Source organism: Equus caballus, chromosome 2, assembly GCF_041296265.1.
Source record: "Equus caballus isolate H_3958 breed thoroughbred chromosome 2, TB-T2T, whole genome shotgun sequence".
Classification (NCBI taxonomy): Eukaryota; Metazoa; Chordata; class Mammalia; order Perissodactyla; family Equidae; genus Equus; species Equus caballus.
Genome location: NC_091685.1, coordinates 78,463,057 through 79,616,489, shown reverse-complemented (window position 1 = coordinate 79,616,489; position 1,153,433 = coordinate 78,463,057). Strand labels below are relative to the sequence as shown.

Sequence of the window (1,153,433 nt, the reverse complement as noted above, 5' to 3'; positions counted from 1 at the left end):
TAATGATATCAGTAGCCATTTGTAGATTTCTTGCTTTTTTATAGGACAGAATGCTCCAAGTTCATTTTGTACCAAATCAAGAATGAATCATTTCTCTGAGTTCCTTTTAGTAGAGTTATTTAGAAACTGTGATTGGGATGCTACAGTGACTCATTGTTCCTGAGTTATTGATTTTCCTACACTTTTTCAGTAGAGAGAAATAAAAATATACTCTTATCAGATATTCCAGCAATCATATTCCTTGGAATTTACCCAAATGAATTAAAAATTTGTGTTCACAAAAGGCCTGCACGTGAATCTTTATAGTAGCTTTATTCACAATTGCCAAAACATAGAAGCAACTAAGATAGCCTTGACTAGCTAAATAGATAAACAAACTATAGTACATCTATACAATAAAATATTACTCAGTTTTAAAAAGAAATAAGCCATTAAGGTGTGAAAAGACAGAAGAAACTTAAAAGCATATTGCTAAGTGGAAGAAACCAATTTGGAAAAGCTACATACCATATAATTTCAAATATATGACATTCTGGAGAAGGAAAAACTACAGAGAAAGTAAAAAGATCAGCGGTTGCCAGGGGTTCGGGGGAGGGAGGGATGGCTAGATGAAGAAAGAGTAATTTTAGGGCAGTGAAACTACTCTGTATGATACCCTAATGGTAGCTCCATGTCAATTATATATTTGTCAAAAATCATAGACTGTAAAACACAAAAAGTGAAGCTGACTGTAAAGTATCTTGCAAAGTAAACTATCAGTGCAAGATGTTAATAGTGGAACCGGGGTGGGTTGGGGAACAGGCATATGAGAACTCTGTATTGTCTGCTCAATTTTTCTGGAAACCTAAAACTGCTAAAAAGATAATATATTAATTTAAAATGTGTGCATGTGTGTGTGTATATATACATACACTTAGTTTTTGTATGATGTGTGAAAGATTTGGATTAGCAGGCTGCCATTACCCCCAAGATACTTGGGAGTCCTGCTTTTTAATATAAATTAGAACTATATTAAGGCCATCAAAAATAGTCCTCATTATCAATGAAGTGGTCATATCAAAAGGATGAAATTAACCATTAAAGATCTTTTAAAGCGAAATGTTAGAGAAATTTCTGTACAGTTTTCTTTCTGTTTTAAAAATGATCCAAAAGATCCCAATATTCTACAAACTAAAAACTTCCGAAGTTGAGGCCCATGAAGAATATGTAATTTTTTCATTATTAACACCACTATTAGGTTTTAAAATTGCAAGTCTATATTTTTGGATTCCAGGTGTAATAAAATTTATTGAAATATCTTAATAGCACTCTAATTGAAATTTTATCAGTCCATGTATAAAATTTTGCATCAGTTCTGCTGTACCACTAATGGACTATTATCTCTACATCTGCTTATTTTGCTTAGACTCTTTTAGAAACAGGCAAAAAGCATATTCCAGGTGTCATCATTCTCCATCAGTTCTTCTGACATTTAAATTACTAGAACAGTGGTTCTGAAGACTGCCGCACATTGCAATTATTTAGATACTTAAAAAAATACTTCCTGTATCCCCTCCACAGTGATATTGATGTCTTTATTCAAGGGAGGACAAGTCCAGCTGTATGAATCGGTGAATGAAAAAAAAGATCAGTAGAAATCATCTGAAGCACATACAAATAGATAAAAAGACTAAAAGTGAAGAAAAAAACTGGAGAACATAGCATCTATGATTTGTGTGACTACCTCAGATGGTGTAACATACCTACAATTGGAATTCATATGGAGATTCTATATAGGGAAACATAGAATGGACAGAATAAGTATTTGAATAAATAACAAATAAGAATTTTCCAGAACTGAAGACAGACACCAAATCACAGAACCAAGAAGCTCAAAGAACAGCAAAGAGTATAAATACCTGAATACACTAAAAAATGCATAATATCTTATTAAACTGCTGAAACAAAATAAATACAAAGAGAAAATCTATCAAAAAGAAATCAAAAGAAACAAAAAAATTTATCCATAGTAGAACAAAGACAAAACTATCAGAAAGTTTATGAGCAAGAAAGCATTGGACAACATCTTAAAAGTATTGAAGTGGTGGGTGGGTTAACCCAGAATTCTATATCTTATAACAATATCTTTAAAAAGTGAAAGAGAATTAACATTTTGTTCACAAGAAGAAAAACTGAGGGTGCATACAATGGAATTCTGTACAACAATGAAATTAAGCCTAATTCCATGTGTAACAACATGGATGAATGGTACAAACATTGACCAACAGGATCAGCTAGAAAATAATAGTACTCTATGATTCCTTTCACAGAAACTTCAAAAAAGACAAAACTAATCTATGGGGTTAAAAGTCATGATAGGAGCAGGGCATGGTGACTGGCAGAGTACATAGGTTAGGTCCCTAGGATGCTAGTCACATTATATTTCCTGAAGTGCCTTAACTACCCATCAAGTGCACACATGCTCCATACCCCGATTTAGAACAACACCACACATTGTTTGTAAAATATTTGATAACATTTTCAAGGTATTTTTGCAATTTCTATAATCAGTATTGTTTCCTGTGTACCATACCTTTCCTTACAAAGGATATGAGTGTATGTGCATATGTGTTTTAAAGAAGCATATCCTTTAATCAATCTTTCAACAGGGGTTTTTTATCATAAAATATTTGGCTATGGACATGACTGAACAAAATGCTTTTTACTATTCTTGAACAGATATTACACTGTACATAAAATAGAATACTGACTGTAATTTTTTTCTCAGTCGTTTGAAGTCTTTATTACATTCACGTCTGTCTCCTACAGTTACTAATGAACAATTTAATGATAATTGGATTTTCTTTCTTTTGAAGGTTACCTGTCTTTTCAATCTGGGAGCTTTTAAATTACTTTGCCTTCTTATTTTTGATGTGCTCCAGTTACATTTTAATTTGTTCTGAAATGGAAATAGATATCTTAAAAAATAATCCTAACTTTTACTTTCTAGGTGAATTGGTAAATTTCTCATTAATTAATTTTTCAAGACGTATATATTTCATGTATTGTATTTTAAAATTTAACTTACTATATTTAAAAATTTAGATGGCTTTCTTCAATATCTCACATTTGTGCTTTATTTGTTTCATTATTTTGTATACAGTGTTTGTGGTTATTAAACATTTATTTTTTAAAAATCACATTTATGTATCTTATTTAATTTTGATTTTCAAACTCATTTTCTGTAGGATGTTTGAGAAATTTATGTATTTCCCCCTTCTTTTTTCTTTATTTCTCTTTTTGGACCATTACATGTGCTCACACAAATGTGTGCATATATGTGTGTGTGTGTGTGTTTTGCCTCACTCCTCAAGTACCCACTCTAGACCAGGAATTAGATTTGGAGTCTCAGTCTTATGAACATATCTGGAATAATAGAGAGTCAGATATATAGTCCACAACTGGCTTGATTGAGTTCCTTATTGTTCAGCACATATACATATTTTTTCTTCAAACTCATTGAGCAGTCAGTTTCTATAAAATATATCCTCAGGCAGAATCATCAGCTGGTTTTCTCCATCTCTTTCTTTAGCAAGAAAGCCCCCATCATACTTCTCCTTCCACTCATGAGATTGGCTGAGGTTCCCCTGTTGAGTTGGAAAGTTTAATTTCTATTCTCTATTGAGGTCAAATTCATGCTCAGAATTTCCTGTTTCCATGCCTAAAGCACTGGAGTGGCTTCAACTTTCTTGCAAAATGGAATTTTAATAGTCTTGAACATAGTTTTGTTTTTTATAATCCACATACGATGAAATGCATTGTATGTTTACACTGATCTCCCAGTCTTTACTATTCCAGGCTTCTGACCAACCAGCAAAACTATTCTCCACTGCTCATCAATTCAAATATCTTCTCACATGGGTACTTTTATTTCCAAACAAGCTGAATAACTAGATGTCTAAAGCTCTGTTCAGAGTGAGGTGTTCTCCTACTCACTGCCTTTTAGGGATCCCCTAGTATAGAGCAAATGTATAATCTTGGCTTGTACCCAAATATCAAGTCAATCCATCATGGCCAAGTCTCTGCCTTTTTTGTTCATTCTCCAACTTTTCAAAAGAGATACCCTATGTGGGTATAGGTAAAGTTGAGGTAGAAGTGACATTGGAATTGACATTTCCAGAGATATAGATGACATAGATGTCTGCTTAGGTGTTAACCTGGATATATCACTTCCACATTACAGTGGATTGCTGCTGGATGTGCCCGACATCATGGTGTGGTGGGTCAGATGGAAGTCAACACTTGATGGACAGTTCATACTGTATGATTACTTAATATCTCAAAGTCAAATGCTTCATTTCTACTAGGACCTAATAGTACCAACAGAGCTGTTTTTCAAATGATATGTAATTCTGCTATTGTAGAAATCAAGGCCTTGCTCCAACTCTCTAGTGAGGTTTCATTTTGATTCTTTTAGGATTTTGGCATAATCTTCTCACAATATTCTGTAAATCAAGATGTCATTAATCCAATAGAACTGAGGGAAACTTGGCCCAAGTAGCAGAGCTGCTCACATCACTTATGTGACCTGCTGTAGAACACTTTTGTATTTTTGGTTTGTTCCAAAACCTGCACCCTTCTGTGTCAATCAGCAAATAGTCAGAGGGGTACACAAGAGTGTGAAATATACCATCTCTACTAATGAAAGTGACAAGGCCAAAGTTAAGATGAAGCAATGAAAGTGGACAAGAAAGCAGGGGAGTGTGTTTTACTTAGCAAAGCAGAGATTGCTGATATTGTTTCCAAGCAAAGGGAGGACACTGGCTTTCAACAGAAAGAAAGATAAGTGTTACAATAAATATTCCAAGGAAATGTGAAGTTTCAAAGCCTTCAGTTCATTCTTCAGATGATCTTCATCTCACAGGTCAGGATTCATCTCTTCCCAGTCACAGCCCTAGCCTTGCTGTGGTAGGTTTCCTGAGGTCGATATGAAACCTTACTTGAAGCTTGTCTACATTTGATTAATTCAAGTCCCTAATCCTAGACTCTGAAGCTTTTTCTGCTCTCTGCTGCACATGAAAATTACTTTATACGTTGCTAAGGAAAATCTCTGGCTTTCACATTTAGCCTTAATTTGCTGATTATCACTATGTGCCTTTATTATCTTTCTTGAACTTTACTATCTTTCTTGAACAATCACTTGTGTCCAGTAAGGGCCTTACAATCCAATAGTCCTTTCTAACTTATTTCTGCTATGACCAGAAAACCTACTCAGTGTCGTTTCATCATTTTAGCTAAATAATAGAATATCTGAAGTAAAATAATCAGCAAAAGTGCTTTCAACAAACTGGACACTAAAGAAGAAAAGATTGATGAATTTGAAGACAACTTAATAGGAACTGTATCAATTTAAGCATGGAGAGAACACAGGGGGAAAAAGTGGACAAAATGACAGTAACTTGGAGAATAATTACAAGAAGTTTCTAAACTTTGAAACTGACTTAGAAAGAAAGAGGAAATAATAATAGATTCAGAAAGAAATACAAAAAATTACAAAAAGTAAAAAGAGTCATTTTCCAAATTAAAAGAAAAATATAAAACCACAGATTCAAGAACCACAATTAAAGCCAAGAGGGATAAAAACAAAGGAAAACACACTTAGACATATCATAATTAAATTCCTCTCTACCAAAAATAAGAGAATAGTCTATATATAAGATGGAAGGAGGGGACAGACATTTCATATTTTAAAATTGTTATTTTTCTTAAAATTTCTCACGTGTTTATTCATAATCCCACTTTCTTCTTTAAATTCTTGGACATATTTATAATAATTCTAATTATGGAATATATGGTAATCCCAAAACTGTAACATATTTATAAGTCCTTGACTACTAATTCTACCATGTAATGTTTGGGTCTGTTTATATTGACTTGTTTTTGTCCTCCTATTTGAGTCATATTTTCTTGCTTTTCACATATCTGGTAATTTATTTTTGTTTGCTGATTTTTGGTGCCAGAGATTGTAGAAAGATTAGATTATGTTTTTGAGTATCGGGATTATGTTGACTTCCTTTAAAGTGTTGTGATATGTTTCAGCAGGAAGTTAATTTACTGGCCTTTTATTTTGATCCTGTCAAGATTTAATTCTACAGTTTGTTAGTAAGGGTCTAGCTTAGACCTGATTCTATGGCCAGTGCAACTTGACTTCTAAGAGTTGACCCTATTGTAGTCTCAACTGAGTTTAATGGCTTTTGTCCAATCTAAACACCTGGAAATCTAGCTGCAGAAACTGACAAATTTCTATTCAATGTATAACTTAGAATATGAGCAAATGCTCAAGGGACGCCTAGCCAGATTTCTACAGTTCCTTCTCCAGCTAGAGGCTCTGGGTTTCCCGCACCCATACCTTTTGGCTACATCAATAGCCTGTCTCTGATCTTTGTATCTTTCTCTCCATAAAATTACTGCTCTCAGTTTGAAATTATTTTTCCTGTTTTGGGGATTGGGAGATGTCCTAGGAGGAAGGCAAATTTAAATCTGATGTTTCTCTAGTCTGTTTCCTTTTTTCTCAAGAATTGGAGTGTACCTCATCAGTTGTCCAATTCTTTTTTGTTGTTGTTGTTACCGAGGAAGATCGGCCTTGAGCTAACATCTATTGCTAATCTTCCTCTTTTTCCTTGAGGAGGATTGGCCCTGAGCTAACATCTGTGCCCATCTTCCTCTATCTTCTATGTGGCACACCGCCACAGTATGGCTTGATGAGTAGAGTGTAGGTCCACACCTGGGATGCAAACCTGCGAATCCCGGCCTGCTCAAGTGGAGCACTCAAGTTTAACCACTACACTACCAGGCTGGCCCCTCAGTCGTCCAATTCTTGAAAAAACTTACTTCTATATTCTAATTCTATAATAAACGCAATTAAATAAGGTCTATTTCCTATTTTTATGTAGAGGGGTAATTTTTTTTTTATTAATGTTATGGTAGATTACAACCTTGCGAGATTTCAGTTGTACATTATTGTTACTCATGTTGTGGGTACACCACTTCCCCTTTTGTGCCCTCCCCCCACCCCGCCGTTTCCCTGGTAACCACCGATCAGATCTCCTTGTCAATATGTTAACTTCCACCTATGAGTGGGGTCATATAGAGTTCGTCTTTCTCTGACTGGCTTATTTCGCTTAACATAATACTCTCGAGGTCTGTCCACGTTGCTGCGAATGGGCCAATTTTGTCTTTTTTATGGCTGAGTAGTATTCCATTGTGTATATATACCATATCTTCTTTATCCAATCATCAGTTTCTGGGCATGTAGGTTGGTTCCACATCTTGGCTATTGTAAATAATGCTGCGATGAACATAGGGGTGCAAGGGACTCTTGGGATTTCTGATTTCAGGTTCTTAGGATAGATACCCAGTAATGGGATGGCTGGGTCATAGGGTATTTCTATTTTTAACTTTTTGAGAAATCTCCATACTGTTTTCCATAGTGGCTGTACCAGTTTACATTCCCACCAACAGTGTATGAGGGTTCCTTTTTCTCCACAGCCTCTCCAACATGTGTCACTCTTGGTTTTGGATGTTTTTGCCAATCTAACGGGTGTAAGGTGATATCTTAGTGTAGTTTTGATTTGCATTTCCCTGATGATTAGCGATGATGAACATCTTTTCATGTGTCTATTGGCCATATTTATATCTTCTTTTGAGAAATGTCTGTTCATGTCCTCTGCCCATTTTTTGATCGGGTTGTTTGTTTTTTTGTTGTTAAGCAGTGTGAGTTCTTTGTATATTATGGAGATTAACCCTTTGTCGGATAAGTGGCTTGTAAATATTTTTTCCCAATTAGTGAGCTGTTTTTTTGTTTCAATCCTGTTTTCCCTTGCCTTGAAGAAGCTCTTTAGTCTGATGAAGTCCCATTTGTTTAATCTTTCTATTGTTTCCCTCAACTGAGGAGTTATAGTGTCCGAAAAGATTCTTTTGAAACTGATGTCAAAGAGAGTACTGCCTATATTCTCTTCTAGAAGACTTATTGTTTCAGGCCTAATCTTTAGGTCTTTGATCCATTTTGAGTTTATTTTGGTGTGTGGTGAAAAAGAATGGTCAATTTTCAATCTTTTGCATGTGGCTGTCCAGTGTTCCCAGCACCATTTGTTGAAGAGACTTTCTTTTCTCCATTGTAGGCCCTCTGCTCCTTTGTCGAAGATTAGCTGTCCATAGATGTGTGGTTTTATCTTTGGGCTTTCAATTCTGTTCCATTGATCTGTGGACCTGTTTTTATACCAGTACCATGCTGTTTTGATCGCTGTAGCTTTGTAGTATGTTTTGAAATCGGGGATTGTGATTCCGCCGGCTTTGTTTTTCTTGCTCAGGATTGCTTTAGCAATTCGCGGTCTTTTGTTGCCCCATATGAATTTTAGGATTGTTTGTTCAATTTCTGTGAAGAATGTTCTTGGGATTCTGATTGGGATAGCATTGAATCTGTAGATTGCTTTAGGTAGTATGGACATTTTAACTATGTTTATTCTTCCAATCCATGTGCATGGAATGTCTTTCCATCTCTTTATGTCGTCGTCAATTTCTTTCAAGAAAGTCTTGTAGTTTTCATTGTATAGATCCTTCACTTCCTTGGTTAGTTTTATCCCAAGGTATTTTATTCTTTTCGTTGCGATTGTGAATGGGATTGAGTTCTTGGGTTCTTTTTCTGTTAGTTCATTGTTAGTGTATAGAAATGCTACTGATTTATGTATGTTGATTTTATACCCTGCTACTTTGCTGTAGTTGTTGATTATTTCTAATAGTTTTTCTATGGATTCTTTGGGGTTTTCTATATGTAAGATCATGTCGTCTGCAAACAGTGAGAGTTTTACTTCTTCATTACCTATTTGGATTCCTTTTATTTCTTTTTCCTGCCGAATTGCTCTGGCCAACACCTCCAGTGCTATGTTGAATAGGAGTCGTGAAAGTGGGCACCCTTGTCTTGTTCCTGTCCTCAGAGGGATGGCTTTCAGTTTTTGTCCATTGAGTATGTGTTGGCTGTGGGTCTGTCATATATGGCCTTTATTATGTTGAGGTACTTTCCTTCTATACCCATTTTATTGAGGGTTTTTATCACAAATGGGTGTTGGATCTTGTCGAATGCTTTCTCTGCATCTATTGAGATGATCATGTGGTTTTTGTTTTTCATTTTGTTGATGTAGTGTATCACGTTGATTGACTTGCGGATATTGAACCATCCCTGTGTCCCTGCTATAAATCCCACTTGATCATGATGTATAATCTTTTTCATGTATTGCTGTATTCGGTTTGCCAGAATTTTGTTGAGGATTTTTGCATCTATGTCCATCAGTGATATCGGCCTGTAGTTCTCCTTCTTTTTCTTGTCCTTGTCAGGTTTGGGGATCAGAGTGATTTTGGCTTCATAGAATGTGTTAGGGAGTACTCCATCTTCCTCAATTTTCTGGAATAGTTTGAGAAGAATAGGTATTAAGTCTTTGAATATTTGGTAGAATTCTCCAGAGAAGACGTCTGGTCCTGGACTCATTTTTGGGGAGGTTTTTGATTACCGTTTCAATTTCCTTAGTTGTGATTGGCCTATTCAGATTCTCCATTTCATCCTGATTCAGTTTGGGGAGGTTGTAGGAGTCTAGGAAGTTGTCCATTTCTTCCAGGTTGTTCAATTCGTTGGCATATAGTTTTTCATAGTATTCTCTAATGATCCCTTGTATTTCATTTGTATCTGTTGTGATTTCTCCTCTCTCATTCCTAATTTTATTTATTTGAGATTTCTCTCTCCTTTTCTTGGTGAGTCTGGCTAAAGGTTGGTCAATTTTGCTAATTTTTTCAAAGAACCAACTCTTTGTTTCATTGATCCTTTCTACTGTCTTTTTTGTTTCAATATCGTTTATTTCTGCTCTTATTTTTATTATTTCCCTCCTTCTACTGACTTTGGGCTTTGTTTGTTCTTCTTTTTCTAGTTCTGTTAGGTGTTGTTTGAGGTTGCTTATGTGAGCTTTTTCTTGTTTAGTGAGGTGAGCCTGTATTGCGATGAATTTCCCTCTTAGGACTGCTTTTGCTGCATGCTAAATGATTTGCTATGTCGTGTTCTCATTTTCATTTGTCTCCAGATAATATTTGATTTCTTCTTTAATTTCTTCAATAATCCATTGTTTGTTCAGAAGCGTGTTGTTTAGTCTCCACATTTTTGCACTTTTCTCTTTTTTCTTGTAGTTGATTTCTAGTTTCATAGCATTATGATCAGAAAAGATGCTTGATATTATTTCAACTCTCTTGTATTTATTGATGTTTGCTTTGTTTCCTAAAATATGGTCAATCCTTGAGAATGTTCCATGTGCACTTGAGAAGAATGCATAACCTGCTGTTTTTGGATGAAGTGCTCTATATATATCTATTAAGTCCATCTGGTCTAATTTTTCATTTAATTCTATTATTTCCTTGTTGATTTTCTGTCTGGACGTTCTGTCCATTGGTGTTAATGGTGTGTTGAGGTCCCCTATTATTATTGTATTGTTGTTGATGTCTTCTTTTAGTTCTGTTAAGAGTTCCTTTACAAATTTCCGTGCTGCTGTGTTGGGTGCATATATATTTATAAGTGTTATGTCTTCTTGGTGGAGAGTCCCTTTTATCATTATATACTGTCCCTCTTTGTCTTTCTTTATCTGTTTTGCTTTGAAGTCTACCTTGTCTGATATTAGTATAGCGACACCTGCTTTCTTTTGTTCATTATTAGCTTGGAGTATTGTTCTCCATCCCTTCACTCTGAGTCTGTGTTTGTCTTTGGGGCTGAGGTGTGTTTCCTGGAGGCAGCATATTGTTGGGTCTTGTTCTTTGATCCATCCTGCCACTCTGTGTCTTTTGATTGGGGAGTTCAATCCGTTTACATTTAGAGTGATTATTGAGATGTGGGGGCCTACCATTACCATTTTATGTCTTGTTTTCTGGTTCTCTTCAATTTCCTTTGTTTCTCGTCCCATGGTTTAATCTGTTCTGATGGAGAGCTGCTACTCTCTGTTGTTGTCCTTCTACTTATCTCCTCTGCTCTTGGTTTTGTAGCCCCTTTCCTTTTTTTGATTTTTCAGGAAAGAGAGTTTTCCTGAGGATTTCCTGAAGAGGAGGTTTTGTGGCAATGAACTCCCTTAATTTTTGTTTATCTGGGAAAGTTTTCATTTCTCCATCATATTTGAAGAATATTTTCACTGGGTAGAGAATTCTCGGCTGTAGGTTTTTGTCCTTCAGATTTTTGAATATATCATTCCACTCTCTTCTAGCCTGTAACGTTTCTGCTGAGAAATCTGCTGATAGCCTGATGGGGGTTCCTTTGTAGGTTAGTTTCTTCTGTCTGGCTGTCCTTAGTATTTTCTCCTTGTCGTTGACTTTTGCTAGCTTCACTACTATCTGCCATGGGGTTGGTCTTCTTGCATTGATAATGTTTGGAGATCTATTGGCTTCTGTCACCTGAAGATCCATCTCGCTCACCAGATTTGGGAAGTTCTCAGCCATTATTTCTTTGAATAGGCTTTCTGCCCCTTTCTCCTTCTCTTCTCCCTCAGGTATACCTATAATCCTTACGTTGCATCTCCTAATTGTGTCTGATAATTCTCGGAGAGTTTCTTCATTTCTTTTTAGTCTTACTTCTCTCTCCTCCTCTGCCTGCAGCATTTCTATATTCCCATCTTCCAAATTGCTAATTCTTTCCTCCATATTATTTGCCCTACTGTTCAGTGCAGCTAGATTTTTCTTAATCTCCTCTATTGTGTTCTTCATTTCCAGTATTTCTGTTTAGTTCTTCTTTATAGTATCAAACTCTTTTGTGACAAAGCTCCTGAACTCCTTGAGTTGTCTATCTGAATTCTCTCTTAACTCATTGAGTATTTTAATGATGGCTGTTTTGAAGTCATCGTCATTTAGGTTATATATTTCATTTTCTTTGGGATTGTTTTCTGTGTATTTGTTATTTTCCGTCTGTTCTGGAGATTTAATGTATTTTTCATATTGCTTGATGTTGTAGATTTGTGCCTCTGCATAGAGATAGAGTTTAGCTGCTCCTTTCACTTGTTTCTGCTGGTGTCATGGGGGAGCAGCTGTTTATACTGCACCAACCAGGAACCCTATCTGCAGTTGCTAACTGGGCCTGGTCCCCTCCTTGTAGTCTCAGTGTTCCTTTGGATTCCCTCTTCTGCCGTGGGGGCTGTCACAGGGGGCTTCAGGCTGCTGGTGCCTACTGTTGCAGCCCACCTAGATGTGCTCCCTCCTTGGGGTCTGCAACGGTGTTATGGGCTTTTCCAGTGACCAGGGGTAGGATCACTTATATTTGCCACTCTGTCACTGTCAGCACCCACCAAATCTCACTTGTCCACTATGGGTCGCAGCAGAGCTATTGGCATCTTCTACAGTCTGTGGTTAGCTCACCTAGCTATGCTACTTTTGTCCTCGCGTCTTCCAGCCTTGTGGCTGCCAGATAGGTGCTCTCTACTAGTGCTGTGCAGAGGCTTTTGCTAAGGCTGCTGTGAGCCTGTAGGGTTTCCCCCTAGGCTACAGAGCCGGGTCACTGGAACTCCACCCATCCCCAGTCCTGTTCCTCAGGAACTCAGGGAGCCCTTTGCTCTGTCTGGGGGATAGCCGGAGATCCTGATTTCAGTGGTAGCTGGTCAGCTGCTGCCCTGCCTGACATTCTCCTCTCCGGGACCCTCCTGGTGTTGTGGATGCTGGGTATGGCCCCTCTGCTAATAGCAGACAGAGAGTTTTGTCTGTTGCCCTGGCAGAACTCTGGAGCTTCCCCCCCCAGGCCACGGAGCTGGCCTCTGGAGCTCCACCCAGCCCCAGTCCTCTTCGAGATCTCCGGCAATCCCTTGCCTGGCTGGGCGGGCAACGGCAGCTGGGGGTCGCCACGCCCTCTGGGATTCTCTCTGGGACTTTCCCAAAGTTGTGAATGCTGGGAGTTGCCCCTCCGCTAATGACAGACAGGGAGTTTTGTCTGCTGCCCGGTTGGAACTCTGGAGCTTCCCCCCCAGGCCGCGGAGCCAGCCTCTGGAGTGTAGACGGATAATTTTTAAACTGAGATAGATTGTTTATTCACATGTGATTATAATTAGTTGGTAATCACACCTGAAATTTTTACCCTCATGAACTTCTGACATTCTATCTTTGATCAACTCAATGTTTTCAAGATGTGCTCCTGAAATTTAAAATAAACTTAAGTTACAAGACTATAATCAATACTTTTCTGATAAATGTTTAACACATGGGTGTCTTGGGAAAAATATGCAGTATTTGCTTATTTCCATGTTGTTAATACTACTGCCATGGTCAGTTTCAAGCTATCAATGTGATGTCAATGAATGCGGAGTTGAGATGAGGTGCAAAAAATTGTCTCAATCCAGGATAGGTCAAGTGCAGTACACATCTGATTATAACTGTTAAGAAGAAATGTATTCCCATAGCTTTGTTGCTTGTCATTCAGAGTTTAAGCTCATTTGTAAAATAGTTAAAGGCTTTGCACTAATCTAATTTTTTGATGTTCATAAGTTTCTAGGTTTTTGTTTGTTTGTTCCCATAGTGTTCAAGGAATCATTGTGTTTAGATAGAATATAATAACACAGTTTACATATTAATTGCAACAAATATGGGTCATTTGCCAAAACCAAACACACACACGTATTTACGTATGTATGTGTAGTGTCTGTGTGTGTGTTTTGTGTGTATTTGAAGCTCAACTACCCAGGCCTTGCTTCCACTGAAGTTGCTGGATGGAACTTTCTAAATATATATGTTGCCAATATCATATTTAAGGAAGAGGAGACTCATGTTGAAGTCATGCAAAAAATGCAATTCACCAATAGATTTTCAAAAAAGAATAATATTTGACATCAAAAGTATTTATCTTCTCCCTCAATCTATGGAGGTAGCATACTATGACTTTTCTTTCATTTGACTATGTTTGTAAAAGAATCATTTGGAACTATTTTTGTGATGTATAGCTTTGATTTAATTGTCAATGCAAATTATGGGTCATGAGGATATTGATATTCATTTTTAATCTTCTATTTTATTTTAATTTTTTTCTGATATATTTGTCATGCAACTATTCTCAACATTTACTGCAGTATACCAACTATTCATTTTTAGATTTGATATAAGGATACAAGTTACGAGATTTTGATCTACTTTTTTGATATCCAATAAGTTCTAAAGTAAACAGTTACAGAAAAATTGGATTTTTTTTGGAAAAAGGTGTTTCTTGAGGGTTTTAGAAAAGAAATTCTTGATATGTACATGATTTCAATGTCCAAGAATTTGTTCTTTGTGCCTAATCTAGGTTGCTTGTTACATGAAAATTCTTGATTTGATCTCAGAGGAGACGAAAAAGTAAGGTTAATACTCTATTTGTTATGTATAATGAAATATAAAACTTTGTTTTAGCCTTGGCTTTCTTAATTGAGTTTAATTTCAAAGGCATTTTATTCAATGATTTTTCTAAGTCTGAATTTTAATATTGTACCATTGCTTTTACTAGCGCTGCTAGATTTAGGTCAGTAGAGATGATCCTCTGAGATCCTAAATTCCCGTTGAGGAACTGCACCTATGCTTCGTTTTCTCTTTGTCCGCAATGTGAACTGCATTTCCACATGTGAATAATGTGGGATGGGTTTTGTAACATGGTTCAAACAGTCAGATTCTGTGGTAGGCTTAAAAACGGCCCCCTAAAAATTTTCATTTCTAATCCCTGGAAATCGGAAATGTTCTCCAAAATAGGAAAGATTTTACAGATGTGATTAAGTTACAGATCTTGAGATGGCAAGATTATCTGGAATATCGCTGTGTTTTCTAAAGCCATCAAAAGTGTCCTTTTAAGAAAGGGGCAGAAGGAGATTTGACATAGAAGAGGAAGAGGCAATGTGAACAAGGCAGCAGAGACTGGTTCAATGTTGCCACAAGTCAAGGAATGCCGGCGACCACCAGAAGTTGCAAGTGGCAAGGGACATATTATCACCTAGAGCAGCTGGAGGGAGTGCCGATGTTTGATTTTGGCCCAGTGATACTGATTTCTGACTTCCAGCCTCTAGAGCTGTGAAAGAAGAAATTTCTGTTGTTTTAAATCGCCAAGCTTATAATAATTTGTTAGAGCATCTACAGGAAACTAAGCAGATTCGCTCAATTCACACTGATTTGAGAATTGGTGCCCCAAAGAAACATTGTTTTAGTGGTAGGGATCTCAGCAGCAACAAAACCTCTAGTTTTTAGGAAGAACAGAAGCTGAATGCCAGCAATAATGTGTAAAGAACATCTATACCAATATTAGTATCTCCCTAGGATTCATTCTTAGTAAGGTTTTGAATATTCTTTTGATTCCAACATTTACAACATTTTCCTATCTATATTCCAGGCCTGTTTTTTTTCCCTAATATTTCTATTAACTCCATGGATTCCCAAAATTATTTAATTAAAATTTCTGTTGCTTCATTAGCCAATTTCTGTTGCTTGCAATAATAACATCTATACTCACACATATACATACACATTTTTTTCACTTGCACACTAATGTTCTGACCTATCTTTCAAATAAGGTAAATGTATCACACTCTAGGCATTGGGAATAAAAGGAAACACATATATATATATACTGAAAGTTTATTACATACCCAGCATTGTACTCAATAATTCAATAGTGTTCAATATAAATCTGACCATAATAACTACTATCTAATTGCCAGGTGATATTATTTATCCTTAAATTTTTCAAGTAAATCCCTGAAATGATGATTATCTTATTCAGTTTCACACTTCTGGTAATTAACAGGTTTAGTACCTAAATTAGTTCTCCATTAGTCTAAGGCTTGTGGAGCTTTATATATGGCAGTACTACCTTAAGGGAGTGAGAAGAACAGGAAAATAATTAGAAAAATTATCATAGTCGGAAACATGTCCTCATATCCTGAATATGTGATCTTTGCGCCGTTTTTGTTACATTTTTATCTTTAATCCAAGTATAATTTTAATGTATTCAATTGGATCAATTAATTACCCATACTTCTTGGACTTAAAATGAAAGCACACTATTCTGGTGTAAACAAGTATGTTTTTATCTGGACGTTTGCTTTTTTTTAAATTGAACAACTCCTTCTAAGATAAAAACAGCAATGATATTTTGACTGGGTGAAAAGGTTAATAAATGCTATTAAACAAAATAGTGATACCCTTTGGGTTTGCTATTTGTTATTTTATTCCCGATGGTTTGGATATGTGGACATGAATGAAAATTAGATTTGCATGGCCATTCCATCAGGCAATAATCATAAAATTAGTATGTGTGTTTAAATGTTCCTGAAGTCATTTTCCCCAATATTTCTGTTGTCCTCCATTGATATTTTAGTTTGTGAGTTATCATATAGAGTATTTTCATCTTCTAATACATGATCCAGGAAATCTAGTTTCAGCTCCAAAATGTAAAGAGCCCAAACTCACGACTGGCATGCCTGCAAAATGAAACGGTTGGGCAAACTAAAAATTAACAAATTTTCTTTAACCCTTCAGAGAACCGAGGTCAGTGAGTAAAGAACCACTTCAAACTCAAGAAATACAGATGCATCCAGAGAGATATAACAACTGAGATTAATTTATTTGGAGCAGAAACTGATGAAGCCATAAACTGGTAGAAATGTTTAAATGTTAATTTTGATGAACTGCCGGAAGCTGAATACAGACTAATGCGACAGTGAGAAACCCCTGGCCACAGTCTTTGTGGTCCCTATACTTCCAAAGGCTTTATAAATATATAGGAACCCCACTAGGCTGTCATGGTAAAACCGAAAAAAATCTCCTTCTGACTCTGAGAGAGGAAGGCAATAGCAATCATTGTGAAGGATGCCCAAATATTCCTCCAAAACAAAGGCCTGCTATCTAGAGAAAAAGATTTACCAGAGCCTTTTCCTAGTTGGAGGATGGCATTCCTCCTACTGTTGCCACCTCTAGCCTTCCTTTTGCACCCAAGTTTAGGGGGAGAAATACATAGAAATCAGGGATTTGTGCTTAAAGAAATAGATTATAAACAATGTGACCAGGGAAGCAGGTAGGAGAAGCAGAAAAAAGAGAATACTAATGGGAAAATACCTCTGAAGGTCATAGTCCCAAGACACAGGCTCAGTAAGAGACTAAGTTTTCATTGGAAGATAATCGAACAAACTCAAATCTTGCTATCACATGAACAAGCTTCTGCTATAATAAATTCGGGTTACAGGTAACAGTGCTTCAAGACATAGAGAGTTTTTACGGGGAAGTGCATAGTGAAGCCCAATGTTAAGAAAGGAGACAGAAAAAAGTGGCATTAGAGAAATTTGAACAAGTACTAAACACAGCACAACTTCCAGCCAGACTAACAAAAATTCCTGCACTAAAGGCCTATTTATCTCAGTTCCTATAACCGGGTATAACATGTCTGGACTTCAACAAGAAAATTACAAGGAATGACAAAGGTCAAAAAATAAAAATAGTCTGAAGAGACAAAGCAACATCAAAACTAGATTCAGCTATAATATGATATTGGAATTATCAGATAGAGAATTTAAAATAACTATGATTAATATGTGAAGAGCTCTAATGAAAAAGTGGAGGATATGCAAGAAAAGATAGAAAATTAAGGCAGAGAGAGAGAATCTCTAAGAATGAATCAAACTGAAATACTGCAAATAAAAAACATTGTAAGAGAAATGAAGAATGCCTTTGAAGGGCTCAAACTTAAATGCAAAGATGAAAAAAGAGGGGAGGGGGATAAAAACAGAACAGAACATCCAAGAACTATGGGGCTACTGCAAAAGGCATAGCATACAAACAATTGGAACATCAGAAGGAGAAGAAAGAGAACAAAGAAGAATAAGTATTTGAAGTAATAATGACCAAGAATTTTCCAAAATTAATGGCATACAACAACCAAAGATTGAGAAACCGCAGAGAACATAAAGCAAGATAAATATCAATACAAAACAAAACAAACATGAAGACCACCATTCTTAGTCATATATTCAAACTGATGGAAACTGAACGTAAAATCTGGAAGAAGCTAGAGCTGAAGAAGAAGGAAAACATTTTCGTTATTAGGGAATAAGCATAAGAATTACATTACATTTCTTGTACTTCTTGTCAGAAACATCTAAGCCAGATGATGATAGAGTGAAAATTTTAGTGTTGAAAGAATAAAGAAAACCCAGCACCTTACCAATTCTATATGCAGCAAAATTTTCTTTCAAAAGTGAATGAGAAATAGACTTTCTCAGACAAACAAAAAATTAGGGAATTTATCACCACCAACCTTGACTTGGAAACAATAGTAATAGAAGTTATTCAAATAGAAGCAAAAATTATTTTTAAAAAGATGTACAATTGATACATTAATAGAGGAACTAAGAGGAACTAAAATGAAATAATATAAAATGTTCAATTAAAACCAGAAAAGGCAGAAAAAGATGGGGAAAATAAAGACCAAATTAAACTATGAAGTGAGTACAGCAAGATCCATAGTATAAAGTCATTATGAAACATTCAATTTCTATTCCATATACCAGCATTAAAAAATTGGACTTTGAAATTTAACCAATGCCATTTAATATAGCAACCCTAAATATGAAGTATCTAGTTATAATTTTAACAAAATATGTACAATGTCTATGCAGAAAACCACAAAATTCTGATGCAAGAAACCAAAAAAGATCTAACTAAATAGTGAAATATTCTTGTTTATGGATTAGAAGCCTCAATAGTTTTAAGATATTTTTTCCCAATTTGATCTGTAGACTTAATGCAATCATAATCAAACTCCCAGAAAGTTATTTTGTAGATATCAACAAACCAACTCTAACCTTTGTATAGAAAAACAAAACACAATATTGAAGAAGAAGAACAAAATTGCAGGACTGACACTACATAATACCCAACTTCAAGACTTACTATCAAGCTGTGGTAACCAAGGCAGAATAACGTCAATGAAAGGACAAACTCAGTGATTAATGAAATAGAATAAAGTCCAGAATATAGTCAACTGATGTTTGACAAAGGAGTAATGACAGTCTAATGGAGAAAAAATAGTTTTCTCAACAAATGATGCTGGAAAAACTAGACATGCATATGCAAAAGGATCAGTCTAGACACAGACTACATATCTTTCAAACAAATTGACTCAAAGTGGATCATAGGTCTAAAACTTCTGGACGGCAACATAGGTGAAGATCAAGGCTTGGCAATGACTTTTTATATACAACACAAGAAGAGTTATTCATGAAAGAAAGATTTGATAATTGGACTTTATTAGAATTAAAAATATATGCTCTCTGAATGACGTTATTAGAAGAATGAAAACACAATCCAAAACCTGGGAGAATATATTTGTAAACACACATCTAAAAAAGATTTTTTGCAAAATATAAAACAATACTTAAAATAATAAGCAAATAACAATTTAAAAAATGAACAAAAGCTATGAACACACAGCTCACAAAGAAGATATACACATGGGAAATAGGCATATGAAAAATGATTTTTCATTAAGAAAGTGCAAATTAGAAAAACAATGAGTTATACTGCACATTGTATAGAATGCCTAAATATTTACATGCCCGAAAAACCTACAGTGACAATATCAATTACTAGTGAAAATGTGGAGAAAAAGGAACTCTTCTTCATTGCTAGTGTAATGCTTCAATGTAGAGCCTTTGGAAGTCAGATTGGTAATTTCTTAAAAAGGTAAATGTAGTCTTAATATATGATTCAGCAATCAAATGCCTAGGTATTCACTCAATAGGTATTCAAAACTTATGTCCACACAAACATCTTCTCACTGATATGTGTCGCATGTTTTTTTCATAATCTCCATAAGCTGGAAGCAATCAAGATGTCTTTCAATAGAGGAATAACAAAATTGTGGTATATCCATACAATGAAATACTATTCAGCAATTAAAAAGAATGAGCTAGCCTTCCATGAAACAACATGGATGAGTCTTTACTGCATAGTACTAAGTGAAAGTAGCTGGTCTAAAAAGCCTACGTAGTATATGATCCCACGTATACAACATGTATAAAAAGGTACAGGTATAGAGATAACAAACAGATCAGTTCCCGATAGGGGTTTAAGAAAGAAGAAGAGAGAATTGAACAAGTAAAGCACAGGGGACTTTTTAGGCTAGTGCAATTATTACGTGGAATATGTTATGGTGGATGCGTAATACTATCCATTTACAAAAGTGATAGAAATTTACTGGATAAAGAATGATCTTTAATGTTGCTGATGAAAAAAAATCCTTTAGGAAGTTGAAAGATCACAGAATGGAATGCACACTGTGAGGACAGAATCTAACTTGAAGACAATGTATGAAGTAAGTTCACTAAAGTGGGTGGGGGAACATATGTGGACTTAAGTGAATTTGATAATGAATGGCGGCCATAAGACTAAAGCAAAGGAACTGTACCTAAGCACTGTGTTCTAGTCGATAATATTCTTTTTCAGGGATTTGCATGGTAATAATTCTGAAACCATTATACATATATACTGGCATTGAACAATTAAGTGAGGGATGGAGGTTAGTGGGGGTCAGAGTTTTCACTCTTGCAATAAGAGTTTACATACAAGCAAGGGAGATTGGTAGAATAGTACTTGTGATAATGGAGTAGAGGTAGAGGCATCAATATGGACTCACATTTACCTTGATTTAGACAGCAATAGATACACATAGATATATTCATAGATATGTGTATATAGACTGGGTATAATGCACACATGTATTTCCTTTCTTTGTCAGCTTAGAGGGCTTAGAAAACAGGATATTACAGTGGGACTGAACATATCCACCACCTAGATCTTAGCATCTAATACCATTCTTCAATATAAGGAACCAGGACTCCTTGGAGAAATGGCTGATGCTAGGGTTGACGCAAAGAATATATAAGATGAGCCTGGAATATCTTGTAGTGCTGGAAAGCAAATATGTGTCAATAAAAACACAGTGCTCAAGATATGTCAAAGGGATAGAGGAACCAACTGAAACACCTTTCAGTGGCTAATGATGGAATGATTTGAGCATCAAAATAAATAAATTCGAGTCAGCCCTGATGGCCTAGTTGTTAAAGTTGGGTGTTCTCACCGCTTCGGCTGCCCAAGTTCATTTCCCGGTCAAAGAACTACACCACCCGTCTGTCAGTTGCCATGTGATGGTGGTGGGTCACAAAGAGGAACTAGAATGACTTACAACTATGATTTAAAACTATGCACTGGGGCTTTAGGAAGGGGGAAAAAAAAAAGAGGAAGATCGGCAACAGATCTTGGCTCAGGGCAAATCTGACCCTGCAATAAATAAATAAATAAATAAATAAATAAATAAATAAATAAAAAGTCATGTTGGATAATAACTCAAAGTCTAAAATAAGTATGCATGAATCCATGTTGATGTAAATAAAATACTGGAAAAAAATAAGTAAATAGAAAAGGATAGAGAAATCTCTCATGCAGAGGAATTCCAAGTAATTTATGTAGATTCGATGCTCTCAAGGAAGGGTAACATAAATCCCTATTCTTTGTGTGTGACCTGTGCATAGTGACTTCATTCTGAAGAGTTAATAAATATGAAGGCCAGGGATAGTAAATTTACAGTGGAGAAATGTAACACTGTCTCACCCAAGTGATCATGGCTAACCTCAACAGCAAGAGGTCGTGTTGATGGTATGTTCTTCAGATATGATGTGATGAGAATGACACTTTACCTCTGTGGTCTTCCTCCCCCAAATCCAAAACTCCATTCTATTCTATCATTCTAACGATAAAAAAATTTCAATAGAGAGGTGTTCAACAAAATACCTGGCCAGTACTCCTCAAAACAGTCAAAATCATCAAAAACAAGGAAGATCTAGGAAATTGTCACAGCCAAGAGGAGCCAAAGGAAACATGACAACTAAACGGAATATTGCATCCCAGTTGAATCTTGGAGTGGAAAAATGGACTTACATAAAAACTAAAGAAATATTAATAAACTATGGATTTAGCCAAAGACAATGTATCAGTATTAGTTCATTAATTATGGTAAGCATATCATTCTAATGGAAGATTTTAATAAAAGGAGAAACTAGTTGCAGAGTATATGAGAACTCACAGTACTATTTTCAAAACTTTTCCGTAACTCTAAAGCTGTTCCAAAATAGAAAGTTTATTTAAAATAAAAACTACCTTTAGATATATTGAAAAAAAATGCAATGGTCCCAGGAGAGTGGATGCATTTTTTTCTGTTTAAAATATTTTAGAAAAAAATAGCTAAGTATTAATGATGGAATAAGAAGAACAAACGGTGAAAGCTGAAAGGCACAGATGATACACAGTTATTTCACTCGAAATAAGATAGAATGATTACATACAGATGAATTCCTGATATTTCTGTTGGCAACAGTTGGCACCGCAGGTGGAAATGCACTAATTGTCCTATTCTTTATACTATTTGTTCTAATTATTGTGCCTTCAAATAAATTGTGAGTGGTACCAGTAGGTACATTGAGGGTTCTCAAAGCTAGTTTTCTATTACAAATATATTTCTATTTGTAAGTAGAGGAGTTTAATAAATTACAATAATCACTTGAAACTTTAATCTGTAGGATGTAAATAGAAAATTAGAGTATATCCCTTTCTACCACTCTCCAAAAACTATGCGGAAAATGAAGTACTTGATATGTGTGAAAATTATGGTTAGTAGAAAGAAATCTGAATATTTTCAGCAAAACATCTATTTAAAGGATTTCAAAGTCCTCTAAAACTGGCTAAAACTTGTGAATAACGTGTTCATAAAAATCATTTTTGATGAAATAAAAATGCATTAAAATAAAATAAGCTGTCTTTTGTAATTCACAATGTCAATAAATATTTTAAAACTATGTAGATGGGTGAAAATAAATAGAGAAAAATACATCTTTATGAATTGATTCCAGTAACATAAATTGTCAAAAGCTTTCTGGAAATTAATTTTTCAGTTTATAATCAGGAGCGTAAATATCTTTTATTAGTCAAGGACTAGCCAATAAAACAGGACCCATACTAGCTACTTAAAATGATAGCTTCAGGGGCTTGCCTGTGGCTGAGTGGTTAAGTTTGCACACTCTGTTTTGGCTGCCTGGGTTTCGCAGGTTCAGATCCTGGATGCAGACCTACACACTGCTCATCAAGCCATGCTGAAGCATCATCTCACGCAGAAGAACCAGAGGGACCTCTCACTAGGATACATAACTATGTACTGGGGGATGTTGGGGAGAAAACAAAAAGAGACAGAGAGGAAGACTGGCAACAGATGTTAGCTTAGGGCCAATCTTCCTCACCAAAAAAGCATACTTTAAAAAAATAAACAAATAAAATGATAGATTCTATATAGCAAATTGTTTACAGGGGCAAGAAGGCTAAAAAGTGAAAGCAAAAAACAATAAGGACAACCAGAGAATATAAGTGCAGGAAGCATTATCACCGTAAGGATAGGAAAACAAAAGGAAAGAGGTTGGGTTTCCAGAACTCAGGAGATTGAATAAGGGGTTCTTTACAGTTCTCATTTAGATATTTGAGGAATGGGTCACCTAAACAATCTCGTACCTCAGGACTTCAGAGGAGTCATATGAAACACTTTTACTCAGATCTCTCTGAAAGAGATCTTTCTAAAGCGTCTCAATGGAGATGTTTCGAGGACTGCCAGAAGAATCTAGACCAACCCACTGGTGCTGGGGGTAACTTCCAAAACTGGGTAGCGCTGTCGAGAATATAAAAAAAGCACTATTGATAGGAATGAAAATTGGTGCAGCCACTATGGAACAGAATACGGAGGCTCCTCAAAAAATTAAAAGTAGAACTACCACGTGATCTAGCAATTCCACCTGGGTATTTATCCAAAGAAAATGAAAGAGTTAACTCGAAAAGATATGCGCACCCTTATGTTCATTGCAGTATTATTTGCAACGGCCAAGATATGGGAACAAGCTAAGTGTCTATTGAGGGATAAATGGATGAAGAAATTGTGGGATATGTGTACAATGCAATATTATTCAGCCATAAAAGTGAATAAAATCTTGCCATTCGTGAGAACAGAGAGGGACCTCGAGGGCAATATACCAAGTGAAATAAGTTAGAGAAAGAAAAATACTGTGTGATCTCTCCTATGTGTGGAATCTAAAACAAAACAAAACAAAACAAAAAACACCAAGCTTGTAGATACATAGAATAGATTTGTGGTTGCCAGAAGCACAGGTGGGAGGTGGGAGAAAAAAGTGAAGGGGATCAAAAGGTAAAAAGAAAAGAAAAAAGAGCGGGGCCTGGGAATGCCTTTACAGGGTCCTTTTCTTATGGCTGAGAAATGTGTAATTAAACACAAGGAAGATGTCATTCTCTTTTCCTCCTAACTTCCAATGTCCCTCTAGTGACTCCTCTTGGGAAAATGTAGTAGTAATCAAACCGACAAAAATGTGTGGGTAATGTAGTTTTCTGAGTTCCAGCTTTTACATCACAGAGTATTAAAGGTGGATTTGGGAGTTGATAGACAATAATTGTACCTATCTAAAAATCTGTTATAATGATTTATAAATAGGGATCCAAATGTGTGTTGCTTTATTATGATAATTATATTGGAAACAATACATATTTCCATCCTCCATAACTTTCACACATAAATATAACATAAAAACATAATAGTAACATAAAAACAAGTCTCCATACACTCAAGGGTTTTTTCCACAGTTTTTTATCCTATTTCTTGCATGCTATAATCACTTTGAAGGGAGTCAGAAATTCGTGTTGAGTCTCTTGGAAATAAGAAATTTCAAATAACATAAGAAAATTTATTACTTAGATTAGAAAACAGGTAACATTTGGAAAAGTCGAATATGACTGGAGGAGAAAACATGTGAGAGATATGCTAAGAGTGCAAACTGATTTAGCAGTCAAGATTTTTTTTTATTTTTGACACTTGATTATGGGGCAGGTATGTATAAAAATGTAAAAGTTGTGTGCATATCTGTGGGACTGTGGAAGAGAGAAGAGAGTTTGGTTTGTGCAGCAATTGATCAGAGGTGAAGGTGATGTCACAAGAGTAGGAAAACGTGAACAGAGAGGTGAGAAAAGTGAGTTAAGAACACAATATCTGGGTCCTCCTACATCAAGGAAGGAAAAGTGAAGCCAAAATAGCATATTCATTAAATATAAAAATGTGAGGACATTTAAAAAATTGCTGCTATGTTGTTGCTGTTGTAACTCAGATGAAAGACTAATGATATACTAAATGACATTCAAGTTGGTAATATCTTTAATTACATCAAAAGATTTGGAAATTAATTATCATAGAAACACTAATATAACACCCAACTATTATGATTAAATTGAAAAAAATACCATTGAAAGCTAATCGTGTAAGCATACTTATCTAAAACTGTAACACATTTCAGTACATAATAAAGGTCTCAAGGGAATGCTATTCAGTGACAATATAGAGGCCTTAAAGGCCTTTCAAGGCCTTAAAATGTACTCAATTTGAAAGTATGGATAGCTACATCCACTAGGAACTGCTCTTAGATTTTACTAATTAGCAGGTATTTTGACAGGTATTATGCTACCAAGTGTTTTGGGACACCCTTTGCTTTATGCTTCGGAAATCCTGTTTAGCATGATGAATTTAAATAGTATCCTTCACTTGCATGTTTTCTGTTCCCTTTAAAGAGCATCTTATAAATTAAAAGCAGTGGGTGTATTGTAAAACCTAATTAGTGTTCAAGCTTCCCATCAGTTTTGTTTTTCCACTAGTAGTGAGAAAACATTCCACGTATAGGTAATATGCCTCTCTTCAAGTTTTCTGAAAAAATTACAAAACCCCTACTATTTAAGGTGGAAATTTTCTAAAGTACATTGACTCTTTCAAGTCATTAGGGAACATTTAGTACAGTAGAGCAGTAATTTACTGAATTTCAGGCACTGGTGGTTTAACGCAGTTAGTACAAGGTAATTTACACTCAGGGAGTAGTTTATATACCTGGAAGGATCTAAACCATTGCCTATTTAATTGACATCATTTTCTAAAGAGAGATGGAGCACCCTAATATTTACATGAAAAGAAAACTGGGATTAAATTACTTCTTCAAGGTCAGAGAAAAAATTAATTACTGAAGCAAGACTTGAAATTTTGTTCTCATTCTCAACGTTTCACTGAGAAAAATATCATTATTGTGATGTGAACCTATGTGGTATAATTTCGAACTTTTTTTTCAGTTGTACTTTCAAAAGACACAGGTGAATATAAAATACAACCTAAGATCATACAGTGATTTATGATTTATATAAGGGTCCAATTATAAAGGCAGTACATTTTTCAAGTATCACAGTCAAATTACCCAGAACAATCTCTCTGGAAGGTGCCACTAAATAGATAGATATACTTCCTCTCCGGAATTCGATATAATCAGTTTTGATGTTAGAAAATATTTTTCTTCCTTTGAATACTAGATGGATGACTAGGCTTAATTTTAGGAACTGTGAAAATCGTAAGGCATTACGCACTAGAATCATGCTCACTTTGCTCTGTCCCAACTCTGAGCATCAAGGGGAGCTGCAATCAACTGAAGGTAAAGAAGGGTGATTGTAAGGAAATCATTTGAACTAAATTCCAACGTATGACAAGTACCTCCAAGGAGACGTGGGCAAAATGAAATGTCTCTCTTTTTTTTCAGAGTGGTGTCAAACTTTGCCGTCAAACCAAAAGAGAAAACAGTTGAGGTTTTACACATTCTTAAAGCCTGTGTGTGGGCTGCAGTGACAATATAGAACAGTGAAGAGTCACAGACACATGTGGAATCCACACTCCCTCAGCAGCTATTTCCACAGGCCTGACCATGAACTCACAAATCAGTTTAAGAAAAAAGCAGGAGATGTCCTTGCTTAGCAGTACACTGAAACAAAATCTGTCTGCTCCTCAGGCTGTTCTCTCATACGATGGTAAAGCCATAAGCCATGGTTGAGAAGCAGGAAATATTCCTGTTCTGGATCTCTGCCAAAGATTCACTGCTTCTGAGGGAGGAGTAGAAGCAAAATCCATCTGCCCATGGAGGACGGGAAGGAAAGACCCCTGTCCTACCACTGCAAATAACAAGCAAGGAAGGCACTTAGCACTGTGCGAGGGACAGAAAACTCTATTCCAAGGGAAAGGCTCACTGAGAATATTAGAAGAAAAAGCCACCTGACCTAGTGAGAGTCTCAGGGAAACCAATCACACCAAGGATGCTGTATTGATATAAACCAGAAGTCTGTTTTCCCTGGGAGAGCGGCAGGACACTCAATCCCAAGAAAGACCTCCATAGACATGAGGCAAATTTAATGCCCCAGAGTTCTACAGGATGTAGGGAATATTGACAAAACCCCACCCCTATGTCTGGCACATAAGCCTTTTCTAAGACTGAGTTGAAGAGGAGAATTCAGAAAATTAGAAATATAAGAAATAACAGTGTGCTTCTGGGGAAGGGACAAATCCATAAGAGAACAGAGAAAAGTGCTCTGGCACTTCAGATGCAACATAAATCGTAAGGTAACAGCAGATTATCCAGGTGATAGATGTATCAGGAAGACATTTCCACCTATAAAGTTATGACTACGATGTTAAAGAATCTCACGAAAAAGTTGAAAATATGTATGGACAGGTAAGAAATTTCAGGCAAACATTTGAAAGTAAAACAAAGGGTTAAACGCAAATGCTAAATTGTATGTAATCTGCTACACAAAGCATATTTATAAAAAATATCACAGATAAAGAATTCGTTCAAAAGGTTTTTCAACACACTTAAAGGTTTATCAAAATCCTCAGAGTAAATAAAATAATAAATCAGTGAAGATTGATAGGTCAATAATGATTATATAAACTTTAAAACAAAGATACAAAAGAGTGTATCCAAAAAAAAAAAAAGCCCAGGAACTATGGGACAATGTTACCTATATAGCGCCAACAGAGACGAAAGGGAAAGAAGTGCAGAGGAATTACTTGAAAATATGATGTCCAAAATTTTTCCAAATTTAATACAAGAATGCAACACACAGATAGAAGACTCCCAAAGAACCCAAAGCAAGAAATATTTTTTAAAAAATTGCATCACAGTCAAGCTGCTGAAAACCAAATATAAGGAAAAAATTTTTTAAAGCAGTCAAAAGGAAAAAAGAAATTTTACACATAGTTAAACAGATCTAAGAACACACCAGACTTTTCTTATGAAAGTTCAGAAGCCAGGAAACAATGGAAGAACTTATTTGTCATACCGAAAGTAAAAATTCTGAGCTCAGAATTATATATGTGTCTAAAATATCTTTCAAAAATCAGGGCAAAATATGAGTTGTTTTCAAAGAATAAAAGATGGGAGAACCTATTTCCAGAATACTTGCAATGGCAAAAACTTTTACGTTTTTTAGACACAAGGAAATTTACGATAGATGGAACTGTGGATCTATATAAAAAAATGAAGAAAGCTAAAATTGGAAGAAAATAAGAATAGATATAAAAGAGCCACTTTATTCATTTCTTATATCTTTAAAGGTAAAATACTGTCTAAAACAAAATAGTAGAAACATATTCTGTGGTTAAAACAAACAATTACATTTTTAGCAATGTAATGTGGGGGTTGTAGCATATGTGAGAACAGGAGGGAGGAAATGATAGTACAATGTTTTCTACTGTAAGTCAGCTGGCATTATATTATTTTTACATAGACTGTGATATGCTACAGAGATATAATATAAAACTCTCAGCAAACATTTGAAAAGTAAATATTTAAATAATAATCGACTAGTAGAGATAAAATATGACAAAATAAAAGTGTGCAGGAGAAGAAGAAAGAAAAACAAAGAACAAGACAGTATATTTAATCTCAATCATATTGATAACTAAATTAAACGTTTGTAAACTAAATGTCACTATTAAGAGGGAGAGATGATCAAGCTGGATTAAAAGAAAAAGAAGACCCAATTCTTTAAGAAAAAGTTAAGCATCAAGTTAAACTAAAAGAAAAAACAATGGATAATGCATATCATGTAAACACCAACCAAAATAAAACTGGAGTATGAATACTTATATCAGAGTAGACTTCAAGGCAAGGAATGCTATCAGGGATAATGAGGTATAGTATATATAATCAAACGGTCAATTTATCAAGTGTTCATAACAATCTCCCTCCTTGCTTTAAGCTGATACTATATTGCTGTCTGTATATTTCATACCTACCTGTTTTATTCCCTTCTCTTTCTAATTTGCCATTTCCAATCTTTGATTTACCGCTGTTTTACACACATACACAAAGTGACAATCTAAACAAAAAATACTCTAATTTAAAAGAGTATTTCTCAAACTTTCCAAACTTTTTCATCCCTATCTCAACTTCAAGATTCCCTATTATTGATTAGTGGCTCATTACAGCAAAGAATTTTAGAAACAGGAGAAAGTTGGAAGATATTTGTGGTTATAATAATTTTGCCTAGGAGCCATAACCTTCAATCCTAACTCATCATTACATACCAAATCATAAAGAACTGACTGGCTAAATGCTTCTAAAACTTGAGACTAAATCCTGCTTTTTGTTGAGTTCATAATTCAACAAAGACCCTTAAACAGGATAGTCACTGAATAAACAGCAATTTAATAATAACTATTAAAAACAATGAATGCTCTGAAGAGGAATGTTTGGAAGCCTTACTTTCAGAAGGACAAAGATGCCAGAAGAAATATGATGCCTTAAATATTACCTCAGAATTTTTGAGGATTATAATTGAAAATATAAATTCAAAGTAACAATAAAGTAAACAAAATATTAAACTGGATATTAGGAACATTAAATTTTCATTTCTAATTCAATATTAGACATAAAATTTTCTATTTCATTAGAATTTACAACACATTTTACATATATTAACTCATATAAGTTAACCCAAATTGTATATATTTACTATATATTAGTCTTGCCTTATATTTAAGGAAGTGGAAGTTTAACATACATAATTCCTAACATCAAACTCTGGTGTGACTCTGAATGTACTTCTCTTTTTATTAGATCATATTGCTATTTCAGTTAGATATAGGGCCAGTTTCTCATTTTTGTGTTTACAATTTGAAAATAAGAGAGGACAACTCTTAAAATATGAGCATGTTAAAACAAAAGTCCCACTTTCTAACACTTTGAAAAGGACATTTTTATTAAGATGAAGGTAGCTGTAATAAACAAGCCAATCATCTATCTTATCCCCATAAATTTAGTAAAGTTGTACTTACACAGAGTTATACAACCGTTTTCAGAAAAATTTAACATTGATAAGTAGTAAATAGTGTGAAAAAGAACATGAAAAATGGGCCAAAATATTTCTCCAACTACGATGTGTTTTTATAAGTACTATATTAGCTAATACATTGATTATTCTCTCTAAATAACCCTCTGACACTGTTTTGAGAAACAATTTCCTTCATACACCCTTCTATTATTGAGAGCCTCCCAATTAAATAAACATTTTACAGAAACAATCTTTTACACTCTTCCATTGAATTAACCTTCAAATTCACTGTTTATCCTTTAAATTACTGTATTTTCAGAATTTCTAATTAGATGTTCCAGTCTATGACCACAACTTTTAATGATCTTGTTTTTCCCACCTCCCTAGCACTCGGTGACCTCACACTTTACCTAAAAAGATCTCTGCTTCAATTATTTCTGCTCATCAGAATCCAAAGCCACCTTCTTTTCTGCTACACTCTGAAAATAACTGACTCTTCCAGTTCACTGTAAAACCATTCATCAACTACTTTCCAATTCTTAACTCATCGCATTCTAGTTTCTGCTTTACTACACTATTGAAATTAATTTTTTCTGGGTCATTTATTTCTTAATTACCTCTGCATTGTCCGTGTCTAAAGGCATTGTAGAAAAAAAACAAAGACAAACGAATATCATTCATGAATATAAATCTAAATAGTGGAGCTATGTAAAAGATGGACAATCTTTTATTTAAAAAAGTAACTGTTCATCTAAAATGATTTTTCTAAATAGGAAACTACATGTTTTAAATAACTATGGACTGATTCTTAAGTTTTTCTATTGTTTATAAAGAGAAAAAAAATAGTGGCAGTAAAGATTCAATGATCATCGAGAAGAATCAGGATATCACAATGAAAAAAGAACAAAGAATGATAAAATGTGTGAAATTTTGTTTAAATAATATATGAATTTAAACAAATCCAAAGATGCTTATAAACGGTTAAATTTTAGTTGGTCAAATTTTACCTTGGAGAAAGCTGTGTCAACAGAGAAACTAAGGGAATACATAAATCATTTCTATGAATGGCTAATATATGGACCTACCAAGTAGATTAAAAAATGAAATTTTCCAAGAGAACACAACATAAATAATACCAAATTTAGTTATGGATCCAGCTGGAAGAGTGGTCCCCAAATGTGATTGTGTACCTTCAGGGGCAAAAAAGAAAATCAATTTACTGTAGAGGAGAAAAAACTTAGTCAAATTTCTATTTTTTCCACATAGAAATTAAAAAGAAAGTAAGTCCAACTTATTAAGTTGTTAGTAAAACATAATAATACTTTTACATATCTGTGCCTACCTATACATGTATATATCAATATTGCTATCTGTATTTGTTTATCTATCATCCATCTTTCTATAAAAATAAATTTAGTTCTCTGATGAGTAGTGGTTGTCAGTACCGTTCTTATTTATTGTTCCTAGATTTCAGAGATTTCTGAAAAATTGCAGTTTATTTGTAACTGACCACATGGATATACAGATTATGTTATATTGTTCTTACATACATTTACAAACAATATTTCAAAAAACAATTACTAAGAACACTAAGAATAAAAGCATGACAAGCAACAAGCAAATAAAGAGCTCATCTTTCTCATTTATATATATATAATCTGTCAGATCATGGGTAGGGGTAAATAATCATTATATATGTCACAACAGAGCAATAAAAATTTAATATTGGGAGAAAGACTATTAAAGAACTTGCATTCAGGGCTGGCCCCACGGCTAAGTGGTTAAGTTTGTGCACTCTGCTTCGGTGGCCCAGGGTTCGCTGGTTTGGATCCTGGGTGTGGATCTACACACTGCCCATCAAGCCATGCTGTGGCAGCATCTCACATAGAAGAACTAGAATGACCTACACCTAAGATATACAACTATGTACGGGGGCTTTAGGGAGAAAAAAAAGAGGAAGACTGGCAACAGATGGTAGCTCAAGGCCAATCTTCCTCACCAAAAAAAACAAAAAAAACACATGAAGAACTTGCATTCTTCTTAATTGTGGTAAACTCTTTATTTGTATATTGTATCGCAGCATTAGCTTAGTAAGGAAATTCCATTATTTTTTATTCTTATTTTGTTTGTTTTGTAATATACATATCATTTTAGCATAGTCATACAGGCAAATGAAACAAGTGTTTCATATGTGTTTCTAATGCTGAAAACATTTTACTGATAATTGAGTGATATAAAACCTTGAGGATCATTTTGTCAAAAGATTATTCTTCTTATTGATACGTGTGCAAGATTTTTTGAGGAACACAAAGACAATACATGAGAAGGTCAACGAATGCTTAGTTTTATTCTTCATTGTTGAAAAAGACAATTTGAAAGTAATAACTAACATAGCTACAAACATCATAGATATGATTATCATAAGATACATTAATACATAATAGAGATTTTATGGCACAGTCAAGAACTTTTAAATGACCTTAATAACAAAATAACTTTTAAATAACTTTTATATGAACATTTTTAAGTAATTTAATTGAAATTGAGTGCCTGTTATCCCAAATTTATAGCCTTTAGAATGCACATTGAATTGAAGGATGGATAATTCATCAATATCGTTTCTGTCTATAATAAGATAATCAACTTAAATCCTCTGAGTTACAGATCAGTGAGTCTCATATATGAAGCAAACTGCTGTAATCTATTATTGAGGGTAGAGCCATGAAGTCAAAAGAAACATTTATTACAAGATAAGGAAATGGTTTTATTGAGAGAAAATCACTTTTAGTATTTTTAGCAAGCTCATGGATTTGTTAGAAAAAATTGAAGCATAGCTTGGCAATTCTTATCCAATATCCATTGCCCATTCTTCTTATCTTTGTTGGTACAGCAATATGTCCAGCTAAATAATGATTTACCCAGGCTCTTTGCAGCTATTGACTATTCTCTTTTAACCAATGAGATGTAAGTGCAATGCTGCTGAGTGATTTCGAGAAAACATTTGTAAGACAACTTGGGGCTGAGACCATACTGATTGTTCTAAATCAAAGGCAAGGGAGAATCAAAAAGAATATTTTACTGACAGTCATATTTTATAAAATATTATTGATGTATTTGGTACTGTTTTTATGTTCTTTTTCTGCTTTTCTTGGATTTAGAAACTATACACTTAGCAGACTTCAGTACATACACAAGATAGCACAAATAAAGAAGAAAACCAATATTCTAAGATTGCCAGAGTGGAAAGATGGAAAGAAATTGGTTTATTAAAGGGCTTTGGGCAGCAAGCAACTTCAGTCTCCATGTATCTATATTGTACTGTGAGATATGAAATAAACTTCTTATCTGTTTAGTCCATTAAAAGTTTAGTTTCCATTACTTGCAGGTGATTATATTCTCGTATGTAATAAAAAAGTAATAGCATAGGCACTATATGGGAAGTATTTACATATTCAAAGAATGTTTTACATGTTCCTATGCAATATATACACTAGTACATTGGATTGTCTTACTCTTGTCATTTAATATCTTCTTTATCATTTAAGATCTAGAATAAATGTCATGTTCAATATAAATCTATTCTTGATGTTTTCTCCAGTCACAAATATCATTTATTTGTTTTTTTTTGTTATTGTTTATCATATTATATTCTTATTTGTTCTTTTCTTCTGTAAGTTCCTAAAAGACAATGTATTGTATTTGCACACAATTTTGTTACAGACTCATAGTTGTTAGTTTTAAGAAAATGTTAAATGAATGGCACTTCCACAATTATTACACCAGAAAGAATTTTAGGTTAAATTTTTCTTAAATGCAAGTGTGTTTAATTGAAGAAAACACTTAGAAAAGCTTCTAGAAAAAGTGTGAGATCAAAGGACAAAGAACTAAAGAAAGTCAATTGCTCAACGGCTGTTATATACTCTATAAAAATTTTTGTTTAGCAAACAGTTACATAGCAACAGCATGAGAGGCAATTTTCTCAAAGATTTACAAATATTAACTCATTTAATTTTTATAACAACCTTGTGATGTGTATACTAATATCATTGCTGATTTTCAGAAGGCAGGATGAAAGGAATGAGAAGACAGAATATAATTTCAGATGTGTGCTTTATCAGCACAAGTCTACCTACCACAAACACTGAATCAACATGTAATTTAATCCTAGCTCTTTACTTAAGCAGTTGAGCAAAACATGGACTCTGATGGAATTCACTCATAAAGCTGAGGTATCAAATATTACTCATTTTAATTTGAAAAATGGATAAAATGCTTTAGAGATAAAAATGTTGGAGGGAATTTATCATGTGATTCTCTCATATACCTTTAAATGTATCCCCAGAGATGACTTGGATCATGCTATGGAGAAAGTTGATAAGGGAAGCTCTAGCATCATTAAAAAGCATTGAAATTTCTACCTGCTAAAAGCTGGAATAAAGTAAAAGATACTATCATTGATATCTACTCCTTGATTTTATCAGAAATGAAGTGCTCTCAGATTGGAAGAAGCCAAATATTAGTTTATAATTTCCAGAGACAAATTAGGCCTCAGGTTTAAACAACAGGGATTTGTGGTTGTGGTTAAGTAATATTGAGGTGTCAATGACTAAAATAATTGGACACCACACTGTGACCAGTTGATTTTTATAGCAGAGGCTAAAGGTCTTTCAAACAGATATAGGTTTGTTTGCCATGAAAACTTATGGTCTCTCCTCCAACTCCTGGACATGAAGAAGTTCTCGGATCCAGCACATCTTAAAGGAAATTCATATGATCTCAAGAAAAGATCATCCAATCACACTACAAATATGCAAGTACTAACTATACATCTTATTTCTAACCTTCCACAAAAGGACCAAAGACTCTTTACTGGGGTAACAAGGCTCTAGGGAAAGAGAAATAAACCAATCTTAGAACTTTTTGGACATTGCCATAAAATCATGATTTATCCTCAAATATAGAGTGTCACTGGGGTCTTAGGGCTCATGGGGATCAGGTAATGTGTGATTTATCCCCAAGATGTCTTACAGTGATCCTAGTGTATACAAAGCTATCTTTTGCATATATCACCAGACAGTGAATGCAAGCTTAGACCAGATATACTTATAAATTGTTGGAATCCTCCAATTTGATACCTTAAACTTTGAATGAAGTTTATTATGGAAGAAAAGACCAGGTATATGGACCAAGTGCGAGGGAATTCCAATTCCATACCAAAGTTTAAACTGAAAGCAATAGTGTAGTCCCAAGTGAATGACAAAGTATCACCATGAACATCTAAAAGATTCTTATTACAGCACCTTTTAATTTGCTTATTTGGTCTTTGCAAAATACAATTGTGTGTGTGGGTATGTATGCGTGTGTGTGTGTGTGTGTGTGTAGCTACACACACTGCTCTAAAAAGAAAGGTTTTAGAACACTTACTGTAAAATGGAATACATAAACATTGTATTTTAAAAACCCCTTTCAAGGAGTTAATATCCAAAATATATAAAGAACTTGCACAACTTAGCATAAAAAAACAAGCCACTTGAAGAAGTAGGCAGAGGACTTCAATAGATATTTTTCCAAAGAAGACATGCAGATAGACAACAGGCAAATGAAAAGATGCTTGATATGACTAGTCATTAGGGAAACGCAAATCAGAACCATAAGGAGGGGCGGGCCTGGTGGCGCAGTGGTTACGTGCACATGTTCTGCTTCTTCGGCCTGGGGTTCACCGGTTCTGATCCTTGGTGCGGACATGGCACTGTTTGGCAAGCCATGCTGTGGTAGGCGTCCTACGTATAAAGTAGAGGAAGATGGGCATGGATGTTAGCTCAGTGCCAGTCTTCCTCAGCAAAAAGAGTAGGATTGGCAGCAGATGTTAGCTCAGGGCTAATCTTCCTAAAAAAAAAAAACCCCGCAATGAGCTACCACTTTACACCTGTCAGAATAGCTATTACCAAACAGACAAAAATAAAAAGTGTTGACAAGGATGTGGAGAAAAGGAAACCCTCGTACTCTGCTGGAGGGAATGTAAATTGGTACATCCACTATGGAAAACTACATGGAAGTTCCACAAAAATTAAAGATAGAACTAGCATGCAATCCAGCAATTCCACTTCTCAGTATTTACCCACAAAAACCCACTAAAACACTAATTCAAAGAGATACATGCACTCTTATGTTCATCACACCATTATTTACAATAGCCAAGATATGGAAGCAAGAGAAGTGTCCATAGATAGATGATGGATAAAGAAGATGTGGTAGGTATATATATATATATATAAAATACACACACTGGAATATCACTCATTCATAAAAAAGAATGAAATCTTTCCATTTGTGACAATATGGATGGACCTGCAGTTTGTTATACCAAACAAAATAAGTCAGACAGAGAAAGACAAATACTGTGTGATTTCACTTATATGTGAAATCTAAAAAACAAAACAAATGAACCCAAAATACCCAGCAAAAACCCATAGATACAGAGAACAAACTGGTGGTTACCAGATGGGGAAGGGCTTGGAGATTATGGTTAAACAGGTAAAAGGGATTAAGAGGGATAAACTTCTAGTTATAAAATAAACAAGTCACGGTGTTTTAATGTACAGCATAAGGAATATAGTAAATAGCAGTGTAATAATTTTGTGTGGTGACATGTTGACTAGACTTATCGTGGTGACCATTTCATAATGTAGATAAATATTGTCACTATGACATATACCTGAAACTAATAGTATATTGTATGTCAATTATACTTCAAAAAAATGGAAAAAGTAAATTAAAAATCTCCTTTTAAGATTACCTTCCCAAGAACCTAAGGAAAAAGTAATCAAGATTTAGAAAAGAAAAATGTATTCTCAAGGAAGTGTTTTAGGAAGAAAATAGCATAAAGATAACATTTAAAAACTTAAAGGTACAACACAGAATGGTTTATAGGTAAGAATTTAATATGAAATCTTAGGATTCCAGAAAGAAAATGAGTTTTATTTTAAGTGAAGTATGTGTCTTTTATATTAAATGCTGAAAACATAGTTGTTCTCTTAATAGGGAGAAAATAATAAAAGTTTAATAGAGGAAGTAGTTATAATTTATAACTCTGATTAAATAACAGAAATCACAAATATTAAGCAAAAAGTTAAAAATAAATTTACGATGGTCTTAGCATCCTCACTGTCCAAAGAATGCACAGGTAATAAGTTATAAATTTTGTTCAGAGAGAAGTGTTACTATGTAATATGCAGGAATATTGTCAACCATGGAATAAAATTTAATGCAAGATGTAGATATTCAGGTAAGCGCCACATGAAACAGCCTAAGAAATTCATTATTATTTTCTTTTAGTCATAAGTTTATCACGTGTACCCCTGAGAGATGACACTTTCATGAAGTTCTTCTGTGCTCATTGTGCTCTCAAAATATAGTGGGTAAAATAATGATAATCTTTTAAATATTTTATAAAAATAAAATTACAATTTCAAAGCTAAAGCATGAAAAAAATATTGTGAGATGCTTAGTAAATATTTTAACCATAAGAAATTTCAGATCACCAGTAAATTTACATTGAGACCTAATTACTTTGATTTGACTATGATCAGGCCTATAGATTACGGAATGTTTCTTCTCTTATTTTTATTAATAGAATTATTATTATTTAAGAGTAGAGTATACCTGTGCTACAACATAAGCTCTATAAAGTTAGTATTTTGGCCTTGTTATTTTTTTAATCTACAATATTCTCCAAAAGTACTTCATAGACATTCCCAAAACTAATGTAGTACATTAGAATCTGATTAAAGTATACTCTCATTACTCTTCTGTTTTCTGTGATAATATCTGATTATTTTCCTTATGTTTGTGTTAAGGTATGACATTAAATTTTTATTCCTACTATAGAGTATATTTCAATTTGGAAATTTGTATCTGCTTTGAAGCTATAAGAACTAGAACATCTTAGATATGCCCATTATATCAATTCTCATTTATTAATTTCTTTATATTATTCGATATACATATGTTACACTCAACTTCTGTGGGTTGAATTGTTTGCCATCAAAATTCATATGTTAATGCCCTAATCCCCAGTATCTCAAAATGTATTTGTAGACAAGGTCTTTACACAGGTTTTTGTTATTGTTATCGCAGTTGAGTCAATTCCGACTCCTAGCCACCCTGTGTACAGCAGAGCGGAATCCTGTCAGGTCTTTTTTCGCCATCATCTCACCTTCTTTTGCCATATCAGACAATGCTCTGCTGCTATTCACAGAGTTTGCATGACCAAGATTTTCAGAAGCGATGCACAGATCCTTCTTCCTGGTCTGTAAGCTCCTAGTCTTCCTAGTCTGCTGAAACCTGTCCACTCTGGGGGACACTGCTGGTATCTGAAATACCGGTGGCATAGCATTCAGCACCACACAGCTGCCGTGGTATGACAACTGACAGGCAGGTAGTATGATTCTCTGATCAGAAAAGGAACCTGGGCCACAGTGGTGAGAGTGCCAAATCTTAACTACTAGATCACCGGGGCTGGCTCCTTACATAGGTAATCGATTTAAAATGAGGTCACTAGGTTGGGCCCTAACCCAATAAAACTGATGTCCTTATAAAAAGAGGAAATTTGGACACAGGCAAGCACACTGGAAAAACACCACATGAAGATGAAGGCAGCAATTGGGATGATTCATCTACAAACCACGTAACGTCAAAGATTGCCAGTGACGTACCAGAAGCTAGAGGAGGGATATGGAACAGATTCTGTCTGAAAGCTCTCAGAAGGAATCAATCCTGCCTACACTAATCTCAGACATCTACCCTTCAGCACTGTGAGGAAATAAATAACTGCTGTTTAAGCCACCCAGTTCGTTATGGCAGCCCTAGCAAACCAGTAAACTAATCTTCAGAAGATAAAATTCCCATTTTATTCACTAGATGTTAGACAGGCTGATAAAATTTCTCTAAGAACATAATGCCAAAGAGAGATTTCCAGAATTATAAATAGAAAGAAGAATATAAAGTAAAGGAAAGACATATGAAGATATAACATTAAGTGCTTCGTAGAGTTAAAGTAGAGAATGTCTCAGTTGTACGGAATAAAGGTGTGCTATGATAAGGAAACATGAATCATGATGTTGGAACCAGGGTTAATTTGCGTGCTTTACTTATTTGTGTTAAAACCAGGAAATGAACAGCTACCAGGAAGTTTTAAGGGTTAGACACATTCAAGTTTGCACCGGAGTAGAGAGACTTAATTAAAATTGTGGGGCATTTAGTAGAAATCGCAAAAAGTATATGCTCTGGGAACAAGATTAAAAAGCCATACAGTAAAATATATTCTAATCTTGTCCCAAAAAAAAAAATCCTTTAATCTTTGAAAGAGTAAAACTGATCCATATGTAAATAAAAAAAAGAAAACAAAAGTCAATACTCTTTAAAGAAAGACAACAAAATCCAATCTGATGAACACAAGCCTAACCATGCCATTTATTAATCTAGATATAAATAGATGTAACACACCAATTAGAATGCAAAGACTGTGAGACTATAAAATTGAGTAATATTCATCTATATGCCAAATTAAAAGGATGGAAAAAAGTATACCATGTAAACCCTAATTATGAAAAGTCAGGAGTTTCTATATTAATATAACTCTAAGTAAAATTCAAAATGGAGAAGAATACAATGGATGTAAAGGGATATCTCATAACAATAAAGAAGTCAACTAAGTTAACAAAAATATTGTAAAATACTAAACGTATGAATTTGAAAATACAAGAAACTGGAACTGAAAGAGAAATAGAAAAATCCAAAATATATTCAGGGATTTTAACAATTCTTCCTTACAAATTGACAAAGGGTTTAGAAGATAAAAAGGCTATAAAAGTCATCAATTTGACCTAAATGACATATACACAGCACTCCACCCAACATTGGAAGAATAGACATTCTTGTCAATTACACACATGAATTGACTATGATAGACCAGATGCTTTTTCATAAAATATAAAATGACATCTTTAGAGACTATTCTCTGAGCAAAATAGATTATATTAAAAATCATTAACAAAATAATATCTGGAAAATACCCCCAATTTTTAAATGAATGCAATCTTAAATAGCCAACATATCAAAGGAAAAAATACAAGTGAAATTGGGAAATATTTTGAACTGAATGATAAGGAAAACACAACATATTAATAATTTGGGAATGTGCTTAAAGAAATGTTTAAGGGAAAGTCGTATCTTTAAATGTTATAATAGAAAAAAAGGAAAGATTTACAATAATTATCTGATTCCACCTTAAGAATCTAGAAAGATCACAGAAAATTAAATGAAAAATGTTATAAGAAATACTAAAGGCAATAGTAAGACAAAAATAGAGAAAAAATCAATGAAGCAATAAAGTGCTTTTAAAATATTGTTAATTTGGTAACCATTTAACTAGACTGTAAAAGAAAAAAGTAGACACTATGCAAACTGCTGAAATTAAAAATGAAAGAGAGGCATCGCGTAAGAGTCAACAGAGAGTAAAAAGATGAAAAGAGAACATTATAAAAAAATTTATACCAATGACTAACAGCTTACATATAGTGGAGAAATTCCTTGAAATACAGAAAATATCCAAACTGACATGATAAGTAGAAATCTGAGAAGCCATAAAAATTGATGAAAGAAATTGTGTTATTATGTAAACAGAAGAGTGTTTGCAGTGGATTACAAAGAAATACTTTTATGTAGGGTGATTATGGAATGACTGAGGAAGTGACCTTAAACGATGAGGAAAAAAACAAAGATAGAGGAAAAAACATTTTATGCTACAGGAGCAATATGTGTAAAGGTCCTTAAATAAAAAGGATCTTTCTTGACTTTGAGGAACTTAAAGAATATCAGTGATTCTGGAGTATAGTTAGTAAGGTGCAGTGAAGTAGGAAATGATTTGTAGAGGCTGAAAGGGGTATTATGAGACCCATAGGTTAAAAAATACGTGTAATAAACTATTCTGTCTTTAATAAATTATTTAAGACCAGTTAAAATACATAAATATATTATTATTGTCCCTCATGTATTTGGTCAAAAATCATCTTCTCATCAAATCTCATCCCAGAACTGATACTTCATTCCCTCAACCCCTACAATCTGAAACTTTCTATTTACTCTTTGCTGATTTGTGTTTCTCCCTTACTTATTTATCTTCTTTTATTTCTTATCACTCTTCCCTATTTGAATGTAAACTTCATGAGGGGAGTTTTTAGGTCAGTTGTATTTTCTGCTGTATTCTCTTTTTTGGTTTTTTTTTGGAAGATTATCCCTGAGCTAACATCTGCTGCCAATCCTTCTCTTTTTCTGCTGAGGAGGACTGGCCCTGAGCTAACATCCGTGCCCACCCTCCTCTACTTTATATGTGGGACGCCTACCACAGCATGGTGTGCCAAGCGGTGCCATGTCCGCACCCGGGATCCAAACCGGCGAACCCTGGGCCACCGAAGCAGAACGTGCACACTTAACCTCTGTGCCACAGGGCCAGCTCCTCTACTGTATTCTCAATGCTTACAGAAGTTGCTAACACATAATATGCTCTCAATAATTTTTTAATTAATGTATGATTGATAGCTTAAACACTTATAGTTAATGATCATTTAATTAAATGCAAAATCTGTGACCATCACCTCAAAAAAAGTATTCATGATTTCTTATTAACAAATAGAAAAAGAATATATAGCTTTATGAAAATCCATTTCTCCATGGGATCTCATGTATGAAAACTTACCAAAATGAACAATGTGTTTTCAATAACTTTAAACAAAAGGGAGAGTGACTTTCAAATATCTTTTCCTAAGGAATCTGAATGGGATAAACCACTTCATTTCAGGCGCATAGTGATCAGGATCAGCCCTTCAAGATCATCCCCAATAGTTCGTGATATTCAAAGTTGACATGCAAGAATGCCAAATTTCTGCAGGTAAGTCATTCCATAGACGCCCTTTGGACACTTCGTGATGCACAGAAGTAGCATTGTCAAGAACATGTCAAACCCATATGACAGAGATAAAGGAAGAATGCATGTAAATTTGAAAATGAGAACAACTGTCTCCCTTCATATTTGGCTAGCATAACATTTTATGACCTTTATAACCAATGACACATAGGATGAAGATTGTTAGGTTTACTGTCTGCCCAACTGAGGTGTAACTCTGACAGACAATCATATATTAAAATCTTCTACACTAAAAAGCGAGTAGAATCTAAAGTGCGTGCTACACTGTTTAACGTTGGTGTTTACAAATCATTATCACACTGGCAAAATTGAGAAATATAAACTATTGGAGTCAGATAGACACTGGCTTACATATGAGTATTAACACGGTCTACCTTCGTAAGCTTTACTAGTTCATTAAATCTCTCTAAGCCCTTTTCCCTAACCGTATAGTCAAAAAATGGCACAGTTCAAATGGGATCCTTATGAGCAGTGATATAATATATAGAAAATGCCAGCCCAGTGACTAGTTTATCATGACCATATGCTAATCATTTCTTCTGTATTGTGCACAGCAATTCCAGGCACTGAATTGGAAGTTAACACTTAACAATGTTATTCAACTAAACGCCATAATAAACATTTCAGTGTGTTAGATTACCCAGTATAATTGCAATCATAAAGTAATGCTTAAATGTGAATCTTAGGATAATATATCATTTTTTTAAAAATTCTGATGTTGATTTTGTTAATAAAGTTGAGTGACAGGTTGTTTTTATTCTGATGGTTTTTCATTGCAGCACCTGATTAACTACCGTGATATAAAATTATTCCAAATAGGAGGTAATGTTAAAATAAAGTCCTCTTAAATATCTCCTGTTCATACTACTCATGAAGAAGGAAGAATGACTTCTCTATAGTTCTGACCAAAACTCTGCTCTTAACCAAAATTGTCCTTTTATAATATAAGTTTCCTGTAAAAGCTCATGTAATTTTTTAAAAAATAGGAAAACTGGCTAAGCATGTCTGAAAAATTGAATCTTGTCTATGTGAGGTGATGACTAGATGCTTATTCAGAAGAAATCCCAAAACCAAATGAACCAATTGCATTCAGGTAACACAATGTCCCCCAAAATTTCCACCTTTAGAGATGTACCATTTTAGGTGAATACATAACTAGCATATTGTAAAGTATAAGCATTTCGACAAGGGTACTATAATAAGTTAAAATTTACTTAATATACAGATAAAAAGGAGGAGTCATATGAGTGAGGAAAACTCTTTTTTTCCCAATAATTTAAGCTGAGTATAATATGCAAGTGTACTTCTGAATCATGAAGATATATTTTATATAGAGTATTATTTGTAATGACAATTATGGTAATTACCTCATATTTTTCCACTTTGCATAAATGATCTTGCAGTTAATTATCTAATATAGCTCTTTTCTTCAGAGAGGCATTTGCCAAAATGTTATTTCTAATGGGTAAGTGTAGTATTGCAAAGGATTGTGGAATAAATCAGAGAAAGATGGTATGGCAAATCAAAGATTTAGAAGAATACCATAAATACACCACAGGTACTATTATATTGTTTCATACATAATTTTATCACTTCATTCATTAAATATATATTGTGGCATTTATTTGCAAAGTAGATATTCAGCGCTGTCAGAGATGCGTAAATATATAACCACTTTTATTTTAAAAGGAAGAAAAATCTCTAACTACAACCTATTTTCCTCAGAGAATAATACACTTTACTTCAGTTTTAATACTTTCAAAAAATAAATGAAATCAAATATTCTTTAAATGATTTTAACATTAAAAACACTAATTTCCGTGATTTTCTATCAGTGTGGCATGAAACTCAGGCTGGTTTCTCCACTTGCATGATTCTTAAGGTTATAGGTTTTTTTCCAGTATATTTCAGTAATTATACCATGTGATTTCACTTATATGTGGAAGATAAAAAAATGGAAAAACAAACAAACACACAAGCACAGAGGATTGATTGATGATTGCCAATGTGCAACAGGGATGAGGGGAGGGCTAAAGGGGTAGAGGGACACATATATACAATGACAGATGGCAACTAGACTTTTGGTGGTGAACACAATGCAGTCTGTATGGAAGTCAAAATATAATGATGTATACCTGAAATTTATATAATATTATTTATATAACATTTATATAAAATTTATATGATATTATAATTTATATAATATTATAAAAATTAATCAAAAATTTAATTTATTTAGATCTTATTAGTTAACATGAAGATATTCTGATTCTTCTTTTGGTATTTTTGGTAGTGTACTTTAGTAGGACTCCTCATCATGACAAAAGCATAAATGTCAGCTCTGTAGCTTGTTGCTATGGTTAGCTTCAACAGGAATGTCAGGAAAAATGACAAGGCATAAAGTGATTCTGAGTGATGACATTCCTGTTGATAATAGATTGGCTCCCATGTATGCCGCAGCAGCTTTGATCTCTCAAACCTCTCATTTCTTTAAAAAAAAAAAAAAAAACTTGCAAACTCCACTAGCCTGTGCTGAGAAATTTCTATCTTTCAACCAAACATTGTCAGAATTATCTTGAGATAATTTAAATGCCACACTCTATTTATTGGATCATTTTTGCAATATAAGTAAGACCAGCGATTAACTATCATCTATAGAATTGGGAAATGTAGCCATCATTTATTTCTGAATATAATCTGTGGTTTGCAAATAGTAAGTGTTCATGAGTAGTATGGTATTTTGAACCAAAATGTCATGGAGACAGAAGAGAAACTTTCTGAATATGCCATAGATTATTTATACATCATTCTTGGCTTTTTCGTGCATGATGAGAACAACTCAGTAATTTCATTTGCAAGTAAACTTCTTTTCATTGACTTTAATGATAAAGTTTCAAATAAAGTAAAGATTGTCACTTAAAGCTTGTAGAAATCTCCTTGTCAATTTTATCAACATAATCTTAATTTAATTTGATGAAAAAAGTGTTAATGAAAACACCAATATTAAGTAGTTTTTCAAATTCTAATATTAGAGTCAGTCTTTATACTCCATTATGCTTGAAATATATTTCCATGGACTTAGCAACTGAAAAATTACTTAAGCCTCAAATAAAATATTTTTGATAGCTAAGTTTTACTACATGTTACAGGTTTTGAAAATTTTATATATTCGTTATGTTTATGAAAAGTTCAGAATATGTGTGATTTGGAAATATGAAACTCTAAGAAGCATTTACAGTAACTAGGTGATAATATACCAAGAGGATCAATGTATCAATACTAAATCAATAGGAGAAATGAGATTCAAAGTCTAAATTTATTTGGGAGTACATGGAAATACCCATACAAGTGAACAAGACAAAGTTTATGTTCCCAGAAAACTTACTGCTAATAATCAACAAATATTATTCTGATCTTCAGGTAACCTCTTGAGCTAGGATGACACTCAAAAATGAGATGAAACTCAGGAATTGTGTGACTGTATTACATAAATTATTTATCTTTATTTAATCTTTTATGTTTAACTTAACCTCAGGTGAACATCCACAATACAAAGATGATCTCTAAGAAAAGTAAACCCAAACTCTTATTAGACATCATACCCAAACCAATGTGATGTACAAACTCTTCCCATAAGGTCTAAATTCTGTAGTTGAGCATCACAGCTCAGGGAAAGGAAAGGGAAAAAACAGAATGTTGGTTAATATATAAGTAATGTAATATATAAGTGATGTAGCTGGTATCATTCTCATATCTGTGCTGACCATGAGGGTATAGTTGTCATTCACTAGCTGTTTCATCCAAAACTTGGCACATAGCCCACACTTGAGCTGGTCAAGTTTTTTTTAAATCTGATTAGGTGATCCAAACCTTCATTTTGAAGGTTCTGAGTCCTCAACGGTCCTTGGTTTGTCGAGTTGCTGTATACCTCCGTTAAACGTGGCCGTGGAAGTACTAAGAGGTATCTCAGTGAATACTACAGGTGCCAAATATATTCCTTCCTGTTATAATTTAGCAGCAGAAAACTAATGCTGAAAATCAATTTTATGGTTTGTTGGACTAAATTTCACTCAATTCATGGTCGGTTCAGGTCTCATAGTTATAGTCACATAATGCAGTTTTATGTTCAGTCTCTATCAGGGCCCAGTAGAAACACAAGAGCTGCCCTCCAAAAAGAGAATAGCTATCAAAAGAGGAGGGCATTATTTTGCTGCAAAATCCTCAGAATCTGTGCTATATATTGTAGTCTGGCTAGCCAGAGTATCCATAAAGCATCTCTTATTGATGATTGGCAGCGTGAGCACCATTGTATCTGCTGTTTAAGGCCTAATTTTCAGGGGCTTTCACTTCAGTCTGAACCTGCTGTGGAACCATACTTTTCTCTTGACTCTGCTCAAAAACTTTTCAGCTTAATGAGTTAATTGGTAATGAGTTGGAGCAGGAAGTCCAACGTGGTTTACGTTGCCTCTAAAATCTGAAGAGACTGAAGATGAATTTTGCCACTTTCTCAATGTTAAGTAGTGAAAAGTGTCTCTCACTTTAGAAGGGGTTTCCCAACATTTTCAAAATTGTTGAACCTCTAGAAACTCTGTTAATCTGATAGGATCCAGAATTTTCATTGGGTTTATCTCTTACCACTAGCATGCATACATTTTACTAGAGTATCCGGTTTGTAGCTACTTTCTGCTGACCAGACCCCATCATTTTGAGTTACCAGTAGTGGAAGACCATGATATTCTGTAGAAAATTCAGATAATTGATTTCTCTCACAACTACTTTAAGACAGAGAGCAGGAGAGCTCATGTAATCCTTAGGTAACACAGGAAAGATGTACTCTTGTTTCCACCTAATGAAAGTGAATTTCTTCTCCTCATCCTTGTTAATTGCTTTGGAGGAAAATATAATTTCCCTCAATTTACAAGGAGTGAGTTGATCTGGTCAAATGATAACATGTAAAACAGCAGCTGGATTTAGAGTGGTCACCTGCTTAAGTTTTAAATAACAATCCATGTGGCTTTTGCACCAGCCACACACGTCAGTTAACTGAAGATCTGAGAGGAACCGCGACTCATATATCTTCCAAATCTTATACAGTGCACTAATTTTTCCAGTTTCTCCAGGAATTTGGTGTTGCTCTTATTTTGCTATTTTGTTAAGAAAAGTAAGTTCTAGGGATCTTCTACTTAACTCTTCCCTTTCTGTAATAACATCTTAGTTGTCAGGGAGACAAAAGTGCGTATTCTGCCATTTGCTAAGTAAGTCTATTCAAACCATGGAATCCCATTGAGAAAATCACTGTACTACAGAACTTGGTCAAAGCTTTCTTTATTACTTAGCCTCCATAAATATTCACTTAAGTTAATAGAGCCCACTTAGTATTTTAGACACTAAAAGATTAGAATCTATTCACTATCAGTATCTATTCATCCTGGATAATTATAGTTCAACAGAGTGGTTGCTCTGGTATATAAATCTCCAGGTCTCCTTGTGGAAGGCTTGGAAGAAAACCTGCAGAGTATACACGTGAAGATGTGGAGGTTCTTCCTTAAGTAGATGTGGGTCAATTTACTGGTTTAATGTAGGAACTAGGTTAGCAGCCATGACATCACATTAGAGCAAATCAAATCAAGCATCTATGCACCAGTCCAAGTTTTATTTCTAATAAATAATGTATTATTTTAAAATTATATTTTATTAGATTACCATGAATGAAACTGGGACCCCTCTCTCTGATCTAACAGGTGAATCTAACGAGCAAGCTGCGTAGGCTTAAAGTCAGTATAAAAATCCATGCTGTGCTATGAAGTAGCCACGCAGCAGCCTGTGTCTAAATGAGCTTGCAACCCCTCATTTCATGACTGAAGATGCCAGCAGGATGAATCCCCAACAGGAAGAGATAATATGTACCTTGCTACCACGTTTCCCAGCTGCATTTCTTAGAGATTGAGGGGAAAAGTAGCAACCCTGGCCCTTGCCTCCTTCCAACCACAGATAACACCAACATTCCAAGCCTTGTTTGATGCATAACTAAAAAGTTCTTGTTATCTTAGAAGTTTACGACTATTAGACATGTAAGCACTTTCCTGCACATACACTGCTTTGTTAAGAGGTATATAAAGTGTACTCAGATCTGTAGACCTTGGAGCAGTTCCACATAACAGACTGTTGGACTGTTTCCTGGGACTTGAGTTCCTCACTTTGATTACCAAATAAACTCCTACATTTAACATTTTACCTAGACTCCTTATCTCAGTCAACGCTACCATCTATTCCATTTTTAAAGGTGCCATAACAAATTAACAAAAATACATCATTGCATGTCAAACCAACAATTACTATTCCATCCAGGCTTTGATTAATAGTAATTTCACCTATGTTGTCTCTGATATTTAAGCCTAGTTACCTGATCTCTCCCAGTCTAGTACGCCATTATCCTCTTGAAGAGGGATCCCATTTCACTGGTGACATTTCCTATCATTATTCTTCTGGTATTGTGATTTATAACAAGAAATATATATTTGATCTTCATCCCCATTTCTGGCACAGGGCTCCTAAAACTCTTGAATTTTCCTAAGAAGTGAGAGTGATAGGCTGTCTTTTGTATGTTAATGAGGTCACTTTTGGAAAGCACTTAAGGATGGAGGCTTGTTGCCAAGGGAGCCAAATAGAGGATTGGAAATTTCAGTCCCACCCCACCCCCCAACCTGTGGGAGGGGCAGGAGCTGGAGGTTGAATTGATCACCAATGGCCAATGAGTTAATCATGCCTATGCAATGAAGCTTCCATAAAAACCCAAAAAAGACAAGGTACAGAGAGCTTCCAGTTTGGTAAATGCATGGAGATTTGAGGAGAACTGTGTGCTCGGCGAGAGCATGGAAGCTCCATGCCCTTCCCACATAACTTGCCCTAGGCATCTCTTCTATCTGGCTGTTCCTGCATTATACTCTTTTATGATAAACCTGTCCTCTAGTAAGTAACATGTTTCTCTGAGGTTTGTGAGCCAGTCTGGCATATTAATCACACCTGAGGAATGGGTCTTCGGAATCACTGATTTATAGCCAGTCAGTCAGAAGTACAGGGGACAACCTGCACTTGTAAACAGCATCTGAAGTCAAAGGAGGAGGTCGTGGGAACCTCCAGTTTGTAGCTAGTAGGTCAGAAGTAGAGGTAACAACCTGAGCTTGCCACTAACCTCTGAAGGGGATGAGGGTGTAGTCTTGTTACTGAACTCTTAACCTGTGGAATCTAGTAGAAGCTCTGGGGAGACAGTGCCAGAATTGACTGGAACTCTAGGATACCCAGCTGGTGTCCTGAGAATTGTTTGTTGGCGTGGGAAACCACTCCCCTACACATTGGAATTGATACTAGAACCTATTTAATTTCCGACCTAAAGAGTTTTCCAAAAGTGCTGGTGTTCATGTCACTAATACTTTTCTCAATGCCTTGGAGAAAGAAGTATTTTTGGGGTCCTTTCTGTGAATATCTATGGGTGGAAGGCAAGTGACGCTTACATAATAAATGCAACACGTCATTTGCACCTCCACATTTCTTTAACTACTTTACACCAAGTGGTTCAGGCATCTAACATCATTTAATGTAGATAAGACACTGTTAAACCCAGGCTTCACATACTGAACCCAGCAAAATATTAGGGCTACTTTTAGCTGCCTAAGCTAGTATGGTAAATCTCTAAATATGATTAACTGTCTTTATATGGACAATCCCAGTCAAATTCAACCTTATCCTCCAGTGTAATACTCTTAAAGTACATTCTCACTCATTCTCATAAGGTATTTGCTATTAAAACTTGCAAGATCTTGAAATTCCTTTGGCATATGGAATTTCATATGCCAAAAGGCCATGTCTTTCTCTTAGAGATTTTGCAATGCTCTTCCTAGGATCTGACTTACTTTATAGTCTTGGAGGCCATAAGAAAGAAGAGATTTGTTTTTTTTCAAAGAGCTTCAGTTTACCTAAATCTATATTAATGTCCTCAAACCAAGTTTCAGGTACCCCAGTTTACTCTACTAACACAACAAACTTAGATTAAGAAATTCGGCGAGTTTACATATTAAGCCTGAATTTTAATTCAGTAATTACCACAATCAAATTAGGGCCTGATGCTCAGGTATTTCCTAGCCCATTCTGGTTGCTCTATCAAAATGCCATGGACTGAGTAGCTTATAAGCAAGAAAAATTTATTTTCCACAGTTCTGGATGATGGAAGTCCAAGATCAGGGTGCCAGCATGGTCAGGTAAGGGCCCTCTTCCAAGTCACAGACTTTTGGTTGTATTCTCACGTGGCAGAAGGGGCAAGGTATTTCTCCAGGGTCTGTTTTACAAGGGTATTAATCTCATTCACGAGGGCTCTACTCTCATGACTTAATCGCATCCCAAATGTCCCACATCCTAATATCATAACATTGGATGTTAGTATTTCAACATATAAATTTTGGGAAGACACAAATATTCAGCCTATAGCAGGTGCGTATGTCTTGAATTTATAGAGAGTACAATATTGTGCTAATGTCTCCGTAAATTCCTCTGTGTCTCCATCCATTCTTGTAGCTGAGAATTTGAAGCCCTGAGTTTCTCACTTAATTTCTTAAAGCTCCCCAATGTCTTCAGGAGCAGCCAGCCCATTCTATAGCCTTTGTACTAATAATTTGTGTTACATCAGGTGTATGCAGCAATTACTTGGTATTCCTAATACTTGCTTCAACTACTGCTTCACCCATGCAACAACAGGTGATATTTGTGCTGATATATAAATTATTTGTTCCATATTTTTCCCAAGCAAAGAGGTCATTATGATGTTCAGACTCAAAGAGTTGAGTAACCTACTTTCAAAATCCTGTGTTATGCTCTGTGTCCTGGGACCACTCATGGTAATAAGAACTTTATTAGTCACGGTCAATTCTGCTAAACAAAAACCACTCTGAGTACTTAAAACAGACTGAAGAGACAGAGTATAGTTGTAGTGTCACTGTACTTAGAGTATGAGTCACTGGTGAAAGTCAAACAATGGCTTGTCTTTCTGATGAGATTTGAGGAATATAGAGTCAGATATTACAGGTCCTAGATATGCTTTCAGAGGTGGGGAAGGAGGATGAAAACTACAAAGGCTTCTCCTCTACCCCTCTAAAGATATCAAGCATTGTTCAAACCAAGGTAAGAGCCAGCTTGCATGGGAGTGAAGGAAACCAGAATATGTCACCTCTAAATATGACTCTGACATTTTGATTATTTTGACTTAAAGGTAGGTCAGAAACAACAGGTTCAAAAAAGATTCTGACCCTCCTTTTTCTTTCTAAAAGTAGGAGATAGATAAAACTCTAATGTGAAAGGTACTCCTCCAGTACTGGGAAGAAGGAAGACCCTCTTATTACAGGAAATGGAGAATTTGAGGCTGAGAAATCTGTGCAAACAAATTTTGTTAAACTAACCCTTATCTTTCCAGTTACTTTTTTATCATTTAGTACCACAGCCCAAATCCCTTTGTCTTGTTAATTCTTCAACAATATATTGTTTCCTTGTCTAAAAGGTATATACAACTTCCTGCTCTAGTCACTTCCTTGAGTCTTTTTTCTCTTACAAAAACTCTCATGCGGGGCTGGCCCCGTGGCCGAGTGGTTAAGTTCGCGCACTCCGCAGCAGGCGGCCCAGTGTTTCGTTAGTTCGAATCCTGGGCGCGGACATGGCACTGCTCATCAGACCACGCTGAGGCAGCGTCCCACATGCCACAACTAGAAGAACCCACAACAAAGAATATGCAACTATGTACCGGGGAGCTTTGGGGAGAAAAAGGAAAAAATAAAATCTTTAAAAAAAAAAAACTCTCATGCACTTGTAAAAACGTAAGAAAATTTATATACTTTTCTCTTGTTAATCTGTCTTGTGTCAACTTAATTCTTAGGCCCAGCTGGAGACCCTAAAATGGTAAAGGAGAATGTTTTCCTCCTCTACAGGGAAGTGTGTAATAGATTGTGAGGCGCAAACAATCCTGATACAGAGTTTAGGAGAATGACAAGTGAATAGATTTGAAGGCAATCATATGTAGAACTGACATCCGTGTATTTTAAGGAGAAATATGAGGAAATATTTTATCATAGATTAAAAAAACAGAAAAATTAAATGGCATTTAATTATTTTTCATAAACCAGAGTGTAAGAAAAGAATAATAATTTTATATATTTTTTTTCTTTTCTAAAGATTGGTACCTGGGCTAACATCTGTTGCCAATCTTCTTTTTTATTTACCTTTTTCTTCTTCTCCCCAAAGCCCCCAAGTATATAGTAGTACGGTCTAGTTGTGAGTGCCTCTGGTTGTGCTACGTGGGATGCCGACTCACCACGGGTTGATGAGTGGTGCCATCTCCACACCCAGGATCCGAACCAGTGAAACCATGGACCTCCAAAGCAGAGTGCATGAAGTTACCCACTGGGCCACGGGGTCAGCCCCTAATTTTATAAATATTTTAGTTGTAAAATTGTATTAAATATTACAAAATAAATATAAAGTTAAGATTTCACTTAAATTTTGGTTTTAAACTTTGTTGTCCTATTTATGTAACCTATTTATGATAACAAATTTTGTACATTGGTTAACTTCCAAGAAATCCTACTATTTTAACTATAATCAATGTCACCCCTTAAAATTTCTTTTCTTTTAAAAGAAGTGTAATATTTCCATTTCTAACCAAGATGGAGTAACAGGGAAAGGATTTACCCTTCTTCACAAAACAATCAAAAAATGAAACAAAGAAACAAATAATGATTTTACTATAAATACAGAAAGATCATTAGTTGCAAAGGGTTGGTGGACTGAAGAGTAGTGAACTACAATGAGGCCAAACGTGGGGAATTTTCAGGTGTTAGATATGTTCTCTGTACTACTCTGGTAATGGTTATATGACTCTATGTATTTATCAATACACACAGAATTACGCACCAAAAAGAGTGGCATTTTTACTATATGTAAGTTAGGTAAACATCAATCAGATATCATGAAATCCCAGGATAAAATTCAAACTGAGAAATTAATCTAATTGCGTTACAAAAGTAGCACATGACTTTAGTGAAGGTGACATGGAAGAAAAGATCCAACCTAAGTAACTAAAACCCAGTGTTTGATTAGATAATGTAAAAATAAAAATAAAAGTAAAATATCATCCCTTCTGTGGTCTTCTCAAAAATCTGGAATCCCATTCTAATCATGAAGAAATGTTAGTCAAACCCAAACTGAAGAACACTCTAAAAGTACTCCAGAAGCATAATGGTCATTAAAAAAAAAAAAAAAAAAAAAAACACTAAGTAACTGTCAGAAATTTGAGGAGACTAAAGAGACATATCAACTAAATGTACTTTACTGACCTGTATTGGAAAGAGGACATTAATAGAAAAAAAAATCAAGAAATCTGAATAAAGTCTATTGTTAGTTAATAGCGTTATGCTACGGTTAATTTCTTAGTTTAGATAAATGTACCATCATTATCTAAGCAGTTAGTGTTAGAGGGAGCAGGGCGAAGCACATATGGGAACTCTATACTATCCTCTGTAAATCTAAAATTATTTTTTTAAGAGAGAGTTTAAGTTTACATTACAGCCTGGGTCAAATTCAACTAGATCAGATTCATAGAGTTGATGAAATGTATTGATCGGGAAATTTCAGCAGTGGATCTTTGATGCAATTCTTACCTGGGTCAGCCAGCAGAATGCATTCCCAGATTTTTAATTTGACTTAATCTTATCAATCAACTTTTAATAGTGTGAAAACAGAGAATATCTTGGAAGTTATGAGTTTTAAGCCTGTAGTAGTAGGTTTGTGAAGATGTATAATTGACTATTGGAATCCAAATGTACAGGTTCTCACTCGCAATCTGCCATTCTTATCTTGTCTCAAGCAAGCTGCCGTAATGGGGAGGCGAATGTGGAAACATACTAAGGATGACTTCCCACCAACAAATAATATGTGAGATCTTCAGTCCAACAACCTCAAAAGAATTAAGTCCTGCCAAAAACCTTGTCAGTGAGCTTGGAAGCAGATCCTTACCCAAACTCTCAAATGAAACCTCTGTCCTGACCAACATCTTGATTAAAGCCTCATGAGCCACCCTGAAGCAGAAAGGCCACCGATTCTTGTCCAAATTCCTGAACCTCAGAAACTATGAGGTGATATATACGTGTGGTTTCAAGTCACTAAGTTGGTGGTAATTTGTTATTCAGAAATAGATAACTAATAGAGATGATAATTATATAAATGTTTCCTTTCAGGAACCTAAACTGGTGTTTTAAGTAACACTTAAACATCACCAGAGTATAAAGAGCATTTAACAGCTTCAGTGTCCATTTAACCTTTCAGGTCACTAATGTTCTCAGTTCAATGACATATACTGCTGAGCTCTGAGACAGCTTCACTGAATATTAAAAAAAAATAGGAGAAACTATAATTTTGTACTTAGTTCAGACTACTCTTTCTGTTGATTATCAATAATACCACATAAGCTACCATTCAGAACCACTGAGTCCTGTTCAAAATTACTAATAGAAATCCCATTCTACAGCTTCAAGTAGAGCCTAGCAGAACTGACGTTACTTGTAGCATTCAGGTATCTAAGGATAAACGAAAGGAATATAAACATTTTTAACAATCATGAAATAGAAACTGTATGCTCAAGCGAAAAATGTGCAATGTGGTAGCAGGAGAGCTTAAAACAAACCAATGATGCTTGTCAAGAAACTAGAAAAGAGCTTGGAGTAAAGTTTCTTTCATACAAGCAGTTGAAAAGATTAAAAAAGTTTAGTATAGCCAAACCATTTTTTATTGTACTCAAGATAAAAGGCACAGATAAGAAGATGACTCAACTAAAATCTTGGCCTCCCATTATCAATATCAATGTCCAGCGAAATAGGCAATAAATCAGTGTTCTCTCCTTAAAGAACATCTAATGACTTTGCCATATACGATAAAGCATTTTGCATAGGGGTTCAAATGGCCTGAGGGCTGCTTTTGGTGTACAAATGTGTGCTCCTTATTTATGCCTCCACAGTGGTTTATCCAGTATATTATTTTCAAAATATATTTATGCTATATATTTCAAATTTCTCTTGACAAATTAGTATCAGAAAACACAGGACTGCATTCCTTCAGTTCACTATAGCTCCTAATATTCAAAAGGTGTGGAATACATGTGTAGTTAAAACTAGTTTCTTCAGAATTTATTTTTCTTCTCTGGTTCATGTGTTCAGTTGCATTTATGTACTTGGTTCCAGGCATTCTGTTTTTCAGTTTCTACTGTTTTGTAATAAACAGCCTATTCTCTTTGAACTTACAGATTTATGCTTTGTTTGAATGATCGCCTTACAGTTATCTAACTGGGGTTAAATAAGGGAGCCTAGATCCAGTCATGGATGCATATCTATCTTACACGCAACTGTGTTTAAATTGGTGATCTACTGTAGATGTATATACTTAAAGAGAACAAACAACAAAGAAAACAAGATTAATTTGACACTCTTCAAACAATGAACGTGAGCTAAATAGTATAACATTCAGAGAGTTTTCATAAACTGAATCTGTATGACAACAGAGATAACAGGCTTTATATTTAATCCACTTTTTAAACAGTCCAAATATTTCAACTATTCCTTATCTTAATATTTTCTCCTTTATAAAAAAATGATTTGTAACACTGAAGGAGAGCATCTAAGTTCCTTCCCATTTTGTAATGAGTTGTAAACCTACTATTTGTGTCATGACCAATTACGTAAGATATCAATCAACATATATACAAGCCTATTTTATAAACAGAAATAAAGCAGAAACATGGCAGCATGCCTACAAAGGAGGAAAAATATGACTAATAATATAATCAAATGGAAAAGGGAATCTTTAGTCATAGCTAAAAGATTAAGGTTAGTTCTACATCCACTTAACTTTATTCAACATAAAGTTGTATCAGGAAATGAGATATTAATTTCTCTTTAATTTTAAGTTCGGTTCTCTTGAAATTCACTATAAACTGCTACCATTGGTAACATCTGAATAATAAAGCTTTTGTTAAATCTCCAACCATTAAGTGCATTTCATAATAAGTTAAGTAGTTTCAATATTGTCCAAGATGTTTCCCTCTATCTCACAGGCATACATTTGCTTAAAGAGCCATATGCTTTGGATATGTATTCAGATTAAAGGAAAAATTTTGATAATTGATTTCAGTATAAGTAAGAGGTTCACTAATAAGAATATGTAAACTGAATCATGTATAAAAATTAAAATTCCTTTCTCTTGACTAGTATTCAATTATCTTTAAAATAATACTAAACTTCGAAAATAAAGCAATGTTTCTTCAAAGAAGAAAAAAGCATTTAAAATTTGCTTTGTAAACTATATTAATCATTTTCTTTTAATATTTTCTGACAGAGTTCTGAGATTATCTATTATTATTGACATTATTGATATAATCATTGATATGATAGACATTATATCTATTATTATTGGCACAAAAGTGAAGGATCTCTTCACTTTTTAAATTTAATGTAATTTATTATAATTTTGAATCCTAAGAAATAGGCAAAAAGTCCATGAAAAATTGATTATAAGTCTGAAACCTGGGGCTGGCCAGTGGTGCAGCAGTTAAGTTCACATGTTCTACTTCAGCAGCCTGGGGTTCACCAGTTTGGATCCTGGGTGCAGACCTACACACCACATGTCAAGCCATGCTGTGGCAGGAGTCTCACATATAAAGTAGAGGAAGATGGGCACGGATGTTAGTTCAGGGCCAGCCTTCCTCAGCAAAAAGAGGAGGATGGGTGGCAGACGTTACCTCAGGGCTAATCTTCCTCAAAACATAAAAAAAAATTTTAAAAGTTTGAAACCTAATATATGAAAATAAAAACTTTTTCCATGTAAGTATTATTAGTATAGATTTTGCTTAAACTGTTATTCCAAAACTCATAAATCTTTACTGTGGGGTTTGAGAAACAAAATATCCCTGATTAATACAAAGTTTACAATTACTTTACTCAAAATTAAATAGAACAGAAAGTTTTGCAAAGGCAAAGTTTAAAAAATGTGATTGTTATACCAGCGTTCTCCTTTAAAAAAAGAATATGTATCTAATTCTTTTCACAATTCTTAATTTGACCCACATCTATTGTGCATAAACTCTGGTAGTAAATTGACTTGATCACTAAATTGAATTTTTAAAATTCGTGTCTCAATTCTCTTGCCTTGAATCAACAAACCAACTCTTGCTGTCAAAACAACAGAAAAGAAATCAAATAGAGATATAGTTTATCAAGACTGAGAAAATAATCATTAATATTTATCATCAGATAGAAGTCATTTAGGAAAATAGGATGGACTTGAATGTTGTATTGTTTGTTATACAAAACAAAATCTGGAATCAACTTTCTTATACAATAGCCAGTTCGAAATTGTTAAACAGATTTTCATATGATTTTTATTTATCACTGAAGAGGAATGAAGAACAATTATGAAATAATGAAAATTCACACATAAGGTATTCGGTCACTCTGACTACTGAGATGTGAGAGTATACAGGCATAATGTAAAAATAAAAATAAACAAATAAAAAAAATTGCTTAAGCAGTGGAGGGAAAGAGGAGCGACTTGTCCCCGATGATCTCTGAACTCCGATTTTTCTTCAGCGCTAAATCTGCAGAAATCTCCCTTCAAATTCTCACCTGCTCATTCTCTAATTATGGAATCAATAATTCCCTAATGGGAAATATGTGAATGTTTGGTGCTTTCTTTTTCTCTTCGATTTTGGCTCCCAAAATCTTATCAACTTCATCGTTCTCTGATACTTTTAACCCAATTCTTTTAATATTTTGTTTAGCTTGTATATCTGTTCACACTCTGAGGACTTGTTTTAAACGACTTAGCAATAGTTGAAGATGGAAATCTTGTCAAGATCTTTATAATATAGTTTTCATATTTAGTTTTTATAATTATAATTTATAATATATAGTTAGTATGGAAACATGTATAATACCTGGAAACCCTAGGGTAAGAAGTTTATAAATTTTTTCACTTTTTTCAACATAATTCCCAGATAAAAAATATAACTTTAAGCAATTTTATTTTAGCAAATAACTTCAGCTATAACCACTATGCATTAGAAATAAACTTACAAATAACTTAAAAGTGCAGCAAAAATCTCTTCCTTGGTTTCACTACAAAGTCTATATGCTGAATTTTCTCTCAACATTTCTAAAATAATCATTATTCAAAATAGTTACTAATTAATTACAATCTTAAATAGAGAACTTTCCATTGAAATCACTAACTTAACATAATGCAAGTAAAAATTGATATCATTTTGTACAGGCCAAAGTAACTTTAGTTGACAATAAGATTAGAGACATGCATAATCCATAGCGTAAAGAAAGATAACAGACCAATGTAATTTATGCTTTAATGAAGCTGCTAAATTGAAGACAATTTTACGTTCAACACCCCTCAAACACGCATCACTTGCAAGTGTGTATGCCTTTTCCCAGATGTCTGGGTCATACTTGAAATGCTTTTGCATTAAAGAACTTTTACTTAACAAAGAATCAGTCAGATAAATATCTTGGGGTTACATATTTTGTGTGTGTGTGCATAAGTAGTTCTTTTCAGAACTATGTCTCTTCATTGTTTGTAATTACTCCTTGTTCTTAATTATTTACTATCAAATGGACTGTTTTAAAAACAGTCACGCTGTTGTATACAACTGAAGATTTGGATGTGTGAAGTTCAGATGCTCCCTAAGTTCCAATCTTATTTTATGATTGATTTTATGTTGACATCATGTTTTTATCTTTCAAATACAAAATATTTTGTATTCTCGAAATGAGAGAGATGTAGTCTTGTTTGCAATGACACTAAGAGTAAATCTGTGGAAGTGAAGAAAACTGAAGGTAAGCAAAAAGTAATTATTTAATAATACAATAATTTTTATTTTCATATATATTGTATTCTATCAATCCTGCTTCATTGTTAAAAATATCAGGGCATAAATATATGAACTTTTAACATAGATTAGCTTTAAATCAAAGTACTGATATTTACTGGAATTCTTTTCTCATTTTCAAATTCCCATACATTTCTTTGCCTTTTACCATTTCTGGTTCATGTGCTTCTAATTATAGAACACGCTAGTAGAGAAAAAAAATCTTCCTACATTTCTGAAAACCGTCTGCAGACATAAAACGAAGGTCAATGCAAATTTAACCAAAAAGCTCAGAGTTTCTACCCTTTTTTAGGTTGCAAAATTTTTCTTTTGTCTCCTTCCCAAGAACATGTTCTAAAATGAGATTCTAATGAGTCGTTTGCTAAAATGGGAAAGGTAATATAGACAGAGAAAAACAGAGTATGTATAATCTAAGTAAACCACATAAAATAAAGCTAAAATTCACGTGGAAAATGTATATGTATGGCAACTGTGTCAAGTCTTAGGAATAAAAACAAAACGCTCTTTTGCAACAGATGTACATGGTGCCGTTTAAGCTAGTATTTATAAGTAAATATGAGAAAATCATTTTTGGAATAGAGCATTCTCTAAATAAAGGAGGTTTGATATTTCATAATATTGAGTAAGAAGTTTTTTGGCTTAATTTGTTATTAAAGTTTTTGTACCCAACTGATGCAAAATTTAATATCTTGGCTAGATTATAAGCAGCTGCACAGTTTAGAAATTTTATTCTATTGTGTTTAATTATATTTATTTTCATAAATAGGAGGATCAGAAAAACTATTAAATATATGCACGGAGTCCCATGATATTTTATATTGATAGAACGACTTCTATTTAAACATGGAAAAATGAGCACACAATTTATTTTTCCCCTTCTGAAACCTCAATAAAATGACTGTTGACAATGTGTGAAGTTAGATGAATAAAGAACGTGGAGGGGCAGATGTCAGCTTAAGAGATGTATAAAGAGAAGAACTCCATAAACGATTTATGTGAACGTGTGTTAACCGGCATATTGGACCTGTGAAACCAAAATCTAAATACCTGATAGTAGCGGAAAGTAGACAATCTAGTGGTAAGCTGAATGACACACTGGAACTCTGGGAGATTTTAGTAATTTCAGGCACTATATCCATTTGAAGGCAGGTAGATAGGCGTATCTAAAAACGAGGTATGATTTAAGGCCTGCAAATCAAACAATTCCGGCTCCTTCCCCTGCCTGCTCCAACTCTGGAGTTGTACTCTGCAGACCTTCAAGCAGAGAGGCATTGGACTAAGAGGATTGAAACGCCGTGAAGACTGGGGTGCTAGATAGAAGATGCAGAGAGTTATGGGAAAGTCTGGATGATTACCCCAAGCTCTTTCACTTGGCTATCAGGAAACATAAAATCAGTCTTTACCTGTTTCATGCATAGTCCACCCTCAACTCCACTTTTACCACTACCAGTAAAAAGATGAAGATGCCTCTCTGGCCTAATATACCAACTATTGGGATTCCTAGAGTGAAATAGCTGAATGTCTGCCCAGCATGTTAATATTAAGCCCTCTAGTCAATAAGCTCCACTGATGCTCACAAATTCCCAGCAGTGTTTCAGTGCCTTACTGTTAAATATGAAAACAATTGACAAATATAAGCGGACATTTGAGCAAATCCTCTAACATAAAAACAAATCGCAGCATGCATCAATTAACCACAAATTAAAAATTAAAATAAAAAAAACAAGGAAACAAAAATAACAAAACAGTATATGTAACAAGGAAAAAGGAAACTACAAAACATCTGGTAATTGATAACCCAAGAAAGGTAAATAAAAGAAGATATTACTTTCCTGACAAACACAATGGAGTACTATAAATGGAACATTTAGAGAGCATAAAAGGTTCTAAGATACATTTTTCAGAAGATATAGTACAGGGGAATGTAGTTAGAAAATAAAACAGAAAAAGATAAAAAATTTGAGAATATTAAATAATATTCTGAATATTAAAAAATCCAGAATCTTAAACGAGAGGAAATGGAGGAAGAAAATGATCTAAGAACTATTATAAGAATACTTCCCAGAACTAAAAGACACAGGTATGTAGATAGAGGGACCTGAAAAAAAATAGATAAAAAGAAAGCCCATGTCAGTACATATTATTGTCATTTTTTTTTCTTTTAGCACAAAGATTCTAAAAGCTTTTGAGGAAGGGTTTAAAGGGAAAGAGTTCATACACGCAGGATAAAGAGTGGCAGCAGATCTGTCAATAGCAGTCCTGGAGATCTAGAAGGCCCATCTAATTCACTGGGAAGATGCTTTTCTTTTCTTTTCCATTTTTATTTTATTATTTGCTTGCTATTTTATTTGTTTATTCTATTGAGGTAACTATAACGTTGTATAAATTTCAAGCATACATCATTATATTTCACCTTCCGCATAGACTACATCATGTTCCCCAACAAAAGTCCAGTTCCATCGTTCACAGTACAAATGGGCCCCTTCACCCCTTTCACCCTCCCTCCTGCCCTCTTTCTCCCTGGTAACCACCAATCTGTTCTCTGTGTGGATACACTTGTTTATCTTCCACAAATGACTAAATAGGTGTAGCCACTACAGAAAACAGAATGGAGATTCCTCAAAACATTAAAAATAAATCTACCATATGACTTACCTATTTCACTTCTGGGTGTTTATCCAAAGAACATGAAAACACTAGTTCGAAAAGATATAAGCACCCCTATGTTCATTGCAGCATTATTCACAATAACCAAGACTTTGAAAGAACCTAAGTGCCCATTGATGGATGAAAAGATAAAGAAGATGTGGTATATACGTATATATACAACTTATCCATAAAAAAGACGAAATCTTGCCATTTGCAGCAATATGGATGGAACTTAAGAGTATTACGCTAAGCAAAATGTCAGATGGAGAAAGACAAATCTCATATGACTTCACTCATATGTGGAAGGTAAACAAAATAAAGTGCTTTTCAATCTAGATAGCTGTAGCTAACAAATTATCATTTGAGAATGAAAGCAAACCACATTTTCAGAACTCTGAAAATATTTACTTTCCTTATTACTGGAAATAACTACATCAACTAAAATAATGGGATGGATAAAAACGAAGAGGAAGATGGGAGTAAGGGAAGAGAGCTTAGCCTCAGAAGAGAGGGAATGAGAATTCCTAGGGTCAAGCAAAGGCCTATCGCATTTTAAAGCCGGAAAGTAAATTTTGAGTACAAATCATGATGACAGTAGGGAGATTGAGAGGTGCAGAGATACACATTATAAAAAAAATGAAACGGGGGGCTGGCGCTGTAGCAGAGTAGTTAAAGTTCTGTGCACTCTGCTTCGACCGCCCAGAATCACAGGTTTGGATCCTGAGTGTGGACCTGCTCGGCTCATCAGCTATGCGGTGGAGGCATTCCACACACAAAGCAGGGGAAGATTGACACAGATGTTAGCTCAGGGCGAATCTTCCTCAAAAAAAAAAAAAAAAAAATTAAAAAGAAGTTATTGTATACTTGTTCATTATTGAAAATATAATTATAGTATTGGTTTAGAATTTGGGTTTGAAATTATGTTTTCTATGGAAAAATCTAACAAATAGAATATTATTAATTCCTAGGGAAAACAATGCTGCTCTAGAAAGGAAATGTACTATATTCTTCAGTTTTGAAAAAATTATAAGTTCAGCATTTTTAAACATTGAATATTGATTCAACCTAAAATTATATGACAGTAATGGGAAATGGTAGAAAGAAAAAAATATTGATATACGTTTTTGTTGGGGTGTTAGAAGAGACGCATATTGTAAAAGAGCTAAATCTTCAAATTCTGTGATAAAAACTTCCTTGATAATATCTAAAACTTAAAAAAAAGAATTACAAATATGATGACCTTGAAACACATAGGAAAATAACAGAATAAACTACTCAATGAGTATAAAATGTTTGCTTGTCTGAAGAAGAAACTGAAAGCAGGTGATAAATAGTAGTTTTATTTTGAGCCTTGTAAAAATAATTCACTTTTTAAAATTATATGTTATATAGAGCAGCCATAAAATTTAAATTAAATTCAAACAAAGTACACTATCATACTACTGAGAGTACAGTGTTGTCTCATTCTACCAATGCAAACACATAAAAAACCACACAATTCCACATCAAAGTAGGGAAATCTCCCGTGACATTCATATGGGGCAATAAGCTTATTTGCCTGACTGATTTTACGTTTCTCTTTATATCAAAACTCTATGCTGTGATGTATTTCTATCAATAGTTTTATTATGACGCATATTTATTATATGTCCTTGTTTACTGGTCAAAAGTAAATTGGTGACAAATACGGAATCAATTGATTTGGTCAGATCAAATAATGGAGATACATAAATGACATATTTAAGGATCTTTGTGTATAAAATTAAGAAGGCAATTTTGTTTGACTTAATGTTTGGTGAAATATATTTTCTTAATTGTTAATTTTTACTTATTGTACGTAACAATATGATCAGTCTGTGACCCTCCACACTTCCTTCTAAAAAATAATCAAAATGATTCTCCAATCTCTATTTCCTCAAAATACTTCTCTGTCTTCTCCAAGGAGAGAGAAAAGTCTACCAGCTCTGGAAATGCCATAGGCATTTAGTTAAAATAGTATCTATGTTTCAATTCAATGACTATTTATTGAGCACCTACTCTAAGAGTTTTAGACACTTCTCCGGTCAAAGAAGACATACAGATTTTTATGTCATGATCTCTGTCACACAGAGACAAAGTCACCTTAATTGTGTCAAGAATTCAAATGTAATTAAGACATCTGATGGTTTTGGCAGAATGCAAATGAGACTTTGTAAAGAAGTGAACTGAAGATAAAAATTATTTCTTGAGAATAGTTCATGTTTGAATTTTTTGTTAGCAAATAAGGATTCCCTTGAGAGAAATTAAGACATCTTGAAAGAAGATGAATTAGATGTGTGTCATTTATTGTTTTTGTAAAGGGTGATACTTAATAAAAGAGCTTGTTCTATCTTCCCCGGCCATGTTTTCATCAAATATACTGCATTTTACTTGTTTTAATCATGACATGTGCATATGTGACAGCGAGTGTACGTAGTGTGTGTGAATGCTGCCTGATCTGTTTTCTTTTTCTCTTTTCTTTGAAGTCATGGAGAGCTCCGATCTCTTCCTCTGCTTCCTTTTCATGTATGTGTCTTTTGCTGTGTGCTCTTCATCCGCATTCCCTTTATCTCTGCCTTATCTTTTTCTTGTAACCACAGTTTTCTCCTGTTCTTTAATGTTCAATGGGGCCAAGCAGCTCACCACTAGTGGATTACCTCAGTACTACACAGGAAATAGGATTGAATTGGAGTAACCAAGGACTTAAAATTGGATTACTCGTCTAAAACACCCTCTAAAAGATCTTACTCTCTTCTCTTTTCCAGAGGCATTTTTCAGTTCAGCTTTTCTTATTCAGGAAAGAGAGTTTGATTCACAATGAAGCACACTAAGACACAATTTCTTGGTGGTGTAATTTGGTGATCACTGTTTCCCCCTCCTCCATTTTGACCATCTCATTTTTGTCAAGGGACTGGTTTGTAGAAAATCAGAGTCATATGTTGATCTGCTTCTTGTGCATTCTTTGCTCTTCTGTTTTCATCTGTCCATTGTTTGCTCTTCTAACCTTAGAAATGAAGTGCTATTCAAATGGTCTTCATCTCATCTATGGCTACCCACACACCTGGATCTTGTCACTTCAAACAGAGAATTTTAAAACCACTGTGACCTCAATAAAAACAAAAACAGAGAATTCTAGAGTGGGCTGTCCAGTGACACTTTATTCTAGAGTACTTTTCATTTCCAAAGTCTGAAAAAGTTTACTTCAATTTGTATGCTCTTCTTCATTTTGATTCCCATGACACCGTGTCTGATAGCTTTTCTTGATATTTTCTTGGGGGTTTGAAGTTGAAATTTTCTTTTCTTTACTGCTATAATTGCAGAGCTTAACATGTGTTTTTTACATAATAGTAGTCAATAAATATGTGGTAAATGGATGAATTAATGAATACATATACTTTGCATCACAAAGAAAAATTAATGAAATATCCATCATCGTGAAAAATACTATTTAAGCTGTATCTAATACTCCATTTTCTTGTTGTGATATATATAATACTTAAGACATTTTAACAATAAAATTTCTACTGAAAATGCCAGAAATATTATTCAAAGCTGAAGAAGAATGAGGACGAGAAGGAGAAGTAAGAAGAAGGGGCAAGGGAGGAAGAGGGGGAAAAGAAAGAGAAGAAATATTAATTGCCAAATATAGGTGGATATCTACTGGATTGAGCCTACTTTAGGATGACTAGATACTGGGGCTGGCTTGGTGGCGCCGCGGTTAAGTGCAGAAGTTCTGCTTCTCGGCGGCCCGGGGTTCGCGGTTCGGATCCTGGGTGCTGACATGGCACCGTTGAAGCACACCATACTGTGGTAGGCGTCCCACATATAAAGTGGAGGAAGATGGGCACAGATGTTAGCTCAGGGCCAGGCTTCCATAGCAAAAAAAAGAGGACAGGCAGTAGTTAGCTCAGGGCTAATCTTCCTCAAAAAAAAAAAAAAAAAGAATGGCTAGATGCTAACATTCAGAATAGGTTCTATGAATTTTGTTTCTTCTTCTTTCTCTCAGCTTTACTTGACTATGCTGTGTGCTCAGTACAGCAAGAGGGCCAATGAATAGCCCAAGCCTCCCCATCCAGAAAAGAGTGTATGTAGACAAATATTTGTTCATTTGTCCAGCTCTGACTATATCGTGATGCTCAGATGAAGTGGCACTGTGATTTACATACTCGGATCAAGAGATTATCCTTGGGGCCAATATGCTATTAATCGTTTGCATATTTTCATTATAGTTTATATATATGCCAATATACTATTAATCGTTTGCATATTTTCATTATAGTTTATATATAAGTAGTACATATTGAACAGTTGATATTTTGTGTGGCTCATTCAAACAGAATTCAATCCCTTCAAGCATAGCACTAGTCTGAATGATATGTGAACTTTATGTATGTGAAACATTTTTAGAATTCTTATGCTAGAAACTATAATGTTTGTCAATCTTTTCTTTGCAGGGTCCCTTTATAGATTGGGAGGAGGGAACCTGACTCAGTTTCATTAGAGGCCCCAGAGTACTATAGCCTGGTGCTTATCTTGTATAACTGTTGAAAATAGTGGCAGGAAAGGGATTTCTGTAGGCTTCAATGCCTGTCACTGACAGCAGGGAACAATGATAGCCTTGGAAAGAGAGAGAGACATTGCTGAAAAAAATGTCAAAGAAAGACTGAACTTTCTAGCATTAACAAGGAACCTATATATATATATTTTTTACTCTGAGTTCTAAGAAAAAATTTATTCTATCTTCTACACATATGTTATGCACTTTTATCTAAACAGATTTATATTAACCAGACTACAAAACCTGAAAATATAAATTTCTAATATTAGTTTTAAGAAAGGTTGGATCACAGTACTTTAAGTCAGAGATAACATAATAACCATCTGAACAACGATAACAGAAAGTGCTTATTATTATTAACTTTAATTGCTTTCTGTCATGAAGTTAATTCAGTTAAGTTCTTAAGAACGAATCAATAGAAAAGAGTGGTTTTTTGATCGGTCAATTTTTTTTCTGTGTGTGTGAGGAAGATTAGCCCTGAGCTAACATCTGCTGCCAATTTTCCTCTTTTCACTGGAAGATTGGCCCCAAGCTAACATCCATGCCCATCTTCCTCGACTTTATAAATGAGACACCTGCCACAGCAGTGGCTTAATAGGCAGCACGTAGCTCCACACCCAGGATCTGAACCAGCGAACGTCAGGCGGCTGAAGTGGAGCACACGTGCTGAACCGCTACACCGCTGGGCTGGCCCCTGGTCGGTCGAATTTTGATTAAAGAAAATCTGAAGAGAACTTCTGAAAAAAACAGCCTATTCAATGTAGTAGAAAAACAAGCTAGGGAGTCAAACAATTATGGACTTACAAAGAAGCGGAAGACTAAAAAATCCTTCTCCAAATTTCACAAGGTTGTAAACTATCATAATCTTAATAAAAAAAAAAGAAAAAAAAAATCCATCTCCAAGTAGTGTATGTAACAGATGTTTTAATATTGATGTGTCAACTAATATTTGATTTCTTTTGGTTACTTAGTCATTAAGATGAAAAATGAAAGCATTGTTAAAATAAAAATAGAGACTTTCTTTTCTATCATTGCCAGAAAACATTAAGTATGTATGGAAATGTAGGCAAAATTTGAATGATGACTATATATAGATGAGATCTTTTGCCTTAATTTTAGGGAAAACAGGTTAAAGTTTATGAGATGCTTCATTATTGCTAGCTAAGAACATTTTTTTCTAAGTGTTAGCATAATCATATTATACTACAGTTAAACCAGCATCTGCTGTAACTTTAAACACACCCCAGTGCATTGAAAACAATGGACCAAAGCAAAGGATGATGACAGTTTTCAGATGCCTGCTGTGATGCAAAATTTCTCCTTGGGAATCTGTAGTGCTGCTTTTGAATTTTTTGTGTTCCAATATCTGAACTAAAAATTTGAGAGATATGTCATTATAAGACTTTAGGCAGTACTGCTTAAAGATAGAAACCATTCCACCAGGAAGCATAACTTAAAAATATGAAACAAGACTTTTGGTCAAAAATATTTTCTCACCTTTTTTGTTTTTACTTAAACACAACACAAGTTTTTTTCCCACTCATTGAAAGTCCAAAACAGCTGTCCCTCATTGGCAAGCTTCTCTCCTCCAAACAGTGATAGAGAGACCCAGAACCTTGATACATTGTGGCTTCTCATTGTTGATCTACAGCTTTCAAGAACTCTATGCTTGTCTGCATTAAACCAGGGAAGAGAAACAAGCATGGACGATGATACATGGGAGGCTGTATGGGACTGGCTGGACCGAGCACATACCTCTTCCACTATATTCCTTTGGCTGGAATTCAGTCACATGACCACATATCATGACAAGGGAAGCTGGGAAATGTCAGCTTGTGCTTAGAAGGAAAGGAAAATGGATTTGATAAATAGCCAGCCAACCTCTGCCAAAGGCCCCGAAGCCTTTTATTAGATGCCAGTATGGAGATAACCATTTTGTGCCGATTTCTGGCTCCTGGCCCACCCACACTTCTCCCCCAAGCTAAGTCGGGTTCTTCTCTTCCCAGACTTCTTTGGGAGGGCTTTCTTGTAGTCATCCTCTATAAGGTCACAGGTTTCCTCTGTGGGGTCACAGTTCTCCTCTATGGGGTGACAGTTCTCTGTGGGGTCACAATTCCCCTCTATGGGGTCACAGCTCTCCTCTGTGGGTCACAGTTCTCCTCTGTATGGTCACTGTTCTCCTCTGTGGGGTCACAGTTCTCCATTATGAGTTCACAATTTTCCTCTGTGGGGTAACAGTTATCTGTGGGGTCACAATTCTACTCTGTGGGGTCACAGTTCTCATCTGTTGGGTCACAGTTCATCCCTGTGGGGTCACAGTTCTGGTCTGTGGAGATAATGCCTAAAATCTTATAATAAACACATCTCTCAAATTTTCAGGTCAGATAGTAGAACACATAGTTCTCCTCTGCGGGGTCGCAGTGCGCCTCTATAGGGTCACCGTTCTCTACAGGATCTTAGTTCTCCTCAGTAGGGTCACAATTCTCCTCTATGGGTAGTCCTCTGTGGAGTCACATGTCTCCTCTATGGAGTCACAGGTTCCTCTGTCGGGTCACAATTCTCCTCTACAGAGTCACAGTTCTCTATAGGATCTTAGCTCTCCTCCGTGGGGTCACAATTCTCCTCTATGGGGTTGCAGTTCTCCTCAATGGGGTGAAAGTTCCCCTTTGTGGAGATAATGTCTAAAATCTTATAATAAGAATCATCTCTCAAATTTTCAGTTCGGATAGTGGAACACATTGTTCTCCTCTGTGGGGTCGCAGTGCTCCTCTATTGGGTCACCGTTCTCTTCCGTGGGGTCACAGTTGTTCTCTGTGGGGTCACAGTTCTCCTCCAGGTTCTGTTGCTACTCCATGTCTTGTCTCTCTTGGCAGAGGTCGTGGGTCTTAGCACCCATTCTGTGTTGGTTGGGCTCTCACAAGTCCAGTTTTGGGCACATTTGTTATTTCAGAGCTACGTTGTTTCTCGCAGAGGGATCGGTGATGTATTGGGCTGTTTCAGAAGAGGTATTCAGATTTGAGTGGTCTGTTGTAAAGTCTCTGGGCTAAATCTAGGGGGCTTGAGTGTTCACTGAGGGACCTCTGTTGGCTGTGTCTACAGTCCTGTGGCTTGGGACCCGGACAAGTTCCAGAGACACGTCATGACACTGGGCACTTTCATCTTAGCTTGCTAAGAAACTCCTCTGTGAAACAGCTCAGTGGCTGACTTTGTTGTTGTTGTTGTTAAAAATCTGTAATAAAAATACTCAGATATTCAAAAAGAAGTAGAGAATAATATAACAAATACCTGTACATGCATGCATTCATTCAATGAATATTTATTGTGCACCTACTGTGTGCCAGCCTCTGAGACACAGCAGTGAACAAACCAGACAAAAATCCCTGTCCTTATGGAACTTTTATTCTAATCGTGAAGAAGGACAAAATGAGTGTGTGAATGAACGAGTGAAATATCTAGTTTGTTAGATGGTGGTGAGAGCCACAAAGAAAAAATAAATCAGGGAAGGGATGCGATGCATTATGAACAGCAAAGCCGGGAGCCAGGGAATACTTCAGTGGGAAAGCAATATTTGAATGAAAACCAGACAGAGGTGAGTAAATGAGCCGTGAGGATAGCTGAAGGAGGAGAGTGCTAGGTGGAGGATAAAGCAAGTGCAAAGGCCCTGAAGCTGGACTGCGTCTGGCATGTTTGATGAACAGTGGAGGCCTGGGTGACTGGAGCAGAATGAGTGAGGGAGAGAGTAGAGGAGGTGAAGGCAGGGAGGTGATGGAGGAACCTGCCATCAAAATGAAGCTTTTCTAATACTATGTAAGTCCCTGTGTTCCCTTCTCAGGCCTCATTCCTTTCTCTCCTAAAAGTACGTTCCTGAAATTCGTTTTTATTATCTGCATTTATGTATTTATACTTTTATTACATAAATATATGAGAAATATATATATATGGTACTGTTTTGCACGTTTGTTCCCTACGAATGTTTTCTTCTACAGCCTGCCCTTTACACTCAACATGAGACTCATTTGATTGACAAGAATAGTTCTCATTCATCCACTTTCACTGCTGCATGATATTCTCTAGTATGAATATTCTACCATGTATTTATCAATTTGGGTTGTTTCCAGTTTTCGGCTATTTTGAACCAAGCTTTCCCTTCACTTTTGTGAGTGGATTTCTCTAGGACATATGTCCAGGAGTGGAATGGCTGAGTTGTGTGCTATATGCATCCTCAGCTTCGCGAGACATTGCCAAATTGCTCTGCAAAGTGATTCTGCCAATTTATGCTCTCTGGGGACTGAGTGTTGCTGGCAGGGGCTGGCTTGACCTTGCTGATAGGAAGGAGCCTTAAAAACCCCTGGTCTTGGGGCTGGCCCCGTGGCCGAGTGGTTACGTTCGCGCGCTCCGCTGCAGGCGGCCCAGTGTTTCGTTGGTTCGAATCCTGGGCGCGGACATGGCACTGCTCATCAAACCACGCTGAGGCAGCGTCCCACATGCCACAGCTAGAGGAACCCACAATGAAGAATACACAACTATGTACCGGGGGGCTTTGGGGAGAAAAAGGAAAAAATAAAATCTTTAAAAAAAAAAAAAAAAAAAAAAAAAAAAAAAAAAAGACCCTGGTCTTTTATAACATCGTTCTTGAAACAGCTAGGGAAGCTCATATACCATTGAGTGTGTAGTTAGTCTCAGTGGGTTGTCATTAAGTTGAAAGGGGGCCATTTGACAGGTCAGTTTGCCACTTGGATCTTTATATGTACTTGATTACAACAAGGTGGTCTCTCTCTCTTGTTTCCTGACATCTGGTGAGACTCTAGAGGAGAAATTCTTCATCTGGGACACATAGGTCCTAAGGATGGAAGCTCATAGTTGGGATTAATGAGATCCATGAACCCTCTGGAACTGCATGCAAAACCTCTGTGTGTATATTTTTCTGATCTGTAGTTTTCATTAGATTCTCAGGGGCCCTGATCCTAAAAACATGAGGAGCTACTGTCGTAGACTCTATTTCTTTCTTATCCTCTTCTCCTTTCCTTCTTTAGTTTTTCTGCATTGCTTTCTCTTGCTTTCCTCACTCTTATTTCTCCAGTAATCAACCATTCTTCCTTTTATTGTCCGGTATCCTATCTCCTTCAAGATAGGCACATAGCTCAATTTTATTACTTCAAATTCCAAGGGGCTATTTAGTCTCCTGTTGGTTTGTAAGCTGGGGACAGGGATAGTGACCAAAAGCCTTGCAAACATAGCCATCTGCTTAATGTCAGTGAAGAGGATATGTAGTGAACTCTTAATTCCGTGTTCCGGGGACAGGAGACTGGAGTGCATTAATTTGACATTGAGACAAAGGTGACTTTAAGAAACATTTTCTGATTAACTCATTGTCTTCTCACATTTATAAGCAAACTGTAACATTAAAACACCATTCATTTTTCATGGATTACCAAGGTTTTTGCCTTCTTCATGTGGGAAGTTTAATGGAAAAGATCTTACCCATTGATTTTTGTTTGTTCTGCGTAGCTCAAGGCCTCAGAGAGATTCTAACTTGGTAATTTCATTAAACTCCTTTAAAATATGCTTCCATGGTATTTGAAGTTTGGATCATTTAACTGAAAATGTGTAAGAGCAAGAGTTCAGAAGCTTGGCTATATTTCTGAGATGACAGAGCTTTCTTTGTAATGCTCAAATATACATAAGCATCTGAGAGGTCAAATGATACAACTGTGCATGTTAAGAAAAGAGACTGTGAACATTGCCAGGGTAGGGATGAAGGCAATTGTTTTTGTATTAATGGGCTTAGCACCAAACATGGCAAATAGCATGTATTTAGTAAAATAAATGGCTGCTGAGATAGAAAGCAGTTAACACTTCTGATAATCAGAGTGTTCCAGGAAAATTACTAAGCTGTTTAGGGAGATGGGGACCGCTGCATTGAAAGAGATAATCAACCAGTCCAGGAGTCTATGATGTATACTCTGATGTCAGATAAGGCCTGGGACAGATGAGCTCTGGGTCCTTGCCAGCTCTGACATTTTCTGACTCTGTAAAAATGAAAGTTCCTTTTTTGGAATGTTCTATGAACTGCCCCAGGCTTTGGGTAGTTTTGTTGAGGATCAGAATCAAAGAAAAGACCCAAGTGCTCGAGGACCAGCAGGGAAGGACAATAGCTTAGGTTTCATAGCATCATGAGTTTTAAGGTTTGATGGATTCCGACAGGTCCAAAACTTTTATCTTACTCATGTGGGAGTTAAGACACAGAGAGGCTAATTAAGTTGCTCAAAGTCACACAGAGATGGTGGCAAACCAGGAACTTTCCAGAATCAGAAGGTATGTTCATGTCAAGGAGCCTAGAACCCCATTTTGGTGGTGTAAATGATTAGTGTCACCCCTTGGGTCCTGCGATCAGACTTTGCCTTCTCTTCCTTCCTCCTGTCTCCCAAGTCCCCAGCTTGTGGCCCTTTCCCCAGAGAAATACAAAGGGAGCCTCAGAGAGTAATCCCAGTTCTTCTTGTTTTTCTTGCATAGTTTAAGAGACTGAGGCCCAGAGAGGTCACTATGACTTGCCCAGAGTCACATCCTTTTTGACTAATTGAACAAACACATGTACTCACTCCTTGGCTCCTCTTCCTTCCTTCACCTCCCATGCAGCTGTTTTAAGTTGTCTCATAAATGGTAGATCCAGGATTTGAATCCATGCGGATCTGGATCCAGAATCCATTTTCTTGAGTCCCATATTTTTTTCTTAAAGTCAAGTTTTCCAGATACGTCAGGGAGAGTCTTTCCTTCTGTCTTTTGTCTTGGGCTCCACTGTGGTAGGAAAAAAATAGGTTAAAGCAATTGCCAGAAATGGGAAATTGGTATGGCCCAACGGTTAAGACCTCTGCTTCAGGGTCAGTGGGAGTTCTCAGTGACCAACTCAAGAATATGAGTAAATGTCACCAAACCTCAATTTTCTCAGCATCCCATTTAGTGAGCTTTTCCCAAGGAATAAGCAGAATACATGTACTTCATAGAACCCAGCACATCAGCTAAGAATACTTTTCTCTGGGTTACGTGACCATTTCTAGCTTCAGGGAAGAACAGGAACATGAGTATCTGTCATTTTTGCCATTTTATAGGAGGCTGGCTCTTCGGTCTGAAGAAAGAGGAAGGAATATGGTGCTGCTTTGGGCCTCAGCTTCCTCTTCTAGTTCTACCATGAATTGTCGCTCAACTGTTTAGGTTTCCCGGTGAAGCATTTCAAGAGTCAATTCATCTCTAGGCTTCAGCAACGAGGAGAAAGTAAAGTTCAACTTTTTTTGAGGCATATATTGCAGAAATTAAAATGCACACATTTTGGGCAGGCCTGGTGGCACAGGGGTTAAGCGCCCATGTTCTGCTTCAGGCGGCCCGGGGTTTGCCGGTTTGGATCCTGGGTGCGGACACGGCACCGCTTGGCAAGCCATGCTGTGGTAGGCGTCCCAAATATACAGTAGAGGAAAATGAGCACGGATGTTAGCTCAGGACCAGTCTTCCTCAGCAAAAAGAGGAGGATTGGCAGCAGTTAGCTCAGGGCTAATCTTCCTCAAAAAAAAAAAAAAAGAAAGAAAGAAAAAGTAATAAAATGCACACATTTTAAGTGCACAATTCAATGACTCTTGAAATACATACACTTGTAACCACCACCTTAATAGAAATATAGAACATTTCCTTCAATCTCCTCAGCTAGCCTCCTGGTTCCTCTTTGCAATCAACCCCTCCCACCTTGGCACCAGGCAACTACTGATGTGATTTTTAACAATAGATTAGTATTACCAATTCTAGAACTTCATATACATGAAATAATACAGTCTGTACTATTTTATCTTTGTTTTTCAAGATGATATTTTTGAGATCTATCCATGTTGGTCTAGTATCAATTATTCATGGTTTCCTTCAATTCTTTTATCATATTTTCCATTAATTTGAAAACATTTAAAGTTCCTTCTAAGTCCTTGTCTCCTATATCCAACATCAGAGTCATCTGAGAGAGGTCTCTATTGACAAATTTTTAATTTTGGCTATGTGTCATATTTTCCTGTTTTTTCCCATGTTGCATAATTTTTATTTTAGACGAGACATTGTTAATGGTATGTTGAACACCATCAAGACTGTTATATTCCTCTGAAACTGTTGATTTAAAAAAAAGAAGTGAATTACTCACTGAGCACTTGAACTTGTGCAACTTGCTTTTGAGTTCTGCTTGTACATATCTGTGAAAAATCCAAGGATTTTCCAAGTCTGTCTAAGACAACCTTGAATTTTTGTCTCCTCTGTGGACTTTGCAGGGTTACTTTTATACTTTCTTAAGATAGTAATCCATCTAAAACCTAAGACCTAGTCTTTCCTGATAATTATAGTGCTTCTGTTCTCACAGCTGAATGCGAGGGGTAGTAATATATCATTATTATTGGTCTGGTAATCCAACATTTCTATTGCATTGTTTGACATTCAGTGTCTCTGTTCTGTTTTCAATCTTGTGGCAACTTCTCTCTGGTAAGCCTCATGTGATGTTGCTCTGAGGACGCACTGCCCAGTTCTTGTCCAAGGGCTCTCAGGGAATCTCCATGCAGAGTTCCGGGGTTCCTATCTGAGCAACACCCTGCTCTCTAGTGTTCTACTCTGCTGAGTTCAACTACTTCATTTGCCCTGAACCCTGATCTCTGCCTCCTCAGCTCAGAGGGACCTCAACAGAAAATAGAACATGGAGAGCTGGAGTGATTCGTGGGCTTACATCATGAGTTTTCTTTCTTTCTCTGTTATCGCAATTTTGCACTGCCAAATGCTGAAAAGCATTTATCTCATATTTTCATCTGATATATTTCATCCAGATTTATGCTTTTTTAGAGAACTAAGAACTATCTAATGTCAGTTACTCTTTCATCACTGGAGTAGAAGTCCATTCAAATATAAATTATTTTTAATTGTATGATTTTCCACAAAATTACACAAAAATAGGACATGGTTCATTATGAATGATAATAGAGAACTGCACATATCTTTTCATCCAAGTGGACTTTTGAATTTTGATATATTTTGAGTTTTTACTAGTCATCTTAAATGATTTAAATCATCTTTAAATAACATTTTAAAATTTATTAAAATAATTTTTAATTTATTTTAACTTTTTTGATTTAATTTATTTTAAATTCTTTAACAAAAGATCTTGGGATCACAGAAAAATTATTATTGTTTACTCAAAATCAAATAATGACTCTGGGGCTCCCCACACATCAATTCTTACCGCTGGGGCACTGCAACAAAAGCCCTAAATGTCCCACAGATACCAAATTCTAAGTCTCATAGATGAGGAATAGAAAAAGAACAGATTTTCTCTGGTTATATGCATTAGAAAGATGCAGCCACGAATTTTCCTTCCTTAAGGAAGGTTGAAAAGTCTTTTCTATTTGTAGACACAATGGCAAGAATTCTGAAGTCATACACTAACATTTTGGAATGTAAACAGATGTCTAGATATCTCTAAGGACAAGATATGTCTTTGTGTCTTAGGATTTTACAATCTGGTATATCTCCATGGTCCTTCTCCTCATTTTCCCTTGCAATGTAATCACATACCTTTCGAGTTAGTTGAATCTTTCCAGAGTTCTCTCAAAATCTATACAGATGTAAATGGACTTCCAAAGCCTTGTTCTTAGCCCAGAATGTCCAGTTCTTAGCAAAATTGTTGCATAAAGTTCCTACTCTGCAGAAACACAAAAATATTTCTATAGGCTCAATATATCCCACAAAGAAAAAAATTAAGAGGAAGTATAAAACCTTAGAGATGGTTCTAAGATATGTACTCTATGAGTAATTGTCCAAAACAAACATCTGAAACAAACAAACAGAATATTATAAAACTCTTGACATTTTGTTTGGAAGAAAATCATTATGAATATGTCTCTAATATACACATTTGTGGATACCTCAGTCTGCACTATGAAGATAACTTTTGGGGTGATGATACTATTTCAAACTTAACTGTAAACATGAGCGATTATGTAAACTTATTCAAAAATATCCTTAGAATGGTTTAATTTTATTTTATGTAAATTACAACGCAGTGAAGAAATATCTACTACATGGTAAAAACATTGGTTGCAACTTAAAAATGTTTTTAACAACTTTCCAAAAGAAGAAAAGAATGGCATTCTAACTCCTTTTCTTTGATTGTTATCATTAAATAATATCAATGATGTACAATCCCTTCAAATCACTGAGTATAATATAAACGCTATTTATAGTATCTGCTTATGGATTATTAACTCCTTCAAAGTAGCAACAGTAATAACGAGAGTACTACCAACAAAAATCTGAATAAGGACTCCAATTCAATATCAAATGACCTAAAGAGATAGGAATAAACACAATCCCAGAGAATGTGTAGTTAACACTTACCCACTGATAATTCTAAAATTATTTGGAAATAAGGAATCTTCTTCCCTAAATATTGGTCATATTATACTATACTTTTAAATTACCATGATAACATGGATATTATACCTTCTTAACTTTCTATTTGTAATGGTATAAATGAAACAGCAGAGAGATACATTTTTCTGTGGGGGAAAAAAAAAAAACCAGTATGATGAGAGTGACCTATTTTTTCCTGAAGCAGTTACCGTGGAATTAATCCTTAAATTTAAAAACAAAGACTTTTTGACAATTTGCTTTGAATTTACCCAATGTCTGAAACCCCAGTTTTCTATATATGTGCCATGTGTAGTGATGTAAAAATTCTGCATTATATGCTAGCCACCTTAAAACTTTGATCCTCTCCAATCCTGGATCTTCCTTTGATCACTCAAACTGACTTAACTAAACGTTGTCATTGTGTGAAGGTAGAATTATACCTTTCACACTTATATCTATAATTCATCAAAGTTTTTTGTGTATTGAATGATATAAAGTTGTAATGTCATATTTTTCTGCATGAATACAAATATGACACAGTGTCATTTATCAAAAAAATACAAGTTTGCCCAATAAATCTCCCTTTCTACCTCTATCAAACATGGGTACATGTATATGTGAGAGTCTTTTTTAAGATCTCTGTGTTTCTGTTTGTCTACTTGTCTATCCCCAATATGATTGCCTTAATTACTATAATTTGAATAGGTCTTGTGTCTGACATAACTGGACCATGAGGAACACATCTGGCTTTGATGTAGAGGACTACATGTCACATAAGGAATACATTTTCAAATGGGTAAAGTAACTAGGTATTTCTTTGGAGTTGTATATTTTTTGTGAGAATTACCGTGTAGTTTGTGTAGGAAAGAAAGTTGTAGGTGGACATGTGGGTGGCCAAAGAGGTAGAATGTTCCAGAGACTGCTTATTTTTCCACAATATTTGTTTTCTCTCTCTTTCTGTCCCTTTGTCTCTGTCTCTCTTTCCTCTCTCTCCCTCATTCTATCTCTTGCTCACCATCTATAGCGTTGAAATACCAGATCTTCAAGGGGACACACAACCATCAGGATTAAATTATACAATTCCCACTCACCCATGGAGCCAAGTGTGGCCATGTTTATGTTTTTTAGCTAATAGTGTGTAAGCGTAGTGTTATGTACAACTTTCAGAACATGTTAAAAAAAATTGACATGATGTCCTTCATCATCCCGTCTTTTTTCCTGTTGACTAAAATGCAGACTCAATGTTTGCAGCTCCAGACACCATCTTGGTGAATAAGATTACTTTGGGAATGGAAGTCAGAAATAGCAAAGGAAAGAGTGAATGTACCTTGGTCTCTGACAACAGGAAACACCATACTAGTTCCAGATTGATTATTGGAAGACTCAATGTACTTGAGAAAAAAATAACATCTTTCTCTTGTTGAGCAACTGTAACTTGAGATGTTTTGTTACTAACTTCTACAATTCATCTCAATTAATTCAGACGACAATAATGAGTCAGGTTACAATTTATTTTCTTAGTATTCACAGTAACTATGTTGAATGTATACTAAAGAGTGATAAGAGGTATTGGTAGGAACCATGTATCATTTAATATAATCAGAAGTGAATAATTTTTATTTCAAGAAAATTAAAAAATAACTTTGAGAGATACAAAATAATTAAACACAAAAGAGTTATAGTTCAATCATACAAATATAATAAATAATATAAATACGGATGTACAACATCCCAAATAAATAACTTCTAGTAGGAGGAACAAAGGAATTTCAAGTGTATTTCAAAAACTACTTTGCTTTTAAGTTAAAATACTTTACATAAAACTGCATGGAAAAAAGAAAACAATCATAAAATCAATTACCTTTTTTATCTGTGTGACATAGTAGCTGCATGATAATGGGTTAATAATATATTCAGAATTCTATGAACTTCTTCAGTTTCCAAGGCAATTAATTTTTTCATTTTCTATTCAAAGTGTAAGGGCTTTCGGTAAATTAAATATATTGTAGTACCACTTTCATTTAAGGATCAGAAAAAAAGGAAATTGATTAAAAATTGTAACATTCTACAAAAAGATTAAATAAAATTTTTGTTTTCCTAATTCATATTTTATAGAGACCCTTTAAAATATACATATGCAGATTTTTTAAATGAAAATACTATCAATTAATTATGCAGAAAACCCACAAAATTAAAACAATGCAAAGAATATTTTTTGTAATTGTCATCACTTTTTAAATTCATAGTTTTTACTAAAGCATCCCTGAAAATCAGAAAATATTTAGGTAACTCCATTCCAAAAGTAGTATCGTGTTCACTGGGGAGATTGTACATTTTCCATAATTTCTCACATTATAGTGCTAGATTTGAGCCCATCCCATCTTCAGATCCTGTGGCTTTCCTCCTAACCTCTATGAGAAATTTGTTCTGAATTCCTCAGTTTGACCCCAAGTAATTAAAAGGTCCCCTTTGTGCATAAATCATGTTCTACTCTTTTGATGAAATAAAAATGCCACAGAACTGAAGTTCTCTTGAAAGTTAGAGGTGAATAATCAGAACCCCAAGCTTTGCTGATTGAAATAATCCCTGGAAATGAATGATAGCTATAGTACCTTCAAAGGATTAGGTACACAAGTCCACATGCCATCAAAAAATAAGAATTAGTAGAGTAATCTAGCTCTCTCTTAGGAACACAGAATTATCCCCAAAATCTTTTAAGTAACCCAAGATCCTAAGCATGGTTTTAGGTAGAGATTTTTTTTTCATTAAGTGAAATGGACATAGACTTTTAAGGGCCTACAAAACGTACCAGACCTAAAATAATACCCCCAAAAATATTGTCTCAAATATACCAACAAAGACTTGGAAGTTAGCAAGTAACGCATATTCAGTGAAGTGATATAAAATATGACACTATATCAAATTAACATTTCCATCAAAAATGTTATATTTATAAAATATATTTAAAAAATAACTTTGTTCCTATTTTCTCACTTTGTAAAACTTTTCAAGTTCAGATCTTCCATAATAACATAAGTCATGTCTAATTGTAAATCTAATGAGTTCATCATACAGAATTGTTTCAAAAGCAAATTATTAGCAAAATTCTTTTATTTTTAAAGCTTAGGTAAACCCATTATACATTATGTATTGACATATATTAGTTTTACATTATGTTTGACATATATTAGAGTCTATAAGTTAAGAGGATCTAAGTTCTGCAAAATTCTTTAAGTAGCCCTAGTCTTTCAAATACCAACACATTTAGTCAAGCTTCAAAATATTGTGTTAAATTTGTAAAACATTGGATTCAACAGACAATAAAACATATATGACTTTATTTCCCTTTTAATATAGTGCCATTCTGTGCCACAAAGACAAATTAGATGTATTTATTTCTTTCAAAATAGTCTAGTAAAGAAATAATATATGGATACTTGTCATATAACACTTCTGGAGAGAAGTACAAAATTTTAACACACCTAACACTGTGTTCATTGCGCTGCTTAGTTGATTTTGCCTGACGGGTGGGTACTGTTAGTCAAGAACTTTGAAGGGTGTGAGATTTTACCTCCTTACTAGCCAACAAGTCAGCCTACTACAGTTATAAATACCTGTACGTGTATAAAAATCTGCACATTGTTTATATGTATGCATTATGCATATATATGAACATGCTTACGTTACATGTATATTACAAGTATTTATACACGTGTGTGTGTGTGTGTGTGTGCACAGATCTTGGAACTTTGGGTCAGAGACAAAGACTATTTACTACTCAGGGAAGCAGCAATATTTTGCGTCAGTTTCTTGGGTATCAGTCCTTACAGGGTGACTTGGTGAGGGCTAGATGGCACCTGCACAGGCAATGGGGTGCAGAAAGAAGAGGAATCCCACATTAGGAAATGCTTATACTCTATAGGGCTGTTGGTGATCTACCCATCTAAGAGAGAGAGAGGGGGGGCTGGCCTTTACTCTGACATATAAGAACATCTTCTCCAGAGAGGGGAATGATATTTTACTATCCTGCAGTGTTTCTGAGAAGGGAGACCTATTCTGTCTGTGCTATAAAAAAAGCCGCCTTCTCTGGCATGAAGGGAGACACCAGCTACATCTTCAGAGGATATTTCCTATGCATTTGCTATGCATAGCAAAGTTCTGTCTCAAAGATAAATTGAAAGTGTTTACTCATGACAGCATAGTTTATTAAAGGGAATATATTTTTGCAAATATATAAATATGCTTGCAAAGATTATCAGTGCCCTTTGCTCGGAAGATCCAGACTATGTGAACACAAGATACTCACGGAGAATTATGTCTCAATGGATACATTATCTTAATTGTGGTATTTAAGTAAATTTCATCCAGCACAGTTACTTTTATATAACAATATCTGTTGGGAATTATTTAAATAACATCTGGAAAATTGAATAATAATAATAACAACAATAACAGGAACTTTTGAGAATTCTGAATCCCTACTTTTGAACAGCTAGAAACATTCTATTCTAGTCTTACTAGGACATTTATTGAAAGTTCATTCCAGTTTGGCAATTCATGCTGGAAACAACTCAATTCCTAATACCTGATAAACAGATAGAATAATTCCTCCATGAAATCCTTATGCATTTCTTCCTCTTCCCATTCCCACCTTCTCCATAGCAACCCAGGAAATTATTGCTGTTTTCTTAAAACTATTACACATACATAACAAGCCATATAATAAAAGCACCAACTCCATATGCAACACCAACTACCTAATAAATGATGCCATGAGATTCCCCCAGGGGATGTGAACTGCTTATTTACTTGATCCAAGCTAGTGGATTCCCTGAAACAAACTGTGCCATCCCTAAGCAATAACATTTGCCGAGAGCCAACCCATAATACTAAAGTGTGGTTTGTGTTATGCAAAAACGACCATTTTAACAAAACTGCCTCCCCTCATTTATAATTTAAAATTTCCAAAATTAGATAGCCATCTGGTTGAGCAATTTAAATGTATAAAGATTTTGAAAGTGTTATTTGGAGGAATAGGTCAGATTTTTATTCAAAAATTCTAACTTTATGGGATCTTTAGAAGTCATCAAATCCAACAGCTAGCAAATGCTTGATGCCATCGCCAACATACTGGGAACTGGATTCTCAGGACTTCTCTAACCCTTCAAAGAATCCTTTTCGTTTAAGATAATTATGAAACTTTTTAGTGATATGTTGGTTCATTTTCTAAATTATTATAATTTTTTATTGTAGTAAAATAAATATAAAAAACTATTATTTTAACCATTTTAAAGTGCACAATACAGTGGCATTTTGTACACTTACAATGTTGTGCAACTATCCACTATCTAGTTCCAGAACATTTCATCTCTCCAAAGGAAACCCTGTAGACATTAAGAAGTCAATCCCCATTTTCCTCTCCTTCCAAGTCCTGACAATCACTAATCCTCTGTGTGTTTGCTTATGCTGGATATTTAACATCAATTGAATCGTGTGGCCTTCTCTGTCTTATTTTTTTGACCCTTTCAAAGTTCTTTCATGTTGTAGCATGTATCAGTACTTCATTCTTTTTATAACTGAATAGTATTCCATGTTACAGAGAGACTATATTTTATTTATTCTTCAGTTAAGAAGTATTGAGGTTGTTTCCAATTTTTGGTTTTTGTAAATTTTGCTGCTATAAACATTCACCTATAAGTTTTCATTTGAGCACTTGCTTGAAAATCTTTTGGGTATATATTTAGGAGCAGAATTGCTCTTAAATGGTATTCTATGTTCCTTTTGAGGAACTGTCAAACTGTTTTTCACAGCGGCTGTGCACCATTCTACACTCTCACCTGTAATGTACGAGGATTCCAGTTTTCCAGTTTCCCCACATCCTTGCCAACATTTGAGATTTTCCATTTTTAAAAATTATTATAGCCATTCTTTCCAGTGTGAAGTGATATTTCATTGTGGGTTTGATGTGCACTTCCTTAAAGGCTAATAACATTTGATCTATAAATAGATATAGCTTTCAGCAGTTGGTCTTCTGACCTTTAGGGCTACACAGAAAGTCAATTTTATAAATAATTTCAAGGTGTACTTTTCACTAGCAGGGGCTTTTGGGGTCCAAGGGCAACCTAATTTTAGACAAGCTTCTTTTTAGAATGTAGGAAACATTGTTATCATGAGACTCATCTATAAACTCTGGGACTAACTAAGTCTACTATTAGAATGAATCTAGTTCTGAAATAGACATTCTGAACAAAACTTATACAATAGAAGGGAAAAAAAAGGATTCCACTCTCCTGGCAAAAGTCAAATTTTCCTCCAATTTTAGTATTCTCTGATTCTGTGGAATTTTAGGAAGGTTCCATTACCTTCTTGTCACTACTACATTAACAACAACCAATGATATACAAGAAGTCTCCCACAACCATCTCTTCCTTTGAGCTTTCGGGATCTTGTGATACTCAGTTCAACGTTTTAGTTCTTGCATCCTTCCTCCAAGTTCAGCATCAATTGGCTAAATGCCCATAAGACAAATACTATATATCATCTAGAGCAGGGGTCAAGAGTTAGGCAGTAAATATTTTAGGCTTTGTGAGCTATGTGGCTCAATACACCATTGACTCAAGGATTCTAATACCAATATGGTGTAAAAACAACCATTGACAATACATAAAACATGAGGGTAACTGTGTTCCAATAAAATTTTATTCACAAAGAGAGGATGTGGAATCAATTTGTCCATAGACCATTGTTTCTAAGCCTTGATGAAATATAAGATAGCATAAATAATCATTAGGTGACTGCTGTAAAAATTGGCATGCTAAAGCAGTCTTGCCCCAAAAAATATAATGTAGGTCACGCATGTAAATTTACCTTTTCATGAAGACTCATACAAAAAGGTAAGAAGAAACATCAAAACTAATCTGAATAATACAGTTTATTTAACTCCATAAATTCAAAATATTATTTCATAACAATATATAATAACATAATTTAATAACAATATAAGATTACCGATATTTTATATTCATTTTTCATATAAGATGTTAAAATTCAATGTACATTTTGCATTTAAATCACATTTTGATAAGAACACAAATTTTCATCAGAGAAAATGATTTGGCTTTAGGTTTTATAAAATTTATAGTTTTATAAAACAATAAAAAGTATACACATATACATGTATAAAATGTAGATACACATTCCCATGTAGTTCCAAGCATACTTAGAAATTGAATCAGATAACAAAACATCATTTTCCTTTAATGATCCATGTTCAAATAACTGGTTCATTTTTTTTTTACAAGAATTGATTTGACTTTGAAGCAAAAGCGTATCAGTTTCAAAACTTTGTTTATCCAAATTAAGGAAATTCAATAACTGTTACATCAGCTCAGTATTACTAGCATAAAATTTAAAGGATATTGAATAAATTTTAAGAAATCATAAATTTATCAATATCAGTGAAATGTTATTTAATTTTTTGTATTTTTATAGCTACTGTACAGAATGCCGTAGATTGCAATTAATATCATATGTAGATTGATGCACGTTAGAAAAATGGGCAAAGTCATTATTGTTGATGTATATTACGAAAGTTCAATTTCAACACAAATTCGTATGCTTGTTCAGCAAGGTTGCCTTGGTAAGTGTACCACTTGTGCATTTGCACAGACCTCACACTCAGAAGGGCCTGTCTTGATTTAATGCTCTGCTGACAACGTCTGAAAATTCTTAACAATTTTTTAGCAAGTGGTGCCACATCTTCATTTTGCATTAGACATCATAAATTAGGTCCCTGGTCTTGTTGTCTAGATCAGTAGCAAATAAGATTTAATTTTCCTCAGAACTTTAAACTTGGCTTGCAAATATGCAGTGTGATAGGAAGCAACATAAAGTGCAACTAATTTTTGTCCCTGAATATTGAATATTTAGAAAGCAGTCCTTTTTCTCAAGAAAATTTAGAATTGGAGTTAACACTATAGTAATATTCTAAGAGTCAATCAATGAACTTTGGCGAAGACCATAACGTTTTACAATTCACTATCTTCCTTCCATTTCTTTCAATGGTTACGTAAACTGGTGGTGATTCACAGCATTTGAATGCTGTTAATAAATGTATCCATGCATTTTCTATAGAATCTGCTTCAAAAACAGTATAATTTTTTCAATATGTATCATACAGTGGAGTAAAGGAATAAGGAAACTATCATTTGCTTTTTTAAAGTTCCAATAAATTCGGATTTTTTAACATGAAATAACTTGAGCATCATCTGTCATGAGAACTAATTATTACATATCTAGTTGAGATTCTTTTTTGACAAACAGTAGAATTTAAAATAGCTATGCCATGAAGCTCGATTTTTAGGCTACAAATTGGCAACAAGTTTTGCTTATCTTCAAAATACTTTGAGAAAATACATACCCAATATTTTAACCAAGCAATATCTCTTGCACCACTTAACTAATTGAAACTAAAGAAAAGTATTTGCTATTTTAATATTTTGAATTAATTGATCATAAATATTGCTGGGAAGATTTTATATTGTGTAGATCATTGTTTGGCGGATTAAGTGAAGATTTTTCACTTTGTTAAAATTTGTATTTTTTAGTCTTTAAAGTACAATTGTCATAAAATTTCCATAAAAGAAATTAATGATTTATTTTATTATTTTGCCATCTAAAAATAGTTTCATTTTGTGTAAGAACCAAGTCATTCGATAGCTGTCCAAAGTTACGTGCTCAGATCTTGTTAAATATGATTTTAAAAATTTTGTTGTGGTCCCAGCCCGGTGGTGCAGTGGTTAAGTTCACATGTTCCACTTTGGCATCCTGGGGTTCGGATCCTGGGTGTGCACCTAGGTAGTGCTGCCAGGCCATGTTGTGGCAGGCATCCCACACATAAAGTAGAGGAAGATGGGCAAGGATGTTAGCTCAGGGCCAGTCTTCTTCAGCAAAAAGAGGAAGATTGGTGGCAGATGTTAGATCAGGGCTAATCTTCCTCAAAAAAGAAAATAATAATTTTGTTGAATATTTAATTCTGATTTCAGTTGACTAATTTTGTCAATTATGTTTTTACTTTGAGAAGAATTTTCCTTTCAAATTGTGAATGTCTCAATTTTGTCAACTTTATTATTTATAAATTTATTTTAGGCAACAAATATATAGTTTTTCCATTTTAATCAGCCTAGCGATTTCCACTTGGCATTCCTTATGAAATTAACAAAATACATCTTCCGAAGACTGTTTTTGCTTTACTTTTCCTGTCATAGTAATAGCTTCTGCATCTTTAATCCATTTTAATTCAGTAATCTTTCTTCATTTTAATATCAATATACGTACCTTTTTATTTTTAACTAGAAAACATAATTTAATTATAATTAAAGTAAAAATAAATATTTCAACTTAATTTAAAAACCATACACAATGTAGCAGTTAAAGCGAAGAGCAGTGGTAGCAAAACAATAAACTTGTGTTTATAGAATGAGATCTCATATTTCTTCAGTTTTTAAATTGAAATTCAGATCCTCACTTATATTAGGTGTGTTTCAAGTGCTTGTAACTATATGTGGCAACTGTGTTGGATAGCACACTGAGAGAGGGCTCTCCAGCACTGCTTAGTCCTGATGTGGGTTGAATGACACACTTTTACCATTTAAGTAACAAGTGCAGATATAATGTCACAATTTTCACTTGAAATCACTCTCAACAACTCTTCTTCAAAATAACTGCCATCTAAATATCTAAAGGCCACAATGTTCCAGGTTAAATAACCCTGGTGCCTTTATAATTCTTTCTATGGCAGGTTTTAAATTGATTGATGTGAGCATTTTTTCTAAGCCAGAAATAGTGGCACATAGAGCATGTAAATTTTGCTGGAGTGAATGCAATTCTGATGAGGGGTGAGAAGGTCCAGACTATGGTATTTTTTGAAAGGAACAGGCAGAATTGGAGTGTTATAGCCAATGCACCATGAGGCTCGATGGCAATGAGGTCCTGTGGAGACCAAATACAAGGGTCTCAGAAGGAGAATTTAAAGGACAGAATTAATACTGGACAAAACTGTAAAAACCAGTGTGTAGACAGGTGTGTAATCCACAATCAAATCTCAAATGCCCACAAAAATGCCCTGCTTTATTCATAGTTATAGAATGGAATTTAGCTTGGTTCATGAGCTCTTGTTTAGTTCACTAGCAAGATAATTTAATTGAGCAATATCAATGTTGTTCCTCACTCCAATTCTGAAACTTTAAAAATAATAATCAAATCAGGGTTTATAGATCAATTTGTTTGGCACAAATATTTCATTCATTCAGGATTTCTTTTTCCTCCTTCTTCTCCTCCTAATCCTAACTCTGGGTGCTGTCTGATTTCCTAGGATCTTATATTTCAGCTGTCATTGTCTTCCCTGGCCTGGCTGATATCTATGGGGCACTGACCGCCATTTCCATTCACCTAGATTAGGGCACCTTCAATTCCCACTTTGGCCTCCAGTAGTGGGACATCCTTCTCACCCATATTAAGGGGCACATTGAGAAGTGTAGAAAATTTTCAGTCAAAATTTTGAAGTGGGGGCTATAAATGTATAGCTTGGAAATCTTTGAATCATTTCCAGACAGAGAAGCTTATCTCAGATTTTCTCTTTTTTTTTGTTTTTTATATATTTATCTGATTTTTCAACTTTACAGGAGTAATGGACAAATATAATTGCATATTTTCAAAGTGTACAACTTGATGATTTGATATACAGATGGAATGATTACCAAGGTGAAGATAATTAACACAACCATCACCTCACATAGTTAACTCATGTGTGTGTGTGTGTTGTGCATGCATGTTGAGAACACTTAAGAGCACTCTCAGCAACATTCAAGTACACAATAGCATATCGTTAACTACAACCACCATGCTGTACATTAGATCTTCAGAACTTATTCTTCTTATAACCGGGTTTGTACCCTTTGACCTGCATCTCCTCATTCCTCCCTCTCCCCAGGCCTGGCAACCACAATTTTATTCTGTTCCTATGAAATAGGTTTTTGTGTTTTTTGGAATTTTCTTTTTTAGATTCCACATGCAAGTGATACCAGACAATATTTGTGTTTCTCTAGTGTACTATGAACTATATGCCAATGAATTAGATAAATTAAAAGAAATGGATATATTCCTAGAAACATACAACTTGCCAAGAATGAACCATAAAGAGAAAATTTGAACAGATCAACAATAAACAATGAGATTGAATTACTAATCAACATTCTCCCAAAAAATAAAAGCACAGGACGAGGTATTGTAACTGGAGAACTCTACTGAACATCTAAAGAAGAATTAATACCAGTCCTTCTCATGTTTTCTCTTGACACCTGGACTTTTCCTGCTTTCATTTTTCCTCTGTTTGAGTTACTGCTTTTTGGCATGATGTGTATTGTCATTTTGTCTTTTCCCTGATTTCCAGAATGTATCAGGGGGACAGATAAAATATCGTTCTCACATCTCCAAGCCTATTAGCCTTACTTTCCAGAGTTCTGAGATACCAAAACTATGATTTTTTGTTTTACAAGTTCGCAGACATCTCCATGTTTTTAGGAGGCTGTCTGTAAACTGTATATTTCCTAGATCACTTACTAATCCAAAGCTTTCCTGGTCCTAAGGTCAAGTGAACTATAGTGTGAAATTTTCACTCAAAAGATTTCAGGTCATGTCGCTGGTTGAGACTTCCAGAGCAGCAACTGTCATTTCAAGAATCCCCTCTGTTACTTAGAGTCATCAGTCATAGGGCTCTCCCTATAATTTGGATCCAGAGAGACTGAGTCAGCAGACTTGTAGTAAAGCAAACATTCACCCTACACTTTGTGATTCCAAGAGCGGGTTGCCTGACAAAACTGGCTCAGCTTCCGACTTCATCCTCCCCTCAGTAACTCTCACCCTATAGAGCAGATTCCATATGTGCCTCAGCTTTCTTTGAGCATGGAATCTACCTAGGATTGTTGATCAGCAAATGCAAAAGCATTCAAATTAACTCAAGGAGTATTACCTTGAGGTTTTACAATATCTATTGAGCATTTCAATGGACTCTGATCTGTGAAAGAGCTGAGAAACTAGATGCGTTTTGTAAATGAAAAGGTTGGCACCATAAATTTCATATCTTAGTCCACAATTATTTGAGTTTAGAAATGAGGAGCACAAAAAGTTCATGGCTTCAGTAATTTCACAGATGAGGACTTCATCCCTCCTTTGATTTTAATGAGCACATAATGGGGGAAAACATCATAGATTCAAACTGATGTTCCAAGCTAAAATCAGTTAACAAGGGATCTCACAGAGGTGGCAAGGTAGGAATAAACAAGGCAAATATTCTCAAAATTAAAAGAAAAAAAGCACTTTGGTTTATGTTGTTAAATAAATAGAGAGCTAGTTTAAAAATCAGTAGGCTAAATTATATGAAGAAATGAAGCACCACAATGCAGTTAACTTGATAGATAAAGACTTGGCTGCTCTATTTTCAGCAGCCTTATCAGCTTTCATCCTCAAGTAGGATTGAATTTCTGAGTATGAATATCCTGAAAAAAGTTAGGAAATATCAGCTTGAGATTGGGAGCTTCTATAAAGGCTAGCAAAAGCAATTCCTGTCAGTTTTTGATCATTCTGTAAGAGGTTGGAAGATATTCACTTAATTATATAGACTGAAGTTGGTAATAGAAAAGAATTTTATAGTCAAAATGGAACATATGGAAATTCAGAGATCAAAAAGGCATAAGAAATAAGAACTCAAAAAAGAAAATTAAGGCATACAAACATATGCCTTACACGGAACTCTTAATACAGAGGTCTCTTGATTGAAAAGTGAGTATTTTAAAGATTATTTTCTAGGATTAATTTAGATTACAGAAATCAACAAAATTTTAAAAGATATTTAGATGTTTCAATGAGGAGAAAATCAAAAACTGTCATTTTTTCTGAGAAAAATGATAACTCCATGCATATCTGTTTGGACCAATAGAGGCATAAGAGAACTGTTACGGATTGAATGATTGTGTTCTCCCAAAATTCCTATGTTGAAGCCCTAATCTCCAGTGTGATGTCTGATTCTGCACCCAATGTCAAATATAAACTAGGAGGTGGTTTCTTCACACCACCTAGCATTTCTAGGACATCAGTTGGGTGTCCTACAATTCAAGTGAATTCTAACTCCATCTATCCAGAGACGGCATGAGATCCCACAGGTTAAAGGCTCAGTCCCACAAGACTGTCGTCTCCTTCAGATGCTAGTCACAAGCCTAGGGTGATACCTGTGTTTCTGACCAACTGGTTATACATTGGATGTTCCAATGATCCCCTGCTTAGATTTGATTAATTTGCTAGAAAGTTTCACAGAACTTAGAGAAACATTTTACTAGGGTTTAGCAGTTTATTATAAAAGTATATGACAAAGAATAAAGATGAGCATCCTGATCGAATAGATGTGTAGGGCAAGGCATGGGGAAATGGTGTGGAGCTTCCATGACCTCTCCAATCTGCCACTCTCCTAGCATATCCGTATAATCTTCAACCCAGAAGTTCCCTGAACCCTGTCCTGTAAGATTTTTATGGAGGCTTCATTGCATAGGAATGATTGATTTAATCATTGGTTATTGGTGACTGATTCAACTTCCATCTCTTCCACTTTCCCTGAGGGAAGGATGGGATCCAATCATCTAATCACATGGTCAGTGCTCCTGGCAACCACCCCTATTCTTAGGTGCTCACCAAAAGTCACTTCATTCTCATAACGAAGGACATCTTTATTGCTCTCATCACTTAGGATATTCCAAGGGTTTTAGGAGCCCTATGACAGAAACTGAGTCGAAGATCACATATATATTTCTTATTATAAATCACAATATCACAGACAGTTTTAGGAGGTGGGGCCTTTGAGAGGTAGTTAGATTTCCATGAGATCATGAGGGTGGGGCTCCCTCATGGGTTCCCACTAATGTCCCTATAAGAGGAGGAAGAGAAACCAGAGCTTCCTCTCTCCACCATGTGAGGTTAGAGCAAGAAGGCTGCCATCTGCAAACCAGGAATCGGCTCTCACCAGACACCAAATCTGCCAGCATGATGATCTTGGACTTCTCAGCCTCCAGAACTGAGAGAAATAAATGTTTATTGTTTAAGCCTCTCAGGCTATAGTATTTTGTTGCAGCTGCCCAAACTGACTTGGACTAGAGCATGAGCTTATGGAATAAATATCAAGGAAAATACGTATTTAGCCTACCTTATGTAACATAAATCCAGGGCTCCTAGGGCATTACTTGGCACATGGTAAGTCTAAAATACCTTATGAAGAAATTAATGAATATATATGAAAAAATATATAATGATATAATTTGAAAGTTTATGGTAAAACCCTGAAAATCAGGGACTTGATTTCAAAATTAACTCAATTATTAAGAAATAGTGTTACATATTTACTTGGAGTCACTAGAACATGGACAACTTATTTAAATGCAGAACTGTGCAAATATTCATGAACATGACTTTTTGAAATAGAGTCATTCATGTAGTTTAATTCTATTAAAAGAGATTTATTTTCTTTATGGATGTCATCCAATAGGACAAAGTGTCAATTTTGTGGGTAGCAGTTAATATTGCTTGATGGACATTTTGCACATTCACAAAAAAAGTCACTCTGAGTTCCAACTTCTTTGACAGTGGAAAAATTTGTTAGATTGTAAAACACATTTCTATTACTGACCTATTCTTTTAATGATTGTACTATTTTCTTGTAGTGCTGTCTGGATCTATAGTAAAATAAAGTCATTTGCTGTGCTATGACAAATATAAGAAGAGTGTGGATTGGCTTTTCCAGATTGTCTCTTCAGGGGGGAATCAAGCAGAGGACAATCTCTCTCACAGTATGGTTCAGCATGCTGCTTCCTTCAGGGCAAAAGATCTTTTTATTTCTTCTCTTTTCTGATTTTCAGTGGGGAATGAGGAAGGTCAAAGTGATATTTTGTGTTTAATTAGCATTATCTGCTGGGGTGAGAGGAGAGGCAGGGAAGATGTATTAAATGAGTCTCCATTGCTTACATTATAAAATGAAAGCTACTTTGTCTAGTGCTTAAAGTTTCCACAATCTAGTATCAACCATCATTTTTATCTATACATCCTTAGAACTCAGCTTTGTCTTTACGGTGAGAATGCTTTCACTACAGCTATAGTGCATCAGAAGGATTTCTCCATTTCCTTTCAGCTTTGAACAGAATACTATTCAACAGTGTCTGACATAAGAAACAATGAAATCTAGCCATTTGTGACAACATGAATGGAACTTGAAAGTATTAAGCTAAGTGAAATAAGTCAGAAGGAGAAAGTCAAATACCATATAATCTCATTCATAAGTAGAATATAAAAACAATGAAAAACAAACACATAGAGACGGAGACTGAATTGGTGATTACCAGAGGGGAAGGGGGAGGGAGGAGGGCAAGAGAGGTGATTAGGTACCTGTGTGGTGATGGATTGTAATTAGTCTGTGGGTGGTGAACATGAAGTAATCTACACAGAAACTGAAATATAATGTTGTAAACCTGAAATTTGCATAATTTTATAAACCAATGTTACTGCAATAATAAATAAATAAATAAATAAATAAAATTGAGGCTGTGACCTCTGGCCACTTCCTCCAAAAAGAAAACTTTTCTTAATGCCCTTAAGGTGCCCTTTTTTATACTATTGAAGACAATCATTTTAATTTGATAGATTTCACACCTACTTTCTTATGCTTATTTTCAATATGCTATAATATACGATGATAACATGGGAAAATACCTCCAGGACAACCAGCTGGAGAGATAAGACTCAAGCTATATTGTAAATAAATCTGGAGAATAGAAAGTAGTGAAAGGCCAAAGAAGAAGTGGACAATAGTGAAATAAAATAGGCGGCCTTAATATCCCCCTTAAATCATAAAATATATTTCATGAGGTTATAAAAGTAAGCTTTCATTTACAATATGATTATTCTTGCTATTAGATGATGGAAGTTATATGTGTGGTAAGACAGGAATCTCATTTGTGCAATTATTAAATGTTGGTATTACAACAATTATTTTTAATTGTTGGTATTTAAGAATATAGATTATTCATAAATTCTTTATCTGTCCTTGACAGTCACATAGCAGAAGAGAGAGAATTTATGTAAATCCATAAATGCTATATGCTTGACTGACTGTTAATGTTTTGTCATTGTGGATTATTCTTTGTGCATACTTTGCCAAGTAGCTCACTGCTTTATAAATGATTTATATGCAAATTAAACACAATAATAAATACTTTTTGATTCATTATTTGATGGAAACAGCCTTTTCCTTTTATCATTATTATTATTTATTGTTATTACTTGGAACCTTAATTCATTATTAATACTCCTTGATAACATGAATTTTGATACGTTAAATGTTAAGTTCAGTAATAATTCCCTTCAATCTCCTCTGGCTTTTAGCTTATCTAGCATCATAAGAAAGAATTTCTATTAAACAAAACACGTACATTCCCCCTCAAGAATTTTATTTCTTAATATTACATGTAAAAGACAGCCTCTTTCTTCTTCCTGTACATATGTGGAGGGTAAATATTCAGGCACTCTCAAGTTGCGTTTCTCATGGCATATAGGCAGAGAGTTTGTGAGTCAGTTGTATATAAATTATGATGATTTCTTCACAAGTAATTACAGAAATTACGATTATGTCTATCTTGACAAAATGGATTTTGTTTTAAGACTGTTAAAAACTCTGAAAGTCAGTGATAAGGCTGAGAAATCACATTTGGAAATTAGAAGAAACTGAGGCACCTCGTAAGGATAGAAAGAAACAAACGCACGATAAGAAGTGTGTAAAGTCACTGTTGCTGGGAAAATGACCTTCACCCCCTTCTTAAGATCAGCATCCAAGATGCATTTGAACATGTCTTTACTTTGACTGTATCAGCAGGGCGAGAGAAAGCATCTTAGAAATAGTCTCCAAGAAATCTTTTGTTTTCCACTGATGGAGAGCAGGCTACTTGATTCAGCATTTCTCCAAATCTCTATACAACATTGGATTCCACAAAATGAATTTAGAGTGCTTATAGAAGTGGAATGAGGGATGGAGTGGACAAAAACAAGCAAGGATTATAGTAGATGAGATATTCATATATATTATCTTGTTACCTTTTGCCTACTATTATTTCAGTAGTCGTTTCAATCATTTTCAACCTAAGCACGTTATTTAAAACTAAACGCAATGCTCAATTGGGAGTGAATTGAGGTAGGAGAAGAAAAGCAACTGCTAACTGTCTTAGTTTGCTCTATCTAGAAGCTTCTGATTTTCTAAATCCTAATATAAATACAGTTGGTTCAAACAGGTGAAACTTTCCTCTCCATCATTCCTCCTTCATGTTAGCATTTTCATGTTTAATTCCTTTTTTTTGCAACAAAATTCATGTTGTATAGATATACCTTTTATTTGTAAATAGCTTTGTATTTTTTTACCCCATCAATGAGATTCATATTTTGAAAGGTATTGTCACCCAAAATTTCTGAATAGCAAAAGATTTGATTTTTATCATATTTAATTAATATAAATCCAGATTCTATTTAAAATCTATTTCTATTTTATTTAAAAATAAATTTTTAAATTTTAATAAAATAAATAAAATTTTAAAATTCTATTTTATTTAAAAATAAAATAGAAATCATATTCAAACTGTGCAGAGTCAGGGTAGGCAAATATAATGTATATACTAAGGCTTTTGTTCTTGTTATACTAAAATCAGTTAATCATCTTCTCTTAAAAATATTCTGTGATAAAGAGACCTCAGGTTAGATCCATTGAGACCAGGTACTTTCCTAGAGGTATATTAGGAAATCTCATTATCCTATTTGCACATATTAGTCCCCTCTCCCCTCCCTTTCTACCTTTCACCCTACCTTGTAAGCACAGGGATACGTTTAAAAGAAATAGTCTGGTAGATTTATTATGTTCATGATATTTTAAAGAAACCTACTCTACTTTACATTCACATGCCATGGTCAATTATCTGCCTTCCCATTGTGACCTCTATTCACTTTTGCAGCCTTGCTGCAAACTAAATCTTCAAGTTTGTTGAAGATTTTTAACCCAAATATTTCATTCTGTTTACTGACTTCTGAGTTTATTCATTCCATTAACATTCAGTCTTCTTAGACCTAACATCTGTCAGCAACATCTCTACTAATTAGTACAACAGTGGGCTTTTGAAATTGAGAACTCTTCTGTTTGGCTTCCTTACTCCATTGTTTACTATGCTTGCTTGTGCATCAGAATCTCTGGAGGTTTCTTAAAAAGTATATCTTTGTGTGACCCCAACTATATGACATTCTACAAAAGGCCAAACTATGCAGACAATAAAAAGATCAGTGGTTGCAAAATTTGGGGAAGGGAAGTGTGAATGGAAGGAGTACGTAGGGGAGGAAGACATTTCCTCTACCCAATGTGGGTTTGTCTGGCTGGAGGATGAATTAAATTCGTGTGAGACAGAATAGCAGGAGAAAATTAAACAAAGCTTTATAACATGTATGCATGGGAGAGGTCAGGCAAGTTGAGCAACTCGCCAAAATGGCTGAAGTCCCCACTTAAATATCATATCCAGCTAACGACAAAGGAGGATGTTGGGGGTGGGGGGAGTCAGTTACAGGAGGTTACCAGAAACAGGAATAAGATTATTATGCAGATTTAAGTCCTTGCCTTTGGTATTGATTAAGAGTTTCTAGAGATAAAGTCATCCCCTTTCTTCTTCCTGGTACAGAGAGGGAGTATGTTTACAGATGGAGATTTCCTTTACAATGTAAATGTCTCTTACAAAAAGTAAGTAAATTCTACTTTTCAGTTGCTTTCCTGTCTGCAAAGTAACCAGCCTCAAATAATCATCATGCCAAAGAGACATATCTTGGCGTGGCCAAGACCAGTCTCCCACAAGTACAAGGGAATTTTAGGGTAGTGAAACACTCTATAATACTGTAATGATGGATATGTCATTATACTTTTTGTCAAAACTCATAGAATTTTACAACACAAGGAGAGAACCCTAAGGAAAACTATGGACTTTAGTTAATAACAGTGTATCAATATTGGTTTATCAACTGCAACAAATGTGCCACAGTAATGCAGGATGTTAATAACTGGGGAGTTTGAGGCATATAATAGGTCGGGGTAAGAGGATATATGGGAACTCTCTGTACTTCCCACTCAATTTTTCAATAAAACTAACACTACTGTAAAAAACACAGTCTATCAATTCTTTACAAAGTAAATGGTCCAGGGCACATGTATATTCATAGGCTCATTAAATGATTCTAATTCTTGCACATGCCATATAAGGCAACCTCAGAAAATGTCTAGCTTTGAGCTGTCAAGTGATATTCATTCCTTGTTAGTAAAATCAGTTGTAAACAGCACTTAGAAAAAAATTGCCCTCATATTTTCATGGGTTGTTTTGGCACTATGTAGAGTGTTTCAATTATTTCATTTAGAAAAGATTTCTGATTTTTAATTCAAAATGTATCTTCTGACTCATATTTTGTTATAGAATTCAAAATTATAATGTCTAAGTTGTTATTTTCATTGTGAAGACGGGACAGTTTATCAATTTGATGATAAAATAAGTTGAGTGTTAAAATATTTTACTTCTCATGTTGCTTGTCCACCTCATTCTTATTCCATGATGTGGTCAGGAATGATTTTTCAGGCAGCTGCACACACTCAAATTTCCAGAATGAGAGCAGAACTTGCAGTTCACATCACCATTCTTTAAAAGGAAATGAACTTTGCATTCCTAAAAATGCTTGTCATAAGCCAAGAAAACATACTTTTTACAACAGGAATTTACATCCTAAAATATAGTTAGGTCTAGACCCTACTCTGGGAAAAAAAATTCATAAAATAATGAGGATCCATTTCATGACATTTATTAGTCTGTCACAATTTTGCAATATACACATTTAAGAAATAATGCCTAAAAATACAAATATTTATAAAGTACAAATATTTATGAAGAAATACAAACAAGTACGTATCAGTCATTATATAAGAACACTGACTATAAAAACTTTACAAGACCAGAAATTTTAGTGTAAAAATAATATAGTGCAATGCAGTCAGGATAGATTTTTTTCCCCAGTGGCCTTCATCACTGCCAAATTTTGAACTATTATTACCACGGGAACACTTCTTTCCTAATATTAACACCATATTTTAAACCGTTTTTTCGCTATTTGGTCAAATGCATTGTTCTTATAAGTATTTGTTTTCAATATGATTGAAATTGATTAACATTTTAATCCCGATGTTTTATACAAATTTTAGCTCCAAATGCAGGTGTCAGTGTCTACCAGTAGAGAATATCCTCAGAGCATCTGGTACGTCTGTCAGTAATCATTTATGCCTATGCTGGTGAAAAGAAGAACGGACAGAACAGTTTCTCATGTTACAGATGCAAAGAACGCCATAAATCAAGAAATAGTTTTTCAAATAAACAGCAAGCCCGTACTACTTGATTTTAAAGTCATGATCTTGGAGATGCTTGTTCTTAAACTGTTAGCTTAAAATTTTTAAAAATATTAGCGTGCTCAAAATATTGCCTTCTCTTTGTTGTGCATCCTTGATGCTTGGTTATATTATGTGGGATTACTTCCTGAGAATTCCCTTTTGTTTTTACTATTCTCAAGTCATCCCAGCAAAATAAGCCCCTCTTTTTTCCTAATCGGAGATCACTTTATGCTGTAGTGTTTATTCATTTAGTCATTTTTAAGGATTTAGAAGAAAAGAAAAATAGATATAGATTTAGGTTTGGAGAAATGTATATTGGAAGAAATATTGTGTGTATGTAATTAAAACTTGGACTGTATTTTTCTGGTCTTCCAAAAATCAGACTGAGATAAACTTCAATGACCGTTTTTTGTCTAAAATGTCTAAATACACTAAAGGCATGTATGAGAGGAGAATACACCTCTGCTTCATTCCTTTGTTCTTTCTTTCAATCAGGCTTACTAGTGACTTCAGAGGAAACCTAGCCTGGAGCCAGCTGCTTCTTGCAAACTGTGGGAAGCAGAGTGTGGCTATATTCACACCAGACGAAGAGCATACTCTCAACATAATAAAACATTATCAGAATCTTACAGTTTTATCTAAAAGGTACATAGAAATCTCCAGCTTCTAGATGGCTAAATAAGTGCATGTGGTTTTTCTCCTTCAAGGTCACGTAGCCCAGACATTCTCTGGACATTACAAAAGTATTTAGCATAAATGCAGAAAGAAGGTGTTTACTTTTTATTCTTATCCTTCAACATAAAAATGACATGCCATTTTTATGTTAATAGGTTTTTTTGCTAATACAGTCTGTTAATTTTTATTACTACTAAACATTAAGTTATTCATTCTCCACTTTTATATTCGAATGCAAATACTGAGCATATTCACAAAGATGAAAACTCCAGTAGTAATGGTTAACTCCATTCTACTTTACCCACAGCTCTGACTGTCTACTGTGTAACTGTTCCAGTTTATGCAAAGGACACAAATTCATTTCTTTTAAATATAGTGAAAAAACCCCAGGCAAATGAGAAGACAAATCTTTGTGTTTGTAAAGATTGTTTGCTGTCTGGTCACATACAGAGTTTATTGATTCAGTCCAAGCTGGGACTGTTATATTTGCTTTTGGGTATCAAGCAGCAAAATTTTCTCATCTCATTATTTTGTGATATGATGCAATCTCAACAGCACATTTGTATTCACCATGTGATGTATCGGACATGCTTCTATACATACCCTTTTGTACCTACACCTCTTTATTACTTGTTTAATAAAATAATCTCAGAGGAAAGCAGAGCACACTAAATAAATAAAACCTCATCATGAAAATGACTTGCAAATTCAATACTCAGTCATGCCCACTGGCAGTATGACTCCATCCATGTACACATCTGTGTTGTTAAAAAGGTGGTAGATCTGGAGTTAAAGTGTGATTAATTATAAAAAGGATATGAAAATATTATGAAATCCACTATAAAAGCCCTCTAGAGCCCAAATCAATGTTTATGGCATGAGTTTAGACATTACTTTAATAGGATGAATAGATCTGTGAAACATTAACATAATTCATTTGAATAAGTTTCTGGTCTGTAGAATAAGGTATAAAAAAAGTACAAGAGAATAGAGTAGGATTGGTAGTTCTCTTCCTAAGGCTGCTACTAGGAAACAGCTGGAAGCTTTTAAGCAAGTTAGTTACTAGTGAGTTTCTAAAATAAAAAATTAACAAACATATAAAACTCTAGCTTCACTTTAGTCATGTAATACCCAACAGTATCAGTGATACTTACCATATTTTCATGCGACATGGGAGCATGGTGAAGCTCATCATCCCCATTGAGCTGCCTATGAAGGGTTTATGGAAACGGATGGCATAGATTCTGGGTGGATAAAGAAACTGTAGGAAGAAAATAGCAGTCATATTTTCTTAAGGTATTTCTGTGATCTATTTTAAAGTTCTGTGCAGTTTGGCATTTCTCAAAGAATTTTGTAATTAGGGAATAATCAAGTATGACTAATGGAATACTTTTAGAATCCTCCATACTCCAAATGGAGAAGGGAAGTGAGCACATAGTACATAGAAGGAAAGTGAGTACATACTTCAACGTTGCTAATTTATATGAGAATAGATTTTCTTTTTTTCTTTTTTGCTGAGGAAGATTCACCCTGAACTAAGACCTATTGTCAGTCTTCCTCTGTGTTTTATATGTAAGCCACCATCACAGCTTGGCCACTGATAGATGAGTGCTGTAGCTCTGCACTCGGGAACTACATCTAGGCCACTGAAGCGGAGTGTGCCAAACTTAACCATTAGCCCACTGGGGCTGGCCCAAGAATAGATTATTATGTTAAAAGATGCTGATCATAAAATGGTTAAATAATAACACCTACCCCACACAGTAGATTATAGCACTCCCTCATTATCTCAGGTGTAGAACAAAAGATAGGCATAGAAGAAAGAGGCTTTCTTATGGATTTACAAAAAAGAAGTAAGTTTGAGATACCTCAAGGAAAATATTTTTCTGTGAGCTGAATATTCTGTCTAGAGTGTAAAAGGATTGGCAGCAACTTGATGGCTTGACTGGGAACGAAAACGATAATTTTTATGTAAGGTACATGTCTACATGGCTGTGTAGTTTTTTCTATCAGTGATCAGCAATCCTCATTCATGTTATAATATCCAAAATTATATACGTTAAGTAGTTCTTCAAAACACTGTTATAAATTGACAAACCAGATGGATCATGATGGCAACTGAATTTACATTTCTACTGCATAAAAAGGGAAATCTCAGATATATACTACCTTCTCCCATTTTAGGTTATTTTACTAAAACTTGCTTTCCTAAAGTTAAAAATATTTTAGTCTCTGAGAAAGTAATAGTGGACTGAAGATTAAATATAAAGCATCATTTGGAATTGTATATGAAGCATCTCACTTACGAAGCTAGTATTCAGTGTAAGTCCAAAATTGGGGAGAGAAAGAATGTGCCAGTTATTTTCAAACAATGCCTAGAAGGCGATGCTTCCAAAAATCATGTTTCTCATAGAAGAGTCAGTATAACACAAGGGTTAAGGATGCGGGACTGTAGCCAGTCTGCCGGGAAGTAATCCCAATCCCACATCTCCTTGGTCAAGTCACTTTGATACCTTCTACGCTGCAGTTCTCTCATTTGTGAAATGGGGATTATGATAATACTCACCCAAGGTGTATTTCTTTTTAATTTTTATTTTTTTATTCAGGTAATATTGGTTTATAACATTTCATAAATTTCAAATGTACATGATTATATTTTTATTTCTGCATAGACTACAGAATGTTCACCACTCAGAGACTAATAAAAACCTTTTATTAAATCTTTTATTAAGCTTAAGTGAGTTAAGATCTGAGGGCGATCTGGCTGTGACATCTGTCACCACATTGATCACCAGGATTGATTTGGCTGATGTGGTTGGCAGGTGTCCCCTTCCTCCCTCACCACTCTATGTGCATCCCTGCCAAAGCTACAGGCTCAGTTGAAGAGGATGTCTTTCCCATAAAGAGGAAGACCATTCTTTGGTCAAGGGTATATGAGTAGCTACACTCACCTGCTAGAACCTCCAAACAAGCTCTCAAGGTCCATTTGTAGCAGAACATAGATAGTCAAGCTTCCAAGACTCCAGACACATCCAAATGAGGTGATGCCTGTGATAGTCTGCCTTTCTTTAAGAGAGAAAAAAAAGGATGAAGTGATTTAGCCTTATAAAGCATTTAGAACAGCAGCTGGAACATAATAAGTACAATATTGGCATTTGTGAAGTAAATAAGTGCTGTCTAAGAAAAATTATTAAATCTTTTGTCTCTTACAAGACTCTAAAATATATAAAGATAAACAATATCATCCATACCAAGACTGCTATTGAAAAAATATGTGATCTTTCAGCATTTCTTTAAAATGAAAAGCCTCTGCTCTGTGAAAGACAATGTCAAGAGAGTAAGAAGACAAGCCACAGTCTGGGAGAAAATATTTGCAAAATACACATTGTAAAGAATTGTTCTTCAAAATATCCAAAGAAATCTTAAAACTCAACAATAAGAAAACAAACAACCTGATTTAAAAATGTACCAAAGACTTAACAGATACCTAACCTTAAATATATAGACAGCAAATAAGTATGTGAAAAGATGGTCCACATCACATGTCAGCAGAGAAATGCAAATTAGGACAATAATAAGATACCTACTACATACCTATAAGGATGGCCAAAATCTGGAACACTGACAACAGCAATGGCGACTATGACGTGGAGTGACAGGAATTTGCATTCATTACTGGTGGGAATGCAAAATGGTACAGCCACTTTGGAAGACAGAAAAAGGAAGAGGAAGAGGAAGAAGGTGACTGATGCTGGACAACATAGATAAGTGCCTAAGGACTGACAAGTGTTTACTTTAACTTCAGTAAATCTTGAATGCTTTTGCTCTCCCAGAAGTCAGCATTCTGGATCAGTGAATATTAGTCACCTGCTGTGAAATAAAGGAGATAATTTAGGTCTTCATCTTTGAATGATTTCAAGGTGCAATCTTATCTAAAGGACATAAAAACCCAATGCCATTTTTAAAGCAAGGCAATTCATAAATTTCTTTTGAAGGTTAGTTGTAAACATAGAGTAAAACCTCATTAATTTAAATAATTGAAGGACAAGCTTCTTTTTATGAGTCTGGAAATTAGGTTGGCATAATATTGCTTATTATAATTCCTCCTGGACTTACTCTAATAAATAAATATGAATCATGTAATTATCACATTGTTTGTACGCAAATGAATCCTGCTAAAATGTTTAAAAAATGATTAAACAAGTTCAATATTCTAGATTTTTCCTCTGGCACTGTTGGGAAATACCTGGCTAAATTCGAACAAGTTACATAAACTTTCTGGGTCTTAGTTTACTCATTTGTAAAATGGGATCAGGTTTAATGGTTTCTAAATTCCATTCCACATCTACCCAATATTTTTCTGTGATCTGTTATATTATTTAAAATTTTAAATTATTTTGAAATAACATTTCAAATTACTTGAAAATGAATACCTGGTTTTCTTGTTTCTTGCCACATCCTTCCTCCAAACACAAACACACTCTCTAAGGAAAACAAGTAACAAGTACCTGAGATATTGAGTTATCTATCATGGCATGAGTCTCTGGTCATGGAATACATACTCAGCAGCTGAACTCTGCTTCCTTGAGCCACCTAGCCAAGAGAGGCAGATGCTGTGTTTGAAGATAAAATGAGTCAACCTTGAACTCAACTCTCAAGTCTATATTGTGTGACCATGGGAAAGTCATTATGAACACTAATGCCCAAGTCTATGAAGCAAGTTGGGGGTGGTAAATAATAAAATCTACTATACTGTTTTGTTTGGGTTCTGTTTTTCAAAGCTTAAAGATGTACTCGATGACAATTAGGTTTTTATCTGTACTCAGAAGAGTAATTCAGGCACCCGTGTCAAGGCTTTTTGTCAGTATATATAAAAGAGTTGAGACACTGTGATTGTTTCAATATTTCTTCTCCCATCCTCTGAGAAGTAGAATAAATTAATAACAGGGCTAAAGCTAAAAAAGAAAATCTTATCTAAGTGTTAGCTTAGCAAAAAAACCAGAGTATGAAAAATTTTTGAGTATGATCACATAACTTAATATAAAGACAAAATAGACATGTCATTAATATATTGTATGTGTGTGTATATGTATAAATACACTACTTTAAAAAATGTTGCTAGTCCCAGAATATATTTGTTTTACATATTGCTTTACATCCAGTGCTCAAAATAATGTCTTATAATAGGTGTCCAACACATATTCTTCTTAGTGAGGAAGATTGACCCTGAGCTAACATCTGTGCCAATTCGTATGTGGGATGTCGCTACAGCATGACTTGATGAGGGATGTGCAGGTCTGTGCGGGGGGACCAAACCCGCAAATACAGGCCACCAAAGCAGAGCATGTGAACTTAACCACTACACCACCAGGCCAGCCCCCACATTTTTGAATGAACGAATGAATGAATAAATGAATAAATATGCGGGTAAAATGAGCATAGTAACATTACAAATTATATGCAATAAGTCAGTGAGACTGAGAAGATGAGATGATAAAAGTTTTAAATTATAATCTATTCATTTTCAAAAGAGAAAATGAAGAGCAGAGCTTTTAAATAATATTCTCAGGGTTACACTCAAAAATAAGTGCCAAATTGAAACACTGGTCTTTCAATTTCAATACTATTTTATTTGTTTAATTTTATTATAAAATATTACACATATAGAAAAGAACATAAAATTACAGTATAACAAATAATTATGAAAGAAACATCTTGGGAATTATCAAATAAGTCAAGAAATGGAATATTATCAGCATCCTAGAAGCCACTCATGTTTCCCATCTCACTTACAACACTTGGGTTGCTAACACGAAGTAACCATTATTCTACCATTTGGGGGGATTACTTTCTTGTTTTCATGACGGTTTTACCGAGTATAAATGTATCGCTACATAGCTTAGATTAATTCTTTCTCAGATTTAATAGTATACAAATAGCTATCATATACAGTGTATATTATTTTGTGTTTGCCTTCTTTTGCTCAACATTATGTTACTTGCGGCTGTAGTCTATAATTTTGCTTGCTGTTTATAATTCTATTTTGGCAATGCATCACAAATGTTTAATTCTTTCTGCTATTGATAGACACATGGCAATTTTCTAGTTTGGGGGAATTATAAACAATGCTACTATGAATATGTTTTACATATCTCTTGACACATGTGCATGCTTTTCTCTAGGGCATAGTGTTATGAATGGAATTGTTACCATATGTGTTATTTATGTATTCAACCTTACCAGATCACCAGATAGCATCTGTTTTATAAAGTAGGTATATCAATTTATACTCCTAATAGCAATGTTTAATAAAACATATTACTTCAAATTATCACCAAAAGTAGTATTATAAGAGATTTTATTTTTGTTTTTCTGATTTTTGTACATATCTCTTATTTCCTGCTCATTTCTAACCATGTCCTACCACATAAAATATTTCATTGTATCATTTTGGAATTCACTGTCCATTATTGTTCCACATTCTCAGTCTCTTCTCTGAATATTTCTTTCACCTGGCTTTTTCCTGAGGGGGAAGATCCCTGAATATTTCTGTAGTAGTGGCTTTTTACAGCCACAACACTTTGGCCTCTGGGACTGGATATGGGCATTCCTTTTGCTCCGAATCACTCCTTTCAGATAATTTTCCTTCTGTCCATTTAAAAAATCCGATCTCCTATCATCAGATTAATTGTAGATAACTCACTGCTATCATATATCACCCCATCTATCATTACCTGGGCATGCCCTGGAATTTCTAGGTGCATTGAACCTCTGCTCAAAGTACTCTCTCTAATTTCAAAATTAGTTCTTGTCTATTTTAGTATACACGCAGATAATCTTTCCAGCAACCAGACTTAAGTTTCTTAAATTCCTCCACTGAACACCAGAATCATAGCTGAAGTGTCATCATTACTAATAATTGCAATGCCTTTATAGTCACAATTTCATGTATAACTCCCTAACTACCATCTCTTAGCTTTCTATATTAGTCTCTTTACTCCCTAATTCAACCAGGACATCCAAATCTTTGACCATTCCACAGTTTCATAGTCCTTCACCATTGGAGGTGCTGTCCATTCTTCTCATCTTACTTCAGTTCCATGGTCAATCATTCTAACTACTCTCTTGCATCTCCCTTCACATTCCAGGCTCCTGGCTCACTTTTTCATACTGTTGCCAAATAATCATAGTTCAAATCAATCTCTGATTTCTTTTAGTTTGCAATCCTGTACTGCTGTTTGTGACTAAAGAAAATGCACATACTTACTTAAATGTATGACCAAAAAGCTAAAGTGGGTTCTTAATGCTGTCAGATAATCAAAATATACTTATCTACTCCCTTTATTCTCCCACTGTTCCTGGGTATTACCTCACACCTTCTTTTCTCTTAAAACCTCCAACATTCCGTATCTCATCTACATGTTTACTTAATGACCATACTTCTGACTTCACTGGGAGACTGAAGCAATCACAAAACAATATTGACACTCTCCCTCCCACATCTACCCATATATAAGCATCTGTATACCTGTGGAGCAACTTTCTGCCATTCATGAGAAATGAACTCATTTACCTATTCAATGCCCATTGCTCAGTCTACATCTTTGATTTCCCCTTCTCTTCCTCTTCCTTCTCCTACTCAGACATTGTTCCAACATTACTCTTTTCCACATCACTAAAACTCCTCTCGAATAAATTACTTCAATAACCATAGGAGCATATATTTTTAAAACTTGTCCTATCTTAAAGAAAACCTTTTGACCCCTCTTCTCTAATGTCGTTAGTCTTCCTTGCCCCAAAACTCTGTGTGAAATAGTTGTGTATACTTACTGTCTTCAAATAAGCGTTTCACATTCTCTCTCGAATTGAGCATTTATCCTGGCCATTTCACTAAAACTCCTATTCTTGCCAAGGTCACCAATGTACTTTAGCTGTCATGCTAAATTGCAAAACTTGTAACTGACGTTTGACACAGTCAATACTGTCTACTCCTTGTTACCCTTTCTTCACTTTGCTTCTAGCTCAGGCTACACTTTTGAAGTTCCTCCAGCTTCACTGATTGTTCTACGTCAGTCTTCTTTGCATAGTCTCCCTCTTCTATCAGACTTCTACTATTGGGATACCTCATGGATATCAGTTCTTGGTTCTCTTCTCCGTCTAAACACACCCCTATAATAATCTGATCCTATGCTATGGCATTAGAAATAAGACACAGAATCACATTGTAAACTCAGCCTCATATGAATCAGAAATATTACCCAGTATCAAATATTACTAATAAATTTTGAGGCAGAGTTGAAGTAGGGAGGGGTCTAAGACCATCAACACAGGTCAGCAGGTCATTTCACTCTGCCCTGGACCTACTCTGAGCACAGATGAATGCAAGTGGTCTCTAAGGATACTTGTGCTTGAGATCACTTACAAAGAAGGGTCAAGAAATTAAATCATTTTATGCTCAGATAATTAAATAACTTATGTAACATATTGCATAGGCCACTCACATAAATTCATAGATTACAGTTGTAATGTAAGCAATTTTAGATCAGATACATCTTTTAAAAACAACTCTGAAGTTGAGCCTTCTGCTAGCAAATACCATTTGTTTATTTGTCAGGAAGACTCTTATTAGTATAAAGAGATTTGACCAAGTCATTTGTTTTCTTTATTTTCCGTGGTAAAGAGAAACTGAATGGAGAGCAGACTAGTTGTTTAATATAAAATTCTACCATTGTATCACATTTTTATACTAATGACTCCCAATTTATATGCCCATCCAGACCCCTCTCCTGAACTGTATAATATTTTATTCAAGGTCATTCTCAATATCTCTATTAAAATGTTAAATAGACATCTTATACTCAATATGTTCAAAAGCAGAATTCCTAATAAACTGCTCTCTCTACAATCTCCCCCAGAGTTCAGAAGTCATCAATTAAGGGCATCTGGGTCTAATTTAGCCCACTGCAAACACTTATTTTTGTAAATAAGGTTTACTGGAACACAGCCACAACCTTTTGTTTATATATTGTCTATGGCTGCTTTCACGATACAACAGCAGATATGAATCATTTTAATAGAGACCGTAGAGCCTGGAAAGCTTAAAATGTTTACTTTAGGGGCCTTTGCAGAAACTATTTGCTGATCACTGATGTACAGTGACCTATAATTGTACTTTCTTCTCATCTTGTTACATTTTCATAACAAAAAATTGCAGTCTTTTTCAAAAATAGGTTGTAGATTGTACCCTCTTTTTTAACTTCTTTGGAATAGTTAAGTTCAGAATATTTTTTTATCTCTATTATAATTTTTCTTTGATACTCATAGTATTTCTAAGTTTATTTCTTATGTTTCAATTGTATGTTTTCAGCTAGTTACAGTGTGAACAGTAAAAATATTTGGTATACTTTTAGTTTCTTAATATTTTTAAGACTTGCCTTAAAGACAATTCTCTGTTTTTTTCTCTATTTATGCTCCAATTTAAATAGTGTTGCTTGTTCTATCATCCAGTTCATTAATTTTCCATTTGACTGTGTCCAATCTGCAATAAAACCCACGCACTGAATTCTTAATTGAATTATTGTCTTTGTGTGTATATACATATATGTTTACTTTTCAAATATTTTATGCCTTTTTAATTTAATTGTTTTCAGATGTTTTCAAAGCATTCATACTTAACTGTTATGTTTTATAATATAGTAATCATAATTTGAACTTGTAGCCCGTGTTTGATATTTCCAAATAGTCTATGTGGGAGTATTGCAATTCTCTGTGGATTCTGCTCATACTTGATGGTAGTGTCTTGCTTCTTTGTGTGCCTGGTCATTTCTTACTCTATACTGGGCCTTGTATTGAAAAAATATTTTTAATAATATTTGCTTACTTAACTTTAGTGCAATTTTATTTTCTTTCATAGGTGATATATTTTCCTGTTTTGGGTTTTTTTTTTTTTGAGGAAGAGTAGCCCTGAACTAACATCTACCACCAATCTTCCTCTTTTTGCTGAGGAAGATTGGCCCTGAGCTAACATCTGTGCCCATCTTCCTCTATTTTATATGTGGGACACCTGCCACAGCATGGCTTGATAAGTAGCAAATGTCTGTGCCTGGGATCTGAACCAGTGAATCCCGGGCCACCAAAGCAGAGCAGGTGAACTTAACTGCTATGCCTGTGAGCTGGCCCCTGTTTTCCTTGTTTTTGATGAAATTTCTGATCATATTAATCTAAGTTCAGGAATTATTTTTAAACTCAAACCTTAGAAGACTATGTAAAAATGAGCTATAGTCCATGGTCAGCTGTTTTAGTCCTGTTACACATCAAGTAATGGCAAAGATCTTTGGGTCCTAGGTTAACATACCGGATGGTAGACTAGAAACAGAGATCCATCTTGAAGCTCTTTCCTCCTAAATTATAAATGCCTTCAGAATAATAAGACCTTGGTTATTGGGATTATATTTGCCTTGCCTTGCCTTGCCTTTTCTTTTCTTTTCTTTCTTTGTCAGGTCATAGACGAGAAATTCCTCATTGTATTTGTTGACTCTTTGTATGTTTACTTCTAAGAAAACTTTTAAAAATGTATTTGCTGGTGTTCTGTTGTCCTCAGGGAAAACCTTAATCCATGGTAAATTGTTTTAACCACCCTTATAGGAAGCAAGGATTCCCAGTATTCTTCTGAGTACATGACTACTACAAGGAAATTAAATTTACAAATACCAGGAGTCAAACCCAAACTGCATTAATAACTGCGTGACCATAGGAAATTTTGTTGACCTCTTTGAACTTCAGTTTCTGGCTATTTAATATTAGGAAAATAACAGTGATTTTACAGTTTATTGTGAGATATACAAACAATATATACATGCTAACTAACATAAACATATGACACACATGAGAGGTACCAAATAAATGACTCATTAAGCTAGCAAGTGTTCTCATTACTATTACTGCTAATTAAAACTGTAATTCAAACTAAATAAACTAGTTATCATTGTCATGTACTGTTTAAATATTTGGAGAGAATATCTACCTTGAATCAAGAAAAGAGAAAATCTGAGAATGAGAGCAAGCCACAGAGAGAGAAAGAGTGTGTGTGTGTGTGTGTGTGTGTGTGTGTGTCTGCATTGGCTATGTAAATATTTTATAGAAACTTTAAACTAGTCCTCCCATTATACTTAGATATTTGCTGAGAAATTTTCTCCTCTTTTGGGTTTCTGATATTAAAAATCTAAAATGGAACCCACAACTAAAATATACATGTATGTACTAGGGGCATTTGGGGAGAAAAAAGCAGAAAAAAATCTGAAATGGAGACACAAAATAGATTAAGAGGTTAGAATATAAAATTTACAATAGACAATAAAGAAATGGAAACATTTTAACCTGTTAATAGGAAATACCTCTTGCCCTATACATGAAGAGGTCAAGTTTAGAGAGTTACTCTTCGTGTCTTCCAAGAGTAAGCTAAGAGGAAAAGATTTAAGATAAAGTGGGACAGGTTTGGATTAACCATGAAGAAATGTTTTCTGAACATAAGGGATGTTAAAAAGTGAAAAAGCAAGTTGAAGAAAGTTGTGGCTGCTCTTTTGTTGTAGAGTCTTGAAACTGTATTCCAAGAGCAAAATAGCCATTTACCAACACATCTTAGGAGTCCCCCACCTACCCAAAAAACACAACCTTATATAGTGATTTAAGTTGGATAAATCATCTACCAGTCTTTTAGTGGATATGTTTGGGCTATGGTATCCTAAATGATTTGTTTTGATTCGGGACAATCCCAGGCAATAAAAATTTAGATTTATTATTTAATTATCAGAGCCTCATCTTCCTCATTAATAAAATGGAAGTAGTAATCTATATAATAGGTCTAAGAATTTAATAAATAAAACAACATGAATCAAACTATCGCGATGTCTAATGAGCACTGTTTTTAAAAAAATATTAAATTACCTCTAGGGATTTGTTTTCAATGCAAAAACACATAAAAGCATAGACTAAATTAAGTAAGAATGGACAATTTCATGGTAAAATTTAGCAAGAACTCCTCTATGTTTTAGCAAGTGATGGCTGAGGAAAAGTGATCGAATGTAAAGTTGAGAAACTCAAAAGCCAAATTGTCTCCTTTCATTGTCATTTCATATGACCTTGATTTTTTACTTCCAATACTTGGCATGAAAGCATTTTTATAAACTTCCTCAAATCTTCCTCCTCCTCTTCCTTCTACTTGCCCTACCTTTTCCCCTCTCTCTTTCTTTCTCTCCCTGTCTTTCTCTCTCTTTCTCCTTCTCTAGTTGTACTTGACTTTTTCCTTACTCCTATATGGTTTTGCACCCTGAAGAACAAAATTAATCTCTGTGTCAGTTTCCTCATATTGCCATTGTAAAGATTAAACAATTTAATACACTTAGAGCATTTAAGACAATGCCTCATATAGTAAAAAATAGGTTGTCAGTTGTTTTGATAATCTGGATTTTGCCTTTCGCAGAAAGCAATGGATACTCAACTTGCAGCTTAACACTGTAAAGTGTGTTCAATAATTTATGAAGTTGCTATAAGGCATAAATGAATTAATATTTGTGAAGCACTTAGAACAGCACCTGGCACATGGCAAACAGTAAATGTGTTTATTTAAAAAATTAGTATATCATCACAGTAACCGTACTACAGACTGTTAAACAGCAAGAAGCTTAGCCATCTAACAAAATATGTATGTATGTGTATGTACGTGTATAATGCAAGTCCTGGCTTTTGGGAAATATTAAAATTTCACAGAATATGGTAATTATTCTAATAAAGATTCAGCCTACTAGATGAGATAAGGGATGTTTTTAAAAATAAATCTAATTTAGGAAAATTTTTTCAAATGTTAATTGATAATATAACTTACTCTTAGAAGGTTAAAACTAATAACTACACATTAAATCACCAAATTTGTTGTAAGTAACTTAGAACTTAAAAAATGTTTCTTGGGGCCAGCCCCATAGTCAAGCAGTTAAGTTTGTGTGCTTTGCTTCTGTGGCTTGTTTGTTGGTTTGGATCCTGGGCGCGGACCTACGCACTGCTGGTCGGGCCATGCTGTGGTGGCATCCCACATAGAAGAACTAAAATGACTTACAACTAGGATTTACAACTATATACTGGGGCTTTGGGGAGAAAAACAAAAGAGGGAGTTTGGCAAGAGATGTTAGCTCAGGGCCAATCTTCTTCACTAAAAAAAAAAGTTTCCATTTCAATTTTATACTTATGAATAACATATCTAATGTTGGCAAGATACCGGTGGCTATGATACTGAATGTAACATTTCTGGAGAGAGATTTGGCAATAATGATAATATTCGGTGAATTTTCTTGCATGAATATGCTGCCCTATACTCAAGAGAAATTGTATATGCTTTATTTCATTTAATATTCATAACAGCTTTATGAGGCAGATGCTATTTATTTTTATTATTTTTATTCTATGTAGGAGGAGACTAAAGTACAGAGAGATAAATAGCTCAAGGTAACAGAGCTGTGATGGCAGAGCTTGGATTCAGTATAGTTTTTGTCTTTTCTAGTATCCAAACTATCAACCACTAGACTAACATGACTGTAAAGCTACTTAGAGACACGCCTTGTTGTTGCTATTCTGTCTTATATCCACTGTGATGATAGCAATGTCTATGCTGCAGTTCTTAAACTGTGTGCTGAGGTGCCTGAATTGCAACAGTGATCATATCCAATTGCCATGGAGTATTTCAAATTTTCAAGGGAAACAAAGTAACATTCAATATCAAACATCACACATCATGTGCTACTTCACAGTTAAACATAATCCACACTGCATTCCTTTTCAAGGCATCATGTCTTTGCAAATTTGGGTTTTCAGCAATCGCTGTGATAAAAACCAAGCACTGCATGAGAATCAACATGGAACAGAATTTGAGGGTGGTGGTGTCTAATCTAATTCCAAGAGTTGAGAAGCTATGCAGTGTCCAAAAGGTAGACATATTCAATCATAAAAAATTGTGATTGAATTAAAAATATTCTTTTTATGTTTTAATTTATGTGTATTATTTTTCAGATTACTAGTTTGGGTTAACAATTTAAATGAAATTGATTGATATTTCTTTTGACATGGGGGCACCATGAAAAATGTCTTGGTACTTTAAGGGATCCATGAGTTGAGAAAGTTTGGGAACATCTGGTCTACAACACACGTGCTGCTCCCAGGAATATTGACCCGAGGTGTCAGAATAGCTTTCTCTTCTGTTCATGTCTAAAGAAAACATCCTTCTACCAATTTCTGATAGTTTTCCACCCAAACAACATAGTACATCTTAAAATTCTCTCATTAACTCTTCTCTCAGCTTTTGGATGGCACTCCTTGAGCAATATCTCAGTTAATGTCTAATGGAACAAACAATGAAATAACAAAAAGTTTCTGGTCTTTCTAATGTCAATATTCTTTCTCCACCATTTGTGGCTCTTTGAGGTTCCTGAAGTAAACTAGAAAGAGACAGTGGCACAAATCTCTACCAATAAATAAGGGGATTTTATTATTGCAAGTAGTAAAAAAGCTCATAGGAGTAGACAAAGCAGAATTTCACACATTTTGGACAAATACAATTTTATTTGATTAAAAAGAATGCCTTTGGTTTGCACTGATTTTAGTCTCTACATTTCACATAGGCCTCTTCCTAATTTGTTATGATATGGGGGAGCAGAGTAAATGAGGGTCATTGACAGCAGACAGAACATCAGCTTGCAGCCCTCACTCTGACTTGAGAGTCCCCTTCGAACCTCCCTGTGTCCAACTGATTACTCTATTTCCCAATCCTGAGCGCTGCAGGATTCAGTGTTACAAAATACCTTGGTGGTGTCATCACTGTGCATCATATGCCCTATGGATCCTGTGTCCAAATACATACCTAAAACATAGAGATCAAATATAGTAAGTGGAAAAGAAGACATGATTCTCAAACTATGAGAGAGACTTATAACCCTCTTCCCATGGTAAAGCCACAGTAATTTTAATGGCACAATGACAAATATAAAAAAAAAAAAATTAACCTTTGATACACCAGAAAATCTTGATTCCAAATGTTTTGTATTTTATTAAGGATTCCAGAAAACTCCCTGGGTTTTGACTGCAGCCATCAAAATGACAGCATTGCTCAAAACCAGTCCAGGGGGCCGGTAAGCGAAGCTCATTTGACAGTCCTCTCTTGCCCTTTCTCTCTTCACAAAATCCATTTCTGTTAAAGGTATATTTGCCTTCCCTTCCTGTATGTAGCAAAGAGTTCAGAGCAGTTTTGATTTGTGCAGCTTCTTGAAACTATTCCAAAAATTCTTTGGCCTGAGGAGGATCTTTGCTTTATATCAGTAAAACTGAAAGAGCCGCTTTCATTTCTTTCTATTTTTCTCAGCAACAAACAAATTGACTACCCCAGATGGTTGATTTAAGTCTTAAGAAAAGAAAAAAAATGGAATATTTCAACTTACAATTCTCTTCTCTCCTTGAACTCTACACAATGTATCTTTGTAATCAATATTTTAAATCCCTTTTTTTACTCCATCCTTAGATTCAAACTATTTGACTTGCCTCCTCAGTCTAGCAAACTGTGTAAGAAGGACAACTTTCTCAAGTATGTTTTAGCATCTTTCTTGAGTTCGTCCTAAAGATGTGGAGATTAGGTGAGAAGAATACAAGTGAAAAACATAGGAACTTTGTACCTTTTGACCACCTTCACAAATTTCGCCCTCCCCACAAATCCCCATCTCTGGCAACCACCAATCTCATCTGCGTATCTATAAGTTCATTTTTTTAAAGATAACTAGGCTAATTGTGGTGATCATTTCAGAACATATACAAACATCAAATTATTATGTTGTACGCCTGAAAATAATATAATATTATATGTCAATTATATCTCAACAACAACAACAAAAGCATAGGAAACTATTTGACATGGAGAAGGTACCCCATAGTTGTAAATATCCTTGCCCATGAGAGGTAGCAGTTGGTTCAGTTTCAGAAACTAGGACAGTTTCGTTGAAGTGCTAAGGAGTTGGCACAAACTGTGGTAATTCTTGGGGGGGGGGGGAATGGAAATAATTATTTCTGAGATTGAAGAAAAATTTTCCAGAAGTAGTTCATTTCAGTAAATCTTATTCATGTCTCATTGGCCAGATATGGCTTACAAATATGGTACCCCTAAAGTATTATTGCAAAATGAGGATGAGATTGGGTTAGAATAATGATTCTCCTCTAGAAACTCATCCATCAGGAGATAGATAAATGAAATCATGGTTCTGTTAAGAAAGAGACATAGGGATGAGAAAGAGAATACTGGGGGAGTAGTCAATTTCTGGATTATCTGTCACATAACACATTTAAAACTCCTTAATTGGTACTTACCTTGTGTTCCTACTAAGCTAGTGCTAAATAGAAGTTGTGTGTGGTAAAGGGTCATAGCCTCCACTTTCCTGTGAACAATGCGCCACATTCTTTATCAGGAAACTTTCTAAAGAGAGTTCACAAATTCTTCTCCACCTTGATTTCCCATTGTCTGTGGATTTCTCTATCCATATGGGTCCTCAGATAATTTTTACCCTTGTGTCATGAAGATTCAGGCTTTGAAATTGTTTTTAAACTTATGACTCTCTTTTCAAGCAAAATGTTTTTACCTTTTTGTGTTCACATCTGTCTTAGCTAATTTCCAACTGAGGGTATTCTTTGCATTCCCGGTGTCCAGGCCCAGGAGCACAGTTCCTTCCCCCTGGGCTCTTAAGACTTGTTTTACTTCACCTTTAGAATTTACCAGACCTCAACAACTTGTGACACTTCAATAACAGCAGAGCCATTCATTTTGGACCTTTATTTTTATTCAGCAGTGGGATATGCCACTTATCTTGCATTTCCCATTTATTTTTTTCTATATCTACAAGAGAGACTTTTTAAGTTATTAAAATATTTATTGTTCCTTAAGATTTCTCCTTTTCTGTAGGCCTAAATCTGTGGGGCTCTTTCATTTTTCTCTACCTCTGCTTTCAGGCACAGACATTTGTTTTTCTAACAACCTGTATATTTTTTACTGGGCATCCTTCACAGTGAAACCTATGAATTCTACAAATTCTAGTTTTGATAAAAACATCCATTTTTCAAACAAATATTTTGTATCCTTTCCTCCTAAGCTGGATAATTCCACCCACGAGGTATCATTTATCCATTTAATATCTATCTCCTACAGGGAATCAATCTATTGTTGTTCTGCTTTCCTTCCCCAAAGAAACTTTCATCTTTGCTGAGGCATTCCTTATATTTCTAAATCCATAAATTTCCCTCAGGGTGCAGTTTTGCCTCTTATATCAAGTATTTGGATTTGCATCTCTTCTAATATCGTATGAGTATCCTACTTTCCGAGCTCCAGTCTTTTCCCAGGATAACTGACCTGATTTGAGGCTACCTGTAATTGTTCTCCTAAGCAAGGAAGAGAGGGACATGCCATTTGTCAGGGAAAACATCAACTGCCTTTATCACTGACGATCTGCAAGATGAAAACACATGTAGGAGTCTCCTCATCAGAGAAGTCTCTCAGGGAATAACTACAGTTTGCTCTGTGAGATTTTTTCCCCCTTCTCTCTTTCAAACACCTTGGAACTGCTCCCTCCTCCTACTCATACACTATCAAATCTCTGAGCCTCAAAGTTTTCCCAGTTCCATATTGGAGAACAATTAGTTATGAATATATTTCATTTACCCTTTCACACATATTTATTCTTGAAGATCCCGACTCTTCCGCTAAGCAAATCCCTCACTTCCTGCCATAAAATCTGGACCACTAATTGATTTATTTTTAGCATACGACTAATATAATGTTAAAATATTTGATGCATTCAGAAAATTGCATGAAGCAGTATAGCAAACACACATACATCCACTCTCAAATGTTAACATTACATCGTATTTACTTCATAACAGTCTTTGAATGAATTATGTCACTAATACAGCTAAAGTCTCACCCCAGTTGGTTCCTCTTTCTCCCTACACGTAATCACTTTCATCAAAGTGTTGAGTGGCATTCTCATACACAGATTTCTACATTTACTGAGTATATATGTGTCCACATACACCATACATTGATATTTGGGTTTCTTGTCTTTTAAAAATTGCTTTTTTCATTCATTGTTATTTTTTTGAGATTTATTCACGCTGATATTTGTTAAAGTCTATGAATCTCAACTTCAAAGTAATACATATTCTGTAAATAAATTTCTGTTTCTCCACTTACTTCCTGAAGGAAATTGGTTATTTTAATGTTTTTTCTGTGAACAACAACTTGACAGGGAACATACCCATACATGTCTACTTGTAAATACACATAATTAGAAATAAAATTGAGTTTTAGGTTATACATATCTTGTTAGGGATTGCAGTTGGCAACAAAGTACTAATTTATACTTCCACAATGTACACCAATATAATTTCTCTATGTTGCCAACCTATACTTCATCTCGCTAGAATAGTTAATTTTTGAAAAGCTGATGGTGATGCAATTATATATTTATTTCATTTTCATTATTGAAGTATAGTTTATAGATAATGAAAGTTATCAGTTTTAAGTGTATAAGTAGGTGAATTTTAACAATTATATAAATTTAGCAAATGTATATGTAACAAATTATGCATTTAATAAAGGTAAAAAGGTAACCACCAGTGAAATCATCATATAAAATATTCTAATCACCTCGAATGTTTACTTTTGCCCCTTTGCAATTGGTAACCTTTCCCCACACTAGCCACAGGCAACCAATGAGGAGCTGAGTTGACCAGGTTCAGGTTTTTCTCTCTCAACTTTCTGTTTAGTAAATAAAAGAGTGGAGAGAGGCTCCTGTAATGATATAATAATTGATCTTCTTCTTCACGGAAGGAAAAGTCAGGATCACGCAAGGGCCATCCTTCCCTATTTGACTTGCTCTCTAATCTTTTTTACCATAATTAGAATCCAATTGATGCTACATAAATATTATAGAATAATTAAATAATTAGTGATTGAATTTATGAATCAAAAAAGACCTTTAAGAATGTGAACCACTTGATCTATTGATAAATATGCTTGCTACCAATACTGAAAAACAAAAGTGTGTTATTCTGTGCTTGGCTTCTATTCAACTCCCATCCTCTGTTTATTTCTGAGTGCCTGAAATGGGCTCTTTCATATTCTTGAAGAAAAATCTTCAAAGATAAATTATCTTATTACCAACGATATGCCCACTGTTTCTAATGGATCCTTATATGGACATGGCCCTGTAACTTGCATTTCATCAAGTTTGAATTTATCTCCTGCTTGTTGAATATTTTCGACTGTCTTTCTCAGTATTATTTTCCTCTTGTAGTTTGTACTTCAGTTTTCAGGTTCATTATGAAACAAAATTCTTCACTTTCTCTCTGGGCTCACTATCCTTATCTAGCAAATTTGATTTTTCTTCCCTGCCTGACACTGCTAATCTCAAAAAAAGACATGGTAGCCTCTACCCATATTTTATCTCTGTCACTTACTTTTGCTTGTTTGTGTCAATAAAAGTATACATCTTTTTTATATAGGGGAGGGGCTTTAACTTATAAATAAAGAAACATTATTGAATACAATAAATTTGTGTGTTGAACCCCACTCCCATCACCTAAAACAAGTGGGGAGGCTTTAGCATCCATTAATCAAGTAGAATAAAATCACTTTCTTGCTTGTTTTACTTCTGGATCTGAAGATAATGAAGCCAGTGGTTCCAGTTCCTCCGTGGCACTGCGCACTTTTGATCTACAGGCACGTTTCTCTCATCTGCATAACTCTTTGTTCGCTTGGTAATTTCGGATTGATATAAGCCGACTTCAGAAGATCTACTTGAACATACACCCCCTGCCTTTGTGAGGGTAGGCAACTAAGAATTCAGTATCATCATGATATCAACCATATGCCACATTTTTAACAATGCCACTAATATTAAATCTTCATATCCACCCAAATTTAGCAGCACAGCATCCTTCTCCAACTTCTACCCATTTGTATATGAATTAAATTATGTGCAGATTTATTTCTCATCTTTTCAGCAACTGCAGATGTTTTCAAATGTGACTTGTAATACCTAGGCTTAAGTTTTTTTTAAAGGATATTTCAAGTGCAGATTAGCAAAATGTAAAATGTTTATGATTTACAGACCTTATTCAAAGAAAATCAAAATTAATTTACAAGCATTTAAAACAAATTCTTGGGAAATAGACACCTGAAGTTTCCATGCTGTTATTAATGGAAAAAGTGTAACATATTCTTCATGTATTCATTATTCTGTATGATATATTTGTGTCTTGTTTTGGTGAATAAACTGACAAAAACATGCACACATCACCTACATCATGTCTGTTAAATTTTAAAAGACTACAATTTTAACAATGCTTGTTCCTCTGACTCATTTGATCACAATGTCTTCTCAACTGTGAATTCACTTAAGTTACTGTCTTCTGTAACTCATGAAGAATAGGGTTAGAGAGTTTTAGTTGTCTATTAGAGACATGTCCTTGTTGTTCAAATTATTTCTAGGTCTTTATTTGTAAGAATCTCAAATTAGGTGTTTTGGCATTGACTTACCTTGAATATGGTAAAGAGAAATTGTTTAGAGCTTTACATAATTGTCTCTTCTGAACAATTTTTTTCATTATGACAGACTTTCTACATACCTCCTTTTTCCCTCTCTTTTGTCAAAACACAAATATGCCTCTGCTTTAATTCTTAAAGCTAAATGCATACAAAGGATATGAAAAATAAGATAATTGCTCTGAAAAGTCCATAAGCATAAAAGATGTTAATTTAATTTTCTGTTATTTCATTTACTTATTGCATTTAATTGTGCCCTAGGAATTGTATGTTCTTTGCATTTGTACAATAAATATAGAGGTATTATTAGCAGGTTGTTATAAACATGAAATGGGAAGATTAGATATGTCCTGACTAAAAATTAATTTGACAGGTATCAACAATTGAAGGAGCACATATTTTAAATTTGTTTCCAACTAGATTTTATACAGGTAAAGACAAATTAGAAGGTTTGGATACTATTATATCATACGATAAAACCACCATGAATTATATGCTATGTTAGATTATAACTTCAATGTTGAGACGTAATTCATATTGAATTCAGTTACAGAGAGCTTTTATTCTTTCCTTCAAATGTTATTCTTTTCCTTTCCTTCAAATCTTTATTAATTTGAATGCATTATTTGCTTTATTGCAAAAGCTTGTAGTTCTAATACAGTGTTAAATAGAAGTAGAATGAGGGGACATCATAGTCTTCTTCTGGTCTTAGAGTAATATTTCATCTCTATGCATGTTATTAGCGGAAGTTTTATGTAGATGCTCTACTCCAACTTGAGGTAATGTTTCTATCCCAAGTTTTCTCAGGATGTTGATCATGAGAGACTATTGAATATGGTCAAGTATATCTATCTTCATTTATGGAGATTAACATATAGATAGTTTCCTTTGTTGTATTAGTGAAATGTACTAAATGGATTTAGTTAACAAATCTTCCATTTCTGGGATACAATTCAATTTGTAATTTGTTACAAATATGTTTTAGAAATTCTGTGTATTCATAGTTTTGTTTTAGGATTTTTACACCTAAATTCATCAGGGAAGTTACTCTGGAATATTTTTTCTTGCAATTTCTGTCATGCCTTGGTGTCAGTTTTGAATTTAACTCAAGAAATTATTTGGGAATTGTCCCTCAGCCAAATTTTGACTGTGCTTATGTCACATTGATAATCACTCCTTAAATATTTGATAGGATTTGCCAGTGAAAATATCTTGGGCTTGAGGCTTTTTGTGGGAATCTTTTTATTACAAATTCAATTTTCTTAAATCTATTTTGCTACTTAGAATTTCTATTTATATCTGTATCAGTTTGGGTAAGTTGTGTTTTATTGAGGAATTTACCCATTTCATCTGAGTTGTTAAATTAATTAGAATAAAGCTCATAATATTCCTTTACTATTGTTTAATGTCTAAAGAATCTTTTATGGTTTCTCCTCTTTACTTGCTGATATTGGCATTTTTTGTTCTCTCTTTTGTTCTTGATTGGTCGTATTTGAGGATTATCAAGTTACTCCTATGTTGGGTGCATAGATATTTACAAGTGTTATATTTTCTTGTTGGATTGTTCCCTTTATCATTATGTAGTGCTCGTCTTTGTCTCTTGTTACATTTTTTGTTTTAAAGTCTATTTTGTCTGTTATACGTGTTGCTACCCAAGTTAACTAGCTTTTTAAAAGAATCTAGCTTATGACAGGGCCAGGATTACACAGGTATAAGCTCTTGTCAAGAATGAGGTAATGTGCAATTAAGATTTGTGCCTTTCATTTAATGTAACTTCCACTTAAAAGCCTGTAAACAAATATTGAACTGAATTTAAAAATATCTATGTTGAATTTAGGGAGAAATGGACCTCTATCAACAATTTGCTTTGAGTTGCAACACAAATAAATCATATTTATTGGCAGAAGATTGGGTTGATGGGTAGATACGTGATAAAGCAACTACAGAAAAATGCTAAGGTAGATATAAGAGTTTTCACTGTAAAATCCTTTAAACTTTGCAGTATGTTTTTTGTTCAAAATAGAGAAAAAAAAAGAGTGGTAATAGGACCCACTGAGAATAATTCAAGACAATCGAGTTTTGAAAGCTTCTCTGGCACCAAATGGATAATAATTTTTGAGTAATACTTGTAACAAAGTTGGACAACAGCTAAAACAAGTTTGGTGGTTAATGTCCTTCTCCCCTCATTGGTTTGCAACATTTATTTCCTTCCATTAGGAATATCCATACTGAAACTACATTAGACAGTTCTTTGACTCAGTATAAAATTTTGTCTTCAGTAAATAATGATATGGATGACAGAAAGACTGATTTGGTTTTTGTGTCTCAGAAAAAGGAATGATTTATCACAAACACTCTCTCACAGACACCTAGTAACCAGGAACACTTATTGATAGTGGGAAGCCATAGAAAGAGGTGATAATTATCCTGAAATAATGAATAAACACACCTGAGGCAATAGAGGAATAACTAATAGAAACACCTACTCTCATCTTTTCTTTTTTTATATTTTTAAATTTTTTTTTAGTGAGGAAGATTGTCTCTGTGCTTACATCTGTACCAATCTTCCTCTATTTTTTGTATGTGGGATGCCGCCACAGCATGGCTTAATGAGGAGTATGTAGATCCGTGCCTGGGATCCAAACCTGTGAAGCCCAGGCTGCCAAAGCAGAGTGAGTGAACTTAACCACTACACCACCAGACTGATCCCCAACATCTTTTTTTTAATTATAAAACTATTACATTTCTTATTTTCTCTTATATCGTTGAGAGACAACTTTGCTCAACATCTGAATTTTACAAGATGTCAATATTTATTCTCAGTGATGCTAAATAATAGCAAAGCAAATGAATTTCTAATTGTAAAATAACCAGAAAAGGCCTCCTATCTTCCCACATTGCCACATATAACAAGGTTTTTGCCACACATAGACAACAAAATTATAAAATTGATCCTTTCTTAACCTTGTTTTCCACATAGATCTCCAAAGACTTTATTGGTAACAGGCAACAATTTCTAAACATGCTATTACTGTGCCAATTCAAATAGAAAACAAAAAAGCATTTATTAAGCAACTAACATATAGGATCAATGCTTCAAAGTTTGCTGAAGAAGTATAAGACAAATTTTCTGTACTATTCTACCATAGAATCAAAAAATATATAGGGAAAAAATTAGAGAATAATTTAATTTAAGAATAATTTTAATTTAATAAATTTAATTTAAAGCAGATGGAAGTTACTACACATGCAAAGAGAGGAATTTTCAACAAAAAATAATACTGAATTAGAGTGTGAAAAATTAGTGATGTCATCACGGAAGAAGTCAAAATTTAGCATTAGTGATAGTATTTGACAGAAAAGATACAAAAGAGGATGTAGTATAAAATTTTAAAGTATTTGTCCAAAAGGCAGGAGAAGAAAAGAGAAAAGAGAGAGACGAATATGTACTTCCCAGAAAGAGAAGAACATGTTGACCTAATTTCTCAAAAATAAATCCCTGGAGTTGGCCATATATGAGAGAGAGGTCATGATATTCCCAGGTCTAGAGGTCCAGAGAAGGACACCTACCTATCATGACCACGCACCCTGACTTGCTCAACATAGTTATTGTTTCGTTCGACAAGTCCAAATTTATGCCTGTTGTTCTGACTTAGGTACCACTAGTGCCCTTTTCATTCTATCAAGTGTCAGAGCTTGGACAATAAATTAATTGGTCTCTGTACTTTGACCCAGGCAAGGGTAGAAAGTAGCATATAGGCCTTAGAGCACAATGTCTTTGTTGGCCCATGAAAAACAATGTCATCTCAGTGGCAGATTTGGTGGATAAATAATTCATCAACCAGATATCCACACATTCACTTTCCAAAATTCCTATAAAACAGTGAGGAGGATGGTAAATCACCACAGAGGACTGAGATTAAACCCACAATTGAATTCATGATATCTTTTAAATAAGAGACTAGAAGGGGCTTGCCCTGTGGTGTAGCAGTTAAGTCCATGCACTCCACTTCGGCCTCCTGGGGATTCACTGTTTTGGATCCTGGGCGCAGACCTAGCATCACTCATCAAGCCATGCTGAGGCAGCATCCCACATAGCACAACAAGAAGGACCTATAACTAGAATATACAACTATGTACAGGGGGGCTTTGGGGAGAAGAAGAAGAAGAAAAAAGAAGAATATTAGCAATAGATGTTAGCTCAGGTGCCAATCTTTAAAAAAGGACAGACTTGAAATAGCTAAGTCAATTTGGAAAAAAAAAATAAAAGAAAATAATAAAAACAAAGTTGAAAGACTTATGCTACAAGACTATTTTTTGAGATATAGTTGACATATAACATTGCGTTAAGTGTAAGAGGCACAATGTGTTAATTTGATACATTTATATATTGCAATATGATTATCACCATAGCATTAGTTAACACCAATATCACTTCACATAATTATCATTTTTTGTGTTGAGAACATTTAAGATCTACTCTTTTAGTAACTTTGCAGCATATAATGTAGTATTATTAACTATAATCACTATGCTGCGCATTAGATCTCCAGAACTTGTACATTTTCTAGTTGCAAGTTTGTACACTTTGACAACTATCTCCCTAATTTACCCACTCCCCAGTCCCTGGGAACCACCATTATACTCTCTGTTTCTACTATTTCAGCTTTTTTTTAGATGTCACATAAAAGTGATATAATACAGTATTTGTCTTTCTCCATCTGACTTACCTCAGCATAAAGATGGCCTTCAAGGTCTATCCATGTTGTTGCAAATGGGAGGATTTCTTTCTTTCTCATGGCTAAATAATATTGCATTGTGTATGTGTGTGTGTGTGTGTGTATGTATATACACATATCTGACATCTTCCTTATCCATTCATCTGTTGGTGGACACTAAGCTTGTTTCCGTACCTTCACTATTGTGTATAATGCTACAATAAAAACGGGAGTGCAGATATCTTTTACACATCATGTTTTCATTTCCTTTAGATATATCCCCAGAACTGGGATAGTTGGATCATATGGTAGTTCTATTTTTAATTTTTTTGAGGAACTTCCATACTGATTTCCATATTGGCTGAACCAATTTACATTCCCACCAACAGTGCATGAGGGTTCCCTTTTCTTCACATCCTTGCCAACCCTTGTTATCTCTTGTCTTCTTGATGATAGCCATTCTAATAGGTGGGGTGATATCTCATTGCGTTTTTGATTTACATTTCTCTAATAACTAGTGATGCAGAGCACCTTTTCATGTGCCTGGTGGACATTTTTATGTCTTATTTGGAAAAATGTCCATTCAATTCCTCAGCCCACTTTTTAGTCATAATTTTTTGATTTTTTTTGCTTTGAGTTGCAAGAGTTCTTTGTATATTTTGGATATTAACCCATTATCCAATATATAGTTGGCAAATATTTTTGTCCATTCTGTAGGTTGCCCTCTCATTTTGTTGGTTGTTTCTTTTTGTTATGCAGAAGATTTTTAATTTGATGTAGTTCCACTTGTTGATTTTTGCTTTAGTGGCTTCTGCTTTTGGTGTCATATCCAGAAAATCATCTTTAAGGTCAATGTGAAGAACCTTCTTCCCTTTGTTCTGTCCTACACTTTTTATTATATCAGGCCTTATTTTTAAGCCTTTAATCCATTTGAAGTTAATTTTTGTGAGTGGTATAGACTAGGGGTCCAATTTCATTTTTCTGCATGTAGTTATTCAGTTTTCCCAACTTGATTATTTGAAGAGACTATCCTTTTCCCATTGACTATTCTTGGGGAATATCCTTTGCCAAATGTTAGTTGACTGTATATGCAAAAAGTTAAATTGTAATTATCTGCAAATGATATAATCTTTAATATAGAAACCCTAAAAACTCAAACAAAAAACTGTTGTAACTAATCAATGAATTCAGTAAAGTTACAGGTTATAAAATCAACACACAGAAATAAGTGGACTCTGAACTCACCTTGTGCCATGGACACAATGAATTTACAACTACTCTTTGAACAATTACACCTAAGAGAGAACAGAAAACTGGATAAAAATAATCTCCACAACAAGGGACAGTGCTCACTGAGGTGGAAGAGGCAATAATTCCTTTCTGGACACAAAAAAGCCGTTTCTGAGCTAGGGCACCCCACAGCTGGCCAGGAGCAATCTTAAGGTACAAAGCCTTCCCTGGAGGAGCTGGGGATCTGAGTGGGGGAGAATTACTGCAATAAGCAGCTTTTGGACTTAGCACAACAGAGACAAGGGTCATAATACCTGGTTTGGCTGGCTATTATCTACAACAGGAAATACCCTCAGAAGAGCTATCAGATATAAGCAAAAAAAAGCCTGCTCTTAAAGGACCCATGCATGAATTCACCCATTTTTAGAAAGCAACCTAAAATCAGCAGAAAGAAAGGTTCACAGTCCTTGGGTGAAAAGAGACTCACCCGATAGGCTCTGGGTGCATCTCAGTGAGAGGTGAGATCTCTCCAAGGATTGAGACATTGACCGCAGCCATTACTGTGCCCTAGTACAGGTGTGCTGACACAGTTGCTGGCAGATGCCATTGGAGTTCTCCCCCTGGCTTGTTCGCACAGAGGATTGCGGTACCCACTAGAGCACCAATTTAATCCAGCTCAGCCAGGGCAGGCAGCCCACCAGAGGGACTGGCCACACACAACAGCAAGCCCTATGGCAACTTGTGGGCCCATATATGTGGAGTGCCTGGAACCTATGCAACTGGGCTAGTTGGTCTACCTCAGCAGGGCAGGGCACGTGGGAGGGGCAGGCCTGCATTGGTGGAGTGATTTGGTCCACTTCAGTGTGTTGGGGTGTGCACATGGAGCAGCACTGTGTTGATGGTGTGTGGGATCCTGTGGGTGAGGGGACTTCTCAGCTGCAGAGGACTTGTGCTTCCCAAACATTCATATAGGGGACAGACTCCACCTTCCAAAGCCTGAAACAATTGGATGCTCCTATGCCTGAGGCCAGCTTCACACAGCTGAAGCTCTGAGAGAGCTAACAACAGCCTTGCAGATGGGAGACCTACAGCAATTATAAGCCCCTGAGTATAATGACCAGCCGCTACTGACTCAGGAGGAAAAGTGCAAGAAGAATGTGACATTAGACCTTGCAGCCAACTGTGCTGGGGCTCCCCATGCACAATAAAGTGACTGAAAGGCTACAGCAGCCACACACAGCTGAGTATTACAACCAGCCGCTCAGGGGGACAGTATAGCCTCCCCAGGCACCTATAGCAAGAGAAATTCTGCCATAATAGAAGGAAACATGTAACCCACACAGGGGACACTCCTGCAAACTTTGGAACTGGTGACAAGAAGAAGTCACACTATTGGGCCTCATAAAGCATCTCTTACATAAGCCCTCCTCTGCAAGATCAGGAGACAGAGCTGACACACCTAAGGCATAGATATAATCATGGAGAAAAAGGCAAAATGAGGAGACAAAAGAATATGTTCTAAGTAAGGGAACAAGACAAAACATCAGAAAAAGACCTAAATGAAACAGAAATAAACAATCTATCTGAAAAAGAGTGCAAACAAAAAGTCATAAATATGTTCACTGATCTTGGGAGAAGAATGGATGAACTCAGAGAGAACTTCAACAATGAGCTGGAAAATATAGAAAAGAACCAATCAGAAATGAGGATTACAATACTGGAAAAGAAAAACTTACTAAAGGGCCTCAATAACAGAGTAGATGATACAGAAGAACAGGTCAGTGAGCTGGATGAAAGACTAGAGGAAATCATCCAAGCTGAACAGAAAAAAAAGGAATGAAAAAGAATGAGGAGAGTCTAAGGGATCTCTGGGACAATATCAAGTGCACTAACATCCATGTTACACGTGTCCCAGAAAGACAAGAGAGAGACAAAGGGGCAGAGAATCTATTTGAAGAAATAATAGCTGAAAACTTTCCTAACATAAGGAAGGAAACAGACATCCAGGTACAGGAAGCACAGAGAGCACCAAACCAGATAAACCTAAAGAGGCCCACATCAAGACACAGTATAATTAAAAAGTCAAGAATTAAAGATAAAGAGAGAATCCTACAAACCGCAAGATAAAGGCAAAAACTTATATACAAAAGAAGCCCCATAAGGCTCTCAGTTGACTTCTCAGTAGAAATCTTACAGACTAGAAGGGAGTGGCACAATATATTTAAAGTACTGAAAGGAAAAAACCTACGGCTAAGAATACTCTACCCAGCAAGGTTATCATTCAGAATGGAAGGAGAGATAAACAGTTTCCCACACAAGAAAAAACTAAAGATGTTTATCACCAAGAAACTAACTTTACAAGAAATGCCACAGGGTCTTCTGTAGGTGGAAAAGAGAAGACTACAAATAGGAATAAGAAAATCATTTTAAAAAGCAACAAAATCACTCGTAAAGGCAAAGATACAGTGAAGGTAGCAGATCAATCACATATGAAGCTAATGTGAAGGTCAGAAGACAAAAGTACTAAAATTTTCTATTTCCAAGATAGAAGGTAATGGATACATATGCACAAAAAATAAAAAGTTAGATATGATATCAAAAACATAAAATGTAGGAGGAGGGAAGTAAAAGAGTAGAGCTTTTAGCGAGAGGTCAATCTAAAGAGATCATCAACTTAATATAGATTGCTATATACATAGGTTATTATATATGAACCTCATGGTAATCAGAAACAAGAAACTTATAAAAATTACACAAATAATTAAGAGAAAGGGACACAAACATAATACTAAAGAAAGCCATCACGCTAAAAGGGAAGAGAGCAAGAGAAAAAGAAAGGAACAGAGAAATTCTAAAACATCCAGAAAAAGGTGACAAAATGACAATAACTACATTCTTATCAATATCTACTTTAAATGTCAGGGGATTAAATGCTGTAATCAAAAGGCATAGGGTGGCCAATTGGTAAAAATAAACGCTCATCTATATGCTACATACAAGAGACACATTTCAGATCTAAAAACATTCACAAATTCAAAGTGAAGAGATGGAAAAAGAGATCCTATGCAAATGGCAATGAAAAGAAAGCTGCAGTAACAATAGTTACATCAGACAAAATAGGCTTTAAAATGAAAACTGTAACAAGAGACAAAGAAGGGCATTACATAATGATAAAGGGAACAATCTAACAAGAGGACATAACACTTGTAAATAGCTATGCACCCAACATAGGAGCACCTAAATGAATAAAACAATTATTAACAGACATAAAAGGAGAAATAGACAGTAACACCATAATAGTAGGAGACTTTAACAGTCCACATACACCAATGGATACATCACCTAAACAGAAGATCAATAAGGAAACATTGACCTCAAGTGACGCAAGAGACCAGTTGGACTTAGGAGATATATTGCAACCATAAACTGCAGAATATACATCTTTTTCAAATGAACATGGAACATTCTCCAGGATAGATCACATATTAGGCTACAAAACATGTCTCAATAAATTTAAGAATACTGAAATAATACCAAGCATCTTTTATGAATACAATGGTATGAAACTAGAAATGAACTACAGGAAGAAAATTGGAAAAGCCACAAATATGTGGAGATTAAATAAAATGCTACTGAACAACGATTGGGTCAACAAAGAAATCAAAGGAGAAATAAAAAAATGCCTGGAGACTGATGAAAATAAAAATTCAACATGCCAAAATTTATGGGATACAGTAAAAGCGGTTCTAAGAGGGAAGTTTATAGCAATACAGGCCTACCTCCACAACAAAGAAAAATCTCAAATAAATGATCTAACAGTGCACTTAAAGGAACAGACAAGTGTGCCCACTTTCACCACTCTTATTTAGCATAGTATTGGAAGTCCTAGCCAGAGCAATCAGGCAAGAAAAAGAAATAAAAGGGATCCTAATTGGAAGGGTTCTATATCGAGATAACCCTAAAGAATCCACCAAAAAACTTAGAAATAATAAATGAACGTGGTACAGTTGCAGGATACAAAATCAACACACAAAAACCAGTTGTGTTTCTATACACTAACAACAAAGTAGCAGAAAGAGAAATTAAGAATACAATCCCATTTATAATTGCAACAAAAAGAATAAAATACCTAGGGATAAACTTAACCAAAGAGGTGAAAGCCCTGTACACTGAAACTATACAACATTCTCAAAAGAAATAAAATAAGACACAAAAAAGTAGAAAGATATTCTGTGCTCTTGGATTGGAAGAATTAACATAGATAAAATGTCCATGTTCCATAAGACAATCTACAGATTCAATGCAATCCCTCTCAAAGTTCCAACAACATTTTTCACAGAAATAGAACAAAGAATCCTAAGATTTACATGGAACAACAAAAGACCATGAATAGTCAAAGGAATCCTGAGAAAAAAGAACAAAGCTGGAGTTATCACACGCCCTGACTTCAAAATATACTACAAAGCTATAGTAATCAAAACAGCATGGAACTGGCAAAAAACAGACACACAGATCAATGGAATAAAATCAAGAACCTAGAAATTAACCCACACATCTATGGACACCTAATTTTTGACAAGGTAGCAAAGAACGTACAATGGAGAAAGGAAAGTCTCTTTAATAAACGAGGTTTGGAAAACTGGACAGCCACATGCAAAAGAATGAAAGTAGACTATTATCTTTCATCATACACAAAAATTAACTCAAAATGGATTAAAAACTTGAATGTAGGACCTGAAACCTTGAAACTTCTATAAGAAAACATAGTTGGGACACTCTTTGACATTGGCCTTTTCAAGTACCATGTCTGACTGGGCAATGGAAAAATAGAAAAAAAATAAACAAATGAGACTACATCAAACTAAAAGGCTTCTGCACAGCAAAGGAAACCGTCAACAAAATGAAAAGACAACCTAAAAATTTTGGAGAAGATATTTGCAAACCATATATCTGATAAGGGGTTAATATCTAAAATACATAAAAAACTCACACATCTCAACAACAAAAAAACTTACCACCCAATTAAAAACTATGCAAAAGATTTGAACCGACATTTCTCCAAAGAAGATATACAGATGGCCAACTGACACATGAAAAGATGTTCAACATTAGGGAAATACAGATCAAAACTACACTGAGATATCACCCCACACGCATCAGAATGACTATAATTAAGAAGACAGGAAATAATAAGTGTTGGAGAGGATGTGGAGAAAAGGGAACTCTCACGTACTGCTGGTGGGAGTGTAAACTGGTGCAGCCACTATGGAAAAAAGTATGGATATTCCTCCAAATATTAAGACGAAAACTACCATGCAATCCAGCTATCCCACTGCTGAGTATTTATCCAAAGAACACGAAAACAGAAATGCATAAAGATATATGTGCCTCTATGTATACTGCAGCATTGTTCACAACAGCCAAGACTTGGAAGCAACCTAGGTGCCCATCAAGGGACAAATGGATAAAGAAGATGTGTTACATACACAATTGAATACTACTCAGCCATAAAAAGGGATGAAATGTGGCCATTTGTGACAACATGGATGGACCTTAAGGGTATTATGCTAAGTGAAACAAGTCAAGGGGCAAAAGTCAAATACCATATGATGTCACTTATAAATAGAAGATAAAAACAACAAACAAAGAAACAAAGCAGAGATTGGATTTGTGGTTACCAGAGGGGAAGGGGGAAGGGAGAGGTGTGAAAGGGGTGATTAGGCACATGTGTGTGGTAATGGATTATAACCAGTCTTTGGTGGTGAACATGATGTAATCTACACAGAAATTGAAATATAATGATGTACACCTAAAATTTATATAATGTTATAAACCAATATTACCACAATAAAAAAGAAATAAATGTGAGATCCAATAATGTTAATCTTCTACAAGAAAATATAATAGAAAATTTGGCAATTTTGGATTAGGCAAACAATTTTTAGATATGATAAAAAAGCACAAATCATAAATGTAAAATTTTATAGATTAGACTTTATCAAAATTAAAACAATAATCTGCTCTTTTTGATTCGTTGTTATGAAGTGGAAAACCTAAGATAAAATGTCTACAAAATACAAATTTAATAAAGGACCTGGGTCCAGAATGTACAAAAAACTCTCATTAAACGCCCAGAAAAAAGATAAACAGTTCACTACAAATGGGCAAAAGATGTGAATAGACACTTTACTAACAAAGACACACGGATGACATGTAAAAACATTTTTAAAAGGCTTAACACCTTCATTATTTAAGGAAATGCACATTTATACCTCAATTAGATATGACAAAATACCTAATAGAATGATTAAAATTTAAAAGACTGACAATAACCAAGTGTAGGTGAGGATGAAGAACAACTGAAACTCTCATGCAGTTTTTTTGTGGGAATGCAAGATTATACAGCCACTTTGGAAAACAATACGCAATTTTATATAAAAGTAAACTTGTTCTTACAATAAAATCCGTAAATTTCATTACTAAGATTTTCCCAAGAGGAATAAAAACATTTATCTGCACAAAGACTTAAGTACAAATGTTTATAGCAGCTTTATCCAAAATTACTACAACCTGAAAACATCACAAATTTCCATCAACTCTTGAATGGATAAAAAATTCTGGTATATCCATATAATGGAACGACTCAATGATTGAAAAAATGTACTACTTGTATATGCAATGGCATCAATGAAACTCAAAAGCATTACGAAAGGTCAAAGAAGCCAGTCATTAAAACTATATCCAATGTGATTCCATCTATTTGATTTTACAGTAAGTCACAACTATATGAACGGAAATCAAATGAGTGGTTGCTAGGGGCTGGGGAAGTTAGGAGGGGACTTGCTTTAAAGAGGCACAAGGAAACTTTTTAGGGTGATGAAAATGTTCTTTATCTTGGTGGTGGTGGTGACATAACTCTATACATTTTTAAAACTCATTGACTGTACTCTTAAAAGGGCAACTAAAAGCAACAACAACAGCAAAAAATAAAGTTCTGTTTCTTGCAAATTCAAGTCCGTTCGAGTCCAGATTTTTATTCACATTCACTATAAATGAAACCGAGCATAATATCCTTACAAACATCATTAAATATTTAAATTCAACATCTGAAATCAGAAATCTAAAAGGAACATACCATAGCAAAAAGACTTGGCAAATTTTTCAATTACTTTTAAAATACTTAGTTAAAAATTCGCATTTTTTTCTTTTTCCTTTAAATGATGTTATAAAACCAGCTACAACTCTTTCATTTCTATGATAAAATGAATTATTTTTATATCGAAGTATATAGAGTCCAAGTTAATGAATAAAGGTACAAGTTCAAGTTTATGCTTCTTTTTAACTCCCTCTAGGTGTATCAACCATATATTTGTACATATAAATCTTGTAAAATTTGTGCAAAGTAATTTTAAGGGGTCCCAATATTGTATCTTTAGGGCTCTTGTTAAAACTTAGAAAACCTAAAAAACACTATTTCATAGTATGTTATATCATACTAACAAAGTGATTTAGGGATGCATTTAAATTACAAATATCATTTTATTAGCCAATCTATTTTTTTCAAAAATACATAATGCAAAGTAATTATTATACTTTAAAATGTGGATACGAGGGGCTGGCCCCGTGGCCGAGTGGTTAAGTTCGCGCGCTCCGCAGCAGGCGGCCCAGTGTTTCGTTGGTTCGAATCCTGGGCGCGGACATGGCACTGCTCATCAGACCATGCTGAGGCAGCGTCCCACATTCCACAACTAGAAGAACCCACAACGAAGAATACACAACTATGTACCGGGGGGTTTTGGGGAGAAAAAGGAAAAAATAAAATCTTTAAAAAAAAAAAATGTGGATACGATTTCAAAACATATTACTTAAAAATTATATTATCATGCTTGATAAAACTAAAAATCTAAATGTAAGTGGAACTTTGAAAATACGTAATACGTTTTTGATACAGTCTTAAACACGTGTGGAGCAGTGTATCAACATTTCCAATTTAAAGATAATCTGTTTCCTATAGAAAAATTTTGCACATTTATACCAGTGATAGGTTTGTATTTAAACATCTTGGACTACGTCAAATTCTTAGAAGCTTCATACTATGATTCGATGATAATTGTCTTGGAAGTAGAGTTCAATTCTGCTGAGGTTAAGCACAGTGTTTATTTCACATTCAATACTGACATTCTTTCATGTAACTTAAGAAAAAATAACTTTCTTTCTTACAAAATTTCCTATGTCTAACCAATATTTAATCTTAGACTCCAAATGCCTGTTCATTGTTTATACTGGAAAATAAGTATTTGTGCCAAATTCATATTTTATCTGCAGTGTGGCAGGTCTTGAACTTGAATTAAATTATGTCAATATCTAATTAATATGTCTATTTTTACATTTATTCATTCTAAATAGACTCTAAGGTGTCTTACAAAAATGACTAAATAAAACAATAAATTTAATTATGACCATACATTGACAAAATATTTAACATATTTTTTACAGCATTTAGTACAACGTATGATAGCTCCTTCAGTGGAAAGACTGAAAGTGAGTGTCTGGGCTGTTGGATCCTTCTACACGATCTCTTTTATATACCTTTAAAATCTGGATACTGTTTTAGAGTAATACTTCAGCACCCCAGAGCACTCTGCTCATCATCAAATATTTTTACAACATGTTATGTTTTGGTCAAAAAGTAGTCCCTGGAACCCAGAAAGAGTAAATAAGTCTTGTGGATCTTTGGGGATCCTATTCTTATGGTTTAGATTTCCAATTAAAATAAGTCTCAAATTCTCATAAAATACCTGCAAGACACCAGGAAGGAAATTCAAAACACCACTAGCATTTGCAAAGATTGCCTACCAACGCCAAAATTGTTGATATAAATAAAGAATAGCAATTATTGAATGAATAAATCTATATGCACTTGGAAGGGTGACTGGCCCTCAGCTCCTCTGCCACCAACCAATTTTCTACTTTGTTCAGATATAGGACAGTGTGCATCTATACCTGGATCTTCTATTTTATGGAGTTCAATTCTTAAGGAAAACAAAATTGTAACCTAAGAATATTTTCAGCCAGTCTTTTTTCTTTTGAATGAATGCAATAGAAAAACGCTCACGTACTGAGACTCAGGAAAAAAAACACCACCCAAATATCCTACATTATTTTGAGGAAGAATAGTCCTGAGCTAACATCTGCTGCCAACTCTCCTCATTTTGCTGAGGAAGATTGGCCCTGAGCTAACATCTGTGCCCATCTTGCTCTATTTTATTTGTGGGACACCTGCCACAGCATGGATTGATAAGACATGTTAAGTCTGTGCCTAGGATTTGAACCTGTGAACCTCAGGCTGCCAAAGCAGAATGTGCAAACTTAACTGCTACACCACCAGGCTGGATCCAACCCAAATATCATTCTTGAATAATTATTGTTAGACACAATCCAGACAATAAGGAGAGAAAATAAAGAAGGCAGTGCTATACCCTTAATTACAAACATAAATTACAAGGAGAGAAAATAAGTTATTGTTTGTTTCTGAAAGAGCTCTGCAGGAAACTGCATATTAGTGGGGCTAGTCTACTATACTGAGTTCTCTCCAGCCCTGAAACTTTGTCCTCACCTTCATGGTCTACACTCAATCATGAAATCTGCATTCTAGTTTGGAGAAAGAGGAAAGCAATGAAGTTCAGGGTCATGTATTAGTCTGGCCTTTCCAGAGAAACAGATCAATAGGATAGAGAGTCGTAGAAAGAGATTTATTATAAAGAATTAGATCACACAATTATGGAGACTGGCAAGTTCAAATCTGCAATGTAGGCAAGCAGGCTGAAGACCCAAGAGCACCAGTGATGTAGTTCCAGTCCAAAGGCCGGCAGGCTGCAGGCCTAGGAGAGTTGATAGTGCCTATGGAGTCTGAAGGCAGTCTGCTGGAGAGTTCTCTCTTGCTCAGGGGAGCCTGGTTTTCCACTCTATTCCAGCCTTCAACTGATTGGATGAGGCCCAATCACATCATGGAGGGCAACTGCTTACTCAAAGTCCACCGATTTAAATCTTAATCTCATCCAAAAAAACCCTCCAAGCTGACACATAGAATTAACCATCAGAGGTGGCAATTTCCTTTTATGAAGTAAAGTAGAACTGCTTTGTGCTCATATTCCATTGGTAAATTTAATCAGATTCCCATCCTTCTTGAAAGGTGGGTTAGGGGGAGGATTAAAATATAATCTCTAGCTGGAAATTTTTTGTGCCTTAGAAAAAGGGAATAATAGGTTTGGGGAGCTAGCCATATGCAATCGGCTGCATAAGTAGAAATTCATGGGAATAATCTTTTTGCACCTCAAACACAACTCTCTTCTTGCACAGCCACCAAGTTACATTATTCAGCAGAAGTTGAGGATCCCTGTGCGCTGCATTGTCCTTTGCACCAGGTCCGTATTTGACTGCTTATTGTCTTTAGATTACAGACTGAAAGACAAGGTATTTGTTCCTTCTCCATCAAATATAGAATTATGGAGACAGAACAGTCTAACAAAAACAAACGAACAAAAATTTGGCAAAAAGAAGAATTGATATCACACAGCAGTTCCTGTCCCACATCAATGATTAAATCCAGCCACGCAGGGTCTGAAAGCCTCCTGGACCTGGCAATGGAGTAAGTTCCTTGGCGTATTAGGATCTTATTGCTGTTGTAACAAATTTCTACAAACTTAGTGGCTTAAAACCATACAAATTTATTCTATTACAGTTTTGGAAGTCAGAAATTGTTTTGGGCTAAAATCAAGGTGTCAGCAGAGCTCATCGCTTCTGGAGGCTTTAGGGGAGAATTGTTGCCTTGCCTTTTCCAGCTTCTAGAGGCTTCTAGAGGTTTCTAGAGTCTTAGCTCCTGGCCAGCACTATATGATCTTTTTTTCTTTCTGCTCTCATCACAAATGCAACTAATGACTCTGATCCTTCTGTCTGCCTCTTGTAAGGATGCTGGGCCCATCCAAATAACCCAGGATAAGCATCCCCTTTTCAAGATCCATCTGAAAGGTCCATTTTACCATGCAGTTAACTAATTCTTAGGTTATGGAGTTTTCAGGATGCAGAATCTTTGCCAATATTCAGCCTACCCCTCTTAGTAAGACCCTGTTTCTGTTCTCTGAGAGAAACTCCATTACCCGTTGTCATCCATGATCTCTTAGCGGTCTTCCTCACCATTTTCTTCTTTGGCCCTAGCCAGTGTTGGAGAACTCTCTTTTAGGATGTGGTCTTCATAACCTATTTCTGTTGTATGTTTGAGAGTCTGAGTCCTTTTATTCAGATCAGGCTTGTGGTAATTAGCCATAAAATTCTCTCAAAGAGTTAAGAAGATTCTAGTAGCATGGATTAGTAATGAAGCATAATGCTCTTTTTTAAATAGAGTTCTTAAGCCTGCCTTGTTAACTGCCTTAGATCTATAATTTTCCCCTTATTTTATTAGTAGTTACAGTAAAACTATCTGAAATAACAGGCTTGAGTTAGGAGGTGATATCTTTATTTAATATGATCTTTGTTGCAGGATTGGGACTCATTTTAAATGAGAGTTCTTGGTAGGAAGCCTTTGAGAATGGCATGAGGAACAGCTTATACCCAGTTCCCAATTTTATTATTAATGTTTGATAAATTACCCTAGAATTCTAGGAGGCTTTCAAACCCTGCCAGCTGATTTTATCATCGCTCGAGCCCAGAAACTGCTGTGTGACTTCAGTTCTCCCTTCTGCCGATTTTGTTGTTTGTTTTTGTTATCCTGTTCTGGGTCATGATTTTATACTTGATGTGGTGGGAGCAAATACTTTGTTTTTCAGTCTCTAGTCTTCATGTCATTTATTCTCAGTGCATGGTCCAAATTTTTGTTGAGATCATCTTTTTCTTATAACACGAGGTTTAAAACAGTTGGGAACAGGTCCAGCCTTATGGCCAAGTGGCTACATTTCTGCACTCTCTGTTTTGGCCCAGGTTCATGGGTTCGTATCCTGGGCACTGCCTACTCCAGTCAGCAGCCACACTGTGGAGGCGTCCTCCATACAAAAAATAGAAGAGGGCTGGCACAGATATTAGCTCCAGTTGATCATCCTCAGCAAACCTCCCCCCCCCAAAAGAAAACCCAGGTAGGAATAATTAATTCTGAGTCATTGCAATTGCTTCCCAGCCCTCATGTGGATGCCCTGCCGAGTTATCACAGATGACAATTTAACAAACATTTTGACGCAGCACAGCAAGAGATATGAGAATTCCTAATTTCTCTATCTTTTTCTTTGCCTTTCCTTGTTTGGCCAGTACACCAGTACCATGTATTTTAGATTTTACACCTTAAACTCACACAGTGTTTTATGTCAACTATATCTTAATAAGTCTGGAAAAAATTACTAATGAAATATTGTCTCAATATTTGCTATAAAGTTTAAACTAATTCTCATTATCGAGAAACTTGAGTACAAAATTAATATAGTCCCAAAGCTCATTTGGATTGTCTTGAGTCACATAGGTTTTATAATTGGCAAAGTCTAGGAAATCACCAGGAAAGAAAAACATGAACCTGTAAATACTGATCCAAACTCAGATTGTTCTCAGCCCCAGCCTCATTCCCATAAAGAACCTGGGGAGTGGGCAGAGGGGCAAGAAGGGCAGAGGGAGATGACCAGAATTTTCTTTTTGTTTTTAGTTGTTTTATAAAAGACCTGATATCACATGCAAACTCTCTAAAGTCTGAAAAATAAGACAGTTTGATTTTACTAATATACCAGGTGATAGCACAGGGGGAGGGATTCTCTCCATATCAGTGGAGCAATTTCAGAGCAGCCTGGTGCTGACCTACTAGTGGGCATTGTCCGGTATCACCAGCACCACGCTGGCACCAGCTACAGTAGCAGCCTAGCAGGCCCCGCAGGCAGCTCTGAACATCTTTAGCTTGCTGAAATATTAGGTGGGGAGTTTGCTGGCCTTCTGAGGCCTGGAAAGGTGAACTTTATCAAAGAGAAGCAGAGTCAAAGTAAAAGAAAGAGTAAAAGGTGATGGCTCTGTGTTAGCTGACAGCTGTGCTGTGATCATAGAGCCACAGCCCCTGTGGGTATGAAGGAAAAAACAGGACAGAGGCTTTGAAGGCTCCTCCAGATCGAGACGCATAACTTCTCTTAGTTACAGAAATCGTGACACTACGTTTACATTCAGCTCACAAAATAACCTGTCCCTTATGCAATATGTGTCAGCTATGTCACAGGGTTGTTGTGAAGAGATATACAAAGTTCTGCACCACATTAATTCAAAATGTAAAATATTTTACCACAACAAGAGATTTCTTTACCCCTCTCTCTAGATGTTATGTGGGATTTATGGAGCATCATCATAGTTAATTTCATATATCAATCCTGAAGGTAAATAATAAAATACATTTCAAGAAAGTGTGTGTTCATTTATGGAACCTATTCCCTTTTATTATAAAGTAGGTAGAGTGAAGAAGAAATTAGAAAATTTGGATTTTATGAGTCTAAGTTGCAAAAGTGTTTTAAAAAACCAAGCTGTCCTATGTTTGATGCAATTTCCTTTGGAGCTTGAGTAATAAACATAGATATATGGAGGGAAGAATTTTATATCAAGTTTTAATGAAAGGTTAATCACCTCAGCATCAATAAGTCATTTACTAGGAAAGACATTCTAATTCACAACTGTAAGGTTTGATATGTGTTTCCATTTATTAAGATGTAAGGAGAAAAAAATGAAAATAACCAAATTTAAAATAAGCTATTAACTGCTTGATGTTTCCTGATAGTAATAGATTCCTGTCAAAATAGAAACTGACTTAAGATGACCTTGGTTGAAGTTGACTAGTACTGAAATCCAATTAATGGCTGCATTAGGGTAGTAATGAGCACACTTTATTGCAGGTTAGTAACATCCAGAGGAGATGAAGCTCGAGGATACAGTTGTGAAGTGTGCCACAAAGATAGGATCAGAAGAAGAGTAACATTATAAGCAAGCAACTAGAAACTTCATGTAGTAAATTGTTTCTAATATTATAGTGATATAAACAAAACTCCCTAGATTCTTTAAGGAAAACTTCAGACCAGCAAGTTGCTAGGGAAAGTTGCTAACAGTTTCTCTACGAATACGTAAGGCCACTTATGACAGATTGTAAAAGGGGCCACAATTATACGTGCTTCCTTATGTCCATGCTCTTCACAGAGTGACTTTGCAGGTCTTTTTTAAAGAGGAGGAGACTCCTTCCTTACTCTTTGAATTCGAGCTGGTGTAGTGACTTGCTTTGGCCAAGAGACAGGCAAAGTAATGTTATATTACTTCCTAGCTTCAGACTCAAGAGGCCTTGCACGTCTCTACTCACTTTCTTGGACTCCTGCAGCCTCCACATAAATAAGACCATGCTAGTCTCCTGGAAGATGACAGACCAAATCCAGCAGAGTCAGTCAGGTAGTTCATCTCAGCTAAGGCCCAAGACATATGAAAGATCCATATGAACTCAGTAAAGCCAAACCTCGTCAGTCCTTCCAGCTAAAACCCCACTGATGGGAGCAGGTACATAACCAAGAACATCCTAGACCTGCCAGACCCACAGTGACTAAGTGACTCATGAGCTAAAGAAATGTCTGTGGTTTTAAATCACCAACTTTTGCAATGATATGTTACATAGCAACAGATAACTAATAAACTACTGATTATATTGTGCTGGAAAAATGTAACAAAATTAGTTTGTTAATATGTCATTGTGTTTTGTTTTCTTACTACTACTATGAAAACATCCTCCAGCACTATATATATATAGTGTGTGTATATAGACTTGTATAATATGTATTCCTTATCACTAGATTTCTACATTAATTTTTTGTAGGAAATATGATTGGCACAAGTGACATTTACAGTTGGTAGTTAGCAAGAGGGAATAGAGTCATGGGACGAAAGCTCCAGATTAAAATTTGGTGTATGAAAGTTTGGAAAATCAGTCAAGTTGAGATATTTACTTTACTGCCCCTCCCTGTCAGTTGAGATGGAAACACAACATCAGTTTTTACTTCTTGTTTTTCCCCATAATCTAGATTAAAATCCAACTGAAACCTGTGGATGATGGCAGTTCCTGAGCTTTCAAAAGCTGTCTCTTCTAGGTTCCCTTGGCCACTGCTTGTCGGAGCCTTATTATCACCAGCATGAATTATGGCAAAACACGCTTCAGGGATTTTTCTAAACCAACCTTTTTCCTTTTAAGCCAAGTTTCACCCAGGAAGGATTTTCAGCCTGAACTAAATTGAAAAGTTTCATTTTTCAGAGGTTGCTTTATAGCATTTTATCAATATTCTTTGACTACCCCATAGCACTTCAGAACTGCTTCCCCCATTGACTCTCCTCGTTCACTGCCCACGAAGCATACACCTTAGATGAACATACTTAGACGAACACACTTCTTAGATGAAGTATACCATCCAAATGTATATTTCATCTTTTAAATTTTTAAGTCTGAGGAACAACAAACTACATAAATGCTTACATTTCCTCTTTTCCTAGGATGCTAAAGAACCCAAAGTCAACTATGTATTTAACTTTTAAAAGTTCACCTCCCAATTTTTTTCTTATTTGTCAAAAGACTACCAGCATATATTTGAACAACTCTCCTTTTTTCCTTAAAATAGAGGTAATAAAAGTAATCAAATAAATAATTTTTCAAAATAAGAAGTACAAGGTGATTTAAAAAATGTTGTAGTTGGTCAGAAATAGCAGTTCCAGTCGAGAAAGACAATGCTAGTTTAGTGAAAGAGGCACAAGAGCCTCAGATATATCTGTGTACCCAGAAGAGTTTAAAGGTACTGGGGAGAATATAATGAATATGGAGCCTATTTCAAGTAGATGAAAGTAATGAGCTTAGGACCGGAGGCTCTAAGAATACAAGCATCTGATAAAAGCAGTTAGTGAGTGGTGAAAGAAAAGGACAAACAGGGCTTAACTAGTCCATAGCTTTGTGGCTAATATCACAGACTATGGAGTCAGGCTGCCTGGGTTTGAATCCAAGTTCAGGCATTGACAAGAGGTATCACCTTAGATAAGTTATAAATGTGCCTCTCTTCTTCCATCAGTAAATAAGTAATAATTTTGTCTTTTAGGGTTTTTATAAACATAAGTGAGTTAATATTTTATTTTTTTAAATATTCCATTTTCTAAAAATTCTTCCTTGCTCACTATTCCTACCATATTTACCTCTCTGTCATGAGTATTTCTTTCTTTTTTTTTTATTGGAGTATAATTGACATACAATATCCTATTAGTTTCAGGTGTACATCATAGTGATTCGATATTTGTATACATTAAGAAATGATCACCGTGATAAGTCTAGTTATCATCTGTCATCACACAGAGTTATTACAATGTTATTGACTATATTCCCTATGCTGTACACTACATCCCATGATTTATTTATTTTATAACTGGAAGTTTGTACTTTTTAATCCCCTTCATCTACCCCTCTGCCCCGCCCCCACCTGTCACCACCAGTCTGTATCCTGTATCTGTAAGTCTCGTTTGAGATCCTCTGTTTTGGAACATTCTCTCAACAGATCCCCTGGTCATTCTGTCATTTCATTCACGTGTCTTCAAATGCCACGTCCTCAGAGCATTCTGCATCATCCCTACATTTTATATAGGATGGCTTCCCCCTCAGCATCCTCTTCTTTCTGCTTTATATTTCTTCATAGTATTTATCAATATCTGACATCATAGTCTGTCTTTAGCTGTTTGTTTCTCTCTCTTTCTACTAGAGTATAATAAGGTATACAACAGTCGAGATTTTGCCTTTTGTTGGTGTTCACTGATTTAAATTCCTCTCCCTAGAATGTATGTGACTTACAGGTGTTTCTCACTAAATATTTGTTCAATACATGCTGAGTGAATAAATGATTTTTAAAGACACGTCTCTTCATTCTTTCACAATAGGATTTTTAAAAGACTGATGACAAGACTCCTTTGGGAACACATATGCAGAATATATATTTAAATAAGAGTCTAACACATAACTTATTTTAGCCTATAATTCATACTCACTAATTTCTCAAAACAATTTTACTGAATAGAGTAGTTTGGGAAAACAAATCTATTATCTTTCAATTAAGTAATATCTTTGGATTTATTATGTAGCACTAATATCAGCCCTATTTTTACTTTGATCCCTGTCTTTGATGGATGGCTAATTGATGCCTGCATTTCATTTTTTTAAAGAAAATGTTCTTCATGTTTTAGACCTGGGGAGTCAACAGTAGGCAATGAAGGAGCTTCAGGAGTATGAACTGCTCTTCCCTATTGATCCTATGGGACAAAAGCCTTCATCTTGGAGGAAGGTCAACACTCACCATGGTCCTTAGGGTGCTGGAGAAAGCCCATTACAGCTTGAATAAGGAAATTAAAACATAAAACATTTTACTTCTAGGAGAGAGGCAGAAATGTGTACTGTATCCAGAAATAGAGCCTGGGAGGGGCAGGGGCACTTAGAGGACCACCCTACCTGAGACTAAGGACACAATGCCTGCCTAAGACTGGCTTACTCAGAAAAACAGAGAACTCCTCCTCTACCATCCTCTATAAAACACAGTAAGTAGCAAGTAAGAGTAGAATATTGCTGGAAGAGGAACAAGAGGTGGACAACAATGTCGAAAAAGACCTTCTTTGCAGTGGCACAGAATGAAAACATAAGGACTGGCCCCATGCCAAAGTGGTTAAGCTGGCATGTTCCACTTCGGTGGCCTGGGGTTCACAGGTTCAGATCCTGGGCGTGGACCTACTCACCACTCAACAAGCCACACTGTGGTGGCATCCCACACAGATGAACTAGAATGACTTGCAACTAGGATCTACAACTATCTACTGGGGTTTGGGGGAGAAAAACAAAAAAGGAAGTTTGACAACAGATATTAGTTCAGGGCCAATCTTACTCACCAAAAAAAAAAAAAAGAAAGAAAGAAAGAAAGAAAACATAAAGCTGAAGTTACCACAGCCAAAAATGTAAAAACAAATGTAGCAGGAATTAGGGAATGGGTATAAAAGAGAAATAACTTCAAGGAGATCATGAAAAGTAATAACAATTTTAATAAGATAAGTAAAAGCCGAATGCACTCACACACACACACAGGTGATCTGGTGATCTGTATCTACAGATATAGACAGGAAAATGAGCAGAACTTTTTTTTTAACCTGGGAAAAATATGTTTTTGGAATTGGAATATCTTATGCATTCAGAGGGTAAGTTCTTTTTCTGACCCTGACTTCCATTAGATAAGCTTTGGTGACATTAGCTTACTGTATGTATGAAGCCTATGAAAATAATCCCTTGTGCTTTTAAGGACTAAAGTTTGAGAAACGGTAATGAAGAGGGAGCATCAAGGTACACAGCATTTAATGTTGATCTTAGTTACGAGCAATTCCCATTGATCACAGCATGATTTGAATTTAGGACAAGATTTGGCCAAGTTCATCTCCTGGCTTGGAACTTCACCAGCTCATTGACTGTCACATAGTAAACAGCCCATTCATACTCTCATGCCTTTGTAGAATTGATCAGTGGATTAAATAATTACAACAAAACTTTATAGTGGGAAATAAAATACATTACTCAACAAAAAACTTAAAGAGATTAAAAAGATATTTCAGAAATGCATAAATGATATATTAAATTCAGTATCATTGAATGTTGATGGTGCAGTTTTTCATTTAAAATATTTTGATCTTGCATAATCATAGCTTCCCTAAGGGTCACAGCAAAACACTTTATTAACCACCTACAGGAAAACTATCCGATTTTTGGAATTATAGTGTTTAATTTTGTGATTTTTTTAAAAAGATATTTTTATATAAAGAGAGCTGGCTATAGTTTAATTTTTATTTGGCACTGTACTACATATATTTAATTATGTGAATTATAATATACACATTTTAAATATAATAGTAATAACTAACTTTTGAATGTGAAATAAAAGTCTTCATTAATTTAAGAAAATAATGACCTTTTTCTGTGACTATCAATATTAATATTTCAAAACTAAAATTCAAAATTTACTTACTGTTCAAAATTTTTCATGATTTTTAATCTTTTTCAACATGCTTAATAATATAAAAATTTAAATAACTAAAAAATTAATAGGAATAAATCGCTCTGAAATTTATAGGATGTTTTCTACCAATATGAAGCATATACAACACAAGGCAAAGCTATCTTCCTATCTCATTTTCCTTTCAGCTGAAACAGGAAATTGGTAGAAGTAAGAGATTCCATTGAAATCCATTATTTACATTTTATGTAAATGGTTGTCCATGTTTTGATTTAATAAAGTAATTAATAAATTGTACATTATACTAACAAATTGTCATTTTACAAAAATTGTCTTACCTACTCCCGAGGTAAGAGTAGAGATGGCAGGTTATGGAGAGGGAGACGCTACAAGCCCACATACTGACCGCAGCCCTTTTCACACTGAAGGGTGGTGGGACCAAGAGTAACCAGACGGGACACTGGAACCACAGGCATAATCTACAGTTGTCTCCAGCTGACTGGGACTTAGGGTCCCTCTGTAACCGAAAGTTCGGTCTCTGAACCCGATGCCAATCCAAATAACGAGAACAGAGTCTTGAGTGGAAGAGGAAAGGTTTTTACTATGCCAGGCACAGGGGGCAAAGCAAGGGGTCATGCCTCAAAAATTGCTAGCTCCCCAGTTAGGAACGGGTAGGGATTTTTATTTGGGGTTTTGGATAGGGGAGGGGGCCCATGTAGCTGTGCAGGCTGGCGTTTTCCCACCAGCCTGCATTTGGCCTTGAGAGGCTGCTTGCAGCAAGGCGGGGGGCGGGGGAGGGTGAGATAGGAGGATGGCAGGTGGGCATCCTTCGCTGTTGTCTCCTCTTGTTTGAGGCGGGTTCCAGCGCCAGGAGTCGAGGAGTTGAGGTCTGAGAAGCCTCCGCTCCTTGATACTCTTGAGACAGCGGCTTTCCTGGCAAACTCAAGGACACATGACTAGCTAAACCTTAGTGTGCCTCCAACTCCAGGCCACCTGGGCTTTTAACAATTTGTAACTCCCATTTAGTTGTAAAGCTCAAAGAGTCCAAGTTTAAAGAAACAGGTATTTACATATGAGTGGAGCTAGAGAAGCAGGAAAGGGGGTGGCGGGTTTTAGTTTTAACCTCATATATGCTGGGTTCAGTGTGGGGAACTGATATCAGGGCTGATGTTAAGAGCCTGTAACACCTCTAGTGATGTATCTGCTGACCTATCTCAGATATTCGACTGAGAACTCTGCTCTGCCTTCGCCACAGACTGTTGGTCATTCACCTGGTGGTTGAGAAGCAGAGGTAATGAATATAGCTGTCGAGGCAGCAAGGAGAACGGTTGTGAGTTTTGAATAAAAGTTATAAAGAACTGAAAAAGAATAGGAACAAAAGACTCTGAATAAGGCTTTCTTTATAGACTTTACTGCCCTGGCATCTGAGATGAAAAATCTGAGCGAAGGAATGAGGCACTAGCAATTTACCTTACTGTACTGTGGAGCTGGAAGATTGATGGCATTTTGTTCTTCTTGTACAGCACATTGGATACATGAAAGGGTATACAGCCTACCTTAGTGCACTAAATTTATATCTGATTTATAAGTCGCATAGGGCTCTCCATCAAAATAACAGAAAAGATTCTAGTGTTTCTTAGAATGGCATTCTGACTTTTGTCTAAACAGGAAATGTGATTTAAAGTGTATCGCCTTCTTGATGGGAAAATCAAGCCCCTCCCCACTGCCTATTTTACAACTTATTTCAAATAAGGGCCTCAATTTGGTGCGTGGCGAGTATGATTTCCTCAATTTTGACAGATTTATTTTGATCCTGACAATAGCATCACCAAATAATGGCTCTGTTCTAAAAGGGGAGGCTCTTACTTTTGCCTTAGAAGACTTAACAGCTTATCAAGGGGATAATGTGGCAACTACTAAAATGCCCCCTGGTGCATAGAGGAGGCAGCGTCCACCGAAGGTTTCTGTTAACACTTAAATAACCCAGCGAATGGAAAAACGTCTAAGAATGGCAGTCTGCCTAATTTTAGGTTAAAAAAGAAAACTGACTGGGGCTGGCCCAGGGGCGCAGCGGTTAAGTTCGCACATTCCGCATCTCAGCAGCCTAGGGTTCACTGGTTCGGATCCTGGGTGTGGACATGGCACCACTTAGCACACCATGCTGTGGTAGGCGTCCCACATATAAAGTAGAGGAAGATGGGCACAGATGTTAGCTCAGGGCTAATCTTCCTCAGGGAAAAAAAAAAAAAAAGCAAGAAAAAAAAGAAAACTGACTTATAATTAAATAGAAATCTTTCAGTGTTTTTATGAATTTGACATGAAGTTATGCTCTACATAGTGTTTTGAATAGGGCTTGTTGTGGCCAACCAATCCAAACTGCCTTTCTAAATAAATACACAAATACATTTTGAAAGAAAGAAAGGAAATTTAAAGGAGACTTAAAAATCTTAAAGTAATTTTATCTATTCTCTTAGGTTACTAAAACATAGTTTTCATTGAAATATATTTGTGGGAAAGTCTAAGTGCATATTGAGAGGTATTATGTAGATCTGAAAGCTGAAAAGAGTTAGGGTGGTTAAAGGATGTTAGCTTTGATTTTATGGCCATGATATCCACGCATATGTTATACCCCAAAGAGAAAATTTACAGAATATATAGTGATTTCAGATTTCCTTTAAATAAATATCAAATAGTCTATTTTATTTAATATATATTCCATTGTCTGGTAGGAAAAACGTTTTATCTGAGGGTACAAAAATATGTGTAAATGAAAGTTTCACCAATTGATAAGCATATACTAACCATTCTAAATATCTAAACAAATAAATGAAAAATTAAAAAAAATAAAATACCATAGTATCAAAAAGTTCAAATACCTAGGCATAAATGTGTTCAAGTATGTGCAATATTTCTGACTGAAAAGAACAATACATTGATAAGATAAATGAAAGAATAAAGAATAAATGGGAAGCCATACATTGTTTAGTGATTTGGTTGACTCAATATTTTAAAGATGTCAATTTCCCATATTGTGATACAGGTTCAGTGCAATCCCAATAAATATTCAAAAAGATCTTTTTGCAAAAAATTTTAAGCTTGTTTTAGAAATAATATGAAAACAAAAGGACCTTTGGTACCTAAGACAAGACACTCTTGAAAAAAGACAAAGTTGGAGTATTATACAACTATAATTCAAGATTTATTGTGCAGCTACAATAATCAAAACAATGTGTTACTAGTGCAAGAATTTGCAAATGGAAGAGTTTAATAGAACACAAAGTGGAGCGATTGACCCAGAAATAGATTTCAGAAGGGAAAGGAAAATTTGTTTAGCAAGTGTATGAAGTCAGTCTATAGAGAAATAAATAAATCTTGACCTCCACCTCACATTAATAAAAAATATAATTGGTGAACTATAAAATAAATGTGAAATAAAACACTTAAATCTTTACAAGAAAAATAAAACAAATTCATGACATTGGGGTAGTCATATTTTTTTATTTTATTTTATTTTATTTTTTTAATTTTTATTTATTTATTTTTAGGAACATTAGCCCTGAGCTAACTGCTGCCAATCCTCCTCTTTTTGCTGAGGAAGACTGGCCCTGAGCTAATATCCATGCCCATCTTCCTCTATTTTATGTATGGGACACCTACCACAGTGTGGCTTGCTGACTGGTACCATGTCTGCACCCGGGATCTGAATCTGGGATCTGAACCTGTGAACCCCAGGCCACCAAAGCGGGACGTGTGCACTTAACTGCTGCACCACCAGGCCGGCCCCATATATTTTTTTAAAGGCATGAAAAACACTAACTAGTCAAGGGAAAATTTGATAAATTAGCCTTCATTAACATTAAGAATATCTTTACTCCAATAGAGATATCTATCTCCAATGGGGGTAATTGAGAGAATGAAAAGGGAAAATATATATGGAAAGATTTTCATACTATGTATATCAAAGAAATGAATTACACTCAAATATTTTAAATAACTCCTACATGTAAATAAGTAAAAGACAAACGATTTAATTTAAAAATTAGGTAAAGAACTTGAACTTGCATTTCACAAAGGAGGATATTCACATAGCCAACCAGTATATGAAAAGGTGCTCAATATCATTATTCATCAGAAAAATACAAATTAAAATCACAAGGCAATGTGTTACATACTCAACAATATAGCTAAAATTTAAAATATTGATAACATAGTAATCCTTCACTGCAGATTGTAAGGCAAGTTGGTACAACAGCTTTGGAAAACTGTTTGGTAATATCTACTAAATGTAAATATATACACAACCTATGACAAAGAAAATTCTACTCCTATATAACAAGCAACAAGAGAAACAAGTGCCTATGTGCACCAGAGACATTTACAAGAATAACTTTATGCATAATAACAAAACGTCTGTCAATAGGAAAATAGACTGACTTATGGTATGTTCATATAATATAATATTACAGAATAATAACGTAAAGAAAACACTAATACATGCAACAAAATGGATGACATTAAAGATATTTTATTGTGACAAAATCTTGACTGTATTCCATTCATTTAAAGTTCCAGCACAAGAAAATTCAGGGACAGAGACAGAAATCAGATTATTGATTAAAATAGTAATAGGGTCATATTGCTTAGAAAGTAATACAAAGGAACCTTTGGAACTTCTAGAAACACTGTATATTTTGATCTGAGTTATGTTTATATAGATGTATATATTTGTAGAAAATAATCAATCTGTATACTAAAGATTAGTGAACTTCAAGTTCTTTACTACATAAATGTTATCCTTAAATAAAATTTAACTAAAATTGTGGAATACAGATAAATCAATGACTCAAAGAAAGTTAAGAGCCTTAATTACAGATATTAGAAAGGAAAAAGGCTAAAAGCCATTGACCTAGCATCATTCCCAATAACATAGGAAAAAAAAATCAAATTAACAAGAAACGAGTAGAAAGGAGAAAAAATTTATTTAAGAAATTGAAGCAACAATTAAAATATATAAAAGTAATATGTAAAGAAAATTAAAATAACTTTGTTAAAAACAAAACTCAGTAAATAATTGGGGAGATTGACCAGGAATAAAAAGGAAAAGGCATAGCTGTCCAATATCAGCAATGACAAAGGAGCTATCACAGCATATCCTAAAAGCATCAAAGATCAGATAAAGATATGATGAACATTATGTGAATAAATTAGAAAATATGAGCGAAATTGATTATTCCTCGTAAACATAACTACTAAAAACAGACATACATAAAACATGAATCATCCTATAACTTTTAAATGAAATAAATCTTAATTAAAAACATTTTCTCAAGAAGATTCCAGGCTCAGTTGGTTCACTGATCGGTTTTATCAAACGTTTAAGGAAAAACTAATGCCAATCTTATGACAACTATTTCAAATAGAAAAATATTGATTTCTCCCAATGTGTTCTATTAGTCCTCATAGATGGCTACTGTTAAAGAGAAACCACTGCCCTAAAATGGCATCACTCGTGCCAGAAGCCCATGATACCAAACCTGGATTTAATGCCTGATCTCACTGCACTTTTAACCTCTTCGAGAAATGTAATCTTAATCAATAAGACTGGAATTTTCTGGGCAAGCATCTGTAAGGTAATCTGTCACGTGGGCCCTCTCCATCCCCCAGAGTAAGAAGAGACAATCTTCATGATAAAACCTGTGCCATTTCCCTTCTCCCAAAAAAAGATGTACTGGCCCCAAATAACCGCTTCTTTTCTTTTGCTAATAGTTCCCTCGCCCCACCCTTCTTCCTACAAAAGGCTTCCATTCTGTACAACCCCTCTGAGAGCCCTTCTGTTTGCTACATGGGCTGCTACTTGATCCATGAATGGCTTAATAAAATGAATTACATCTTCTAATTTACTCAGTCGAATTTTGTTTTTTAACACTACCAAACTCTGGCAAGGATATGACAGGAAAGAAAAATTCAAGTTCAAATCCTTCATGAACATAGACGCAATAACTCTAAACAGAATATGAGGAAGGCAATTATTTTTAAATAGAGGGGATATATTTATACCCTTATCATAAACAAATTGGGTCCATCTATGGACTGCTTAGTTCTTATAATATTTGAAAATGTACTTATGTAATTTATCACATTAACAAAACAAACAAAATCATAAACTTTTCCATATATGCAGAAAGCCATTTAATAATAGAGGAGAAGTTCTTTAACTTTTTTTAATGTTAATAAAGTGCTTCTATTAAAAATAAGTTCTTGGGGCCAGCCTTATAGCTGAGTGATTGAAGTTCCATGTGCCCTGCTTTGAAGGCCCCGGTTCAGAGGTTCGGATCCCCGGTGCGGATATGGCACTGCTTGGCAAGCCATGCTGTGGTAGGCGTCCCACATATAAAGTAGAGATAGATGGGCATGGATGTTAGCTCAGGGCCAGGCTTCCTCAATGAAAAGAGGAGGATTGGCAGCAGTTAACTCAGGGCTAATCCTCCACAAAAAAACAAAAAGGACTTAGAAACTGTCCTACCTACATATGGAAAATTGGTTGGTGATAAAGGTAGCATTGGATAGCATCAGGGAAATAGTCTTTCTAAATAAATGCTTCTATATTAATTACATATTGATATTTAAAAATCAAATGACCCCTATCTTACATTATACATGTAAATAAATTCTTGGTTAATGTAAATCTAAGTTGCAAGGCAAAGTCACAAGGCTTCTAGAAGATAACAGAGGAGAACATATTCATGATTGTGAGGTAAGGAATGTTCGCCTACTGGCCAAAAAAATTTTTTAAAACTCAACAGGTATGGGGGCTGGCCCGGTGGTGCAGTGATCAAGTGAGCACATTCCACTTCAGCAGCCCAGGGTTCACCTGTTCAGATCCCGGGTGTGGACATGGCACTGGTGTCAAGCCATGCTGTGGCAGGCCCTGCAACATATAACGTGGAGGAAGTTGAGCACAGATGTTAGTTCAGGGCCAATCTTTTTCTGTTTCTGTTTTTTTTTTTTTTTTTTTAGAAGATTAGCCCTGAGCCTTTGCCAATCCTCCTCTTTTTTCTGAGGAAGACTGAGCTAACATCAGCCCGCCTAGAAGCAGAACGTGCAAACTTAACTGCTGCGCCACCAGGCCAGCCCCATCAGGGCCAGTTTTCCTCAGAAAAAAGAGGAGGATTGGCAGATGTTTGCTCAGGGCTAATCTTCCTCAAAAACAACAAAAACACATAGAGGAATGATTGAAAAATAGGACTAAATTAAAATTAGAAACTTCAGTTTATCAAGAGAAACAATTAAGAGTAAAAAATCAAACTACAAGCTACAAACTGGAGCAAATATTTGCAACAGAGATAAAAACAGACAATTTAACAAGTATTCAGAATACTGATAGAACCTCTACAAATCGTTAAGAAAAACACAGTCGTTCCATTAGAAAATTGGACAAAATTCCTGAAGAGGAGCTTCATTAAAGATACTGTCTGATTTCAATAAAAATATGAAAAGTTGACTAACTTCACTTGTAGTCAAGAAATTTCAACTTAAAATTATAATGAAATACGGCTGCTTGCCCATCAGAAGGGTGAAGACTAAACATTCTGAAAACAGTAAGTGATGGAGAGTATACGGAGTAGGTAAATTTTCCTACACTTGGAATATAAAATAGTACACTCTCTGAATTTCAAGTGGACAATATCCACTAGATTTGAGGTGACACTCTTGTTTTGGCAATTCCAATTCCAGGATTATATACAAAATAAATGCATTTATTGTTGTACATAAGCCATCAATAAACAAGAATGTTCAAAGTATTATTATTCATAATAAATAAAACTAGATATAAACCACGTTTCTGGCAAAAGAAGAATTGTTAAACACATTTCATATCATTGAATACTTTACAGCAACAAAAAGGAAAGCACTGTAGCTTCATGCATAAACAAGGATGGGTCACAATTACAATGACGAGTCAAAGAAGCTGGACCTAAAGGATATACTTGTGTATAATTAAATTGATACAAGATAGTATTGATGCATGCATGATTTGATTTCTATAAAAATAAGGAAACAAAACTCTACCATAAAAGATCAAAGTAGTGTTAATATTATTTGGCAAGGAATGAGGAGATTATGACAAGGAATGGACAAGTGAGTCTTCTAGGTAATTGTACTATTTTATTTCTTGATCTGAATGGTGGTTACCCAAGTATTTCCTTTGTGATAATTCATTGGGGCTTTTGATGTTTATGTAGTTGTGGGGTTTTTTTTGGGTTTTTTTGTTTTTTTTAGATTTTATTTTTTTCCTTTTTCTCCCCAAAGCCCCCCGGTGCATAGTTGTATTATATTCTTTGTTGTGGTTCCTTCTAGTTGTGGCATGTGGGACGCTGCCTCAGCGTGGTTTGATGAGCAGTGCCATGTCCGGCCCAGGATTCGAACCAACGAAACACTGGGCCACCTGCAGCGGAGCAAGCGAACTTAACCACTCGGCCATGGGGCCAGCCCCTGTAGCTGTGTTTTATATTTCAAAAAGTGTAGCCAATTGGGTAGTAAATCAAAACCCCCCAATGATAACAATGACAAACTTCTCAAAATCAGTTAGGCTAATTTTAGATATTCATAAGTGTAGTAGAACAGATCTGAGGGTTTATGTGACTAACAATCTGAATAGAGAGTATTGTAACAATTAGAGGTATAAATAAAATTGTACGACATAGAAACTGTTTACTAATTTTTATTTATGATCACCTCACAGTATTCCATATGTGTTTGTGTAGCACATCAAATTTTCTTAGGACTTTGTTAAAGTTAGTACACCGAATTTGAAAAGTGGTGGGGAATTTCATGAGAATTGTGCCAAGGTAATAATACACTTAGAATATTATTCTCAAAGTAAAATTTGAATAAAATGTGGTGAAAATTATTTTATTTATCATTTAAATAAGAAAGTTGCAAAAGGAAAATTTATGCATACTTATTCTTAAATGATGATTTCTTATAAATTTCATTAATGATAAGAAAGAAAACCTTGAAAAATAAAGAGAAAGAAATTGAGCATGTATGATCCAGTATCTTTTACGGTGAATTGTAATGTAGCTTCATTTTGTGAGGACAAAGTTTCAATCCTATTCCTGGGTAAGAGAAAAACTCCAGAATATACTGATACATTTCTTATTCCCTAAATCTGTAAACAAACAAAACACAACTCTGTCAGTTATTTTTCAAAATATACACTTTTACCCTTTTAAAATTTATTTTTTGTCCTCTGGAGATTAATGGCATTGAGTCACCTAAGTTTTTAAGCAATCTACATTCATGTTTAAAGATATCATTTTTTATTTTATATTGCCATAAGTGTACATAGTTTACTCATTTTCGTCTGTGAATTCTCCATCGGCTTAAGTGTTAATATGAAGCAAGCTTTGTATGTTTGCCTTTTTAACTTGCCATGTTTAATATAAAAGCGAAAAATATAATTATATCGTAGGGGAACAGAATTTGCTGCCTCAGGATGTGTCTCTTTGACATAAAGATTATTTGGGGCTGGTTATTTTTTAAAAAAACTGGAGACATGAGAAAAGCTCTGAAAACCAAGTGGAAGTTACCCTTGGTATAAGACATTTATATTTGCAAGGGAAATCTCCATTTGTAATGATGTCTCCTCTCCGTATCAGGAAGAGGGGGATGCCTTTATCTCTAGAAACTAGTATCAATGCAGAAGGCACGGATTTAAATCTACATCATAACCTTACTCTTGTTTACTGTGCTTTTTCTGGTAATCTCCCATAACTGACTTCCCCCACTCCCAACATCCTCCTTTCTCTCTAACTGAAAACGAGTCATTCTGGTGATTTGCTCAGTTTTCCTGGATTTCTCTCATGTATACATGCTATAAAGCTTTGATGATTTTCTCCTGTTATTCTGTCTCATGTCAATTTAATTCATAGACTAGCCAGAAGGACCTAGAAGGTAAATAAAGCATCTTTCTCCGCTACAATATGAACATTAATTCTACACTGGCAAAGTACAGTTTTCCCTATAGAAGAACAACATCAGGAAAGTTTCTATTGCTGACCTGTCCATTCAAATAGCTGCTTTGTCTTTTTGTTTCCTTTTTAATTTATAATTTACTTGACTGAATTCGACAAATATATTTGTTGTAGTTTTAGCTCAAAAAGAAAACTCATCTTAGAACAATAGCTTTGTCATAGTTTCACATACAGCACCAATTTAAAAGCATATATTCTGCATGGTATGATTAACAATGTGTTTTTCATCTGGGACTAAGAATGTAGCTTACCTATATATATCTTTTCAGATGTTTATTGTGGGTTCTGTGGGGGATTGGAATTGGCCACCCCAAGAAATGTCTCCTTGGCATGAGGATTATTTTGGGTTGGTTACTTTTAAAAACTGCAGACATGTGAGAAACTCTGAAAAGTAGAAGTTACCCTTTCTAAGAGACATTTACATTTGTACGGGAAATCTCCATCTGTAAAGGTGTCTCGTCTCTGTACCAGGAAGGAGGGGGGATGACCTTATCTCTAGAAACTTTTATCAATGCAGAGGGCAAGGATTAAATCTGCATAATAAACTCTGATATCCTATAACTGACTCCCCCAACCCTCAAAATTCTCCTTTGTAGCTGAAGATGGTATTTAAGATGAAAACCTCTGCCATTTGAGTGACTTGCTCAGTTTTCCTGAGTCTCTCCCATGTATACATGTTATAAAGCTTTGTTTAATTTTCTCCTGTTATTCTGTTTCATGTGAATTTAATTTATAGCCCAGCCAGAAGGACCTAGAGTGGGTAGAGGAAATGTCTTCCTCCCCTACATTTCCAAACTCTCAAACGGGATTTGTCATAAGAAGTTTCTTCACACTTTACAACGTAAAATGCCATGTGTCTTAGTGGTTTTGATGAGTGTAAAAGAATTCTATTTTTTAACAGCCAATTATAGATATATTTAGAGGACATAAACTTCCAGACCACAAATGATCAGTCATGGTAAGTCTTAGAAACCTATTATTGAAATGTTAATACCGTTGTTATGGATTATGACAATTGAACAACATAGCTTCACAAACATAAGCAAATCTGTTCACTGCATAGTCTTGGCTTTAATATCAATATAGGCAGCTGTTCCCAACAGAACAGCTCAGCTAAGAATGTAGACAGTATGGAGAAAGTAGCTGCCTTGTCACATGATTTGACGCATTCCTCTTGGAGTGATTGGATGAGGAGAATCTCAACCAGTAAGGCTGGGGTCACTTTTCAGAGCAATTGAGAACTTTGCAGATACTTGTAACCAGTGATCAACGTGGTACAGAGGGCTGAATGCTGTGGGAGCCTTTGCTTAGTGATTTAAAAAAAAAACTATTGTAAGACACTTGGTAGTATAACTTCCTGCTAACAACCATGGGATGCAGAATTGTTCAGACTTGGGCTTGAAACAGATCTCTGCTTTTTATGAACTGTGTCAACTGGGCAAAGGACCTAATCTCTGTCTTATTTTATTTTTCTTTAAAATGTGAAACACAATCTTTCTCTTATGTAACTGCTCTGAAGATTAGAAAAAAAGGTGAATTAATTAAAACTAGCCTGTGAAACGATCAAAATATTTAGATTTATCTACTCATCTGTTTATTTGTTCAGTGATCATAACGTAAGTTTAAAGAATTAAAACATATAGCAAGAAAATTTATTTAGTCCATTGAGAGTATTATGAATATTAATTTTTATTTGCTTGCTAATAATAAATAGTATACATAATTTTAGTTCACCTTCAGAAAAAACTAGATTATTTTGTTTTACTCAACCAGCAATACTTCATACTGCTATTTTCCATATACACTGTTTATCTTTCCTTTTCCCACCCCAAACCTTTGTGCTTAACCTAAATCAGTAATGTTACAAATTCCAGGCATCTATACTAGAAACTCAGAGACACTTTCAAATACTTCAATACCAAATAGAGAATCAGTTTCTACAAGCTTCAAAATTTCCACCAAACATAGTTTTTTCAAACATTTTTAAAAAAATCTTTATATTTACTGTTCTTATTAAAACCACCATGTGTTCTCTACAATTGCTGTCTGGTTGATAATGCACCTCTTTTCTTTTCCCTTCCAATCTCATTCTATTATGACGAATAAACTGCCAAGCTTTCCATAAAAGCCAGTGTTTACAATGAAGGTGAACAAAATTTGCCACCCCAAAGTGTTTCTCTTTAAGGTGGGGAATATTTTAGGTTGGCTATTTTTAAGACTCAGAAAGTGTTTTCTTGTTATCTCCCACTTAACTGACTAAAAGAATTCGGATAAAAAATCCTGTTCCAGGAAGGAAGCTATCACCTTAGCATGACATGAACTTGCGTAGACAGGGAAGAACCAGAAAAGCCTGTTAGACTCCCTTCTGTGCCCCATTGTTTTGTGTAGCCAAGCAAAGATTTGTTTACCAAAACTTTGCTCTTTTTCGCCAACTAGTGGCTTACCTTCCTTGCCTTTGAAGTCCCTGACTCTTCCCAGCCCCAACATCCTCTCTTGTCTTTAGCTAAGGATGGTATTTAAAGTGAGGGCTTCAGCCATTTTGGCAAGTTATTCGGTTTTTCTGGATTTCTGCCATACATACGTGTTATTAAACTTTTGCTTGTTTTTCTCCTGTTAATCTGCCCTTTATTACAGGGGATGTCTCAGCCAAGGACTCCAAAAGGGCAGAAAATTGTTTCCCTCCCTAACAACACTTATACTTTAGATTCCTTTCCCTCTCTCCTCTGCAAGGTGCGGTTCTACCAGTTTTATGGTCTTCCTCTTGCAGAGTTCTATTTTTTCTTTCTAATAAATAATTCTGACTAGTTATAAATGTAGTAGAATTTCTTCATCTCAAATATATATATATATCAATATCTCTATCCGTATATATGTATAAGCATATAGATACATAGATTTACATCCAACTAAATGTATATCTATGCATGTGATATATATAGACATATGTGAATATATACACATATAGATACATCTGTATCAAATCTATCTATGTATCCATCTATTGAACTATCATCTTGCCTATATCAATCACCTTAGGCTAGGTTGTGATGTGGTACAAAGGAATGCCAAAATCTCAGTGAGTGGCTTAAAACAACAAAGATTCTCTTTTGCACACAATATCTATCTGCCACAAGTTGAAAGGAGTCTATGCTTGTCGAACTCCTTTAGGATGATGAAGCAGCTTCCATCCTGAACGTTGCTGCTTGCTGTGGGACAGCAACAGAGATCTCTCAAGGACCTCAAAAGAACAGTTAAATGTTCTGGCCCAGAATGATATTCATATCTTAAACACATATCATATCTTGGGCACTACTCAAGGTTAAGGAAGCTAAGAAGTACATCCATGTACCAAGAAAGAAGACTTGAAAATATCTGATGAATGCACTAGTTCCAATGACAAGAACCTTTTATCACTAAATATTCAGTTCTTCCCACAGGCAAAATACACGTGCCCCATCCCCAAAGGAAATATCTGAAAAGCTTATTCCAGTAACAACATCACGGCATCAAATTTAAAGTTCAGGAACTCAGAGGGATGCACAGTTATATCTTCATCAGACCCAGATGGTTCCCCCTTGATTTGGAAACCTATGAAATAAATGCATGAGTTTGCTTTCTCCTCATATAGTCAATTGACAGAGGGAGAACAGCGATAACATAATTGCAATCAATATCTTTATTCAGATAAGTGAAGAAAAGGAAACAAAGCATCTGACCTACAGCAATTCTGAGACGCCTTTGGGCAGATAAGCCAGTGAGGATGGAGGCCTCCCGGCAAAGTAGCTCCCTGTTTCCCCAAAGACCCCAACTCGTCCCTCCTGCAGATTTTTCCTTTTTCATTATCCTTTTTGCTCTACCGGAAGAGCAAATTTCTTTTTTGAGAGTTCTGAGCAACGTTTTTTAGCCTACGTCATGTACATGGACATCTGAGGACACAAGTTTTGTTTTAAGTCTAGAAAAGTTATATTTTCTTTCAGATATTTAGAAAATACAGTCCTCAAAAATTTAACGAGTTTTTGGTATGTTTTAATTCAGGTTGCCTCTAAGTGCTACGTGCCTAATGAGACTGGCAACACAATTAGTAAACGGAAGAGCCAGATTTGAATCTAAACTGTAGGGACCAATGTCTCTGTTCCTGGTCACAATGCTACACTGATTCTTGTTTCATTCCTTTTAACTTTCCCAATTATAATCACTTTGAAGAGCAATGATTACAGCTTCATCATATTTGTGTATCTTAAAATATTTAGTATATACTAAAGGTCTGTTATTTTTATATTGAAAATCCCTAGTTTGTTTTATAAAGTTTATACAACAAGGCTTTGAGATAATAGACCATCCTAAGCTCACTTCATTTTATCATTCTCACTATGCCATGCTGCCCAACCATCAATAACATATCTGACAAGTGCTATGATCACCTTCAGCTGTGCCGACTTCATTGCTACAGATTTTACACAGTTTCTAAAATATCTAGGCAGTAAAATTGCCTTGACTATATATTTTAACAGCACCTCATATCGTTGTTTTAAAATCACGATACAGTCAATATACTAGCTCTTTTTATATCCCACAACCAATCCTTACTATCAATCTTTCTTTACCCCACTCTCATTTATTCACAAATATAATTTATTATTCTGCAGGATATTCATATTGTTATATTGTTTATATTGTTCTGTAGCAATTGATATTTAAGGTTTCCTCCTTTTAAAACAACACATTGGGTCTTGATTGTCACTTGCCGAAATTGGTAGCTATCCCTCAGAGGGGAGAATTATCTGCAGATTTGACAAGAATTTGCCATGTTATCCCTGAGGTAACTTCTGAAAATGTTGAATGGGATAGGAATACATAGTATGATGAGCACAAAATAAAGAATTATCAGTTTTCTAGGTCTGATTATTTAAGCAGCGACAGAATTGATTAAAATAAACTATGATCATGTGAATACCCAACGCACAGCTTATCTTCAAAGATAATACTCACTCCGAGTATATTATCTGGGATTGTGCCAGAGGAAGAGGGCACAGAATAAAGATTAAGAAAACCAGTGTTCTCTCTTCATTCTGATGCTTACAATCTATGAGATAGGCTAGTCACCAAATTTTACAAGTTTTAATTTTGTGTATTAATAATAAACTGCCTGTGTTAAATACATTATTAGCACATTGCAAGCATTTTAGCGCCATAACATTAGCCTTATCATCTGTTTTCATATTCACCACCATCAGCAATAGCAGCAATATCACAAATATCATTTATTGAGTGCTTTCTATATGAGAGAAAACTTTTTTGCTTGTCTGTTTTTGTTTGTTTGAATTTTATCCTTCCAATAAGCCTATGGGGTAAGTACTATAAATATATCCACCTTTTTAAAATGAGAAAACAGAGGCCGAATGAAATTGCACAAATTCTTAGTTCTTGACAAAGTTCAGTTTGGGAATGAGATCTGGCTTGAAACATCATGCTATTCTGTAAAATATAATGAATTTGAAAACCCTTTGTAAGGTGTAAACTTCGGCAAATATCAAGCATTATGCTTCTGAGTAGAATGTAATTAAACTGCAATAATTGACACCAATTTTTATTATAATACTCTAACTTTTCTTTTTTTTGATAAAAGATTAAGTTAATTCTATTAATCAATAGGAAAATCTTACTTAGATGAAAGCTCTCTGAGAAAATGAAAACTATATTAATAAAATGAAAGCTCTGGAAAAATTTATAAAAGAGAAATATTAATATGGGAAACTAATAAAGATTTAAAACATGCAGTACATAGTCATATGACTAGAAATGGCTGATGAATATAGAAAAAATGATCAACTTCTTCAATACAATCAAACATTGGAAATTTAATTACATAAACTATAAAGTATGCACGTAATAAAAATGACAAATAGTGTTCTCCATGGCAGATTAGGCAGAAATTCACATTAACCTCAGATAAAATTGGAATAGGCCCAAACTTCCTTTTAGAAAAATAAATAACATCAGCTTTCTACACGAGTTAGGAAGTATTTCCTCTGCATCTATTTTCTGGAGGAGATTCTGGAGAAATTATGGCGTTCTTTCATAAATGTTTGGGAGAATTCATCATTGACATCATCTGGGCCTAGTATTCTTTTTTGAAGATTATTAATTATTGATTCAATTTATTTAACAGATATAGAGCTATCAAGAACTTTGCTGAGGGGATGGCTCAGTGGTATACTGGTTAAATTCACATGGTCTGCATCAGTGACCGGAGATTTGCAAGTTCAGATCCTGGCTGTGGACCTATACACTGCTCATCAAGCCACGCTGTGGTGACATCGCACATACAAAATAGAGGAAGATTGGCACAGATGTTAGCACAGGGACAATCTTCCTCAAGCAAAAAAGAGAAAGATTGGCAGTGGATGTTAGCTCAGGCCCAATCTTCCTCGCCATAAAAAAAAAAGGAGAAGAAGAAGAAGAAGAACATAGCTGAACTTCAAAGAGAGCTGAGCAGCCAGGTGTCAGAGTCATCTAATGGGGTTGAGGGCAGGCCACCCCACGACATGCCACTCTGGTATGTGGATTATTTTGAGCTGGAGACAATAAAGGCTCAGAAGACACAGGAAGGACATTTAACCTTCCCCTAAACTGCCTAAAAGACTTTAACACAGAAGGCCTGGTCCAGGAAGGAGCTAATACCATGAGATAACTATAGTATAATGTAAAATAGGTGTGATAAGAAAGGTACCAAGAAGCCCATCTTATCAAAATTGTCTCTTGGGCAACATTCTCTATAGGGGGCCCAGCAAACTGATGTCTAACAAACATTTGCTTTTCCATCTCCATGTGAATTGTCTTCCTCTCCTTTGAAGTCCCAAACCACTACTCCCAACATCCGCCTTTGTCTTTATCTGAAGATGATGTTTAAAGTGGCAACTTTGGCCATTTGTGGCAAGTTGCTCAGTTTTTCTCACATATACACGTTATTAAACTTTGTTTTATTTTCTCCTGCTGACCTGCCTTTTTAATTATTTGACCAGCCATAAAATCCAGAGGGAAAGGGGTGGGGGGAATTCCTCCTCATCTACTACACATCAATTAAAGCAACAACATGCCAAAATAAAGGTAACAGTGAAACCTTTAATCACTTACTGTGATGGAATAAGTGAAAGGCTAACACCTGGAAAAAAAACCCATCCTACCGTGCTCTGTGTTCCCCCATGAGTCAGTGCCTTGGTTCAGGGTCAAGGTGTATCAGCAAAGAGAAGAGGTCAGCTCACTCTCAAGGGAGACAAGAACAAAAGGGGTCTGCAGTCTTATGAACCCTGAGGCTGGAGGGAGGAAGCAGAGAGAGGATTAGGAGTAGAAAATTACTGAGTACTGAGTTAGAAGGAGAAAAAATGTCTTCGAGTCTACCTCTCCTCAATAAAGAGGTCTGAGTAGAGGCAACTTACAAAGGCCTCAGCGAAAGGCCACAAATAAAGAGGGCTCCACCTGAGGACACTGGGGTCAAGAACACAGCTGTATAAGTTTAAGAGCTTGGCCCACCAGTTGCAGTTGCCTGAAACTCCCTTCAGAAACTGTAATTCATTCTGTCCGCACCAAGTCAGCTGTGACAAAGCCAGCTCTCCCCGAGGCCTGCCAGGTAAAGCATTTATAATTGTCTTTGGTTAGCTTGAAAAATCACTTGTAGATTTTTTAGCCAGGAGTCAGACTTCTCAAGAGTTATTCAAGTTGTCTGTTTCTCCTAGCGTAAGTTTTAGTAGGCTGAGTCTTTGAAGAAATTTGTTGGTCCATTTCATCTAAGTTATCAAATTTGCAAGCATAGAGTTGGTCATAGTATTCTTTCATTACCCTTTTAATGTTCAGTATTAATGATCCCCTGTCTTTTCTGATATTTCTAATGTATATCTTCTCTCTCATTTTCCTTGTTATTCTGACTGAAGGGTTATTAATTGTATTGATTTTTTTCTATAAATGTAAATTAGATAATGTCGATTGATGGTGCTGTTCAGGTCATGTATATTTTGAATGATTTTATGCCTACTTGATCTAACTGCTAGTGGTAAGGAAATTTGGAAATTCCCCACCATAACAATAGATTTGTCTATTTCTCCTATCAATTTTACCACCTATGCTTGAAGCTGTGTTTTTAGGTTCATGAATGTTTAGGATTATGATGTCTTATTGGAGAATTGACCTCTTAATCATTATGTGATGCCCCTTTTATCTCTAATTATCATCCATATTCTGAAGTCTTATTTGTCTGAAATTAATATAGATATTCGAATTTTAGTTTATTGCTAGCATGGTTTATATTTCTCTATCATTTTGCTTTAACATAGCTAAGTTTTTATATTTAAAGTGGGTTTCTTGAAGAAAATATATACTTGGATCTTGTTTATTTATCAACTCTAACAATTGTCTTTTATTTGGTGTATTTAGACCATTCATTTTACATTGATATAACTGAGAAACATATGTCATATTTGTGTTTTCTTTGGGTTATATTTGTTCTTTTTCTTCCCCCCACTCTTCTTTGGTTTGAATTTAACATTTTATATCATTTCATTTTGTGTCCTCTCTTAGCATATCAATTTTGCTCCTTTGAAAATTTTTTGGTGGTGTCCTAGAGTTTATATTAAACATTTTTAATTAGTCTAAATCCTCCTTCTCATCTCCTGTGACATTACTGCAATTTGTTTCACTTATGTATACTCTATAATCCTCCACTACAGTGGTACTATTATTGCTTTAAACAAAGAGTCATCTTTTGGATCAAATAAGAAAAAGAAAAATATATTATCCTCATTTATGGCTTCTACAATGCTCTTATTATTTATTCAAGTTTCTGATCTATATCATTTTTTTTCTGCCTAAAGAATTTCTATTAACATTTCTTGTGGGGCAAGTATGTGGGAGATGAATTCCTTCAGTTTTTGTTTGTTTGAGAAAGACTTTATTTCTCCTCCTTTTGTAGGATACTTTTGCTGGATAGAAAATTCTAGATTAGGTGGGTTTTTTCTTTCAGCACATTAAATGCTTCAGTCTATTCTCATCGTTTCTTATGAAGAGTCTATTGAAATTCTTATCATCATTCTTCTATATTTAAGGTGTTTTATTACTTTTGTCTGGATTATTTCAATCTTTGAGTGTGTCTGCATGTTGTTTTTTATCTTTCTCTCTTTTATTTTTCTGCTTCTTTAATATACCTAGGTGTGTTTCTTTTTGTTTTCTAGTTGGTTTTGGTATTTATTCTGCTTGATGTTCTCTGAGCTTCCTGAATCTGTAGACCCTTGAGTGTCATTATTTCAAATATTTCTTCTTCCTTCTGACATTCCAATTTATGTATGCTACAACTTTTGATATTGTCCCACAGTTCTTGGATGTTCTGTTGTAATCATTTGTTTATATCTTTGAATTTCAGTTTGGGAAGTTTCTACTGACCTATTGTCAAGCCATGTGAAATCTATAGCTTAGCCCAACAAAGGCATTCTTGATTTAACAGTGTTTTGTATTTCTAGCATTTTCTTTTAATTCTTTCTTAGAGTTTCCATCTTTATGTGTACATTACCCATTTGTTCTTGCATGTTGTCTACGTTTTCCATTAGAATATTTGACATATTAACCTTAATTACTTTAATTTCCTAGTCTGATGATTCGAAAATCTCTACCATAACTGAGACTGATTCTTATATTTTCTTTGTGTGTTCAAACCTTGTATTTTCTTGTGTTTAGCATATTTTATAATTTTTTCTTGAAAACTGAGCATGACATATCTAGTGATAAAGAATCTTTCCTTAATCAAACTTTAGTCAGGCTCCTCTGAATCCTCTTCTCAGTTAGGCCTAGATTTTTGGACTTCCATTGCTCAATTTTAGCAAGAATCCTGGTAAGTTGGTTTAGCCATAATCCTCCACCTTCAATATCTGACCAAATTCCTCATCATCCCCCAGGTGATATCTGATTCCCCTGGCCTGCCTTCAGCAAGAATTTTTTTTAGGTTTAACCAGAATACCCCCCATATTCTTGATGTTTCTTCTAGTAATTTTCCATCCACCAACATGCTCCTCAGCTATAAATTTCCAGTTTTCCTTGCTGTATTCAGAATTGAGTCCAATTCTATACTGAGGCCTCTTTTCCTCTATTGCAATAGTCCTAAATCAAATCTCTTTTTACCACTTTAACTCCTGTCCAGCTCTAAGATTTGTCTTTGACACTAGTAACAGGAACAGAGTTAAATAGCCCTTTTGTGTGAAGTTTTCAGATAAACTGACTGGAAGTTTGGCTGTGTTGGTTTTTGCTGTGGCTGTAGGTGCCAGAGGTTTTAGTTTCCTCTAATGTCCTTGTTTTTGTCATTTCTCTTGGCTGTGTCTTCTTTAAGTTCACCTCCTCAGGGAGAGTCTCTGTTTTGGAGCTTTTTCGACTCTAATCCACTATAATGATATAGATACCTGTGGGTGTGGTGAAAGGTATGTGAAAGAAGATCATTCTATAATCTCCTAATTAAATAACAGTCCTTGCCCTGTGAGAGTCATAGCCTTGATTCATGAGTATTTCTCCAGTGCTATAGTTTCTTTTTTTTCTTCACTGATCTCTATTCTTTTCCCTGACTACAGTGTCCTCAACCCATTTCCTTGAAGCCCTGATGCCTATTGACTACTTTTCCCCTTTAATTGTAACTGGAAGGCTAGAAGGGGGTGAATGGGAGCAATGCCCTTCCCCAGCTGTCACCAAGCTTTGGCAAAATCCTTTCACATAAAATTTAGGCCTTTCTTTTGGAGAAAACTCCTGGTAGATCTCACAATGACTACCTTTCCCTTCCCCTTGCCAGACTCAAAATGGGGTCTTTCTTACATCTTCATCATGAGAACCTGGTGGGGTTCCTAGAGATAAAACACATAAAAGTGTGGGACCCCTCAATACAGAGGCACCCAGAAGTTTCTTACTCTCATATTAATCCATATGCAGCCTCCAACAATTATCAAAATTACCAGTTTAGTGTTCCTACCCATTTAGGGCTGCAGTAGCTTCAATTCCAGGCAAGCAGATCTCGGGGACTTCTCTCAGGATATACCACTTTCTCCATATTTTCAGATGGCTGTTGTCCCTGCAAATGTAGTTATTTGATGTGTCCAAGAAAAGTTACTGATTTTCAGTTTATCCAGCTTTTTCTTACTGTAAGGATGCAAGTGATGACTACTAAGCCCTTTAAATGAGGCTTAACTTTATTTCTTCTTATAGGTTACCTCTTGCTGATTCTATTTTTGCTCGTTCTCCCTATTTATTAACTTATTTTTAATATATCTGCTTTTCTTTTTTCTGAAGTATTATTTTGGTATCATCTAGATCATCTCTAGATTTTCTAATTATCTATTGAGTTATAGAATCAAAATTAACTGAGTATTCATGTAATTTTAAGATCATATAATAGTGCACCACTATAATGAAAACCCTGACTTCTGCATTCCCAATGGGAAAGAGGCATATTGCATGTAAGCAAAGTAAATGCTTATCTATATGACACGATTTCTTCCCTCGGGAAAGATACTCTAATTTTACAGTAACTTTTCTCCAACTGATATTAGAAATCCTTTAACAAGAGATCAATCTTACACCATAATGAGAAATAAGACTTCAACTATCTCCTTGGAGAAGTAATATGTTGAGTTCAATTCTTCTAGGGCAAAATTAAATAACAAGTCCTTTGAAGGCACTAAGAGCTTGAAAAGGAAAAGTAATGGATCAGATAAGCTGGAAAAAAAATGAACAAAATATAAACCTGGTGTGAGGAAACTCTGAATGTGTCCCAGATTTCATTTAAAGCACCAAATCTATAGCTTTGTAAAAGAAAGTGTCTCAGAGTTGAAGAACAGAAAAGCAGATAGAACTCAACCATAAAATGATTGTCAATCACAGCCTGCTGGAAAATCACTGACAGGACTGAAGAGAAATGTAGTGACCATTTCATTCTCAGAGCCAGAAACAGATGCAGAGGGCTCTAGCGAACCACCCAATATCACAGAGATAATTAATAGCAAATATGCAACTAAAATAGAAATATTCTGACTCTTATCCTTTGCTAACATTTGGTTTTGAAATACACAGTATAAAGTTATTCTCTTTGTTGTTTTTTTAAAATCAAATAACAATAAATCATAATAAAGTCACAAAAGCACAATGTTATAAAATAGACTTTTCATTTTTGTGCCTTGCGTTTTGAGATGATAAAAGGCTAGATTTGAATTCTGGTCTTGAATTATTTATCTTGCATAAACACCTATTATTTCAAGACGATGGACCGAGAACGTAACTCAGCCGCCCCTTGACTAATTAAATGTGCGATATTAATAGAAGAAATATTTTCAAATGTCTATAGCTTTTCTGGAAAGCTAGAAATGGAATGCTTAGTGGACACGAAATTTTGAGAAATCTCAGAAACTAGGAAAACAGATGGCATATTACTGAAGAATAAAATCACAGTGATAAATGCTTGAAAGTATGTATGATCAATACAGAGTATCAGGGAACAAATTTATCTTCCCACTTGAAACAACAACTACAACAAAACAGATAAAATTTATAAAACAAATGTCAAGATAAGGACATCAGATAACAAAGAACAGTATTCACTGAGAGAGGAAAAACAAGGAAGACATGTCCCAAGATTGCCTTGGCTTACTACGAGGAGAGAGTTTCCAGCCCATGGAGCAGGAAGGAGAAATCCAAACAGACCTTGTAGCCTCTCTGAATTAAGGAGATTAGAGCTGAATGTACAAAAAGGTTACAGGTTACAGAAAGTAGACTTCACAGCGCAGAGGTATGTAGGGGACTTCTTCCAAAATTGATTTATAGATTCAAGCAATCCCAGTGAAAATCTTAGCAGATCAATAGGACAGTATAGAGAGTACAGAAGTAGACCCACACAAATATAGTCACTGATATTTGACAATGGAGCAAGGAAATTCAATAGAGAAAGGACAGTCTTATCAATAGATACTTCAGGGAAAATTAGATTTCCATATATGGAAAAATGAACTTTGATCCATACATCATAGTTCTCTGAAAATTTAAATCAAGATGGATCCTAGGCCTAAACATAGAACCAAAACTATAAAACTTCTAGAAGAAAACATAGGAGAAAATTTTTGTGACCATGATCTAGGCAGAATATTTTGATATAGCAGCAAATACATGATTACTAAAAGAAAAAACGATAATTTGAAATTTCTCTAAATTAAAAACTGCTACTTTTCAAAAAGACATTGTTAAAAGTAATGAAAAGATATGCTACAGATTGGAAGAAAATATTTGCAAATTTCACAACTGTAAAGGATTTTTATCCAGAATATATGAAGAACTTTCAAAACTCAGTAATAAAAAAAACCCCAAAAAATCCAATTAAAACAAGCATAAATATTTCAACTGACATTTCAGTAAAAACATAAGGGTGGAAAATAGGGACATGAAAAGATGCTCAATAGAATTATTTATGAGGAAAATACAAGTGAAAATCTTAATGATATCCTACTACATTTCAATTAGAATCTCTAAAGTTTAAAAGACTCACCATACCAAATATTGACTAGAATGTGGAGTAATTCAGCCTTTGATTAATTGCATATAAGAATGTAATATCACACAATTCTTTGGAAAGCATTTATGTAAAATTCTACACTAAAATATAGTGACATAAAGAAGATCAGTGGTCATCCTGAGGTGGGGATCATGAAGGGGTAGGTGCAAATATAAATGTGAACAAATTTTGGGGGGTGATGGATACATTCATTATCCCAATTGCAGTGATGGTTTAATATGTACTAAACATCAAATTGCACATTTTAACCATGTGCAGTTTAATTTGTGTCAATTAAACTTTAATAAAACCATTTAAAAAAATTACGCATGAGGAGCTAGCCCAGTGGCATAGAGATTAAGTTCACGTGCTCTGCATTGGTGGCCCAGGGTTCACTGGCTCAGATCCCAGGCATGGACCTGCACACCACTCATCAAGCCATCTTATGGTTCTATCCCACATACAAAATAGAGGAAGATTGGTACAGATATTAGCTCAGGGACAATCTTCCTAAGGCAAAAAGAGGAAGATTGGCAATGGATGTTAGCTCAGGGCCCAGTATTCCGCATCAAAAAAAAAAAAAAAAACTATGGTACTGTAAAATTTACAATTCAGTTTGGTTATGACTCACAGAAAACTTGAACCAATAGTGGCTTAAACAAATGAGGGTTTTATTTTTTCCAAGATAAGAGTCCATGGTCTAATTAATGTGATAAGTTTCTTAAATTTTTCTTTTTTTTTGTTTTTTTCGAGGAAGATTAGACCTGAGCTAACTACTGCCAGTCCTCCTCTTTTTTGCTGAGGAAGCCTGGCCCTGAGCTAACATCTATGCCCATCTTCCTCCACTTTATATGTGGGATGCCTACCACAGCATGGTGTGCCAAGCGCTGCCATGTCCCCACCCAGGATCCGAACTGGTGAACCCGGGCTGCTGAGAAGTGGAACGTGCGTATTTAACCACTGCACAACCTGGCCGGCCCCTCTTAAATTTTTCTGTTCAACTGTTATTGGTGTTGAATATTTCCCTTACAGGCTCAGGAATAAACCTCTACCTCTAGGAATCTAAGATTAGACAAACAAAAGTAATGAAAATGGAGAGAAGACTATACCAGCTGACCTTATTTTAAACAGACTTTCCCATTTCCATACAGCTCTTAGGGCAAAATTTGTCCTATGGCAATCTCTCTCAGAACAAAGTCTGTGAAATATAGTTTTCATCTTCTTTGTTTAGCTTTACACATTGCCTCTCCAAACTAAACAGAAGTTTTTATATCTTCTATTAGTAATGAAGAAGGCTAGAATGGATATTGGATTGATAGCCAACAGTGTGTGCCAGAGGCATCAACAGTCGTTTTCATAAGTAGGTGTGGGTACAAGAGAAAAGGTCTCAAGATCAGGAATACTAAAGCACGTGCAGCATGATTCCAGGAGAATCAAACCCTGCACATTCTCCATCCCCATGAACCTCAATCCTGACAGCAGTATTATGAATGTGCACCACACAGAGCACACAGAGGAGAAAGGACTATGTGAGTTGGGGTGGAAGAAAGAGAGTGATGTCTCATGCAGCCTGCTACATATGGAGGATAAAGGAGGTATCCCCACCCAAGTGACTATATAGCAAAGTACTCCACACAGTAAATGCAACCTCCCAATCTTATTTTCCATTAAACAAAAAGCCAGAATACACACCAGAGTAGTATATACTACCTTCCCACTCAGTACCCAAAAAGACGCTTCAGAGATCTGAAGGGAAATATCCAGTGAGAAGATGAGTAAAACAAAAAACACCAATATGACTAAAAACAGCCACTACCATGGATGAGACAAGAAACTCAACAAAAGATAGAAATCATACACATTGAAATTGAACTGATTTTCATCAGCACTTTTTTATTTGCTGGTAAAGTGGAACATTTTTCTCACTTTCTAAAGACTATTAAATGTTTATTCTAAAGTCCTAAGAAACATGTTAAAATAAACAAGGCATTCAATTTTAAAAGATATTTTTTGAAATGCATAAAAAAAGAAACTTCATAATCACAAAAGAGAAGATATAAACAGATTAATGATAAGATTATAGCCAGCCTGAATTTATGAATTTATAACATATAATTCTATTCAATTTATGCCAATGCACTTATAAAATCATTAAAATGAAATGAGAAATTTTCTAAGAAATTTTAAATTATCAAAATTGTACCAGGAAGAAGTAGAAAATCTGAGTGAAGAAATGATTGTAAAAACAGTTGGAAAGATAATCAAGGATCTTACATCTGAGGTTCAGATCATTTATAGATGAAACTTGTCAAGTATCATAAATGGATAATTGAATGTTATATAAAATGCTTACAATATTAAAAAAGTTTATGAGTCCAACCAGACAAGATAGTCAATAAATTTAACCACTTTTGAGGTATAAATATTATCAGAATATGATAATTTAAAAAGTTAGAGAATTGTCACACACAGTTACATTTCTCACTTCCAGAAATAGCTTAAAGAGATTTTAAGCGAAGCTATAAGTAAAAAAAATCATTCCTACCTAAATGAAAATGCATTTATTACACAGTTTGTTTAAATTTAAAAGTGCCAATGGGCTTAGAGGTAAGTTTCAGGCTAGTTCTGAAGGATAATAAGAACTACAAACTTATTTTCTCTTGAGCTGAAAAATTAGGTGTGAAAGGAAAATATATTTGTTTCCAGAGTGAGTTAGCTATGAAATTATTTCTTCTTTTATTTACAGAGTGTTAAAGATCGAAATTTCTCTAACTGGTGTCACTTTGTAGCAGGGGCCAATGTTAACTGTGAAGATGGCTGGTATTATTTATAACTAGGAGAGCCTGGCAGCAGACTTTGAGTAAGTCTAAATGAACCATATCAGATTTACTTAGTAAACCTTTGCTGATGCATTTTGAAATCTGTGGTATGTCTTTATTAAACCCAGTGAGGAGGAGAGAGGACGTGCCATCTATGATTATAATTTGCAAATGGATTCAATACTGAATCAAAACTGAAATATGAATGCAGAAGTTAATTTGTATTTGGTGACAAATAAAAATATTTTTAAAGGCTCATTTCATTATGGTTTGCTCAGCAATGATTTATTAATGTGGGGAAAATGAAATAATCTTAAATAGCAATGTTTGATGGACAATCATGTAGGAAAACAGAGCAGCTGGAGATATCAACACCAAATATTGTCGTCAAAAAAGTGAAAAGAAACCAGAAAAATAATAGTTAGCAGATAACACACAGAATACTGGAATGGATATCATCATATTTAAAGTCCTAGTACAAATGTAGGTTTTCTTTCGCTAGAGGAAATGATGGCTGGTAAAACTGGTTCATTTTCCAACTTTATAAATATGTTGAGATCATTTTCTAAATTGCTTTTACCAGTTAACCCTACCACCAGCAATGCAAAAGAGATTTCATTTTCCTACATTCTGTCCAATACTTGGTATTGTTAGACTTTTTGTGTACATGTGCCATAATTATTATTATTGTTGTGGTAAGAATACTTAACATGAGATGTACCCTCTTGAAAAATTTTTAAGTGCACAATACAGTATCGTTACCTATAGGCACAATGTTGTACAGCAGATGTCTACATTTACCCATCTTACATAACTGAAGCTGTACACTTGTTGAACAGCAGCTCTCCGTTTCTCCTTCCCCTCAGCCCTAGGCAAGTACCATTCCACTCTCGGAGTCTATGAGTTTGACTGCTTTGGATAACTCCTAAAAATCGACTCATCCTTTACATGTCCTTCTATGTCTGGCTTATTTCATTTAGCATAATGTCCTCCAGGTTCATCTACGTCATTGTTTATTGTTGTTGTTGTTTTAAGACTGAGCAATATTCCATAGTATGTATTTACCACATTTCCTTTATCCTTCCATCTATTGATGGAAATTTAAGTTGTTTCTTGGCTATTGTGAATGATGCTGCAATGAACACAGTAGTGCAGAAGTCTCTTTGAGATCTTGCTTTCAATTCTGGATGTATACCCAGAAGTGATATTGTTGTATCATATGGTAGCCCTATTTTTAGTTTTTTGATGAACCTCGATAAAGTTTCCCATAGCAGCAGTGCCATTTTATATTCCCATTGTCCGTGGACAAGCTTTCCAAACTCTCCATATCCTCATAGATACCTGTTAGCTTTTACTTTTTTTTATAATAACCATCCTAACGGACATGAGGTAATATCTCATTGTAGTTTCGATTTGCATTTCTTTGGTAATTAGTGATGCTGAGCATCTTTTAATACACTTGTTGGGAATTTGCATGTCTCTCGTGAAATTTTTTTACTATTCATGCTTCTTAATACCTTTTAAAAGAAATTTACCTAAGATGAATGGAGTACTTCCTAAGCTTTTTCTAATACTTTTAAATTTTGCTTTTCATATTTAAGCTTTAAATATACCTAGCATTTACTTTACACATGGGGTGCAATGGGATTGTTGTGAGTATGAAATGTAAAGCACTTAATAATGTGTCAACACAGAAAAAGGGAAAAACGATGTGTTGCTAATGTTATAATGCAAAGTTATTCTTATAGAAATAAACATAAAGAAAGAGGGTGGGGCAGGGATAAACTAAGAGCTGTAGGAATGGAATAGTCTGTCTGTCCATGTAACTGAGGTAAGGAGAGGGAGAAAAGAGACAAAAAGTGGGGAAGTAATACCATTTTCATTGATTCTAGAACTCAAATTTGTTTTCACATTTTAACACCTCTGAAGTTAGAATGCATCTGATAATCACTCGTATTTATTAGTTTACTTGGCAGTGTTTTCTCTTTCTTAATAGTACACAAAATATGGTGTAACTTAGAGTCAACAGCCCGTAGATTTGATGAAGCACTTTAATAAGATTTTCCATGAGCTGGAGAGAACACCGATATTTACATTAATGGGACCAACTGACTGCTGAATAGGACCAGTGATTAAATATTCATAGTTAGACAGATTATGGTAAAATGTTCAGACTCAAAAATGAAGATAGAATCTTCTCAGATGCCAAGGACAAAAATTAACTGAACCAAAAAGTAAAAAGAATTAGACTAACATTATCATTTTCATCAACAACTCTAGAAGAATGAAAGAGTAAATCAACACTTTCTAAGTTATAAGAAAATAATTTTAGACAGAGGGAAGACCATGTGAAGACACAGCAAGTTGACTGTCATCCACAACCGTCACATTTCAGGAAAAAGGAGCCTTGCTGGCATCTTGATCTCAGATTTCCAGCCTCCAGAAGTGTGAGAAATAAATGTTATTTAAGCCACCCAGTCTGTGGTATTTGTTAATGGCAGCCCAAGCAGACTAAGACAGATTTTGATACAGAGAAGTGGGATTCTGCTGTCACAAATATCTAAAACTGAGGAAGCAGCTTTGGAACGGGGTGTTGGGTAGAGGCTGGAAGAGTTATGAGCTGCATGCAAGAAAAAGCCTGGATTGCTATGAAGGAACTATTAGCAGAAATTAGGGACATTAAAGGTGATTCTGGATAGTATAAGAAAGAAAAGAGGAGAGCTGTCAAGGAATCCTCCATCTTCTTAGAGAATACATAATACATTGATAATCCTGAACCAAATGTTGGTAGAAATAAGGACACTAAAGGCCATCCTGATGAGGTGTCAGATAGAAACAAGGATGAGTTTTGAAAACTGCAGAGAAGGCAATCCTTGATACAAGGTGACAAGGTACTTGACTGAACTGTGTTCTAGAGTTTTGTGGAAGGTAGAATCTAGGAGCAATGAAACTGGATACTTAACTGAGATTTCTAAGCAAAATGTTAAAGTGTGGCCTGGTTTCTCCTCATTGTTTTTAGCAAAATGTGAGAGGAGAGAGATGAATTGATGAAGAAATTATTAGGCAAAAAGGAACCAGAATTTGAAGATTTGGAAAATTCTCAGCCTATCTATATTGCAAAAACTGAGAGAATGTTCTGGAAAGAACACCTAAGGACTATTCCTGGATAAAGAAATTATGGGACCATACAAGAGGAAACACCGCATCTTGGACTAAAGAGGATAGAGATCTGACAAATGGAGGAAGGCTGTCGGACTTCTGGGATACCACAGGGTGGCACAGCAGAGCTAGTTGGTTATGAACTTGTATTATCCTTCAAGAAAAGGGAAGAAGGACCCCAAGGCAACTCACAGCTCAGCAGGGCTGTCTCCTCTTCCGTTTGAGATGAGGCCACCTCCTGTATTTCAGAGGGCCAGGCAGCCTTGGACCAATGCCTCAGGGGCAAGGCTGGCACCATGGCAGAGGGGGCCACGCTGCTGCCCCAGTGAGCCTGGAAGGCCACATCTTCCCTTCAAACCCTGAGATTCACACTGCCCACACACTGAGGGTCACCCACACACTAAGGTGTCCAGTTCTCTGGCCAACTCCCTTTGGTCTTTCCTGGGTAGGGGTCACTGCTCTGGCCTCTGCAGGGGAGGCAGGAGGAATGTGGCTGGGATGGAGGGCTGCCTGTGCACTGCCAGGAAAAGTTTTGGTTCCCAGGAACAGTCCCTTTTGTTCTCAAGTAGACTTCCCCCTCTTTGGCCTCGCAAGTCCCATCTCTGCATAACGGAGGCCATTTGACACCCAAGGACCCAAGCCAGCCTGGGCAGCACTCACCTTCCCTCCGGGCCTTCTTCCTCCAGTACCACCGCCATCCCTTGAGCTCTTCCAGAGGTGGGATCCTTCCTAAACTAGGCCTGCCACCCCTGGACCCAGGGAGTATCGCCTGGGGAGCCTGGAAAGTGAGAAAGGGGGCTTGGCCAGGCCCCTCCTCTGGATGGGGCGGTGGCACTGCCTTGTGTCCAGCTCTTTCTGGGGATGCAGGGATACACTCACCCCACACCCCCTGTGGCAGCCCCTCCAAGCGTCTGCTGTGAATGGGGACAAGACCAGTACTCCCCGAGAAAGCCGAGTGGGTGCCAGGTCTCTCTGGGCAATCTTCTGAGGCTCTGGACTCAGAAATCCGACGGGGCCTGACTCGGTGGCACAGCGGGTGTCACTCCACAAGAGGAGGCGGGAGTGTCCCCCCTACTGCGCTGTGTGGAAAGCCCACGATGACCCCTATACCCCTAGCCTGGTGACTTGGCAAACTGCATTTCCCCAATAAGGTGAGAGGTGCTGTCGCCTGGTGGGTGAGAAGCAGGAGCTTCCCCCGGTGAGTGGGCCCCAGGCAGCCCAGCCCTCTCCCCTGCCCAGGGCAGCAATACCAAAGGCCCTCCAGGGGGCGTGAGTGGGTGCCTTTTCTGGGGAAAGGACGTGGGTCCTGCTGGCTACCAAATCCTCAGCTTGGAGGGCTGGACTCACTGCTCAGAAACATTCCAAGCTCAGATGAGCACCCAGGAACCAGCCAGCCCAGCGGCAGGCACGCCTCACCCTGCCATCCCCCGCCCCCGTGTCCTCCTTTCCAAAGGCAACTCTCTTGTTCTTGCCCACCTGGAGACCTCGAATGTGGCATTGAGTGAGGTGTTAATGCTTTCCTTTATCTGGGTAAAATGAAAGATCAAGATCGGTAGCTGCACTCAGACTTCTGATAAGTGACAGCTACTGTTCCCACACACATGGCATTTAATTTTAGCCCAAAGCCCAGCCACTAGGTTTCCTAGTTGCCTCTTGCGGGTTTATGGAGAGAAGAGGCACAATTCCTTTCGCTCTTGGCAAGCGTCTATGCCACCGTGGGGACTTGCAACGGGAACACTGGCCTGTCCAGTCCAGCTCAGACTGGTCTCCGGGATGTCCTGGGCTCTCGGTTGCGGAGCCTTTGCTGAGGTGCCCTGAGCCTCATGCCCCCACCGAGCTCTCCCACTCCCCCATGAGGCCTCTGACCCCGCTCCTTCTGGCTCTGCCTTACGGAGGTGCTCCGAGTCCAATCAGACCACGTGGAGTCTTTGTCTGCCTTGAAGTGACCAGGCTTTAACCCGGGCCCCTTCATGCAGGGGCTCTGCTGAATCCACCTCCCCAGCCCAGCGCCTGGCCCCGGGATGCTGGGGTGAGGGGCTCCCCCATGCCTGGAGCATTCCCTCCCAGCGGTCCTGCGCTCACTGCCCCAGGAGGCTCTTTGGAAAGGCCCAGAGCCAGCCCAGCCTCCCCTGGAGCCTCACCTGGGAAGAGAGGGAGCAGAGCTGCCTGGCCTGGCCCCCTTCGGGTGCCCATCACACCTGGAGTTCTCTCTTCAGACGTGGACGCCTCGCAATGAAGCGGCCCTACCCTCCCAAGGAACTTGAATTCCTGCCCCAAGGAGATGACCTCGACAGTATTCATTCGGTCACAGCAAGTGTTCAATGAATGCTGAAACCATTGGCCTGTGCACGTCTGGCTCTTTATACCATCAGAGTATTATCATTCCAAAAAATAATAATAACAATTTGAACTCATAATTCCGTGAGCAGGAAAGTTATCAAATAATCACGTAAAGTAAATTAGAACATTTTCAAAAGGCCAAGAATAAGAACATTAACAATCCTAGCAACCTATATGAAAAAATTAATTACTCAAAAAGTTTGATTAGTAAAATAAAAAGTTCTATTAGGAAAAATGAAATTGAAAACAGAAGGGGTAAGGAGTGAAGATGACCTAAAAGAAGACAAGAAATTAAATCTATTGTGCTGCTTGAATGGGAAACTCCTCTAAGCAGCAGATATTTGAGGCGTAGACTTATTTATTTTGTATTATTCACAATACTTCATACAATGTTGACTGCATTGTTATAATCCTGTAAGTGTTGTGGGAAGTTAAGTTTCCAGTATTGAACTGAAGTAAAAGCACAAAAGGCTTAATTATAAATAGGGAAAGAGGGTCGCTGTTGTAAACCTTGATAATGTGATAATCATAAGAAAATAACACAAACCGATAATTGATGCAGATGTGGAAGGTAGAAAAATTTAGTATATTCTTCATATTTTTAGTAATAAATTAATGCATTATGTCTAAAGAATTTTAAAATGAAGAAATAGAAGGAAAAATGCATATGAGTCAACATTATATAATTAACCATCAAATAACTAAAAACTGAAAACTTTAAAAATAATTATCTCTGAAGAATGGGCCTGAAGCAGAGGCGGGAGGCTGATTACTTCTTTTTGTTTTAACATCTTATTCCTTAAATTATTGCCGTGTGTACATAAAGCAGAATTAAAGGATAGTTATAAATAATGGGAAAAAAAGGTTTCCCCTTTTCTTTTTTATCCCTGAGTTGGCTAATTTAACTTCAGATTATTTCTTTTTCATATGTGTGTACATATTTTATTATTTTTACTTCACTACCCAAGCTTTTCCTATTTCCCCAATTAATTAAAGAAAATATATTGTTTTAATTATAACTTTATTTCACCAGTAACCCATAAAATATCTAAATCATAGTCTGCAACCTAAAGAATGAAGTAAATTTCAATTAAATGAAAATTATTATTATTTTTTTCTTTTTTTGGTGAGGAAGATTGGCCCTGAGCTAACATCTGTTGCCAATCTTCCTGTTTTTTATCTTGGGGAAGATTATCCCTGAGCTAACATCTGTGCCAGTCTTTTTCCATTTTTTTTTTTTGCATGCGGGATGTCCCCACAGCTTGACTTGATGAGCAGTGTGTAGGTCTGTGCCTGAGCCACCAAAGTGAACGCGGAACTTTAACCACTCTGCCTTGAGGCTGGGCCCTCTGTTCCTGCTTATTTAAACATAGTTTTATTGAAGCTAGAACCCATATATTATATTTTCACATTTTATTTGTAATGATAAAGAAAAACATTATACCAGGAAGAAGAGAACAAATAGTTTCTGTCTAAAGTGTACATGTGTGGCTATATTAAGGATATTACATCCCAGTGATTAAAATAAAATGGAAATAAACTAGTTGAGGCTCAAGCAACTGATTTATAAAATTCCCAGTAGAAACAAAGGTTAAAACAATGTATTGCCTAAAAAAGCTAAACCAGACTACAAGAGACTATAATAATGGACTATTATTCCTTGACTTAGACATAAATATCTTGTATTATCTTCTGCCCACACATTATTTTGAACAACCGTTGGAAAAACAGACAGTTATGCACTAATATAAATAGCACAACCATACCTGAGGAATGGTACTGCAATTGATTATGTAAATCACAGATGCATTTAACAAGATCATGGTTAGTAACAATTATTTAGGTTGAAGGTAAAACAAAAAACAAAGTTATTTTTAGCAATTACATAAACCCAAGGTGTTTTTGAAATATTTGCCATAGGGAAGAAATTATGAATACTGGACCTTATGTCTTTGAAAGATATACTAAGTAGCAAGCATATTTACAGGGATGAATAAATGATATTGTTTTGACATTTTATTGTCAATATAAATTATTTTACTACTGACTGAATAACTCTCAACCATTTTTTAAAATAATTTTTATCATTAAGTATCAAGGATTTGTCTAGTTTCTGATTTAAAGAAACGGTTTTACTATTTCAGCCTTAAGAATGGTGTTTGCTATAGGATATTGGTAACTGCTCTTTAGTAGCTGAAGGACATAGAGAAATTCTTATGAATAGCAGAGTACATTATGAGGGCTATTTTTTTACTTATTGAGATAATTAGTTTTTTATCCTTTAATCTGTTAATGTAATGTGTTACATTGATAGAGTTTTCTAATTTATATCTATCTTTAGGATTTCTTTTGCACCTGTGGTCCTAAATAATGTTGCCTTTAATGACGCCTCTTATTTCTCTCATCTCTTACTTGGCTCATTTTCGGCGTTTTATGTTTTACAAGTGACTTGATGATTGGCTGCGTTGGTGGTTCCTGTGAGGCTGGGTTGAGGGTTTTTCACTTTATGGAGATTGGTTTTTGCCTCTTCTAAGCACTCTGAATAGCTCCCACTGGAATGATTTTAAATTAATGTTCCTGTTTTGGTTTTGATGGGCTTTACCAATATATAATCTAAAACAGCATATCATTATAAGTACAAGCCTGTGTTTACAAACTCTTATGTTAAAAACAAAAAAATCTCCATCTAGAACCTAAGCAAAGCATACACGGCTGTGTATGTATGTGTCTCCCTTTGCTGGAAATGCAGATTTCTTTTTCTCTCGCTGTCCTTTCACTGAGGCCGTATTTCTTCAAACGTCTTGGCCTTATGTGGGAATGTAGGGAGTTCTTATTCCCTGTTCAGCTTCAACTCCTCACCATGCATGAGCCTGAACGCTTTGCCTTTTGTCACCCATGTGATTCCTAAATCATGAGCCTCCATATTAAGCAAATATTTTGAGTGTAAATATAGATTTGTTGCTTGATTATTCATATGTTGCCTTGCTGTCTGTTTCACTCGCACAGTTGGGAATTTTCATTTATAACTTCTGTGGTTCTGGTATGAGTATTAGTACAGATGCCCTGGCTCCCCTTCTTGAAATTCTGGGTATTCCTTTTCTCAAGTGCATAGTTATCTGGAAAATTGTCACAGGTTCCTTTATGGAAAGATAGGGGAATATTTTCTATAAATATTTATGGAGGAATTACAATGTCTTTCCTCAAGGTGGTTTTGCCTCCTCTTCAATCAGAGGGCTCTAGTTTTGTGAACTAGATTACTTGAAGAAAGTGGACAAAGAATCGTAATTTTTCACTGTGGTAGCTGACATATCGATCTTCTCAGTGACTCTCAATTTTATTTTGATTCTGTTGACCAAACACCCTTCTAGTAGTCTGCCTACTTATTATGCCTCCAGGAACACTACGAACTATTAAAGGTCAATATATTTTCCAAAGGGTCCAGGCACACTTCTAGTCCCCTAGCCTTGCTGCACATTAGGAATTAAACTGTCTAACAAATGAAGGTAAAACATGTCATAACCTGACCACTGCCATTCTGGAATTCTATCATCCATGTGGAAATTCGGAAGCTCTCTTCAGTGGAGACATCTTCCGTTGTTAACCCTAGCTAGAACATGACAGCCAAAACCAAACTTCTCAAAAGATACTGGTGTCTTCCTCACCAGTCCATTCCTTATTGCTTTATTGAAGGAAGTGATCTCTGGACCTTCCCAAGTAATATAATATAGTAGAAATGTCTCAGTTCTTACACAGTAAATCCATTCTAACATTGCTTACTCCCTGAGACTTCAGATGCCTGAGACATCTACAGTAAAGATATACTGACATCTCAACCTCATTTACTATAGAGCATAGTTAATTCAGGGTTCAAGGTGATATCACAGCAGTATATTAAGCTACCTCTGTCTTTCCTTGCCAGAAGTCTGAATTTTTAGCCAGGATTAAGTCCATTTTTAAACATATTCTCCTTATCCAGTCTTATATTATTCCTACTTTGGTCTAACTCCCTAACATGTTACCTAACTCCATACATGTCATCCAGGTTCCTTCTAGTGTGTATTTGATAAACTGGTTTTTTTTTCTACATATGGTAGGAGGATTGAGATCCTCTTTTTTCTGGAGCAGACACCATATTCCCAATTTGGGTGATGCAGTGTTCTTACCATGGTTATTAGCACCAAGAAATAAGTGTTTGGAACATCTTGAGAGGAACAAGCTTTATCATGTGAGGTGTTTACTTGAGGTGGGGTCACTACACAGGCTGCAGACAAGGAAGTCTCCTTTTTTGTCTGGAAAATGAGAAAAGATGTAACTGTTAGCCAGGGAGTATCAAGAGGATTTGGATACTATTCAAATTTCCCAGATTTGTGGGTCCCAAGGCTGTCATCGTAGGACTAGAAGTCCCTTTCCTACCTGATCAGGGAACCAACTTTGGTACAAGATAATTCTCGTGATTTTAGATTACTCTTCATCCTTTATAATTAGATCCTGAAGCTGCTGGTCAGCAAGGTCTGACCAGTATCTATAGAAGATAAGCATTTCCATTGAACCATCATAAAGACACTCTCCTTTTCACAGCATGATTTAAATTACTAATTAACATTTCTGAACATAACAGTTTCTTTTTGCAAAGCCCCAAGTGCCATAAAAAGCAATTTTTCTCTGGAATAATTACTATTGCCACTCTGCTATTCAAGTACAATAGCCACTTTCCCCCCAAAGTAGTAACATTCATAGGAACCTCATTCTAATTGACCACAGATAAATACTGTGTGGTCACTGCAAACCTAAGGTTGACTTCCACTCTAATTAGAACCAGAAATAAAGCTCGTCATTTCTTTTTGAAAAGTGGGAAAGCTAGCTCCAAAATGAGTCTGGCCTCTTCTGGTATCAAGTGTTTTAACCCCAATTTCCTAGAAAAGAGGATCGATGCAAAATATATGTACTAATGATTTATTTGGAGGTACAATCCTTGGACAGGGAAAACTGAAACAAGGAAGTAGGGGAAAAAAATACAAGATGGTGCTTTAACCAAGCTGACCAGAGCTTCACAAGAAAACATAGAGTAGGTGAACCAATGCATCCAGTAACTATCCATCAGGAGAGAAAATTACACTACCCTATCCACTTCCTTCATTTCTCCTGCCTTTCGTAGTTCTACGTTGCCTCTTGGTGTGTTAACTTTCGTGCATGTCCATCATGTGCAACCCAGCTCAAATAGGCCACCTTGGAGGTAACTAGATCTCATGCCTCATTGTGCGGTGCTTCATCAGAATTGGGAACTGGTGCCAGTCAGTGAAAGCAGGGCACCAGAGCTACTGAAATGTCCACTGTAGTAGATCTGATGGAAGCTGTACCAAAAGCCAGGCCGAGTCTTGGGGACTAAGGGACATCTAGTGATGTTAGATGATGAGGCAAAGTTGGTAGGAGTAAGGCTCACTTCTGAGCAAGTAGTAGGGACCCAGGGGACAAGGCGGAGCAGACTATACTGAAGAAGTAAAAATCAACCCAGTACAATCCTGATTTTTTCTCCATACCCAACTGAAACAATTATTTCTGTTTTCTGCATTTATATTTTCTAACTTTGATTTTCTTATTTACTGTATACTGCTCTTTTAAATGTGTCTCTTGCAAAGAACAAATTGGTGACCCATTATTTTTGTGAATTTGAAAGTTTGTATCCTTTAATTAATGTATTTGAGCCAGTTACATTTGACATAATTATCATCATTTTAGTGCTTGTTTCTAGGATGCTATTTCACATTTCCATTTAATATACTTTATCTTATCTTTTTCTTCTTGGCAGATTTCACTTGTTTACATTTATGTACATCATTTGTCTGTGCCAAATTTCCTCCTGCTGAATAAAATGTTATAGATTTTTTACTTCTTCAGTTACTAGGTTAAGATTAAGGCCTATATCTGAGCTTTTTTTATCCCTATTGATTTATAAAATGTATCAAACTATATACATTTCTAAATGAAGGCAAGAACTTGTGCATTGTTTCACATTATTTTTAGCTTCTCTGTTTCTCCAACACCATAGTGGTATTTTCTACAGTTTTATATGGGGTTTTGTGGATATATGTTTTTCCTTACATTTGTTTGGTTCTTTTATTATGTTCAATGTAAATTGAACATATGTTCTCCAGCATCATCTACATTAGTCTTCTAATGATTTTCGAACTTCCTCCAAAATTCCCTTCAATACACTTTTTGGTCAAAAACATAAGAGAACTTAACTAATAATACTTTTATTGTACTTTTCATTAAGTAAAAATTTAAATGGAAAGTAAAGTTTAATAATTTGAAAATTTGCTCGTTATTTTTTTGCAGCCAGTATTTCTGTTATGAAGGTTTTTCCTCCTCAGTATGATTTTCGGTCCATAGTTATTTCAAATTTTTCAGGTTTTAGATAATGGATTTTTTTTTTCTGTTTGACACACTATGAATCCTTTCAATGTGTATTCTTTTATCATTCTTTGATTATGTGAGATATGTCATCATGAATATTTTCTCCATTCCGTTTGTTTCTCTTTTCTTCTGAGACTCCTATTATCCAAGTTATTGATATTAATAATCTTCATGAGTCTTAGCATAATTTTCTTAAAATTATTTATTCCTTAAAACCTTTTAATGTATTTTTGAGAGTTCCTCAATCTAATTCTTCTCGCAAATATGGCCTTTCATGTACATTGTCTCTTTGGTTTATGATTTGTTTGCTGGTTTAAGTTAGTTCTCCTGTGCAGCTCATATTTCTACTTGGTTCTATTTTATGAAAATTTACTCCTGTGTCATATCACCAATACTCTCCCTTACCCCTTTGCAGTTAATTTTTTTTAAGATAATCTAAATTTGACCATTCCAATAATTCTGCTTTGTTTGGTTATCTCCTTCAACTCTTATGTCTATTTTATGGCATTTCTCTTCAAGGGTGAGCTCGCTTTCCTCTGGAGCTATCAGTCTCCCTCTCAGGTAATAAATGTTGAGATGAATCCAAACCACATGCTCTAGGTTATGATTCTCTCGGTGAATTGAAAGAGAGTGAAAAGGATGTGGTGAGAACGGAGCACCAGGTGTCATAAAACCACACTTGACTACCTATGTTGTCTATTTACTGCCCCTCAACCATGTATTTCTTCTTGTCAGTAATATCTCTTTAATTCATTCAAAGAGAGATCTCCAAAATCAGCAGCAGCAATAATAATTCTTGTACATTTGCTATGTGACAAGCACTTCTGGGTGTGTGTGTGTGTGTATCTATTTAATCCCCACAGCGACCCTATGAAGTAGGCACCTTATATTAGCCAACTTTATAGAGGAGATAACTGATATGAAAGGAAAACAAGTAATGACCCCTGAGTCTGGCCCATAGTTTCGGCACTTAACAAGATTTTACTTGATTTTCAAATTGGAACCATAGTTTAAACATTAATGACTACCATAGTTATATCACACAAGTTTTGTTATTTTCTATAAAAACATCTAGATGAATATATTAGAGTTAATTCAGTTTTATTGATTCAGTTTTTTGAAAAATATGATTTCAATAATCTGTGAGTTTGATTTGCATCATACATTGAAAACCAATAAGCAGTCAAGGTGTTTTATAAGCAAAGGAATTTGGAAAAATGTCTTAAAACTCATATATTTCATCTTATAAAAATAAAAAAATCAAAAATTAGAGATTGACGTTAGACTGGTAAGAACAAAGAATGCTAGCATATTAAAAATGCAATTTTCAAAAGAAAGCAAAGGGAATGACAAAAAAAAGGAAAGGATTTTAGCAGTAAGGTTTTTTTTTTTAAGTAAAAGAGAAAAGTAAGACAATGTACACTTGAGGATAAAGTGGAAAATGAGTTTGATTTAAATTAAGATTATTGCACCATGTTGAGGAGGAATCACACAATGCAAATTAGAAATATGATATTGCATTTCAAAAGACATTTCCCTGCAAATGTTATAGCTGAATGTACAATCTACTCTTACCTTTCCTCTGAATGGCAAGGCAACAGATAGGAATAGACAGAAGGAAGCGGAAAATAACTGAGTGTGAAAGAGAGGAGTCACAATGGGAGACCTATTATCAGGGTCAATTCTTATTCATCAATCATTTGATTTACTTTAAAAAATAGCCTTTAAAAACTTTCCTTTTAAGTGTTCTCTGTATTCTTTTTGGGGTTTTGTGTTGGCTAATATTCTGATGCAGAGAGCAGATTCCTCTCTAGACAATTTGAATAAAAGGATTTATTACAGCATGTCAGATGGCTTGCAGAATTATTAAGATGGTTGAATAAAAGTCAGTAGGATGAGATTCCAGAATTTATTCTTAAGTCTATACTGCAGAAACAGGCTGCCAAAAGAGCTGCTTTTCCTGCCATGATCAGGAAGCTGTTGTCAATTCGGGAGGTATCTGTTATGCACATAAATACAGAACTACCTCCGTCTGAGTTGCTAAATTAGCTACAATTACTGGTTCCAGAACAGCGTCACTATACTTCAATCGGGGAAACATCATATGCAAAATCAGGAAGCTGCCACTACAGCTTCAGGGTCCCACATCATACCACATTTTCTACTATCAAGACTCCATTTCTGCTAAATCAGCAAGCCTCGGAGACAGAGTTTGGCTCCAGAACCATGCCACATTTGCTATAATCCACATTGATAAAATACACACCCCAAATCCCATTTATCCCAGTTCAAATTTCAAGTCTCATATGATTGCATCTGATGTGGAACCTGAATCTAACTTCGATCACCAGAAAATGAATTGGAGAAATTTTTGTTTTAGCTTTCTGCTCTCCACAGGAAAGGGAAGTCATCCTAGAATAAAATTGGAATAGACATTCTGAGCCGAACATCCATACCTGCATTGGACTTTACACTTACTTCTCCACAGTCATCTTTGAAAATTTCAAATTTTTTTTGTTATACAGAGAATTATGTATTTGGTCCATCTTTGAGCATAGTCCCAAGGTCTAGAATGTTCCTAGTATAAATAAATGCTTAGAAAATTGATGTGAGGTACTTTTTGAGATTGGAAAATGCATTTTTATAAGAATACAATAGAAAAATATTGGCTGCTTTCCTTTTGAAATGCGCACATCAAATCTTATATGAAGGGTTACCAGCTGGAACTTTACCTGGAATCTCCACACATTTGGGAAATTTTCTAAATGGTAGGGTAGATTGAACAGATTTAACTGTATTTAATAAGCCTGTTTGCATGAGAAATTGGAGAGTACAAGAGTAGGAAATTTTCCTAAAGGGTGGAATAGTCTGAACAATGTGATTAATCAAGAAATGATCCACAGTTTTCAAAATGGGATAGTAATTATGAATATAGCCTGATGGCTATAATTCTCATCTTTTTAAATCCAACTTTCATGATCACATAACTGGTTCCTAGGAGGAGAGGGGGCTGTAATTAACAGCTGCAACAGCTGTTTTCCTATAGCACAAATAAGCAAACAAAAGTCTATGAAATCTTGTAGTCTAAGCAGAAATGATTTGGGTCCCAGGAACATAATGTTACATAAAATGTAGAGTGATGCCCTCTCCCATACTTCATCTCACACTGCTAATAAATGAGGTTCTTTACAAATGGAAAATGTCCTGTATGAACAAAACAAACAAACAAGAAGCCAAAATCAGGTTAAATCAATTATTTTCTTTTTGTTTTAACAATTGGTAAGAAAAAACAGGCTGGTTTGCCTAGATTTATTTACTTATGATTTGCTACTGCTGGTGGCTAAGAGTTGGTGCTTGCTGCTGGGAAATGGGTACTTAGCCGAGTTTATAATCAAGTTAGCTTTGGTGCATAGAAGATCATTTTTTTGAACTCATACATAACCAGGACCACTGCCACCGTATTCACTTCATGAGACTATTGATGAAGTCCTTAGTGGCTGACCGAAATCTCTGAGTGTATTGGGTTTCTTTCTCCAGGTATAAGGGGTCTCCACCAGAGTGGACATCATTAATGAGCCCTATAATGGACAAATATAGTTGCACTCTTTCAGGACAATCTTTTCTCCCTGCTATAAATTGCCAAAGATCTATCCTTCTAGTGACTTCTCTTTTCCCCTGGAACAATACGAAACGTAATGTAATAGTTGAAGTTCTGCCCATTGTGAAGTTTTCCTTCTCCATAGTCATTGTGGGACCCCTTTAAGCCGGGATCTAATACCATGAAATGTTTGGGATTCTTTCCTGTCTGTTAATGGTCACAAAAACGCTTACATGAGGTATTAGATGTAGGTTGAGGAAGAGGCAGCAGAAAGATAGGATTGGAAAGACCTTTTAGAAGGTGAGAAAATAGTTCTTGAAATTCACTTGGGCTCTTCAAAATCTTTTTAGGTCTTATCGTGTGTATAACTCTTCTAATTGATAATAGAATGCCATTGCACGCTCATAATTTATATGGCCAGTCATATCAGATAATGGTAAATTCATGATAGACAGCTAAAGGCTCCTAATTTTCTGAAAACCATAGCTGGTTTTTCCACATCTCTCAGAGACTAATAACAAGAGCTTAAAGGGAGCCTTTTTCATCATCAAAGGGAAATGTCCTTTCTCCAAAAGCCCAGAGGCCTCCACTATGATTATCCTATTGTGACTCGCTTTGGTCTATAAAGAATCCCACAGACTTTTTTTTTTTTAAGGATTGACACCTGGGCTAACAACTGTTGCCAATCTTTTTTTTTTTTTTTTTTTTCTGCTTTATCTCCCCAAACCCCCCCGGTACACAGTTGTATATCTTAGTTGTAGGTCCTTCTAGTTGTGGGATGTGGGACACCGCCTCAACATGGCCTTACGAGTGGTGCCATTTCAGCGCCCAGGATCCGAACCCTGGGCTGCCGCAGCAGAGCGTGCGAACTTAACCACTCGACCACAGAGCCGGCCCCTCCCACAGACATTTTAATGCCCACTGGATAATGATAAAGACTTAGCAATAGAACCCTTCTGTGCAGTCCACCTGGAACACCTTTCTTGATCTGAGTTCTACGTAAAGCTGACAGATTTGGGAACATACAGAAAACTAGTTAAAACTCAAAGGCCAACTATGACAATTTTTGCCTTCATAATTCAAAAAGGCCCACCACGTTGTGTCTCTTTCTTAGTATTGGGGAATATGAAATTCAGCAATGTCTTCCATGCTTTAGAGGAGTAACTCCACATTACTTAAGATGCAAAATCCCCAAAGCTATATAATGTATAATATAGCAGGCTCCTGTGTTATGTGGGATTCATGTCAATTTATTTATGTCTATAAATAGCAGAGACACATAGTGTGCCACATTATGCTTTATCAAGTCATATAATGTACTTGGTATTTCCTACTTTCTAGGTATAACATTAGTAGGTTAAAAGTCAATATGTGTTGTATTCTGACACTACGCAAATGTGTTGATTTACCCATGAGATAAAATAGTAAGGTTAAAATAGGTCCCTGAATGGATAAAAAATAAAAACTACTTCAATTATTTTTTCTTTAACAAAGTAGAGGGAAAAATCAATCATATGTAAGATCAATAACAGTATCAAGGTGTAAGAAGAGGAATAACATAAACCAAAACAAACGTACAAAACTCCATCACCTGAGCTTCTCAATCAAGGCGTCACTCTTACTAGTGAGGCATAATGGTATTCTTGGTATCTCGGAATTATTTTTTTCCAAACCAGTGTTTCGTGTTCTCCGGGAATTTTTAACGTCCTACATTATTCAGTGCGCAATGACTCAGGCAAATCGCTACAGGTCATTTTGGGAGTATCTAAGAGGAAGACTCTTTACATCAACTTGTATTGGAACTATAATACTCTTCTTTACATAAACAAAGTGACCAAGCAAATAAGAGACGTTGTGTGTGAGTTCTAGCAGCATGTGGTTCCTCTGTCCAGGATGAGTGTTTTACTTCTGTATGCCAAAGCATGCACAACTGCTTCTTGTAATTCACTGTGTCCACTGGGTACAGACCCACTGTATCTACAAAGTGCTTCTTGTAGTCCACACTGTAAACTAGCCATACCACCTGATTTCTAATTTCTCAATAAATAGTTATTCAATTATAAAAACAGCTTGATGAATAAAGACCAAGTTTTCTGAGCCTTAGTTCTCTTTTAAGGTGTAAATTGATTTTGACTACTGTGTGTACAAGTATATATAACGGGTAGTAAACAGCAAATGTGTTGTAAAAATAAAGGTAGCTGTGCAGATGGAATATCCCTCACAATGCGGATAATCTCATGCTGCTTTGATCTTTTCCTGTTTCCCAAACCTCATGAGTTGCTCCTACATAATTACCAAAGTCTAACTATGGCATGTTATTTGTTTTTAGAAAATAAAGTACATTTGAGCGATAGTGAGATTTAAAGAAATCTATGTTCTCATAAAATAAATAAAATCATTGGTTAAAGAATGAAATAGAATAACATAAACTAGCCATATAAACTTTTGAGGAAAACGAGACAATAATTTCTAAGATCTGAAAATATCTTCTTTTAATGTCAATAAAATTAGTGTGCTTTTCTCTCTGTGTGCGTGGTGGGGTGTGTCTGTGTACATGGTCCCATACCTCTGGAGAGCTACAACATCACAACTGCAGCAGATGACAAAATATTATCATTTTCTACCCAGGGAAATATGTAAGCACAAGGTTTGCCTTAGGAACAGTAAATTGGAAACATAAAAATCCATTATTCCCATTAGATTTTATTATAAATCCTGGATATGTTTAATTCTACTCATAGCCAGCATAAGACTCACAAAGAAACATTATAGTATACCATCGGATTGTCACTAAAATGTTAGTCATCAAATTCAGTCCAAAATAAAAAAACTTAGCACTGGGCCTAACACTCCACAAAGTGTCTCCAACTGATATGTTAAATGCATAGCTGCTTCTATAAGAAAGTTATTTTTCCGTTTTTTAAGCACATATACAAAATTTGAGATAAATAATTTAAGAAAAAATTATCTATTTTAAAGGAGATGTACCTGGTTGTCAATGAGCTTAACAAAATTTTTCTTTATATTTGAAAAATAACTACTTCTAGATTTCAAGGAAGCAATACCGAGGGAATCGCTCTGATGCCATCTCTTTGTATTGTGCGTGCCTCTTAATCCTCAGATCTTAAGGATTCTACTAGTGGCTGGTAGTTTGAAGCTGGTCTTGGATTGCTGTGAAAGAGAAAAAAAATAAACTTTGTAGAAAGTAGGAAATCTTACAAATTATCTTAAAAGGTGGAGGGAAATGTATTTTAATGCCTGAGGGAGTTTTCTAACTGGTGTTCAAACTATGGTTAACATTCCCAAAGCACTTTCAAGAGGGATTTTGTAATGGTCTTTCTGCTGGAAACATTTTTGTAGGAAAATACAAGATTGAGGGAAACATACAACTTTGAAAAGTAATTATGCAAACATTGCTCTGAGAAACTTGTGAAAAATGCAGAAAACAAAAAAGCTGAAAGATGTTGCACCTGAAATTAAAATTGGATCTCTGATTCTCTATAGTTTCAAAATCAGTGCTAATTGATTGCCCCTTGTGTTTCTCTGGTCCACTTATCTATCCATATATTAGATGTCTCCTGCATTTAAAATTCTGTTATACATATACAAAAGCAGATCAAAATACTGTTAATTGCACTTTATTTTAGGAAAACAAAGTTATGTCTGGAAAATCTTTATTATAAAAATAAAATGCAAATTAGTCATAAATATTTTGAAAAATAATAAAAAACTATCACCTTTATGGGAATAATTAAGTATGGGTTACTTTCTGAATAAGGAATCAAGTCTTCCAAGAAATGCTTATAAACCTAGAAAGAAGGGCCAGCTTAGTGATTAAGTTCATGTGCTCCTCTTTGGCTACCTGGGGTTCTTGGGTTCAGATCTTGGACACAGACCTACACACCACTCATCAAGCCATGCTCTGGTGGTGTCCCACATCCAAAATAGAAAAAGACTGTCACAAATGTTACCTCAGAGCCAATCTTCTTCACCAAAAAGAAAAGAAAAGAAAAGAAAAAAGGTAGAAAGAACAGAAGCATTAAAAACATAAACATAAGCAAAGGCACACAGACAAGAATATGTAAGTGCAAAGAAATGAAATAAGCTTGTCTACAATTGAGGAGCATCCATCGCTATCTATGTCATGTCAATAGGCAACCACATTGACGTTCTTTAGCTTTCTTTTTCATTAAATTTAGTGTTACTTATACCGTGTAATACATTCACATGGTTCAAAATAAAATTGAACAAAAACTGTATATTGAGAAGTCTAACTTGTGTCCCTTTCTGCATCTAAACCCTCCTTCTAGGTAATCGTTTTCCTAGTCTCCAACATGTCCTTCTCATATTTCTGTTAACAAATGTCAATAATGCTCTTTTAAAAGAGATAAAAAACCTCTGTAACATCTCATTTTTCTTGGCTTATTATGATGATTTCATTTCTCTTTGGTGTTTTATTTCATAAATAATGTGGTACTGTTGGCTTCCCAACTGGATTTACTTTTTCTCGCATAAATCATGCCCCCATTGGTCAGCCCCATGGCATAGTTGGGTATTTTTTCTTTCCTCTTCAGTGCCATGAGTGTGCGCTTTCTAATTTGGGGCCCAGGGGTTTTCTGTGAGGGCTCTAAGTTCAATTTCTCCTTCCAAGGTTGAAACAATTGAGAAATAATGACACGCATCATTTCTTGATCAAAATATCAACTTGATTGCTGATAGAAACAAACTATCATACCAAGCCTAAACTGTGGCTTTGATCTGCAGTCATACAGAGACAACTTACTATTTCCCCTGACAAAATAATTTAACTAATTAATCATAGAAAGAGTTGATTAAAAAAATTCTCAAGACTCACCCCAGGACACTACCCCAACAGACGTAACTCAATAAGGGCAGCAAAGGGCCCCCAAGTTAAAAAAATCGTGATTATGGGGTCCGGCTTCATGTCCAAATGGTTAAGTTTGTGCGCTCTGCTTCCGTGACCAGGGGTTTTGCCAGTTCTGATCCTGGGTGTGGACCTAGCACTGCTCATCAGGCCATGCTGGAGCAGGGTCCCACATGCCACCGCTAGAAGGAGCCACAACTCAAATGTACAACTGTACTGGGTCAGCTTTGGGGAGAAGAAGGAAAAATTTAAAAATTTAAAAAAAATTCGTGATTGTGTGTTGAACTGAGAGCCACCCAGCTGAACTCTTCTGAGGGATTGATTATCCCTTTTAACTTCTACTCCCATGAGGTTTTATTCCAAACTGAAGGACTCAGACTTTTGGTGGTGGGTGGGCTGGGAACAAGTATGGTTTTCAAATTGTACAACACATTGCACAATAAATTGTATCCATATTTATTGGCTAGCCCTTAGAAAGAGGTGACTGATGGTTCACATGAAGAGGTTTGGATGAAGAAGCCAGGGAGAAAGAGAAGCACAAATCTGAAAGAGAACAAGCTAGTTTATGAACTGGAACATGAGCATACCCAAGTGGGACTCCTGCGTGATACACTGAACTATGTTGCTCAGTGCTCTATTTCCTCATATGTATTGTAATCTCCTATGTTGAATAAGAGTGTGTGTCTTCACACACATATGCACTGTATAGTTTAAAGCTAACGTTAAACAGGAAAAATTTAGTGAGCAGGGCCACCACGGAAGAGAGTGCCCTTATTTCCTTCTCCATATTTCTTCCATGCTGGCATCTATTTAAAAAAAATCTGCAATCTAGGATAATACATCCAAAAGTTTCAGGTAGTGACCATAACAAATTAAGTAACTAAGTAAACTAAGTAACTAAATACAGTAAAGATAGGTACTAAGGAGAAAAAAGTTCTTTCAAAGGTACAACTTTTAGAAGCAAGTTTAATTTTTTGTTTCGTTTGTCAGTTTTCCTTATCCCAGGAAAAAGATGGAGAAGCAAAATAAACTATATTTACTCTGATTTTTTTTTTATTTTGCATTAAAATTCAGACTATGTGTTTGGTATGTATTTACTTTTAATTTTGTTTCTGGTTATTACCTTGGCATTATCTAAGAACAAATTGAGGAAATATAACTCCTCTTCTTTACTGCTCTATATGAATGGTAACAAAGGTGAAAAATACAGGAAGCCTATAAACTTAGTGTTGCAAGCATTTTAGACATGTGCCAGAGAGAACAGCCTGATGGAAAGTGGTCCATCAAATCAAAAGCTACTCAGGAGCCTCTGGCCCCATCACAGCACTGAAGGCATATTTTTTGTTACTTTTTCACATTTAGGTAGACAAAAAATAGCACTAAGAATATGTAAGCATTAAAAAAGAAAAAAGACCCCAACCATCAATCTCCTCTAAATCAAAAGGAAGAGAAAGAAGAAATATCCCAGCAGCTATCTATTTGAATAATTTATGTTATTGCCCATCATCCAGCAGAATGGAAAGCAAGGATAATTTGTATGACATTTTATCTTGGGCTAAAGAGTGAAAGCGAAAGTAGATGACAACAACAATTTTCATGTTTATTTTATGCAATTTTTAAAACTTTTCTTAAGTTGAAGTATAAGCTATGCTAATGAGAGAAATTCCATATTAATCCTTGTAATAGTAATCTGCGGTCTCTGTATTAGATACTGTATTTACAAATATCACTGATTAGGAATGTCATTGATTAAATATGACGTTTAATGAACTCGTAACTTTCAAATGAGAAGAAAAGGCTACTGGGGTTAAACTTAATGGTTTGCAAGGACAGTTGGCTGAATAAAATATCATTCGCTGGCATCTTCAGTTAAGTAGTCTGTTAAAATGACCTTTTTTCTTAAAAAAATACTGATAATCTAAAACATAACTTGACACTTTTCAAGCAGGTCAAAGACTGAGTCTTCAACGAAAACTGTTGTCAGTGGCAATAGTTTGCATCATTATTTAGGCTCTTTTCATAGCCCACTGATTTTGTGACTTTGTCCAGAATGTCCAGCATTTTGATTTACCAATTGAAAATTTCAATGTCTACATTCTTTCTACTTTTTTTAACTGAAATTAATTAACAGTGATGAGAAGTGTGGAATCACAGTTTCTAAGTCATTTCACATTAGAGAAATATTTGGATTAGATGACATCAGTTTCTATAATTCCAATTTTATCTACCTCCATTTTTGAGAGGTCAAAGCTTATCTTTTAAAGCAGCTAAAATCGATACGCATAAAAATGAGTGCCATCATATAGTTGATGATATATCTATCAAAATAATGCATACTAAATATGCTCTATAGGAAAAGAACGTAGAGCTCATATTCCTTCCCCATTATCTCCGCCCCTTGCATTTATTCATTTATTCATTCAATAAGTATTAATTGACCCACTATTATGTTTCAGGTATTGTTCAAGTGGTTGAATATTTAAAGTCCTGGTCCTCAGGAGCTCACATTGTAGGATAAACTTGCACTCTAGTGATTGGCATACAGTGGGAGTTTATAGAACTAAAATAATAATTTAGGGATTTATGATTATTTTTACAGAAATACAAGTGTTGGTACATTTTGAGCTGTAAAATATGTTGCAATCGGCCAATAGGAATTGATGAATAAAAACAAGCAAAAAATAAAGAGATGAATACGGCTATTATGTGAATAAATTAGCCATTTAACCAAAATAGAATTTTTGAGATTCTATCTTTATTTGCAAATGTGCATGCCACTTGAAAATGTGTATTTCAAACTACTATAATTAAGAGGCCATTTATATGCATTAATTTAGCTAGAAAAAGTACACTAATAAATTGGTATTTTGACTAACCTTAAGAAATTCTAAAACGCTTTTAAACTGAGTGTTCTATTCTCCTAAGAAAAAAGGTACAGATTTCTCCTTCTCCTTTTCTTCCTCCTTCATCTGCTTCCCCTCCACTCCCCCTGCTTCTCTTCCTTCTCATGTTCCTACTCTATCTTTCACTATATCTACTTCTACTTCATGTATTTTTGCTCCTCTTCTCTTCTCCATTTCATCCTGCCCTTCTTTCTCCTTTCTCTTTTTTCTTCTTTGTTTTCTTTCTCTTCCTTCTATTATCATTTTCTCTTATTTTCTGTGTCCTTACTTCTTCACCTCTAATTATTTATTTGGAAAAAACACATGCATATTTGAATTAACATGAAAAGAGAATCAATTTCCTTCGTTAGTGTGTTTGATTATAATCTTAGACAAAGATCGAAGACAGCTTTTCAGGTCCCCAAAGGGTCTTAATGGATATCCTGAGTTCAGGTCTTTCATTTTACCTATGCTGGCCTAAGGCAGTAATAAATCATGTTTCAAACAGCACACTAAATCACAGGAAGTACAAATACCCTGGGATCAATAGCCCAGGGTTTTATCATTGTACTATAATTACTGACATAATTTAATTCTAATGACATCTAAAATTGAGTTTAATTACCTAAAGAGAACAAAAAGATGGAATATAGCATATGAGCTAAAAACTGCACAGGTTATTTTGGCAAATACAGATCTACAGCAGAAAGGAATTGCTGCAATTACATAGCCACTTGAACTCCACATTAACAATTTTAGATCACTGAAGCTTAAAAGGGTAAAGCAATAGCTTTGTCAAGTGGTAAATATCACTGGGATGATGATCCATAAATTGAAAAAATATAAATCCTTCTTCTCGTCCATCATCTGGCTGCTGCATACTGACCACAGTTTTATATTTTAGATTCTGTATTAACTTTATTTAATTTTAATGGACTACTTATTCTTTTGTTCTTGTATTGGCAAAAATCCCTGTTTTTGTATCACTGAAACTTTATCTTTACCTGATGCATTCATGCCATCGGTCTGATGAGAGAAAGATTGAGGTTACTTATTATGAATCCTTGAAATTCCTACAAATTAGTTAATAGATTCTATTTTCCTGTATTTTTGTTCCTTGATTTTCAAACATACTTCAAATATTTTCCATAAAATGTATTTTAAACTAATGATATATCATTTCTATAAGTGGCTTATATATTATTATGCAAACTTCAATCACTAAGAGAAATACATATGCATATGTATATAGAATGTAATATAACAATATAACATTATAAATTATAATATAAATAACATATGTAATATAATAATGTGTATATAATGTAATACATACACATGTGTGTATGTATATGGTCATTTTACTGCAAAATATTCTTGTAGAAAGGATCATGCCAGGTATGTGTGCTGTTTAAGAAATAATAACAATTGAGCACCTACAAAACCCCAATAGAAGAAACAGAATCTTACCAGGAAAGTGGAAGTCTCTTATATACCTCTCCCTGGTAATAGCCCATTTGCTCCCCTCAAAGGAAACTACTCTCCTGCAATTTACTACTTTACAATAAGAAACAGTGCTTTTTGCTTCAGGTAGGCATTTCTTTAATAATTATATATTATTCTTTTTGAAGATCTGCATGACAGTAATGAAGGCTTTCATTTACTAAGTCCATAGTATGTGTCAACTTATTCTAAGCCATTTACATACAGAATTTCGCTTGATTATTACAGACTACTACAGCAACTTTCTGAGTTAGGTCATTATGTTCACAAATGAGGAAACTGAGGCTTAAATAAGTTAAATGATTGCTTAATTCACACAGACAGGTACTGGTATGTATGTCTACTGTATTGTCACAGCCAATGTGATACTGAACATGATATTGATACCAATTGAGAAAGCCTGATTTTAATCAAAGAAGTATCATAGGAGGATTTTAGGTAAAATACCAAAGTGAGAGATTGAATTGAAAGGAAGCAGTATTTCATCAGTTAAATCAGTGGATAGATCAGTTAAAATTGATAAATAAGCTTTGCTCCCCTATAATACATTTAAAATATTTTGTTCACTTAAAATATTTGCTCAGATACACCATGAACTGTTGGAAAGGACTTATTTAAAAAACTAAACTCTTGATTACACTTTGCTTTCAAGTAACTTTTAAATAATCAGACATAGATATAAATGTGCAGTAACACATTGGCAAACACTAGAAAATTGGGCATTTTTTTTCCTCACAGTTGGCTTACTAGCACTTACTTTTGATATAACATTACCTTTATATGATTTTGTTATAATTCTAAAAGTTTCTAATTTTATTATAGGAGAGCTTTTTCTCTGATGAGAAAATTAATCAAAGTATAGATTCATTCAACCTATATTGATCTATATATATATATAAAACATTATTGTATATTGAGCTTCAGATGCTAAAAAATCACACACAAACAAGATACAATTTCTGTTCTCCTGTGTCTTAATGTCTAGTAAGAACCTTTAGATTACATTGTTTAAATAAAGTCTTCTACATAGTATGTCACGTAATTTTGCCCAGACCCACACAATTTTGGGAGGGAAGGATGCATTGCTAATGTTTATACTAGGGTAATAGGCAAAAAACAGGAGTTTAAAAAATAAGAGAAAAGAATACCTACACAGATATAGTACCAATAAGAAGGACATACATGCCAGATTTGGAAGCTGACAACTTTAGCTGATGCTCTCAATGTAAGCAGGAGTCATCTAGGTGAAAAATGGTGAAAAGAGCATTCTAGGTCAAGCAGGAAATAAGGCACGTTCATTATAATATAAATCAATGCAATGATGCAAAACTTCGTTCATTGAGAATGTCCCTCTCGTAGATAGATGATAGATAGATAGATAGATAGATGTGTGTATGTGTTTATGTATAAACATACCCAAACATATAATATATATTCATATATATACACATGTATAAATACATGTACACATATTGTATCCTGTGCTGCAGCTACACTGAATTCTTCCACATTACTCAAAGGAGCTATATTCCCTTTTGTCTCTCAGTCTTCAGATGCCTTCAACCTTTTGGATGGAATAGTGCTACTCAGAGGTGACCTGTGAGTCAGTTTGCTACCAATCCATCTATGATGCTATAAGGAGCTTGAACCATTTGTAAAATTGACACATACGTACATCAACTCTCACAAGTTTAGCATGTAAATTTATAATCTTGCAGGATATCACATTCCATCATTGAGAAGGATAAAGTAACCCTCAGTTCCATGAGAAACTGGAGAAATATGTCAGCAAAAACTAAAGAACAGGAATATATAGTTCCTTTAAAATGTTAGTGTACGAAATCTTAGCTACTTGTGTCCTAAGTATGTGTTAGACATTTGGCTCAGTGCTAAATCAGAAATTAGCTGACTTTATCACTCTCCCCACTCAATTGTTTAATTTCAGGTAAAAGGGAAATGGCACCAAAAGTTTACATATATCAGTTATTATATATTAAGTTTTCTCTCTGAGTGACAATCTGTCAGTTCTGTCGACTCTTCAGTGTGATTCAAAGTAGTAAATGTTAGCGTTACTGGAATCAGAATTATTGTTACCACATCATCAGAACAAAGACCCTGGACATCTTTTCTCCTGGCTCGTTCATCGGAGGAGCTTTAATTTGCAATCCTGTGGGCTCGGCAGATGGGTGTACTGGCATTAGGAGGAGACTACACTAACGCCTGTCTCTGTTGACATACAAATTGTTCCTCTAAAACAAATTTCCAGTTGGCTAAGTAAGAAATTTCCTCTTGTTTAAGAGACATTTGATTGAGACTGGTACTTTTATAATGAAGTCTATGGGAAGAAAAGCAAACTTCTATAGTGACAAGAAAGGAAATTGTTCCAGTTCTAAAATTTGGACGTAAGCTTTATGAGATGCCCATGAATGGATTGGAAAGATTTTCAAAATAAGTCTGTTATTTAAGATAAATTAAACAGCGTTTCTGGATTAAGTGTAAGCTTTGCTCATTGTTAGTAATATGACTACTATAGACAGGAGTCTGTATACAGAGCTTTAAAAGGTTGACATAAACAAAGAAATAACCCCAAAATGAAGACTGAGACACAAGAGTGACAGTGCATTGGAATAAAACTATTTTAAAGGCTGAGAGACCGTTTGGAATCGTAGCTCCCAGTATCAGCACATTCAGCAGCAGAAGGTGACAGCCAAGCATGAGGAAATGGCACTAAGAATTTAGGAAGCAGCAAGAAACAGTGTTCAGGATCTTGAGTCTGTGATCTTTCATACAAGAAAAGCCATTTTTAATCCTGAAGGTGGATCCATAAAATTTGATCTCACTGGATCCCTCTGCAATGCACAAGTAGATTCCAAATAATACATCAAAACTTTTGCAAAATTTATGCCCCTGCCCCTGAACTCATCAATAGTTGGGAAGGTACTTTTGAGTATGAATTAAACTTTCACCAATTTCAGGGACAAGGCTTACTATTTATTGTTGGTAGTATAATTCTGTTTTTATCTTCAAGGTGAACTGTTTGAAGGATCTGGATTATATATGACTTGAAATGATCTTAATAGAGAGAATGTACCATGGAGTCAAAGTCATGGTGCTGAACTTGTAAAACTTTCGAACTCTGAATAAGGCTATGATCTAAGATGTAGAAAAATTAGTGATTAATTGAATGCATTATTATATGTATAACATACATGGTTACTGTGCAGGGATGAATACTAAGAAGGAAGTGGAAACAAAATGACTGCTTCTACTTTTGAAAACACTAATGTGAAAATATTTGAATAAAAAGTAGAAGAACAATTAAATAACCATTAGGTAAAATTCTAACCAGAATAAGGACCTGTAACTTAGGCTTTATAGGTCTGAAGATCTTTTTTATTGAACAGGTTTGTTGTAATGACTTGGAAGAAATTAAAAAGGGTAAATATTTTTGGGTGGAAAGGTAGTTTGGGAACTAAGGAGAAATTCAGCTGCAAGAAAATTAAGGGAAATTGCACAATACTATAAAATAGGTAAAGATTAATAGTAAGTCACTATTAAGAAAATAAACAACAAGCCATATACTGGGAGAAAATATTCTGACAAAGGACAGGTATCCAGAATATATAGTGAAAAAATATAAGTATATTTTAAAATATGTCTTATATTTAACTTGAAATAACTTTTTATATTTGCTTGGATTTAATAAATATACTTTAGTCTCTGAATTCATACTGAATCAGGCATAGAGTAACACTGTTGTGGAAGGCAGTCTCTCCGTGCATGCAATCTTTTGACCCTTTCTGGGCCATGTAAGGGTGAGACTTGGGCCTGGAATGCTTTCTCACCAAGAGGTAAAGGGGCCTCACAGCCTGTTCTGGGCTTATCACCTTCTGTCGGACTATCTTTCTCTGTTTCAGACTCAATGAGTATTTCTTTGTTCTGCTTAAGTGCGTGTGTCATCTGGTGCCTGGCCAACCCCACTACTGTATCTGTCTCCTTCGGGAAGGGGACAGAGTCCTTCATTCTGCAGCACAAGAGGAGTGTGTCCCTATGTCAACTGCCACTGGGAAGGACCCAGTGGCCGCGGGGGACTGATGTCCACAACTGAAACTGATTTTGCTCTGTCTCTTCTCTGTGAGAGTAAAGCATTGTCCAGCCAGTGCTTGACTGTGTTGTGTGTTCCTTCAGAACTCCAACACCAAAATGCAGTGGGCAGAAGTGTTCAGACTTCTGCTTCTCGTGATGGGCAAACAATGCCACTTCCATGACAGTCACACGTTGGCTACAATGGAAATAAAGACTTACCAAATTACTACAGAAAGAGAATTATAAAAAAGAGTTAAAAATCTAAAGAAAATGTTGAAGATTTTTTGGCCCATCAAATACATGGCCTCATGGATTCTCTGGTATTATATGAAGAAAATCTTGGGGTGGAAATGAAAGTTTGGGGATGAAAGTAGAAGAAGTAGACAAGCATATGCAGAAAAACTTAGAAAAAGAGGGATTTATCATCTTTTATTTGTGGAGAGTAAGCATTTTCTAGTAGACATGGGGGAGATATGGGGCAGATGTGATTTTCTTGGTGAACTTTGAAATAAAGGCTAAAATAGAAAGTTTCAGCCAAGGAAATATGCGTACAACAGTTTATAGCATCTAATCATTCAAATAATAATGATGATCATGTTTATAATTAATATAACTATTGCTAATAAAATAACATAAAAGTCTTATATTGGAGAGGTAATAGATTTAAAGAATTTAAATTTACATGTAATCATAGATATAATGCATACAATATGCTATTTCTCCTGCTTGAACAGGAATACGATATTTCTAAGTACCAGTCAATCTTAGTACACAAGTGAATATCAAATGTGTCTATGTTATTCCTTTATTTAAATAAATAAACATTAAGCGTAAATTATATACAAAAAAGCTCACTTTAAGTGTCCTGGTTGCTGACTGTTGACAAAAGTATACACTTATGTAACCACCACACAATCAAGTTATAAAACATGCTCATCACCCCAGAAAATTCCCTTGTGCTCCTTTGAAATCATTTTTTAATCCAAGCAGAGCAAACAATGTTTCACTTTCTGTCACTATAGATTTACTTTCCATTTCTAGAATTTCATCTAAATGGGTCAATGGTTACATGCTGTGTTTTCTGTAAATGATTATCCGTTTTATCTATTTCATTGATCTTTTCAAATAATTAACTTTTGATTTTATATTTTCCTATTTTTCTCCATTTATTATTTCATTAATTTCCCCTCACATTTTACTATTTTGTTATATATGTGGAATTTTAATTCACATTTCATTTTTTTAGCTGCTTAAACTGTAAGTTTAGATCAGTGTCTTGGGACTCATTCTTTTCTAATATAAGCATTAACTTTTGATATGTCAGTTTGCATTTTAATTCATTTAAACATTTTATAAATTCACTTATAAATGTTTATTTAAATATATGGTATTGGAAATATGTTTATTAATTTCCAATATTTGTGGATTTTCCAAATATCTGCTAGTAATTTCCAATTTAATTCTTTGTAGTCAGAAAAGAAAATATGTGTATGATTTCAACACTCTTAAATTCATAGAGACTTATTTTATGCCAGCATGCAGTCTATTTTGGTGAAAGTTTCATGTGCATTTAAAATAATGTATACTCTGCTAGTATTGAATGTAGTGTTTTATAAAAATCAGTTAGATCAGCTTAGATATGATATTGTCCCTATCCTTTACTTAGTTGCTGATTTTGTATTTGTTTCTATCAATTGCTGAGAGAGGAAGCCTGCAATCTCAGTCTGCAATTGTGTTTGTATATCTCTCCTTTCTTTTGCTTCATGTATTTTGAAGTTCCCTTATTAGTTGCACAAACATCGAAAATATGTGTCTTCTTTATAAATTAACCTTTTTATAATTACAGTCAGGTGTCACTTAATGAGGAGATACATTCTGAGAAATTAGTTTTTAGGTAATTTCATTGTTGTGCGAATGCTGTAGCATATACTGAAGGAGAACAAAATTTGCCATCCCAAAATGTGTCTCTTTAACATGAGGATTATTTTAGGCTGATTATTTTATTTTTTTGAGGAAGATTAGCCCTGAGCTAACATCTGCTGCCAATCCTCCTTGTTTTGCTGAGGAAGACTGGCCCTGAGCTAACATCCGTGCCCATCTTCCTCTACTCCATACGTGGGATGCCTGCCACAGTGTGGCTTGATAAGTGGTGTGTATGTGTGCACCTGGGATCCAAACCAGTGAACCCTAGGCCGCCGCGGCAGAATGTGTGTGCTTAACTACTACGCTACTTGGCTGACCCCATAGGATGATTATTTTTAAGAAACAGAATACTCAGAAAGTTTTTCTTGTTACCTGTCCCTTAACTACCTGAAAGATTTCAGATAAAAAAACCTATCTCAGAAAGTGCGCTATCACCTTAGCATAACATGAACTAGGTGGTAGACAGGGAGGAACCTAGAAAAGCCTGTGTTGGGCTCCCCTCTGTGTTCTTCTGTTTCTGTGTGGTAATGCAAGCACTTGTTTTCCTTTTCACCTACCTGTGAATTGCCTTCCTTCCCTTTAAAGTCTCTGACACTCCTTACCCCCAACATCTTCTTTTGTCTTTAGTTGAGAATGGTATTTACGGTAAGGACTTTGACCATTTTGGTGAGTTGCTTGGTTTTCCTACGTTTTCCCCACGTATACATGTCATTAAACTTTGTTTTTCCCCTGTTAATTCTCCTCATGTCAATTTAATTCTTAGATGAGCCACAAGAACTTAGAAGGAAAATTTCTTCCTCCCCTATAGTACTTATGCAAACCTAGATGCTATAGCCTAGTACACACAAAGGCTATGTGGTACTAATCTTCTTATTTTCTTTTTTTGTTGGTGAGGAAGATTGGCCCTGAGCCAACATTCATAGCCAATCTTCCTATTTTTGCTTGAGGAAGATTGGCCCTGAGCTAATATCTCTGGCAATCTTCCTCTATTTGGTATGATGGACTCTACAACAGCATGGCTTGATGAGCGGCATGTAGGTCCACACCGGAGATCTGAACCTGCAAACCTCAGGCTGCCAAATCAGAGCACACAAACTTGACCACTATCCCACCAGGCCAGCCTGGGCTATATGGTACTAATTTTATGTGACCACAGTCATATATGCAGTCCTTTTGACCAAAAGATCATTATGCAGCACATGACTGTATTAAATTCATGCTTTATTCCTGGTAACCTTCCTTGTTCTGAAATCTATTTTACTGGAAATTAACATAGCCACTCTGGCTTTCTCATGATTAATTTTTATAGTATATTTTATTCTATTTTTAAATTAAACTTTCTTTATCCATGTTAACACAGTGTTTCTTGTCATCATATAGATCGCTCTTGAATTTTTATATATTTAGACAATCTCTACCTTATATTTGGATTATCTAGACCTTTTTTATTTAATGTATATATCAAAATTATTGAAATTAAGCATATTATTCTGTTATATATTTTCTATGTGTCACATCTTTTTCTTTGTTATTTTTCTCTCTGTCTGCCTTCCATTGAGTTGATTGAATATTTTATTTTTATATTTAATCTAAATTATTGGATTGATAGTTATACCTTTGGGGTTATTTTTATTGGTTTTTCTAGAGTTTACAATTGTGGGGGATCATAATTTGCCACCTCAAGATGTGTCTCTTTGGAATGAGGATTCTTTAGGGCTAGTTACTTTTTGAAAACTGTAGACAGGGGAAAGCTCTGAAAGCTAAGTAAAGGTTATCCTTTGTAAGAGACATTTACATTTATAAGGAAAATCTCCATTTGTAAAGATAGCTCCCTCTCTGTACCAGGAAGAGAGGGATGACCTTATTTCTAGAAACTCTTATCAATGCAAAAGGCAAAGCCTTAAATCTACATAATAACCTTATTCTTGTTTGCTGTGCTTTTTCTGATAATCTCCCATAACTGACTCCCCCACCCCCAACATCCTCCTTTGTCTTTAGCTGGAAGTTGTATTTAAGTTGGCGAGCTCAGCCAGTTTCCCTGAGTTTCTCCCATGCATACATGTTATAAAGCTTTGTTTGATTTTTCTGCTGTTATTCTGTCTCATATCAATTTAATTGGTAGCCCAGCCAGAAGGACCTAGAGGGTAGATGAATTGTGGTCATCTCCTACACAAAATAAAACTTCAAATTGTCAGTCTAGTTCCAACCAATATTATACCACTTCACAGGTAATGTAAGAATTTTACAAAGTGTATGCTTCCATTTTCTCCTTTACATCATTTATGTTATTTTTAGCATACCTTTTAGTTCTACATGTTATAAAAGTTATAAAGCATTTAAAACTTTAAAGTCATTTTCACTTTCTAAAACTTTAAAAAAAAAAACAACCAAGAACTGTATTTTATACTTACATATTTACTGTTTCTCGCACTGTTCATTCCTTTGAGTAAATACAAATTTCCATTTGGCAGTATTTTCTTTTAACCTGAATAACTTAGGCATATCATTTGTAGACAATGTCTGAAAATAGATTCCCTCCTACTTTATTTTATTTTTTAAGTTTTTAATTCACCTACCTATCTGAAAGATATTTTTCCCTGATTTTAGAATTTAGAGTAAGGTATTTTTTCTGGCTGTTTTTAAAAGATATTACTCTATTTATACTCTCACATTTTTGTTTTTTGGAAGTCTGACATCATTTTTATCTTTTGTACACTTTTTTTTTCTGGCTGTTGTGATGTTTTCTTGCTTTCATTTTGGTTAGCAGTTTTATTAAGATGTAGTTTGGTGTGGTTTTCCTTATAGTTTATCTTGACTTTCTAGGATCTGTGGATTTATAATTTTCATAAAATTTGGAAAAATTTCAGCCATTGTTTCTTCTGGTATTTTTTCTGCCCTTTTCTCTATTTCTTCTCCTCAGATTCCAATTATGCATATGTCAAACATATGATATTATCACTGAAGCACCAATTTTTTTCTATCTTTTCATTCTGTGTACTTTAGTTTGGATCATTTCTATAACTATGTCATCAAGTCCAATGGTATTGTTTTTATCTTTGTCTATTTATTGCCAAGTACTTTCACTGATCTTTTTTTAAAAATTTTTAGATATTGTATTTTTATCTCTAGAAATTTTGTTTGGCTTTTAAAAATATCTTTATTTTCTTAGTATTTTCACATTTTCCCTTACATTCTTGAGCATATTTGTGAATTATGAGTTATGAGTCACATTTTCCTGCTTCCAATGACTGTCTAATAACTTTAGTATTAATGAATATGAAATTGTTGAATGTTTGGATTTGGAAGTCATCATCTTGATTGAAAGAATGTTGAAGTGTGTTTTGGCAGTCACTTAAATTATTTGCAGGTTAGCTTGATCCTATTCAGCCTTAGTTTTAAGGTTTGTTCATGAGGATTTAGATTATCTTTTATTCTCACACTAATTTAGCTCTATTACTAAGGTGTTACCATTTGGCACTTCTACCAAATGGGGTTTCAACAAGATCTCTTCACTCTATTGGTAAAAATTTGAACATTTCCCAACTTTGTTTGAACTCTGTGAATTGTTTACCCCATAGCTCTCTAGTTATTTCTCCTCCAGTCTCTTGGAGTTGTACCCTTCACATTTGCAGATAAAAATTCAACTAAAGACTCAAGGGACCCCTATACAGTTTTTTGTATCTCTTTTCTCTGCATACCTCCTTCCACTTTGGTACTCTGATCTGACAGGCAACATCTAACTAACTCAGGCTTTCTAAATTCTGATCCCTGTTAACTCAGTGAGTTTGCCATGCTAAGCCTGAGTTTTGCCTCTCTTTTCTGAGTCAGATAAATATATCCAAGTAAAAAGCCAGAGAGATCACAGAGTTCACTCCATTTGAACCCTATCCCTTTCAGGGATAGGGAGAAAGTCTTGTTCAGCCTATTGTCAAACATCTCAAAATAGCTATTTCATATATCTTTTTTTCCAGTTTTCTGTTTGGTTAGAATGGGAGGACAAATCCCATTAAACTTACTTCTTCATAAGTGGAAGTAAAATTTATCAGACCAATTGTTTGTTTTTGATCATTGCTCTTGTAGAATTTATAACATATCTGGTATCTAAATCTAACAATGAGGTTAATTAAAAAAATACCCTTTCTACATAGCCTTTCTTCATTGATATTGATGAATACTCAAATATGATATTTGTAGGGGAGTAAGAGAATTCCTCTACCCATTCTACATCCTTCTGGCGGGTCTACAAATTAAATTGTCCTGAGACAGAATGACAGAAGGGTTCCTTTCTCTCCACATCCTCTCTAACATTTGTTGTTTCCCGTCTTGTTAATTACAGCCATTCTGACTGGAGTGAGGTGATACCTCATTGCAGTTTTGATTTGCATTTCCCTGATTGGTACTGATGTTGAGCATCCTTTCATATGCCTGTTGGCCATGTGTATATCTTCTTTGGAGAAATCTCTGTTCAGATCCTTTGCCCAGTTTTTAATTGGTTTGTTGTTTTTTTTTATTGTTGAGCTATATGAGTTCTTTGTATATTTTGGATATTAACCCCTTATCTGATATATGGTTTGCAAATGTCTTCTCCCAATTGTTAGGTTGGAGAGGATGTGGAGAGAAGGAAACCCTCGTACACTGCTGGTGGGAGTGAAAACTGGTGCAGCCACTATGGAAAGCAGTATGGAGTATCCTCAGCAAATTAAGAATAGATCAACCATATGATCCAGCTATCCCACTGCTGGGTATTTATCCAAAGAACTTGAAAACACAAAGTCATAAAGATACTTGCACCCTTATCTTCATTGCAGCATTATAAACAATAGCCAAGACTTGGAAGCAAACTAGGTGCCCATCGAGGGATGAATGGATAAAGAAGAGGTGGTATTTATACACGATGGAATACTACTCTGCCATAAGAAATGATGAAATCTGGCCATTTGTGACAACATAGGTGGACCTTGAGGGTATTATGCTGAGTGAAATAAGTCAGAGGGAGAAAGTCAAATACTGTATGATCTCACTAATAAGTAGAAGATAAAAACATTGACAAACAAATACATAGCATTGGAGAGTGGATTGGTGGTTACCATAGCGGAAGCAGGGAGGGAAAAAGAGGTGATTAGGCTGACATATGAGGGACGGACTATAATTAGCTTTCGGGTAGTGAACATGATGTAATCCACACAGAATTCGAGCTATATTATGATGTACATCCAAAAGCTATATAATGCTATAATCCAATGTTACGTCAATTAAAAAAATTAATTAATTAAAAATAAATAAAAAAAGAATAACAGAAGAAAATCAAACAAAGCTTTATAACATGTATACATGGAAGAAACCCAGGAAAATTGAGTAACTTACTAGAACGGCCAAAGCCGTCACCTTAAATACCATCTTTAGCTAAAGACAAAGGAGGGTTTTGGGGGTAGTGATTTGGGAGTTCAAAGGCAAGGAAGGCAATTTATGTGGAAATGGAAAAGCAAATGTTTGGTAGACAGAACTTTGATAAGAATGGGCTTAGCAAGGACCCTCACTATCTACTGATACCCAGAGGTATCTATGGTGATGGCCTGTCCTGGGGACAGGCCTTTTATCTTAAATTCTTTTAGGCAGTTAAGAGAAAGGTCAAAGTTTCTTTCAGAGTCTCTCATTCTTAAAAATAATCAAGCCAAAGAGACACAATTTGGGCTAGCCAATTCTGATCCCCCACAATTTCAAAACACCATTAGAAAATCATCCAAATTTTTTTCAATGCCCCTTTTTCTTAGGAGGACTTTAAGTATGCTCAGTCCAGTCTGGTATTCCTTTGATTTAGCATGAGCTCAGGTGATTATGTTTAACAGTGTCTTCCGTATTATAAACTTTTCTTATAAGCCATAATTGATTGAGGTTGTTTAAAAGTAGTGCTTACCAAAAGAGAGATGTTTGACAATGACAATGCCACCAAAGAGAAAGTAAATATATAATCATAAATATACAACACAGTTTAACAAAGAAATTTGTTTATATAGAAAGCATCTAGTCTGATCCTTATTAGGACATCTTATTCTTTCTGCTGACTTGACAAATGATCCTCTCTTTTTATTCTCTTTGTTTCTTTCTATAATTTTAGTTTTTCTTTATAACCACTTCTACAACATAATTAATTTTGTCAGGGTATGTGGACCTTATTGGTAAACATCACCATTTAAAATTAGACAGCATGCTTCCGTGGGATGGATTTACTTCTATGCTGCCACACTGGAAAGTGCAGATCTGGCTGAGTCTGTTTGAGACTGGGACTGAGGCTAGAAACATCATTCTCTCTACCACTACTTCCAGATTCCTTTAACATAGATGTGGGGTTTTTCGCTTGTTAACAGTTTAGTAACTGTTACTATTCAAATAAATGTAAAATGAAGAGTTGTTAATCTGGAAGATGAAGCTTGGCCATTTTTCTGATTTATGAAGGGACCTGGAGGAGCAACTGTATGATCAGAGTAGTAGAATGAATGCTCTAATCAGTGAGAAACCAGCATAGAGAAATGGCACAATATGGACATTATGGAAATGGCAGCAGGTAATACAGAGTTCTACTAGTAAAGGTATTGAGTTCTTACTCCAGGACTTGCTCTGATCTGGTTGATGAAATATATTTAACCCTTTTGGAATGAATAAATCCCTTTAAAATGTTTGCACATTAAAGGAGACTAGGAGAAAGAAAAACCTCAAAAGAAAGATTTATTAATTGTCCTGTTAATTTAATCAAGGAATGGGTTGAGGCATTAATTTGAAAAACTAAATAACATATGACCTGATGCATGCCCATAATTGTGGCAGTGAATCTTAGTGTTATTCATCTTCCTTAGTGTTACAAGAGGTGTAGAAACACATTTTACACTCACTCAGAATCTGCACATTGTTATGTCAATGTGGAGTTTCCAAATTTACTATAAATTTGTTGTTGTTTTTTAAATCCTTAATGGATGCCCTTCTTTACTGAGCTCGTTGGGTTTATGCACCTCAGTATACTTTCCTGCACGTTTCCTTCTGTTTTATGATTTCGTGCTGGAGCCATCCTGCTGTTTCTACTGCTATGAAGTGATCTTCTCTAAGCAGACAAATACCTCTTGTGCTCAAACACTCCACGCTAACTTTGGCCCTTCGAGCTGCTACTGTAAATCACTTTCTTAATCTAGGCACACAATTTTCCCACTCTGATCACTTTACGGATACTTCTGGGAGCAACATCAAAAACTGTATCTTGGCTTGTTGGGTAGCTTCAGGCTTCTATTCTTAAAAAACAGCATTGACAAAGGAAACTATTTCTGCCACAGGAGGAAAAGAAAAAAAGTATAGTTCTGCTATTTCTCCAATTACAGGATACCAACTTCTATATCTCTGATTACTCAGAGATTAGTCCATGGATGACTCCCATCCACTACTTTGATTCCTCTTCAAATTGAGCTAATATAGGGATTATTTAAGTTTATCTTGCTCAGCTGTACTTATTTGTGGGAGTGCTAAGCATTCATTTATTTCTCTGCAATAGCCTCCCTTCTGCCTGACCACCCCCCTCCCCTCTACCTCCTGCTTCATTCTGCACTCCTGAACAATCCTGAACAATCCATTCTTCATACTACTTAAAAATGATCTTCCAAGATTATCTTCCAATGCTAGACACTTGGACTCTATTAATAAATCGGGAAGGCGTAATGCTTTCCCTGGGGTAGTTTATTTTCTACTTAGGATTCAGAAATAAATTTAAAAGAATAAATATAGTAACTATGAATCTGACAAAAGCTAATGGCAAATAAAATTACTAAATTGAAAAATAAAATGATGGGGCATAACTTCTCGTAGGGTGATTAGAGACAACTTCTCTGATCAGATAACATTGAAGCAAAGCCCTGAAGAATATGTAGGACTAGATATTTGAGGAAAGAAGAGCCCTCAGGGCAAAGATAGAAGCATGAAAGGGGTCATGAATGCCTTGTTGAGAAGCAGAAATTATATGAAGTTGCCTTGCCCTGAGATGTAAAAACAAATCCCATGACAAACAAATAGAGCTTTTAAAATATGTTTGATGAAACCACTTTAAACGATTAATTGGAGCTCATTTACACTTTGGGGTTTCTGTCTTTGTGCAATGCAGATTTCTGTTAGGAGTGAAACTTGGCTTGTGTTTGTCTGAATTTAACTGAGAAGAGCTGAAGCTACATGAGTTAAAAGAATTAGTTAAAGTAAGTGGAATGCTGTTGCAGATAGATCCTGACATCTCAGCATCTTAAGTGAGTTCATTAACACTGAGAAATGTGGCCTAGCACTGTCACACAAAGTTTATTGTGGGGAGAGTCCTGCTCAACAGAGTACTCAGGAACCTAGACTTATAGAGGCTCTACCTTCTTCAATGTTTGACTTCTCAGATCACCTGAGATTATTAAAAAAAAAACAAACTATCAAATGGAGAGGAAGAAAATGAAAGGATTATATAAGAAGTATTTTGGAGAGAGTTGGCTTGGAAGTAGATTTCATCACCTTTTCCCACACCCAATTAATTGAAAATTCAGACATGTGTCCAGACCTAATAGCAAGAAATCTGTGAAAAGTAATCAACTATGTGCATAAAAGGAAGTGCCAAGTTTGGAGAATCCCTAACCAGTCTCTGACCCAATAAGCAACACTGGTGTTTTTAAATGCAACTGGAATGCTTTCTGGGGCCAATAATATTTTTCAGGATATACTGTATAAAAATAAAATTTGCATAGTCCTTTTAGATTCAGCACATGCTATTAAATGCTATTCGAAATCAATTTAGCACATCATGTTATAAAATATTTATTCTAAATATTGTTGACAAGAGGTTTTCACATATCGAAGTATATAGGGTAACTATTTGGATTCAAAACTGATTCAGCTTGAACTCAAACAGCCTGACTTTGGCCTATCAAACATACACTGTTGTAGGGGAGGAAGACGTTTCCTCTATCCAAAATGTGGGTCCGTCTGGCCGGAGAACGAATTAAATTCACATGAGACAGAATAGCAAGAGAAAACTAAACAAAGCTTTATGAGGAACCATAGCTCGGGGCCTTTCTTCCCAAAGGAAGAAAGGGCACTGAAGAAGTGGGGTGCACAGAGTGGTTATATACCCCCAAACAGGATGTTTCACATATGATTGAAATGTCCCTCCCACAATAGTCGCAAGATTGCCCTGTCAGCACAGCGCTTGATGGACACAGCAGATAGTGGGTCTGCTATCTCAGTGGGCTTGGCAGGAGGCAAGTCTATTGTCTTGAGCTGGGTGGTCACAGGTGAGCTCAGCAATCAGTTCCTAGCCTAAGGAAAGATGCTTAATCCTTAAAGAAATGCCAGTGTTGGGAGGGGGAGGGAAGTCAGTTACAGGAGGTTATCAGACAAGTACAATAAACAAATGCAGATTTAAGTCCTTGCCTTACCCATTGATTAAGAGTTTTTAGAGATATCTTTACAGATGGAGAGTTCCTTTACAATGTAAATGTCTCTTACAAAGGGTAAGTAAATTCCACTTTTCAGAGCCTCCTTCCCTGTCCCAGTTTATCAAAAGCAATCAGCCTCAAATAATCCTCATGCCAAAGAGACATATCTTGCGGTGGCCAATTCCAGACCCCTACACTGTACATACCATTCAAGTAAAGAATGCACTCTCTTAAGATAAGAATGCACGCTTCCCCTCCTATGCCCTATTGGTAATGTCCCTTGTTAGTCCCTTTCCCCAAATCAGGGTCATGTTGACCTGCTAATTTGCAACTGAATATCTCTTTGAAACTTTAATGAATATGTATCCTAGGAGTGTTTAATATGTATAAGACTGTACTGAAAAGCATGCTTCTCTGGAACACTTTCTTCCTTTCTGGAAAAGACCTTCCTGGGTTATAATCCTCACTCTGGCTCAAGTAAAACTCAACTCTCTCTCTTATCTATAGAAAGTCATTGGTTATTTTGTTACACCGTTTCCTATGCACACTTTTTACAAAAATTTTCAATTATTTGACAGACAGTAGTGCCCCCTTATCTGCACTTTTCCTTTCTGTGGTTTCAGTTACATGTGGTAAACCTTGATCCAAAAGATTAAATGCAAAATTCCAGAAATAAACTATTCGTAAGTTTTAAATTTCCTGCCATTCCACGTATTGTGATGAAACCTTGTGCCATCCCACTCTGTCCCATCCAGCATGCGAATCATTCCTTTGTCCAGTGTGTCCATGCTGTATTGCTACCCACCCATTAGGCACTTTGTAGCTGTTTGGGTTAGCAGATCCACTATCACAGTATTGCAGTGCTTGAGTTCAAGTAACCCTTATTTTACTTACTAATGGCCCTAAAGCCAATTTTATTATTAGTTATTGTTGTTAATCTCTTACTGTACCTAATTTATAAATTAAACTTTATCATGGGTATGTATGTATAAGAAAACATCTGGTACATATAGGCTTTGGTACTACCCATGGTTTTAGGTTTTCACTGGGGTTCTTGAGACATATCCCCCATGAATAAGGGGGGAGTTCCGTACTCTATCTCCTATGAGTAAAATCAAACTTCCAAACTTATGAATATGTGAAGGTTTATTTGTCAGAATAAGATTACTTAACTCTCAGTTGCCTAACACAATAAAAATTACTTCCCAGTCATGGTATATATGCACTGAGGGTCATTGGAAGGGGTCTGCTCCACATAGCCAGTCAGATATAGAATTTGGATCAAATAGGCTTCTTTGGTCATTGTGGTGAAGAGCATGTATACATATACAGAACACATATCACTTCTACTTATAGCCTGTTTTCCAGAGCAAGGTATGTGCACCCTCCTAACTTCAATTTGGCTGGAAATACAGGAGAACAGATTAATTTTAAATAAGCAGCATTGTTTCCCAGGATGTATATTTTCAAAATCCTGTTGGGAGGAAATATTAGCAAAATTTTGAGGACCATATTGTTAAGGAAACTTTAAGGAAAATCTTGGAGGTGAATTTGCATCTGTAAGAATAAAAATTAGTCATACCTAGCAGAAATTTTTTTTTTGAGCAAGATTAGCCCTGAGCTAACATCTATGCCCATCTTCCTTTACTTTCTATGTGGGATGCCTACCACAGCATGGCGTGCCAAGTGGTGCCATGTCCACACCTGGGTCCGAACCGGCAAACCCCGAGCTGCAAGAAGCGGAGCACGCTCACTTAACCACTGCGCCGCAGGGCTGGCCCCACAGTAGAAATTTTACGTGAATCTCTCACACCTATTATTCTTATATCTTAAGTGGTCTTATCAAAAGTTACACAGTGGTACCAGCAGTGGTATGGGAAATGAATGGAGAGTTCTATATATATATGACTTATAAAGCAGAGAGCTGCATCCTCCTCTCCAGTTGCTGCCCCCAACATCTATGAAAGTCTCAATATCAACACTCTGGAATTAGGTGATCCAGGAGGCAGAGGAGTTGTGATTGAGACTTGAAGATGAGATCGATAGGGAAAACTATGAGCTCATGAGTAACCGTGAAATAACCGAACAGTGACACTAGTGTGGAGGGTAATCTACCGTAGAGAGTTTAATCTCTCAATTTAGTCATTAATATAAGTACGACCTATGTTGCAATGGTCAAAAATTGTCTAAATTTTGATGAGAATTATAAAATCACACATTTCAGAATCTCAACAAACCTAAAACAGTATAAAAAAAAAGGAAAACACATCAAGGTATATCATAATGAAATTACTACAAACTACTGATACAGAAAAATGTTGAAATAAACAAGAAGAAGGAAAATATAATACATATAGAACAAAAAACAAATGCAGATTATTCATAAGAGAGACTGTAAGGCGGTGATAGTGGAATGACATCTTTCAAGTGCTGACATAAAGTTCTGCCATTTTAGAACTCACCACCCAGGCCGGCCCCGTGGTCGGGTGGTTAAGTTTGCGTGCTCTGCAGCAGCAGCCCAGGGTTTCGCTGGTTCAGATCCCGGGCGCAAACATGGCACCGCTCGTCAGGCCACGTTGAGGCGGCGTCCCATATGCTACAACTAGAAAGACCTGCAACTAAGATATACAACTATGTACCGGGGGGATTTGGGGAGATAAAGCAGAAAAAAAAAAAAAAAGATTGGCCACAGTTGTTAGCTCAGGTGCCAATCTTTAGGAAAAAAAAAAAGACTGTTCCTTTAAAAACAAAAAAAAGAACTCACCACCCATTGAAAATATCATTCCAAAAGAAAGTGGACATAAAGACTTAAGACCAATAAAATTTGAAAGAACTAATGGTCAAGAGGCCCACAGTAAAACAAATATTAGAAGAAAATCTCTAGATGGAAAGTAAATGATAGCAGGTAGATGTTTACAGTCACACAAAGAAAAAAGAACTATGAAAATGCAAACATGGGCCAAATATAAAATGACTTTTTTAACAATTATAATTGAATACTTAAAGCAAAGATAATTTGTTCTGGGGTTTGACACTAATGTCAAAGGAAAATGCATGATACAAATTACACAAGGTTTCAAAGGGCCCTCCTACTCAGTAGTTTAAAAACCTATAGCCTCCAAATCATAATAATCTCATTTGTCAGTAATATTAGCTCTTACAGATTAAATTATTTGATTAGTCAGTCTACATTTTCTGAAATAACCTAAAATGTGAATGCCTATTTGAAACAAATTATTAAGTTAAAAGGAGAAAATATATTTAATTCTGTAGTTGTTTGCTATATGCAGAGGAATACATAAGAGGAACATCATAGCATCAGTCTTGATGGTGTCGAGGAGCAAAATTTGACATGAGGATTATTTTGAGATGATTCTTTTTAAGAAACAGAAGTTTCTTTTTGCTTTTCGCCTCCCCCTTAACTACCCAAAAGAATTTAGATAGAAGACTTGGTCCAGGAACAGAACTCTCACCAGAGAAAATTACAAAGAATATGAGCTAAGTGTGGTAGACGGGAGGCAACACAGCAAGGCCTGTTTGATCAAAGTCCTCTCTGTTCCCCCTTGTCTCTGCATAGCATGGCAAACGTTTGTTTACTAAACATTTGCTTTTCCCATCTTCCTGTGAATTATTTTCCTCCTCTTTGAAGTCCCAGACCCCTCCTGACTTCTTCTTCTTTCAGATGGCATATAAGCCTTGATTGCCTAACTTGTCCTGGGGCCTTATATTCTTATGGAGCCCCTATATGTATAAAATTAAATTTGATTTTCTTGTGTTAATCTGTCTCATGTCAATTTAATTCTTAGACCACTAGCCAGAAGAGCCTAGAAGGGCAGAGGTAAAATTATTTCTCCCCATCAGTTGGAACCCCTTTCCTCCAAAACCAGCTTGAAAAGCCTGTTGAGAAAAGATCATGCCTAAAAAGACATTCCAGATCTGTGGAATCCAGCTCCTTTGTAAGTAGTAGATGTGGAAAAAGGCAGTTCATATAGAGACTGCCATGGATTAGTCATAGAGGCAGGCTGTGTCATGACACTGGGTACCAATAAAAATATGAAGCCTCTACAGGCATACCTCGCCTTATTGCACTTCGCAGATATTATGCATTTTACAAGACTTGCTGAAAGTTCAGATGATGGTTAGCAATTTTTAGCAATAAAATATTTTTAAATTAAGGTATATACATTGTTTCTTTAGACATAGTGCTACTGCTGCTACTGCACACTTAATAGGCTGCAGTATAGTATAAACATCACTTTTATATGCACCGAGAAACCAGAAACTTCGTGTAACTCACTGTATTGTGATCGTCGGGAACTGAAACTGCAGTATCTCCAAGGTTTGCCTATGTAACTTTGCTTTGCATGACACTGTATTCATTTTGTGTCCAGATTGTGAGTAGCTATGTGTGCTGTGATGTTGACTCATTTGTGTTATATATGTAAGGAGGGGGTAGCAATAGGAATAGGAAGGCGAATACAGAGTAATTTGGCATATGTAATTTTTCTCCTCCCTCTTTGTGTTTGTTTCACTTGAACAGATTTTATTGTTTACATTCATTAACAGGTTACAAAATTTATATCAGAAAATATAACACTAGAAACATTTTCAAAGATCCCTAGCTGGGGGGAAGAAATAACTCGTCTTATTCAGATCACGTCTCTAGCAAATACACTTGGGTATTTCAGTATTTCATCTCCTTCGCAGTATCATAAACAGTCTTGATCTGGTTTCCAATGATGTGTGAGATAGTCTTAAGAGTTATATTTAGTTATATTTATTTATAGAAACCAAATGTATAATTAACATGTCCCAAGGAAAAGAAATAAGCATCAATTTGAGCCCATTGAGTGTCATCTAATCAAATTTCATGTTCTCAGTGAGCAGTGTTTCCTGGAGATATATTGGCTAAAGTGAGAAGTGGAGATACAGATTAATTGAAAATCAATTTTTGGAATAGATAATGGGCTCTTAGATAGCATCCCATTGGCAGGTAAGCTTAAATGCTTTGAAAAATAAAGGAAATAAGTGATAAATACGTAGCATTCTTGTCTATCATTCATTGTGTAACCATCCGTAATTTCACGATTGTTCCTAGGCCTGTAATTATTTGTGTTTATGTGAGCAAACATATTATTTGGTTTTAAAAACTGTGCTCCTAATTATTAGGTTTCTGAAGATTTATTTTGTAGTATCTATTCAATTGCTACTATTTATCATTTGTAATTTGGCCCTGTAAATTCAGGATCTCTATACGTTCCTGGGAATATTCTCCCTTTAACAAGACATTTACAGTGAAGGGCTATTAAGATGAAACATTTCATTGTAAAGGTCATTAAACATCTAAATTCATAAGCAAGTCTATTTAAATGATGGTATAATGGCATGTTCATAAGTACTAGAAAAATCCTTAAAGATGTATTATTACTGGAAGTAAAGCAACACATGTATGTTTAAAGTTAATTATTTTATTCAGTGAGTTAGAATGTAAGAGCTGAAAGAGAGACTGAAGGTCGTTTAATTTTGTAGTTTTCAACCTGGTTGCATATTAGAATATGTTGGTCCCTGCAAGTTCTTATTCAGTAAGACTCTTCTAAGGCCAGAAATCTGTGTTTAAAAAATGATAAAAGCAATTCTGCAGAGGGGCCGGCCCCGTGGCCAAGTGGTTAAGTTCGCACGCTCTGCTTTGGTGGCCCAGGGTTTGGATCCTGGGTGCAGAGATGGCATGACTCGTTAGGCCATGTTGAGGTGGCGTCCCACATGCCACAACTAGAAGGACCCATAACCAAAATGTACAACCATGTACTGGGGGGATTTGGGGAGAAAAAAGCAGAGGAAAAAAAAAAAAGAAGATTGGCAACAGTTAGCTCAGGTGCCAATCTTTAAAAAAAGAAAAAAAATCTGCAGATAATTCCGACACAGCCAGTCTGTATAATTCCATTTAAGAATTGCTATTCAAGAGTAAGTCTTTCATTTACATATAAGAAAGTGATATCTAAAAAGAAAAAAGCCCCAGGTTAAAATTCTGTTTTTAATTTTGTCCAATTTTATAGATTCTTTTAGGCCAGAGGTGAAAGTTGAATACCAGTTACTTCAACGTGAATGGCAGCTTGTATTCTAATTTTTGTGTGTGTGTTATATCTTTTCTTTACATACTTCCTGTCTACCTTTTTTTATTTTTAGTGCTTGTTTTAGAGGTGAAATTATGCATTATTAACCTATAAAAGTATTTAGAGTCAATATTATATATTATTGAAATTTTGCGCTTCACGTTTTACTTTTTACGCTTCCTACTTCACACTTCATACTTGTCAATTTTTAGTTTCAACCTCCTGTTTCTGACTTCTCAAATGAAATAATATCCAGGAGTATAATTCCCTATATCTACCCTCATATCTACATGGAAGGATAATTCCAAGTGTCATTGTCATATCTTGTATTTCAATGTGCATTACAAATCACATTTTATACTTTATTAATTTTATTTTTGTCAGTTCTCCCCAAAGAATATTATGAAAAGAAAGAAAAATACACAGTTGTTTATACTGACCCACATATTTTCTTTTCTGGTACTCTTCTTTCCTTCCAGTAGATCCACATTTCTATGTGGTGTTATTATTCTTCAGCCTGAAGAATATCCTTCATCATTTCTTGCAGTGCAGGTCTCTGGGCAAGCAAATCTCTCAGTTTTCATTTGTCTGAAAAGGTTTTTATTTATCCTGTTTTCAAGAATATTTTCACTGTATACAGAACCCTGAATGAACAGAACTTGATTTTATTTTCCTTTCTTTCTTTCAGCCTTTCAAATATCGTTCCATTTTCTGCAGGCCTTAATTATTTCTGATAAGGGGTAAGTAGAAATTCATATTATTATTTTCTTGTATGTAATATTCTTTTATTTTTTCTATGAATGCTTTCAGATTATCTTTGATTTCCTACTGAATTTATTTGGATTTGCACGTCGATTCATTTCTGTTGCATTGGAGAAATTATCCTACATTGTTTCTTTAAAAATATTCTACTCCATTCTCACACATTGCTCTTCCTGGAGCTATTACTGAGTGTATGTTAGACTCTTTTATTTTGTCCAACAATTGCTGGCTATTCTGAGCATGTTTCTCTTAATCATATCTCTCTCTGTTATTCAAATAATATACATTTATTCATCAGTGATAAAGTTCACTGACTCTTCTCTCATCCTAATCTATTGCGAAGCACAGAAAAAATGTGCACCATTTTTGTAATTTTCAGTTTTACAATTTTCATTTTTTTATGGATCCCATTTCTCTGGTGAGATCACATATATATGTAGCTTTATCACTCTATTTTATTTACTAGTGTTTAATTCTTTGAAAATATTTATAAAACCTGCTTTACTTCTTTGAACTAAATAATACCTGCTTTCAACTTGGTGTCCACTAAATCTAACATCCAAGGCAGTGCTGGCTTGATTTCTATTGACTGCTTGTTTTATTGATTTCTAGTCACATAGTTTGGTTTCTTTGCATATGTAATTTTTTAAATTATTATTTTGTACTGAAAATTTTTGATGATATATTATCCAGACACTCTAGATTCTGTTAACTTCCTCTGAAGTATATTTATATTTTTCTGGTAAGGAGTTCAATTAATGGCTGATCTCCTTGCCCTTATGTAGGCTTTGTTAACACTTTTTGGGGACGGAGCTCTGGAAAGTCCAAGGTGCTTCTCAAGCTTCTCTATCTTGGTAGGATTGAATCTCCAAATTCTGCCTCTCTTGTGGAACTTGTCAGGGCTTGACTTGAGCCGTGTTAGGGAAGGTGTAGTATAGGCCTTACTAGGTCATCATACGTACTCATAAGCTGTGGGTTTTCTGTGTCCCAGCTGCATGCACAAGATGTAAAGGAGGTGGTAATGAGATTCCTTGACTGCAATGTCTCCCAGCACCGTGTGGCCTCTAGTGCCTATTTCATTCTCAACCTCATAGTCAATGCTGTATTATAAGTTGTGTAGAGTCTTCTGTTGTGTAACCTAATCCCTGGCATAAGACTTATTAGGAGCCTTCACACATATTTGTGGGACTCCACCTTGCATAGCTCCCTTCACTTCAGTGGTCTTATCTACAGAATTCAGCCACTTGAGCACCCATAATTCTGATGTCTACTTCATTATTTTAGTTCAACCCTTGTTTTTCTTCTTGGAGACCAGCTTGCTGAGCCATCGTTAAGAAATTGTTTGCTGTTAGAGAAATGATTGTGGAGCTCATCTCATGAACATCCATGCTTCCAAAATTTGAGGTTGTGTTCTGCCTGATGGCCAAGTTATATTAACTCTTGCCTTACATATTTTACCTGATTGTTTGTTTGTTTACAGTGGAGGGGCTAATCCATTGTTAACTACTTCATCATACTTGGAATTGAAATCTCCGAGTTGATATGTAATATTTGGTATTAATAAACAGACATACATAAAACTTAATTTCATCTGCCAAAGAAAATAAAATTGTTTTCAACTTCGTTAAAATAAAAGTAAAGTTATAGCTCACATAATTTCAGGATGGTAAGAGCACAGTGCTTGTATCCTCATCTCATAAGAAGATGAGTCAATGGATAAGGTTTAAAGTTGTCTAAAGTTGATATTTTAATTAAAAATCCACTGAAGTTTTAAAATGTGTAACTCTTCCGTATCTAGTGGAATAAAAATAACGGTGAACAGAGTGATTTTAATAAGATAAATTGTCATCTTTTGTTATAATAAGTCACTAGTTCCTATTTAATACTGATGAGTCAAAAATCAGAACTATGGAAATAACCATGAGAAATATTGCATATTAATTGCTGGAATACAATATTATTGAAGGAAGATGGAAAACAATAAATAGGAAACTTCCTCTTCTTTCTAATAAATTGAAATTTTACGTATTTTAAAAACTCATCATATATTAGGATTATAGTTCAAGATGGTGGCGTAGAAGGATCCTCAGCTTACCTCTTCTCACGGACACAACGAATCTACACCTATACATGGAGCAGTTCCTTCTGAAATGGACCTGAAGGATAACTGAGCAGCCCCTCATCAACAAAGTGTGGAAGGACTACACTGAGACAGGGAGGACAGGTGGAGCCAGTCTCACCTGAAACCCCACTGCAGGCACAGCATCCCACAGTCGGAAAGGATCTCAGAAAATGGAGCGTATCGCTGAGGAGCAAGTGGTTTGTGCCCCACATCAGGCACTCCTACCCTTTGGACCTACTTGGACAGACAAGCCCCCAAAATGTCTGGCTTTGAAAATCAACAGTCTATGTCCAAGGAAGCCATTTAGCTAGGGGAAACAGAAAACTTACTTTTAAAGGGATTCCACACAGACTTATTGGCCCCAAACCCCAGAACAAAAGCAATAGTTTGAAAAGCACCTAGACCTCAGGCAAAGGAGACTCATTTGCCTATCTTAAAGCCTCTGCCCAAGAATCAGGATACTATTGGGACTCTCTCCCTGGACAAAGGCACTGGCAGGCATCATCTTTATGTTCTTCTTCTGCCTTGTTGGTGCTGGTGCAGACAGGCTTAATTTTCACACCCTCCCTCTAGCCTGTTAGTTCTGGTGGGAGCGCCATACCTCTGTGTGCCGTGGCCATGGAGGCCTGCTACACCCTGGCCAGGCCAACCAAGCACTCCACCCCTAGCACTGCAGTGAGGCAGTCTGCCCCACCCCCAGTGGGCTGGCTGAGCACCTCCATTCTTTGCGCTGCATCCCTGTCTACCTGCATGCTCTGCCCACCCACACACTGCAGTCACAGGCCCTGCCACACCAGGTGGGCACATGCAGCCTGCCAGGGAACACTCCTAGAGCACCTAGCCCTGGTGGCCAGGGGAATTATGCTTTTGGGTCTCATGTGACATCTCGGACAATAAGGCCACTCCTTCAAGAGTGGGAGAGGTAGTTGATTTCTTTAGAAATCAAACACAGTCAGATAAAATGAGACAAAGGAATATGTTCCAAACAAAAGAACAAGACAAAACCTCAGAAAGAGACATTAATGAAATGGAGATAAGCAATCTACCTGATAAAGAGTTTAAAGTCATGGTCACAAAGATGCTCATTGATATGGATGAACACAGTGAGATCTTCAACAAAGAGATAGAAAATATAAGAAAGCTTCAAACAAAGTGAGGATACCTTAAGGGACATTGGGGCAACATCAAGCAGAATAACATTTGCCAGGGCTGGCCCCATGGCCCAGTGGTTAAGTTTGTATGCTCTGCTTCATCGGCCCAGGGTTTTGCTGGTTCAGATCCTGGGCGTGGACATGGCACAGCTCATCAGGCCATGCTGAGGTGGCATCCCACATAGCACAACCAAAAGGATCTACAACTAGAATGTACAACTATGTACTGGGGAACTTTGGGGAGAATTAAAAAAAAAAAAAGGATTGGCAACAGATGTTGGCTCAGATGCTAATCTTTAAAATAAAAAAGAATAACATTTGCATTATAGGGGTCCCGAAAGGAAAGAGAGAGAGAAAGTTTCAGAAAAAGTATTTGAAGAAATAATGGCTGAAAAATTCTCTAATCTGGGGATGGAAACAGACATCCAGGTCCGGAGAGTTTAGAGAGTTCCCAATAAGATGAACCCTAAAAGATCCACACCAAGATGCATTATAATTAAAATGATAAATTTAAAAAGAGAATCTTAAAAACAGCAAGAGAAAAACAACTTATTATGTTCAAGGGAAACCCCACAAAGCTGTCAGCAGATGTTTCAGCAGAAAGTTTGCAGGCCAGAAGAGAGTGGCATGGCATATTCAAAGTGCTGAAAGGAGAAAACTTCCAACCAAAAGTCCTTTAAATGACAAAGTTATCATTCAGAATTGAGAGAGAGATGAAGAGTTTTCCAGATAAGCAAAAGCTAAGGGAGTTTGTCACCACTAAACCAGCAGTATAAGAAATGTTAAAGAGACTTCTTTAAGCTAAAAATAAATGGTACTAATTAGTAACAGAAAAACACCTGAAAGTAAAAAATCTCACTGGAAAAGGTAAATATATAGCAAAAGTAGAGGATCAATCACTTATAAACCAAATATGAAGGCTAAAAGATAAAAGTTACAAAATTTGCAAAAACTACATAATTAGTTGTTATGCATAAAATAAAAAGATGTAAAATGTAACATCAAAAATATAAAACATGGGAGGAGGAGAGTAAAAATTTAAAATTTTGCAATGTGTTCAAATTTAAGTTGCTATCAACTTAACGCACACCATTATATACATGGAATATTATATGTGAAACTCATAGTAACCACAAAGCAAAAGCTTTTAGTAAATACACAAAACAAAATGAGAAAGGAATCTAAACATAACACTAAAGAAAACCATCAAACCACAAGGGAAGAGAGAAAGAGAAGAAGAAAGGAACAGAGAGGAACTACGAAAACAGCCAGAACATGATTAACAAAATGACAATAAGTACATAATTATCAATAATTATTTTAAATGTAAGTGGACTAAACTCTGCAATCAAAACGTAGAATTACTGAATGGATAAAAAAAACAAGACCCATCTATGTGCTGCCTGCAAGAGACTCACTTTATAAATAAGGACACACTTATAGACTGAAAGTGAAAGGCTAAAGAAAGATGTTCCATGCTAATGCAAATGAAAAGAAAGTTGGTGTATCAGACAAAATAGACTTTAAAACAAAGACTATTATAAAAGACAAAAAAGGGTATTATGTAATTATAACAGTGTCAATCCAGCAAGAAGATATAACATTTATAAATATATATACATATATGCACTCATCACAGGAGTGGTAAAACATATAAAGCAAATATTAATGGACCTAAAGGGAGAAATTGACAACATACAATAATAGTAGGTGACTTTAACTCCATTTACATCAATAGATAGATCATCCAGACACAAAATCTATAATGAAACATTAACTACAAATGACACATTAGATCTGATGGATTTAATAGATATAAACAGAACATTCTGTCCAAAAGCAGCAGAATATACATTCTTTCCAAGTGTACAGGGAGCATTCTCCATGATAGTTCAATGCTAGGCCACAAAATAAACCTCAAGAAACTCAAAAAAAATTGAAATCATATCAAGCATCTTTTCTGACCACAGTGGTATGAAACGTCTGACAAATGGTTAATATCCAAAATATATAATGAACTCATGCAACTCAACAACACAAAAATAAACAACCTGATTAAAAAATGGGCAGAGGACCTGAAAAGACATTTTTCCAAAGAAGACATATAGACAGCCAACAAGCACATAAAAAGATGTTCAACATCACTAAATAGTAGGAAATACAGATCAAAACCACAATGAGGCCCAGCCCTGGTGGCCTAGTGGTTAAGTTTAGTGTCCTCCACTTTGGTGGCCTGGGTTTGGTTCCCAGGCACAGACCTGCACCAACAGTCTGTCAGTGACTATGCTGTGGTGGAAGCTCACATACCAAAAGAAGAAGATTGGCAACAACTGTTAGCTCATGGAGAATCTTCCTCAGAAAAAAAAAAAAAAAAAAAAAAAAGCACACACACACACACACACAATAACATATCACCTCATGCCTGTTAGAATGGCTATTATCAAAAAGAGAAGAAATAACAAGTGTTGGAGGGGATGTGGAGAAAAGAGAACCCTTATACACTATTGGTGGAAATGTAATTTGGTGCTACCACTATGAAAAACAGTATGGACATTTCCCCCAAAATTAAGAATAGAGCTACCATATGATCTAACTATTCCACTTAAGAGTACTTAGCTGAAGAATATGAAAACACTAATTCAAGGAAATATATGCACCCTTATATGCATTACAGCATAATTTACAATAGCCACATTATGGAAACAACCAAAAGTGTCCATCAATAGATGAATGGATAAGGAAGATTTGGTGTGTGTATATATATATATATTTGGTATATATATATATATATATATATACATATATAATAGAATAATATTGAGTCATAAAAGTGAAGAAAATCTTGCCATTTGTGACAACATGGATGGATCTTGAGGGTATTATGCTAAGTGAAATAATCCAGATGGAAAAAGACAAATACCATAAGATTTCACTCCTATGTGGAATCTAAAAAAAACAAAACAAATAACGAAACAAAGCAAAACAAAAGCCAACTCAAAGATACAGAACAGATAGGTGGTTACTAGATGGGTAGGGGTTTTGGGGTGGCTGAAATGGATGAAGGGGGTCAATTCTATGGTGATGATTGATAACTAGACTTTTGGAGATGACCACTTTGTAGTGTGTGCTGCTGAATGTTTAATTATAACGTACACCTGGAACTTATATAATATTATATATAATTTTACCTCAATTTTAAAAAAACCTGTACTATAAATTGAGTAAACATATCCATTTTCACATCCATTCGTTCTATAATTTATCAATTTTGGATTCTATGATGAAAAGATCCCATTTTTGTTCTTTACTTGGTGTTTTTAAATAATGTAAAACTCTTTAAATGAATGTCTTGGGGTTTTTTTTGTTTTTTTGCTAAGGAAGATTTGCCCTGAGCTAACATCCATGCCAACCTTCCTCTATTTTTAGTATGTGGGCTCCCAGTACAGCATGACCACTAACAGAGGTGTAGGTATGAGCCCAGGAACCAAACCCAGGCCGCAAAGTGGAGTGCACTCAACTTAACCACTAGACCACGGGGCTGGCCCTGAGTGTCTTACTTTATGTTCAGAAAACACACAAAGTCATACAAACATACAGCACCGTACTTGGTTTGGATTTTTATCTCACTTTGTGTTTGTTAGTTTGTATTTTAAAAAGAGCATCTGCAAGATGTTAGTCTGCCCCAATGTTCGTCAATAACCTGGGAACCTTGGTAAGTCGTGGACCCTCAAATACTCAAGGGTATCAAACTCATCCCCCAGTGGTCCAGCGAAATATTTTATGATGAAATTTGTCTGCTTTCACCAAGGATTACAATTCTATGTCCTGCAAGTGAAACAAAATGTCTTCCTCAGAATGGAACCCAACGTGTATCCAGAACCAGCTAACTTGGGCCCTTACACCTACTTTATGTTTCTCCCCTTGACTCTGGGGTCATCTTGTACATGGCACCTCTGGGGGCTGGCCATTTCATCTAAGGAATCAAAAGACTGGTGTGATTTTGATTTCCATCTTCTTCACTACAATCAATTGTATTTGACACATATAATAAACAAAATGTAGTAATTCAGTGCTTCCCTGAGGATATCATAAGCCCTCATGACTTTGGGGAGATTTTTTACATCTGAAAAAGGAAGTAAAAAGAGCCCTTTCTGAGAGGATGGCTTCTGATTACCAGCTGGAAGATGGAACCTTGAGTCACACTCAGAGCATTGTGGATGGGCAGTGACCCAATTACACTTGTTCTACTATAGAGTATGGTTGTCTTTACACAATCCATCTCTGACTTCTACCATAGGCTGTAAACATATGATAAAATAAAATAAACAAGTATGCTTAATATTCCGCTCTTTTATGTGTATTGTGTTTTCCATGTATTTCTGAACTTTATTTCTTTGCAAACTTGCTGACATTGCATGTGAGTCATAAAGTTGTAGCTCCCTAACTTAAAGTGGAAAGGTTAATTTTCATAAGATGACTATCCTGCTTAGTTTTATTTCATGCCACTCCATATTTTATGACACAAAATAAAATATCTTAAGCTAGCAAAGTTATGAATCATTTAGTGTCCCAGAATATATGAATATAATTGTCATCGAAAACAATAGAAAATATATAAAAGAATCTCTCAGAACTCAATGGGCATATTTTAAACCCTACAAATATTTCTGTTTTGTGAAATACTATACCATGGAATAATGAGCAAAAGAATATAGATTGTGTAATTCAATAATCATCTCCATTAAAAAAAAATGAACTCAGACCAGTGTGGTTATTTAGTAGAGATATAACTCTTATTATAAATTTGGGGAATGTTTAATATAGTATGCAACTCATCCTGATGCATTCTTCTGTGATAAGATGCATTTTACCTTGATATTTTCCTGAGTTCATCTACAAGAGAAAGGTAATTAAAAAGGAAGATGCAATGCTTATTCCCATCACAAATCATGCTTTATTGTAATGCATACTTTTAGACACACATTTAAAGGGTAACCATCATAAATTTTTATGTTGTACATGAAGAAAAGTGGGTAATATTCCAAATAGGTAATATCCTTACGAATTGTATGGAAATGAATGGCACAAATGTTCTAGTGCCAATTTATTCTAGAAGTACACAGCAGTAAAATTCATCACTTAGAAAGATTTTAATCAAATGCTTATAAGTTCAGAAATCTTCCTCAATCAGGACTTTTTTACTGGTTCTTTTTTGGATTTGTTATTAATATAGAAAAGAAGCGAATAACCAAAATAGTATTCAAAGCTTATTAGTACTTCCCAGGGTGTTTTTTTGAAGTCCACGGAGAAGTACTTGGAGCATCTGGGGGTCAGTGGCGTACTCAGAACCTCTCACTGTCCCTCTTTTTCTTTCCCAGGATCTCTGTGCATGGATGGGATTAATTAGGGGAGAGAATTCATCCCAGAATAAATGAGGTATTTTGAAATTAAGCCTAGAGTGTTAAGCATTCTGTGGGGAGATAAATGCCAGGGTATAATCATGTAAACTTTTTAAAGCTATCCACCCCCTTTCTTCAAATGAATTTTCACTTGTAAGTTCAAAGTGTACGCCTGCTGTTTTGGCTGAAACATGGATGGACTATCTTTTACCATCCTCACTGCACCTCTTGGACTTTATCAGTGTTCTCTGAGGATAGCCTGTACCTACTAGGGCCCAGAAAATGCTTCAAAATCACTAAAGAAAAAGCACGGATATTTATTATTTTAATACTCAGTCTCAGTTCCATCATTTGTAATTAGGAGATCATAGCAACTATTTCCTAAGGTTATAGTGAAAATTAAAATAAAAACTGAATTTTAAATGTCCTCAACAATCCCTTAAAAATAACAAGCTCTACATAAATGTTAGTTCTCTTCCCCATGTATTTACTGACACAGAAGACTATCCACAATATAATCATATAGGATTCCAAAGTAAATATCCTCATTCACTAAAAAACAATGAAATAGGCACTAAGAATTATGAGCTTAAATTGTCACACAGCAATATATTGTAGTTTTATAGATTTTATAGATTTCTACTATGCTCTACAAATGGACTGAGAAAAATACGGTGATGTTTCAGAAAAATTGTCCTATGATCCTAGTGATTATGCAGGTGGCTTTGGACACTTTTGGAAAGAATAGAAAGTAGAGATTTTAGAGGTGTGGTTCTTCTGATCATATAAGGCTGCAGATGTTCAAAATTTCCACCTGGTGCATTCAAAGGAAAATTTTTTCACACTAAATTAGCCTATTTAAAATATTCTCAAACTAAAAAGCTACCAGAATTAGGATCAGCATATTTTTTTCTTTTCTTTAAAGAGACATCAGTACTTGGACAGCGTTGGTCTAGAATAGGACCAAAACACTCTGATATGACTAAGGTGAAAAGAAAATTGCATTCCCCCTCTATAGGTTCCTAGCTTGAACTTATTCTGATAAAGAGAAGATTTGGAGCATCTGTATTTTCCAAAGTATTATAGTTAGCAAGAATCATCCATATTCTTAAGGTGAACCCTAACTAGAGAGACTATATAGACTTAACACGATGGGGACTCTGTCTAAAAGAGTAAGGAAATGGCGGGTGATGGTGTGGATCTACCCTACCTACCTTAAAACTCTGACCCTAACAACCATGTTCAAATTCCCCAGCTGTGCTCGAAACTGGACTACAGAGTCTGGTCCTCCTCTCAACCTCACTCCTCTCGTTTTATCAATGGAACAAGTGGGAAAAGGTTCATAGAAAGCCGAAGTAAGAGCCCAGTGAATCCCACCACTTCAGTATATCTAGGGTCAAGATGTGGCAAAATGTATTATAGAATGTGATGTGAGTACATAAAAGAGGACAGTGAGGTAGGGATATGTGATTATTGGCATCAAAAGATAAGGAACAAATAACAGCTCCATATAGAAACCACCAGAAAATCCACTGGTGGATTTCCTGAGTGAAATGTGATGATAATTCTAGAAAGAACCCCCCCCCCCCCCGCCCCACCACCACCGCTATCACATGTAGCTAGAAGCTACCTGAAGAGGTACTCTCTAGTCCTCTCAACTCAGAAAGCTGCGGGGAAGAGTATCCTCACTTTGAATATATTCAAAGCATTCCCTAAGGAGAGTCTTTTAAACACCAGAATCTCCCTTAGCTCCTTTCTGGGAGCTTAATCCACTTTCCTCACTTCCTCTCAACCTCAGTGTCCCAACCAATACCAAAATAGGAAATAAAGGTTTCAGTAGTCTTTGGTAAAGAGGGAAAAAAGAGACAAGCATTCTGTTACTGCAGTAATGCAAAGAGAAGATGAAAGAGATGTTCAAAATTAGTAAGAAAAATGCTGAGTCATCACATGGAAGCATTTACTGCTGTTGTTTTGAGGGACCGGAAACAACCTGAAGCATTTGCATGGTTCCTATATCTGGTCCCCTTTGGGAGAACCAGGACCAGGTAGGTGAGGGAGAGCAGTGGTGTAAAAATAGCAGAAGATCTCAGGGAGGAGAAAAAGATGGAGGGTTTCCTGAGGCCTACCTGAGGTAGGCATTGTATGGGTTGATAGCGTACTGAAAGGCATATTTAAGAAAGATTTTGCAACATACTCTGGATTCTGTTATGTATATATCATCATCTAGTAACAAAATTTCCTTTATGGCTATGGATATAACTTTTACTTCCAAAACTGTGGGCATACCCAAGGTTATTCATAAATAAATAATTTTTCTAATATTCCACAGATCTGTATATTTCTAAAGAACAGTTGCAAATTCAGAAAAAAAAAAAGGAGATATTTTGCATACTAGGAAATAAAAAAAGAAGACAGAACTCTAGAAAGTTCAGGGATGTCTACAGTAAGAGTCTCATTCAACTAATGTCAATTTTTAACAAGAGCTTCCTAGATCCCTTAAAAGTCTTGTCAATTTTGAAGAAGGACTAAGTTAAATATAGATTTCTTCAAAGTAATTTACAAACTTCTGTGATTCCAACTAGAAGATTATGTTAAATGCTATGGCACAGGCTGGAAGCACTCTACATCAGGGACCAGAGTATCTTACATGATCTTTATTCATGACATAAACAGTTAACCTTCTTTACTTTCATAAAAAAGTGGATAATGATGAGATTAGTAAAAGAAGTTTGGTTTTGGGAAGGAGCAACTGATGGCAGACATCTTCGTTTGTTTATTTTGATCTGCAATCTTCCTAGGATTTACTTGATATTTATCAACCGGGTAAAAGCAAATTGTAATTCTTGTAAGAGGTATTGATCACCTCATGAAGGCTAGAACGAAATTTGAAACTGAATCATGAGATTTCTAAGGGGTACTCTAGAATTGGACTGGTTCTATTTTCTTTCATCATTATCATCACAACTGCCACAGTCAAGAACTACATCAAAAGTAAATTAATTTGCAAAGTATTCTTATATTTATATATCTGTGCTAAGGGCAAAACTCACTAAACATATGATTTTCACTAAAATTTCATTTGAAAGCTGTGAGTCTAATTGTAGAGAAAATAGTTTGGTTTGTATGTTTGTAAGGTACTTAGTATCTATAGCTCTAAATCAAGAAAGAGGTTAATTTTTAAAAAAATCAGCATATATTAATAAATTTTGATTATGCTTTTCCAATAGTCAAGTAAATTTAATTCAAGTGGTAACAATAGTTGAAAAGTGTCAAGGAAGACTGCGTGACAAATAATAGGCAGATGGAGCTTTTGTGAGTGTTTTTAAGTATTTCAAGAATGTCTAATTTTTTTTAGTTTGACACACACAATTCTCATAAAATATGGACATACTCTCTAACCATTTAGAACCTAGAAATGAAAATATAATTAATTTAAATGCAAATTAAATGGCAAGATGCCACATATGATTTCAATAGTATAATATTATTTAAGTTGTTTCATGAAAGAGTCAAATAATTTGGGAAATACACTATATTGGAATACCATCACAAAGATTTACAATGAACATGACCATATAAAATGTCCCAGAAGTCCTTCAGTTCAAAAAGAAAATAATAATAATTTTGTGTAATTCAAAGTTCCCCCTTCCCAATTTTTGTTTCATAATTCTTACCTGGTGAAGCACACTTTGGGAAATGTTAGTATGCTAATTTAATTTAAAAGTTTAGCTGTGAAATCTTATACTGTTACTGAGAACTGGAAACCTGGTAAACTGAAAGAATTAGATATCACTATTGATATACCATGAATTCTCATTGCATAATTGTGAGGTGGGAAGCGGATTGGATACAATGGTCACTCCCTCTACAACTTCTGTGTTTGTTATGCCAGCTAAAGGACTATCCCTCCCTGGGAGACAACTTTACTTTCCCATCACTTGAATCTCCACTCTGTAAATAGGGAAATTTATTGTGAATGTATTTCCCTTATCTTTAATCTTCCGTTGAGCTTTAACTCCTGTGGAAACAAACATAATGCCTGAAATGAATAAAATACTCAAATGGATTTGTAATATATGAGGCATTGAAATGTCCCAATGTTACTATTTAATCAAAAGAAGATTATGGTTAAGATAACTTAAAAGCTAAATACAGTTATTTGAAAATCAGAAATATATGTAAGAATCAACTCAAGAATACTTTAAATTTCATTTGACCAATAGTCAACTAATCTCTAATCGCTTTACTGCCCAGTTGTCCAGCATAAACATGATATTTCTTATACTTGCTTATTCTACACTGAGACCTGTCCCACTTGGTTAAAATTAAACACTCAGATGCACTTCAAGTCAGCACTTGCCTGTAATCATGCTCCCTCCCTGGGCTGAGCCCTGGTAGAGTGACAAAGCCCCTTTTTGCCTGTCATGCTTAAGTTTGCACAAAAATCCAACCAACTGGCTCTTCGATCCCTTTTCCCTAAGCTCTGAACAAATCTTAGACATACAGAACTTACCATCTGAAAGGCAGAGTGAAGTAAAAAAAAAAAAAAGAATCTAAAAATTTATAAAGGAGATGAAAAAATATTTATTATGAGGCCCTAAGGCAGACTTCCTAAGTCAAATCAGAAAACCAGGGAAATGAAAAAAGCAAACAAATAAAACAAAAGACAAGAAAAAAAACAGAAAATCTTCAAACTCATCTTACTATACCAGGAGATTAGAGTAAGTTGACCATCAGGCATGATCCTAAAAGAAACCACAAACAGGTGTAACTTTACCTTTCTTCCGGTGATAATAACTCCATCCCTGAGTAAAACAGCGTGGTCTAATTATGTCATAGATCCTGATTATTAGTCATTTTCTCCTGACCAAGAAGGCCTTAATGTTCCCTTCACTTTGACTAGAGATTAGACAGCTTTGTTCCTGATTTTAGGCCCCTGATCTCCATTTTCTCAGAACTTTTATTTTAGAAAACTTACAATTGTAATTTTTTAATGCCTCTTTGCTGTGTAAATCTTCTCTCAACCTCTTGCCAGTTTTACAACCCAGGAATGCTTTTCTCAAGGACTTCGAATCCACTCCTTTGAATGTAACAATCAAGAAAATAGGGCCCCTAACTCCCTAGCTTAGGGTATAACCCTAACTTTGGTAAGCGCCAATTAGCAAACACAAATGGCCTAATCACATTGACCAGCCCTCCCACTTATGACTTCCTGTGCTTATCCATTTGCTCATCCCGGTGCTTAAAAACTCTCCTGCCTTTGGTTTCAGCAGAGTTAAATTCAATCTCTCTCCCCTATTACAATAGTCTTGAATAAAGTCTTCCTTGCCTGTTTAACTCTGCAATTTTTCTTTGACACTTCCTCCTTGGGAACCGAGAGAAGTGTGATCAAATTTGGCTTGCTTCTAAAGGCCAAGAATTGCCAATGCATCTCTGTAAAACCAAAATTTCTTATGATAATTTTAAATCTAAAAAGAAATAGTTAAAAAACCACCCCCTAGTGTGGAAATTATTTCAACTCTCCTTTTTTTTTTTGGCAGCGTTCTCCACACCTACTTACAATCAAAGCAATGGCATAGGTTAAGAGACAGGTTTTCCCTTTACAACCATCTTAATTGGCTCTTAAGAAGATTTTAATTTTTTTTTTTGCTGAGGAAGATTTGCCCTGAGCTAACATCTGTTGCCAGTCTTCCTCTATTTTGCATGTGGGACAGCACTACAGCATTGGTGATGAGTACAGTAGGTCCATGCCTAGGATCTGAACACTTGAATTGGGCCTCTGAAGTAGGACATGGAACTTTAACCACACAGCCATGGGGCTAGGCCAAGAACATTGTAACAAAAATAACTTTATGTACATTTGTTCAAATATAAAGAAAGCTGTGTTATTAAAAATCAAAGAGATAGGGGCCGGCCGGTGGTGCAATGGTTAAGTTCACACGTTCTGCTTCTTGGCGGCCCGGGGTTCGCTGGTTCGGATCCTGGGTGCGGACATGGCACCACTTGGCATGCCATGCTGTGGTAGCCATCCCACATATAAAGTAGAGGAAGATGGGCACGGATGTTAGCTCAGGGCCAGTCTTCCTCACCAAAAAGAGGAGGACTGGCAGCAGTTAGCTCAAGGCTGATCTTCCACAAAAAAAAAAAAAAAAAAAAAGATTAAGAAATCAAAAAGATATTTGCAAAAATTTATTTAAGTTTGTCCCTGGGCCAGTCACTTAAGCAGCTAGACCTTGATTATTTCTCCTTCACTTCCTGTATCAACAGTCCATTCTGGTTGTTATAACAGAAATGCCATAGACTGGGTGGCTTATAAACAAGAGGAATTTATTTTTCATAGTTCTGAACCTGGGAAGTCCAAGACTGAGGCACAGAAAATTCAGTGCCTGGTGAGAACTTGCTTCCTGGTTCATAGATGGCCATGTTTTTGCTGCGACTTGTAATGAAAAAGACAAGGGAGCTCTCCAGAGTCTCTTTTATAAGGGCACTCATCCCATTCATGAGGGTTCCACCCTCACATCCTAATTATCTCTGAAAGGCCCCACCTCCAAATATTGTCACATTGGGAGTTAGGTTTCGACGTGTGAGTTTTGGGAGGAGGGGCGTAAACATTCAGTCAATAGCACCAAGCAATCTAATTTTATTATTTATGTAACTATATTCATAAAAACATTAAATGTGGCCACAATTATTCAATAAATACTGTTATAGCTGACATTTCCTTGTTTAGTATTTTGCAACCCTTTTGTTTATTACCACTTTCCTACAGAGCCTTTCTAGACCTTTTTTCCTAATTGTCTGGCTTCTACCATGAAATTTTAATACCACAGATATACTGTGTATCTGTCTATGTAGTGTGCTTCTTTTGAAGACCACAATCCATTGTAATATCTAAGATATGTTCGCCCCAAAGAACCAGTTTTGTCCCCTTGAATGTAATACAGCTCCCTTTGAGAATGTGTGGCTTAAATAATTCCTTTGCTAAGGTACAAATCCCACTGTTCTCTATAACACTGCTAACATAAAAACAAAATCTACCTCTGCCAATCAATTTATATGTGTATTATGGAAACCTCATTACTTTCTCCAATGTAAAATGCTGTCTTAGTTTACTAGAGTTGGGCAAGAGGCAGTGGGAGGGCAGGTTGTGGGGGAGGTGACAGAATTCCAGAGCACCCTTGGGCAGGACATAATTTTGTGTGTTTATGCCTAGGAAATATTATCAAAATGAGCCTATATATAATTGACAATGACCATAATAAAAGCAGTTAAAGAGCCTGAAGAAATATTGAGACGGATAATTAATCCTTTAAAAAGCAGCTTTGTGTATTCATTATTATCCTCATTCACATCTGTTTCATTATATATGTCTTTTTATATGATGCTGAAGAAAAACAGATAATTTTCTATTCACCCTGGAAAGTCCCACAGCATGTCAATAATTTTCTTCTGAGTTCTTAATGAGAGGCTTTAAATTTCTATAAAGAATGTTCTTCGATTTGGGAACTCATGAAGAGTTTGCAGCAATTCATTCTAGGACAATATTTTATGGGATCATTATACCAAAATTTTCACTAAGTAATTTCACTCAAATAATTCAATAAGAAAATACCTCTGTAAACAGTATTCTTGATCCTTACAGTGTCAATTAATTATCAGCAGTTTTTAAAAAAATCTTGCCACAACATGTTGTTGAATCCACAATGTTGTTTTTAGTAATTTCATTATATCAATGCTTCAGTGAGAACAAATTAAACTAATGAGGCTATTAATGTCATTGTAAATTATATTATGATATACATTTATCTTTTTAAGATATAATTTAACTCGTTTTTATTTGTAGTACTTTGCCACACAGTCTGGTCTACATATGCAGGGTGAAATAGAATATTTAGAGACTAATTTTAAACATTTTGCTAAAACCATCTTCTGAGATAGTAAGATAATTCAATCAAAAACAAATTTTTTTGGTTTAAATTTCTAGATGATTGCCTTGGTCCTGTATTTCCTTTGTATGATTAAAATATGCTAAAGTAACATAAGAGAATAATCATGACTTAATATTAGTTGGGTACTCTTTTGAATAATAGATGTATTCTACAATAAAATTCAAACCCTAAGCCTTTGGTAGTATGTTTAGTTATTAAATGTAAATATATGGAAATTCAAGTAAATGGGCATTGAACATACTGTTAAGAACATGGACTCTGGAATCAAGTTGCTAAGTTTGAACCTGAGCTCTGACATTTACTGTCTAGATGAACTTTGTCTAATAATAATTAGCCACTAATTATGTATCTTCGTTATCGCACTTTCTTTCTCTGTGAAAGAGGGATATTAATAGCATCTAGATAGAAAGAAACCAGAACAAAAGATTTTCTATTGTATTATTCCATTTATATGAAATTTTAGAGTAGGGCAGACTAAGCTGTGATAGAAATCAGAAGACACAACTCTCTTGACAGAGATTTACTGGGAAAAGATGATAAGGAGTTACTATGGTGAGAGAATGCTCTGTATCATGATAGTATATGAGTTATATGGATGTATGCATTTGTCAAATGTCATCAAAATTTGTCCATAATATCCCTTAATTTCATTATATGTAAATGATACCTCAATTTTTTTAAAGGATGATGATAAAAATATTCAATATAAATTTAGTCAAGTATTGAGTGAATGTATCATAATAATCAGTAACAATCAATGACTGCTATGGAGGTCAGGGCTCGGGTGGGGCTCTACTTTGCCTGTTACAATACTGGAAATTACTAGATTTGGGCCTAGCCTTCCTTCCTTCACTCCACAAATATTTTTGCATGTATTCATGTGCAGATACATCAAGGTTGAACAGGACATAACCCCTGCCTTCAAGGAGCTGAAAGCGGAGCTAATGCTCGCATTTCTTAGTTTGCCTCCTCGTCTTGTAGAATGAGAGTTTGATGTTCATTAACTGCTCTTTATGCTTAAGGGAAGTAGGAGAATTTATTGTTCATGAAACAAAAACAGTACTAGTCTGACTCTGGGTACATCTGGATCTAGAAACTAAAAGTATGGTATTTGGGCTCATATTTTCTTCTGTTCATCTATCAACTCTGCTTTTCTTCACACATTCTTTCATTCTGACTGCTTCATAAGGCCAGGGAAATGTGTGGCAATCTACTTGCTGACACTCCGCAAGTATTTATCTTAAAGAAAGAGAGAGCTTTTATTTTCCATAGTACATGTGTCAAAACATCTGTCAAAAACTCGACAGATCCTGACTGTCTAAACATATAGTATGGATGGTGGGTCGGATTATTTTCCTATCAATCATATGGGATAGATTTCCAATACCAGGAAAATAGATGATGAGGACTCTGATTAAACCCTCCCACACTGAGAGAGCAGAGAGAGGGAAGAAGAAACTATGAAGACTGGATGCTGGGTACAAAAGCAAGTTTTGCAATTTATTTGCTGTGCAATTTTATAAATTTACTTAAAATATCAGTGTTTTATCATTTTATTTTATTTCATTTTTATTTAAGTATGGTTGAGATACAATATTGTATTAGTTTCAGATGTGTAACATGGTGATTCAACATTTGTTTACATTACAAAATGATCACCCTGATAAGACTAGTTACCATCTATCATGGTACAAAGTTATTACAATATTGTTGACTATCTTCCCTATGCTGTACATTATGTACCTATGATTTCTTTATTTTATTACTGGAAGTTGATACCTCTTATCCCCTTCACCTATTTCATGCTTCCCCTTACCCCCCATAAAAGGTGAATTATAACATTATCCACCTTATAGTTAGAGAAAAAAGATGATATAAGGAGTATTTAAAAGGGTGTCTATCACTACATAAATGTTTGATTCATGTAAAATATATACTCCACAATATTGTGGTTAATTAGAATTGGTTTTATTTTTATCCTCATCTTTGCACTAGTACCCAGAAACTGTAGAAATATTTTGAAATCTGTAAATGCCTCAGAAAAACATGAAATTGAAAACATGTTTCTGAAGAGCCATTGTACAAAAAAGACCTTCCTTCAGAGCCTCTGTTGTTTCTTTGGGTTTATTTTTGTATAACGTAAAGAGTGTGATACAATATCCCCCTAAACATGTCAGTTTTGGTCACATCACCAAGCTATATATAGGCAAAACTGCAGTGTGTCGTAACAGCTATGAAACTACAGATGTAAAACAGGTAATTGCTTAGGTTGTTACAGGAGAAGGTTGATTTCAATCAAAATTACAGTGTTCAAATGTAGCCTCTCATAAATGTCAAGTTTTATTTTAGCTAAATTTGCTAAATATGAGTTATTATCAGGGTTTTAAAATACTGAGATATCAGAGGAGTCTTTTTCCTTGCACCATGGAATATGGTTATATTTCAAGAGCAATTTGGAAATCCAGAGACTTCAGGAAAGTCCACTCTCTTTGGTCTCTTTATAGAGTTGCATATAAATAGTTGGTCACTTTGATATTTTGTTTTATGTTTTAATAGCAATGGTGAAGGCATGCATATCCCAACTGACCTCTTGGATTACATCTTGATAAAAAGTAACAGTGTTTTACCACCACACTTCAGGCCACAGGTAATTTCCTTTGGATCCTTAGAGAGTCCAGCAATTTTATATTTTTCACTTGAGGGAGCCACTTCTGGTATTAAAACAAAACAAAAATAAAACACCAACCAAAAAAGTCAATGCCTTATTTTTCAAAGTTACATCCATCCAAAGACTTGCTCTGGTCAAACCTAGAACAGCTGTAAAATCTAAATGAAGAGTTAGAGTTAAATATTTCCTAATGACATGCTTTTCGATACTGTCTGTTCATTTGCTGCATTTGGTAATGTGCCGCTGAATATGTAAAAACAAGTTAGTTTCACTGTATTACTCTGAAAAGATGCCATGTGTTGGTAAAGATCATAGAAACTTGCTTGTATTGGCTTCCAGAAATATATTAAAGAAATGAAAACATTTAATCTGTGAATGAATTTTAAATGTATCTCATTGCTGGTCATATTCTGTTTTATTTTGGTTTGTTAATGTGTAAAGTATTGAAACCAAGGAGGTTTACTTTGAAGCATTGTGAAATATATGAGATTATTTATGACAGAAAAATAATCATTGCCATCACTGTTGCACAATTGTGCTTCCGTGCCCTTCAGAGGCTGTTATAATGCTCCCTTCCTGGCTACTATTGGGAGAAGAATCCTTTAAGCTCAGACAGTGACTATCTTATGCCCAGATAAAATGATGAAAAGTAAACCTAAACCGAGTGTTTGTCTCCATGTAGAAGAAATAGTTTGTACTTGAATTCACTCATTAATTCGTACATCTTTGTGTGTGTATGCAAAGCTAGTGATTAAAATAATGTTTACTCAGCCACAGAAAAGTAGTCTGTTATGTCGTTCTTCTCTCAAAATATTGAGAAATCAATTTTGTTCCAAAAGGCACAGGAGACTTCCTTCCTTTTTCCTGGACACAAAGTTAATTAGGGCAAGGAGAAAGCTAATAAAGATAATTGAGTGCTCACCAAATGCCAGTTGCTTATCAAATATCAAGTATAGTGCTAGAAATGTTAGTGGAGGGCTTAAATCCACAGGCTTTAGAGTCAGATATCATTCAAATTTGAGCTAACTTGTACAGTGAGCTTAGGCAGGTTTCTTCTCTACAAGCACCGTTCCCTCAAGTGTAAAATAGAAATAATACTGTCACCTACTTGTACTGATTTCTGAAAGAATTAAATAACATAGCAAAGCTGTAAGTACCTAAAATGTACTCAATAAAGTGCTTCCTGTCATTACTTCATTATTTTGTTTAATGTTCACAGCAAACATGAGACATAGATATTATCTTATACAAATTAAGAGTAGAGAAGTCCAGAAAATTAAAAAGACTTAGCCAAGTTATGTGGCTAGTTAAGGTAACTTGAACCCAAATCGTTAAAGCCTATTGGTTTTTCACTGGACTAATATTGCCTCCTTCTCATTTTCTGGTGTGTGTTAGGCAATGCTTGTTCTGTCCATGCCACTGTACAGCTCATTGTATAAAAAATGGGAAGATTGTTCACTCACGTAGAGAACATTTTGCTTATAATTTTAGTGTACATCACAATAAAATTATCATTTGACCGTTACTGCCTCTACCTGCTGGGCACAGTGCAGGAATAAAAAGAATTATCCCATTTAATTTTGAGAACTTCCTGAAAGATAAGTATTATTTCTTTTTATTTTACAATGAGGAAACTGATCACAGAGTGCAAGTGATTTGTTTATGATCAGACAACCAATGTGAAGAAGATCCATGACTTGAAACTGTCTATCATTTTCTAAAGTTTATGATATAATAATAAAGAATACTGCCCCCCCATGTGGGTCCAGCAAAGAAGGTTAGATTTATATTTTCAAGAATTGTCCCTGCCAATTTACCTGTCACATTCACCTCTACTCTGAGAGAAATTTTACCGAGTCATACAACATACAATTGTGACTTCCAGCCTGTATGGCTCCAGCGGAAATACTAAATATGTGGGGAGTTTAAAAAGTCAACTATCTCTTTGTTCTTGATATCCTTAGAAGCAATCAGAGCACTAAAATTGTTGCAATTTTCTGATAGCTTTGAATTAAACTAGTTCTGAAGCAACATAAAGTGCTGGAACTTGCACACCTTCAGAGGAGTATTATCCATACAAATCCAAATCTAGGCTTATATTTTGGGATATGATCACATATAAAAAATAGGGCGAGGATTCCAGTCCATTTAGAGGCCTGAGAATTCTAGGTTTGCTTAGTCAGACCTCGCTATTGTAGATGCCAATTCCTTGCAATAAATCCGTATAAAATTGAGTAACTTACTCATAAATATCTTCAATCTATATCCCATTAGTTCTGTTTCACTGGTTGAATCCTTCCCAATAAACCAATCCCTTTCTCACTAAGTTGAGACTTCCTGGTTAGATCAAGCAAATTATAAAGAAATTTGGCACCAATTGAGTTTAGATAGTTTTTCATTGTGTAGGGAATAATGAGTGGAATTCCCTGCAGATGATCACAGACTACACACCACCCAGACTACTTCAAGATGTTGTCTTTTCGGATACCTGGTTTCTATTTGGTTATCAGATATTCTTCTTTAATGGTAAAAACATAAAATTGACCTCTCTGTCAATTTTAAATAAAGTAAATAATAATGAAATAAACAAATAAATAAAATTACCATGAAAATGTCTTGTTGAATAATATGCTGGTACATTCAATGAGGAAGAATAAAAAAGAGGCAATTTTTTTGCAATTACCAGTTGTGGTATTATATTTATTTATACCCATTACATAAAAAAAATGGCATCACTTACAAAAGACAACACAAAAGTTAAATTCAAGATGTAAGAAATGATTTAACATGTTTTAAATATTCTCATGGATGGAGTGATAATATAAAAATGTAAAAACGTTGTGTCTAAATTTCTTTCATGCTAACATTAATCAATTTGCAAAAGATTTAAAAAAATTCACAGTCATATATAGCTACTAATAAGGGATGAGGATCCAGTTATCTACATTTTTATTTTTGGCTTTAAAGCAAGCATAATCCCTCTGATGTTTAGACTATAGAGAGTAAGCTGTACTTTACTTACTTTCATCTGTGATTCCTTGTGTGCATTAGACTAAAATGCTTCCATTTTGCATTGTAAGTCAAAGATCCTAGAGAAATCCAACCAATTGATTACTCTTTGTTGTTTTTTTTTTCAAAGATTTTATTTTTTTTCCTTTTTCTCCCCAAAACCCCCTGGTACATAGTTGTATATTCTTAGTTGCAGGTCCTTCCAGTTGTGGCACATGGGGAGCCGCCTCAGTGTGGCTCCATGAGTGGTGCCATGTCCGCGCCCAGGCTTCAAACTGACGAAACACTGGGCCGCCTGCAACGAAATGTGCGAACTTAACCGCTCAGCCGCTGGGCTGTTTACTGCTTTTTATAATGTTATTGTAAGATGACAGCCAGAGGTTGCTTAGGTCATTTGCATTATGCCAAGTTTCTAGAATAATCTGTGATATAGGACAATCTCTGGTTGATTGCATTCTTGCTTAAAATTTTTGAAAGATCACATTCATGACTCAATTCATATACAAGAAATCACTTTCAGTACTCTGCATAAGTATAAGCTGTGTATATTACTGTTTTACTACTGTTGCTTATTTTTATTTTAGTGCATAAGAAGAAAATTTGTATGTACTACAGTAGTCTGCTTTAAATAAGCCGTTTTATATGTTTAATATTATTATTCTTAAAGAGTTAATGGTTAGCACAGAATGAGACCTCTGGAACCAGCTTTAGCATTGTGATGTTCACATATTATCAGTTATTAAGTATTTGAATATCATATTAATTTCTCTATCAGCACACTTTTCCATTAGCCAGTCTGCAAACACAGAGATGCTCCATATTTAAATGCATCACCCAAAGACTATTCTATGTATACTCCAGCTCCTTCTCTCTTTTCTTCTCTTGCTAACAATTTATAAGGTTTCTCTGGGGCACCTTTAATGACAATACCAGGAGGAATTTGACTGTCCATCAGAATCACTTAGATAAGAATTGGAGATCGATGAATGGGAATAGACTTTCTGAGGAATGAACAAGAAACCTATAAAATTTATGTGTGTATACACACACACATACATATACACTTATATACTTTTCTTCTAGAAGTAGGCATCTTAGGCACAAGGCGGCAGTTGGTTGATGTAGCAATGACTATTGGGTAAGCTTCTGTACCTCAACCAAAGTAAGAGCAAAACCATCTCCAACCTCCAAAGAATTTATGCGTATGTGATATGGTGTCAAAATAACCTGGAGTTGATGGGCCCAATAGTTAAAGCAGTCTCATTGCGTCATCATATCCTGTTTATAGCAAGAAAATTAGTGGTCACATTCCTAAACCTCAGCTCTTCACTGGATATCACAGATTTCAGATCAAGAATATGGAAAATGTTTCCTTCCACTCACTAGCCCTTGCCTTTTGGAAATCTAAAGGATGAGAACGGAGACATCGGATTTTTAATTTTAGTTATCCAAGTCCAGCCGAATGCTTCAAGTTTGCAATTACATGACAACTGAGCTCCACAAAACTGGGGTGCTGAGCACTGTTCTTTGGTAGCATGCTCCCACTTGCTTGCCCTATTCCTCACAGTTATGCTCCCCAGGGACTTGTCAGTGGCTTTCTCTATTTGGGAAACACATAGAAGCCAATGGACCTGGAAGGTTATATAAGGAAGCTAGATGGGACTAAAGAAAGTTTCCGGAATGATCCTTCATATGCGGTGATCTCCTTGGGAGCTTGCCAGTAGCTAATTTTCTGGGACAGAGATGCAGGAAAACCAGGGCACTGAGGCTAAAACCAAAAATAGAGGTTGAAGGTTTATAAGGATGGGGCATGTTGGATATAGTAGCAGAATAGATAGCTTTTAGAAGTAACCAGCAAGGAGATTGGAAAGAGTAGTCACCTGGTAAAGATTGCCTCTTAAAAATCAAAACTGTTAATTCTCATTCCAAATATCTGCCCTACAAAGTTTTTTGGACTGGATGATGACGGTTGTTCTACTGGCTCAATGTGAATGTGCCAAAATGGCAGTTGGAATTGATTATTGTGACCCTTGCTGATGACTTCGAAATAGTAGTCATTGCAAACAAAAATGTGGGTAGAAGAGTCCATCAAAGAAAGGCAATCAATACTCAAATTCTCCAGCCTGACAAAACTGGAAACCTAGGAGTTTGGGAGAGTGGAGAATCTTGAGGAATAGTGTCCTTCCCTGTCTCTGTTTCCATAACTACTCTGAACTTAGGGCAGATGGATGGTTTCCGTTGCTTGGATGAAGGGCAGCTGAATGGACACAACTTGAACACTGATTTCATTTTGCATGGTTCCACAGCCACTCTCTTGTGTTGCTAGAGATCATGTATGGTAACAGAATGCTGTCTACTGGGTATGAGAGAAGATTAATAGTCAATGAGAAATATAACCTCAACTGATTAATCATGAACACTGCCCACCCTAGGAAGTGAATGGAGGGTATAATATCTTTATCTCTCTCTTTTCCTATTCCTGATTCAATTAATTATATATCCTGATAAAAAGGGCTTGTATTTGATTATTCCTTAAGATCAGGGGATGAATGGGAAAAAACAAACAGGGTTTTGTGCAAGATTAATGACTATGACCATTCTGTTTGCATTGCTTGGTAATGAATCAGCTTGTCCTGCTATTAGGCAGTAGGACAATCTGTGAAGAGTCTCAGTATCCTTCAAGGTTTTCCAGTGATATCAGTGCAACTACTGAGCTGCTGGCACCCAAGCTCAAACTGTTATCTTCTATTTTTAAGAACACTCAAATACCCTCTGCATAAAAATGTAGAACATATTTTGGAAAAATTCCTCTCCTGTAGCGTAATGTTATCCCTAGCTGTGTCTGGCCCAAACATTCATCTCCAAAGGATGCCAAGAGAGCAAGGGACCATTTTTTTCATCCTGTTGGTAACTTTCTTCTTATGATTCTAGTTGTCCAATATGATCCCTGATAGTGTTTGCCTGAGCCTTTCCCTCAACATGTGATAATAAGTTCATCATGTAAATTCCACTAAAATTGCAATCAATTTCTCTAAGTTTCTCAGCACACTTCTAGATACCCAGGAGTAAGAAGATGGAGGGTAATGACGATTAACAGTGTAACATACCTCCTCACAATTTCTGGTATGTACTTTGATCTTAGCAAAGACCTTTCCATTTGTTTCTTCCTAGACCAATTAGTAAAATGTGCTACTTATAAAATACTTTTTGTGACTTTGGATCTATAAACATCCACTAATGTGGACCTTATAGAGTCTTACAGTCTGAATTTTTATGCTCTAAACTAGCTCATATTTAAACAGTTTCAAGACTATTTCCTGACCATAGTAGTATACATATATACCAATTCATACAATTTATGGAACGTTACTTAATAAAAATTACTGAAATCCTTTTTCTTTCTTTCTTTCTTTTTTTTTTTTTGGTGAGGATGATCTGTCCTAACATCTGTTGCCAATCTTCTTTTTCTTTTTTTGCTTGAGGAAGATTAGCCCTAAACTAACATCTGTGCCAGTCTTCCTCTATTTTGTATGTGGGATGTCTCCACAGCATGGCTGATGAGTGGAGTAAGTATGTGCCTGGGATCCAAACCCCCAAATGCTGGATGCCAAATCAGAGTGTGTGGAACTCTAACGACTCAACCATAGGGCCAGCCCCAAAATTTACTCAAATTTTCAACAGCAATTTTCCTGTACTAGTGAACCTCATCATGATTTTCATAGCAGTTTCTCAAATCCTGAAAGATCTGGTCTTGACTGGCAGAGCCAAGCAGAGACAATTAAACGATCTTAAATATTGACCTTCTTTACCTCATCTGTAAAGAAATCCAAATTCTTAAGCAAATTTGTGTTCTTGAAGTTGTGGGGGAAAAATAATCAGTTTGCTATTTAATGAGGGAAATACTTTAGGTTTCTGAATCTATTGAAAGACATAGGTTTAATCAGTACCTTAGCATTACACCTAAGTTCCCGAATCTACGGTGAATGTCCAGAGAAAAACCTGATAAATTTGAGGGGACAGATGCATTAACCTCCACACTGCATTACTTCTACAGCAGTGTACAGGAAATGAATATTTAAAATGGAATTATATTCTTTACCTGGTTAAATGAAAGATTACTAAAAGCTATCTAAGTCAAAATCCATGTCAACATTTTTCAGAATTTCCCTTTTGTGACCCAGTTTTCTCAATACATCTCTTCTGAAGCTTCGCATATATCTAAATCCCAATTCAGCAATCTCTATCTTATCTCACAAGAGTCTCTTTCCTCTTTCTACTTTCTCTCTTTTCTTGAAACTTTTAAGTTGGGCAACCTAGCCTTTTTTCCATTGACTAAGAATATTTTTTATCAGAATACCTAGTAGTGATAAAAACAGACTGATACATGGGTTTTAAAGGTCAGAAATAGGTGGTACAACTCTTAATGCTCACATGCCAATTTTTCAATTCCCACATACAGTATTTGTCACCTGATAACTGTCTAACATAAATGACAGGAGTTGAGAGAATAAAGTTTAAGAAGTTAGGGATCACGTGAAAAACCAGAACAGCAATAACCTCTTCATTTCAGCATCTTCCTGTTTCTACTATGCATTATGTGAACATCCGTGACTGCTCTGGGACAGATATTTATTTTCTTCCCATAAATGGAACTCAGAAAGTTCATGGTTTTTATTATCCACACTGCAAATCTTTATAAAGTTTTACCTTGAAGAGGAAGAACCATCTTTTCTCTTCACATATATTCTATAAAGTACAAAATGCAAAATGTCATAAAGGTTCACATTTTTAATATTGTTTTGTTAATTAAAATAAAATAGTGGATTTAAGATGTTTGGAGAGAAAGCATTTCCACACTATTTGTTGAGATTGTGGGCATAACTGCCTGGAAAAGGGATTCAGTCCATTATCTGCCCTTATCTTGGGTTTAATCGAGTATTTGGAATCAAGAAAGTTTCTGTTCACAAATACAGTTCCCACTGGTATTTATGAAGGATATTGGGTTTTAAAACGTGTATTTAGATAACAGTAATGCTAAGTGCATTGGTTGGGACCACTAGAATACACAGGAAAATTGGGGATTCATTCTTAACACCATATTGGGTCTGTTTGCATTTACCTTTTGGGTGACCTTAAATTCATGTTCTTTGGAAGTTCACCAGAAATTTACAACTCATAGTGTTTGTCGGCACTTATTCCATTCCTCAGAAACAAGAATTGATTATACGCATGTACTTTACATCTGCTTAAAAGGATTTTAAACAGTTCTAATGTGGTTACCCACTCAAAATGTCAGTATTTTATGAAACTTCAAAATATTTTATTGTTTTCTTATTTTCCATCACAGCCCAGTTATTGTAACTGTCAATTTGCTCCATGCTTACTTTTACCATTCATATCACGTATTTATTTTCTTTACCTTGTCTTACAAAACAATTTGTGACAGCTAAAGGTAGAGTCATAAGTTTCTTAACTTCTACCCTATATTTTCCTTGTCAACATTCACTGAAACCAGTGTTGAAAGATGTTTGTCATCTTGGCATGCTGTCATATTCATCCATGTCGCACACTTCTGGGTGGTGTTATCACCACAATTTGAATGTCTAATCCCCGTGACCATATCATCTAAATGCAATGTTGTCATCAACATTATATTCAATCACTAAAAAGTTTTGTGGTGCCCTATGTCCAAAAATAACAGTGTTTAAACATTCCGAATTTATTTAAATTTTGAGTATAAGAGGATTAAAGATTATTGGTAAATAAAATTAAATTCTAAGATTGCAACTGGTAAAAAACTTTATTGCCCATATGTATGAATCGACATCAAGAAAGTGTGACATTTTTTTACAGAGGCCATCATTTTTGGCAATTGTTAAATTTACCCTTGTCTAAACCTTGTCATTTTTTAAGGGAAAGTATTTTAGCATAGACACACAAGGATGGAATTTATAAACATACAATTATAGTTTGCCTTTTGATTAGCCGTTTGAGTGCAAATAAGGTTTCATTTAAATAGAAGAGAAAATACCTAAATACTCTTATTCTTAGAATTTTCATTATTTTAATTACAGAATCCATGATACTTTTTCCCAAAAGTTAATTTGCTATAGAATTTTGTAGCTCAATCCTTTGTTATAGATTACGCTAATTTACCCTGGAGTGGAGGTAATGCTAATCAAAGAAAGGATGAAGAGATAAATTTATAGTTATAATTAATTAAATGCTTAAGTCTGCATGTTGAAACTTATAGAAAAAAGACATAAAACCTGGTTATTCAAACTACAGTAGTTTGAATGGAAAACTGATTGAATCTATGTACACATTTTCTTAATAATTATCTCTCTTGAAGTCAAGTAGTTATTCAAACCCTTTGCTTATCTCTAATTGACTCTATAGTGTCTGACCCACAGACGTTATCATACAAAGATTCATTTTATTTTACGTTCCCAACTTCAGCTCATTCCCACCCCACCGCCCACCCAATAATACAAATTGTTCATATCTAATAGAAAAACCTGAGTTTTTCACACATCCTGATCTCATCTTAGTATAGCAGTAAACACACATTTACCATTTGTTAAATTAAAAATTAAATGAAAATCATAACTGGTCTTTGATTACCATCCTTTCATACATCTGGGGCTTTAGTCAAATGAATATGCCCTTCATTTCTAATGTGTTTAAACTTTTTCAAAGTGTTCCTTTCATTATGTCTTTAAATATTCTCAAGTTGCTCATATTTTTAAATGATTAACTTAAAATATCTTTTAGTGACTAGTTAATCTCTCATAAAAACTACTTGAAATGAGGTTTAATTAAAATCTACATGTGCTCCTTATTTTCACTCTGTTCTATTTGGCTTTCACCCTGTAATACTCTATACACTGTTGACCTGACATTTACAAAAAAATAAAAAACTTTCTTCAATATTTTACATGACACTTCTCCTTCCTAATTCCTCTGAAGTATTTGCTGCCACTGATTACCCATTACTTGTAAATTTCTTTCTTCCTCTTAAATGCTATTGTGCTGTAGGGAAGGAAGACCATTCCTCTACCTTCTAGGTCCTTCTGCCTGGTCTAAGAATTGAATTGACATGAGGCAGAATAACAGGGGAAAATAAAACAAAGTTTAATAACATGTATACATGGGAGAAACCCAGGAAAACTGAGTAACTCACCAGAATGGTCAAAGCTGCCACCTTAAATATCATCTTCAGCTAAAGACAAAGGAAGGTGTTGGGAGTAGTGGTTTGAGACTTCAAAGAGGAGGAAGGCAATTTACATGGAGATGGAAATGGAAATGTTTGTTAAATGAGTGTTTCCTGGGCCCTCTATAGACAATGTGACACTAGAGAGACACATTTTACGTTACACTACTCTTATGGTATTAGCTCCTTCCTGGGACAGGCCTTCTATCTTAAGTTCTTTTAGGTAGTCAGGGGGAAAGTCAGTTTCTTTCACAGTCTTTTCTTAAAAATAATCAAACCAAAGAGATATGTTTTGGGGTGGCCAATTCTGATCCCCCACAGTGCCCTTTTGGTACGTATGATATATTTATAAACGTCTCTTCTGTATCAATGTCTCTCTTTCTTTCCTTGTGCTACACCCTAGATCCCTAAAACTTGAATTCCTTTATTTTAAAAGTAATCTTAAAAACTCTAATTAAGCTTTTATGACTCTTCCATTTACAAACAAATGTTGATTAAATCTACTGTTATTCCTCATTTAAGAGTTTGTTTCTCCTTTACCTTTATGTGCCCAGAACTGAGAAATGTCTGAGTATTTAGAGTGAAACGACTCACAGAGTAGTTAGTGATGATTCAAAAGAATGAAATTAGATCAAGACAAAACAACACAAAAAACAACTTTTCAGGAAAAATGTACACACTAGATTGGCAATGGATTTCTTAATAGTAATGTGGATGCTAGAATACATGGCAGTAGTGCCTTTCACTTTATGGGTAAAATGACTTTCTATCAGTAATATTTACTCAGTCAAACTAGCATTCATGTGGGAGGAGTTTAAAAAAGAATGGCAGATATATGAGAATTCAGAAAGTTTATTTTACAGCAGCCATTGTTAAGAAGTTAGTTGAGGATGGGATGTATTATGGCATATTGAGACCTTAAATCAAAGAAGAAAAAAGTCTTGGAAACCAGGTGACAGTGGCTCTTACTATCAGTGAGTCCCAAGGTGAGAGCCCAACTGCAGATTAACAGCAAAGTTTCAGCATGAGAATGGAGATTGAAAGATGTGACTCTCAAAAGGACAATAAATGAACTCAGTAGATGAGAAAGTTTGAGTGAGGGAGCAGAAAATAAATGAAGACATGATAAAAGTAAATAGACCAAAAAAATGATTTGATAATGTGAGCAAAAAATAATAACAACACTATTACCCCATTATTACTACCACTACTGTCTTCAAAACAATCTATGAAAGGAACATGAGACAAATTAAATATGGCCATAATAGTGTGATTTTTTTAATATTATTTATTTTAAAATACAGAATCAACTTATGGAGAAAATAGAGGAATACTACCATAGGACATAAAAGTAAAAGTGTAGCTGACTGAAGGTGAAATATAAAAGTGGGAAAGTAGAATATCGGAACTTGTATGTCAATACTAGCCTTGTCTTATAACATGGAAAGACAAGAGATGCTGCTAAATATTGATCTTAACATAAATAGAGATTTTTTTTTTAAAGATTTTATTTTTTTCCTTTTTCTCCCCAAAGCCCCTCAGTACATAGTTGTATATTCTTCGTTGTGGGTCCTTCTAGTTGTGGCATGTGGGATGCTGCCTCAGTGTGGTTTGATGAGCAGTGCCATGTCCGCGCCCAGGATTCGAACCAACGAAATACTGGGCCGCCTGCAGTGAAACACGTGAACTTAACCACTCGGCCATGGGGCCAGCCCCCATAAATAGAGATTTAAATATATATTTCAAAATTACAAATGTAACCAAAAGAATAATTAAAATAATATTTCATATATAATAAACACTTGTCAAAAATTAAGGTAAGAAATATATTTTGGATACTTAAATTTTATAGATCATACCATTATGTATTGATATGATACATAATGTAAGCTTTTTAAAAAGAGATAAATATGGTAAGACTAATTAAACAGATACTACCTATATTTAATTTAAACATAACAAGATTTTTCTTCTGTCCCGTTATACCGCAGAATATTTTTAGTCTGTTTCCTTTCTAATAACACTTCTCTGAACTGCCTGCAGCCATTAGAACATCTTTCTTTTCTTTCATGCAGTGATAAAACAAAATGCATTCCAGTGTAGTATTCACTCTGACTTACAGCTCTGCTTTTAGCTAGCCTATATCACATTGATTCCTAGTGCCAGTTTACCAAAGTAAATATCCTCGCAACAAAAACAGTTGAGCATAAAATATTTAGAATTTCACTTACCAGCAACAGCAAGTTTTTCAACTTGTAGGAATTAGATCCCAGCTCGCCAAAGGTGTCCACCCACTTGTACTGCTGACTAGCTCTGATAGACCAGTCATCTGTCAATTGGGTTCTTTGTACTTATAGATGTATCACACAGGCTATCTATGTCTAAAAGGCCCATCATTTTTAATCACTCTGAAGCACACGGATGTCATCATAAATAAAATGTCTCTTTCTCAGAGAAAATGGTTTTAACGCATAGAGGTAATTTGGATTTGTGAAACTGAAGTTAAATTTCAAATGAGTTAATTTTAGTAAATGTGGGAGAAAATCTTCTTTAACTTGGCTGCCCTTTTCTGGTGATTTTTTTCGGTTCTGAAGCTGTCTTATTTCCAAACACTTGGTTATTTTTGCACTGTGGGAATTTCTGTCACAACGTACATATAACAGTGAAAAACTCAAATTCAGTCCTTTCATCTTTCTCTAGGCTCATCACCAAACAGTTTTGGCGAAACAACATACAGATTTCTGTTTTCCTATAATACTTTTCCCCATTCTTATCCTCAGTGTATCTCCAAATTAGAGAAGGACATCCCATATGCCTACACTTTGAAAATATGATTTTATGGCACACCAACATTTAAAAATTTTTTTACAGACAGCAAAAATAATAACTTGTCTTGCAAGCAAATGTCTAAGAAGGTTACCTCTTTCTCTTTCTGTAAAGTTGAAATCTCATTAAGTGCATCCACCTGATTTAAGAAAACTGAAAAGTGAGAAAACCTTTTTTATGAAAGTCTCAATGTCACAAGTCAAGAAACCCTGCTCCTTTTTGACAGTGTTGTATGCAAGGTATGTAGGATGCTTAGCAAGTAGGATTTTTCATTTTATTTGGTAAGTTTATAGACTAAATGTAATTTGCTAAAAGTTACATTTGCATTGTCTACCAAAGATGCAGATAGATGAGGAAAGTCTAGTTTGTATTTGAACAAGATAACAACGGCCTTTTCTTTCACATTTTCAGCAGTTCCATCCATTACAATCTTCATAGAAAATAAAGAAAATGATTTGGCACTCCACTTTTCAAATTAAAGTAACTAGACGCAAGAGGGGAATTTTTCTTTTTTTTTTTTTTTACCATAACTCAACACACCTGATAAACTTTGGGGAACATGGTTATATGTCAGATCCTCAGAAATAGCACTACACTGTGAAGACCCAAAACATCTATAATTAAATGTCCCCTTGTGTTTTCCCGAGGATATTTTGTTGCAACCACTGAATCAGGAAATGTAACTTTACTCAGTTTCTTAGATCAGTCAAGGGAACAATATGCTAAGTATTTATAGGTGTCTGTGGTACCAACAAATGGCTAATTCACTTGGCTAATTTCGCAGCCACTATGCTCAACAGAAAATTGGTATATTTTTGGAAGATGAAAAACTTTTGATTGATTTAGAAGCGCTTATGTGTCTTATCCTGGATTGTGAGTTTCTGTCTCCATATGTGCTTTCTTATGCTCTGCTCCACCAGGTCCAGTAACAAATTCTGTTCTGCAAATTGTCCAATATTCTCTATTGTGGTTTTTTACCTCCCTAATCCAGTTGTATATGTCATACCATCTGCCATCAATATAACACAGTTGTTTAGTCCTCTTTTTGGCGATGTCTGAGTTATCCTGGTGTGGGTATTGTAATCATTTATTTTCATTATCTTAACTCTTAGAGAAAATAGTCCAATATACACAATGCTAAAAATCAAGCTAGCATTACCATGACGCAAAGCCTTACATTAACCTATAGGCAAAGTCAAAGATGAAATATTAATGCTTACAGTTACAACACACTTCAACTTAGTATCCTAATTTAGAGTGAGCAACGACTCTCATGCTCTGTTATTGGGAACCATAGATCATAGGTCCCAAGATCAGAGGTCAGGGAAAAAACAGTAACAGAGATTACAGAGGGCAGGTAATCTACCATTTCTGTTTAACACTGAAAACAGTGTTGCTTTCAGCCCATATTTTTGGGGCAGTTATATGGGTTCTAAACTTTTCCCCCAAACTTCCAAACTCATCATCAAAGAACAGGACTTTTCAAATCCTGAAGAGGATTTTTTTCCAAGACGCAGAACTTTTAGCGCTAAAACAAGGGCAGACAAGCCAGACGGTTTTTCACTTTACTATACTAACCTGTACCAACTCCTTTTTGACTATATAACCGTACATGGAACAAAGACCTTGAATAGGAAGCTAAGCAAGGCAGTGAAAAGCAGGAGGAATGGAAGCATATAAGCATATTTGTTTGGCAGAGGTGTCAGCATCAGACAAATTTTCTGGGAAATGGAAGAGTAGTTTGTTAAAATTACAAACACACAATAGTCAAGAAGATTAGTACCTGAATACACAAGACAATCTCTGAGAGTCCTTATGAGTAAAGTCAGGATTTATAAACTATATATATATATTTATTATTTATTATTATATCATGAATATATAATTATTCTTATAATAATTATATAGAATATCAATTATTTATATTTTATTATATATTATTTATTTACAATTTAAATATATTATTTATAATTAATTAATTATAATATATAATATAATATATTGTTAATATAATTATCAATATTATTATATTATTTATTATACATATTATTTATATATATTATGTATATATATACATGGATTATAAACTATATATATATAGTGTACACATGCACGTACATATACAGACACACCAATTTACTTAAACTTAGAGTAATTAAAGAAAATTACTATACATACATATATACATACGTAATTTTCTTATCCTTATGGTATATCTACTATTTAAGCCACAAAACATCACATTTGACAAATAAAAGATGTACATTCCACACTTGTAATTTGTTCTCCTGGGAGGCAGCAATATTAAAATAGAGTAAAGGGAAGGAATAGAAAGATAAGAGAACAGGAGAAAACTGTTCTGAAAATCAATGTTGATTAGATGGGAAAAATGAAAATAGAAAACAATGAAGATATAAGGCTACTTGAATTGGGCAAGATGAAGTAATAGAAAACCTTAATATCTCCTAGAAAATAGGCCAGAATTATCACTCTGATAATTTAGTGGTTTTAGTTACGGCTTTTTTGTTAGTTTTAAAGTGACTTGCAGTCCACTAAATATGACTTTGCTATAGCTGTTCCTTTAGGTATATTTAGTAAAGGCTAATTTAAAAATATATAGTCACATAACAATATCAACTTGTATTCAAATAATTCACACATTTATTAGGGTATTGGAATATGTTTCAATATTTTAGAAGTGTAGTTATAATCACTTTTCTTTTTACCATTAATATTACTTTTATTTGTAGAAGTAAGTGCTAGCATTTTCTCTTTAGTACCTCAGAAGATGTCATTTTTTTGTCTTTTCGGTGTAAACACATTATATTTTATTGGTTTTATTTATTTTGTGGGAAATGCAAATATCATTGCTACTAATTTTCAAAAGACAGAATAGCTACCATTTCATAATTTCGAGTGGATTAATAGATACTTTATGGTTTGAGCTACGCGGAATCTATTTAGTCTGTTATAAGCATGCAAGTATTCACTACTGCAGATTAGATATTTGCATTGTTTTATAATATTTCTATTCTGTATCTAAGTCAGCAGTTAAAAGTTAAATGATATCTATGTAATTTTCTAACAAGTTAGTTTATATTGCAGGCACATTTTTAAGTATATTATGTAAAAGAAAGAAACCAGTAGAGATTTATAAGCAATAGTGCTAAATTCATTTTTAATAATATTTTGAACCATTGTTTAATATATTTTCAAACACATAAAATCTTACATTTTTTTATAACATAAATTACATGTTATAAGGATAACTATGTGTGTTTCATCTGTAAACAATATAAACAAAATTCAATATTTTGATAGATTTATAGACAAGTGTCATTGATTTGTTGCTGAAAGAGCAAGAGAAACCCCAAGTGTGCTAAATTTGGAGTGAAATACTAAATGAAAGTGAAAACCTGTGCTTTGTTTGAGATTGGGAGAAAAGATAGTATAACAGAGGAGGAAGTGAGAAGGAAAATGGGATTTGGGGCATGTGATTACAAATAGAAAAGAAGTCTAAAGAGAGCATGTACTGAATTGTGCATGCTAATCATACTGATCTGAATATTCAACATGCCTCCAATTTGCTCTAAATTATCATCCAAACAATTTTTCCATAAAAAGATCATAAACCTTTTCTGATGAGTATTTAAAACAAAGACCAGATCAACATTCATTCCTGTGCACTCTCTTTTTGTTGCTTTAATTTTTCTTTTTTTTGCTGAGGAAGATTGTCCCTGAGCTAACACCTGTGGCAATCTTTCTCTATTTTGTATGTGAGATGCCACCACAGCATGGCTCCCAGCAAGTGGAGAAGGTCCACACATGGGAACTGAACCCGGGCTGCTGAAGCAGAGCACACCAAACTTAACCACAAGGCCACAAAGCCAACCCCTGGATCCTTAATTTTTATAGTCCTTAATATTATGTACAAGGAAAATATTCATTGGAGATGATTGACTTAAAGAGGCTATGGTTTTGGCTTTTTTAAATTACTTTTAATTTTAAATTTTTTAAATTTTTTTACTGAGGAAGATTCACCCTGAGCTAACATCTGTGTCAATCTTCCTCTATTTTTTAGCACGTGGACTGCCAGTGCAGCATGGCTGCTAACAAAGCAGTGTAGGTCTGTGCCTGGGAACTGAACCTGGGCTGCCAAAGTGCAGCATGCTGAATTTAATCAGTAGGCTGCCAGGGCTGACCCCTAAGTTTATTTTCTAATAAAAATTGTATATATTTAAGGTGTGCAACATGACATTTTGATATGCATCTACATAGTGGAATGATTGCTACATAGCTAGTTAACATATCATCTCACATTACCATTTTTTTGTGATGAGAGCAACTGAAACCCACTATTTTAGCAAATTTACAGTATTTAATAGAGTATTAGTTAATTGGAGTCATCATGCTGTACATTGGATCTCGAGACTTATTCATCCTACATAAATCCGCAACTGTACTATTTAACTAACGTCTCCCTATTTCTCCCACATCCACTCCCCTGGTAACCACCATTCTACTCTCTGCTCCTTGTAGTTTTTTATTCCACATTTAAATGAGATTCTGCAATGTTTTTTCTATGTCTGGTTTATTTCATTTAGTATAATGTCCTCCAGGTTCATCCATGTTGTTGCAAATGGCAGCATCTCTTTCTTTGTTGAGACTGAATAATATCCCATTGTGTATATATACCATAATTTATTTATCCATTCATTTGTTGACAAACAGATTGTTTCCATGTCTTGGCTATAATACATTATGCTGAAATAAACATGGGAGTGCAGAAATCTCTTGGAGGTATTGATTTGATTTCCTTTGGATATATCCCTAGAAGAGAAATTCTAGATCATATGGTAGTTCTATTTTTCGTTCTTTGAGGACCTTCCATACTGTTTTCTATAATGGCTGCACCAATTTACATTCCCATGTAAATTTACAACATGGGAATTTACAACAGTGTCCAGGATTCCCTTTTCTTTACATCCTTGTCAACACTTGTGAATTATTATCTTTTTGATACTAGCCAACTTAACAGGTGCAAAGTGATATCTCATTGTGGTTTTGATTTGCATTTCCCTGATGATTAGTGATGCTGAGCACCTTTTTATATATCTATTGGCCATTTGTATGTCTTTTTGGGAAAACGTCTATTCAGGTCCTTTCCCGGTTTTTAATCAGGTTGTTTTTCTACAATTGAGTGTATTATCTTGATTATAATTTGAAATCTTAAATGTGTTCAAACGTACTCTTTAGCTAATTTTATATGTATTTTTATATTTAATCTGATATTTAAATTACAAAGAAAATGTTCTTATAATTATTAGTTACAGACAAACCACACAGTAATGACTTTCTACTATAGAAAGGATGTCATTGTATATACTCATGTTTACAATCACTTCTATTTTGATAAATTGATGGAACTCACAGGTGTGAGTTGAAGAAGGTGCTTGATGACCTTTCCCAGGAATCATTACCTAATTTCTCTCTTATTTTAATACCAATGTTTATAGATTATTTTTTGTTTGTTTTAACATGGTCTTATTTCTAAGACCCAAAAAACGTTAAACTGAAAAATGGAAAAAATAAGCTTTAGTTTGATGCCCTTCAGGCCGATATTTGAAAAGTGAGACATCCTGATGCCTGGTAGTGTTGAGGTCTGTTCAGCAGCTTCTGCCCTCCCCTCTCTCATTGAGGGGATGTGATTCCTTTAGAGTTTCAAAATTTAGAATTCAAACCTCTAACTGCACAATTTAAAAAAGTCTATAGAGTTAATATGACATATATTATTGCAGCACCAACATTACACACAGAAAACTATACATACACCCCCCCCCCCCAAAATTAGTCACAGACCCTGGAAGTTTGAGTCAAAAGTATGTTCTACAAATTAATGACTTTGATCTGTTAAAGATAATAAAAGAAATTCAACGATAGCTGATTAAAAAGGAGTGGATGGAAAAATCATTCCCAAAATGTCAATCATCCTTCTTCAACTGTCCAGAATCCATAACATGTGAACTCAAATCAATTTGGGAGAAGTCAAAAAATGACAGAGATTAATATGAGCACTCAATTATGCATTTATTATCTGGGGCAGGAAATTTAGTCACGCATTACCTCTTAATTTTCAGTTCTTGTTTTAATGTCATGTTTCTTTGTTTAGTGTCTATTGTTTCTCTGTTAGGAAATGGAGTGAAGACTAACACTTAATGAGAATGAGTGTACTTTGTTGTATGTGGAGTTATTTGACTTGTATTAAATATGATCATAATTCACAAGAAAGAAGGTTGGAATTGATTAGTGATCTCTCCGAAACCTCAACACTTGGTTTTTCATCCAAGAACATTAAGAATTTAAAAACAATGGAACACTAACTTTTAGTAGGGCCAAAGTATGCAGTTGTGCATCTTAGACTGATAAACAGAGCAATCCAATCACAGTGTTTGCAGCAGCTTTTAATAGGGTCCATTATTCCTTTGAGTGATATAGGCGACTTCGTATTGCTGCCAGCTATGCAAGCGGCACTAAGTCTTCAAGGTAAGCTACTTAAGAATGGCACTCCATCCCTTTTTCTGTATTTTCCCAGTCATGCTCCAGGTGAAGGTCATGAGTAGAGACCCTAGTCATAAAGGAGAGGAAAATAAAACTCTCAGATATGTTCCAATATTTACTGGAACTTCAGAGAGTAAGAATTAGATTTAACATTAGTTATTTGCAAATAGAATCCCCTCCCCCACAAAGAAATTGACAGGCAGCTAAAATTTGAATGGAGCCTCTTAACCTGATCCATAAGAGCACGTGATTAAGAGTTCTTCTCAGTCAGGAAAAGGGAGCCAGAGATGGGCTGAGTAAAGCCTATTCCAGTAAGAGATTTCAAAAGTTTCAGCTGTTGTTACTTTAACTTGCAAAGATTTAGAAGCAAAGCAGTAAGAAGCCTAATAAGCATCTTAGGAAATTTACTGCTGAAGAAATCACAAGCTTGAATTCTGAAAGCCAGTGTAACAGGTCGTGTTATGCCTACCCCATCCCCGAGTTCACCTGCAGCTGGAGAGGTCAATTTCTATTAGTCTCCTCGTCCATGCACTGTGTTGCTCTGCAAGCTGAGAGCCGTCTCCACAGTGAATAGCAAAACCAAGGAATGGGAGTTGGAGGTGGGGTTAAAAGTGGGAAGATACTGGGTGCAACTCTCAACACATAGGGTCTGAAAGATGGCACAGTTCCTTTAGTCAAGCAATTTAGTAATGTACCCCAAAAAGTTCCTCAGGGATTCATTGTGGAACTGAGCCCCAACTGCTCACAGTGCCACCCAGCTCATTTTTTGACTTGTCTTACTTCGCCATCTCACTTTCCTCATTTGGACTTCCTGGAATTACTTTGTCCTAAACACTCTGGACCCAATTCTCCACCTTGAGGTCTACTTTTGGGGATTTCAAAACCTGCACTAGCAGAAATAGGCTGTGAAACAGGATGATTCCCAAGGAAGGATGGCCAGAGAATAACTTGCAGAGAGCAGAAGCAGTGCTGGCCAGATGGGCTTACCAGAGAACTTACTCCTCTTTCAGGGCTGGGAATTACTGCATTTCCCGACTAAGCAGGATTTTTAGACTACTACAGATAACTGACTGATGTGTGTTTTCCATTTAGGTAGATAATGGTGGCTAACTAACAAGATTCATACTCCCTTTCAACTATAGAAGCTGAGCATATGGATGCCCAACTAAGTCACATTTTGGAACCTCTTTTTCCGTTTGGTATTCCCTGTGGTTACCTCTGATGGAATACAGGTGTCCCCTTTATCCACAGTTTCACCTTCCATGGTTTCAGTTTCTTGTGGTCAACCACAGTCAGGAAACATTAAATGGGAAAGTCCATAAGTAAATAATTCTTAAGTTTTAAGTTGTACACTGTTCTGAGTAGTGTGATTAAATCTTGCCACTGTCCCACTCCATCTGCCCACGTGTGAGTCATCCCTTGGTCCAGCTCTTAGTCACTTAGCAGCCCCCTCTCTTGTCAGATCAACTGTCACAGTATCGCAGTGTTTGTGATCAAGTAACCCTTATTTTACTGAATAATGGCCCCAAAATGTCAAAGAGAAGCCATGAAGTACTTCCTTTAAGTGAAAATGTGAAAGTTCTCAATTTAATAAGGAAAGAAAAAAATTGTATGTTGAGGTTGCTAAGATCTATAGTAACTTTTATTACAGTATATTGTCATAATTGTTCTATTTTATTATTAGTTATTGTCGTTAATCTCTTACTGTGCCTAATTTATAAATTAAACTTTATCATAGATATGTATGCATAGGAAAAAACACAGCATATATAGGGTTCTGTACCATCCACATTTTCAGGCATGCACTGGGGGTCTTGGAAAATGTCCTGTGGATAAGGGGAGACTAGAGTATGAGCAGAAGTGATGGGTGCAATGTCTACTCCTGGCACATGAGAATGTCCACAGATTCCTCCAAGCTCTTTCCACCTCTTGGCTTTCTGACATGACTAATCTCAGACTGACCTTGCAGAGCCACATATTAAAGATGGCAGAGCACCTGAGCTTATGAGAACATAGATCCTCTGCCATGCTGCACCTGCAGCATGAAGGCAAAATGTAAACTTAGCCCTTATATATTTTGGGACCTCCTCATAATTATTACAGCACTCTTCCTTTATCTAAATGAAAATTTAGAAATATTTCTTTTTAATTTTTTTAAGGTTATCAGTGAAAAAGTAGCCACAGTATGACCTGATAGAGAGTACTTACTGCACATAACCAAAAGATCCTAGAAAATGAGGTAGATACAGTGTAGAGGGACATGAGGATTTCAGCCTTGGAATAGGAAGTAGAAAACCTCTACTTGTGGAAAAAAATGGCATGCAGGAATACTGTGCTAACCAGATGGCTGATTTCTACCTATATCCTTGTAACTGTTCTTATTTTCTTTTTTCTGTATATAAAATCCCCTGAGTTGTAGTTGGTAATGTGGACACCAAAACAGAGACTACAATTCCTGGGAGTTGGATGTGGCATTGTGCCTAGCATGAGACCAGTGGAACAGAGGGGCAGTGGCTGTGTGCCTATCCTGTGCTTCCTCTTCCCCACCCCACAGCCTGAGATCCAAAGCTGGAAGCCAAACAACATGGTTAGGATGGCAGAGCAAACTCACCCATTTGGATCTTTGGAGTAAAACTCAACCTAGGTGTTGTTGTCCATCAACATTTGGAAAGATGAAGACAGAGAATTAATTTCTGTCATATTTAATTAAACTGAAAGGCACACACAAAATGGTATTTAAATTACATTGCCTGAAGTTAATTAATATGGATATATCTAACTTCAAAAAAGACTGAAGATCAGATTGGTGGTTGCCAAGGGCAAGGATTGGATAGGTCTGGGGATGGGGATAATGGGTGAAGGGATCAAAGGGCACAAACTTCCAGTTGTAAGATAAATAAATTCTGGGGACATAATGTAGAGCATGGTGATTATAGTTAACAAAACTGTATTGCATGTTTGAAAGTTGCTAAGAGAGTAAATTTTAAAAGTTCTCACCATACAACCACACAAAAATTGTAATTGTGCAAGGTGATGGGTGTGTTAACTTTATTCTGGTAATCATTTTGCAGTATATATATATCTCCAATCATTGTGAGTACACCTTTAACTTACACGATGTTATGTGTCCATTATATCTCAATAATGCTGGGAAGAAAATTGGGATGTGTAGTCAAAGATCTTCCGATGTTATCTGCATACTTTAGAGGTTACCTTTACTCACCCCCTCCAAGCACTCACTCTAACATTACATGTAAAGTGAAAATTAAATTCTCTCTTCATCTTTTTAGCACAGTCCCCTTCCTCCTTCCCAGAATTAATCTCACCACCAAGGTGTTTTGTATTCTCACCAGGCATTAAAATTTTTAATCAGTCAAAACTAACAGAACAAAAAAGCAGTTCATATATTTCTGAAATCTGAACAGGTTTAGACTTAGCTTTGAATTGGCCTACAGAGATATTTGTTTGCTATATTTCTTTAAATTATGTTTTGCAGTTACTATCTTATATATGATTAATATTTTATAGAAAATTATTTCCTGTTTCTATATGCAGCCAAATGATAAAAATACATCCACTGACTTCCATAAAATCTTCTAAAATACCTCAGAAAATGATTTATCTGTTTTTTAATCTGTTGATCAAAACAATGATGAGGGTGTATTTTAAAAATTAATGAAATTAGAGAATATTTACTATGAATGCACAACAATGCTAAATCTTTACTGAGAGAAAAATTGTACATAAATGAATATATTTAAGCATGCAACAGATAATAAATCAGCCAGAGTACAGTTTTAGAACATTTCTAAACGGGTAAAGATATAGCATTCATGTGCCTAAGTAAGGAATAAGAACACAGTTTAAAAGTAAGCTATATAGTCTCAGAAGAGTCTTAGAAGAACCTATAGGAAGAGAGTTTGTAAGGTCAGTTCTTCAGCTGACAGAAAAATTGAGTAAAGATTTTATGTGACAATCCGATTTAGTTTACACATTTTAATTGCAGAGCTTAATAAATAAAAAGGAAAAATTATTTTTATCCCTCAAAACATTTGTGTTCATAATTTAGATAAACCATTAGAATAAAGAAGTTAATAGTCATGATTGATATAACGACTTCAAAGAAAGCTTTAACACTCAGCAATTATAAAATTTTATAAAAATAATTTATTTCCCCAAAATAATAATTCTATGTAAACCTGGAATATTAGTGTCAATTACATCATCGTAAGTCAGAATAAAATATGTGTAAATATTTCCGTCCAATTTTTCTTTCAATATTAAATACAGCAAGAGAAACAAAGCAAAAGCAAAGAAAAGGTTTAAAGGATCTCTGAATGTTATGGACTTTGTGTTAAATGAGTGTAGTCGTGAAAGAACCAGCAGGCATGACACATGCAGCTTTATTAAAGGTGAGCGTAAATGTTCTTATATAAAAGAAACAATAGCTAAATATTATGACTTTTTAATAGTCAAATTCGAGTAAGTATAGAAAGAATATTCATTTTAACTGGACATATTACTTTAATACTTAGTTTATAACAATATACAGGTAAAAAATTTGTGTAATTGTCACAGAGAAAAGTAAGTTTAAATTTGATTCATTTGCCTTGTGACCCTGACCACATCATTAGCTTCTATGAGAAGCTAATTTATTTATTTTAAAACTCTTATTGTCTGCCAGGCACTATGCTAGACGCTAAGTAGATACAAAGATGAAGAAGACAGATCCTGACTTCAAGAATATTACATTCCAGAAAGCAGAAGGGACAAACATGTCAATGACTGCAAGATAGTGTGATGTGTGCAGGGTGACAGAAGTACACACTGTGTAGTATGCGTTGAAGAAGGGAGAGCGATCTGCCAGCAGACTGGGTCAAAGTGAGTCATTGTAGGAAGTGTTTTGAAAGATAGATTGGAAGCAGTTGGATGAAGTAGGGGAGGCGTGTGTTCCAGGTACGGGAAAGAACATATGTCTGTAATCTCAGCGAGGCATAAAATGACATGGGACATTCTTCTGGAATAAATACAGAGAAAAGAGGTAGAGGTAAGGATTGATGATGGGAAATGAGGTATGGGGAGAAGACAGCAGCCAAATTGTCAAAGGTTTTTTGTTCCAAGCTAAACATTTAAAAATTATGACCGTGTATGGCTATTGAAATATTAAAACATATTTGCATTTTAGAGAAATTATTTTGGTCGTGTCTGGAGGATGGTAGAAAGTTTATGAGAATAAAATCAAGAAGTGCAATCGAGAATGAAATCTAGATATTTAGGCAGAAATAGTGAGGAGAATAACAGACCTAGGGGCAATGGTAAAGAAGAGAAGATGAGGAATGAAAATTCAACAAAGAGCAGAATTCACAGTCTCTGCTGGAGGATCAGATGGGTGACAGAAGGAGGGACTGAAGTTTCTGAGGCTCTGGCTTGGCTGGTGCAGAAACAGGGCAATTCATAAACATGGCAAATGCAGGGAAAATGGATGTTTTGGGAGAAGGATCATCTTCAGATTTAAACATACTTATTTTAGCTTTTACTGAGACATCTCAGTGGAGATACAGGTGAATTTTGGCTCAAAGGATAGAATCAGACACAGATTTGGAGTTTTGGTTTATATGCGTGATTCAAAACATTGTCCAGATGAGGTTATCCATGGTAAACATATAGAGAAAGCAGAGCTCTGGGCAGTAGTGAAGGAGATGAGACAAGCAGAAATACTACACAGGTTTTTTGTAAAAAAAAAAAAAAAAACAAAAACACTTGATTTATATCATAATAAATGCTAAAAATGTCCATAATTTGGCATATGTATAATTTGTATATATAATTACATACATATTATTAATATGTAATAAGTAAATTATATGGCATGTGTATATATACACATACCTGCATATGTGTGTCTATTATATATGTAATATGTATTATTTTACATATATGTATAATCACTAGATTGCTACAGGTCTAGAGTATAGCGTAACTAAATGAAAGTGCCTTGAATGGTCGTAATATTTTTTAAAAACACGGTAAACTTCTTAAATGTTTCACTTCATGATGAAATGTAGGAAATATTCATTTGAAAGCAATCTAAAATGTATTTGGTTAAATTATTCAGGCATGCCATTTCATCTCCTTAGTTTCCATAGGTTTGTTCTACCTTTGCTACTCTAGCCTCCAAATTATTTCGACCTATTCTCCCCTTAAATGAATTCCTCCCCTTCTCCATTGTATTTCACCTACTTCAGACATCTTTGAAATATATGTTGGCATAAAAATCCAATTGATTAGAATAAATAATCAGGCCAGGTCTGATCTCATTTTACAGAAGATAAAAGAAAACTCTAGCATAATAGAATTTAATATTATATTCTTAGTTTGTATTTCACTTATTTTTAAAAAAATCAAAATAATCAATATTTTCCAGATATTACACAGTGGTGAATTCATTACATTTGCAGAATGAATAAAATAAGAGAAAATGGTATTATTATGTAAGTGCCTTTTGTGTGTGCTGAATGAGATTTACTTCATGATAAATGGCAGATGACTGTTTTGTGTGTGTTGTGATCTAACAGCCATAGCTGTCTGAGCGCACAGCTTCAATAACTGTGTGATAAAGGCAGCCTGCCTGAAGTTGTCAATTAAGGCAAAAACCAGATCCTTCAGGTCATTTCTGGGAGAATAGAAAACTGCATTGCAATTAGAGTTTCCACTGGGAGAAATAGCTCAATCTAATCCCATTTATAAATAACAAAAGGAAGAATGATAGCAATTTATCATCAGTCAGTGCCAAGGAAATACAAGGAAATACAAGAAGGTGACCAGAGAGATGTACTGGTATGTGTGCTGGGATGCCTAAGCGAAAACTAAGTATGGCAAGCTCTGGGGACACTATGGTCTGCTTACTTAGTTTCTTTACTCTTAAAAAAAAAACTCAAACATTTTAAGGATGCTTTTTAATGACCCAATGTAGCGATAGTACATTTACCTTTAAAAAGTATATTGCTTAAGCCTTTTGATTTAGCAGAGATATGAACAGAAATCACAGATACTGCTAGTATCATTTGTCTCATGTAAGAAAGTGATATGTTTTGGTTTATTAAGTATTTTTATGATCAGATTTCTTTTCCACTATTGGCATATTATACAACTTTAAAAAACTTAAGATGTTAACCATAGGACATACAATATATATCCTTAATTAATCAGTCTACCTTAAAATAATACCATAGCAGGGCCGGTTCAGTGGCACAGTGGTTAAGTTCTCACGTTCTGCTTTAGTGGCCCAGGGTTCCCCAGTTCAGATCCCAGGTGAGGACCTACACACCACTTGTCAAGCCATGCTATGGCAGGCGTCACATGTATAAAATGGAGGAAGATGGGCATGGATGTTAGCTCAGGGTCAGTCTTCCTCAGCAAAAAGAGGAGGATTGGCAGCAGATGTTAGCTCAGGGCTAATCTTTCTCAGAAAAAAAAAATAATAATAATATTATAGCTCTTCACAAATAGTGTAAGAACCTTACAATAGCAAACACAATTTCTGCCTCTCATCCTTTCTGGTGTTACTGATATACATTTTACAGATGCTGTCAACACCAATGCATTACTACTGTTTTAAGTTTAGCAGTCAATTAACTTTCAGAAATATTAAAAATATTTAAATATTTAAATATTTAAAAATGCTAAAAGTTTAAAAAAATAAATGTATTCCTACTTTGACTTTTGCCATTTCCAGTGCTCTCCATTGCTTGTGTAGATGAAGTTTCTGTCTATCATATTATCATGTTAATATAAGTTGATCTTACTCCTCTGCCTGAAGCACTTTCTTAATTTTCTTGCAGTACGGTGCAGGTCTGCTAGCAATGAATTCTTCCTATTTTCCTTCACCTGCAAAAGCTTGTTTTTCTCCTTCTACTTTGAAAGATAGAAAGAGAATGAAAAATAAAAATTTGAATAAAGAATTTAGGTTGATAGATTTTATCTTTTTCTTTCAATACTGTTTCACTTTCAGTTCTCTGCTCATTTACATAGCTTTAAAAAAAAAAAGAGTGCTGTAATTCTCCTCTCTCTTACTCCATATAGAAAGTGTCTTTTTCCTCTGGCTCCCTTCGAGATGTTTTCAAGCTCTCTATTTTTTCTTTATTTTTTGGTGTTGAATGTGATGTTTCTAGGAGATTTTAATTTTTTCCCTTGCTTTTTTTTTTTTTAATTTAATAATCTGCTTGATGTTCTCTGAGCTTCTTGGAAATACAGTCAGCTATCTTTCACAATTTTTGTAAGAATCTCTATCACTGTTTCTTCAGATATTCTCCTGCCCCATTATTCTTCTGTTCCTTCTGAAATTTCAGATACGTGTATGTTAGACCATTTGAGATTGATCAGCAGCAATATGTTCTGTTATTTTCTTTTCCACTTTATTTTCTCTTTTCTTACGTTTGGGTAATGTTTATAATGTTTATTGGCCAATATTAAATGTTAATATTTCTTCGTGTTACCTATTTTTCAAAGTTAACCACTGGTTAAGATTATGATATGAGGAATGTTGAAAGACTTATAGGAAAAGACATTGAAAAACAAATTGTGTGTTGTTTAATATTTAAAGAGGTAATGACTGAAAAATGGTGAAAAATATGAACCCAAAGGAAGCAGAACATATCCCAAACAAGATATAAAACTAAAGTATACCCACACAGACTGGAAAAATATGTAAAATGGCAAAGACTAATAGAAGATTTTAAAAACATCAACAGAGAAAAGAGAGATAAGATTCCAATAAAAACAAAATAAGGGAAAATATTATAAAAATTATTAACAGTATCACCCCAACAGCAACAATGGGTAGCTTGCCTTTTAGCCCTCTTCTATAATATGGATTTTAAATCTTGAGAAAGAACATTTTTGGCTTGGAAGTATTCATGAAAAGAGGCATGCATAAAATCTCTTACAACTGTCTACTATCTACAAGATAGAATGAAAATCTGTAGCGTATCTGGGTGCATCACTTCTGTTTGGTGTACTTTATTTACTGATATTCAAAGGTTTAATTTCTCCCATTTTGGAGTTTGTTCCTTGTCCTAGAGCACTGGATTTCCTCATTGTGATTTTTACTTGAGAGTGCACATTTTCTTGTTAAAATTAAAATGAAAGTTAAAACATTGTAGATAAAATTAATAAAGTAGAAAGGCATGCAAGTGTTAAATGAATATAGATATTTTATTTTTTCAAATCATCCAAAAGCACCTGATTTTTAAACACATTTGTATGGCTATTATTAAGGAAGGGCCTGGTCAAGTGAGGTACTCTTTTTAGCTTTACCTTATCCATCTCTGCCTGAGGTGGGGGAGCAGCAGGTAGGAACTAAGACACCTAAAAGTAGAGACAGTGTGTATAATATTTAGGAAATGTGTTTCTGGAATAACACTTCCAGTGTTTGCTCACAGCATTTATTAGATGTGTGAACTTGACCGAGTTACTAAAACTTTCTGTTTATACCTTTTATAATTGTGACAATAATAGTACCAATTTCTTAAGGTTGTTTTGAAGATTAAAAGAGTTAATACATGTAAAGCAATTAGAACGGTGCCTAGAAGATAGTAAGTGTTCAATAAACGTTAGATTTTTATCACCATTATCATATTTTAAAATGTTACACATAGATAATTTATCAATCAATGGTATGGATAAAGTAAGCGCTTTTTTAAGACTTAAAAGGATTTAAAAGATTTCATACTATAAACTTGTTGCAGGAAGGTATTAAATTACAGCAAAAGAAGGAATTAAATTACAAATATTTTTAAATGACCTCTTTTTAGAAATCTAAGTAGATAATCGGAAGATTACACAAAGTCAGATTAAGTTAGAAAACAAATATTAGCAATTAAATTTTCATTATATATTGCACCTTCAATTTTAAAATTTGTACCTTGATTTCAAAATTAGAAATATATGAATGAACCATGCAGTCAAGAAATTCAGATCACACACTTAGAAAGTGAAATATAGTAATATTGGTTTTAAATAGGAAGAAAGTCAAGCCATTGAATAATTTGTCAAATATCTAGATCATCAACTCTTCTCTCTTCACAGTATTTATAACAAAATAAATAAAATTGCGTGATTCTTATTACATTTCTTGGTGTAAAGAAAGTCATTTGGGTAGAGATGTGTTTCAAGGATGTACTCATGCCATAGAAAATAGTTATTAAGCTACAGTTTTTAACAATGTGGCATACTATAATCTCACGAGGAAAGAGAATTGCTTATTCTGTTCTCTCCGATGAATTCTCAGGATCTAGTAAAATACCTTCCTTAGCAGGTGTTCATTAAACAGTTGCTAAATCAATGAATTAATTAAGGAAGAGCTTAAAACCATTTCTTGTTTTTCCTTTTGCACTGAGAAGAGTGTTTTGCTGACCAGAGAAACAAGGAGATGGTCATTCAATTTACACTATACCACAGCTGCCAAATCATTAGGGACATCTATTGCACCTACAATATTCTTCGTGTGACTAGGTTTCTTCACTCATTAATATTTTAGAGGCTGAGGCAGCCGTGAAAATGTTCGACTCCAAGAATTTACTGAAATTCGGGGTATGTAGTTGACACTTCCCCAATCCATGGGCTAGGTAGGAATCTGAGCAAATTACACATATCTACAAGTTGCAAATAACTGATGTATAGGTCTCAGACTAGTTTTAGTTTAAAAGTGACAAATTTTCCTAATCTTTAGAAAAATGGTCTAATAAATTAACACCTTCATTTTATTTTCTTTGTCATCTAAACTCTAAACACACCGAATGTATTTGTTTTTCTGCATATTCATCTAAGACATTAGCAACATTATGAAATTCTGTGTTGCGTTGAAATAAAAAATCAAAAGCAGACTCAGTGGAAAATGGAACAAGGAAAATACAGAACCTGTTTGACCTAGGAAGGTTTTGATTGTTAGGTGTGATTAAAAAAATAAAAAGAATATAATATACTTTATGTTAATCAGTTTTACTTATTTGTAGTCATATATCGCATATTTACTAAATCTCCATCTAAAATAAGTTAGAATATTAAACTAAATGTAGTTGATGTATTTTGCATACTTAGAATATTGAGTTTCATTATGATACGTATGTGTTTGAAAAGTTCTAAAGTCAGAACTTCGCATTTATCAAAAGACTTTTCATATCCTGTGGGCTTTTTTATTTCTTTTCTTTCTCCAAAAGAGTTAATAAAAAGCAAGAAAAAATTCAGAGCCAGATATATCACAGCAGCTGAGGAAAAGCAAACAGCTGGTACATAAACATGATTGTAGATTCATTAGATCATGAATATATATTCACACTTACCTGCCATTCCAAGGTGAGAAAACTTTTAGTTATTGTCAATGCCATAGTGTTGCAATAGCTCATTGGACCCGAAGCTGCTTGAAATATTATAAACAAGACATCTAAGGCATCGTTAAGGGGAAAAAGGAAACAACTTTAGCTGAAGCCAAAGAGAAAATAAAACTATCCATATGGCTCTATGAAACCACGGCCAAAAAAATAAATTTCCAGGAAATATAATTGCCTTTATTACAGGGGTTGATTATTATTCTAAGTACTATGAAAATAATTCTCCTTTGTCTGGAAATAGTTTAAGAAAATATTACTCTTTATTTGGCTTAATATTAAGCCCAAGCCATAGGTTTTATGTATAAATAAGGCTTATATATAATATTAAATAGGCCTTATATATAAATGTGCTAGCATTAGAAGAGGATGAATAAACATGTTTGAACTGATGACAACAAGAATGAATAAATATTTACTTAAAAGCCTCGAGTTTTGGGAAAGATGAAGGAGAAATGATCATGTAACATATCATGTACATATAATTTTATATGCTAAAAACAAAGCCTTCTGTTAAATGAGTAACTGAAGCAGGGCACACAAAAATTACAGATGATATCACTTTAAATAAAAACACGAATCCGTGGCATTTGCAACTAAGGGCTTAGATGCCCCTTAGAGAAATTTGTTATAGAGTGAATTTCTTGGGAAATTATTTTTTCTCACTTTTCACTGCTTAAGAATGAGCAAATCACAAAAATATATGCAAGCATATTATTTTAATTTCTTTTTCAATATGTAAGAGGTTCCATATTTGTTTCTAAGTATCATATTCACGTAACAAAAATATATAAGAACATCATGATTTCCGGAAAAAATATAAAATACCACGTGATATTGTTGGCTAAAACTAGGCTTGTCTACAAGTTTAACTCATAAAGCTGGTTTCAATTCACTCATTTCTGAAACCATTCCATTGTTACTTAGTGGTTCCAGTACCCTTCCGTGGTTTCCTTTTATTCTTTATAGCATGAAAAATAGATAGATTCCCACAATACTTATTTACCTATATTCTAAATTTGACTCATAGATGTCTCATATTAAATTCCTTAAGAAAATGTAATTCATTTTTTCCCCTATTTCAACATCTTTAAATTAGATGTTGGTATGCCAAAAACGAAGTTCAGATGATCTAAACTCTAATGGAATTTTTGGTTGAGTTGTATGCATCTCCGAATACAGGATATTTCAAAATCTGCTGTTTTCATGGTTAGTGGCTATAACTTTACTATTTTCTTACCCAAAAATGTTTAATTGAGACATATGAAAACTAATATTTTACCAAAATAATGCAAACATTTTTTGTTAAAGATTTTATTTTTTTCCTTTTTCTCACCAAAGCCCTCTGATACGTAGTTGTATATTCTTTTGTTGTGGGTCCTTCTAGTTGTGGCATGTGGGACACTGCCTCAGCGTGGTTTGATGAGCAGTGCCGCGTCTGCACCCAGGATTCGAACCAATGAAACACTGGGTCGCCTGCAGCAGAGCGTGTGAACTTAACCACTCGGCCACAGGGCCAGCCCCAATGCAAACATTTTTAATGTTGGGTGAAATCTTATCTTTTTCAGCTAAATCCATTAAATCAAAATAATTATGTTTTTCTTAAAAATACAAACACATTTTCATCAAAAATTATTTGGAATCACTTATCTGCCATGTTCACTTTCAAATAAATATTCAGTAAGCAATTTTGTTTCATGCTAATCTTGATGAATTATTCTGTGTACCACTGTGATATTATTTTTGGTCCATTAATCCAAAGAGGTCTATTTATATCTTGGTCACATTTCACAGATATAAATTTCTTCAGAAGCGTTTATTCTTCTAAGTTTTAAGCATGTAGTAATTTTAGAGTATGTTCTTTTAGACACCTTTAGTTTTATTTTTTGTTTATTTTTTCTCCAATTGTATGTTTTTATTTTTATTACTCAATTTTTGTGGGTTTTAGATTCAGCAATTGTGGTACAGAATTTTCTCATTTATAACAAATTTTATAGAAAGTGGCTTTAGAAAATATCTCTTTTGTTTACTGCTAACATTAGTTCTCATTAGGAATGGAAACTAACTCTTCTGTGGTAAATAATTCATAAAATGTTAACCAGCATTGCTTTATTTTGTAAATAAATGTATTAGTAATACATTTCTTAAATACATTCCTGATCAATTTGTGTATCACGTGCTAATTGTCTATGCTTTAAATACCTCATGGAACAAAGGCATTTTTGTTTCAAAGCAGATATGGTAGGTCAAAGCTCAGCATTTAAAATGCCATGATTAGGACAATAGGGTAGACTCTTAAAATTCCAAGTTATACAATTCTGTTCTTAGGCATCTAGAGGCAGAATTATTGGCAAAATGGATCATCTTGGAGATGCTATACATGCAAAAAACGATTCTCTAATTGTAAATGAGTGTTGCCTTTATGACACTGTACCCAAGGGTTGCTGCAGTTTTCTGCTTCCAGGATGAACCAAAAACAACTAACCAACTAACTAATGAACCAAACAACTTCCCAACTACCCATTCATTAGATAAACGACTTTCTATAAAAGTTGTGTTTCAATTGGCTACTCCATACCTCCTTATTTTGTTTTATTTTAGAGTTTAAATCTTGGTTCTTCCTTCTATTATCATTTTGATAGTAACATGACTCAGCACATCTTTTTTCTTACTAATTTGAAAACACTATACATGTCCTAAAAAAGAAACGACACCCTAGTAGTAACAAGCATATCTAGCAGCCAGATCTTGGTTTACAACACCATTCTCAGGTAAAAGGCATCACAGCTCCTTAGAAAAATGGCTGAGTCAACAATTAGGGCAGCAAATATACAATACGATCCTGGAGCATCTGATAGTGCCAGAAAGTAAGGAAATACTTAAAAATAAAACAGATTGATAAGAGTGTGTCAAAGAGGCACAAAAGCCAAGTGAAAGAGCTCTCAGTCAAAGCTGTAAAAATTTTATCAAAAATTAAGTAATGTAATATTGGATTATAACCCAAATTATGAAATAAATATCCATGAGTCCATGTCAATATAAATAAATGATTGGAAAATGAATAAATGAGTGAGGAAAGACAAATCTCTCATGCAGAAGAATTCAAAATAACTCATGTAGATACTCACCCTCAAGAAAGTGAATCATAACTCTCTACTCCTCACGCTGTATACAGTGACTTCCTTCCAAGAAGAACAGTGTGGAAAAGGTGAGGATAGGGGAAAAGCAACTTTACAGTGGAGAAGCCAAGCAAATAGCACCTCAGGTAGGTGATCAAGGTCAACATCAACAATTATGTTATGTTGATAATAAGTTTTCCTGATAGGATGTGGTGAAAATGACACTTTGCCTCTGTGATCTTGCTTACAAAACCTCATACGCTTAGTATAGTTATGAGAAAAAACCTCTCCAGTAGACATGAGTCCCACAAACATCTGAACAGTACTTCTCAAAACTGGGAAGGTCAGAAAAAAACAAGGGAAATCTGAGAAACTGTCACACACAAGAAGAACCAAAGAAGATATGATGACAAAATACAATGCATCCTGCATAGGATCCTGGAACAGTAAAAGGACATTAAGTGAGAACTAAGGATATCTCAATAAACTATGGACTTTAGTTAATGATGTATCAATATTGGTTAAATGATTATAACAAATGTAACATACTAATGTAAGATGCTGATGTTAGGGGAAATTCTGTATAGCATATATGAAAACTCTATACACACTTCTCAAGTTTTCTGTAAATCTGAAACTGTTCCAAAAACTATATTAAAAATACTACGAATCACTACCATTAAATATTGTCCTTATGCTAGGTATTGTAAATTGTGTAACTACAAATTCAGATTCAAGCATTCAAGACATGACTAGATTCGGCCTAGTGCTCCACTCAGAGATTAGCAGAAGTCATGTTGTAGGTTCTATCATGCAATACAATGTTAACAGTGTAACAATCAGTTGCTCTGAATGTCTGTTCTCACATTGTGAAGAGCCCTTACACAGTGCTTGTCTGTGAGTCATTTGGTTTATAGAGAGTGAGTCCTGAAAGTCTTCCATAGAATAATTTACTCAAGTTTTACTTTAAAAACTCCCTTCTTTGAGAATTACACTCAGCAGTAGGATGTAATAGGCTATGACGGACAAAGGCTCCTGATGAAAATGAAAAAAATTCTTGACAAATTATAGAAACTGATTTTTATATTTATATATTCTTTTTTTCAATGTATAGATTTTGTTTCTTAGAGCAGTTTTGGGTTTACAGAGAAATTGAACAGAAGTACAGAAAGCCCTGTATGCTCTTCCTTCTGCCCAGAGTTTCCCCTACTATTAACATCTTGAATTGATGTGGTACATTTGCTAAAATTGATGAACAAATATTGATGTATTATTATTAACTAATATCTATAGTTTGCATTAGGATTAACTCTTGGGTTTGCCTAATGAATACTGTCATGTATCTACCACTGAAGTATTATGTAGAATAGTTTCATTACCCTAAAAATCCTTCGTACTTCAACTATTCACCTTTTACCCTTTCCCCCTGCCACAAGCAACCATTGACCTTTTTAAGTGTTGCCATAGGTTTGTCTTTTCCTGTGTATCATACAGTAGTAACCATACAGTATGTCACCTTGTCAGATGGGCTTCTTTCACTTAGTAATATGCTCTTAAGTTTTCTCCATGCCTTCTCATGCCTTGATAGCTTATCTTTTTTAGTGTTGAATAATATTACATTAGGTGGATATACATAGTTTGGTTTATCCATTCACCTATTGAAGGACATCTTGATGGCTCCCAAGTTTTGGCAATTATGAATAAAGCTGCTATAAACATTTGTGTGCAGATTTTGTGCGGACATAAGTTTTCAACTCATTTGGGTAAATGCCAAAGAATGTTATTGTTGGATCTGTGGTAAGAAAACGTTTACCTTTGTGAGAGATGGCCAAATTGTCTTCAAGGGTGGTGTCATTTTTGTGTTCCTTCCAGCAACGAATGAGAGTTCTTGTTGCTACACATCTTCACTAGCATGTGATGTGTGAGTATTTTGGGTTTTGACTATTCTAAAAGACGTGTAGTGATATCTCACTCTTATTCAATTTGCAATTTCCTGATGATATATGATGTTGAACATAGTTTCATATGATTATTTGACTTCTGTGTATGTTCTTTGCTGAGATGTGTGTCCATATCTTTTGCCAACTTTTTAATAGGTTGCTTGTTTTCTTATTGTTGAGTTTTAAGAGATTTTTTGGCATATTTGGATACAAATCCTTTATTATATGTTTTGCAAATAGTTTTTTTTCCTAGATTGGCACCTGAGCTAACAACTGTTGCCAATCTTTTTTTTTTTTTTTTTCTGCTTTATCTCCTCAACCCCCCCCCCCCATACATAGTTGTATATCTTAGTTGCAGGTCCTTCTAGTTGTGGGATTGCAAATAGTTTTCCTAGTTTGTTACTTGTCTTTTCATTCTCTTAACACTGTCTTTCACAGAGTATATGTTTTTTAATTTTAATAAGGCCCAACTCATCATTTTTTCTTTCATCATGACACTCTTGGTGTTGTATCTAGAAACTCATGTAGATTTTCCCTTCTGTTATCTTCTAGAGGTTTTATACATTTAGTCCATGATTTATTTTGAATCAATTTCTATGAAAGGTGTAAAGTCAGTATCCAGATTTATGTTTTTGCATGTAGATGTCCAGGTATTCCAGTACCATTTGTTGAAAAGACAGTACTTTCTCCATTTGATTGTCTTTATTCCTTTGTCAAAGATTGGTTGACTATCTTGGTCTGGTTCTATTTCTGGACTCTATTCTGTTCCATTGATCTGTCTATTCTTTCCCAAATACCACACTGTCTTGAATACTATAGCTTTATAGTAAGCCTTGAAGTTGGGTAATATCAGTTCATTGATTTGATTTTCTTCTTTTTGAATATTGTGCTGACTACTCTGGGTCTTTCACATTTCCTTATAAACTTTAGAATCAGTTTGTAGATATACATAAACTTGCTGGGACCTTGGGATTGTGTTGAATTTATAGATAAATTATAAAAGAACCAGCATCTTAGGAATATTGAGTCTTTCTAATCATGAACATGGAACATCTCTCTATTTATTTGTATCTTCTTTGATTCCTTTCATTAGAGCTTTGTATTTTTCTCATATACATGTTATACATATTTTGTTAGATTTATACCTACATATTTCATTTTTATGATGCTAATGTAAATGGGTTGTATTTTTAATTTCAAATTACAATTGCTCATAGCTGATATATAGGAAAGCAATTGAATTTGTTGATTTACCTTGCATTTTGCAACCTTGCTATAATTGATTTTTATTTTCAGGAAATTTTTGTGGATTTATTAGTATTTTCTATATGGACAATCAGGATCTATGAACAAAGACAGTTTTACTTCTTCCTTTCCAATATTTATACCTTCTATTTATTTTTCTTGTCTTATTGCATTAGCTAGGACTTCCAGTATGGTGTTGAATAGGAGTAGGAGAGGGGGCACTTGTTTTCTTGGTTTTGATCTCAGGGGAAAGCATCTAGTTTCTCACCATAAAGGATGATGTTAGTTGTGTTAGTTGTAGAGTTTTTCTTGTAGATATTCTTTACCAAGTTGAGGAAGTTCTCTTTCATTCCTAGTTTGCTGAGAGTTACTTTCATGAATGACTGTTGGCAGAATCAATTTTTAAAAATATCAGAAGACTGGAAATAATGAGTTCTAAAATGGACTAAAACTATATTAACTAAAATGCCAGAGAAGGAAGAACTCTTCTTAAGTAATTTGATCATCAGCAGACATTTCTCCTATGTGGGAATTTGCCCATTCTCTGTGTGGTAAGATAATTAGATCCGTCCAGTAGGATAGTTTCTACTAGGGGGAGAAAAGCAGTAAAAATCTTTAGAGTTACCCGGGACTAGCTTCACAGTTTGGAAATTAATCAATCCATAAAATAGGCTAGATGTACCTCATATATTTTATGAATTCTAGGGTGGCACATGAGGCAAGACGTCTGGACCAGAAGGGAAAGTGAAATCACCCACCTTGTCACAGTGTTTAGCATAAAAAGTCCCAGTGATCCAGGAACCAGAGGACTCAGGAAGTGCTGGCTACGCAAGCACAATGAGTCATTCCCTCAAGACATAAATCATATTGTGAAAATGTGTCAGATGAGGCTAAAGAGCTAAACTGAAAACCTGTGAGGGATAGAATGTGATCTTCTATAATCTGTTAGCTTCGAGGAATCAGAAAACTGCTGTGCTCTTAATCAAAAGAATGAGAATAACCTACACTTAGACTTTGGCCTAGTAAGTTCCTGCAGGAATAACCTTTTGCAGATAACAAATAAATTCTAGATTAAATACTACAACAACTACCTGAAGGTACAGGAGAGCAAACAAAAGCAGGCAGGCTCTGGCTGGCACTTGGACGAAGGGAATGTCTCTGGGTGACTTTCCAGATTTTATGACTTTTAGCCTGAGGCAGTTAGCTAGCAGTGCTACATGGATGGCTAAATTTTCAAAATAAAGGGTGAAGTCTTTCAGGCATGAAGAAGGGTACAGAGTTTGAGACAACTGCAGGGCTGAATGATAAGGGAGAGATCCCAGGAAGGAGAAAGCCAAAGGAGAGCCTCAAATCTGTGTACCAACACTGTCTGAATATCTGGATTACCCTTGGGCTACACATATACAGGGCAGACACTAAGCAGCTAAGGATTAAAGGACTGAACTTAGGTTTGAGCTTCTTCTCAAGACAGTTTGCTGCTTGAGTTGAATCAAGTTAACTGCCTGAGAAAACGTACAAACAAAATCGACAAATGTTTGATATTTTAATGATTCTGGCAGCCTTTCTTTAACATTTTTTGTCTTCAACTAAGACGCTTCCTTTCAGTTATACTTTAAGGTTTGTAGGATAAATTATTGTGAAAAAATATTGGAAATTATTCTGAAATCAAGGCATATACAAAAATAGTTCAAAGCATGTTATAATTTGCCACTATGTATTAAGCTACAGAAATGCACATTCAAATTAGTCTAATACTACCTACACTGACGTATTTATTTGTATGTGGAGGAGTTTTGTCACTATACTATTTGTTTCTTCAGGTCATTTTGCCATACCAGAGGCAATTTTGCATGCCATTTCCTTTGGGATTGCCAAATTTTGTCAAGAAAACACACGAAGCACACTAAAATGCAGTCTGATATATTGAACGGCATATAACATGCAACTTCACATACAGGCATATTCACTATTTGAAGTATTGAATGCAGTTTGTGCCACAACAAAACCACGAATTTTGATAATTTCTATTTCAGACAGTTCTCAAACACTGCCAAAATTTTCTCTCATGTCTATCTATTTACCTACTACCTATACATCTTGTACAATAGTAAAATTTGAATTACAAGTATAGTTAGACAGAAGAGAATATACATTCTAAGGATCAATAAAATGAATAGTATACTTATAATTTACGCATCTCATAATTAGAATCATGTTCTACAAAATCATTTCTGGATCCATATATTTAATTGTTTTTCTCCTACGCTACCCACATAATTCCAGAGCCCAGTACTGTAGATTGTGTTTGTATGGTGAATTTCTTTGGCCCTATGTCACAATACTGGGTGAGTCAGCTCAGTGGAGGGCACTTCTTACAATGGAGATGGCCAGCTACACATTGAAAATCCCAGAAATATATTCTACTGAACCAAAAGTAAAAGATTCCCCAACTCAACGTTCCCTCAGAGTGACCCCAAGAGTGCCCATTATCGGTCAGTATGAAAGAAAAGGTGACAAATAATAAGATAAATGATTAAGAGATAGTAATCTTTAGCAATTGCATTTAAAATTTTACTTTGGGAAATTTTACCAAAATAATAGCCTGAGACTTTCCTGAGGCTTTGGAAGAAGCTCGTGTAAGTGAAAGGCCCAAAGTTTGAGTTTTGTTAGATTCAACTGCAAATTCATCGTCACATACCCTTTCTGCAGCAGGTTTGAATTTTGCTAATTACTAGTGGGAATCCCTAATGAAGGCACCAAAAGAATAAAAACCTAAGAATTTTCATATGAATCTTCAAGTAGTGGGCAGCAACTTAGCAAGAGGGTCAAAACATGCATTTTTCTCATAGATCCATGGAAAACAGAACAAATTAGAATGCCTAAAATTGCACCTGTGTGAAAATTATTGTTCTGTGAATAGTAAAACAACATTCAAGGTATTTGCAGATCTATTTTATTTCAAAAGTTTTGAAAAAGAAACACAAATATTTTGAAAACAAAATTGTTCAAAGAAAAAGTTATTCACTCACATCATTAATTAAAAGTATCTTTGTATTTTATAGCATTTTTTTACATTGGCTAAGGAAAAAGGATTTCCTGGTATCTGAGGATGTCTAATGAACTATCCAAACTTCTATTCAACTAGTGCTTTTTATATTTTCTATGCTTCAGCCAAATCTATTTACTTTCTTATTATTTGTACACCATGTATTTTCTCATTACCTTTGCTCTTCCTTCTTTCTAGAATATTTTCACTCTTCATTTTTTTGAATAATTCTTATCCTTAAGAAGCAACTCTTTAATAAAGTGTTCTCTCCATCCTCAAGATTCGTGAAACACAATATATCCTTTTCCTTTTTTAATGGCAAGGAATTTATGCCTTTCACAAAAATTAGCTTGTTTCTCCTACTAACTGCAACCTCATAAAGATAAAAGATCATGTATTTGCACTTTTATATCCTCTATTTTACCTTGCCAGTGCCATGTAAAAATATCTAAATAATAATTATTTATTCAACAAACAATTAAAATTTTACTGTGTATATTAATAAAAATAACATAGTTAAACCTAACTTCCACCCACTGTGCATTACCTCTGGGCTACCTCTGTTCTACAGCCCAAGGAGTCTTCTCCTCTTTCTCCTATTTCTATAACTAGATATCCCTTCTTTACATATTTGAAGATGATTGTGCTATAAGAAAAACTATATAATGAACAATATTTTCCGCATTGTGCACAGACATTTATTTTTCTTTATTTTTAGGTTTAGCCTCAATGCACTGATCTATTTTTTTTTTTGACTCAGTACAAACTAACAACAAAAAAAACCCTTATTTATAATAGTTACACTGTAGAGTAGAAAGGGAATGCTCCTGGTCCCATAAATCATCAACTACCACAAGGAAGTGAGAGAGTGATATACAAAAACCATCTTTAATAGAACAAGATGAAGGAGAGTTGCAAGCATGCTAAAGAGAACTTCTGCAGCTTTAGATTTAAGAGATATCTGGCAGAAAATTATCTAAAGGAGACAGCGCACCTGGGAAGAAAAATAATCATTCGTTGTTTAGAGAAATGGAACAAAGTTCACAGGCTGAAGTGAGCTTTCCTAGACAGGTTTACCATGAAAGTGGAGCTGGGAAAGTCAGGATGAATGAGAAATCCCTTGGATATGCCATGTTTGCAGGAAGCTGTCTGTTGGTGAGTGAGCATGCTGAAAGAACGAATTATGAGGAGCCCTATATCGGCAGATACCTGAAGGCAGGAAGTAATAAAGTTAACACGAATTCACAAACTTATCTTGTGTCGTAAATAACCTCACTGTGTACTACAGAAAATTTCTCTTATTCTTGGAAACTCCATTTCATAAACTTTTCTATCCTGAAATTATTCAGTTAAAAAAGTAAATGGCCTGTTATGATGACTCTGAATCTGGCAGTTTTTATCTTCTTTACTTAGATTTTGTTTTTCAGCAGTTAGTGGCAAGGCCACTCTGTATTTCAGTATATTACTAAAGTGTCCTTCTGACCTTTTTTTTGATTCTTCTCCCCAAATCCCCCTAGTACATTGTTGGATATTTTAGTTGTGGGTCCTTCTAGTTGTGGCATGTGGGACGCCACCTCAGCATGGCCTGATGAGTGATGCCAAGTCCGGGCCCAGGATCCAAACTGGCAAAACCCTGGGCCACCATAGCAGGAGCACACAAACTTAACCACTCGGCCACCACAGGGCCAGTTCCTCCTTCTGACCTTTTAATACCATTGCTGAACTTCTATTGAGAATTTTGGTGAAAATTAAATCAAATAATTATTGGAAATGTTTATTACACTTTCTATCTATAAAGGTTTATTACTGCTATTATTATTATGTCAATATAAGTATAATTAATATTATAAGCACTAAATAAGTTTAGTCAATAAATGTGATTCACTAAACTAGAAAATCACATGCATTTAAAACAAACCACAGGTTTGTCCGTGGCAGGGATTAAGAAAAATACATGTCTCAGGGTAATGTCAGCGACATGGCAGAGTGAGCTCACCCAGGACTCTCTCCCCTCCAAACTACAACCAAAAAATGAACAACTGAATTTAAAACAATAATTCTAATAAGACAGAGATCATCAGAAACCCACAGCAGCCAAACACGGAGTGTGGAGAGGCTGGAGCTGCCCTCGGAGGAGCTGGAACAGGGTAAGAGAGAACTTCACTACCTCCCCTAGAGACTGGGATCACTGCTGCAGGTGAGGGAAGGAGTGGGGGAGGGGTCGTGCATCAGCGGGATCGTCCAGGACTCCCACCGCCCGTGCAGCAGAAACCTGCTAACCAGGGAAAGCTTTTGCATGCAGGGACCCCATCAAGCCAGGGCCCCAGGAAACCAGAGAGCGAGAGTTGATCAGAATGCAGGTCTGCACATGGCAGAAAGTGCCCCTCCTCCTCCAACCCGCATTGCATGCCACCATCACGGCTGAAGGCAGAGGGCTCAGAATGTGCAGCTCTCGACCCCCATCTAGTGGTGACAGGCCATAACTGCAACCAAATAATAGCATCATGCACAAAAACTGCTCCTCTACCATCCAGCAATTTATAAAAGCTCCAGACCAGAAGGAAAACAATAAAAACACAGAATTAAGTCCTGAGGACTTGGAAATAGGTGAACTAAGTGAAAATGAGTTCAGAGTAGCTATCATCAAAAACCTCAATGAGGTAAAGGGAAATATAGAGAAACAAGTCAACAAGTTCTGGAGTTACTTCACAAAAGAGATTGAAACTATAAAGAAGAACCAATCAGAAATACTAGAGATGAAAAATACAATGGATCAGATTAAACAGAATACAGATTCCCTGAATGCATGTGTAGATACCATACAGGAGCAAATTAGCATAATTGAAGATAGGCTGGATAGCTCCAGACAGAGGAAGAAAGACAACTAAGAATTAAAAAGAATGAGGAAAATCTCAGAGAAATAGCGGATTCAATGAGGAAATCTAATCTAAGAATTATCAGAATCCCTGAGGTCATGGAAAAGGAAAATTGAACAGAAGGAGTGCTCAAAGAAATAATTGAAGAAAATTTCCCAAAACTAGGGAATAATGGAGGAATGTGTGTGGAGGAAGCTTTCAGATCTCCTAGATTTGTCAATGTAAAAAGACCTACTGCAAGGCATATAGTAGTAAAAATGGCAAAAATGAATGACAAAGAAAGAATACTGAGGGCAACAAGGCAGAAGAAAATAAACTACAAAGGAACCCCTATCAGATTTTCAGCAGATTTCTCCACAGAAACCTTACAAGCTAGGAGAGAATGGAATGACATATTCAAAACTTTAAAGGATAAAAATCTTCAGCCAAGAATAGTGTATCCAGCAAAAATATCCTTCAGATAGGAGGGAGAAATTAAATCTTTTCCAGACAAACAAAGGCTAAGGGACTTTGTAACCAAAAGTCCTCCATTACAAGAAAGAAATCCTCAAGAAGGCTCTCATACCTGAAAAAAGAAAAAAAGGGAGAAAAGGGTCACAAATCACAGAGTAGGGAGACAAATAGATAGAATCAGAATAGGATAGCAAATATTCAACTATAGCATTAGGAAAAAGGGAAGGAAACCACCAAAGCAAAGGAGAACTTATCACTCTAACCACAAACTCACAGCACGAGTTGGAATAAGAGATGAAAATAATAATCTAGGAGGGGAAGAGGAAAGGGACTAACTCAGCATAGGCCAAGTAAGTAACAGACCACCAGAAAATGGACTATATTGTATACGAGATTCTGAATACAAACTTCAGGGTAGCCACTAAACTAAAAAACAGAACAGAGACACAAAACATAAATAAGGAAAAATCTAAGAAACCCAGCATAAGAAATTGCAGAACTCAATGGATAGGCTAAAACACACAGTACGAGAAACAAAGGTAATGCAGGAAAACTGGATAACGAGTGACAGAATGACAGCATTAAGCCCTCATGCATCAATAATCACCCTCAATGTAAATGGATTGAACTCTCCAATGAAAAGACACAGAGAGGCAAAATGGATTAAAGAACAAGATCCAACAATTTGTTGCCTCCAGGAAATACACCACAGCCTCAAGGACAAACACAGGCTCAGAGTGAAGGGGTGGAAGACAATACTCCAAGCTAATAGCAAACAAAAGAAAGCAGGTGTTGCAATACTCATATCAGACAAACAGATTTCAAAATAAGGCAGGTAAAGAGAGGCACAGAGGGACATTATATAATGATCAAAGGGACACTTCATCAAGAAGTAATAATGTTTATAAATATCTATGCACCCAATGCAGGAGCACCAAAGTTCATAGAGCAACTATTAACAAACCTAAAAGAAGATATTAAAAATGACATAATAATAGTAGGGGACCTCAATACCCCACTCACATCAATTGACAGATCATCCAGACAGAAAATCGACAAGGAAACAGTGGAGCTAAACGAAATGCTAAAACAATAGAACTTATTAGACATATATAGAACACTTCATCCCCAAACAGCAGAATACACACTCTTCTCAAGTGTGCATGGAACATTCTTAAGATTTGACCATATTTTGGGAAACAAGGCAAGCCTCTACAAATTTAAAAAAATTGAAATAATAACAAGCATCTTATCTGATCATAATGCTATAAAGCTAGAAATTAATTACAAGAAAAAAGCTGAAAAAAACACATGGATGTGGAGACTGAACCATACACTATTGAACAAGCAATGGATCATTGAAGAAATTAAAGAAGAAATCAAAAAATACCTGGAAACAAATGAAAATGATAGCATGCCCTACCAACTCATATGGGATACAGCCAAAGCTGTATTAAGAGGTAAATTCATTGCAATACAGACACATCTTAACAAGCAAGAAAAATCTCAAATAAGCAATGTTGGACTACACCTAACTGAATTAGGGAAAGAAGAACAAACAAAGCCCAAAGTCAGCAGAAGGAGAGAAATAATAAAAATCAGAGCAGAAATAAATGCTATTGAAACAAAAAAGGCAGTAGAAAGGATCAATGAAACAAAGAGATGGTTCTTTGTGAAGATAAATAAAATTGACAAACCGCTAGCCAGACTTACAAAGAAAAAATGAAAGAAAATTCAAATAAACAAAATCAGAAATGAAAGAGAATTAACAACAGACTCCACAGAAATACAACGGATTATAAGAGACTACTATGAAAAACTCTATGCAAACAAAATAGATAACCTAGAGGAAATGGATAAATTCTTGGACTCCTGCAATCTCCCAAAACTCACTCAAGAAGAAGCAGACAATTTGAACAGACCAATCACAAGGAAAGAGATTGAAACAGCAATCAAAAGCATCCCAAAGAATAAAACCCCAGGACCAGATGGCTTTCCTGGGGAATTCTACCAAACATTCAGTGAGGATTTAATACCTATCCTTTTCAAGCTATTCCAAAAAATCAGGGAGGATGGAACACTTCCTCTCATATTCTACGAGGCCAACATCAGGCTGATACCAAAGCCTGACGAGGACAGCATGAAAAAAGAGAACTACAGGCCAATATTGCTAATTGCTAATGAACATAGATGCAAAAATTCTCAACAAAATTTTGGCAACCCGAATTCAGCAATTCATCAAAAGGATCATACATCATGATTAAGGGGAATTCATACCAGGGACACAGGGATGGTTCAACATCTGCAAATCAATCAACGTTATACACCACATTAACAAACTGAGGAATAAAAACCACGTGATCATCTTAATAGATGCAGAGAAAGCATTTGACAAGATCCAACAGCCATTTATGATAAAAACTCTGAACAAAATGAGGATAGAAGGGAACTACCTCAACATAATAAAGGCCATATACAACAAACCCATAGCCAACATCATACTCAATGGGCAAAAACTGAGCGCCATCCCCCTCAAAACAGGAGGGAGACAAGGATGCCCTCTATCACCCCTCTTATTTAACACAGTATTGGAGGTCCTGGCCAGAGCAACTAGACAAGAAAAAGAAATAAAAGGAATCCAAATAGGGAGGGAAGAAGTGAAACTCTTGCTGTTTGCAGATGACATGATCTTATATATAGAAAACCCCAAAGAATCCGTTGGAAAACTTTTAGAAGTAATCAACATCTACAGCAAAGTTGCAGGGTATAAAATCAATTTGCATAAATCAGTAGCATTTCTATACTCTAATAACTAACTAACCAGAAAAAGAACTCAAGAACACAATATCCTTCAATATCCACAATATCATTCACAATCGCTACAAAAAGAATAAAATATCATGGGGTGAATTTAACTAAGGAAGCGAAAGACCTATACAATGAAAATTACAAGGCTTTTCTGAAAGAAATGGATGATGACATGAAGAGATGGAAAGACATCCCATGTACAGGGATTGGAAGAATAAACATAGTTAAGATGTCCATTCTTCCTAAAGCAAGCTACAGATTCAATGCTATCCCAATCAGAATCCCAATGACATTCTTTACAGAATTAGAACAAAGAATGCTAAAATTCATATGGGGCAACAAAAGACCCCAAATTGCTAAAGAAATTCTGAGAAAAAAGTATCAAACTGGAGGCATCACAATCCCTGACTTCAAAACTTACTACAAAGCTACAGTAATCAAAACAGCATGGTACTGGTACAAAAACAGGTGCACAGATCAATGGAACAGAATTGAAAGCCCAGAAATAAAACCACACATCTATGGACAGCTAATCTTCGACAAAGGAGCTGAGGGCCTACAATGGAGAAAAGAAAGTCTTTTCAACAAATGATGCTGGGAAAACTGGAAAGCCAGATGTAAAAGAATGAAAATTAACCATTCTTTCTCACCATTCACCAAAATAAACTCAAAATGGATCAAAGATCTAAAGGTGAGATCTGAAACCATAAAGCTTCTAGAAGAAAACATAGGCAGTACACTCTTTGATGTCAGTATTAAAAGGATCTTTTCCGACACCATGTCTTCTCAGACAGGGGAAACAATAGAAATAATAAACAAACGGGACTTCATCAGACTAAAGAGCTTCTTAAAGGCAAGGGAAAACAGGATTGAAACAAAAAAACAACCCACTAATTGGGAAAAAATATTTGCAAGTCATATATCTGACAAATGGTTTATCTCCATAATATATAAAGAATTCACACAACTCAACAACAAAATTCAAACAACCTGATCAAAAAATGGGCAGGAGATATGAACAGACATTTCTCCAAAGATATATGGATGGCCAACAGGCACATAAAAAGATGTTCATCATCACTGATCATCACCAGGGAAATGCAAATCAAAACTACACTGAGATATCACCTTACACTCATTAGAATAACAAAAATATCTAAAACTCATAGTAACAACTGTTGGAGATGTTGTGCGGAAAAAGGAACCCTCATACAGTGCTGGTGGGAATGCAAACTGGTGCAGTCACTATGGAAAACAGTATGGAACTTCCTCAAAAAATTAAAAATAGAACTACCATACCACCCAGCTATCCCACTACTGGGTATCTATCCAAAGAACTTGAAGTCAGCATTTCCAAAAAGTCCTATGCACCCCAATGTTCATTTCAGCATTATTTACAATAGCCAAGATGTGGAAGCAACCTAAGTGCCCATCAACACATGATTGGATAAAGCAGATGTGGTGTATATATACAATGGAATACTACTCAGCCATAAAAAAGAACAAAATTGTCCCATTCACAACAACATGGATGGAACTTGAGGGAATTACGTTAAGTGAAACAAGCCAGATAGAGAAAGACAATTTCTGTATGACTCCACTCATATGAGGAAGTTAAACTTGTAGACAAAGAGAACAGATTAGTGGCTACCAGGGGAAAGGGGGGGGTGGGCACAAAGGGCGAAGGGGTGCACCTACAACAAGACTGACAAACAATAATGTACAACTGTAATTTCACAAGATTGTAACTTATCATTAACTGAATAAAAATTAAAAAACAAAGAAAAATATGTGTCTTAGACTATGACTGAATTATAAGAAAACAATCATCAGGTGAATTGAAAAGTTGTGTGAGCCACTTACTTTATTCACATGACTGAAGTTAAAATGTTTAACTCACTATGTTTAATTTCAAACTAGTTTAGATTGTAGATAATTTTTATTCACCACTTCTCCATTTCAAAACAAAACACAATAATTTCTAGATTTTTTTTTTACATTTTTGTATTTCCATTAGTAGAAGTAACAGAGCTAATTAGATTCAAGAAGTGTGTGTTTTAAAGCTCAATGGAGAATATTTAAGTTTTGTTGCCTCAATTATTTAATTCTAACGATGTTTAGACATTTTAGAGATAAATTCTCATTTGGGAAAATATCACTCAATACGTGATAACATTGGAGGTATGTAATACTTACTGTGTCAGTAATGACAGCATTTGTGAGCTGGCAGATGCTGCTTTCAGGACATAAAACACAAGGCCATGCTTCCTTCATATCCTGCTAAAGGCAAACTTGATTTTGATCCTTTGTTTGGAATAGTGGAAGTGAAAATATTGCCTTTACATTCACAATAGGCTCTTGTTTGCCTCAGAAATAATACCACTGCAGAGCCAATTGTAAATGCAAAGTGAAAAGCGTACGAAGAAAAGCAAAATTCAGCTCTGTTTGAAATACAGCCACTACAATGAGAGAATATATTAACAGGTGTGCAGTTTGTGACTGACAGATTAAATTATTAGATTGTCACACATAGAGGAAAACAGGTAAAGCACAGCAAAGCAGCATTTGTCCAGTCAAAACGTTGGGATGAAACACATGTAGACTCTGCAGGTTTGTGTAGTGTCTGTGTGTGTGTGTGTGTGTGTGTGTGTGTGTGTGAGTATTAACGGTTTCTAACCTAAAGCTGTGGAAATTTTAATCAGTACACAGGGATGACATAAAGGAACCCGTAATTTAAAATAAAGGCTGCCTTCTAATAATGCAATATGGAAAAATTGACTTAGAGTAAATGAGATTAACTCTCTAGTAAAGTAAGTGAAACTAAATAATAATCTATAAATTGTTGACTAAAATGGATTTTGAATAATCTTATTCTAATCAAGGCATCTAGAGTATAGTTTGTTTCACGTGATTATTTTAGTACGTATTACTTAGTCAATATATTTTGTCTGTATGGGGTATACATGTCTTCTCTGCCTCATCGAATTCATTCTCCACTCTGCTTTCCTGCTCTCTGTGCCCAGAGAGGCTGATTTTTATGGAATGTATCAAAGGAACTCATTGATCTTGGCATCCACTTGAACTAACAAGAGGTACTAGCAAGAAATCGTCAGGTGGGAGTGGAGTCATTCCTGGTCTGTTTCCCTTGAATCCATCTCTGCAAGGTCGCTGCAGATTGGCTAAATTAATTTATGGAAGCTAGAACTAATCTGTCCAGGTTCTGATAACTTCAGGCATAGAGGTGGGTTCCCTGTTGCAAGCTTAAGCTCACTTGCTATTCAGTATTGGTTTCACTTATCCCCACCTGCACCATTTAAAAAAGTTTATATACTTTCTCCATCTGACTTATTTCACTTAGCATTATACCCTCAGGGTCCATCCATGTTGCTGCATGATTTCACTCATAAGTGGAAGGTAAAAACAATAACAATAGTAAACAAACACTTAGATACAGAGCTTAGATTGGTGGTTACTAGAGGGGAATGGGGGATGGAGGAAAGCAAAAGGGGTGACTGGGCATATGTGTACAGTAATGGATGGTAATTAGTCTTTGGGTGATGAACATGACATAGTCTACATTGAAATTGAAATATAATTATGCACACTTGAAATTTATATAACATCATAAACCAATGTTGCCTCAATAAAAAAAGAATAAAATAGTTTTTAAAAGTTTCTTTATTGCACTCTCCTCAAAGTGCGAAGCTAGTGTCATTTATTTCCCAATGAATACACTTTTTAAAAGAAAACTTCTGTTAGTAAGAATGAGAAAGTATTTACAGGCCCTAAAAAGTTGAATTTTTGAGAAAAAATAACCTGTTGATATATTTCTACTACTCTTTGGGTGATGAATTTCCATAGTCAACTGCTCTAGATGATCCAGTCGCATGTTCTTGGAGAGAGCCTTATAAGGCTGTCATTGCTCATATTGGTTAATGTCACTTAATATTTTGCTTGTCTCTGTGCTTGTAAATATACTTCATGATAATATAAATTCCAACGTTTTTTATTACAGAGTCTTAACTCATGAAGCAATAAAGGTTTTCAGATTCCTTACAATCATATTTTATATATTATTCCCTAAGAGTATGCTTAGTAATACTTGATATTCTTGAGTCTGATAAATTCTCAGTCTACAGTCCAGAGAGAATTACTAGACTTAAAAAGTTAATGATCAAACCTTAAAATACAACTCAAGTTACGCCACCCCACAAAAGACCAAGTAAACAGGTGAGCTCCCCTGGTGCCGTCTGTCTTGAACTCTAACTACTCTTGAACTAACATAACTTTTGAAATATTCATTACATTCCTATCTGTTTTCCTGTAAACATAGCAACCTATCTATAGCAAAGGAACTTTACTGGTTTATGCAAGCAAGTCACCTCCTATAATTGTGCTGATTTAAAATAAATGAGTACTGTATTTCCAATAAGGAGTATAATTTCTGTTCAATAACAAATATAAACTTCAGGAAGTGCCCAATTACAGGTGTACCTTATAAAGTTAAAAGAATATCCATGGAAAGGGGTCAGGGTTCATTCCGTGTTTATTATTCTTTTCCCTCAATATCAATAAATCAGAATCTATGAGAAGTATATGGCTGACTCTATCCTGAACGATGGGCATTTCTGTGGTCTAGATAAGAAAGATGGCTAGCATAAGTCTATTTATTCATTAATTTTATTAATATTAATAAAGCACTTCCTATGTTCAATACATACATCTTTGAAATGTGTTGAAAGCACAAAGACAAATAAGACGTTTTATTTTTACTCGAGGTGAAAAAAGTTTAATCACCAACTATAAAAGAAGACAGGGTATTAGGGGTATCACTTTCTTGATTTCTAGTGATTGTGCTGGGTGTCTCTTGTAATAGGATGACCCATGTGTGATGATATAACTACATATCCTTGATGTCTGGTTTCTTGGGAATTCTCTATTCATAAAGGAATGTGATTGTCTCTTTGAGGAAAGCAGTAGAAAAGAAACGTCCATAACGTCACAGAACTTGTATTCCTGAGGTAGAAACAGACTTTAAGCAAATAATTATGCATTTAGTTTAAAGTTAATAAATAAGGGGTATTTAAAAGCATACAAATGGGAATTAGAATTCATTGTGAGAGTCAGAGAAAAGTAGGCTGACAGAGAGCATAAAGCTGAGAATGGAAAGATGAAAAAATAACAAATATTTGAAGATGGAGATAACAGTGAAAAACATCGCATGCAGTAAAAATAAACTATTTGACATCAGGAGACATAGATGGTAAATTGCCAGGAAGCTCAGTGTTCTATTAAGCACTAAAAATAATGACGTCATACAAATGAACCTCTTTCTATTTTACTGGCTTCTAATTTCTTCTTTAATCTTCATTCGTAATTGACCTATAACTTCTTTTGAGATGTAAGATTTTTTTTGCATAGGGGGAGAGGAAGATTTGCCCTGAGCTAACATCTACTGTCAATCCTCCTCTTTGTTGAGGAAGATTGTCCCTGAACTAATATCCATGTCTGTCTTCCTCTATTTTGTATGCAGGATGCCTGACACAACATGGTCTGATACACAGAGTGTAGGTCCACACCCAGCATCCCAACCCATAAACCTGGGCTGCCGAAGCGGAGCGTGTGAAATTAACCACAATGCCACAGGGCTGGCCCCAAGATATAAGATTTTTTAAAGATGTTAATTATCTTCACAGAATTGTTGATTCCCAATGACAAACCTAAGAAAGAAAAATCATTTGTTCTCAAAACTGCTATGGTAATACAAAAAATTTAAATATAAAAAAATTCCCTGTCCTTTAAAAGTTCTCTCTTAGGCACTTGAGCTTACTTGCAAATGAATCTTTTATAGTGATCTCCAAGGACTCTTACTTACTGCACCAGTTTGTCTTTCACAGGTGAGAAACTTGAAGTGTCTAGAATAATTTTATTTGAGTCTTTACTATCCTTTCAAAGCAGGTGCAAAAACCTAAAGAGCCATGATATTCATCACTCAGCAAGATTTTTATGTATGTAACATTGAAAGAAAGCTGCAAATTTGGTTTGAGCTTACTTTACAAAATCCTGGGAGAACTAAGTTACTACTCAGCCCCTTGCCTAACACAGGCTATTTTAATCTCAATCACATTGATTATTCCTCGTCTGATTTCAAGAAATTTCATTTAAAGTTATGCCCGTGTGCATATTTTCAAAGTTTTTCTTACTCTTATTGATAAGTAAGAGGAATAATTGTTAATGAAAACAGTATTTCTATTTTTGGCAAAAGGGGCAGAATCTTAAATGTGATACCAGAACTCTACAATGCTCTGTGTTAATTATAAGTTACATTTGAATGAAAATTATAGCTGTTCATAGCAATGGACTACAGGAATTTATGTCATGAAATTGACAATGCTCAAGCATTACTATTGTGTTTATGCATTTTTGTCATCATGTTATACTAGAAAGATAAGAAACCAAAAATCATTGAGTCTTCCTCTTCTATGTTTCACCTACAACACTGTCAATGTAAATAATCCATAACCAATCTATAAATCAAAATTGGGGTGAGTGCATTATGTACATTGCGGATCATATAGCCCAGGAGAGGCCTTTCACAAAGGAATGGAGCACTCCAAAGAACTGGGCTTGTACAGAGTGGTTATATACCGTCGAAGAGCATGTATCACATATGATTGGGATGTTCCTTTTACAATAGTCACGAAATTGCCTTATCGGCACTGCAAATTGACAAATGCAGTAGGTCAGTAGTCTCAAGGTGGATGGTCTGAAGGTGAACACAGCAGGTCAGTAATCAATCCTTAGTGTAGGGAGAGATGCTTATCCTTAAGGAAATGCTGACGTGGGGGAAGTTACATCCTTATCTTTAAGGGCATTGTTCTTGTCTTTGGGACACAGTAAATTCCTGAAGCAGACATACAATGCATACTCAGTGGCCACCTCAGGTGCTTCTGGAAAAACAACTTCAGGATAAATTAGTTTTACACCAAATGCCTTCCTTATATATTCCAATATCCTATTGCTTGTCATTTATTTATTAGTACTTTAAAGGTATTTTCTTTCTCTTTCTAAGATCTCAAGATTGTCGATATTCCTGTCTTGCCAGAAGATGGTATTCTTTACTATCTTAAACCTATGATTCTGTTAATTATAGAGTAGATATTAGGCCAGTTCCCTGGAAAGATTTTGTAGGTATTATTTTCAAATGAGTAGTAAGATCATATAGTGTATTTATCATACCTAATTAATGAGATTTCTGACATAGTTTAGTTATATATTTTATATATCCAATTACATCCTTTTAGAAAAGGGGTATATTCTCAAAGCTAAGCAAATAACTACATGGTTATCAAATGTAAAAGAACATGGTTAAGATAGTTTGGAAAATATTTATAAATTATTGCTACTGTTTTGAGCTATTTTGTAAACAAAATCAATATTCATCATTCTTACCTAAAGTGTTAAGTGCTTTTTCTGAAAACTTATTCTCTCATAAACATTGATAATCATTTTAGTAAGATAATTTTGTTTAATTCTAAGAGTGAGTTGAAAAGAGATATCGTAAATAAATGTTGTATTCCTGTTTGTATCATGATAATCTAATAAATTTGGGCTTATAGATAAAGAAAATATAAATGTTTTTTGGCATACACTATTAATAAAAATTTTAAAGGATTTCTTATAGTCCATTTAGTCTTAGGTAATAAATTTTTGTCTTCGTCAATCTTGAATTATGTAGTATACTTTCATGGTATCTGTTTCTGGACTGAAAAATCCTGTGAACACTGTCTCTTAGTACCATCTCAAAGAATGAGTTGATGATGATATTGTCTTAGACTGGGAAGCCTGTGTGAATGGTAGAATGGTTAGAAGAATATACCTAATCTTAAGAAATACATGTTGAAGAAATTGTGGTGAAATATTATGATGTTCCAGCTTTCAAGTGGTCCAGTAACAACAAAAAATATCTACTGTATTTATACAGTGATATGACACCAATACGTCAAAATGTGTTTTGTAGTTAAATATAGGTAAAACTAGGTAAATGGTATAGTAGTGTTTATTCTACTATTCTTCAATTTTTCTGTATTTATGAAAATTTTCATAATAAAACATTGGGCAAGTAATTAGGGTATAATGTCAAACTAAATGTTGAGTGTTTCATGTAATTTACCTTTGGAGATACTTTAAATCACGTAAATATCTACTGTATATTTATTAAATATAAACTTGTACACTATATCTTATGCACATAGAAGCTAGAGAATGTTGAAGTAAATTAAAAGAAGACTCAAAAAGATAGGGTAAAATAGACTCTGAATATTCAAGTCATTCCTTGTCTTTAAAGAAGTGGCTATCAAAATTCTACTAGGAATAGAGAATTCTAGCATTTTGTACTTTGCTTCCAGGGTTCTACATCTTTCTCTTTGACATTAAGAATTTGAACCATTAAAATAAGTCAGGATTTTCCTGTGTGGTTAGAGGACCAAAGAAAACAGTGGGCTCTTTTTTAAAAGTTATAACTGTGAGGAAGATTAGGTTTAAATATCAACTTTTAGGTAGAAATAATGTAAAAGTAATATAGCTCTGTGTATGTGTATGTATATATTTAAAATTCACTTTATTATATTAATATCATTAATGATTCTTTCAAGATAAAATCCAGAGTAATTAAAAAAAATTCAGGGATGAATTTTGCTGAGAAAAAACTCACAAGGGAACAGTTATCCATACTTATTTTGTATTATACTAAGATATCCAATGCTTGTATGTACATTATGAAGAAAAGTTGTTGGCTAAGTTTATGACTTCTCTCTGGGACAACGGGATCTAGCTGGTAACAGAATGCTCCAGTAGTTTAACAAGTAAAATACTGAGCCAGCCCTGAAAGCCTAGCAGTTAAAGTTTGGTGCACTGTGTTTTGGCAGCCCAGGTTCAGTTCCTGGGCATGGAAACACATCACTCATCTGTCAGTAGCCATGCTGTGGTGGTGGCTCACATAGAAGAACCAGAAGAACTTACAACTATTCACAATTGTGTACTGGAGCTTTGTGGAGGGGAAATGGAAGAGAAAAGGAGGAAGATTGGCAACAGATGTTAGCTTAGGGTGAATCTGCCCCTGCCAAAAAAAATACTAAATACAGAGATGAGTTCATCTGCTAGCTGTAAAACAAACAGTTAGTTCTTTCTATCATGTAAGATATTAAATAGTTTATTCTGGTGTTAAAAGTTGAGGGGTCTTAGTATATCTATTTGTATGGAATAATTTTATCTTACCTGAAATTTATTAAATGCTCAGATTTCTGAACCACTCACAGTGAGTCTCTTCTTTGTAACTGAGTGTGGTATAGGACTTGAATTTTAAAATAAACTTCAATTGTTTTTATTTATGGCTTAACTTTAAAAACATAGAAAATGTTGCTTTTCTTCATGTATTAAGTTTCAGATATTTAGTACTTTTCCACTTTAGATTCATTTAATATAAAATCTCATTATCACTGTCTACTACCTAACCACCACTTGATAGTTAACTTTATTTATTGATTCATATTTAGAAAACTTGTATCTAATATCTGTCCTAAACTTCCCAGTACCACGGAATTGAAATATATATTTTCTGTGTGTAACATAGATGTTTTTATCATATACAGATAATAATCTTATATAAAAGTGTACAAAATAATAAGTAAAAGTAATTTTCAGCTCCCTCACTTACTCCCATTCACTAGCAGTAAAATAATAAAAAGACAACACTTTGAAGTTTATCCTTCCAGATATTTTATATGTGTTTGTAGATATGTGTGTATTTATATATATGTATAATATGTAATATATTATATTTTAGTCTATTACATTATATAACATATTAAATAAAATGATATTATTCAATATTAGATTTCCAGTTAGCAATATTTCTTCTGATTCATTCAATGTCCATGGATGAAAATCTAGCTCATTCTTTTTAAAAGCTTTGTAGTACTACATAGCATCCAGAAGAACATGATTTCTTTTTGAGATTGTTATAACATTCTGGATTAACTGGTTATTCACCTTGTAACTGAGCATTGACATGTAATTTTAGATTCTGTGTTTGGTGTGCTGTTAACTCTCTTGGTGACAAGTAGTCCTACCTTAACTTAAAAAAAGTGAATGAGAAATGATCATTGGAAATGTGACATAAAAATGGTTTTCATGTCAAGGAAAGCCTCAATGATATTATCATAGTATACAGTAGCTCAATTTTTTTAAAAAACGCATGAGTATTTAAGCATCACAGATCATTCATAAATACAGATATGACAAAATTGAAAAAAAAACACTTGTGCTGTAGGTATCAAAATCATAGCTGGGCTTGTATCAGAAATTTGCATATCATCAGGAATCAGCATATCATTAACATTAAATTAATGAGCTAAATAAATTTAATTGTTTCTATGGTTATATTAGCATTGAATTTATAAATATGTTTTGATTTTATAGTTGCATAGAAACCATAGCATAAGGGCTTATATATAAAGTATTACTATATTTATTCATTTTAATAAGAATCTTTGTAAGACAGGGAGTTCACAATAATCTGATTATTTTCTTTAAAAGAGACTATATATTTTTTAATTTTGGAGACATTGATGTAGAAAATAGCCTCAGCAGAGATTACATGGTACCTATTTGCTGTGTACTGAACATTTAGTTTTCATGAAAATATATAACTTACATTTTAAACTTATTTAATATCAAAAGTGAAAATGAAGGCATATGTGGACTTTTCTAAAACATGGGAAAAAAACCCGAATTAAACAGAGGAAGAATATTTCAATATCATTGATGATCCACTTGAAATTATAAAACATAACATTCATTAGGGCACTGGCAGCATAGTTTATTTACCATGGTTTTGCCGGGTGTCCAGGATAATTTGGTTGCCCAATAAATATCTACTGGGGCCAGCCTAGTGGCATAGTGGTTAAGTTTGCACACTCCACGTTGGTGGCCCGGGGTTTGAGGGTTTGGTGCAGACTTACACACCACTCATCAAGCCATGATGTGGCAGTCTCCCACATACAAAATAGAGGAAGATTGGCATGGATGACAGCTCAGCAACAATCTTCCTCAAGCAAAAAGAGGAAGACTGGCAACATGTTAGCTCAGGGTCAATCTTCCTCACCAAACATAAATAGATAAATAAGTAAATAAATATCTGCTTAAAATAAATACATAGATGAATACATACATAGGTAAGTAACAGATTCTTTCATATTGCATATAAATGTATTATTTTGTCTGCATAAAAAGTACATTTTGATAAAGAATTAGTCTTAGAATTAAGGCATTAAATTTCTTGAAAAAAATCTAAATTTTAAGATGGAGAGAATGTCTTAAAGCATTCAATTGCATACTTTTCAACAAACAGAAAATAATCAGCCTATATACATTTAGAAAGATTCAGGAGAAAGGCAGGGCTTCCAGAACAGCAGAGGAAGGACCTACAAAAATATACATCTCTGTAAAAGCTATCACAAATCTGGGAAAATGTATCAAAATCAACATCTCAGAACTCTGAATTTAACCAAAGATTGCAACAATCTAAGGAGTGCTTATTCAATAAGAACAGCTAAATCTTTGTGAGAACATCAAGTTTTTGACATTTTAGCTTGTCCTATTTCCATCCCCCTTTTCCCAAGTCCATGGCAGCCTTTCCAATGACAGTTTCACAACCATGAAAGTTGTGAAAACTAACAATCTAGTAGCCATTAAAGGGGGCAGGCCTAGTGTGCAGCTGATCCATAAGCCCCATCCACAGCGAATTGCCGCTATTTGACATGTATGGAAGCACATTGTAAAAGTCCCATTCCCAAAATATTTTCAAGTCATACATCCAACAAAGGGTTAATCTCCATTCTATATAAAGAACTCACACAACTCAAGAACAAAAAATCAAAAAACTTGATCAAAAAATGACCAGGGGATGGGAACAGACATTTCTCCAAAGAAGCTGTATGGATGGCCAATAGACACATGAAAAGATGCTCATCATCACTGATCATCAGGGAAATGCAAATCAAAACTACACTAAGATATCACCTTCCACCCATTAGAATGGCAAAAATAACCAAAACAAAAAGTAACAAATGTTGGAGATGTTGTGGAAAAAAAGGAACCCTCATACACTGCTGGTGTGAATGAAAACTGGTGCACCTACTATGGAAAACAGTATGGAGATTTCTCAAAAAATTAAAAATAGAAATACCATATGACCCAGCCATCCCACTACTGGGTATCTATCCAAAGAGCTTAAAATCAGCAATTCCAAAAGTCCCATGCACCCCTGTGTTCATTGCAGCATTATTTACAATAGCCAAGATATGGAAGCAACCTAAGTGCCCATCAACTGATAATTTCATAAAGAAGATATGGCATACACACACACACACACACACACACACACACACAATGGAATACTACTCAGCCATAAAAAAGGATAAAGCCACCCCATTCACAAAAACATGGATGAATCTTGAGGGTATTAAGCGAAATAAGCCAAATAGAGAAAGACAGTCTCTGTATGACTCCACTCACCTGTGGAAGTTAAACATGCAGACAAAGAGAACAGTTTAGTGGATACCAGAGGAAAGGGGGTGTGGGGGATGGGTACAAAGGGTCAAGAAGTGCACCTACAATACAACTGACAAACAATAAAGTACAACTGAAATTTCACAAGGTTGTAAACTACCATAATCTTAATAAAAATTTTTTAAAAAGTCCCATTCCCAGGCCTGATTGTCTGATTCTGTTGTTGCTCAATGGAAGAAGTTGTCTCCCTCAAGTGGTTGTTGAATAACTTAGTGACAATTATTTAACACCACAGTAGACTAAGAAAATGCTCCCAGTTGGGACAAACAAGAGGAAAGTAAAATATTATAAGGAAGATATGAAGAATAGATGTCCATTGTGGTTTTAAAAAGCTCCTCATTTTCCTAGGGATCTAAAAATTCATGTGCATGTGCAACACTGTGTGCATGGTCAGAAAAGCCCAAAGAACACACTAATGCTTCACTTGTGGCTGACTTTGAGTCCTAATGCAAGCAGAAAGTGAAAGCTAAAGAAGAGTTGCAAACTGCCTGAAGAAGTTTTGAACACATGATACCAAATCAGAAACAGATCATCTTGACAAAGTCTGGGAGACTTACTGATTCAAGGAATTGAAAGAAGTCTCTGTCCTATCATTACCTAGCCAATAAGCTAAATGAGCTGAGACTTCAGTAGCCATAAATGTCAACGAAAAACAGACTTTATGGAACCAGTTCAGGAAGGTCACTAAACAGTGAAAACACAATAACAAAATCACCAGCATCAAGAAACCCTGGGGAAGATGGGAGTCTGATTTCCTCATTTGCCAATCAAATTATCTAAGACATCCAGTTTTCAACAAAAAACAATCAAGAAATGCTAAAAACCATTAAATTATACTCTATATCAAGTAAATAAAGCCATCAATAGAAACTCCCTATGGAAGAACAGATGTTGGAGTTACTAGGTGAAGATTTTAACTATTATAAATATGTTCAAAGAGGTAAAGAAAATCACATCTAAAGGATTAAAGGAAAGTATGGATTGACTATCACCAAATACAAAATATCAATAAAGAGAGAGAAATTCTAGAAAAGGACCAAAAAGAAATTCTGGGGTTAGGAAGTACATTGCATTGACTGAATACTTGTGTCTCTACAAAATTCATGTATTGATGCCTATTCCCACAATGTGATGATATTTGGAGGTAGGGACTATGGGAAGTGATTATGTCATGAGGGTGGAGCCTTCATGAGCAGGATTAGTGCCCTTAAAGAAGAGGCCCCAGAGAGCTCCTTCATCCCTTCCACCATGTGAAGATACAACAAGAAGATGGCTGCCCATCTACAGGTAGCAGGCTCTCACCAGACACCAATCTGCTAGCACCTTGACCCTGGACTTCCCAGCTTCTAAAATTGTGAGAAACAAATTTTTTTGTTTATAAGCCACACAACCTGTGGTAAATTTTGTATAGTAGTCCAAACAGACTAAGACATGCATTAACTGAAATTAAAAATAATCACAAGAGGAGTTCAATGGCATATTTGAGTTGGCTTAAGAAAGAATAAGTATATTCGACAACAAGTCAGTAGACAGTATCCAACCTTAGAAGCAGAGAGGAAAAAGTAGGCAAAGCCTCAGATGTCTGGGGGACGCTGTAATATGTATCAACATTCAAACAATGAGACTGACGGAAAAAGAGCAGAGAGAGAAAAAGGCAGAAAGTATATTTGAAGAAACAATGGCAAAAACCTCTCATATTGGGTAAAAAGCATGACTTGCACATCCAAGAAATTCAAAGACTCCAAGTAGTATGAATTCAAAGATATTCCTGACTTGACACATTATAGTCAAGCTGTCAAGAGCCAGAAACAAAGAGAGACTCTTAAAAGCAACATGAGTGGACAGACTCATCACATATAAAGGATCCTCAATAATAATAACAGCAGACTTCTCATAAGAAGCATGTAAGTCAGAAAGCAGTATGATGACATATTCAAATTGCTGAGAGAAAAAGACTGTCATGAAAGAATTCTATATCCAGGAAGCAATCCTTCAAAAATGAAGATAAAATTTAAAAAAAATAAATGAAGAATTTATTGCCAGGAGACCTGCACTAGGATCAAAGCATCAGGGAGATATAGAAATTGTAAACATGTACACACCTAATAACAAAATTCTAAAATGCATAAAGCAAAAACTGAGAGAATTTATAGAAAAGATAGAAATTTAACAATAACAGTTGGAGATTCAGTACCCTACTTTCAACAAAGGGTAGAACAAATAGGTAGAAGAGCAAGAAGAAAATAAGAAACTTGGCCAAGACTATAAGCCAAATATACCAAAGAAACATCTGTAGAGCATTTCACCCAACAACCACAGAATATACCTTCTTCTCAACTGCAGAGGAAACATTAACTAGGATACACCATAAAACAAGCCCAAATAAATTTAAAAGGAGTGACATTGTGTGAAGCAAATGCAATTAAATTAGAAATCAAACACAAAAAGAAATTTGAGAAATCTGTGAATATATGGAAATTAAAAAATAACCCTAAATGACTAATCAGTCATGGAATAAATCACAAGGAAAATTCAGAAATACTTTTACATGAAAGAAAATGAAAACACACATATCAAAATTATGGAATAGATCCAAAGTGTTCCTTAAAGTGTAATTTATAGCTATAAATACTGTGGTGTAATTTATGCCTATGAATATTTCCAAATTAAAAGGGAATAATTATAACGAAAATAATCTGATCTTTCACTTGAACAAAATATAAAATAGACAGTAAACTAAACTCAAAACAAGTAGAAAAAAGGAAGTAAAATTGATTAGGGCAAAGATAAATAAAATGAGAAATAAAAAAATAGTGAAAATCAATAAACGCAAAAGTTAGATCTTTGAAAAGATTAACAACATTGACAAACTTTAGCTTGACTGACCAAGACAAAAGAAAAAATTAAGTTACTAACATTGGGAATGAAAGCAAGGACATCTCTACTGACCTTACAAAAGTAAAAAACTTTATAAGGAAATACTATGAACAACTATACATAACTGAGAAGAAATGAAAAGATTCCCAGAAAGACACAAACTACCATAACTGAATCAAGAAGAAACAGAAAATCTGAATAGACCCACAAAATGTAAAGAGATTGAATTAATAATTTTGAAAATTCCCACAAAGAAAAATCGAGGTCTAGATGGCTTCAGTGGTAAGCTCTACGAAACACTGAAAGAATATTTAATACCAATACTTTAGAAATTCTTTCAAAATTATAAGAGCAGTAACCATCTTTTGACTAATTCTATGGAGTCAGTGTTACCCTGATACCAAAACAAGGCAAAGATATCGAAGGAAAAAGAAACTACTGAGCAACATCCTTTAAGAATATAGACAGAGGGGCTGCCTGGTGGTGTAATGGTTAAATTTCCACACTCTGCTTTGGTGGCCTGGGGTTCACAGGTTCTGATCCTGGGCGCAGACACGCACACCGCTAATCAAGCCATGCTGTCAGGCATCCCACATGCAAAATGGAGGAGGATTGGCACAGATGTTAGCTCAAGGACAATCTTCCTCACCAAAAATAAGAAGAAGAAGAAGAAGAAGAATATAGACAGAAAATCCTCAGCATAATACTAGCAAAAAAATCCAGCGATGTATCAAAAGGATTATATATCTTGGCCAAGTGATATTTATCCTACAAATGTAAGGTTGACTTATCTTAAAATCAATCAATGTAATATACCATATTATAGAATAAAGAACAAAATACTCATGATTACCTCAACAGATGCAGAAAAAACCTTTGACAAAATACGAAAACTTTTACTGATAAACACTCAGGAAACTAGAAATAGAAAGGGACTTCCTTAATCTAATTGCTGTCATGACATGCCATCAACTCAGCTCCACTCCTGGTGACCCCCAAGAATGAGTGATGCCCATAATGTCCTGTCCTCAAAAGCCCTACTTAGCTCCTGTAGACTCATGCCTGTGGTTTCCTTTTCAGTCAATTGATCTCATATTTTGTCTTCCTCTTTTCTGCTGCCTTGTACTTTTCCCAGTATTATTGTCTTTTCCAAAGAATCCTGCCTGAAGTAATAAAGGTCATCTACAGACAATGGACAGCCCACATCAAATGTAGTGGTTAAAGACTGAATGTTTACTCTGTAAGTAGAGATAACTCACACGCCTCTTCCATTTAGCATTGTATTGAAATTCTATACAGGGAAATTAGGCAGGAAAAGATTTGAAAAGATATCCAGATTATGAAGAAAGAAGTGAAACACTCTCTAATCACCTATAATGGGATGCCTGTGATCTTGCATTCAGAAAATCCTAAAGAAGCCACAAAAACACTATGAGGAATAATAAGTCAGTAAGTTTACAGACTATAAGTTCAATACACAAAAAATCATTTGCCTTTTTTACATTAGCAATTTAAAATACAAAAAACATTCCACTTACAATAGCATCAAAAATAATATACTACTTGGGAGTAAGTTTAGCAAAAGTAGTGAAAATCTTGTCCATTGAAAACTACCAAACATTCTTGATTGAATTTTTTTAATTTTTAATTAAAAAAATTTTTAAATATCAAAATAATGCAAAGCTATCACAGGTTCATGAATCAGAAGGCTAAATATTGTTGTTAAGGCTAAGTTCCCTAAACTGATCTACAGATTCAATGCAATCCTTATTAAATAATAATAATAATAACGAAAGTTCAGGATAAAATCATCTTCTGGAAGATTTTGACTCCTGTTCGTTACCTTGTCAAATAGGTGATTTTCTGGATCTCCTGTTTTGCCATATCTTTATAGACAATTTCCTACCAGCATTTCAATGCTCAAATTTGGACTCTAGAAACAGAAGTTCAATTTCCTATTTCCTCACCCTTGAGTCTATGTAGGCTTGATTCGATAGCAAAGAAAGCAAGATATTCAGAATCATCATAAAACCATTCATCTACATGCTGTAAATTTAGTTTGCCTCTGTGATGAAAACAATTTAAAATCACTGCTTGAAAAGTCCCTTTATTTTTCTGTTTTAAAATGTTGCTCAAAATGTAATGATCCATGATAAAAGCTACAAATTCTTTCAAATCACTTGGTGCTAAAGACAGATTTCCATAGCTATGGCAAATTTATAAACCACATCTATCATTTTTAAAATCTTAACAAAAACAAATAAAAATGATGGAGTGTTTCATTCCTCTTTAACAAAAAGCTTCATGTGGCCTTCTCCCAACTGGTAAAATTTAGTCATGAATATATCATATCCTGACATCTAAAGATGTTGCTTATGAGAGTAATTTTTTCTCTTTCTTATTCAATAATAAGAAGAGAGATTCAGTAATAATAACACCTGGAGCTTCTACTGATTCAGAGTTTGAAAGGAAAATTAAATTTGTTTCTTTAATTAGCCCTAATAGCTCCTAACAGAAGTAAGGTGTGTAAACAGAGTTGCTAGGAGGGGAGACTAAAAGCAATTTACATCAGTGTAGAACACAACTTATGCCTAAAAGCTTTGCGTTCTAATAATGCAAGCTAGATTAGGAAGAGCTAGTGTAAGTAAAACTGTGTACAAAATGAGATTCAGATTAAAACGACGACTTTTTAACATCGAAGAAGGTACAAGTCTCACACCTGAGAGTAGTTGCTTTAGAAAATATGTGTTAAGTGATTTTATTTTAAAAAACCAGAATATGAAATACTTTATTTTATCAATACTTAAAACAGAGTAAGTACATAAAATACATAAAAATATTTATTGAATTATAGATGCAAGAATATCAGTTCAGGCTGGAGTCATTGCTTGATGCACACATGATGCTTTATTCTTGACTCTTTAATGCTCTTTGTTTATGAACTTTTAATAGGGTAGTTTTATAAGTGGAAATTTAGGCCCTAATTTTCCATTGCAGTCTTTTAAAGCAGTTTGCATTTACTTCTCCTAGAAGTCAAAAATCACTCCTAAACCAGGACCACAATATCCCCCTTCTCTTTCCCCTGGCTTAACCTGAGGGTTTCAGATTCTGTTCCCCTGCCTTAACATCTGGCCAAATACTTAGTCTCACTGTAGAAATACTGATACCAGCATTTTTGTCCTCATGATGACCCTTTTTAGTATTTGCTTACTCCTGTCTTTTCAGTTACCATGAGTTCTTTCTTTTCAGATTCCATTTTTTACGTCGTCTGTCTCTCTCTCTTTCTTTTTAGATATTCCCTTTATTTCCTGTTAGCTGGAGAATACAATGAAAATTATGTTTTTAGCAGGATGTGTTCTTTTGCAGTGCAAATGACCATTAAGAGAATCTATTTGAAAACTATTTTGCCACTACTTCTAAAAGAGAAAGTATAATAAATGTCATATACTGGCTTTAAATGAATGAGGAACAGGAAAAAATAGCAAGTGAAATTACAATTCTTCTATTAGTATAGTACACAACTAAACAGGGATGTTAGACAATCTAAAATGACAGCTGTGACATCACCACTTCCTTGCTAACTAATTCTGTAGAATTAATTGGTTGACTTTCTGCTCTAAGCCTTAGTTTCAGAAGTCTGAAACAGGGAAAGTAATGATACACAATTAAGACTATTTCATGCATGTTCTTAGTTGTGTTTCACCTAGTAGATGTCCTGTATATGGTGGCTATTATTTATCATGGTTATCATTACTTGTTAGATAATCAGAGACAAGAAATGGGAGAGGACAGAGAAAAGACAAGTACAGTGAGAAAGATAATCAGAGACAAAGATGCAGTTGTATATTGAGTAAGATACAGAGAACAGGAAATTGAGAGAAACAGATCAAAAGAAAGACAAATAGGGATAGAGACTTGTAATAAGATACAGAGATGAGGAGGTATTTAGGTTTAGATAAATTAGGACAGATAAGAAAAGGAAAATAGAATTCTGGAGAAACATATTCAGAGACACATAAGGAGGCAGTAAGATACTCTATATACTGAATAGAATTACTTTTGTAATGTTTTATAGCCAGGTCACTACGTTTTAAAAAATCAGCTATCACTGATTATAAAATTTCTTAATGCTGATTATTTCTAAAGTATTTCCAATTATTGAGAATGTTATTACAGCTTTCCTTCATTCTACAATTCACCATAAATTCATTCACTTCTAAAATTCACAATTATATAAAACAATATTTAATATTTTAAATATCTATTTTTCAAAGGAAATACCGAAATTTATCTTTTTAAGATGGTCAAATGGCGTTTAACTGCTTATTTGATTCAGTTTTATTAGTTTATTTATACTGCCTGTTCTACAGTTGTTCCAACTGATACAAAAGGCCATGTTTATAATTCTATCACCAGCAGTGCAAAGAAAAGAAAACCCAGAGAGTCCCTATGTATTTTGATTCATTGGAAACAACATATAATAAGAATCAAAATACAGAATTAGTTCTGGGAAGAAAGAAGCTGTGTTTTACTTGTGTTTGTATCCATAAAATCTGTTGAACTCTCTCACATATGTGAATAAACAAATGTATGAATGGATCACTGAATATTTAGGAATGTAACGGAAGTGGGAAGGAATCAGACACTCATGGAAGGCCTGCCAGGATATATTAAGCAGTCTACATTTGTACATCATTTAATATTCATAATAGGCCAGCCTTGGTGTCCTGGTGGTTAAGTTCGGTGCACTCTACTTTACTGGCTTGAGTTTGGTTCCTGGACGCAGACATACACCACTCATCTATCAGTGGCCATGCTGTGGCAGCAGCTTACATACAAAAAGAGGAAGATTGGCAGTGAATATTACCTCAGAGCAAATCTTCCTCAACAACCACCACAACAAAAATACTCATAACTATCTTGTGTTAGAGGAATTATCATGCTCACTTTCAGATAAAAGTCAAGTTCGGAGACCCTTAGTAAGTCACCCAAGGTCACATTGATATTCAATCGTATTATCAGGCTTCTCATTACAGTTTAGCTGATTTCAAACCCATTACCTTTCCACTAAATTGTACTACATCTCAACTATAAAAATATAATTTTCAGAATTAAGTGATTAGTCACTTTATTCAGCTTCAGGAAAACTACCCTTATTAATATAGCTTCAACCACTCACTAGTATGAAGGATTATTCTCTAGGCTGCAATTTACCTCTTCTTATTCTTGTTCAAATTAAATTGAATTTATTACACAGAGAATTGCACAAGCAGCCCTGAAAACAAGTTTCTAGTCCTATTTATGGCATCAGATAGCAATATGACTTTGGGCAAGTTAATAAACGTCATTATACTTGTTTATTAAGTGAGATTTGGATTAAAATATCCCTAATAATTTGTTTAGATAAATTAAAGTCTTAATCAACATTTTCATCTTGTATATCCAAGTATAAATCATAGTGTATTGTAAGTTAAACAGTTTTGTAACTTTGTTTACATCTGAGTATCATATGTCTTCTTTTCCAATTCTAGCATATTTCACTTAGTGTATGAAATTCCAAGTTAATTGATTTTATTGTTTTGCACACTATAGTAAGAACCTTTAAAAATTAGTGTATATTTCATTATAAAAATCAAGACTGCCCATTGCAGAAAATTAGTAAAACATAAAACTTGTGGTAAAACTTACAAAAAGGAAAATTAAAAGTAATTTCATTTTGCAACCTAGATACAAAATCTATTATTATTTTTGTTTCTTCCTAGGCTTTATTCTAAGTATATGTATTTTTTAAAGTCAAATACATATCATATAGTTTACCTTGTATGTTGGATATTTTTACATATTATTAAAAGTATATCTGTACAAGGTTATTTGAAATTATTAACTGTAATAATCATGAATGAATGTGATTCTTGCCTATGGCTGTACCATAATATTCTTAAGCATTCCAAGAATCAAGAATATTTGTTTCCAACTTAAGTATATATTTCAAGGGTACTTTAAATATAAAACACTGGATGTAGTGAAAGCAGAGATACTCAATACTATGGCAATTGCTTACACTCTACTATTGTCACCTGACAGCTGTTCTTCTTCTGTCTTTAATTTCAAAGGAGAGAGAATGAATGATTAAATGTGACATTGTGTGTGAGGCCTAATCCTTTTCTATAGAGAGAAAAGTGTAGTTTATTTTCTACAATGCAAAAGACAATCAAAATACTTTGAAAATTCAGGAACCTAGAAATTCTAGACCTGGCAGATTGATGAGGGATCAATGTATTGAGAAAGTGATAATGGAGGTGTGAACTGAGAAGGAACATCCTGAGGTGACTTCTAGAAGCTTCATCACTTTCTACTTTTCTTGTATTCTATTAGTTCATCTAGGAAGTGTCCTGGTCTAAATTAAAATAAATATTTTTAAGGAGAAATGTGATTTTTTCTTTTACTTAGCTAATTCAGAGGTACTTTGGAATATTTCAATAAATAGCACGTTTATAATTTGACTTTTTATGTATCTTTGCCATTAAAAATTAAAATTAAACCACTTTGGTTTGTAGTGTCTAAGTGGAATAATTATAACCTCCCTCCAAATAGTTTCCATAGCTTTTGAAAAAGCAGTAGCTTCCTCAACAACGTCCATTCAGTATCGTGCATCCATGAGCAATCTATTCTTTTCTTGTTGCAGAAGGAAAGGCATACATGGCAGTGACCTCCAAGGAAGATAAGCACCACTGCAGTTCATATACTGACTCTTCTTCGTGCCTACAGATAAATCTCTGAAAAGGTGAAGTAGGAAGGAAATAAGAAAGGAAGAAAAAGCCAGGAGAGACTCATTTTTCTTATCAATTTCATTAACAAAATACAAAGATTCAGAATCTGAAGTCAATAGACAGTAAATCACTTCCTAGCTAACTTCACATTCACAGAAGCCCTATGAAAGATTAACATAGAACAATTCCTTTTACTGCAATACACAGGCTAGAGATAAGGACAAGATTTCTCCTAACCCCTTGCTGAAAAATTAATGAGCACTCGGGTAATAAGTCCATTTTTTTTTCCCCAAGCCAAATCAGGAAGTTATTTTTTTTTCACACTAGGAGTACAAAGTCAAACTGGAACCAAATATTTAAACTACAGCTAGATGATTTCAATTCTGTAAGTGTTCCAATAATTTTTTTCTTCCTTTCTGAGAAAAAGAAAACAAACTAATAATGTCTTATTCATTTAATGTTTCAAGAGAACTATTGAATAATAGACTAACTAAAGGTTATTTTAACTACCAATTCTAACTAAAGGTTAACATTTTTGGTATTTATGTTGAAATATGATGGTTGTTACAAGAAGATCAGTGATGCTTAGCATTGGAGAGTTAACATGCCTAGATTTCTTAGGAAACTAAAAAAAATAAATGAGATCAAGTAACATTTAAATAACTTTAAGGAAATTTAAAAATAATCTGGTAAGGTTGTCTCCATAGCAATTTCAGGGAAGTGGAGAGATTCATTCTTTTCAAATGGTTCAAAGGTGAAAAATATATATTTCCAAATCTAAACTTTGATCTGTATAGTTCTCAGAAACCATGTGATATTCTAATTATACACTAAACTTGTATTATATTATAATCTTATTTACTTTTTCTGTAATATCCATTCCTTATTATCTCTTCCTTGAAATACCTGTACTTTAGATATTTTAAATACTGTACTGTTCATGATAAAAGCAAAATGTTTTATAAGAAATTATGATTTAATTTATTTAATCATATGAAGTCTAAGTCTAAATTGTTTACAGGAAATGTTCAGGTGAGCTGGTGCCCTCCCTTTCAGCAGAGGTAGACACGGGATCCAGAAGGAGGTTTTCTATACCCTTGGTCACAGTCATTAATTGTTTCAGGGATAGCAATGAGATTGGGTCAAGGTACGAAATTATTCTTTGTTCCTTGTCTACTTTTGGAAAGAGGTCCTCTCTTTTTGGTCAAATATATAAACAGAAAGAGAAATCTAGACTTGATGCCAATATTTTGACCAAAATTCAGTTGTAGTTGAAGCCAGAAGACTCCTAGATTTTCAGTTTTCCTAAGCCAATATATACACTATCTGTGCAAGCAAGATTTATTTGGGGTTTTATCTCACAAATGAAAATTATTATCTAATATGAGTAATTAAACTTAAGTCTGGAATTCCAGGAACATCAGCTGAGAAACAAGAAAAGATAGCTCTCCTAGTTTGTTTTGATTTAAAAAATGGGTGCCTCCCACCCTAAGCCATCTTAGTTAAGTCATCTCTATGTCAGATAAGGATGGGTTACCTTATAATCATTGGTTGCTCAATTGTCCCAACTGTTAGGCAACATCCATGTTTCCAAATGAAGAATGACATTGTACCTCATACATTTTGGTAAGAACAGCTTCTGACTTAGAGAGAAAACCAAGAAATTTGACTCAAAGAGATAACCACTGTCCTCACATATCTTGACCTTTGTGTAAATGTATTCTTTTAAAAAGTAGCATGTAAAGGACAAGTTGTATACATATCTGATTTGATGGTCAAGAATCTTCCAAAGCGCTCCTCCCAGATCATGATAGAGATAGATGGTGAACACATATCTTCTTTAACCTCCTGTCAGTGGCTTTGCCAGGGCACATGAAATATGGCAGATTTACAATGTATCAGTAAATGAGTGTAAACGACCATCAGACATTTCATCTTTATGGTGGATGGAGTAGTTTGTTATAAAAATATAACTCAGGCCCCTTGATTGATTGCTTTATATTCACTTAGTACCAGTATGAGCTTGGCTATATACTTTATTACTAAACTTAAAGATCTCTATGTTACACTTGAGCAGAACATATGCTATATATACTGCTTCTACTTTCTCAGGAAAGATCATAATATCGGGATGAAGTGTATTCTTAGAATAATTGTTGTTGATTTCAGCTAGTAAATGCAGCACAGAGCACCTTGATGTTGTTAGAAAAAAAGTTAAAATAATCATATGGATAATGATCTCTTGTTATACCATTAAGCATATCTGTGGAAGAACTTCGGGCAGTACAGCTGGAAAGAATTAAGTGTTTTATTGACTAAAATGTTTAGGCTTGGTCAACAGCAATGGGAGCTCAATCTATCCATATTTAGAATTTTTTTTTAAAGTAGATTACTGTGCACCAGTTTGTGTTCTAGGTACTTTTGTATATAATTATTGTTTTTTATTCTGCAATTGTTAGAAAGGGGAATAGATTAAAAAGAGAGAATAGAGGGGGCCAGACCTGTGGCCTACTGGTTAAGTTCACGTGCTCCGCTTCTGTGGCCCAGCGTTTCGCTAGTTCAGAACCTGGGCGTGGACATGGCACTGCTCATCAGGCCTCACTGGGCTGGCATCCCACATGCCACAGCTTGAGGGACCTACAACTAAAATATACAGCTACGTACTGGGGGGATTTGGAGAGGGAAAGCAGAAAAAAAAGAGAGAGAAGATTGGCAATAGTTGTTAGCTAGATGTCAATCGTTATAAAAAAAGAGCGAGAGAGAGAATAGAAACAAAATAACAAAGGAAATAAAGAAAGAAAAGAAATGACCGAGAAAGTGATCTGATATTTCTAGTGACCTGTCTTACCAAAAGTTTTCTTATGCTTAATTGTGGCATCAGAGTGAATTGATTTTGTAAAATGTTGAAAGTAAAGATGAAATAAGTCACTGAGACTTAAGCATCTGTGTATACAGGAAAGTTTATATTAATAGAGATGTGAGGTCATCAGAATGAGGCTTGTAATATTCATGAACTTAAAGTGATAAAGATACTCCAAGATCAAAATGGCATTGTGGAAGATCCTTAGTTCACCTGCTCCTGTAGACAAACAAAAATTATAACTTCATGTAAAACAACTATGGCTGAGAACAACCTGAGATTAGAAGAACGGATTTTCCACAACTCGAGGATATAAAGAAAAAGCCACATCAAATGGGTAGGAGGTTAAAAGATGTGATCTACCCAGTGACTCACAAGAGGGAGGAATATCACACCACTGCGGAGGTCTTCCTGAAAGGGCAATGGGCCCAAGCCCCATATAGAGCTCCCCAGCCTGAGGACATTCACCAGGAGGATGAGCTCCCATAATGTCCAGCTTTGAAAACCAGAAGGGCTTACATTGGGAGAGCTGGAGGGCTACAAAAAACTGAGACTCTGCTCTTAAATGGCATGTGCAGAAACTCACCCACTCCAAGTTCCAGAGCAGAGACAGCAGTTTGATAAGTGCCTGGGTCATACATGAATAAGAATCCTTTACTACTTCTAGAGAATGTGCCAGAGTGGCAGGGATTTGTTGGAACTTTCTCCAGTGACAGAAGTACCAGTGGGTCTCATTTTTTTTTTACCCTCCTTCTACCTAGCTGACATGACCCTAGTAGATGCCATTTCAGACATTCTCCATCTACCTTGCTAGCACTGCCCACCCACTCCAGAATTCTCCTGTGAACCTATGCCAGCTGATGCCTCTCCAATGCAACAGCCACCTTGCCCCAGACAGCAGGTGACCCTGGTTGGCACCAGATTCCCTCCAAAGCAGCTCCTGCCCCTGGGAGCCAGCCCCACACATCAATATGCCTGCAGCAATTGTGTCCCAGGCACAACAAGAGGGTGGAAGCAGCATACAAGGGGAACACACCTGGAGTTCCTGGCTCAGATGATGAGGGGATATTGCACTACTAAGTCACACAAGTTACCTTCTACATAAGGCCACCCTTTCAAGACTGGGAGATGTAGCTGGTGTACCTAATCCACAGAACAAACACAGAGAATTAAGCAAAATGAGGAGACTAAGGAATACGTTCCAAACAAAAGAACAAAACAAAACCTCAGAAAAAGAATTAAATGAAATAGAAATAAGCCATCTACCAGATAAAGGGTTCAAAGTAATAGCCATAAAAATGCTCAGCAAACTTGGGAGAAGAATGGATGAACACAGTAAGAACTTCAAAAAAGAGATAGAAAATATACAAAGACCAATCAGAACTGAAAAATATAATAACTGAAATGAAAATACAGCACAGTTAATCAACAGCAGATTAGATATTGAGAATGGTTGAGCTATCTGGAAGAAGAGGTAATGCATATCACTTAATCAGAATAGCAAAAACAAAAAAGAATTTAAAAAAATGAAGATAGCTTAAGGGACTTCTAGCACAACATCAAGTTTACTAACATTCATATTATAGGGATCTCAGAAGGAAAAGGTATAGAGAAAGGGATGGAAAAGCTAGTTGAAGAAATAATGGATGACAACTTCCCCAAGCTGGCAAAAAAAAAGACATACAAGTCCAGGAAGCCCAGAAACTCTCATAGAAGATGAACCCAAAGAGACTCGCAAAAGACACATTACAATTAAAATGTCAAAAGTTAAAGACAAAGAGATAATCTTAAAAGTAGCAAGAGAAAAACATCTAGTTACATAAAAGGGAACTCCCAAAAGACTATCAGCTGCTAATTTACAGGCCAGAAGGGAGTGGTACAATATATTCAAAGTGCTTAAAGAAAAAAACCTACAACCAAGAATACTGTATCCAGCAGGTTATCATTCAGAGATAAAGAGATATAAAGAGTCTCCCAGACAAGCAAAAGCTAAAGGAGTTTATCAGTATTAAACTGGCCTTACAAGAAATGCTAAAGAGACTTCTTTAATGGAAAAGAAAAGTCCATAACTAGAAATAAGGAAACTATGAAAGAAAAAAATCTCACTGGTAAAGGAAAAAAAACGGTATTGGATCAACCATCTATATAGCTAGTTTGAAGATTAAAATACAAAAGTAGGAAAATCATCTAGATCTACAATAATTAGTTAAGTGATACACATAATAAAAAGATGTAAATTGTGACATCAAAAACATAAAATATTGGTGGAACAGTAGAAATGTAGTGCTTTTAGAATATGCTCAAACTTAAGCTACTATCAACTTTAAATAGACTTCTATATAGTAAGTTCTTATATATGACCTCAGGGTAACCATAAACCAAAAACCTATAATAGTTACTCAAAATATTGATAGAAAGGAATACAAACATAACACTAAAGAAAGCCATCAAGTCACATGGGAAAAGAGCAAGAAAAAAAGAAAGAAAGAAAGAAAATAACTACAGAAACAACCAGAAAACAATTAATAAACTGCCAATAAGTACATAAATTTCAGTTATTACTTTAAATGTAAGTAGAAATATGCTCCAATCAAAAGACAAAGGATGACTAAATGAGTAAAAAACAAGACCTATACAAATGCTGCCTACAAGCAACTCACTTCAGATCTAAAGACACACACAGACTAAAGAGATGGAAGAGATAGAAAAAGATATTTCATGCGAACAGAAACAAAAAGAAACCTGAGGTAGCAATACTTATATCAGACAAAATATATTTTAGAACAAAGACTGTAACAAAAGACTAAGATGGGCATTACGTAATGATAAAGAGATCAATCCAACAAGAAGATGTAGCACCTTTAAATATCTGTGCACCCAACATAGGAGCACCTAAATACAAAAAGGAAATATTAACAGACACGAAGAGAGAAATCTACAGTAGTACAGTAATAGTAGGGGACTTTAGCACTTCCTGTACATCAATGGATAGATCATCCAGATGGAAAATCAGTAAAGAAACATTAGCCTTAAATGACTAATTAGACCAGATGACTTAATAGATATACACAGAACATCGCACCCCAAAACATCAGAATACACAAAGTGCACATGGAATATTCCAAGGATACATTCTTTTCAAGTGTAAGTGGAACCTTCTCCAGGGTAGATTGCATTTTAAGCCATAAAACAAGTCACAATAAATCTAAAAAGATTGAAATAATACCAAGCATCCTTTCTGACCACAATAGTATAGAACTAGACCTCAATTATAAGAAGAAAACTGGAATAAACACAAATACATGGAAACTAAACAACATGCTACTAAGCAACCAATGGGTCAACAAAAAAATATAAGAGAAAATAAAAAAAATACCTTGAGACAAATGAAAATGAAAACACAACTTTTCAAAAATCTGTGGGATCCAGCAAAAGCAGCTCTAAGAGGGAAGTTCATAGAAATCCCAGGCCTACCTCAGGAAACAAGAAAAACCTCAAATAAACAATCTATCCTTATGTCTAAAGGAACTAGAAAAAAGAAGAAAAAAAGCCCAAGGTTAGTAGAAGGAAGGAAATAATAAACATCAGAGTGGAAATAAATAAGAGACTAAAAAATTGTTTTTAAATCAAGGAAACTAAGCTAGTTCTTTGAAAAGATAAACAAAATTGATAAACTTCTTGCCAAACTTATCCAGAAAAAAAGAGAGAGAGCTCAAATAAATAAAATCAGAATAAAAGAGAAGTTACAACCGACACCACAGAAATACAAATGATCATAGGGATTACTATGAAATATTATATGCCAACAAATTGCATAACTTAGAAGAAATAGATGCATTCCTAGAAGTATACGATTTCTCAAGACTGGTCTGGAAGAAGAAAAAAACTGAATAGACCAACTACTAGCAATGAAATTATCTCAGTAATCAAAAAGTTTTCAACAAACAAAAGTCCAGGACTAGACAGCTTCACAGGTGAATTCTACCAAACATTTCAAGAAGAGATAATACCTACCCTTTTCAAACTATTCCAAGCAATTGAAGAGGAAGGAATTCTTTGAAATTCATTCTATGAGGCCAGCGTTACTCTGATACCAAAACCAGACAAAGACACCACAAAAGAAGAAAATTACAGGCCAATATCTCTGGGTATTTATTTAAAGAAAACAAAATCATGAATCCAAAAAGATATATGCACCCCTATGTTCATTGTAGCATCATTTACAATAGCCGAAATATGGAAGCAATCTAAGCGTCCATCAACAGATGAGTGGATAAAGAAGATGTGGTATATGTATACAAATGTTACTCAGTCATAAAAAAGAACAAAATCTTGCAATTTGCAACAACATGGATGGACCTAGAGGGTTCATCACGCTAAGTGCAAAAGTCAGATAGTGAAAAATAAATACCACATAATTTCCTTTATATGTGGAATCTAAAAACCAAACCAAAACAAAACAAACAAATCAAAACAGAAGAAAACTCATAGATAAAAAGAACAAACTGGTGGTAGCCAGAGGGGAGATGGGGAGATGGCAAAATAGGTGAAGAGGATTAAGAGATACAAACTTTCACTTATTAAATAAGTCACAAGAATATAATGTACAGCATAGGGAATATAGTCAATAGTATTGTAATATCTTTGTATGGTGGCAGATAATTACTAGACGTCATTGTGATCGTTTTGCAATGTATATAATTGTAGAATCACTATATTGTACACCTGAAGCTAACAATATTTTATGTCAAATATCCTTCAATAAAAAGAATAAATAAAATAAACTGATTAGGATAGTTTCTGTGTATATGGTTTGGGGAGAAAATGAAATATATTACGGCATTAATGCTATGTTTATATGGCCTGGTTTTTCAGTCAGGATTCAAGAAGCAGAATCACTATGAGTTTTAGGAAATAAGGATTTTACCATACTTATTTGACTTTTTGTATTTGTGGATGGTGCTTGGACAACAAAAGCCTGGAAAGGGAATTAGGGAAGCAAAGAAGTCAGTAGCCAGTCAACCTGAAAAGAAAAGCCTTCCACCCCCAAATGTGGGCCTGACTAGGAGAAACTCATGGTAAGATATATGGTAAGCTGCTGCTTTTGGGTAGCTTTATCTCTGAGGGTTCACACTAAGCATATGGTGGTGGGCTTGGGGCCTCTGTTGGTCAAGAAGTTCAGCAATTGGAAAGAAGAGCTAAGGAGATCAAAGAGAAGTTGGACCCAATGAGTGTGTGACAATCTTCAGTAATGGCCCCTGCTACACTCCTGTTTTCCAAATCTCACGCACCGTTCTCTTTCGGTCAATTCTCACCTAGAACCATGCAAGGAAGGGGATTCTGGAAAACGTAGTTCCATCTTATCACAAAACATGACCACTGTTCTGGTCCCTTAGAATAATAAGCTATCTGAAACTAGACTTCAGAGGAGGAAATCCATCAAAGAGAGTGTACAACCTTGAGAAAGGCATGCAGTGTGGCACATTTTCAGTAGAGGAGATATGTAACATTTTATCTTGGCTAAATATAACAAATTTTGACCAAAATCTCGGTGTTTATATGGATATAGGTTTGGATGGTGACTATGAAAGGGTGGCCCATAAAAAATAACTCCAATATAGAACAGTGTAATGTGACAAAAGCAAATTATAAATGATTAAATAAGAGCAATTTTCCTAACTAGACAGAGAAGTGTCTTGAGCTTAGCAGTGAAACATAAAGAATGAACGAACAAATGCAAGGAGATTGAGACAGATGAAAGATACAACAGTAATAACAGCAGCAGGAACTAAAAAAAAGTAGCAGCCATTACAGTTTAAAGACATTAGTGCATAGGGAATCTGAGTGGCCTTGGGACCAATAAACTTTTAAATATCACTGCCTCAGGAGAAAATTACTAGCTTGGGAGGATAATACAGATTCCAAGGACAGAATGGCAAAAGAGAAAACTGGGACAGAACAGTTCATTGTATTTTGCTAAAATACTTGAACAGTTCTTGATAAAGAGAAATGAGCAACTAAACAAGGAGAGGGCTATTAATAGATTATGAAATGAACATTCAAATTAATTAATATACATATGAACCTTTTAGTTAACTTATGATTGTTTCCTTATTGTGATATTGCAGATTATTTAAAAATTTACATTTAATTCCTAAACACAATTTGAAGTAATTCATTTGCTGTTAAAATTGAAATCCTTTCATCCAACTAGAATCATCTAATAATTTGAAAATAACCTTGACATACCTACTGGTAATTGCTAAACAACTGGTACATTTATAGTTTATTGAGCTGACTCTTAAATATGAACTGGCTATAATGGGTGTTGCTCCTAGAAAACAATTTTCTTTGTAGTCCTGCATAATGTCAATTGAAATTTGTCATATATTTCCCATTTTCCAACTTCCTCTCCCTTTTATCACAGTCATTGAAAGGCTAAAATCTAGCTTTGTCATTCTCTCTTGAAGCTAGAGTTCTTATCTATTTAAATCTTAGAGATGAAGAACACTCTCTTGGTATTCAAAAGAAAGTTTAGCTTAGACCAACTTCTTTCATTTTTGATGCCTGGCAAGCAAGATATGACATATATATGAATATTTGTAGCTGATTTCCTCTTTATGTATTTACCTATAAGTTTCATAGATGTGAGGCAAACACAGAGGATGCATACCTGAAGTTCTCTTACGTTTTGTGTCTCCAACCATTCAACCAGTATTGTAACTACAAAATTCCCTGTATTAAATTCTTCCTGGTTGAAATACCTGAAGTGGATTCTTACACTGTTTCTTACATTATGCCCTGACAGATACAGGGGCACCTCTTAGAATCATTACTTGATCAAATATATACTGGAATCCTAATAAAACACAACAGGAGCAGCTGAATTGTAAAGTTTTAATATAATATTCACTTGATGGGGAAGAGGAAATATGCCCTGTTAGACTGTGACTGTACTGTGATGCATTTCAAATATCAAAGTAACCTGAGAACACGGACAGTAAGATTTGCCTGAAACCTCTGTGCAATCTTGCCTCAACTTCTTCTAATCATTGCACTTAGAAATAAGATGAGGCATGTGCAAACATATTGGGACACTCATAAGCAGCAATTATGAGTTACTTTCAATAATTGTGTTTGAAGTTATACAAGGGTAATGTGATAGTACTTCTTACCTACAAAAAATGGAGATATTTTGAGTCTGCAATTTTAAAAAAGGAAACAAATAGGGAAAATGTATTTAAAATAAATCAGTTATTTGGGAAAAAACTGTTCTATTATTTATATTTTTCTTATCACCATAATGTTTCATTTATATTTAATATTAGTGACTCACTCATGTGATATTGTTGATAGCCTTCTTTAATTCATAATATAGTTTCCAAACATGCCTTACTCCCTGGCTTTTCTCAGTTTAAATTAATAATGTTTATCAACTAAAGGCTCAGTCTGCCCGTATCCTGAGCAATGTAGCCAACACATTGGTAATCTCATACACAGCCGCTGATAGCCTCTGCAATTGGTCTTGCTGAAGCCCTCATATTTATTGTGCAGGAAAGTCCTGGTTAAATGTAAGTCCACTGTCTTTTCCTTCTCTCCTTCATCACTGCCCCTCCCACTGCCATGTTGCTACATTGGTAGCCCTGGACTTCATTCTTGCTATCTTTACTCAGCACTTGTATGCTCAAATTCTGGCACTACACCAAACAAAAGCAAGTTTGTCAGAGCCCTGAAACACAGACTTTCTTTGCCAGTCTCCCAAAAATTGTGTTCCTTTAGCAGTGGCGCTGTTTGAAGCAGCTTGGTCCACTATCTCCTGTCTTATTCCAAGCATTGCTTGTGATGTATGTTCTCCCTGCATCATATCTCAGCCATATGAATGGGCTTGTTCAGTTATCCATGCCTGCCTGAACCAAGCCAGAATTAAGCATGACCTCTTGGAAACAGCACAGCTCTGAAGTGCCATATTGTTCTGCCAAACATGGCCTCCTTAGTCAAGTTTCCTTCATCTGTCTTTTTGCTACTGGATCCCATCTGCTTCGCTGCCTCTCTTTCCCTTTTTGTTAACACTGCAATCTGAAAGCCAGGCTTTTCTCTGCTGGACTTAATGAAAGCATTTCAGTTTTTCTCTTCTGTCACACTCCACAGATCTCGTAAATCTTATACCTTTTGAAAGCAAGATAAGTGACTTTCAAGTATATAAAAATTTATTTAGGCATGTTTTTCTGGCTGTAGCTTTTTATTCTGAACAACTGAAAGTTTATACGGAGCTAAATAATTATCAACAGATAGTATCAGACTATTTCACATGCTAGGAATAAAAGAAATATTGATTCAAAGGACTTCCAAGCTGTTCTACAGCACATGAACTCTTTACTGGTCGATTTCTCAACAAATCTTCCTGACCTGCTATTTCAATGAAAACAGCCTTTCCAGAAGTTTTACATAGATCAAAAACATGAGACAAGGAAGTGTTAGATGTCTTCTTGTCGGTAACAACTACTTGCCTCACATGTTTTTCTCCTGAAAGGAAAATCCCTTTATGATATATTAACTGCTATCAATCATAATGAGTACCATCTGTGTTTAAGATATATTTTGAATACAGGGAATTATTTTCGCTAACACATCAATAGTAAGTAAAAAATTGAAAATAGGAAAATATTTAAGAAAAAATATACAAAATAAATGAATACTTATTAGTTGTACATGAATGTCTATTATCACATAAATATTTGTGTAATTTAAAAATAATCCTGGATAAACTCTACTTTCTTGGTCTTCCTTTTCTATTTTTTAAATTTCAGTAAATTAGGATAATAATTTAGATGCTTGTATACAGCCCTGAAATTCTGTAGTCCTATGAGTCTATGATAAGCTCAGATCTCATACACTTAATTCAGTAAGTGTCTCAAAAGATAGTGCCTTGTGAAATGATAAATTGATCTCATCATTTCAGTCAATTGTGAAACTGTTTTATCTGGAAAATCAACAAAATATAAAACTTTCAAAAAACCAAATAAAGCATCAAATTATCTTTAAAGAAAATAAAACCGTTCAAAGTTAAGCATCCTTCCAAAAGGCTGAGCACATTTTGAATGTATTTTTTCTAAATGGAAAATTTCCAAAAATAATTGATTTGCATAATGGTGTGTAATGAAAAATAGATATTCTGAAATATGAATCTTTAAATATACATTCCACTTAAACTTGAAGTTAAAATTCATAAAGCATATTTATTCTTTAATCTGTTATTTGTCACCACTACGGCTAGACCAGCCATGTATTTTATCCCTCTTCAATTCATGCCTAAGTGTCAAATAAGGAAATTCACTGGTAGTATAGTGTAATTTTCTGTAACTTGGACTCTGGAAAACTAAAAATAAGTTTTAGGCAACAAAAGCAAAAATAAACAGGTGGGACTTCATCAAACTAAAAAGCTCCTGCACAGCAAGGAAACTATCAACAAAATAAAAAGGCAACCTACTGAACAGGATAAAATATTTGCATATCATATATGTGATAAGGAGTTAATATCTAAAATATATAAGAATTCATACAACTCGAGTCAAAAACTGAAAAATCTGATTAAAAAATAGGTAGAAGTTCTTAATAGGCATTTTTCCAAAGAAGACATAAAAATGACCAACAGCTACAGTAGATGCTGGATGTCACTAATCATTAGGGAAATGCATCTCAAAACCACAGTGAGATATCACCTTACACCTCTTATAATGGCTATTATCAAAAAGACAAGAAATAAGAAGTGTTGAAGAGGATATGGAGAAAAGTGAATCCTTGTGCACTGTTGGTGGGAATATAAATTGATGCAAACACTATGGAAAACAGCATAGAGGCTCCTCAAAAAATTAAAAATAGAACTACCATACCATCCAGCAATTCCACTTCTGGGTATTTATCCAAATAGAATGAAAACGTTAACATGAAAAGATATATGTACTCTCATGTTCATTGCAGTATTACTTACAATAGAAGAGACATGGAAACAACCTACACATCCATCAAGGGTGAATGTATGTAGACAATGTAGTACACACACACACACACACACACACACTCATACAGGCACAAAATGGAACATTATTCAGCCATCAAAAACAATGAAACCTTGCCATTTGTGACAACATGGATGGATCTTGAGGGCATTATGCCAAGTGAAATGTCACACAGAAAAAGTTAAATACTATATGGTTTCATTTACATGTGAAGTCTAACACAAGCCAACAAACAAAAAGTAATCTCATGAGTATAGAGAACAGATTAGTGGTTGCCTGAGACATGGGGTGGGGAGCAGGCAAAATGGACGAAGGGGGTCAAAAGGTATAAATTTCCAATATTAGATGAACATAAGTCATGGGGATGCAATGTAAAGCATGGTGACTATAACTAATGGTACTGTATTGCATGTCTGAAAGTAGCTAGGAGAGCAGACCTTAAAAATTCTCATCGTCTGAAAAAACTTTTCTAACTATGTGTGGTGATAAATGTTAACTGGACTTGTTGTGGTGATCATTTTTCACTCTATACAAATACCGAATCATTATGTTGTACACCTGAAACTAGTATAGTGTTATGTCAATTATACCTCAATAAAAAGATAATCAGTAAATGCAGTACACTGTACTGTTCACACATCTTACAATAAGCACTCACTTATGATACAACATGCCAAATGCAATGTAATAAACAGTTTCCTAAAAAGAATTCAGACGATAATATATAAATTTTAAAGTTTCAGCTGATTGAGGGATGTGAGACTTGGGACAAGTAGCCAAAAATCTTGTTTTGGCAATATCCCTAATTGCATGACTTGATGAACTTGATTATTCTTTTGAGAAGTCTGATCTCAAATCCTTGATAAAATGGGTAAGCGAGACTGAAAAATCTGCATAGCCCCTTTCAACTCTAAAATCCTGTGTTCCTATGATTCTAAATCCCCCAGATTCATTGGATTGCTTTCTAAACCAAAACTCAGGGCATGTGATCTCATGATGAAATTCTGTATTCTTTCCATTTGTGAGAGGTAGCTTAGGAGATGTGGTCAGGATGCCAAAATGATGTATGTGAAAAAAGTGGTATCCCAGTGCCTGGAGCATAATAAGCACTCAGAAAATATTAGCATTCCTACTTTTAATCTCCATCTATACACTCCATGGCTAGAATGATGTCCTAACAGTAAATTTTGATGGAGAGAAGATGCATCGGGGTAATTTTGGAGGAGAAAAGGCATTGTATGAGACAAACTCATCTCTACAGTGTAACTGAAAATGGTCCCAGATCTTGGGCGGCATCCAAGAGTCCTCATCTATTTGTTGTCTATGCCTGTTATTTATTTTGTAAATTTATAAATATATTTGCTTCTTCAGTACAGCCTTGTACTGAAGACAGCAGAGGATTATTTTACAGGCAGGCATCCTAAGTAATATTGATCTGATGTGTCTCACAAGAAACATAAGTGACCTGAGCAAAATATGAACTCATGAAACTTCTTATGGTCAACTCTGAAAAGTGATTCTCAATAAAATCACTTTCTATTTAGGTGTATACCAAAATAACCTGTGGAGCTTTTTCAAACTACAGGAACGCCTCTTAACCCATCTGGTGAGTGTATAGGACACATTGCCAGTTTTTGCCCCTTCTCCCTTCTGATAATTACTGCTGTTGTAGTGTGCTGAGAGTATGATGCAACCTTCAAGTGAGGATAAAGGAGCGTATAAATGGTTGAAAGTGTAGCACACTGCTACTTTTCTTGATTATTCCAAAGACCTGTTGGTCTTAGGTAACACTTCCCACTTTCACAATATATCACCTTTTCAAACATTTATCATAAAAATAGATGCTGTATAAATTCTTAATTTGATGCATTTACTAATGAGGCAGCATTGAAAGTTGAGTGAAGTGACTCTTTTTTGAAGTCCCTCCATTTTCTAACTGGGTAAACTTCGGCACACAGAATTCAAGTTGCCTGAGGTTGACAAGGTTTAGTAAATAATTATTATATGTGTCTGAAACTTAGACCCATGTCAGGGGTACTGAGAGGAATAAAGAGTTATTTAAAATCATTTATGCTAGACAAATTTAATTGCTTTTTAGATTTCCTCGGAATCAAATTTATTCTAATATTTAAGAAAGCTTGGCTGAGAAAAAAAAGACAAGAGATATGATTCTTTGTAGATATAGATGCATATTGAAGGGAACGTTTCAACAATATAGACGACAAAGACGTTTTTAAAAAGAGCAAGTAGAGAGGACGGCAAGAGTTTAGAAGAGAGATGGAGCAAGACTCTACAGTAGTCAGAGAAAATTTGTTTCAGAATTCAAGGGTCACACAACCAGTTAGCATTAAGAAGTCTCATTTGTTGTCAAAATTAACCCGATAAATCACTTACCAAACATTATGAATTTTCACTCACTGCATGTTTGTGAAATGGATGAATAAAATATACACATAATAAAAGTGCTATGATTAATATTTTGGCCTCTAAAGTTCTTGGACCACAAATATAATGAAATTAAATGCTTTAAAGGGAAGATACCATAGATGACAAATTGCTTAAAGTTGTTCAGTGTATAAACAAAAAATTTGATGACAGAGAAAATATATTTGTCATGTTCCCACACTTAGTAAGTCATGACTGATTAATAATTTACTGACAGAAAAGAAATTCTAAATTATGATATTCAAAATTCTTAACTTCAAGGGATTTCTTTCTGTGGAAAGGAGTAAGAGAGAGTTCTAAAATAAATAGCATTTTAATTTCTAGTATGTCTAATATTTGGACAAAGGTCATTATTGTGCAAGGTATTTTAATCAAACAGTTATTAAAAAAAGAGGCTCTACTCTGTGAAGTGATCTGATAAAAATTCCTGAAGTAAACTCCAATTCCAAATTATGGATCCTTTTGTATTTTAGAACCTATCATGATTAGCTTGTTTGTTTTTCCTTCCTACCTTTGGGAGATTTAGGAAATGAGAGGAAAACCCTTTCTTTTTTTTTTAATTTTGCCAGATTCTTTCCTGTTAGTTAGTTACCCTCAGTATAGACAGTCATCCATTCCCTGGAATTACCTGAACCACAAGGCCCTCAAGTTCATATCCTAGGCAGGAAGCCACAAATGCTGAGGTTTTCCGTCTTGCTCTATACATTTCTGGGGCAGCAAGGTCCAACAGAAATGTAATGGGAGCCACATATATAATTTTGACTTCTATCAGCCACATTAAAAAACAAAATAAAAAATAATATTTAGTTTTTTAAAGAGATTTTATGTTTTAGAAGTGATTTAGATACATAGAAAAATTGATATGATAGTGCAGAAACAAAGTCAGCTGAGATTCTGTCAGGGATCACATTGAATCTGTAGATTAATTTGAAAATATCACAAGTTAACAATATTCAGTCTTGTAGTCCATAAACATGGAATGTTGTTCCATTTATTTTGAATCTCTTTAATTTCTTTCAACATAGTTTTTTACTTTTCACAGAATAAGTTTTGCACTTCCTTTGTTCAATTTATCTCTCTGTAGTTTATTCTTGTTAATGCTATTAAAAGGAGAAATTTTGTCTTAATTTCCTTTTTGGGATATTCATTCCAGTTATATAGATATACAAATGATTTTTTGTCAATTATTTTATTGAGGTCATAAAGGTTTATAGCATTGTGTAATTTCAGGTGTATATTATTATTTAACAATTTCTTTATAGACTGCATCATGCTCACTACCAATATTCTAATTTTTTCCTGTCATCATACATATGTGGCCCTTTACCCCTTTTGCCCACCTCCCACCCTCTTTTCAATTGGTAACTACTAATTTGCTTTACTTATCCATGTGTTTGTTTATCTTCCACATATAAGAGGAACCATGTGGTGTCTGTCTTTCTCTGTCTGGCTAATTTTGCTCAACAAAATACCCTCAAGCTCTATTCACATTGTTGAAAATGTGACGATTTTGTTCTTTTATGGCTGAGCAGTATGCTATTGTGTATATATACACCACATCTTCTTTATCCATTCATCAATTGATGGGCACTTGGCTTACTTCCACCTCTTGACTCTTTTGAACAATGCTACAATGATCATAGGGTTGCCTAAGTATCTTTGTTGATTTCAAGTTCTTTGGATAAATACCCAGTGGTGGGATAGCTGAATCATATGTTTTTTATTTTTAATTGTTTGAGAAGCCTCCATACCGTTTTCTTTAGTGGCTGCACCAGTTTGCATTCACATCAGCAGTGTATGAGTGTTCCCTTTTCTCCACATCCTTTCCAACATTTGTTATTTTTTGTCTTGTTAATTATAGCCATTCTGAGGGGTGTGAGGTGATATCTCATTATAGTTTTGATTTGCATCTCCTTAATAATTACTGATGTTGAACTTCTTTTTATGTGCCTGTTGGCCAGCTGTATATCTTTTTTGGAAAAATGTCTGTTCATGTCCTCTGCCGGTTTTTCGATTGGGTGATTTGTTTTATTGCTGTTGAGTTGTACGAGTTCTTTATATTTTTTGGAAATAATCCCTTGTCAGATATATGATTTGCAAATATTTTCTCCCACTTGGTGTGTTGCCTTTTCATTTTGTTCATGGTTTCCTTTGCCTTGCAGAAGCTTTTTAATCTCATGTAGTCCCATTTGTTTATTATTTCATTTGTTTCCCTTGCCTGGGTGGACTATGGTATTTGAAAAGATGCTGCTAAGACCAATGTCAAAGAATGTACTGCCTATATTTTCTTCTAGGAGTATTATAGTTTCAGGTCTTACATTCAAGGTTTTAATCTATTTTGAGTTAATTTTTGTGTGTGGTGTAAGATAATGGTCTACTTTCATTCTGTTCCACGTGGCTGTCCAGTTTTGCCAACTATATTTATTGAAGAGATTTTCCTTTCTCCATTGTATGTTCTTGTCTCCTTTGTTGAAAATTAGCTGTCCATAGATGTGTAGTTTTATTTTTGGGCTTTCCAATCTGTTCCATTCATCTGTGTGTCTGTTTTTTGTGCTGATACTGTGCTGTTTTGGTTACTATAGCTTTGTAGTATATTTTGAAGTCAGGGATTGTGATACCTCCAGCTTTATTCTTTTTTCTCAGGACTGTTTGGCTATTTGGGGCCTTTTATTGTTCTATATAAATTTTATGAGTCTTTGTTCTGTTTCCGTGGAGATTGTCATTGGGCTTCTGATTGGGATTGCATTTGATCTGTAGATTGCTTTACATAAAATGGACATTTTAGCTATATTTATTCTTCCAACCCATGAGCATAAAATATCCTTCAATTTCTTTATGTCTTCTTCAGTTTCTTTCAATAATGTCTTATAGTTTTCAGTGTATACATCTTTCACCTCTTTGGTTAAATTTATTCCTAGATATTTTATTCTTTTTGTTGCAATTGTAAATGGGATTATATATTTTTGTTTTTTGAGGAAGATTAGCCCTGAGCTAACATCTGCTGCCAATCCTCCTGTTTTTTGCTGAGGAAGACTGGCCCTGAGCTAACATCCATGCCCCTCTTCCTCTACTTTATATTTGGGATGCCTGCCACAGCATGGATTGCCAAGCAGTGCCATGTCTGCACCCTGGATCTGAACCAGCGAACCCAGGGCCACTGAAGCAGAAAATGTGAACTTAACCACCGAGCCACCAGGCTGGCCCCAAATGGATTATATTTTTGACTTCTCTTTCTGCTAACTCATTAATAGTATATAGAAATACAACTGATTTTTATAAGTTAATTTTGTACCCTGCAACTTTGCTCTACTTATTGATTATTTCTAATAGTTTTCTGGTGGATTCTTTAGGGTTTTCTATATATAAAATCATGTCCTCCACAAACAGCAAGAGTTTCACTTCTTCCTCTTCAATTTGGATTCCTTTTATTTCTTTTTCTTGCCTAATTGTTCTGGCCAAAACCTCCAGTACTATGTTGAATGGGAATGGTGAGAGTGGGCACCCTTGTCTTATTCTTGTTCTCAGAGGGATGGCTTTCAGTTTTTCGCCATTAAGTATGATGTTGGCTGTGGGTTTGTCATATATGTCCCTTATTATGTTGAGATATTTTCCTTCTATACCCATTTTATTGAGAGTTTTTATCATAAATGAATGTTGGGTATTGTCAAATGCTTTCTCTGCATCTCTTGAGATGATTATGTGATTTTTATTTCTCAATTTGTTAAATGGGTCTATCAAATTGATTGATTTGAGGTTGGGGAACCACCCTTGTGCCCCTGGTATAAATCCCACTTGATCATGGTGTATGATCCTTTTAATGTATTGCTGTATTTAGTTTGCCAATATTTTGTTGATGATTTTTGCATGTATGTTCATCAGTGATATTGGCCTGTAATTTTCCTTTTTTGTGTTGCCCTTGCCTGGTTTTGGCATCAGGGTAATGTTGGCCTTTTAGACTAAGTTAGGAAGCATTCCTTCTTCTTCAATTTCTTGTAATAGTTTGAGAAGGATAGGTATTATACTGTCATCAAATGTTTGGTAGAATTTCTCTAGCAAAGCCATCTGGTCCTGGACTTTTGTTTTTTGGGAGATTTTTGATTACTGTTTCAATCTCTTTACTTATTATTACTCTATTCAGATTCTCTATTTCTTCTTGATTCAGTTTTGGGAGGTTGTATGAGTCTAAGAATTTCTCCATTTCTTCTAGGCTTTCAATTTGTGGGCACATAGTTTCTTATATTATTCTCTTATAATACTTTGTATTTCTGTGTTATCTGTTGTAATTTCTCCGCTTTCATTTCTAATTTTATTTGTTTGAGCCTTCTCTCTTTTTTTCTTAGTGAGTCTGGGTAAAAGCTTGTCAATTTTGTTTATCTTCTTAAAGAACCAGCTCTTAGTTTCATTGATATTTTCTACTGCTTTTTTAGTCTCTATTTCATTTATTTCTGCCTTGATATTTATTATTTCCCTCCTTCTACTCATTTTGGACATTGTTTATTCTTCTTTTCTAATTCTGTTAGGTGTAGTTTAAGGTTGCTTATTCGAGATTTTTCTTGTTTGATGAGCTGGGCCTGTATTGCTATAAATTTCCCTCTTAGAACCACTTTTGCTGCATCCCACAAGAGTTGGTATGTTGTGCTTTCATTTTCATTTGTCTCCAGGTACTTTTTGATTTCTCCATTGATCCAAAGGTTGTTCAGTAGCATGTTGTTTAATGTCCACATATGTGTTACTTTCCCAGCTTTTTTGTTGTAGTTGATTTCTAGTTTCATAACATTGTGTTTGGAAAAGATGCTTGACATGATTTCTATCATTTTAAATTTATTGAGGTTTGCCATGTTTTGCATCACGTGGTTTGTCTTTGAGAACATTCCAGGTGTACTTTAGAAGAATGCGTATTCTGCTGTTTTTGGATAGAATGTTCTCTGTGTATCTATTAAGTCCAGTTGATCAAGTGTTTCATTTAAATCTATTATTTCCTTGTTGATTTTCTGTCTGGATGATCTATACATTGATGTAAGTGGGATGTTGATGTCTCCAACTATTATTGTGTTGCTGTTAATTTCTTCCTTTAGGTATATTAATAGTTGCTTTTTATAGTTTGGTGCTCCTGTGTTAGATCCATGCAAGCGTTATGTCCTCTTGGTGGAATGTCCCTCTTTGTCTCTCATTGTCTTTTTTGTCTTGAAGTCTGCTCTATTTAATATAAGTATTGCAATACCTGCTTTCTTTTGTTTGCCATTTCTTAGAGTATCATCTTCAATCCCTTCACTCTAAACCTGTGTTTGTCTTCAGAGCTGAGATGTGTTTCCATGAAGCAGCATATTATTGTGTCTTGTTTTTTAACCCATTCAGCTATTCTGTGTCTTTATATTGGAGAATTCAATCCATTTATATTTAGAGTGATTATTGATATATGAAGGCTTAATACTTTCATTTTATCTCTTGTTTTCTGGTTGTTCTGTATTTCCATTTTTTCTCTTCCCTTGTATTTGTTACTGTCATTTCAGTTTGTCAGTTTTCTGTAATGGTTTTCTCAATTTTTCCTTTGTTTATGAATTGTGGTTTTGATCTGATTTTGATTAGTGCTTACCATGAGGTTTGCGTAAAAGATCTCATAGATGAGATAGTCCATTTTCTCATAGCTTATTATCTCCATTGGCCAGTAGTTTCCATGTCTTTCCTCTTCCCCTTCTGAGTTATTGTTGTCACAAATTATTCTGTTTTGTGTTGTGTTTGTGACTAAATCAAAGTGTATATAGTTATTTTTGATGCTTTCCTTCCCTTTATCTTTTATTTTATAATTAAGTGTTTGCTAACCTGTTCTCATAGAAAGCTGCAATTTTCTGATTTTGTCTGTCTATCTATCTCCTTGCCAAAGCTTTATAGACCTCTGTCTTTTTGTTTCAGGTATGAAGTCTTCCTTCATCATGTCTTGTAAGAGGAGTCTAGTGGCAATGAACTCCCTCAGCTTTTGTTTATCTGGGAAAGCTTTAATTTCTCCATCATACCTGAAGGATAGTTTCACTGGATAGAGTATTCTTTGTTAAACTTTTTGTCTTTCAGTACTTTGAGCATATCATTCTCTCCTGGCTTTTGATTTTTCTGCCAAGAAGTCTGTTGAAAGCCTGATAGGGTTGACATTGTAGATTATTTTCTTCTGCTTTATTGCCCTTAAAATTTTTTTGGTGTCATTGACTTTTGCCAGTTTTCCTGTTATATGCCTTGGAGAAGGTCTTTTTTGTTGATGTAATTAGAACTTCTATTTATTTCATATACTTGTAAGTCCAGTATTTTCCCCAGGTTTGGGAAGGTTCTCAGCTGTTATTTCTTTGAACAAGCTCACTACTCCTTTCTCCTTCTCTTCTCCCTCTGGAATAACTGTAATCTTTATGTTGCTTTTCCTAATTGAGTCAAATACTTCTCGAAGAGTTTCTTCACTTTTTAAAAGTATCATAGTTCTCTCTCCATCTCCACCTGAAACATTTCTATATTTTTATCCCCTAAATCACTAATTCTGTCCTCCATAATGTCAGCACTATTTTTTAAGGATTCTAGATCATTTTCATCTCATTAATTGTCTTCTTCATATACAGAATTTGTTTGTTTTTTTTAAAGAGTTTCAATCTCTTTGGTGAAATATTCCTTCATCTCATTAATTTTATTGATAAAATCATTGAACTGTCTTTCTGAGTTTTCTCATAATTTGTTGAGTATTGTTATAACAACTATTTTGAATTCTCTGTCATTTAGATTGCAAATTTCTGAGAATTCAGGATTGGTTTCTGGAGACTTGTCATTTTCCTTCTGTTATGAAGTGTTACTGTAGATTTTCATGGTGTTTGATTAACAGAAACTGCCACCACTGGGAAAAGCAAGAACTGTGTTTCTGATCCTACCCTGTCTGCTAGAAGTTGTGCGGGTACCACTGCCCTGCATTTGCACAGTCTGGCCACAGCCTCATGGCCGGTCACTCTGATGGGAGTGAGGCCTCTGCCCCTCTGTGTCAGCAGGCAGGTTGCACAGGTGCAGGCAGATATGATGCTTACTGGTTTGGCAGAGCCACTGTGCTTGGTGGGTGGGGCACCTATGTGTGGGCTGAGCCATGGCCACTCAATGGGGAGCATTCCCACTGGCAGGGCCACCAGGGCACAGTGGGTGCTCCTGTACACCGAGTTACCCCTCCAAAGGCGTTTGCATGCATGCTAAGTGGCTCTTGCCTCCTCTCACAGTCACACTGTGCTTGGTGGGCAGGGCTCCTTTGTGGGAGCCAAGTTGTGGCCACTCAGTGGGGATTTTCTCCTCTGGTGGTCTGCCACAGTATGGAGGTTACTGCCAAAAGCTGGGATAGCATTTCTGTGCAGGCTGAGCTTTCCTGGCCTCCTCTTAGAGTTGTGCTGGCCACAGCGTCATCCTTCACAAACTGGTTCACTATTGCCAGGGATGGGAAGGATTGTGTTCACCTATCTCCACTGCTTCCTGGGTATCCAGTCCATACCCTTTCAGGTGTATAACTGAATGGATCTCTCAGGCATCTTGTTGTGCTTTATGGGTATTCTCCATTGGTCAAGGAATGTCCATTTTGTTGTAATTCAAAGAGGGAGAGACAAAGGGAACAACTCACTACACTATGTTGCTGACATCACTTCTACAATTGAATTTTGCATATTGACATTATATTCTCCAAACTTACTGAATTTGTTTATTCGTTCTTATTTTTTAAGTTGATTCCCTAGAATTTTCTAGTCACAAGATTATATGGTCTGTAAATAGTGATAGTTTTACTTTTCTTTCAAATGTGAATGTCTTTTATTTCTTTTTCTTGCCTAATTACACTGGCAAGAACCTGTCAGTCAATCAGGGTTATCTGTTAATCCAGAGATGTAGAGCAAGTAGGAAAACAAAATGCATGTGTGTGTTTGTATAAAAATATTTATTTCAAGGAATTGCATTATGTGATTGTGGAGCCTGGCAAGTTTGAAAGGTCAGCAGGCTGGAAATTTTCAATTAAGAGCTAATGTAGTCTTGAGGAAGAATTTCTTCTTTCTTGAGGAATTTCCAGTTTTACTCTTAAGCCATTTCAACTGATTGGATGAAGTCCACCTATATTACAAAGAGTAATCGCCTTTCCTGAAAGTCTGCTGATTATGGATTAACCACATCTACCAAATACCTTCAGAGCAAAGCATAAACTAGTGTTTGATCAAATAACTGGCTGCTATGTCCTAGCCTAGTTGGCACATTAAAATAATCATCACAGTCCATTCCTTGTCAACTTGATATACACATCTCCTCAAACTATAATTAATCTCTAAATAATGTTGATAGCAAAGTCATATTTCCAGATAACATGCTACAGTTATCCTGGATACAACTAAAAATGTATTAGTCCTTTTTCCAGATCAGGATACAAAGTCTTTGGGTGATGTTCCCTCTTCTCTTTGATATCTTGTAACTTGAATATTGTGATGTTGAGTTAACTGTTATTCATACATCTTATGTTATCTGATAAAGGGATAAGAGTGAGAAGAAAACAAACCTATTTGATGTACATCAGATATACACAGAAACATAATCATAACAAAATAAGAAAGAAATACTCACAATATTTATATTCCTAGTTCATGGAACTGGTCACATAGGTCATAGCTGGTATTTATGTCTACCTTTTAACACCACCCATCCAATATTCCCTTTTCTCTCAGCAAGCAAAAGCAGCTTAGATAGATGTGGATCTTTAACTGCTGGAGAGAACCAAATCTCTACTCCTGAAGTGGTGGGGCCACCAGTAGTTTTACCTAATTTGGGTCATTGTAATTTTTCATTGACTTTACTTGCAGAGCATGGTAATACTAAGAAACTCCCAAAGGAATCTCCTGTATTACAGATCTGCTCTTCCTTACTTCCACTGTATACTAGAAGCCCTCTTCCCCTTGGTAATCAGAATCAATCACTCTGAGCTGTAGTAACTCCTTTTTCTGCCTATTGATGCAGATACATGAGGATCCCAAAGTGGCTAGGTAGCAGACTTAACTTCCAGTTCAAAGGAATAATTTTTTTGTTTCCTGGTGGAAGAATTCATCTCTTTGGAACTAATATCTACAGACTGGCAAAGCATAAGCTCACAGAGAAAGGAAGCAAAAATTTTGTTGGTGGATCACTAAGGGTAATAGTGAGTGGTACCACACCATCTCTACAACTTACATCCTGACTATGGGAGAAGCAGCACCATATAGTGGACACTGATTCAAAGCACACAAAGCTCAAAGCTATAGAACCTTGCCCCAGTCCCGCAGGATGTTGTCATCTAGCTGGAGCTGTAACTGCATTTTCAAAAGACTATTCTATCCTTGTGTCTGCTTCATCATGTGGCCCGAGTAGAAGAACAGCTTGTATAGCAGTCTGTATCTGTTGCAGACACTTTTCTGGGGTCCACTCAAAATTAAGAGCTTTTTGAGTCAATTTGTAAATGGGCCAGAGTAGCACACCCAAAATCCAAAGCATTGACTCCAAAATACAAACATTCCAGTAGGTGTTTTGCCTCTCTTTTTGGTTGTAGGAGAGGCCAGATGTAACAATTTATCCTCCACTGCAGAAGGCATATCTTGACATGCTCCAGACCACTGTACCCCTTGAAATTTCACTGAAGTATAAGGATTTGGATTTTGTCAAATGTTTTCTCTGTGTCTATAGAGATGATCATATGATTTTTGGTTTTTATTCTATTATTATGATGTATCACATTACAAGATTTTCAGATGTTAAACCAAACTCGCATTACTGGAATAAACCCCATTTAGTGGATAATTCTTTTTATATGTTGCTGGATTTGATTTGCTAGTATATTTTGAGGATACGTTCATCCTTATTCATAGAGATATTGGTCTGTGGTTTTCTTTTCTTGTGACCTCTCTGTCTAGTTTGTTATTAGGCTCATACCAGCCTCTTAATTGATTTCAGAAGTGTTCCCTATTATTCTCTTTTTTTTTTTGGTTTGGGTTTTTTTAATGAGTAGGTTTTTGATTACATACTCAAATGTTTCACCTCTTGTATGTTGATTCAGATTGCCTGTTTCTTCTTTAGTCAGATCTGGTTGTTTGTATCTTTCCAGGAATTTGTCCATTTCATCTAAGTTATCTGATTAACGTGTAATCGTTAATACCATGATTATATTCATTTTCATTTCAGTTAGGTCAATAATAATACCCTTTTTTCTACTCCTGATTTAATAATTTGGGTTTTGTCTCTTTTATCTTGGTCAATCTAGATAAATGTTTATCAACTGTGTTAATATTTTCAAAGGAAAAGCTTTTGATTTCATTGGCTTTCTCTATGGTTTTCTATTTTTAATTTCATTAAATTTAGCTCTAATATTTATTATTTCCTTCTATCTGCTTACCTAAGGTTCAGTTTGTTCTTCTTTTTCCGTTGTTTTAAGGTAGAAGATTAGATTATTGATTTCAGTTTTTTATTCTTTCTTAATATAGGTATTTAGAGTTATAACTTTCTTATATAGGAATTTATCTGCTATTTTTCTCATATTTAGTCTGTGGTTATGAAATTCTTGGACAAAGACACAGAGCTGAGGTGCTATTTTCGTTACAGCGTATCATGGGTACATACTATCAACATGATTTATCACTGTTGATATTGACCTTGATTACTTGACTGGAGTGTTTTTCAGGGGTCTTCACTATAAAGTTATTCTTTTATTCTCGTTTCTATACTGTACTCTATGGAAGGAAGTCACTCTCTGCAACCCATACTGAGGGAGCAGAGATTTATGCTTCACCTTGCTGAGGGCATTATATCCACATAATTTACTTGGAATTCTTTTACAAAGAAGATTTATCTCATTTCCTTCATTTATTTGTTTTTTTCAATCATTTATGTATATCAGTATGGATTAATGGATACTTATTACATTCTGGGTTATCATCCAATACTAAGTTATTTATTTTATTGCTCAAACTGCTCCTGCTTTGATCATTGAGACCTCTTTCAGTTGGCTCCTCTGTCCCTTTGACACTCTCCCATCAATGTGGGTTTTTGTTTTCTGAACACTTCTTTATTTTCTGGCACTACAAATTGTTCCAGGCTTATCTTGTATATGTCCTGGTCCTGTGATATAATCAATATTTATTTAATCAGGCTTGGTCATTTTATTGAAGAATGATATTAGAAACCAGCATCTGGGCACCAGATGAGCTCATTGCTACTATGGTGCCATTGCTTCTAACCCTCTCAGCTAACCATCTAAGGAAATATATGTATGTATATTAAACCATGTATATAGACATATATACTGTCTCCAACTCTATTGCATTATCAAATGGATCATTGCGTACTTCAATAGTGAAAAACCTGGCTTCTACTATTCGCCATTTATTTAAATACTTAATTGCGCAATTCCAGTATACATGTGTAGCAGTATCAGAATATTTAACCTGTACCCCTGGAGGAGCCAACTTTACCAACTAGAATATGGTAACTTGTGTGAAGTTCTTTTTGCCTTGAATCTTTTAGACTCCACTCATTTCTAAGGTTGCTGAGGTCAGCAACTCTTCCTCCCACTTCACTGAGGAAGTTTCATGTGTTTATGGTACAGTTAGATTCTCTTGTCACAGTCTGCATTTCTTTATAAAATCTGCTAACTTTCTAACTGATTTTTTAAAATTTGCATAAATAAAGGTTCACTGTTTATGCTGTAAAAGTCTGTGGATTTTGACAAATAGGTAATATAATGCATCCACCATTACAGTGTCAAAAGAACAGTTTCATTATTCTAAAACTCTCAAAGTTTTACCTATTTAAAATTTCCCTAGTGCTCTTCCAAAGCTCTGGAAACCACTGATCCATTTTCCTGTCTCTATAATTTTGCCTCTTCAAGAATGTCATATAGCTGGAATCAGGCAGCATTAAGCCTTTTCAGACTGGCATCTTTCACTTATGAATATGCATTTAACGTTCATCTGTGTATTTACATGGATTGGTTGCACATTTCGCTGCTAAATAATATTACATTGTGTGGATGTTTCGTCATTTGTTAATCCATTCAGCTATTAAAGGACATCTTGGTTGTATTCAGTTTTGGCAATTATGAATAAAGCTGCTATAAACAGTCACTTTCGGGTTTTTGTATGGACAAGTGTTTTCAAATCAGTTAGGTCAACATCTAAGAGTACAAATGCTGGATTGTATTGTAATACCATGTTTAGCTTTGTAAATAACTGCTTGGCCGTCTTTGAAAGTGATTGTACCAGTTAGCATTCCCACCAGCAATGAGTGAGAATTACTGTTCTTCCATATCCTTAGCAGCATTTGGTATTGCCAGTTTTTTAGAGTTTAGTCCTTCTAATAGGTGTGTGTAAGTATCTTATTTACTGTTGTTCCATCTGCAATTCCCTAAAGACAAAATATTTAATAGCTTTTCACATACTCCTTTGTTATCTGTATATCTTCTTTGGTGAGGTCTTTGTTTAGATCTTTTTCCCATTTTTATTGATGCTGTTTGTTTTCTTACTGTTAAGGTTTAAGAATTTTTTGTATATTTTGGATACAAGCCCTTTATCAGAATATTTATTTTAATAATATATTTTTATATAAAACAATGTATATATTAATATGCGCATTTTAAGAAATCAACTCATTTGACTGTGGCAGTTGGCAAGTCTGAAGTCTGGAGGAAAGACTGGCAGCCTGGAAACTCAGGCAGAAGTTGATGCTGCAGTCTTGAGGAAGAATTTCTTCTTTGGGATGCTTAAGTTTTTGCTCTTAAGGCCTTTAGATTAATTGGATAAAGCCCATCTACATTACACATCCACATCCTTACTAGATTCAACTGATTCTAGATGTTGACTACATCGACAAAATGCTCTCATGGCAACCCCTAGATTATTGTTTGGCTAAATAACTTTAAGTATCTTTAAATGTCTAGAAACATTTCTATGGACTGGGTAATATAACCTAAACAAGTTGACACATAAAACTTAACCATTATAGACACCATCAAATTTACAATTGAACAAGTAAACAAATATCAAAGTTAGCACATATGTAAAGATTTTCTAATACCTGATTAGAATATCAATTTTTAAATTTAAATTTACATTAATTAAAATCAACAAAATTCAAAAGTCAGTTCTTCAGACTCACTAGCCACATTTCGACTGCTCCATGGCCATGTTTGTTTATTTGCTACAATGTTGGACAACGCAGCTCTAAACATCTTATCCATTTTCTTGCCATTAAGCATCAATTTACTTGAGTAATTCTCAAATTCATTTCTCTACCTTAACCTCATTTCTGAACATTGCTGTATGTTTCTAAAAGCCTGTGAGACAGGTTCATTTGTTCTTAACACTCAATTTATTTGAAAATTGAACCCATGCATCATTTCTAGAATCTTTAGTCTTTATTATTAGAACTACCTTATTTGCCTTCTTCCTATGATCATACTGTGTTAAGGAGTAGAAAGGATCTGAATTGAAGGACCAGACTCAAGTGTGAATACCTGAGTTAGCACTTTCTACCTAATTATTTCATCTCAAGGACCTCGATTTCCTAATCTTTCAAATGGGCATAATAATACCTTCCAAGATGAATTGTAATACAAATTAGATACATTAAGCTGTGTAAGGTTATTAACAAAACAGTAAGCATATAGTAAATGCTTAATAAATATCACTTACACTCTTTCCTGTTTATATTTTTCTTTATACTATAACTTTAATTATTAGCTCATTTACATGTCAAATAAATTTTGCCCAGCTCAATTCTTTACTATGTTTATAAACTGATTTTTTATCTTCAGGCCTGTATAATTACACCTATGCCTTTTGACCAGATAAATCATCACAAAAATCTTTCTCTGTTTACATGACTATCCTGTCGAAAAAAAAAAAAAGTCAGTGTCTATCCACCCCAAATCAAAACACTAATACCTAATGGGTTGAGACTAAAATAATCACGGCATTTCACTATACAGCCCCTTTCCAAACTCTTCTTATTCCACAGCTTCTATCACAGGCCCAAATTTAAAGAGAATATTTACCATATCCAGAGAGGTCTTCTATTATATTACTTGAGTCTCTTCTTAGATGCTGGTTTTCCCCAACTGGAATATTCTTCCTATTGCAATCTGACCACTAATTTTCATGTCAGAAGAAGGCTTATTACATTTAGATTTGTAAATTGTAATTCCTATTCATTATACCATGAAAACAACTGAGACTGGTACACCCTTTTCTACTCATTTTGGATAAAGTATTCTCATCAGAATGGTAATTTCTCTTGGAATCAACATGGCCATTTTTTCTTCTGTCAGATCATCTTTGATCTTTTTTCTTTGAGAGAATTTGACCCTTTATGGCTTATTTCTTTACTTTGTTTGATTGTATTCATTTTAACTGAGATTTCTTGGAACAACTAAATATATGACTGTGTGAAACTCTCACAGATGTGTAAATGACAAACTGTATATTACAGGACATCGGTAATATTAAAGTTGCACGTTAACACAGAGATAAGGTCAATGTGCATTAATAGAACAAACACTGAGGCTCCAGTTTGAATTGAGTTTTGGATGAATTGAAGGTTACTGTAATATAACATGTATCTTCATTACATTTTGAATGTAAATGAAATTGAAGGGAATGAACAGAGAAGGAAGTTTGAAGGAAATACTACAGTGTCATAGACTGCATTTTAGTTCAGTGTGTACACTATCAAATTTCTAGTATCAGTTTCACAATTTCAAAAGCTAAAATATTTATGTCCATATCCATAGAGACAATAGGAAAAACATACAATTCAAAGTGAATTCGAATGACTATTGAAGGTAGATTCTAATACTATAAAGAATGCCTATGATTCATGTATTTGTGGAAGTTTTTAATTCTAAAGGTTTTAAGCAACACGTCTTTAAATGAAAACAAAAAATATTTAAAAAATCATTCTTGAACTAAAAATTTAGAGACAATCACTTCATGTTTATTGTTGCTTCTTTCTAAGTTGTATAGAAACCATATACTTTGCCTTTCCTGGAGTTAATCTATATCACAACTCTGCCGATATATACATATATACTATGAATATGTATGCATGTATATATGCAACAAATTTTATTATATTTATTTTATATTAATTCAATTAAATTACGACTGAAAGATGTCTGGATCCATGAAATTTTCTCAGATCAATTCAGCATGACTGGAATCTGAAGAATCAAGTAGTAAGCATGTAAATAAAATATGTAAGTGGATACTGTTACAAATTCTATAAAGGAGAATCTTATATTCTGGAAACTTGTATGAGGAAACAAAGGCTTTTTGATTCCTTCATTTTAAGGACACATCCTTCCTGGAACTCATTATTTTATTCCACATTAAAAATCTCAAACTGGTCACGTATTATCTCTAAATACAATCTTTGTATCTATTCGCCTACTGACAAAGTACTCACAACTTGTCCACTGAACTTGACTTGACCAAAGTAGTCAGGTTTCTCTCTTCTCCACAGGCCTCTAAGCTTTGGCTGGCCTCCAAATTTGAGCAAGCCGTGCTTCAGTGCAGAATAACAGAATGCCCCTCCTCACCAGCTCATTCTGAGGATCAACCAACCTCACAGAGAAACATTTCTTCTCAATGCACCCTCATGTGCCACCTGCACATTTACATGGCTTGCCCTCCTCTCTCAAAAAGTCCCTTCTAGAACTCCTTATACATCCATATAAAAGAAAAGCCCTTTTTTGTTTGCTTGAGTTTGAGATGTTTCCAAATTACTAAGATCAGAGCCTCCTCAGTATTGTAATAGTCTTTTTAAATAAAGTCCACATTTATTTTTATTTGACAGTACATTCACATTCTCTCTCACCAAGTTAGCTAATCACCAATCACTTAAGTCCTTTATAGAAAACGCTATACTCCACCTAGATGTGGTTAGACCAATTATTAGTTCTTTTTAAAAAAAAAAAAGCACAAAGGCCTTTTAGGGCAGTGTAAATATTCTGTATGATGCTATAATGGTGGATACGAGTCATTATACTTTTGTCCAAATTAACAGAACATACAGCTCCAAGAGTGGACGCTCATGTGAACTATGATGCTGAGTAATTATGATGACACTGTAGGTTTATCTCTTCTAAGAATGTACCATTCTGGTGTAGGATATTGATAATGAGAAAGTAGTTTATGCATGTGTGGGGGCAGGCAGTACATAACGAAATATCCCTACCTTCCTCTCAATATTGATGTGAGCCTAAAACTGCTCTAAAAAATAAAGTCTCTTCTGTTTTTCTCAGCCTTTGTTCTCTTTGCTTTTCAGCTTTAGAGGTTTCTATTGAGATATCCCTAAGCTCAGAGATTTTTTCCTCAGCTATGTTCAGTCTACCCTTAAGCCCATCAAAGGCATTTTCATTTCTGTTGCAGTGTTTTTATCTCTGGAATTTCTTTTTAGTTTTTTTTTAGCATTTCCATCTCTCTGCTTACATTGCCTATTTCTTCTTACATGCCATCTACTTTATTAATTAGAGCCCTTAGCATATTGATCGTGTTGTTTTAAATTCCCAGTCTGATAATCCAACACACCTGCCGTGTCTGGTTGTTCAGCTCATTCTATGTTTTCAGATTGTGTTTTTGGCCTTGTAATGTGACTTGTAGTTTTTTCTTGATAATCGGAAATGGGGCACTGGGTAAAAGGAACTGCTGTAAATAGGACTTTAGTGATGTGATGGTAAAGTATAGGGGGAAGGAAAGCATTCGACACTCCAATGATTAGGTCTCAGTCTCCTAGCGAGCCTAAGCCTCTGGACTTTGAGCTTCACAGTGCTTTTCAATTCCCCCTGCCCCCAGCAGAGTGGCTTGGAGTTAGGCTCTGATCATATGTCAGCAGGTTGGACTCCAGTTAACTGATTTCTCCTGAGGGCAGACGTTTTTAAGAAGAACTAGAAGAACTGAGTGCTCTGGCGTATCTCAAAATGGTGCCTTTTCTGATCCTCCTGCTGGAAGAATGAGGGGATTTTTCTTCCATATTTACTGTGAGAACTTGGTTGGTTTTTTTGGAAGCAAAACTCACAAAAGTAGTTGGGGGGACTATAAACTGGATTGTGCTGGAGTTTTTAACTCACATTTGTCCTCTCTCAACCTCCAGTAATTTGTCAATTATAGCTCAGATTTTCTTATCCTGGCAGTAGTTCTGCAGTTTTCTGCCTGTGACTCTCTGCTCTGTACGCCGGGGCTCCCTGTATTCTCCTGTCTGTCTCTCCAGTTGTCGGGCTCAAATATCCTCTGTCGCCTCCGCTCTACTGGAGATGCAAGGAGCGTGCTGATTACTCAGCCTGTTCAACTTTTTCCTTGTCAGAACAGAGTGGGACTTTCAAAGTCCTTACATGCAGAACTGGAAGCCAGAGGTGCTATTAGTTTGTTTTTTATTCTTGATCCTAGACATAAACATAATGAAACTATGTTCCTAGAAATTAATATGTTCAAATTTCTTATTAATTGTTCTATAACAAATGGTTCACATAGATTTGAGGAATGCTGCATTCTATAACCCTGCCTTAGATACATATATTAGACCTGCTTGAATGTTGCTACTTGAGCCACAGGAAGCTTTTATCTTACTATTATTATATTTTTAAACTATTTTTAAACAGTCGAGAATTTTTGCCTCTGAATTTTTGTAATTAAAAAAACGTAATCACCCTACAGATGTTTTAGAGTTTCACCAAGGTTAACTACACAGGGCCCTAAAAGCTATTCAACATTCACGGTATTTATCTCTAGTTAACTCCCTACCATGCTTTCTCTACCCTCCTTTTTTCTCTTAATATTAGCAACAAATCACTCCAGGCAAATATTCTTGGCTATCACTTTAATTGAGAGTCTATTGTCCTGTTTACACAGCCTATAAATCTAGTAAACAAATTTTATTTTTTTCCTTTGTCACAAATTTACAATCATAATCACTTTATATCTATACTTCCTTTAAAATTGCTCTCTTGTTCAATTGTATTTTTGCTTTCCAATTTTACTGCTAATTTTTTTTTCCTGAATTTTATAACAGTCTCTGGATTTATCTCTATGTTCATTTAGTTTTATTCACAATAAACTTGCAGAACTCTATTCCATTATTTTTTAGAGGACTATTTTAGTTATAATATGCCATATTCAAAAACCTTCAAAAACACCATATTTCATACTGTAAAAAGTTATATCTCCTCATCCCATATTAAATATCACTACTAAATGTTCCTAGTTGTCTTTCTGGTGCATTTTTGAGGTCTCTTGAAATAACTACTAACTTAGTCCAAATAATACATACACTTTTCTGAATATACTTCATTCTTTCCTTTCACATGATTTTTTATTGTGTTTAAATTCCTTTCTTTTAAGTAGTCCAATCTCACACATGATAAAATAATTAATAAACTTCAGGTGGATTAAGAACTTAAATATGATGAGCAAAATTTAAATATTTCCCCCAAATGAGAATAACTTTAAATGGCTTTGGACCTAGGGAAGAATTTCTTAGGCTTATTATACAAATCATAAAAATAAAGAGAATAGGGTCTCACCCGGTGGTGTAGTGGTTAAGTTTGTGTGCTCCACTTCAGCAGCCTGGGGTTCACAGGTTTGGATCCTGGGTGCAGACCTAGCACTGCTCATGGGGCCACACTGTGGCAGCATCCCACATAAAATAGAGGAAGATTGGCACAGATGTTGGCTCAGCGACAATCTTCTTCAAGCAAAAAGAGGAAGATTGGCAACAGATGTTAGCTCAATCTTCCTCGTAAAAAATAAAAATTAAACAAAAAGTAAAGAGTAATAAATTTGACTACATAGAAATCAAGAGTATCTGTTTATTACGAAAAACAACAACATAAGGGATAAAAAGACAGGACATAAACTGGGAGAAAATATTTGCCTCACATATAGTCAGAAAGTTTTAGTATTTGGAGTATATTAAGTGTTCCCATCTATTGGTAAGAGAAACACAAGCACCACAACAGAATATTGGGCTAAAGTCATGTTCAAATATTTTACAATAGAAAAAACATAACCAGATGATAAAGATTTTAAAAATTCAACTTCATTATTAATCTGGAAAATAAAAACTAAATATCATTAATTTGAAAACCATTTCATTTCTATCAGATTGAAAAACAAAACAATAAACACCAAAATTTTTTTTAATAAATAACAGATGTTAATAAAGGATAGAGCAATAGACAGTGTAGGCAGAGTATAAATTGATATAAACGCTTTTGAAAAGAATTTGGAATTACCAAGTACAGTTGCAAATATGCAATTTTATTGTTAGAAATCTTCTTGCATATCTGTGCCAGTACATATGTACAAGAATGCACATACCAGCATTATTTCTAAAATCAAAACACAAACAAGAACCAAATGTCTGTTAGCAATTGAATGAATACAAAATACTACTCAACAGTGAAAATTAATGAACTGCCTTCATATTCATTAACATATATGAACCTTAAAAAAATATGTAATGAGAGAGAAGATTCAAGATGGTGCCATGAGTAGTCCTCTTTGTCTCTCCCCCTTCAAGTGTACAATTATTTGGACACTCATTGCTTAACAAAGGATATCCAGATAGCATCTCAGGACGTCTGAGAGACCCACATGACTATACATCGGAAGGTGGATGGACTTCCCTCCGGGAGGAGGTGGAGATAAGTGAAAACTCTCCAACCCTGACCGAACAGCCTAGTACCTGCAAGCGGCTTTCTTCCAATGGACACCCCCAGAAGATCAACACACACCTAGGGCAGGAGCGAGCACACACCAGAGGAGCGACCATGGAAACAGGTGACCAGAGCCCTACCTAAACCCCCTGCAATTACTCCTAAATGCAGAGGGACACTCCAGAGTTACACACCTGAGCCCGCGGGGAGAGTCTCGCCCCGCCATTGGTGGGGAGATCCTGCCTGGTATCCACAGCACCTGGAGGGTCCCAGAGAGAATCACAGAGGGCGCGGCGGCCCCCCGACTGCCACTGCCTGCATGGTGGGGCAAGGGATTGCCGGAGATCTCGGAGAGGACTGGGGCTGGGTGGAGCTCCAGCAGCTGGTTCCGTGGCCTAGTGGGGAAGCTCCAGAATTCTGCCAGGGCAACAGACAAAACTCTTCATCTGCCATTAGCAGAGGGGCTCCTCCCAGCATCCACAACACCGGGAGGGTCCTGGAGAGGAGAATATCAGGCAGGGCAGCAGCCGACCAGCTACCACTGAAATCAGGATCTCTGGCTATCCCCCAGACAGGGCAAAGGGCTCCCCGAGTTCCTGGGGAACAGGACTGGGGCTGGGTGGGGTTCCAGCGACCTGGCTCCATAGCATAGGTGGAAAGCCTACAGGCTCACAGCAGCCTCAGCGAAAGCCTCTGCACAGCACTAGTAGAGAGCACCCATCCGGCAGCCACAAGACTGGAAGACCCCAGGACAAAAGTAGCATAGCTAGGTGAGCTAACCACAGACTGTAGAAGATGCCAATAGCTCTGCTGTGACCCATAGTGGACAAGTGAGATTTTGTGGGTGCCGATAGTGACGGAGCGGCAAATATAAGTGATCCTAGCCCTGGCCGCTGGAAAAGCCCATAACACCATTGCAGACCCCAAGGAGGGAGAACATCTAGGTGGGCTACAACAGTAGGCACCAGCAGCCTGAAGCCCCCCGTGACGGCCCCCACGACAGAAGAGGGAATACAAAGGACCACTGTGACTACAAGGAGGGGCCCAGGCCCAGTTAGCAACTGAGGATAGGGTTCCTGGTTGGTGCAGTATAAACAGCTGCTCCCCCACCACACCAGCAGAAACAAGTGGAAGGAGCAACTAAACTCTATCTCTATGCGGAGGCACAAATCTACAACATCAAGCAATATGAAAAAATACATTAAATCTCCAGAACAGAAGGAAAATAACAAATACACAGAAAACAATCCCAAAGAAAATGAAATATATAACCTAAATGACGATGACTTCAAAACAGCCATCATTAAAATACTCAATGAGTTAAGAGAGAATTCAGATAGACAACTCAACGAGTTCAGGAGCTATGTCACAAAAGAGTTTGATACGATAAACAAGAACCAAACAGAAATACTGGAAATGAAGAACACAATAGAGGAGATTAAGAAAAATCTAGATGCACTGAACAGTAGGGACGATAATATGGAGGAAAGAATTAGCAATTTGGAAGATGGGAATATAGAAATGCTGCAGGCAGAGGAGGAGAGAGAAGTAAGACTAAAAAGAAATGAAGAAACTCTCTGAGAATTATCAGACACAATTAGGAGATGCAACGTAAGGATTATAGGTATACCAGAGGGAGTAGAGAAGGAGAAAGGGGCAGAAAGCCTATTCAAAGAAATAATGGCTGAGAACTTCCCAAATCTGGTGAGAGAGATGGATCTTCAGGTGACAGAAGCCAATAGATCTCCAAACTTTATCAATGCAAGAAGACCAACCACACGGCATATAGTAGTGAAGCTAGCAAAAGTCAACAACAAGGAGAAAATACTAAGGACAGCCAGGCAAAAGAAACTAACCTACAAAGGAACCCCCATCAGGCTATCAGCAGATTTCTCAGCAGAAACGTTACAGGCTAGAAGAGAGTGGAATGATATATTCAAAAATCTCAAGGACAAAAACCTACAGCCGAGAATTCTCTACCCAGTGAAAATATCCTTCAAATACGATGGAGAAATAAAAAGTTTCCCAGATAAACAAAAATTAAGGGAGTTCATTGCCACAAAACCTCCTCTTCAGGAAATCCTCAGGAAAAGCCTCATTCCTGAAAAATCAAAAAAAGGAAAGGGGCTACAAAACCAAGAGCAGAGGAGATAAGTAGAAGGACAACAGCAGAGAGTAGCAGCTCTTCATCAGAACAGATTAAACCATGGGATGAGAAACAAACGAAATTGAAGAAAACCAGAAAACAAGACATAAAATGGTAGTGGTAGGCCCCCACATCTCAATAATCACTCTAAATGTAAATGGATTGAACTCCCCAATCAAAAGACACAGAGTGGCAGGATGGATCAAAGAACAAGACCCAACAATATGCTGCCTCCAGGAAACACACCTCAGTCCCAAAGACAAACACAGACTCAGAGTGAAGGGATGGAGAACAATACTCCAAGCTAATAATGAACAAAAGAAAGCAGGTGTCGCTATACTAATATCAGACAAGGTAGACTTCAAAGCAAAACAGATAAAGAAAGACAAAGAGGGACAGTATATAATGATAAAAGGGACTCTCCACCAAGAAGACATAGCACTTATAAATACATACGCACCCAACATAGGAGCACCAAAATTTGTAAAGCAACTCTTAACAGAACTAAAAGAAGACATCAACAACAATACAATAAGAGTAGGGGACCTCAACACACCATTAACACCAATGGACAAAACATCCAGACAGAAAATCAACAAGGAAATAATAGAATTAAATGAAAAATTAGACCAGATGGACTTAATAGATATATATAGAACACTTCATCCAAAAACAGCAGGTTACACATTCTTCTCAAGTGCACATGGAACATTCTCAAGGATTGGCCATATTTTGGGAAACAAAGCAAGCATCAATAAATATAAGAGAGTTGAAATAATATCAAGCATCTTTTCTGATCATAATGCTATGAAACTAGAAATCAACTACAAGAAAAAAGCAGAGAAAGGTGCAAAAATGTGGAGACTAAACAACACGCTTCTGAACAAACAATGGATTATTGAAGAAATTAAAGAAGAAATCAAATATTATCTGGAGACAAATGAAAATGGGAACACGACATACCAAATCATTTGGGATGCAGCAAAAGCAGTCCTAAGAGGGAAATTCATCGCAATACAGGCTCACCTCACTAAACAAGAAAAAGCTCACATAAGCAACCTCAAATGACACCTAACAGAATTAGGAAAAGAAGAACAAACAAAGCCCAGAGTCAGTAGAAGGAGGGAAATAATAAAAATAAGAGCAGAAATAAACGATATTGAAACAAAAAAGACAGTAGAAAGGATCCATGAAACAAAGAGTTGGTTCTTTGAAAAAATTAACAAAATCGACAAACCTTTAGGCAGACTCACCAAGAAAAGAAGAGAGAAGTCTCAAATAAATAAAATTAGGAATGAGAGAGGAGAAATCACAACAGATACCAATGAAATACAAGGGATCATAAGAGAATACTATGAAAAACTATATGCCAACGAATTGAACAACCTAGAAGAAATGGACAACTTCCTAGACTCCTACAACCTCCCCAAACTGAATCAGGAAGAAATGGAGAATCTGAATAGGCCAATCACAAGTAAGGAAATAGAAACGGTAATCAAAAACCTCGCCAAAAATAAGAGTCCAGGACCAGACAGCCTCTCTGGAGAATTCCACCAAACATTCACAGAAGACTTAATACCTATTCTTCTCAAACTATTCCAGATAATTGAGGAAGATGGAGTACTCCCTAACACATCCTATGAAGCCAACATCACTCTGATCCCCAAACCTGACAAGGACAACACAAAGAAGGAGAACTGATGAACATAGATGCAAAAATCCTCAATAAAATTCTGGCAAACCGAATACAGCAATACATCAAAAAGATGATACACCATGATCAAGTGGGATTTATACCAGGGACACAGGGATGGTTCAACATCCGCAAGTCAATCAACGTGATACACTACATCAACAAAATGAAAAACAAAAACCACATGATCATCTCAATAGATGCAGAGAAAGCATTCAACAAGATCCAACACCCATTTATGATAAAAACGCTCAATAAAATGGGTATAGAAGGAAAGTACCTCAACATTATAAAGGCCGTATATGACAAACCCACAGCCAATATCATACTCAATGGACAAAAACTGAAAGCCATCCCTCTGAGGACAGGAACAGGACAAGGGTGCCCACTTTCACCACTCCTATTCAACATACTACTGGAGGTATTGGCCAGAGCAATTCAGCAGGAAAAAGAAATAAAAGGAATCCAAATAGGTAATGAAGAAGTAAAACTCTCACTGTTTGCAGACAACATGATCTTATATATAGAAACCCTCAAAGAATCCATAGAAAAACTATTAGAAATAATCAACAACTACAGCAAAGTAGCAGGGTATAAAATCAACATACATAAATCAGTAGCATTTCTATACACTAACAATGAACTAACAGAAAAAGAACTCAAGAACTCAATCCCATTCACAATCGCAACGAAAAGAATAAAATACCTTGGGATAAACTTAACCAAGGAAGTGAAGGATGTATACAATGAAAACTACAAGACTTTCTTGAAAGAAATTGACGACGACATAAAGAGATGGAAAGACATTCCATGCACATGGATTGGAAGAATAAACATAGTTAAAATATCCATACTACTTAAAGCAATATACAGATTCAATGCTATCCCAATCAGAATCCCAAGAACATTCTTTACAGAAATTGAACAAAGAATCCTAAAATTCATATGGGGCAACAAAAGACCGCGAATTGCTAAAGCAATCCTGAGCAAGAAAAACAAAGCCGGAGGAAAAACAATCCCCAATTTCAAAACATACTACAAAGATACAGTGATCAAAACAGCATAGTACTGGTACAAAAACAGGTCCACAGATCAATGGAACAGAATCGAAAGCCCAGAGATAAAACCACACATCCATGGACAGCTAATCTTCAACAAAGGAGCAGAGGGCCTACAATGGAGAAAAGAAAGTCTCTTCAACAAATGGTGCTGGGAAAACTGGACAGCCACATGCAAAAGATTGAAAATTGACCATTCTTTTTCACCACACACCAAAATAAACTCAAAATGGATCAAAGACCTAAAGATTAGGCTTGAAACAATAAGTCTTCTAGAAGAGAATATAGGCAGTACACTCTTTGACATCAGTTTCAAAAGAATCTTTTCGGACACTATAACTCCTCAGTTGAGGGAAACAATAGAAAGAATAAACAAATGGGACTTCATCAGACTAAAGAGCTTCTTCAAGGAAAGGGAAAACAGGATTGAAACAACAAAACAGCTCACTAATTGGGAAAAAATATTTACAAGCCACTTATCCGACAAAGGGTTAATCTCCATAATATCCAAAGAACTCACACTGCTTAACAACAAAAAAACAAACAACTCGATCAAAAAATGGGCAGAGGGCATGAACAGACATTTCTCAAAAGAAGATATAAATATGGCCAATAGACACATGAAAAGATGTTCATCATCGCTAATCATCAGGGAAATGCAAATCAAAACTACACTAAGATATCACCTTACACCCGTTAGATTGGCAAAAACATCCAGCACCAAGAGCGACAAATGTTGGAGAGGTTGTGGAGAAAAAGGAACCCTCATACACTGTTGGTGGGAATGCAATCTGGTACAGCCACTATGGAAAATAGTATGGAGACTTCTCAAAAAGTTAAAAATAGAAATACCCTATGACCCAGCCATCCCATTACTGGTTATCTATCCTAAGAACCTGAAATCAGAAATCCCAAGAGTCCCTTGCACCCCTATGTTCATCGCAGCATTATTTACAATAGCCAAGACGTGGAACCAACCTACATGCCCAGAAACTGATGATTGGATAAAGAAGATATGGTATATATACACAATGGAATACTACTCAGCCATAAAAAAAGACAAAATTGGCCCATTCGCAGCAACGTGGATGGACCTTGAGGGTATTATGTTAAGCGAAACAAGCCAGTCAGAGAAAGACAAACTCTGTATTACTCCACTCATAGGTGGAAGTTAACATATTGACAAGGAGATCTGATCAGTGGTTACCAGGGAAAAGGGGGGGTGGGGGGAGGGCACAAAGAGGGAAGTGATGTACCCACAACATGAGTAACAATAATGTACAACTGAAATCTCACAAGGTTGTAATCGATCATAACATTAATAAAAAAAAGTTTAATCAAAAAAAGCAATGAAAAATGTCAAGTTACAGAAAAGTACATATGAATAATTACATTGAAATACAGATCAACTGTGTAAAATTTTAAATTAAGTAAAGATGCATACGTATGCTCTAACACTGTGAAATAACCGAATAAATAGCAACATTCTGGATAATGATTTCCTGGGCAAGAGTGAGAAGGAGGATCCTTTTAGACCAGATCCATTGAGGAATTTGATTGCAATGATAATATTCTATTTCTCAAGTTTGGTAGTGGCCATGGATATTCATTTTATTATTAATCCTTGAAATCTTATAGGCATTTTAAAAATTATTTTTATATATATTCACAAAAAGGAGGAGTGAGAGGGAGAAAAAGAAAGAAAAAAAGGAGGATGAGCAGAAATGTTGGAGTCAAATGGGCTGGGTTCCAAATCTGCCTTTGCTACTTGCAGTGGAAAAGCCACGAAAGTTATTGAACTCTGCTGGGTATTTTTTCTTATGTATAAAATGAGTAATGATAATGACTGTCTCTCAGAATTGTCATGAGGAATGAATAACTTCAAATATGTAAAACAATTTAGAACAGTGTCTGACAGCTAGTATGTACTGAATAAATGTCACTTTTCAGTTTTAATTCTTGAGGAATAAATCTCACTGTTATATTTTGTACCATTTATGTAGAGAAACAGTAACTTGAACATAATAGAAACACTAAAAACACTAAGTATTTCTTGATTTTTCATAAGACTAGTTATTACAAGAAAAAATCTACTTCTTTACACACACACACATACACAAATACACACGAGCCATGAATGCTCTGGCTCCTGCCAACCTCTTCAAACTCTTCAAAATAGGTTATGACCTCCTGGTGGTTCTTCAAACATATCTTTTCTACCTTGTATGTACTGTTTCATCTATATAGAATTCTTCTCATTTAGTTCTTTACATCTTTGATTCAGTCTCATCAGTTAATACTGGACAAAGCGTCCCTTCCTTAGGTAGACCTGCATAACATCCCTAACGACAATGTCAATGTATACGACATTGATTATATTTTTTTCATAGCATTTTTGGCAGAAATTCATAGGATTACTTGTTTGCTGTATCCTTCCTCCCAATACAGAGTTATCTAAATTTTATGGAATAGGAGATACTCAGTCTTACTCACCACTGTATCCCCAACGCCAAGAAAGGCATCTAGGACAGAGTAGGCGATCAATATGCACTCATTAAATAAATGGATGAATATGTGACACAACCCTGCTCTTGAATATTGTTCATTATTTAACCTATGTTTTATAATTTCACTACATTAATGGTCTGATTACTTTTCCTTCAGTTACGTAAATTACGTACAAATCATGGCCTTTTTTTTTGACGACCAAAGAATTGTTACTTGACAAAGTATTTTGCCAAATGCAATAGTGATTGTATTAGCAGAGGTTTTCAATAGAATAGATCTGAAAGTCCACATTGGTCTGCTAAAATGTGTGATAGTTTTTCTCTTTAGCTTTTGAAAAATCATTCAGACAGATAATAATTGCCACAGTATAGCTTGAGGAATGCTGCCAGACCCCAGTAATAGAATCATTGACCTGGAGAGGTTGCTTGATATAAGCAGTATTAAAACATTTTTAAAAAGTCATATTAAAGACATCTATGAAAAGAAAACCAGCAAGAATAAACTTTTTGAGAAACAGATATTAAACAGAAAATTTATACTTCTAAACTACTTTTACGTGATAACCTAACTTTACCATGGTCAGTGATTTTGAAACAGAGTTAATACACTTAAAAGGAAGTTGTGAATAACAGTTCTTATTGAAAAGCTGAAGTTTTAGAGCTACCTAGAGAAGTCAGATTTGCCCTAATGGTATGAAATGAGGGTGGGAAGTGGGAAGTGTTTACAAGTGGATGCAAACTTTATATTACTTGCAAATTCTGCTTTCTATATTTTCTCATCTTCCCCTCATTCTCAAGGAAGATAAAACTGCATTTTTCCCCATCAGTGTTGTCCTTAAACAATTTGATTTGTTTTAGAGTATGAAAGAGTATAAAGCAGAGTATGAAGCATCTTCAAGTATTTATAAATATCTCACACAAAACGGAAATGTAATTTAATAAGAAAGTTAAATGTAAACAGATGAAATATATAAGTGAAAACTAACTTAAAATACAACACAGAAAAGTAAATAAGTAAATAAATACATAAATGACAACTACTTTCAAATTAAAGAATACAATAAATATAAAGCTACTCAATGATACAGTTCAGTCTGTTGCTTGTTTTATTCTATTTTTTAAGACACACTTCATGGATTCTAAATAAAAATCTTCTAAAGCAAACTAGTGTTTAAAGAGCAAAAACGATGTAATGAATCAAATTTCAGAGTTTCGACAATCAGTACAAGAAATCTTCCACACACAGTGATTTTGTAGTTTAGTCAGCTGTTTCAAATGGTCTTCTTCAAAAGATTTTGACAGCAGGACACTCAGTAGGGAGCCACATCGATTGCTGGCAAATCATTCTAGCTCATCTAGTGATGAGAGTTAGTAAAATGAATCAGAGTTTAAACTGGTTTAAACTTGGTATAACAAACTTGGAAGACTATACTTTTTAATGGCTGTATATCAATTAGAAGTATCCTGAACTATCTAAAACGCAACTTGATGTCTTTGAATTTCTAATTTTCACTGATGTTTTACAAGTCATGACTTTTTTCATAAAGAAAGTCTGCATGTGGAGAACAGCAATGCAAGGTGCTTATCTTTTGATTCATATCACGTTATTTGTAAGATATAGCATATAACTTTTCCACTTTTAATTAGTGGGTAGGCAAGTTATAGCAAATTCATTTGAGGGTTATACTGTGATGCTAAATAAGTTGTGAATATCACAACTCACGAAATGAGTCTATAGAAATTCACTGATTTCGAGACATTTAAAAAATAACTTTAGATGGTCTAAAAATAAATTTTATTATTTAAAAAGCAATAAGTCTTATAAACTTAGCAACTCTGCTGCTATTAATGAAATCAAATAACAAAACAATATCTGACTGAATCATCAGTTTTACTTATAGAGCCTGACACCCTGGGAATAAAAAAGAAATGGTTCAATTTTTCGCCTTGGCACATGTGCTAAAATGGAGAACTGCTTTGAAGTCTTTAGTTTGGAAAATTATTAAAACTCTACACACAACTTGCTCTCTGCTTTTCTTTAAGCATTGTAAACAATATTGACAAAGTGTTGGGCATGAATAAAAATGATTAGAAGTGCTAGTTTTAGGTTCTCTTTTAATGAGAGGCAATATCCTATAGTGAATGTTATTTAAAAAGCACAGACAATCTTAGTTTAAGAGCATCTGCAACACTAATAAACTTTAACCTTTTGACTGGGCAATTTAATGCCTTTATTTTCCCTAAAGAAAAAAAGAACTTACAAGATTCTACCTCAAAGTGTTATTTATATAATACTACACAGCACAATTGGAACTGAGAATGGCATCACTATAGAATATGCATATATTATACATATATAATGTGTGTATATATATGTATATGTGTATGTTCATATATATGTGTGCACATACACATGTACTTCCAGATTATTTTGAACTTTTATAATTTTGATCTTATTCAGGGGAACTTTATTATTAAACTTAATATAATAGACTAAATATTATTGTGATGATCATATCTATCAGATTTTCCAGGATTATCTCCATTTAAAATGCTATTTTCAGGGCCAGCCCAGTGGTGCAGTGGTTAAGTTCTCACGTTCTGCTTCACTGGCCAAGGTTTGCCAGTTTGGATCTCAGGTGCAGAACTACACACCACTCATCAAGCCATGCTGTGGCAGGAGTCCCATATATAAACTAGAGGAAGATGAGCACAGATGTTAGCTCAGGGCCACTCTTCCTCAGCAAAAAGAGAAGGATTGGCAGCAGATGTTAGCTCAGGGCTAGTCTTCCTCATAAAAAATAAAAATTTTTTCCCATTGCTCCCATGACCATCACCATTATATTCATACCTGTGAGATGTGCCAGTCTTGATTATGGCAAACACCAACGTTATGATGGAATGAAAATTAAAATTCAACTAAGAAAGATAATGTGTAGATAAAATCAGTTGGACCATACTCCAGCATTATCCATCTTTTCTACTACAATTTGTAAATAGTAACGTTTTGTTTTCACAAAACATAGAAGCAGACAACTCAAGGTGTTTCTAAATGCTTTTAAATAAAACAAAAAGCACTGTATCACAATTCTATTGTCTAAAAAAGGATTACTGGGATGAAATAAAGTCAAACAGTTTGCTCCACTGAGATCTAAGAATATCTATCATAACACCAAGAAGAGTTAAGTATGAGTAGGGAAAGGAAATCTCTCAGGTAGTTTTTAGAATAAACAAGAAGTGGAGCCTCTCAAACTGTTATGCAGAGTGTTTTCCTAAGGGCCTTTATTTTTGCTCAGGGTCTAACTGTCCAAAACACTTCTTTTCTGTACTTATGATAAGTCAAATTTAATATCACTCTTCCTATGAGAAACGAACCTACAGAGTAAATTAAATAAAATATAGAGGGCATTTGTGCTTAATTTGCAACATAAGATGACAAAAAGAACATCCAAAGGCTCTCCCAGATCTTCTAAGTCTGCATGCTTGGTAGGACATCATATAGAAATATAAATGAATATTTAAATCAAATCATAGATTATGAGCATTTAGTTAATTTAGTTGCATCATATCTGCCTCAGAAAAACATGTGGGAAGGAAATTATTTGTTCTCTGTAATTAAAGTTAATTATCATAATGTATTCTCATGGAAACATATGTTGTTTTAATTATATATTAGTAATGCTTTAAAAAGTATATGCTAGAAAACATTTTAGCTTCCTCTTGAATTTTCATTTCTCATTGAGAATTACCTTTCCATTTCTGCTTCTTAGTTATCTATGATTGGAAAGACATTGTCCTGCTTCTAATTTGAGTCGTACTTAAGCACTCTATGATTTTTAAAATAGTTAGTTTAAAACTCTTTCCTTTATGAGTAAAAAGAAATCTTGTCAAGAACGCTGAACTATAAAGAAAAACAGCAAGGTAAAATGCCAGAAGTGGAAATAAAGAGTTGATGTGAGAGAGTTTCTGGTAGATTTGATAGTTGTTCCCAGCCCTTCAGCACCTTTCTGTAATTAATTATACATTCATTTAATTTTGCCATTTGCCTCTGCAGTGGCTATTATCATAGTAAGCAGAGTATCTGTTACCATACTGTTGACCGTGTGACTTGCTTGGACAATAAAATATTAATATATGTGATATAAATAGAGGTTTTAAAATGGCCTTCTGTCGTTAGGCTTAGTCATTTGTCTTCTACCACATGCCATGAAAAGAATATGGCCTGGGTAATTGTTGGTCCCCAGAATGAAGAAGACACATAAAAAACAAGCCTAGAGTCCAGCTGAGTCCAGCTAAAACCAAATAAGTCTAGGTGAGATCAGACAAACTGCAGCCAAAATAAAGATCCATAAGGCTGAAAAATAAATATTTGTTGCTGCAAGCCATGGGCATTGGGGATTGTTTGTTACACACCATCATTTCAGCAATAGCTGAGTAACACAGTCTGGAAGGCTTTGGTGAGCCAGTCACTCTCTGGAGCCAGAGTGCCTGTGTTTAAATTCTAACTACACTCATTTTTAATTGAATGATACTGGTTAAGTTGCTGACGTTGTACCATGGGATCCTCTTTTGCAAATGGGAAGTGTAAATAAACTTAGAGGATTGTGCTGAGAATTGCATGAATTGAGACATATAATGTGTTTAGAACAACTGGAATATAATAAGTGTTGTTACATGTAAATAAGTTAAAATTTTTAGTAAAATCTAAAATTTCATGTAATTTCACTTAGAATGGTGATCCTTGGGGAAAAAAGAAAGCATATATTGACCCTCAGTGTCTAGACATAGAAAGTCTAAGTAAAAGTTAATAGATTATAAACTTAAGTATACGGGTACTGTTTCTAAATCTTAGATGACACTGCTAAGTAGTTGAATTACCTGCAGTGGCTCAACATTGTAATATTTTTCTGACATTATAAAATTATAGAGAGAATTAAATTGGATGGCAACAAATATTTGGACAGAAGAGAATTTTGAAAATTCTGAACAGAAAGGTATCCAAATCTGTATTAGTTTCTTATTGCTGCCATAATAAATTCCCACAAACTTAGTGGCTTAAACAGTACAAGTTTATTATGTTCCACTCAGGAGACAAGAAACCCGAAATGAGTCTCACTGAAGTCAAGTGAAAGTGTCTTCATGTTTGGATTACTTCTGGAAACTCGGGCTGAATCCAATTCCTGCCTATTCCATCTTTTAGAGGTGACCTGTATTCCTGGGCTGGTGGCCCATTCTTCCATCTTCCAAGCCAGCACTGCTGTCATCTCTCTTGTTCTTTCCTCTGATTCCATTTTCACTTTACGTACACTTGTGATTACACTGAGCTCACCCAGATAAGGCAGAATAACCTCTCTTGTTTAAGGGCAGTTGATTAGGAAACTTAATTGCATTCGAATCTTAATTCCCCTTTGCTGTGTAATCTAATATTTCATAGGTTCTGGAGATTGAATGTAGATATCTTTGAAGGGTAGCACTATTCTGCCCAACACAAATACTCAATTTAATTTCTAAGGATAAAACAACAATATTTCTGGGCCCAGCCTCGTGGTATAGTGGTCAAGTTTGTGTGCTCCGCTTCAGTGGCCCAGGGCCATTGGGCTGGGATCCCAGGTGAGGACCTACACATTGCTCATGAAGCCATGCTGGGGTGGCATCCCACATAAGAAATGGAGGAAGACTGGCACAGATATTAGCTCAGGGACAGGCAGGACAACCGAAAAAACAAAACAAAACAGTAATTTCAATTCTACCTATTATAGTCGAAAATAAGAACACATTGCCAAAATAAAGTGTTCATCTTGTCACAATATGATCTTTCTGTGTGCTCTGTATTTCAATCTTCATTGAGTAACTTTGAATATCTTCATATATGTTATTTTCCATTTGCGTGGATGTGCATATTTTTTTGAAAGAGATTGTTTCCATGTGCAAATCTGCATATCTTATTTCCACCACTACAATCTTTCAAAACATAGCACTATGTATTATATAGATTTTATCTGTAAATATATTTTTTCCCTGTTTAGACAACTTCCCCACAAGAGGTGTTTTCAGATTGACTGACTTAGAATGAAAAATCAGTACAAATCTATTCTTTATCATGGTTGTTCCATTATATAAGTTTTTATTTTGAATCCATTATTTCTTACTCTTTTATTCTAATACTAGCTATGCTACAGTAAATACTGTAATAAAATACCCTTTTTATGAAACTAAGTAAAACCCCATTGGGTAATTTTTGTCCAATGATGGCATTTATAATAACCCATATGAACTTCAATTGAAACATGAAATCTGTTGAGAACCTGTATTTTTATTCATTTTCTTAACATTAGCAAAGTTTGCGTTCTCATATTGCTTTTGTTTTCCCCCTTGAATTCTACATAAAACACATTTTATAGAGCAAGAAATGAAATACTTTATAATTTGTTTTTAGGACATAGTTAAACATGAACATATGATACAATTATTTTTATATATATGTGATCTGCAGTCCATCGACATACAAATAATCAAAGAAAAAACCTTAATTTAGGACACAAATCTTATTTCTTTTAATCTCTTGGTCCTCTTTTGGGGAACATTCCCAAGTGTTGGGAAGTCTGGGAACTTCCCCAAATATGGGGCGAAAGAAGTTATTGAAAGTTGTAGGGATCCGTTACTATCACAGTCATTATTAAACTATTGGGTTCTTGGTGTCACTTGACAGTGAAATTTTATAGTTCAAAATCCTCCTTTTCCACTTTCATTGAGATATTTCACAATATGTCATGCAAACTGTTAGATTTAATATGGCATCTACAGCGTCATTTAATTCCTAAATGCTGAGAGCACAGTTCACAAAAATTGTCTATTGGCGTGACCATTCTAAACAATTCAAGGATAAATCCTGCTGACAGAGGAACTTTGCTAAAGAAAATTAACAATGTCAGCCATGTAACCTTCCAATATGAGGGACGAAGACTTATTGCTGTGAACTCTGAAGAATGCCACAAAATACCAGTTATACTGAACTTCTAAAAGCCTGTAGGCCTGCAAATAGCGAAAACTACATATTTTAAAAAGAACACTAAAATCACCAAGGGGCAGAACAGAACATTTTTTGAGGTCAATAGGGTTTTAGTGCCTAGGCTGGCAAAATTGGGGCCGTTATTACAGATTACTAACCTTAAAGTCATTCCACTTATTTCTTTTAAAGACAAAGAATAAATTTTAAGGAAGATGGCTCCCAGACAAAATTCAACACTAAAATCATGTATCTTCAGGGTTCAAAATAACGGACACGTTTTTAAAATATCACAGTTCCTCAAATTGTTCTAAAAAACCAAAATGCTATAATCTAGGTGACTTTGAGCACATTATCTTTATCTTGTTTGTGCATTTGTTTTTCTTTGATTTTAAGATCCTCTAAGGGAGAGTTTCCTTACTCTCTTCCCAGCTAGCTCTGATCTATCATGCTATTTTCAAGCATTCTCAATGTTATAGAGCTTACATTTATGGCTTTAATTTCAGTGTCATGTTCTTTCCAAATGCCAATAAAAACTAACTTTTAAAACTCAAAAGCAGGAAACAGTTGATTATGTTACTCTAATTGGCCTATCCAAAATAGAAATAAAGTTACCAATAACTGCTCATTTTTGACCATAAAAATAATACAAAAGAGAAACAGCTATAATGGCAAGGTATTCATTCTATCTCCTAATTAAATTCAAAATATATTTTAGTTCTAAATGTATCTGAAAGAAATTTAAACTTTAAAAACAATGGCTGAATACTAATCATATTTATTCTAATGAGAAGTGCCTAGATAAAACAGAATTTAAAACAATGTTTATGAAAAAGAATATTCACAACACAAACTAATTTTCTCTTTTCCCTTAGGCAACCTGAAATTAATTATGGCCAAAATAACCCTTCTTTATACATTATTTTGAGAATCAGAAAACACAATTGCTTGCTGTTTCATTTTTTAATTTAAAAAGCTTTGCTGAATAATATGATTTGAAAATAATATGGAGTAAAAAAATAGTAAATGAAAAGCCCCACCGCATAAAAATATTTCTGTAAATTTTTAAATGTGCATGGTCATGACATTACCCAGATGTACAGTTGGAGGAAGGATGTATTTTGACAAAAGATGTTTAATTAAGTATTTTTCCCTGAAAAATATCTTTCCAAATAATACTTCCTTTGCCATGCCACCTTGCATCTTGTGGAAATATATAATGAATAAAAGTTTAAAATTTTGCATGATTTATGTCATAACATCCACACACTTTTTCCACCACTCACTTATTTCGGTTCAAGTTCAGAACCGCTCATTCCATCTTTGATGCAACAAAACATGTGCAGGCATAATGCAAATGGTGATTCTAAACAGAACTGAGTTGTCATTTTTTTCAAAAATATACCTCTTTTCTCTCAGTTAATGCTTTAAATTTTTTCTGAAATACAAAAAACAACTCCAGACTAATTGACACATTTTAATGTACATGCATATCTAGCCAGAATTTTGTTTATGCTTTCCCTAAACACTTGCTTTCATTTTTCAAAGAAGTATGTTGATTCTCCTGGCACACTTTCTTGACTAAGGATGTAATTTACATGCCCATCAGCACTTGCTCATATTTTCGCAGTTACCAGTTTCCTCCTCAGAATGCAGCTGTATACAATGACAATTCTTCTATGACCTAAAAACATCCTTCCAAACTTTTAGGCTTTCCTCCCCAATATTATATAAATAGTATGTTAGAAAAGCAGAAATCTCTTTCTGAAGAAAATTGAAATTATATTGTCAAATCACACACTGATTCAAAAATGGATACAAAACTATTTATTCTTCTTCCGGCATACACAGCTAGATTCCATGGTGTTGGGTGTGGTCACCCACTATGGCTTACAATAGAATATGAGTGGAAGCATTGCACACTCTTTCTAGGCTTGACCCATGAAACTTCCCTTATGCAATCCTCCATGCTTGTTTCCTTTCTTTGGGCATGATCTAACGTGCATGAAAGTCCAAGCGTTGAAAACTGCAGAGCCTCAAGACAGAAGCAGCCCTGGTTTGTAAATCACTACTTGGAAGAAAGATTCAGGCAAGTCAGGCACATTAGTTTGGGAATTTACTGAATGATAAATAAACTTCACTCATGTTTGAGTTTCTGTACATTTATTTATTAGAGCAGCTAACGTTACATGAGCTTATACCAAAACTGGTAACTGGAAATGGCCTACTGCCTTCACAGGGACCTAAAGTACGTGATGTTGGCTTAGTGGTTGGACGGCCGGTGGTAAGAAAATAGACATTGCAAATTGTAAAGCTGAAGATCTGTGTTATATAACAGCAAAATATTCAGTAAAACTATTGCCCATAAAACTGTTGAAAACTTTGAAAACAGACTATGTGCCTACTGAGCCTGACTTCAGGGAAACGGAGTTAAAACTGATATACTGTGCATTAACTGTGGTTGGCAGCATTTAGCAAGGAATTATAAGATATGAGATCAAGCAGGAATTGACTGGTTTTCAAATATAGACATGAATAGAGAACATATAGAAATAAAGAAAGTTATGGGGTTAGGAAAGACACCAACTACTTCCGGATCCAAGTAAAAAGATAAAGAGATTGGAAAAGGCTTAGCAATAGAGATCCAATAAGATTCCTTAGTTGAACAAGTATCTTAGTTCTGAGACAAAGATCATTCAAGCTAATACTGACCCACCTGAATCTTTTCCCTTGGTTACCTCAAATTAGCCAAAATTAAGTGGGAAGAGGAGCATAAGATTACTAAAGCAAATAAATACAGCAGACCTGAGAATTATGCACTGAGAGCACTTTGTATGGTTTACTGGCACATTTGAAATGCCTGTAAGCAATAGGATCAGAAACCTACTATTCTGAGGGACTTGTGTTGTCAAAGAAACAACAAATCCAGAAAACAAAAATCCTTTGACTTTTTTACTTCAAATCAATCCTTGATGTTCAGAGTTGCAAAGTAGGAAAAACACTATAAAAACTCTTTACTATCAAATAGGTCATTTTCTTCAAATTACACCCACTTCCGATGTAGCTTTGGACAATAACAAACAAGGAGGAATCTGTCAGAAAGAAGAAGAGAGAGAGAAGAGCCAGCACTCATGAAGAACAATGTATAAAGTAGAAAATTGAGGAGATCTCATTAAGGTGATTCTTCAACAGTCCAAGCAGAAATTCTTACAAGGCCTGTACTGTAGGATTTTTATTAATTGCTCTTGAAAAGTGATTTCGGTATATCTTTCATTCTCCACTGTTCCAGGTGAGAATTTTTATTATGGTTATCCAGCCCCTGCTTCTTAGCTATATAAACTGAGACATGTAAAAATCAGATAAGATGTCTTTTGCTTTATGGCTTGTCAGACAGTTAGGAACTTACCAAGACCAAATAGATGGCCTAGAGATTTTGAATGTTGAATTGGGTGTAGTAATTGGATGTCTTTGTTTATTTTCTTTGAAAAAAGGATGATTTTGTCCTATATTTGGGGACAAGAGTGAGTCTGGTATTCTGTGACTAAATGAGTTGACTGGCAGAGACAGGATATGTGTTTACTAAACCCACTTCCTCTTCTTGGAGAACCAGCCACAGAATATTTTGCTAGCCTCCTTTGCATTTGGATGTAATTGAATTATAGCCAATATAATATAAGCAGAATTGATGTGAATCACTTCCAGGACGCGCTCCCAAAAACCTCACAGGTGCACTCTCCATAATTCTTATCTTCTGTGAGCTTAATTCGGATAAGCACATTTGAAAACCACACGTTGAAGATGGTGGGCCTAAAAAATGGAACTGCTTTGCTCCTTGAATGATCACTTTCAGAAACACTCATTTTAGATTTTATATAATAAAAAATAAATAATAATAAATAAAGGAAATATGTAATTAAAATAAGATAAACAAATAATAAAATATAATTATTCTGTGTTTTCACTACGTGTTCCATGTTCTTATATATATATATACTTGTTTATTTACAATCTTCCAGCTTTACCTTGGCTAGTTTGCTTAGGTTACTGCCAGACGTATGAAACATAAAGATATAATGCATAGTTTGTAGTTATGTCAAAATTGCCTCTGATGATATATTTATAGGTTTAATCCAGTTTGTTATTCCATAGATCATCTCAAATCAATCCACTCAATTAAACAAGTAGTTCTGAGTTGTTTTTTATGGAGTTGGTTTTGGGGTAAAGACAATAAGTTAAGTTTTGGATGTACTATGTGGAATTATACGTTAACTGGAAGTACTAAATGGAATTATTTTACTGTTGCTCTGAAACTCAAAAATTGATCTTGATTGAAAATAACTATGCACCAGAAATGAGTACACCAAGGGCATAAAAAAGCATTACGTAAAAGCTCACACAATTTGTTATCTTGTAATGTAATATTTATCACATCCTGAAAATCAACATTATAAATGGGTGCAACTAAAGTGGTTTGCTTTTAAATTTAGCACTTTATTCCTTATTCCTCTGATCTTAATTCCATGAATATGTCAAAGTTGAAAAAAAAAATGTTTTAATTTAATTTAATTTCTAACTGTTTGAAGCCACGCACTACTTGAGACATGATACTCTCAGTAAGCACTGTTTACTACTATTAGTCTTGAAATGTGCTGGTCTTGGAGTCCACACGGTTCTCCCTCAACCTGGCATTCTGTGTTCTGTCTCTCTTGAACTCCAGTTCTGGACTATCTACTAAAAATGTGATGTAGATTTGTCCATTTTTACATATAATCGCATCTAGGAGCGCAGTTTTGCTATCCTGTGAAAGAATTACTAAAATTAACAAGGCCACTGATTAGCTACACTTCGTAAATGTAGTAGTTGCACAATGTTTACAAAATGTTCATAGTAAACGACATTAAGAGAAAGGAGAAAATCACGAAGTTTCCATTGCAGCAAATGCTAGCAAGTCTACTTCGATTTAAAATCCAGAAATGAAAAAAAACATAGAAATAGATTTATATTTGAAGTATATGTCATGAAAGAAACTGTCCATGCACAACACAGTTATTAATTATAAAAAGCTTAATGCATTAATTTTTTCATATCATGTACAAATCTATTTAAGTCACTGTGAAGCCATTTAACAGTTTAAATAGAATGAGTCCTAGGTAGTGTAATATTTGTGGCTGTGTTAATATTTTCAGATAGTTCAGGCAGAATCGTGCTGACTCTCCTATTATCTGCTTACTCTTCCCAAACACAAGGGAAAGGCTTTACTAAGATTTATTTATTTTATGTGGCTTTATGGTATTTCACTACTTATTTACTGCTTTGGTACACATCATTATACACTTATTATTATCAAAATATGCTTTTGCAAGTACTGTATTTTTATGTTTGGGGATCCTTCATATATAACATATACTTAACTAATGACATTTCTCTGTTTTATCATTCATAGAAATTTCTATAACTCACACCTCATGAATGACAAGAGATCTCTATATGAAAGGTAATCTATTTATTTATACCTCTTCAGCAGAGTTGCCCATAAGTTGCAATTTTTTACTGACAAGTCCAGTTTTTCAAAATAATAGAATGTAAACACACTGTATTTGTGCAATTGCAGGATTACAATTCCTGAAATAACTATTATACTTTTGAAAACAAGTATGAAATATGAGAATTATAAATGTTTAAATGTTTTAAAATTAAAAGTAAAAGTTAGAAAACTGTATCTCACATGATGCGCTTTGTTTATATCTGACTTCTCTTTGAGGTATATTGATTGAAACTTCTTACTTTGAGAGCTAGAATCATTAATAAACTTTTTCTACTATTTTTCACTAAAATATGTTTCTAAGTCTCTTTGTCTTTGAATTATCCAACCTATAAACTTTAAAAATGACTATATAAAACTTAGCACAGTAGTCTATCAATTTCTGTGTTGTAACTATAAATTTTGTATTTTGGAGATGGCATAATATCCTGTGATGATGCTACACTCAGAAGTTATGTGTCCAAATATCCCTGTCATAAATTATAAGCTACTACTGAATATTCATCTAATATTTTTCTTGCAAATGTTTCAAACATGAATTATTCTTTTAAGTATCCATTATAGTTATTTAAACTATACAGTGATAGTTCTTATAGGTCTTATCTCAATCTTGATTCTATATAATAGAAGAAAAATCAATGTAGAATCAAAAGGCATAGGTCCATGCTAACCAGGTTGAGTGATTTAGTTGTGAACATTAGTCTTTGCTGAGACTCATTTGTCAAGTGAAAGTGAGAATCACTGGAGTTGAGTGGAAGAAAAGATCATGACAAACATTCCTTCCAATTCTAAAGTATCTTTTTTTGCAGATGGAACTCTCCATATGTTTGTTTTTCAATCTGCTAATTTATGGATACCTCATTATTTCTGTAACTAAGGTGGTTATTTTTAATTTTCATATTTAGTTTTATCTTTCATGAGATGATATATAGCACTATTACTTAAAATTAGGATATGCATTATTCTGTACTGAACAAGTTAGGTAATTGTTTGACTTCTATATTATTGATATACAGCAATATTACTTTAAATGATGATATATATTATTTTACACTGAATAAGTTATGTAATTGTTTTACTTCTCTATCAATTTACCTGTATGAGAAGCTGTACGAGAGTCGGGGAACCCAACCAAATTAGACATGTACTCAAGAAGCTTCCACGGAACCAGAAAATAGATATGGGAACACAGCATGCTGAACAAAATACATTTATGATGAGTATGTTGATACTTTACAGTATTCTCTATCATTTGTACGATAATATAGAAACTGAGATCAAATATGACTGAAATCTCTAAAAATATTTTACATAAGAGGTAACTATTGAGCTGGAACTTGATAGATAAACTTCTGATGTGCAGGGTTCTTTGGGAGAGCATTTCAATGAGAAGAAATAACCGTATTCAACCTTCATTTTGTCCTCCAGGGCCAAAAGCATAGTGAGAAATCTCATAAGGGCAAAGTTTCTAGTGACTTTTATATATTTTTGATAATTTCAAAACATTTATAAACTGTGAGAATGTTTATTAAGATCTGACAAGCTACATCTAAGTGAACAAAGTTGTTAGACAATTTTCAATGTAGGCAAATAAAATGAATTTACCTGGGAAAGCTCATTTTGAAAATGGAGGCATGAATTTTTGGAGTTGTAAGGAACCAGAGAAATCACCTAATTTAAAACTCTATTCTTGAGGGCCAGCTCTGTGGCCCAAGGGGTTAAGTTCAAGCGCTCTGCTTTGGCAGCCCAAGGTTTCGTAGATTTGGATCCTGAGCACGGACCTAGCACCACTCATCAATCCATGCTGAGGTGGTGTCCCACATAGCAGAACTAAAAGGACTTACAACCAGAATATGCAACTATGTATTGGGGGGCTTTGGGGAGAAGAAGGAAAAAAGATTGGCAACTGATGTTAGCTCAGGGCTTATCTTTGAAACAAAACAAAACTGTTCTTTAGAACAGTCTTTTCTACAATATCTAAGTCATTCTGACATTCCTTCAGTACTTTCAGTCATAACATTTTCATTTCCTTTCTTTTTAAAGACATATTTGTTAGCCTACAGCTATGTAAAGTTGGGCAAAAATATCAGCAAGATATTGCTTGTGCCACATGCAAACTAGGAGATTTCAAACAAGTTACTAAAATATTTTTGAACAGAGAAAGAACAACGAAAACCTTTTTTTTTCCTGCACCTATCTGATTTTAATCCTGTCACTGAAATTAGCATATAGTAATATGATTACTGTTTCCTGGCCCTTTAGGGCACAATCTCTGTTTTTCGTATGTATATCCTCAAGATGTGGCATTGAAATTAGCATATAGTAATATGATTACTGTTTCCTGGCCCTTTAGGGCACAATCTCTGTTTTTCGTATGTATATCCTCAAGATGTGGCATTGAAATTAGCATATAGTAATATGATTACTGTTTCCTGGCCCTTTAGGGCACAATCTCTGTTTTTCGTATGTATATCCTCAAGATGTGGCATTTGCCTATCAGATAGTAGATGACCCATAAATATAAGATCCATGACCAAATCAACCTGAGATAAAATAAAGTTTTATGAGGAGGTGATTTAATCTGAATCTTAAATATGATGAATATATACCTTGAAGGGAAAGGAGAAAATATGGGAGAAGGTCAGCCTGTGCTGGAGGAACATTGTATATGAAAGAACCGTGGCTATAAGGAGAATTAACAACTTAAGGTTGAAGAGATATGATCTTTCAAAAACTAACAGTAATTATAAGGATGTCTGTATTCCAACATAATTGGAATAAATTTAACCACAGCAAACTTCAGAATCTTTGTCTGTCTCTAGTCTCAAAATCTTTAACACAATTATCTTTCTTTTAATCTTCTGTTATCTATTTTCCCTTTAACAGTTTTATTGAAATATTCTTGACATAAAATTTGTATATATTTCTAGTGTACAATTTGATATTTTGGTATATGTATATCTTGTGGAAAGATCACCTCACTCAAGCTAATTAACATATCTATCATCTCTACATGGTTACTATTTTTGAATGTGTGTGTGTGTGTGTGTGTGTGATAGCATCATCGTCTTAAGATATTATGTAATATGTCAAATGGATCCGTTATGGTTTGTTTTCTCTTGTTATTGTACTAGAATTGTATTCCAAAAATATTATAAGAATTTCTTTGCTAAGGCCAGAAAGCTTTTTTAGGGGAAGCCAAATTAGAATGTCAAGTATTTCTGCTTTAGAAAATCTAGGTAATTTAAAAGTTTTGATGTATGGTATAGAGCAACTGGAAGGTTGCCCATGATCCATAGTTGGGCTAGTTACAAAACATGACATGGCAGAAAGGAAACCCCTTGCGATAAACAAAAGGAATCTTCCCCCACTTTTTATAAAGGTTTTCCACAGTGGATGAGAAGAGTAATGAACAGGAAGCTGGAGAAGAGAATAACACTCTCTGTGACAAATATGGTCCATGTATGGGTGTGATGTTCACTATATCACCACTAAAATTTCATGATCGCAGCTAGGGAGCCTCTGATTCCGTGTTGCTACTATTATTCTCAAGAGTTAGTTTGTTAGATATGGAGTCAGGTGTGAGTCACAAAGCAGCACAAATTTTCAGAAAACTGCATGGTGAATTCAAACCAGTTACGTCTACCGGAAAAAATATGCAGGATGAGAAGAGTGAGAATATAAGCCGGAAGTGTCAAGGACTGACTGACTGACAGGCTATGGATGCGTCGATGTGCTATGCCAAGGAGTTTTTGTTTAACCTGACACCTTAACATTGACCAGTTTTTCAGGTAAAGAAAGTAAAGTCGAGTGGTACAATTGCCAGGAAAGGGGCTAGAGGCAAGAAAAATCTAGACTTTCTTCCAGGAATTACATGGAGTACTGTATAGCCAAAAGGTCAAGTGTTCCAAGGATTTAAATAGGTGCTAATATGAAATAATCTTTCACTAAATCTCTGGAGATTCTAACATTATTTCAGTTGAGAGAGCACTTATGCTACTTTCACTTTTAGAGTAAGTACTAAAATTGTTATGTGTATTTTGCAGAAAGACTTAATAACAACCTTCAAAATGTAAGTTCATATAATTTTCTCTATTGCTAACCCTAAAAGCTAAAAAAAGCCACAGAGTATTTTGTTACTACTAAAGCTTTCTCTAAAAGATTGGAAGTTCATTGAGGGCACAGACTCAGTCTATAGCTGTTGGCTACTCAATTAACATAATATATAGTATATGCTATCTATGCATATATTAGTATATATCTGTTAAATGAATAAAAATAAGGTTAGTCAATGATGAATTACAGAGAATATTACAAAGATCAATAGTGTACAGGTTGGCTGTATTTCAAAATAGGTTTTTTGTAATTCATATTCTTAGATTTAGACATTTTTATTAAACCTTACCTCTCTACTTGTAATTCCTTATTGTAATTGTTTGTTTATTTGTCTCTCTCTTCTATTTTAGACTCTAAACTATTTGACGAAGCCACTATGCTTTGTTTGCTATTGTAGTTTCTAAAGAAGAAAGCTGACATTTAGTTTTGAGATAAATAAATAAAATATAGCAAAGCAAAGACAGTTTAAATCATAATTAAGTGATGGAATGAAGACAGTGAAAAGCAAGTAATTTTTGAGTGCTCTTAAGATAAACAAATGATTTGATTTTGAAAAACATAAGTTAAGGAGAAAATAGCTTTCAGGGGTCCAAGGCACAGGATATTAAATAGTTTGAGGCTTAGCATGTGGTGATCACATCTATACTCACATTTCCTAGCCAATGAGGGTCCAGAAGTATTAGAGGAATTAGCCAGAATTTTTTTTTCTATTTCCTACGAGAAAATTCAAACCAAAAAAATGATGGCAGGGAAGACATTACAGCAAATTACATGTCATTGATTTATATAATATGTATAAGCCCACTCCTATGCATCAAAAACACATGCACACACAATAAGAAGTTTAATAGATCAGATTTCAACTGACTCAAAGGCAGTTGGTTTTAGAAGAAGTATGGGACTTATAACTTGATTTACATTCTGATTCTACCACTTTTTCCAGCTTTATTGAAGTATATTAATATACAAAAGACTGCACATATTTAATGTATACATTTTGATGATGGTTCTGTGGCCTCAGTAAGATATTTCATTATCTTGAGCCTCAATTTTCTCTACTATAAAATGGAAAGGATAGCACCCCTTGCATATTTACATGGATTTAGTAATATAAGAAAAGTTCTAACACAGTGACTGAGTTAAAGAAGGAACTCACTAAATATTAATTTCAATATCTATCCTCAAGTAGACATTGCCTATTAGTGTATATCCAATAATTTATTGGACAGAATTTTAAAACAACAAAACTGAAAAATTGGTGACAAATTTGTCTGAGAAAATGTATGTTGATAGACCTCTCAGAATAGGCCGAGTGTGTAGTTATTTGTGTCATATATAAATGTCCACCAGAAGACACCTACTATGGAAGCGATTTTCAATAATAAAGATGACACATCATATAAAATGTCTTTGGTGGCAGGGATGGAGGCCTTACGTGGGATTAATAACGAACTCTTGCCCTCACTGAGGCTGTTTTATCTGTCAACACTGTTGAATGAGTGGATGATCTTCCAAGAGCAAAGTCCAACACTGAACTCCTGCTATGATGCCAGAGGGCGACATGCTATCAAGTTGACTGCAGTGAACCCCTCTTATCCTGAAGGAACATTACTGTGCTCTTGGAGAAATAGACAAATATTCCAGAAAAGGATATGCCTCCCCTGCCCACAGAGCTTCTGTCAGCTCTATGACCGCTTATTCTTTGCTATATTGGCTGACAGTATTCTTTGTGTTCAGGAAGCATGTTGTGTGGAAAAGGATATGGCAACTACACTGTACTCAGGAATTTCATTGATTGTAACATATATTCCATCACCCAGAAGCATCAGCCTTATTCTTGTCAAACAAATTGCAATGTAATGTCATGTTATCTAAGAGGTCTTGATTAAGAGGGCTTGATTAATATATATAATTTTTGCTTTAAGAACCTCACAGTCAACTACCAGATATCAAACTATAAGCCCTAGTGAAGGATTTTACTTGTGTATGTTCAGTCCTACTATTTCTTCAAACTTTAGAATAACATTTACAGTATCTAGTGGACATGTAAACATTTATACCTGAATGTTTTACCAGCGACCCACATTCAGTGTTTTTAAATCTGAATCCGTAAGACATCGTAGACACCAGGCCAAAATGTAATTATCTGCACAAGTATAAACCCTCCTAACCTTTCTATGTCTGCGTGTCCCAGCTACCACTCCTTCCCTTCTACTAGAAACTCCAACTGAGTAAACCAGTATAATATGAATTGAACAGATACATTCCTGTCTTGTATGACAAGATATGTTGATTCAAAGGGTCTCTTCCATTAAGAAGTTTCCAATTTCTACTAGCCGATTCAAAATCTACTAGCGATTTTTGGAGATAACACTCCATGAATATTTCACATTTTACATGATCTGGTTCTCTGAGCAAAAGGTACTGAAAACCTTCACTGAAGCTAGAGACAGTATCTCCCTCCAGGTTGAAGAACACTTGTTTCCTGACTCATATAATAAAGATAGAGAACTTGATTACTTTTTTTTCCAAGATCCATTCCAGGAAAGTAAAGTCTCCTTTTCCTCCCCAAAGAAGATTTGTTTACCTTCCAGAGTAAAGACTAGGCCCCTTGTTCTCATTTGAGAGGTGAGTGTGTAGGAACCAGCAACCCTAGAAAGATCAGCATTTCCTAATTTCTGAGTTCCTCTTCTGTGATGCACCCCACTACACGTGCAGATAGCATCTGTCCCTCACTGTGTCACTGTATGGGGGTCAGGGCTCAGGACACTAATACAAGATATTGCTCTGACTGCTGTTTTTATCTTGAGTCATAACTAGTCTGTCTCTAACACAGGTTCTCATGCTTTCTTGGTATACGCCTATAACACTGTGGCAGGCTCACTTGTTAACTTGCAAGTAAGGCAAAATCTCAGACCCTTCAGTTTCTAACTTAATACCTACCTTCAAGAGGCCTTTCAGATCCTTCCAGATGTGATCTTTAAGCCCTCTAGAATTTTCTTTCTTAATTCTCTAATCTCTTTTTTTGTTGTTATTGTCAGTATATTCACATTGAACCTCTTTTCTAATAGCCGGGTCCTGGAAGGCAGAATTATATTGGTGGTAAGAAATACCTCCTTTCTTTTGCGCTTTGCCCTCAGCACATTGTCTGGCCCTTGGGAAACATTCAATAAACACTGAGTTTTATTAATTTTTAAATCAAATTAGACTTCAAAATGTTTTTTAAAGTTCTGAAATTTTCTCCTATTTTGGTATTCACCTCATTTTCACTTTTCTTTGAGTTTTGAGCATTCCAATTTCATACTTCTTTATATTCAGGACTTTTCCCCCCATACATTAAAAATTGCAAGACCAAGGAGTTTTGTATTTAGTAACAGTTATTCCAGTAGCATCATGTCTGCCACATCTGTTCTTGTATTAAATGAGAGTTAATGGTTTTTCATCCTAATCAATATTGTCTGAGGTAGCCATAACATGGTACTATTTTATCCTGTTTCTGTTTATTATCTAAAAAGGTTACAGATTTTTCTAATTTTTGTATTTTATGCATTGCTTATGTAGTTTTTAAGAGTATGCTATGAATAAAAATCCTCTTATAAACAAATCGTTTTCTATGGAAGGATTGAATGAGACGTTTGGAAGGATCAATACAATATTTATTGACTTTAAATGTTTTAGTAGTAACATTTGACCAAAAGATTTTGCTTTATACAAAGGATTATAACATCAAGCACATCATTATGCTCCTTGCTTCCATGCACATTAGGCTGAAAAGCCTCTGAAAAAGTAAATGTGCCCTTACGAATATTATAATTCCCTCTTGAGGTACTTTTTCTTCTCTTTCATTTTTGGAGGAACCATTCAGTGTATGTTTGACCTCCTGCTGTTTAAATAGGCTGCTTAATCAAAAATTTAAAGCACTCTACATATATTGAAAACAAATCTGTAATAAATCTTTGAACTTCATTCCGTCTATGAAATTCCAACCATATTGTAGTTTTTTCATACAAAAAGAATGTCAGTATTCTGTAAATAAACATATTTTCAATAATGATCCACTTTTCCATAAGTAATATTTCAGTTTTGCTTTTTCAGATTAGTTCCACACAAGATACTGAATGAAAAGCCACAGGCATTTGTGTTTGTGTGTATTTGACTATTAAGTGTGTATTTGTTGGTATGAATATGTTAGAGTGTGAGGTGAATGTGAGTGTGATGTATGTGTGTACATGTGTTTCACCACTTTAACTAGCAAAGACTAAATGTCATCTAGAGTTTGTTGTTGTCGTTCGGTTTATATATGAGAAATATCTTTTACTTTAAGAACAAGTTACCAAAAAAATCCTCATGTAATTTTAAAAATACTTATATTTGCTGGTTCAAGAAAAATGTCGCATTTACTAAGGAAATTTTAATAATAATGTTAACTCTTTATTTGGTTGGTTGTACCCCATGATATAATAAAAACACAGTGGTTTTTTTTTCCCTCGGCTCCTTAGGCTGCTGCTGTGCTGTGTAAGCTTCCCCTGGGTCTTCTAGCACAAACGCTTTCCTCACTAAGTTCAGCCAAAGTCAAATGTTTACTACTTCATTCCAAGAAAGAGAAAGAACTTACTCTTGAAGTTCAAATTAAAAGTTTATCATTAACATCACAGGAGTTTTAATTGATTTTTTAAAAAATCAGATATGAATTATGAGATTTGGGAAGGGACACAGTAATTTATAATTTAATATGATTTTAAATTACTATAATTATAATAATTTACTAAAATGTTTTTGACATGAAAAGTTATCACATTATTTATCTTCTATACTACTCTTTGTTTTAGTTTGATGATAATATTCAGATTTAAATCTCTTCTAAATTAATCTTTCCACTGGGCTGCCATAGTCTTGGGCTATTTTATTCTGTCCCATGAGGGTGTGACTCCACCCCAAAAGCACTCCTGTTGCCCAGCAGTCATCATCCAACCTGACAGGCTCCCACACCTCTGACCCAAGCCCATTCTCTCCCTGCTTAACTTTCCTGTTTGTATCAGTGGCTATTCTCTGAATTATATTTAAACAATTTCTAGGTTTGGAACTTTAACTGCATTTTTACACTCCTTTTTCTTAATCGAAGTATCTTTTACAAAGGACAATCTTTACTCTGCCTTCCTTTCGAGTGGACATCTTTCTTCAGTCATCCATCATAAGACCTGGAGAGGCTGCTAGCATTCTGTCAGTCTTCTGATGCATGAACAGAGTGGAGGGGGAACCCTTCTGTTTTGTCTTTCTTCTCAATACTTCAGTTTGAAACCAGATGTGTGGATTTTCCCACACATCAAGCAATTCTCTGACACCAGCTGTACGTCCTACAATTTAACTCAATTCTGACACTATTTGGAGTTAGCATCAGATCCCTTAGGTTAAAGGCTCAGTCCAACAAGACTGCCCTCACTCCAGATGCCAATCCTAAGTCCAGGTTGTCACCTGTGCTTCTGACTGATAAGCTATAAATCAGAGATGCCTATGACCTGCTACTGTGTTTCATTAATTTGCCAGAGCAACTCACAGAACTCAGGAAAACAGTTTACTTACTAGATTACCAGTTAGTTTATTGTGTAAGGATACAATTCAGGAAGAGCCAGATGGAAAAGATGCATAGAGCAAGTTAGAGGAGCTTCCATGCCCTCTCTGGGTGCGCCAGCATCCCAGCGCTTCCATGTGTTCACCAACCTGAAAGTTCTCCAAACCCTATCCCTTTGCAGTTTAGTGGTGGCTTCATTACACAGACGTGATTGATTCAGTCTTCAGCCATTAGTGATTGAACTCAATCTCCAGCCCCTCTCCCAGGGATTGGAGGTCAGAAGTAAGACTAGAAGTTCCAACCCTCTAATCACACAATTGGTTTCCCTAGCAACCAGCCCCCATTCTTAGGGCTTTCCAAAAGTCACCTCATTAATATAAACTGAGATGTGGTTGCAAGGGACTTGTAATGAATAACAAAAACCACGTGTATTCAGATTCCAAGGGTTTTAGGAGTTCTGTGCCAGGAGCAGGGACAAAGACCGAATTCATATTTCTTACACATCACAATACCACACGTGGTATATTCATCCATTTATTTCAGTCTTCTTTGATTTCTCTTAGTAATGTTGAGTAGTTTTCAGTAATCCTCTTGTATATCTTGTCAAATTCATTTCTCAGTATGTCATATTTTTTAAGGTATTGTAAGTGATATTGGTTCTTTAATTTCTGATTGTTGCTAGTTTATAAAAATACAATTGATTTTTTTTAATTTATCTTGTATCCTGCAACCCTTCTAAATTCACTTCTTAGATTAAGTACCTTCTTTTGTAGATTCTGTAGAATTTTCTACATAGATGATCATGTGGATTACACATGAGGAAAATTTTACTTCTTCTTTTCCAATTGGACAGCATTCATTGTTTTGTCATTTCTTAATGCACTGGCAAAAATCTTCAGTACGTGTTTAATAGAAATAGTGAAAGAAACACCCTGCCTTGTTTCTGATCTCAAGAGAAATCATTCAGTTTTTTGTATTTAAGTAGAATAATATCTGTGGATTTTAAATGATGCCCTTCAAGAGGTTGAGAAAGTTCCTTTACATTAGAATTTTTTCCTTCAGCCATTGATGTAACCATATAGTTTATCTTTCCAGTTTTATTTTAAATATGGTGAAGTGCATTGACTGATTCTCAAATGTTAAACCAACTTTATATTCTTGGGATAAGCCCCATTTGAAAATTGACCTGTATTTTTGTTTCTTTTATATTTTTGCCTAATTTTGGAATCAATGTAATATTGACCTCGACGAATGATTTGGGTTCTATTCATTCCTTTTCAGTTTTCTGCAATAGTTTATGTAGAATTGTATTATTTTCTTCCTTAAATGTTTGCTAAAATTTATCAGTAAAAGTTGTTTATGGTAATCCTTTATTGGCCATTTATTGTCTACACAATCGGTAATGATGTCACCTCTCTCATTGTAAATATTAGTCATTTGTCTCTTCCCTCTGTTCTCTGATTAGTCATGCTTGAAGCTTACTAATTTATTTATTTTCAGTGGGCTAGTTTTTGGTTTCACTGATTTCTTCCACTTTTTGTTTTCTAATTATCCTATTTCTGTCTGATATTCATTAGTTTATTTCTTTTCCTATATTGCTTGCTCTTTGTTTTCTCATTGCTTAGTTTGGAAACTGAAGTCATTTACATAAAACTTTTCTTCTTTTGTAATGTAGCCATTTATTCTATAATTATCCCTCTAAATTCTACTTTAACTGCATACTATAAATTTTGATATGTATTTTAATTTTCATTCAGTTTAAAATATTTTCTAGTTCTGCAATTGGTTTCCTTATTGGCCTACGGATTATTTAAAAGTGTGATATTTAGTGCCCACATATTTGAAGATTTTTCTAGAGACTTTTCTGTTATTGATTTCTAATTTGGATATATTGTGGTTAGAGACCATATTCTGTATAATTTTAATTCTTTTAAATACATGATTTTTTTACTGCTTAGAATACGATCTACCTTTATGTATTCTTGCATAATTGAAAAGAATGTATATTGTGCTGCTGTTTAGTGGGGTATTCTATAAATGTCAGTTATGTCAAGTTGAATGCTAGTGTTGTTCAAGTGTTCTATGTTCTTATTATAGCCTGGTAATTTTTATAGATTATTGTTCTTTCAATTATTGAGAGAGAGATGTTGAAAATCTCCGACTATAACTGTGAATTTTACTATTTCTACTTGAATTTTATCAATTTTTGCTTAATGTATCTTAAAATTCTCTTATTAGGCACATAAACATTTAGGATTCCTATGTCCTTTTGATGATTTGTCCCTTTCTTATTATGAAAGAACTTCTTCATACCTGATAATAGTCTCTGCTCTAAAATCTAATTTTTCTGTTACTTACACAGTCACTCTAGCTTCATTTTGATTAGTGTTAGCATGGTATAACCTTACCCAGCATTTTACTTCTCATCTACTTTTTCTTTATATTTAAGTGGATTTCTTGTAAGGAACATATACTTGCATGTTTCTTTATTGTCTCACAGTAATTATTTAATTGATTTTTAAACTCACTTACAGTATTATGATTATTATGATTGGGTATAAATTTGGTATCTTTCTATTTGTTCCATCTGTTCTTGGTTCCTTCTTTCCTGTCTTTTTCTGCCTTATTTTGGATTATTTTTGCTGGTTACTCGTTTTATCTCCTTTATTGGTTTATTAGCTTAACTCTTTGTTTTTTACATCTTTAGTGTTGGCTGTAGGATTTATGGCATTCGTTTTGACTTACCACTGGCTCCCTTCAAGGTTCATTGTGTCATAATATAAAAAAATCACAACTGCATATTTGCATTTCTCCTCTCCTGTCCTTTTTGTTATGGTGGTCATATATGTTACCCTCCATGTATGTTATAATCCCCACAAATACCTTTTTTTCCCTTAAGTAGTCAATTTTAGTTTAATAAGATTTAAGTAGTAACAAGAATATCTTTCATATTTATGTACGTATTTACCATTTCATTCACTTGTATTTGAAATCTAGTTTCCATCTGGTGTCATTTTCCTTCTGCCTTCAGGATTTCCTTTCACATTTCCTATAGTGAAGTCTTCTGTTGGTGAATTTCAATTTACTATGTCTGAAAAGTGTTACCTATATTGAAAGATATTTTGCTGGATATAGTTAACAGTTTTGTTCTTTTTATACAAAAGAACAAGGCAAAAAACAAAAGATGTTTCAGATGTTCCTCTGCAAGTGATGTCTTTTTTTTTTGTCTTGCTGCTTGTAAGATTTTTTCTTCACCTCTTGTCTTAAGCAATTTAATGAACATCTGCCTTGGTATCATTTTATTCGTGTTTCGTGTATTTGGAATTCTTTGATCTTCTTGGAACTATGGATTTATTCCATCAAATTTTAAACATTTCTATATTTCTTCAAATAATTTTGTGCCCTTTGGATTTTCTGGTTTTTCATTATGGCTGATGACAACAGTATCTACTTCTAGTCCTGTATGACTGTGGGGGACACTACCTTCTACTCCATTTGGATGGCTCCTCCTCCAGTCTTGGGTAATCACGTTATACACATGCTGATCACTGCTCAGCGGAAGACTTGAGGAAGATCCTCTACAAATCTCTGGATGTCTATGTCTGTGCAGTTCTCTCCTCTCTGAAAATCTGTCCTGTGACCACTATCCACTTTTCTTTCTCAGAACTCTCAGCTCCATCTCCTCAATTCAGGAGGACACTCAGGCTCTGTCTGAGGTCCTGATCCCTGCAGTGTGGACTGAAACTCTGCCCCGAAACTGAGGCAGTGTTAAGCCTCCCTTCAAATTTGTTCTGTCTCTCATGGATAATTACCATTTGTTGTATGATGCCCATGTCTTGAAAAACATTTCGTATATTTTATCTGTTTTAAGATGTTCAGTGGCATGATAACCTTGTATCTATTAGTAAACAATATTTTCAAGGTTTTTCTCTATATTTCTAGTTTTATTTTTCATCTTTATATGCATTGAATGTAGCAGAATACTAGGAATATATTAGGTATAACATAAACCATTTGTTTTTCTCCATGTATATACACCACAAAAGTATGTGTTTGTATGGGAAGGAGGGAAGACTACTTTCCCCTGCCTGTATGTTTACAAGGGGGAAAACATTACATTAGAGTAATATATTGTCTCTCTTACCCCTCATCCACTCTGCCTCACATGATGAAAAGTGAATTATCTGCTTCATAAATTTAGAAACAAGAACTCAACATATGTGTCTCAGCCATATCCTCCCTCATTTCTTTTAGGAAATAGCTGTTTGAAGGAAACACATTCTACTCTAAATTACTACATCTTAATTCCTTTCTTTATGAAGATAGAATTCACATATAATATTTACAGGTTTAAAGTGTACAATCTAGTGGTTCTAGTATATTTGCAAAGCTATTCAACTAGCGCCTCTATCAAATTACAGAACAATTTCATCAATCCAAGAAAGAGTCCCATATGGATTAGCAGTGGTTCTCCATTCCCCACCATCCCTACTGCCAGCCCCTGGCAACCACTAATATACTTTCTGTCTGTAAGGATTTGCTTGTTCTAGACATTTTGCGTAAGTGGAATCATGCAACATATGATCTTTTGTGTCTGGCTCTTTTCTCTTATCACAATGCTTTCAAGGTTCATCCATGTTAAAATATTAGCCAGCACTTCATTCCTTTTTATGCTACAGAATATTCTATTGTATGCCTATGTCACATTTTGTTTATCCATCAATCAGGTAAATAGACATTTGAGTTACTTCCACTTTTTGACTATTATGGATAATGCTGCTATGAAAATTCATGTACAAATTTTTATGTGGACATTTGTTTTCAATCCTCTTGGGTATATTCCTAGTAAAGGAATCACTGGATCATACAAGAACTCCATATTTATGCTTTGAGAAACTGCCAACCTATTTTCCAAAGTTGATGCAACATTTTAAATTCTCACCAGCAATATAGGAGGGTTCCAATTTCTTCACATCCTCATCAACACTTGATATTAACTCTTTTCCATTATAGCCATTCTATTGGGTGTGAAGTATATATTTAGTGTGGTTTTGATTTTCTCTTCCCTAATGATTAATAGTGTTGAACATTTTTTATGTCCTTATTGGCTCTTTGGATTTCTTATTTAGAGAAATGTCTGTTCAAATTCCTTGCCCATTTGTAAATTGCATAATGTATCTGTATTACAGTTGAGTTTTAATAGCTCTTTTATATTCTAGATACTAGACCCATATCATATATAAGAATTGCAAATATTTTTTGCCAGTCTGTGGTTATTCTTTTTACTTTCTTGATCCTTTGAAGTGCAAATGTCTTTGTTTTTGATGAAGTCTAATTTATTTATTTTTTCTTTTGTTGCTTGTTGTGCTTTCGCTGTCATATTTAAAAAAGCTTTGCCTAACCCAAGTTCACAAAGACTTACTCCTATAATTTCTTCTAAAAGCTTAATAGCTTTGGCTCTTATATTTAGATCTCTGATCTATTTTGAGTTAATTTTTGGATATGGTATGAGGTAGAGATCAAATTTCATTCTTTTTGCATGTGGATATCCAGTTTTCCCAGTACCTTTCGCTGAAAGACTTTTCTTTTCACATTGAATTGTCTTGGGACTGTTATAAAAACTTAATTGGCTGAAAATGTGAAGGTCAATTTCTGGATTCCAAAGTATAGTTCATTGATCTATACATACATCCTTATGTTAGTAACACAGGTTCTTGATTATATTGGCTTTGGAATTTGTTTTGAAATCAGAAAGTGTGAATCTTCCAACCTTGTTCTTTTTCAAGATTGTTTTGAGTTTTCTGGATCACTTGCATTTCTATATGAATTTTTAGAATCAGCTCGTCATATTCTGTAAAAAGATAGCTGGAATTATATAGGGATTGAGATAAATCTGTAGATCGATTTGGGGATTATTGACATCTTAATATTATGTTTTCTATTCCAATCATAAAATGTTTATCCATTTATTTAGGTCTTTAATTTCCTTCAGATATGTATTATACTTTCAGTGTACAAGTCTTGTATGTCTTTAGTTAAATTCATTCATAATTATTTAATTTTTTGATGCTATTGCAAATTGAATTATCTTAATTTCATTTTCAGATTGTTCATTGCTAATGTTTAGAAATATTATTGATTTTTCTATATTGATCTTATATCTTGCAACTTTGCTGGCTCATTAATTAAAAGTTGTTTACTACTCCAATAGTTGTGTGTGTGTGTTCCTGAGAATTTTCTATGTACAAAGATCATATCTTCAAGAAAATATTATTTTATTAATTCCTCTCCAATCTTAAAGACTTTCGTTTACTTTTCTTTGCCTAATTGCCCTGACTAAATCCTCTAGTACAAAGTTGAATAGAAGTAGTGGCAAGAGAGGATATCTTTATCTTGTTCCTGATCTTATGGGGAAAACGTTCAGTCTTTTAGCATAAAATACTATGTTAGCTGAAGGGGTTTCATAGATGGCTTTTATGAAGTTGAGGAAGTTTCGTTTTATTTCTAGTTTGTCAAGTGTTTTATCATGTAAAGGTATTGTATTTGGTTAAATATTTTCTACATCTGTTGTGATGATCATGGGTTTTTTGTCCTTTATTCTATTAACGTGGTATATTACATTGATTGATTTTCATATTGCAATGGACTGAATGTTTGTGTGCCACCAAATTTCATATATTGAAATCCTAATGCCAAGGTGATGATATTTGAAGGTAAAAACATTAGGAGGTAAATAGGTCATAAGAATGGAGCCTCGGAAATGGGATTAGTGCCTCTCTAGAAAGAGACCAGAGAGCTAGCTAACTCTTCTTTTTGCCATGTGTGGAGACAGCAAGAAGATGGCTGTCTTCAATTCAAAAGATGGCTCTAATCAGAACCCTACTATACTGGCATCCTGATCTCAGATTACCAGCCTCCAGAACTGTGAGACACAGATTCCTGTTGTTTAAGCCATCTAGATTATGGTATTTTGTCATAGCAGCCTGAGTTGACTAAAATGGATGTTGAACCAACCTTGCAATACCTGGATTAATCCCACTTGATCCCCATGTATAATTGTTTTATTTGTTGCTAAATTCTCTTTGTTAGTATTTTGTTGAGAATTTTTGTATCTAAGTTAAGAAAGGATATTGTTCTGTAGTTTCTTTCCTGTCATATTTTTGTCTCATTTCATTTCAGGGTAATAATGACCTCATAGAATGATTAAGAACTGTTCTCATCTCCTATTTTTGAACAGTTAGTGAAAAATTGGTGTTAATTCTTCTTCAAAGATTTGGTAGAATTTTCCAGTGAAACCATCTGTCCTGGACTTTTCCTTGTGGGAATAGTTTTGATTACTAAATTAATGTCTTTATCTATGTCTATTCAGAGTTTCTATTTCTTCTTGTATATCATGAGTCACTTCTCTTTTGCTATTTTCTCTTTGTCTTTGGTTTTCTGCTGTTTGATTATGATGTGTCTAGATGGGTGTGTTTTTTTCCTTTTTTTGGCCAGTTCTTATTGCTTTTATGAAGAAGTAGAAGAAAAGTTGTGTATGTTCTTATGTTGCTATTTTTGCTAACATCAATCCCCTGCTCTAAATGTTACAAAAGGAGTCTCTACTCCTCCTGGTGGTCAGCAATTATGTGACTAAGTAAATAAATATGTCTACTCTAGGGTTCAGTTTTATGAAATACATGTTTTAATATCTCTATTGGTAATTAAACTGATATCGCTATTTCCACGTAGTCATGTCTTAGCCTTTATCTTCAGTTGGTCCAGAACTTAAGCAAGGAACGTGTTTGTCATTTACTAGCCCCCTGTGCCTCCACAGTATGTATGACAAACACTATGAAATTGTGTCAGACTAAAGGCAAGGATCCCTGTTCACACATCAGTAGATTTTGTTGCAAACCAATTAGCAAAAACTCACTCAGTGACAGCTTATTTCAATGTATGCCAAATACTATCTGTACTTTAAGTCAAATTCTCCTTCATATGAAGACTATTTACTAAAGAGATTTTTGTACAAACTAATATCTAAAATTGTCTGAGAATAAACTATATTTTTATCTATCCAGTCATGCACAGCATAACAATGTTTCAGTCAACAAGAAACCACATATATGACGATGGTCCGGTAAGATTAGTACCATAGAGCCTGGGTGTGTAGTAGGCTATTCCGTCCGGATTTTTGTAAGTATACTTTATGATGTTTGCACGATGATGAAATTATCTAATGATGCATTTCTCAGAATGTATTTCCATTGTTAAGCAACACATGACTGTATTAATAATTAATCAGTTTTATTAAAAGTTTTCTTATCTCTAATTGTGTCACATGTTGTATCTTCCACAAAAGAGATGTATCTTCCAGAGAAGGAATGAAACTTGAAATGTTTTAGCCTCATAGCATGTTAATTCATAGAAAATTAATAAGCATTCATTAATATTTATTGAAGGGATATATAAAATATATTAAAATATGATCTAACAAACAGCATGATAACCCTGAAGGATTACTGATTTGGTTTGTAAATGTTGTCACTTAAAAATAATTACCTTGGGAAAGTTTCTAAAATTCTTCTTTCATCTGTGAAATGGAATAAAACTTATTTTATAAGGTTGTTGTGTTAATTAAATGCAGTAATTTACATAAAGCGTAAGGCTTGATGAGTATCAGTTCGCTCTCTGCTTGTTCTAGGGCCACTAAACAAATACTTTAAAATAAATACGGCCTAATGTGTTTAATAAAACCACTTGACTAATCTGCTCATAAATTGTGGCTTATAGCCCACATGTTCATTCCAAATATATGTGATAGTACAGTAGGTTGTCGTGTTTTGTTTTGTTTTTCTCCATGATCTTGGATATCAATGACAATAAACCATCAATGATAAATGTTAAGAAATATTATTTTTCTAATAAAAGAATCTTGGAGACATGAAAAACATCTTGAGATTAAATGTAAGATTTTTATCCATGCTATTTTCTTCTTAACATAATGACACTTACCACATTCAAACTTCAGGTAAACAGAAATATTCAAAGGCACAGATCAGTGAGTTGTTGCTTGAATAGGAATGTTATGGAAGCACTCTTCCTTGAGTTTAACAGAATTTTCAGAAATGAGTAATATTTTAGAAAATTGTGCTCAACAGATTTCGTACATTTGATTTGTTTGCTGGCTTGGCTTACTGCTTTCGTGTAAGGAAAACGGCTGATTACCACACAATAGTCATTATTGGTTCGAAGGTACTTTGAGTTTGCTTAGAATTTTGATATTGATCTATTCATTCTCTGCAGTATAATTTTTTTTTGAAAAAAGGTTTACCTTTTTCTGGTTTACCTCTCACACACTTTCACATATTTTAGAGAACTCTATGAATAAAAATTATTTTAGTATATAACATTTATTGAGCACTTACTATATATATGCTTATTAAATATTTATAACATCACTTTGAGGTGGATATACTATATTCTGAAGTTCGTAAATGAGAAAACTGAATCACAAAGAGGTTAAATATCTGCAAGTCCGTTTTCCTGGTTATTAAGCTATTGTCGCATTGCATTAGGTCTCCCTTGTTAATCTCTACTTTATGATGCTGAGTTTGAAATTCGGCGAACGACGTTTCTCGTTACAGTTGCCTTCTTGTCACATTCTGACAATAGGGGGCAGCACAAGGAAGAAATTGCAAAGCAGACAAAGAAAAGTGTCTTTCGTCTTCCTGTGTGCTTGCTACTCTTTACCATCACCTCAGCAACAGCACTTCCCCTCAGTGGCAGCAGTTGATTCCAGCCTCCAGATCCTTTTTGCCCGCCCAGCACCAACGTCATTGAAAGCCCTTCTGGTACTAGCAGCAACAGGATCACACTTCCTCATTAGAAGTCTGAGTTCCTGTTTTTCTGGACTACTCTTGACAGTCTATATTATGATTATCCTAACCCTTTCCCTTTATTCCCCCAGATGTAAGAGCAATAGATTCTTTTTGCAGTTATTATTTCCATCTTACCTAAATGTTTTTGTTTTTTACTCATTCAGCTTATTCAGCACCTATATAACCAATTCTCTGTTAAATTCCCTCATTTCAAATACTTGGCATTCTTTCTGTTTTTCCTGCCAAGTTCCTGATTGATAAACCCTTTTGGCTCATTTCTTTGCAATGTTAGATCTCTTAATTAAGGTCCCTTGTGTGGTGAAAATGATAGTGTACATTTTATAATATTTTTGAATAATTATTGGTATGTATAACCAAATGCAACTGCTTATCATATCCTGCATGAGAATAATGGTCAACTAAGCTATCCTTTGCTCATGACCGTCCAGAGAGCTGACAGCGCTGAAACCACGCCGGCGAGAATTCGGAGACAGCGTGCCCTTATGCTCATATCGGTGTGGTTCTTGATTTTCCAGGTTCTGAACCAACACTATGTGTGTCCAAAAGTTGCCAATATTTTTCAACTCTCCATCAGTCAAAAATCAAAATCACGCCAATAGTTACATTCCCCTCATCTACTTTCCCTTCCACTCTACCCATTTTTTAAAGTTTAAACCCACGTACAAGATTCAAAAGAAAATTAGGCATTACCAAGCCTGTTAACTCAAACAAATAAAGAGTGTGTGTGTATGCAGATTTATATATGTGTGTGTGTTGGGGGAGGAATAGTGATTCCACATGCCTGATATTATTTATTTTAACCAGTCCAGCTGAACCACCTGACTTAAGCACACTACACAGAATTGACTTTGCTATTTACTAGTTCTGGGATTTTGAATAAATTACTCAAACTCCATGTACCCTAGTTTCCTCTTGCCTAAAATGAGAATTTTAAAAATATGCAACTCAAAGGTCATGTAATGTTTAGTGAGTTAATAAATATAAAATGCTTAGAATGGCATTGCCACATAGCATCTGTTAAATGAATGTCAGCTACTTTTATTGCTGTTATTCCCACTGTACGCTAGACTGACATTGCCTGGAGAAATACTTACTAGAAAAAAATAATTTATTCTGAAACATACATGTAGGAAATTTCCACAAACTAGAAATAGTTTGTTTAAACATATGGAAAGTACCAACATACTAGACAATTTCTCCCTTATACGTGGCGTATTAATTGGGTGGAATTAGCTGATGCATTACTGTTTCACACCTATGGAGAAAAGAGCCCCTCAGGTAAAGGAAGTGCCAAAACACTTTCTTCACTTCCCTACCCCTCATTTCTCCCTTACCATATGCTCTTGGAAGAAACGTGTCAGCAGATGCCAAGAGCATGTACAATTTTGATACTACTTGTAGAAAACAGCTACAGATTAAGCAAGGTTGCTGTATTATTTGTTCCACTTAGGTACATTATCTCATTCCTGTAAAGAGTATTCTTCTGGTTCTTTGGTGGGAAATTGAGCACTGCCCCTCACCTCCAGCTCCCACCCCCAACATGTTTACCACTGGCCAAGTCTTTCTTGTCTTGGATTTCTCTGACACTCAAGTTTCATTCATGTAAACTGCTTTTTACTTTTGAAGGTATCTTTATATGCTTTCTTCAAATTTATCTTGGTTATCTTTCTCCGTTATGTGTAATACAGTTGAATTTCAGAAGCTAAATGCCTGAGCACAGTGGTTGAACCAAGTCTAAACTAGGTCTCCTTGTCCTTGGCCTGGTGTCTTTCCATTAATGCCTAGGTTAGATGTATATGTTTGTCCTTTCCTAGGACAAGGGTCCACAGCCTTTATTAGATTCACATATAGATATATGACGAAAAATTAGTACTAACCAGAATTTTAAGTATTACAAGATGCTGAGTTTTGGACAGTGAAAAGTGTGGGGTCCATTACCAGTAGATGTAATGAACACATTTCCGGTCTATTGCACTGTTGACCTATAGGTGGGAAGGATCTGAATAATTCAGGCTAAATAGGGCTTTTCACTTCTCCTCATCTTCTGTGCTGATCCTGCCCAGCTGAGGATAAGAGGATTGAATTTAATTCAGAATATGTGTTTTTATAATCTTCAGTGTGGTGGGGAGACAGAGATTGGAGAAAATATGTCACAAAATCTCAACTTTGCCAGGGCTGGCCCCATGGCCGATGGTTAAGTTCGTGCGCTCCGCTGCAGGCAGCCCAGTGTTTTGTTGGTTCGAATCCTGGGCGCGGACATGGCACTGCTCATCAAGCCACACTGAGGCAGCATCCCACATGCCACAACTAGAAGCACCCACAATGAAGGATATACAACTATGTACTGGGGGGCTTTGGGAGAAAAAAAAAGGAAAAAAATAAAATCTTTAAAAAAAAAGTCTCAACTTTGCCAATCAGCTTCGAATCATAGGACACTGCAAATATTTTTTGTTTTGTTTAAAACACATTTTCTACTAAATAGTATGGCAAATAGTTATATGGATGTGCTACATTTTTCTTAGAACAAAACATGTTACAGAGAACTATAAAACATGCCTCACTGGGCCCATCCATATCTAGACCTGAGGAGTCTTGGACCTTTTCTCTCTCTTTCAGAAGAGAAGAATTCTCTGGAGCAGGCAGCCAAGATACAATATGGCAGGTAGGATATGAAAAGGAAACACCCCACACTGAGTTATCTGATTCTTTGTTTATTCTACAAAAAAATATGGGTTTGAAAAAGTGTGGAATCTACTTACACAAATAGTCTCTCAATACGATATGTCCATAACTGTAATATCTGTACTTTTTATCTAGTGTGAAATGCAATCATCTCTGGAGTTAGTATGTCCTTCCTTTTTCATACTGAAAATCAGTTAGTATGGTCCTAGAAATCTCTCATTTTCTTTTCCTCTCTGTCCCTCCTTCATTTCTTCTCTTTCACTTTCTCCCTCTTTCTTCCCTCTCTCTACATATCTAAAGTTTTCTCTGTAATTTCAAGCATTTTTGTTTTACAAAATTTAATAATATTTAATTGACAAAACAGCATGCTATCTCGACATAAAATTTTTATATGCTTACGTATTCCTTAAGAATAACAACGACCACCTTCAAAATAAAAACAAATAACAAACCCTGTGGCAGGAGGAAGTTACAGGGACACTGCATTTCCTAAATGATGCTTGTGTTCTTGTTTGTTACTAATTCCTAAATTTACCTCAATCCATCCCTGTTGAATCCTCATTTCTAGCAAAGTTACCACAAAGACTTCTGCTCCTGCAAAAGCTTGTATACATTAAAACCACAGAAACTCCAAGAGTTACATTTAGTAAAAAAAAAAAAAAAAAAGAAAGAAAAAGAAGAAGAAATTGTCCTGCTTCATTCTGTTGCATTTTCTTGTATTTTTTAAACAAAACTCAATTTATCAATTCGAGAGAGGGTAGAACATAAAAGTAAAGGATGTTGCCATAAAAGTTGGAAATATATCCTCTATAACAGCTTCTGGGGCCGATCTGCATAGCAAGCTCTTGGTTGTTTATTCAGTGTGAAAGCTAATAAATCTATTTGTGAGAACTCCTAAAAGGCAATCATTTTCAGAAAGAGCGAATTCTGGCAAAAGCTATTGTTTCAGCAAATCCAAATGACAAGTGCTTTAATATGACAACATTTGCAGTTCCGGGGGCACAGTACATTTTGGAATCATAAAAGTAGCAACACATTCTGTGTGGCAAAACATACTGTGTTTAAATCTGTCCTGCTGAAACGTGCAGCTAATAGTTATGCACAATATATTAAGAACAGGAAGGATGACAAATTATAAACCTACACAGATCTAGTCATTTTGCAAGAAAATCTTTATTTTCTTTCTTTAGTTTTTCCATCTGTTTCAGTTACATATACTCTCCAAATTCAGTTGGAAAATCTCTGTCTCTCTCGAGTTCTTTCATGCTGCATTTCTATTTTTTTTTTATAGGGTATGCATTGGATTTCCCAGGAACAGTAACTTTCTACTTTATTGATAGCGGCAAATAAAAAATAGTTTTTAAATTAAAGAATTAAAATAATTTTTTTTTGCTATGTGTAAAAAAGTAATGAATGTGATGCCTAGGAAGGTGAAATTCAGTTGTCATCTAATTTATGTTTTCACTTTCTATTTTCTGTTTGTCACTGGGATACAGGGCTCCAAACATTGTGGAAAATGAAAAGTTGATAGTTTTTGCCCTGAAGCTTACAATCTGAGAATAAAGGCTTGAGACAGGTAGAGTCAAAATAGGAAAGCTGTAGCAAGGAGAAACAAATATTGTTACAGGTAAGGCAATAAGAAGGGAAAACAATATACTGCGAACTTGGTGGTAGAGACAAAATTTCTGTTTATATAAGTATTGACAAACTCTCAGACTGCGTGCTGCAAGATGACTACTGTTATATTCTTTTCTTACAGATTTAGAGAGAAAGTTTTGTCTTTGGACTTTCATTCCTGACTCAGTCCATACTCCAGAAAACTGCCAGGAAAACACACTAAGTTTTTGCAGGCATTCCTTCACACACTGTAATCTGATTCTCTTTTTTTGTTGCTGTTGCATTTAACCTAAACTGGTCCACCAGTCTTTTAAAGTTCTTTATTATGTGAATCCACAGTTTCTAATGGGACCACATTTCCAAATCAGTAATCAGGCCAGATTCCCAGTGACCCACTTTCTTGATCTGAAATGCTCAGCTCCCTCTGCTCTACCTTTTAAATCCTGTCACTGAAGTCCAGATTGACACTCGACCTTTCCCACCATCTTGACACGATGCTCTTTCACAGATCTCAATTACTACTGCTATACAAAGGTTTGCCTTGTCGATTGCAAGTTCCTGTTTCTGTTGCTTCTTCTACTTGAGGAAGCCTGTGATGTATTATAAGCTCGCGTCTCTCAAAATGCCCTGAATAGAATATGTTTTTGCAATATTCTCAAAACTAATCCTATGTGATTAAATGACAAATGAACACACTCTATTTCTCAGACAAATTCTTCATTATAAACATATAATTATTTATTATATTAAGTATGTTAATTGTAAGTGATGGGTTAATAAAAGTAAGTGTGATTTTATCTAGTTTAAACTTTCAATTTTTATCCTGAAAATGTTTTGGATTATAACCTTTGGCTCTAAGATAGATTTCCATTGTAATGTTTTTCCTAATTTTCCTCCACTCAGTTCCATCCTAATCAAGGTGAAGAGTGTGATGGGGTTACTCTCATAATTTTCAGTTGAAATAATACAAGTGAAAATAGTGTATATTCTCTAGAATACACACAGACATACACACACACATATTGAATTTGGCTAAAATATTTTAATTATTAATAGGCTCTTATTACATTATAATTAGAACACCAACTTATCAAGCTCATCAAACATCTTTTTCTTCATAAATGACTCTGGTATGCAAGCAAATAATTGTGTTTATTTTCTATGAACTTATTTCAGTAATATTTAACTTGATTTTGACTTAAATTTGGTGATACTACTTGGTAAATAATACAATGTAGATGAATGAAAGATTTATTGAAGTAATTATACTACTGTAGCCTGTGCTGTTGCAGATATTACATGTTTTGCGATATCAAAGGAAGCAGTCACAGTTTTCCTAGGTATGTCTAGAGTGGAGAATGTTGTAAAATGGAATAAGAGTCAAACCTGATCTCTCTGCCTCTGATTCCCATCTTTTTTCCACTTTGAAATCTGTGTCTTTATGTGCTCAAAGTGGTGAAGTGATAGTAAGGAATAACTCATGGATTTTGAGGAAGTACTTGCATACAGAATTACTAATAAGCATTTGTTAGGGTAGTGTTTTTTTTTTTTTCTTACAGTGAATCATTAAGTAGTGAATAACAATATTTATCTGTCCCTAGCTCTCATAGGATGGATATATATCTGAAATATATTTCTACAGCAATTCTCATATTTAATTTAGAATAAAATAAAATTCAAACTCATTAGCTGTCTTTTATCCAACTTTTCCATTGCCATCCTCATAGGCACCCTGTACTGGGCCCAACTCAAATTTCTTGCAGTTGTAAAAATATGACCTAATCTTCTTCATTAATCTCGTTACTTGTACTCATCTCTCTTCTTGGGATTATTTCCATTTTCCTCTTAATTGCTAATTTCAAACTTTTCTCGTCTCCTTCTATTTGAAGATATCGTGAGGTACTCCTTTGCTCAATCTAGTTTCCTTCTCCTCTTGGTGTCCCGAGGTCCCTGAGTATTCTCTCTCACTGCACATCATGAGCCATAGTGTGGGTCATACAAGGAGGGTGGCCTTAGTCATTTCTGTGAATTGGATTCCAAAGGCAGTGGTTGAGCAGCAATGGGCTCTCAGTAGATGCTGCTGCTGTTGTTGAACACAAGTAATGCCGAACTTTTGAGGAAGAACAAAGTTAAAAACTTTAAGAAGCTTCAATTTTCAAAAATAGTTTCTAACTATCCTTTGAAGGAATTACAATAGAGATTTATGGGAATATGGACACTTGTGATTTCCCTGGACTGATAGTCTCAAAAAAAGTGCTGTAGGGAATGATAGGGGGGCACCCAGGAGCCAATGTGTAGACTTTATATTTGTCCTGTCCCACTGCTATATGCATAGTTCTAAAAACACATAGAGCTCTGCACGTGCACATAGGCGATTGCAATGCCTACACAATACTCTTAGGATGTTTATGCCTAACTTGGTACTTAAAATACTAATGATTAATAATATAAAGTCTAAGTTAGCATCATTATGAAGCTTAAAGGTTGAGAAGTCAGGCCTTGGAAAAAATTTGTCTGGTCAAATCACTTTAATAGAAAATTCAATTCAATTCAGTGCAGAATTTCTGTAACCTTATTGGGGGATAGAGAGAGAAATAACTGGAACAAGATTTATCAATATTCCCTCTTTCTACCTACTACTTTTCCTTTCTACTCATCCAACTGTTTGAGAACTATGAAGAAGTTTCTGTCTACACCCAGATGCAACCCTACATCTCAACTAACTTAAAACTAAAATTACTTTGTGTAGCCTGTAGCTAATGACTCCTAGTTGGAAAGCGGAGCTAGTCTCAAGTCTGTATGTATTGCTGCAATCAGTCCACATTATTTTTCAAATATTATTTCATATTTCAATTGCCAACTTTACCCTCTAGGTTTCACTTTTTCTTTAAATGTGTTAATGCCATTTATATTAGGAAAAATTGACATATTTTTATATCAAAATATTATTGAAATATTACTTAAAATTACATTTTCTATGCTTGTGAATTATTTCTATAGATAAAACCACCAGGTCCCTCCGCAGGTCCTCATATTCTGTTGATGATTTTGATCGCTGTTTTACCAAGGAAATTGAAGCATTAAGAAGAGAAACTTCAGACTTTCACCACACTTTCCAGTATCTGCACACATGCTCCATCTTCCTCCTAATATTTAGTTCCCTCCACCATGTTCTAGATCCTGTCTTTTCTCCTCTTCTCAAGTATATGCCGCTAGCAATTTTCCTATGTCTCTATTAACTGTAATAAAAAAAAATCTCTATTAGATCATTCTAATCGGCTAACATAATGATGCTATCTCTCCCTATTTAAAGAAAAATGAAGAAATTTCGCCAGCACCAACCACTACCCCATTTTACTACCTGGCTATCTTTGTAGACATGCTGAGTCCAATTGTTCTCTTCTCATTCTTTCTTAATCTCAATTTAATCAGGCTTTGAAACTCACCTCTGCACCAAAAGTGTTCTCCTCAACATCACCAATACCATACACGTTGATAAATCCTACTATCAGTTTTCAATAAAATACCTTACATAGCATATTGGCCAAGTTATTTAATATCATTGATAGTCGTTCTTCACACATACTTTTCAGAATACTATATTACATTATTTTTCAACTAACACACTTCGCTTTTTTCTGGTTCCTTCTATTTCTCTCAAGACTGTTTAGTGTTAACTTGTGGTCCTCTTCTTTTCTCTATTTATCAACAATCTCTTGATGATCTCATTAGTTTCAAGGTTTTAAATATGGCAAAAGCTGACTGCTTGCAAATTTATATCTCTAGCTTGTATAAAATAAACATCTCAAACTCAACAACTCCAAAATTTAAGTCCTAATTTTTTCTTCTGAGCCTGCTCTACCATAGCCTTCCCAATTTCTGTCGATGATAACGTCATCTTTTCAGTTGCTTAGCTAAAATAATCCTAAAGTCACTTTTTTCTCTCATCTACCATTTCTATCAGGAAATCTGATCATCTAGATTTCAGCCACTTCTCTCAATTTCTTTGCCTCTTAATCTTCTAACCCTGGTCTAAGCTGCTGTCATGTCAAGTTTGGATTGCTGCAATAACCACCAAGTCTCAGCTTCTACTAGTGCTCTCTACAGTCAGTTCTTAAACTGGATGCTGCAGTGATCCTGTAGAACATGAAGCAATTCTTGCCTCTGGCCAAAACCATGCAATGATTCTTCATTTGACTTACAATAAGAATCAAAGATCTTACCATGACCTAGAGTGTCTTGCAAGGTCTGACCCTGCTATGAATTGAATTGTATCCCCCCAAATTCATGTGTTGAATCCCTAACCCTCATGTGATAATATTTGGACATGAGGCCTTTGAGAGGTAATTAAATTTAGATGAGATTGTGACGGTGGGGCCTTTATGATGGGAATAGTGCCCTTATAAGAAGAGACATCAGAGAAGTTGTTCTTACTCTCTCTGCCATGTGACAACACACAGAGAAGGCAGTCATTTGAAAGGTGGGAAGAGAGCTCTCAACAGAACTTGACAATGCCAGCACCCTGATCTTAGCCTTTCAGCTTCCAAAACTGTGAGAAAATAAATTTCTGTTGTTTAAGCTACCCAGTCTACGGCATATTGTTATGGCAGCCCAAACTGAGTAATACAGACCTCTATTAGCTTTCTGAATTATTCCCCTTTCATCTACTTTATGCCAGCAAGAGCCTTCTTTTTCCTTCTAAAGCCACCAGGCATGACCCTGCATTAGAATCTAATTCTACCTGTACCCTTGGCCTGAAATCATCTTTTGGAAGACATTCACTCACCAAAAGATTTTCTCTCTTTCAAGTCATCGGAATCATACTTTCTCAACAAAGTCAATTCTACCTGCTCTATTTTATATGACAATTAGCCACCACATCTGCACCTGTCCCCAGGATTCTCCACATTTCTTGGTCTGCTCAATTTTTAAGGTATCATTTACTGGTTACATTTATTATTAAATGTTGTTCTCTGCTTACTAAACTGTAAGCTTCACAAAGATTCTTTTCTTGATGAATCCAAAATATCTATAAGAGAATAAGTTTTTCCTTAAAGGCTAAACTTTAATGTATTTTATATCTATTTAAGGTGTTTTTCTCTTGAAAGCTCAGAAAATTCTCTCCATATGATAATTACTAATTACTGAGCAGATTTCATAATCTCCTTTCCTCCTGGAATATTTGTAATATTTTACATGTAAATATTTTATTTACATTTAATCCTGAGTATTAACATGAAAACCTTTGTATGTAATTAGGTTTTTTTCTTAACTTTTCTTTTGTTAATAAATAAAACATAACGTCATCAGGTTATTTTCATTTATAACACTGAATTTGATGTTTCCTAATGTGTCTTGCTTATAACAAAATATTTCTTGTGAACATCTACAGCTCTCATCATAAACTCTTTGGTAATATATCACAGTCTGAGGCCCTTGGCATATATCTGTGATCAAAATAAAAACATCCCTATCCTCGATCTTATATTCTAGTGATCATATTTCACATATCCTATGGGTACAAATCCAGCTGTTTGAGTTCCAAACACTATCTTTCTCTTTTGAGTCTCTTCCAATTTAAAAGTCAATTTCATCTCACAAGACTTGTATTAAAACTTTTTCTCAAAGTCTCTGTTTAAACAATTCCCATGCTGTCCATAATGTCCCCTTGAATTTATGAATTTTAACTTTTAATTTTTATTCTTTATGTTAAGATGTTTCTCTGAAATCTCCATATGGTTTATTTAAAGCTTTTCCTTTCTTTATATGGATTATAAATTCTTTTCTCTCAAATGAGTTATATGTAAAATAACTTGGAAAGCAAATGCTAGTTTTTAACATTCATTTTCCCTTTTTCACTTCAAACATGACATACTTTTACTCTGTTTCATCACCACTTTAAAAATTCTAGACTACAGTAAAAATTGTAAACTTTGTGTTAAGACAATTTTCTCCTTTCATTTCCATTATTTTGCACAGGTCTCTTTTAGGTATTTTTTTCCTTTTTTGTCTTTTACACATTACCAGTCCATTAGTGAGAATGAATCGCAAAGGTTTTAGCCACACTGAATACATTTGTTCTTCTATGGACTCAAGTCCCTGCCTGAGAGTGAATTAGGCACTTAAGAAGGACCATTAGCACCTGCAGTGCATGTATAATGCTCAAAACAGTGCCCAAGTGGCTCAAAAAATTTATGTACCTGATGCCAAAGAGACTTACAGAGCTTAATTTAGGTACTAGGGAGAAAGGGGTAACAGGATCCTAGGGGATTATCTTATCCAGCTCCTCTCCTTCTGGCATGCATGTGTTGAAGCTGTTCAGGACAGATCATTTTCTATTTATTGTTCTGGATATGCCATGTTCATTCTTTCTTCTCTTTAAAATTACACAAAGCAGTTTTTACAATACCGTGTACCCAGTGTTTCTTGACACTTCCTGGATTGAATGGTTGCCTTGAATCGTTTTTTTTTTGCTATTTGTATGTATCCAACTAACAAAGGTTAATATATTTCACTAGTTACTAATTTTAAATTGAAATAAGATTAGTGTTCTACAGGTTTAAATTTTGCTTTCAAAGATAAGCTTGGGTAGGGAACATAAAACTGGAAACAAATCCTTTATTAGGAGTCAGAAGAAATTCAATCTGGTTCTGGCATTGGAGCCTTGCTACTTTGGACACAAAGTTTTCTTCCCTTGTTAAATGATAAAAATATTATCTACATTAACAACCTCATGGATTGTTGTAAACTATTGTGAAGTGTCACCTTGCTTTGTAACCATCTCAGTCCATTGTTTCAAAGCTTTATTCTAGCCTGCTCCAAACATTACTCAAAGCAGTGGTAAGTTAGGAAATTAGAGGCAGAAAATCCAGCAAAAGCAATAACATAGAATCTGGTGTAGCTAAAAGAAATATAAAAACACCAAGGATCACTTAAAATATTTGAGAAAGCTCTGATATTCTCACCATACCTAAGAGAAGTATTTAAGTCAATATGACTTTAATATTCATAAAAGAAAAAAAGTTATGGTCAGAAAGCTTGAGGTATGGGAACATTCAGATGCTGAGAAAATTATAATACACAACAGAGGGGAAAAAAAACAACGATGAAGAAGTATAATGCATAGTCTACACACAAAGAAGTGAAATTTATTCACCTGAAATAAAATGCTTAGGAATTTGCTGAAATTAGTAAATGGGATTTCAGAATACTTGACTCAGAGCAATGTCTCTCCTTTGGTGAGTCTACGTTAAAATTCTGAAGGCGGATGCTACAATTCATGATTTTATTGTTAGGAGCACACCAGCGAGTGTTACTAAGAACATCTTTACCTTCCTCCACACTTTATAATTAAATATGCAGTTTTCTTCACCTTACCAAAAGGAGAAAAAAAGAACAAAAACAAAATTCTGAGGGATCTTTCAATTCTCAGACTCATACTTGTCTAATTCTCTTGAAATTTGGGAGCTGGTAATCCCAATGGGCGAGAGGAGTGCTAATGTTCAAGAGGAGACAACAAACATAAAGGAAAAGGTGTTCATTTATGAAGGGATGACTAGTTTACTGTTTAACCATTAGCAACATCTTTTACTCAACCGGTTCTTATATTGGTTGTCATAGAATTAGCCAAAGTTTACACAATTTTCTTCTTTCCTTTGGATCTTTTAAAATGTCTAACTTTATGGCATTTTTTTGTAAACATATTTACATTTGCTTGTAAAATATTTGCAAGGATTTATTAATATTGTTTTTCTTGGAAAAATCACAGCAAGTTTGTATGTCTGTCAGGGGTGGCTTTTGCTATTGTAAAATTGTGATTCTTCAGTTTTGGAGAAGGGGAGACAAAATATCATTTGTTGGGAAAGCTTTGGCCAGCCAAAGTAAGGAAGAAGTTAAATGCAAGTAACAAAAGAAATAAATATTCAAAAGAATGATATCTATAAATGTACGAGAGAAGTAGCTAGAAGTATAATCTCCTTATGTATAAGGAGGGAAATAATATGAGAAGATTAAGAAGTGGAAGAATGTTCAAGCTAAAGAGTTCTGTCACTTTCACTTTATAATCTACAGTTAAGGGACTTGGCCAAGATCACAAACATGACATGAAAACCTAAGTTTCATGATACTCAATACAATCTTTGTTCCATTGGCTAAATCTTTGTTTGAAACACAATGTGATGCCATTCTTAAAAGTATAAGATCTATGGGGTGGGCCTGGTAGCACAGTGGTTAAGTTTGTGCGCTCTGCTTCAACAGCCTGCAGTTCATAGTTTCAGAACCTGGACGTGGACCTACATACCACTCATCAAGCCGTGCTGTGGCAGCATCCCACATACAAAATACAGGAAGATTGCCATAGATGTTAGCTCAGGGCCAATCTTCCTCACCAAAAAAAAAAAAAGAGAGAGACAGAGAGATTTGGAGCCAGACTCCCTGAGTTCAAATCCTGTCCCTGTTACTTGCATGCAGTGTGACTTTAGGCAATGTACTTAACTTCTCTGTATCTTTGTTTTTTCATCTGTAAAAGAGTCCTAAAAGTAGCACATACCTCAGAGAGTTTTCGTCAGTACCTTACTTAATTCATATATAGTGCACAGAATAGTATTTAACATATAGCAAGGGTATATTAGTTTCCTGTGGCTACTGTGGTAAATAACAACAAACCTGGTAGCTTAAAACAGCAATTTATCCTCTCACAGCTCAGGAGGCTAGAAGTCTTTAGTGAGGCCATATCCTTTCTGGGATCTGTAGGGGAGCATCTGTTCCTTGTCTCTTCCTCCTTCTGGTGCCGCCCCAGTGTTCCTGAGCTTGTGGCCCCATCACTCCAATCTCTGCCTCCGTCCTCACATCACCTTCTCCTTAGTGTGTCTCTGTGTGAAATCTTCTGCCTCTATTTTACAAGGCTCTTGTGATGACATTGAAGGCCCACTCAGATAATCCAGAGTAGTTTTCTCATTGCAATATTCTTAACCTAATTGCATCTACAAAAACATTTTTTCCAAAGCAGGTAACATTTACAAATCCCGGGGATTAGGACGTGATGTGTTTGGGACCAAATTCAACCTACCATGTAAGGGCTTTAAAATGTTACTATTTTTATAATTTAGGGGCTTTTGGATGCTCCTGTTTTATTACTAATTTTATCAGAGTCATTTGTTAGAATAGTCACTATAGGGCATTAAGCACCAGACACAAGGAGAGGAAAAGATCTTGAGCAAAGGAGGACAGGCTCAAGGGGGTGGGGTACCACCAATTCTTGATGGTGAAGGAAGAAAGGAAAAGTCATATTTTTTTTAAAAGTAAAACAATAAGAAGATCTCTGCATCACACAAACAATAAAACAAAAGTACTAAATAGATTTACTGAAATTATTCTTCTCTAATCAATATATCAGTACTTTAGTAAAACAGCGAAGTTGTGAACTACTGTGAGATAAATATGATTTATTTTCTTTAATCATCTATTTATCTGCTAATATGAGTAAAAACACTTGCTGATAATAAAATCATGTAATATTTTATGTAGTTGCCACTACCATTTAAGAATCCTACTAGTCCCATTGAGATGAGGAAAACCAAGCTAGAATCTCATCTTGAGCTTCTACTTTCCTCAGGCCATTTCTAATTCCCTGTGCAACATTAGTCAGGACCATGACAGGAAACAGATATTCTTGGCATAATTTGAGGAAAATTTGCACCATTTTAAAAGATGTGGGAAGGGTATAGAAGTAGCAGGAAGGAATGATGTAGTATTTCAAGCCTAGTGCCCTTAGAGAGCCCACCATGGGGCCAGAAGTGACAAGTGGGAGAGTATTAACTGCAATCTGAGAGGGAGCTTGGTGGGAAAGACCTTCTGATTCAAGTCGTGTCCTTTGATAGAGTGATGCAGCCATCCCACAGTGAGGCAATAGATAGGGAGCCAGGGAAATAAATATCCTGACTACTCTTCCTGTCTTCTGTATAATATTCTGGTTCCTCCCAGTGGCTACCAGAGGACTACGGAGCCCAGTGATTCCGTCCCTATGGATCATCCTCCCAGGGCACAGGCGTGAGGGAAGATAAGGCATGATGGAGGCTGAGAGAAGGTATCCACTCACACTTTCTTGAAAAATTTGGATCTCTGCTCTGCTTTTTAAAATCACATTATTGCATGCACACTTTCTCTGTAAACAATTAACTTTGTTGAGCAGAAAGCTTCTTGTTTAAATGCATCTTTGATATCTCTCAATGCAGTATTGGGACCAGTTTTCACGGAGTTACTTGATATTCTTCAGTAATGGGACTGGTCTGAGCCAGTGTCAAGCATCAGGCTGGTAACCATCTTTCAAAAAGGATGTAAAGAATAACTTCCATAAGAGTCATTTATTCAAAAGCTATGGGTGCTGTACAATAACTTCCAATATGTTTTCAAGAAGCTCCAGTCTCTGTGTCTTTGTAGCTAACATTTTAAGTACCTCAGAGTGATTAGGAAGTTTTATTAACGTCTTCAGAAACACTGTTTTTGTATGTGATTTGACATATGTGTCCCTAAGTTATACTCAGTTTAAGGATATGATTTCACCAAAATCTAAATAATTTCAGTCCTTGATATCTCACTTCAAGACAGACTTAGAAACATCATTTTACAAACTCTTTTTCTTTCTTCTTGTGCAGCTCATCTTAGCATGGTATGTGTCTTCTCAAACTGAGAAATCATCTATCTACTAACTTGCACATTATATCATCAATGCAATTTATTCTCGTGCAGGTGGGGATTGTCACAATCTGTCACGACAGATTACACTTCTTCATGCAACACTAATATTATTAAAGTAGAATTCTCCTATTGCTAAGTTAACAGGCTAAAAGTGTATTGAATTTTTTCCAAAGTAAATGCCGACTCTTCCTGTCTTTTATAATAGAGTGGGAAAAGCTAGCAAGAACAAGATCAATAACAGAATACCATTCTCCTCCAGCACGCTGAGCTTCCACTACTCCAGCGATTAAAAGTATGGGCTCTGGTGCTGGATATCCTGGACTCACATGTCAGCTCCACCTCTTACTAGCTGCATGACTTTGGTCAAGTGACTTAATCTCTCCTTGCTCGATTTTTGTTAATCAGTAAAGTGAGTTCTAATAGTATCTACTTCCTAGAGTTGTTGTGAACATTAAAACATGTAAAAAACTTAAAGCATGTAATAGAGTGCCAATAAATATAAAGAGCTATATAAGTGTTTGCTATTATTCTTATACCCAAATCCTTTGTATATACCATTTCTTTAGTTATAAATCATATTTCCTGAGGTCTTCCTGAAAGCCAATACTGTTTCAAACCTCCTACGACTTTTCACCTTTAGTAAGATCAGAGGTTTCTACTAAGAATGTCCTCCTAAACCTGAAGGAGGGCGGGCACTCCATACATCAGTGACCTTTTAGCATTTGGTTATAATTCCCGCACCAATGTATTGTAATATCACTATGTCACTCAGAACAAAGCTCATGATTAACATGTTTAACTTTCCTTTCGTCTTTGACTTTTCACACTACAGCCTACATCTGTCCAAGGTTACAGCAAGCCTCTTGTGTCAGAATTTAAAACTAAAGGCTTGATCTACAGAACCCAAGAGTCTCCTCCATGGTATTGGTGCAGATTCTGTTGTCTTAATCTTTTCTAGAGCAGCTAACAGTAAATGGGGAAATGCAATAATTTTTTCTTTTTAAAATTCTAATGTAATCTAATGTGCCAGACTCCTAGGATATGTCTTCATACTCCACTGGGAATTCTACTTACCATCATATATCTTAATATCTGAGTCACGGGAGATGATCAGTTCAATCAAGCATCACAGTGTTCTTCCTCCCCTCCATTCCCTTTATCGCCCTGCTATCTTCCCACTGAAGTTTGCCCTAAATAGTCTATGGTTTCCATAGCCAATCTTTTAAACTACACATACGTAAGTCAGTACAATCAGAATGTGTGACAGAGAGAAACACTATTTTTCATAAGCGATAGTGACACAAAGTTCTTAAAACTTAAAATTTCTCATCTGCTCCAGGAAATAATAACGTGAGAGAGAGTGACATCGTATCTCCAGGATGCTCAAATGAGCCATCCAAACTCAGCCTTATGTATACAAGGCCAGAGCTACTGTAGCACATAGCAAGTTCTGATGCACACTGTACACCTCGTCCAGGTAGTATGATATCCCATAAGGCTACAAAGTGAGGGAAGGCACAGACCACAGGCATGAACACACTCCTCCTTTGTCATCTGTTGCTTCTGAGGCTAGTAAAACCTAGCACGAGTGTGTTCTTGAACTCAGAGCTGTAGTTAGAACATGAGGGACATACTCAAATGTCTCTGAACATCTAGATGACAGTCCTTTAAGCTGTCGCATGGCTTATGTTTGGCACTCAACATTTTTAAATGAATTCGTTAAACATAAAATTCTAGAACCTATCATACGTCATCAAATTATTTGTAGAAATTCATTTTTGCCATGATTTGTAAAAAGTAAGTAGAGAGTGGAAAGTCATATTTTAATGATTTTAATGAAGTAGGATAAGGCATTTGCACTCAGTGACTCCAAGTTGCATCGAGGGCAGCATGGGTAACTACAGATAAAAGTTCCTAGGCTCGCTTTATGTAACTTCGTGCCTCCTTTGTTTAACTTAACACCAGTATTTTGTGTACATGTGTATCTCTCGACTTACATCCTTCCCCAGGGAGTCCTGTACACTGTGATTGAGAGTTACCATGATTAAAACGGAGGGATGATAGACTCCCCTGGAAAAGGATAAATACAAAAGCACAGAAAACAGAAATGGGAATTGGCTGAAGCACAGCTTTTGAAGCCATCGGGAGTAGCAGAAAGCACAGGGCAAGGAGTCAAAGAGTTAGGAGAGAATAATTTTCTCCTCCTCATTCCCCGCCTCTCCCCCTACTAGAAAGTAAGCCTCCTTCAAAAAGAGTCTTTGCTGTTTTGTTCCTGTATAATCAGCACCTCGAGCAGAACCTAGCAATAGTTGGTACTTAATAAATATTTCATAAGTGGGTGAAGGAAAGAACAAAAGGAGCACAGAAACAGCAGAATGTGAAGATTAAAAGATCGATGCAGCCAGGGACACAGTGAACTCTTCTGCAAGAGAGGTCTCAGAACCAAAGGACAGGTTGTTATTGTAGACAATACCATTTGTTTCTAAAGTAAATATTTACCAGTTTGGGGGAAAATACGTATGTAAAACATCATAATATCACACTCATAACCCCTCGTTTGGAAGTGCCCAAACTAGCAGTGCTGCAAAATACAAATGCAAATGATCACATTAGTAAAGTTAAAAATTTACCAAACAAGAAAAAATTTGTTTTCTTTGGTTCTTTATTCCTCACTGGATTGGAAACTTCTTATGGACAGCAATAGTACCTCGTTCATCTTTGTTTCCTTATAGTACTGAGTGTCTGATTCAGAGTCAGCAAGCATTTATTAATTTAATTGAACTAAATCCCAAGGAACTCTCTCAGTAAAGCAGACATCCTGCCAGTTCAAATAAAGCCTGCCCTAATCTCCGAAAGCAAAGAATGCCAGAGGTGTTACTTCGTTAAATCTCCTGTAACACGGTAACCTTAGGCAGCTCTTCCTCTAGTTTGAAAGAACCGAAGCATTGACACTGATTTGATTTTTTAAACGTTTTCCTTTCTCTAATCTCATCACTTCAGGTATGCACTGCAAATCTGTCTTGTCAGACAGCTTGTTGCCACCCACTGCCTGTCAGCCTCTCAGAAGATGGTGGCTTGGTGAGAGAAAGCATTTACACCTCTATGATTCAATCAATTGGTTTAGAAAAACACCACTTCTAACAGAGCACAGCTTCCACACCATGAGAGAGCCTTTTTCTCTAGTCCCCTGGGCTATAATCTGATTTGTGTTGAAAAGCATTATCTATATGAACCAACTGAGACAGGAGGAAATGTTATGCCAGGCAGTACAGGCAGGCATCAATATTTTAAACAAAATGATAACAGTGGGAGGCGAAATAATATATAGAAACATGGGAACTTAAAGTGTTCTAATTCTTTGATTTCAAAGATAAATAAACAATTCCAAAGAGATTACAGCCTAATCAGGATTACACAGATAAATGTGATAAGACTAAGGACCGTAAATTAGAATGTGTGCTACCTTAAAATGTTGGTTTCCATTAAGTTGCTGGTTTTCAAACTACAGCTTTGAAGGACTAGTTTTGTCAAATAAGGTAGACACTGGCCACATGTAGTTGAAAGTGAAATTTAAATAAATTTAAATTAAATTGAATTAAGAGTTCTGTTCCTCAGTCATACTAGCAACATTTCAAGTGTCCAATGACCACAGGTGGCTAGGGGCTATATAATGGACAGTGAAGATATAGAATTTCTCCATCAGAGAAGAATGTTCATTAAGACATCGCAGCTCAAAAGGTTCTCTTTGCAGATGGCTACATGGTCATGTCAAATGAGTATTTTCACAAGTTCCTCCCACCTAACATTTGACTTTCACATTAAAAAACAGGGTTTAAAAAAACAATGTAAATATCACAACAACCTCTTGCTTTTGTTTCTGTCCCTCCAGGAACATAGTGACACTTATTCTCAGGATTATATCACAAAATAAAAATCCACAGCACTGGGTTATAAACAGAGGTTTCCAAAACAGGCAAATATATAGTTTATTCATCACATCCGTAAAAGTTGGCATTAGTATAAATGTAGTACTTTATTTCAATAAAAATGCAAATTTTAAAAACACTTTATTTTGAAATAATTATAAATTCACAGGAAATTGCAAAAATATATGCAGTAAGGTACTGTGTACTCTTCACCCAGCCTCCAACAATTTTCACATCTTGCATACTACAGTACGCTATCAAAACCAGGAAATTACCTTGATTCAAAATGTAAAGTTTATTCAGATTTCGACAATTGTACATGAACTTTGTGTGTGTGTGTGTGTGTGTTTGTGTAGCTCTATGCAATTTTATGCATGCATAGCTTAGTGTAACCATCGTCAGTCAGGATACTTGACTGCTCCATCACAAGACTCCCTTGTGTTATAGCCACATCTACTTCACCCCACCCCCTCACCACAGCAATCAATACTCATCCTCATCTCTATAATTATGTTACTTCACAAATGTGATATAGATGAAATCATGCAATATGTGTTCTATCGTGATTGCCTTTTTTCACTCACTTTAGCTTCCTTGAAGGTCATCCAAGTTGTTGTGTGCATCAGTAGTTTGATCCTCTTTATTGCTGAAGAGTATTTCATGATATGGAAGTTTCACAGTTTGCTAAAACATTCACCATTGAAGAACATTAAAGAAGTTTCTTGTCTTGGGCAATTACAAATAAAGCTAATATGGAGATTCATGTACAAGTTTTGCATGTGTAAAGCTTTCAGTTCTCTGGAATAAATGCCCAAGAGTGCAATTCCTGGGTAATTTGTTAAGATTATTTTTAGTTCTTAAAAAATGTGTCAAACTCTTTTCCTGAGTTACTGCACCATTTTACACTCATACCAGCAATGAGTCATTCAGTTTTGACGCATTCTTACCAGCATTTGGGGTTATCACTATTTTTCTCTTTAGCCATTCTGATAGCTGTGTAGTGCTATCTTATTGTGATTTTAATTTGTATTTTTCTAAAGGCTAATGATGTTGAAGATCTTTCCATATGCTTATTTGTCATCTGTATATCCTGTTTGGCGAAATGTCTATTCTGCATTGTTTTATTAATAGTGAGTTTTAAGAATTCTTTACACATTGTACATATGAGTTGTTTGTCAGATATAGGATTTGCAAATATTTTCTCCCAGGCTATAATTTGCTCTTTTATCTTAGAGTTTTTCTCAGAGCCAAGCTTTTAACTTTGATAATTTCAATTTATCATTTTTTCCTTTTTATGGATCATTCTTTTGACGTTAAGTCTAAGACTCTTTGCCTAATGCTAGGCCCCACATATTCTCTCCTATGTTTTTCTCAAGTTTTATAGTATTCTGTTTTATATTTGATCCATTATCCATTTTGAGTTAATTTTGTAAAAGGTGTCAGATCTAGGTCGAGGTTCGTTTTTGCCTATAGCTGTGCCACTGCTTCAGTACCACTTGTTAAAAAGGCTATCCGCCTAGATTAAATTGCTTTCCTCTTTTGTCAAAAATTAATTCTAGTTTCTTTATTCTGTTACATTGATCTTTGTTTTACCCTCGCACAGTATCACACTGTCATGATTACTCTAAATATAGAATGAGCCTTCATACTGGGAAGAGGGGTTCCTCTCATTTTATTCTTCTTTTTCAACTGTTTTATTTTTCTCATCCTAGGGAGTTTCCACAAAAATTTAGAATAAGTTTGACTTTATCTACAAAGAAAAATAATTTGCTGAGATTTTGATGGGAATTGCACTAAACCTGTAGATAAGTTTAAGGAGAATTGACATCTTTACAATGATGAGTTTTTACAATCAATGAACATTGCATGTCTCTTCTAGTATCTGACTTCTTTGATTTTTTCTTCAATATTTTATTTTCATTACACACATCCTATATACGTGTTGCTAGATTTATACCTAATATTTCATTTTCTCTGGAGCAATTGTAAATGGTATCACGCCTTTAGTTTCAGTCTCCACTTGTTCATTGTAAATACATAGAAGTGCAATTGATTTGTGTGTATGGATCTTGTATCCTATGACCACACCGAGTTCACTTATTAGTTCTAGAAACTTGGTTGTAGATTCTTTGGAATTCGCTGCATAGAAATCATATCATTTGAATATTTCTTCTTTCATCTCCACTAATTTTTTACTTTTTCCATAGAAGAGCTTTACTGAGATATAATATGTGCCATAAAATTCAGTCATTTAAGAGGACAATTCAATAGTTTTAGTATATCATATAGTTGTGCAACTACCATCATAATCAGTTGCAGAATATTTTTACCATGCTAAAAGAAAGTCAATGCCTATTAGCAGTCACTCCTCCCAATCCTCCCCCAGCCACTAATATATTTTTCCTTCTCCATAGATTTGTATTTTGGAAACTTCATTTAGATGAAATTATTAAACCTATGGTCTTTTATATTATTAAAGATTATTAAAGATAATATTATTAAAGATATGCTATCATTCAATTAGCATAATATTTTCAAGGTTCATCCATGTTAAGGCATATAGCTATATTCATTCTTTTATGAATGATATTTAATTACTTGGATATACTATATTAAAATTATCCATTTACCAGGTGCTAGACATTTGAGAGTTTCCACTTTTTGGCTATTATGAATAATGCTGCTCTTGGCAATCATGTATATGATTTCTTGTGGACCTATGTTTTTAGGTCTTTTGATACATATCTAGAAGTGAAATCCTTAAATCATTTGGTAATTTCATGATCACTATTTTAAGGAATTTCCAGACTGTTTTCCAAAGTGTCTGAAACATTTTGCATTCCCACCAGTAATGTAAGACAGTTCTAATTTCTCCACCTCCACCCTAACACTTATTATTTCCTCTTTTTGATTATGCTAGTTGGTGTGAAGTAGAATCTCCTTGTGGTTTTAAATAGCATTTCCATGATAACTAATGATGTTCAGCAGTTTTTCATGGGCTTACTGGCCATTTTTTGTGTCTACTTTTCTATTTTGTTTTTACAACCTTATTATGATATAATTGACTATTATATTGTGTATGTTTAAGATATACAATGTGATAATTTAATACATCCATATATTGTAAAGTGTTTACCACAAGAAAGTTAGATAATACATCCTACACCTCCCATAATTGACATGATGTTTTATTGCTGTTATGATGAGAATTTTGAGATCTACTCACCTGGGAATATTCAACTATACAATACAAGATTGTTAACTATAGTCATCATGCTCTACTTAGACCCCAGAAATTATTCTTATAACTGGAAGTTTGTACCCTTTGACAAACATCTCCTCATTTTCCCTGGTCCCCCACCCCCATCCCAGGGCAAGCACTATATACTCTCTTCTTGGGTGAATTCAGATTTTTGAATTCCACATTATGTGAAATTTTGTAGTATTTTTCTTTCTCTTTCTGGCTCATTTTACTTAGCATAATGTCCCCCAATTTATCCAGGTTGTCACAAATGGTAGGATTTCCTTCTGTTTTTATGATTGAATAATATTCCATTGTATGTTTGTGTGTGTGTATGTGTGTGTATCTCACATTTTCTTTATCCATTCATTCGTTGAGAGACATTTAGTTTTTTTTCATACCTTGGCTATTGTGAATAATCCTGCAGTGAACATGGAGATGAACACATCTTTTTTAAGATAGTGATTTCATTTCCCTTGGATATATACCCAGAAGTGGAATTGCTGGATCATATGGTACTTCCATTTTTAATTTTTCGAGGAACCTCCATACTGTTTTCCGTAGTGGGTATGCCAATTTACATTCTCACCAACAGTGCACAGGATTTACCTTTTCTCCAAATCCTTGTAGCATTTATCTCTTGTCTTTTTGATAATAGCCCTTCTAACAGATGTGAGGTGATATTTCATTTTGGTTTTGATTTGCATTTCCCTACTAATTAGTGATTTTAAACACCTTTTCATTTACTTCTTGACCATTTGTAAATCTTCTTTCGAAGAATTGCTACTCAAATCATTTGCCCATTTTTAATGTAATTATTTGGTTTGTTGATATTGAGATCTGTGTACTCCTTATATATTTAGAATATTAGCCCGTTATCAGCCATACAATTTGCAAATATTTTCTCCCATTCAATAGGTTGCCTTTTCATTTTGTTGATGGTTTCCATTGCTATGCAGAAACTTTTTAGTTTGATATAGTCCCACTTATTTATTTTGCATTTTGTTGCCTTTGCTTTTGGTGTCAGAATCAGAAAATTATCACAATGACTGATGTCAAGAAGCTTACTGCCTATGTTTTCTTCTAAGAGTTTAATAATTTCGGGTTTTACATTCAAGTCTTTAATCCATTTTGAGTTAATTTTTGCATATGGTGCAAGATTGTGGTTAAGTTTCATTCTTTTGCATATAATTGTCCAGTTTTCCCAGAACCGTTTATTGAAGAGACTATCCTTTCCCCATTGCATATTCTTGGCTTCTTCGTCACGAATTAATTGACTATACATACATGAGTTTATGTATGGGTTCTCTATTCTGTTCCATTGATCTATGTGTCTGTTTTTATGCCCATAGTGTACTGTATTGATTACTATAGCTTTATAATATAGGTTGAAATCAGGGAGTGTGATGCCTTCAGCTTTATTCTTCTTTCTCAAGGTTGCTTTGGCTATGTGGGGCCTTTTGTGGTTCCATACAAATTTTAGAATTATTTGTTCTAGTTCTGTGGAGAATCTCATTGTGATATTAATAGGATTGAACTGAATCTGTAGGTTGCTTTGAGTAGTATGGCCATTTTAATAATATTAATTCTTCCAATCAGTCAGCATGGAATATCTTTCCATTTATTTATGTCTTCTTCAATTTGTTTTATTGTTTCAGTGTACCCGTCTTTCACCTCCTTGGTTAAATTTATTCTTATGGATTTTATTTTTTGATGCAATTGTAAATGAGATTGTTTTCTTAATTTCTCTTAATGATAGTTCATTATTAGTGTATAGAAACACAATAGATTTCTGTATATTGATTTTGTATCCTGAAACTTTATTGAATTCATTTAATAATTCTAAAAATTTTTGGTGGAGTTTGTAGGGTTTTCTCTAAATAATATCATGTCATCTGCAAATATTCACAGTTTTACTTCTTCCTTTCTAATTTTCTTAATTTGTTCCAGTGGATTCAAGTTACCAACTGGTTTAATTTCTTTATTCCAATGCATATTTACACAAGATTTTTTCTGTAATTACCAAACATATTACAATTCTGTGTTATAGGAACAATAGTACAATCACACACATGTTTGATAAAATTCCTATAAAAATCAATTAAGAGAAAAGAGAGGACATATCCATTTACACTGTCTTTAGTAATTATATAATATACATTACCATGCTTTTAACTGTTTCATGTAGATTCAAGTTACTGTCTAGGGTCACATACTTTTATTCTGAAAAACTTCCTTTAGAATTTCCTTTAAGTTAGTTCTGCAAGTAATAAATTCTCTCAGTTTTATTTATCTAAGAATGTTTCATTTTCCTCTACATTTTGAAATACAGTTTTGCTGGATATAAAATTCTTAGTTGGTGATTATTTTCTTTCAGCATTTTGAATATATCATCCTGTTGTCTTCTGGTCTCCAATGTTTGTGATGATGCATTCACAGTTAATCTTACTAGTGTTTCTATAAGTAACACATCACTTTCCTCTTGTTGTTTTGAAGATTTTTCTCTTTGTCATTGGCTTTCAATAGTTTTACTGTGGCATGCCTGTAAGTGGATATTTTTGCATTTGTACTATTTGAAGTTCATTGATCTTCTCTGATGTGTAGGTTAATGTTTTCCATCAAATTTGGTGGATTTTTCAGCTCTTATTTCTTAAAATTTTCTCTCTTCTTCTGTTACTCCCGTTACGCATATTTTGATGTGGTTAATGATGTTCCACATTTATTTAGACTCTGTTCATCTGTCTTTATTCTCTTTTGTCTCAGTCTTTGTATTGCATTGTCATTATGAATCTACTTTCAAGTTCACTTCAAATCTACTATTGAACCCCACTAGTGAATTTTTGCTTTCAGTTACTGTACTTTTCAGCTCCTGAAATTGTTCCTCTTTTCAAAATTCTATTTCTTTGTTGATACTCTCTCTTTGATAGGACATTATCATTATACTTTCCTTTACTTTTTTAAAGCATAGTTTCCTTAGTTTTTTGAACATATTTGTAATGGCTGCTTTGAACACTTTGCCTATTCAATGCAACAGTTTGACCCAAACAAAAGCATTTTTTAAGCTTGTTTTCCCCCCATTGTATGAGTGATATTTTCATTTTCCTTTATATGTAAAATTTTGTGGGTTTTAAAAATAAGATATTTTAGGTAGCATATTGTAACAAATCCATATAGCCCCAAAAGAGCTTCTTGTTGTTGTTTGCTTCTTTATTTGTTTAATGACTTAACTAGACTATTTTAATGAAATATAGTCCACCCATACAATCTGAAGCCTTTGATACTACGTCACAGAGAGTGTGTGGCCTTTAGCATTTTCAAAATCACCCTGGAATGACATTGGTTTTTGCAGAGCTCTCTTTATTTCTTTTCCTGATCTTTGTTAAACTGTCTGTCTCTATTGGTATCACACAAAGCTAATAGGTTCCACTGATTGCTGGCTGAATTCACTATTCTTTCAACAAAGCCCTGGGGGATAACTTGTTCCACAGTCTGCTCAAATTAAATTCAGATTCTTTTGCAAAGGTAGTTTTTGATGCTCATCTTTGTAGTTTGCTCTGACCCCAGGAGGATCTCTTAGGTCTCTTAGATCTCTTTCTTTCATTCTTTCTAATAAACTAATTGGCCTACAATTTACCAAGTGGAGCTACCAGCCTCCACTTAACTGCTTACAATCCAAATATTTATTGTTTTTAGGAGTGCTTTTTAACCTCCATTTTGTCACACTGTGTTTCAAATAAAGTCAGTTCATTTGAGAGTAATTTTGTTGCTTCTATTCCTTCTACTCCTGTCCAAAATGTCTGGTTACTTCTCTGGAACTGGGAGTGGAGACAGTGACTCACTTTTCTCTGGGTGACACTAGGCTGGTGTTGTGGTCTCTGGTCTTCTTAAATTTCCTCTTTTTGCCTGAAACTCCAACTTGCAAGTAAGCTGGGGCAAAGTTGAACAAAACCCAAATATTTTCAGCTTCACTGGACTAGGGTAAGTTCTATGCCCTATAAGTGGGCTGCTATGAACATCCAGTTCTTTGGTTCAACATATCTGGTAATATCCATTTCAGAATGTATAATTTAAGTGATATAGTAACTTTGTCCATCATGGTCAAGTATTCAGTCTCTGTTAGTCAGTATTCAACAGGAAGCTATTTTCCAGTTAAATAACTTTTTTCTGGCAAATGTGACATAGATATACTCCAAAACCTAGGAAGACTTATTAGAGGCTTTTCTAATACTACTGAGATTTTAGGCTTACTACAAACCAAGTGGCAAGGCACCTTATATTGTAACTCAGACCTTTTATGAATCAAATTAATACCATATCACACTAACAATAATGCTTATTTTAAAACTTTTATAATATCTCCCATAATATCACTTCTCCCACGATTTTCTGTATATGTGTATTTCTCCTGGACTTGGACTGTTAAACACATTTTTCCTTGGTTTTATGAGCCAAAAGAATATATAATAATGATGGGTTTTATTTTAAAAAATACTAGGAGGATTTAAAAATAGCAGGTATTTTAAAGAGCAAAGATTGAGCCCAGAAATTTTGAGAGAATTCAAAAATATAATTTTTAAATAAAATGTCTCAGCACTTCAAGTATAATAACTACATTTATTTTTTTCTATTATAATTTTCCTTAAACAGTATGATTTTTTTGGATGACAGTACTCAGTCCAAATAATCCTAACTAAAAATATTAGCCAAAAGAGAAACCAGGCTAACAATGAAAAGATAGAGTGAACATGGTTGGATAATATGGTGAAAAATTTCATGAACAATAAATAAAAGTAATAGAAATCAAAGGCAAGTCATATCTTGTTGGATGTTGGGGGGAAACATAAATTCATCAAACAATTAATAGAAGTTTAAATAAAACTTTGGTTACTTTCAACAAGGAATAGTATACTTTTGATTTGGTGAATTAATCTCAAAACAGGAATACAAATTATCATCCCAAAATGTACTGATGTTTGCGTAGGATACCATAGATGCAACATCCTTTATTCATTTCATATAAGTATTCTTCTTGTGGCAAAGCTAATATATAAAGGACAATCTGCCTCTCTAGACAACTAAAAGATGATGTATATTAATTTAGAGTTTAATAATATATGAAAGAGATTAATCTTTAACATCACAAATATCATGTTTACATAATATTATTACATAATAAGCAATTAAATTTAATTTGAGATGGCAAATGTTTAAAAAAGACTTCAGCTATCCAAATGTTCATTATATGTCTATTAGCTCTAATACTTTAGAGAGTTACAGAATATTAAATAGAAAACATCTGCCTGAATGATGCTACTTTTAATTATCACAGTTTAATAACATTCAAGGCATACATTTTTGCTGTTATAATTTGAGATTCTCAAAAAGTTAAACATATGTTCTATAGAGACCAAAAAATAGTTTGAGTCCAATTAAAATAGCAATTCAATCACCTCACATGTTTATTGACCGCTTAATATGTGCCTACTACATACCAAGACCTTTTCTGAATGCAGTATAAACAAAACGGACAAAAATATCTGCTCTCATTTGGTTGCATAATGCTTATATGCTGGATGGGGTTATACAGATAATAAACAAATACGTGATAAATTATACAGCATGTTAGATGCCAATACAATTATGGAAATGAATATCAGAAAAAGTGACTAGGCATATCCTGGAAGAAGATTTCAAATTTTGAATAAGATAATCATGAAATCTCATTGGTAAGCAGACATCTGAACAAAGTAAAGAAACAATTCATGAGAATACCTTGGGAATGTGTGTGTATTCCAGGTGGGAGAAACAGCAAGTGTAAAGGCCCAAGTCAGGAGTGGGCTTTCAAAGGAAAAAAAAAGGAAACTATGTGACTGGAGATGAATAAGTGTGAGAAAGAACTAGGATGGTAATCATGTGATCAGAGAGCTAGTGGGATGCTACATCATGTAGTACCATATAGACAATTTTAAGAAAGTTCTGGGATTACAGAATTAAGCCTAGAAGAACAGAGACTATCGTGTCTCACCCACTGCCCTGCTCATAAATCTGGAGTATCACTCCAAGAGTAGGGAGCAACTATATCCAACACCAGTTCCAGAGCTGCAGCTCAGATATTTTGCAGGTCATAAGAACAAGGGGAGAGGCAGATCATAAGAAGAGAGCAACACCTAGTCTCATAAAAATATGACTTTATTTGAAACAACGTGTGAAGAAATTCAAACCTAAGGTCCCTCTTAAAAACAATAGAGATTTTGGTGATAATCAATTATAGGATGTTGGTAATTTTGTATGGGTAAATAACAAGGTCAGCTAATTTTCCAGAGATAATATGGAAAAGAGACAATAAGGAAAAGTCCTAAGGCAGGCCTCAAAACTAGCCCTGCATAGGAGTCTGAATTTAATTGGAGCAGACTGGAGAAATTTGTCTCCCAGGGCACTGTTGAAAGTATTAACAAATTCAGCCAGCAATCAGTGGAGCTAACAGCTTGGTGTAATGCTTAACAGAGACCTCAGGAAAAGAAATGATCGAAGCTAATCTGCTAAAACAATGTCATCCCAGAATTACTGTGCACATGCCCAATGTTGTGCTGAGGAGCAACATCAGTCTTCACATTGTGGAGGATCTATATTTTACTACAATGCTCCAGCTAAATCTGTAAGTAGATAATACAGCAAGCAACAGAAAGGCCAGTGAGGGCAAGGGAGTATCTAGAGTTGCTAAAATATGTTATCTAAAATATACTGTTTTCAACAAATCTATGGTACATACAAAGAAACAGGAAAACGTGTCCCATACAAAGGAAAAGAAGTGTGTACCAGAAACTGCCTATCACAGGGTCCTGTTGTTGCATTTCATAGGCAAAAACTTTAAAGCAGCCATTATAAATGTGTTCAAAGAGCTAACTGAAACAATTCTTTAACGATAAAGTAAGGCATGATGATAATGTCTTATCAGATACAAAATATAAATTAAAAGAATTGATTAAAAAAAACAATCCTGGAGTTTAGAATTATAACAAAGGAAAATAAAAACCCACTAAAATGGTTCCACAATGAATTTTAATTACCAGAAGAAAAAATCAATCAATGTGAAGACAGGTGGATAAAAAATATGCAATTCAAAGAAAAGAGATAAAAAGAATGCAATAAGCTTCAGAGAAATATGTGACACTAATAAGCATAACAACATACACAAAATGAGCATGGCAGAGGAAGAGAGATAGAGAGAGGGGAAGAAATAGTATTAAAAATGATAAAAGTTGAACACATCCAAACAATGAAAAATGATAATCTACACATTAAAAATGCTCAACGTTGACCAAGTGATATAAACATAAAGAGATCTAAACTCAAATATATCATAGTAAAAATATTAAAAGACAAAGACAAATAGACGATCTTGAAAGCAGCAAGGGAATAACATGTCACATACATGAAAACCCCAGTAAGAGTCACAGCAGATTTCTCATCAGAAAAACTGAAGGCTAGAAGATAATGGAATGACGTGTTCAAATTTCTAAGAGAAGGAAAAAAACCTTTCAGGTAAGAATCTTATATCTGGCGACACTATCTTTCAAAAATGAAGGTGAAATAAAAGACATTCCAAAATAAACAAAAATTGAGAGAATTTCTTGATATCAGACCTACCTTACAAGAATGCTAACCAAATTGCTTAAGGCTGAAATCAAGTGACAACAGCTAGTAATTTGAATCTACACACACACACACACACAGAGGTGCACACACACACTAACACAAAGGCACACACACACACACTAACACAGAGCACAAGTATGGATAATTATGCGATTACAGAAGACATTATAAATACCTATATTTTCTCTTGTCTTCTTTAAACTGATATAAAAATTATTTGTGTAAATATACATATATATACATACAAATTTTATATATATATATATATATAGTCTATTTTTGGACTACATATGCTTATGCAATGTATTTGACAGTAAAAGCAGAAAAGAGTTGACTAGGAGCAAAGCTGTATAGAATGAGGAAATGGTAACTCACATACACAGGAACCAGTAAAGGGAACCAGACAATATGTACTTATTCTCCTTTCTTCTCTGTTTCTTTAAAAGACATAAATTTATATAAAGTAAATAACAAAAATAGTACAAAAAGAGGGAAGAGTGGTTAGAGCTATATGGGAGTAACAGTTCTGTATCTCACTGGAATTAAGTTAGTGTAAACCTGAAATTATTCTAAGAAGATGTCTATAGTAAGCCACAGAGCAGCAACTACAAAAGAAATGTTTAAAGAGTGAAAATTTCTTAAGGGAACTGAAATGTTACTCTAGAAAATTGTCACTTAGTTCAAAAGCAAGCAATAAATGAGGAATAAAGAAATAGAAAGACTGGAGACCTATAAAAACTAAAATGGAAGATATAATTCCAACTATGGCAATAATACATTTAATGCAAATAGATCAGACAAATTCAATCAAAATGCAGATAGTCAGACTAGACTTAAGAGAGATCCAAATATATGCTGTTTAAAGGAAGCATATTTTAAATTGAAAGATACAGATATAAAGTAGACGGATGAAAAAATATTTATGCAAAAAGCAAAACTAAGAAAACTGGAGCCACTCTACTAACAGCAGACAAATTAGACTTTAATACAAAAAGTGTTACTAGATTGCCCCCTTTTTGCACCTTCCACTGGACCAGAAGACTTCCTGTCCCTCTCTTGGTAGAGCATCTCTTCTTCTATCCTCTTTTGGTAGCAATACATCCTTACCTGTGTCTTGAGGCTGAGAGTGATTGCCCTCCTTCCCTGTGAGGCAGACTCCGCCTAGAAACAATGGATCCTTGCCTGTTCCTTGGGGGTGGGACAGATGACTGCCCCTACCTAAGCTGCTTAATGTTTTGGCTTCCAAGTGCAAAAGAGTCAGACCAAGGGAATAAGGCCTGTCTTCCCACGGCAGCTGGTCGCCACTTACACACTGTGCACCAGGAAAGCTGTCTCTGATCTCCTACCCAGCCTCTGATCTTATTTGAGAGCACATGGTGGAGGCCTGTGGACATGATCTTGAGAGTGAGTGGAATTCCTCATGGGTGTAAGGCCCCCCAGCCAGTCCAAACTGATATGGTAGCCCACACACGGCCTTTAAGAATTTGTTAAAATTTCAGCTGATGTCTTCCACATGCTTTTGTGTAGCCTACGGCTTTCTCCTGAGCTATGCCAAGAGCTAAATAGTTCCCTATTCATCATTACAAATTAGTTTACCTGTTGAACCTGCACCCCCAGCTCTATGATATGCTCAGGTGAAATTATAATTTTGTCAATTTTCCAGCTTTTTCTCTTCATTAGAGTGAATTTCTTTGCAGATTTCTTTCTGAGTAATGGCAGAATTTTCACATTACTTTTGAAGTACTTTGTTTTCATTTTCATCTTTATGTAGAGAATCTCAGATCATGCCTATCTCAACTTGATTTCTTTTTTAAAGTGCTGTTTGTGAATATGTGTATAGTATCTATTCTTATTTATTTCTACCTTCTTAAATGGTTGAAAAATTTTTATTTCTCAGTTTACTTCCAATGAATTGAGAATGTTTTCTATATTATTTTTCTTTATTAAATTTGTTTTAGTAACTGATGTACTAGTAATTGTGAGAAAAGTTCAGGGAAGTGACTTTTGTATATATATGTACATATGTATGTGTATATATATACATATATATTAATTTATTAGATCTTAGTATTACATTCTTCAGATCCTACGCACTCTACATAGCCTCAGTTTACTTGATCGAATAGACTCTCCAGAGTCAAGACTCACTACTATTTTGTTTCTCTGATTTGCCTTGCTTCTCTGTAGTTTATACTGTAATATAGTCATACATTACATAACGTTTCCATCAACTATGGACCGTACACACAGGAGTGGTCCCATAAGCTTAGCACACCGTATAGCCTAGATGTGTAACAGGCTATACGATTTAGGTTTATGTGAGTACGCTCTATGATGTTTCCACGATGAAACTGCTTAACGACACATTTCTCAGAACTGTCATTGTTAATAAGCAACGCATGACTGCATACGGATGCTATTAGTAGGTGTTGCATAAATACTTTGTCATTTATGTCCTCATTTTAGGTTGCAATCATCATCATTATAAAGAACACATGTATATAGGTTTGTAGAAGATAGAGATTCTGTGATCTAGGATCATTCCACAAACTTGCATTTTGTTATATTAATACATTTTGTTTAAATCAATCTTGTCATTCTAGATTTAATAGTTCAAAATACCAATGTGATATGTTTGAATATTAAAATTTAATTCTCTAATATCCTCAGATGGGCTTCCATTTCTGCATAAGCCCAAATTAAAACACACACACACACATACACACACACAAACCCAGTGAGGTGTTTAATTGTTGCAATATGTAAAACTACATGGCATATGTATGGCACATTTGCACCAAAATAGACAAAATGAAATCATGTAATATTTATGTCAACAAATGTAAAAAACTATAGAGAATTAACATGCTACATGTTAATATCCTTAATCTAATGAATATATTTACTTTTCCTCAATTTATAATAATTATTTCCTTAAAGGTCAATTAATGTATCAAAATGACATTGACTGATCTAGATAAAGTCAGGAATCATATTTTATCCGCAAGATGAAATGTTGAGTGTTTTTCTATTCTTTGCTAATAGATCTGAACAAAGTACAGAACCCTGAATTAGGAGCAAAATTGGTTTCAAAGTAAATGGGCAAGCAGAGGCACAGTAGAGTAATTCAGTGATCATCCATTTTAATAGTTATATATTTTTATGTCTGTTGAGTCCCTGTCTTGAGTATCATGAGACTTTTCAGTTGGACTTTGTAACACTGAACAAGTATATTGTTCCAGATGCCAAGGATCCTTGTACTTTTTCATGGAAATGCAGAAAGAATTTATACACATGAATAACATAGGCATTTTTCCAATTGAAATAGCAATATATTTAGAGTCAATTTTGATTCTTCTCTTAAAAGTGGTAAAATTTGTATTTAGAAATAGTCTTCAAGACTAGAAATAGGCTTCTGATCAAAGATTAAAACAGAATATGTTGGGTATTTTAGTATGTCCTTTCTCAATTTCAGCCAAATTATACTGCATACAAAATTTACTTATGAACTTGAACACGTCTCAAAACACTGAGAATTTCATTATTACTGAACTCTAGTAGAAAAGAATAATGGTTGCAACTTTTCTACTTCACCGATTGTAGATGTAAATTACTGGAAAATAGCCATGCAGTACCCATTAAATACCACAGGGAAAGCTGAAGAGTATCACTGAAAAGTTAAGCGCTTTTCCATTTACTAATAGGACTATATAATTTATCAAATGCAAACAAACAAACAAAACCATGCTCATATACTCTGGTTAAAACTTAATCTTCCAGAAAGATAGGAAAAGTTACCATGACTTAAGAGTGCAGACAAGAATTTCTATAACATGACTTTCAGAACATATTTCTGTGTATGAAGTTTCCCAGGAGAGGCAAATGATATTAGAGTGTGTCTGGAAGAAAAGTGAAAATAGACTTTTGATAAAGTTCTGCTTTTGTTCTCTCTACTCATTTATAAAGAACAGCTAAGTGGTAGATAAATGGACAAGTGGCGTTAGAAGTGGCCCCTTATGTGTCCTTAAGGTTGTAACGCTGGCCTGTACATTTTCATCTTATTTTAGAGTTGTATTGATTTCCATCATAGCAATATTGTTCTTGACATTTTTCTCACTTTAAAAATATATGTAACATGATAAGTTGGTAGATATGATTAAATATATTGTTTCATCCTGTAAATCTTAACTAGTGAATGTATAATCTAGTCAAATATACTTATTTTTTAAAAGAAAACCCTGTGAGGAACTTGTGAGTAGGAGTCTGAAAGGTGATAAGGTTCTAAACTGCCTTTTTTTAAAAAGTGCTTCACCTTTACGTAGATATAATTAAACAGAAGGTGAAAATTCTGAGACAAAACTCCTGAAAATTATGTTAGTTTGCTGTACATGACGACAGTTCTCTGGGAATATAGTCCATTGCCCAGTATTTTCATTAAATTTGTCTTTTATTTCAATTCTCATTCCCTTACTTAAATATGCTTATCCTTCATGGCTTTCTTATTTCTATCAATGATGTCATATTTGAGAGCTGTCGTGTTTGTCTTTTTTATTATCCATGTGTATTCAGTGGCCATTTCAAGTCTGGTTCCTAAACATGCCTTGTTTTATAATATATACTTTCAATTTAATTGTCTTCTATTAAAGACCATAAACTCACATTTTTTCAATAGACTCCCAACTGATACCTCTTCCTCTAGTTCCCTTTTCTTCAGTCAAATTTTCATTCCATTAAAACTCATACATTTTGTAAGTGTTGTTTTCACTGCCATTTCCCTTTTTGAAAATTATCGTTGAGTCCCTATTGTCTGGATTATCTAAACTCTTTAAATTGGGTTCATTCTCACCTCTCGCCCTCCAAAATCTGATCATAGCCTACGTTTCCTGCCTTATCTATATCACCTGCTTTACATAAATGTTTACTTCTTCCAGTCAGTGTTGCTCAAGGACCTCCCTACATCCTACATCCAGTCTTTGTTGCACACCGTTTCTCACTTCATGCCTTCATTGCTATCACAGAATCAGCACCAGATAATTTTATAGCAAAAAAAAAATTCACTTCACTTTTTTTTTGCTATTACTTCACTCTTATCTCCTGCCTTTTAAAAAGCTACTCTTTGATGTTAGTGTGTTTTTTTAGAGCAGATACCTAATCGTTTTATCCTAGTTTTTTCTTAACGTTCAGTTTTTATACATATCCACATTATTGATGAGATCATTATTTGCCATACACTTTTATCAGGACGTGCATTGAATAATGCTGGTGCCCTCGATGCTAGCTCTTACTCTATCTTTTCCACTATCCTTGAAGAAAGAACTACCTACCTCAGAAAATATTAGAACCTAACATTACATCTTCTTTAAAAAAAGAATCACGTCAGTATTAGAAGTATTGCAACATTAAAAAAAAAGTGGTCAATATTTATGTGGTTAATAGTGTAATGATGTGGAAAGAAAAGAATTTTCCTTTGAGTTTACTTTTGATATTCCATGCTGATATTCATTCTTTTAATACACAAGAAGAGATTCTAAAGAAACAGACACCTTAAAAAGGATAGTTCCTTGCTTTAAACATTGAATATGAAAGGACATAGCAACAAAGACTTGATACAAAAAACAAACTAAGTTGTCCTTCCTTTATGGATGTCATTTGACTTGCCCTCTACCAGATCCCGTCACTTTCAAAACCATACAGAGCATCAGACTATGTTTGAAACCCTGGGAAGAAAAACAAAACAAAACATTGGTATGCACATTAAAACACTGACTGAATGCTCAAGGGTTAAAATGTAAGAGGTTTATTCTCCTTTTATCAAGCAATGTCTACAGACAGAGCATCCACATGGTGTAATCTACCAAAGAAGAATGTATGAGACAGACTTCCATTAAATCATTAGATCACAGACACTTTCTATGGTTCATGTTCACAAGGGAGAAAATTGCTAAAAGGGAAAGCAGATAAGTAGAAACATAAGCTGACTTTTCCTTGTTTATTAAATATACCTCCCATAATGTTTCTTTAAGCTAAGAAGACATCTACTGTATCACACAGCTCGGGATGCTATATACACATAAGATATTACACACTATAAAATTTCAGGTTTCTAAGCAGTTTTGCACAATTTAAACTTGAGTAAAATTTGTATTTAAAAAAGACCTTATTGGATTACCTTCAGTAAATGGAGGTCATTTCAACAGCCCATTAGCATTTTTAGCAACAATAAAACAAAAATAAGTAAAAGGATTCTCAAAACATGTAAACGCTTACTTTAAGCCTGGATACTTATCTGCTTATTTCAATAAACCAACTCTCTAGTTTTAATTCACTTCTACTGGCCTTTCTTTGCCCTTAAAAAAAAAAAAAACAGCAGCAAGAATTTTTACTTCTATGCAGTGTCTCAAATAAGAGGATTAGTTAGGTTTCGAACTACAGTGCACACTTAGGGAGAGAGTCATTTAAGGATGATGTAGAAGCTGACCAGAAGTCACTTAGGAAAGTTATTAAGGAATGAAGTTCTTTGATGGGTTATATCTTTACTCACCACTGTGGATCTGGCCCCTTATTCCCAATTTCTATTACTAATTCTCCTAAACGACTAATACTCATCAGTTCTCTAGCCAGTATTTCTTCCTTGGTATTTATTTCTCTATATGTGGTTTACTCTAAGCAGACACAAATGATGCTTCTTTTTCAGAACTGAAAGTTCCTACTGATGCAACACTGGACTACATAAAAAGAACAAAATCTATTCTGCTAATAAACAATTGTAAGCAGTTGACATCCCAGACAAACGTGCACAAAGAATATAATGCCTCTAGTGACTGAAAGCAAAATGAGTAGAGAATACATTGCAAACATTTTTACCATAGTTATTTTTCCTCCCTTCCTCCCCATTTTCCATAACATGCTGCAGATTATACAGTAAGTGTCAAATAGAGTGTGTCACCTGTATACAACCTAAGACCAACTTATGCCTTCAAATGATATTTCACTGAGGGTTAAGCAACTGACTGAAGGCAGGGTTTGGTGCAAGAGATGTTTAACTTTTCTCTTTCAATGACAAGAGATTTATAGTTATGAGGGTGTTCAATACGCAGCTTTTAGCCTTCCTTTTCCTCTTGTGACATTCCCTTCAAGGCACAAAAGATTATAAACGGTGCATGGGACAGAATATTTTGAATTAAGAATTTTAAAGTTCACAATACCTTTTATTTCTGGTTTAAGCATACCAAAAGGACAGAGAAAAAAAGAGGTAAATCACCCCCAAAATAAAATGATGCTTAAAGTCATCTGAAATTCCCTGCAGTTATTTTTTTAAGTATTTAAATTCCTATTTTATTGGCTTAAAACATAATTATATATTTGATTCTTGTGATTGATGGAGTTTATCAGTAAATATTGTGTTAAGTATTTCTAATCAACCAATATTTTTAATCAACTAATTGTGTATGTCTTTTCCAAAAGAAAAAATCTATTTTATTTGGGCCAACCAAGTAACTTATGTTTGACTAGGATATAAACTTGAAAAGTTAAGCTGTAAATTTAAACAATGGATTAAGTGCAATGTACTGGAAAACTCTTCATTTAATAATTATCTAATAGGGCTCCTAGGCATCTCCAACCCAAATGACTGTATTTCCTTTCTCAACTTCAGTGATCTCACAGTTTAACTTATTGAGTCTTCCATCTAGTATAAACAGAGAGTTCTTAGAAGGTGTCATCAGGTATTGACCAAACAAGCCACTGTCCTGGATTTGCCTGTTCTTCTGATTCCAAGGCCATTCTTCTGCCTTGAGTGGCTCCTTAAGGCTCTTTATCATTTTAACCTTCCCAGAGGAGAGCTCCACAAAAAGCACATCAGTCTGTGTGCTTGAACTACCATAGATGTTGTATTGATGGGCTTCTGTAAAGGATGGCTGAAATGCCAGATCAGATATATGCAGATTTGTGTGAATATCAAAAGCTTCCTGTATTTCTCCTCTGATGGTAATGTACTGGACCCTTACAAGACCTTTCATGTCGTTAATGCTGACAAGATAGTGCCCATCTGGAGAGACATATGGAGTGCCCGTCACATCACTGTTGAATCCAATGACTGAGTCGGTTACACCGTCCACTATGAGCTGTGGTGGAATTGCCCCAGTGCTGTCAGGTTTGCAGCCAATGAAGTAGTATCCTCCCAAGTGTGTATATGCCAATGCTTGAGGAACGCACTTATAGTCCTTCAAGTTAATTGTCTTGATGTATGACATGGTTTCGAGATCAATTTTTTGTAGCGCAGCTTCATCTTTATGAAGAATAAATCCAAACCTGAAAATATGAAAACCAAGGTTAGAAAGGAAACTATAGAGTGGTTACCATAAGAAAATGCATTGTGGACCAATGAAAATGGCCATGACGAGTCTAAGCATTAACTGTCAGGCTATGCAGCAAACTGTGTCATAATCTTGTCAAAATTAAAGCTTGAATTGTGCTGCCCTCCTCCTTTCTCTAGGTCATTCTTTCATTACAAGCAAAAAATTGTAACTCATGCTATAGAGAGCAAAATAATTCAAAGCAATGTGTTTAGTTAATTGCAATAACAAACTATTTTCACCATAGAGAGTAGAAAAGTAAACATTTTGTATGTCTCTAAATCGTCTGATATTGAATAAGCTTGATTAACTGCTACGAAAGCCAGTAAGAATAAAAGTCTTGAATATATTTCACTCACTTCACTTACTTCTTATATTGTTTTAAGGCCATCAAATAAATCTCACCCTCATCACTATTTAGACAACTATCCATATCTTTCTCGTTTTAACCTGCCTCACAGGATTACCTTAATAGACGCAGATTTTGGGGGGAAGAAGATATAGAACTATTAGACTTCCATTTGCTATGTTTTATTTTTAATTTTTTTAAATTTTATTTATTTATTTATTTTGCTGAGGAAGATTCACCCTGAGCTAACATCTGTGCCAATCTTCCTCTATTTTGTATGTGGGTCACCACCACAGCATGGTTACTGATAAGGGATGTAGGTCTGTGCCCAGGAACTGAACCCAGGCCACCAAGTGGAGCGCACTGAACTTAACCACTAGGCCAAGGGGCCAGTCTCATCTATTAGTTACATTTTAGGATCACCTTGAATAAATACCTTTATGATTTTAACATTTATTTTTTCATAAAATTTAAATATAAGTTAAAATTTTCAATCTTGCTGTGCTTACATTGTTAACATTTTTAATGATAAGTCTTCATTGTACTGGTTATCTTACATTGATCAATGATGAACTTTGGAAACTTGCAATATTTTTCTTCTAAAGTTAATTTAAAAATAAATATTATTTTTCATTTGTTTTAGTGGCCTCTTTAGTTACTTCAGTGCTTTTCAAAGCATTTGTCCTGAATACTAGCTGCAAATTATACGTAGTCCTTGTGACGTGGGTAAATATATTTTGAAACCCTGACTTATTACACTGGTGGCCTCCTGGTAAAAATAAGTAGCGCAAATAATACAAAATGAGATAGGAACTACTATACAAAATTATATCCAAAATGGATATTGACCAATAGAATTGCGAAGGACTTTTATTTTTGTTTTTGTTAATAATATTGATTATAGCACTTCCTAATATTCCCAAAAGCTCCATGAAAATAAATATCAGAGAAATATTGTTACATTGTGCTCATAAATGAAAAAATAAAATGACATTATTGTAAGTACTAAAGCAAAACCAAACAAAACAAACAAAAACTCTAAAGATAGCCAATTATATTATTGTCACCTGTGCAATTCATTTTCAGTATGCTAATTCTTTTTTTTTTTTTTGAGGAAGATTAGCCCTGAGCTAAGTGCTGCCAATCCTCCTCTTTTAGCTGAGGAAGACTGGCTCTGAGCTAACATCCATGCCCATCTTCCTCTACTTTATATGTGGGATGCCAAGCAGTGCCATGTCCGCATGCGAACTTAACCGCTGAACCACCGGGCTGGCCCCCAGTCTGCTAATTCTTATACAAAATTTTATTTATGTAAAAAATATTACCATTTCTACACATAATACAGAAATATGCTGGATTCAGGACAATAGCTCTTTAAAATTTCAAATACAAGCATACAGTAAGCTCAAAAATATAAATAAATTCATATCTTTAATATCACAGAAAAATCAGATGAATATTCTGAAAAAAATCAGTCTTGTGTTTTAATTGTGCAAAGTAGGGAGTGCATAAACAAATACTTTACTAAGAGACAAAGTTGTTACTGCTTCTATGTTATTACATTATATATAGTCGGGAACCCATATTGTAATTTTAGCTATAGTTGAACATTTGTGAAGAGATGGTTGGTTGTCATTGGAGATAGTACAAATTCTTCTATGCAAAAGAAAAACTACAATTTCTTAATTGAACAACTACTTTAAAAGATTTCTTAAATATTTATTGAACAACAACTAAATACAAAGCATTGGGAATATATTGGAGATCAACATAACTCTCCCTGCTTTCAATGAATCTAGAAATTTTCAGTGGTAAAAAAATTGAAAAACTGTTAATGATTAATGCTTAATTATAGCCTTCTGCTATACTATTGCTTTATATGTACTTGATGTAGAATAAAGTAATCATTCTGAAAATTATATTTCTAAAGTAATTCAAAATGACATGCACCATTTCTGGCTTATTTCTTGGATCTTTCTCTTTTCTTGTGTCCTTAAAAACTGTTTCTTTCCTTTCAGTAAACACAGCTCATATCATATGTATTCAGGGTAAAATTTTAGTCCTGATTACAGTGCTATGAAGAAACATTTATATTTTTAACAGTCACTTCTAAATGTTCCCATTAAAATATTAATACCTGGGCAGGTCTTAAATACTATCTGAATATTAAAAAATAAAAAAAAAATCCTGAAACTGAAAACTGAGCCCTATTATTTTTGTGTCAGCATCAAAAATAACATAGAATCCAAAATATCATTATCCACTCTTATTGTCTTAATAAATAATTAACTCTGACTATTGTAAAGGGAGGCTTTTCCATTAACGGACAATCATTAAGAATATGTAAGTGTGTAGATGTATAATTTCGTCTGGCATTATTTATGAAATTATAAGTTAAGATGGAAGATACTGTCTTTTTTCCTGTTATACATTGTTCATGTGCTCAGAGGCAAAAGCAATAATATGCACACTTAATAAAAGCAATAAGCCAATGAAGTTTTGGCATTTCAGCTCTCCTCTTAACCTTGAGTCTTCTCATCCCTTTGGGCAATGGTTTCAGAATACTAAAGAGGAAGAAGGAGACAAGCTCTAACTACTCTTGAACTATTCAAACTCTGACACTAAAAAGCACAGTCAAGTTTTCTATGGTACAATCCAGCCTCTTTTGGAGGTAATTAAAATTTTAAAAAATGGTCTGGTTAAAAATGCAAAAGCTCTAGGGGGTCATAAAATTACATCTATTTTGGCATCCACACTGTACGCTCCTTTAGGTCTAGAGATCTAGCTACATAAGCAGATGCACAAGAATGCCTTCAATTTTTCACTACTGATTTATTGGGTAGGAAGTGGTGTCTCTAATTCAAAATTTCCCCCAGTACAGATTGATATTCAGGAGTCTCCTACTGTTCATTAGTCTGTGATTAATATTTACGAGGCTCTCAACTTTCATGCCTGCTTAGTATAATAAAATTCTGCACAGTACTAGGCCTAACATAGTTTGTCTAATATTTTCCAGAATGTGTACGGGTTGTTGCAGACTGTGAGAAATGAGAGAGTTAAAACTTACTCTTGAAATCACTTCGTTTACTAGGAAATTAATGCAAGTAGCCTAGTGTGACCTCTTAGCATTGTGTGGTTTGCTGTCAGATTTGGTGAGGAGAGTTAGAGCAATTATTTTCTTTCCCAAATTATTTTCTTTTTCTGAATGCTTCAATTTAGTTCATCATAAAGTTTATAAAAAGATTCAATGTTAATTACTGCTTTTATGCTTTAAGGTGAGGTCCTGAAATGATTCATACACAGAGAACTTGCTGTTTTGGATGAAATAAGGCTTCATTCAATCTAGGCTGATTTAGTTTCATGATCCAGTTTTCAATGGAATAGATATGTGACCTTATGTAAAGCCCTTGACTTTCACAAGATTCAATTTTCTCATCATCAGGAAGAGGATAAGGGTACTACTTTTCTTTCAGGATAAGAGTAAATGCTTGTTTATTATCAGACCAACAGTACATTCTCAATAAATAGAATTTGTCCGTGCTTTATACCTTAAGTAGCATCATTTTTTCCATTATGAATCAAATAAGATATTTCCTGTGAAACAACAGATTATTATAAATCCATGGTAGAAAAACAAATTATCAATATTTCTATGTAGCCAGTATTCCCACGATGTTAAAAATAAGCATGTAGTGTTATTCAAACGTAGCAAGATTTTTCCATTCGTAAATGAAACAGAGATCACTTTGACAATAGAAATTCATATTTTTATGCTTTCTCTCCCTTGAACCAACAAGATCTATGTCCAGCGCACACCTTACTCAATCACCAAATCCCCCATGTTGTTAGGAATGAAGGCAGTCAGGCTCACTCCATCTTCTTTGGAGTGCTACTTCAGCTCTTACTGAGGGCATGGAGCAGTAGGCCGTGGTGAATGGGGAAAATTTGAGCTGTGCTCAGATGGCAAGATTTGAAATAGATACTTGTCTTACTCAAGAATTCTCACTAAAGGTAATAGAAAAATTTGTGATTGACTTTAGGACCTGTATATCTAAGGACATGGAGAGTTTCATCAGAGTTTATGTCATGGCAATCCAAGAGCCTTGCAAAGAAAGCTATTTAGTAGAGAGGGGAAAAGAACAGATATTCACAGAGAAGCATGGTTGAAATATCACGAAGCCTAATAAAGAGTAACTGCTCAAAGGCTTTCGCATTCCACAAGACCAGGCTACAATCCTTGCATTTGAGTAGTGAATAATTTCCCCATTATCTCTCACTCAGATGGTCCCGAAATAGGTCTGGTCACAAAAATTCTCACAAAGTACTTTTCAGTCACTGTCACTCCACAGCATCTGTCATGTTATCCTGCTCCTGTTCTGCTTTTAGATCTATCACCTGAGATGCTGCTGAAGGAATCTCATAATTGCAATTAATGACCTGTATTAATTTGCCATTGTCAGTGCCAAGAACACTCATACCGCAAAGCTTGGAGTGAAAGAACCTCATAAGATTTGCAGAACAACAATTATCTTCTCTCCTGAGTCTTAGTATCATACTGCCTCTTCCCAGAGTCTTCATAGATTCTCATCTGACTAGTTCCCCTTACTGCTGACTTTTAATATTTAACTGCTGAGGGTCAATTCCCATACAAGAAGGTGGGAAGTGTGCCTTATGCTCCCTCCCCATGTCTATAAGATCTCTTTCCTCAAACCCTAACATCTGCACCTCCTCAGATTTTAAAACAAGATTTTTCGTGTATGTTGATGAACACAAGTTGGAAGCAGTAAGTGGAGATTGGTGTATTTGAGCCTTGTATTAGCCAGACACTCTATCCTGTTATAAAAACAACATTGCTGCAATCCACATCTAAAACCAAAGCATTTTCCAAAATTTTTTGATGTCTTGATTATAGAAACCATGTTCTTTGAAGAAAAATTCTAGAACAAAAGAATTCGAACAGCCCTAGGAATTACTTGTATTGGGATTTTACTTGTGAAAATCTACATCCAAAACATATGATCAATTAATTCATACTTCACAAATAAAAATAAGCAGGATTATTAATATATTGTTTTTCTGATCAGATTATATGTTTCTTGTTTTTCAAATTGGAAGGTAAGAGATGCTTAACAGATGAGAAACTAAAATTATAACCTCCTCTCCATATAATTAATATGTAAACTCACATTCACAATGGGCTGTTGAAATGACATCTTCCATTATGTTACATCTGACACAGAGTTTTCATGGACACAAACCATAAATCTGACATAAGCCATCATTCACTAGTTTATGAATTCCTTTATATTTAGTTGTTTTCTATTATCCTAGACTGACCCTCATAAGAAAAGACTGAATGCTGTTCCTACTCAAGTGCCAGAGGATTTAGTTTTTATCTGAACTTCACATAAATAGCTCAGTAAAACATACCTGTTAATAAACAGTGGTCATATTCATATTCGGGAGAGGGGAAGCACAGAGAAAAATAATTGACACATTTAGTAAATATTTCAAACTAAAGCAAGGACAGTTTCAGAATAGTCCTAATGCTTAGATGTGTTTGAGAAATGATAGTACTTTGAAGTGTTCTGTTTTCAAAATATAGGTTGAAAAAGCTAAAATGAACCATGGGATGCCTTCCTACCTGACTTTTATGAGTATATTATAGAAGTTCTATATTAAAGCTATTAGCTACATTACTTCTTCCCTACTAAGATTTTAAGAATGTTTTTCTTTAAAAAAAGTAGAATGTATTTCTAAATACTAACTTCCCTATTTTCTTTCTTCTGTGGTATCCTGTTGTTCTGATATGTATGGAGTTTGATTCTTCTAGGGAAAACTGAGATATAAATGCATAATTTAATTATAGTATATTTGAATGTCTAATTGCTTGACAGAATTAATACAATGTCTAAAGGTCTATCACTTCTAGCAAGTTACAAACATACAGAAAGAACAGATTTATTAAGAATTATGTGCACACATTTATACTACAGACCATATTTCAAATACCAAAGTCTTCCACCTCTTTTTGAAGAACTTAAGAGCTTAGGAAAAAACTCACAACTATGCCTTAGAATGGTAATTTAAAAGAGATTGCTCCTCCTAACTTGATTTTGGCAAAACAACACGAAAATCTGAAAATAGCAGCCTCCCTGATCTTACCTATGTTTCTGATCAGGATGTGTTTTATGCAGGAGTTGATAAATGGATCAGAGGTGACACAGCAGAAATGGAGTTAGTAATTAGAAGAATGAGAAATAATCTTTTTTAGTACAGTGGTGGAAATAGGAAAGGAAGGTAAACAAAGTCAAGAGCAAATTAAAATATGTTAACCAATGAAAAAAAATATTACCAAAGTGTCCATTGAATACCTGCAAGACAGAAATAATTAGTGAAAAAAGACTCCATGAAAAACCAAGTTTGGCATGAGTTGGGTGCTAGATACAGTGTGATCAAATTCAGTAACTATTCACAACCTAATATGTTCAGTACACTTTGTGAAACCTGATGAAGGAAATGGAGAGGAAATAAATGGTCCCTATACTTAAGCTAATTATAATCATGCAGTGAGGTGCATGTAATTGTATGCCCTGACTTTCAAAGAGTGTTTTGGGAACCTCTTCAAAGATGGGAGAAGGGATGCATGTAGCTACATCTCTGTTTCAGCTACTAATTTACATTTTTGTTATGCTAGGCTTTCACTCAAGAGAGAGTTTATATTAGTCTGGATCCCAGAAGGAAAAGAACAAATTTCAATTAGGATAAATCAAGGAGAGTGCAATAAAGAGGCTGTTTATAGAGAAATAGAAATAGACTACAAGAGATCTTGCAGTAATATAGGGAGAGTGATAAGAAGGCTGTAGTCACTGCTATGTACTGGAAACAAGGAGTTATATGGAGAGATGTGTCTTGTGAGGAGCTGTGACTTTTGATCTAAAGAAATAGCTGATCTCTTACAAATCAGCAGACAGGGAGCTGACGGATGGGGATTATATACTCTGGTCTCACTCTCCTTCTTCATGCAATCTCCAGTCAGGCATTTCATTGGCCAAACCTACCAGAAACCATATTTGCCAGGCTTCTGGGACAGCAAGCAAGGTGGATAAGAGTGGAGTGTGTACCTGCAAAACAGCAGCCACAGAGCTTCTTGGCCAACAGTCTGAACAAGTCACATCTAATGGGTATATAGATCTACATCAAGTGAGGATTGTGACACATACATTTGGTTTCTAATTGGGATAATTTGACAATTAATGAAAAATACGTAACTTTGCAAATTGGGAGAAGGAAAAGTCTTGATTTTTTTACCTGAAATGAATGTTTCTTTAGATACCATGTTCTTGCTTCTGGTAAAGTTTTAAAAAATGTCTCTTACCTTTAGTTACTGGTAAGATATTTTTAATAACTGCTCCGTACTGAAGGTTTGTGCTGCCCGCCTCACCAAGTTCATATGTTAAAGCCCTAAAACCCAACTGTGACGTTGTTTGAAGGTGGGGCCTTTGGGAAGAAATCAGGTCACGAGAGTGAGCCTTCAGGAATGGGATTAGTGCCGTTATAAGATGACACAAGAGAGAGATGATCTGTCTCTGCGATATGAGGATACAACAAGAAAATGACAGTCTCCAAACCAGGAAGAAGGCGCTCACCAGAACTCAATCATGTTGGCACCAGCACCTCTGACTTCTTATCCCCTGGAACTGTGATAAATAAATTTCTGTTGTTTAAGCCACCCAATCTATGATATTTTGTTAAAGTAGCCTGCATTGATTAAGACAGAAATTGGTACCGCAAGAGGGGTACTGCTGTAACAAATATCTAAAAATGTGAAAACAGCTTTGGAAATGGGTACTGGATAAAAGCTGGAAGAGTTTCGAGGTGCACGCTAGAAAAAGCTGACATTGCCATGAAGAGACCACTAAAGGCAATCCTGGTAAGGGCTCTGATAGAAGAGGAGTCCTGGAGAGAAAGCCTCCATCTTCTTAAAATACATAAATAATCATGAGCAGAATGTAGAAATATGGATGGTAAAGGCTGTTCTGACGTGGTCTCAGATGGTAATGAGGAGCATGTTATTGGAAACTGGAGGAAAGGCAATTACTTGTTACAAAGTGGAAAACTATTTGGTTAAATTACGTGTTCTAGTGTTTTGTGGAAAGTAGAACTTTTGAATGACAAAATTGGCTATGCAGCTGAAGAAATTTGCAAGCAAAGTGTTGAAGGAGTGGCCTGGTTCCTCCTGACTGCTTAAAGTGAAAGAAGAGAGAAATGAATTGAAGAGGGAATTGTTAAGCAAAATGGAGCCGGGATATAAAGATCTGGAAAATATTTAGCTTGTCTATAATACAAAAAATGAGAATGCAAATTCAGAAGAGAAGATTAAGGGTGTGGAAGACCAGTCACTTGATAAGGAGATTAGTATGGGTGTGAACAACAGAACTAATCAGCCACCCAGCAAGAACACTGCTAGTTTGAACTCAAGAGGATGAAGACAGGATGGAATAAAGGAAGGTGGTTGGGCTTCTTGAGTTTTATAGGACAAGACCACACAGCTATTTGCCTGTGAACATGTATTATTCTTCAAGACTAAGGGAAAAATGTCTCCAAAGGTGATTCGTGATCATCTGATCTACCTCATCAGTTTGAAAAGAGATGGGACATCACTTGAAACCTTGGGGGCAGGGCCACCCAGAGCCTTGGGAGCACAACCACAACCCTGCAGAACTGTGGGGGCAGGACCGCCATCCCAGTGGATGTGGAAGGCAGAGTATCAAGCCAAAGAGGATTATTCTCAAACCTTAAGATCTCATGGAGTTTGCCTTGCTAAGTTTTAGACTTGCTTGGGACTCGTCACCATTTCCTTCTCTCTTATTTTTCCTTCTTGGAGTGGAATGTCTATCTTATGCCAGCTCCATCATTGCATTTTGAAAGCACATAATGTATTTGATTCCACAGGTTCACAGCTAGAGAGGAATTTTGCTTCAATATGAATTGTGCCTCAAGTTTCACCCATATCTAATTTAGATGATATTTAGATGAGACTTTGGACTTTAGACTTTAAAGTTGTTGCTGGAACAAGACCTTTGGGGCTACTGGGATAGAATGAATATACTTTGCATGTGAAAAGGACGTGAATTTTGAGGGGCCACAGGTGGAACGCTATGACTGAATTATGTCCCCCAATAAATTCATATGTTGAAGTTTTAATCATCAATGTGATGTTATTTGGAAGTGGAACCTTTGGGAGGAAATTAGGTCATGAGAGTAGAGCCCTCATGAATAGGATTATTGCCCTTATAGGAAAAGTCATGGAGATAGGATGTTTCTCTCTGCCATGAGAGGACCCAGCAAGACGGCAGCTGTCTCCAAACCAGAAAGAGAGCTCTCACCAGAGCCCGAACATGCTGGCCCTAATCTCTGACTTACCAGCCTCTAGAACTGTGAGAAATAAAGGTCTGTAGATTAAGCTGTCCAGTCTATGGTATTTTGTAAAATTAGTGGAACGACTAAGATAGAAATCATGTAGTAAAACTTACATACATGATTGGTACCAGTTGTTATATTATTATTTTACTGTTACTTTTTACATTTTCTTCAGATAAGACTAAAGCTATCTGAGTAATTATTGGTTAACAGGCTAAGGGTTTGTAATACATGTCTAGAAATTTATCTGGATTTGATATTTTTTTAAATTTTGTTATCCTTTGTGTGTGTTCTTGGGTATACAAGAGTAAGAGAAAGGGGAGGATTTTGTTTTGTTTTGTTGCATTTTTTTCTTCATATAAATGACAATATTGGTATATACCTCATATTGTATCTTTCTTTTTTCTTTCTACACTACATTTTAAAGATATATTAACGTTGTTCTGTGCATATTTACTGCTTTATAGTCATTCATAGGAATCTATAACATGATCCACCATATTTTACTGAATCACTTCCTCAATAACGTGTGTACTTTTCTGTCTTCATTGAGCTGCTGGGTTATTGGTAGCTGACCTCAGCGAGGAATCCTGGGATGGGTGGGCCTCTCTCTGAATGTGATTTTATATCCTCAAGGCTGCTACACAAGACTTCCTCACAAGGTCGTTGAAGCAGTCTAAGAGGGAAAGCTCTAAAGAGTCAAATCCATGCTCACCTCGTATTTGATTATGTCCCATTGACATAAATGAATTACATGGTCAAGCCTAGGGTCAATATGTGTGTGTGTAGGGGGGCGGGGGGGATAACGCAAAGGCATTGACAGGGAGAGATAGGATTCATTGGAGGCTATTATTATATCAGTCTACCATATATAAGGTAATATTCAACTGTTGTGTTCTTTTTCTTGAGGTAGTTATCTATTACTGTCTATTTTATTGACTAGTCTATTACTTCCCATTGATTTGGAATGCCACTTAATGGCCTACATTTATTTAGTCTATGTCTGAATGTTCTATTTATTTCATCAGTCTTTCTCTTTATACATAAATTTTGCACTATTTTATTTACTGAGCCTATGTATTATGTATAAATATCCAAGAGAATGAATCTCTCACAATTTTTTTGTCAAAATTTATTGGCTATTTTTTTTGTGGTGTTCCACAAACTCTACAGTTTATCAAGTTAAGACATGATCATACTTTTATCTTACATTTTAGAATCAGCTTATCTAATTAAAAAATGTTGATGTCTTCAGGGAATTTATTAAATTTATATATCAACTAATGGAGTTTTAACATTTTTAAGCGGACTATGATATGTAATTCTATTTATTTGATTCATTTTTAATTACTACATCAAAAATTAATTTATTCTTGGGGATATTCATGGATATTTTACCGTTTTAGTTGCTAACATTAATGAATTCTTTTTTCCATTACACATTCTGATTGGTTTTTGTTAGGATGTATAAAGTTGTTAATTTCTGAATATTAGTTTTGTGTCCTTTAACATTCTGAATTGTTTTATTTTTATCGTAGGTTTGCACCTGATTTTCTAGTGTTACTTGTATTCACTAATACCATCTTTAAAGATGGATAACTGTACCTCCATTCTGTAATTTCTGACCCACTTAAGCCTCCATCTTTATCCTGTAGCAGCTAGTACTTTCCTCTAATTTTTAAAATATGAATTTCAAACTTGGCTTTGATATAGTCGTGTTTCAGCAGTACAGGAAATTATTGGGGGTCAGAATAAAGAGTTTAGAAGCAGACATGTCATACGGGAAAATTAAAAATATAATAAAGGTGGTATTTCACATTGCTAAGAGAAGGTATAGGCTACATAATATATTGTGTTGAGGTAATCAGCTATCTAATAAGAAAATGTATGTATATTTCATTTTTTACACAAATAATATCTACATAGATGCAAGAGTTTAAATTACAATAATATTACAACAATATTAAAAACAGTATTAAATAACAATATTATAATTACATTAAAAGCATCAAATATTCAAATATTGGGGAAAAGGAGACCTTCTTAAGAAAGACCTCACATTCTATAAGTCAAAAGGTAAAGCTTGGTAGAGTGACTATATTTAAAAAACGAGCAATGGTTAATGCAATCTACAAAATGAGCAAAAATATAACAGGAATGGTCAATATTCTGACTGTATAATGAATTAAGTAAAATCAGGAAAGCAAAGAACTAAAAAGAAAAATTAGTAAACAAACAAATGACTATTCCTCACATGAGGGAGTGCATTAATGGCCTATAAACATCAAAAGATTCAAAATTTCCTAAATAATTAGGTGAAAATAAATCTAAACCAAAAAAATGAGACATTTATTTTCACCAATCTATTGGCAATAACAACAAAGTGTGTTTAGAACCATCATTGGTAGGGGCATGTTTAAATATATTCTCTCACTATTTGTGGAAGCAAAATTCTTTTAGATTTTTTGCAGAACAATTTGGAGTTATTTCTGAAAATTAAAATATGACTCTTCTTTAATGAAGCAATGATGTTTCTTAGTATCTTCCCTTAACAAATGCTCACAAATGACTACAAAGTAGCAGGGACAAGGATATTTACATTGCAGCACTGGTTGCAGTAAGGAAATTTAGAAATAATGTACAGTAATAATAATAATCTCAATAGTAATAATGATAATTTAAATCTAAGTAGAAATCATCTACAGTTTAGTAGAGGAATACTTAAATAAACTATGAACCATCCACCACATGAAATCTCATACTGAGGTTATAAAAATTATAGTGTATTAGTAATGATATAGAGTTATCTCAAAAACTGTTCATTTTTAAACAAGTATATACCAGATTAAAAAGAATACTATATATTTTAATGCACTTGTATGTAATTGCTTCAACAAATTAACTGAAAAATTACTCAAGATTCTGTCTATTCTTCTAAAGAGAAAAGTGTTATGGGGTGCTTACAAAAGGAGACTTTCCCCTACTACTATATATACTTCTGCATGGTTTGAATGTTACATATATGAATCAAAATATATAAAGAAAATACACAACCTCATTATTTCCCAACTAAATAAAATTAGAGCAGTGAGATGCCATTTTCATTTCACAAATTAGGAATACAAGACCGTTCAATGAAATCGGTACGTTGTTATACTGCTAACCACAGTGTAACTTGTGTGCAGAAAATAATTAGTAATTAGCATCAGGGATATTTCACATATTCCTGCCACTTATAGTTGTAATTCACTTCCTACTTGACTATCCTGAGGGAAGAATAATAAATATGGATAAAGCCTTATGCACAAAAATATTCACAGTTATTACATATAGTAATGAAAATTTGGAACTAACTCAAAAGCCCATATATAAGTAAATATTTATGTAAATTATGATATAGTCATTTGATGCAACAGAATACACATGTTAAAAATATAAAATACTAATTTAGGATTAAGGTTTATTCAATAAACATATGAAAATTGCATGATATTATATGAATGGTATGATTAAAGCATTAAAATTAAAATAAGCAAAGCCCATGCATACACTGAAGATAAACATGCCCAAAGGTTAACTTTGGTCAAGTCTGGAGACTGGATTAACTTCTTTTGTTTTGAAGTTGGTAATCTTTGTTCAATGAGCATAGTCTACTTTTGTAATAAGAAATACAATATATATTTCTATGCATTAACAGAAATAAAACAATATGTAGGAACTCTAGATCAAAGGCTCAGGTAGCTCTCGTGATAACTGCTGACGATCATTTTAATCTTGAAGATCCATTTACCAAACGTCCAGATAAATGTACAGACACAGCTATGTGCTTCAATAAAAGGATTCATCCACTTAAAAACTCATCTTTAGAGAACTATAGACATGCTGAAAAAAATTCTTAAAATACCAAAATATGTTTGGATATCAAATTATTGAAAAACATGTATAAATACAAAAAATATTTCTATTGAATCAGCCAAGGAAATGATGGAACAATAAATTCATAATACATTAAGAAGGATATAGTAACTGAATATTACACAGAGGACCAATGGGAAATGTTATGATCTGTAACATCAATAAAGAATTTGAGTAGTGGAATGAAAGAATTTGAGTAGTGGAAGTGATTTCAGTAGATAGAAGAGTACAGCAGAAAATAATTCCATGGAAAAATTGCAAACAGGAAAGCATTTTCCTTTCAAGACATCATTCCACAATGTTAATCAGAGATTATTTTTTATATTTCTCTGAACTATTCTCTCTTTGAAAATTTGCTTTGAAATCCAACCTGGCATAACTAATTATTCTTTTACAACTTCTATACTCAAAATAGCACCTTTGATAATTGTTTTAACTCTCATTTCAACGATAATGGAAGATTTTCCATTTCTAAGTCTATTATATGTAATTTGGTGACTGAACATCAGAATTTAAAATTGAATATGATTTGATTGCAAATCTCTGAAAAGGCACATTTATTTCAGAGATTAAACTAAGCACACATACTATAGAAATAAGGACAAACAAGTGTGAAGTAGTTGTATCTGTATAACTACTTAATCAATTCTGCCTGAAAATTTAATCTTATTAACTTTAGTAGCCTTTCCCTGGTGACTTCTTTTAATTGGCACAATGATGCTATTGAGAAACATGTCATGAAGTTTCATGAGGGACAAAGTAGAAATAGAAAACCAAAGTGTGCCTAATATGTATGTTTTAAGTCTGCCCAAATGCTGTGATTTCATTGATTTGATTTCTGTGTGTGTAATTGTGATTATGCTACTTAATTCCCAGAATAGTATGAGAATAAATTAGTTTTAGGAATCTTAGTGTTTTAAATCATATAATTCCTATGAAGGGCAAAGGCAACACACATATAACTAGAATCTTTATAATAATGAACTGAAAAATGGTTATATTCCACTTGGATGGAATACCTTTTATACTTAACCAATGTTAATTAATTTTGAGCTCAATAATGACATATTTTTCTTATTTTGCTACATTGATTTCAAATTTCTTATAATTATTTGATTTGCTTTTACTTTTTAATCAGTCATAGGATAGAAAAGCAACAACAAACATAATCTGCTCTATGCTGTGTACAGGAGACTCACTTTAGATCCAAAGACAAAAATAGGTTGAAAGGAGAAGATGGAAAATTATATTCCATGAAAATAGTAACCAAAAAAGATCTGAGATGGCATACTAACTTCAGACAAAATAGATTTTAAGTCAAAACTGCTACAAGAGACAAAGAAAAACACTATATCTTGACAAAAAGTTCACTGAATCAAAAAGATTCCAACAGTTTCAACATATATGCACCAACAACAGAGCCCCAAAACATGTGAAACAAATATCAACAGAATTGAAGGGAAAAATAGATAATTCTAAAATAATATTGGAGACTTAAATACTTCATTTTGAATAATAGATCAAGCAACTAGACAGACTTTCAATAATAAAATAGAGGATTTGAAAAACGCTATAGATCAACTAGACCCAACAGATATATTTAGAAAATCCCACCCTGAACAGCAGCATACACATTCTTATCAAGAGCGTATGGGACTTTCTCCATGAGAATCCATATATTCAGCCAAAAAAAAGTCATAGTAAATTTTTAAAAATTAAAATCATACAAAGTATCCTCGCCAACATCAGTGGAAAGAAACTAGGAATCAACAACAGAGAGAAAATTGGAAAATGTACAAATATGTGAAAATTAAGCAACATTCCAAAGAACCAATGAGTCAAAGAAGAAACTAAAAAGAATGTTAAGAAGTATTTTGAGACAAGTGAAAATAAAGGCATAAGAAAACGTATTGCATCGAGAACAGTGCTCAGAGGTAATTTATGGCTGTAAATATCTGCATTAAAAAAGAAGAAAGATTTTGAAACAATAACTAAATTTTGTACCTTAAAGAACTAAAAAAGAACAAACTAAATCTAAAACCAACAGAAGAAAATAATAAATATTAGAGTGGAGATAAATGAAATAGAGAATAGAAAGACCATAGAATTAACAAAAATAAAAGTTAGTTCTTTGAATAAACTACAAAAATGACAAATATTTAAGCAAACTGACTAGGAAAAAAGGGAAGTATCAAATTCTAAATCAGTAGTGAAACTGGGGATGTTACTATTGACCTTACAGAACTAAAAAGGATTAAAGAGAAAGCTATGAACAATTGTATGCCAACAAATTAGATAATATATATTAAATGGATAAATTCCTAAAAAAAGAAAACTCCAAAACTCACTCAAGAAAAAATAGAAATTCTAAACAGATATATAACAAGTAACAAAATTGAATCGGTAGTTTAAAAACTCCCAAGAAAGAACAGTCTAGGACCAAATTGCTTCACTGATAAATTTTATCAAATATTTAAATAAAAATGAAAACCAGTGCTTCTAAAGATCTTTCACAAAAGTAGTAGTGGAAATAACACCTCATAACTCATATTAAAAGGTCATGATTACTCTGAAACCAAGGCCAAATATTAAAAGCAAATAAAACTACAGATCAATATCTCTCTTGAATACAGATGGAAAAATCCTCAACAAAATACTAGCAAACTAAATCCAGAAGCATAGTAAAAGGATTACACACCATAAGCAAGTGTGAAAGAGTAGTTCAATATGAGAAAATCAATCAATATAATTGTCTCCATTAATAGAATAAATGAGGTCACGGTCGTCAAAATTGATGCAGAAAAATCATTTCACAAAAGCCAACACCCTTTCATGATAAAATCGGTCAGCAAATTAAGACTGAAAAAGAATCTCTTTAATATTATAAAGAACATTATGAAAAGTTCAGAGCTAACATTGTACTCATTGTCACTGAAAACTTTGCCTCTATGATCAGGGACAAGACAAGGATGCCCACTTTCATCACTTTTCTTAAACATTATACTGGAATTTCTAGCCAGAGTAATTAGGCATTCTTTTAAGGAAAAGAAATGAAAGACACTCAGATTGGACAGGAAGAAGTAAAACTATCTTAATTCAAAAATGAGCTGATATTTTATATAAGAAGCCTAAAGAATACACAAACACACACACACACACACAATTAGAGGTAATAAACACTTTCAGCAAAATTGCAGGATACAAGATCAACGTTCACAACTCTATTGTATTTCTATATACTAGCAATAAACAGTCTGAAAATGAAATTAAGAAAAATTTTCCATTTACAATAGCATAAAAATAATATAATATCTGAATAAATTAACTAAGGAGCTGCAAGATTTTCACACTGAAAATCACAAAGCATTACTAAAAGACATTAAAAAAATTTAAATAGATAGTTATTCTTTCTTCTTGGACTGAAATATACACTATTGCTAAGATGGCAATACTTTCAAAGTTGTCCGTAGATTCAGTGCAATCCCTATCAAAATAGTAATGGCTTTTTTTTTGCAGGAATAGAAAAGCCAAACCTAATATCATGGGAATTTCAAAGTATCCAAAATAGGCAATCGATCTTGTAAGGGAGAAACAAAGATGTAGGACATGTGATTCCTGATTTTAAAACTTACTAAAACTATTTTATGCACAACTGTGTGGTTCCAGTATAAGGATAAAGTTACAGACCACTGGAATAGTATTGGGAGTCAGGAAATAAACCAATATATCTATGGCTAATTTATTTTGTTAAGGATAATAAGACTACTCAATTAGGTAAGATAGTCTCTTCAACAAATTCTGTTATGACAAATGGGTATTCATGTGCACAAGAATAAAGTTGGTTCCCTTCTTCATACCATATATAAAAGTTAACTCAAAATGGATCAAAGATCTAAGTAAGATCTATAACTATAACACTCTTAAAAGGAAACAAGTATAAATCTCCATGAGCTCAGATTTGGCAATACATTCTTAGATATGACCCCAAAAGTACAAATAGCAAAAGAAAAATGATAATTTGAACATTATCAATAAAAATTGTGTATCAAAGCCCACTATCAACGTGAAAGGGCAACCCAGAGAACGAGAGAAAATACTTGCAAATCATATATCTGATATTGTCTAGTATCAAGAATAAATAAAATTTACAATGAAATAACAAAAAGATAAACAACCCAATTAGAAAATGAACAAAGGAATTGAACAGAAATCTCTCCAACGAGGATTTACAAATGACCGACAAGCACTGAAAAGACATTCAACAAGGTTGATCATCAAGAAATAAACTCAAAACAATAAAATATCACTTGACGTCCATTAGGATGAGTATCACCAGAAAGATGAATAATAACAAATGTTGGTGAGGATGTGGAAAAATTGGAACTCATATGTTCCTGGTGGGAATGTTAAATGGTGCAGCACTGAAGAAACAGTTTAGTAGTTTCTCAAGAAGTTAAACGGGGAGTATCATATGATCTGGGATTTCTATTCCTAGGTATATATCCCACCAAAACTGAGAAGAGATATTCAAACAAACACTTGCATACAAATATTTATAGTAGTACTATTGTCAATATCCAAAATGTGGAAACAAGCCAGGTGTCCATCAACAAATAAATGGATAAACAAAATGTGGTGTATCCATATAGTGGAATAATCAGCCAGCAACGGAATGAACTACTGATACATGCTACAACGTGGATGAACTTGGAAAACATTAAGCTATGTTAAAGAAACCAGATACAAAATGTTACCAAAGGTATGATTCAATTAATATGAAATGTATTCCATTTATTTATATACAATACAAATAGGTAAATCAATAGAGATATAAAGCATAGTAGTGTTTTACAGGGGTTGGGGCAAGGAGGAATGAGAAATGATTGCTTAGTGAGTACTGGTTTTCCTTTGGAGGTGATGAAAACATTTTGGAATATTTTGAAACTAGATACAGGTGATGGTTGCACAATATTATGAATATACTAATAACATAAATTGTACATTGAAAAATGTTTAATTTTGTGTTACGTTAATTTCACCTCAAAAATATTAAAAAATAAACTAAATCTAAATGTTAATTGATGACTAAGGTAAAACTAACTAACAGCAAAAAATTTGTAGGAATTGCTGACTAAGTACAAATCAAGGTAACACTGATAATATCAAAGAACACTTCCCCTGCTTTGTGCCACATTTGGATATTAGTGTTACCACATCCTCAGTCCATCCTTAATTTTTGTTAATGGATGAAAAAAAAAACAATAAAAAATAAACATCCCATAGAAGAGCTTAATAGTCAGATGTAGAAACAAAACAAAACAAAAACATTATCTATACAATTTAGGTTATTCATCTGAAAGAAGTAAAAAATGATACATTTTTAATGTGTGCACTTAGAGATTCTCTGAGTCTACTATAATCTAAGGGCTATGCTTCTAGAATCCTTGGGGTAATTTTAGTGTTTAGTTCAAAGAGCTCATTTTATTTATCATGGAAATATCAGTCAAGTGTCTCAAATCTTTTTATTCCTTATATTTTATATAGGATACAACCTAGATTGTTGTCTAATATTCATTAAACTTATCAAAAAAGGAAATTACAGTTAGAGAAGCAAGAGAAAATTCAGAGAGCAAATAAAATAGCAGAATAACAACACGCTAGTAACTCCAGAAAAATATTAACTAAAAATTCTTTTGTTTCTGCATCTGGAAAAAATTAACAGACCTATTATTTGCTTCCTTTAAATATTGATATGAATTGTAATGTGGAGCAAGAATATTCCAATCCAGGTTCCTAATGAGTTTTTATAGTGAAAAGGTGTGTTTTAGAGGCAGATACGTTTGGGTAACTGGTCTCCCATGGACTAGTTTGTGACATTTTGGATGCTGCTGTATCTGAGCTTTGGTTCTTTCCTTTGTTATCTATTCTAATAATGCACAACCAGTAAAGATTAGAGAAATACATGTATGAAGTCTGATATATTGCAGGTGCTTAGTAAATTATCTATTATCATCAACAATAATTGTAAGATGCCAAGAAAATATATCAAAATTACAAATAGGGCAAATTATCAGTCACCAGTTTCTTTTCAAGTGTTTAGATGATTGCTCTGAAAAAGGAAGGGAAATACATTTAAGAGCTCCAGTTTTTTCCTCTCTGCAGGTTTAAGAAAGCCTATTCACTTTCTTTTGAGGTTCACTTAGCTATTTCGGGTTTAAAAGAATTTCTCATCTTTACCTACTCGAAAAGATACATGTTGCCTTATGGGTGCTAACTGTCTGGCATTTCAGAGCACCAGCTGCTAATTTGTTTTGATGTTGTTCTTTAACTTATGTGTACAATGGGTGGGTGAGTGATGGATGGCCTGAACAAATCATTTCTTTATTCAGAGAATTTAGCACTCAGATATTTACAAATGCCATATGGAGAAATATTTCTGCCTAGCACATTCCAGTATATGAGCCTATATTTACTTGAAATCTGATTCTACATATTTATTTATTGATGAGCTTTTTGATGCCAATACATCAGCATTAAAATATGGGATATGATTTTCCCTAAAGTTCAATGATCTAGCACAATACATATTGTATTATTATTCTTCCAAGAGAAAAATGTAAAAGGTTCATTGGATAGTAGTGTCATTAAATACTGCTCTTTTCTTCTGACAACTATTAACAACTAAGTCTATTGTCTGTGGCTAATTAGAATAAACAATTTACAGGTGTATCTTGTTTTATTGTGCTTTTTTTTTATTGTACTTCACAGATATTGCACTTTTTACAAATTAAAAGTTAGTGGCAACTCTGCATCAAACAAGTCTATTGGCACTATTTTTTCAAGAGCATTTGCTCACTTTATGTCTCTGTGTCACATTTTGGTAATTCTCACAATATTTCAAACTATTTTATTATTATATTTGTTATGGTGATCTGTGATCAGTGATCGTTGATTGTAGTTGTTTTGGGGTGCCATAAGCCATGCCCATATAAGATGACAAACTTAATCAATAAATGTTTTATGTGTTCTGACTGTTCCACCAATCGGTCATTCTCCTGTCTCTCTTATATGCCTTGGGCCATCCTGTTCCCTGAAACACAACAACATTGAATTTAGGCCCATTAATCACTCTACGATGGCCTCTAAGTGTTTAAGTGAAAGGAATAGTGGCACATCTCTCACTTTAAATCAAAAGCTAGAATCATTAAACATAATGAGGAAGGTATTGAAAGCCAAGATGGGCTGAAAGCTAGGCCTCTTGCACCAGTTAGCTAAGATGTGAGTGCAAAGGAAAAGTTCTTGAAGGAAATTAACAGTGCTGCTCCAGTGAACCAGGAATGATTAGAAAGAGAAACAGCCTTATTGCTGATATGGAGAAAGTTCTAGTGGTCTGGATAGAAGATCAAAACAATCACAACATTCTCTTTGGCTAAAGACTAATCTCAGAGCAAAGCCCTAACTCTCTTTAATTCTGTGAAGGCTGAGAGAGGTGAGGAAGCTGCAGAAGAAATTTCGAAGCTAGCAGAGGTTTGCTCATGTGGTTTAAGAAAAGAGGTCATCTCCATAACATAAAAAGTGCAAAGTGAAGCAGCAAGTGCTGATGTAGAAGCTGCAGCAAGTTATCCAGAAGATCCAGCTAAGATAATTCATGATGGTGGTGACACTAAACAACAGATATTCAATGTAGATGAAAAAGCTTTATAGTGGAAGAAGATGCCACTTAGGACTTTCATAGCTAGAGAGGGGAAGTCAATGTCTGGCTTCAAAGCTTCAAAAGACAGAATGACTCTTGTTAGGGGATAATGCAGCTGGTGACTTTAAGTTGAAGCCAATGCTTAATCACCATTCTGAAATTCCTAGGACCCTTAAGAATTATGCTAGATCTACTCTGCCTGTGCTCTGCAAATGGAACAACAAAGCCTGGATGATGGCACTTATGTTTACAACATGGTATACTAAATATTTTAAGTCCATGTTGAAACTTTATTTCTAAGAAAAACTGATTCATTTCAAAACATTACAGCTTGTTGACAATGCACCTAGTCACCCAAGAGATCTGATGGAGATGTACAATGAAATTAATGTTGTTTTCATGCCTGCTAACACAATATTCATTCTGCAACCCATGGATCAAGGACGAATTTTGATTTTCAAGTCTTTTGATTTAAGAAATACAGTTTATAAGGCTATAAATAATGATTCTGTTGATGGATCTGGTCAAAGTAAACTGAAAAGCTTCTGTAAAGTCTTCACCATTCTAGATGCCAATAAGAACATCGTGATTCATGGGAAGAGGTCAAAATATCAACATTAACAGGAGTTTGGAAGAAGTCGATTTCAACCCTCATGGATGACTCTGAAAGGTTCAACATTGCAGTGGAGGAAGTAACCGCAGATGTGGTAGAAATAGCAAGAATACTAGAATTAGATGTGGAGCCTGAAGATGTAGATGCATTGCTGCAATCTGATGATGAAAGTTTAATGAATGAGAAGTTGCTTCTTATAGATGAGAAAAGAAAGTGGTTTCTTGAGATGGAATGTACTCCTGGTGAAGATGCTGTGAAGGTTGTTGAAAGGAATATTATTACATTAACTTAGCTGATAAAGCAGTGTCATGGTTTGAGAGAATTGATTCCAATATTGAAAGAAGTGCTACTATGGGTAAGATGCGATTAAACAGCATTGCACGCTGTAGACAAATTGTTCATGAAAGGAAGAATCAATTGATGAGGCAAACTTAATTGTTGTCTTATTTTAATAAATTGCCAAAGCCACCCTAACCTTCAGCAACCACTACCCTAATCATTCATCAGCCATCAACATTTAGGCAAGCCCTCCACAAGCAAAAAAGGTTAGGACTTACTGAAGGCTCAGATGATGGTTAGCATTTTTTGGCAATAAAGTTTTTAAATTAAGGTATGTAGTGTTTTTTTAGACATAATGCTATTTTACACTTAGGCCACAGTCTAGAGTAAACATAACTTTTATATGCACAAGGAAATGAAAAAAGTTGTATGACTTGTTTATTGTGATATTTGCTTTATTACAGTGATTTGGAACTGAGCCAGCAATATCTCTGAGGTATGCTTTTATAGTTTAGAGAATTGACAGAGCCAGTGACCTTTTACTTAACTCTTGAAATTTCTTTGTGCTTTTAACAATGCTTATATTGTCATAATATATTTCTCACAAGATTTTCTGTTTGTTTATACTGAAGATTTTATTCCCCTATTATTTGGTCATTTTGTTTTAAATTAGATTGAAGCTATTACCTGTTCTTTCACCATATCATGGCTTTGGTTACATAAAAAGTAAAAAGTGTGGGTTCACCAACACTTCCCTCCTGAATTAATTTCTGCAAGTTTATGGTTTATAAAACCATAGCCAATATTGGTGCCCTTTCTAGTCTGTGTAAATTGCCCATTTCCCAAAGGAACTCCATGTTTACTTCTAATATTCAGTATACTATACTATAATCTATACTATATACTATACTATAATCTGTGCATTCAACAGCATCATTTTATGTTGTTTATTAACAAACATGAATAATACTGGCTATTTTAATTTCAACAGTAGCTTAATTCTAGAAGCAGCATATCTAGTAGATATTTATTTAACTGGTTTATTTGTTTTAACCTAGTAAATGTTCAAAACCTAACAACTCTTAATGACCATGCAAAGTGACTGAACTCTATCTTGTAATCAAGGCCATCCATAAAATAATCTGTGTGCTTTCAATAATGCCACCTTACACTCAAGCTACATTTACATAGTTACTAATGTTGCGAGTATTTTTCATTGCTCCCTAACTTTTTGATTTCCTCTTCTCTTGATGTCCTATTCAAAAAGTGGCTGAGGTACTAGAAATATATCACTGAAAGTGGAACAGTCACCATTCTTGAGGTGTTTATAGTCTAGGATTAACAATGTGGGCCTGGGTGCCAAGCTATCTGGTTTCAAATCTCACTACATACTAACTGTGCAGCCCCCAGTCATCTAGTTTCTTTATCTGTAAAGTGGGAGTAGCAATATCATCTACTTCTAGGAGTTTTGTGAAGACTGGATTAATTTATGCAATGCAAATAAAACAGTGTCTTGCACATACTCATCATCATATATGCTTGTTAAATAAATATATAAATGTTCACTAATGAATACATGAATTACTTTAATATAGTGCATTAAGTGCTATAATTAGGCATAAAAGCCCATCAGAAATGGACAATTTACACAGACTTGTATAGAGATTATGAAACTCTTTCTGGAGAAAAAAAGTAAGTGTTGGAAAATAGTGGTCAGATGAAGAAGGAGAAAGATAATTTCAAACGTAAGGAACAAAATAAGCAACATAGTCTGTAACACCGAGTACAAGCTGCCTTGCATTACACAAGCGAAATCTGTAAAGAAGAGATATTCATTTCATTCCTGTTTCTAAGCTACTTGAGCGGCAAGTCTTGGGCTAGCATATCTGTAGCACTTGTAGTCTCTAACACAGAGCTTTACACATAAGAGACACTCCTCATCTCATGCATTATTCTTGTGATAGCTTCCTAAACTTCTCTCCCTCTTCTCAATCATATTTCAATCTACGTCATGTAGAGCTTCCAGGATAACCTACAACACACACATAATCCCTTAAAAGAAGAGCAAGCTGAAGAACTTCAGTTGCTGCTTGTTACCAATAATATTGAAGATACAGTTCCTGTCTAGCACTAGTCATATTTTTCACACTTTAAGGCCTCTTTACTCTTTGTTCAGCCACCTCTGTTCTTCTATCTAAATCACATATATTTCCCCATACACATGAAACAAATATAATTTGTCTAACTATAACATGTGTATTCTTTAAATCTGGAAGTTAAGAATAATGCAATGGGAAAAGTAAAGGAAGCACCAAAAAACAAACAAGAAAATTCTCCCAAAGATAAGAGGTCAAGTTACTGACTACTGATTAGTTCTTAGTACCGTGTTCGTGAGGATTCACTGTCCTAAAGGGCTTATCTTTGGATATGAACTTCTACATTAGCTTCCTAACTGTTCTCCACTCCTGTCCTCTTAGAATGTAATCTCTGCAACCACTAAAGTGACACTCTCCCAATGAAAATCAGATCCTAACCCATCTCTGATCAAAACCTTTATTGGTTTCTATCACACTCAGAATAACACGCAACTGGCCCTGCTTCTCCAAATTCATCTTCACCCTCTAGAGGTACAGCAGCCTCCATCCTGCTCTTCAAACATGCCGGACTGTTTCTGTTCAATAACTTTGTACTCACAGTTGCCTCTACCTAAAATACCTGGCCTGATTGGTCTCTCACTTTTTTCCAATCCATATAATCTTTTCACAAACACCCTACTATAATTATCTTTGTCAATAAATTTACATGCTTATATCTTCCTCAATTTTTTACGCATTTTGGTGGGCAAGAGGCAGTTGCTCAGATCCTGCTCATCCCTGGGAACTTCTAAGTATTAGTCTCTAGACCTTGCAATGAGACTCCTAATCCTGAATTCTGTGATCTAATCCAACAACTACTTGGAGAGATTTTGCTCAGCCCCAGTAGGTTATTCTTTGCTGGGCATTTTATAATTCCCATATTTCATTCTCTATTAATGTCTATAAATCCTCATTTGAAGGATTGTTGAGAACACTATAAATGTTATACATAAAGTACTCAGTAGACTGCCTGATATAAAATAGTAAAAAGCATCTACTATCACTATTATTGCTGTTCTAATGGAGTTCATGAGATTTCTGAACAAAAAAACTAGTTTTTCCTCCTGAGCTAATGAGGATCTTATTAAGAGTACAGAATCACTTTTCTTATTTAGATTGCCTAGACTATTCCAGAAACCAAGCAGATTTAGAATTACCCCAGAGAAGGTGAAGGTAGGAATCCAAAGGGGCTAAAGTAAAAGTGTGGAAGTACTAAAGCGTGGAGGGACTAGCATAGCTCTGGGAATCTGAGCATGTAGACTGAGCCTCAAAGTTGCCTATATTGCCTGCCCTTGATTTTCTTTGGCTGACTTTTTAACTGAAAAAAAGCAAGTGATTTGAGCATTCCCTGCAGGATGCCTAAACGCTACTCTTCAAAGTGCCCTAGGGAGTTTATTTTATTTTTTGAAAATAAATCATACCATAATTCAAAAGTTTCCTTTCTTAGAAAAAGAAAGCATGAAAGAAGCCATAGTGTTGCCTTGGAAAGGATCTATGGACTGAAAACACATTACAGAATATTACAATCCGATCACAGCTTCACTTAACTATTCAGAAAGGCATTTATACACACTTATTGCCTACTACCTGTTAAAGTTGTTTATGGAGACCACAAGGAAGAAATAATTTTTATGTTTCTTTTAGTTTGCTATAAATTCACAAAGAATTTTGCTTGAATAGCTGATCTGTGAATTAATAATGAGCAACTATAACATTATTTAGTACAGTATGTCAAGTACTTCCTTTGTGTTTACAAATTGATGAGGCTCAAAACTCCATTTCTTTACACAAAACAGATTTCAAAGGCATATGGGGCAATCACTACTTCCCTCGTATGAAAAGTTCTTTCCAAGATCATGTCTTGGCTAGTAAAAAATAAATAAATAAAAACAACTTAGCTTTGAGTTCAGAATGAAGTAAAATATTATATCCTTGGAAAGAATGGTTCAAGATGATAGTGTAGAAAGAACCAGAATTCACATCCTCCTATGGACACAAAAAGTATACAGCTAAATATGGAATGAATCTCTCTGAAAAGAACCTCAGAACCAGCTGAACACCTGCTCCACAACAAACAATAAAAGAGCCACTCTGAGATGGGGAGAAGAGACAGAGACACACTCTCGCCAAAAACCACACCTCAGCCTGGGGATGCACAATCAGGATGGATCTCAATAAATAAATAAACAGAGATAGTCTTTGAGGAGCAAGGGGTTTGTACCCCATACCAGATATCCCAACCCTTGGATCTTGCACCAGAGAGAGAAACCCCCAAAATGTCTGTCTTAGAAAATCAAGAGGCTTACCTTCAGGAGAAACATAGCCCTATAGGTAACAAAGATCCCATTCTTAGAAAGCTCACTTGCACTGGGACCCAGCACAAAAAGCAGCAGTTTAAAAAGAAGCCTGACTATATCCGAAGGAGATTCATTGGCTAATCCTAAATTGTCTGCCAGAGAGACAGGAGTCTACTGAGACTCTCTCTGGGAGGGAACACTGGTGGATGCCATTTTTACATGCTCCTTCTATCTGGCTGGCGCTGCTGGGCACTGTTTTTGCACTCTCACTCAAAACTGCTAACAGCTGCAGGTGAGCAGAGCCTTCCCCCCAGCCCAGCGGCACCCACGTGCAGACCTCACACGTGGCAGTTGAGCAGCCCATCCCCATGTACTGCTTGCATGGCACCAACAGAGAGAATGGGTGCATGTAGCCTACACAAGGGATGTCCGTTGAGTTCCTAGCTCTGGTGGTCAGGGGGGATTGCTTTTCTGGGCCCTAAGTGACATCTCGTACACAAGGCTACTTCTTCAAGACTAGTAAAAGTAGTTGATTTGCCTAATATATAGAAACAAAAACAAAGAGTCAAGCAAAATAAGGAGACAGGGAAATATATTCCAGACAAAAGAATAAGAAAAGATCAGAAAAAGACATTATTGAAATGGAGATAAGAAATCTATCTGATAGAGAGTTTAAAGTAATGATTATAAACATGATCACTGAACTCAGGAGAAGGATGGATGAATGCAGTAAGAACTTCAGCAAAGAGATAGAAAATATAAGAAAGCTCCAAACAGAAGTTACAGAGCCAAAGAATATAAGTGAACTAAAAAATGCACTATGAGGATTTAACAGCAGACTGGATGAAGCAGAAGATTGGATCAGCAAGCTGAAATACAAAGCAATAGAACTCACCTAGACAAAGCAGCAAAAAGAAAAGAGAATTTAAAAAGATGAAGATAACTTAAGGAACATTTGAGACAGCATCAAGCAGAACAGCATTTCACGTATAGGGTTCCCAGAAGGTGAGGAGAGAGAAAGGGCCAGAAACTTATTTGAAGAACTAATGGCTGAAACTTCCCTAATCTGGAGAAGGAAACAGACATCTAGCTCCAGGAAGCCCAGAGAGTTCTAAATAAGACAAACCCAAAGATCCATACCAAGACACATTACAATTAAAATGGTTAAAGCTAATGATAAACAGAGAATCTTGAAAAGAGCAAGAGAAAAACAACTTATTATGCACAAAGGAAACTCACATAAGGTTATCAGCAGATTTTTCAGCAGAAACTTTGTGAGGCAGAAGACAGAGGCACAACATACCCAAAATGGTGAAAAGAAAAAAACTTCTAACCAAGATTTCTCTCCCTAACAAGGTTATCATTCAGAATTGAAGGAGAGATAAAGAGTGTTCTGGATAAGCAAAAGCTAAAGGAGTTCATCATCATTAAACTGGCTTTACAAGAAATCAAGAAATGTTAAGAGAGATTTCTCTAAACTAAAAAGAAATGGCACCAATCAACAACAAGAAAACACAGCAAGAAAGTAAAAAATCTCACTGGAAAAGGTAAATACCTATTAAAGGTTGGGGATTAATCACTTATAAAGCAAGTATGAAGGTTAAAAGACAAAAATAGTAAAATTAACAAGAACTGCAATAGTTAGTTATGGGATACATAAAAAAAGAGATGTAAAATGTGAAATCAAAAACATAAAATCTGAGGGGGTAGAAAAATGTAAAGTTTTGAAATGTGTTCAAATTTAAGTTGCTATCAATTTAAAATAGGCTGTTATATACACAGGAAATTATATATTAACCTGACTGTAACCACAGAACAAAAACATAGTAAACACACCAGAGAAAATGAGAAAGCAACATAATCATAATACCAAAGAAAGCCATCAAACCACATGGGAATAGAGAAAGAGAAGAAGAAAGGAACAGAGAAGAAGTACAAAAACAGCCAGAAAACAATTAACAAAATGACAATAAGTACATACCTATCAATAATTACTTTAATGTAAATGGACTAAACTCTCCGATTAAAAGACATAGAGTGGCTGAATGGACAAAAAAATAAAACCCATTTATATGTTGCCTACAAGAGAGTCACTTCAAGTAAGGACACACATATACAGAAAGTGAAGATATGGAGAAAGATTTTCCATCAAATGAAAATGAAAAGAAAGCTGCTGTTCAGACAAAATACCAGACAAAATAGACTTACAAATGAAGAACTTAATAAAAGACAAAGAAGAGCATTAGATAATGAGAAAGGGGTCAATTCAGCAAGAAGACATGATATCTATAAATACATATGGACCTAACATAGGAGCATCAAGATAAAGCAAATAGGGGCCAGCCTCATGGCTGAGTGGTAAAGACCATGTGCTCTGCTTTGGTGGCCTGGGGTTTGCCAGTTTGGATCCTGGGCATGGACCTAGACACTGCTAATAAAGCCAGGCTGTGATGGGATCCCCAATAGAAGAGCTAGAATGACTTATAACTAGAATATACAACTATGTACTGGGGCTTTGGGAAGAAACAAAAGCAGAAGATTGGCAACAAATGTTAGCTCAGGGCCACTCTTCCTTACACATACACAAAAAAGATAAAGCAAATATTAATGGACCTAAAGGGAGAAATTGACACCAATATTATTCAAGAATACTGAAATCATATCAAACAGCTTCTTTGACCACAGTGGTTTGAAACTAAAATCAATAACAAGAAGAAGACTGGAAAAAACACAAAGAAGAAATGAAGAAGTCATTGAAGAACTCAAAGGAGAAAAAAATGCCCAGAGACAAATGAAAACAGAAATATGACATACCCAAATCTTAGGGATGCAGCAAAAGTGGTTCTAAGAGGAAATTTCATAGCAATACAGGCCTACCTCAAGAAACAAGAAAAATTTCACATAAAAAATCTAACTTTACATCTAAAGTAGCCAGAGACAGAAGAACAAATGAAGTCCAAAGCCAGTAGAAGGAAGAAATAATAAAGATCAGAGTGGAAATAAACAAAATAGAGACTAAAAAGATAACAGAAAAGATCAATGAAACTAAGAGCTGGTTCTTTGAAAAGATAAACGTGATTGGCAAACTTTTAGCTAGGCTAACCAAGAATGAAAGAGAGAGAGAGCTCTAATAAAATTCAAAATGAAACAGGAGAATTTACAACTGATAACACAGAAATACAAAGGATCATAAGAGACTACTACAAACAATTATACACCAACAAATTGGGCATTCTAGAAGAAATGGATAAATTCCTAGAAATATACAATCTTCTAAGACTGAAATAAGAAGAAATAGAAAATTTGAATAGACTGATTACTAGTAAGGAGATTGAATCAGTAACTAAAAACCTCCCAAAATATAATAGCCCAAGACCAGATGACTTCACTGATGAAGTCTACCAAACATTCAAAGAATATTTAATATCTATCCTTCTCAAACTCTTTTTAAAAACAGAAAAGGAGGGAGCACTTTAAAACTCATTTTATGAGGTCAAGATTACCCTGATTAAAAAAAACAAAAAACAAAGACACAACAATAAAATAAAATTAAAGACCAATATCGCTGATGAACATAGATGCAAAAATCCAAAATACTAACAAACTGAATTAAACAATACATTAAAAGGATGATAACCATGATCAATGGCAATTTATTCCAGGGATGAAAGGAGTCAAAGTGATCCACCAAATTAACCAAATGAATAATAAAAATCATGTGATCATCTCAATAAATGCAGAAAAAGCATCTGAAAATCTTCAACATCCATTTATGATAAAAAAAATCTCAACAAAGGGGATATAGAGGAAATGTACCTAAACATGATAAAAGCCATACATGACAAACCTACAGCTAACATCATAGTCAATGGCAAAAAGCTGAAAGATTTTACTTTAAGATAAGGAACAAGACAAGGATGCCCACTCTCACCACTTTTATTCAACATAGTATTGAAAGTCCTAACCACAGCAATTAGGCAAGAAGAAGAAATAAAAGTTATCCAAATAGAAAATCAAGAAATAAAACAGTTACTATTTGCAGACAAAATGATACTATATATAGAAAACCCAAAAGACTCCACCCAAAAACCTGTTAGAACTAATAAATTAATTCAGTAAAGTACCAGGATACAAAATAATATACAGAAATCTGTGGTATTTCAATATACTAATAACAAACTAGCAGAATGAGAAATTAAGAAAATAATCCCACTTAAAATTACATCAACATGAGGAAAATACCTAGGAGTAAATTTAACCAAGGAGATGAAAGAGCTGTATTCTATAAGAAATTGATAAAAGGAACTAAAGATGACACAAGTAAATGGAAAGGCATTCTGTACTCATGGATTGGAAGAATTAATATATTTAAAATGCCCATACTACCCAAGCAATTTACTGATGCAGTACAATCCCTATCAAAATTCCAAAACATTTTTCACAGAACTAGAACAAATGATTACAGAATTAGTATGAAACCCCAAAAGATCCCAAATAGGCAAAGCAATCTTGAGAAAGAAGAATAATGCTGGAGGTATCACACTACCTAATTTCAAACTATACTACAAAGCTATAGTAATCAAAACAGTATGGTATTGGAATAAAAACAAACACAAATATCAACAGGACAGAATTGAGAGCCCAGAACCAAACCACATATACAGTGACAATTAATTTATCACAAAGGAAGTAAGAATATACAATGGAGAAAGGACAGTGTCTTTAATAAATGGTATTGGGAAAACTTTACAGCCATATGCAAAAGAATGAAACTAGACAACTATCTCACACCATACACAAAAATTAATTCAAAATGAATTAAAAACTTGAATGTAAGATCTGAAATCATAAAATTTCTAGAAAAAAAACATAGGCAATAAACACTTTGCCATTGGTCTTAGCATTATCTTTGTAAAGGCAAGGGAAACAAAAGCAAAACTAAGCAAACGGGACTACATCAAACTAAAAAGCTTCTGAGGGGTAAAAGAAACCACAATTAAAACGAAAAGGCAACCTACTGAATGGAAGAAGCTACTTTCAAATCATATATCTTACACGGGATTACTGTCCAAAATATATAAAGAACTCATGCAATTCAACAACAAAAAACCCAAACAACCTGATTAAAAAATGGATAAAGGACCTGAATACATTTTTCTAAAGAAGACATACAGATGGCCCATAGGCCCATGAAAAAATGTTCAACATCACTAATTAGTAGGAAAATATAAATCAAAAACACAATGAGATATCACTTCACACCTGTTAGAATGGCTATTATCCAAAAGACAAGAAATAACAAGCATTGCAGAGGATGTGGAGAAAATGCAACTGTCCCACACTGTGAATGGGAGTGTAATTTGGTGCCCCCACTATGGAAAACAATATGGAGATTTCTCAAAAAACTAAGAATATGAGTGATGTCAGAGTCATGGCAGAATGAGCTTTCCCGGGACTCTCTCCCCTCCAACATACAACAAAAAGGAACAACAATATTCCAACAAAAAATATCCTAGTAGCACAGGAATCCTCAGATACTCATAGGAGCCAAATGATGGAGGGTGGAGAGGCTGGAACCCCCCTCGGAGGAGCTGGAACAGGGTAAGAGACAACTTCACTCCCTCCCCTAAAGACTAGGATTGCTGCCAAGGGAGGTTCCTTGAGGGAAGGAGTGGGAGAGGGGCCTCACATCTGCAGGATCACCCAGGACTCCCTAGTGCCCTTGCAGCCTACAGGGAAGCCCTCTAACAGAGTGAAAGCTTTCGTGTGGGGTGACACCATAAAACCAACACCCCAGGAAACCAGATAGCAAGAGCTGATCAGGAAACCTGGGTCTGCATGCAAGAGAAAGTGCCCCTCTCCACAACTCCTGCTTTGCCGCGCAATCTCAGCTGAAGGTGGAGGGCTCAGAATACGCAGCTTTCAACTCTCATCTAGTGGCAATAGGCTGTAACTGCAACCGAATAATATCGCTATGCAAAAAAATTGTTCTTCTACCATCAAACAATTCGTAAAAGCTCCAGATCAGAAGGAAAACAATAACAACACAGAATTATGTCCTGAGGACTTGGAAATAAGTACTCTAAATGACAATGAATTCAGAATAGCTATCATCAAAAAACTCAATGAGGTAAAAGAAAATATAGAGAAACAATTCAACGAGTTCTTCAAAAAAGAGTTTTTGTGAAGTTACATGACAAAAGAGATTGAAACTATAAAGAAGAATCAATCAGAAACACTAGAGATGAAAAATACAATGGATCACACAAAACAAAATACGGATTCCCTGAATGCCCATGTGAACACCATAGAGGAAAAAATCAGCATAATAGAAGATAGACAGATTGAATGGCTCAACATAGAGGAAGAGAGAGAACTAAGACTAAAAAGATATGAAGAAAATCTCCAAGAAATAGCCAACTCAATTAAGAAATGCAACCTAAGAATTATAGGTATCCCCAAAGATGAAGAAAAGGAGAATGGAGCAGAAAGCATGCTCAAAGAAATAATAGCAGAGAACTTCTCAAATCTAGGGAATGAGAGAGAAATGTGTGTGGAGGAAGCTTAAAGATCTCCTAGATTTATCAATGTAAAAAGACCTATTGCAAGGCATATAGTAGTAAAACTGGCAAAAATGAAAGACAGAGTACTCAGGGCAGCAAGGCAGAAGAAAACAACCTACAAAGGAACCCCTATCTGACTTTCAGCAGATTTTTCTGCAGAAGCTTTACAAGCTAGGAGAGATTGGAATGACATATACAAAACTTTAAAAGATAAAAATCTTCAGCCAAGAGTACTCTATCCAGCAAAAATATCCTTCAGATGTTAGGGAGAAATTAAATCTTTCCCAGACAAACAAAAGCTAAGGGATTCTGTAGCCACTAGACCCCACATACAAGAAATCCTCAAGAAGGCCCTCATACCTGAAAAAAGAAAAAAAGGGAGAAAAGGGTCACAAAACACAGAGTAAGGGGAAAAATGGATAGAATCAGAATAGGATAGCTAATATTCAACTATAGCATTAGGATAAAGGAAGGAAAACACCAAAAACAAAGACAATCTTATCACTTTAACCAGAAACTCACAACACAAGTTGGAATAAGAGATGAAAATAATAACTTAGGAGGGGCGGAGAAAAGATACTGAATCAGTTTAGGCTAAGGAAGTAAGAGGCCATCAGAAAATGGACTATGTTGTGCACAAGATTCTAAATCAAACTTCAGGGTAGCCATTACACTAAAAAAAAGAACAGAGACACAAAAAATAAATAACGAAAAAGATGAGAAACCCAGCATAAGAAACTGCAGAAGTCAATGGGTAGACCAAAACACAGAGGATGAGAAACAAAGGAAATGCAGGAAAACCAGAAAATGAGTGACAGAATGACATCATTAAGCCACCATACAACAATAATCACCCTCAATGTAAACGGATTGAACTCTCCAATAAAAAGACAGAGTGACAAGATGGATTAAAGAACAAGATCCAACAATTTGTTGCCTCCAGGAAACACACCTCAGCTCCAATGACAAATACAGGCTCACAGTGAAGGGGTGGAAGATGATACTCCAAGCTAATGGCAAACAAAAGAAAGCAGGTGTTTCAATACTTATATCAGACAAAGTAGATTTCAAGATAAGGTAGGTTAAGAGAGACATAGAGGGTCAGTATATCACGATGAAAGGGACACAACATCAAAAAGGAATAATGCTTATAAATATCTATGCACGCAACAGAGGAGCACCAAAGTTCATAAAGCAACTATTAATAAACCTAAAAGAAGATATCAAAAATAACACAATAATAGTAGGGGACCTCAACACCCCACTCACATTATTGGACAGATATCCAGACAGAAAATCCACAAGGAAACAGTGGAATTAAATGAAAAGCTAAAACAGTTGGACTTAATAGACACATATAGAACAATCCATCCAAAAACAGCAGAATACACATTCTTCTGAAGTGTGCACAGAACATTCTCAAGGATAGACCATATGTTGGGAAATAAGGCAAGCCTCTATAAATTAAAAAAAATTGAAATAATAACAAGCATCTTCTCCGATCATAACACTATAAAGCTAGAAATTAATTACAAGAAAAAAGCTGATAAAGGGACAAAGATTTGGAGACTAAACAATACGCTATTGAACAAGCAATGGATCATTGAAGAAATTAAAGAAGAAATCAAAAAATATCTGGAGACAAATGAAAATGATAACATGCTATACCAACTCACATGGGATACAGCAAAAGCTGTATTAAGAAGGAAATTCATTGCAATACAGGCGTACCTTAACAAACAAGAAAAATCCCAAAAATGCAATCTCAAATTACACCTAACTGAATTAGAGAAAGAACAAACAAAGCCCAAAGTCAGCAGAAGGAGAGAAATAATAAAAATCAAAGCATAAACAAACGCTATTGAAACAAAAAAGGCAGTAGAAAGGATCAATGAAACAAAGAGCTGATTCTTTGAGCAGATAAATAAAATTGACAAACCCCTAGCCAGACTTACAAAGAAAAAAAGAGAGAAAGCTCAAATAAACAAAATCAAAAATGAAAGAGGAGAAAGAACAGACTCCAGAGAAATACAATGGATTATAAGAGAATACTATGAAAAACTATATGCCAACAAAATGGATAACCTAGAGGAAACGGATCAATTCTTCAACTCTTACAATTCTTCAACTCTTACAACCTCCCAAAACTAAATCAAGATGAAGCAGACCATTGGAACAGAACAATCACAAGGAAAGACATTGAAAAAGCAATCAAAAGCATCCCAAAGAGTAAAACCCCAGGACCAGATGGCTTTCCTGGGGAATTCTACCAAACTTTCAGAGAGGATTTAATACCTATACTTTTCAAGCTATTCCAAAAAATTAGGGAGGATGGAACACTTCCTAACACATTCTACGAGGCCAACATCATGCTAATACCAAAGCCTGACAAGGACAGCATGAAAAAGGAGAACTACAGGCCAATATCACTGATGAGCATAGATGCAAAAATTCTCAACAAAATTTTGGCAACCCGGATGCAGCAATTCATCAAAAGGATCATACGTCATGATCAAGTGGGATTCATACCAGGGACACAGGGATGGTTCAACATCTGCAAATCAATCAATGTGATACACCACATCAACAAATTGAGGAATAAAAACCACATGATCATCTCAATACATGATCAATCTCAATAGCTGCAGAGAAAGCATTTGACAAGATCCAACAGCCATTTATGATAAAAACTCTGAACAAAATGGGGATAGAAGGAAATTACCTCAACATAATAAAGGCCACATATGACAAACCCACAGCCAACATCATGCTCAATGGGCAAAAACTGAGCACCATTCCCCTGAGAACAGGAATGAGACAAGGATGCCCTCGATAACCACTCTTATTCAACATAGTACTGGAGGTCTTGGCCAGAGCATTTAGGCAAGAGAAAGAAATAAAAGGAATCCAAATAGGGAGGGAAGAAGTGAAATTCTTGCTGTTTGCAGAGGACATGATCTTATATATAGAAAACCCCAAAGAATCCATCGGAAAACTTTTAGAAGTAATCAACAGCTATAGCAAAGTTGCAGGGTATAAAATCAACTTACATAAATCAGTAGCATTTCTATACTTTAATAATCAACAAACAGAAAAAGAACTCAAGGACACAATACCCTTCACAATCACAACAAAAAGAATAAAATACATCAGGGTGAATTTAACTAAGGAAGTGAAAGAGCTATACAGCAAAAACTACAAGGGCTTCCTGAAAGAAACTGATGACAACATAAAGAGATGGAAAGAAATTCCATGCACGTGGATTGGAAGAATAAACATAGTTAAAATGTCCATACTACCTCAAGCAATCTACAGATTCAATGCAATCCCATTCAGAATCCCATTGACATTCTTTACAGAAATAGAACAAGGAATCCTAAAATTCATATGGGGCAACAAAAGACCCCAAATTGCTAAAGCAATCCTGAGAAAAAAGAACAAAGCTGGAGGCATCACAATCCCTGAATTCAAAACTTACTACAAAGCTACAGTAATCAAAACAGCATGGTACTGGTACAAAAATAGGTGCCCAGATCAATGGAACAGAATCGAAAGCCCAGAAATAAAACCACACATCTATGGACAGCTGATCTTCGACAAAGGAGTTGAGGGCGTACAATGGAGAAAAGAATGTCTTTTCAACAAATGGTACTGGGAAAACTGAAAAGCCACATGTAAAAGAATGAAACTTGACCATTCTTTTTCACCATTCACAAAAAATAAACTCAAAATGGATCAAAGACCTAAAGATAGGACCTGAAACCATAAGGCTTCTAGAAGAAAATATATGCAGTACACTCTTTGACATCCGTATTAAAAGGATCTTTTCCAACACCATGTCTTCTCAGACAAGGGAAACAATAGAAAGAATAAACAAATGGGACTTCATCAGACTAAAGAGCTTCTTCAAGACAGGGGAAAACAGGATTGAAACAAAAAGCCAACCCACTAATTGGGAAAAAATATTTGCAAGTCACATATCTGACAAAGGGTTAATCTCCATAATATATAAAGAACTCACACAACTCAACAACAAAAAGTCAAACAAGCCAATCAAAAAATGAGCAGGAGACATGAACAGACATTTCTCCAAAGAAGATATACGGTTGGCCAACAGGCACATGAAAAGATGTTTATCATTGCTGATCATCAGGGAAATGCAAACCAAAACTACACTAAGATATCACCCTACACCGATTAGTATGGCTACAAAAACCAAAACAAAAAATAGCAAATGTTGGAGAGGTTGTGGAGAAAAAAGAAACTTCATACACTGCTGGTGGGAATGCAAACTGGTGCAGCCACTATGGAAAACAGTATGGAGATTTCGCAAAAAATTAAAAATAGAAATACCCTATGACCCAACCATCTCACTCCTGGGTATCTATCCAGAGAACTTGAAATCAGCAATTCCAAAAGTCCCATGCACCCCTATGTTCATTGCAGCATTATTTACAATAGCCAAGACATGGAAGCAACCTAAGTGCCCGTCAACTTAAAGAAGATATGGTATATATACACAATGGAATAATATTCAGCCATAAAAAAGGATAAAATTGTCCCATTCACAACAACATGGATGGACCTTGAGGGAATTAGGTTAAGTGAAATAAGCCAGATAGAGAAAGACAATCTCTGTATGACTCCACTCATACGAGGATGTTAAACATGTAGACAAAGAGAACAGATTTGTGGCTACCAGGGGAAAGGGGGTTGGGGAGTGGGCAGAAAGGGTGAAGGGATGCACCTACAACATGACTGGCCAACAATAATGTACAACTGAAATTTGACAAGATTGTAAACTATCATAAGTTCCATAATAATTAACTTAAAAAAATGAAAAAAAAATAAGAATAGAACCACAATCTGATTCAGCTTTTCCACTTCTGGATATTTAGCTGATGAATACGAGAACACTAATTTGAAAAGATAAATGCACTCCTATGTTCATTGCTTCATTTACAATAACCAAAATATGGAAACAACCTAACTGTCCATTGATGGATGAATGGATAAAGAAGATCTAGTGTATATATATACAATAGAATACTACTCAGCCATAAAAAAGAATGAAATCTTGCAATTTTGGCAACATGGATGGACCTTAAGGGTATTACCCCACATAAAATAAGTCAGACAGATAAAGATGAACACCAAATGTTTTCACTCATATGTGGAATCTAAAAAATAAAACAAACAGAACAAAACCAAAAACAAACTCATAGATACAGAGAACAGATTGATGTTTACCAGAGGTGAAGGAGGTTGGGGGGTAGGTGAAATGGGTGAAGAGGGTCAATCGTATGGTGATGAATGGTAAATAGACTTTTGGCAGTGATCACTTTGTAGCATACACAGATGGTGAATTATAATTCTGAATATATCTGTATATCTGAAACCCATGTAATGTCACATACCAATTTTACCTCAATAAGAAAATATATTCTTTATTCAAGTCTTGAAAATATTCTCCTCAAAAATCATGTGAAGAATAATTTCTAGTAAAACACATCATGCTTTATCTCAGAAATACTATCTACCTAAAGAAACAATTAAGTGAGTCTTTTCCTGATATGAACAATTCTCTCAAATGCTTTCGTTGGCTCTGTGTGTTTGGATTTCTTATCTACCGTTTTTGAAGTAGGATGATTCTCTCTACCTTATTTTTCATTCAACGTTAGCTTAAATTTACCAAGACTAAGACATTAGTGAAATGAGCATTTGAGTCATTTGAAATAATTGGACAGACATAGGCCATGATGAAAATACTTCTTCTCCAGATATGATGCCTTTGTCCTGAGAATGGACACGTCAGCAGTTGAACCAAAGTCAACTTGAAGGTGACCTAAGACAGTGGACAGGGCTTGACTTTTTCTAGTATTTCTATTGTTCATCTTCTCATGGAGGAGTTAGAGGGAATAATGCATGTACTGAGGTTGAAAGATTGCCCAGATTATCAATGTAGTAAGACTAATTTTTAAAGTAGTTTTAATATAATTATTTTGTGATTGGAAATAGAATGTTCACTTATTCAAAATATTTACTTACTGCTTCCTAGGTATGTAGGGCATGGCAGTGAATGATATAATGTCCTAACAGCAAACAGTCTATGCTTCTTAAGGTTTTATTTTTTGAGAGACAGGGAGAGAATGTTTTTCTGTTTTCTTTCCTTTTCTTTTTTTTGGTGAGGAAGAGTTGCCCTGAGCTAACATCTGTGCCAGTCTTCCTCTTTTTGCTTGAGGAAAATTGTCCCTGAACTAACATCTGTGCCAATCGTCCTCTATTTTGTATGTGGGGTGCCACCACAGCATGGCTTGATGTGTGGTATATAGGTCCATGCCTGGGATCTGAACCCATGAACCCCTGGCTGCCAAAGCAGCACACATGAGCTTAACCACTATGCCACCAGGCTGGCCCCGAGAATTTTAAAAATAATACCTGTAGAAGATGCATTTCTGTTTATTTAAAGAAAATCTCAGGGGCCGGCCTCAAGGCCGAGTGGTTAGGTTTGTGTGCTCTGCTTTGGCGGCCCAGGCTTTCACCGGTTCGGATCCTGGGTGTGGACATGGCACCACTCATCAGGCCGTGTTGAGGCGGTGTCCCACATGCCACAGCTAGAAGGACCCACAACTAAAAAATATACAGCAGTGCACTGGGGGGATTTGGAGAGAAAAATCAATTAAAAAAAAAAGTTGGCAATAGTTGTTAGCTCAGGTGCCAATCTTTAAAAAAAAAAGCTTATATCTCTTTTTTCCTTCTTTTCTAACATTTAAAAATTTTTATTGGTGTTCTTTTGTATTTTTTCCACTTTATCTCTTTATTCATTTTTTCCTATTTAAAGTGAATCTTGCTTCTTTCCTACTCTTCTCTAGGACTCAGGATGTTGATAAGATTTTGTAAATATTCAGTCTCTAAGTGTAGCGATTGAAAGTTAAATCAGAAAATGGCAGAACACTACTTTAGATCTTTGCAGATACACACTGTGAATGAGTTTCAACTTTAAGAAATTTAAGAATACAAAAGGGTTGCATGATGTTGGAAGTTGTTTTAGAGGCAGAAACTAAAGTTAGAGAGAAATTGTAGCCAGGAAAGAATTTTTTTTATACATCATAAAATGTTGCTATCTGGATTTAATGATCAAGTTTTCCATATTTAGATACTACCTATATCAAGGTATGTCAAATACCAAATCCAAAAACTCTGGGGTGTGTCCACTTCTGGCAGAATGTCACTGGAACAGGTTGAGTCCAGGATGTATTTGCAGTTAAGGCTACAGTTGGCAATGTGGTGAACTGAGCTGTAACATAGATATCATAGAGCTTTGAATGGCTATATGTTACATTTTAATAGCTCTTCATTGTCCAGGAAGTTCCTATTCCAAAGAATGTTTGCCTCCTTTGAGAGTGTGATTACTACTTTGTAGTTCTTATACAACACCACAAGGCATTAGAGAGAACAGCACAGAGCTGGATGTTCTGGTCTGAGGCAATCTTAAGACCTTAGAGTTTGCTTTGGAGCTAGGGGGACTTTGGAGATGATCTGGTTCAATCCCTTCATTTTACAGACGAAAATCTTGAAACACAGTGAGATTAAAGGCTATACCTGAAGTCACACAGCTCACTTATTGAAGAGCTTGGGTTAGATCCAATGTCCTCAAATTCTATTCCGTTTCTCTCTCAGGAGTGAGATGGTCACAAGCAGAGCTTAAAACTACTGTGGGAATTTTTTTTTTAATTGGTACATAGAGAAAAAGAAAGGTTAACTATTTAGGAGTGATTGAAGCTAAACCAACAGAAAAGTGACAGAAAAAATACTTAAGAAAAAATGTAACATCTTCTAGCTAGTATCTCAATCTTGTACCATTTGCTCAATATTATTTGCATTGTGTAACTTATATTTTTGTATCTACATATTCTTCATTAAATGCAGAAATTAAATTTACCAAAATTAATTAACTATATATAATCATTCGTTTCAAATAACATTTATTTAATAATCTTTGTTTGTTAGATACTGCACTGTGTGAATGATTCAACAAATTCTAATATCTTACATTGAGAAGCTCAATGTCTAGAGAATGCAAAGATAAACAAAATCCTTTGATATAACATACAGTACAATAAATGCTGCAATATCTGTAATCATAATAGGCTTTGAGAATATAGGAAATGGACAGAGTAATATAGATGCATCAAGGGGATGGTACAGGAAAAATCTGGAAAAATTCTGTAAACTAACACACACAATTTATGTGGGTTTTAAACAAAAGACAGAATCTTGTAGGCAGATATGAAGGTGGGTACTTTTAGCACAGGAATTATTCTGAGTTCAATTTTACCACCCACTCCTTTCCCTCTTCAAGCTTGAGGGCACAAATCTTCTAATATAAGAAGGTAAAATTTTATTTTAATTATGAAGAAAAGTAAAACAACTATACTTTCTCTGATCTATAGCTATGAGTTACTTGAAAATAATTTTGTATAACATTTAATCAGTTGCCTAATGGTTTCTGCCACACTTAAAATGTTTGCCAACTGTCTCAGAGAATTCAACAAAAAATGACTTTTGAAAGGCCTTATATTCCTTATCAAAGACCATGTTAAGTATAAATTATGTCAAGATTCTGACAATAGACTTTAGTGTGATTTAATGATCTATATCTATTATTGAGATTAAAGTATAAGTAATGTATTATCTACTATAGAAAACAAATCATCACTAATATGCAGGTATTATAAAGATACAAAATAGAGTTTAGCTAGAAATTAGAAAATTCTTCATTAAGATACTAAATGTTCAATAGTAAAAGTTAACTTTAAAATTTTGCCCAGATCTCAGTACGTGTCTTTAGAAAAGTAACCCCCTCATATTTTGTTACTTTTAACTTGTAAGTTAATTTTATTAAACTTTTGATGACTATTGATTTATGTAGGATCTACATTACATGCTGTGTCAAACATGAGAATAAGACCACCAGTTCTTCTACTGTGGGGGAAGCTCAACTGTTTGAGGGTCTCAGCTACTGGGCTTTGAAACCCATGGCTGCATTTGTGACACAACCATGTTTTCCACAGGCTTCTCCGAGCCAGTGCCTAAGTATAGTACTGATAGTAAAGCAGGCTCATTTCTGCTAGATATGAGGCTTCTCTGAATGGAATTTTGGCTCTAGAACTTCCAACAGCATTGCTAAATCTTGCTTAGACTCTGTGGCAGTCTAAGATGCTTAACCCAAACCAACTTCCTTTTTTTATGATTCTTCACTCAGGGTCAGACATGCACCATGGTCAGAGAGCTTTCCTAGTTTTGCCCGCTCCCTCCTCATTTGTTTTCACAAGTGTTTCTCCTCATAAATTTCTTGCACTCTACTTGTGTCTAGTTTTCAAAGAACCCGGAATAAGACACATGTATGTAAATTATACATAAAGATAGTGATTGGGGTTACAATAGCCATATCATGAATGTGACAAATTTTCAACAGAAGCAATAAATTATTATTAATCAAGAAGTTCAGTCTTCATAGTAAAGAATCAAAACTAGACTGTCCCTTGGCAACTCTCAAAAATGCTATTCAAACTGGGCAATAAATACAACACTTTATACTTCTACCATACAAACAATTGGACTTTCCCAAAGGAGTCAAAACAGTGTGTTTAAGTTTTTTATTTTCTGATTATAAAAGTGAGCATGCCATGATTTTTTATTTACACCTGTCTTTGCACGTGCAATTTCCTCCACCTATAATAAATTTCCTCACTTTTCTCCCCTTGCTTGTCTGGCAAGCTATTACTCTGAAACTTTTTGTAGTTGCCTCAGAGTAACAATGATTAATAGAAATTCTCCAAAAGACACAAGCAAAAACATGCTTATTTTTTTTTTATGAAAGCCAAAGATTTAAGAACACATCTGTATGTGGTCAGCACAAGGACATAACAGAATGCTCCCAGTTGGAGGGAAAATTTTACTAGCCCTCAAGTTCCCATAAGAGCACACAACTGCTGATCACACTTAAAATAGGAAAAACACCTAGTAGACAACTCCTTTCTTCTGTTTCTATCTTCCATTCTCAAGGGATCTGAATACCTTTCTAGATTCTTCCAACCCTCTGGAAGATTTTGGTTATTGCCTGTCTGTTTGCCTGATTTAAGAAGCTGTAAACATTGCTGGGTGTTTATTGGAGAAGAGGTGAGATGATGTTCAATTTTATGGACAAACTATCTGCCAGTATTTTCATGTTCCAAGCTTGACGTTCTTCAAAAACCCATTGTACACATCACTGATACTTCCATATCTTCTCTGACTTCTCCAAAATGGTTGTTTCATTTCTATTAGAGATGTCTTGACACTATCTCTATTATAGCACTTACCATAATGCATTAAACTATATTTATATATTAAACTACTTTACTAGGTTATGAAGAACTTGAGGGCCAGTCTTCAGTAAAACATACATGTAAATGATTTCTGTATCAAAGCCTTCCATCTATGCCTATGTTTATCTGCAGATGGTCAACTTGATCCTGTTAAAAAACTGGGATGTTTCAATCATTCAGAATCATTGGAATTATTAGCTCTTTCTTGAGATAGAGACAAGTAAGATCTTTTCCTAAGCTGTTTCAAGTTTGCAAATAAAAGTTTTTAAATATTTTCAAGTAACTTCTTCTAATTATATTCAATCATTCCTTTACTGAACATTCTGAATTTGTACCATGTGCCAGGCAATAAACTATGTGTTGGGGATAACAACACAACGATTATGATTCTCTTATTAAGGACCTTATTCTTATGGTGAAGACAAATATGTGAACAAATAAATTTTTGAAAAATGAACTCTGCTATCAGTTAAACTTGAATGGAATTTTATGAAAATACAATTTTGAGGGGCTGGAATAGGTTCAGTAGAGGAGATTAGGGGGAGAGGCACTGCAGCATAAGAGAGCATGGCAAAGTAGAGGCACAGTGAGAAGTTTGTCTGAAGTACAAGATGAATATTAGAAAGTAGCAGATGGTGAGGATGAAAAAAACTTGAAGAGAACTAAATTGTAAATAACCTTAATCCCATCAAGAGTATTCTGTTATCTCTTTTAAAGATAATGGGCACTGTTGTCATTTTTGAAGCAATGACTTCATTCTAAATGCAATATGAGTAATAGAGAAAATAAGCAAATTACAATATATTTAGGTGAGAAAATCAATAGCATTTGTTGATCTTGTGGAAGTGGGGAGTGAAATGGTGGATGCATTGTCCACATAGAAGTGGAGTCACTTGGCAGGACTTGGCATGGAGAGGAAAGTACTTACTGAAATTTTCAATAAGTAATTGTTGCTAAGGAGGTAGCTTATATGATGTTAGATAACAATACACAAGACAAGTTGAAAGTGATAGAATTGAGATGGAGGAATATACATTTCTAAAGGGGATGTGTTTATTTTTTCTCATATTGGCAGGGGACCAATCATCTGTAAATGACAATGTGAGAAAAATGGCGAAAGAAAACAACTCCCTCCCTCAGCCGCACATAGAACAAGGCTTTTTAGAATGAGAATACCAGGCATGTGTGCAAAAATAGCCTTCAATAAGGAGAATGGAGTTTCATTAAAGGCAAGGAGAGTCTGTGGATGTATGGAAATTTAACTCAAATAGCTGTCTATAAAAGTGAGACAATGTTGAGGCATCTGAAGTGATTCTCTGCCTATGAGCCCATCTGGCCATTTGAGGTTGTTCACATTTATCTTTAAGTGGGCCAAAGTCTATACTTACAATTTCTTTTCTTTTATGTTCATAATGTACTAGAGAGAAGATAACAACTGCTACTTAGAAATAAGTGAGCAGCTCATTGTACTGGATGCATTGATGGTGAAAATGAATATACCATTCAACAAAAGCATTTTATCTAAAATCTCTCATATGCTGCCTTTTAATTTCCCTTTTATGCTGATGATAAAAAATAGGCTGCTAATTAGCATCTTATATGGCTACAGAACGGTATTTTTACAATGTCGCATGAAAAAATATTTATAAAAGTCTAAAGAACACCAGGGATTATTTTTCAGTTCTACAATTCATAAATCTAAATGAACAGAAGATAATTGAATTGAAGTATATCATTACTGAACAAGGATTCAAAAGTAAAATTAAGTTGATGAATCTAATGTATTAAATTAACTACTATATTCCAGATGCTTGAGTTTTTACAGAATATTTAACTATTATGTACAAAGTAATGTTTTGAAAGGGACAAGCTGCCTACTCTGAGATAATAGATTAGAAGTGAAAATCTGTTTTATAGTTATTCCTTTATCATATACTTGAAATTAAGTATAGATCGTATGCTTTGTCAGTAAACGTATGTCAGTAATATTTGATAGGGAGTACAAATATTCTTGATCAGAGTATTTAACATACCGGCAGCTATGAAGGAAGCCCTTAGATATGATGAAAATAAGGAAGGGGCACGCTTATTTTCTACTGGAAGTAATTTAAGAATTGAAAATACCAGACTATAGCACTACCCAATTACTATAAATCACATATTATAATCAATATAATTTAATTGATTCAATGATTTAATTTAATTCAATTCAATATAATATGCTATTTTTTGCACATTAACAATAGATATCTCTCAAAAAAGCCCCGTAAAACAAGATGAAATACATCTGACCAAATAACACTTTGAACATCTCTCCACAAAACAAACAAAAGGTTATGAGGTAAAACATTAAAGGCAAATTTTAAATGGAGATAAGAGTGCGTATATTTGGCGGGAGTGGGTGAGTTGGGAACATGGAGTGCCATGAGCAGAGCAAGGCATTTAAGAACACTCAAGCACAGCACTCCAAACAGACTATGTCTGTTCGTATCCCAGCTCTACAATTTAATAGTTATGCAACGTTGAGTAAGCTATTTAATTTCTCTGTAAGTCTGTTTTGCAATTCATGAAATGGGACTAGTACGGTTGTTATGATTAGTAATAGGTTAAAATGTGCAAAGGATAAAACATTGTCCAGCGCAGATTAAACATTTAATAAAGATCAGTTATTTACGAAGTGATATTAAAAATATTTAACAACTGATAGGTCACAGGCACCAACCAATTAGAATGCATGATGACCTGGTGTACACCTGCTTAATACAAGCCCTGATTATTTAATACACACACATGCATATGTAAAATATATATATGTACAGGGTGATTTGAAACCAAGTGGTTGCTTTCAAATTTGTATTACTGAAAAATTAAGCAGTACATGGATCAAGTTGTAGAAATATCTTCTTGTGCAGCTAAGGAGTGCATCAGGAAAGTTCTCCAAGTAATGGCCAAAGTGAGTTGGCTCTGAGCATTTACTCATGCCATGGTCTGGCACATTTTTTACAAGTGATTGAAAATGGTTTATTGCCATTTTCAGAAGCTTCAGGTCCTGATAGAAAATGATAATGTCAAACAATACAATATCTGCTAATATTATTAGAGTCATAGAGAAGAAAGTGACTTTGAAGGTTACCTCACAAGGATAAGGCTAACTTTTGATTTTATTTTTCCTTTTAAAGCAGAAAAGAGAATAGCTATAATGTTCCTTAGGAGGCACTGAAAATGAACATGTCATCATTGAACAGGTAGGGAATTCACCAACATACAGATCTTTGTTCTATTCACTTTTTTTGCAGAGAAAACAATGAAAGTAATCACATATCTGGACTTGTTGATGAAGCGTTTATTTTCTTTCCTCCTATACCTACAGAAACTCTCTGACAACCTCATTTTCCAAAAGAAAGGGGTTCTGTCTTGTTTTCCTCATGCTGTTCTGAGTTTCCTAATGAACATCTGCTATGCTGGTGATTTGTTCCTTCTGTTCAAAACACTGCCCTGCCTCTGGACCTGCCAAATATCACATCTCAATGACTTCTTATTTTAGAGATGCTTGTTGTTACCATATTTTCCTTACAGCCTCGACGAAATAAAAGTCTCTACCATGACTGTGATTTCAACCACTAATGGTGTTTTACTTCAAAGAGTTTAAGATGAATTACACCATAGGATTGACATTTACAGTGGCACATATTAAGCATAATAGAAATAACTGTGAGAGATTCCTTATTAATTTGTTTTGAGTACATACTGATATTTCTAGTAAACTGAGTAATAAATTTTGAGACTATTCAAACATTCATCTGCCTGATGCTCATTAGGTAATAAGCATGCAAGTTTATCATTTGATTACTTTGATACTGACATTTAAAAAAATTCTCCAGTATTCCATTTGACAGGTATTTATTTAGAATTCTTCCATGTCATCTTTGTTACAGAATGTTTTTTCTCTAAATATTTCTGGCCAGAGATAAGGCAGTCAATAGAGCTAACCACAGGAATTGTATGGATCATCAGGGCTCATGACTGACAAACCATCCTTGGTTTTGAACCTCTTCCTACACCTTGTTTGCTGAAGAGTATGATTGCTTTCTCTACAGCACCGATATTAAAACTGCAAATTAAAATGAACAAATACACAAGGCTTTCTGAGCTTTATAAGTTATTAAACATGCCAAATGTCAACTGCAGATGATATTGTTTTTCATTGTGTTATAATATGATAAATTCCCATTTTTCAAAAGCATTACACTCTTTGGAGAAATATTAGCCATGGAGTGGATAGGGTTATAATTTACTTATAAACCTCATCAATTATTCAACTTTGCTTTACACTAGGTTGACCCTAAGTTATAACTGAGAAGCTTAATGAATTATCCACGCCAATGTACATTGCTTTGAACTAGAAAAAAATTCAATGACTAAATGTCTCTAGAGAATTTTCAGAATTGTGTGAATCCATAAATCTCAAACAAACAATCTGGGAGATTTATAATGAAATCTACGTGAGGGAAAAAATAGATTCTCTAGATCTTACAAGAATTATAATATTCCCGGAGTTCAAGGTTTTGTTCAATCATAAGTTTCAGTCAAATCCTAAATGAAATAAAAAGTCTCCCTTTAAGGAATGTCCTAGTGCATTTTCTCTTCTTATCGCTTAAAGAAAATATGGATTTGTGCAAGTCATAGAATAGATGCCTAGATTGAATAAATGAATGGCCCCATCTATACCTGTTGTAATTTAAGGGACTCCGAAAACTTCTATAAATCCTGTAAGTTCAGTGTTACTCTTGAGCTGACTTACGTGATCTAAATATCTTTAACCTGAGCTGTCTACAGATGATGTTACACAAGTGGTTGATAAGTGGCAACTCCCTGTCTTCACAGCACCCAAAGCCATGGAGAAGTTTTCAGTAAGCTACAAACTTAAACTTAGCTTACTATACTTTTTTCTTTTATGCAGAATCACCATGCCAGATAAACCATTCAGAGAAATATTTTTAACAAATATTTGCTGAATGCTAATAAGTATGGCCACTATAGCAGATATTATGACTAAAAATTCATCATCCTATGGAAAAAAGAAAGTAGCATTTGTTAATCATCTATTGTATGCCAGGAACTGCACAGGATTCTGCAATCAACTCAAAATAGTGCAAAGTGGATAATACACATATTTTAGACATAAAAAAACATAATCTTAGACTTTCATTTGTAAATAATAGGATATCCAACCCAAACTTTTTTAAGCCAAAAGGAATTTGGGGGCTCATCCAAATGGAAATTCCACAACCAGCTCAATTATAGCTGAAATTTGGTCTACACTCGTGTAACTATAACTCATTCTTTTTTTAATCTATTGGCTCTGCCATCTTCTGTCTTGATTTGAGATCTAGGCTTCATGTCGAGTGAAGATAACTGCTTAGTTCTAGATTGTCTATATAGGCATGCAGAAAAAGCAGAAGTCTCTTCAGGAAAATGCTCATCACTTCATAGGGGGTCTGAGTGGGTTAAACGCTCATGTCTGAACTAATGATTGTGGCCAGAGAGAAATCAGGGGACTTATGTGTCTTGTCTTTGCTAGGTGCTCCACTTCTTCAGTTATTAAGTGAAAAAACTTATGCAAAAGACAGGGTCCTAAGAAGAGGGCAGGGTCAATCCCTCCAGACAAATTTTTACATCTAAATTACACAGTTCAATTTCCTTGGAATCGCACTCTAGTTAAGTTACAGAATCTGAATATGAATCTTTACCTGTACAGTTCCAAAGCATGAGTTCTTTTTAAAAAGTCTTTATTTTTCCCACTTTTATTAGCTATAGTGATATTTATTTCACACTATAGGACAATAGGACAAAATTTGTATTCAATGTCTTATTGGAATCTTGAATGGTGTTGGCATTCAAATAGTCGATGTTTAATACAACAGTAATGAATAAATAAATGAAATATACCAACAACTGATGTGAGGTTGAATGCCCTTAACAAGAGGTAAGTCTGAGGAAAGTGCTGTCATAAATGACAGAGGAATAGAAGAAGTTGCATGAATTAGAGTGCATTTGAGTTTGGCTAGGAGATTGATATAAAATTAAGAGGATCTAAATCAGAATCAGAAAGAGTGCTTTAGACAAAATGAACAGTAAAGTGGAAACAAGAAAGTGTATGGGCTAGTCAAGTTCACATTGGCTGGACCATAGGATTTATGTGGATCAGTCTCAGGAGCTAAGGCTACTAAAGGAGAGAGGTTCAACATGCTTTGGAGTTAATCTATATACAACAGGAAATATATTAAGGTGATTTTTCCCCTTTTCAATGCAGAATTGTACTACTATAGCTATAAATTTAGGAAGAGGAATCTAATTGTTCTCTGGTGAATTGAAGTATGGAGAAAATGAGAACAGTAAAGAGTTAATTGCATTAGCAAGGCGAGAGGTAAGCAAGCTCAGCTTAGGGCTGTGTCTGTAAGACTGAAGAGGAACAGATTAATAAATAGACATTATGAATTTAGACATGAGCACACGGCAAAAAATTACCGCAGGATCTGCAGGGACTGTAGACAGTATACCATATTTTTCCTTTGTCCCTTCTAAAATCATTTATATTTGGAAGAGGAAAATCAACTTGATCTAAGTGATGTTAAATACTGTGTTAAAGGTACCAAAGGAGTTGAAGAGCTAGTTTCCAATCTAGGTCTGTGTGAGTCTCAACCGCAAACGAGAAATAACGAAAATTCAAAATACCAAGGGGACTCCAATTAGGGAAATTATAACAAATTTTATAAATGGTGGCTTTGAGATAAGCCTTGAAGGGTTTATTAGGCAGACAATGAAGAAACAAGGCATTCTGCAAATAAATGCAGACAGGCAAGAAAATACGGTGTAGGTCTGTTGTGAGGAGTCAAGCTTTGCTGTAGCAGAGGTGCATAAAAGTAAGAGAAGGAGACGTTTTAGAAGTGAGCTTAGGATAATTTGTAGAGCACATCAGTCATTAGGTTTTACCCTGAAAGTGAAAAAACGACTTGAATACTATAATGTATTAAATGCTAAGACACTGCATGTAGACAGAACCAAGTTTATAGCTGGTTCCAACACTTATTAGTTAAGTGATTCACCATTTGTAGAATAGGGATAAAAATTTATATCATTACTAGTTTTAAATGAGGCAGTGCCCAAAAAATTCTTAGCTCAGTGTCTGGCATAAAGTAAGTGCTCAATGTTTCTTAATTACTATTAGCATATCATATAATAACCATAGTAATAAGAACAAAAATACAACTAAGCAATACAAGCTGAAAACATGTTAATGATAAAGTAAACTCAAGTTTGAATTTATAAACTCAGACTTTAGCTTCTATATTAACATAAGAAAATTATAGAGAACCACTTTAAATGACTACTATAAGTCGAAGAAGAAAGTTAGAAATTACTAATGAAACTCTGTTAGACAATGTGAATAAATGGTAGTATATTGCCTGTATTTCAAGTGAATTCCTTATATACCTGGTCCACTTATCCTTAACATTTTCATTCACTTATTTCCTGCTAAAATTTAAATTCTTGATTTATTTCTGTGCATATAAAATCATTCAGTTTATCATAGTAAAAAAGTGAATCTCTTTAAAGTTTTTACATTATAGACTTACAATAAAAATTTAATGCTATCATTTATGTTTCACTTGTATAAATGCAATACGGAAAAATGTTTCCCTAATGAATTTGAAATTTTGATCATGACTTTATGAATCAGAATAATAAATATAATGTGTTTCCATTCTGTAAACTTAATATTATGGTTGTTCAAAAAAATGTTTTCAAATATTTTCAAAAATTAAGAGATGGCAAATGGATCAATTTAAAATTAGATAAATGGTAGGAGTATCAAAAAGTTATTAATAAACCTTAATTTTATGTTGGCAGGTCACAGGTCAGACACAGGAAATGAAAAATGTAATAAATAGGTTACTGTAACTTATATTTTTATAAGGCCTCTGATAATAGTACCCAAATAGTATATCTCTTGAAAATTCACAATATATATAATATTAAATTATCATAGCATATATCCCAAATGATTATTGCCAAATGATTTCTGTTCCACTCTATTTCTGTTGTTAAAAAAGTCACTTGTGGGGGCTGGCCCCGTGGCCGAGTGGTTAAGTTCCCGTGCTCCGCTGCAGGCGGCCCAGTGTTTCGTTGGTTCGAATCCTGGGTGCGGGCATGGCACTGCTCAGCAAACCACGCTGAGGCGGCGTCCCGCATACCACAACTAGAAGAACCCACAATGAGAAATATACAACTATGTACTGGGGGGCTTTGGGGAGAAAAAGGAAAAAATAAAATCTTTAAAAAAAAAAAAAAAAAGTCACTTGTGTCCAATAAAATCTTTTATATTAGAGTCCATCATTTCCCAGTGTGAATAATAACTTGGATCAAAGTAGAAGGGTTTTTTCTTGTTTTTTTGGTGAGGAAGATTGGCCTTGAACTAACACCTGTTGCCCATCCTCCTCTTTTTGCTTGAGGAAGATTGGCATTGAGCTAGCATCTGTGCCTCTCTTCCCCTAATTTGCATGTGGGTCGCTGCCACAGCATGGCTTAATGAGTGGTATAGGTCTGCACCTGGGATCTGAACCTGCAAACCTGGGCCACCAAAGCAGAGCACCCTGAAATTAATCACTACACCACCAGGCTGGCCCCTGAAAGTAGAGGTTTTTGATGTTAAAAATTACCAAGGAAATTTAGGCTGTATGCAAGAAATGAGAAAGTTATGTTTAGCCAATATAAAGACACATGTATCTATGATCTATTAAAAATATTTCTTAATGTCATCTTCCTGTATAATCTAATAATCTATTTTCAAATAATTTTCATGTATTAATTAAATGTTGTGTCAAGTTTTTATAGTAAAAGATTCTTCAGAGTTTCAAAGTACTCTATATATTTGATAGTAATATAATAAAATTTTTAAATAGACTTTAAACAATATATACTTTAATTACAAATATAAGCAATGTTTCCTATCACTCAAAATTGATGAATAATCTGATTTATATTATTAGGGGGAAAAATATAGGTTATTTCAGGATTTTTCTTGGCTTAGTAAAAATAAATCAGCCACTAATTTCATAGCAAATACAAACACTGATTCCCTTTTGTTTCAAAGAAACTAAAAGCTATATTTATGTATCCAAAATTACATAAGCATAAAAACAAGCTTCTACATCATGGTACAAAATGAATTACTGTCATTTTATACGGCTTTTATTGAAAATCAGTTGTCAATACAGAAAAAAACTTTATAAATATTTCATTATCCCTACCCCCCACATAAAAAAAAAAAAAGAAAGGAAGAATTTCCTTTAGTATAGAAAAGAATTCAACTAGCCTCAGTCTAAAACAATGCAGAGGAGATTTTAAGCATAACTAACCCAACTAGCAGTTTTAAGGGTCAATTAACACAACTATCCTTTTTACTGTCCCTGAAGCTGTCTGTGCATTTCAATCCCTTTTGTGCAGTGTGTACGCCCTACACCACACTGGTGTACACACCAAAGGATAAAACCCTGGCAGTTTGGTGCTTGTTACCTAATGTTCTTCATACACTCATGGAGTTATGTTGAGTGTTTCTACTCATGACTGATGACAGGTTAGACTTAGTAGGCAGTTTCTCCACACATCTACTAATTTGGTGAGTTTCTCTGTAACAGTTAATTTTTAAGGCTCTCTTACATCCTTTGCACGTCTTTGGTTTTGCTTGAAAAAAACTCTTAAAGAACTTTAAAACCTGACATTTTGATGCATGATTTATTTTCTTTTTTCAATAAGAGAAGCAAGAGACACAACACTGTAACATAACAAGCAAATGTTAACAAGTGAATGTTCTTAATTTAATTTAAATAAAAAAATTGCCTTTCTCTAAATATTCTTTGACTCACAATAATCAATGTCCTTCTTCCTGTTGGATAGCTATAGCAAGGGTACATCTACAGATTCACAACTAAATTAAAATAGTACGAAGTATTAACTCAGGTTAATTCACAGTGAATAGTTTTTATGGCCTCAAAGTATTGTAAAGACATTGAATATCAGTGTCATCAATGTTGTCCATCTAAAGACACCCCCTACTAGTTACACTGAAATTAACTTTGCTTTTCTGGTCAAACAAGATTTAAAAATGATGAATATATAAAATAAGAATTTAGCCACATTCACAGAACATTTCCAAAATATTCTACTGATTATTATCATTAGTTTGTGCATGTGCTCTCAAAGATAAAATTATTTTTTTAATGTTGTTGCTCTCTTGAGCCACAGTAGGAGTCCATCATTCAAAAGAGAATTTTTATTATGTTATGATACTTGTATTTAAAGTTTCAGCATTTTAATAAAATAGTACATCAAGAAAAATTCATGAATTTATAAAATAAGATGCCATGGTAAGATATATCATTTTCTTCAACAGAAAGAAAATATATCCACTGAAAGATAGAAAGAACAAAAATCTCAATATACTTTATTCTTTTGTATGCACGTTTTATGAGAACTAGTTACGCCTTACATACTTGATTCAGAATATTATAGTCTAATCTATTAAATATACATATGAAACAGATTATGCAATGTGCACATTAAATTCACATAAGAAATTGCTTAAGTTCTCAGGATGCGCTCTGCCTCGCTCTTGTGATGTATTGCATTGTATCATAACTTTTGATACATTTCTTTATTCAACTTAATTGTTATCTGAGTTTGTTTTTACTACTAAGCAAAGAGAGCCAAATAATTTATGCAATGATATCATTTACTTCTTTAGGGTAAAACAAGTATGATTTACCATTTCCAGGAAAACCCCAGATCATATTTGACAAAGGAAAAGAAAACCTAGAAATTTGCTTTACATACTACAGCTGTCTCCTAAGGAGAATACTGGGTCGTGTCAAATGGATGGCCCTGTTTTACTGAACACTTTGATGAGTTAGCTTAAGGACCTCTGAGAGAAAAAGCAAGAGCTATTTTACTTTGCATAATAAACCTTAAGAGGCAGATCTGCAATGTAGAGTGTTTCTAAATTACGTGTTATTAGTGCTCCATTGATTTCTTCATCAAAAAACGCTGTAGAATGAAGCTATTTAGAGCCTTTATTAAATCCTAATGCTTGGAGTCTACTAATAATACCTGTGAATCATTTTTCCTTTTTTAAAATAATGAAATTTCAATATTTTAAATATAGGTTGCTCTTTAACTCCAATCGTATTTCCCCATAAGACAAAAATATGACATGGCTAATGCAGGCTACTAATCTGACTAAGGGAATATTCTGTATGAAGAGGTGTGAGTCTATTCAATTCATCCACTTTGGGCTCTTTTCTTACAAGGCTCAGAGAGAGCTAAGCCCTATTAATGCAAGATGAAGTGGGGAAGGAGACAAGTTTCTCTAACTCAAGAAATAATACAGAGAGCTAAATGAACACACACACACACAACACTTGCCTGCAAGTACTAAGTGCTTTTTGTCTAAGCATTTTACACTAGATGTATGGGCTATACTAAAATGCTAAAGAAAGTTGAAGGGACTGCTTAAAATAAAAGCAAATCCAATAACCATAATGAAAAAGAAGAAGGGAATTCTAGATCAAAGCTTGAAGGGTATAGTGTGTTTACTTCTATGGAAAGAAGATGAAGAAAATTATCAAATGTTTACGCAGAAGAAGCTTTGCACCCATATAAGAAGCTTTGCCAGCAATGATTTGCATACATATGCACAACACATACATAAAATTATACATATAGACTTTGTTTAATAAACTACTTATGAATGTCTTCTGTTTTTCAGGTAGTAAACAAGGCTCTGGGAAGGTAAGGATCCCACGAGATAGCAGGTCCTGACAATCTCGAGAGTGTGTTTGTGTGGAATGGAGCAGGAATTACTAGAGAGGGAGGATGAAGAAGCTCAGGAAACTGGGAAAGGGAAGGTCACAGTTTCAGAATTTAAAAATGTTTCAGGTATTCACTACCTGAGAGAATACAGCCAGAAACGGCTCTGGCCTCTGGGATGTTTGGAATTCTTTTTGTTGGTTAGTTTATTTCTGCTTGCGGGAATAATTAGCAAATAAGGATGAATAAAGTAAAAAAAAAAATGAACCTCACTGAAGTATGATTTTGTGAGATATTTATCTAAGAACTATTTTTGGAAACAATTTTAATTGTTGCTTATCATCCTGAGACTCTACTTTTCTTAGAAAGGCATTGAACAACTGATATTTTCCATTTCTGGTAGGCTTAATGTAACTAGACAATTTTAGTGCTAAAATTGTATCTCCATACACCTGTCTTGTCCATGAATCAAGTCACAAGTGTACAGTTGTCTTGATCTACGGCTAGCCATATATATAACTTGCTTTAACAGATTTGATAAAATATGGAGGAGAATGATATACTTTACTTTAACTTTCACTTTCACAGAATGTTTATTTTTCCCTTGGAGGAGCTTTAAGACAACATATATCAAACTCAATCCCTTCTTAATCATTTCCTTGCTGTAATTTATAACGGGAAAGGAGTGCTACAGACCTCTCTCCAGACTGCCAGAATGGTGCCCGCTACTTGTTATTTCAGTTTTCTTCATCTCTTGCACTGGAGCCATAGCCATTGGCTGTGCAGGGATTATGACTAATGGGAAACAGGATCAGCCCTTAGCCCCTTACTGTCACATCTGACTGCAAGCACTCACATTACACTTTGAGCACTCATCCCCTTTTGAGGGTCTTAAAGGAATGCCTTCCAGTTACTCTTGTCCTTTCCAGCCCACCCAAATTGAAGAGTAACACTGATGCCGCCCACTTTCCAGGGAATTCTCGAAACACTCAATCTGAGATATTCATTCAAAACCAGTATCATTTTGGGGTATGTGGTGGGGAAGAGAGGAGTGCTACCAGGAAAATTTTAGAACATTATGTGTTTATTTTTTTGTTTGTTTAGCAGGTCAAGTCCAGAGGAGGAGAAAAGTGTGGGAACTGGCATTTTCAAGTTTTTATATAAATGTCTGTTGCTTTCAAGGTCTCCCTGCCACTGTACTTTACAGATATATTCTAGTCATCTTATTGCTTATCATGTAACCATTGATTGAAATACACACACAAGCCCCCAAGTACAAACACTAATTTTAAGATACTGCATGATCAACCAATAAACCCACAATGAAAAATCACAGTAATAAAAACATGAGTTTCCCAACTGTTCCATTTTCCTCTCAAGAACAGAAACACTTGGGGGAGATTCTTGGAGAAATATAACTCAAAGAAATAGAAGTAGTTTGAAATTCTAGGCAGTATGATATGTAAGGGGTGATTTCAAGAGTAGGCAAGCCTTTCAAAGCATCTCAAATAGCATCACCTAAGTTGCTATCTTCCCTTTCAAGTTATCAGACTAGTCCTGGAGTAGTAAGCGGAAAATTCAAAGCCCTGTAGGTTGTAATCTTTGCACATATCACAACTAGAAATTGACATTTAAATCCTTCTCTCTTCAGAATGGTACCACAAATAAAACACAATCAATAACATAAATGCTCATTCTCTGTGAGATATAGTTGCTTTGAAGTTTAACACAACCACTGTAAAAACTGTTTCCGAAAAATATACACTTACTTTTTCAATTACTTTTAAATTGCTGGCTAATTTCAAAACCTTGAAAGCAAAATCACTAAATCCCCCATGTATTAGCCATATCATAAAAAAATTGAGTAGTAGAACTACAATATTATTCAAATAGATCTATTTACATGTAATGATATTATAATATAATTTGTTCTTTAGATACAAATTATGAGTAGAATAATAAAACTTTTTGCTTTACATTTGTAGAGCACTTTTTCTTAAAAAAATCATTTCAATTTTTATAAAATTAAATAGACATAATTGATTCTTCTGAGAATTACATATGCGTTTTCATTTTTAACAGTTTCTTTTAATTTTACCTATTGGATATTTTTGTATATAGAAGATGATGAAAATCCACATATTTAGATAAGAAATTTATATTTCTCCTGTCATTACAAACAGGCTCCTTTGCACTACATAATCTCAACTTTAGAATTACGATTCATGATTTATTAACTTCTTGCTGAAGTTTAAGGTTTGTAAAGAAAACTATTAACTGCAAGTCTGAAAATGTGTCCAGTTAATATGCATTGCCAGTTAACTGAAATGTGCAGTGAGTTACTAATGTGAAAAATACATCATTTATTAAATATTCAATGGAACTATTTCTTTGAAAATTAACAGAATATAAGAAATAAAATTTTTTATTCTTACTTAGAAGTAAAAAGGCATATAATTATAGAGTGATTTAAATTAATATATTTCAATAAGCATCACAAATCATCCATGCTATTAACTAAATTTTAAGTAATTTAAATTTTCCTTAAATAATGGGGGCAGGGATTACCATCTCACACTCAGGCATATTAAAAAATCTACTATAGAGTTTTATTAAGCTTTTAAAAATGAACTTTTAGTCAATAAGCATCTAGTCAGTCCTTTTCAGAAGGTCAGCAAGTAGTGGGAACTATCGAGGAGACAGGAGTATAACACATCCTTTCTCATCTTCCAGCAAGTTTAGTTTAGTTAACTTAACTGTATTCACCACGGAGGCTCACATGCTCACAATTTAGAGAAGGCTGCGTGCTGGTCTGGAGTTTTTCTGCATCATCTCCTGGACAAGCACTCATATTCAAGAAAGAGGAAGGCAGGGACACAGCTTGGTCCCATAACCAGAACCAGCAGTTTAAAGACCATTTTGTTTTAGACCAAAGGTAGTGTGATCTAGCCCAGCCTAGGGTTTAGGTAATCTGATTTCTATGGAGAAGGAAAGTATAAAATAAAATCAAACGCGCTTTTTTCACTAATAAGCTCCTACTCTACAGGACAAAACAAGAAAACTGTATGTGGCTTAGTCTGTATTGCTCAGGGAATGGGATGGAATTCTCTGAGGAGCTGAATGAGTTGATGGTACCAGACCCTCATTCTCAGATATTTTTAAAATGGAAATTAGTTTCTTGAAATTCAAATTCCTCATGCCATTCAAAAAGAAGCCCAAATTAGGCTCTCAAAAAATTTTAAAGTGCTACGAATTTCAAATTGCCTTAAAAAGTGAACTTCCCAAATTTCATGAAGATTGGTTTTGCAAACTACAAGTTTATCTTTTAATATAGATTTATAAGGTTATTTTGGTTCCCTTAAATTCCTCAGTCTCGAATTACTTTACAAACGAAACAAGCCTGAGAATTACAGACACAGAAAAAATTTAAAAACGGAGGGTAAAAAAGAGAAGACATCAACAAGAAAAATAGAGACTTCTGGCAAAATTGTAAGTAATCTCAGGGGATCTCCCGCACCAGCGTAGATTATTAGTCTGGACAACAACTATCACGGGCAACTTAATATTCAAACGTTATTTTATTCCAATCCTTAGAAAGAAATGAAGCAGGCTGGTTAGCTTCACAGTAGCCAACGGCAAATGGTGTTGCTGGGGTACTCAGTCTTAGATCTGTCTGACGGGAGATGTAAGTTCTTATTGCCGCTTCCACACAATTCATGTGCTCTTGATGCAGTACTTGCTGCATGTCCGACATTGTGTTAGCTGCTGAGAAATACAGTTCAGAAGAAATACAGTTCTTCCCTCAATACTATACGGTCTGGTTTAGGAAATAGCATAGCACTTTCTTCCTTCTTTATTTCCATTCCTATGAGAAACATGAATTAAGTGCCTACCAGTTTTTAGGCACTAAGAATATAAAATCCTGCCACTTGGCCAGGAGTTTCCAGACATTGGAGATATAAATTATTTGAAATGAGGGTGTAGTGATCTGAGAGAAAAAGCAGATTAATGTGATGAGGGGGTCAGAAAAAAAACTAATATTAATTAAATACATATTGTGTGTCAGACCTTCTGCCTGGTGTGAAAATATATACCAAGTACAACAGTCAGAAAATAGTCTCAATTCTGAAAAACACAATTCATAAAAAGATCAATCTCAGGAACATATATTTAAACAAATGTCAAATTTGGTTAGAGAAATATGTTAAATGAAATCGGTAGGGGAAAATACTATTTCTATCCCTCAGGTTTTCCTGAAGTGGAATAAATCCTTATTGTGTTAAAAATACTTTACATATTTAACAGTTTATTTTTGAAAATGCATGCTAAGTTTTACTCCTACTCTTAACTTTAGTAATAGGAATAATTACTTGGAAATGAAACAGGAAATTTGATGATCATTTATGTTCATTAAAATGGACTCTATATGCAGGTAGGATTGTAATAATTTAGTTTAGTCTTCTTAGAAGTATTGCAAAACACCCATGCATTTCACTATACACCCCTAAAAGGAATTAAGACATTTATAAATATCCTCAAGCATACTTTTCAGCATTTCTCATAATATATAGAAATAAGTAAAATAAAACTTTGCCCTATATGTGTTCACATTATTTGGATGTTCTTCTAATTATTATTAGCTCCAACTCCAGCTATGTGGTAATCATTTAGACCTTAAAGAAATGTTGTGTTCTGATAGTATTTCAATTATACATACAACGAATTGCACATAATACTTACTGCATCCAGACAAAGTCAAACTCCTGTGCCTGGTAGCTATTTTACCATAGTCATGCAATTTACTTGTTGTAGGGGGAAAGAAATACCCAAAAGTATACAGTACTAACCCTATTAGTGTCATAGTCATGGGAATTTTGCCCTAAATAATTGTATTCATAGTACATCTTTTAAAAATAAGCAAAATTGATCATAGTAGATTAAGTACAGTAATAGGGAATAGGAGAATGGAGTAAATAAAAGCAAGTGTTACAATATTAAATTATTGATTAGTAATAATTTATCAACAACTTGAAAACAAAGGCATATTTGTTATTCATAACTCTCAATGCCAATTAAGTGAAATTTTCTCATCCAATAAGAATAAAAGCATTATATATTTTTAAAGTACAATCTCAAATGGTATCATTTTCAGTTCATATGCTGATTTTTCAGTCTCCAAACTGTTATAGCACTTGCAGTCAGACCTAAATATTACTACTCTGATGCAAATACTTTTCAAATATGCTGCATTTTCAATAAGTTCTACTTACTTTCCACAAACACGTGTAATAATGTTGACAAGATATTATGTTTTTTAGTCTTTTTATTGCTGAGAACGTAATAGGCATTTTGAAAGTAATGGTCAATTGCTTGACAGATGTATTAAACTCTGAAACACATACTTGGCTGCACAAAGAACAGTTCGTCTATAATGTCTTGAGTCATGATTCTGATTTATTAATCCCTCTTTTTATTTTTGAAAGTTGAATTTTGTACTCTTTCAGAATTTTTATAACTCCAACTTTTAGACGAGATAATTTGCATTTTAATAGAAGGGAAACAAATATACAAAAGAGTCAAATAATGACTCCTATAATGTATCTGGAGCAGCTCCCCCTTATCAGAATTCACTTGAGAAACAGAACAAAATATTAGTTTGGTTCAGATTCACTAACATTGCTAAGCAATGCTTTAAAATGTTTTCAGTAAATTATCAAGTACATAATACTAGAAATCATGATATATCCAAAGTCTCCCCCTTTTAAGTATTTAGACCATCCTATGAAACCCTGAATGATGTCATTAGAAGTTATTACTTTTCCACCTCTTGTAAATACACAGAGAGAACATGTCAATATGTTTTCTCCAACAAATAAACTTCAGACCTGAAAGATTTCATTTCAACTTACTATACTTCCTAATACAATTTTATATTGATTTCTATATGGGCAAAAATGATACAAGAATGTTATTATAATACATTGAATAGATTTTTATGAGAGTAGCTCTTCCATCTTGCTGAGTTCAAATGTCAGCATTTTGAAAAGCCTAAGAAGACGATACTAATGACAATTTGTGAAAATATTAACGGCAAAATTGATTTAAAGATGCAGTTATATCTTTATAAATGCACTTCTGTATTAGGCATAAAAAGAAATTATGATGGGAAATTTATCACTGACATTGATAAATGAAAGTTCATCAAGCAGATGAGACAAAGCTAAATCATGTGCAATTATGTGTGTATTTGTTATATAATTGAAATGTTTGGGGGTCTTTTTATGATTTCCCATAGCTTTCTATCAAAATTAGAGAGAATCTAACAGTTGATCGCTCATCTTAGCACTTACCTCATATGGGTGATGATGAGTGTTGTAGTGGGAATGAAAAAATCATCCACTCGGTCAAATTGCTTTCCCACTGGCTGGGTGTGGATGGTGTGGTGTAGTACATTCCCACTGGCCAGGGTTATTACCTAAATAGAACACACCATGTTTAGATCTTGGCAATGCATTGCCTTAGTAGTGTCAGCTTGAATTTTATTTAGACATGAAATAAATCTCTGAAGTTGCCATCTTCAAAATTAGTATATTATTAAGCAAATTAGTATTCTGTAATTGTTTATTTTCAATGTGGAAACTTCTATGTTTATAAAGAAATAAAAAATAGAAAAAGATTTGTCTTGAGCAATTTCTCCTTAAAATATAAAATAAATATAAACAACTTCCGTATTATAAAAATGTTAACCTTACTATAATGAGAAAAATAAAGGCCAGCATACATCTGATGTAAATCAGATATTAGCTTTCTTTCTCTCTCTCTCTTTCTTCCTTTCTTTCTTAAACAGTTTTACTGAGATATAATTGACATGCAAAAAACTGCCCTCCTATAGAACAGAGTTGGAAACATAGGACTCAAAATTCCCAAATAAGACATGCGAAATATTTTAGCTCTTAAAAATCTTAGAAGAGATAAAATCACATTTTAAATTTTTCCTCCTATAAATTGAAAATAATAGATTTAAGTAAGTTTTAATCAAAGAGGTTTCTTCTTTCTAACTATTCATCAATAATTAATTAATTAAAAGTTTTAAAAACTTTTACAGTCCATTAAAGAAAAGATCACTACATTTAAACTCTTTTATTCTTCATATCCCATCATGCACCAAATTCTGTCGGTTCTTTCTTCAGATTACCTGTACCTTCATGTTTTTTTCTGTTGTCTCTGCTGCACAACCATTGTTCTGTGTTAGCCTTTTAAAGCATTTTCCCTCTTTTAAATCCTTTCTACAAATGGCCACCAAATTAAACTTCCTAAACGACTGACTGATTCTCCAAGTTAAATAGACTTTCCTCCTTCACAACTGAGTCTCTTCCTTGGGTTTTTATGACAGAGGTAAATAACATTTTTAGTTTTAGATTTTTCTTTTTTTCTGAAAAGTTAATTTTCTTCATTCAAATGAGTATACTTTCATTGAGTTCCATTGCAAATCACCATTTACAATGAAAATAGATTAAGTATTATAACAATCAGGACAGGTTCAGCAATGTTAGAGTTAAAAAACAAAACAAAACAAAAGCAAACAGAAAACAACTTTTAAAGTCCTAGTGGCTTAGAAAATTATGATTGTGGTTCACATCTGTTACTTCCCCAGAGGGCTGTGGCAGGATATCTACTATTTGCACTCAGTATTCCACGCCGAAGAAGCAGGCAACTACCTTGAATGTTTCCATTCACAACAGACTTCCTTTGCCAGAATTGATCATATGGCCCCACCTAAACAAAAGGAGCCCACCAGGTACCCAGAGGAAGAGAAAACCAAAGTATTTGATAAAAGCTTTAAAGACATCATGCCTGTTTTATTAATGAATATCCGTAAGAAAGTCATCACTGGATTTTAGCTACTCATAATAATGTCTACAAGACTTTAATAAAGATCAGCAGGAGTAACAGGGAAGGAACTCTCCAAATTTTCTTTTCTTTAGATTGTATAGAAGTGTATACTTTTCAAATGCATCTACATGTATTTGAAATTAATAATAATACTTGGACTGATGGCCACAACAATACTATTTAGGGAGAGCTTGCTATGTGCCAATATGTGTTCTAGGTAGTTTACAAGCATCACCAAATTTAAAATTCAAACAACACCATAATGTATGTATTGTTCCCCAACATTACTGATGCAAAAATATTTCACACCACTCAAGATATGTTAACTGAGCATCTCTTTTGTGTTTGGAATAGTCCTAGGGTGTAAAAAATACAATGCCACTTGTCTAGTTCCCCTCAGTCTGGATTTTGTTCCTTGATAGTTCTAGGTCCTTCTCGTTGATGGAATTGATTACCAGGTTCAGGACTGAGCTGACTAACTGCAAAGACACACACACTGATCTATGATGCACCTTAATCAAAAGGCTCAGTCTGGTAACAACCCTTGGCTCATTCCTAATGTCATCCTGCTGCTAGTCTCGCTATGTGTGATGCCTTCCACAAACCCAGAGCCACCACCTCCTACTGTCACCCCATCTGGCTGGGGCTTACTTCCTGGCCAATAGCAAAATGTAAGGATTTTATTCCAAGTTGTTTCCTGTGGATATTTTCTTCTCTAATTGTGGTGCACTTGAAAAGACATTACATACGAATTGTAAAACTGTGCAGATGACAGACATGATTTTTAGAACAGCGTTTCTTAAATTTTCAAAAGCCCTAGCTTCTTTTAAAAACATAACTATGATAAATCTTTGAGAATTCATCTGAGAACACTAATTGGAAAATCAATGTCTTACGTATCTAAAATTATGACAGTTTATGGGGTTTTATTAATTAATTGCAAATATCACAGAAAATAATCTACTTTGTTTCATAATTGGCAAAGATGTACAGATTTAATTATAATCAAAATAGAAACACAAAGTAAAAGTAGAGGTTCCAGATTTTTTGACGGAATGCTTTTTTACCTTCAAGGATTAGTGGGTACCATTATAAAATATACTGCCTTTGGGCAAAAAGTTACTTCCTAGCCCTCACAACCTAGCATCAATCTCTTTCCAGTCTAATCTTTGAACATTATGGCACAGGGACACTCTAGCAAAAATGCGAGCTTGCCTATGTTTTTGGTTTGGTGAATTCAATTTCTCCTAATAAAAATCTGTTCCTCTTTTCAAACAAATCTTAAGTCCCATTTCCTTTGGGGATGTTTCCTGATAATCCTATTGAGAAAAAATTATCCATGAGCATTTGGACATTTCTGCAGTCAGGTCTTTCTGAGCAAAGGGCATGGCGAACTTAGTTAAAGGATGATGGCATAGCAAAAATGCTTTGGAAGCTAGGGATGGTGTATTGCTCCTGAGACATTTAGAGACCTAACTCCTTTGAGCCAATTACTGACATTCCAAGATACTGACATACCCCTCCTCTCCCAGGAGAAGATTTATGTACATTCGGTGTAATAATCTCTATCTCTCACAGAAGAGGATGTGCTGATGCGCTAAGTCTCAAAAAACAGAAAAACATAATTCCAGCGTCCTTCTCCTATAGTACAAGTGTGCTGCACATGGAAGGTAACAGTCTCTCATCACATCACCCCACGGAGATTGGGGCTGGAGAATGAACACTGGCATGCTCTGTTAGTAAGAAAGGGTCTGTTCTCTGATCCAGAGAACCTGTGTTTCCTGTCAGTCTATCTGTCTATCTATCTACTGATCTACCTATCTATCATCTATCTACTTGTTATATACTTATACTTATACATGCACATTTTGTGTAAATAAATTTCTTTATGTATGTACTATTTTAAGAGTACACTCTATTCTTACATTTTATTTTATATTTTCAGGTGTGAGACTTACCTTTCGCTCCCACCCAGCAAAAATCTTAAAGATTCACCAAATCTTATTAGCATATTTTTTATTAGATAGTCAGAGAAAAAGAATCCATTTTTAGATGGCTGGATAATGTGTGGGAAGTTATTTAACACCTCTGCAAAGCCTTTTTTTCACCTTTCTTTGTAACGGTAAAAGAGTTTGCCTAAACTACTTTGTGGAAAGATTCAAGACTGGGACTGCTATTACTCCATCCAAGTAGCATGTACCAAAGGAGAGGAGAAGGGATCAATTTTGAAGAATATGGTATATTGAAAATGTATACAGCTTTACAAGAAAAAAAAATCTTTTAACTTTTACAAGCTGTGTTTATTTTAAAGGTAATAGTGTGAAAAATAATTCATTACAATGAAAGTTTTTAACAAATCATATACGTTGACCTGTTTTAGTTATCTTGTCAAGATTATATTTTTCAAAATATTAAATAAATAAACCATATTCTCATTTTGTGGTAGATCATTCTAACAATTGTCCACAATGCAGATTGTGCCCTTTCCATCAAGAAATTGGCTGCATTACTCCATTCTCTTGAATCTAGACAGGCAGTGTGACTTGCTTTGATGAATAGGCTGTGGTGGAAGTGACTTTATGTGAATTCTGAAGCCTAGATCTTAATTGACCTTGCAACTTCAACTTCCACTGTCTTGTAACCGGGAACCACCATGCTGTCAAGATGCCATCCGAAAGGATGAACAAGCACATGCAGGAGACACAAGCCACCCAGCTAAGCACCACTACCACATGACAGACGTGGGAGTGAGGTCATTTTGGAGCTTCCAGCTCCAGTTATCAGACAATTGCAGTCACATGAGTGATCCCTGATCACCCCTGCAGAAGCCGAGCCACAGAATTGTGAGTGATGAGTCATTCTTTAGTTTTGTTTAGGACATCAAGTTTTGGGTAGTTTGTTTGCAACAATAGATAATTTAAATAGTGTATTATATTTTAGGTGTTTCAAATGACACATAATTCTAGTGAAATATAAAATGAACCATCATTGTGATAGTTACTCTAAAATATTTTATTTTAATAGACCTGTCCTTTGTAAGTTAAATATTGCAATACTGAAAATAATTCACAAACATTCAATATATTTGTAGTGATAACTGATTAAACAAAAAAACGTTGTGGGGCCAGCCCCGGTTGCCTAGTGGTTAAGTTTGGCATGCTCCGTTTGGGCAGCCTGGGTCCAGTTCCCCGCTACACGGACCTACACCACTGCTCCGTGGCCATTCTGTGGTGGTGGCTCACATACAAAATAGAGGAAGATTGGCCACATATGTTAGCTCAGGGCGAATCTTCCTTAGCAAAAAAGAGGAAGATTGGCAACAGATGGTAGCTCAGGGGTAAATCCTTCTCAGCAAAAAAATAAAAAAATAAATAAAAACATTGCATTCAACAGATTTATTGAAAACTAGCCAAAGGTTAATGATTCAGAACTTTGTAAGAAGAAACATATTCAAGGCAGCGCTATAATCACAGGAAGTTTGAGAAATAGATAAAAAACATTTTTCCAGAGCCAAACATTCCATTCCATTCCCTTTCTTTTCTTCTTAAACTTATAACTTCAAAAATCTAAAGACTACGCCAGAGTCATTGTCAAAATGTATTTATTTTTCTCTACCTGTCAAGTTCTCATATAAACAGCTTCAAAACATAAGCAAATTTTACAAAAATGACACCACATATTTCCCAGTTAGAAATGAGCCTGTGCTCAGAAAATAAATTCTATCTGTTTGGAGAAAAAGGGAGATCTGCTTTGAGACTCTGTCTAACTCTCCTGGTCTCTATCTCACATGTTCCACCCTCCTGGACCCATTTTGAAAAGAGAGATGGAAACAAGAAAATTCTCATAAAATTTGGAGGGAGGCAGGAAATTCCTGAAAAGTAGATTATGACTTTTTTTTTCCCCTAATGGCATCAACTTTGTCATCATAGGTTCTTCCTTTTGCATATAGATGCTAACCTTTGATAATATGACCTACTATATTATCCAATCCAAACCAGTACTCGAATATCAATTTTTCCGTTTTTTTTGGTGCAGATCTAAATGTGATTAAAGTATAGCCCTCATATGGAAGAATATCATTGTTAAATGGATACAAATATCCAACAAGACGTTAAATGGTTTAAAGATCACTATTTTCTCAAATTATTGAAATGTACTTACCTGCAGTGTTGGAGAAGTCTTGTCCATGGTACCCCAGCTTAGCACCCAGACCTGGTCATGTGACTTGTCATAGTGTAATTTAACTGGGACAGGGTCTGCGTTTACTGCCTGTAATAAAAAGGAGTTAAAAAAAATGTTTTCAGACTAAATATTAGTTTAAAACTAGACCAGAAATTATGGAAGAATGCAAGAGTTTACATGTCAGATTAAAAATTTCTATTGCCAGTTATCTAATTTTCTAAACCCTTATTTGATTAATTTGGAAATGTAATACTTTATTCAAACACAATTTGCACAATTTTATATAGTCTTGTGTTCATTCATTACTTATGCAAATTGTATGTCATGAAGAAGCTATTTAGAAACTCTAGATATAAATGATTAATATGTGCGTTTTAATCAATTGTTGAATACAGGTGAGAATTATGTTTATTCTATGAGATTTTTCCATCCCAGTGCTGGTTATAGGATTTGATCATCTATAATGCTAAAACACCAACAATGTGATATATGGTTGTAACTCTGATAACAGATTACTTAATTTAGTTTCCTTAATGAGAAATCTAAAACCACAGAAAGGAGAAGCAATTTTTTTGTACCATACATGATATGGTAAATGTGTTTTTTTGCTAATATTTATAATATTTAGCATATACTTAAAACAAAACTTCCAGAGAACAAATTGCTGCCAGGAAGTTATTTCACTCACCTTAATTTCAAGCTATTTATAGTATAAGCTAACACCTTTTTAAAGTATTTTCTGTAATAGTTATATTTTTTCTAATTTTATAACATAAAACAAATTGTATTCATTACAAAAACCTTTAACCAATATTGAAAGCATTTCTTTCCAAAGCTCTGTTGAATATCCTTAGAGAATTTCCCATCTTAGTTCGTAATGTAATCCTCTTCTCAGTGGGTTAGTTAGAGGTAAACTATAGTTACAGTTGAACAACATATGGAGATTCACATTTTAACTAACAAGTTGGTAATTTAGTCATACTAAAGTACTTTTTGTCTAAAACCTTGCCCTGCATTTTATCTATTTAAGATCCTCAATATTCTTGGATTACTGAAGTAATTATTGGATTTCTGAAAAGACTATTTGCACATTTCTGTACTCGTGTCCTCATCCCTGTCTTCCTGGCTATCAGAGCTGTGATAGCGCTTTGGGATCAGGTGGGCAGCAGTGTTCTAAGGAAAGGCAGCTCACTTGGTGAGCACCAGAGATTTAAGCCAGCGACTAATCTCATTCCCCTTTGACAAGTGCTAAGTTTCCCAGCCTCTCTAGAGGCTCAGGGTGGTTGCATGGCATATTCTAGTCTGCACATTGTAAAGATTAATATGATGAATGATTTCTGAGAATGATAGTGCATCAAATATCAAAAGAGACAATAACAGAAGGGGTCTTCTTTGCACTACACTTTCTCTTTCTTCGTGCTTTGAATGCTGTCATATGAGAATATGAAACCTCAATTTCCAAAGCCATTTTGAGGCCATGAAACAATAAGCTTAAGAAGGAAAAGCCAAAACTTTGAAGATTCAGCAGGAGAAATATGACCAAATTCTCGATAATAATCTTGAGTTGCTACACAAACTTAGAAGAACTATTCGTAAACTTGATGCTGTTTGGGATAATTAAATGGTTTTATTGCTTAAGAGATAGTCTGGTATTTTGTCAGTTGTACTCAAGTGAATGCCAGATGTTTCATTTAAATTCTTTCATGCTCGGATTGAGAATTTCAATGCATATATAGCAAAAGAGCCATCATTAATCATTATACTAATAACAAAGCAATAAGATTCCTTTGATTTTTTCCTATTTTCCCCTTTACATGTTAAACTTGACCTATGTATAATCATGATAGTCAGCCTATTTTCCATGCAGCTTAAAATGGAACAATCTTTAGGTCTTTAAAACATTAAAGATAAAATACAGTCACACATCACTTAATGAAAGGGACATGTTCCAAGAAATGCATCATTAGGTATTGTATCATTGTGCAAATGTCGTAGGGTGGGCTTACACAAACCTAGATAGTATAGTCCACTACACACCTAGGCTGTATGGAACTAATCTTATGGGGCCACCATTGGATATGTGGTCCCGTGTTAACTGAAATGTCATTATGAAGCACATGACCGTAGTTCAATACGACAACAAAAGCAGCAATACCAAAGAGCTCATTGTTATTCAATTGTTAGGATACACTTATAAAATGATCAAACATCTTTAGATAACTAAATATTAGGGAACAATTTGAATGAAAATTTCCAGTTTGTCAGCTCTCATAGGGTTCTTTTCTTTTCACCAGGCCTTACACAAGCACTATTTTACATGGCCATGTCACAATCAATAGATTATGTTAATATCCACATAAAATGGGATAAGGAAACTGAGACTCAGTCTTACCAGTAGTCATCCAGCCAGTGATCAGCAGGGCTGGAGCTTTACAGTCCGTGTTTCTCCCCAAGGTGGGAACGTCTCTGCACATGAAAGACTATCTCTTCTAGTTCATAGTTTAATTCCTGACAATGAATATGTTGCCCTCCTTTTTATGCATTATGTATAAAAACATTCTTTTGGGGTTTTTTTCCCTCTTGAAAGATAGAAAGAAACCCATGGGACCCAAATACATGCAGTATCATCTGTCTAAGCAGTACAGTCCTAATGAATCATTGAAAGGCAGTAAACACCATGCTTCTCAGCATGTATTCTGAAGGCAGCTTCAAATCTTAGCATCTTCACTTAAATTACAAAATAATAATGAAAATACCTTGGGAAGTTACTAAACTTACCTGTGGCTCAGTTTCCTCTATAATAAAATGGATATAATAACACCTACTTCAGAGGGTTGTTGTGAATATTAGGTGTGGTAATAAATATAAAGAGCTTAGGGTATGCTTGGTGAATATTAAGCACTATGAAAATGCTACTAGTGGTACTATTAGGAAAACTAGTTGAACTAAAGGAATTTTAATGACAATTAGCATCATAGTGTTTTAAGGTTAGAGATGCGATACTCTCATTTAGGCAAATGAAGAAACGAAGACTTGGAAGAGAAAGTAAATAAACACAGTCTTTGTCCTTGAAGAATTTATAAGCTACAGGGTAAAAGAAGAAATTAAAATAGCTTGATGTATGTCACAAAAGAAAAATAAAGACCAAATGCCGTGAAAGCTCAGGGGGAGGAGTACGATGCAGGGTAAGGGATAAGAGGAGAAGGTGAGCCTTAAAGTAGGAACCATTTTATAAATGGGAAGACAAAGACTATTTTTTAAAGTTAACTTAGGACAGTATCTTCCAGAAGGTGTCAGAAGGGAGCCCATGATTAATTACCTTCAAATAAATTAAGATATATGTATTTGAAAGAGGAAAATATCAATCAATTTTCAAAACAACTCCAGAATTTGAAAAATATCTCCTCAATGGGCTCCAAAATGTTTGAACATTTTGTCTTTTAGCATTTCAAAGGTTTGTTATTAAATTTAGTTTATTTTGATGTTTGGTTACAAAAGCTCACCAAAACTGAAAAGGACACGAAGATCAAAATGAAGAAAAGGACATCTGACACACTTTATATGGAAAAGGTTTAACTCTGAGGAAAAATCTGTCTAGAAGTTTTCAAGTGTGCAGATAGAACACATTTTACAGAGGAAACATATACATGGTTTTCAGCAACAAACTCATATAACAATGACAAAAATATTTCCAAACAACTATCTTTAGGATCATTTTACCATAACCTAATTTTCACTCAAAAAAACAGATATTTTCCCACTTATATCATGAACTTTTGAAAGGGATAAATTACATGTGTTGGATTTTACAAAATATCTGCTAGTATACTCCGGAAATTGCTTTAAATGATCAGTAAATTTAGACCATTAGCTTTTGTAAAAGAGAAAGGCACAATTAAAGCCTGCAAGCCTCGGTGTTATAAAATAGTTTAAATGTTTCTCCACAGTTTATGAAAAGGATTGTAAAGATTCTACTATCCGTGACTGCCATCTCTCTCCTATATCTCACATCCGCAGGAAACAAGACTGGATCTGTCTTTCAAATCCTGACCTCTGCAGCCCCTCCCTGCCACCGCCATGGACAGACCCTCCATCATCTCTAAGCTCATCACATGGTTTCTAACTTCTAACTTTATGCTCATCAACTTCCTCAACATATTTGCCAGAGTGCTTTTTAAGTAACCATTAAATAAACTATGACACTAATCTGCTCAAAACATTACAGTGTCTTCTCATTTCCCTCAAAGTAAAAGTCAGAAGTCCTTATAGTGACTACCAGGCCCTAGCTGACCTGTCAGTCCCCAATCTTCTTTCTCCGATCCCCTCACCTACTACTTTTCCCTTGGTGTCCCCAATCCAGATGCTCTTGACCTTCTTGCTATTCATCCAACATGCCAGCCACATTTCTGCCTTTTGGAGGTCTTCCCCTAGATAGGCCAACGTTTACTTCCACAACACCTTCTTTGCTGAGAACTCACTGTCTCAGTGAGGCCGGCGTGACCACACTTTTTAATACTGTAATCAGCCTCTCCTTGTGAAAGTCCCCTCAGCCTTAGCTTCCAAATCCCACCTGGCCTTGCTGTACCGTTAACTTTTCCAATAGCCCTTACCCCCTTACATATTATAGAATTTATATTTTTAGTATTCTTCTTTATCATTGTCGCTATTCAATGGATTCTAGACTCCAAAAGGGCAGGTTTTTGTGTTGGTTTAGGTCAATGATATAACCTAGGCATTTAGAAGAATACCTTGTAAATAGTAGTACTCAAGATATAATTAATTAACCTCTAAATCTACCTAATTGGGAAAAGAAAATTGCAAAATTGAACAACATGAAAAACTTATTATTAACATCATCATTATTTTATCTAACAAAAACAATTATACCCTTCACTAGATTTATTATGAATACAGTATTTTCCTAAATATTTTACAAATAAAAATTTTTATATAAATTTTTGTTGAGATACGTGCTATTTTATCTCTTTTGTACAGATAAAAGTCCACAGGAGACTAAGAGTGCTGCTGTCATCCTCTCCTTATTGTCAAACTGCCACTTTCCTCTCAAGATGCCCTCGTGTCCGCTGTGTGTTACATCATCATCCAACACACAGATAAATTCTGACCTCCAATATTGGTTCACATATTAAATATTTATAAAATGTAATGTAATTGCTTTTTTAAGATAAATGAAATATAACGACATCCTAGGATTCCCTTCGCGCACTAGTCACCTTTCACTTCCCTTGTGCTGCATACACTCCACTTTGGAGACCACTGGCGTGCATATTATGTTATTTCTGCAGCCATCAACCATTTATCAGAAAAACCTTATAAGTTAAAAGACAATGTTTAAGAATATGTGATTGAGAAAAAGCATTGCATATAAGCTCATCTTTCACCTCGAAATTAACCCACATAGAAGACTCAATGATTACTTAGTATAAATTTGCATTTGACTACCATTATTATTTTGCCAGAAAGATTGTTCAAACTTTGCCTTGAGAAGCCTATGGAAATAAAATTTATTTGTAGCAGGTGATTTGAACCTCAACCATAATATAACAAAGGGGATCAGTTCTGATTTATTGAATGATTCTGTAAGACTTTGTTTAAATAAAAGTTTCTGATTCTATAGGTTGGAAATTACTCTCCCAAATCACAAACATTACTATTTTGGGCACACAGTAGCCTTTGCTTGGCCTGGTGATATTCAGATAATTAAGCTACAATACTTCTTCCAATGATTTACTGATTTATAAAACATTTTAAGAAATATCTTTCAAATAACTCATTTTGTTATTGCAACTAATTAATAGCAGTTATCTATGTATTCAGGTCGTAGAATCCATATTTTTTAATTTCCCATGGGTACCATTTTCCGAGTGTTACTAACTTCTTATCAGATTCTTTTGTAAAAATATGTTTAAAATATACTACATAATGCAACAATAAAAGATTTTTTTTTTAAAGATTGGCACCTGAGCTAACAACTGTTGCCAATCTTCTTTTTTGTTCCTGCTTTTTTCGCCCCAAATCCCCCCACTACATAGTTGTATATTTTAGTTGTGGATCCTTCTAGTTGTGCCATGTGGGATGTCGCCTCAGCATGGCCAAATGAGCGATACCTTGTCTGCGCCAAGGATCCTAACCCTGGGCCGCCAAAGAAGAGGACACGGACTTAACCACTCAGCCATGGGGCTGGCCCCCAAAACATTTTCATTTATTGTAGTTTTATAAAGAGGTTAATAAAATACTTTTTCTTTAATACTTAAGACATTGTTTAAGGATATAACTTACTTATATTATGAGGGTTTTCTTTGCTGATCTGTAAACTTTCTCTTATAATCCCAACATACCTAGTTTTATACAAATTCATCAATATTTCTTGAGAAGTTGAAACAAATACAAAAAATTTAAATTCCTGCTACACTGGTCATGGACCAGCTGTATCAGCTTCTATAAAAATGCCTTATTTTGTAAAAATGAAATACTGATAATAGTAACAAAAATACACAGAGCTGGGGGTTTAGTCTTGACACGAAGGAACAGTGAAGCTCAGCCTGTTTATCAGTCTGACAAGGAGAGTGCCAGCTGGCTAATTAAGTGAACCTAATTTAAACTAATGATGTCGATTCTCAAGATAATGTGCTAATGGCTGGAGGAGAGGGCTGATGACACTTAAGAATACTCCCGAGGTGTTACAATAAGCCACTTCTGCATCCAAGCAGAATCTGATTTTGCTCCACAGAAGACAAAATGAGGTCAGTTGTTTACTAGCTAATCTTTTGTACAGCAAAACATCACGTGCATGCCATTCTTCTAAAAACTTTAATAGTAAGAAAAGCAATAACCATTTGACGTTTAAAGCAACACCAAGCTTGTAGATTCCATTAAAAAATTGTGACCTTTTACTTTTTAAGCTGCAGATAGACATGATATTGATGCATTCACTGAAAACAAATATACCCTAATGGTAATAATTTATCACAGGGTTTGTAAAATCTTATGTTGTCAAGAAGATATTTGTTATTTTACTAATAAAATGTAATAATGTTGTTCAAATTTTTAAAATGTTTACTCCTAAAATACACATTTAATACCAATCCATACAATCAAACACTAGCAACAGGAAAAGTCGGAAAAGTGACTTCCTTGATAAGCTCAGTAGAAAACACTAGGGATATAATTTAATTGGATTGAAAAAGAAAGCTTAAAAGAATAAATTTAAATAAGTATAGTGTTCTTTCTTTTTTTTCTTTTTTTTTTTCAAGAAGAAAGCATTTTGATTTTGGAATTCCCTGTTCCATTTCTATATCCACCCTATAGAAAATTCTGTAGTATTTTCTATCATGTTTGGGAGATAAGCAAATTTTGATTATAATTAATACTATTAGTTGACTCTGTATTATATACTCAGGTTACAAAGAAATATATGAGCAGAGTTACAGCAAACAGTCAGGAAGTATAATTTCATTTGGATACAAAAAAGACTGACTTCGAATCTGGCCTCAGTAGAAAAAGTTGTCAAATTGAGAAAGGCTGCTTTACTTTTTACAAAATTAACTTTGCACTTTGCAGTTGACTTTAAGAGTGTTCTCTGCCTGTGGATATAAATAAAGTTTTAAATCACAAATAAAGTTTTTATAAATTTAGCTTTTATGAGTAGCTAGACATATTCTTTCTTTAAATAGTTTTATAACAATTTATTTGGATTATTAACTTAAAAACAGAGGGTTCAATATCTAAGTCTATAAAATCTAACTTTTACATTTTGTTTTTAAATAGAAAAACCATTGAGATGAAGCATTTTAAGTATAAAAATACAGTCATTAAGATATTCATAATTTACCTTTAAGCACATACTTTTGAGGATTAAAATTCACATGCTCTAAGGTAAAGTTAAGATGAATATAAGGATGTGTTTTTTCACCCAGCAGGTAGTAGTCTTAAGGAAATCAATATCTAAAGAGGTTCACAGACTGAAACCATATATGGTTGCAAAAAAGAGAACTTAGACAAATTCAAAGATAAAAAATTTTATTTTTTGTGTGTGTGAGGAAGATTGGTCCTGAGCTAACATCCATTGCCAATCTTCCTCTTTTTGCTTGAGGAAGATTGTCACTGAGCTAATATCTGTGCCAATCTTCCTTTATTTTATGTGGGATGCCACCACAGCTTGACTTGGCTAGCGGTGTTAGGTCCATGGGCCTCAGATCCGGATCTGCCAACCCCAGGCCACAGAAGCAGAGCACATGAATCTAACCCCTATGCCAGTGAGCCAGCCCCCAAATTTTAATTTTTTTAAAGAGAATCTTATGTGGTATAGATCTAAAATTTTAGGTTGATATTTAGAGTCAACCATAGGCCTCAAGAAGTAGTGACCCTATCAGAACAAATATTAGACTGAACGTATCCAGCACGGAAATTTTCATTTTTATAAACTAAGAAGATCTCTAAATTTCTGTAGAACAGATTGATGCAGAAGGCCCAAAGCAAGAGAATGCTACTTCACTCTCTTTCTACCCAGTGAGGTATCCAGTTGCCCTTATAATTCAAATTTTTCTCCTTTTATTGACAGAAGGGTAATATTCAACTCCATCGTATACCTCTCCAGACCTCTATGAGCAACCCCATGACACAATACTGCCTCTACCTTTTTATTCCAAGGATGAAGTTCCCACATTTTTCCTACAACAGGGATGTATCTGCTATGTTATTTTTGGTTCCAACAATGGAAGGCATCTACAGACAGTAAGGAAATAAGGCTGTTAAATGGTCCTGTGGGACAAAATGCATCAAGAGAAGGTTAAAATTTTTCTTTGATAGTAGAAAGTCTGAGAATATACAGAGACTATACCCAGTGAAGGTTTTTGTAGTTGATAGTGCCATGGAGTCAATTCTGATTCCTAGTGACTCCGTGTACAGCAGAGCAGAACCCTGCCCACTCTTTTTACACCATCCTCTTACCTTCCAGAGCTATATTAGACAATGCTCTGCTGCTGTTCATAGGGTTTCCATGGCCAATTTTCCACAAGTGGATGGCCAGGTTTCTTCCTAGTCTGTAAGCTCTGAAGAAACCTGTTCACCATGGGTGACCCTGCTGGTATTTTAAATACCAGTGGCATAGCTTTCAGCATCACAGCAACACGAAGCCACCACAGTATGACAACCAACAGGTGGGTGGTCCAGACCAGGAAACAAACCCAGGCCATGATAGAAGCACTGAATCTTAATCACTAGACCACCAGGGCTGGTTTTGAGAGCAGGTGGAGGGAGTAAAATAGGAAGTCAATCACCAAGTCAATGAAGAGACATTTTTAAATTACTAGACCTTATCAAATTGCCTGCTAAAATGTTACTTTAAAATTTGGTAGACCTTTCACCCCTAACCCAATTTGGGGCAGAATATTTTTGTTTGAATACTCTTAAATCAGTCCATTTAATTATTCATAAAAGTATTCCTTTTTAATTCCTTCTTGGGTTATACATTATTAACTTACATTTTCCCTTTAATTTGTTCTTTCCCACTATGTTTTCAAAATTTACTACCATGACTTTTTCCTTAATATTTTCGTAGTTCCTTTTACTCTCTGCTAGATTGTGGGTATATCTTCTTTTATTCAATTCTAATAGTGTTAATCGTGACTTTTGTCGTTGTTCTTTGTCAAAATTCCCAAAGAGTTTCCTTTTAATTAGTTTTTTTGAATAAATCAATTTTTATGTTTTATACATTAATTCCACTGCATCTTTTGATCCGAACCTGCAGATCTGGGCCACTGAAATGGAGCACACCAAACTTAACCACTAGGCCATGGGCCGGCCCGCCACTGTATCTTTTTACATCTATCTTTATACTTTCCTTTTTTTGTTTATATTATTCTGATTTTCTTCACCTAAATTCTAAAATTCTCCGTTTAAATGTTTTATTTTCAGTCTATTATTTATTTTTTTAATTAAGGTAGCAAAATTCCCTCAAAATACAGCCTTACTTGGATTCAACATTTTTAATTATGATTATCAATATTATTTGATATTGATCTTTTTAAATTTACTTTGGTGCTGTTGATAGCTTAAGATTGTGTCAGAGAATCAGTATGAAATAATTTTGTTAGTGTTACTTAAGACTCAAGTTATAACCTAGCATGTGGTCATTTTCACTAAATGTTTTATTTAGTGAATGCTATGGTCTGAATATTTGTGTCCCACCAGGATTCAAATGATGAAAGCCTAACCCCTAAATGGTGATTAGGTCATAAGGATGGAGCCCTCATGAATGGGATTAGTCCTTTAACAAAAAAGACACCAGAGAGATGCCTAGCCCCTTCTACACAGTGAGATGGCACCAACTATGAAAAGGAAGAGGACCTTCGCCATAAGATCACCATACCGGTACCTTGATCTTGGACTTCCAGACTCAGAACTCTGAGAAACAGATTTCTGTTGTTTATGAGCTACGCAGTCTGTTGTATTTAGTTATAGCAGCCCAAATGGACTAAGATAGTGAAATGTTTAGTGATAATGTATAGTTAAGCATTGCTGGATGCAAAGGTCCATACACATATCTGTTAGTTCAAACATAATAATAATGTTGTTCAATTCACATATAATATTAATTTTGTCTGTTGATTTATCAGTTATAGAACTATCAAATACTTCTCACTTGGACCACACGTCAATCTCTTCTAGTAGTTTGGCAATAATCACTTTCTAGAATTGTCAGCAACCATATGTTTTTATTCTCACGTTTTCTTAGTAAACTTTTTTTATCATTATCAAATAACTTGCTTTAGTTTAGTGTTTTGTGCCTGAAGTCCCTTTTAAAGTCTGATGTTATAGCTACACCAGCTTTTTGTATTGTTGTCCGTATATGCCTGCATTATCTATTACTGTCCTGAAATTTCAAATTTTATTTTTTCTTATTTTTTGGGTGTATCTCATAATCTGCATGTGGCTAGATTTTCATTATTCAGTCCAACAATTCTCTTTTCATCTTTCAGTTAGATACACTAGTCCATTCTCAGTTATTGCAATTATGAACATATTTGACTTTATTCTATCACTTTGTTTAATTTTTTTATTTGTCCCGGTTTTTCCACTCTTATTGTTTTGTCTCTCTTCTTATTTCTCCACTATATTTATCTGTAAGTTGTTCATTGATTTTATTTTTTCATAGACAAACAATATTTCAAAACATAGATTCTTGAAATATTAATTAATATACTTAACATATGCACAGATAATCATTATTATTTCCAGCCCCAAATAACACAAGAAATTTAAAAATATTTCAAATCAAATCATCCCTTTTCCTGCTCACATATTGTTGTACAATATTTAAACACTTTTACTGTTATTTTTGTCCTATGTTTTTACTCTTCTAAAAATTACAATCTTAAACTCAGAGAATATCCTTATTATTATCAATAGTTAACATTTTAATAGATCATATGCTTACCAATTTACTTGCTTACTTTCACATCAAATTTACTGCTCAGTTACTTTTCCTTATTCCTGAAGCAAACAGTTTTCAGTTTCAGTTCTGTTTTGATTTCTGTTGGTGATCAAGTGTATGTTTTTGTGTGTCTGACACAATAAATAAATTATGCTCTGGTTTTAGAATTATTTTTTCACTGACCATATAACATTAGAATATATTTTATTTCCAATTATTCCTTTAATAATATTATTTCACCTTATTTGGTGGCCATTATCACTTTTGAGAAAATTGCTACTGTTCTCATAGTAATTTATCTGCCATTTTAAGATCTACCTTTTGCCTTCACATTTGGTTGTGTCACGCTAATATATTTAGGTAATAACTTTTTTTTCCCATTTGAGTTTCACTGCCTTTTCTAAATCTGAGAGTTTACTATATTTTATTTTATAAATTGTAAAATAAGGAATAATATATACTGTATATATTTTATATATTCTATATAATATATATTATATATTATTCTAATATTTTATTATATTTTATACATTTTAATATAATATATTAAATTAATATATTTTGTATATTTTTAATATATATTAATATTTTAATATATTGTTATAATATATAGTATATATTATATATATTCTATATAATATATAGAATATATAGTAAATATATTATTATATATAATATAGTATATATACTATTCTAATATCTAGTATATACTATACTAATATATATTCTAATATATACTATATATTCTAGATACTATATATTCTAATATATAATGCATACTATATATTATTCTTTATTATATTATTGGAAATTATCACTCATTTGACCTAAATATTAACTTTCTCCTTTTCCTTCTATTATCTCCTTCTGGAATCTCCTTCTAGAATTTATCTTTTCTACTGTGAATGAATAAAAAATGTCTGACATTTAAATACAATCATTTCTCATTATTAGCAGTAGCTGCTCTATAAAGTCACCACAAACACTGAATTTCTGAATACTGAAGCATTATTCCTACGGGAAATATATAGTTAGGTTCCCATGAGCCTCTGGTCACAAGATTTTCATGAACTCATCAACACATAACCTTGTTTCATGTATGTTTCTGTTCAAAGACAGTTTAAAACATATTTTTCATTGACAACATTGAACTCATAGCCAAACAGCACTACAGTTCATGCCTGAATGGAGCTTCTTCTTATGCTCATCACAGCCTCTTGCATAAGCATTTCAACACTATGTTTGGGGACCATTTTAAACAGCAAAATTGCCAAGAAAAGCACAGAAATGCAAAAAAGATGGCACTAAATAGACCATGAAAAGAACTCTTGTTTAGATCATGAAAGCTGAAACAAGAAGGCAGGGCCCCTCCATTGTTCAGTCTTAGCTGGGAACATGCATGTTGGGTGATAGATTTTTCTTCTCCCTGAGCCTGTCCCTGAATCATCGCAAAAGGCCCACGAGTATTGATTTGTGGTTCTAAATAAATTTGAGAGTAGAGGACTTTTCAAATACAGAATCAACAATGAGAATCAACCATAATCGATTTCTCTGAAGCACAAAAAGTAAGAATAACACTAACAACAGCTACAAGCAAACAAAATGATCTCACAATTATAACATAGACTCCAAGTAGCCAGATCACACATAGCGAATACTGTATATTTCCATTTATGTAATATTCAAAATCAGGCAATATCTATTCATGGGGCTATAAATCTACAGAATGACTACCTTTGGCTAGGTAATGATTAGAAGGAGGAATAAAACACAATTATTATTATTTTAATAACAAGATCATAAGGAGAACCCATTCAGACTGAGGCCCAATTTTCTGACCTAAAAAAGTGTGAGACTTAGATTCTCATCTGAAAAATTCCACAATCATGATTATATCATAATATGATGTTTAATATTTTAACATTGCATAATGTCTTTTACATCCTCCTGGTATTTCATGCTAATTATAGGCATTTTGAAAAATAATATAATTTATGTGATTTTTACCATTCTATGAACATTTCATTATCAATATTTTCTGTTAATTTTAAACTGTACATCATTGTCTAAAGATGGAAGTTATATGAATAATAAGTGATATTAGCTTTTCTCACCTTTGAACATCTAGTAGGTAATACATATGCAGTCAGTATCGTATACTAGTTTGAAAATTGAATTTAAAGACTAGCTTGATTATTCCTGAAACATACTTCGAATTTTAACCTACTGGCTAAAGAGTCATGATAATACCAGACTGAATGCCTATAATTTGTTGGCCTATGTTGCAGCTGAAATCAAAATAAAATCAACCTGGTCAAAAATCCAGCAGTCTCAAAGCCAGAAGAATAAGAAGTGAAATATACAGAAAAACCTACTCTCATATTAGATATTGGACCATTAGATTGGATATACAGGAGAACTGTGTAACCTTGGAGGCATTAGAGTTTACTAATAAAACATTTATTCATGCTTTTACTCATGATTGTACAGTTCATTCTCATATTAGAAATTGGAACATCAGACTATTTATCCACTGTAAATTTGTAACCCTAGAGATACTAGAGCTTTCTAATAGAAAGACTTTTCATTATTTTATTTGTGATACCAAACACATCTCATAATAGGCAATCAATAAATGTATACAGGATGAATGGATGGATGGATAAATGGATGGATGGATAGACGGATTATTGGATGAATTCATGTAAAGCTGTTAAGGACCCTTAGAACAAGAAGTCCTAACTTTGAACATCTTAGCACTTTTTGTGGTTCTATTCAGGAATCAATATCAGAGGGACTAACAGCTACTTCAATATTCAATTTCAAGCCAATATTGATGCCAAAAAAAACCTCTGTAAATATAAGGAATGGTTAGATTCCAGTGTCTCTCGGAAATTTTTATTGTAAACCAGGATATAGCACTTCTATATGCCAAGCTCTGCTATAAATGCTTTATATACATTAATTAATCTAATCCTTAATATAACTTTTTGAGATATGTACAGTTATTACTCCTATTTAACAGATTATTCATATCTCATAAAGCTATTGTAAGTTTGTTTCCTCTGAGCTGAGAAGCAATAGATCATAATAGTCAAGGACCCAGATCCTGGAACCAGACTGCCTAGATGCAAATCCTACACTGCTGCTTGGTTATTGCGCAACTGAATTCAAGAAGATTGTCCACGTTGGGCAGTCTTGAAAAGAGCAGGGAATGAAACATTTGGTGGCTCAAACCAGAATGGCTTTTCATAACCATGACCGTGGCAATGTTTGTTAGAGATCTTTTTCTGTCATTGACCTATATGCATGCTAGTTGTCTACCACTATTGTGAAACCTACTGAGTTACTATTACCTAGTAAAGCCTACTATTGTCTCAGCCTTTGTTAAGATTCAAATGTGAAGGACATAATACTGTTTCTGGAATGATAACTAAGAATACCTTAATTAGCTTCTGACTGGGGCTCTCCTTGTCCTAGACAGAATAAGCAACTCTGAGGACGATTTTTGTGGAATTAGTCATGTTAGTATTATGATGTGTTCATGGAATCCAATTTCTAAAAACAAGAGATATTTGAATTTCTTCTTTAATTCATTATGCTCAAGGAGCAGAAGAAGAGAGTTTGCAGAAAATGCATATATTTTCAGTTATCCAAGTAGTGAAACAAGTTATCAATGACATTCAAATGGCAGTGCACAAGTTACCTGGTAAAGACTGTTATATTAAATGTTTTTTTAAAATAACTTTCAAAAGTAGGAATCATTCATACCTGAACCACTTTCTGGGACTGCACATCAACAATAAGGACTCTGTCCAAAGTTGGCTGCGCAGCATATATGAACTTGTCTTTGACGTTAACAGCTGAGGCCCACACACACCTCTGAACTTCATCTCCTTCAGCTTTGGGACAGACTTCATCCTATAATTTAGAAAGTAGAAAATAAAATGAATACCTTAAATTATAACATCATGCTTATGGGTAAAATTAATGTTTGATGCTTAATTACTTTCAGCATCAAAAGTTAAATATATACGTATATACAAAAAGAGAGAGTTACATCAAATAAAATGCATATCGTGCATATTTAAGCTTAGTAAGTGTGTATGGAAATCAATGTGAATGATCACCTTTTAAAATAAACTTCCAGTCCTTAATTACTTATTTCTAGTATGATATAGTCCTTTCACTTATTGCCACGTGTTCATAACTCAGTAACTTCAGAAATATATTATAAATCCAATGTTTCCTCCCAAATCTCCCAATCTCAGGCTTCTTTACCAGATATTAAATGTAACAGTAAAGTATATTGAGAGCTTCTCAAAACATCAGTGGTTGCCCACATCATACACCCATGGTCTTTTCAAAAGCTACCGAATTCACTGCAAATGATAGGAGTCTTCTAATTTGTGGAGAATCAGAAGCTTAGAAAACTTATAATAAGGTAGTTATTTGTAATAGTTATTTTATTTTTCAAATTGGTATCAAGATCAAATTGTACAAAATCCTTTAATGTGTGCGAGCCTTTTTATTCTGCTCCTTTACCCTAGAACTGCCTTCTGGTGGAATATTGTACAGTTTGTGCTAGATGGCCATAAATGAGGCGAAAAACACCTTCTATGTCCTCCTTTCCTGCATTTTGTCAGTAAATGAATGTTGAAGGGATACATAAGCCTTTGTGCTTAGTGCCGGCAGACACATCACAAGTAGGAGAAATGTCATTTAGTTCATTATTTGTGTTTCAGGTTTTTCTTTTATTCACTGGTCTATGGTTTTATAATTCTCTCAATTTTCTTATAGTTGGAAAAACCACTAAGAAGAAAGATGTTTTGAACTGTACATAAAATATGGGTGTAATGATAAATACTTATTATATAATGATAATGATATAACAATAAGCACTGATTCCCGTGGTTCACTTGTTTCATGATTTAGGTCTGATCTTGATTATTGATGTCTAATTTATCAAGGTGTATACTCCAGTTAGTAGCTCTTAAGCTAAATTAGAATATTCTTTTCTCTAATTCAAATGAAAACATTTTTTTCAGCAGAGATTCCATTCAGCACCTGTATTTAAAAATCATGAAACAAAATCAACAAAGCTTTTATTATCAACACCACTAAGCATCTATTTTATCTTAGATAATATTGACAGCAGATAAACCACATATAGCATTTGGTCATTAAAATGAATACCACAATGGAACACTTCTCAGGCAGCACAACCATAACAGGTGGTTTTCTTGTTTGCATAAAATTTGGAAAATAAGGTAAAAACCAGAGGTCTTCGGAATGAGCAGCTCAGTCTGCGGTCTGCTGGTTTTGTTTTCCAAACTTCCAATATGATTCAGGAAGGACCTGGAGTGTCTACTAATTTGTTTCTCCAAATAGTTTTATTAGGATTACAATGGTTTATAATATTGTGTAATTTGGGGTTTACATTATTGTTTATCAATTCCTGAGTAGCCTTCACCGTGTTCACCCCCAGGAGTCTAATTTTTATCCATCACCATACGTATGTGCCCCTTTATCCCTTTTGCCCACCCTCCCAATCCCCTTCCCCTCTGGTAACCAATAATCTGTTCTTTTTATCCACTTATGTGTTATCTTCCACATATGAGTGAAATCATGCAGTATTGGTATGATGTTAAGAGTGTCTACTAATTTTTAAGATCGAGTCCAGAAGTTGCCAGGTTTAACCAGGAACGTTTAACAGTAGTGTTCTCCTCTGAACAGCACAGGTTCTTCCAGGCTTCCAGGACATAAGCGAAAAAAAACGAAATCTAAACATCCAGTGTATGCTTCTGGTAGTTCTAGAGGTATGAAATCAACTCATAGAATGTACATAATCATTCTAAGATGGCCAGCAGTGGGGTCATCCTGAGTAATGTCCACAGCATCCTTAAGCAGGCAACACACACTTGAGGGCAGAAATCTGTCTTCTGCACACACCCAGAACAGAGTTCAGGATTGTACTTTCATTCATCAATTCGCTGAAACATTGTTTTCTATGTCAAATGTTTTTCTTCAGAAGTATACTGAATATCTCTGACAAGAATATATTTTGTGAGAATCAAACACCCTATAAAATATGTACTTGAGGGGTATGAAGAGGTTGGAAATAGTGGGACCTAAGGTTGATGAAAGGCTCTGAATATAGGGAAATTGGTTACAAATTCTTCGCTGTTGTGTAAAAGCTATCAACAAACCCTGCCAAGATAAGAGAAAGTGTGAGTGACCTGCCACAGAACTGTCAGCCAAGCAACTGCTGAGCCGGGAGAATTTCCACCCCTTTGTTTGCTACAAAACTATTCAACAGTAAAATAAACAGCTCTGCTGGGAATTATTTCCCGTTTGTATGCTGTCCCCATAAGATGTCCCTGAGCAGACTCACAATCATTTTTACAAAGCCATTAAAAGTTTCTGACAATCACCCTGAATTTTCTTTGCTTCACTTTATGCTATTATTTCTGATTATAGTCTATTAGGTCCCATTTTAGAATAGCAGTCTTATTTTATCCAGGTTACATAGATTAATATTCATTTCTGTAGATAGGAATTGGAGAGGAATGTTATTCACATGCATTAGGCATTTAATGGGATAAAAGAGAAGGTAAAAAATACCAGACATGCAAAATAAGATTAAGATAATACATACTGATGAGGAAAATTGTCGGGAATCATATCAAAGAGTATCATTAAGTCATTTTTTATAGAAATGTATACTAGTATTTAGAGTAAAATAAATTAATAAGATATAAATAATGAGGACGTCTCAATAAAAAAGACAGCCCTAGTTCATAATTAGATGATACGTATTTCCTATTTACTTATATATTTCCTGTGTATGTGTTATCCTCCTCCAAAATTTTAAAGGAATACAAGATATATTACTGGTGATGATGGAAGTTTTGATTTAGCAATTAAAATAGTGTTGAGGATACCTGATTTTCTAAACATAAGTAAGTCAAATAGATGGATATATACACTCATCTTCTAAGGAAGTTGGTCATTTTTATCTATTGTACTGATTAGTTATTAAAAATACTTTGCCCCCGGCCAGCCCCATGATGTAGTGGTTAGGTTCAGTGTGCTCCACTTTCGGGGCCTGGGTTCGTGGGTTCGGATCCTGGCCACAGACAGACACCACTTGTCAGTCATGCTGTGGCAGCAACACAGATATAAAATAGAGGAAGATTGACACCGATGTTAGCTCATGGTGAATCTTCCTCTGGAAAAAAAAATACTTTGCCCTCAAATATTCAAATTTCCATCTCTCCTTCCTCTTCTTCTTCATAATCCCCCCTTTAGCACATCTTCAGTCATTCATGATGAGGATGTTGTTTGTCGCAAGCACCTCCATTTTCCTTGCACCCAAATCAATAAGTTTCTGTCATTATTCCCTCCTCTCATCCTTCTCTCTAATCATAGATTTGTCCACTATCTTCTGCCTTCAGAAAGACCTGCTCTACATTTAATTTACAACTTTAATTATGTCTCCAAGTATTCAAACATACACATTACCTTGTAATTTAAGAAGCAAACAATAAAACAACATTAATTGACTACATCTACTTTTCCTCCCAATCATCCACCTAATTCTCTTTCAGACTTTGAACATGCTGTCTAGAACTTTACTTCCATTTCCTGACCTTTCACTCAAAATTGTTGATACTTCAAACTGGCTTTCATGATCCTATTTTTTCCAAGAGACATGTCTTGGAAAGTCATCAGCCACCTCAGAATTTCCAATCATTTGTCTTCAGTTCTAGTTGGGAAAAAATTTTTAAGCACTTACTATGTGAAAGATATTGTGCAAAGCTATGTTTGGAAATAAACACATGAATATGAGAGAATGCTTGCTCTCAAGTTGCTTATAATTTCTGCTGTATTTGACTGTTTCAGACACTTGATTCTTTGGGAAATGTTCTTTCATTCTTGCAAGGCAAGGATTCGCAAACAACGACCCCAAGCCAAATTCATCCCACTGACTATTTTGACATGTGGCCCAGGAACTAAGAACGTTTTTTGCATTTTCTTAATGGTTGAAAAAACGTCAAAAGAAGAATACCATTTCATGACATGTAAACATTATATGGATCCAAATTTACATATGTAAAGCTTTATTGAAAATAGCCATTCATTTAAATGTTGTCTATGATTGTTTTAATGCTATAATGGCAGACAAAGACCATATGGAGTGCAAACCCAAAGATATTTACTATCTGGACTTTTCCAAATAAAATGTTGCTGATCCCTGCTCTAGGATATATCCCTATCTTAGTTATAATTTTAATCCTATTGGTTAAATTCTGTCTATAGTGGCTTCTTTATCTTCTGTTCCCTAATCTTGACTTCAGGAAAGCTAAGCCTCAGACTTTGGTTTTCTGCTCTATTTATTTTATCTTAAATTCCTCTGAGAGCACATTCATTCTTCTTGTCTTATTATTATCACGGTTAGAGGACACTCAGAGATTAATCTCTGGCTTTGTCATTCACCAGGCATTCCTCTTTTCAGAAAAACTGTTGAATGAGAAATTTCAAATAGAAACATAGGGGTCAGTCTGGTGGCATAGTGGTTAAGTTCGCACACTCGGCTTCGGTGGCCTGGGGTTTGCGAGCCCAGATCCCAGGCATAGACCTACAGACCACTCATCAAGCCTAATTGTGGCGGCCTCCTACATCCAAAATAGAGGAAGATTGGCACAGGTGTTAGCTCAGGGCCAATCTTCCTTATCAAAAAAATAAAATGAAATTAAAAAAGACGTAATAGAGAAAAATAAGTATACTATATTAAAGGAAGTATTAAAGGTGATTTGAAAATCAATTAGAAAATAAATTTTAAAACAGTTAAATACAAGTGCATATACATGAACACATATAGGTAGATAGGATAGGTAGATACTAGATGGATACAGACACGGATGATATAGATAGACAGATGTTATCTAACTAGGGATAGATAAGAAGGTTTGGTTCTGTTAGGGAAGTTTAAAAAACTAAGTAGTTCTGTAAAATAACAGAAGAATTATTGGGTAGTAAAATAACAAAGAGTAAAATTGACATTAATAATCCTGCATAATCCTATATATAGAACTGAAATATTATTGATATGTAAAATAGTCTATCTTTTAAAAAAAGTCTAAAGTAAAACAATAATCTAAAATACATCAGGCCTAGGAGCATAAGAAACAAAAGCACTGAAAAGGTAGGCTAATTAAACACTAATAGGTTACGGTTCTCTAAGATATATAGAAAAGTAAATATCTGATCTGCATAATTTGGATTACAAGTGCATTATGTAATGTACATAGCTGTGAATGAAAACAAACTGGCATTAGTACTAGAAAGAAGGCAGAAATGAGTGTGTAACAGATAAGGTGACCTCAGATGAATACACTCTCAATTTGGGCACTGAATTAGGCAGCATGGTGGAGTCACTCTGGGGTGGTTTATATGCACTCCTAGATAGGTGCTGAACTGCTGGAAATGTATATTGAGTCAAAGGAGGAAAGAGAGGGTTTGATGTTTTGATAAATATGTAAATGTAAGCATTTAAGGTTGAAAATTTATAGACATTTTATACACTTGTTTCTCTCACTGATCTAGTTAATAAATTGGTTTTAGTAGTTCTGCATTGTTGAACTTTTCTGCTTTTCTACCAATCAGGTTTTTAAGACTGGCAGGAGAGTTCCCCCACCCCGGCAGTAATTAAGAATTGGCAGGAATCAAAGAGGGCTTTTGCAAAAAGAAACAAAAAAGAAATTTAAAAGTATCTCACTCAAAATGTGCAACTATAATCTTCATTGTTCTCCAACAAAGGGCCTGTCCTCCAGCTAGAATGTTCTCATCAAAATTTCATAAAAAAACAATTATTTTCCACAGCTACTGAAGAGCACACTACACATTTTATAAATCAAAATATTTTCAATCTTTTGGCAGCCATATTTCCAACACCTACATGAGTCACCCCTAATTACCATGGGTCTTACTGATTTTCTTCTTGTTTGTTTTCTTCTTGTTTTATATTTTGTGCCACATAGTTTGCCATTTAATCACATACTATCATTCTCAATTAAAATGTTAGCCTTTGCTATTCCTATATTTCTACATTTTTCAAAAATAATGGTGAAGGGTACAATATTTTCTCAGTAAATACATGTTTAAATACCATTTATCATAGCAAAAAAATTCAAGAAGTGTATATTTCTCAATCTTGATGTTAAACACTATGTCATATCACCCAGAATCATTGGGAAACTGAATTTTAGAGCAGCATTATTGAAAATATGGTTTGTGGACAGCTGTCAGTTGGCATATCATTTGTTACCAAGCTGAGAATAGTATAGAAATTGAAAATAACCATTTAGAATCTTTTTTAGAAATTTGACATTGCCATAATAGCCATGTATATGATCAGTGGATCTATCTCTCTGAACAGGATTTAGACCAGTTTGGGTGTTGTCAAACTTACCTGGAGGGTTTCATGGGGTGGAAACTACCTACTGGTTCCAATAATAGACTGAGCAAGAACCAAAGTGATTCTTTCCACAAATAGTTTAAGAAGTACTGATTTCTAACTTTATTTTCTTTTCTAGCACTCTCTCTCTCTCTCTCTTTAAATAGTTTTTTAATTCAAAACTGTCACAATCTGCGTCTATTGAGATAAATAAAAAGTGAATAATGGAACCCTTGAAAAAAAGTGTTGACTTCATCAAATGTAATAGAATGCAAATAATTGTTCTCAATGAGGATTTGTTCAGTTTATCACGAATCAAGGCAAATGAAACAAAGATTCTCTTGTACTGGATTAGAATGTTTAGGCTAGGATTCCCAGGATACTTTTTACAGCCATGTGAAAATATATATAGTCAAGGTTGAACTATTTGTGAATACACTAGATATAATGTATCCTTTTAATCTTGCTTTGTAATTTTTTTTTAAAAAAAGACCTTACAATAATGTATTAAATGATTTAATATCAATGGCTATCTCCCTTATTGGACTATTTTCCTAAAAATGGCAATGAGGTTAAGGTATTTTCATCAATTTATAATTGAGATCACGGCATATAACCCAAGCAGTACAACTGCTTTTTCCTATAATTAGACATATTCTATTTATCTGATTCTATTTGCCATTTCATTTATTAGAATGTCATACACAGTCTAGCTCATATTACTCAGAGCATAGGTAGGCATGGCAATTTAGGGACTAATTTGCCTTAACTTGGTCTGTCTTAGAAAACTGTTATATAGCAGGATTTTGATTCTAGGATATCAAACATACAAAGATCATATTACAGAAATTTCATCCTTTCTTTTAACATACGAAGAATGTATTTATGTCTTTCAGTGTTACAATAAAAGTGGAGCTGGTGACATTACACTGTCATAAACTGAGGACCGGTTTCTCTTTAAAGACACATATTAGCGAGGTTAAGATAACACGTTTTGAGGTTAACCAGACTTAAATGTAATGCCCAGCTTTACTCTCATATTTGCTGTGTGAATATTCCTTTTAGCCTTATTTACCTCACTGGTATGATAATATTACCTATCATCTAAGATTGCTATATGAGTTAAATGAAATTACATATGAAAGTGTCAAGTGATCGATATATATTACCTGTTATTTTCATATAGGAAATTTTCTATGGGCCACATTTCATGAAAACTATAACAGTCTATACATACATTTTTTTTTTCAAATTTCCAAAGTGTTTTGGAGAGAAGATCACTACAGATATTTAAGAATTTCAGAAAGTTACTTTAAGTATGGAATGATTATTGCATATGCAGTCAGTACAATTATTTTTTTTTCCCTTTATCACTTGGCAATTCTGTGACATTGAGCCAATCACTTGCCTTTTCTCAGTTCCTCATTTGGAAGCTAAGGGGATTAAATTAGGATTTTGTCAATTGTTTTCATAAAAAAAATTTCAAAGCCATCTGAATTACTTCCACTCTCCTTAAATGAAGAATGTTTTACCAGTTTATAAAAATACTGTATTAGGTAAGAATACCTAATCAAAAAACAAATCTGCAGTGTTAAATTTGTTAAATTTTAAATGCCTACAGAACACAAGAGAAAAAAATCTAGACATTTTGTAAATGCAGGACTGGATGGCTTGTGTCTTGGCTCTCCTGGTTCTTGTAATTGAGCTGGAATCCTGGCTAGGGGTTGGTCCAGGTGCCTGTGGGCACTGAGAATCCCAGAGGAAGGGACTTTTGTCTGTTGGGAAAGGCATACATTTGAATAATGGGGAGACCAAATTAAATACCAAGACCAAAGGTTTCAAGTTTGGTCAAAGAACTAGTAAACAGAGCTTGGCAAAAATTTGAATTGAAAGCTAACATTAATCACTAAAGGACTTAGACAATTATGGTGGATATCAGGAAATGTAAATTATATAGACCCACAAGGCTCACGGTGGATCAATTTGATTAAATGTTAGTACGGATAGTTGGAATTAAATACTTAGTTGTATTTAATTGTTCCTCAAAGTAGTGACGATTTGATTTGTATAGGACCAATGACACTCCTTCCTAACTTTGTTTTACGAAGTACAGCTGTAAGTTGGTTAGCTGGGGTGAGGGAGGACAAGATTAAAAACAAATTTCTTACCAGATAACACGTGAAGTTAACTGACTACCAAAGTTCAAATAAAATAAAGCCGGGCTGTAGCTTTGCAACTTTCTTTAAAATGATGAAAAATTAATTATAATCATGACAATACTGTGAACACCAATGAATGTCATGGGAAGATGGGGCTTACTTCTTTTAAAAATGTTGTATACTCTAGGTTCTTTAAGTAGCAGTAGAGAATACTTGCTCAAATGGTCCTTTCTGACTATTGACTAATAGACACTTATGATAAAAAAGATCAATAAAACATTTGTTTAAATGCCCAAAGTGTATATATCCTCCTGTACAGTTTTCCTGACAGCTGGATATCTAGCCTGATTCTTAAACTTTGGAAAGAGGGAGACTTCTTTTGCATAAGATATTCCTTTCAATTTTGGCTATTGATCTTAAATCTGCTTCTTTACAGCTTCTAATCATTCCATGTGCTTCTTTCTTTTGAAGCAATATATTCCATTCCAAATTTTACACGAAAGTCCTTCAAACCTTTTAAAACATGGTCCCCAAAATTGAACTTCAAATTTTTTTACCTGAGTCCTATCTTGTGAAATCCATTTCATCTGCCTGCCTGATTATTCATTTCATAGGTATTATTTATTTCAAAGTCTATATTTGCTTTAGAAATATGATCAGAACAGAGAGAAATGATATCTGTCAAAATGAAAATTGCTTGGTTTTAAAAGACATTTTAAATGAATCTATTTGTATTAATTTACCTTGAGGTTTTAACATTTTTATATTTAAATGGAGTAAATTATTTCTTATTGTTACAAGTCCATAGGATAAACAGGAAACAAAGTTAAACTTCTAAGGAAAAGGGTCAATTTGAATGAGACAGAATATTAGAAATTATATAAATTCCCCTTCCTTTCTTTAAATGTTCATCTCTTTTTTTAGTTTTGATAATGCACATTTTACAGATTTCTCTTTTGGGGGACATTAGTTGAGGAGCAAGGCAAACTTTATTGATTAACTTTCTAAGTATGAACGTGTAATCTCTCCTTGTAAATAGCTTACTGTCTTATAACTACCTAAAAAAAAGTTGGCATAAAAGTATAAATTGAGTTAATTTTACAATTATTGCATTATCTACATTTGGTTCAATACACTCTAATGTCATTTTCTGAATGAACATTTTTTAATTGAACTTTTTTTGTAGCACATAATCTCACGATGCAGACGGTGACACCTCATGTTGATCAAGTTCTTCCATCTTCCCATATTGTCCAGCACAGAAGTGCCTTATGTGGAAGACAGGTTTAACAGATTATGCAAGACTGTTACTGACTGAAAGAAATTATTTTGAAGTGTGATAGATTTATCTTCAAAAATTATAAAGCTGTTTATAATTATATACATTTCTATTTTTAAACTTTATTGTAATTTACACAAAAAGTTGCTCCACATAGGAATGTCGACAATGAGTACCATTACACTTTACCTTTTATGTCAACATTCTTTAAAAATTATTTTGGCATGTTGATATTATTTACTGTTAATTATTATTGCGAATGACATTACATTCTATTTCTTACCGCTATGTAGTGAAAGAATATTAGCCAAATAATTTATACATATGCATTTTTCTATGTTTGTATCAATTAAATAAAAACCATGAAAAGGGATTGATTTTTAAATCAGATTTCATAAACTTTCAGAAATAAATGTTACACTAAAAGAATAATTTAGATCTGCACCTATCTACTTGAAAGGCAGGGAGATACAGACCAAAGGCATGTTTTCTTTATCTTTTCTCTTTAAAACAACATATTTATTATATTGCTGACAGAATTACTTTTGTCTTGTCTCTTTTCTACTGATAAATTAGCTAGCGGTTCTGCCACACTATCCAGTTCAGAAAAATTCTTGAGTAATAACACGAAAACAATATTGAGTGAGAATTCACCCAAACTGACTCTGTGACTTAGTTCAATGCAAATTCTTTAAAATGCCTACAGATTATATAATCAGATATGTTATTATTTTATTCCATCTTTAAGTTTTCCAAATAACTTCAAAACTGAGCTATCAGATATAAATTTTTGTGAAATCATTTTAGTAAATATCTTTATGTTTAAAGTTACACTTTAAAGAGTTACTATTTTTTAATGAACGTCATGCTAGTATGTAGATTTTTTAAATATACTAAACTCATTTTCTTCTGCTCTCATCATACGGAATACATTTTTTTTCCTTAAAATAGAGGTGAGATAGGACTGACTGTTTCTGTCTTTCTCAGGATGGAAGAAAGAACACTTAAGAGAGTCAGTAAATAGTTCCAGTTTCTGAAACAAACACTTTGGTGGTGATTTCAGGCAACTTAGTGATGCTGCCAGTAGTTATCCCACTCCATTGTATGTCATATTACATTTCTTTAAAGCTGCAGAGATGAGATTTAAAATGGGATGGAACAATTGCCTTGTTGTTTGGCAAGTCCTAGATGAACTTTAGGTTTTGCCATTAATTTGCTAAACAATCCATATTGTGTCTTCTAAAAATGATTTAATAAAATTTTGTCAGTAAATTGCTAAATTAGAAACAAAAGGAGTTTTCATGGGCAATAAATTAGCAGGTAAATAAGAGATGAAAAATAATTTTGAGGCTAAAGTTTTGTTTTCCTTCTCATTCTTATTATATAGTTGTATCTTAAATTTCCAAGTAGAAATATATAAAATCATTATACAATAAAGTATATGGAGAAGTGCAAACTTGTCATGTTAAACTTTCAGCAATGATATTCTTAATTTTTAGCAATTTAAATATTTAATAAATAAAGGTGAAGGCATTAACTTACTATATTGTTTTCCTTCCTGATTCACCTCTCAAATTATTCAAAGTGAGACTTATGACCTATCTGAAATATGAAAATAATGTTAAAGAAATGACTAGCCTTCAGTGTTAAATTGCAATTTTGACAACTGTTATTGTAATATAAAATGTCAACAATGAGAAATCAAGCAAGAGCTCAGAAAATTAAAGTTAAATAGAAATTTTAAGAAATTTCAAGAAAAATAAGAATTAAAATTTAAACAAATAATTAAAATTATAAATCCAATCCACAGAATCATTAAAATAATTACACAATTTTTATCATAATTAGAAAGAAGGTTAATTAGAATTTGTGTAAGCCAAATTATCATCTTTCATAGAGGGACATCAATAGAAAATACCTAATATTGATAATTCATGAAATACCACTACAAGAAATTATTTTAAGTGATTAAATGTAATTGATTGTAGGAAGTGAGACTGGGAATAGTGAGGCATGAAGTAAGAAACTACTACTTTTTATCTAAGCTTTTTTGCATTATCTTATTTTTACCATGCAAATCTGTTACCATGAAAAAAGAAATAGGTAATTTTTGCGTGAATAAAACTAAATCTTAAACTGGAAACTGTAGTTTAAGATCCATATGAGACAGATTTACATGATTTTGTAAATCTCACGTAAAAAGGTTTCACATTTAAAGACATTTGTATGAATAATTTCTTATAAGTTAAATTCTTCAATTTTACCCTTAAGATGTTTCTATCGAAAAATCCAAATTGTAGTAAACAGGTTTCTTTTGAAAGTGAATAGAATGTACTTATATGTGTATAATGAGTCCTTATTACTCATATAAAAATGTTTAAAATGATGGCACTAGATTGTCTGAGACACATACATAATTCTGGTCACATTTATCCAAATAGCTTGACTGGCTCTTATTAACAATCTCTTGAAGAATATTTAAAATGCTATCGTAGATAAAATTACTTGACCCAATTAATATGCTATACAACTCCACTAAAATGCTGTTGCACAATTCACATGCTTCCCACTGTTGCTCCCCCAATGTAAGGCTTACGTAAAGTCTAATAGAAGGAAAATTTTAACACAGTGTGATTTTTAATGAAAGATTAGAAGACCTCTTTAAGTGTAGGATTTCAAAGACTAATTTCATAAATTTACTTCTTGTAAAATCTACAGAGTAATCTTCTAAGGAATAGTTAGAGGTAGTTTACATTGCTCTTTTGGGAAGCTCTTTGCAGGATATCATTGTAACCACAAAGGCATGAACGCTTACATTTTTATCATTCTATACCTCTTTGTAAGTTAATCCATGTTTGAGTAGAGATCCACCATGAAAAGAATAAGTGGGGAAACATTTCGATTATCACTGAATTCAAAAGGTTGCTCAGTGGCTTCTTGGGAAAATGAATTGTCAGCATCATACAAAGTGGCTGGTGTTTTAATAAGTATTTTTGTGGACTGAGTTTGGAAAAGTAATAACTGAATTAGAAACAGAATGAAATGCTGAAAAGGGAAATCTGGAGGTATTATTAAGGGAATCGATGAATGTCCTGAAGGCTGCAGAGCTTGAGGTGAGCAGAACACCAGCAAAGAAAGAAACCTGCACTGCTGTGCTCCCCATTCCTAATCTCACTTTCAATTTCTTCATACCTAATTATTCTGGACGCTATGGACAACCTGTTCCTGGGTACAAAGTCTAATAGACTACTAGCAGTATTGCTTCATAAAGGTAATTTTCATATGCGGAAATCCCAAACCTAGACAACAGAGAATTGAGAGGCAATTCTTATCAGACTTCCTGTAGAAAGTATGTTCTTCTGCAGCTCAGGATTATTTAAGTGGGAATTAAAACCAAGAATAGAACATTCAATTCCCAAAATATAAGACTCATGGATGATAAGATGTAAGTGATTTTCTTTTAAGCTCTTCTAATACCCATACGGTATGTATGTAGAACAGTACCTAGGTCTATGATAAGCAAACACAAGAGTAATTGAACTAAAAAGTACTAAATATTGGGGCCAGCCCCGTGGCGTAGCAGTTAAGTTCAAGCCCTCTGCTTCAGTGACCCAGGGTTTGCAGGTTCAGATCCCAGGTGAGGATTTACACCACCTGTCAAGCCAGGCTGTGGTAGGTGTCCCAGATATAAAATAGAGGAAGATGGGCACAGATTTTAGCTAAGGGCCAATCTTCCTCAAAAAAAAAAAAAGTATTTAAGATTAAAAGAGTGGTAGATAAAGATGACACAATCGTTGAAAACCAGAAGAGTGAAAAAGTTGGTAATCTTGGAAAAGGCTGTCATCCTTGAGCCTGTAATTTAAACATTTTGCCAAACCTATTTCAGTTTCAGTTCTGAATTCCCAAGTCTGGAGTAGAATTCTATTTGTTTGAAGTTCAATACTGTAGGTGACGAGATGAAATCATGTGTACAACTAGGATGAATATAGCAAGAATCCTATCTTGCAAGGCTACCTAACAAAGGAGCAAAAAAAGGAGATGAAAAGTATAGCTGAAGCATGTTGTATGAATCCCTACCAACTCACTGTCGAAAGCCGAGACCTGATGGAATCTGACATTGCACCAAAATTGAATTTTTATGTAGAGCAAGCAAAGAGCATCTTCCGAGAGTTTTGATGGAAGATTCTATATTCTAAATATTTCAGTTTTTATCTTAACTTTACTGACCAATGAGCTATATTGGGAGTTGCATTGCTACTCTTTTAATATCAACAGTGAATTTGAAAAATATTATATCCATGTGTAATTCTTTTTCATGGGAAAAAAAATTATTCCAAAGGACTCATTTCCACTACTCGCGTTCAAGAGATTTATCTTCTAAAATCCAGATGAACTAGCTTTTTTTTCTATTATAGAATTCCAAACTATCTTACACAGAGCATCCACACAGTACATTTTGACCATGTGATCTTGAATTAATAGACCCATGAGGTTATATTTACCCTGAAACATTCAATGATAAATTATTCTATGAAACATGTTTCAAAAACACATTAACAGAAGAACACTATTTTGTGAGAATTATAAATTGAGGAGAAATATTAAGGTGAGGAGGAAATTTTAAATATCATTAAACTTTGAGAATGTTTAAAAGAATGAACAGCGTAAGGCTCTAAGCAACAGAATTTTTATTACATTTATTTAACAAGTGTTACTTAACTACCTGCCATGTGTAAGGCACTGTACTAAGCATGTCAGGAGTACAAACACTAATTAAACAAGGTCCTTGAGCAAAAGAAAGAGTAAAGAGTGATGGTTAATTTTACATGTCATCTAAGCTATGGGGCCCAGTTGTTTTGTGAAGCTCTATCCTAAGTGTTGTTGTGAAGGTGCATGTGGAGGTGATTAAAGTTTATAATTAATTGACTTTAAGTAAAAGAGATCACCCTCGGTATGCAAGTGGGCCTTATCCAATCGGTTGAAAGCCTGGAGGTGTAAGAATGAAGCTTCCCAAAGAAGAAAAAATTCTCGCTGAAGACTTCAACAGAGAAATCTTGCTTGGGTTTCCAGTCTGCATACAGATTTCAGACTCAAGACTACAATAGCAAGTTGCACCTGAGTTTTCAGTCTGCTGACCCAAGCTGTGGATTTCGGAGTCAAGACTGCAACATCAACCCCTGTCTGAATTTCCTGCTGGCCAACTTGCCCTACAGGTTTCAGACTTGTCACCTCACCCACCATCACCTGAGCCAATTCCTTAAAATAAAAACATAGAGATAGAGAGAAGCAGAAACAGATACAGATATAGATACAGATATTAATCCTCTTGGTTCTGTTTTCTGGAGAAAAATTTTCTCCTTGCATAGTACTCAACAATTTTCTCATAAAATTATTTTGTAATTAGGAATGTAAATCTAGTGGAATGTAGCATCAAATAGCTTACACACTCTGAAATTGATATCTTTCTTGTGTTTAAACACAGAAAACAAAATAACTTCATACCAGAAATAATTATTTAGTTCAACATTTATTCTCAAAGCATAACACGATCAGTTTCTTTTTATTTCTACCACTGTATACTTGTCTATCATGAAAATGTCTATGTATACATATTCTAATTATTTAAGCTTATCTCACATTAAAGAATAAAAAAAAACAGAGCAATGTGATCTACCCTAGTCTCTATTTCATATAAGTGTATTATAATAATTACATAAAAATATGTCATTCTTTTATGGTACAAGCAAATGTCTCTATATTCTGCATTTAACAATTATAAGCAGAACAAAGTTTTAGCCATTTCATCATTCTCTATATTATTCTTAGTGCTTTAAAAATATATTGGTCAGCTGAAATGTACTTTTATTTTAATTTCAACATCCAAAGCAGTAGAAATGTTATAAATTTTTTAAAAACACACTATTTGATAGTTGCTATATTCCTAAAAATACAAATCTGGTTTTTATTACTCTTTATTGCTTACTCTTCCATTAGAGTATAGAAATTTTTGTAAATCTTTGTTTTATATAATGTAAGACTGTCAACTTTCTTTTCTTTTTTTTTTTTAAGACTGGCACCTGGGCTAACAACTGTTGCCAATCTTTTTTTTTTTTTCTGCTTCATCTCCCCAACCCCCCCCAGCCCCCCCCACCCCCTCACCCCCGTACACAGTTGTATATCTTAGTTGCATGTCGTTCTAGTTGTGGGATGTGGGACACTGCCTCAACGTGGCCTGAGAAGCCGTGCCATGTCCGGGCCCAGGATCCGAACCCTGGGCCACGGCAGCAGAGTGCGGGAACTTAACCAGTCAGCCACGGAGCTGGTCCCTCAACTTTCTATTCTTATATTTCTTTTCATTTTGCAATGTGCATTTCTAGCAAAATCCTATATGTGAGATGACTGTAAGATTTCCAGGGGCTACGACTTCGAAACTCCGATGCAGTAAATTAGTTCTTAACAGCCAATTATCCCTGCTTTGTCACTGTTGATGTGGATAAGGTTGATGTGTACGCTTATGGATAAGGGTTCTCAGATAGAAGGAAATGAGTTAAGGCTGTCATCTCTGGTGTTTGGTTTGTACCTCCCCTTCAATTTTTAATTTTTATAGAAAATTATATATAATTCATACAAATTTTATATATATAATTTCTCTCTATAGATATAGATATAGAGATAAATATACACAATTCTATATAGTTCTTACTGTAGCCGTTTTAGGAGGAAATATTCAAAAGCTTTGAAGAGAGGGAAATTCTGGTGAGTAAACTTTACATCCCTGTTGTCCAGACTCGTCACAAAACTGTCACATCAAGTTTTTGCTTGCTTTTTCAGATTTAGATTCCATACAGTTAAATTAATTCATCCAGAGCCATCAAAAAATGTTCCGGAAAAGCACGTTCTTTAAGACTTGAGTCAAACCGCATCGAACCATTTACTGATACTCTGGAATAGTACATATGTAGTGGACAAAGAAAATTCTTTGCCTCTAAATTTGCAAGTCAGATTCATGAGGTTACAGTTTTGTGATGACAAGTATGAATTTCACAGATTATCTTTTTAGTATTAGTAACTGAGGTTTCAGAATCTGTGATGTAACCGACACAGCTGTGTCAGTTAGCTGCAAAACTGCTAGTCCTGCAGGACTCAAAGAGAAACACTCTCCCAGAAAATCATTTTGCTTTTATTTAAATAACCATTTAGGTGCCACATTTTCTATACCCGTGTGATAGCCCAGATTTCTTATCCAAAAGGTTTTTATAAAAATATGAATGTGGTATAAAATTGAATGATTTGCTTTATCACAAGAAAATACTTATGATTGTAGCTATGTGTTTATTTATTTACACACACACCTTACTCAAAATGAGTTTAGTTAGTATTGATATTATACTACTATAAAACAAAATAAAGTTGCATGGACAATTTAAGACATTCATACTTGTAGTTAAACTATAGCTTAACAAAAATGGTAACAATTCTATTTTGTTATTTACCATATAACTGAAATATTTTTAAATTAAAATGGTTTCATTTGTTTTAAATAATTACAGACATATTGAATTAAATTCTTTCCTTTATTTAAAATAAGACGTCATTAGATTGCTTTGTCCTACAGAATATCTGGAAAGAAGCTGACCTATCTTATCTCACTCATAATTTTTTTTCTTCTCCCCCTTCCAGGGCATGGCTTTCAGATGTAAATTATCTTCATATGTCAATATATGACAACAATATTGAGTAGTGCTAGACTATAAATAAGAGTTGAAAATAAAGGATCTAAACTATGGTATTAAGTTTCTATTTTATTCATATTTCATGGCCATGCCAACCTTTAAAATGAGCATCAAGGGAGGGTTCCATGATGAGGCCTGCCACAAACTTATGTTAGGTGTTTGGTGTATGTCTGCACTTGTAGAGAACACATAGGTAACCTTCAATATTACATATTTTGGTGTGCATATATTTATGGGGAGATATATATAGCCATGGCAATATAAAAATAATTATAATTTCTTCTCTTGCAAAAAAAATACAATACCTAATATGTATAATCAACCATTTTGTCAGATATTCTTTTATTTTCTGAATTCTGTACCAAGATTTTACAGGAAAAACATCTTTATGGGGAAGACAAGGTACACATAAATAAACAAATAAAAGAATTGATATTTTCCCGTATAAATCTAAATCATTCATTCCATTGACACCTCATGAAAAAAGATATGAAGAATAAAAGGGAATCAACATCCATGAGGTATCGATGACACCCCAAATTTCCATCAGATCATCTACACGCTGTTTTCTTTCATTTTGTTAAACTAACTGTTGCCTACCAAAATGGGAGACCGTCTAAATTAAGGAGCAGGTGAAGTTATTAGGTTGTGTTCATTTTTGGTATTTCACTTCTATAGCGTTTATTTTAATTACAAGCAAGTAATTAGGATTACCCAATATATTACTGTCCTCCTTACATATAAAACTGCATAGAGTAACAGCCGATATCATAGTTTTAATATTTTCCTCCAAACACGTCTCATGCATGTATAGATCTCATTGTATTTCCAAAATATAATTCTACTTAACAAAATTGCTGCATAAAAATGCAAAGGAATTTTTTAAATACTTGCCTGAAATCCAAGGAGCTTTTCACTAGGTTTAATGTGCCTCTGAAATTCACATTCTATGGGTTGTATCACTTTGATGCCATCTTCATAAAAAACATAGAACATGTTCCCAATTCCCAGACCTTAGGAATAAAAACACATTCAAAAGTTCAAAAAAAAATTATCAGAAACCTTTACAACCAAAATTCAGTGCCCCACATATTACTGGCAGGAGTTCAATTTGTGAAGTCGTGTAATATTAATAAAGCAAATCATATGAGACCTTTACGGAATGCCCAAGCCACTTTGTGACATTATGCAGACATTCCACTTTATTCTCCCTGATCTGCAATTCAGTGATTTCCTTAATATAATTCAATAAATGTTTCATGTATTTTTAAATAATTATAAATGAAAATTATAAATTTGTTGATGCATAGATTATTTCTGATACCTCCCCTACTTAATTTAGATGTTAACTGAGGAACAAAAGCAGTTTTTATTTATTTATTTATTTACTTATTTATTTTTCCCTAGAAAGATTAGCCCTGAGCTAACATCTGAATCCTCCTCTTTTTTCTGAGGAAGACGCCCTGAGCTAACATCCCTGCCCATCTTCCTCTACTTTGTACGTGGGACGCCTGCCACAGCATGGCTTGCCACGTGGTGACATGTGCACACTGGGGATCCAAACTGGCGAACCTGTGCACTTAAACACTGCGCCACCAGGCTGGCCCCTATTTATTTATTTTTTTTGAGGAAGATTAGCCCTAAGCTAACATCTGTGCCCATCTTCCTCTACTTTATGTGTGGGACGCCTGCCACAGCATGGCTTGCCAAGCAGTGCATAGGTCTGCACCTGGGATCCAACTCAGTGAACCCCAGGCCGCAGAAGCAGAATGTGTGAAATTTACCACTGCGCCACTGGACCAGCCCCTAAAAGTACTTTTTAAAGGATCATATTTATTCTAGTATTGTTATTAGAGTTCCCTAGGGAATATGAAATTTCATTCTGTATAGGAATATAAAGACTTTTGAAACAAAAAGACCAAGTTCCCCAGAGTTTGGAGAATGTGTATTTTCCTAAACCACTTTTTGTAAATATAATCCTACATAGAGATCCTATATATCAATTTTTATACTGGCAGTAATTGGGGTCTATCTCTAGACTTTAAATCTTTAATTTAAGGTCTTAGAAAAATCTCAGTATAATCATTTAAATCTTATTTTTAATTTTTTTCACACTACAGATCTGACTGTGTGGCATCTCAGAAATTCATATCACTTTATAAATGCACACCTACTGGGTGCAGGATCCTACAAATGAGATACCTGGAATGCAGTTAAGGTAAACTGAGGCCTGCATCTGGGGAGCTTCTGCATATTCTTGTGCACCTGTTCTCTTTGTTGCCTCATCTTCTGCCTTGTTCTAACATACCCAGACCTAACCACATATAGTTCTTTCTTTTCCATTCCTCACCTGAGTAGCTCCCTTGCCCCAGTGTACTGGTTTCCACAATCATCTTTATTCAGTCTAATTATATCTTACAAGATTGAGTGATAGCACGTGTTCTTTAGAAGACAAGCAATGACAGTGAAATCTTAGTAGCTCGGAAAGCCAAACTATTGTTGCTTAAGATGTTTAAATTCTAAAAACAGCTACAAAGAGAAAGATAATTTATTTAAATACAAAAAAATCCCGTTTTTTATTTTAATTGAGAATACCTGCAAGTTCTGTTAAGTCAAGCCTGAGGATCACAATAAAAATGTATCGCTTTGTGAAAATATTTGTTTATTCAACTTAAGCCAAATTTATTCTTATTAATTATGTTCCTGGTTAATTAGAAATTCACCAATTTTTCCCATCTGGCCATGTGTCCATCTATTCTTATGATTTACAGGAAAATATATTCAAACATAATTACAACTTTATTGATGTTTATACATAGTATATAAATATCTTTTAGCAAATGAAATTATTTCTGTCTAATAATACATATACGTTTTAAGTGACCTCAGATTGTTTTGATACATCTTATTATTATTTTATAAATATTTTACAGTACTCACATTTTAATACACACAAGCTTTATCAGTTAATTATATATTATAATTCCACAGAGTATTACATTAGGATGGTATATTACTGATCATAATAGAAGTGGCAAAAACTAAATTCAATTTACATATATATATATTTTTTTTTTTTTCTAGAGGAAGATCAGCCCTGAGCTAACATCTGCTACCAATCCTCCTCTTTTCTGCTGAGGAAGACCGGCCCTGAGCTAACATCCGTGCCCATCTTCCACTACTTTATATGTAGCACTACTACCATAGCATGGCTTTTCCAAGTGGTGCCATGTCCACACCAGGGATCTGAAGCAGCAAACCCCAGGCCACCAAAGCAGAACGTGCAAACTTAACCCCTGCACCACTGGGCCAGCCGCAGCAAGTTATATTTTTAATAAAAAAAATTTAGTAGTTGTCAGCTATTATTTATAATTAATAGCTGTGCGTAAATAAATATAAATTCTGTGCCCAAAGGATTTAACAAAAAAAACAACGCTTTTTATGCAAAAATATTTGTATCAGCAAGCTTCCACATAAGATTTATGTGTGCTATATATCAATGACTATTAATTTAACGTTATTGGTTATTGAAACTTCTGAACATAACCAAGTCATAACGTAACGTCTGCTTTTCAGTTTTCAGTTGTCAGTTACATACTGTTTGATGATTATTACAAAGCTTATAACGTTTTTTTTTTAAAGATTGGCACCTGAGCTATCAACTTGCCAATCTTTTTTTTTTCCTTTTTTGCTTTTTCTGCCCAAATCCCCCCAGTAGATAGTTGTATACTTTTAGTTGTGGGTCCTTCTAGTTGTGGCATGTGGATTGCCGCCTCAACATGGCCTAAGCGGCGCCATGTCAGCGCCCAGGATCGAACCAGGGACACCCTGGGCTGCGCGTGAACTTAACACGCGGCCACGGGGCCGGCCCCCCTTATAACATTTTTGAATGAATGTCACTCTGCTCTTCAACTGCTGCAAAATTCTGCTTCACAATCAGGAATTTGAATATGTTTGAACCTGACACTCGTCTAAATCCAGATTATTTTCAAAGTTTCTTGAAATATTTCCTGCCCTTACTCCTATGGATACTTTTATTATATTATGTTACCATATTCTGTACATAATCAGTGGGATTCCACTACATTCCTGCTGAGGAAATTTTGAGCTGTATTTTCCTCTAGAGCCCACTTAATCCCTCCAAATCACTTGTTCAAATCTGATAGTCTATATTCCTGCTCTTTAAAATACGAATCACACATCAGCATTTTTCAAAGCATAAACTACTTTCCAGGATGCAAGTTATTGAAAAAATACAGATATCATAAAGGAGGGTTTAGTTTGCTTTTGCATTTTATTATTTTCAGTAGGAATAGAACTCCTTAGTGTTTATGAAATAGTAATGCCAACAAAATACTATACATAAATATATTAGCTAAAATAATAATTATCGACTGAACAGCTATATATCAATCACTCTGCTATGAAATCACTTTACCTATCCCTATAGAGCCCTTTATGAGTTCCTCCCCTCCCCACCCACAGGAGGTATAATTTACCTTTTATTTTTTTTCTAGACATATTTTGTTCATGCAAAGTTTTATTTAGATTTTAGCAGCAGAATTTATGATCTGAATATAAGATGCAGATGTGTTTTTTTTAAAATTTTCTGCTGTAATATTGTATATATATGCATTTATTATGAATACACTCAGCATAGGATAATATAAATTGTCTGATGATGGAGAAGTTGGTCAGTGAAACATACAGATTTTCATTTGGGGCATTCACTAGCTTTATTTGTAGAGAAAGCAATAACATATTTGTGTATATTTGGTATAAGAATTAAGTTTCTACATCTTAACTTTTTTTTTTAATGGAAGAATGTAACAAAGGGAAATAAACTCCATTCTCTGGATTCAGACAGTTCAGAGACACATCACGGCTATAGAACTTACTGTTGTACCATGGGAATGTTGTTTAGTCTGTGTCTTGATTTCCCCATCTCAAACTCAGAGGTAATTATTGTACTTACATCATGCTGCTGTAGTAAGAATTAAATAAGGTGGAGAAAGTAAAACATTTACCCAGAGTGACTGGCACACCATAAGATCTCAAGAAAGAGTAACTGTCACTATTTTTATGACTGACATTATCTCTTCTTTGAAACATTAATGGATAAAAATCAAATAATGACATGGTGTATAACCAGAATTTCATTACTGTTCTCATGTTTTCCTCAAATCTATACTGTGAGATATACTGTTAAATTTCAGTTTTCTATGATATCAAATTCTATGAATCCATGAGCTTGCTAAAGGATCAACTTCATTTTCTACTAGAGAAGTTCTCAAGGTTGATCCTGTCAGTGGGTTTGCAAAGTGAAAACTATTTTCATAATAATACTGAGACATCATTTGCATTATTTTCTCAGTCTCACAGATTAGATCCTCACAAATGTAGAGTGTAGTTTTCGACAGGCTACATGACATGTGATGTCATGAGTGAAATCACAACAATTCAATGCAGAAGCAGAAACAGGAATCCAGCATCTTGTATTCAGTCAGACACTGAAAAAGATTTGCAGAATATAAAACAATGTGAGCCTGCTCATTGTTTTGTTGGAAATATAGCTTTAAAAATAATGTGTTATTTACGGCTACAGGTAATAAGTTTATTATGGTTATTTTTAATAAATTACAAAATACACATTTAAAATTTTCTGTTTTAATTCTAATATGGTAAATATAAGTGGACAGAAATAACTCATATGAACAAAAGCTCTTTGAGTTCTCAATAATATGGAAAAGTGTAAAAGGAGTGTTGAGTTGCAAAAAGTTTGATAACCATGAGGGTTCGATTACAATTCTATCCTCACTAATGCCTTCTATTGTGGAGATTACAAAAGTTCTTGATCTCAGTGAAAGTTTCACCACTCTAGTCACAGGAAAGACTGGCAAAATGTGCAGGCTGTTTTTTCTTTTTCCATCCCCTGGTGAAGACAGACATAGGTACTTTGTCTTTTCCAGGTCGATTGTTAATCTAAGGGAGTATGGTGGCTCTAGAAACTGATTCATAATTCGTTTGTTCCTTTTGAGCTTTCTTTTTGCTTTGTTTTTCTTTCTATGCAGAGAAGGACATAAGCAGGAATTACTTGCAGTCTCATAAGAGAGAAGAATTTCCCAGAGGATTTTTAAACCAATACTGCACCTTTAAATACATGAAATGGACTGAGAAAAAATGGTGTAATACACATTCTTGTTTCAATCCTTTGAGGACAGCTGCTCAAGAATAATAGTGTATTGTGATAATACAATTATTTATTATATATAGCCTGTATATTACTTAATTTATATCAACAATAAAATTTGGTTAATTTTTTTGGGGGGAGATGAGGAAGATTGGCCTTGAGCTAACATTTGTTGCCAATCTACCTCTTTTTGCATGAGGAAGATTGTCGCTGAGTTAACACCTGTGCTAATCTTCCTCTATTTTGTCTGTGGGATGCTGCCACAGCATGGGCTTGATGAGCAGCGTGTAGGTCCACACTCAGGATCCAAACCCACGAATCCTGGGCTGCTGAAGCAAAGCGTGCAAATTTAACCACTACGCCCCTGGGCCGGCCCCAAAATTTGGTTAATGTTTGATTATTGGATAAATATTTAAGTCAATAACAAAAGAGATTTTGTGGTGATGTTTGTCTTCCCCCGACTTAGATTGCCATTACTTTAGCATTTAAGTTACGGTCAATAGCAATTTATGATTCCACGGTGCAGTGATTTGATAACTAATCACAGATGATTCAATAAGTTTTGGTGTTATATAAAGTTCTTTATTTAGTGATATTATTCTTTTCACTTTTGAATGATCCTAAACTTACTCATCTCTTTTTTGAAGTATAGAAGAAATCTTTTTAGCTAAAGAAAAATATAGTCAGGAATAGATGGTATACATGGCATTTCTCACCCTGAATAACTCAGCAGAGATAGATTTTTGGTTCATGAATGTTCCCATTTTTTATATTTTTATCTTTAGAACTGAAAAGCTTTTCACACACAGGAACATCATACCATTGTACCTCAATAAGATCTTTATGTGATGTTCCACTAAAATAAGACTAGCGCTTTCATTTTTGCTAGAAAGTTTTTTGAGAGTGATTATGTCAATCTCCTTATTAGGTACTATTAATCCAGGAAGAATATTATCTAAAACTATTCCTTTTGAGTCATTGGACAATTTCCTGAACTTCCAAAGATAGGCTGGAAAAACTGAATAGAAATCTGCATGGTTGATTTCACATTTAATAATTAACATAGCAAAGCTTATAACATAATAGAGTATTTGTTATATAATTAATACTAGTGCAACCATATATATACTTATAGATATGCACACACATGTATGTGTGTACACATGTACACAGACATATATATGTATACATATATACACATATATCTGCAAAAGGATATCTCTTGTCAGGTCACTTTTCTGATTTGAAAAACTTTTTTATAAGAGAATTTAAAATGCTAAAACAGTTAGGCTGACATTAGTTTTTAACAGAAAGAGTAGCAAACTGGCCAGTGGAAATGGTGACAGCTTGATCACAGTTTCAGTGGCATCATGTACTAGCCGTTGGAAGGCTTGGTCTCTACCTCCCCCAATTCGATGACTTTCTAAGTTTCATGCATTGGGAAACTTTATGCTGTGAAAATGCTCCTTTTGCATTTTAAATATTTCTTCAATATTACTGTGAGGCAGTAATCAGGTCCTGAGAACCTTAGCTTTTTTTTTTTTTCCCCTCTAAAAATAATTATACAAGAGGCTTATGGAACACACTAAGTAGGCACCTATATTATTCTGTATTTCCCAACCTCATCTGCAATGTATAATTGTCTGGCCAATGAAACTGTGAATGTTAGGCTGAAGGAGTTAAGAGCTGACCTATTTCTAGATCTCTTTCTTCCCCACCTTGGCCATATTATATATCACAAAGCTAATCAGATTATGATGTACCATGTAAACTTTGTTGTAAGATTTCACTACAATTTCTAGAAATTTCTACCTTGTGTTGGTTAGTGTTAATTAGCCCAGCTGATATAGTGATTTACTTTATTTCTATAATATATTTGTTGTGAAGAGATTAATAAATATTTACAAAGGTTAGGACAGTCAATTTTTATAAATATAGAAAATAATTTTTTGCTTTCAAATCATTAGATATCACATCAAACCAGTATTTCCCAAAGTAGATTCTATTTGATGTTGATCCTGCAGATATCCATCAAAATAATTCCATGTTATAATAAATTTAGAAAATCCTATGTTATATAATGAACCACCTTACATCCGTCCTTGGAGTTTGAAGTTTGCATATTTAAAAGTTCAGACCAATCTTGCAGTGAATAAAATGGTTTAACTTCCTGTGATTCAGTGCTTATAATAAATGAAAACACTTACTATTAAGTTAGACCATATAACATATACTCAAACTGTTGTCCACTAGGAAATATTTTATTAGATTATATTTGATTACAAGGTCATAAAACTATTGCAGAAGAAAACCAATCATACTGAATCTTTTAATGTGTATTTTAAAATCACATAGTAAAATTAGTTGTCAGTAAGAACAATTTAGCCTTTAACTTACTAGATTAAACCCTCTTTAGGGTAGAAATTAGATCTTATCTTTATATTTCCAGTGCTTTCAAAGTGCTTGACATTTAATAGGCTTGTTAAAGCATTTATCAATAAATGAGTGAAACATTGTCTCTCTACACTCCTGCAAACTACAATGATGATTACAGAAGAAGAACTGAAAAGAGAACTCAGAAAAAAGAGAGGAGAATGTGCTTCCAGCTTAAATATCCATGTGATTATTAAGATAATATATATTAAATTCAGTAAAATTGATTTAAAGAACAAAGTTCTGGCTAAGCTAGATTCTTATGGTCATGTTTAAAAAATAATTTTTCAGTTAAGCAAATATTATAGTTTTAACACTTGCATATAAGTAAAATGAAGTTATGAAAGGTATTATCATTTTCAACTCTCCTTCCATTACTAATCTTAAAATGCCTGAAATTCTTCAATTGGTTCTCTCTGGGATAAATTTCCCTTGGAGGGTGAAGAGACAAGCTTACAAACAGAAAGCCCTGCTAGAGCAGAAATAAAAGTGGATCTCAGAAATATTTGAGATGTATATAGATATAGATAGACATAAAACAAGAAATATTTCTTATTTGTTATTATCCTATCTTTTAAAAATAGAGGTGGAAATTTGCTTTGAAAGCTTCAGTTGGCTATTATTTTAATTAATTTTTATGAAATAATTCTACACACTGTTGGAGTTCAGTGATTCCTCAAGCTGGTTGATTATCTCTGGCCATCATTACTATTATTACATGCAATCATTTCTAATTGTAATGCCTTGCCAATAGCTGTGGCATTATAACAAATAGTTTAGAGATGCCTGTGAATCTAAATCAAGCTTATTATTTTCTCAAATATATTATTTTAAATCTTGTTTATTCTAAAAAATAAAAAAGGACTCTGATGATAATTTTACATGAAATAAAAGATTTTAAAAATTTACTTAAAGTCATTTCTTGTGTATGTCTTAAAATTATCTGCAAAATATACTAAATAGCTATTTTTTCTCAAGTACACATTCTGTGTCAAACAAAGACATGAACCTTGTAGGACATTTGTTCCACGCCAAAACGTCCTTTACATGTGGTCCTTTCCAAAACGTCCATGAGTAATTTAGTCCATTCCAAATGGTTCTGGATAGGATCCAATATCAAGGACCTTTTGGCATGGACCAAATATCTGATGGACATTTTGGATAGGACCAAATGTCTGTTATTATCATCATGAAGATTAAACACATCATTGATTGATGGAGAATAATTATTGAGAGTATACATTTTCAAACACTAACAGAAGAAAAATTTAAATAGATAAAAATGGTTTTATATAACAAATCTTCGTGTGATCTTAATTAACTGGAGGTCTCCTACACTTCTAGGGGTAGCCTGAAGAATATTATATTATTATTAAATATTAGCTATTAAAAACTAATATAAAATTTTTCTCAGAAATTAACCAGCGAAGCCAGATCCTTGGTACCTGGTCTCTGACTACTTAGGTTTTGTTCCTTTCATTACAATTGTAAAATAAAATTACTTTTTTAAATGCCCAGAGAAATTTTTATTTGCTCTCAGGAAGGAAGAGAATATAAAGAAATGTTGTCTAACAGATGTGTTAATGCTAGTTTCAGTAACACTTGAATTTGTAAATTCAAATGTGAAATATCTAAGTGGAACAAGATGAGAAGGCATAGTTACACCAGAACCTCTTTAGTAAGCCCGACTTTACAGGAGCCTACATGAAAGATTCGAGGAGCAACAAATACCAAGGACAAAAACAAAAGTGGTATGCCTCATCATTGAGAACAAAATTGAGATGGCTAAATTCCGGAATTACCTGAAGGTTATGAGACATGGTCCTCACAGTAGCGGTGACTACAGGTCATATAGGAAGCTATAATTAGGGAAGAGGAAGTTTGTCTAGGATAGACTGTGAAGGCAATGATTTTAGCCATTGCTTACTACGATTGTAAGGATGACTTGTGCACATTTTTATCCTAAGAATTGAACTAAAGCACATGGGATATTTGAGCACCTGGTCAAATACTTTCTTCCAAGACTTTATCATTAAGAAAAACAATAACAATAACAATAATAAATAACAGTAGATACCATGTATTGAGTGTAGACTGTATTTAAGGAACTGATAACAACCCTACTGTGTATTAACAGTTGTCCTGATTTTTGAGATAAGAAAATTGTGATGTAAAGAGGCCCTAGGCTATATAGTGGTAGAGATCGGATTTGAATCTAGGTCCTTCAAGTTTATAACCTATTTTCTTAAACAATTTATTATATTACCTTCATAAGACACTAGTTTTTAAATTTTCCTTTTGATAATCTAAATCAGGGTTTATTATATACATTCTGTTTAACTAAGTTTGCTTTTATTTCTTTGACTTACTTTTATACCCTGAAAAGTATTTCAATATATTGTAATATAACTTCCTAGTTACATATCAATAATAAATCAAGTTGATGAGGAATGAGAAATATTTTTAACGGTAGCACATTTATAGAAGAATATTGACTTATAATCAAATAAAAATGTTGAGTCAACATCAAAACAAGGTAATTATTAAGACTGATGGTTAACACATCTATTAAAAATTAAGCAAAATAATCATAACAATAAGAAACATAATGGAATTTAGTACCTTCTTCTCTCCATAATATGTTAGCTACTGCAGCATGTGAAAAAGAAAAAGGAGAGGAAAAAATGAGTAAAGAGAACTTCAATTGCATAGTAATATAAATAACTATTAAAGAGGTAACAATCTCTAGGATAGAACATGTACGTAAAAGGAGTGACTGTGAATTCAACAAACTAAATTAACAAAATAGTAAAACACTGAGACTAGCTAATAATGCTCTGTTCATTTCTTGAAACAGCCAATTCTTCTTTGGAATACAGATTTTGTTAATAAAGAACATTTTGTGCATCACTAAAAAGAATGGGAATGGGATATTTAAGTTAATTTTATTGAAATACATCTTTAGAACAAGCATTGGTAGTTAAAACTATTTATTTATTTGACAGTATAGTTAGAAGTTACTAATTAAAAAGCTGTATTTTTAAAATTCTCCATAATCACAATATGTAATATTCCTACATAATATGCAATATTTCTGAGCAAGAAGACTTCTTGTCAATACAGGATTTTGAACACAGAAGTGACCTATTTTTAAGTAGTATATGTTTCCACTTTTTAAACCAGATGGAATGAAATATATCTAAATATATCTTGCTTATTTCAATGCACAATAATGAGTCATCTTAAATTGTTTCTGGAAATAGGTTTATTAGACCTTGGATAGGGACCAAATCAATAGAGAGTTAAATATTAAGATAAAGATAAAGAGCAAATATCAATTAGAAATATTCTTGAGGAAATCTCTGCCTCTCTTACTAATTGAAAGTTTCCCAAATTCTATAGGTTTTCAAGGCAAAATACTTTAAGAGTAACTAATGGAAAATCTTATACACATCTAATTATTCCATGAATATTTTAACCCTATTAAAGCATAATCACTTTTTTTAAAAAAACTGAATCCCCCCAGTGAATGTAGCAGGATGTAGCAGTCTAGCACTCCTAGGTGGAGGCTGAAGGCCCAAGTCATGCAGGTTTCAGCACCTGCTATATTTTTTAAAATAAACTTTTGGAGAGTAAGCACCTTTTGTGATTCTTGGTGTTTTTAATTCCTTAATAATATTTATTCAAATATGCATGCATGATACATATATCCTTTCAGGACATTTTGTGGTGCTGTTCTTGTTGCCTACAGTGTGTTTGCAATGACTATGAAAAGGATAGATCCTATTCGCAGGAAGAGGACATAGACTTGCAAGGACAAAGAACCAGGCTAACAAATAATTACAACCATGTGGCAGCTGCAATCAAAGAAACAAAACTCAGGCTCAGGGGCTAAGGATATGACAGAATGATCATCTCTGGGGCAAAGGCTGGGCAGTGGAGGGACAGCTTCATTGGATTGGTGATGCTCAAGCAAGATAATGTTACCCAAGCTTACAAGAAGGATGTGTGGTGCAGGGGGGTCAAAGACATTCAAAGTATACCAACATATTCAGAGGGATTTCAGTAACTGAGTATATTTGAAGGGCAAAATTGATAGAAGATGAGGCCAGACAATTCGTCCTTGATAATATCAAGAAAGCCTTTTGTACACATTGCAAAGGAGATTAAATTTTCTTCTGTAGGCTCAGGAAAGATGGAGCCATGATTAGACTTATCAGTATTTTTCTGGCTTATTAAAAAAGGTAACTGGATATATTTTCCATCATATTTCCATCCATTCACTGAGTGAATATTGAGTGAGTGCCTAGCATGTGCCAGACATTGTATTCAGTGCTACAATACACAGATTAGAACAGGCCCACTCTCTGGGTTAATAGCGTTTATATTCTAATGAGGAGACAAAAAAAATCAGTATTCAAATAGGAAAAAATTTCAAAATTGCAAATTTAATGTGTTATGAAAGAGAGGAAGAGTAATGTGAATGCATTTAAAAGGTGGATTAGACATAGTTGGTAAAACTGGAGGAAACTTCCCTAACGATACTGTTGAAGGTGATGTCTAATAGATGAATAAGAGTGAACTGGGTGAGGATTGTAAGGATGAGATTTCCAGATATAGGAAAAAGCATGCACAAATCCTAGTGGCATATGCAAACACTGTTATTTTAAAGGACTAAGGACAGAGATATTTTTAAGATAGGCAATCATTTATGAGAAAAAAATACATGGTTTGTGATATTAACATCAGATAACTTAAAATTCAAGGCACTACATATTGAACTTAAAGTCATGTAAGTTAAAAACATAGCATTACAATATGAGGCAAAAACTATTAAGACTGGATACAAAAATGATATATCCACAATCATATTCTGCTTCTTTAACTCATCACTGTTAGTATTTGAAAAGTGAAGAGAAGACAAAGTTTCAATAATACAATTATTAAGACTGAATTAGTATTTTTATAATGAATGTTGTAGTATGCAAACAGAAAGTGTCTTCCTTTCAAGTTTTCTTGAAAGATTTTCAAGAGTGCTCAGAAAGTAAACTAGAAAATAAAAAGTCTCTATTTTTTATGTATATTCCAATAAGCATTAATAGTTTAGACATTTTCAGACAACAATAAAGTAAATATGAAATGTATAACAAGCATCTAAATCCAAAAAATTCTTCAATAAATTAAATATTTTAAAAAAATCAAATATAATCACAATTCATATAAAACAACAAAAATGAGAATTTGACAAGTGGACGCAAAATGTTTTGGCCAAAAGATAATGCATAGACTTAATCGATGCATTACTGAGCAAAATAGATGAGAAAGAGAAAGAAGAGAGTAGAAGGAGGAGGAGGCAGAGAAGGAGCAGAGAGGAGGGAAGAGCAAGGGAAGGAAGAAGAAGGAAGAGAAGGAAGAAGGAAGGAATGACTGTAGCTACAATGATTTGGAATTAATATAGACATTTTGCTGGTAAATTTGATAATCTTATATCATAAAAAATCCAAGGATATATTAATATACCAACTAAACATAAAGAAGAAAATTGAATGAAAATAACCATGGTATCAATTGAAACATTTTCTTAAAATGGTTTCTTCCCAAAATACTCTTAGGGTTTATAGAGATTTTGTTTGCTTGCTTGTTTGTCTTTTTGCTGAGGAAGATTTGCCCTGAGCTACCACCCACACCAATCTTCCTCTATTTTGTATGTGGGTCACCTCCACGGCATGGCCACCGATGAGTGTTGTAGGTCTGCACCTGGGAACTAAACCCAGGCCACTGAAGTGGAGTGCACTGAATTTAACCACTAGGCCACAGAGCTGGCTCCAGGTCTGTAGTTTTTATGATGAGTATTTATTGACATTCAAGAATCATATACTTCAAATTGTATTAAATATTGTTAGAATATCAATTAAGATGGAAACATTGGTATTCATTTTATAAAGTCAGCAAAAGTGATGGCAATAATCGATAATAGCAGCAGAGCAAAGGGAATTATAGGACAAATTCACTAATGACAAAAATTGTAAACAAAATGAAAGCAAAATTCACCAGGATATTAAAAGTTTGATCATAGACAGGAATCCTGTTGGAATTAAAAAATGATCTGGTAGGAATTTAGTTAAGAAATCAATTAATTTAGTACAATATTTTAGTATAGCTAATGAGAATAATCAATATAATTTAAGTAAACAAATATAATCTGATAAAGTGCATCACATATTACTAAGTGTAATATAAATACTCTCAGTGATCTAGTAAACTGAGTAGAGGCATATTTCATAGTAATGAAAAATTAACAAACACCAGAATAGTAAGCTGAGAGTCAAACTAATGGATTGTGGTTGTCATCAGAAATTAATTTTTTATGAACTAGACAATTCATTAAGCCAAGAAATAAATATAAATTGTATAAGTAATATAAATTAGAAAATAAAATAATCAAAATGTGAAGATAAAATGAGTCACAAAAGAATAAATTAAAAGTACACATAAAGTTAGTAAGAAAGTTCAGTTAAGTGACAAGATAAGAACACAAAAAAACTATATTCTTACATAAGAATTAGAAAATATAATGCACTTTATTTACATAGCTCAAAACATAATGTATCAATAATATACCAAAACAAAAAATATAGCAAATCAAGTGTAATATTCACCAAAAATACACTGATGGAAAACTATATTATTCCTAGATCAAGAGAATGAATTTTATAAAGACAAAATTTATTTTGAAATTACTAAATTTAAAAATTGCATGTATTATTTTTGTCTATTTAGAGCATGTTCCATTTTATTGTATACAGTTAGAATGTGCATTAAACTTAAAAAAAAATTTGAGAAAAAAATCAAGGATGGTGTCAAGATGGAAGCATAAGTGAACTCTGAACTCACTTCCTCCCACAGACAAAACAAATTCACAACTACTCTTGGAAACATTACCCCTGAGTGAGAACTGAAAACTGAATGAAAAGAACCCCCACAACAAGGGACAGTGCAGACTGAGATGGAAGAGGCAGCAATTCCTTTCTTGGAGGAAAAAAAGCCACCTTTGTGAGCCACAGAGCTTCACAGCCAGTTGGGAGCAATCCTAAGGTACAAAGCCTTCCCCAGAGGAACAGGGGGTCTTAGTGGGGGAGCATTACCACTATAAGCAGCTTTTGGACTGAGCACAACTGAGACGAGTGTTTTAATATCTGGCTTTCCTGGCTACTAACAAGAACAAGGAATACCCCCAGCAAAGCTATCAGATATAAAAGGAAAAAAAACCAGCTCTTAAAGGGCCCACACACAAATTCACTCATTTTAGAAAGCAACCTAAAATCACCAGAAAGAAAGGTGAACAGTCCTTTGGGGAAAAGAGACTCACCTGATAGGTTCTGAGTGCATCTCCATGAGAGATGAGACCTCTCCAGGGACTGAGACATTGGTGGTAGCCATTATTGTGACCTAGTAAAGGCATGCTTACACAGATGCTGGCAGATGCATTGGAGTTCTTCCTCTGGACTGTTAGACCAGGGTCTGCTCCACCCACTAGAGCAAAGATTTAATCCAGCTGAGCCAGGTTAGGCAACATGCCCTAGGGACTGGCCCCACCCAACAGCAAGCACTCAGGCAACTTATGGGTTAAAAAAGGGGCAAAATATCTGAACAGACATTTCTCCAAAGAAGATATACATATGGCCAACAGGCACACGAAAAGATGTTCAACATCACTATCAGGGACATGTAAATCAATACTAAAATGAGATATCACTTTACTGTCATAAGAATGGCTATAATTGGGGCTGGCCCAGTGGCACAGTAGTTAAGTGCACACATTCTGCTTTGGCGGCCCAGGGTTCACTGGTTCGGGTCCAGGGTGTAGACATGGCACCACATGGCAAGCCATGCTGTGGTAGGCATCCCACCTATAAGTAGAGGAAGATGGGCACAGACGTTAGCTCAGGGCCAGTCGTCCTCTGAAAAAAGAGGAGGACTGGCAGATGTTAGCTCAGGGCTAATCTTCCTTGGGAAAAAAAAAAGAATGGCTATAACTAACAAGACAGGAAATAACAGTACTGATATTCCTCAAAAAATTAAGACTACAACCTCCAGATGATCCAGCTATTCCACTGCTGGGTATTTATCCAAAGAACATGAATGGGTAAAGATACATGCACCCCTATGTTCATTGCAGCATTATGAACAATAGCTAAAACTTGAAAGCTACCTAGGTGCCCAACAAGGGAGGAATAGATGAAGAAGATGTGGTATATATACACAATGGAATACTACTCAGCCATAAGAAACAATGAAATCCGGGCATTTGTGACAACATGGATGGACATTGAAGATATTATTCTAAGTGAAATAAGTCAGAGGGAGAAAGTCAAATACCATGTTATCTTACACATAAATAGAAGATAAAAATAACATGGGGCTGGCCTGGTTGTATGGTGGTTAAGTTCACACACTCTACTTTGGTGTCCCCGGGTTTGTAGGTTCAAATTCCAGGTGCAGACCTATACTTTGCTGATTGGGGCATGCTGTGGCAGCATCCCACATACAAAATAGAGGAAGATTGGCACAGTCGTTAGCTCCTGGTCACTCTTCCTCAAGCAAAAAGAGTTAGATTGGCTATAGAAGTTAGCTCAGGGTGAATCCTCCTCACCAAAAAATAAATAAATAAATAACAAAGAAGATAAAAACAACACAAACAATCACTTAGAAACAGAGATTGGATTGATGGTTACCAGAGGGGAAGAAAGAGAGAGGAGTGCCAAAGGGGTGATTAGGCACATGTGTATGGTGATGGATTGTAATCAGTTTTTGGGTGGTGAACATGATGTAATCTACACAGAAATTGAAAGGTAACGATGTACACCTGAAATGTATATGTTATAAACCAATGTTACTGTAATAAAAAAATAAATATACAAATAAATAAATACATACTTCATATTCAATTACGCAGGTATAATAACCAAGTCTCTTTTCCTTATATGTCTTTTCATTATTTTTCTGATTTTTATAGAAATGCATACATACATGGAGATGCTTTTGATATAATATATAAAAATGTAACAATCATTTTAAATCCTATTTATTCATTTATCACATGATGTCTAATATAGTCTTCAAATATATGGTTTTAATCATTATATACTATTCAATTATATGGATTTCTCCCTTTTAAAAATATTATTGTTCATTGTTCATCAATCCAAATTTAGTACCTAGATCAGACGCTAGTATAAATTACAGGAGCTCAACAAGTATTGTTGACATCAATCATATAGATATATGTATATATATACATATGTGTGTGTGTGTTCATTGTGGTGATCATCCTTATATGTTATTTCCATTAGTATACATTCCCACAAGATGCATGGGAATGTGTAAAGCCATTGACACATGTTGCCAGGTTGATTTCCAAAAGGTTGTTACCAGCAACCACCAGCAGTCTATGAAAGTATTCATACCACCACACTCAAGGTAGATTATTATGGTATGTGTGTGTACGCATGCACATGTGCACAAGCTTATCAAAAGTGAATATATATTATTATATATATAAATTAAATATAATGTATATTAGTTTGATTATAAATTATATTGAATACGTTTGCAAATATTTTAAGAAAACTTTATGTCTTTAACTCATTATTTCTATTGGGATGTAACTTTTATATTTTTTACATTTTCACAGCTACTTACATGCTGAAAGGGATTTGTTTTGTCATATTACTTTATCCTTCATACGATATATACAAGCTGCCTATAATAAATGCAGGCTTAATCATGCCACCCATTTATTTAAAAACATATAATGCATTGTGTGTGTGTGTGTAAGCTCAAAGTCTTAGCATAGCACATAAGGTCTTCTATGAAATGCCCTTGTAAAATCATGTACCAAATATCAAATCATTTTGAAACTCTTCATCTTTGCTCATATGTTAAATCTGACAGTAATATTCTTACCAGAATTCTTCACCTAATTTTCCACTAGTTGTGCTTTAAACCAGTTTAGTTTTTATCTATAGTTAACCTGTCTGGAACCAAGAGTTTGGGCTAAATGACTTTTTTTTGCTACATATGAAATCCTGTGAAACACCTATTGCATTCCTCAATATACCATAAGTGAATTTTCTGTTCTGAAATCTTTTTATTTAAAATTGGACAATAAAAACCTCAAAGTTACAGACCCTAGTAATTTAATAGTTATTCACAACTTACCTGAAATGTAATATTCTTTCTGAAGATAACATATGCCTTATAATGAAAATGTAGTTCAATGGAACAGATGCCTAGATACTAGTAACAGAATCCTTTATCAATGCCTTCTTTATAAATTGCCTTATTTTATATATTAGGTACTTGCAATTATATTTAAAGTAATGGATCTCATATTAAATATGCTTTCTTTATATGGAAATACATGTGGAGAGTTGAATATTATATAAGCAACAGAAATAAGATTATTAACTACATAGCAGCATGCCATCGTACTGAAAGGCTATTTTCCTTGACAACTCATGTGTAAACTGCTTGGCTTTTCAACTAAATAAATTTTTGCTTGTCCTTGTCTTTGTCTGAAAGTATAAGGTTTCCACTAGTGCAAAACACTTTTTGATAAACTGCATTTATGTAAGAATAACATTTTAGCTAGATGTCTTATTGACTGCTTCTCCTTTTGGATTTAAGAAAGTGACTCAACTTTAGAAGGCAGATGAAAAAGGGCAACGTCAAAAGAAAATGCATATAAAAATTTAATGTATTTGAAAAAATATATGGTTAGCTTTATGGTAGTTGAAATTTCTTTGTACATATGGAGAATGAAATGAGACATTTAAAACATACTATTTTTAAGATGGAAAGCTATATAAGATATGTCAAGTACATTGCCTGCCATATGCCAAATTCAAAGCCACTTTTAAGTGAAACTGTCACTCTTTTAGCACTGATTGAAGACGATTCTCCCCTGTGACTACACAGATTCCCCACCTAGAGTCTAACATGAGCTGATTAGGCTGTAGTACTCAGCTTACATTAGGGCATACAACGCAGAAAATGGCCAGGAATCTATGATCTGAATTTCTAAAAAGTGATGAGACGGGATAATCAGATCCCTTTGGGGTATAATGTGAATCAAGAAATCATGTTAGAAAACAGAGAACACAGAGAATCGGAATGGTAAGAATGCACAGCGAAAGGCACCATGATGTAGAGTTAGGGCTATGATAATTTGTGATAATGCAGAGAAGGACTCAAGATGTGAAAGGGAGGAAGAGGCTATGCAACCCATGGGCGAGACAGGAGAGGCAGCAGTTGTCTGACTATGTAATGTCAGTTTCTGGCTTCTGGGTGTGGGTACATCTCTGAGTGCTTCACATTGCCAGTTTAAATTTCACATCCATTTTAAAACAACCTACACTTAATCAAACACAGAGAGTCTTGGCAACCAAATCAGTCTGACTGAAACCAAGACAATGTAAGAACTGTTGCCATGTCTAAAGATTAAAGCCATCACACAAAACAAATAAAAATGGATCCATCTTCCTCCAATGCCAAACCAAGTAAGCATACAATCTGCAGTGGTTATTGTACAATGTGTAAAAAGTTATCTCAAATTTAGTGGCTTAAAACGACAAAAAACACTTATGGTTTTGGTGGGGTGGTTTGGCTGGGAGGGTTCTGGTTTGGGATATCTTATGAGGTTCCAGGATCTGCAGGCTTGACTTGGACTAGAAGATCCACCTCCAAGACGGCTCACTTATATGGCTGGCAATTTGCTGCTGGTTGTTGGCAGAAAGCCTCAGTTCTTTGCTATTGGGACTCTCCCCAAGGCTGTTTAAGTGTCTCACTTACTGGCAGTTGGCTTTCCCCAGAATAAGTGATCCAAGAGAGCAAGGCAGAAGCCTTAATGCCTTTTATGACCTGACTTCAGAAGTCATATACCTTCTCCTCCACCCTACTCTATGTGTGGTAGAGACTTGACCCATTCCAATATGGGAAGATACTATAGGGTGTGTATAAAAAGAAAGGAGGATCATTACGACCATCTTGGACACCTTACAATGTTAGTGTAACAGACTGCTTACTAAGCAAACGTTAACTTCAAGAAAATTTTTCTAGCTAATGTCCTCCTAGCCAGACTGTCAATACCTAAGCTTCAATTAATATCGAAATTCTAAGTCCACCACTGTCAGGAAGTGACTTGATTTTGATAATTCTTCACAAATGATTATGGTTTTCATATTATAAACAATAAATAGTGACATTATTAAACAATTGTGGATAATTAGCTGTAGATAGATGGGGGAAAATCTTTGCCTTCTAACTTAGTCATATATTCTATCATTATAAGTAGATGGCAAGCAAAGTTACTTCCTCTTTGGCTTTAACTTCCTCATCTAGAAAACATACTGCAGGGTTAATTAAAGAATTAAAAACATAAAATGATTGTAACATTTTAAGTAGTACGTGACATATAAGGAATTGCTCAATAGATCTTGGCTATATAGTTATACGTATCCTGGGTAGAACTCAAGATAATCATACCTATAGACATTAAATTAATGGAAATGTTGCCAAAACAAAACATTGCATAAAACTATATCCTAACCTATCATTAGGGCTATCAGAGGATTTTCCTTATTATCATCTGAGAAAACAGAATAATTAAAAACATAGAGGGCTATTTGGATTATTAATTAGCATATGGGAAAGGAGAACTTAAAAATAATAGACCTTAAAGCTGTTGCAACACATCATAATTTTTATAAAAGGATATTATTTCTAACAATTTTTATTACTCTTCTCATATTCTGAACGCCTCACTAATATGAATTTAAATGTACATTTAATATATTTATTTTAAATATAATATAATATTAAAATATAAATACTATATTTAAATATAGTGGAAAATAAAAGATATCCAATCTTTGAAGGAAATTGACTATTTTAAAACATTAGTTATCATTAAGATAAACAAAGATTCTTAGATAAATATTTTGTGAGAGAAATTACAATTATAAACCTCAGATGCATTAAACATCCTGGTAGTTAGGGCATTCTGAGTAAATACATAGTTTATAATTCAGTTAAATTTGCTTATATTTAAAGATATTATAAAACAGATTAGTAGCAGGGCAATAAAAGGCAAGGTAATCACTAAAGCGGGCCCGAAACTTAGCGTCTGAAATTTCTAGTTAGTCACAAGGTAAAAAGAAAAAAATATTGGACTTCACACTGTCTGAGAAAGTGTTCATGTAGAAAATGGCATAATGTCTCATAAAACAAGCTGATTATGAGTTAACAGAGGTTAACTTCTTCCTAGAAAAGATTTCTCAAGAAATAGCATGAAATATAACAGACAAATTAGGTAGTATGAAGATTTTATGAGCATTCAATGAGTCAAAAATTTTAAATTGCTTAGAACAGTGCCTGGCACACACACACATACACACACACGTATATGAATACACACACATATGTACACACATCCGTTTCGCAAATACATATTTTTGCTAAACATACAGAGAAACTATCTCCAAAGATAAGAACTTTATATTGTGATTCAACTATGAAGCAACTTGCAGTCATAATATAGTCAATATATCTTGTTTTTTAATGAAGAGTAATAATATAATGTTAGTGTGTCTACAGTGTTGAGGATCAGATATTTAACATGTCCTGTCAGACATTCTTTGTTAAATATTAGGTGCCTCAGCAGGCCAATGACAAGCTCTGCAGTAAATTTGAATTTGTCTCTTATTTATAATTGCTTCAAATACTTACATTGTGTTGATTAAAGTGAAGTCCATATTACTTTTGATTTGCTTTTAGACACAATAAGCACCAGACTTGGCACTCTGTTATAAAAACATAAAACTTGTTTCTCAATCTGTTAAATCCCCATCCTACAAGAATGAGGTCACACATAATTGGATTAAAGAAAAGACTAACCCTAGAACTGAAATTTTCTTCCTCAAAGTACTTTAAATATCTCATCTCTTGTACAATTTCATGATAGAGAACCCAGATATCTGTATTATGCGGTAAAATTTTGATGTAGAAATAGCAATTGGAGAATTACAAACTAATAATATCTTTTTAAAACGAATTTTAGCTTAATCATGGAAGAACTTGTGTTCTTGAATCAGAAAGTATCCTGATGGTCCCAAGAAGATGAGTTAACCGAACACTGGATGTCCCACTTGTTCATTGAGTCGTCCTGTTGGATGGGATGATTTTGCACCAGCCAATTCAACTTTAGCTTGAGGTCTCTCTTCTTTCCTAGGATATTTTTCCTTCTCTCCAACTTAATTCTGAAAGTAATACTTATTCAAAAAACATTAGGGTCTTTGTTTTCCTTGCGTTCATGGAGAGGGAACAACAGGTTTTGCCTAAAATGACATCATAAGCTTTAGTTTTGTTCTCAACTCTTCACATATTGTCACTTAATAGTCTATGTTTTCCTAAAATTCTGACGGATATGCTTCTAATTATTAGAATATACCTACCTGTTTTTAAAATATCATTGAGATACAGTAAGTGAAATGCACGGTGTTTTTAATATGATAAATTAAAAATCAGTTCAATAGTATATTTAAAGAAAGAGGAAAATATAATGAAACCAAAAAAAAATGTTTTAAGTCATCCACAGGTTTTTTGGTTTTTTTCCTATAAAACTAACATGCTTCTTACATTGTACCATTAAGGCTCCTGGCCATAATGCCACTTGATTTCAAATCTCTATCTTTCAGGAGCCTAAACCCTTTTCTGTTGAGATATTATCATCACTGCTTTCAAATGTCTGTAAATGAATTTGAGAACCACACTTCTTTCTCATCGTGTTAGAAGGGAAAATTAAATCATAAAGAAGTGACATCAATGTCTAAGACTGGGTAAAGAAAGCAAAAAGGTGTCCCACCACTATAAATTAAGATTAGGAATTTGGAGTTATTCATCTTATTTTAACACATATTGTCTTTATTTGCAACATTATTGCTACTATTGCTACTACTGGGAGCTGGATCACTACTTCAAATTGTTACAGTGGAGAACCAAATGCTGTAGCGAATAAACTACTCAGTTCTCTTCTAGTCCTATCTTTTCTCTCTCCCCTTCTTTCCCGCCCCTACCCCCACGCAATACAGATTGTGTATTGAGAGAACAATGCCAGCTGCTCTTCTTCCTTCTGTTGTCAACATTAAAAAAACGGGCAGAACAAACAGCAGACAGCAGTGATACTCTAGCAGCTGCAGTTACTGGCACAGAGAAAAAGAGAATGCGGTCAAAGATGCTCAGCAGAGAAGTGACAGGGAGAGCAAAGAAACTAGGCCAAGTTGGCGGCAGTGTCGCCAACCGTGGCTATGCTAAGAATGAGCATTGGCACTGAAATGTGAGAGCATTTTTAGCTGAAGCTTTCTGATATCACAGTGACTCCACACATGTGTAACCTTTAATTATTGCTCACTCTGGAAAATAGGAGGTAGTCAGGCATGACTTTGAGAAGATGATAGAAAAACACTTTCTCTTTTTTTTTTTTTTACTGGCATTCCTTATGAAACTTACCTTCCCTACACTCTGCAAGAAGGAACAGTAAAAGAAAATTATCAGATTTGAATAAAACTCTGAAATCTTATGTTCTGGGGGCACTTTTTCAAACTTGAGGACAAAATGTTTTGTGTGACTCTGAGATTCCAAAAGGGAATGTTAGCTTCACGTAAGGGCAGTAAAATACATAAGATATGAGAGTAAACAGCCAGTTGCCACACATGCTAATAAAAGTGTAAGCAATTCCTGAATATATGAACCTCAAAGTATTTTGCTATTAGATATAGATATAAAATATATAATTTGTAACTCTGCCTTGAATAGTCCCATATCTAGCATATGGTACTATCACTTTTACCCATTACACCATTTTTATCCATTGTTCAAAATATTTAAGAGAATTTTATAGCTGATTGTCGCTGACCCAGAATAATAACAATAATAGTAAGCAGAACAAACACTTACTAAACTCTCCTTATATGCTAAATACTGCGCCAAGCGTTTTAGAGCATTGGATCCATTAAAATTTCATTTCTACAAATGTCTCTAATTGAGTTAATTTCCCTAATAGCTTAATCTTAAAAAGCAAAATAAGGCAAGCATGTGTTACAAATACAAGAGGCTAGTCCAGTAGTGTGGAGTAAAATAATAATGTTCTAAAAACAAATTGATAAGCAGAGCACCCACTTCTTTGAGTATGACACAAAATGTTTTCAGATTGGCTCTATAGACAGAATTGCTCTATCTGGCCAACATTGTAGCAATTGTGTGTGTATCGGCATGAAGTGAAGGTAGCTCAGGGGGTCACAAAAGCATAAAGTTGACAATAGAGTATCTTCTATCTATTATCACAATAAACTCTTTCCAGTGTCAATTTTGTTCTAATTTAAAGGTCATAAATTAATAGCCATAAGTAGCCTAAGGCATAATTTTAGTCCGTGACTATTTGAATATGATTATTTACTATGAAATATAATCTTTTATTAATGCACTGGTTTCCTTCTTAGAAATTCAAATAGGCTGATAAACCAAGTAACACCATCTTTTGGGAAATGTCATTCTGCGCGATACTCTTCAAAAGATGGATAAAGAAGGATAATTCAAACTTACATTGACTGCTTGCACTAATTATGTTCCAGCAGCATGCTGTAATGAGTTCCCGCAATTCGTATCACATTTTGGGGTTAAATAGTAAACATACAAGAGTATTGTCTTATATACTGTGCTGGGAATTCAAATTTGGCTAATCCTACCCAGGTAATAAAAAACCATACTCAAATGTCTACTATACATTAACAATAAATTCCACCAAAAATAAAAGAATACTTATTGTGATATCTCTAGAATAAACATAAAATAATAAATATGCAGAAAATAATTTTTATCTTTGCAGAAAGATAACATGTAAATAGCTCCTATTTTGACTTTTTCCACTCACACAGTTCAGGGTCTCCCTTAGTGTGGTTCTACCCAACAATACATTCTCACCATGTACTGAAAATTCCCAGCAAATATTTTTATGATCATATATTACACAAAATTGATGAAAGCCACTACAGACTTTATGACTATTCCCTGAGTTTGACATACTTTCAAGTCTTCAGCTATGGAAATATCACTACAGCCACCAAGACAAGCTCAAACGCCATCGGCTCAATGAGACTTCACTCTGCAGCTCAGCTGGAATTGGATGTTTCTGTGTTTGCAGTCCTGTCACACTTGGCTTGTATGTCTGGTACAGCAATCATTTTATTCTACCATGTATTATAGTTCTCCTTTACTTCTAACTGCACTAAATTATAGCTTTTCTGAAAGTACAGAATTGTCTTATTCAGTGCTAGCCATATGCTAGCAACATGTTTGTGTGTGTGTGTTCTTCCCACAATAAATATTTAGTAGGGGAAAGCACAAATGAGCAAACCTATTGTTCCCTGTAGATTTTTTAATTTTCCTTACAATGACAGCTCGTATTCACTTTATAAACTTTGTAAATGTCCCTTTTCTAATAGGCAATTAAGAAACAGATAAGTTTGGAGTAATACTGAAACTCATGCACTTGGGAAGGTAACTAGCTTCACACATATTTAAACTACATAAATCAAATTACAGCCATTGTAAACAGGATTTAAATTAAATTGTTAGTCCAGTTGCCATGGAAACATAGAAGTAATTAAAAGGCAGATTAAAAAGAAATTATAAATTACAGCAAAATATTAAGTACATGGCAGGATCTTCCTAAATAATTTCTGAATGTATGGCAGTTCAATGTTTCTCTAATATGTGTGAATACTCGCTTCCAAGGTATATGCAAAATCAACTCTAATAGATAATGCCAAAGTACTTTCCAAAGGGTGGCGAAACTGACACTACGATTAGCAATGTAGAATGATTTCCATTTGTTGAAATCTCATCAAGTCTTGGTATCATGTAGCTTTTTAACTTTTGGTATTCTAGTGGATGTGAAATGGCATTTCTCTGGGGTTATAAGGTGTGTTTCCTTGATAAGTGATGAGTATTAACATCTTTTCATAATATATATATATATATAGGCATTTCGTTTTCCCTTGTCTCTGAAAGGTCTTTTTAAAACTACAGGTGAGGGGCTGGTGCAGTGGCGCAGTGACTAAGTTTGCACGCTTCACTTTGGCAGCCTGAGGTTCGCTGGTTCTGATCCCAGGTGTGGACCTACACACCCCTCACCAGGCTGCGCTGTGGCAGGGTCCCACATGCAAAGTGAAGGAAGATGGGCACAGCTTTTAGTTTAGTGACAATCTCCCTTAAGCAAAAAGAGAAAGATTGGCAACAGATGTTAGCTCAGGGAGAAACTTCCTCACCAAAAAAACCACCACAACAAAAAACAAACCTACCGGCTAGTTTTCTTTTGGGGTGTTTCACTTATATCTGTCTATCTATCTGTCTATCTACCTACCTATTTATGATACTAAGTTCTTGTCAGTTATTTGTGTTGACAATATCTTGAGGACAAATTTTTATGATTAGAATTCCTTAATTTTAATGCAATCATACTGTTTTCTCTGGTATTTATTTTGCCTTTGAAATATACTTCTAAAATTTCATTCTGATTTAATATTAATATAATCATAACTAGTGTAATATTGGTTATAATATATGTGTATATGCATTCTTTACTTGAATATTCTAATAATCAAATTAGAAAATAATACACTTTCTTTTTTATAGTATAATTTCAGTCTTTTAAACAGAAACTATATCTAGAAATACATTTTGATTTTCTATTGATTTTGATTTCTAACACATGTATTAGACAGATAGTAGACAAATTTAGGGGAAAGATATTCAAATTGGCACACAACTTTACTGCATATGATAGAAAAATGTCTCAAGAAATTTCATATTTAAAAACATTTCATACGTAATGTAACATTCACATGTAACACAAATATGGAAATGCACACAAAGTTGCAAAATAAAGCAAATGAGGAGGCAGAACAATAATCAAACTGTCTTACTCTTTCTGACATGTTCATCTAACATTCAGCTCTATCAGAATTCAGACATCCCGGCAAACAGAAGACAATAAGGCATGCAGATGTATAATCTGGCCTCTTTGCACACAGCTGATAAAAATGTGTGGCATAAATTAGACTTTACAAAACTTGAAGATGGCACCTTACTTAAGTCCCTCACCCCAGAGCCTGGACATTTGAAGGTCTTATTAAATGAATTTTTTCACACATTTACACTATTTTCTGATTGAATTTCTATATCAGGGGATTCTAAGAAAATCATGAAGTGGTGATAACTCTGACTTTTTTTTGAACCCACATACACAGTTATTTTGCAAAGCATTCACCAAGTTTAATGTTTCTGGAATTATGGAATCTCAAAGTGAGTCCTAACATTTTCTCCTGAACACCAACAACTAATATACAATAAAATATTAGTACATAGATTTTTAAAAAATTTCGTAGAGATTTTCTGCTCAGCACTGTCACTGTATATAAACTTATTTAGTTAGCATGCCTGGAGAAATATAAATAAAATGTCATCATCACTTGTCGTAAAATAAATTAGGCAAATTGACATTGTGTAATATGAGATGAGATAGGAATATTCCACTGAAACAACAGAATGCCTTGCAGACAACAGGTAGGCAATAAATCAAAATAAGAAAGCTTCGTTTTGTAGGCAGTAGAAGTGCCTGATTGCTTATGGTTGCTGCAAACCTGTCAATCCGGTGACATTCAAATCATGTAGCACCTTGGTAGATAAAGCTCCACAATTGCACAAGAATGTCAATGTTAGAAACAGATCTATTTAATGACATCAAAAAGGTATTATTTTAAATATATAGCTTCAGATATGGCAATCACAAGGCAGATAATTTCACCATGCTCTGGGTCAACAGATGAAAAGATTTATGGAACAAATTATTTCACAAAATGTGACAATGTCATTGGCCAAATTGAGAGCATAAATATTAGAAATTATGATAAATAATGAAAGCTCATAAAATAATAAAGGCTCATCAGGCATGATCTACTTCTACATTAATCTGATTATCCTGAGTTTCATTTCATGTAAGCTTACTAATATGTAAATATCTGTGACAAATATTAAATAGTTTTTTGGGCTTTTCAAAAGAAATATGAATTGTTCACTCTGCCTTTTTATTTTTTATTATTTTTGGTGAGGAAGATTGGCCCTGAGCTAACATCTGTGCCAGTCTTCCTCTATTTTATGTGGGATGCCACCACAGTGTGGCTTGACCAGCAGTGCTAAGTCCACACCCTTGATCCAAACCCACAAACCCGGGCGTCCAAAGCAGAGTGCATGAACTTATTCACTACACAACCAGGCCAGCCTATTCACTCTGCTTTAAAATGTTCTTAGTATAACCCCTCTATTGAATAATATTCGGTGAATGTTAAATAAAAATTAACAATATTTTTCACTTGTTGGTTTATTTTATTTATCCTAAAATATTTGTTTTTTTGTGGTTCTTTTTGATTCTAGCGCTGAGCTCATAACTAACAGGATTAAACTTCACACTGGCTATGACGTCCACACCTTATCTCTAACTATGGATTTTCCTTATTCCTAATGAGTCTATCTATTTCACACTTGTTGAGTGTAAAAAAAATTAATCTATTAATCTGATGACTTCTGCCCCTGTCTCACATTGGTTAAATGTAAAAATTTATTATTAATCTATGGTAGCCACATTTGGCTTCATCTACACATGTTCATAGACTATGCTAGTCACCTACCTATCTCCCTACCCTTTGTATACATTAATAAGATCCTATGTAAACGATCTCATTAAATCTATGCAAATAGCCTTTTGAATTATGTATTTTCTCCATTCTTTAAAAATAGAAAGTAAATGAAGACTAGAGAGGTCAATTAATTTGTCTACATTACCAGAATACGTTTTATTTTTAAAGTTTGTGATACTATATTTAAACTACCTTTATATGTAAAGAGACCATGTTTCAACCTATTTTAAGACCTTTTCCTCTATTTCTAAACTAGGCAAATACTTCTTAAGCATTTATACATCTTTTGAAATATTTGGTTACAAGTGGCTACATTTTACCATATTTCCAAATGTGTGTATTGTGAATTTATACTCATTGCATATTAATTTATATGAGCATTATATATTTATATAATTTGTTCATTCAAGTAATCTTGTTGTAGAGTTTAATCCATTTAACGTACTCTTTTAAAGAATCTTATAATGAATTTGAGGTCATAATAGTCAATCAATATTATTTTATTGAAGTTAACTCTGAAGTAAAGATTTTTGCAGTAGCCCAGTATTTCCAAATGCAATATTGCCTGTGACAATGATAAAAAGATGCATATACTATTGTAATATCTTCAGATATTATATTCAATATTTGCAAGAAGCCAGATTAAGCATATCCTTTACTGAAACCCTAGCAAGGTGTGCTATACTTTGTGCTCAGTGCTTAATGCAGCCAGTAGTTTAAAAGCTTTCAGTAGGAGCCTACCTTCACTTTTCATTTACCTTAATCCTGAAGATGAATTGTTATCATCTGGGAATGGACTTCTCTTGGGAATGGAAATGGATCAAGTGCTAATGCTGTGAGCAAGACATTTTCAAGTAAACAACATTCCACCTGTACTTAAAACCCCCTCGCATATTTCTAATTATCTTCTACTCCCTGTTACCAGTACCACACAATCCCCTAAGGTCTGTTTATACTCTTCTTTGCATTTAAATCCTCTCTGTATATCACTTCATTAAATCTTAGTTATCAAACCCTATCCCTAATGTAAATGTAGAGTATACTATTTTGAAACACTTTTTTGTAGTTCAATTTATCACATGAGAAACCTGCCAGTGAGGTTTGTTGACAAAGTTGGGTACTTAAAGTTCTGCAGTTCAAAGATTAGCATACAAGCAAAACATCAACTCCTTAGCCGTATGATGCTTTGCATGAATTGTTCTCTCAAGGGGATCACATTGCTGGGAAGTGTAGTGTAAGAAAAGACGTGACTGATCCTCCTATGAGTGCTCTGTTATGCAGAAAATAGCTGGATGATTAGTCCGAAGCTGTAGCTAAGCAAAGTAAGTCTGTGTTGTGTCATTTTGCCCAAAATTGTAAATCTTTCCCCATTTTTTGCTGTCTACATGAAATTCAATACCTCTCTTCTCTGCATCTTTCAAAAAGAAAATAGAGGAACAGTACATTACAGAAGAATTTTTAAAATATAATAGGAATACAAATTGACCAATGTAAAGGGGAAATAAAGTACAGCTTTTGCTTTGGTTCTGACAAAAGTGGGCTATGGCAAAAAATGTGTCCTTTATTTAAAGTATCTTAATAGCCACATCAAAGAACAAAATATATATATTCCAATTAGCTGAGTCAATTTTTTTCTTCTTGAGGAAGATCAGCCCTGAGCTAACATCTGCCACCAATCCTCCTCTTTTTGCTCAGGGAGACTGGCTCTGAGCTAACATCCATGCCCGTCTTCCTCTACTTTATATGCAGGATGCCTGCCACAACAGTGGCAAGCGGTGCGAGGGTCCGCACCCGGGATCCAAACCGGCGATCCCCAGGCTGCCAAGAAGAACATGCAAACTTAACCACTGTGCTACCAGGCTGGGCCCATGAGTCAATTTTTTTAAATGGGAAGAGAAATAATGACACTTTATATTAGGATATACAATAATATAGAAGTCCATATGCAATTATCCCCCTTTCTCCCTCCCTCTCTCCCTCTCTTCCTCTCTCGATATATATATTTATCTACATATCTATCAATATGTATCATTCATTTTGTAAACTTTCCAATTTCTAACAATTACTGGATTCTCTAAGCTTTTTTTTAAAAAAAATGATTTTTGTTCATGTTTCTAGCAAGAAACAAGTAATTATTTTCAGAAAGTAAGCATGAGTGGGCGGAAGAGGTACTACTTTATATCTAACATTAGGTTGAGTGCTTTATATGTAACATCTGCACAGAAATCCCTTAGTGAGTTAGTACTTATTCCATGTCACAGATAAGGAAAGTAAAGCTCAGAGAGGTTATATGTAAGAGCCCCAATGATCAGGCTGTTATGTGGTGAAACTAAGGCACATTCCAACTCACATCTTACTCCAAAGTTCATGATCTTTTGTCATACTAATCTGCTTTTTTAGATATATGTTATATCCCATCACTACCAAAAGATTTTTGGTGAATGTGTACAAATCAGTAATTTTTTAATATTTGCAAATAAGAAGAGTAAAGTCATCATTGATGAGCCTGTGACTGTTTCCTTTGACATTTTGAAAATATCTGTCAAAATACAAATGTGCTCTGTATAATTAACATTGGTCTTTGTCTATGGAATTACTAGAAGAGAGCCCAGAGTACTTCTTAGGATGGGGATTACAAAAGGCTGTAATTTTCCCTCGTGTGATCTTCACCTGACTTTGATTTTGGTTTTGTTATATAGAATTCTGACAGTCTGTTGATTATTAGGAAACATCCCAAGGAAAACTGTCTTCTACCACATTCTTACATTTTCAGTTAATTCTCTTCTGTAGCTACTAATATTCTATTCAGTTTACTTATTTACTATTATTCTGATTTTAACTATGTATATAACTTTCTAAAAATGAGCACTTTCACATCAACAACCACATATATGACATGTTCTTAATAACCACTGCAGCAAATGTGTGGAACACACACTTAAAAATTAGAGACACATTTAAGTGAGAGGTAAATTTGTTACTCTGAAAAAACCTGTGTTTGCATGCTTATAAAAGAGTAGAATATAAACATGAATTAGTAATGTTTGAGACTTCTTGGTTACAACTAAAATCTGTTAGTTGTGTTGTCAAGACCAATGTCATGAAACTTTTACCTTACTGTCTTTATAGTTTGTCTTTGTCTTTATAGTTTCAGGTCTTTATAGTTTCAGGTCTTATGTTTAAAAGTCTTTAATCCATTTTAAGTTGATTTTTATGTAGTATTATGTAAGATAAGGTCCAATTTCATCCTTTTACATTTGAATATTCCGTTTCCCAGTGCTATTTCTTAAAAAGACTATTCTTTCCCTATTGTGTATTCTGGCATTCCTGTTGAAAATCAGTTGACCGTATGTGCATAAATTTTTTTCGGGGCTCTGTATTCTGTTCCATTGATTTACGTGTCTGTCTTTATGTCAGTACAATACTGTTTTAATTTCTATAGCTTTGTAATATATTTTGAAATCAGGAAGTGTGATACCTCCAGCTTTGTTCTTTCTCAAGATTACTTTTGCTATTCTGAATTTTTTGTTATTCCATATGAAATTTAGGATATTTTTTGTATTTTCGTAAAAACTGCCATTGGGATTTTGATGGGAATAGCATTGAATCACAGATTGCTTTGAATGGTATAGACATTTTAACAGTGTTGTCTTCTAATCCGTGAACATGGAATGTCTTTCCATTTATTTGTCTTCTTCAATTTCTTTCATCAATTTATTTATAGTTTTCAACGTCTAAGTCTTTCACTTCCTTGGTTAAGTTTATTTCCAAGTAATTTATTATTTTTGAGGCTATCATATGTGACATTGCTTTCTTAATTGCCTTTTGGATAGTTCACTTTTAATGTGTGAAAATGCGACTGAGTTTTGTATATTGTTTTTCTATCCTACACTTTCCTGAATATGTTCATTAGTCTAAGTTTTTTTGTGGAGTATTTAGGGCTTTCTGTATGCAAAATCGCATCATCTGAAAAGAGAGAAAGTTTTGCTTCTTCTTTTATGATTTGGATGCCTTTTATTTCTTTTTCTTGCCTAATTAATGTGGATAGGACTTCCAGTGTTATGTTGAATAGAAATAGTTAGAGTGAGCATCCTTGTCTTTTTCATGATCTGAGAGGGAAAGATTTCAGTTTTTTACCATCGAGTGTGGTGTTAGCTATGGACTTGTCATGTATGGCCTTTACTATACTGAGGTACATTCCTTCTACATCTAGTTTGTTGAGCAATTTTACTGTGAAAGAGTGTTGTCAAAAGTGTTTTTGTCATGAAATGGTGTTATCAAATGCTTTATATTCATCTATTAGATAATCCAGTCATTTTTATCCCTCATTCTGTTAATATGCAAATCACATTCATTGACTTGTGTATGCTCAACCATCCTTGCATCTCAGGGATAAATCCTACACGATCATGGTATATGATCCTTTTCATGTACTGTTGAATTTAATTTGCTAATATTTTGTTGAGAATTTTTGCATCTATGTTTATCAGCACTATTGGCCTATAATTTTTTCAAAAAGACAACAACAAAAGGAACAACAAAGGAACAACAGACAAGTTGGACTATATCAAACTAAAAAGCTTCTGTACAGAAAACAAAGCAATTGACAGAGGGAAAAGACAACTCATGGAATAAGAAAAGGTATTTTCAACTCATATATCTGATAAGCATTTAATTTCCAAAATATATAAGGAACTCCAAGAACTCAATAGCAAAAATGAAATAACCCAGTTAAGAAATGGGCAAAGGACTTGAATAGATATTTCTCCAAAGAAGATGTATGAATGGTCAATACATATGTAAAAAGGTCCTCTACATCACTAATCATCAGCAATGCAAATCAAATTCACAATGATGATATCTAACAAGCCATACTTGTTAGGATGGCTATCATCAAAGTAACAAAAGAAAAGTGTTGGTGAGGATATGGTGAAGTTGGAGCTCTTGCGCTTTGTTAATGGGAATACAAAATTTTGCAGCCACTATGAAAACATTATGGAGGCCCCTCAAAAAATTAAAAATAGAACTATCATATGATCCAGCAGTTCTACCTCTGAGTATATATCCAAAAGAATCAGGATCAAAGAGATATCTGCTCTTCCATGTTCATTGCAGCATTATTCACAATAGTCAAAATATGGAAACAACCCAATGTCTATCAACAAATAAATGGATAAAGAAAATACTGTGTGTATATAACAATGGAATATTATTAAGCCTTAAAAATGAAGGAAATTGTACCATTTTCAACAATATAGATAGACCTAGAAGACATTATACTAAGTGAAAACAGCCATTTGTAGAAGGACAAATACTGTATGATTGCACTTACATGAGGCATCTAAGTCAAAATCACAGAAGCAGAAAATAGAACGATGGTTGTCAGGGGAAGGAGGGGGAGAGAATCGGAGTGTTGTTCAATGGTTATAAAGTTACAATTATAAAAGATAAATAAGTTCTGATCATCTGCCACACAACTTAGTGCCTATAGTTAACAATATAGTATGTGCACCTAAAACTTAGATAAGAGGGTAGATCTCATATTGTGTTCTTATCAAAATAACTTTTAAAATCTATTAGCTTTTACTCTTCATCCTTGAAAATGTCACATAATTTAAATACACAAGTAACATCTATAAATATTTCACTTTCAGACTTAGAAAAGACATTCTTCAAAGCTTTTCCTTGTATTGTCTCTTTCCTATAAGATGACTTTGAAAGTTCTGTAAATATAGATATTGTAAAGGCAGCAAGGATGTATCTTATAAAATTGTTACTTCTGATTTTAACAGCATACCACTAGCATATAATCTCAAAAAACTATTTAAAATGTATTATGTTGACCTGGAAGAGTTTAAAATAAGGTGAAAACATGATGTCAGGAACTGTTTATAATTAAACATATTAATATGACTAAATATATGGTTAGAGTTACATTAAATCTTCCCCTAAAATTTTCTTCAAATTTATGTGCTGGTCAGTAGTGATTCACTGTTTAAAGAAACTATGGCCAGGTGTTTTAATGTTGTAACTAGGGAAATATATCGAAAAATACCTGACCAACATTAAAAGAAAATCAGAGTTTGCAGAGAAACAGAGTTTAAATTGAAATGTCTAACAAACGTCATCATAAAGGACAAAGCAAACTAAAGTCTTCAATTGTCACCTAAAATTAATTTTCAACAGAAAGTGACTTGCAAAATGAATTTTCAATGGTAAGTGAATTGCAAATTGGTATTTAGCAGAAATACCTAAAAGGAGTAGAGTAAAAATATTATGGTGGAACTTATCTAGTCATTAAATCCAGCTTTCTTTTCTCTTTTCTACCTTAAGAATTTTCTTATTAAATATTTGCTGCTAATGATGGTTGTCCTAGCCAGACAAAATATGGATAAAGATATACTGGTAGTCAGGACATAGATAAGATCCTCCATCCTCATTGGATCCACTCATATCTACAGGCACTCATTGATTTAAAGAGGAATAAAAAGATTCCTGGGACAATGCTTCGACCTTGTTTAACAAACTGGATTCAGAGAAATGGGAATGCCAAACTAAAGGGCCCTCAAAACATCAGGGCCTCTGCAAAAACTTAGATTAATAGGAGTTATAAACAAGTACAAGAAATCAGACTGAGGAGTAAGGAAAACGATCATTACAAGTACGGCCAGACCCAATCCCAAAATAGCTATACTGTGGAATGTGTGGACCAGAAGGAAGAGAACGCCTATAGAGCGCTTACTTGATAAACGCTATAACAGTACTTTGAGTTCCAAGCAATTCAGTTGTAACCAAAAAATCCATTTTTAGCATCCCACTCCATCTATATTCCTTTCACCAAGTAATAATTTTTTTAAAGGGATGGTGCATTTTTCTTATTACTTCATAATACAATCAGGAGACAGATACAGAGATGACAAAGGATTCCAGCTCTAAACAGAGACCAGTCCATGGAGTGGTGTTGGTACCAAGGCAGTGAGTGTCTCATGGCGGTGATAACACCTTGCCTGTGGCAGAGAAGCATTGCTGTATGGCCATGGGGCCACTGAATACAATGCAACTGACAAAAAAAGAAAGATACGAATTTATTCAACCCATAGGGTGTCCCTTGGGTATATTTTGGGATCTTGAATTCCCCAACTCACTTGGGAGAGGGATTTTCCAAGGGATTTGAATTCCTGTATGAGCAAATGGGAAGACAGGACCCGAAACATCCTATATACACTTGTGAAAGAAAAAAAAAATCATTTAATGTTACACTAAAAATGTCACAAGCTTATTCTCTAATCCTTAAATCAACTTTTATATTTCAAGATTCTTATCCTGCCTACATACAAAAACATTTTTTAAGGTATTGTTCATTTCAGAGTTTTCTGATGCCTCTGCTTTTTGAAAAACACTTAATTGTAAAGTTAAGTACAGAGGGTGTGTGTGTGTATGTTCAATACATACAGGTCTTTCTAGCAGAATCTTCCACAAAAAGAGAAGAGATGTCTTCATCCACTCCTGCTTCATTCTTTGCGATACAAGTGTACGCTCCTGTATCTTCATAGCGCACATTGCTTATATGAACCTCACTGCCATTTGCTGAAAACAGAAGGCAAATGCAACTTGTAAACTACAATTTCAGTTTTGGTACAGTGCTTTCCGATTACACAGTCAAACAGTTCTCTTAGCTTGTCCTAATTAAACTATTTTCCTTCCTACTTCCATGCTTTGGAGGCGTGCCAAATTATTCCACAAGCATTCAAGTGTTTCATAACAGTGCTGTCACTCTATTACAGAGAGCCCAATACATACACACTGTAACAAATGCACACACTTTATATTTTATATTCATTTCCTGTTTCTTACATTGCATAAGTATTTTATATTGATAACTATAATTTTACTTAAACATTTATTTTTAGTCTTCAGAATCCACTGTGTCCCAAGCTTTTACAACAGTTTTAAATAATACCACTGTGATTCATTGACAGAAGAATGCATATGAAAAGACATTTTAAGAAAGAAATTAACTGAGCTACCTCATACAAATATAATATGACCTCCACTTATCAAGTATATTATTGAGTCCATATTATATATCTGATATTATTAGGTAAGGAAGACATTAAGATAATAACACGTGACTTGTGTGTAAGCTTTCAGTCTTTTCTCAGAAACAAACTTACAGTAAACAATATTATAATACGGAAATTGATATAGTTAATGTATAACCAAAAGTTTAAGGGAATGTTTAATCCAATGTTTAAGTCTTGGTAAAATAATATTTTAAGCTAATTCCTAAATAATGAGTTGAATTTCCCAATGTGGAAACCAGAGTTTAATTAACCATTTACTATATGTTAGCAATATACGAAGTGCTTTCACATATATTATTCTTTAATCATCCCAAATAATGCGCAATTATCAGATGAAGAATCTGAGACTCATAGAATGATCTTATGCAAATCACCCAGTTCAAAGGGTAAAGGCTAAAGTTCAGTGTTTGCTGTGTTCAGTTGTTTCTTTTTTTCTCTTCTCTTACCTTCTTTTCTTTCTTTCTGTATGTGTCTGTATTTGAGTGTTTATGCATGTGCTCCACATTATCCCTTCACAAGAACAATATGTACCATGTGCAGTAGAAAGGAAGATGACTTATGGTGACAAAAATAATTGGTGTGGCTGTTTGGAGAAAGAAAGTAGAATCTAATTGGGAAGAGAGCTTGAATGCCATCTCTCTGATCCCATGGCTCTCAAGGGATGTGAATGGGATATGGAGAGGCAGTGAGTCTTTGAAGAGGGACAATCACTTAAATCTCTTGGACATCTTTTCTCAGTTTATAAACGTTACCGCACATCTCCATTCCACCCATCCCTTGCTGAGAATCCCTACTCCAAAACAGAGGTTGACAATGTTTTGTTTTGCTTTTGTCCTGTAAAAGGCCAGATAATAAATATTTTAGGCTTTGTGGGCCATGCTCTCTCTGCGGCAACTACAAACCTCTGCCACAGCAGCATGAAAGCAGCCTCAGACAATATTTTTAAAAATGAGTATGGTTGTGTTCTAAATACAAAAAACAAGCAAAAAAAGTTGCTTTATTTACAAAAATAGGCAGCTTTCCGGATTTGATCTGTGGGCTTTAGTTTGCAGACCCCTGCTCTGAAAGACAGGGAGTGAACAAAATATTTAAGCCTGCATCAGTTTTTTGTTTTATGTGGAATACGGTCCTCTCCAAAGAATATACCTGTACTTTTCTTTCAAGACTTGCACGCTTAACAATCTAAATCCTCTAGATTTTTTTGAAACATCGAGTCAATTTATTCCTTCTTCAAATTCTGTCTTCTTATTAGTCTTATATATTCTCATAACCTATATGCCCCACTGTCTTTCCCTCCTTCCGTCCATAATTTGGCATTTCTAGATGTTTTCTATTCTATTGCCAGAACTACCAGTTCCCTCCTCTGTTTATCATCCTGACACATCTGCCTTACTAACCTCCAGAACTAGAACAAGCTGACGTATCTCTCCACCTGGTGTCCCTGTGTCTAGATTTCTGAGTAAATAATGAGACTATTGCACAAGCAAATTTACAAATTTACAGTTTTCAATTTGCAAGATGTTCAATGCTACTTGATATTCATTTCACTTGACCTTCACAGCTAGGAGCCTTTCATATCCTACTCCACTTTTATTTCCAATCTTTACTCTTCGTTTGATGATTTTTGTGATAATACTAACCTCTCACTCTAAGCAAGTGATGCTGTTTTTCAAATCACGAAGTTCATAGAAGTGATTAGAAAGTAGGCCCAAATCATTTGGCAATACACACATGTATCAAACTACCATGTTGCACACCTTAAACTTATACAATGTTATATGTCAATTATATTTCAGTAAAGGCTGGGACAAAACAAAGCAAACCCAAAACTTCTTGTTTCCATCTACAGCTTCACCTTTATTTACTTATCAGAGGAAATTTTCTCTGGTTCTTTCCAAGGCAAATCTCTCCTCTTTTCTTGTTGACTTTTACAACTCTTTGTTCATCCTTTCTTCCCTCCATTATCTACACATCTTTCTCTTTCCCAATATTCCTTAAAACCAGTAAATTGTCCAAGAAGAAAGAAACATCCTCATTAGTCCTAACTCTTTCCACCAGCATCTACTAGCTTTTCTTTTTTCCTCTTTTCAAAATTTGGAAGGAGGTTTTTATACTTCTTACCTCCTCTTCATTTCTAAACCCACTGAAGACTGATTGCTACTTATATTACTCTTCTAAATGTCGCAAGGACAAACTAATCACCTAACCCATGAACACATTTGAATGCCCCTCCTTGACCTCTCTGTGCATCTGACCTTGCTGAGCTCTTTCCCATCTTTGGCTTCTTTCCTTCTCTTCGGTAGTGTCACCTTATACCCTGCTTCTTTGCTGATTCTTAGTCTCCTTGTCTTATTTTTCTTGATTTGCTTACCAATAAAATATTTCTGCATTTCTAGGATTTTACTTACTCTCATTAACATATTATTTGATCCATTGCCATAGTTATTTAGTTAGTGCCTAGACTTGGACCTCACATAGAAACGCTAAATAAGCAACTGATTAATAAGTCAATAATTAAAAAACTACAATATTTGGTAATATGTAACCATATGTAAAGCCACATGGGAGTTCACACTCCTATGCACCCAGATTTATCTCTTAGGTTGTGCTTCCTACTCACCTTTTATTATGTGTCATATTCTCTCAAACTTTACCTATTTTCTTTTGTTTTTAAAAATAACAATACCTATTTTACAAGGGACCCCATTCTTTCAATGTTGAGTTTGGACTGTAACCATTTTCCCAAATTTGCTTTTCTGTTTATTCCCGGAAGCAAAGATATAATATGGTTTACTGCTGGGCAGTAAATGGGCAAGAGATGACAAAATCAGAAGCTAATTAGAACTTTCTTCACATGAATTTCTGTTCATCTGGTCAATCCTCTTCTCTTCTTAAATTATAGACACCAACACATAATCAGTAGACATAAATTTGTTGGGTATACTTATATTAATATAGAGACTTCTAAGATTCAGGTTTTAAAGATCAAAAATGCTTTCATATGTCATTTTTGACTTGGAAAAATAAATATGTTTGAAAAAGATTTATTGAAAAATGTATCTGATAAAATCCATGGTTAAAGAGGAATAATAAGAGAACCCTGTGCTTATAGAAATAACAATAAAAAAGAAAATATATTCATTTCTAGCATTATGAATTGAAGGAATTTAAAAGCATGGAACAAGGAATACATTGCTATGCAACAGACACTCTAGTAAAATGACTTGTCGTGCTACTCTTGTCAACAGAAATAATATTTGTATATTTTTTTACCCACTGGTATAATCAGCATATGTGCAACTACTTTTGCATTAATTAGATTATTTGGAATTATAAAGATTGTTTTTATTTTTCACTTGATGCATATTTGTGATTATTATAACTGTATGATAATTGATTCATTATATCTACACATTAGAACATTAAAACATGTAGAAAGTTTTATATATTAGAATGCCATAACTTTAAAACAATGTAAATGCGTAACATATTTAGTAATGTTTTGATTGTTTTCTCTCTTCACTTGCAAATTATGCTGCAAAACATTGGCTAAAGAATTTCTATATTATTGAAACTGTCTATAGTGAATATTTTAACGTATGATTTAAACATTTAAACAGTCACTTCAGGAATGTATTCTATGAAGAGATCCAATTATTCTGTTCAGCACATCTGCTATAATTCAGAGGACAATTATTTAAAAGATATATAATTTAATATTTTACTTATCACCAAAATAATGACATAATTAATCATTATGACAGGACCATTATTTAACACATTAAAAATATTAAAGAAATCTATTTCAAATATAATGTCTTAGGTACAATCATATTTTTTTCATATTTATGACATTCTGTTACCACCAAGACTCATTTTATTTTTTTCCCCAAGTAACATAAAATGTGTTATAAATTTTAGTATAAAATTTCTACATGGTCATTTAAGAGAAAAAAATGCAAGTAAAAAGCACCTTGAAGCGTAAGTTGTTTGGACAGCTTTGGTGTGATATCAATTCCGTTCTTTAGCCAGCCAAGCTCAGGGTTTGGTATGCCCTCTGCATGGCACCTAAGACTTGCAGTTACCCCAGGTTCTCGAGCCTGACTCTCTGGATACACTCGGATTACTGGAGGAACTAAAAAAAGAAATGGACAGGAAAGTGAATTAGTGATCCATATCCAACGTTTGATTTTCCAAAATAAACAAAAAATTACAATATTGGAAATTGCACATTATATATTTTAATGATGTTATCTATTTCTATAGAGCTTAATTTACAATTATAATTATCTACTAAAATGTACCAGTGTTCCTTGGATAAAGGCTAGCCTGAAACTGTGCCATGGAAAATACAAGCTAAGCCTCGTATATCTTGTTTCAGTAATTAAAGGAGTCCTCGCAGAATAATGGAAACATATCAAAAAAATCAGAAACCAGTTTAAAGGGACTCTCATTTACCAAATATAGAACAATTTAGCATTAAAATAATTAGCAATTATAACGGAGTATAAAGAACTAAATAATACTCTATGAATTCTGTTATATAAATAAATAAATGAATGCATGACTGGGAGAAAAGAGAAAGCTTTTGCTTACTATAGCATGTTAAGAAATTAGGATGACAATTCCATTTACAGAAGTACCCACAAAATAAAATATTTAGGAATAAATTTCACCAAGACTTTTACACTGAACCCTACAAAACATGTTGAAAGAATTTAAAGAAAACCTAAATAAATAGAAAGACATCAAATGTTCATGGATTGAAAGAATTAATTTGTAAGATAGTAAGAATTGGTAAGAATTATTGGTAAAATGACAATACTCCAAAATTGATGTGTAGATACGCTGTAATCTCTATCAAAATTCCAACTGAATTTTTTGCTGAAATAGAAGAGCTAATCCTCAGATTCATGTGGAACTAGAAGGAGCCTCAAATAGCTAAAACAATCTTGAAAAAGAAGAACAAAAATGGAAGTCTCATATTTCTGATTTACTAACATACCACAAAACTGCAGTAATCAATAAAATGTCACACTGATACAAGGATAAAAATATAAATCTATGGAATAGAGTTGAAAGTTCAGAAATAAACCCATACATCTATGATCAACTGGTTTTCAACAAGGATGCCAAGAAATAGTCTTTTCAAGCATTGATACTACAACAACTGGATATCCTCATGTGAGACAGTGAACTTGGACCTCTACCTCACACCATATATAAAAATTAACTCATCATGAATCAAAGACCTAACTGTAGGAGCTAAAACAATAAAACTTAAAAGAAACCCTAGGAGCAAATCTTCTTGACCTGTATTTGACCATGGTTTCTTGGATATGACTCCAAAACACAAGCAAGAAAGAAAACTAGATAAAGTGGATGTCATCAAAATTTAAGTTTTTGATTCATCAAAAGACACAATCAAAAAAGTATAAAAACAACTGACAAGAGTAGGAAAGTGAATTGCAAATTATATCCGTTAAGAGACTAGCATCCAGAATATATAATGAACTGTTATAACTCAGTAACTAAAAGGCAAAGGAAACCATCTTCTGCACAGCAAAGGAAACCATCAACAAAACAAAAAGGCAACCTACAGAATGGAAGAAATGTTGGTAAACCTCACATCCAGTAAGCAGTTAATATCCAAAATCAAGATCCAAAGCAAGGAACACGTACAACTTAATAGAAAAAATTAATAACCACAATTAAAAAATGGGCAAAGGACATAAATAGATATTTTGCCAAAGAAGACAAACAATAGTCAATAGGTACATGACATCACTGATACATCAGGGAAATGAAAATCAAAATCACAGTGAGATATCATTTCACAACTGTTAGAATGTTTATTATCAAAAACACAAGAGATAACAAATGCTGGCAAGTATGGGAGAATAGGGAATCCTTGCACATTGTTGGTGGGCATGTAAACTGGTATAGCCACAACAGAAAATAGTATGGAAGCTCCTCAAGAAATGAAAAGTTGAACTACTTCCACCTCAATAAATTCAGCCTTTGTACTTAAGTAAGCATTAACTGATACAGATTCCTTTTGAACTTTAGCCTGAATATTTTCATCAGTAAAAATTAGATTTGATTGACATCTCCTTTTTTGACTCTGTGACATATGTCAGTTTTTCTGGTGATAGAAAGCAATACCATCAGCAGCAGTATTTTAAGAGAGAAAATAAAAATATATTCATAGACACCATAGAATGTTTGTCCTGAAACCCTCGTGGTAATGTTGACTTAAAGACGAGTCACAGAGAGATTTATTGGCTTCCTCAGGTCACACGGCCTGTTAGAGTCCAGAGCTGAGACTAAAATCCAGGGGGCTTTGAAACCTGAGCCAAAGCTTTTTATATTTCATGCTGCTCCTAATCAACCTGGCTGATCTAGGTCCCTAATAGTCAAGAGGAAAGAAACTCTGATGGGTATTAAAAGCACCTTCCAAATTTAGATGAGTCAGGTTTCTCATGGCCAAAAAAAAGAGTAGAACTACCTTATGATGCAGCAAATCTGCTCCTGGGTTTATAGCCAAAGGAAATGAAATCATTATCTCAAGGAAATATCTGTACTCTCATGTTCATAGCAGCATTATTCACAATAGTCAAGGAATGAAAACAACCTAAGTATTCATCAGTGAATGAATGGATCAAGAAAGGGTAGTGAATATGCACAATGGAAAAAAGAAAGAAATCCTGTCATTTGCAACAACATGAATGAACCTGAGAGTATTATGCTAAGTGAAATAAGCCAGACAGAAAAAAACAAATACTGTATGGAATCACTTATATGCAAACAAAAACCAGAAACCCAATTTAAAAACAGACAAAGGGTACAAACTGTCAGTTATAAAATGGATGAGGCCTGAGAATCTAATGTATAACATGGTGACTATAATTGATAACACTGTGGTGTATGATTGAAATTTGCTAAGAGAAAAGAACTTAAATGTTCTCAAGAAGAAAAAGGTTAAAAAATGGCAAACAATTTAATTAAAATGTAAGCTAAGGACATTTCTCCAAAGAAGGCATTCAATGGACAATAAGCACATGAAAAGATGTCAAAAGTTTTTGAATGGACTATAAATCAAAGAACTGTACACTTAAAAATGGTTCAACATTATGTGAGTTTTACCTTTATGAAAAAAGAAAAGAAAAACAAAGAAAAGATGAAGAAAGATTTTGGATTAAAAGGTACTAAATAAGAAAATTAACTAAATGTGGGCCGGCCCCATGGCAGAGTGGTTAAGTTCCCGTGCTTTGCTTCGGCAGCCCAGGGTTTTGCAGGTTTGGATCCTGGGCACGGACATGGCACTGCTCCAGGCCATGCCAAGGCGGCATCCCACATGCCACAACTAGAAGGACCCACAACTAAAACATACAACTATATCCTGGGGGGATTTGGGGAGAAAAAGCAGGGGGAAAAAAAAGAATATTAACTAAATGCAATGTAAAATTCAGTAGCGGATGCTGGACCAGAAAGAATTAGCTATAAAGGTATTATTGGGAAGACTGTCAAAATACGAATATGGACTGTGGACTAGATAAGGATATTCTATCAATGTTAAATTTCCTGATTTGATAATTGTATTTTGATTAGATAAAGTCACTTTCTTTTTTTTTTTTTGAGGAAGATTAGCCTTGAGCTAACACCTGCTGCCAGTCCTCCTCTTTTTGCTGAGGAAGACTGGCCCTGAGCTAACATCTGTGCCCAACTTCCTCTACATTACATGTGGGATGCCTCCCACAGCATGGCTTGCCAAGCGGTGCCATGCCCACACCCGGGATCCGAACCTGCAAATCTCACGCCCCCGAAGTGGAACGTTTGAACTTAACCACTGCACTACCTGGCCATCCCCCAAATCACTTTCTTTTAAGAAAACATACACTGAATTAATTAGTGGTAAAAAGAAAAATTATCTCAAATTTATTCTCAAATATAAATATGTACATATGTAATCGTTGACATTAAAAATGAGATGGCTTAAACACATATTAGACATAACTGAAGAGATAAACTAAAAGTGAGATCTGGATCACTGGAGAACTTTCTGCTTCCAATATTACTAGATATGTGACTCTTATTAATTCTAATCAATCATCTTTCTAAATGGAACTTAAAATCCTGGTCATCTATACACATTATAGTGAAACTGTAGAATATCAAAGTAAAAGAGAAAAAGCATACGAAGCAACCCAAGGAAACAAAATGACACACAAAGTAACAAAAGTCAGACTCACAGATAAATTCTTACAGAAATGCTGGAAACTAAAAAGAAATTATAATCAACTTCATGTCAATACATGAATTTAAAATCAACATATTTCTAGAAACACCAACTTCTAGGAGATTCTATACAAAAGTAGTACAAAATCTAAAAAGTCAATAACATTTAAAGAAATTTAATACATTATTAAAAACCTTTATTAAAAGAAAACTGTAGAATTTTCCAAAACTAAATAAGAAATAACACCAATCTTACATAAATTCTTCTAGAGAATAGAAAAGAAGGGGTGCATTTCCTTGGTAGTGTTAAAATATCTGTACAAATCCATTGACGCTTCTGTCTTTAAAAGGGTACAAACAATCAGTTCTAAGATGGATAAGATGAGGAACTTTCCTCATCTTACATATGCACTGGACTTAATGACCCTCTGTTAACGAATAGAATATGGCAAAGTGATGGTGCAAGATATCCAATATTAGGTCATAAAAAGTATTGCATCATCGCCTTTGCTCTCTTTTGGATCACGTGCCCTTGGGGAAGTCAGCTGCCACAGCATAAAGATACTGAAAGAGCCTTATGGAGATTTTCACGATTCAAGCGAGAGAGAGGCTCCATGCCAACAACCAGCAAAGTACAAATAGGCATGTGCATGAGCCATCTTGGAAGTAAATTCTCCAGCTCCAATCAAGCTTTCAGATGAGTGCAGCTCTCGTCAACAACCTCAGAAAAGACCTCATACCAGGACCACCTAATCTAAGCTGTTTTCAAATTTTTTATTTCATTTCTCTATTTATCTCATATCTCTATTTTCCTATTTTTTCAGAAGATAATAAATGTTTGTTGTTTTAAGCCCCTAAATTGTAGGATAATTTATTATGCATATATATGTGTATGTATATATATGTGTATATATATATATATATGTAAAATAAGCTCCTTTATAGAAGAGGTTTCGCCTTATTCAGTTATTCCATCCCCACACATAGCTGAATGACTAGAGAACTATAGAGCATGGACAGGTGTTCCACAAGTGGTCCACAGGATGTGTGTTACAGGTTTATCACACCCATCTTTTATTCACACTCACACTTTAGCATTTCCTAACTACAACTTGGTAAATACGGAAAAACACTCTAGTTCTGAGTCGAAGAATTTTCTGCAGAAGCTATCTTAGCAAAAGATAATAAACAGAAAAGTTTTGTTCACCTGTACCATCTTGCTCTTTGCTTAATAATGCATGTAGTACTCTGAACTACCTAACTTCTTTTGTTTTCACTCATTAGAATGCATGTCAAAGACGCAAGGTCAGTAACCAATGTGAGACTCTTTTTAGGGCCTCAAATCCAGCCCAGAATTAATTTCACCACTCTTCTTTCTAGGGGACTGGAGGAGCCATTGTATATACGAATTGACTATATGAGTGACTAACGAATAAATGTTGGCCTTCCAGATTTATTGAAATTGCAAAAGCAACGCAAACCAAAGGAACGGTTGAAGCCACCAGGTCAGGCTACAGATATGCCTATCACTATACTGGCCCTTTAGTTCCCCTTTTGGCTATACTCTAGAGATCTTAAACCAGACTCATATCAATTATAACACAAAGAGAAGGTGGCTCAGGGGGAGGAGTCCTCAGAAAGGGCAAATAATCCTTTGAGCTCACAGCTTGTACTTGACCTTGTGTATTGCCTTTAATAGTCTCAGGAACAGAAAAATAATAGACTTCCAAAGCTCTGAGCACCAGAATTCTGCAACACCCTTCCCCTCTCTCATAAATACAATTCAAAACAAACACAACACACACAAACATCCACAACAATGATGGGGAGCAAAAGCAAGATCTGAGTTTTTTCTCTTGATAACTACTTAAATGGCTTATTTTGAAATGTCAAATACATTTTCAAAAATAGTTCTCATAATACTTCTGCACTTGCTTTCCTGGTGACATAGAGTATATGTTTAGGCTCTTTTGCTATATTTAGAACAGAGTAGTTTTTGTACATTTTACTATATTGGAAGTTCAAATAAATCTTTGGAGAGATATATTAATATGCTTCCAGCTAAACTACATCATTGTAGGATCCAGAGTAAAGAGACTCTTTCAAATACTCAGACCTAATCTCTAATCTCTTAACAGCTTGACGATTAGGAGATGAGCTTTTTAAAAAGACTTATATTGAGAGCCAAAATGGACAACTATTATCAATAAATATTTAACAAAAGAAAGTGTATCTTGCCACAGAACTTAGAGCCAAAGGAAAGATCAATGTTTCTTGCAACACTCTTCAGAATAGCAAAAATTTGAGACAACAAAATATATTTCAAAATTAGCCCCAAAGGATGCACATCAATGAAGTCAATGCTAACAATAGATTCTACATCATTCATATTAGAAAATATAAATACTATATGAGGGGCCAGCCTGAAAGCATACCGGTTAAGTTTGCTTGCTCTGCTTTGGCTGCCCAGGGTTCGCCGGTTCAGATCCCGGGCAAAGACCCAGCACCGCTTATCAAACTAGGCTGTGGCAGGCATCTCACATATAAAATGGAGAAAGATGGGCACAGATGTCAGGTCAGGGCCAATCTTACTTGGCAAAAAGAGGAAGATTGGTGGTGGATGTTAGCTCAGGGACAATCTTCCTCAAAAAAAGAAAAAAACTTATACGGGTCACCTATACTCTCACTGTTACTCCCCAAAGGACAACTTTCAAATGAGATGTTCAATTTCCCCCTGCATTCTTAGCGGTTTCTACTTTATCAATACATTTGTACACAAACTGACAGAAAAACAATGAACAATAATTTTTGTTACATTGAACTTTTATACCCAAATAGATAATATATGTTTTGGAAAAAACAAAAATCTCATTTAATATGCTTTGCATTTAGTATATTGGTATCAAGTGATGGTCTGCAAAATATCTCTAAACTCAGGTAGAATTGAAGGATAAGTGATTGGCATAACAACTATTTAACCTCAGTGACAAGCTACACATTTAAGAGTAGGTTATGTTTCCTGGGATACATATTATGAAATATAAATGAGGATTGATGGCAGCTGAATTAAAAAGTCAATAATCCTCCAGAGAACATTTCAAGCCTTTTGTTACAGTCATTTTTAGTTAAGAAGTGCACTCTATGAACCTCTCTTCCCTTTCTAACGGCAGTGCATGAAAAAAGAAAATGATGAAGACCACAAAAGGGTTTTCACATTGGATGTAGAGTCCAGTTTGTGTTCACTATCATGAAAATCTTTAAATAAGTCTCCTAACATTTTAAGCAAAAGATGATATTTACAAGTAAGTCTATACACTGAAAATTCCCCAGGGCTCTTCAATGCCTCACTAAAATAACTCAGGAAGCTATTTAAACTAGCTGGCTTTGATACAATATTTTGAAATAAAGCCAAGTAATATCAACATTAAATAATATAATATTGTATGTATATATACATACAAATGTTAAACAGTTGAGATTACATATTATTCAATTATATTCTATGAAATATAACCAAATCAGTTTCTCTCCCTTAAAATGGAAGGGATACAAGAGGATGTAAAGATATGAATTTTACTCATGAATAAAATTGAAGTATAAAATCTGATCTGTTTATTTTGATTTTTAAGATAACAATTTACAAATATTTATTGAGCAACTGCTGAGTGCAGTTCATTGTGCTAGGAGACTCTCTCCCCATCACTCACATGCTCTCTTTTATATATTAAGATGTTGACTGAGTTTTATATATTATCGTGTTCAAGTTTTGAAATTAGCCAAATGGAACACTAGAAAAAAATGCATTCTTAGCCTAAATTGTCTTATTTAGTACTGATCATAAAGGTAAATGTCCCAAAGAAGTATCTACTGGAATTCGACTACTTGGAACCTAAATATAACTTCTGAGTTAGGTTTTTAGCAGAAGTATATAAGATATATTAGAGATCCCTGAAAAATTGTACTCTAAAATGTAAAGCTCAAATGAATTATCAATGCATTGATAGTATTTTAGAGAAGTATTAGTAATTCATCTCAAATAGATGTAACTTCTCAAGGAAATTGAACTTCTTCTTTCTAATGCCCAATTAAAGTAAAGGATATCACCATGTGACTAAATTAAACTAAAGTAATAAAATTGCATTTAATTTATCTAAGAGTTCTTAGGTCATAAAACGCAAATAATTATATTTGGAAGACTAGTTGGTCTAAGAATATATACATAAAGCTAATTCTTTTCTTTTTTTTTAAGATTGGCACCTGAGCTAACATCTGTTGACGATGTTTTTTTTTCTTCTTCTCCCTAAGCCCCCCAGTACACAGTTGTATATTCTAGTTGTAGGTCGTTCTGGCTGTGCTATGTACAACACAGCCTCAACATGACCTGCTGACCCAGTGCCATGTCCACACCCAGGATCCGAACCAGTGAAACCCTAGGCCACCAAACCAGAGCATGCAAACTTAACCATTTGGCCATGGGGTCAGCCCCCACGCTAATACTTTTTAACTACTTATAGAAGCTAGAAATGGAAATGGGGTTCTGATACTAAAGTATATTAAATTTAGATATCCAAAAGGTAGATAAGCTAAAGAAAATAAAGTATAATTATATTTTCTTAGACTTTCTTTCTGGAAACTTTGAAGTCTACATGGAATCAGTTGTAAATATTTATCAGCTCAAAACCATAAAATATTTAATAATAATAGATAGATATAAAACTGGGTAAAAGTCAATGACTATACTTCTCAAAGGTCCATAATAACTTCATTGTATTAGAATAAATCAGTGCTTTTCTCAACATTAGGAAGGCTCTAATAGAATCTATTTAATCTAATAATCCTTCAATCTAATATTAGAAAGGATCTAATGGAAGAAAATAGATCTCTATAATAGTGAGCCCTCCTTCTTTTTCATCCTGCAACTTTCATCCTGTGAGCTTTCTTTAGAAGTCGCTGCACTATTGCCGCAAAGTATGAAAACAACATAACCTGGGTACTTTGGGGGCCTGATTTTAGTCAGGTGGCAGAGAGCACTGACCCAACACAGTGACTTCACTCTACCTGGAAACAAAAATAAATTTAAGGTGAATCGTCAGGTCAGTGGTATGTAAACAACTAAACACTAGGTATTTTTTCCTTTTCTTGATGCCATCGTCTTCTATTCTTTTGAAGGATTCTATCCCTGCTCCTCCACAAATTATTCACACAGCTGCAACTGTTAGAGAAGGTTCTAAGAAAGCTTGAGGGGAAGAATATAAATGTCTCTGAAGTAGTGCTGACTCACAGCAGCATCTGGATTGTTCTGTTTGTATTACGACTTCCTTTGTCATTAAAGCAACTTTGCTATGAAAAATTACAGACTAGGTTTAATAAATATTTTAAATGCTACTGAGCTTGTCCAATGCCTTTTGTCTCTGACATTATTAAAGCCATCAATTTCTCTTTAACTTTGTCCCAAAGCAGTCTTTTTATATTCATGACTTTCACACTGCCTCTTGTCAATATTACAAAACTCTCTGATCCCATTATTGCAGCTTCATAAAAGTGTAGAGGATGCGACAAATGATGGAGGCAAAATATAAATTAACAGCAACATACTTATGGTCATAAACTTTTGTGATTTTTTCTTAGATGTTCCTATTTATCCTACAGTATTGCAACAAATCACAACTTTCTAAACTATTTTGAAAAGGACAGTAGTTCATGCTAGTTTAACTTAGATTTATTCTACTAACCCCTTTTAATCCCTGATTTCGAAGTCTCAAAAGAAATCCTCTCTGAAACAGGAAACATAACAATAACATTCAAGGTAATAATACATAGGGTGATGTTTTTCTAAATGTATGAAAAATAAAATCAAGAATTAATGAAAAACAGTATAAATTTAATGCTTGGCACATGGTGGATGTTGGGTTTTTTCTTAGAACTTTATTTACTTTGATTTAATGTATACTTAAATTAAATAATTCGTCAGAAGATCTCAAATTATTTGAGGCAGTAATCGTGCCATGAATATATTATAGTAACCCTACCCATTCTGAAAATTTGAATCTATCGCTAACACTTACTGCTATGCTCTGAGAGATAAAATATCCAATTTCTCTGAGTCTCAATTTCCCCATTTATAAAATTTGAAACCCTGCCTGGGATTAAATGGATTAAAGGGAACAATGTATAGCAAGTTCTCAGCCCACTGCTAGACACAAGTCAGCAAGTCAGCCAGAAAACCCGAGGTGTCTTACACCCACAACTTGCTTTTTGGAAATGTTTTTTGCCCATTACACGTAAGACGGGGCTTAACAAGAAATATGGCAAATATATTTAATTTCACTAGTCAGTAGCAATTGATTAGTAGAAATGGACTTCTTGGAGATATGAACTGGAAGCAGCCTAAGCCCATGTGTGGATTCAATAGGAAAGAAAACTATAATCGATCAGCAATATCTGCCAGGACTAGACAAAGGAAAGTGGAAGCAAGATACACATTTTGAAAACTTGCTTAATGTTCAAGGTGTAAATACAAACTATCTAAATACAACATATGAATAGATTTCTTCAAAGCTACCTCTAAAGAAATTCTAAACAGGTCAAGTGTATCTTCTAAACTCTTCTTCATTCACATTTGCACTCCATTGGTTATAACTAGTAAGTGCGTGTGTACTCTAAAAAGGTGATTTTTGTGACTTGGAAGTAAGAAAAACAATTGCATTAGTTAGAACTTAAAAAGATAAGGAAAACATATGCCACTCAATATAATATTAATATGCGTGGCAACAAAATATATGATTTTGAAAGATTTTGTTCATAACTTTTCCTACAGCTGTTACTCTAGCTAGCCTTCTCTGCTTCCATCCTTTAGGTAGGAAGCGGAAGAACTTTAAGAACATGTAAGACTACAAAACATAAAACACCTCACATTAGACAGGATTAGTCAAGAAGCGGATCTTAGATCACAACCTGGAATTGACCAGCTATGTAATTTTGGGAGACTTATTCCACCTCTGTCAGTATCTGCTTCTTCATTTGCAAAGTGAACATTATGATGAAATAATATGTGACAACACTTTAAAATATAAAATGCCTCGCAAATAGAAAGAAATAGATTCATGATAATGTTGTTGGTACAGATGTTGGTGAAAATCTTTTCAATAGAGCAGATGATGAAAATTACAAATTAAAATAATTTTGTTCAGGGATTTTTTGATTGCAAACTAATTTATGTAAAAAGAAAAAAAAAAACCCTACCAGTTTAGACACTTAAGTTCATCTATAGCTATCCACACTTAGCTAGTCTATAATTCTGTATAAGAGATATATATATATATATTTTATCATGTGTTGAGATCCAGTTTTATCAATGTGAAGTAATTTCTTAAGAACCTACCTATCTTAGAACAAATTTTACATTTGCTAACAAACTGAGGAATATAAATATAATATCCTAATTTCAGAATGCGCCTCTTAATAGGAATTGTAAATGCAATCTACCTGTAGTTGGAGAGAGTCATGTGACACCAAGCGTTAGTATTAATTTACTAAATATGTGAGGATACTTAATTTGAAAAAGCAGTTGAATAAAGTAGCAGTAAACTTTGTTTTGAGCAAACATTATTTTACCTATACTTTAGTCAAGAATAACTGTCGAAAACAATCCTTAAGTTTTGTTGTTAGTCCCAGTGACCCTGTGCACAGCAGCGTGGAACGCTGCATGGTCTTATGCCATCTTCTCACTTTCTGATGCTGCATCAGACAATGCTCTGCTGCTCCTCATAGGGTTTTCATGGCCAAATTCTTGGAAGTGGCTGGTCAGGTCCTTCTTCCTAGTCTGTCTTGTTCTGGAAGCTCTGCTGAAACTTGTCCACCATAGGAGACCATGCTGGCATTTGAAATGGCCCTGGCATAGCTTTCAGCATCACAACTACAACAGCCACTACAGTATGATAACCGACAGACTAGTGTGGCTGTTCCTTGATTAGAAAACAAACCCAGGCTGTGGCAGTGAAAGCACCGAATCTTAACTAGACCACTAGGGCTGGCTAATCCTTGTTACAAAAGTACAAATGAAACTGTAGCCTTAAAAAATTATGTAAGAATCATACTAAGAGTAATACTTACTAAACAAAGAGAAAATATATGACAACTTCTTTTTTTTTCCTGAGGAAGATTAGCCTTGAGCTAACATCCACTGCTAATTCTCCTCTTTTTTCTGAGGAAGATTGGCCCTGAGCTGACATCTGTGCCCATCTTCCTCTATTTTATATGTGGGACACCTGCCACAGTATGGCTTGATAAGCAGTGCTTTGGTCCCCACCCGGGATCTGAACTGGTGAACCCTGGGCTGCCAAAGTGGAGTGTGAGAACTTAACCTCTATGCCACCACGTCGGCCCCATGACTACTTCTCATTAAAACAATTTATTATTTAAATTTTCATCATTAAGTTGACTAGCATCTTTAGGTTTTTATATCAGTAAAAATATTGCATGGCACACATATAAACTTGCTGACTCTACTCTGAGGAGAATTAAATGCTACTTTAGAATTAGCGCATTTGATAATTTTAAGAATATCCCTTAACTTAATGGACAGTTTCACAGGTTTTTTCCCCCACTAGTCAAGATCTACTTTTTTTATCTTATAGAAGCATGATCAAAATCTATTCCTTCTTTAACCAAATCCTTGGACCACATGAAACCACACCAATCAGAGCCTGAGATCCATGTTCAACACATACAGCCACATGTACTTGGAAACTTCCTAAGCTTTCTGAGTCGTGGTTTCTTCAATCATAAAATTAGCACATTAATAATAATTACCTCAAAGAATTTCTGAAATAAAAAAAAGATCATGTATGTAGAAAATCATTAACAAATGCATAAAAATATAAATTACTGATTCACATTGGATATATTTTATTTACTTTTAATTTCTTCTATATTATTGATTTCTTAATGTAGTCATATTTATTATTAAAAACACAATATAGAGAAGCATATAGAATATTAATTGTCTCCCTCAGCAGATTTTCACTTTTTTTTTTTTGGTGAGGAAGATTGGCCCTGAGCTAACATCTGTTACCAACCTTCCTCTTTTTGCTTGAGGAATATTGTTGCTGAGCTAACATCTGTGCCAATCTTCCTCCATTTGATGTGAGATGCCACCACAACATGGCCCAATGAGTGGTACCAGGCCCATGCCTGGGATCTGAACCACAACCCCCTGCCAGAAGCAGAGCATGGGAACCCAACCAGAAGGCCAGCCCCTTCACCAGATTTTTGAAATGATGAGTTTTAACCTTTCAATGTACTTTAAGTTTTATCTCTGTCCTTATACAACATATATGCACACGTTTGTTTCTTAAGTATGGACTTAGTCTTTGTATATTACTTTGGATTTTTTCTTCATTTTAGATATCTTAGATATATTTTAGGGTAATATATATAAATTAGCTCACTATTTTTAATAGATTAATAATATTTCACAGTATGAGGGTATGATAATTTATTCAATTTTAATATCGATGATTCAGGAGACAGTTTTATTATTATATATTATATATCATATAATACATTATATAATTGGGCACAAAAATCATCCTTGTGTTTACATACTGTAGCTTTCATTTTTTAGATTAGCTGAATGAAAGAAGACTTGCTGCATTAAAAATGTATGCATTTAAAATTGGATGCTAAATTACTACACTAACATTTTGTAGGAATCCCTTCTCCCTAAACTAACAAATTTATGAAAGGGTCAATATACACAAATTCATCTGTAATAGATGTTACTAATCCTCCTAATTTGGCAAATGCTTCTTCATTTTAAATAAATTAAATTTCATTGATTGCTACCTGGGTGAGTATGTTTCCCTATTCTCATTAGCCTTTCGATTCCTTCCATGAATGGTCTATTTATAACCTTTACCTATTTTTTCCTTGTTGATATGTAGGAATACTTATTCAACTAGAGAAATGTATAATGATCCTTTATTCCTTATTTGTACAGTAAGTGTTTTATCTTCTGTATTTATTTTGAATAATTACAATTATTTTAACATATGATATCTCCCAATCTAGGAACACGATTATTTACATTAGTTTTCAAGTCTTTCAATAAAATTTTATAGTTTTCTTAAGTTAGAATCTGAATTTTCCTGCTAACTTTTTTTCTTGAACATTTTCTTTTTTTGCTGTTAAGGGAAAATATGTCTTTTGCATATATTCATAAATAGTTATATATCTATGAGCCCTAATTTTCTTTTAGTTAAAATACTTTTACATCTTTATCCCTTGGGTTTCAGAGGTAAGCCATAATATCATCTGTGAATATATATAAAAAATTGTCTGTTTTGTAATATTTATATTTTGAAATTCCAAAACAATTTGAATAACAGTGGAGATAAATGATATGTGATAGCCTCTCTTGTTTTGATGTTAAGAAAATTTCTGCTATATTAGTTAGTATTTTAAAAATAAGCATTGTAGGGTGTAGCCTGACTCCTTTGATATCTAATGTAGAATTTCTGACAATGGTATTTTAATTTTACGGAATACTTTTCAGCATTGACTCTCACAAGATTCTTTTTAAAAATGTTAATCTCATTGTGGTCAAATATATTATTTAAAAGAAAGATAAAAGGAGAGCACTAATGCTACAGCCATCCAGCCACCCATCTATCTATCTATAATCTAAATACAACATACATATCTCAAACATACTCATTGAGCTATTAAAATCTTCTTTATTTTTGCTTATATTTTATTCAGTTTATCTGTCAAATTCCTTTTTTAATCATTCATTAAAATCCTCACTATTGCTATAATTTTATCAAGAAACCCTTTGATTTTTATTTTTTGCTTGATGTAATTTTATTCTATATATGTGGCACACAAAAGGTTTTAACTCATATGTTCATCATACATTCTTTACTATGGTAAAATATTTTTCTTTATTCTAGTCAATGGGTTTAGCACAAATAAAACTTCAGCAAATATACATACACTACCATTGATTTTATTTATTTTCTACATATGTATTGACCAATCACTTTATTACTAATATATTTTCATCTTTTGTTTTTAGGTATTTCTTGCAAATGTCACGTAGCTGAATTTTTTTACTTAACCATTTGATTTGATGCAGAAATTCAACCCATACGTATTAATTGTGATAAATATGGTAATTGTTTGAATGTTTTCATATTAGTTTGTACTTATAATGTATTTTACATGGGTGCTGTTTCCTCTTTTGTTCTGACCTTTCCTTACTTCTATTGCACTGATAAATTTCCTTTGCATTCCTTCCTCTTAAATTCTGCTATTGTGAAATTCCCATGTTTTAACTGTCATATGAAAACCTTATTTTTCAAGTTATCACCAAGAATTAAATAACAGCTACTTACAACTCAAAAAAATAACCATCTGTCTCTGAAATAGAGTCTTAGAATTTCTTTACATCCTTACTACTTTTTGCTCCCCACATCCACTTCTAAACCTGGAAAAAATGAAACAGGACCAGTGAAAACTCTGAATCCATCATATGATGGAGCAGGAAATCCTTTTATTTTCCTGGTCTACTTAGGGATTTAGACATATGCATGTTGTCCAAAGCAGAGGCAAATATGCAAGTATAGGAGAGGTGGTCCCATTTGTAATTACACAGACTTGTGTCATCCCTCCCATCACCTGCTACTTGTAAGGTCATACTCATAGCTGGAGGCTGTTATTTCTCCTTTATTAGTGTTAATAAATTATCCTTCTGTCATGAATTATTATTGACTTACATCTCACACCTTATACAAACATTAACTAAAAATGGATTGTAACCTTAACTGCAGAATGTAAAACTATGAAAGTTTTAGGAAAGCAAATAGGAAAAATTCTTCAGTATCTAGGACTCAGCAAAGAATTCTTAGACTTGACACCAAAAGCACCATTCACAAAAGGAAAAACTGATAAATAGACTTCACCAAAATTAAAACTTTTGCTCTAGAACAGACCTTGTGAAATGGATTAAACAACAAGCTACAGAGTGGGAGAAAATATTTATATGCTAGACATCCAACAAAAGACTGGTATCTGGAATATTTAAAGAACTATCAAAACTCAACAGTAAAAAATGAGTAGAGGCAGTTCTGGTGGCCTAGTGCTTAACGTTTGGCAACCCAGATTCAGTTCCCAGGCATGAAACCAGACCATTTGTCGATTAGTAGCCATGCTGTGGTGACAGCTCGCATAGCACAACTAGAAGGACTTATACCTAGAATATACAACTACAGATTGAGACTTTGGGGAGAAAAAAAAAGGAGAGAGAGAAAGATTGGCAACAGATGTTAACTCAGGGTGAATCTTTCCCAGGAAAATAAAAGGCAATCTAATTGGAAAATGGTCAAAAGACAAGAGAGGATATTTTACTGAAAACAATACACAGATGGCAAATAATCACATGAAAAGATGTTTGGCTTCATTAGCCATTAGGTAAATGCAAATTAATATGACAATAACATATCACTGCATACCTATCAAAATGGCTAAAATAAAAATAGTGATAATGCCAAATTCTGGCTAGGATGAAAGGAAACTGAATGACTCATACATTGCTAGTGATAATGTACAGTGGTACAGGCATTCTTGTCAGTTTCTAAAAAAAAACTAAACATGCAACTACAATACCACTTAGCAACTAAACACCTGAGTATTTATCCCAGAGAAATGAAAATTTGTGTTCACATAAAAACCTCCACCTTGGGGCTGGCCCCATGGCCAAGTGGTCAGGTTCACATGCTCCGCTTAGGTGGCCCAGGGTTGGGATCCTGGGCGCTGACATGGCACCACTCATCAGGCCATGTTGAGGTGGCATCCCACATACCACAACTAGAAGGACCCACAACTAAAATATACAACTATGTACCAGGGGGATTTGGGGAGAAAAAAAAAAGAAGATTGGCAACAGTTGTTAGCTCAGGTGCCAATCTTAAAAAAAAAAAACCTCCACGTGAATATTTTTTGCAGCTTTGTTTGTAATAGACAACAACCAGAATCAGCCTAGATGTTCTCAACAGACAAATGGTTAAATAAACTTTGGTATATCCATGTAATGGAATATTATTCAGCAATAAGAAGAAATAAACTATTGATACACATGACATAGATGAATCTCGAGATAATTGTGCTAAGTGGAGGAAAAAAGCCAATCCCAAGAAGATATATACTGTATTATTCCATTTATATAACAGTCTTGAAATAACAAATTACAGAAAGGGAAAAGAGCTTAGCAGTTGCTGAGGGTTAATGAGGGGGTGGGGACAGGAGAAAAGTGGGTGTGGCTACAAAAGGGCAACATTAGGGATCCTTCTGTCATTAGAACTGTGCTGTATCTTGACTGTATCAATTTTAATATCCTGGTTCTTATGTTGTACTATGGCTTTGCAAGATGTTAATAATGGGACAAAATGGAGAAGGGGATAAAAGGATCATTTTTTGTTATTTCTTAAAACTGCATAGGAATCTACAATTATCTCAGTATAAGAAGTTTAACAAAAATATTATTGATCCATATTCAATAAAACAGGATTTATTTCTCTAGTGGAGAAAAGTCCACCCTGAGTAGCTCAAAGGGAATTAATCGTCCCATTGGAAGCATCAAAATGCTATTCTAACTTTCTCAGGCAATCCTTTGTTCCTGGTCCCCTGTACTCTGCATCCTCACTGGTTTCCTAATACTTCCCTTGACATTTCTCTCTGTTGATATGTGTCCTGATAGGCAGGAGGATTTGTTTTTTTCTACACTTCTAGTAGTGGCTGCTGTTATCAACAACTAGTGGAGGTTATCTCTCAAGCTAATGCCATTTTCTACTCAAAAATGGCATGCTTCCCATAAGTTTATTTGCAAATAATGTTACCACCATACATCTAGCCAAATTTGAAAACTGGGAGTCATTTGTGACTTGTCCTTCTAACTTATTAGCAACCCTCCCAGCCATTCTACAATATAATTGTTTACCACAACATATTTATTCCTCAATTTCTCTCAAATTTAACCCCTTTTTCTCCTTCGCATCACTATCCTCTAGTTATCTAGTTCCCATCTCTCTGGAAGCAACTAACATATGTTACCAGTTTCTCATGCATTCTGACAGATATATAATTATACATTATCTATCATTCTATATATGTATAGCCATCTACATATATAGAGATATATATAACTATATACATTATATTGTTATATGTAGATTTTATCTATCTATATCTGACTACTACCTATCTATCTATCTATCTATCTATCTATCTATCTATCTATCTATCTATCTGGATTTGCTACAGGAATTTTACCTTACACAATTCAATGGTATAAGCTGAGTAAACAGCCTCTGTTAGGCTGTTGTCTTCCTTTCTGATTCTGGGGCTTGAAGTCCACAGGACAGACAGTCAAGATAGAAGATACATGTAAAACGTGAGAATAAGCAAATCCATAGAAACAGAAAGTAGATTAGCAATTGCCAGGGGCTGGAGGGTTGAATACCAAGTGACTGCTGTTTAGTACAGGGTTACTTCCTGAGTGGTGAAAATGTTCTGGAACTAGGTAGTGTTAATGATTGCATGACTCTGGGAACATTTCAAAAAAACCCTAAATTGTACACTTTAAAAGGGTGAATTTTATGATATGAGAATTATAACAAAAAATACAAAGCAAAAAACAGAAAGCGAGAACAGTGGATGTAATATGCTATGATTTGTGTGAAGAAAAAGTAAAAAAGTAACAATAATAGAGCCTTTATAATGTCTCAACTTAGCTGGGCTGAACTACATATCCAAGAATTTCTGCTCTTATGTGTTTCTAGTTAGGGTGGACCATAAGAGTTATCTTAATTTAAATTTTGTCCAAGGTTTGGTAGGCAGAAGTAAAGCGAAAGCCACTTTTGAATGTTGGGGGAGGGTCACTACAGGATCTTGCAGCTCACACGTTTGGCAGCCTATCTGGGGCTCCTGTTGCTCGTATGGGGCAGCAGCTGGGCCTGCAACTGCCCCACCTTCCCTCCAGCTTTGCCAATCCCTGGGCATGGTGTCCATTTGGTTTTGTATGAAGAGGAGCCAGAATCTCGGGACATTCCCCTCGTCAAAGTTGGAGGCAGTGAGAACTGACATCACTACCAGGCCAGAGTCATGGACACACTCACAGGTTTGTATTTTTCCTTGCTCTTCCCCACTTTACATCCATTTTCCTTTCTCCAATTTTCTCAATTCTGTTCCATTGATCTATATACGTATCCTATGCCAGTATCACACCATCTCGATTCTTGCAGCTTTCTGGTTCTATTCTTATTTTGCTCACCATGGATTTCTCTATTTATTATGATATCTGAGCATGGGTAGAAAAGCTTTTGAGGAAAGGGCAGCTAGTATTCAACATATAGGAGGCTGGACTGGCATCAAGAATGACAGAAAGCTCTTTAAAGAATATAACTATCATTTGTTCACTTTTGGATCATCAGCATCCCACATAGTGTATAATAGATTTCAACCTACTGTTATAGAATAGATAAATTATATAAGAGTGAGTAAATAAATGAATGAGAGCTTAATATCAGCTTCATGCTCTAATAGTACACCACCACAACATGCCAAAGTTGGCCCTGATTTCACCTCAGTCTCCATTTTAATTCCTCCCTATTAAGACTACGCTTGTTTTTATTGTTTCTGCTCTTGTCAATTACATTGCTCCTTCCATTGCACCTGTTAAATGCTCCGGCAAACATCACCTGCAACATATAATCTGATCAAGCCCTAGAGGTCAATGGATATTACACTGCTTTCTGCTCCTTTCTTCTCTGTAGTCTTGTCCCTTATTAGTGTAGATTTTTAAAAATCAAACTTTCCTAAACTATAAAATATCACCCTGACAATTTGGCCACACAGCACATAGATTGTTCTAGCCAAGTGTACTGTAGTAAATCTGGAAAAATTAAAAGTATAATTTAGAATTATTGAGAATAACCAATCTAATAATTTTGAAAATTATAACCCCTTATTATATATAATCAAACCAAAATTAGAAAGAAAAAGGAATGTTAAAATAGTTACCGGAGGGTGCTAAAAGGTAAATGTGCAAATTTTTACATGTTAAAGTATTTTCTGCATATTAAAATAGAATGAATAAAAAAGAGAGAGAGTGATTCTTTGTTCAACATATAGGTATTTACTACTTAAATTTTTTAGCAGAAAATAAGTATTTAATAATAAAGTTAATTTCCTTTGGTGATTAAATTTATTATTATTCAAATAAATGACAGTCAGCATAACTAAACTTAAACCAATAACCAATACTTATTATCAGAAATATCACATATTAATCACATATACGTGTGCATATATGTATATACACACATACATATGCATACATATACACATATGCACGCACACATAATTTTCAACACAGTTCCAGTATTTAACGTGACAGAATAATAATTAAAAATAATCATAAAAATAAGAAATCATTAATTTGGGAAATATATCCTATTAATGTAAAAGTCTCAGTTTTCCATGAGAAGAAACTGTAGTTTTCAGTTTTATCAATAGATGGCACTACTATTTACCATATTTTTTTGCTGCACTGTAACTTCAAATATTTACTAAAATATATCAATTGATTAAATAATATATTTGCTTCCTGCTTGAAAAGTAACTTTCAATTAACAATTTATTTCCTCAACATAATGATGTGTTATTCTAAAATATTCACTTGCAAAAGTGATACTTAAAGTTTTAATACATGATAATTACTGTAAAATGCATTGTCATCATCCACAAATTTCCCAGATTCTTTCTAAGAAATCTTTTCTTCTTATTATTTTTTAAGACAGTCAGACTTAGACTAGTATTTGTGGGGAAGATGCCTGTTGCAGTTGTTGGGAGTGGTACTATCACTGGGTATTTGCTTGCTTATTGCTTGTTTATTTTAAAATAATCAGTGGTCTTAAATCAAAAAGTGAGTTGGAGGAAACTCAAAATTTAATTGCATAAATTATCCTTTAATAGTGATAGAGCACTACTGATAGTCACAAATGATGTATTTCCTGTTGTTAATCCATGATGCAACTATATGACAGACAAAATTATCTACATTTTGTCATGAAGCATATTCCAAAGTCATTATTATAGATGACAGTGTATAGAAAACCTTCTACTTACCCTCTGGCAAAGCTTGTTTCAACTAATTTTTGTTTACCTAGAAATGTGGAGCTGGAAGCAAAGAGGAGCTTCTCAGGCCACATTATTAACAATAAAATAACCAGAGCCTTCCAATCCATACTGATTTCTCGTTTTCTTTTGGTATATCTTGTCTATCATCATCATGATATTCATTATAATTATCAATTACATCTTTTGGCACTTGATCAATATGGAGTCTTTACTGGAATTAAACTTTCAGAAGTACGTTTGCCTAATAATCTCAACTAAATTGAAACCCCCTTGCACTTAATCCAATCTCAATGAATATATTGAAATAAGTATATATGTAGGTTTTGGAGGAGAAAATGCCATCTGCATGATCACGCCTTTCTACTTGACTCTTATTTATAATTATTTATCTACATGAGTAGCAATCCTGCATTTAAGAGAAAATTTGAGCAAGTCAGGATGTCTTCTTGACCCATTTGGAAAGAGTTCTTCTTTAGCACTTGACACACAACTTTTGGTATTTGTCTGACACTTCAAATTTCAAAAGGGCTATATGTGTAAGACCATGTCCTTGCTTGTGCCACCAGAACATTTAATCAATGACCTAACCTGCTGTGAGATGAGTCCAAGCACTGATTCCATCACTGTGAGAGTAGCATATCTTGAGACACAAATACCATGCTTACGTGCAGAGTGGCCAACTCTCACTAGTCCACAAATCATTTAGTTGATTATTTACTTTAGCATATTAAAAAAAAGGCACCAGTTCAGTAAACAAAATAGATCGATTAAGGTTTGTTTACTGTTTAGTATTTGCAAAATAGAAACTTAAGCGTATAAAGAAAGAAAAGAATTTATGAAATACATCCCTTGTTTCTTGGATATCTAATTACAAAGTTCTATATACATTAAAAACCTAAAGGAAAGGTGGTAGGAAAATCAAGTTAATTACTTCTAATGAAAAAATGTCTAGTCATGCAGGATGTCTGAGGTGGAAGAGGTTATGGTGAGCTGCTGTGCTCATAGATGCCTTCACATAAAACATGGAAAATGAACTGAGCCTTAGAAAACGGATCTAACTTAGACAGACCAGAGAAAATGAGAGACACCCATGCCAGTATATGTGCCTTGACGACTTTGAGAATTAATGTACTACAAGAATGAATTGCATTGAAAAGGGAATAAGGAATGAGTAGTATAAATCACGTAAATAAATAATAATCACATATAAGTATAAGAAAAGCATAAAAAGTTATTAATTTTAAGAATTCATCAAAACCTAAATATAGAATGTGAAAATGTAATTCTATATTTTCTCAGGATGTCAGAAAACAGTGTACTTTAGGGCCAACACTGTGGAATAGTGGTTAAGTTTGGCGTGCTCCGCTTTGGCTCCCTGGGTTCGCAGGTTTGGATCTCCACCACTGGCCAGCCTTGCTGTGGTGGCAACCCACATATACAACAGAGGAAGACTGGCACAGATGTTAACTCAGGGCTCATCTTCCTCAGCAAAAACAACAACAATAACAGCAAGAAAAAAAACTCCAGTGTACTGTTGACTGAATTACTGCCACAAATGATGTTTTGTTTCATTATTAAATTAATTTCTAAAATGTTCTTTCCATTTGGTCAAGTTTAAAAATAACACAAGTATCAAATAATGAAATCAAATTTACTGATATATTGTATGGTACAATAAAGTATCCTAAACGATGTAAAGATTAATAAAATGAGTCCAGTTATGACTTGTCATAACTGTCGGAATTATACACTAAGCTATTGTTTTTTTCAACTTTAAAATGTTTACTATTTTGAATTTAACTACAATTTAAGCATAATATGGAAAAAACAGTCATAAATAGTACACATTAAATGAAAAATTCAAGAAAACACTATCACCAATAACAGTAAAACAATACAGGGAAAGAGATTAGACAAATCCATTAATTTAAATGAAGTGAAATTTATTTTTAGAACATATGGATTAACAAGTACACATGCAAATTGCAAAAGGTGCTTAAAATCTAATTAAGCTATCTTGAGAGTGCCCTCATGCTAAATCTTTAAGATCAAATAAGCCTCATTACCACATTAACCTTTTTTCGACTCTCTTGTTATACAAGTATCATTACATTAATTAGTCATTATACTATTCTTCAAGTGCTGGCCACCTCGTGAGTGTTTTGTAACATTACCTAGTTCTTGTATATGCAAAGGAGTCTATGAAAGATCACTCCTATCGACCTGTGTAAACTAGTCCAGTAAACCATGCCACACTAATTTAAATATGCATGTTGATATAATCGATTATAATTTGATGGAAAAAAAATTCTGTAATATTCAAAAACAAGATTCAGTAGGTTCGCTTACTCATAAAAGTACATAAGTGCGTTCGCTTATAGCATAAAAGAATTCTGGCTGAGTGAAGTTAGAGCTGAGTCAATCGTAGGTGAATACAAAACAATAGTATCTGAGAATGAGTCATCTCCCTGAGAGGTTTGCTCTTATTAACAAAAGGCTCCACAGAGCTCTTTGATTCACACAGAGTACTGTGTCTCTCCCCAACCCTTACTAAGTCCTCCAGTGGGAGGAGGGGGTACTTTGGCATCTGCTCAGTGTGTTTTGAGAAAGAGTGACATATTCAGCTCATCACTTCTCAGATTTTAGTTCTGCTCACCAAAGAGGACACATTCTGTTCTGCTCTCTTGGCAATAGAAGATCAGCTCTGTTTTTGTCTGCTGAGATCTATGGTTATCCAGCAATGCCCATGACTTGGTGGGCAAATTAAATTATGGTAATTAAATAATTGCCATGTATCTCAATCACACGCTCTAGACAGCTTTTCTGTAATGCGGATGATATTTTGTCCTTTATATGACTTATTATTGCATCTTTCCCTCACTGGTTCTGAAGACAAGATCAGGAGGGGAAAAGAGTAGTGTTATTTATTGATCTCCTAAATGCCCAGCGTCTCAGGCTTCAGGAAACCTTGAGAAATTCACAAAGGGTAATGTGTGGTTGACACAATAACATCAGGAGGAATCAGTTTTTAAAATGGCTACAGTGGGTAACTTAGCTTTGATTGTGTATGCCTTGGAGATGATTTTCTTTTTTTATAGTAGGAAACTTGGTTTCTATATGCTGCAGCCTCATATAGAGTGGCTTTAGGCTGTAAGCTTCAGTAAATATAGGCTAATTAGATTTGATCCCATTGGGTGATTTTTTTTTTTTCATAAATGACTAGCTGTGTTTATGCAGGCAGAGCTCTGTCTAACAAACACAGACCTTAGGAAGCAGGTCACCCTGTGTATGGGCTGTCATAGTTCAACTTTGAATTACACAGGTGCACTCTGCTCTGGTGCTTCAATCAAGGTTGAAGCAGGGGTAGGTCCTTTTTTATGTATCAGTAAGTGGCTTTTGCTATGTTTCACAACCAGGTCTACAGGCAGCGTTTTTGTGTGTTTTTCCTAATGCACAGGCAGCTAATTTCCATTAGTGTTACAAAGCACTGAGTATAGGTTATTCCTTTAAATTATTAGTAGCAGCCCTAGGTAGGCAGTACTAAACTGACTACTCCAATTCCATTAACTACCTTTAGTTACAAAAGAAGGATCTTGCAGGGCTGACTTCTACAAGGAAGGGCTTGTTCGAAGGCTGTTAAGCACCAGCCCACTGCAATGTGGAACAAGTACTCTGGTTTCCTCATTTATATAAACTCTAATCATGGTTTTAGATTGCAGAGATCTACAATGTGTCTTTACCCAAGAAAGATTATGTATTTTATTGATAGACAAATACAAAGTAAAGAGTATTTTAGAAAAAAAATCTCAAGGGCTGATAGAGAAACAGCTCAATGAAAGCACTGCAAATTTAAAGACTAAAATAGCAATTAAAGTTCCATATCTCCACTATCTCTAAGAATTAGGTTTGCTCAGGATGTCAAGGAGGAAATGAAGTGGTCTTAAAAATATACTTTAATTTTCCATCAGGACACAAGTAGTAGAAAATGAAAACAAAATAAAGGAAGAATCATTGATTAAACTAGAGAAAGAGAGATTTACTTAGGAGGACATCTGAGAGGACGGAGCAGACACATGAAAAGGAGAATTCGATCTGGAAGTCCAGTCCACGCACACACACCATGGAGAGCCGGCTCTTAAGAAAAGTATCGTTAAAAAGTGAGGAAATGTTTTAGTTGTCTATTTAATAAAACCGTAGGTAGACCCCAGCAATCTGACAACAGAGGAGAGTGGAAAAACCTCAGAGAGCAAATGAAAGTAATTCTTCAAAGGGATCTTGACCCAGGAACTAATGAGAAACATTTATTCATCTATTCCTGTGCATTCATTCAGCATATATATGAGTCATAACTATGGTACACTGCTCTAGGCACCTAAAAGCAGAGAGAGAGAGAGAAAAGGAATCTCCTCCAGTGAAAGAAAACCAAAACTAAACTATAAACATATTAAATAAGTAATTTACCTTATATAATTAAATCTAAGGTGCTATTATTATATACCACTAAAAAAATGCTGCCAGTTTAATAGACACGTTGCTTTTTATAACCGTATCATAGAATGTATCCCTATTTCAAAGATGTTAAAATATGAGAGAAAAAAATCCCAGAGTAAATAGTACATTAGGATGCACGCAACTCTTTAGAAGGTAACAGCATTATCAATAAACAAAGTCAAGAGGGACCGCTAGTGTAGGGAGGTGGGGACTAGTTACAATTTTAAATTCTCTAGTCTGGATGGGCTTCACTGAGAAAGGATATTTAACCAAAGAGGTGAAAGAGGTTGGAACTGAGTCCTGTGGGGCTCTGAAAGGCATCTTCAGGCAGAGGGAATAGCCAACTGAATTGCTTGTTACATTTAAGGCCAAGAAGGCAGTGAGCATTAAGTGCAGCTGGAGCGGAGCTTGCAAGGGAGAGAGTAACAGGATAGGAAGAAACTGCAAAATCAGAACTTTTGTGGACTTGAAGGGCATTCAAAAGGCTGACTTTTAATCTGAGTGACATTGGGAGTTGCTATAGAAGAGGGCCATGACCTGACCTCATAAATGTGAAGTTGGGGATACACAAAAATAAGAATAATATTTCATAGATCTCTATCAAGTGTTTACACAAGTTGTGGAAAAAATTGTGTTAGAAAGATAGAAGAGCAGTATAAAATTCTCCTGTCTGCCCGGGAGGTATTTTAAATGCAGGTGGTCATGGAGCTATCCTGTGTCTAACGCACATGACCAGAAAGTCTATGGAATTAAGACTCTGAAGGAAGACAGCCAAGATGGGAAATACAAAAAGGAATCTAGTCAAGATGATGATGGATCATGTCTGGGCATAGGTTAAATATTGTCCTCATGGAAGAACAACCCCTGGGTGGGATTACTCAAATCAGTAAGGAGAAGGTGGAAAATATTTGTTTGAACTGTGAATGCTTTTGGCAGACCCAGATGTAATATTTTCAAATCTCTCACCATGACAAATCCCACAGGATAACACATAAAGAAATATGTGAGAACAAAAACATTTGGGCCAGAAAGCAGTGAGTAATAACAAAGAAGGAAGACACATTTCTAGCACAATGCCCTACCAAAAGAAAAAGGAAAAGGTCCCAATTAAGAAGATGGTTAAAGTGGCTGAACCTTCCTGAAAGAAATATTGGAATAACTAAGAAAGAGAGCATTAGAAGCAGGGGAAAATGTAGCAGAAATAAATACGGCACTTTCTAATCGGAGGAAATGATACATTGTGGAACTCTGGGCGAGGTTTAGCCTGCAGTAGTCCCCTGAAGGCACAGTCTTTAGAAATATTAATCTCAATGTTAGTTTCCAAATCAGCTGAAGGATATATGCCAGCTGAAACAATGTGGGGCCTTGGAGAAATCCCTATGGACCTCGTTTCACAAATGGAAGTAATTTCGTGTGGCACTGGGTCCAAAAATGCCTGCTCCCAAGAGACAATATGATTGTCTTTAACATTTTTGGAGAGAGGTGGCACTCTGCATGGTTTGATCTTTCTCCCAGAAAGCTTATGAGCATTGTCTTCTTGCAGCAAAATCAGGCTAGATGCACACTAAAGTACTGTGTCTTTGTTGTGATGTCAGAGTTCGCTTACCTTTCTCAAACTCCCTTATGATAGAATACGCTAATTGTGAGTCCTGGTAAGTAGGCAAAAGTGCTGTCTGCCACCAGAAAGCCTGCCCTGTAAAACCTCCTACACAATCCTTCACACAGTGTCTCTTCTGTTGTCTGCTGAAAAAACATAAAGGATCCAGTGGAGGACTCCAAGGCCTTAGGGAAGCAATTCTAAAACTATCTGTGGAGGCCAGCCCAGTGGCATAGTGGTTAAGTTCACACACTCCACTTTGGTGGCTGTGAGTTTGCAGGTTTGGATCCCAGGCACAGACCTAACACCACTTGTCAAGCTACGCTGGGGCGGCATCCCACATAAAATAGAGGAAGATTGGCACAGACGTTAGCTCAGTGACAATCTTCCTCAAGCAAAAAGAGGAAGATTGGAAAGGGATGTTAGCTCAGGGCCAATCTTCCTCACCAAAGGAATAAAAAAAAAAACCCACACACAAAAAAACCCAACTATCTGTGAATCTGTGATTGCAATCTTTTTTCTTTCTTCAATTTCTAGTTACCAGAAAATAAGATAGTTTACATAGATGATGTAGCAATATGAAGTTACTATAAAATTTTTTACAGCTTACCCATAATTTCTATACTTCGTCTCATGGACAGGTAACAAATAGTTCACAGATTGGAACAAGGAAATGGAACACTGTTTCACATGATACAGTGTTTATAGATAGAAGGATTCTGGATGACTGAATGACTCTATGAAACGGAGCCCCTCCCCCAATCCACAACTGCACTGTAGTAGAAATGAGAAATCAACCTGATAAATAAAGAGAAGACGTTGGTTGAAATGCTGTAATAAACAAACAACAACATAGTTGGTGGCCTAAATAAGATCTAAATCCTGATAGGTGGTCATGAAGCCGTGTGGCGGCTTAATTGTGTGGATATGGGTTAAGCTGTTAGAACAAAGAGACCCAAATACAGTAGCTTAAACAAATCATCAGCCCTTGTATGTGGCCAAAGGACAGTTTGGCAGCTTGATCCTGTTGCCATAATCCAGTGTATTAGCTTTCTATTGCTGCTGTAACAAATTACCATAGATCTAGTGCTTTAAAGCAACACAAATTTATTCTCTGACATTTCTAGAAGCCAAAAGTGCAAATGTTTTATTGAAGTAAAGTCAAAGTGCTAGGAGAATTGGCTCATCTTGGAGTCTTAAGGGAAAATCTGTTCCCTTGCAATTTCCAGCTCCTTGGGGCCACCTGCATTCCTCAGTCTATGACCTACTTATTAAATCACTCTAACCTCTTGCTTCTTTTACCACATTTCCTAGTTCCTTCTTTTGACTTTCTTGCCTCCCTTGTATAAGGACCCTTAAATTTAGAGCCCACCTGGATAACACTCTGATCTCAAGATCCTTAACTTAATCACATATGTAAGTCCCCTTTGCCATATAAGGTAACATTTAAAACTTCCAGGGATTAAGATACAATAGCCTTTGTAAAGACATTATTCAGCCTGCCACACCAGAAACTTTTCTTCTGCTAACTTCAAAGTATGATTTTCCTTCTCCAAATTAAAAATACCTCCTCCAGCTACCACCGTCAGACCTGTATGTGAACAAGCAGAAACAGAAAAAAAGGAAGGAAGGAAGACACATATCTTCCATTTTATGGTCAAAATCCAGATATTAAATATATTAGTTATTCTCACATGCCACTGGCCAAAACATTATCACAGGACAATGCTTAGCTTCAAAGAAATCTGGGAAAGGTCATTTTATGTGGGTGGCCATGACTGGCTAAAATTGGGCCTCTGATACTTAAGAAAACTATAGAAAATTATTTAGTACACAACAAATAGTCTTGTCTTCACACATAGTGACAAAATAAACCTATTTATAGGTGGTTATCGTCAATTAAGTGTAAGTTCTTTAACCATGAGCAATTGATATAGAAAGACTCATACCTTGTCACAGCCAAAACAAACCTTGTTGTTGTTCATTCTTCTCCATTCATGTACTACTGAGTACCTACTATGATTTTTGGCAGCATTAAGTACTAGACTCTCAGAACTAAACAAGTACTACTTACAATTTCTAAAATTATTTGATACAGTGTTGATGCTGTCAACATTAGCGATGTCTATTAACTTTCAGAAATTTTACAAGTGAAGGTCATACAAAAACATGTCTTTAACTAATAAAGCCTCTCAATCTTTTAAGAATGGTTCCTATGAGATATAAGGTCATAATGGAAAACATAACAGACCAGCCCTCTGCCATAAATAAAGAAAACAAATATGAAACAATTGTTATCAAATGCTGGAAAAACAGCAGCAGAAAATCACGATCCCTGAAAGAAGAGAAAAAAAGAAAAAAAAATGAGACAAGCTGTATACTTGCCTCCACTTTCTGCCTAGAGGCATTTAGTTGACATTGATGCAGGGAAGGGGAATTGGAGGGGCTCACTGAACTAAAGATAAAAGAGATGGAATTCAGGAAATCTTGGAATTTGTAGGGCAGAAGACCAGAGAGGAGAGAAATATGCAGAGAGAAAGAGCTATAGAAATCTGAATAGGGGTCTGTCGGGGCTTTAGCTTGATGCATAGAATGAAACTTCACAAAGTCAGGCAAAGTCCAATGACTACGGAAAGAACGACCACCAGGGAGTTATAAGTTTAAAAGCTCCAAGAACTTACACAGGGACAGGTGACATATGAGTTGGATTAACCAAACTCCATACTGGAGAGACCTAATAGAAAAATCAGATTAAAGAGACCTCAATAAACACCTCTTACAGGCCCCAGAAACATTATATCTTAAAAGGATAATGAAACAAACCCTAGTGGAGAGGCTACTCTCCTCATACTCAAATAGAACTTTTAAAAAACGCTTCACAAGATCTAACAGATATGAAAGTAACTTAATGCCAAAAAGAACTCAACACTTATCGAAGGAACCTAGCAAATCTCTCTCAATAATTTCCATCATCCAATAGAAAAATTAACAGACATGAGAAGAAACAGGAAAATATGACTCAGGTGCAAGAAAAATATCAATCAATGTAGAGATATAAAATTTCAGAGATCATGAAATTAGCATAAAAGATCACTAAAATATAGAGTATAGACAGGTTCAAAGATTTATAGGAAAATATGTCAAAATTCAGAAAGAAATGGAAATTATTAAAGAAACAAATGGAACTTTTAAACTTGAAAAATATAATACCCTAAATAATTTTTTAAAAATACTATGGTTGGGTATAACAGCAGATTAGACATGTAGACAAAAGATTTGTGACCTTGAGATCAGAGCAATGGAAACTAAGCTGAAGTACAGCAAGAGGAAACGTTGAGAAGAAACAAACGAACAAATTTTATTGGCCTACGGGAAAATATCTATACACATATCTATAATTGAATTCCTAACTGAGACACAGCAGAAATCTTGAAAATGATGGCCAATTTTTTTCCCCAAATTTGTTGAAAAATATATACCCCAAGGTCCAAGAAGTTGATCAATCTCTGCAGCATAAATCTAAGTAAAGGAAGCAAAAACAAGCCATATCATAATTAAATTGCTGAAACCCATTGAAAAAGTGAAAACCTTAAAAAGCAGTCAGCGAAATGAAAATTTACAAGAAGACTGGAAATATAACCAACTTCTTGTTAAAAACCATGCAAGCCTATGGGGCTGGCCCTGTGGCTGAGTGGTTAAGTTCATGCGCTCCGCTGCAGGTGGCCCAGTGTTTCGTTGGTTCGAATCCTGGGCACAGACATGGCACTGCTCATCAGACTACGCTGAGGCGGTGTCCCACATGCCACAACTAGAAGAATCCACAACGAAGAATATACAACTATGTACCAGGGAGCTTTGGGGAGAAAAAGGAAAAAAAAATAAAATCTTTAAAATAAAACCCATGCAAGCCTAAAGATAAAAGAACATCTGTGTTAAAAGAAAAACAAAAACCAAAACTGCCTACCCAAATTTCAATATCCAACAGAAATATTTTCAATGAAAGAAAAACTTGGAAAATACCTTTAGACAAATAAAGGCTGAGAAAATTGTTAAGGGATATTTATTAGGCTAAGGGAAAATTCAGAAACTGGATTTACATGAAAGAATGAGGAGGATCATAAATGGTGAATGGAAAAATTTCATTCTCTTGTTTTTTAAAAAATAATCTCTTTGAAAGATATTTACCTATCTAAAGCAAAAATAAAACAATGTATGGTAGAGTTTATGACATATATAGCAGTAAAATGTTTGACACCATTACCACAAAGGATGGCAGGGGGAAGATCGAAGATTGCTGTTTTACCGTTCTTATTTTAATGTGAAGTGGTAAAATATTATTTGAAAATACATAGTAATAAGTTAAAGTTGCATATTGTAAATATAGCTTACAGCTGCAACTAAAAAAGTTAAACAAAGAAGTATAGGTAATAAACCAATAGTGGAGATAGATAGAATTTCTAAAAGTTATTCAATCCAATAGAAGGCAGAATCCAAGGAAATAATCGTAAAAGAGCAGATGTGACCATTTGAAAACAAATAGCAAGATGGTGCACTTAAATCCAGTGAGAATTAGCCCAGGATATAGATATTGAACTTATTCCAAAGCCATAAGCTTTTCAAGGATCTCTCTCACCAAAAAGGAATAAAACAAATTAGGGAAGAATTTGATTCTCTGGACTTGACTTGTACTTAAAACTTTTGGACTTTCTTTAGACTTGAAGTTGCAAGGGCAGAAGAATTTAATTTTGGATATTAATTACTTTGGATTAATTTCTTTAGAACTTTAATCTTTGAAGTTTTATTTCTCTCTGGGAATTTAATAATTAGATTATATTAAAGTTTGAGCATCTCTCTGCTTGCCATTGCATCATTGGAATATCTTGATGTCGTGATTTAATCTAACTGCAACAGTTCTGAAGGGCTGTATTGAACAATGTAACTGGACATAATTTAGCATGGGAAATAACAGAGCGAGAATTTTCAGGCCTTGCAGTTAGTGAATTAATGTACTGTTCTATCATATTTCAAAGCCTTCTGAAGGCAAACATATAGTGCCCACCAGTAGCTCTCAGGGGAGAAACAAAAGGGTGGCAATACTTATTAAGGTAAGGACATTCCTAAGTATGCATGTCAACAAAAGCAGCTCTGAGAAAAGAACTTAGGTTCATATAGTGAATAGGGAAGTGATCCCAGGAAGCACAAGTCAGAGAGTAGGAAAAGTAAGATGGAGGAAAGAAAATAGCAAAAAAACAAAAAAAAAAAAAAAAGGAGAGAGAGAGAGAAAGAGAGAAAGGAAAAGGGAAAAGGTGCATTCATTACCATCATGCACATATTACCACTATGGGCAAAAATGTCCCCATTCTAGTAGGGACCGGCTGAAGAATCCTGTAGAATGCCTCACAGTCTTCCCACTGAACGAGTGGGAACCTATGCTTCTTACCCTTTGACTTGTGTCGCTCAGTGGTTAAGGAATGTCCCTGGGGGCATTGAATCCCTAGCATGTCTAGGCTGCCTAGAGTGCAGCTGGTAGAGCTTCCTGTGCCAAATAATGTCCTTAGGAAGAGTAGAGTGAGACAGGCTCCTGTAGTGGAAAGCTGTCAGGGGACATCCACCACAGCTGAGGTGGCCCAGTTGGGGTTTGGAGCAAACATCAATCCCATCAGCTGCAGGGTTTCAAGAGAGAGAAGACTGACTTGATACACAGCAGATCCCACCCGCTAAGGGATAGCCAGTTCCTGAGATCAGTGTAAACTTAGTTTCAAGTCAAAATTAAGAGAATAAAGCTGGAACACATATTCCCACTTCTCATGTTCCTATGGAGTAAAATTGCTAGAGCGGGAGTTCTCAAACTTTATTGTCAGAATCATGAGAAACGTTTGTTAAAACACGCAGACTGTTCTACCTCATGCCCAGAGCCTCTGCTTCAGTAGGAGTGGGCACGCCATGCTAATTTGCATTTCAAACAAGCTGCTGATGCTGCTTGCCCAAGAACCACAGTTAGGGAGTCACTGAGCCAGAGTAACCCTCAAGCCTTCTCTGTCTCTCATCCTTGGATAATTCACAGTGGGAGGAAGAGTGAGAAGTGGGAATTAGTCTCTAACTTCCTGATTTGGGGATCTTACTGCTTACAGGAAGGTTTTATTCCCATCTGCATTTGGGCCATACAGACAGTTTAGCAGGGAAGGCTGCCTGCGGCCCAATGAGGAAATTCAGGTCTAGGATGCAGGAAGCAGCCCATCGTTGCCCCAGACTTAAGCCACTCTCTCTAAATAGCTTTGTCAGTAAAGAAGGCGATGCTTTGATGTCTATCCATATGGCTCTAGTGTCTTTCTTAGAGATGTTTCCAAACTTTGAAGGAGAAAAACAGGGGTGTTCTATATAGACATCCTATAGAACCAGCAACATTGTGCAGAAGTTTCTGACACGAGTAGAAAAAAATCTACTTGATGTTATGTGCAAGGTCTTAAACAATATAAACAAGAGAGAAATAACAGCATACATATGAGTCTATTGTGAATATGGACAAGCTTTCTGCCCAGAGGGTAGTATAAACACTGAATGACTTTTAAAATTTCAAACATTCCGTATCATAAGCTGAAGATCTAAAGACGATTTGCTTTATGTAAAAAGAAAAAGAAAAGCATGAAATGAATTCCACTGGTAGAGTCAAGCTCCTTTGATTTATACATAATGTTTCTTCTGACAAGGACACAGAAGCGCTCTCATATTTCAGTAATCTAATTTTGCATTGTTTGAAAGGAAATAGGACTATTGATAGACTTTTATTTGGCTTGCACTCTGGACTGTGCACTTCAAAAACACTTTCACAAATTCCAATAACTCGTGGCTATTTTCTGAGCTTTTTATGGTAATCACCGATATATTTTATTCTTATTACTAATTGACAAATTGTTAAGATAAATATGTTAAATTCTCTGTGAAAACCTGATTTTCTAAAGGTCTTTTTAATCTTTTTTTTGAAAAGTGGATGGAGAGTGGAAAATGAGTTAAACTAGTTTTAGAGATTTATTGGGTCCATAAATATGCTGTCTGGCTATCTAATTTGCATTTTCTTGCATTTTCATTGTATTTTTCCAATGTCACAGCTCATTCCCAACTATTCTTTTGTTTTTGGCCTATAACAATATTCTGAGTGATCTCAAGTTTACTATACTTATTTATACACAAAACACATGTTTAAAGTTATGACGCCAAATATAAAATACCATAAGACTAAAGGAAAGGAAAACACCAAAAAAGGGAGAAATTAGTTGTTTAGCAAATCACTTGTAGGGGTGCTGTTTTATAGCTAATCCTACCATTTCTAAATATTTTACTATAAAGTGTCATTATTTTATTACTGTTTTGGAAAAAGTTTTGACGTACCAGACACTTTTGTGACAAAGATGGCTAGTTACCTACCCAATATTTATTCCCTCCACCCTTCCTTCTTTCTAATTAATTGAATCCTTAATTGTCATGGATGGCAAAATACCAAGGTCAAAGAAACACAGTTTATAATCTCTGCATTTAGAGAGGACCAGTGGAAGTTATTGTTGGTGTTTCCATTAAAGTTCTCTTAAAAGTGGTCTCTCAGGTGTCAGGTGCTATTTTTCCTTCCTCTCTCTTCCTTCTTCCTTGTTGAAATATGAACATGGTGAGCGGAATCTCTACTGCCATTTGGAAAACATGGGATGACACTGAGAATGGAAACCATATGCTAACCGCAATAGGGGAAGCGTAGGATAATGATGACATTACTCACCTGACAACATAAAATACTGGTTAAATCCAAATATCTTCTTCCTATGATTGCAAGTTCACAGCCAACCACAACTGAAGGACAATATGCTAATATATATCACCTCAGGAACACCAAAGATCTTCCCAGCATACCAACCACATACTGCTATTTCCATCACCCTCCTGCTCTGCAAGATAATCATTCTATATCTTGCCCTCTCCTGAAACCACTACAGCTCTCTCAAACTCCTCACTTTCAATAGTTGGTATTTTTGATTACAATGAAAAAAATCCAAGCAACACAAAGAGGATTATTTCTTCATGCTCCCGTCCTGAGCAACTGGTCCCAAACAGTCTGTCTCGCCCCCTGTTTCAACAGATAAACTATTCATCTTCCAAAGACTAATCCTTCCATTTGTGTACTAGAATACATCAATTTTTTAAAAAAACTTGACTATGCAGTTTTCCCCTTTGTTTCTCTTAGATGATCTTCGTTTCGTCTTTACTGGATTATTCCCATCACTATAAAAGATACCAGGTCTGCAATTTCATTGAAATTCCCTCCCTTAACCCCACATCACTCTCCAGCTATCACAAAGTTCTCTTTCTGTTCACTTTCAACTAATGTTCAGCGATGATATATCATTGTTCCTCTATCCAAGCCCCATCCCTTCAGGAAGACATTTATACCAAGGATTTTGAAGCGGATTAAATGTAGTAGGAGATAATAGAAAGACACTGGTTTTACTTCCAGGTTCAGGAATCTTTGTTCCTAGAAAAGGGAAAGCATTAGAGCTCGGCTTAGGCAATCACTGCTAATATTGAATTCCTCTTAATTAATTCATAACGTTAAGACTGGTGACGGGGGCTCTCTTTCTGAGACTTCATTATTCCTTTATTCCCATATCCCATCTTCAGAAATACCTGAGATCACAGAGTTAACATTTCCTTCACCGGAGGGGATGAAATAGGGAAGATGCATTTCCCCAACGCTGCTCAGGATACCTTTTGCAACATGAAAGCCTGCAGTTTGCCTCAAAGTTTTCTTCCTGGGCTTCTCAGCTGGAGCATGGCAGATGAGTGAATTATGTAAGAAACTGGTATCAGACATGAATAAGGAGCAGAAACTCTAAAGAGCAGCCATTTAGAATGGTTCTCATGCTTTACCATGCATCACGAGGACCTAGGAAGCTTGTCAAAATGCAGATGTCAAATCAAACTTCCAGAGAGTGCTGGTGAAGCCCAGGGTTCTACACTTTTGATAACTTTTTCAAGTGATTCTGAGGCAGGTAGAAAATGAACTATGCACTGCTCTGCAAACTACCAAGAACTCTGACACGGTTGGTACTTAAACTGGAAGAACCAGGATTGAGAGTGAGGATAACAGATAAAAGAACAATTGTTAGCCAGAAACAAAATTACAGAATTTTTCTTCCTAACTCTAAGACAAGAACGAAAACAAAAAATCACAAAGCATTAGTGTTGTCAAATAGGCCATTAGTCAGTAAAACATCACAACAAAGAGGGAGGTGAGAACCAGACTTGCGACAACAACCATTTCCCCGTGGATGCAGCATCTAGATAGGGAACATCTCCCACACAGACTTGTCCTGTCTTCCCAAGATTGTGTGTCCTCAGGTACAAATGCCATATTTGAAAGTACAGCTCCACACATCTGAGACCACTGAGAACAGCACACATCAACTTCTTTGCATCTTGTCTGCTTTCTTCACCAATTTCCTTGACAGTTGGTTTCCAAACCTTTACCAATGTCTAGTTACCAACTGGGTTTGTACTAGAAACCAAGGCCCAGATCTGCTTCTATTGAGTGCTAACAACAGTCAAACCATGAACTCCCCAATTTTTTCAACTTTTTTCCCAAGATTTTCTTAATTGATTTCCAGGACACATATTTCCCATAAGAGAGTGCTGATTCTAAATACTCTTTTCTCCACTTGTTAACCTCAGCTTCAAGGCTCAAGCCTCTGATCTCATATCCCTCTATAATCATTCCTAAAGTGACCTCATGGAGCTCATCTCTATGGCTTTAATTACAGTCTATGCACATTGTTATTATCTAAGTATGTAACTTTGGATTATCACTCTCCTCTGATCTCCAGACTTACATACTAAAGTGATTTCCATATGAATAATTATATTGAAGTTAACTTGTCAAAAAAGTATTAATCTCACTCAATCTCCAAATGTGCTTCTTCTCCTTTGCAGTTAATATCACCACCATATATCCAAATGCTTCCTTCAAATTCCTTGGGGTCATTTTTTTTTTAAAGTCTCTCTCAGACTCATATGCCATTCCTCAGTGATATCATCAGATCTACGTTCAAAGTATATACTGAATCTGACCACTTCTTCACCTCTTCACCACAGTACTATATTTTAAGCCACCATTATCTCTTCCCTAGACCATCAAAATAGTTTTTTAACAGCTCTCAGTGCTTCCTGTTATTTTAAAACAAATTGGAATGTGTCGCTTCATACAGTAAACACTTTGATGGCTTCCCATTACACTTAGAATGGGAATCCAAATATTTATCTAGGTTCACAGGGCTTCGTGTGATCTGACCCCAGGCTACCTCTCCAAGTTCATATCTGACACTCTCCTCTTAATTGATGCCAACTATACTAGGATGTTGTTGTTCCTACAGAAATCCAAGTAACTTTCTCCCTCCATTTTGGAAATCATAAACTAACATATACATCAGTATGAAAATGAATCAGCGTATTAGTGAATCATACATGCTATTCTGTATCATCAATTCACTAAATTAAATTTGAATTAGATCAGAAATAAAACGTCTTGGATTGTAAGAATGATATCAACCTACTTGGCCAATGTTCATAGCTATTAAGTTAACCATTAAGAGTATAAAATTTGCTGTATATAAATAACAATTTTTATATCATTAATTAGGTCAACTAAACAGATGATCTGATCAAAATATTTAAGTGCTTAATTTTTTCAGTTTCTCAAATTTATATGGTTGACTAATTGTTGATATTCTAAACCTGAAAAAGTAATTTAAATTTCCTATGCTTTAATTTTCCAATTAGAATGAGTTACTCTGCAGTGTTTCATGATGAGAAAAGAGGTACAAATTTACAGTATTTATTCACTCATATGCTTTTTTTAATTGAAAATATTCTATGTTAATAGTAGGTCCCAAACTCAAAATATCGAAGCCTTGCCCAAACTCAAAAAATTGAAGCCTTGCCTTCCTGTGATATTCTTTGAGTATCTAGTGAAGCAAAAAGCAATTACAGCAACAGCACATTTCTTACCATTCACTTGGAAGATGTGAGTCTGATAGACTTGTTCATAGCCATCTGCATAGCAGGTGTAATTGCCCATGTGAGTTGTGGTGACCTTAGTAATATACAAGGACCCATCATCTCCAAAGTCCTATGGAAAAAACAGTAAAATGAAATAAAATGAGCTGTTTGTATTTAAAATGTATTTAACAATTCACTCTCTTTAAAAATTATATTCAGGAGCAAAGTGAATAGACTAAAATATTGTTTTTCAATTATCAAAATGATCATTGTTAGTCCTATAAAGTTGGAAGACCTGTAATTACGATTTTCACAAGACATGCTTTGTTTAAAATTTCTAAATATATTGGGTCTGGCCCCGTGGCTGAGTGGTTAAGTTCATGCGTTCTGCTGCAGGCGGCCCAGTGTTTCGTCGGTTCGAATCCTGGGTGCGGACATGGCACTGCTCATCAAACCACGCTGAGGTGGCGTCCCACATGCCACAACTAGAAGGACCCACAACTAAGAATATGCAACTATGTACCGGGGGGCTTTGGGGAGAAAAAGGAAAAAAAATAAAATCTTTAAAAAAAAAAATTTCTAAATATATAAATATAAGTTTTTAGTATTTACCTGAAATATATGAGTTTATATATAAAATAATCCAATTTGCACATATTTTTCTAATTGTTTACCTTTTTTGTTTTTTGAGGAAGATTAGCCTTGAGCTAACATCTGCCACCAATCCTCCTCTTTTAGCTGAGGACTATTGGCCGTAAGCTAACATCTGTGCCCATCTTCCTCTATTTTATATGTGGGGTGCCTGCCGCAGCATGGCTTGATAAGCAGTCTATAGGTCCATGCCCGGGATCTGAACACGTGAACCCTGGAACACCAAAACGGAGGGCAGGAACTTAACCACAACGCCACTGGGCTGGCCCCTAATTCAGTTTACCTTTTTAATTAATAAAGCTATAATGTGATGTTTTTCTTATTTGTAGCTAAAACCAACAGTTCTTAATTAGGTACTTCATGCTTCTAATTGTCCATTAATTTTTATATTCTTTAATTATATATTTACCCCCCTTAAAATTATTAAAGCAATATGGTCTCACAGATAAAATTTATAGCCCTAGAGATAGAATAGGACTTTTTAAAGCCCAGAAGCATTCAATATATTAGAAAAAAATAACTATACCATTTCAAATCTATGGGGACAAACGCATAACCATTTGGGAAAAAAGAAAGAAAAGTCTCACACTGTCAAAATCAAATCCAAGAAGCCCCTCCAGAACGGCAGAGTAAAGACCAGAAAATCTTCTCTTCCATATAAGGCAATGAATACACTGGCAAAAATTGTCAAAATCAACTTTTTCAAAACTCTGGAAATAGACAAAAGCTCACCCCAATCCACAGAGCACTTACTCAAAAAAGTGGCTGAATCTCAGTAAAAACAGGGAGATTTGTGGCATCTCTCTTTCCACAGCTGCTGATGGCTTGCAATTCTGCTAGCTGTGTAAACCGTCATTCTAGCAGAAGCTGGAAGGGGAAGGTCAAGTTTGGAGCTCATCCAAGGCCCCATCCCCAGAGAACTGTCACTATTTGACCAATCTAGCAGCTCCCTGAAAACTTTCATTTTTATGACTTTTTTTATTTGAGCAAGGCTTGGAGCTCAGTCTGCGTAAACAGTCCTCTCCCTAAGGCCTTTACCAAACAGAAACAACCACTGCTGTTTAGCATTACAGCTTTCTCTGAGGGAGATACCAGTTGATGAGAACAATAGGCACAAAAAAAATTTCTTTTAAAGAAAAAGGGGATGGCATGTCCACTGGGGGATTTGAAAAGATCTGCATATTCCTGGGAATCTACAAGGCCCTACAGATGTGCAGGATTGGGGCCATACTCAGAAAAGATGTGTTTTCTCTACATTTTAGAGTTAGAGGAAAAACCCCTAATCTCTCATCTCTGGCTGACCTTGAGGCCCTGCACAGGCAGAGAGTGAAGCCTACGGCAGACTTGTAACAGCTTGTAGGAGCATTCGGTGTGTGACAAAAAACAGAAGTAGAACACCTCAGCAAAGTCTAGAAGACTCATTGATTTAAGGCATTTAATTAAGTCTCTATCCAATCAGTAGCTCACCGCTAAGGTAACTGAGCTTAGATTTCAGTGCCTGCGTACAGCTAACTAAATAAAAATAGATAAAGTATACTTCATCAAAATTAAAAACTTTTTTGTCCCAAAGGACACTATCAAGAAAGTGAAAAGGCACCCCACAGAATGGGAGAAAATATTTGCAAATCATTTGTCTCATAAGGGTCTTGCCTCCAAAATATATAAAGAACAATTGCCACTGAACAATAAAAAAGAGAAATAATCCAATTAAAACAGTAGGTAACGGATTTGAATAGATGTCTCTCAAAAATGATTTACACATGGGCAGTAAGCACAAAAAAGGGTGTTCAGCTTCATTAGTCATTAGAAAAATGAAAATAAAAACCACTATGAGATACCACTTCATACCTACTAGGATGGCTGAAATAAAAAAGACGGACAATAACAACTGTTGGAGAGGATGTGGAAAAATTGGAACCATTGCTGGTGGGAATGTAAAATGGTGTACCTGCTTTGGACAACAGTGTGGCAGCTCCTCACAAAGTTTAACAAGAAGTCATTACATGTCTAACAATCTGATTCCTAGGAAATACTCAGAAGAATGAAAAACAAATGTCTCCATACAAACTGCACACAAATGTTCATAGTAGCATTCCTCATAATAACCAAAAAGCAAAAACAACTCAAATACCTATCAATTGATGAATGGATAAACACAAAGTGATGTATCTATATACAATAGAATATTATTTGGGAATAAAAAGGAATAAACTATTGCTATGTACATGAATGAATCTTGAAAATATTATGCTAAAGGAAAGAAGTCAGACACAAAAAGCCACAATTTGTATGACTCTATTTATATGAAATGTCCAGAATGGTCAAATCCATAGAGATAGAAAACAGACTAGCAGTCACTAGGAGCTGAGGGGATGCACTGACAGGAAATAACCGCTAGTAGGTATGGAGTCCCTTTGAGGGTGATGAAAATATTCTAAACTTTGATGGCCATGATGGCTATACAACTTTGCAAATATACTAGGAATTACTGAATTGCACACTTTAAGAGATTAATTTTGTAGTATGAGGATTATATTTCAATAAAGCTGTTATTAAAAATGTTACGTATGGAATATTTAATATAAAAATTAAGTATGATAAAGTAAAACTATATATTATTTGGCTAATGGAATCTTTATTGAGTATGAAAAAATTTAGAAATCCAAAAGAGATAATGATCAATATGTTTATATAAAGAAGAAACACTTCTGCATTATAACACATTGTAAGCATTAAAAGAAAGATAATAAGCCACAGATTATCTATGTGAAAAACAAAATAACGCATCTTAATCTTTATTCGCATAGCACTTATTATATGCCAGATATTGCTCTAAGTAATTCATAAATATTGACGTATTTGATGCATATATCAAACCTGTGAGAAGAGAATCTATTACAAATCTCCCACCTTATAGCAGGGGATGCTAAGATGTTAAGTAATCTCCTTGCCACTTGGTTCCTAATTAGTAGAGCTAGGATTTGAAACCAGGTGTGCTTACTTCAGAGTCTGTGCCTTAAACCTCTGTGCCATGCTGCCTTCCTTGTCAATCAGAGCGTGAACCAGGAAAAAAGACACCAAAGGAGAACAAAGAAGAAAGTCAAGACAAAACGCACCAAATAAAGGGGTCAAATACACTAGTAGGTCTGAAGAAAAGAGGCTAGAAATATAGTGAAAGTGCATGTGGAAAAGGAAAAAGTAAAGCTGGATAAATCCCCTGAGGTCAAAAGACAATAGCGCTTTAAAATAGAATTCGACAGCTGTGTCTCTTTCCTTTCTCAGCCCCAGAGAATAAGGATGAATGTGAGGATTGAATTAGCAAAGTTTCCATTTTTTCCTACAAATATTATTGAAAGCTTCTTTTTCATAGGATTTACGATCTAAGAATTGTTTGTTTATTGTCTCCTCCAGCTTTTGAATTTTGAGTTTACTGTTTTTCATGTTGATTCCCAAATTTTGTAATGTATTGCTCAACTTTTAATTTTGTGGAGAATATTTTGATTGAGAGTTTTTTTCACTCCTCACATTAGCTTTATGGTTAGAAAGTCTTTTTTCATTCTGATTTAATATAAATATATGGCAATATTGCCTTCTCATTTCCTTGTGGTTGTAACAATTACATCTAATCCTTTAACATTTTGTTAAATTATTTTTTTATGAAGTCAGCGTTCATCTTTACTTCTTTTTCTGAACTGTAACTAATTGTGTCAGCATCATTTGGTCAAGATAACTTCCCCCCATTTGTGATTTTTTTATCCTTCTATCTGTGAAATACAATAGTACCCTGTGACTTACCAATATTCACATGCAGTGCTCCAAAAGTATACTTTATTTGTTTCTGACTTTACCTACGTTCATACTATGTGCATATCTGTTAAAAATAGCTCCCCTCTAACTGATATTCACTACAGATCGATTACAATCATGAAAATTAATGTGAGGCTATTGAATCTCGGCCTGAAAATAATGAAAATGTCGGGGCCGGCCCCGTGGCCGAGTGGTTACGTTCGCACGCTCCGCTGCAGGCGGCCCAGTGTTTCGTTGGTTCGAGTCCTCGGCGCGGACATGACGCTGCTCGTCGGACCACGCTGAGGCGGCGTCCCACATGCCACAACTGGAGGGACCCACAACAAAGAGTATACAACTGTGTACCGGGGGGTTTTGGGGAGAAAAAGGAAAAAATAAAATCTTTAAAAAAAAAAAATAATGAAAATGTTTTCTCAGTCAAGAAAGAAAGAGAGAAACAGAGAAGGAGAGAGAGAAAGAGGGAAAGAGAGACGGGGAGAGAGGAATAAGAATAAGACGGAGAATAAGAACAAAAATGAGAATAAAGAGGAAGAGGAAGAAGGCGGGAGAGGAGAAGCAGAATCAAAGGAGAATAAGAACAAGAACAAGAAAAGGAGAAGCAGGAGGACAGAGAGGAATCCAAGGGAGAGGGTGACGAGAAGGAGAGGATGGAGGGAAGGAGAGACACCATACTCTGACCAGCATATGATTTAGCTGAAGAATAATATTTCATTAATAACTTAAATAAAATACGATTCTTCAAACTCACATTATATAGGCTTAATCATACCACATTTCTACATCTCCCAGAGGGAACTTTCATGGAGTTACAGGAAAAGCCTTGGGATTTGCCCAATAGGACAGGATTCGGAGCTTGAAGCCTGACAAAGAAGTTGCTGTGTGATAAAAATGTGTGGGAAAATCCCTGCCTTACCACAGGCTGCCATGAGGGCAGAGCTCTTAGACTAGGGAATGGAAATGCCAAACAGAAAGACTAGAGTCTGGGCCAGCCCCAGTGGCCTAGTGGTTATGTTCCCTGTGCTCCACTTGGGCTGCCCAGGTTCACTTCCCAGGCATGGACCTACACCACTCATCAGAGTCCATGCTGTTGTGGTGGCTCACATACAAAAAATGGAAGATTGGCAACAGATGTTAGCCCAGGGCAAACCTTTCTCAGCAAAAAAAAAAAGAGGAAGATTGACAATAGATGTTAGCTCAGGGAGAATCTTCCTCAGCAGAAAAAAAAAAAAAAAAAGGACCAGCATTATGCCTCAGGTTAACACCAAGGCAGAGAGTTGACATGTGGCAGGGTATAAGGTGGGAATGCCAAACTTGTGTAGAAATCAATTCAGAATGATTAGAGTTGGAAATATTTTGAGAAAGATTATGAACCAAAAATAATTGATAATCTGAAATATAATACTAAGTTATCCAGTGTGCATAAGGTAGGCAAGCACACAGGACATGGACATACAAGAAAGACTCATCACAAGCAGAACAAATCATGGAGGAGACCAAATCGGAACAGAGATGAATGCCTTCGCTGGACGGGAAGAATTGGAAATAATCCTAAAAACCCAAAGTATATCTGATATTTGTAATTATGTTTATATTCCTATATGCCAAACTGTAAATAGATCTTTTAAAGTATATTTTCAAATAATCTTATTTAAATCTCCATAAAACCTGAAACAAACAACATTTCCGCGTGTTGTTGTATATAGCTATCTAGAAAGCAAGGCTGTTCCCTAACTACTATAATCAAGTTTCTGTCCCCCAATGGCATGTAAGAAGATAAACTTGAGAATGTCTATTCGAGGTATCATTGCTACCTTTGTTATTCTGCAGCATGACAACCCTTTCATTTAGAATATCCTCTAAATTCGCATACGTATGACCCCTTCTAATCTATGTGTCTTTGTCCATGTTTTTCCATCTTTCTTCTAAATGGAAGTAAAATCTTCCAGCCTCAATTTCTTTGAATATTCAACGATATAATCACCTTTTCAGACAGTTTTCTGAATAAGCAAGACTTCAATATTTTCTCACCACTTTGAATAAAGCATGGATCTTTGCACTACACTTAAAATAAAAACCAATAAATATTTATTGAGCACCTAAATATGTCAGGAACGGTGGTAAATAATTTAAATAAATTATCAAATTTCATCCTTTAAACAACCTTTTCAAAGTTAACTACTATTAGGCCCATTTTATATCTAAGAAAAATGAAATTGCTGATGTTAAGTTTGAGGTCACCAACTGATATATTCTGAATATTTCTGTCCCTTCGTCTATTCATCTGTTGAAATCCTAATGCCCAATGTGATGGTGTTACAAGGCGGGGGCTTTGAGAGGTGATTAAGTTATGAGGGTGGAGCTTTCATGAATGGAATTAGTGTTCTTTTAAAGAAGACACTTTAGAGATCCCTTGCCCTTTTCACCATTTGAGGACACAAGGAAAAGGCAGGATATGAACTAGGAACAGAGTTCTCCAGAAGATCAATGTGCTGGCACCTTGATCCTGGACTTCTCAGCCTCAGAACTGTGAGAAATAAACTTCTGCTGTTTATGCTCCTCAGTGGTAGTATTTCACTATGGGAGCCCACTGGACTAAGACACCAACCAAAACGAGGAGTCTAAGATTAACATCCAAATGGTCAGACTGCAGAACTGAACTACTCTTGTTATGTAATTCTTATCACATCTTTCTCTTTCTGGATTCTCCATTATTTTAACCAAACCAAAACTACCTGTTGAGATTTTTGTTGATACACAGTTACATCAACCCTACCTCTTTACCTCCACCCTGATTCAGCATTTCTAACCTTTTAATCTTTCATTTTCTCAGCATTTTTCTAGTCTTAAATAGATTAAATCAAATGTGCAATTTTGATGCTCAGCCATTGTTGAGAGTTATGGCCTTAAAACAGACACTCCTTGAACTCAGGGACAAAGTCTTGCCAGTATTCTGAACCCCCATTACACCTTTATGATCTTGCTGCCAATAGACACTGCATAAATATTTCTTCAGTGATTAAATCTTTATGAGCCTCCACACCATTAAAAAGTTGCCTCAAGGCACCGAAATCTGGAAAGTCAATGGTGAAACCAAAATCATTTATTTTGTTGAGTTGATTGCTTATATTGTTTCCAAAGCAGTACAAAAGGGAACTGTGGAAAAAAGAAAATCTATAGTACATTTCTAAGATTTTGAAAAATTTTATGACTACTCTTAATTGGCTATAATCAATTGTGTAAGAGTAATAACCAAAATGTTTAGCAACATATAAATAACAAGCTCTGATCAATCAGAATATACAAGACATCAGGTATGATTATACTAGAACATAACAGCTGAATTTCAGGCCTGTACTTAACCATAAGCATTTGTTCCAATCTGAAAGATAAATTCCATCCATTAGAAAATGGTAAAATTTAAATTTGTTTACTTTCCTATTTCATATTATGTTCTTCCTCATATTTCCAAATTGCGTGGTACCAGCATTACTACACTCTAAATGAGATTTTCTGTGAAACATACATTGCCTTGATATACACTGACATGAAAGTGAAAATTTCCTTTCTAATTTTGATTATACTATTATGCTTTTATTTTGTAATATTGTAAAATTTATTTGCCTAGCTTTTTATGTGTACAGAATATATTTTAATTAAATGTCAATAAAAGTAGTTAAGCAAATATCAACATATTGAAATTGCCTAAAGTACTGTAATCTCATGACTTATGTGATTTTCTAAAAACTGTGCAAATCTCTCACTAGCTTGTTTACTTAGATATTTAATCTATCATCAATAAATAGTGCAGTGAAATATAAAGTTAAATAATACAAATTCAATTTGGTAAATACATTATTTTTAAAACTCTTTTGTCCTAAAGGACACCATTTTATGTGTTAATTTTAAAAGACACAATAGAAAAGTAAACTAATATAGACTGAAATTATTATTTCAAATTGATAAGAAAACAAAAAGTCAACCAACTGTATGCTTTGGTAGGAAAATCAAAACCCAAATTATGAAAGCCATGTGTAACAATATTTTTGATGGTATACATAAATATTTAGATTTATTATATTTTATTTTACTTAATAAAATAGTCTGCAAAAGGGTTTCATTAATATAATAGTAATAAAATAAATTTAAAAATCTATCGTTTTAATAGAATTACTATTCAAAGTGTTTTACATATATACAGAGTCAAATTTGCCATGAGACTGATGAAATTTAAGTTTCAGAGTCCTGCATTTGCACAAGCCCTTTCCAAGGATCTGAACACAGCCCTGCTGTGTGTTTATATGTCATATATTTCTGTAAAATTTACCAATATTTTTATAATTTTCTGTGATTTCTTTTCTTATGTAATAAATATCCAGTTTTGTAGCTAACTGTTGTTTATAATTTGTGTTCTATTTCTTAAATAGAACACCTTTGAAATGGAGGTGCTTTAAAACTTCAAGATCATGAGTCTGACCTGGTGGCATAGTGGTTAAGTTCACATGCTCCACTCAGGTGGCCCAGGATTTGTGGGTTCAGATCCCAGGTGTGGACCTACACACCACTCATCAAGCTATGCTGTGGCAGTGTCCCACATACAAAATGAGCTAACATCAGGGCCAATCTTCCTCACAAAAAAATAAGCAAACAAGCAGACAAACAAAACTTCAAGATCCATATAACCTTGAACCATCTCTGACTATATTAAGTTTTTTTGACAATACCATGTTTAAGTAATGTATCTATGAAGCTATTAAGTGGATGATACAATATTCAAAACTAGACCGTCTGGCTCTATAATCTGTATTCTGAACATCCATACTTCATGGATACAGATGTCAACATGGATGAATCACCAAACACAATGTCAACTACATGAATAATACAGTATGACTCACTTTATATAACGTTCAAAACAGGCAAAAGGAAACTGTATATTTTAGGGATCTATACATTTATGGTGGAAATAAAAAGAACAGCAAAGAATCGGTTAACATGCAACTCATGGTAGAAATTACGTCTAGAGAAGAAGGAGAATATAATGGTGAGACGCCTATAAGAGGCTGCAGATTGGTTGGTAATGTCATATTTTGTAAGCAGTTATTGAATGTATAGTTATGAGTGTATATTTTACTTTATATTATACATATCTTATATATACCCTCAGTTAAGTATAATATTGAAATATAAAAAACTAATGCAATAAAAAAGTCTATTAGGCCTTAAACCACGTATCTCAAAAGTTCATAGCTTCCCCTAAGTATATATGGAAAGTCCCAAGTTTCTTTATTATTACTCTAGGCTGAAATTATACTTCTTAAAAATTTAGTAGGCAAAAAGAATTATTTAGATTTTAAACTACATTTTGGTATGTTTTGAAAGGGAATAAATCCTTATTTTGTTTCATCAAAAATATAAATAGAGGTGGGCTGGTGGTGTAGTGGTTAAGTGCTCCGCCTTGGCAACCTGGGGTTCATGAGTTCAGATCCCAGGCATGGACCTACACACAGCTCATCAAGTCATGCTGTGATGGCGTCCTGCATATAAAGTGAGAAAGATGGGCACAGATGTTAGCTCAGGGCCACTCTTCCTCAAGTGAAAAGAGGAAGATTGGCAATAGATGTTAGCTCAGGGCCAATCTTCCTTAATAAAAGAAAAAAGAAGACAGAAAAATTAATAAAATAGCCAAAAGTAACTGAAATCCTGATAACTCATATAATCAGTGAACTAATAGTGTATATTAGAGTTCTGGCTCCATCTTAGGATACAGATAGATGGAAAGAGCATCATATCTATCCAAACAAGAAGAAGAAGCTCGGCAATCTGGAAAACCTCGTTTTTGTTGAACCCATCAGAGTGCTGACTTCAAAGGGCAACTGACTAGGCTAAAATCTGAGGAGAGCTGAAGTGAGCCTCCAGGAAGAGACAAGACACAGACAATTACTCCACTACCCCAGAGCACAGAAGAAAACAAGACTGCCATAAAAACAGCTACAAAAACTCAACTAATTTTTTAATGAATTGCTGAAACCTGAACATGCACAGTTACAAGAGTACAGAGCCCTGGGAGCACAGACACTTGCAGACTCTTCTCCTCAGATCTCACTATTTGTTCATAACAAAGACTGGGGACAGGAAAGATCAGGGAAAGCTCACCTCCCAGTGCAGTTGTGGTGCTGGGTAACAGCTGTTGCTGAGAAAAACATATTTCTTACCCAGATCTTTTGCTCAAGTAAAATAAAGTCTTAAGCTGCTGAAAAAAGGAAATAGATTCTGTCACTTTCAGTGAGCGAAAACTCAGTGAGTTTGGGAAAAAGAGAGAGCCAAGAAATTCTCTTAGTTCCAGAAGATTAAAGATCCCTTACAACTCCGCAGGATCACTGAGAAAACTCGGCTCAAAATGCTCAGAGACACGCGAACGACCTAAGGCTGATGCTGAACGAGAAAAACGGAGAATGCTTCCTTGTTCCTTACCACCCAGGCTAAGAAGAACCAACCAAGAAGCAAGTGACAGCAGACTACCACTAGTAAGGGACAAGAGCATGGAGAGACAAATTTTCTGAGGTGCAGGCTTATAGGGAAAACCTAAAACTGAAAATGGACCAAGCATAGGCAAGAACTTGCTCAGGTATCAATCTAGCTCCCACTCTAAGCACAAAATGACGTAGAGGAATTTGAAGCTCGTGGTGCATTGAAGGTGCAACAAAACCGAAACACAGCTCATCTCCTCAATAAAGGCCTACCAGAGAAAGAGGCATGACTATTTCCAGGCATAAATACTATTTACCTGGGTCTCTACTACCCTACACAGAATATGTAAATTTCAACTAAAAATTATGAGGCACACAAATTGGAAAGGAAAAATTATCTGCTGTTGAGAGGCAAAACAATCAATAGAACAAATCTCAAATATAAACCTATAGTTGGAAAAATCAGACAGAGGATTTAAAATAACTATGATTAATATGTCACAGGCTCTAGCAGAAAGACTTGAAGAGATTCATGAATAGATGAGTAATTTCAGCAGAGAAATGGAAACAATAAGAAAGTGTCAAAGGACACACTAGAAATAAATTTAAACACACACAGTAACAGAGATGAAGAATGCCTTTGACAGGCTCATCAGTAGACCTGACACATCCAAGGAAAGACTCAGTGAACGTAAATATAGGTCAATAGACACTACTAAAATGGAAACACAAAGAGGAAATTAGTGAAAAAATTTTAAAAAGCCAAAAAGAATAGAATATCCAAAGATGTAGGCCAATATCCATCTAAAATACATGTAATTGAAATTCTAGAAGGAAAAAAGAGGGAGAACAGATAGAAAAATATTTGTACATCAAAAGTGAAGAATTTTCCAAAAATAATCGATGAAAAAACAACCTAGAAATATATTCTTACTGCTGAAGACCAAAGATAAAGAGAAATGTTAAAGCTGCCAGAGAAAAGTACATAATCATCTTTAAGAAACGGAAAGTCTTCAGGTCTTTGACACCAGGTATAACCAGAGTGAAGGCATCAACATACCTGAAAAAAAAAATTATTTATAATTTAGAGGAAGGAATGATTTACCAAAAAGGTTAAGAAAAATCAGAGACGTGAGGTAACAATGTCAATTCTCCAGCATAAAGTGTGTTTTGGCTGACGAAGAGAAGTTGGATGACTCAGTCATCTACAGCCTTATTGTAAAAAGTAATCAATTGACCAATTAATCAGTTGTATGAGCATAAATAAATAACAAATAAATGCAATCTTTAAAGGAAATGATCAGATTCTGAGGTTATTCTATATCCAACTCATAAAACTAACCATCTCTTGCTGTTTGTATTCAAATAATACTCATTTCTGATCACCTTCTTTTCAATAGCATTTACTTCTTACTTTCAATTTAATTTTGATAATTATCTCTCCAATATCTTCTTTGGTTAATTTTAATATGCAAGTTAAGTTGAGTTTAACATTCATTGATAGATACCTTAAATTTTATGGATTAAGTCAGCAAATAATATTCAAAAATCCACTCAGCATTACTACCAGTAATCATCAGCCTTAAATCAGAAGAACTTTCTTCCCAGACCCTGAAGAAAGCAAGTACATCATTCAGGAACCAACCAAGAGGCAGAAACCATGCAGAAATTTGAACACGGAAATTTTAATTTAAAAATTATTAACTATAACAGGGACCTGGAGTAATGGGCGATTCGTCTAATAAAGAGCAAAGGGTACTCTAAAGATTATAGGATTAACAGGTATAAGAACCCCTACTAGGGGATGGGATGGGCTAAGGATGATATAGTGAACCCAAGGAAGTGGCTCCTCTCCTGCAGTGTTGACACCTAGACCTCTCTGAAGAGAGTAGGGCCACATCAATGGCTCAGGGGAGAATAGAGGAATTCACGGAGGATGGCACAGGAGGAAATTTTTAATGGGAGGTACCTTGCTGGAAACTCTCCACTGAGAAGCCACTCATGGTCTTGCTGAAGAAATCTGCCCATGGAAACTACCATGAGCTTCTATATATCAGGTACTTTTGGAGCCAAGGCATTGCAGAAGCTGCATGCTCTGCTGGAGCCTAGCCACCACTGAGGAAATTGTACAGAGTGCAGGGACCTGCCTAGAAAAACACATCAGCATTAGGAAGAGAAATGCCTTTCCTATGCTAGTATCCCTCTACTACTCTCTGCTCACAAAATGTGCCATATGCCACAGGAGAAATATTTATGAGATCCAGATACATTATTGCAGAGCAGTCATTTAAGGATGATTTGGAGTGAAGAAGCAATGTATTGAAAACTAGTACATCAATTTTCAATATTTCTCAAGAAAAATCTCAGATTATGAAAACAAACATTCAGCTATCTGGTCTACTGCAGGCCACGTGTTTTGTACAACACACACTTTTTCTCCTAATCACACACCATTAATAAGGGGGAAGAAAAGAAAGAACATAGAGAGAATAAATTTAAACATATCACAAAACTGATTACCTCAGTATTTTCAATTTGAAAACTCATCATTCTGTACAATTACGGTTTATGCTTTTGTCTGTATCATTTTTTCTATTCCAATGCAAACTTTTTAAATAAAACTTCCCATCTTGCAAAGTTATTTCTGATTATGGTTAGTTTGTACATAGCCCTCTACAGAATCCATGCACTTAGCCTATTGACACACTTATTTCTCTATGTTGAAATTGCCTATTTAATTGCGATGTTTCTGAATTGGAAATAATTTTATTTCCAAGCTCTAAATAAAAGCTTATTGGAAAAAAGTTGAAGAATGATTTTATTATGGAAGTAAACACTTGTCAATCATTCAAAACATGTTTTTTCCATGACTTTCTTGGAGGTTCCCAGTTTACCTCTAAATGAAGGTGATTGCCATAGTAAATGCTCTCAGGCAGCTGCCTCTAACAGTATTAACTATTTTATGGTAAAAACCAAATGACCCCCATTTCATTCAACAAGTTCTTGCCCTTCAATTAAATTGACTACATAGAGACCAGATTCTTCCCCAAAAACTGAAAATCGAAATGTCTTCATCCTTCAATGAAAGATCATTCCACGTGTTAGAAGATAGGTCTTTTGGACAGTGTTGTTAACAAATGAAACACCTTTTGTAGTAGACTGATTTCATTGATGGCCTCAATTAACTGCTTTTCTAAACCATGCCATTTACTTTGTAAATTTCTAGTCTTCTCTTTGACTATTAATTTTGCTCTTTCACTTGTTCTGGCCAAAGTGTGATGCAAGCAGAAAATGCATTTCCACTTGCCCTATTACATGACACGGCCTGCTCTCTCCTGGAACCTGTCTATCAACATAAGAATAAACCTGTTGGAAGCTGAGAGACTATATGCAGCAGAGCTAGGTCATCCCAGCTGAAGCCATCCATGACTAGTTGGTTCATAGCTGACCCACGAGTTTATTGCATAATAATAAGAAAACTCAGCCAAGACTAGTCAGATTCAATCCAGATCAACAGAACCTTCAAAACTACTCAAAACCTTGCAAGAAATAAAGAATAGTTGTGATTTCACGTCGTTAAGTTTTGGAGAAATGTGTCATGGTGCGATATCTATCTAGTATAATTTTTTACCTCTGGCTTAAGTTTTCTCTCTCGCTTGAATTTCTTTTTGTTTTCTTTTCTTAGAAAATAATGATCACAGCACCTACAGGAGTTATCCCATTGGCAAACCGAAAGCTAAAAGCCACACTGAGATTCTCACATGAGGTTGTCACTTGGATTTCTCAATTGCTAGAGACCTTGTTTCTTTATACCTGCAATGAGAGATCGTGAATCTAAATTACAGTACAACCAAAACACAGAATATTATATACCATGAACTTTTAGGGTTACTTGGGGAGAGTTAAGAGCTTAAATTTAAAATGTACAGATGTTGAGTCCACCAAATGATATAATTGATTAAAAAATAAGAATTGAATATACAATAGTGGTGATCTGATTTCTTCATTAAGAGAGGTTGCAAGGGTTCAATAAAATGTTTTGAAAATTACTTGGAAATGTTTTACAATAAAAAGATGATAACACAATAAGTGTAGACTGTTTCACTAAGTCACACGTTGTTATTAAGTAACATGATAAGTTTGATGACTGAATTAGGCAATAGTGATGAACAACTGCACAAAATGGAATGGTCTCGTTCTGCGTCATTCTGAAAACTTGGGGAAGGAATCTTGTGACTTGATGATTTGTCAAGAAATATGTTTTTATGAGAAATTTATTACTAAACTTTATGAAGTTTTTTCTAGGTGCAGCTAAATGATACCACTGTTGTTGGCTCAACTATCTTTTATAAGTCAAGATAGAATTGGGAGTATTAATCTGGTAATTGCACAAACCACAGCTAAAATAATTATCATACCCCAAAACAATTACTCTTTTTTATGTTTATGCTGTCTGTTTCTGAGATAAAAATGAATAAGAATAAAAAAGATGAAGCGCATTAAGAACTTTCTCTAAGACAATTTAGTTTTTTCAGGAAATGTTTAGTGGTCACCTCTTCTTTACCAACCACTGTGAATCTCAGACAGAGACTGCATAGCTCTCCTTTCAGACGTCCTATGGGAAGGGATAATTTCCTTTTAACTAATCACAAAGAAAAAGATATAATTGGTGTTGAGGACTTGAATAAAACTAGTTGATCCTTATTATGCTCCTAATCTTAAATAATTTTCAACTCTCCAATTCCATGTATAATTACGTAGAACAAAAGATATTTACAGTATTCATAGGATGATGATTATTTATCAACTTTAAATGTTTGTTTTTCTTTCTACTTATTCTTTCTGCATCCTTCAGCTATGTTGAATGATATTATATACCCACATGTGCATAATACTTTTCCCATTAAAACTGTGCTTCTTCGAAAAACCTTGTTATTGCTTTTGTTAACTGTACAACACTTTAAGTCCAATTATTTATTTAGGTCCTCAAGTTTATGAAAAATAAAGACTTGGATTTGAAGCCCAGCTTTGTCATTGACTGGTTTTAAGAAACTAGAGAAAGTTGGTTCCTCTCTCTAAGCTTCAATTTCTTTTTTTTTTTTAAAGATTGGCACCTGAGCTAACAACTGTTGCCAATCTTCTTCTTTTTCTTTTTTTTCCTGCTTTTTCTCCCCCAAATACCCCCAGTACATAGTTGTATATTTTTTAATTGTGGATCCTTCTAGTTGTGGCATGTGGGACGCCGCCTCACTGTTACCTAATGAGCGGTGCCATGTCTGCGCCCGGGATCCAAACCGGCAAAATCCTGGGCCACTGCAGCAGAGCGCACAAACTTAACCACTCGGCCACAGGGCCGGCCCCTTTAAGCTTCAATTTCTAAATATAAAATATGGAAATTAAAACATTTGCTCACTTTATCTCACAAGCAGATGGAAGGAGAAAATGGAATAATGTTTTGGAAAGCACTTTGTAAATTAAAAATAAAATGTGAGACACAATTCTCTTGATAAAGAATTAATAGTTTGTACACTGGCAAGTTTAATTTTGCGTACATTGGAGACTTCTATATGAGAGTAAACTTGTTAAAGTAACAAGGACTAAAATTGTAGTATTACTTCTAACAGTTTATCTCAACATCAGCAATCAGTATATTTTTCATGGGGTTGGTAAAATTAAGGTGTTCTGGAGTTCTTGTACAAGTGAAGCTGGATATTCTTGTTTCCTCATGGAAGGACTGCTTCTCTAACGGTCTCTTTTCTTTGCACTACACGGGCTCAGATAGCTTCATTGTTCAGATGATAGTTTCACATTCAGGGAAAAATAGGACAGAAAAGAGTAACTGGAAATAAAGCAATATTTCAAACTTTGAAAATGTTCTGCATATTTCTAAAACCATGAAAATGATAAAGTAGAAAATCATGACTATGAATCTTAAAAAAGCAATAGGTTTCTAGAGTAAATACATTATAATGTCTTAATAATAAGTAATTAGTGCATATCCTTTAAAAATATTTTCCCCATGGGGTCAGCCTGCTGGCATGGCGGTTAAGGTTGCACACTCTGCTTCAGCAGCTAGGGGTTCACGGGTTTGGATCCCAGGTGTGGACCTACACAGTGCTCATAAAGTCAAGCTGTGACAGTGTCCCACGTACAAAATAGAGGAAGATTGGCACAGATGTTAGCTCAGTGACAATCTTCCTCAAGCAGAAAGAGGTTAATATTTGTAGAGGGAAAAAGACGTGGTATGGTAATAAAAAATGTCATATAACAGATTTGAATTTTATGTCAAAAAAGAATATCTGTTTGCTTCCCCAGCCTTGTCACCTGCTGTCAGGCTCTCTGGAGAAAAGCCTCTTTCGGATCCTCCAGCTGTCCAGGATCATTTCCACCTGACAGTCCTCATACTTGTTGTTTGGTATACACTTTCCAGAATATCTCCTGAGAGACTACATAATATCTCCTCCTTTGAGATACTACATAAAATCTCCTGTTGGCTAACATGAACTAGGTCCCCTTTCCATAATCCATCACATTACTCAAAACTTTTTTTTTTTTTTTTTGAGGAAGATTAGCCCTGAGCTAACATCTGTGCCCTTCTTCCTCTACTTTATATGTGGGACACCTACCACAGCACCACAGCATGGCTTGCCAAGTGGTGCCATGTCCGTACCCGGGATCCAAACCGGCAAACCCCAGGCCACCAAAGCAGAACGTGCGTACTTAACTGCTGCGCCACCAGACTGGCCCCTCAAAACTTTTTTATTATTAGGTTTAGTATAATTGCTATTAGCGTTAAATTTTGTGCGACTTTTTGTTAATTATCTGTCTCCATAGTCTTTTCCATGAAGGCAGACACTGTGTAGCTCACTATGTGATCTTCAGCAAGTAGCACAGTACCTGGTATATGGAAGTGTGTGATGGTCCTTTGACCTAATTAATGAAAAAATGAATTACAATTACTCTTTTTGTAAATTCTCAGGCATTTAGATGGAAAAATTATTTACTATAAACAATATTGTAAAAATATATAATGCTGAAAACTAGTTTATTTTTACCTTTCACTAGACATTAAGTGATATATCATTTAGCATTGCTATTTAGATTTATCAGACATCTTTAGATAACACTTCTCTGAATATTTATGTGATTATTTACATTTTTATATGTTATGTTGTAGCTTTCCAGTTTTAAAACCAACAAATATACTCAAAGACTTAAGTTATTTATTTCATTGGATTACATAGCAAAGATTTTATTTAAAGATGGTTATCAAGATTCAACTTAACCTCGATACATCATGTGGTTAGTTTGCTGCATTAAATAAGTTCAAGTTGTCAAGAACTGCAGATGGTCTGATATTTTTTTTACTTACAAGCTAATAAGTAAGTCTGCTACAATTTCATGAATGCTGGCAGAAGACATGAGATTCCTGAATCAGAGACAAAGGTCTTTATTACTCATGGTCCAGCAAGCAGCCTGGGCTTCATCTTTGTATCAGATCCTCTTGCCCCCTAAGTCCCATGGGAGCAATGAAGAGCAGCCTGGGTGAATGCTGCAGACAGTAAACAAATCTGAACTCTGTTTTACAGGGAGACACTATTTCTATTTTCAAAGACTGTGTGCCACACAAATATCCTTATAAATACAGTCCAGAACAAAAACTGTCAATGCCTCTGCTCACAAGACATGCAAAAATATGAGATTTGAGAAAATTGTTTCCTAATGTACTCTTCTCATATTAATGTACATCTTGCAGTTTATACTTTGCAATAATCATTTTATTCATTTTGTCAGAGCAGTACATGTATGTGCCAGAAAATTTTTATTTCAATAGGTAAATTTAAGTCCACTAAATATTATACTAATTAAAAAGACTACTGGTTTAGTGAAAATCTTCCTCCAAATAAAAAATGGATACCTATATGAGGTGTTAAACATACTGGATGTTGGCTTCCCTTCTTTTGGATTGTATTTCTAGATTCAATCATATTGGACATTTGTAAAGTACTCTGTTGGATGTGTAAGAGTTACACTTGCTTTAATCATAAAACTCTAGTTTTATTATAGAATCCTTAAACTGGCAGCAGTGATAAAGATGACTCAGACGTGTACACATGTACACGTGTAACATCAAAAATCGGTTATATCCCGTTCCATTCCCAATATGTGCTTCTGGTCTCAGAAGAAAACTGACTTTATCCCTGTTAGAGCTCAATTTTCCTTTAAATTTGAGAAACTTGCATGACTGAGGTCAATACATACCTTCCAAGTTTCCAAAATCTCGTGCAGGATTGATTGTTCTAAACAAGAAAGTGGGGAGGACCATTTCAGAAGGGACAACACTTTGTTCCTCCCATGAAAACCTAAATTAGATATCAAATGATGAGGAGTTGTAATTGAAAACTAAGACCTTGCCACAAATTTCTTTCTTTAAATGATAAGGCGACTTGCTTACACAGTGATATGGAACTATTAACATACTTAAATCTATTTCCTTTCCAACTTATCTCACTTATATTTTCATTGTGGGTGAAGTTTTTCTGTGAAGATTTTATGTGCCAGAGTTTCTATCTGGTAATTTCTGTTGCAGATATAATGAAAAATGAACTATACCTATTTTCTATTTTCTGTAGCCCCTTTTCTGATTCATAAGAGAAAGTAGGCCCCATAATTAAATTTTAAAGCTATAAAAGGAATAGAATTACTTGTAAGATAACTCAATTCAGTATTTATTCCATCAAGGAATAAACTGACACAGAAGATCTGAATAAATTGTCCAAGGTCTCAGAGCAGGTGAGATTGAAAGTTGAAAAGATACAAATATAACTTCCTAAATCAGTACATAATTTCATTCATCATCTAAAGGTTTTCTTTGTTTGTAATTGAAACATTAACACTCTATCAAGAAAATTGAGATATTTGGATTTTCTTCTTTCTTTTCCTTTAGACTCCTGCCTGGCACAGAATATGCAATGGCTGTTGTGACTGACCTTCTAGCTGAGGACCATGTGTTTGGTAGAAGGGAGATATAGATAAACTGCCTAATCTGTGGCATCAAAAGAGATAATGGACCCCAAGTGAGAGCTAGGGGCCACTCAAGGCGCTAGGGACAATGCTTTGGACCAGAGAAGCCATGATGCCAGGTGTGGCAGGCTTTTAGTCAAAGGTGAGGCAGCAGCAGAAGACCCTCAGACCAAGTCGTAAGAGAAGAGTCTATAGAGGGGACAGAGAGAGTGGAGGAGGGATGCCCAGGACTCTTAGGGGTACCATGCCCAGCCTGAGATGCCTGTGAAGCAGAGGTAGAAAATGCGGCATTTAGACACTAGGAGGTGATTTCTTCTTCTAGATGTCGCCAGGACCCATGAGGTAGGATACCTGATGAAAACGGGTCACAGGCACATAGACCTGGTGTAGGAGAGGCAGGTTTGAGTAGAAGTGGAAGGGACTGTGTGCCAGGCAGTGCTGGGGGCCTGGCATGTATCACCATATTGCATTCTCACATGATCCTGGGTGGTGGGCAAGATGATTGCTATTTTACAGGTGAGAAAACTGAGGCTCAGAGAGCTGAGTTCCTGCTGCTAGGAAGTGGCAGACGCCAGTGCTTGAGGCAGCAGGCCCCTGCTGTTGGAGGCCCAGTGGATACAATAAAAGGAGCATGAAACAGAAATGACTTTCTGAGGGAGCTTGCCACAGTCTTGGCCTGATAGAGGATGTTGGGGGATGGGTTTGTGATGCACGTGAAAAAGTGGGCACAAGTGCAAGATGTGGTGACAGAGAATGCCAGCCACCCAGCTGTGGGTGGGATAACGGGTGAGAAGGGGAGCACCTGAGGGCTTCTCAGCATGCCATGGGGATGGCTGGACTTCTTAGTTATGGAGGAAGCAGGAAGGGATATGATCTCCTTTTCTTCTCAGCACCAGTGAAGCACCAGGTGGTTGAGTAGGTGGAATGGGGGAAAAGTGGGTAGAGAGGAAAAGGCATTTTTTCCTCAGTGGCCAGAGGCAGGCCGCCGCAGCTCAGCATCACACCTCAGCGCCGTGGTGGTCTGATCTTCCACCACCCTGGGAGCCACACAGTATGTCAGGTGCTGATGGAGACACCCACTGGGTCTTGCACACAAGCCACAACCCCCATGTGAGTATGAGGACATTGTGAAATGTCTTATTTGTTTATATATGTATGGTGTGTCTTTCCGTTATAGTGTGGACTCCATAAGAGCAGAGACAGTATTTTTTTAAAAAGTTATGGTCTTAGATCAGATTTCCCTGGAAACAGACTCTGAGGCTCATTTGGGAACCTTATCGGGAGCAATACCCGTGAGAAATGAGAGAAGCAGGACTGGTCAGACAGAGAGGGTGTGATCAGAACATAGGCCTCTGCCAACCCTTGGGGAACTTGGAGAATGCTGGATATGGGGTGCTCCCAGAAGCAGGAGGTATCTATTTGTATTTACTTTAAATTTCTTCTTTAATCTTTTAAGTATTTATCTAATAACTAATTGCTTATAACTTGCCATGCACACTGTTATACTAACTATAGCCTATACCACTAATTAGCTAAGAATTAGCAGTGTGTTACGTTTTCATTTATTTGTATTTTTTTCACATCCATTGTAAATATTTATGAAATACCTACTAGAGAATAAACATATTCAAGGTACTGCATATATAGAAATGAGCCAACTAAGCAACAAGTTGCCTCCCATCAGAAAGCAAATTGCGGTGAGGACAATCAAAGTGTAAATAGTAAAAAAGCTGATTTCCTAGAATAAAATTATGGTAGGGAAAAATGAAGGTAGGAGAGTCACTTTAGATGGAGTGGTCATGAGAAACCTCTCTACCAGGAGGTAACTTTCTAACAAATATGGACCTTGAAAAGGAGCCAGCCACAGGAGGAGCCAGAAAGAAAAGTATTAAACAAACAAGGATTTATTTCAAAGTATCCATCGTGTGTTTTTTCAATAAAAGAAAACAAAATAAGTGGCATTTTAGATGGTTAGAAAGGCAGATTTTTCTATTTTTCCCTTCACTGGAACTATTTTGTCATCAGGATAAATTAATTTGGTGCTTGAAATCCGCACTTTTGTGTTCAAACTTTGTGATATTCATCAGCCCCCATTAGAATATTAACACAGACTTGTGATATGATTTTCTAGATTCTTTTAATAAAGATAAAAGGTCAATTCGTCCACTTGGAGATTAGAAGAATGGAAGACACAGTACATTTTTCAGAGCAGTAATTCAACGGGGGCGTATAAGGCTATAAAGCTTGAGAGGGAATTCTTGCTCATAACCCGAGAAGCTGGTTAACATGGTGGTTAGTGTAGCCGCCCCTGATGCAGGAAGGGTTAATAATCACTGGAAAAGGCTTGCCAACAAACTGTGACCCAGAGGTGAGAAGGCTCGTCAGCCAATGACAGGTAAGACCTCCAGGGGGAGGCAACCAAAGCCAGGCACGGTCACCTGGGGGCACAGATGGAGACACGATATCGGGAGCAGGAGGGGCCGTTGCTTAGGAGGTCTTGCCTGCTCCAAGATAAAAATATACCAGCACAGCAAAAACATGATAATATCAAAACAGAGGCCAAGGGAGGGCTCCTTGAGAAATCACTAAGAATTCTTGGCATTCGCTAATTATTTCATCCAGAACACCTGTATATGTTTAACAGACGTAAGCTATGTATATATTGAAACGCTGGTTATAATAAATTCAGAGTGGCCATCAGCCCTCTCCGCATCTATCCTGATGTGTACATTGGATTGCGACACCGACAGTTAGGGGTTGGGAGCTGTAGGGAAAGGTATTGAAGTAGGATCTATAACAGAAACAAAAATTATATGACGAAGGAAAGCCACATAACCTCTTGCCTCAGAATTATCATCTATGAAATGGGGATATTTGTGATAACTACCAGGTGACAAGATTGAATGAATTAACTTGTAAAAAATACTTACAAATGTAACATAAAGGTTTATTGTTGTTTTGTTATTATAATTTTAAATATTTTAACAATTATACCTTAAGATTGAGTACTGAAATCCAAACAAGCTTGGAGTTGGATAAGATTGTAACAAATCTCTTAACCAAGCCTGAGGGGAAATATATCCATTGAACCCAAAATATAATCACAGAATTTCTTGGAAACTAGGATTAATACATTACAATTTACTAATACAGCAGCTTATATAATGTTCCCAACACTGAACAGGATGGCCTAATCGTATAAGTACTGCATAGATGGCAATGCTGATGAGTAAGGAAGGGCGGGAGTTCGAAGACTAGACAGCAGAGTAGGCATGTGGGAGAAGGAAACAAGACAAAAATCCCTAATAAGTTTCAGATGTTATCCCCTTTAAGAAAACATTTAGGTAAATCCATATGAAAACGTTTTATTTACATTTTAAAAATATTCAACTGACCTTCCCTTTAAAGAGTACCTTACCTCAGCATCTTTTAAATGACAAATTACAAGTTTTGTTTCACATTTAACTTTTCTCATTGTATCTGATCTGCGAACTGACTAACAATATAAGCATCTAGAGTGCAGAAAATACAATTCAATCTGAAGGCCAAGATTAAAATATTTATTTTCTGTGAAGAATTTGAGACAAACATTATAAAGTACGCAAAACATGAATTCCCAATGTAGCTCAATTATATTTCATATATCATTGACTAATCAAATCATTTTTATGTTTATTTTACTTTTTTAATCCCTACAGCACTATATATATTACACTCCTAAATTCTTTTTATGTTTAAAGAAAGAAAATATCTGAGTGCTTAAATTTAAAAAATGATATAGGCTGATAATGGATTATTGCTATGTAAAATACTTTTGCTTGCAATTTATTTGAATTCTCAAGAATGGAAGCCTCAGTGTGGTTTTTATATAAAATAGGGCTAATCTCTTCTGTCATATTGTGACACTTGTTTAGTCATTATTTTATCTCAGAATTATAAAAAATCAAATTTATAAAATCAGTATGTCTACTAAAGTTCATATTCTATATGGATTCTGATAAACTTCTCAGTCTTGTCCTAGTATGCACCAAATGATCTGATACTTAACAATTACGTGATTTTAAGAATGTAAATTGAGCTCCTTGAATCTCAATGTCTTCATCTTTAAAATAAGGTTAATAAAATCTACTTCACTTGATTAAATAAGTTTAGCTCAGTCAGTCTCCTACTGTACTACCCATCACAAAATAGGCATTCATTAAATCAGAAGTATAAGAAGTAATTTAGCAGAGTGGCAAAAGCAAAGATTTTGAAATCGGAACCTTGGAAAGGATTTAGATTCCATTCTGTATTTGCTGTATATGTTTCACAAGTTAACTGGCTTCATTGATTACTAAGAATAAAAATGCTTAGGTTGCATGATACATGCACAGGAAGTCTCTGGTAAGTTGCAAGTAATCACTACCATTGTCATTTATAATTACGTTCCAATGATCTGTTCTCATTAATAAATCTTCTGCCTACACTGTGATAGCAAATCATTCCTATATTCTATCCATTACACAATGTGCTATATTTAAAATAATTTTATTCTCAGGGACTAAGTATTCACAATTGTTAACAATTCATCAATATCTCTTCATCATTTGATGGTTGAAAATCTCAAAAGTATTAAAGTAAAGGAGAACCTCAATTTAAATATCAGACTGGTACTATCCCTCATTGAGCCTCAGAGAGATTCATTGCGGTGATAAAAACTGTAATCAGTCAGTAAAGATGAAGTGATCAGGTGAAATAAATAAAGGATAAAAGCCTCCTGAATAATTAAGAATTTAGGTACTCCCTTCCTCCATATTTATATACAAAGGCTACATACCAAAAAGAAAGGGCGCATTTATCAAATGTTGTAACTATATCTAGGATAAAACTATTCTCATTTTTTGCCTCTCTAAATATCAAAATCTTTAAACATGAAAAATATTTAGAGTTATCCAGTCCCTTTGTTGTTGTATTATATACTGTCCCTTTGTTTCATTGTAAGCATATCACTTCCTGTAGCACAGTAAGAAATGATAAATGACAATGGATTGAATTAGCCTCATTAGAGCAAATAAACATTAAAAACAAATGGCACAAGTGTTCTCCATTTCTTCCAGTGGTTCTGTTTGTTTGTGGAGTCAATTCCAACTCCTAGCTTCCCTGTATCTAGCAGAGCGGAATCCTGCCCAGTCTTTCTGTGCCATCCTCTCACCTTCTGGTGCTATATCAGACAACTCTCTGCTGCTATTCATAGGGTTTGCACGGCCAATTTTTTTTCAGCTGTGGGTGGCCAGGTCCTTCTTCCTAGTCTGTCTTCATCTGGAAGTTCTGCTGAAAGATGTCCACCATGAGTGACCCTGCTGGTATTTGAGATACTGGTGGCATAGCTTTCTGTATCACAGCAATAGGCAACCACCACTATATGACAACTGACAGAAGGGTGGTGTGATTCCCTGACGGGGAAGAGTTCTGGGTCATGGTGTTGAGAATGCTGAATCTTAACCACTACACCACCAGCTTCTATATCTACACTATCATTATACTTTGGGTACCATCAACATTTTTCATGATTCAGTGTATATAAACTTTTTTTTTTTTGGTGAGGAAGATTGTCCCTGAGCTAACATCTCTGCCCATCTTCTTCTATTTTGCTTGTGGGATGCCGCCACAGCATGGCTTGATGGGTAGTGCACAGGTCTGTGCCTGGGATCTGAACCTGCCACCCCTGAGCCACCAAAGCAGAGCATGCAGCTTAACCACTATGACACTGGGCTTGCCCCTGTTTAAACTTTTTAATAGGCTATCACAGCAACACATTTTAAAAATGTAGCACCCTAAGCTTTCTTTCTGTCAAAATAATTTTATTATGGCACACTTTTCAAACTTGTCTGGATTCTTTTTTTTTTTTTTTTTTTTTTGAGGAAGATTAGCCCTGAGCTAACTACTGCCAGTCATCTTCTTTTTTGCTAAGGAAGCCTGGCTCTGAGCTAACAACCGTGCCCATCTTCCTCTACTTTATACGTACAATGCCTAGCGCAGCATGGCTTGCCAAGCAGTGCCATGTCCGCACCTGGGATCCGAACCAGTGAACCCCGGGCTACCGAGAAGCGGAATGTGGGAACTTAACCGCTGCGCCACTGGGTTGGCCCCTGAAATTGTCTGGATTCTATCTGTTGCTCAGGAATCACATTCTTTTATTTCTCCTGGCAGTCTGACTTTCAAAACAGCAACAAATCTTTTTTTTTCCTAAGTATATCTTCAGACTTTCATACTTTATTATTAGAAAGTGTGGAGAGAATTATACTAGACACTTTACAAACCTAATCTCATGTGTAAAAGTTTATCATCCTCATTTTACGATGAAGAAAGAGCTTCAAATCTCAGTCAAGACTGAACATCTAGTTACGGGTAGAGAAGGAATTTCTACAGGCAAAGCCCATGGTCTTCACATGGCATCATTCTGCTCCCTACTGCTTGCTCTATATTGCCTCAGCTCGATACTTAAGTTATGACTAAGAACACAAAGCCTACTTTACCCAAGTTTTTTCCTTTTTCACTTATTTTATTAATATTATAAATATGGATTTGCTTTCCCAGTATTTCTATAATTCACTTCTTTCAATTCTTTTTCCTAATATTCAGGGGATAAACCCCAAGCTTGTATTTGTGGAGGCCATATTGAGATCACTACATATGCATTACTATTTACAATTTACATAGCTTGCAGGGCAAAGTATACATAGGACTATACATAAGCAAGTTTAAGTTTAAAGGCTATACACTATCTTATATGTTTTGTGTTTCTGCAAGATAGGTCACCTGATATTTAAGAAATAGTTTTGCATTATTATAGTCTGACAACATCCTTAGACTAAATTGTTTTGCTTTTTGCTGTGGTGGTTGACTCTGCACTGCAGTGTCCTGCCAGAGGAACAGGGACTGACATGTCTTTGTGCCACTGACAAATCTGACCAAATCTTATATTCATCTTATGAATTTCCTGACACGGTGCTCACAAACTGTTTTTTATTTTTCTCAAGTCTCAAGTCTCACTCATGAAACTATCATGACAGGCACAGGACCTTTTTATCTACTTTATGGAGAAAATGTATGAGCTTTTATATCTTCTCTTATTTAACATAGACTCCTGTTGGTTTGTTGTTGTTTTTTTTTAATGTAATCTGCACATCACTTGCATCAGAATCCCAACGAGTGCTTGTTTAAAAATACAGATTCTTTCTTCCAGCCTGGCTATTTATTAGATCTCAAGAGGGGCAAAGTACTGCAAAATTAAAATCTTCCTGAGATGATTTTTAACATATATTAATATTTGAGATGCTCTCCATATACTTCTGCCATTTTACTTTTCTCTGTGAAAAAATAAAGTTCTCCTTCATTTTCAAGATTGAAATATTTAATTTTTTTACCCATATTACCTCACATTTTCCTTTTGTCATCTTTCTAAAATGAATATTTTTATTTCCAGTATTTTTTATTTCTGATTTATCTCCCCAAATCCCCCCTGGTACATGGTTGTATATCTTAGTTGCAGGTCCTTCTAGTTGTGGCATGTGAGATGCCGCCTCAACGTAGCCTAGCGAGCGGTGCCATGTCCGCACCCAGGATCCGAACCAGCGAAACCATGGGCCTCTGCAGCGAAACACGCAAACTTAACCACTCAGCCATGGGGCCAGCCCCTCCAGTATTCTTAAAAGTCCCAATTTATTGGCTCATGCAAAGTTCATGTCAAGCCTTTGCTATCATGGCATTATCTGCTCTAGAAACGAAAGTTAAAAATTGGCCAAAAGATTCAGTTATGGAAGTGGGATATTAGGAAGTTTGTTAGCTCTTCCTCCTCTCCCTTCTTTGACTCTGTGCCTGAAACACCTACATGATGTCTGAGGTTCAACAATCATTGCAAACAACGAGGGATGAAGGTGCCTGGTTCCTGATGCCACAGTGGATCAATCATTCCAACTCTAGCCTGTGCGATGGACTTCTATTATGAGAGGTAAAGATATCCTTACTTATTTAAGACACTGTTTTTTTTTGAGTCTTCTGCTACTTGTAGTCATATTCAATCCCTAGTTAGGACAAAGATAATGTATCAATTTAATCAAGGATACCTTCCAATTTATTTTTTAATTGTTTTGATCACATCCGCAGTGTTATTCAGGCATTTTCATTGCACCATCCTTCCTTCCTTTTCTTAGACATTCTGTTAATATCAAAGTTAGTGCCTGAAACTTCCAGCTTTGGGTACAAATGGATTCTGGATATCAACGAATGTCATCAAGATCCAGTCTCTTGCTGTTCTGATCTCTCTGATTTTTTGTCTAAGACGTTCATTTTTCGGCTGATTCTGTCCACCTGATGACTGCCATGATGGAAGTCCTCAGCACGTGACCCTAGCAGTACATCTTTACAAATCTAAGCAGAGCCGAAAAAGCTCAAGAAACTGATCTCATCATCAAAACCCTTGTGATTGATGTTGTCTGTATGTTTTGATGAGTTGACTGGATTATGTGTGCTTCATCTGGAGCTAGCTATGAGGTCAATCTGATCTAAACCCATGGACAGAGTAGTGGAGAGAAGGTTAATCTGAGAAGATACATGCTGGGCAGACAAAATTAAAAAGAAAGAAATCACAACTCTTTACATCTGCTTCTGCCTTAGTTTTGATTTTCTATATTTTCCCATAATACCACGATATCGATTCTTTCTTAAATCCCCTGTTTCCAATGCTTCATTAATACATTACTATCACACATTGTCTCAGTTACATTCTCTAATGAATTGTTGTTTCTTCCTGTGTCTAAGTTCTTTTAATATCTTCCATTTTGAACTATGTTTATATAGATGAAACTGAGCAGTTTTCCACTACTGACTAAAGAAGGAGAGTTTGGAATTGAAGTCTAGTCATGTTATCTCCCTGTTAGAATAAAATTGAACACACTTCAGAGGAAGAAAAATAACCTAGAGTGTCTATAACACATTGTTCTTATTATCCAGTATCTAATTAAAAATCAACCAGACTGGCAAATAGGAAAATGTGATCAAACTCAAGAGAAAAATAAAATGGATAAATAAAACCTGGCCCTTAGGCGACTTAGTTTTGCAGTAAGTAAATAAGGACTTTAAATAAAATATTATAAATAGGATCAAAGACTTAAAGGAAAATAGGGAATGAGCAAAAGGAGAATTTCAGCTGAAAAAATATATATCCAAATAAAAATTCTAGAGCTGAAAAGTCAATAAACAAAATTAAATATCACTGAATGGACTTAGCAACAGGTTGGTGATGGCCTAAGAAAGTGTCAGTAAACTTGAAGGTAGTTAAATAGAATTTGTGCCATCTGAAAAACAAAGAGAAAAAGTATTGAAGAAAAGTTAACAGCTTTCTGGAGACCTGTGGAAAATATTAAAGTGTTAAAATATATGCACTTATAATACTAACGGAGAGAAAACAGAAAATATGGGTAGAAAAATATTTATTAGCTCCAAATTTGGAGAAAGATATAAACTCATGGATCCAAGACACTAAACAAAACTGAAACTGGATAAGTTCAAAGGAAATGATACCCAGGCCCATCATAGTCAAATTGCTGAAATTAAAAGGTAAAAAGAAGATGTTAGAGCAACCAAAGAAAAAAAATGACACATTACATACGGTGAACAACAATAGAATGGACCACTTCATTCTCATTAGGAAAAAAACAGGCTGGAAAACAATAGAACGGCATCTTTAAATCACAGAAGGAAATGAAAATAAAATTGTGAGCACAGAATTATATATCTAGTGAAAATAACCTTTATAGATGAAGGAGAGATAGAGATGTGTTCAGATAAACAAAACAGAATTTAAGGCCAGTTGACTTGCTCTACAAGAAATGCTAAAGAAGCTTCTTCAGGATAAGAGTAAATTCACACACATATATAATATATATTATATATATAAGTATAAGTATGTATATATATACACATACTTTAGAATACATATGCTTATATAATATATATATATATGCTTCTAATTAACCTATAGGCCAAAGAGGAAATAACAGAAAATATATCAGACTAAATGATAATCAAAATATAAAATTTCAAAATGTGTGGGTTGAGTTTAGATGTTTTCAGTGGTGAATCCTACACACCTTAAGGAATGAACTAATGCCAATCTTACACAAATTCTCCCATAAGCAGCAGAAGAAAACCACATCTCAATGTATTTTACAAAGCGGGGAAAACCTTGATATCAAAACATCACAACATTACCAGAATAGAAAATTATAACCTCTCATGAATATAGACATGAAAATCTTTATTAAAATATTAGCGTTTGAAAGCAACAATATACGTAAGTGATAATACATGAATGATAACATATTATGACCAAGTGGGGTTATCCCAGGAATGAAAAGTTTGTTTAAGTTTTTAAAACTGAACAATGTAATCTACATTTACAGAATAGTATGATCACCTTAATAGATGAAGAAAATACATTTGACAATTTTCAGCTCTCATTAATGATAAAATTCTCTACATACTACAATAGAAGTAAACTACCTCAGTCTGACAAGAGGCATTTTGGCCATGACAATAAATCATGGCCAAATTTGCTTTATCCAGGATACCAAGGTTAGTGTATATTATAAAAATCAACTAACTGCAGTAAAAGATTAAAAGAGAAAACTTACAATACCATCCCAATAACTGCTGAAAAAATAACAAATTTGAAAGAAAAGAATCATTTCTGATAACATTTTTTAGCACACTCAGAATAAAATAAACATCCTTTATCTGTCAAGAAGTATTCAAAACATCTAGAATAAACACCATACTTAAGGGTCAAACTCTGAATGCTTCCTTTTGAGATCTGTAAGAAGAGAAAAATTCCCATTATCATTACTTTCATTCAATGTTCTGCTGGAGTTTCTAGCAGGTGCTGTAAGTCAAGGAAAAGAAAGAAAATGTAGAGGGAGGAAAGAAACAACCAAGAGAGTATTCACAGATAATAGGACAAAATAAGGAAGAAGTTTCAACAAAGCATCAAGTAAGAATACATCTAACTAACACACTTATGTCTTCAACATGAGGAATATTATTTCGATCAACCTTTAAAGATTTCTTTTTTTAATTTATGAAAAGATGTTTGAGACAGAAAGCCTCAGTTCCATTCTTAGCTTTATTTCTAAAGTTTCCTGATGTTCTCCACAGAAACACCAAGCATCACAATGGGGGGTGGTTAAAATTGTATTTAAGTACACACACACACACACACACACACACACACACACAGACAGTTGTACGTGGGTTATATCTGGAGCTGATTCTTAACTGTGGGAACGTTCTAAACTTTTTGGCCTACTTTTTATTTTATAATGCATTGGACCCATTTAGACATTATAATATTAAGGAACACCATTGTCATTTTATTCTCAAATGCATTAACAAAAACAGCAAAAATATGACTATCAGGTGAAGTTTTGTTCTGTTTTTTATTATTTTTAAATTATCATTATTTGTAAACATACATTCATTCCAATCATTCTAATTTTTATTTCAACATTTATTTGGTATTAGATTAAATAAATGACCACCAAATGATCATATATTTAAAAATTTTAAATCTGAAATATTATATTTGGACTGTTTAGTGAAATATATTACGGTTATTGTTGTTCAAGATTATTTCCACTTTTCATATTGGTTAAATGGAGTCGTTGTTTGTCAGAATTTTACGATGAGTGTTACATTACCGATAAAGCCATTACCTAGGGAATTTTTGATAATACTTTATTTTAAATTAGTTTTAGGTCAGCTTTTACTAGTATAATCCTTTTTTTTCCTGTGACAAATGTTTATACAAGAAAAATGATAAAATCATGGTATTGTATTTCCTACCAAAAATGACGGATTTCCGGCATGATATGATATTTCAAGTCAATAACAAATATCTGTTTATTTCTATTAAAGAAGACTACTGCTTTTTGTCAGTAGCTGGAACTTCTAGTTAAAAGCAGAGTTGTGCTGAATGTCTTGCACCCCTTGCTCAGAGAGCTTTAATTAAATGTAGCTGAGATATTTGACATGGTAAAACACCCAAGGACTTGCTTATACATTTCAAATTTATTATTTCTCATTAATTTAATTCACATAAGCTCTTAGGCAATTAAGTTTGTGAGAGAAATTTTTAAGTGATGAGAAAGATTATATGGATGAATGTACCACAGACGAAATTTTCCAATGCTGGTTCTGTACTGTTTTACATAAGACAAAGACAATGGAGAAAAAAATACTTTTTTGTAAGAGAGAAAATAGCTATTACCAATAAAGAAAATGCAACTGAAGCAATTTCTAAAGAGTAGCAGCAGTCATTCTATTCATATTTTGAATTTCCCTTGCCGGCTAAATTTACTGCACTAAATTTGCTTTATTTTTTTTCTCATATTAATAGGACTATATGCTAATTTTTGAAAGCCTAAATGACTTCCAACTCTGAAATCCAGAGATAAGCACTTTTATTTTGATATTTTCATTTTTCTCTGCACGTATGTATCCACAGATATACCAATGTAACTCATTTTAAAGATGGAAACTCAGAATATTTTCTGATATAATAGTTTAGAAAATAATTAGAGAATACACAAAATTATGTGCACTTCAAACCTGAAGATTATATAATGTACTTTTTTCATTATTTTAAATAGATACTTATTAAAAGTTGCTGCAGGGGCTGGCTGGCCCTGTGGCCAGGTGGTTAAAGTTCTGCATGCTTTGCTAAGCAGCCCGGGGTTCACAGGTTCGGATCCTGGGGATGGACGTACTCCACTCATCAGCCATGCTGTGAAGGCATCCCACATGCAAAATACAGGAAGACTGGCACAGAGGTTAGCTCAAGGCAAGACTTTCTCACATACACACAAAAAGTTGCTGTATATTATAAACAGAGCTACAGATTTATGGCAATGGATGTCTATTGTTTTTTTAACCATGATACATTAACTTTCATCCTGGGGCTGGTCCAGTGGTGCAGCAGTTAAGTTCTCATGTTCCACTTGGCAGCCCAGGGTTTGCCGCACTGGATCCCGGGTGCGGACATGGCACTGCTTAGTACGCCACGCTGTGGTGGACGTCCCACATATAAAGTAGAGGAAGATGGGCACAGATATTAGCTCAGGGCCAGTCTTCCTCAGCAAAAAGAGGAGGATTGGCAACGGATGTTAGCTCAGGGCTAATCTTCCTCAAAAAAAAAAGAAAACTTTCATCCTTCAAAGTAAGTTAATTACTTTTTGTATGCGCATTATATCACAGTGCTTATAGACCTCCATTTCAAAATAGAAAACTTTGCATTGCTTGAGAAAACAAAATGCCGTCTACTACTCTGCAATAAATTAAGCATCTAGAATGAGAAAGAATGATGCTATTTCAAGATTAAAATAAGTCTTCTCTCCTCTCATCTGCTTTTGCATGTTATTGCATATTTTTTTGTCTGTTATCAATCAGTTTCTGTTCTGTAGCTATGTTGAGTTTGGATATATTTGCTGTAAACAAAACTTTAGTTCTGATCCGGTGCTGAAGTCTGATACAGTCTTGATTGGGAAAAGCAGAGAAGCAGGTGTTGTAGTGAATAACGCATAAACTGTGTGGGGCTCCTTGGCCAGCATCACAGCAGCTGCAGTTGGAGCCATGTTCAGAAATACCAGTTTGACATTCTACCTCTTCCATGGCTGTCAATAGCATGCAGTATTTTTCACTAATGAAACAGAATAAATTATCTATTATATGGAAATATAACCTTTAGAAAGTTCTTTTTAATCACATGCAAATTTAAGGTCTTAATGAATTGAAAGTTTTTTATGTATACCAGTATTTTGATTTTTGGGATTTTTTTGCTGAGGAAGATTCACCCTGAGCTAACATCTGTGCCAGTCTTCCTCTACTTTGTATGTGGGTTGATGCCACAGCATGGCTGATGAGTGTGGTAGATCCACACCCAGGATACGAAACTGCGAACCCCAGCTTCCCAGTTAGAGAACGCAGAACTTAACCACTATGCAACTGTGTTGGTCCCTATGTTTACCAGTTTTTAACACCAGTATTTCACCATAGTTTTAGGAAATGTTTTTGTCAGGTAACTTTGTGCAAAATACAGAAGCTCAAAAACCTTAAGGGTTAATTATATGGAATTAATTTTTGAGAATTCATCATATTTTTATATCTATTACTATAGTGCTTAGTGCTTAAGGCATGAGTAGTGTAGAACCAGACAATTTCTCATGTGATAAGTTTGGATATTATCAAATAGTTTTCTGGAGTACTAAAGTGGAATTGACTAAAATAACATTTCTATTCCATGTATTTTAATAAAGTTATATAATGTCACATCTGAAATACAAATTATTAAGGAAAACTTGAATTTATATTGAAACTATCACACAGATATAGACTTTGAAGTAGTTTTATGATGGTAACACATGCCGAAGTAATTCATTTTTAATTCAAATCTAATACACAGGGAAGAGTTAGACATGAATAGAGACATTCCTACACAGATAAAACAAGATGATTTTGAGGCCGACAAATCCAGCTTTTAATTCTGGCTTTATTTCTAGCTCTCTTTGTATGACTCTAGCTAAATCAGCTCCTTAGCCTCAGTTTCTCGTACATAAATGTGGAGGAAAGCACGTTTTCTTACAACATTTTAATCAGGATTGAATGAGCTGATTTAACATAATGCATGAGTACTGTGTCTGTCATGTGATAGACACTCAACAAACGTTAATTCCCCTACCATATTTTTTTAAATTTTACAGATTTGATTAGAAAAATCTATAATCTCTATGTTTTGAGTTATAGAAAATATTTTAGTTGTGGAATATTGTAAGAAAACAACAAAAATTGAACTTAACAGATCAAAGAAGTCTAAAGATCTTCTTAAGGTGGAAATGTCCACTTTAAGCAGAAATATGATAAAATTGCTTAAGGGAAACACACAAATGGCAGCTCCATTTTAAAAATTATACCTAAGGAAAAATGAATATATAAAACATAATATCAGAGTTTAATTGTTTTACTTTCTCAGATTAACCAAAGATGAATGACAGCCATATTCTTTTTAATGTGCAGAGAGATGCCAAAAAGGACATTTGAAATCACTTTAGTCCATTAAGTGTAACATTAAATCTCAATAAAAGTTGTTTGAATTTTATAATGCATCTCAATCTGAAACTTCCATTTCTAATTAGTAATTTATTCCTTTTAACTTCCTGTTAGGTTGGCCTTGCCAATCTTCAGCCCTCGATCACAATTTGTCACTTACTCATTTCTAATGTCAAAATTCAGACTACTAATGGACAGCCTCATTATTCTGCTTCCGGGATCTAACAAAAAAGTCACTGATCCCCAGCAACAATGAATTCTATCTTTTATTGACTGCTTAGCATATTCAACTCAATAATATTTATTGGGGATTTCCTATGCAGATGTCATTTTGGTATTTATTATATGGTTACACGTTATGAATTAAGAAACATTGCCAGTGAGCAAAGAGCTTAGAATTTAGTGAAGGAGATAAGGCAACATGCATATAGATATGTGTTAGACAAAGTAGAAAGAAATGATATCAATGAATCATTAGTTAAATCCAAGTTTGTTTTATTTCTGGAGATCAGTGATTTTTACGATATATCCAGACAGCAGAACCCTGGGGCTGGCTAATTTAAGTCCCAGAACAAGTAATTTCTGCCTCCATCATTTTTTAAGTGGCCTACGGGACTGCCATATACATAACTATCTTCAGCTCTGTTTTCTAACCCAAGTTACAACAAACATTTCCAAACATATATTTTATTAGTAAGGAATAGTCAGATGAAGAGAAATTATAGGAAAATCAATAAAGTTATAGGTAACATTCAAAAAATGCTTTTAATGAGGGAAGCATCTTGAATAGAAGAAAATATGATTTTTTTCCAAGCCATACAGGTGTAAGTTTGGTTTGAATTGGTTTGTGCAAAAATTATTGAGGAGTCTAGTTCCTAGTTAAAAACCTATATGTGGTCTTTCAGGCCTGACCACAGGCGGTTACAAAGGCTTTACCTGGAAGGACTCACAGGGGAAAGCTGCCTTCCCCACCCCAGACTTGGTGCACAGCCAGTGCACTGCCATCTCTGAAGGGAGTGGAAGGTAAGGACTCAGGACCCCTTGGCCAGCCGTGCTCTTGCTGTCTGTATTACTAGCCCAAGAAACGCCATTTGGAGGAGTCTTTATCAGGAACCTAAGGCAGAGGCTTTCAACAGGCACCTCTGCCGAGAACTTTTTCTGGGGGAAAGTGGGAGAGGGACCTTGAAGGCACTTTTTTCCAGTCTGACTCAGTATTTAGTACTTTGCCCCTCCGAGACCTTACCCTTCCCTTCCCGCTTCCCCTCAGGTCCATAAAACTGCCGGATCCTTCTGTTCAGCCTCTCTTGGCAGTGAGGCAATAACTTTCATTTTGGCTTGCAAAATTCACCATGTCTGTGCTGATGCACCTGACCCCTTGACTGGTGCCATTTCATGGGGAAAATGGAACAGTGGGAGAGTCAGCATTTTCTCTAATTTAGCCACTTGCTTATATTTTTGCACTAAGTGACTGAAGGCTTGTATTTGGGCTTGTTGTGTCAAGCAGTTACCATGAAACCTGGCAGTTGAGCTCTCTACAGCTCAGCTCGGCTCTTGAAGTTATCTACCTTCTTTGAGCCTTTCTTGTCTGCAAAAATTGGTTAGCAATACCTTTTTCATCATAAGTATAAAAGATGATATAAATGGATTTCTTAGGATAAAACTGACACTCAATGATGGAAATCTTAAAACCACAATTAAAACTAGAAACTTGAAGGATCTTCAACAGTAAATAACAGTGATGGAAGATATGAATCATTCTACACTTTGGTTAGGTAAGTGTTTATAAATATGGATAATAAATCTTGCATCTTTAAATTGCACACATTTTCTTTTTTTTTTAAAGATTGGCACGTGAGCTAACAACTGTTGCCAATCTTCTTTTTTTTTTCTGTTTTTTCTCCCCAAATCCCCCAAGTACATAGTTGTATATTTTAGTTGTGGGTCCTTCTAGTTGTGGTATGTGGGACACCGCCTCAACATGGCCTAATGAGCAGTGCCATGTCGGTGCCCAGGATCCGAACCGGTGAAACCCTGTGCCGCCGAAGTGGAGCATGCACACTTAACCACTCTGCCACAGGACCAGCCCCTGCACATATTTTCTATAGATGTCATTAGATCACTTCAAAGTCAACATATTTATGTATAAACCGTATTCTAATTCCAACAAGAAACCAACTCACAAGATTCTTCTGTTTTTCCCAATAGTCCTATGATTCTTTCAGTCAGGAGGACTCAAGTGTTTGAGTTCTACTTTGTTCCCACTTTTTCCCTCATCTGTTGACGGAATGTTGCTTCATGGACAATTGTGAGAGAAACAGACCCTCACTTGCTATCTATACCTGTTCTCTTAACACGAATATGCCACAAAATATCATTCTGCCTATCCTCAACATTTCTATAACACATTAGCTCAACGGCAAACAAGCAAAACTTAAGCAAATGAATTCCTTATAGGCCAAGTTAATAATTGATCAGACACACCCAGGCATTTTTCAGTATTGATTTATAGTCAAGAAAATTTCATTCCTTGCTGGCATCTTATACTAAGAGCCATTATGGCAATGGAATTGGTGGAATTTGTGCCTCCTGAATATTATTTGTCCATTTCTGCTCATAATAACGCCCCTATAAGTAAATTTTTTGCATATTTCTTTAGAACTATTCTGTTCCTTCTTATTCTTCAAGACCAAAGTCTGAACTTCCTCATTTTTGAGTCCACAAATTTACAATCTGGTCTCCTATCAATAATTCACATGACCCTGGGGCTGGCCTCATGGCCTAGTGGGTAAGTCTGGCATGTTCTGCTTCGGCAGCCAGAGTTCGATTCCCAAGTGCAGATCTACACCACTCGTTGGCAGCCATGCTGTGGCAGCGACCACATACAAAATAGAGGAAGATTGTGGCTGGCCTGGTTGCATAGTGGTTAAGTTCGTACACTCTGCTTCAGCAGCCTGGGTTTCGTGGGTTCGGATCCCAGGCATGGACCTGCACACTGCTCATCATGCCATTCTGTGGTGGTGTCCTACATACAAAATAGAGGAAGATTGGTACAGATGCTAGCTCAAAGAATATGGAGTTATTTAATTTACTTAGAAAAAAATATTATTAGCCTTTAAATGATATAAATTTTCAGGACTTTGAACAAAGTACACACCAGTGTCTAAATATACCATTGCAACCATGTTTACTTGAATCTATTTCCCTCTGAAAAAACAGAGTTCCCCCTGTGCAGTGCCAGGTCAATCAGTTAAAGAAGGTTGTTTTCGCTGAAGTTGGAAGTGACCTTGTCACACACTAAAATAAATCGTATGTGAACCAACTATAACTTTGATGCATTTCTAAACAGGAGGTAACTTTCAATGAGAAATAGGATGGAATAAATCAAGACTTAAAGGATATGCTTTATCTGAGTTCCCACTTAAATGATATGGTGAAATTTCTTACTCAAATTGCTTTAATTACTGGTTTTATTCTTTGGCTATTTTTCTATAGAGTGCTGCTTGTATAGTCTACTCTATGAATTTGTGTCAAGGAAAATATATTTATGTAATATTAAGTGTCTGAGATATAAAGAACATTTTCTTAACAATTAGTTTGGCATTTTTCAGTTAGAAGGTGAATCATACATATTCTTATGAAATATTCATTGGGGTTATACATACTTTCTCTAATTTATTTAAAAGTTGATTTTTTTCAGTCCTTTGATTAATAAAATATTCAGATATAATAGGATAAAATCTTATCAGCAAATGAACATGGGAATTTAAGTGAGGACAAAAGGAATAGAGTAAATGTTCCTGTGAGGGAAGAGAAATAAATCTTCACAAATTTCTACTATTTATCTAGTGTTAGTCTAAAGATGTATGTTTTGTTTAATAGAATTTTTTTCACAAATCTGTAAGGCAATTTACTGGGGCATCTGTTATTTTCTTTACAAATAAGAAAGCTGTGATTTAAAGAGATTCCATGTCTTGCTAGCATCCAGTTACCTAGGAAATGACAGAGCAATGATTTAGGGGTTTCATGGGTGCATCTCTGTTAGGCCAGGGATTATGCTAAGGTCTCTAAATGTCTTAAAATAGTAGAAACGTCTAAGGTCCCTCCACCCCTACCTCACAAAAGAAGCTGTTCCTAGTACCAAATTTTATCACTAAATTGTATAAATAATAGCTGCTTCTTTTATTCAGTTAAATTGCAGGAAGTAAAAAGTATATCTTATCACAATATTGTGCTGGAGTGTGTAGGAACCACAGATGTACGGGGCTTAAAACATTGTTGAAATGTAATTGTAAAAGAGTTAAAACAAAGTTCTTATACAAATATATAATAAGCATAAGACCACGATTTATTTATATTTTTAATAGGGGAACCAGCAAGATGGTAAAGCCAGTTCAATGTCTACTTAAAGAGAAGAGATTTATGTAATTTGGGAAAGGCATGCATGCTGAAATAGATTTGTTAAGTTAGACACAAGTGATTAATGCTCTACAGGACAATAAAACAATTATTTTGGAGTTATGTTTTCTATAGAACAGAAACCATTTGCATCTTTTGTTGGACAACATATATACAAGTTAACATGTATATTCATAGAGTCTGTGCCCTAATCAGTAGTCAATGGACAAACAAAGATACATCCGTAGAAAATTAAATAACCCTTAGGTGGGAGTGTCACATCATACTTCAATATGACTTTGGACTATGTGTCATTATTATGTAGTTTTGTAACGTCGCTGATACATTATCTCAAGCAATTGACTCTAAATAATTTGCCAAAAAGGGCTCTCTAATTACCTTAACTCAGAACATGAACCAATGTCATAATATGGTCATGTGTCACTTGACAGGAATACTTTCTAAGAAATGTGTCATTAGATGATCTTGTCTTTGTGCAAACATCATAGAGTATACTTACACAAAGCTACACATATAGCCTACTACAAACCTAGGCTATATGGTACCAATCTAATGGGACCACCTTCGTATCTGTGGTCTGTCGCTGAACAAAATGTTACGCAGGATGTGACTGTATATGATTGTAACCATGTTTATCCCAGTTTATTTCTCTCTAAAAAATAAATTGTCCTGTTCACTTCATACACACAATGGAAATCCACTGAAGATTTTCTTTATTTTTGATGTCACAATTTTTCTTGCCATAAATTAAAATAAATATTACATCTATAAACTCTAGAATCATAGATTATAAAATACCTCCGCTACCATAAACTCACACATATTTGTTGACTGTAAAAATTCATTGAGAAGTTGTTGAAGAAGTACATTCGAGTCAAATTATTGGACTTAAATATGGTGTAGTGGAATAGAAATGAATAAAATAAGAGAGAGATTAATATCTTCCTTCTGGACTATAGCTGGTTTATTATTTTTAGACAAAAGTTGTAAAATCACAATGCATTTTCTCCATTGAAGGAAGGTTTTATTGCTTCTCTGCCTTTTGGTTAAGATCAAGTGAAAGAAGGTTTTATGAATCGTGATAATGTCAGTATAAATATGCTTGAACATTAGTTATATAAATTTGAGTATGCTTACTAGAGTTATTCATCACAAATATAGGAGGAAAAACAGTAGTTTATAAGCAATTGCCAATTAACATGCTTTGCTAACATAACTTTGATGCCATACACCTCTGCATCAAGTTCTTTGAGTGAGCAAAAAAAGAGTTCTTTATTAATAGTATTTTTATTCCCTTGTCTAATTTTAATAGTGTATACTGTTAGGAAGAAAATATATGATAAGTCTCCAGCCTCTGCCAAACCCTGCTAATTGAACAGAAATAAAATAAGAAATCAGTGAAGGAACAACAAAACGGGATGTTTTATAACTTCTTTTCTCTTTGGTTAATCACTTCTGACAGCCTTCTTAAATTCCTCTCTCTAAAACATTGAGTACTCAGAAGCATAATGTTGATAGTTTATCTGGATACTATTACAAGATAAAATGTCTATAATGCTGTTTCTTTATTTCAGATTAAACTGTAACTTTTCCTCTTGCACAAAGGAGAAAGACAAAAAAATAAGAATCAACAATTACTATTAAAGTGACTGTTGTCTTTCTGTATAAAAAATTCTCCTTCGTCTCTTATGCCTTCCATTATGTGATGACTTTGATTATAAACCTTATGATTCTTGGCAGTTGTGAAGCAATTATACACTTTTAAAAATAAATTTTGTAGCAGATGTATCTCTCACAAGCTGGGAATTATTTAAAACATTAGAAAGAAAAGGAACTGAAACTAGAAGGCAATGGAAAGTCTACTGTGAAATGATGGTCTGTACTTTAGGGGGTTTGTAAGATCGCTCGGCAGAAGCTCTGTACCCTTTGAACGGTGCTTCCTATTCTCCTTTGCTACAGAACTGAAAAGTTGCTTAAAATTTTCTAAATGTATTATTTGTTTAAATTATGGTTCCATCTGCATATATGACCCAAGGTGACTTGGGATAGATAAACTATAAAGAGAACAAAAGTTATTATTGAAATTATGCAGTTAAAAATCAATTTAAACATCATCTCATGTTTGGGTTTAGATACGTTGGTTTACATAGGTCTTGTGTTGAGAAAGAAATGAGTTAATATACTTTTGAAAATGACAAATTACAGTGCTTGGTAAATATTAAGCATTCATCAACCGTTATCATTGTATTGTATGTTATAAAGGTACAGGTACAGCTCTATAATCAAATATAAAAACCTGATTTTATTTAATATATTCAAGCCTTTATTAATCTACTACTTTTGCTTACTCTTAGAAATAACAAGGCACTTATACTTCACTGAAAGCACCACGGTATCTCAAACCTGCTGTACCCTTTCCCAAGAATACCTATCCACCACCACTTCATCTAGCTGTCATCAAAACTGCAAGACTAGTGTATACTTACAAGTATTCTATGACTCTGGAGACTTAAATTTGACTGCCCTTTTCTATTCTTTATATATTTGTATATAAAATCTACTAATGTTGGGGCCAACCTGGTGGTGTAGTGGTTAAGTTTGCATGCTCTACTTCAGTGGCCCAGGGTTCACAGTTTCAGATCCCAAGCATGAACCTAGCACTGCTCTTCAAGCCATGCTGTGGTGACATCCACATAAAACAGCTGAAGACTGGCACAGATTTTAGCTCAGTGACAATCTTCCTCAAGTAAAAAGAGGAAGATTAGCAACAGATGTTAGCCAATCTTCCTCACACAAAAATAAGAGAATATACATATACTAATGTTTTATATACATTATGAATACTAATGAATTTGTTTCATATCGCATTATTAAATGGAATGTAATGCAGTTCCTTTTTTTATTTTTTGATTCCTTTAATCTGTGAGATTTTGAAGACTGGAATGATGTCTCTTATAGGTATATCCTCAGCATTTAGCTGAGTGCCTGAAAAAGTGCAGCAGTTAAATCAATATTTACTGAATGCATAAAGATTAAACTATGACCAAATATGCATTTCCCGTCTCATTTTTTTTCTTTTTTTTGTTTTTTTGAGGAAGATTAGCCCTGAGCTAACATCTGCCGCTAATCCTCCTATTTTTGGTGATGAAGACTGGTCCTGAGCTAACATCTGTGCCCATCTTCCTCCACTTTATATGTGGGACACCTACCACAGCATGCCTTGACAAGTGGTGCCATGTCTGCACCCGGGATCCCAATCAGGGAACCCCGGGCTGCCGAATGGAACGTGTGCACTTAACTGCTGTGCCATCGGGCTGGCCCTCATCTTTTTCTTGTCCACCTTATTGCATATGATACAAGATTAAATTGAAGCTGTAGTAAAAAAATCGATATGCTTAATGAGAAATGTTATTAAAGAAATTGAATCTAGAAATTGTTGAGCTATGCTAGGCTTAAATGATTGATTGCCAATAAACATCAGTTGATTGATAATCCTGTATGTGGCTACAGTAAGTAAATAAAATCCCTAGCAAGGTTTTAAGTATAAAAAGTCCATGAATAAACTCAATAGTGCATAATTGCGAATATAAGGAATATCACTGTCATTTGTTACTTGAGCATTTAAAAACTGAGTCGCTCCTATGTGACAGTACAGTGCTAATATCATAATACAAAGTTGAATAGGTAAAAGTCCTTGTGCTCTGAGTTTCTAGTCCAGAGAAGAAAGGCAAGAATATTAATAGTTTTATTGTGATATAACAAATACTGTAGTTACTGGACATAAAACTTTAAAGAAAGTCAAGTTTAAACATAATACATGGTTATTTATTTTTAAAGGACACACTGGACTTAGGTAGATGAAAGGGACAAGAGAAGGTTTCCCAGTAGAGAGAAGAATGTGTTCCAGGTTGATAGTAATAACACAATACAAAGAACATCTAGTGTTTTGGAGAGTTTGTGTAAAGAGTGAATGTGGGTGAACAATAGGAAGAATTAGTAGAGAAATTCCTAGAATATGCTAAAGAATTTTAATCTTTTCTGTCTTCCTGCAAGCTACAAGAAGCCATTAAAGGGTCTTAAAAAGGAAAATGAAATGGCCAGATGTAAATTTTGTGAAGATCTATCTGGCTGTAATATGAAGTGCAAGTTTAAAGTGAAGGGGCAGTCTCAGCAGACAAGGATAAAGTTTGAAGGTGAGAAATTATAAGAGCTTAAACTAAAGCTGCCATAGTAGAAATGAGATGGCCAAATGGCTTTAAAATAAATTAAAAAGTCAAATTATCAAAGTTTTGTGACAGATTAAATTTGAGGAATAAATTAAGAGAGAACTCTAAGAGGACTCAGTTTTATGGCTGTGTTTACATGGAATACAAAACACTGCAAATGTTCTAGGTTTTAGAAGAAAGATACTACTTTGAATTTTGCACATTCAAATAAAGAAAATGGTACTCAGAAGAGAAATTTCAAGTAGACGTATAACTTGGAATGTAACAGCTTAAAGATAGTAATTGAAAGCATGGCTTCAAAGACATGATGAAAATAACTTGAAAAAACATGCTTCATCAATTTAAGGATCTAGATAGTTATTTAGACAAGATTCTCAGTAAAATAAAAATCATAGCAAAGCCATATTTCCATATTAATATTCCTCATAAACGTATTTAAATAACATGATCTTCCAAAATTTTAAACCCTGAAACTAAAATTAAAAAATAAGAAGAAAAGATATCGTCAACTAATGTTTGACAAAGCAGCCAAGAATACTCAATGGAGAAAAGATGGTCTCTTCAATAAATGGTGCTAGAATAATTGGATATCCACATGTAAAAGAATGAATCTGGATCCAGGTCTTACACCACTCACAAAAATTAACTGGAAATGGATTACAGACTTAAATGTAAGATCTGAACTCATGAAACTCCTAGAAGAAAACTTAGGAACAAAGTTCCTTGACGTGCTTCTTAGTAATGATATTTTGAAATCACACCTAAAGCACAAGCAACAATATCAAGAATAAACAAGTGGGCCTACATCAAAGTAAAAAGCTCCTGCACAGCAAAAGAAAGCATAAACAAAGTAGAAACACAACCTATGGAATGGGAAAAAAGTATTTGCAAAACATATATCTGACAAGGGTATTTAATATCCAAAATACATTAAAAACTAAAATAACTCTATAGTAAAAATGCCAAATAACCCAATGTCAAAATGGGCAAAGGATCTGAATAGACATTTCTCCAAAGAAGATGTATGAAGGGCCAACAAGAACACGAAAAAAAATGCTCAATATCACTAGTCATTGGGGAAATGCAAATTAAGACCACAATGAGATATCAATTCATGCCTATTAGAATGGCCATCATCAAAAACACAAGAGATTACAAATGCTGGCATGGATGAGGAGAAGAGGAACCCTTGTGCACTGTTGGGGGGATTGTAAATTGGTACAGCCACTACGGAAACATTTTGGAGGATCCTCAAAAAATTAAAAATAGAACTGCCATATGATCCAGCAATTTCACTTCTGGGAATACATCCAAAGGAAATAAAAACGCTAACTCTAAAAGGTATCTGCACCTCCATGTTCATAGCAGCATTGTTTACAATAGCCAAGACATGTCAACAACCGAAGTGTCCACTGACGCATGAAAGGACTAAGAAATTGTGGTATAGATATGTATATGTATGTGTGTGTGTATGGATATATAACATAATATTATTCAGCTGTAAAAATCAAGGAAATACTGTCGTTTGTGACAACATGGATGGACCTTGAAGACATTACACTAAGCAAAATAAGGCCAACAGAGAAAGAAAAATACTGTATGATCTCACTTACATGTGGAGTCTAAAAACAAACAGACAATTTTTAAATTACCAATTTTAAGACGTTTTTGAGAAGTAAATTGTAATAGGCAGTGCTCTGTTATATCAGAAGAAAAAAGTAATTTAGGGATAATATTCACTTTAAAGCAGCTCACTCTTAGGCGCCATTTATGACCACATGCAATTTCACCAATTTAGCAACTAGTATTGTAACTATATGACATATATTTAGGTGAAAAATGAATGCATGTTGCATGTTTTATATTTGTGGAAGAAATTCAATTTCCTTGGCCATGCCAATGCTTCCTGCTTTATCTGGCTTGAAAGATTTTGGATCATAAATATTCTCTGATTCCACTGGATTTTAAGAGCCGCAATAGCCCCAGGCTTATATTAAAAATGAATTACTGATAAAAATTACATGATGAATGACGTATTATTTTACAGACATTTTTAGTTGAGGGAGAAAGAGAAATGGATTGTTTATAGTCTAGAGAAGAATAAAGGTCAATAGCCTTATTTTTAAATAACTAGTTTGGACAGCATACTCTATGTCCCATATTAAAAGACAACACTGTAGGTTTCTAAAAAGTTAAAATGAAATCTTGCTAATTAAGTTATTTTTATTGGTGATATATTATTTGGGATCTGTTACAGTTGAACAGCCTAAAGGGTAAAAATGCCCCTTTCTTACATATGAGGTCTTTCATACACGTAAGGGGAAAAGTAAAAAAAGTTTAAAAAAGTTAAAAAGTATAAAAAGAAAAAAATGTAAAATTCATACATTTATAGTTTTACACTGCTTTAAATATTCAAGTTGAGTGACAAAGCCAGAATTCTCTTCTACTAAATCGCTCCTTTATGACTTGGGGATTTTACTTCTAAATTTGAAGTACAGTACATTTCCTGAAACTTTTTTTATCAGAAAAAGGTATAATATTCTATATTAAGCATTAATGGCTTTAAAAATCCAGACATATAAGGAAAATTTTATTTATTATGCTTTGATACGTTATCTCCCAGTGTTTGCTTTGTCAGCTGTGCGCTAGAAAATCTAGCATTTTAAAAAACCTAGTAACATGGCGAGCTGCCACACCTGCAGTTGGATTCTGATTTGAATTTAAAGAATCGTTTCAATTGTTTTATTTTCTATGAGTGATTTTTTTTTCAACAGAATCCTTAGCTTTAAATGGAGATTAACTGGACATGATAAGAATCACTTCAAATAAGCTAGAGGGATAGAACTGTCTTAAGAAGGAGCAGAAGGAAACATCATCAGAATGAAGGAAAAGAAAAAAACAGTTGGTAGAATATTTATGGAAAGGCCTATAAAAGCAAAGCAAAACAATCAAAGAAATAAATTGAAGGCTGATATAACTACGGAAGGAACAAAAATGGTGTGCAGAGTTGCTCAGATTTGAGTTCAGATGAATAATCATATTCAATCAATGCAGAAAGGCAAAAAAAAAAGCATGCAGTAAGACACCTTCTATCTGCTTAGATTGCCTTGTATGGAGAAGTAGAGATGGCTCTCCTGTTCCTCCTTTGTAACAGAAGGCTGAGCAGGATGCCTGGCTGAACGATTGTGTTTACCAGCCTCCTAGTACAGTTACTGCAGTTACTGCACATCAGCCACCTATGAACAGTTGTGGGACTTCCAGGAATAAGTGCCATTTATCTTTCACTTGCTTTGTACTGCTGTGAGCCTGGATTACAGATTGATGGAATATAGATTAGTGGCTGGAGCTCCAATGGCCCTCTTGAACTCTGAGATGACCTTGAAGATGAAAACTATGCTCTTGGAATGCCAGAAAAAAAGATAGGAGATTGAGTTCCAGATGTTTCATGGAGCAGTCATACCAGCTCTGGACAGTGTATTTTGTGAAAGAATAAACTTTTGTTCATTTAATCCAGTATTTTCGCCACTCTCTTCTACCCAGTGCTGGACACAATTACTAGCACAGATTAGATGGATGTAGAAAACAAAAATCATGGAACAAACACTAAGAACGAGAAAACAATAGGAATCTACAAAGCCAAGGGTTTAAATTCACATGAACCATTAGTAGTCCAAATTTTTAATCTTGGTGATAAAAGCCACAATATCATTTGTAGGAAAGTGGCCTAATGTAGTATTCAAACCAATTTGAGTTTCAGGTATATAGAGTGCCAGATTTAGCAAATTAAATATGACAGTCAATTAAAGTTGAATTTCAGACATAAAGAATGATTTTTATAAGTAATGATTCTGTAAGTGTAACCTATTTAACATTTGGTACATACCTATAATAACAAATTGTTTATTGTATATCTGAAATTCAAATTTACCTGGGAGTTCTGTATTTTGTCTAGCAAATCTACCTGTAAAGTTGTTAAAAGCCAAAATAATATAAATTAAATCAGCTTATTTTCAAAGAAATAATATTTTTACGGGCTTTTCATTTGTTATTAAATATAATCAACAATGCCATATTGAATCAAGCTACCAACAGTGATAAAAGAAATAATATTTTATTGCACATTTAGTATGTTTCATTGAATTTTATGATAATCTCTCCTTTTATAGACAAAGAGACTAAAGCTTAAACTGCTTCAATCAATTCATTGTAATCACATAGCTAATAACCGGCAAAACTAGGATTGGAATCTAGGTTGGTATGACATAATTTGATTTCAATGTTGAATATAGACCAGATTATAACATAACTTAAGGAATGGTGAAAAACTACAGATATTATAAATAAGATATAAACAATAATGACTAGGATTTTTATACCTCATTTCTTCCAGATGAAAACAAAAAATTTGCTATCCAAACGCTTACTGAAAATTGTTTTGGTAAAGTCAACACATCCAAAACTGCTGTATTTCAACTCCTCTCCTTCCTTCACTCCTGACTGCCAATCTTGTTCACCAATTCTATTTTCTACCTCCTGTTTCTCTCAAATCTCTATCTTTGTCTCTACGCTTGCCTCATCATCCTTAATTCAGCTTCCCTAACAAAGGGAACTTGCAAACCAGGAAACAGCTGGAGAGCAGTAAGTTCAATAGGAGAGTCATATTCCATAAGTCTGAGCTCCTCATCTGCATCCCTGGTCATACCTGATCAGACCAGGATTAGGACTCAGGTTCAATCACAGTGATATCAGAATTGCAGTTTGTGTGCCAAGTTTCACCCAAAACAGGATGATCAAAATAAGCCAATTATCTTTATCAGTAATTTGGGCGGAAAGAGGACTGAGGACTCACATACAAAGGAAAATGAATGAATGAATGCATAGCAGCTGAGTGAATTTAATGGCATATCTTTAGAGCAGGGATTAATACCAGATTGCTAGGAAGATAAGTCAGCATGATTCCTAAACCTGCATTGAATAGAAACAAATCTTTCAATTTCAGTGGCTATAATTGGATAAAATTTGGTTGCAGCACTTCCTGTGAGTTCCCAAAGTCCCTTGGGACTTAACATTAGCTTAACAATATCTTAACATTGAATTCCTATTGTTTTAGGAATGTTTTACAACTTTGCTCCTTGAAACCCTTTATTAAGAGGAAGAGAAGAAAGAGGAAGACCGGAAGGAGGAGGAGGAGAGAGAAGAGAAAACAAAATACCTAGTTTAATTGGACATTTACAATGGGCCTCATAGAGTGTTACCAGCTTTAAAATGCTTAATCTCATTAGTTCTTATACAAAAATGAGTTCATTCTATTGTTATCTTCAATTTACAGATAAAGGAGCTAGGGCATAAGGTAGATTAAATATGTTGCTTGAGGACACATCACTCCCAAGGGACTCAGTATTAATTGGAGCCCAGAGAGTGTGAATCCCCCATCCATGTTGCAAGCCACTGTGCCATACTGCTGCCCGCAGTTCAGTGGTATCTTTTTGTTCATTTGGGACAAAACAGAAGACAGGCAAAATGAAAGGTTTCAAACAGCAACTGAATATCAATCAGGCCCACATATAACAGCAGAGTGTATCAAATCCACCTGTAATATATGGGGACCAGAATTATTTGGGATACATTTTCCAAAGGGCAAAGAAAACCACAGAACATCTCACTTCCATGCAACGGTTACGTTCATGATGCAGAGTCCACCAGGCCATGTAAACATCCCAGCTGTACCACTTCTTAGCTCACCAACCTTGGGTGAATGGCTCTCTTAGCATAAGTCCCCACATGTGTAAATGCTTCATGCTGTTGTTTTTAGGGCTAATGAAATAATGAGGTAGTGAGATAATGAGACGTAATATGAATCTATTCTATTACATAAATAACATTATATTTGCAATGCACGTGGGGGTTTAAAAGTGTACTCACAGGATTTCTTCTGCACTTGGGAATGGAAGTAAGTGGATATAAAAGGTGAGGGGATGTATGCTTTGTGATATAATACGTCTATATTATTTTAATCTTTTATAATCAGAATGTATTCATGTATCGACTAAGAAATGTATACTAAACCCTAATATATATTAAAGAATCAGAAAGAATATTGCAAATTGTCACTCATTCCCTTTGACATGAAAGGCATTTATAATTTTAACTTTACATAATTTAATGGGAATTAAATTCACTTAAGTGAAAATAGATAACATACCAATAGGGTATAAAAATTCACCAATATCTGAACTTTTTGAAAGTTTTCTTTGCTTGTAAACAAGGTGAGAATGTATTCTACTATAGTAAGATCATCCTGATCTTTCACACTTCAGAAATCCATCTCTAATGGTGAAAAATACACTTTAAAGATACATAATTATAGGTGTTTCTTAACATCCAAAACATTAATTAGACAACATTCTTAATGGCAAACAATAGAATCCACTATAGCTAGTTTTAAGCAGGAAAAGAATTTAATAAAAATATTAGGAAAGTCATAGAATATCCAGGAAAGCAGAGCATCCATCTTGGAGAATGAGAAGCCAGGAAAGATGCACAAGCCACGTTTTGAGACCAGCTGATTGAAGACCCCATTGAAGCTGGACACTAACCAACTCCAGAGTTTTGATCACTATGTCTTTGAAAATAGGATCCTGCTGCCACAGGACTCACCAGGAAGGATGGATGGGGAGAGTGAATTCTGTACAGTGCCTGCATTTCCTTGTTCTTGCTTATGAAATGAAGTCTTGTTCAGCAATTTCTTTGTTAGAGCCCTATTCACATTTCTGCTCCCTAACTGCAAAGAAGGCCAATTAAGTAAGATTTTTGGTTGTCACCTTGGGTAAGCAAAAATCAAAGCACTGCCAAAATATTTGAAGGAGTGTTCAAAATGTGTTGCGTAAACAGAAAACACATCAGATGTCCACTAGAGATGACGCTGACTACATGTGCATATGTATATATACTACACTATATAGTATAGTGGATATGTATATATACTCTCTCTATATATGTGGTTAACTACATACATATATTTTGTTTATGTACATGGTAAAGTCCTTGTTTTAGCAGACTTTAAGCAGGAATAAGTATAAAACAAAATACAAAAGTGATATTTTACAATTTTTTAATTCATATTTTGGTTATATTGGTAAATGCATTTAAATGTATCTTGATAATTTGACAGTTGATGTCATAGTACTTAAATGGAAACACCAGGAGTATGCTGGGAAATTGAATAAATATCCTTTCTTTCAAAGATATCTTTGAGGGCCCGCCCGGTGGGGCAGTGGTTGAGCTCATGCACTATTCCACTTCAGCAGCCTGTGGTTCACCGGTTCAGATGCCAGGTATGGATATATGCACCGCTTATCAGGCCATGCTGTGGCAGGCATCCCACATATAAAATAGAGGAAGATGGGAACAGATGTTAGCTCAGGGACAATCTTCCTCAGCAAATGTGGAGGGTTGGCGGTGGATGTTAGCTCAGGGCTAATCTTCCTCAAAAAAAAGATGTCTTTGGATATTCCCTGTGGTTCTATTTGAAAGGCTGGTAGTCATGTGTACACTATAGATTATGAATGCTTGTTCAACTTAATTAAATATAGCTTGAAGTGAAATTAAACTTTCTTTAAAATTCTTAAAATTTATCTGCTCCATGAAATGTGTTCAAAATAACTTCATCCAATAAAAATCAGTTTACTGATGCCACAATTTAGTTACTATTTACGTATATTTTAGAGACCTAACTTATCTATAATAATTTTTCTAATAATTTCCAGTATGTAGAACAAAGTCAAGCATTAGGAAGTAAGCAAAATAAATTACAAGATCCATGTACAAGAATGTGTCTACTTTTGCAAATTGTCCACAGAATATCACTTATAGTATGTTCTTCCTTATTCTTGAAAACAATTCACCTAAGCTTATTTTGAGATATTCAAACCACAGCACCATAGACTATATGGGCTTCTTGAAAATAATAATGGAAAGCTTGAATGTAAGGATGGAGTGGAAAATAAATGATAACATGTAACATAATAACCCATAAAACAAACCCAGGATGATTTTGTCTAGGGCCATACCTCTCAAAGAATCTCGAATGCTCCTGAGATTATAGCTGTTCTATGGCACAATGTCCTTAATATCTTAGAGAATTAAACATTATTCTCCATAGAGTCTCTGAGATAAGTTCTCAGATGCAAATTTAGGAAAATTTTATCAAAATAAAAAAAATTAAAATTGGAGAAGCTTTCTGTTTTTGAATTATTTGAAGACTTTAAACGACATTATTAGTAAGATGCAACAAATAGGAGTGACTCCCTCAGCCCTGCGTTTTAAAGGTTCTTTATGAAGCAGCAAAGAACAAGTGGATGGTGATAGCTTTCTTGAGTGATGATAAAAAATACTGAAATTTATGTACAAAGAAGTTATAAAACCCCAAAATCACTAAAGCAAAAGACCGCCCCACCTCATTTCCATGGACATGCCATAACACATGATTTTTACTTCTTTTCATGATCTAGGAGGATGTTCACTTTAAACAGATAGCATAAAAAGAACAGATGAATACCCTGGAGTTTGTTCTGTTTTCATTTCACCTTTAGAGCTGCACCCTATTGAACTGAGTTTAGATTCTGAAGCTCTAGGAGTGAACCTGAGTGGAGAAACATGTTCATTCATTCCACAAAAATAAGCCATTTATTTGTTTGATTAATATTTACCGTTTCTAATACATCATGAAGTATTTGAAGCAAAAACTGCTTTTACCCACTTTAACACTTCACAAACTGTAGTCTGTTGCTCAGCTGTAACAGCAAATACATAGGGATTAATTGCTGGTAATTATAAAAATTCTGACAGTCAGACCTTTGTGTTTCAACTCAGTGTGATCCAACAAACACAGTGCTACATAATCTTCTTATCACACCCATACAAGTGATTTGGGTAATTTCAAATGATCCATAATGCACCTTCCAGTCAACAGGATGGATATGCCAGTGTTTCAATAATTCTCTTCTACTCTACATCCAATATTCATTAAGCTCCTTAGACTCCACAAAGGCTCGAATTTATCACATCAAACACACAAATCATAAAACAGCACCTATTTATGTACTCACATTGATGTCTTCCAAGTCTAAATTGTTTAGAATGATATTGTTCCTTTTCCAAATGATGGGGGGTCTCAGGGCTCCCTGAATGGCACAGCTCAGCACAGCACTTTGTCCCACGGTTGCTGCTGTAACACTTAGTTTCTGATCTTCAGGCAGACTCAGCTGGATAACCTCTGTAAAGAGAAATTGTCAGTAGTGTTGATGAGCACGTAGTTTTGTAAGGTTAATTAGTATAAAGTTTCTGAATACTAGTAATTAAGGCTTTTAATTTGAATAAAATGAAAAAAAGCTTGTGATGGAATAAAAAAAAGAAATTGTTTCCAATAAAAGGTCAGAATGACATTTCAATTTAATTGATTGACAAGCATTCTCACGAGGCAAAGAACTATTAAACATGAAATGAATATCAGAGGTAGAGTTATAATAAGCCTGGCAGATTGCACCCAAAAGAGAGATAAATTATTTAACTGCCAAATTGACATGCAATGTGTCATCGGCATTGAAATAAAAATTATTTTGTTTATTCACTGATAGATTTATATTATAGGTGAGGTGACATCATTGCTGGCTGGCTTCAGAGAACACTAGCATAGCTGAATGGGTAAAATGCCTCATTATGCTGGGAAACATAAATTGACTCTAAAGGAATAAGATTTATTTAGGAAGGTGAAGGAGGAAAAGCTGATGTTCACCAACCAAGCACAAATTAAGTGAAACTCTGACAGCTGCCTTTATCAGACAGAGTTGGTACAGTACAGTCCCTTCCTGATCCTTAAATTTTATAGTTGAATATTAGTTTTTTAACTAACCATTGAACACATTTCTCCTAATAATTATGCCAAACCAGAAAATACCATTTGTAATCTGGATCTGGCTTCCCCTTTCTGTTTTCAGACAATCCTTATCAACTACGGGAATTAACAACTCTGCCGTGGTCCGTTTTCATGAGAGATGAGTGAGATAATCCTAGCAGTTTTCATCAATGTGAAAATGGCCCTTTAGTTTTCAGCTGACTTTCAGACTCTATCTTTTCTACAGTGTGACTGAGTCTTGCATTTTGACTTGTTCAGTCTTAGCCAGGTTAGAAATATCACAATTCCTGTTCCAACTAAATTTCCATGGGATTAGAGGGACAATAATTGTCCTTTGTTCCTTTCTTGTGGTTGATGATATTTTTCATGGGGTTTGAGTAAAGAAAGTTGTTGGCTTTTAATTTTTAATAAATATAATCAGGTGCAATCATTGCTATCTCCTCCACAGACTCCCCTCCTTCCCCTTCACCATTCTACCTTCCTTTCTCTTTTTCTGAAATGTGTCTTCATCTTGAGGAGGAAGAGAAATGCCAATCAAATAAGTTTTATAACTATTCAATAAACACTTCTTTCAGTTTTTGGTACCACCACAAATTGTAATTTCAAAAATACCACACATCTTTGTATCAGAAGGTCAAGATTGAACGTATAATCCCCCACATGCACGTGTTAAGTGTTAATGTTAAGTGATTTCTGTTGTCATGGACCGTTGGCTGCCATACCATTATCTGATGAAAATCAACCAAAATAGACTGGCCCTTAAATTCTGTTATAGAAAATCTGGTTTCTAAATCTAAAAGCCATAGTTAAGTCACCATTGTTTTGTGTTGTCAAACAAGGGGGTAGGCACATGTTTGAAATTGAAACACCCTATGAGAGAGACCCAGCTCAACTTTATTGTTTTGGTCATTACATTACTGAAAACAATGATAGAAACGGGTAATAAGAACCCTATTCAGTCCTTGCATTGATAGTTTAGTGTTCCCTAATAACATTTATCCTATATTCACATTTTATTTCAATGTTTCCTGAGTAATAAGAACATAGGTAATATTTTCGATCTGCTTTTCTTTAATACTCATTCTGTTCTATACATTTATATTTACATATGTTTGACCAAATATGCATAGGAAAAGTTTGAAATTTGAAGACGTGGTGTTCATGGTGCTTTTTAATATTACAAACTTACCAGAAGAGAGAGTATTACAGAAGTAATAACATCATGTAGAGTATCACATAAGAATTATTAATAATTTTCCATTAACATTCCTGAATTTCACCGTCTGGTTCCTCATAAAATCGTGTAAGAGATAATGGGACATCTGGTTCTAAACACAGTGTGTTAGCATTGGCTATTCTGACATTTAGAAATACCACTGCTACTAAGCCACCTTGGGATCTCTTCACTAACCTCCTACATGTGGTATTAGGTCCCAGGCCATTGAAATTAGTTGTGCTTTTGGTAGTTATACATTACAATGCTAATTAGATAATATGAACATCTTAGAATAAATGCTGATATTTGGCATAACATTACAGGGGACATTTTCTAAAATGTAATTTTTTTAGAGGATGCATAATTAGAAACAAGAATTGCTATTCACCCAGGGAATATTAACATGCACAGAAAAAACTTTTTCTTTAATTGGGAGAGCACATTTTAAAATGATTTTTTAAATTGTATCAGTAGTATGTATTATTCAACAATGGTCTATATTTTGAAAACCCTTTAGAATTTTTTCCTGCATATTTCATACCACAGGTTTTACATCTTCCCTAATGTATTATATAGAGCTACATACCCAAAACCAATTATGTTCACTTGTTACTTCTCAAAATAAAGTGGTCTTTTTTATAAATAAATTCAGCAGCAATATTTCTTTTATTTAGAAAACTTTCAAGCTCATCTGTACTTGTCTTTCTGATAGTTATTAAAGAGCAAATATTTAATCTCACAAAATCACAAATGTTACACATTTTTATTCTTATACTCTAAATTTCATATAAAATGCTTTACTAGTAAATAAAATTCTCATAAAACATCGAATTTATTCATTTTATGGAAAAATGGTGATTATGTCTAGAAATGCATTAACAATCTGAAACAACAACTATGAATCAATTTGTAAACCAATTTAATACTGATTTTAAGAGCTATTGGTTGTGTCTGAGTGTTTATGTATCTTTGAGTGATCGTCGTTTTTGGTTTAGAAATAAGAGTTTCAAGGAAAAATACTGAAAATTTAACTCTTTATCAATTATGATTAATCTACATTTTCATAGCTATACATTAATGAAATATACATATTTCATTCTATAGCATTCTATCCACAAATATCATATGCCAGTTATGTATAGACAACTGCTTTGTAGCAAATAACATCTATCATTTTAGTACACTTTTCCATCCCTTTAGCTCCAATGATAATGCACGTTTAAAAGATCTTCTTTAAATAAAATCATCTATCACATAATATCAAGAGTCATCTGATGCCCTGATAAAAGGTAAAAACATATAGGCTAGGTATAACAGTTGGCACTGAGTTTTTTGAAACACTTTCGTACTTCTTTTGACCTACAAACTTTGCCTCCTATTTGAGCCCTCTTAAGTATTCAAGGAAAGAAATCAGAGTTCTAGGGGCTGGCCTGGTGGTGCAGCAGTTAAGTGCGAACGTTCCGCTTAGGCGGCCCAGGGTTCACAGGTTAGGATCCCAGGTGCAGATATGGCACCACTTGGCCAGCCATGCTGTGGTAGGCATGCCACATATAAAGAGGAGGAAGATGGGCACAGATGTTAACTCAGGGCCAGTCTTCCTCAGCAAAAAGGGGAGGATTGGCAACAGTTAGCTCAGGGCTAATCTTCCTCTAAAGAAAAAAAAAAAAAAGAGAGCTCTAGCTGTGGTGTTTCCTGATTTCATGCTATGAAGACTATTAATACCATTTCCAGACCACCTTTTTTCTTTTGATTTACTTAGGAAGCTAAGAGGCAAGTAAAATGGTTTGCCCTTGTGGATCTCTTTCTGCACTTTCTCATTTTCACAACTTGGCTTAGAGGAACATTAAGAGCTTACTTTCAAATGAATGAAAAGTTGTAAGTCTTCTCCAGCAGAATCTGAGGCTGAGAGATAAGTATAGTTGAGCACAACTGCAACTTCAGCAAGTAGGTATTCATGAACCATTTATTTGAATAACAACTAGGTGATGGAAATACTAAGAGGAACTTTGGTAAAAATAGTGTGTGATTTTTAAATAGTACAAAAAGGGAATAAAATTTTATGAATATTTGTAAAACACAAGTTAAAAAGTTGATTTTAGGGGCTGGCCTGGTGGTACAGTGGTTAAGTTCTTGAACTCTGCTTCAGCAGCCTGGTGTTCCCTGGTTCAGATCCCAGGCATGGACCTAGCACTGCCCATGAAGCCATGCTGTGGCAGGCATTCCACGTGTTAAGTAGAGGAAGATGGGCACAGATGTTAGCTCAGGGCCAATCTTTCTTAGCAAAAGAAGAGGTGAGCTGGTGGCAGATATTAGCTCAGGGCTAATCTTCCTTGAATAAATCAAAAATAAGAATTTTTTAAAAATATGTTTTTAATAACTTTGATAGAAAATCAATTCTTCTAAAATCATGGGAAGAACATAATTTATCATAAGACCAACACAATTTACCATAAACAGGATTCTGTTCTTGTAAATACCAATATCATTTCAAGTTCCTAAGTACTTACTTATGTTGAATATTTCATTAAATTTATTTAAATACTAGCCTCATAATATTATTGCCCTAATAATGCTTATACTTTCTATTATAGGAATGAAGCCTAGAGGAATTTTATCAGTAATATTTTCAAATAATATCTATTTTTCCCTTCTCTACTCCACTAAAGAAATTACTATTGAAAGCAGATAATAATATAACACTTCAGTCAGAAAGACGTCACACAAAATAAGACACTTAGAAATACTAGATGATCTGGAATAAATTAATTATTCTTATAATAAAAAAAACCCACAATTACTCAATGACAAGCTGCTTAACTGGGAAATTCTAATAGGATCTTTTGTCAAAAAATTGGTGATTTCAAAATAATTGTTAATGCTTACCTAATTTAGACTACCAAGTTATACGCAAAATTATAATGACAAAAAGTCTAGAATTTTTGGTACTAATTGCTTATCTGTAAATTATTGTGTGCTTACATTATTTTTATTATAAAATAAAATAAATTTAAAAAGAGATCTAGAAACTTCTTTCCTTCTATAGCAATGGACTAGATAATTTGGACTAACTCTTCCACTGAAGAAGTAAAACAACATACAAAAAATAAACAACACTGAATTAAACACAAATAATATATTTTAAAAACATGAAAGAGATAAGACAGCAAGGAATTATCCAGCCGACATTCTGAAGATAAGTGTAACTTAGAGAGATGAAATTGCACCTGGAGTCACACATTGCTTTGGGAATTTTTCCATCTTGAGAAGATGACTAAGAGGCCTAAATGCCCTTATGCGGCTTCTTGTTCCTTCAGGCACATGACATAGGTACAATATAGAGTACCTCTCTCTCCATGTTAGGGCTTTCAGGTGCTTCACTCTATAAGTGAATGTATGGACTGCAGCCCACTTTTATCTAGATGTCTCATAAAACATAAAGCCTTCCTCTCTATAGTAAGATAATATCATCTTAGTCATTTAATCATTGGTATAAACAATTTTTAAAATAAAATATCTAGCAAACAATCAAGGATAACATGACATAAAAAAGAGAAAAGACGATGATAATGAGCAGAAATAACATATAATAGTAATAAACACAATGGGATTGTAACATTTATTATGATTATGAAAATAAAATTCAGTTTATAAATTTTGACATAGAAGTTAAATCTATAATCTATAAATATTATAAGTTTATGATGAGTCAAGTAGAAATTATATAAGTAGAAAATGTGATAACTGAAATTAAGAAGTAAATTGATGTACTTAAGAGCAGATTAGATACAGCAGAAAGGAGGACTGATAAACTGGAAAAGATACTAAAAGAAACTTTACAGAATAAAAAGCCTAAGGACAAAGATTTGAAAATACATGCCAGGTTAACAAAAATAGGTTTTCCAAGAAAGAGAAAACAGAGAAAATGAGGCAGAAGCAACATTTAAAGAAATAGTTGCTGAGAACTTTCCATAAATGTTGAAAGATACCAATCAATAGGTTGAAGAAGCTCAGCAAATTTCAAACAAAGCAAATGAAAAACTAGAAAAATCCACATCTACACACTTAAGAGTGAAATTGAAGAAATTCAAATAGAAAGAGAAATCTCAAAGTTATGCAAGTAAAAAAATACAATCTGCCTTCAGAGTCAGGAAGAGTTAGATAGGTAACTGATATTATCAGGAAAAACAGGAACAGGAAGCTAGAAGGATGATATCTTGGAAGCGATAAAACAAAATAAAATCAATCTTGGAATTTTATACACATTCATAAAAGTTAAAATAAAGTAAATATGGTAAAAAAAATAGGAAAGTTCATCTCTAGTAAACTTGTCTTGAGGCAAATTTTGAAAGTTGTTGTTCTGGCAGAAAGAAAATTATCCTAGAGGGAAGCTCAAAGTTGGAGGAAGGAAAGGAGAGCAAAGGAGGTATTTAAATATAAGTGTTAAAGTTTAACATTAAACTTTGACTTTTCAAGAATGTTTCATAATATAAGTGAATATCTTCAGTCTTAAGGTAGAAAAAGATTTCTTAAACAAGAAGCAAAAAAACTCACCATAAAGGAAATGATTTATAAGTTTGACTACATTATAATTTTGATCATCTCTTCCTCAAAAAAGACCAAAAATGCAAGCAACCAACCAGGAAAAGACATTTGCTCCCCACAAAACTAACAAAGAAATCATATGCAGTATTAATAAAGATTTCATAAAAATCAATACAAAGAAGACGAACGACTCCAAAGAACCATCAACAAAAGACTTGACCAATGCTGCATGAATTAATTAATCCATATGGCTAAGAAAAATCTGAGAAACTGCTCAACCATTTCAGGGAGATGCAAATTTAACAGACATCCTTCAGATTGACATAAATTACAAAGTCTAGTGATAACAAATGTCAGGAAGAATATTAAGCAACATAAATTTTTTTATACCTTGAACAAGAGTGTAAATTCACCTATAAACTTTCTTTCTCCATTGGTAAATGAAGCCTGGTCTAGACAACTTGCCCTGCCACTTCATGGACCAAGTTAACCACATGCCTTGCAGAAGCCTGGAGTATGACATAGAGAAGGCAGAGTGTTTACATGTTGTAAAGAAATAGCAGAGGTAGCAATGCATAAATTTTCAAGATACCTTTAATATATTGGACAGGGGAAGAAAGGAGGAGAGTTCTAAAAAGAGAAACATCTGGTAAGAAATAGAATAAAGGAATCCTGAGCTGATCCTGAAGAAAAGGCACTGGTAGAGAGGAAAATTCTGAGAATGCAAATGAGAATGGGATTATTTTTGCCATAAATTCTGAAAGAAACAAGAAGGACATAATCAGAAGCATAAAGAAAATTATTTAGCAGTTAAAACAAAAAGGTCATTTCCTATGTCATTGGTGAGATTTAAGTTATGGGAAGATAGAAAAAAGGACTTCTCAATAGAAGGTTTTCCGTAAAACAATGAAACAAAGGTTCTTGGGCAAAATTGGAACTTCATTTTTTCTTCTCTTTGTAACTCTGTAATAAGGACAATGCAGCATTATAGACAGCACGGTATTTTGATCCTACTTCAAGCAGTTTTACATGTTCACAATAGCGAGTCTCATTTTCTTTTTTTTTCATTCACGGTTTTGATATTCCTTCTGTGGTCTTATAACTGCAGTACAATTACCATTCAACTTTTCTGTTCAATTTTATTTAATTTCTCCCATTGAACTAAATTCTATTAAGTTGAATTTTAAACTACAATATGTGAAGAATAAGCCTATTCATTCAGTGATATGTATGACACTAACGACTTGGAAAATAATTCTTTTTTTGAAGACTAGTTTCTATATGAAACCTGACCTAACAAAAATTGTATCCAATAGAGAGAAGTGGGTGACCACCCAAAGTGGTCAAGTTCATTTTAACTATATAATTTGGAAAACTTCAAAGGTTCATACAACTAGACGGTATTAACATTATAGGTATATAGGCTGGAATAATAAGATTAATATTTTAAGGCATATTATACCAAGTTTAAAATATCTTGAGAAGTAGTTTGCTCCTTGTGGTACCAGAGTCAAAGGACAATTATCAGCACTTACTGTTAGTCAAGCATTGTTCTAAGTAGCTGATTCATTGAATCTTCACGCCTATGAGGTAGATGCTATCATGGTGCTAGTTTGTTTTCTATTTGTAATGCTATTATGTGAGGAGCAAATCATTAATTGAAACTTCACCAGCCATTTTTTGATGAGATAGGAACTTTCCCCAACACACTAAGGATGGCAAATGCAAAGACAGAAGAAGTTCAGGTTCTTGATCACAGTTGGTGAGAAGAGAGAAAACATCCTACCTTTGGATATCTTGTAAAACAATTATCTTTAAAAATACATGCTACTGACAATGAAGTCTAACTAGGCTTGAGGGTAAAAGCATAAATTGTATCATCAGTAAGACCCAGATCAATAAGATGACTTTGATGCCTGCCTCAGTTTGATTTCCAATGCACACTATTTGGAAGACTTCTGACAAGTTATTTAAACTCTGTGAGTTTCAATTTTTCCATCTTTAAAGTGAAGATTGTACCTAAGAGTACTTAAGAGTACTGTGAAGATAAGATTTGGTATTTTAAAATATTTATTACTGTGCCTGGCCATTAGCAAATTCTGAATATGATGCAGCTGTTATTGCTTGTGAAGAACTATTGAAATATTTGTAGGTTAAGATACACACCATTCCACCATGTTTAGGAATATAACATTATGATCACTTTGAGAAAGTTGCTGTTTATGTAAAATCATATTGGTTTCCCTTCCATAGATATCACTGAAGCGTAAGAGGGAAAACCCAGGCTCATGACCCGTAAGGCTGTTTATACTCCACTTTGGTTCTACTCTTACATACAAACTAAGCATCCTTGACGTTGTACTTAAATATATGCATGTTAAAAAAAAAAAAGATACAGAACATAATGATAATCACTCTTCCACTTGTAAAAAGCCATGAAAAATATCAATGAGATGTTGAAGTAATCAAGTATCTTTTTCCTGTTCTTGGTATAAATACTATATACAATTTGAGAAAATTTGATGTATTCTGAATGTCTAAATTACAGAATACGTGACATACAGAGCTATCTTTAATAATTTTTAAAAATTTCAGTATGATCACTTATAAATGGAATTCAGTGCAGTAAACTTGGAGGAGAAATTAGATACAGATGTGAAGACGAGAATCTAGCATGAAGAGTTGGCTTGAATACTCATTTGTCAGTCAGGGTAAGGCAATCAGCTAATCAATACTCATTTCCTGTATGTTAACAGTGTCTTCAGTGGCATGATAAAAAGCTATTGCAGGGCTGGCCCGGTGGTGCAGCGGTTAAGCTCACACGTTCCGCTTCGGCGGCCCAGGGTATGCCGGTTTGGATCCCGGGTGCAGACACGGCACTGCTTGGCACGCCATGCTGTGGTAGGCATCCCACATATAAAGTAGAGGAAGGCGGGCATGGATGTTAGCTCAAGGCCAGCCTTCCTCAGCAAAAAGAGGAGGATTGGCAGCAGTTAGCTCAGGGCTAAACTTCCTCCAAAAAAAAAAAAAAAAGCTATTGCAAATTTAAGGAAAGAATGTTAACCTGTGTTCATTCCTTCAACTTCTCTTGAGGGTATTAACGTTGGAGTCAATCAAATGATACATTATTTGTTCTGTCTTTAACAAATTGAAAAAACTGCACAATTTTTTAGATTACAGTCAGTCAGAGCTAAATGAACCAACTATTCTCTCCATGCAGTGTAAGAGAACTTGAGCATTTCAAACTGTAAAAGACTTTAGTATTGTTTGCCTAATTAAAACAATTCAGATAAAAGAGATTGCTATTTGCCTTAATGCACTGCACTTACTGATAAAACTGAAACTGGGATCCAAGTATTCGCCTTCACTGTGAAGTTTTACAGAGTTAGAGTCTCTCTAATATATTAACAGCAAATAGGTGTGAAAGATGGGGAATTGCACACTGGCTGTTCTTTTTGGCAGCCTTTCACTGCATCTGAAGACTGGGCGTCAGCTAGGCAAATTCAGAAACAAATTTAACAATTCATCCAGAATTAATTAGACTATTGGAGATTGACTGATCTAATCAAAACCACAGGATACCTTTGTTTATACTGGACTACCAATTTATTCATTTACAATTGGGAAAGCATCAGGTTTCATAAGTAGTGTCAGCTCTGAGCCTGGGAATCTCCCTTCTAATGCACAGGTCAAAAGCTTCTCAAGATTGATGAACAGAAAATTACAAAAAAGGGAGTTGACTATTCTCAAGCCAGCCAAGCTCTAATCAGCTAATGAATTGCCCTTTTCAACTCTAAAGAGAGTTTCTGTCTAGAGAGCCTTTCTTTCTCTTCTCACTTTCAAGTTTATTGACAAATTCTTAGTTCTTGGCCTTTTTTTTAATACCATGCAACTAGAGCATCAACTCAGGTAGGCTATAAAAATTGAGCGTATTAGAGCCATCTTCACATCAGCAAATGTTCACATAGTCATAGGCCTGGCAAACTACACCCATGGACCAAATCTGGCCCACCACCTGTTTCTGTAAATAAGGTTGTACCGGAATACAGCCATATCCATTCATTACTGTACTGTCTACGCTACTGTCTGTGGCTGATTTCAGCTATATAGGCAGAGTGAAGTATGTGCTACAGAAAACTTAAAATAAGCAAAGCCTAAAATATTTACTGTCTGGCCCTTTACAGAACATCTCTTAGTCATTGAAACACTACTTTGCTGGTTTTACATTCCTTGGACATGCTTTAGTTATTTAAATGTGATCTATTGGATTCTACCCATTCTCTAGGTTCAGAACTCTAAGCATTAAATAACTGCATACAGAATACATGAAAATCACTCCCATTTATTTATGGGTGAGTTCATAAATCACCACTCTAATTTTTATCTTGAGTCTTCTGTAAATAACGGAAGGATGAGTTTCTATAAAAACTATGACAGTTACTACTCCTAGAATCTAACGCAAAATGTAAAAGTAAGTTAAGTTTGTCCTGTCCAAATGCAATTTCTCAGTCCCTGATAGTAGCATCCTTCTGGGTTTATGTTCTTCAAGTTTATCATGTAGAACAATTACATTTCTTCTCTCTTCTTAACACCCAACAAAATACTAATTCCCAGGGCACATTTCTCAGCCAGAAGGAAAGCAATCTGATTATCCCATGTAAGGCATTCACAGTACTAATCTGTGAACAAGCTTGATTTCCAAGAGAGTATTTCCATTTTAATAGGGAACATTTTAATTCAAATGTGTCTTTAACCACCAAAATGCTTAGCAGAAAAGCTTTTGAAAAGGAAAAATCTTCCAAGGAACCCTTGCCAACTCTGCTACCACTTTTTCTCTAAGAAATCAGAGGGACCTGGATCTGACCAAGACAGCCTTAGCGTTTCCCTCAGTTTGACTAAACTTTAGACAAAACCTGTCTTCATAGGCCTCTGGCCTCCCTTTCCTTAGAGCATTTACTTTAGAAAATTTGCAACTGCAAATTTTTCTCTGTGCCTTTGAGATGTAAATGTTCTCCTAGCCTCTTGCCAGTTGTACAACCCAGGAATGTCTTTCTCAAGTACTTGGGAGCCATCCCTTCGGAATGTAAGCATCAAGGAACATCATGCCCTATCCCAGTCTTGCGAGAAGGTAGGAGCCTAGCTCCAATAGCGCCAGTTAGCAGACACACAAGGCCTAATCAAGTCGACCAACCTCATCTCCACCCCATTGTCCTTCAGTCTGTTTTAACTTGCTCACCCAGCGCTTAATAACCCCCCACCTTCTGTTTCAGCGGAGGTGATTTCAATCGCTCCTCCTGTTACAACAGTCTTGACTCTTATTGTAGAAGTCTTGGGTAAAGTCTTCCTTTTTGACTTGTGTACTGCAGTTTTCCACTGACAGTCCAAAATCAGGTTTCATTTTCTGAAAAATTACCAATATTTGCTTACCTTCGCTCTGTCTTCTCATTCATGCTTAAGAGATGTGGGGTTGACAAAGCATTAATGAGAGGACAAGTAGCGTTTATTTATGGTCTATACTTCTAGGGAGGTCGAGAAATGAAGAAAAACAGAGATTGTTGTCATTTATTTTCACATCTCACCTCTTCCAAAATAAAAAGATATAAATTTAAGGATTTTTACATACCTATGATTCTTGCCATACAATGATGGTTTTATATCACTTGAAAAGCCAGGAGGTATCTTCTCTGCATATGAATGTAGTTTTAATCGCTTTAAATATGTACTTCTCTTAGGATCTTTTAAGCATAATTTTAAACAATATCACTGACTTGAAACCACGACTTTACAAATCCTGTGTAAATACACTACAATTGGAAGCTCCCCAGCAAATCAAATGCTATCTAAATGCCTAAAATCTCAGATTTAGGGTCATTTATCTTCATCATCAAAACAAAGAAGGGATATGAACAATTACAAACTTCACTCAGTAAGTGCGAATAGATACGCTGTACATTGATTGCTAAAATTAATGTACTAGATTTAAACTACACAGATTGAAAATGTATTTATATAATTTGGAACTTTTTTTGTTGAGGAAGATCCACTCTGAGCTAACATCCTTTGCCAATTCTCCCCTTTTTTTGCTTGAGGAAGTTTGGCCCTGAGCCAACAACTGTGCCAGTCCTTCTCCCCTTCGTATGTGGGACACCTCCACCACATGCCTGATGAGTGGAGTAGGTCCACACCCAGGATCTGAACCCATTAACCTGGGCCACCAAAGGGGAGCACACAGAACTTTAACCACTGGACCACAGGGCCAGCCCTTGCATGGCTTTTAATTTAAATTCTATGGGTATAGATCTCAGATTTGCTAAAGCACATTTGATTATCTGAGAAAAGGGTTCCAGTACAATAAATGTCAGAATCTATATTTTGCAGCTTTATTTTATGTGTAAAAATTGCAGTCTTTTATGTCAATTCAATATTTGTAGTAAGTTACACAAATTTGTGCAGATTTTCCTAAGGTATTGTATCTTTATCCTACTCATTTGAGCAAATTTTGTGAACAGTACTGACTAGAAAAATGAAATACATTTTTTCAAAGAGAAGCTGCTGAGGCAAATCCAAAGGATTTTTAGTAATCCTTAAATAACAAATGTCTAAAGTGTTTATAGCATCATATGAAAAACAAGTAAAACAGTTGTTTTTGGTTAAATAGATAAAACAGTGGATCAAACTCATATACTGATGAATTCTAGTCTCTGACACTATATTCATTTCTTTGTAATAAATAAATGTTCATAGAGTATAATTCAATTGTCAAATGTCACTGTTTTTATAATTAAGTCTGAGTTTTGTATTATTAATTTGTTATATAAAGTACATAATTTATTTTATCAGGTAACATTTGTTTATATTTTAAATGATTATTTTTGAGAATACATTTTATATTTACTTTAAATTCATAAAGAAGATTTATAATTCCTTTTGAAAATTATGTAAAATTAGCAAAGTATTACAATGTACATTTATAAATTGTCAAAAGAAAAAGCCATAGTATTTTAAGTTTTATAATCCATTTCATTTAGAATTAAGGTTAAGATATTATGAAATACTGTACTACATATAAAATTGTCAACAAGAGTGACTTTATTTTGGTGTGGTACTATTTAGTATACAACTAAAGAGAAGTAAAAGTTCAATGTAAAAGAAAAGTACTCTATACGTTTTCACTATTAATAGAAATTTTTTAATGCAAATATGTATTTTGGCAGGAATGTAAGCTTATAGTTTTACAACATTTACATTGTAATAAAAAGGAATTTCTTTGGGAAGAAAACAGTGAGAAAGAATAGAAATGAGGAAAGAATAAAACGAAAAGACTTGGTACAGCTGATTCAATGGAAGGAATGTGCAGAATACAAGGCAACAGGGAAAATCTCTCACGGAGAATCTTGTTACCCATTGACTTCTTTTCTCCATTGCTGTCCTAGCCTTTGATGTAAGTAATACTAAAATAAGAAATGATCCATTCCCTTTTATATTTGCATCTCTTCTTAGAAAAAGATAAAATTGCTCCAAGACTCAACAGCCAGAGCGGCATGGTCCAGCAGCATATTTTGGACTGTCTGAAGCTGCACTGAGGGCATGGCACTGCTGTTGTATGGGCATGTTGTATGGTATGGCACCATGCCAAGGGGCTCCCTGCTAGGCTTGTTCGATTGGGTATCATATATTAAAAGGCAGTTAATGACGAAGGAGATTAGGAGATTAGGTCTGCAATTTAGCAGTTTATCAGGAAAAGTGTAACAAAAGTAATCAATATGCAGAAGGCACAAAGGGAACTATTAACTTTGACAAAGAAACTTCTCAGTCAAGATGTGTCCCATTCTGTTTAACAGAGGGATGCATACAAATCTCTTTCTCTCTCTCTCTCTCTCTTTTTTTTTTTTGGTGAGGAAGATTGGCCCTGAACTAACATCTGTTGCCAGTCTTCCTTCTTTTGCTTGAGGGAGATTGTTGCTGAGCTAATATCTGTGCCAATCTTCCTCTATATTATGTTGGATGCTGCCACAGCATGGCTTGATGAGCAGTGCTAAGTCCATACCCAGGATCCGAACCTGTGAAGCCCTGGGCCACCAAAGCACAACATGGAAACTTAACCACTTCACCACCAGGCCAGCCCTAGGACGCATATAAATCTTATCCCTGGGAGAACTCTTCTGAATTTTAGCACCCAGTGTTGCTGCTCTCCTGTTGGGAGTCTACAGGAGAAAGAGCCCCTCTCTCTCATACAGGGGTCTTATGCCTCAGTATCTGAGTTCTGCTTTATAATCTCTGTTTTGATTCAGTTGAGGTATCTGTTACAAGATTGATATCATACAAATAGATTTAAAGGCAAAAAGACAAGATTATCCATAAAGCAGTATACTTTATCAACATTTCAATTCACCAAATAGATATAACTCTAAATAGACATGCTTCTAGTCACTTCAATAAAAACGTTAAAAATATGCCAGTTGATAAATGATTTCTTAATTGCTCATTATCAATAAAATAGTAGCATAAGCAGTTTAAGTTATGTAGAAATATTTTGTCAGTATTACTCCCTCCACGGAAATTTGATAAACCCATGCAGGTTTTATTTTATTTTTTAATTTGGTCTATAAAGAGTGTCACATCATGTCCTCCAATGCGTATTTGATAGTATTTCATCTATTTTGGAAACAGTAATACAAATGAACACACAGAACACAACAATTCCCAAGTACTGTTTAATTACCAGTTTAATATTAGATAATTCAGACATTAAGCTCACCATTTTGTTAAAATAGCAACCCAGGAATACACTGAGATCATTAACTAATTCCTCTTATGCTCATAAAGGCAAAGCTCTGTAATTAGCACAGTTAAATAGAATGTATTTTTATATAATCCATAATTTGTTATTTATCAAAATTCTAATTTGGTAGTTTTAAGAAGCAGGGATTTACTGTCTTATCATGAAAGCATAAACTTGGATGTTGTAATTTCCTCAGAAGTACAAATATTAAAATTCTAGTGAGATAAGAAAAAAACATAACTTTTGCCCTGAAGGAATGTCGTATAATCAAATTTTAAAATATTGTTAACAAATACTTATATAAATGTGCTTTCAAGGAAAATTTTTAAAAACTCAAACCTGGAAACATGATGTAATTTATGCTAATGAAATGCTGACTGGTAGAAAATCTTTAAAAATTGTTAATACATATTTTATATAAATGATAAATTTCATATTTTCTGGAAGAAGGGACAATTGCAAAAGAAATTTTAGATGTCAACATGCAATATTTTATTATACATGTGATACTACCTTGCTATGTGGCATATTACCAAAATAAACTAATTTGTGTGATACAAGTTTAGGTAACAAATCACAGTGGATAAATGTAAACTGGTTCCTGGGGTAATTCTGAATTTGAATGTAAACCCTAGAACTTTCTAGTATAGGACCTTAGTTTTCTCATCTGGAAAGTGTGGGTATTGGGAATAGCTATATCATAGACACCTCGTCAGAATTAATTCATTTAAAATGTTCAGTAACCATTCCATAAATAGAAGTTATTAGTATTATTAAATTACCAAACATGACCACTCCAAGTAATTCTAACCTTATGGTGTGACATTTTATTTGCTTAAACAAACTTGCAATTATTCAGAACTGTATTTGAGAAAATGTATATAAATAGAAATAATAAATATAAATGTATATATAAAATGTGTATATAAAATGTATACATAAAAGCATTTGCTTTCCTCAGGATGAGTGTAGTTTCCAAGGTTATTTTCAGGTTTTCCAAGAATATTCATAACCATACATAACTGTTTACTTTTTATTTTCACATATTAACTTATTTCAACGTTAAGCATTTAAAAAATATTTGTACTTGTCTTAAAATATATTAAGATGGTAATATTTTTATTCCTGAATGGAATTCCCTTCTCTTCATGTAAAATATAATTTTATAAATGTTAAATATTGCCTTTAAATTGAAATAATGTGAAAAATCAGCCTACATTTAGGGGATTTATGTGTACCTGACACACAATTTTGATCACTAAAGTACAAAATGCTCATTTGAAACCACAGAAAATATTTGTTTGAGGAATATTCAGTCATTTACAACATTAATTAACATATATTTCCAAGTAATAAAGAAAGAATAGAAGGAGGGGTGGGGAGATAGAGAGACAGAGACAGAGACAGAGAGTCAGGAAGAGCCAGAAAGAGACAGAGAGAGCCAGACACAGAAACAAACAACTAGAGAGATGGTAAGAGAGAGAGGGAGGGGAAGGAGTCAAGAAAAGTAAGAAAAATATCAACAAAGTATTGCATCTAAGGCAAAAATATATAATCTAAGATTGAAATTAATAGCTACAACTTTGTAATATATTGCTTTTCTTTGTTTTAAAATTATTATGCATTAATTAATACATAATAATGTATTTAATGTGTGCTTATTACATATCATACATTTGGAAATCTTACCCTTTCCCTCATGAACTGATTTGTACTCTTGGGGAGTCATGGGACAGAAACAGCTACAAATTTTCAACTATGTCAATATTGATCTCTGGTCCCTGTTGCTTCCATGTGAGAACTAAAAGGGTGTACACTTTGACTTCCGCTTTCTCAAAACTAGGAAGACAGGGGCCAGCCCCGTGTCCGAATGGTTAAGTTTGCTCGCTCTGCCTTCAGCGGCCCAGGGTTTCACCGGTTCAGAGCCTGGGTGCAGACATGGCACCGCTCATTAGACCACGTTGAGGCAGCATCCCACATGCCACAACTAGAAGAACCCACAGCTAAAACTATACAACTATGTACTGGGGGGGTTGGGGGAGAAAAAGCAGGGGAAAAAAAGAAGAAGATTGGCAACAGTTGTTAGCTCAGGTGCCAATCTTTAAAAAAAAAAAAAAGGAAACTAGGAAGACAGCAATCGGATGACAAATAAAGCAAATTTGAATTTTCATAAAAAGATTGATCGATAGAAACGTCTGCAATGGATGCAAATGTGGAATATATATAATGGTTATTATATGAAATATATAATATGTATATATAATATTTATAGTATAAATTGATGTATTATATATGTGCCTGTGTGTATGTATATATATCCTACACACTTGAATATAAAAATCCCAGTGACCAAATTTACACAAACTGCCCTAATCGAAATCAATTAAAGTAATTAAAGATGGGAATACTGTATGGGATTGAAGGGAATAATTATAAATATGCTCTCTTAGTTTTCTCTCACCAAGGAAAATAGAATATTCGCAATAATCTGTGGCCCTGTTTTCAGACATCTGGGCTCAGAGAAATGCAACAAAAGGACAGTAAACCAATCTTTGTAGTTTTTAAGGACCACATTCTTTCAGATTTTGTTGTCATTATTATTCCTGTTACTACTCATAATATAAATTACACAAATAAATCATTGAAAATATAGAAAAGGAATGTTATAATTAAATGAGTCAAGTTGAATTCAGAGAGGGCTCTATCACTGCATTTGATCAATAGAAAGAAGAGTATGCATTTATCAGAGCTACAGATATATTTTCAAAGTAAACTGCAAACAGTGGAAAGTGGAGAAAAGTTTGAGAGTGACGAAAAGTGAGAAATGGGAAAAAGCAATGCAGGATGAGATTTAATTTAGATAAATGTAAGGTAATACACAGAAGGAATGTCAAGAGAAAGAAACGAAGAGAATTGGTTAGAGAATGTTTTGAAATTAACTATGGATTATGGGAGAGAATTTTGCTACATGACAGTGAAGTAAAACTAAATAAACCATGAGTTGTAGTATATGAAGGGTATTATTACCTTTTTATCCATACCTAGAGTCCATTTTTAGCAAACAATAATAACTTTAAAAACAACCATCATAATTTTAATAGGTAAAATTTATTGAACACTAAGGGTAGTGTAGGACGCTATTAGATATTTTATTAAATTCTTTACCTTAGTATTGAACTCTCAAGTAAATATTGAAGCAAATACTGTTATTATCCTGACTGATGAGGTATTGGATCTTAAGTAATTTTTCAAGGTTGTCCAGTTATAAGTAGTGGAGCAAGGATGATACAAAATTTGAAAACTTATAGCATAAAACTTAAAGAAGAGAAAATAAAAGGAAGCAGGAGAAAGCTGGATAGTAATATATAGGAGCCAAGGGTTCCACTGAAACGTAATTTTCATAAGTGAAAATTGCTAACGTACCTTGAGTACTTACCATGTGCTACATACTGTTTTCATGCTTTACTAGTTTTTATTTATTTGATCACCAAGAATCATATGAGTTAGAATTATTATTTCATTTTAAAGTTAGGGAAACTGAACCAGGGAGCAATTGCATAACTTGCTGAGGTCCTACAGCTAAGAAGTGGTAGACCTGGGATATGAATCTAGCACTCCTCACCCCCAGTTCCAGGGATGTGTGCTAGTTATCATTATGCTACACTGGTTCTAGTATTGGGAAAGGGGAGCAAATGTACAGCAGAATACAAGTATCGAAATAATTAAGTGCAAAAATAATAGGGATTATTGAAAAAGTACTGCAGCTGGTAGTGTAATTATTAATAAACATTTATTACATACACGGAAAATAACCTAAGAGAATTAGGGAAAATTGGGAATAAACATTAACTCATTGAGAAAATAAGATAATAAACCAATATGATCACTTCCTTCCTTTACTGACAATATTTATTGAGCATATACTGGGGGCTGGGTACTCTTCTGACGTGAGGAATACGTTTTTGAAACAGAGATGGTCCTGTCCTCACAGAGCTTATATTCCTGAAAGTATAAAATAATATTCTATCAAAGCTCAAATATTTACACTATATCATTCCTAACTGTACTCTTCCAGTTAGTTTGTAATCAAAACACAATTGCATGTTATCAAATTTAATCCACTATTATACCCATGATAATTAAAATATGAAATTTTAACTCAAAAACTTTTCTTTACATAAATATTTGTTAATGGATGAAAATAATATGTTTAAAAGTGAATGTAATTAGGTACCCAGAGCTTTGAGATTGAAATTAGCTAGACTAGAGCATGACGCTTGATGCAATGTCATACATCATGCTTGTCACATTACATTCTGAGCTCTGAATCTACTTAGATCAATGTTTTGACACCTATCCATCTTGTGTGCATATTGTCCCAATTCTAAGCTATTCTTTGTCCCTTCCAATACACATTTCCTCCTATCTTCAACCTTTCAATCCTTTTCTTAGCTTTTGGTTCACTAAGGTTTCCACTAAGACTCATTTAATCTGCTTCGTGAAGGGCTACCTCAAATCAATTGAGGTGAAGCAGTAGTAGCTTTAATTTTTCTCCTTTGTTTGCTTTATTTTCATCTTTCTCTCTCTGTGATCTTCATTTGAGAGGGCAAGGATGTCGTATAGACATTAATTTTCCCAAGTGATATGAATTATGCCACTTTCCTTAGATATTAGAGTTTGTTTTTATTTTAAATGTTTTATTTTTATTTCTATTAAATAAGGAAAAATTTAGAGGAAGAATTATAATGAAGTTTATATTTTCAGATCTATTTCTAAATTTCCCCTGAGAAAAGAAAATCTGGAAAAGCAAGTAGTTTGTCATACAGGAAATTTGCAAGTGATTAGATAAAAGTTTTAGGTGACACACTAATAGTGGCATTATGAAGGCTTGAAAAATATGAGGCACTGAAAGACTGAAAATAGCAACATTCAAGGAATTCTATGCTTTCTACTGTCTTCTGTTTGTAAATCCCTCTTTGGCACTAAAAAAAAAACACATTAAATCATTCAGTTCAGTGAAGTGTAACACTACAAATGGTAATAATGTGTAGATGCTGTCCAGGAATCAAACTGAATTACAGAGTCAAAGCAAAAGTTTCATTCTATGAGAGAGTAACTATGGAAATCAACTAATGAGGCAGCTAAATCCAGCCCCAGGTCATGTGAATCAAGTGAAAATAGCCTCTCTTTCTCTGCTTAAACACTTGTGTTACCAGAATCACTTTAGGACACCATTTTGCTCTTTTTGCTTTCTGTTTTATAAAAGAAAAATCCACAGCAAAATAGTACATCACAGAAAGTTTGAGAGAAACATAAAATCTAATTAGGGAACAAACTAACACACATCAGAAGCATTTTGGTACATTTCTTTGGAGCTATGTTTCAATGAAGGGATGGATGTTTGTGGATTTCAAACGTTTATGTTTATTTTCCATCCTTGTAACCAAGAGGGTACTACACAAATTTCACAACCAGTATCTCATTGGCACTGATCAATCCATCCATGCCAGCTGAATATTAGCCCTAGTAATGATCAGAATTTGCACAAATGTTGAAATCTATTCATAATCTGAGTTTAAAAATGACTAGATCATATTGTGAGGAGTAGTTATAACTTATAGAATTATTCTTTTATACTGTAATAAATACATTACAATAATGTACAAGTTCATAACTATAGACTTTCTCTCATTTTATAACTTAATTTCTAAAGAATTACAAAGTCAAAATTACAAATATTTTTTAAGACTCTTGGTATGTATTGTCAAGTTATTTTACCAAACGAAAACGAATTGTACAAAGATTACATATATATATATATAAAATCTGTTATTGCTTTCACATTTTAATAATTTTTTATATTAAACATAATACAGAATTTTTATAATACAGAAAAGACAGAAAAAGAAAACTAAATATGTGTTTATGATTAGATGAGTGTGCGTATATATAAAGGTATTATAAGAGTGCCCATATATATAATAACAAAATATACAAGGATAAGTTGTATCTGTAGACTTATAACCTTTTTCTCAACAATATGTTAGGCATATTTTTATATCATCACCCATGTTTCTTTGTCCTCTTTTTAATAATTGCACTGTATTACATTCTATAGATATAAAATACCTATAATTTGTTTACTCAGTCTCTTAGTTTTGATATCTTAGTCATTTCCATGTTTGTTATAATACATTCCAAATAAATTATAACTTGTGTACAACAGACACCTTCTTTTTAGCAAACTGAATTTTTTTTAGGATAAATTCCTAGAAGTAGAATATGCGAAGAAAGTTTTGTGACAAATTTAAAATTTTCATTTATATTTGAAATTTGAACTTTTGACATGATATCTATTTTCAATCTAAGAAATTGGACAGAGAATTTGTGCTGCTCTGGCCCCTGCCAGCATTATGTATTATCATTAAACAACACACCACATATATACACATACACCCTTTGACAATTAAAGAGATAAAATTTGTCTCAATGCTTTAATTTGAACTTTTATGTTGTTTTTATTATATCACAATAATAAAACAATTATTTGGATTTTTATAATTACTTATAATAATGAAAGATTTGAAACAAACTAAATGCATAATGACATGATAATGGTTACACAATTTGATTTATATCCATGATAATTTGATACAATGTTTAACATCTATTTACCTGCCATACACATCACAAATAATTTGTATGGCAGTTTATGTCTGGAGTCATATATAATAATATTCAATTCATCAAATATGCTTCAATGTTTATTCCATTGGTGTGCTTCTTACACAAAGATTTCCAGCTTGTGATTAAAGCGTATTTAATATTTTCCATTAGTTCATTTTTTACCCTTTGTCTTCGGGAACCATTTCACATTAAATTTCCCCTAGATTGGAGCTAAGAGTATAAGAATGCGTATTGTTTTCATAACCACTGAAATTTTAATATCACTTTAATAATATGAATTAGGTCCAACTATAATAGTGGAAACGATTACAGGATAAGTTGTATCTGTAGATACAACTTTTTTTAAAATAAAAAAGATTTTATGTACTCCCAGGCATTTAGGAGAAATAGTCTAGAATTGGTGGCTTGACAATATCACCAGAAACCTAGGATCCTTTTCTCTTCACTTTCTCTGTTCTCCATCTGCAAAACCACCTCTTCATCCAGTCTTCATCCAGCCTGTTAACCAGTCTTAACATGCCACACAAACAGAAAGGAAGAAAGTGGCATGGGAGAAGTGTGTCTTTCTGAAAATTCTATACCCAGTTTTAACCTTATTAAAAATAAGTAATCACATTTGGATTTGTATTGGAATGCACTGTTAATTAATTAAACCTTTTCTTATAATAATTGTTTTAACTAATTATATTTTTTCTTTTTTCCTGAGGAAGATTAGTCCTGAGCTAACATCTGCTGCCAATCCTCCTCTTTTTGCTGAGGAAGACTGGCCCTGAGCTAATATCTGTGCCTATCTTCCTCTACTTTATCTGTGGGATGTCTGCCACAGCATAGCTTGCCAAGTGCTGCCAAGTCCGCATCTGGGATAGGAACTGGTGAACCCTGGGCCACAGAAGTGGAACGTGGGAACTTAATCGCTGTGCTCCTGGCCAGCCCCTTAACTAATTGTTTTTTGCATAACAAACTGCCTTAAAACTTAGTGGCTCAAAAAGACAAATGGTGTATTCACTCTTTATTCTGCAGGTTAGTATTGCAGCATCAATTCAACTATGCCATTATTCTATTCCACGACATTGACTTTATTACATTCTGCTAGTAAATGTGCTAGACTGGAAGGTCCAAAAAATCTTCGCTCACATGTTGACAGAGACATGTGTGTCACCTCAGTAGTCTTCCACAGAACCGTTCTCCCTCCACATTGGTCCCGGGCTTCCTCACATCATAATGATCTCTGAGTATTTGGATTTCTTATACATTGCTTCGTTGGCATTTTATTTCACCACATCTTTCAAAAATGTTATGGTTTCTCATTAACAGAAATATTTTTTATAATACTTGCAATATTTTTATAATACTTGCAATTCTATAGGATTTTTTCTTAGTTGATATATTTCTATGGATAAGTTAATAGGAAGTATTTAATTATATTGTTGATACAGTGAATGGCATCTTTCTTTCATTGAATTTTCTAAATGTTTATGCTGGAATCAGGAATAGTACTACTTCCGTACATCTCTTGATCCTAACAGCCTTCTCAGTTATAATGGTTTTTAACTGAGATTTTTAGATTTTCTAAATATGCAATTACATCACTTGCAAATAATAACTGACTTTTTCTTACTGATTTTATTAGCCTTATTGTGGTTAGTTAATTCCAAAATAAATTACTTGAAGTCATGAACTACTTCATTTCATGCAGCATTGGGTTTTGTTGGAAAGCATTTACGCCACCACACACAGCTATATATATTCTGTTCATACTACATCCTTTGCAGTATTTTTTAAGTTAAGACTAGGGAAACAAGGAGCAACTATTTTGAGTAGAAAAAAGAAATACTCGCTTGAGAAAGTCTTCTTCACTTTCTTGGACTAGAACAATCTTTCTTTTTTCCATATAAAATGAACTCTATACAAAATAAACTTGATAAGAGTAAACTACTTTTTTCTTCATAAGAAGGTGACTTTAATTATCACGTAAAAGTCTTTTAGTTTCTAATGTGGCACACTCCAGGACAGTAAACAATAGGCACATGTGATCAATGAGCATTTGAAATGTGGCTAGTCTGGGTTCTGATATGCTGTGAATTCCAAATTCATACGACATTATAGATAATACAAAACCATAAAAGATCTTAATAACAATCACTAAATTTAGTATATGTTAAAATAATAAGTTTTGATATTGGTTTAAGCAAAACATTTTAAATTAAATCTCATCTGTTCTCTTTTACATATTTCATGTGAATACTAAAAAATCTAAAATTACACATGTAACTTACATTGTAGTTCTATTCAACAGCAGCTTATTTTTTTTAATGAAATGAAAGTCACGTAACATACAACTAACGATTTTCAAGTGCACAATTCAATGCACTTAGTGTATTCATAATGTTGTACAATCACCACATCTCTCTAGTTTCAAAATTTTTATCACCCCAGAAGGACACCCTGCATTTCCTCATCCCCTAGCAACCCCTAATCAGCTTTCTGTCTCTATAGATTTGCCTATTCTGGATATTTCATATAAAAGAAATCATTCAATATGTGACCTTTATTGGTCTGGCATATTTCACTCATCACAGTGTTTTTGAGAGTCATCCAATTTGTAATGTGTATCAGTATTCCATTCCTTTTTAAGCCTGAATGATATTTTATTATGTGGACATACAATTCCTTTATCCATTCATCATAGATGGACATTTGGGTTGTTACTATCATTTGGTTATTGTGAATAGTGTTTCTATAAACATTCATGAACAAGCATTTATTTGAGTACTTGTTTTCAGTTCTTTGGGGTATATACCTATGAGCAAAATTCCTGGGTCATATGATATTTCTATATTGAGGTGGTTTTGTGGGGTTTTTTTTTTTGGCATAGAAGATTGTCTCTGAGCTAACATTTTTTAATTTCCTTAGTGATTCCTTCTTTAACCTATTTGTTGTTTAAGAGTGTACTGTTAAATTTCCTTGTATTTGTGAATTTACACTTTTCCTTCTTTTATTGATGTCTAGGTTCATTCCATTGAGACTAATGTCTTCAATTGTATTATTATATAGTCTTCAACAATTCTGTAAATATATATTGTATAACCATTTCTTTCTTTAATTTTGTCAAAGTTTGCTTCACATATCTTGGGGTTTTTGGTGTATATATATAGATATATATTCACAATTGTTATATTTTCTTAATGAATTGACACAGTTAGCAGTATATAATGCCCTTCTTTATCTAACACATTTTGACATAAAGTCTATTTTGTCCAATAGTATAGCCATCCTAGCTCTCTTTTGGCCATTATTTTCATGGAACATCTTTTCACTTTCAACTTAATTTGTGTTTTTGAAGCTAAAGTGAATCTCTTATTGACAACAGCGTTGGTCAAGTTTTTTAATCCATTCTGCCAATCCCTGCCTTTGATTTGAGAGTTTAGTCCACTTAAAATTTAAAGTAGTTACTGATAAGGAAGGACTTACGCCATTTTGCTCTTTGGTTTCTGTTTATCTTATAAGCAGAATTATTTGTTTTATTTTTTACAAGTGCTACCTAAGAAGCCATTTGAACTAACCTCTGCAGAAGTCCCCCAGCAAATCAAAGGCAAATCAATATGTAACCTTGATCTCTACAAGATAAAGTCTTTCTCCTCTACCCTGACACTTGTGAACCACATCATGAATGTGCTGCCATCTCAACAGCCCCTTGCTGTGGGGCTGGGGAGTAGGGATAGTAACCTCTAAGTGAAATGACAAATGCCAAAATTCATCAAACTTTACCAGCCTCTTTATTTGTCAAGCACTCCCCTGGATACTACAATTGTTCAACTATAATCCAGAGTTCTGAGATAGTCAATTTTAACAATTCTTGTCAGCTCAGTAGTTGTTTCAGTGGAGGGGCCCTTTCCTGGAGCTCCCTACTTTGCCATGTTCCATGACATTCTAGACTGCAATTTCGAAACCAATATTAAAAAACAACAGTCAATAAGAAAGTCTAAAAAACTGAAATTCACAACAGTAATGAAAGTTTGGAGGAGAGTGGGGAGTAAGTGAGAGTGAAGCAAAGAAGAGAAGTAATTTGATGAAATAGTTTACAGCTCCAAAGAGCAATAAGAAATGTGAAAAGCTTGAGCAATCACAAAATGAATAGGAAACTTGATTTCAAGTTCTAGGCCTGTCCTTAACTAGCTGACTGTTTCTGACATATCATTTAATATCTAAAACCTTTGTTTCTTTATTTTTATAGTAAAGAAATTAAAATTTTGTAATTCTCATTCATAAAATTTTGAAGTTTAGATACATAAAAACCAAATGTATTAAATTTTTTAGCTTTCATTTTAAATCATATCTCACTATACCTACAATATGTACATAGAAAGATGATATTCCATGTAAATAGCTTACAGAAATATTTTCACTATTAATCATGCAATACTCAACATTTGTTGAATATTTAATATGCACTGTTTTGTAGTAGTCACATGGAATGATGTCTTTTCAGCTCAAAGACAAGACAAAAGCATTCTGTGTTCTCCCAATCTTCAGCCCTTATGTTTTATAGAAAGAGAGTACTGTTTCCCAAGTAATAGCTTGTGTTCTGATAACTTGGGATCTGCTGTATGAGTTGCAGGATATTTTCAGGCATAGATTTTCATTATTTCATTATTTAGGTATAGAAAGATAATCTACAAGAAACATTAATGTGCTCACATTTAAGATATGCCAAAAGAATGCAATTGTGGCCATTCCTTTTGTGGCGCATAAAATACTGAATTTTTATAGAATACAATTTACATAAATTTATGTTAATTTGTACATTTATATGCCTGTATGTTTATAATGCATATACCATCTTAATAATTACAAAATGAGTAAGGCAAAGTTTTCTACTTAAAATTATGTTTCAATTACATATTCAATTGCATATTCTGTTAACAATGGTGTAATTTAGACCTTATTTTTTTTCAAGTTCTAGTTCATTGTTTCTTCAAAAATAATCTTAAAATTCTAAACTAGTAAAACTTACAGAGGCATATTCTTTATATTTGGAATTAAGACTGAATTAAGCTTGCATTCATTTGGTATACCTCTTTATGTAACATAATTTAAAAGCAATCAGCTTCTAAAATTCTTAAAAAGTGTCCTTTAGTCTACAGACTATGTTTCAAGTTAATGAGTATTTCATCATATGAATATGCATGATTTTATGCATTTTTATGCATCAAAGCATCAAGGAAAAAATAATATGTACTTCAATGGGATAATATTTATTACCAATGATTCTAATTTCAGTTCATATAGGTGAAAAAATACTTCAAATGCACTGAAATGAACACTTTGCATTTTTTAAAATGTTGTCTTACATGTCATTCTCACTTAGAAAAAGTATTAAATATATATTAAAACACCTTCCCAAAGTAGCTTTCACAAGTAAAGTTAAAGCTATTGTTTTTTTCCTAAAAAGAAAACAGAACTATTTTAATATCTGCTTATAAGAATTAAGAGGAAACCAGTAAATTATAGTTTTATCATCGAGTGTAAAATCAGACCAACTGTTAGGTAAAACCAGGTGTGGTTTTTGCAAACAATATCACTGTCTTCTCAGAATGACCATTCATTCCCACAAACAGTAATGTTCTAAGGCAATTCTCCATATTGTCTTTCTTTTTTTTTTCAATTAAACCATTTTATTTTATTGATTTTTTATTGAGGTATAATTGACATACATTATATTAGTTTCTCATGTACAACATAATGATTTGCAATTTGTATGTGTTGCAAAATGATTACGATAAGTCCAGTTAACATCTGTCACCATAGAGAGTTACAGAATTTTTTTCCTGTGATGAGAACTTGCAAGATCTACTCTCTTTCAAATATGCCATACAGTGTTATTAAATATAGTTGCCATGCTCTACATTACATTCTCATTACTTATTTACTTTATAACTGAAAGTTTGTGCTTTTTGACTCCCTTCACTCATTTCAGCCACACCCTGTCCCCTACCTCTGGCAACCACCAAGCTCTTCCCTGGTATCTAGGAGCTTGTTTTTTTTGTTACGTATTTTTTTCTTTAAGATTCCACATATAAGTGAGATTATATGGTATCTGTCTTTGTCTGATTTATTTCACTTAGCATGATGCCCTCAAGGTCTAACCATGTTGTCACAAATGGCAAAATTTCATTCTTTTTTATGGCTGAATAACATTCCTGTTGGATATATAACAATTTATCCGTTCATCCATCAGTGGACACTTAGATTGTTTCCATATCTTGGCTATTGTTAATAATGCTGCAATGAACTTAGGGGTGCATATATCTTTTCACATTAGGGTTTTCCTTTTCTTTGGATAAAGCACCCAGAAAAGGAATTGCAGAATCATATGATAGTTCTATTTTTAATGTTTTGAGTGACCTCCATACTGTTTTCCATTAGTGGGTGCACCAATTTTCATTCCTAGCAAGAACGCACAAGAATTCTTTTTTCTTCAGATCCTTGCCAACACTTGTCTTTTTTGATAATAGCCATTCAAACAGAGTAAGATGATATCTCACTGTGGTTTCGATTTGCATTTCCCTGATGATTAGTGATGTTGAGCATCTTTTCACATACCTTTTGGCCATTATTATGTCTTCTTTGGAAAAATGTCTGCTCAGATCCTCTGCTCAGTTTTAAATCAGGTCATTTGTTTTTCTGCTATTGAGTTGTAGGAGTTGTTTATATATTTTGGATGTTAACCTCTTATCAGATATATGATTTGCAAATATTTTCTCCCATTTAATAGGTTGCCTTTTCATTTTGTTGATAATTTTCTTTGCTGTGTTGAAGCTTTTTAGCTTGATGTGGTCAGCTCAAGCTTTTAATCGATTTTGAGTTAATTTTTTTGTTTGGTGTAAGATAGCAGTCCAGTTTCATTCTTTTGTATGTGGCTGTCCAGTTTTCCCAACACCATTTATTGAAGAGACTGCTCTTTCCCCATTGGATGTTCTTGGCTCTTTTGTCATAAATCAATGGATCATATATGCATGAGTTTATTTCTGGGCTCTTTATTCTGTTCCATTGATTTTTGTGTCTGTTTTTATGCTAGTATCACACTGTTTTGATTACTATAGCTTTGTAATATAGTTTGGAATCAGAGATTATGATGCCTCCAGCTTTGTTCTTCTTTTTCAACAACGACGTTGTTCTTTAGGACTTGAAGACTTTTATTCAGGATCTTTGTGTTTCCATACAAATTTTAGGATTGTTTCTTCTATTTCTGTGAAAAATGCTGTTGGAATTTTGATACAGTTTGCATTGAATCTGTATTTTGCTTTGGCTAGTATGTGCATTTGAACAATATTAATTCCTTCAAACCATGAGTATGAAATATCTTGCCATTTATTCGTGTCTTCTTCCATATCTTTTATCAATGTTTCATAGTTTTCATGCAGAAATATGACACCTCCTTGATTAAATTTATGCATAGGTATTTTATTCTTTTTGATGAAATTTAAATGGGATTGTTTTCTTAATTTCTCTGATAGTTCATTACTAATGTATAGAAACACAACAAATTTCTGTATATTGATTTTGCATCCTACAACTTTACTGAATTATTTATTAGTTCTAATGGGTTTTTTTGGTGGAGTCTTTAGGGTTTTCTACATATAAAATCATGCCATCTGGAAATAGTGGCAGTTTCCAATTTGGATGTCTTTTATTTATTTTTTCTTTTTTAATTGCTCTGGCTAGGACTTCCAATACTGTGTTGAATAAAAAGTAGTGAGAGTGAGTGTCCTTGTCTTGTTCAAAAGCTTTCAGCTTTTCACCATTGAGCATAATGTTAGCTGTGGGCTTATAATATATGACCTTTATTATGTTGAGGTATGTTTCCTCTATACACACTATTGTGTTTCTTATTCAAAATATAAGTTAAGGATTTTATTCTAAGTGCATGTGGTTACAGAACTACTGATTTGACTTAAATAGTTGTTCAGTGATTCATTCAGGCATGCTGTTCAAACCATGTTTGAACACGCTGTGTATTGAATAACAAACTGGTATGAAAAAGTTCAAAAATTTTTTTATTTATGTTTTGATGCTTGGTATACGAAATATTTGTAATAGTGTGTGATTAGATTGATATTATACATGCATTACCTACATGCAAATATCTTAATACACTTAATTACAATATACTTTCTATACGATATTATGTGGATTATTCATATTATAGTATATTATGTAATATACTTGCTTAGTACATATTTAAATATGTTTCAAAGTAGGCATAAATATGTTCTGAAATTGGTGGTACCAGTGCAATCTTGAAAAATTGATCATGGCATTCTCCTACTTAAAACTATAAATGATATCCCTTGATTTAAAAAATGAAATATAAACTACCTTATGTCATTAGAATTGTTTCCTGACACTCAGGATGCATGCAAAAACGCATTAAAATTTAAAAATCTTTTTGAATCAAATGAAAGCTTGTCTGCCCGAAGTTGATGGGAAGGGCAACAGGAACATTACATGGTGATAATCATTTGTTTTTATTACCAGGTCAATCTGGTTCATTTGAAGTCTAATTGAAGTTGTCTTTCCTAATATTTTTCATTCCTCTGCCCTGTACTTGGTCATGGAATCCTTTAGGACGTTCCCGCAGACACAACAATTTATTAACAACCACATATCTATGGGCAACCATACAGTCATCTCCAAAAATGGAGTGCCACCCAGGGTGTCACTTTAGAGTAAGCCCTCTGCACTTCATTTCTTGTGATATCCTAGAATGAGAGAATGAAATCAGCCCTGCTGATTATCAGACTGTGGTGACACCCATAGATATGACTATCTCCAAGGGTAACAAGTAAACATTTTTCACCAGGTCACCCTGCTGTAGAATGCTAAAACAGCAACCTTTCATTGAGTGATTTCTCCTGTCATTACCACTCATGTCTCCAGATCTACTGTGCTGTCCTGGCTTCCATTAAAAAGATTATTAATTTAACTGATTGCTAAACCTCTCTTGCTTTATGACAGAAACCAATAAAAAGCTGAAAGAACTCCGTTTCCCCTGGTCCTTCCTCAGAAAAACAGTTGATACCCCGGTTGTTGTGGACTGAATTGTGTCCTCAGTTAGTATGTTTAAGCCCTAATCCTAGTACCTCAGAACATAAGTGTATTTGGAGAGCGGGCTTTTAAAGGGGTAAATACCTTGAAATGAGGCCATTAGGGAGGGGCCCTAATCCACTATGACTGGTGTCCTTATAAAAAGAGAGAGAGACACCAGGGGACGTGTACACAGATGGATGATCCTGTGAGGACAGAATGAGAGGGAGCCACCTGAGAAAAAAGGAGCGAGGCCCAGGGAGAAACCAAAACTGCCAACACCTCGATCTTGGATTTCAAGCCTCTAGAGCTGTGAGAAAATAAATTTCTGTTGTTTAAGGCACCCAGTCTGTGGTATTTTGTTATGGGAGCCCTAGCTACCCATTTTCTCCCTTGTCTTGGCAAGTTAATAAAGCTAAATTTGTTAGACTACAGGTTTGTTTCTGATGGTTTTTACTTGATGGGCTTTATCATCCAGTTCCTGATGTTCAAAACCATCCTTGAGGTCAGATAACACTGCTTGAAACAAAAAGCCTATAACATCTTCCCCTCGATACAGTTTTATTCCCTCCACATGTGTAGACCTTTATAATAATAGTCTTTTTATGGGTTGCCTTGTGGGACGCTGACTCTCATTTGGCAATTACTGTATTTTCCAAATATGAAACAGGTTCTAAAAATCTCAGGCCCAATGTTGCTGAACAACTTACAGAAGAAGTGCTACACACCTTTTAACACTTCATGATGAATCCATAGGACAGACCATCATAAAACATAAGTTAAAATCTCATGTACCTGCTATAATATTGAGTCTTATAATGTAGACACTGGTCTAACTCTACCTTCATTTCAATCACAGGTCTTTTCCTTCTTTGAACTTGAAAATTCACTATCACCTTTACATATTAAAAGCACTACAAGTTTTCACATCAAATAAACCCCTTTATTTTTTATCCAACCCATAATTTTCTAAGCATATTCAACCCTGAAAACCCCCTCCCCACATATTATTAATGCCTTATGAAAATGCACCTTGGGAATGTTAAAATAAATTATTGGAAGAAATGATTGCTAACTCTGATCAAAGTTTCATTACAAACTTGCAACAAGAGACTAACATCCAAGAAAGATCATTCAAGATGTCTTTTCTGATAAATGGTTGGTTTTTACAGAAAGAAAAGATGATTAGGAAACACAAGTAAATTAGGTACAAAAAAAAGTCGAATCTTGCTAAGAGTAGCATGTCCCTTATGGACTGATGGTTACTTAAGCAGTTTAAGGAGACATTCCATCAGTCAATTGCTCAACTCTGTTTTCAGAAATGCTTCCTGTTGTTCTTCATATGAGACAACAAAGCTCCACCCCACATTGTCTTTCTCAGGTTTAAGACCATCTTCTTTCTCATTGTCAACCACCAGAGGTTTGTTCTACTCTTTTGTTCATGTTATTGCCTCTAGCACTTGTTTATCTAACTCATTTTTATTCTTGAAATTCAGACATTACTTATTCTTCAAACATCATCATCTGTGTCTTGTAAAAGCCTTCCATGAACTTCAGATTTGGTTTATACATCTGTATACTCTAATAGTCCTATTCATATTTCTGTTATAATGTTCAAGTACTGTATTATATTTCTAAATTATATTCTATTATTTTGAAGTGATCTTTCCCAATAGGTTATGTATTCCTCAGATACAAGCATAACATCTTATGTATATTTGAAACTCCATATTTATATTAATAAGTTAATTTACATATAAATTAAAATTTCTATTTATATATTTACAACTCTACATCAAACACAAAGTAGACAGACATTTAAATGAATGTTGAAAATAACTAAACCTGCTCATGACAACCAACTATAGGAGATGAAAACATTTATTTTTGAGTTGTGGGAAATGTTTTTTTCTAAAAAATATATTTATATGCGTTATTAGTGTATACTGTTACAAAAACCAAAACAAAAGCTAACAGAAGAATTAATTTTGAAAGAAAAGAGATACCTCATTAGGAAATCATTGAGAAAAAATGTCTATACTATATTAGTAGAAATATCTGTATTTTATTTTTTTATTATTATTATTATTTTTTTAGTGAGTAAGATTTGCAATGAGCTAACATTTGTTGCCAATCATCCTCTGTTTGCTTGAACAAGATTGTTGCTGAGCTAACATCTGTGCCAATGTTCCTCTGTTTTTTTTGTGGGATGCTGCCACAGCGTGGCTGGATAAGTGGTATGTAGGTCCATGCCTCGGATGCTGGCCTGTGAACCCTGGGCCATCAAAGTGGAGTGCGTGAACTTAACCACTATGCTAATGGGTTAGCCCCCCAAATATCTGTATGTTAAACTGACCTAAGCTAGAGTTGGAATGGACAATAAGTACAGTATTTGGAAACCTTGAAGGAAATTTATTTTTTGACTTAAAGTCAAAAGACTTTGGTCCGAATTGCAAGTCTATGCCTGGGCTGCTTTCTGCTCTATGAATTGGTCAAATCCCATCTTTGAATTTCTGTTTGCTCTCCTTTAACATACCAAAGGTAATACTTCCCCTGCCAACCTTCTTTACAGAATTACCGTGAATCTCAAAAGTTAAGATATGCAAAAGGTCTCATCATTATAAAATATTTAGTTTAATAATGATTATGAGGGTAATTATATCTTAATAAAGATGAAAGGACTACATATTTTACTCTTTTTCTTGAATAATAGGTTTATGGTGATATCTAGCCTGAGTCACTGACTTTAGGTGAGTGAGTTGAGTTTAATTTAGACTCAAGGAAGGACAAGGAAAAATATGTCTTACTCCACTGGCATCTGTTAAGACTTATCTGCCAACATCTATAAAAACATTAGGTAAATACAGTAGTTTAGGAATTGAACATGTATTAACGTATAGGAAGTATAAGGAACTCACAATAAGCAGCTCTGGAAGTAGGTGATAATTATTTAATTTTATAGATAGAACAGATGTGATCTTTATCACTTTTTATCATTTCTTATTTAATAAAATTATTTCATCTTAGAAGGAGAAATAATTTATCATTGTTTTAAAAACATTTTATTGAGAACAGAGTTGATATCTAAAAATGTTACTGACTTACCCAAGCTTGCAAACATAATTAACGATGGAAAAAATTTGGTAACTTAATGTCCACTTGTCAATCTAATGCTTTTCCATCAGGATAACTTTTATTGTAAATGAGAGAAGAAAACTAGTAGGAGATATTACAGGATATTTGCTAATACCGAAGAGTGTCTTATGCTTTTACTATTCTTCTAAATGTATGCATCATTTAAAATAATAGTTTTGTAGATTAAACATGGTTTATAAATACTTTTTCTTTTTGAACAAAAGTGATTTTTAAAGTTAAAACAAGAAAATGTACATTTAGTGAATTTTTGGGAGATCACAGTTATCACTACCTAAAATAGATAAATCTGAATGACCTAGCTTGTTTAAATTAAAAAACTAATATAATTGTCCAAAGTAATCCAAATCCTAGATTCTGACCTAGATTTTCTAAATTAGTCTTTGCAGGTTGAAGTCATCTCATTAGCAACATTAACTACCTAGTAGGACAATCTTTCACTGAAAAGGGACATGAAATAACAGTAAAATATTGCAGAGACAGTTATTTGTCACCAATTATTAAATGAACATTACTTTTATTCAGATGGTAGTTAGTGCTACATTATAACTCATCTTACTTTATACCTGTTCTAATGCATTTACTTAACTAAAAGATCGTCTCAGCAAAAAATTTATTTGTTTCTGTCTATAAATTAATTTCTTCAGAGAGAAATACCTTTCTAGAAATACAAATCGATTATAATTACTAATGATCACACAACACTTTTCACTTCCCAAGCAAGACATTTAATTTCCACATATCAGAAGAATATTGTATTGAAATGAATTTTAAATCTAGTTTTTGGCCAAATTCCTATTATAGAAGCAAGGCATGCATTATTGAGAAATTATATTTATGCAGTTAATGACTATGCTATTTTGTTATTAACAAACTTAAAATTTATGATGATACCTTTATTAAAAGACATGTGAGTTGAAAAGGAGAAAATAAGGCAAAACTTTGAAATTGTACCTCATGTATTTTGCTACAAATGTCTCAATGGCATAACATTTTTTAAAGCATAAAGATTGCAGTATGCACTACACCTAATGCTTCTAATAAATTAACACAGCTTATTAATGAAAACGAAACCATTTAATATATCTATTCCAAAATTTTGCTTCAAAGTTTCTTCACAACACCTTGCTATTTCAATATGATTCTGCCAAATATGGCGACATAAGGAAATATTTAATTTGCTAACACATTTTGTTCTCCTGATTTTGTAAGTTTAATTTTATTACATAATGGAAAATAAGCATTACTAATCATTCTTTAATGGTGATGTAAAATAAGAGAATATAGTTCATTGTACAAATGGAAAAGATCAAAAATCTTTGACAGAATTTCATCCCTAGCTAGAACCTTCGATTCATTGACACTTGGGATTGAAACCTGATTAACATGGAAAAAGAGAAAAAGAGGAACAAAACCTTTGAAACTAATATTCATTTCTCCCACAAAAACATCTTCCAATTTTTGTAAAAGTATAGTTTATAAATTATATAAATTTAATGCCTATCTACAAAATTCCAGATTGTAGAAGCTCAAGTGAGCACATTTTGCTAGAATGTGGAATTTTATAGCTGGCAGGAATGTTAGACGCTTCCCATCTCCTTTATCAAAACTTATGCACAGAAGGTACCCAGAGTCCTGCCCCCAATTCAGAGACGAAAAGATTATAAATCTTGTCTCCCTTGTAGCTTCTCTAGATCACTTTCCTATCACATTTTTTCCCCACTGTTGTCTATTTCAGCTACAGACCTATCAAAGCCTAAGTTTATATAAAATGAATGAATCCTCAGCATTGTACTACTCCTTTACTTAGAATTTACCTGAAATAGGAGGTACTTGTTTTATAGTTTATATTTGCACTCTATATTTTCTAAAATAACACTGCTTTTTAACATAATATTTTCCATACTTAATGCATAATTGTCCTTAAATATATTAAAGACATTAACAAGAAAAAAAGCAGGGGCTAGCCCGTGGCCGAGTGGTTCAGTTCACACACTCTGCTTCAGCGGCCCAGGGTTTCACCGGTTCAGATCCTGGTCACAGACATGGGAACGCTCATCAAGGCCACGCTGAGGCAGCTTCTCACATAGCACAACCAGAGGCACTCACCACTAGAATGCACAACTATGTTCTGGGGGGCTTTGGGGAGAAGAAGAAACAAACAACCAAAAAAACCCAAGAGTCAGAGAGAAGCAGTTCTATTGTTGGACGTCCCGCTTAAAGCTGTTCCATGCCGTATGCATCATTTAGGCCTCAGTTTTTCATTATACCAAATAAGGTCAAGTGTATAAATTATTTTTAAAGTTTTGTATATAAAAAATACTGTCTTTTTATGTTTTCTTTCTTTCTGTGACTATGACTTTGTTGTCTAACTTTTTTCCCCATTTCTGATGATTATGTGTTTTTTTAAGTAATTGAGGAAAGTGAGATGAATTGTACAATAGAAAGAAAAAATAGTTTATTTTATCATTTGCCTACAAGGCACAAACATGATGCTGATTCTAGATCTAAGGAAATACATATTAGGAGTATTTGTTCTAAATAGGTTTTTTTCATATGCCAAATTTACATAAAACTTTACAATATTATACAAGACATTTACGAAATGTCAAACATAAGATAATGCTAACAAGTTGCTTTTTCTTAGTGTAGTTTATCATAGCAGTTGTAATATCAGTTAAATATATGAAAAAATGCAGTATGCATTGATTATCTATAATCTAAAGTGACACAAAAATTTGCCATGTTTTGCCTCCAACGTCTGCTGCTATTTTTCATAATATAGCTTGAACGATCTCAGTGCGCCTGAGGCAAATTTTATTTTATAAATAAAAATTTATTCCACTTTTATTATTTTACATATATTTGTTTAATTTTTAACATATTTCAGAGGAATTTTTGAAATCTATTTTGATACACAATTTCAAAGACATAGATTAATCAATACAAATCTGAGAAAAACATCCTATTTTTAATATAATCTAACAGCATAATCAAATGAATTATTTAAACCATATTAATTTCCTTTTTTTTTTTGTTTAAGGTTGGCACCTGGGCTAACAACTGTTGCCAATCTTTTTTTTTTTCTGCTTTATCTCCCCAAACCCCCCCTGTACACAGTTGTATATCTTAATTGCATGTGCTTCTAGTTGTGGGATGTGGGGCACCATCTCAACATGGTCTGATGAGTGGTGCCATGTCCGCGCCCAGGATCTGAACCCTGGGCCGCCACAGTGGAGTGCGCAAACTTAACCACTCGGCCATGGAGCTGGCCCCTCCATTTATTTAAAAGTCTTCTCATGGAATATGTAAGAAATCATCAAGAGATACAATAAATTCCCAATACATATGATACAAATGAAGATAATATTAAATTATAAAAGTAATTATGTTGATTATATTTTAATTATCTATTTTTAAACCTCTAAAGTGGAACAGGAAATAGAAAACAATACTGACATTTTAATGGGAATAGTAGTGGCACTAAAGATCATTTCAATATTATCTATTCCGAAAACTTTTTTTTTTTGCTGAGGAAGATTAGTGCTGAGCTAACATCTGTGCCAATCTTCCTCCACTTTATATGTGGGTTGCAGCCACAGAATGGCTGATGAGTGGTATATGTCTGCACTGGGGATTCAAACCTGCAAACCTGGGCCACCCAACTGGAGCAAGGGGAACTTAACCACTTTTTTTTTGAGCCAGCCCCTCAAAATTTTTTTAATATTCTAAGTCATATACTTTTTAGAATATAATGAATAAATGATAATTAGTTAGTTTATGAACATCAGCATATCAGTTATGGTTAAATAGCAAACCTAGCTCAAACTGGCTTGAATAAAAATGGAAATAAGTACTTTATCCAGGCACTTCAGGGTTAGATCTGGTCTAGCTTTAGATGTTGCTTATTGAAAGTTCCCAAACTATGTTATCAAACCAGATTTATTCCATCTCCCTTTTGCTACATTATCTGCTTTATCAGGCAGTCTCAGCAGCTCCAGGCTAATCTTATTCTTAGTGTTAGAGAATTCAACAGAAAAAGATACTTGCCTTTCTCTGATGGTGCAAAAAAATCTCATTGTGTCGCTGAATCTTACTGAGTCATGTTCTCATCACAATGGAGGAAGAATGTGATGCTCAGATTGGCCGGACCTGAGTCATTATATGCCTTAGAGACTAAGAGAGGAGAAAGGGCAGTTCCCTGGAACAGTGGATCTCAAAGTTAGTCTTAGAAATGCAAGTTATCAGCCACCTCTCAGGCCGACTCAATCAGGAACTCTAGTGGTGACACCTAGCAATTTGATTTTTAAGAAGCTATCCAGGTGATTCTGATGCCTGTTCAAGTTTGAGAACCAGTGCCCTAAAATAAAATATGGGCTTTGGAACCAGAAGAATACATATATGATGGATGGCAAAAATAACAGATATCCATAACAATGTCTTCAATAAAATATTTGTAATATATAAATATGTGTGAGAGTGTGTGTAGCTTTAATATTAAACAGTTTGTAGAGTTATCTGACAGATAACTGAGTGCTCTATTAATTTATAACTATCTTCTGCATAGAAATATTGAGCTTTATTTCCACATTACTATAACTTTATTTCTTTGATTAAGATAAGTTAAATTGATATATATTATAACTATATAAAAATTATGAGACGTATTTGCTTCCTGCCCTTGTGTGTTTTCCTAATTTTTAAAAATGCTGCAAGGAAAACACTTCAGGAATCACAGTGTGAGAGGTCCATGGACACTATCTAGCAAAATAACCATAACTAGGAAAATTGTTCTAAAAAAAACAAAAGTTCTGGAAATTGTCTTAAGGCCATACAGCAAATGCAGACACATTTATTCCAGATCTATTAAATCTCAGTCAAAACAGAGAGAGTCTGTGGTATTTGAGCCAAGATTTGCTCCCTTTTCCCTGACCTCATGAAGTCTGAAGCTCTATAATGGGTGGATGCAACAAAGAAAATGGTACTCTCTCCCTCCTCCACTACAAGTCAAGAGCTACAGTTTCTTCCTGAGAGAGGAAGGTTGCCATCATTTCTCATTTCCCCCAGCTCCATATTAGAAAGGCTCTATTCCAGGCAAGCATGGATGAGGGGTCTGGGCTTCCCTTCTCTTACCCAGTCCCCACTTGTAGTGTACAAGAATACTGGGCTCAATTTCATTCATCCCTGCTCTCTCATAGGGTGGAGGCTTCACTCTAGAAGAGGCAGGACGAGAGGACCAAGGACCACAACCCCTACCCAATGTACCACTTATAGAACAGGAGTATCATTGGTGTGAAATGGGCCCCTATTCTCACCACCAGGTCCAGAGCAGTGGTATAGAAATTCCGCCCAGGCGAAGAAGCAGGCCACAAGTGAAAAAGATCTCCACGGCACTTCACAAGGGGGCTGACATTATTTGGAACAGAATGTGGGAGAGTTCAAGTCTGAGGAGGCTGCCGAAAACTGGAGATTTTAGTGGTAAACAATTAAGATGCGACGGGTAGCACCATGATAACAATGCATGAAACTGTAGACAAGCTAGACATTTAATAGAGAGAACAGGGAAAGAAACAGATAAAAAGTGATCTTCCAGTATTGGGAACAAGCCTCAAAGAATGTATCAAAATTAATCTTGCCAAATGACCCAAATTGAATTGAATCTGACTGTGGAGCAATGATTGCCCCAGGGTGTTACCAAACAATAGAACAATTAGCTAACAATTAGTGGAAAATAACAACTGGATGTGATATCAGTAGATGCAGATGAGTTAGAAGCTGAATAAGGAGAGCAGGGAAAGAGCTAGTCAAAGAGAGTCCTACCATAACCACTGACATACTGAGGTGGGGGTGGGGGTCCGGGGTGAATGTGTGTATATACCCAAGAATAAATCCTTTGAATTGCAACATCAGAGGCTGAACATTTTTCTGTAGGGAAAATAGACTTCACTGAAATGTTATAACCAAATTATTAAACAAATAAAAAACAAACAAGCAGCTCTAGAGTGGGGGATCAATATTCAGAGTTGCTACAACATATTATTCAAAATGACCAGTTTTCTTCCAAACTCATTCTTTCCAGTCAATATTATCCTAATATCAAAATTACTCAAAGACAACACAAGAAAAGAAAATTGTATGATGGTATCTGTTATGAATATAGATACAAAAATTCTCAACAAAATACAAACAAACTTAAAGAAAGAGGACTATATATTATTACCAAGTGGGATTTATCATACAAAATCTAAGATTGGTTCAACATCTGAAAATCAATTAATGAAATACACTATATCAGTAGAATAAAGAACAAAAATACATGACAAATTGAACAGACGCAGAAAAAGCATTTAACCTAATCCAAAAACTTTTGTGATAAAAACACTCAACTAGAAGTAGAGGGGACTGTGCTAAAACTCATAAAGGATATCTGTAAAAATCTAACAGCTATCACCATGCTTAATTTGAAAGACTCAATGCTTTCCTCCTAAGATCAGGAACAAGAAGTAATGCTTATCAATACTTCTTTTCATTATTATACAGAAGCTTGGGGTAGATGTGAAATGACTATCGATGAGTGAGGGATTTCTTTTGGGGATCACAGAAATGTTCTAAAATTGATTGTGGTGAAGGCTGCACACCCCTGCAAATATACCAAAACCACTGAATTGTATGCTAAAAATAAGTAAATTGAATTATATGGTATATAAATTATATCTCAATAAAGGTGTTTTCAAAAAGTAATAAATGTAGGGCCAAGACCTGCTGTTATGTAGAAAAAAATAGATGCTGGTAAACATTCCTGAATTCAGCTAGGTTAAATCGTTTAACCGTTAGGTTAACCTTCCTCGTAGTGACTGTGCAAGAACCATTATAGATTTCACAAAGACAAGGAAGGTCTTATCACAGAATTAATTCAAGACTTAGAGTGCTTGAAAACCAAAATCAGAGAATCCATGCCACTCAGAAAATGTGGTTGCTTTCAAAGTATACACTGTTGCCACATTCAAGTGAAGTGTTTAGTAATATAATGCATAGTTAATTAATCCAGGGAATGAGACTGAAATTCCCCTAAACAATTTTGTAATTTAAAAAAGTACCTCTTTTCTGGTTAACCTTCTGTAAACAAGGAATAATTGCACAATTATGAATAATAGCAGTTATATTTTGAGAGAAAACCCAAAACGTATTTTCCTCGTCTGACTGTTATTACTAGTTGCGCTGGTGGGGAATGTGCGAGGGGGCGGGGAAAGTGGGAGGGGCCAGGGCACAAACAGTCGAGGTGTGAAGCTTTCAAAGAGGGTTTCTCAGCCCATCTGCAGTAGAGGCAGTTATGTAAAGTGGGGTTTCCTAAGTAATTTTAGGGAACAGTTAAGTAATACAAGGTCAAATCGGTTTCTTTCCTCTGTGACATTACTTTGAAAAGCTAACATTCACCATAACTTTTAAAAGTTTCTTTCATAGGACACCCTTAAATTATTTTCAGTGTAAAAATAATGCATGCCTTGTAAAAAGAAGGAAACAGTGAATATAACCTAAAATCCTCCCAAAACAATGACAAAAGCATATCGATTAATCATTTAAAATAACACGTACACACACACATCCTTCCCTATAAATCTCTCCACGGATGTTTAAAGTTTTCTATTAATTATACTATGCTCTACATGGAGATTCATAATTTACTTTTTCTCCTAACATTACAAAATAGGCATATTTTTACATAAATATCTTTTCATTTTTTGTAGACTTTTTTCCCCATAATATATTTTGTTTAACTAGGCCACTATTGACAAGGTTTGTATTGTTTTACGTTGTCTCTACTTAGACTTGAAATTGTTTATCAAAGAATAGGTGTTTTAGTTTTTTGGCTTTTAAAGCCAAATGCTCCCCCAAAATATATCCTTTTGCACTCCCAGGGGATACCCCTTACCCATAATCTTGTGGAAACTGTGTTGCCACATTTTTCAAGTGATCATAGTTGTAAATATTTAAAACAATCTCACCATTTTAAATTTTCTTTCTGTATTTACTGGTGAGCTGAAGAGCGTTCTTATTTGTTGGTCGCTTGCATTCCTACTCTTTTAAATTGACTCCTTTCTCGAAAGATTCTTTGGGAAAAGCTTGTTGAGGAGCTTCCCATCCAAAGGGACGACTCAGAGGTCACGTAGAAACTCATTAACGTGTGTGAAATAGTCTGAGGTCACCTCATGACACACTTTCTCACACAAAGAGAATGTAAATCAAAATCTGAAATTCTCATCCTATTTACTCAGAACCAGAATACATGTAAGAACAGTGTATTCTGAGTCCTGTGGTTTTTTTTCTTTTTTCAGTTAAAAGTATACCTTATCTTACTTAATTCTACATTCATGTTCTACTTAATGTTTCGACATAAAACATTTCATAAGCAATATACACAATGAGGGCTATTGTGAGGAATAAAAAGAGAAATGAAAAGAAAATCTCCTAATCCTTTAACAAATCTTCTAATCCACTAGCCTGTCTCCTGTAATGATAATGAATGCTCACTCTGGGAGCAGGATTTGACTTGTTGCTGACGGGAGCCTTGCTCCTTGCCCTCAGGACACTGTCCTAATGCTGTCATCTGCTTAGTTTTGTGGTTATCTCAATGTCACCTTTACATACTAACTAGTCTCTTCTAGAAAGAAAAAAACAGAAAAATATCAGCTCTATTTTAAAATGTTTATTTTTAGATACAAGCCATAGTATCTGTACAGGGAGAAACAAAATTTGCTTTGTGCTTTGTTAATTATAGAGGCAAACAGGTGCAACTTGATTTTAGTAGATGAATTAGAATTTTTTTTTTTGCAAAAAAAGCCTGAGGTTATTTTCTTTCCTCAATATGTACTAGGTATAAAGATTAGTAATTTCAATGTCAATCTAAATATACCTTTTTTCTTTCCAAGTCTGAAGTCTAATTTTAGAGCAACACTATTTTTTAGTATAAAAAGTGAAATAGAATGTTGGAATAACTAATAATTTTTATGATTTAAAGTAATTAATGTAGTTATATTATGAATACAATCAGAACTGATACCACGAGAACAAATGTTTTAAGGAGGAGGGTGGTGAGGGGAAATGCACTGAGAACCTGCTACTTGTCAGGCATTTAACAAATGTAGGGTTTTCCTTCCATTCGAAAAGGGAAACTAAAGTGCAGAAAGGGCATTGCGATGAACCATTCAAAACTGATGATATATGGCCATTATTTTATGTACGAAAAGGGCAATTTCACATAGTTCAGAAATCAAAACAGGTTTTGTCTAATGCCCAAGTATTTGACAACAGTTGATCCTTCTCTCCATAATGAAACACTTCTTTTGGCTTCTTAATGACACATTCCGTAGTTTTATTCATTTCTTTCCACTTTCACTAGTTACTTGTTCTCATCTTTTTTACTGGATACTTTTCATCTTCCTGACTTTTAGCAGCAGAGTGCCAGCAGCAGTCGCAACTCAGAATATTTGTGGGAGCTCCCCACTCTCCACTGACTCGTGCTCCGTCATTTAAAATACCACTTAATGATCTGCAGTTTCCAATTTAAACTTCCAACCTCAATCTCTCTTTTAAATGCCATCAACACTTGGATGTCTATAGGGACCTAAACATGATATATGACAAATTTGCTCCTTCACCAGTCTTCTCCCGTCTAGGGAAGCAACAACTTCATTCATCCAAGTGTTCAGAGCAAAATTCTGAGACTCATCCTTGATTTTCCTTTCTCACCTATTCTATATCCAATCAAAAGATATGTTCTAACTTTGAAATACGCATCTGAAGAATCTCTCACCTGGACTAGTGTCAAACTACCTTTCCAGTCTGTCACCCCCATTCTTGCTCTCCCTGTATTCTATAGACTATTCTCTAGAAAGCCCTCAGAGAAATTGCATTAAAAATAAACAAAGGAATTGGCTTCTTATTGCACTCAAAATCAAATCCAAAATTCACACCAGGATTCTACACAACAGAATGACTGTTGATTCCTTGAGTACCTCTCTGACTTGATTTCCCATCCCCGCTTTCTTGGAGCACTGATCTCCATGCTGATCCTTGACTACAGGGAGCAGAGTACAACCAGAGGGATTTTGCACTGTTATTCTCTCTGCACCTCATAATGCTGCCTCCTCCCCACCACTCCAGAGAGGTGGATATATATGGCTTGTCCACAGTTTGTCTCCACATCCAATGGGTCTTCCCAAACTACTCTACATAAAATGTCACTATCACTCTTTAATCCCTTACTTTATTTTTCTTCATATAATTTACACATGATATTTCAGGCACTTTTTCCTTTCTCTCTCCTCACCCAGTAGAATGGAAGCTCTATGAGACTTTGTGTATTTTATTCACTCTTTTATTCTCATGACAAAGCACAAACTTGGCAAGCGATTGATATACAATATTTGTTAGCTGATTGAATGAATGAGATTACTGCTGAAGTCTCGAAAAGAGATTATCTGATTTTATTCATGTCAGGGCATTAAGGACAGAGAAAAGCAGTTAGATAAAAATATCTGTATAGCAGTCTCAATGTAGACTTCAAAATGGTTTGAATATCTTTTTGGCTAGAATGGAGAAAGACTATTAGGTTAAAACTGCAAATGCTGTTTTTATTTTTATCTGACATGGATATTCACCTTTTTAGAGCAAACTTTCCTTTTGTGTGGAGAATTACCTTTAGTAGACCTTTTGATTCTTGGTTAAGACATGAATGTAGTGATGTGTCCTAAATGCCCATAATTCAAACTAAGTTAAGAGGTCTTTTTATTAATGGAAATTGGCAGATCTATGTGTATGCAGATTATATTTTCTTTAGAGATTTCACTTCCTAAACAAATATTTAGATTGTAGAGCTCCTACAGCTGAGAACGTCAGCAGGAAAGACAATCTCTTCTTCTTTATGATGAACTATTACTCCTTTCAGTGTCAGTAGCGTGTATACACTAATGTAGAGATAAAGTGAAAGCAAGTCTTACCCACCCAGCTTATACCCCAGTAGACAGTGCCTCAGAGTAGACAGATATAAAATCCAAAACGTACCTCTTGTGTAAATATGTAAATGAATACATCTTCCCTCATCTCCACTTCAAAACCCCAGTAGAGTCAAATAAACAGGATTAATCTTTTCAGAGAATTGGGGCCTTAGACTCTTAAAATTGAAAAAAGGGGGTGCACTTAAGGGAAAGAATCATTTATTCTGATCAGCTATATATGGGTTGTTAAACATAGTTGTTATGTTAAAAAATGTAATTCTTTGATTTTTTATTTAACATGAAGTTCAAAAATGTCTTGATTGTAAATCAACAAATATTTATTCATTTTAGCATTTTGTTACATTATTTCATTTTTTGATAAGGATATAATTATAAGAAAAATAAGTTTATCATATCTCTGTAAAGGTAAAACCTTTTTACTAATTATATATTTATAATAAGGACATACTTATTTTTCCCATTTAATAGGTTATATAGTTGCTTAAATCGTTTAAAAATAACATATTCAACTAATGTCCACTTATGTCCACTTGATCTGGGAAATATTTGCTCTAAAATGTTATAGGTTATTATGTACTACAGCATCTAACAAAAAAAATCTACATTTATTACCTGATATTTGAAATGATTGCACTTTGTGCCTTTAAAAATTAACTGGCATACTTTTACAGTAATTGTTATTTCCTATTTATAAATGATGATATAAATTTGGGGAAATTCTGGCAGTTGTTTTAAAACGATTTCCTTTAAATATAGCAGATTTGACTGATCCATAACTCTGAAGCTGAAAAAAGAAACTGGAAATGATCTTTATCATATTTTCAGTTTATTATCAATGATATTTGAAGCCTTAGAGATAACTTTATATACTATGTAAGGAATTCATTCAGATTAATGTCTTCTACTAATCTATGAGCAGCATCTTGGGGCAATTGAACAGAATTATTATCATTTTTATGTTCCTTATTAAATTGTTTTATCTCAAAATTAGTATTTCCTGTATTCCCCATCTCTAAATTATGGTACATTAAGGTATAAATTATACAATATGTATCTACAAATAAAAACATGGTAAAATATTAACACCACCACAGCAGCTATACCCTATCAAGTAAAAATTTGAAGAGAGCTCTGTGTCGCTATATGCCTATTTTATTTCCACTAAGGCAGAAATTTGCTTCATATTCATATTAGGTAATAAATTTTTGCTTTAGAAAGAAGGAGAAATTAAGTCAAAACTCTTTGGAATTCCTTTGCTGGCCACTAGAAATCCATTGGTTGCGTTTGGGAAACATTGACACTAACAATTCATGTACAAACTTTCATCTATAGTGACATTGAAATAAGCCTCTGAAACCTCAATGGTTAAAAAGCTGAGCTGCTTATTTTGAGTCAGGAAGTGGGGGTTCAAATCCCACATGCTAGATTTTCCCTCACTTTCTATGGAAAACCTCTGAGCTTTTCCTTCTAATTCAAGGTCTCCAGGAATCACATTTGAAGCCCGTGACCTTATGGACTAGGATGTAAGATAAATTATGTCAGAAAAATAGCTTGATAGGAAGAGGTAAAACGCACCATCCCAAGGAGACAAGCTTTTCTTTGGAATAAAACTACTTAACTTACTAGACAAATTTCAAACTCTTCCTTTGGTAAAGATTATACAAAAAAATACTGAATTTTAAAATAGTTTGCAAAGGGAGAATCTAAGGGAGCATAATCAGGTATCATTATACTGGGGAGCCAAGGGTCAAAGTAATTGAATTTATAAAAAGGCACAAAAGATATCTGGTGAATTAAATTATAATTAGAGAGTGATAACATCTTCTTATGCATAGTACGGATGCAAATATAAATGAAAAAAGAAGACTTTTAAGATGTCTTTTTCTTTCATTTCTCTCTGGAATAACATGTCTAGCTTCTGTTTCCTTGCCTTAAGGATTATGTGAGTGTCTGGGATTAGTTCCCAGAAATGTTAATATTACTTTATTTTCATCCTCTCATTGATGTGAAAACACAGCTGGGAAATTAAATGCAAAGGCAAACATTTTCCTTAGCAAAATTCTTCCTACTCTTGTAAAAATCTCTTGTATCTATTTGTTTTAAGGATGAATCCTATTCAACATTTGTCATTAAGTTTTAATTAATTCACAACATGGATTTGATTCAAAATGAATAGTCAGATCATCTAAGTCCTTTCAGAATGTTGCTTTCCAGGTTCTTCTTGGCTATAAAATTATTGAATTTCAAATAATTTTCTCTTCTACTCTACAGAAGAATCTCATTTGATGTTCAGCTCACATTTCATATATCTCCCTTTAGTTCATTTATTTTAGGTGATTTTCCCCACTGATGTTTCCAGTACTTTTAAATATTCTGATGTATGTAAATTGCAAAGATGTATTTCCTTATAATGGCACTGCTGATCTATCTATATGCAGACTAACTTTATGGCACTTAACTAGCTGCTTCCTCCGTGTAGACAATTTCCATTTTAATCGTTCTCACAGCTTTTATTCACTTAAATATATTGAATTATATTCCTAGCCAGACTATTTTTTAAATGGCATATCTCATAAGGCATGATTGATCAGCTTTTCAAGCTAAATAAACTAAATGTCGCTAGAAGGAAATCATGGAGGCACGTTAATCCTTTTGGGCCACTAGAATGACACTGAAGCTCCTGAGACTTGAATAGCTATTGTTAAAAACATACCTTTATTAAAAAACTCAGTAAGAGTTACATGTGGCTTTTTATAAGTGTCACCTTTACATTTAAGAGGACCAGTTACATTGCTTTCTAGAGAATGTGTAATTTTATAAGAACAGAAATCTCCAAAGCCAAGTCATCTGAGGGGCCAGCCAGAAAGTACATTTCTGAAATAAGAATGTATTGTTATGATTAATAAGCACATTTAAGGCATATTTTTGCCTGCTAAAATGCTATTTGCAAGGAACTGAGGAAATGTATACATATAAAGATTTTAGCTAAAAGTTAAGTTTATATATACATTTGATTAGCAGCTTCCCTCATCAACTAAAATATATGAAGATAAAACTATCAAAACTAAAAGTTAGACTGATAAGCAATTTATCAGCAGAGTATAGAGGGATTATTCACTAATTGTAAAATTGACTGAGCTTGATTGAAAAAACCGTCAATGGACAAGTTATGTTTTTTATAAAATAGGCAATTGGTTTCTCTCTGTCTCTCTGTCCTTTAAGTAGGAGATCAAGGATTTGTACTGTGGGGGCCTGGAATTGCTCACCCCAAGATATGTCTCTTTGGCATCAGGATTATTTGAGGCTGATTGCTTTTGATAAACTGGGACAGGGAAGGAGGCTCTGAGGAATGGAACTTGCCCTTTGTTAGGACACGTTTACATTTGTAAGGTAAATCTCTATCTGTAAAAGGTGCCTCCCTCTCTGTACCAGGAAGAAGAAAGGAGATGACCTCTCTAGAAACTCTTAATCAATACCAAAGGCAAGGACTTAAAATCTGCATTTTATTGTGATTCTCTGGTAACCTCCTGTAACTGACTTCTCTCCCCCTCCCAACGTTGGCATTTCTTTAAGGATTAAGCATCTTTCCTTAGGCTAGGAACTGATTGCTGCGCTCACCTGTGACCGCCCAGCTCCAGATAATAGACTTGCCTCCTGCTACGCCTTCTCAGACAGCAGACCACTACCTGCTGTGTCCATCAAGTGCTGTGCTGACAGGGCAATCTTGTGACTATTGTGGGAGGGACATTTCAATCACATGTGAAACACCCTGTTTGGGGGTATATAACCACTGTGTGCACCCCACTTCTTCGGTGCCCTTTCTTCCTTCGGGAAGAAAGGCCCCGGGCCATGGTTCCTCATAAAGCTTTGTTTAATTTTCTCTTGCTATTCTGTCTCATGTGAATTTAATTAGTTCTCCAGCCAGATGAACCCCCATTTGGGAAGAGGAAATGTCTTCCTCCCCTACAGTACCAACAGAATGTTAGTCAGGGTGCAACATCTTTAGGGCATCCTAAATATTTCCTAAATCCTAAAGACTTTTCTTCCCTTTGCTCTCTACTCATCTTTCTATTTATAAAATGTACATTTAAATGACAACAACTGGGAATTTGAGGGGAGAAATATTAAATGTGCATTGAATCCTCAGAGATGGAATGGTTTAAAAAAAAAGCTATAATAATGCCTGGCAAGCTGAGTTTTGATCTAGAAGTGTGAACATCAATGTATATACACCCATTTCTCCAAAGGCAGAAATTAACCACTACCCAGTGCCCACTGCACAGGACATATATCTAGACAGATATCTGGGTTATAAAAAGTATATTGAAGAGCAAAACCAACAACAAAATAAGCCAACACGAGATTTTGATAATGGTACTTAATCAGAGGGGAAAGATACACAAGAAGAAGAAACATACATTTGATAATAATTCTACAGAAAAAATAAGTTATTGCTTGGGTGCTCAGTGAAATTCAAAATAATATTAAATCTATTATGGAGAGCTGGAGGTTGTAAGAAGCATAAGTGTTTTTGAAAGAATATTAAGGTGAAATGAGTAAAACAATGAGATTCAAATGAATAAGTTCTTAGGAAGGAAAGATCACAAAGAAAGCAAAATAACATTAGCAGAATTAAAAACTATATTCAAGGCACTAAGAGCAGACTTGATAAGGCAAAAATCAAACGAGTGATGTTAAGAAAAAACTTGAGAACATTTTCCTAAATATTTAGGGAAAATAAAAGAAAATGCAAATGAAGAGAGGTGATAGACAAGGAGGACAGAGAGCAAGCCAACTTAGACATTATTCATGTTTATGACTAGATGCTAGAACAATTAAATAAGCCTTGTTAACAAATGATGCAATTATTAAGAAAAAATCTTTCTTTTTAGAACTGCAAAAAGAAAGTTTATATACATCGATTACCATCATATTCCAGACAAAATAAATGGAAAAATTAGTAAAAGACATCTACATGTAGACAAAACATTCATGCATATATGTATGTGTGTGAATATACAACATATTCATATGTATATGAGGGAATATATCTAAGAAGGAATAAAATCATGAATCATTATGAAGACTTCTTCTGGAATATAAAATGTTAAAAGACATTGTAGGATGTACAGAAATTGCCTGGGGTACAAAATTTTATATCTATACATGTTTGTTTTCTTACCTCAGTTTTTATATGAAAGCAATAAAAAGACAATTGCAGAAATACAATTATTCAGAAAAGATACTGATCACATGTCCTATCTGAAAAACTCTCTTGAAGCTATACCCTGGGTAAATGACAGGAACCAAACTTAAATCTCAATCATTTGAGCAAAGGGATGCTAAGCATTAAAACACGAGGCAGAAATAAAAGATTTAATATGAAACATCTCTACAATATAGTTAATTGAAAAAAATATATAGACCTGTGAACATCATATGCTCATAATTCATAATTGCTTGTACATGTTTAGAATAACTCCAGAAATATACTTAACATGGCCTGTGGAATGGATGCCCCCAGGGAGGTGAATTGATTTGGGAAAAAAGGATAAGGGCAAATCTCTTCTGTGCCATTGAGTCTACAAATTCTTCAATAGTATTGATTTTGTAGCATGTGCATATAGTTATTACTTTTAAAAAAATATCAGCAAAAACAGAAAACTCAAGATTGTGGCTATCATAATCACTTGACTATCTTTGAGCACTGTAAAAGCTAAACAAATAGTTAAATCTAAATCTAGAATTAAGAATAGTTACTATATAAAAAGTTACTTGAAAGGAAAAATAGAATATATAAATAAAATATATGAAAATATTACATAGTGCACAACTAATAAACATATTTTCAAAAAATACATAATCTTCATAAGATTCAGTGTGAGCAAGCTCTTTTGGCAATGCAATTCAGTGCATTTGTGAGAAGACAAACTTCGTAACTTGAATACAAATTTTCAAAGAGTTAATCCTTCAATCCTTGGACTCATCTGGAATTCAAGGAGAAATAATAGCTAAATCATAGGAATAACGATAACGGTTACTGAGTGCACTGGGCAATTTCTAAGCACTTTATACATATTAACCGATTTAATTTCCCTTACAACTCCATGAGGTAGGTAATATTATAATCCCCATCTCATAGCTGAGGAAACAGGAGCACAGGAGCACAAGTTGATGAAGTAATGTACTCAAGGTAGAGAAGCTAGTGAGCAACAGAGTCAAGATGTAAACACAAGCTCTCTGGCTCCACAGTGCACTATGCTATTCTACTTCCAAACGGATTCAAACTAAAAAGACTATTTAGTGTCATGGACAATGTTGATGTACGGATAATTGGAAAAAAATTAGAATTTAACTTTAATGATCTGAACCTGATTCTGAAAAAAAAGACTAAACAGACACTATGCACACAAAAATCAACTAGAAGAAAGTATTAATAGAAGTTTTAACTCTCCTAACATCATCTGATTATTATTTAAAATTGTATAAATACATTAATATTTTATAAAGACTGAAATGTACAGTCATCCTTTCATCATCATAAATGCTACAAGTACGTTTTGAACATAAATAGTCAGCTAACTAATTTAGTAACTATACATGGAAAAAATATTTTCATGTAATTTTTGTGTCTATGTCTGGATGAAGAAAAGCATTAAAGTACAATAAAAGATCAATTTCTTTTTTAAAGATTTTATTTTTTTCCTTTTTCTCCCCAAAGTCCCCCAGTACATAGTTGTAAATTCTTCATTGTGGGTCCTTCTAGTTGTGGCATGTGGGACGCTGCCTCAGCATGGTTTGATGAGCAGTGCCATGTCCGCGCTCAGGACTCGAACCAACGAAACACTGGGCTGCCTGCAGCAGAGCGCGTGAACTTAACCACTGGGCCATGGGGCCAGCCCCCAAAGACCAATTTTTTTTGCAGTGTATATACAACTTTTAATTTAAAAAATTCAATAAAAATGAGATATTTAAGGAGATCTGATTGTGAGAAGCCTTGCCAGCCAATCAGGATGCTGAGCCAGGAGGTAAATATAATACTTTTGTACTGAATCAAATGTGAAAATTGCAGTGGCTAATGATTTACCCCCAGGTGAAGGATCCTGCTGTTGTCTGACCTTATAAACAGCTTTTGACAACTGACTTCTTTATTTACATCATAAGACTCTGTATTTTGAGATAATAGTTACCTTTAGTTATTCTTTGTCACAACATATTATAAAATGATTTGAATTGTTGTTAGTCTTTCACAAGCAGAGAGCCGAAATTAGAGAGAGCAAGATTATGTGTTAACATATCTACTCCTAATTTAGATTCAAGCAGAACCAGATAAAAGTCTAGCCCCAGGTAGACACATGTGATTCTGCTTCAAGAGTTTCAGAAGGGAGGTAAATTATTGAAAAAAGTGAGGCTGGCCAATTTGCCAAATACCAATTCCCCTCAGTGATTTTACTGAATTATTAACCTGCCAAATTGCTGGAGAATTTTCTCAAAGTTTTTATTTGTTCCCTGACAGCTTTTGTGGAATTTTTTTCTAATCTAATGCATTGTCTACTGCGTCTTGAAAAACATGGCTTTACCCACTTCTGCCCCTTCCATTGTCCACCCCTCAGCATTAGTCTCTATTTGTCATTAGTAGCAGCAGTGAAGTAGCAACAAACATTTACAAAAACTATAAATATAAGAGAAGGTTTTCTGAAAAAGTTGACTTGTTAGTTTCGCAAACTTGAACTAGAGAAAGGAGAGGAAAAGGTGTTCAAGGAAAAGAGAATAGTATTTTTAAAACCATGGTTTAAAACAAAGCATGGCAAGTTCCAAGTGTGTTAAGTTGAAATCTATGAGGCTGGAAAGTGCTACAGATAGGAAAAAGAGGGAAACAAATAAAATCATGCTCAAAAAGTAAGCAGGGAACAGATCATAGGAAGTCTCAGCTTGATTGCCAAAGTGGCAGAGAGCCAGCGATAAATTTATAGCAGGATAGTAACAGTTTTGAGTTTTGATATTTAGAAATGTTACCTTGTTGGCAGCTTAAGGATCAGAAATTAAGTTGAGAATTCTTGAAATGGAAATATTAATTAGGAGATTGCAATAATCTAGGCAATAAATGCTGAAGGACTAGCCAATTAGAAAAATGTGGATGGAAAGGTGGCATTTTGGACAGATATTTAGTTACAAAGAATTTTACTATTGTTAACTGATTGTCTATTTATGGCAGGGAAAAAATACACAGAGGGTAGTCCAAAGACTTGGGCCTGGAAAATTGGGGTTTACCTCAGACAGGAAATAGGGAATAATAATAGCTTAGGAGAGATGATGATAATGTTGGTTTATTTTGAATTTAAAATAAAGGAACGGGGGCCAGCCCCATGGCTGAGTGATTAAGTTCAACCACTCTGCTGCGACGGCCCAGGGTTTTGCCAGTTCGAATCCTGGGTGTGGACATGGCACTGCTCATGAGGCCACGTTGATGTGATGTCCCACATGCCACAACTAGAAGGACCTGCAACTAAGATATACAACTATGCACCAGGGGGATTTGGGAAGATAAAGCAGAAAAAAAAAGATTGGCAACAGTTGTTATCTCAGGTGCCAATCTTAATAAAATAAAATAAAATAAAGGAACGTACATGGTACAGAAAGGACGCTACGTGATGTAACCAGGGAAGAACTCACATAATTCAATCTATATTCTTTATCTCTTCTGTTTCAAAACATTTAATGGAAATGGTATTTGTAACTGTCCATTACAAAAACATACATATCCATACATTCCATACATTTGATATTCTCTCTGTCTCTCTTTTTCTCTCCTTCTCCTCTCCCCAGTTAATAATTGTGGACAGAGAAGATTTGGCCAGAAGAGAAGTTCCTGGTACTGAAAACTTTCCATCATGAGAAAAGAGGGCTTTTCATTTATTTTCTAATTACAGATATCTTTCCTGGCAGTCTATGATTTAGCTGCTTTACTCCTGAGATTTCCACCATTACATAGCCCATTATTAGTCTCTAGTGTGTCACACAGGAATGAGAAAGGGCATAGTTGTAACAATGCCTAGGGAGGTATTAAAAACACAAACAGCAAAAGCTAGTAGACTAGTAGTCAAAGTTACCAGATGCTGTTCTGCCTAGATGAACATGAAGATAGCTGGTTGCTAAGGAAAACGGGTAAATTGGCACAGGAAATAAGAAGGGAATTCAGAAGAAAGCAATCAACACGTTAGATAATTCCTATTTGAAAGCCAAAGTTATTAGAACCTCTGAAGGATTTGAATGCCACTAACTATAGTATGCTGTCACAAAAGAGTCCAAGAGAGGAAGCCACCATGAGGCAATGGGTGTTCTGTGCTGATGACATACACTTAACAAAAAATCTGGAGTTTTCAGAAAAAATCTGCTTCTGTTACCATGATTGTCTAAATCTGGAAGCTCCTCTGGATATAGGCACACCAGCCATGGAGCAGAAATCAATAGATGAACTAGCAGGCATTATCAAGCCCTCACTTTGAAACCTTAAGCACAAAACATCGCTGCAGCAGGTTGGGACATGCATGATTAGCTGCAAAGGAGTTATCTGTCTGTATGCAGAGCCCAAGCTAGTGAAGTGGAACCTACTGCTAACACAGGAGGTGCACAAAATACATTCAGGATTCAGATTAGAATGTTATCCTCTACTGTAGTAGGCACGGTAATGGCCCTTCAAAGATGCTTATGCCATAATCCCCAGAACCTGCAAATATGTCACATGGCAAAGGGGACTTTGCCGATGTAATTAAGGTGCTGTCCTTAAAACAAGTAGATTACCCTGGACCAAAGTAAGCCTACTTTATTCACCTAATTCCTTAAAAATAGTGAATTTGCTTCAGATAGAGTCAGAGAGATGCAACAGAAAGAGAAGTCAGGGAGATTTGAAATATGAGAGGGACTCAACCAGCCATTGCGGGAACTGGAATTACATGGAAAACAAGAAAATGAATGTGGGCAGCCCTCAGAGGAAAGACTGCCCCAAGGCTGACAGCCAGGACGTAAATGGAGACCTCAGTCCTACAACTGCAAGAGACTGAATTCAGCCAATAACCTGAATGAGCCTGGAAGCGAATTCCTCCTCAGAGCTTCCAGAAAGACCCACAGCCATTCCTACACCTTGATTTCAGCCTTGTGAGACTCTAAGCGGAGGACTCAGCTGAACAGCACTGTACCAAGGCTTCTGACCTACAGAACTGTGAGATAATAAATGGGTTGTTTTAACCTGTTTAATTTACAGTAATTTGTTATGACAGCAAGAGAAAACTAATAACACGTGTATTAACGTGTGATACTGCTAAGAACTTAGATTGTATTAATAAAATGATGATGTCAGGATAACACAATAGAAAATTCTTAAGTCATGGCAAAAGACAAATAATCTGAGATATATTTTATGTCATCTTGAGTATGCTATTCTAAAAAAGGCATTGAACAAAATGAGGAATACAATTTCAGATGACAAAGAAGTCAAACAACTTTAAACCAACTTATACACGTGATTCAGTAATATATGCCAGGTAAGCTATTTCCTATGAAAATTATACCATAAAATAAAAATTTTAGGTGTGATTAAAATGTGAAATATGATAAAGACTTGGAGAACTTCTCTGTAAGTGGGTAGACTACAATGAGTTTTGACAGTAGATGATGTCCTGTCAGATCTAGCGACACTTTAAACTAATGGACATCACTTTAGAGGTCTTCCCTAACATGAGATTCAATATACTGCTACTTTCAGTTAACATTGCTGCTGCCTTGACTCTTTCATAGCTGCCCTAAGCAACTATCCAATCATCAATCTAAGAATGGCCTCAAAAATCCCAGCAATCTGCCACAAAAGCATGGTGAACCTACCATTACTTTTCGGAAACATCACCACAGAAGCCAACGTGTCAGGAGGCCAGCAGAACCTGCCTCTACATCTCGGTTCTCAGTTCAGAGAGCAGCATACATATTCCACTTGTGCTTTTCTGTTGTTTCCTTTAAATGAGACTGAACCCCTGCTGCCTCCCTCCAAGTCAGGATATCCTGCCAGGGAGTGTGGCTAGAATACCAAAATGTATTTATCAAATTTAGATTTAAGAAAATTTTAGTGTCTACTCTAGCCCACCCCCTCCATTTTTATAATCTCCAAATAACTCTTCCCTAATGAATGTTTTGCTGCCCTCTATCCATCAGTTTCCTGTAAGTGAAACTTTTAAAGTGTGTGGGACCAAGAGTTATAGGCAGTTGAGAATATTTTATGATGCTGAGCATGTCAGATTTTAAGCTTCATGGGTTTTAAACACACTTCTGAATAACTCTGCCCTCATTCCTGATCTTTCTAGCCCAGCAGTCTTCAAAAAGATGGCAATCACCACTTCATCATGTTCAGCGATATATGATTTGTCTACTTTTTATTCCTTCCAGTGATTTAAAGATTTGGAAGGAAGAACAAAAATAGATATTTTAAGCAAAGGCAATTCTGAATTATGAAAATCTATTGAAAAATATGGAAGAAACTATTTCCTTCAGATTTGAAATAAAAGCAAGGAAAATGTTACTCTTCTGTGTACAACTATTCATTTATTAGCACAGGCATTTATGTTGAAGTTGAGCGGTAGCAGTTGGTCAATGATTAGAACTGGGTTCCAGGAAATTTCACGTACAGGAAGATGGCAACGATGGAGGGGCATCATATGTTCTTCTGCACTACAATGAGGATTCAGAGAGAGAGGCTGGTGATGGACTTCTAGAGTGTGTGACATGCCAGGCAACACTCATCATTACCTCTACCCATATGTACATGTAAAGCTGTAGTATTTTTTTCTGTATATTTATTTTTGATGAGAAATTAGGAGTAATTTTGGCCTAGAATGCTCTAAACCAACATTTGTTGGAAGTGTGTGTATGTATGTATGTTTGCGTGTTCTATTCAGCTTTTTTGAGATGATGCTTTTGATATTTTGTGTCAATCTTATTTATGTCTGTGAATACAATTCATGCCAATCTTACTCAGTTTCTGTATTTTGTGGCTTCAATTCTTCTTCTTTTGTGTTTGCACACATTGAATTATATGACAGAAGAGCTTTGCGTGAAACTAATATTCCTTTGAGAATTATAAATGATCCATATTATACTAGAAACTTTAGATGTAGAATACAGTGCCGAAGGAATTATAAATGAGTTGTTTTGAGACATGTTTTAGGTATTAGTGCTTTCTGAATGCGTTGACAACAAATGTGAAATAGGGAGTATTAAGTATCTAAATCTATAACAATTTCTTACAAAAGAAGATACTTTCCATTTTACTTGTTTCATTTTATTTATTTAATATAAAATAATTTATTTAAAATTATTTTTAATTTTATTTATTTAAATATATTTAAAATAACTTTTCATAGAGAACGTATTGAACAAATCAAGATTTTCCTACAATGGCCTCCTTAATAACTGACCTCTCCTCTTCATATGAAAAGCTATTACAGAAAGTTTGCTGCTGTCAGAATCTATCTTCAATTGTTGACCTTTCACTTCCCCTTTCACCATATTCTCACAAATCTAACCCTTTCCCTGAAATGATGCATTGCCTCATTAGCCAGAATGCTGGGTCTACTGTCCATAAATTTTGATTCAACACTGATTTATATTTCCTTGCTTGCACTTGAACGTAGAAGTCATGGAGATTTGGAAGGATTTCAGATTTGCAGCTGAACATTGAATTACTAGAAATCTTATGATAGATAAACAAAAATTGTTAATAAACACACTAGTATTCTCTTATCAAAATAGAAGAAACTGAGAATTTGGGGAATATGAGTATGTATCCCAAAACAAGCAAACAAAAATCTATTGCTAGTGTCACGGAAAGGAGAAAAATAGAAGTACATATATTAATTTTTTGAATCATCTATTTTTAAATGACTATTTTTTACAGCAGTTTTAGGTTCTCAGCAAAATTAAAAAGAAGGTACAGAGATTTTCTGTAACCCCCTGCCTTGCTCATACACAGCCTTCCACACTATCAACATTCTGCACCAGAGTGGTACACATGTTACAACTGTTTAACCTACACGGATACATCAGAATCACCTGAAATCTACAGTTAACATTAGTGTTCACTCTTGGTGTTGTACTTTCTATGGGTTTGAGATCATTTATTTTTATTATATTTATTTATTACTTATATTTACCAGTCACTATCAAATGAGGTTTCTTATTACAATTATTTTTAATCAGTATATCAATTTTTACTTCTTGAGATAAAATTGATGTAGACTAAACTGCACATATTTAAATGTATAACTCCATGTATTTTAATATGTATACACACCCATGAAAACATTACCACACTCCACATGATTAACATATGCATCAGCCAAGAAGTTTTTGTATCCCTTGGTAATCCCTTGTTTGCACTATCCCCCATCCCAAACTCACACCATCCCCAGGCAAACACTGACTCTATTTTGTTGTTATACATTAGTTTACATTTTCCAGAATTGTTATAAATGGAACTTACACAACACATACTTTTTATCTGGCCTCTCTTACTCAGCATAATCATTTTGATTCATCCATTTTGTTGTGTGGATCACTAGTTGATTCACTGTTATTGCCGAGGGCCATTCTATTGTATGGAAACACCATGATTTGTTTATTCATTTACCGGTCAACAGACTTTTCAGTTGTGTGCAGGTCTTGACTATTACAAATAAAGCTGCCATAAACACTCATGTACAAATTTTTGTGTGTCTTATTCTTTCATTTTTTTGTGTAAATAAGTAGGATGGTAGTATGGCAGTTGTATGTTTATCTTTTGATAAACTACCTGTATCCAAAGTGATTGTTCCATTTTACATTCCCATCAACAGTGTATGAGAATTTCATTTGCTCCCTATCTTTGTCAACACTTGATATGCCTCAACATAATAAAGGCCATATATGACAAACCCACAGCAAATATCATTCTCAACGGAGAGAAACTGAAAGCTATCCCTTTAAGAACAGGAAGCAGAAAAGGATGCCCACTGTCACCACTCTTATTTAACATAGTGTTGAAAGTCCTAGCCACAGAAATCAGGCAAAAAAAAGAAATAAAAGGGATGCAAATTGGAAAAGAAGGAGTGAAACTGTCACTCTTTGCAGACAACTTGATTTTATATCTAGAAAACCCTAAAGAACCCACTAAAAACTTCTAGAACAATAAAGGAATACAGTCAAGTCTCGGGATACAAAATCAACATACAAAAATTGGTAGTGTTTCCATACACTAACAATGAAGTCACAGAAAGAGAAATTAAGAATTCAATCACATTTACAATTGCAACAAAAAGAATAAAATACCCAGAAATAAACTTAACTAAAGAGGTGGAAGACCTGTACACCAAAAACTATAAAACATTGTTGAAAGAAATCGAAGAAGACACAACAAAATGGAAAGATATTCCATGGGGCCAGCCTGGTGGCGCAGTGGTTAAGTTTGCACGTTCCACTTCTCGGCAGCCTGGGGTTCACCAGTTCAAATCCTGGGTGTGGACATGGCACCACTTGGCATGCCATGCTGTGGTAGGTGTCCCACATATAAAGTAGAGGAAGATGGGCACGGATGTTAGCTCAGGTCCAATCTTCCTCAGCAAAAAGAGGAGGACTGGCAGTAGTTATCTCAGGGCTAATCTTCCTCAAAAAAAAAAAAAAAAAAAGGAAAGAAAGATATTCTGTGCTCTTGGATTGGAAGAAGTGACATTGTTAAAATGTCCGTACTTCCTAAAGCAATCTATAGATTCAACACAATCCATATCAAAGTTCCAACAACATTTTTCACAGAAATAGAACAAAGAATCCTAAAATTTATATGGAACAACAGAAGACCCCAAATAGCCAAAGGATTCCTGAGAAAAAAGAACAAAGCTGGAGGTATCACACTCCCTGACTTCAAAATATACTACAAAGCCATAGTAACCAAAGCAGCATAGTACTAGCACAAAAACAAACACACAGATCAATGGAACAGAATTGAGAGCCCAGAAATAAATCCACACATTTATGGACAGCTAATATTCGACAAGGGAGCCAAGGGCATATGATGGAGAAAGGAGAGTCTCTTCAATAAATGGTGTTGGGAAAACTTGACAGCCACATGCAAAAGAATGAAAGTAGACCATTCCCTTACACCATGCACAAAATTCAACTCAAAATGGATTAAAGACTTGAATGTAAGACACGAAACCATCAAACTTCTAGAAGAAAACATAGGCAGTAGGCTCTTTGACACAGGTCTTGGCAGCATATTTTCAAGCACCATGTCTGACTGGGCAAGGGAAACAAAAGAAAAAATGAACAAATGGGACTACATCAAACTAAAATGCTTCTGCACAGCAAAGGAAACCACCAACAAAACAAAAAGACAACCTAACAACTGGGAGAAGATATTTGCAAAGCATATAGCAAATAAGGGGTTAATATCCAAATTTATACAAAGAACTCCTACAGCTCAACAACAAAAAAACCAACAACCCAATTAAAAAATGGGCTAAGGATCTGAATAGAGATTTCTCCAAAGAAGATATACAGATGGCCAACAGGCATATGAAAAGATGCTCAACATCATTAGCTATCTCTCTCTCTCTCCCTCTTTCTTTCCTTCTTTCCTCCTTTCCTCTCTTCCTTCCGCCCTCCCTCCCTCCTTCCTTCCTTCCTTCCTTTCTTCCTTTCTTTCTTTCTTTCGCTGAGGATCTTCCCTGAGCTAACAGGTATGCCAGTCTTCCTCTGTTTTGTATGTAGGTCACTGCCACAGCATGGCTGCTGACAAGTGGCATAGGTCTGCCCTCAGGAACTGAACCTGGGCCACCAAAGCAAAGTGCACCAAACTTAACCACTAGGCCATGGGGCTGGCCTCGTGTTGTTGCCTTTTCATTCCTGCAGTGGTTTTTTAATGACCAAAGTTTTGATTTTGATGAAGATCAATTTAATGATTTTTTTGTTGTTGTAGTTGGTACATTTAAGTAAGCTTTGACAACTCAAGGTAAGCAAAATTTTATTCTATATTTTCTCTTAGAAGTTTGATAGTTTTAGCTCTTAAATTGAGATCTATGATCCATTTTGAGTTAATTTTAGTCTATGGTGTGTGGCAAGGGTGAAAATTTATTTATTTTGCCTATGTATATCCTTTTTTTCCAGCGCCATGTGTTGAAAAGATTGTTTTTCCCTCATTGTATGGCCTTAACACCACTGTCAAAAATAAATTGACCTTATACATGTGCTATTTGTTGACTCTTTTCTATGCCATTATTCTATATGTCTATCTTTGTGCTCAAACAACCTTGTCTTTATTATTATAGCTTTACAATGCATTTTAAAATTAGAGGTAAATCCTCAAAATTTGTTCTTGTTTTTAAAAATAGTTTTGGCTATTCTAGCTTTATTTCCATATACATTTATAATCAGGCTGTTTATTTTCACTAAGAGGTCTCCAGGGATTTTGTTTTGGATTGCATCTATCCGTAGACCAGTTTTGATGGCACTAGCATTTTTTGCTTCCTGAATATGATCTGCTTCTCTATTCACTTAAGTCTTCTTTAATTTCTCTTATGAAAATTGTCACTTTCAGAGTAGAGATTTTGCACATTTCTTGTCAGATTTATTCCTCACATATTTTAGGTTTTTGTTGCTATTGGAAATATTTTTGTTGCTATTGTGGGTATTTGTAAAAATTTTAATTTCCAATTTTTCATAGCTAGTTTATTGACATGACTTGAAGTTTGTATATAGGCATGATATCCTGTTTCCTTGCAAAACTCACTTATTAATTCTAGTAGCTTCTTTTTTATTTGGTAGATTCATTAGGATAATAATGTTGTTTTCAAATAAAGACAGTCTTACTTCATTTCCAATCTGGATGTCTTTCAGGTCCTTTTCTTGCCTTCTTGCACTTGATAGAATCTCTAGGACACTGTTGACTACAAGTGGCAAGAGCGGGCAACCTTCCTTGTTTTCCTCAATCATAAGAGAAAGGATTCAATTTTTCGACTTTACGTATGACTGCTGAAGGGCTTCTGTAGATGCCTTTTATCAAGTGATTAAGTTCCCTCCTACTTCAAGTTTGCTGAGATTTTATCAGTAATGTATATTAGAATATTAGAATTACTTTTTCATCTACTACTTTAGCAAAATTACCAAATTTTTTTTAATATATTTAATTTTGTAATCCAAATTTATTAAAATGTCTGATTATAATTTCTTGAGTATATGGAAAGTTGGCACTTCTTTTAGAAGTATAGGGAGCTATTGGGGTTATCTAGTCTGAACCCTATATTTGGGGATTGGGATTGTAATTTACAGTTTGTTTAAATGGCTGTCTCAAGGTTAGTCAGCAACGCAAAGCAAATATATAGGATTTCTTTTTCTCTTCACTTTCTCCTTTCTTTAAAATATATGAGTAATATTTTCGAATTACACTTTCAATTTGTTCACTAATCTGCATTATACATTCAATGGGAAAATATGAACAGATCTTCGAGAATTAATACTAATACAATTCATTTTAATTCATGAGAAATAATTTTAATGTTATACTGCATATGAGCACTTTCATAACTGTATTTTATGAGTGTGAGTATTCGTGAGGTTTTCAATCAACAAAAGAAGTGAAATTTAGGAGCCAATCATATAAACAAAATTATTTAAAGTTCCTTTTACAATGACAATAAAACATTTTTAAGCAGTTCCATTTTTTAATATTTATAATGCAGAAAGGTAAAAGATATGCCATGTTGAAGCAACATTTTAGTGTCCAAGTAAAGTGTAAATGTAGTGTCCAGACGGCCATAACCAAGTTTCAGTGGATGAGACTAATGGACTCTGAAGGATTGGACAGCTCCTCTCTTATCCCTGGGTCTCATTTTCTTTTCTGTTTAAATGAAGATACTAAAGTAAATGATTTTTGTTCAATTTTTTTTGAGATTTCTGATCAATCTGACAGGTTAAGGATATAAATTAATGAACTTCTTGAAATGTGATTTACTGAGAAATAAAATAGGATAACTGTGTGTATCTCAAATCAATGTGATTGTTTCAAGATCCATTAGTTGCTTCCCTTTGATTCTGTGAGAAAATAAAATATATTTGCTTAACAAGCAGTCAGTATGTCAAATTAAATCTAGATTAAGTTAAATATACAATTTTAAAAATTAGGTGGCTTTCCCATCTTTTATTAACATCTGCTTCTTCCAAGATCAGTTAGATAAAGTCTAATTGAATTCCTTATGGCCACACAAGTTTTCGTTAAGAAAATTTTCTATTTTATTCAGAATTTACAATTTGTATAGTAAAATAATACTTTCACTTGTTGTTAATGTATGGATGATTTTAGCAATAATTATCAAGAGGATATTTTTAAATTACTGGTCCCTGAGCACTCATAAGAGACTGTAGTTTGCGTTTGCATTTAACTAAATGTACAGACTCCCCAATATAATTTGTAATGAACTAAGAATTTGTATTGTATATTCATTCTTAGAAAGATTGTGGGTCATGGTTGTTTCTTTTCTTAAAACTCTTTTATTTTCTAATAGAAAAGCTTAACTTTAACACAAAACAGAAAATAAAAGTAAGGAAAAAGAAAAACATCATGACTCAAGAGAAGAGATTGTTTTGGTCTTTCTACTTGCATATTCAAGAAACATAAGGGCTAAATTTCCACAATTATGAGAGTAGAGTTCTCTTAGCAAGCTTAGTACTTGAGTGTATGTGACTTTATTTTTAAATCAAATTTCACGTTTGAACTCTCAATTATACCAAAATTTTTGTAACAATACATTTGATTACAGCATGTTATTTGCTTTCAATTACCAAAATGAACATGTTTAACGCTGTAAGAATGTCCAGAAAATAGTTTCCTTGTGTCATCTAGCTCATTGTTTTACCATAATTTTACATTAGTAAAAACACTTTATTAAAATATTTTTGCTTAAGAAAAAGCAGTATTATTACATAAATTTACTATGTAGATAAAAATGAAGTTCCCCATATGGTTATCTATTTAATGAAATGAACCACTTAACAAGTAGTTTTGGCTTAATTAATACTATTTAATATGCTTTGTAGTATATAAAAAACATCTAGTTTCTTCTCTTTCTAGACCTTATAGATGATAATTTAGCATTGGATAATCAAATGTAACTGAAAAAGTGACCCCATACAGCCCCTCCAGGAGACAAGTCAAGGAAATAATAATGATCATGCAAAGTAATTTTCATTTTTTTCCTTAGGATATAGCCAAGGAACAGTCATTGTGAGAGTTCTTTCTGTATTTCTGCAGAGCCAGGGGAGGGGGTGCATGACCTGAAGGGGGATTATGGGAAAATTTATCCTGCAAATTAGGGGCAGTTAAGAATATATTCCTCTGTCTGGGTTTATATTGAGCTTGGCAGGACTGTCTGTGGATATAGGAGCCCATTCGTATCTGGTGTGTGTGTGTGTGTGTGTGTGTGTGTGTCTGTGTGTCTGTGTGTTGGATTAAACTGCTAGTCCTGGGAAATCTAAAAAATAAAAAGTCATATTTGTACCTCAAGTTAAAGAATTGTACTCTAAGGAATCTGGACTTGCAGTGGCCAATATCGGCCCCGGACGATCCTGTAAAATTTAGATTGCCAGAAGTTGAGTGAAGGTTAACAAAATAGACATTAGAAGAAGGAGGAAATTTCCTAGAGAAACACTAATTAGAGAACAGAAAGAGCAAAGAAGGTCCGTGACCGGGGAAATCCACAAAGGAATCATTGTTAACTCTGCACGAGCTTCAGCTTTGGTTTATGGGAAATGTCAGATTTAAAGTTCAGGTTTTTGCTTTTTCTATTTCAATTTGTAATTCCCTTTAGTAAACCTAATCCATTATTAATGCCTGGCATGTCCATAAAGCACTGTGTGTTAACATTATGGAAAATAAAGGAAAGGAGGAGGAAAGGGAAATAAAGCACGGCCATCAATCAAGCTTTTTGTTTTCACACTGAAGGAGATACATGCAATCATAATGATGAGTTCACAGGGACTTTGATCCTACAAAGCAGCAGGAAGAACAGGAAGGACCACCGAATATGGGACAACTGTTGTACCTTATAAATTCATTCTCCAGCAATAATATGAAACACTACCATTCTGACTACCTCTCAAGGTCTTTCTATCTTTATCACCAGTAGGTCACAAGCATGAAGTAGCTCTCAAATGTTATTTTTGCCACATTTCATCAAGAGTCAAAGACAGCCAAACTTCCAATTAAGCAAAGTCTATATATTTATTTCCAAACTGAAAAATGCCATTAACTCTCAATTTTACATGTTAACATCTACTGCTGACCTCTGTTCATTGACTGGTTTTTAAGAAAAAAGATAGAAAAGAAAGGAGGCAACTTTTAGCTTTTTCTGAATCAACTACTTTATAATATGCTTTATAATTTTAAATTAAAAAATGACCAAATAGGATTCATTTAAATATAACCATTATGACTAATTTTGAGGATCAAAAATTTAAGACCAGTACATTTTAGAATTTCAGTGCTATTCTTCTTTGGAGCATATGATGAACAGATCATACAAACTTACATAGATTAAGACTATGAATAAAAAAAGAAAACTAATTTTTACTGATTTTCTAAATCATCATGGATATAATATTTTAAAGAAGAAGGCCATTATTTATCTGATAATTTTGTTACATATTTTCTCTTGTTACACTAAATAGAAATGTATATTCTTTTGTGATTTACAAACTATGTTTTCTAGACAACACTTTCTTCTAAGTGTCAATTTTACCGGGAGATAGTCTATTAAACAAAGGCCTTGTTTTCAGAGGTAGCCATAACCTCTTAAAAATCATAACAACCCACAACTAAAATGTACAGCTATATACTTGGGGGATTTGGGGAGAAAAAGCAGAAAAAAAAACCCCAAAAAACAAATAAACAAGAAGATTGGCAACAGTTGTTAGCTCAGGTGCCAATCTAAAAAATAACAAAATCATAACAATGCATCTATTTATGTTGCCAGCTTTTGGAAACCAAAAAGCCTTTATAATACATGTGATTTGGCTCAATAATTGTGAAATGATAGCTCATAATATACTCAGTAATGATTTTTCTCAATGAGAAACTAAAAAGGGTCAAGAATGAACAAGGGGAGAGAATGTTCATTCTCTCTTCCAGATATCTCATGAACAAAAGCTGCTGAAAAAAGTATTATGCGAATAAGGATAAAATAAAAACCAGAAACGCCAGCATTGAAACTGATGCAAAGACAAAGATAATTAATATACTAAACTGTGATCAAAGTGTAGCTTGTATTATGCCAAAGCTTATGAAAACGAATATAAAAGGGATTGGTCCATTGTCTAGTGCTTAAGTTTGCCCACTCCTCTTCAGTCGCCCATGGTTCACCTGTTCCGATTCTGGGTGCAGACCTACACACTGCTCATCAAGCCAAGCTGTGGTGACATCCCACCTAGAAGAACTAAAATGACTTGTAACTAGGATATACAACCAAGTACTGGGGCTTTGGGGAGAAAAAAAAGAGTAAGATTGGCAGTAGATGTTAGATGTTAGCTTAGGGCCAATCTTCCTCACAAGAAAAAAACAAAGAATAAAAATATACTGGGAACACCTAGGCGAAAGGTATCAAATTAATTAGTGTTGATCAAATTCAAATAATAATGCTTTAGCTCCTCAGACAATTATATGCTAAATCAAAGCTGTTTGGCTTAACAAAATATTAAACTACAAAACAAGCCTTTGATTATATGCATATTTTTTGATGATACTCAAAACACTTCATTTTGTGTTTCTGACTATTCTCATGTATTTGCATATTTTGGTTAAATCACTTGCACAATTTCTTTAATGATATAAGTTGCAATCAAGCTCTTTTATGTACTACTATTTCAAAAATTTACACAGAAAAACACTCTTGTCCAAATTGCATTTAAGGTAGCATTTGTACAGGAAAATTCTAACAATTATGTTTCATCTTATTTATGTATGCATAATTTATATGCTTCAGTTATTAAAAACGTGTTTGATGTGACCACTTGTGTTATGGGTTTAATTGTGTATTCCCCAAATTCGTATGTTGAAAGTGTAACCCCCAGTACCAAGAATGTTTCCTAATTTGAAAATAAGGTTATTGCAGATACAATTAGTTGTTATAGCTTTATATAAATAAAGTGTCCTTATAAAATGGGGAAAATTAGAAACCGAGACATGCATATAAGGAGAACAAAACGTGAACATGAAGATGACCACTCACAAACAAAGGAGTGAGGTCTGTAACATATGCTTTATTCAGCCCTCAGAAGGAACCAACCCTGATGAAACTTGCATTTTGGACTTCTAGCCTCCAGAACTGTGAGACATTAAATTTCTGTTATTTAAGCCATCAAGTTTGTGACCTTTTATTACGGTAACTCTAGCAAACTTATACAACTTGTTTATATTTCTTTATCCCTAAAATGTGCACTACTGATTATCTACACACTGTGTCAAACATTTTTACAAAGCTAACTCAAATGGCAAATAATTACATATAGAGAGAAGGACAACAACAGGAGTCTTCTTGGGTACCAGTGCAGTTGATGTCACACATTGGGACAGGGACCCAGAGTGAGGGATAGACATTCTAGATCTGGGCAGAAATAAATTGTTAAATATAAAGGGAAAGGAGGAGAGGAACAAGAGTAGTTTGAAATGAGTGAACAATATCTCTGTCCTTTGTTTAAAACATAAACACATATTTAAAACATACGTAGCCAGACTAATACACTTGTTTTTTGAAACTAGGTATAATTAGGCTCCATAGAAACATGAAAATTGTTGTCTTCTGTCTTTTGTAGACTATCCTAAAACTTACAGCATCCTTAAATTTCAGTTCAGAAGACAAATCAAGGACAAATAATCCCAGATCGTAATTCAGGTGTCCATAATAGTATAGCATCACTTTTAAGCTTCAGTTGACAATATTCTAATAGTGTATAAAGGTTTAAGAGGAGTTTTAAACGTACTATCTAGTTTGATTTTTATATTTTTATGGGCTAAGCATCTCAAGCCCTATTTCAACCTCCATATTTTAAGGAGAAAGCAAAGCAAAACAACACAAAAAACATGATTCTTAGAAAGATAAATTAACTTTTCTCAAATCAAGTAGTAAGAAGTAGAGCTGAGACAAAATTTCAGGCTCTTGCTTTAAATTTCCATGTTATTTATACTATACCATATTGTACTGACTCACACAGCAGAGCTAGGTCTGTGCAATGATTTCCATGAGTATCACACAAACATTAAGTTTTATACCAGAATTATCACAGTGAATTTGATATCTTTTGGAATTCATTCATTGACAATTGTTTCATTCATAAAACACGTACTCAGAACATATCACTTACTTAGATAGTGAGGTATCCCCCACCCCAAAAGATGTCCACTTCGTAATGCCCAGAACCTGTGAATATGTTAGGTTACATGGCAAATGGGAATTTAGGTTACAGATGGAAAGAAGATTACTAGATTACTATCTGACCTTGAGATGGGGAGAAAATTCTGGAATATTCAGAGAGGCCCAATGTAATCACAAGAGTCCTGATAAGTGGAAGAGGGAGGCAGAAGGGAGAGAATCGGAACGATGGCAGCCTGAGAAAGACTTGACCCAATATTGCTGGATTTGAAGAGAGAAGAATGGAGCCGAGAGCCAAGTAACATGGGGGCCTCTGGAAGCTGAAAAAGGCAAGGAAACAGATTCTTCTCTAGCGTCTGCAGAAGGATGCCGCCTTGGCACTGACACTTTGATTTTAGCCCAGGGATATCTGTGTCAGATTTCTGACCACAGCACTTAAGACAATAAATTTGTATTGTTTTAAGCCTAGAAATTTTTGGTAATTTGTTATAGCAGCAATAGAAAGCAAATGCAGATAATAACCCTGAGTTAACATATCCTACAACCAGAGAATTCAGTCAAATAAACAGGGAATTACAACAGACTGTAGTAGTGGTATGGTGGAGAAAAATAAGTTAATATAGGAATATTCAGGCAAGTCCACTAAACACAGCCTGAGGACCGGGAAGGAAGTGGGACATGAAGTAAGAATGAGTTTTAATTAAGAAAAGCTTGGGTTAATGTTATGACTTAAAGTGAGTGAACGGTGAGTTTAAGACCAAAAAGCCAGGAGGAATGTGGCACTTTGGGATCGTAGTTTGGTATGGCAGGTTTATAGCTTGTGAGTGAAAACAAAACAAATAAACAACAAGAACAAACAAACAAAAACCTCTAAATACTATTAAGCTGAAGAAGGAATAATTTGATGATAAACTTGTTAAGAAGGGTGCACTTGATATCTTGAGGGGATTGAGAGGACATTAAAACGATTTCAGGATAAGCTTTGCATTTTAGGAAGAATATTCTGGCAGAAAGAACAGATTAAGAGGGGGAAAAATGGATGCAGGGGCATCATGTGGAAAGCTGCCATGCTGTCTATTTAGAAATGACCGCATCCTGAACTAGGAGACGTGTAGGGAGGATAGAAAGAAGGGACCAGAGCTTAGATTTTTTTAGAGGAAAGATTTAACACATAGTTTTGATAGCTCAAGGAACAAGGGCAAGGGGGAGAATATATTTTTATTGCTTTTGCAACTGAGTATACAGTGACGTCATGCTCTGAGACAGAAACACAGACCTAAGAGTAGACTGACACAACATAAGCAGTGAATTAAGGTTTGAACAAATGGTACTGAAATGCTAGAAGAGAATCCAAGTGACAGTGTCCAGTGGGATAAGGATAGGTTGTAGTCTGGTGAGAAGTCTGGTCTGGAGGTATTTATTACATCATTAAAGCATATAGATTATAATTGCCAAAGGAGGGTGGGTTAGGTGAGAAGAAAAAAGTCACAGGGCAGAATTATGAGGAATTTCAACCTTAATGTGATGACTAAAGGAACTCAATAAAGGAAACTGAGGAATGACCAGAAATAGATAACCAAGAAACAGAGTGACTGAAAAACCAAGGAAAGCAAGCATTTAAGTTGGAGGAAATAGTAAGCAATTTCACGTACTGAGACATCGAGGAAAATAAGGACTAAAACATTTCATTGGGTCTAGTAACAAACAAGGTAATGTTGATGTTGGCAAGAGCAGCTTCTTTGGAGAGGTAGCGTATGAATCTACATATGGTGAGGTAAGTGGAGGAACAGTGAGTGTAAGGCACTATAAAAGTTTGGATGAGAAGAGAATACAAATAGGGTGGCAACTGGAAGGAAACATGCTGTTTAAGTGGGGGAGGGAATTTGAAGTCCTTAAAATTATTAATGCAAGGTAGCTATCATAATGTGAGAGTTCAAAGGTATAATATAAAGAAGGAATCATTTGTAGACTCAGGTCTTAGGGGATATAGGAAGAAAATGGACACAGAGAACAGGTGTAAGAAACATCATTATGAAGAAAATATGAATAATATTTTATATCGAAGAAAAGATGAGTATGGGGCTGGATTTGCCTGGAATGTCTGACCCATCTCTATTTATTCCATGAAGAGTTCTAGCAGTGCAATAATTGATGTCCATCAACTAAAACAAACAAAACTGACTCATAATGAATAGCTAATTGCTTTCTGGGCACTTAAGGCAATAGTAGAAAGCTCACCATTGTACTCAGTAAATAAAAATATTGGTAATAAAAAATAAATGTACCCTTTGATTTTTGCGTGTAAGTTACAAAGTGTTTGCAGATCTTTTTATTGTCTTTTAAAATAGTAATTAAACATACATAACGTAAAATTTACTACTTTATTTTTAAGTGTACACTTCTGTGGCATTAAGTACATTCACATTCATTTTCCCCAACTGAAACTCTGCCCATTAAACACAAATTACCCATTTCCCCCTCCTCCCAGCCCCTGACAACCACCATTCTACTTTTTGTCTCTATGAAGTTGACAGGGTATTTCATATAAGCTGAATCATACAATATTTTCCTTCGGTGACTGACTTATTTCCCTTAGCACAATGTCTGCAAGCTTCACTCATTTTGGAGGCTGTGTCTGAGTTTTCTTCTTTTAAGGTTGAATAACGTTCCATTGTACATATATACCACATTTTGTTCATCCTTTCGTCTGTTCACGGACTCTTGGGTTGCTTCCACTTTTTGCTATTGTGAATAATGCTGCTTTGAACATGAGTGTACAAATATCTCTACTTTCAACTCGTTTAAGTATATACCCAGAAGTGGAATTGCTGGATCATATAACAATTTTATGTTTAATTTTCTGAAAAACCACCTGCCATTTTCCAGAGCAGCTGACCATTTTACATTCCCACCAACAATGCACAGGGTTCTGATTTCTCCACATACTTGTTAACACTTACTATTTCCTGATTTTTTAATAAGAGCCATCTTAATGGATGTGAAGTAGTATTTCATTGTGGGCTTGATTCGCATTTCCTGAATGATCAGTGATGTTGAGCATCTTTTTATGTGCCTATTGGCCATATGCACATATTCTTCGGAGAAATGTCTAAAGTCTTTTGGACATTAAAAAATTATTCAATTTATTTAAACTAAAAAAAATAGTTCACCCATTTCTCCCACTCGCCACTTGCTGTCTTTGGAACCACCAATCTGCTCTCTGTGTCTGTGAGCTTATTTTTTTAGATTCTACATATAAGAGAGATCATATGGTATTGTTTTTCTCTGTCTGACATTTCACTTAGTATAATGCTCTTGAGGTCTATCTATGTTGTCGCAAATGGCAAAATTTCACTCTTTTTTAATGGCTTAATAATATCCCATTATATATATTACATATATATCCATTACATATATATATCCATTATACATATATTATATAGATATCCATTATATATATATTTCTTTATTCATTCATCCATCACTGGATGCTTAGGTTGTTTCCACATCTTGACTATAGTAAGTAATGTTGCAATGAACATGGGGATACATATACATTTTTGAATTACTGTTTTAGTTTTCTTTGGATAAATACCAAGAGGTGGAATTGCCAGATCATATGATAGTTCTATTTTAATTTTTTGAGGAACTTCCATACTGTTTTCCACAGTGGTTGCACTAATTACATTTCCACCAACAGTGTACAAGAATTCCCTTTTCTCTACATCCCAGCCAACACTTGTTATTTCTTTTTATAATAGCTACTCAAACAAGTGTGAGGTGATATCTCATTATGATTTTGCTTTGAATTTCCCTGATGATTAATGATGTTGAGCATCTTTTATACCTGTTGGCCACCTATATGTCGTCTTTGGGAAAATTCAGATCTTCTGACATTTTTTAATCAGATTTTTTTCATTATTGAGTTGTATGAGTTCTTTCTATAGTTTGGATATTAGCCCCTTATCAGATATATAATTTGAAATGTTTTCTCACATTCAGTGTGAGAGGCTGTGTTTTCATGGGTGGGACCTTTTTAGTTTGATGTAATCCCACTTGTTTATTTTTGCTTTTGTTGCTTTTGTTTTTGGTGTCAGATCCAAAAAATCATCCCCAAGACCTATGTCAAGAAGCTTAAACCTATGTTTTCTTCTAGCAGTTTTATGGTTTCAGGTTTATGTTGAAGTCTTTAATTCATTTCGAGTTAATTTTTTTGTGTAAGACGGTGGTGCCATTTCATCCTGTTGCATATGGCTGCGCAATTTTCTCAACACTGTTTTTCGAAGAGACTTGTTTCTCCACTGTGTATTCCTGTCTCCTTTAGGGTAGCTAAATTGACTGTACATGCATGGATTTATTCCTAGGCTTCCTATTCTGTTCCATTAATCCATGCATCTGTTTTAATGCCAATACTATACTGTTTTAATTACTATAACTTTGTAATATAGTTTTAAGTCAGGAATTGTGATGCCTCCAGCTTTGGCTATTTGGGGTCTTTTGCGGTTCCATAAAAATTTTAAGATTGTTTGTTATATTTCTGTGAAAAATACCATTGGAATTTTGATAAGGATTGCATTGAATCTGTAGATTGGTTTGGGCAGTATGGACATTTTAACGATATTAATTCTTCCAATTCATGAGTACAAAATATATTTTTATTTATTTGTCTCTTCTTCACTTTCTTTCATTAAGGTCATAGCTTTCCATACACAGGTCTTTCACCTCCTTGCCTATATGTATTTCAGATGTCCATTTTTTAATTGGGTTGTTGGTTTGTTGTTGTTATGTTGTAGGAGTTCTTTATATATTCTGGATATTAACCCATCAGCAGAGAGATGATTTGCAAATATTTTCTACCATTCCCTAGGTTGCCTTTGCACTCTTGATAGTGTTTTTTGACCCCAAAAGTTTGGAATTTTGTTGAAGTCCAATTTATCTGTTTTTCTTTTTTCGCCTGTACCCTTAGCCTCATACCCAAGAAATCGTTGCCAAATCCAATCTCATAAGCTTTTCCCCTATGTTTTCTTCAAATAGTTTTAGATCTTACTTTTAAGCCATTGATCCATTTTGAGTTAATGTTTATGTTTAGTATAAAGTAAGAATCCAAATTCATTTTTTTTAATCTGTATATCCAGTTTTCCCAGCACCATTTACTCAAAAGACTGTCCTTTACCCTTTGAATGGTCTTGACATTCTTATCAAAAATCGTTGGACCATCTATATGAGGGTTTATTTCTGGGCTCTCCATTCTATGCTTTATGTCTGTCTTTAAGCCAGTGACACACTGCTTTGATCGTGGCTTTTTAGTAAGTTTTAAAACCAGGAAGTATGAGAACTCTAACTTTGTCCTTCTTTATCAAGGTTATTTTGGCTATTCCAAGTCCCTTGAAATTCTATGTGAATTTTGGGATGACTTTTTCTATTTCTGCAAAAAATGCCAGTGGAATGTTGATAGGGATTGCATTGCATCTGAAGGTCACTTTGGGTTGTATTGACATCTTCACTATACTAAATTTTCTATCTTATGAACATGAAATGTCTTTCAGATATATTTTAAATCAGCCACATTTGCAACTTCTTTTTCCATAATCTCAGAATTTACATATAAAAATTAGCAAAAAATACTTTGCTTTTTAAAATTGTAAGTTCACAGATCATTTTTTAAACTGATGGTGAGCATAATAAGATTCACAAGTTCTTTGAGATGAAGGACTATGTAGTTGCATATGAGACAGTGTTTTAGCTGGATCCTATTTTTTTAAAAGTAGCAGACTTTTAGAGTCAAACCTACTTCTTTTCTCCCTTCTAGTAAAACTCAGCATGTAAATTTACTTGCTTAGATTGCTGACAAGTTCAGAACCATTTAAGCTGTTATGCTCAAAAGGTGCAAATTCTACCACTAATACAAGAACATGAGAAATACAAGGTTGTTTTTTTTTTTAATCATTCTATTCATTCAATAATAGATGATTTGCTCACATTACAAACAAGTGTAGTAAAAACATGTGGTCAGGAATGCACAACGAATGAGCCCATCACTGTGAAGAATTTTTTGTACAGTAACACTCTCTGAGAATCTTATCTAACCAATTTAAAAAATCTATTTGCACCACAAATTTCTGACTATGATATCATTATGCATTCAACTCCTACAGATAGATTTCAGAGTTGAATGAGCTGGTAGAGTTAAAGCTGACATGATTCATTCCTTCCTTCAGTTGTTATAATGTTGGGTTATATTTTCTTTAACAATATATAATGAATTAGCAACAACAATGATATAACTCCGTCCCTAATTATATTTCTTTCTATTTATGAAAGTGTGATGAAAGATGAAAGCAAGTCTCACACCAAATTCGACTCTAGATACCAATATTCATAAAATACCACCCAGCAGCCAAGCCAGAAGTTTCTGTTAGGGAGGTGACATGCGGCATTCATCCATCTCTTACTATGTGAGGTCTCTGATAGATGCTACAAGAAACCTAATAGCTCTTAATGACCAAATTAGCATAGGCTGTCTCTCAGCATTCTAATATCATGTCTCTGCTAAAATCAAAAGAAAAACATGATAAAATTGTTCATAATACTTTTTGAGTTCAAATCCATTAACACTTTTAGAGCTATAAATCTTCTAAAAGTGAGGATACACTCTCAACTGATACTGATTCTGTGATGACAACTATGTACTATTAGAATCAAATTTTCCTGCTTTTGGGTATTCGTATGTTTTGAACAGTCTTCCGCGTATAAGAAAATGCTAAAAGGTCAGCAACACAAATTATAAAATGAGTTTTAGGGATAGGAAATATCAGATACAATTTATTTTGCTTTATTGGATCTAGCAGGAGCAAGAGTGAGTAGCTTTTGAAAAAAAGAATGCAATTCTTTGCTAAAAAGGCAAAAAATAACGTGACCACATAGCCTGGATTTTGAGAAATAGTCTCAATTAGAATTGATAAATCCTACTATCTCCATAAACTATCATAATGTCCCAAAAATCCTAATATTTCAGCAAGTAATACTAGACAAGTTTGAAATCGAAATAAGAAAATGTTCATAAATCCCAAAAGATTGAAAATATAGACTAAGGAGGTAGTATAATCTCACATGGAAATCTTTTGCTGGCACTGTGTCTTTCATACGTCTAAAGCTATATGTGAAAATGTGCTACTTTTTAAGATATAAAGACTAGAAATGCAGCGCTAATATAAAATCTTTTTCAAACACAGTATTAAAATAAACTCGTTTAATTACAATATGGGGTGATAACAACAAGTGAATATTTATAGGCAATGGTAGATATAACACTTTCATCTGTTGTTTAAACATAGTTAAAAGGTGTTAAAATATTTAATTATACTTTTTTAGCTAAGTGTCAAAATGTCTACCAAGGGCAGGAAAATAATCTGCACTTTTAATGAGACTTCACAAAAATAGTATCCTTCATATAAGAAATGTGTCAACCCTTAAGTAAAAAAATCATACTCAGTGTAGCAGTAATGTAAACTCTTGATCTCAAAAGAAAATGTTACCACTTCATATATTCAAGCAAAGACACAATCACTAAAAACAATGTTGAGCTGTCACCTATGCACTTTACAGAATGTTAATATAGACAGTTCTTATAAAAGGCGATTCTAATACAATGAATTGTGTCGATGGAAATATGAATTGTACATATGGGATTAAACATAATCACTAGTTCCAGATCTTCACTTTGTTCAACTAATTTATTTTGATTCAGATCATTTCAATCTTCATTTTTATCAGTAAGAATAAAAGTTAAAACTTTCTTGAGTCTCAGGGGAGCCAGCCCCATGGCCGAGTGGTTAATTTCACACACTCCACCTTGGCAGCCCAGGGTTCACTGGTTCGGATCCTAGGCAGAGACCTACAGACTGTTCATCAAGCCATGCTGTGGCAGCATCCCACATAGAAGAACTAGAATGACCTACAGCTAGGATATATAACTATGTATCAGGGCTTTGGGGAGAAAAGAAAAAGAAAAAGGAAGATTGGCAACAGATGTTAGCTCAAGGCCAATCTTCCTCACCAAAAAGAAAAAGAAAGCATACTTTAAGAAAGATTTTCTTGAGGGGCTGGCTCTGTGGCCAAGTGGTTAGGTTCGCGTGCTGTGCTGCAGCGGCCCAGGTTTTTGCATGTTCGAATCCTGGGTGCAGACAGGGCACAGCTCATCAGGCCATGCTGAGGTGGCTTCCCACATGCCGCAACTAGAAGGACCCATAACTAAGAATATACAACTATGTACTTGGGGGTTTTGGAGAGAAAAAAGGAAAAAATAAAATCTTAAAAGAAAAATTCTTGGGTCACTCAAGAATTTGCAACACATTGCTCAGAACTCCTTTTCATTATATAAATTATTTCTACTATAATAACCTTTTACATTAAGATTGCTAGAGATAATGAAAGTATTTTTGAATTTGAAGTTTGACAAGGCAAGAATTGTCACCAGTGGGTGGTAATTACATTTATGGTGGTGATCACTTTGCAGTGTTTGCATATAACAAATTATAGTGCTGTATATCTGAAACTTACCTAACGTTATACACCAATTTCACCTCAATCAAAGAAAGAATTTCCACCAGTTAATTTATTTAGACATTCTCTTTGTAAATTACAGCATACTTGTTGATGGGATTATTACTAATTTTGGATTGAAAAATGTATATGTTGTAAGAGTCTTTTCTAGAAATTGTCAGCCCTATCCTTCACCAAGTGTTTTAGGTCCTTTCTCTTAAATATTCCTTAAGTCCATACCCTGTTATTTACCAATTATCCTTGTTTAGTCTCTCAAAATTTATCACCTAGAGAATTGCAGCCTGTGGTCAGTAGTGTTCTGGCAAATGTTTTAAAACCAGGTTCCTGAGCTGGGACAGCGTGGTGTTGGGGGAAATCCAATTTCTAGTTGACAATGTGACATCCACTTGACAGCAAAATTCCAAAAATTTAATCACTGACTTCAACACACCACTGATTGCACTAATTTACTTTTCTTTCTACTTCTGATCTTTCTTAACTGCATCTTGTACTCAGCTTCATAAATGATCTTTCCAAAGTCATATCTGACAATTCCATATTGCTGCTAGTGCCTGGCCTATCACTACATAGATTATCTCAGTTTCTCAGTACATATCATATTCATGGAATTTCAAGCTCTAGCCCTCACCTCCCTCCTAAGCCTCTTTTTTCACTAATTTCCACTTTGTACTTCCATCTTTCTCAACTCCCAAACTACTTGCAAATTCCCACACCTGGGTCGTTGCTGATACGTTCTCTTTAGCAGAAAGCACCTGGTCTCCGACTTTGTCTTCTAGAACTCCCGTTCTGGGGTATACTTAATTCAGAAGTTATCTCTGTTCAGAATCCACCCCTAAGAGTGGTCCCTTTTTTGTTGCCCCATGGTGTTTTACACAAGTCACTTTTATCTCATGCTGCCTTATTTTGTAATTGTCTTTTTCTGTTTAATTTCCTAGAGTTGAGAAGAGAAACTGTTTCTTATCTTTCTTTGTGTTTCTAGTGATTAGCCTTGATAACATCACATAGGACTAGAACAAATGTTGGTTGCTGTGTATACAGTTAATAACAGCAACTTGAAATATTAATTTAAATATGTAAAAGTGTGTAATTGGATCATTGCACAGCTGATAAATTTTAAACCAAAATACTTACATAAAATGTACTACACTTATTCTTCTTTGCCTGGCTTTCTTCTTTATCTCTTCAATCTCTTCTCTCTTCTCCTGGCTCTCTTCTCTCTTCTCCCAGCTCTCTTCTCTCTGTCTCTCTCTCTCTTTCTCACTCCTCTTTCCATCCTACCTTGTCTTTCTAATTATTACTTTTAGTTGAAAATGTTCATCCTTTTAGAATAGTCAAATATTGTCTACTATATACTAAGATGTCTAACTTATTTATTTAATAAAGTGTTATTATCAATAACGACCAATTATAGCAACAGTCAGAAGAGAGTAATCATTTAATGTGCTCCAGGCAGTCACTATAAATGCACATTACTTCTCAAGATGATGTGTAATCTGTGACTTCCGTAACACTTTAAATGTTTGAAACATCATAGAGGCTTTTGTTTAGTCCTATCTGGTCACCAACAACAGAGATCTGTTACATTACTTGAATGATTGGTAACAATTTTACTGAAATTTCCTCTTTTTTATAGGAACAATTTCCACTAGGAGGAACACATTTTACAGTGAGTACATTGCACATGATATACAGTATTTCATGCCTCACAAAATCCTCAGTCAGGCAGCTAAACTGCACTTGATGTAAATGCCTCTTTCTCATTTTTTGCTCATTTATTTAACTTCAGTCTATTTTTAAATTGTCACCTAAGGATATAACAAATATTCATTAGAAATTTAAGATAAATATACCATTTTATGTTATAGGAAATTATCATTCCAAAATGTACTAAGGATGATAGTAATGGTGGGTGATACTAAAAATAACTTATCAAATAACACTGCAGAGATAGAGATCCATTAGAAACTAAGGGAGAGAGTTTGTAATAGAATTTCCTTAAGAAATTAAACTTCGTTATTGAATAAAATGGAGTACAACAATCAAAAGATTGAGCATTACTAAACAGAGTGTCAGACATACATAATTTAAATAGTAATAATCATCAAGTTAATTACTCATATAAAAGTGTAAAGATGGATGTCTATCAACAATTTATTCTGCTAATTCTTAGAATGTTTGTTAAAAATAATTTCTTCCTGGTTTTAGAATGTCTGTAAAAGGAATTGCCATAGAAAGTATTATGCATGAATTACTATAAGCATGTTAATAAGATATCTTGCACATACCTTAACATAAATACTTGCATACGTATGTGTATTTCTTTTCATTGTGATAACCCTGAGGCTGCACAAACTATTTCAGTAATTCGTAAGCATTAAATAATTAGTAGGTTATGTTCAGTGTAGTACATTAATTGTCCTAGGGTTCTCAGAGATAAAAATAGTGTGGAGTTATTTTTAATACTTAGAAAAACTGAATATAAACCATTAGTCCTTGCAGTATGTCAGGTTTTACAGGCTCCCTGATATAGTGTTTCACTGCTAATTGTTGGGCTGCAATAACTCAGACTAGTAACACTTTTATTCTGAGACTGAATAGGTTTTCACTGGATGACTTACATGATTGGTTCATTTATTTTAAATCAAAGTGAAAAAAATAGTCATCTATTTAAGAATAAGACTACGAAAAAAATTAGAAAATATATTTTTAAAGGTCCTAACTATGAGCAGGGAATATATGATTTAAATGATCCATTGATGGGGCTGGCCCCGTGGCCGAGTGGTTCAGTTCGCGCGCTCCGCTGCAGGCGGCCCAGTGTTTCGTTGGTTCGAATCCTGGGCACGGACATGGCACTGCTCATCAAACCACGCTGAGGCAGCGTCCCACATGCCACAACTAGAAGGACCCACAACGAAGAATATACAACTATGTACCACGGGGCTTTGGGGAGAAAAGGGAAAAAAATAAAATCTTTAAAATAAATAAATAAATAAATGATCCATTGATGATACAACATTTGGGAGACACTGGCATAAGGTGACAAATATATTTTATTGAACTCTGTTTTTAAAATAAAGATCTTATTTATGTTGAAGATATATAATTTGTTGCTTAGATGACTATATTTACCCTGTAAGTATGTATTTTTCTGGTTTCCTGAAAAATAGATATGAACACAACGTTCACACTATGTTATTTATTTATAACTGGAATATGTGCTTAACCTTATATTTAAAATAATTGGAATATAATTTTAAATAAATTTTTTTTAGCACTCTATTACACTGTCCAAGCTGGTAGCCAATAACTACATGTGGTTATTGGACATTTGGAATATGGCTGGTCCAAATTGAGATGTCCTGTAGATGTAAAATATATACTAGATTTCAAAACTGGGTAGAAAAAAAAGTAAAGTATTTCCTGAATTTTTATACTGATCATAGGTTGTGATAATATTTTTGGATACATTGGATAAATAAAATATTATTAAAATCAATTTCACTTGTTTCTTTTCATTTTTAATGTGACTGCTACAAAATTAAAACTTATCAGGATGATTAACATTTTTTACTTGCATTGTGTTTTAAGTGGGCAGTGTTAATCTTTAAGGAGAGAAATTATAGCTTGGGAATGGTAACAAGTGGATTGTTATGATTATAATTTTTACAATTATGGTACATTCACACAATGCAAGCCATTAAAAACATGATGTTAAGCTATGTTTGTTGATGATGAGATATGTTCTGAATACCAAAATAACTAAAAGAAAGTAGAACTAGAAGAAATCTTAAAGATATAAGAATAATATAATTACTTTTTCATAAAATATGTGTATATATATTAAAGTGATTATAACTGAATAATGGATTTAAAATTGATTTCTATTTTCTCTTTTGTGCCTTTCTGTTTTCTTTAAGTGATAAGGCAACAAAAATAAATAGACATTGTTAAAAAGGATATTAATTATGGTGGTTAATAAAAGCAACAGTTTTTGGCCAAACTTTTATTAATATGTGATTTGACTTAAAATTTATAAAAATTCAAAAATCCATTTCTCCTGTTTTGATTCATTTCTCTCCGTTTTTCCAACAAGACAGACTGGATTAGCACTAATATTAGATACTCAAATCTTATGATTTCTGTATGCTATTGATAAGACCTACTTAAACTTCATGATTTATGGGTTACACCCACGTAACTACTCTGTGAAATGGTAGAACTCTCTTAACTGAGAAAGTCGAACTTTAGCTGGTAAAAAAAAAAAAAAAAAAGTGAAGGAATAATAACTATGCATTAAAATAAACTTAGTAAAAATGTACTTTCTAAGTTCTACCTTCCACATTTTTGAATTTTTAAAAAAATATTTTTAAAAGATTAATTGCTTAAACATGTGTGACTTCTGATATTATATATTTAAAAGCACTTGATTTTATATTTCATAATAACATTCACATGGGATATACACACCTCCCTAAAGGATCATTTGACAGAGCAGAACCCTGTAAAGAATCTTTTAACTGGAAAATGTAAATGAAATGCATTTTCTCAGACTAACCTAAAGAAGAGACTCAGAAAACCGCTAGTAATTAAAGCATGATCTATTACATGAAAATTGTTTAAAATTGTTGAACAATATTTGGCCAGTTCAAAATTAAATCTTGTTAGTAGAAATTCAGTTGGAAATTTGAGATACTTTAAAATGAAGCTAAAGCTTTGTCACCAAGCTGCAGCAACACTGGCATGCCCAATTGCATCAGATCTGGGGCAGCAATGTAGCTGGCAATCTCCACATAGAGTCATTATGAAGAAGATGCTGTCCACGTAGGGTTTCAGAACCACACAAGGACAATACAAGGCTCAATTCAAGAAGTTTCTGAGAAATTGGTATAAAGAACATGGAGTTATTAAAGCCAAAGTACCAGTCAATTACAGAAATGATTTTGAAAGTCCAAAAACAGCCTCAGGCAAACTCTCTCCTAGAATATTACGCTGAAATCAGGGGAAAGTAATTTTAAGGCAGATGCAGTAAGTTATGATTGACAAGATAGGGTAGAGTGTGGAAAACAAGAATGATTGATCAATTACCATTTTATTATTCTTTATTTCAATTTCACTTTATGTCAGAAAAGGCTTTATTCTCAACATCTGTATGACAAAAAGAGTCAACACTTGAAGAAATAAATACAAGTGTTTCACTTGAAATGAAAGAGAAGTTGAAATATCTAATTGTGTCTGCTTTTAGGAGTTACGACTCATTAGGTCAGCAAGCAAAATCTACCAGCGAGAGATCAGAGTGTGAAGAATGCCAGAGGATATAGGTAAAAAGAGAAACAGGAAGGCACACCAGCTACAACAGATTAAGGTACTCTTAACAATGGAGAGGACCAGGGCCACCTTAAAATGGGAAGAATTTATAGTTCAAATTGGTATTGCCTTACCTGTTGTCTTTATATTAACAATTGGTGTATAAAAATGATTTATTTTGTTTAGAACCAAAAAAAACCATCCTTTTGGAACACATCTACATGTCGGATCTCAAAAAATCACCTTTTGGACAGCCCTTTCTCTAGAAGGTCTAAAGAACCTAGATAGAGAAACAGTAACATAAAGGGGAAAGTACCTGTATGCCAACAGTATTGAGTTGTATTTACCAAAACAGTCAGGATATGGCTATAAATGCTATAAATGCTAACAGAAAGTTATAATCTTACAAACAAATATGTGAATTAATTTTGTAATCAAAGTATATAGTAGAAGAATTATTTTGCCACTGGGCCAAGCAATTAAAGTTGCTGCAAGGTTTCATACTACAAAGATCTGTGTTTGCGGTTATTTTATATTAACTATATTGGTGTGTAATGCAGCATTTCCCAAATTAGTGGGGGATATTTTTATTGGCCTAAAAAATAGTACATTACCAGCACCATCAAAGCCCTCCTTTAACCTCGTTTTCTAACTCCATCCCTCTTCAACTCTCCCAAAGGCAACCACGATATTAACTACTAAAACCATAGAAGAGTTTTACCCTATTGGGGATGTAATCTAAATTTACACTTGATGTGTGCTTATGTGCTCTGCTTCCTTGCTCAACGTTATTTTTTTTCAAATTTCTTACATCTAACCTCTCAACCACCGGCACTTTAGCATATACCCCTACATCTCTGCTGAATGTACTGTGACCAAAGTCACCACTGACTTCCTTATTGCCAAATCCAGGGGCCACTTATCTGTCATATACTTTCTTGTTTTGAACTCAGCCTTGGAAATTGTTGGTCAACAATTCCTTCTTAAAATTGCATAATAGCACACTTCTGTGATTTTCTTCCTACTGCTCTAAGTGTTTTTTCCCCCTCTGGTTTAAGTTTCAGTTTCAGTTCTAGTTTTACTTCTCTCCTGCTTTTTTACCCATCTCTTCTCTCTGTAAATACTCATCTTGGGTACCCTGCTCCCTGCCAGATCATCAGATTTTAACAACATGCTCCATATTTCTATTTGTGGTTCAGAGCTCCTGCTTGAGTTCTAGGCCACAATATTCTTAAACCAAACGTTTCTATTTGAATATGCTGATATGTCTAAAATTTAAGTCAATTTATGTCCCCAAACTCGCTTCTCTTCCTGTGTCCCCTATTTTAATGAAGAGCGTCATTGTTCTCAGTATACAAGCTAGAAAACTGGATATTATCCTTGACTCTACCTTCTCCCCCAGGTACGTACGTAATCACTCATCAAATTGAGATGATTCTTCTTATAAGTTACTTTCCAAATGTGATCAGTTCCCTGTATTATTGCTACTGCTCCTCTGGTTCTCATTCCATCACCTTTAACCTATATTACTGCAACAGTCTTAATTCTGGTCAGTAGACTCTGCTATTTTTCTCAAATAAAGATCTTTCATATACTGATGATCTAATATCTATGAATGTTAATATAATATTAATATTTTATTGCCCTGGTTATTAGATGGTTCCAATAAGTAATATTTTATTATAGTCATTGTGATTTCCTAGAAAAATGAATTTTCTTTTTCATATAATGTCATTATCAAATCTATATTCCATTAAGAAGTGTTTTCTATAAGGAGAGATGACATTTTGAACATAATCACGAATAGTTAGGTGATTTAAAATAACTGTTCCATATTTTTTAATATTTTAGATTTTAGAATCCCAATTACCTAATCTCTTTCAGAAAGGACAGAGAACTATTATACAATCAGTTTCAATACAAATGCTCACAGGTGATGCATTATTCTTGTTTTGAGGCCCAGGGCAGGGCACCCCAAAATATTCCACAATAGTGTATTAATTATTTTGAATTAAAGTTATTTGAGAAGCAAAAAGGGCTTTCTGAACCTCCTGTCTCTGGTCCCACTGAAAACAGGAAACAAATCTACCCTGTGAAAGATTCTTTCCCTGCATCCTTGTCACCAGAGCTGGGGATTCAGGGCCCAGAAGCCTGTATAAAAAAACCTTGCTAATTTACTACCTCAAGACTAAACTCTGTTTAAATTCATCCCTAATTACATACCCCAAACCTAAGTTTCTTTCTCCTGTCAATTCTGCACAAATTTAATGTTTCCTTGAGTAAAAGATATGTATACTGCCTGCTTTGTTCACTCTCTGATCATCATTTCTTTACGATGTGCAATACGTACGTATTAAACTGGGTTTTTCTGCTGTTAATCTAGTCTTGCGTCAATTTTACTATTAGTCCAGACACAAGAACAAAAGAGGGGAAGAAAGGGGATCTTCCCCACCCTGACACCTGCAAAGACCTAATTAATTAATTAATTAATTAATTTACTTTTGGCAAGGAAGATTGGCCTCAAGCTAACACCTATTGCCAATCTTCCTCTTTCTGCTTGAGGAAGATTGTCCCTGAGCTAACATCTGTGCCAATCTTCCTCCATTCCGCATGAGGGACACCACCATAGCATGGCTTGACAAGTGGTCTATAGATTATATCTGGGATCCAAACCCATGAACCCCAGGCTGCCAAAGTGGAGTGCACAAACTCAACCACTATGCCACTGGGCCGGCCCCCAAAACCTATTTATTTTATGCCTAATAGAAACACATCTTCTTTTGGACTTTCCACACATAAAGATTGTTTTGAATTGATAAAAATTTATGTGACATTAGAACTTGAGCCACTAGAACACATATACACCTTAAAGTATATGTATATGGTTTTGGGAAATACGACTCATAACAGTTGAATAGGATTTCAAGAATTAGAATTATACAAACTCCTAATTTCAAACAATTTTAAGGTTTAATACTACTGTCAAAGCAATTTATGGTTTAACTCAGGAAATAAGGTACATAGAAAGCATTTTCAAAACAAATATCCCTTCTCTGGATGGTCAATTGCACCATTTTTGGTTATCTAGAGAGGGCAGATGAAAACAATTCCTAAAATCAATAATCATATAATTTGAACACTTTAGCACTTGAACATCTTAATTAAGTTTGATTGTACAAATAAGTAAATATAAACACTTATTTGAACATCACTTCTGAAATTCAATGCCTCACTTCAGCGTATGGTCATCTTGTCCGAGGGCAAATCACTTGCATTTACCTACAGATTTAAAGCAAAAATATAGTGTTCCATGCAAATCAAACTTAATCAAACAATTTAGTTTAATTTTGAGTTGGGGGAAAATAAAATGCTGCATCCTTGTGTGTTAATACAAGTCCTTATAGTTAATAATGGCACTACTAACATTCTTAATTCTGTAAGAAAACTTCGCACTGAAAAATCTATCCACTTTACCTAAAATATTCAAGACAGCGAAACATCAGGGTAAGAGATGTCCACCATTTGGCCAGAGGATATACTATTTCCTTTAAGAATCCAAAACTATGTCACTGAACTCATTGGATACCACTTAATAGACTTCCAAGTTTATTAATCAAACAAGGCATGATTTAGAATACTTGATGCTCACGTTGAGTATTTATTTTAAACACCATAGTAAAAATCAAGATTTTTTAATACGACCAAAAACTCTGGAAAAAAATTAAGAATAATTCAACATCCAATGCCTATTGGAAGATATTAAAATAATTCATCTTATACACAAAGGAAAAAAACTACTTTACAGAAAACCTTATAACTACTATAATAACACTGTAATAGTGTAATAACAATTGATGACGTGCTGTTTTTTACCATTAGCATTTTTCTGTTTGCAAGCTACCCTTTACATTAATTTCTTTCATTTTATACCTTGGCAGAAAGAATAATAAACTGGACCACAGGAAATCTGTCTATCTTTGTATCTAATGGTAAATAATTAATGGATCACAATAAGTTTAACCTCTCTGGTCCTAGTTTATTCTTCTGAATATTCATTTAGGGACTTACTAGTTTCTGGGCTTTCTTATTTATTTATTTTTTTTTTTTGAGGAAGATTAGCCCTGAGCTAACATCCGTGCCCATCTTCCTCTACTTTATATGTGGGACGCCTGCCACAGCATGGCTTGACAAGCAGTGCCATGTCCGCACCCCGCATCCGGCGAACCCTGGACCGTCGAAGCGTGACCTGGGAACTTGACCACTGTGCCATCAGGCCAGCCCCTCTGGGCTTTCTTTTGAGGAACTCTGGAGGAATGTATTCTGGGTGTAAAAAATGATTACTTTTTACCCTTATCAAATCTGTCATTTTTATCGTTGTCTGTCTGAGATTACACATTGTTAAGGGAAGGGAAACCTATCTTTTCAAGTTGCTCTAAGTATCTCAGCACTCCATATACATGGTACTTAATACATGATTTTTGAGTAGATTGTTTTCCTCACTATTGTAATACATTCTTCATGATACTTTGTGTTTTATAATAGAGTGACTTTCTAAAATCACCTCATTCTACAAATCTTGTCACTGAACTTCACAAAACTGAAGTGGGTTTAGTTGTAAAGTATTTTATGAGATGGGGAGAATAAATAGATATGTTTCCTATTCACATTTGAGTACAAATGCCTTTTTGGTAATGCAGACACAACCCAGGCAAGTTAGTTTTGCTCTCTCTGAGGGGCCATCATATAGCTTGACACCCCGTTTAAAGAAGGGTTCCACACTGAAAATGTAATAATACCTTCCGGAAAACTGCTTGGTGAGACCACAGGGAATATTAAAATACCCCAGATAATTCAGCATTATTTAGAAAAACATTATCTTCTCTAAATCACTTTGTGAACATCATTTTATCATTATTAAGAGAGAGTTTTGTGATTATCCAAAAAGAGAAAAGTCTCATAATATGATTGCTGATTGCCAGGTGCTTACAATACCTATTATCTCTTTATGACTCTGAATATTAAAAATGCAAATCTCTTGCGTTATATAATTTCTTATATAATTTTAACCTAATGGCAGAATCATTACAATATTCATTAAATTCACTGCATTTACTATAAATAATTTCCATAAAATTGTTCATATTACTTTCTAATAGTTAACAAAATCGTATACATTTTCTTCTATCCAAATTCAGTATTTCCTAGTACAATCTAGCTCCTTTATGCACAATGTTTTATTATTTCTCTATTGACCACTTTTGTTGATTCAAATTTCTGAATTGCAAAATTTTATTTATTGGAACAATATACTGATCTACATTGCCTTCCTTAGCAACCTCAAATCATATGCCAAAACACAGTATCATTTTTCCCCGGGATAGGTGCAAGCAGCAGTATTTTAAGCAAGATTTTTATTACTGATATTGCCAGGGATCATTATTCAATCTTTCTTGAGCTGTCATAAAAATAGCATATTATTCACACTTTGTTTTCATTGGTGTTTTCTTTTTTTAGTTTTTAGATCCACTATTCCATCAACAATAACTATATCTTCAATAAAAATTCTACACAAATATACCATTTAGTTGTCTTATTGATGTTTGATAAATTGTATATCATTAAAAATATTTTCTGCTGTTGCTACAAATTTTAATTACTTTTAGTCACATCCACGTAGCCTACTAGTATGGGGGTGGGGAATGGGAATTGCTCGATTAGACTGCTTATTTAAGAAATTAGTATAATAGTAATATTTTTTATGTTTTCATGGAATTTCAGATCTGGAACAGATCTTGCAGTTGGCTAGTTTCTTTAGATTCCCTGGTATGTCATACACTTGAGTTTTTATTTGTTATTCTTTTTGTCCATCTCCCATGTCTCATCTCCCAAAGTCCAAATCCACTCATCCTGAAGAATAATTCAATTGTTACCGACTTCATAAAGGTTCCTTGATTCCCAAAGCTGAAGATTGCATTCCCAACTCACTTAATATTTTATGTAGGCCTCTCTATGGCATTTAACTCCTCCATCTTGTATGGTAATATATAATATAACAAAATAATATAACGTAACATAACATAATATATATAATTTCTTCCCTGATAAACCACAGTATATTCTCCCTGCCAACCTAAGCAGACAAAACAATGCTTACTTTGAAGTAAACTTTAGTGGAAAGCACATAGATTTTATAATTCTTTTGAGATAGGTTTGATCATGAAACTCAGCCACTTAGTTCTTAACTTCTCTGTGTTACAGTTTCTTCATATAAGTGTAGAATAATAATTCTGCTTTCTTGTTGTTATCTTTGAGAAGTAGTCTAGCCCTGAAATACACTTTTCAAGGATCAACTGTTTACTGAATCATCCGTCTTGTATTCTGCCTTGTAATCTAAAGTGAAAACGCAATTTAATTAAATCTGAAGAGCATGTTGATATCTTGCCTTAAAGCTTTGTAACCTGCAACTATTTCACTTATATTATTTTGCTCATACCAAAATTACATAAGTTAAATTCAGTGTCTTAATATAAATTTATCAATAAGAAAATTCCTATCCTTATTTATACATACAGTAATTTCCCCAATACCAGACAGCTGATGGATGGCAGAGGCATAATTTAAAAAAAAAATCGTTCTATACCAAGTACAAACCCTATTTCCTGCTTTTTGGGAAACATATATACATATATGTATGTATATACATACGCAATATATTTATAAAATAAATATATAGATATTTGGAAAGCAATATAAAATGTATGTGTACATACATAAAACATATTGCATATACATATAAACATATATTTTTATATATGTATATAAAACATTGGTTTCAGGTGCTGAATTAAATCTTGTTTAACTTTGATTCTTTGGTAATTTTCAAATACCAACCAGTTATTTTAATTTTTTTCTCTTTCTCATGCACATGGTTCCTAAACCTTTCCTTTCTGGTTTTTGTCTCTGAGTCCTTTCTCTTTGACTTATTTCCAAAAGAATAACATGGCAGGTAATTCTTTTACCCAAATCACCCTTATAACTGTGCTTTATAAAGCACAGTCAATTTTAAGAAGTCTTCAAGCAGTTTAAACATATATAAATTATTCCAAAGTAACAGCATAAATATAATTTTCCATTCTTATGCTAATTATTGTTATTAAAATATATGCCAACTCCACCTATTAATCTATTTTGGTTTCCCAATAAAGTAAAAATAAAGGTCACTGTGTAAATAATTAAATTGTTTTTCATACGTTGTGAGAACCAGTCAAAGGCTGCTCTTACTCTAACAGAACTTTGAAAGCTGCATTGTGGAATTAATGCCTTATACCAGAATCAAGATTATCAAATATCTCCAACTCTTTGCTTAGAACTATTAAATCCCTTCCATTTACGTGTTTCAATACAGCCAAACACTTAAATTATCTCAATTATATCACTTCTGTTAAGGGAGAGCTCATACTCTGAGATCAAGAAAACATACCGTATTGTGTAAAGGGACAGGAAAAAGAACGAAAAGGAACTAGAGAATCTGATACTCACGGAATGCTCTATAAAATTCTTCAAGGGCCAAGTGCTTGTCGGAGTTCAAATCATCGTATTTCACCAGATCATACAAAGTACAGTCGGAAAGATCCTTGCCCAGCTCTTCCTGTTTTATCACCTGACAAGAAAATTATAACCATACAATTATATCTGTGTCCTAATATTTCTATAGTATAATTAATTATATCTAATAATCACTTAATAGATTTTTTTAAGTCTGCAGCTGGGAAAAAAACCGAATCTGGGAAATCTGGTTTTTCAATTATGGGACAATTATTTTTAACTGTTTCAAAGATATGAAGTTTTTTGAAGTTAAGTTCGGTACTTAGAATTTAGTCCAAACTTCCTAACACAAAAATCTCACAGTAGGACCCAGAAAATCTGAACATTAAAAGGACATTTTGTATTTCACTCATTTTGCTCCATTTATACTGACTCAAGGAAATACCTCCACGTGAAAATTGCCTCCTGTGTCTCCGTGACCTATGTCAAAATAAAACACGGCTCTTTTCCAACAAAGCTAGTGAGGTAATTTGTTCCAACTTTCATCCTTATATTATTTGTGAAAACTAAAGTTAGGTTTTTTTTCTCCTCTGTAAAAACTCCTCCCCAGCTGCAAGTTAAGCCATGTGGGATTGTGCATTAACTCTCTTGGTCACAAAGGAGCTATTAAGCAAATGATTGTTTCCAGGAGCCAAATAGAATTAATGCACCGATTGATGATGGAAATCTACCCAAGCGTGGGTGAGGAAAATCATCAAGCTGCTTTTCTACTCTGTGCTCTGTCCTATGGACTGAGGCTGTAGCTTTTTTATACTCTACTGCTTTTGACTATTGCCTGTCATATAAAACAGCTCCCTTTCAAACATTCCTATTCATTCTGGGTAGCTGCGTAGCTGTCTCCATGCTCTTTTATATTCTCCCACATACAGAGGCAGCGGTTCACATTGCTTGGAGCTGTGCACCACAATGTTTTGTCTTTAAAACATGGTGTAGTGTAATCAGAAAGCACAGGCTCTGAAGTCAGTCGGCTGTGGGTTCAGGTCCTGCCAGTGCCACTTAACAGCTCTATGATTTCTGACAAATCTTTTTACCTTTCCTCATTTAGAAATTGAAGATAGTAACATCTATCTCTCATGGTTGTTGTAAAGCTTATATGTATGTGTATATATATACACACGTACTCATATACACATACTTAGGTGCAAGACAACATATATTGTGCACTCAAAAGCAATCATTCAAATTTAAAGTAATGATTTTTTAATATAATGTGCTTCTACTTCAATAATTCACTGTGAATTCTCACACCAACTCATGAATATTATGGTTGTAGGTTTATGATATGTTATTGTTTCTTTTGGAAGAGTACTATATTTCAGACTTTGGTTTATCAATGGCAGATTGGTAATACTAACTTCCAAAGATTCTCAGATGTTTTAGAGCTTTTTTTTTTTTTCCTTTGCTGAGGAAGATTTGCACTGAGCCATCATCTGTGCCAATCTTCCTCGATTTTGTATGTGAATCACCACCACAGCATGGCTGCCAACAAGAGGTGTAGGTCTGTGCCCAGGAACTGAACCCAGGTGCCTGAAGCAGAGCACACCAAACTCAACCACTAAGCTGTGGGGCCAGGCCCTTTAGAGCTATTGTTTAAACCCTTTTTGGAATACTCCTCTGTTAAAAGTTCAGTTACACCTGGGTCTGGATGAGCTACAGAGATAGCTCTGAGGATGGAACCCAGCATGTGAGTCACTAGGGCCTCCAGCCCTCTTCCCCGGCCACCTGAGTGGTATGCAAATGTAGTGCATGCACTGCTAAATGTAACTTCTACACTATAGTGGGTTCTCTACTCTTGTGTGTTATATTCACAGTTCATTGGTTAAGCTGATATTTGCTGCCTTAGAGGGAAAAAAACAAACGGCAAAATATTTATTTGCTTTAGTTGATCCACATAAATAGATACTGTTGATAGGAAGTATTAAGCCCTACACTTTTGCACAGTCCAGCTGGAGGGATTAACAAAACTACCGAATGGCTGAAGCCGTCTCTCCTCTAAGCCTAACGGGAAAACAAATACTGCTTTTCTATTTAGAAAGCAACAGAGCTCTGAGTCATTCTCCATCTGTTATTTGTTAGATCACAGAAAACGACTTTTCTGGGAGGTGGGGGTCAGTGTATTTGATGCTCCTTCACTACGCTCTTCCTAAAGATCTGTAAAGCCAGCATTGTGGTAATTTTTAAAATGCAGTGACAGCAGGTTTTGGTCAGGTATTTTAACAATATTTTTAGTTTGTTCTCATACCTATTTGCAAAGAGATGGAGAGAAAAGAAGATGGAGAAAAGCTTCATCATTTTCTGTCTCACATTTATTTCTGTTCTAATATTTTACTCAAATTAAATCACGTATTACATCAGGAGAATGGACTTCTACCTTTTTCCTGAATGCTGGCTTTGGCATAAGACTAGCTTGATCTTGATGTGATCTTGGTCTTGATTTCATCATGATTATACAGCTTAAGCTGGGCATACTGTTTTAATGAGCGTGCCCCAGAAGAGCTCATGGTTCTGGCTGGTGAGCTTCTTATAAGCACCTGTTCATCTATCCTGAATCATGCCTATGTACAGGAAGGAAGTGATCCATTCTGTTATTCCTCAATATTTCAAATACATGTGTTCCTCATTTATTCCATTTTTGGTCAATGAAACAGCCTACTCAAAACATACTTCCTAGTAACTTTTTCTCTTCTTTAGGTTTTGATGGGGTTCGGGGCAGGCTGCCCCAAGATGCACCACTCTGGTAGGCAGATTATTTCAAGCTAAAGAAAATAAAGGCTCAGAAGACTCAGGAAGAGCATCCGACCTCCCCCAGCCAAACTGCCTAAAAGACTAACATAGAAGGCCTGTACCTTCCAGGAAGGAGCTCATATCATGTGATAGTTATGATACGGTGTAAAATAGGTCTGACAAAAGAACAACAACAAACCCATTTTTTTGGCCCAGCAAAACCTGTTTAAGAAACATTTGCAGTAAATTGTCTTCCCCTCTGAAATCCCAAATCACTATCTCCAACATCGTCCTCGTCTTTAGCTGAAGTTATTTAAACAGGCAGCCTCAGCCAATGGCTGAGTTACTCAGTTTCTCCTGGGTTTCTCCCACTTATACATGCTATTGAACTTTGTTTGATTTTCTCCTGCTAACCTGCCTTTTTAATTATTTGACCAGCCAAAAGAACGCTGAGGAAAATCAGGGGGAATTCTCCCACTTCCACAACAGTTTCCTGATGGAAGCTTTGGCACTGCCTGGGGTGTTCTAAATGAGGGAAGTACTTTCCTATGAGCTTTCAACCAGTATAGAAAAATTACTTTAGATATCCAGAGTTTTGATAGCCTTAAAGTGATGAGTGTTTGACTGTGGGGAAGAAAGTATCATAGACTTCCTTCCCCAGTGTGCAGTAATACGTTAAGCACTCTTTGGCACAGGGGATCTAAATGTCTAGGGCTTTGATACCTCCCTGAGTTTCTTTCATTTACTGTCTGGCAGTGGTTCCAAAAACTTCCCACTCTAGGCTCCTCAAAACGCGCGTGTCACTTCTGAACTAGCGATTCATGACATAGTCAGACTCACCAAGTAAACTGTCATTTAAGTATCTTATGATGAAGCTTTGGTCAAGGAGGCCACTTATAATTTCATTTGTTATCTATTATGCTATCTTTTTGTTATATCTATTTGTTTTCTTATCTATCTATTGAGGCTCTTTCCCAAATTTACCAGTGTTTCTGGAACTCTTTAAGGCTAAAAAAATTAAAATTTTAACTGTTTTTTCCTGATGGAAAAATGAAGTTACATGAATCTTGGGCTCCACAGAAGTTAGAGTCAGTGTAACGAGATAGAAGTATCAGCAGAATGTATGCCATCAAGGGAGCTCAGATGCATAGCATCCCACATGGGGTACTTTTTTTTTTTTTTTGAAGATTGGCACTGAGCTAACATCTGTTGCTAATCTTCTGGGTTTTTTTTTTCTTCTTCTCCCCAAAGTCCCCAGTACATAGTTGTATACCATAGCTGTGAGGGCCTCTCGTTGTGCTATGTGGGACGCTGCCTCAGCATGGCTTGATGAGCGGTGCCATGTCTATGCCCAGGATCCAAAACGGTGAAACCCTGGGCATGTGAACCTAATCACTCTGCCATGGGGCCAGCCTGGGGCTCATGTTTAATTTCAATGTAATAGAACTGTCAAAGCTGCATGAGGAATTGTAATAAGTCAGGGGTGATTCAATGTTTTGGTACTATATTCTTTTTTGTTCCAAAATGGAAAATAAAAAGAAGTCCCTCTCCAAAGTAAACTATTCTCCTTATTCTTTTACTCAATCATCCATTCAACAAATTATTTTTGATTGTTTACTATGTGCCATACATTGTCCTAGGCTCTAAAAACAGCCAACATCAAGACAGACAAAAATCCTTCCCATGTGGAATTTACATGCAAGTGAAGAGGGAGCAAGGAAATATCTAAGTAAAATACATACTACGTCAGATAAATAAGCTCTCTGAAGATAAATAAAACTGGAAAAAGAAATAGAAAGTGCCAGAGGTTGGTGTAGAGGATTGTCTCCCTGCTATAGAGATGTGTGGGGATTAGATTTCTGGGGATATGGCATGGCTTGGAAATCTGAGATTATTATATTGACTCTCATAAAAGGGATAAAACACATGGAATTGATTTTGATGGTCTCAAGGCAGGTCATAGTGATGAAATTAGGGGTGTCAGGGTATAGGAAGACAGAGAAGTGGAATCTTCCACTTCTGTGCCTTTTTCTTTACTATCCTTGGTAGAGTCAGAAGAGAACAGCAGCTATGAACTCATGGAGAAATATAGCGCTCATATGTTCACATTATCTGAGCTCTTCCTCATCCTTCACAAACTATTTTTCTGAGGTTAATCATGACCATGTCAGAATCACAATGGTTTTAGTAGTCAGAGTTCAGGCCTTCTCTATTTTAAGGAAAGTTCATCACATTTGTGAAGTTGAGGAGTGGCAGATATATTCACTTCTTTATTTGCTAAAAGTGTAGATTACGTCAAAACCTAAGGGTCAGAAAATAAATATACTCCTTTGGTAGAAATACACATCTCCTGGCATTAGATTTAAGCTTCTCCCATATATTCAATATGTGTTGGCTCCTCTGCTACTTAGTTCTATGAACACCTTCTTGTCTACTTCTTTTCTTCTTTTCTTCTTCTCTCTCTTCCTCCTTCCCTCTTTATTTCCCTTCTTTGCAACCAACATGTGCCAATAACTTGCTAGGGGCTGGAGAGAAATTAGTAAATAAGAATAACAGTCTCTGCCCTCACAGAGTTAATATTCTAGACAGCATGAGTGGAAACATGTAATCAAACAATTAAATAAAAAAGATAGTTACAGATTGCCAATAGCGCTCTAAAAAAATAAACAAGGTGAAAGGATAAAGAGTAAATAATTAATATTACAAATTATAATAATTTGATCATATATAACTCGTGCTATGTTGCAATAGGTGTATTAAATGAAAAGGATTAAATGAAAAAAATTACATTTTCTAAGTTCTTTTAGGTTTTGTAACATGCCCAACATGTTAGAAAACATTAAAAAAGATCAATAGGGCCAATATTAATTCTTTTGAAAGAGCAGCTAAAGAGATAGCATTATTAAACCACTGGCGAGAAGAAAAATATTTTCTTTTTAAAGCATACTATAAGGTTCACAGGGATTCTCTGAACATGAATGCCACATTTTTAAATGCACCTTGACATTCTAAAGAAAAAAATGCTACAAATAATTATGTTTAAAATTTTTAACAACAGTTTTAATTTTCTGGCTGTCTAAAGACAACAGAACATGTGAAACTAGTTACTAATGTTCCAGATACAGTTGAAAGTACTGTTTTGCCCTGAGTTACATGGAAACCAACAACTGCAGCCTTTACCTTTCTCTAAGTGCTGATTATTGCTGTTATTATTATTCTGAAATCTTTAGCACTTGAAAGGAAATTCTTGGTATTACTAGGATCTACCTACTGGCATTGCTGATGCCATTCTAAACACCTGGTTTCTCCTGCCCCGTTTTGTATACCTATTAGGTTTATGGAGTTTTAAAATGTTAAATAGGGTTAATTACCATGGCATTCCCAGGAAGTCCTCACTTATCTTGCTTCTCTATCCAAGTACTCACTTATTTCTATTTAGGTTGTTCCCACCAAAATACCTTTTTATCTATGAAACAAAACAATTCTTACCAATCTCATAGCAAATAAATATGTTGACTAGACATCAGAACCTTTTTAAAAATCCTTAAAATTGTAATAGGCTTTATCAACTCAAAATAAAGATCAACTGTGTATTCCTTATATAACAGTTCCAATAATTTTTGTAAGAAGTTGATAGTACAAAGGGTGCAAAAGCATTGCCATGACCATCCTGTTAGCTTAAAAATATCTAGACTGATTTATTCTTGCTTTTTATTTAATTTTGTAAATGTATTCACATATGGTAGTCATTGAACAAATGGCTTTTTAAGTCAAATATATAGAACATAATAATCTAAATCCTGTGAACAAGTAGTTCTTTTTATTATTTTAATAAAGAGATGGCATGTGTGCACATTAGGGAAATATGTTATTCCAATATGCATTCCTAATGTGAATCAGCTTATTAAGATGACAGAATCCAAATGAAGAAAAAGCTAAATCAATATACTCAATACAGCTGCTTATTTAAACTCAGAATCACAAGGGAATGCCTTTGCTTACTTAAATTCTCCTGGTGGTGGTTTATGAAACAGAGAGAGGCCGACCTAAAGAGCAGATTTTCCAAGCTGTTACCACCATTCCACTCAAGGACCCTATGTTTGCTGATATTAGATTAAACAAGGAGGCCGTTAGACTGAGGTGGCTCTAATTTGTGACACCTATGTAAGCAAACTAAAATCTATGCCTGTAAATGCCTCAAGATTACAAAATTGAAACCTAAGGACAACCAATCACAAACCGCCAAGTAGGCTTTAAGTTATTGCCAATCAATAATTTCTTTACTTGGCTTCCAGCTTTTCTCTATAAAAGTTTCTCTCTAGCCCTCCTTGGGAGATTGCTTTTAACTACTTCTGGTTTGTCACTCCCTGATTCAAATGGATTTTTGCCCAAATAAACTCTTAAAATTTCAATTTGCCTCTGTTTAACTTTTAACACTGCTATCAAACTCAAAGGTGTCATTCCATCCAGTGAAGTCTGCCTATATATTCCCTCGTTTTACCCTCAAGATCAAATACATCAGAGCACAATGCAAGAAATAGTTGTCTATTCTCTAAGAGACAGCTTGGACAAGTTGCTTTGTGCTTCATACCCTGGTGGTTTACTTCTGTGACCCTATAAATTCCAAGTCTCCCCATATTGTTGTGCACATTTTCCAATCTGACAGAATCTCCAATCCCTTCCAAGTCAAACCCATCACAATGACCTCTGGAAATCCTGTTCTCTGATCAGAAAACTCTCTTTTGCCTTCCATTTTTTGTAAAAACATGTTCTTCGCCATACTGACTTTAGGAAAATCGAACTACCTCTTAAGAAAGCCATTTGTCCAATAATTTTAACAATTGGAAGATAATTTTTCTCTCACATCCATTCTTTCTCAATATAAGGAAGATGGTCAATAACTAAATGGTTGCCTATTGGCAATTCTGGATTATTTCCTCTTCCTAAACCAGTCTTTGTTAGATAGATGACAGATAGAAAGATAGATAGATAGATAGATAGATAGAACCTACTCCTTTGAATCTTAGGCCATTCAGCTACATAATTCTTTCCTATTCTCTCCTTATAATTCACAAATGAATTTAGCCCCTGATTCACAATATTTTTGTCTACTTTAACTCTTTCCATATTTCCAGTGAGTTCAACAGCCACATGAATAAACCACCCAGAAGAGTTCTATGCTCCTATTACAAATGGTCATTGACCTTCTCTCTTTCAATGACATTTTCCTCAATGCCAGCCTGCCAGGAGAAACATGCTCATACCTTAGGTCACTTCATCCTGAAATCTGTGTTTCAAGCATTATGCCTGAGGTCTGTTTTAGGAATAAAATAAGTTATTAAAACCAGAAATGTGCTACTATGTAGCTGAGTGCCTGACCACACTAGTCATTTATACAACACTTACGGAAGATACCAGGTGTGTGATCACGCTTTAAGAAAAAGAAGATTCTTTATGTTTATTGAGACTTTTACAGTGAGCCATTATTCTGTGAGACATACATTGGAATATTAAGCGAATTTGGAGAATATTACTACTAGGACAATTTTTATTGAAGCAAGCATTAGTAAAGCTCAGATTTCACCACAGACTCAGAGAGCACTGAATTTTTATTGTTGGAGAAGAAAATTTAACGAAAGCAAGAGAGAGATCCAAATAATAGAGAGGAACCTCAAACACCTGTTTAGATTGGGGAGTGGAACTAAGGTAGAACACCAAACAAGCAAAGTTTCACACCTTATCAGAATGGTTCTCAGGAAAAGCCAGAATGTTTGGTTTTGCATTTAGTACACAGAATTGGTTACTGGCAGGGAATATTCAGTTCTACATCTCATTCTGATAGGATCCAGTCAATATAGCACAGATCCAAGAAAAGACATAGGGCCACCCAGAACAAAATCAACTAAAAGCCCATTTACCCATTTTCAATAAAGAGAGATTAGATATTTAAAAACAATACTGCACAAAAATAACTTTGAGATTGACATACTATCTTTGTCGTATAGTAATTAAAACACCTATATAGAAGAGGAAAGAGTGATAATCTGTTCTACTCCTGTAAGAAAACAAACTTGCTAGATGTCCCATTCTACCCTACCATCCAACCCCATATCCTTTGAGGAGGTGGAGATCTGAGACTGTCACACACTTGAAGAGAGATATGGGATTTCACTTGACTGTGAGAGAATAAAAAATAGGGCAGAAGATGAGTCTAGGAATTTCCTCTAGTCTTGAGGACTCAAGATATATTTCTCCCTGGGGGAAGAGCATGACAGATAATTGGTTTTTGTTATTGGTCTTGCTAAATTCTATAAATTGCCATTAGTTTTTAAAAAAGACTGATGTTGACAACCGTGAAATGTGCTGTATTTGGTTATACAAATTTAGGAGGTGAATCTAAAATCGAGCCATATTGTTTTGCATGATAAGGAATTTGGGGCCTCAGGGAAAATTAAGAAACTGAAGTTGAGAGATAGATTTGGGCACTGCATCTGTGGTGGAGGAAATGCAAGGGACGCCCTGGACATAGCACAAGGAAAGGGAAAGTATACCAAGTGTATCATCTAAGCTGGATTTCAGTTTGTGATTTGTGTAATATGTGATGCAAACCCACCCTCCATCTCCCTTATACATCTTCAATCAAGTCCATGTTGCTTTTTGCAAATAGATATAAATGTATATATACATTCATAGAGCTCAAAGAGAAGTGCAGAGGGACAACAGACTTCTGGATTATAATAATAGAATAATAGTATTCTTAATATTACTATTACTACTAATATTACTGGCACTATTACCCAGTTACTGTATACAGTAACCGAGGACCTATATATTTTTAAATAGTTAAATTGTAAAATATAGTCAAATAAAATGTATTGTTTCTTTCATAACACATCTACTTGTGCCCTTGTTGAAAACATTGCTTTCATTATTTCTTATAACTTAGTTTTATGGGCAAGAAAAAATGTATGAAACTAAGTATTTGATACTTTAACATATAGAGATATTTTAGTATAATATATATCAGAAATTCAAAATAAAATATACATGATATTTATTTTAAGTTCAGTTCAATTTGATATTATATCTGTGAAGGCATGGGCACCATGTACTCTGGGAAAAAATGCCCAGGAACACAGTGGTTGCAGAAGGATGATATTTACTTGTCTCTAGGATAGAACTCAGGATTTAGCAACATTCACACTAGCTATATGAGATAAGTAGATGAGTATTTCAAATGAGATTAGCAAAATAAATAACATGCTATCATTTGTTTTTTTCTAATTTCTTGGAATAACCAAAACTATTTCTCTTATTTTTCAAGATGATTTATTCATTGTAAAAATTGGTATTAAAAACGATTTTTGCATGTTTAATGTGTATATAGATTTTTGGATTATGACGGCTGCTGACTAATGAATGATATTTGATTCATTCTCACCTATCATCTAACTGTAAAGCATTAAAATGATACAAAGGCTGAGCATGATGGAAATGTTGATCAAGTGCTCATCCACAGCATCCTCACGAAAGTTAGATTTGAAAATATAATTATGGTAACAATAACGTCATGCTTTTTACGTGCTAGTCATGTTTCTAAGAATCTTACATATTCCAAATAATATAGACATCATATCAAATTTAGTACTAGGTACTGTTACCATTGTCTGTATACAGAAAGGAAAACTGAGACACAGAGAATTTAAGTAACATGCCAAAGGTTACACAGGTAGTAAGTAGTAGAGATGTGATTTGAATGCAGGCTCTATTACCAAAGTTGTTAACCACCATTCTATGATTATACAAAAGATTATTTTTGAAAAATATCCTAGGAATTCATCAATTTAAGGCCACTCACTCCTTTGCTATTTGAAACATTCTCTTTTGATCTTTTGAAATTGATATTCCCTCTTAATCTTTGTTGATTTCTCTTCTTCAGTTACTACCTGTGTTAACCCTTCCAGATCACCATATGTCAAGGACAAAGCTACCAGTGTTCTAATATCAATATTATCAACTTCATAAAACATGATTCTTTTGAAAGTCCAAAATTTCACTTTGTGATAAATTTGCATTTTATAGTTGGATAGTTGGATATTTTCAACATACAAAAATCAGCCCCACTCAAGGACTAAATGTGCAGTCGTAGACACTCATGTTAAGCTAGACTGGTGTAGAGGTGGATCCAACGAGATCTATTTCTATAACTGGCCAGTTCATTCTAGCAAATATTTTCTTGCTATGACAGGTTGTTAACTGTGATACTAAAGATTCTACTGCTTTATCTACTGATAAATTATGTCTATTACATCTTCTTTTTTCTCAAGTAGAAAGGCCTCTAGCTTCTAATTTACTTGAAAATCTGCAAGAAAAACTCTAGATATATACATTCATTATGTGGAGTAAGAGTAGAATGTGTACAGCCAGCTTTCATGCTGTATTTATAAATCATCAAAGTCAAATTATATTCTTTAATTTTTACTTGTCACTGGCAGCATTTTAGAGCTACATATTACATTTTCTGCTAATAATGGCTTATAAATTATTAACGGACACCATTACGCTCCTTTCCCTTTTTACCCTACATTAAATCATTTTTAAATTTTATTTTACATTGCAATATTATATGTTTTCAAGTTTATGAATAAAATCATTTCTATTATTGGTTATAATATTTGACATGGGTTTTTAGAAAGCATTTGTAAGCTAAAAATACACAAGACAAAAACAATATTTGTGCTATAAGTAGCTAGAAATTTATTATATCTTTTCCAGGGTGCCTGTTATAACCTTCTATTTTTTTTCATAGTTGGTTTCTGACGGATGAGATACTGACATTTCAACTATATACTACTGCAGGTAGGAGTGACGTACATCATGTGGGATGTGTGCACAAAGAGGTCAGTAAACATGACCTTCCCAGATCCTTGCATGTACCTCCTGGAGGGCCATGATATAAATGGGATTCTGAAGATTATTTCTGCTTTCACATCATAACTTTCAGATGAATTGGAAGGCCACTTTTCAGACACAAACCACTCCAAAGCAAAGGTAACTGGGAAAACAAGACTATACTCTGCAGCAGATAAATTTTATTATAAGTTGAATTGTGTCCTTCCAAAAGATATTTTAATGTCCTAACTCCCAGTACTTTAGAATGTGACTTTTTTTTGGAAATACGGTCCTTGAAGATGTAATTCGATAATTTAAGATGAAGTCATGCCGAGAAGGGTGGACCCTTAATCCAGCATGACTGGCATTCTTTTAAGAAGAGGCAAGATGACGTGAAGACAGACACACAGAGAGAAAGCTATGTGACTACGGAGGGAGATGGGAGCGATGTATCCACAAGTCAAGAGATGCCAAGGAATGCCTGGCACTACCAGAAGTTGGAAGAGTCAAGGAAAGATCCTCCCCTAGAGGCCTCAGAGGGAGCAAGGCCCTGCCAACACCTTGATTTGGGACTTTGAGAGACTGAGAGGGAGGATGTTTTAGTCACCCAGTTTGCAGTAGTTTGTCATGGCTGCCCTAGGCAATGAATACAAACTTGAACATAGCAGAAGCTGGAAACACGTACAGGTGAAGTGCTTGAAGTGCTGTCACTGCCATTCTCTAGTGATTAGCAATTTTCTCTTTTGATTTAGATGTGGGTGTTATGATAATAACTAGATTTTGTCATGTTTTGTACCCAACCAATGATTATGGTAGTGTAGATATATTAATAAAAACTAAAAATAAATTATAAAAATATAAGAGAAAAGAAAGAAACAAGAACAATATATTTGAATATGTCAGGCAGTCACAGATCAAGGTGACCTGCCTTAATTATAAATTCATTGTAATTTAATTAACTAATCACTTCTTATTATTACTCTAAATATAAAATTCTAAAGATTTTCATTCTAGGAAAATAAATCATGAGGTATATAGATATCTTAATTAAAAATTTTATGTTTCTTTTTTAAGATTGGCACCTGAGCTAACATCTGTTGCCTATCTGTTTTTTTCTTTTTTTCCTTCTTCTTCTCCCCAAAGCCCCCCACTACAAAGTTGTATGTCCTAGTTGTGCGTGCCTCAGCATGGCCTGATGAGCGGTGCTAGGTCCACAGCCAGGATCTGAACCGTCGAAACACTGGGCCACCGGAGCGGAATGCAGGAACTTAACCGCTGATCTACAGGGCTGGCCCCAAAAGTTTTATAATTTTACCCTAAAATTCCAGAATTCAATTCCTTAAATATGAGTGCCTGAGACTTAGTAACTATGCAATAAATGTAGGATGAATTAAGGAAGATAATGAAAATGATATATATTTTAATTAAATGAAATAAGAATTATAGTCAATTTGCTTACAAGGTCATTTTGATATGAAGTCTCTAAACTAAGTAAAACTATCCCAAAGCTTAAAAATACTTGCATAGTAAGACCAGTATTCCACAATGTCAGATTTTTAAAATAATTCATAGGATAAATTATAAAAATGAATGGCATGGTGTTATAGATATAGACTATTGACTTCCTTTTGAAAACTATATTAACTGCTAAGCATAGCAGCAAAATCCACCTCAAGGTATGCGATATGGATTATCAAGAAGTCAGCAAAATTCCTCAGTGCTGCTATCATTTTCCTAGTCACTTTGGATTGGCTTCTTCTCTCCATTACTCCCTTAAACCTGTATATATTTTTGGAGAACTCTTATGTCCCTTATTTTGCTTTTCCAGTACTATCCACAACTAGTTTAGCTTCTTAAATCTGGGTACTACAATTTTCTTCATACTAGTCAGTCTCAGTGACACACGCATAAAAATATTTCTATTTGTCCTAAACGGCTCACATAAAGTCCTTTTATTTATTAAAATATTCTCTTTAACAACAAGTTTTTTGCATGTATCATTTAGATGACAATTTTCAAAGAAATGAAGTTTTGTAATGTAGACTGAATATTAAAACCAGATTCAATATAATTGATCCTTGATTATTGAAAAAGTACTCAATATGTCAGTAACTTAATACCATCTTAAATAATTTATTTACATTATATTATAGATGTACTCAATTGAGGCTCAATAGTGCCCTTGAATACTGGATAAACATGCTTTTATTGACTGATAGAAAATTAAACATTACAAAGGCTCCAGAATGTGTCTGGGGATATCTTATAAATTCTATAAGAGAGAGAACTGGTCATTCCTTTAGATGTTTGAGGTATAGAAACCTGTCAAAAGTAGATATCTTTTTCTAAACTGTAGAATATCATATGAATGCTAATTGAAATTAATATTGCCGATAGAGTAGTCAAATTGTACTATTAAAAATATTGTATGCCCACACTCTCAATAATACAAATGAAATACGGATGAAATTTTATTAATATAGAATAAATTCGCACAAATGTAAATATATTATATATGCTATATTTAAATAAGCTTGTTAATTTAGTCATTAATCATACCTGAGTTAGTTCATTAATATCTACAAGTCCGTTACTGTCGGCATCAAAATATTTGAACATTTGATCCACCAACAACTTCTTCCGAGATAAGTCATCACCGTTAGGGTTTTCATTTTCTTGTGTGATGTATCTTTGATTTTGTAAATCTAAAAGCATGATTTTCATCTTGCTGTATTCAGTGGCCTTGCAGTTATCTCCTGTAACAAAAGAACTAAGTTATTTCAAAGCAATATTATTGAAAAGAAATCATTTATTTTACAAATATCTAGAAACTGGTATCTTATAGATAGCTAACTTTGTACATTATTTTTATGTTTCTACTTTGCATATATTACAACCAGTGCAAGGAAAAATGAATGGGCTATTTTTGTGGTAAGATAGAAAATTTTCATTTGTATCAAATCTAATAATAACATATTTACTGTATGTTTTCTCTTTGCCAAATTCCTTAGTTCTATGAGGGACATAAAAAAATAACATGATAGCTCCAATTGGCTCAGTGTTTAAATATATTATCTTAGTTTTAATTCTCACTATGCATTCTTAAATTGATAGTTTCATAGGTTTTGAACATGAGGTGTAAGGAGATTAAATGACTGGCCCAAGGCAAAGGGTCAGATTGTACTGGATTTTGCACTAATTCATATATATCTGGCTCCAAAATATTACAGCACATTTTTAATTGAAAGCATGTTTTTTATATTTAGACTTGTTTTGAAGAAGTTCATGTATGTGTGTGTATGTGGCATTTTTTCTTAATTCTGTTTTTAACGGCGCTAAGCTCATATTTGTATTCTTCCAAAAGTCTTTACTTATTTTTCTGATATCCCTTTCTCTCTCCTTTTACAGCACTTAGTGTATGACGTGATATATATTTTCAGTTTGTATCTTGAAGTTTTAACTTTGCAAATTTCATTTCCACAACTAAAGTAGAAGCTTACTGAAGTAATAATGTGTTACAGATTTTCAGTATCTCCCATATCATAACCAACACAATACTTACTGGGTATCTCATAGTTAATGAAAATAATTACCTGGCTTAACGTCTTCACAAAAAACTATGAGTGCTTTAATATCCTCATATGGTTATTTTATAAAGGATTTGACTTACAATGGCTCCATGATGATGTCTTTGTAAAAGTGCCTTGAAATGAAATGCATACTACTGATAGCAAATGCGATATAAAATATATTGCAGAAAATACAGTGCACAATGTAATTTACAAATGAAAACGTAATATATTACCTAAAAAGTTTTAAAACATATTTTCAGAAAAAAAACTAATTTTATAATTGTTGTCAATCTTGACAATTAGGCTTTAACAGAATCCATGATTTTAAAAGAAGATTTCTAAAGATTTTTATAGATATGTCTGAGAAGCATGGGGTTGAAAAGCAATATTTGAAGTCTCATTCTCTTTCAAGACAAGACGGAAAACAATCTCTTCGAGAGAGATGAAAGACTATCTTATTCTTCAAAGACAGTGAAATGACTACTGTTTTTCAGCAATTTGTGTTTAGCAATCCTTTCAAGAACTTCTTTTTTACAACAAAATATAAACTTTGTGCTGCAGATTAAGTCAATTTTGCATTATTCTGTTCTCAGTAAAGAATAATAAGAAGAATATGTTTTCATAATAGCAAAGAAATCACTGACAAAAGAGAGCAATAATCAAATCTGGAGGAATAGGTAGCAATTTGGGTGTCTGTGAAGGTGGCACAAAAGGAGCCTTCAAATATACGTGTGCGTGTGTGTGTGCGTGCATCAGAGAGAAATTTGTGATGGAAAAATGGGAAAAAGGATAATAAACCCTTCCAGTAGCCTTTCCTGGGATTTCTGTATTTGACCTTGGATCTTATCTCCTTTCCGTTGTATTGACTGCCAGGGACGGGGTGGAGTTTGGAGAAGCTGACCTGGGACCATAGGCAATAAGATCAGAATGTGGGTGAGAGGCAGATGGGAAATAGGATTTACATGTTGTAAACTAATTTTGAACTAATATCAATTTAAACATAATGTAATATTTAAACATAATATAATAATATTAATTTAAACTAACCTTTAACTAATATTTAAATTTGGGTGAAAGGCATACAGCCTGGGTTGCTGCAGCCTAATTTTGATCTAATGAAGTAATGTGATCATCATAATGCTCTCTATTAATGCTTTCATTCCCCATATTGTAAATTTCTTCTAAAGTCCAGGCATTGGGGCGGTTGCTGGCAATCCAAAGAAAGTAAGATAAACAGTAAAACATGCCCATTGGGTTCCTGAAATTGATGGTAATTAGTGAATTTAAAGGAAAATTTTAGTGAATAAATGGAGCAGAATTTATATTATGATGGGTTAAGTAGTAAAAACAAAGTGAGGATTTGGAAACATTAAACGTTTAATACCCTGTTAAATATTAATGTGAAAGAAAAAGAACTAGTATTGTTAATGAGGAAGAATAGATATTTAGAAATCATGGCCTCACCCAAGAAAACATCATGTAGGAAAGTAAGAAATTTGTTTATTTGCTTATTTTGGTAGGATTCTCTTCTCAAAACTTAATCAACAGGCAGTGTTAGATTGGTGTAACTAAGGAGAAGAAATGTTGTCCTGGATTCACTTCCTGCTCTGGGGTACCAGTAAGAAATTTCCTTTGCTGTCCCTGTTCTAGACACTGAGAACAAGAGAATCAAGTCCCTATTTGGTGGCATCTATACCACCTTCCTTCCCATGAATGCAGGGACACTGGGGCTGTACTGTTTCTTGACTCAGAGTCATTCTAAGAGCAGTTAATATCCATCTGGCCTTGTAGGGCCTGGAAGGATGCAGAATCTCTAACATTCAAATGGCTGCACCTGTGTAGCGACTGAGCCTGTCTAAGTCTCTATGGAACTGATAATAATTACATTGTATTTATCTTGTAGTACAACCATCAGTTTCGAGCATATGACAAGTGCTAAAAATTATAGATGATATCAATTATACATAGTATGATATTTTTCAAAGGCTGTAATTTGTTCTTAAATCTTTGAAATTACATTTTTATCCTTCCCTTCCATCCATCAGTAAAAAGTACCAGTTCTGTTCAACACAAAAATATTCAAATCTAAATATGTAAATAATATTATTTTTCTCTTTTTAGCATTTATAGCTAGAATTTAATTAATCTGATTCTAATATAACTGTAATCTTAGAAATTCAAAAAAATTAAAAATGAATCTATTATTTAATGTCAATTCCATTCATTTATTATAATGCATATTGGAACTGTTTTTTCCTCAAAGTAGTCAATAATTTCTAAAAGAACCCTTTCACATATTTTTAGGAAAAATATTTTGTGTTTATAGCATAAATAATACATCAAAACTTTAGGATATTGATTTAATATGCATATGTGAATCAAATTCAGCATGGAAAACTATTATGTTTATATTATTTTGTAGGTTGTTAAACTGTGTGTATGAAGGAATTAAAATTACCTCAGTTAAAATAGTCTGAACAGAATTAAAACTAACTTTAATCTTTAACTGAAATATGTAGTTAAATGTGAAAAAGATAAGGGTGTATATTGTTTTGTGTTACGTGAACTTTACTTAAATGTTCTTATTAAAAAGTGTATTACAGGGGGCCGGCCCGGTGGCGCAGCGGTTAAGTTCGCACGTTCCGCTTCTCGGCGGCCCGGGGTTCGCTGGTTCAGATCCCGGGTGCGGACATGGCACTGCTTGGCAGCCATGCTGTGGTAGGCGTCCCACGTATAAACTAGAGGAAGATGGGCACGGATGTTAGCTCAGAGCCAGGCTTCCTCAGCAAAAAGAGGAGGACTGGCAGTAGTTAGCTGAGGGCTAATCTTCCTCCAAAAAAAAAAAAAAAGTGTATTACAGTTATACATAATATTAATGTAAACCTGTTGTATTTCAGATACTATTCTAATTCTTGGAATTTACTAAGACAAACATATTTCACAACTTAGTACATTTAAAGAGCCATGATTTTCTCATAGCGACAAGGAATTTTTTAAACAATAGACTTTACTTTTTACAGCAATTTTAGGTTTACAGCAAAATTGAGCATAAAGCACAGATTTCTCATAGACCCTCAGGCCCCCCACATGCCCACAGATTCCTCCACTATGAACATCCCACAATGGTCTACCATGACATATCATCATCACCAAAAGTCCATAGTGTATGTTAGAGTTCATTAAGCACATTAGGGTTCTTGGTATTGTATATTCTTTGAGTTTAGACAAATGTATGATGATGTGTATCCACATGTGTCATACAGAATAGTTTCACTGCCCTAAAGATGCCCCTCTCCCTCCTCCTTAACCCTTGGCAGTGACTGATCTTTTACAGTCTCCATAGTTCTGCCGTTTCCAGAAAGTCATATAGTGGGAATCATACAGTATAAAACCTTCTCAGATTGGCACTTTCACTTAGTAATATGCATTTCAGTTTCCTACTGTTTTTTATGGCCCAATAGCTGATTTCTTTTCAACACTGAATGATGTTCTATTGCCTGGATGTACCACAGTTAACTTATCCATTCACCTACTGAAAGACATCTCGGTTGCTTCCAAGTTTTGGCAGTTATGAATAAATGCGCTATAAATATCCATGTTTGGGTATGTGTGTGGACCTAAGTTCCCAACTCCTTTGGATAAATATCAAGGAGCATAATTGCTGGATTGTATAGTAGGATTATGTTTAGTTTTGTAAGAAACTGCCAAACTGTCTTCCAAAGTGGCTGCAGCATTTTGCATTTCCATCAGAAATGGATGAGAGTTCCTGTTGCTCCATATCCTCGCCCGAACTTGATGTTGTCACTGTTTTGGATTTTTGCCATTCTAGTAGATGTGTAATGTCATTTCATTGTTTTATAAGGAATTTTTAAAGTTAATAAGTGACTATATTCTACTAGAGACACTGGGTCCTTTCCCCTTTCCCCACTGTCTACACATGAACAATGTGATTTGCCTTAACTTAATATCTCCTTCAGCACTGTTGAATAGTTAAAGGAAGATGATTAAAAACACAGTTAATTCAATTGACATGCTTACTGATTAACTTGGGGAATTAATCTTACTGCAAATAAAAGGAAAGTATTGCGAGTTAAATATCCATTCTCCAAACATGTTTTATTTGTGATATAACTTTTGTCAATTATGTGCCACATTATCATTGAAAACTGCCTACAAATCTATACAAGCAGTATTAAAAAAGAGTTTGATTTTCCAGTTTGGCAAATGTGCTTATATATTAGAATTTCAATAAGTGTGCTCTAGTAACCAGGTCACTTTGCTCTCTTAACCCTGAGTGAACATTAATTCAAACGTCTTTGAGGAGCAAGATTAGGCATCCCATTCTCTGTTTCCAGCTACATTCTTCAAAGGTCACAGACTTTGGAGCAAGTGCTCAGCTTGGCTATTACTTACTCTTATTACTTACCACCCTCTCTCATCATTCTTACAAACACTATCACATACTATAAAGTAAAGATGAAGAAAATGCTGACAGGAAATACAACAAAATAAAACAGAGCACAATACAATGGTGACATTTATAATGTAGAATGCCTGGGAAACTGAATGAAAAATGTAAGTTTATCTCACCAGAAGTAAACACAATTTAGAATATTATTGCAATTGGTCAAATATATTATTTTAATTTTTGGTGAATTTAACAGTCTTTTAAATCACTATCTTTATATTAAACACCAAGAAAATATGATATGCTTCATATGAAAAGGCATATCTTCTATAGAATATATGAAAGCTAATGCTGTTAAAGAGTTTGTGAATAAAGTTTTTCCTAATTAATCAATTAACCATTGTTTTTTTCCAGCAACCCATCAACAAATATTTTGTCCATGATATGTAAGGTCTTCCATCTTCTTACAATCCTACAATTGCTATTAAAATGTGAGTGCATATTACCTTAAATATTACACTACATAGATCTTATAGTTTTTGTTGTGAGATCCTATATTTTTTAGAGGTGATTAATTTGTATTTATATTACCCCAATGTTACTTCTAGGAATAAAGACATATAAAAGACTTTCTTTAATTTTTAAAGAATTTGACTAAATTCATTTAAGAAGTTAACCAGGTTACAAAAAAGTAAATCTATGACTGCATCAAATATAGTCAAAACTAAGACATGTAACTCCATTAAGAGCAGATCTCATAGTACCCTTGAACACTAAATAATCTTGTCCAATAATTTTGTCACATCACTCAAATATATGGTTTTCAATGAAAATTTTATTGTTTGTATTGGTGTTATAGAAAGTATGCTATTCCTATCTGTGAAGCCATAGGCATGTAATGATTTCTAGTCCAATATTTACATAGCAATTATGGTGTGCTGGCACTGTTCTAAGTATTTTCCAGATAACTCATTTAATCTTTGTAATGACCCTATGAAGTAAGTACAATTAACATATCATATCCTTGAAGACATAGTAAGCCCACTAATTGGCTTGACATTTGACTTTACATGAAAGATTGAGAAACTTCTGACCCTAGAATTGTAAGCGCTCAGAAATTAACTCAGAAGTTTCTCATGAGATATATAGAACTCACGAGGTGCATCTATTTGTTTATTGAGAAAATGGAAAAGCTTTCATTGTTCTTTCTTCCATGTTACTCTACAAATTTGTGTGAAATTCTGTCAAGAATTTATAGTCTTCTGAGGATTGCCTGTATGCGTGTAATCTGATATATACACTCAATAATATATCATGTTTTTTCTGTCTTCTTTATTGGGACAGAGAGATCTTTTGGTTGGTAGGATTTTAATCTCCCCAACAATCATTAATGACATAATATTAAGTACACTAAGTACATAATAGTGAATGAAGATGAAGCAGCCATTAAGCATAGTGCCTTGGTCTGGAACAAACCCAGAAATGTACTCCTACGGGAATATAGTACTCTTCCTTAAGCATTGAGTTTAATGCTAAGTTTATATATAGTAGAAGGTTGAGGTTGAGTTAGTTTCTTTATGGAGTTTATCCATGAGCCTGGGTCATTTGGCCATTTTAGTGTTAAAAGTTCCTAGTTATGAGCATAACCATATGTCTTTTTCTGGGCACTGCATATCTTAGTCAAGAGTTCATATACATCTTGCCTCCTAATAACTCAGCTACTTTTTCTGCCATTTGTCACAAAAGTTACAGTAAAAAATAAGATTTATTCTGTGGTTTCTACTTCTATATATATTCTACGTACTCATTCTTTTTTGCCAAGTAAACAAAAGAGATAATAGATATGAATGGACATCAACCTCTGGCTATGTGTTTATCCTATCAAATTTAGCATCAAGAAATATTCTTTCAAAAATAAATCTAATTCTATTCAATTGTAAATATTCAAATACCACCGCATACTAAACATCACAGCAGCAACATTCATAGTGTTGCTGTTGTTTTTTTATAGACACTTTCACGCAGGCTCAATCTTGAAATGGGTTAATATATATAACAATTTATTGCTTGTTGGATTTGGGTAGGAATCTCTTGTATGTGGGTGGGCAATGTAAACTTTATTGGATTTTCTTATCTCAATACAAAGATCATGTATAAATAATTTATCCTAATAGATGTAACCTGCAAAAAGTCACATCCCTGTGGTAGTCTCAACTATGTGTTAATTGTCGTTACTTCTTTTAAGCTCAGCTGACCATTGGGAGACATCGTTCTATGACTTGTATTTGTCTCACGATAGTTCATATTTTGATTGGTTATAGCATAGATGCTAGATTAAGTACTGTTCCAAAACCAACAAAATAAACACAAATCATTCTACCAATTTGTGTCCCTCTGTAGAAGAGGATTATTCAGTGTTCTCAAATGAGTCCTGGTTCTAGAAATTAAATAGTTAAATGGTCAAGAGAAGACTTCTTCAACTAGACATGTGTCTGCCATTCTTTACTATATGACAGTTCTTTAGAATATTTCCAAAGTGGACCCCTATTTTGGTCTGAAATTTTAATAACTCATACATAAAGACTATATATTAAGAACATTTTGTTAAATATAACCTAGATGCTATGTCCATTGTTTTGTGTTCTGGAAGATTATAAACGCTAATTGTTGGATTGTAATTAGTCTTGGGTGGTGAACATGATGTAATCCACACAGAATTCAAAATATATTATGATGTACACCTGAAAGTTATGTAATATTATAATCCAATGTTACTGCAATAAAAAAAAGAAAGTAAAGTGTATTTGAGGCGGAAAAAAAATGCTAATTGTTCAATTCCTCAGCGTCACATATTACCATAGAAATATAACACTATTTGACGTTTTATTTCATTCACACATAGTTAGTCACACAAGATAAGTAATAAATATCTATTTGCTCATATACTTTATTATGGGTATGCATCATGTTTTAACAATAGCTCATCATGGCCTTGGCCAAAGATATTTGGGAAATAGAAAAGGGATATCAATAAGAGGAGATGGAGCAATTAATACTGAAAGTTTTCTACATTAAGTGTAGACTGTGCATGCCATCAGTAGAAATTGGGCTTATATGACAGTGAGCAAATAAATATAGAGGAAACGGTAAATTGACTTTTTTTTTTTTTTTTTTTTTGCTGAGGAAGATTCACCCTGAGCTAACATCTGTCACCAACCTTCCTCTATTTTGTATGTGAACTGCCATCACAGCATGGCCACTGATAGATGAGTGGTGTAGGTCCACGCCTGGAACTGAACCCAGGCTGTCAAAGCAAAGCATGAGGAACTCAACCACTAGTCCACCAGGGCTGGCCCAAATCAATTTTTAAAAGAGACGAATTTTAGGTAATTGTGGGATATCCTAGTAAAGCCTCAATGAGGGAAACATAACATAGTTATAGTCCAGAGTCTCTATAATTCAGAAGAAAGGAAGGCTTTGATGAATTGGACTTGTGAGTCATTGGCAGTCAAAGTATGATTGATAAAGGAGATCATTTGTAAAGAGTGAAGACGGTAGTGGTTAAACCATGACCACATACATTTTTAAGGAGTGTTAAGATACAGACTTCTTAAAAAGAGACTGCTAAAGCATTGATTAGTTCAGTGGAAGAAGACATGAAGACAGTTTCATCACACATCTTTATGTGCTAAAGTCCATTTCTTGAAAGGGGGAAAACATCGACTAACTGCTGTAAATTAGATGGATGATAATGAGGAAAAAGAAATGTTGCCTTTCTCTGAAATGCAAAAGTCTTCTGTGAAATCCTGCTGGCATTTTGATTTTCACCATACGCAAGGATGTGTGTATGTGTGGGTACATAAAACAAAAACTGTGGTTATGTTAATATGAGTAATAACAGTGCATGTAGACAGATATTCCTTTGATATGGTATTGACTTATGTTCAAAAAAAGCCTATGGGTTGCCTTATCAAAGAGAAGTTCAAGATAACTTTATATAATGAAAAGTTGTTTTTCCATTAAACTGACTTTTATCAAGTTGTTGCTACAACCTAAAGGCTTATGAGTTTGAATGTGTTTACGTAAGAAAACTATTCATTAAAATGTGTGAAATTTCTAAAGTCAATAGAGAGATGTAAAATTCCTAATTTTCACCTTATGAATAAATATCAGAAGAGAATTACTTAAGTAGTTGTCCTTTTCATGTATGTTTTCAGATGAATATGAATTACAAACTCCTTGCTTTCAAAGCCATTCATTTTTACAAGTGATTTGAAGAAGTTTTTAATAAATATATTTTAAAGTAATGCCTGTCTTTCTGGTTTCTGAAGAAAACCAAGATTTTGCCTTTATATACACTCCAAAATTTTCATTTGTTTAATTTCTTGATTTAGTTACCTTTTATGAGCAGTGGAAACAAAAAACACCCCTCTCTTTGAAGATAACATATATTAATATCCATATGCCTATATTTTTATATGCTCATATATGTATATACTAATGCAAAAATATACAATGGTTTAGTATTATTTTATTTTCTTCAATTAAATTTAATTCTTCTTGGCTCCATGATTAAAATAATGAGAGTAGCTTACATAATTTATATCTAAAGATTTTCACTTTGTGCAATTCAAATGTCATTTAGGCCACATACTGATTTCTAGTATTGTTTGGCAAATGTTTGGAATAAGCAATGAAATTATTGTGTCTCCAATGGAAAATTATTCATTATTTACAACATGACTTTCTGGGTTATCTGACTTTAGATTTTTATTGCCTTTGAGGTATTTTACTACCCTGTAAATTGCAGATAACTGATAGCAATGAAAAATAATTCTCGTCTATGGACTTGCAAATGAATTCTGACTGGAAGAGATTCAAATGATTTCTCTCCTCCATTTTGTGGAAAAAGCCAGGTTCACAACTACTTATAAATTCATTTCCACAGTTGTTTACTCCATATAAATGTGTGGCTCTTTGACTTCTTTGAATTGGTTATAACGTATGCCTAGTTGCCACATAAATAATGAGTAGGATAAATAGTTAACGTGTTAATTTTATATCTATATGAGAGTTATGATTTTGCCTTTTAAGAAAATTATCCTTTATCACTCCAAATATATGATTCCTTTTTCTTAGAAGAAAGAAAGGCCTAATATAACCTCAAAATTCTTATGTTTGTCTCAGATATAAGCGATCTATACCACTTCTGATACATAAGTGAATATAGACAGGTGAATTTGAATATACCTCCAGTAAGTCAAACAAAGAATGTAACAAGAGAAGATATTGTAAATAGCAAAATTATAGAGCACTTTCAGTTTTAATTTTTCCCTTCTTTATTACTACACAACATAAGCTTTAAAAAGGTAAAACTCAATAGCTGAATTAACTCTTCACCTTTCTAAAGCAAATATCCTATATTTATACTTCCAGTTTACTTTACATAGTCATTTTATTGTTTTAATCATGAAACATCCTTTCAAGGAGAAAATATTATCACTTCTTTATCATGGTCTTATGAAATAATAAAATGGAGGTTTTTACAAGGTCATATGGTAAACAAAAATATAAATATCTATTTCCTGTAGATGCAAAATTTTGATCGGTTGCATTCAAAAGAATTTTCAAATTGCTGCACACTTCTAACAGGATCCTTTAGACTTTACTGCACCATGTCGTGAATTAAGAAATGTGCTCACCTGAGTGGATACAACTCTGAATACAAAGCCTTGCAAGGACGTATTGTCTTTGTGGAAAGAAGAAAGCACTTGCTGGTGAACACATCCCACTGCAGGGGGCTTGTCTTGAAAAGTGAGGTGCAGGCTGGATTTCAGCTCTACTTACTGCATGGGCCGAGGGACTTCGTGGGGTGTACAGCTGATGGCAACCTTGCCTTTATTGCTTTGTACTGGGCATCATTTTGGTATTTTAGTTTGAGTAAGCTTTCTATTATGAATTCTAACAAAGACCCTTTCCATGAGCAAGCATCTAATTTTCTACACCATCATATGCATTACTTTGTCATAATATTTAATATCTAATGTAAAGAGATCAGCCAATATTATTTAAAAGAGTGATAAAAGTACCGTGAAATACTGCTTTTTAATAGCTATTTCATTAAAGAAAACATATCTGATAGACAAGAAAACCAAAGACACTGTTAACAGGAAATGTCATTATTTCATCAATAACTTTCCTAGTAAAGAAGGTGATCTTTTCATATTTCAAATTTTTCTCACCCACAGCATACATTTTGTACTAACATTCATGAGACACTACACCAGATGCACTGATTGATTCCTGTCCTTACCTGGTCATGGCACCCTAAAGAATAGACAGGATTTTGGCTGGAGCCCAATACTTGAGGCAGGACCAGGTCCTAGCACAGATCTATCTTTTTGGAATTCTGCCAGGTTTAGAGACAAAATAGAAAGCTATGTGACACATGATCTGAATTTCTGTTTTATTTTAATGACCCTTTAAATCATCTTTAAATGGTCTTTCCCAGACTTAGTCTCAGGGAAACAAAGTAAATTTTGACATTCAATTTGTGGAAAGATGGGAGTTATTTTAGAAGTCTAAGGAAGTATAGCTTTCTAAATAGTCCAAGGACAATAGAAAAATTGTATCATAGAAGGAAAAAACATAAAAACAGGAGGAAGGAAAAAAGACAGGGTGATAGAAAGAAAAGAAAGAGAAAAGATCATTTCACACTGAAGAATAGACTTATTTCCCAAATAACTTATTTTTCTTCCTGTATTTACTACAAGGAATTGTCAAAACCAAGTTGAGAGAATTAGTAATCTCAAGTTATCTTAAGAAATAGATTTTTAGAAATCAATCTATAGCAGGTTTGGACAAACTTCTTTTGTAAAGGGTCAGAGAATAAATATTTTAGGCTTTGTGGATCATATTGTCTTTGCCACCACTACTCTTCCTCCCTGTTGTAGGGCAAAAGCAGAGATAGGCAGTACAAATGATCATGGCTGTGTTCCAATACAATTTTACTTAAAAAAGCAGACTGTGGGCCATAGTTTGCTGACCCCTGGTCTATAGAATGGTGTAGCATAGAGAGATAGCTATAAAACTCATTAACATTATTCCTAGGTTTTTGTTTTTTGGCTCTTTTCTTAAAATTTAAGTATTAGAGAAAAACATGTAGATATAGATCTCTTCAATGCTGGATTCAAAAGTAGTATTTTTTGTTATTTCTATTTAAAAGATCCTTTAACGTGTGCCATAGAAATGCATCCAATAAGGGGTGAGAAATTAATATTTCATGTGAATTCGAGGGATAGTGTGAGAATGAAGGAGGGCTGCTATATCACATACATCCCAGGGAAGTCACTAATTTTTCTCAACTGTCACGAAAGAGTGGACTAGAGCTTTTACTTTTATTGAAGTAACTTCTCGGTTAAAAGGGGTTCTTTTAGGTGAAAGCATTTTGTTAAATATAATCAGGATAAATTTTATATTATATTAGTTTGTGAACATAAGAAAGATCTGTCTTTTACCTTTGGACGATGGTCAAGAAAGCGCTACAAACGTAATTCACTCCTCAAAGCATATTGCTGGCACAGCCTGAAATTGCTTTTAAGTTGTACTGAATGAGAAAGTAGGACTCAGAAGCAGTAGTTCCTACCATATGTTTCGCATTATAGTCACCTGAAGAACATTAAAACAATTGATGCCTGGGCCTCATTTGCAGAGATTCTGATTTAATTGATCTGTGGCGGGATCTGGGCATCAGTATTTTTTAAAAGCACTCAAGATGATTCACCTGTGCAACCAAGGTGGCGTACCACTGTTTCAGAGTTTAAATAAAGTTGATTAAGATCATATCCCTATAAGGGGAAAATCTGAGACCCGACCTTAGTTCAGAGGTTATATCTAGACTATGACCTCCTAGTTGCTTCTTTGCTCGCACAGGTCTAGCACATTAGGCAACAGAAAAATGCCTTGAGCGTTCAGGGCTGGTTCTGATCTGTGTGTATTGCAGTAATTGTAAATCTGAGTTAAATTAGTGAAGATGAACAAAAATATGCTTTTATCAATGAAGTGCATTCTATATTTCATCTACTTTTAATGTCCAGCTTAGGGGCAACCTAGGCAGTGTCCCCAGTCCTTTGGGCTCAGAAATATAGAGGCCTTCTCTGGGACCTATGTTTGGTTCTCACTTTAAACATCCATAGTGCTTTATCTGAATCACATTTATTCTCTCTCTCTCATTTTGCCTTTTATTATTTTAAACATGTCTTTGTTTCCCTTTTCTGAACTATGAAGTGCTAATGGTAAGGATCATTTGTGATTCATTTTTATATCATCCACAGGTTCTCCTATTGGGTTTTATAGATAACAAAATCTTAATAAATTGTCATAAAATAAATACTAATATAAAAAGGTAACACTTTTTCTATTCTACCGCTGCATGCATCATTTAGATTTTATTATCATAATCTGGTAAACTTAGTGACCAGCTTATTGAAGAAACCATATCTACAACTCTATCTATTTACACACACACACACACACACACATATTTTTATTGCTTAGCTCAGTGCCAGCTACTATTTGCTTACTAAATATTTATTGAATACCTTAATATCTACTTTCAAAAGACGCAGAGTAGAAATGGCTAAAAGAGTGCAGTAAATGAGCATTTCAGTTATTACTAGAGTTGCCAGATTTAGAACATAAAAATGCAGGACAGCCAGTTAAATAGGACTTGAAGATAAATAATGAATAAATTTTTGGTACATATATTCACAAATATTGCATTGTATTTTATCTGGCAATCTTAGTTACTAAAAAAAGTGGTACTACATTTTAAAGTGGTACTACATTTTGTATATATGAAAGAAGTAAGCAATTTGAAATCCAGAAAGAAACACCAAGAAAAAGAGAGGCACCACCAAGGTGAGCACTGCCTGAGGGAAGAGCCAGGAAGATCCCCATTCTCTCCAGAATGTGCTGGATGACGTGCAATGGGGTTCCCTGTCCAGCCATTGGACCAGTTTCTTCTTTGTGATGTAATCCCTCTCTGAAAACCTACACACGTGTAGCAAAAATACAAAATCAATAAATGTTGATATACGTATGCGTGTGTGTGCTCATTTTTTTTTAAATCAGGGAATAATTCTGTCTTATAGTTCTTTTTTTGAGGAATTATTTAAAAATGTGTAGCCCTCTTTCTTATTTTACCACTGAAGCCAGGCTATATTCTGTTTATATTTATTTACTCAATTTTCCTTTTTTTTGTTGTTTTTTACTAAACCATGCTTTAACTTAATGCTAATTCTGGATGCAAAACTCTTTGAACAAAACTAAAATATTTAGGACCAAAAGTTTTCGTGTAGGAATCCACAAAGTCATCTCATTTATTGAGGTTTATTTCACATTTGGAGCTTCACAGTATCACATTAAAATAATTTTGAAAGATACCAAGATAAGTGTATTGAGAAAGTCTGAGTTTTTTATGAGGCAGTGTGTTATTTCTAATCTTGAAGAGATGTGATGGTTTTGAGAAACTAATATATTTCCGTTTTAATGCTAACTTAATTTGATCTTTGATAAAGTTTATTTTAACCAAAGGATCTCATAGAGAAAATGAATAATTTATCAGTAGATTGCATTGATATTGTAGATCTCTTTCTGAGATGGTAGGAAAGAGGAGTAGTACAACAATGACATATTTTTATTTAAATAAGAACATAAGAATTTCAAATATCTGTGGCTGTAGTCAACAGGATACATTTTCAAAGGTTTTGTGTGAGACGCTTGAAAACTCTAAAATGAGGTATCGTATAAATAATTTGTTTGGGATTTCCATTTCAGGTTCCTATATTTTCTCTTGAAAACTGAGTTAGAGCTGATGCCCAAGGGATGTTTTGTCTTCGTTGTCCCATGCGTGGCCTGAATGGCTTTGCTTAGGTGTTGTGTTGTGCATCTCTTCCACCTGAGTCTGTATTCCAAAGAAAAGGCAAGATAGCCTCAGCAAGCATTTACTTCTGAAATTTCAAAAATAGAAACAAGAAAATTCTTTGCATTTAGCAACGAGTAAAGTATGGAATGAAATTTTATATACTTCTATCAAAATGAAAAATATGTTTTCAAAATCCCTTTTTAAGATGAAATTGAAAGCTTCGCCTCATGGTCACTGCTTGATCAGCACAAACTCTGGTTTTTAAAGATTTTTTTTTTTTCCTTTTTCTCCTCAAAGCCCACCCGGTTCATAGTTGTATATATTCTTTAGTTGTGGGTCCTTCTAGTTGTGGGATGTGGGATGTCTCCTCAGCATGGCCTGACCAACGGTGCCATGTCAGTGCCCAGGATCCAAACTGGCAAAACCCTGGGCTGCCGCAGCGGAGCGCACTACTTAACCACTCGGCCACAGGGCTGGCCCCCAAACTCTTGTTTTTAAAACAGAAATGTGAAATTATTTTATTGAAGAATGGCATTAATTCCAAGGTTTCTTATGAAGTCATTTCAATACGTGACTATAGTTTGAGGTCAAATGTTATGGAATGCATATATAATTTGGGGGATATGATGTAGGATGAAAAGACGTGATAAAGATACTGCTATCAAATGAATTATGTTATCTTAATCTTATATAAATGGATTTAAAAAATATAACATTCTCTTTCTTTTAATTGGTGAGATTAGTCTATTTATATTTATTATTGATATGGTCTGAATGTTTGTGTGCCCCCCCCAAAATTCATATGTTGAAATGATAATGCCCAATGTGGTGGTATTAGGAGTTCGGACCTTTGAGAGATGGACAAATAGAATCAGTGATCTTACAAAAGAGAGCCCACAGAGATCCTAACCCCTTCTGCCACGTGAGGACACAGTGAAAAGACAGCTATGTATGAACTAAGAAGCCCTCACCAAACACTGAATCTGCCAGTGCTATGATCTTGAACTTTCCAGCTTCCAGAACGATAAGAAATAAATGTTTGTTGTTTATAAGCCACTCAGTCTGTGGTATTTTGCTGTAGCAGACTGAATGGACTAAGACAATTATGATGATTGATATCTTTAGACTTGTTTCTATAACTGTCTTTGTGCTCACTATTTTCTTGTTCTTGCACGTTTTCTTTTTGGATAAATCATCTTTGTTTTGTTTTTATTTCATCATTTATCTGTTAGCGATTTAGAATTTATATGCTCTATTTTTTTCTTATTTTAGTGCTTGCTGAGGGTATTTTATCATACATGTTTATTATAGAAATATCTTTTATTCTTTTCTGCATCTTTGAGAAATTTCTTTAAAATTTCTTTCATTAATTGCCCAACTCTTTCATAGGATTGTTATTTTACTCTCATTTTATTGGAGTCTTAAAGAGGTGACGAGACAATTGTTTAATCTCAGTTGGCTTTCTTCCATCCTGCCTTCTTAAAATCTATTGTATTTTTCTATCCATACTTCTGGTAGTAAGAACTCAGGATTATCTTTATTATTCATCTTGTTCTAGCATTAATTTCCTAACTGCCTTTGAACTCTCTTTGCTTTCAATCTTGCTAACTTCAACCTAATTATTGTCAAAGTAAACCATAAATTAATATTTTCAGGTATTTTTTCTGCTTTAAGCCTTAAATGGCTCAGCATTCCTTTCCATATTAAGTCCAAACAGAAACGTGTGACGCAGGCCTGCTTTTCGTCAACCCACTAACTCTTCACTTTTAGTGTAGTTATTCTTGATACTTTGAAGTTTCGGAGAGCTGAATCCTTATTAGCTGTTCTTTTAGCAATGATTTTGTAGTATCTATTCAGCAGGGTCACGGTGCAAAAAGCTTATTGAAGATGCATAGTAAACATTGTTTCATTCAAATTATTTAAATGTCTATACATATAATAAAATTATTATAAATTGGGTACTATAACATTCTTGGAATTGCTTAATGATTTTCATTACAGCACTTAATTTTCCCAGAATAGTTTGTTTATGTTAATTTGGTTTTAATCAGGTAAAACTTGACTCTTTACCACGCTGGAACTATTAGCTATTCTTATATGAAAATAACAAGTCATCTTCAAAACTAGGAATTGAAATAAATATTTGGCCAAACAATTGATCTATTCTGATGATTATATTTCAATTATGAAGTATGTGAAACACTATTAGAATATACGGATTTTAAAACAAAAAGTAGATTCTCTATGTTGTTTTATAAGTACTGTTTATGAAAGAATTTCAAATAGATTTTTTAATGGATGCAATACTATCAATAATAAGAAATTACTTTTCTCCTAAGTAGCAAAGTCTATTTCTTGGTCCATTAATACGGTATTTTGAAGGTTTTTCTATTGGAAATATTTCAATTATAAAGCTTTCAGGAATATTATAGTTGAATTAAAAAATATAAAAGCAGTGCAAAATGTGTTATGCTGAGATTTGAATTCCATTTTGACCCTTAATGGTTATGTCCATCATATCTTATCAATTAATAAACCCCTCCAGCAAAATATTTTACATTATGTAAAGCATAATGCCATCATCAAAGTAAAAGGTAAATCTCATAGATCCCTCGCTGTTTATGTCTCTAAGTGCCTTACATATATTATTCTATATGATACTAAAACTACCTAATGGGATAGATGCTATTATTGTTTCCATATTTTAGGTCAGGAAACCGTGGCACACTGAGGTTAGAGAATTTAATCATGGTGAGAGATTTAAGAAAAGATAGGGCTGGCGTTTGAATTTCAGGTAATTTGGCTAAGAGTCTGTGCTATTTTACAGCCTGCCAAGTGATAGTGGTCAACATTAGACAATTGTAACTAACAAACTCAATTACAGCCTCCTGTTCCACAAACACTTCCCCTAGTCTGTGAAATATAGAAACATATCCAAAAAGAAGAGAGAAGAAATAAACAGTTTTATAACCAAAATTTTATCAACTCCTATCTAATATAGATATTTTGCTAGTTAGGATTTTGCTAAGGGTTGAAAATAAGAATGTTCATAATAACAGAAAAAAAGTACCTAGCATTCCCAGGAATATAGTGATTGAAAGCATTTAAAAAATGTACTAGGGGCTGGCCCCATGGTATAGTGGTTAAGTTTGGTGTGCTCTGCTTTGGTGACCCAGGTTCTAGGGTTCATATCCCAGGCACAGACCCACATGCCCCATCAGCCATGCTGTGGCAGTGACCCACATACAAAATAGAGGAAGATTGGTACAGATGTTAGCTCATGGTGAATCTTCCTCAAGCAAAAAGAGGAAGATTGGCAACAGATATTAGCTCAAGGCAAATATTCCTCAACAACAAAAAGATAAAAAAAAATAAAAATAGCTTTAAAAAAACTAGATTAGTGTATATCAGTGGTCTCATATTGTAGTCCAAATACAAAGTCTCAGCACCAATTGATACATAATGAATCAGAACTCTGGGTGTGTGGCCCAAAAATCTGAGTTCTAACAAGCTCTTCAGGTGATTCATATGAAGGTTCAAGATCGACAAACACGGGATTACAATCACAACAATATAATCCAGTGATAGGGTCCATTTGGAAATATAAAGAACACAAAGTTTAAGTACTTTAGAGATGAACCAAGCCTAATTTTTAGCATGGCCTACATGCCAAATGCAGTAGTGTTTTAATAATCTGAGTTAATAAAGAAAAAATATCAAAAAGATTTGAACTCCTAAACTGTGCAAAATGGAAAGAAAAGTGGAAACTGCAGGACACGGGATGGGGGTAGGATTTAGATAGACCAGAAACCTGAGGGAAATTACAACGGGCTGTGAAGTCATTACAGTAAACTCTAACGAAAGTTCAAAAGGTAAACCTTAGATTAGGTTGGATATTGAGACCATATATTATTCAATGACTCTTCTCAATTGCCAAAAGGTAAGGTGCCTACGTTAAGAACCTAACTCCAATACATGCTAGTGGTGAACGTGTGAGTGAATCACTGGTTCTTTCTATGCCTTTGTGTTTTTGTTTAGTACGGTGATATCAAAACCTAACTCATGAATTTTCAAAATGATTAAATTATATGTGAACAGCTCACTGCAGTTAATGGCACATAACTAACCCCTTTCCCAAATGTTACATTCTCCTTTAATGTAAACAGAAAACATCCCCATAGTGATGAATGAGCTATGAGAGATCAAATAAAAGTATTCATACTCTACTTACAAATATTTGGGGTTAAATATTAGTGATATTAATTCAATTTAAAAATATTCTTTTATAATATTCTGAGATTTGCAAAGGCAAAATACATGAAAAAAATAAAAGTTTTTTTATCTGAACTATTTTGATAGTAGAAGCAAAGAGATGTTTGATTCAAATTGTTTTACCAGTTTTACTATCTATCCCCATTCTTCACGTGACGTCCTGTTCACATCGTCTATATTTTAGTACAATGTACAACTTGCCTGAGTCCAAAATGGAAATGGGGAAGCATGACCTAATATATACATGAATAACAACAACCAATTATAATTGAATGTTCACCATGTTATAGGATCCAAAGCTGAGTATTAACACGTTTAATCCCTGCAACTATATTATGAGATAACTAGCATGTCTTTTCCACGGATGGGTAAACTATGGCAATAGAATGTTAAGTAAGTCTCCAAAAGAGATATAGTCAGTGAATACTGGAGCTAGGTTATAAAATCAGGCAGTTAAACTCCAGAGTCTGTGTATTTAACCACTGTGCCATGATTCAAGCCACTTGAAATAAGGATGTTTACAAAGTAATATTGATTCGTAGCCATAATAGCAATTCAAATATTGACATAACATTCAGGACATCTGTTCAAATTTAGATTACCATATCATACACATGTAGAACAGAATGCTGTAGACGGGCTAAGATTAGACTTGGCTAACTGATTATTGAAATAGTGATGTCTCATCTTAAAGCGCTAATTATGCATTTTATTTTTATCACTGAGATAAAAATCTCCTTCCTATCTCCATCCCGACTGGTTCTAAGCAGAATTTTGAGATGTAATCTCTGAGGATTTGAAAAAGTTTACCTGTTATTTTTAAGTAAATGGTCCAAGAGAAAAACCTTATGTTACAAATCTTGCCTCTAATGATTAATTTCATTTAATGGGATAAATATAGTAAATATCACACAACACTAGCCCAAGACAGAGAGAAGCACCTATTAAGAGAAGAGGCTGAGAGGCACATTTCCATATGAAACTCATTTCCTCCTTCACAGTAAAAGAACCAGAGCAATGGTCGCTGTCAGCAGGTTTCCCCACGTGGCCTGGCCAATTTTCACCTTTCAATATTTACGTCAAAGGACATTTCAGAGCCCTCATGTGGACTAAATTTAAACTTTAAAAATATCTTTGAAGAAGGAAAATCTTCCTGAAGCTGGCAGATGGAAATGAATATACAAAGACCATCTTTTTTTTTCTCAATTGAGACGAAATTACCCTGATTTCTTTACGTCTTAAGTAATGCTAACTTTTAAGTGGATTTTTTTGGGGATAAAACTTTGGTAAATTAGCACTTCTAAGTGGCTGAAATAGTAATTGGAAATTTAAGAAGTTCATTTTTGTTAAGCTTCATATTTTAATGCAGAAAATTCCACAAAAATATTAGTTGAAAAAATGTGAACAATAGACTGCATAAGCATGACTATAGTTAGTTATTCTTCAGGGAGTATAAATATATTTAATATAGGGGCCGGTCGGTGGCGCAGCAGTTAAGTGCGTACGTTCTGCTTCTTGGTGGCCCGGGGTTCGCCGGTTCAGATCCCAGTGCAGACATGGCACCATTTGGCAAAAGCCATGCTGTGGTAGGCGTCCCACATATAAAGTAGAGGAAGATGGGCACGATGTTAGCTCAGGGCCGGTCTTCCTCAGCCAAAAGGGGAGGATTGGCAGCAGTTAGCTCAGGGCTAATCTTCCTAAAAAGAAATGTATATATATATTTAATATAAAACTATTATATTTAATTCTCAGAAGAGCCAAAGCAATCCCTGATAAAATAACAGAATCGGTGACTATTATGAAATATAGTTTGATCATATTTTTAAGTAGTTGATAAGTTTGTCATAGTCTGTGTGAATACATTAATTTTAATTTCTTTAGATAGGAGTTTGGAAATGCTGAGAACCATTAGAAAATAATAATAAATGACAGTAGATATGTTTCATTAAGCAGCTTCAGGGATTGGCATTAGGTGATGAAAAGTGCTATACTTGTCACATTATGGAGATGGAAAATAAATAAAGCAGCATTTTTACAGTTTAAAAAAAAAAAACTTCAGTAAAAATCTTAGTGTTTAGATTTTGGTGGTTCATGCATTTTTTTTGTAGAGGAGGAGTGTTTCTAGGAAGACAAGAGTGATTCACAAACTATTTCTTGTATGAACTGTATTATTCTTTCTTCTTAATCTTTTCATGGCTAGCATGCAGCATAATTGGCAAGTAGTAAGAGTACCATTTGGGTTTACATATTCACTCAATGCACATTGACCTTGTAAGGAAATGAATGGGGCCAGTCTTTCTCAGCTTTATCATTTCCTGGGGTCTGTGGTTTACTTTAGAGGAAGACCTCCTCAGAGAAATACGAGAATCATTTCTGCAATATCAAGAGATCCTTCTGTTTTATCACTCTGTGTTCCTAATGGGAAAGCAAAATCCTCTCATCCTCCCAGACATTCTAGGTCTCAGATCTAAAATCTCTTATCCAGCCCAGTATTCAATTTTAAACATACTGTAATCAGAATTTTCAACATGACTGGTACATTCTTGTGAAACCATAGTCAAATATATCATCTTATTACTGTTATATGTAAATATTTATAAGTATCTTACCTAGCTAATATGGCATGTATAAAAATAATAATAATACAAGGCTTTTGAGGAGAATGCCTCCACATAGCAGGCATTCCATCAAGTTTCTTGAACACCTGATGAGCTGTGATTGAAATGTATGAACAACAGATTAAAAAGAGACTCCTGTTGTGCCTCTAGTCCTAATGCACTTTCTTCTCCCCAGTAAATAAACTGCAGGATATGGCATTCTTTGAAGATGGCTTTCTCCTTGCTTCCACAGTGTTCAAAGATAGAATCTTACTTTATGATAATACTCAATCTACGACAGTGGAAGAAAATCATGTGGTCATGGAAAGATCTCATATCTGTGTATACTTTTAAAAATATTTGGATAGTGTGCTATTCTTTACATATAAAGAAGACTATTTTGGTCAACCTTTAGTCTTTTCTTGATTAAGAAAATAATGCATTCTTCAGATTCTTCCTTCACATGTACTTGAAGATGCAAACACGTCATACCTATGTTGCTTCAGGTATGTGGCTAAAATAGGTGAAGTCTGTGGTCACGAAATGGAAGATTAACTGTCCCCTATGAGAGTTAGTTCTAGGACATTGATTATACTCACTCCAGATTAAGCATTTCTAAAATCAGCCAGTATAAAGAAGCTCTGTGTGTGTACGTGTTTGTGTCTAGGTAATATTTCCTGAATCTAATACAGTGAGCCCATTCATAATTTTCCAAACCAGAGGACTCTGGCAAATGATGGGGCAGGCAATGCACTCATGGGAAATGATGTAGAACTCTCACTTTGCTCTACTCCAATATCCCTTCATCTAGTTAGGTAAAAAGATAATAAACTCTACTATATGAGTGGTTTTACTAAGCCTGTGTGTTCCATTCTTTCAAATCCCATGGCATTAGTTATCTTTATTCTTAGATCAATACCTAGGATGCTCTGCCATATTCTAAGTAAAATTTAGAGGGTGGCAGATGCTACATCTCAAAGAGTGTCTTTAATTCATGTGTTGCTGCTGCTGGAACATAGGAGACAAAGAACACAATTCTGTTATTGAAAAGAGGAACTCCTTTCATATGTGGATGGGAAGATTAAAACTACTATTGTGTTTCATCAGTAATATTGTTCATGGCATTATTGAATAGAAGGATGCCTCCTAAAATTCACACTTGAAGATAGCTGAGTTGAACATATTTTGTGGCAATAGCTTGAAAATAATTTTTGAAACTTAATAATTCACTATCTGTGAAAAGTTATTTTTCTCCTATTATCATGGTAAGAATTTATAGAGCGAATTAAGGTATAAGACACATATACTGAGTTCTGTGCTTTCCTGGTATCCTAGTACCTAGCATATTTTATAGTTGTTGGTTTACAAATTCAAAAGAGAATTAATTTGCTGCTGTCTTGAAAAGAATGCTGCATGGTTTCTGCATAAGGCATTCCAAAAATTACTTAAACTTTTATTCTATTTTTGTGCATGGTGGCGCTCAGTGTTTATCACTGGCTTCGTGATTGATTAACTGGGTAAAATTAATCTGCTAGCATAACAAGCTTCAGAGTCATGTTCGAAATCCATCTGAAAGGAACCCATATAAATAAAACATTGCAATTTAATAGGCTGTAACTTCTTGGAGAGAGATAATATATGATCTGTATGGTCTTTTAATATCTATGAGCCTGTAAAATATTGGTGATCAAATATACTAACTCTTCAGAATAGTCAAATTTCAGTTTTTCAAATTTCAAAATGTTCAAAAATACTCATGGTGGTGAAGATCACTTTTGTTACCTTATGTTTGCATGAATAGATGCTCTTCTATATGTAAAGATACTGATCAATAATTTATATAAAATTATGTAATAAGATGTTTACTAATTTCCACTTGCTGCCCTAACAAATTATTACCAACTTAGCAGTTTAAAATACCTCAAATTTATTATTCCACAGTTTCTCTAGGTCGGAAATCTTGGTATAGTGTAGTTCAGCTGGGTCCCCTGCTTTGAGTTTCTCAAGACTTAAATTAAGCGGTCAGCTGGGTTGCATTCCTTTTTAGAGGCTCTAGGGATAAATCCACTTCCAAGCTCATGCAGGTTGTTGGCCAAATTCACCCCTCGAAATTGTCAGACTGAATTTCCTTGCTGTCACCCTTAGCTCCAAATACCTCTCTCTAGTACATGCATGGAGCCCCCTACATCCCAGAACCAACCATGGCATATCAAATCCTTCTTATCCATCAGATCTCTCTGATGTTCACTTCTGCTGCTTCTCTCTGACTTCAGCAGGAGTAAGTGCTCTGCTCTTAAGGGTTCTTGTGAGTAGTTAACTCCACTCAAATAATGCAGGGTACTCTCTCTACCTTTCTGTCCCTAACCATGATAGCTGCAATTTTCCTTTGCCTTACTTATAATGTAATATATTAAGCAATTCCAGGGACTGGAATATGGATAACTTTGGGAGTAGGGGACAGTATCTGCCTACCACAGATTTTTTCTAGCTATTTACATACCCTTTCTTTTCACTATTGAATTATTTTAATCACGTATTATTTTTAAACTCTAATTACTCATTGACATTCATTAAAAAATTATGTGCCAAAATATATATGAAGCAATTCCTCATATGACCAAAGATTTTCTGTACAATCATCATTTTTCTTCAAAGTGAAAACCAATATCATACTTTCCCAATTTATGAGGTAATTATTAAAAATATGGGTGGATTTTTCTCACCTTTTAAATAAAAACTAATAGATATTTAACAAGGATTTCTTTGAGTGGCACAGAAGGCTAGAGGGCTTTGAAGAGGTGTGCCTAATGTAAATTTCAAAAATTGAAAGCAATTTCTTGATAGAGAGAAAGGTTAATTGTGCATTCAGTTAAGTATCAGATAATACTGGAGAGGAAAGTATAGTCAATTATGAAGGGACTCTTAAGACATTTTTTAAAAAATCTGACATTTTCTAAATATGGAAATCTTAAGATCCTTTGACCCAGAGGTGGTCAAAGGAAGTTTCAGAGGTCACTCCTTATAGTATATAGATATTGCTATGTGCGCAGCACTGTTGTAGCACTATGTGCACATTAACATTTAATCCTAAAAAGCCCTATGAGGTAGATATAATTATTAAACTGCATTTTATAGATGAGAAAATAAGCCAAAGAGAAGTTAAAAGATTTCCTCAAGTTATGCAATAATTAATGGTAGAGCTTGGATAAACACTCTTAACTTAAAGTTATGGAGAATGTTTCTGTGGAGTATGTTTGTGTATGGATCCATTTTACCCACTGCCATATCACCCTGGGTCATATAGTTCATCAAGGACTCAAAGAAGGGTCAAGAGTAGTTGGAGAAAAAAAATGGAATGTGTCATTTCAAGTAAGGAGTGCTTGAAATAGAAAAGTGTCCAACAGTGGAGCGCAGATATTATGAGTATAAATAAGAAAAAAGTGGAAAATGGCTGTCAGACATAGCAAGAAGTAAATCATTGATGACCTTAAAAATGCCATGGAATAGTGGGAGTAAGGTCAAATTGCAGTTGGTTAGCCCCTGAGTTGACTAGAGGCAACAGAAACAGTTGAGAGTAGCTGTGAAAGAGGCAAAGAGAGTTCGGTAGTCAAGAGAGTGGGTTCAGGGGAGGACTCATATATATTTTATATACTGTGGATTGTATACATACGATTGGCACATGTTTGATTGTTAAAGGGAAGAATAGGAGAAATTAAAGTTAACAAGGGATAGAATGATAGAAAGAGAAATCATGCTTGGGTTAAAAGAATATCTTTTACTATAATAGGAGGTAATCAGAAGCAATGAGTCTGTATACAGGCTAATCAGTTGGTTTAGAGGCATAAAATTGATGACAATGATTTTCACTTTGACTGATGAATCAAGGCCATTTATTAAGAATGTCTGAAGAAAAAGGAGATTATTTGAAACAGTAACTGTGGAGTATGAAAACAGAGATGACTTAGAAAATGTAGAAGCATTGCTGGGCAGAATTGATATTCAAGTTGTGGCTGAATTTGTGGTGGTACAGTACAGTCAGGGGTCAGCAAACATTTTCCATAAATGTCAGACAGTGACTTAGGATTTGTGGGTCATAGGTTTCTGAAGAAATTGCTCAACTGTTGTGTTAATCTGAAAGCAACCATAGAAAATATATAAATAAGTGAGCATGGCTGCGTTCCAATAAAACTTTATTTGCAAAAATAAGTCGTGGGCTGGATTTAGCCCATAACTGTTTATATGTTTATAGACTGTTGCACTGTAGGAATGCATATCACTTTGGTTGTAGACAAGGAAGGAGAAACTTGTATTGCCCCTGAGTAAAGTTTGCCAATCAGTAGACAGGATGGGTAATAAGAAATGTGGGTTGAGAATATAGGTTAAATAGTGCCTGAAGTGCTGAACCACACTGGATAGACTATGCTGGAAATGAGAGCTAGTTAAATCAGAAGGCTAATATTCAGGGAGAAATTAAAGGAATCAAAAGGCAAAGAGAACAAATAACATATGTGTTGGGAGTTATTGAGTAGAAGAAAGGAAAATAATAAGAACTAGATGAAATAAAGTATAGTGAAAATCAGACTATACCAATTTTCTGCGTATGGACTACATCAAAATTAAAAACATGGGCATCAAAAGACAATCAACATAATGAAAGGTAAGCTACAGAATGGGATAAAATATTCGCAAATCATATATTTAATAAGGCATTATTATCCAGAATTCATAAAAACTTCCTACAAATTCAACAAGAACAATAAAAATAAATGGAACTAGACTTTTGGTGGTAAACACAATGCAGTCTATACGGAAGTTGAAATATAATGATGTACTCTTAAAATTAGAAAAAAAAGTCTTTTACAGGGGTCAGTATTTGAATATATCCACTGAACAATATCATAATGATAAAGTTGAGTTAAATTTGTATTAAAGTTTAAAAAGTGAGTTTTAGTAAAGAAAATTAAGAACACACACACACACACACAAACAGAGAAAGGGATCGAATAGATATTTCTTCAAAGAAGATATACAGATAGCCAATGAGCATATAAAAAGATGCTCAACAAACTAATCATTAGGGAAATGTGAATCAAAACTACAATCAGAAATCACCTCACACCCATTAGGATAGTTACTATATATATACACACACAAAAAAATGTCATAGCCAACATGTGGAGAAATTGGAAAGCTTGTGCACTGTTGGTGGGAATGTAAAATTGTACTGCCTCTGTGGAAAAGAGAACGAGAATGACAGTTCCTCAAAAGATTAAAAATAGAACTACCATATGATCAAGCAATTCCAGTTCTGTGTATATATCCAAAAGAATTGAAAGCAGGGTCTCAAAGAGATATTTGCAGCACTACACACAATAGTCAACAGGTAGAAGCAGACCCAGTGTCCACAGATGGATCAATGGATAAACAAAATGTGATATATTCATACAGTGGAATATTATTCAGTCTTAAAAAGGCAAAAATATTCTGATACATGCTACAACATGGATGAACTTTGAAGATATTATGCTAAGTGAAATGAGCCAGTCACAAAAAGACAGACATTGCATGATTCCACTTATATGTGGTATTGAAGTAGTCACTTTTACAGTCACAGAAAGTCTAACGATGGTTGCTGGAGGCTGGGGGAGAGTGTAAGGGATAATTAGTGTTTAATGAGTATAGAGTTTCAGTTTGGGAAGATGAAAAAGACCTGGAGATGGATGGTGATGATGGTTGCACAATAATGTGAATGTACTTATGCCATGAAACTGTACACTAAAAAATGGCTAAAATAGTAAATTTTATGCTATGTGTATTTTACAACAATATGGAAAGAATTCCATAGATTCAAATATTTTGATCAATGATGAATAGGCTCTGAAGTTAGGATACATAGGTCTGAGTCAAAATTTCATTGTTTCCATATTGGTGAAACCAGACAAGTCAATTAGCCTCTCAAAAAGTCTGTTGTTACATTTGTAAACAAGAATAATATTAAAAATTAAAACATAATATTGTGAGATAGAATGAGATACTAAGTATGAAGTACTTAGCACAACTAGTGGCACATAGAAAGAAATCAATAAAAATTAATTATTGTTTTATTATTACTTCAAGCTTCTAAGTCGAGGATGAGTAGATTGATAAAATTGTTAAAATAACTAGAGAGTGCAAGAGGAGAAACATGAGTGCTATGTAAGAGGATAGCCCCAATCATGAGTGCATTCACTTTTGGGTTGCCAAGAAAAACTCTATAACAATGTCTAATAGAAAATGGGAAATTCGGGAATAAGGTGTCAGAGAATGTTCCTTACCGGAGACATTAATTTGGTAGTTGTCATGGTAAAATGTTTCCATTCCCTACAAAGCAAGAGTGTATAGACAATCAGAAATAGATTATGACTTCTAATTCCACCGCCAATATGACCTTGGATATCTTACTTAACGTCTCAGTGAGGAAGGCAATATTTGCTTCATAACTTTGTTCTAAAATTAATTTATATGTTTAATTATAACAATATTAATCAATATGTAATTTGCATAATATAACATGAATTTATATAAACTCCTTAATATATAGATGGTACTTAGACTTTGTGGCTATAATACAAATAACGATAATTATTGAGATGGACTGACATAGAAGCTATACCTAAGTACCCAGTAATATAACAGCAGCAACAAAAAAATCACCACCACCAAAACCAGCTACCATTTGAAGGCATGGAGCACTTGCTATATGACTTAGCCCTGTCCTAAACATTCCAAATGAATTTTCTCCTCTAATCTTCCAAACTTCTGGGACCTATTTTTACTCTCTTCCATCATTTGTATAGATAGGTAATACAAAGTGTCTAAATGGAGAGGGGATGAGAAATGTGGGCAGCATCTTGAGATCATCTTTTTTTGTGATGGAAAGGAACAGTGAAGGGAGCAAGAGGATTCAAGGAAGGAGCAACTACTTTGCCCAAAGGAGGACTGAACAAGCACAATTTCACTGAAGTCAAAGAGGGAGAGAGTGAAAAATATATGAACCACATGAAGTTTTTTTGCCAGGATAATCAAATTACATTATTTTATAATGAAATTTTAAGAATGTTTCCCTTTCATGTAGATGCCAAGAATTTGAATTATTGAGTGACTTGTACATTGTGACAGCTTTTTAATGGACTTTCTACATACACTACAATTGAATCTAATTTCCCTCACTCAGCTTTCCCTGAAACATGCTGCAGAGTTAATCTTAAAATGACTCTACTGAGAAGGGAGTGAATTGTGCAGAGTGTACAATATGTCTGAAAGCATAGAGATGAAATCACAAATGAAACCTTGACCCAAAATCCTACTTGAGGTTCAAATCAAGACAGGGTTTCAATAAATAAAAATATGTCATTAATAACAGCTAATCTATGAAACATAGAAACACAATATTACACTGAGATGCCACTGTTCTGTTGTAAATCAGCAAACTTCATACAGAATAATTCACCTAAATATTTAATATTACACACATATGACTTGGCATCAAATATTTATCTTAGGAATTAACTGCAACTAGAATTTATCTAAAATAAACAAATATTTCCAATTGGTTCTCAGGTCTGCATCACTGAATACAAGTTAAATATTCTGAGGAATGCTATTCTTAAAACTACTACTACTACCCTATTAGTATTTGTAAATAATGGGTGAAGTGTTGAACTAATACTTAACAATTATCTCCAGAAAATATTTGAATATAATATAAATATTAATAAGAAATATTTCTCTCTCTGAATCCTAGAACTTCTGTTTTATGTTTTATGGCAATATAGCTGATAATTGAATAGCTATTATAGAGATTTGTTCCTAAACTGTGTCTTAGACATTAGTTCTATAAAATATTAATAGACGTTTCATTTAAAAAAAACAGTTTGTGGGACAAATACATGTGGGAAATATTGAAGCAAATATCTGTAAAGACATTTTTTAGACCTTTTAAAAAGGCACTGTGGGGGCAAGCCCGGTGGCATAGTGGTTAAGTTCACGTGCTCCTCTTCAGTGGCCTGGGGTTCGCAGGTTCAGATCCTGGATGCAGACACACATACTGCTCATCAAACCATGATGTGGCAGCATGCCACATACAAAATAGAGGAAGATTGGCAACAGATGTTATCTCAGGGCCAACCTTCCTCACTAAGAACAAAAAAAAAAGCACAGTGAATTTTTAAGAGAAGATCACATAGATAACAGCTTCCTTCAATTTCTTTTGATCACAGAGTCAGTGTACAAATACTACAGAGAAACGGCTAGACTGAACTCTGGGACCACATTGATGGGACAAAGACCAGCTTTGCCATTGCTTAGGTAAGCAACTTTGTGCAAGCCGCCTAACTTCTCTGTGCCCCATTTTCCCATCTAAAATTAAGAAAAGAACAGGTAAAAGTAAAAGCAAAAGAAACAAAAATTATCTTAAGAGCTTCTAATGAAGACTAAAAAATGCAATGAGGATTTAAAATAGTATCTGGCACAGAGGAAGCTCCCATTAATTGTTGAATGTTGTTACAATGTGCCATGAATTGAATGTTTGTTTCTTCCCTCTCCCAAGTTCACATATTGAAATCCTAATCCCCAAAGTGATGGAATTTGGACGCGGGGCCTTTGGGAGGTAATTAGGTCATTAGAATGAAGCCCTCGTGAATGGGATCAGTTCCCTTAAAAAGGAGAAAGAGACATGAGATCTTTCTCTCTCTCTCTTTCTCTCTACCATGTGAGGCTACAGCAAGAAGGTGGCTGTCTGCCATCCAAAAGGAGGGCCCTCACTAGACACCAAATCTGCTGGAATCTTGATCTTGGACTTTTCAACCTTAGAACTATGAGAAGTAAGTATTTCTTGTTCAAGCTACCCAGACTATGGTGTTTTGTTAGAGTAGCCTAAACAAAGACACTATGATTCTTCAGAACATCTCTGAGGCGCAGTGTAGTATCAAAGGGACATTCTGTTTTAGCATATTTCACCACTATCCCATTCTACATCTTCAATAATATTAGCCCAGCCTTTGTTATTCCTCATGCTGCTCATTATGGGTACTTGAGTCGGTATTTTATTGAGTGAGCATAGATGCAAATCTTTAGGTGAAAGGAAAAAATTTTATCCAAATGAGATAACAAATATGATCAAAAAGATTCTGTTTTAGAAGTATTAAGAGCCAGGAAGAAAGTTCTTTTCAGGTCAGTGATACTCTTTAGATGAGTCAGGGACTCTTTAATAGGATTAGGGGAATGGCAATATGAGACTAAGGAAGATTCTTTAGAATCACATAAGGCCACTATAAGGCCACTTTTAATAAATATGCTAAACTGTGAATAATTAATAGATTTACAGGGCCAACCCCATGGCTGAGTGGTTAAGTTTGTGCACTCTGCTTTGGTGGCCCAGGGTTTCGTGGGTTCGGATCCTGGGTGGAGACATGGCATCACTCATCAGGCCATGCTGAGGCGGCGTCCCACATGCCACAACTAAGAAGGACCCACAAGTAAAATATACAACCTTGTACTGGGGAGATTTGGGGAGAAAAAGCAGAAAAAAAGATATACATTTACTAAAATGTTATTTCAGGCAGCATGTTGTAGTACAAAGAGAAGGTATAACTCAGAATCAGCCACTAACTTATGAAGTAATCTTGGAAAAGTTGTTTAATTTCTTTGAATCTTAACTTTCATTCTGAGGTTGTTGTGAGAACGGCTAGTTGGTGTTTCTCCTCTGTGAATCTTCAACATTTTTTCAGTTATGCACCAGTACATTGTACAGCACAGGCTTACTTTTCAAAAATATAACATCTCTGGAAACTGACATTTTTGACTTTGATATTTTATCTAAATGACCTTCTTAAAAATCACTGCTGGTAGAGTGCAGAGAAGATAGTGTATTCTAACTATACATAATTATAATTATGGTGATTGTATTATTCTATATCAGGATTTGGGAATTTAAAAAAAAGGTTTTGGCAAGATCTCTGACTCTTACAAAACTGGAAATGGAAGGAAAGTTCAAGTGTAAGGCATATCTTATTTTAGTTCTGTCTCTGTTTTTAAATTTTATTTAAATAAGACATGCAAATTCTTTTTGTTTTCCCAAAGGGAAGATTCACCCTAAGCTAACATCTGTTGTCAATCTTCCTCCTTTTTCCTTCCTTTTTTCCTCTCAAAGCTCCAGTACATAGTTGTGTACAGTTGTCAGTTCTTCTGGATCTTCTATGTGAGCCACCACCACAACATGGCTACTGACACAAGTGGTGTGGTTCCGCACCCAGGAACTGAACCTGGGCCACCGAAGTGCAGCATATTGAACTTTAACTGCTAGGCCATAAGGGCTGGCTCAAGAAATGCAGATTCCATCTACAGACCCTAGACAAATAAAGAAATCTGTCTCTGTGTAATGAAGAGTCAGCGAAGGAGTGCAACGGGAGAAAACCAGATCAGCCAGTGAATGAGTAAGAAAAGGAGAGAGGAATAGAGAAAGAGCAAATACCATTGAAAGACCGAGGAAAAAAGTGAGAGAAGGAAAGAAAATGAAAAGTTCTGGCAAGAGAAAGACAGATGGGTGAAGACATAAATATGTACAAATGAATAGAAGAAAGAAAGGAGAGAGGAGATAGAGAAGATAAGAACCATGAAACTAGAGAGAAAATTCGAATGTACATCAGACATCAGTGCATTTGGTGTTCTGTGAAAGTCTGATTAAAGAATAAACACTGAATCCTCCACTCTCCAGTCAAGTTAGTATCTTAAAGTTCTCCAAATAAGCTTTAGCCAAGAATACACTGCAATAATTCATAGATCAAATCTGGGGAAAGCTCAGACTAGCCTGAAAAGGACATTGTTTAGCTCACTTCTTGAAACATTATTGCTTTCGTTGTTTTTTTTAAGTATTTGGACTGATTGCCCTGGCCTCAAATAAAACTTTAAATGCATGTAAGCTCCAGGTACCATATCTACAAGACAAATTGGAAACAGCAGAAAACTTTTCACCATTCCCTTTAGGTCGCAATAAACTCAGGGGAGTGTGACTAGAAACATTTCTGTTATACAAAATATTTTGTTGGTAGATGGCATCAGTTTTTAAAGCTAAAATGTTTCCAACCTCTGTCTGAAAGTATTGAAATGTTTCCCACATCAAAAGCCTTTGTATACTAATATTTAGTGCAATCTCTCCTACCCTGCTGACAAAAACCTTCACATTTGAGCCAATTATATATTTAATATTTATCTACTTTATAGGATAGACCTTTATTAATTCTCTAGGATGTGATAGTATTTTCCTTATATTATGGAATATTCCAAAATGAAAAAAAGAGGCATAGCTCCAACTTCTGTGTGTTTATAATATTCACCTTGCATGCAACTAGTATCCATCCTAGCATAGATACCAACTATACATCCATAGGATAATGTAGTACTGTTTGAATTTTATTTTGTAAATTTAAGGATTTGAGATCTACTATTGCAGATAATCATGGCTGTCATGCAATAAATAAATTAAAACAGAATTTAGAAAATTATTTGTCTGAAACCGTTGTAGATTATATTTGATCATTTATCTTTTCAAATTCTCCATATTAACGTTCAAAGTTAAGAAGTCCATATCCATTTCTAAGCTCTTAAATGTAAATTTGAAATTTAATTTCAAAATGAATTATTTTTTTTGTCTATTTTTTCTTAAGTAATCACATACATTATATAAATATTGGCTGCTTTAAATAGAATGATATAAAAAGAATATTGTTGACAATATTGTCTGATAGATAAAAATGTCAGCTGATATTTATTTACACATATCTGGAAAATAATATGTTGTCTCTTTTCTCTGACAGCATAGCAATTTGGAGATAAAGATAATATTTAATTGTATAAATATTTATACCCTAAGTATAAAAACAGCCATTTCATTCTATATACAACAAAATATTGTGTAGAATTTTAATCCCGTGAATATAGACAGCCGTTTATTGCACTTTTTTATTTTGTTACTTTGGCAATTTGGTTGTCCTCCGAAAAGATCTATTTATCACTTATATTCATCCTAATACAAGTGATTGTTTATTCAGCTGCCCAAATAAATTGTCAATATAATTACTCAATTACTATTATTAAAAATAACTTCCTAACTAGGAGTCACTTTATAGTACATTATTGTTTCATCTAAATGGTTTCAACGTTGTTGAAAGGTTGATATATGCAGCAAATAATTTAGTATATTCCTTAGTAATCCATTTTCTTACTGAATTTCGTTATGTTACTGGTTTGCTATAATCGCTTCCTATACTCATTGAATGGAAGTTTGTTCAATGTATCACTTTAAGTAATAGAAAGTAAGTCAAATGAAACTCTTCTCTCCACCTGCATCAAGAACTTAGAAATAAGGGGGAAAATTGGTGTCTTGAAAGCGGATGCTTTTGTTGAAACAGCAGCTTACATAGAACACACTTAAACACGTGGAACATTAGGAAATTGACGTCAGTCCTGTGGGCTAGATTAATGTGAATCATTTTCTTATAGACGAGCCCACCGAGATGCAGTGGTAAATCAGATAAATGAACTCTCAGGCTCAGCTCAGACCCTGGACCATGGCAAATAAACTGAGGTACGGGCATGTATTGAGGCCATCACTCACCTCTACACTGATACAGAAATTTGTTAATGTGCAGGTTGAGACAGGTACCCATGTGAAATTTTTTCATATTTTGGCCTTACAGAATATTTAATTTTAACAGAACGCTATACATTTAACTATTTATTTGTTTATTTATTGGATATAAACACAAGTTTAGGTAAGTTTTTGGCAATGTTTAAAACTTAATTTCCTTAGTTTTATATCATTATGTTATAAAAATTCAAGTAGCAATTGAAGTATACAATGGCTTGGAATTGAGCCTCAACTTGGTTCTACAATGATGAAATGAGGCAATTGATTATGATTTCTAAATAGGAAGATTATTTATACTCTCATTTTTCAAGTTATTCTTAACACTTCTTAGCAGTTTTTTTCTTAAGTGTTTAATACTATTTTTAAAACATAATTTTCAAGTTTGATAGAAATTTACATAGTGATGGCCACACAATATATCTGAAAATTAAGTGTGAAAGACTATGCACGTGTGTGTGTTTGTGGATCTTTGCACAAGTGTTTACTTTTAGATGAAAAGGTCTTGGATCATAAGTATGTTTAAATTATTTCAATTTTCTCAAATAATTGGATCTTAGTTTGTGTTATAAATCTTGGCGTAACACATTACTGGTCAGGAATAATCCCTTTTTCTTTGAGGGCCTTCTAAAATTTCAGTGTATTTTGACCTAATGGGAACCACTCCAAAAACTAAAGAATCTCTGCTCAGTAATACAATATAGCTTTGCTATATGATGTTTATATCTACTGAAAGGTTCCTTTTTTATCTGTTTACTTATTATTTTTGTTGGACGTATTTGGCTTCTCAAGTAAATTGTAACTTTCTTACATGCTGGGATTTTATTCTTTGAGAGAAACCATTTTGAGTAATTACTTTGTTTTTCATACATTTGAGGCTTAGTAAAAGCATTATTTAATGATGAAAAGCAAAAAGAAATGTATATGCTGAAATAAAGAAAACATTATAGTGTGATTTAACCATTCTAAATATTAATGCCTATAGCATATATGCATTCATTTGCCTACTGCAATAAAATATGCTATTAACCTTTATTTCCTATGTCTTAATATATGAAATAATGTGTTTATCTAGTAATAATTACCAAGTTGATGATGTTGGTGGTGAACTACGTTTCTTTGCTTTTCGTTATAAGAACCGAAAGATTAGAATTTTTCAGTATTCATGGAGAGCTAAAAATGTCTTTTGGAAATAAGTAATAGCTTTCTTTGTAAAATAACTTACTCAGCAAACAACAGGCAATTTGTTCACTGAGTTGATTGCCTTTATTTTGTGCAGTTATGGTCAAAACATTTCCCTGAGGTTTTATTTTGTATAACTAATATAAACTAAAGAGGGCTTTCAGCTTCTCAAAATTAATCTTCAGTTTCCAGTTTTCATCATCTACCTGCCTCTCTGTGGATTTCAAATGTTCTAAAATCCAATAACCGGCCTTTTGATATACACATAGAGCATGGCCTTTTCAGCAAAACTACATTGATCAGTATACTGTAATTTATTTCAAGCTGTTACATCAGATGGAAGGAAATTTTGGACTAGGACAGAAAATCCAAAATCAGTTTTGATCATTTAAAAGTACATTTTAACTATGGCAATCTCCTTTGAAATGTAAGGATAAATAGTGTATTCTAATAAAGTTGGTATGAGAAATATATGATTTAATCATACTGTTCAATAATAGTAATTCAGAGGAAAATGTAGTTCACATATTGTGAGTCAATTATTTTTTTAAATGTTATATCTCTATCAAAAACTGATGATTTTTGGAGGGTTTTTTGTCATAATGGAAAAAAGTAGAGTCTTTGGAGTACTTTTAAAAACGTATACAGAAATTTTATCTAAAGGACATTGAAGAATTTTTAGTTCCATTAAAGTACTAGAATCTTTAATCTTTTACTCTATAATCAGATTTTTAAAGTGGAAAATATTTGTCTCCTGAAGTTTTCTAAAGCTTGTTCTCAATAATATAGAGAATCAAACTGTTTACAAATATTTGCCAGAATTTTCCGCTTACATTGCCTACTGTTTTGAGTAGTATCAATTGATAGAAATATTTTTTAACTTACAAGTACGATAAGAAAGCATTATTGAAAGATAATGATTACTGGAAGTGATTTATTACGTATTTCCTCCTATATTCAAGGTAGAACACTAATGGAAACGAGGAGAGGAGAAAAAATTTCAAAATCACTATTATAAACTTTTTGTGATTCTCAAGATTCAGGTAGATGTATTTTAAGGATTAATTCCAATCTATAGGCAATCTAATCTTATGTATACATGCACACACACACATAGGCACATATGCTAATTTTAACTGAAAAATAGGTCTTTGAGTCACATAATGAATAGCTGTTCACCAAATCCATTTCTTTTTCTTCCTGGATTCATGAGGGTGTACATTTTTCAGTGTTTCCTGTAGTGGAGTGTGGTTGAGTGACAGAGACTTAGCCAATGGAAAATAAGCAGAAGTGATATGCAGTAATACGCGGCCCGAAGTGTAAGAGCCTCCTGTAGGTGATCCTCAGTCCCCATTCCTTCATGGACCTGATGCAGATAAACAGGGCGAACTTTGAAGTCATGTTAAAGATGACGCAGCCATAAGATGAAAGCAACCTGAGTCTCTGAATTTCCACTTGGAGGAGAACTACTATTCCTTAAGGAACACATGTCTTGGTTTATAAATGAGCAAGAACAAAATGTCTAGTATATCTGTGCCATCACAATGTGTTTATTTGTTACAACGCCCTAGCATTCTTTAATTAATCCAATAATATTTCAAAGATTCTCAATTATTGGAATTTAAAGGGTGCTATACAAAAAAAATAAAGGTGTTACAAATGTAAAATATATACATTTGTAAACTTGTTTGAATAATGGTATCTAATTAAAAACAAATTTAATTAAAGGACAATGAAGAATTAGATGAAGATGTGATAGGTTCTTTTGGGCCATGTAAGGATTCATATTTTTAAAAAGGATGCTTATTTAGGAGGAGGTTTTTATTTAACTATAAAAAAGACATTGACTTTTTAGAAAAGTTTATTTGGCAATTTTAGAATCTGTGATTTTTTCCATTAGACTATATTTTCTCAGAGGATTGAGTCATATATCATTAATCTTTCTAGGCCAGAGTTTAGTTATATTTAGCAAATGGTAGATGTTTACTACATTTCTATTGAATGATTAGATAAACGTATGTATTTTGTGTCTAATTTTCCTTTAGTAGTTATGATGTTTGTTTTATATAGCACAGCACATATTTGTTAGTTTTTGCAATGTTTCGTAAATCAGATATGCACGCAAACATAAAGAGACATCAACAGCAAGACAGAGACAAATATTTTGATTTGGCCTAGATATGGACCAAGGCCAGTTCCAGGAAACTCAAGTTTATGTCAAAAGCTGTGGTAGCAGGAACAAAATATGAAGCCCTATCTTTCAGCAGGTCTCAAATGAAAAGCAAAGTTACAAGAGAAATAAACTTTTAGAACACGACACTTTGCAGGTGCCAATGCGGGTGAAATTAGGATTCGCGATATATAAACTCCAAAGAGGATAAATTGGACAAAAAGTTAAAAAACTTCAGTCACACTAGACACGATGAGAGGGAGGAAGGAAGTGGACCCTACCTCCAGGAACAGAGTTTTGGGCATTTTTTATTGATTATTTCTTTGATGATAAAATTTCCGGGGAGTACATTAATGAAAAATCTTTTTAGTATATGTATGCATTATACATAGTATGTATGTATTATATACAATATATACATTCCATATAAATACTTGCATATGAATATGTATTTATATATGTTCTGATACCTAAGAGCAAAAGCTCTTTAAAATATTAATTTTAATTAAGTAGCAAACATAGGAAAAAATTTAAATTTCCCATTTTGTGGGAGAAAGCTAAAGGACAAAAGAATCAAGTAATCATTTTCAAGATTGCCAGTGAATAGAAGAAATTCTGCCTAGACAATAGCAAATCAAAAGATAAAACAAGAGAGAACTAGATTTTTAAGCTGAAAATCAACACAAATCACATTATGATGAACGTATACAATTAGCTATGATAATATGCAATTCAAATTTATACCAATTTTTCTTCAAAATTATCTTGTTTTAAGAATTTCTGATAAATGAAAGATAATTTCCAGTTTTGTTTTGTGCCATCAAATAACAAACACCTTGTAAATGAGAAGGAAACAAGAATCCATTTGGCTACTGTACCAGGAGGGACCCCAACAGCAGGTGATTACAATAAAAATCACCTTGTTGTTATATAGTTAACATCTGTGCTTTCTAAATGGTAAAGTAAATAAACATAATGGATATAGATTTGGATTCACATTTTGCCACCTGCCTTTACACAAGCGTATGCAAAGTGTCTTCAGACACAGAGCCAAAAGCTCAGATACATCCTGCCAATTTCCCTTAAATGATTGTGTGCATCAACGACAAGGAACAAACACATTCTGCAATTTTGTTCACAAGGAAGCAGCAATAATTAAGTTTATAATAGTGAAAGGCTAGAATCAGAAACATTTTTGAGATGAATAAAGACTAGAAAGCAAAGATTCAGTGGAAATCCAGAATTATCTTATTATTTTGAATGGTTTTAAAGATATATTTGATATAAACAATTGAAGACAGAACAAATATCTATGAACCTTTTGGCTGGTGTAGTAACATTTATAGGGATTTAACTTATGTTAAAGTAGTTGATATTGTGCAAGCAGAATTCTTTTTATGGTTACTTAAGTTCTTCGATTATAGTATAAAGAACAATTAGTCAATCATTTTTGGACATGTTTTCCTTTTTCCCCTTTTGGAAGACCTAGGTACTTCAAAGATGTGTGTGCTGAAAATAAATGCACATGCAAGAAACTAATTCTAGAGCTTTTGTTGCCTGTTATGATATACTTTCCTAGTTCTTAAGTGGATAGTAAGAATTACTAACTGAGATGCCAATAATTGGCTTTTTAAAAATTTGAATGTTTATTGTTTTTGTTCATAAAATTTAACTTGACTAAACTTACTTTGCCTTGCTAAATTAAAGATTTTGACAAAAATGAACTTGTGTTTTGAGGCATAATTTTGTAGTGGGCAGAAGAGTTGACTATGAGTGGGAAGATTCCTAGCTTCTCTATTCCTTTTTTTGTGGCCTGGAGAAGGTCTTAAAGTCTCTGGTTCTAAGATTGTCTGTCTACAAAGTGAAGGTATTAGTACTAGTAATATTAAACTCAAGATGCTCTTGCATGTTTCAAAAACACAAAATTAAACGGAAAGTACCCCTTGATAAAATGTTTGGGAAGTAGTCATTCCCTATCCTCTCAACAAAGGGACACCATGAACCTCAGAATATTAAGGACCTCAAGAAATCTTGAAAAAGAACCCAAATAAATAAATAAATTTGCATTTCTTCAAATTATTTGACCAGAGTACTTCCAAAAGTTCAGATGGGGGTTGATAGAGTTAGAACATGTATTAACATCTCTCTGAACCCTAGGATGCTCCATTGTCATTTTGAGGGGAAAGATGGTAAAGGATGACATATGGGTCCCTATCAGTAATAAATTGCTATGATGATTAATATATTTGAAAATTACAATTCTTACATGTTCTCCAGAAGTTGAAATGAGATTTTCATGACTTAGCATTAAGAAACATTTTGGCTCTTTTAGTCATTCCCACCACCAGACACATTGTAAATTCTTGTTCCAACGTTTAAATTTGATTTTTCTCCCCTTTGAAACATACCTCATATTATGTATCTGATAAGACAAGCAAGCACCATCTGCCTGGTTTTTAAATTGCCGTTTTCATCACTTGAATGTATTATTTTGTGCCATTTTGAAGAGGAGATAATAGAAAATTTGGAAATAAAATGGAAAGTTTTAAATTTCCAAGGTTATTCTGTTCTGTTAGGAAGCATATATGAATCATATAAAACATTAAAAAATGCTATCATTTTAATTCTCAATTCTGAAAAGTTACATTGTAATAGATTTTGGATTAAAAGATAATCAAATAAAGTTAAATTTCCTTCACATATTTTAAAATTCAATATAGCATTTTATTCTAATGTGTATTTCCACAAGGTTTTAGTTTTGAAAAGTAAAGTCTGTTTAGGAATAGTTCTCAAGGTAATGTCATTCACTGAGTCTTCTACTGGATTTATAATATATATACTTATGAATAGCATATCAATGCATCATATATATGTATATATATAGGTATTCATATAATGTATATAATGTATATCTATATATAATGTTTACATATATGTATGTGCATATATACATATAGAGAGATTGTGTGTATATATATATATATATATATATATATATATAAAATGCCATTCTGAAAAATCAAAAAAATTTTCCTAGGGTTTGAGAGAATTTGCTGAAAAATGTATTTTAAAAGACTGGTAAAAGTAATGACTTCTGACTTTATTAAGCTATTAAGTGATTTGAATAATAGTGATAAACATTACCCAATTAAGATCATTAATTCATTCAACAGATTCTTATTGTCTCCTGCTTAGAATGTGCCAAAGACAAGTAACGTAGAAATGAAAGATGCCCAACTGTAAGGCGAGTGGAAAATTCCTACATACAAAAAAACCACCATAGTACAACATGGTAAGTATTATGTCAGTTTTAAGCGTGGTATACATTTACAAGGGTTGAGGATACTTCAGATGAGGGGATGACTAACCAATCATTGTCTCAGAGCAAGGACAAGGGAAGAATTCATAGATTATTTGAAAAGTGAACTAAAAGAATGAACTGTACGATAGGACAGTGAGTGTGGTGGTGTATTTTGTGAAGAGCAAGAATCATTCCAGAGAGTCAGAATACAAGTAGAAGTGCATGGAGTTGATAATGAGTAAGATATATTCCTATACCTGCATAGAGGGTATCATCCCTCAGGGAGAAGCTGCTGAAGAAGGCTGGTGTGTAACCAGCTGTTGGTGGAGACTCTCTGAGGAGTTTGGACTATGTCAAGGAGGCCATTTTAAACAAGGCTATCATAGAATCAAATTTGAATATTAGAAAGAGCACTTTGGTAGCAGTGTTAAGAATAGGCTGTTGAGGAGCAGTATTTGACAACTGTATAATTTTGGATTTGTTTTTTAAATTTCAGATATTAAAATAAAGAGTGAGCATGGATATGTGAAAAAAAGGAGATATAATGAAGACATATTTAAGAGGTCAGAAAGAATTTTTTAAAAATGAATTTGGAATATTTTCCTATTTCCTGATTTGAATAATAGAGTGAATGTTGACTCCAATTTTAGACATAGAAAAAAAAGGAGTAGGGACAGTTTTGTGAGTCATGAGTCAGTTCTGGGTCTATTGAGTTTGAGACAAATCTATGTGACGTCCAATTGCAGGTGCTAAATATGTAGTTGGACCTATGGATCTGGAATCTCAGGACATACTTTCAACTTGAGTTAATTAAAATATAGGTAGTAGTTGAAGCCATGAGAGAAATAAAATTTATTTGAAAATATAGTGTAAAATGAATAGAAAATTCTTTGTAACCCAACAGAGGTGATGTTGAAGTCATTCAAAGACAGTATTGTGGAAAGGAAGAGCCCTAAGTAAGGGATCTGAGGAAGACCCTTCTTTAGACCAAAGGAGGAGAAATGGGAGCCCATAAAGGAAGTAAGAAGATATTGCTCAAGAAGTTTCTAAAGAAATTTGGAAAATAATTCTATTGAGAATTTTCAGATATATGAGGTGCTCAAAAATCTCAAATACAATGAAAAGTTATATCAAACCAGTCCTGAAAAATGCCTATTTTATAAGGTAACTAAATAGGATGACTTTGAAATTAGGGAAAGAAGTTTCAGTGGACTTTTGGGAGCAGATGGAAATGCATTAGTTTGAGGTGAAGAGACAGCAAGAAATTAAAATAATAAAATTAGACATATTTTAAACTAGATAAAACACTTCAATATCATTAATCAAATAAAAGAATTTCACTATTTAATCAGTGAGGTCCTGTCTTTGTCCATCTATGATTCATGAAGAAGGGAGTCCAATTATACAACAAACACTAATATTTGAAATACGATAAAAAAAACAAAAACGCTTTATAGAAGCGAATTTTTACTACAGCTTTGAATAAGGTTAAAAATACAGAAGTGTATGCATTTTCTCCATTATGCATTTAACGCCTTTCATCTACTCATAGATGCAATGCCGCCTTACTTAAAATTATGAATACCTCTTCATCCGTAAAGTACATGTATTTTTGACTTTCAGAATCAATAAAATAAATGCTGATATATCACAACACAAGTCATAGAATGTTAACCATCAGCCATGTTAACTGTTAACTGTGACCTGATGATTTTATATGCTTAAATGAGTTTTCTTTATTATATAATTTTAATGTTATGTGTGCTATTTTTTATTTTGGCAAGTAGGGGTGAATTCAATAAAACATATACAGGATTTATACACGTGCACATACACACACAAATAGGTAACGATAGTACATATTCATTCAAGGGAAAATTCAAACTAAAAATAAAGCAAAATAAGCAAGTAAACCAGAAAAACACTAAAAGAATACTGCCTTCCTGGTATTACCAAATAATGATAAAGTTAGAAAATTGTGTATGATTGTGTGTTTATGTCTCTATAACTCTACATATAAAAAAATAAAACTTTTAATTTTTGTTGAAATTGTTCCTTACTCCTAAATTTCATTCATTTAAGAGAAGAGTATCAAGAGATGACATTGATGAATGTTGTGATCTTTCTTTGGGACTGGCACTACCTGTGCTAAACAATAGAATCACTAACTGTCCAGAAATGAGAGTAAATATGAAATATAAAGCATAGTATTTTCCTTAAAATAAATTGCAGATTACTTAGAGTAATTAAACATCTTCCCAAGCAATTTTAATTAGAAATATCAGATAAAAAATTTAAAATGTAGGAAAAGCAGAATAGATTTTGAGCCATACAGAGATCACTCAAAAAACTGGAAGATATTATGGACTTAATGAAAGCAGTGATTACAGGACTAGAAGGAAATGGAGATGAATGACATAATAAAGACAGCATTGTCTCAGAATACAAGAACATAATATAACTAATCATTATTAGTTACTTATGATGTTATTTGTTCAAGGGTGCCATCATGCAGCCCTGTGCTCCTCATGATTGTAATCCACATGCTCTTCACAATGACCACCCTGTGAGGTCATGGGTCCAGAGTAAACCTTAGATACCAAGAAGCTTGGTGGCACTCTTTCTTTTCTATCTTTTTTTTTTGAGGAAGATTAGCCCTGAGCTAACTGCTGCCAATCCTCCTCTTTTCGCTGAGGAAGACTGGCCCTGAGCTAACATTGTGCCCATCTTCCTCTACTTTTTATGTGGGATGCCTACCAAAGCATGGCGTGCCAAGCAGTACCATGTGTACACCTGGGATCCAAACCTGCGAACCCCGGGCCGCCGAAGGGGAACATGCGCACTTAAGCGCTGTGCCACCGGGCCAGCCCCTTGGTGGCACTCTTGAACGAACTCAAGAAATACATCTGGGTTTCCATCTCTCTTTCTCTCTTTCTACATATATGTACATTATAGAGTTACAATATTGCCTTTGATTGATTTTATTTGTTCATATTTTTTGAATTATAAGTAAATTGCAATTATAAAATTAAATACAAATAGAATCTTAAATAAATATAAAATCAATGTTAATATTTTAATATTTAATAATAAATATTTATATTTAATTTTATAATTGCAGTTTACTTATATTAAATGTATACTTTATTACTGTTGCAAATAGTTACTTTGAGGTTTCAATGTGGAATTACTTCACATTTTTAAAGCAAACTCATTTATCTTATAATAAAGCATTTTCTCACAATATATAAAGTTGTTTGGCATTTTTGTACTATTAAAATATTCAAAAGCCAAAAAAATTATGTAACAAATTTATAGATGTTTACCTTCCTTCTTCTGTTAACACAAGAACAGTGAAGACACTAAGACCGATGCTGGTTCTTTGAGGAGTCCAGGATAAGTTGGGATGTTACACGCATGGGTCAATTCTTTCCCTCCCCAGGAGGAAGCTGAGAGCTGGGATGTTCTGCCCTGCTCACAGTGTGTTCAGGGCAGGAGTGAGGGGGGAGGTGGTGGGGTAGTGTTAGGGGTAGGAGGGATGAATCTATAACATCTCCCAGCCCAAGCTGCTGTTTCTGTTTCCTCCTTACGACTAGACTATAGGCCTATCAGAGCTCCAAGATCACACATGTGGTGTCACTCAAAGGGATCAACTTTTTCTCTCCCATGGAGAGGCTGAGAGCTGAAATTTTTTCATCTGCTTGCACTGTGCTGGGCAGGGAGGAGGATGTATGGCATCTATAACCCCAGGCCATGGTCTTCATTCTCCCCCAAGTCGCCACACTGTGCTGGTCCCATCAGAACTCCAAGACTGGCAAGCCAGTCCTCTGGGGAGCCCCATCAGAAGAGTTGTGTGCTGAACAAGTGAATCAATCTCTCCCCTCCTCTGAGAGGAGCTGGGAGCCAGAGAGTCTCTTCCGGACCATATGGTGCTGCACCAGGGCAGGGACTCTAGTGAGAGGGCATCCTGAATCTCCTTGCTGGCTTTGGTTAGTCTAGTTTCACATTTGCACAGAGTGCAGAAGCCTTTCAGTTAATTTCTGTATTTTTCACAAAGGAAATTTGTCTATGAATTGTTTTTGAATCTGTGTTTTGGTGGGGGGAAGGAGAATCCAGAGCCTTCGTATTCTGCCATCTTGTTGATGTCACTGTTCTGTATTAAATAACATTATCTTCATTGATAATTACAGTGGAATTGAGTTGAAGAAAAACAAAAATGGTTACAGTAACACAACCTTTATTTCAGAAGATATAGGCCTTATGAGGAAGAAAAATGTATTCCTTTGTTTTCTTCTTAGTCTTCTGACTAGTTCTTTGGCAAAAAAACATTGTCAGATAAAAGAAATAAGAAAGCGAATGAAAAGACATCTAGAGTAGATAAAGGGAGAAGGAAGGAGAGAGAAAGAGAGAGACAGAGTGACAGAGACAGAGAGCGAGAGAGAGAACAAGAAAGAAATTGAACCAATGAGTAAAAATTCTGTCAGAGAATAGGTGTAAGAGAAAGTTAATATTAGAAAAGAGGGGAGCAAGAGAGAATAGGAATGAATTATAGCACTTCGCTATTTTCAGAAAATTAAATGAAATCAGAGAAGAATAAAAAATAACTAATAGAAATTTGTATTTCCCAGAAAAAAATACATATACTATTCTTAGGTCTAAAAGGAGGAAGCTTCTTTGCCCTTCAGCTCCTGCTACACAGATTATTGATCCATAATCTGTTTTGTTTGTTTCCTTTTTAACTGGAGTTATACATAAAAAATAATTATGGGAAAAAATTAGTCATTCTCAACTGGCTATCATAGAGGGCAGTATTCTTTTATCAAATTGAATTTTAGAAGTTTCTTTGAGTAATGTTAAAGAATTTTCCCACATCCATAGAAAAATGTGTACTAGAATGTGAAGGGGTCATATGGGAAAGATTGTCTTCTTTCAGCCTCAAACTTCAATTCAGTAAAGAGGAAATTGTGAGCAAAGGCATCTTTGCATGCAATCACCTCTAGCTTTGAAAATTCATGAGGACATCAGTAAACCACACCCTCAGGTTTGTACAACCTCTTCACCATACTGAGGAAAGTACTTTTTTTCCATATTTCCATGTACCACTTATTCTTTCTTGCTTAAACTAGCTCACACTAGATCAGAAGAGTCAACTGTTCATCTCTTACCACAAGTTCAATAACATCACATTGGTAGCTTAAAATTAGCCATGATGGGAGTATTGACACAACTGAACTCAGCAAAGGTTATATATAGCAGGGTTTCTTTCTTTTTTTCTTAGTGTTTTGCTTTCTGTCGAGCAGATGATCGTAAGCATTTACCAAAAAAGCATTACTTGTACATTACCAGTCACATCACTCTGAAATTTAAATCCCCTTTCAAATTATATTCCAAGCTTGGATCACCATTTTCACTATTCAAACAACCAACATGAAAGTTTCCCTGAGCAACAGAAAGGGAAAAAGAAATCCTCTAACTCAAATCATTCTGAAATTAAATTTCTCAAAACTCCCTCCTTTGCTCTTAGGCTTTGAAAATTTTTCAGTATCTAACACCATCCACTTCCACCACCCTTGTACTGATGATACATAGGTAATCAGTACTCTACATGTACAAATTGTCAATTAAAGGCAACTTTATAGGACAATTAACGATCATGGATCCAGGTAATATTTTTCCAACTGATATTGATTTTTGAGATAATTGTAGATTGACATGCAGTTGTAAGAAATAATATAGAGATCCCTTCAATACTTTGTCCAATTTCCCCCTTTGAGAACATTTTGAAAAATTGTAGTATAACATCACAACCAGCATATTGATATTATTACAATCCACCTATTTTATTCAGATTCTATGTATTTTTATGTTTTACTTGTAATTATGTATTCTTATGTGTGTGTGTGTATGTGTGTGTGTAAGGATTCTACAATTTTATCACTTGTGTGAGTTCTGGATCTGCTACCAAAGTCCAGATAAGGAAAAGAGCCAACACTATAAGGATGCTGTGTGTTGCACTTTTATAACTACAATCAACTCCCTCCAGCTTCCCCTACACCCACCTAACCTCTGGTAACCACTAAACTGTTTTCCACCTCTAAAATTTCATCATTTAAAAAATGTTACATAAATGGAATGATGCAGTATGTAATGTTTAGGATTTTGTTTTTCATCCTGGACATTTATCCAAGTTTATTCCTTCACTTATATTGCTGAGTGGTATTCCATGGTATACACGGACAATGGTTCCTTCCCCATACACCTGCTGAAGGATGTCTGATGGATTCCAGTTGTTGGTTATTAAAAATGAAGCTGAGACAAATATTTGCATACTGACTTTTGTGTGAGAAAAGTTTTCATTTCCCTACAATAAATAACCAAGAGTGCAATTGCGGGGTTATATGGTATATTAGTTGGCTAGGGCTGCAGTAACAACATATTACAGACTGGGTGGCGTAAACAACAGACACTTATTTTCTCACATTCCTGGAGACTGAAAGGCCAAGACCAAAGTGCCAGCAGGGTTGATGTCTGATCAGAACGCTCCCTTGGGATGCAGATGGCCATCTTCTCACTGCATGTTCACTTGTGCATGTGCACAGAAAAAGAGGTAACAGGCTCTCTGGTGTCTCCTCTCATATGGACACTGATCCTATTGGATCAGTCCCACTCTTATGTCCTCATTTAACATTAATGAGTTTTTTAGAGGCCTCATGTCCAGATGCAATCACACTGGAGGTAAGGGCTTCTACATATGAATGTAAGAGCATAAAAACATTTAGTTCATAACATATGGGAATTGTATTTTTTAATAAGAAACTGCCAAACTGTTTTCTAGAGGGGCTGTACCATTTTACATTCCAACCAGCAATGTATAAGTGATTCAATTTTCTTGCATCTTCACAAGAATTTGGTGTTGTCACTATTTTTTATTTTAGCCTTTTTGATATATCTGCAGTGATATCTCCTTGCAGCTTTAAGGTGTGTTTCCCTAATAGCTAATGATGCTCAACATCTTCTCATGTGTTTATTTGACAGTTGTATATCCTTTTTTGTGAAATGTCTGTTCAGGTCTTTTGCTCAATTTAAAAGTCCATTGGATTGTTTATCTTTATTGTTGAATTTTGAGCATTCTTTGTATTTCTAAGTGCTACTCCTTTGTTGGACACGTCATTTGCAAATATATTCTTCCACTCTGTAACTTATTTTTTATCCTGGTCCAATGAGCTTTCGTATGGCAAATATTTCTAATTTTGTTGAAGTTCACTTTACCACTTTTTTTATTTTATGAATCATGATTTTGGTTTGAGTCTAAGAACTCTTCATCAAACGCTAAATCCTGAAGATTTTCGCCTATATTTTTCCTAAAAGTTTTGTAGTTTTACATCTTACATTTAGTTGTGAGATTTCGGTAGAAGTTCTGTTTTGTTTTGTTTTGTCTATAGCTGTCCAATTGTTCCAGGGCCATTGTTGAAAATGTTATCTTTCCTCCACTAGATTGCTTTTGCCTTTTTGTGGCTCTATTTATGGGTTTTCCGTTCTGTTCCCTTGATCCATGTGTCTCTTTCTCTGCCAATATCACACTGCCTTAACTTCAAGTAAGATTATCTTCCCAACTTATTCTTTTTATAAAGATTGTTTTAGCTATTATAAGGCCTGCTACTTAGGAACATTATGTATTCCCGGTGGTACGGAAAAACTGGATATTTAAATGTTTATATGAAGAAGGAGGAGTGATTTAAATTCAATAATATAATTCCATCTTAAGAAGCTACAAAAAAAGAAAAAACTTAATCTAAAGTATAGAAGGAATTAAATAATAAGAACAAAAGTAAATATCAACAAAATAGAAAACATATAATAGAATTTAAAAGTCAAAAGTTATTTCTTTTGAAACATTGGTCAAATGATTAAAACCCTAATAAAATTGATCAAAGAGAGAGAGGAGAGATAGAGAGATAGAAAGAGAACACAAATTACCAATATTTAGGAATGAAAGTGAACATTGGTTGAGAAAGGAGATTTAACTAGAAAGGGGAGTGAAAGACCTTTCTGGAGTGATGGACATATTTTATGTCTTGATTAAAATGCAGACTACATAGTGTATGAATTTGTCAATAAAATAACCACTTATGATAGTATGTCACTGAATTTAAGTTTTGCATCAATAATAAACATTTAAAGAGAAAACATAAGGATGAATGGTTGAATAACAAATAGATTACTAATAAATTTTCAGAGTTTGGAATGTAATTACAAGAAAAGTATGGTATTACAAAAGCTAAGGGATAGCAGCTGTAATATTGTTGATAATGTTGTTATTTTTCATTGTTCAACCACGTTATTGGTAGATGTCTCTTTAGGTAATGACTGAAAGTGTCCACTATATTTAGCAGGTATTGGCTGAACTAAGGAAAAATGAGTTCCATGTATTTTTGGGAGCACAAGCCAAAAACAGCATTAAGGTGTGACTGAGAACTGAGAGATAAGGATAATAAGGTAATATTCATATTTCCAAGATGCTTGATTGAAATGGAAAGGAGAGAGAAATTAAAAAACAAAACTCAACTTTAAAAAAAATTCAGACAAGACTGTGTTGGATCCTATATCTACCTGTCTAATGTTACTGTTATATTCTGTTCAGAATTCATGTGATAGTGTTAATTTCTCAATATGTAATAAAGTTTTCTTTTATTTGAATAAAATAAAAATAGAACAGCATAAATAGCAAGATCTCCATTTCAAGACCATGCTTCAATTGGTTGTCTCAAACTCTGTTGATATCAGTAGAAGTCAACAGCAGGAAAAATGAGAACACTCTGGGTAGCTCTTAAATTTAACTTTAGCCACTCTATCTCCTCCCAGATATTTCCCTTAAACTCATCTCATTCCAGCCTAGTCTGTGTTATCTGGCAAACCAAATTTTACAAATTACCCCAAAAGCATTGCTTAAATTTTTGTGCAAGATAAACTGAGAAACTGGTGCCTTATTTCCCCAATTTGGATCGTCTTTCCTATGCTTGTTATCCTCTCTTTCCCTCTTCGGATCCTCTCTTGAGTTGTATGAATAACTTCAAGAAACTCTCTGGACTTTTGGTGTGTTGTAGGATTCAGAAAATGAGGAGCACAGGCAAGAAATCAAAGGAGGAGGGAGAATAAGAATGGGAATCTATTCATAAATAGAGATGATATATAGATAGACAGATGGGTAGAATGTAGATTAGATACAGATGTAGACATAGATATCCCTTGTCCTCCCCACCACTTGTGGAGTCCCCAGGGTTCAACTCCATCTTTTGATCTAACATCACAGCTCTTGTCTGGGAGTGCTCTTCACATAGCTCTCTTTCTGGTAAGACATATCTTTTTTGCCTTTTCAGTCCCAAAATTGGGAATGGAACCTTGCGCTTACTAGATCTTTCCACACTTTTATAAGCAGTTCCTAATTAAACTGTTAAAATTGCTCAAAGTGCATGTGTCATTTGTTTCCTGCCAGGATTCTGATGGTTTCACCGCTTTTATTGATAAAAATATAAATGAAATGGGAAAAGGAAATGAAAGCATTATTGTTACAGTTTCTTAGTCATGTCATATAAAAAAGTATTGTTCAGAATCCATTGATACTATATATTTGTAAGGCCAAAGCTGCCCAGGTGTTTCAAGGGGGCATGAATAGATTCAACATTGAACATAAACAATTTGCAAAGGCAGAACATGCCATCTAAATATGTATTCAATTTTTTATGAATGAAAAATTTCTAAGTTTCCTTTAGCAGATAATCACCTAATTACTCTAAATCGAAAGAGGAAATACAGTAGAATGTATACATCTTCATCTGATGATAATAAAATTATTCTTTAAAATCAATTCCATCTTATATATACAAATTTCATACAATAATGTACATTCATATATAATATTTGAGACCAAAGTGCCACAGATGAACATGTGGGATGATTCTTATTTACTCATCAGATATTTATTGAGCAGTTTTGTAGGAGATGGAGATATATTGTTAAACAGAAGAGTAAGATCCCTGCTCTCACAGAGCTTATATTTAGGTGAGAGGATACAGGCAACCAATAAACAAATAAATACATAAGAATCTCAGGTAGTATTAACCACTACTCTTAATTATTGAGTGGATTTACTTCAAGAATAGAAAAGTGACCAGTGCAGTGGAAGCACAGTGAATGAGAGCATATTTAATATTGTAGTGCTTATTCTTCTGCTTGGCTCTTCAATAATCGTTTCTGATGCAGATGAGGCTTTGGCATCCAATCAAGGGACCTGAAGATCTGCTCCCAGCTGCGCTGTATGTCTCTTCAGATGTGAGTGCGTGTTGGCACTAAAGGATTTGAAGCTTCAGGAAAAATACTAAGGGGCTTTTGCACGGTGTCAACTGAAGGACTCCAAGAGAGCTAGGACACCTTGTGACATTATTATAAATAGCTGCAAATTGACAGCTGGTACAAAGTAATCAAAAACAGGTGGCTAAATGTGAACTGAAATGTAATGATGATTATTGTATTTTGAAGGTACAGTCTGTGAATCTTCCTGTGTTTAATCAGGATAGCTGTTTGCATTATAAACACTATAGGCTCATTCCAACCCATATCTATGATTTCACCAAGTCAGCTTCCATGTTTACTTATATGATTTCAAGCATCTGTTATTTTATATAGTTCACTTATATGGTTATGGAGAAGCAACTCTGAGGCTAAAAGTGGTCTTCTAAAAATGAGCACCTGTATGATTATTCTTTCTGGTTATTTTTTAAATTACAAATGATCCAAAATAAAACACAAATATCTTCACCTAAAATAAAATTTGTCTCTCTTTATATTTGATAAATGTGCTACTTAGGAACATGCTACTTAATAGTTGCCATCTATTTTATTTCAAGTCTATCATCTGTTTTAAGGCCAACTTCAAAGTTACTCCTAATTAATGTCACTAAATTAAAAAATTGTATATTCCTTTAAGAATGTATCATGTTCAAAAAAATCTTTAAAAAATTATCTGTTTCCCTTCTCTAATAAGATGTTATCCTATCAAAGAGAAGCAAGGAACAATCAGCTATTATTGATTTTTGACAAATCCAAGTGGTTTTCTAACCTCGTTTCTTTTTCCACTAAGCAATTACAAACAGCCATATTATTAATTCTTCCAATAACTTGTCCTGCTCTGAAAGTCAAATATCAGTATCATAAAACATAACATCTTTTGATATTAAACATATCAAAACATGACAATCTTTTGAGACCTTAGTCATTTTGATTGATCATGAGTTCTCCGACAGAATCACTAGTGCTCTCGGTAATTCTTTTTCTGCTACTTCAAGGAGATCAGAATAATCTGAGCACATATTTGCAAACTTGATTGTGTTTGCTCTACTGTACTTTTTAACATTTTTTATTATTTCATGTGATTTAACATTTCTTTCTTAAATTTTTAAAGTATTGCAAATATAATCTCCATTCTTTTTTTCCAGCTTTATTCAGATATTGACATATAACATTTGTAACTTTAAGGTGTACAACTGATAATTTGAGACATATATATATTATAGTTAACACCTCCATTCCTTCACTTAATGAACCTTTTTTTTTTGGTGGTGATAACACTTGAGATCTACTCTCTTAACAACTTTAAAATATATAATACGGTACTGTTAATTATAGTCACCATGATGTACATTAAATCCTCAGAACTTATTCATCTTTTAACTGGATTTTGTACCTTTTGACTGACAACGCTCCATTTCCCCCATCTCCTAGCCCCTAGCAACCGTCATTTTACTCTCCATTTCTATCAGTTTGGCTTTTTTAGATTCCACATACATGTTAGAACATAAAGTATTGGTCTTTCTTTGTACAACTTATTTCACTTAGCGTAATGACCTCAGTCCTTCCTCTATCAGTGTTATCACAAAAGGCATGCTTCGCTTGTTTGTTTATGGCTGAATACTATCCCATTGTGTGTGTGTGCATGTGTAGGTGTATTTCAAATCTACTGATAAACACTTAGGTTGTTCCCATGTCTTGGCTATTGTGAATAATGCTGCAGTGAGCGTAAGGGTGCAGGTATCTCCTTGAGATAGTGATTTCATTTCCTTCAGATATATACCCAAAAGTAGGATTGCTGGGCCATATGGTAGTTGAATTTTTAATTTTTTGAGGAACCTCAATACCGTTTTCCACAGTGACTATATCAGTTTACATTCCCACAAACAGTGCACAAGGCTTCCTTTTCTCTACAACTTTGCCAGCGTTTGTTATTTCTTGTCTTTTTAATAATAACCATTCTAACAGGTATGAGACTATATCTCATTGCGGTTTTGATTTACATTCCCTGATGATTAATGATGTTGTGTATCCTTTCATGTATCTGTTTTCCATTTGTATATCTTCTTTGGAAAAATGTCTATTCAAGTCCTTTGCCTATTTTTTAATCAGATTTTTTTTTGCTGTTGATTTGTATGAGTTTCTTATATATTTGGATATTAACCTTTTATCAAATAGATGGTTTGCAAATATTTTATGTCATTTCATAGGTTGCCTTTTCATTTTGCTGATTGTCTCCTTTGTTGTGCAGATTTTTTTTTTAATTTTTGAGGAAAATTAGCCCTGAGCTATCATCTGTGGCCACTCCTCCGCTTTTTGCTGAGGAAGTTTGACCCTGAGCTAACATCTGTGCCCATCTCCCTCTACTTTATATGTAGGACGCCTGCCACAGCGTGGCTTGATTAGTAGTGCATAGGTCTGTGCCTGGGATCCAAACCAGTGAACCCTGGGCCACCAAAGTGGAGCATGCGAACTTAACTGCTTCACCACTGGGTGGGCCAGTTTTTTTTTTTTTAATGTAGGCCTGCTTGTTTATTTTTGCTTTTGTTGCTTGTCATATCCAAAAAATTATGCCAAGATCCTTGTCAAGGAGCTTTTTCTCTGTTTTCTTCTAGTAGTTTTGCGGTTTTTGGTCTTATGTTTAAGTCTTTATTTGGAGTTAATTTTCGTGAGTAGTATAAGATAGATGTTTAATTTCTCTCTTTTGTGGGTGTATATCCAGTTTTCCCAACACCGTTTATTATGGAGACTCTCCTTTCCCCATTGAGTATTCTTGGCTCCCTTGTCAAATATTCATTGACCCTGTAAGTGTGGGTTTATGTCAGGACTCTCAATTCTATTCCATTGATCTATGTATCTGTTTTTATTCCAGTACAATGCTGTTTTGATTAGTGTAGCTATGTAATAAAGTTTGAAGTTGGAAAGTGTGATGCTTCCAGCTTTGTTCTTCTTTATTAGGGCTGATAAACCTGATCCTTTATTGTTTGCTGAGAGCACCATTTTTTCCAGAAACCTCCTTTACACATTTTGTGGATATCCACTTGAAAGACCGAATAACTGTCTTATTGTTTAGGTAAAATCTGTTGTGCTACTTATTCTCCTTGCCATGGCTTATTAAGAATTAGATGAGAATAATGTACCTGGAAAGTTGATGCTTGATTTCGTATTAAAGAACATAATTTTAAAAAATAACACAGCAGAAAACAATAACAAACACTGTTCTTATGAATTCAACCATGCTACACTATTTATTTCTTTCCCAAATTTAATGCCCAGATCTTCAAATTGCATGTCTGAGAAGCTATTTAATGTACTTTAGCACTACAAGCTATGAAATTAATGTACTCTTTTTAATTATAATAATTGATTCCTAAATACCCTTAACGCCAAGTAAAAGCCTTTTTTCCATTTGAGTTTTGTTTCAGCTAAGGCTGTTGCTTCTCTTTATTCATGCTGTCTTTGCAGATGTGGGAAGGTAATGTGTTCTTAAAACAAGCACGAATATTACGTGTCTTCAGGCTTCAGAGAACTTAGCAGCTGCTTTTAGGACCAGTTTACAAGTCACGCTAGAAAAATCAGTCCCATTCTTTAATAGACAATTGCATTTGTGACTGAAAATGATATTATAACGGTTGATCACTCATCTTATTCACCAGGCATAAAAGAGTTATACTTTAAAGAAAACATATTTACCACCACTGAATATATTGGAAACTTTTGCTTTAGGATACAAATGAAATTGCAGAAGAGAAAGTCAAGGCATGAATTCAAAATTGTCAACATCTTTAGATCTTCATTTGATAGCTGAGATATATTAGTTTATAATATGACCCATTATTCAATTACTTCACAAATTTGTAATATTATTCTTTGCAGATATCTTAAGTGTTTTATTTGAGTGTTTATATTAAGAATAGTGAGTGTGTATGTGTGTGTGTGTTCTAAGACAAAGGACAAAATTTCTAGTCCACAATTTTGTTATTGTTAAAGTAATCTTTAAATTATTTTCTGTAATCAAATAAAAAGTTTGAAAATAAAGATATTTTCCACCTGTTTTCCCAAAATGCCTTCTTTCTTCAAAATTGTGAGATTTTACCACATATTTACCATATATCAAAATTCTATAATCATATAAGCAGCAATTTAGTATTTAGGTGTGTGGTACAAATTCTTGTTATTGATTACATCATAAACAATATGCAAATGAATTCATAACTCTTAAATATAAATGCATTTTATGTTCTAGCTAAGGTGTAATGCATTTATAAGTTTTCATTAGTAATAAAACACTAGTAACAATGATTTCAAATGCTAAATATTTACACTAGAAAATACTGTATGAATAATAACTTACTCCATAGATATTTATGAAGAGAATTCACGGTGGTTTACCAACCACAATCCGTTCTGCCAAGCCTCTTTTCATTATTTCATTTTATTCTTAAAACCACAATATCAAGTAGGATTTATATTATTAACATTGTACACATAAGGAAACCGAGGCACTGAAGGTTTGAGCATTTACCGAGGTCAACAGCTACTGAACGTTGAATGGAAGATTAGAACCTAAGCATTCTCTTCTTCACTACTAATACCACTTCACTATGCAACCACGAAGTCAAGTATCACCGAGTTAGGAGTCTACTGTGATTCTTTTGTACCCTATCAAGAAAAAAATGAAATCATTTTTGATAAAAGTAAGTCAATGTGTGTGTCTGTGTCATCTGAATATCATTTGAAACATATATTTAACCCTTAACCCTAGATCTGAAGTGAGGCTGAGTGTTCTAATAATCTATATTAGACTTTGCTATTACTTCAAGTAACTGACAGGAGGCATTTGACAGTATTATAGAATTATTCCTTTAAAATGATACAATCTTTAAAACTGAGGAAAAGAAATATTTAATATCACAATAGTTATGTTACTTTTATTGGTGTTCTGCTTACCTAATACATGGATTGAATAGAATATTTAAAAAAAAATCAATATCAGGGTAAAAAAAACCCAAAATATCTGTACAAAGTTTAATACAACATTTTATTAGAGAATCATTATAAAGATAATGATGAATTGGTAATCCTTCTTGTGATCATAATAAATAACTTTGGTCGAGCAATTCCAGTATACAAGCTATTGTTCTAAGAATTTTTCATGGATTAGCTCAATTAATATGCCTCTTTCATGACGAAGCTACTATTGTTATCCTCATTTTACAAATGAGGAAGCACACACAGGATGGTTAGGTAACTTGCTCAAGCTCACACAGATATCAAAGTGGCAGAGCTGAGATTTAAAGCCAGTCAACATGGTTGCAGAGCTGACTGTCCCCTGCACCAACGCACTCACTCTTTAGAGCCAAGACACCTCTAAGATCACTGCTAGTTGTTTTCCAGAAAGCAGTTTCTTTCTTTTAGTTTTGTTTTCTGTCTTTCTCTATTTAAGCAGAATTAAACTAAAGAACATCGAAACTTCCAGGTTTACCTTGGTATTTGTAGCTATAATCTTAACTTTTGTTGTTGTTGTTGAGGATGATTTGCCCTGCGCTAACATCCATTGCCAATCCTCCTCTTTTTTGCTTGAGCAAGATTAGTCCTGAGCTAAAATCTGTGCCAGTCTTCCTCTACTTTGTATGTGGGATGCCTCAATAGCATAGCTGATGAGTGGAATAAGTCTGCACCCAGGATCCAAACTCGCAAACCCAGGCCGCTGAAGCAGAGTATGCAGAACTTTAATGGCAAATCGAATACAGCAATACGTTAAAAGGATCATACACCATGATCAAGTGAGATTTATACTAGGGATGCAAGGAGGGTTCAACACCTGCAAATCAATCGATGTGATATGCCACATTAACAAAATGAGGAATAAAAATCACATGATCATCTCAATAGATGCAGAGAAAGCATTTGAGAAGATCCAACTCCGTTTATGATAAACACTGTCAATAAAACAGGTATAGAATGAAAGAGCTCAACATAATGAAGGCCGTATATGATAAACCCACAGCCTACATCATACTTAATGGTGAAAAACTGAAAGCCATTCCTCTGAGAACAGCAAGAAGGCAAGGGTACCCATTCTTGCCACTCCTATTCAACATAGTACTGGAGGTTTTGCCAGAGAAATTAGGCAAGAAAAAAAAATAAAAGATATCCAAATTGGAAAGAAGAGGCAAAACTCTTGCTCTTTGCAGACAACATGATTCCATACATAGAACATCATACAGAATCCACCAGAAAACTATTAGAAACAATCAACAACTACAGCAAAGTTGCAGGGTACAAAATCAACTTACAATAATCAATTGCATTTCTATAGACTAATAGCACACTAGCAGAAAGAGACATCAAGAATACAATCTCATTTACAATCACAACAAGAAGAATAAAGTATCTAGGAATAAACTTAACCAAGGAGGTGAAAGACCTGTACACTGATAACTATGAGACATTATTGAAAGAACCAAAGGCGGCATAAAGAAATGGAATGATATTCCATTCTCATGGATTGGAAGAATAAACATAGTTAAAATGTCCATATTACATAAAGCAATCTACAGATTCAATGCAATCCCAATCAGAATCCCAATGACATTCTTCATGGAAATAGAACAAAGAATCTTAAAATTTATAGAGAACAACAGAAGACCCTGAATAACCCAGCAATCCTGAGAAAAAGGAACGAAGCTGGAGGCATCACAATCCCTGACTTCAAAATCTACTACAAAGCTATATTAATCAATGCAGCATGATACTGGAACAGAAATAGACACATAGATCAATGGAACAGAGTTGAGAACCCAGAAATAAAACCACATATCTATGGACAGCCAATCTTTGACAAAGGAGCCGGAACATACAGTAGAGAAAGGAAAGTCTCTTCAATAAATGGTGTTGGGAAAACTGGATAGCCTCACACAAAGGAATGAAAGTAGACCATTATCTTACACCACAGATAAAAATTAATTCAAAATGGATTAAAGACTTGAATCTAAGACCAGAAACCATAAAACTCGTAGAAGGAAATATAGGCAGTAAGCTCTTCAATATTGGTCTTAGCATCTTTTCGAATATCATGTCTACTCAGGCAAAGGAAACAAAAGAAATAATTAACAAATGGGACTGCATGAGACTAAAAAGCTCCTGCAAGGCAAAGGAAATCATGAACAAAATGAAAAGACAACCCACCAAGTGGAATAAAATATTTGCCAATCATGTATCCGACAAGGAGTTAATTTCCAAAATATATAAAAACTCACACAACTCAACAGCAAAGAAACAAAAAACCCTATCCAAAAATGAGCAAAGGATATGAACAGAGATTTTTCCAAAGAAAATAATCAGATGGCCAGCAGCCACATGAAAAGATATTCAACATTACTAATTATTAGGAAAATATAAATCAAAACTACAATGAGATATCATTTTGCATTTGTCAGAATGGCTGTAATTAACAAGATGAAAATAACAAATGTTGTGGAGCATGTGGAGAAAAGGGATTCTCATACACTCCTGGTGGGAATGCAAACTGGTGCAGCCACTATGGAAAACAGTATGGAGATTTCTCAAATAATTAAAAATAGAAATCCTATATGATCCAGCTATCCCACTACCGGATATTTACCCAAAGAATGTGAAATCAACAATACGAAGAGATTTCCACACCCCTATGTTTGTTCATTGCAGCATTATTCACAATAGCCAAGATGTGAAGAAATCCAAGTGTCCCACAACTGATGAATGGATAAGTAAGATGTGGTATATATATATATATATAATTGAACACTACTCAGCCATAAAAATACAAAATCATCCCATTTGCAGCAACATTGATGGACCCTGAGGGTATTAAGTAAAGTGAAATAAGCCAGAGAGAGAAAGACAAACACTGTATAATTTCACTCAGATGCAGAAGATAAACAAACACATGGATAAAGAGAACAGATTATTGGTTACCAGAAGGGAAGAGGGTTGGGGGTGGGCAAAAGGGGTAAAGGGGCACATATGTTTGGTGATGGATAAAAACTAGACTATTGGTGGTATGCATGATGCAGTCTGTACAGAAACTAGTATACAATAATGTGCACCTGAAAGTACACAATGTTATAAACCAATATGATCTCAATAAAATAATTTCTAAAAAAAAGGACCTCAAATGTTTCATCAATGTCTTCACATCTATAGCACACACACACACACGATTCTCAAATTTTATTGGATGTTTTCCCTCTGTTTATCTTCTTTATTTATTTTTTTGCTAAAGAAGAATAGCACTATTGCTATACTATATGATGCAAAATACTAATAAAAATAAGTAAGCTCTTTTATATAAATTATAAGACTAAAAATGTTTTAAGTAGAGAATTGAAAAATAGAAAATCAATTTTCAGTTATTAAAAACAACTTCTAGTAATTTGAAATATTAATAGTCAATGTCTTTATTGACACTGCCAGCCTACTTACATTTAACCTGTAAAACCTGTAAGTGCCTGGAACTTTTTTCTTTTAAAAATTGTGAAATTGTTATCTCTATTTTCTTTGATATTACCACTGTTATCATAGATTACCCCAAGCAAAGGCAGCTCTTCTAGGTGGTTTTTTTTTTTTTTTTATGAGAAAGAGTGCCCCAGAGCTAACATCTGTTGTTAATCTTCCTCTATTTTATATGTGGGACGCTGTCACAGCATGGCTTGATATGCAGTGTGTAGGTCCACGCCTGGGATCTGAACCCATGAACCCCAGGCAGTCGAGTCAGAGCACAGGAATTGAACCACTATGCCACTGGGCCTGCCCCATTCTAGATCTTAACATCACAAAATCAAGAAAATCAATTTCTGTGTCACACATACATACTTTCTTTGTTTCAATAAAATTGAATTGTTTGATATCACCATGATCACAAAGGAAAGATTAATTTTACACAAAAGTTGTTATAGTATTTATACCCTGTAATTCCTGGTGAAAACATATATTGCAGAAAGTTAAGGACATAATTACCAATAATTTTCAGCATGCAAATTCTCAGACAGTTCCAACCATACTGCATGTATTTCATCACTCATTTCAAATACAGAGTTAAAAAGTAGTCTATACTTTAGGGAAGTGGATAATATGGTTTCTGGGAGTTTTAGCAAGAAAATGATAGATGTTGCTATTTATACAGATTAATAATAATGTATTTTAGAATCACAACTATTGAATGAAGATTTCAGTGTCTGAAGTGAAGGAAAACTAAAACTCATTGATTATATTACTGTACTGCTATAAATTTTTAAAGCGTTAGCCCATTTAATTATCAGAGTAACCATTCAATGTGATAGAACAAGATGGAGAAGATAGTTTTTTAATACAGTTGAATTGTCCCATTCAAAGGATGTGTGTGGACGTGCGCACCTGCCCGTGTGTAGAATGAGGGCAGAGAGTGAGTTTATGAGACTCTGGCCAGTGGAGGAGAATCATGAGTCTGCCCTACACACATCTGGAAGTCTGTGCAGCATGAGGCAACGATCGCCAGATACAGAAAGAAAATGGAGACTAAACTTGAGAGTGAGCTGATTATGCATCACATAAAGCAACTTTTCTCTCCATCAACCCAGAGATCTTCAAGGGTAACCAGAAGAAGAAAAGCTACAACCTGTGTATTAAATATAAGAAGAGAGAAAAATGATCTGTAAGCAAATCAAGTCAGAAATTTGTATAAATTTATAGAGCAAGGATAGGATTTTGGAGGTTTTATTTAAATTTATCCATATTTCCAAGGGCAAGAAAAGTAAAGCAAAGACAAGAATCAAGTAAAAATCTGTTCTACTGTAGAAATTATTATTCCCACTAATTACACATGACAAAGTTGAAGCTTAGAAAACTTAAATTCTTTGCTCACAATAATTTGGCTATTAAGAGAGAACTAGGATTCAGAAGGTGATCATCCTGACTCCGTAATTCTTTTTCACATGAAATATATAGAAATGTAGAAGATATCTTCTTATAAGATGTTCACAACATAAAGTAAATGTGAGTTTTTCATAGAGTCTGTGCTGTTATTATAGTGCCACTGTTAAACTTATCTGTTTGGAGTTGAGAATCTTTAGTAGTATCTGGTTAAGTATCTGATCACACAAACACAGGTGCACCCAACCGAAGGCAATTTGAGATACATTGTTTCAATGTCTTTCCTAATGACAAACTGTCAAAACAAAACCAAAGGTAAGTGCATATATACACACGTACATGCATATATACATACATATATATGCATATAATACCTATATATATAACTTATAACATTATTATATATTTTTCTATGATTTTTCCCTCATCTAAAATAATTTAATTCTAGATGTTATTGTAAACACTTTTAGAATATTTAAATGCTGGCAAAATACTTTATAGTAATTCAGAAAACATATTAAATGTTAGAGTCATATATAGTCCCTGTATTATTTAATACATGTGTTTTTTTTGCACGTTATATTATTTATAACTTTGGCTTCTCTTAAAGTTGCCTAAGTTACAGACACTTGTTTTTTTTCATAACCTTAAATGCTAAAGAAAAGTAGTATAAAGGCAAATCTAGTTTATGACACATACACCCCCCAAGAAAACACTATTTTTCAAAGCATTAAACTTTAATTGTACTATAGTTTCATTAGTATTGTCTCTTCATGACAGTTTGTTCACTTTGTTAAGCTATAACATTATCAGAAAACTCATTTTAAGTTGTTTAACTTATGCTATCTTTCTGACTTATCTAAGAAATGTATTTGCTTAAGAATCACCACAGCTTCTCAATTTTTAAAAATGAGGTGAGTTACATGACCCTCAGCATTTCAAAGTGCTCATTGAATACACTCTTCCAACACAGGTAGATGTAAATTATATGCATGCGTTAGAAATTAAACATACAAATTCGAAAGGAAAAGACCAGTCAAATATTAAAGCACCTAAAATAACTTATTTGAAAGTAATGGAATTTACTTCAAAATCAGAAAAAAAAAAACCCTAAAAAACCCAACATGCATCCTACTCTTTATGGTAAGCAAAGGTGAAATTAAGAATTTCTTATCTTGTTCTTTTATCAAATTATACACAATTTATGTATTATTAATATCATTGACATGAGAGAAAAAATTGTTTTCCTAATAGCTCCCCTGAAGAATTCTATAAAATTACTTGTGTCTCATTTTGTCTAGCCCATCCATTTTCTAACTATAATATCAATATAATATCACCTTTAGTGAAGTTGTAACGAAAACCATGCAACTTAATCATAAACATGAATAACTGTTAAGGGGCTTAGTTTTTAAAAAATGCTCATTTCACTTTTAAAAAGGGAAGACTTAAACTTTTAATCATTTGTTTGTTGCTTTTTCTTGGGTATGCGTCAACTTTTGTTAGCATTTATACACTTTGAATATGTTGATATTATTGACATGGTCAAGGGGGCAAAGTTGGTTCTTCTTGGGTAGTTATTTACTCCCTTCATCACAGTCAGAAAAATGCAGTAAAAATGAGTTCAAACGTTCCTAGATGTTTGAACATAGTTTATCCAGGTTCTGACAGAAAACAGACAAGTGAACATTAGGATTCTAGAGTTAGATAAGGCCATCCAGGTTCTACCACTCACTCACTATGTAACATTAGCTAAGTCACAACTTTGAGACTCAGTTTTCTCATCAACACAATGCAAGTAAAAGTCTCTGTTTTACAGGTTCAGGATAGGGTTTAATAAAATAGTCCATCTAACAAGATGGTAAATAATAAAACTATACCACAAGAAGATGTATTTACAAATGTAGATCATAACCTGTATAAGTTTCTTTGTAGTGATAACTTTAAAATTAAACACAACCTAATTCTGGAACTCAGAGTTGGGTTGGTGGGGGCTGGTTAGGATGAGAGGAGAAAACCTTTTAGTGGAATCCAAAGAAGCATTGGTGTTGATGGGAGTAAGTCAGGTTGAGTTGGGAGGTTATACTTTGCATTATGGAAAGGAAAAAGATGACTCACATTCACTTCCCAATTGAGAAGAACCATTGCTCAAAAAAGTAAACTCAGTCCTTGGAGGAGACTTCTGGAATGCAATGAGTCTTCCAACAGACAATCTCAGCACTTAGCATAGAGGCTGATTGCATAGGAAACAGCAGTATCGGTTCTCTGGGTGAGAGCTGTGGATACTGGGGAGTCTCTACACAGTAATTCCTATTGACAGGAGTTGTGATTATAAGCGTTCACATTCATTAGGAATGATTACATGCCCCTTCAGTGGCCTAAGAGAACAAAAGATATTTGGTTTCATAGTGGATGATGGGGAGTTTTAATTCTCCATGGGGATTACTAATGTTATCCCAACAAAAACACCAATTTTATAGACAAGCATGTTCTTGAGTCAGACAGTGTGACTCAAATGAGAAATACTAAGAATAAATGAGTTAGGTTAAGCTACTGTGTAAATTAGTAGCTGGCTTTCATGAGAATAGAGGGGTCATGAAAATTTATTTTAAATAGACATATATTCGCCATATAGATATACATTCAAAAGCATTACTGAAACTCAGAAGGTTACTTTAAAAATATTCAAAACAAAGAAAAATGCCAGATCATTTTCCTAAATCTAAACCTGACATGTACATAACAGTATAGCCAAGCCAATGTTCACATCTCTTCTAAGGAATACAGTTGTAAATTTTGTTTTGTAGTTTTTCTTTTAGTCTTGTTACCACTAAATTCTACAGCTTGAAAGCAAAGATTGCCAGTGTTCTCAGAAATCTGACTCAAGGCAGTAATATTAAAGAGAAGAGAGTCTGATTAAGCCCTAATTGTGCTATTTGGGGTAAATTAATTATATTACAATAAATATAAAGATTAAGATTGGCAAAGTTTTATGCCCTGGGCTGTGTAAACACAGGACAACATTGCCATAAGGCATCTTTGAAGAGCTTTCTAAATGGTATATTCAGAGTTAGTCTGTATTCCCTTGAAATTTCGCAATAGAAGAAAATTATATATTCAAGTCCATAAGGAATACATGGAAACAAAACAAACCTCTCCTTTGAGCATAAACAGACTCATTAATTTCAATATAATGTCAGTGTGCTTGTTTGCAATCAGAGTACTGAATCACATTTGCTATGGAATTTATAGTTAGATTGGAAATTCACAGAAACTCATAGAAATCTGCTCCTCATTATTCATTACATCAGTGCCAAAAAATATAGGAAGTGCAGGAAAAAAGATAAAGAGGTGCACTGTTCGGTCCTGGGAGTATATTTGAAATTTATGGAAAAGGTAAAAACAGCTACCTACTCAGAACATTGTTTAAAAGTTTGCTCGTTTTCTGGTCATATGGCAACTTGACTATAGTACTATTGGAGACATTAATCATATTACACTGATGTCAATTAAATAGCATATTTAACTTTCTCACTTAGCTTGGTAAAATAGGCAACTCAAAATTAAATGCAATTTCAGTTTAATGGATATTTTTTCCAACTTGTACATATTAAAATGTGTATAATTTTGACTTGATGGAGAAGGATGATTCAACAACGGGAAGGAGAAGGCACTAAAGAAACGACATCTAGGTTTGAACAGGAAATAAGGCTCAACAGACAAATAAAAAGCAAGCTATTTAAAATCTTGCTGTTTGTTTTGCTTGTTTTTAAATGCGTAAACACATCATGCTATCAAGGAGCATATAGTCTTATAGGGATACAATATAAACCACAATAAGCAACACACCTATAACACGGAATACTATTAGTGAAAGCATAGGAAAAATATTGTGATGCTGAAAGAACAGTGAGCTACTTCCATTTGGAGGACGGGAAATTTCTCGTGCATCCTGGAATATGAACTTTCCTTAAAAGATAATTCAGGCCTAATTTCTTGATATAGAAAGTAGAAGGAACAGCATAAGGAAAGGCATGGCAGTGGGCCAATGTGTGTGCATAAGAGGATAGATAATATCACAACCAAATAGCTTGTAGTTTTCAAGATATATTTCAAGGGAAATACTAGTGATTTATTTAATTATAAAATTAATGAAATAATGATTTTACACTCTATATATCATCAAAGTGTAGTCATTAAAAAAAAGCCATTTCAAAACACATGGTTTACTTTTATGCAATCATCAAACAAGTATTAAGCATGTACTGGACTAAATACTGCTGAGGAAGAAAGAATATTTCTCTCTGTTCCTCTTTTATTTCTTTGCATGCTTCTATATATATGCATGCGTATATGTATACACCCACACAGGCAAGCAAGTAAACAAGTAATGTAAATTCAAATATTAATAATAAAATATCATAAAGAATAAAACCCAGAAAGAGGATAAAAAGTTTGGATGGGAGATAAAGATCGAAGGCTTGAATGAGTCCAGAAACCTGAATGACGGGAAGAAACGAAGCTTGCAAAGACTTGGGGGAAGAGAGTTTAGGCAGAATACTCCAGGACCCGAGGCCAGAATGAGCTTTGTATGCTGAAGGAATAGAAAAACAAGCCAGATGGACTAAAGCATCATAAACATGGGGAGGGAAGGATGAGATGAGCACCAAGAGGGATGTATCGTCTTTGGAGATCATTGTGTGAAGTCTGGAATTTACTTTAAGAGCAGTTGGGAATTCATCGATTGGGATGGTCAAAAGTGGCAGTGGCATGATCTGACTTGCCTTCTTACGAGTTCATTCTGATAGTACAGCTGGAAGCAGAGAAGTGGTATTTAAAAAACTATTATAGTACAGGTGAGAGAGAAAAGTGTCTTGAACCAGATGGAAGTAGAGGAAGTGATGAGACTTGATCAGATTCTCATACTGCATATGTGTTTTGAAGCTGTTGGCTATAGGACCTGCTGATGGACTGAATGTCAGATAGAAGGAAAGAATGGAGTAAACAATATTTTCTGTGTGTTAGTCTGAGCACCTCAGTGAAAATATATTTCAAACCACTTAGAAATATTTTTTCTAACATCTCCAAAATTTTTGAGGAGCAATTATTTGTAACATTCTTATCTGCTGCATTATACTTATCTGCCTGGAATACTACCCTCTCCCTGTTTGTCTCCCATCTCTTTCATCAACTAACTGCTATTCCTTCTTCATGACTCAGTATAAATATATATTCTTGTAGATTCTTCCTCTGCAAGCCTACATAATTATCTTTTATCTCAATTCTAATTACGTAATTTTTATTTTAATAATTTGAGCTTTGCATCCCTAATATGAAAGCTCCAGAAGGGGCGGGGACTGTGTCTGTTATATTCACAGATTGTTCTCAAAACTAGGACCTTGCAGACAGTGGAAAGTCAATAAATATTTATTTCAGAGTAAGTAATTCTCTCTTTCTTGTCTCTCCTCCTATTTTTGTTTCCACTCCTTTTTATGGGAGTTTGTGCTTTATGTTTCTATCACCTTTTGTTTCTTCCTGTTGCTGTCAACTACCAATCAGTTAATTGTTGGGAAGAAGGCGCTTTTAGCCTAACTTTTAGCCAACTACCAAATTCAAAGTCCTTCTGGGCAACTAGTCATACCCTATGCTGAAAGTCCTTGACTTACTTGAATAATTCACGTTCACAAACGGTGTGTTTAGGGAGTCCTTGCTACTTCTCGGCACTGTGATAGGCACTGAGGGTAATGCAGTGAGCAAAAGCAGAAATGATCCTTGCCATCATGCAAGTCAAGTCACACTGGAGGAGACATATTAATCAAACAATCCTGTAAATTACCCTGACTTCCAGTCCACTTTAGCTCGCCTCTTCCATAGACACTGCTGTGAACTGCTCCACCTCTGACATTGTAAGTCTAAATCTCACTCCTGGACCACGAATCCGACCCCTCCACCATTTCCATTCTATTGATTCTGTTCTGTGAATACACTGAGATATTCAGTACATGGCCATGCCTTTTACTCCTAGGTGAGTGCTCTGTTCCTAGCTTTACTCCCTGCTGTCTCTTCTCTTGATATGCCGTGGACCTTCTCTCTTGCTTAGAGCTTTATCTCCTTTGACTCTGCTTTCAGCCACAAACTCATGGTAAACTCCAATATTGGATACATTTATCTATCTTTCATTCTCTATTTCTATGAGAGCAATTGAACATTGCTGGAGAAAACCGCATAAAAGTTTTAATTAGTGGCTTTGCAAATCTGTGGTTTTCCATCTCCATTGGGAGCAGTGTTGTTCAGTAGACTTTGTATATCTTCCTTGTCAGGTTCTCCTCTCATTTCCACCTCTCCAGGAAGCTTTCTTAACACTGCTTTCTAGTCTCTTAGAAGAGGATTATTGCTTCCACTTTTTGGAACGTTTTGTCTATCAAAAGTGAAACATTTAACTTCTTACTCTGGTGCCTGCATACTTAGCTGTAGTCACAAACTTCCCCACTGCCTTCATTTCTACCCTAAGGGAATAGACGGATACTTTTCCCCTGTCTCACATTATATCGTCATTTTTATGGTTTATATAAATGCTAATTCAAAAACTTTGTAAGTTGTCTCTCAGCTCTTGAACTTTTCTCTTTGATTCAGCACACCTTTCACCACCAGATTAACTTTAGTAGAACGTATTTCACTGGGTTACGTCCACGTACAAAAACTTCCAAATATTTCTTTAAGCCTTTGTTTATTTCCCAATTTCTTCACCTGGTTCCTTAAAACTCCCTGTAACCTAATTTAATGGTAGCTATCTAAAGTTGTTTTCTACAACACTTACTCTGACATACAAACCCCAAAATTCATAGATCTTTTGTTTTTTTTCCCTCAATACTCTGGGTTTTTTATTATTTAAAAAATTATACTTATTCAATTTCAAAAATTGGGGAAATGAATTCAAACCAAGAAGTCAGCTATGTAAAAGGCAGAACACTTTCTTGCTGGGGATAAAATAATGAATGAGGCAGGCCTCTTCCTTACCATTACCAGGCTTACAGCCCATTTGAAGAAGCAGATGCTTACATACCATCAATAAATATTATATGCAGGTGCAGAGGGCTATTGAGTATGTTGGAAGCAAATAGCACCCAGAGCGAGGGGTTAAGGTGAGATGTCAAGGAAGGCTTTGACAATTAAGTAGCAATTAAATTAAGGCTTATAGGATGAGAAGAATGTATTAAATAAAAGAAAGACAGCAGTGAGGAAACAATGTGTACAATGTTTTCTGAGATGCCAGCATATGGAATTTGAAACCAAGTTTGACTGAAAGCAGAACTAAACGTGAAAATAGGTGAGAGATGAAGTTGAATAGGTAATAATGTTATTGTGTACCATGTTAAGGAGCTTGGATGCTACAACAAGAGTGGGGAGACTGAAGAATTAAGAAACAATAAGATCAGATTTGATTTTTTTATATCAGTCAATCTGGCTTCAGGGTAGAAAAAATTTCCAGAGGCTTAAAAGTGGAGGCAAGGAGCAGAATTGAGAGGAATCCATGTAAAAGGTAATGATAACATAAATCAGAGTAGAGGCACTGGGGCTCTAAAATACTCTGCCCTGTGGATATATAAAAATTAATTTAACCAATCCCCTAGTTTTGTGCATTTATATTCTGTCTGGTGAATCTCTGAGAAGGGAATAAAGAATATAATATTTTTCACATGTATTTGCCTTCATTTTTTTTCCTACAGAACATCTCATACACTATATTTATGTGGCCCACACTACAAGAAATGCTGACAGAGTGTTGTTTAGCAATAGATAAATGCTTAGGCATACACTCGCGGCAACACAAGTACTTGCTTCATAGTTCAAAAGACCTGTATTATACATTTATTACTATCCACAAAAAAACCCCAGCATATTATATTTCTCAAAAACACAACATCTAAGTCAATAATACAACCAAATATGCTTAAATATCATTTGTTTGTTCAGAGTATTTTGTGTTATATTTGTAAATATTTGGTTCTGCTAGAGTGCATTATATTCTCTTTCTCTGTCAGAAATTCTAAATGACAGTTGGGTGGCATCACTCAAAATAGAAGAAGAATTACTCTGACATTGATCCTCATTCAAACACAGTACCAAAATTCAGCAGGCCAATTTTTGGAAAACAATTTAGATAGTGTTAGATTTTTCATAGATAGAGATTAACTCTTCCTTCTAGACTCTGGTTAGAGAAGCAGCTAAAGAATTTAGTGAGCAAACTTCAGCTCATTTCAAGCAGTCTTTGGAAGTTGCTTTCTTGCTTTATTCCTCTGATGATGAATGTGGTATAATAATATTTGACAGCAAGATGGGAAGAAAATATATAAATGCATAGAATAAGCTACTCACAGACAATCTGATCAATGCATGTATCTGTGGCTAAGAAATCATTTCTCCCTTGATGCAGATTTAGTTCATTCTATCCCACTGAAAAGTAATCTAACATCATTAGTCTTTCCTCACCTGGTAAAACTGACATAGCATATGCAAGGGAACTCAATTTCCTTCTTTAGGAGGAACTGTAATACAGATTAACTCTCAGGTGGAATGAATTTGTTATGCAAATACTTCCCATCTGATAAATACTGCAGAAAAACATTTTAAATACCTCATTTAATTATGCGTTGATAAAATAAGTGTCTTTGATAACCTTATAAAACAGTTTCTTTTTTTTTTTAAATTGGTGGTATTTCACCTTGGCTTTCAGTAGTTAAAATGGAATACAACAGAGAGAAAAAATAGATAATTGCTTCATTTATGAATAAATATAGAAGAGACACTTGAATCTATAATTATAGGGCAATTAAATAGTTGTGGTATAGTAAAAGGAGTTCAGTATTTTCTATTACAATTTTAATTTTAAAGAAGGATGTAATATCTTGATATCAGAGAAAATACCATATTCAATGTATGCAGGAAAGATCTACAAGAAGTTGGTGTAAGAGCAATTAAGATTGTAAAGAACCTAGAAATCCCGACTGGTTGTCTTTCTTCTCTTTCCTGAAAGTAAGTAAAGAATTTACAAACGCGCTTTTATTGTAATTCACACTATCTGAAAAATAAAAGTGATAAGGCTATGCATGAGTGAGGAAAGTGTGTGTCATCAATTCTCCATTGAGTACAAACTATTCTCTGCACCCAATGTCAGTATTAACACCACAAATTGACTCGATTAAATTGGCTTTCATATGTAAGAATCCCTAAAAACACATAAAGCCCATTTTATGGAAATTCCTACTCCTCATCTGTATGTAACAAAACAGTTTCTCGTTTTTCTATCAGTTATAGTACTCAAGCATTCGTATTTCAATGAAAACATAAATTCTGTATACTGTTCTATTGTTACCAGTATATAGGAAGAACAGTAAACTGGCACAGTGTCAGGAAATAGATAGTTGTGCTCCGGAATAAATAAATGATCTTGTTAGATGTAAACAGTGAATGATAATGATGGAAAAGGTAGGTTCATGTCAGAGGATAGAAGACCCTGGATTGCAGACTGATTTTTACTACATGTGATAACAGATCAGGTTTGTTGGTTTGTTTGTTTTATGCAGGGATTTCATCATCAAAACTATGCAGGGGGATGACTATCTGTATTCAGTTCATGGAGGAAGGCGACACAGTAAGAAAGTAAAGAAACAGGAGAATCAGAGATTGTTGCAATAGTTGCAACAGAAACAGAGAATGTGTAGAAGCTGAATGACATGTGAGAGGCATGCCGGCAGCGGATGTGACAGATTGGATGTAATGCAAGCAAAAAAAAGAGGATGTTGGAGAAATTCAGCCCGGGTAAATGGGCGAACTGTGTGCTCCTTTTCTAGTTCTTGATTTCCATGAGAAAGCATTTACCTGACCCTCTCTCACTTTTACCTGCTCCACTGTTGAGAAGGAGCGTTCTTGATCTTGTTTATAAATTTACGAAGCATAATTCGGCAATCTTGTCACAACTCCACTCATTTTTCCCCTGAGTTTTGCCCATGCGCCAGCAGGGAACGTATTCAGGCACTCTTGCAGGAGCTTTGATTCTGCCAGGGAAGGACTTCAGCGCAGCTGGCATGGGTCTGGCTAATTCTGTGGTCAAGAGTTTTAAGCCTATTAGGCTCACAAATCTAAAGCCATGTCATCCAATCCTGATTATATCAATGGAAAAAAAAAAGTTTGCTTGTCGTTGAAATTTGTTATAACTCAAGCGGGGAGTAGGAGTCCCCTGAATAGTTGGAGCGCCCAGAAGACTCCAAGAGCAGTGCCAACTTTTATTTTTCTGTAGGGCAGCTTGATACTGAGCCAAGTATTTCATACTTATCTTTTAGAAACAGACTCCTTGAAGCTGGATCCTAAAACACCTTTTAATCGAAGGAGTTACAGGGAATCCTGAGGGCACTAGAGAAGTCACAGAAGGATATTATGAAGAAGTGGAGTTATATATGCATTTCCGGTTCATTCTGACAGTAAGATGTGGTGGTGGCTGAGCTTCAGAGTTATTCACTAGTTTTGGAATCATGTGAACCAGACCTCAAATCCCAACCCTGACTCTTACTAGCTGTGTGGCTATAAACAAGCCATTAAGGCATGTGAAGCTCAGTTTACCACACTATATAATGGGAATATTTTGACTTACCTCACAGGTTGCTGTGAGTATTAAATGACATAACATAAGTGTAGCACTTACTCCAGAGCTAGCAATATAGATTAAACATAGTTGTTGATAGTAAATAGAAGTCAAATTGAATATATAGAGAAAGGTAGGAAGCTAGTACATTAAATTAGAATAAAATTATTTTAAAAATATTAGCAAGGGTGAATAATGAATTCAATTTTGATTGTAATATGTTTGTAATATTGGTGAAATATTTCAGAATAGATGTCCAGCAATGAAGCATACAGTAAAGGGTGCAATGTTAGGGGAACCATACATACACAGAGATGCATAATGATAAGGAGAAATCCTATGTATTTCTATAAGTGAACCAAGGGAATGAGTGTAACATGAGATGAGAATCAAATTTTTCCCTGAAGAACTCATATCTAGCAAGTGGAAAGTGAGGAGAAGGCAGCAAAAACAGATGAGAAGCATAGAATGACATCTTTGTGGAAAACAAGATGAGAGAATGCCAAGATCTAAAAAGGTGATCAAGAGCTTTTAAATACATCAGCAAGAACCAATTATGGTAAACACTATGGGGAGAAGCTTACCTATCTTTCATCTAATTTAAAATTAATTGTTGTTCTAAATATTGTTAGACAAGTTTTAAACCAGCTACGAAATTATATGGTGAAAATTATAGATTAAGGAATAATAGCACTATAAATTACAAATAAAAATAAATAGAAACATTCAATGATGTGCATGACAGCATACAATCTTTTTCTCATTCATTCATCAAATTGTAACCTCAGTAAATAATTTTAAAGCGTCTTTTATTATAGTACATGAGGATGTCAGAAGTCACGGTAAGATACAGAACGAATAAAATATTGCCTTGTTATTGTAATGTTACAATACCCTAATTTGTTTTCTTTACAAGATATTTCTGTAGTCTTTCAAAAATCATGAACACACTCTGCTGTAATTTGTATCAGAAGTGGAAAAAGAGGCTAGTTTGCCCTCTGAGGATGCACTGTCTCTTGAGGTTCCTGTACTAAATTGAAACTTACCATCACCAAGCAGCTATATAAAAATCTCAAGTTCCCTTACTGCTGTTGCTTGAAACACACTGAATGTATAAACAGGAAATCTTTCACAAGAACAGTTAATGGACCCTTCTTTCTAACTTTTTCATAGCTGTTTCTTAGTTCACATTGTAGAAGAGATTTTTCTCCCCCCACAATGTGTAATTCAGAGAAAACAGTTTAGTTAGAGAAGGAGCAGCAGAGTGGCTCACTGAGGCAAATTCTTTTAAGTATTCTAAGTACTTCCAGAAATTCTTTCTGGTTACTGCAATAAGTTTACTCCTAGTTCAGCTACTACCTAGATGAGTTCATGGGAGTCAGGATTAGTTTATCCTCAAAATGACAGTTCCTTTTTAAAAATTCCATCCCAGACCTTTTCAAGGCCTGATATAATATTGCTCCAACATTCCCAACACTATTGTCTCCAGGATGTCAAGCAGCTTTTGTGGAATGTCTTTCTGGAATTTTATCAGAATTACTTATTTATTTTTATTAAATACAATAATATCCCGCCTTCTCCCTAAAACTCATTCTTCTCTTGGCTTCTGTGACACATTTCTCTTGTGGTTTTCCTTTTTTCTCTCTCCAGATCTAGACACCTATAATATATCTCATATTTTAATCAGTGTAGCTTTAACATCAGTTGCAATTTAATGAAATTTCATTTTATGCTGATAAAAGCTAGTGATTCAAATGTGAGATATCCTTAGTTACATATACATTTTTCTTCCTATACATTTAAGTTTTCTATAGCTTTCTAAAATCAAGTTCTTATTTTCTGCCATTTAGGCCATTTCTGCCATAATACAAGATCAACCCATTTTGCAGTATTTTGTAGTTTGGGAAATAAAGGAAGAAAAAAGGCTTGGAACTGGGGAATTTCAAATTTATGAATATGTGTTAAGCAATTAAATGACAACTTTTTCACTCTATCTTTAAGCTCTTTCAGGAAGAGAAGACAGAGAAATTAAACATTAAATGTGACTTACACTTGGCTAATAAAATGACTTCTCTTCCTCTCTTACTTGCCTCTTGAAATATTTGTTTATTGTTAACTCAGAAAGAAAGAGACAGTAATACAATGAGGTATTCTAGGCTTCTGTTCAAATCCCAGCACTTTGCTTTATCATTTGAGGGCATTTATCAACTGGTCTCCGTTCCATACATATATATTTTATATTTATACACATAAATTGAGTATTATGCAATATTATTATATTTGCATTGCTTATTTGCCATCTTGAAATAATCTTTTAATTCTAATCTATTTCTCTAAATAGACCATAAAACTCTTTTAAAACTGATGCCCTAAGTAATACAAAGCATTATTATATTTAATTTACCAATACCTCAAATCATTAATTACTAATTAATTTAATGAGCACTTTCTATGTGACAGACACATCGATATTTGAGCAAAAACATAGGCAGGCAATTTAAAACCGGAGAAATATGAATGTTTTAAATATGTGTGGAAATTATGTTCAAGTTTAGAACTAATTAAATACAGTCAAAATTTTATAGATATATTTATTTATATATAATTATTTCTATATCATATAAACAATGAGAAAATGTGTTAATGTTTGACAAGGAGCAAGGTAAATAGCATACTTAAGTATCATTTGTATAAAAATAATTTAATCAAGTCCTTTATGAAAGAAAAAAGCAATAAATAGGAGCAATAAATATCCACAAACTTTGGTTCCATAAACCAGCTAATGAGATCTTGTCCTTAGGAAAGAATTCAATATACAGAAAAAAATTCACACTCTAAGATGTTTACTTCAGGGTTTTTTTTGTGTTCAAAAGTTAGAGAAAATTAAATATTTGACAAGAGAGATTTTCACATAATATAGTGTGAAGTTATATATAGTATGCTTACAATTACATTAAATAAATAGAATCCGCATCAAAAAAGGATGAAGGTAAGCAATCCAAAATTTAATCAAACATACATATATTTATAGAATGGCATAATTTTAACTAAAATAACCTTTTTAAAAATGAAGGAGACAGTTAAATAAACATACTTGTTGAAATTAAAAAGAAAAACATCTTGAAGTCGTCCTTCCATTTCTCCCATTCTGTTCATCACCTACAACCTTGTATCTTCTTGAACCTCCCTCCCCCATCCATCTTGTTTTTTTTTTTTTTGCTGGTATTCCATTATCAGTGTATTGCACCAATTGGATGTTTAAACTGAAAACCTAGATGTCACCTTCTCTTTCTTTTACTATTTCAAACCAGTTAACATCTCTTGTAGCTCTTACTTTCTAACTCTTTCTAGAACTTAAATTTTTCTTCAAAACCGTTAGGTTTTTTTAGTTTAGGTGCTCATCATCTTTCGCTCAGTCTTGTCTGAACCCCCTTATTCTTCTTTCTGTCTCAAATAATCCCTACCTCCTTCAGAAATCTAATTTCTACAATATTGTCAAAGTGATTTTCTAACAACTTAGTTATGTTATTAAACTTTTGGTCATATTCTCTCAATGACTCCTTATCATTAACTGGATAGCATCTAAACCCATTAATTAGCAAGATGTAAGTGGTTGTACATTCTGCCTCTTCCAGGCACCTTATCTACAATAAAACTGAAATCATTGTAATTTCTTAATGCAACACTCTCTCACAATTGTATTCATTTGTAAATGCTAGCTAGACTCTTGTCTTGGTGTGCCCTCTTTGGATATGTCCTAGGCCATACTTACTCCTCTAGTCTCACAAACTATCATCTCCTTTAGCAATATCCTTTGAGTGTTCTAGACAGATTTTGACAGAGCTACCCTCATACTCTAAGTCATCTAATGCAGCAATGACCCCACTGTGAAAAGATAATGAATGATGTTTATTCCACTGAGCAGTTGTGAGGGAGAATGTGGTAATATGCGTAAATATTTTAAAACATAAAAGATTCTCAGTGAGTGAAAATAACTACTAAGGAGGGAAAGTATACACAATTTATTAGAATATTGGCTTCACATTCAACCACATCACAGATTACTAGTTGTGTAACTACAACAAATTTCTTAATCTATCTGAGCATCAGTTTCTTTATCAACAGAATAGGAATAACACCACTGCAGTAGACATTGTGGCTGGCTCTCACCACCCATCCCACCTCCCCCACTGTAAGTGCTGATTATTCTAGCAGTAGTGGTTCCAAAATAAGGGTGATTTTTAGGGAATTTTCAATGATGTCTGAAAACCTTTTTGGTTTTCATAACTTGGGAATGTTACCAGCATCTAATAGGTAGAGGTCAGGGATGCTGATAAATATCCTACAGAACACAGGAAAGTCCTCCAAAATGGAGAATTATCTGACTCAAAATATCAACAGTGTCTAGGTTGAGAAACCCTAGTCTAATAACCAGTCATGGATATCCTAGGCCCTGGGCCGGTTTTAAAACATCAGCACATGGCATTCTGCTACAGATAGGTATTGTCCAGAGTATATGTAGCTTAAGTTGATATAATTGGATTGAAATGTGGAAATTATAGTTAAGAGTGGTCTCCTTCTCACCCACTCTACACCTCTCCAGCCACTGACAATCTCTCTCTTTCTCCCTCCCTCCTCCTCCCATCTCTCCTTCATTTTCTACCCTCTCACTGAAGGTGAACAAGAAAGCTTGTAGCTCTGATTAATGCCAACATTCATCTTAAGACTGCAAGGGGAATCTGTTATAGTAGACACAACAGAGAAAAGTGATGAAAAGAGTGTGGGATTTTTGATGACCTTTCTGACTTCTTCATGAGTGATCTCTCTTCCTAGACTGCAAACTCCATAAGAGAGGTTATGTATAATGCGTTTACCATCCAGTGCACCACACAGGATCTGGCACATATTAGGTTGTATATAAATGGTAATTGTTTTATTGTTTTGTTTTTATGTCTGTCTTTTCACTAAAGAGTAAGTTACCTAATAGTTTTCCATTTTCCATCATAAAAATTAAATATTATTTGTTCAATCATATATATGTACATGTATATTAGAATACCTGACTTCTAGTCTTAACCCTGCTTATTTTAGATAACATCATAGTATTCATGCATGCAAGAATTTTTTTTCTGTTAAGCAATGTACTCCTGGTGTCTGGAAGAAGGAATGTCTGGCATTTACCTGGCTCTCAATAAATTCTTAATGAGTGAAGAAATATCACTTAACCTTTTCAAGCCACATTTGTTTCTGCAAAATAGGACTAATACTACTTCCGTACAGGTTTTATTAGGATTCTAGTCAACGAAGTAAGTTAAGTGTTGGACACGTTACAGGTGCTCAATATATATTAATTCCGTTTCTGTCTTTATGTTTCCAAACAATTTTCCGCTTGAGAAACATCTCAAACAGCTAGATACTAATCATATGTACTAAATGGGTGGAACTCTTGACATAATGAAAATGAGACCAAAAGGAATCACGGAGACAAGAGAGAGTGAAATTTGATGATGCCTGAAGATGCCTTAATAAATGTAGATGTGTTTTATTTTTTCTACTATTTGTTTATTTATTTATTTAAAGGGGAAGATTTGCCCTAGGCTAACATCTGTTGACAATCTTCTTCTTTTTTCTTCCTCCTCTGCCCCCCAAAGCCCCAGGATATAGTTGTGTATAGTTGTAAATTCTTCTAGTTCTTGTATGTGAGCTGCTACCACAGCATGGCCACTGACTGACAAGTGGTGTGGTTCCATGCCCGGGAACTGAACCCAGGCTGCTGAAGCGGAGTGTGTGTAACCCCAATCATTAGGCATAAGGGCTGGGTCTGTAGATGTCTTTTAAATGAGTAATTCCATTTAAAAATAAATTATAATTGAATTTACATTTTAAAAATATCTATCCACTTCTTTGAAAACCATAAGCTTAGTAAACAAATATCATTTACCCATTACTTTTACCAAATAAAGAACAATTGACTATTATATGGATAACTGATCACTCTTTCAACCAAGTGATACACAACTACCCAACTGATAAAAGCAAATAATTAATGAATGAATTATAGTTGCCTCATATTATAAAGAATTTTATAATGAGGTTCATTAGCACATACCACAGACATTAATATAGTTTTCCCTTACATAATGGATGTAGAACATAACACGAATGCTAGCTAACGAGTCTGTATGTCTTTACATTCTTAGTAATGAAGATTTTCCATAGACATTTAACTACTTTCAATTTCCAAAGTCAAGAATAGCTTCTGGGTTTGTTTTATAGATAAATGAATTCATAATCTGTGCAAAATTTACTATTTTAAATTTTTATTTGTAACAATTTTAGATTTATTAGAAGAATCACTGCAATCAGGATTGCAAATTTGCCACAGTTTTCAGAAAGTAATACAGCAAAGACAACAGACAGTAACCCAGCATCATGTTGTGGATGACATAATCCTACACATATTTCCACATATAATAGTCATGCCTTTACACAACGTATCATGAGGTACGCTGGAATTAACATTCTCCATTTTTCAGGGAAAGACTCAGCCATCGAATGTTTAACAGACGCTTGTTAAAAGCTTGTTTGACCATCTGCAGGCAGATTATCCATTTTCCAAACTGATTTATTGTTAATATGATGAATATGTAGATTGAAGTTATGACTAAGCAACAGGCTTGAATGATGACTCTTGCTTCTATTAACTGTGTGACTTTGGGCAGGATACAACATCATTGTACCTCATTTTTCTCATCTTTAAAAAGGGGAAAATTATAGAGTCTATCTCACAAGGTGTTTGCATAAAATCAGTCATTCGATTCTTGGAAACCACACAGAAAAGCATCTGGCACATCATACACGCATGGTCATGAAAACTATTATTATTACAAGTATCATTATTTCCACAAAGTAATAAAATTAACTTTTTAACCACTAAACTGGTGTGCATCCATTTTACAGCTCCATATTTTATTCACACCAAAATATATTGCTTAGTAGGGAAAAAAAAAAAAGAAAACAAAATTTATTGAATTCCAGAAAGGTCTTTCATAGCCTAATGTTGTGGCTTTAAGAATGTTTAAAAATCCACTCAAGACCTTTATAAAATTTCCTATTCCTGGTCTCCTTTCTGAAAGGATTTGATTCAAAAGCACTGGGCAAGGCTATATCTATACTATCCAGCTTCTTATTTGAATACGTATATACACATATTATTCAATATATACTATTCAATAGTATGTATGTACACTATTCAACCAGAACATATATATTTTTTCTTTATATATATGTAAAGTACTTATTTGATATTGTATATCTGCAGACATAATACTCCATCTCTTCTTCTCTTGGTTCTCACTTAGAGTCTCTTGTTACATTATATGAGAAATGATTTTTTTATTTGCAGTCATATTTGATGAAACTTTTTTCTGTGAAACTACATAAAGCCTTAAGTTTAAAGTTTGTTTGCAAAGAAAACCTATTTACTGCTTCTTTTTCCTGGTGCCTGTGGGACTCTATCAACCCAAATCCCATTTGAAATTAAATCAGTGTCTGAGGTTTTTCAGAGTGTGACTATCCTGTGAGTTAGAGCTGAAATCTGAGTGAAGAGACAGTTTGTAATTTTGTGTGTGTGCGTGGTGGGGAAGATTGGCCCTGAGCTAACATTGTTGCCAATCTTCCCCTTTTTGCTTGGAGAAGATTGTCACTGAGCTAACATCTGTGCCTGTTGTCCTCTACTTTGTATGTGGAACACTGCCACAGCATGGCCCAATGAGTGATCTGTAAGTCTGTGCCCAGGATGTGAACCTGTGAACCCTGTGCTGCCGAAGCATGGCAAGCAAACTTAATCACTATACCACCAGGCCAAACCCCCGTAATTATTATGTTTAACAGTATTTTATTCTTACACTACGTACTGACAAGCTTGAGATAGTTTACTTATGGCTTCCTCTGCAAAGTAGATTTATTTTTATTTCATTGAGGTTTTGGTTTTTGAAAGTCTCAAAATTAGGTAGGGGTGTATTATCAGACTCTCCTTTTTACATGGACTTTTTGCCTAACATAACTGAAAATAGGAAAGCTCAGTATCACCAGACATGGCCAATGCTTGTGGAACAACTGGTGATTTCAAACATTGCTTACAATTTTGGATTCCCATCATTACTTTGCTTTTTTTCAATAGATTTTTCTTTTTTGAGGAAGATTGTTGCTGAGCTAACATCTGTGCCAATCTCCCTCTATTTTATGTAGGATGCCACCACAGGGTGGCTTGATGAGCAGTGCTAGGTCCACACCCACAATCTGAACCTGCAAACCCGGGGCCACTGAAGCAGAGTGAATGCACTTAACCAATATGCCACTGGGCTAGCCCCCCCCAGTATTACTTTGCTTTTGACCTATGAAGATTAATCTCTTTTTTGCCACTTAACTGATTGATTTACAAAAGTGTTTCTGGTTTTATACGGCATTAGTGGCATTATGTTTTCATTTGGATGATTGTTTGTGTTACATACTGCATCATGCAGCCAGATTGGAAGTCATTATTTTTCTATTTTAGAAAATGTTCAATTCATGTATATCTCCTCTTTTCTAGTATGACTACTCATAAAACTGTAAAGATACAAAATTTGTTATGAATTTCTTGCAAATTAAGTGTTTTACTAAAAAATAAAAATGTATTAGACTGAAATCTAAGCAACAAATAACTGTTTTATTTCTTTAATGACATACTAAAATGTGAAAAGTGGGCTTGGAATTATTAAATAAATTGCCAAGGATATTCTTAAAGATATTTTTCTAGGCAAACTTTAAGGGTCTATTTTGAATATTTTATTGAATATGAATGCATCTTTCAAATAATTTTTGAACACATTTTCTACAATATCATCAGGAAGAAATGTTAAAGTGTGCTTGATCGATTAAGAAACACTAAGTAGACCAGAAAATTTCAAATGATTAGGGTAGCACTGTATGCGTTTTATCTCATTCACGTAAGTTGGGCCAATAATTATCTCTATTTGAATAGCCCTCTAGGGCACCTAAAATATTCATATCTTAAAATAAGTGCTAAATAAAAACAAAAAGTGTTTATGCTACAGTGCAGTGTTTAAATGTGTTGTTTTTTTAAGTGGCATGTAATCAAAACATTGATTTTACAGTAATTTGAATATTTTCAAAAGATAGGGTATTTATTTTATTTAAATTTCTTGTATTAAACCATCATTACTTCTTCCTATATGTTACTGCACAAAGGGCATAATACTATATAAATAAGAACCATATGTAATAGTCTGTTTATGTTTATATTAAGATATACTTACATTGTTAATGTATTAGTGAGATATGCTATTACCAGTAAGTGGGACAATATTTCTACCTCCCTTGAAGCAAAGACTTAAATTTTGTATACACTATTTTAAAAAAAGTTCAATAATATTCTTGTCTTGTGTAACTTAGTAAAAACTTAATACAGTGTTCAGTTTTTTTGTTTTTGTTTTTTGAGGAAGATTAGCCCTGAGCTAACATCAACAGCTGGTCCTCCTCTTTTTGTGGAAGAAGAATGTCTCTGAGCTAACATCTAAACCCATCTTCCCCTATTTTATATGTGAGATGCCTGCCACAGCACGGCTTGATAAGCGGTGCATATGTCTACACGCGGGATCCGAACTGGCGAACTCCAGGCCACTGAAGCAGCAGGCGCAAACATAACCAGTACGCGTCACTTGATTGGCCCCTCTCTCCATTTTTTAACATGGATATTACCATCCTAAGCTTACAGATGATGCCACTGAGGTCAGAATTTTATATTTCTGGTGATTCTTAATTTTTCCGTAACTATGAACTCTACCGTAAGTGTTACATTTGTATTTTGAATTGCCCACTCAAAATCTCTACTTAGATATTTAGTACTCACTCCAAAAGCCGAACTATGGCTTTCTCCCTTTTTGAACTTCCTATTCTTCAATCTTTCCTTGGTCAATAAAAGACTGATTTCTGAAGTCAGCAGAAACTTTGGCCTTATGTTTTACATCTCTCTTTGTCTCATTTCACCCTCCCCATTATTAGACCAGTAGCAGTCCCATTGGATCCACTTGCAAATCATATTTAAGAAATTCTCCCCACCTCCACCGCTGTTACAGTGCTTTAGGCGGCATCATCTCTCATCTATATCTAGACTACTGTAATAGCCTCCTACCTCGGCCCCTTTCATTTTCTCAGTCTGCAAACTATTTATCATAGAGGAGCCAGAATGATTATTTTCAAATATAAATCTGTTCATAATGGTACCTCAGGTAAAACATTCTGATGACTTTCTCTCGCATAATGGGATAAAATCCAGACTTCCCAGCGAAGTGTCTAAGTCTCTGCAAGAGCTCATCTCAGGCAGCTCTGCAATGCCATCTCCATTCAGCCTCCCCTTCCTCCCTCGTCTCCAGCCACAGACACAGTGTAGTAACTCCCTGAACTCATGCAGGGAGCTTCTGCCTCAGAACCTTTTCAATCCTTTCGCCTTCTGCCTTGGACTTCCTTGTCCTGTATAGTCACATGGCCAGCATACCTCACTTCATTCAGTTCTCTGCTCAGATATCACCTTATGTGAGGGACCATCCAAGAACTTCTAAAAAATTCTACTCTTCCTCAAACCCCGGGACACTTTCCTCTCAGTTTTTCTTGCTTACACTTACACTATCCAATATTATATTTCTACTTATTTATTTCCTTATAGTCTGCTCTCTGCCACTAGAATGTTAACTCCATGGAAGCAATAGAACTTTTTCGCATGCCTGATTCTCTGATTCTAAATACAGTAATTTCTTAAATGTTAGTTTTCATTAACCTTTAAATATTATTTATTAACCATGTCAGTAGACATCCTTCTAAAGATCCTTAATCACATTGGCAAAGAACCTTTTTCCTTGTATGGTAACATTCACATTTTCCATAGATTAAGATCCTGTATACCTTTTAGAGGACCATTATTCAGTCTACCACATTTATTTAATTTAATTTAATCATAAATATTAAATATAATAGAACCTGACTCTTGTCTACTTAATATATGTCCCTATTTAAAAAAAATATTAAATTAAAGCTCATATATTGTTGAATCGCACAGTGGTACAGCCACTCTGGAATACAAGTTGGCAGTTTCTTAATAAGTTAAACACACACTTACCATATGACCTAGCAAACCCATTCCTAGGTATGTACCCTAAAGAAATAAAACGTATGAGCATACAAAAACCTATATGCAAATGTTTATAGCTGCTTTATTCCTGTTTACCAAAAACTGGACACAACTTAGCTGTCCTTTAATGGGTGAATGGATAAACAAACTGTGCAATATTCATACAATGGAATACTATTCAAAAATAAAAAAAATAAACTATTGATATACACAATGACATAAATCAATCTCAAAGGCATTATGCTGAGTGAAAAAGCCAGTTTCAAATGGCCCTATATTGCATGATCCCATTCACATAACATTCTTGAAAATGCAAAACTATGGGGAAAGAGATGAGATCAGTGGTTGTTATCAGGTAGGCATAGGGAAAGAGTGTGACTACAGAGTCAGCTAGGGGAATTATGGGGAGGTGAGGAAATTTCTCTGCATCCTGAATATGAAGGTGGCTATACAAATCTATACACGTGATTAAACTGTACACCAAAGAGGTGAAAAGGGTAAATTTTACTATGTGTAAATTTTAAAAATATAATCCATAAGGTGTTCCATGATATAGTAATTTGTGATATTGCTGAGAAGTGAAATTTAATTCTAATAACTCTAATTGGTAAAAGCAAATGATTTAGTTATTTAACAAATCCAGCCGATAGTTTTATAACTGTATTCCAACTTTTTGTTCTCTTCTCATGGAATAGACGTGCACACACACAGACACACACATGAACACACACATACTTTTTTTTTTCGTAGTAGATTAAATTACATCCTGAAGTTGTATTAGTAAACTTCTGGACTTGGGAATTCAAGAGTATTTGGTAAATATTTTTTATATTTTTAAGAACATGCGACACTAATTACCTGGGTCACCAAGTAAAACAAGAAGATGAAAAATTAATAGGTATACAAACAACAAGCTCTCTCATTCACATTTCAGTTTTAGAAATCACTGCTTAAACTAATGCTGATTTTTCTGATCCTGACATTTGAAACCCAGCATATTTCTTCCTGAATATTATTTTCTGTTTCTGACAGTCAGCGGTGTCCTGATGTTCTAAATACCCCAGTGAAAAAAATGCACAAGTCCTGGCATTATACTAATAGCAAGAAAGGACTTAGGTCACTGTCTTTCTTTTTTTTTGGTTTTGTTTTGCTTTTATGAAAGAAAATTAGTTTCTCTTACTCAGGCTTATCTGAAGCCATCTGCTTCCATCACAGTCGCAAGAGGGGTTACATACGTGACATAATACTCTGTGATCGGTTGTTACAGTTAGGATCAGAAAAGACTTTTTCTCTATTTGAATGGTTTCTTCTGTATGCTTCCTTGACTCTGAATATAGTATTTCTTAAATGTCAATGTGCATTAACTCTCAAAGATTATTTACTAACTAGGTCAGCAGACAACCAGGGGATTTTATAAAATGACCTCAAACGAATATTTGATATTCACCCTTAAGTTGGTCAGACCCTTATCTGTCTGATCACTTAAAATTGCTGTTTGATCAGGCAGTTTTAAGACAGAAATATACAACAGCCTTACAATGCTGATTTTTCTGATCCTGACATTTGAAACTGATCAAAATCGTGTTTTAATGCTTGTTATATTTGATTAAATTGTATTCAATCATATTAAAGTCCTTCTTTTCCAGTTTCCGTTTACGTTCATCCTCTGGCCAACCTTTTGCCGGACTGTGAAAACCAGCAATATTTCTTTCCTCTTATGACACCTAAGCCAACAGTAATGTACTTTAAGCTGATCACCTGTCTTATCTTAAATTGTTCCTCTCAAATTCAGGATTTTCTCAAATCAGTAGTGACCTGCTACTTGAAAACCGCAAATCCTCAGCTAATTCCTGACATGGGATTATTTAGAAGCTTCATCTGGTGTACCAAAGCAAAATTGTAATACTGGAAAAATTGAAAACATTCATACAGCTTTTAGCATCTCTCTTAACTAGGAGATTTTTTTTCTTACTTGTTTTCTATTTTACACTTGTTTATCCCAATGGTACTATTAAAAAAAAATCCAGAATAAATATTTCAACCCAATGATATTATCCATAATCCAAAGTAATCATGGCAAGTTCTTTATTAAGGAAAACTAAAAGCTTTAAAATAATGATGGAAAAGAATACTATACCTAGGATATTTCCTATTTGGATATATCAACAAAAACAACTAATGAAAAATAAAAATGATTTTTAAATATGTTTCACTTCATTTTTTTCCTCTACACATTTCCATTTCCAGTGGAATAATCATTTTACAGAACTTAAGTTATCTTTCCGGTTGAGGAAAGAGCCACAGACACTTTGCATAGCAGAGTAGGCAGCATTACCAGTAGAATTCACTGTTCATCCATGTATGAGGCTTAATGCTAAATGGTTCATTGAAATGTCTGAATAGTTTCATTTCATTTTACCTCCAAAAGGCACTCCTCCAACACACCATGTATTATCCCATTTGGGTTAATAGTGAAATATTGATTTTCAGTGAAATCATTGCTAAAGAATATACATCTCCTCTATTTGTAGGTAAAGTCCATTAAATATATGTTTTGGATATTTGAAAAGCACATAATATTCAAGAGAGTGTTATTTTTTTCCTGCATAGACCACAATATTACAGTTTGAAAACAAGAGCTAAAAGATAAACTTTGAAATACATAAATAAACGTTTAGTTTCCAGTTCCTCAGGTAAAGAGCTTATAAATTGCCAATCTGTCTTAAGCACAAGTAAAAAGCTGAACAGATTAAAATATCCACTCTTCTTGAATTCGTAAGATAAGGAAGGACAGAGGATAAACTACCACCTCCATACTGGAGAGAGAGAAGGGTGCATACAGAGAGTCATGGCTTAACCAAAGCAGAGACTCACCAGTGGAAAACAGCATGGAAACCAGTACCAAAAGGAAAAACCTGAATTATAATTGGTGAATTATAGAGGCTCAGTGTAGACAATTCTGAGAATTAAAAACTCCAGGGGTATCCAGTCACAAAGTGGGCCCCCACACGTGTGTGAGTTTCACCTGCAGGATCTTGACCAGATTCTTACAGTAAATATCACAGAAAAATCTCCTCTTGCTTCCAGCAGGGGGAGGGGAAAGGGAACCATTTGAAGACATGAAAGATCACTATGTTCTTCTTAAAAAGGCCTACCCTCAGTTTAACAAGAGCGTAAGCTGCTGGGTTTTTATCAGAGCCAAACAACCTAGGGAAGGGAGGTAACCAACTCCAGCCCATATATGAAGTTTACAGCCCAGAGGTATAGGCTCAGTGGAATACTGAGACCTCATCACAGGATTATAGAATGCTTCCCTGCCCCCCAGACCTTGCCACCACATTACTAAAGGACTGATTATAGCAATTCCTTTCACCAAGTACATCACATCTGACTATCAAGAAAAATTTAAAATGCATACTAAAAGGCAAAAACCAAAAAAAAAAAAAAACAATTTAAAAAGACAGGGCAGCTATCATAACCATATATGGTAGGAATATGGGAATTATCAGACTGGGAATTTAAAACATTTATGATTAATATGCTAAGGGCTCTAGTGGATAAAGTAGACAGTATGTAAGAACAGATGGGCAATGCAAGCAGAGGTGGAAATCCTAAAAAGAACCAAGAGGAAATTCTGGAGATGAAAAGTGCTATAACAGAATGCCTTTGATGGGCTTACTAGCAGATTGGACATGATGGAGAAAAGAATCTCTGAGCTAGATTATATGTCACTATACTTCTCAAAAACTGAAAAGGAAAACAAAAAAGAATGAAAAAAGCAGAACAGAATATCTAAGGACTAGGGGATAACTACAAAAAGTGTAACATACATATAATGGGAATACTGGATAGGGAAGAAAGAGAGAAAGGAATAGAGAAATATTTGAACTAATAATGACTATTTCACCAAATTAATGTCAGATACCAAACTACAGATCCAGGAAACTCAGAGAACACCAAGCAGGATAAATGCCAAAAAACCTCCCCTAAACCAAGGCATATAATTTTCAAACTACAGAAAATCAAAGATAAAGAAAAAATCCTGAATGAAGCCAGAGTTAAAAAATTTACCTATAGAGAAACAAAGATAAGAATTACATCTGACATCTCCTCAGAAACCACGAAAGCGAGAAGAGAGTGGAGTAAAATATTAAGAGTTGAGAGAAAAAAATCCACCAACCTAGAATTCTGCACCCTGCAAAATTATCATTCAAAAGTGGAGAAATAGAGACTTTCTCAGACAAACAAAAATGGAGCAAATTTGTTGGCAGTAGACATGCTTTGCAAGAAATGTTAAAAGAAATTCTTTAGAGGGACCTGCCCCATGGCTGAGTGGTTAAGTTCATGTGCTCCACTTTGGCAGCCCAGGGTTTTGCTGGTTCAGATCCTGGGTGTGGACATGGCACTACTCATGGGCCACGTTCAGGCAGCATTTCATGTGCCAAAACTAGAAGGACCCACAACTAAATTATACAACTATGTGCTGGAGGGATTTGGGGAGAAAAAGCACACACACACAAAAGATTGGCAACAGTTGTTAGCTCAGGTGCCAATCTTTATTTTGAAAAAAAAATTCTTTAGAGAGAAGGAAAATAATATAAGTGAGAAAGTTGGATCTAGGTAAAGAAAGAGGAACTTGAAGTAAAGAATAAGTAAAGATAAAATAGAAACTTCTACTTTTTTATTTTTCATTGATTAACAGACAAGAGTTGTTCAAAATAATAACAATAAAGTATTCGATTATGTATGCTTATGCATGTGTCTTATGTATGTATGTGTATATATATAAATATGTACTTGTGTATGCTTATGTATAATGAAATGAATGACAGCAATGATACAAAGAATGGGAGGGAGAAATTAGGATGATTTTGTTGTTATAATTTACACTACTCTTAAAGTGGAATAGTGTTATTTGAAAGTGTACTTGGAATGTCTATAAATGTATATTACTAACTCTAGAGCAATCACTAAAAAAAGTTAAAAAAGTATAACTGATATGGTGAGAAAGGAAAAACTGGAATTACACAAAATGCTCAATTAAAATCACAAAAAGCAGAAGCCATCCCAGTGGCGCAGGAATTAAGTTCACACATTCTGCTTCAGCAGCCCGGGGTTCCCAGTTTGGATCCCAGGTGCGGACCTACGCACCACTTATCAAGCCACGCTGTGGCAGACGTCCCATATATAAAATAGAGGAAGATGGGCACAGATGTTATCTCAGGGCCAACCCTCCTTAGCAAAAAGAGGAGGATTGGTGGCAGATGTTAGCTCAGGGCTAATCTTTCTCAAAAAAGAAAAATCACAAAAAGTAGAAAAGGAGTGGAAGACAAAAATAGGAACAAAGGCAACAAATAGATAACAGTAACAAATATAGTAGATACGAAATCCAACTATATCAAAAATCATTATGAATGTCAAGAATTTAAATGTGCCAATTAAAAGAGATTAATTATCACAGTGGATCAAAATAAGACCTAACTTTGCGTTGTCTACAAAGAAATCATTTTAACTATAAAGCACGTATAGGTTAAAAGTAAGTGGATAGAGAAAAAGTGGACTTTTGTAATTTATAAGAAATAAATATTTTTTCATTCAGATTACTAAAACATATGTTTGTCTCTGTTCACAGTTCCTGGCTCACAGCTCCCCAAACTCTTGGAATTTGGTAAGTGTTGAGATGATAAAGGTGTCTTCCATTATGTTAATGAGGTGAATTTGGGAAAGCACCTACAAATGGGGGCTGGCTGCCAATGGAACCAACCATGTGATTAGAGGGTTGGACTTTTCAATCCCTCCCCCGCCCTTGGGGAAGGGACAGGGGCCGGAAGTTGAATCAGTGGCCAATGGTCAATAATTTAATCAATCATGCCTATGTAATGAATTATCCATAAAAACCCCAGAGGATGGAGTTCAGAGAGCTTCCACGTTGATGAACACATGGATGTACAGGGAGAGTGGCACACTCAAGAGGGCATGAAAGCTCCACGTCCCTTCTCACATACCTTGCCCTGTGCATCTCTCCCATCTGGCTGTACCTGAGTTATATCTGTTTATATAAACTGATGATCTAGAAGTAAAATGTTTCTCTGAGTTCTGTGAGCCTCTCTAGCAAAGTAATTGAATCCAAGGAGGGGGAGTAGTGGGAGCCTCTGACTTGTAGTTGGTTGGTCAGAAGTACAGGTAACAATCTGGACTTGCCACTGGAGCCTGAAGTCCAAGGTGGTGGTCATTGGAGCCTCCAATCTATAGCTTATTGGTCAGAAGCACAGCCTAGGGGTGTGACTGGTGCCTGAAGTGGGAGGGGAATCTCATACGATTGAGCCTGTAGCCTGTGGAATCGGATCCTGTCTCCAAGTAGATAGTGACAGAAAAGAGTTGAATTCTTGGACACCCTGCTGGTGTCTGAGAATTGCTTGTTGGAGGTGTAGGGAACACCCTCCACATGTTGGAATTAGGAGTAGACACCCCAAAACCATCTTAACACTAATAAAAAGAAAGCAGGAATAGCTGTATCAATTATATTAATCTCAATCAGAGAGATTTCAAATTGAGGAAAGTTATCAGGGATAAAGAATGGTATAACACATTGAAAAAGGAGTCAATCCTCCAGGAATACGTAATAATTCTTAATGTGTGTGCATCTAACAACAGAGCATCAAACTACTGAGGCAAAAACTGATAGAACTGCAAGAAGAAACAGATGAATCCATTACCACAGTTGGAGACTTCAATATCCCACATTCAGAAATAGCAGAAATGGACAAATTTAACAGGCAGCATATCAGTAAGGACATAGTTGAACTGAACAATACCATCAATCAATTGGATACAATTGACACCTATAGACTGTTTCATCCCAAAAACAGCACAATATATACCCTTTTTAAGATCACACGGAACATTCACCAACATAGTCCACATTCTAGGCCATGACATACCTTAACAAATTTAAAAGAATAAAAATCATGTAATGTCTGCTCTCAGAACAGAATGGAATTAAAATAGAAATCACTAACAGAAAGATAACTGCATAAAGCCAAAATGTGTGGATATTATCAACATATTTCTACAGACTATGTGGGTCAAAGAAGAAACCTCAAGACAAATTAAAAAATATTTTGAACTAAATGAAAAGGAACACATAACTTACCAAAGTGTGTAGGATGTAGTTAAAGCAGTGCATAGAGAACTTTTCCCCCAGCTTTATTGAGATATAATTGATATAACACTGCATAAGTTTAAGGTTTACAACATGATGATTTGATATATGTATATATTGCAAAATGATTACTATAGTAAAATTAGTTAGCACATCCATCACCTCACATCGCTACAATTTTATTTTATACTGAGAACATTTAAAATTTACTCTCTCAGCAACTTTCAAGTATATAATAGACTATATACATATATATATATATATATATGTAAAATTTTCTTTATTCATTCATGCATTCATAGATACTTAGATTGTTTTCATGTCTTGGCTATTGTGAATATGCTGCATTGAACATGGGGGTGTAGATATGTCTTTGAGATAGTGATTTCATTTCCTTCAGATATATAACCAGAAGTGGGATTGCTGGATCATATAGTAATTCTATTTTTTTATTTTGTTTTGTTTTTTGGTGAGGAAGATTGGCCCTAAGCTAATATCTGTTGCCAATCTTCTTCTTTTTGCTTCAGGAATATTGTTCCTGAACTAACATCTACACCAATCTTCCTCTATTTTGTATGTGGGATGCTGCCACAGCATGGCTTGATGAGTGGTGTGTAGGCCTGCATCCAGGATCCAAACCTGCAAACCCTGGGCCACTGAAGAGGAGCGTGCTGACTTAACGATTATGCCTCTGGACTAACCTCGAGTAGTTCTATTTTTAATTTGGGGGGAATCTCTATACTGTTTCCCATAGTGCCTGTACCAGTTTACACTCCTTCCAACTATGCACAAACATTCCCTTCTCCACAACCTTTACAAGACTTATTCTCTCTTACTTTAAATAATAGCTATTCAAACAGATTTGAGGTGATATTTCATTGTGGTTTTGATTTGAATTTTCCTGATGACTAGTGATGCTGAGTACATTTTCATGTATCGGTTGACCATTTGTATATTTTCTTTGGAAAAATGTCTATTCAAATCCTTTGCTCATTTTTTAACTAGATTATTTGATTTTTGCTGTTGAGTTATATGAGTTCCTTATATATTTTAGATATTAACACCTTATGAAATAGATGATTTGCAAACATTTTCTTCCATTCTGTAGGTTGCCTTTTCATTTTGTTGATTGTTTCCTTTGCTGTGCAGAAGTTTTGTGGGTTTTTTAATGTATTGCCACTTATTTATTTTTGCTTTTGTTGCTTGTGCTTTTTGTGTCACATCCAAAAAATTCTTCCAAGACCAACGTCAAAGAACTTTTCTCTAGGTTTTATTCTAGTAGTTTTACAGTTTTGGGTCTTACATTTGCCTTTAATTGATTTCAAGTTAATTTTTTTGAATGCTGTAAGATAGGGGTCCCAATTCATTCTTTTCATGTGAATATTCAGTTTTAGCTACATCGTTATTGGAGAGAATATCCTTTTGCAATTGAGTACGCTTGACTGTCTTACTAAATATTATTTGATCATATATGCATGGGTTTATTTTGGGGCTCCCAATTCTGTTCCATTGGTCAATGTGTCTGTTTTTATGTCAATACCATACTGTTTGGATGACTATAATTTTGTATTACAGTTTGAAATCAGTAAGTTTGATGCTTCCAGCTTTTCTCTTCTTTCTCAAGATCACTTTAGCTATTTGAGTTCTTTTGAAGCTCCATATGGGTTTTAGGACTATGTTTTCCATTTATGTGAAAAATGTCATTGGAATTTCATAGGAATTGCTTTGAAACTATATATAGCTTTGGGTAGTATGTATATTAATTCTTCTATCTGTGAACATAGATATATTTCCGTTTATTTGTGTCTTCTTCAATTTCTTCCATCAATGTATTATAGTTTTCAGTGTATGGATCTTTCACCTCTTTGACCAAATTTATTCCAAAGAATGTTATTGTTTGTAATGCTGTCATAAATTAGATTGTTTCCTTTATTTCTCTTTCTGATAGTTCATTGTTAATGTATAAAAAAATACAACTGATTTTTGTTTGTTGATTTTGTACCCTGCAACTTTGCTGAATTCATTTATTAGTTCTAACAATTTTTGGTGGAGTTTTTAGGGTTTTTTATATATAAGATGATGTCATTTGCAAACAGGGAAAATTTTACTTCTTCCTTTCTGATTTGGATGTCTTTTATTCCTTTTCCTTCCTAATTGCTGTGCCTAGGAATCCCAGTACTATGTTGAATAGGAGTTGTGATGGTGGGCACTCTTGTCCTGTTCCTAATTTTAGAGGAAAAGCTTTTAGTTTTTCTCCAATGAGAATGATGCTAGCTGGGGTTTGTCATATATGTCCTTCATTATGTTGAGGTATATTCATTCTATACCCAATTTGTTAGAAACTTTATCATGAAAGTTTGTTGAATTTTATTAAGTGCTTTTTCTGCATCTATTGAGATCAAATAATATTTATTCTTCATTCTATTAATGTGTTGTGTGATGTTTATTGATGTGCATATGTTGAATCATCCTTGCATCCCAGAGATAAACCCCACTTGATCATGGTGTATGATACTTTTAATGAGCAGTTGAATTCAGCTTGCCAATATTTTGCCTAGAATTTCTGCATATATATTAATTAGAAATATGGGCCTGTGGTTGTTTTCCTTGTAGTGTCTTTATCTGGCTTTGATATCAGGGCAATACTTGCCTCATAAAATGAGTTTGAAATTATTCTATATGGATATTTATACCATTTAATGCATATATTATTAAAGAAGAAGAAAGATCTAAAATCAATAATAAGTTTCTACCTTAGGAAAGTAGAAAAATAAGAGCAAGTTAAATCCAAAGAAAGCAGAAAAAATAAATAATAAAAAATAGGGCAGCAATAAATGAAATTGAAAACAGGAAATCAAAAGAGAAAATCAATGAAACCAAAAGCTAGTCCTTTGAAAAGATCAATAAAATTGATAAGCCTGTATTCAGGTAAAAAAAAAAAAAGAGAGAGAGAGAGATCACAAATTAGTATTAGCATAAATGAAAGAGAAGACATCACTACAGATCCATGGTTATTGAAAGGATAATAAAGGAACATTATGCACAACTCTATGCCCACCAAATTGAAAGACACAATACACCAAAACTCACAGAAGAACAGCTAGACAATCTGAATAGGCATATATATAATAATGAAATTGAATCAATAATAAAACTTTTCAAAATAGAAAGCACAAGGCCCGAATGAGTTCAGGGATGAATTCTACTAAACATTTAAGGAAAAAATTATACCAACCTCTAAAATCTCTTTCAGAGGATAGAACCATAAGAAATACTTCCTAGCTCATTATATGAGGCCAGCATTACCCTAATACCAAAACTAGACAAAAACATTACAAGAAAAGAAAACTACATATCAATATGTCTCATGAACATAAATGTAATAATCCTGAACAAAATCTTTGCAAATCAGATCCAAAATTATACTTAAAAAATTATATACCATGAATAATTGGATTTATCCTAGGTATGCAAGCTTAGTTCAACATTTTAAAATCAATTAATCCACCAAATCAATGAGTTAAAAAAGAAAAATCATATGCTTATTTCAACAAATGCAGAAAAAGCATTTGGCAAAATCCAACACCCATTCATGATAAAAATTCTCATTAAACTAGGAATAGAGGAAAACTCCCTCAACTAGGTATAAAATATCTACAAAAAGTCTACAGCTAACATCACAGTTAATGGTGATAAACTAGACGCTTTCCCACTAAGATCAAGAACAAGACAGGGATGACCCCTCTCACCACCACATTTCAAAATCATACTGGAAGTCCTAATAATGCTATAATGCAGGAAAAGGAAACAAAAGGTATATAGATTGATAAAGAAAAAATAAAACTTTCTTTGTTTGAGGATGACGTAATTGTCTACATGAAAATCTGAAATAATCAAAGATAAAACTCCTGGAATTAATACACCATTTAAGCAAGGCTGCAGGATAAATATATTACAAAAATCAATTGCTTTTCTATAAAACAACAATGAAGAAATAGAATTTGAAATAAAAAACACAACATCATTGACATAAGCCCCACAAAAATGAAATTTTTAGGAATAAACAAAACGTATAAGATCTATATGTCCAAAACTACAAAACTCTGATGAACAAAATCAAAGAAAAACTAAATACATGGAGAGATAGTCCATGTTCACTGATAGGAAAACTCAATATTATAAAGTTGTCAGTTCTTCCCAACTTGAACTACAGTTTCAATGAAATCCCAATCAAAATTCCAGCAAGTTATTTTGTGAATATTGACAACTGATTCTAAAGTTTATGTAGGGAGGCAAATGACCCAGAATAGCTAACACAATATTGAAGAAGACTGGGATTGACACTACCTGATGTCAAGAATTACTATAAGGCTAAATTAATCGACAGTGTAGTATTGGTAAAAGAATAGACAAATAGGTCAGTGAAACAGAATAGAGAGTTCAGAAACGGACCCACATAAGTAGAGTCAACTGATCTTTGACAAAGGAGCAAAGGCAACACAATGGAACAGAGATGGTCTTTTCAACAAATGACCATAGAACAACTGGATATCCACATGCAAAAATATGAATCTGGACACACCCTTCCCAAAGATTAACTAAAAATGGATCATGGACTTAAATGTAAAATGTAAAGCTATAAAATTCTTAGAAGATAACATAGAAGAAAACTTAAATGACCTTGGAGTGGCAATGATGTTTTAGTTACAACACCCAAGGCTTGATCCATAAAAGAAATAATTAATAAGCTGGATTTCTTTAAAGTTAACAACTGCACTTTGCAAAAGACAATGTCAAGAGAATGAGAAGACACAACAGTCTGGGAGAAAATATTTGCAAAAGGCAAATCTGCTAAATAACTGCTATCCAAAATATACAAAGAACTTTTAAAACTTAACAAAAGAGAACAAACAACCTGATTTAAAAATGGGCCAATAGCTTTAACAGACACCTCACCACAGAAGATGTACAGATGGTAAATAAGCATATGAAAATATGCTCAATATCATATGTCATCAGGAAAGTGCATAATAAAACACTACACAGCTATTAAAAAGCCAAAATCTAGAATGCTGACAACACCAAACCTTGTGAGGATGTGGACAACGGGAACTCTCATACATTGCTAGTGGGAATGCAAACTAGTATGGCCACTTTGGAAGACAGTTTGGTGGTTTCCTATTTTAAACATACTCTTCTCATACAATCCAGCAACTGTGCTCCTTGCTATCTACCCAAAGTAATGGAAACTTACGTCCACAAAAAATCTGATTACAGATGTTTATAACACTTTTAATTACAATTGCCAAAATTCAGAGGCAAACAATATGTCCTTCAGTAAGTGAATTGAGAAAAAACTGTATTATATCTATACAATGGAATATTATTCAGCACTAAAATGAAATGAGCTATCAAGCCATGAAAAGACAAAGAGGAATCTTCAAAGCATATTACTAAGTGGAAGATGCAAATCTGAGAAGGCTACATACTATATGATTCCAACTACATGACATTTTGGAAAAGGAAAAACTATGGAGACAGAAAAAGGATCAGTGGTTGCCAGGGGATGGGAGAGGAAGGAATAAATAGGCAGAGCATAGAAGATTCTTAGGGTGGTGAAAATACTAATTATAATACTATAAAGGTGAATGTATGTCATCATACATTTGTCCAAACTCATAGAATGTACAACACCAAGAGTGAACTCTGATGTAAACTATGGACTTTGGGTGACTATGACGGATCAATGTAGGTTCATTAATTATATTAAATGTATCACCCTGGTGGGGGATGTTGATAATGTGGGACACTATGCATGTGGGGTCAGGAGGTATACGAGAAATCTCTGTATCTTCCTCTCAATTTTGCTATGAACCTAAAACTTCTCTAAAAATATAAAGTCTTAAGAAAATAACATAAGTGTACAAACCTGTGGTTCTTAAATTTCTAACCTATAAATTCTTCAACTCCCCGTTGAGAATGTCAGAAGGGTTTGTTTTGATCTAAATAGAATCATTGGCACTCGACTGAACAATTTCCACTTACTTAACAACAGGCAGTAACAAAGTATTCTTTAAATGTTTAACTTAATAATTTATTTTGATATATTAAGTATACGTAAATTATGTCCTTCATCCATCACATTTCTCAATGTCACATTAACTCTGTCATTGTTATCAGGTCTATATTAGTCTCATTATGAGGAATTTAATACTAATAACTTAAGTAAACTAATATAAAACATAATTTATATGTCAAAAATGGATGGTGGTAAACAAATGAAGATATTAAGCTCCCTGGGGTCAGAGACTACAGTTTCATGTCTTAGATTCTCCCTGAAGTTATCTAATAGTGTTGTCAGCAGAGCAGGAGACTCCTAAAGTTTGATAGAGTTTTCCTACAGTGCAGGATTATTACTTTATGTTCTTTACCCTAAATTTTTTCCTCACTTATTTGAACAATTTTTGTGAGATTTGTCCAGTACTTAAAAAAAGAAAATTTTACATATTTCAGAATATATGCAATGTGTTTTTTGTGCGAAATGATGCTTAGGGTTCAGAACATTATAAATCCTTTTGAATTTCTGATTGTTTAAATTCGTTTAAGTAGCTCTTGTTAGGAATAATTTTATCTCCATGAAAAATAATATGGTGTAAACTACAACGGAAAGATAGAAGGAAAGAATGCTGAATGAAAGGATACAAGCAAGGGTTTTAGTTCAGACTTGATACTTAGTAGATGAGGAACTAGGACAAGATTTGACCTCCACAATCCTCACAGTCTGCATCGATCCCATCCGCACTGATAGAGATATTTTGAGGATTCGATGACATAGCAGATGTGAAAGACTGAGGGAAGAGAGTCATACCATGTGCCCACTATTGGTTTTAGAACCCAGTCTCCCTTTCTTCTCTCTTCCTCTACTCGATGTTTCCTAAGAAATTTCGATGCACAATGGAGTGAAATGCAATATAATATGAATCCCACTTTCTATTGAAAGTAAAGGATCATCAAAATACAGTTTAAAGAATATAATTCAAATATTGGATTTACTAAAACTTAGAAAATGCCATTTAATTAAATTGGGCTTTCCTTTATGTAAGATATCTCTTATGTAAAATCTAATGTTTCTGGAATGAGATAAATCTATAAAAAAGTATCTTAAATGAAGTATCTTTAATAAAGTATCTTTTTTTAGATTTTTAGATAATACTGCATTTTTCCAAACCTATTTTTTCCATTTCAATTAAAAATCTCTAGTGTTTATTATGCCATCACTGCTTTGGGTCCTTATCAATTTCGTATCCCATACTATACAAATCTAAGAAATTATTATATCTGTGACAAAAGCATTCCGAAAGTATTAAAATATTAACAAAGTTCTTTCTATCTTTCTTCAGGTTACTAAGCAGGAAGATTAGGTTTGAGCTAACATCCACTGCCAATCCTCCTCTTTTTTGTTGAGGAAGATTGGCTCTGAGCTAACATCTATGCCCATCTTCCTCTATTTTATATCTGGGATGTCTGCCACAACATGGCTTGATGAGTGGTGTGTAGGTTCGCACCCAGGATCCAAACTGGCAAACCATGGGCTGCCGAAGCAAAGCACGTGAACTTAACCAATGTTCCACTGGGCCGGCCCCACAAAGCACTTTTTTTATTGAGAGAGAAATAGTACATTATGAAAACTCCTCAGTGAATAACAATTCTACAAAACAACAACAATGGAAAGATACATACTCTGCCTTTCTATATCTAGTTATTATAAAGTCTCAGGTAGAAATTGAAACAAAAATCTGGATTATATTCCTTTTTGACTTTAAATTACCTTTATGCTTGAGAGATGCTGTGATTAATATAAACTAAGAATTTTAATTTACAACTAATAAATGAATTTAATGTTAAGGTAGTCATAATCTTCAAAGACAGTAGTAACACAGAGAAGTCTTTGTCTCAGTTAAATGAGTAGGAGACTACCCATTTTTTAAAAATCTGCAATTGATCTTTGTCATGTTTTAAGATCTCAACAACACAGTCCAAATTCAACTTCTGCAACTCAAAATCGAGAAAATTCAGGAGAAAGTGTTAGGTGAATTATTCTGTGAAAATCTTTGTTGCTCTTCTCAATTTTAAATATTTAAATATTTCTGTGATTGAAAGAGAATGACCAGTGTAAAGGATCATTGTTACCTCTGGGGGACATTTTTCATTGACAGTTAATCCTCAAAATGTTGAAAGTAAAAAGAGAGATATTATCAAGGTTATTGAATATTATAACTTTAAGGGTTTAGAGTAGTCAAAAAACAATACATTTAGACACACATAAAAATTATTTTTTTTAATTTGCCATTTAAATTGTCATTAGTTGGAAATTTAAAAAAATAAATAGTGATAAAATCATATTTGATTCATGTTTATACTATTTGGAGAAGAGGTAAAAGGAAGCAAGAGATGACAGTTTCTTTCCTCAGTAACTGTGCGTTTTGATCTGGAAGAATGAATGAAGTCCCAAATAAGAGCACATAAAATGGCAGAAACAAAATGAAAACAAAAAACGAAAATCACTGCATTGTTAATATTTTTGTTTACTTCTTTCCTTGTTCTTCCGTATGCCTGTTCTTTTTCCTTTTGGCAAGAACCATTAGTTTAGATTAGTTAGATAGCCACAACCGTTGTCATGTGATTTTAATGTCAATATAAAGGGTGTCAGAGGAACGATGATATGGAGAGTTATTGAAAGGAACTAAAAATCACATAACTAACTATCTAGAAGTCTTAACCAGTTCCTGTTTTTCCCTTCAATCAACAATTATTTCTGAAAAACATATTACATACCAGCTCTTGGGCTGGACACTGTTGAAAAAACTGGTAATACTATAAAATTCCTCTCTTTAAGGAAATTACTACCTAATTTTGGGAAAGAGACAAGAAAACAAAGTATTATAATTCATATTAATGGGTAGCTGCAATAGCTTTATATTAGGATAATTTTTTTTTATTTCAATGTTAGAGCCATTAAGGTAAATATCTTTCATATTTTCCAATCATATTTAAATACAAAAGGACCAGTACTTTTAAAGATATGAATAGACTGTGAAATACACAATAACAAATGAGTACATCTCTATATCATCACTATCTTTATCTCTATCTGAAAGTCAACTTTAATAATAATTAATTTATCATAAAGCTCAGCATATGCTGAAAGGCCCACCCCCCTTGTGGTATATTCTAGAGTTATATTTCTAATACAGAAGAACAAGATCATACTCTGTTTTAGGACATGCACGTGTTATATCTGATATTGACACACATCACAAATATTTGTATGGCAGTTCAAGAATCCCTGGGTTGTCAACACAACAATTCTGATATATACTATCCTCTACCAAAGGATAGTAGCATTGATTAAAAATGTTAGTGTTTAAATATATTTTTCAAGCTTGGTTGACTTAAGCTTTAAAATAGGTAAATTTATGAATGCTAACATTTTATTGGTTTGGTAATTTACAGGTAATGCAATATTTAATGGTTCTGAAGTCTATGTAGCAAATTCTCAAATCCCAAATCCCATAATGGCATTAGCAGGTAAGGCTGAGAGTTATTTAACCTAAACTAATGTTGCATGTTTTCAATGGTATCAGACAGTTATTTCAGCACACATAAACTAGATTAAGCATTCATACCTCTGACGAAGAAAGAAAAAAAAATAAATAACAACAGCAGAAAAAAATAAGAAAAAAACTAATCCTACTTTACCCACTATTGCTAATCTTGTCTCACCAGAATCCACTCACATTTTTGGACCAATTTTGATTTGTTCCGTAAATTAGTGTTTTCTTCTATTTCTGGGCTTCTTTGTTATATCTATCTGTCATCTCTATCAATGTATCTGTCTTGTATCTGTCTATCTATCTATCTATCTACCTACCTACCTACCTCTCATTTATCTAGCTAGGGCTCTAGCTAGCTGTCATCTACCTATCTATCCTTTCTTTCCTGTTGGGTCTCTTTACTATCCCAATTTTAGATGCTTCTCAGACTTTTTCATCTTTTGCTACAACATCCTTAATGGTATTAATAGCATCTTTTAAAACTTTTCTGGATTTGTCTCTCTTAATGTTTTCTAGTTTTTAATCAGTAATTTTCTACTTTAATACACACATGAATAAAATTGATGAACAATATCATTTATTGATCAAATATTTACTCCTATTCAACTGTCAATCTCCCAGTTTACTTCACCTTTTTCTTAAAACTAGTCTTCATAAGACTGTCTACAGTTAATCAGTAGAGACCACATCTAGTATAATTCATTCATTTTCCAAGTGAAGACACCTAAGTCCAGAAAAGCTAATACCTTGTCAAACAATCAAGACTCATCTAGTCTCTACGTACTAATATCCACTCAAGTTTATTTTTTCTTCGTCTTTTTGCTTTTCCCCCATTAACCCACAAACTTCAACAAATTCCAACTGGAACTTCTCTGAGTACTACTCTAGTAAAATAGATAAATTCATATGGCTGTTACAATAGAGACTAACTAATATTCACCAAATGCATTTCTTTTCCTTCTATGCATACAACCAGGCTGCATATCTTAGCCTTGCTGGAAGTGAGGTACAGCCAAGTGACTGAGTTCTGGTCAAGGAAATACGGTAGAGTACAGCGTGCCACTTTAGGCTTGGCTCATTAAAATCTCCCCATGTGATTCACATTCTTTCCCTGTTCTCTGGCTAAGTGGAAAGAACCTATAGGACCCAATACACAGCAGAGACCTAAGATGGAAGAGCCTTTGTCTCTGAATCACAACATGGAGCAGAGCCCATCCAAACCTGAAAAACCCATAGTGGACTACAAGGGGCGCAAGAAATGACATTTGATTGTGTTTTATCACAGCTGATTTAGGAATTTGTTTGTTAGAGAAAATAGCATGCTTTACTGATAAACCTGTATCAATATTAAACCAGAGTGCTTGGCTTTTTTGCTTCTGGTGATTTTCGGGAGAGGTTTTCGTCGGAAATTTCACTAATGTTTTTATTAATGCAAATGCTATCTATATTCAAATATAATGAATATTCTAATGGATAATGGTGACAGAAACATGACAGTGTATATAACATATACTATGCTTGGATTATAGTAGTCAATTTTTATGCTTTAGACAGACAGAACTAGTTATGATTTGATTCTGTCTCTGCCTCATTTTATGATTCTAGCCAAACAATAACGCACAAAATATCTAGACACTGCTATTAAATTCTTTTGGCTTGACATGTTGTCACTTTGTTATTTCTTTGTTTTATTTATACTGACAAAAAGAATAACTTGAAAAAGTTACTAAATATATATATTTCCCTATAGATCTTATGTTTTTGTTGTTGTTAGTGCCCTTGAGTTGATTCTGACTCCTAACAGCCCTGTGTGCAGCAGAGCAGAACCCTGCCCAGTCTTGCCATCCTTTCATTTTCTGGCAATATATCAGACAATGCTCTGCTGCTGTTCATAGGGTTCTCGTGTCCAATTGTTTTGGAAGTGGTTGGCCAGGTCCTTCTTCCTAGTCTGTCTTAGTCTGGAAGCTCCACTGAAACCTGTCCACCATGGGTGATCCTGCTCATATTTGAAATATTGGGATAACTTTCAGCACTGATACTTAACCACTAAACCACCAGATCCTAGACCACCAGACCTTATGTTTAATTTCCTATATATTTCAACTACTGTATTCTTCGTTGAAGGGGCATGAGACAGAAAGAGGTTTGTAAGCCATATATACTGGGCAATAATGATTAATTTTCTAAAATCAAATTAATTTATTGGTGATTCACACTTTCTTTGTAAAATAATTTACTCACAATTTCTTTATGAGTCATCTATGTATGTAGCATACTCTCTTTTTTTAATGCATATTTTCACAAAACCTTTCATGAACAGAGTTGTGCCTGTGTTACAACAGATATAGTTATTTGGATTTCTGGTAATAGTTGTATTAGTAATTTGGAATTTATTTGTAGATGTTCATACAAAATGTAAAAATGACTTCTTTTGTTTATAACTGAGAAGAATGAAAAACTATTTTTTAATTGTTTTCTCTTTTTTCATCCATAATTAGATAGCAGTCTAAATATCCTAGATTTAGCAAAGCTTTACGTAGTAATTTATAATGATTCATCAGATACAGGAGGTCTAAATGCTCTTCTTTAAACAATATTTGGTTTTGTCAAAAGTTTCTATCTTATTATAATACAATAGAATCATTTGGATATGATTTGCTTGGAGAAATCCAGGACAACGGTAATTCATGTTTATCCTTGACCATCTGGAGAAGCATGAAATGAATATGTCCTGAAAGCATTATGATAACCTTATTGAAAATGCAAGTAAACTCACTTACATGTAAATATATTGTTTCTGCTCCTGTTTCTGATGTGCATGGTTATGGTCCAGCCGGTTGAAAAATATGATAGAAACTTGAGAGTTAAATGGCCTATGAATGCAGACCGTCTTTGCTCACCTTCTCATAGAGGGTTTCTCTAATAGACTTTTCATGCTTTACACTGCTTCTCTCCTATAACCATAAGATTTTTTAATAAAAGGAAATTAAAAACTAGTTTATTTCCATTGTAATGAATATCCATGTTTTATAATCTGATCTCATAATTTTGAAAAACATTAGCAGCTCAGAAAGTCAGTGCCAATAACACAGACGTTGAAGGGGAGATTCCAGCTGTCTAATTATGGTACTGAATCATGTAAGATTTACAAAATTAATACATCTCCATTTCTATTCCTCTTTGCTCTCTGTGTCAGCTAATGGAAATGAATCCATCTACATAACATATTTGAAATCAGTTTCAATGAACTGCACTGAGGTGTAAAGCTCAGGAAGATCACATGCCAAAATTTGCCTGATTGGTGCCTAAGGGCGCACTTTGTTAAGCTATGGGTTGATGGCACATAGAATGTTCTATGTAAAATGATGACAAATAGCAAAAAGTCAAGTTTGAATGGACCTTAGTGTAAGTCCTTATTTCTCTATTAACTAATAATGTGAAAAAAATCATCTTAAGACTAGTGTATGTATTCTCTTACTTCCAGTGTTATTTGGCAAAATGTAAGAAAAATATTCAGAAATACTTTGGAAGCAGTAAAATGATTTGTAAAATTCAGTTATTAGAAAGCACAGACAGACTAATATTAGAAGAAATATTAATATTCACCCTCTGTGTCCCTCTGTCATTTTCTATCTGTCTCTCTCCTTTGGTTGAACATTAAAATTATATGAGGCATCGTTAACTGCAAACAGCTAGGATCAGGTAGGATCTCTGATAACGCTGAGTTCATAGACAAATGAGCTGGTGCTGCCTGACCGTCCTGCTCTAGGACCCAATATTCTTGCCAATCTAAAATTCTATACTTTCCTAATTACTTTAATCAATTTTATTTTTCGTCTTCATTAACTGTGATTCTGTCAGAATTTGTACTTTCAGTTGTCAGTTCTGTTCCTCGCTGCTTCTGAAGTATTTATTCACCCTTTATTTGTACTATTTTGATCCTCGTTTGTTTTATTTGGTCCCAAAATCTCCCTTTTCAACTCCTTCCTTTTTCTTTATGTCATTCCTGATGAATTTGCTCCTTATTTTAGCATTTTGTTCCCTCAGTTTTGCTATTCTTCTTTCACATACCCAGAATAGGATTAAGAAAATTCAGAAAGCTCTGTTCACTTCTTTAAAGACAAAATGTCATTCTATTTGCAGGAATATCAGGACAATGCCAGAAAAGACAATTTACTTGCTTAGACAAATAGTCTACTAGCAGCAATAAAGATAATTACTAGTATAGTACAGCATTACAGTATACTATTACCAGTAAAGTAATAATAATGATAATAATAAAAGATGGTTTACACTCTGATTTCAAATCTCCATTTCTCTACTTACTTTAGTTACTAGCTGGTGATCTTGTCCAAGTAATTATGATCACTCATAAATAAAATAGCCTCTCATACGTAAAATGTGGATATTACCACCTACCTTGTAATGACATTTTGAATTTTAAGCAAAATTATGTTTACTGGCACATAGTTAAAAGGCATTAAATTATAGATGTCTAATCACTTACTCTGGGGAAAATTTTGAAAGAAAATCATTTCATCTTTATATTACTTATAATTTTGATTGAACTAGCAGTATACTAACATTGCAGAATTCATCCCTCCTGGGATTTCATTATGCTTAACTTTTAAAGTGTTACTTTAGATAATGTTACTGAACTCTGAATGAGACGTGTGCCGATGATGACATATTTTTACATGTCCAGCGCGAAGAAAAAAGAAACTTAGCCCTTCTCTTACTTTTCTACTGACCTCCTACTCTTCCTTCACAACTCTGGAGGTTATGATATTAATCTTTCTTTTCAACACAAGTTTCTGACATCAAAAAAGCCCATTTCAATGACCTGCTTAAACTGACCATGTGGCTTCAATTTTCTTTGGCCTTCACATTTCTGAGAAGTTTTACTTCCAGTCCACGGATGCATCTAGGATTTTGTTTCCTGATGCATGCTAGTTCTCGAATACCTCACACTCCAGTGTCCTATGATGATAAACTGCCGTATTTCAGTTCAATCATGTCCTTATTTGAACAACTATCAGCTTAGACCTTAATATGACCACCAATAACTTTCTCATTTTTCACTAACTTTCCAACTTAAACTTTCTTTCATTTGCCTCTCTTTCTGGTAAAAGTCCCACAAAAGCTGACTGTTCATTTGATATGCAGCAATAAAAATAATTGGTCACATTATTTTAGTTATTAAAATAATTCAAGATGCATTGGTTTTTGCCATTATACTACACTTTTATTAGTCCTGGTTTAAAAAACACGGACAAAAGTTTGTACGTTTGATATTTTATAATCCTTCTCAGTTCACACTAATTACCATAGGACAACACCAAAGTTTTTTTTGCTACAGAACTTTTAATCCTCACTGTTTCTCTCTATATAAACCTTGTAGAACTCTATGGGTTTAAATGTGTAGGGAATATATCTATGTATATCTTCTCCACAGCTTTCCAAATTTGAAGAATTAACTCAAAATTAACTCAAAGTCTTTCATAAAACTCTTAATAATTCTCATATCACACTATGACCTTATTCACTTTTATAGATGTGAAATATCATTAATTATATATAGCAAATTAAAATGCTTGTGAATATCATCATTTCTAAACTTGTTATTCTAATAATTTAAATTAACAGTTGAAGGAGAATATAGCAAGTGGAAATTCTCCAGGTTTTCTTTTGAAAAATATGTCAGGAATTCCGTAACATTTTATACCAATATTTTATGTTTTATTTAACTTTTAATTTAAAGTATTATTCAAACATTTAAGTGCACATTATAAAAATGTTTGCAATTATGTGTATTCTCATGCTGCATATATTCATATCTGCTTCTTGCAACAAACAAAGCAAAACTATTTTTAGTAGGACACAAGTCTGTGTTTTCCCACCATAGATAAAATTTCTGCTTTAACACTTAGTCATACAGTAAAAAAGATGGATGTAATCCCTGTACAGACATTTACCATCTGGTTAAGCAAATACACTTAAAGATACTTCTGCAATTGTGATCAAGTGACGGCAGATCTAAGAGCAGACAGAGTTTGGACTCTAAAATGATGATTGTACAGCTGTAGTTGGCATCATTAGAGACCAATAAAATCTTTATGTTCCATTCAGATGGCAAGGACCTTTATCAAAGAGAAGCTCAAATGGCTAAATAACAAAGAAATGATCCATTTAGCAGTTGTTTTAAATTTGAGACAGATAATGGAACTTCTAAGTCATAATTAGCTTTTAACACTGGAAAGATTGTTTTCAAGTTCTATGTTCCATTCTAATATTTTAAACTTGTCAGCTTACCATAATTCTTTGATTATGGTTTTGCTTCATTTTTCTAATGTTGTCATCAATGAAAGCAAAACCATCACACGAGCCTTAACAGCTAAGCTGCTGGAATTATCAGAATGCCTTCATACTATTTCCAATTAAATAGCACAATAGAAAAAAAATCACTAAATGTCTTTTGTCTAGTAAAAAATAAGCAGACACACACTTTTGTTTCCTTATCAGGTAATTTAAAATTGTTTTTAAATGTTGGATATTTATTGCGTTCTCTGTTAACAGGATAGTTTCGAAGTAGCTATACGAGGTCTATTAAAACAGAACAAATGAGCAAAGAATACTGCCGATGGATTTGCAGTATCAGAAGTAATCCCTTAGAAATCATCCTTGAGAATTTTCAGTGTTCTAAATTGACATCAGCAATTTTTATTGATTTGTCTTTTTTCTTCCTTCTTCTAAAGATTCAATAATCCCAGTGCCTAAATATTTTAATCATCTTCCAGACTGGAGGGTAAAACCAACTTTTTACTTCTGCAAGCTTAATATTAGTCAGACTTTCCTGGGGAATGCCTGCAGAGCTGAAATTCTAATATAGAAAAACAGGTGTGTTTTGAATTCTATGTATATAGGCTGTTTTATAAAATCACTAAAGTTAGGGTCTAGTGTACAGCTCTCAGTTTTAGAACTTTACGTGAAGAATATAGTGCCATTCACCTAACTCAGTGGTATGTCCAGAGATGAGGAAATTTAAGTAACTCTGAGATAGGTGTTTGAGTAAAGTCACACCTTAAGAGGTCAGAGCATAGATTAATGTCAGGAATCCTGACTCCAGAATTCCAGTTTCTCTTCATTACACCATAAAGTGGTTAGACTTGGCTTTAGAAAAATCAGAATTCTTAGTTCGTGCTCACTTAGCCATAGGACCACCACCATGTCCATCTTACTGTAGTTTTTAAGCAACTCAAGAAAAAAAATGACTCTTTTGGTCATTTCTATGTGTCTGCCTATGGACAAAGATACATGTGCTTCTTCAAAATGTGTTTATGTAGGCACATGCACACACACAAGTTAAATTGTGTGGTGCATATTTCTACCATATCCCACATTGCTCATGAAGGTTCTAGGAGACAGGAAATTATTTTCTTCAAGAATGTGCACATTATTTAGTAAAGCTGTCCTGTCTATACCAGTATTTGTCAAAAATAAATCAATGCTGGGGCTGGCCTGGTGGTGCAGTGGTTAAGTGCGCACGTTCTGCTTGGGCAGCCCGGGGTTCGCCAGTTCGGATCCCAGGTGTGGACCTATGCACCACTTTTCAAGCCATGCTGTGGCAGGCATCCTACAGATAAAGCAGAGGAAGATGGGCCCGGATGCTACCTCAGGGCCAATCTTCCTCAGCAAAAAGAGGAGGATTGGCGGCAGATGTTAATTCAGGGCTAATCTACCTCAAAAACCTCAAAAAAAATTTTTTTAAAAACTAGATCAAGCTTAGAGAAATCAATCATAATAATAGCTCACATGCATAGGGTAGTTACTATGTAACAAGCGTTGTGCTTTGTGAGTTAAATTCTTTAGAGTGTTCAGTCAGCACAACAGCCCTGTGGGGTAGGTATTGTCACCATCTTCCTTTTGCAGAAAAGAAAATTCAGACTTGAATGTTTAGCTAACTCGCCCAAGGTCTCACAGCTAATAAGTAGCAGAAGCTCAACAACCAGACATAATCTGACACCAGTGTCCTTTCTCTTAACCACTTAGCTACACTGAGTTCCAATATTATATTTCAAAATTATATTAGAAAGGTCCTTTCTTCTGCACGAATTGGAAAAAAAATCTATTACAATTCTTTCTACCTTTCAAAGAAACACTACTTTTTTTAGAAAACTATTATGTGTCATCCTTTTATCTGAAACCAGCTTTAAGTGAGATTTATGATTCGCATTTAACTGAGGGGCTCAATTAAGTTGTGAGAGTCACCACACTGTTAGTAAGTAGCAGGGACAGAAATTGAGCCCAAGCTTCTGATTTTAAGTTCAGAGCTATTTCAACTAGAGAAATACAAAGCTGAATTTATTCGGATTTTTTTGGAGTTCCCTGACCCCCTATTCACCGCAGTTGTAACTGTGATACAGTATATGACATGTGAAAGCAGAAATACAGCAAGAAGTAGAAAATAAAATAAATTATTTTAATTTACTTTAGAGTGCACATAACTCTGAGCCATCATTGTGATAAAGGTGTTTATATATTATGTCGTTAATCTTCACTAAAGACTATTAGGGTTATTTTTTTATATGTCAGAATATTTTTTGCATGTCCTAATCATTGACCAGCTGACCATCAGCTTCTAAGTGGCATTGGTGGGATTCAGAATGAGTATTCTGGACTCCATAGCTTGCACTTGTGGTGCACCACAAACAAAAATACAGAGAAGCACATCTGTTGCTTCCTTCCTATATTATTTTCCCTTAGATATCTGACAATATTAGGCTTTATCCATGAAACGGGACTGCCATCTGAATCACAAGAGAGTAACACCAATGGGAAGACCTCCACTTATATGGTCATAGAAATATACAGTTCACACCTACGATCAGTACATGACTAGATAATTAATCTATCAAATATCAGTTTAGCCTTAATTTTTTTGATATGTTGTCATGATTTCTAAATTTCCTAATGATGCTACACTCTCAAAAGTACTACCAATAATAATATAAGGATTTTTTTGTATCTTCAGTGTTTTGCTACCTGAACTATTTCATTCTTTAAGTAATGGCGTAAATGATAGATTACATGTTAGATTGAAATGGTCGGATATTAGCAATTTCTTAAGCTTCAAACTGATATTATCTTATTTCCTAATATGTTTATGCTAACCTTGCTTATCAAGTAATACTTTCCTTAATTGATCTCCACCCATGTATTAATTCTTTATGAAAATTTTAATTTAAATGCTGGCGAGATGTTTCCCACTCCACAACACACACACCAAATTAGACAGTAAATTAGCTTAATGCAACTGGGAAAAGTTCATATCTTCAATTTTGTTTTATATAATATTTGGAATTAATTTTCATTTCTCTGTAAATATTAATAATTATAATATATATGATGAAGTTTGCATCTAATAATGCTGCAGCTGCAGAAGCTGATAAAAGTTTTAATATCTTAAACCTGAAATAACTATTGAATTTTTCTAATTAGGTAATCAGGCATTTACGTAATTCCGTAAGAAGAATTCTTATAAAAAATGAAAAAGATTATGTTTTTATTCTCTTTGGATTATGGAGAATTTTATTTTGTATTTTTACATTCTGCATTTTTAATTCCAGTGTGAAAGCACAAATCAATCAGTCAATTATACCATACACTCTGTGAAATGTATTGATTTTTTCCTTAGGTGATCAAGGATTCCACTGGCATACATAATATACAAATCTTTCCAAAATAGTAAATATATATTAATGCTATATATCTTTAAAACAAGGAAGACACCAAACATGAGAATTCAACTGGGTCATACTGTTTATGAAATAAAATATTATTGAAAGAATCAACTACATATTTAATTTAATTTAATTTAATTGTAATAGGTAATTGGAAGAGTACTAAGTAACTTATATAAGCTAACGGTACATATATGTTTGAAAGTAATTCATTCCTTTTTTTGTATCTATTCATCAGGTTACTAAAATTCTTATTTTCTTTGCAGCAAGATTGCCGTGATTTGTTATAGTGAAAAGTTTTCTTTTTTTTTAATTAATAGACTAATACTTAGAAAACTTTCTGTTTCCAGAAAAATTGAGCACATAGTGGGGAGAGTTCCATCTACCCAGCAACTTCCACATTTTCCCCTATTATTAACATCTTGCCTTCATTTAGTATGTTTGTTATAATTAATGAACTAATAGTGATAGATCATTATTAACTAAAGTCTATAGTTTACATTTGTGTTGTCCAGTTCTATGTTTTTTTATAAATGCATAATGTGATGTATTCATCATTACAGTAGCATGTAGAATAGTTTCAGGGCTCCAAAAATGCCCCATGTTTCACCCATTCATCTCCCCTGTCATCTCTAAACCCTGACGAACAGTAATATTTTTACTATCTGGACGGTTTTCCCTTCTCCAGAATGTCATATGGTTGAAGTCATACAGAATGTAGCTTTTCAGACTGGGTTTTTCACTTAATAATATGAATTTAAGATTACTTAGTGTATTTTTATGGCTTGAAACATTTCTTTTTATTGTATTTATTTATATGTATATATAATATTATATGCGTCTTGTATTATATCAAAATTCATATACTAGTATATTCTATTAATAATATATAACATTAATATATGAACACTAACATATATTATAAGTAAATATATAAATTTATTTTATATATTGTAATATATTAAGATATATTACAATATATAAAATAAATATAGATGTTATAAATAATATATTAAAATTTTAACTTGTGTACTATATTCATATTTATACTTTATATACATATGCATTTATTATATGGATGTGCTACTGTTTATTTATTTGTTCCCCCATTGAAGGGCATCTTGGTTGCTTCGACTTTGGGGAAATTATGAATTAAGCTGTATGTGGGAGTTTTTTGTTGACAAGTTTTCAACTCAAATGGATAAATACCTAGGAACATGGTGGCTGGAGCATGTGGTAAGACTATGCTTAACTTTGTAAAAAACTGCAAAAATGTCAACTATTTGGGGTCAGAGAGTTTCTGATATTTTGAAGCTGAGGAAATCATAACTGTAGGGGACACTTCTGAATAGTCTACATTAACATTTTTAACACCTGTATCTGTCAACCCAAAGTATGCTTCCTTACTTTCAAAGTCAGTGGCAGGTCTCAGGAGATTTTCAGCAATTACTAAGATGTGTTTTAAGTTTTGTATATTCACAGTGATAATCTATAACTGAATATCATTACTAGCAATAAAACAGGTCTATGGTATCTGCACAGATACACAAAGTAAATAATTCAATCTCCTTATGTTCAGATTTCAGGGAAGTATAATTTAGTCTTGAGATTTTAATTACAACAATCTCTCAAGTGTAAAGTGTAATTCTTATATTTTTAAACAAGCATAATGTAAAAGTCACTAAGTGGCAACAAACCAATTGAAGAGTTCAACTCTATGTCAAATTCAAGTTTGTGTCAAGTCCTTTGAAAAAACAAACCAACCATCTTCACTATTATCAGTGTTAGGGTATTTTTAGCCATTCCAATAGGTGCGTATTCGTATCTAATTGTTGTTCATATTTGCAATTTCCAAATGAAAAATTATGTTGAGCATCTTTTCATACATATGTGCCTTCTTTATCTTCTTTAATGAGGTCTCCATCACTGCTCAGTCTCTACTCTCCTTCTTCACGTAACAGCACTACAGTTTTCTTTTAGGAAGATATTCTTCTGCCATTCTATATCTTCTTGGATGGAATAATTCCATCCTCAGTATTTGAAGCAGGCCTGGGAATGGGGGCAGTGGACACAGGATTAAGGACGGGCATGTAACCCAACTGTGTCAACCATGGGATTTTAATTGGAATTTGTGTGAAAGAGAAGCTGTCTTTCCATTGGACAGGAAACTGGTAAAAAGCAAGCCAAAAGGGAATGCAGACACATGAGACAATGTCTGTGGATACTGCAGAAAATTCTACCTCCTGCCTCTTAGGGAAGTAGGGTGAAGCGGAGGAGAACAGAAGCAGGAGGCAGACAGAGGATACATTCATAAGATATTATTTGAGTCCCTGCATCCAGCTGTACTCTGCTCTTTCAATTTTAATTGTAGGTACCACTAAATTTCCTATTTTTTGCTTAATCCAACTCATTGGATATTTTTGTCACTTCTAAACTCAAAGCTGCTAACAGATATATTAACACATAAGTGTCATTAAAAGACCTAAAATTCAGGGCGCCCAGTGGCACAGTGATTAAGTTCACACATTCCCCTTCAGCGGCCCGGGGTTCACTGGTTCAGATCCTGGGTGCAGCCCCAGGTGCCGCTTGGCAAGCCATGCTGTGGCAGGTGCCTCACATATAAAGTTGAGGAAGATGAGCACAGATGTTGGCTCAGGGCCAGTCTTCCTCAGCAAAAAGAGGGGGATTGGAGGCAGATGTTAGCTCAGGGCTAATCTTCCTCAAAAAAAAAAAAAAACAAAAAAACCTACAATTCTTCTGCCAGTAATAGTAGAACTTCCAGGAAGCTGCTCTCCCTATCATATAGTCATTTAAGCTGGTACTTATTTACTGAGCATCTGCTATGTGTCAGATACTGTTCTAGGATTTGAGGATGCAGTGATGAAAAATCAAATGTCTCTGACTTCATGGAATGTCATTCTAGTGGGAAGGAAAGAGAGAAGAACAGACAATATATGTTGACAAGTAAATAAACCAAAGACAAGTAAACTCTTTCTTCCAGTGCAGCCAGAAGTCTTTGAAGAAATCACCAAAGCAACAGGCACATCAGAGATTTCACATTTAGAGAATGTTACCAGCTGGAGACAGCATAGAAAACCTCAGCTTTAAACAGCAGCTAAACAAGCACGTCATGTTGATGACAGAAGATGCATTTGGAGAGTTATAGCAGAAAACCACATAATACATGAAGCATAGGGAGCAGCATGAACAGCAAAAGAAGTGACTAATAACTGAGATTCTCAGGAACAGAAAACCCTTGATAAGGAGAGCAGAATGTGGAGACTAAGCCATTGCAGAAGGTGTCTGTGTATATCTTAAAACATGAGAAGATGCAAACACATCAAAATAGTAGAATTTGTCTGGTCATATTTGGTTAGTAACTCTTAACTGGGTCTGAATTGTAAAGAGATTATAGCAATAGTCAGATGTTTGAGGTTATTAATTTAACTCTTTAGAACTCTGATAGTCATTTATTCATAACCTGCAACTGTTTTCCTAAACCACTTTTATTGTTGTCTTAAAGTCATCTGAGGGGATATTTTTGAATATCCATTTATTCCTTGATTCATCACATATTTATGAAGCTGTTACCTCAATTCTAGACTTGGTATAGATGGTCTAGAAAAAAGAAAATGTCCCTGCCCTCACTGAGTTTACATTTTAATCAGAAAACCCGCCAAAAAACAGAAGACAGAAATTGCTAGTAACATTTCTGGTAATGTCAGTAATGCGTTCTTGATGTATTCTGAAGAAAAACATCAAAAGGTATTCTATGAAGGATGTCCTATGCCGAGGTGACATATGAGAGCTGAATGAAACGAGGGAATAAACCGCGTGCAGATCTGAGGATTGACATTTCCAGTAGTGCAAAAACAGGGAAGACAAAGGCCCTCAGGTAGAAAGGAGCTTGCTGGGTTTTAGTATCACTGAAAATGGACATGAAGGCTGAAATGAATGAGGAGGTAGGAAGAGTGATAAAAGAGGATCCCTAAGATAGAGGCCTTGATCAGATCACATGAAACCTAGCTTGTGACTAAGAGGCTGCATTTTGTTTGGACTATTAAAATACATTTTGGGTGTTTTGAGAGGAAGAATAACATAATCTTATTTGTCTTTCATAAATTTCAGTCTAATATTTGAAATGGATATGCAGTTAGGCAAAAATTAGGGTAAGACTAGGTTTACATAAATTAAACACCAAATAAAGATGAGTACGTAAGTGGAACATTTTCAGTCTTATATTTTTTCTTCTTTAGTTTCTTTAGATATTCTTTGTTACACGTATTCTGATAAATATAATTGTTCTCAATTCCTTAAAATATTCACCAATGTTGCTACCAATTATAAATTATACATAACAATATGTTGCCTAGTTTTTAATAAGTTTAATGAAGATTGTACCTACCTAAAAGATTCTCTGTAAAATTAGCTTAATCTGTAAAATTGTATATCTAATCTGATAAATAAGCATTTATTCATTTAAGTTCACTAAGTGAAGATGGAGAATCCCACATACATGCTTTTATGTATTAATAAGTATTAATAAGTATTTTATGTGTTAATTAGCCAAGTTATCTTTCTTACTTTGCTACAGTAATAGAGCGAGGTAGTTTTCTTAAATATATAATATTTTAAATGGTTAGATAAGGGGACTTACACATATTTAAATAATAGATAAAGACAATAGGGCTAAACTTGAATATCGCAGTGATTCTCTTTATTTTTCTTCACCTTCAATGAATTCGTGTTGTCTTAGCTAAAGTGAAGATAAAAAGATTCATGTATAAAGTTTTTCTTTTTTTAAATAATTTCCAGAAGACTGTAAGTTTTGTGGATATACTCAATCCTTCCTACTTTCATATCTGCTGTCTTGCATTTTGCTAACTTGTCCACCAGTGTCAAGATTTTGTTAATTGCTTTCATATGTTTGAACGGTGAGGTCTAATTAATCAGTGAGGCCGGCTACTCATCCTAGCAGGAACTAACAGTAAACTATATTAAACGTTGTTTAGGAATTTTTTTGATATTTTTAAATAGCTGTTATTCCTACAGAATATCAAATCCCAAGCTCTAACATTGTTTTCATCTAGTTAATCATTTTTCTTCTTTTGATCAGGTTATTAAGTCTTAAATTTCTCTCCTCATTTTATGTTCCATCACTTTTCACAAATTTTAAAAGACTATCGATGTCACTGGGCCCAAGTGTTCTATCCGAACATAATTTTCACTTCCTTCTGGCATAAAGAGATAATTTTAAAACCTTCATTTTCTAGATTCCTCAAAAACCATTACACCTTTGTCTCATTAAAATAAAATCATGGGGCCGGCTCCGTGGCCAAGTGGTTAAGTTCGCGCACTCCTCTGCGGAGGCCCAGGGTTCAGATCCTGGGTGCGGACATGGCACCGTTCGTCAGGCCACGTTGAGGCAGCGTCCCACATCCCACAACTAGAAGGACGTGCAACTAGGATATACAACTGTGTACAGGGGGGTTTGGGGAGATAAGATTGGCAACAGTTGTTAGCCCAGGTGCCAATCTTTGAAAAAAAAAAAATAAGGAAGATTAGCAACAGTTGTTAGCCCAGGTGCCAATCTTTAAAAAAAGATAAAAATTAAAAAAGTAAAATGAGAAGCACTTTTTTTCATTCATTTCTTCAAGTATTACTGCATGAAGCCACCTTTTCATTTTTTTAACCACCTTCTCCATTTTAGGTATAGCTTATTAAAACCTCCTTATCATAACTATTAGAATTTTAGTAAAATGCGTTTTTTAACAATTTCATTTATACAACATGAATCTTAGGTATAATACCTCAAGACTTTTTTTAAAATTCTTATCAAAAACTAGATTATAGAAATCACATTAGATTTTTCCCCAAGCTGGACATCAGTGTTTTACTGAGGTTGATGGAGTGTTTTTTGGTGTTTAGTTACAGGCAGTAAGTCCCTCTTGGGGAAACAGTGTGTGGATCTTTCCAAAGTGTATTTAATCTTTTTTCTCCAAAAGCACAAAATGCATTGATCAATCACTAAGTAACTGAAATTCAGATACTGCATGTCCATGGCCACCCAAGCCCTTCCTGTGTGACTCTGGACCCCTCATTTATCTTCCACTTCAGTCCTTTCTTTGCTCATGTGAAGATAGTGGAAGGTGAAAGGCAAAGTTACGACAGTGAGAGAAAGAGTATTACCAGACAAACTCAAGAGCCAAACTAATGGTGAAAAAAATCAGGAAAAAGAAAAAAAATTGTCTATCCTAAGTCGAATTTGAATAGTCCTATATGGAAAAAAAATCACCAATTTTTTTCTGTGAGCTCAGATTCTAAACATTAACAAATAAGTTTTTCTCAACTTTCTTTAGGAGTTCCAGATCTGTTAACTCAGAGATTCACAAGCAAACACAATTCTTATGAATTCTGTCACTTCCAAACTCACAGGCCTTGGCACTTAAATATCAATCTTAGCATGAAACTTCAGGTGCACAACATGAATGTGATGATTTTATTCATAAAACTCAGTTAAGGATTCAAGAGGATCATTTCTAAAAGTGGCTCACAATTTAATTTATTCCAGTGCTTTAGGATTTGATAATCAGAAATAGAAAGTTTATTTTCTCAAAATTCAACCCATTATTAATCAGTGTAAGAGCTAATTATTTAAAGTATCCCATTCATTTTTTTCTCAGGAGAAGAAAATTTATTACTGAAGCTCTATTTTATTCTAAGTAGTTTATGCAAAGCAATGCTGATAGTGTTCAATTTATATAAAATTCCTTTTTTTTAAAGGAGTAAAGGCATGTTTGGTATTGAGCAAAAACTCAGACCATAAAAGATGCTTATATCCTAATCTTAGAAAAGCAAAAACCACAAAAAAACTCACAAAATACACACACATTTTTAACCAATAAAGAAAAGAGGTTAAGAGTAATAATGATTTGACTACTAATATCAAGATTAATATATCTATTCTTTTGTTATTTTACGTTAAAGTCTCTGGATCCTCAGTCAGTCTAATATTGAGGCATATCAATATAATACGAATTCCTGTCTTTAAAAACAAATTATGGTTTTATTGTTATAATATCTGGGAAAATAAAGATTAATAATATTACTATAAAGTTAAAGTTTCATATAAATGTATGTACATATGTACATATATTACTATTTTAAAATTTATATTTATGCATCACTTAATCCTTGCCTACTATTATGAATTTATCATATGCCTATCACAGTGACGGACAGTTGGGTGACATTATGGTTTAACAAAACTGATATAAAAATTCACTTTATATTAAAATAAACTAGGAAAAAATATAATTTTGCCAAATAATTTTCACTTCATAGATATTTTTCATGTTATACCTCTTTTAAATTTTTAAAAATGATTTACTTTATATACAATTGTCATAGACAATTGTGGTGGACAATAAAACATATCTGCAATGCAACTTCATGTGTACTAGGTGGCGCTTACTCAGAAATAACTGAACTTTGTGTGTTTACCTAGAGATCTTACTACCACATCACAGACATGCTGAGTGGAGGAAAGAGTCCCTTGGATGTCCTCTTTTTATTACATGAATATAAAGCAAATGAACCACATTTATTTTGAAAGAGGTCTCTGATCAAAGTTTGTGAATACATATGGCTTAGATAAAGAAAAATCCAACAAAACACTGTTTCTTCTGTTGATGTGAAGACTCTGGGGATGCACAGGTAGATATGAATATAGAACCTTTGCCATTGATATGCACCAAGATTCAAAACGCAACCATCAGAAGAGAAGGGGGAATGGATGGGTTTGTGAGAGAGGCTTTCTTCTACCTAGAATATGACTGAGATTGGAAGCTTCTAGAGGACTCACCTTTGGACAGCAATGTTTTAACCCATGGTTTTGGCATTGAACTGTAAAGTTAGAGCCCAACATATTCAAACCCATGAGAAGTTCAAAGAGTCAAAACCTCCAAACTCCTGAGTCAACATAAAAGACACAGATTTCATGATAGAAGAATGGAAATGAGAGTCCAAAAGAAAAGACATCTCTAAGTGCCCCGAGAAAATGACAAGGAACCAGCCAAATTCTATGCAGGCTCAGTGATATCAGTAATAACCATCATTTCAATCTTCATTACTAGTTGTCAGGTGCTAGACGAAGTAAAGATGCCCTAATATCCAGAAGCAGAAAAAATGACAACAGCAGGGTGACAAAGACAAAGGAATTCAGGCTAAATTCCTTGATGAAAATAAGATGAACTTTTGAAATAGCTAAAGGTCTAGCTCAAATTGATCCATTCACTCTGGTTTGATTGGAAATAAGGTTGGAACAGAGACTGCTTTTTATGCACCTAACAGTTTGGTCTTCTTGAGATTTTTTTAAGAAACAGAGTCAGGAGATTAGGTCATAAATGGGCTTTGATGCCTTGGTCTCTTCCAAAAGCCAGAGCGTAATGATGTATTTCTGTCAGGGCCACTACTTTCAAGTCTGAAAGAGCAATGGAATGGTCCATGTGGGGCGAGTAGAGTGGGGGGACGGGGGAGGGCGAAAAGAAGCTTTGCCTCTGAGCAACAAACCATTTCTGTATCTTCAAGTAAATTTTCTAAATATTTGGAATGACCTGGAATCAAATACAGCAACCTTCTTCTCACTACTGCTTCTAAGATAACGTTTGCATGCCTACGTAAGATTTTTACTTATTTATTTATTCATGTAGTGTAGTATTCTGATGTTGAAATAATTAGAATTACATAGAAAGGGCAGGCATCATCTTTCATAAATTTATAGATATGTTTAAGTGAAACTCACTTAAACGTTGCTGCTTCCAGGAGACGCAGAAACGACAAATTTATGCAAGAGTTGCTGTGCATGTTTACTATGGAATTAACGAACAAAGCTGTTGCTATGTCATATACTAGCTGTTTCAGAACTATGGAGATTGTGCCAATGTGTCATGTAAATGTTTCCACTTGTTAAAATTTTTAAAGGCCAAAACATGTGTTATATTATTCAAGCATATTTTTTCCCCAGGATTTGAAAGTAATTTTGACATAAATTTAATTAAACCCCAAAATTCCACTCTTATGTTTTGTAGACTGTCATCACAGCTAAATGCCATAGTTATTATTCTGAATACGGGAAAACGCCCCATACCAAGCTACACGTTCTTTTATATTTCACTAAAAGTGCAGTTGATGTGCACCTATTAGAATTTTTCAAGTGAAATTTGATAAGCAGTTTTATTGTCCTACATAATTAATTTAAAGCATGTATCTGTTTTGAAGATAAGTAAATGTGGGGATACACAAATTAAATTATGGACTTTGATAAGGCATAAAAACTCTACCTCGAAGCTGGAGCTCCAATGTTAATATTCTGTGGATGTTTGGGAGCAGATGAATGTCCAATGACTAGATAGAGATCACACAAATGAGCAGTTTCAAAATTCCTTCTCGGGACTGGCCTAGCGCAGTGTTTAAGTTCTCATGTTCTGCTTCAGTGGCCCAGGGTTCGCTGGTTGGGATCCCACGTGCAGACCTACACACCGATTCTCAAGCCATGCAGTGGCAGGCATCTCACATATAAAAGTAGAGGAAGATGCGCATGGATGTTAGTTCAGGGCCAGTCTTCCTCAGCAAAAAGAGGAGGATTGGCAGCAGATGTTAGCTCAGGGCTAATCCTCCTCCTCCTCCAAAAAAAAGTCTTTCTCTTCCTTATAATATTCACTTGGGCAAATATGTCATGCACTACATACATGGCTTTAGGTTCTCTGGGTTTTTATATGAATGCACTAGCTTCAGCCTACACTACATCACCATACCTTTACTGATACCATCACTTACCTGAAAGTCAATTAAATGACTAGCATCTCCTCGATTGTAAGTTTGAAGATGTGAATTCTTATAAAGAAACACTGCTTGTTTATTAAAACAATATGCAGTGCGTTTCAAAGCTACTGGAGTTAAAATGCATGATGAGAAGATAAAATTAGTTCTCCACTCATACTTTTTGAGTTCTAACTTCCCCTGGTTGTTTGCTTATTTTGTCTCATTTCCTGCCGAATATGATTCCCAGGGATCCTTGCTCTCCTCTTTCAATTTGGATCTCATACTTAGTAATAATAAACTGCCAAGATTAAAAACTAAATGTCCATAAATAACGATTGGTTGTAATGCAGCACATATACACTTTGGGAAAAAAAATGTTTCACTTAAGGAATGGTACATAGGTTTGGTTCGACATAGAAAGATTTTAATGTACCTGAATATCAGATGCAGATACTACTCTAACCAAATATCATGAGATTTTCCAGGAATGAGGAAAAACATCCATTGGTCATTAATTGGTTGGTCTAGCCACTCATCTCCACCCGACTGGCAAAAGTAAGAACTGTGTCATCTCCATATTTGGAAAGAGTTTTAAGAATGAGTTGGCCACAAGATTGTGTCAATAAATAATCATCAGTCAAGTTAAAAAAATATTTGGGGCCCAACCCGATAGCTGAATGGTTAAAGTTCTGTGCTCTCTGCTTCAGCAGCCCAGGTTTGCAGGCTCAGATCCTGGGTTCAGCCCTGCTCCACTCACCAGCCATGCTGTGCAGGTGTCCCACATACAAAAAAATAGAGGAAGGTTGGCACAGATGTTAGCTCAGGGCTAATTTTCTTCAAGCAAAATAAAGAGGAGGATTGACAATGGATGTTAGCTCAGGGCAATTTTCCTCAGCAAAAATTAATATTAATAATAATAATACTATTTGTTCATACATACCTATCCATGGTATATATATACATACATTCTATTTCTATAGATTTTACTTCAATTATTATTTGAAGCCTTTTGACAAGCATGTAACATTTGGAGCATTTATAAAATCAATCAAGCATATATAATATTGTTCCTTTCAATTAATTTTACTAATGTTCAATTAGATTCATCAAATGCTCATGTATCTTTCACAATTTTATTAGTATTTTCTTCATTCGTTAGGAAAAGAAGTTGTTTTAAAAAATGAAGTAAATGCCAACTACCCTGGAGTCACCCACATTAAGTCAATCTATATTCCAAGATGATTGGGAGTCAGATTGAGTAAAACATATAAAATAAATGGAATATATTTAAATGTAAAAATATTAGATAGAAAATGTTTGAATTGCCTCAAACTTTCAGATAATTTGCTTAACCAAATAAATCAGTTTCATTTGTCAAAGTGAAACATCAGCATAATGGCTATTCTCAATAACATTGACTTACATCTTGCCTGTAGAATTAATAATAGAGTGGCATTATGTTAGATATGTGTCAAGATAATTGCCCATCTCCACTCTGTTTTGGAGAGTTATCTCCCAATAGTCCTTTTTTTCTAAATAAAAGTTTTTGTGTAACTTGTCCCCATGTCAATCATAATGACTGCTAATTGATCAGAGAGATGGAAATCTATTGAAATAAAACAGCTACAGTAGGCCTACATGCTTTCCAAATACCTTGGAAATGAAGGACCTGGCTAACTAGTCTAAACAGATTTCATTACTGGCAATTTTAACTAACAGGCACAAATGTAAACTAAATGCTAGCATTAGGAAGTTAAGCTAAAATATGTAGTACAGTATCCAGGATGTAGAGATGGTTAGGGAATGCATTTTGGTCTATACGCAAGTGAGGAAACGATATCCACCAGGAGATCTGAGGATAATAGATTAGTTACACATGATTAGGCAGAGATAGCATAATCATACTGCACTTGAGAGAGATGGAAAATATGGCTTTGGACTCTTTCTTCATCTACGCCTTTCCTGGAAAAACAGAAATCTTGGTTAAACCCAACTCTTCATCTTCTCAAAACTTTAATCTAAGCAGCTGACCATATTTGTAGAACAATACACTGCCACGAAAGATTGCTCTCACTTTATGAGCAGAGATATCACATGGTTCATCAGCACTGTTGTAAACCCAACTATATTCTCCTAGTCTTTTCTCCCTGTCTCCTTGTTGATTGTTTCACATTTTTTCTTCGTTCTTCTCAAACGTTCAAAACCTTCTGTCACTTTCAACTGATGCTTCATTTCTTATTTCATTAAGAAAATATAAGCAACCAGATAAGAATAACACAATTTTATACCATGAAATATGTCCAGCTATCTAGACCTGAAAGCTCCTATTTTTTCTTTTCTTCTGTTTAATGGATGAAGAATCCATGTTCTCATCTAAAGCCAAATCTGCCCTTTGTGCATTGGATCCCATTCTCTCTAGCCTGTCCAAAGTTTCTACTCTAGCAATTCTCTCCTCTTTCTCTTGTGCTATAATTTTTCCCTTCTTTGTTTCATTATCCTTATCCAAATGTTTCCCTCTTGATCAAAAAAATATGTATATGTATATCTCCTCCTCTTTAGAGAAACACTCTTCCAATGAGCTCTCTATGCTTGCTCTTTCACTGCCTCAGCAACGATTTTCTGTTTTCAACTCTTACCAAAGTCAACCATGACCATAGTCTTTCCAAATCAATAGTCAATACCCAATCCTCATCCTACTTGATCTCAGCAACATTTAAGTCAGCTCATCATTCTGGCCTCCATGAAAAACTTTGCTGTTTACCTTCCCTCTCTGGTATCTTCCCTCTCTTGCTTTTCCTCATATACTACTGGTGGCTATGTATCTGTCTCCTTTGCTTGCTCTTCCTCCCCTCCCTGACCGCAGAAGGTTAAAGTACAACAGAATTCTCTGCTCAGCTCTCTATGCTTCCCAATGTACACTCATACTTTAGTTTATCTCAACTGTAGAGTCCTTTGGTCTTCTTGTCTCTTTATTTATATACTTGTAACTCCTAACTGTATGTCTCCTGCTCCAAACTCTCCCTTGATTTCCAGACTCATATCCAACTGCATAAATGGCATTTTCCCTTGCTTGTCTGCAAGAGATTCAAATTTAACTAGTCTTAAATGTGCACATGTGTGTGTGTGTATCTTTTTCTCACATACACTTCCAAATTTGTCTCCCTGAATGTTTCACATTTCAGTAAACAACTCCTCAAGTCATTTCTTTGCATAGCTTATTTCTTTAATTTCCACAGTAAATTTTGTCAGACAGTCTGACAATTTTTACCACTGGCATTTTTGTTGATTCAACCATCATCTCTATCTCTCTTTAGGGCAACTACAATGAGGTCACCCCTTTCACCATCCTGCCTCCTGTGTTCTTCTCTGGTAACCACCAATCTAATCTCTGTATGTATGCGTTTGTTTGTTGTTGTGGTTGATTTTATCATCTGTTTTTGAGGAAGATAATGTGGTATTTGACTTTCTTGCTCTGACTTATTTTGCTTAGAATAATAACCTCAAGGTCCCCCCATGTAGTGGCAAATGGCAAAATTTCATCATTTTTATGGTCGAATAGTATTCTATTGTGTACATATACCACAGCTTCTTTATCTATTCATCCTATCATGGGCACTTAGGTTGTTTCCCAGTCTTGGCTATTGTGAATAATGCTGCAATGAACATAGGGATGCATGTATCTTTATGCATCTGTGTTTTCATGTTCTTTGGATAAATACTCAGCAATGGATCAGCTGGATCATATGGTAATTCTATTTTTAATTTTTGAGGAATCTCCATACTGTTTTCTATAGAGACAGCACCAGTTTGCATTTCCAGCAGCAGTGTATGAGTGTTCCCTTCTTTCCACATTCTCCCCAACACTTGTTATTTCTTGTCTTGTTAATTACAGTCATTCTGACAGATGTGAAGTGATTGCTCATTGTAGTTTTTATTTCCATTTCCTTCATAATTAATGATGTTGAACGTCCTTTCATGTGTCTATTGGCCATCTGTATACGTTCTTTGGAAAAATTTCTGTTCAGATCCTTAGCCCATTTTTTAACTGTATCATGTTTTTTTTGTTGTTGAGATGTACAAGTTATTCGTATATTTTCTATATTAATCCCTTATCAGATATATTGCTTACAAATATCTTCTCCCAATTGTTAGGTTGTATTTTCATTTTGTCTATGGTTTCCATTGCTGTGCAGAAGCTTTTTACTTTGATGTAGTCCCATTTGTTTATTTCCTCTATTGTTTCCCTTGCCTGGTCAGACATGGTATTTGAAAATATGCTGCTAAGACCAATGGCAAAGAGCCTACTGCCTATGTTTTCTTCTAGAAGTTTCATGGTTTCAGGTCATACATCCATTTTGAGTTAATTTTTGTGTACGTTATAGGATAATGGTCTACTTCCATTCTTTGGCATGTGTCTGTCCAGTTTTCCTGTCTGTCCAGTTTTCCCAACGGCATTTATTGAAGAGACTCTCCTTTCTCCATTGTATGCACTTCACTTCTTTGTTGAAAATTAGCTGTCCATGGAAGTGTGGGTTTATTTCTGGGCTCATTTCTGCTCCATTGATCTATGTGTCTGTTTTGGTGCTGGTACCATGTGGTTTTGTAGTATATTTTGAAGTCAGAGAGTGTGATACCTCCAGCTTTGTTCTTTTTTCTCAGGATTGTTAGGGCTATTCATGGTCTTTTGTTGTTCCACATAAATTGTAGGATTGCTTATTCTATTTCTGTAAAAAATGTCATTGGGACTTTGAGAAGGATTGCACTGAATCTGTAGATTGCTTTAGAAAATAAGGGCATTTTCACTAAGTTGAACGTTCCAATCCAAGAGCACAGAATTTCTTTCCATTTCTTTGTTTCTTCTTCGATTTCTTTCAACAATTTTTTATAATTTTCAGTGTACAGGTATTCATTTCTGTGTTTAAATTTATTCCTATGTATTTTTTTTTCTTTTTGTGGCAATTGTAAATGGGATTCTATTCTTAATTTCTCTTTCTGATACTTCATTGTTAGTGTATGGAAAGACAACTGATTTTTGTGTTGATTTTGAATCCTGAAACTTTATTGTATTCATTTACTACTTCTAAAAGTTTTTTGGTGGATTCTTTAGGGGTTTCTATATATAAAATCATATCGTGTGCAAATAGTGAGAGTTTCACTTCATCCTTTCCAATTTATATCTCTATTTCTTTTTCTTGCCTGGTTGCTCTGGCTAGGACTTCTAATACTATGTGAAATAAGAGTGGCAAAAGTGGGCATCCTTGTCTGGTTCCTGTTTTTAGAGGGATAGACTTCAGTTTTTCTCCACTGAGTATGATATTAGCTGTGTGTTTGTCATATAGAGACTTTATTATGTTGAGGTACATTGCTCCTATACTTATTTGATTCAGAGTTTTTACCATAAATGGATGCTGTATCTTGTCAAATGCTTTCTTTGCATCTATTGAGATGATCATGTGATTTCTATTCTTCATTTTATTAATGTGGTGTGTCATGTTGAAAGATTTGTGGAGGTTGAACCATCCAAGAATTCCTGGAATAAATCCCACTTGATCATGGTGTATGATCTTTTTAATGTGTTGTTGTATTTGATTTGCTACTATTTTGTTGAGGATTTTTGCATTGATGTCCATCAGTGATATTGGCCTGTAATATTCTTTTTTTCGTGTTGTCCTTGCCTGGTTTTTGTATCAAGGTAATGTTGGCCTCGTTGAATGAGCTAGGAAGCTTCCCCTCCTCTTCAAATTTTTGGAAGAATTTCAGAAGGATAGGTATTAAGACTTCTTTGAATGTTTGGTAGAATTCACCAGGGAAGCCATCTGGTCCTGGACTTTCATTTTTGGGGAGGTTTTTGATTACTGTTTTGATCTCCTTAGATTGGTCTATTCAATCCTCTATTTCTGCTTGATTCAGTTTTGGAAGGTTTTATCATTCTAAGAATTTATCCATTTCTTCTAGATTATCCAATTTCTTGCTGTATAGTTTTTCATATTATTCTCTTACAATCTTTTGTATTTCTGAGTGTCCATTGTAACTTTTTATTTTTCATTTGTCATTTTATTTGAGCCTTTTCTCTTTTTTTGTTGGTGAATCTGGCAAAAAGTTTGTCAATTTTATTAATTCAAAGAACCAGCTCTTAATTTGCATAAATATTTGCTATATCCATCTGGTCTAATGTGTCATTTAAGGGCAATGTTTCCTTATTGATCTTCTGTATGGATGATCTATCCATCTGTGTAAGTGGAGTGTTAAAGTCCCCTACTATTATTGTATTACTGTCTATTTCTCCTTTCATGTCTATTAATAGTTGTTTTATATATTTAGGTGCTCCTATGTTGGGTGCATAGCTATTTACAGGTGTTATATTCTCTTGTTGGATTGTTCCTTTTATCATTATGTAGTGCCTTTCTTTGTCTTTTGTCACAGTTTTTGTTTTAAAGTCTATTTTGTCTAATATAACTATTGCAGGAGGTAACTTTAGAAAGGCATGATACAAACCACTGGAAATTCAGATACTGATGACAGAAACATGTAGAAACAAGCCCTTAAAGTGATTATCACATAAGGGAACATATGAAATGATTCACATCTACCTGAACACACATCACTCAATAGACTGAAGCTCTATTGTAAGCATGAAGTTGATAAATGATTTATACCTAGATGATTTGGTATCTTAAACTAAAATCAAGCAGGTTGTATATTACTGCATCAAATTAACTTAAATATTTATTAATTGAAGATGTTTTTTATATTTTGCTTAACCAAGAGCAAAACAGCAACATTGTTAATTACCCATAACTTTCAATTATGCTGGAAAGTGCCAAATCTCCTTTATTTAATGCAATTCTCTCCAAATATTTTTTCATGCAACTATCTGGATGATAACTACCTGCAAAGTTTGTCAGTTTTTACACTTGGGTTTAAATTTCTATCTTTAAGAAGTTTCCAAATCTTCTCTGAAATTTCCATAGGCACCTCTCAGAAAGGATTTTAAAAGTGAAATGTAAATCAGACTAATAGAGAAAATTTTTCTAATGCATTTTCTAGAAGATTTTATTCCCAATTACATATGCTGAGTGTAATCAATGGAAAGTTTTTCATCATCCTGTTTTTGCAAAGAAATAATACATAGGAAAAATCAACTACATTGAAAAAGAATAGTTATAAAAAAATGTTCTTCACTTTGTAAGTTTCAGAAATATCACATTCGACATTTGAAAGTAGGATACTGAGAAAATGAACATAAGTGAAGGTGCCAGTGAGAGGTAATGACCGATGCAATATTTAAATAGCCTCAAGATAGAATAAAAATTATTAGAACTAATAAAATGTTCTTTTTTCTGTCACTATTGAATATTTTCTCATAACTATTAATGGAATATTCATACACTATGAAAAACATGAAATAAAATATTAAAGTAAAATATTTATTTTATAACTTGAAACTGAAAAAAAATCTTATAGCATGAAAATGTACAGAAACAAGATAAGACTATCTATGTATTTGAGAGTTAAACTTAGCTTCTATATGTCACAAAAAGGGGAGAATTTGACAAAAATTAAACGCAATAAGAAATCCATTTAGCCTCTAACGTTCTTTTTGGGAGGGAGGGGAGTAAAATAACATTGTTACCAGTCCAATAGGTATTCTATTTGTAGTATAAGATAAGCAAAGTCAGCCTATAAAAATCCATGAGAAAGACGACTATGAGATATTCAAATAATTAATGTTTCTAAACTCATTATTTACTTTTTCTTTAAGTAGTCTTATCTAAGGTAGAAAACTTACTACCATCAATTGATCACTTATAATGTGGAAAATTCAATTCTGTAATAATTTGACCAGAGTCTTTTGATGCAAGATTACAATCTAATGTAAACTGAGAAGAAAGTATGTGTGGCTTCAGAGACTCAAGTTTGAAAATTTACTGCAATCCAAAGTTCACAGTTATTAAAGTTCCAGTCTTAAGCACAGTAATTATCTGTTACTGTGTTCTTCTATTGGGCCAAGAACTATGCTAAATGAATTACCATAGTGAGAAAGATTGTATTTATGTGATGTCAAATATTCACATGGAAATGTCTATTAAAAGTAAAATTTTAAAATCATAGGCAAGTAAGATATTATGGTATTGTAGACATAAGCAGAAGTATTTGGGGCATACATGCACTAAAAGAGAAGCCAGAAGCCCTCGCTTCCCATCCCAGTAGCATTAACTTGCTGTGAGTGTTGGAAGGCCATTTAAAAAATCTTAGACTTGTTGCCTTTTCTGTAGTGCAATGACTTCTTCTTATGATAAATTAACAATATAATATTTGTTAAAGTGTTTTGAAACAAACAGTACCCAGTGCATTTTTATTATTAATAGCTCTCTCCCTCTCTCTTTCGCTTTCTGGTAATATTTTAGTGCATTTGTTGAGTAGTCCTAACATCTAAATCCCTCATTTTTGGATCATTTTTCATTTTATATGTAAAATCTATCTATCACATATCAACTATTTAACTATAAAGGGAAGGTAAACACAAACAATATGTAATATTTCAGAATCTTTTAAAGAGTTTTCAAAAATCAGGGGAAAACAAACATTTGGTATAACATTAATAACAAATAGTGCATGTATGAATGTACACATTACAATGACTCCTAAAGCATGTCATGCAAGAGGTAATGCACAGGATTCTGTAGTTCACATTTTTATTAGAGAGAAGAATGGCAACAAAATGGTATTCTTAAATTTTATTAAATGCTAAATGCAAAATAAATGTTGAAAATGAAATATAACTCTGTTGATTTCCTGTCATCAAATTAAGAAAATTTTACTATGCATCTACTGAAATTTAGGAGATTAATAAAAGTGGTTTTGATGTTGCGGGTGCTGAATGTGATGAGAAGAACTGGAGCTTCTGAGTGTCAGAATTATGGCCTTGAAAGAGTTAATGTCCACTTATAGCCATCCAAACTATTAATTTCACCACCAACTTGTAGTTCTATTTGGCTAATACTGACTAAAACAAAACAGAACGAACATCTGAGTATCATTCTTTAAAGTTTATATATTTGTCAAAATTACTGTTTTTCATGAAATGGCATGAAAGACTGTTTAAACATAAAGTAGAAGCATTACAAAGGTGCTGTTTCAAAAACAGAAAAAAGCAATTGAAAAACACATGTGGATTAGCACATGGCATTTACTGATATATTTTAAAATATCATTAGCAGCCTAGTTTTCTAAACTAAGTTCTACAACTCCTGTCTTAAAAAAAAGTAAAAGAACCAATTAAAAATAGAATATGAATGCCTCTCTAGATTATACCAAAGAAAAAGAACACAATGTCAGATCTCATTCAAACAGCACACTCATAGCTGTAAAAACCATATTTTCCAAGTTGTTATTGTTTGTGATACTCATTTAAGCGCACAGAACATTTGCCTTTATGGCAGTTTTATTCTCAGCACAGTAAATGGCAAAAGGTTTTCTGTTCAATTGACTTTCTCATAAAAAGTTTAATTTCCTATTCATTTTGGCATGGCTTATATCTTGAGTTTCTTACTCCAGTTTCCATCTATACTCTGAGTAGGTAAATTCTGCTGTGTATGGCAGACTGACCTGTTGTCAAGGGTGAGAGGAAATTGTAATGTTACGAGTGAATTGCAGGAGTTAGAAAGCCCTTTACGGGTGGGAGCGGGGATGGAAAACTGACTTTAAGGCAAAACTGCCATCACAGTGAATAGGTAGAGATTACATATGTTAAAAAAAAACAAGACAACAGGCCCAAAATGGAATCACTTATGCTAAGCCCCATGCCATCAAATAAAGACTTAATTACAGTTTTGGCCCTCCTAGAGATGGAATCTTAAACCAGTCAATCAGGAATCACCTGATCAGAACAGTGAGCTATCTGCCTGATAGAACCCTGCCATCCCCTAAAGGAAAGTACCTTGCCTGAACCAATCTGCTTTTTGTTAGTGTAACGTTCTTGTCCCCTCTGCCTTCTGCCTATAAAAGTCTTTCATTTTGCACAGCTCTTTGGAGCTCTTTTCTAGCTGCTAGATTGGATGCTGCCTGACTCATGAACTGTTGAATAAAGCCAATAAGATCTTTAAAATGTTCTCAGTTGCATTTTGTTTTTAAATACATACAAAAATAGTAAGTTTTATGATTGTTAAGCATCATCAATAGTATTTGATAGCAATTAACAAATTCTACAATATTCTATATCCTATGATAGCCAGTTCCTGTGTTATCAGATAAATGTGAATAGAAATAAATCAGAAAATGTATGTTCTTAGATGTATTAAATGTTTTATCTATAGTTGCACAAATTATAAATTATTAAAGCAAATTCTTAGTAAATTCATATCTATATTTAAGAGTCAGTAATAGTAAATGCTGGACATACTACAGAGTTATTTAAATATTTAACACAAATGATAGAAAGAAGATATATAGATATAGTCATAGATATAGGTATATATAGATATAAATATAGAGATATAAATATAGATATAGATGTTTTTAATTTGGACTCTAATCTTAATTTTGAAACAATGAATCAATATACATGATTGCACAAATGTAGTCTATTTTTAGTAAGTTTAAATATAAATGCCAAACATAAATCTGATAAATTCGGTATATGAAATAAATAGGACTTAGCATAAAGTTCATATAATTAATGAATCATGCAAATACTACTTTCTTTAAAATTGTTTTCAGTATTTGCTAATATTTTTCAAGTATTTTTTTTAAATTAAAGTCTTTTATTTTTAGATAATTGTAGAGTCATTTGCAGTTATAAAAAGTAATACAGAGAGATTCCACGTACCTTTTACCCAGTTTTTACCAGTGGTAACATTTTGCAAAACCGTAAGATAGTATCATAACCAGGATATCAACTTTGATACTGTCTACTGATTTTACTCAGATCTCCTGTTCTATTTGTATTCCTTTGTGTGCGGGGGTGTCTGTTTATTTCTATTCCGTTTTACCACATGCATAGGTCCCTGTATTCATCACCATAGCCAAGAAGATACAGAATACTTTTAAAACTTAATTTTAAGGCACTAGTAATCTTTTAAAGCAGAAGTTAACAAACTTTTTTCTGGAAATATCCAGATAAAATATTTTTTAGACTTTGTAGGCCATATTATTTCTCTTGCAACTATTCAACTCTCCCTTTGTAGTGCAAAATCTCCCAAAGACAATTCCTAAACAAAAGAGTGTGGCTGTGTTCCAATAAAACTTTGTTTAAAAAAAAATGGGCTGTGACTGGATTTGCCGATAGGTTCTTGTATGTTGATTCCTATTCTGAGGTTTTTGTAATCCTCTCTTGTTAGATTTAAAAGTAATAAATCTTTTTTTCTAAGGAGGAAAACTCATTCCAGTATTTTGTTTTTACTTTTTTTATTTAAAAATATCTAATTAAACATAAGTTCTTAGCAGTTTTTGAACCTAATATTTTGATTTGCTTCTTCCTTTGAGCCATTACTGGAAACAATGTAAATTGCTGAAATTTCGCAGAAAATGCAATTCACAATGACAAGAACTAATTTTAGCCATCACAACAACGTCAGGCCTTCAGCTGTACAGAATCTTCTTTTATATCCCCAAACTCAGCCAATGGCACACGAATAAGACAGGCAACTTATTATTTTATTCTATATTATTTACTTCCTTTCTGCTGAAATAAAGTCTTTTATGACTTATATATATATGAGGCAAAACACCAAAACAAACAAACAGATGACCCACAAATTCTGAGACCTGGGAAATGTGCTAACTCTTGCTAACTAACCCAGAGAACATAAACGGAATTTTAATACTATGCATAATGAGAAAGTATTCTGAAGCAATCACAGATCTACCAAATACCCTTAGTATAAGTCTGAAGGACAAGTTTTTCAAACCGTTGTTTTATGAAGTAGCTCATAAGGAAGACAATATTCCTAGCTATATCCAGTTCATCTATCTCTATATCGATTTACATATTGAGTTGCATTATGCCTAAACATCCGCAATGAAGCAGAATATTAAGTACACTACATGGTTTTTCTCACATGATATTTAATATATGTTTCTATAGTCAATTGCTGGGTGTCAGCGGACAAAACCTCACCTTGAGAATATGATTCGAAATTAATTTAACAGCATATTATTTACGTAGCTTTATGATGTTATGCATCAGTGGAGCAGCAAAATTTCCACTGTACTATCTCAGGTCAAAATGACAGAAAAAAATCCTCTTTTATGAGTTTTAAAGCACAATGTTAATAGAATCAATTTTAGCTATTTGTAAAATAGATTTGATAAAAGAGGGGCATAAACTGAGCTTGAAACCTGAGTAGCTGCTATTCTTTCTGTAAAAGACGAGACTCTAATATCATAAAATTCTCTGTATATGTATTCAAGGTGCACATGGTTCAATATGATAAGGAAACCATTCTTATAATTTCACTTCAATTACATCTAAGGGCTTCTAGTAGCCACAACGACTACAGAACATTGTGTCTTATATCATTTGGAAAACTCTGTGCACCAATTTTTACCATCTTGGAAATAATACTTTGTTTATTCTACCAGGTTTGAGAAAGGAAAATTTTTAGTCGTTTTACCTTAATTGTTGGGTGAGTGAAGTACATTATATTTCAGTCATAAATTTCAGCTAAGAATGAAAATGTCAGACAAGTTTTTAAGTGTAAATATACCTCAGGAACATTCTAAGAAATAGAAATTTGATTCTGAGTTATAACTATTAATAAGCAAATATTCTCTCCAGTATAAATAAACAAAAAATAAGTTTATAAATAAAATATGAGATTAAAGATGTGCGATGATTTGTTTATACAGCATGTTAAAATAATTTGCCAAACTAGTAATTCAGCAGTACTTTTCCATAAAGTGACCAATGATTTCCAGTTTCATTAAAGTAAATACTGATACTTTTAAATTTTAAATTATTGTCATCTCATATTTACTGAGCTTAGCCTGAGTTCTTCATAGTTATTTCAGTGGGCATTTATGCGTTCCATATAATTTGAATTTTGTGGTACAAACTGAACCCATCATTTTTAATCAGGAAGAAATGAGATGTTATCACAGCATGGCTTGGCATTCGCTATTCCCTCAATTCCACTCCAGGTGCTTTTCACTGGGTGGATTTGGCCTGTTGACTAAATTGGCCACTCTGTATCCCTAAGATAACTACCATGATTGGGAAGCCATATGGTGCAAGGCTGTAAGCTGTATTAAATGTGTAGTCATATTTTGGCCAGCTTTGTTCTCATAACTGAGATTCAGAACTGTATCCATGCAAATTTCTATACTCTTGCTACTTATTAGTGTTAAGCAAGCTCACATTTTTTTCCTTTCCCTATTTAGACACTTGCTGATAAATAATCATGCTAAAATTTAAACTTAAAGGTACTAGTTGAAAAGATGAAAGAAAAAGAAGAGGGTGACACTTTAGGTTCCCCCTGCATTTACCTTTAAAGAAGCAATCTTCATTGTGAACAATGGTGATCTTTTGTTTTTTCAGGCAAGCGGCTCTGTGCACTTCACAGTGGTTTTCATAGAACTCTCCATCAGATCCACACACAGGTTTGTAGTGCCGTTTGCAAAGGTCCATGCAGGCACATTCTGCTTGCCCTGTCTCTCTGCTGATAACACAGTGCCTTCCCAAACCACAGTATTTATTTTCACAAGATCCCAAAGGGCCATCTTGAATCAGGAATCCTGGAGATAAAGAATAGAAAATCATTTGGATTCGTATGTACAAAGAATATGTGCATGTCAAACGAAAACAATATCAAAGAGAAATATAGTTTTATCAGGGTTCAATTGTTGTTCTCAGTGGAGAAAGCACTTGCATCAGAATCGGCAGATGAACTTTTTCACAGTGCCCTCAAGATTCTTCCCTTCTTCCCCTACTCTCCTTGAGCTCTCCCTCCCCAACAAGTATGAGTAGTGTGGTCCTTAAGGACAAGGTCTCTAAAGTTAAACTGCCTGAGTTCAAATCCTGGCTCTACTACTCATTAGCTTCACATCCTCTGATTAAATTACTTCTCTAGGCTAAACTGCCCCTATTTGTAACATGAGAATAACAGTGTAGACCATCTCCTAGAGTTGTAGAAAATATTACATGTAGTAATCCACAGAAAGCACATCCTTGGCACATAGTAAATTTCAATAAATGTCAACATTTAAATTAACAGAATTGTGGATAGGAGAAAGGAAACGTATGCATATAAGGCAGGAAATAGGAAGAGATAGGAAAGAAAAGCAGTGCCTTGAAAACTTCTTGCTGGGTTTTGACAACTGATCCTTTCTTATTTTGACCTTTGTCACTTAACAATCGCTGATGCATTTCATGACTAAATTAGAAAATCATAAAGAATACAATTTTCTTGTTACTTATTGAGTCTGAAAACCTCCACCGGCATCAGAAAAGTGGTGGATCCAGCAGTCTTGCACTAAAACCAAACTAAACAACTGGAATCCCTATGCTTTTATAAGCAGATCTGTTTTTTCTAATTTTGAGAGTTTTATCTGATTGCAAAGTAAAAAATGGCAATAACCTGAATATGTATACATATGAGAGAGAAACGTAGATATAGGTGTATACACACATTCATATATATATATATATAAACACATATAAACACATAGATATAATATGAATATACACATATATACATCCATATGTGTGTATGCATATTTTTAACATCAATGAGAACTATATATTGCAAAGAAAGAAAGATTTGAGAGGTTATAAACATAAATTACAGTAATTTTCTTAGATAATTAGCACATATTTCAGCTTGTTGGTTTAAAACCATCTCTCTACATGATGACATTGTAATGATTAAGAACATAGATTTTGATCCACAGTTTAAATCACAGCTCTACCAGTTGCAAACTTCAGAATCTTGAGTGGGTACTTGACAAATATCTAATTCAGTTTCTTCATCTGTGAAATAATAGCATATGTTCTATCTAGATTAAACGACTTGACACATAAAAACCTCCGTTATTATTATTATTAATATCTTTTTACAAACTAAGTTTCATAAGGATAGACATGCAAATGAAAAAGTATTTAAAGAATCAGTTTTATGTGTTTGTTTGTTTGTTTTTGAGAAAGATTAGCCCTGAGCTAACTGCTGCCAATCCTCCTCTTTTTGCTGAGGAAGACTGGCCCTGAGATAACATCTGTGCCCACCTTCCTCTACTTTATATGTGGGACGCCTTCCACAGCATGGCTTGCCAAACAGTGCCATGTCTGCACCCAGGATCTGAACTGGCGAACGCTGGGCTGCCAAAGCAGAACCTGCAAACTTAACCACTATGCCACCGGGCCGGCCCCTTTATTTGTTTTTTTTAAGTGAAACCCATGTAACACTTTTATTTCCATATATATATGTACACACACACATATGTGTATACATACATATTTCCAAATGGAGTTAAGCAAAATTAAAATTACAAAAAACCCTAACATTATCAAGGATATAATTTTAAAAACTAATATTTTTTGATAGTAATATAAATTGGAACAAATTCTCTTGAAAACAATTTTAAAATATTTGCACTTTTTGATATCATATTTCAATAGTTGTGAAAATACTCTATAAAATTTGAAATAAAAAATCATACACTTTATTGAATAAAGCTTCCCCATGTAGTGTTATTTTGAATAATTGATAATGAATGACTCACTGAAATATTTTAGTACATATTGGAAAATATATTTACTACAGTAGTTTGTGAAGTTTGGCATGCACTAGAATGGCCTAGAGAAGTTGATAAAACATATATTCTGCCTCTACTTAACCCTAGGGTTTCCTATTCAATAAATCTGGGGTTCAGCGCAAAATTAGTATTTCTAAGTACCCAGGTGATGATGACACTGTTGTTTCTGGGATCACACTTTTCGGCCTTTGACTTAATGAATTTCTAATTAAAATAAACATAACGCAAAGAAAAAGATTAGGTAAACAATTATCAAATGCTCGTAAGTGGAAAAAATGAAGAGTTCATGCTACAATTAAAACCATATAAAATAATGCAAATATTTGGAAGAAAGTAGTAAAAGATATGGAAAAACAAACACGACTGATTAGCTAGGTGGATACAACACTGGGCAAATTTTTCGACTTTTACATTATTGCTTTTTAATGTTCAGTGCAATACATTAAAACAGAAATTCCAAAATTATGTCAATTATAACTATAAACAATGACTGATTTCAATTTGGAAATTTTTTCCTTCATTATACCAGTACTTATGCAAATTGTTGATCTGCTATTTACAGGATCTAAAATTGGACTGCCATTATACCACAGGAATTTGACTCACATAACTGTATTTTGCATAATTTTATTTCTTATATTTTTTCTATTTTCTTACCATCTTACTAACAAATAGTTTCTTGCTATCAAATAAAGAGCTCAAGATTTATCGAGTATTTTATTTATTTTGTATTATCAAAGAACCAGTTTAATGTTTATCACGAGAGTCTGATCATTTCACCTGTGAGTCACTCATTGAGGTGGCTAACTGAGTCAGTACAATTTCTTTTTGTGGGGAGGATTGTCCGCTGCCAAATGAGGTCATTTCTGACATATCTAGGCAGGTGAGTATGTGTCCCAGATTCTCTCCTCTTAAATTTCTCCTCTTAAAGCTTCTACTCCAGTTTAGAGATTTATATTAGGATATTGGCCATTTTGTAAAAGTTAATGAACTATTTTACACTAGCTAGAAGCTGTGTGTTGCATGTAGCTGCTATGATTAAAGGAAATTTAATTAATTCATATGCAATCCGAAAGAAAGCTCATATTAAGTAAATGAATAGCTAGAACATATCCTTTCTGACAGTAATTATCCATGACTAATGCTGAACTTAAATTTCAGCTGAGATTAAATCAATTTAGTCTGATCAACATGTCAAAGATTTCTTTTAAGTACATTCAGTCAGATAACACACTAAATGAATTTTAATCAAGGACTTATATCTTGCTATCTCATAACTTAATAAAATAACATTAGCTCTCCAAAAAGTGCTGTACAGTTAACAAGTATGTCATTTTATAATTTCTATGCCTTTGGGGCTTTACAAAATTTACTCAAATACATTTAAAACAAACAAACAAAGCTGAAACATTAAAAGCTTAGAGATACCAAGTCATAAAGCAACATAGTTCTACATAATTCTAAAGATGGCATTTTCAGATTCTCAATCAAGATGCAATTGTCTTCAAGTGATTTATATAATATACACTTTATCCAACAGATCCTTATTATAGAGTGGGTCTAAACTGAAATAAACTTTTGTAAAATCTAATTAGTTTTTTGTGCAAAGTTCTAAATTAATTGCTATAGGATAGAAAGTACCGTCACTGACACATTTTCTAGTGGATGACCAAGGGCATAAGGCAGGATTGGAGAGTGCCGAAGTAGAGAGGCAAAGACTTAGGGGCACAAAAGAGAGTGAAATGGGTAATACCAGGTATGACCTCACAGACAATGTATCAGGCCACAGTACAGGTTATGTCTGAGGAGTGGGTCAGGAGTTCAGAAGGCTGAAACAGGGATAGACAGGGTAGGAAACAGACTGATGCTGCATTTAAAACAGTCACAGCAGAGGGAGGGAAGAACCAGATTTTGATGAGCTAACTATCTCTAAATATTATAGCAGAACATAAACATAATTGATTGAGTGCCAAGTTATTTGAGGTATTAAATATTTCACAAAACTGTGTAATGTTAAAAGTACAAAAGATATGTATTATGTTAACTTTGGCTTGTTAAAAAGAACAACAGGTTTTTGGTCAGAGAACAGGATGATAGTCTTTGCTTTTCTGTTATATATTTGTCTGACCTCAGTCAGGCTGTAACCTCTTTGGGCCTGATGTTCAAATGGTAAAAAAAGAGGGAACTCATAAACCATCTTTAGAGTTACTCTCATCAAACAATGCTTTTATTTAAGAATGATTGGTCAAATACGGTTTCTAATAAAAGCTAGTGTCTGAAAAATATACTTAGTGAGCTTTCTCTAGAATGCTTAATATTTAAACTTCACCTGCATTAAATAATCATATACTCACAATTCTCTCATTTAAATCATATTTGCATACTCTAGAAATAGCCTCAGCTATCCAAAAATGTAACATTATTTTTAAGTTGAATTTTCTAAATTGCTATTTTTTCTAAGATTTCATTATTATTTGTTTTGTTTTTGTATCATGTTCATAGTTACAAAAATGGACCTTAAAATCAGAGTCCTCTATTTGTTATGTGAGATGATGCCCTGAAAGTGCCTGGCATAGAGTATGTTTTTAACAAATATAGTTATTATTATTATTAAGAATTACAACTCACTATGGATTTTGCATGTAGACTATATTGACATAAAATTATTGGAAGGAATAAAGAACAGCGTTTGACAACTCTAGTTTTTATTACGTCCGTTGGAAATGTATTTATGAGAGTGTTGAAACATGTTTCCAAATAATACACCTGAAATTTTCAGGAGGACTTATTGTATAAGAATTTCCCTCATCTGAAAAAAATGGAAAAAAAGACTAACACTTATTTAATTCCATATTTTGATTTAGAAATAAGTATAATATTTTGGTGACATTTTGCTATCCACATAAGAAAAAACCGTGAAACTCCAGTAAATTCAAAACACAATTTCCTGTTGCACACTGTAAACTCTAACAGAACTCATTCAGTCCTCACAAACTTCATGGCAAGTGGTCGTTCCAGGAACTACTCCAATACCTGCAGAAGATCGAGCACAGTATGATCTTTTCATGGCCATTAATGATCGGGATGTGTATTTCCTGCGGCTATTTTGTGAAGTAGGTCGGAAAAGGCTGCCTGCTGAAAGTTTGCCTAGTGTGCCACTATTGGAAGACAGTTTGAACGGTCACGTGTCTATAGTTCAGCAAATTTGGAACCTTTTTCTCCATCTTATTTTAAACAATCCATTGGATTTCTGCAAGCAGCGTCATGTAATTCTGCAATCGGATGTATTTTAAAAGAAGTAAATATGGAAAAGATAACTCCAAAAAAAAAAAAAAAGCCAGGGATTCAGTTAAATTGCATCCATCCAAATTACAGTTTCTGTTTAATGCAAATGAATTTTCCCCAGTGAAGATGATTTTTGATTTGTCGTTTCAAAAGGTTAGATGATTTGAGATCACTAATATGGCAACAGTTACTTCTTTTTTTTTTGTTTAAGATTGGCACCTGAGCTAACATCTGTTGACAATCTTTTTTTTTTTCCTTCTTCCTCTCCCCAAAGTCCCCCAGTACATAGTTGTATATTCTAGTTGTAGGTCCCTCTGGTTGTGCTGTGTGGGATGCTGCCTCAGCATGACCTGATGAGTGGTGCCAGGTCTGTGCCCAGGATCCAAACCAGCAAAACCCTGGGCCACCGAAGCGGAGCGTGCGAACTTAACCACTTGGCCATGGGGCCTGCCCCTGCTTCTTATTTGATATTCTCAACTGCAGTATGATAACTCTAATTATGACGGCAAAACACTGAAAGAGCCTAAGACACACTCTCAAAACTCCCACCTCAACTGTGACCTTGATAACAAAAATTTTTCCTAATCATTAATTTTATACTTTCCAAGTTCCATCTAGGACCTGAGATTTCTCTACCAATTTAATATCCCTAACCCATTAAGAACTTAGAGTAGTACTTATGGTTACACATTTTACCAGATAAAAATGCTTTCATCATGTGTGTGATTTATTTAGGTCATAGAAATGGGTTGGAAGCCAAAGAAATCTCACTCAATAATAGTTTCCATTAGTAGTTAAAAATGTCTTGGCATTATAGACAGGGCAGTAGATAGAGAGATAGACAAAATAGATAAACAGATTATGGGTGAATTTATGGTATTTAAAATCTCCTTTTAGATGACTATGATTATCAAAAGCCAAATATTTATTCTAAAATCTTTTAATTCTGCAAAGGCTTTGAGTGATAATTTTTAAAAAGTTTCTCCTTTTGCTTGGTAGTTAACTGACACTCTCCCCTATGAATAATTTTGATGCATATAATAAGAAAATAAATCAATTAGCAGCCATAAAAGAAAAGTATTTTATTTTATGTAAGTCTATGCAATGATAAAGACATACGCTTAATCATCTGGGAGAATTAAAATATTTCAGGCTTTGGAATAAACCTAAAACTTTAGAAACATCTTATTTCTTATTAAAATTTAAAACAGTAAACTTTCTCAAATTATTAGTAGCAGTAGTTTATTCTCAAATAAGAGCAGTAGATTATTCTCAAATAATATACATATTTTCACATAAAAAATGTTAAATAGCAAAATACAAATTTTAAAGTGAAGATGAAACGTTGTAATAGAAGGGTAGATTTGGCTCAGATTTCTGATAATGCTGATCATTAGAGTCAGACCAGCCATATGGCTAATAGGGAATTGAGACAGAAATGAAGATATAACAATTTCTGTTATAACTATAGGAATAAATGACTGCTAAAAGAAGAATATTGCTTTTAGAATTTAAAAGTTTTAATTTTAAAATCCACTTAAAAATTACTTTTAATATTTTAATATGCTTAATTTCTTTTGAAAAATCACTTTCTTTATTAAAAGGTGTTTGTAATGCCTTGATTTTTATTTTTAATTAACAGACCTTATTTTCTTTGAGCATTTTTAGGCTCACAGCCAAAACGAGCAGAAAGTACAAAGAGTTCCATAAGACAGTCACAAAAAGACAGAGCATGATTTCACTCAGGTGAGCTTCCTAGAGTAATCAAAATCATTCAGGCGTAAAGTAGAATGGTAGCTGACAGGGGCTGGCAGAAGGGAAAATGGGGAGCTACTGTTTAATGGGTATAGAGTTTCAGTTTTGCAAGGTGAAAAGAGTTCTGGAGAACGTTGAAGAGTGGTGATGGTTGCACAACAACAGGAATGTGCTTGATATCATTGAGCTGTTCACTTAAAAATGATTGATAGTAGTTTTTACATTGTATGCATTTTACCACAACAAAAGAAAATTGTAAAAAAAAAAATTAAGGTGCAGAGAGTTCTTACATATCCCCCCCAAAAGAAAACATACTGCCTTCTCCACCATCACCATCCAGCACCAGTAAGGTATATTGGTTACAATCCATGCACCAACACTGACATGTTGTTATCAAGCAAATTCAATAGTATGTATTAGAATTCACTCTATTCATCATATTTATCCTCTCTCTGTTTCCATGAACCCCTGGGCATCACTGACTTTTTTACTGCCTCCATGGGTTTGCCTTTTCCAGAATGCCATATAGTTGGAATCATATAGCAAGCAGCTTTATTAGATTGATTTCTTTCACTTATCAATATGCGTTTAAGGTTCCTCCAAGTCTATTAGTGGCTTGATAACTCATTTCTTTTTAGTGAGGAATAATATTCCATTTTTGGGATATGCCGCAGTTTTCCATTCAGCTTCTGAAAGACATCTTGTTTGCTTCCAAGTTTTGGCAATTTTAAAGAAAGCTGCTATAAACACTCATGTGCAAGTTTTTGTGTGGACATAAGTTTTCAACTCATTTAGCTAAATATCAAGGAATGTGATTACTGGATTGTAGGGTAAGAGAATGCTTAGTTTTGTAAGAAAGTGTCACACTGCCCTCCAAAGTGGCTGTACCATTATGCATTCCCACCAGGAATGAATGAGAGTTCCTGTAGCTCCACATCCTCTCCAGCACTTGATGTTGTGAGTGTTTTGGATTTTCACCATTCTCGTAGGTATCTTATTGTTGTTTTAGTTTGCATTTCCCTAACGACTTAGGACACTGATTATCTTTTCATCAGTGTACTTGCCATCTCTATATCATCTTTGGCGAGGTCTCTCTTCAGATCTTTTGCCCTTTTTAATTGAGTTGTTTCTTTTCTTATTGTTGAGTTTTAAGAGTTCTTTGTGTATTTTGGATAACAGCCTTTTGTCAGATATTTCTTTTGAAAATATTTTCTCTCAATCTGTGGCTGGTCTTCTCAATCTCTTGACACTGTCTTTCACAGAGAAGTTTTTAATTTTAATGAAGTCTAACATTAATTTTTTTGTGTCATGGATTGTGCCTTTGGTGTTGTACCTAAAATGTCATTGCCAAACCAAAGCTTATTTAAATGTTCTCTTATGTCATCTTCTAGGAATTTTATAGTTTTGCATTTTCCATTTAAGTCTATGATCCTCAAAATGGATAATTGATTTAAATTTTAAATAATTGATTTAAGTTTTTGTGAAAGATGTAAGGTCTCTAGCTAGATGCTTTTTTTTTTTCTTTTAACATATAGATGTCCACTATTTCCTTGCTCTTCTGTCAAGGATTAGTTGACCATGATTATGTGGAACTATATCTGGGCAGTCTATTCTATTCCATCGGTCTTTTTGTCTCTTCTTCCTCCCGTACAACACTGTCTTAATTACTGTAGCTTTATAGTAAATCTTGAAGTCAGTTAGTTTGTCTTCCAAATTTGTTCTTCTCCATCATTTTGGTGTGGCAATTTTGGGTCTTTTGCCTCTTCATATAAACTTTAGAATCAATTTTTCCATATCCATGAATCATTTTGATGGTATTTTAATTGGAAGTTATTTATTTTTATAGAATTTGATACAGAATGTAGATAAGAGGTGGCAACTTTAAAAATTGCCAATGTATGCAGTTAGTGGGAAAATATACTCATAAACAATCCTAAGTATTACTTTAGAGGACATAGATATGAGTGTGTGTGTGTGTGTGTGTGAATAAATAAAAATATATGCCTTCTTCATGATTGGTTTTTAAAGCCTAGTTTATCCTAAAATCATTACCTAGAGAAAATCTTATGCAAAAGCCCAATATGTAAAATAAATCAGAGTCACCATTCTAGTTGAACCAGTGGTGAGAGTCACAGATGCAGCTCTGCCTAGGCCTCCTGGTGTCCTCTAAGGAAAAAGTGAAACTCAGGACTGCCACAAAGCACTAGACTAAATAGTTTCTCATTTTTCCAAAGAAATGTATATTTGATATGTGGCTGCTTATACCTACTCCTCCTTTTCTTTATACTTACTGCATTATAAACAAATTCTACAGGTGTTTAAGAGTCTTATCTATAACAGTTGTCATAAGATCAATTTATTGGAAATGTCCTTTAAATGTTTGTGTTCTTCCAGTTCTGAGTCTTAACCAGCAGTGTGGTGATCAACGTGTAACAGAAAGAGCTGCTTGTAGCACTTGCCAATTACTGTTTTGTAAAATATTTCCACAATATCTATTTCAAGGTACAAACATACCATTTCTGAGCCTGAATTTAAGAAGTGTGCACAATTGTCTTTCCTAAAGCAGTACAAGCCGTCTCCAGCACAACCGAATTTTTAGCCTCGGCATCCATCTAAAAAGTCAGTGATTATCAAATGCTACCAAGGAAAACATGTTTGAATTAAAACACTGATTATTTCATTCATTTCTTCAACAAAACTTGAGATCTAACATTTGCAAAAGAAGGACATTTACTTCCTAAGAATCAACTTACTACCATAACTGAGATACCATATTTCCACGAATAAGTTATAAAACTTCAATATCAGTCATCTTTGAGGTTATTGGGTTTGTTTTTCTCTTTTGATGGTTTAGGCCAGTGTTAGGGAGGGTTTTCTGAAATGGCAAGGGGTGGGAGATAAACACACTGACCTCAGGTTCAGAACTCACAATTCACTACCTACAATTCCTATTCCTATTCACATGTTCCTATTCAAGTTCTTTAGACTTTTAAAGAAAAATTTTATGACATAAAGCACTCTCTTTACTCTCATCAACTCATTTCCTTCAACCTCCCGCTTCTCTCTCTACCAACTGTGCTTCAAATCTGTTTCACATCTAACTTCTCCAAAAACTTTTTTATTCTCTGAATCCTCCCAATTCCTCTAGTTTACGTGTTTGGAATAAAAGCAGATTTTTTTTTTTTGGTTTTCATGCACTTACCTTTCTTGAAGTAACAGACACAGATTCAAACCACTGCTTGAATTGGACAAAGGTCAAAGAGGAAATAACCGAATACTACCTCAAAAGTACTATGTCACCACCATAATGGAAGGACACATAACTAGCTCTAGTAGGATCCTGGAAGGCACTCTAAAGGAGAAAAGACCAGTTATATAGAGAAGAGAATCGTGAAAGGAAAGTTAGAACAAAAGTGTGCATATATGCACAGGGTGATTCAATGTTGCTAAAGTGTAGAGATTATGACTGAAATTGTTAGAAGATATGGTTAGTGAATTGGGGAAAGGATGGTAATAGACAATCCTGCAGGCAACGTTAAGGATATGTTGCTAGGGTAGTAGAAGCTAGTATTTAGTAGTTTTAAGAAGGAGTCTATGTGGAGGATAGAAAAGAAACAACACAAGTGAGGAAGCTACCACCATGGTCTAGGTGAAAAAAATGTGAGGCAGAACAAGGAGGGCTATGAGAAAATCAATTTATGGAACAATATAATATGAGTTGTAAAGAGAGGAGGCAAAAAGAAAATCTTTGAGCAAAAAGAAAGGAATTAAAAGTGATTATAAACAAATATAATTTTGTGTATAGCATGGTAAGTTGCTGAAGGAATTTTTAAGTAATAGTCATAACATTCTTGAAAAACAACACTAAGCACAAGGAAAACAAATAATTGGCTGTAAATTAAAATGACACAGTTGAGGAGGAAGTTCAAACACCTTTAATTGCATCAATCTGTAAAGTTGTGTTATTTTTCATCAATACTCAGTCTTCTCTCATAGCAGAGTAAAGAAGTAAGCTTACAGCGCTATTCAGAATGATGGTTCAACTTGTGGGGTGTGGTGGAGGGATCTGAATGGACGAAAACCAGAAGCAACTCAAAAGAAAGTACTGCAGACTGGGTACAAGGAGCAGGGTCTAACGACAAATTCTTGCCTGGTAAATTCTTTTAGTACTTTAATATCACTTATAGTCATGGAATTAAGCCCAACATTTTCTTTTCAGCTGAAACAACAACCTATTGTGATGGTCTCTAATACATATGAAAATAAGAAATTCTCTTTCCATTTCCCAGTTACAGGGACTTTTTGTTAAACGTAAAATTGCCAAAATCCTAAGTCCTTTGTTTTAAAGATACTGTTTATTATCTCCTTTATGTTCATAAACTCTGATATGTATCTGCTTTTCTCATGTATCTGAAAATTAAGCTCTACAAAGCAGAAATATAATTTAAATATCTTAAAACTAATTAACCTACCAATAAAAATGATTATCACATTAGAATTTTTAATATGTATATATTTAAAATCCCATTTAGCCTATGTCCCACTGTAAGTGAGCATGAGTGAGGTCATCTTGTTACGCTAAATGACCCCAGCTCCTCCTCTGTGTGACTACTCACTGCTCTGCACATACTCTAAAAAAATCCACATGCTTTCCTCGTTTACGGCCTCTGCTTATGTATGTACTCTCCCATATCATGATGAATTAAAACTTTGTTCTATGAGTTTCTCTCCAGGAACAGACTGACCACAGGCAGGAAACACACCTACGAGGTATCCATCACAGCTGACAGAAGAATGGAACAATGTGATGCCTGGAGCCCATCATGCCTGAGGCCAACATCCCTAGACACGCCCTGCCCCGTCCCCCCATTTTCCCTATATAACTGCCTCAAGATTCTGTAGTTTTTGAAGATGATTTTTTGAGACATTAGTGTGCCATGTTCCCGATTATGCTGGCCAATCAAATTAAGGCTTCCTTTCTCTATCCCTGACCCATGATTAATTGGTTCAGATCACGGTGATCAGAGCAAGCCCATTGCTGAGGATCACCACTATGACATCCAGGTTGCTGATCTTATTAATTTATCACTATTCTGTAGCTCTCTCTCTCTCTATTTTTTTTTAGGAAGATTAGCTCTGAGCTAACATCTGCCACCAATCCTCCTCTTTCTTGCTGAGAAAGACTGACCCTGAGCTAACATCTGTGCCCATCTTCCTCTACTTTATACATGGGACACCCGCCACAGCTTGACAACAAGTGCCATATCCACACCAGGGATCCGAACCGGCTCGCCCCGGGCCACCATGGCAGAATGTGCAAACATAACCGCTGCACCACTGGGCTGGCCCCATCATTTTTAGTTATTTTTGAAGATTATTTTATTAATTTTATTGGTTAATACAGTTGTTTTCTTAGCCTTCTGAATATTTTGTTTGTGGTGTTCTTCCCATCATTGGCTTCTAGTTACTTTCAAACAATTTGATAAATCCTATGTAAGTTGTATAACAAAACAAAACATTACACTACAATACACAAAAATTTTTTTTTATGTTTTAATTTACATATGATGATCTTCTCTACACACCTTTATATCATGTGTAATTTGCTTAGATAATATTGTTTTTCTGTTTTATGTTGTTGGCAGACAGATATGGCAGGTTTGGTATAAATTGAGAGGAAGTTATTTCACGATTGGCATCTCACTCTCCCTACCCTGCTAACACATCTGGCAGCAACGCCCTTCTTCAGGGGTTTCTCTCGTTAAACATTTCAGGCTCCAGGGCCATAGGATATCACTGGAATGATATTTCATGGTGTTTATAATTTGGTGGCTGTCCTTGTTTCTTTTCTCTACCCATTTTCTCCTTCATGAACGTAGAGGTTATATTGTAGAACTCTCTACATGAAGGTAATCACCTAAGTACTGAAAAGGATACTAAGATACATATCATGTGCTTAGGCTCAAAAGGGCCTTATATTTTAGTAGTGATTTGATATAATTAAAACATTAGTATTTTATAATTTAAAAAAAGTTGTCACATGAGAGATACAAAATGATATGAAATTTTGGAGGAAGAAGACATTTATTTGAAAGTAATAAAAGCTTCCTAACAGAAATCAGATTTGATTAGGGATTTAAAAAATATGATTAGGAGGGGCTGGCCCAGTGGCACAGCAGTTAAGTTCTCACGTTTTGCTTTGGTGATCCGGGGTTTGTCAGTTCTGATCCTGGGTGCAGACCTGGGCACTCCTTGTCAGGCCATGCTGTGGCAGGTGTCCTAACTATGGAATAGAGGAGGATGTGCACAGATGTTGGCTCAGGGCCAGTCTTCCTCAGCAAAATAATAAAAAAAAGAGGTGGGAGGATTGCAGCAGATGGTAGCTCAAGGCTAATCTTTCTCAAAAGAGAAATATGGTTAGGATTTTGACAGGTGGAAATTGTTTAGAAAAGGAAGGGCATGGGAAGATAGGAAAGCAATATTCTATGTCCCACAAAACTTGACTCTTCTATCATTTTTATATTACCCTTACAAGTGGTTTCAGAGTGATAATTTCCTAAGTTGGTAAGCCAATTCTTTCTCCTTGTACCAATAAAGGAAAGCTAGCAGAACCTACTTTTTCTCTTCTTGAACAGATTATTTTTAAATAATTACTTACAATATATTTATATATATTTTCAAATTACATAAAAATCAGCACCAATATAGCTTTTTCTATGTAGTTAGTTCTTTGAGTGGTAGCTCTGAAGTAGAGAAGAAAAAAATAATTAATAACTACCATTTATGTATACTGACTAAAGTATTTTCCTAAGCATTTTTCCTCCTTTGATCTTTGAAACAATACCATGAAATGTGTTATTTGTTTCCTTGTTTTACAAATAAAGAAGAAACTAGCTCAGAATGGTTACTTATCATGTCCTAGGTCGTACAACTGGTAAGTGATGGTGCAAGGCTTCAAACTCATGTCTGCTTGAACTATTAGGCATTATATTATTCTGCCTGGATTGTGCTCTGTATATTTTAATAATTCTGGTGGAAAATATAGGAGATATATATTATAGGCCCTTGAAAGGTAAAATTTGAGCTTAGTAAAAAGTTTAGGAATCTGAATTTGACAGCCGTCTGTATAAAAGGATAGAGGAAGATATGAATGAATGTGTTGTAAAAGAAGTAATATAGCTGGAAGAGTTGGAAATCTAACAAGTTGGACTTTGGGAAAGTTTTTCAAGGAGACTCAGAGTACCATCACCTTTAGTCATCAAAGAACTGCTAACTTGAAAAAATCTCATTTGCTCCTAGGAGCATTGGACCTGGAATCTGACTGCCTAGGTTTGAAACCTGGCTCCAGCAGTAACTGGTTGTGTAATCTTGGAAATTTTCTTAGTTTCTTTTTGCTTTAGGTTTTTCATCTGTAAAATGGAGATGGTAATAGAACTGATCTCATAAAGTTATAAATTAATGTATGTAAAGCCCTTAAAATAGTACCTTTCAGATAATAAATGCAACATTAATGTTAGTTATATCAACATCAATATTGTTGCTACTGTTGTTATTGTTATCACATTTCATTCTAATAAAGAACTAAAAAAGTAGGCAATTTTCAAAGGAGTTATAATTCAAAGTTTATGTGCTATTTAATACTCATTGAAACAATACTTAACATGATAGGCTCCCACATTAGTCTACAAATTACTTAACCTTCAATGATTCAATAGTATGGTGCCATGTTGATTATATTACAGAAATAATCATTATATGCAAAATGTTCTTAAACAAAGTGTGGCGAGCAATTTAATTTTGGATCTCCTGATCATATTTCTTCTATTGTAGGAAATTTCTTGTCCACATTGTCAATGTATCAAGTAATGGAAGTAAGACCACTTCCAGTTCCTGCTTAATCATTCTATTTGGCACAAGAGCTCCAGTTTGGCAGGGCATTTGTAAGGAGACAGTAAAGAGAGGATTGAGAACATCAAGACAGTAGGCAGAGAAAACTTTGGAGACCAGTTATCCTCTCAATTTTGATTCCTACAGGATCTTTGTTTCCAGTTTATTCTCTGTTCTCAGGTTCACCGCGTCAGTGCTGCAGAACTCCCTGCCTTTCCTCAACAAAAGGTGTCCAACAAGGTCAACAATCTCATCACGTCTTTCTGAAAAAGGCAGTCCTATATTGCCTCATAATCGTCTATTTATCAATAACTTTCCTCATAAACCTAAGGAAGCTGGTGGTCACTGAATGCATCTCTGTTATGAACAGTCTGTTTGATACTTAGGGCAACATAATCAGAGCCATCTCTTTAATCGCCAGGAGGAGGTAATTAAAGGTTGGGCATCTTGGCAGGACTTTTCATGGAATTCTTTGAGAGAAGATGAGGACTTCTTCGAGCTGCTGGGTATCATATTCTGCCTTCTCCTTTGCACGTGTCTCCAATTGCTTCTGATTCTAGGTCTTTTTTGCCCTGTATCAGTTTCCTTATATTAAACTTTTATCCAATCAGGCTCAATGGACAGATTTTCCTCCTAGTCTTCTCAATGGTCCTACTGACAACAAATAGGATAAATCTACGTATACTTCAAAAATAGTCTTATGAGAAATGCATAGACTTAAAGGCTCTTCCCTGAACCTTTTATTAAATAAACAAACAAACAAAAAGGAACTACCTTCACTCAATATATGGCTTCCTTTAGTAAAATTCAGATTAAAGTTTCTCAACAATTGCTACTTTTGAGAATTGTAGAAATTAAGAAAGAAATGAAGTATCCTTTACATATATTTTACACATACACACAATACACATAATCTAACTATGTGTATGTATATATACACCATACAGATATTTTCCTCTTAAGTGCACTTCTGGTTTACCACAGCGTATTGAACACAGGAGCATCATTTTGCTCCCTGCGCAAATCCTTCAAAGCCACTAAAAAGAAATTATTTTAAAAGATATACACAAGGATAAGGAGAACTGGACAGAAGATGAAACAAAATATTGGAAGTTGAAAAGCCTATGGATAAGTGGGGACTAACTTAGTGGCCCTAATGAAGCTGACTCCCAACCTTGTGTGGTGGGTAAAGCTATAAACCTTATTTACTGCACAGATTCCTCAAAATAATACATAAACTAGCAGCATTAAGTATCTCAGGGTATGAGATTCACAGTGATTTTAAAATATGGAGGCCTGCTGAAAATTGTTTGAGAAGTTAAATTACTACATCCCCTCCACTGCACAATCCTCGTAGAAGTCTGGAGATTAATTCACTCAGGACACAGACCATACGGAATCTGAAGAATTGTGAATGCTGGATGCAGTGAAGAGCAGTTCTCTCCTCAGTGCATTCCATCCCAGCATCCTGCAAGAATGTGACAGTCATAGGCATGTCCTTTCGGCAGGTGATTGAAAGACTCTTCTCTAGGGAATCTGTAACCTAATATCGGGAGTTCCCTAAAATTGATCCACTCGGGTTACCGACAGTGAAGTTTACAGTCGGAAAACCTTACCCAGTATGCAGAAATTCCAAACGAACTTTTTGGTATCTCTCTCTTAATCAAAGGAAGAAAACCAACATTAACTGGACATCCAAAGAAACCATCCAGCATGGAAAATAAGGCCAAGATAAACAAACAGATAAAAATAATGTGAAATGAGAATATGCAGGGAGAAAAGTACTACAAAATTCAAACCAAATAAAATCTGTAGTTTATACCCTCATAAAAATAAAAGATAATAGTTAACCCCTGAAATAAGAATAAGAAGATTGGGGCTGGCCCAGTGATCTAGTGGTTAAGTTTGTGCACTCTGCTTTGGTGGCCAGAGGTTCATGAGTTCAGATCCTGGGTGTGGACCTACACACTGCTCATCAAGCCATGCAGTGGTGGAGTCCAACATACAAAATAGAGGAAGACTGGCACAGATGTTAGCTCAGGGACAATCTTCCTCAAGCAAAAAGAGGAAGATTGGCAACAGATGTTACCTCAGGGTCAATCTTCCTCACCAAAAAAAATGAAGAAGAAGAAGAAGAAACTTTATAAAAACCAAAACCAGCTATTGGAATTTTAAAACCTGACACTTAAATAAAAACTTCAAGAAGGAGTCTAGACAATAAAGTTAAAGAAATCTTACAGAAAATAAAGAAATATAAAAAATGATAACACATAGGAAAGAAAATATAAAACAACACAGATATCACTTCCAGAATTCTAAAGTCCAAATAATCAAAGGTCCAGATGGAGAGGGGGAAAAAAAAAAAACGGATTGCAGGAAATAATCAATGAAATTATTAAAGTATTTTCCAGAATTGAAGGACATGAATTGCCAAATAGAGAGTGTCCCCCCAGTGCCCAGTAAAATGAATTAGAATACACTCAAAAAATGAAACATCATGAAATTTAAAAATATTTAAAACAAAGAAAAAATTCTCCAAGCTTCCCAAAAGAAAAACAAAGTGTTTAGTCATGCAAAATGGATTAAGAATTAGAATTGCTTCTGACTTCTCAATAGAAACAGGGAAAGCGAGAAGGCCATAAAGCTGTACAAAATTCTGAAGAAAAAGGGCCTTGTGCTGACTCTGAAAAAATTCTGAAGAAAAGGGCCCTGTGCCAGCTCTCCACTCCATGTCATGCTCCTGAGGACATATCTTTCTCTCCAGAGGTAATTCTGTATTGGTTTATTGCTAAGAGCTGGAGATAGGGAATGGTAAACTTAAAAACAAAAAAATTTAAAAATCTCTCTCTCTGCCCATATGTCTGCTGTACCTGAGTACTTAGTTCACACTACAGCCCTGCCAGTTGCCCTATCTATTGCAAACTTACTGGTCTTAAAGATATTCTAATATGATGATTCCTCTGAAAGCATCTCCCCTCCCTACTGACACACTCAGTCTCTTTGTCTAACTCCCACTTTTCACACAGTTTTCACATTACATGTCTTCTCATCTAAGAGGACTTCACCTACACTCTTGCTTTATGACCTTCCTTATACTGCTTTCCTACTAAAGTAGACTTCACCACTCATCAGTGTCATTGCACTTTTGTAGAACTCCATTTTTTAAAGCAATGGATATTCAGCAAAAATAGTTCATCTAAAATCCCATAAATTTGGCACAAATTTTACCTATGAGACATATTACAGGAGAAAATTTATCATATGAAACACTGGGGCACATCCTCATCTTTTATGTATTATGCTTGATTAAAATATGATGCCATTGGTAAGGGAGAGCAGTAAAATGTCCAATGCTAAAAACTACTGAATTGGTTAAATAAAATATAGTTTACAAAAATGTGACATAACTAAATAAATATTGTAGTGTATATAACATATCAAAATGATTGTCCTTGATCTCTATTTCATCTAAAATGAAGTTATAATTTTAATAGTTTAATAGCATTTTTATGAATAAGCAGTATCTTTATTTAAAATTATTCTCTATAGGTTATTCTTAAACTTAAGTTTCCTTTTATTGGTGATATAAGTCACAGAAAATGTTTTCTAGTGGTTAATTTTAATTAACATATTAATCAATGATTTAAAAATTTATATTTGGTCCTCAGCCCTCAACAAAAATAGCAGTTTTAACATTAAAATAAATTTAGAAGATGTAATCACAAAAAAGAGAATGACAATGAGCATGGTATATCATTTTCCTAGTTATAACGGCTAGACTTAATCACATCATCTAACAAATACACAAGATCTTGATGACAAAATTTAATTATTACACTGTACAAAGAGCTATTGTTTTCTATATTGACTCAGAAAATTGTTGAAACATTTAATAATGAAGGAGGATGCATTTGAAAAGTACGTTTATCTTATTTGCTTAGAATAAATAAAAGAAAATTATGTTTCCATGTGGTAAATTGGAACAGCATACAGGAATAATAATGAATTCCTGAAATGCATAGGCTTATTGATGTTGGAGCAACTATAACTTGAATTATATTGGAAACATTTGTAATACGAGATATTTTCTTTGTATTGTAGATATATTGATTTCTTTATGATGTTTTCTCCTTATTTAAATACTAAATAATCAAGATAAGACAAATATGTTTTGGGGTTATTTAGTGAACAGTTTCAGTAAATTTTCTTCTTTATAACATTTTGCTGATTTTCATCTAATTTGTGCTCAAGCCCATTAAGCTGGCTGATGCACATCATAACTCAGGCATAAAAATGACCATGTAATGAGAAGGATGGTACAAGTGGAGCTGATTTTCATTACTTATGAAAGGGCAAAGTGTTGCAATTCTTATTGCCAGTTTGGAGAGTTTGGCTTCATTTGACAGGAAATAAGGTGTCATTCTGGACTATTGAACAATCAGTAACATGAATAAAATAGTGAATCAGAAAGGTTAATTTTAAAATTATGTACAAAACGACATCGGTGATAATATTGGAGCATGTAGCTCCAAGATCCTGACCCTCCACAGAAACACCAAAAAATTGAGCATAATCTGTCAGAATCAGCTTTATCAGAACTCTGGAAAATAGTCAAAAATTTATAAAAACTAAGAGAACACTGAATCCAGAAAAAGACAACTTAAAAATGGTAGAAAAGCTTTGTGGCATTTTTATGTGCTCTTGCCTATCTCCCTTTCCCAGCTCAGTGGTGGTGTTGAAGATGTCAGCCCATGTTTCCAGCCATCCTGTCTCTGAAATGAAAAATTCATTAGAGGCTTTCAAAGCAGATTTTAGCAAACAGAAGAGTCAGAAAACTTGAAGATAGGCCAATTGAAATTATCCAGTCTGAAGAGAAAAATAAAAAGAAATAAAGAAAAATGAAGAAAGTTTGAGACCTATGGGACACCATCAGAAATATAAAATGTACATAATGGTAGTCCAAGGAGAGCAGAGTAAAAAGGGGCAAAAAAGAATATTTGAAGAAATAATGACCCGATTCTTCCCAGATTTAAATGAAAGACATGAATTTTCACAACCAATAGAGTCCAAGAAAGATAAACACAAAAATATCCATGCTGAGACACACTACAATCAAACTTTTGAAACACAAAGAAGAAATCTCAAAAGTAGCAAGAGAGAAGGGACTTGTCCTATAAAATAAATCCTCAATAAGAATAACAACTGATTTCTAAGCAGAAACCATGGAGGCCAGAAGGTAGTGGGATGATAACTTTGAGGTGCTGAAATAAAAATACTGACAAGCAAGAATTCTATATGAGGTAAAACCATTCTTCAATAATAAAGGAGAAGTTAAGACATTCTCAGATAAACAAAACCTGTGGGAGTTCAGTGCTTGTAGACCTGACTTCTAAGAAGTGTTACAGGGAATCTTTCAGACAGAAATAAAAGAACACTGGACAATAACTCAATGTCATATGAAGAAACAAACACATTGGTAAAGGTAACTAAGTAGGTCAATACAATAGCCAATATTATTGTATTTTGGAGTGGTAACTCCTCTTTTGTTTAACTATATGATTTAAGAGAAAGCAAAAACCAATAACTTAAAATATATATTAATGTACATGTAAGGGATAAAGATCTAATTTGTGAAAATAACAACAGAAAGGATGAAGAATGTAGTTGCATGGAACAGTGATTTTATATACTATTAAGGCTAAGATGATATTAATTTAAAATAGATTTTTATAAGTTTAAGAGGTTAGTTACAACTCCCAGGGAAACTACCAAGAATATAACTTAAAACATATATAAAAAGAAATGAGAAATGAATCAAGATGGTACACTTCAAAACAAAATCAATTGAACACAAAATAAGGCAATAATGGAAGACACTGAGGAACAAGAAAGATATAAGACATGTGAGAAACAATAGGGAAATAGAGAAGTCAGTCCTTTCTTCTCATTAATTACTTTAAAAATAAATGGATTAAATTCTCCAGTCAAAATGCAGAGGTGGACAGACTGAATAAAACAGGTGATCCAAGTATATTCTGTCTATATACTCCCTTTATATTGCTGTCTGTCTGCTCACTTTAGATTAAGAAACAAATTGAAAGTTAAAGGATGAAACTAATCTTCCATTCAAATACTAACCAAGAGCCATGAGATGATTATACTATTATCAGGCAAGATGAACAGTAAGTTTAAAATTGTTACAAGAGACAATATTATACATTGGTAAAAGAATCATTTTGCCAAAAAAGATATAATAATTACAAACATGTATGTAACAAGCATCAGAGCTCCAAAATACGTGAAGCAAACACTGACAGAAATGAAGAGAAAAATTTATAGTTCTACAATAATTGCAAGGCTCGACATCCCATTTTTAATAATGAAAAAATAACTAGGTAAAAGATCAATATTTAAATAAAAAACTTGCACAACACTATAAACCAACTACACCTAACAGACTTATTAAGAAAACTTCACCCTTAAACAGTAGAAAATTCATCTTTTTCAGGCGCACAAAAACATTCCTGAGGATAGACTGTTTTTTAAGCCATGAAAGAAGTCTCAATACATTAAAAAAAATAGAAATAATCCAAAGTATCTTCTCCAACCACAGGGGAATAAAACTAGAAATCAATAACAGAATGGACTATTCACAAATACATAGAAATTAATATATTTTTAAACAAGCAATGGGTCAAAGAAGAAATAAAAATGGAAGTTAAAAAATACTTCGAGATGAATGAAAATGAAAACATAACATACTAGAATTTATGAGATTTAGAGAGAGAAGAGCTGACAGAGAAATCATAGCTATAAATGTCTACATTAAAGGAGAATTTTTTAAAAAGGGAATAAAGATCCCAAATCAGTAACCTAATTGTACACCTTAAAGAACTGGAAAAAGAAGAGAAAAATGAACCCAAAGCCAGCAGATGGAAGGAAATAATAAAGATTACAGCAGAGACAGGTGAAATAGAGAGTAGAAAAACAATAGAGAATATCAGCTAAACCAAAGTTGATTCTTCAAAAAGATCAACACAATCGAGAAATGTTTATCTTGATTCAATAATTTAAAAAAAGAAAGAAGAATCAAATTATTAAATTCAAAAATTAAAGTGGGATCCTTACTATCACCTTACTGAAGTAAAAAGGATTACTGAAGTAGCGAGTAAAGAGACTGAATCAATAATCAAAGACATTCCAAAGACAAAGGCCCAGGACCAGATGATTTCACTAATTACATCTACCAACAATTTAAGTAAAAATTACCCAATCATTCTTGAATTTTCCAAAAATGGAAGAGGAGGAAACACATCCTAACTCATTCTACGAGGTCAGCATTACTGTAATACAAAATCAGGAAAGAGACATGACAAGAACAGAAAATTACAAACCAGCGTCTCTAATAAATATTGATGCAAAAATCTTCAACAATATACTAGCAAATCCAATCCAGTAGCATATTAAGAAGATTATACACCATGACCAGGTATGATTTATCCCTGGAATTCAAAGATTTTTCAACATATGAAAATCGATCAATATATTTCACCATATTAATAGAATGAAAAATGGGGACAGAGGATTATCTAAATTAACGCAAAAAAAGTGTTTGATAAAATCCAACATTTTATCACACACAAAAAAACTTGATAAGGTCAGCCCTGGTGGCCTAGTAGTTAAATTCAGTGTTCTCTGTTTCAGCAGTCCAGGTTTGGTTCTTGAGCACAGACCTACATTTCTCTGTTAGCAGCTATGCTGTGCTGGCAGCCCACATGTTGAAAAATAGAGGAAGATTGGCACAGATGTTAGCTCAGGGCAAATCTTCCTCAGCAAAAAAACTTGCAATAAACAAAATAAGTTAAACCAAGAATGGAAGGGAATTTCCTTAACCTGATAAAGGTCATTTATGAAAAAATCCACTGCTAACTGGCACAGAATAACTCAGTCTTCCACCTAAGATCAGGAATAAGACACAGATGCCTAGTTTCACTAGTCTACTCAACATTTTACTAGAAATTCTGGACAAAGCAATTTCTGGTAGAGGGGTGAATAAAAGGCATTTAAACTGGAAAGAAAGAAGTAAAACTATCTTTTGTTTACCTATGATTTGATCTTATATGCAAAAATTCTAAAGAATCCATGAGAAAACTATTAGAGTTAATAAATTCACACAGTTGCTGGAGACAATATGAACACAGAAAAACCAATTGTATTTTTATAAACCTAGAAATGAAATACTCAAAATATTAACAGAAATTAAGAAAACCATTCAAGTCACAATAGCATGCAAAAGAATAAAATATCTAGGGATAAATTTAACAAGTACAAATGTTACACATTATTAACTACAACACGATGAAAGAAATTTAAATAATCAAATAAATGCAAAGACATTCTATGTTCATGGATTTGAAGACTAAATATTGTTAAGATCACAATACTACATAAAATTTTCATTATAGCTAGCTATTATTTTAATTTTACTCCATTTTAATTTTTGAGGCTGATGAGAAACACACATAGTTTTGATTATTTTTAAGGTGTTCTGGTTATTTTTGTAGTTTAACATGATATGGTTAAACAGGATTTTTTCCCATTTATTTTGCTCAAGATTTTTCTTTATGATTATTCGGGTGATTGGCACTTAAAAAAATTCTGGAAAATTATCGACTAGTATCTCTTGGGGCTATTACTTCCATCCCATTTCCAGAACTCCTATAAGTTTTCTCTTGGATTTGTCCCATCCCAACCTCCATATCTTTAACTGCTCTGTAACCTCTGTTAATGACTTTTTTTTCCCATCAAGTTCTCAGACAGAAGTTTTTCTTTTTTCACTGCCTTAAACTGAGAGGTGGAGTTTTGGAGTTTTCCCGGTTCTCTTTTAACAGGAAGAGAAGCAATTTAAGGCTTCAGTCTTTCTGCAGGGCTACAGCTTCTAGTTGCTAAGCTTCTGAGGTGTAAATTAATTGCTCCTTTCTCTGCAGTGCCAATGCTCAGTCTCTAAGTTCTATCTGGATATGAAACTGTCAGGTTTGCTACCATCAGCTTGCATTTCATTCTGAAATTTTTAAATTTCATTTATTTATTACATATAAATAAAATCAAATAAAATATTTTTATTTATTTCTAGCTATGTGATTATAACTAAAAGTTGTTTGTTGATAAAAACATAGCCTACCATTTTGCAAGAAGACTGTAGCATTTAATTATGGTTATCTTTATACCAGTACATCCTAATGTCAACTGCCAATAATCTTCTGTGTTGGCCTCAGAACTCATGTTGAAACATTTTTGCCGGTACAAAAGACAAATGTCTATTTTACATTTATAATTAAAAGTTGGAAGGCAATTTAAAAGACTGAAACTTTATTGTCTTATGTTATTTCATAAAATGAGACACGTTTGACATCATGAAAATAATATAATACTGAAATATAATTGATTAACTGCTGTTGGCTAATTAGAAAATAACAGAAGCAGACATAAAGAATGTATTATGTATTCTAGCCAAGCAAGGCCAAATGACGTCACAGCATGCGGTAATAGTAAGCTTCGATACAGTTGTATAAGTAGAGAAACTGGGTAGAAAAATTGCTTTATAAAAAATAAATATATATATTTTAAACTCCGAACCATCAACATAATATCATGTATCGTATATACATTGAAAATAATTATTTCATTTTAGCAAAACAATACCTGTTAAGTTAAATCAATGATGTAAAATGTGATATTACTGGTTTACAGTTTGGCTAGTATTTAATTATAATTTTATTTAGGTTTTATAAGTTTAGAATAGCTATTAATATGTAAAGTTTATAGCTTGCTATATTTATTAAAATAAAATAAAGTGGACATATGTAATATGCAAAGTCTCTCCTTTAAAATAAAAAGGAATATTCATAGTTTATATTCAGTTTGGGAAAACCTACCTAGACAACTTTCAGGATTGGATAATCTCACACATAATCTGAGAGTAGAAAAATTCATACTTAATTTCAGGTGGTAGCAAATAGTAAGTGGATTAAAGGTGAAATATAACAGGATCTGAATCTACATTTCACAGTTCCTACTATTTTAGTTTTATTTGCACTGGTCATGGTATAAATCCAGGGAAAAAATTCTTCATGTTCCACCTGTCCCCTTCTTCCAGGTCTACACCAGTATTATTTATACTGTAGATCAGGTTAATTATTTGTGAATTAAGTTCCACATGGATCTAATGACAACTTCTGAAGTTGTTTTCTGAAAACATGTGTTGTATATTTTATATTGAACTTTGGAACACTATTTGCATAACATTTAAGCATTGACTGCTTATAAAGATTCAATATATTATGGTAGATTCTCTCTAGATCCTTCTATTAGGGTGGCATAAGAGCCAATGTATGCTTACACTAAATATGTCCATATAAATACAGTTACCAGAAGAATAAGTAAAATGATAAAAAAATATTTTTTAAAAACATTTTACTCCATGAGTATTCTTATCAGTGCATGATTTAAATGAAACTAGAGAAAATTGTATAAATGACACAAAACTATACTAGAATTCTTCTTGGTTTGCCACCACCCCCACATATCGCCTAGTCACTTCTCCACAATTTATTGCCCTCAGTCCAAATCCCTTTGTCTTATCATTTATTCACAAATTTATTATTTCTTTTTCTAAAAGGTATAAAAAGCTTTCTGCTCTGGTCACTTCTTCGGGTCTTAGTATTCTTTTGTAAAGACCCATAAAATTTAGTAAAACTTGTATGCTTTTCTCTTAGTAATCTGTTTTATGTCTTCTTAATTCTTAGTCTCAGCCAGAGATGCAAAGAAGGGAAAGGAGAATATTTTTTTCCCCTACAGGCACTTCATTCCCCATCATCCTTAATAATAATGCTCTCCACATAAGTCTTATAGTATAAAAATTCTTCACAGTAGAACACAAAATTCAGTGAAGGAGACAGTAAAAATTATCAGTTCAAAGTAAAATAAAAAAGTTTACTTTTGAAATTTTCCTTGAGTAAGCATAAATAGTAAAAACAAAAACGAGCCTGCCATGGAAGGCCGTGGTACAATGAACCAACAGGGCACTGGACACTGGATGACAAAGAAAAGCAGGTTTTACCTTTCAAAGTGCTCATTTCTACATCTAGACTGTATCAGCAGAATGAAAAAAAATATTTTTTAATATTTCATATTTTATAATGTATATTATATAAACATATCACACAAATATTACTTGATAAAATATTTTGTATGTCCTAAGTTCCTTTCCCAATTCCTCTTCCAAGACTACTATTTTTTTCTGAGGAAGATTGGTCCTAAGCTAACATCTGTGCCCATCTTCCTCTACTTTACACGTGGAATGCCCACCACAGCATGGCTTCATAAGTGGTACGTAGGTCTGACGATGCATGGGCCTGCGCCCAGGATCTGAACCAGCAAACCCCAGGCCACGGAAGTGGAGCACACAAGCATAACTGCTATGCCACAGGGCCAGCCCCCCAAATTATGACTTTTTATTTAAAATTATATATTATTTATCATCTGTGCTACAAGACACATGAAAAAATAAAAGTTTCTGCTTGCTTACTTATTTACTTGTTTATGTCTTAGTTTTACCACTTAAGGAGCTACTAGAGAAGGAAATAAGAACGTCTGTGCAAGCTAGACATGATGCTAGCAGCAGGGAAATCATGGAGAAAACTCCCAAATGCTCAGTGGTAGACTTGGGGAGACTAGCACATTACTGTCTTTCCAAAGTGTTTATCTCAGGTGATATTTTTATCTGATCTAGGGGAACTTTATTCTCTTTTTCACAAAAATTTTTATCGTTGCTGTTAAAATAATCCAGCAAAGCAAATCCATTCAAATCCAAGAATGGCAACTGTTATACTCTTTTCCAAAGCCAAATGCTATATTATACATAAATCTGGAATACTTTCCTTGTAGTATCCACCCATGGTCAAACAACAGAATTGCTAATTTTTAGATCTCCTTTATATGAGAGAGTATTCTATCCACATCTCTTTCTCCTTTCCCAATTCCATAATCTACAAATGAGGAATGAAGAAATCCTGGAGCAGGATGGCACATTCTCTGAGTTTAGAGTCAGGAAAAACTAAGAACGAAAAAACCAGAATTCTGAGAAAAGGCCTCAAAGAGGAACAACAGAGACAGAGACAGAGACAGAGAGAGAGACGTAAAGACAAGTTTTAGAATGTTTCAGAACATTTTCTTATTATAATTTTAATTTAAAATTTTACTAATGATCTTTTCCTGTTTTGATCAAGGCTACCAACATTACATATTCATATGGATGAAATAATTTTTAGTGTATATTTACACAAAAAGGATATAACCCAAGTTTGTTAATCGTTTCTTTAGAGATTCAGCATATATTTCTTCCTGTATACTATAAATCATATTTCAAATTCCTTTGTCAGAACTGGTTATAAGTCAGTCTAATTTGTTCATTCATTAACTTATTTTTAAGATGACATTTCTAAATTTTATGGTCTCCAATTCTGTCTGGTGACTTCTGAGCTTTGAGTCATGAGTGATTAATTTTGTTTCCATTAATTGCTGTCCTTTTCTCACCTCCTCTATTAATATGGCTTCAGACGATATAAGGCTTGAACAAAATGGTTAAATAATATAGAACTCTAGTGGGAAAATCCACATCATATATGTTGTTAAATTAATTAAACAAGAAGGCCTTTAGACCGATGTGGCTCTAATGCCCTATCGGCTTTCATAAGCAAACCAAAATCCCAGACTGTAAATGCCTCAAGGTTATAAAATTAAAATGCTAAGAATAACCAATCACAAGCAGCCAACTCAACTTTAAGCTATAGACAGTCAAGCAATTTCACGTCTTTCCTTCCACACTTTCTCTATATAATTCTTTCTCTGGCTCCCAGTTCCGGTTTGGCGCTGCCCAATTCAAATCCACTTTTGTTCAAATAAACTCTTAAAATTTTTAATATTCCTCATTGATCTTTTAGCAGTCTTTTCCAGTTGTCTCTATGGGGACCCTCTGAGAATCCCAGAGTTGATATGAAGATTATTTCTGCAACAGATGCAGAAAGAAGCCTTCTCTGAGCTTCCCTTCTCTGACTAAAATCAGCAACTTCTGGGACATGAGACACCTATAAATTCCCTCTTCAGGATGCGTCTACTCCCAGGAGGAAATAGGAATACACTTACCGTAAAGCCCTAAAGAAGATGGAAGGACCACTCACACCTGTACAGACAAACATTATACAAACTTTCTTATCTCCCCTTTTTTCTCCTAAAAGCCCATTTGTCTTGTCTAAAGCAATCTTTTTGATCTTCCCATAAAAGCCTTTTCTTCCACTTCCCCTTTCCCTATTACTTTAGGTCTATAAGCTTCTATCTTTAATCACTAACCAGTCAGCTACTTCTTTTGTTGGCTCCACTGTGGATAATATGCATACTACACATAAGCCTTTTTCTGCTGTTAATCTCTTTTGTCAGTTTAATTCATAGGCCCCCATATAATGAAATAAGAGGGAAAGTTGTTTTCCTCTTCTACACTTCAAGGCACTATTGCTATGATTTTATGTGACCCTTAAAAGTTGCTGTGCTTTTTAAAACTGAGTTATCCAATACAGGATATTTGTTGAATTTCAGATATTTTGATGGAATTAGAGTGTGAGTTTAAATTTTCTAGTTCTGTGTCTTTTTGCGATACTGTAATTGTAACTTGTAATAATTTGATAATTTTGAAGACGACCTGAGAAGATCGAGCAATTCAAATACCAGGATGCATTCTTTCATATCTGATTCTGTTCTCATTCTAAACTTAAAATATCATTGATTGCAAATCCAGAACCAGAGTAAAAAATCCTCACAGCTGACTGTTAATCACGTTGGCATACCTTCTGTGGAATCCCTAAACAAAGTAGAAAGTAAGAAATCATTTCATCTGGTTCTTTGTTAGTGTTTTATAGCACATCTGGAAAGGAGAGGAAAGTGTTTGCGCTGTGTTGTTTACATACAGTTCTAGAAAATCTTTGGACTTTGAACTCTACATTTGATGGAACCCTAAGAGTGCAACCAATATTCAGAACCTAGCAAAAACAGGAAATAGATTTATTTTGTTGTTGTTGATTTGTTTTTAATACAGCATGATCTGGCCTGCAGAATGTAATTTAAGAATAGTGGAAGTGAGATGTTTCACAAGGGCCTTCAAATAAGAATACACATCTTCACTATAGCTAATTCAATGAAGGGAGAGGATTCCTAATCCAAAATCTGTTAATTAGATTTTTTTCTCTATCTTTAATTTGAAATTGGAAGTGAGAGACGACTAGATGGTTTCTGTATGTGGTTGAGGAATTCTAGCATGCAAAGTCAGAAGATTTGGGCTCATGAGTGCTCCTGTACAGAACATGGCCAGCTTTCTTCTGAGGGAATAGACAGTGGGAAAGAAAATACTATCTGGATATCTAATGACTCTATAGATTCTGGTCCTCATCCCCATCTTCAGATCAAGTACAGTTCTACATCATACCTTTGATTGGGTTCATGAGATAAGCTCAATTCTAAATTCTCCTTATTACTTATGATAAGAAATTTTCACATATTAAGATATTTGTAGTAACTATTTGGGTTCAAAACTGATTCCGCTTGAACTAAAGAAGACTGACTTATGGCCCATCAAACATACGTTATACATCGGCTTTCACCATTAAAGAAGGCAATCTCTTAAGATAAGAATGCACACTTTCCCTTCTACACCCTATTGTTAATGCCCACACTGGCTTCTTTCTGACATCAGGGTCATATTGATCTGATAATTTGCAACTGAATACCTCTTTGAAACTTTGATGAATATGTACCTGGACGTGTTTAATGTATGTTCTTTGCTCTAAAAAAGGTGTAAGACTGTAATCAAAGCCATGCTTCTCTCAAAAGCTTTCTTCATTTCTGGAAAAGCCCTTCCAAGGTTATAACCCTCACCTTGCTCAGGTAAAACTCACCTTATCTCTCTTATCTATAGGATGGTTATTGGTTAATTTGTTTTGACAAAACAACTTGTATATATCCAATGGAATACTACTCAGCCATTAAAAAAGACAAAATCTTGCCATTAGTGACAACATAGATGGACCTTAAGGGTATTATGTTAAGTGAAATAAGTCAGACAGAGAAAGACAATTACTGTACAATTTCACTCATCTGGGGAAGATAAACAAACATGTAGACATGGAGAATAGATCTGTGATTAGCAGAGGGGGAGGGGGCAAGCAAGAGGAATAAAGGGGTACATGTGTAGGGTGACAGATGGCAACTATACTTCTGGTGGTGAACACAATGCAGTCTATACAGAAGCTAAATATAATTATGTACACTTGATATTTATATAATGTTACAAACCATGTGATCTCAATAAAAAACAAACAAAAACTTGAGGTGATTTTTGTCCTTAGAAATACAATTATAAATAATCAAAAATTGTATTAATGTAACTATGGAGAAAATTCATGATGTTATACTTTAAATATGTTAGCATTCCTTGAGTTCAGCATACCAACAGGAATATGGGATACAAGTGAAGAGAAAAAGTTCACGTCCTACTCCTTAAAATACATAATGGATGTGGGATAACAGAGCACACACAGGCATGCTCAAGGACTAATGGATTACCTGTTCACCTTCCTGTCTGAGCAATTTTTCTCAGATATATCACAAAGCCACACATGTTAATTTCTGTTAATATACCAATGTGGTTGCTTAGTCTTGCTTTACAATGTTTTAAAAATCCACCTGCAAGTCTATGAAAGACACCATAGTAATTTAGGCTCTACTGAAAAATTAAAAAGCACAGTTTCTTATCCAGAGAAAGCTAACTTTATTTTTTAAACAATATGTAAATGAGAAATGTGTTAATATATCTTAGTCATAGGTGTCACATATTTATACCCATATGAATGAGCATAAATATATAGAAAATACATAAATAAGTAGACATAAATGATTGTTCATACCAGATTTTTGCATTTATTTATTCAAAATTAAACTTTAATATGCAACTTACTTTTCTTATTTCAACATTGAATTTATTATAAATACCTAATGATAATTAAGGCTGCAAACAAGATTATATTTCAAACAATTCTTGCAAGGAAAGAGGCAGAAAAATTATTAATGTGGAAATGTTAACAGCCTTCCCTGCATTCCCCTTGCCATTTCTCACCTTTACTCTTCCTTAAAAACAGAGTTCGTGCTTGTTGGCATGCATATGGGGGGATGTTCAATTTATCTAATAATTAAAGGATAGAGAGTAGTGGGAAAGAGGAAGAGAGAAAGCTTCATGGCCGAGATGTGTATGAAACATTGGCACAAAAAGAATTCTAAGGTTGCCAGTAATTGCCAGAAAATTCAAGAATAGATAGAATGGCTTTTGGGAAGTGTCTATGTAGGTTATGAATAGAGCTGGCATTAGTCAGACTGCTTTTACTTGTAACCTACAGAAGCCACACTAAAACTAGCTGTACAGGAAAGAGAATTCCGGGCCCTTGTAACTCAAAGCTCGGGGTTGAGTCTGGTTTTCGATTTTTTTCACAGCCTTTTTCAGGTACTCATCAATGTCATCATTAATCTTTTTTTCACTCTCAAACTGTTTTCCTTATTGTTGGCCTTATTTTTTTCTGCAATAGTCGTTCCACACAGCAGCAAAGACGATTCCAGGAGACTCCAGGCTTACACTGGGCTAACCAGCATTTCACCTTAGAAGAGGAGATTCTGTCCTTTGGACTATCAGCTTCTTCAAAGAGCTTCTCATTGGCCCTAAGTGGATCCTGGGCCCATCCCTGGATTAATCCATGTGTCCAGAAAAAGGAAGTTATTTCATAGGTCAGGTAGCTCTCCATTCTTTACAATTAAGTATGAGCAGCTTGCTAAAAAGCTTTACCAGATTGACCAAGGCGATTTCTAAAAATAAATACTATAGGGCAGAAAAAAAAGAGAGTATCACGTTTTCTTTTAATGGTCTTGAGAGACAAAAGTAAAGAAAGGAATTTCTTTTTAATTACTTAGTCCTGTTTAGCTCTGTTAATTTACAGAGATTGAGCCATATAGTTTCTCCCTCTGAGAATGATGATGTTATATACCTAATGTAAAGACGATGCTAAGCTGGACCAAAAAGATGGAGTTTGTGAGGCTTTAACGCTTCTTGGGACATCTGGGATAAGAATCATAGAGCAATGAGAATGAAGGAATAAAACAGTCTTTTGGAAGGCAAAAATTAATTTCTAATCTCACCCAGTATTGAATTTATCTCTAAACATATATTTGGACACATGATCCATTTGGATTTGGATACTTTGATTTATATATTTAGCTTGTTTTGAGATAGAATTTATATATTAGTACATGCATAGATCTCAAGTACTCAGTTTCGACAACCTTACACACTCCATATAAACATTTCTCGTATGAAGATATATAATATTTCCATCACCACATCAAGCTGACTTCTAGACTTTCCTGTCAATTTCCAAGCTCAGTTCCCTACCCCAGAGAAAAGTACCATTCTGATTCCTGTCCAGATACAGTATCTTGTGACCATAACACTCTTAGGGAGCTATGGAAGTGTGTTAATTTACTTTAAATCAGAAAGGAAAAATAAACTTCAGGTCAAAGGAAATGTGATATAATATTTTTCATTATACTAGAAGAGTCATAAAGTACAATAATTTTTTTTTGCATTTGGGGAAGGAGGCCATGAAAGCAAATAGGCTTAGGAACCACAGACTCCAAATGTAACCCTGATCTCTATCACCACGGAAAGGTTCGCCTGCTTTCGACCTCATGTAAACAAAATCAGTCATCTTTCATTCAACATAAGTTTTTCTGAGAATTATTCATGTTGCTACCTATAATATCTGTTCTTCCATTTTTAATGCTGAGGAGTACTTCATTACCTGAATATATCAATATCTGTTTATCCATTCACCTGTGGATGTTTTCCTGAGTTGTTTCCTGTTTAGAGCTATTATGAATAAGGCTGTGATGAATATTCATTGATAAGTATTTTTGTGGGAATATGTTTTCATTTCTCAGGTAAATATTTAGTAGTGGAATTTATTTGTCATAAGTAGATTTATGTTTAATTTTATAAAATATTGCCAAAATATTATTCAAAGTGGCTTACTATATTATACTCACATGTGGGTTCCACATGCACTACAGCTTTTTAAAATCATGTTCTTGTCACCTCTCTTGATTGTAGCCATTCTAGGGACTACATAATGGTATCTCAATGTTGGATTAACTGTAATTTTCCTGATGAATAATGATGATGAACATCTTTTAGTTTACTTATTGAACATTCATATTCTTGTTTTTCAAAGTTTCTGTTTAAGTCTTTTGTCCAATTTATTGGGCCATATATCATTTTATGTTGATTTTTAGAAGTTCTGCATATACTTGTTTGGCAGATATATATGCTGTGTGTGTGTGTGTGTGTGTGTGTGTGTGTTCTAGTCTATGGCTTGCTTATGCCTATCAATTTCCCTAATGGAGCCTTTTGATAAACGAAATTTTTATTTTTTTATGAAATTCTGTTTATCATTTTTTTTCTTTTTCAGTTTTGCTTTTTTGATTTACAGCATGGTGCTAAGACTCTAAACCGTGGGAGATTTGGCTCTCAGATAGTTGGGTTATTGAGGAATTCTATTTGCTATCCACTCCTGCTTCTGGCTTGCTGATATTCAAACGCGCTCTCTAACCGTCTCCTCTGCCCTCCTTTGAACAGCTGCAGTCCAGCATTCAGTGAAAGCCTGAAAAGCCTTGGAAAAATTTCTCTGTTATTTCCTATCCTGCCACATCCTTAGGCTGCCGTGCTTCAGACTCTGAGAAAACACAATGTGTCTCAGAGGCATTGTTTTCAGTCCATCAGCTACACAGCCTGTAGCAACCATGCCTGATAGCTCCCAGGAATCAGAATGTTTACCTGTAATGAGTTTATCTTAATTGCTCTTCCCTCCCCTCAGTGTTGAGCAGCTATAGCCTCCTACTTATTGAAGGCCCAGAATGCCTCTGCTTGGTTTCTCTCAATTATCCTGCCCTCCCTTCAGCCTTCCCTGGACTCTAAGTGCCGCAAGAAAGTTTTCTCTACCACTTTTCAGTTCTTTCACCTTTTGTCTACGACTCTAGCTCTCAGTAAGGACTTTGGAAAGAGTTCACAGGTAGGTGAAGATGTTCTTGGAGGCTGGGGACCTTGAGGATTCTAAACTGCCATGCCAGACAACACTTGGTCATTATTACTCTTATTGTAATATTTTAATTTTGGCCTGTTTCTCTTCTACCCTGTTCTTTGGTGAGTTACTTCTCCTTCAGCCACTTCTCAAGGGACGAAAGCCAACTTAGCTCTCTTCCTCCTAGGCGGTGCTTGTCACTTCATGGGTTTTAGTTCACTAAGCTTGACTTGCATCCTCATATCTCTGATGGGTTTTTAAAACTATGATTTTGGCAGTTGTCTGGCTTTTTCTCATTATTAGAGTGAAACTAATATTCTCTTACAACATTTTGTTTTACTCAGAAGCAGAGTTCTGCAATGTTGGATGTTAAATGTGTACCAACTCATCCTAAACTGAAGACATATCTTCAAAATTAGCTTAGTTATTAATATTTAAATTATTTTATCTATTAGATACATTGAAAACAATAGTGTAAATAAAAATTAAAAGTCAAATACCATAATGTATTACATATCCAGAACTTTTGAGTAAAGGATCTTACAACTTAATTTTTGCAAAATTATTAAAATATATTTTGAAATTTTATTTTATATATGTGAATTTTCATATATTGTTATTTCTTTACATGGGAATGTAGTTTTATTTTTAAGATAAAATTACATATTTTTTATAATAATAGCAGTAGGAAAATAATGACTTTTCATAGAAATGTCAACTTCAACTCAATTATATAAATAGAGGAGCTTCACATCTTGTAAGAAAGATTTAGATGTATCTACAAACAAATTCACTGATTCCATACTTAAAATATAGCCTTCAAGGTATTACAGGTAAACCTATTATCTACATCAAGGTATTACCCATATCAAGGTATTAAATGAGTAAATCTATAATATTACTCATTGAAGGTAATGAAAATTTAAGCCCCTCGATAGAAGATTAAATTAAAAATAATCTCTGAAAAAATAAAATATGATATAACTTAACAAATAACAAAAGGTGTTTAAGAATCGTAAGTGGAGAAATAATGAATCTTCCTCTTTAACGCGGCATCATCCATCTCACTAGCTTTGATCAGACTTTGGCGTATTGTTTTCTTCTCTTTCTTTTTGATAGAAAAGACTTGACACTTGTCAGACACAATCAATAATTCTATTTTTGACCTTATTGAAAAAATATGCCTCAGGGGAACTAGAGATGGAAAGTGAGAGAAGATAATCTCCAGACAAGGGAAAGAGAAGACGATGTAATGCAGTGTTTTCAACTCACTCGCCATTACAGACTGATCTGAGATCATTAGAAAATAGTTTAACTCATCATATAAAAAGAAAGAAAAAACTACTGCATAGTGCTTTTAGCTAAAGTGTTGAGAAATATCTGAAATTTCTAGTTAAGCTTTGTTTTGGATATTAGATAACTACTTAGAAAGTGAAAGAAATCATCTTATCTTTGGATTTAAACATTATTATGCAGTGGAGAGATGCCATGTGGCTTTGGAAATAAACATGATTAAGGTCTTAGATTCATTTTAAAAATCAATACATTAATTAAATTCATTCATTTCACAAATATGTAAGGAATGCCTAGGTATGGTACTAGGCCCAGGAATAAAATGATCAGGCTGTTAACTGACACCTTTTAGTTTCTATCAGGTCGGGTAATGAATCTCACTGTTAGCTGCTTCTGAAATTTTTATATAACTCAGATTTAGACTTTACAGTCCTAACTTTAAGAACTATTTTATTTAAAACATAACCCTGTACAAAAATATGATGATTTTATAGAGAACTAAGCATACATTAAATAATATCACCATTTACTATTAGCTCAAGGCAGGGTTCTTTATCTTCATGAATACAAGACACAACTCTTGGAAATGTTTTAGACACTTATTTGGTTGAAGGCCGTGAAGATAGACGGCTGATTAAAGGATTATTTTAGCTCCCTTTCTCTCCTCAAGAATCTGTTATCATAGGCAATCTAAGTAGGTCCTTTAGAGCATATTTTTAAAATCTAGTTATTTATTCTCTATGTTAGAAGAGTTGTACTCTCATCTGTAATATAATATGTGAGTCTGTGAATTCAGTTCAAGTACACAACTTCAAGAACAGGATTATTTCTGTTAAATTTATAGTTAACTCATCTAAACTTTAGTAAGATTAAATAACTATAAAATATAAACATTCTGAAACTTTTAATTTATAACTTTAAAATTTAACTCAACACATCATTTATTTGTGCCATGTTTAAATAATTTGAAAAAATATTTAAAAACATAGGAAAACCTACCTAATGGGCAATACACTTATTTTACACATATAGACAATATATAATAGCTCTACCAACTTTTAAGCTGTATGTGCCCATGTGAACTTAATTCATAAATTAGTCATGTATTTCACAGAACTGACATACTTCTTTAAGTAGGTATGTTAATTTTGCCTTGATAGAGTCAAATAACAATCATTTTATGTTATTTTAATAATTGCGCAATTTTAGGTCACCACAGAATTACCAAACACATCTTTTCAAAAATCAGGGGGAAATATTTTAAATCCAGAGGGAAAACAACAAAACTGCTTCACTTTGTGTATCTCAAACTCTGGAATTATCCCACAGAGAATTTTTTCCAGTGATTTTCAAATGTTTTCTATATAATTATAAGATACATAACCTGGTAGAGTCTGATAACGGTTTCAAAAAGTGCCTTTAAATTTGAGTTTGGTTTTGCCAAAGACTAAGTAATTTATATACATTATTTGAAACACTAACACTGGGCCAGCCTGGTGGTGTGGTGGTTAAGTTCGCATGCTCCACTTCGGCAGCCCAGGGTTCACGGGTTCAGATCCTGGGCGTGGGCCCATACACTACTTATCAAGCCATGCTGTGGAGACATTTCACATACAGAATAGAGGAAGGTTGGCGCAGATGTTAGCTCATGGATAAGCTACCCCCCCAAAAAATACTACCATGACTAAAATAATTTTTTTGATTGACTATGCAATATAACTTACTGAGATATTACATGTTAGATGGTCCATTGAATATTAATGCTTATTATTCAGTCCTATGCTATATGTCAGAGGATGACAATGTAAAATGAACATATTACAGGATTCAATTATGATTACAGAAAAACATTAAAATATTTAAATCATAAAAAGGAGCATGTATCAAATGAATTTTTCTTTTTACAGAATTTAAATCACTAACAGACAAAACCATGGCACACATGAATAATTAACATCTAATCTCAGATTCTGATCAAAGTAAAATGAGTGGTTTAAATTATTATTTTGTTTTTGTTGTTATTTTCTTTGTGCTTTTGTTTTCTTTCTGGTTTTATTGAGATATAATTGATATATAACACTATACGTTTAAGGTGTACAATGTGATGATTTGACATATGTATACATCGTGAAATGATTACCACAATAATGTTAGGTAACACATTCATCACCTCACATATTTACCGTCTATGTGTGTGTTGTAACATTTGAGATCCATACTCTCAGCAAATTTCCAGTATACAATACAGTATTGTTAACTGTAGTCACCATGCTGTACATTGGATACCCAGAACTTATTTATCTTACAACTGAAAGTTTGTACACTTTGACAAACATCTTCCCATTTTCCTTACCCCCAGACCCTGGCAACAACCATTCATACCATTCAACCACCAGACATACCCTCTGTTTTCATGACTTTGACCTTTTTTAGGTTCCACATATAAGTGACATAATACAGTATTTGTCTTTCTCTGTCTGGCTTATTTCACTTGGTGTAATTCCTTCAAGGTCCACCCATGTTGTCACAAATGTCACAAATGGCCAGACTCCCTTCCTTTTTATGGCTGAATAATATTCCACTGTGTACCATTGCATGTGCACGTGTGTGTGTGTGTGTATATAATAATGCTGCAATGAACATAGGGGTGCATATGTCTTCTGAATTAGTGTTTTCGTTTTCTTCAGGTAAATACCTAGAATTGCTGGATTATATGGTAGTTCTATTTTTAATTTTTTTTGAGAAACTTTTATACTGTTTTCCATAGCAGTTGCACCAATTTACATTCCCACCAACAGTACACAGGGTTCCCTCTTCTCCACTTCCTCGCAAACACTTATTTCTTGTCTATTTGATAATAGCCATTCCAGCAGGTGTGAAGTAATAGCTCACTGTGGTTTTGATTCGCATTTCCCTTATGACTAGTGATGTTTAGCATCTTTTCATGTTCTTGTTGGTCATTTGTATTTCTCTGAAAAATTGTCTATTCAGGTCATTTGCACATTTTTATAGGATTATTTACTTTTTTTTTTCTATTGAGTTATATGAGTTTCTTATATATTTTTTATCTTCTATAGATTTACATATCTCTTCTCAAACATATGGTTTTCAAATATTTTCTCCCATTCTACAGATTGCCTTTTCATTTTGTTAGCTACTTCTTTTGCTTTTTAGAGCTTTTTAATTACATATAGTCTCACTTGATTTTTGCTTTTGTTGCTTGTACTTTTGGTATTATGTCCAAAAACTCATTACCAAGACTAATGTTGAGTTTTTCCTTATGTTTTACTCTAGGAATTTTACAGTGTCAGGTTTTATTTTTAAGTCTTAAACCATTTTGAGTTAATTTTTGTGCGTGGTGTAAGACAGGGGTCCAACTTCATTCTTTTGCATGTGAATATCCAGTTTTCCAAATGCTATTTATTGAAGAGACTATCCTTTCCCCTCTGAGTAATTTTTACTTCCTCATCAAATATTAGTTGGCCACATATGCATGGATTTATTTCTGGGTTCTTGATCCTGTTTTGTTGGTCTATATGTCTGTTTTTACTCCAGTACCATGCTACTTCAATTGCCATAACTTTGTAATGTGGTTCGAAACCAGGAAACAAATAAATGAAAAGATATCCTGTGTTCATGAATCAGGAGAATTAATGTCATTAAACTGTCCCTACTACCCAAAGTGATCTATAGATTCAATGCAATCCCTATCAAAATTCCAATGGCATTTTTCACAGAAATAAATTATTCTTAACTTAGTTAATTTTGGTAAATAAACCTTCCAAGTGAAATAAGGACACTAAGAATCAGAATAAGTATACAATTGTAGGAACATTTTTAAGAGTCTATTTCAAAATTTACAAAATACCATGGACCAAATGCCTCTAGAATTTTGTCATATATAATTAGTACAGATAATTTTTTAAACTAGTTGGAAATTAGTGCCTGTCAAATTTGTTATCATTTTATTCATGCCTTCAAGCCATATATTATATATTGGAGTCTACATGTAGAGTATCATGTTTGTGTGTGTGTGTGTGTGTGTGTGTATAAAATGTATTTCTACATCTATGTGTCTATCTCTACATTTACCTACCTATCTATCATCTATCTATCTATCCTCATCATGCTATACTTGGGTTTTATATTCCAGTGAGGTAAGTCTGTCCTTACTTCCTTACTTCTTTTTTCACTGTTTTTATTCACCTATACCAAACATGTGACATGTATGTCTCCGAACTGAAATCAATAAAACAGAACATCATTGTATGCTTTAACATTCATCTAAATAGGGGCCAGCCTGGTGGCGTAGTGGTTAAGTTTGCATATTCTGCTTTGGCAGCCTGGGGTTCACCACTTCAGATCCTGGGTGAGGACCTACACACTGCTTATCAAGCCATGCTGTGGCCTGCATCCCACATATAAAGTAGAGGAAGATGGGCATGGATGTTAGCTCAGGGCCAGTTTTCCTCAGCAAAAAGAAGAGGATTTATGGTGGGTGTCAGCTCAGGGCTAATCATCCTCAAAAAAAAAAAAGAAAGAAAGAAAGAAAATAAAAAAGTTTGTGTCAATAAATGTCACAAGCCAATTAAAAATAAAATAGCTGTATAATAAACAAAATAGGAGATGACAGTACTAAAGTTAGGTAATGTGGAATTTAAGGCAAGATACTAAATGGGAAAAGAGACAAAGTTTCATGATGTCAAAAGTTTTAATATATGATAAAAATATAATGATAAACATATTTCAACACTGAAAAAATCAATAAAATGCATGAGGCAAATTTACAGAGAAATGCAAGCATTTAAAAATATATATATATATCCCCAAATTTTAACATATCTTCCAGAATTTTTTATATTTACAAAAACATTTTGAGTAATAAAATTTCAATTTATGAGTCAAATTATGAAATATATAATTTTCTATGGGAAATATTTATTTCTTTATTTAGAGTGAGAAACACAGAGACAAAGTTACTCGAAAAGAGACTACGTTTCCCTCAGAGAAGGTAAAATTCTTCTTTCATGTCTACAGAATAGTTACAAAAATTGATTATGTACCTAAACACAAAGAAAATGAATTCCAGAAGACTGAATTCCTCCATACCACATTATTTGACCTCAAGGCAATAAAAAGTTAAATAAATAATAAAAGAGTAACCCCCAAGTAAATAATGTAAATAAAAACAAAAAAAATCTATTCTAAATAAATCTTGCATTGAGCAAAAACAAAAACTAAAATTAGAATTTTTGAGAAATCAATATAAAGCAATAACATTGTATGGCAATACTTAGAAGATACAGAAACTCCACACGAAATAAAATATTTATCTTTATATGGTTTACCACTAAGCAAAAATCTTGGAATAAATTAACCTAAGTATTTAATATTACAAATCAAACCTGAGCAACAAAATCCATCAAAAGAGAATCTCCAGAAGACACACAACTGGCAGAAGACACAAGGCTAGCAGCCTAGCTAAGAAGGGTTGATCTGTTTTGTGAAAAGAACCTGCAGTTGGAGTGTGCAAGTGAGTTGAGCTTAGGCTACTCAGCATCTGCAACCCTTGCAGCCAGGGTGGTCATGTGACATGGCTTTGATTCATAAATAAGAGAGATACAGGGGAATTAAAAGTTTTGACCAATAAAATAAACCATTGTTCTTTCCCTTCTTTATTCTTCACAGATAGATGCCTGGAGGTGCATGAGTCTTGAAACTGTAAGAATGAGAATCACATTCTAAAGATGGCAGAGAGAGAAAGAAAAAGAACATGGAAGATTGATGTCACAGTGAACTTGTTGTACCAGTGACCTATTGTGTTTGTTATGATGAAGAAATAAAAATAAAACTGCCTGTTCATTTAAGTCTTTATAAGATTTAGGTTACAAATGGCCAATTGAATAAAGTAGAACTAAGGAAGGAATGAAGACTAAAATAGAAACACATGAATTCCAAAAATAAATAGAAGTAATACAACAAAGTCTGTTTCTTTAAAAATGTAAATATATAGGTTGCCTATAAAAAAAATAAGAATAAAAGAAAACATATACAAACAAAATATGTGAAAATTGACATGACACACTAAATGAATTTATATCTACTATAAGAAAATGCAAAAATAATAATATTTAGGAATGCATAAAAGCCTTATCCAAACCCCCACAATTGATAAGAAGGATAATGACAGATTTTATCAAATAAAATTTGGATATTCCTGTATTTAAAAAGATACACAAAAAGAGAGAAAATATATAAATATTTCCAACACATAAATCACACAAAGGATTAATATCTATAGTATATAAATTATTTCTACAAACTGACAAACACACAATTTAGTGGAAAAAGATGCAAATGACAACGACAAAACACTTCATAAAAGAAGAAACACAAGTCAATGGGAAAAACAGAGACAATCTCTAATAAAAGCATGCAAAATAATGCAAACTAATTTTTTACCCATCAGGCTGGCTAAACTTTTAGAAGGTGTTAATACTAAATTTTGAAGAAAATGTAGTGAAAATGGTGTGTCTCAAATATTGATAATGTACAGTTAAGTTGGTATCATATATTAGAGTGATGTGGTACTATCTAGCAAAATTTCAAATAGAGAAAATCGATAACTAAGCAATATTTTTTCTAAATCAATTGACAGGAGAAGTAGCTCAGCTGTATTGGCATATGTACAAGAGTATTTGTCACAATATTGTTTCTAATAGTGAAAAATATCCATGAGAGAAGAACTGGCTGTATAAAGTATTTAACAAGTTAAGCAAAATTTGAAAACCTAGATTCTTATAAACTGATGTGCAAACATAGAAAGTTAGGCTTGGACTATAAAACAACTCTGGAAATATACACTTGGGCTTGAATGGGTGGATAGAATGATTTTTTTTTAATTCTTACTTCTGTGAATAAATGTAATTTATAAACTCTGTGTATAAATACAAATCATATATCATCATACTTTTGAATTAATGTAACTTAAGTATTAAACTTTTGCACAAACTTATATGATTCTTTCATTTTATATCATGTTGTAATGCTTACGCTTTAACGTCAGTCTCAAAACAAGTAGGGAATATGAGTCAGTCATTCTTTTCTTTGCTCCTCTCATCCATGTTACTTTCTTTGGCTAATGGAATATTAGAAATCAAGATGCAAGCAGGGACTTGAAAAAGGCTTGTTCTCTTGTTTCTTTGCTTTGTAATGAATGAAAACATGCCCAGGTTAGCTACTGAAGGGATGAGCAGACACGTGGAGAGAGCCAAGGCCATCCTAGACCAGCCAAACAGAATAAGCCCTCCCACACAAAATAACATATTTAAGATAACTATTGTATGGAATCCTCATCATTGTTTCATTTTAACAGCTTTATTGCGGTATAATTGATATACATTTAACTACACGTCTTTAAAGCGCACAATTTAAATTTTTCTGTAAAACTTTGTAAATTGAAAAGTTACAATTTAAAAGGTCATTCTTAACATACATACACACTTTTTCTAGACTTTAGGGATTGTTGAGCTTTAGGCTATGTGACTTTATAGTTTTTATCAGATTTGAAAAATAATTTTTCAGGGCTTCAATTACATGTATTGTTTCCAGGACTCCAGTGACACATATATAAGGCTGCTTGAAGTTGCCCCACAGCTCACTGATGCTCTTTGAATTTATTTTAACTCTTATTTCTATGTTTATCATATTTTGGATAATTTTTATTGGTATGTCTCCAGTGTTAGCAATCTTTTCTTTTTCAGCGTCTGATTTGCTGTTAATCCCTCCAATATATTTTTCATATCAGACATTGTGGTTTTCAACTTTAGAAATTCAAGTTAGGTCTTAATTATATCTTCTATATTTCTAATTAATACATTAAATCTTTCCTCTAATTTCTTGAGCTAATGGAAAACAGTTATAATATATCTTTTAATGTCCTTGTCTACTTATTCAATCATCTCTGTCACGGGTTCGTTTTAATTGATTGGTATTTCTTCTCGTTGTGTGTTATATATTCCTGATTCTTTGCATGCCTGGTGAATTTTGATTGGATAGAAGGCATTGTGGGTGTTTAATGTTCTTCTAGGTTGCTTAATACTTTTGTATTCCTATAAATATTGCTGAGGTTTTTTTCTGGGAGGAAATTAAGTTACTTGGAAACGGTTTGAACATTTTGCAACTTGTTTTTAAGTTTTGTCAATGGGGGTTAGAACAGTGTTTAACCTAGTGCTGAATCTGTCTCACTCCTCAGGCAGGACCCTTTTGAATACACTATCCAATGCTTTGCTTCTTGAACTGTAAAGTATTCTACTTTCGGATGGTGGGCAAAGAAACTATTCCTAGCCCTATGTGAGGTCCAGGAATTGTTCCCTTTAATCTTTCAGATCGTTCTTTTTCCCACCACAGATCATTTTCTCACATGCTCATGTTGTTCAGAACTCAGCTGAAGCCTCAAGGAAGAATTTCTGCAGATGTCTAAATGTGTAGATTTTTTTCTCTGTGCAGGTACCACCCCCTCCAGTACTTTGTCCTTTGAACTCTAGCTGTGTTAGCCTCCCCAGACTTCAGTTCCATGTCAATTCAGAGTAAAGGGAGCTTTACCTGTGCCATGGTCTGGAAACTTCCCAGGTTATGACGTGGGATGAGGATAACTCTCACTTTGTCATTTGCCTGTCTCTCAGGGATCACTGTCCTTTGTTTCCTGATGCCCAATGTCTTAAAATATTGTTTCAGGGGCCAGCCCTGTGGTGTAGTGGTTGGTTTCGTGAGCTCTGCTTCAGTAGCCCAGGGTTCATGGGTTCTGACCCTGGGCATGGACCTACATACCACTCGTCGAGCTGTGCTGTGGTGGCATCCCACATACAAGGTAGAAGAAGATGGACACAGATGATAGCTGAGAGCCAATCTTCCTCAACAAAAAGAGGAAGATTGGCAACAGATGTTAGCTCAGGGCCAATCTTCCTCACCACAAAAAGAAAATAAAAATAAAAATAGTTTCATAGATTTTGTCCTGATTTTTTAGTAATTTCAAGTAGGGGCTGAATCCTTTCCCTGTTCCTTCATCTTGGCTGGAAGCACAAATTTTGCAATAGAACTTGAACTTTTACTCTTATAAAACTATTATTTTATGCAAGGTAACAAGAATTTTATTGTATTATGGTCAGCAAAGACAAAATTTTCAAAGAAATATATCCATTTCGCTGATTCTAAAATGCACGTTTTCCCACATTTTAACAAGCAATAATTTAATTTACAGGATTTCATTTTTCTCTTTTGTAGTAATAAAATAAAGTTTTACAATTAATGGCACTCTACATTCAGTATAATTTGTTACCTCATATAGTTATATAATGTTTCAGGTAAACAGTTCTTAACCACTTAAGGCATGCTGACTACATCTTTGTGTTAAAAATATGTAGACCCTTCCATAATAGAAGTTCTAAGAACAATTGATTGAGATGATGGTAACAATGGCAAGAAATTCGGTCAAACTTTTAAATTAATATATTCTGATAATGTCAACAATTTCTTAGTACACTGATAAAAAGTAATATATGTGTGAGAAATATCATCTATTTAAATTAGAGATGTTTCTTGGTATATAAATGATTTTGGAGATTTTTTCCAATAATGTTTCCACCTCCAGAGTTCCGTGCCTTACAATTTATTGGATGAGAATTGCCTGTCTGAGAAAGCTAATTCAGAGGCGTGCTATTGAATTAGCCTTTAACAGAAACAGTAATTCACTAAGCGGTGTTCTGGTTGCCTAGAAGAATGAACTACGCTTTAAATTTACATCCAGGGAGAAGTTTACACAGAAGACCAATTCTGGCTTCTTGTATGCTCAGCATGACAACGCTAGCATTTCAAAGTATTCCCAGGCCCCAAACTCAAACCACGTTGAAACGCCAAATCAAGCAAAGTAAGACAGATAAACGTTTATTATCTAGAGTGTAATTAAATAGAAATAGGCTTGACGCCTGAATGTTCAGTTAGCGTATGTTCATTTTCAATATTTATTCCTATGCCAAAACAGAAAAAGACAGACTGAGATATACAGAATTTTAATATATTCTAACCAATGAAATTTATGTATATCGTCACCACAAAATAAATGAGAGCCGAGATGTATCCAGCTAATACGTTTGGTCATTATGTAGAAACATTTAGACTACATAACTGGCAAAAAATAACTAATCTCTTTCCAGTTACTTAACTCTAATGTTCTTGTGTAAATCAAAACTTGCTTTATTTCAAGACAAAAGAAAACCTCATGCTAAACTATCTGGTTTTGACCAAAAGCAAGCCTAAGATAGAGTTAAGCAGGAAGAAGACCCCGAGAAGACAGTTTAAAGCAAAAATACTTTTAGAAGGTTTAGATATAAATGGGAAAACTGTTAACAGTTCAAGATTGGAAAAAGTTATGAGCCACAATGAAAATAAGTCAGGGACTGATTTATTGAGTTCCTTTGTAAGTGAATATGAAGATTTTTAAATGTAAATTATTGTTTTACTTGTATATCTCATTAAATATAATCACTTGGTGAGGTTTCTCATGTGTACTCTTTAGATTATATGTTTTTAATTTGTTTTCTTTTGCTCTTCATTTTCACTTGGAAAGACAACTTGAAGAGATAACTTTGGTTATAATATCCTAAAATTTTAAATCATACCATTGCATAGTTACTAACTTAACTTGGCCCCAAAGAGGTAATAAGCAAATAAATAATGTGTTGCACACTTCACTTTACCCTGGAAGGAAAAATATATGTATTTTCTATAGATATAAAAATTGAACTCTGAAAAGCATCCTCTCTTTATTGAACAGATATTGTTTCATATGAAATTGAAATTCTCTTAACCTTGGAAACTCTTTTCACTGCCAAAACTGTTAGCGAAAGACTTTTCCACAGAACCAAACAATATCTATATCTCCAAAGTTGAAAGCTTAGTGGTAAATTAGCTTTTTGAAAATTGTAAAATCCAGTTAGTACCTGAATATTGATAAAAAGATGTCCTTCCTTCCAACTTCAATTAACCATTGTATCATTGTCTTTATCTTTGTTACATGGCCTAATTCTATCAAAGTAATTTTAAAAATTCATACAACAGGCATTATAATTATAAAATTTGTTTGATTGCCCAAATTGGGTGAACTTATAAAATTTTTAAAAAATTGAATCTCTACCTACTAGTTTGACATGTATTTTGCTTATGTTAAATATTGTAATATGTGTTGACTATGTTATTATAAATATGTTAATAGCACATAATGTATATTTATTGCAAAAGAATCTTTTTATTTTATGAAAATTGAGTCCCACTCACAGAAAAAGTCAAACATGAGTAAAATCTAATAATTTAAGTATTTAAGTATTTGTGTATGCTACTCTCAAATTTAAAAACTTGTTACTATATTATTTAAAATATTAATATTAAGGAAGTTACAGAATAAAATTTGACTATTCATACAAACATTCCTAAATAAATTTGAAAGCTCCATGAGTGCGGAGTCCCATTTGTTCTTTTAAAGACTTTGTTTCAGAACCTAGCATTGCTCTCCATGTGTAATTATTTTGATATAAATTAGAAAATCTTTTCTGCTTGCGAGTCTAGCCAAGACTGCCCCCTTTTTGAGATATAATAAATCTCTTTTCCTCTGTTGTAAGCCTCCAAAAGATTCTAACTTGTACCTTCCTATGAACTCAGAGAAATAATTGCCCATACTTCTCATTTGAAAATGGAATTACAGGCATTGTATGAGAGCATCTTCCATTATTACCTTTACTGTTGATTATCTGTCATTTAATTTTCATAAGTTGATGCCCTGTCTTTTAAATTCCTCTAGGGTAGGCACGATGAATTAAATTTAATTTCGTCACTGAGACAGCTCATTAACTGAGCCCCTAATACTCTTTAAACCACTATTTAGATAAGTACTAACTGCAATTTCAGGAACGTTAAGAGAACTAAAGAACTTTTATTTCTCAAGGCACTTGAAGGACTATCATTTAACTACATTCATTTTCCAGTTGAGCAAAATTTATGTAAAATTTTGTATGCTAGATTTGTGATTTTGAGATCAGAATCCATTTTCCTTTCTCCCAACTAGCCCCCTACTATTATAATTGTGGATAAAGTGGCCATCCCTCTAAAACATTGTTTTTGTTGTCTTAACAACAGTAATATGTATTTTTGTAAGCATATATATCTAATTAATAAATATTGGTTGATTACTATATACAAATAATTATTTGAAATGCCATGTATATATGGTAATTTTGCTATCAAAGAAATTTTAGAACCCAGTGAAGGAATATTTTAATTTATAATGATATTTTGAGGGAGGAAATAAGAGTGTGTATGTGTGTGTTGGTGGATACTGTACTCCAAGAGGTAGGGCTTATTATGAAAAGGTGTCATAGGCTTTGAAATTAGAACTAAATTTGGATTCCAGCTATGCTGCTTGCTACCTGTGTTATGTTTAGCTCCAATTTACTTCTAATAGAGAGTAAATACAATAACTACCTCACATATTTGCTGTAAATTTAAATGAAGTGAGTTAAGTAAAATATTATACAGAACACTGTATACATTACATGATAGTTATTATTTTTCCTTGTAATTTTTCATAAATGGATTCAAAATAACTATGAAATAGAAAGTCTCCCTTTGTTCTAGCAAGCCCATATAGAGTCACCTTCAAGACATGAAAATGTTTTCTATTAAAATGATACCTTTTTTGAACTCCCTTATATGTTGTATATGCTTACAGGAAGAGTATTTTTAAGAGGTTGATTTTGAAATTTTAATATATGCTTACAGGAAGAGTATTTTTAAGAGGTTGATTTTGAAATTTTAAAAATATAATTCAAAACAATTACAACATTCATGGCTAGATTCCTCATTTGCAGGGTTATTTATTGTGCCTAATGCTTGCTGCGCTGAAATATTACAGCAGCCTGGGTTCTTCCTTAGATAATCTAATTATCCACTCATACATTGCCAACGTAAAAACCCCAAACATCATATTAAAGAAACAAATTGAACATATGCTTGAACACTTATATAAAGAAAATCATAACACAAAATATGAGATTCTTTAAACTGTATGTTTCTATGAACTCTCCATTTCTAACATGTGATCTTTTACAAGAGATTGATGTAATTTGGTAGAAAGAGTTCCTAAAATTTACTTCTTCACGAAAGTTTGCCTAACTGGTGTTTTCAATTAATGACCAACCTTCATTACCAATTAATGACCTTGCCTAAGTATTAATATGATACTGTGCTATATCAAACAAATTCAAAAGACTTTTTTCCTGCTCATGCTTGACACATGTACAATTGTAAAATATACTGGAAGCGATTTAAATAATTTTTGAACTTATTAAAACACTTTAGAAATTGATCATAACAGTAATCTCTTGGGAGTACTTGCATTTAGTAATAAAACAGCTCCATGAGTTCCAAATTATGTACAGATTTTTATTACTGGAACAAAGGATTTCAGGAAAGATAATAAAGAATAATTTTTAAGTAGTATCCTTTTTTCTCTAGTTTTATTTAAACTTTATAAATGTTAAATACTAACTATTCACATTTGCAATGATTTGAGCCCCTACTGAGTTCTAATGTGACTCTGAAATATGGTGGATATTAAATTAAGACAATGCGTTGAAGTTGGCTTTATTGTAATTTGAAGAATATCTCTCAGAGTATGTTCCAGATTGGCAGTCATCTGACTGAGGTGGGAAATTTCAAGTCAGATTTTACCTCTAGCAGAAAATGACATCTCCACACTTCAGCTCACTGATATTGGTTTTTAATTATTTAATTAACAAACAATTCATCAAATTTTCAGTTAGAATCTACAGAGCTTTGCAACAGCTCCTTAAACACGGTTTACAAATTACGTGTAGATTGTTATAGTTTTCTCTCAAAACCACAAAGTACAATGAAGCTACATCATGTTGAAGTAAAGAATACAAAGTTATCTAAAATTCTAGGGAGTAGCCGTTTATTATTTACCTCAGGAAATCTTAGACTCTTGCTTATACTAAAGTGGGAAATTTAATAATATCAAAGGTTAACTATTCTAAAGACCCCCCCTGTCGTTTTCCTCTTTCTGTTACCACAGGAAATCATCCACTGCATTTTTGGTCAGTTTACTGTGCTCATCTATGAAAACAGCTGATATTTAATTTATAACGTTTGCTTCATTCTTAGTCTATAAATATTAATCACTTCCTGTGTTTGCCTTCTAGGACACAGCGTGATAGCAATAAAAATTTGTGAAACATGATTTTTGGCTTCCAGTTATAACAGTTACATTTTGGAATAAAGCACTTCCTAATTTTATAACACATATAGTCACAATGCCTCAGAATTTTTTTCCTGAGCTCCTAGCAAAGTATAATAACATCTTTGTAACAAGTGAGGCCTTACTTAATTGTTGGCTCATCATTACATTGCTTTATTTTATTCTAGAACAGGATAATGCTTATCTAATTAACAAGAAAGCATTCAGAGTTGATAGAAAACTATTAAGATATCCCCAAAAGCATTATTACCCCTAAAGGGAACTGCTTATTAGTAAGTATACGCTGTTTTAAATATTTTTCTAAAACACGTTTATTCATATCAATGTTGAATTTTTTATTATAACTTAATCCTTCATATCTCTAATGGGTCTACTCCCCTTGTTACTTGACTTTAACTTCTGTTCAACATCTGTGGTCCCTTTTAATTACATTCTGAATCTCAGGCACATGACCGTCCTCTAGACACTTTTTTAAGTGCTTCAAACTCATAGGACTAGAGAACAGATCTACCTTTACATATTTCAGGCACTTAGATCTTCTAGCAATCTCATTTTAGAGAAAGCCCAAGAGAGGTCAAAGTGTTCTGGTAACTTTACCTTGGACTACTAAACAGAATTTTTGTCTGGACTAGAGAGGGAGTGATAGTAATTGGTGTCTCTTGTCTTTTACTTTCGATAATTAATTATTCATTTAAAATATTTTTTTGTGAGCAAATTATTTGGTTGCTCAGAGTCTCTAGGAAGACTGGATGGGATTTGTCTTGAGACATAGATTTGCTATGACCAGTAGAAATAAATCTGGAAGAAATGTGACCTATATATGTACTGTGGAGGCCATCATTTTTTATTCCTTTCCTTCTTACTCTCCAGAGAAAGGATATTTAAATGCATGGGAAAGTGACAATTCACACCTTGCTTAATACTGAACGTGACATTCCTCAGGTCCTTGTAAATGCAGCACTGGGCTGAGGCATTTAAGGCATGAAAAAAATGAAGTGTGCTGTTGTTTCTACTGGTAAGTATATTTAGAAATCCAACTTAAATGCCTGGAAATAATATTCATCTTTTCTCCAATTATTAGTAGACTATGGATCATCCGCCAACAGTTTACAAAGTTGCCACATACTTAGCTTATTAACTTAGGGACTGTTGAATAGCCATGTTAGAATGATGATATGCAAAACACATGGGACTTAAAATATTTTAGTATATGTGCATGTAGTGTAAATTTCTTATTCTGTGTTTGAGCACGTGTACGTGTGTGTATTATCTTCTTATTGTCACAGAGATAACTGACTTGCAATAAAATCTTGGAGGAAATATGGAGCTATAACAAAAAAACATAACGTATTTTTTTTTTATTCATACTAAGCAGGTGAATGAGATTGTGGAAGCCAAGGTTTCAATTCAAACAGAAATTTTGGCTTATAGCTTTATAATTTGAGAACATCTATCCTGATTTTATTGATCTCTAGCTGTGCATGCTAGGTTTCACTAAATTCCACACTTTGTACAGCTAAGGATAAAATAAACTAAATAAATTACTCAGGAAATCTACTTTAAGGGCATTTTCATAAGCACTTAAGAAAATTTCTAAAAAGAGCAGGTTATTAGTTGAATTATGTCCCTCCCAAAAATGAATACATTGAAGTCCTAACCCCCAGTACTCAGAATGTGGTCTTATTTGGAAATAGGGTCTTTACAAAATAAACAAACAAAATAAATATACTGTACCTGTTAAGAACAAGCGTTTAATGTATTTCTGATTTTTTTAAATACCCTGATTCCTCTCCTTTTAATTATGCAACTATGGTAATTAGTTTATTACCCAGAACATCAGTTTCTTCATCTGTAACATGTATTGTTCTTAAAATTTAATAATATGATACAAAGTTCAGTGTCTGACAAATGTTAGGAAAAAAATGATTAAGGGAGAAATTTACCTTCATTATTGGTTAAATAACTGACTAACATTAGATACAAGTGTAAAATGTACATGCAATCTTTTTGAAAAAGTGCCATTCTTACCACTGAAATATGTGATACAGTCTATAAATGAGATAAAAACATGTAGTTGAAAAGCAGTGTATTTACAGTAAATCAAATAAGCACATTATTTCATAGCTGAGGTACTGCACATTACTTAAATGCAGAACTATAAAAGAAAATACGTGATTTTTGTTATAGCAGTAATTTGGAACAGCAATTCCCCACTTAGTATCACGACTAGCCATTTGGAAAGAGGATATTAAAAAAACAAACAGGTAATCTGGGGTTTAGAAGGGACCTCAGAGACATTCTGAGACAACCATTCATTTGATATTTTAATCTCCTCAAAAGCACTTTAGCCAAGCAATCATTCCATCTATGTTTGAACACCTGTTGTCACAAGCAACACCACATGCTGCCTTCCAAGTCTGTCTCCAGCACCCTGATTATTCAAAGCTAGTATTTGGTTTATAGAGAGCTGAATACATTCACTTTAGCCTCGACTTATTAATCCTTTTGGACATTAAAAGAGAGGGAACATCTCTCTTGTCATAACAGACTCCAAAGAAGCAAAGATAATTTTTATGCCTTCTACTAACACCCATAATGCACACAATGTACACACACACACACACACACACACACACACACACACTTCTTTTCTTCAAAAGAAATGTCTAAAGACTAGGAACTTAGGAGTTGGCTGTGAAACTTTTTACCACATTGACTGACATCCTCTGTATGAGTTCCAAAGTTGGGAGGGCGGGCTTTATTGTTTGAAAGTTTAGTCCCACCTATATGTGAAAAAAGGTACTCCATATTGAAGTATTGGTAGGGAGTGGAGCGAACAGTTCATGTATTGTGTCATATGACCTATTAAGTATAGACAAGTAAGTTTAATTCATACTTTTCTCTGGTGCTGTATCGTTTCCTTTCTCCATATTTCTCAAAGTGTTTGGTTCGCCCAAGTGTTGGAACTAACATAGTTCACCTGGTTGTAATAAAACTCCTTTGCCAAGACGTTGATGTGCTTAAGATCACAAAATAATTACCAAGTTTTCTTCCTATCAGAATTTTATGATATACACAACTTTGACAAGTATTTTCCCTGTAATCTAAAAACATACAATAATACAGAGTCACAAATGTCCAAATATCCTTCATTTTGCTTTTATCTTGACAGGAATGCATTTTTAGGAAAATATTTTAATGTATTTGGGTCATATTTACCATTGGGGGAGACAGGCTAAAACCACAGATATACAAGATATGTAATTGAATATCACAGTTAGTTCTTTCAAGAAACTCAGCACCCAATAGATAAAAGAATAGCATATAGACAGAGGACGTATAATAGCAAATGGTTGAAGACATCAAGAGGAACAATCTGACATAGGGCACTGTTGACAGAGATGTTGGTGAAATGGACCAAGCAGTGAAAGTTTGAGAAAATGATCAATACATCATATGACTATCTTCTCTCTAATAAGAGAAGCATACCTTAGAGCAGTGGTGCGTCAAACAATAGGAATGTGGGATGAAATGAAAATAATTAAGATTATGTTTATAGTCTATAGGGCAGTGAGTTCAAAATGACAAAGGATAGGACCAAACAGTGGATCCCCGTCCCAAAGGAAATTAACAGACAAACAAAAAAGAAACAGCATCAATCCTTGGTTGAGATTTTCAGCATTTAGGGAAAGGTAAAATGAAAGTTAAGACCATATAAGTGACAGCAGAAATTCGTCTATAGAATCATGTAAAAGAATTAAGTTGTAGAAGGATAAACAGAAGAATTTGTTAGAGAGCACACAGACGTCAAAATACCAATTCAGGTAATTTTGTTTCAGGAGAAATCAGTTATTATATTTCATACCGAGTGGGAAGTTAGGCCTGAGGGAAGGAAAATACAGCAATATGAAATATCCCTAAAAATCTAAAACAACCTCTTCCTCTATTTCATTGAATCTAAAATACAACCAGGGGGCCGGCCCCGTTCCCACCCTCTGCTTCTGTGGCCCAGGGTTTAGCCAGTTTGAACCCTGGGCACGGACACAGCACCGCTTGTCAGGCCATGCTGAGGTGGCATCCCAAATGCCACAAGTAGAAGGACCAACAACTAAAAATACACAACTATGTACCGGGAGGCTTTGGGAGAAAAATGAAAAATAAAATCATTAAAAAATAAATAAATAAAATACAACCAGTGTATGACACACCTTTATTTCTAGTGCTACTGGAAAGATAACACTTGTTAACATAAATGGATTGTAGAATGCTGGAGAGAAACAGAAAAGAGAGAACTTAGTCTCAGAATGAATAAGGACATTTTTTTAGTGGGATAGATTCATGAGTCCAATCTTACAAAAAATGAATAGGAAAAATAAATAAGGAATGGGAGGTGACAGTAATATACACCTCCCTCAGAGAAATGAGGGAGGATTAGAGGAGATAAAGGGTATTGTGTCTGTTTGGGAAAAAATGCAATTTGTTTATTATTCCTTTTGTAGGATTCAGTGCATAGAGTGAGAAACCATGAGTTAAAGAGGACGGTGGGGACTAGACTCTTGTGTTCTGAGCTAAGAGATTTGATCTAGATTTGACGGGAATTCAGGGAAATTATGTGATTTTTGAAAAAATTTAAGAACAGTTGCATTAACGTAGAAGGTGTTTTTTTAGGGAAGAAGAGTGAAGTAAAAGACTATTCTCCACTATTAAAGTAGTCCAGATGGAGATGAGGACCTGAAGCAAGATCGTGGGATTAGGAATAAGAAAGTCAAGAATAAATTGTAAAAACACTAAAGATTTACAATCATAGAACTCATTCTATATTTAGCAAGTTTATCTTTACTGTATTAATAATAATATTTTCTGAGATTTCAAGGTACCCTTTGTAGTATGGAAACACTTTAATTGATTCTGAATATGAATGAGTCTGGATTTAGGAAGAAAAGAGCAATGAGAAGAATACAGATTTATGAACTACAATGTTTTCAGATTCAATACTGTGGTGGCAACTGAAGTTTCATTAGGGCACATTACATTTCCTTCAAGACGTAAAATTAAAAAAAATACTTAATTCACATAAAATTAGATTATTTAAGTTTTCAGGAATCTGCTATCCAGATTGAACTAAGAGAAGAAAGCAAAACGTTGCCTTATGGAGAAGACATCTGTGCAGTGAGAAACACAGATCTTCCATGTGGCACAAAAAAACTCTCTCAGGCAGGAATATTGAGCAGAAAGTTTTCTAAAAAGGCATAAAATTTTAATCCTGGTTTAAGGAAAAGACCGCTAAAGACAGAATACTAGAAGTAAAATTCCCATGGTAAAGCATGCAAATATTCAGAATATAGCCTCTGAAATGCAAAAAGGATAATATGGTTTCAATAGGTGATTGGAAATTAATTTATATTCCAAGCAACTCTGACTGTATCAGTTATATTTGAACAATGAAATTCAAGTGACTCATGTAGAAATTAGAGTTAATATCTGGTATGGATTCTATTTCATCTGTGTACTCTCTGTAAGTGATGTAATTACATAAAAAAAGAGCTGGTTCCTCATTAAGAAATGACTTTTCCATCTGGGACTATGAATTGTTTTGCTAGGAAACAATAACAATTTCCCACTAATGCGTATGTCAATTACTGCCATAATATCATAATAGAAATGGTAAATATTAAATGCTTATTCATTTTTTATATGTAATTAAATAAAATGACTCAGACTGGCGATTTCATGAGATAAATAGAGTCGAGTTCTCAATTCGGATAACAGATTTGATAACAGATTGTCAATCACCTCTGATAGTGTAGAGTCGCAATGAACCATATGAAAATACCCTTTTTAATAGGCCACGAACTATGAAATAGCAGAAACCTCATATAGTTCTACTTTAGATATCAGAAATTAATTTTTAAAATCCCGTATTAAAGTATTCCTAAACTATTTTTTAAAGGTTCTGACATTTTTCATATAATTCTGGATGATTTAAGATAGAACTATTAATTACATTCAAAACTCCTCTCTCTAACGAACCCATAAAACCATTCTCATACATGAATACACTATTATAAGGTGGTCAATAACATGGAATAAAAATTACAATTCCCTCAACATTCCTCGGGAAAATATTTAAGTCAATAATAGGGTTTCATCTTTGAAAACTATAAATTTCTTGGCTTTAAATATCAGAACACAAAAGGCATCAGTCATAGTTTGTCAACTGAAATAAATGATGCAAAAATTCATAGTTATGAACTGCGTATCTCTCAAACCAAAAAAATAATCTAATTGAATACTGATTTATATTTCAGTAAGTACTAACACCTTTCCTATAATTGATTGTTGAATATTCTTGAAATCATTCTCCCATCCTTAGCTTATGCAATCCATTAAGTTGATACTTTCTAATTATCTCACATATCTTTCTATACTACTTTCCATGACTAGTAACTACATCAACTCAAAGTTACTGTAGTGCACAGATTCTAAGATGTCCTCAATGATCCCTGTCTGCTGGTATTCACTCACTAGTATAATTCCTCCTGTCTTTTCCCTACTCTCTGCTTGATTGTGAGAGGAAACTGTGACTTGCTTCTTAACAATAGAATATGTGAAATGTATTGGGATGCCATAAGATTCTGGCATCTGTCTTGCTAGCAGACTTTCTCTTGCTGACTTTGCTGAAGCGAGCTCCCACATTGTGAGCTGCCCTATGGAGAGGACCAAGTGCAAGGAACTGATGATGATGGTCTCTGGTCAATAGCCTGCAAGGAGTCAGGGCCTCAGTCAAGCAGGCCTCTTATCCATAAGGAAATTGAATGCTGTCAACACCCAAGTGAGATAACAAGTGGATGCTTCTCAAGTTGAGGTTTTAGATGAGACTCCAGCCATAGCTGACACCTTGCATGTGAGAAATCCAGAAGCAGAGAATTCGGTTAAACTTTTCCCAGTCTTCTGACTCACAGAAACTGTCAGATAAAAGTGAGTTGACTTTTAAGCTTCTATACCTGTGGTACTTCATTACCAGAAATAGATAATACAGTTACGTCACTCTCACATGCACTGCTAGTATTTTAATAGCTTCTCCTCTGGCACCATCCAAATATTCTCCGCCACTCAGCAACAGTTGTCTGTGCAAAATGCAAACCTAATCACAACACCCTCTCTCTTTTTTCCAACCACATATACTGCTTAAAATCCTGCCTTTAATGGCTTCTCTTTGATCATAAGAAATTGATATTCCCTTAATATGATCTAAAAAACTTGCATGTGGGACCTTACCTATTTTTCCTGTTTCTGAACATTCTCCCTAGGTGATATTTTTCAGATCCTCTTATTAACCATGTAAAGTCAGGAAATAAATTTTCTAAAGTGTCTCATATCTTTTGTATTACTTAGTGAAAATTTTGTTTCATGACAGTTTTAATTGTCCAGCTGTAAACATAACAAAGAAAGGTGACTTTGGCATATTTAAACAAATACGTCAAATGAAGTTTGATGTCTGTAAAGATACTACTAGGATCTACAAAAGGCCCTATTCTGTTAAACATTTTGAACACAAGTATAAGAGAAACTAAAAGTAATACACATTTAATTTACAAATAGCACGAAATTAAGGGGGCTAACTGGGGCCGGCCTGGTGGCGCAGCTGTTAAGTTCACACATTCTGCTTCTCCATGGCCCAGGGTTCGCCAGTTCAGGATCTAGGGTGTGGACATGTCACTGCTTGGCACACCATGCTGTGGAAGGCGTCCCACATAGAAAGTAGAGGAAGATGGGCACGGATGTTAGCTCGGGGCCAGGCTTCCTCAGCAAAACAGAGGACGACTGACAGTAGTTAGCTCAGAGCTAATCTTCCTCAAAAAAAATAATAATAATAAGAGAGAGAATTAATACATGGAAAAATAAAGTATTTCAAAATATCGGAAAATTGAAATCAAAACTGTACTTCAGTTTTTTTAATTAGCAATGAGCAATTCTTCATTAGCAATATAAACAATACTTTATATTATATTTATATGCAACCCATAAGGTTATACTGAAGATTAAATGAGTTTATGTGTCGAAAGTACTTAGTTTTACACCTATTACAGACTAAGTATTCAAAAATGTGATTCAGTCCAACGAGAAGTACTCCCACTTGTGGCAATGTTAGAGAAGCTAGATGACTGAAGATGGACCCTCCAATTCTGATAACAAGAGTTGGGGGAAAATCTTAACTGTGTTTGTTGTATTGAGACCCAGCTTCTATCACTGAACAATCACATAAAGGCAGGGACCAAATGAGAGTCAGTTAATGACTACTTCTATACATTTCATCTTCAGCCATAGTCATCTCAAGCGGAAAACCTCAGGCTATGAACATATTCTCTGTTGGAATAAAGATGGGAGATTAGAGGGAAGCGGACTTGGTATTGCTACTTCTTACTTTGCTCCCTAGATCCATCGTGAAGGCCTCTCTTTGACGGTCTTTGTTTTAACAGTGATTAATTCAAAATATACATAAGAGTTGGTAAGGGAAAAAAGGAATAAATTGTTTCCCCCAATTGATAAACATCAAAATTTCCTGGTGTGGATCCTAGGCATGAGTACTTTTCTATTGTTTATCAGGTGATTTTAAGGTGCAGTTAAGTTTGAGAAGTTCTGCATGAGTTTTGCAAATATCAGGGGACCTGTGGAACAGAAGAACAAAATCTTCTAGATATATGAGAATTACAAATTCATCCAAGACTAAGTTTCAGTGATTCAGTCTTTATAACTATCAAGATAACCAGTTTTCTTTGGCAATGGACACCACCTTTTCCATTTTCCCTGGTGACTATTATGGCTATCTTCATTTTATTCATTCAGAGAAGGGCAGTGATAAGGTCCTAAAGTTATAAAGTCCCAGTCATAAATGAACCTGTTATCTCTTTGTAATGGGCCACAAAACCCCCAAAGGAGAATTTGGCTGACCAGAAGTTTCCATTAATATAACATTCTTTATTAATCTATATCCCAATTAGGGATTGAGAATTCATAATGCTTATACATTTGTTTACATTACCACAAGGATTTTCCGTATAAAATCTGTAAGTTATTTTGATGCAGTCATAATCACAACAATGCAAAATTCATTTATTACTCATATTATTGTCCTGACAATATCCAAATGAAACTAATAGTATTGGCCTTTCTACTTTTATTTAAATTGTAAACATCCAAAGGCAACCTATTGTGCCTGTTTAATGCAGTTTGCGTATAACAGCCACTGAAAATAATGGCTAATAAGAGTTCTTATTAATATGATATTATATTGTTAATATACTCTGTAACTATTTGCTAAGCTATTGATTATCAGCTGTTAACGTTTTCTAAAATGTTAAAACAATCCTCAAAAAACATTTGTGGACACTTATGGCTACTCAGAGATGCTTATTTTTTTATCTAAATGAGCACGTTAAGCTGGTTGATGTGCTTTTTTTCACACAAAAAATAACACGTCACTCATGATGTTTTATTTATTATTCACAATCTAAGAAAAGTTTTAAATTTCACCACATTTTCCCTAGTCTTTCTTTCTTTTACATTCTTTCTTTTTCTTTCTCTTTCTTTCTTTCTTTCTTTTTCTTTCTTTCTTTCCTTCTTTCTTTCATTTATCTATCTATCTATGCATTTGAAAGAAAGCCACACATATCCTAAATTTCACCTCTAAATATTTCAGCCTGTATCTCCTGAGAATAAGGATGGTCTTCTATACAATACAGCATGGTTGTAACACTATATAAAATTGATTTTAATTTAATAATATGATGTAATATATAGTCAATACTTAAGTTTTCCTCTTTATCCATGATTTTTTTTTTAATCTAGGATCCTCAAGCTTCATGCCTTGCATTTGTTTCTTATGGATCCTTAATTTGTTTTCCTATAGAACAGCTCCCCTGTTGCCTTTGAAGAGTATATGCCACTTGTCTTCTAGAATATTTTACATTCTACATTTGTCTATTTTTTCTCATAATTAAATTTAATTAGTTAATTACTTTTTGGGACAAGATTACAATGCAAGTGATATTGTGCACTTATTCATATCAGGAGATATATAATATCAGGTTGTTTTATTACTAGTGATACTGTTTTATTAATTTCAATGGTGACTGCAAGATGTCTTCATTGAATATATTATTTTTCTCTCTGAACCAAAAAAGTAATGTGTAGTGTAATATTTGAGTATGAATATCCTGATGTCTAACAAACTTTCAGGCTTTTAATTAGATAGATTAGCTCTATCTAGTCTGTGATAGATTAAATCATAGCGGAATTATTCATTCCTCCTTCTTGAATCTGGAGTTGGCCATGTGGCTTGCTTCGGACAATCAGATGTCAGTGGATGTGATGAAAACAGATACTTGAAATATCCTTGCCCAACTGGGCTTACTCTTTTGCTCTCCTGCCTTTCACCATGAAAACAGTGTAACTTGGATAGCCACTGGTCCAAGGAGAATAAGAAACACATGAGAAAGTGCTGACCCAGTTTGCAGTCTAGAGTAAATATACATGAGGGAGAAATAAATGTCCTTTGTATATGCTACAATGTAAGACTGTATACGACTGGAATATAGCATAAGCTGATGATCTTTACAGGGTTTAGATATTACTTTGAGGCTTGAAAAATAATGATTTTCTAACTTTTTCTTTTATTCTATATTATTAACTTGTCCAGAAAAAATCTCACTCTTCATTTTTTATGTATGTATGTATTTATTTATTAATGTGTCGTTATAGATTCAAAGATTTTTAATTCAATATGTTATAATTAATTTCCATCATCATTCTTTTTGAAACTCAAATTATGTCAAATTGAACAAGAGAATACCCTTAACACTGATTATTATGGTTTTTGGACATAACCTGAGTGTCTCTGAGAATTTCTTTGCTTTGTGTAAAAACAGCATATTCACTGCTGCTCAGACCTGGAATCACCCATTTCTCCAAGTGTCTCTGATCCATGTCAGTGGAGAATGCTACTTAAAAATCAAGTGGGCTCTACATATTTTCAGTCTTACTATAGGTGATTGTTTCTAGTCCTACCGGAGGACTAGATGCCTCCAATGGAGGTTTGACATTACGCATCTTTTTCTACCTAAAGGATTAAAAGTTTTCTAGAGAAATATACTTGAATCATTTCCCACTCAAAAAACAAGTAAATAAATAAGTTTAAGGAACTGAGTAAATTATCAAGAGACAGATGGATTTTAAAAGACACATTGGGAAAGAAGCAGCAGCTGCTTAAGACCAAAGAACAAATGACAAGTTATATCCATGGCACCTGTTCTTTTGTTTCCTTTATTCCTAAACATGGCAGTGTGGTTTTTTTCTCTCTCATTTGTTTCTTTCTTTGCTCATTGTAATTCACTCCCTACATTTTCATCTTCTTTTTCTTTTTTTTCTTTTCTTATAATCTTCGGTTCAATTTTTTGTCTCTCATTTGTGATCTGCATCATGTGGAAATTTTAGGAAAGTGAGTGATATTTTTATACTCTAGCTGGTTCTATAAATTTACTCAAGACACCAATCCCTTTTTAAAAAAAAAAGACATGCAAAAGGAATTTAGTAATAAGTATAACTTCCTTGTACTCTCTTCAAGTAAATTTTGCAAAACTTAGCATTTATGAAGTCTTTGAATTTTTTCTGCCAAAAGCAAAAGAACACTTTATAGTTCTAAGATACATATTTTCTGAAAAGTTAGTATAGGAAAAGATTTGATGAGACAACCAACTAAATCATATGTGTTACCTTCTTACTAAAATACAGATGTAAAATCCTACATTCCTCAATTAAAATTCACTATCACGCACCGCACACATTCTAAACCAGAAGTTAGATCCATTAAAAGATAATGAAAATGTTTTACTGTTATAAAGATGATCTTGCATTTTATAGTAACTTTCCAATAAGAAATCAGAGTAATGAAGAGATTTCCAGAGATTATCCAGCAAAGCTCTTTGCCTTTTTATATGCTACAACCAAATATGTAAAGCTTTCATATTCTTATGACATTTTTTAACTCAGAATTTATTTGATTCTGGACGTGTTGGTAGTTGGTATAAACTACCGTTTTCATTTTTAAACTTTTACATGTATATTAACCAGATTTTTCCTATATTTTCCTCTTTTATCCTAGTGCTATGCCATTATACTTCCTTTCTTTCTGTAATGGTGTGTAATTACATTCTCACCTTACAGCACGTGACTAGTTCATCTTCATACTTAGTAACAAATATTGGTTTTGATTTTGCCTCTCAGGTCCTTGGAATTAGTCTTTAACTTGATATTTTAGTGTTTAACCATGATCTTTCCCTTTCTCATTCTTATTCTTGTATAAGCGTTGTAAGTATTGACATTAAAATGAGCTCTTAAAAACTAACATGTCTTTTACACATTATAAATTTCACATTTCATAATTGTGAACACAATTGATTTATATAAATATCTATAGATACCTTAAAGTTGATCTTAATTTTCTTCAGTTAGAAATAGATTTATTTTGAAATAAGTTATGTTTAACTTTTTGTAAAGTCTTCAGTAAAACAAGTTCATTAATTTTGATTTATTTCTCCTTGATTATGGAATTTCAGAGCCTGTTTTATAATGCTTATGGCTCTAGTCGGTACTCAATTTCAAATTTGAGCTACAGCCATTTTGTTGAATGGTAGGCTATGATTTTCAAGGATTATCCATGTCTTCATAAATAACAACAGGAACAACAACAGGTTGAGACCTGGTCTGGGTAAAGAAGCTGGTGAGGAAGTCACTTTTGAGAGTGAACTGCACAGAAGGGGTCTGCCCAGTTGACTGTTCATCTGGGATTAAGACTTGTTTGTGAGAACCGCTATGGGCCCTCCTCCTGCCAAGAGTATTCACAGGAAGTTAAGACCAAAATTATAAAAATGTCTGTTGTAAGGATAAAGAGGCACTTAGCAATTAGACAACAGAATGCTTCTCTATGTATAATTGCCATTTTTCTGCAACATAGTTGCAGGGAAACAATGTCCTGCTTAGAAAAGTGAATGCTCTCCCACTCTTGTCGTTTTGCTGGATTCTACTGACTTCTTTGTATATTCATGGCCATATCTGTATTATACATTCTTTGGTTTAGGAAAAACTATCCATATACCTGTAAAACATTACGTCTTTGAATACATGAATACAGGCATACCTCATTTTATTGTGCTTCACAGATATTGCATTTTTTTTACCGACCCCTCCCCCAGAAAAAGATTATGACTTGCTGAAGTCTCAGATGGTGGTAACATTTTTTAGTAATAAAACATTTTTTTAATTAAGGTACATACATTGTTCTTCTGGACATAATGCTATTGCACATTTAATAAACTGCAGTATAGTGTAAACGTCACTTTTACGTGCACCGGGAAACCAAAAAATTCGCTTTATTGTGATATTTGCTTTATTGCAGTGGTCTGGAACTGAACCCACAATATCTCCGATGTATGTTTGTAATATTTGAATAATATTTGAGGTAACATACGTGACATGGAAACGTGGTGTACATTTATATGCATAATAATTATGGCCTTTTGTATTCTATTATGGTCTATTTTGATAAAATATTAAGAAAAGCTACAAAAGAAATTGCTGGTTTCGTCACTCATTATTTCATTGAAAAAGATTCATGGACTACTTTGTTAGGTCTGTGTAGTATTCTTTTGAACTTCTTAAGAATTTGATAATGCTTACAATACATTAACTATAATATAAGACTGGATAAGATACTATACTATGAAAAAAAAGATACTACACTATGCACTCAATGACCGTTGTTAAAGAGAAAAACGCAGCCCGAAATGGAGTCACTTGTGCTAAAACCTTTGATATCAAACCTAGATTTAATATCTAACCTAATTACAGTTTCAGTTTTCCCAAGAAACATAATCTTAGTCAACCAGTCTTGGATTTTCTGGTCAGTACCAATGATATAATCTATCACTTGTTTTATTATACTAAATACTATAATATTCTCTAATACTGCAAAGGAACTTTAACTTCTATTCTACATTCCATATCATGCTAACTATTTTAAAATTAGGGTGTCTCTGTACTTTTTTTTTTTTTTATTTCTAGAGTCACATTACCAAGAACTTTTTTCTCTCCTAGTAATATTTAGGTTGAAATCAATTAGTAATTAACTAAGATTATATGTTTTCAAGCTTGTCTGTTATAGATCTTTACTTTTTTTTGCTATGAGTTTTTCTGCTATAGATATCATGTCACTTTTTCTGACACCACACACTTATTTTATTTATATTATAGATACTATACCAATAATCAGCATCTACAGCATGAATGTGATAATTTGTTTATTTTATTCTGCCAACCATTTGCAGGTAAAAATTGATAGAGAAGAATTTGAAAAGTACACTAGAAATAATCCCGTTCACTTTAGAATCAGGTCTCTATAATACTATTCACTATTTTTAATTGACTCTATTTTTTTATTTTATTTTATTTTATTTTATTTTTGAGGAAGATTAGCCCTGAGCTAACTGCTGCCAATCCTCCTTCTTTTGCTGAGGAAGACTGGCCCTGAGCTAACATCCATGCCCATCTTCCTCTACTTTATACGTGGGATGCTTACCACAGCATGGGGTGCCAAGCATTGCCATGTCCGCACCCGTGATCCGAACCGACGAACCCCAGGCCACCGAAGCAGAACGTGTGCACTTAACCGCTGAGCCACTAGGCAGGCCCTGTTAATTGACTTTAGATTCCAGATCCTCAGTCATTCCCAAATGATAACTATAATACTAACAATAAGCAATATGTACTTCGTTTAATATCTAAGAAAAAGGTAAAAATATTTGTAGTGTATTTACTATCAGCAGTGGTTCTGCAAATTTGACTGTCTATCAGAAGGACCAAAACAACTTTCAGATTTGTTGCACCCACTTAGAACTACTGAATCAAAATCTTTAGTAACGGAGCTAAAGAGTGTCTCTCTTTCTTTCTCTCTTTTTCAACATGTTCTCCTAGTGATTCTTATGTTTACCCAAGATTATTTATAAGCCTAAATTACCCTTATGGTTGATTAGATTTATTGCTGCTTTCATATCACATTACAAAAACCGAAAAGCATATCTTAAGATTCTTCACTCTCACTATCAAGAATGTTAAAATTCTGGAAATTTCCAGAAAAATTCTATTAAAATAATGTTAGTCATGAGTTGCTTTAAGAAATAGAGTACATTTCTTTTGAAAACATTATATTATTTATAAGATAAATTTGCAGTTTACCAATTACTCCATCTATTAATATTGTGGGTTTCACCACAAATTTCAAAAATTGACTTAAAAGAAATTGTTTCTGAATAAAGTAACTTTTAAAGAATATATACCATGTATATCTAATAATTTGAAATAATATATACTTAGTCATATAAAGCAGACATTATTTTAATATGCATTCCCTTGAGATGTAATATCCTCTATGAAAATAGTTTCTCTGACTATCTAGTATTACCATGTGTAAATGTCACAATTTATTTAACCAAAACCTCTTTATAAAACTTTTCATATTTTTCCCAGCAAATGTTACTATGCTCTTCCTATCTTCCCACAGATTTATACCTAAATTAAATTAAATTAAATTACGTTGTTATTTTTGCTTACCTCTTTTTCTTAAAATGTAGGATTTACCAAAGATCATGGTGTGTAGTAAACGCTAAATAAATACTTGTTTAAAGAATGAATGAGGAAAGAAATCTGATAATAAATATAAAGATTCAATGAGTTTTGAAAATTAATAATTGAAGGATATCACAATTTTTTCAAATATAGGGACATCTTTGTTTATACCTTGGCTTCTAGAATGAGATGACTGAAGAGAGAGTGGAGGCCAGATTTTTTTTTTTCACCTTGTTGGGACTCAGGGCAGGCCATCTCAAAATATCCCACAATGGCATATAGATTATTTTAAATGAAAGTTTCTTAAGAAGCAGCCAATCCAAAAACAAACAAGCAAACAAAACAACATTTTGACCCTCTTCTCTCTTTTTCCCCCTGAAAGCAGGAAACAAATTGTTCATGAGAAAGGTACCCTACTCACCCTAGGAAATAAACATCTTTATCACCAGAGCTGGGTGTATCACCGAGAAGCCTGTATAAACAAACTCTGCTACTTTTACTAACTTACTATCTCAAGCCTAAATTCCTCTCTTATTATGTACACCGAACCTAAATTTCTTTGTCTTGTAATTCCTCACAAATCCATTGTTTCTTTGCACAAAAAGATGTAAAAGCAGCCTGCTTTGGCCATCTTGAAGAGCATCATTTTTATGATCTCCAATATGTACATATTAAATTGGGCTTTTTTCTGTTAATCTTGTCTTGTGTCAATTTTATTATTAGTTCAGCCATAAGAATACAAGAAGGGTAGAAGATGAGATTTCTGCCTCCCCAGCAACCTCAAAACTTTCTTAAATGTAGAAAGCCTGACGTGATAATGACAAAGAATCCAGGAAGAAGGCTGCCCGCAGGCACCATATTTGACATTTATGGCTCTGAAGTTAGGATGAGATTTCATTAATACTTAAAGTTTAGGAAAATGAGCCACAGATCAATCATAAACCTTGAAAGATAAATCTTAAAGATATGATTTTTGAACACTAAAAGTTGTGAAACTGATTTTGATGCACTATGAAAGGAGGAGACTAGACCTGCAATAGTTTCAAGGGGGACACACATTCCCTGAATCTCCCACTCCTGCCTAGATCTATCCTCTTCTCTACTTCTAATTTTGCCTTATCAGGGCTAATCCATTAACTTTCATGTGGAGGAATCCTGATTTTAAAATAATAACCTCAGTTTCTTTTTTCATTACTTATCTTTCTGTGTTATGGCTCACAGGGGTTTTGCAGTGGTTATGGTTGTTTTTATTTGTTTGTCTTTACAAAAGCTCTCTTATAACCCAAACAGACATATCTATTCTAGTGGATTTTCAGAAACAGTTAACAAGGCGGTGAAGAAGATTATTTTGGGATGATAGAGAGAAGAGAAGACATTTCTAACTACAAGGATAGACTTATAACTCTTAAGTAACAACTTGAATAATGAATAAAAAGAGAAATCAGTGAGCTTCCTAAGCCTAAGACAGGAAGTCAGAATCAGGAGAATAATGTCACTCAATGGCTCCAACAAATTCTAACTTACAAACTGTCAGTTCTCAGTGAAGGACTCTATACCTGAGCATACGTCCAGTTAATATGCCCCTTGAGCAAAGCACTTGCCACCTATAGCTTAACTTTGAGAGATCAAAGGAGAAAAGTAAAGAGAGTTGAAAGATGCTTCTAGGACCAGGTAAATTGTAAAATTTTCTTTGATTTCACTAAATTGGAAAGGTAAATAGGAAGATGGAGAAGTAAAGTTTAGTCTTGTGAGGTAATTAGCAAGATTTCTTTGTTTTCATAGCCTAGAAACCACAAAACATGAAGGTTAAAATGGGGAAGTCATAGCTGCCACCTGGTGGCATAGTGGTTAAGCTTGCACACTCCATTTTGGTGGCCCAGACCCCTAACGTAGACCAACACACTGCTCATCAAGCCATGCTGCGGGGGCATCCCACATACAAAATAGCGGAAGATTGGCACAGACGTTAGCTAAATGACTTTCTTCTTCAAGCAAAAAAGAGGAAAATTGGCAACAGATGTTAGCTCAGGGCTACTCTTCCTCAACAAACAAAAAGAAAAAAAAAGGGGAAGTCATAGATAGCCCAGCAGACAAATGCATCCCCATTGTATTTAAGCTAAAAGAATCACTGAAAACAGAAGATGGACCATTTACAAACAATGAAGTGATGCAGGTAAAGACAGCCACAACAAAAAATCCAGAATACACATAAATGAATTATAGTGGCAGTTAACACTTCTCAAAGAAATGCTAAATTCTCCAAAAGAAGAAAATTCTATAGAAAATAAAGCTTGGAAAATTACTTGTCAATTAAAAACTGCACATAATTTTCAATGGAAGCCAGTTGGATTTATTAACACATGAGAAATCTCCAGGAAAGACAAATTCCTTTATGCACACACTTTTGAAATTAAAAAGGTCAGGAACATGAGGAAAATTTTGAAACTTTCTTTCTACATTTACATCCACTATTTTATGAACAAAGAAGTTATTTCTTAGATATTTTAATTTTTTCCCTTCTCTGGTGACTTATTTTAAATTAAGCGATATAAAATTCTAAGTCAGTTTAATTTAAAGTTGCAGGAGAACTAATTCTAATAATGAAATAACCCCTTACAGCAAGTTTTGAATCATTAGAGGATTTTCAGATAATTTCTTGTGAATGCAAACAAGATAATCATAGAAGTGCATATATCAAGTAGCCCTTTCTTCAAACACTAGTGGTCATGCATATTCAACAGGATGCAAATATTGACTTTTCTGATAGCAAATAGATCAGATTGAAAAGTGTCTGATGGGAAACTGTAATCATTTTGTGGAATGTAGCAATGCCCTTCATGCCCCCTATGCCCAGGGTGTATTCCACTTGAATCTCTGATTCTGCCAACCTTAAACAGTTTCCACAATTTGAGAAATAAAATAGACATCTGGAAAAAGGCAATCTCTGCCTGTACAATAAAGGCTTGGAAGAAATAAACAGGCCTGTGTCTCATAACGTTTCTCAGGAGATCCAAGGCAAGAAAACCGAAGGTTGCAATTGACTTCTCAAAAAGACAAACTAGTACGTGAAAAGCATCCTCTCTCTAAACAAACTGAGAAGAGGATAGAAAACGTCAGCCAATTGTATACCAAGTAATCAACAGGCTCGAGAAATGCAACACTCATCCTAGATTTAAGCATGTAATGTTTTAAGGAGGAAAATATACTAGTATCTTTCAATCAAGTTAGGGTAAAAATATTACAGCATGTTGTACATTTCATGAACTTAGAATTATCATGCTTCAAATATCATCCAAAGTATAGCTATGGACTGAAAACTTGAAAAAAAAGTCTATGGCTGACTATAAATTGACTTTATCCATGCACTCTAACAAATTAAAAACAAATTCTACTTTATTGAAATATTAAAAGCATTAACTAGAGTACAGATGCCAGTCCAATCTCAAAAGTTACATACTGCACAATTTCATTCATATGTCATTCTGGAAAAGGCAAAAGTATAGGGACAAAAAACAGATCAGTGATTGGCAGAGGTTGGATGGGGATGATTTGACTATAGAGGATATGAATTAGGAAATATTAATGGATGATGGATCTATTTAGTATCTAGATTTTGGTGGTGATTATAGGATGCTAAACAGCTCTTAAAACTCACAGATCTGTGAAGGAGAATAAAAAATAATACTAAATTAAATATATATGTGTGTGGATAGATAGAAATATAAACAGATATTGATACTAATATAGATATGGATATATATCTATTCATACATCTTTCAATTATGTTGTTGGTTATATCTGTAAATAAACCGACAAAATCAGAGAACAAAACCTGCGCTTGAACGTTCATAGAAGCTTTATTCATAATTGTCCAAACTTAGGAGCAACCAAGATGTCCTTCTGAAGGTGCATGGATAAATAAATCATGGTACATACAGACCATGGAACATTAGTGCTAAAAGTAAATGAGCTATCAAGCCATGAAAAGACACGGAGAAAATTTAAATGAATATTATTAAGTGAAAGAAGTCAATCTAAAAGAGCTATATACTGTATGATTCCAGTTATACGACATTCTGGAAAAGGCAAAACTCTGGAAATAGTATAAAGAATAGTGGTTGTTAGGGTGACAGGGGAGGGAGGGATGAATAGGCAGAGCACAGAGGAATTTCAGGGAAGTGAAACTACTCTGTATGATACTATAACGATGGATGCCTGCCATCGAAAAAAACTTAGAAAACACCTATAATTTAATTACACCTCAGTAAAGTTGTTTAAAAATTACATTAAACAAATTAGATATAGAGGGCATAACTTTGGAAGCTACTTCCAGAATTTTAAATTAAAGTCAAATTTAAACACTCAAAATAAAACAATAAGATGAAATTCAAACACTACACAGTCTAGTGGCTGGGTCCTTGTTTAGCCAACTCTGTTTTAAGAAGTTACACAATATAAACAATTTTAAAGTAGTTTCTAAGTGATCATATATCATAATAAGACTATAAAATATGCTGGATTTTTGCCAAGAAAGACATATTAGACTATATACAAAATGTCTTCTTTATCTAAACACTCTTGAAGCAAAAGCCACTCAATTTTATTTTTTAGATTCTTTTGATGCATCTTCAGAGAAAACGGTGTTATAAAATTATGGTCAATAAAGTTAATTAAATTTTAAACACTTTTCAATATTATTGAATGATTAAATGATACTACCTTTTTAACAACATATATATAATGAAAAAATGTGGTAATATCATAAGTGAAAATATAATAAACTATATCAATTCTTCTCTTATTAATTTAATATTAATTTATACAAACAAATTATATTACCATTATACATTTTTTCATTAGAACTCATTAAGGAATACAATGGGAAATACAATTAGATATGAAAGTTTGTAGAATGATAAGAACATAGATACCACACTGAAAGGCTATTTAACTTTTATCATAAAGTAAAAACTTATTCTTTTCCTCTGTAAGCATTTTTAGCTTAATTCCCTATGAAGCAGCATAACTTTAGTTAGAAATGGATTGAATCAACAATTCACTCCTAAACTCTTTCCAGTGAATGATATAGTAAGATACAACACACAAAGTTTTACATTGAAACATGGCTACCAAATGATTACTCCCTCTAGTTAGGTGTTAGATGTGCATGCCCAAACTTGCTGTCTCCACTCACCTGCAGATCAAAATATAGCTGCTACTAGCAGGATGTTCACAGTGGGATCCCAAAAGTGGGTGAATAGAAATAGGTGTTGTGATGAAAAAAAAAAAAACTCCCTAAATGTGGACCAAATTTCCAGCACTAATTTCCTAACAAAATTTATTACACCATTACTGATTTGGAAATGCCATCAAGACATAAAAATGAAAGGGCTAATAAGATATTCAAACCGGAAATACCATGTTTTAATTTCATGCAATTTTGCATTTCATTTTAACGTACATTAGTTCACATAATGCACCATAACGCATTGGTTTAATACCTAGTGAATAATCATTGTTGTTTCACAATCTGTATCCAATTTTATACCCAGAATGATAGCACTTTGGGAAAGCACAAATAACTGAGTTCCTAGAGAACTGGGAGTACCAAAGATATGAAACCATTTTGGTGGCTACTGCACCAACTATGCTCAACTCTGCATCTCATTTCTCTCACTTGGTCAGTTCAATATTTCTGCGGGAAGGTAATTATTTGGAGAAACTTCCTCAGGTATTCTACCAAATACTTTAGGATATAAATACAAGTCAAGGCTCCATATTATTAACTCATTAAAAAATATTCATCCAAGATTTATTGTGTACTGACATTATATAGACAAAGTGTACAGCAGTGACCCAAGCAGATAGAGCCCCTGTCCTCAGGTAGCTCACATTTTAGTGAGGGAGATAGACAATAAACAGGATAAATAAACAAAATATATAGTCTGTTAGAAGGTAATAAGGCAATGAAGAAAGAGAAAGCAGAGATAGAAGAGAGGAAGTACATGGAGAATGGGACATTTCAGTTTTCAATAAGGAGGTCAGGGTAGACTTCACGGAGAAGATGGCCTTTAAGCATGGGCATCAACAAGGGAATAACGCTCTGGACAACTGGAGAAAGAGGAAGGATGAAGTGCAAAAGCCCCGGGAAGAGACTGCCTAATGTGTTACTGCTCAAGGACTCGAAAGGAGTGGGGTGTGGCAAGAGCAGCATGAATGAAAAGAAAGTGATATTGGTTGAGATCAGAGAGGGAGGAGGCAGGAACATGTCCTGTAGGACCTTGTGAGTAACTTTAAGGTCTTCGGACTTCACGTGGGAGTAGAGAGCCCTGGTTTGAGCAGAGGAGTGACTTTATCTGCATCACTCTGCCTGCTGGATTGAGAAGACTTCGAAGGGAAGAAAGTGGAAGCACAAGGAAAGTAACTGGGATACTCTTCTAAGCAGAGATAATAGTGGCTTGGACAAAAGTAGTAGAGCAGAGGTGTGGGGAAACTTAGAGCTTTGAATATATTTTGAATATAAAGACTAAGATTTTCTGAGAGAATGTTTGAGTGAATGGGAGGAGTCAAAGTCAAACTTGATTGCAAAATTTGGCTAAAACACATGGAAGGAAGGAGTAGCATTCACTGAGAAGGGAAAACAGCAGGAGGGGGAAGAAGTAACTGGGCTTTGGTTAGGATAGGTTTGAGAGGTCTTTAGATACTCATGTAGAGCTAAGTTTCACTGTGTCTCACAAGTGGTGAGCGTGTGTGCGTGTTGTTGTCCTATGTTTTATAAAAACATAAAACATAATTTGATATCAAGTGTTTACTCCATCGCTTGAATGTCAAATGTAAATGAAGATTTCAGAAAAAAATTAGTCGTCAATAATTATTTATTTTTTCAATAATTCAGTAATATGGTTGGTGTACAAATTGAAAAAATCATGATACTGTTATATAACTGAACTCATTTCCAAATGCCCCTAGTAGATTGTGCTTCAAAAAAATTAAAAGCTTTATGAGTTAACTTTTTTTTTTCCCTAAAGATTGGCACCTGGGCTAACAACTGTTGCCAATCTTTTTTTTTCTCTGCTTTATCTCCCCAAACCCCACCCTGGACACAGTTGTATATCTTAGTTGCAGGTCCTTCTAGTTGTGGGATGTGGGATGCTGCCTCAACGTGGCCTGACGAGTGGTGCCACGTCTGCGCCCAGGATCCAAACCCTGGGCCGCCACAGCGGAGCACGTGAACTTAACCACTCGGCCATGGAGCCAGCCCCGAGTTAACTTTTTTTACTGAATACCAACAAGATTAAGTAAAAAAGAAAACATATTTGAAAGTTACATATGAGGCGTTAAATAAATAGTACATAATCTTTGAAAATTTAGAAAAGTGGTAACTGAAAATCCATATCCTTCTCAAAATTGTGAAATGAATTTTACCTTTGCATGAGTTTTACTAATATGAATTATTCAAAAATAAATGGAAAAATGATATACTTCTTTGCTTTCAATGTGTATTGAAATCAAAGACTTTAAAGCTGTGTGATTATAGGACTTTGCCACACCTTAAGACAGACTTACCAAAGAAAGACTTTTTTAAGGAACCTGGCTTTCAAATCAAGAATACCTCCAGTGGAATGACGTTTTGTGCAGATTGGGGCAACCAGGGAGTGGTAGTGAATAAAACTAAACTAAAATTACTTTGACCTGACTGCCAGTTTTTGTGAATGTGTGTGTGTGCATGGTGTGCACATGCCTGTGTGTAGGACACATGTTTTATTTGAAATACATGATTGACTCAAAATATTAACAATTTGTGCACTAATGTTCCAGGTTATTAAAAGAGAGCTACTCTGATAGAATGCAATTTTAGGGAGGGAAATCAAATGCTCACTCTTTAGTTAAAAATAATGAAGATGAGGTGACGACATAAAGAGATGGAAAGACATTCCATGTACATGGATTGGAAGAATAAACATAGTTAAAATGTCCATACTACCTAAAGCAATCTACAGATTCCACGCTATCCCAATCAGAATCCCAATGACATTCTTTACAGAAATTGAACAAAGAATCCTAAAATTCATATGGGGCAACAAAAGACCCCGAATTGCTAAAGCAATCCTGAGTAAGAAAAACAAAGCCAGAGGCATCACAATCCCTGATTTCAAAACATACTACAAAGCTACAGTAATCAAAACAGCATGGTATTGGTACAAAAACAAGTGCACAGATCAATGGAACAGAATTGAAAACCCAGAAATAAAATCGCACATCTATGGACAGCTAATCTTTGACAAAGGAGCTGAGGGCATACAATGGAGAAAAGAAAGTCTCTTTAACAAATGGTGCTGGGAAAACTGGAAAGCCACATGTAAAAGATTGAAAATTGACCATTCTTTTTCACCATTCACAAAAATAAACTCAAAATGGATCAAAGACCTAAAGATTAGGCCTGAAACAATAAGTCTTCTAGAAGAGAATATAGGCAGCACACTCTTTGACATCAGTTTCAAAAGAATCTTTTCGGACACCATACTCCTCAGATGAGGGAAACAATAGAAAGAATAAACAAATGGGACTTCATCAGACTAAAGAGCTTCTTCAAGGCAAGGGAAAACAGGATTGAAACAAAAAAAACAGCCCACTAATCGGGAAAAAAATATTTACCAGCTACTTATCTGACAAAGGGTTAATCTCCATAATAGAACTCACACAGCTCAACAACAAAAAATCAAACAACCCGATCAATAAGTGGGCAGAGGACATGAACAGACATTTCTCAAAAGAAGATATAAGGATGGCCAATAGACACATGAAAAGATGCTCATCATCACTAATCATCAGGGAAATGCAAATCAAAACTATACTAAGATATCACCTTACGCCCATTAGATTGGCAAAAATATCCAAAACCAAGAGTGACAAATGTTGGAGAGGTTGTGGAGAAAAAGGAAGCCTCATACACTGTTGATGGGAATGCACACTGGTGCAGCCACTATGGAAAACAGTATGGAGATTTCTCAAAAAGTTAAAAATAGAAATACCTTATGACCCAGCCATCCCACTACTGGGTGTCTATCCTAAGAACCTGAAATCAGCAATTCCAAAAGTCCCATGCACCCCTATGTTCATTGCAGCATTATTTACAATAGCCAAGATGTGGAACCAAGCTAAGTTCCCAGCAACTGATGATTGGATAAAGAAGATATGGTATATATACACAATGGAATACTACTCAGCCATAAAAAAGGACAAAATCGTTCCATTCGCATCAACATGGATGGACCTTGAGGGTATTATGTTAAGTGAAATAAGACAGACAGAGAAAGACGAACTCTATATGACTCCACCCATAGGTGGAAGTTAACATATAGATAAGGAGAACTGATCGGTGGTTACCAGGGGAAAGGGGAGGGTGGGGGGAGGGCACAAAGGGTGAAGTGGTGTACCCACAACATGACTAACAATAATGTACAACTGAAATTTCACACGGTTGTAAACTATCATAATCTTAATTTTAAAAAAATTAAAAAAAATGATGTTGAAAAATGATGCTTTGCATGCCAAATGTGAGGCTACTGCAGAAGATGGTGCATACTTTTACAAGCACAGTATTGGTTACTCATAACCATTCTATCAGATAAGTCTGGAATTATTCCCTTTTACATATATGAAAAGTGAGAAGAGAAGCTACTTGCCCAACTTCACACAGTGAGGAAGCAATGGAATCAGGATTCCAGACCAGACAGTCTAACACTAGACCCTTTACTTAGCTTGTTGTTAATGTGTCAAATCTTTATGTATCACCTATATCCAATAGATGACTTATCTTCCCGGAACAAATGCTTTCTTAGTACATAAAGAGAAGATTGTTCTTATCAGCCTTAAGCAGACGGACCAGAGTTATTTATTTGTCAGTACCTAAGAATACAATAATTAGCACGCAGCATCAATATTTTTGTATGAAAATTTCTGTATCACATCAAAAATATAAAGTAGGATGCAGACCACTAAGTTGTTAATGAATTATTAATTTATATTCTCTAAATGTTTCCCTAAGCATGTTGACAGTTTCCCAAAGTATCTATTAACACGTAATGACCTTCTTTTTTTTTGAGGAAGATTAGCCCTGAGCTAACATCTGCAACCACTCCTCTTTTTGCTGAGGAAGACTGGCACTGAGCTAACATCAGCACCCATCTTCCTCTACTTTATATGTGGGATGCCCGCCACAGCATGGCTTGACAAGCAGTGCATAGGTCCACATGCAGGATCTGAACCAGCAAATCCCAGGGCACTGTGATGAAACGTGCGAACTTAACTTCTGTGCCACCGGGCCAGCCCCCAATCCTCCTCGTTTTGCTGAGGAAGCGTGGCCCTGAGCTAACATCTGTGCCCATCCTCTTCTATTTTATATGTGGAATGCCTGCCACAGCATGGCTTGATAAGTGGCGCATGGGTCCACGCCTGGGATACAAACTGGCAAACCCCAGGCCACCGAAGCAGAGAGCGTGAATTTAACTGCTAGGCCAGCGGGCCAACCCCTGTAATGAGCATTTTTTGTGGTTGGATTTATATTTTCTCTTTAATATCTAATGAAAACATGCTTATTCCCTGAGTTAGCCAAAAAAACCTCTCTGGGGACCCACACCGCAGTTCAGATCACCTATCAGAGTCTTAAGACATGCTGCTCTCCTACAATGACTGTCTGTTACTCTTAAACAGCGGTCACCTCACATGGGTACACAACCACTTTATTAGCAAGCTAGAAGTACACTGGAGTAACGTATTAGTAGAATTATTTGCTAACCAATGCTCCAAAACACCAGAGATGTAAAAGCAGGTGCCTAGGAAAAGGCAACTTTTGCTAATGAACTCAGTCTTGAGAATAACTGCGTGGATTAGCGATTACAATCTGCATTATACATCAAGGGAACTGATACTCAAGGTATTAAATAAGTTGCCCAAGGTAATATATCCTACATATGGCCAAGCCGCATTTTAACCATGAACTATCTAACTGCAGTGAGTAGGCTGCAGGATCCTTAAACTAAGGTTGCTCACCAGTGAAATCATTTTCTCTCCAGAACTTGCTTTTCTTTCAGGATTCTCCTTCGCAGGGGATGGTAAATATCCAGGCACTTGTAAGTAATCTCTAGCATCTCTTCCTGTCCTCTCATAACTAAACGTTCACTGTTGACTCTAACTCCTTCATATATCTTAAACCCTCCTCCTCCACTTAAACTTCATCTCTACTGCTATAATTTAGACATTCATATTTTTTACAAGCCATTCCTCACCTGCCTTCTCTGTCTCCTTTGTTTAATCCATGCTCCACATAACTACGATGTATTCTTTCTAATATAGAAAAATGATCATATTTAAAATCATGCAATAGCCTTTGCCTACAGAATCATATTTTTTTTCTTGCATCCAAATGCATTCTGTTATATATCACCTGGTGTACGCTCTCCCTACTTTGGAACCATTGGCCCAAATTATTGCTTGATAAATCTACCAACTTTATTTGCTTCCTAAAATTATTGCACTATATGGCTATATTTTCGCATGTTGTGAAGGAATGCATCTGTACTTTTAAGAAGAATATCTATCGTTAATTAGAAAATATTTTTAACATCACAAAAATCTTTCTCTTGGGATAGATGTTATTACAAGGGAATCTTGTTTTTATAGTTAAAAATATGTACCACACTTAATAGGCAATTATATTTAAAGTGTGAAATCACCACTCCAATAAAATTTATGTGAGTACAGTCAAAACACATGCTAATTAGATCTTTCATGGGATGAGTCAGACAGATGTATATTGTGTTTTTCTTTTATAGTTTTACGATGTTTTATTTAACTTTTTATTATTACCTTGGTGAAAATAAAATAAAGTAGCTAAATTAAATTTTTAGAATTATTTTCAACTAATAAGGCCCTCACATATTAGAAAAATAAATACATGTAGAAACATAATTTTCATCACAGAACTTATTTGATAAATTAAACACAATTTACTTTTTCATATACAGTTTTATGTTTTAATAGATTTTTCTTTATTAGTTTCAGAATATATCTTAAGATGTGGAGCATAAATGGATACAATTAACAAAAGAATAACTTACGTGAAGCACTGAGGAGGGAATAAGGGATGAGCACATATCCAAAATCAATTCCTACAGAACTTGTGCAACCTACGTAAAATCCCTAAGTATCTTCTGTCCCGCATATAATATATATAATCAAATTATTGTATATGTGCTCTTACAATGGATATTTCCTTCAGTTGAAGGCAAGTCAAATATACCTTACAACACATGACAAGGTTTTTTGTCTCTTCATTTAACACATACACGTGTGTGTGCATGTATATGTAAGTGTGTGCACATGGGCGTAGTTCACAGAGTCTGAACCATCCTCAACAGTTAAGACAGAAGCAACAGTGGCCTCAGAGGCCTCCAGTTAGAACCACGCAAGACATAAAGTTGGATCCTTCATCTAAAGTTACTCAAAGGAAGAGACTGTCTACTCTGCTTAAGAATTCCCATAGTGTTCTGTACATCTTTGTGAAAAGATGGCCTTAACATTCTCCTCAGCTTGACTAAAGTTTAGACAGTGTTTTTCCTGACTATAGGCCTCTGAAGTCCCTTATCTTACAGCATTTACTTTAGGAAACTTTCAATTATAAATTCTTTCTCTTCCTTTTTGAAGTGTAAATCTTCTCCAAAACAGGAATGTCTTTCTTAAGGATCCAGGGGCCATCTCTTTGAAATATAATTATCAAGAAAGATAGTACCTTATCTCCCAGACTGTGGGAAGGTAGGAGCCTAACTTTGTTAAGCAACAATTAGCAAACACAGATGGCCTAATCACATTAACCAACTTCCCTATTAAGGGAGGTCCTCCCGTACTTCTCTATTACTTCACTGCACCATTTAAGATCCTCCCACCTTTTGTTTCAGTGGAGTTGAGTTCAGTCTGTCTTGCTTATTGCAATAGTCTTGACCTCTACTGCAATTTGATTCTGACTCCTAACGACCCTGTGTACAGCAGAGCAGAACCTTGTCTGGTCTTTTTTGCACCATCCTTTCACCTTCCAGCGCTGTATCAGGCAATGCGCTGCTGCTATTCATAGGGTTTTCAGGGCCAAGTTTTTCAGAAGTGGGTGACCAGGTCCTTCCTTCTAGTCTATTTTAGTCTGGAAGCTCTGCTGAAACCTGTCCACTATGGGTGACTCTGTTGGAATTTGAAATACAGGTGGCATAGCTTTCAGCATCACAAAAACATCCAGCTGCCACAGTATGATAACAGACGGGTGGTATGGTTCCCTGACCAGGAAATAAACCTGGGCCGCAGCAGTGAAAACGCAGAATCTTAACCACTAGACTACCAGGGCTAGCATACTAGACCTACTGCCATAGTCTGGAGTAAAGTCTTGCCATTTCTACAAGTTCCAGTGCAAGTTTTCTCTACAGTAAATATTCAATATTTGTAGCTGAAAGAGTATTTGACTGAATGCTTTTAGATCAATAACTAGTCAGTTCAGTCAATCGATTTATTCATGCAAATGGGGCCTTAAATAGTTAGATCTTTGGCTTCGCCGACTATATAAAAGGAATTGCACAGAGAGATTTAATAATAAACTTGCTTTGGGAGGGTGAACCACTTAAGTAATATACATGCATTTTTTTATCCTGAGAAAAAGAAATATGTAGTATTATATTTATGTATTAAACAAAAAGTAATTTTTTAAAGGAGCATACAAATTTAAAACATGATTTGTCGAATGTTTAAGTGTTTAACCTAAACAAAAGTGCTATAGAGCAATATTTTTCCATTGCTTTCAAAGTTCAAGACTTATTTTTTAAGAAATTAACAAATTGGTCTTTAGCTAAGGAGGTAAATAAACCTGTACTGCAAAAAGGAATGGAATAGTGCAAAATCTTTGAATTCAAATTTACCAATATAATTCAAATAAGTCCTTTTTAATATATTATTAAATGAAATAAGTCATAACAGTTTAATTGTTAAGGGGAAGTATCTATAATATTATTAGACTCTAAGTTTATATTTATATTCCACCTGCCTTACAGATGTGTGTTGAAATAAATGTTATATTGCTTTATTTTGTAGAAAATTTACTTTTCAGCATATATTCCTAAAAATATTTCCACCCCCAAGGCTCAAGAGAATAAAATAATTATTTAGATAAGGAGGTAGATGATCTATGGCTTTTTGAATCTTGATGCTGCCTATACTCATAATTTGTGGTTTTTTCTTACATAAAATATCTCTAGTTTTTCTGTGAATTATGCTCCTTTTTAAGTGTGGTGTTCTGTAAGTGATAGGATTTTGTGACTTGTAGCCCAATGTGTAAGTTTATTACCACAATGTCACAGAAGTAGACAAAACATTCAGTAGGCCCTATAATCCAAGATGGGAATTAAAAAAGTCACCTACATGTAAAAAGTATTTTAAAATATTCTATTCCTTTTGGCCATCTTAATTTTAGAAAAAAAATTAGAAACAGAGGAATGAGAATAAAAAATCTCTGGACAGCTCAGATGCAAAGCAAATGTGAAGTATTTGAGAAAAATCTTTAGAGAGCAACATAAGAAAATAAATGACTCTATAGTTAGATCAAAAATATTGGCAAGCACTCAGGACTTGGAAATTTTCCTGCTCAGTCTCTGAAATAACCCAATTTATCTGGACTATAACCCAGCCAGTAATTGGTAACCAAATGGGATGTCACAATCTGTGGTGGTCATGTGGTGATTGTGTACACGACCTTCATTAAAGGAATCAGCCCTCTGGTCTGAGTAAATTATTCCAGATCCTGGAGGAAGAAATCAACATAAGCTGAAAAGATTGCTTAAACGAAAAACACTGATGTTTCCAGAAATGCCTGAGATAATGTCAAAGATGGCAAAGAAGTCAGATCCCTTAATTTATTATGGTGCTAAAAATAAATAAGAAGTAACATAAAATGTGCTAAAAGAGAGTTTTAAAGATCATGTGTTTCTAACATTATTTATAAAAAATAATAGATGACTAACATTGATCACAATAAACTACGAGAGTTCTATTAAAATTATGTCCAACACCAAGGTTATCAATAACAAATTGTTGTTACATTTCAAGTCCTTAGACCTGTTCAAATTTAGTAAAAATTATTTCTAAATACATCAATTTATTTTGCTTTCGCATTGAAAGAAATATAAAGTTGGCTATTTAAGATAAAAATAATATGCTGTAATAAAGATTATCTGATTATGTGGATAAATACAATGTCATGTGGACCAGAAATTATAAAATATTTGGTCTATTTAAAATACTAATAGAAAATAAACCATAAACAGTCCCCTGAAAGTAAAGTTAAACATTGAAAATGAAATATTAACTTTAATTCTGGTAATATAAATTGATGTTGATGAGAAAACAAATTCACTTACAAACTATCTCCTTTTGTGTATAGTAAATCTCTTTCTAATTAACTAGGTATAGTAAACACTTCATGGTGCCACTAAGATATTCGTACTCATCAGCAAATAGATTGCCTAAAAAAGTCTAATAACAAGAGAATCACCCTCTTATGGGAAAATTTCAATGCATTATGTATGCACAAATGATCATTTGGATAAGACACTTTAATATGACTGAATTACCACCACGATAGCCAACAAATTTCATTTATGCCTCAATTATATCTTAATTTTAGAAATGAAAAATTTAAGTATAATCCATAAATTTTATAAATTTAATAGCCTACATGAAGTGATGTAAAAAGCACATTCCTCGTCATTCTTCCTTAGACAATTCACGTGAAAACCATCAAAGTCATCTCTAGTCTAGTCAAAAGTTACAAAGGGTTTCAGGGGTCAAATTCAACTCTGATTTTCCAGGTAAAACACAAGTAGATTTTTAAACACGAGTAACAGTTTTTGCTATATTCTTCAGGCATCATAAGGTCAGCTTGTACTAAATGACTGAAGACTGAAATTGATTCTGATGAGCTGATCTGATATATTGTATTTGAAGTCCTTTTGCTTAGGGGCTATCAGGAGAAAAGGTGTCAAGAGGTTTGACTTCTGGCAGCATCAGCCAAAATCTCTGTGCTTACACAAATGCCTGCCAGGCACAAAGACACAAGTATCATAAGGTTGAATAGTTCATGCTTTAAAATTGAAGACTGAATATTTCCCTTTTTTCATTGTACCACTTACAGTCTTAAAAGAACCGAAATGCTATGCTTCCTACATATATATATATATATAGATATTTTTTAATTTAAACTTCTGTGAAATAAAATAGGAAAGCTAAGGTAGTATTCCTGGACAATTGTGCAAAATCTGTTCTCTACAATGACCTTGCTAATCCAATGGGAGTTTGAGAAGTTGTGTTACTAAAATACATGCTATTATTTTCTACAGAGAAGGTCATAATTATAATCTACCTTACAGGGGTTGCAAAAACAGCTGTAAAATAGGAGTCACAGCCCATGACACAAAATAAAGTAACACTAAAATAGAGAGAAAGAATATGCATGGGAATGCTTGCCAATGTATCAGAACTATGCCTTGGAAAAGGATTACCAAAACTGGCATATAATTATGCATAAACAATGAAATCTGATATCCCGTTGATTCAGATCTATTGGAAACTATGTATCTTAAACGAAGTGGATCAGCAAGCACAATTTTTCGTTTGATTTACAAACAATATCCAAGCAACAATAATGACAACAAGAAGTCCTGAATTTTTGTAATTTTGATTTAGTTTCATAATAATAAACAAATAAGAATTAGCAGTTACCAATTACTATCTAACTACTCTGGGCCAAGGACTGAATACTGTATTTACATTTGTATCACATTTATTGTTTTTTTTTTTGAGGGAAACTCCTCAGCAAATCCTTAAGTGTATTGAATACAATGCAAGATTGCAATCTGGTTAAAATGTTAGAAATGTTGTATTCCCTTTACTGGAGAAGTTACTTAGCTAGCCTGATAATGCATCTATTAAGTGGTAGAGAAAGGATAAAAACAATGTTTTCCTGTCTTTTCAATTAGGTTTAATGTTACTCTTCCTGATTTTGCCACCTAGTTGTTTTCAGAAGACTCATTGGCCAAAGAATCACAATAACACATGAACCCCCTATATCCATAGGATCTATAGGAGGGGTATAGTAAAAAGATTAAGTAATATGTGAAAAAGTACTTTATTCATATAAAGTGTTAAATGAATAAAATATATATAATGTGCATGTATATCATTTCACGAAATAGCATTTCATTATTTTTGTGCATAAGCATTTTCCATTTATGCTATGTATGTATTTTCAATAGTATTAAATAGGTCATTCCAATGGGTAATAATGCCATTTACTGCATCTTCTTTATTTAATTCATTATAAGTTAAATAATACTTTTTTCTCCCTACTTTCCTTTCTACCTAAGTGCCTTGTTGTCTTCTTTCTTTCCTTTCTTTCTTGCTGTCTTTTTTTCCTTCCTGCCTTCTCCTCCATTATTTATTTAGACATTCATTTATTTAATACTAAATCTGCTAAAACAACATAACATTTTAACTGGGAGTCCAAATTTCAAAGCCAATCATCTGAATGTAAATTCTGAATGACTTTGGTCACTATGCCTTAGTTTCCCCTCTTTTAATTAGAAATGGCGATTCCAACCTTATAGTATTGCTGGGAATGGAATTAGTAAAGCACATACACTGACCAGACTCTGGTACACAATAAATGTAAGTGTCACATATTATTATTCCTTGTCAGATATTCTGATAGATATGTCACGATTAATAAAATAATGAATGGCCCCTGCTAATAACTCCTAATAACCTAAGGTCTATGGAAGCAAAGGCAGAGTCAGACATGAGAACAAATAACCATAATAATAACGTGGTATTTGCTTACCAATGTCACAAGATACTGCAGTAAGATAGAAGAGAAGATTTCCAATATAGTAGGGAAAGTTTCACATAAAATAAATATATTCGGGTCTATGTGATAGATTGCCACTATCTTATCTGATTCTGTTCAGTATCTTTACGCATTTAGGGCCAGAGCTAGAATTTGATGTTCTCCTATGTGACCTCCACAGAACACAGCCTAAAGCAAACGAGCAACACATTCAATGTTACGTTTGTACCCACTTGTTCACTCAGTAGAATTGTCAACAAAGTACATATAATCTCATAGTTAAACTAAAAATAACCACTGTAATTAAATAATTGATAGGACAAGACAACATGTTATGGACACACCTCTCAAAACTATGTCCCAAAGACAAAGACAAATGCCCTTAAGATAAAGATGCAACTTCCCCCGCGTTGGAATTTCCTTAAGGATAAGCAACTCCCTTAGCTAGAAATTGATTGCTGTGCTCACCTTGTGACTACCCAGCTCTAGACAACTGCCCTGCTGTCTGATGTGTCCATCAATCGCTGTGCCAACAGGGAAATCTCGTGACAGTCGTAAAGGGACATTCCTGTCATATGTGACTTATGATCTTTATTCCAAGAATGTATATAACCACTGTACACCCTACTTCTTTGATGCCCTTCCTTCTTTGGGAAAGGAAGGCCCTGGGCTAGTCCTCGGATCTGGCTCATAATAAACTCACCCCAAATTTGATTTATAGTTTAGTTATGGATTATTTGTGTCGACGCTGCTCACCTTCCCTTCAGGGAGAAGGTGTTTTAGAGCACAAGCTCTACCTCCTCCATTCATTGATCAATGAATAAAGTTTCTGCTCTGCTATTCTGAACCTTGTCTCATTCTATTGGATCGAGCAGCTCTGGGCAAAAGGACCCACTTGCAGGTTACGAGTCCCTTAGGGCTGGGTAACAGAAGGAGGAATTCACTTCTTTTTTCCTACCTTACTGTTTGAGCTAGGGCATCTCATCTTGTTGACTTCTGCCATTGGACTAAGCTTTGTACCAAAAACTCCCCTAGTTCTCAAGCCTTTGGACTTAGAATGAATTAAACCACTGGCTTTCACGAGTCTCCAGCTTGCAGACAGTAGATCATAGGACTTCTCAGCCTCCATAATTATGTGAGCCAATTCCTCATGATAAAGCTAGCTTGCTCATTCTCTCTCTCTAAATATACACATTTGTCTCTCTTTCTCTCTCTCTCTCTCTATATATATATGCATACATACATATATATGCAGGGTCTATATATGTAGACCCTGACTAATACAAAATTTGCAACAAGAGTGGTTCTAGAGGAATAGAACTTAAAGATAATTTTCCTGAATTGGTCCTGGGGTTTCTGGAATTGTCTCTCCAATCCGATTAGATTTAAAGACACTAATGACTATATTTCCAGTAATAAAGAGAGCACTGATAGTCCTTGGGATGAAGTATATACAGAAATATGCAAAATATCTGCATATTTTACAGGATACTTATAAGAAATTACTTTAAGCAACAAGGAGATGTATATGATACTTTTGAACATTTTTAGAAAAATGATGAATTTAATAACAGTTGTTGCTTCTAATGTCACTGGACAAAGTGGTGAAAAAAAAGGATGAGTTCAGGGACTTGAATTCCCACATCAAGCACTACATAAACGACCTAAGAGCTCCTGTGTGCCCTAATGGAGACCCTTATCTCTTGCAACCACAGGGCCGAACATTGATGAAAATCAAAAGCAGAACCTTATCTTACAAATGGCTGAATTAAAATGCAAGTTGAATTCCCAGCCTTGCAGGGTGTCTGCTGCTAAAGTAAGGACATTGAGAAAGAATGGGATGCTATATGTTGGAATAGGGATGTGTGAGAAGACCCTAATGAAGCTGGGGATATTGAGCCCCTAATTTCTGATGTTTTCTTTGCTAGTGGAAGAAGTTTCTCCACCAGGAGTGGCAGCAGCCTACTGATTCCTAGTGATATCAGCCTTTCCACCTCTTTCTGAGGGGATTAACCCTGCATTGCCTGAAGAAATTGTAATAGCTTCCCCTGAGGCAGTTGCCACACAAGACAATCTTGATTCTCTTCAGTACGCACCCCCAACACCCCTTTTGCTTCTAGACCTGTAACTAGACTCATGTCCCAGCAGGCCTCTAAAGGTGAGGTACAAAGTGTGACTCACAAGGAGTTGTGCTACACGACAAAAGGACAACTTGAGTTTTCTAATTCGTACTGACAGAAATCTAGGGGACATGTGTGGGAATGGATATTAAGGGTGTGAGATGATGGTGGAAGGAACATAAAGTTGAAACAGGCTGGATTTATTGACATGAACTCACTTAGAAGAGATTGGGGATTTAATGCCACAGCTCTAACTGTTAGAGTTAGAAAGGGCTCTAACAGTTTAGTTGGTTGAAACACGAACGGAAAGGCAGACCACCGTGAGTGAATTGGAAATGCCAGATATGCCTTAATTTAATGTAGAGGAAGGGATTCAAAGACTTAGGAAAATTGAAATCTTACAGTGGAAAGGGTCCAGAAGATATGCTTTTCACTGATAACGGGAGGAATAAATTTGTGAAAGGAGCCCTGGCATCCTTGAAGAGTTCTGTGATCACTCTTCTCTATAGGACAGACCTTATAATAGGAACTGAAGTCACTGAAATGGAAAACCTAAATGCAATTGGGGTAATTGATTCCTGGGGTGTCAGTGGCCAAGTGGCAGCACTCAACTGCCAAAGACAAGGTGGACACGGCTACTGTAATGGACAGCAGAAGCAAAGCAGCAATCAGAATAATCTGGGTTATGCAGATTTATAAAATTGTTTCATTGATCATGGTGTTCCTAGAAGTGGAATAGAGAGGAAGCCTACTAAATTCTTACTTGATATATATAAGCATAAAAATAGGTCAAGTGAACAAAAGTCCAACCTGAATCAGAAAAACAGAGAGTCAGGGGACCTCAATAAATTCCTAGACTTGAGCCAGTTTACAGCCCCATTACCCCTTGAATGAAGGAGAGGCCAGGTCCCCTTAAGGAGGGACACTACTACAAAATTTTATGGTTAATCTTTCTCCTAGCCTTTCTCAAAGGGACCTACAGCCTTTTAATAAGATAACTGTACATTTGGGGAAAGGAAATAATCAGAACTTTCAGTTCACGGACCCACTGAAGCCACTGTAAGATGGATCTGAGCTAAAACTCCATTGATCACCTTACCTCCATAAGTCCCTACTCTGACTGGTGGGCCACAGTGACATTTTGGGTCTCCCGGAATTAATGTCAGTGGGTCCGTGAACCCATCTGTGGTTATTTCCCCAGTTCCAGAATGCATAATTTGCATAGACATACTTAGTAACTTGCAGAATTCCCACATTGGTTCCCTGAGCTGTGGAATAAAGGCGATTATTGTGGAAAAAGACAAGTGGAAACCATGAGAACTGCCTCTACCTAGGAAAGTAGTAAATCAAAAGCAATACTACATTCCCAGAGGGACTGCAGAGATTAGTGCCACCATCAAGGACTTGAAAGATGCAGGGGTGGTTATTTCCACCACATTCTCATTTGACTCTCCTGTTTGGCCTGTGCAGAAGACAGATGGATCTTGGAGAATGACAGTGATAAATTCAACCAGGCTATGACTCAAGTGGAGGTGCTGTAACAAATGTGGTTTCATTGTTTCAGCAGGTTAATACATCCCCTGGTGCCTGGTATGCAGCTTTTGATCTGTAAAATACTCTTTTCTCCATATCTTCCCATAAGGTCCATCAGAAACTATTTGTTTTCAGTTAGCAAGGCTGAAAACACCTTTACTCTCTTACCTCACAGGTATATCGGCTCTTCAGCCCTATGTGATAATTTAGTTCTCAGGTATCTTGATCTAGCTCTGCCGCTTGGGCCACATGATCCAGCAGCTCCAGTGGTGCTTAAAGTGTCAGTAGCAGATAGGGATGCTGTTTGGAGCCTTTGGAAGGCCCCTATAGGTGAATCGCAGGGCAGGCCTTTAGGATTTTAGAGCAATGCCCTTCCATCATCTGCAGATAACTACTCTCCTTTTTAAAAACAGCTCTTAACTCATACTGGAACTTAGCAGAGGCTGAACACTTAACCGTGGGTCACCAAGTTACCATGTAACCTGAGCTACCCATCATGAACTGGGTGTTATCTAACCAATCAATCAAGTTGAGCATGCGCTGAAACACTCCATCATCAAGTGGACGTGGTGTATACTTGATTGGGCCCAAGCGAGCCCTGCAGGTACAAATAAGTTATATGAGGAAGTGGCCCAAATGCCTACCATCTTGACTTCTGCTACACTGTTTTCTCTTTCCCAGTCTGTATCTATGGATTCATGGGGGATTCCCTGTCATCAGTTGACATAAGAAGAGAAGACTAGGGTCTCGTTTACAGATGGTTCAGTGCGATATGCAGGCACACTCAAAAGTGGACAGTTGAAGTACTACAACCCCTTTCTGGGACATCCCTGAGGGATAGTGAAAAAGAGAAAGCCTCCCAGTGGGCAGAACTTTGAGCAATGCACCTGATTGTTCATTTGTTGGGAAGGAGAAATAACCGGACATGTGATTATATACTGATTCATGGACTGTGGCCAATGGTTTGGCTGGATGGTCAGAGACTTGAAAGGACCATGATTAAAAAATTGATGATAAAAAAATTGGAGAGTTATGTGGATGGATCTCTCTGAATAATGGGAAAAAAACATGAAGATATGTATGTCTTCTGTGAATGTTCACCAAAGGGTGAACTCAGCAGAAGAGAACTTTGTCAAGAAGGCAAGATGATAATTCTATAGATATTAGTAAAATCCTTCCCCAGCCACCTTTGTCATCCTCCACTGGGCTCATGAACAAAGTGACCACAGTGGCAGGAATAGAGGTTATACATGTGCTCAGCAACATGAATGTCCACTCACCAAGGCCTTCCTGGCTATGGCCACAGCTGAGGGTCCAATCTGTCAGCAAAAGATACCAATGCTGAGCCACTCATATGGCACTATTCCTTGTGGTGATCCGCCAGCTATCTGGTGGCAGGTTGGTTACATTGGACCACTTTCATCATGGAAGGGGCAATGTTTTGTTTTTATTAGAATAGCCACTTACACTGGATAAAAATTTCCCTTCTCTATGTGTAATGCTTCTGCCAAAACTACTATCAAAGAACTTACAGAATTGCCTTATCCACCATCATGGTATTCCCCATATCATTGCTTATGATCAAAAAATCCAAAACACAAAAGAAGCAAAAAAAAAAAATATGGCAACGGGCCCATACTCATGGAATTCACTGGTCTTACCATGTTCCTCACCATCCTGAAGCAGTTGGCTTGACAGCATGATGGGATGGCTTTTGGAGACTCAGATACAGCATCACCTAGGTGACAATATCTTGCAGGGCTGGGGCAAAGTTCTCCAGAAGACTGTATATGCTCTAAACCACTGTCCAATACATGCTGCTTGTTCTGCCAGAGCTGCAATTTATGGGTCCAAGAATCAAGGGGTGGAAATGAAGTGGCACCACTCATTATTAACCCTAGTAACCCACTAGCAGAATTTTTACTTCCAGTTTCCATGATCTTGTACTCTGAAGGCCTAGAAGTCTTAGTTCCAGAGGAAGAAATGCTTCCATCAGGAGACACAAAAATGATTTCATTGAACTAGAAATTAAATCTGTCCTTTGGCCCCCTTGAGTCCTCATGACTCTGAATCAATAGGCACAAAAGGGAGTCACAGTGTTGGCTGGGGTAGTTGGTCCTGACTATGAAGGGAAAATTGGATCACTACTCCACAATGGAGGTAGGGAAGAATATGTCTGGAATATAAATGATTGCTTAGCATGTGTCTTAGTATCAAAATGCCCTGTAATCAAGGTCAATGAAAACCACAACAACTCAATTCAGGTAGGACTATTAATGACCCAGACCCTTCAGAAATGAAGATTTGGGTCACCCCCACAGGAAAAGAACAATGACCAGCTGAGGTGCTTGCTGAAGGCAAAGGGAATACAGAATGGATAATGTAAGAAGGTAGCTATACCAGCTATGACCACATGACCTGTTACAGAAACAAGAACTGTAATTGTCATGAGCATTTCCTCCTTGTTTTGCTATGAATATGTTTATGTGTATCTATCTCTCTGTCTATGTCTATCTATCTAATCTATTATATCTATCTATCTTTGCTTTCTTTCCTGTCTTATTCTCTTATAATATAGCACAAAATGGATTGCTTTTATATCATAGTATTTAGGTTACAGGATATCAGGGAGAAGAGCAAACATTATTCAATAACTTTTACCTTCTTTTCTTGGGAGGGAGTTAGTGTGTTTTTGGCTGTATGCAGAATAGTTGTTATGTTAGGTGGAATTATGACCTTGTCATTGTCTTTGCTTGGAGATTAAGTATGATTTAAGATTCAAATGGGTGTCAGGTTGACAAGGGGTAAACTTGAGATGGTTAATTTTATGTGTCATCTTGAATGGCCACGGGTTACCCAGATTACATATTATTTCTGAGTGTGTCTGTCAGGATGTTTCCAGATGAGATTGGGTTTGAATCACTGGGCTCAGTAAAGTTGAGATTATTATAAATGGGTCTGTTTTCTGAATTTGTCTTTCTGATAGTTCATTGTTAGTATATAGAAGCAGAACTAATTTCTGTATATGGATTTTGTATCCTGCAGTTTTGCTGAATTCATTTGTTAGTTCTAACAGCTCTTTTGAGGAGTCTTTAGGATTTTCTATGTGTGATAGCATGTTATCTGCAAATGGAGACAACTTTACTTCTTCCTTTCTGATTTGGATGCCTGTTATTTGTTTTTCTTGCCTGATTGCTCTGGCAAAGATTTCCAGTATTGCACTGAATAAAAGTGGTGAGAGTGGGTATTCTTCTCTTGTTCCTGATCTTAGAGTAAAAGTTTCAACTTTTCACTGTTGAGTATGATGTTAGCTGCTGGCTCATGGTGTGTGCCCTTTGTTAGGTTGAGGTACATTCCCCCTATATCCTTTAGATAAATATAAATTTCACACAGAAGCGTTCCATTCCCTGAGTAGGTTAGGCCCTTGTGTTTATGTTTAGTGTTTCCAGAACACCTTCTAAATATATGCCTATCTTCTGTCTTTATTATTAAATCATAACTGAAATGAGTCATTATCTAGCTATTACTGTATGCTTAGAGTCTCCTCTTCTCTGTATTATTGCATTATTTAATGTGTTATTGGATAGATGAGTGATAGATAAAATCATGTGATTGAATAACATTGCCAGAAAGAGTGAATTAAATGAGAAAACCAGTGAGATGGAAGTGGGATCCCAGGAAACTTCAGAGTTTAAGAGAAATGTAAAGCCAGTGAAAGAGACAGGGGAAAAAATAGAGAAAATAAAGGAGTTAGGGGAGACTACTACAAATACCTGCTCTTTCTTCTTTCAGTTCCTTCATCTCACTTGTTCTGGTAAGTCGAGAAACATTGATATTAGTAACAAGTGCTAGACACAATTCTAAACCTTTTCTAGCATTATCATATTTAAACTTCATATGACACTGGAGGATAGGTACTATTTCCACCTCCACTAAGGCAGAGAGAGGCTCAGCAACTGTCCTAAGTGGTAAGTAAGTGGCTGAAATAGGATTTAAACCCTAAATCTACTCTCTTATTCTCTTGTATACTGCTTCTTCTACTACTATTTACAAAATGTTAATCCTACAAGCTGTGCTGTTTTCATCTTAAATTGTGTGTATGCACACACATCACCCCCCCCCACACACACACAATTAACTGGTGGCAGCCATATGTACATCTTAAGCATTCCAATTTTCATGGCATAAATCAAATTTAAACATGGGCTTTTATTTTTGAATAATGTAAATAAGGACTCTACAAGATAGTGAGATGCTATTGCGTCCCAATATAAAGGCTAAAATTATATTTGCATATAATTTACATTTGTTTGAGTAGATTACTACAGCTTTTATCACATCATATTTAATTTTATTGTTGATAACATTTATATCCTTAATAAATGTAAAAAAAGGTTTGTATCCTAAACATAAAAACCTATATCCCCTGTAAATTCACAGAAATAGGGAAGAAATTGAGGTCACAGTAAAGTCCTTAAAATGATTTTCTGGCCTTCACTTGGAAAATACCCGGGCATTGTGATGCTTAAATAACGAGAAGCAGATAAATGAATAAATGATATCAAAAATTAGACAATACATGTCCTCTGTGTTTCTTGTAAGGAAATTTTATATGTTGTTATTATATAAGTTAAAAAAATGTGATTAATGCTAATTTTCCTATATTTCTACAGTAGAATGACTATTCAAGAATTAAACTAGTATTCTTTTGGTAACAAAAAAGAAATAATATTTCCTAAGTCCCAGTTGTTCACTGCTCTAAGTGGCTTAATAATAAGCCAATACAATTTCTTTTATTTTTTTGTGCTCATGTGGTTTTTCACAGAGGACTTCCTGCTTTTAAAATAATTCCATTTCTGTGACTCTATTCAATATCGCAATTTTCTATTTTCATGTTAGATTATTTTTAAATAATGCACAGTGGCAAAAAAAAAAAAAAAGGAAATAGTCTCACGGCTTTGGGAAGGGATTTCCCAAGTCATTAAATTATTAGATCATTAAATATTTTTTTATTTATAAAAAACAGATGCATAAGTCATCTGCTAACATCCTATGTTAATCCCTGGGATATTTTGACTTTCTTATAGCTAACTGGAATCTTATTTTCAGATGGTTAGGCACTAAGAGATTTAAGGAGGGGGCGCCATTTATTGTAACTTGTTACCAGGCCCACAATTAACCCACACTAGTTCATCAGTTGTTGATAACATATTAGTTATTATAAAGAAATAAAATAATTCTACCACCCAACATTCTGAAGTTATTAATATGGAGGGGTTATGAAGAACCATAGTATATAAAATCATCAACACATTAAAATATTTTAAAACCAAGACAGTATATTTTTCAAATAAAAATTATGATATAGAGAAATGGTACAATAAAAATGTGTACAAACACTCTTCTTTTAATTTTCTTTTTTATTTATATTTTTGTGAGGAAGATTCACTCTGAGCTAACATCTGTCGCTAATTTTTTTTTTTTTTTTGCTTGAGGAAGATTAGCCCTGAGTTAACATTTGTGCCAATCTTCCTTTATTTTTTGTATGTGGGACGCCTCCACAGCATGGCTGATAAGTGGAGTAGATCCACACCTGGGATTACAGCCTGTGAACCCGGGGCCCTGAAGCAGAGCATGCAGAACTTTAACCACTAGGCCATGGGGTGAGCCCCACACTATCTTTTTAAATACTTAGATTTTTAGGAAAAGTATCAGGACTAAAACATTTTATACGGTTTGGTAAATTCTGTATTGTGGTTACGTATATCTCCTTATGTCAACTTTGCAATGCCTGGAACACCATATTTCACAATATTCAACTTATTTTAAAAAGGTGAAAGGCTAGTAGACGTAGCACAGGCTCAAAAGACAGGCAAAACAGGGCTTGAATCCCTGCCCTGTTTTAGCCAAATACTGGTTAACAGTGCAAAGTGTAAGCACCTTGTGACATATTCACACAGTGTAATCCTACATAGCAATAAAATGAACAAACTATAGCTTCAAGCAATATGTGTTATAAATATTCTAGAATGTTGAACACAAAGAATTCAATTATTTCATTTATATATGGTTAAAAGAGGTAAAATTAAACTCATTTTCAGAAGTCACGATCATGGGTAACTCTTGAAGTTGCTACTGATTGAGTAGTGAGTTGGCACGAGAGGAAATTTGGAAGGTTCAGCGACATGGTATACATCAAATTGTATACTGCCAATTTGTTTATTTTCTTATGTAAATTATACCATAATAAAGCATTCATTTAAAAATGTTATGAAAATTGCATAAAATTGGAAATTTGTTATAAGTATATTGTTAAACATTCTGAAATTTAAATTCTGATGGCCTGGATTAATATAATGACCATGAGTGAGATAACCTTGTCAACTTGTCTTCATCGTGATTTTTATAAAACTGAAACATTTAGTATAAAATAAAGCATATACAGATGTTCTACATAGTGATAGTAAAAGTTAAATGATCAAAGAACCGTGGTGCCAAGACACGGCTTAGACACAGGTGAAGGAGTTAGGAAACTAACCTCAAGATCCATTGCTTAATTTTCAACAGTATCTCTTAATGCTTTAGAATATTTAGGTTCACTTAATTTTGGTAAGAAAGAGCGACATTGGATAAAGGACGGTTATTTGACTAAGCTTGATTCAATAACAAAGTCATCTTTAATATGTTTTTTAATCTAGAGATAGTTTATAACTCATGCACTATTCTCCTGACAGGGACAGAAGAATCTTATTGAATATTCCTGTTCTGTAGAAACAATGATGTGACATGTGCTCTTATAATATAGAAGAAAAACAATGAGTTATTTAATACAATTTTCATCCATGTTCCAGAAGATAAACATCATTACCCAAAAGACAATAAACTAGATAGAAAAAAATGCTGGACTCTGATCTCCTTTAGCATGAATGACTTTAGGTCATTCTCTTGTTTTTTCATATTTAATATGGAGGATGAAGTGCCTAAATTCAGACTTGATTTACTCAGTCTTCCCCTAGGATAGAAATTTGCACTGTAGTATTTTAAATTAAACCGGCTTAGTTAATCCACAGCTATTGAAATGCAAGAACGTTTCTCTTCTATCTATTTAGCTTACATAAAGGGATTGGATTTTATAAAATAATTAAATTGAAAAGAAAAAATAAATAGAAAGGGAGAAATGAAAAATTGACCTTTGATTGATGGAAGCTTCTAGCATCCTGCAAAAAGTGTCCAATAATTACATACATTTACACTACTAGTTAGCAATAGATGTGTTCTCTTTTAACAAAGCCTTCTTAGAAATGCCATTCTTTTAACAATAATCAGAACTGACAGCCTGGTCCACCTTTTATGATAATGTGGCATGCAGACTTGTTAATCTGACCCATTGAAATAAATGAAAAACGTACTTGTGCCCCAGTCTAATTGTTGGCAGGAGCATTTTAGCAGGCTTTAATTTTCACTTCACTGTAACATCTCTCAATCCAACGTAAACGTTAACCAGAGCTGGCACTATTAATAGCATGCTAGGATCTGGGGTAGGGGCAAAGGAGTGTACTTGGAGTGAACCAGAACATGACCTTCATTGTTAATGAAATGCAGCAGTTCTGTGGAAAGGCAAAAGCACAAAATGAATACAATAATTGTTTCAGTAGGAACCTGCATAATGCAAAAAGCTACAAATATAAAATATGTCACCCAAAAAAGCACTCTTTGGATTCATATTTCAAGGTTATAGGAGCTCTGATTGCCCTTTAAATTACCAGTAGACAATATAAGAGAAAGTAATACATCTTGATATATAATTAATAATATTTAAAAGCATTAACTCACAGACTTGAAGCTAATAGGTGGCATAAAAATAAAAATAATAAAACTGCTATATACAGAGAATAAGTATTATTTTTTATTCCTATGTTACTTTGTGCATACATAAAAATTTCAATATCATTTAGTATCTTGTGCTTCTTCCTATTTACATTATATAAATTATCTTTCAACTCAATGTATTTCGGCACAGCTCTCTACAGATTAGGTGTAGTAGTGGCTATAAAGATGAACAGGAGCATGGTAGTGTTGCTGTGCGGTTTTTTACATGCAATTTTAAGCAAATTTTCTAAGCATTTTTTGTTTCCTTTTGCTTTGTTTTGTTTTAAGAAATAGAACCTGTTACATCTTTGGACAATTTTCCCAACTATTTACTAGTACAGAATATAAACATAAGTGGTGATTCTGAACCATTTCTTGAAGCTTTGTTCCTACTTGTAGGTTAATTTGCTTTTTATAGAGTTCAACACACTGAACTTGGGAGTTTAGGAGACAACACTATTCCAAAATAAAAAGTTGTATCATGTAATATATCTCAAACCCTTTTTTCCAATTTCTAATGCATTTGTATACCTATAAAATGATAAATTTGTCAAAGCACCCTGGAGTGGTGACGCATTATTGCTAAAGATCATAGAGAAGTTAAATAGGATGCATAGTCTTGCATTATAACATGATTGTCATGATAACAAGAAAAAATAGTGGAGGAACATATGAGAAACAATTCACATACCATACAGTCACCCATTTAAAGTGTACAATTTAATGACTGTTAGTATATTCACAGGACTGTGCAACAATCACTACAATCTAATTTTAGAACATTTTCAACACCCGATAAAGAAGCCCCACACCCATTAATAGTCACTCTCCATCCTTCTCCTTACTTCTCCTGCCCAGTCAACTACTAATTTACTTTCTGCATTTATAGATTTGACAGTTCTGGACATTTTATATAAATGCAACTATACAATATACGGCCTTTTGTATCCGGCTTCTTTCACCTAGTGTGTTTTCAAGGTTCATCCATCCATGTTGTAGCATATATTGGTATTTCATTTCTTTTTCTAACAGAACAATATTCCATTGTATTATACCAAATTTGTTCATCTATTCATCAGTTGATAGGTATTTGGAATGTTTGAAAGTTTTTGCTATTATGAGTAATGTTGCTATGAACATTTGTGTACAAGTTTTGTCTAAACCTATGTTATTATTTCTCTTGAATATATACCTAGGAGATGTATTGCTGGGCCATTTGGTAACTCTGTGTTTAAGTTGATTAGATTCTGAGGAATGCTCTATAGCCTAATAAAAATCAGAAACACTAGAACAGTTTATAGATGCCCCCAGGAAGGAAAAAGACAGCTGCTTCACTGCCCTCTTACTTGGCTATAGTGTTATGGGAAATGTGCAGGACAGTGAAAACTAGGGTGCAATAATGCCTGGAAGATTTGGGGTTCATAGTTAGGGGAACTCTGAAGTTAGATATTCAGTGCCACTCTTGTGCTGAGCCATCATTCTCTTTATCATCAAACAATTAAGATTTCCATCCCCAGAGTCACATCAGCTTGTATACCAAAGGATCTGACTTGAATTTCTGGAATAAGCTCCCCACAAATTGGTCCCTCGTCCAGAGATCAGAGTCTCCAAAGTAAAACCAGGACATATGGTTGGACATATGGCCTAACAGCGGGATAGAATATTTAAAATCATATTTTCCTAAAAATTTAGAGACATAGTGCTTCCTGTATTTTCAGTCTTATCTCTGTCCGGCCCTCTCAATGAACAGGTGCTTGTCACTGTACTCTGTTCACTCTTAGACATTGTTTAAGTTGTGTCTATTGCTTGGGAAGTGAATCCCTATTATAAATAATTTTCAAGCTTTGCCCACTTTTCATATAAAATCTCTCTCTTCCAAAAGGCTTCCTAAAATCTATTATTTGTTCTTCCTCTCTAGAGTCTTGTTTATTCTACTGTAATATTTCTCTGCCTGTGTATTTTTGACTTATCTAGTAGATCACTAGCTTCTAGAGGACAAGTGAAATATTTCATGAGTTTGCATCTTTGATAAGCCTAGGTGAGTACTTTTTGCCTATGTGGATATTCAGTAGGTATGTAGAGTCTAAATCCCTATGTGATGCTCTGTGTTCAAAGGGTAATAGCCAGGAATACACTATCTTGTGCACATCAAATGTTGATACACAACTTGCATGAACCCTCCCTGGGGGCATCTCTGGGAGGCAGCAGATGGAAGAGAGACATAAACTCAAATATCACCTTTCAGGTTTGGGCAAAGATAAATATGATTTATCCTGAGGAACATGCACCCACAGAAATCTTCATGATTTTTCAGAGGTAAAAATACTGAATTTTAATAAGCTTTATACCAGCTCTTCAGGTTATCAACACTGATTCTCTTGCCTTGATGCAATTTTAAATATCTGAGCAGGATATATAAATTCTTCAAGTAAACATGGACTATCAGTGAAAACAAAAATCACAGCGAAAAACGTAATAATGTAACCCAGATTTCATTTCAGTCATAGCTCAAAACATTCCAATTATTTCTTCAATTAAGAAAACCTGTGAAAAATATTACATAAAAGGAGATAGTCCTAAACCTATAAATTTTAATCTACCCTGCTAATGAATTTTGGTAGAAAAATATCCAATTGACAAAACTTGAAAATCTCATAGAAGCTTTATTTTATCTATGGCTTTTAGGTAAATTATATAGGAAAAAATTTAGATATATCGAATTGGTTGGAATCATAGCATATGTCTCTACTTTGGACACTAGTAAATAAGAGTCTTTTTGTTTGTTTTTGTAGAGGCTTAGATTAGGTTATGTAAGTGAATTTTAGGTTGTCAACAGCCTTAAATCAAACATTTGAGATATTTTTTTTTTCTTCCTTGGTTAGTCATTGCAGCTTATGAAGGACTTGTCCGCAGGCAATTTTTGGAAGAGATATAAAGACATGCCTGCAAATACCAGGCAGTAAGCAAAAGTGCATTGCTCTAGATAAATGTACTGGGCAATCTGGATTTAAGCAAAATAGAAGCCATATGGATCTCTGAAACCAAAATGCACTATATGTGGATAGAAAATTCCATAGCACACTCAAAAGCCTTATAAAGCTCAGTAAAGGAGCAATCCTGGGAATCGTGGCTCTGAGTACAGTCTATGGCAGCTTGAGTCGCCCCATCCTCAGTGCATGTGCGGAAGCAGTGGTACCTCAGCGGACGCTGCCAGTGGGCTGCAGAGGCCCGAGTCATCAGATTTAACTGAAACAAGAGTTCAATTGTATGGAAAAGAGAATCTTCCTGTATACCTATCATTTAGACTTCAAAGAGCAGAATAGTAATTTACTACTTGCATTAGGCTTTTCAGCCTTGTCTACAGAGAATGACTTTTATACAGTAAGGCAGCTGGATTTCAGGCATGCTACATAATACTAAAGAGATCCTGGTTTTAAATTATAATTTTCAGCCTGAGGTTTGATACTTCAAATTTCATTTTGCATTCGGGGCTAAAGAGGAAACTGTGGAAGAACTAAGCTGGAATTCATTAAGTTAATCCACATGCCCAAGATTTAAAAAGTAATACAATAACTTTAGATGTTCAAGTTACATTTAGTTGGCTGTCCAGGAATTTTCTGCACCTTGAGAGAATATGTTTGATAAATTTGTGGAATTGAGATCATAAAAGAAAGCAAGCAAAAAAGAGGCCCATGACAGGAAGGCAGATAGGATGATGATAGATTCAATCCATGCTGTAGTAAGATGGCAACATCTCCTGGGTGGGATTATTGAAGTCAAAAAAGTGAAGGTGCACACGATTTGTTTGAACAATGGATGAATTTAGCAGACTCAGAACATACTGACTCTGAAATCTTAGAAAAACAAGAAGAGTCTGGACAGAAACATAAGGATGGTAAAAGGAGCAAGTAGTTAGATCCAGGAACATGTTACCCATGGCTTTTCTAAAAGGAGAAGAGAACCAGTAGGAAAATAAAACAATAGAAGTTATCTTCCATTATTGCATAAAAAATATCAGGTGGAAATGCCACTCAAGATCTAAAGCATTCAAAATCTAAGAAGTGATAGTCACTTAAATAACTCATGATAGACCTATAGCCCTCACTATGTTCTCAGTACAAACTCTCTGAAGCATTAGCAGATGTTTAAGTTTGGAATCTTCTGAGAGAGATGTTACAACCAAAATAGGAGTAAAACCTTCCCCATGAGATAGGATTTACAGGTCTGAACAATTCCACAGTAACAAGGCAGTATAATGAGCCTCTTGTGGCAAGGCACTGGAAATGTTAGTCCACAAGAAAGGATGGAGGCTTGGTCGCTGCAAAGAATCCACATTCCCTGTAGCATTGGAGAGCCAGAAACATAAGGCTTAAGGAAAAGAAAAAGGTACTGGATTCAGTTTTATTCATTACTTCTGATTTGGCTATTTGATTTGCTTCCTGACTGAATGACTCAAGCCACAATTCAACTGTTTCCTCAGTCATGGAGCCAGATCCCAGTTGCCACTGCCCTCGATACAGACTTTGGTGACTGCTTTTATTCTCTGATTTCATGAGCGTGCTCCAATAACATGTTTTGCCACACACACACTGCCCACTGAGGCACCACATACAATTCAGCATGCATGCATACACAGCCTGAAAGTCAGTGCCTATGCGGCAAGCTTTGACCGGTGTATATAAGGGTCAATGGATAAGTTCAGATAAATTCTTACCCCTTTGCCCCCACAGATAGACTATTTGCAGATGGAATAGCTTCATATGGTTTCACTACAGATGTCCTGTGAGATCAAACAACTAGTTTGTTGTAAAGTGTGACAGCCAGCTTGGTAGAGCACTGCATCTCTGGCTCTCCAACATTCTCTTTCTCTCGTCCTTATTTACTATCCCTCAGTTCCTGAGGATGTGCTCTCCATAAAACATTAGCATGTAAGCCTTTCGAAGGCTCTGCTTTTAAGATAAACTCAGTTAAGACAATAAATTAAAAGAGGTTTAATATGCTGGATGAGAAAGAAAAGTGCATAAATTAAGACTTGCTAAAGCTGGTTTTACCGTATATTTCCAAACTTCAAGAGAAGGTGGTCATGTCTCAAAAGCCATCATCTGAGAAAGAAGAGTGTTCATAAGCAATTACTCTTCTCCCAGATAAGGCAAATACGGTGCCATAATTAATCTCTTGGTCAGAGTCTTCTTTTGGTTGAAACTAATTTCAAAGTTCATAGATATGGGGAACTGGCATAGATTAATTAGCATCCTAGAGTGGTTGAAACAAAGTATATTTTTATGCTCTAGCCTCATTCAGATAGCATTGAGATTCTGTTTTGGTCTTTGTCAAATCTAAATCCTAGGTTCTGAAAACATAATTCTGACTAGAATACCTTCATCTGGGTTCTATAAATGAACTTCTTTACAAAACTTGTTGGAGAGAAATACAGACTGTGATAATCTTTGGACTCTCAAAAAGAGAGGCACATCAGACTTGGTACTGATCTAATTGAGATTCTCAGTTTGTGAGAGAACCATACCAACCCTGTGGAAAACAGATGCCCAGGCTGCAGCTGCTGAAAGAAGCCGCATTACAAGCGAGCTCTGATGTCCCCGAGGGCTCATGCTGAGCAAGATAAGGAATGGAGACAATTCTATTTTCTTTGGATTTGAAGGGGCTAGATAATTGATTTTGGGGGGTTTTAATTCCTTTGGACTTTAGTGTCTATGGATTTTAACTTACATGGGGATTTAGTTTTCTGATTAAATTTCTTTAATGGCTTCCCCAGGCTTCAAATAAGAATGAAATTTGTAATTGTATTGAGGTCTCTCTATGTTCTTGGCATTTTTCGGAGTATCTTTCTAACATTAAATAATCTCAATATAGAACTTTGGATGAAATATAGTTCACAACAGGGCTGGGCATGATTTGGGAATTCTAAGAGAATTGGAATAGATTTTCAGATTTGGAGGAAGTAGTCTTAGAGTTAAAGCTATCTTTTTCTGAGCAATTTCAGAATCTTCTAGAGACAAAATCTACACTAACCATCAATACATCAGTAACACTGCTTGATATTGGGTTTGTGATTTCATGAAGTCTAGTAACCGCCTCAATTAATTCCAAGAAGGATGCTCACACTGCAAATTGAAGATAGGTTTAATCATTTAGTTAAATGGTTTAAAAGTAATGTTTAAAAAAAATCTAGATGGAGAGGTGGGAGCTCTCTGCTCCTATTCTCTAGTAATTTTCCCTTCACGTCAAGCTTTGAAAGTGCCTGGATGGTTAGTCCATGTGGAATCCTCCTGCTGTGGTTGAGATCACAGGGTCTGTGGTGCACAGACCACTTGCCAGATGGGCTGTATGCTGTCATCTGTAGATTACGTGCCAGTCCTGTTCTTTCCAGAATGACCAGACAATAGCCAAAGTCTTTGCAACATCTCTACCTGACCTTGTTTCTGTTTTTTTCAGATAAATTCACTCAAGACTCAGAGCCCTAAAATAAAACTGAAAGCATTTTTCTCAAAGTGTCTCCTGATACTTCCAAATTTTATTACACCACACTAAAATTCTGTTTTTGTTTGTTTGTTTGTTTTTGAGAAAGATTAGCCCTGAGCTAACTACTGCCAATCCTCCTCTTTTTGCTGAGGAAGGCTGGCCCTGAGTTAACATCCGTGCCCATCTTCCTCTACTTTATGTGTGGGATGCTTACCACAGCACTGCTTTTGCCAAACGGTGCCATGTCTGCACCCGGGATCCGAACCAGAGTACCCCGGGCCAGCGAGAAGTGGAACGTGCGAACTTAACCACTGCACCACCGGGCCAGCCCCCCGCACTAAAATTCTTATAAAAAATATCTGGTACCTAAGAAACGCATATGTAATGAGGAAGTTGTGTTAGATATGCATTGGAGGCACTATGACTCAATAGTTTTCCTTGCCATTTTGAAGAACAATTTAAAGCATGTTAATCTTAGAACACCAACACCATCAGTCTACTAGAGGGCACACGATTTTGTGTGCTTTTTAGCTATTTATTTTCATACTTCCAGAAGACCACTTGCTAAGTTAGCATAATAGGGTCAACAGAGGATGGGATCAGGAAGAAGAGCAAAACATGCTAGACAATGAGACAACAGTGGATAGCATGTTTTCCTAATACAAAAAGATATGTTTCATCATATCTTTCATGAAACTCTCAAGTTTTTCAAAATATGATTTTATCTCACGTAAGCCAATGTTCTTCCAAATGTGGTCTCCTTTTCTAAGCTTTTTCTAGTGCAAATTTCCCTATTCATTGTACCTTTCTTAAGTGGTGTTTTCCAACTCATTATACCTTCTCAAGCAGTATTGACTGGGACTAGACAATAATCTTCATGATGATGATGATGATGATCATCATCATCACCATCGTCTACATCATGACAGCATACAGACCATCTGGCATGTGATCTGCACACCATAGGCCCTGATAGCTCAATTACAAGGGTTCCTGCCTTGAGCCCCTTACTCTAGAGGCCCCCCCCCCCCCAGCCCTTGCCCTCCTCTGGCTCTTCCCCTTTTGGCAAGGTCAGCAGTTCATGGGGCTAAGTCCAAGTCTGTGCCTTGCTCTCTTCTGGGCCTTGCTCAGGGAAATTGGACTCCAGAATTCCCTAACAATGGCGCTGAGCCTGCTTCATGGACCTGCACTGGTCACTTCTCAGGGCAGATTTTTTTTTCTTTTTTAATTTTCCCCAGGGGTAAAACAATGGAAAAGGCATGCATATATGTGTAACAGAAGAGGAGGGAAAACCAAGGAGTGTGAGGGGATGGGTGGAGTACTTTATTTGTAGTCTTGGTCCAGGTCCCATAAACCTTAGAGTCGGACCTGTTTAAAACAGGAATTAAGCAAGACTATGCAAGTTAGTATAGTTTGAGACAAACTTCATAGGTTTCACCCGCTTAGAATATTGTTTCCCATTTAATTTCCAAAAATCCTATTGACATCTAACACTGTAGTTAATTGATGATGGTAATTTGATAATTGTTTTAATTGTGGATAATTATTTTCTTATTTTGCAGCATATTGGGTAAAAGTAATTCTTGAATAATGGTAAGATGTTCTTGCTGATGTATTCTAGTCTATCATGGAAACCATAAATGCAGTTTAGATTATTTTTCCCTTCACCACTGTTGACACTAAAGCTAGCTTACCATACTTTTGTTTTATCCACACACATAATGTCTTCTTGTGTTTGTGTCCAGTAGGTTTACATTTCTTTAATTGAAAAGTAAGAAAAATCAGTGCCATTTGCTGACTCAGTGTTCTTTCTCAAGTTCCAGAAAGCTAGAGAAAGCATTCTAACTGAGCTCAGACCCGGGTTCCTGTTCCTCTGTCCTCCTCAGTTAATACTTCAGCATGAGGGTGCTACACATTTTTCCTTCTTTCATTTCAGTCTAGATAAATCTGTCTTCCTCATTAACTACCCCCATCAATTCCATATTGAGTAATATTTTTAGTAACAAAACATGGAAACAAGTAAACAATCTGTTAAAAGTCTATATTGCCCACATATTTATTGCATGGTTGAAGTAATTAACCTACTCATATCTACACACATTTATCCTAATCAAAGACTTAAGCAACTTCCTATTGTTGGTTCTATAGCCCTTTGATTATGTTGCTCAAAATTTTTTGGCCTGTAAATTTGACTTTGTCAGTCAGCTGTGAAGAAAGCTCTTTCTCTTCACATCTGAAATTTGGCATTTTTTATAATATGACACATACTTTTCCTGAACTGGGGAAAATAGAATTTTGGTAATACATGTATAATCCCTAAAGCTTCTTATAAAATGAAAACACTTTGCACTTATCACAATTTATGTATGTTATTCATTAAAAATTTAGGGAGGCATAACATATGATCCGGATATCAATTGTTTTAATTCATAGTGAAAATGTGTGCTTCCACATTTACGAACCTCAACTCTTAAAATTAAGTGAAATTTTATGTATGACAATAAATGTAAAAAGTTAATAAAGGCTATCCCATATGGTTTTCATACATTATACGTTTGAAAAATGACGGAAAAGGAATATCTTTGTTATTGTCTAAACCTAGAAGACTGGTAAAAGTAATCAATTTTGAGAGAAAACAACATATTACATTTCTATGTAGCAATAGTCTAAATAATCCATCATGGATTGCATTAAACGCTTTCATGTGAAAGTACACTGACATTTTGTAACTGAATATGTCGTCTAGTTCAGTCATCATTTATTCACAAATATTTTCTGAACACTTTTTAAGAAGAAGGCATTTGACAGGGTGTTAATAGAGAGACAAAAACTGGATAAGTCCTGATTTTAACAATAAAGAAACTCTGTGTGCGCGCGTGTGTGTGTTTGTGTGTTGTAATACATAGCTTTCAAAGGTGGAAAGCAATTTAATTTTATCTCTTTACATATCTAAGCATATATATAAATATATAAAAATTTATTCAAAATATATATTTTATATGTAAGCTTATGGAAATTATTGTGAATAACGATAGTTAATATTATATATAATATGAACATATATCTGTCCATATACAAATATGCACATACATCATAAACTGCAATCTAATTAGATTTAATCAACATTCACTGCATACCTATGAGATTCCAGGTAATATGCTAAGTACTGTCATATATTATCACATTCATTATCTTATGTGACCCTAAAAAGAAAATATTTTTTTAAAAAATCCCAAAATTATAAATGGGAAAATTTATAGAGAAATTTAAAAATATGTGATTAATACATTTTTAAAAATTTGATTAAGTAACCCTACACATTCATCTTTTGATTAGCCAGGGTCATAGGACACAAGTCCTATGGATAAACTCATGCTCTGGATAAAACTACTTAAGTTATTGAACAAAATGAATTTAAGGTAAATCTGTTTAGTCAAAATTAAATTCAATATTTATTAAAATAGATGATTAAGTTCAATGCTGTGAATAATATTGATGTTGAAAGGTATCCTTAGCCTTACTACAGATATCTTTCTGCTTCCATCTAAGATAATTCATTACATAGTCATTAAACAATTCCCCAAATCTTAGTTCATATGTAAAATCACTGAGTAAATTAAAAGTATTTAAGCTAACATTATTGAATATTAACTGTGTGCCGAAACTGTTCCAAACTCTTCTATATGTAATCATAATTAATCCTCACAACAACCCAATTAGATGAGTGCTGTTGGTGGTACCTCATTTAGAGAAGAGAAAATTAAGGCTCAAACTAATGTGGTAACTTGCCTACAGTCACATGGCTAGTGAGTGTCAAAGCCAGAATTTAGCCCAGGCAGTTTGACTCTTCATCACATGGCATTGTTCTTTGACGCTGTTTAACCAGGCAGAAAAGAATGAAGTTACTTCTCATCAAATGAAAAAAAAAACAAAGAAGCATTTCTATCAAAAAGTATGCTTTTTTGCCACATATTTATCATGTGCTGTTTGCAGACTGAACCAAATGACTACCGCCTTATAGGCCCCTTATAAAAGGTAATTTAACGTTTTAATTTTACTTGTTTATTTTATAATTGATGTTTGAAATAAATAAAATTAACTTTCACTTGTTCAAATCACAAAACAAATTATTTGTTTTAGGGCAAAGGTTTATGTTTTTCTCCCATGTAATTAGTCCCACCTATTTCACATTTTTATTAGCTACGAAGCATGCGTTTTTCACTGGGATTCTGACATTTAAATAATTAACCTACGTACTCACTTTTTGAGGGCACAGGACTTTTCCATCTTGCAATGGACACAATGTAGTTTATATTGATTACTATGTAGTTGCAAACAATGAGCACATTCTCATATATAGACTTACCCCAAATTAGAAAGATTTCACCATATCATACATGCAATAGGATGCATATGGATAATTAGGAGAACAACAATCCCAAGTAAAGGCAGTAAGTTTATTTAAATTAAGCTTCAAGCATTTATTAGCTGTATAATCTTTGGTGTGTGACTTAACCTTCAAGATTCATTTTCCTCACATAAAAATTGTGTCTACTTTTCAGAGTTTTTTTATAGGTATAATAAACTGAAGAAACGAAAAAATAGATGTGTGGTACATGGCCAAGAATTGATGTATATTAGCTCTCCTTTTAGGCCTTTACAACAAGCATAACAACAACAAAACAAATACACAAACAGAAAATAAGTCACATCCATGATAACATAATATTGTGATAGTATTCATTTTGTTATTTACATAAGCTATATTATATGATCTATCATATAGATCATATAATTTATAATATTGCATATAATACATTAACATTTTAAACTAACATTATATTTACATATAATATCCTTCACACCAAGATTTTTTTTAAGGATAACTTAAAACACTGTTTATTAAAAATTATAATGGAGGGCTTGCCTGGTGGCATAGTGGTTAAGTTTGTGCACTCAGCTTCAGCGGCCCAGGGTTTGCGGGTTTGGACCCTGGGTGTGGACCTAGACACTGTTCATCAAGCCATGCTGTGGCAGCATCCCACATACAAAATAGAGGAAGATTGGCAACTGATGTTAGCTGAGGGCCAATCTTCCTTACTAAAAAGAAAAAAAAAATTCTAATGGAACAATAAAGTCCTACCATGCTTGTGAGAGAATAGAAATTTGTGTAAGAAAGAAGAAGAATTACCACACAGAAAACCCAGAAAAGTAATGATAACTCTGGGGGTAAATTTTAGGTCTGACTGCTGTGTGTTCCAAGTCATCTTGTTAAAGCATTGCTGCTTCATTTCCCTGAGACGATAGAATGTTGATCAAGACCAAATAGGGCCAATAGAGGACATGGAGTCCTTTCCTTTTGTGGATTCATGAGAATTACTTCATGAAAATTGCCATTTAATTACCATGATTCTGAACCACTGGGAAGAGATTGGGGATAAGAGTAAGAGAATCAGAATCAGAACTTATTTCTTCTGTAAGATCTGAAGGCTTGGGGGGTAATTTACAGGTAGGAGAATGCTAACCTCTCAAAGATGGAGTCTATTGTATGCTGCATGGATTCTGATTTACCAGCTTCCATCTACTTGCCTGCCTCCACCAACCTCTAGTACCAGCGTCTTACAATGTTTCAGACAGGAACTGAGGTAAAGTAGACAAAGGGGATAGTTAGGGGAGGAGTAAGGAAGAAAAATTGCCTGTGCTTTTTATGGGATTTTAGCTGTTTTTTTTAGAAAATAGCAACTATCCTGTGATATGGTCAGATTTCTTAGGAGATGCTATCTAAGATCCAGAAGGGCAGAAACTTTTCCTCATTTTGTCCACTACTATATCTCCAGTGCCAAGAACTGTATTTGACACATAGTTGATGGTCAACACAAAAGTTTGAGTAAGTGACTGTATCAATCATCATCAGGTCTAGCTGAAGAATTTCCTATGGTTACGTTTGCAAGATAGATAGCACAACCTGGTTTTAACATGTACCTGAACAATGCATGTGTTTGCTCTACTCTTTGGGCTTAACACCTTGTACCTCCTGGTTGTCATTGCCTTCCATACAGATCCCTAGTTGTTGTAGTCCTAGAATGGACTGATGCACTAACCAAGGCTCTTTGTTACAGACAATAGAATCTGCACTATTTTAAGTAAAAATATTTATTAAGAGGTATAGAACTTAGTTCACAGGATTAAAGAACGGGCTCTCTACTGAGCTCTTAGAACTTCTACAACCCCACCACAGAGCTGGAATCTCATAGTTCTTACTGCTTCCGCCATTCTCAGGACTAACTATGTAAGGAAGCTGTCATTCCAGCTGCTGGGTTCAGAACTACACTGCCTTTGCCATTATCTGTAAAAGGAAAATTTCTGTCCCCAAACCATGCTTGTTTTCCAAAAAGAATTTCATAAAAGGCCATACTTGCATTAATCTGATAGGAGAAACCTAAAACACATCTAGAAGGCTAACTGCAAGGGAATCTTGAAATGTAGATGTAACTTTTAATTTTCTAGAATTTAAAAAGTCAGTAAAAAGAAAGCATGTTAATTAGTGTTGAAATAGTTGTTGAGTCAACCAATTCACAGCATCCACCATTAACTGTTTGTAAACTTTTGAGAAACATAGATATGCATTAACATTTCTAAAAGAATACTGAAAGTTTTTTGCAGAAATATATGCATATATAAAAATTTTTGATTTCGCATAAATCAAAACGGCAATCATGATCATTTTTAGATAGATTATCAGTAAATTTACTTTCTTGTTAGTATATAAAATTCTTCTGAGTGTGTATAAGATAATACATGGAAAGCTCTTAGCAGAAGGCTTAGCAATAAAGAAGTACTCATAAATGCTAACTATTCATTTATATAAAATCAAGATAAAGCAAGGAAACACCTTATGCAGGGCACTTATCAATTACACAGAAATTGTGAGTTACTCTAATTACTATTTTTAACTCTCTGAATTCGTTTGACTTTTTAAATGACCATGCATTAACATGGAGAGAAAAAAATATTGTATATGTGGTTCTGTATGCATCTATCTATATGCTTATATGTTTATATAGCTCTTTTACCTTAGAAGCAAATTCAGAAACATTTAGCCTTCCACAACACATCAACAGAAAGGCTGTAAACAGGAGAGGCCCACAGATGCTTTGTTCCACATTCTCTTGCACTCCAGAGAATAATCAGAGAAAAGACCTCTCTGAATGAGGATGATGACGGTGGGGTGGGGGCGATCATACATGTTTATTGAGCAGGGTTTTTTGTACCCCCACTATTCTCAGTGCTCTTAGAGACAATTCTCTATGGGTCTCTTGCATTTTTGCATGCCTTGAGAGAAAAGACACTGACTGTTTTTTATTTCAGACTTTCTTTTCAGGGATTTAGTGTAGTAAATATCCTAGGAAGGTAAAAAAAGTGTCTCCCTCTGGAGCAAAGGGCAAGAATGTTTACTATCAAGTGTAATAAAGAAAATGTCTCTCTACAGGGTAAATGTCAAGTATGTTTCCTGTCCATTATGAAATATTTGAGATTCCTAAGCTGGGCCAGGGAGGAGAGTGTTCCTCTCCTGTAACACAAAATGCTGCAAGCACATTCATCATCTGGTCCTCTTCTCATGGCCCTGTGTGATCTGGCACAAATGCTGGTACTCCGGCTATTCCTATGACTGTGAGTAATAAACTGTTCATTGTCTCTGATACAGGAGTCTTGTGTCTTCTGCCAGCATCCAGGAAACTGTGAGCCTCACTTGTTAGTTTGTGAAGAAGGTGAAATGTCAGACCTGCACAGTTCTTGCAAAGTGTTCTGAATTAAATAACTTATTTAATCATCAAAACAATCATCCTATCAAGAAGGAACTATTATTACCCATATTTCATACAGATGAGGACATTAGTACACTGAGGTCAAGTAATTTGCCTTTAGTCACACAGATATGTAGTGGTAGACCCAGGATTGAAATTTACTCTGGTTCTACAGTCTGAGTGCTAAACCACCAAGAAACTGATTTCATGATCATTGTGCAGGTTTTAGCTTTTGTTCTGTTTGTTGTCAGAGAAAGATGGAATAATAATTTCAGAGATTGCAAAAACTCCTTGCATCTTGTTAAATTGGAAAACTGCTTGGCTTGTTCCCAATACTTTTCAATGCAGTACCAATTAATCAACATCAGTCTTCTATCTAGCCTGCGCAATCTCTTCACACTAGCATTACTCCCGTCCTCAAATTTGCTAGTGATACTTTCCTAGTTATAAATTACTCTTTGAATTTATTCTCCTATATACTCTGATTTATCCTTTATTTCTCATCAGCCTAACATTAATATTTGAACATTTGTAATCCGCTACTGCCCCATGACCTAGAATATTTTCCCTTATTCCTCATCTCTCCTGTACCTTCCCATTCTTCTAGACAATATCTTGTCTTCCTATAAAATGAAAAGGCTTATCACCAAGAGTTCATTCCCAGGTGCCCTCCCCATTATTATTTGATGCAACTGAACTTATCATATCTTCTCCTTTTCTGAATTCTTCTGGCAGACCAACATTACCACAAAACTTCTGGCATAAAGCAGTATTTCTAAATGTAACAGTAGTTAACTGATAATTAATGAGTTAAATTAGATGTGGCTTTGTTTTTTTTAATTTATCACAAATAAGTACTCCTTGATAACACTGTACTTCCCAAAGAATAATTTTCTAGATATGTTTATGTTCAAAGCAGTGTCCACTGCATTGGACTATTTTTTTCTTCTATGAATCTGCATGCATCATGGTAGGGACATGATAAGAATAATGTTAGTCTAGATATAAATATGACAGTACACAGAGGTTATTTAATATCAGTAGGTCAAATGTCTTCAAGGTTTGAAAATTTGTGGATTATAACAGAATTATGTAAAATAATGAGGCAAAATAAAGTCATCATGTCTTGACCTCTAATCTTAACATTTTATGAAATTAAAGCTTATTTTTTCTGTAAATATGTTTCTACAATGTTTCTATGTTTCTACAAAGGATGTATTAAAAATGTATTAAAAGATATTTCAAAAAATATTGAAATAAGAACTCACAAAACCAAGAGCTTTTCATTTCACTCAGAAGGGTCATACTCTTTATCTCACTTAATCCTTAAAACAGCTCTGTGTGGTATATTATATTTATATGGATTATAGGTGAGAAAGGAGATTAAAAGTTCTTAAGTGGGGGAAAAATAATTGAGCCTAAGTGTGCTGAGTATAAACCAAATGATACATCTTGAAAATTGTTATATAAATCAGTACTTCTCAGAATGTGGTTCTTGTAGCTCCAGCGCTTTGAATGATAATAGCTGTTTCCTGAAAAGCAGGTGGTGGGGGAAGGACATCCTTGGTCAAATACAACGGAAATGCTTAATGAGGCAAAGGTAAGCATCACTAAAGGATTATATAGAAATTTTGCAATATCACAGTGCACATTTGACCGGAGTTTTCCCCTATTTTCCAGTGTTCAATGGATAAGGATTCCACACACCAACAATTTAAGGAAACAATGGTATTAATTTTAGCAAAATGGCATGCATTTTCTTCCAGTGAAAACATTTACATCATATTATCTAAGTAATTCAAAAAAAAAGTTACCTGTAAATGAGTTAAAACTATGAAATGCATCTTATAATTATTTAACAGAAAAATTATTTGGTTTTTGTAATAATAGGTAAAACTCCAAATTAACTAATCCATCGCAGTTAGACAAAAAAATATGTCTGCTTTGACTCTTAGAAGTCACTAAGTGTAATATCACTTACAGAGTTACAGATCCTTTTTGTATAAAATTTATATTCTTCATAATTAAAAACAATTTAAAATAACTTGCAAAACACTTAAATATTATGTTAAAGGTTAAGATCTTGGGTAAGAAGGAAGAAATGCACATTTAAAAAACACAAGTAAACATAATCTCTTTAATAAAGTCAAATTTCATGTTTAAAGTGGCCCGGGGAGATTAAGCAAAAAGGAAAACTGATAGACCATATAACTTCTCATTGGCACACAAAACAGGGACTTTTGCAAAAAAAAATAACGTTCGCAGGACCATTTCAAGAACCGCGCTCTTTCACAAAAGCTAACCATTGGGAATAAGCGAAGTTATTTCATCAAGCCATCAAACACATTTTGGTTAATATTACTTGATATTTCTTGAAACATGACATTCAACTATTTCAGGAAACAGTTTATGGAACGTTTTTAAAAAATTTTTCAGGAAACCATTTAACTCTACTAAAAGTTTAGAATAAAAAGATTCTGTATTGGTGACTGAAGGAAAGATCAATATTGAGATGTTAGTGTACAGGTAAAAAAGAATATTGGATTATGTAAAAAAAGTCTGAATAATATTCGTGTGATATTATACACAGCATTAAATCATTATTTAATTTATTAGTTAAAAGATTAAATCCAGTTACTCTGGATTGTTTTCCCAATATCATCACACCTCGCGTGCCTTGATTTCTTTTAGATAGCACTGCCTCCTGGTGGGCAAAGAGAGCTGTAAAATTAATCATTTGGAACTAAAATAAATGACCCATTGGATTAGACGATGTATTGGTATCCTTTGGAAGACTAGAGAATGTATGCAAAAGGGCGGAGGAAGATGATGCGTTTGGCATAACATAAATCGTGTCCTTCTTGGCGTAAATGAGAAACGTGATCAGATACTTTTTGAAACCTCTTCTGGTTGATGATAAAGGCACTATTAGGGAGAGAAGGATGTTTGTCTTCCTGTTTGTTGTGGCAGGAGGACATGCATCAAGATCGCCTAAAATTTTACCAAGTTGTTTAAATGATTTTTTTAAAGAATGGAGGATGAATTTTATCTTAATTCTTAGAGAAAAGTTATTACATACACTGAAATCTACACTACTTGAAAATTATTTAATGAGGTATGTGTGGGTACCATTTAGATTATAGTGAATATATTTCCATTAATTTATTTTTCCTTTATGAAATTATAATAAGAAATTAAATTGCTATATTTTTGAAAATTTGTCAAAATAAGAATTACTACCTTATGTATATAATGGTTTCCAGAATTTTCATCTGTATAGTATCATTTTTATTTCAAAAACTCACTCACATTATCACAAAAACATCACTCACATAAAGAGATATGATCACTATTTTAAAATAGCAAAAGATCATAAATGGAACAGATGTCAGCTAATGAAATCGGAAGATCTGACAATGTGCTCATAATAATTGGGAATTACATTTTTTAATTGATTTCTTACTCAACAACCAATTTATATTCATATAGTTAAGTTAGATGTAAAGTGAAATCGATTGAAATATTTGAGATGCTTATATTAGTGATTAAAGAATTGCCAATCATACACTAAGTTGTCTACATATAACATTGATATTTTGCTGCAAGATAATCAATAATTACCCATGGAAATACATTTTAGCCCCATTTAATTTCAAAGGTGCATTTTTAATAAAACAAGTAGAGTGAAAATAGAATTGTTCTGATATAATGCAATCGCTATGGCATAAAATGTATATAAAACAATTATTGTTCCTTCACATCTTTTACGGTATTTAATTATTTTTTTAAAATTATTATCAAAAGTCTGCCATAAATACACTTGTCTGGGGTTTATCCAGCATTAACGGTTGCCAAAAACAAACAAATAAACAAAACTATAAATCCTTTGGTTGACATTTTCTAGAGGTTGAGTTTTCTGGTCTTTTAGGTGTTTGGACTTCCTAAGGATTATAACCATGGAATAAGATAGGCAGAACCCACAGTTTTCATAAATCCTATAAGCAATAATTTATCTCAGCAATAGTGTTCTGAACAGAATACCAGAGAACCTAATATTCATAGTGTATGATACTGTAATCCATTAAAAATAGAGACTCTGAAATTCACATAATGGCAAGAATCTCCATTTCAGGTATTACTTATTGTACTAGCTATATGTTATTTCCTAAACATAAAGACATACAACAATTAGACAAAAAGTCTCATAAAGGGCTCATGTATATAAATTACCATCTTTCAGTTTTACGCAATATTTTCATTTATTAACGTAATGTATCCAATGGCTTTTAGGAACGAGAATTTAAAGATCTATTCCTATCCATTACTGTTCCTGACTAGCTACTTGACCTTGAAGAAGTGAGCTAACCTCAGGAACTCTGTGAGATTATTCTAGTTAAAAGCTCTCTGAATATTCATACAATCCATATATACATATATATATGTATATATCCCTATATATATCAGATGATGTTCAGTGCTCTCAGTTGCCAATTTTGAGATGTAGGAAATAAAGGAGAATCTGAACCCATAGTTGTATAAAAATAAATAGAAAATTGTGTGTATATGCCTTTGTGCACTTGTGTGTGTGTATAAAGACTGCAGGTTCCACAGTTCTTTAAAAGCATTTATTGACCCAAACACACACCTTTAATTGATTAGATATGGTATTAACAACGTTTTTATTTATGGTGCAATGTAGATAAGAATGTATGTTCCACAGGGAGCACAATTGTGTGACTTAACATTTACATATACATAAATGTATATGACATATTTTCCATGTAGAATCTATTGAGAATTGTAGATTTGAAGGATAAATGTTTGTAATAATGGCATTGTCCCACGTCCTTACAGAAGTATAAGCCTCAGAATTTCAGATATATAAAGGACTTTTGATATCATGGGATATGTTGGCTAATATTCACCATAAAAGAGGAATTACTTGTAGAGGGGTTAAGTCAGTTATCAAAGATCACAAGTATTTAGTGACCAAGCTGGCACAATTCTTACATATGTTCCTTAGAACATTACTATGTCACATTTATTATCTATTTTTTTCTTAAAGTTACAAAGCATTGAGCAGTATTTATATAAATTGGCAGTAGGGAAAATACTTGCAACCATGCCATTAAATAAAAATAACACATAAATAATAAAATTGACAAATATCAACTCATGAAAATGTAAAAAGCATTGCTAACAACAGTATTTTAAATTTACCTAATGTACAATTGGTAATTGATTAAATAAAATATTATCCATTTTAAAATAGAACAAAAATGATATTTACTTTGCATGTGATTTCTCAAAATGCTGTCATGTTTAAATGCTAAACCTTATCTAATAGCGTGTGTTTGAGGATTAAAATGAGATAATATATGTAAAAAGCTCAGTACAGTGTCTGATATCTATTAGATATTTAAGAAAAGATGAGTGTTAATAACATGTAAGTGACCATTAGAGAGCTAATTTTAATCCTCAGTGTCTCCCAAGTGTAAAGTCTCAACCAAAATAGAACTAGCAATGAAAGGGGAACATACTTAATTTTTATCACTTCTTGATGGGAAGAGCCAAGAGTATCCGCTGGAAAAAAGAGAAGGGGAAAATTTGTGTGATAAAAGCTACTGGACCTTTTTGGTGAACGAACTGTCAAACATTCTTTTATTGACAGAGCGAGGCTAAAGCAGATACTCAGGAGCATGCTATAGCATAACCATACGCACACTTTCCACGGTGATATTATCCTTCAATTGTAGTAAACATTTTAAACTATTTTTGGAAATTAAAAACATAACTAAGTTGATGGAATTTTTAAAGCAAAAATCATTTAAATTTTCCTTAGAAACTGTTACTGTTTCATCACTGAGCATTCTAAAGATGCTCTTAAATGTAAAAGAGCAAACTAATCACAAATTAAAATACTGCCCTGAGAAATACTGGCAGAGGATAATTGACTTTTTGTGTTTCTTACATTAGAACTATTCTTCAGAGGAGATTATTTCCTAATAATATTTATAAAATTATCAATGGATTTTAAACCACGATGTACTCTATTTTAACATATCTGTAATGTCATTGAAGAACAGTGTGAAATATGGCTTCCCGAATAGTTGATCTTTCTTTCAAACCTGTAGGACTGTCTTCTTTTTCCTGCTTTAATCTTTGATGCAACTTTAAGGGAGTATATCTTAAACATTGTAAACTTCAAAATTGTGTTACAAATGGAGATTAGGCTCTAATTCGTTTAACAATAGGCAATCTAAACACAAAAATCAATTGAGAATCTAGTGGCATACTATTGTTGAACCAAAGTTCATTTTGCCAGTTAGATTCCATAGAAATATAATTTAGAATATGTAAAAGCATGGATTTCTATGGTATTTCAAAGCAATATTAGAATAAGAGCATGTGCAAGTGCCAAATAATCAATCAGTTAGAGAGTGAATTGTAAGTTTCTAAACATTTCAATATACATCTCTCTGTACACAGAGGAAAGAGGGATGGATTTTCAGGGAGTGCTTGGTGCCTTAATGTAATTTCAGGTCACTGGTATCATGAGGTTGGGATTGTTTTTACAAGGAGAAATAGGCACAGAATTAGAAAGAATTTAAGCAGGAAATTAGAAGATTAAAGACTTCCTCTGCATGCACTTCTGACAATGTACGTAAACATGTTCTAACAAATAAGATTACCAATTAGTCAGGAAGTCTAAAAAATTACTAGATGAGATTTGTATCAAATAAGGTCATAGTTCCCATTTCAATAATTAGTTAAGAAATGTCCAATATTTGATTTTCAAAATTTTTATCATTTACCAGTGGATAAACTATTGCTTTTATGACTCAATTTCTTTTCCTCCTAATATTGATATTTAAAAACATTTTTAAATGCCCATTCTTAATTTCCGGTAAGAAAACTTTTCCAGAAGATTCTCATAAATAGTCAAGAAAAATATAGGGTTCTTCTAAGTAGAGCTTGGCAACAAGTCCTAATGTAACCATATATCTCTGATTTACTTGCAATTCAATAGTCTAGAAGCCATAATGTGAGAGTTCTGAACCAAGTGTCAGCCAAGAACAGTGAAAGAAGTGACAAGCATCATCTTGAAAGTTTTACTGCATTATAAAAGAAAACATGTTCCTAGATAGTAGTTGGAAAAACATAATTTCTACTACTTCAGATGATATGATTTATGCACCCCAAGGCAATACAGCATCAAGAAGAAAGATATACTAAACTTATTTAAATTAGAACAGAATTATAAATATGATTTAAGATTAAGCTGAAACACTAGGACCTTTCATGAGAAGGAAGATGTTCACTCAGTGTGCTTAAAATGCATATATTATTTAAATGCACATCATACAGCACATCTCTGAATAGAAATTCCCTTTTGCAACAGAAAAGCATAAAAATTTGAGTTAATATGAGTGTTTTGAGGATAAATAACTATAATAATTTCTCATATACAATAACAAGCCATACTTCAGTTTTCTAAAAAAGACCACAGATAGTTTGGAAAGCCCTAGACGGGCAGTCTTACATAATTTATTTGAATAAAATATGTGTAGAAAAATAAAAAAGTATGTCTTTCATATTCTTCAGTAATACAGACATTCAGAGATGACCAAACATGGAAAAAAATTATGTCAGTCAGTTGCAGGTAAATGTGCAGAGAAGATTCTATTTTGACTTGTTATAAATAAGCAAGAATGGTATCGTCAATCTAGAGAGCCTCAGAAGTGTTAAATGCCCTTTCTTCATTTCAACAGTACACACAAACTTAGTGACTTCTCCTCAGCTATTTTTTTATTTTTGTAGAACTCTGAAAAAAATAAACACAATAAACTCATCTTCCCATGCAAAAAGGATGGAAAGAAACAGCATAATTGTGCTTCACTCCACAATCAGGCTTGGTACTAGGACATATTTGGGGAGGGATAGGTGGGCGAGTATGTCCAAAGTGTAGAATAAGAAGTTCCAGCATCTAAATGGAGAGGCCAGAGGAATTAACCCAGGAAAAATCTGTGAAGTTCCATCACTATGATCAGGAGGAACAAAAGTTAGTGGAAAGCTTTGTTGAAGGATTACCTAGAATAATTTATTATCTCAATGAGTAAACTTCGAACTTAAGAATGTCTTTATGGAGAAAAGAATCTCCCTATGTCCAACTAGAGTTACCTATGCCATATTAAAAGCTAACGTCAACTTTTAATATATAAATGTTTCTTGCTTTTTCATAGAAAATAAGATGAGACAGCAGTGACTATAAATGGTTCTTCATGAGATACATTTTGAAAAGGTTCGTCCACTGAATCATAGATGTGACAGAACACCAGCTCTTATGGACAATGGTTGGTGGAGGAATTCCACAAGAACAATTCAGGGAACAAACAGAAAACTGTGTTGAAGCTTCCAAAAGCACTATATGATGAAAGGAAATTTCAATAGAGAATCCACATTGGCTTTGGAGAATTCCCAAAAGGCTCACAGTGGCTTCAAAATCACACACGTTTTTGAATTTTCATTATTTCTCATTTTTATTTTCAAAGTAGCATCAAATCTTGTTTTTGCTACACTTACATGAATTTTTGAAACTATGATCTTAAAACAGTCATTTCTTACCTTTGATTCTTGAGCTTTCTTGACTTTTTTCCTGCTGGAATTAAAACAGAAATAGGTCAAAATCTGTAAGTATGTGATCAATAGCCTGATATAAAGTATATCTATATCTATAGTATAACTATATCTAAAGACTTGTCAAAATGTTTTGTTGTACATATACCCACGAATCATTGTAACACAGTTCTCATCTTAAATACTTACGTCAAATCTTTTATCAGAGTAGTAATCATTCTTAGGGGACATAAATTTCTCTAAGAAACCAATACATTATATAAATATGGATTTATAAACAAACAAATAATTAATGAATAATAAATAAATTATCATGTGGCTCAAATGCCTTAGGTCATTCCAGTTAATTCCAACAGATATTGAATGATGTCTTCAGAATTTGCTTTCAACGTCACTACATTAATCAAAAATTGTTGGTAAAGGAGAAAGTTTAAGGGCAAACAGAGGAGAATTCACTGAAGAAAAACACAAAAGATGTTTCAACTATCTTCCCTTCAATTTAACTTAGAATCGGTCCATGTCTCACTTCTCTAAGGCTAAAGTTGACAACAATTCTATTATTTATTCAAAGGCTGCTTCAGTCAGACCTATCTATCAATTTGACATACTCCTTATTAGTTACCAGGCAACCCCAAAAGAACCAGCTTGCTTTAAAGTTTTTAAGTAGAAATTGAGCACTCTATAACTTCTCAATTAATGTTCAAGCATTCAAGCATAGTTTACTCTGTCTAAAAGTTACAGGGTCTCACACTAAAAATAATTTTGAAATATGTTTCTAATAAAAAGTGGCAATTATACATACATACATATGTATGTATAGACTGAACTGCAGAATTGTATGAATGCCAATAAATTTTGGTAAAATTTATAACTATAGTAAAAAAAATGAAGAACTTATTTTGCTGCAAGCATTAATTCCATAGGCAGATTTTGAGAATAATAGTGCATATTAACAAATTATATTTATTCAGCCAGTTAACGCAATGTATGATTCTATTAGACTTTAAGACTGTGTTCTAATTCTCTTATCCTAACTCTTCAGCCTTTGTATTTGAATTTGGTACTGTCTTTTGTTAATGAAATGATTTTTTTTTCAGTTTTGATTTATTTCTAATTTAGAGTATCTGATGTTCATTTAAAATAAAATTTAAATATAAATCTCTTGTCTTAAAAATATATTATTTCATAATTATAGGACAAGCAGCCTTAAAAACCAAAGAGGTATTTGCTAGTGAAAAAAAAATCTCTCTGTATCTCTCTCCTCCTCCTTAGCCAATCATTCATTCATTTAGTCATTCATTCTTTTAACAAATACGTATAGACCAGTTTTATGTGCCAGACACTGTTCCAGGTGATAAGGCTATAAGGTATGAACAAAACAGAAAAAAATCATGTCCTTATGAAACATACTCAATAATGATATTAAGTTCTATTTAGAAAAGGAAATATCAATCAGTGATATTCAGAATGGGGTTCTTTTAACTCCAGTGCTTTGAATGATAATAGATACTTCCTGAAAGGTGAGTGAGTGGGGGAAAGAGACTCTTGCTCAAATACAAAAAATATATGTGTTTTAGGGGCCAGCCCGGTGGTGCAGCAGTTAAGTGCACACATTCTGCTTCTCAGTGGCCCGGGGTTCACTGGTTGGAATCCTGGATGCGGACGTGGCACCGCTTGGCAAGCCATGCTGTGGTAGGCGTCCCACATACAAAATAGAGGAAGATGGGCATGGATGTTAGCTCAGGGCCAGTCTTCCTCAGCAAAAAGAAGAGGATTGGCAGATGTTAGCTCAGGGCTAGTCTTCCTCAAAAATAAAAATCTGAGTTTTAGAGTGAGTTGTTATAATTTTATGTAGGTCTACGATGATAAAATGACTTTTGAATAAAATTCTGAGTGAGATGAGAGGATGATCCAAGCACGTATCTGGGGGAAACGTGTTCTAGAAGAGAAAAACAATTGCAAATTTCATGACGTACAAGAGGTCTTGGAATGGTCAAAAATATGAAGGAGACCATTGTGACTAGACAGGACTGAGTAAGGGGAGATTAGTAGAAAATGCAATCAGAGAGGCAATAGGGGTGAGATAAACTTGTACTTGGGGCATTTGTTAAGTCTTTGTTTTTTACACTGAGAGAGTTGAGAAAACACTGAAAGTTTCTTCTCAGAGGAGTAACCCTATCTGATTTACATTCAAATAGAATCATACTGACCATTGGGAATAGGTTGAACAGGACATGGAAAAAATTAGGGGGACCAGTAAAGAGGGTTTTGTGGTATGCAAGCGAAAGGTGACAATGGCATAGAACAGTGCAGTAGAAGTAGAGTTGCAATATCAGTTAAAGCTGGCAAGATTTGCTGATAGAATACATGTTGGCTGTGAGATATAGAACAGATAAGGGTGACTGCAAGGGTCTGAGCTACTGAAAGGATGGAGTTACCTCTAATTAAATTGAGAAAGGTGGCTGAAAAAGAAATACTTTTATCCCTTCTTCATGGGCCTTCTAGTACTGTTCCACTCTGAATATTTCTCTTGTTGTCTGGCCATTGCTGTACTATCTCCTGTACTGATTCCTCCTCATTTCCTCAATTTCTAAATACTAATTTCCTAGACATTGAGCCTTTATCTTTCTTCCACATAACTCATTCCTTCAGTCATCTTACCTAGTCTTCTGGCTTTAAGTGTCTTCCTTTTCTTAAGGACTCTCAAAGTTATGTCTCCAGCCAATCCTCACTATTGAACTTTAGACTCATATTCAACTGTATTTTTGACATCTCTACTTGGATATCTAATGACAGCCCCCTTGTCATGTCCAAAACTGAACTTCTGATCTTCTCTTACTTCTTTGGCCATCTTCTTGTCTTCCTCATCTCTCCATCCTTTAGTTACACAGACCCTTAGAGTCATCCTTGTCTATTCCATCTCTTAAGAGATAAAAAGCCTGAAATTTTCATGGGTTTTATTTTTGAACATGTTGACTTTGACTTTACATTGATTATCACTATGAGGATGGAAAGTAGGCAGACAGTTAAAATGTCTAGAACTCATGGGAAATATTTCAACAAGACAAGCATAAATTTAGCAATCACCAGCCTGTGTGTAGATCATCAGTACTGCATCTGGAGAATATATAGCAGAGCTGAATAATCTAGAGCTGAATACTGGAAAAAATTTAAGAAAAATATAAAGTTGAATTAGCCAATAAGTGAAAATAGAGGGATAGACAAATTATAGGAGAAACACCCAGGAGAGAATAGAATCATAGAATCCCATAGAATCCCAAGGAATATATTATGTAAAAGGAAAATTTTCAATAGTATAAAATGCCTCTGAAAGGTCAAGTACAATTATTTCTAAGACAATGCCCATTAGATTTATTGACATGGATGGAATCAATGACTTAGAGAAAACACTTTTGTGGTGGTGTATGAACTTGGAAGTCAAATTTAAGCTATTCAAGGACGGAAAGAGATCAAGAAATGTATGAAGTGGTAAAAATGGAATGGGAGAAACCTGACTAGGAAAGAAAAGCCTGGGATGGTGTGCAGCTGGAGAATAAAGTGAAGTCTATAGAGGTACTGTGTTTATTTTTATTCATTTTTCTTTTTGTTTTATTTTGTTTAATTTTATAATATATTATTTATATCGGTGAGTATTGAGAATGTCTAAATGATAAGAGATACATATTAGAAATGGAAAGGATTAAGATAAAAGGGAAAGATGATATGCCTGATTTTATAAAGTTATTGCAAGGGTGGATATGACATAGATCATAAATGGGGGCAAAATTTAGATAGAAGGAGAACCAGTTCCTGTAATATAACAGATGGGCACCAAAAAAGCATGGCATAGATGCAGGAGGTTTGTAGGTTTGAGAGGATGAATTGAACATGTTCAATCTGTGATGATTTACTTTCTTTATATAACAGATGGGAAGTCGGCTGAGTGGTGGGGTAGAGTGGTTTGTCAGAAATTTGAGGGAGTAGAGGAGATTGCAAATGTGCTAGTTTTTGTGAAATTAGGTGAGTAGGATAACTCGGTATTACGGAAATCCTAGTTGAGTTTGCCATCATAAATTTGTAGTGATAGTGATTTAGCATTATTTTAATCAGAGTCAAATAGACTTAACACTCACTGATATATTTTATTACATTTGTTTGTTAAAACCCAGTTCTCTATTTATATAATTGTACATGATTATAAATTACCAATGAAAACATCATTAAATATTCTACAAACTGGAAATGTTTAAGAAGCATGTATTTAAAGAAGACAAATTAGTAATTAATTTAATGGGAAGAATGGAAACAGACTTGTAAAGTAAGGAGGAAACAAGAATAAACTACTCTGCCAAACTCATATTACAACCTTGTCAGTAGAGAATGATATTCATAATTCAGGATTTTCAAAGTAATAAATGTCTCAACTTGAGTCTATGACTAAAATGTTGCAATATTCCACCTGGCAGTATATGTTTTCCTCAACTTTATTTTACAAAGTATTAGTCCATATTTTAAATGTCAATTTTCTTAATGAGGAAATGTTAAGGAAAAATTGTGATTATTTCATTACAAAAGAACTCATAAGAGGTCAGAAAGATTTGTTATCCTGTGCACATGATACATTTGAAAAACATTCTTACATTAGGAAAGCTCAGGTTTTCTCCATGATAGCAGAATGCCAATGTCTTTCTATAACTCAACTTTGATATTCTTTCAAAAGATTTTCCATTATAGTGAGTTTGTCTTAAGAAATATATTTTGGAGAAGTATCAAAACTAAATAATAGGAAACCATTCATGTTTTACATTGTATTAAACTATTTCTTGGAAGAATCTCAAAGTGTTGCATTAATTACTTAAACAGACTCCCTGAAATCAAACTCAGTGTTAGAAGTGGGCAATTACCCTTGCAGGCAGTATAACAAAGTATAGCAAAAGCAAGCTGGGCAGAAGTACAGATTCAGAAGAAATATGATTGTATGATATGATCTCTTAAATAGATTTTTTAAAAAGAACATAAATGTAACTTAGCTAAGCTAGTGTAAAATTAATTCAATTTGAGGTATATAGCAGTTTTAAAAATAAGATGTCATGTCCCTAAAGCATCTGGGCAAACCAGAGTATGGCCAAATAACATCAATGCACAGCTTGCTAGTCCTTTAAATGGGCAGAATGTTATCACTCTAGAAGATAGTATTAAGAATATTTCTTGGGGCCAGCCTGATGGTGTAGTGGTTGAGTTTGTGTGCTCCGCTTCAGTGGCCCAGAGTTCGCAGGTTCAGACCCCAGGCACTGACCTACACATTGCTCATCAGGCCATGCTGTGGCAGCATTCCACATACAAAATAGAGGAAGATTGGCACAGATGTTAGCTCAGGGACAATCTTCCTCAAGTAAAAAGAGGAACACCGGCAATAGATGTTAGCTCAGGGCAAATCCTCCTCACCAAAAGAAAAAAGAATAAAACATTTTAAAAAGAATATTTCTTTATATATTTTGGATATTAACACTTTATTGGATATATGTTTTGCAAATATTTTCTCCCAGTTGATGGGTGGTCTTTTCATTCTGTTGATGGTTTCCTTTGCTGTGCAGAAGCTTTTTAATTTGATGTAGTCTCATTTGTTTATTTTTTCTTTTGTTTCCCTTACTTAAGGAGACATGATATTCAAAAAGATACCGCTAAGACTAATGTCAAAGAATGTCCTGCCTACGTTTTATTCCAGGAGTTTTGTGGTTTCAAGTCTTTAGTGCATTTTGAGTTAATGTTTATGTATGGTGTAAGATAATGGCCTACTTTCATTCTTTTGCATGTGGCTGTCCAGTTTTCCCAATACCGTTTATTGAGAAGACTTTCCGTTCTCCGTTCTATGTTCTTTGCTCCCTTGTCGAAAATTAGCTGTGCATAAATGTATGGGTTTATTTCTGGAATCTCAATTCTGTTCCATTGATATGGATGTCTGTTTTTGCGTCAGTACCATGCTGTTTTGATTACTATAGCTTTGTAGTGTATTTTGAACTCTGAGAGTGTGATACCTCCAGCTTTATTCTTTTTTCTCAGGATTCTTTGGCTGTTTGGGGTCTTTTGTGGCTCCATATAAATTTTAGGATTCTTGCTCTATTTCTGTGAAATTGCTTTTGGAACTTTGACAGGGATTGCATTGAATCTGTAGATTGCTTTAGGAAGTATGGACATTTTAACACTGTTAATTCTTCTAGTCCAAAAGCATGGAATATCTTTCCATTTCTTGGTGTCTTCAATCTCTTTGAACAATTTTTGTAGTTTTCAGTGTATAGGTCTTTTACTTCTTTGGTTAAATTTATTCCTATGTATTTTATTCTTTTTTTTTTTGCAATTGTAAATGAGATTGTATTCTTAATTTCTCTTTCTGCTATTTCATTCTTAGTGTATAGAAATGCAACTGATTTTTGTATGTTGATTTTCTTTCCTGCAGCTTTACCATATTGATTTATTATTTCTAAGAGTTTTTTGGTGGATTCTTTAGGATTTTCTATATATAAAATCAGGTCATCTGCAAATACTGACAATTTCACTTCTTCCTTTCCAGTTTGGATTCCTGTTACTTCTTTTTCTTGCCTGATTGCTCTGGCTGGAACTTCCAATACTATGTTAAATAGAGTGGTGAAAGTGGACATCCTTGTCTGGGTCCTGTTCTTAAGGGATATCTTTCAATGTTTTCTCCATTTAGAATGATATTAGCTGTGGTTTTGTCATACATGACCATTATTATGTTGAGATATTTTCCTTCTATTCCCATTTTATTCAGAGTTTTTATCATAAATGGATGCTGCATTTTGTCAAATGCTTTCTCTGCATCTATTGAGATGATCCTTGTGATTTTTATTCTTCATTTTGTTAATGTGGTCTATCATGTTGATTGATTGTGGGTGTGGAACCATCCCTGCATCCTTGGAATAAATCCCACTTGATCATGCTGTATGATCATGTTAATTCATTGCTGTACTTGATTTGCTAGTATTTTGTTGAGGATTATTGCATTAATGTTCATCAGGGACATTGTCTGTAATTTTCTTTATTTGTGTTGTCCTTGTCTGGTTTTGGTATCAGAGTAATGTTGGCTTCATATAATGAGTTAGGAAGCTTCCCTGCCTCTTTAATTTTTTGGAAGAGTTTGAGAAGTATAGATATTAAATCTTCTTAGAATGTTTGGTAGAATTAACCAGGGAAGCGGTCTGGTCCTGGACTATCATTTTTTGAGAGGTCTTTAATTACTGTTTAAATCTCCTTACTGGTGATTACTCTATTCAAATTCTCTATTTCTTCTTGATTCAATTTAGGAAGGTTGTATGATTCTAAGAATTTATCCATTTCTTCTAGATTATCCAGTTTGTTGGAGTATAGCTTTTCATAGCATTCTTGTATAATCTTTTGTATTTCTGAGGTTTCCATTGTAATTTCTCCTCTTTCATTTCTGATTTTGTTTATTTGAGTCTTCTCTCTTTTTTCTTGAGTCTAGCAAAGACTTCTCAATTTTGTTTGTCTTTTTAAAGAGCCAGCTCTTCATTTCATTGATTTTTTCCTACTGTTTTTTTAGTCTCTATTTCATTTATTTCTGCTCTGATTTTATTATTTCCTTCCTTCTGCAGATTTTGGGCTCTATTTGTTCTTCTTTTTCCAGTTCCTGTAGGTGCAATGTCAGATTATCTATTTGAGATTTTTCTTGTTTGTTGAGTTAGGCCTGTATTACTATAAACTTCCCTCTTAGAACCACCTTTGTTGTATCCCATAAATATTAGCGTGCAGTATTTTTGCTTTTGTCTCCAAGTGTTTTTTTTTACTTCTCCTTTGATTTCTTCATTGACCCAGTCATTGTTCAGTAGCATTTTGTTTAATCTCCACATATTTGTGGCTTTTTCAATTTTCTTCCTGTAGTTGATTTCTAGTTTCATACTGTTGTGGTCAAAAACGATGATTGTTATTGTTTCAATCTTCTTTAATTTATTGAGAATTCTTTTGTGGCCTAGTATGTGATCTATCCTCGAGAATGCTCCATGTGCATTTGAAAAGAATGTATATCCTGAAGTTTTTGGATGGAGTATTCTGTATATATCTACTAAGTCCATCTGGTCTAACATGTCTTTTGAGGCCAATGTTTCTGGCCTTCTGCTCTTCTGTTTGGATGATCTATCCATTGGTGTAAGTGGAGTGCTAAAGTCCTCTGCTATTATTGTGTTGCTGTCTATTTCTCCTTTTATGACTATCAATAGTTGCTTTACATATTTAGATGCTCCTATATTGGTTGCATAAATATTTATAAGTGTTGCATCCTCTTGTTGGATATTGTTCAGTTTATCATTATGTAGTACCCTTCTTTGTCTTTTGTTACAGTTTTTGTTTTAAAGTCTATTTTGTCTGATGTAAGTATTGCTACCTCAGCTTTCTTTTCCTTGCTATTTGAATGGAGTATCATGTTCCATCCTTTCACTTTCAGTTTGTGAGCGTATTTAAGTCTGAAGTGTGTCTCGTGTATGCAGCATCTATATGGGTCTCATTATTTTAATCCAATCAGCCTTCCTATGCCTTTTGATTGGAGCATTTAGTCCATTGGCATTTAAAGTAGCTATTGATAAGAATGTACTTATTGCTATTTTGTTGCTTTTTTTCTGGGTGTTTTAATAGTTTTTCTCTGTTCTTTTCTTCTTCTCTTGATCCCTTCCATTGTGGTTTGATGGCTTTGTTTAGTATTTTGTTTGGGTTATTTTTCTTAATCTTTTATGTATTTACTATAGCTTTCTGGTTTGTGATTACCATGAGAATCATATATAATAACCTATGAATATAGCAATCTGTATTAAGTTGATGATCTCTTAAGTTTGACCTGTTACTATAAGCTCTGCTCTTTTACTCCCCTCCTTCCACATTTTATGATTTTGACATCACATCTAACCTCTTTTTTGTGCTTGTGTTTCCATTAACCTCTTATTTTGGAGAGCGATAAATTTAGTACTTTTTTTCTTTTGACCTTCCTATTAGTTTCACAGGTGGTTGATCTGCTACCTCTACTGTGTTTTTGTCTTTACCAGTGATATTATTGTTTTGTTTTCTTTTTGATAATTTTGTTATTCATATTTGTGGTCTTTTCTTTTCCACCTAAATATGTTCCTTTATCATTTCTTGTAAGGCTGGTTTCTTGGTGATAAACTCCCTTAGTTTTCACTAGTCTGTAAAACTTTTTATCTCTCCCTCCATTTTGAGTGATAACCTTGCAATGTAGAGTATTCTTGGCTGTAGATTTTTTCCTTTCATCACTTTAAATATATCATGACTGTCCCTTCTAGTCTGTAAAGTTTCTGCTGTTAAGCCAGCTGATAGCATCATGGGGTTTCCTTTGTGTGTAACTTGTTCTCTTTCTCTTTCAGCTTTTAGGAGTCTCTCTTTATCTTTAATTCTTGACATTTTAACTATAAAGTGTCTCAGTGCTGGTACTTTTGGATTCTTCTTGTTTGGTGCTCTCTGTGCTTGCTGTATCCAGATGCCCATTTCCTTCCTTAGGTTAGGAAAGTTTTCAGCTATTATTTCTTCAAATAGATTCTCTACCCCTTAATCTCTCTCTTCTCCTTCTGGGACACTTATAATATGGATGTTAGTGCAATGATGTTATCCCAGAGTTCCCTTAGACTGTCCTCATTGTTTTTAATTCTTTTTTATCTTATCTGTTTGGGTGATTTCCTCTGGTCTTTCATCCAGCTCACTGCTCTGTTCTTATGTATCCTCCACTCCACTCTCTTAGAGTCCCTCTAGTGAAATTTTAATTTCTGTTATTGTAACCTTCATTTTTTATTGTTTTTTAAAATATTTTCCAATTCTTTGTTGAAGTTCTCACTGTGGTCATCCATTCTTCTCCCAAGATCGGTGAGCAGCCTTATGACTATTAGGTTGTACTCTTTATCAGGTAGATTTATCTCTGTTTCATTTAGTTGTTTTTCTGAGAATTTGTTCTGTTTCCTTATTTGGAACATATCCCTTTGTCTCCTCATTTTACCTCTTTATCTGTGCTTATATCTATTAGGTGGATGAGCCATGTCTCCCGATCTTAGAGAGGTGGCCTTATGTAAAAGATGCCTTATGAGGCCCAGCAGTGTGTTTCCTCTCATAACCAGTTCCAAATCTTCCAGTAGTGACCCCTGTGTGGGCTACATGTGTCCTTCTATTGTAGCAAGGTTGCTGTGACTGTAGGTGGCCAGGGAGGCTAGGCTGTCTTCTTGGCTGGCTCGTTGCAAGGCTCAGCTGTGTGTGGCTGCTGTGATCCTTTCAATCACTTTATCAGGCATGGGGAACATGAGCACAGTTGGCTTCAAGGTCCAATAGCACATTTCTGTTGCAGTTTTTCTGTTAAGTGAGTAGGCCCCCAGGATGGATCGTTGCTAGGCTCAGGGATTCTCAATTGCCGTAAGCCTCTGGTTTGCAAGGCTGTTGTCAGCTCTTTCAGAAGTGCAGCTAAGTGGAGCTGGCCCCAGGCATGGGAGCATCCAATTGTTTCTGGCTTTAGAAGGTGAGGCTGATCCCCTATGAGGCTGTTTGAGAAGTACAAGTCTGCTTCAGCTGACAAACCCTACCACCCACAGGTCAACACACACCCCATCAACACATTTCTGCCCTGTGTGCACACCCTGACTCACTGAAGCAGACCCACTCCCCCACTGCAGATGCCCACAAACACCACCAACACAGGCCCACCCCTCTTGCACATCCTGCCCAGCTGAGGTAGACCTACTCACCTAACACACCTTACATATGTGGGCCCACAAGTTGCCCAAGGACTTGCTGTTAGGTTGAGTCAGTTCCTAGGGCAAGCTACCTGCTCTGGCTGAGCTGGATTTAATCAGTGCTCTAGTGGGTAGGGCTGACCTCTGTGCTAAAAGGCAAAGATAAGAATTCCAATGGTGTCTGCCAGCACCTTGGTCAGTACACTTGTACTAGACCACAGTAATGGCTGCTGCCATCGCAGTACCTGGGGAAGTGGTCCTAGCTTGGGGAGGTCTCACCTCTCACTGGCATGCACCCAAAGACCATCAAGTAAGTCAGTTTTCACCAAAGACTCTGCACATTTTTTTCTGGTGAGTTTAGGTTACATTCCAAAATGGGTGAATTTGTGTGTGGGTCCTTTAAGAGCAGGCTATTCTTTCCCTTATGTTTGATAGCTTTTCTGCGAGTATTCCCCACTGTTGTTAATAGCCAACAAAGTCAGGTATTATGACACTTGTCTCAGTTGTGCTGAGTCCAAAAGCTGCTTATTGTGGTAAAGCTCTCTTACTCAGATCCCTCACTTCTCCAGAGAAGGTTAATACCTTAATATCACTCCCAGTCAGCCATGAAGTGCCATGGCTACTAGGCGGCTTTTTCCTCTCAAGAGAGGAATTTCTGCCTCTTCCATCTAGGTCAGCACTGTCACTTATTGTGGGGATTCTTTTTACCCGGTTTTCAGTTCTCTCTCAAGGATAATTGTTCCAAGAATAGTTGTAAATTCGTTGCATCTGTGGGAGGAGGTGAGTTCAGAGGCCTCTTACCCTGCCATCTTGATGCTGGCTCCACTCATACTTGTTCTTAAAGTAAATTGATGTCACCATTCACCAAAGGTGGAACAAAGGTATATATATATTCACACACACACACATTAGTGCTATAGAAGCTCAGGTAAGTGTAGGTAATATTAAACTCATGAATAATCACTAATAGATCCTAATAGCAAAAACAGTCAATGAGCGGAAAGAAAGTATATATAAATATAAAATTTGGCGGCAAATATATAAACATTGTTCATTTTACAAGTCTTCCTAGTTTACTTCTTAGAACTCTTCCCTTTTCTCTGATGTAAATACTGTTTCCCAGACAAATACCATCAACCAAAAGTTTAAAGTGCTAATTTGCAGTAGAATACTCTTGTTCAACATATTTGTTTAACATTTCCATGTACTAGATGGTGAAAATATAAAATATTAAAGTTTTTTAATAATTAATAGAGCTATTAAGTAATATGGATAGTAAATTTCTGGAAATTGGGAATAGAAGACTATTTCAGTAGGGCCACTTAATCATAATCTTGTAAAAAATCTCTTTGCCATTCTGATGCATGCATACCCCTGTACACATGAGCTTCCCTCCCCCAGGCGCTCTATACACACACACACACTCTCTCTCTTTCTCAGAAACATATTTTGCTGGTGGCAATTTAATTATAAAATGCCTGGAAAATAAGAGATATTGACACGCATAATGCATCATATCTAGCCTTCTAAATCTTGGAGATATAGATGTATTTTTCGTAAAAGGTAATGATGAATTTTCAGTCTTACTTAGTTTAATCACAATCTTCTTATCTTTTATTTAAAATATCTTCCCTTGGAATGTGAATCACGTTCTTGATCCAATGTCACCTCTTCAGCAAACTTTATGCCTGCCAGTCTATCAAAAGTAGCACCCCCATTGCGATTTGATTTCCTTTTCTTTTTGTTCATTCCTCACAGAAGTTACCACTTCCTGGAACAATATGTATTTATGTGTGCATTGCATGTTCCTCTCACTGGAATGTGTGTTCCATGAGCAAAGGCACCTTGCAGTCTCCACTGGTATACCCACAGAGGCTAGAAGAGCATCTGCAAGAGAATAAGCACTGTTCCTAACAGATTCTCTCAACTCTAGAATTTAATAGTGTGGTGGAGGAATAGGCACACACACAAAAATATGTGAAATAAAATGTGACATCCAATAGTGGAATTATGTATAAAATCTAGAGAGCCCAGTAAAGTTAACAATGATTATTTCTTAGGCAGGTGACAGGAAGCTTTGAGAATGTAGAAAATTAGGAAATACACAGAAATAAGGTCAGATTGTAAGAATAAGTAGTTTATGTCTATAGCAAAGAGAAGAAGAGGATCTATGTAGAAGATAGAGCATGAACAAAGTTACAGATCCAAGACACTGCAGGGAAAGAGTACAAAACAGCAAATAGTGTGGTATGATAGCATACAGTTGGGATAGTAAAGTTATTAGAGTTGGGCAACAAGTACATTTCAGTGATTCATGAAGAAGTGAAAGTAATTTTCTTACTTTTATAAGAAATGTCATGAGATATATTAATAGTCTAACATATAGATTCATAAAAATTTAATTATTTGCTACTATACACACACACACACACAGATACATCTAGATCTATATACATATTTAAAATACAACTTGTAAAATTACATCTGCTTCTCTTTTGCCTTAATATGTTGCTGTTAAGTCATTAATTCCAATGTCAAAATTACAGTTGCTCCTTATTATAGACTCATATTAGCTATGTTTATGTGATTTTAAGGAGGAAAAGATAAAGAGAAATTGATATTGGATTGATGGATATTCTTAATATCACTTCAAATTCTGAAGTCCATAAGAAGGTATCGAGACATGCACTAGACTTTAAAAAGAACATTAAAACTAGAACAGAATTTACTCACAAAATCTGTTCAATGTTCAATAATATTTGTATTAAGCTTTTATTGCATACATATTCTGATTTTAAATATTAAGTTAGAAGTCTTATGGTGGAAATTTACTTATATTTACATTGAAAATAAAATTGTGATTACTATGGGAAATATATAATTACCTTCATGGTTTAAATCTAACAGTAAACATCAGAAATTTTTTTCTGATTTTTCTTTTTACCAAGAGTGTTTGTGTTCAAGTTAAATGGATAAGACATATGCATAAACAATCACCACATATCGTGTCAGATGCAAACAATAAGAATTTGCCCAAAGTGTCACAAAGGACATCTTTGGTTGATGGACTTATGAAAGATATAAGCTAACTGGATCTTAAAAGATGAACAGCATTTAACTAAGTGAAGGAATTGTGGGCATTCAGGGCAAAAAAAATAACATGTAGAAAGGGGAAATTAGGTAATGAGATATGTTAGATAGGAAATAATGCAAAGACTCAGATAAGCATAGCACGTAATTAAAATAATCAAAAGTGAAATTATGCACTAAAGAGCCCACACATGGTACACTCATATATAAACAATAAATTATAAAATTATTTATTTATTTCACAATGAATATGGATTTGAGAATTTTTAAAAAACTGCTAGGAGAAAGGAAATTCCTTTTACCTAAGCTATAACCTTCAGACAAAAATGATAATTCTGTAGATCCTTCTTACAGCATCATTTTTTATGCTACTAGACTGCGAGTTGAAATATGTGGAAAATCTAGAATTAATATATGTTGATAGGCCACTTTTTTGAGGTTATAAATATGAAATGGAAAGAAGTGAAATAAATTATCTTTAACAGTTGTAATTATGTATTGTAGACAACATTCCATTGTGAAGGATGTCCAGCATAAACTTGGAAACATTTAAAAGATATACTTTTGTAACTTTTGAAATATTATTTATGATTCTTTCCTAAAAAGAAAATGGGGAGATTGCATTTTTTAAATTTATAATACACATTCCAATTGGCTTTCAGATCTTTTATCCACTTATCTCATTTTTGTGTAAAGGAATTTGAAATATGATTGGAATGTATGAATCTTCTTATGATCATGTTACCACTTTAATAAAATTCTGACATACTAAACTATTCACTCCTCGACTAGCAGTTTGTTTAGTATATGCAGGATCAGCACTGTGCTACGAGACAGAGACTAAAAATGAATAACATAAATTTCTGAACTCGGAATTTTACATTCTCTCTGGAGAGACAGATAACTATCAATTAAAAAACAATGATAAAGAATTTATAGGATGATGCATAAACAAGAATGGGAGGAGCAATTGTCTATGCTGACTGAGGTGCAAAGGTAGAATTCATAATGAAAGTATTGCATGAGCTAAGAATTAAAGGATAGGAAAATAATTTTCTGCGGAAAGGAGCATTAAGCTGTGCAAAAGCATAGAATTGTAAAATATTTAATCCTTTGGGATGACCTGTGAATAGTTAAGCATAGCTCAACTATATACTTCTTTAGACATAAGGATTATATAAAAGTGTATTCAAGAAAGTTCTCTCCTGTTTCCAGAAGAAAATGTATGCCCCTTTAAGCATTATAGCTGAATCTATTTGGTAAAGAGCCATTTAAATTAAATAAACATGCCGCTTATTATTACAGTTTTTACAGTGTGTTTTTGGAGTGTGAAAAATAATGATGATTTTCCTAACACAAATCACTAATTAAAGGATTTGGAATAAATAGAAATACAAATCACTAATTAATGATTTTGACATGGAAATTACATTAGAACTCTTTCCATTTTATGTTTATCCTTCAATAGATTTGGATTTGTAATTTATTAAGTCTGTAAACAGATCATAAGTAATAATTGTTATAGGAATCTAATGATTTGATTTTTAAATTTCTAGTGATCTGGAGTATAATATGCTTTTTCTAGTAATATATATTTTACAGAGGCTACTGATAAATAACTAACATTTATTATTGAGAATATACTTTGTATAAGAAAACTATATCTTGCAGTGTAGAAAATATACAAATTTATAGCCGGGTATCCCAGGAAAATCCAAACTATTATAAGAAACTCTGGGCACAGGCAACTGAGGGGCATGATGGGGAAGTCTAAGCATCAATGTACCTATTGCCCATCCCAGTGGGCAGAGAGAAGGTTTCAATTGTCTATTAAAAGGAGATTGAGGCTTGGGGAATAAAAAATAAGAAGGTGGAGGAGGAGGAGAAGGAGATGGGAGAGGAGGATGACGGGGAGGGGGAGGAAAAGAAGAAAAGTCAAAGCACTTATATCAGTCTCACTAGTTGGCAAGCAGTTTTTACGTTCTTTACATATATTATCTCATTTCAGACGACCCAAAGTCGTGATCTAGCTTCCCCTACTTACATCCTCAACCTTTGGGTTCATAGAAGTCTCTAGGGGACAATGACCATGGCATGTACAGCAGCATTTTCAAGCAAATGTGATTACATGAGATCACAGCCAAACTAGGAGATACATTGCCATTTTAAAAAGATGAGCTCCTCAATCGAGATCTCCTTAAAAAAAGTAGAAGAGTATTTGATAGGATTTTCATTCCTGCTTAGGCAGGTAGGTGGTAACAGTTATCATGATATCAGCTTGATTTTAACCAAAAGATCACCAAGGCCTAGGGCCTGATGTTTACAATTGTTTCCTTTTCTTCAACTTTATTGAGGAATAACTGACTAATATAATTTTATGTATTTAAAGTGACAACGTGATGATACTATATATTTTTGCAAATACATACATTGTGGAATGAATACCAGGATCGAGATTATTAACACATTTATCATGCCACATAGTTACTCTCTTTTTGTGTGATGAGAATGCTTAAGATCTCTCAGCAACTTTCCAAGTATATAATAGAGCATTGTTTAGTATAGTTATTATGTTGTACACTAGATCCTTAAAATGTATTCTTCTTAGAACTGAAAATTTGTACCTTTTGACCTACCTTTCCCCATTTCTCCTTTCCCCAATACCTGGCAACCACCATTCTATTGTTTCTATGAAATTGGCTTTTTTTTTTTTCTTTTTTAGATATTCCACATATAAGTGATACCATACAGCATTTGTCTTCTCTGTATGGTTTATTTCACTTAGCATAATGCTCTCCAAGTTCATCCATGTTGTCCCAAATGGTAGGATTTCCTTTTTTTTTCAATGGCTGAATAATATTCCCTTGTGTATATGTACCACATTTTCAAATTCTATTCAAGTGTTGGTGGACACTTAGGTTGTTTCTATGTCTTGGCTATTGTGTATAATGCTGCAATCAACCTGAGAGTGCACATATCTCTTCAAGATAATGATTTCTTTTCATTCAGATATATGCCCAGAAGTGGAATTGCTGGAACATATGGTAGTCCTATTTTTAATTGTTTGAGGAACTGCCCTATTGTTTTCTACGATGCCTGTACCAATGTACATTTCCACCAACAGTGCACAAGGGTTCCCTTTTCTCCACATCCTCTCAAACACTTGTTAGCTTTTGTCTTTTAGATAACAGCCATTATAACAGGCGTGAGGTGATATCTCATTGTGCTTCTGATTTGCATTTCCCTGATGATTAGTGATTTGGGGGAACTTTTCCCATACCTGTTGGCCATTTGGATGTCTTCTTTGGAAAAATATCTATTTAGGTCCTTTGCCCATTTTTAAATTGGATCATTTGCTTTTTTTTTGTTATTGAGTTGTATGAGTTCTTTATATATTTTTAACATTGACCCCTTAACACATATATGATTTGCAAATATTTCCTCCCATTCTGTAGGTTGCCTTTTTAATTTGTTGTTTGTTTTCTTTGTGGTGCAGAAACTTTTCAGTTTTAGCTAATCCCACTTGTTTATTTTTGCTTTTGTTGCTTGTGCTTTTGGTGTTTATCCAAAAAATCACAAGCAAGGACAATGTCAAGGAGCTTGTTCCTATGTTTTCTTCTAGTAGTTTTCCTGATTCATGTAAGTCTTTAGTCCATTTTGAGTTAATTTTTGTGGGTGTTGTAAGATAGAGGTCCAGTTTTATTATTTTGCATGTGGATATCCAATTTTTCCAGCACCATTTATTGAAGAGATCTTTTTCCATTGTGTATTCTGTGTGCCCTTGTCAAAAATTAGTTGACCTTATATGCATGGGCTTATTTCTGGGGTTTTGCTTCTGTTTCACTGGTCTTTGTGCCCATTTTTACAGTATTATTTTAATTACTATAATTTTTAATATAGTTTGAAATCAGGTGTGCTGCTTCCAGCTTTATTCTTCTTCTCAAAATTTCCATGGCTATTTGGAGTCTTTTGTGGTTCCATACAAATTTTAGGATAGTTTTCTCTATCTGTGAAAAATGCTATTAGAATTTTGATAAAGAATGCATTGAATCTGTAGGTCTCCTTGGGTAGTATGGACTTTTTCACAATATTATTTTTTTTAATCCAAGAACACACAGGATATCTCTCCATTTATTTGTGTCTTCCTCAATTTCTTTCAACTATATCTTAAAATTTTCAATGTATAGGTGTTACATTTCTTTGGTTAAAGGTATTCGTAAGTATTTCACTGTTTTTGATGTTATTGTAAATGGAATTGCTCACTCTATCTTGGACTGCAAGGTTTCTGCTGAGAAATCTGCTGATAGCCTTATTGGGGTTCTATTATATGTGATGAGTTTTTTTCTCTCACTGCTTTCAAAATTCTTTCTTTGTGTTTGTTTTTTGAGGGTTTGATTATAACATGTCTTAGTAAAGATCTCTTTGTGTTGAATCTGTTCAGGGATTTTTAAGCTTCATGTACGTAGATAGCTATATCTCTCCCCCAATTTGGGAAGTTTTAAGCCATATTTCTTTAAATAAGTTTTCTGTCCCTTTCTCCCTCTCTTTTCCTTGGGAGATTTCTATAATGCAAATATTACGTTTTTTCTTGATGATGGCCTATAATGTATGTAGGCTTTCTTCACTCTTTTTCATCTTATTTCCTTTTTTTTTCATCTGACTCAATAATCAAGAGATGTGTCTTCAAGTTCACAGATTATTTCTTTTGCTTGACTGAGCCTGCCATTGAAGTTCTCTGTTGCATTTTTCATTTCCATTCACTGTCGTCTTCAGCTCCAGATTTCTGTTTTGGGTCTTTTTAGTGACTTCTATCTCTTTGTTGAACTTCTTGTTTCGCTCATGTATCTTTTCCTGAGTTCATTGGCTTATTTATCTGTGTTCCCTTGAATCTCACTGAGCTTCTTTAAAAAAGTTATTTGGAATTCTTTTTTATGTAACTTGCAGATCTCTATTTCTTTGGGATCAGTTACTGAAAAATTATTGCATACTTTTGGTAGTGTCATGTTTCCTTGCCTTTTTGTGTTTCCGTTGGTTTTGTATTGATGTCTGTGTATTTGAGGGAGCAGTAACTTTTCCAATGATTTTTGGACTAGCTTCAACGAGAAAAGACTTTCACCCGGAGGTCATTACAAGGGTGCTGGCCAGGTGGAAGTAGTCTCTTTGGTTCCTGGGAGGGCACAGCAGTGTAGTCTCCATGAACACCCATTAGCTTAGGTTAATGTTGGCAAAGACCATGGGAGGGTCTTCTGTGGCCATGATTGTGAAGCTTCTGCTGGTGGCATTGGCAGCTAAAGTTATGGCAGTCCTCAGAGGCAAAGACTGGTGGAGTCCTCATGTTCTGCTTTGTTGCCTGTAGGGAGGTGTTCTAGCCTAGTGGATCCCTTTTGGCAGCATATCTGACACACTGGCACTCAGAACAGCAGTGAAGCCAGAGTCCTGAGACCAGGTACACACAGAACTACCACAGTGTCTGGATCCTGGTGCACAGATGTACTTGCTGTGGCAGTGGTGCTGGCGTCTGAGGTGCAGGAGTGTGCAGAATTCTTATGGAACCAGGGTCTGAGTCTCTGGGGCTCACTCTATTGATTCAGTCCACAGAGTGTAGGGGGCTATGCACCAGTGGTACAGGCCCTGGGTTGACAGAGTGCAGTGGTGACTTGGGTTCAGGGAGTAGGGCTCAGTAGTAGCATGCTCTAGGGATGATGGATCAAAGTCCCAACTCTAGCCCCAGGAGGAAGTTGGCAGATCAGCAGCTGTTCAGCCCTAGTGGTGGCAAGTCAAAATCACAACTTAAATCCTGGGGACAGGACACAGACTGCAGCAGTGAAGCCTGGTGATGGTAGGTCAAAGCTGAAACTTAGGACCTGGGGTAGTCACAGAACAGCAGCAGCTCACCCTACACTGATGGTGAGACAAAGTCCTGACTTGGGATGCAGAAGGTAGAGTGCAGAGCAACAGCAGTGCAGCCCCAGTAATAGCAGATCAAAGCCTTGACTTACAATCCCGGGGGGTGGGGTCCAGTAGATATCGAGGCACTGCGCTGTTCCAATTCTGGAAAGCAGGGCACAGCAGCAAGTGGGACACCTGGGGGCAGGTCTCACCCAGAGACAGCTCCAGCTCCAGAGAGTGCAGAGGCAGGGACTCTGGGCGACTCCATCAGCTGGGTTCAGTGTTGGTGAAGACTGTGAGGGTCTTTAGTAGCAAAAGCTACAAACATCTACGGCAGTGAGGCTTGTTGGGGCTGTCCTGTTCTGTTTTTCCCCATGGGTTAAATCCTTCCAAGGGATCCCTCTTGGTGCTGAGATGCTTGGGGATGGAGTAAGGCAGGTAAAATGCTTCCCATGCTTTTCTATGAGGCCATCCCCAGTTTTTGAGCTCCAGGAAGTCTCTGCTACTTCTTCTTTATAGTCCAGAGCCTTCACAGAGCTATTTGAATCAGTTTGGAATTGTTTATTTATTGCTTTTGGTATGCTTGTGGAGGAGATGAGCATTGGGAGCCCTTAGGCCCCCATCTTGCTGACATCACCTCCTGTTTACAATTGCCAATGTCAAAGCTTCTTCCTGCAAAAAAACTTACAATCTACTCTGACTAAGATACATGCAAGATTCAGAAAAAAATAAAATCTCAGAATAGTTTACATGAGTTACGTTCAATAGCATGTTATATATATAGATGCAATTTTGGTGGACAATATTTCATCTGATTTCCACACTGTCGTCAGTATTATTTTCTTCTCCTTTAGGAAAATGCACAGACTTCATAAGTACGTTTAATATTATACACACACACACTTAAATTTGACAATTAAAGCCTTATTGAGTCTATAAGCATATCATTTTCTCTCTGCAACTTTTATGTGTTTCAAGTCACCACGGGTTTAAGAGCCACCAAGAAAATGAAGACAAAAATATGAATAAGAAAACAATAATAATGGGTAACACAAAAGTGTTGGGGTTATTGAGTGATGGTAATATTATAAGCTAGATATTCCGAAAAAGCCATCCTCTCAGAGTGATGGGATCCAAAATCAGAAGAGGTGGCTGGAAATTTATCCTGTCAGCTAATGTTGAAACAGTGGACATTTGTCCCTCTAAGTATTCCCTATGTGTGAAGGGCAGACAAAAGATCTTGGGACAGTGTAAATTGAGATGTTACAATTGAGATGTTGGCATAATGCTAAAACCCTTGAAGTGGACTGGGAAAAACTTTTGAACCTGTATCACCTGCTAATTCTTTGGAAAAATCTACAAAAGCAAGATTAAAACATATAAGTGAGGAACTATAAATAAAAATGTGATAAACTACTGGGAAGATCAAAGATTGTCACGACTAGTGTAGGTGGCTGATGAGAAGTGGCTGGAGATCAGATTGAGAGAAACCTTTGGAGATTTTCTCTTGCCTCCACATCTACCCAACTCCAAATGCCTTATAAATGCCTTTTCCATTGGCACTATAACATATATGTCTGCAGCAAAACCCCCAAAACCACTGTCGGCAGGATATTTTCAGTGCAGCCCAAACCCCAGGCTGGAATGAGCTGGATGATTATGTATGCTTGCTCATATACCTACCTACTACCCCTGCCTACTCCACTTCAAAATAACAAGGACTTATGGATTGCAGTCTAAGGGCATAATACCTTCACAGTGCTGTTTCTTTCAAAGAATAAAAAGGTGAACTTCTCAGTACAGGAGCTCATGGAACATTTATAGCAGATGAGAGATCAGAGATGGTTCTTTGGTGTCCAAGGATTTTAACCCTGTGGTCTCTTCTCTTTTTTTTTTCTTTCTTTTTTTTGCAGGGAGGGAAGATTAGCCCTGAACTAATATCTGCTGCAGCTAATATCTGCTGCCAATCCTTTTCTTTTTGCTGAGGAAGACTTGCCCTGAGCTAACATCCATGCTCATCTTCCTCTACTTTATATGCGGGACACTTGACACAGCATAGCTTGACAAGCAGTGCGTAGGTCTCCATCCGGGATCTGAACCGGCAAACTCCGGACCACTGAAACACAAAGTGCGAACTTAACTGCTGCGCCACTGGGCCGGCCCCTGTGGTCTCTACTCTTACTGTCTCTTGAATCAAATCAAGATTAACAGGGAGCCATGCCAGACTGTCTGCCCTTTCCAACTCGAATTACTTCCTATTGGAACATGATCTTGCAGATCCAAACAACTAGACACCTCAGGTGTACAAGTAGAATAGAAGAGAAACTGAAGGCAAAATGGACAACATAAACCATGTGAATCAATTATAATCTTAAAATAAGCAGGACAAGTACGCTTAAGAAAATATTTTAGCAAAAGAAATGGGAATAACAAATCATAAAGAAAAACTAAGTGGAGATATCAAGCATGAAAAATATAACAGTTGAAATAATGAATATGAAAAATGAATTAAATGGCAGGATGAATGAAGTAGAATGATTAGTAAAGCCTAAAACTGAATTAAGGCAAAGAATCCGGGAAAGAGACCTAGAAAATACATTAGTGAAGTTAGGTGTTATGGGCTTCTAAGTTGTTCTAAGTAGTAGTTCCATCAACTATTAATAGGAATTCCAGAAAAATAGAAGCCTAGAAATGGAAGTAGGAAGGAGTAGAAGAAATAGTGAAAATACATTTTCCACAATATATAAATAATCTAGAATTGGGTTTATAAAATATCAATTAGGGTATATGAAAAACTTTACAACTAGTTGCATAGAGTGAGATTTAAAGCGATCAATGACAAAAATATATCTATATTTTACATTCCAGAAAGGAGTATTATTTATTATAAAAGAAAGAGAATTATATTGACATCAGACTTTTCAATAGCAACGTACTTATAAGACCACAATGGAATATTCAGAATTACCAAATAAAAATACTTTTTCACATTTATATATAAGTTCATAATGAAACAGCCTTAAACATAGAAAGAATAAAAACGGTTTCAGAATTTAAGTTGTCAAAAAATTCAGCAGAGTTCTTCACTGTTGCCGTATGGCTTTTTTCCCCTTTCACTTTGAAAGTCACTCTTTGAGAAAATGTTTTATTGAGAAAAAATCACCAAGAGAATTTGACAAGGAAATAACTTCACGACATCAAGAATAACGTTGTCTACATAATAAGGACAAAAATAGAAGAAGAAATGAAAAACTAGCTCTATATTAAGGTAAAGGAAAAGATGTAGGCAATAGCAACTTGGTGTATTTTGGGAGGAGAGTCAGCAGAAAACAAAGGGATTTGAGTTTAATCTAAGATATTTGTCCTTCTGTGGGAAGATATAAATGTTAAGGAAGTTAATAAATCAATAACGAGAATATAAATTTGAGTTTTAAGTCTTAGCTTATCCACAATAATGATTAAAAACACTATAACTTTTAGGACAGTTAAAGGAAATTATATCTATACAATGAAAGCAGAAAATAAGAAAAATGAAACATAAAAGGACAGTGAAAACATATGAAATATGTATGGCAAATAGTGGAAACAAAAACAAGTGTAATGGTAGTCATAATAATTGTAAATGATTTAATTCACCAGTTAAAACTCTGATGCGTCAAAAAATAAGGCCTAGCAATACGTCGTCTTCAAGAAGCAGTTAAAAACACAAAGCAGCGTGTGTGTGTATATATATATTCCAAATAAGAACCAAAAGATATTTGGTGTAATACTAAAATCTGAGAGAAAATGCATGTAAAAATATGGCAATTATGATAAAGGTATTAGGGAAAAAAATATAGTTCTAATAGGAAGCATAGAAAAAGAAGAGATAACCATCATCAACATATAGTCACCTAATAAGAGACTAAACTCTGAATTAATATATAAATTAATGATATAAAATAATGATTCAATACAGAGATTGGCATATATATTTGTGAATATATGTACACATTTGTATATACACAAACGTATACAAAATTATTTGCATATATATGCAAATAATAAGATAGATAAACAAGTGATGTTGTAGTTTTTAACAAACTCCCAGAAACTGAAAATTGGAGCAAATAATCTGAGTCATGAGTTTTAAATGAATCAGCTCAAGCTATTAGATAAAGAACCCTATACCCAATTAAGAAAAACAGCATTGTTTTCAAGCACATATGTAAAATGCACAAAAATGGAATAAGTATTAGGCCATAAAGGAAGCTTTATAAAAACCAATGGGAAAATTATACATATAATTCTATCGGATATTATTTAGTAATATTAGAATAATACCAAAAGGATGCTGAAATTAGCACCCTATAGCCAGAATATAAATAATAGATTACCAAATAATCCTTTGATTAAAAAGGAAATCATAAAATAATCCTAAAATATTTAGATTGGAGCAAAGAAAAGCACTGCATGACAAAATTAAGGGAGATCTGGAAAAACAGCATTTGTGGAAAATTTATAGCTTTGCTTTTCAGGAAACCAGAAAGGTTATAAAATAAAAACTATGCGTACAATTTAAGAGGATAAAAGATAGAGCATATTTAAAAAGAAACAAGAAGGATTGACATCAAGGAAACAGAGAACAAAAAGAAAGGAAGAATATAAGTAAAATTTGAATTGGGATTTTCTTTTCGTTAAGATTAAGTTGATCTGGGGCCGTTCTGGCGGCGCAGTGGTTAAGTTTGCACCTTCTCCTTTGGTGGCTCGGGGTTTGCCAGTTCGAATCCCAGGTGCAGACCTACGCACCGCTCATCAAACCATGCTGTGGCAGGCGTCCCACGTATAAAGTAGAGGAAGATGGGCACAGATGTCAGGGCCAGTCTTCCTCAGCAAACAGAGGAGGATTGGAGGCAGATGTTAGCTCAGGGCTAATCTTCCTCAAAAAAAATCATTAAGATCTCCTAATAACAAACCTTTTGCAAGACAGAATTAAAACAACAAACGGTAGAACGTTAAGAGTAAACAAAATGTGGAATAAAAAATTGGAAATATGGATAACAGATTTAATGTAAAGAGTATTTAAACATTATATTCTAATATGTCTCATCTAATAATCTTAGATGTAAATGATACATTTCTGAAAAAATACAAAATGCCAAAACAGCAGCAGAAGAAAAAAACTTGCATGGGTAAGAAAAATTTTAAAAAACAGTAACACATACACAAAACAAAACAACAAAAATGCCTGCAGTGGCCATCAAAAATCTCTTTCCAAATACTCAGACCCAAATACCTTTGCAGATAAACTCTACTGGCCATTCAGGAAGTAATTGTTTTATATATTAGAAAAATTTTCAAGAAAATTACAAATGATACACTGCTGTTTGCGTGAGATGACAGCAATCGAGTAGGAACAGCAGCCAGCAAACCATATATTGTAAAAGCTCAATAATTCTCACAGGTTCTTTGAGGAGCAGGGTGAGCAGGTGACCAGCATAGCATTGTTTGTGGTAAAAGGTATTGGTGGCAACTGATGTGGTCATTGCTAGGAGAATTGATTTGCAAATATTGGGGATTCAATTAGAAGTAATAAGCAAATGATATGGAAAGAACTTAAAAACAAAGTACTGAGTGAAAAATTAATCAATGGCATGAGGATGAAAGCAATGCAACTTATCGAATTCAAAGCACAAAAGCACAAGAAAATGTTTATAGGAATACATACAAATAAAACTTTAGTCATCAAACAAATTAAAATGGCTGATAATGAGAGAAAGAGTTAAGTAAAGAATGAGGATAAAAAAGAATAGAGAGAAGAATAGAATGGTAGATAGATGATAGATACATGCATGTATACATAGATAAATAGATAAAAATAAAATAGGTAATTTATTTCGTTAGATGATGATAACAGGTACTTAAAGAATATGCCTTAATTAACCATCTTGCATGGAACTCAAACAGGAGAGATACGTATATACATATCTCCATGCATTTTTTAAAAATAAGTTTTGGAGTAATGGAAGCAACAAGGGAATGTACCATTTCTCGCCTGAGTTCTACTTGGGGGAACATATTTTCCTTAGTATCTGTAACTATGGGCGTTATCATCATAAGGATTTGGAGTCAAACTTACACTACTGACATGACCGTTAAAACTCAAGAAAAAAATGTTTCTGCTTTGGTAGTGCCTTGAAATCCTTTAGAGCAGAGAAGTTTTCATCTCTGGAAATTTGTGCTCTCAACTCACGCTTCACAAGGTTCCCAAAGAAAGAAACAGAACACAATCTCAAAGAGTCCAAACTTATAAAATACATGTGAATGTCAGTGGAACCAACAATAGTCTAACTATGCTGCCCCAAATTTCAAAGATTGGGATTAGTGGATATAGAATATAAACTGAGGAGATTAAGAATATTTAAGGAGATGAAGAGAATTATAAATACATAATTAAGATATGGGACACTTTTAAATATATGAGTATGATAGTTCAAAATAAGCTAAGCAGTTAACAAGTGAAACAGCACCAAGCTGAAGAGAATTAGAGAACTGGAAGATAAATCTGAACAGGTCCACCAAGAAACTGGAATCAATGAAGATGATCTTCACCAGATGATCAAACATATTGCTGTTTGGGAAAATCAGTAACACATTTCTAGAGTCAATTGTGAATATCAACTGCACTTGAATATACACATATCCTATGAGATGGCAAACCCTCTCTTGACTATGCATCCTAGAGCAATTTCTCATATGTGCACTTGGAAAAATGTGTAAGAATGTTGCTTGAAGCATTGTTTGTAATAACAGGAAATTTGAAACAAACTATTCTTCATATGATGAGTGTGACATATTTATAAGTGTAGCATTAATTATAGAGGAAATAAGTGAATTGAAGCTATTGGAATCACCATGAAAATTAAATGTTTCAATTATATAACATTTTATAACACGCAAAATCACTGTTTATTGTTGATCAACACATCCATATATATGAAACTTACAAAGAATATAATGTGAATGCTTAACACAAAATTCAAGAAAACATTTTCTTCTGAAGAGGTAGTCGGGTAAAGGATGTGATTAGGGAAAGGTACAGAGGGGCTTAAATCATATTTTCAATACCTTATTTCTTACTTTCATGGTGTATTCATAGGGGTTTATTAAATTATTTTATACGTCATTATATATGAGAAATATTTTCTAATAAATTAAGGGAAAAGGAAATTTATCTAAATGCCAAATTCTAACTCTTAAGCTAATAAAAAGACAATTAACTTGAATCATCTGTTGTTCATTTCATTATCACAGAGAAAAATATATTGATACATGGAGACATTTGATATTGTGTGTCTGCACAGACATATAATTTAAACTGCTGCTTAATATAAAAAGACCTGTGTGCAGCAGGTTGAAAATAGGTCCTGAGGGGATGGAACAACCCAGCTGGAGCGTGTGGCCCACCTGCCCGATTAGCACCGTGGCTAAAAGGAGCTGACAAGCAGCTTCTATTTTTATCTAATCTTTAACTTCCAGAAAACTCATTTCACTAAATCATAGCTTTCTAGTAGGATTGTAAAAGCTTTCCCTCTGCTTATTCCTTTTTAATCTAGATTTCCCTGAAGAGCTTTACTCATAGATGGCTACTATCCTGATAAACTCTCCATATCCTCTGCCATTATGTCATCGGAAGAAAAATCCCCTGAGCTAAAATTAAAGCAAAAAAGTATCTAGGAATAATTTTGCAATTACTCATACTATCAAAAACTAATTTTTAAAAAGATTTAAGCATTAATCATTTTCTATTATTTCTAATGTTTTTGCGTTATGCGTGATGCATAACAGTAGGTAAAATTAAATATATTTACAACTACTTGGACTACTTTGCTTTAAGAGACAATAAAAATGCACCCATGAGTTTATTAAACATTTCTACAATTTCCCTTTAAAAGTTAGCTTTAATTTCACTTTATACTCAATACATTTTCCTATTTGAAATATACAACACTGAGGTATCGGCAATGACAAGGTAGTATGCAGCAAACATTCTCGAATAGTGTGATATCAGAAAATTTTAGTATTTAACCAATTACACGTGTGTGTGTTCTTGATTTCATTCATAGTTATAGGCTAGATATGATATGTATACAATCACTGTGAGGATTGTTATGGTTGATGAGATACATGAAGATGAAGATGATGGTAAATGAGGAACACATAAGATCTATTCTTCGACATCGGCGATGAAGAAGCAAGCTGATTTTCCAAGAGTTAGAGACAAGGCTAGATAGGGAATATGGAAGTTTCATCTGAATTGTTGGCCTTAAAAGAAAGCAAAGATATCAAAGGACAGGGAAATAGATCAGAACTTCATGCCAGTTTTCCAAAAGTGAGAATAAATCTGATTAACTTTGGATTTTAAACTTATCTATTCAATTAGAATACCTTTTATGCTGTCATGCAGTTTAAATAAAGTTAAAATTCTAAACTAAGGGGCCGACCTGGTGGCGTAGTGCTGAAGTGGGGTCATTTCGCTTCACCGGCCGGGGGTTCGAAGGTTCAGATCTGGGGTGCAGACATGGCACTGCTTGGCAGGCCCTGCATGTCTGCACCCCAGACATGGCGCCGCTTGGCAAGCCATGCTGTGGTAGGCGTCCCAAATATAAAGTAGAGGAGACGGGCCAGTCTCCCTCAGCAAAAAGAGGAGGATTGGCAGAAGTTAGTTCAGGGCTAATCTTCCTCAAAACAAAAAAAATCTAAACTAATACAAGGAGGGTATACTACTTGCTTTGTGTCAAAGAATGAACTCAAAAGAAGGTGCAGGATACTCCCACTATTCTCTCAATTAAGAGAAAAAGTAAATTAATGAGCCGACAGGCTTTCAATGATATAATTCATTATTATACTCAAAATAATGGCATAATATATTGGAAAGCAAGTTCGCTAATTTTTGCTCTTTTAACAGGTGTGACCATCATTTTCAAACTTAAGAAATTGAGGAAGTCTTTCTTTTTTCCCAAGTAATTTTATATATTATAAATTTATATATATAAATTTTATATATTATAATGATTTATAATATTTTGCAATTTGGGGTGTACATTATTGTTTATTAATTCCTGAATACACTTCATCATGCTCACCCCCAGTAGTCTATTTTTTTTTTCGGGAAGGTGAGCTAACATCTGCCAGCAATCCTCCTCCTTTTGCTGAGGAAGACTGGCGCTGAGCTAACATCTGTGCCCATCTTCCTCTACTTTATAATGTGGGATGCCTACCACAGCATGGCTTGATGAGCAGTGTATAATTCTGCACCTGGGATCCGAACCAGTGAGCCCCAGGCCACCAAAGCAGAATGTGTGAACTTAACCACTGCACCATCGGTCTAGCACCCCGGTAATCTAATTTTTATCCATCACCATACATATGTGCTCCTTTACCCCTTTCGCCCAACCCAAACCTCCTTCCCCACTGGTAATCACTAATCTGTTCTCTTTATCCATGTATTTGTTATCTTCCACATACGAGTGAAATCATGCAGTATTTGTCTTCCTCTGTCTGGCTTATTTCACTTAACATCATACCCTGAAGTTCCATCCATGTTGTTGTAAATGGGACAACTTTGTCTTTTTTATGGTTGAATAGTATTCCATTGTATGTATATACCACATCTTCTTTATCCATTCATATGTAGAAGGGCAATTGGGTTGCTTGCACGTCTTGGCTATTGTGCATAATACTGTAGTGAACATAAGGGTGCATAAATCTCTTTGGACCGTTGATTTCAAGTTCTTTGGATAAATACCCAGTAGTGGGATAGCTGGATTGTATGGTATTTCTATTTTTAATTTTTTGAGAAATCTCCATACTGTTTTTCATAGCAGCTGCACCAGTTTGCATTCCCACCAGCACTGTATGAGCATTCCTTTTTCTCGTCATCCTCTCCAACATTTGTTGTTTTTTGTCTTGGTAATAGCAGCCATTCTGACAGGTGTAAGGTAATATCTCATTGTGGTTTTGATTTTCACTTCCTTAATAAGCAGTGATGCTGAGCATTGTTTCATGTGTCTGTTGGCCATCTGTATATCGTTCTTGGAAAAATGTCTGTCCGTATCCTCTGCCCATTTTTTGATCAGGTTGTTTTTGTTGCTGTTGTTGTTGAGTTGTGTGAGTTCTTTATACAGTTTGGAGATCAACCCCTTGTCTAATAAATGATTTGCAAATATTTTCTCCCAGTTGATGGGTTGTCGTTCCATTTTGTTCATGGTTTACTTTGCTTTGTAGAAGCTTTTTAGTCTGATGTAGTCCAATTTGTCAACTTTTTCTTTTGTTTCCCTTGCCTTAATAAACATGGTATTTGAAAAGATGTTGCTAAGACCAATGTTAAAGAGTGTACTACCTATATTTCCTTCTAGGAGTTTTATGGTTTCAGGTCTTAGAGTCAAATATTTAATCCATTTAGAGTTAATTTTTGTATATGATGCAAGATAATGGTCTACTTTCATCCTTTTCATGTGGCTGTCCAGATTTCTTCAAGTTAGAAATCTCATAACACTTAAACTTAACAGTTGGAGGGCTATATGCACATCCTTTGGATAGTAGTCAAAATTTCTAAAACTCTGAGAAAGTATCAGAAAAAGTCTGAGACAATCAAAAACTATTTTATGTTTAAATCCCAACAGGTGTTCAGTGGCTCATACTTGTGATACAACAGAAGTGAAAGAAGAAAAGAGAAAAACCCAGAAGTTATATGTTAATTACTTATAGATAGTCAAAAATTTTCAGTTCTCAAAACTGAAATGTTAGCCATAGAATATCATGCATGGTGGAAGTCATACATTCTTACATATTAGTGCTGTGTTTGTGTTAAAGCATTCAAATTTTAAACTTATTTCGAGTCAAATAAAGATTAAGTTGCAATAAAAAATAATCTTATATTCAAAGCTCTAAATTACAGCATCATCTTGGAAATTAAGAAGAAAATTTAAATGAAATAATAGCAATTATTGTCTATTTGTCATATCCATGTAGTGTCATCAGCATTTTCAAGTACAAAGTGAAAATCACATTCTGTTTCAGATTGCTGTAATATCATATTACCCTGCCAAGTCAGTGCATAAACAATCACAAAGGTCAGAAAAAGTCAAGAGTCACAGTGAAATGGGAATGCTAATAGTAGTCTATAAATAGCATAATCTATAACTCAAATAAAGGAGAAACAGTTATGTCTACAGACATGAGGAAAACAGGGCAGGATCACGCTCAGAATTTAAATGGACAGCGAGGAGAGAGAGGCTGTAAAGATCAAGGCTAAGAGATCAGAAACTTATACACAGACGTCTGGCTTCAGGATAAAGGTCACAGGTCTGGAAAAAGTTTCAGAATTTCTCAAATTTTAGTGTGCGTATGAATCACTGGGGACCTTGTTAAATTGCAGACTTCCCTGCATTTCACTTCAAGAGGAGTGAATTGATTCCATGTGCTTCATCTAAAATATCTTTAAAATAAATTCCTCATCGGAGCCATTTCTTGTAATTTCTCTCAAAATTATATTGGAAATGTGGAATAAAAACACACCACAGTTGAATGCTAAAATCAGTTGGCTTGTGTTTATTTGAGGTTAAATTAATTTCTTATTTTCAGCTTTGCTATTTTTTCTTCTCCGTAAACATCTTTCAATTCATAATTTCCTTAAAAATTGTAGTTGACAAATTTTGCTGTAAAATTTTAGAAATAATAGCAATTTCGTGTTAGATTTATACTCAAATTGGTGGATCAATGGGTGAAACTGTAAGCATCATAGCATAGCAGAGATTCTAGAATTCATACTTTCTTCTTTGAGTTTTGGAATAGTGATTGGATTTCTCTAATATAATTCCAGAGCATTCTGCTTATTTTCTGATAAAAAATGAAGCTAGCTTAATATGTACAAGTCTACACAAACTTTGAAATACATTATTAATTTTTTATAATGCCCATTTACTTCAGTTGTTATATTCTAGGGGTCATTTTCAGATCTGAATTCTATCTGACATCATGACAGGTTTCAATAAGCTTTGTTCCTATGAGCTGTCCTCCTTTCTATAAAGACAGGATGGTATAGGATATTTAGCTGAGCTACATAACACTGTGCCATTCTAAGTCAGAAAATGATTGTAAAGCAAAAGATTCCATGGCTATAATGTGGAGTCTTCAACCATAAAACAAATTTCAAAGTGGTTTGGATCACATGTTTGGCCACATCTAAACTCTGAGCTCTAAAAACTCCTACAATACAATGGAAATATCCCCTCTGCCCACTTTTTCTAACTCGTTTAGCATTGAAATCCTCATTTTACAGTATCAATATTGAAAAATGCGATAGTTCGTTACGAATTTTCTCCCTTTTTGATACGAAATTACTTAATTTTAACTGAGAGCTATAAAGTAATCATTTCAAGCCATTGATTTTCTTTTTTTTAATTTAATGTTTATTTATTTTTTTAATTGCAATAACATTCCATTATAACATTATACAGCTTTCGGATGTACATCGTAATATATTTTGAATTCTGTGTAGATTGCATCATGTTTACCACCCAAAAACTAATTATAGTCCATCCCCTCACATGTGAGCCTAATCACCCCTTTTGCCCTCCCCCCCTTCCCCTATGGTAACCACCAATCCAATCTCCATTGCTATGTCTTTGTCGTTGTTTTTACCTTCTACTTATGAGTGAGATCATACGGTATTTGACTTTCTCCCTCTGACTAATTTCACTTAGCATAATACCCTCAAGGACCATCCATGTTGTCGCAAATGGCCGGATTTCATCATTTCTTATTCAAGCCATTGATTTTCAATGTGCCAAGCAGAACAAAAACAAAATCTGTGACCATAGGTTGTATAAGTTTGCAACCCTACGCTATTCCGTCTGGACTAATTTTGCTTTCAGAAAAATTTCTCCCTAATCTCGGAGTTGGCACTGATTGTAATAGTCTTGTTTTGTTTCTTAAACCAGCTTTTGCCCTAGCTTCTCTTCTCAGAATATTGTAGGCACTACTTTTGTTCTAGTGTGATCTAGCCTTCCTCATATTACATTGTTAAACTACTCTGGCTGAGTATTTGACTTTTATAATTTTTCCCCTTTTTCCAGTTTTATTGAGATATAATTGACATACATCACTGTATAAGTTTAAGGTGTGCAGCATAATGGTTTGATTTACATTTTTTGTGAAGTGAGTACCACAATAAGTTTAGTTAGCATCCATCATTTCATACAGATACAACTGGAAAAAGAGAAATGTGTAATATGCTTAAAGTCCATGCATGTTGTTGCAAATGGCAGGATTTCCTCTTTTATATGGCTGAATAATTTTCATACATATATATCCCACAAATTCTTTATCCATTCATCTGTCAGTGGACACTTAGTTTGTTTCCACATCTTGGCTTTGTAAATAATGCTGCTATGAACATGGGCATGCAGATATCTTTTCAAGTTAATATTTTCACTTCATTTGGATGTATTCCCAGGAGTGGAATTGCTAGATCATATGATAGTTTTATTTTTAATTTTTTGAGGATCCTCCACACTGTTTTCCATAGTGACTGCACCAGCTTATATTTCCACCAATAGTGTACGAGGATTCCCTTTTCTCCACATCCTCTCCAACACTTATCTCTTGTCTTTTTGATAGTAGCCATTCTAAAAAGCATGAGGTGGTATCTCACTGTGGTTTTGATTTGCAGTTCCCTAATGACTAGTGATGTGGAGCATCTTTTCATATGCCTGTTAGCCATTCATATATCTTCTTTGGAAAAATATCTATTAAAGAATTTAGCCCATTGTTTAATTGGATGGTTTGTTTTTTTGTTATTGAGTTGCATGAATTCTTTTTATATTTTGGATATTAACACTTTATCAGATATATGGTTTGCAAATATTTTTTCCCAATTCTGTAGGTTATCTCTTCATTTTGTTGATCATTTCTTTTGCTGTGCAGAAGCTTTTAAATTTGATGTAGGCCCATTTGTTTATTTTTTATTTTGTTGCTTGTTCTTTAGGCGTTGCATCCAAAAGAATCATTGCCAAGACCCATGTCAAGTAGCTTTTTTCCTGTGTTTTCTTCTAGGAGTTTCATGGTTTCAAATCTTACACTGTAATCCATTTCAAGTTAATTTTTGTCAGTAGAGTAAAGTAGGCCTCTAGTTTCATTCTTTTACATGTAAATATCCCATTGTCCCAGCACAATTTATTGAATAAATTATCTTTTCTCTACTAGTATTCTGAGCTCCCTTGCCAAATATTAGTTGACCATATACACTTGGGTTTATTTCTGGGCTCTCTATTCTGTTCCATTGACCTATTTGTCTGTTTCAATGCCAGTACCATACTATTTTGACTATTACAGCTTTATAATATAGTTTGAAATCAGGAAGTTGATGCCTCCCTCTTTGTTCTTTTTCAGGATTACTTTGGGTATTTGGGGTCTTTTTTGGTTCCATTTAAATTTTAAGATTGTTTTTACTACTTCTGTAAAAAATGTCAGTGGGCTTTTGATAGAGATCGCATTGAATCTACAGATGGCCTTTGGTAGTACCGACATTTTAACAACATTAATTATTCCAACTACTTTTGCTTTCTAAAAACATTTGTTTTTGCAGTTTATGAGATACTTTATAATGAAATACATCACGTATCTTATTTATAACCTCTGATATATTTTTAAAGATTTATTTAAGAACATTTTTCAACGTATTTGACCACAGCTAATATACCATGGAAGATAAATGCTGTTTTATTAATATTCTAAATGCAGTGAAATTTCCTGCCCCAATATAGCCATATCCAATTTCTTAGAATCAAAATTATGAATCATATATCAGAAAAGATAAAATATTTCACTTCCCATTTGTAAACTTATACTTTTTCTATTAGGATTTCTTTTAAAGTAAGAGCCAGTCCTCATCATAAGTTTTAAAAAGTCTTTTCCACTCTTTTCCTTCCAGTGTTCTTTTCTCTTTTCTATTTATGTTGGCATGTGTTCTAGGTTGAATTGAGTCCCACAGAAAGGGATATGTTGAAGTCCTAACCCCCAGTACCTCAGAATGTGACCTTAATTGGAGACAGAGTCTTTACAGAGGAAATTAAGTTAAAACGCAGTCATTAGGGTAGTCGTTATTCCAACATGATTGGTGTCCATATAAAAAGGGGAAATTTGGATACAGAGAGAATATGATATGAAGATACAGAGAAAATGCCATCTGCCATAAATGTCAAAGATTGCCAGGAAACCTACAGAGAGAGGAAAAAGGCCTAGGAAAGATTTTCCTTCACAGCTCTCAGAAGGAACCAACACTGCCGATATCTTGATCTCAGACGTCAGCTTCCAAAACTGCTAAACAATACATTTCTGTTGTTCTAAGCCACCCAGTTTGTGATACTTTGTTACAACAGTCCTAGCAAATGAATACAGCACATGACCATTTTATTAAGCGGAACATGAGTTTGCTTGAATGACATCTGTTGCTTGGTACCAGTATATTTTCATGTGAAAAACTAACACTGTTTCTGAAATAAATATTATTGAGAGCTGACACACCCCCCTTTTAAATACTCATAAGGTAACTATTGGTTTATATTTATCTAGAAAAACACTTAAAATTCCATTTATGCCTCCATAACAAAGTAAGTTTCCTGTGAATGAATTGGGTCTTGAATGTTTTCGAAGATTAGAGCAATGTTCCTCCACTTCTATGTATTTACTGCACATCAGTTTACATGCTTTGGTGGTTTTCAGTTATTTTGCTTGCTCGTTTGTTTACTTGCTGGAAGTAAAATGAAAGGTTCTGGTTCAAGATAAAAGGCAAAAAGATGCTATGATATAAAGGAGAGGAAAAAAAATAAAAGAAACAGATGAAAAGGACAAAGAAAGGATATGGAAGAAGAATGTGAGAAATAACGAGAGGGAAAAGAGCAGTTGCTGAGGTAATGGAAGAAATGTGACCAAAGCCAGGTCACTGCCCAGCCTCCCCCGGAAAGATAAGGGAATGACGAATCCAAAGGTGCTACTTTGATGAGGAATTTTTTGAGACTCTGCTTTGGAATACAGATGACATATGCAAGGAGTCATTCTCTCCATTCCAGGTCAACAAAGTAGAGCCTTCAGGCAACCAGAGTGTGGAAGCTGATGTTAGGAGCAGCAAGTGACAATATCATTCCCTACTGCCATTTGTGCTTCATGGAAAGGCAAAAGCAGCAGAGACAGCACACAGGGGACCCTGCCACCCTAGGATGCTCTGAAATAACTGAAGGAGGTATTTGAGGCCTGGAGACAAGACCAGCTACACAATTTGCAGGGCTCAGTGCAGCATGAAAATGCAAGGCCCCTTGTTAAAAAGTTATTAAGAATTTCAAGATGATGACTGGAGTGTTTAAACCCAAGCACACGGCCTTGCTAAGAATAGTACCTCACGCATTCTCGAGGGTCACTTGTCCACAGAGCCAGCCCTACCTGGATATGATTCATGCATAAGCAGATAGGGGCTACCAACTAATATGATATAGTGTTACTAACATGATGAGATTGTGGTTAAACATGTAATTCATTTCCTATAATTTCCCAATTTAGTAAGTATGAGAGCTATTTGAAGTATAAAATTTTAATTTTCTGGGTTTTAATTACATTAAAAAATTCAAATGGTGAATATGCTAACAGCATACCTCTTAATAATATATTTTAAAATATTAAACAAACAAACGGTCACTTCTTGAGAGCTTATTTTCTAGTTTCTTTATTTAAACCACTATTTAATCAAGACGCCTTTTTTAAATTAAGATTATGATAGTTAACCTTGTGAAATTACCATTGTACATCATTATTAGTCATGTTGTAGGTACACCACTTCATCCCTAGTGCACTCCCCACACCCCCACTTTCCCCTGGTAACCACCGATCAGTTCTCTTTGTCTATATGTTAACTACCACCTATGAGTGGAGTTATACAGAGTGCGTCTTTCTCTGTCGGGCTTATTTCACTCAACATAATACCCTCAAGGTCTGTCCATGTTGTTGTGAATGGGACAACTTTGTCCTTTTTTCTGGCTGAGTAGTATTCCATTGTGTATATATACCATATCTTCTTTATCCAATCATCAGTTGCTGGGCACTTAGGTTGGTTCCATGACTTGGCTATTGTAAATAATGCTGCGATGAACATAGGGGTGCATGGGACTTTTGGAATTGCTGATTTCAGGTTCTTAGGATAGACACCCAGTAGTGGGATGGCTGGGTCATAAGGTACTTCTATTTTTAACTTTTTGAGAAATCTCCATACTGTTTTCCATAGTGGCTGCACCAGTTTGCATTCCAACCAACAGTGTATGAGGGTTCCTTTTTCTCCATAGCCTCTCCAACATTTGTCGCTCTTGGTTTTGGATATTTTTGCCATTCTAACAGGTGTAAGGTGATATCTTAGAGTAGTTTTGATTTGCATTTCCCTGATCATTAGTGATGATGAGCGTCTTTTCATGTGTCTATTGGCCATCCATATATCTTCAAGTGTTTTTTAAACTCTATCTGAATTATATGCATGATGTCAAAACACCTTCCTAATTTATATATGGCACATATTATGTCTTATTATACACATTAATACAAAGTTGGTGATATTTTCATTTTAGATTAAACAAATAGAAACCAATTTTTATCTTATCATGAATATACTATTCTTTATGACATGAATTTTTAAATAGTAGTTGAGTAGTCTTATTTCAAGCATGGTTATATAGTAGTCAGGCAGTCTGTATATACAGAAATAGTAACTCTTAATACTGTCTACCTGCTCAGAGGTTCAGGATACTTATCTTGCTTTTTGCTTAGTTCAGTTTCAGTCAGAACATTCTAAAAGAAGGGGCCGGCCCTGTGGCTGAATGGTTAAGTTTATGCACTCCACTTTGGTGGCCCAGGGTTTGCTGGTTCAGATCCTGGGCATGGACCTACACACTGCTCATCAAACCATGCTGTGGCAGTGTCCCACATAGAAGAATTAGAGTGACTTACAACTAGAATATACAACTATGTACTGGGGCTTTTGAGAGGAAAAAAAACAAAGAGGAAGATTTTCAACAGATGTTAGCTCAGGGTCAATCTTCCTCACAAAAAGAAAAAAGAGATTTTTCTAAAAGAAATTGAAATTTTCTAGGCTTTCCTATCTGACCTAGTACCTGTTTTACCTGCTTTAGTAAATGAAGATAATAAACACTTTACATTTTTTTCTCTTGAAATAATTTATATTCACACACCTGACACTTCCCATCTTCATTTCATATCTATTGTCATACATCATCTAGATAAGAAATCAATTTGGGATTGATTATTAATTATTGTAACTAAATATTGAATAACATTTAGTTATCTTCCTCATGTCCCCCTTTGCAATTAAAGGATGGAGTAAAATAGAGTTTACTTGAAGAATATTAAATATATATATTTTTACTCATACACTTTAGTTGGGTAAGTGATCTTTTTTGCCCTCACTAAGTAACATTTTCAAATTTCCTCATGTTGTCGAAAAAGAAAATCAATGACAACAATAAAAGTCATATGATGCTCTTCTTACAGATGTTGCAAATGGTTCTCAAATCAAGTTCCTCCATAAGCACAATGTTGTCTTCTCCGAATTCTACCCAGTTTCTTATTAGTGGTATTGATAATCTCTTGTCTTAGGTTCACATAATTCATCTATTTATTATTTGTATTATATGGTAATATTTTAAAGTGTGCTTTTTCCTTTTGCCCTTCAAGGTATATTCTAAATGCCCTCTCTTATGATCCTATTGACTCCTCCAATTCTGTTGTGACACCTTAACATTATTTAATCACCCCTGAGTCCTTAACTCTTCTGGGGTTAGTTTTATAACCATTGTGGTTATTAATATTGCTTGTTTTTGTTGTCTTACTTCATTTTTTCTCTCCATTCTTCTCCTCCCCTTTTTCTCATCTGTAAAATTTTGAACAATTTTTTGAAGTATTTGCTTTCCATGTATTTTAATCCTTAAATATACAGTTTTGAATAACAAAGCCCCTTTCCAATACAGTTTTTACAAACTTCTTGTACAACAGAACTTCACGTTTCTATTTACTACATATGAAACAGTGATTGCCTTTTAATTTCAAAAGGTCTATTTTAACAGTTCTTTGAGTTTGATTGACGGCCTGTATTGATCAATCTGCTGTATCAACTAAAATTATTTGACGTGAAATGAAAGAACACAGTAAAACCATACTTCCAAATCTTATACTGCATAGTAAAAATTTTAAACTTACATGCTAATGTCTAAAACAAACTACATATATCATGATATACAAGAATCCGCAATCTTAAATTTGGCCTGGACAGTTAAATCGTTGAAATTCCTTTTTCTGAAATCCTTGATTTGTTTATTGTTTGATCAAAACTAACTGTAGTTGTTGGGGCCAGCTCCATGGCTGAGTAGTTAAGTTCGGACACTCAGCTTCAGCGGCCGAGGGTTTCACTGGTTCGGATCCAGGGCGCGGACATGGCACCGCTCATCAGGCCAACCCTGAAGCAGCGTCCCACAAGACACAACTAGAAGGACCCACAAATAAAATATACAACTATGTACTGGGGGGATTGGGGAGAAAAAGCATGGAAAAAAAAGATTGGTAACAGTTGTTAGCTCAGGTGCCAATCTTAAAAAAAAAAGAAAAACTAACTCTATTCGCTTTTAAAAAATTCAATTTATGTGCTCCTCTAAAACAATAAATGCCATACTTTGAGAAATTTGCATTTGGATAAACATGCTCCTTTCATTCATCTTTCTGGAATTAATCATGGTTCTCATCTCATGATACTTTTCTAGGAACCTATTCTCATTACTTATGAAGTTATTCTTAAAATTAAGCTCTCCTTGAACGTGGTTTTTTCTGTCCTGTGTTATTCCTCTCAGAGACTTGTGTAAACATTCTAAATTCACCTTTCATTATGTAGATCTAAGAAATACATTTTTTCCCTTTCTTTGTCCAAATATTTACCTTAATTATATCTTCTATCTTTCCTTTCTTTCTTATTATTCATCTATTTCTCCATTGGCATTCTTACCCTCCTTCTCTTAATCTCCTCGCTTAAATTTATTCAAGAACTTTTACTTTGGTCATGTGACTTTTTGCTAATCCTCAGGCCTTTTGTTTTCTTCTTAAAATAAGGATGCCATTTACCAATAAAGAATTCTTGATCAAAAGTAACCTTTGGGTACCTGCATGATATTTTTCAAATTGCATGTGGGGCTTGTTGCTAGAAGGGGAGAACCTTTATCAACAGATGGTATATGTAATGGTTAATGTTATGTGTCAACTTGACTGGGTCACAAGGTGCCCAAATATTTGTTTAGACATTACTCTGGGTTTGTCTGTGAGGGTGTTTCTAGATGAAATTAACATTCGAATTAGTAGACTGAGTTAAGCAGATTTCTCTCCCTCATGTAGGTGGGCCTCATACAATCAATTGAAGAACTGAATAGAACAAAAAAGTATGAGTAAGAAGGAACTCCTCCAGCCTGACCTTATGAACTGGGATATTGGTCTTAAAATCTGCCTTCAGACTGGGACTAAAGCATTGGCTCTTCTTGCGTCTTGAGCTTGATGGTTCTCAGACTGGGACCACACGTTGGTTCTCCTGAGTCTCCAGCTTCCCAACTACAGATCTTGGGTCTTCTCAGCTTTCATGCTGGTGCGAACCAATCCTTATAATAAGACGCTCTCTCTTTGCTTCATATATTTGGACGCTTCATTTGCAGACACTTGAATGTTCAGAATTGTTCTGCCCTCTTGATGAATTGACCCCTTTGTCATTATGAAATGACTTTCTTTATCCCCAATAATATGCTTTACCCTGAAATCAGCTTTGTCTTATAGTAATATAACTAGTCTAGCTTTTTTTTTAATTAATGTTACCATGTGATATATTTTTCCACACTTTAACTTTTAATCTATTTGGATATTTATATTTAAAATGTATTTTAGAGGTTGCTCCTGTGGTTAAGTGGTTAAGTTTGCATGCTCCACTTTGGTGGCCCATGGTTTTGCCATTTCAGATCCAGGGTGTGGACCTAGCACCACTCATCAGGCCATGCTGAGGCGTCATCCCACGTAGCAGAATGAGAAGGACCTACAACTAGAATATACAACTATGTACTGGGGGGCTTTGGAGAGAAGAAAAAGGAAAAAAGATTGACGATGGATGTTAGCTCATAGCCAATCTTTAAAAAAAAAGAAAAAAAGAAAGAAAATGAATTTTATAGGCAACATAAAATTAGTCCTTACTTTTTTATCCAATCTGACAATCTCTACCTTTGAACTGTGATATTTTGACAATTTACATTTAATGTGACTATTAATGTATTTAGATTTGAATCTGTTACCTCACCAGTTTTTGCATTTCTCTCTTCTTTTGTTTGTTTACTTTCTTCTCTTTTGCTTCCTCCTTCTGGACTACTTGAGCATCTTTTCATATACTCACTTGCCATTTGTTTATCTTCTTTGGTAGGGTGTCTTTTCAGATATTTCGCCCATTTTTAATTGGGTTGTTTGTTTTCTTACTGCTGAGTTTTAAGAGTTCTTTGAATATCTGGATACCAGTCCTTTATCAGATGTGTCTTTTGTGAATATTTCTCTCAGTCTGTGGCTTGTCTTCTTCTCTTGGCAGTGTCTTTTGAAGAGCACAAGTCTTTAATTTTAATGAAGTCCAGCTAATTAATTATTTCCGTCATAGATTGTGCCTTCGGTATTGTAACTTAAAAAGTCATTGCTATACCCAAGGTCTTCTAGGTTTTCTTCTGCGTTAACTTGTAGGAGTTTTTCATTTAGGTGTATGATCCATTTTGAGTTAACTCTTTTCTTGGCTAATTAGCTACAGCTCTTTCATTTTTAAAAATTTTTTACTGGCTACTGTGGGGTCTCTACTACATAGTTTTAACATATCTTTGTCTGCCTTCAAGCCATATTATATGATGTCTTGTATAATAAGAGAATCTTACAATAATATGTCTATTTTTCCCATTCTAGCCTTTATGTTGAGATGATTGATCCACTACAAGAAATGTAAAAGTGTGTCTTCCAGGCAGAAGGAAAATGATACTAGTTGGAAATATGGATCTACACAAAGGAACAAAGAATATTGGGAATGGTAAATACAAAATACATGGGTATGTATGTGTGTGCGTGTGTGTGTGTATATATATAAATTTTAAATATAGTATTTTCATATCTTAAAAATGAAACATTTTTTCCCAGAGTTGAATTGTATGCTGGAAATGTAAGAGAAATAAACAGAGGGTTGGAATCTGTGGAAAGGTTCACTCTTTGCCTATTCCTCCCACATAACCACATCTGCCCCTACACTTATTGCTTAAGACTCCTCTTGGTCTCATTCTTTCTGAGGTAGGCTTATCGAAGAAGATTTCCTTGGCATACTTAAGAAACACATGATTGAGCAGTTCTCTTCACACAATCACAATTCATTCCAAGTAAATGTACACTTAAATTTATTAAAATGACATTTCCTGAAACCTCTCACTTTTTGGTTTCTGAAATCTGTAATTACTAAAAATTCTGCCTATTTAGCTTGACGCAAACCTGAAAACAAGAAGGGCCAATAAATAAAAGATTACACACTGAGAGGGCGCACAACTCTCTCAGCTTGAACCTGGTGAAAAGCAAGGTGACATTGGAGAGGCGTATTCCAAATACGAAAGTAAGTTTGAATGACACATGATTTGCCACATTTAATGTTGGTTTATGAGAAATGATTTCTCTGCTCTTGGTTTCACTAGTCTTTTTATTCTAATATGATTATAACACACTAAAATTGAATCAGAGCAAACAAAATAATTATCTTTTGATATTAAATTGTAATGAAAAACTTAGGTGAGGATTGGCATCAGTTATGCATTGGCATGGATGCTTAGATATTATATATGCCATTGGGATATCATGACTCAAATGTCTACAGCAAGTGATCAGGGACACTTTGATGCAAAGGCATCTTAATAGAGGATGAAATATGCAAGAGTGTTAAATCAAATAGCCTGTATTTGTAATTTTGGGGCTTTCTTCCTGAGGAAGATTTGCCCTGAGCTAACGTCTGTGCCCATCTTCCTCTACTTTTCTTGTATGTAGGGCACCTCCACAGGGTGGCTGGTGAGTGGAATAGTTCCCTGCCTGGGATCTGAACCCATGAACCTGGGCCTCTACAGTGAAGCACACAGAACTTTAACCACTCAGCCATGGGACCAGGCCCTGTAATTTTTTTTTAATAATGAAAGTCAGTTTAATTGATATCACTTCAACAGACTAAACAATGCATAGTAATAAGGATGTCTAATCAGAGCTCACAATATTACTTCACATCTAAAAAGCCAAAGTGTAAGTGCCTTTTTATTAAAATATAACCTTCTTTTTCTACCACCAACACACACAGAACAACGATAGAACCTTACCAAGAGTATTCCAACTATGTAGAGACAAAACATATTTTAAATGTTGAAATAAAACATTTGATAAATTAATTATAAAGAAAGATAACCTTGCTCTGCTATTAGGAATACCTTAAGGGAAAAACTTGTATTAACAAATGAATTCAAAAGTAAGTATTCATTTATTTACTACAAATTTAATGAATAAATATACCACATGATTTTGTTTCAGAGTACGGAATTAGTTCTTTGAACAGAGCCGAGTTTTATGGTTATATGACAAATATAGGCACCCTTCAGTGAAAACAATTTTAACAATGTAATTGCATTCTGATACAATAGGAAACACTTGCTGTGTATAATATAAAACTGTTGAAATCTAAGATATATTCAATTACAACCTAGTTGACAATTTTAAGTTTGGAATGTGTGATGTTTAATATTATGTGTGAAGTGACTGAACGAAAGGATGCCCAGATATTTGGTCAAACACTATTCTGAGTGTTTCTGTGAAGACGTTTTGGGGTGAGAGACATTTAAATAGGCAAAGTGAGTAACGCAGATTTTGTCCACTCTTGATGTGGACAATCCAGCCTGCTGAAGCCTGAATGGAACAAAAAGGCCAACATTCCCTCCCCAAGGAAGAGAGAAATCTTCCTTCTTGCTTCTCTTAGATCTGGGATATAGGCTTTTTCCAGTCTTCAGACCCAAATTGGAACATTGGCACTTCCTGGTTCTCGAGACTGCCAGCATTGAGACTGGAACTATGCCGTCAGTTCTCCTGGTCCTTGGGCCTCTGACTGGCACTGTACCGTCAGCTCTTCTCAGTCCACAGCTCGCTGACTCACCCTGCAGATCTGGGACGTATCAGCCTCCGTAATCATGTGAACCAAATCCCTGTACCAAATCTCTTTTAACGATATATATATATATGTATATACACATGCACTCACACATCCCATTGTATACATATATGTGTATACACACATGCACACACATATCCTACTGGTTCTATTTCTCTGAAAAACTGTGACTACTACGGAATGTAAAAGTATATGCATTAATAAATTGCTATTAATCATTATATTATCATATGTGCATGTCTGGTTTATGGGTATAAGCTCAATATAATAATATCATTTTGATTAAAACATGAGTAACTTCTTTTACATTGACAAGTTTAGGAAACTCATTTTTCTTATTTCTTTTAGTAAATTATTTGATTAAATTGCAAACATCATGGCAAAGCTCTTTATATACAAGCAAATTGTGACTATTTAATTGTGATTTTTTTTTTAAAGATTTTATTTTTTTCCTTTTTCTCCCCAAAGCCCCCCGGTACATAGTTGTATATTCTTCGTTGTGGGTCCTTCTAGTTGTGGCATGTGGGACACTGCCTCAGCGTGGTTTGATGAGCAGTGCCATGTCCGCACCCAGGATTCGAACCAATGAAACATAGGGCCGCCTGCAGTGGAGTGCACGAACTTAACCACTCGGCCACGGGGCCAGCCCCTAATTGTGATATATTTTTAATCTTCACAAAAAAGGGGAAAATTCTAGCTCAAGAAATATCTCAAGATGCAACAGAACAAAGAACTAAGTAACTATACTTTGAAAATATGCTTCTGATTAAAAAGGATATAGATAATATTTGACTACAATAGCAAGCGTAAAAAACGAATATTTATTATACCTAGACTATAGTTTACCTTATTGAATTAATTTCTGTTGAGATAATATGTAATGGGTTAAGTTGTAGGGAAACAAGTGGTTCTAAATAAAACATTGTACTTAATCTGGTATCCCCGTAGGTGAGAGTGAACCTTCCTGCTCTACTCCTCTGCTACAGAAGTAAGGTAGGAAGGATGAGGAAATGTTTATAGTGTTTGCAGATTTTGCTAAAGCAAAATGGATGCTGCCCCCAGAGAATTTTGAGATTCTTGAGCCAATGAATTTTAAAACTAAGTTAAACATGATGGATTTTATATTTTTCAGCTTGTCAATGGGAAATCTTATATACTAAAATCCACCTTTTTTACTTGCATTTCCACATCTCTCAGTTGTCCCCTGCTTATGAAAACTCTTGTTCTACTATAAAAGGAAATTAAATTAGTTCAGCACAATTAGCCTTTCACAAAGTCAGCTGGATTACACACTTGCCAATTTTAGGTGATTCTAAATTATGCATTTAGTGACTACAGGTAATTTCCCAGGCACAAGTATTTTGCTCACCACTTAGTAATTTATAGATTTCTCATTTCCCCTTTCCTAAGGAGATTTTCAAATCCTTTTCCTACCAGCTACATGTATTATTTATTTATGTATTTATGTATTTATTTATTTATTTTAGTGAGGAAGATAGGCCCTGAGCTAACATCTCCAATCTCTAACATTGCCAATCCTCCTCCTTTTGCTTGAAGAAGATTGTCCCTGAGCTAATATTCGTGCCAATCTTCCTCTATTGTTTGTATGTGGGATGCCACCACAGCATAGCTTGAGGAGTGGTGTGTAGGTCTGCACCTGGGATCCCAGCCCAAGAAGCCCAGGCTGCTGAAGCAGAACACGTGAATTTAACAACTACGCCACTACGCTGGCCCTCATTTATTATTTTTTATAATCATAGTTGTACAGTTTCCTTTGAATATTTATTATTAAGTGACGGTATTCTTAGTAATGCTTACTAAGTTTTATTTATTTTTAGTTTGACTCTTTTGTGTCTTTCTAAATTTATCCATCTGAATTTTACAACTGTGACCAAAGAATTTTTTCAATAAAGACTGTAGATTTTAATATGGAATACCAATGGTACTCTGTACCAAAAGCTTAGTGAAGATTTGTTGAATTGACAGCAATATATACATTACCATAGTTATTAATATATTAAATCCCATAAAGTATGAAACTGAATTGTTCCTCCTACTATGCACCTCTTGCATAATTGTTGAAATTGCTATCTATCTTACTGTTATAAGAACTTTATGTAAGCGAGTCCATATATTTTTCTTTTATATTTTTATCCTTGGCAAAATGACCAGCACCAGAGATGAACAAAAGATATTAATTTAATACAAGGATGCCATTATTTTCATTTTAGGTATATGGGAAATTATCTCAAAAGACCATTTACAGGGAATTCATGGTCCAAGTAAGAATTTCCAGAGCTTACATCACTGCTGTCCCTTGAATTTACCCATATCCATCTGAAAATGGTCCAATACTGATCAAGAGAGTTGTTTGTTACTAGAGATTGACATCAAATAATCTAGTAATAAAATGAAGAAAACAATTTTAAAGTGGAAGCTAGGGAGAAAACTATCAATTTCCTAGCAGAAAAAAATTGAGTTTCTATAAAGAAATAAGAGAAAAGAAATATAATAGGCAGTGCTGAGTGGGGTGAAATAATTAAAATAAGGATAATTTGGCTCCTAGCTTCAGAAATCTGTTAGAAACACACACATACACACACACAAACTCTCCCTCCAAGAATATCTAGAAATTCTGGAAAAAATATGACAAATTTTTATTTAAATGCATAACTGAGCTTTCAAGAAAGAAAGAAACAAAAGAGACTAGAAACCAAAGGTAATAGAAACAAATAGGAAAGTGAAAATCAAATTGCAAGAGTCAAAATGAGTACCACACATTCCATAAGCTGCCGGACCAGCAATTCTGGGGCTTGAGATATATTACCCACAGGAAGCAGGAGATGAAGCCTTGAGCTTCCAAAAATTGGTTTATATCTTGATGATTGCAAAAAGTTTGCACTTTCAGTGGGCTATATCCTTAATGAAAGTCTGAACTAGGAAGAAAATAAAAATATATATCCACTGGAGCAAGAAGAAAAGGCAACTGTTTCTGAATCATTTTTGAAGGATTGGGAAAATCCCTGAAAACAAAGAATAATAACCACAAACCCACCAAGATAGGCTTTAAATATGCAATATCTGTGCTATAGGAAAACCCAGGGCAAGACAGTAACATAAAATTTGGTCCTGGCTGGATATATTGCTACAGTGCCAGGTTGAAGCAAAAGAAAAACTTTCCAGAGGCACACAACTTAGGATGTATCCCACAGGTTGTATCTCACAATCCCCTAATCTTTCAACCTCCTGTCCACACTGTTGCTTGGATAGACAAAAAATGTAAAATTTATATTTCCAAAACTTCCTTTCCTATGAGGGTTTGAATGTCAGTTGGGTTTTCCCAATTAGATGCACTTGCATGAGATACGGAACACAATTGTTGAGTCAGAGGCCATCTTCCTGATGCTATTGTTGCCAGAAGGCAACATGGTGACATTGAGTGTTAGACACAGTTAAGGTGGCCACACTTACCATTCCAGTTTCCAGTTGTCATGTCCATAAGGATCTGAGATAGTGCAACAAACAGATGCCATGTTCCAGTGTCTGATCATCAGCTTTATGGATATGAGAGTCGGCCATAGTGGCAACACCAGTAGCTTCCTGATGTCAAGAACTATGAAGGATCTGAGAATTTACACAACTTGCAAGCTAACCAGCAGACTAGCAAGTTAGTCCACCGCAGTTTCATGGATACTGAGAGAAGACACCAGTTTCGTGTATCATAGGCAAATGATTTACTAGTAATGACATAGCAGAAAGCATACCCTTATGTTCATGCTGGTTCCTCTTCCTGCTCATATCTCATTAGGGCAATGAAGAGACACCCATGTATACGCTGCACACCCTCCTTAGGTACAGCCACACGTACAGACTGGTTAATAATAGGATTACAAAGGCTGTCACCCTTATGTCAAATTGGATCATCTTTGAAAGACCATCCCAGTTCCTGAGCTCACTGTGGAATTGGCGGGAGTCTCTGTTGCAACTTCATTGTAGTTTAATTTTTTCCTCTGCCAAATACTTCATTACTTAAAAGTGATTTCCCCAAGAGAATTTCCCAGTAAAACATCTACACCCAAATCTCTATCTCAGCTTCTGTTTCCAGGAAACCAACTTAAGACATATATTGTAGCAGGCAAAAAACAGAAACTATTCTTGGTATGTGTAGCACAAACATTGAATATAGGTATTAAGTGCCTACAAAATAATTAGGAGGTCTGGAGGAGTAAATGTCTGAAGCCACAACTGGATTATTAAGTCCAGGAACCAGCTGCTGTAGCTGAAACCTCGAAGCCTGTGGTCGGGACACAGCTCTCCATGGATTACTGACGTTTCTGCACATCTTGTGGACAAGGCACCAACTGCCTTCTTTTTCTAAACTATCTTGTCCAGGATGTTTGTATAATGCACAGATTGAGAAGGTAGAGATACTATTTCCAACCAGAGTAGAGGGCAGGATTGTTTGCTTTCCAATATAAAAAAGATAGTGCTCATTATCTTTAGGCAAAGCTTCAATAGGTTTGCTGCAGCGCATTACAAAACATGTGAGATCTTTAAACTCTGGGTTCCTCAACTGTGAGACAAACCAACAAGCATTCAGTGGCAAACGCTTACTTAAATTATCATGTGGAACAAGGTGCCAGCTGAAGGCAACTTTTCAGTGGATGAAGTGGCTGCTGGGATACGATACTTTGATGGGAAAGAGGAATACAAAGATAGGGTTGGAGCACTGGCTGCTTCTGGCTACCCTGGAATAAATAGTGGAAATTATATACTAAGGCTTCATGCACTCAGACAAGACCAAAGAGGTTATATAAGTGCCTTAACATAATATATTTTGTAGACACAGGACAGACATAGCAAAACATTAGTTGCAGAATCTAATCTTACAGATAGCTTATACATATAATTACAGCATAAGCTGAATTTATAACTCCTCCATGTCTCTTATATAAGAGTTAATGTACCAATTGGGAAGAAGTAGGTCTCCAAAAATTAGAATGGGCCCAAATGGATACTTTCAAATATTCCCTACAAAACCTCCATTGCCAACAAAATCAACTCTATCTATATGTCTAATCAAACTACTGCTATGCTTAAAGACGTTCTAATAAGCTTATTTGAAACAGTTACCTTACAACGACATGCCGATATTTTTCTGCTCCCTTCCTATCCCTGAGTGTCAGATTTAGCATGCCCTAGAACAAAATCTGACTGAGGAGGAAATAACTAACACACTAAAATAATTGCAAGATATTGATAATTTATACCAGCCCAAACCTGGATAAGACGTGTGGAGATGAGTTCTAAGAGTAGTGGACTAGATAGGAAAAAAATAACTAGATTGGGCCATATGTATCAGTCTGAGAGTAATTATGAATACTCTGGATTTATTGGGCTAGTTTCAGAATATGACAGTTGATTATTTTGCTTGATATCAGTACCCTATATTAAATAATGCTGAGTGTCCTAAACTTCTTTATATAGCTCAAAGATGAAATAGAAACTCAAAGCGATAGTAAAGTTAGAACAGAGTTATCTTAAACTACATACTCAGGCTCTTTAATGATGTCCCCTGAAAGACCAGAGTGTAAAATCTTTATAAAGGCACTGGTGAGTTGATCACCAGCACCCTTGAAAAGTATTCTGTTTATGCCAACAGCAGAAATCAGCTCTAAATCGCAGATATGACACCTATACCTAGAGGGACCAGCTAATTACCTGGGGCAAGTTAATTACATTGGTCACATTCTATTCACAGTATTGGTAGATATTTTTCAAACCGGAATAGACAGTAATCTGGATATGGATTGACCTTTCCTGTCAGCAATATTTCTGAAGTTGTCACCCTCTTTAGAGTCATCAAATGCCTCATTTTCTGCTATATACTCTACACAATATTGCTTCTGGAACAAATAATGCATTTTCATGTAAGAGAAGTGATCAACATGACTATGAAACTTACAGATCTTACCATGAATCCCAAAACTCAGAAGCAGCTGGCTTTACAGATAAGTTTAATGGTTCATTTTATAGAGTAGTTAGTTATGTTGCCAACTAGGAGGAAATCACTGCTTGTGAATTAATGGTACTAGATGAGATAGATATTATAAATTGGTAACCAATATATGATGCTGTTCTCCTATATCCCAGAATACCTACTTCCCAGGGAACAAAGAGATAGAAGTGGGAGAAGTATTTCACACTATTACACTTAATAACTTCTCAAATTTTTGCATACTTTTCCTCCAACTTTGAATTCTGTTACTTTAGTATTTAAGGGAGGAATGCTCCCACTAAGGCATAAAAAATTCTTCCATTAAATTGGATGTTTAAATTCCCACTTGACACTATATATCTTTACGCAACTGAAACAAGAAGAAAATAGGGAGACTGATCATGATTATCAAGGGAACAAGGTTACAGGCATCTGTCTAGAACTCAAAAGATCCTTTGGACTAAATCATAACATTTTCACATGCATTGATAAATATTGATGGGAGGTTATAGCAAATATAGGAAAAGAATCACTAAAGACTCGGACTTTCAGGAAAGAAATTTGGGCCCATGTACTGGGGAAAATAACAAGAAAAGAGCTCAGACGTCTGTGGTATTGTCTAGGGATCCAGGAAACATGACATCGTTAACTGAGGAAGAATGTTATAAACACCAACTATGATATTGTGATCAGTTGAGAATTACAGACTATAGAAATTACCTGTGTTTTCTACCTTCCTCTATTCTGTGCCTACTGTAAATATTAACCAATTTTCTTTCATATTAATCTACTTTTTCTTATGGTTTTACATAAGGTATGTAGGTGGTTGTTAACTTTCTAATTTAGCTTTCAGGTTAGAGCAAATCAAGTTGAGATTATCACTGAGTTAATGCAATGAATACCATCCCAAGATGAATTTCATGACTAAGGGAACTCAGTATGTCTCATTTTTGGTATATAAGTTTGTGTTGTAAGAGAGAAAGTTGCATTACGTTATAGAGACAATGACTTCCGGAGATGACAAGCAGAGGGAAGGAATAGAGCACTCTTTGGTCTTTGGTATAACTGCTTTTCCCCCGTATTTTTACAGAAAGAAATATGAAACCAACTGGAAAAATGTTAGCATCTCTTTAAATGGTTAACAGCACGAGTTTCTATTGTGTATTTTTGTACTATTACATGTGTTTAAAAGTTTTTAAAAATTAATACAAATATAATAAGGATAGATTCATGTTTATTTGTCCCTAAACTTTCAGGTGTAAACATTTAGATATGATGACAATTATCATTTCCTTGGTGAATTATCATGCATTCTTCAGGATAGGAGCACAACTTCAATGCACTCTAATTTCCAAAGAGAAAATTTATATAAATGAGAATGAGAGCAGTATTTTAAAAAGTTCAATTAATTTAAGGAAAATGAAAGCACCAAAGAAAAAAAGTGCCTAATAAGAACATAAAATACAATCAAATCAGAAAGAACTTTTAAGACAATAAAGTATACCTTGAATTAGATGTAATGCTAGTGTGTGATATGAACAGCAGGAAACTGTTACCAGTTTTAGGGACACGTTAGACTGGCTGAAGAGATAAGAGTATATATACACTTCAGGAAAATAATAATTAAGGGATGATAGCAGACCAAAGATGATATTACTTGATGGAGAAGGCAATGTGCACATTCCTGAAGGTATCATAGCTGTTGCCAAAAGTAAAATGATACAAATTGCTATCAGGAAAACTATAACATTCTCCCTAGAATATTTTTGTGCTGTTCCACACGAATGTTTAAATATTCCATCTTATTTATCACTCACTGAGCAACATCTCTTAAAAACAGCATAGTATTGAGATTACTTATGTGTGTCGGGTTCCCCATGTCTCTTCAAACATGTTTTACTTCAATCTCCTTTAGGGATAATTCTACTCAGATTTTTTTCTAGTATTTATCTTTCTATGGCAAATTGTGTAAGGATTTATTCTGACTTAATATATTTAACGTGTGTCCTAATGGTGACATGAATAATTAAATCCCATGCTGCAGGGCATAAGCTGATTGCTAGAGGGTTTTAAGGAGGCATTTTCCCTCCATGCACAAAGCAGTAATGACAAATTAAAAGAGAGATGGGGGCAGGGGAGAATCTGTTGTCCGTTACTCTATAGGTACTAAGCAGTAAGGCCCAAATAGGAAAATTCTACAGGAGACTTTCATTGTAGACATTTTTGTAAAGCGTTACAAAGTATACTCTTCACAAATGTATCATAGATTGTTATTTTCCCTAACATTAATTACAAAACAATCCGTTTTTCAACGTTTTACTATTTTCTTGTGTGATAAAGGTCATTTCATTACCTTGTCTCTAAATTATTACTTTTAGTTTAATGTGAGTATCAATAATTTGAAATTGAAACTGAACAAAATCCCCCCATGCTTCCAAATTTGCTCATGTGTCCTGTTACTGAAGTTTTTGATGAATTTGACAAACTTCATCCAGTGAATTAAATAAAGGAGCTTCTAAAGCACAATTTGTTTAACTGACAAATCCTAAATAGTTTGACTAAAGAGACTCTAGTGTATTTAAATTGCCAAAATTTGAAAACATTCCTGTGAACTAAGCATAAATAAGCCTTATTGTTTTAGACAAAATTATTCTGTGCAAATTATGTCCATGGGATTTATGTTTTTCCAAAATAAGAATTGAAATCCCAAGGTTGAAATATAACATTGGGTTGATTAAACTGGAAAGTTAATTTTAGAGCAAATTTTTATCCCTTCCCTCTAAATAATCTTCACTTTAGGAGGCATCTAATTTTTTAAAGATGAATATTTAATCACTCCTCATCTAACGCCAGCATCTCAAGGAGTAGCAATGTTGAAGTTCATACAAAATCCGAGTTTTCCTGGGTCAGTGGAGCCAAAATGCTCTTAAGGGAAGTCTACATTAGAGCAGATCGCAACTGACACAGTATAATGGATCACAGTGAAACTAGGAGTTCAAAAGGCAACTGAGGGAGGGCCCTCTGCTAATGAAGCAGATCAGAGGCTGATCCAGTCAGAATGATTTAATTCTCATTTATGTCTGGCTTGGCACTTGGTTAGTCAAAGGCCAATTTGTAAAGGGATTCTCTCCGTCATGAACAGAACCCAGATAAATCAAACAATATACGAGGAATGAAATGTAGCTCATCTTTTGTCTTTGCCATCTCAAGGCAAAATACACATAGGTGGGAAAAAATGCTCATGCTTTACTCAGGGGAGTCAGGTGATAGACAAGTTGTTGGACACTTCTTTATTTCTAAGGAGGCCACTGCAAAAAATATTCCATTTATTATTTAACAACACCGTACAGTTAATATAATAATTTGGTAAACAAGGGCTCATTTATATGGGAATCTTGTTTTCCACAGATGCCGTAAATGAAAAAATGTATATCATATGAAAATAGAGCCAGGAAGAAAATTACTGAAGTCTTTCTCTCTTCTCTCTCTATTTCTCTCTCTCTCTCTACAAACACACACACACACACACACACACACACATTTTCTTAGGCAGACAAATTTTATACACTTCAAAGACTTCTAAATAGAGTTCAATTCCCCATCAGCAGCCTCAGTCCTAATGACCTGATATTTCAAACATGTGACCAACATATTCTGCAAAATCATTTTGAGCCCCAAAATATATTTTTATATTTTATAAAATTTGAATTGATTCCAACATTTAAAAATTGAGGTATTTCACACCAAGATGAAAAATGGAATTATTTTAATACCATTGGCATTATGGAGTTTCTAAGTTAGATTAAGTTAGATGGATGGCTCACTTGTGGAGCCATCTGGTTTTGATTCCTTCATCACTGTTGATCTCTAATCTCCTTTGAAATCTCTTTTTTAGTGGTTGGAGAACAAGTGTTCTACTTTCATTTGAGTTGATTTGGAAAATTGGCTTTTTTCTAGGAAATCATACATTTTATCTAAATTTTCAAAATGCTGCAATTGAATTGCTTTAAGAATTGCTTATGATTTTTTTTGTCCCTCCTGTTATTTCCTATGATTGTTCACGCATTTTATTGGTTAAGCTTAAAAAAGGATTATATATTTTATTAGTAAGTTAAAGAAACAACTTTTGGATATATTTACCTGTTCCACTAATTTTTCTTGTCTAGCATATTAATTTCTGCTTTTATCTTACAAATTCCTAATTCCTGATTGCATTTGATTTATTCTTTGTCCAATTTTAGGATAAACAATTAAGTTCTTTATTTTTTAAATTCTTTAATAAGGAAGGTATTTAAGGCTCTCTCTTTTGCTCTAAGTAATTAGTTTCTTACAGAACCCATCAGGCCCAATTCATTCATTTATGTCACTTAATCAGCTCCTGGAATCAGTTAAACTTGCAACTCCTCAACATCAACACATTGATTATGGGAACTGACAGGTCACAGCATATCAAATATATAAATCTACATCTTTTGATGTCATGATCATATTAAATTTAATCCGCACTTTACCCAAACCCAGGACTCATAAAACACTTTTTCTTTTCTTTCTTTTTTGAGACAAGGTGAAATATACTCTCACCTGTTTCACTTCATGTGCCATCCAAACTCACTCAGAAAGAAACCACTGAAGAAATGCATCAGTACATACTACAAAGTGAATCAATCTGAAATACAAAGTTAAATGGTAATTTTGACAGTACCTCATAGTGGGGTTTTTACAAGCTTGCTAAATGGGTGATAGTAAAAGCTTCTCTCAGAGCTTAGTGTTTACCCGATGGCAAGTGTTTTGTGAGACATTTGTTTGGAAGAGCTTACAACAAGGATATTCATGTCGGAGATAATATAATATTCTATCCCTTTTGAAACTTTGAATAAGATTGGTGGGTATGATCTTTTCCAATATTGATCTAACGTAGTTCTATTGGAAACATGCAGAGAACATATGACTACTAACATTTACTTGATGATTGTCTTGTATTTAAAGGCTAAGCAAGTGTAATGAAAGTCTTCAAAATGTTGAATTCATAAAAAGCAATAAACAATCATTCCCATGACATGTTCTAATTCTCTCAGGGATGAATGTTATGTACATCACTTTATTCAAAGTATGATAAAAACTGAGCCAGTTCAGCTTTAGGATATAAGATATTGCCTCCCTTTCAGAGCACAGAGTTTGGTGTCATAAAAACATGTGCTTTCATTCAAATAGCTTGAGTGAACTGACAGAGCTTTATTGAAAAGAATAAATGAGTTAATGCAGAAAAATCTTATCTTTTTGGAAGAGATTTTCTCCCTGGAAAACACAAGATCATCAACTAAAAGTATAGGAGAGCCAATAGAAGAATTAAAAAATAAAATGAATTACAAAAATCTAGATGATCTTCCTACACTTGCAAGGAATAATTTAAAATATTATCAAAACAGACAAATGTACAACAGCAGAACACATAAAACTCTTAGAAATCAACTTAAAATGTGCAGCACCAATATCAGGAGAACTATGAAACACTCCTAAGAGATATATAGCAAAAGTTAATTGAGTGACATTTTGTCATGGAAAAAGGTAAATTCATTAGTATAAGATGATATAAGATGATAATTCTTAAAGTAAAAGTGACTGACATGACTGACAATTAATATTTGATGTAAGAACAAGTTAACTAAAATTTATAAGAGCAAGTTAATTAATAATTTAATATAATACATCAATAAATCATTCTGTAATTTAATCAAATTATTCTAAAATGTACATGAAAGAAAGTGTCAAAAGGGAGAAAGAATTCTGAAAATGAATGATAATAAGAGAGACGTATGCCCACTTAGCTATTAAAGTATATCATAAAGCTGAAATAAATAAAACGGTGCATTCATGCCAGAGTGAACAGATACATCAATGGTATAAATTATAGACACAGAGTTTTGCAGGGCCGATTGTTAGCTGATAAATACATATGACAGTCCTGATTGGTCAATGCCTATACTATGCTTATTGTTTTTTGGGGGTTTCTTTGATGAGGAAGGTTGGCGGTGAGCTAACATCTGTGCCAACCTTCCTCTATTTTGTGCATGGCTTGATGAGTGGTGTAGGCCCGCGCCTGGGATCCAAACCATGAATCCTGGGCTGCCAAGGCGGAATGTGCTGAACTTAACCACTACGCTGCTGGGCCAGTTCCTATGCTTGCTGTTAAATATTTAGAATATCGTGTCCTGGATTCATATTTACCTGGCAGTTTAATTTATGACTAAGTACTATTTAAAGAGTTTGGAAAATATGAATCCCTTATGAATAATATTTGAAAAGCTAGTTAATAACTTGGAAAAAAGAAATAAAGATTCTTGACGCAAAAGTCAACATAAAAAGACAACAAAATGCATTCCAAACTTTTTGGAATGTATATCTCCACCTTTAAATGTAAATGTAAACCATGAAATCATATTAATTCAAGGATAAATATTCTAGAATAATGTTTTGTCTTTAGCACAGTGCCAGCATACAAAAAAAAAACTCTTAATAACTAATAGTTTCATAATTACTAAAATATTGGGAATCATTCATATATAAATAGGACAAAATACTTTAGAAACATAAAGGAATTTAGTGTGACCAAAAAATATTTCAAATTTTCATTACTGAAAATATTATTCACTAAAAACCTTTGAAGTTATTTAATAGAATGGGGAAATTTCTTTAATAAGTAGGGTCAAGGTGTAAATGTCTTTAACATATCAATTATTCCTATTTCCTCAAAGTAAAAATACCTATAATGAAACAAGCAAAGAAAATTCAAGTATGCAATAAATATAAAAAATTCTTAATATTATTTAAAATAAATACTACTACTATTAATAACAAGATTATTTTCAGCTTCAGTATAAGGAAATTTGAAAAAAGATATAGATTTTAACAATTTTGAGCAAAAATCAAACACATAATATTTCTTTTATGTTTAGCTACAATATTTAGTTTCTTACAATTATATTAGCCAGTATAATATATTTTATATATATACGTATATGTATATATATCTCTCCAGCATCCAGTACATATCCAGTGGATCCATATATAATCATTAGCGAGACAACAAAGCATCAGGTTCATTAATAGGAAATATTATCAGGGATGGGTTTGGAAAAGAAAGACAATAGTACTTGTGTAGTATGGAGAGGGGCATCCAGAATTCCCGCCTGATCACGGTGGCCCTGCCATTGAATAGTTCTGGCACTTGGTGATGGCTTACTCTACCTCCAAGGATTTGGTCACCTGGATGCTAACATACAGGGCTTTGCATGTGATACCTCTGAGACATCCAACTCATATGCTATGTGATTTTCTTCTACAAAATTTCACGATTTAATTTACATTGCAGTCATAATTACATTAAGCAGGGGATCCTGAAGCAAGGTAAAAAGAACCAAATGTAAAAGCAATCAGTGTTTTTAAAAAATTTACAGCATGTAAAGTAGGTGGTCTCTGAAATTGAATCTATTAGCCTCAGGGCATTGTCAATGTAGGCACTAGATGCAATATTTAATATTCTTTTCCCTCTTTCACTTAATATTTAATAAATTTAATTGTTCTTTACTCACTCATTATCAAAATACATGCTTGAGGTATCTAGTATCACAAGGCAAAGGCACCAGGATAAACCCAAAACTTCTGTAACATAGATAAGGGGAAATATACTCACGTTTTCTTTCCTTTACATTGTTTCTACCTCGCATATTATTGCCTTTACTTTTATATTCTCTCTCTCCTTCCCCCTCCCTCTTTTTAACCCTCTGCCTTTATTTTTGCTATTCTTTCTCAACCCTCCATTTTGATAATGGATGTTGTTTACTCAGTTATGTCCTGACCTCGTATTCTGCGGGCAACATTAACAATATACAGGGTATTTATAAAACTTTCAGTTCCGGCATAATGAAAATGTGGCATGCTATTATTATTTTTTTTAAAAGCATTACTGCTTATATCTCTGTGGGATGCTTTTGAAAATTGACACTATCTAAAATGTAATTCCTTTTTTATTACTTTTTAATGCTGAATTTGCAGCAATCTTTATGGTTTATTCCAAATGTATTTTGCCAGGGGGGTTTATTTTCCCCCTTTTGTTGATTTCCCTGTGTCTTTCAAAATGTTTATCGATCTGAAAGCTATAGATTTTTATCTTTTTTCAAAGAGTTCAAAACTTCTTTCTTATATACTCGACAAACACTTCCATTCAGGAAAATAATAACATAAGTTCAGATTTTGAAAGATGAACTTAATATTTCACCAATGTTCTATAATTGAAGAATTTAGAACAAAGCATACCTGAATATTTGGATAAATCCAAATGTGTAAATTATACTTTAGCATTACACATTGTCCTGTGAACTATGAAGTCGACAATTCTTTGGCTATTTTAAAGTGATAACTTGTTTCTGATAGAAAGTTTCTTCTTGTTTGTATCCGTACAGAGTTTGTATCCATACAGAGTTAATTTACATCAAATCTGAGGAAATCAGGCCGGCCTGGTGGTGCAGCAGTTAAGTGTGCGCGTGCCGCTTTGGCGGCCCGGGGTTCACCTGTTCGGACCTGGGGTGGGGACATGGCACCACTTAGCACGCCATGCTGTGGTGGGCGTCCCACATTAAAGCAGAGGCAGATGGGCACAGATGTTAGCTCAGGGCCAGTCTTCCTCAGCAAAAACACGAGGATTGGTGGCAGATGTTAGCTCAGGGCTAATCTTCCTCAAAAAAAAAAAAAAAAAATCTGAGGAAATCTATGAAGAAATGCAGTGTATAAAATGCAGCAATTCAGAGATTTCAGAACCCTCTCCAGATTTCCTATGCGCTTCACCATCATGACTACCTTATCTCTGCTCAGAGGAAATAAACCAAACTTTTATTTTCTTTGAATAAGAGAATGTAAAAAAGCAATTCAAATTCTGCCCAAATGAAACACTGCAATGATAATTTCTTAGAGTTGCTTATTAAAGATTCCTCCAATTAATGAAAGTTAAGTCGAACGAAAACTTGCTTAGCTGTTTATCGATTTATAATTTTACTTGTATTTGGGGAAAATTAAGCAAATAGCAGTCTGTTGTTTTGTTATGATTACCATGCAGAAAGAAAAAATCTTCAATTTGCTTTTCTCTGTTTTGCATTCAAGCAAGATAATGAAATTCTAGAAAGATATAACAATATTTTACCCAAAAGGTAAAAGCTCAGGAAGACGAAAGGGATTATAAAACTAAATACAGCTGTTTCAATCAAGCTCAAATTTCATGGTCTAAATGAATTCCATCCTCTCCACCCCCTTTCCACTCAAAAAACAGAGATTCCTCAAATCACAGAAAGCAGTGTTTAATTTTAATTTCAAACAAATTTTTTAAAGAAATCACTGAAGGACAAACTTTGGAAACCTAGACGCTGAGAATGTATAGAAAGCAGAATGAGCTGATTCAGTAAGTCATCGTATACTATTTTTTTTACTTTCCCTTTTGAAGGTTATCACAAGAATAGATAGAGTAGAGCTTCACTTCACTAAAGTATTGAATATACTTATACTATGACTATGAAATGCTGAATAACATAGGTTGATTCTAGAACAGCTAAGTGATCTTGTATCTATCTGAATAATCATTTACATTTTCAGTATCAACAGTTATATCAACATTTTCTAAATTGTGGTCATTGTCTTAGATGGCTATATACAAAATGCTATATTGATTTGAGAATAACATGGATCTAAGTGGAAAAAATGAATAAAACAGGGGCTTTTGATCTTTAAGAAAAATAAAGGTAAGATATTGGTTTAACTCTCAATACACAGAGACCACCAAATTCACAATAAAATAGCCTGACTGAACAACGTGGTAGAAGAAGTAATATCTCCCCTCAAAAAAACAAAAACAAAATAGAAAAAGAAAAACACAAAATTGGATTCTAGATTCTACAGTACCTAATGTGAGCCATCTTTAATAAGATGAGAAAAAAAAGAAAAGCAATTAATTCATTATTAATAACAGGTACTTTGACACAAAAGTCACATCTAGAAGGAAGTTTGAGCCTAGCTGGGAGAATTCCAGCCACCACACTTCACAGGGAAGGGATAAAATGGCCTACATTCAGGAGAGTAAGTAAGATAGCAGAGAGACTTGAAGCCTATTCATATGAATAATGGTCGATAGAACAGGAGATTTTTAGCTTGAGGAATAGAGCATTTTAGGGGCTATGACAGCCATGTTCAAATATTCCAAGGGCTACACTGTGGAAAGGATATTAGATATTTTATGACAAATCTGCACAGCCGAATTCGCGCCAGTAACTGAAAGCTACAGGAGGTAGATTTTAGTTCAAGACAGCATGTTTTCAAAGTTGCAATGAGGCGTTTCATCCACTTATAGGTGGCTGCAAGTTACTCAAAGTAACTTACTATAAGCTGAATGAGTGTTTAACAGGCATATTTGAGAGTATTCAATAAAAAAAAGAGTAAACGGGGGCCTGTCCGGTGGGGCAGTGGTTAAGTTCGTACGTCCACTTCATTGGCCCAGGATTTCCAGTTTCGATCCCAGGTGAGGAACTGTACATCACTTGGCAAGCCATGCTGTGGTAGGCGTCCCACATATAAAGTAGAGGAAGATGAGCATGGATGTTAGCTCAGGGCCAATCTTCCTCAAGAAAAAAAGCAAAAAGAGTAAAGATCTGGTAAACTAGCTGATTTTAACCATATCCAAAAGATATAACGTACTGTAAGTCAACTATCTTACGTTAGAGAAGAAAGAATTATGATTTAAATTCTTAGATACTTATTAGAAATTTTGATTCAACTTAGGGGGAAAAAGGGAACTCTTTTCTTATGTGAAAATCTTCAAGCAAAGAACACTGAAACATTTTGATTTATGCTTTTCCCTTAAGGTTGTAGTTTTCAAATTTCATGTGAGTCAGAATTACCAGGAAGGCTGATTTAGTGGATCTGGATGGGATCTGAGAAATCACATTTCTGACAAGTTCCCAAGGGATGTTGATGGTCGAGTTGATTCTGACACCACACTTTCTGACACACCAGCTTAAGGAAGTGGGTTTGTAGTATTACTGCTAACTTCCAAGCACATTAATCTCCTACCTAGACAACAGAGCAATCTGGGCTCCAGATTATTAAGCAGAATGGATTGTCTTTCCAAAGTATGATTAACTGAAGTATGGGAAAAATTAGCTTCTTTCCAAAATTATGTTCCATTAAAAATTAGCAAAATATTTTACTAAACTTTAAGGTATATAAAATTACTAACTTAATATTATTCCCTATTCTTACTCTTTCCACTGGCTCTTTGTCGATCCTAGAATACAATTCAAAAGTTTTACTATAGTTTATTCCCTCCATTACCTCTCTGCTCCTCATCTCTTTAAACTGAATCACTGCCTTTATTTCCCTATATGTTGAATACATTTAATCCTTGAAAATACTGAACATTCTCAGAGCTTTTGAATATATATGTCTTTCGTCCTGCTTAGAACCCTTTTACCCCCTTTTTACTAAAAAAGTGACCATTTTTGTCTTTCAAATTTCAGCTAAGTTGTTTCTTCACTTATCCCACCCCGTAAAACCAAGTTGAATAACCACGCTATGAACTTCTATTGCATCCTGCAGTTACCTCAAGTTTTTTGCTCTATAAATTATCTCCATGAATGTATGAATACCATATACTGCTTAAATCTCTGCACTAATACGTACTTAAATAAAAGTATATTAATATTGGAAGGTTTTAAATATCTAAGCCTTGGATAGGCATCTTGCTTCATAATCTTCAACTGCTATTAGTTGTGGCTTAAATCAAATATATTTTCCTAATTATGAACAGAACCAACCTGGCTTGAACAAAGGTATAGGCTTCCTCTGGGAATTCTTTTACTATAAATTGCCATTAAAAGTTTCCAAGCATTTTTCCCCAGTTAATTCTGCAATTAAGGGGATGCTAATTAACGGAATGATTCAAACATTCCCTCTGGAAGTTCTGTTCTTTATTATTTGTTTGCCATTCATTCTCCTAGGCCTTGTTTGTAGCTTGACAGATTATAGATTTGATTTTTCTTGGCTAATATCATGTACATAGTATAGTCAACCACCCACCCCATACATCACACCTTAACATTCTATCTACTTAATGTTGTTACATTATTATTTTCTTTTGTCTTCCAAAATTTCAACAGTAAAAAAAATCTTTGCACGCAGTACAAAGTTTTCACCAGAGTGGATTTTCTTTTATATGGCAACATTTTTCTTTATTATATATATTCAAAAATATATATATATATAATATGCATTTTTATAAATATATTTATATTAATATATGTATATATTTTTATCTTGGACATATTAAAAATTCTATATCTATTAAAGAATTCTTCTATATTCTTTCTCCGTATATTCTTATATGAATATATATGATATATGGAGAAAGAATATAGAATTCTTCTATATAATAACACATGGAAAGAAAATATAGAATTCTTGTATAATAAGAATATATGGAGAGAGGATATAGAATTCTGTAATACATATAGAAAAACATAAATTACTATTCTTACTTTTTTTTTATATTCAAGTCTTTGATACAGAATTCTAACCATTAGTACAATAGTTTCTTACCCTTACTGCACTTTAGCATCATCCAGAAACCTTTACAAATATCCATATCTAGGGCCCAATCTCAAAATAGCTGATTTAATTTTCTAAGAGAATGGAACAGACATTTGCAAGTTTATATGCTCCCAGAAGATTCTAATATGCAACCAAGATTGATAACCACTGCTTTAGAGGCCCTTAGAGTCAGTCTATACCTATAATTGCTTTCTTGACATATTCTTAAATTGTTAAAAAGAAGGAAATTTGACAGAAATACAAAATCTTTTTCTGCAGGTTTGTGCAATGTTTCACCATAAGGATACTAAACATAAGTTTTCTATTGAGAGTCAGTAGGATTTGTTATCATTATAACTGGTAACAAGTAAAATTCCCAACAGAGGATCATTTTGTAGCTGCCAGAAATCATGTCACCTGGCTTACAATCCTGATAACAGTAATAACACAACAATGGAAGTAAGTAATTTTGAGATTATTGCTATGGACTGAATGTTTGTGTCCCCCCAAAAAAAATTTATATGGTGATGCCTAATCCCCAATATGATGGTATTTGGAGATGCAGCCTTTGAAAGGTAATTAGGTCATGAGGATAGAGCCCTCATAGATAGAATTAGCACCCTTATAAGAAGAAACAGGAGAGAGATTGTCCCCTCGATCTTTCTCTTGGCCATGCGATCATATAGTGAGAAGACTGCTATCTATGAACACGTAAGAACGCTCTCACCAGACACCAGATCTGTTGGCACCTTGACATTTGACTTCTCAGCCTTAAGAATTGTGATAAATAAATGTCATGTAAGCCATCCAGTCTATGGTATTTTTATTATAGCAGCCTGAACTGATTGCTACAATCATTTTCCTACTGTTTGATAAGTGAAAAAGAATAAGGTACATTAGCTTCACTTAGAAACTCAGTAATTCTACCAGTTGGCACATAATTCAAAAGATACTGAGCTTGTATCTTCCAGTGGTGTAGGGGATTACATTTTATAAGCTTAGGCAATTTCAATAAACTGCTAGGTTCAGCAAGTTTCCATAATTAATAGTGATAAGATTATGAGAAAAACAAGATATTCACAAATGAGTATCAAGTGGCGCTCAACATTAGAATGAACTAGAAGTGCAGGTGGGAAACCATGACAATAACATCAGATTTTGGTGTTCCGATTAATACAAATTAAAACCACCAAAGCATAGCATCGCTGATTTTATTTTGTTTGTTTATTTTGCTTTGTTGATTTTGTAATTGCTTTATTATTCTCAGATTCTTAGCAAATTTTTCACTTCTGAAAAATTTGGACTAGCCTAAGGACACCTAGGTAACAGGTCAATTGTGTGTTGAGAAATCCCAAACTTCTTTCATATACAGTGTTAAGCTTTCCTGCGGCAAGTACTCTTTCAGAGGAATAAAGTTTTTAATAGAGAAATTTTGTTTTTACTAATTATCAGTAAACATCGCAAAAATAAAAAAGTTGAAGTCCATCCTAGTAGGGATTGAGGAGTAATGGAACCTGCTTCAAATGAGAGACTATTTGACATCAAATAATTGAATAGATAATATTAGGAACTTCGGTGTTTATATTATGTACAAAAGCTGTAAGAAGTTTACACTGATAATTGCCCAGTTTCCTCATATGTCAAAAGAGGGAAATGTCTTTAAGAAAAATTTCAACTGTAAAGTGATTTGTTTATCATTAGGGTAAATTCATAATTGAAGAATGACTTTTATTCTGAGTCAGATATTGCATAATAATTCACATTGTAATAAACTTTCAAAACGGGACTTAGTAAGAAATTTTGAAGCCTCAATTTTAGTAATTTTTCTCTTGAAAGATGAATATTCACTCATTTAATTATCCTGTAATGGTTTTGCTCAAGATTAGTCAGCAACAGCAATAATAAAACATCTGCTCATCTCTCATTTTTTCCAGCTAGGTAGACAAAAGAAAAATATAGAATTAAAGTAATTCCTAAAAGCTATTCTGAAATATTTTACAAAACAAATAAGTTGGCACAAACACTTTGGAAAACACTTTGGCATTATCTATGAGAGCTATGTGTTCACCCTATGATCTTAAAATTACTCTTCAAGAGAAATGAGTGCATACATTCAACAAAAAGCATAACACAAGAATGTCATGATATACCCAAACTGGAAAAAACTCAAATATCTATGAACAGTAGAATGCATAACAAACTGTGAATTTTGTGTAATAGGCACTATAGAGTACTAAAAACAATACGCTTCTGCTACATTCAACAATGTGGATGAATATCACAGACATAGCGCTTAGCAAAAAAAGAGCCATACATGAAAGCACCTTCAGTAGAATTCCATTTATATGACATTCAAAAGCAAAGCTAAATTTAGGTTGCAAAATCCAGAATAGTGGCTACCTTCAGAAGATGGTATTAATTAGAAGTGGTAAGAGGAGCCTTTGCTTTGTGGGAAATATTTTGTATCATAATCTGAGTGGTGGCACTGTGAAGGTATACTTACGTAAAAGTGTATTTAAGCGTACAATGATGACCAATGTATTTACTGAATCTGTTACCTCAATTAAAATGTTTAAAACTGATGTATTTCAATATTTTTCTTTAACAATACAACCTAGTTACTGAGACCAATATTTTAAAGAGTCGGGTTTCATACGTGGCCAGCATGTGACAGAAATCCTGTATCATAATTCTTAAAATATAGCATCAACTTTGTCTTTCTAGGAAAAAAAATACCCTAAATTAAAGACTGATAAAAAAGAGCAAAAATGGATTTATACTATCTTATTGTTTATAAAATGATATTAAGCCAGATCTTTAATATTGTTAGTTAAAAGAGAAGCCAAAGTCAGCTGATGTGTACAGCAGCAATTCATTCTAAAGCCACTAGAGCAGAGTTTCCCAAATTGCGTTTCCCAGAATATCAGAAGGTGTTCAAATTTTTCTATAGTCCATTTAGTTGGAAAATTCTAGGTTAAGCAAAGTTTAGAGAATTTCTCAGACTTTAATATGCTCTTGTGCATTGTGCATTTCCACAGAAGCATACTATGCAGTTTTCGCCAAATGACTTGGTCATTAGAATCCATTTTCAGTAGAACATTTCACAGAAATAATGTTCTCAGGGGCAATGAATACAGACTTTGGGAGGTGAATAAGAGACTTTATTATACCAATCAAAAGGAAAAATCATCAGATCTTGTGGAACTGTTTTCCAAAAAGAGGGACACTGAACACAACAACAGGTTTTGAACTATAGCATAAAAACCAATTCTATTTGTGTTTTAAAGGGAGCATTTTTTATTATAATGATGGATTTAAACAATGGCTGAGATTACACAGGGAGAATTAAAGGATATGCTTTTTTTTGGAGAGCACATAGCTATTTGGAATATCAAGTTTTGAAGAAAAAGGAGCTGAAAATCTAGCAGAAATGGTAGAAATACTCTTCTGATGGGAATATTTGTACAATGAGTACATATGCTGCATGTGTATAAGTATGATGATAGAGTGTTTTAAACAAACGCATCAGAAAAGATATCCCTAATGTGTAGAGCCCCTATCTAATTTTTATTAGATCAGAGTTTAATTCCTAAATCTATCAATATTTGATTTTAGCAACTTGAGCATATAGCAATTAGGCCCTAAACTTTTCATTAGCAAAATAAAGATTTCAGACCTGTAGACAGATAAAACACATTTCAGCTTTCACTTTCAGTGATGCTTTCACGAGTGTATAAATAAATGCAACCATGTTTCCAAAATACTTAATTTTCTCTCCGGAAAAAAACTTTTAGAATTGTCCTCAATTTTTAAAAAATATATTTGGTTGCAGCTAGTCTTCATCCTTTGAGGATAAATTTCACGCTTGGAACAGCTAAACCATTTGAAATCATAATTACAAAATCAGCAGGTGATTAAGACCATGCATTTGAATCTTTTAATTTTTATTAAGCAAAAGAAATATTATATTCAAAAAAACCTTTTATGAATCAAATATATAAATCAGCAAGCTTTAGGTGAAGTGGGAGTAGAGTCAAAAGGGGTTTCTGTTCAACTTTCTGCTTACCTTCCATTTTCATGTATTATTTCGTGATCACATCCATGTAACCTTAAAGCTAAGCATAAGATAGAATGGAAACTAGTAATCTGGCGCAGTCACTCATAGATGCCTACATACTCTTTCCGTTAGTATTTCTAATACTTGGTTAATGTACATTCTCCATTCAAGGGAGAGAAATAGTTCTGTGGGCAGGCAATGTAGCCTTATTTGTTTTTTTCAATATAATATTGCTTAAATATGAACAAGCTTAGTATGAGTTATAAAATTTACTCATACATGTCTCTTAAATATCTACAAATTAAAAATGAACTTAAAGGGTAAATACAAGAAATAAAAAAGTCAACAATATTCAAATGATGATATGGAATTGATAAAATGAGAGATATTTGTTGAAGCTATATTAATACTTGCCACATGCCTATGGTACTGACAGGAATACAGAACGCAATAGGAGTGAATATCTTTTACTTTCTTATTTTTCAAAAATGAAATAGTAGTGCATTTTTAAGACTTGTTAAAACTCTAATATAATGTGATAAAGCAAGAGAAATTTTCTCATTACAATAGTTATATTTTCTTTTACTCTTTCTTTTCCTAACTGGAGTTTTAATTCCTTCTTTTCAATGTTATTTCTGCCATTTCTGGTTTGTATATCATTACTCTTCTCAGAGAAGTGAGTTATAGAGATGATATACCAGGGAAATACTGCTTTAGATCTTAAATTGAGTGTGACTGATTAACTTTAGTGGCTCAGAAACTAACTGCAATAGATGAATTCCTAAATTTTTTAATAATGAAATGTCAGTCAAATCAAGATAATGTTTTAGAGATATATATATACTTACATATTATATTACTATAAGTAAACATATATTAAAATATATATTATTGTATATAATTCTATATGTACATATATATAAATATATACACACATATACAAATACATACATAGATATATTCAGGCACATTGTATTAAATATAGCATTATTTTAGTCATATATAATTTATGTTAACCATTATAGCTTATAATTATTGTTTAGTTAAACATTTAAAACTTCCTTCCCAATGTAAAGTCTTTTCATTGTCTTCACATTGTTTTCTATGAACTCACACTAAAGAGGCTAACAGTAATATCAACTAGTGTGAAATTTTACAATGATGATATAAGTATTTCCATGAAATGATTCTATGTACCTTGGAATATTGAAGAAATTTAAAGCACTTCAAAGAGTGAATAATAAGAAGAAAAAATTTACAAACAATGGGCAAAAACACTTGAACAGATGCTTCACAAAACAAAATTTATGAATAGTACACAAATGAAAAGATGCTCAATGTTTCTAGTCATCAAGAAAGTTCAAATTAAAACTATAATGCTTACCATTCTTCAGAATGGCTAAAATTAAAAGCTGAGAGAATAATAAATGTTGTGAAAAATGTAGAGTAACTAGAAATTTCATTCATTACTTTTGGGAAAGTAAAACTGTACATCTACTTTAGAAAAAGTTCTGTTAGCTTCTCATTTAAAGAAAAATACCTATCCTAAAAACCAGCAATCCGTTGCCAGTTATTGACCCAAGGGATATGAAAATATATAACCAAAAAAGACTTGTATAAAAATGTTCATAGAAGCTTTATTCATAAGAGCTCCAACTAGGATTCCATTGACAGGAAATGGATTAAAAAAACAAAAGAAAACACTGTGGTATATTCATAAGGCAGAATGCTACTCAGCCATAAAAGAGAATGCACTATTGAGATACACAATAACATAGATGAATCTCAATAACATTATTATGAGTTAAAGAAGTGTTACACAAATCTGCACATATGGTATGATCCCATTTACATGAAATTTAGAACAGACAAAACTATACTATGTTGAAAAAATCAAAACATTGGCCACCTCAGAGGGTAGTTTGACAGAGAAGAGGCATGAGGGAATTTTCTTGTGGGATGATGACATTCTACATCTTGATGTAACTGTATTTTGATGTCTGTTGCACAAGTGTACACATTTATCAAGACTCAAAAAATAAAGACTTAAGATACGGGCTTTCCATTGTATGTAAAAAGTATCTCCAAATAAAAAAACTCTAAATAAATATTTAATTCCAGTTAATGATATATACCAAAGCATTTAAGAAATGAGTTTAATGTATATAATATAATTTGAAATAAATAAAAAATAAGATATATTAACACATGGAAAGAGACATGGAGATACATATAAATACACACCTGTATATGTGAAAACCAAACATAAAATATTTATCTAGGTCTTTATTACATGGGTGTTCACTGTAAAATTCATTCAGATCTGCTAAGTGCTTAAAATATCATCTAAAATTTGAGAAAAAATAAAATACAATGGATACGTAATTCCCTTCAAGAATTTCCTAAACTTTCACACAATTAAAGAAAATGTTTATATTACTTCAAAACATGTATTTTTAAAATTCATGTTGTTGCATTTTTGTTTATTTATTTATTTTAGTATTGTCAAAATACTTCTTTTTGTGGGGTCTTTATAGAAGATTTATATAAATTTAATTGAAACCATACCCTGAGAACTGTATAAACTGGCAAGAATATAAAATTATATTCTTTTGAAACATTATATCATTTGGACCTTCCAATGACTGGCTTTCATTTAATTACTCTAAACCACAGGGACTTTTCAATAACTGAGGTCATTAAAACATTCATCATAATAAACAATTTTTTAAAATGATTGAGTGATCTCATGGACATCAAAATGATAATTAAAAAAACTACCATGAACAACTCTATGCCCACAAATTTGGTAATTTAGATGATATGGAAGAATTCCTGGAAAGACACAATCTGTCAAAAGTCAGCCAAAAAAGAAATAGAAGATCTGAATAGGTCTATGTCTGTTAATGAAAGTGAATCAATAATTAATAACCTTCCAAAACAGAAAACCCTAGGCCCAGACTGGTTCACTGGTAAATTCTACCAAACTTTTGAAAAAATACATATCAATTCTCTACAATGTCTTCTAGAAGAAAGAAGCAGAAGAAATCCTTCTTAATTCATTCTATAAGGCCAGGATTACCCTAATACCAAAAAACGAAAAAGGTATTACAAGAAAAGAAAACTACAGAGCAATATCTTTCATGAACACAGATGCAAAAACCTTCAATAAAATATTAGCAAATTGAATCCAACAATGTATAAAAAGAATTATACTCCATGAACAAATGGGGTTTATCCCAGGTATGAAAACTGGTTCAACAATAAAAAAATAAATTAACGCAATCCATCACATCAATAGGCTCAAGAAGAAAAATCACATGATCATATCAATAGATGCAGAAAAAATATTTGATAAAAGCCAACACCAATTCAGGACAAAAACTCTCAGCAAACTAGTTTTAGAGGAGAACTTCTTCAACTCAATAAAGAATGTCTAAAAAAAAATCTATAGCTGACATTATACTTAATGGGGAAGAACTAGAAGCTTTCCCATGAAGATAGGGAATAAGGCAAAGATGTCTCCTTTTACTACTCCTTTTCAACAGTATGTTGGAAAGTGTTCAAACTAATACAGTAACACAAGAAAAGAAGATCAAAGGTATACAGATTAGAAAGAAAGAAATAAAGCAGTCTTGTTTGTAGACGGCATAATTAACTGTAGAAAATCTGAAAGAATTGACAAAATAACTCCTGGAACTAATAAGTGACTATAGCAAATTTGCAGGATACATGGTTAATATACAAAAGTAAATCGCTTTTATACTAGCAATGAACTAGTGGAATTTGAAATTAAAAATACAATACTATTGACATCAGCACTCCCAAAAATGATATACCTAGGTATAAATGTAACAAAATGTGTACAAGACCTATATGAGGAAAACTACAAAACTATAATGAACAAAATCAAAGAAGAAGTAACTAAATGGGGAGCTATCCTATGTTCATGGATAAGAAGACTCAATATTATCAAGATATCAGGTCTTTCCAACTTGATCTATAGATTCCATACAATCAAAATCGAACTCTCAGTGAGTTATTTTGTGAGTATCAACAAACTAATTTTAAACTTTATCTGGAGAGGCAAAAGACTCCGAATAGCCAATATAATATTAAAGGAGAAGAACAAGGTCGAATGACTGACACTCGTCCACTTAAGTTACAGTAATCAAGAGAGCATGATATTTTGTTAAGTACCTTTTGTATGGTAGGTACTTAAACACTTGTTGAAATAATGAGTGAACATACTTTTTTGTTGATAAAAGCTGGACTTGAAGAAAAGTGTTAATTTAGGGAGGCAGAGTGTTCAATGAAAACAGAACTATTCCAGAAAACAGGAAATCTGGATTCTAATCTTAGCTGAGAAACACCTGTGTGATCTTCAACCAGCAACTTCTGCTCTCAGGCCCTCAGTTTTCCCATCTGCATTATATTTATTTAAATAAATTGGATATTTTCTACTATCTTTTAGCTCTAAAAAATTAACTCTCAGCTCATATACAGGGGTATTGACGTCATAAATAAGCAGCGAGTAATATTAGTTAAAAATAATACCACTTTTCTTAATTGTGGTTTATATACATAGGGTTTTCATCTCTTAAATATGTTGAATGTCAAGCTCATAAATCAGAATAAATCCGTTCATTTATAATACAAGGCTTTGCTAATTGAATTCAGAAAAGAATTTTAATAATGAAAGATGTACAAAACAACTTATACTTAATTTATACATTGAAGTAGTGAATGCAAATGCTAGCTGGCCAATATATTAATGATTAGATAGAAGGATTTTTATTTCATTCACCTGTTCTTAACCCTTAACCCTTTTTCCTACATTTAGATGTTTAGAGTATCCACTTTGAACCCTGTAAAAAATAATCACAGCTATATTTTATTTTTTGAGTAGGAAGTAGCATAAAGTGCTTAACCAGTGGCAGATTTGGGTGTGTTAATAGTTTGTTTTTCTTTAGCAAACTGATATGATCTAGCAACATCCTTTCTACAGAAATGGTGAGAAAAGACAGCTAGATCTAAAGATAAGAAATCTTTGGAATTCAATCAAAAGAAATGAACAGCAACGACAAACTTATTTAATGGCACCTAGATCCTATTATTCTGGTACTTCTTGATCAGTAAAAAGATGAATGAGTGTTAAGGGGAACAGCGATAAAGTGATTTTTTTTTTCCAAATAAAAGATGTCCTTAGTTTAAAAGATATTATCTTTCAAAAGAAGATAATTATTTTTAATTATTGAGTTGGGTAGGAGGAAGCATTATGACTCATGTCACTTGAAAATCCATACCAAAGTGGTAGAAAACATCCTATGTGCCCAAGGTCGGTGCATAAGTGGAGTTTTCTGGAATCCTGACAAACTTTGCTCTAATGTACTATGCAAATTTGAGTACTTTGTTATATTTTGTTGAATAAGTGTAAATAGAATGCTAATGCATCACATTTTTAACATTTCAAAACTTCAAATATTCAATGGAAAGCAGATTTATTTTTTCAAGTCATAGCTACTTTTAAAGCTTTACAAAAAATATTTTAATGTAAGGTGACAGAGGTGTGAAGGAGCAACCTTTGTGCATACCATCCTACACATCTATAATAATAGTACTGCTTTGAGAATTCATTCTCAAAGGGATCAAATGACAATTTTCCATAGTAGGGTCTTATCTTGAGAATTTTAAAAGTCAGATAAATCCCTTTATTGATTTATTTTTGTTAAGCAAAGCAATTCAGTCCACCGCATCTCACTTTTCCCCAGATTAGCAAATATACCCTGGTTTGAAGGGATAAACACGCAAGCAACACATCCAAAGGCCAACAAAACATTTTTTTTCCCTTAAAGTTCTAGAAAGGACAGAGTAAACCAGGTACAAGGTAGGATGAAGTTATAAGCATGTATTCGGTTTCAAATCAACTTTGAAACACACACAGCATTGGTTTTGGCATTAGGCAGGTATATTTGATGGCAACTCTGACCTCCTGTTAGAGGTGCTACTCTCAATGTATATTGGGAAACAGTCCTTGATGGTCCCTGTGTTTCTGTATATCTTGTGAGTGAGACCCTAGCTGGCATTTGTTCTTAAGCATCTATTTAAGCATGTTTGTATGGCAAGCGGCCTTGGAACATGGAGATAATGTCTCCTTCTGGAGCAAAGGGCAAGTGTGTTTACAGCTGGAGAAGACAGAGATTATATCTTTTCAGAGCAAAGGTCAGGAATACTTACTGTCTAGTATAACAAAGATAATGTCTTCCTTTGGTGCAAAGAACAGTCAAGTTTACAGCCCATACAATAGATCTAGTCTGCTTCAACTCATAGATCTTTTCATGTAACATACCCTACAGTGTGTGCTGGTGCAACCTGGATCTCTTTCCATTGCCCTGTGGAAAGTAGGCTCCAGGAACTAGCTCAGTTAATACCAGAATTTCATTTCTCAGAAAACGTATCTCCAAAATGTTCTTAATTTTCAAACAATTTATTTGATTCGAAAAATATCTGGTATTCATTAATAATATTTACCCCTTAGCATATATATGGAATAAATATATCAATGTATATTAACTACTCTATTCCTTAAGATTTAATTAATTAAATATTTGACCATTACTCCCTCACTGTGCTCATTGCCACCATTTTTGCTTTTAGATGGTGGTCCAAATTGCTTCCTGACCTCTGCAAAATAGGTTAACATTTTAAAACGCCTTTCCTTGAATATGTTACGAGCAGTCAGATATTTCCGACGGAATGGCACAGTTTGTCCTCAATCAAGAAATAATGCTCCTGGGTTTGCCTGAAGGTTTCCAGCCTCTAAGTAGTCAGGGTTTTGATGTGTTGTTTAATGTTTGTCTCCTTCCCTAGAGTTCTCTCCTGCCACTCTTTGCCTATCCACATTGATCATTCTTTTAATGCCGAAAGTAAAAAAAAAACCACCTCCCACAAATGGCTTCTTTGAATTATACTGTATTCCAGTGCATAGTAACATTCTCTGGACTTAGTAAGTTATGCAAACTGTTTGTCCCATTTGCATAGTAACTACTCTCATAGACGTTTTGAGTAAGGAGGTAAAGGAATCCTAAGGCAATTTTGGTTTGCAGGAGCAGTTCTGCACTATGAAGCTGGACATAGCATTCTCTGGTCACATAAAGATGTAAGCACTTTAAGGTCTTTAAATGGTCCCACTAGGTATACTCAAAGAGCACTCCTGCTGTCTTTGTAAGATCGTCCCTCAAGCCTGACTTTGATCATCATTGTCAGCAAACAATACAGCAGTATGATCAGTTCTGTAGGTAAGAAAAGGGATGTAAGATATGGTCCTGATCCTAATAGGATTTACAGTCAACCAATTAGGGTATACAGTAACATGCTAACCCTAACCCAAGCATATTACAGGGTTATAAATATAATAAGAGGTTGAATTGTGATGGGAAATTATGAACCAGCAAGGTAAGAAGTAGAGAAAAGAAATAATGGAGAAAAGAGAGTAAGAAAAGACCAAAGAGCAGAAATGAACAGGAAGCTAAGATAGTAGAGAAAATGGAGCCCAGGATTTGCAGTTAAGTGATATGAGTTGAAGTTCTAGTTCTGTCTTTATTGGTGAAGATAGACTATGGTTATGCTGGGATAACAAATAACTCTCAAATCTCAGTGGTTTAGAACAAAAGTTTTTTTTCCCCTCATTTCACATTTCAAGACAAACACTAACTGCCTGGGTGTTTTACTCATCCTAGTTGTTTAGACACTTGGGATGATTAAGCAGTCACCACCTTGAACAGATGCTGCTTGCCATGCTAGAGGAAAAAGAGAATTCTGGAAGATTTTACAATTGTAATCAAATGTTCAGACCAGATGCATTCAATGGCACTTCTCACAACTCATTGGCCAGAACTAGACACATAATCCCATCCATCCACAAAGGGACCAAGACATGACCTTGCTACCATGTGATCAAGATGGGGAAAGAATATGAAATATATGGCACACAGGCCAAATTACAACAAAAAGTACTCATTGTGTAACCTGCATTAAGTTATTTAGACTCTGTGTACTAAGTCTTAAACCCTGCTTTCTAACTTTCTAGGTATGTGATACTAAACATTTGTGGACTCCAGCAATAAAACCAGTTACCACATGAGAATATTCATGTAATTAAATGACCCAGTGTATAGAATAAAGCTAACAGAGTACTTGGTATACGGTCAATGCCTGGTGACACTGTTACATTCTGTATGGGCTGCTCTGAATACACCAATTCTGGAGAATGGCTCAAAATTTGGGAAACATCAAGGAACTTTCTCACAAATGCACATGGCCATCAATAGTCACTACAATCTGCTCGACGCCCAGCTACAGACAGCAGCCAATGTGGTACCTATTGCTTCCTAGTGAGTCTTCACTGGGAGGCTGGCCTAAACCAGGGCTACTGCAACCTTCAGGAGAAGACACTCATTTGAGTCTGGCCAAGAAATAGGTATGGGAATACCATGGTTGTGCTTATGCAGGGGCAGGAGGAGCAACCTGAAAGAACATCAGATGTTTCTCCTTGAGGTCAGTGTCACGTTGGTTCACTACTATCATCACATTTATTTTTTTCTAGTCCTTTTCCCCCATCACTGGCCTACCTTTGCTTTTATCTCCTCTTATTGATCTCACTGATTCTGTCTGTTCCCCTCGCTTGTCCTTAGGAAAGTTATTTTACTTCTCTGGGCTTTAAGAATATCATTTGGATAAATGGGAATAATATTCCCTGCATCTCAGGATTATTGTAGAATTAAATTATAACAATTAATGTATATGAAAGCAGGTAGCACAATATAACTGTGCAATTTTTATTTTAAAGTAGTAAATAAAAGACCCACTTTTTGGATTCGAATTTGGTAATTGTATTTTACGTGTCTAAAGTGCTAACGGATTCTTCCATTTCATGTTCCATAAACGCTTGTCAGATAAATACATTGGATGAAACGTGATGAGCTCCCTTAGACACATAATGTGGACTATAATCAAGATTTGTATAATTAGTATTATGGATTTATGTGTTACTCATTTTTTTTTCCCTGAGGAAGATTTACCCTGAGCTAACATCTGTGCCAATCTTCTTCTATTTTGTATTCGGGTTGCTGCCGCACAAGCCTGATGAGCAGTATAGGTCTGTGCCTGGGAGTCAAACCCACAAACCCAGACTGCCAAAGCAGAGCATGCTGAACTTAACAACTATGCCATGGGGCCAGCTTTGTGTTATTCATTTTTATCTTGAGACACAGAAAAATATATTTTCAATCGCATTTGTATGTACACACAGTTTTAAATGACATATGTATGTTTGTATATAATTATATTTAGATCTACCATATTTCCATGTAATCTGACCAAAAAAAGTCTCACATTCCACTTTTTGCTCCCAAAATGGGATTCATTATAGAATTGAAACAGAAATATTTAGTAAAAATGAGTTCTATACACATATTTGTTCAAATTCAAAGTACTGACCCCTCTCTGGGGAAATGTGGAAAAGGGCTAGTCAGAATTCAAAATCTATTGTATCTAATATTTATTTTATAGTTTTCTAGTCAATAACTAATATTTAATATTAGTGAAACCTAATCCAAATAGAAAATCTCCTTATCCATTTCCTCAGTCTTAGAGAAATATATTTATATTCTTTGCAATTTAAATAAAACTACGTAGGTTAAAAAATAACAAATAAGAGGAAATTAATTTATGCAATGCTATCAAGATACTTCAGTTTAAAAACTTCATTAAGTATTACTCTGTTTATTTTACTCTGATAAAATGACAGAAAGGGAAATTATACCTATTTATTTTATTACTAATTATAATTAACTATATAATACAATTATATATATATATATATCATCTTGATTTCAGTCTTATTCTAGTCAGCAGATGGAGTCATTCATTCCACATATATTTGTTGGATGTTTACCATGTGTCAAATACTGTTCTTGGTGCTGCTGTAAACCAAGGCGAATAGTAGCTTACACCACAATGGAAGGAAATAGTTGACAAACTAATACATAAGAGAAATATATATCTTGACAAATCGTGATGAGTTCTATGGATGAGAATAAATCAAAAAGGGGAGCTAGGGAATGTATATGGTTGTTTCCTCTTCAATTAGGGTTTGGGAGAGCCTCACCAATGAAGTAGCATATGAGCCTAACTGGAATAGAAATCAGTGGAAAAAAGATGACCAGATAACTATTCTTGGAATCCTAATAATGACCAGATAACTATTCCTGGGATCCTAATAATGGCTGACATAAACAAAAATAAAGCCTATAATGAGATTAATCTTCAAGGTCTTGGGGAAGGAATGGTGGTCTAGTGGGAGGTTGACAGTAAGTGGAAAGTATCTGGTGGGGCATTTGCAGGGACTTAAACAACTCAGGGTACTTCTTTACTCCTGTCAAATACACTCTTTCATGCACACACACACACATACACTCACTCACAAAATGCCTTTTATAGCTTAATTTCACCTCTGTCCCAAGTCATTTGAAAATTAGATGTTACCATGACATTCTCTGCCTCTCTGCTTTTAAATACCAGCAATCACGTATTACTTCTAACTATTAGTAAAGACTCACAGAGATGGAAAAGATTGGGAGATGACTGATCATTTTTGGTGGGTATTAATGTTTCTAAAACAGGTTTAACTCATCATGTTGTTTCTTTTCTTTAAAGGTTTAATAAATCTCACAGCAATGCATGATAAGCAATTCATCTCCAACATCGAAATTTAATTCAAAATTGTTTATAAATGTACATTAACACATAAAAACCTGTGGTATTATATTGAGCAGAGGAACAATCAAAAAAGCATAATCACGCAATCTACCTGTCATTTTTCTGCAATCGATTCAATTAGACACTATCGACTGTGTTCATGGCACCGGGAAAGAAATGATTAAAAGCATAGTTTCTGACCTCGAGACACATAACTTAGGGTAGACAAACAGCAAAGAATAAATATTCACTGGATTTGTAACAGTATGAGCCAATATGTTGTATTAATAATGCGTTTTGAGAGTCTTCATAAAGAAAGTATTATTTCTAAGCTTTGGGCTGAGATAAAATTGAATGTTAGTCATGAGGTAGGGGACACAAACAATAATTGAAAGATAGTGGAACAAGGCCAATTCTCCAATTGCATTTACCCAGATTAGAAACTTTAAGAACTTATTTACTTTTATAAGTGACTGAATTTCTACAGTTATTTTTGACATTGAAGTATATTTTTATATTTTACTTATTTTCTTTTTTCTGGTTATCAAACCTATCCTGCATGTTATCACTAGGTAACTAATATATTTAATAACCATTACATTCAGAAAATCTCAATATTTCTAAGAATTTTGATTTCTCATCTATAAAATGAAAATAGGTACATCTTCATATGATTATTTTGAAGATTAAATAAAATAATACATTTAGGAGCTTAGCCTAGTGTCTGGCACATAAAAATCCCAATAAAAGTTAGCTATTTTATCAAAATACTACAATATTATGAAAGGGTTTCAGCAAAAATATATGCGATGTAAATGCCAATAGCATGTATTGAACATATGGGAGAAAATAAATATATTCATTTTTTTAAAAAGCATTTTTTAAAGATAAGAAGCATAAGAAATTTCAAAATATATATTTTTTCCCATAATCAGCATATTATATTTTATCTTTTGTCTAACCAAACCAAAATGTATTATAAACTTCTATTTGGATAAAAAGTTGCTTGAGTATGTTGTTTGCAGTATCATGATCTATTATTAAAATAAAAGCAGTAGCTTAATCTATTAAAAGTATGTAATATATATAATTTATAGTATGCCCAAATGTCAAATTATTTTATACTTGAAAATACTTAACATAAAGAAGTGAAGTATTTCCCCAATATTAGACAACTCAAAATTATGATTTTTGATGAAATTAGTGTTTCATGATTTCTACAAAAGCTAATACTTTGCCAACCTATATATCTCCAGATGGTATAGACATCCTTTCTGTGTATCTTTATGGCAAGTTTAAGAATTTAACACTTCTGTTTTAGTTTAAAATATTGCAAACCAATGGAAATAATAGAAACTACCTGATTGATTAGATCGTAACGTATTGACTTATTTTTACACATCCATTGCTATTGCTTCATGTAAACTTTGATATTTTTTTAATGAGCTATCTCTATATTTGTCAAGAAGTATTTAATTCCTAAAATTGTAAATTTCCAAAATTACTACCATTTCATGTTTTAAAATTTGCATTTTCTATTTAGAAATTACATTCTGACAGCATATCCTACAATAAGTGCTCCTAAGTGAATAATAAACCAGATAACTAATAGTTCAGTCTATCACTGCTAGGCACTGTGAGAAGATTCAGAATCGTGACTGTACCTTGTGTCGCAATCTTATTAGAGGTTGATAGGATTTAAGGCCAAACCCGGCTTCTTTGGTCGGCCTTCCTTCTGACCCCAGAAAAACGAATCCAAGAACCAAAATAGCTGACCAGCACTTAAACATCCTTATTGCTTTTCACCTGTGAAAATTAACATTAAAAGCAATCAGAAAAAGGCATTATGTATTTAAGAAATGTATCAAGAAATATTTAATAGCACAAAGAAGTCTTCATAGATGTAATCAAAACTTGCTGGCAATTGCCAAATGAATCCATAATAGACAAACATCTGCAAATAAGATTATGATACCCTTGATCATAACAAATACTGTTTTGTTTTTAACTCAGCAAGCCTTACACAACATTAATAAATAGAAATATAGAGGACAACAAAAATATATTGAGGAAAAGATTAATAAAAACAGGTTGAAAGAAAATAAAAAAAGAAAACATTAAACCAAATCTAATTTTTTTTTTTTTTTGAGAAAGATTAGCCCTGAGCTAACTACTGCCAATCCTCCTCTTTTTGCTGAGGAAGACTGGCCCTGAGCCAACATTCACACCCATCTTCCTCTACTTTATAGTGGGACGCCTACCACAGCATGGCTTTTTGCCAAGCAGTGCCATGTCCCCACCCGGGATCCGAACCGGTGAACCCTGGGCTGCAGAGAAGCAGAATGTGTAAACTTAACTGCTGTGACACATGGCCGGCCCAATATCTAATTTTTGAAGCACCTGTGTAGAATATAATTATCAACATATTTATAAATCTTGAATTCCTCTTTAAGTATGTTTGATGAATAATGCTTAATAAACTATAGCTATTATAATTCACTGGTAAAGATTGGTGAGAGGTTGATAAACTAGCCTTCTATGGTAGGTACTTAAACTGAGGTACAACAGAAATTATGCAGATGGGTTATATCGAGTTATGGATGCATTTTCCCAATAGTATCTGAAAGGCACTTCCTAGAAAATTGCTTTATAAGTGCTTTAAACTAAAATTCCTAAGACTCTTTCCACTGCTCTATGTTTTTGGATATATCAGAAAAATTGTAAAATGGCATAAATTTATTATTATATGAATGCTAAGTCCTTTCCCAAACAAACAAATCTATGCTTTGCATTCCACTATATTCCACTTGACCACTGTCACCAACACATCTCCGTCCCTATTGTGACAACATAGGAGTTCTTTATCTTCCTAAGCTAATCTGTACATCTTACTTCTTGAGAAGCTTAACCAATTGATTGACCCTACTATTTACTGTATTTTAAACTCTCTCTCAGTTATTTTCTTCCATCCTAAACGTACCCAAATCACCCATGTTTGAAGATAATTTCTTTCCTCTACTTTGTAAATTTTCTGAAAGAGTCGTACATCTCATTCTATTCATTTTCTGACCCTAGCCCACTTCAATCATGTTTCTATTCTCATCACTCTATAAAAATAACATTTCTTTTTTCAAGAAATGGCTTCCTTACTTGGTGTCTATGATCTCTGTCTTCTGTTTCTGTAGGATTTGTGAAAACTACTTCTCAGTCCTTTTGCAAGTTCATCTTACTCCTTTGCCACGACATATTATATTTTATCCAATCTCATTGCTAGCCACTTTCCTACTCCATTCACTCAGCCTGGTTACTTCAACATTGTGTATGGTTTTAAATATATGTATTCTTTCCATCCAAACTCCAGATTGGTATAGCCAGCCTACTTAACATCTCCACCTTCGTGTTTTGAAAGCGACTCCTCATAGTATACAAACCCCCACATATCAAGTCACTCTTCCCCAGATTTTCATTCATCCATTTACTCAAGCAGGAAACACAGGAGACATCCTTGACATCTTTATTTCCCTGAACTTTCATATTAAATCTATCACTAAGTTCTGTTACTTCTACCTTCAAAATATATCTCCCAAACATGAGTTCCTTTCCAAATCTACTGTCACAACTCTAGTTCAAGCCATCAGCACTAGTTCTTCCCTAAACTGCCCCAATCACATCTTTACTGGTCTTCCAGATTTGTGCACGTGCACCTTCAATCCATTCTCCACAAACTGCCATAAGGATCACATCAAATCCAAACATCATGATGTAATTGCCCTTGCTAATAATTTGAGGATATACTCATTTACCCTGAACATAAAAAAAACAGATCACTGACATAGCCTACAAGTTCCCACAGAGTCTAGGTTCTGCATATCTTTCTCTTCTTCTCAATTTCTCTTCTTCTCTCCTGCCACACTATTTTTTCTTCTTTTTGCTTGAGGAAGATTGTTCCTGAGCTAATATGTACTAATGTTCCTCTATTTTGTATGTGGGAAGCCGCCACAGCATGGCTTGATGAGTGCTGTGTAGGTCCGTGCCTGGGATCCAAACCAGTGAATCCTGGGCTGCTGGAGCAGGGCACCCAAAGTTAACCAGTGTACCACTGGGCCTGCCCCTGGCCACACTAATTTTTGTTGAGTTCTTTGAACTTCTTTTGTCCATTCCTACTACAACGCTTTTGTACACTATTTCCTCCACTTGAAATATACTATTTTCCCCCATTTATCACCCAAGGACATGCCAAACATATCCTTTAAGAATCCTTCCCCATAACACCAAGTGTGAGTTACATTTCTTAGTTAATTCACTCTCATAGATCAATTTTCCTTCATTTCAGGGCATCTTCTTTAAATTATACATCATTAATATGATTTCTTGAATAATGTTGGCCTTCTTCACCAGATTATATAACTGTCTTCTCCTTCAAACTTCATGAATACAGGGATCTGGGGTGTGTTTTTCCTGTTTTTATTTTTTTTTTCAGTATTATATCATCTGGACCTAGCAAATTGCCTGGCACCTACTAAACATTAAATGAATGTCATCCCACATTGAAGGGTAAAAGAAAGATCGAGTTTTCCTAAATCCTGACAGCATTAAATACAATTCCTATTTCCACTACTGCTACAAAACATCTGAAAACTAACCTGAGAAAACTAAATATTTTCATTTGCAATCCATCCCTTTGCTGTCATTTTGATGTATAGGCTAATCTTTCTCTCAGAGGTAAATATTTGTTTATAAGACAACTGGATGGAATATTTTAAATCCAACATAGAGCCCAAGAATAAAGCAAACAGGATCAGTTCAGAGGAAGGGATATTTTCTCATGGCTCTGAATACTAGTCTCATTCTGTTGTCAATCAGGAGAGGGAGGTTAGAGGCATGGCAACAACCCTGTCCCTCATAACTCTGGGTAGAGGTGAGGCCATCCATTTCCTAAAAGTCCTCATTTAAGGGTTTCTCTTTCTCTCTCCTCTGTCTTTTCCCCTCCCTCTCTCCCTCTCTCTCTTTCTGTTTCTTTCTGTTTCTCTCTCTCTCTCTGTCACACACACACACATATATATTCCACATGGCTGCAAACATTTCATATACTATAAAACATAGAGCAAATGAATAATTAACTTTTAATAAATGACCAAAAATCTCATAAATCTTGGGTGAATAAATTTCCACACATTGATAATTAGATCAGCAATCTCTTGAAATATTTTCTCTGCCAAAAGACAATAGGATAGGAATATCTGCTTTAAGAAATTCCATTAAAAGCTGATAAAAATAAGTCAGCATGTAAGTCTTCAGCTCAATGCATGCAACTGATTTGCACTATTTTAATCTACTTCTCTAATATTATTAACCATGATGAACTTTTTTAATTGATAGTCCTGTGGTTTTCAAGTTTAAAATTTCTTAATAATACCAAGTTGTACAAAAATATAAGTAGAAATGCTTTATCTTGGCAAAAGTTATCATACAACTGGAGTGATTTACTTGGCATCACAGATAAAGTGAAACAGAAATAATATTGAAAGTCAGATAACTTTTTTTAGGAGAACTCTGATTTCTGTTACAGACAGGTATCTGAGCTCAGCAGTGCAGTATTAGACAAGACAAAGGACAATGACTGGTTTCTGTGTTTATCATCTGTGAATGGCTACTTGTCAGAGTTTATTATTAATAAAAACAATTGAATCCAATTATTTAGCTATGAAATAGCAACTTAAACAAAAAGATGGCTCTTCTTGATGGATGCTGAGAAAATAATTATCATCTTCTTATTTTTCTTCAGCTACAGATTCCAAAGATGTCATTATTATATCTTTAAAAGTTCATTCATCCAGCAGGTGTTCTGGAAATTGTTTGTAAATCAGCAGTAATCGATCCCATGATATACTGACTCGCAATCTCATGTTCTCAGCATAGCAACTCTGACAACCTGTTAGGTTTTCATAATTAATTGGCAGTTTGTTGACAGTTCAGTAAGAACATTGAAAAGCAAGTGACTAAAACAAACCAGCTGGAACAGATTGTGCAATGATGATCCTATGGCTTTTCCCTGTAACCTCAACATTTATATGGAGGCACCAGAAGACGACCTCATTACTAACCAAGAGAAAACAAACTGCATATGTATCTAAAAAGTATCTGCCTAACATTGGATTTAACAAAGTTAGACTTGAAAATGGTAAGAGGCATGGACAGACGTTTCTTTTCTTCAAAGAATAATATTTTTCTCTGAATCAAACTATTCTTTTCAGCATATGGCATAACATGCCGTATTGCTTATGGTGGTAGGATTTAGAGTCGTTACATTATTTAGTAGACTCAAATTTGAGGGATTTTGATTTGTTTACACATTCTCTAGAGTCTCACTTCTAATCACTTAGGAAAACGAACAAAGAGTGTTAAAGTATTGCCTTAGGAACAAAATGCAGCATTTGAGATGGGGAAGGAGACTGTGGTATCCTGTCTATGAGTGAAAAGAATGGCAAGGTGAAGCAAATGTCCATCGTTAGCAAATGTTACAGAGACATCGAGTATCCTGAGAGTTTCACCCGGAGTGCCCTCACTGTCTTTCACTCCATCCTGGAAAACTACTATAGGCCTTCAAGAGAAAGTTCCAGTCCCTTCCTTTGTGAAAACTTCCCTGTCAATTTCACAGGGGCTTTGACTCTCTCTGCTGCAATTTCGACATGTCTCGCTCATGTATCTTTTCACCTTTTCATAAATAGTTATTGATTAAAGAAAGGATAATATCCTTATATGGATTAAAAAAAGAAGTACATTAGGGGCTGGCCCAGTGGCCTAATGGTTAAGTTCAAGCCCTCTGCTTCTGTGGCCTGGGGTTTTCAGTTCGGATCCCAGGCACAGACCTACACATCTCTCATCAAGCCATGCTATGATGACTCCACATACAAAATAGAGGAAGACTGGCACAGATGTTCGGTCAGGGCCAATCTTCTTCACCAAAAAAAAAAGAAGTACACTAAACTGGCTCTGTCACAATCTAGCAAGTTTCTTAATTTCCACAGACCTCTCTTCACTCTGTTCTATAACAGGAAGGTGGCCTAAATGATCACTAGTGCCTTTTCCCTTTTGGTATCCTATAATTCTGTAAGACAGGAAAACTGACTGCTAGATTACCCTGTGTCATACTGATTAAGCTAAGCAAAACCGATTGCATTACTTGGGCCCCATATGTAAGAAGAAATTTAAGACCCTATATAGTCTAGCACCTGTACAAGATTATTCCTTCTGAGTACATTTATTGATCTGGAGAGGATATGGGAAAGAACAGGTTTGAGAGAGAAAATTATGATTCCTTTTCTGAGATGCCTTTTGGGAGTCCAACTGGAGATATTATATAGGCCTTGAGACATAGGAACCTGGAATTCAGCAAAGAGGTATGGACTAGAAATACATGTTCAGATTCTTAACATTTATATGTTATCTAATCTAGGCATGAGATGGGAAGACGTTAGAGAGGAGAAGAGGTCTAAAGGCTAAGCCTTCAGGCAAGTTTAGCTAAAATAAACAAATAAATGCTTCTAAGGGGTAGCAAAAATGAAAATAGTAAAATGGTAATTTCAGAAAAAAATGATAGAAAATTTTCTTTGGAATGAAATAACTGGAAGCCACAACTCTGATCATCATTGGATATGGTATATTTTTATTGGTTGGCTTGTTTATTCTCTGTATCCAACCAGAACATTAGCTCCATAAAGACAGGACTTTGTTAATCACTTGTATGAATTAGAGCAGTACCTGGCATATACCATGAACTCAATAAATATTTTTTGGATAAATAAATGAATGAATAAATTAATGGTATAAGTAATTAATTTGAAATAGTAGGTATACATTAACAGACTCTTAATATTCTTTATGTAATGGAAAATATTCATTAAAACTGACTATGAAATCAATCTAGAAATCAAGTTGCAGTTATGACGAAAAGCTTTTCTTTTACACCAAGATCAAAACCAGGCTTTCAATGGGAAGTTCCTTTGGAAAAGCCTCCCTCCTTAAGGACGGACAATCTTTTCATTCCTCAGCCCAGCTGATATTGAAGGACCACAGAGACTTCTTTTACATCCATGAGGCAAGTCTGTTGTAGGAACTATTTTCATCTTTTGACCCACTTTTACTTCACACCCACTACTTTGAACTATGTGATTGAGTTCAAATGTAATATTTCTCTTAGGAAAAAACACTCTCCAAAGAATTCAGTTTTCTTATGGGCAGTGAATTCTCTCCATCCAGCAATGGATTCTCCTTATCAGAGCAAAGGACCCTCCCAAACATTGTACTGTCTTCAAATACTCATTCTAATAATCATCATTTGAAAACAAAACCAAACAAAAATTAAGAGTCACTGCCTGCATGTTGTATAACCATAAGAGAGAGCAACAAAGGAAAAACAGATCATATACATCCTACTAGACATACTGGGGTAGTAATTTGTGGTATTTAATTATCCAAAATATTTTCTGAAGGTATTATTGCTTATATTGAACTAATATATATAAAAAAAGAAACTGATCAAGAGTTCATGTTTAGAAGGCTGGTTATTGTCACAACTGGTATCTGAACCCAAGGTTGATGCCAATCAAATTTGGCCCATAGTTCAGTCGTAATTCTACCTTAAGACACACATAATGATACAGATATAAAGAGACAGCACATACAAGAAGTAGCCATAGGGAGAAAAACAACTAATTATTCAGACTGAATGCTACTGGAAGAGAGAATCTTTCACTTACATTCACGTTAGATAAAGTAAGAGCAGAAACAGGATAAACAAATGCGGGTATAACAAGAGAGCAACAGCTATGTGACGTTGATGTTGACAATGCATTGCTAAGGGTCTCTCAACAGCGCATGGAAACACCAGCAAACATGGAAATTGCCTCAGTTCTTAATTCTATGTTTTATTGGTTCATACTGTGAAAGGGGCCAAAACTTTTCAATATAATGCTCTATGTTGAATGACTATAACACATACACTTTTTTCTTAACAGCTTGGATAAGAACAGAATTATAAGCGTTAAATAATGAGAATTACGATCATGAAATTAATTTAACTGTTTCAAAGAAGAAGGAACTTTTATTTCAATGACATCTGAATCATTAATTTGGATGAACAAAACTGTCGAGGCTCTAATCAATTATACCTTTCAATAGCCAGCTTAATTTGAAGCTGAAAGAAACAGCTAAATATAGAGAAAATATATTCATCGCCATTTTAGAGGCACTGCAGTGTAAAATGTATAATTTAAGCTTGCATTAAGAGAAAGTATACACACTGAAATCCATTTAATTTTTTTAAAAGATGTATGCACTCTGCTTCAAACAAACGAAAATTCCACATCATGAAAAGCATGTTAGGTTGTAAATATTTGTTTTCCAAAACCATCTCTGCTTTGTAAATCTGTTTATGCTGCAGTTATATTAACCCCACTCATGCACTAAAACATTTTTTAAAGTAAAATATTAAGAACAACATAAAACACAGGATAACAGAACTGAAAAACATATTAGAGACCTAGCGTAACCCTTTCTTTTCCTAAGTGAGGAAAACGAGACCAATGAGAATAACAGCTGTGCTCACGAGGAAAGTAGAGGTGGGCCTAGGATACAGCTGTCTTGATTCCAGATACAGTATTTTTGTTTTAAATACTTCAACACGCCTGACTAGAATCCATTCACTCTGCAAAGAAGGGGCACGCATGTACAAATGCTTTAGTCTCTAAGGCACTGTTTGGAAGCTCTATCTCTGTGAGCCCAAACAACTTGGTATTTGTATTCAGTAGGGTTTCCGAATGCCAACTGAAAGGACATCAGAGTCACCATCTCTACAGAATCATATAGTTTAGGGAGAATTTTTGGAAAATGTTTTGGTTTTACATTTGTTCCATCTCAGTGATCTTCACTGGGAAGATGGTTATATATAGTTATGGTTAAAGTTATATATAGATGGTTACAGTTATGCTTATATAACTGTAGTTATATAGTAGTTTTATATATTATATATAAGTATATTTATTCATATAAATATATAAAGATTTATATATAAATACATGTAAAACATATATATGTTTATATTTGTATATATATAAAACTGGTGGTGGATATAGTTATATAATCATATAAATGTTTATAGTTATAGTTATATGGAGATGGTTATATATTGTACAGGTTATATATTTTTTAAAGCATCTTTGACAAATGTGAAACAGAATACAACTTTGGGTCTAGCTGACTTAACCAAGGAATTTCATTAAATTGTATAACTTTACAATAGGCTGGACTTCAAATTGTATAAACTGGTGCCTCAAACTTAGGCAGAAAAGATAACACAACACACAGCGATTCATATTCAACTTCCCAAAAGAAGTCCCTAGACTTGACCTTATAATGCATTCATGATTCAATAGTTAAAAGATGCATTATGTTTAGCCTGAAATTAAATTAATTTCATAGGTCCATTTTGATGATGACTTTCAATAGATAGTATTAAAAAATAAACTTTATTCAATTCTTCGTATACAGTTTATTAAATCATCTGCTGTCAGTTTCTTCTTCACAATGCATAAACTGAGTTCTTTTAAGATAAATTTGATCTTAACATTCTAGATTGTATATGATGATATGCACACATAATGGACCATCAGTCTCTCACGTTGCTGAAAGCTGCAGTGTGTAACACGGTGGAAAATGACTGGTTAAAATCATGTTCTAATATGGCCAGGATAATGTGATATAGCTCAGTGTGCTGCACTTAGTTTTTCTCTACTGTATGTCCACCTGGCTACTGTGTGACAAGGTCGAAAAAAGAAGTGACTGCGATATTCTTCCTATATTTTTGTATGCAATTTATTTCTCATGTTGAATTTGAGTTTCAGCTTATTTTCACAGAAACCTGAGGTCTAACAGGTACTTTTTCTTCCTATGGCTGATAAACTGAAAATATTTATTTCTAAAAAGCGGTTCCCAAAGTATTTTCAACGTTGAGCAGCAGCATGCTATAGTAGAAAGAACAATAGGTTAAACGTCAAAAGATACAGATTTTAACTTGCGGCTGTGTTCATAAACAACACTTGCATTACAGTTCTCAACCCACTGTAACCCAGTTTATCCCAACCAGTCGATTGAAATGGCTCTTACAGAGGTGACCGCTTTTACTTGGTCTTTTCTCTCTTTAGCTTCAATCACACAGTATTCTCATGATTTCATTTTGAAGTCTTTTTTTGTACTTTCCATCACTCACTTATCTCTTAAAGCTGATATACCACAGTTTAGTATGTTAAATTCATAAAGGAAAAATTTAATCAGAATGATAAAGTTCACTTTTTTCTTTGTCTATTTCCAGTAATATATTCAAGAAAAACTTAAAGAACAGCATTCATGTGTCACATTAATATAAACCGAAAGTTATAAAAAAATCTTAATTCTTTTCAAAGTAAGTGCCAACTGGAAGTAATTATGCAAACTAAAGCTAACCAATCACATTGATCTTAGTATTTTTTTTCTCCTAAACACTATGGATGTAACTCATTGCCCATTGCAAAATGTTAGCTAAAGATTAGCAATTTCATATATGTTTGCTGTGAAATAACCATTACCCTACTTTGTATCTAAACTGCATTAATTTTGCCTGATATAACATGAAAAAAGTGATGCTTTAAAATTTTAAAAATAATAATATATTATATGACCTTGAAGATATTGCCCTGGTTCAAGAGAAGAGAAAATCATTATAGGCTTTGTCTTCTGAATTCATTGCCTCCTACCTTGATGAGCACTTAAAATGTAAATTAAGGAAGAATGCAACTCTTAGGATTGACTCTGCCTAAAATCCCAAAGGTACAATGTTACAGATTTTATTTCCTATTAAAAAAATCATTGCAATTTTGTCAATGTCAGACAGATTTTAAATTCAACCTGTTCCACACCAAGGTTTCTAGCAGCCTATGTTCTTTAAATCTGGGACTACATTTATTGTACAAGGAAAAAATCTGTCACAGTTTAACAACGAAGTGCTGCACAGGGAACAACTTAATTTCCTCTGTATTTTAAACTGAAATGCCATGGGGAGAACTTGCCCATTCATTCAGGTCAGCTGAGTCTCAGAGGTATTCTAGCTGATATTCAGGAAAGTGTGGAGAGAGCCCAAGGATGGAGTCCACAGTTAGGAGAAGTCATTGGGACCCAGAATATTTTCCAGGATGACCTCATGTCTCCCCAAAAGGAGACTTCTGGGCTACCCTGGGCCTGAGGTGCCAGGGAAAGAGAGAAAATAGGGTAAAGTTATGTAGTTCCCCTATGAGAATTTCACAAAGTTTCTCAGAATCAAAACCTCCTTGTTTTCATGGAAGATATGGAAAGCAGAGAGTAAACCAGGCATGTAGAAAAACTTCAGCTAAGTCAACTGAAGCCGAGCACATTTCTGGCGATTTGAACCAAAGCAGACAAGAGTATTTCAAACTTCCCGAGAAATTCCTAACAGGAATTAACAAGAACAATTCCATCTAGTCACGTGGCCAATGATCAAAATACAAGTCATAACCAAAAACACAGCAAAAGTTGAGCCAGTTTTCAGAAAATGACATAAGAGAACTTACATTTTATTTTATATCAGTGTTTCAAATTTGAAAAATAAAGTCTGGATTTTTTTAAACGAATTTTGTCAGGTTTGGAAAGAAAGAAGAAAAACAAAAAGCAGTAACATAAAGTTTTATAATCTAACAATAAAAAGTACTTCTTAAATATTTACTGTGCCCCAGGCACAAGTATACCATGTGCTTTCATGTTCTTGATAACAATCTATCAGCACAAAATCCACTAATTTAGGTAGGCTAGACTAGACATGTGAGTCCAGGTGACATATCCATAACAACTTTCTAGATTATACATCTTTTGAAGCAAATTCTTCCAGAAGGAAATAAAGGCAAGGCACAGGTACCAGTCTGATCTCTAAGAACCTGACAAATGATTTATTTTGGGATGACTCTTTCTAATTAAATTTAGGGACAATTACAACATGGAATTTAACTACATAGAATTGGAGCTAACCTATAACTCCATCAAGATGCTGTCTCTATTTTGAAGGCAAGTAGCAAAAATTTAGTAGCATCATCCAACCCACAGATGTCCTGCTTCAGGACCCTTGTAAGTCTGCAAAATTCACAGTAACCCTGACAACCAATTATTATATTCTTTTTTAGCAAATATGACTCTCCAATTACTTTTCTTCTGTAGGTAATGAATGTAAAGTGCCCAACAGAACTGGCTGGGCTCAAGATTGCTTGTAAAATTTGTCTCCTTCCCTCTGTTCTCATGGAATTAGAACCAGAAATGACCATAATGATTCCTGGTGGCTGGAGGCTGAGAGAAATACCTCTCAAGTTTCTTTCATAAGGGAATCCATTGCAAAATGGGTCCTTGAACACCCAGGGAGCAGCCAAGAAAATACTGACTGGAAAATCTATCAAAACTTCCCTCAAGCACACTTAAATGTTTCTTTTATTTCATTACTTTTTTTGAAAAAGCAAGCTACAAGCTTTTCTCAGCCCACTGATTGTCTTACAGAAAACTCAAAAATAGATGAAGCCAACTCTTAGGGGGCAGAAATGCATATAAAGCCTGGAGGGAACTTAGCTCAGGGGACACAGCCTCGCCTCAAATTTGGCATCTGAGCTTATTTTTTAAAATAAATTTTTAATTATATAATCTTTACTTTTAATTTTAATTATAAAGTATACAATTTTTAATCACAATGTACATAACTCATTGAATTGTTTAATGGTTTGTGATAAAGTTGTAATGTTTAAGAAAAAACACCTCCCCAACACAAAAATATTCTCATACATTTTCATCCAATGTTCTTCACCTTAGTTTTTGCATTGATCTGGAACTAATCTGGGGGTATGGTATGGTGACAAGATTTTATTTTATTTTACTTGTATTTCTGTTTCATTTTTACTTTTACTTTTGTTCTATTTAGCTATAGTTTTTGAAAAAGTTTTATCTGATTCATAATTCTATCTTGGTTAAATGTTGAATCTCCTGTGTCTGTGGTTATGTTTTTAAATTCTCTATTTGATTCCGTTAACCTATCTATTCCTATGCAGACACCACAGATTATAATTACTAGAGTTTGATAATACTTCTTGATATTCAGTAAGGCAACATTTTGGTCCTCTTCTCTTCCATATCCTTTGTAGAATGAGTGCATAAAGTTCTTCATCAGAGCTTGTTGTGATTCATATTTGATCTGCATTTATTTTTAATCATTCAGTGCAATTTACTTTAGACATTTACTGTCCAAGCAGCATATGAAGTTTTTTAACCATTATGAAAATCTGTCTTTAATAGGTGAATATAACCTTTTTACATTTATTAAGATTGCTGATATATTTTCACATATTTGCACTATTTTGTTTCTTAACTATTGCATATCTTTGATTCTTTTGTTTCACACTTTCTACTGGATTGATACATTTTCAATACATTCTCTTTTTTCTCACTTCATTTAGAACCTTAAGATGGGTTTTTACCATCTAAAATACTCAATATATCTTTCTTCTGAACAAGAAAAATATCTTAAGCTTTAATATGTTTTGAAAACACAAGATCTTACATGAGATTAATGAGAACAATGGTTTTACCTTTAAAAGACAAATGATGTTATAATTATATTTAAAGTCAAAAGTTATTTAACTTCTAAATTTGCCATTTTTCCTTGCACACCATACATTTCTAGTGGGTTAGTCTTATGCTAAAATAACCTTTCTAGAGTTTTTCAATGTGGTCAATAAGAAGCAAATTCTATTGTTCTTTGTGTCTTAAAATATCATTGTCTAACAATATTAAATCATATTTCAGAAAGGTAAGTAATTCTAGGCTGGAAGTACTTCCTCTCTAACACTTGCAAATGTCTCCTGGCATATGCTACTCTGATGAGAAGTCTGTTAATCTAACTGTCGTTCCTTTTGTAGGTAATGTGTTCTTTTGCGTTGGTAGCTTGTAATATCCTCTTTGTTAAATTTCTTTTTTCTTTTTTCCCTAGCACTTTCTTCTTGAATAATTTCCAAGTCGTATCTTACAATTCATCATTTTTCTTTTTGTGTACAATCTAATGTGTAAGCTCTCTTTTATTTAAATGTCTATAGGTATTTTTTCAAGATTTCAAATTATTTTCTCTTTTAAATACCTGAAATTATTTGTATTAATTTATTCTGATTTCATTTCATAAGACCTTGGTATGTTTGGACCTTATGCATTCTTTTACCTATTTGATGATCCTAAATACATTTATTTAAAAAATTGTCTTGACTTTTCCTTTAATTGTATTTTTTTGGTAACATAATCATCTTCTATTATGTATTTACTTATTTATTTGTCATATTGGTGACTGTGTTTGTACATGGGTGCCTAAGAGGAAATTAGTGCTTGTCTGTTTCACCCTCCCTCCCCACTCTAATATTGGCAGCTTTGGACTTCTGCCACGTTACTGTGCTGAGAGTACTGCAGTCATCAAGCTTGTGGTTAGCCTGTGTGATCACAAGGACTTTTTAAGCAGACACCTCTCTCAACACAATACTTGATCTAAGCTGCAGCACTGAGCAGCCTTTTTTCTCCATCTCAAATCAATGCTATCCTACTTCTTGGAATCAAACAATTTGGTTCTGGCACATTCCACCAGTTTGCATTTCCCATTAACCCAAAAGAGCTAATTCTCCCAGTAGCCTTGGCTGCTTCTCTGTACATCCTTGACTTTTGCCACCAACTCCTCCTGCTTCCCCACGAAGTTATGCCTCCTTGACTTCCTCTTTTGTGTTTTATCTATTATTATTATATGTTTTTTGCTTAGGAAGAGCCTCAAAAGCTAAGTGGGGAAGCAAACTTTTGGGTTGTCTTTTTTTTTTTTTTGGAACATAAGCTCAAAACTTGAAGCAAGCTCAAGCTATAATCCATCTGCAGCTATTGGACTTGCAAGGATGGACCAGACTTTAACTATGCATTGGGTAGATCCAAAAAATAAATTTGAGTTGCTAAAATTCAAAACACAAATGAATCTTACAGAAATATGATTTGCAAGTCATTTAATGAGTACATATATCATCCAACCAATTTGTTTTTTGAATTTAATTAGATAAATTAGCAGAATTTCATTAATATTTGTTATGATAAAAGTTAAGTGGACAATTGTTTTTGCATTCAAGAGTTTTTAACACACAAATGTGAACACAAACTGCTAGTATATGTATACGAAGAAAGATACAACTGGGTCTTCACTGTGAAAATCTGGAGAAAAGAAGAAAGTACCAACACACAAGAATTGACATATTATTCAATTCATACACTAACAGAAATGTTTGGGTGGAAAATCTGATGATAACATTTGAAAATCATTAATTTATTGGATCTAAACCTCTGGAAATAAATGATGTACTAAGGAGATTTTTATCAAATAAATTTATTTTAAAACATATCCCTCTAGTTGTACTGGTTTTCAAAAACCACAAAGCAAGTAATTAGTATGCTAAATCTGACTTGATAACAAAATAAATCCAATGTCATGAAACATGAAAAATTAGTATTTTATATTTGAAAGACACTTTACAATTTATATAGTCCAAAGTCATTTCTCACAGATGAGGAACAAGAGTTGGTATGATAAGCTGAACTCTGATGGTACTTAGATAATGTTTCCCAGTAATATGTCTAGAATATTTCTAGACATATGTATAAGAATATGTCTAGACATAAAACTTCCTAATACCTAGAGTTCCTCTCAAGTTTTCATTGAAGATTCTAACTGAGTAATTCCATAAGATTATGCCAATGTTATAGAACATGTAGAAGAAAAATATCTAGATTAAGAAAACAAAATGGGGGCTGCCCCCATGGCCAGTGGTTAAGTTCACGCGCTCTGCTGCAGGCGGCCCAGTGTTTCGTTGGTTCGAATCCTGGGCGTGGACATGGCACTGCTCATGAACCCACGCTGAGGCAGCCTCCCACATGCCACAACCAGAAGGACCCACAGCAAAGAATATACAACTATGTACCGGGGGGCTTTGGGGAGAAAAAGGAAAAAAAGAAAATCTTAAAAAAAAAGAAAACAAGATAAACTACTGGTATTTTCTTTGTCCTGACCTAACCATATGTTTTATTATTTTGTAGACATACTTCTGTAATGGTGTTTGCAAATTACATCTTTTTCTCATTGTGAAAATGACTTTATATACAAGAGATTGGTCATATTTTGGCAGTATGTTATCTCCATATTAAATTTAGCTTTAATACCTCTTTGCTCAAGACTTTATCTAGTTTTATGTTTAAATAACTCATTTGTTTTGTTCAAATCCACATGCGACATGAAATATAATGCATTGACTATTGTGACATTATCATTTGTATTTTAAGTTTTAAGAAAATGTCTCCTGGAGAGCTCAGCAAATAAATCTTTGAAAGTTTCATATTCCTTACAAAAATACGTGAAAAAACAGCTTTGATGGTATACTTGCTGCTACATGGGAAGTTCTCAATTAAAGCACCATAATCAACAAACTTATGATAATCAAAAATATCAAGAGAACATTATTTGCAGTCTGTCCCAGAGATGAGTCTTAAAACAATGCTGTGTAATTGTGAAAACTTTCAAAATTCACATTGAACTGTATCATGGCAGCATTAACAAGAGAAGGCATCTCTCAGCTCCATGTTAGAAACAAAATAAAATGAAAGCAAAAAGAAAAAAAACAGGTTATATTTGAATCAAATAATTCAATGCAAATTAAATAATCATTTTTTTGTATAGGTATCTTACGCAAATGCTAAATTTAAGTTAATCATAAAACACAATTTTCCAAATTTTATAGCCATAGAGATAGTACTCGGAAATATATCTGCTACAAAGGAAAGAGAGGCACAGTTTAATCAAAGAAAACTATCAATTCCTTTTAGATTTACTCATCAGAAGATTTAAAATGTGCCCTTTTGTAAGAGGCAACAAGCTAGCACTATGAATATACTTTACAAAGACAATACAGTGAGATTACAGATATGAAGCAATAGAATTTTAAGAACCGAGAGGGATCAAGTCCACACAGGCAGTGAACATTTTTCATTTTCTAAAATCGCCTTGCCATTTTAAGCAACCAACGGAAGATCTTGTAAAATGATTGTATTCTGCTATCCCTGAGCACTTGACAAAGAGTTTAGGAAAAAATCATCTGTGTCTGGCCTTTGAAAAACTTTCTCATTGTTTTCTGATTTCGCTGTCTAGCGAGAACGAGTTCATTCTTAGGAAGGAGGGGTATTCCTACATGTATCCATAAGTTTAGTATTACCTGCATAAAAGGTGTCATCATAACTGTGAATTCACCCCTCATCCAGTGCATAATAAATAGGTTCATGGTTCGAAAATTACAGTCATTTAAAACAAGCTCAATCAAGTCTGAACACTGTCAGCACTTTCTATGCATCTGATTAGGAAGGTGCATGAGCTAGATATCTGTGACCTATGTAAACAGAAGCTTATTGCCTTTACATTCACATTTTTTCAAATGGCTGGTAGTCTACATTAGAGAAGAAAAAACTCCAAGTAAATTTGATTTCATTTCTTCCCAGTTTTTTGTATTTATATAAGCTGCATTAGCTCAAAGAGAACTAGAAAAAGCCCTTCCAGATATGTTATGGCCTACAGAGCTAAAACAATATAATAATACCAATAGTAAACATTTGCTGAGTTTTAACCTATTGCAGGCTTTACGTCAAAAAAGTCATATGAGGGGACCGCCCCGTGGCAGAGTGGTTAAGTCCGCACACTCCACTTGAGTGGCCCAGGGTTTCGCCGGTTTGGATCCCGGGCATAGACATGGCACCACTCATCAGGACATGCTGAGGCGATGATCCATATAGCATAATCAGAGACACTCACAACTAGAATTTACAACTATGTACTGGGGGGCTTTGGAGAGAAGAATAGAAAAAAAAAGATTGGCAATAGTTAGCTCAGTTGCCAAGCTTTAAAAAAAAAACAAAAGTTATATGAATAATTCAATTTAATGTTATGGAAATAAAACACAATCAACTCAGACTTTTGTGCAGTGATTTGCCCAGGATGACCACACCAATAAAAGGATGTGGATCCTTGTTACTCATGACCGAAAACCAAGAAATTCTAAATAATTATCAATTCACTATGGAACAGGTACTTGCTATATACTTTTTAAATGTTCACCTTATCAGTTCACCTTATCAATATTTTCATAATATAGATATGGTATGAAGTATTAAATATAATCAATGATTATGCTTTGAACATATGTTTGTGCTTATTTACATGATTTATTCCCTTAGACACAAGTCCTACTCCTTGTTAAAATATGCATGTCAATCCTAATGGTGGTACCTTTAAGCCACATTGCTTATTAGATTATGAATATTAACTGGAAAAGAAAATTACTTTGAAACATCTACTATTTTAGAGAGCTGCATCTTCTAGCCCAAAGACTTACAGCCTACATAAACATGTCATTTGAATTAGAACACAACTTGCATTATGCTCATTGCAAATATGGTAGTCCCATTGGTTTACACACCATTATCTGCTGTGTTAACCAAAACATAATCCTCTTAGAAGGTTTAAGAATGCACTCAAGCAAGAAGGGACACATTACTACAGAGTCATCCCTTAAATTAAATAGAATTAGAATCTCAGATATCATCTGGGTAATTTGAGTGATCGTAGGCCATGATTTCTCATTGGAGTGATAGACTAGGATGTTCTTATTTGTGGGCTAATAAAACTCTATTAATATTTTATATTAAATGAGTAAATCCACTACAGTATTTGTTAGCACTCACACAGTGAAAAAATGCCGATTGTGGTTATAACAAGGTCACAATCGTTTAAATATCAAAAACAATTTTAGACTGTGAAAACCCCTTGGCCACTTAGGGACAATTTCATTGATCTTCCCTAAAACTGGCCATCTGGTGGTATCATTTCAAATTGAAGTCACGTTCCAAAAGATGTACTCTGGTTCTCTGGCGGACGTGGCTAAGCCATTCAACTCTCTTTACGGAGATTATAGTCATCAAATGTCACAATGATATAAAATTATTCCACGGAATTGGAGAGTACCTACTGCAGCAGGGGTTTCTCACTGAGAGAAGAGTCCCCAGGCTGGAAGGACACAAGCAGCATCAGAATGAAAGTCAAAAGCTTCAGGCTCAAGAAGAGGACGCAGAGGTGTCTGTACTGACTCTGCTCTGTGCCATTTCCACCTCACTGACTGTCTTAGCCTTTGCCTTCCCTTTCTCTACACTCAGACCAACAGAGCTTACACTATGCCCACAGTTATCAGATTTTGGTGGGCAAGAGAATTTTGGACAGAGACTGCTTGTTAAAGATTCCTAGGCTCAACTCGAGAGATTCTGATTCCAGGATTCTTAAATGAGATCCAAGAATCTGAATTTTAGAAAGGCATCAGAGGTGACTCCAGTACTCGTGGAGCAAGCTCTATACTTGTGAAACACTGCTCTATACTATCTGCTATTCTTGTGCAAGAAATAGTTTGAACTCCAAGCACACGAATTAAACTTATATACCAAAGTCTGACAAAATGGGGCCAGCCCATGGCCGAGTGGTTAAGTTCTCATGCTCCACTTCAGTGGCCCAGGGTTTCGCTGGTTCGGATCCTGGGCGCGGACATGGCACTGCTCATCAGGCCATGCTGAGACAGCGTCCCATATAGCACAACCAGAGGCACTCACAACTAGAACACACAACTATGTACTGGGGGGCTTTGGGGAGAAGAAGAAAAAAAAAAGACTGGCAACAGTTGTTAGCTCAGGTGCCAATCTTTAAAAAAAAAAAAAAGTCTGGCAAAATATTTGTGGGTGATTATTTTGCTTTCTTGATGAAACTGAGTGTGGGATTTCAGCACCTGAATATTCGTTTATACTTGATCTAAGTAGAGGCATGCAGAAGTGTATCTATTTAAGTACCCTCATTTACAGGACTATGGGCCAGAAAAAAATCATTGGGACTACAGTGCTCCATTAGAGACAAAATATCACACACTTCAGAATGTAAAAATATCTAATCTTTCCAACCTGAGGTGAAATTGTTCGTGACATTAAAAATACCTACCCTGCAAACTGTTTCTGACTTTGGCAATAGGGCATCTCTGCTCTAGATGAGATATGAAATCATCTTTAGAAGTGTGAAGGAGAAGTTGAAATCAAGAAAATTGCAGGCATTTATATTTCTCTTTGGGATTTTGCCAACTGCTTTCTGGGAGGGAGGAGTGAATTCCATTTTATCTTCTAAAGGAGGAAGTTGTTTGGCCCCGGAAGATGGTCAATCTTTGAACTTTCATATGATATTAAGTGATTGTAACTCTTTCTTTTAAAGTCTGACTTTTGCTTAATTATTAGAAATAGATCTAAATGGCTTCAACGTGTGGCGAGAAGTGGTGGTAATTGATTCTAATAGTTGTCCGGAAGCTTAGAGTGTTGACCTTAATCTAAGTATTTTCATATGCATTTGAATTTTGAACAATATTTGTAGTTAAAAACACTGCAAGTAGGGGAGAAATGTATACTTGTCTGCAGTATACAAATCAGCAAGTGAGGCAGAGCAAGTAAGTACCTTCTCCAAAGTCATACAGAGAGTAAAAGGTCTCCCTAAATCTCAGCTCTCTGGTTCCTACTTGTGTTTTCTACAGCACGTGAAGTAGAAGAGGTGGATGTGTACTCTTGCCCACTGATGGCTTTTTCTTCAACTCCTCATTCGTCCTTTCCTTCTTTTCACCCTCATCTTTTTCCATCTTTTCTTTTCTTTTTTGGGGGGGAGGTGAGGAAGATTGACACTGAGCTAACATCTGTTACTAATCTTCCTCTTTTTTGTATATGGGATGCTGCCACAGCAAGGCTTGATGATCGGTATATAGGTCCATGCCCAGGATCCGAGCCTGTGAACCCCAGGCCGCCAAAGCAAAGCATGTGAACTTAACCACTACCCACCACCAACGCAGCCCCCATCTTTTATTAGGTATCCTATGTAACATTTTATTTTAATATAGATGCTGATAACATTCAGACCCTTTAAAATGTATCTTTTCTCTCAGACTAGGTCAGTGTTTCAGCTGGCCAGGCATATGGCCAACTCAGTAAATATTTGAAAACAAAGAAAAAAGCTCTGTCAGAAGTCGTTCCCTTGAAATGATGAATCTTCCTAAATGTGTGATAATTGGCCCCATAAAGAGGTGCTTCATTTTCTTTTTTTTTTTTCTGCTTTTAAGGAACGTTAAGGAAGCAGCTTTAAAATAGATACAATAGATAAAATAGAGATCAGCATGTACATTCACTCTTTCCTTCTCTGTCGGGACTCACTCTTACCAGGTGCCCAGTGCCACCACCAGTTCCCCAGGGCTCTCTGACTGCTTTGTCTCTCTCTAAAGGAACAGACTCACACTTACATTGGAAATACACCTAATCCTGAGAGCTGGGGAACTTGTGATCTGGCCCCAACTTTGTGTCATGTTGGGTAAATCACTGAAATTGTCTTGATGTTTTTTTGTCTATCGTGACACCTGGAATGGATGATCTTCATGTTTTCTCAAAGCTCAAAATTCTGATTTCTAATCCAGAGATTCCATTATCCTCCCTCTTTCCTGTATACAGTTTATTTCCTGTCACATCTGCTTCTGGGCCACTGCGTTGTACAATATTACGAAATAAGAATAATCCTGGAAATTTTAAGCACAGGGGTATTTCAGGCCATGGAGGCTTGGAGGAAGTGTGCTGGGGGAGAAAAAGTTTAGTCAAGGGACCTAGAGCTGTACTCAGTACTGCAAAATAGTCAATTTTGAAATACGTGATTACACTGTCCTCAAAGTTTCACATCTTGCAAGGTGTATTTTAATCGGTAATTGGTTGATGGGCTTCAGGCTAGCAATTACACACTCTTTTCTGTTAAATGACATGGGAGACCATCTGAGAATATTTCAGGTGTTTTAATTTGTTTATGAAAGGTATCTGAGAGGAAAAAAGAGCACTTAGTAGCCCACTGGTTCCAAGGTGTATTTTTTAACAATGTAATAACATTGGAAGAAATTAACAATTAACCCCTTCTCATTTAGCTCCTGGAGATTGTAATTCCGTAGGTCCCTTCACAAGCTAGAAGAAGAGAAAACAACGAAGGTATTATCCTACAAAGGCCTCAGAGGAGTTGTTTTAATAGAATGGAATCATGGCTGCTGATTTCATTCTCGCATAAATGTTCACAGCTCAATCTCATGGAATGGCTGTGTTTACCACCACTGATGTTTATAATCAGTGTTAACATAGGAAACTTAGTCAGCCAGGCAGTCCTTTTCTTCTCCTGTTAACTGGGCTTGCTATTACTGTTTCCTCCATTTCCTAGAGGATTCATGTACATAATCATGTCAGCAGCTAAACTGGTGGGAATTGAAGCTATTCTCCATTTTGAAAGCATTAGCATGTGCCAACTTAGCAGCTACATAAATTGATGCTTTGCTTTCCACTTTTTTAAAAACTTCCGGAAGCTCGAACAGCTCTGGTCTTTTGGTGAATGTGTGTTGTCAGCACAGAACAAGTTTAGGTTTGGCAATTATCTACTTAATTAGATTATTACGGAGCCAATCAGAGTAATAAAGTCCTCAAAGTGGGTTTACTAAGGGTTTTGTCACAGTTGGTATTTGTTTGAATCATTTTATTAAGCTCTTTATGTTGATAACATTATTATTTAGATAAATATTATACCTCCATTTCATTTATATTTACAAAGTAATTAATAATTACTTATTAGAACAGAGTAGTTCGTTTTTATCTTTTTAAAATAATTTTTTTATTATAAAAAGGAGTATCTTCAATGTAGGCATTTATAAAATACATATGAGAAAAAAATACAATAAAAATCACTTGGAATTCCAAAGTCCAAAGTCAATGATGCTTAATATTTTGATGTATTTCAGTCTTTTCCTTATGCACATAACCTAAAAGAAATGCCTTACAGTTCAACTCATTTTAATACGGCTTCTTCCTGCAATACTCTACAAAAAGTTATCTCACTGAGTCTCTTATGTCCTCATTGTTGTTAAATTTAATGAAAACCTCTAAATACATTCTTACCTGCTTCGGCTTTCCCTAAATAATTTGATGTCATTATATATTTTAAGCTCTATGAGATCAAGGATTGTATCTGTTTTATCTTTGTAGTCCAGCATTAGGACAGTGCCTAGCACATAATATGGCTCCTTGGATATTTTGTTGAATAAATGGCCACGTCCTTCATCTTCAAATAATATCTCCCTTTTATTATATGGCAATAAACCTGTGGATTTTCCACTATTTATCTGGAAGGGTGTTCAAAATCTCTTTCATTTTCCCTTGTTCCTCTCTACTTTCAATGCCAGTGACATTCTGTTCTGCATCTTCAATTTCACACTTTACCTGGTTCTCCATGCACTTTTATGACTTCAGTTGTCATCTCGATAGTTATCTTTCCCAAATCAGAATCCATCACAGATCCTCCCTTCCCAAATTCAGACATGTGACTGCCTACTGTAGTCTTCCACTTTGATACACACACACACACACACACACACACACACACACACACATCTCAGATGCATATCCTAAGCCAAAAAACTGACCCTCTCACTTCACCAAAAATAACTACGTCTCTCTGTGAGGTCTTTAGGAATAACCATAACTGAAATGGCTTGGCTGTGAGTGATGACAAGATCCCACTTGTGAGTGAAAAAAGAGACGAATTGAAGACGATCTGGAGGAATAACATGCCCATGATGATTATTTTGGTGGTAAATGCATCAGCGAAACAACATTTACTAAGAATGTGTCAAATTTAGGTTTACAACTCTAGAGTTGGAGGAGTTGTGGACATATAGGTTCCTGCAAAATGGGTTGGGATTGAGAGGGAGACTTGGTTAGAGCATTAGCCAAGAAACCCAGACAGAAGTCCACAGCAGGAGACTGGATTAATAAGCCAAATAAATTAGAAAAGGGCTATAACTCTGTGCCAGAAAATCCGGCCTGCGAATATAGCCATTTATACACCAAAAGGAAGTAATTCAATTTACAATATTATTACAAAATTATATATTTCTTACCTAAAACTATATTTTCCAAAATGCATTCCAAAGAACACTAGTAATATACTAGTTGGATTTATATAGGAGGGAAACAGACTTAGATGCTCAAATAAAATTTAGGAAAGATGGGATAAAAAATAATTTATGAAAGACTTTGCAGAGACTTCAGTATAATAATGTGTATCGGAAACACCAAGAGGAAGTTGTAGCATGCAGGGTTTCTTAAATATGTTTAACAGTAGTTCCTATTTTTTACAAGAAGAAGATGTTAAGGGATAAATAGACCTGTGATAAAACTTTGAAATAGACTGCTATAAATAAATGCAAGCAAACCCAGTTGCATGTAGTGGGTATTAAGTAAAACCAGATTAAAAAAAATGTAGTATACCAAACAATGAAGAAAATACCTTTAAAAATATACTTTGACTTTTTCTAGGCTATTTGTCTATGTTGGTTATGAATCAATAGTTATCATCATAATTCTCCTAGCAAAAAATAAATAAAAGCTGGTGGATATTTTCTACATTATGAATAACTGTAATATGTGCCTCAACATTTCAACATGCATATTTAATTACTCACAAATACCAAATCTCTGTCAAGCACTGTCTGGGGCACAGCTTAGCAAAGCCCATGTCCGAAGACTGTCTAGTCATCCAGTATAAGGTCTGGGGAATTGTTCACAGGAATCATAGTGAGAATAAAACTTCTGCTTTAGGAACAACTCAGCTAGACATTGACAAATGCAATAGCTACTGGCCACATATCGTAGACACATATACCTAAACCTTTCTTAATGTCCGGAACCACATCTGAAATTTGTCTTCTCGCTACATTAGACTCTCTTTGAAGGGGGCTGTGCTCTTTACTTTTTTGGCTCCAACTACAAGTCCAGAGTTTGTAACAATAAATATTTATTAAATGATGAATTGAGTGAGTTGTCTTTCTTTAGCAGTAGGCATCTGCATTATTTACAAATTTTCAAAAATCAGTTTGAACAAATAACATTTTGGGGAGGTTCAACATATCTATCAATGGCTTCATAACAAAAAAAATTGCTTTTGTTCTCCAGAGGTGTTTCTAATTTTAACTAGATAAAATTAGCGTGTTATTGTAGAAAAGTAATATTATAGCTAATGTCATAAATTAATATATTTGTTAACCTAGTAAAATCAATCAACATAAAATTTGAAGAAGGACAAAAAACACAGGTAGGGATAATGGAAGTTTGAAGTATATGTCAGTCATCACAGCATCCTGGCCAACAGGGTCACTCTGTGTTCCAGTGAGCGCTCAGAGGGCTGCTGGGAAAGTGGGTATTAAAAAAATGCAAAAGGCAAGACCTCATGCAAACTTTTAAAATTTACTTAAGTCTTTGATAGCCAAGGAGCAGCATTATGAAAACAAAATGACAAAAGGAAACACACACACACACAGTAGATGTAAATATAAGTAAATATAACATAAGCCTTCTTTCTCTTAAACGTACTTAGTAATATACGTAGTTCAACAATCTGGCTCTAATCCGAATGTGAAACAGTTTTTTGATAAATCACAGTGTGATGAAAGAACACTTCAAAGTTACAGAAACTTCAATTAAGTAATTAAGAGAATTAATTAATTTGATTAGTATTTACTGTAACTTACCACATTTACAGATTAAAGGACAGTGATACTAATACTGGAGCTCATCCCAGTACATGCAGCTATAATTCCCTTGATTAAATTTAAGAGAATGCATGATAAAAACTCTTAGCACTAAGAATAGAAGGGAATGACTTAACCTAAAAAAGGACATCTATTTTAAAAAATTAAAGGGAAAGGGGCCAGCCAGGGTGGCCCGGTGGAGCAGCTGGTAAATTCCCACGTTGCGCTTCAGAGGCACTGGGTTCGCCAGTTCTGATCCCGGGTGCGGACATGGCACCACTTATCAAGCCATGCTGTGGCAGGTGTCCCGTATATAAAGTAGAGGAAGATGGGCATGGATGTTAGCTCAGGGCCAGTCTTCCTCAGCAAAAAGAGGAGGATTGGCAGCAGATATTAGCCCAGGGCTAACTTTCCTCAAAAAGAAAAAAAAGAAAGAAAGAAAAGAAGCCATCCCAGTGGCATAGTGGTTTAGTTCATGTGCTCTGCTTCTATGGCCCAGGGTTCACAGGTTCAGATCCCTGGCATGGACATACCACCACTCATCATGCCATGCTGTGGCAGCATCCCACACACAAAATAGAGGAAGATTGGCACAGAGGCTAGCTCAGGGCTAATCTTCTTCAACCAAAAAGAGGAAGATTGGCAACAGATGTTAGCTGAGAGCCAGTCTTCCTCACGAAAAAAATTAAAAGAAAAATATTAAGAAGATCATACTTATTGAGATAATCCTTAATAAGACCCACAGCAAAAAAAAAAAAAATGCTTAGTATTATCAATTCTGTTTGGGGTTATACTGGAGTCCTAATCACTGCAGTTACAAAATAAAAATAAAATAAAATCTATGATTGAAAAGTTGAGGCAAAACTACTTTTAGTGATGTGACTGTCTATACAGAAAGTTTCAAATGCATGTTTGTTATCAGAATAAATAAGAGTTGCTGAACCAAAATAAAACGTTCATATGTATGCAACACAAAATTGCAATTTGTTTAGGCCATACTATTCAGTCAGAAAATGCATTGTTTTTAAATTAACATTTACAATGTCAATAAAAAACATAAAATCCCGTCATAGAAAAAATTAAAATATTCTATTGAAAACATTAAACAATATTGAATAAATGGTGACACTGACCAAAATTTGCAAAAGAGAAATCTGTATTATAAACATATCAATACTCCACAAACTGAGCTACAGAATCAGTGCAATTCCAATCAAAATCCCAGTGGGGTTCTTTACAGAACTTGATAAGCTGATTTTAAATTGCATGTGGAAGAAAAAAGAGCCAAGATGTCTGAGAGATCCCTGAAGAAGGACTAGGTGGGGAAATTGGCAAGTGAAGAAAATGTTTGAGGAATGAAGCGATAAACTATAGCAAATCATCTAATAGTTCAAGCAAACTGAGAACCAACAACTGAGCAATGCATTAAATAACGCACAGGACATTGCTGACCTGGATAGAAATAGAGTTCAGGGGCTGGTAAAATAGACTCGAGAGAGGCTGTATTTGAAGAGAGAAATTTGAGACAGGGAGTAGAGACTGCTTTTCAAGCAATTTTGCCATAAAACAAAGGAGAGAAATGGAATGATAGCTGAAGGATAATTGTGGTCAAAAGAGTTTTGCTTGTTTGTTGGGTTTAAAGGTGGGGAAACTACAACATTCTTTTATGCTGATGAAAATAATCCAGCAGAGCAGAACAAATTGATGAGGCAGAAAGAGTGGGGAGAATCCTTGAAGCAATGTCTTGAGTAGCTAAGAGAAGACGTGACACAGTAATTGATACATTCTGAAGTTTTTTAAAAAGTAGATGAAAGAATAAGCATTCTCAGTTATATGCACGTATACCGGCATGACCTTGTTTAGACTTTGCCACTTATTAGCAATGTGATTTTAGCCAAATTAGTTACACTCTCTCTACTTCAGCTTTCACCTGTGCAATCATTCCTTCTTAGATGAATTAAATAAGACAATGTATGTATAACATCCAACAATTTGCTTTGACACACATTAGGCTCTCACATAATGACTACTGTTAGCATTCTGATTGAATAAGAAAATCAACTACTTCATCCTTGAAATATTTCTCTGATTCTTATTATCATTTAAAGTATCAAATGGAATGTCTATAGTTGTTTAGCAATTTCTTAAAATAGAATATGCTCTGCTAAAAAAACACTGATATCTGATGATAGATAATGTCAGAAATATTAACACAAACAGCACCTACACTTCTCTTCATAATAACCATGTATAATTTATATTTAATTGGGTCATTTTGTTTCTAATATAAGATATTAAATTACAATGATTTAAAAAAATCACTTTGAAAAGTGATTTGAAAAGTGATTTGATTGTAGCTTGATTTATATTAAGGCATTTGTATATGCTTTTAAATTTAAATTTAATTTAATTCATTTTTATTTTAAAATTTTAATTATGAATTTTCTTTATCACTTACAAGTATTCCTTATATAACCTGAATCTGAGAGCAGATGATTATTTTTCTAGACCAGAAATTGTACCAAAAACAATCTTACATATGTTTAGCGGTAAACATATCGTTAATGCCCCTTGCTAACTGCATATATAATTGCCATGATTACTAATTTAAATTTCCAAAGCATATTATTTTCTTTTCATTTTTCTCTTTTTACTGCCATAGTTCCTTGGTTTCCATAATTGTTGTAAGTTGCACAGTTTTTGAGTACCTGGATCTTTAAATTGTCACATACAGTTTAAAAGATTAGGGCTTAGAATCTCAAATCCCAACAGCTAAGGCGACATTATATCTGACTTCTAAACACACGACACACACACACACGCACGCACACCCATGCAAATGGTACACCAGGAGACACACACTTTTACAGAGTTTCTAAGCAGAATTTTCTCTAAAGCTTTTTGTTTTCTCTCAAGATTACACAGTTGGAGTATGAACATTATGTACTGTTCTCATGATATTGCATATTTTAGTCAAAATTATTTACTGGGAAAATTCAAGACACTGAAACTCCCCGAGTGGTGCCCTAATTTCAGAGCTCCCATAATTATGTCTAAAACAAAACCTGCTGGCAGAGTTGAAAGCTTTATTTATAGCATCGTGAATGTAATGAAGAGCAGTGAAGGGCCTTCATTGGCCTCAGTGGGGAAAAGGACTTGCCTCGTGACTGGTCTGCAGGAGATAAACAAAACGTATTCTAATGTGATCCAAAGTTAATGAACTTTCAAGCATGCACGAAAGGAACAAAATTCAAATGCACACATCAGTGATTTATATAGCTATAACTTAATTATTTGGGAGGAATTTCCATTTGTGTTATATGTTCTATTATCGATGTAACTCAATTGGATTGCCTTCTTATATTTGCATTTTAATGCACTAAGAGGATTTAATTTGAACTTTTCTCCCACAAGGCTATTCCAAATGGAAATTTATTTCTAGGTTACTATTTGAGCTGTATTCCATTCATTACAATCAAACATGTCAGAGTACGCTATGTTGCATACAATCACTCAGTGTGTGATTAGTATGGAATCAAATTCAACTTAATTTTTTAAATAATCTTGTCAGCTCTGAAAGATGACAACAAATCTAAACTTGTGCTTCTTCATGATGAGGTTGTAAACATCAAACAGCATTATGGTTGTTTTGAAAATTTGATTAGACAAATATAATAATCAAAAAGAAAAAAGCAGAAGCACATTACATCAAAGACTCAATACAGATAAGCAAAAAGAATTAAGTAAAATTTTATATGCACATATTATTGCCATCTGGTTTGTTAAATTGTTGTTTATAGAAATTCGTTTTTTTGTTTTGGAACCTCTGAATAAAATTCCTTTAAAAGTGTATATTTTACACCACTTGGCAAAAGTCATGCTGTGGTAGGTGTCCCACGTATAACATAGAGGAGGATGGGCATGGATGTTAGCTCAGGGCCAGTCTTCCTCAGCAAAAAGAGGAGGATTGGCAGTAGTTAGCTCAGAGCTAATCCTCCTCCTCAAAAAAAAAAATGTGTATATTTTAGAACGTGAAGCTAGTTCTAGATACTAGATATTCACACAAATTATTGTTGTATGCTGAAAATTAAGAAGTGAGAATCTTCAAAAAGTTAAAAAAAGTTTCTATATTATACAATAACATTTTGAATAAACACACACAAACACAAAAATGCAAATCCATACAAGCATGAATATTCACATATAAAGAAACTTATAAACATATAAAATATTAGAATTTATTTTTTAACAAACAATGAAAGGGAGATGTAATTAAGTCAACATCTTAGTGGATTTTAGGAAGTAAAATTCAAAACACATATTCAGAAACATTTAGGGCAATATGCCTATGGAATATTATCAGTACATATGATAAGAAGAATGTTTATTTTCAAAATATCTATGAAAATGCAAGTTCATAGAGGTTTTTATACAGTATTTACAGTCAAGATCATCTAGGTTACACAATAAATAATTCCAAAACCTCAGAAACCTACTTTCTTTAAGTGCATTTTTTGTCTGTGCTATCTATATGTTCACTGAGGGTTGGCTGGCATGAAAAGTATTTTCATGGAACTTCTAAAAAAAATGAACTGATAAAGAGTATCTCATGTTGGGGCGAGCTTGCAGCCTAATGCTTAAGTTCAGCCTGCTCTGCTTTGGCAGGCCAGCTCCGTTCCCAGGCTCAGACCTACAACACTCGTTGGCAGCCATGCTGTGGCAGTGACCCACATACAAAATAGAGGAAGATTGGCACAGATGTTAGTTCAGGGCTAATCTTCTTCAGCAAAAAATAAAATAAAATAAAAAAGGGTACCCCATCTTATGACACCCTCACATCAACATGGCCACCAGGATATGTCATAGCAACAAGAGAAGAAAATACAGAGAATCAAGCACAAGATTTTAAGTATGTCCAGACAAGAGTGAACTTGTTGTGTCTACTCTCCTATCACTGGTCAAACAAGTCACATGACCAGAGCTAACTTTAAGAAGATGAGACAATGTAATCTTTCTCTATGCTCAGATGATGAAGAGAATAAAAAATTACTGGGAATTAATAATTTCCACCATACTTCAGGTGCTTTAATATTATAAAGTTTATAATGTCCTAACCTCTATATTCTCCAAGGCTGGTATTGAGACTGTTTTGAATTTCCTTAACTTTTTGAACAAGTGATTTTTTTAAGTGGAATATTTTCGCACTAAATTTCTATGAATATACCTTAAAACAGTAGTTTATGCTATATTTTAACTTAGGAACAGATAAACAGACTAAAAGTATTTCAGAATTGTGCTATAGCAATTAAGATTTTGTTGTTCTTTGATTATTAAAAGATAATTCTGATAATTTCTTACTTATATGCCATGACATTGAAGGAAATAATAACGGTTTTCTGAAACTCAGGCTTTAACTCATTCAGTATCCAAGGTTATTTTCTTTCTAACAGTTGGATGGTGATATCCATATATCTATGTCATCTATATCTACCTTTCTATCTATGTCTTTATGTCTCCATCTATCTATCTTTCATCTATTTATCTATCTAAAGAATACTTCATCTTTAATTGAAATATCTGTGAAGCTTTGAGGTGAATCTATTCCAAAGGAAATATCAAATATAGAATATCCTTTTCTAGGCTAAATTCCTTAGCATTGACTTTCTGTCATAATTTCTATGCTCCTTACAAAGAAGCCTAAAAAAATATGCTCAAATCTATGACTTTTGGTATAGAATAAAATAAATCACAATATCTGTGGCTAAAGTAGCCTTCTTGTCACAAGTTTTCTTCATCTTCCTCATTTTATAATATTTTTATAGTTTTAAGCTTTAGATTTACAGAAAATTTGTAGACATAATACATAAACTATATGCTATATAGTAACCACATACCCAACAGCTTGTATCCCCTACTGTAAACATTTTACATTAGTATGATACATTTGTCACAATTAATAAACCAATATGAACACACTATTATTAACTAAAGTCCATACTTTATTCTGAGTTCCTTAGTTTCACCTAATAACCCTCTTCGTTCCCAAGGTCTGATTGAGGACATCACATTACATCTAGTCAATATGTTTCTGTAGGCTCTTCTTAACTGTGATCTCACTTGCTTTCTAATCTTTATTTTTTCAAAATTTTGTGAATATTCTTATCTGGGAATTAGTTTCAAAATGTATTGATTTATTTTTAGGTTACTCTCCCTAGCATAACATAGAAATGTTGCTTTTCAAATAATGCTAATCAAGTCCAACATCAAGAAGCATTTCACAAGAAGCTGTTTTCACAACAACAGGAAAAAATTGAATTTTAGATCTACAACGGTTCTTTGATGCTTGGTTTTTCCAAGCGTGTCCTACAATAAAAGCTCTAAGATTTCTTTGTAGTACAGAATTATACATTCACTCTGTTGCTGTGAGAAAATATAAGAGAGCGGTAAATCCAAACTGGATTTACATTTTTATACATCATTTAAGTTAAAATTCTGCTTGAGATCAATTCACTATCTCTTCTCTGAGGAAGCTTTCTAGAAGTATGTTTTACTGTTTGTATTGTTTCCTTAGTCTGTTTCTTGTTCACTTGTATCTACAAAATTAATGTTCTAACTATATAGACTACGTAGATAAATGACAGGCATTTATACCTGCTTGACTGACTGACCTTTATTACCTAAATTACAATCTAAGTTACCTAGAATCTGGCCCATCACTGTTCAATATTTAGTGAAATTTGATATCTAAAACTTAATAAATAATTGCTTAAACATAGAGGCTATCAGAATCTTCCCATATTAGATGAGTTTGTGAACAAATTAGACTATTCCACACTGGCTGACCAATTCTTTCCTTCTAACATCCACAAATAGTCTATCCTCAAACACAATTCAAACTAAAGTGAGAGAAAAGGCTCTATTTTAATTTTTAGTGTTAAAATTATTGCGTCAATCTAAATTCCTTTTATGTCTTGAATTTGGACCATTTTCAACCATTATGTCTAGTATATACATAATTCCAGTGGATTTTCAACTTTTAGTATATCAACATAATACTCGATTGAAAATGCACTTATCTGCATATTAATAAGTATGAAAATTCCAGCTGATCTGAGAGTTCCAGAGGATATATACACATCATACATTACAAAAAATAGAATATTACTTACTTCAAGGTAAACACGATTAAAGTTAGAGTATTCACTGTCAGTAATAAATTATCATATATGCAGTTCATGCTCCAAAAAGATAATTGTGTTCATGTTAAACATGTAAAAGTATTCTATAATGTAGATCAAAACATGAGAAACTCTTGAAGTTCATGTGATTTATTACCATACTCTGGTTTTCTGAGTCAGGCATTGTTAACTTGCATTTCAAAAGAAATGATCTGCCAAACCATTTTACAAAAGAACATAGCTTATATAATTTGAAATAGATTTTAAGTGTTAGAATGATTACAAGGGGTAAACTTTTGAGAAGTTCCACATTTAGTACTCAGCCTGAAAAGAATTTACATTAAAAACAGTGTTTGACATTACTTAAGTTTATGTGAAGAAAAATATTGTAAAGTCAAAATCAAAATCTTTTGTTGTGTTATTCACCAGGGATTATAGCCTTGAGGTTCATAAATGGAGTTCTACTAGTCAAAAGTTATTACAGCAACAACCCCCCAAAAGGACGTGGCTATGTATATGTTCAGAATTATACACAAAAATCTAGAAGTGTGGAGTAATTGAAATGTTACTCCTATATGGTTGAATCTAATCCCAATTAAAATGAAATGGCTTAATTTTAGTTTTCTCATTATAGAATTAGACAATAATAAAGATTCTTCCCACTGAAAAGTCAACTATATTGCTCCCACTGAAAAGTCAATGTAGGTTCTGTCAATTTGTCTATACATTTATATCTACATTGGTATAGATATTCATATATCTAAATAACTATTACAAAAATAAGACGATTTTAAGAAATATTTTTGTCCCTAGTAAACATGCTGTCTTATGATTTTACTTAATTCATAAGTCAGTTTCAGTTTTATATTCAGTTTGACATCTGATTCTAAGATTAAATATTTGGAGTATGCCCTATGCCAGAAATAGAAATTCTGAAATTCCTCTATTTAGTGATAAGACTTGAATGAAAAATAAAGAGATAAAATTGCATTAATAAAATTAGTTTTATTTTCCCTCTAAATTAGGCAAAGCTATAATTCACAGTGCTTTTGCTTTTTTGCTAACAATATAGAATTTCTTCATTAAAAAGTAACGGATAATCAGGGTTACATTGAAATAATATATCTTTGTTTAGAACCTTAGATATTCAAGATATGTCTTTGAAGAAGTACTCTATGTACTGGAGAAACCCAAGTGTTTTCTCGAAAAACATACTGGGCCTAATATATTTTTATTGACAACTTTAGACATTGAAAAAATCAGCTTGCATAGAAAATATAACACACAAATTACAGGGTCCTTAATATATAGACATGCAGCGGTGAGCCTGGGAGGCCCATGTGTGACTCCTGTCTGTGACAGTGTGGACTTTACCCTCCCCAGAAGCTTTGGGCTCGGCTTTGGTTCTACCTCGAAAGCTCGTCTAAAGCTTTAGTGAAATAACTTATACGATGTCTAGAATCTTGCTTGAAGCCCAGTAATTGATCAATAAACAATGACTATTATTATTACTGTTTCATAGAATCAAATTTGCATTGATTCTGGAAAATCAAGTTAAAGTTCTCAGATTAATGGGCAAAGACACACAGAGAAAATTTACAACAGATGATTAATTCTAAGAAAGATATTAAAATGTCACATTCACTAATGAGCAAATGTAAATAAGAATGAGGAAAGCACAATTTTCTCTGTTAAATTAACAAAATTGTAACAGACAACACTCTGGTCAAACAGCTGAAGCATTACCAGCCTAAATGTTTTGATGTAATCATCATAGAAAATGATATGACAATAGCCATTTCTAAACTTAAGAATGATCAGGTGACTTTCCCAAGTAACTCAATTTCTGGGGAAATTTTATAAGAAATATAAAAACTTTGAATGAATTTCAAATATACATTTCAAATGTTTGTAGATCACTTGGCATTGATATAAAAACTGCACGCCAAACAATAGTAAATATTATATAAATTTTACTAAAATGCAATTTCATATTATCTCAATAAATCATATATTTTAGTATTAAATTTAACTGTATTATAGAAGGCAATTAATTCTAAAAATACCATTATGTAAGGAAAGAAATGATCAATTTAGTATTAAATCAAGACTGAATAATACTGTCACACTGAAACCATGTTAAGAAGTTATTAGGGGGCTGGCCCCGTGGCAGAGTGGTTAAGTTCTCCAGTCTGCTTCAGCGGCCCAGGGTTTCGCTGGTTCGGATCCTGGGCGTGGACGTGGCAGGGTTCATCAGCCCACGCTGAGGCAGCGTCCCACACGCCACAACTAGAGGGACCCACAACTAAAATATACAACTATGTACTGGGGGGATTTGGGGAGAAAAAGCAGGGAAATAAAAAAGAAGATTGGCAACGGTTGTTAGCTCAGGTGCCAATTAAAAAGAAAAAGATGTTATTAGCAATAAAATTTTGCTTCCTTTTCAAGAATGCTGCTATGTAAGAATAGCTCATTCTTACAGCATGGTAAGTTTTGAACTAAACCCTTAAGTGTGTTTAATACTCTCTGGTACATAGAAAAAAAAAGTAAAATTTTAATTTTAAAATTTATTCTACATTAGCAAGTCTTATATTTTCAGCAGATTTTGAAATATCATAAAGCAAAGTCCCAATCAAAAATACCATGAGATTGGGGCTGGCCCCGTGGCTGAGTGGTTAAGTCCGCGCGCTCCACTGCAGGCGACCCAGTGTTTCGTTGGTTCAAATCCTGGGCGCGGACATGGCACTGCTCATCAAACCACGCTGAGGCAGCGTCCCACATGCCACAACTAGAAGGACCCACAACGAAGAATATACAACTACGTACCGGGGGGCTTTGGGGAGAAAAAGGAAAAAATAAAATCTTTAAAAAAAAAAATACCCTGAGATAGTTGTTACTCTCTCACATTTATAAAATATGTAAATAAGGGGCGTGGCTCCTGGGACGAAGTTGCCAAGTACAAACATCAGTTCTGTGTAAGAGTTTCAGAGGATGGATGTCCTTCAGCTTTGCACCAGTTTTTGAGTTTTAAAAGGATGCTGCTACAGGTGTTGCAGTGCAATAAAAACACATGTTTAAGCCCAGTGTATTTAAGCCAGCCAGTAAACTTTTCGGATATGGACCGTCATTTCTTATGACCGTCACAGGCTTAATTTAAGCCTATTGATGTTTTATAGAAGTCTTTTCAATACTACGCCCCTATTTTTCATGTTTTCTTTTCTGGATCAAGAACCCTGTGCTAAGACCTAAAAACTGGGGCAGTAAAAACCTCAGGCTCACAAGGTGGTCTTCATAGTGTTCCAACAATTTATATATCAAACTCATTCATTTATTGTAATAAATAGGACAAAGAAATATAGAGAGAAATCTTGCAGCACCTTCAACTATTTAAATAATCATGAATTTCACTTCAGAAAGGTTATTTTGCACTTAAAAATATCTTTACTTCCTACACATGAATAAGACTATTTTTGAGGAGAAGCATAGTGACACTAGAAAGCTGGTATCAAAATATCCTTAATGCCTCCTTGTGCTCCCTCTACTGACTTTTAGACAGTTGTTAACCCTAACGGAGATATTCAACAAAACATATATAATTAACGAGATGTCCAGTCGAGTGCTAGCATCTAGAGCGGTTTTCACAGCTGGGCACACAGTTCTCCTCCATGCATTATCAATTAAGTCATACTATCTGTGCACAGACAAGGAGACAAACTCAGTGAAAGCCTTTCCGCTTCCTGAGAGCTCAGGAAACTTGGGAAACAGGACACTTGCCAAAATAAATAAATAAATAAACAGTTGTAGAGGGTATTTATTTGAAATTTTTGTTGTTATGAATTGTAAATATGCAGATTTAAAATGCAAAGCATTGCCTACAAATTTTTCTCTTCACTTTTTAATATTTTTAGCTCCATTAATTATGGCTTCATGACAAATCTCACCAAAGGAAATAATTCAGGCATAGCATTGGCACGATTTGTACAAGTTCTTTCAAGCCATACTTTTTTGTAAATGCACTAACTTTTGAGACTGCCAAAGGATTGAGATATTGTGCATCTAACTGTTGCATTTATTTTGTAAAGTTGTGGATGTATATTTATTACATTTATTTTCTTTGGTTCCTCTTTACATGGTCCCATGATGTCATACCTTTTGTAAAAAAACATAATTACATAATAACTAGTAAACACTGTGGTTTCTCAAGCATGTGCACAAACCCAAAAGGCATTCTAAGCATTTCTCTTTCCCTAATAATGCCATAGTGTCTGAGATAATGGATCATCTGGTATAAATACCAGCTCATTGGATCATTGCCTCAATGGAACATAGATTTCAGAGGACTTCAGTTTTCTATGAAAGAATGTGAAGTTCTGAACAAATAAAATGTACAATACACAAACAGTACAAACTAATTTTCAGAAATTAACTTTAAGTCCCAGAATGTAGTTGCAAAATGCTCTGTATAGTGAATTTAAAAGTGGAAAGAAAAATTAATCTAAATAACATATTTTAAATATATTGTAGTGCCAAACAAGAGAACTAATTTTCATTAACAAGAAAATCACAAAAAGAATAATTTCTTTTTTCCTGATGGAATTCTTTCGGTTTTTGCCAATAATTTGACATTCATGACTGAGAGAGATATTCCAAAGAACAGACACAAATGGCCAACAGGTACATGAAAAGATGCTCAACATCACTAATGATCAGGGAAATGCAAATCAAAACCCAAATGACATATCACCTCACACCTGTTAGAATGGCTATTATCAAAAAAACCAAAAAGTAATGTGTTAATGAGGATGTGGAGAAATTGCAACCCTTGTGCACTGTTAGAGAAATATAAAATGGTACAGCCACTATAGAAAACAGTATGGACTTTCCTTAAAAAATAAAATTACCATATGATCCACCAATCCTGCCTCTTATCCAAAAGAATTGAAAGCAGGATATCAAAGCGATATTACACTTCCATGTTCATTGCAGTATTATTCACAATAGCCACAACTAATGTTAACTTATCAGAAACTACTTAATGTTATCTCAGAATGGCAGAGATGGCTCCTAGGATAACCCTTATCTGAGGTAACACTCTTATCCCTTAGTAATCCTTTACCTGTTTTACTTTTCATCATAATACTTATCAACATCAGACATTATCTTTTGCCTTTATTAGTTTGCTTATTGTGTCTTTGCACAGGAAAAGGAGAGTGGGAACTTTGTCTCTCTCATTCCTGCTCAACACCCAGCACCCAAATGGGTACCTGAGACATAGTAGGTATTTAATCAATATTTACTGAATTAATAATGTATTTTATAATAAATATGGTATTTTTTTAAAAAAATTATTGTTTATTGAAATTAAAAATTGAATTTCTATGTCATTTAATTTTCTTTAGCTTTTTTGAAGATAAAATCACCTTAATTGTATGTAAACTATAAAAGATATAAGTGCAATGAAATGTTTCTGCATAATTAATGTTAGTAAAAGTAATTGTCTAATTATTTACCAGTCCTCACACCAAATAAACAAGAACACAGTTACTAGTATCATATGTGTGATATTCTTTTGAAGGCAACATTGTTTTAAAATGTAAAGTTTTTCTTTCAAAGTAAATATAAAATAAATTTCTTGTACTTTTCCTAAATACTAAATGTAACTATCACTTTCACCTTTTATATAATTTCTATATCATCTTTAAGGCATAATATTAAATATAAATTCCTGACTGATTTGCATGGAAAGATTCCATGTTCCTTGAAACAAGATAATAATCTTATCATTTTATATTTTCAAGTAGTTGGAGATCAAAGACAAAAACGTGAAAACAGAGTAGATAACCAAAATCTAAAATCTAGAAACATTAGCCAACCATGAGCATAAATCTATTAGAGTCTTATATGTGCAAAGCACTGCACAAATTTATTCTAATCTTACATGTACAAAACACTACATAATGGAAGCAAACATAAAAAAATAAAGTTCAATAAGGATTAAATAATATATATTTGAAGTAATTTTAAACAACATTTTGCACACATGGAAGAAATTCCTAGGTATCTTCCTTTAAAAAGAGTTTAAGATTAGTTAGAAAGAACAGCCTAAGACACATTATAAAATCCAAATGCAATGCCAGACTGTCCACTGCATAGTTCAGGTCATAGATGCTGGGTGTGAGAGAGAAGAGCTCAGTGGCACTACAGCAATGAAGGAAGACTCTAAGGTTCAACTAGAACTTGAACCAAGTATGACAGGCAGAATTCTAACATGAATCCCAATGACCCACACTCTTGTATAATTACCTTAACTTGTGTGTAGGCAGAACGTTTAACTTGCTTTTGACCAACAGAATATGGCAAAGGCGATGTGATCTTGCTCTTGTGATTACGTTATGTTAAGTGGCCAAGAGGAAAGATTTTAAGATGCAATTAAGCTTCCAAATCAGTTGACTTTACCTACATCAAAAAGGAGATTATTGAAGCTGGACCTGACCTAACGAGGTGAGCCCTTTAAAGGCAACTCCCGAGGTTAGAAACTAAAAGAGTCAGCGGGATTCTTATCTGGCCTTGAAGAAGTAATCTTCCATGAATTCTGAGGTAAAAGAAGTAAATCCTGCCAACAGCCAGTGATCTTGGAGGAGGAGGCTGAGCCTCTAATAAGAGCCTATCCCTGGCTGAAACCTTGATGTGAGATCCTGAGCAGAGGATCCAGCTAGTCTGTACCCACACTTGTGACCCATGGAAACTGTGAGATAAATGTTTATGCCACTACAGTTATGGCAAATTTTATGCAACAATAAATCACAAACATATACATGTAAAAAACATGGACATCTTGGTGATATCCAGGGTGACACTGATATAACCTTTGTTGCAAAAAAACTACAGAGACTCTGAAAAGCACATACAAGCACAATATGCTCTTATACTGTGAGAACATTTGGCTGAAAACAGAATGGGGGGTAGGTCGGGATTCTTCAAAATACAAGAGTCCAGGTAGGGCTTTGTGTTTATACAAAGGGAAAGCATCATGTTTTATATTTTGATCCATCTCTGTTTTACATATGTATATTGCACATATGAGAAAATTGAAAATCAGATTGATTACTTGCAGGATCTAAAACCAGTTAGAAGAATCTTTAAAACAAGCAAAGAATTTCAACTTAATATAGCAAAAATTAGAGATCTACTGATGATTTCTGAACACAGTGACATTTCAAAGCTTACTTTAATCAAGAAGAATTTAGAAGAGGTATGAAGTCTGTATCAGCAGAGCATAACGATTATGATCATGCAGCTGGTTTCAGACAGAGCTTGGTCTGATTCCCAGCTCTGTGGGCAATACAACTCTTTAAGCTTTGGATTCTCAATATCTACCCCATGGGGCTGCACATGTAAAATAAAATGATGTTTATAAATACTTAACACCCTGAATGGCATATTAAGAATCATCAAAACTTTTACTTGCTATTATTATTATCGTTAATTATTACTACTTCAGAAAGAAAGAAAGTCAAGGTAGACAATGTCAAAATAATTCTAGATGAGTTGGAATAGTCTAAGTCAAGGTAAAAATGATAAGAGGAGAAAATAGAAAATAGAGTATTAGATAAAGCTGTATTACAAAGGGAAGAACATCAAAACGTGGGAACTCATTGCATATAGTATAGTAAGAATGATGTAAGTTTAAAGCATCTATGAATTTTCGGACCAAGGTGAATGGAAAAAGAGTATGTCATTAACTGACAGGCAGAAAAATTAGGATGGGGGACCATGCTAGGGATGAGAAGATGAGTTCATAGCGTTTGTGCTGTCACCATGAAATCAGAGTTAAAATGTCTAGCACACCTTTGTAAATACATTAATGGAGTTCAAATGTGGGCTAGAGCTGTAGACTTGGAAGATATCTGTGAAGAGAGAATAATTGTAGCTGTTGAAGTGAATGGACTTCCCTTCGGGGCTCCACAGAGAATGAGGAGCAGTGAGTGAAAAGCATAGCATACAAAGTGGTACAGAAAGTTCAAGATTAAAAACTTTTATACCAGGCTTCATTTCAAAAGTAAAACATTGGGTATTGCTAACCAATATGTAAAATATTTAATAAAAACCCCATAAATCTTTCCACTTTTAAGTTAAACTTTCTCCACAAATCAAACTTTTCTATCTCCTTTGGGATCCATTTAATAAGGACAACCCAAAACTTCGATAATGAGGATTCACCAGGGAGGCTGATGCAACTCTGTGGCGCACCTGGGAGCTGCGTTATAATTACTGCCGCCAGTATTCACCTCTTCTCTTACCCAGTTGGCCTAAATGCTGTATGAAGACAAAGAGTATCAACTAGTGGTCAATATTTCCTTTGTACCTCAGATAGTGTAAGAAATAATAGAATAAAGTATTTAACATTACCTAAGTATTCAAGACCCCACTTTAGACTACCTCTTTTGTATTGTGCTTCAAAACTACTAATTTTATTTTGATTACTATTTTATTTCACAGACTATTTGAAATATGAGCAGCTAACTAACCTCAAGGTTTAAAGATGAGTAGTAGTTAATAACATAAGTGGTGAGTGATTGACGTGGGCTGAAGTTCAATATATATTTGTATTTGAGTTTGGCATCTAGTAGGACTTTTTAGGGAAAAAAGACTTGAACTCTTAAGAAACATTAACTGCCTTATTCTATTCTTTCTTATTCTGTTTGAAAAAGAAAGGGAAATGTTGTCTGCTTCTAATATTTTGAATAGTCATGAGATCGAATAATGTAGCACCTGTCTAACATTAAATATAGAGGAAAATTCCCTTAGATCTCTGGTATTGTGCATTCTAAAGTGTGTATACTGAAGAATCTATGCCATAAAATCATTTCACTATAACTTAATGATTAAGGGAAAGACTTGGGAAAAGGGAAAGAGAAGTATTCACATTTGGTAAAGAAAGCATCACAGGAGGAAGCCTGGTTTTAAATAAGACACACCCAGTTGAATATCTGAGCTAAACAGAAGTGATACAAGTGCACAGTGCTGTTGCAGGAGGACTGAACTTGGTTTGATTCTCTAATCCACCGGTTCTGGTTGTATGACCACAGGCTGGAGATGTGGAGAGCTGTGATCAGAATTTCTGCTATCTCATATCTAAAACGAAGATAATGTGAACTTTTTACATGGTTATGTAAATGTTAAATAACTTAATACGGATAAGATGAATAAAATACATATGCACATGTATAAATATGGATAAAATATATATATTTACACATATTAATATTTTGAGTAATATGTTTTACTGTCTTGTTCCTCTTCTTATATAAGCAAATCCAGGCTCAAAGGCCTTATGCTGAAATATCAACAGGTAATCCACCATGAGACAGCAAATGTGTTTACTAGTAGCAACTCATTGGTCCTTTTCTTTGGAAAGATGAATGGGACCACTTCATTAATCTTAAATGAGGCAGTTCAGAATCTCCTTGATATCAGAACCACAGCATTTAATGTGGCTTTGAGAAAAAGGGGCACATAACAACAGAGTGCATGGGGGCATTTGTCACTTCATGTGAGTAAAAACCTTTATTTTTATTTTTGAGGGTTTAGACATTAGAAAAAATAAGGGCTTGGTGATCATTAAAACGTTATATAAAGTGTTTGGTAGAAGTGATCTAATCATGAAAGGTAAATTATTTCCATTTCATCATCATCTTTGGGGAACATAGTTCAGGCTTGTATGTTTTAATTGCTACCTTGGTGCTATGTGCCTAGAGAAAATAGATCAACAAAATAAGTTTCTCTTAACTGTCACTTACAATGAACATATTTAAATAGAACTCAATGAAAAAAAGTATTTTCAAATCTTTTGCATTGTGCTTTAGAATTTCTAACAGTGGTATAAACTAGTTATGAATTGGAATAATACTGTCTGTATTGATATGCAAACGAACTCACTAAGCAACCACTTTGCTTTAGAAATTTTCATAATTCAATATCAAAAGACACATCAAATTAATAGTAATTACGTGATTTTAAAGCAAGAAAGTTCAGAGTTAAGCAACTCTTCTTCCCACATTTTACCACATCTATACATGAGAACACTGATACACAAGGATAAAAATATTTTAGATTAGGGATATCCAGGCTCTGTTTCTTAGAAGTTCGTGGCTTGCTATCGGAAGATACAGGAAGTAAACTGAAGGTATAGGAAGTAACCCTGAGGTGTCTCTTAAAGAGAGTAACTTTCAAATCCTTTATCAGAACTCATATTTTCTCAGAATCAATGTAGTACTGTAAACTCTACATTATGCACACATCCATTCTGTTTCTTATTCCTCGAAAATTTTCATTTCCAAGTGTCCCTTCGGTTACCATAGCATGAGAGCTAATGAACAACATTTTCATGGTAAAAAACTGGTGTGTGCTCAAGCATATTAGCTTAAATAAAAAATAACAGTAATTAGAAGACATATTTGCCACTAAAAGTTATACATTGTATTATAGCTTATTATGAAAATTATTTTTGTATTAAGTAGCATTTCTTGAACTTGTATATTCCAGATCATTGCCATTACATATTTATGGTAGAGTAGAATTTACTAAAAATTATATATATATAATGCATATAAATATATATCATATACACACACATTACTCATTATATCAAGAACTTATAGTATTGTTTAATTCTTACTTTTTCAGAAAATCCATATTAAGACTCATTGGAATTCTGAATTTATCATAAACATTATCTCATCTATTATAAAAATATTAACTTTCTCAATACCAAGGTGATTAAAGCACAAGGGGATCAATTGTTTTGTTGTGTGGTGACCTATTTAATGGGAAAATTAGGATTGTCCACAAAAGATCCTACAGCTCACCTTAAGTAGACTATGCCCAAAGGACATTGGATGTGTTGAAGCAGAAGGTGATTATGTCTGTTTGGTAAAGGATAATTGGTCGCATGGCTGTTACAATGATGTTAATAACAGGAAGTATTTTTTCTAGCTTATTAGTTCACAAGACTCTTTTGAATTCTATAATATAGTAGGTAATAAAAAATATTAGAGTTAGTATGTTGATTTAGGGCAAAGATGAAGGACTAATAGGAATATCAATCCAGGCCTTTTGCTTTCATTGACAAATGAGCATTCAACATGAAAAGCGGCCATTAGTCAAAGAAAATTCTAAATAAACTGTTACTTGCATAATCTCTTAAATATATTTCTAAAAGTTACTTTTAAAAAGTCAATTCACTGGGGCTGGCCCCGTGGCCGAGTGGTTAAGTTCGCGCGCTCCGCTGCAGGCGGCCCAGTGTTTCGTTGGTTCGAATCCTGGGCGCGGACATGGCACTGCTCATCAGACCATGCTGAGGCAGAGTCCCACATGCCACAACTAGAAGAACCCACAACGAAGAATACACAACTATGTACCGGGGGGCGTTGGGGAGAAAAAGGAAAAAAAATTAAAAAAATTAAAAAAAAAGTCAATTCACTAAAACTTTGTAGCATATTTCAAGTTTATTATTACTTCCTTTATTTCTCTATTGTACATGTTAGTAAATAGAAGAAAAAAAGAAAGCAATATTTAGCCCCGATAATGTAAGATCAAATTGTTTCACCTTTAACTTAAGTCCTACCAAACAAACATAGTTATTCATCTTATTTGTAAGGGGAAATAAGACATCTATCCAGTAATATCATATTTTAATTTTTATCTAGATCAACATGCTTTAAGAAATTGTGAAACTAGAAAGACAACTTGAGCATGTCATGTGACATACAATTAAATTATTTCAATAATTTTTTATAAACTTTGTAAAAGTTCATTATCTTGAAGTAAAAAGTGCTATATACACTTGTAGTGCCCATGCAATGAAATGAAATTAATGCTTTAGAAAGCTATCTATTGTTGTGGTATTGAATATTCCTTTGAATTTCACACAGACAAGTTATAACTCCAAAGTATGGTCATTCCTTTGTGGAGCAAAGAATTAATGAAAGGCCACCACATTTGAATATCTCTAACAGGTGTTTTCAAAGGTGGCGATTTTATTTGTTTACAGCAAGAATCACATTCTATACCCAAATAGTATCTCTCATGTGCTAAATTTGGGTTTGTTACGGTCACCCAATTTCACCTTACATGAGAACTAAGATATAAAAGCTAAATGTGTAAAAAGAAATCGGGGGAAAATGCTTCTAATATCTTACCTTTTCAATTTCATCAAATCTATCTTACCGGTTTTGTTATTGCCAATAGCTTATTTTGATTTTAGTACTTAAACATCTCACTATGGAAACATGAAACTTCGTCTGAAAGAATTCCAGATATTGGTAGTTCAAGGTAACTGTTTATAATTTGAAACAGAGACATACATCTTGGGAAACTTTATGCAAAAAGAAATCAGTGAGATACTCAAACACATATGGATGAATACAATGTTTCTATATGCTACTGCCTTTCAAGTAAGTTATAAAATTAAAATATATATTGATGTTTCAATATAATAAAAAAACCCTGAAATTAAAAGAAGCCATAATTCTGTGTAAAATTCCACTGAGTATTTATACCAAAATAATTAGTTTCAAAGAGAAAATTTCAAAATGGATAGAAGAGCAGAGTTATTCTATATTCATTTAAAGAAGGCTGTTTGGAATAAGGTTCATGGCCCAATGTTTCATATATCCTACTTTGCTTCTCTACCTGCTTAGTCTTTAAAAATTTGCGTCAACATTTAATGGAAGATCACATGACTGACAGGAATCCTACAAAGAATATCTGCCCAGGGTAAAACATGGGGACGACTTAAGGGGATTTACATTCAACCTCTAGTGTTGATAATATCTATTTCTTGTAACAGTTACTCTCATGTAGGACTGTACTGTCAATAAAATGAAAAATCTCTACCGGAAGGAATTATTTTACATCATAAACTCTAAAACTAAAGTTCATCCTTGTTAAGTGTAATGCAAGTAGAGTAGAAATTTTTATGATAATTAAAAATATACAAATATTTAAAGTTAACTTAGTGTACTCTTGGTTGCTGAAAAACATAGCGCTAATCAGTTGAACGATACTTATTAAGTCTGAAACAGCTTTTATTTTACCTATTCTTATTAATACAGGACGTCTAGTTGCATCCTGAACTCTCTCCCTGGGATGTAAATGAACTCCCCCATGTCCTCCCAGCTATGGTTTATCCTTAATCTAATGTCACTAAATGATATAAATAAAAGATCATAATTTTATTTATCAAATCATCATGCCTGTCAAATGAAGTCATAAATAGTAATAAGCAATACACAGAGCACTGGCTAACTTCTATCATTTAATCATTGTTCGCTATGAGAAGTACTGTTCGGTGGTTTTTCTGCACAGAATTCTTTCTCTGTACACACTCAAAATACACTGCCAGTTGAAAAAAGGAACATAGCTTCAAAAGAAAATCTCCTAAGTAGAGAAAAGCTCTCTGTTAAGCATGCAAGAGGTTAAACATTGCTGAAATAGCGAGACATTTTCTCAGCCCACGCTTCCCAGTTCCATTCAATTACCAACAGCACTAGCGACTATAATACAAGCTAACACTGTGTTATTAAATCAGAGTTTCCCGTTTACATCCACCTCCAACCTGAGGGGGCGAGGAGGGGGTGACATTTACTAGTCAATAGCAGAACAAACAGCCTCCAACTTGGAAATACACATGACCTTGGGGTGTAGAATTTCCAGAGACTTAGTTTCACAAGTTTTATTTGGATCTACTGCATAACAGCACATCTAAATGAACCCAACATGATATAAATGCTCCTATCCCTACCACCTCCCCTCCGAAAAATGTTGAGAGCTCTGCACTTTGCAGTTTATGCTTTACATACCAGAGGTAATATTGATTAATCAGAGATTAGTCCATTCAAATTTTTTTGAGGTCACATTTGTTTTAAACAACTTGTTGGTTGATTTATTTACTGTAATTTAGTAACATATTTGGGGGCTTGCATTGAATGGTTCCTATTCCTTGAGCCATGCCAGAGCGTTACTTTACAAATATTTATCTTTATAAAGCAAGATGTAACATGATGACATTAACTTCACAAAAAAACAAAGCTCTCAACTTCCCCTCTAGAATTCTGTGCATAATCACCAATAGATGCTCTTGTAATAATAACGATAATAGTAATTATTAAAATAATTATTGCAATCACTGCTAAAAGTCCCATTTCAAATTACAAAAATAATCAGAACTTGCTTTTAAATTTTTGTATGGCAATCTGCATTGCTCCCTCATTTTTAAACATTTATAACGATATTCTTTTTCTTACCTTATTTTAACAGTCAAAAAAGTCTCCCAGAAAGATTCCTAAACGATGTGGATATATAAATCACAATAATAATAATGATTAAAAAAACTAAAAAGATGGTCTTAGCTGGGAAAGGATAAAATAGTTTGGTCTGAAACTATAGAAATCTCCAAAGTCACGCCTGAATGGGCGCCCAGGTGGAAAACAGAGGAAGACTCTCGTCCACGTCGGATCCCACACTCCTTTGTCAAGTTGATATGGTCCAGCTGCTGAAGCGGGTCCCGCAGGGCACAGAGGGTGCAAGAGGGCGTTGCCTCGAGGTACTGGAGCAACCGGTCCGCTCGCGCCCCAGGTTCAGCACCGACAGCACAGTGGACAGCACCAGCTCCTCTCACCTCCAGTTTGTCTCAGTCACTGAACCAGGCTGATTCTCGCGCCTCCTCCCAAAGCAAGAACTGCTGCCACTCAACCCGGGCGTGCCCCGCCCCCACCATCTGACGTAACTATTTTGCATATCAACTCCCTGAGAGGTGCGGGGCCGCCCCCTTGACTGGGCTTCTGCTGGGGTCAGCCGAGGCAATTGAGGGAACAAAATCCAGGCTTATGATCAACGTGGGCATCATTGGACTTCACGACCCTTTCAGAAGCAGTCCTGAAGAAACTAAATGCTTTCGGCGCTGCATGAGCTCTTGCCTTCGCTGGGACTGCCGTTTCTGTGCGCTCTAAAAGATTGCTGCTGGCACAGCTCTAGCAGGAAGATGGGGCGGAGAGTGGGGCCAGTGGGGCACTGAGAGGAGAGGCTGGGAAGGCGGGTGGAGAAGGGACTGGGGAATAGAATGAATCTATTCTACCACTCCAGAAAATCTCCGATCTTTTTGATCTTCCTAGCCAAACTTTCCTCCTTCTGCCTGCCGTTTGTTTACTGGAAAGGATGTGTTTGGTGTTCCGTTCCCTTTCCTCGGTTCACGGAGCTGCTAGAGGGAGTCGCTGCAGCAAAAACTTGTTCCGGAGGAAAAAAAAATGCTTTGAGCACTGGGAGAAAATGTGAAAGCTTGCAGTGCTTATCATCTTCGTAAACAGAATCTTTTCTTAAAAATTTTTATGAGTGCTCCGTAATATATCTTAGACTTCATGTGTTCCTGTAAAACCTTCAGAACCTTCCCTCTTCTCGTGATTTAAAAACGTCATCATGCTATACAGAGTTGGAGATTTCAGGGTTAAAAAAATCATTTAATAGTGAAAAAAGTGAAAGTTCTGAGCTTCGACTTCCACTGCCAAAATCCTGAAGGTTATGCAATATTTATTATATCTGATATATCAATTGTTCTATGAAAGATGGGGTATGCTGGAAGCATTTCATAGCCTTTAGCACTTCTCTCAGTATATGTGATGTTTCTTGTCCAGGTCAGGCTCTAGGGGCCTTGACAGCAAGAGAAAGGGGCGCTGCCATGCCAGATGCCTGACTGCTTAAACTTGTAAACAAACACTTTTAGTGAACTGAAACTATCAATCATCCAGAGGGGTCATTATTCACATGCCATCCACATGTCCCACCTACAGCCATCAGGACTTACTTGTACAAAGAAATGAGGAAATAAAATTAAGCCTAAATATTCTTAAGTTGGATAAAACATTTTTCATAAAAAGTTTAAGAGATTTTGTAGCATTCAACACATCATTTTTTGTCAAAATGCATCATAGTCCAGTATAATTCTGGTATTCCAGTCTAATACAGTTTTGCACTGGATCCACTCATGAGTGTTTTCAGGGACTGTGATGAAATGAGTACACTTGTTTATTTTCCTATCAGGAAAAATAAATAATAAATTTGATTTTCTGCGGTGTTTAAGAAATTGAAGAAGCATATTTACTTTGTGCGTATGTATATACCCAAATTCTTTCTTTGTAGTTACTTGAACAGGAGGAAATTGAGAAAAACCATGGTGATTTTGCTTCTGTGGGAACTTTCTTTTTACCGCTTAGCGTCTGCATAAACCTTTCTCTTCAACTTTATTCCATAATTTGTCAATTCCTTTCCCAAATATTCAATTCCCTGGGAATGTCCTTCCAACACATCTAGATCATAATACCTGCATTTGAGGTAATTTGCAATGTTTTCTTTTCCTCTGACAACTATTGATTTTATGTAAATATATAAATGACAAGTGCCATGCCATTTGCACAGCTCATTATATACACACACTCACATATAGACACAAATAAACCAAAAGTGCCTCAGTTCCCAAAGTGATTTTAATAATGGTTCCAGACACCACCGTAAGGCATGAAAGATGACATTTGGGAGCAGATGGGCATTCTACAATTACAATTACAATGCAGCCAGTTGAATGACCTGTACTTAGGCTGATCAAAGCACACGTTATGCCTCTTTTGAAAATGTCACATGGCATATTTTGATCTGCTTCATGCCAACATGCCAAAATGTCAGAGAAGACTTAAAAGTTCACTGTGGAAATATATAGAGTGTGTTATAAAAATTCGTAAAAAATTCCATCAAAGCCTGTTTCCTCTGTTGTTTACAGACACTATTTTTCAGTTCACTCCAGTGATCATATTGTTTGGGCTATGAATGAATTTGAGGCAGGCATAGTATTATTCAAAAGCCTAAGGGGATGAAACTGGAAAACAAACCTATGTTTCAAATATGGAAGGAAAAAAGAAGACTATTTTCTCCTTATCTCTAAAAAAATGAGAGAGAGAGAGAGAAAGAAGAAAAACATAAAAGAAAGAAAAGAAGGAAAACTATTTTGGCATGGATGCACACATGCAGAAAAGTATTGAAAGGGCTGCACCCTCCTAGGGGATTCTAGGTTTTGTTCTGTTCTAATTGGCTGTGTGACTGAGATCAAGTTATTGAAACTCTTTCATCACTCATTACATCATTTGTAAAATTTGGGGATTGTACTAAGTTATCTCTAAAGTCCCTTACATATCTGTCATTCTGTGAGTCTATTATAGAATTCAAAAACTTCATATATTTCTATATTAGAATTCAAGATCTTAAGAAATTGCCTCTTAGGTGGTATAAATTGGCATCTGGTTACTAAGACCATGAAAATGGTAGCTTAGGGTAATTAGTTTGGGAGGTGTGGAAAGGAGATGAATGACTAGGATCAAGGATGAGACTAAGAGAGGTCAACAAAGAAATTTTACTTACTCAGGATGAAACTAAGAGAGGACTGAACGGATCTGTTAAAGTAGTCACTTATTTTTATATAAACCATATTACAGTATTCTCACTATAGTCACGCATATAATTACTGTTCAAGATACCTAAACTATAACGCAATAATAAAATGTAAGGCATGCAAAAAGTGATTGTATGGATTTTTAGTTGTAAATTTTCACTGGAAAGATGACTAAAATATTTAGTAAAGGTATTAAGGAAAATATCTTTAAATTTGAATGACCAACATCTAGTTAAGGATTTTAAACTTAGGTAATTTACATGAACATATTGAAATTTAACAAAGAAATTATGAAGCTCATTGTGCTGTTGTCTTGTGTGTATTTATTCTTGCATGAAAGGCTTACCTTTTAATCACATTGCTTTTCAGTTCTCTATCTTTGGGCTCCTGTAGTGTCATCAAATTTTACAAGCTCATTTTCAAATTATAATTATTCAAATGTATTTGTAGTACATTAGAATAATAAATACTCTAAAGATAATAACAGTGTATGCTTTGTTAATTTTCTTTATGAATCTATTATGAGAAGGTTCGGTGCAAATTAAGAACTTTCTTATTTTGAAAAGCAAGGATTCACTACTTAATTTGGGGGGATCAAAATAAAGCAGGAACAAGAAAAAAATCATAGCCCTAAATGACCAAGCCTTACTTAATTAAAGAGAGCAATAAGATTACAGCATAAGCACAAAATGTGTCTAAGTTAGAGATCTCAGTTCTCTTGCAATGTGAACTTCTAAGTGATTGTGCTTTCTTCTGATACATATATTCACACAGTGTTTTTAAAGACTGGATGCCACATTTAACAATCTGTTCTTATAAAAGAAGAATTTTTGAAATTTAATTTTTTCTCTTGCTCCGTAGGCCTTTTATATCAATTCCGAATGATAAATAGTCAATGCTTTGCAACATTTGGAATATTTGACCCTTGAAAGTATATTTTCCTTTCCTCACTTTCTCTTTTGTTTGTTTTTCTTTTTTCCTTCCCTTCCTCCTTTTCTAACTCTTGCTCCACCAGGGTCTTTCTCTCTCTCTCTACATATCTTTTATTTTACCTTAATATTCTATTAATAAAACATTTATTAGTGATGTCTGTTGTGTTATAGGATATTTAAATACAATATTGTGTTATTTAATAGAATGTTTAATAAATTTAATAGAAGTTATATCTAAATTTCTTAGCTAACCCAGAATTGCCATCTTAAATGCACTTTGTGTGTGGGGGGAGGTGAAGAAGCATGGGTGGAAGAGGAGTTTCAAATATACCGTCTTTAAAGTATGGGCCTAAAGTTTAGGATATAAGAATCAAAACCTCAATAAGAATATATAAAGCTACAGACTGAAGAAGGCTATTGAGTTACACACACACACACACACACACGCACATGCATGCTCATTTTTGACCATTTTGCTTCATAAGTGGTATTTGCAATCAACTACATAGTTTTCATGATACTGGATTGGTTAAATTTTTGAAACTTTCAAGATATGTTGAAAATTGAAATTATGTTTATTTTATTGTCTCCACTGTCTGTCATAGTGCAAGTATTGTATTGGTTTTGAATAAGATCTTGTTACATTTGTCATGAATAATATAAAAGTAAGTTGTTTCCTTACTAGTATTTACTTTCACACATAGGGATATAAACTAAAAAAGACTATTTTTATAATGTTTGTTCATGAATCCACGATCAAATGGAACATTTCATAAAGGATTTGAGATCTTTTTTAGAAATATCATGCTAAAACTTGGATATAACTCTTTATTCTATCCCTCAAATTTGCAGACCAACACACATATGAACTTTTTAACTCCCCCTGTGTAAATAGGCTTTTCAAATTTCACAAGAACCTGGGAAAATGGTTACTATGAACAAAAGGTATAGGTTCAAGAAATTGGTTAATTTCAATGTATTGAGGTAATATTAGAGAAAAGACAGAACATGTGTCAAGAAATGTTGCTTAACTGGAAAGCTAAAACCAACAGCATTTAACAGAGCAATCTAGGTTGGGTTTTAAGGAATAGATTTGTTTATTATCATCAATAATCTGGGGTTCATTATCATTAATAATTTGGGGCCAGATTTAAATTCTGAATTTGAATTCAGAATTAAACATTCATGGGCCATTCAAAGGACCACCACAGACTACAATGAAAGGTATATACCATGGGTCCTGAGTGCAGAAAGCCCTGTAAATGTAATATTTTTCTCATGATAAACATAGATCCTTAACTTTATAAGTTCTATCTTCTAATTTGAAGGGAAAAATAAAACTGGCTCCTTATATAAGCATATCAAGGGTAATAAACATTAATAGACAAATTTACCAGACTCAGGTTTGTGTTATCTACTCTAGTTTTCATGTGTTTTTATCTACTTCATTTAATCACTCCTTTATAGACATGCGCCGTCTGACTTCCAAGTGATACAACTATAAATTTCCCCCAGGGCTATATTTTGCCTTTCTGTTTTGGCTTGGTAAAGAATATTTCCTTCTGTCCTAGTTTGAAAACAATGGGAATAAGTTTTCAGTAAGAACTGTCATCTATCTATATGTCCATACACAGAATTCTCAGGCTCATAGGGATGGTGTCAAAATGTGCTGTTCTATAAAATGGAGTGTCAAATGACATGATGAATTAAGGAAATATTTTTATAGTAAGTGTAATTCAATAAATTAAAAATTATCTTTAGATGGCCACGTGTTTCTAAAATTTGGGATAACCTCATCAGGAGGATGACAGATATTAACATAAGCCTAGAAGAAAATCATTTAATCCTTGGCTTAGCAGAAAAAAATCTGGGATTAATTTTTATAAACTAAAAGAAGAAAACAACACAGTTCTATTTTTCCAGATTTATATAACAAATATATCTAAGTAACGTTTTTTTCTATGAGTAAACTTCAACGCTAAAAAACAATCTAGAAGTAGAGAATAGTAGAGTATAATTAAAATAACTTCCGTTAATAGACTTTGATGCATACTGTGCTAATAGCTATGTTATGTAAAATAGAAATTGTAGTAAAATCGGGAAAATCCAAATGTATTAGCTAATTTGAGCAAATGCTTTACAACTCGACCTGATCTTTGCCTTTCATTAAATTAACTTTAAAATTTTGTTTACACACTGTAGTGTCGGCTGCATTTATTGAAATTAGAAATAACAATTTAAGTGGATTAGATGTATCACTGTCTTCATTGTAGTTTAAAAATTGAATTGTGGAAACATTTGCTTTCTTTCTTATAATATTTGAATAATCAATGTTTAGAGGAGATAATTTGGAATTTGGTAAACTTAAAGTCTTTGGAATCTAAAAATATTGTGTCATTTCACAACTGTAATTGAACTATGAAAATAAAGCATAAGAACTTACTGATGCTCGAATAGAGGATTTTCTTAGAGTTCTTGTGTTTAAGAGATCTCTTAGGGCATCTATTGGCCAATGTTAGTATTGCATATGAGAATTTGAGAACAGTAGTGTGAACCCTATGATTCTGTGTTTCAAAACAATGATTTAAATGTGTGCTGATGAAATTTATGATGGAAATGTTTAATGTTTATTGCTGGATTTAAAGTATTAAGCAAAAACATGAAAACAAAACTGGTATGGGAGTTGGGCTTTTAAAACTTTTACAATATAATATTTGCATTTCAACATTTTTAAAATTTATATTGTCTCTTAAAATCATTATGTCACTGTTTGGATTAGCTGCCTTAAGTATTTTATTTAATGTTCTGAATTTTTTAGGAGTATCAAAATAATTGACTTTTAAAATTTCAAATCAAGCACACACAGTGACATATTTTATATTATAATCTTTGAGAGCAGAATGTAAAAAGATATTGAGAATATGGCTGTAATTTTTGAGTTCGTAAAGATTATAATGTGTCAGAAAATGTACTGTTAGAACCGGAAATAATCTGTATATTTGGCCAGATGGGGGAAATTTTGCCCAAACTGTCACAGCTACTTGCTAGACATTAGGCACAGCAATGAGAAAGGATGGGGAAGGATCTGGATCTTAAGGTCTAGCATCCGTGAGTATAACATGTAATATAAATATACTATATATTAAATAATATATAAATTAATAACTCTATAACTAAAATTATAAGATATAAATAAAAAATATTAGAAGTATATATAAAATATCACAGGTAAAAATTAGTAAAATGTCACAGGTACAAAATGATAAATCCTGGAAAAGAAGTAAAGAAGAATTTGGTGAAGTGAGCAATTACTACTGATTTTTCCTTGTTCTTTTCAGTTTTGCTTTCCTTATCATGTCCTTTCCTTTCTTCTCCTTTATTTCTTTTATTAAAATATATGTAATTACATATTTAAGCATATATTCTGTTTCCTATAATATAAGCTTCATGAGAAATTTCTTTATAGGTTCTCTAATCTTAGCCCATACTTAGCTCATAGTATAGAATCAATACTTAATGAAAATGGCATTGAGTATACTGAATTTCATAAGTTCAGAAATTTGATAGTTTTCTACAGCCTAAATGGTGACCTTGAATAAAGGAGTGAAAATGTGCACATTGAGGGTGGGCTAGGGGGAACAGGATAAATCATAGGCATGGAGCTCAAGTAAAAATGCAATCATTATTATAAAGACGATAAGAGGGATGACAAAAAAGTGATAATTATATATAAACTTAGAACAAATCAGGGAAAGTAGCAATTGCCCACTGAAGTTTCAAAAGAGTTGTACAAACTTCGTGGAATTTAATTTCAATAAGAATTAATAAAGCCTCACATGACAACTTTGTTTGGAATATCAAGAGTTATTGTACTGAAGAAGAAGAAAAAGAAATAAAATACCACCACCAACACCAATAACAAAACCTTTTAAGGAATTTCTATTGTCTGCTAAATTAAGCAAGAGTTCCTGGCTTTGCCATGATTCCTCTCTAACCTCCCACACAATTAACATGGGACAGCACAAGTTTCACTGAACTTTGTAAGTTTATTTTATCACTGCTCCACACCATAGTCAACTCTACCATCATCTATGGTCTACCATCATCCATATCATCTGTCATCTATCATCTCCTATCATCTAGCTGCCTAACTGATCTTTTTTACTTACTCTCTTACTTCCATTAAAGTATATTTCCCACATGTCAGCTATAGTTTTTTAAAATAAATGCCACATTAATATTTTAAAATATATTATTTATTAATTAATTCATTCATTCTTCGATATTATGCCTTCTCTCACTTGAATGTTAGCTCATTGAGTGTAAGAGCCAACTTATTCATACCTCTATTCTATGTACTTAGACAGCTGCCTATAATATAAGTGTTAACTAGATATTCACTAAATGAATGCATTAATATATTTTGGAATGCATTCACGTACTACTCGTTTTAACTTTTAAAAAATCTACCCATTCTTCAAGAGTATATTGAATGTTATTTCTTTCATGAAACGTTATTTGATTTGCAAACTGTTTGTAACACTTCCTTCCTTTGAACTACTGTAGAATTCTATCATGATGCTCATTCTAATGATATTTGAATTTTTTTTTATTCCTTTCTCTGATCACTAGATAGTGGCCACCTCAGAGAAAACAACTTGGATTTATAAGTTCAATATCCAGAATGTGGTATGAACCTCTGGCTCACAGTAAACATGCAATCCAGAAACATGTATATTTACTTATTTATGTATTTGTTTTCTATCCTTAAGTGAGAGTTTGGCCTTCTGTTTTTGGTCACTGCTACGTCCTCATCTCCTAGATAGGAACTGGCAAGTAGAAGAAGCCCAATAAACAGCTGCTGAAAGAATGAAAGCGTGAACATTTTCACACTGAATTCAACATTTCCTAATGTACTTTTTTACCTTGTCAGTGAAAGTATTAGCATCATCTGGTAAATTTATTTCAAGCCTGCTACATTTTTTAATAATCCTTCAAAATGCTTATTTTATCAAGCAGAGTCTTAAGATTATGAGATTTTTCATTGTGCCTAGTTAATTACCTGACAAATGGTTAATTTAATATTTGTGAATAGTTTATTAATAAAAAAATGATATATCAGATTCTAGGAATAGTGTGGATTGAAAATTTATTATCTCAGAATAAGCAATATACGCTTTGATTCACAAGTTTCAACTTCCTGATGTTAACTTAGATGTCTTACCTTACTCTGTAAAGCTTTTACTGGTTGTTAGTCTATACTTATCCTAGGTAAACGTAGTAGAGAAGGATATAAATCAGGATAACTTAAGTATGTATACTTCAAACTTAGACTGAAGTGTAGAACTTTTAACCTAAGTTTACATGGAAAACACTGACAAAAAAACACTTGTTAGTATTATAAGAATACATACGCAGTTCCTCTTTGCCACTGTTTTGCTACTGACACAAAGACAATTTAAACAATTTCAAAAAATTAAGAAAATGTATGCCCAAGTTTACAGACTGATGTTCAAAATATGGCTATTGCATGGAGACTATTTATGTGTCCATTTATTTATTTATTTTTCTTTTTCCTTCTTCTCCCCCAAAGCCCCCAGTACATAGTTGTATATTTTAATTGTGGGTCCTTCTAGTTGTGGCATAGGGGATGCCACCTCAGCATGGTTTGATGAGTCTGCTAGGTCTGAGCCCAGGATCCGAACTGGTGAAACCCTGGTCTGCGGAAGCAGTGCAGGCGAACTTAACCACGTGGCCAGGGGACCTGCCCCTATATGCTCATTTTAAATGACTAAAGAGTAATGTTTAGATTGGGTGATCTGCCAAACATGTAATCATAAGCAAATATTAGTTGAATTTATTCTATTTGTTGAACGATTTTGCTTAAGAGAAGTAGAAAAATCAGCAAACTTTAATTTCTATGAATGTGATATTCCCTCCTGTCACTTACAAAATGATAAAAACTACGTTTTGCTTTATAAAGGCAACAATCAATAGATACTATTTGAGATATTTAAGGGTTCTATAATCTATTAATAGGAGAAAACTTGTGGTAAATAGAATAAAAATTTCTGTAATATAGGATTTAAATATTATGTGCATATTACAGTTATTTCATCTAAAAATAGAGATTAAACTAATGTAATTATCATAGAAATAGAAATTTAGAACAACTACGACATAGATGTTATACCTGAAAACAATTATGCTTAAATTACCCTCAGTGCTGCATATCAATTATGTATAACAACACAATGTTACTAAATTATTTCATAAAAACCTAGCCAAAAGACTTTTATAATATTATTTACTTTACAGAATGCTGCTTAAATTACAGAAACTAGTTCTGTGAAGACAGTTTATACTAAATAAATAAAAGTGTTCTATTAGCCAGTGAAATATAAGAAAGAAATTAAAAGTTATAAACAAAGAGAAATAGCACATTTTAAAATGAGTCTTGAAGATTAATATGTTCTATTCACTGTGTTTACTATTGAGCATAAAATATCAAGGCAAACTAGTAAAGAAAATTTATGAAAAACCATTAAAGCAATCAGATGCCTTAGACATAAGCAACAACTCAGTGCACACATAATGCTATGTTTCTTTTGGTTATTTATTTATTTTTACTTCAAATCAGGCCCTACTACTGGCACATCATTTTATGTACTTACTCTAGGCAAGTGACAAGGTTCGGTTAGCTGTACAATCTATATCCCAGAATAATCTTAGGTGACTTCACAGTGCTGCTCTCTCAGCTTCAGTTCACAGACAACCTGCCTTATTGCCTTTCTTTGTGTTCAATTAATAGTTCCAGTTCCCTTGTTTCATTATCATTTTAACATTTAATCAATCCTAATTAAACCAGAGCTGGGAATTCTCAACATTCTCCACCTCATCTATTACAGAAGTTCATATTTTTTCCTACAAATGTTCATTGCATTTTCTCCAACCTTAACATTTTCATAAAATACTTTGACAAAGATGGATGACTGGATAGTAATTCAACCTTAATCATGCTTCAAGTCCATTTCCAAATATGAAAGAGAATATATTACAAATCACAGGATTTGCTTCTAAGTTACTCTTACAGTTATATCTGCCTGAAATACACATACACATGAATTAGATTGACTAATATTGCCATATAAATGAAGCTTAAAAAGCAATTGTAGGGGCTGGCCTGATGGTGTAGTGGTTAGGTTCGTGTGCTCCACTTCAGTGGCCTGGGGTTCGCCAGTTCGGATCCTGGGCGTGTACCTATGCACTGCTTATTGAGCCATATTGTGGTAGGCGTCCCACATATAAAGTAGAGGAAGATGGTCATGGATGTTAGCTCAGGGCCAATCTTCTTCAGTAAAAAGAGGAAGATTGGGGATGGATGTTGGCTCAGGGCTAATCTTCCTCAAAAAAAAAAAAAAAGAAAATTGTAGATTTTAGAAGAAGAATTTGATATGAGACGTAAAGAGAGATTTTATTATTTGATTTGTTTTCATTTTAATCATTGCAGAAATATTTTGTGATCATCTCTTTGAGACAAGTGCTTTAATAGACACTGGGGATGCAGTAGTAACAAAAGAGAAAAAAATAGTACTTGTTATAGTGTACTTATTTTACAGTATGAGAGAAACTTAATCTAAAATACATATTACTATATTATGATATATTATTATATAGTTATAAGAACTATGAAAAAACAATTGATATAGCATAAAGAGAAGTGGATGATCCATTTTAGTCGGACTGTCCAAAGAAGTTTGCCAAATGCAAGCAAGATTTGAATCTCAATGAAAAGGGAAAAGAGTCATAGAAATATCTGGAGGAAGAGTTTTTCTTGTAGAAGGAATAACAAGGATGAAGGATGTTTAAGGACAGCGAGTGTGCCTGCTTTAGATTAAGCTCAGAGATATAGGTGTGCCAGCCATGTAGAGTCCTGTAATTCACTAGAATCTGTTAATATTTGGTAGTGATTTTGATGGGAAACCACTGAAAGGTTTTGCGCAAGGAAATTTAGTTAATGTTTTAAAAGAATTCCTCTGCTGGTGGAGTGGATATTTGTCTTTAAGAGACCAAGATTGGATGCAGGGAAAACTGTTAGAAGGCCGCTGCAATATTTCTGGCAAGAAGTGAGTACAGTTAAGAATATATCAACAGTACATTAAAAGGGTTACATACCATGACCAATGGGGATTACTGCCTAGAATGCAAGGATGGGTCAAACATACAAAAATGAATCAATGTACAACACATTGGAAGAATTAGGGACAAAACCCATATGATCATCGTGATTGATACGGAAAAAGCATTTGACAAAATTCCACACCTTTTCATGATGAAAATTGTCAAAAAACTAAGAATAAAAGAAAACTATATTAACATAATAAAGGCCAAATATAAAAGATTCACACATAACATCATACTCAATGGTTGACAACTGAAAGCTTTTCCTCTAAGATAAGGAGAAGGCAAGGAAGCTCATGCTTGCCATGTCTATTCACATAGTAATGAAAGTCTTAGCCCAAAGCAATTATTCAAGGAAAAAAAACTGATAAGCATCCAAATTGGAAAGGAAAAAGTAAAATTATCTCTGTTTGCTGATGACATAATCTTATATGTGGAAAATCCTAGATTCTGCAAAAAACCCTGTTAGAACTAATAAATAAATTTAGCAAAGTTGCAGGATACAAAATCAACATGTAAAAATAAGATGTGTTTCTATATACCAACGATGAAATTGTGAATTGTGAATTAGAATACTTAATTTTGTTAAAATGTCCACACTACCCCAAAAGATCCACAGATTCAATGTAGTCTCTAGCAAAATTTCAATGGAATTTTTTGCAGAAATAGAAGAAAATCTTAAAATTCATATGGAATTTAAGAGACCCTGAATATCCAAAATAATCCTGAAAAAGAACAAAGTTAGAGGCCTCATACTTCCCCATTTCAAAACACATTGGTAAGCTACAGTAATCAAAAAAGTGTGGTACTGGCCTACAGAGAAATACATAAACGAAGAGAACAGAATAGAAAGCCCAGAAATAAAACCCTCACAAATATGATCAAATCATCTTCAACAATGGATCCAGGAGTACGCATGCGAAAAGAACAGTCTCTTCAACAAATGATGTTGGAAAAACAAGAAAACTAGATATCCACATGCAAAAGAATAAGTCAGACCCTTACTTTACACCATATGCAAAAGTTAACTCGAAATGGATTAAAGGCCTAAATGTAAGAGTATAAAAACTGTTAGAAAAAAACATAGGGGAAAACTTTCATGACATTGGATTTGGCAAAGATTTCTTGGATATGATACCAAAAACACAGGCAACAAAAGCAAAAATAGACAAGTGGGAGTACATCAAACTTATAAACTCTGTACATCAAAGGGAAAAATCAACTGGGTGAAAAGGCAACCTATGAAACGCGAGAAAATATTTGAAAAATCGTACTTCTGAAAAGAGATCAATATTCAAAATGGTTAAATAATTCCTACAATTCAACAACAACAAAACATCTTGATTCCGAAAGGGGCAGAGGTTTTGAATAGATATTTCTCCAAAGAAGATATACAAATGGCCAATAAGCATATGAAAAGACACTCAACATCACCAACCATTAGAGAAATGCAATTAGAAACTGCAATGAGCTATCATCTTACACCCATTAAGATAGCCACTATCAAAAAAAACAAAAACAAAAACAAAATAAATAAAAGAGTGTTGGTGAAGATATGAAGAAATTGGAACCCTTGTTGGAAACTTTGCGCACTCTTGGTAGGAATGTAAAATGGTACAGCTTCTGTGGAAAACAGAATTGAGGACCATCAACAAATTAAATATTGCATTACAAAATTGTCAAGCAATTCCACTTTCAGGTATATACACAAAAGAATTGAAAGCAGGATCCTGAGGAGATATTTCATATCCATGTTCATTGAAAGATTATTCACAATTCACAGGAAGTGGAAGAAACCCAAATGTTGATCAGTGAACAGATAGATAAAATGTGGCATCTACATACGATGGGATAGTTTTTAGCTTTAAGAAAGAAGACTTTCCCATGCTACAGCATGGATGAACCTTGAGGATGTTATGGTAAATGAAATAAGCTAATCACAGAAAGACAAATACCATATCATTCCATTTACAGGAGGGATCTAAAGTAGTTGGATTCCTAGAAACACAATATAGAATGGTGGTTGCCAGTGGCTGGGATGATGGGGAAATAGGGAGTTGTTAGATGGATTTAGAATTTCAGATTTTCCAATAAAAATGTTTTAGAATGTACAACAATGTAAATATCATTAACATTACTAAACTGTACACTTCAAAATGGGAAGACGGTAAATTTTTGTTATGTATTGTTACCTACAATTTTAGAAAGCTCATCCTCAATTGTATCCCCATCTTATAGGAGAAAACTATTATTTTAAAACATGGTGTCTATAATGGGTTAAAATTAGGATTCACATCTAAGTCTGTCTTGATCCAACAACTATGATTTTTCCATCCTCCATAATGATAATTACAAGTTGTCTCTCCGAGGCAAAAGTCCACATTTACAGACTGGATCAACGCAATATTTTTTGTCACTTAGTTTGTTTTGTTTTCTTTCCATGGATGAAGATAGGGGCAGGGTGGCTTAAGACTGATGTGACTCCAGAGGTTTATAATTACTTGTATTATTCTAATACTACTCTAATAAAATCGGAGATTTTCCAGAGCCTATTTCTAGATAGCACGTATATGCTTATTACTAATGGATCACCAGCATATAGATTTGAGGATCACAAGTAATTTTTAACCTCGTAAATGGAGGAAGCTGATTTCATTGGTATATTCTTAGCCCTGGGGAAAACTTACTCCTAAATAGAGACTAGTAGATATAAGATACCAATGGGTCTGTATATGAGGACTTAGAGACAACAGAGGCAATGAAGGAAAGGACAAAGCTGACCACAGATGGTGTCCACTAAGATCTAAATTTGTTGCCTAGTTAATAATAATCTCTATGATTATTGATTATTGCCTAAATGAATAAATGCTTCTCTCATCTATTATTCTCCCCTTCCATGACATAGAATCCAGTCAACCTCCATTATAAGATCAGGGCAACTCCTGATTTGAATTATTGGGCAATAGAAAGTCACATTTCACAAATGCGGCATCATTTTCCTCACCTTATATTCAGTTCATTCCTTGTACTGAAATTCATTCTTTCCACTGAATTTTTCTCAACCTAATGCACAAGTTCTCTTATTCTCCAATTTTCTTACTTTTGTTTCTTCTCTCTTCCTTTTTATTCATACCTTTAAATTTATATTTTCCTTTTTTTTGTCAGGTTGTAGTTTTCTCTGTCTCTCCTGATTCAACCATGACTTCCATGAACTCCTGACCCTCATTTCATCATCCCTCTATCTCTTAGGCAGCCTTGTCATCTGGAGTATTTCCCCTCTGCTTTCACACGTGCTCACATTCTTGTTTCTCAGAAGCACGACATTTAAACAAACATGCACAGGAAATTACAGAATAATAACTGACATCCTCTAAGAATTGGGACTTTCTTACTACTTCTATACATAGTTAGGCTGCATATAACCTCCCTTTTGTCATGATTCCAGGTACAGAAGAGTGGCATCAAGGATCCTGGCAAAATAGAACCTAAAACCAGCTTCTATTTTCTTCCTTCTTCTTTTTACTTTCCCAAAATACTCTTATAATAAAATTTAGCATTTATTTTTAAGATACAAGATGTCTTTTAAGAATAATTACATAATATATATAATATATATATTTCACATATATAATCCTCCAAGAAACCTTATTACTAAAAAAATGGGAAAGAGTAAGCATTTAGTGGACCAGTTTGTTTAATATTTTTTTCACATTAGAAGGATCTCATTTCCATTTCTACTCCACATGCATTTCCATTGATATCAACACCACTCCTACCTTGTGATGAAGTCGTCTTGTTTGTAATTCAACTGGAACAATTTCTCACTGTTTAAGGAGGATCATTTTCCATCCCAACTCTTGGCATTGCCTCCTTCCTCGGTTGTTTGACCACTAACAGTGCTACTGGTACTTACACTGCTAATCCTGCACTATGCAAAGTCAGCAGTTGTTTCATATGTGCTAATTGGTGGATTCCGTGTAGTAGAGATATTATTTTGCAATAAATGTCTCATGACATTTGATGAGAAATGTGATGAGAACTGTAACACTGACATTACACTGATGCCTCACATTAGTCCAGGAGCATATGATTAGGCAAAATTAGCTGAGAAATACAAGTGATTTAACATCAATATCTTTCAGACTTATAAGAATTTATAGAAGCATAATTAAAAACACATTTTTTGTCTGCTTCCGTTTATCTCCTGCTTAGCTAATTCAAGAAATTTTCCACTTCCCTTTTGCTTTCTATCACTTCTTCTCTCATTTGTGTTAAAATTAAAAGCCATAAAATATGAAGTTTCATGTATACAAGATGAATAAACTCTAGAGATTTACCGCATAGCATGGAGCCTAGAGTTAACAATACCAAAGTGTGTACTTAAAAATTTGCTAAGATGGTAGAAGAGCTTATGTTAAGTGTTCTTATCACAAATAAACAAACAAGTAAGTAAGTAAACAGAAAAGGAGGAAACTTTTGGAGGTAATGAATCTGTTTATGTATACTGGTCTCCAAACTCATTAGGTTGTGTATATTAATATGTGAAGATTTTTTGTGTCAATCACAGATCAATAAAATGGTTTAAAAGGACCCACGAAGAGGGCAGATATCAGATTTACCAAATGTGAACTACAAAATATTTGTATTTAAAGAAATAAAAGACCAAATTTAAAACATGAAAAAAAGTCCTAATCACAATTGATAAATGTGAGTAAAGCTAATGATATACCTATATTAACCCAAAGGAAATGTACATATTGAGAAACTCCAAAAAAAAAAAAAAAACCCAATTCTTTGATTCCATTAAAATGGCCTTACTCCACTTCACAATCCCCTCTTAGTTTTCATTGACTTCATTATTACTCCCTAATTAGGCATGACTTTCTTCAGATATCAGCTTTTCTGATAAAATTTTTTAAAAATTTATTCAGAGCAATATAATGATTATTCTCAGAAGTACCTGAAAATTATACATTTATAAACTTGGCATTTCAGTAATATTTATCTGCTGGTATGATTTTCCTGATTTTTCAATGAAATGTAAAACATGTCGGCACTATTTACTTTGAGGACTTGATCACAGCAGCCTAGGGCTTCTAACCTCCATTGTATATAATGCTGGTCGAGTGAGAAAATATAATAGACACCTTAACAACTTAAAAAAAAATACTTTTTGTGCTGGAGGGAGGGCTTGCTATGCAGGATAATATAAACAACGTAGGAAAATATCAATTATGAAAATATTGGAGAATACGAGTTTCCATGTTGATACAGTTTTTAAAACCAACTGTACACATAAGAGTGAGCTACATAGCTAGAAATTCTACAGACAAATATAAATTAGCATCTTAGTACTTGAAGTGAAATAATTTACAGGAACACATTAAGTCGGAGAATCCATAATAACTGAAGCAGCTTTCTCAAAATAAATAAATAAATAAATAAAAATGCTTCCAGGCCAAGAACACAATCATGATGCCTTCTACATGTTAGTAGCATCCTACTCCCAGTGGCTTGGGATCCAAGCCTTGTGATCACTGTTAATCCCTCCTTCTCCCTCATAATAAGCACTTAGCACCCATGTCCTATTTATTTTGTATCTGTACCATTGCTCCATTCAGCTTGTACTATGTCTTCTCCTTTCTTTTCCTTTGTCCCTGTCCTAGTTCAGATTGTTCAGTACATTTCCTGAGATGATTGAAGCAGCCACCTAATTGGTTTTTCTGCTCCAGGTCTTTCTTATCTTCATTCCTTTCTACACATTTCTTTCAGATTAATCTTTGTAAAGCATTGCCCACATCTTGTCATTATCCCACTAAAAAGCCTGTCATGGTTCTTCATTGCTTCAGTGACCATAGAATTTGTCATCCAAACTGTAAGACATTTGACAGTGAAGGAGGCATGAGTAATAATCACCTTCAGGGAACAGGTATAAACCAGGAGCGTCCTGACTGGATGGAGAAGTACAGTCATTCCACCCATTGCCACACACCACTCTTAATTCTCCCTAACCTATTTTTCTATTCAAAATTTCCACATCTTTCAGAATAACTGAATTATTTTATATCCTGACTACTCACCTCAGTTTTCACATCAGTGAATTGTGGATTGTTAGCTCTAAGTTGTTGAGAGAATAAAATCAAAGAGTATACACATATACAGAAACTGTTAAACACTCAAAGAATGTTATTGTCCATCTTATCCAATAACCATCACTAAAAAATATAGGATATCTACTTTCAACACAGAACACTGGCAATCAAAGCCATGTGGAAGTTTTATTCCTTTTGACACTATTAAACAATAAATAATTAGCACGTTATTTAAAATTGTTTGGATAAGTCTCTGTAGAAAGTTTCATTATTTACTTTTACCTTTTAACTATGGTAAATCTAAAATTAGATCAATAATGCCCTAATTTTTGGATGAATGCACACATAATCTCATTCTAATTCATTGGAGTATTTCTTTTCGTTGTTACAACTCTGAAACACACACACAATTTTTAACAGTGATATATACATAAGATAAAAATGTAGATTTTCATTTAAATTAAGTTATATCATCATGTTTTTCTCAAAAATTCAGAATTTGGATTTCTTAGAGACTTATCTCGTAATTAGGTATGGCATTTGATGTCCCCTTCATCAAATGACTACAGACATGTTAAATTATATCTTGAGCAGGAAGGAAAAAATAAACCCTTGGCTATAAGAATGTCTCTGGAATACATCAAAAGGGTTTTCTGCTACTTAGCCTATAATCAATTCATTATTTCATAAATAGATTTATTGAAAATAGTCTCCAAAGAAATAAGTTTGATCTAATTTGAATTATATTATCCATGTGTTATGAATCTGGCCTATATTCAGACATCATTCTCCAGAGGTTAAAATCAAATTAGTAAGAGTCTGTTTCCTATATTTTAATTTATCAAATTAAATTTGGTAGTAGTAATGAAGTTTTCTTCATCTTTTCTTGTTTCCTTAGGCATTTGATATAGTAGAATAAAATTTACTTCTGGTATCTTATTTTTCTGTCTTTATTCTTTATCTCACTATCTTAATATTAGTGCAGCATTAATTCACAATGATATTGCAATTCTATATTTTTGTAGTAAAGAGATTTTTAGATATTTTGCTATTTTTGCTTAATTATTTCTGTTATCTTTTATGCTTCTGGTTAGTAAACTGTACAATAATATTTTTAACTCGGTAAGATTTAGCTCAGTTCATCTGATGATGGATATTCTCCCTCAAATATTCATATAAAATTATAAATAAGGTATAATTTATATGCATTACTGAAACTGTTCCAGCTTTTAGGACCAACTCAAAAATGTGCTTTACTTCTCTAAAGGCAAGTATAATCTATTATAATTCCTTGTCAAACCTACTGTATATGTAGAGAAAGTTTTTTATATTGCTGTTTCTGTGATTGATATTTTAAAATACTGAAATGCACTTGACAGCTCACAGTTGAGCCATTTGAATACTACATCTGGTCGGTTTTATTTGTGTAGAATCTTCTCTTAGTGCCAAAGTAACTTTAAGTCACTCTTCTCTTTCTTCCCACAAGATCCAACTCAATGATGCTTGAAATATTGATCAGTTCCTTAATATCTTATAAAATGTCTGAAATCCCTTGGGTCAAACTGTATTCTTTAAACTTCACCTGCATTAAGTAAGGGTCAAATTTAGCACAAAAACTTGAATAAATATAACAAAAGTACCCATTACCTGGAAATTTATTAGTCACAATTCTCTACGAGAATGCTCCACTTGCAAATTTTTTGGCTAAGAATTATTTAAATTTATAATATACTTTCTGAACCAAAGTTTACATTTATTATTATAAATATGCATGGAATTGCATTTCTGGCCAAACTATAAATATGGGGTTTTATTCTAATACT

General features: G+C 34.4%; 1 protein-coding gene and 1 long non-coding RNA gene across 5 annotated transcripts; both read right to left on the bottom strand.

Annotated features, from left to right (window-relative positions):
* Positions 1-364,652: 364,652 nt before the first annotated feature.
* LOC111770355 (uncharacterized) lies at positions 364,653-370,224 on the bottom strand. The gene is made up of 4 exons (XR_011430723.1): positions 370,087-370,224; positions 367,312-367,446; positions 365,019-365,082; positions 364,653-364,768 (listed from the first exon to the last, which is right to left on the bottom strand). It is a non-coding gene; the product is annotated as an uncharacterized lncRNA (long non-coding RNA).
* Positions 370,225-415,416: 45,192 nt separating this feature from the next.
* Positions 415,417-1,134,120, bottom strand: FSTL5 (follistatin like 5). Of its 4 annotated transcripts, none has more exons than XM_001500089.5 (16): positions 1,133,218-1,134,120; positions 1,086,600-1,086,741; positions 1,007,438-1,007,471; positions 889,362-889,610; positions 755,927-756,123; positions 741,686-741,806; positions 651,561-651,727; positions 598,734-598,854; positions 560,142-560,303; positions 555,537-555,671; positions 529,897-529,923; positions 519,546-519,664; positions 500,793-500,942; positions 485,546-485,653; positions 479,842-479,966; positions 415,417-417,945 (listed from the first exon to the last, which is right to left on the bottom strand). In XM_001500089.5, the coding sequence occupies exons 2-16, from the start codon at positions 1,086,723-1,086,725 to the stop codon at positions 417,243-417,245; spliced, it is 2,544 nt and encodes an 847-aa protein (XP_001500139.2). In that variant the 5' UTR covers positions 1,086,726-1,086,741; positions 1,133,218-1,134,120; the 3' UTR covers positions 415,417-417,242. The 4 variants fall into 4 exon arrangements, with proteins under 4 accessions (XP_001500139.2, XP_023492127.2, XP_023492129.2 ...); XM_023636359.2 differs by having other exon boundaries at positions 1,007,438-1,007,468; positions 1,133,218-1,133,685; XM_023636361.2 differs by lacking the exon at positions 529,897-529,923 and having other exon boundaries at positions 1,133,218-1,133,917.
* Between the last annotated feature and the right edge of the window lie 19,313 nt (positions 1,134,121-1,153,433).

Coding starts and splice junctions, on each gene's coding strand:
- FSTL5 (XM_001500089.5), bottom strand. CDS start 1,086,725: ATGTTTAAGTGCTGGTCAGCTATTTTGGTTCTTGGATTCGTTTTTCTG. Junction 1,007,472..1,086,599: donor TAATAAGATTGCGACACAAG/GTACAGTCACGA, acceptor TTTTAATTCCAG/CAGGAAAAAAGTCAAGAAAG. Junction 598,855..651,560: donor TAGACTTGGAAGACATCAAT/GTGAGTACATAA, acceptor TTTTTTCCATAG/GACTTTGGAGATGATGGGTC.